Source organism: Ranitomeya variabilis, chromosome 1 (assembly GCF_051348905.1).
Source record: "Ranitomeya variabilis isolate aRanVar5 chromosome 1, aRanVar5.hap1, whole genome shotgun sequence".
Taxonomy (NCBI): Eukaryota; Metazoa; Chordata; class Amphibia; order Anura; family Dendrobatidae; genus Ranitomeya; species Ranitomeya variabilis.
The window spans coordinates 60,454,169-61,607,601 of NC_135232.1; positions in this window are offsets into that span (position 1 = coordinate 60,454,169).

A 1,153,433-nucleotide genomic window follows, 5' to 3' on the forward strand; every position below is an offset into this window, starting at 1 on the left:
ATGTGAGTCAGAAAGGAATCAAGGCATCTTCTCAATGCTCTACCCCTTTAGTTTAAGCTCTTTCCCATCAATTTCAGCTTTTTTCCATGCCCCCAGACCTGTTTGTTGGGTCCAGCCGAAAAATATTCGGCTGTCCCATTTACTTGCATTGGATTAGTTATTCTATACGAAAAGACGGATATTAGAAATTGTTTGCGCAGATTTTCCAGGATTTTAATATTTCACTATTCAATCATCATTATTAGCCGAAATAGAAGGGGCTTCCATGTTACTGCTAGCACAAAGGCTCTGAAAAAGTGAAATGGATCATTGCCATCCAAAAGAAATTCAGTGAATTCTGTGCTCCCAAATCCAAATGCCTCCCTTCATTCTGAGCCCCAGTGTGCGTAAACAACCTTTAGCGTCCACATGTTTGGCAGGGGTATAATTTCCAAAATGGGGTAACTTAAGGGGGGATTCTGATCTTCTAACACTTAGGGGCTTAGTATATGGAGTTCTCAAACTATTCTAGCAAAATTTACACTCCAGGAGGCAAATAACTCTTCGTCCTTCACGAGTCTCGCCATATGGCTAGGCAGTACTGTAAAGCACATATAAGGTATTTCTACATTCAACAGAAATTGTGTGATACATTTTTATGCTATTTTTACCCACTTCTCCTTGTCAAAATGTGAAATCTTGGGCTAAAACAACATTTTTGTGAAAAAATGTAACTATTTTTTATTCACTGCTAGTATAGAGCATTCCGATACTGCAAATATCGGGTATTGGCCGATATTCGCTGTATCGGAATTCCGATACCGAATTCGGATACTTTTGCGATATCGGATACCGGAATCAGAAGTTCCTATAGTGCAATTATGCACTATAATGGAGTGTGTGCGGTGCGTGGGCGGAGACTGTGTGTGTGTGCACGGGAGGGGTCTGTGCGTGACCGTGGGGGGTCTGTATGTGCCTGCCGGGGCTCTGTGCAGGCTGCCGGGGGGTCTGTGCAGGCACGCACAGAGCCCCGGCAGCCCCACACAGAGCCCCGGAAGCCCCGCACAGAGCCCCGGCTGCCCACACAGAGCCCCAGCAGCCCACACAGAGCTCGGCAGCCCACACAGAGCCCCAGCAGGCACGCACAGACCCCGGCAGCTCGCACAGACCCCCGAGAGGCCCATACAGATCCCCGGCAGGCCCGCACAGACCCTGCCCGCACAAACACGCACAGTGTCCTCCCACGCACCGCCCACACTCTTCCTTCCTCCAGAACAGGAAGGACAAGGACAGAAAGGGCTTATTTAAATTCCGATATTTGTGTCCCATTGACTTGCATTGGTATCGGGTATCGGTATCGGCGATATTCGATATTTTTGGGATATCGGCCGATCCAATCCGATACCAATACTTCTGGATATCGGAAGGTATAGCTCAACACTATTCTCTGCCCATTTGTATAAAATTCTATGAAACACCTATGGTGTCAATATGCTCACTGTGCACCTAGTATAATTCACTGAGAGGTGTAGTTTGTAAAATGGGGTCACATAAAGGGGATTCTGCTCTTCTGATATCTCAGGGTTTCTCCCAGTGGGTCATAGCACTTGCAAACCATAACAGTAAAATCTGCACAAAAATTTGGCGCTTCTTCCCTTCTGATCTTTGAATTGTGCCTCAAAAGTAATTTCTGATTACATGAAGAGTATTGTTACAACAAACTGAGAGGTCCATTTTTTCCATTTATTTAAAAATTAATAATGTGGAGCTAAAACAACTTTTGAGTGGAACAAATGTAAAAATGTCTTCACCCCAATGCAGCAGCGCAGAGGGTGCGGGTGCCCCGGGGCCCATGCTCTCAGGGGGCCCACCTGGAGCTACGCTACTGTAACTGTATCGGCACGCAGCGTGCCGATACAGTTACCTTCTGCGGCAGAGCAGGGAGAATCTCTCTGCTCTGCCGCTATGGGGTCCCTGAGCAGGCGGGGGGCTCGGTGCCAGCAGTGAGCCCCCCGCCTGTCATCGCAAGGTCAGCTGTACTGGCATTTAGCCGATACAGCTGACCGCAATAATGAGGGAAGGAGTGCTGCACTCCTTCCCCATCATCCCCCCAACAACGTCTGACGTCGGCGACGCTGACAGGGGGCGCGATGAGTCACTGCCCGGCGCCGAGACGAGCAGGCGCTCAGAGCAGCGCAGGAACCAGGAAGACTAAAAACTTATGTGAAGCATCTGGGGTTGAAGATGCTCATTGCACATCTATATAAATTCCTTGATGGGGCTATTTTCCAAAATTAGGTCACTTGTGGAGGGTTTCCATTGTTTAGGCACATCAGGGGTTCCCGAAATGTGAAATAGCATCCACTCTCGATTCCAGCCAATTTTGTGTTCAGAAAGTCAAACCTTGCTCCTTCCCATCCGAGCCCTGCCATGCATCCAAACAGTGGTTTCTCTCCACACATGCAATTTCAGCATACTCAGGAGAAATTGTGGAACAATTATTGGTGTCCATTTTCTCCTGTTACCCTGGTGAAAATAAAACATTTGGTGACAAAAGATCATTTTTGTAGAAAAAGTGTGATTATTTATTTTCACGGCTCTACAGTATAAACTCCTGTAAAGCATCTGAGGGTTACAGGTGCTCACCATACATCTAGATAACTTACTTGAGGAGTCTAGTTTCCAAAATGGTGTCACTTGTTGTGGGTTTCCACTGTTTAGGCATACTATGGGCTCTCCAAATGCGACATGCATCTGCTCTCAATTCCAGCCAATTTTGCATTCAAAAAGTCAAACGGTGCTTTTCCCTTCTGAGCCCTGCCGTGCACCACAACAGTGGTTTTCCCCTACATGTACGGTATCTGCATACTCAGGAGAAATTTCACAACAAATACCATGGTCCATTCTCCCTTGAAATCCTTGTGAAAATACATAAAATTGGGTCTTAAGTAAAAATTTTGTGAACAAAATTTAAATTGCAATTTTTTTTCTTCCACATTGCTTCAGTTCCTGTGAAGCACCTGAAGAGTTAACAAACTTTTTGAATGTGGTTTTGAGCACCTTGAGGGGTGCAGTTTTTAGAATGGTGTCACTTTTGGATATTTTCTGTCATATAGGCCCCTCAAATTCACTTTAAATATTATGTGGGCTCTAAAAAATGGTTCTGTAAGTTTAGCTGGAAAAATGAGAAGTCACTGGTCTACTTTTTACACTTATAACATCCTAAGAAAAAAAAAGTGTTTTAAAAATTGTGCTAATGTAAAGTAGACATGTGGGAAATGGGATTTTTAACTTTTTCTGCGACATAACTCTCTGATTTAAGGTCATAAAAATTAAAAGTTTGAAAATTGTGACATTTTTAAAATTTTTGCCAAATTTCGCATTTTTTCACAAATAAATGTTAGTTATATCAAATAAATTTTACCAGTATCATGAAGCACAGTATGTCCCCAAAAAAATATTCTCAGAATCAGCTGGATCAGCATTCCAGAGTTATTACCTCATAACGTGACAATGGTCAGTCTTAAAAATGAGGCCCGGTCATTAATCTTCAAAGGTGGCTTGGTTCTTAAGGGGTTAAACTTGCATAGAATAACTTCCTTTAAGGGGTATAATGCAGCATACACAGTGAAATGGCAGTGACCCAAGCAAGTTCAAAGCAAAACTTTCCTTTAATGTGTTACTTCACACAATCCATGAGAATATATAGTACACGGCTTTAGTTTGCAGTCTCTAAACAGGCCGGACTTCCCTTTGTCCAGTTTCCCTGGGCAACTGCACACTGGGACCAAGGCTCTTTTACTCACACAGTGCATAGCATGCTGTATCCTCCAGATCGCAGCCGAGTAAACAAAAGACAGCAGGATATGCAGGTTGTCAGTCTCTTTGGTTCCTCTTGCCCCTGTGTTGCTTCATACAGGGAGTGCTCTGCAGATAACTGCTTTGTCTGCTTCCAAACCAACACTGACACACCTCCCCCTATACTACAGGGCTTTTAATCAGTCACTGCTTCACCATTCTAATCATTGCTACACCAATGACTGCAACATGCCCTCATGGCCTCACCGCCTCTGTGCGCATTCTGGAGAGCACAAACAGCGCTCCCTATCTGTAGCAGGGGTCACTTCCTCACAGGGGTTAAATTTAAATAGAATAAGTTCTTCACAAATCAAATTTCCCAGGAAAAACTTGCAAATCTGCGAATTTGAAATTTGCTTGATCCGTTCATCCTTAATCAGTTGCACATATTAACTTCAATCTAGGCTGTGGTTTCCAGCTCTCCACTAGGCCTTGGATTTCACTGCACATGAACGCCACATTATCAAGTTGTGATGTCATGACTCCATGTTGTACAGGCACTACTGAAGCCAAGTGACAATTCATCGATCTTGTGCAGTGATGTCCCTGGCATAGTTTAAGATTGTCAATGATTATTGATGCAATAGAGGTAGGTGAAAAGAAGAGGCGCCGAGGACCAGGCAGCAGGCTGCAAGGACGGCAGAACAGATGAGTATAATTTTTTCTTTAATTGATGCCTTACACTTTTAAGAATTAAGCAAAATGAAGAATTGCAAAAATATGTATTCTACAGAAAGCAAAGTTTTAAGAATATTTCAGAAAATTTGATTTCACTTGTATAAATTCACTCATCTTTATATACAACAGGATAGGGTCGTCATACAAGATCATATGCCAAAAAAATAATTTATTGTGCAACTGTAGTGTTGTACTGTTATGCGTCTGATAAGAAGTTACATTTAGTACAGTCACTCTATATTTTGGAGCAGTTAGCAGGATCAGCCTGCAATACAAGGATTGAAGCACCAAAGCAATTTTGTAATGCTTACCACCCACACTGTGATTCTTATTAAGGTTTTAGTGCAAGAAAATCTCCAAAAGTTTAATTGGCAAAATATTAAAGTGACATACTGGACCGAAAATATACAAACAACAATCCATAAATCCCATGTTCCTGTTGGGTTGACCTGTCTTTGTTCTCTTTAGGGTATGTGTCCACATTCAGGATTGCATCAGGATTTGGTCAGGATTTTTCATCAGTATTTGTAAGCCAAAACCAGGAGTGGAACAATTAGAGGAAAAGTATAATAGAAACATATGCTCCACTTCTGCATTTATCACCCACTCCTGGTTTTGGCTTACAAATACTGATGTAAAATCCTGACCAAATCCTGATGCAATCCTGAACGTGGACACATACCCTTAGAAGGGGAAACTTGCAAGGTAACGTTAGCATTATCGCTGGAACAGTGGTCAACCTTCGAAGTCATCGTACAATGACTAGAGATTTTAAAAAGTGACACTGATAAATTCTCTGACCTGTGCAAGATGTTTTACTCACAGATATGGAATGATGGAGAGATAATACAGCAATTTATGGTGCAACCTCAGTGCCTATTGAATCACTTGTTCAAATAGGACAGGACTGTAAAGGCTGTGCTGCAATAACCAACTCCTGATAATATTATTATTATTATTATTATTATTTATTTACATAGCACCATTGATTCCATGGTGCTGTACATGAGAAGGGGTTGCATATAAATTACAGATATCACTTACAGTAAGCAAACTAAGAATGATAGACTGATACAGAGGGGAGAAGACCCTGCCCTTGCGGGATTACATTCTACAGGATGGTGGGGAAGGAGACAATAGGTTGAGGGCTACAGCAGCTCTGGTGTTGTTGAGGCAGTAGCTATGGTAGTGATGAGGAGGCAGCGGGGTCAATGCAGGCTGTAAGCTTTCCTGAATAGATGGGTTTTCAGGTTCTGTCTGAAGGATCCGAATGTGGTTGACAGACATGTTGGGGCAAAGAATTCCAGAGGATGGGGAATATTCGGGAGAAGTTTTGGAGGTGGTTGGGTGAGGAGCGAATAAGTGTGCAGTAGAGGAGGTCTTGGGAGGATCAGAGATTGCGTGAGGGAAGATATAGGGAGATTAGTTCAGAGATATATGGAGGAGACAGGTTATGGATGGCTTTGTAGGTCAGTATTAGTAATTTGAACTGGATACGCTGAGGGAATGGGAGCCAGTGAAGAGATTTGCAGAGGGGGGGAGCAGAGGAGTAGCAAGGATAGAGATGAACTAGTCAGGCAGCAGAGTTAAAAATGGACTGGAGAGGTGCAATAGTATTAGCAGGGAGGCCACAGAAAAGGATGTTGCAGTAGTCAAGGCGGGAGATGATGAGGGCATGCACAAGCATTTTAGTAGATTGACGGTTGAGGAAAGGATGGATTCTGGAGATATTTTTGAGCTGGAGGCGACAGGAGGTGGAAAGAGCATGGATGTGCGATTTGAAGGACAGGGCAGATTCAAGGGTTACTCCAAGGCAGCAGACTTCCGGTACAGGGGAGAGCGTGATGTCGTTAATTTCGATAGATAGGTCAGGTAAGGAAGATCTATGAGATGGAGGAAATATGAGTTAAGATTTGTCCACATTGAGCTTAAGGAATCGAGAGGAGAAGGAGGAGGATATGGCTGATAGATACTCTGGGATTCTGCACATCAGAGAGGTGAAGTCTTTGCCAGAGAGATAGATCTGAGTGTCATCAGCATGAAGGTGGTACTGGAATCCATGAGACTTTATGAGTTGTCCCAGGCCAAGTGTATAGATTGAGAAGAGTAAGGGTCCTAGAACAGAGCCTTGGGGGACTCCAACAGAGAGAGGATGGGATGAGGAGGTAGTGTGGGAGTGGGAGATGCTGAATGTGCGGTTGGAAAGGTATGAGGAGATCCAGGATAGGGTGAGATCTTTGATGCCAAAGGAGGAGAGGATATGTAGTAGGAGGCAGTGGTCAACTGTGTCGAAGGCAGAGGACAGGTCTAGACTGAGGAGTACAGAGTACTGTCCATTTGCTTTGGCTGTAAGTAGGTCATTAGTAATTTTGGTCAGGGCTGTCTCAGTTGAGTGATGGAGGTGGAAACCAGATTGTAGATTGTCAAAGAGCAGGTAGAGTAGGTAGGTAGGTAGAGAAGCCCTGCAGCTATAAAAGGAGGAAGGGGATGCTAACTGCTCAAATGTGGAAAGGATCTGCCAGCAATATATTGCACTTAATGCCAGAATCAATTGTCAGATGGTTTCATGACTTGATCAGTCAGTTGACAAAAATGGTTAAGGCAATAAAACAGTATCTGATGGATATGACCAGAAATCATATTAATCCTGCACCATACTTTTAAGGCCAAACACCCATCCATGAGTCAAAAACACTGCTGGAAATGTACAAAGCCAGGACATTTATCATGTCTGTGCCACAAAATCAAATCAGAAAGAACTGACCAGTCTTCTTCTAGGACTGACATATTTAATATGCATCGTAGAAGGAGAGCATACACAAGCACAAACCATAGACAGTTATTGATGGAAGCAAGAATGAAATTGAAAGACTCTAGAATAAATGGAATAGTCAAGTGGTCTAATAGTAAACATGGATATGGTTTGATCAGCTTGTAATGGTGAGGATCTTTGAGCACCACACTGCTATCAGAAACAACTAATCAAAGCTTGTACGCAGTGTTGGAGATGGAGAGACTGTTGAGTTTAATGTTGGTAAGAAGCCAATGGTGCAGAGGCTGCTAACGTTCCAAGCCCTTGAAGTGTAACTGTGAAAGTAAGCTATTTTTCACCCAATATGTGCAGAGTCTAAGGATAGTTGATATCCAAAAAAGAAAAAAGATGAAGCGCACTCACCGGCAGTGAATCCAAGTCTTTATTCCAAGTCTTTATTCAGACATAACTAAATGTGCTGCAGGGAGGGTGATGAACACTCGGACGACAGCTGTTTCATGCTTAATGCACTTCAACAGGTCCTATACCTAAGGATAGTTGCATTGGAAAAAGATAGTTAGTAATAAGGGATGATACTCGAGTATCACAGTGCTCGGATGTACTCGTTACTCAACGAGTATTGGGCAGTACTCTATGCAAAACTCGAATCCTTGCCCTGCATGTTTGGTGCCTGTTACACAGCTAATTAGCATGCAAGTGTTGCCTGCAAGTCACAGTAAGGGTACCGTCTCACAGTGGCACTTTTGTCGCTACGACGGTACGATCCGTGACGTTCCAGCGATATCCATACGATATCGCTGTGTCTGACACGCAGCAGCGATCAGGGACCCCGCTGAGAATCGTACGTCGAAGCAGATCGTTTGGAACTTTATTTTGTCGCTGGATCTCCCGCTGTCATCGCTGGATCGGTGTGTGTGACACCGATCCAGCGATGCGTTCACTTGTAACCAGGGTAAACTGTCATGAATCCCCAATGGCTAGGGATAGCTCAGGACAAGCAAAGTACAAATAAATAACGGACGAGCTCTAGGGTGATGGAACCTGGGCTGACCGCTGCCCTACGCCTGACAAACGCAGCTAGAGATAGCCAGGGAGCGTGCCTACGTTGGTTTTAGACGCCACGCACCAGCCTAAGAGCTAACTAGTACTGCAGAGAAAATAAAGACCTCACTTGCCTCCAGAGGAATGAACCCCAAAAGATATAGTTGCCCCCTCACATGTATTGACGGTGAAATGAGAGGAAGGCACACACATAGAGATGATATATATAGATTTAGCAAATTGAGGCCCGCTGTAAACTAGAAAGCAGAACGATACAAAAGGGGACTGAGCGGTCAGCAAAAAACCCTAATCAAAAAACCATCCTGAGATTACAAGAACCCATGTGCCAACTCATGGCACATGGGGAGAACCTCAGTCCACTAGAGCTACCAGCTAGCATAGAGACATAATAACCAAGCTGGACAAAAAACCAAACAACTGAAAATCAGCACTTAGCTTATCCTGAAAGATCTGGGAGCAGGTAGGCAGGAACCAAACAGAGCACATCTGAATACATTGATAGCCGGCAAGGGAATGACAGAAAGGCCAGGTAAAATAGGAAACACCCAGCCTCTGATGGACAGGTGGAAACCAAAGGCCGCAACCCACCAAAGTCACCCAGTACCAGCAGTAACCACCAGAGGGAGCCCACAAACAGAATCCACAACAGTACCCCCCCCTTGAGGAGGGGTCACCGAACCCTCACGAGAACCCCCAGGGCGATCAGGGTGAGCTCTATGGAAGGCGCGGACCAAATCAGTCGCATGAACATCGGAGGCGACCACCCAGGAATTATCCTCCTGACCATAACCCTTCCACTTAACCAAATACTGGAGTTTGCGTCTGGAAACCCGAGAATCCAAAATCTTCTCAACAACATACTCCAATTCTCCCTCCACCAGCACCGGAGCAGGAGGCTCAACCGAAGGAACAACGGGCACCTCATACCTCCGCAACAACGACCGATGGAACACATTATGAATAGCAAACGATGCTGGGAGATCCAAACGAAAAGACACAGGGTTAAGAATCTCCGAGATCCTATAAGGACCGATGAACCGAGGCTTGAACTTAGGAGAAGAGACCTTCATAGGGACAAAACGAGAAGACAACCACACCAAATCCCCAACAAGAAGTCGGGGACCCACGCGGCGACGGCGATTAGCAAACTGCTGAGTCTTCTCCTGAGATAACTTCAAATTGTCCACCACCTGATTCCAAATCCGATGTAGCCTGTCCACCACCATGTCCACTCCAGGACAATCCGAAGACTCCACCTGACCAGAGGAAAAACGAGGATGAAACCCCGAATTACAAAAAAAAGGAGAGGCCAACGTGGCAGAACTAGCCCGATTATTAAGAGCAAATTCGGCCAGTGGCAAAAAAGCAACCCAGTCATCTTGGTCAACAGAAACAAAACACCTCAAATAAGTTTCCAAGGTCTGATTAGTTCGCTCCGTCTGGCCATTCGTCTGAGGATGGAATGCAGACGAGAAAGACAAATCAATGCCCATCTTGGCACAAAACGTCCGCCAAAATCTAGACACAAACTGGGATCCCCTGTCAGAAACGATATTCTCCGGAATCCCATGCAAACGAACCACGTTCTGAAAAAATAAAGGAACCAACTCAGAGGAGGAAGGCAACTTAGGCAAGGGCACCAAATGAACCATCTTAGAAAAGCGATCACACACAACCCAGATAACGGACATTTTCTGTGAAACCGGGAGATCAGAAATAAAATCCATGGAAATGTGCGTCCAAGGCCTCTTCGGGATGGGCAAGGATAACAACAACCCACTGGCCCGAGAACAGCAAGGCTTAGCTCGAGCACACACTTCACAAGACTGCACAAAGGTACGCACATCCCTAGACAAGGAAGGCCACCAAAAAGACCTGGCCACCAAGTCTCTAGTACCAAATATTCCAGGATGACCAGCCAACACAGAAGAATGGACCTCGGAGATGACTCTACTGGTCCAATCATCCGGAACAAACAGTCTTTCTGGTGGACAACGATCCGGTTTATCCACCTGAAACTCCTGCAATGCACGTCGCAAGTCTGGGGATACGGCGGACAATATTACCCCATCCCTAAGGATACCAGTAGGCCCAGAGTCTCCAGGAGAGTCAGGCACAAAACTCCTGGAAAGAGCATCTGCCTTCACATTCTTTGAACCTGGCAGGTATGAAACCACGAAATTGAAACGAGAAAAAAACAACGACCAACGAGCCTGTCTAGGATTCAAACGCCTGGCAGACTCAAGGTAAATTAGATTCTTGTGATCAGTCAAGACCACCACACGATGTTTAGCACCCTCAAGCCAATGACGCCACTCCTCAAATGCCCACTTCATGGCCAAAAGCTCCCGATTACCCACTTCATAATTGCGCTCGGCGGGCGAGAATTTTCTAGAGAAGAATGCACATGGCTTCATCACCGAGCCATCAGAACTTCTCTGTGACAAAACCGCCCCCGCTCCAATCTCGGAAGCATCAACCTCAACCTGAAAAGGAAGTGAAACATCTGGTTGACACAACACAGGAGCAGAAGAAAACCGGCGCTTAAGTTCCTGAAAGGCCCCCACAGCCGCAGGAGACCAATTAGCAACATCAGCACCCTTTTTAGTTAAATCAGTCAAAGGTTTAACAATACTGGAAAAATTTGCAATGAACCGACGATAAAAATTAGCAAACCCCAAGAACTTCTGTAGGCTCTTAACAGATGTAGGTTGTGTCCAGTCACAAATTGCCTGAACCTTAACGGGATCCATCTCAATAGTAGAAGGAGAAAAAATGTACCCCAAAAAAGAAATCTTCTGGACTCCGAAGAGACACTTTGAGCCCTTCACAAACAGAGAATTGGCCCGCAGAACCTGAAACACCTTCCTGACCTGTAGAACATGAGACTCCCAGTCATCAGAAAACACCAAAATATCATCCAAATACACAATCATAAACTTATCCAGATATTCACGGAAAATATTGTGCATAAAGGACTGAAAGACTGACGGAGCATTGGAGAGTCCAAAAGGCATTACCAAATACTCAAAATGGCCCTCAGGCGTATTAAATGCGGTTTTCCACTCATCACCTTGTTTTATCCGCACCAGATTATACGCACCTCAAAGATCTATCTTAGTGAACCACCTAGCCCCCTTAATGCGAGCAAACAAGTCAGTCAATAATGGCAATGGATACTGATATTTGACTGTAATCTTATTCAGAAGGCGATAATCTATACAAGGCCTCAGGGAACCATCTTTTTTTGCCACGAAAAAAAAACCTGCTCCCAGAGGGGACGAAGATGGACGAATATGTCCCTTTTCCAAGGACTCCTTAATATAATTCCGCATAGCAGTATGCTCTGGCAGTGACAGATTAAATAAACGACCCTTAGGGAACTTACTGCCAGGAATCAATTCTATAGCACAGTCACAATCTCTATGAGGAGGGAGCGAATTGAGCTTAGGCTCCTCAAAAACATCCCTATAGTCAGACAAAAACTCAGGGATCTCAGAAGGAGTAGATGAAGCGATAGAAATCGGAGGTGCATCATCATGAACCCCCTGACATCCCCAGCTTAACACAGACATTGTTTTCCAGTCCAGGACAGGATTATGAGTTTGTAACCATGGCAGACCCAGCACTAGTACATCATGTAAATTATACAGTACAAGGAAGCGAATCACCTCCTGATGAACGGGAGTCATGCGCATGGTCACTTGTGTCCAATACTGCGGTTTATTCATAGCCAATGGTGTAGAGTCAATTCCCTTCAGAGGAATAGGGACTTCCAGAGGCTCCAGACTAAAACCGCAGCGTTTAGCAAATGACCAATCCATAAGACTCAGGGCAGCGCCCGAATCCACATAGGCATCAACGGAAATGGAAGACAGTGAAAAAATCAGAGTCACAGACAAAATGAACTTAGGCTGCAGAGTACCAATGGCAAAAGATTTATCAAGCTTTTTTGTGCGTTTAGAGCATGCTGATATAACATGAGCTGAATCACCACAATAAAAACACAATCCATTTTTCCGCCTATAATTTTGCCGTTCACTTCTGGACTGAATTCTATCACATTGCATAGTCTCAGGTGCCTGTTCAGAAGACACCGCCAACTGGTGCACGGGTTTGCGCTCCCGCAAACGCCGATCAATCTGAATGGCCATAGCCATAGACTCCTTCAGACCTGTAGGCGTAGGGAACCCCACCATAATATCCTTAATGGCCTCAGAAAGACCATTTCTGAAGTTTGCAGCCAGGGCGCACTCATTCCACTGAGTAAGCACCGACCATTTCCGAAATTTTTGACAATATATTTCCGCTTCATCATGCCCCTGAGAGAGGGCTAATAAAGCCTTTTCAGCCTGAATCTCCAGGTTGGGTTCCTCATAGAGCAATCCCAATGCCAGAAAAAACGCATCCACACTGAGCAATGCAGGATCCCCTGGTGCCAATGCAAATGCCCAATTCTGAGGGTCGCCCCGCAGGAAAGATATTACAATCCTGACCTGTTGAGCAGGGTCTCCAGAGGAGCAAGATTTTAAAGAAAGAAACAATTTACAATTGTTCCTGAAATTCAGGAAGGTAGATCTATCTCCAGAGAAGAACTCTGGAATAGGAATTCTAGGTTCAGACATGGGAGTGTGAACCACAAAATCCTGTATGTTTTGAACTTTTGCCGCGAGATTACTCAGGCTGGAAGCCAAACTCTGGACATCCATGTTAAACAGCTAAGATCAGAGCCATTCAAGGGTTAAGAGGAGGTAAGAAGCAGCTAGACAGCAATTAAGGGCTAGGCAGCAAAACTCTGAAGGGGAAAAAAAAAAAAAAAAAAATTTCCCTTAAACACTTCTTTTTCTCCTGCTTCAGCCCAAACAATTAACACTTTGTGGGCTGGCTATACTGTCATGAATCCCCAATGGCTAGGGATAGCACAGGACAAGCAAAGTACAAATAAATAACGGACGAGCTCTAGGGTGATGGAACCTGGGCTGACCGCTGCCCTACACCTGACAAACGCAACTAGAGATAGCCAGGGAGCGTGCCTACGTTGGTTCTAGACGCCACGCACCAGCCTAAGAGCTAACTAGTACTGCAGAGAAAATAAAGACCTCACTTGCCTCCAGAGGAATGAACCCCAAAAGATATAGTTGCCCCCTCACATGTATTGATGGTGAAATGAGAGGAAGGCACACACATAGAGATGATATATATAGATTTAGCAAATTGAGGCCCGCTGTAAACTAGAAAGCAGAACGATACAAAAGGGGACTGAGCGGTCAGCAAAAAACCCTAATCAAAAAACCATCCTGAGATTACAAGAACCCATGTGCCAACTCATGGCACATGGGGAGAACCTCAGTCCACTAGAGCTACCAGCTAGCATAGAGACATACTAAGCAAGCTGGACAAAAAACCAAACAACTGAAAATCAGCACTTAGCTTATCCTGAAAGATCTGGGAGCAGGTAGGCAGGAACCAAACAGAGCACATCTGAATACATTGATAGCCGGCAAGGGAATGACAGAAAGGCCAGGTAAAATAGGAAACACCCAGCCTCTGATGGACAGGTGGAAACCAAAGGCCGCAACCCACCAAAGTCACCCAGTACCAGCAGTAACCACCAGAGGGAGCCCACAAACAGAATCCACAACAGTAAACATCGGGTTACTAAGCGCAGGGCCATGCTTAGTAACCCGATGTTTACCCTGGTTATCATCGTAAATGTAAAAAAAAAAAAAACGTACATACTCACATTCCGGTGTCCGTCAGGTCCCTAGCCGTCCGCTTCCCGCACTGACTGACTGCCGGCTGGAAAGTAAAAGCAGAGCACAGCGGTGACGTCACCGCTGTGCTCTGCTTTCACTTTACGGCCGGCACTCAGTCAGTGCGGGAAGCAGACGGCTAGGGACCTGACGGACACTGGAATGTGAGTATGTACGTTTTTTTTTTTTTACATTTACGATGGTAACCAGGGTAAACATCGGGTTACTAAGCGTGGCCCTGCGCTTAGTAACCCGATGTTTACCCTGGTTACCCGGGGATTTTGGCATCGTTGGTCGCTGGAGAGCTGTCTGTGTGACAGCTCCCCAGCGACCACACAACGACTTACCAACGATCACGGCCAGGTCGTATCGCTGGTCATGATCGTTGGTAAATCGTTTTGTGTAACGGTACCCTAAGGCTGTAGCGATCTTGGGTTGTGGTGTTACTGTGAATGGCTAGCCGTGTGACATCATGAGGGTTGTAAAATAACAGGCGCTGACTGGTTCGGGACACAGACGCCATTGCACAGCTCAGTGACACTTAGTAATGGAGGGAAAGAGCAATTGTCTAGGCTTGTGTGTGCACATTATTGCGAATCATAGGCCTCTAGTGTTGATTCTAGTGATGCTGCCGAACCATCATAATAATAGCCCTTTCTAAGGGCTATTCATTTGCTTTGCTGTTTGTATCACATACATTCTTTATTCAGTGTAGGGAGGGAGAGAGTGTTGCAGGAGCAGGGAGAGTGGCTGAATACAGTCTGTAGATAAGGAATAGGGCTGTGTGGTCCATTGCCAAATAAAAATCTGCATTTTTGGGTGGATAATTAACAAATTTGATATATTTTGATCCATCGAGTATCATGTGCTTTATGTTACTTTTGTGTGTTATATAACACTCCAAAAAAATCTTGAAAACATTTCCTGGGTTAAATTTCTTACCCATACAGTATTTTATGTGCTGCGGTAAATTCTTTCCATATATAGCACTCCAAAAATGCATTTGGAAGGGTTACATTTCTCACCCATGCACTGTTCTGTGGTGTGGAGTACATTTATGTGATCTAAAAAACTGAAAAAAAGTTTCAAAATTTTGCAATGTTACATTTCTCAGCCATACAGTATTCTGCGAACTATGTTACATTTAAGTGATATCTAATACTCCAAAAAAGCATTAAAAGCATTAAAAAATTAGCTGGATTAAATTTCTCACAATACACTATTTCATAGTCTGTGGTACATTTCTTTGATCTCTAACACTACAAAAAAGCGTTAAAAAATTGGTTGGATTACAGTTTTCACCCAAACACTATTCTGTGATCTGGCGTACATTTTTATGATATATAAAATGTTTAAAATTCTTAATTTCTTAGCCATACAGCATTCCGTGGTTTGAGGTACATATCTATGATATCTAACAATCTAAAAAAGTGTTAAAAAATGTTGTGAATTACATTTGTCACCCATACACTCTTCCATGATCTAGGGTACATTTCTGTGATATATATCACTCCAAAAGAGCATTAAAAGAATGCATTACATTTATTCACCCATACACTATTCTGTGGTCTGAGGTAAATTTTTGTTATATATAACACTGCAAAAAAGTGTTAACATATTTTACTGTACACAATTAGTCATCCACACAGTGTAGCATGCTTAGCGGGGAACAAACATGGCAGCACCACACAAGACTCTCAAGGGAGTGACCAGAAAACATACTGGAGCCAGAGCAAGCTGGCACAACAGCAGAGGTGGCAGGAACTTGTGGTCCAGATCCGACCGATTTCCCAGAACCACCAAGGCTGCATCCTTTACTTGTGGACTAGAAAAACAGAATTCAGGAACTGGTGAGCAGACTGCGGGGCCTAAGCTGGTTGGAAGAGACAAGGAGGAAAGCTAGGATCAAGTCTGGAGAAATGTTATTGGGCTCACTAGCCACAAGGTACAGAGAGTTGGCATCCTGGGGTGTGGTCTCTACCTACAACTGTCAGCGGAGAAGGGGATTCATTGAAGAGTTTGGGACCCATCATCACATCTCGTTCAGCCATCACACAGTAGAGACAGAACAGTTGCCTCAAAGGCTAAAAAAGCTGGAACCAGGGTCACGTTCCTAAAAATAGATTGACATCATCTCTATTGTGCAATGGGTGTGTTCTCAGAAGGAAGTGAGCAGGTTGAACCCTTCGTGAGGGATGATCTGGCCTTGGAGAGGCTTCTTGAGGTGACTCAAGACAGGGCTACTACCATTCCTCAAGAGAATGTACTGTCCTTGGGGTTGCGCAGCTCTTGTACTAGAGCAGCTGATGGTGAAGGTGACACAGGGGACTGTTGCACAATTCTGTGTGTCAGGGGCTCCGGCACTACTGGAAGCTGGGTCACTTACAGGCCAGGCACCTGGGAATCAGGCTCCAAGAAGCAGGTGGAGGCAGTCCCCCCTGCTTCCCAAAGAAGATGAAGATGATACGGACACCTGAAGAGGATTATTGTCTTACACTCTTTATAATTTTTTCTGACTTTGTTCTTTGTACAAAGCCTTTATGAGTGTAGCAGTGCAGTAACTACACTTTTAAAATATTTGAATGAGTCCTACCAGTTGTTGCCTTTCAGGGTTCTATGAATGACCGTCCTTATAAATTTTTTTTTGCACTTTATGAATAACGTTTGTGAATATAGAAGTACCTAAACTGCACTTTCAAAATATTTATGTTCCAAATTTATTTCTGGATTCAATTAGTCATCCATACAGTTTAATGGGGTTATTGGTACATTACGGTAATGCAGTTGCTTCTCACAAAGTTTTAATATCATCAAAAAGTTAATTTATTTCAGTTTTTCAATACAAAAAGTGAAACACATATATTATATAGAGTCATTACAAACAGAGTGATTGATTTCAAGTGTTTATCTCTGTTAATGTTGAGGATTATGGCTTACAGCCAATGAAAACCCAAAAGTCATGAATGGCTCACGAATATGATATATATTCGACCCATTTTTAATGTCCTGGCAGAGGGAAGGAGGTTGTCACTCAGGATTTAGGATACATGGCTCCATCCATTCTCCCATTGCGGTGAAGTAGTCCTGTGCCCTTAGCAGAGAAACACCTCCAAATGTTTCCACCTCCATGCTTGATAGTGGGGATGGTGTTCTTTGGGTCACAGGCAGAATTTCTCTTCCTCCAAATATGGCGAGTTGAGTTAATGCTAAAGACCTCATTTTTTTTTCTCATCTGACCACAGCACCTTCTCCCAATCGCTCACAGAATCATCCAGGTGATCATTGGCAAACCTCAGACGGGCCTGCATGTGTGCCTTCTTGAGCAGGGGGACCTTGCGGGCACTGCAGGTTTTTAAACCATTACAATGTAATGTGCTACCAATGGTTTTCTTGGTGACTGTGATCCCAGCTGCATTGAGATCATTAACAAGTTCCCCACGTGTAGTTTTAGGATGATCTCTTACCTTCCTCATGATCAAGGCTACCCCACGAGTTGAGATTTTGCATGGTGCCCCAGATCGATGTCGATTGACAGTCATTTTATATTTCTTGCATTTTCTTACTATTGCACCAACAGTTGTCTCCTTCTCACACAGTGTCTTACTTATGGTTTTGGAGCCCATTCTTATTCATATTGTAGCTTTATGCAGGTCTACGATCGTGTCCCTGACATCCTTATAAAGCTCTTTGGTCTTGCCCATGTTGTAGAGGTTAGAGTCTGACTGATTAATTGAGTCTGTGGACAAGAGTCTTTTATAAAGTTGACTATGTAAGACTTTAATTCAGGTAACGAGTTGATTAGGAGTGTCTAACTGGTCTGTAGGAGCCAGAACTCTTAATTTTAGGTAGGGGATCAAATACTTATTTCTCACTGCAAAATGCAAATTAATTTATATAATTTATACAATTTGATTTTCTGGATTTTATTTTTTATATTCTCTCTTAATGTTAAAATTAACCTACCCTTAAAACTATAGACTGTTCATGTCTTTGTCAGTGGGCAAACTTACAAAATCAGCAAGGGATCAAATACTTATTTCCCCCATTGTACAAAGAATATGGGCGGTATAAGCAACGGTGACACCACCACCACCTCTGGCATCCGTAGTCCATGTAGTTATCCTAACAAATGCAGGTCCAAATGATCTTTTTGCCTTCAGCATGCATTTCAGTGGAAGGCTAGCAGAGGGCATTATGGAATATGTGGCATAATAGCTTGCTCACACTAACGTAGATTCTCTTATGTGAGTGAATTGGGCCAATTATCCTAACCACACTCGGCTCAAACTCAGACACAGTGTCACCTTACGGTGCTCCAATTCTCTGGCATGCAAGAATCGCAGCAAAGGTGCCGAGAAGATGGAGAACTAAATTTCTTCATCTTCTGCATTGTCTCCATGCAGTACATCAGACTGCACTTCGATGACATCCTAGTACAGTTCAATGTTTCACATGCACCCATAGACTTATAAGGGTGTGTGTGGTCTGATTTGTGGAGCCACTAATAGCATGCACTGCACAATAGAATTACACTGGCCACATTTTTTAAATCTGACCAGTGTCACTTTATGTTGTAATAACTCTGGAATGCGTCAACATATCCCAGTGATCTTGAGAATGTTTTTTCGTCACGCATTAAACGTTATAACAATTGTAAATTTAAGTTTATATGTTTTGCGTTTATTTATGAAAATATTTGAAACTTTACAAAAATTTCAAAAAAAATTGCAGTTTTGAAACTTTTAATGATTATCCATCTAATCCACATAGTCATACCACCCAAAAACATTAATGAATAACATTTACCTCATGTCTACTTTGCATCAGCACCATTTGTAAAATCTTCCTTTATTTTCTTTTGCATTTTAGAAGGTTTAAAAATATAGGAGTCATTTTTATTTTTTTCAAGGAAATTAACAAAACTTATTTTTTTAGGGACCAATTCAGTTTTGAAATGACTTTTGGGGTCCTATATATTGAAACCCCCAAAAGTGATACCATTTTAAAAAGAGCGCCCCTCAGCATATTCAAAATTGCTTTGGGGTAGTTTATTAACCCTTCAGATGCCTTTCAGGAATTTATGCAAAGTGACATAACAGGAATGAAGAAATTTATTTTTACCACCTAAACGTTTCTAACTTCTGAACAGGCCACTGTAGCTGAAAGACTTTAAGGGTGTTATTTTGCCATAAATTGCCATGGTAAACATCAGGGCCACACAATCAAGATCTCAGGGTGCCGAGCATGTTAAAGAGGGAGCCCCATACTCCGTTAACCGTCTGGATGCTGTAGTCATTATTGACAGCAGCATTTAAGAGGTTAAACGGCAATAGTCGGTACAAACACTGATCATGGCGGATGGAGCAAGTTGTCAGCTATGGTGTACAGCTGATAGCTGATAGATCAGTAAAAAGAACTGTTTGTTCTGCCCCCAATGCCGTTATACCAAAGCACTCTTTTTTAACATTGTGAGCTTATTAAAGGGAGTCTGTCACCTCTTTTTTGGCATCTCATGTAAAAATATCAATTCAGTGCCAACTCTGCATTTTAACAGTGCTTTTGATACCCCCTGACTCCCCACTTTTGATCAATAAATATTGTTTTTATTCCTCCTGTGGTGTATATAAATATTCTCGGTCCGGTCCGATGGGTGGGGCTTATTGTCCGTCTCCCCCCCACCTCGGCTTGCTCTACGTATTCTTTTCGGTGAATAACACAGATCGCGTATAGTTTTGGCGTGTGCGCATTCAACTGGCCACTCGTGCGTGCGCAGCATGCTTTGCCCAACTGTGGGCAAAGCATGAAATCATTGTTGCGCATGTGCCGGCATACGCCACGGCTTTCTATGGCCCGGAAGTATACAAGTATACTTCCAGGCCACAGAACACAACATGTATGCCGGCACATGCGCAATACTGTTTTTCGGCTTTGCCCACAGTTGTGCAAAGCATACTGTGCACACGTGAGAGGCCGTTTGAATGCGCCAAAACAATACACGAACGCACAAATTCCCAGAAAAGAATGAGTAGAGCAAGCCAGGAGAGGGGGAGAGATGGACAATTAGCCCCGTCCATCGGACCGGACCGAGAATATTTACATACACCATGGGAGGAATAAAAACGATATTAATTGATCAAGTGGGGAGTCGGGGGGTATCAAAAGTACTGTTATAATGCAGAGTTGGCACTGAATTGAATGATATTTTTACATGAGATGCCAAAAAAGTGGTGCTGTGGTTTAACGGCATTGGGGGCAGAACAAACAAAGGTGATGAGATGAGATGCCAAAAAAGTGGTGACAGATTCCCTTTAAAATGTACAGTGGGGAGTATGGACTTAGACATGGCTGAATAATTATTTGGACACGGCCAGAAAAGTGGTACAGAGATTACCAGAAAAATCAGGACCATTTTAATATTTCAATTTTAAAAAAGGAGCTACTGCTTCATCTCTTTAATTGTAATAAACTATGCATGTAACAAAAATGATAACAAAAATGTCCCACTAAATTTGTTAATGCACTAAATCATTTAAGGGATTGTTTAGAATTATTCATTTTTCCTAAAAGTTCCTATGTGCATAATAAACTCTTTGTTGACATCTGCATATAGAATATGACTGCTGAGACCAGATATTGGCTTTAAAAGTCATACATGTACCGCTGTAAGACAGGTGGAAGATTTAATAGGTGAGTTTTTCTTTTTTTCTTTTAATATATACAATTGTCCAATATTTATATAGTTTCCACCTGTCTTGAAAAACATCTTTAAATGAAAACATTTTTAGTATAAGAGGCACGGGATGATTTGTACCACAGAGCTTGCAATCCACTCGACTGTAGGAATGCACAGAGAGAAGAGAAAACGTAAAATGCAGCAGAGGGCAGTGCTTGACCAGGATGGTTACGAGAATTTAAAACAAACTGCAAGCAAATACAAGAAGCAGCTTCTGCTTTTTCCACATACGCTTACTGTATAAATAATATTAATCGCTTTTTCTGAATATTAGGATACAAGAAGATGTTATTGTGCAGTTCCTTGTAAACAAAATATAGAAACTTGTCAATCAAGTTGCTTTATGTTAGATTATTTTTTGCACAACATTTCCTTATGATTATATTTAGTTTTTTATTCTACTTCACCCAAGAGAAATATTTGTTTTACTTCTTAAGTCCTTTATTTAAATACCCTTCTTCCATCACACAGGACACATGCTTTGCCAGCCCCCTTTACCTTCACTTTACAACTCTCAATAGTAATGGCTCTAAATGACATCATATTATATTTTGACATTTTTCTTGAGATTCCGCAATGTGGCCTATAAGACACAAACATCTTACAAACCTCCTTGTTAACCTAATCCAAGGCTAACAACTGTCTAGGATTTAGGTGTGTAAGGGATTTGCTGCATATAGCACTTGAATGAATTACCAGTAGTCATTTACTCGGCCTGTAAGACAATAATTCCAGGGATAGCTATGCCCTTCATCACCAGATCTACTTAGTTTAATTTTCAGTAGTATTTTTCTAATTTTCAGTAATTTTCAACCATTTGAACTCAGTTGTAGCACTTATACTGGTTTGGAATGGAACCCATGTAGAGTTCAGTGAATTTGTTTGGATTTGGTCTCCGAATCTGAATTTGCCATATTCTAGCCATATTCGAACCCTATTCGTGCAGAATGTATGTTTGACGATCGGTTCTGAACACATTCAGTAATTTCTACTCCCATTGACTCTAATGACGTTCGGCTGTGTTCGGCGAATATTGCAAAGCAATATTCGATGCCCATCGTATTCAGAACCAAATCCGAGCAAATTCGCTCAACTCTACCCATGTACCTCTCCCTGGAGTACAATTCTAGGATGATGGCACCTCACCACTCCATATAGTTCCATCGGGCACTTTGCTATCTCTGTCATTAGCCCAGTTCTACACTATTTCTACATACCCTCCATATAAGAACTCTGTCACGAAAAGTGATGAAAAAGGTTTTTGAATACGGCAAAGCAAATTAAAAGCAAACATTTCTTTATTGTGACTTTAATAACATAATAATATGGGCATAGAAAAATGTCTGACATATTTCGAGTCTGGCTGACTTTTAACCATAGATGAAGATTTTATCTACGATTAAGAGTTAACCAGACTCAAAAGGCATCAGTTATTTTTCTATGCACATATTAATATATTATTGAAGTCTCAACAAATTTTTTTTTTTTTTTTATTTAATTTCCCTTGATTTATAAGCCTTTTTCATCACTTTGATCAAAGCAGCTTGATAACTCAGAAGCCTTTTCTGCGGACAGTGGAGTGGATTGTCCAGGAACCAGACTGAATGACAGACGTTTATTGCATGGGGTGAGCTGTAGCCAAAAACTTTTTCTATACCTGTCACTCAAAGTCTGTGTCACTGAAGACCTCCAACTAAACAACTGACAGTCCATTGACTGCCCCATTTTCCCCTATCCATTAAACAAATACAACCCTTCAACATTACAAGTAGAAACATGGCAAAAAGTACGATTTCTCAATATCAAGGCATCTGATGTGAGGCAAAAGGTTGGGACTCTTTCAGCATTCTATTTCCTGTATGCCCATTATAGTATAAATAGGTCAAATGTGGTGACAGATTCCCTTTAATGTGTCCAAAAATATCTCCTAAAATAGCTGAGCTCAGACTGGCTGCTAAGGGCAGCAAAATGGTTTTACTGAAAGATGTAAATGAGGCCCAATAAATGTAATATTATGCAAACCATACCAGGGAAATGGAGCTGTTTTTGTGGCCCACCTTGTACTATGGGACATACTTTGAAATCTCTGCTGTCCTGTCAGGCACTCTTGTGTATGTTAATGTCATTGCTATGTGACTGGTAAAACAATTGGTAAAGTAAATTCCAATTTAATGTAGGTGCCAGTGAAAAGCAAAAAAATATATAAAAAAGATAAAATAAAAAATGAGATTATTAATTATTAGAAACAGAAATTAAGAATATGATTTACTTTGTTATAAAGATGCTTTAGAATGAATAAAATTATGTACATTATACATCACAGTCAGCTCATTATATTTATCCGTATACATCAAATGGTTCCCTGTATGCACATACATTCACAATGTAGTGGTAAATTACATTTCCGAGCTTACATTTGCCAGATTCTAATTAGAAATGAGACAAACAAAAGTGCCACATAAAATAATGGTAGTCCTGAGATCAACCGACTTTCAATGATTAAGTCCATAAATCACTCTAAATTATTGAGTATATTAGAAGTTTTGAAATGTTCATTTGACTGAAATGTTTGGTTCTTAGGTGCTGGAACATAGTTCTTGACCTCCTATGCAGTGTTTAGCCAAATGGGTTTTGTAGAAACTACTCAGAAAATGTAAACTATAAAATACGCATATATGCAGGGCTTGTTTAAAAAAATGGCACTATGAGAAAAAGCAAAGTAGGACTTTTCTACTGCTGTTACCTACGAATTAAAGCTGCACTGTGAAGCGCTATAGCATGCAGCATGAATATATGGAATTGTAACTGCATTAATGCTGGAGAAAATAAGTTAAAAATGAAGATACTTAATGCATAAATTAGCCAATTCATGTGTGCCCAACAACCACCTGTCACCCCTTTTTTTTATATGAGGTAAAAATATTCTTCAATCCAGCCTCAGCTCTGCATTATAGCAGTACCTTTCATACCCCATGATTCCCCACCTTTGATGACTAAATACCTTTTGTAATCTCTCCGGCATTGTATGTAAATTTCTTCGGTCCGGTCCGATGGGCGGGGTCTTCTTCGCCATCTCTCCCCACCTCCTGTCTTGCTCTATGCATTTATTTTTCTTCATTCCTGCATTCACGTGCATTTTCCAAGCGTGCTCATTGAAATGGCCTCTTGCGCGTGCGCAGTATGTTTCTCCAAACAGTGGACAAAGCATAAAAATCATTATTGTGCATGCGCCGGCATTTTACATTATGTTCTGTGCCCCGGAAATCTGGCCATGCAAGGTGGCATAGAACGGAATGAAAAATGTGGGCGCATGCGCAATAGTGATTTTATGCTTTGACTACAGTTGGGCAAAGCATACTGCGCACTGTAAACAACCCTGCCGGCATCACCGCATGGCCTTCTATCCTCCACCTGGCTACTCACTCACCCCGGGCCATGCTGTGATTTCTGTCTGCTGCCGGCTCCATGCCATGTGCCTCATGGCTGCTTGCTCTGTGTACACTTCCTGGCTGTGAGCATAGGGGGTTGGCGCTGGCAAATCCAGATTCTTATTGGGACTGTGTGCACCTCCCTAAGGTGTCCCCGGCCAATTGCCTAGAGGCCTCTGATACTTAAGCCATCCTCACCCATTGGAGGATGCCTGAGCAAACTATTTCCCTCAGTTAGTATTTGCTACTGAGAAGCCAGGTCGTGTTCTTTTTCCTGTCTCTGAAGCTGCAATATGCAGGCCTCTCTGTGTCCAGTTCTAGTCTTTGTGTCTGTTCCTGTCTGAACTCTGGTCTATGTCCGTTCCTGTTCCTTCTTTGTTTGTTTGCCATTCCCATTCTGCTGTGTGAACCTCTGCGTTCCATCTCTGCTCTGCTTGCCACAATCTGTGGCTCTGCACCTCTCTGCTCTGCTTGCCACTACCAGTGGCTCTGCACCTCTCTGCTGTGCTCGCCACAACCTGTGGCTCTATGCTTCTCTGCTCTGCTTGCCACAACCTGTGGCACTGCGCTTTCTGGCTCTTGGCTTTGCCTACTGTGGTTCTGCTCTTGGTTCCGCTCTTGACTCCGCCTCCAGCAGTTCAGCTCTTGGCCCTGCCTCCTTCTTCTCAACCCTTGGCTCTGCCTCCTCCTTCTCTGCTCTTGGCTCTGCCTCCTTCTTCTTTGCTCTTAATTCTGCCTTCTACTTCTCTGCTCTTAGCTCTGCCTTCTCCTTCTCTGCTCTTAGATCCACCTCCTCCTTCTCTGGCTCCTCCGCCTGTGGTTCTGTTTGCATCTGCTCTTGCGGTCTTGCCCTATCTCCATTCAGCAACTTGCCAAACAGGTCCTTACTAGTGATGAGCGAGTATATTTGTTGCTCGGGTTTTCCCGAGCACGCTCGGGTGACCTCCAAGTATTTATGACTGCTCGGAGATTTAGTTTTCATCGCGGCAGCCGAATGATTTACAGCTACTAGCCTGCATGATTACATGTGGGGATTCCCTAGCAACCAGGCAACCCCCACATGTACTCAGCCTGGTAGTAGCTGGAAATCATTCAGCTGCCACGATGAAAACTAAATCTCTGAGCAGTCATAAATACTCTGAGGTCACCCGAGTGTGCTTGGAAAAACCCAAGCAACAAGTACACTCTCTCATTACTAGTCCTTTCTTGTTCCCATATACCCTCCAGTCTGAACAGGTTCTTACCTGTTTCCATACACCCGACTGTATACCAATTCCTACCTGTCCTACCAGAGTATCAGCCTGTACTTCCAGAGTGCCAGCCATGCCCACCTGCCTGCCAGTGTCTCTGCCGTGCCCGTATGTCTGCCAGAGTGCCAGCCATGCCTGGCAGTGTCTTAGTCGTGCCCGTCTGTCCTCCAGTATCTCTGCTGTACCTATCTGCATGCCAGTGTCACAGCTGTGCCTGTCTGCTTGCCTGTGTCCTGTCCCCCGATGGGATCAGCAGCCACAGCCAGACACCACCCTGGAGTGGTACCTGGTAGCTACCTGCTGCACAAGTCTGAACTCACCATCAGAGGCTCCAATGAACACCTAGGAAGCTACTTAGTTATGCCCCTTCCAGGGTAGTCTGGTAAGTGCTCCAGTGGGGCCACACCACCGGACACCCGCACTAACCAGTCTGGGCGCGAGCATTACATGCAGGTGCGAGAGGCCAATTCAATGCGCACACGCGGAAACTGTGTGGGATCTGTGCTATTCACAGATCTCATTACATACAGAAAGCCAAGCGGGGTGAGAGAAGGCAAATAAGCCGCGCCCATTGGACCGGACTGAGGAAATTTACATATAACGCCGGAGAGATTACAAAGGTATTTAGTCATCAAAGGTGGGGAATCGGGGGGTATGAAAGGTACTGCTATAATGCAGAGCTGATGCTGGATTGAACAATATTTTTACCTCATATAAAAAAAGGGGTGACAGATTCCCTTTAATAAAGATTACGATAAGGGAACAATAATTGGCAAGAAAACACTTAAAGGGAACCTGTCAGGTCCCCCATGCCCCCAGAAACCACCAGCAGTTGTGTCTGCATATATAAATTCCCTGCCTTACAGTCCTTGTATTATATTACATACATAAGCAGATCTTTAAAAAAAAGTATATCTAAAGTCATTTATGATTTGTAAATGATTTAGATATCCTTTTTGTTCATTCACTTTGCATTTTATTAATTACTAAATTATTAACAGCTCTATTTTTGGCATCATTCTTATTTTGCAACATTTTTTAACACCTGTCTAAAACTTTAATGATTCTTACTAGTGACTTTTGGATCATTGTCCTGCTGCATAACCCAACTGAGCTTCAGCTTGAGGTCAAGAACATTCTCCTTCAGGATTTTTGGGTAGACATCAGAATTCATGGCTCCATATACCACAGCAAGTCTTCCAGGTCCTGAAGCACCAAAACAGCCCCAGACTATCACACTACCACCACCATGTTTTACTGTTGGTATCATGTTCCTTTTCTGAAATGCTGTGTTACTTCTACACCAGATAAAAAGTGACATACACCTTCTAAAAAGATCAACTTTTGCCTTCTCAGTCCACAAAGTATTCTTCCATGGGTCTTGAGAACCATGAAGATGTTTTCTGGCAAGAAAGAGATGAGCCTTTGTGTTCTTATTGTTAAGAAACATTTTTTTCCTGTATAATAACTGGTATATTTGTTAATTAAAAAAATAGGAAATTTCAGTTTAATTCAGTTTAAATTATGAAGGAAGCAAGAACGTCCAATTATTAGGGACTCAGATACACCATGTATAAAACATAAAGGAGTGCCTCATACACATTCTGTACAAATTGTCATGTGTTGGTACTTCTAGACTCATAAATGCAATGCACATTTGAGGATTATATAACAACAAAATTTACTCCAGATGATGGAATAGTCAATGGTTGAGAACTATAATACCGCTAAGTGTATATGTCTATGTTGATTAAAATTTATCCTTCGCTTGGCAGAAAAATGCAGCTGCAAAAACCCGCCTTTTTGATGCGCGCTTGCCACATTGTTGGGGCGTTTTCATTCTGCGGTTCTGATAGTTTTCATTGAAGTCAATAATGAAAGACACAGGGCAGATTATTTTCTGCAACTAACCTGTAATTCAAAAATACTTAACATGTGCATGACACTTTAGAATTCCCATGCACTTTGCTGGCATTAGGTTTTGCTTCAGGTTTTTTCACAAATCCTTGCCAAAAAATGGGACAAAAAAGCACCAAATCTGCATTGTGTGCATACAGCCTAAAATTGTCAACAAGTTTTTTGAGGTTTATTGAGCAATAAAATCTACCCAAGAATATGTAAAAGTCTATGGGTAAGCAATATAATACTGATATATATTTTTTAACAAGTTTTTTTAGGCTTATATACCCTGAACAAAACTCACCGACACAAAAAGAGGACTTAAAAATCCTCCAAAAATTTTTGAAAAAAGTCACAGAGAAAAAAACAGAGATGATTGCCTGCTCAGGCCTCCAAAACAAATGCACTGGCAGGGTGCAGCGGACCCGATTAATGATGGCAGAAACACAGGTGCAACAATACCGATGAAACAACCACTTTCAATCCAGTGTTGGCTGCTTGGTATTTTAGTGCACAAAAAGATAAAAGATAATAGTCTGTATGTGGTGTTATTCATACAGGAAATGCAGAGCTTCTGGCTAACAGCCTATTAGTAATGCACATGCAGGCGGGTCGCCCAGTGCTGCAAAATGCATGCTGTGTGAACAGAGGCCACAGTTTACAGAGCCATCTTGGTCCAACTACACCCTGCAAGATAAAGTGCAAAAAAAAAACATATCAATGTATGTAAGGTATTGGTTAATATTGGGGCCACAATACATAAGCTGGCAACCCACGTCAAGGGTCCTTACGTTTGCCAGTCCTAACACTAACATTGTAGCCACTAGTAGTCACTAGTCTCCTGGAATTCAACATGGCAGAAGGTAGGAGCATCAGGATGAGGATGCTCTTCCCTCCTTTCAGACTTTAGGCTGGTCAGACTGGACTGTGTGAAATACTGTGTTGTGCAGCCAAGCCTTCTGGAAGCATTATCTGCTATCCAACTGACCATCTGTTCGCACTGGTCTGGCTTCACAAATGGTGTACCGTGCTTCCCTGCAAAGGGGGACAGGAACCTTTGTATTGTGCATGGGCATGTTTCTTGTGCTCCAGCACCAGGTTTAATTGCACCTGCCCCATGTCTTCGGCATCTGCATGCACCATCATCAGCACTTCAACTTACCTGTCCCTTAAATGATGCCTTACTCATTTTGTAATTGATAGGTCTCTTGAAACCAACAGAATGAATGCATAAGTGTATGTGTGACAATCAAATTCAATACAGGAAAAAAACTTTTTTTCAGTTTTTGAGATCACAGAAATGTTCCCACACCTTGTAACACTGTATGCTGAGAAATGGAAGCCTACCAAATTTTTCTAAGCTTTTATTTCAGTTTTAGAGATCACATGAATGTTACCAGAACATAAGCCACTGTATGGCTGAGAAATGAAAGCCTACAAAACTTTTAAAAGCTTTTTCTCAGTTTTAGAGATCACAGACATGTTCACAGACCACATAACACTGTATGACTAAGAAATGGAACCAAACAAAATTTTTTAAAGCTTTTTATAGTTTTAGAGATCACAAAAATGTTCACAGACCTAATAATACTGTGTGGTTAATTAATGGAAGCTTGCACATTTTTTAAAAGCTTTTTCTCATTTTTAGAGATCACAGAAATGTTCACAAACCTTTTTCTCAGTTTTAGAGATCATAGAAATCTGCTTCACACTATGGAATAGTGTATGACTGAATAATGTAGCCCATGAAAGTGTTTCAATGATTCTTGGGAGTGTTATATAGCACAAAAAGGACCTCAAAGCTCATAATACTTTCTGGAGCAAAATATATTCAATTTATTCAGCCCCCACATAAAAGCTGCAGCTATATAATTGCCAATGGACTGTACAGACCTAATTCCAGTCTACTGATTGTATTCAGTCACTCTTCCTGCTTCTGTGACTCCCTCCCTAGGCTTGTAGATCAAATATTATACAAACAGCAAAGCCAACGATTAGCCCTTAGAAGAACTGCTAGTATGATAGCTCAGCTACAGCACCAATATCAACACTACAGGCTTTGATTTTTTATACTGAGCACACAGACCTAGACGAGCACATCTTCCCACCAATACAAAGTGTTACAGAGCTGTGCAATGGCCAACCAATGTGACAACCAAGGTGGCTACTGCATTACAGTAACTCAGAGGCAATCACTGCATGCTTATTGGCACAGATGCAGGGTGTGGATTTGAGGTTGAACTCAATCATGGACCATTGTTTACCAACTGACGAGCATATCCGAGCATCGTGATACTCAAGTGATAAACAATTTTTACCAAGCACATTTGCTCATCCCTACTCAGCAGTGGTTTTCGCTTTGAAACTCTGTCAAGCAAGCCATTTATCTACAGTCTCTTTCTTATGATTGGAGTCATGAACACTGACTTTAAGTGAGGAAAATGAGGCCTGCAGTTCTTTGTATGCTGTAGTGGCATCTTTTGTGACCTCTTGGAAGAGTCGTTATTCTCTCTTGGGGTAATTTTGATCATCCAGGCACTCTAGGAAGGTTTACCACTGTTCCATGTTTTAACCATTTGTGCATAATGGATCTCACTATGGTTTACTGGAGTCCCAAAGCTTTAGAAATGGATTTGCACCCTTCTGCATATTGATATAGCTCAATTAATTTGTTTCTCATTTGTTCCATATTTATTTGGGATTGTGGCTTAATGTCTAGCATTTGATGAGATTTTGGTCTACTTCACTATGTCAGGCAGGTCCTATTTAAGTGATTTCTTGACTGAGAAAAGGTGTGGCAGTAAATAGACCTGGATATGGCTAGGAAAGCTGAATTCATCTTCCCAAAAATGTGGTAAGCTACATTTAATTTACAATTTAATGGGAGAGGCATTATTTCACACAGGACCCTGTAAGTTTGGATTTATTTTAACTTTTAGTAATGAAGACCTTCATTTTAAAACTGCATTTTGTGCTTACTTGTGTTATATTTGTCTAATATTAAAATTTGTTTGGTAATCTGAAACATTTAAGTGTGCTAAACATGCAAAAGAATTGGAAATATAGAAGGGGCAAACACTTTTTCACACCTTTGCAATTGTTTCATCATTTTGTATTGTTTCTACATTAAAGTATACTTAATAAAATTGATATTTTAAGTTGTTTATGGAATTTGATTTTACATCAGTTTTTGTAAAGAACTTGCCTACTGTTAGGCATCGAGATCCTGCCGCTGCACAGGGGGGATCTTGAGCCATGTCCTCTGCAGTCTCCCATTTTCTTCAGCCACAGAGGATCCTGCTCAGCAGAGACATTGGTCCCAGCATCTTGCTGTGCGTTTGGTTGCTGCTGCCATTCCAGGTTCCGCTATAGCAAACCAGCATTGGTCAACGGTGAGCAGATGCTCCTGGGACTAAGTCCTGCTTTTCTCCATCTGGGCATGCCCATGAGATGACCACTCATTGGTGGTCGGAGGTCACATGCTCATTCCCTCAAGCAGTTTGGATTGGGCCATAAGCAAGGTCCCAGAAGGCTACAGCTATAAAAGGATTGCACAGCCGCATGGCCGTGCACTAGTTTATCCTATATTCGTGGTGTGTGTGTGCAAGGGTGTATGCTCCTAATAATCCCCTATCCTCTGACTGTGTATGTGTATTGGGTGATTTGAGTCCGAGACAGCACCTAGAAGTGGCATTGCAGTACAAAAAGGAGAGCTCTCCTTTTTGTACTGTTTGCATTTTGGCATGTTGTGGGTTGAACACATGAATTATCATGTTTGATGGTGCCCTCTGTTTCTAGTCTTTGCCATATAGTAGTGGCATTGCATGTATGCCACTGTGCACTCAGTCAGCATTCCACTGTAGTTAGCGTCAGTTTGGCATTTGCCAGTGTGAAGACGCATGCACTCTATGCGCTATATCCGCTAGTTAGCATGAGTTAGTGGCGATTGCCTGTGTGACGCCAAGCACACACTGCGCTAAATATAATTAGCGGTTCTGTGAAGTAACAGGGCTCGCTGCAGTACACACCGGGTGGTGGTTAACCCATATGTGTGTCAGGACTCTGAACATTTTTTACCTTTTGTGCATTACTGCCTTTTTTCAAGATGGCGTCTTTGGTCTCATGTGCACTGTGTCTCCTGCTATAAAACTGCACCCCAGCCTTCAGTCTGTGCTTGAGTATTCTGCCTTGCATCCAGCTCCTGACCTCTGATTACTCCCTGGCTATACACCTGCTCCTGTGAACCTGTGTGGTGATCCTGCTACTCTGCTCTGAGTTCCTGCTGCATACACAAGTTTCCAGTAATCCTCCTTCATCTGCTGTTCGTGTTTACTTCCATCTGCATTTGCTGGTCATATAAACTGTTGCTGCTTTGCAATAACCTGAGACTATTAACCAGGCCTCCCTGGTTGAGCTAAGATATGATTTGAACTGCCTAATAAGCATATCTATCTGTGTCTGTACTAAGACAAGGATTTATTTGTGTCAAGTATCCTCAAGAATAACTGTGCTTCATAGACTTTCTGCTTGATTGCATTTTCCTCTGAAGTTTCCTATAGACTGCTAAGCTGCGTTTATTATTTGCACCAAGTGTTGTGGACTTGAGTTTCTCTCTGCACCTGTTTGAATCACCGTGTGATAATATAGACTTTACCACTTATAAAACTGTGTCCTGTAGTTGTTTTGTTCCACGCAAAGAGTCTCCTGAGTTAACCCCTATAATTATTACAGGATACTCTAGCCTAAAAAAAAAGGAGACTGCTGGAACAATGACTGCAGAAAGCAAATTAGAGCAGGTGATTTCCATAATTAGATCACTGCAGAAAGATGTGGAAGGTCTGCAAAAGAAGTTTGGAAGCATTGAACACAATCAACAAGTGTTTGGACAAACTTTACAGGACTTGAGCAACTGCATGGCAGCCCAGGAAAACAAACTTGCTGGCATAGAGTCCCAGTATGGATGGGCTTTTCAGGACATAAGCACGCAGATAGCTGCACAAGTGACTTTACCCTCTGGGCAACCGCCACCAGCTGGCCCACCTAAGTTGCCCCCATTCAGATTTAATGGTGATCGCGACAAATTTCGTGGCTTTGTGAATCAATGTATGCTATATTTTGATGTGCATGCTGACCGTTTTCCCACTGATAGATCCAAAGTATTGTGTGTACTAATGCTACTGACCTCACGAGCGCTCGCCTGGGCGAATCCGATGATTAAGTCTTGTGACCCATGGTTAAATGACTTGGATGATTTCTTGGCCCCTATGGCATTAATGTTTGATGACCCTAATCACCGTGCAACCGCTGAATCTGCTTTTGTTGTCTTTACACCAGGCTAAACGCTCTGTTATTGAGTATGCCACTGAATTCAGGAGATTGGCGGTAGATACCAATTGGAACAGTTATGCACAATTGCCTATTTTTAAAATGGGTCTGTCTAGTATTGTAAAAGATTAACTAGCCCGCTCTGAGTCACCACAAGAGCTAAAGACATTTATACAGCATTGTGTGCGCATAGACATTCGCCTTACTGAGCGTAGGCAGGAGAAATTTGCTGCATATAACCGTGTTTCTAACATTTCTCTTCCTTCCAAAGAGCCTGCAGGTAAAACCTCTCGGGAGGTGGAGGAGGTGCCCATGCAAATTGATTCCGTTCAGAGGCGCGAGATCAATGAGCGCCGCGAGCATCGCCTGAGTGAATGTCTATGTTTCTACTTCGGCCAGTCAGACCACTTCTTGATCAATTGTCCTAAGTGTCCTAGATGGCCTAACAAGGTGCTAGCAGCAATAGGGGAGTATGACAACTGTGATGATGAATCTGACATCTCTGACTGTAGCCTGCCTTTAAACGCTGTATTCCATTCACTTTCTATGACTTCACCCCCCCAATGAGCTGAAGGAAAAGAACTCTCACTGTTCTCTCCCTATTAAGATCCTGTGTTCAGGACAGTGGATTTCCAGTTCAGCTATGATTGACTCTGGTGCAGGTGGCAATTTCATGGATATTGCATTTGCCAAGGAGCATGGTATTAAAATTCAGCAAAGAGCCTCTCCAATTACCATGGAAACAGTGGATGGGTCACCTTTAATCTCTGGGCCTGTGGATCAGGAGACTGTACCCCTTGAAATTTGTTGGAGCCTAAGCATCAGGAGCAACTTTCTTTCTTGCTAATTTCTTCTCCTCATTTTCCTGTGATTTTAGGCATTCCTTGGTTGCGTTCTCAGAACCCAATTATCAACTGGGAGATCAAGGAGATTATCTTCACAACAAGGAGCAACTCAGCGTTAACAGAAGCTGTCCCTGAGTCCACGGCTACGGAATCACATGTACAGGTATTTTCTTTACCTCCAGCTTATAAAGAGTTCTCTGACATCTGTGACAAGAAGAATGCAGATCAGCTTCCTCCACACAGGCATTATGACTGTCCCATTGAGCTGCTTCCCGGGGCAGCCATTCCTTTTGGTAACGTATACCCTTTGGCGGCACCTGAGCTTCAAGCCTTAAAAGAGTATATTGATGAAAATCTGGCCAAAGGCTTCATACGTCCTTCTTCCTCACCAGCAGGGGCACCTATCTTTTTTGTAAAGAAGAAGGATGGGACCCTGAGACCCTGTGTTGACTATCGAGAACTCAATAAGGTAACCGTACAAAACCATTACCCTTTGCCTCTGATTCCCAAATTACTGGAAACAGTCCACCATGCTAAGGTGTTCTCTAAACTGGATCTTCATGGGGCTTATAATTTGGTGCGTATTCGTCCAGGGGATGAGTGGAAGACAGCATTCAGATGCCGGTATGGACACTTTGAATCTCTTGTGATGCCCTTCGGGCTTTGTAACGCCCCTGCAACATTTTAACACCTTGCTAAAGACATTTTCAGAGATTTGTTGGACCAGTTTGTAGTGATCTATTTGGACGATATTCTAATCTTTTCTGACTCTCTACAGGAACATGAAGAACATGTCAAAACTGTTCTAAAACGTTTGAAAGAGAACCATCTGTATACTAAGCCGGAGAAATGCAAGTTCCATCATTCTGAGATACAGTTCTTAGGTTATATCATCTCTCCCCAGGGGATGAACATGGAATCTGGTAAGATTCAGGCTATCCTTGACTGGCTGGTACCCAAGAACGTTAAGGAGGTCCAACGTTTTATTGGTTTTGCAAATTTCTACAGACGCTTCATTCAAAATTTTTCTGATATTGTCCGTCCCATTACTTCCTTGACAAAGAAGGGAAAGCCCTTTAAGTGGTCATCACAGGCTCAAGAAGCTTTTGATTGGCTTAAAGTCTGTTTCACATCAGCACCGCTGTTGATACACCCAGATCCAACACTTCCTTTCATTGTGGAGGTGGACGCTTCTGATAATGCTTTGGGGGCTATTCTCTCCCAAAGAACTGGATAGAAGTGTCTGCTACATCCTTGTGCTTACTTTTCCCATAGACTAACCTCAGCAGAGAAGAATTACTACGTGGGAGACAAGGAATTGCTGGCTATTATTGCAGCTTTCAAAGTATGGAGGCATCATCTGCAAGGAGCTGCACAACAGATCATAGTGCTAACTTACCATCGCAATCTAGAGTTCCTTAGATCCGCTAGATGTCTTTCTCCTCGTCAGGCTCGTTGGAACTTATTTTTAAATCAATTTAACTTTGTTATCTCGTATCGTCCAGGTTCTCGTAATGGGAAGGCTGATGCTTTATCCCAAATCCATGCTGCGGATTCCGTACCTGGAGCCCCGTCCAAGACCATTCTATCTGATGCCAATTTAATCGGAGTTATCCATGATCAGGACTTGTGGAAGGAGTGCAGGGAGGCCTATGAAGGTGATGTATTTCTGGCCAACCCACCTGTGGATATTAATCTTGTCTTTAAGGGTGGCATGTGGTTCAGAGATCGACATATCTATGTCCCAGAGGTCATCTGTCTGCAGATCCTCAAGTTGGTACATGACTCCAAGTTGGCTGGTCACAGAGGGGTACAGAAGACACAAAAGTTCCTGAGCCGATTCTTCTGGTGGCCAACTTGCCTGAAGGATATGAAGGACTATGTTCTCTCTTGCGAGGTATGTGCCCATTACAAGACTCCTCATGTGGCACCTACTGGTCTTCTACAACCATTACCTGTTCCGTCCCGCCCTTGGGGGTCTATATCAATGGACTTTATTGTGGATCTGCCTACATTGGAGGGCATGAATACAATCATGGTGGTAGTTGATCGCCTGACTAAAGCTGCTCATTTTGTTCCATGCACCGGCCTCCCCTCAGCTAAAGGTACAGTGAACTTGGTTATACAGAATGTCTTTCGGTTGCACGGGGTTCCGGATGAGATCATCTCTGACCGTGGAGTGCAGTTCGCTTCAAGATTCTGGAAGGGGTTTTGCTCTGCACTCAATATTAATGTCTGTCTCTCTTCTGCTTATCATCCCCAGACAAATGGTCAGACTGAGCGTACCAACCAGATGCTGGAACAATATCTAAGATGTTATGTCAGCCATCTCCAGGATGATTGGTTGGAGTTGTTGCCGTTAGCCGAATTTTCATATAATAATTCTCAGAGCGCCTCCACTAAATTTACACCTTTCTTTGCCAATCTGGGTTATCATCCGTGTATTTTACCTAGGTCTCCAATTAATTCTCCGATTCCTGCAGTGGAGGAAAGGCTGACTGTGATGAGACAGAATCTGGAGGTTCTGAAGGAATCCCTGACCACAGCTCAAGAACATTATAAGAGATCGGCTGATAGATTCCGTAAACCTGCACCCATGTTCAAGGTAGGAGATTCCGTGTGGTTAGCAACTAAGAATCTGAAGTTAAACGTCACACAGAAAAGGACAGAAATTAATTGGCCCTTTCAAGATCAACAGTATTGTGAGCTCTGTGGCCTGTCGGCTGAAGCTGCCTAGGACAATGAAGGTACACCTAGTTTTTCATGTATCTTTACTAAAGCCTGTATCTCCTAATACCTTCCAGGGATGTGTTGTGCCACCTCCGCAGCCTGTGGTGATTGATGGGCAAGAACAATTCATGGTGGAGGAAATTATTGATTCCAGGATTCACAGGAATCGGCTCTAATATCTGATAAGATGGCAGGGATATCCCCTGAGGAAGACTCTTGGGAACCTGTGGAAAACATCAATGCCCAAGAGAAGATTTCTCATTTTCATCAAAGATTTCCTGAGAAACCAGGTCCAGGATCGTCCTGAGGCCGCTTCTAAGGAGGGAGTAATGTCAGGACTCTGAACATTTTTTACCTTTTGCACATTACTGCCCTTTTTCAAGATGGCGTCTTTGGTCTCATGTGCACTGTGTCTCCAGCTATAAACCTCCACCCCAGCCTCCAGTCTGTGCTCGAGTATTCTGCCTTGCATCCAGCTCCTGACCTCTGATTACTCCCTGGCTATACACCTGCTCCTGTGAACCTGTGTGGTGATCCTGCTACTCTGCTCTGAGTTCCTGCTGCATACACAAGTTTCCAGTAATCCTCCTTCATCTGCTGTTCGTGTTTACTTCCATCTGCATTTGCTGGTCATGTAAACTGTTGCTGCTTTGCAATAACCAGAGACTATTAACCAGGCCTCCCTGGTTGAGCTAAGATATGATTTGAACTGCCTATTAAGCATATCTATCTGTGCCTGGACTAAGACAAGGATTTATTCGTGTCAAGTATCCTCAAGAATAACTGCTTCATAGACTTTCTGCTTGATTGCATTTTCCTCTGAAGTTTCCTATAGGCTGCTAAGCTGCGTTTATTATTTGCACCAAGTGTTGTGGACTTGAGTTTCTCTCTGCACCTGTTTGAATCACCGTGTGATTATATAGACTTTACCACTTATAAAACTGTGTCCTGTAGTTGTTTCTTTCCACGCAAAGAGTCTCCTGAGTTATCCCCTATAATTATTACAGTGTGATTGATATTGTACTGCCGTACAGTGTCCGCCATTACCAAGCAGCAGTTAAAAAGCTCTGCATGGTGGACCCCGGGCTGCGAAAGCACATTATTACTACCTTTATATTTATTTGGTGTGTTCCGCCAGCCCTAACACCTAAAACTATGAACATTTAATTTTATTTTTGTTGTAAAGCAAACAAAAGATAGGGAAAATAACTGAAAACTTCAGTGTGCATAAGTATTCACTCTTCCTAAAGTCATTACTTTGTAGAGCCTCCTTTTGCATCAATTACAGCTACATGTCACTCTGGATAAATCTCTATGAGCATTCTACATCTTTCCATTGGGATTTTTGCCCATTCCTCAGGGCAAAACTGCTCCAGCTCCTTCAAGTTAGATTGTTTCTTCTGGTCAACAGCAATCTTCAGGTCTGACTTCTGTGCCGTCCTATTAGACATTTATAAATAAATTGACTATTGGATTTCCCTAGTTTTGGTTGTGATTCTGCACAGTCTGACACAGACCAATCATCACTGAGATAATTAATTGTGTGGGGTGACACCCCATTGAAATTGTGGTAATTTCTAGGAGGAAAAATAGAGGAATATAACAATGCAGCGGTATAACAAAAGAAGCAAGAAATGAAAATATTTACTAAAGCAAACAAGTCAGGACATATAAATAAATTACAAACTTAAGAAACTAATAAGAATCCAACAAGAGTTATATTTTCTGAAACCCTTTTCATTTTGTCACAATGACTGTAAAATTTCTCAGAAACACTTAGAGGATCTTTTACCAAATTTTTCATGCAACGCTGGACATAAGATATAAGATATAACAGTGGCTGCTGAGTGGAATAGCAACATTTTTTTCATTTCACTTTTCTATTGGAAAAGTATTTACAATCAAAGTATTTGGCACCGAATGAGCAATTCTTTTTAAGTCCAAGTTGGTATTTAGCGTTTTAACTGAGAGCGTGTATATCTATAAAATGCTGACCAATCTTAAACAGGCAGCACCACAACAAAGTAAAATAACACACCCCAACCATAACCTATTATAGCTCTACTGTATTGCCCCTCATTTCAGACTACTTATACAGAGATGTGTCAGTAATCACACTCAGGCCTTTTGTGCTAAAGCAACTTGTGATTGATCTGCAGTAAAGGTACCTTCACACGAAACGACTTTACAACGAGAACGACAACGATCCGTGACGTTGCAGCATCCTGGATAGCGATATCGTTGTGTTTGACACGCAGCAGCGATCTGGATCCTGCTGTGGTATCACTGGTCGTTGAATAAAGTTCAGAACTTTATTTGGTCGTCAGACCGGCGTGTATCGTCAGGTTTGACACCAAAAGCAACGATACCAGCGATGTTTTACACTGGTAACCAGGGTAAATATCGGGTTACTAAGTGCAGGGCCGCGCTTAGTAACCCGATGTTTACCCTGGTTACCAGCATAAAAGTAAAAAAACCAAACAGTACATACTCACCTGCGCGTCCCCTGCCGTCCGCTTCCTGCTCTGATAGAGCGCCAGCCCTAAAGTGAAAGTAAAAGCACAGCGGTGACGTCACCGCTCTGCTGTTAGGGCCGGCGCTCACACAGTACAGGAAGCGGACGCCGGGGGACGCGCAGGTGAGCATGTACTGTTTGTTATTTTTACTTTTACGCTGGTAACCAGGGTAAACATCGGGTTACTAAGCGCGGCCCTGCGCTTAGCAACCCGATGTTTACCCTGGTTACCCGGGGACCTCGGCATCGTTGGTCGCTGGAGAGCGGTCTGTGTGACAGCTCTCCAGTGACCAAACAGCGATGCTGCAGCGATCGGCATCGTTGTCGCTATAGCTGCAGCGTCGCTTCGAGTGAAGGTACCTTAAGATTAGAGCAGGATGTCATTTAATCTCACAGAGGAGTAGCCTGCCTATTCTGAACTACACCTGTGTGAGATTAAAAAGAATCCTATACTTATCTCACTGCAAAACAATTACAAGTTGAGACATTTTGTCTGTTCTGGATGAGCTGGCAGCGCGGATCATAATCCACAAATCCTCCTACTCAGCGGTTTAGCTATGGTCGCATGTCGACCGGTGGATCTGCGGCAGCCGGCATATGCCTATGAATCTTCTACATAAGGTGAGCAGTTACATTACTGGCGAATCGTCTTTTAAATTGTGAGATAAGACACTATCTGAGCTTTTTCTTTCTTACAAGGTATATTTCCAATGGACATAATTGAAATACTAACACTTTGTCCTCTCCTTTCTGAACAGACAGTGTAGGGAGGGGCAGCACAGCAGAGCTCATAATGCTAGAAGAATAGGAGGGCTGATAGAAGGGTTTGTAACGTGACACATCTAAAATGAGCTGTGCTGATCTGCCAACAAAAAGACCTTGCCTGAAAGGTGTTAGTCATCTCAGCTTTCTAATCATGCAATACATTCATATGTAAGATGTAATGATACATCTTTGATCTCTCTGTCTAAGAAATCAGCTCTAATCCCTGATGGGGGCGAGGTCTTCTTTTCATTGAGGGTTGCTGCTGGCTTATCAACACCTTACAGGGAGAAGAAGTACATGACCCACAGAGAATACTCTCAAAGCACCCACTTAGAATTAAAAAAGTTAACTGTTTACGGGCTAAATACTTTGACTACTATTTTTTCTGCAATGGAAAAGTGAACTAATGAAAAAAACTACTTGTATTCCATTCTGCATCCACTATTACACTGTGTGTCCAACATGAAAAATTTGTTGAAACATTTGCTTTAATTTTTGAAAATCACTATAATTGAATATATTCGTAGGTTGTACATAAACAATTGATGAATGATTATTTCTATATTCATTCAAAACCAGTAACTGATTCTAAAATACTTCTCCATAGTTACATGTTGAAGTCTATAGAGCCAATAACTTTTTATTTGCTCAAAAACATTTGTTTCATTAAATCATAAGTCCCCGTTGTAATTTCTTTCACCATGATTTTATGGACGCTTGTTGTTCAGAAAGTCGTTTTATTTTAGAGGAAAAACATCTTGTGAATGCGGAGCGCAGACAATAAACCATAATCCACTGTGAGAATGAAACAACAACCTAGAATTTAGGCTAAATCTGCCTGATGCAGATTCCAATGTTTTTGGCAACAAACCTTTTCTCGGAGTGCGTAAATAGCCATCAAATTCTGCAGTTAATAAGAGAGCACAGACGATGGAGCAAAGCTGAGTACGAATGTCAACTGTCAATTTCTGACTTAATCACCCTGGCAGAGATTTTGTATCCAGTTTACAGCTTGTTTCTTATGGGATATGAGAAGTAGCAGTGGGTCCTAAGTGATAATTATGTGCAAGCTTGTTTGAGACATTGTTGCATGCATTCATTCTGCTGAATCTTCTCCCTCAGCTGTTTCGTTATTATTATTGTTACATCCATGCCTGCTTTATATTCTATTCCCACATACTACACAACCAAGGCAACGCATTTTAAGTATTTTATTGTTATATTTAGTCCACATACAAACAATATTTTATTATAAATTGCAAAAGTCAGAAGGTTGCTTCAATATATGAAACTTTATATCATATTAGAAACCTAATTTTCCCAAATGACATCACACTAAATGCAATAACGAATAGGGAATAGGTAGGATATTGTGGTGTCTGTGAGACTAGATCTTGCTGGAGAATATGGAAAGACAAAAGTGGCATCGTGTGACTGGATCTTGGGCCTACGTGATCAGACCAAGAAGAAGAGCACAGGAGCGGTACCAGAGCAGCAGAGCAGGAGTTCACGGAGACGTCCGCTACCAGACTTGAGCAGTGGTGAGAGGCTAATCCCCCATCTTTCATTAAAACATCCCAATTAAACCACCTGGTGCTATTCATGCTACGCTCTTCCATGTTTATTGTCTAAAATAGCAGTAAAGAGACATTTGATTGAGTCACTATCCATCACATCAGTAACTGTGTCCACTCATTAAGCAAATAGAGAGAAATGACTGTATACACCCATTATTCATAAAAATGTCTGACATTTTCATGTTCCTCTATATGCCTCCAAACTAGCTTTGACCCAATAAGGCATGGGCTGCAATCAATCCTTTTATTGTGTTTTGTGGTATTGTTAGCAGCAGATCCTTTAATTTGTGTAAGTTGAGAGTATTCTCAAACAAGGTGTCATAAGGAGGCTGGTGCTGCACTCACTTACAAGATGTAATCAGGTGGCTGGGGCTGCACTCACTTTCCCTGAACATCGGTCACCCTGCATTGAACAGGAGATTACCAGTGGCCAGCACTGCTGTCACTTACCATGCCCTGTCCCTGGTGCTGCAGCTTCTTACTGTGAAACAAGACGTCATCAGGTGGCAGTGATAGAAGCAGGGTAAGTGCAACCAGCACTTCCCCACAGCTTCTATTGCTGTCCTCAAATGAATCGTCAGCAGAGGGCAGTGATAGAAGCATGGTGTGTGACAGCAGCACCAGGATGATAGAAGCAGTGTGAATGAAACCATAACATTCTAATCAGTGAGGGTCTCACTGCTTGAGCCATCATTAATAAAGATGGTGGATATGCAATATTTCTGGTTTAGCATTTCAATATTTTTGCTTATACTCCCATTCATCTATTGTTCAGGGAACTATATCACAAGCCCACTTTTAATACCTAGGAGTGCAGATTACTGTAAATCTGCCCCTTGTCCTAGGTTTATTTTAACACAAAGAAAAATGCTATGTTAAAGCCTCAAATAAATATGATTTTACATCCAATAAACATGGTGAAGCTGCAGTGTCTTTATAATTAAGAATTCCTTTTTTTTTCTAGCAGCCATGTACAGGAGACAAAGACAAGAAGACGCTACAATCTATTCAGTTGATTGGTTGACAGAAGATGATTTTTCAGGAGTGGCACTTAGATTTACCCCAGAGGTGCTCAGCAATCCAATAGCTGTGCCATCTGTTCAGATATTAACACATTACTCTTGAAACTCCATAATGAAGACTCTAGAGTAATCCTTTATCACAATGACTTTACAATATTAAAAATGCATTTGAATATATTGCTTGTTAAAATATTTAACCCTTTTAAAATTTGAACAATTGGTTTCAATGTGTTTTTGATGTGCCGGAACCATTGATTTTCATTTGTATGTGTATAATAATTCTGCAAGAATCCTTGGGCTTCGGGCTGATAAATTGACTTTTTATTGATATCTAAGGATACAGAGAGAAAAGATTTAAGCAAAAAGGAATGCAAATAAAATTCACCTCATTTGTAGCAGCAGATTACATGTGACATATTACATAGGTTAAATATTAAATTTATTGCATTTTTAAATTCTTTTTTTCTGTAGCTTATACTTTAGGCCGTCACCTGTGTATGGCTTCCTTTTTTGCTGTATTTATAGCAGATTATATTAAAAGTGTACAGATAAAAACAGTGGTCTCTAACCAGTAGCTATTAGATATAAATGCAGCCTTATTGTAGGTTTTGGATTTTGGTCAATCAGGCTGAAAATTGTACAGCTGTTTCCACTTTTTACTTTCTGAAAAAAATTATTATGATCTCCTCTTTCTCTAATTACAAATTCAAATGCTACCAAAACCATTGAAAAGATGAAACAGACATCACAAACCCTAGTTGGTCATATATACTATTATTTGTTCTTAATGGTGATGGCATTCAAACCCCTGTAATCAATACAAGGACAAAGTTCCCCATTCTTCTCATTCTTCTTCTGGACAAAAGAAGAACCCAGCCCCAGCAGGAGACACTGACTTCCTAATAAACCCTCTCACCAGATTTTCCTTGACATACTCCAAACTAGCCTCAGTCTCTGGAAACAACATACGGTAGACACGCCTGCGAGGAGGCCCCCGTAATGAGTTCTACAGGGCGATGTGGAGGAAGAGTCTCAGCGGCTTTTTTAGGAAACACATCCGCATATTACCAATAGTGCTTAGGAAGAGAAGTTAGATCAGAAGTGACCTCAGACAACCTGAACTTGGGCTGTAAGACACTGTCCCTTACAAGACCTACTGCATCCCAGTATGCTCACAGTAGCCCAATCAATGTGAGGTGAGTGGCAACGCAACCACGGTATGCCTAACAGTAACTCATCAGTACCCTCGGGGATGACCAACAAAAAGATTATCTCCTGAAGTTCTGGAGAAAATATGAGAGTAAGCAGAATGGTCTGATGAGTGATTTGAGAGGGTAACGTGAAACCATTAACCACCCGAATGGTAACTGTCTTAGAGATCATCACTAGGGGTATTGCGTGCCATTGAGCGAAGGTGGAAGACATAAAATTACCCTCAGCCCCGGAATCTTTGCAAGCCTCTGTAGTGTGAGAGGTCAACCCATAGGACAGAGTCACTTTACAGGTTAGTTTGGAGGACACATCTATTGTGTCTAGTGAGCCTCCTCCGATAGCCTCTAGACACGATCATTTCCCTGCCGCTTGGGACACTTATTAGCGTAATGACCCACCTGCCTACAAACATAGCAGGTCGGGTGTGGGTGAATAGAACGGGACTTAGGTTCTGCTCAAGATACCCCCATGGATTCCACAGGCTCATTAGTCTGAGGTGGGGATTCCAAAGGATTGTAAAAATTTAGGACCAACTGAATCCTTTGTATACACTGAGCTATCTCCAATCTTCGTTCGGCATTCCGAAGATCGATGCGAGTGGATACCAATATTAATTCCTCCAGTGTAGTAGGAATCTCCCTAGTTGCCAAAGCATCCTTTATATTATCAGCAAACCCTCCGAAACTGGATGGCGAACTGGCTGATTATGGAAGAGCCCAGGGTTAGCACCAAGAGTTGAAGCGCAGCATCATGGATAACTTGAGGTACTAAAAAGACCTGTTTCAAAGCACTCAGAAAGCTAGAGGCACTTTGAATCACCTGGTCATTTTGCTCCCACAGTGGCGTGGCCCACTCTAACTCCCTGCCCATCAAAAAAGAGACCATAAATCCCACTTTGACTAGCTCAGATGAAAAATGTGACGCTAGTAGCTCCAACTGAATAGCGCACTGGTTCACGAATCCCCTGCAAGCCTTGCTGTCCCCCAAGAACTTATTAGGTAGCGGGAAATGCAGTAGCAGCACAAGTGGCCAGCGAGGCCACCACCAGGATTTCTGCTGCAATCCTTGTTCTGTCTTTCTCGCTGTTCTGCAAAGCACCCATCTTTCCTACATATACGGGCTGAGGAGGGGAATGAGGAGGAAGAGATGGAAGTGAAGGCAGGTACTAGTTACATCCATTTATTGCACTTATGTTAGTAATTTTTGACAGTCTTTGCACTGTCTGTCGAGCTTTTATGATTGTGGGAATACTACAGCTACATTTTGTTTACAAATTTTAAATGTGTTACTACAGTTGGTGCTTTCAAGGGTGTATATGGATGATGCTTCTAATTTATGGCAGATTTTGCACTTAGTGCATAACCTTTTTGAGTCTAGGAGTACCCCCTACATGACAATTTGAACAGAATGTGTATGAGGCCCTCCAGTATGTCTAATACAGGGTGTATCTGAGTCCCTGCTCCATGAAATTTTAGGCAGTTTTTGCTTCCTTCATAAATTAGACTGAAATGTTCAGTTTTTGTTATAAAAAATATATTTTGTTTTACTTAAATTATTATTTTTTTAAATCCTTTTTAAATTTTGTCTTATATGCAAGTTATTATACAAGAAATAATGTTTAACTTTTTTTCCTGTAATCTCAAATTTCTTGTCGATTTTGAATGTTTTATTGTCAGCCCTTAAAGTGGAGTAAAAGAGTGACACAATCACCCATGCTGTTCTTTTTCCATTCAGCACCTTTTCAGTCTATTTCAATATTTTCTCTGCCCCCAAAACTCCTTGTAAAGTTTTCTGGAAAAAATGCTTGGCTTTCCCAATGACTCCCATTATACCCGTTACTCTAAATGAGCATCCAAGTATTAGGAATTGCTTGGTTTGAGTAACGAGCATCCGAGCATTTTAGTGCTCACTCATTCCTATTGTATACCTAAAGTTGACGTAGACTGACACAAAATAAGTGGACCTGAAGTCTGAAGGAATTTAATAGATTTTATGATATTATGATCAGCTTTAGCAAATGGCAAACTAAATTTACATCTGTGGCTGAAAATATGAAGACTTGTGTTGTCCAAGAACTTAAATGCTTTAAACGGGTTGTTTGACCTTGGGGTACAAGTTTGCAGTTACTCCATGTGATTGCAGATTTGAGAATTCTCAAAGTGCGTTTTGACACTGAAAGCAGGCAGTTGCAAGACTACAAGTATGTGATTTGCATACTTGCATCATTTGCCAACTAGAAATACGCTGCCCTGCTTAACACAAGTGAATTGAGCAAGGCTAGACACGTTGAGTTGGAATATTACCTGCTTCGCTCATTGTGAAAATTGCATACTTACTGTCACATGACAGCCCACTTCCGGTGACTGCGTTTACTGGGAAGAGTCACAAGTCTGAGATCAAATAGAGTGACTACAGACTTGAACCGCAAGGCAGGTCAACACTCAAAGTTATTGTCTCATTATTTTTAGGTGACATTTTGCTAGGAAGTCTAATAAAAAGCCAAAACATCACTATTAAAGGGCATTTACACTGCAAGATAATCGTGATCGAGCGTTGTTAAAAACTTGTTGCCAATCATTCGAAAAATAAGCAAAGTCCTTGTTCATTGGGTAAAAAAAAGTAATTTGTGTAAAAAACTATTGCAACTTATGATACACCTACACAGAAAAGGCTTAAATAATGGCGTTTCCCACAACAATGCACAATCCAAACAGAACAAGGAAGCACATGCCAGTAGTAAAATTCAGTTACTTTATTATCAACAAGTTAAAACAATGTAAATAAAGACATTTTTAAAAAATGAAGATACAATTGCAAAATTCAACCGCCCGGCTGGGTGGTACACCCCTAAACATTAAATCAGTGTCTCTATGAATTACCAATCCTATGGCTCCAAATGGCAAATTGAAAAATATATCACTAATGCATATAATAACCCTATTACATGGAAATAAATAATGAAAATCTTTAGCTCAAAGTAGCCATATCCTAGCCTACAACTATAAGCTATATTCTGGTATAAATGTACATATATCCATAGGGTTACTGAAATATGTTGTGCTGTTTTCACAGAAGTCAGTAAAGGCTACAGCATTGTGAGGTCGTATTAGTGCACAGTATATATATATATATCCTTAATAATGTGAATTTCTCTATACCATTGGTTTTTGTTATAAAACAAGTTCTGTTTTTAGAATATGCAAATCAATGTGGTCAAAAATGTATTAATCAAGTAAAGTGCATAGTGCTGGTTTAAAAACTGCCACAAAAAAAGTATTTCAGGCATATTCCACACAATAGGGCTAGTGTCTCTTATGCAGCAATGAACTCAATAACCATGGGTACAAACAAGAGATTAGGATAGCATAAGTAAATGAAGGGTATACAACGTAGTTAGGCAGCGTGGATCCCCGATGCACTTTTCTCAGACAGCTTCTTCCTGGGGGGGGGGGGTTCTATGTGTATAGATGTGTTGTGCGTGCCTTTATATTCCTATGAATCAGTGGTGGCAGCGGCTGAATTTGGCGCTTCCGCCAACGAGCCGGGCCTAGTTGTAGGCTAGAATATGGCTGCTTTGAGCTAAAGATTTACATTATTATTATTTCCATGTGATAGGGTTACTATATGCATTAGTGATATATTTTTCAATTTTTCAATAAAATGTCTTTATTTACATTGTTTTAACTTGTCGTTAATAAAGTGACTCAATTTTACTACTGGCATGTGCTTCCTTGTTCTGTTTGGATTGTGTATTGCAACTTATGAGCAGTCAGCAATCCAGTATAGATTCCTTTGCTTTACTTGTGTAAACACAGACCCACTGACAGCACAGTATGACCATCGATTGGTAAACCTTTACTAATTGGTGGTTCTTTGAATGCCAGTTTACACAGAAAATAAACTATGCATACTGAGCTATCTATACTTGATCACTCAGTGCACAAAGGCTGCCATAGTTCTCGTCAGCGAGAGCCCTGTTTACACGGGACTATGCATTGCCAAGAATGGTGATCGCTTACGCTGCACAACAGATCATTTCACGTAATGAACTAGCATTTTCTCGTTTATAGGGTAATTTGAAGCCTGTTTAGACTTCCAGAAAATTAAGTATTTTTTAAAACGCTCATTCATGATTATCTTGCATTGTAAATCCCCTTTAACTCAATTTCTTTACAAAAATAACAGTGTAGATTCCTTCCAAAATCAACATCATGTCATTGCAGGTTTGGAAAATATGTTCACATTCGATCATTACTCCTAGTGATAGTATGGCAGTATTGGTGTATACATAGAATAGCATTAACCTTCTGAAGGATTGGGAAATTAATATCTGTGAACTATTTACTTCTCCTAACAGTGTACTTTAGAAGTCAACACGTTTAACAATAAAACCTACAAAATGTACTAGTTACATCCATTTATTGCACTTTTATCATATATTAAAAATGAGAGTATTTATTTGTAAAGTAGAATTGTTGTTCAACTGTCACTATATTGGCAGTTTAATGAAATAATGCTTTATTCCAAGTCAGAGATCTGGAGGGAGACCTTCTTACAAGTCCATAATTCAAGCATTCTTGACACGATTTCTCTACAAAATGTGTTCAATGATACATTTCAAATTTAAATCCAGTTTTTATTCCTTATTTCTTTTCACATTCCATAAGCTCTAATAACAATAATTCAGTTTAATAACAGCAGGTAACCCAAGCCCATCAGGTACCCAAGGACAATCTACTACTCATGTCCTCAACTTGTCTTCTCTGATTTGAAGCACATCATAAAATACATTTCTTCAAGACTACACCCGAAAGGGCAAAACCAGAAGCCAATAAATAAACTCTAGGAAATCTAACCTTGATCTTTTTTATTCAAGAATCTTCTGCGTATCAAAGTTTCTATAATTATTCTCATAGAAAATATGCTGCTAGAAAATGTTTAGCTATTATTGCAAACTCAAAGGAAAAATGAGGTACACGATGATGCTTAAGTCATAGATAATAGATGGGTACAAAAGATTTAAATGGTAGAGATGGGCTAACCCGAACATTTAAAGTTTGGGGTCCGTACTGCCAGTCAGAGCGCTGTGGGTCCCAAGCTGTCAGACAGAGTGAGCCAGTGACTGTAACCAGCGGTAAAAAGTTTACCCCCAGTCGCACATATGCTGATGAGAGCGCATTATTCCCATCAGCCTATGTCTGATGTCACTGAAAACAGCGAGAGCAGGCACTACTGATGGGAGTATGCATCAGCCGACATCTGTGCTATAAATAAATAAATTAATAAATAAATAAATAAATATGTGGGGTCTCTTCTATTTTTGATAACCAGCACTGCAAAACTGACAGTTGCGGGCTGCAACCCTCAGCTGTCAGCTTTATCATCAAGCTTTATCATTTGAGATCAAGCCCACAGGATAGTAATGGAGACCACATGCCATTTTTTTTAAATTATTTATATATTTAAATAATTAAAAAAACAAAGTGGGGATCCCTCTATTCTTGATGACAACCAGCCATTACAAAGCTGGAAGCTGATTGTTGTATCCCGCAGATGTCTGTTATGCCAGCGCTGGTTATTAAAAATCTTGTAATTTTTATTTATTTATTTATTTATAGCACAGGTGCTGGCTGATGAATACACCCATCAGCAACTGCTGTGGCTGTTATCAGCAACAGCAGGTGTAGGCTGATGGGAGTAGTACTCTCTCATAAGCCAATGCTTGTGGCCTTAGGTCCCCCCGTGTCACAGCTGCTGGCTCACAGATGACAGAGTGGGAACCGCATCAAAGCTCATACAGATGACAACAGATATTAGGGCCCTACCAATCATCTGATTGGGATCTGAACTTTTTTTAGATGTTCTGGTCCGGTGGGTTTGCCCATCACTAATAGATGATAGATAGGTAGAGATATATAGTTATACACCTTAACATTATAGTCTCACTACTAAAACTGTGTTTTATCCAACAATCTATATATATATAATTGTCTAAGGTCCATTTCCGTCTGTTTGTCTGTTTGTCTGTAACGAAAATCTTGCGTCGCTGATTGGTCATGGCTTGCTGGACACGACCAATCAGCAATGCAGGATTTCCGGAAAGGGGTGTGGTCTCCACCATCACTGCCGGTGTACAGGAGAGAGAAGCAGGAGAGTGTACCGACCAGGAGGGAACGTGGAGGCACCTGGACAGTGCGTGTACTTGCCCGGGTGAGTGAGGGAGGCTGGGAGAAAGCTGGGGACTGGAAGAGGGCAAAGAGTGGAGGGCAGAGGGGGTTGCAAGGATGCCAGCCTGTGACAACCTATTGTGTGCAGGCACCAGGAGTCCTGCGTGTGCGGAGAGCCGGGGCGTGGGAGCCGGGGATCTGGGGAGAGGGAGCCGGGAACCCGACTCCCCCACCGCATTGAACTATCCCAGCGTCTGCAGGTACAGTTCAAATCAATGATGGAGGAGAGAGCATCACCTGACGCTCCCTCTCCCATCATTCCCACTCTGCCTCTGACGCTGTGGGTGCGCGATGATATCATCACGCACTCACTGTGTCCCAGGCAGTGCAGCGACAGCCACCAAGGCAGGAGCAGGGAGCATCGTGGGCAGGAGGAGAGGTGAGGAATGTGTTGGTATTTTTACTGGACTGTGGGGCCATTCTTGGAGGGGGAGGGAGGGGGGAGAGAGATGTGGGTTGTGCTGTATACTACTATGTTGTTATGACCCCAATGGCGAGGGTCTCAGAGGAACGTGGAAGTCTACAGAATACAAAAATCCAGCTCATAGGGCAGTGGTAACTGGGTTGACCATATATCTACTCCTAACGCCAACACTAGAAGTAGCCGGGGATCATTCCTACGTTGATTCTAGATGACACGCGCCAGCCGGAGAATCTAGCTACCCCTAGTAGAGGAAAACAAAGACCTTTCTTGCCTCCAGAGAAGGGGACCCCAAAGCTGGATAGAAGCCCCCCACAAATAATGACGGTGAGGTAAGAGGAAATGACAAACACAGAAATGAATCAGGTTTAGCACAGAGAGGCCCGCTTACTGATAGCAGAATAAAGAAAGGTAACTTATATGGTCAACAAAAACCCTATCAAAATCCACACTGGAAATTCAAGAACCCCCGAACCGTCTAACGGTCCGGGGGGAGAACACCAGCCCCCTAGAGCTTCCAGCAAAGGTCAGGATATAGATTTGGAACAAGCTGGACAAAAATACAAAACCAAAACAAATAGCAAAAAGCAAAAGGCAGACTTAGCTGATATAACTGGAACCAGGATCAGTAGACAAGAGCACAGCAGACTAGCTCTGATAACTACGTTGCCAGGCATTGAACTGAAGGTCCAGGGAGCTTATATAGCAACACCCCTAACTAACGACCCAGGTGCGGATAAAAGGAATGACAGAAAAACCAGAGTCAAAAAACTAGTAACCACTAGAGGGAGCAAAAAGCAAATTCACAACAGTACCCCCCCCTTAGTGAGGGGTCACCAAACCCTCACCACGACCACCAGGGCGATCAGGATGAGCGGCATGAAAGGCACGAACTAAATCGGCCGCATGAACATCAGAGGCGACCACCCAGGAATTATCCTCCTGACCATAGCCCTTCCACTTGACCAGGTACTGAAGCCTCCGCCTGGAGAGGCGAGAATCCAAGATCTTCTCCACCACGTACTCCAACTCGCCCTCAACCAACACCGGAGCAGGAGGCTCAGCAGAAGGAACTACAGGCACAATGTACCGCCGCAACAAGGACCTATGAAATACATTGTGAATAGCAAACGACACAGGAAGATCCAGACGAAAAGATACAGGATTAAGGATTTCCAATATCTTGTAAGGCCCAATAAAACGAGGTTTAAATTTGGGAGATGAGACCTTCATAGGAACAAAGCGGGAAGAAAGCCATACCAAATCCCCAACGCGTAGTCGGGGACCCACACCGCGGCGGCGGTTGGCAAAGCGCTGAGCCTTCTCCTGTGACAACTTCAAGTTGTCCACCACATGATTCCAGATCTGCTGCAACCTATCCACCACAGAATCCACCCCAGGACAGTCAGAAGGCTCTATATGACCCGAAGAAAAGCGAGGATGGAAACCAGAGTTGCAGAAAAAAGGCGAAACCAAGGTGGCGGAACTAGCCCGATTATTAAGGGCAAACTCAGCCAACGGCAAGAATGTCACCCAATCGTCCTGATCAGCAGAGACAAAACACCTCAAATAAGCCTCCAAAGTCTGATTGGTTCGCTCCGTCTGTCCATTAGTCTGAGGATGGAAAGCAGACGAAAACGACAAATCAATGCCCATCCTACTACAAAAGGATCGCCAGAACCTGGAAACGAACTGGGATCCTCTGTCTGACACAATATTCTCAGGGATGCCGTGCAAACGAACCACGTTCTGGAAAAACACAGGAACCAGATCGGAAGAGGAAGGCAGCTTAGGCAAAGGAACCAAATGGACCATCTTGGAGAAGCGATCACATATCACCCAGATAACGGACATGCCCTGAGATAGCGGAAGATCAGAAATGAAATCCATGGAGATATGTGTCCAAGGTCTCTTCGGGACAGGCAAGGGCAAGAGCAAACCGCTTGCACGAGAACAGCAAGGCTTAGCTCGAGCACAAGTCCCACAGGACTGCACAAATGACCGCACATCCCTTGACAAGGAAGGCCACCAAAAGGACCTGGCCACCAGATCTCTGGTGCCAAAAATTCCCGGGTGACCTGCCAACACCGAGGAATGAACCTCGGAAATGACTCTGCTGGTCCACTTATCCGGAACAAACAGTCTGTCAGGTGGACAAGACTCAGGCCTATCAGCCTGAAATCTCTGCAACATACGTCGCAGATCCGGAGAAATAGCTGACAAGATAACTCCATCTTTAAGAATACCAACAGGCTCAGCGACTCCAGGAGCATCAGGCACAAAGCTCCTAGAAAGAGCATCGGCCTTCACATTCTTTGAACCTGGTAAATACGAGACAACAAAATCAAAGCGGGAGAAAAACAATGACCAGCGGGCCTGTCTCGGATTAAGGCGTTTAGCAGACTCGAGATACATCAGATTTTTGTGATCAGTCAAGACCACCACACGATGCTTAGCACCCTCGAGCCAATGACGCCACTCCTCAAATGCCCATTTCATGGCCAACAACTCCCGATTGCCCACATCATAATTTCGCTCGGCAGGCGAAAACTTCCTAGAGAAAAAGGCACAAGGTTTCATAACAGAGCAACCAGGGCCTCTCTGCGACAAAACGGCCCCTGCCCCAATCTCCGAAGCATCCACCTCAACCTGAAAGGGAAGTGAGACGTCAGGCTGGCACAAAACAGGCGCCGAAGTAAACCGGCGTTTCAACTCCTGGAAAGCCTCCACGGCAGCAGGAGCCCAGTTAGCTACATCGGAGCCCTTCTTGGTCATATCTGTCAAAGGTTTCACAATGCTAGAAAAATTAGCAATAAAACGACGGTAGAAGTTAGCGAAGCCCAAGAACTTCTGAAGACTCTTAACTGACGAGGGCTGAGTCCAATCAAGAATAGCTCGGACCTTGACTGGGTCCATCTCCACAGCAGAAGGGGAAAAAATGAACCCCAAAAAGGGAACCTTCTGTACACCAAAGAGACACTTTGAGCCCTTGACAAACAAAGAATTTTCACGCAAAATTTTAAAGACCAACCTGACCTGCTCCACATGCGAATCCCAATTATCAGAAAAAAACAAAATATCATCCAGATAAACAATCAAAAATTTATCCAGATACTTCCGGAAAATGTCATGCATAAAGGACTGAAAAACTGAAGGCGCATTGGAGAGCCCAAAAGGCATCACCAAGTACTCAAAATGACCTTCGGGCGTATTGAATGCGGTTTTCCATTCATCACCTTGCTTAATGCGCACAAGGTTGTACGCACCACGAAGGTCTATCTTGGTGAACCACTTGGCACCCTTAATCCGGGCAAACAAGTCAGACAACAGCGGTAAAGGATACTGAAATTTGACAGTGATCTTATTTAAAAGCCGATAATCAATACAAGGTCTCAAAGATCCGTCCTTTTTTGCCACAAAAAAGAATCCCGCACCAAGAGGGGAAGAAGACGGACGAATATGTCCTTTCTCCAGAGACTCCTTGATATATGAACGCATAGCGGTATGTTCAGGTACCGACAGATTAAACAGTCTTCCCTTAGGAAACTTACTGCCTGGGATCAAATCTATAGCACAGTCACAGTCCCTATGAGGAGGCAGTGCACTGGACTCAGACTCACTGAAGACATCCTGATAATCAGACAAATACTCCGGAACTTCCGAAGGCGTAGAAGAAGCAATAGACACAGGCAGGGAATCCCCATGAATACCACGACAGCCCCAACTTGAGACTGACATAGCCTTCCAGTCCAGGACTGGATTATGGGTCTGTAACCATGGCAGCCCTAAAACAACCAAATCATGCATTTTATGTAAAACCAGGAAACGTATCACCTCGCGGTGTTCAGGAGTCATGCACATGGTAACCTGTGTCCAATACTGCGGTTTATTTGCTGCCAATGGTGTAGCATCAATACCCCTAAGAGGAATAGGATTTTCTAATGGTTCAAGAGTAAAACCACAGCGCTTAGCAAATGAGAGATCCATGAGACTCAGGGCAGCACCTGAATCTACAAACGCCATGACAGGATAAGATGACAGTGAGCAAATCAAAGTTACAGACAGAATAAATTTAGGTTGCAAATTACCAACGGTGACAGGACTAACAACCTTAGCTATACGTTTAGAGCATGCTGAGATAACATGTGTAGAATCATCACAGTAGTAGCACAAGCCATTCCGGCGTCTATGAATTTTCCGCTCATTTCTAGTCAGGATTCTATCACATTGCATTAAATCAGGTGTCTGTTCAGACAACACCATGAGGGAATTAGCGGTTTTTCTATCACATTGCACCGAATTAGGTGTCTGTTCAGACAACACCATGAGGGAATTTGCGGTTTTGCGCTCCCGCAACCGCCGGTCAATTTGAATAGCCAGTGCCATAGTATCATTCAGACCTGTGGGAATGGGAAAACCCACCATAACATTCTTAATGGCTTCAGAAAGGCCATTTCTAAAATTAGCGGCCAGTGCACACTCGTTCCAATGTGTCAGCACGGACCATTTCCGAAATTTTTGGCAATACACTTCAGCCTCGTCCTGCCCCTGAGACATAGCCAGCAAGGCCTTTTCTGCCTGAATCTCAAGATTGGGTTCCTCATAAAGTAAACCGAGCGCCAGAAAAAACGCATCAAGATCAGCCAATGCCGGATCTCCTGGCGCCAGCAAAAAAGCCCAATCCTGAGGGTCGCCCCGTAAGAACGAAATAACAATTTTTACTTGCTGAGCAGAATCTCCAGATGAACAGGGTCTCAGGGACAAAAACAATTTACAATTATTCACGAAATTCCTAAACTTAAACCTGTCTCCGGAAAACAGTTCAGGAATCGGTATTTTAGGTTCTGACCTAGGATTTCTGATAACATAGTCTTGTATGCCCTGCACACGAGTAGCCAGCTGGTCCACACTTGTAATCAAGGTCTGGACATTCATGTCTGCAGCAAGCATAGCCACTCTGAGGTAAAGGGGAAGAAGAAAAAAAAAAAACTCAGAATCTTCTTTCTTATAATCCCTCTTCTGCAATGCATTAAACATTTAATACTGGCCTGGCAAACTGTTATGACCCCAATGGCGAGGGTCTCAGAGGAACGTGGAAGTCTACAGAATACAAAAATCCAGCTCATAGGGCAGTGGTAACTGGGTTGACCATATATCTACTCCTAACGCCAACACTAGAAGTAGCCGGGGATCATTCCTACGTTGATTCTAGATGACACGCGCCAGCCGGAGAATCTAGCTACCCCTAGTAGAGGAAAACAAAGACCTTTCTTGCCTCCAGAGAAGGGGACCCCAAAGCTGGATAGAAGCCCCCCACAAATAATGACGGTGAGGTAAGAGGAAATGACAAACACAGAAATGAATCAGGTTTAGCACAGAGAGGCCCGCTTACTGATAGCAGAATAAAGAAAGGTAACTTATATGGTCAACAAAAACCCTATCAAAATCCACACTGGAAATTCAAGAACCCCCGAACCGTCTAACGGTCCGGGGGGAGAACACCAGCCCCCTAGAGCTTCCAGCAAAGGTCAGGATATAGATTTGGAACAAGCTGGACAAAAATACAAAACCAAAACAAATAGCAAAAAGCAAAAGGCAGACTTAGCTGATATAACTGGAACCAGGATCAGTAGACAAGAGCACAGCAGACTAGCTCTGATAACTACGTTGCCAGGCATTGAACTGAAGGTCCAGGGAGCTTATATAGCAACACCCCTAACTAACGACCCAGGTGCGGATAAAAGGAATGACAGAAAAACCAGAGTCAAAAAACTAGTAACCACTAGAGGGAGCAAAAAGCAAATTCACAACATATGTGGGCTGTGCTGTATACTACTGTATGGGCTGTGCTGTATACTACTGTGTGGGCTGTGCTGTATACTACTTTGTGTGCTGTGCTGTATACTACTGTGTGGGCTGTGCTGTATACTATTGTGTGGGCTGTGCTTTGTACTACTGTGTGGTCTGTGCTGTATAGTACTATTTGGGTGTGCTGTATACTACTATGTGGGCTGTGCTGTATACTACTGTGTGGGCTGTTTTGTATACTACTGTGTGGGCTGTATTATCTACTATGCGGCCAGATAGAGCTATATTCCATATATGTCTGTTTAGCTGCACAGCCTATATGTGAATGTATATATCTATTTATATAATCATCTTAGAGTCAAAGTGTCTGTTTGTCTGTAACGGAAATCCCACGTCGCTGATTGGTCACGCCAGGCCGGAAGTGACCAATTAGCGACAGGCACAGTCCGCCATTAATTGGCCCCTCCCTACTCTCCTCCAGTCAGTGCCTCCTCCATACTCCCCTCCAGTCAGCACCCCCTGGTAAGGCAATGTGTCACCCCATCCCGGACCCCTGTGCCCCCGGTTACCCCCAGTTCAGGTTTACATCAGCGTACACATGGGCTCTGCTCCCGGCCTGCAGGCCCGGTATGGTGGCTGGGGGTCTGGAGCTCAGGCCCCGGGATAGGGAGGCAGCGGGAGGCCGCTCTCAGGAGGAGAGGGGCGGCCGCACCCAGCACAGCCAGGCCAGGCCGGGATAACAGGCTTCCGGGACTGATGGTGAGGAAAGTACGGGCGGCACCTCCAGAGCACAGTGATCCCTGCAGGCATGAGGAAGGCGGCACCGCAAACTGCACTACAGGCTGCCCGAACCCCCGACATCCTGCACCCCAAACCCCCAAGATCCTGCACCCCGAACCCCCGACATCCTGCCACCTAAACTGCCGACATCCTGCAACCAATCAGCGACAGGCGCAGTCTGCCCGCGAATTAGCGCGGGATTTGAACCATGCTTTGCCGATTGGTTGCAGCTGGCCGGTGGCAAAAAATCTGCGATATTGGAGCGGAATTTAACCTCCACTCACAGCGCGACGTACATACATACATACATATTCTAGAATCTCCGATGCATTAGAATCGGGCTACCATCTAGTAAAACTAATAAATATATAATCAACTATAGATAAGCAATTTAAAATCATGTTATTTTATTATACACAAACAGAATCCATAGTAACCATTTGCTAATAAACACAACCACCAACAATCCCTGCTTTGTTAGCACTTTTTGTGGAGAGTGTGGTGCAGCAAGTACAGTATATTCACAATGGTTGTCCTGTGCAAGTGCTAGCTTATTCATTTTCATCAATACTTTTATTGACTATGATCAGAACCAGTCAAGCTCAGTATTCAAGAACAGAAGAGAATAAGATAATATGGACATGTGGAGTTGGGTTATAATAAGCCTTACTATGAACTGAAAAATACTATGATGACTCATGGTGAAATGGTTAGAACAAAATGTTGACTCAAAGGGCCTGATGTATCAAAGCTTTCACACCAAAATTCTGGCATAAGAGCTTTGAAAAATTTATGGGAATGTCGGAATTGCCCCTAATTGTTGCATTTGTTGTTGTTTTCAACCAATTTCTCAAAGCTCGATTGAAATGGGCAGAAAGGGCCGGATGATGTGTAGCGATTCTCTGTTCAGCAAATTCATGTCAGTGGAGTTTGTCACATCACAAATCTTACTCCAGCAGGGGCTGAAGTAGGTTTTGTGATTAGGTGCACAAAGAGCTCTATAACACTCATCTGATCCTACTGATTCATGAAGAGGCGAAAATGTCTTCATGTATCTGGAGCATATCTGTTTCCAGAAAACCCCATCATCAAGTCTGATGTGAACAACACTGGACTTGAATTGGGCTAAAAGTGTCACAAAAAGTAAGTTGGAGTTAAATTTTTAAGTCCACCTGTCCAATACACAAAACTTGTAGAAAAGTGTGACCTTATTATCCTCATCCCCACCAACAAACTAAAGCCACATAGTTATACAGTTATAACAGTTAAAAAATGCACATCTGAATCAATCTCAACCTAGATATTGGAAAGGACAAAAGGATGGGGCACATGCACACACATAATGCAGAATACAGTCCGCTCCAAAAGAGCTAATATTTCCTTCTGATTCCAATTGTCAATCCACTGCAACAAACATTCAGAAAATAATTTTACACATTTGCATAAGCATTTATGTAAAAAGCTTCCAAGTATTTGTGAAAACATCAATAATTCCTTCTGTCACCAGTTTTTAAGGTAGAATATTCTATAGTTTACTTAATAAATAGTTCTTAAGGTAAAGAAAGGTTGTCTCCTCTGGAGATTGAATATTTTTTTTCTTTCCAGAAGGAGGTAGTGCCCTCTTGTCTTTTGAGGGGGTTTACATGAAACAACTTTTCACCATACTTTTTATATGGGCTACTTATGCACATGTACAAGTTAATAATTTTTACCTTTAACGTTACTGATCAATTTTCAAACTCCAAGGCATACTTTAAATGAACTGGTACCCAGAACTGATTGGCATATTCCAGATCAGGACACACTAACACTTTATAAAGTGACAGTATTATGTCGCTGTCCTATGAGTCCATGCCTCTTTTGGTACATGATAATATCCTGCTGGTCTTAATAGCTGATGATTAACAATGCTAGTTGTTATTTTATTTATGATCAACAAGTACACCCAGATCCTTCTCTACAAATTACTCTTCTTGTAATATTGCTTTTGGTACATACCCAACTAATATGTCCAGAAACTGACTTTTTTATCCTGTGTAACTTTCCATTAGCTCTTTTTCAGAGGCTGGTTCCTCTTCATCAGCATTCTGACAGCAGAAAGAATAGGTAAACCAGCCATTCAGAAGATCAGTGTGAACAGTAGCTTTAATTTAAAAAATGTATGCATGTAAAACCACTGTTCACACTGATGATCTCTTTGCCTCTTTCTCTTCCTGCATCTGTAAATGACAATGGGGGCTGATTACAACCTACTTTGAGCTTGCTACCACCTGCAATTTAACTGACAGGACATCTTTTGTACCTGTATTAAGCATTCTGTTATAGCTGTTGGAACTTCCTTTTCATCACTTGTATTTTTCTTGCCATTTTCCAGACCAAAGCATACTGCATATGCTTGCTGATTATCAGTTATGTAAGAAGAAGCAGAGATACAAAAACTTACTGGAGGCAAAGACTTGCCCTCACTTACTGTGCAGAGACAAAGACTTGCCCCACTTTCTCTATGGAGACAAAGGCTTGCCCCCACATGCTGTACAGAGACTTAGGCTACTTTCACATTTCCGTCTTTTGCAGACAGTCACAATGCGTTGTTCTGTGGAAAAAACGCATCCTGCAAAGTTGCCAGCAGAATGTGTTTTTTTCACATAGACTTGTATTACTGACGCATCGTGACGTATAGACACACGTTCCATACGTCGTGCACTGGATGCATCGGTATTTTGCCGGCCGTCGTATCGAAAAAATGTTCAATGGAACGTTTTTTCGTACGTTGTGTCCTTCATTTTTTACTGCGCATGCCCGGCTGGAACTCCACCCACTCCTCCCTGGGACTTTACAATGGGCAGCGGACGCGTGGAAACACTGCATCCGCTGCTCACGTCACTCACAAATTCACAAACTTCCGTCGGTACGTCACACCGACGCTTGGCGACGGCCGAGTACCGACGGAAATGTGAAAGAAGCCTAAGACTTGCCCCATTTACTGTAATCCATCTGGCATCTCTGGTGCTATGTCACACCAGCCAAAAATAATGACAAGTACCGTATATACTAGTGTGTAAGCCGAGTTTTTCTGCACTTTTTTGTGCTGAAACGACCTCCTCAGCTTATACACGAGTCAATTGTCCCAGAAAGCCAGCGGGGGAGGTGGAGCGGCAGAGCAGCAGGTCACAGAGGCAGGAGACAGCGGCTGTGGCTAAAGCCTGTGCCACTGCTAAAAAGAAATGAATATTAATTTCTCTCATAGCGTGCACAGTGACACTTTCAGCCGCCGGTATCCAAAAGACATCTTACTCACCCTAAAGCGTACCCTCGGATCATCTCATTGGTCCCGGCCCCCTAGCAGCATCTCACTGGTTCCGGCTTCCAGCTGCTCTTCCTCTGCTGAGAGATCATGTGGCACCGCTCATTAAGGTAATGAATATGCACACCTCTCCACTCCCATAGGTGTGGAGGGAATATTCATCACCTTAATGAGCAGTATCATGTGATCGCTCAGCACAGGAAGAACTGCCAGTGCTGGAATCAACGAGATGCTGCGAGGGTGCAGGGACCAATGAGATGCTCCGAGGGCATGCTGGATGGTGAGTAGCATGTTTTTTTCTTGTAAAAGGAAGCATGCATACCAGGACAGCTACGGGGGAGCCATGCATACCAGGACAGGATGGGGGGAGCCACGCATACTAAAACAGCGACGGGATAGCCATGCATGCCAGGAGAGACCAGGGGGAGCCACGCATACCAGGACAGCTATGGGGGAGCCACACATACCAGGATAGGATGGGAGGGGAGCCACGCATACCAGGACAGGGATGAGGGGACAATGCATACCCGACTTATATTAGAGTCAATAAGCTTACCCAGTTTTCTGTGCCAAATTACATGCCTCGATTTATACTCGGGTTAGTTTATACTTGAGTATATATGGTAAGTTATACATGTGTTAAACATCTAGTGGCTGGCTCCTTGGAATGATTTTTTGTAGGCAGGACAACATAATTTATAAATAATTTGCAGGATTGCCTACTTATCACATTGTTTTTATTAACTATGGTGAAGATGCTGAAATCAAAATCACAATTTAGGCAAAAAAGAGCAAGTCAAAGTATTTAAAAAAACAAATGTAAAAAAAAAAGTATAGTGCTTCGTAAAGTGATTTATTTTTATTAATTTTCCTCATTTATATTGTGCCATTAATTCTGCAGTGCTTTGCAGATATCATCATCACTGTCTCCATTGGGTTTCACAATCAAAATTCCCTATCAGTATGTCTTGGAAATGTTGAGGAAACCAGGAAATCGGGAGAAAACGCATGCAAACACGGGGAGGACATACAAAATACGTGCAGATGTTGTCCCTGATAGGATATAAAACCAGGACACCTATGCTGCAAAACAACAGTGCTAGTCACTGAGCCACCATGCTGCCCATGCTAGATTTTACTACCTAAAAAGGTCCCCCACACCTTTATAGGTAATAAAATCAAGCACTTACTTTTCACATCAGTAAAATCAGTGCTAGAGAACTGTCAGATTGGTTTAAAGATTAGGAATTTTTCATTGTGGCACTTTGAATCTACCTGCACTCTATTTCAGGAAGGGACACTGATAGAGAAAGGTCCCTGTGAAGGACTTGTGTCTGGGAGCCTTCCTGCATATATACATGCACAGTTATTTTACATGTAAGGCTAAGTGCACACGTCGCAGAATTGCCGCGGAAATTTCCACGGCAATTCTGCAACTCCTACCATGGGTATATCGCATGCAGAATTGGCATGCATATTCCTAGCGTTTTGCAAGCATAATTAGCTTGCAGAATGCAAGTGTTTTCCAAGCGATCTGTAGCATCGCTTGGAAAACTGATTGACAGGTTGGTCACGCTTGTCAAACATAGTGTTTGACAAGTGTGACCAACTTTTTACTATTGATGCTGCCTATGCAGCATCAATAGTAAAAATATATAATGTTAAAAATAATTAAAAAAGAAAAAATGGTTACTCTCACCTTCTGATGGCCCCCGATCTCCTCAGGGGTGCACGCGGCAGCTTCCGTTCCTATAGATGCTTTGTGTGTAGGACCTGCGATGATGTCACGGTCACGTGACTGCGACTTTATCGCAGGTCCTTCACACAAAGCATCCATGGGAACGGAAGTGGCCACGTGCACCGCTGAGAGGCGTGAAGACTCCGGGGGCCATCAGAAGGTGAGTATATCACTATTTTTTACTTAAGTTCTTTTTTTTTACCAATTATATGGTGCCCAGTCCGTGGAGGAAAGTCTCCTCTCCTCCACCCTGGGTACCAACCGCACATGATCTGCTTACTTCCCGCATGGTGGGCATAGCCCCATGCGGGAAGTAAGTGGATCAATGCATTCCTAGGTGTGCGGAATCCCCGCGATTCCACAAATTTAAAATGAACATGCTGCGTTTTTTCTTGAAAGCGTTTCTGCTAAGGAAAACAACGCAGCATGTACACAAAAAATGCGAATTGCATTCTATTAAATAGGATGCGTAATGTGAGCATTTTTTTGTGGTTTTATAGTGTTTTTATAGCGAAAAACCGTGAAAAAAACGCGGAAAAAAAGCGACGTGTGCCTTACAAATACATATTCATAGTACAAACCTGCACACAAGCACATAGAAAATACGCATGTACACATAACACAATTACATTTTTGTGATGCATTCATTTAGATGGCCAGATGATTTTGTTTTTGCACATTCATTAATAGTTGTGTCATTACTTTTTTACTTCTATTCAAACTTCAGTAAATGAGGTTTTGTTTTTTGCCATTTTGCCAAACGTTGTAAGCATTATGGTCTTTGTGAAGAAAGAAGCAAAAATGATGTCATTTTTTACACCTTCACACTGTAAATAATATATTTACTGTATTGAGTGAGTTATAGCAATAACAGGGATTCCAAATACATCCATGTTTTTTTACTGATTTGTGATATTTATTTTTAAAAGGTATATAACACAATGTGATTATTGTAATAGTTTTTCATAAATTTTTAGATATTTTAAAGGGAAACAAAATCTCTGACATTTATTTCACCCCCTAAGGTACAGCAGTATGCTATTGTGTATAGCTCTGTTTCTTGATGGACCAATAAAAAGAATAATAACATTTAGATCTTTAGGCAGAGAAAATTATTTACTTAGCAATGCAGCATGCTCTTTGCTACTAACATTTTTGCATGGAGTGTAGAAAGTTTTTTATTTGCATCCTAAAAAAAAGTCTATGAACTGTTGGAAGAGGAAAAATATACACTGGGGATAAAAAATCATCATGTCTACAATAGTCTGAATGTGCAGGTGAATGTGCTGCTCCTGTGGAATGTATGGCACTGATTAATATACCCTATCTGGAGGCATGATTAATCAGAGATGTTGGTGCGTTCTATTTTGTAGATTCACTTGGTTTACCTAATATATTACTACATTGCCCCCCATGTATTCACTATTTATAGCTCCTCAATGATGCGATGGTCTCAACACCGATAAATAATGATATTGGATGTTCAATTGGGAATAAATCTTAAAGTCATCCATTCCAGAGACTTATTAATGTGCGAACTGCAATCTCTTGTATTTCAGTATTTTGATATTGTGAAGTTTCCTGTTTATGTAACGATTAGTTGATGCTCGAAATAATGATGGCCTATTCATCAGAAAGGTTTGTTGTCTCTCTGCACATTGATATATTTCCCCAGGGTTTATTTTAATCTCGCTAAGCTCTATCTCCATCTCATATAACCCCAGCATATGTTACATTATACCTCAACTATTTACATTTCCCTGACACCAGGAAAACAAATGAAGCTGTGTAAACTTGAAGAAATAAATTATAGGCTACATTCGTGTGTTTTGTGATGCAATAGCCTACAATATTCAATCTTATCTTCCTTGTGCTATCAACAATAGCCACTACATGAAAGGTGTAATCTCATCTACTTGCGGAAGACAATATTAAACACCTGGGCATTTTTCTTGGATTATATGGAGGTTACAATGAGCTCTCATTTAAGCAGAATTTTTTACACTGTTTACTCAATGGGTTTTGTGAAACTATTTGGCCCTCTCCAGTTGTAATAAGTCCTACAGTAATTCTAATTTAGTGTGTGGGTGACAACTATTCATATTCTGTGTATCTTATGATTTGTAACTTACCAAATTGTTGTTCAGGTTCATTACTTGGGAAGGAAATTAATAGAATTTTCCAGGAATATAGGAATTGCTTCTCCTTTGCCCATCAATCTATGTGCTTGAATGTTCTGCTACACCAGGATCATCCACATGTGCTAATGCATTTTTTGCATCTTTAGGAGCCTTCGTTCTTTAGTGGTGAAAAATTAAATGATTTATAGGACTGTGGTCCAGTGGTAATTTCAGTGGTCCATTGAGGTTGGATGGAAGCCTTCAGAACCATCTCTTACCTAACGAAATCCCTTGCATTTGTTCTGATTAGTAGGAGCATATTTGCATTGCTGGGTAATGCACACATGAATACATACCAGACCATCTAATCAAAAGAGGTACTGAGATTTTGGCAGGTAGAAGTAGGTTTGAAGGGCTGTCAGTCGGTGGCCATGGACTACTGACATGGCTGCTGGGCCAGGGTTCTGCAAATGGATTTGATTACTACAAATTTTCTGCCAATTCTCAAATGCCTTTTTTTGTTTGAGATATGACCCCCAACCACACAATGACAGACCATACAATTTTGTTTCCTTTATTTTTGACTGCTTACAAGGCCAATTTAATAAGAATTTAAATGCTATATGCACCATATTGTGCCACTGCATTGTCAAGTTTTTTACAACAATCACTAGTTTTAAGTCTTACTTGTCTTTTGTTAGGCTCTTCCGGAGATGTGGACCTTCTAAGCCTCAGGTGGGCATACGGGTGTTGGTGCAACAGGCAGGAAGAAGGAAGAGCGCGAGTACTTGAAATACTGGAGACCACAGAAGGACAGGTGCAGAGAGGATGCAAGAAAGTCCAAAGCAATGATGGCAACAGATATGCAGGGTCAGAAATCAGATGCAGACCAGGAGCTGATAGAAGAGCACAGTAAACAAACAGAATACAGGACTAGGCGTCTTAACACCAATGTACAGGTGTTTAAACAGTGGGCCTAAAATAGGCCAAGTGAGATGAAGCCATGGGTGTACACCTACAGAGATTGGCCTGCCTGCTTGGCTGGCGGACGGTCATCTGGACAGTGCTGTATGAGGAGTGGGGGGAATGGGAGGATTGGAGAGATTAGCAAGGTGAACGTAGTCTATTCATTTTGCATGTTAAATAGTTTTGAAAAAAAAACTGTGTGAGCTTCAATATTAATCTGTTTTATTTATACATTTTTGAAAAATTAAGTTTTAGTATTTTTTAGCTTTTTGTGATTTGGAAAATTGTATAGGAAGTAATAAAATAGTGGCGTACAAAGAAGAAATTCAAGCAAACACAAAGAGAACATTCCAAGACCATAGAGATGTTTTCTTAGGCTTAGTTCAAATCTAGATCCTTAGTGCTGCAAGAAAATGGGGCTAACCACTTTACTACTGATAAAGAAAGGTTTGTGTTCTTATATCTGCCACAGTATTATCAATACAAAAAGAAAATACTACGAAAAGGGTTTTCCAGGACATTGTTAACTTCTATAAACCACTTCAAACTGTTGATTCCTACCAGAAAAGTATTTAAGGTGTTTTCCTACTTAGGCTATGTTCCCCCAATGAGCTTCCATTCATAAGCTGATCAAATCATTTTCTGCTTCTTTCAATAGTCACAATATAGCAAGAGACATCAGAACAACTGGGTGGGTAAATGTTTGAGAATAATTACAGAGGGCTTTGAGCATGCACTAAAGTTGCAATTTTGTTTTTCAGCTGCTTTATGATCACTCTTGGAAGAAGGTCTCACAGTATATTAAAAGGGTGGAGTAAAGTTGGCTTTGAAGATAGTTCTAAGCACATTGGGTATGATTGGGAAAAAGCACAGGAAGGTGCCTAAACAGGAAGAGAAACATGTAAAAATCAGGGTTGGTGGCCCTGACGGATATAGGGCTGACAAAAAAAAAAGAAATACATTATGGAGTAAAATACAGAACAAATAAGTGTATAAAAAATCAAGTTGGAGTTGGAAAAAAGGATTTTCTCTAATTTGAAAGTTATCTAATTTCCATAGACTAGTGGATAACTTCCTGATCACGGGAGGTTTGACCGCCGTTGTCCTCGGTGATCCTCAGTAATCCTCCGTGATCCTGAAAATCGGCTGAAAGGAGCTGGGGTTGATCATGCACAATTTCACTCCGTTCAGTCTAATGAGAGTGCTAAAGATCAGCCGAGTACAGCGTTCGGCAATCTCTGGTGCTCCCGTTAAGAGTGAATGGAGCGATAGTGCACACAATGATCAACCTCTGCTCTATTCAGACAGATCTCTTCAGAGTTTTGCTTCTTAGGGTTGCTGGAGGTCTTGGCAGTCATATGGATAACAATTACATTTTAAACTTGATAATACCCTTTTAACAAAATGATTTCATATGTAAACTCTATTAATATTTTTGGATTATAGCAATAACAGGAAACAGCTGAAAACCTTTGGAATGACGGCTCAGGAAATTCTTCAAATTAACTGAGATGACGTCCTTCATTAAAAACTAGGATTTTTTTTATTAAAAGAGAAGGCATATTAATTATTTTTTAAAAATATTTGTATCCATTTAAACTTTTTTGCGGATTTAGAAGTGTAAATTGTGTTTGTCCTGATATTTCTGTAATTTTCCTTGAAATTTATGTTCAAAACATATATTATATAAGGCAGTTTAAAGCTAATCCGCATTACATTTCCCTTAGAGAACATTTTCTGTTTTCGACTTTACAGATCTGATTATTTCAAATGATGTTCTAACTAATATCATGGATATTACATATGTCTCTAATCCTGGCCCTAGGCGGTCTATGAATTAAAAAAAAAATCTAATTCTGCACGCAATGCTGATTAATTCACAAACTAATAAAATAATTATCATTTCAATTGTTACTTTTAAACCAAAGTAAACATTTCCTAAGAAACAAAAAGAACAATTTGCTCTGAAAAAAAAAAGTTCCGAGCAATCAGTGACAGTTGTCAACACTTTCTCATAAGGAAAGAAATTCAATTGCATTTTCGGTGCAGAAGGAAAATTCTGTTGGCCTTTCTAATTATCTGCCACTCAATGTCCATCTGAATATTCATAGGATATACACAATTAGCACTTGGCAAATGTTAATGCTGATTTGCTATTCAAAGTAAATTATGTTGAGTTGAGTAAAAATGAAAATAAAGCTAATTATATGTTTATGGAGAAGATATTGCAGGGAGTGACAATCATTTCTGTCATAATAAATCATTAGTGAACAAAGAGTTGTCAGAATTAAAAATTAAACAGATCAAGAAATCATTTGTGCAGTTTACTTTTAATGAGCATGATTGCTGCGATCACTTCTAATCTTAATGTGACCTGTGACTGAACATAGGCTAAGTCCTTCATGTCCCTAATTCCTTGTGTTTGTCCAAATTTATTAAGCATGCCAGTTTATGGCACTAAAAAGTCAAAATTTGCATGAAACCATAAAGTTGCAAACTTTTGATTTCGTCGCAATGCTAAAAACATTCAGTCTCAGTCATGAAAGACTAATATGGGACTATGCCTTTAAGATGCAAGCAAGAGATTGGTTCAAATCATCTTTTATAAAAGGTACAAATTTAATTTCCTGATTTTAGGAAGGAATACAATTCTTCAAATGTAATAATTGGAGTTTACCTGTTAATGCATTTGGTACAATTCAATTTAATAATCCTTTTTTTAAGACAGAAGTTTTATATATAATGCGAGGATTAACGTTTTTTATTATTATTATTATTATTATTATTATTATTATTATTATTATTAATTTATATAGCACCATTAATTCCATGGTGCTGTACATGTGAAAAGGGGTTACATACAGGGTTATAGATATCGTTAAAAGTAAACAAATTTACAATGACAGACTAGTACAAAGGGGAGAGGACCCTGTCCTTGCGGACTTACATTCTTCGGGATAATGGGGAAGAGTGTCAGGACTCTGAACATTTTTTACCTTTTGTGCATTACTGCCCTTTTCCAAGATGGCGTCTTTGGTCTCATGTGCACTGTGTCTTCCTGCTATAAAACTCCACCCCAACCTTTCAGTCTGTGCTAGAGTATTCTGCCTTGCATCCAGCTCCTGATCTCTGATTACTCTCTGGCTATACACCTGCTCCTGTGAACCTGTGTGGTGATCCTGCTATTCTGCTCTGAGTTCCTGCTGCTTACACAAGTTTCCAGTAATCCTCATTCATCTGCTGCTCGTGTTTACTTCCACCTGCATTTGCTGGGCATGTAAGCTGCTGCTGCTTTGCATTATCTGAGACTATTAACCAGGCCTCTCTGGTTGAGCTAAGATATGATTTGAACTGCCTATAAGCATATCTATCTGTGTCTGGACTAAGACAAGGATTTATTCATGTCAAGTATCCTCAAGAATAACTGTGCTTCATAGACTTTCTGCTTGATTGCATTTTGCTCTGAAGTTTCCTATAGACTGCTCAGCTGCGTTTATTATTTGCACCAAGTGTTGTGGACTTGAATTTCTCTCTGCACCTGTTTGAATCACCGTGTGATAATATAGACTTTACCACTTATAAAACTGTGTCCTGTAGTTGTCTTGTTCCATGCAAAGAGTCTCCTGATTTATCCCCTATAATTATTACAAAGAGACAGTAGATCGGTGTGCTGCAGCACTGGTGGTGGTGAGGCGGCAGCTTGGGTAGTTGAAGAGGTGGCAGCTCTTGCGGTGGCGACACGGCAGCTTGGGTGGTTGGTGGGGCGGCATCGGCTCTGGTGGTGGTAAGGCGGCAGCTCGGGTGGTTGGTGAGGTGGTAGAATGGTTATTGCAGGCTGTAGGCTTTCCTGAAGAGATGGGTTTTCAGGTTCCGTCTGAAGGATCCAAGGGTGGTGGATAATCGGACGTGTTGAGGCGTGGAATTCCAGATGATGGGGGACATTCGGGAGAAATCTTGGAGGCGGTTGTGTGAGGAACGAATAAGTGTGGAGGAGCGTAGGAGGTCTTGAGAGGATCGAAGATTACGTGAGGGAAGATAGTGGGAAATTAGATCAGAGATATAGGGAGGGGAAAGGTTGTGGATGGCTTTGTAGATTGAACTTTTATTGGAAGAAAATTACAAAAACTGTTAAGCGAATACAATTAGCATCAAACTGGTTAGATCATCTCTTCCATCAGGCTTGAACTGGCACACAGGAGAACAGAATTTCCTGGTGGGCCCTTGCATAGAAGAAGACCTCAAATCCCCTTGTATGAACAGTAGTTGGCACCATACAGTTAATTTACTATTTACAGCACAAACAAGGGCAACATCAAATCATTCATTTGACAAATTACTCAGTTTAATATTATACAGGCGCAGAGGTAATTTTGTGAATAAGAGCATTGTCACAATTGCATGTAGCTAAACAGTGGGCCCCCAGAGTAAATTTTAGGGATGGGCCCTTGGCAATCTGGTCTGACACTGTTTACTATTATGGTTTAATTAGTAATAAATCTTGGCTATTTTCTGTACTTTCATGCACTTTAATAGAAGAATTTTCAATACAAAAGTGCAGATCTAAAAAAGTTCTTATAGTTCTTGATAGTTTTACCTCCATATCTGCAGTAATACCAGTGCTTAAGAAAAGAAAATTGTAAATGCAGAACATTTGCTTCTTGCATGGTCATGACAATAAATCAACATATTTAAGATGCTCTGTAGCTTTTTAAAAGGTAATTCTCCCAAAGGGCGCTGCACTCAATCTAAGTTAGGAAAGGTATTGTGTGCATTAGTCACTGTAGAAGTCGCCCCTATATAACAACGCCATCAATCCTTTTACTCTAACAACCTGTCATTTGAGCTCAAACTGGAGATTTTTTTTATTGGAGTTCTTGAAGTGTCAAACTCAGAAGGGTTATACAAATTTAGCTTTAAAGTAGTTTTCTAGGGATATACTGTATGATTATGTCCTATCCTCCAGCCATCCATGTGTGATCAATACGGATCCGACTATCCTAACGCCCACTGAGAGCAGAATAAAGGAGACGCTGTATCCAAGAAAGCATTGTTGCCCCTTCAGTGATTATACAGGTCCAATGTTGATTGTGTCACTATGCTGGGCATTCTAGCTCAAGTAAATGGTGTTAACTTGCAGTAACAAACACAACCATATATACATACTGTGTGCTGAATTATTAGGCAAGTGAGCATTTTGACCATATTTTAATTTTCATGCAGGTTTTCCTTTTCCAAACGGATAAGCTTTAATGCTTATTGGATAAAGCAGATCAGGTGATGTGTATTGGTGTAATGAGGAGGGAGCGGCCTAAGAATACAAAACCCCCAAAACACCTCAAAAAAGTACCTCTCTGGTACTGGTTTTCCAGTGCGGCCGAATCATATGGTTGTCTTGAGAAAGTGAATAGTAGTAACAACATGGGGAAGAGTAATAAAACGGCATCGGATGCCTCCTCTTCCTCTGAAGAAGAAGAATATGGGGTGGAGAAAGTTCTTGACTGACAAGTAGAATTTCTCCTCAAATGGAAAGGATTCTCGGAAGAACATAACACATGGGAGCCCGATAGAAACCTAGACTGCCCAGAGCTGATCTCTGAATTCATGAAAAAGTACAAGAAGAGTAAAGAGGCTTTACCCAAATCAAAGACAGAAACCACCAAAAGAAAAGCAGGAAGTGATGAGATTCGAGCAAAAAGGAGGAGAGAGAGTACCAACATCGCAAGAGGATTTGAAAGGGGCCTGGAACCCGAAAAGATAATCGGGGCAACGGATTCCTGTGGTGAGCTCATGTTCCTAATGAAATGGAAAGATTCTTATGAAGTCTCCCCAGAAATAGACTGACATCGATAGAGATCGACTATGGGACTACCACAGACTGAAGCTCCGGAGGTGGATAGTGACCTTGAAAGTTGCGATGAAGAAGAGCACATTGTTGTACATCTCAGACTGTCAAGGAGAGGGATGTACTATCCTCAGGAGAGTGAACTAAGTCCAGAGGCTTCAGAGTTTGTACCAAGGAGTACAGATGAAGTCCAATACAGTTCTGATGATCAAACACTGATCACTGTAGAGACTAATCGACACTCAGGAGGAGTGGTATTACCAGATGATTCAGAAGAAGTACAGGAACTTACAGAGGCAGCTCCAAGAACATCTGAGGAAGTATGAGAAATGAGAGCGGCGGAAGAAACTCCTGCAACTGAAGAACCTGGGGTATCTGAGGAACAACCCATCAGGAGGATGTCAACTCAAGAAGTGAGGAGGCCTGTGATGCTGACGTAAGAGACACTTGGTGAACTGAGCTGAGTGCCAAGGACTGTCCATTGGAAACAGGTATCCCTGCCTACAGACCAGGTAAGCCACTTGAGTGGTATTCACCACTGAGAGGCAGTATGGAAGATGTTGCCTGGTGGAAAAACTTGTTTTCATGCTCTGATTTTCCTTAAAATACTTTCTAGAAACAAATAACTGTTAAGGCCTAGTGAGAGAGAGAGAGCTGGTTGAAGACGTACGAAATGCTCCAGCTGAAGAGATGCTGTTTGTTTTAATTGTTTATATCTTACAGAAGTCCTACAAGTAAAAGGTCATAATAATATTTTTTTAATAATATTTATGAATGTTATGCCAATATGCATATGAAGTGACATGACTCCCACAACTGTCTTAGAATTGGTCAGATCGATCAATTGAGGCAAATTTCGAGGACGACATTCAAAAAGGAGGGAAGAGTGTGACATGCATTAATAGTGCTAACTGCTGTTGTTTCAAAAGCATCCAGCAACTAGACGGGTTAACACAGTCACAGGAAACAGGGAGTGGTTAGCTGTTATGATCCTTAGTGGTTGAGGATCACAAATTACTCCAGCTAAGTAACAAACATAGGACAAGCTCTAGGGAGGTGGCAAGCTGGACTGACCGCAAATCTGAACCTAACCAAACACACTAGAAGTAGCCGGTGAACGTGCCTGAATTCCTAGACGTCTCGAGCCAGCCTAAGGAACTAACTACCCCTAGAGAGAAAGAAAGACCTCTCTTGCCTCCAGAGAAATAATCCCCAAAGATATAGAAGCCCCCAACAAATAATAACGGTGAGGTAAGAGGAAGGCACATACACAGGGGTGAAAGCAGATTCAGCAAATGAGGCCCACTAATACTAGATAGCAGAAAATAGAAAAGGGAATCTATGTGGTCAGTAAAAAACCCTTACAAAATATCCACTCTGAGATTTCAAGAACCCCCACACCAACTAACGGTGTGGGGGGAGAAACTCAGTCCCCTAGAGCAACCAGCAAGCGAAGAAATCACATTTTAGCGAGCTGGACTAAAAACATAATGAACACTGATAATCAAAAAATGATCAAACAAAAACTTAGCTTGTCTTGGAGAGACTGGGAGCAAGGTAGACACACGGAATCTGAAGAGCACTGAATACATTGATAGCAGGCAAGGAACTGAGTATCCAGGTGAGCTAAATAGAAAACCAACCAAGGATAACGAACCAGCTGATGAAGCCAACCTGCAGAAAGACAACACTACACAGTACCGCTTGTGACCACTAGAGGGAGCCCAGAAATAGAGTTCACAACAGTACCCCTCCCTTGAGGAGGGGTCACCGAACCCTCATCAAGACCCCCAGGGTGATCAGGACGAGCTGCGAGGAAGGCGCGAACCAAATCGGCCGCATGAACATCAGAGGCGACAACCCAGGAATTATCCTCCTGACCATAGCCCTTCCACTTAACCAGATACTGAAGTCTCCGTCTAGAGATACGAGAATCCAAAATCTTCTCCACCACGTACTCCAATTCGCCCTCAACCAGCACCGGAGCAGGAGGCTCAACAGAAGGAACCACAGGTACCACATACCTCCGCAACAAAGACCTATGGAACACATTATGGATGGCAAACGATGCCGGGAGATCCAAACGAAAAGACACCGGGTTAAGGATTTCCAAGATCTTATAAGGACCGATGAAGCGAGGCTAAAACTTAGGAGACGAGACCTTCATAGGAACATACCGAGAAGACAGCCACACCAAATCCCCAACACGAAGTCGGGGACCCACACCACGGCGGCGGTTGGCAAAGCGCTGAGCCCTCTCCTGTGACAATTTCAGATTGTCCACCACATGGCTCCAAATCTGCTGCAACCTATCCACCACAGAATCCACCCCAGGACAGTCAGAAGACTCAACCTGACACGTGGAAAAACGAGGATGGAAACCAGAATTGCAGAAAAAAGGCGAAACCAAGGTAGCAGAACTAGCCCGATTATTAAGGGCAAACTCGGCCAATGGCAAAAAAGTCACCCAATCATCCTGATCAGCAGAAACAAAACATCTCAAATAAGTCTCCAACGTCTGATTAGTTCGCTCGGTTTGGCCATTAGTCTGAGGATGGAAGGCCGACGAAAAAGACAAATCAATGCCCATCTTAGCACAAAAAGTTCACCAAAACCTGGACACAAACTGGGATCCTCTATCAAACACAATATTTTCAGGAATGCCGTGCAAGCGCACCACATTCTGAAAAAATAGAGGAACCAAATCGGAGGAGGAAGGCAGCTTAGGCAAGGGCACCAAATGGACCATCTTGGAAAAACGATCACACACCACCCAGATGACAGACATTCTCTGAGATACTGGCAGATCCGAAATAAAATCCATGGAGATGTTCGTCCAAGGCCTTTTCGGGACAGGCAAAGGCAAAAGCAACCGGCTGGCACGAGAACAGCAAGGCTTAGCCTGAGCACAAATCCCACAAGACTGCACAAAGGAACGCATATCCCGCGACAAGGAAGGCCATCAGAAGGACCTAGCCACCAAATCTCTGGTACCAAAAATCCCAGGATGACCCGCCAACACCGAAGAATGAACCTCGGAAATAACTCTGCTGGTCCATCTATCCGGGACAAACAGTCTCTCTGGTGGACAACGGTCAGGTCTATCCGCCTGAAATTTCTGCAGCACTCATCGCAAATCTGGAGAAATGGCAGACAAAATCACTCCCTCTCTAAGAATACCAGCCGGCTCAGAAACTCCCGGAGAGTCAGGCACAAAGCTCCTAGAAAGTGCATCAGCTTTCACGTTCTTCGAACCAGGCAGGTATGAGACCACGAAGTTGAAATGGGAGAAAAACAACGACCAACGAGCCTGTCTAGGATTAAGGCGCTTGGCCGACTCGAGGTAAATCAGATTTTTGTGATCAGTCAGGACCACCACACGATGTCTAGCTCCCTCGAGCCAATGACGCCACTCCTCAAATGCCCACTTCATAGCCAACAACTCCCGATTACCAACATCATAATTTCGCTCGGCAGGCGAAAACTTTCTTGAAAAGAAAGCACACGGCTTCATCACAGAGCCCTCAGAACTTCTCTGTGACAAAACAGCCCCTGCTCCAATCTCGGAAGCATCAACCTCGACCTGAAAGGGGAGAGAGACATCTGGCTGACATAAGACTGGAGCTGAAGAAAACTGGTGCTTAAGCTCCCGAAAGGCCTCCACGGCCGCAGGAGACCAATTAGTAACATCAGAGCCCTTCCTGGTCAAATCCGTCAAAGGTTTAACCACGTTAGAAAAATTAGCGATGAAACGACGGTAAAAATTAGCAAAACCCAAGAACTTCTGAAGACTCTTAACAGACGTGGGCTGAGTCCAGTCATGAATAGCCTGGACCTTGACTGGGTCCATCTCCACAGCAGAAGGAGAAAAAATAAAACCCAAAAAGGAGACCTTCTGTACTCCGAAGAGGCATTTTGAGCCCTTCACAAATAAAGCATTGGCACGCAAGACCTGAAACACCATCCTGACCTGCTTCACATGGGACTCCCAATCATCAGAAAAGACCAAAATGTCATCCAGATAAACAATCATAAATTTATCCAGATATTCTCAGAAAATGTCATGCATGAAGAACTGAAACACAGAAGGAGCATTAGAGAGTCCAAAAGGCATCACCAAGTACTCAAAATGGCCTTCGGGCGTATTAAATGCTGTTTTCCATTCATCTCCCTGCTTAATGCGCACAAGATTATACGCACCACGGAGATCTATCTTGGTGAACCAACTGGCACCCTTAATCCGAGCAAACAAATCAGATAATAGTGGCAAAGGATACTGAAATGTGACTGTAATTTTATTCAGAAGGTGATAATCTATACACGGTCTCAAAGAACCGTCCTTCTTGGCCACAAAAAAGAATCCTGCACCAAGAGGGGAAGAGGATGGGCGAATATGTCCCTTCTCCAAAGACTCCTTTATATAACTCCGCATCACGGCATGCTCTGGTATAGACAAATTAAAAAGTCGTCCCTTAGGGAATTTACTACCAGGAATTAAATTTATAGCACAGTCACAATCCCTATGAGGGGGCAGGGCACCGAACCTGGGCTCATCAAATACAACCTGGTAGTCAGACAAAAACTCAGGGACCTCAGAAGGAGTGGAAGAAGCAATAGACACCAATGGAGTATCGCCATGAATTCCCTGACAACCCCAACTAGACACAGACATAGCTTTACAATCTAAAACTGGATTATGAGCCTGCAACCATGGCAGACCCAAAACGACAACATCATGTAAATTATGCAGAACAAGAAAGCGAATCACCTCCTGATGAACGGGAGTCATGCACATGGTCATTTGCGTCCAGTACTGAGGTTTATTCTCAGCCAATGGCGTAGCATCAATTCCCCTCAGAGGAATAGGAAATTCCAAAGGCGACAGGACAAAACCACAGCGCCTGGCAAATGACAAATCCATCAGATTCAGGGCAGCACCCGAATCCACAAAGGCCATAACCGAGTAGGACGACAAATAACAAATCAAAGTAACAGACAAAATAAACTTAGGCTGTATAGTACCAATGGTGACAGGTTTAGCAACCTTTTTTAAGCGTTTAGAGCATGCTGAGATAACATGAGCAGAATCACCACAGTAAAAGCACAACCTATTTTGACGTCTATGACTTTGTCGCTGAATTCTGGTCAGAGTTCGATCACATTGCATAGACTCAGGTCTCTGTTCAGAAAATACCGCCAAAGGATGAGCAGATCTGCGCTCCCGCAAACGCCGATCAACCTGAATGGCTAAAGCCATAGAATCACTCAGACTTGTAGGGGTGGGGAACCCCACCATAACATCCTTAATGGCTTCAGAAAGACCTTCTCTGAAATTTGCAGCCAGGGCACACTCATTCCATTGAGTAAGCACTTACCATATCCGAAATTTTTGACAATACACCTCTGCTTCATCCTGCCCTTGAGAAAGGGCCAGCAATGCTTTTTCTGCCCGATTCTCAAGATTAGGCTCCTCATAAAGCAGTCCAAGAGCCAGAAAAATGCATCCACATTAAGCAATGCAGGATCTCCTGGCGCCAGAGAGAAGGCCCAATCCTGAGGGTCGCCACGTAACAAGGAGATAACAATCTTTACTTGCCGAGCGGAATCACCAGAGGAACGAGGTCTCAGAGATAGAAATAACTTACAATTATTCTTAAAATTCTGAAACCTAGATCTATCTCCAGAAAACAACTCAGGAATGGGTATCTTTGGTTCTGACATAGGGCTATGAATAACAAAATCCTGAATACTTTGCACCCGTGCAGCAAGATGATCCACACTAGAAGTCAGAGTCTGAACATCCATGTCTGCAGCTGAGCTCAAAACCACCCAGAGTTCAAGGGGATGAAAGAAGCTAAACAGACTGCAGCAAAGGAAAAGCGGGAGGAGAAAAAAAATAAAATGTATTCAGGTCTTCTTTTTATCCCACTTCTGCGATGCATTAAACACTTTTTGGCCTGCTATTCTGTTATGATCCTTAGTGGTTGAGGATCACAAATTACTCCAGCTAAGTAACAAACATAGGACAAGCTCTAGGGAGGTGGCAAGCTGGACTGACCGCAAATCTGAACCTAACCAAACACACTAGAAGTAGCCGGTGAACGTGCCTGAATTCCTAGACAATTCCTCTCAAGCCAGCCTAAGGAACTAACTACCCCTAGAGAGAAAGAAAGACCTCTCTTGCCTCCAGAGAAATAATCCCCAAAGATATAGAAGCCCCCAACAAATAATAACGGTGAGGTAAGAGGAAGGCACATACACAGGGGTGAAAGCAGATTCAGCAAATGAGGCCCACTAATACTAGATAGCAGAAAATAGAAAAGGGAATCTATGTGGTCAGTAAAAAACCCTTACAAAATATCCACTCTGAGATTTCAAGAACCCCCACACCAACTAACGGTGTGGGGGGAGAAACTCAGTCCCCTAGAGCAACCAGCAAGCGAAGAAATCACATTTTAGCGAGCTGGACTAAAAACATAATGAACACTGATAATCAAAAAATGATCGAACAAAAAATTAGCTTGTCTTGGAGAGACTGGGAGCAAGGTAGACACACAGAATCTGAAGAGCACTGAATACATTGATAGCAGGCAAGGAACTGAGTATCCAGGTGAGCTAAATAGAAAACCAACCAAGGATAACGAACCAGCTGATGAAGCCAACCTGCAGAAAGACAACACTACACAGTACCGCTTGTGACCACTAGAGGGAGTCCAGAAATAGAGTTCACAACAGTTAGCAGAGCCCCAGGAGTATTGTGAGAAAGTTGTTTACTGTTCTGGCAGCAGCCAAGGGATGAGTGGTGTGATTCTGTGATCTCTCACAGAAGTTCAGGCAAGTAAACCATAGGGACACAAGATTCATTTACAGAGTGGAGTTGGGCTAACCCCTATACTGCTAGTTGAGGAATTCTAATAGGAGCAGGAAGATAAGAACTGGAAGAAGTTGTCTTACAGGGATAATCTACCTCAGCAAACCCTCCCCCCTCCCTCCTCCAGTACACTGTGCTAGAAGGAATGCTGTGGACTACTGTGCTTTTGTAAACAGTCTTGATCTTTGCTGAATTGTGCTATCAAAAGAGACTGTTAGTCAATGTGCCTCTATGAAGCAGCTGCACTCTTTAAAAAGCTTGTGCTTAAGAGACTTGAATTGTACTGGAAGTGCTGTGACATTGAACTACACTGTTCATGGTTTAGAGGACTCTCTCAATTGTATCTTTGTGAGCAATTGGATCCATCTTGTGCCTGAGGAAGCTGCAGTATATGGTCGCCCTGAGTAACGGTTCCCCCAGAACTGGCTTAGTGTGCGTGGCCCGGGTTCTTCAGCGAGAGCAGCGTGGATCAGAAGATGCATCAAGGACCAGACAGCTGATGGTTAGGAGAAGAGTGGCCAGAGAAGTGAGCTGTTTGGTGAATTTTTTTTAAAGATTTTGATGTTGCAAACACCTGACATTATGCTGAATCCACGTGGAGGCGATTGACAAAAAAGGCCACATTTTGGCAAATGTGGACTTTTGTTAAATTCGAGTAGTATTCAATTCCACTCATATTTATTCGCAAATCTGTAGTCTCAGGTTTCAAACCCTCTATCGACTACAAATTATCTCAAAATTGCTGGATGGCCTCATAAAGATATATCACATATAAATAGCATAAACATCTCCGATAGTGTTTTTCAAAATAATACATATTTTTAAAGCTAGTCATCTTGGTGTCTTGTTTGAGTACCCATCACTTTGATAAAAACAGAGTGAAACTATCCCTTTCTTTTATATCCTACATCATAACTATATTATTATTGCTTAATGTTTGACTATATTATAGGGATTTGTCAAAGATGTGTAACAAATCCACAGACTAGGTAATAACGCCTAGATCAGTGGAGATTTGATTTCTAGGACCCACAGCAATCACCAGAATGGGGCACTGTTAGACCTGTTAGAATAGAGCAGCAGTACGCATACTCAACCGTTGGTTCAACTATTCTTTCTGACACTGCCCAAGTGCTGCACTTGTCTTCCTCCGGCAGTCATATTGGAGTCTAGTGGTGTGACGCTTAAGCATTCACTCCATTCTAACTAAATGGGGATAATAGTGCCCCATTTTAGCAATTGCTGTGGGTATCAAATGTCTAACCCAGACTGATTGTAGTATCTACTATAACTTCTTTCTATCTGAATACTCTTTTAAATTAAATCATAAAAAATGGTAATATTAACAATAGTGTTGAGCATTCCGATACCGCAAGTATCGGGTATCGGCCGATACTTGCGGGTATCGGAATTCCGATACCGAGATCCGATACTTTTGTGGTATCGGGTATCGGTATCGAAACAACATTTTAAAATGCGCGCGTGTCCAGCCTCCCGTGACGTCACGGCTTGTGATTGGTCGCGTCGCCCATGTGACCGCGACGCGACCAATCACAACGCCGGAACGTAATTTTAAAATACTGAAGGACCTAAAATTACGTCACGGCTTGCTGTGATTGGTTGCGTCGCGGCCACATGGGCGGCACGCGACCAATCAGAAGCCGTGACGTCACGGAAGGAAGGAAAAGCGCGCATTTTAAGCAAAGAACGCTGCCGGTTCCCTCGGTAAGGTGCAGGCTGCGTCGGAGAGGTGAGTATAGCAATATTTTTTATTTTAATTCTTTATTTTACACATTAATATGGTTCCCAGGGCCTGAAGGAGAGTTTCCTCTCCTTCAGACCCTGGGAACCATCAGGGATACCGTCCGATACTTGAGTCCCATTGACTTGTATTGGTATCGGGTATCGGTATCGGATTAGATCCGATACTTTGCCGGTATCGGCCGATACTTTCCGATACCGATACTTTCAAGTATCGGACGGTATCGCTCAACACTAATTAACAATAAAAACCTAATTATGAAAATATAGTGAATTTTTATTGTACTAGCTATTAAAATATATACATTAAAAATAACTTTTTTTTACATATTTTTAACCCAGTAATTCCATTAAATTAGCAGGTGTTCGACATTGAGATATCAACCAACAGCAAGAGTTTCGCCGCTCGTTGGTAATTGTACACTTAGCTATTAAATGTAAAGGTCTGCACAAGTCTGTGATGATTTCACTTTTCTCTATAGACTTCAAAAATTAGGATCTTAAATTTAATTAAGAAGAAAACTAGAAAAGTAGATGCTCATTATAAGCAAAATTAGTTACTCAAGGAAATATATTTGTGGTGGCTGTTTAGAATTAGTTTATCTTCAGACACAATAAATTACGCAGACTTGTAACAGCAGTAGCAGTTTGTTAACAAGACAGATAGGAATATTTAAAAGAAGCACTACAGTAGTTTTAATACAGAATGAGAATTTCATTCAAAGTCTGACCTTAAGTTAATGACCACTATCCAGAAGGCCAAAATGAAATAAAAAATGATCCTTTCAATGGCTAGGCAAATAGATTATCATTAATAATGAAAATATTTCCAGCAAGTCTTGTAACTTAAATTTCCCATTTTAAAGAGTGGTACGGTATAAGTGATAACAGTAAAACAGTAGATCCTTCTATAATTTGAGTACCGATGATAGTGCTTTTTTTTCGTTTGCCACCAGATTTACTTCATAATAATTATTTATAAGCTGTAGTAGATGCAGTGCCCATATCAGTCCCTATGATATAATTTTAATGCGAACCTTTCAGCAGGTTTATATTGAAATAATATCACCTAAGCAAAGTCACTGTAATTTAGATTCAATGCATAGCTTTCTTTTATAAAATCAATTTTCCATTTTATTGAAATCCATTGCAGAATTTTTATGCTGTGAGCCCCAAGTGCAGAGGGGCTGGCACTGCCACGCTTCTTCTTTTCCGCCACCGGCCTCTTGTCTCTGACTGGCAAGTCACTCTCAGATCTTGGGCACACACTCATTCCCTGAAGTGGCGCATGCCAGAATTATAAGTCCGGATGTAGCAACTTCATCAGCCGCATGTTCCGGCCAAGCAAATTATGGTGGCGGGTTAGTAAAGAGAGAGAGATGCAGGAGAGATGTAAGTGTAGTGCAATTTAATGTAGAAAAGCTTGCTGACAGATTACATTTAACCCCTTTCTGACATCTGACGTACTATCCCGTCGAGGTGGGCCCGTATGACCACCGACGGGATAGTATGTCATATGCGATCGGCCGCGCTCATGGGGGGAGCGCGGCCGATCGTGGCCGGGAGTCAGCTGACTATCGCAGCTGACATCCAGTACTATGTGCCAGGAGCTGTCACGGACCGCCCCCGGCACATTAACCCCCGGCACACTGCGATCAAACATGATCGCAGTGTACCAGCAGTACAGGGAAGCATCGCGCAGGGAGGGGGCTCCCTGCGTGCTTCCCTGAGATGATCAGTACAAGGCAATGTACTCACCTTGTACCGAGCGTCTCCTCCCTGCAGTCTCCGGATCCAGAATGGCCGCGGGGCTGCATCCGGGTCCTGCAGGGAGTACTTCCGGGTCCACAGCAGGCGCTGGTAAGCCTGCAGCACTGTAAGTCAGATCGCTGATCTGACAGAGTGCTGTGCAAACTGTCAGATCAGCGATCTGTGATGTCCCCCCTGGGACAAAGTAAAAAAGTTTAAAAAAAAAAATTCCACTTGTAAAAAAAAAAAATTTAATTCCTAAATAAAGAAAAAATATATATTATTCCCATAAATACATTTCTTTATCTAAAAAAAAAAAAAACAATAAAAGTACACATATTTAGTATCGCCGCGTCTGTAATGACCCAACCTATAAAACTGTCCCACTAGTTAACCTCTTCAGTGATCACCGTAAGAAAAAAAAAAAAAACGAGCCAAAAAACAACGCTTTATTATCATACCGCCGAACAAAAAGTGGAATAGCACACGATCAAAAAGATTGATATAAATAATACCGCTGAAAATGTCATCTTGTCCCGCAAAAAACGAGCCACAATACAGCATCATAAGCAAAAAAAAAAAAGTTATAGTCCTCAGAATAAAGCGATGCCAAAATATTTATTTTTTCTATAAAATAGCTTTTATCGTATAAAAGCGCCAAAACATAAAAAAAATAAATGAGAAATCGCTGTAATCATACTGACCCGAAGAATAAAACTGCTTTATCAATTTTACCAATCGTGGAACGGTATAAACGCCTCCCCCAAAAGAAATTCATGAATAGCTGGTTTTTGGTCATTCTTCCTCACAAAAATCGGAATAAAAAGCGATCAAAAACTGTCACGTTTCCGAAAATGTTACCAATAAAAACGTCAACTCGTCCCGCAAAAAACAAGACCTCACATGACTCTGTGGACCAAAATATAGAAAAATTATAGGTCTCAAAATGTGGAGACGCAAAAACTTTTTTGCTATAAAAAGCGTCTTTTAGTGTGTGACAGCTGCCAATCATAAAAATCCGATATAAAAAATGCTATAAAAGTAAATCAAACCCCCCTTCATCACCCCCTTAGTTAGGAAAAAATAATAAAATTAAAAAAAAATGTATTTATTTCCATTTTCCCATTAGGGCTAGGGTTAGGGTTAGGGCTAGGGTTAGGGTTAGGTCTAGGGTTAGGGCTAGGGTTAGGGTTTGGGATAAAGTTAGGGCTAGGGTTAGGGTTAGGGCTAGGGTTAGGGCTAGGGTTAGGGATAGGGTTAGGGCTAGGGTTGGGGCTAGGGTTGGAGCTAAAGTTAGGGTTAGGGTTGGGGCAAAAGTTTTGGTTAAGGTTGGGGCTAAAGTTATGGTTAGGGTTGGGGCTAAAGTTAGGGTTAGGGTTTGGATTACATTTACGGTTGGGATTAGGGTTGGGATTAGAGTTAGGGGTGTGTCAGGGTTAGGGGTGTGGTTAGGGTTACCATTGGGATTAGGGTTAGGGGTGTGTTTGGATTAGGGTTTCTGGTAGAATTGGTGAGTTTCCACTGTTCAGGCACATCAGGGGCTCTCCAAACACGACATGGCGTCCGATCTCAATTCCAGCCAATTCTGCGTTGAAAAAGTAAAACAGTGCTCCTTCCCTTCCGAGCTCTCCCGTGCGCCCAAACAGGGGTTTACCCCAACATATGGGGTATCAGCATACTCGGGACAAATTGGACAACAACTTTTAGGGTCAATGTTCTCTTGTTATCCTTGGGAAAATAAAAAATTGGGGGGCTAAAAATCAGTTTTTGGGGAAAAAAAATATTTTTTATTTTCACGGCTCTGCGTTGTAAACTGTAGTGAAACATTTGGGTGTTCAAAGTTCTCACAACACATCTAGATAAGTTCCTTGGGAGGTCTAGTTTCCAATATGGGGTCACTTGGGGGTTTCTTCTGTTTGGGTACATCAGGGGCTCTGCAAACGCAAAGTGACGCCTGCAGACCAATCCATCTAAGTCTGCATTCCAAATGGCGCTCCTTCCCTTCCAAGCTCTGCCATGCACCCAAACAGTGGTTCCCCCCACATATGGGGTATCAGCATACTCAGAACAAATTGGACAACAACTTTTAGGGTCCAATTTATCCTGTTACACTTGTGAAAATACAAAACTGGGGGCTAAAAAATCATTTTTGTGAAAAAAAAAGAATTTTTATTTTCACGGCTCTGCGTTATAAACTGTAGTGAAACAATTGGGGGTTCAAAGCTCTCAAAACACATCTAGATAAGTTCCGTAGGGGGTCTATTTCCAAAATGGTGTCACTTGTCGGGGGTTTTAATATTTAGGCACTTCAGGAGCTCTCCAAATGCGATATGGTGTCCCATCTCAATTCCAGTCAATTTTGCTTTGAAAAGTCAAACGGCGCTCCTACCCTTCCGAGCTCTGCCATGCGCCCAATCAGTCGTTTACCCACACATATGGGGTATCAGCTTATTCAGGAAAAATTGTACAACAATTTTTGGGGTCCAATTTCTTCTCTTACCCTTGGTAAAATAAAAAATTGGGGGCGAAAAGATCATTTTTGTGAAAGAATATGATTTTTTTTTTTTACAGCTCTGCATTATAAACTTCTGTGAAGCACTTGGTGGGTCAAAGTGCTCACCACACATCTAGATAAGTTCCTTAGGGGGTCTACTTTCCAAAATTGTGTCACTTGTGGGGGGTTTCAATGTTTAGGCACATCAGGGGCTCTCCAAACGCAACATGGCGTCCCATCTCAATTCCAGTCAATTTTGCATTGAAAAAATTGAAAAATTTTCAAAATTTTTGCAAAATTTCCATTTTTTTCACAAATAAACGCAAGTTATATCAAATAAATTTTACCACTAACATGAAGTACAATATCTCACGAGAAAATAATGTCAGAATCGCCAAGATCCGTTGAAGCTTTCCAGAGTTATAACCTCATAAATGGACAGTGGTCAGAATTGTAAAAATTGGCCTGGTCATTAACGTGCAAACCACCCTTGGGGGTAAAGGGGTTAAGAATGTTCAGTGATATACAGTCAAGGTTACACTAGATCTGGGCTCAAGCTCTGATACCATAATGGACCTAGATAAATAAGATAACATCTGAAAAAATATCTTCTTGCTAAATTCTACAGTATTTCTGCTGGGATGATTCAATAAATATCATATTTGCTTATTTAACCATGTTAGTTATATGTCCTATGTGAACATTGATAATGTAGAAAACAATAATTTGATTAATAGTATACAACATTATGCATGAGGATGGGGTAGAAATCTAATTAGTTTGGTTTGGTGGGTCTAAGGAACCCAACTCTGACCCTAAAACTTTCCATTATATGAAAAATATTAGTCATTTTGTTTTGGGCTTAGAAAACAAAAATTGGCTGCATTCAGTTTCTGTTACCAAACATTACTATTAATATATTATCAATATATACTGGAAAATGGGGAAGAGACAGTAGGTTGTGGATTGCTGTAGCCCCAGTGTTTGTGAGATGGCTGTAGGATTACAGCAGGCTGTAGGCTTTCCTGAAAAGAAGACTTTTCAGGTTGTACTTCAAGCTTCCAAATATGGGAGACTTGCTGAAGCACTGAATTTCAGATGATTTGAGCTACATAGTAGTCTTGGAGGTGATTGCGTTAGGAGCATACAATAGTGGAGGAGAAAAGGAGGTCTTATGAGGACTGGAGGTTGTGTATCGTCAAGTATTAGAAGATTAGTTTGGAGATGTATGAATGAGATAGATTATGGATGGCCTTGTAAGTAATTATTACTAGATTTGTTGGGGAATTGTAAGCCAGGGAATGGATTTGCAGAGAGCAGAGGTGGATAAGTAGTAAGGGGAGAGGTGGATTAATCAGGTGTCAGAGTTAAGGTTGACTGGAGAGGTGTGAGAGTGTTAGCCAGGAGACCATAAGGATGATATTGTAGTTGTTGAGGGGGAAGATGATGAGAGTATGCACTGACATTTCACTAGATTTAGAGTTGAGGAAGGGACAAATTCTGGAAATATTTTTGAGTTGGAGGCAGAATGAGATGGTAAGATATGTGGTTTTAATGACAGAGAGGAGTCAAGGGTTATTCCAAAACAGCAGTTTTGTGATATAGTGGAATGTGGAATGTAATTTATTGTGATAGATACAGTACTTCTGGTTGAGGGGGTGTAAGTGAGATGGAGGTAAGATTATAACCTCAATTATTCCAAATTGAGTTTTAGAAGTTAGAAGATTATTGATTAGAAGAAAATGGATATGGCTGCTAAACGTTCTGGGAGTGTACACATCAGAGGTGACATCAGAAAGGTAGATTTGAGTGTCATCAGCATACATGTGGCTCTGGAAACCATGAAACTTTATAATTTGTCCTCAGCCAAAGGTATAGATGGAGAAGAGTAGGGTTCCCAGGACAAAGCCTTGAGGCACACCAACAGGGAAAGGATGGGATGACATGGTAATATGGGAATTAGAGATGTTAAATGTGTGGTTAATGAAGTATGACATGATTTACGAGAGGGCAAGGTCATTGATGTCAAGGGAAGAGAGGATCTGTAGTAGGAAAGCTTTGTCTACTGTGTCAAAGGCAGTGGACAGATCGAGAAGTAAGAAGATAGAATATTGTCTGTTATTTTTGGCAGTTAATAAGTCGTACATAATATTGGATAGGACAATTTCAGTGACGTGGTGGGGACAAAAGTCATATTATAGGTTGTGGAAGAACGAGTTGGATGACAGGTGGGATGGTGTTCCAGGAATTTGGAGGGAAACAGGAGTAGCAATTGGTGACAAGTAGTGTTGAGCATTCCGATACTGCAAGTATCGGGTATCGGCCGATATTTGTGGTATCAGAATTCCGATACCGAGTTCCGATATTTTCAGTATATCGGATACCAGAATCGGAAGTTCCCACAATTCAAAGTGCCCGAATTCAGCCAATGAGGAATGATTAGAAGTGTGGGCACATCCTGTTATGCATAGTGGGCATGTAAGTACTGGCATGGCTGTGATTGGCTGCTGAAATGATGTCATGGTGCACTATAAAAGTCACTGCCGCCATTTTGGGCTCACTCTGCTGTGAATTCAGTTAGGGACAAGATGCTGTGTACTGACTGAGGGCCAGTTTAGAGATAGCGATTTGCTTCATTGTGTTTTACCCAGGCTAATTTAGCAACCGCTGTGTGAGATCCTTGCTTTTGCCTTGCAGCGCTGTTCACAGCTGTCTGCAAGGTCTCTGTGTGTGTGAGTGCAGCTCACTCTGTAGTCTGTCCGCAGCCACAGCCGGTTGTAGTCAGCTCAGAGTGCGTCACTGCCTCATACTGTTCTATCCATTGTCCTTTTTTGCAATTAGTGCAGCCTGCTGCACATTTTTTCAAATATTTCCTATTAGTGGCTTTCCATCCGTATCCAGCAAAATTGTGGAAAAACACTACAAAGGATTACATAGAGGAGGTTTTTTTGGCCTTGCAGCGCCGTTTATGGCTGTCTGCATGGTCTCTGTGTGAGTGCACATTGCTCTGTAGTCTGTCCGCAGCCACAGCCGGTTGTAGTCAGCTCAGGGTGCGTCAGTGCCTCATACCGTTCCATTGTCTGTTTCTCAATTAGTGCAGCCTGCTGCACATTTTTTCAAATGTATCCTATTAGTGCTCTGTTATTCTGTTATGCTGTAATATCTATTGCCTGTACAAGTCCCCTCTATAATTTGTAAAGCGCTGCGGAATATGTTGGCGCTATATAAATAAAAATTATTATTATTATTATTATTATTATTAGTGGCTTTCCCTCCGTAACCTGCTAGATTGTGGAAAAACACTATATAGGATTACATAGAGGAGCTTGTTTTGGCTATGCAGCGCCGTTCACGGCTGTCTGCACGGTCTGTGTTTGAGTGCAGCTCACTCTGTAGTCAGTTCTGCAAAAAAAAAAAAAAAAATTTATAAAGTTCACCAAACACGCCACTTTACAGTTGTGTAGGCCACATTAGCTCATATTAAAGTCTGGTCCACACTTTAGAAAATTAGTGTTTCTTATACCTGTTAGGAGCTGTTCAGGAATAAGCACACTAAGCCCTTAGTACTTTTCTGCTTATCTTTATCAGTCAATCAAGATGAAGAAGGCAGGGAGCAAGGCACGTGGGCGTGGGTGCGGATCAGGGAGAGGACGTGGGGATTCTGTGCCTGTTGCGGGCACCGGTGACTCTTCATCACACAGTTTCAGCAGGGAACAGTCCTTCATGTGCAGCTTTGTAGGAGTTCGCCGTACACCGCTGCTGCATGAAGAACAAATTGAAGCCGTTGTCGGATGGATGGCAGCTAACGCATCAACTTCAATTAGTGCCAAATCCTCTCAGGCACAGAGCACTGGAGAGCACCCATCTGTCTCTTCACCTCCTGCCAAATTTCCCAGGCAGTCAAAGAGCCCAGGACAGGAGCCAACTCTACTTCTGTTCTCTGAATCTCTTGGCTTGGAAACAGGGGGCCAGCCAAGCAGCATTGGAGAAATGGAAGAAGAGGCAGCATGCAGTGATGCCCAACAGCTTTTTCTCTCTGACCCTGAAGAGATGGGTGGGCCAGTGCCTCCGGTCACCACACCGCAGTACGCATCTGATGATGAGACTCAGGTGCCACTTTCTGGTGCGTACTGTGCTGCCAAGACTACCCAGGAGAAGCAGTTGGTGGCAGAGGGTAGTGTAGATGATGAGGTCCTTGACCCATCGTGGCGTGAGGTACAGCAAGGTGGTAAAAGCAGCTCTGAGGAAGAGATTCCCCAAATGGGCCAAAGAGGGAGAGGGAGGGGGAAGACTGTGGTTCCTGTAGCCTGCAGTTCGGCACCCATTAGGTGCATGCCTCTTCCAAAAGCCAAAACATGGGCTCCCAAGACTTGCAGTGCCTGGTCCTTTTTTGACACAGTTGCAGATGACATTTGCTTTGTCAAATGCAAGGTGTGTCATCAGAAAGTCAAAAGAGGGAAAAATGTCAGCAACCTCAATACCACAAATATGTGGAAACATGTGCGGACCAGGCACACGGTGGAGTTACAAAAACACACTGAAGACCTAGGCCAACCAACAGTGGCAGCTACCAAACTCTTCAGCTCGTGTTGCCTCTTCCTCCAGCTCACACACAGCTGGTTCGGCTTCCTCCCAGGATCGCCATGGAAGAACCTCTGGCACTGTTGTCCAGAGACCCACAGTAATTCCACCCGCAGCACCACGTTCCCAGTCATCCTCACACTCCCAGCCCAGTCTACAGCCATCAGTAGCACAGGCATGGGAGAAAAGGCAGCTATTATCGGCAAACCACCCCCGAGCACAGGCTCTGAATGCTGGCATTGCAAAACTACTGTCCCTTGAAATGCTGTCATTCAGGCTGGTGGAGACTGACAGCTTCCGTAACTTGATGGCATTGGCAGTCCCACAGTACAATGTGCCCAGCCGCATTTATTTCAGCAGGCAAGCCATCCCTGCCCTGCACAAGCATGTGGAGGGACACATAAAACACACGCTACTGAACGCCGTCAGTAGCAAGGTCCACCTCACCACCGATGCGTGGACCAGTCACCATGGACAGGGGCGATACCTTTCCCTCACTGCCCATTGGGTTAATGTTGTTGAGCCGGGTACAGATCGTGCGAGTGGCGCAGGACGTGTCCTGCCCACTCCAAGGATTGCAGGAATCCAGTCTGTACGCATTGACTCCTCCTCATACACAAGTTCCTCAGAATCATCGCTGCAGGAGCCGTCACAGTCCACCTCCACAATGACCCGTGAATATTTACCTGTTACGACCGACATGAGCACAGCCATGGCGAAACGTCAACAGGCTGTCTTGAAATTAATTTCTTTGGGGAATCGAAGCCACACAGCGCAGGAGCTCTGGAATGCCATCAAGCAGGAGAGCGACGTGTGGTTTGTGCCAGCGAATCTCCAGCCAGGCATGGTAGTGTGTGACAATGGCCAAAATCTGGTGGCAGCTCTGGGCCTAGGCAAACTCACTCACATCCCATGTCTGGCACATGTGCTCAACTTGGTCGTGCAGAGTTTTTTGAGGGACTATCCGGATTTTGATGCACTGCTGCACAAGGTCCGCCTAGAGTGTGCTCACTTGCGGTGTTCCAGCATGGCAAGATCGCGCATTGCAGCTCTGCAGCGCCGATTCTGCCTTCCGGAACATCGCATCATATGTGACCTACCCACCAGGTGGAATTCCACATTGCATATGTTGGAGTGGTTGTGTGAGCAGCAGCCAGCAGTAATGGAGTACCAGCTGCATCAGGCGCAAAGAAATCACACTCCGCGCCATTGAGACTTCACAACCACTGAGTGGGTCACTATGAAGGACGTCTGCCAGGTTTTGCATTCCTTCGATGATTCCACATGGATGGCGAGTGCAGATGATGCACTAGTCAGCATGACTGTCCCCCTTATCTGCCTGCTTCAACAAATACTGCAAGCGCTAAGGGATGATGTTGTGGAAGAGGTGGAGGATGAGGAGTCACCAATTCCATCAGCTTCAGGACAGTCAGCGCTAAGAGGTTCCTCACAAAGGCCTAGGCAAGGGACACTTTGTGAGGAGGATGAGGAGGAGTCAATGGAGAAGGAAGACATTGGTCCAGAGGAGGGAGTTACACAATTCTCCAGTAGTCAGTGTGTAGAGCGAGGGTGGGGTGATGCAGAGCAGGCAGAGATCACGCCTCAAGCAGGGGACAGATTTTCTTGGCCAGTTGGAAGTCTGCAGCACATGGTTGATTACGTGCTGCAGTGCCTGACTAACGACCGCCACATTGCCCACATTCTCAACACGGCTGATTATTGGGTGTACACCCTCCTAGATCCTCGCTACCGGGACAGCATACAAAGCCTCATAACACTGTTGAACCAGGAGCGTAAAATGCGGGAGTACCAAGACACACTGGTGAATTCCATCATCTTCTCCAGTCCAACTGAGAGCAGTGCTGCTAGTGCTTTACAAAGCAGCTCAGTGCATCGAGGCAGTGGAGGAAGCTTTGCACAAAGAGGGAGCAGAAGCAGTGCCTCAGCACAAGGCAAGACCAGTATGGCCCAACTGTGGCACAGTTTTGTGTGCCCGCCACACATGTCTACACCATCACAGATGGCTCCAGTCAGCAGGAGGCAACGTTTCCATCAGATGGTGACAGACTACATGTCTTGCCCTCTTACTGTACTCCCAGACCGCTCTTCCCCCTTCACATTTTGGGTCTCTAAGCTGAATACATGGCCAGAGCTAAGCTAGTATGCATTGGCGGTGCTGGCTTGCCCTGCTGCTAGTGTATTATCGGAACGCGTCTTTAGTGCCGCAGGTGGTGTACTAGCAGACCGTTGCATGCGACTATCCTCCAATAACGTTGACCGGCTTATTTTTCTGAAAATGAACAAGGCCTGGATCTCACAGGAATTTGCCACTCCTCTTCCAGATTAAATAATTGGTTGGCTACAGTATCCAGGTCTCCTGTTGTGTTCATGTTTCTACCACCTGAACTGTAATCCCTGGGCTCCAACACCGCCAGTTGATGCTCAGAAGTGCTGTCTGCACAGTCAAAACACATGACCCAGTGTTATTGGGTTTCAGTAACTTCAGCTGATCCCACAGCTGGGTAGCCAGCAATGTGTCCTGCGACCGCCATGCTGACACAACTACAGAAATTTAAGGGAACCTGTCCCCCCCAGGCGTTTCTTACTGAAAGAGCCACCTTGTGCAGCAGTAATGCTGCTCAAGGAAAAGATAGCTCTTTTAGTTTAGCTCCTTGCACACGCAGAACTTAACACTTATAAAGTGTGTCTCCTCATACCGTGAAACCGTCCCGCAGGTGGGACTTTCCTTCGTAATGGGATGCAGCACAGCCGTCATTCCTACCCCCTTGGTGCTGTGTGCCGCCTCCTCAGTGTTGTTTGAATCTGTCCGGTAGCCTGCTCTGTTATGTTATTCCTTGGCCATGCGCACTTAGCGCTGCCCATCTTCTAACATCATTTGTTGACAGGCTGCATGCGCCTGTGTGGTCGCGCTGCCCGGGATCCTGCCTCGCAGTCTCTTCTGATTTAATCACACTGCGGGCCTGGGATCCATGGGCATGCACAGTGCATATCTTCACCTCAAGCTCACACTCAACTCCCTCCGCCTTCTGCAGACTGTGCGCCATCAGCTGATCTCTAATAGCATGCCACGGCTGTGACGCCGCTCAGTCTGAAGAAGTCGGAAGGAGGGGAGGGAGAGGCGCATATATGCACTGCGCATGCCCATGGATCCCAGGCCCACAGTGTGATTACATTAGACGACACTGCGAGGCGGGATATCGGCAGCGCTAACTGTGCATGGCCAAGGGATAACATAACAGCGCATGCTCCAGGACAGAATCAAACAACGCTGAGGAGGCAGCGCACAGCACCAAGGGGGTAGGAATGATGGCTGTGCTGGATCCCATTTTGAAGGAAAGTCCCACTTCTGGGACGGTTTTACGGTATCAGGCGACACATTTTATAAGTGTTTAGTTCTGCGTTTGCAAGGAGCATAATTAAAAGAGCCACCTTTTCCTTTTGCATCATTAGTGTTATGATCCGGTGACCTTGGAGCCGCATGAGACGTTCTCTGGAGTAGGTGGTACCTGTACTGACCGCAAACCCTAAACTGACACCGCAACTAGAAGTAGCCGTGGGGTGTACCTAACACGTACTAGACACCTCGACACAGCCGGAGGACTAAATACCCCTATAGATGGAAATGGGAATTCTATCTTGCCTCAGAGCAGAACCCCAAAGGATAGGCAGCCCCCCATAAATATTGACTGTGAGTATAAGAGGAAATAATAAATTATCAAATTCACCGCACTCTCTTCAGACAATTGCCAAGAATATGCCAGTTTATTAACCTGAATAAAGCTGGGAGCATAACAGAATATTACAGCATATGCGATAAACAACGTTTCGGCTCAACCTGAGCCTTTATCACGTTTTCGCTGTGGAAAAAGTACACAAACAAAAAAATAAAAAAATAATAAACATAAAGTAAATCAACATACATGAAATGGTACAAGGTCATCGTAGGTTATCCTAAAAACAGTGTAGGGAAACCAGAATAAGTCCACTACTAAGGACATAGGGAGGTGTCCGTGGAGGTGCTGACCAGGGAATGAATATCTGGGTGGGGTAGAGAGGGTCCTGTGCGTCCTGCAAGTAGGGATGATAGAGTGAGTACTAATGGTAAAGATATTTAGATCGTCAGAACGGGGGTGATCAGAAGGTACCCCACCCAGATATTCATGACTGAAAAATCCAAACAAAGTCTAAGCTGGAAAAAAACACAATGAATTGCACTGAATTGTAAAGCACACTGCATGTGTGCTGCAGAGACAAAAAATCAGAAACTTATCTTAGCTGAATCGACAGCAGGGCATAAGGAGCCAGACAGAGATGCAATCCCTCCAAGAAACAATGGACAACTGGCAAGGATTAATGGATCCTGCACACCTAAATACCTAGTAGAGCTGCAATCAGCAGAAACACCTGCCCTGGATTACAACCCAGAGACAACTGCACTACCACCAACAACCACCGGAGGGAGCCCAAGAACAGAATTCACAACAGTACCCCCCTCTTGAAGAGGGGTCACCGAACCCTCACCAGAGCCCCCAGGCCGATCAGGACGAGCCAGATGAAAGGCACGGACCAAATCTGCAGCATGGACATCAGAGGCAAAAACCCAAGAATTATCCTCCTGGCCATAACCCTTCCATTTGACAAGGTACTGAAGCTTCCGCCTCGAAAAACGAGAATCCAAAATCTTCTCAACCACATACTCCAACTCTCCATCAACCAACACAGGGGCAGGAGGATCAACAGAGGGAACAACGGGCACCACATATTTCCGCAATAAAGATCTATGGAAAACATTATGGATGGCAAAAGAGGCTGGAAGGGCCAAACGAAAAGACACCGGATTGATAATCTCAGAAATCCTATAAGGACCAATAAACCGAGGCTTAAACTTAGGGGAAGAAACCTTCATAGGAACATGACGGGAAGACAACCAGACCAAATCCCCAACCCGAAGCCGGGAACCAACACACCGGTGACGGTTAGCAAAACGCTGAGCCTCCTCCTGAGACAACACCAAATTGTCCACCACATGAGCCCAAATCTGCTGCAACCTGTCAACCACAGAATCCACACCAGGACAATCAGAAGGCTCAACCTGCCCCGAAGAAAAACGAGGATGAAAACCAAAATTACAAAAGAAGGGCGAAACCAAGGTAGCTGAACTAGCCCGATTATTAAGGGCAAACTCGGCCAATGGCAAGAAAGCCACCCAATCATCCTGATCAGCAGACACAAAGCATCTCAAATAAGTTTCCAAAGTCTGATTAGTTCGCTCGGTCTAGCCATTTGTCTGAGGATGAAATGCGGACGAAAAAGACAAATCAATGCCCAGCCTAGCACAAAAGGCCCGCCAAAACCTAGAAACAAACTGGGAACCTCTGTCGGACACAATATTCTCCGGAATACCATGCAAATGAACCACATGCTGAAAAAACAACGGAACCAAATCAGAAGAGGAAGGCAATTTAGGCAAAGGCACCAAATGAACCATCTTAGAGAACCGGTCACAAACCACCCAGATAACCGACATCCTCTGGGAAACCGGAAGATCTGAAATAAAATCCATAGAAATATGCGTCCAGGGCCTCTCAGGGACCGGCAGAGGCAAAAGCAACCCACTAGCACGGGAACAACAAGGCTTGGCCCGCGCACAAGTCCCACAGGACTGCACAAAAGAATGCACATCACGCGACAAAGAAGGCCACCAAAAGGGCCTACCAACCAAATCTCGGGTACCAAAAATACCAGGATGGCCAGCCAACACAGAACAATGAACCTCAGAAATCACTCTACTAGTCCATCTATCAGGAACAAACAGTTTCCCCACTGGACAGCGGTCAGGTTTGTCAGCCTGAAATTCCTGAAGAACCCGTCGTAAATCAGGGGAAATGGCAGAAAGGACCACCCCTTCCTTCAGAATGCCGACCGGTTCAAGGACTTCAGGAGAATCAGGCAAAAAACTCCTAGCGAGGGCATCAGCCTTAATATTCTTAGAACCCGGAAGATACGAGACCACAAAATCAAAACGGGAGAAAAACAGGGACCATCGAGTCTGTCTAGGATTCAGCCGTTTGGCAGACTAGAGGTAAATCAGATTTTTATGATCAGTCAAGAGTCTTGACTCAAGACCACAATACGGTGCTTGGCTCCCTCAAGCCAATGTCGCCATTCCTCAAATGCCCACTTCATAGCCAACAACTCCCGATTGCCGACATCATAATTGCGTTCAGCAGGCAAAAACTTACGGGAAAAGAAGACACCTGGTTTCATCAAGGAACCATCAGAATTCCTCAGAGACAAAACGGCCCCTGCCCCAATCTCAGAAGCGTCAACCTCAACCTGAAACGGAAGAGAAACATCTGGCAGATGCAACACCGGGGCAGAAGTAAATCGGCGTTTAAGCTCCTGAAAGGCAGAGACAGCCGCAGAGGACCAATTCGTCACATCAGTGCCTTTCTTTGTCAAATCGGTCAGGGGTTTAACCACACTGGAGAAGTTAGCAATGAAACAGCGATAAAAATTAGCAAAGTCCAAAAATTTCTGAAGGCTCTTCACGGATGTGGGTTGAATCCAATCATGAATGGCCTGAACCTTAACCGAATCCATCTCTATAGATGAGGGAGAAAAAATGAAGCCCAAAAAAGAAACCTTCTGCACTCCAAAGAGACACTTAGACCCCTTCACAAACAAAGCATTATCACGAAGGATCTGAAATACCATCCTGACCTGTTTCACATGAGACTCCCAATCATCGGAAAAAATTAAAATGTCATCCAAATATACAGTCATGAATTTATCAAGATAATTCCGGAAGATATCATGCATGAAGGACTGAAAAACAGAAGGAGCATTAGAGAGCCCGAATGGCATCACAAGGTATTCAAAATGGCCTTCGGGCGTATTAAACGCAGTTTTCTATTCATCACCCTGCTTAATACGAACAAGATTATATGCCCCCCGAAGGTCAATCTTAGTAAACCAACTAGCCCCCTTAATCCTAGCAAACAAATCGGAAAGCAAAGGCAAAGGGTATTGGAATTTGACCGTGATCTTATTCAAGAGGCGATAATCAATACAGGGTCTCAAGGAGCCATCCTTCTTAGCAACAAAAAAAATCCCGCTCCCAACGGTGAAGAAGATGGCCGAATATGCCCTTTCTCCAAAGACTCCTTAACATAACTCCGCATGGTGGTATGTTCAGGCACAGACAGGTTGAAAAGTCGGCCCTTAGGAAACTTACAGCCTGGAATCAAGTCAATAGCACAATCACAGTCCCTATGCGGTGTTAGGGAACTGGACTTGGGCTCATCGAATACATCCTGAAAATCAGACAAAAACTCTGGAATTTCAGAAGAGGAGGAAGAGGAGATTGACATCAAAGGAACGTCATTATGAACCCCTTGACAACCCCAACTAGTCACAGACATAGACTTTCAATCCAACACCGGATTATGTACCTGCAACCATGGAAAACCCAGCACAATAGCATCATGCAAATTATGCAACACCAGAAAACGACAATCTTCCTGATGGGCTGGCGCCATGCACATGGTCACCTGTGTCCAAAACTGGGGTTTATTTTTAGCCAAAGGTGTAGCATCTATGCCCCTTAAAGGAATAGGGTTCTGCAAAAACTGCAAGGGGAAACCACAACGCCTGGCAAATTCAAAGTCCATTAAGTTCAAAGCAGTGCCTGAATCCACAAACGCCATGACAGAAAATGATGACAATGAGCAGATCAAGGTCACAGGTAACAGAAATTTAGGTTGTACAGTACTGATGGTAACTGAACTAGCGATTCTCTTGGTACGCTTAGGGCAGACTGAAATGACATGAGAAGCATCGCCACAATAAAAACACAACCTATTCTGACGTCTGAATCCTTGTTGTTCCGTTCTAGACAGAATCCTATCACACTGCATAGGCTCAGGCATCTGCCCTGAGGACAACGCCACAGCACGCACAGCTCTGCGCTCCCGCAAGCACCGATCAATCTGAATGGCCAGAGACATAGAATCACTCAGACCAACAGGCATGGGAAACCCCACCATAACATCTTTAACAGATTCAGAAAGACCCTTTCTGAAAATTGCCGCCAAAGCATCCTCATTCCATTTAGTCAGCACAGACCATTTTCTAAATTTCTGACAATACAATTCTGCCGCTTCTTGACCCTGAGACAGGGCCAACAAGGTCTTCTCCGCTTGATCCACAGAATTTGGTTCTTCATATAATAATCCTAGAGCCTGAAAAAAGGTGTCTACATTAAGCAAGGCCGGATTCCCAGATTCCAGGGAAAATGCCCAATCCTGAGGATTGCCACGCAGCAGGGAGATGACAATTTTAACCTGCTGAATGGGATCACCAGAGGAACGAGGTTTCAGAGCAAAAAACAGTTTACAGTTGTTTTTAAAACTCAAAAATTTGGACCTGTCCCCCCCAAAAAAGTCAGGAGTAGGAATCCTAGGCTCTAAAACCGGAGTCTGAACAATATAATCAGAAATACCCTGTACCCTAGCAGCAAGCTGGTCTAAACGAGAAGCTAATCCCTGAACATCCATGCTAGCACAAGACTCCTCAGTCACCAAGAGGAAAAGAGGGAAGGAAAGACAAAACAGACTACAGAAAAAAAATGGCTCAACACCTTTCTTCCCTTCTTCTTAGATGCATTTAACTCATTGTTGGCCAGTTGTACTGTTATGATCTGGTGACCTTGGAGCCGCATGAGACGTTCTCTGGAGTAGGTGGTACCTGTGCTGACCGCAAACCCTAAACTGACACCGCAACTAGAAGTAGCCGTGGGGTGTACCTAACTCGTCGTAGACACCTTGACACAGCCGGAGGACTAAATACCCCTATAGATGGAAATGGGAATTCTATCTTGCCTCAGAGCAGAACCCCAAAGGATAGGCAGCCCCCCACAAATATTGACTGTGAGTATAAGAGGAAAGACACACGCAGGCAGAAAACAGGATTTAGCAAGAGAGGCACTTCTAGCTAAATAGAAAAGTATAGGACAGAATTCTAAGCGGTCAGTATTAAAACCCTAAAAATATCCACAGCAGATAATACAAATATTCTACATCTAACTAAAGACATAGAATGTATATCTGCATCTCCAGAGAATCCAGCATGACTGAAAAATCCAAACAAAGTCTAAGCTGGACAAAAACACAATGAATTGCACTGAATTGTAAAGCACACTGCATGTGTGCTGCAGAGACAAAAAAACTGAAACTTATCTTAGCTGAATTGACAGCAGGGCATAAGGAGCCAGACAGAGATGCAATCCCTCCAAGAAACAATGGACAACTGGCAAGGATTAATGGATCCTGCACATCTAAATACCTAGTAGAGCTGCAATCAGCAGAAACACCTGCCCTGGATTACAACCCAGAGACAACTGCACTACCACCAACAACCACCGGAGGGAGCCCAAGAACAGAATTCACAACACATTAGTGCTGCACAAGGTGGCTCTTTCAGCTACAAATGCCTGGGGGGGGGGGTTACAGGTTCCCTTTCAACTTGCTCAAATTAGTCCTCGGCCTACACTCTGCTTCTCCTGCATTCTCTGGGCTCCAACTCCGCCAGTTGCTGTCCGGAAGTGCTGTCTGCACAGTCAACAGTTGCTCCTCTGTTATTGGGGTTCTGTAACGCCAGCTGCTCCCCTGCTGTGTTGCTGCAATAACTTTATCCTGCTCCTCCTGCATTCCCTGGGCTCCAACACCGCCAGTTGCTGTCCGGAAGTGCTGTCTGCACAGTCAACAGCAGCTCCTCTGTTATTGGGGTTCAGTAACGCCAGCTGCTCCCCTGCTGTGTTGCGGCAATGAGTCGCAGTAATGCTGCACAAAGAAAAGGTGCCTCTTTTCATTGTGCTCCTTTTCCCCTCACACCGAGAAACCATCCCGGAGGTGGGACTTTCCATCGCAATGGGATACAGCACAGCCGTCATTCCTACCCCCTTGGCGCCGTGCGCCGCCTACTCAGCGTTGTTGGATTCTGTCCCATAGCCTGCGCTGTTATGTTCAACCTTGGCCATGCGCATTTAGAGCTGCCCGTCTTCTGACATCATTTGTTGTCAGGCTGCCTGCGCCTGTGCGGCCGCACTGCCCGAGATCCCGCCGCGCAGGCTCTTCTGATTTAATCACACTGCGGGCCTGGGATCCATGGGCATGCATAGTGCATATCTTCACCTCAGGCTCTCACTCATCTCCCTCCACCTTCTTCAGACTGTGCGCCATCAGCTGATCCCTAATAGCATGCCACGGCCGTGACGCCGCACAGTCTGAAGAAGCCGGAAGGAGGGGAGTGAGAGGCGAAGATATGCACTGCGCATGCCCATGGATCCCAGGCCCGCAGTGTGCTTACATTAGACGACACTGCCAGACTGGATCTCGGGCAGCGTGGCCGCACAGGCGCAGCCAGCCTGACACCAAATGATGTCAGAAGACGGGCAGCGCTAACTGCGCATGGCCAAGGTTGAACATAACAGTGCAGGCTATGGGACAGATTCAAACAACGCAGAGGAGGCAGCACACGGTGCCAAGCGGGTAGGAATGATGGCTGTGCTGCATCCCATTACAAAGGAAAGTCCCACCTCCGGGATGGTTTCACAGTATCAGGGGACCCATTTTATAAGTGTCTAGTTCTGCGTTTGCAAGGAGCATAATTAAAAGAGCCACCTTTTCCTTTTGCAGCATTAGTGCTGTACAAGATGGCTCTTTCAGCTACAAACGCGTGGGGGGTGGGTTAAAGGTTCCCTTTCAACTTCCTCCAATTAGGCCTCGGCCTACACTCAGCTCCTCCTGCTGTCCCTGGGCTCTAACACCGCCAGTTGTTGCTCGGAAGCGCTGGCTGTACAGAGAAAAACACTCGCCACTGTGTCAGTGGGGTTCAGTAACGCAAGCTGTTCCCCTGCTTTGTAGCCAGCAATGTGTCCTGCAAACGCCACGCAGACACAACAGACAATAAGATGCCTCCAGTGCAGGCTTCGGCCTACACTCTGCTCCTCCTGCTGTCCCTGGGCTCTAACACCGCCAGTCGGTGCTCAGAAGTGCTGGCTGCACAGAGAAAAGCACTCGCCACTGTGTCAGTGGGGTTCAGTAACGGCAGCTGTTCCCCTGCTGTGTAGCTGGCAACATGTCCTGCAAATGCCACGCAGACACATCAGACATTAAGCTGCCTCCAGTGCAGGCTTTGGCCTACACTCTGCTCCTCTGCTCCTCCTTGATTCCCTGGGCTCTAACACCACCAGTTGGTGCTCGGAAGTGCTGGCTGCACAGAGAAAACCACTCGCCACTGTGTCAGTGGGGTTCAGTAACGTCAGCTGTTCCCCTGCTGTGTAGCCGGCAATGTGTCCTGCAAACGCCACGCAGACACAACAGACAATAAGCTGCCTCCAGTGCCGGCTTCGGCCTACACTCTGCTCCTCTGTTCCTCCTTGATTCCCTGGGCTCTAACACCACCAGTTGGTGCCCGGAAGTGCTGGCTGCACAGAGAAAAAAACTCGCCACTGTGTCAGTGGGGTTCAGTATCGTCAGCTGTTCCCCTGCTGTGTAGCCGTCAACGTGTTCTGCAAACACCACGCAGACACAACAAACAATAAGCTGCCTCCAGTGCAGGCTTCGGCCTACACTCTGCTCCTCCTGCTGATCCTGGGCTCCAACACTGCTAGTTGCTGCTCGGAAGTGCTGGCTGCACAGAGAAAAACACTCGCCTCGCCACTGTGTCAGTAAGGTTCAGTAATGTCAGCTGCTCCCCTGCTGTGTAGCTGGCAATGTGTCCTGCGAACGCCACGCAGACACTACAACAAAAAATAAAGGGAACTTGTCCCCCCAGACATTTGTAACTAAAAGAGCCACTTGTGCAGCACTAATGCTGCATTTGGACAAGGTGGCTCTTTTTGTTATACTCATTGCACACACAGAACTAAACACTTATAAAATGTGTCCCCTGATACCGTTTAATCGTCCTGGAGGTGTGACTTTCCTTCAATGACATGCAGCAACCCCCTTGGTGTGGTGCGCCACCTCCTCAGCGTTGTTTGAATCTGTCCCGGAGCCTATGCTGTTATGTTATCCCTTGGCCATCCGCTGTTAGCGCTGCCCATCTTCTGACATCATTTGTTGTCAGGCTGGCTGCGCCTGTGTGACCGCCCTGCCCAATATCACGCCCCACAGTGTCTTATTTATTCTCACTGCGGGTCTGGGATTCATGGGCATGCGCAGTGCATATCTTAGCCTCTCACTCATCTCCTTCCACTTTCTTCATACTGTGCGGCTTCACGGTCGTGGCATGCGATAAGGGATCAGCTGACGCCACACAGTCTGAAGCAGGCATAAGGACATGAATGAGAGGCAACGATATTTACTGCACAAGGCCATGAATCCCAGCCCCGTAGTGTGAATAAATCAGAAGACACAGCGGGGCTGGGATTCATCGGCATGCGCAGTGCATATCTTCGCCTCTCACTCATCTCCTTCCGCCTTCTTCAGACAGTGTGGCTTCACAGCCGTGGCATGTGATAAGGGATCAGCTGATGCTGCACAGTCTGAAGCAGGCATAAGGACATGAGTGAGAGGCGAAGATATTTACTGCGCAAGGCCATGAATCTCAGCCCCGCAGTGTGAATAAATCAGAAGACACTGCGGGGCTGGGATTCATGGGCATGTGCAGTGCATATCTTCGCCTCTCACTCATCTCCTTCCGCCTTCTTCAGACTGTGCGGCTTCACGGCTGTGGCATGCGATAAGGGATCAGCTGACGCCGCACAGTCTGGAGCAGGCGTAAGGACATGAGTGAGAGATGAAGATATTTACCGCGCAAGGCCATGAATCTCAGCCCCGCAGTGTGAATAAATCAGAAGACACTGCGGGGCTGGGATTCATGGGCATGTGCAGTGCATATCTTCGCCTCTCACTCATCTCCTTCCACCTTCTTCATACTGTGCGGCTTCACGGCTGTGGCATGCGATAAGGGATCAGCTGACGCCGTACAGTCTGAAGCAGGCGTAAGGACATGAGTGAGAGGCGACAATATTTAATGTGCAAGGCCATAAATCCCAGCCCCGCAGTGTGAATAAATCAGAAGACACTGCGGGGCTGGGATTCATTGCCTTGCGCAGTAACAGCGCATGGCCAAGGGATAACACAACAGCGCAGACTCCAGAACACAAAAAAGCAACACTCAGGAGGCTGCGCTCAGCACCAATGGGGTATTTTTGACAGCTGTGCTTCGTCTCATTAGGAAGGAAAGTCTTGCCTCCTAGACGGTTTCACGGTATGAGGGGCAAAATTTTATAAGTGTTTCATTCAGCGTGTGCAAGGAACATGATTAAAAGAGCCACCTTTTCCTTGTGCAGCATTACTGCTGCACAAGGTGGCTTTTCTAGTTACTAACGCCTGGGGGGTTTAAAGGTTCCCTTTCAATTTGCTCCAATTAGGCTTCGGCCTACACTCTGCTCCCCCTGCTGACCCTGGGCTCCAACACCGCCAGTTGGTGTCTGGAAGTGCTGGCTGCACAGAGAAAAAGACTCGCCACTGTGTCAGTGGGGTTCAGTAACACGAGCTGTTCCCCTGCTGTGTAGCCAGCAACGTGTCCTGCAAACGCCACGCAGACACAACAGATATTAAACTGCCTCGAGTGCAGGCTTCGGCCTACACTCTGCTCCTCCTGCTGACCCTGGGCTCCAACATCGCTAGTTGCTGCTCGGAAGTGCTGTTTGCACAGTCAACACTTGCTGTCATGTTATTGGGTTTCAGTAACGTCAGCTGATCCCCTGTTGTGTATCCGGCATGTGTCCTGCGACCGCCATGCTGACACTCCTACAGATGCTAAACTGCCTCGAGTGCAGGCTTCGGCCTACACTCTGCTCCACCTGCTGACCCTGGGCTCCAACACCACCAGTTGGTGCCCGGAAGTGCTGGCTGCACAGAGAAAAACATTCGCCACTGTGTCAGTGGGGTTCAGTAATGTCAGCTGTTCCCCTGCTGTGTAGCCGGCAACGTGTCCTGCAAACGCCACGCAGACACAACAAGAAAATTAAACTGCCTTGAGTGCAGGCTTCGGCCTACACTCTGCTCCCCCTGCTGACTTGGGCTCCAACACAGCTAGTTGGGGCTCTAGGAAGACAATCTTGAATAGGTCCCCCTGGTTCCAGTACCGTCAGCTGGTTCCGGGCAGAGCCTTTGGCTTAGGTGCCTCCTTCTGGGTATCCGAGTTCTACCAACGTCGGGTGGTCCTTGGTAGTGTTTTCTGGCACAGGTACCTCCTGCTTAGTAACCAGGTTCCAGTAACGTCAGCTGAGACGACGACCCTGGAGACGACGACCCTGAAGACCACCCCGATGACGACGACGACCCCCCCCGGAGACGACGACCCTGGAGATGATGACCCGGAAGACCGAGAAGCAGAAGAACAAGAATCTGCAGAACAAAGAGCAGAAGAACATTAAGCATAAGACTAAACATCAGAGCAAAAGATATTATCTAAATTATAAGCAGGAGAAGACTAAGCAGTGTATGGGGGTGAGTCCGTTCCTCCTCGTGGTGCCCCTGGATACAGCCTGCTGCTGCAGGCCAAACTGAACGCGGACAAATCCTGTTGTAACTCTTTTGTGACAGGCAGAACGGAAGGTGTAATCTTCAAACTTTTATAGATAACAACTACAGGAATGCCTGTCACAAATAAGAATATCATGAAGAAGTAGAATATGAAGAAGAATAATAGTTTAATAAAAAGAATGTGAAGAATGTAACAAAAAAAGAATAGGAAGAAGGTGAAGAAGAAGATGAATAAGGTGAAGAAGAAGTTGATGTAAAAGATGCTGCTGCTGAGGATGATGAAGAAGAAAGCATCGGAGAAGTAAAAAAGAAGGTGAAGAGCATGGAATTAGTGAAACATCAATATCTGACAAAATATAAAAAATCTTAACATAGTCAATATCTTTGTAACTCCGAACGTCTTAAAAAAAAAATTAATTCCTGCTATTCCATTTGATTTGGCTAAACCTCTATGCCTTTAATGTCTCCTCCACCTCCCCCAATACATCCCACATTATTCTTAGTTGTTTTCCTTCATGTAGAAAGATCCTACAAGGAAAGAAAGGGTTTATTTTATTTCCGATATTTTGGTCCCATTGACTTGCATTGGGATCGGTATCGGCATTATCCGATATTTTTCGAATATCGGCCGATCCAATCCGATACCAATGCTTTTGGATATCGGAAGGTATCGCTCAACACTAGTGACAAGTAATGGCCAAATGATATGTGTATGGAAATTTTGAAATGCAAACCTTTGTTTCCATATCTAAAATCCTATTATTGAGAACAGGAAGTTTCTTACTGGATGCAGTCCCTTTGAAAACACTTTCTTTCAGCTATCAAATTAATAATTACTATTCTTGAATTTCAGGTCTCAGTCAGACATCAACTTTATTGCCATTTTTGTCTGATTGTTTTTAGAGGAAGACAGGGTGTGCTGTATTTTTATTTATAAAATATAAAAAAGTTTATACTACACTCGGATTGTTTCTAGTCTGTTTCCATGAAAACAGATAGATCTATACTAGGACATTTAAGTTTCATAAAAGTCTATTTGCAAGCGTTCCTGTTTTCTTTTTGTTTTGCATGAAGAAATAAAGAACGATCACAATCATTTATGAGTTCTGAATAATAGAACTGAGATTGTCGATACATCAGAGCTCAGTTTTTCATCACAAAACTTATTGTGATATCAGAATGTGTTATTTATGGTTTTCCATAGAAAAGAAAATACATAAAGTTTGCAGTAGCCCACTCGGCTAGTTCAGAAGCTTCAAACATCTATTCCCATTGTTTGAAAGTTTCCTCTTCCTGGAAACCTGCTCTATCTGTTGTTGTTCATGTCACAAATTTGGAGCACACCTTCTGTTGTTTTCTGACATGAAATAAATCTCGTAGAAGGCATAACAGGGAGCTTTTTACTCCATTACCATGGCAACACTCCTTTCCTCTGGTGCCCATGGTGTCTCTCATGCGTCAAACTTGCTGGGTTCCTTGGCACCTGCTTTGGTGCCAGGTCTTGTCAAAGCTTATCATACTGAGAATCCTTTTCATGTGCACTAAAGGGGAAAAGAAAGCATACAAAAGATTCTCACCTGAGAGTTCATTCAAATCACTAGAAGTCCTATTTTTCCTCTCTGTTTCTCTCACAAGACCAAAAATAACAGCGTTCTCAAAGACTTGTATTATATTATTATATTGCTATATAAACATAAGAAACCACTGTAAGCTAAAAAATACAAAAATTATAATATTTATCTTAATGCCTTAAAGCAGAAGTATGTGCATGTCTGTCACCCATATAAGTTTATTATTATTATTTATTATTATTATAATTATTTATTTATATAGCACCAATGACTCCATGGTGCTGTACATGAGAAGGGGTTACATACAAATTACAGAAATCAATTACAGACTGATAAAAGAGGGGCAAAAACCCTGCCCTCGCAGGCTTACATTCTACATTAAATATATATATATATATATATATATATATATATATATATATATATATATATATATATATACACTGTGTTCCAAATTATTATGCACAAAGAGTTTAAGAGTGATAAGGTTAGTATTTTTTTGTTTGTCATTTAAACTCATTGATGGTGATGTGTGTCAGGGCTCTTTATATCACTGAAAGCAATTGCAGATACCTGTGCACATTAGTTTGGCAGGTGTGTCCAAATAAAGGCAAGACTACTTAAGAAGGCTGTTCCACATTATTAAGCAGCCTACATTTTTTGCCAAAATGGGAAAGAAAAAGGATGTGTCGGCTGCTGAGAAGCAACAAATTGTGGAGTATTTAGGTCAAGGCATGACTACAATCAACATTGCCAAGACACTTCATCGTGATCATCGCACAATCAAGAAGTATGTAGCTGATTCCCGACACACACGTGTGCGTGCTGATAAGGAAAAATTGAGAACTCTTTCCAACAGGCAATTGCATAAGGTTAAAAGAGCAGCTGCAAAAATCCCTTGTCATAGCAGCAGACAAGTTTTTGAAGCTGCTGGTGCCTCCAACGTCCCCAGAACAACAAGATGCAGGGTCCTTCAGAGGTGCATAAGCCATCCTATCAACCACCTCTATCCACTGCACACAAGCAGAAACGGCTCCAGTGGGCCAAACGATACATGAAGACTGACTTCCAAACTGTTTTGTTCCAAGATGAGTGCCGTGCAACGCTCGATGGACCAGATGGATGGAGTGGAGAATGGCTGGTTGATGGACACCCCATGAAAACACGGCTAAGGCACCAACAAGGAGGAGGTGGAGTAATGTTTTGGGCTGGAATCATGGGGAGAGAGATTGTCGGCCCCTTTATGATCCCTGAAGGGGTAAAGATGAACTCCATAGTCTATGTGGAGTTTCTAAAACAACACTTCCTGCCATGGTTCAAGAGGTAGAACCGTGCTTTCCACAGCAAGATCATTTTCATGCATGATAATGCACCGTCTCATGCTGCAAAAAACACATCTGCATCTCTGGCTGCTATGGGCATAAAAGAGGACAAACTTATGGTGTGGCCACCATCTTCCCCTGACCTCAACCCCATTGAGAACCTCTGGAGCATCATCAAAAGGAGTGTCTATGATGGCGGGAGGCAGTTCACATCTAAGTAACAGCTCTGGGAGGGTATTCTGTCCACATGCAAAACAATTGAAGCAGAAACCATCCAAAAACGGACAAATTCAATGCATGAGAGTGTTCAGAAGCTTCTTTCTAACAAGGGGTCCTATGTGCAAATGTAACATCACCTAGAATAAAGTTTTCAATTGAAAACTGTTTGATTTCATTCTGTAATAAGCTGATAATGCTTATAACTAGTGTTGAGCGATACCGTCCGATACTTGAAAGTATCAGTATCGGAAAGTATCGGCCGATACCGGCAAAGTATCGGATCCAATCCGATACCGATACCCGATACCAATACAAGTCAATGGGACTCAAGTATCGGACGGTATCCCTGATGGTTCCCAGGGCCTGAAGGAGAGGAAACTCTCCTTCAGGCCCTGGGATCCATATTAATGTGTAAAAGAAAGAATTAAAATAAAAATTATTGCTATACTCACCTCACCGAGGGAACCGGCAGCGTTCTTTGCTTAAAATTCGCGCGTTTACTTCCTTACGTGAAGTCCCGGCTTGTGATTGGTCGCGTGCCGCCCATGTAGCCGCGACGCGACCAATCACAGCAAGCCGTGACGTAATTTCAGGTCCTTCAGGATTTTAAAATTACGTTCTGGCTTGTGATTGGTCGCGTCGCGGTCACATGGGAGACGCGACCAATCACAAGCCGTGACGTCACGGGAGGCTGGACACGCGCGCATTTTAAAATGCGCGCGTGTCCAGCCTCCCGTGACGTCACGGCTTGTGATTGGTCGCGTCGCCCATGTGACCGCGACGCGACCAATCACAAGCCAGAACGTAATTTTAAAATCCTGAAGGACCTGAAATTACGTCACGGCTTGCTGTGATTGGTTGCGTCGCGGCCACATGGGCGACGCGACCAATCACAAGCCGTGACGTAATTTTAAAAATGCGCGCGTTTCCTGCCTCATGTGACGTCACGGCTTGTGATTGGTCGCGTCGCCCATGTGACCGCGACGCGACCAATCACAAAGCCGGAACGTAATTTTAAAATACTGAATGCCTAGAAGGACCTGAAAATTACGTCACGGCTTGCTGTGATTGGTCGCGTCACGGCCACATGGGCGGCACGCGACCAATCACAAGCCGTGATGTGACGGAAGGAAGGAAACGCGCGCATTTTAAGCAAAGAACGCTGCCGGTTCCCTCGTTGAGGTCCAGGCTGCGTCGGAGAGGTGAGTATAGCAATATTTTTTATTTTAATTCTTTCTTTTACACATTAATGTTGTTTCGATACCGATACCCGATACCACAAAAGTATCGGATCTCGGTATCGGAATTCCGATACAGCAAATATCGGCCGATACCCGATACTTGCGGTATCGGAATGCTCAACACTACTTATAACTTTACAATTGACTATTTTTTTGTTCAAAATAAAAAAAAAAGGTTGAAAACTTTGTTTTGCATAATAATTTGGAACATGCATTTTGAGTGTTTATTTTTTTTTTGAAAGGATACTGTTTTCATAGGCAGTTTGTTCCAAAACATTGCAATTATACTAGAATAGTAGATGACTGGAAAATAACAATGACTGCAATTCAGATAGGTAATTTAGGGAAAATATGAGGAAATATTATTTGCATAATAATTTGGAACACAGTGTATATATATATATATATATATATATATATATATATATATATATATGTATATATATACATATATATACACACACTGCTCGAAAAAATCAAGGGAAAATTTAAACAACAGAATATAACCCCAAGTAACTCAAACTTCTGTTAAATCAAACTGTCCACTTAGGAAGCAGCACTGTTTGACAATCAATTTCACATGCTGTTGTGCAAATGGAATAGACAAAAGATGGAAATGATTGGCAATTATCAAGACACACTCAATAAAGGAGTAGTTCTGCAGGTGGGGACCACAGACCACATCTCAGTACCAATGCTTTCTGGCTGATGTTTTGGTCACTTTTAAATGTTGGTTGTGCTTTCACTCTCGAGGTAGCATGAGATGGACTCTACAACCCACACAAGTGGCTCAGGTAGTGCAGCTCATCCAGGATGGCACATCAATGTGAGCTGTGGCAAGAAGGTTTGCTGTGCCTGTCAGCCTAGTGTCCTGAGGCTGGAAGCACTACCAGGAGACAAACCAGTACATCAGGAGATGTGGAGGGGGCCATAGGAGGGCAACAACCCAGCAGCAGGACCGCTAACTCAGCCTTTGTGCAGGGAGGAGCAGGAGGAGCACTGCCAGAGCCCTGCAAAATGACCTCAAGCAGGCCACAAATGTGCATGTGTCTGCACACACAGTTAGAAATCAACTCCATGAGGATGGTCTGAGTGCCTGACGTCCACAGATAGGGGTTGTGCTCACAGCCCAACACTGTTCAGGACGCTTGGCATTTGCCACAGAACACCAGGATTGGCAAATTTGCCACTGGAGCCCTGAGCTCTTCACAGATGAAAGCAGGTTCACACTGAGCAAATGTGACAGCCATGACAGAGTCTGGAGACGTCAAGAAGAGATATCTGCTGCATGCAACATCCTTCAGCATGACCGGTTTGGCAGTGGGTCAGTAATGGTGTGGGGTGGCATTTCTTTGGAGGGCCGCACAGCCCTCCATGTGCTTGCCAGAGGTAGCCTGACTGCCATTAGTTCCGAGATGAGATCCTCAGACCCCCTTGTGAGACCATATGCTGGTATGGTTGGCCCTGGATCCTCCAAATGCAGGACAATGCCAGACCTCATGTGACTGGAGTGTGTCAGCAGTTGCTGCTAGATGAAGGCATTGAAGCTATGGACTGGCCCGCCCGTTCCCCCGACCTGAATCCGTTGAACACATCTGGGACATCATGTGTTGCACCATCCACCACAGACTGTCCAGGAGTTGGCAGATGCTTTAGTCCAGGTCTGGGAGGAGATCCCTTAGAAGACTATCCGATGCCTCATCAGGAGCATGCCCAGGCATTGTAGGGAGAGATCATACAGGCACGTGGAGGCCACACACACTACTGAGCATCATTTCCTTGTCTTGAGGCATTTCTACTGAAGTTGGATCAGCCTGTAACTTCATTTTCCACTTTGATTTTGAGCATCATTCCAACTCCAGACCTCCGTGGGATATTAGTTGTGATTTACGTTGAGAATTGTTAGTTGTTTATGTAATTAATAAAGATTTACAAGAGGAATGTTTCATTCAGTGATATCTAGGGTGTGGGATTTTAGTGTTCCCTTTATTTTTTTGAGCAGTATATATATATATATATATATATATATATATATATATATATATATATAGTGCCTTGCAAAAGTATTCGGCTCCCCGGAGCTTTTCAATCTTTTCCCACATATCATGCTTGAAATATAAAGCTACCAAATGTAATTTTTTGGTGAAGAATCAACAACAAGTGGAACACAATTGTGGTGAAGTTGAGCGAAATGTATTGGTTATTTTAAATTTTTGTGGAAATTCAGAAACTGAAAAGTGGGGCGTGCAATATTATTTGGCCCCTTTAACTAAATACTTTGTTGCACCACCTTTTGTTGGGATTACAGCTGCAAGTCGCTTGGGGTATGTCTCTATCAGTTTTGTACATCGAGAGACTGAAATTCTTGCCCATTCTTCAATGGCAAACAGCTCAAGCTCAGTGAGGTTTGATGGAGATCATATGTGAACAGCAGTTTTCAGCTCTTTTCACAGATTCTCGATTGGATTGAGGTCTGGACTTTGACTTGGCTATTCTAACACCTGGATACGTTTATTTGTGAACCATTCCATTGAAGATTTTGCTTTATGTTTGGGATCATTATCTTGTTGGAAGACAAATCTCCATCCCAGTATCAGGTCTTTTGCAGACTCTAACAGGTTTTCTATATGAATGGTCCTGTATTTAGCTCCATTCATCCTCCCATCAATTTTAACCATCTTCTCTGTCCCTGCTGAAGAAAAGAATGCCCAAACCATGATGCTGCCATCACAATGTTTGACAGTGGGGATGGTGTGTTCAGGGTGATGAGCTGTTGTTGCCTTTACTGTCATGATCTCAATGGCAAGAGATCATAGCATAAGCATATATAGGAACTAGCTCTTGGAAGATGGGAACTGAGCTGACCATGAACTAAACCTAACACACAACTAGCAGTGGCCGGGTAGCATGCCTACGTTGATTCTAGATGCCCAGCACCAGCCGGAGGACTAAATAATGCTAGCAGAGGAAAATATTAGTCCTAGCTCACCTCTAGAGAAATACCCCAAAAGGAGACAGAGGCCCCCCACATGTATTGGCGGTGAATTAAGATGAAATAACAAACGTAGGATGAAAATAGGTTTAGCAAATTTGAGGTCCACTTACTACATAGCAGAAGACAGAAAGGACACTTTCATGGTCAGCTGAAAACCCTAATCAAAAACACCATCCAAAAATTACTTTAAAACTCTGTCATTAACTCATAACACCAGAGTGGCAATTCCTGTTCACAAGAGCTTTCCAGACACAGTAACGAAACTACAGCTGTGAACTGGAACCAAAATGCAAAAACAAACATGGACAAAAGTCCAACTTATCTAGTAGTTGTCTAGGAGCAGGAACAAGCACAGAGAGGCTTCTGATAACATTGTTGACCGGCAAGCAACTAACAGAGCAGCAAGGTTATATAGCGACTCCCACATCTTGATGGGAACAGGTGAACAGAGAAGATGAAGACACCAGTTCAATTCCACCAGTAGCCACCGGGGGAGCCCAGAATCCAAATTCACAACAGTACCCCCCCCTCAAGGAGGGGGCACCGAACCCTCACCAGAACCACCAGGGCGATCAGGATGGGCCCTATGAAAGGCACGAACCAGATCAGAGGCATGAACATCAGATGCATTCACCCAAGAATTATCCTCCTGGCCGTATCCCTTCCACTTGACCAGATACTGGAGTCTCCGTCTGGAAACACGAGAGTCTAAGATTTTCTCCACAACGTACTCCAACTCACCCTCAACCAACACCGGAGCAGGAGGCTCAACGGAAGGCACAACCGGTACCTCATACCTGCGCAACAATGACCGATGAAAAACGTTATGAATAGAAAAGGATGCAGGGAGGTCCAAACGGAAGGAAACAGGGTTAAGAATCTCCAATATCTTATACGGGCCAATGAACCGAGGCTTAAACTTAGGAGAAGAGACCCTCATAGGGACAAAACGAGAAGACAACCACACCAAATCCCCAACACAAAGCCGAGGACCAACACGACGGTGGCGGTTGGCAAAAAGCTGAGTCTTCTCCTGGGACAACCTCAAATTGTCCACCACCTGCCCCCAGATCTGATGCAATCTCTCCACCACAGCATCCACTCCAGGACAATCCGAAGATTCCACCTGACCAGAGGAAAATCGAGGATGAAACCCCGAATTACAGAAAAACGGGGACACCAAAGTGGCAGAGCTGGCCCGATTATTAAGAGCGAACTCCGCCAATGGCAAAAAAGCAACCCAATCATCCTGGTCAGCAGACACAAAACACCTCAGATATGTCCCCAGGGTCTGATTAATCCGCTCGGTCTGGCCATTCGTCTGAGGATGGAAAGCGGATGAAAAAGATAAATCTATGCCCATCCTAGCACAGAATGCCCGCCAAAATCTAGACACGAACTGGGTCCCTCTGTCAGAAACGATATTCTCAGGAATACCATGCAAACGAACAACATTTTGAAAAAACAGAGGAACCAACTCGGAAGAAGAAGGCAACTTGGGCAGAGGAACCAAATGGACCATCTTAGAGAAACGGTCACACACCACCCAGATGACAGACATCTTCTGAGAAACAGGCAGATCTGAAATAAAATCCATCGAGATGTGCGTCCAATCACAAATAGCTTGAACCTTGACAGGATCCATTTCAATGGAAGAGGGGGAAAAAATATATCCCAAAAAGGAAATCCTCTGTACCCCAAAAACACACTTAGAACCCTTCACACACAAAGAATTAGACCGCAAAACCTGAAAAACCCTCCTGACTTGCTGGACATGAGAGTCCCAGTCATCCGAAAAAATCAGAATATCATCCAGATACACAATCATAAATTTATCCAAATAATCGCGAAAAATATCATGCATAAAGGACTGGAAAACTGACGGAGCATTAGAAAGACCAAAAGGCATCACTAAATACTCAAAGTGGCCCTCGGGCGTATTAAATGCGGTTTTCCACTCATCCCCCTGCCTGATTCGCACCAAATTATACGCCCCACGAAGGTCAATCTTAGAGAACCACTTGGCCCCCTTTATGCGAGCAAACAAATCAGTCAGCAACGGCAATGGGTATTGATATTTAACAGTGATTTTATTCAAAAGCCGATAATCAATACATGGTCTCAAAGAGCCGTCTTTTTTTGACACAAAGAAAAAACCGGCTCCTAAGGGAGATGACGATGGACGAATATGTCCCTTTTCCAAGGACTCCTTTATATATTCTCGCATAGCAGCATGTTCAGGCACAGACAGATTAAATAAACGACCCTTTGGGTATTTACTACCCAGGATTAAATCTATGGCACAATCGCACTCTCGGTGCGGAGGTAACGAACCAAGCTTGGATTCTTCAAAGACGTCACGATAGTCAGACAGGAACTTAGGAATTTCAGAGGGAATAGATGATGAAATGGAAACCACAGGTACATCCCCATGAGCCCCCTTACATCCCCAGCTCAACACAGACATAGCTCTCCAGTCGAGGACTGGGTTGTGAGATTGCAGCCAAGGCAATCCTAGCACCAAATCATCATGTAGATTATACAGCACCAGAAAGCGAATAATCTCCTGGTGACCCGGATTAATACGCATAGTTACTTGTGTCCAGTATTGTGGTTTATTATTAGCCAATGGGGTGGAGTCAATCCCCTTCAGAGGAATAAGAGTCTCCAAAGGCTCTAAATCATACCCACAGCGATTGGCAAAGGACCAATCCATAAGACTCAAAGCGGCGCCAGAGTCGACATAGGCGTCCGTGGTAATAGATGACAAAGAGCAAATCAGGGTCACAGATAGAATAAACTTAGACGGTAAGGTGCAAATGGAAACTGATTTACCAAGTTTTTTAGTGCGCTTAGAGCATGCTGATATAACATGAGTAGAATCACCACAATAGAAACACAACCCATTTTTCCGTCTAAAATTCTGCCGCTCGCTTCGGGACAGAATTCTATCACACTGCATACTCTCTGGCGATTTCTCAGTGGACACCGCCAGATGGTGCACTGGTTTGCGCTCCCGCAAACGCCTATCGATCTGAATAGCCATTGTCATGGACTCATTCAGACCCGCAGGCACAGGGAACCCCACCATAACATCCTTAATGGCATCAGAGAGACCCTCTCTGAAAGTCGCCGCCAGGGCGCACTCATTCCACTGAGTAAGCACAGACCATTTACGGAATCTTTGGCAGTAAATTTCCGCTTCATCTTGCCCCTGAGATAGGGACATCAAAGTTTTTTCTGCCTGAAGCTCCAAATGAGGTTCGTCATAAAGCAACCCCAAGGCCAGAAAAAACGCATCCACATTGAGCAACGCAGGATCCCCTGGTGTCAATGAAAAAGCCCAGTCTTGAGGGTCGCCCCGGAGCAAGGAAATCACAATCCTGACCTGCTGTGCAGGGTCTCCGGCAGAGCGAGATTTCAGGGACAAAAATAATTTGCAATTATTTCGAAAACTCTGAAACCCAGATCTATTCCCCGAGAAAAATTCCGGCAAAGGAATTCTCGGCTCAGATACAGGTGCATGACAAACAAAATCTTGCAAATTTTGTACCTTCGTGGCGAGATTATTCAAACCTGCAGTTACACTCTGAAGATCCATTACAAACAGGTGGACACAGAGCCATTCAAAGGAGAGGAAAAAAAAAAAAAAAAAAAAAATATCAGCAGACTACTTATTACTCTCCTTTCTCAGCCAAGGATTTTAACCCTTTAGTGGGCCGGTCAAACTGTCATGATCTCAATGGCAAGAGATCATAGCATAAGCATATATAGGAACTAGCTCTTGGAAGATGGGAACTGAGCTGACCATGAACTAAACCTAACACACAACTAGCAGTGGCCGGGTAGCATGCCTACGTTGATTCTAGATGCCCAGCACCAGCCGGAGGACTAAATAATGCTAGCAGAGGAAAATATTAGTCCTAGCTCACCTCTAGAGAAATACCCCAAAAGGAGACAGAGGCCCCCCACATGTATTGGCGGTGAATTAAGATGAAATAACAAACGTAGGATGAAAATAGGTTTAGCAAATTTGAGGTCCACTTACTACATAGCAGAAGACAGAAAGGACACTTTCATGGTCAGCTGAAAACCCTAATCAAAAACACCATCCAGAAATTACTTTAAAACTCTGTCATTAACTCATAACACCAGAGTGGCAATTCCTGTTCACAAGAGCTTTCCAGACACAGTAACGAAACTACAGCTGTGAACTGGAACCAAAATGCAAAAACAAACATGGACAAAAGTCCAACTTATCTAGTAGTTGTCTAGGAGCAGGAACAAGCACAGAGAGGCTTCTGATAACATTGTTGACCGGCAAGCAACTAACAGAGCAGCAAGGTTATATAGCGACTCCCACATCTTGATGGGAACAGGTGAACAGAGAAGATGAAGACACCAGTTCAATTCCACCAGTAGCCACCGGGGGAGCCCAGAATCCAAATTCACAACACTTTACGCCAAACAAATCATTTGGCATTGTTACCAAAAAGTTAGATTTTCGTTTCATCTGACCAGAACACCTTCTTCCACATGTTTGATGTGTCTCCCAGGTGGTTTGTTGCAAATTTTAAACAACACTTTTTATGGATATCTTTTCCATATAGGCCAGATTTGTGCAGTGTACGACTGATTGTTGTCCTATGGACAGACTGTCCCACCTCAGCTGTAGATCTCTGCAGTTCATCCAGAGTGATCATGGGCCTCTTGGCTGCATCTCTGATCAGTCTTCTCCTTGTTTGAGATGAAAGTTTAGAGGGACGGCTGGGTCTTGGTAGATTTGCACTGGTATGATACTCCTTCCATTTCAATATGATCGCTTACACAGTGCTCCTTGGGATGTTTAAAGTTTTGGAAATCATTTTCTATCAAAATCCAACTTTAAAATTCTCCACAACAGTATCACAGACCTGCCTGCTGTGTTCCTTGGTCTTCATGATGCTCTCTGGGCTTCAAACAGAACAGGGCATTTATACGGAGACTTGATTACACACAGGTGGATTATTTTTATCATCATTAGACGTTTAGGACAACATTGGATCATTCAGAGATCCACAATGAATTCTGGAGGGAGTTTGCTGCACTGAAAGTAAAGGGACCGAATAATATTGCACGCCCCACTTTTCAGTTTTTGAATTTCCACAAAAATATAAAATAACCAATAAATTTTGTTCAACTTCACAATTGTGTTCCACTTGTTGTTGATTCTTCACCAAAAATTTACACTTGGTATCTTTATGTTTGAAGCATGATATGTGGGAAAAGGTTAAAAACATAGTAACATAGTTATAAGGGTTGAAAGAAGATTTTAAGTCCATCTAGTTCAACACATAGCCTAACCTAACATGCCATAACATGTTGATCCAGAGGAAGGCAAAAAAACCCATGTGGCAAAGGGTAAGCTCCACATTGGGGAAAACATTTCCTTCCCGACTTCTCATACGGCAATCAGACTAGTTCCCTGGCTCAACGCACTATCAAGGAATCTACTATATATAACCTGTAACATAATAATTTTCAAGAAAGGCATCCAGTCACCTCTTAAATTTTAGTAATGAATCACTCATTACAACATCATACGGCAGAGAGTTCCATAGTCTCACTGCTCTTGCAGTAAAGAATCCGCGGCTGTGATTATGTTTAAACCTTCTTTCCTCTGGATGTTGAGGATGCCCCCTTGTCCCTGTCTCAGGTCTATGATTAAAAAGATCATCAGAAAGGACTTTGTACTGTCCCCTCATATGTTTATACATTAAAATAAGATCGGTTCCAGGGAGCTGAATACTTTCGCAAGGCACTGTATATACTGTATATATATAATATATATATATATATATATATATATATATATATATATATATATATATATACAGAACAGACCAAAAGTTTGGACACACCTTCTCATTTAAAGATTTTTCTGTATTTTCATGACTATGAAAATTGTACATTCACACTGAAGGCATCAAAACTGTGAATTAACACATGTGGAATTATATACTTAACAAAAGAGTGTGAAACAACTGAAAGTATGTCTTATATTCTAGATTCTTCAAAGTAGCCACCTTTTGCTTTGATTACTGCTTTGCACACTCTTGGAATTCTCTTGATGAGCTTCAAGAGGTAGTCACCGGGAATGGTCTTACAACAATCTTGAAGGAGTTCCCAGAGATGCTTAGCACTTGTTGGCCCTTTTGCCTTCATTCTGCCATCCAGCTCACCCCAATCCATGTTGATTGGGTTCAGGTCTGGTGACTGTGGAGGCCAGGTCATCTGGCAAAGTATCCCATCTCTCTCCTTCTTGGTCAAATAGCCCTTACACAGCCTGGAGGTGTGTTTGGGGTCATTGTCCTGTTGAAAAATAAATGATGGTCCAACTAAACGCAAACCAGATGGAATAGCATGCCGCTGCAAGATGCTGTGGTAGCCATGCTGGTTCAGTATGCCTTCAATTTTGAATAAATTCCCAACAGTGTCACCAGCAAAGCACCCCCACACCATCACACCTCCTCCTCCATGCTTTATGGTGGGAACCAGGCATGTAGAGTCCATCTGTTCACCTTTTCTGCGTCGCACAAAGACACGGTGGTTGGAACCAAAGATCTCAATTTTGGACTCATCAGACCAAATCACAGATTTCCACTGGTCTAATGTCCATTCCTTGTGTTCTTTAGCCCAAACAAGTCTCTTCTGCTTGTTGCCTGTCCTTAGCAGTGGTTTCCTAGCAGCTATTTTACCATGAAGGCCTGCTGCACAAAGTCTCCTCTTAACAGTTGTTGTAGAGATGTGTCTGCTGCTAGAACTCTGTGTGGCATTGACCTGGTCTCTAATCTGAGCTGCTGATAAGCTGCAATTTCTGAGGCTGGTGACTCGGATAAACTTATTCTCAGAAGCAGAGGTGACACTTGGTCTTCCTTTCCTGGGGCGGTCCTCGTGTGAGACAGTTTCTTTGTAGCACTTGATTGTTTTTGCCACTGCACTTGGGGACACTTTCAAAGTTTGCCCAATTTTTCAGACTTTTCTTAAAGCAATGATGGCCACTCGTTTTTCTTAACTTAGCTGCTTTTTTCCTGCCATAATACAAATTCTAACAGTCTATTCAGTATGACTATCAGCTGTGTATCCACCAGACTTCTGCACAATACAACTGATGGTCACAACCCCATTTATAAGGCAAGAAATCCCACTTATTAAACCTGACAGGGCACACCTGTTAAGTGAAAAATTTTCCCTGTGACTACCTCTTGAAAGCTCATCAAGAGAATTCCAGGAGTGGGCAAAGCAGTTATCAAATCAAAAGGTGGCTACTTTGAAGAACCTAGAATATAAGACGAAATGTCAGTTGTTTCACACTTTTTTGTTAAGTACATAATTCCACATGTGTTAATTCATAGTTTTGATGCCTTCAGTGTGAATGTACAATTTTCGTAGTCATGAAAATACAGAAAGATCTTTAAATGAGAAGGTGTGTCCAAACTTTTGGTCTGTACTGTATATATATATATATATATATATATATATATATATATATATAATTTTCAGGGGATGTCTTATTTTTGCATAAGCAATAGAGATGAAAAGAGTCATTGGGAAAAAGCACTTTTCCATCAGACTCTACAAAGAAGTCTGGGGGGCAGAGATGTTGAAATGGACAGAAAAGTGCTGAAAGAAGCCGAGGGTGAGTATATTCCTATTAGGTATATACTCACCCTCGGACACACCCTGCTTCTTTCCGGCAGCCTTCCTTCTTATGAATGAGCGCGTGAAGGACCTTTCAATGACGTCACGGCTTGTGATTGGTCGCGGCGGCCCACGTGACCGCTCAGCGACCAATCAAAAGCTGTGACGTAATTCTCATGTCCTAAATTCCTAGAATGAGGAATTTAGGACCTGAAAATTACGTCACGGCTTTGTGATTGGTCGCTGAGCGGTCACGTGGGCCGCCGCGACCAATCACAAGCCGTGACGTCATCGAAAGGTCTTTCAAGCGCCATTCTTAGGAACGGAAGATGCCGGTTACCAGCGGCGATGTCCAGGCTGCGTCGGAGAGGTGAGTATATCAATATTTTTTATTTTAATTCTTTATTTTACACTTATATGTGGATTCCGATACCGATTTCCGATATCGCAAACATATCGAAACTCGGTATCGGAATTCCGATACCAGATTCAGAAGATCGCCGACCTCATGGCCGACCCCACACAGGGGTCGGGTCGGGTTTCATGAAACCCGACTTTGCCAAAAGTCGGCAACTTCTGAAAATGGCCGACCCGTTTCGCTCAACCCTAGTGAAGACCCCTGGAAGCATCTCTGACTCCCAGAACACTGCAGAGAACAATGGTGTCACACTTTTAGATGCAGGTGGGAGAAAAAAATTGCAATCCAGTGAAGCAGAGGCTTGTCACTAGAAACGTATAAACATAACTTTTATTCAGTTTATTAAAATATGAAACTCCATGTTAAGCTTATTCATGGTTAGATAGACCATAAATAAGACTAACATCAAAATGTGTAGGTCCTGTCATTATATATTGACCTGCACTGTTGCCCTTTCACATGGCATTTTCTATTTTAATAAGCTGAATAAAGCTATGTTTTATACTTTTTTGGTGACAAGCCTCTTTTTCTCTGGATCACAATTTTTTCTCCTACCTGCCTCCATTAGTTGGTCTGAGTTGATCGGTGTGCAGCTCCAGAAGCTCCTGAAAACATTCCATCCTAAAGGTGAGCTGACTCTCTTCTTTTTTAATTTTGGCACAGTTTTACTCCACTTTAACCCCTTAACCCCCAAGGATGGTTTGCATGTTAATGACTGGGCCAATTTGTACAATTCTGATCTCTGTCCCTTTATGAGGTAATGGAATGCTTCCATTGATCCCGGTGATTCTGTTTTCTCGTGACATATTTTACTTCACGTTAGTGATTAAATTTCTTTGATACGACTTGCGTTTATTTGTGAAAAAAATGGAAATTTGGTGAAAATTTTCCAGCTTTGAATTTTCATGTCCTTAAATCACAGAGATATGTCACACAAAACACTTAATAAGTAAAATGTCCCACATGTGACACCATTCTAAACACTGCACCCCTCAAGGTGCTCAAAACCACAATCAAGAAGTTTATTAGCCCTTCTGGTGCTTCACAGGAATTTTTGGAATGTTTAAAAAAATGAACATTTAACTTTTTTTTACAAAAATTTACTTCAGATCCATTTTTTTTAATTTTCCCAAGGGTGTAGTGAGAACTTTGAACCCCCAAGTGTTTCACTAAAGTTTATAACGCAGAGCCATGAAAATAAAAAATCATTTTTTTCCCACAAAAATGATTTTTAGCCCCCAAATTTTTATTTTCCCAAGGGAAACAGGAGAAATTGGATCTCAAAAGTTCTTGTCCAATTTGTACTGAGTACGCTGATGCCCCATATGTGGGGGTAATCCACTGTTTGGGTGCACGGCAGAGTTCGGAAGGGAAGGAGCACCATTTTACTTTTTCAACGCAGAATTGGCTGGAATTGAGATCGGATGCAATGTCGCATTTGGAGAGACCCTGATGTGCCTAAATAGTGGAAACCGCCCAATTCTAACTCCAACCCTAACCCAAACACACCTCTAACCCTAATCCCAACCATAACCCTAACCACACCCCTAACCTAAACACGCCCCTAACACTAAACACAATCCTAACCACACCCATAACCCCAATACATCCTAAACCCAAACACACCCCTAACCCTAATCCCAACCCTAACCACACCCCTAACCCTGACACACACCTAACCCTAATGCAAACCCTAATCCCAACTCTAACTCCAACCATAAACGTAATACAAAACCTAAACCCCAACTCTAGCCCCAACCTTAACCCTAATTTTAGCCCCAACCCTAACAATAACTTTAGCCCCAACCCTAACTTTAACTTTAGCCCCAGCCCTAACCCTAATTTTAGCCCAAACCCTAACTTTAGCCTTTACCCTAACTCTAACCCTAACCCTAATGGGAAAATGGAAATAAATACATTTTTTTTTATTTTATAATTTTTCCCTAACTAAGGGGGTGATGAAGGGTAGTTTGATTTACTTTTTATAGCGGGTTTTTATAGCGGTATTTATGATTGGCAGCTGTCACACACTAAAAGACGCTTTTTATTGCAAAAAATAGTTTTTGCATCACCACATTTTGAGAGCTATAATTTTTCCATATTTTGGCCTACAGAGTGAAGTGAGGTCTGTTTATTTGCGGGACAAGTTGCCATTTTTATTGGTACCATTTTTGGGCACATGACATTTTTTGATTGCTTTTTATTATGATTTTTGAGAGGCAGAATGTGCAAAAAACAGCAATCCATCAATTTCTTTTTGGTGGGGCGTTTATACCATTCCTCATGTGGTAAAATTGATAATGCAGTTTCATTCTTCAGATTAGTACGATTACAGCAATACCTCATTTATATTTTTTTTATGTTTTGGCGCTTTTATACAACAAAAACTATTTTATCTAAAAAATTATTTTTGCATCACTTTATTCTGAGGGCTATAACTTTTTTATTTTTTCACTGATGAAGCTGTATTGTAGCTCATTTTCTGCGGGACAAGAAGACATTTTCAGAGGTTTCATGGTTATTTATATCCATCTTTTTGATAGCATGTTATTCCACTTTTTGTTCAGCGGTATGATTATAAAATATTGTTTTTTGCCTTGTTTTTTATATATTTTTATTACAGTGTTCACTGAAGGGGTTAACTAGTGGGACAGTTTTATAGGTCAGGTCGTTACTTACGTGGCAATGCTAAATATGTGTACTTTTATTGTTTTGTTTTTTATTTACATAAAGAAATGTATTTATTGGAAGAATATTTTTTTTTCTTTATTTAGGAATTTTTTTTTTAATTATTTTTACACAGCATATTTTTTTTAACTTTTTTACACTGTCCCAGGGAGAGACATCACTGTATAAAGTCAGATCGCTGATCTGATAGGCAGTGAAGAAGGCTTCTCAGGTCCTGCTCTCAGCAGGCACTGACAAGCCACTTCCCTGCAGGACCCAGAAGGACCCCATGGCCTTCTTGTATCCAGGGGTCTACAGGCAGGGAGAACGTCAGAACAACTCGATCACATTGCATTGTTCTGAGGGTCTCAGGGAAGAATGCTGCAATCTTGTTTGATCGCAGTGTTCCGGGGGTTTAAGTGCCGGGAGCGGTCCGTGATAGGTTATTACACTTGGGGCTGTTTAGTTTGGAAAAACGAAGACTAAGGCTGGTTTCACACTTGCGTTTTTGTCTGCAGCGTTTTTTGCACAAAAAACGCATTCGTTTTTTTTCCCCTATATTTAACATTGAAAACGCATGCGTTTTTTTGCACATGCGTTTGGTCGCGTTTTCAAACGCATGCGTTTTTTGTCTGCATGCGTTCATTTTCAAAAATGCTACCTGCAGTATTTTCTTGCGCGTTTTTTTGCCGCGAAAAAACGCATGCGTTTTTTCGCGGCAAAAAAATGCATTGCTGTCTATGTAAACGCATGCGTTTTTAAGCACATGCGTTTGTTTGCGCTAAAAACGCATGCGTTTTTATAGAAAAAAACCAGAAAACACACTGAAAAGCCACCCACCACCATCAAGGTGATAAAGGGATCCAAACCCTAACCCTAACTCTACCCCTAACCTCACCCCTAACCGTTTAATGAACATTTTCTGACAGTCATTTTGCCACGTATTTAAGTGCCACGTATCACGTATTTCAGTGCCACGTATGCCACGTGCCACGTATTTAAGTGCCACGTGCCACATATTTAAGTGCCACGTGCCACGTATTAAAGTGCCACGTGCCACGTGCCACGTATTTAAGTGCCACGTGGCACATATTTAAGTGCCACGTATTTAAGTGCCACGTGCCACGTATTTCAGTGCCACGTATGCCACGTGCCACATATTTAAGTGCCACGTGCCACATATTTAAGTGCCACGTATCACGTATTTCAGTGCCACGTATGCCACGTGCCACGTATTTAAGTGCCACGTGCCACATATTTAAGTGCCACGTGCCACGTATTAAAGTGCCACGTGCCACGTATTTAAGTGCCACGTGCCACGTATTTAAGTGCCACGTATTTAAGTGCCACGTGCCACGTATTTAAGTACCACGTATTTCAGTTGCACGTATTTCAGTGCCACGCATTTCAGTCACGTTTAGGGTTAGGGTTAGGGGTAGGGGTAGGGTTAGGGTTTTCTTGTTTTTTCTTGTGTTTTCTTGTGTTTTCTTGTGTTTTTCTATAAAAACGCATGCGTCTAAAAAACGCATGCGTTTTACCGCGTTTACATGCGTTTTTCACACATGCGTTTTTTTTAAAAACGCATGCAGACAAAAACGCAAGTGTGAAACCAGCCTTAGTGGTGATCTTATTTTAATGTATAAATATATGAGGGGACAGTACAAAGACCTTTCTGATGATCTTTTTAATCATAGACCTGAGACAGGGACAAGGGGGCATCCTCAACGTCTGGAGGAAAGAAGGTTTAAGCATAATAACAGACGCGGATTCTTTACTGTAAGAGCAGTGAGACTATGGAACTCTCTGCCGTATGATGTTATAATGAGTGATTCACTGCTAAAATTTAAGAGGGGACTGGATGCCTTTCTTGAAAAGTATAATGTTGCAGGGTATATACACTAGATTCCTTGATAGGGCGTTGATCCAGGGAACTAGTCTGATTGCCGTATGTGGGGTCGGGAAGGAATTTTTTTCCCCAATGTGGAGCTTACTCTTTGCCACATGGTTTTTTTTGCCTTCCTCTGGATCAACATGTTAGGGCATGTTAGGTTAGGCTATGGGTTGAACTAGATGGACTTAAAGTCTTCCTTCAACCTTAATAACTATGTAACTATGTAACTATGTGACCACTCCTGGCACTTAGTCAAGGGTGTCAGCTGTGATAATCAACTGACATCCGGCCACGCTCATGTCTCAGAGGTACTCAGGTACACCCTGAATTAGACTTAGATGAAGGCCTTAGTAGACCATGTAGTGGTACTCCTAGACTCATAAAGGCTATGGACTAAGTGGTAATTCTGCCAAAAATTACAAGCAATATCATCCATACACCCTTGAAGGCACCAACTGTAATGCCTCATTCAAATATTGAGAAAAGTGTAGTTGGGTTACTCCTATAATCATAAAAGCTCTACACACAGTGCAATGCCTATCAATAATTACAAACAGAGTCATCCATTCACCCTTGTAGGCATCAACTTGAGTGCCTTAAAAAAATTAAGAAGGACCATAGACCTGGAAGGCAGCAACTGGAGGACCTCCTTCATATATTGAACATTAAATACACTTTATGTGCTGCTGTCAAATGCTGGTGTGGAAAAGTCAGGTCTAATCCAGTCTTTGTTCATTGTTATCAAAGTGAGCCTGTCAGCACTTTCGGTTGAGAGGCATATCTGTTATGACCCCCTGGTGGCACTAAAACCCCCTCAGACAAGACACTACTGACAGGACAGCAAACCACCTCCAAGGCATAGAGGCACAGCTCATGCCAGGTGTCCAGCTTTGAGACCCAATAGCTGAAAGTCGCAGAAGAATTAGGGCGTACACTGGGTTTGTCGACCAGGTAGTGCTTTACCATCTTTAAAAACTCTTCTTTCCTTTTTAAAAATATCCGGTCATCAGGACATAAATGCTGAGAGGGTGTCATAAAATTGGCCCAGACCTTTGACAGTGTACCTCTGCCTCTGCTTTACCTGGTGTGTGTCTCCCTCATGTCTCCTCCTTGGTTAAGCAAGAAAGTTTGAACCCTGCCACTGGAGCTGTCTGATGGGAATTTTTTCAACACATTTTCCATAATGGCCTTTTAAAAGATCTCTCCACCTCTGGAAGGAGAGATGAAAGGTTCTCCTTGTATCGTGGGTCTAACAGGGTGAAGATCAGTACTCTTTTTTTGGCCAAGATGAATGTAATGGAAGGGTTACATGAAAGGCAACAGTACATAAAGTCTGAAATATGTATCAAGATCCCTACAGCAACACTTGTCTGCCTCCACTCTTAAGACTACTCTCTATCTCCTCCTCCATCTCTTCCACCTCGTTCCCCTCCTCAGCCCGTCCACGTAAGAGAGATGAGATGAAGCTTGTGTGGGTACTAGCCTCTTTTACACTCTCAGCCAACTCCTGTTCCTCCTCCTTAGCCTCCACCTCCTCATTGTTAACCAATCTGAGCTGAGCAGATGAGATGAGACTGGGCTGGTTAGTATCTCTCTGTCTCATATTTTTCTCCATCTCCACCTGGTCCACATGCAAAGCTTCATGCTTATTTGTCAGCAGCAACTGCTTAAGTAGGTGTAAGGGGACCAGAGTGGTAGCCATGGCAGCAGGGGTAAGCATTCCCTCACCCTGGTGCCTCACAGGTGAAATATAAAGTTCCTTCAGCTGCACATGCAGCATAACACTTACGGTTTCTGCAATTCTGGCTTCAGGGTTCCAAGTTCCAAGAATTACTGCAGAGTCACAGTTCTTTACAAAAATTTCAACTTTACTGGAATCACAGGCACATGACACTTTGGCAGCACATTTCAGACAAGGTTTATCCTCCTGTTCTTTCCTTGACTTCCAGGCGAACTTCAACACTCCTGTGACCTCTCCTTCCATTCTCTCAGTAATCCCAGCTGCATCTGTGGACAAATCTTGTCCCATCTGTCCTTTCTGCGTTACCAGCTCCTTATAATCCCCTTGTTCGGCTTCTATAGAAAAAGGTGCCAGCAACACTATTATAGCTTGTGCAGCACGGTGGTTCAGTGGTTAGCACTGCAGTCTTGAAGCGCTGGAGTCCTGGGTTCAAATCCCACCAAGGAAAACATTTACAAGGAGTTTGTTCTTCCACGTGTTTGCGTGGGTTTCCTCCGGTTTTCTCCCACATTCCAAAGACATACTAATAGGGAATTTAGATTGTGAGCCCCATTGGGGACAGCGATGATAATATGTGTAAAGCGCTGCTGAATATGTTAGCGCTATATAAAATAAAGATTATTATTATAGCTGCTCCTGTCCTGGTCATAGACCCCAGATTTTTCCAGGAGATAGTTCCACTGAGCTGGTGCCCTTTCACATTGTCCTAAGGCCTGAGGCCCCTCTCCTCCATAGCAGCTCTGTTTTCCCAGCCTGAGACTGTCCCATAAACAGTATGCTACATGCCCTTGGGCAAATACCCGGGCTTTCTGCCTCTAATCAAGAAGTGCTTCTCCTATATCTCTGCTCTGTGCTGCGCTGCTCTGTAGCCCCTCCCAACTGCTTAACCCCTGTAATAGAACCCCACTATTATCCTATACTCACCTCTATCCTATCTTAGCACTAATCCTAGACATATTGAATACACCACATTACAATGCATGACACATTAATGAACAATGGGGAAAGCACATTACATTAGCATCACAGTATATACTTTACATGAGCATAGCAACCAAAACAGAGGAGGCAACTTACATTGGCACAGAATCAGGATTGTTCCTCTGATTATGGCATCAGCACCACTCACCATCTTTGTGGAGTCCTCAATGTATTGGAGACCTGCAAAAATGTCAGACATCCATGCCCACTCTTCAGTTGTTATGTGTGGAGGCTGACCAGAATACAAACATGCGTGTTGGAGCTGATGTGATAGAAATATATATATCATGTAGATCTCACTTGCATGTATACTCCTCTATAATCAAATATATACTTATATGCTCACAGCTAATATATACATTATAATCAATGGTTTAAAATGGCTGACAAACTGACATAAGCCAGACAGATTGTATGGGGTTTTTCCATCTTAAAAACAGGAACTCGGGTCAGATGTCTGAAATAATGCCTAGAATATAGCTGAATCTTGCTGAAACGGCAGACCAACAGTGTCAGATGTCTTAACTCTGTCCTACATACAGAACTCAAGTTTACTTGCTTGGTCAGCAGTCATATGAGCATTAATCACAATATTCCATATATGTTTAGATAACCAATGACAGAAGAGCTAGACAATATGGTAATTAACTAACCACCCCTGACAACCCCTAACCACTCCTTTCTATGTGAAAATATAAAACTATGTATGTACAATAAAGTATCAGTATTGATGGAATGTTGTTCTGTCACAGTTGTGTACAGTCCATTCTTGATGAGCGCTCAAAATACTCAGTCTAATTGGGAGCGGCCGCAGCACATGCAGAGGGATAAATTTATCCAACCCAAATATTTCCATAACATTAATGGCGCCCAACAGCGAGGCATGGATGAAACGCACACGTGGACCCACTACTGACCGGAAAGAAGGAGGTTGTAGCCGTGGCCTTGGCACAGGGGCAGGAGACTGCGCAGCTCCATAAGTAAGGTAAGAAAATGTTATCATCTTACCTGAAAGTCCCCTGTGCCCAGTCCTTGTCTATGCCTCTTGCCGGTCAGGTGTGTGGTCACCAATTCCCAGGTAGTGCAAAAAATCCGTAGCCACGAATCCAAGCCCTGGGAGGTGTCTGCTGTGTGCCGTGTATATGTTCTGTGTTTGTGTAAGATCCGGGAGAAGGAAGGAAAAGTGACTTTTGCTTTTGGTTGCTGGGTAACAGACCGCAGGAGGTCAAATCGCTTGATAAGTTATTGCAGGATTCCCGTGCATAGGAGGAACAGGTAGAGTTCCGGGGCAGGTAGTCCCATGTTTCAGGCACGGGTAGTGATAACTTAGAGGGCTACTGCAGATTCCCGTAGTGCCGGCGATCCAGTTAGGACGTCCGGACCGGGGTGGTAGATTTCCCGCTTGTTGTGCTTCTCAGGCACTCAGGCGGCCCGGGCGCAGGTGCGTCCAGTGCGATTGGCAGTAGTCTGTTCCCAGCGCAACCTGCACGTGTCACAGAATTTAAAAGGGCATCTCTCGGATTGTCTATCTGTTTCTGTCTGTCAAGTGTTGCTTCTTTAAGAAGCATGAAATAGTAAGAGAAAGTTTTTGGTTTTTTTTTTTTTTTCTTTTCCTCTCTTTTGAACTTCCTCTTTTTTCAGCTACGAGCAGAGATGCATTGTAAATCACACTGACACATCTGTTTTTTTTTTTCCTGACTGTTTTCAGCTGCAATGCTGGCTATGTGTAGCTTTTTGTGAAGAAGTTAAGTTAAATTGTATCTATCATTTTTGATGTGACATACATGTTTTCAGATATGTGATTTTAGTGACATTTGATATTATTGCAATAGCATACGGAATAAAAAGAGGAAGTGTGTCTCTGACTGTATTTGAGCGCAGAGATTCTAAAAAAAAAAAAAAAAAAAAAAGGAGAGGAGAAAAGCCGTTTTAATTTTTAATTTTTTTTTACTCTCTTAAAGGGTCTTTTTCTTTTTGCGGCATTTTAAAGTTTTTTAATTAAGTTTTCCTCAATCTTCAATCTCTTTACCTTTTTACTTTTTTGGGGGAAAAAGTTTTTTTTCTTTCCTTTTGTATCATAATTTTGAGTTTTTGGTTGTGAACTGAGTTTTTGACGGTTTTTCTTATCGTTTTGGGTTTTTCTTAGAGTTTTATATACTCATTTTTAGAAGTTTTTTTTTAGTACCGTTTTTTTCATTTTTGTGTGTTTTTCATTTTTTGCTTTTGCCATGGGGAATAAAGTGGCCAAGCAACAGGAGAGTCTTTTGTTTCCTGATGAGCAAACAGCCCCTAGATAGTGGCAGAACACAAAGGTGTTAAGTATGTGAAGATTTTTGGAAGGTATAAAGTACGTGAAATTCATTAGAATGGCAGATTTCAAGCTGCGGAATGGCATGATGTAGAAAGGAAAATAAGGGAAGTTAGCTGATGTTAGATTGCTGAATACTAATACATGGTATGAAGTGGCAGCAGAGCTTACATCGTTTAGGTGGTACAGAACGTTATGTGAGCAAACCAGGAAGTGATTTTTGTGGGTATGAGACAGGAGAATCTGCGCAGTCTGCTTTTAGCAGAATCCATGGTATAGGTAGTTTTTTGTTTGTTTGTTTTTTGCACAGTATGTGGCACGCCCCGTCTCTCCCTACAGGGAGAAGGCATAATTGCTCCTCTCTATTATTCTTGTTGTTCTCCTCTATCCTCTTTTTTTCTCTGTCAGTCTTTTCTCTCCGCATTCTTCTCTCTCTCTCTCCTTTCCTCTCCTCTTCCTCCACATTTTTTCTCTTCTCTCTCTTCCCCTCTCTATCTCTCCCCTCCATACCCTCCATCTTCTCCTCCCTCCTTCTCCACTCCCCCACCACACCTTTCTCCTCCTTCTTTTCCTTCTCCACACCCATCTCTCCTCACCCTCTCTCTCCCCTCCTTCTCCACTCCTCTCTTCTCCTCCCTCTCTCTCTGTTCCACACCTCCCATCTTCTCCTCCCTCTTGTCCACATTCTCTCTCCCCTCCTACTATTCCTTTGTCTCACTCATCAACCCCTCCTCCTTCTTCTTCCTCTTTTTTCCTCTTTGTTGCCGGCTGGGCCAACGCCCAATTCAAACAATATGGTGCTTACAGCACAAGGTTTCCCTCTATGCCCCTGGCACAAACCAGCCATTGCCAGTTGTGATATCGGGGAAAGAAGGTGAAAGCCCCCCCCTACAGTGGGCAGCCCCAGACACGTCAGGCAGCAGACAGCTCAGCCCTGGGTGCAGAGGGGGGAGGAATGATATCAGAATGAGCTCACTGACAGATCCTCCGTTACCTCATTTCACAGTCAACAATATTGTAACCCTTAAGGTTTTACATGAACTTTGATATCACCATGTATTGATAATGTACAACTTCAGCACCGGTCAGAGCTGCCTACATTCACACCAACATAGAACTATAAGCCTAATCCATCACAGCTTCAGCAAGGGGGGAGACATCCTCACATAAAAAAGCAACTTCTAAGTCCAATATCAGTCAGTGTACGACCCCAGTACAAGCTATCACAACTATTCCTCTGATGAAGATGAAGAGGGAACATCATACATGCTGTCCAGTACTAGAAAAGAAACCCACAGGCACCAAGAATGCAGGGGCAGATAGAGGCACCACCATTACACTATGTGCACTCCACCCCAAGTCAGGTGACAATCTTCCAGACCCAGGGATGCATCCCATGCCATTTTACCGAAGAAAGTAGCAGAAGCAGCAAACATATGCAGCCAGCTGGAATGATCTCTGGGCCATGAATGAAAATAGAAGCAGGTGATGCACTCTGGCCAATCATAAAGGAACAATTCAAATTTCCAGCAGAATTAGATGTACACGCTTGGGAGTCAGGGCCACAGCTAATTGAACAGCTCAGAGAGTGGGCCAAAGGCAGATTGGCAGGACAAGCCATGACATGAGCCAAGACAAGACAGAGTCTGTAAAGAAGTTTCATGGCAGAGTAATGCAAGTATTCCAAGACTTGGGCTTCACCATTCAAGACCAGATACACAGGCAAATGTTGGCACAGGTCTTTGTGCATGGACTGAGACAGCCAATCAGGAAACCACTGATAGTGGCTAGGCCTAGGAACAGGTCAATAGCAGTGGACTGACCCAGAAAAAATGTTTTATGTGCGCCTAGGAGACTGTTTATTGCCGATTGTCACCAAAACTGCCGCCATTATAGCACCACAAAGAGTGCAAAGAAGGAAAAGGGTGCCGTGCTGCTGAGAACGCCAGAAGGGAAGCCAGAGGTGAAGATGCTGCGAAGTGCCGATCAACACACCGGAAGAACCGCTGCAGACTCCAGAGAGGAGACACCGACCTCAATAAGGTTAGCAAAGAGGAGAAGCTATGTTGGAGCAGGGGGAAGAAGTGATGGCAGATGCAGCCACAGCCCCTGTAATGCCCCAAGACCTTGGGTTGGATGCAGCCGCCGGTCTCATGGCACCCCCGGGCCTCGCCACGAATGCACCTGCAGGCCCCGTCTTACCACCGCAGCTTCAATCAGCAGGCCGGACCCCGCTGCCGCTGCAGTACCCATCATGCTGTTGTCCACAGTAGCCAAAGGGATTGAGTCCCAACCAGGGGTGCAGAAGACAGCCCCTCTCATGGTGACCACTGACCTGGAAGCGCAACCACCCTACAAAGACAGAAAAAGTGTCAAGTGTTACATCTGTGGCAAGTTTGGCCATTACCAGAACCAGTACAAAGCACCCACGCCCCCGAAGAGACTGGACCCATGCAACCCAAGAGTTGGTCCAGAGAAACAGGTCAAGGAAGAAGTGCAGAAAGCAGTGAAGTACCCCGTCCATAGGACAGAGGCAAGCAAGCCAGGTCCTCAAGACACTACACTCCTGACATGTAAAACTTCATCTGCAAGACCAATACCTCAAATTACCCTTAAAATGGATGGTGTTGTCAGATCCAACGTGGTGCAGCCAGAAATGTGATGACACCTGTGGAACTCGCTGATCCCACCTGCCTATCAGAATCCTCTGTGTCTCGCATGAGCATTGATGGTCAAGTCAGACATTCTCAGCTTACAAAGCCACTGAGCGTGTGCACTCAGCCAGGACACTCTATCCTGTCCCAGTTTGTGGTGTAAAGGACCTGCCACTCAACCTGCTGGGAGCGAACCTACTGCAGAAGCTGAAGGCAACCACAGTGTTCCAGGAAGATGGGACAGTGACACTTTCTCCATCCCTGACCCGAGAAGAGTCATGCTGGCAGCCCTACAAGAACATTAAACAATCGATGAGGCCTACCCAAGGAGGTACTGGATGTAGTACCAGAAAGTCTATGGTCTAAGGGATGCCAGCACATGAGAAAACCTCAAGTTGCCCCAGTACGGGTGTCACTCAAGCCAGATACCCCATGCCCTCGTAAGGCCCAGGCCAGGCCTAGAGTCAAGCTGCCTCTGACCAACTGAAGGTCTACCTGGAAATAGGAATCATTGTTCCTTGGACATCGCCTTGCAATACCCCGCTTTTCCCTGTCAAGAAAAAGACTGTAAAAGGAGAGCCAGCCAAGTTCAGAATGGTATATGACCTGAGAGCTGTGAATGACGCCACGTTGTTTGAAACTGCAATTATGCCGAATCCGCACACTCTGCTCTCAAATGTGCCTGCCACAGCAAAAGTGTTCACAGTGACTGACCTGGCTAATGTTTTCTCCAGTGTTCCCCTTCATCTGGAAGACCAGTCCCTGTTTGCCTTAATGCACCAGGGGGGACACCACACATGGACAGTGATGCCACAGTGGGCCCAGAACAGCCCTTCACAGTTCACCAAAGCAATGTCCACAGTTCTCACCAACTGAGTCACAGAACAAGCAGAAGTAACCCTGCTACAATACATGGACAATCTACTCCTTTGTGCAGTTGACTTTGACACGTGTAAAGCCCTTTCCTTGTATCTCCTACTCTACCTGGCGGAGCAGCACTGCAAGATCTCAAAGAACAAAGTCCAGTGGTGTCTGAAGCAAGTTATGTTCCAGAGACACTGTATTGCTCACCAGGCGAAATGCCTGACAGATGACCGGAAGACCTCAGTGGAGAAGATGGTCCCTCCAACAACTCCAAAGGTGCTACAGGCCTTCCTTGGTCTAGTTTCGTATTGCAGAGCCTGGATCCCTGATGCCTCAGTCCTAATGCAGCCTCTGTGTGAATACGTCAGCGTGACCCCGTTCCTCCTGACTGATGCAGCCTTCAGCTCGTTCAAGAAGTTAAAAGGCGCAGTTGTCTCAGCGCCAGCACTAGGCCTATCTGACTACAAGAAGCCATTCCGTCTCTACTTGATGAGAAGAGAAGGCCTTGCTACTGGAGTCCTGACACAGCTTCAGGGGGGAAAGCAGAGACTTTTGGACTACTTTTCAGCTTGCCTGGATCCAGTTGCAAGGGGAGCCTCTTCCTCCCGCAAGAGAGCAGCAGTTGCAGCACACGCCCTCCTGGACAGGACTACTGACATCAGTGGAAAAACCATTGGAAATCCTGGCTCTGCATGACATCTCAGCAATCCTCAACCAAACCCAGCCAAAACATCTCTCCACCGCCAGGCATCTTCGCCTCCAGTGCTCTCTACTCCTGCCCGACAATGTCACCATCTCCAGATGCACAGTCCTCAACCCGTCCACTCTACTCCCACTCCCAAGGGGGGATACAGATATGGACCTTCAGATAAAAAGTCTGATCAGAATCTGCATGATACCTTCTGCAGGGATCTGAATTTGCTCCGGACGAATGACCATGCTTGCTTCAGCATTATGCAACAGGAAACAGCAGGACTACCCAAGGTGGCAGAAGAGCCACTGACCAACCCAGAGTTGATCCTCTATGTGGATGGCTCCAGATTCGCAGATGATGAAGGAATATTTCACACGGGATGTGCAGTGATCAGCAATCAAGAGATCCTGTGGTCCAGAAGTCTGCCGCCCAGTCTGTCAGCCCAGGAAGCAGAACTGATAGCGCTGATGAAGGCCTACCAGATGGCAGAAGACAAGACTGAGAAAATGTATACCGATTCAAGGTACTTGCATGGCATAGCACATGACTTCGGACCCATCTGGGCTGCAAGGGACTTCATCACAGCAAGCGGAACAACCGTGAAGCATCAATGATCAATGGAGCCATTAAGGACCTGCTGAACACACATCAACTTACAAAAGTGGTGACAATACTAAAAGTCAAAGCGCATGGAAAACTGAACACAGTAGGGGCACAAGGCAACAACATGGCGGATATGGCAGCCAAAGAAACAGTCAAGGGAAGACAATATGGACAAGTGGAAGAGGTCGTAGAGCCGGACGGCTACTACAGGACGGCTGAAGACAGGAAACCTGACAAGATGACATCCTGGGATCTGCTCAAAAAAGCTGCAAGAGCAAGCCCCAAAGGACAAAAAGGAATGCTGGATGCAAAAAGTGAGCAACACATGAAGAAGGAAGGGTATACTCAATGGACTACAAACCCTGTTTACCCCGAAGCATGTACCCTATGGTGGTCCAGTTGGCACATGGGCCCGCACACAGATTAAAGACACAGATGAATGATCCGATTGGTGCTTACTGGTTCGCTCCAGAAATCTCCACCCTAACAGCCAAGTTCATAAACAGCTGTCTGACCTGTGGCAAATGCAACCCTGGAAGAATGAAGAAAGTTCCCACACATCGTCTTGCCAGACCACTGTACCCCTTCCAGAGGATCCAGATAGACCACATCCAGATGCCGCCAAGTGGAGGATTCAAATATGCCCTTGTGGTCATGGATATGTTCTCAGGATGACAGCCAGAAGCTTTCCCAGTGAGGAATCAGTCAGCAAAGACTACTGCAAAGAAGCTACTCTCAGAGACGAGATATGCAGCTATGGGGTCCCAGAAGTGATAGAGAGTGACCAGGGACTTGCATTCACAGCAAATCTCACACGAGAGATCTAGTCAGCAGTAGGGTCAGACTTAGGCCTACACACTCCCAATCACACTACTTAATGTAAGGCATACTTCCAGAGGCCCAGCAAAGCTGTCACCATATGAAATTTTGTTTGTGTCTAGTCCCAGGTTAGGGGTATCCTTTCCCTCAGCAGCTGATTATGCAATATGATACTTTGTCTGCTTATGTAATTGAACTCACCAAGAAACTTGCTAATATCCATTCTCGAGTTTTTTTCTTCATTGCCAGATCCAGATTCAGTGTCCGGTATGCACTCCTAGAAGCCAGGAGACTGGGTGTTGGTGAAAAAGTTTGTAAGGAGAACACCACTCGATCCCAGATTTGATGGTCCTGCTCAAGTGCTGCTGATGACACCAAACTCTGTGAAACTGGAGGGAAGACCCACTTGGATCCGCTCATCGCATGGCAGGAAAGCTCCCCTACCAGAAGATGACACCCAAGCCAGAATGATGTTGCGGCCTGACCGGAAAGATGACCTACCTGATAAAGACTACACATCGCTCACTACACATGCTATTGACTAAGAGACTGATTGCAACCAACCCCTGTTAGGGACAGATCTCCTGACCGCCCATTTGCGAAAAGTCTGTACGGGGTGGGGCACAGGCGTTAGGCTTGTGTCAGTTCACCGACAGCACAAAAGAGTTGCAGCGCTTTGGGACAGGAGGCTAGGATTAGGGCAAGTGATATCTAAGGGGGGCTTGTGATAGAAATATATATATCATGTAGATCTCACTTGCATGTATACTCCTCTATAATCAAATATATACTTATATGCTCACAGCTAATATATACATTATAATCAATGGTTTAAAATGGCTGACAAACTGATATAAGCCAGACAGATTGTATGGGGTTTTTCCATCTTAAAAACAGGAACTCGGGTCAGATGTCTGAAATAATGCCTAGAATATAGCTGAATCTTGCTGAAACGGCAGACCAACAGTGTCAGATGTCTCAACTCTGTCCTACATACAGAACTCAAGTTTACTTGCTTGGTCAGCAGTCATATGAGCATTAATCACAATATTCCATATATGTTTAGATAACCAATGACAGAAGAGCTAGACAATATGGTAATTAACTAACCACCCCTGACAACCCCTAACCACTCCTTTCTATGTGAAAATATAAAACTATGTATGTACAATAAAGTATCAGTATTGATGGAATGTTGTTCTGTCACAGTTGTGTACAGTCCATTCTTGATGAGCGCTCAAAATACTCAGTCTAATTGGGAGCGGCCGCAGCACACGCAGAGGGATAAATTTATCCAACCCAAATATTTCCATAACACTGATATTCCACAACTGGCCTCTTCTGCTCACAAATCTTTGCCAGCATGTTGAATGTGAAGTTCAAGAGCATAGTCATGTCACACACCAGTCAGTGAGCTGGCACTTGCATGCACTGCTGTAGCACTGCCAGAGTGGCAGCAGATGCAGTGGAAATGGGCAATGAGGCAGCATAGCTTGACCAGAAACTCTGCCAAATCTGGGTAGGTTTTCAGAAGTCACCGAACAACCAAGTTGAGCATGTGGGTCAAGCATTTTACATGTGTGAGCTTGCTAAGCTGCACAGCCACCACCAGGTTACACAAGGATGAGTAGAATGAGGACAGGGTGCAGAAACTGGTGTAGGAGATGGAGCAATCCTCGACATTGGTAGCAAATATACCGTGCCAGGATCAGACTCTGCCATGGCCTCCACAATGTTCACCCAGTGTGCTGTCAGGGAAATGTAGCATCTCTGGCCACAAGCACTTGTCCACATTTTGGTCATTAAGAGGACAATCCCAGTAACCATGTTTGTAAGGGCACAGGTTCTGCTCCTGGACTTGTGCTGGTACAGGGCTGGGAAGCCAAACCGTGAAAAATAGTGGCGAGTACCGAGGGACCAAAGTGTGTAAACCTGTAGCAGGACAATTTTTGTTTTCAATTCATTGACATTTCACACAAATAAAATTCAACAGTATATATGATAATAGTCAATTTTTGAACAACCAAATATGTACACCTGTAACTGGCCAATTTTGGTTTTTATTTCAAACCAACAAAATTACACACAAACCAAGTTCGACACTATATATGACAACTAACTCATCTATTTTTTTCTCCATTGTTTTAAATTTTATTTAACTCTACAGTTTAAAAGAAATGAAACATATTTTACTGAAAAGATTGTTAGGTAAAATAATCTGTGTGACAAAATATATTTGTTGTAAAAAAATTCTTGATGGTAATAATCAATTTTTGAACATCCAAACTTCTTCACCTGTAGCAGTCCAATTTGCTTTTTATTTTAATCCCAAAAAATTTCACACAAACAGGTTCTACAGTATATATGACAATAGTCAATATTTGGAACAAAAATATTTTGTAAACTGTACCCAGCCAAGCAGTTTTAAAATTTTGTAACTGCAGTAATTTAACACAAAACAAGGTAAACTGTGTGGATGACTAATTGAATACAGAAACATAATTTGAAACTGTATTTGATATACTCCTACACTCATAAATGCTTTGCTGAAAGTATAAAGCAATTGAAAATTTTTGAGGAGGGTAATACAGTAATCCTCTTTAGGTGTCTGCTTCTTCTTCTCCTTCCTCAGGAGGGTGGAGGGACTGCCATCACCTACATCCTGGAGCTTGATTTCTGGGCTATAAGTGACCCAAGTTTGGGTAGTGCCAGAGCCCCCGACAGGCAGAAATGGGTGACAGCCCCCTGTGTCACCTGCACCATTGTCTGCTGCCGAATAGGAGGTGAGAAACCCCAATGACAGTACTATCTCTCAAGGGCTATAGCCCTGTCTCAAGCCACCTAGAAGAGCCTCTTCCAGACCCATTACTTTCTCCAGAAGGGTTCATCCTGCTCCTTTTCTTCTCTGATCACACCCATCACATACTAGCAATGTTGACCCTTCATTTTGAGAAACATGAACTTGGTTCCAGCCATCAGCTCCTGCAGCCTTCAAGACAAGTGTTCCATCTCTACTGCCTGCCGGTTGAATGAGATGTGATGATGGCATGTCCCAAACTCTTCTAAAGACTCCCATCTCCGCTGCCAGTCGCATTTATCAACCTCCCCCCGGAATGCCAACTGCTGATACCTTGCGGCTAGTGTTATCAGTAGCATTTCTCCAGCCCTCCTCCTGGCTCGCCTCCTTCTTTCTTCTGACCAGCCTAGGACTCGCAAGCTGCTCACTAGTTGCTGGATCTCGGCTTTCCCCCCTGCAAACCCTCAGAGATGAAGCCTGCAGCTTCAGTTGGTGTTTCTGGGAAAGTGGACAGTTACGGACTACAGGCTACTGTCACCTCTGCTCTTGCACCATCTTGGTCTGGCTCCGACATTTCTCCAGTCGCTCCCTAATGAGTCTCGCGTGATTCTGCCATCTTTGTTGCCTTTTCGCCCACTAAGCATAAATAAATATGGGACCAAGGTTCATGCACAAAAACATGGATAGATCATTTAGAAAAGTGGTGCAAGTTAGACCATACCACAAGAAACTGTTTTAAAACATAAAGTTTTTATTTAACAAATGCCAATAAAATATAATGCATGCAAAACTGCTTAACAAAAAAAACGGAACACGTCACAGCATTGGGTATTTATGTAGGAGTGGTAACAATACTTCCATAGTTATTTTGCACACAAAAAATATATATATACAATGTTAGCCAGTAGTAACCAGCTTGAATGAATGTACAATTAATATAGTGAGTGTCAGTTATTTGCTGAAGAATATAGGGTGAATAATGTGCATGTGCAATATAACAGGTAATACGTAATATTAGCCAGTGGCTGCTAAGTGCATTCATAACAAGAAATAACTGGTATTGGCTAAACAAACATGAAGTAAGTAAAATACAAATGCAAGGGAGGTAGATTTAGATAGACGGTATACAGTTACCCAGTATGAGAGCATGTGCCAAGTCCCCTACGCGTGCTTTGGTGCTTTGCCTTCTTTCGGTGGGGTGTGTTTTTTTTAATCCATTATTTTTTAAAATATTTGTTAAATGAAAACTTTGTTTTAAAGCAATTTCCTGTGGTATGGTCTAACTTACATCACTTTTCTATATGATCTAGTGACTTACTATAGTACACTATTCAAATTGTAATGTTGCAACATTAGCAATATACTGCGGTCAGCATTTGCCTTCGCAAAGTTTTAAAATATTCATGTCTGGCATTTATTAGAAAACAAGAAGAAAACGTATGACAAATTAAGCATTCAACTCTTCATCTGTAATTATTAGATGACTCGTCTGGATCAGAATAACTTGAAAATGTGCACATTGCAGAAAAGAAGATTTTTCAGGTCGTTATAGACATAATTAACTTTACTTTTAGATTGTAGAGAGTCTCAAATTATCATATCAAAAACACAGAAGCTGCAGTGACAGGGCTCCTGTGAACAGAGGCTACCTAATGTAATGTTTCTTATAGCTAAAAATAAGACTTTCACATTTAATCATCTCATGCCCATGTTGTCTTCACTAGAAGTCTTACGGTGCTAACAGTACAATCAGGCAACACCAGGAAAGCAAAAAATGTTCCGTGCTTAGTCGAGATCCGTGAATATATTCGAGTGGAATTTAATTCTACTTGATTTCTATAAAAATACGCATTCACCAAAAAGCTCATTTATTTTTAATTCCCTTCTCCCTGGATTTGGCTAAAAGGATGCCGCTGGCTGCCATTTTTCTGCACATTGAAAGGGCCATTAAAAGATTTAAACATTTTTAAAAGTTGTCATTCTCACGTTACCACTCCTACCACCTATTCGGCCCCTTCGCTCAGTAACTTCACCTGTATAGACCTCACAGCATCATCTTATCATGCCGCTAACGTTGAAATCCCCTGCCTTCTAATGCTAAGTTGGGTGATAAAAAGATGAGGTGAGGACCAGAGGAGTGACAGTGAGGAGCGACAGTGAGGAGCAGAAGAGCAAGAGAGGTGAGCAGTTAGTTTAGTATAAGGATTTTTTTTTCTTTACATCTTATGCTTTTTATGCTCTAATATCTGGAGAAAATTTGTATTTTTCCTGATCTTTCATCTCTAGTGCGTAACTCTAGTCTGACAGTTGTCTGTGAAACATTGTCTAACTGAGAGATACATTGTTTTTCAACTCAAGGGGCACTTACACTGCAAGGGAATCATGAACAAGCATTGCTACAAATGTTTGGTTCATGATTATCTTCCCATGTACACAGTTTGTCAATCATCTGATTAATGAGCAAACGCTTGTTCATTGGGTGAAATAATTTTTTGTGGAGCACAAAACATCATCCTGTGTAAATAGGTGTCGCACTGCCGAGAACCATAATAATCTTTATATAGCGCTACCATATTCCGCAGCACTTTACATGTTGCACACATTATCATTGCTGTCACCGTTGGGGCTCTCTAAATTCCCTATCAGTATGTCTTTGGAATGTGGGGAGAAACCAGAGTACTCGGAGGAAACCCACTCAAACACGGAGAGAACATGCAAACAGATGTTGTCCTTGGTGGGGTTTGAACCCAGGGCTCCAGCGCTGCAAGGCTGCGGTACTAACCACTGCGCCACCGTGCTGAACCATGACAGTTTGCGCGCACTGAGCAATCTAGTTTAGATCATCCGGTGTGCACTATTTACTTTGGTCTCCTGTGTAAACAGGCGGTCAAATGTCTGCCTCTCGGTAAAAGTTTACTAATTGGCAGTTGTATCGTGCAGCCTGTCAGTCCACGTAAATGATTTGTTCTTTTGAATTGCAGCCAATCATAAATGTAAAGTTTAAGGGATGTCCACAAAATGAAAAACAGCTGCAATTTCAGTGCCACTCCTGCCTTTATGGCCCGCCAAAGGATTATTTGTGGCTCACTTAGATCTTCCTATATTCAAATGTATTTGCGTCTTGAATGCCTTGAGACAGGTGGAGAGGAGCACTTCTCAGTTCACAACCCCAATGTGCAGTGACTTGATGAGGACATCAAGTTGCTGACTTCATCACACTACTGCTGTCATGCAGTGTCAAAGAGGCAGCGAAGAGGGCAGAGTAGTTAAACGTTAAATGCTCTATGGAGGAGCTGAATGTATTGTAGGTTGGCGCTGTTACTGTGAGGTGTCAGTTATGAGATGGGGAGGTAGTGAGAGCTAGGAACGTTGGGAAACATTAATGAGTGGTGGAAGTGCAAGGGGGCAATTTGAAGAGGTGGGGACTAGTGATGAGCGAATATACTCGTTACTCAAGATTTCACGAGCACGCTCGGGTGTCCTCTGAGTATTTTTTAGTGCTCGGAGATTTAGGTTTTTTTGCTGCAGCTGAATGATTTACATCTGTTAGCCAGCATAAGTACATGTGGGGGTTGCCTGGTTGCTAGGGAATTGCCACATGTACTTATGCTGGCTAACAGATGTAAATCAATCAGCTGTGGCAAGAAAAACTAAATCTCCGAGCACTAAAAAATACTCGGAGGACCCCCGAGCGTGCTTGAGAAATCTCGAGTAACGAGTATATGCGCTCATCACTACTGGGGACACAGTTTGAAGTTGTAGGAGCGTGAGTGACAGAATGGAGTTATAGGAGCGTGGGAGGACAATATGAAGTTGTGGGTATATAGGCAGGCAGTATTGGGTAGTAGGAGAGTGGTGAGACAGTTTGTAGTTGTGTGTATATGGCATGACAGTATGGAATAACGGTAGTGTGGGGGGACAGTATGGAGTTGTGGGTACGTTAGATGCAGTATTGAGTGGTGGGAGCATAAATGAACAGTCTGGAGAGATGGGAGCTTGGGGGGACAGCGTGGAGTGGTGACAGTTTGGCAGCAGTATAGATAGGGAGCAAGATGGGGGACACTGAAGATAAGGACAGCATGAGAGAGGACAGTGTTAAGGCAATAGTTTGTAAGGGGCATTATAATGATACTTTTATTTTTAAGGTCACTGTGTCATGAAGTGCAATAGAACATTGGAGGAGTTGAAAGTTTGCATAGAGTTCTGAGCATGAAACCTCATTATGGCATCGTTACTACATGGAGAGGAATGGGATGGCAAGGACTTCAATCTGAGTAGATGTTATGTACCTGAATGTAAATGTTTATTTGTTATACTGACTACTTCTCATCAGTACTCTGGTTCCTGAATAGTTCACAGCCTTATGATGGCTTGTATCATCAACTCCCAGTATTTCATTAGCATTGTTAAGGACATACTGGGAGATGTAAGTTCATGTGGTAAAAATGTATATGGGGTGACCTGATATTGCAATTGATCGCTATACTAAGCTTGGTAATCAATTCATGTATTGATGGTTGTTCTGGAGATATATTCCTGTACTGATGATGGCTCTGTTGCTGTAATCATTTACTAACAGTGGTTCTTGTGCTTCAGTAAAGTACCAACAGTGGTTCTATATTCATGTACTGACAGGGGTTATAATGATCCATTCTTTCACTGATGGTGGTTCTGATGCTGTAGTCATGAACTGATAGTTGATCTGGTGCTGATTTCATGTACTGATGGTGCTTCTGGTGTTGCATTCATGTACTGTAGGTGATTTTGGTGCTACATTCATATACTGATGGTGGTTCTGGTGCTGTACTCATGTAAGGTAAATCAGATGATAACAATAGGTGACAAAAATGATAAATGTTTTGACTGGGTCTTTGTCAAAAGTTGCAGAATAAATAAAATATAAAATAAAAATGGCAAATATTACAGTATATACAATAACATAGATGTTCATGAAAAAATGAAAACAAGGCAATAAAAGAGACAATAACTCCATACATGTATAATGGGTAATCAATGAAATATTCATATTTTTTTTGAATAAATTAGTGAATTTAATGTAGAAACCAGCAGAATATATATAAATATACATGACTGTACATATGTGTGTAACCTTGTTCATAAGGAAAATTTACACAAAATGTAAGAAAATTGATATAGTATTTTTAAAGATAGGTAGCTAAAAAAATTGCATAGACATATAGTCCATATTGATATAATGGGAAAATACATGTAATTAAATAGGTATCACTCTATACCATTACACTTTGCAATGGCACTGGACGTGCATGCGTTACCACACACTGCTTCCCAGCTGAAAGGATTACATCCAGGTATGATCTGATCTGATGGTTGGTGATCTTTAATTAATGTAATGTATATGTGTTATAATATTTTTATATTATCTCACTAGCATTCAATCATACAAGTGTATGCCTCTAAACTCAACATTTATGTGATTCATGCATTATCGCCTTGATATAGTCCTTCTAATATGTTTTATAGACTTTGGATATTTCACTGTTCTTTTTTGTCTCTGGGCACCTGCAGCCGCACCTCAGCTGATGTACTACTATATGTGATGCTACAGTGGCATGTAAAAGTTTGGGTACCTCTGGCCAAATTTACTGTTATTGTGAACAGTTACATATAGTTGTTTTAAAAATTACAACTAGGAAAATGGGCCTATGCAAAAGTTTGAGCACTCATCATGGTTAGCACCTAGTATCACCCCCTTTTGAAATTATCACAGCTTGTACATGCCAAGAGTGTTTCAATTCTTGTTTGAGAGATTTTCATCCATTCTCACTTCACTGATGTGACTGCTCTCCAAATCATCTGGATCATTGTGTGACATGGCCATTAATGAATTATCAGCGGACAGATGAGGAATATGGTGTTTTATTATTTTCTGTCTTTTGCAATGTGACATGGGCATCAATGGATTATTGGCAGAAAGGTGAGTATAACTTTGTTTTTTTATTTTTCTGTGGATAAATTGGTAAAAGAGGGTGGGGAATTTTTTTTAAATAAGGACTTTATTCTGGCTGTGTATTTTATACAATCTGACAACGTGGAGTAACAATGGGGTTACTAGTAGAGTCTTATAGATGCCTCTCCATTACTAACCCCTTAACTTGATGTCAGTGGCCATAAAAGAGCTGACATCAACTACAAATCTTTTACCCTTCTTGCCAATGCACCAGGGCAATTGGGAAGAGCCAGGCAAACTGCCAGAATTGGCGCATATATTAGATGTGCCTTTTCTGGGACGGCTGTTGGCTGCTCTCTATAGCCTGCTTATCTATGGCCACTTCCCAGTCTGAGACTGGTTGTCAAAAAATGAGGGGGCACCCCACGCAGTGTTTTTAAAATTATTTATTGAAATAATTATACATTACGGAATGGTATCCCCCTATTTTTCATAACCGGCCAAGATAAAGCTGACACCCAGGGATTGCAGCCCACAGCTGGGAGCTTTAACTGCACTGGTCATCAAAAATATAGGGGAACCCACACCTTTATTTATTATTTATTATTTTTTTATTGCATAGGTGCCAGTTGATTAAGAGTCTCATTTGCCTCGCTTGCAATCGCTATCAGTGAGAGCAAATGTAGGATGATGAGAGTTGTACTCTCATAGGCCAATGCCTGTGACTGCCGGTAACTTTTTTACCATTGGTCACAGCTGCTGGCTCACACTCTGTGATCTATAGGATAGCGTAGTAACCACAGAAAACTAAACAGTGGTAATGTCCTTAGAGCCCATATTTCCCGCATTGTCACACAGATGACAGAGTGGGAAACAACGGATGTTCAGACCCACTAATCATGTAAATGGGGTCAAGGTTCATCAATCTGATCTCGGGTCACAAAGTATGGACTGGCTACATGTATCCTGACCGTAAGCATGACAGCCTCATAGAAATATATGAAGCTTTCATGCTTGGGGTCAAGAGCAGCGCGTCCAGTCCATGTATTATGATCCAAGATCGGACCAATGATTATGGACATCTGAAAGAACCCTAATGGTTGGAAACAAGTTCTGAGAGCTTATCTTCTTATTAACAACATCAGTATATCCATATTCTTAACAGTTTTTAATGTTTTTAGTCTTATTTTCATGTTTTTGTACCAAAAAGTTGTAAGAACTTTGCTTTTTGTATATTTCTTGTTTGAAAAAAAAAAATAATTCTCATGAATATCAATGACTCAGTAGAATTGTACTCATAATCTCTGGAATTGATGCCCACCTGCTTAGAATTAATTGTCAAATTCGATTTTAATTATATTCTTTTAAATTAGAGAGGAAAAAAAAAATAATGCATTAGTAAGTAAGTACTCCAACGGGTCTACTGGGTACAGGAGAGCTTCATGAAATCCTATGCTTAATGATTAATAACCAACAAATATATGTGATCCAAAGTATTTAATCCCTGACTCAACCATTACAGATGTGAATACACCTGCCTAATTAACTTTCCAACTTAATAATTTAAAATCTGTGTGTGCTTTTTGTGGAAGAATAATTTTCCTCAGTCATGTTCTAGAATTATAAGCGTGTATTTATGAAGAGGATGTGGATCCAGTATAAGCCGAAGACATACTGTACTGAAATGGAAATATTGTAACACATCCTCTATTTCATGACACTACATAAATTGTGTCTTTTTTTTCTTAGGATGGAAATAAATAAAGGTACATAAATAAAAAAAGAAAATCACTGGATGTCTAGATGTCACTGCTTTACCAGAAACTTACAAAGTATGTATAGGTAAAAAATTATCTAATGGAATTTTAGATGTCTTTAGACAATCTAAAGTGTACTTTTTTTTTCATACGAAATTGTTAGAAAATCATTTTTTTGCTGCACTCATCTCTTAATAGAATTTCAAATTCTTTTGGGGGAAAAAACAAGTCCCAGTTTTTATATATTTGCTACCATTCTTTTTCAGTGGGCATTTTTTAAGCATTCTGCCAGCACTACATGTAATGGAACTTCCTTTTTTTACTTCCCAGATTGCATTACTCTTAGCATTGTCCATTAGCTTGCCTGCCTTGAACTGAAGGTCCACCTCTCTATTTTACAGCTTGATAGACAGGAAAATAGGAGCCGACTGACAAAAGTGCCCTCATTTCCTGTAATCAGTCTTGGTTTCAATATTTCAAGAGATTAATAATGAACAAATCAATTCTGAACTAATCAAAATTGTTTAGAATTTTCCAAACCTTGCGAATATTACTAAATCTTATTTTTTGGAAATTCATTCCTGAGAATTCGCCAGAATGGGGTGAAAAAAATAATAAAACATCTTAATAATATCACCCCTCTCTTGTTCCTGTCGTCACTGCTCTTGTATGCTGTCTGATTGCTCCACAATATGCTCAATTCTCTGCAACAATGCTTAAGGAGTGACTGTTCCTTGATGTACATTATAATGCCATAGAATGGATGTTTGGGTACGGCCAAACATTTTTAAATAGTTCAGTTCGGTATCAGAATGGTACCCGAACTCGAACCCGAACCCGAACCCGGATCCTATTCAAATGAGTGGAGGGCACGAACATCAGATGTTTACCACTCTGTCATCTGTGTGACAACGAGATAAATACATTTTCTGATCGGTGGTAAATTCACATCTGCCCTTCAGAGCACTGAGGTTGCCATGCTCTCAAACAGATGGTTGTGAGCGAGCAGCTGTTGCCAGTTGTATAATGGTTACTGCTGGTCACATGCATCAGCTGATGAGAGTACTAAATTTTCATAACCAGCAGAGGGAAAGTCTATGTTTGGGGGCTGACATTAATAATCTGGGAACGGGACAATTGCTAAAATGTTAAAATTAACTGTTCAATTGTAAAAATGTTAAAATTAACCTGGGAACTGGCCAATAATCTGGGAATAGGCCAATTTTAAAATGTTAAAATTAACAGGGTAATTGTAAAAATGTTAAAATGAACCTACCCTTAAAATTATAGAATGTTCATGTCTTTGTCAGTGGGAAAACTTACAAAATCAGAAAAGGATCAAGTACTTATTTCCCCCACTGCAGTGTCCTTCCACAGACCTCGAACATGGACTTCTCCAGGAACTCCATGTTACTACTAAGGTTTTGCAACCCGCTGAGAGCAGAGAGACCAGCCAAGGCTGATGGGTGTGTTCATCAGCCAGTGCCTGTGCAATAAAAAAAATTGAAAAAATGTCATAGAGTCTCTTCTATTCTTGGTAACCAGCGCAGGCAAAGTTGACAGCTGTGGGCTGCAACTGCCAGCTGTGTGCTTTCTATTGGCAGGTTCTAAAAAATAGAGGTGTCCCTATGTTGTATTTTTTAACTATTTAAAATAATTATTTAAAAAAACATCTTGGGTCTCCCCCATTTTTGACAACCAATCAAATTAAACAGCTGGGGCTGGTATTCTCAGACTGGGAAGGGGCCATGGATATTGGCCCTCCCATGCCTAAAAATAGCAGCCCACAGCCACCGCAGAAAAGGCACATTTATTAAATGTATCAATTATGACACTTTGCCTGACTCTTCCCAATTGTCCTGGTGCATTGACAAGTTTTTTAGGTTTTGGGTTGATGCCAGCTGTTTTATGGCCTCTGACATGAAACCCAGGAGATAGTAATAAAGAGGCATCTATAAGACACCCCTATTACTAACCCCATAGTCATATTATAAAAAATACTCAACCAAAATAAAGTCCTTTAATTGAAGGAAAGACACAAACTCCTTAATTTTAAATAAATACTCCCCATCTTCTTTTACCCATTTATTCACAAAAAAAACAAAAATACAAAAGCAATAAATTAATGCCCTTGAAGCACTGTAAAAGACAAAAAATAATAAGACACCATATTCCTCACCTGTCCGACGATAATCCGTTAATGTTGATGTTCCACGATGATCTGGAGGATTTGGAAAGCGGTCACACCAGTGATGCGACCGCTCTCTAAGGCTAGTTTCCATGAGCTGCAGAGGGCTGCGGACTTCCTCTGTGAAGCTCCGCCCTCGGCCGCACCTCCGCCTCTAGCTCCACCTACTTCTGCTTGCGGCCGGCATGCGGCCTGCGTACCTATAACATTAGGTACGCAGGTTGTGCGGCTGTATGCGGAGGCTTCTGCATGCGTCGTTTTGACGATGCGGAGAAAAAAAATTGCTACAAGCTGCGTCCTACGCTGGTCGCCGCATCCTCAAAACGACGCATGCGGAAGCATCCGCATACAGCGGCATGACCTGCGTACCTAATGTTAAAGATAGGTACGCAGGCCGCATGCTGGCTGCATGCAGAAGTAAGCGGAGCTAGAGGCGGAGGTGCAGCCGAAGGCGGGGCTTCACGGAGGAAGTCCGCAGCCCTCCACAGCTCATGCAAACGCTAGTGTGAAACCGGCCTAAGCCAGCCTTAACACACAGATAGGGGAGGGATTGTGCTCCTGCAGTGTGTCGATCTGATGTGAGAAAGGTCACTGGAGTTCATGCCAGATTAACCCCAGTCACCTCACTGATGTCACCACCTGCTGAGTGAGAACTTATCGTATCATGCCACCGCTCAAAAACCAACCAGATGTATCAGGGCTGGAGTTCTTTGTGGGACACATATGGATAATCTTCCTGTTGGAGAGCTGAGGAATATGGTGTTTAATTACTTTTAATTTTTTAAAATAAATGGATAAAAGAGGGAATGGAGTTTTATTTCAAATTAAGAACTTTATTCTTGCTGTGTCTTTATTACAATGTTACTATGGGTTTAGTAATGGGGGCACTTTATAGACGCCTTACCATTACTAACCTGTGGACTTGATGTCAGCTGACATTATGAAGCTAACCACACAACTATTACCCCACTTGCCACTGCTCCATGGCAAGTTAGAAATGCAAAGTTAAGCACCAGAATTGGCACAGCTAATTGATGAGTCATTTCTGGGGAGGCTGAGAGCTGATGTTTTTAGTCTGCGAGGGGGCCAATATCCAAGGCCTCTTCCTAGATAATTAATATCAGCCAGCAGCTGTCTGTTTAGCATTTGCTGGTAATTGATTGTAGGGAGGACTGCAAGTCACTTTTGGTGGGGTCTCCCCTATAATAACCAGTAAAAGGTACGCAAACAGCTTAACATCCCTATAAAGCTCTTTGGTCTTGTCCATGTTGTAGAGGTTAGAGTCTGACTGATTAACTGAGACTGTGGGCAGGAGTCTCTTATAAAGGTGACTATGTAATACAGCTGTCTTTAATGCAGATAACAAATTGATTAGGAGCGTCTAACTGGTCTGAAGGAGACAGAACTCTTAATGGTTGGTAGGGGATCAAATACTTATTTCTCACTGCAAAATGCAAATAAATGTATATAGTAGGTCAGTGTGAGATGCTCAATCTGTTTTTTAAATTAACATGGCAACTTCCTTGCCAATGAGTTTCTTATGTTTTGCGTCAGAAGGCCTCAAAGCTTTCTTATTTCAATGAGGGGACATTTGATTCCTATGAAATAAATTTAATTCTTATTGAATTTCCTGGGTGAATTCAAAATCCAGCAGATTTGCTCATCTTTACTGGAGAATATTCTTGATAACAGGTAGTGGCCAGCAAGTTACACTGAAAAGAAACACCTTGTAGCCCCTACTCTGGAGTGTTTTTTCTGGGTTAGACAACATATTTATTAAATAACTTGATTTTCATATTTTTTGTTTCTCATGAAATTCACTACCTCTCGTGGCACACAATGCCACAATGAAGCAGCCAAGAGTCCAGGCTGTTTAACTCCCAGATAATTGTCTACACTAGAGTGGATGATTTTATATACTTTTGTAGTTTCCAGTTGAATGAATACAAGAAATGGGAAATGTGATCACTTATCATTACGTGTAAAAACAATGTATTTGATGAATCTGGAGTGGCTCTTTAAAGCAACAGAAGAGTATCCTGTAAGAATCTACATATCTAGCAACTATTGTATGCCCAATTGAGATGAGCAGAGCTGTCAAAATTTGAATTTGCCAAATCATTCATTTTACTAGAAAAATTGTTTAGGAGTGGTTTCGCTGTGTTAGGGCTAGCGGAACGCACCTAAGAATAATATGAAAGGTATTAGGTGTGTTTGCTGCTTGGGGTCCACTGTGCAGAGAAACTCCTGCTGCTTGGTAATGGCGGATACTATATGGCAGTATGACGTGATCACATGGGTTAGCTTCACCTTGTATGAAAAAGGAGACAAACCCTGTTGCTTCACAGGGTCGCCGAACCGCAAAGTGAGCACTAGGATGAGGACACAGAACTCTGCCCCAAGGACAGGGGGAAGAGTCCCTCTAGACCACTAATGCTCAGTGCCACTACTGCGGTGCCAGGGGAAAACTAAATAAACATTTACCGCATGAGAGTGCGTACAGCGCAGCTCTGACAGATGCCACTAACCACCCTGAGTAGGGCCAGGAAAGTTCACTAATTGCGCACGGCGCCGCACTGGTGGTTGCTGCTGGTCTGATGCAGTAAGAATCGTGCTCTTGTGCTTGGATAGCATTGTCAGGTGCTAGGTAGCTCCAACATTCACGAGCATTCAACAACACTAGGAATGGGAATGATTAAGGAGCAATCACCAGATCAGGCATACATCCACACACACGATAACAGGTTTATACTAGCGCATGGCCATGCGGCCATGTGAACCTTTTATAAATGTAGCTCTTCAGGACCTTCCTAGTGGTCCAATAGGAGCTGCTACAGGACCTGAGCATGTGACCCCCAACCTCCATTGAAAGGTCTTCCCTTGCGCATGCTAAGAATAAGAAAAGCAGGACTTAGTCCCAGGAGCGTCTGCTCACCGCAGATCAGTGCTGGTTACAATGGCTGAGCCTGAAAGGGCAGCAGTAACCAAACGCACAGTATCTGCCTGATCCAGGCAGTGGGACTGACGTCAATGCTGAGCAGGCTCCACTGCGGCTGGAAAGGAATAGGAGACTTCAGCGGAGATGGTTTAAGATTCCCCCTGTGCAGCAAGACACAATACAGTATGTGACACATCACTGGAATGGGGCTCTCAGAACTTACATTATGCTGCTCTCAGGTTATATAGCAAAACCGGCTTAAAAAATTATTTTAAGGCTGAGCAAACAGGACCGGGAGACAATCTCTAAAACATTTGCCAAATACTTTAGATAGTAATGTAAAATTAACTGCAATACAATGAGAGCAGTATTAGTATAGTAGTAGTAGTATATGATGCAGAATTTCATTCAATAGGAAGAGAAAGAGAGATAGTAGAGGCAGCAATGCCTGTGTAATTGATTACTGAAATACTCCATTTATTCTGATTTATATGTAATCAAATGACATCGACCCTTCTCATAGCATTACTATGTGAAGGCAAAATATCTCTCCCCTCATTAAAGAAGCACTCCCATTTATATATATTTTTTTATTAATGTGTGTGTATGTGAATGTAATGCAGTGAGCGTATTACTGTATGTACTCACCCACCGCCGCTGTCTCTGGTGTCCAGTGCCATTTTGCTTCTCTTCTCAGTGACGTCACTCCACTTGCGATGGGCCATGCATTACACTTAAAGCCTATACAGCTTCGATCCGACGCCCTACAGGCTTTGTAAAATCAACTTCCAGGTCATGCTATGCTCTGAGAAGAGGAGAAGGCATGTGCTGGAGTGACAGTAGGCAAATATATATCACAATCTCTGGTAACCTATATTACAAAGTGGCTTATTTTCATGTGTTCTATTTGATATATGAAGTAAAAATAAAATAAAACGGTTAAGGGTCTATGCGAATTAATGGATCATTTGAAATTAGAATTTGCGAGGTTCCGCAAATTTGCCCCTAGAATTCGATTATTAAGATTATTATATATTAATTATATAATCTTAATAATAATCTTTATCTTTATTTTTATATAGCGCTAACATACTCCACAGCACTTTACAGTTTGCACACATTATCATCGCTGTCCCCATTTGGGATCACAATCTACATTCTCTCTCAGTATGTCTTTGGAATGTGGGAGGAAACCGGAGGATACTCATACAAACACAGACTCCTTGCAGATGTTGTCCTTGGTGGGATTTGAATCCAGGACTCCAGCTTTGCAAGGCTGCAGCGCTAATCACTGAGCCACCGTGCTGCCCAGTATTAATATGCCCACATTACATGCACATATACACACATTGTATTAAAAAATATAGATGAGAATACTTCTTTAAACATTTTCCAGTCCACTACAGTTCCTAAGATTTGTTGCGAACAAATTCTCAGCAAATCGAAATCTAGGGGCAAATTTGTTGAACCTCACAAATTCTAATTTCAAATGATTCATTAATTTGCAAAAGATCCGTAACCGTTTTTTAAATTTTTACTTCATATTTCAAGTAGAAGACATGAAAATAAGCCACTTTGTAATACACGTTACCAGAGAAATCTGCTTCTTTCTCCTCTTATTCTGGTTTTCCTTTCTAATTTCATGAGGAAAATCCGTAAAATCTGTATTGAGTGAAGACAGATTTTCACATTACTAAGGTAGAATTCTAAAACTGTAATTTGCTATGAAGGGGGAGGAGGATTGAGGAAGGAGTAACGAGAAGCAGACACAGACATTCTGCTGAAAATTCTCCTGAAATTAGAGGTATAGCTCTTCATAGCATCTTTTTAGGACAACTGTTATCTCCTATCACAGTAATGGAGAAATCTGTATTTGCTAAAGACAGGTCATAGCTGTAAATGAAGAATATTGAGACTAAATGATTAGTTCTAGTACAGAAAAAAATATAACAACGTTTCAACAAAATCAATTGCAATCAATACACTCAATATTACATTATTAGCCCTTTTAACCTCTTGATGTGGAAGTGAACAACGCTGGTAAAACCCATTAAAGTTTTATGCTGGTTAGCCACACTTAATTTTTAATGTTCACCCCTTTGCGATTTTCTGTTATTGCATTTTTGCTTTTGTTTCTTCCCAGTGCCATCACTTTTTTTTATTTTTCCATCAATATGGCAGTGTGAGGGCTTGCATTTTGCAGGATGAGTTGTTCTTTTGAACAATATCTTTTTATTTTAAAGTACTGGAAAACGGGAACAAAAAATACCAAGTTTTGTGAAATTGCCAAAAAAAAGTGAAATGACACAATTGTACTTTGTTTTTCCATGTTCACTAAATGCTAAAAATGACCCGACATTGTGATTCTACAGGTTAGTACAAGTTTGCATATACAAAACATGTACAGGTTATTTTTTAGTAAAGGATAAAGAAAATAAATCAAAATTTTGTAGGAAAAAAAAATTGGTACCATTTTCTGAGACCCATAGCATCTCCATTTTTTGGGACCTGGGGCTGGGTGAGGGCTGATTTTTTGAACACCGAGCTGACATTTGTATCAATACCAGTTTGGAGTAGAAACTATATATTTTTATCACCCGTTATTGCATTTTATAGCAATGTTACGTTGACCAAAAGATTGTAATTCTGGAGTTTTAATTTTTTCTCTTGTTACGCCATTTACTAATCTGACTGATTTACTTCACATTTTCATAGATCAGACATTTCTGATTGCAGTGTTACCAAATATGTATATTTTTCATTGTTTTACTTTAAATGGGGCAAAAATAGGGTGATTTGAACCTTTAGATTTTTAAAATATTTTTTTAATTTTTTTTGCTCTTTACCTTCCTCAATAGTCCCCTAAGGAGACTTTAAGCTGCCATCATTCGATCACTTGTGCTACACATAGCAAGGCTTCAACCCTGTTTATATAGCAAAAATTGTCATCTCCTATGAATGCTAGCCATATGCTGGAGTTAATAGTAGATCTTAAATGACAAGCACGGGGGTCTTCTGCAGACTCTGATCTATGATGCCAACTGATAGGCACACCATGATCACGTGACAGGGGTGCCAATAGGTGGGTCTTATGACGCGCTTCTGGCGCATTTGTGTTAGATGCCTTGATTCCATCCATAGCTGTTAGAGGCACATGATAGCTGATTAAATCAGCTGTCATGTGCCAGGAAAATGTGGGCTCAGCGCCAGAACTAACATCAAAGGGGAGTAGGTGACTTTGGACATACCCATACATTCAAGGAAGCAAAGAGGCTAATGCTCTCCAGTTTATTGAACTTCACCCCCAAATCAATATCTGGTGGCATTAAAAATACAGTCCAGTAGCTGTACACTATTTGCTACTTACTTAGACCATATTGGAAAGCAGGCCAGTTGAGTATGCAATTTGTGAACAAGTCAGACCATGTCCAACTCAGGGTGTTCATTCGCTTTTTGGATAGGTTCAAAAGTTGCCTTTACATAGCATGTGTTATTCTGCATAATCCCAACTAAAATACTGAATAGTGTGATTTTTTTCATGCAAATAATCTTTCCGTATGAAGAAATTGCCTTTGTGCACTGGTACGTTGTCTGTAATATGTCCATCTGCTTTACGCCCCCACACATGGACAATATCGGTAATACGCTGAATGAGCCTTAACTGTACACAAACCTTGAAAACCGCAAAGACTTTTATAATTATGGCCCATTGTGATAACCCTATGAGATGCCCCAAATGACAAATTGCATATTGCTCCATAAAATCTGCCAGGTCATATGTCAAATGGTTAATGGTCGCTTTCCCCACTTACACTGTACCTTTGCTATAATACTAAGCACTCACACTGTAATAAGCAATCTCTACGTATCCCCAGCAATAGCTAATAAACTCAAGATTTTCAGCAGCAAACTGTTTCCAATGCAGGAAGAAGCAGGTGGATATCAGGAAAGTTTATTAGCTGATCAGCATGTCCCAGAAAGTCGATGAGAAGAACCCTTGGGTGGCTGAGAATAACAGATATGTAATGTTATCTGCACTAGACTGACTGTGGAGAGCTACAAACCACTCAACATGCCAGTTAGCAATGTGCGAAAAAAAAAGACTATACCACATTACATTAACCTTTAATGGCCTAATCTGTAGACACTTCAGCCACAAAAAAAGACCAGATTATTTGAATGGTATGAGAATAAGTTGAGATAATAATTTCTTATTATAACTATACAAATGTTCCATTTCCTTGAAAAAGTATTCATACACCATGGACATTTTCACATTTTTTTACATTACAACCACAAACTTAAATGTACTTTATTGGGATTTTATGTGCTATACCAACACAAAGTAGCCAGTATTTGTGAAATGTATAGGAGAGGATAAATGGTTTTAAAAAAATAAAATTGAAAATTGTGATATGCATTTGTATTCAGCTCCCTGAGTCAATGTTTTGTAGGATCACCTTTCTGTGAAATAACTGCTGTGAGTCTTTTGGGGAATGTGTCTACCAGCTTTGCACATGTAGAGGCTGAATTTTTTGACAATTCTGCTTTGCAAATGAGCTCCAATGCTGTGAGATTAGCTATAGCGAGCGTCTGTGAACATCAGTTTTCAAATCTTGACACAGATTCCAAATAGGTCTGAACTTTGACTGGGCCATTCAAACACAGGAATAAGCTTTAAAGGGAACTTGTCACTCCCTCAGGGCCTATTAAAGTAAAAGAGCCACCTTCAGCAGCACTAGGGCTGCATTCTGTGAAGGTGGCTCTTATGTTTATTATCTATAGGAACGCTGAAATAATGAGTTTTATGAATTTCCTACCATACCTCTATTGAGTCAAGGAGGTATGTTTTCTCCCCCTGACTCAACTGCCTTGCAGCCATCCATCATACCCCTCTGGCCTCCGGGCGTCGCCTCCTCTCTGTCTTGTGACGTCACCGGTGCCTGCGCTCTGCAATCAGTTCTCGGGCATGCGCCGTGCACGCTGCCCAGGAACTTACATTAGGTGATATAAGAATATCGCGCCTGCGTGTAGCGGAGGTCCCAGATCCCGCCCTGCAGTGCGTTATGATGTATTCATACTGCGGGGCTGGTAATCTGGCGCCTGCACAGTGAGGATCTCTGCACCTGTCCCTCTGCCTCTTTCCTCCAGAGATTCTCACTGCGCAGGCACCAGATTCCCACTTCCGTAGTGTGAATACATCATAACACACTGTGGGGCAGGGTCTGCGGCCAGAGGGGGATGATGGAGGCGGTTGAGTTAGGGGGAGAAAACACACCTTCCTGACTCAATAGAGGTATGGCAGAAAATTTATAAAACTCATTATTTCAGCTTTCCTAGGGATAATAAACATACGCGCCACCTACCCAGAATGCAGCCTTAGTGCTGCTGAAGGTGGCTCTTTTACTTTAATAGGCCCTGGGGGTGACAGGTTCCCTTTAATCTAAAACATTCCATTGTAGCACTGCCAGTATGTTTACTGTTTATGTCCTGCTGGAAAGTGAAACTATGCCCCAGTCTCAGGTCTTTTAGAGTCTTAGGCCTTCTTCACACGTTGATTTTTTATGTCCGTATGTGGTCCGTTTTTTAACGACCTCAAATACAGACATATGCGCACCCATTTTATTCAATGGTGGTGCGCACATATCAGGTTTTTCACCACCTGGCCATGTGAAAAACCTGCAGACATATCCTTTTTTCATGCAGCAGAGGCAAAATGCAACCTCGTGCCATGAGTGTGACATGTACCATTGCCTGTAAAAGCAATACACTTAGCACTGTTCCCAGGTGTCGTATAATGAATGCAGGTCTCATCATTGTTGCCTGGTCTCCCTGGGAGTGGGAGTCAGCACCTGCTGTCTGTGTAGCATGTATTCAATAAATAATATAATTAGAAAATAGCATGGGGTCCACCTTAATTTTCATACCCAACTGAGGGAAAGCCAACAGCTGGGGGCTGATGTTAATGTTCTGGGAAGGGACCAATAGCAACAAAGTTTCCAAGGAAATTAATATCTGCTCACAGCTATTTGCTTAGCCTTTACTGCTAATTATCAAAAAAATTACACGGGTTCCCTCCTATATTTACTAAAAAGCAAAAGAGAAACAGACAATTGTGGACTGATAATAATAGCCTACAAAGGGTCCATGGCCACTCCCAGACTAAGAATATCAGCCCTCAACCACCCCAGAAATGCTGTATCCATTAGATGCGCCAATTCTGGGACTTTGCCTCTGCTCTTCCCACTTGCCCTGGTGAGGTGGCAAGTGGGGTAATAGTTATTGGGTTGATGTCAGCTGTTTTATGGCCTTTGACATAAAGCCCAGGGGTTAGAAATGAATAATAAGACACCCCCATTACCATCAGCATAGTCAAATTAAATAAATACAGAGTAAATACCTTTATTTGAATTAAAATAAAATTTGCCCACATTTTTTACCCATTTATTCAACAAATATAAATATAAAAAAACAAAGTTATACTCATGTTTCCACTTATAAACCATTAATGCCATTCCTCGATGATCTGGATAGTTTGGTGAGCAGTCACATCAGTGATGTGATCTCTAACCAAGCCATTTGCAACACATGCTGAGTGTGAGAAGCTCTGCCTGTGACCTTCAGTAACCTTAATGATGTCACCACCGATCACAAGCAGCAGTGTCCTCATGCTCATCTCAGTGTGTTCAGGCTGACGTGGTGAGAGGTCGCATCACAAATGTGAACATATCAGCAGTAAATTGTCTAAGTTAGTGAAGTAAGAAAAATGTAGGCATAAATTAAATTTATGGGATCAAATAACTAAAACTTGGCAAGTGCATATGTATTCATCCCTTTTTCTTTGAAGCCCCTAAAATTTTTGTGTGCAAGCAATTACTTTTATAAGTCATAGCCTTAGTGAGAGGAAGTCCTTCTGTCTGGAATCTAAGTGTCACGTGATCTTTCAGTATAAACACTCTTTTTTTGAAAGACCACAGAGGCTGAAACACCATTAAGCAAGAGGTACCACTAACCAAAAAACATCATGAAAAATAAGGAGATCTCCAAACAAGTCAGGGACAAAGTTTTTGAGAAGTACCAGTCAAGGTTGGGTTAAAAAAATATCCCAATCTCTAATGATCCCCTGATGCACCATTAAATCTATTATCATCAAATGGAAAGAACATGTTTTGACAGCAAACATGACAAGAGAGGGCCACTCACCAAAACTCTCAAAGAGGGAATTAATCTACGAGACAGCACAGGGACCTAAGGTAACCCTGAAGCAGCTGCAGAGTTTCCAAGCAGAGACTGGAGTGTCTGTCCATATAACCACAAGAAGCCATACACTTCTTAGAATTCGCCTTTACTGAAGAGTGGGCATAAAAAAGCAAAATGCACAAGGCTTATAAGGCTCATTTTGAGTTTAGCAAAAGACATGTGGGATACTCCTCAAATATATGGAGGAAAGTGCTATGGTCAGTTGAGACCAAAATTGAACTTTTGGCCATCAAGGTAAACGCTATGTCTGGCAACAAACAAGCACAGTAATCACCTAAAGAACACCATCCTCACATTAAAGCATGGTGGTGGCAGCATCAAGCTATGGGGATGTTTTTCAGCAGCAGGTACAAGGAAAACAAAAAATTGTCCAACAAGTGAATACTTTCACAAACCACTGTACACTCTACTTTATGCATACAGATATGAAGGAGAACTGGGTCTACATTTGCTGCATTCACAGAAAAAGAGTGAGCTCTGATGAATGCATTCCCACACATGCAGATGGCAAGTCACATGCACTTAAACAGTAAGCTCCACCCACCAGTCAGTTTTCAGAGCCCATAAGTGATGGAGAATCTGACCTGAATTCGCAGGAAACTGGAGATTCTCAGCCAGAGATCTTGTTACAAGAACAGAAGGATTTGGCAAAGCAAGGATTTTAATGAAGTGCTATCTATAGACATTAGTAAACAAAAAGGGACATGCAAAGTAGTGGCTAACCCCTTTAACTGAAATATATATTCAGTTTAAATACACCCTTGTTTGCTGGCCACCCCTTTAAGTCTTTTTTATTGTTCCTCGACAACTTTGTTAATCTAGGTGTTTTGGAAATATAAAAAAATACTACTTTTACCAAATGCCATTTTTTGGCACATATTACTTCAATTCCTTCATGGATTTAGGTTTCAGGCACTGAAAAGTCTCCAAAAATGGTTGAAGGCAAAGGTAAAAAGTACTTTTGATTTTGTGTCAATTTAATTAGAGAACCTGTGAGCAAGATTTAACACTATAAATGAAAGGCATTGCCATAATGGCCTTCTTACACTGATTAAATTGATATATTGTTGAAAGAATCCGATCAGTCATTCTTTTTTAATCATGGTTTTACATTTTCTTTTGATGATGACTGTCTGCTTTACTTTGGCTGGTCATCAAAAATGGGGGGCCCCACGTCATTTTTTAAAATAATTTTTAATATGTTTAAAAAAAGCTAAAACACCCTTTAGTGCAACATGAAAGACACTAAAGGGTGCAACTTTATAATATTTCCAAGATGGTACATCAATATAAGCGTTCTCTACAATAACAACCTTCCCTGGACGGCTTCTAGAGGAGAGTGTGCCGAGCATCGTATCACCGGGTCTTCCATAAACCCCATGATGCAATGAGGCTGGCTAATTACAGTAATGCCAGTAAACAACATGGCAGCGGCATTATCGTGTATTGTGGGCAATCCCACACATGTTTATTGGCTGTCTAACTCGAGCATTGTATTCTAATGCACTCAGTGCTCGATCCAGTAACAAGTGTGCCTGACCTCTCCAAAGCTTGATTGAGCATTGGCAAGCACAATCACTCATCACTAGTCCTCATAAATTGTTCTAATTTGCAAAAACTCAGTCCATACTGTATCTTCTACTATGTTACTGCTCTTAACATACAGTTTATTGTATCTTAATATTAATATCACAAGAAAGCCACCATATGAAAAATAATATGAGGATAATGTTCTTGTTCCAACTTTACATCAATGTTAGACTTGTCAGGAATCCTTGTGTATACTGGGTTAAATCCTTAGATCTCTGGTGATGCTGTAGTGTTCATGAAGGATATGCAGAGATTCACAAATTGCCTTACACTGCCTCAGGGCTTGAACAGCAGCCTTTTCTCTCAATCAATGTTTAGGAACTCAAGTGACATTCATTCAAGAAACGTTTGGAGGTTTTTGGCTTTTCAGACTGCAGCCAAGCACACAGTCCCCATCACAAAGTGGTGGCACCACAGTGGGGAAGTTGACATTTTGCTGATCTGACATTCATTTGTTAAGTGATAGTTAAGCATCGGTTGAAAGCTATGGCCATGAATAATCATCCCCTCCATAACCTTGACAGGTTCTTAGTAAGGAAATTTCATTCTTCATTCTCTATCATGAAAACATGTTATAGCGACACTTAAAGTTGCATTGTGTCACTAATTCATTTTCTGGACATAGCCGGTATTCTGCAAATAGAAGAAATGTAGAAATATATCATACAAATAACGAGTCAAATAAATTTTTTTAAATATGTATATGTGTTTGACATAGCATTTTCTTTCATTAGTTACAGTCTCCAATTCTTTACTTAAACAGGTTGCCCATTACTTGGACAACCCCTTCTTAATCACCATTGCTCCCTTATTTAAATAATAGCAGCTATACTTAACGTCCTGTGCAAGTGCATTTCCAGCAATGGCAGCACCTGACCTTTCGGGCTCACGGGGCATGGTATGTTGAGTGAGCTTTGCAGCCAATAAGAAGTGGCTACCTCTCACTTCCTTCAGACATAGCTGACATCCAGAGGAGGTCAGAGAGCAGCAGGATGCTTGTACTTGAAGGTGACAGTTACCTCTGAAATAAATGAGAAGGATGCATCCATTGATTGGCTGAAAAAGCTTGAGTGGCATAACAATGTAGAGAGCCCCAGAGCACATATTACAGTTACATTTCACTATATCTCAATATTTGATATTTTTATATGAATATAAAGACATGGAAGTTGAAGTAGTATAGAAAAATCTTAGTTGTGACTAGTGTTGAGCATTCCAATACTGCAAATATCGGGTATCGGCCGATATTCGCTGTATCGGAATTCCGATACCGAGTTCCGATATTTTTGTGATATCAGAAATCAGAATTGGAAGTTCCTATAACTTCCCAGGCGTGTGCGGTGCGTATGGTTCCCAGGGTCTGGAGGAGAGGAGACTCTCCTTCAAGCCCTGGGATCCATATTCATGTAAAAAATAAAGAATAAAAATAAAAAATATGGATATACTCACCCCTCCGACGGACCCTGGACCTCAGCGGTGCCACCGTCTGCCTCCGTCCCTAAGAATGCTGTGAGTGTAGGACCTGCGATGACATTGCGGTCTTGTGATTGGTCGCGTGACTGCTCATGTGACCGCTCATGTGACCGCGACGTCATCGAAGGTCCTTCACTCTCTGCATTCTTAGGAACGGAGGCAGACGCTTGCAGCGGTGACAGCCAGGGCTCGTCCGAGAGTGAGTATATCCATATTTTTTATTTTTATTCTTTATTTTTTACATGAATATGGATCCCAGGGCCTGAAGGAGAGTTTCCTCTCCTTCAGACCCTGGGAACCATCCAGGATCACTTCCGATATTTGTGTCCAATTGACTTGTATTGGTATCAGGTATCGGTATCGGCTATATCCAATTTTTTTGGATATCGACCAATCCAATCCGATACCGATACTTTCAAATATCGGAAGGTATTGCTCAACACTAGTTGTGACTCAAGAAATGTACAATTATCATATGAATGTCATCAACTTGTGTTCACCTAATAGTATATGATAAAGATGAGACTTCACCAGGTACAGTAATGTAATTAACTCCAATAACAATCTCCTCATCTTTACAGAAGTTTACTGCTTCATCCTTCTGAAAAGCAATTTCAATCATCGTTTTATTTACTGGATATTTTAGTTTGCCCATATTGCATAGTCTTATGCTTTAAATACATGGACCTAACATCTGTTCTATGGTTTCTATGAAGTGAGAATGTATGAGGGACAGAAATTCAGAAAGGGAGAAGAAAATAGAGGGAATGAAGGAAAAAAAAAGTAAATATGCAAGAATTGAAAGAGAGAGTGTGAAGGAGAGGAAAGGAAATGTAGGTATGTCAAAAGTTTACAAAATTGGAGATCAATAGCCAAAGTCACCAAATACTTAAAGATACATCTGCAACACTAACTCTGAAACCTCTTATGCCAATAATTCTCAAATTGAGCTTTTGAGTTAATTGGCATCTAGACAGGGTTTTCCCCAGCAAGACCTGCTCCTCGCACAGCAAACAAGGAAAGATGATCCAACTTTTTTAAATATCATTAGTAAAATAGTCAGAATGCTAGAATAAAATGCAATGCATGGATCATGGAGTGCCTTTTTACAAAGCTGTGCTAGAAAAGGACAAATGTATTATGAGCTCCTCATTTGAAATTGGTAATCAGTTTTCTAAGTAACAGTTGAAAAGCAAAAATATTTGGCTATCAACCGTGACGAACTAACACAAACTCATGAGCAAATCGATGCAATGCAAATCAAATTTGTAATGAATTTTATGGAATTTGCTTGTCCTGGCAATACAAACAATTTGCGATATTATTCAATGGAATCATTAAAATTTTTTAGAATATTGCAAAAGTAAAAGAAAGCTCACATGGCCTCTGGGATGGCCACTTCAACTTCCTTATAATAATAATAATTATTATTATTATAATCTTTATTTATATAGTGCCAAGATATTCTGCAGCGCTTTACAGTTTAAAAGTTTCAAACACAAAAGTCATAAGTAACAACCTTAACAATAATACAATAATTAAAGCAAAATAAGATGACCCTGCTCATGAGAGCTTACAATCTACAATGAGGTGGGGGAGATACAAAGTACAGGAGCTTATTTACAATGATGTATTTACAATGATGGTCCAGCCATCTTCAGGGGGTGGGGGATAGATGGAAGTAGTGAGTGGGCTACACACACAAGCCTAAAATGACTTTGATTAGTGAACATGATAGGCCGCTCCGAACAAATGTGTTTTGAGGGAGCGCCTAAAACTATGCAAATTGTGGATGGTCCTAATATCTTGGGGTAGAGCATTCCAGAGGATTGGCACAGCATGGGAGAAGTCTTGGAGATGGGAGTGGGAGGCACGGATTAGTGCAGAGGTTAGTAGAAAGTCGTTTGCAGAGCGCAGCGGTCGGTTAGACCAAAATGAGGGAGGAGATGTAAGGGGGTGCCTCACTGTGGAGAGCTTTGTGGGTGAGAACAAGTACTTTGAATTGGATTCTATAATGAATGGGCATCCTTGAAGGTATCATAGAATTTGCAGCTGTGTCTTTCCGTGGAAATACAGACCAATGGAAAGCCCAAAATATCCTGATATTCACAATAAATGATTATTGTAAATACAAGTTGTCATGAGAGCTTAAAGCTTTTTGGTTGGAAAAAGTCACTTTTTCTTAAAACCAGGCTGATGATAAATAAGTAATCTGGGAAACAATGTGGCTTTTTTTAGACTTCACAAAAAAATTATTTTTTGCTAGCACAGCAATAAAATACCTAAAATCCTTACATTTTCTTGCTAACCACCAATCAAAGAAAGATCAATTTAGATATTCACAATCTTTACAAAACAATGGGAAACAGCTAAGGTCGACCTCTACATATGTAAATGCAATGGGAAACATGGTGGGAACCTAACAGATCCGAAGCACGAAAAGTTTGGAAGCTGTTCTTCTGTCTCCAACCCTTATTAAATCTTTGTCAGCATACTTTTGATAGATATGAAGAATTATGAATTTTTTATAAACAATTTGCCTTTATTTACAGATGCCTCAGAATCAGATTGTAAGGATTTTAGAGAGAGAGGTAAAACAGTTTTATTATTTGGTGAAAGGTTGACTGCTGACACAGATACGCGTAATAAAAGGTGTTTGAAGTTCAAAGTTAAAGATCTTTTGAAAAAAAGCAAAAGTTGTGGTGGAACAAAGCAGCTCTAGAGAACTGTCTCCAAAAAGATATCATTCTTAGAGGATTAAGAGTAGACTTCAAGTTTTACTAACACTGGAAGAGTACAATACATTTGATAAAGATTGCGATGCTTACCTGTCTAAATGAATAAAATAATTCCAAGATATAAAAATCCAAACAAGTCAACAGCATTTACAGTATTTTCAAAGTAACAAAGTGTATGGATAGGAATACAATTATTCAAAAACAGTTCCCCATTCATGCTCTTCATCAGTTACTTCATTATTGCAGGAAAGATATATATCTTGGTACCGTGTTAGCCAGTAGATAGAAAAATGTTTAGAATTGAGAGGCCTCAGTGTTTGATACCTTTTAATGGCTAACTGAAAAGATGGTAACAAATTGCAAGCTTTCGAGACTACAGACCTGTGTAGTCTCGAAAGCTTGCAATTTGTTACCATCTTTTCAGTTAGCCATTAAAAGGTATCAACCACGGAGGACTCTCAATTCTAAACATTTTTCATTATTGCAGTCAGAATTATGTAGAGAATGTTTTTAAGGTAAACATAATGGTTTGGATAAGGGAAGTGGACAAGAAACTCTATTCCACAAATTCATGACTACATTCCATGCAAAATGTTCTCAAATTACATTGAAAGAGAAAATAGGCTACAGAGAGTTTAAAGGTAATCAACGTTTTAAGGGTGTGGAAGAGAAACATTGAAGCAGTGGTCTCATAGATCAGATATATTCATGACATTTGTTCATATGGCAGGGCTCCATGTTATCGTTATATATTTTCCTGAAAAAAAGCTGAAAAATAATACAATAAATGTAAAATGAATGTGAAACTATAGCAGAAAAAAATATTTTTTGCGGGCTTCTTAACAACAGATGTTTTTCGTAAAACCACTGCTACCAATACACTAGTTCATACAACCTCTTAAACTCATCCTCAGACAAACATGGCCATTCCAGTGAGACAATTTCTATATTTGAAAATATTCTGTCTAGATAATGAATGGTATGTCAAAAGCAAAAGAAAAGTCAAAGACGCTATAGGATTTTTACAGAATGAAAAGGATGAAGTGGTGAAAAATGTTGAGAAGGCCGATGTTAGGGCTAGCGTAACGTACAGAATGAATATAGAGATTTTATTATAATAGATGCGTTCGCAGCCCGGGGTCCACCGTGCAGGTGAACCTGCTGCTAGCAAACGGCGGAACTATATGGCGGTATGAGCTAACTCTGTTACTTCACAGAGTAGCCGTGAACTCAAAGCACTGCACCCTGTTAGACTTCACAGTGGCACAGGCTAACTACCCAAACGAGAGCAGTCAGTGGTCATGCACGCACACAAAACTCCTAGCTGGAGGTGCCAGCATTCTAGGGGCTCATTTCAGCCAGGTCCCTGAATACACAAACAAACAAACTCCTCGCCGGAGGTGCCAGCATTCTAGGGGCATATTTCAGCCGGGTCCCTGAACACAATCATACATGACCACACTGGTGCAAAGTAGATAACTTAGAACAATACTAGCGCATGGCCATGCGGCCATGCGAGCCTTAAATAGTTGCAGCACGTACAGGACCTTCCTAGAAGGACCAATGAGAGCCTGCCACAGAGCGTGAGCACCTACAGGACCTTCCTGAAGGACTAATGGCCTAAGCTGCAGTATCTGATCATGTGACCCTCAAACTCCACTGAGAGATCTTACTCTGGGCATGCTCAGAACGAGAAAAGCACGACTTAGTCCCAGAAGCATCTGCTCGCCGCTGCCCAGCACTGACTTCAATGGCAGAAGCAGGGAAAGCAGCAGTAACTCTTTGTACAGAGTCAGACTGAGCGAGATGCTGGGACCGACGTCTCCGCTGAGCAGGCTCCACTGCGGCAGGAGAAGAATGGAAGACTGCAGCGGAGATGGACCGAGATTCCCCCTGTGCAAAGGCGGGAACTCGACCCCTAACAGCCGAAGTTCTAAATTTTTATTTTGCTTCTGTGTTCTCTAAAAAAGCAATTTTAACCTCAACTGATCTTCACTGTGCCATCAAATGACTAAAAGAATCCGCACTATAAAGAGAGATGGTGAGTGAAAACTTAGCTAACCTAAATGAATTTAAATCTCCTGGTCCGAATGAATTACGTCCTAGAGTACTATGAAAATTGCCTCTTCACAGAGGAAGAGGATTAGAACTCGTGCCACCTATAGGAAGCTTCAATCCTAAAAGCAATCATAAAAGTCAATGTTCACCCTTTATCGAGCCTTGTCTCATGACTTAGGATAAAAGCCAAAACCAGAATCTGATTTTGCAGACACTGAGTTTCAGGGTACTGCCTCTCATCAGTGCAAAGTGTGAGATCTGGTTAGGCTGTCTGAGAGACGTCTGACCGGTATCCAAGAAATAACGTTTATCCTTGTGGAAAGTGACATGTTAAGCATGCCGAGATGAGGAGACTTAAAGCCGCAATACTCCTCTGGGAAATAAGAAAATTGCCTCTTCAGAGAGGAAGAGGACTAGAACTCTAGTGCCACCTATAGGAAGTAGCAATCCTAACAGTCAATGTTTACCCTTTAACAAGCCTTGACACATGACTTTTGATAAAAGCCTAAACTGATCAAATTTGCAGATGATGCAAAGCTAGGAGGGATAGCTAACACTAGAGGAGACAGAGAAAGGATTCAGAAGGATCTAGATAAGCTTGAACAATGGGCATACAAGATTTGGACATACTAATAGATCACAGATTTCACATGAGTCAACAGTGTGATGCCGCAGCAAAAAAGGCAAATACATTTCTATGATTAATTAAGAGAAGCATAGAGTCTAGATCTCATGAAATAGTTATCCCCCTCTACTCCTCCTTGCTCATGCCTCATCTGGAATACTGTGTCAGGTTTTTGACATCAAATTTTATAAAAGATGTTGAAAAACTGTTCAGAGAAGAGTAACCAGGGTGGTGAGAGCACTGAATAGTATGTCCTGGGAGGAACAGTAAAGGTACCGTCACATTAAGCGACGCTGCAGCGATATCGACAACGATGCCGATCGCTGCAGCATCGCTGTGTGGTCTCTGGAGAGCTGTCAGACAGCTCTCCAGTGACCAACGATGCCGAAGTCCCCGGGTAACCAGGGTAAACATCGGGTTACTAAGCGCAGGGCCGCGCTTAGTAACCCGATGTTTACCCTGGTTACCAGTGTAAATGTAAAAAAAACAAACACTACATACTTACATTCTGGTGCCTGTCGCGTCCGCTTCCCTGCACTGTGTGAGCGCCGGCCCTAAAGCACAGCGGTGACGTCACCGCTGTGCTTTGCCTTACGGCCGGCACTGACTCATTCAGTGCAGGAAGCTCTGAGCAGCAGCGCAGACGCCGGGGGACGTGACAGACATCAGAGGGTGAGTATTGTTGTGGATTCTGTTTTTGGGCTCCCTCTGGTGGTTACAACTGGTACTGGGTGACTTTGGTGGGTGGCGGTCTCTGGTTTCCACCTGTCCATCAGAGGCTGGGTGTTTCCTATTTAACCTGGCTTTCCTGTCATTCCCTTGCCGGCTATCAATGTATCAGTGTGTCTCTGTTACCTGCTCCTAAAGCCTTCTAGACAAGCTAAGTTCTGATTTCCCTGTTTCATGTTTGCTTTCATGTTTTTAGTCCAGTTTGCAGATATGTAATTCTCTGCTACTGGTTGCTCTGGTGGGCTGAAATTACCACTCATGTACCATGAGTTGGCACATGAGTTCAAGTAATTTCAGGATGGTATTTTGAAGGGTTTTTAAGCTGACCGCGCAGTGCACCTTTTGTATCCTCTGCTATCTAGCTTAAAGCGGGCCTCATTTTGCTGAATCTATTTTCATAACTACGTTTGTGCCTTCCTCTCATTTCACCGTCATTATATGTTGGGGACTTGGTGTGGTTGTCTTCTCGTTTTGTCCCTATGAAGGTCTCTTCTCCTAAGTTCAAGCCTCGGTTCATCGGTCCTTATAAGATCTTGGAGATTCTTAACCCTGTATCTTTTCATTTGGATCTCCCAGCATCGTTTGCTATTCATAATGTGTTCCATCGGTCATTATTGCGGAGGTATGAGGTGCCCGTTGTTCCTTCGGTTGAGCCTCCTGCTCCGGTGCTGGTGGAGGGAGAATTGGAGTATGTTGTTGAGAAGATCTTGGATTCTCGTGTTTCCAGACGTAAACTCCAGTATTTGGTTAAGTGGAAGGGTTATGGTCAGGAGGATAATTCCTGGGTGGTCGCCTCTGATGTTCATGCGACTGATTTGGTCCGCGCCTTCCATAGAGCTCATCCTGATCGCCCTGGGGGTTCTCGTGAGGGTTCGGTGACCCCTCCTCAAGGGGGGGGTACTGTTGTGGATTCTGTTTTTGGGCTCCCTCTGGTGGTTACAACTGGTACTGGGTGACTTTGGTGGGTGGCGGTCTCTGGTTTCCACCTGTCCATCAGAGGCTGGGTGTTTCCTATTTAACCTGGCATTCCTGTCATTCCCTTGCCGGCTATCAATGTATCAGTGTGTCTCTGTTACCTGCTCCTAAAGCCTTCTAGACAAGCTAAGTTCTGATTTCCCTGTTTCATGTTTGCTTTCATGTTTTTAGTCCAGTTTGCAGATATGTAATTCTCTGCTACTGGTTGCTCTGGTGGGCTGAAATTACCACTCATGTACCATGAGTTGGCACATGAGTTCAAGTAATTTCAGGATGGTATTTTGAAGGGTTTTTAAGCTGACCGCGCAGTGCACCTTTTGTATCCTCTGCTATCTAGCTTAAAGCGGGCCTCATTTTGCTGAATCTATTTTCATAACTACGTTTGTGCCTTCCTCTCATTTCACCGTCATTATATGTGGGGGGCTGCTATTTCTGTGGGAATATTTCTCTGGAGGCAAGATAGGTCTGTGATTCTTCTGATAGGGGAAGCTAGATCTCCGGCTGGCGCGAGGCGTCTAGAGTCCCCCCAGGAACGCTCCCCGGCTCCTGTTAGTTGAGTGTTGAGGTTCAGGATCGCGGTCAGCTCAGATTCCATCACCCTAGAGCTCGTCCTGTTTTTGCCCATGTTATTTGTTAAATTCCCTGCCATTGGGAACATGACAGAGTATGTAGTGTTTTTTTTTTTACTTTTACAATGGTAACCAGGGTAAATATCGGGTTACTAAGCGCGGCCCTGGGCTTAGTAACCCAATATTTACCCTGGTTACCATTGTAAAACATTGCTGGCATCGTTGCTTTTGCTGTCAAACACAACGATACACGCCGATCTGACGACCAAATAAAGTTCTGGACTTTCAGCAATGACCAGCGATATCACAGCAGTATCCAGATCGCTGCTGCGTGTCAAACACAACGATATCGCTATCCAGGACGCTGCAACGTCACGGATCGCTATCGTTATCGTTGTAAAGTCGCTAAGTGTGAAGGTACCTTTAAAGAATCTAGGAATGTTTAGATTGCAAAAACAAAGGCTAAGAGGAGACTTAATAGCTGTCTACAAATATCTGAATAAATTCCACAGTGTACAGGTATCATCCTTATTCTCATAAGCACATGGATATATGAGAAGCAATGGAATGAAACTGAAAGGGAGAAGCTACAGATTAAATATTAGAAAAAAACTTTTTGACATTGAAAGTGACCAATGAGTGGAACGGGCTGCCAGAAGACGTGGTGAGTTCTCCTTCAATGGAAGTCTTCAAACAGAGGCTGGACAGACATCTGTCTGAGATGGTTTAGTGAATCCTGCATTGAGCAGGGGGTTGGACAAGATTACCCTTGATGTCCCTTCCAACCCTAGCATTCTATGATTATGCTCAAGGTCATGTAAGCCTTTTTCTGGCTTATGCAATCTTATTCATTGTGCAATATTCAGGGAATTCGCAAAAATTCATATTAAATTGATTTGTTCATCTCTAGATGGGACATTATCCCAACTGGTAATGATTGCATCATCCAATTCGATACAATAACTTTGCATCCATTGGTCACCTACCCTTATAACCTGTCAATGGCCTCAACATCCAGGCCATTGCATAAATGGGATAACATCTTTTTTGAGTGACATGAATTCAGCTGCAGGAACTTGAAATCATACATTACACTTCATTCTTTATTACACTACAATTCCTTCTGTACACTGCTGGAAAAGAGTAGAACACTCTTTATACCTATTTAGATGCTGGACCAGATATTTCTCTCAATATAGACTCACCTATCAAAAACCATAGATATATACCTTTTGATATGATTACATTCATATTGTGACAAATTGTAAATGGATTTTCTGCACCAGTCAGCTCTACTAAACCTGAAAGTGCACAGAGCTGCTCCAACCCGTCAATGGGTAATGCATTTTACTAAAATATATACAGTACTTCCCTATATAATGACCAATTAACATTCAGTAAATATATTTTCTTCTCTTGTTACATTTCTCTTCGCTAATACAAATCTGTTATTGAACTATATATAACATCATATCGCATTCCAATAAGCTATTAGCATGAAGAAATAAATTCAATTTATATGTCATATGAATTACATTTCAATCTCATATCCTTCTCTAATAGAAATTCAATGTGACACGGTCCCTATTGTTATTCCAGCGCGTTCCAAGCTATAATATCATTGATGTTCTTCTTATAGGATCATATGTTTGCTCATGAAATATAACATTTTGTATTTTTTCAGACATTAGTCAGGGTTATCGGGTATTAAGCTCAGAATTTATATTACATTTCATCTTCACAAGTTGTGATCGCTGATGTTATTAATTTCACTCTGATTAATGCGTATTCCCATAGTTCAACTTCATTAAAGTATTGATATTGTAATTAATATGGATTTATCATGAAGTAACCTTATTTAATCCATGAGAGTTATAATATACATCATATACTGTCTCATTATTTAGGAAAGAGGGAAAATCATCTAATCCTTGTGTAATTTAAAATTATTAATATGGTATATCTAGAGATTTCAATGTAAAGGGGTCATCTCCTGTTTTTCTTAATGACCTAGAGTGGCCAAAATACCAATATAATATGTACTAAAATGATGAAGTGAAGGAAGCCAGCACACACCAATCTTCCGAAACAGGTAACTTTATTCACATGCAGTAAAACATCTTCACGGCCGGGGGTGTTTAGTAGCGAGAGCAGCAAGCCTGACGACGGCCGGTTCGCGCCTGATGTGCGCTTCTACGGGTCAGTGGGTGAGTGTTAGGAAACACCGGGGGAAGTAGAAAAACGGGGCTAAAGGCTCCTCCCCTACCTCCTCCCATTGTAAACTAGACACCCCCCGCTACGTGACAAAAATACTAAAAACACTTTTAAAATCATGAAACAACATTGGTTACACCAAAACACCTTAAAGGCAGCACTAGTAAACATGCAAAGATCACAATACGTTACTAACAATAATCATAACGATGAAAGTCACTGGCAGAAAAAAAGCCTATCTTATACATTGGAACGCAAAAAACATTGGGCACCGCCCCCCTATGGTGAAAACATATCAAAACACATGACCAAACCTTCTTATACTTGGGTTCGTAATATACCTCACTTGTTCAAATACGAAAGTCATTTATCATATTTCAGCCATGGCATTATATATTTTACAAGAAAATGGACATGACGACCCTGTCATTAAGACCTAAAGGGCCCATAGCGTTCGTTTGCATGATCCATCGTGCCTCTCTCCTTAGCAATATATTATGCAAATCTCCTCCTCTCTTAGGTAGAACCACTCTATCAATACCCGCAAATGTCATTACATTGGAATTCCCTTCATGTATTTTGCGAACGTGTTCGATCAATCTAGGTACCCCTTTGCCTGTAATGATTGATCTACAGTGTTCGCGGAATCATATACAGAGGCAACATATTGTCTTACCAATGTAGAAGCGCCCACACGGGCAATACACCACGTATACTACGTTTTTGGTTTTGCAGGATATAAAGGCATTAACCGTATGCTGGACTGGTCCTATAATGAGAGTTTGGCCTGTTAGATGGCTCTTGCAATGTGCACAATGACCGCAGCGGTGGTTACCTTTAGGCGCACCAGCCACCAACCAATTGGCCTTGTCACTTGATATACGATTATGCACTAAAATATCCCTTAGATTTGTGCTGCGTTTATTTGATATTAATGGTCCACTAATTGCTGTTTCTATCAGGTCTCTATCTTTCTGTGGCGGGGTTCTGCAAGCATTTTGTGAAAGCCCGGAGGACCCCACAGATCCATTGCTGTGATGCCGTGGCCTCCGGGAAAATGGCCGCTGGGGCGGCGCATGTTCAGATTCAGACCTCAGCAATGAGATCTTGTCCCAATATCTCATCTCCCGAGATCTCAGGACGAGATCTTGGTGCCGAGAGCTCAATCTGAGTATGCGCCTCCCCCAGTGGCCATTTTCCCGGAGTCCACTGAATCGCAGCAATGGATTTGCGGGGGCCTCCAGGCTTTCAGAAAATGCCGGCGGAGCCCCCCTGCACCATCGCTGAACAACAAATCATGACCACCACGCCACGGAGCAGGACTGCTGCACCACAAAGCACGACCGCCGCACTATTCTGGGAAGGGACTGTTGCCACAGTATTTTGTAAGTATATTTCAACTATAAGATGCACCCCTATTTTCCCTCAACATTTTTGGAAAAAAAGTGCGTCTTATAGTCCTAAAAATACTGTAACCCATGCATAAGCTGTATTCACCACTGCAATCAGTGATTGGCTTCATATGTCCTTCCTACTAGAAAATGAAGCATGGAGACCATTGAGGGACTTGAAATTACTGGAAAAAGACTCACAGGGAAACATTGAGGCTAGGATATATCATTTTGTTATTTTAGCATTCTGTAATTTTTTTTTCCTTTTATTTTATTTTGGTGGGACAACCATTTTAAAATATTATACTGTATTAAATTATGATTGCGTACTCTTTCCACTTCATTAAAAATAAATAATTTTAGAAGTAATTAATTAAATACAAATTAATTTTCACAAATTTCTTGTTTTTATTAAAATTTTATATTTGAAAGGCTGAACATTTTAAAGCCTTTTAGATCTCCAACCATTCTCTATCCAAACCAGTTACTATTTATTTAGCACTGACATGTATCATGTCTTTTTCCTTATAAAAACATAAACTCATAGGAAGTGAATTAACCAATTATTATGTTTTCTAGAGTGTTACTGCACAAAGCAGGAACAGTGTGTAATAATGGTGTTAGGTATTTTTTTTTATTGAGGCTGAGTGCATGCCATCATCTTGTAAAAGGCAGTGATTGTGGTAAACTTGGATATGTGGGAGTTGAGTCCCGGCACAAACGTCACACATATGGCCAACTGAAGACTCAATTGTAGAAAAGGAAACAGAAGAGCAGTAGATAAAAATGATGGTGATGATGACAAAAACCAGGCAATACTTGAGGATGCAAAATGGCTATTAAAAATATAAGGGCAACGAGAAGGGGTTAGGAGGACAGTCTGAGCATTGCCCATATTGCTGGCCAGCGGGCTTTTCTCAAATGGTGATATTCATGTACTGATGGATAGCCATAGTTCCCAGTCTTTATTTGAATCAGATACATTTTCAATAGAAAAAAACACCCGCCTTCCTGTGTATCTGAGCCCAAACACTGCTTCAAAGACGTTAATGTCTAATAAGGAAAAATATATGTGACACACCATCTTCCAGATGGTTCATGTTTACTCTTAGGCGAGTACAATCTTATTAATAGAATTAACATGGTATTTTAATAATGTAAAGCAATCATAGGAAAACAAATCCAGACCTCACAAATAGTGTTGAGCATTCCGATACCGCAAGTATCGGGTATCGGCCGATATTTGCTGTATCGGAATTCCGATACCGAGATCCGATACTTTTGTGGTATCGGGTATCGGTATCGAAACAACATTAATGTAAAAATGTGTAAAAGAGAGAATTAAAATAAAAAATATTGCTATACTCACCTCTCCGACGCAGCCTGCACCTTACCGAGGGAAGCGGCAGCGTTCTTTGTTTAAAATTTGCGCTTTTCTTTCCTTACGTGAGGTCCCGGCTTGTGATTGGTCGCGTGCTGCCCATGTGACCGCAACGCAACCAATCACAGCAAGTCGTGACGTAATTTCAGGTCATTCAGTATTTTAAAATTACGCTCCGGCTTTGTGATTGGTTGCGTCGCAGTCACATGGGCGACGCAACCAATCACAGCAAGCCGTGACGTAATTTCAGGTCCTTAAGGATTTTAAAATTACGTCCCGGCTTTGTGATTGGTTGCGTCGCAGTCACATGGGCGACGCAACCAATCACAAGCCGTGACGTCACGGGAGGCTGGACACGCGCGCATTTTAAAATGCACGCGTGTCCAGCCTCCCGTCACGTCCCGGCTTGTGATTGGTTGCGTCGCGGTCAACCAATCACAAGTCGGGAGGCTGGACACGCGCGCATTTTAAAATGCGCGCGAGTCCAGCCTCCCGTGACGCCCCGGCTTGTGATTGGTTGCGTCGCGGTCAACCAATCACAAGCCGGGAGGCTGGACACGCGCGCATTTTAAAATGGCTTCCTGGCTTGTGATTGGTTGACAGCGACGCAACCAATCACAAGCCGGGACGTCACGGGAGGCTGGACTCATGCGCATTTTAAAATGCGCGCGTGTCCAGCCTCCCGGCTTGTGATTGGTTGACAGCGACGCAACCAATCACAAGCCGGGACGTCACGGGAGGCTGGACTCACGCGCATTTTAAAATGCGCGCGTGTCCAGCCTCCCGGCTTGTGATTGGTTGACAGCGACGCAACCAATCACAAGCCGGGACGTCACGGGAGGCTGGACACGCGCGCATTTTAAAATGCGCTCGTGTCCAGCCTCCCGTGACGTCACGGCTTGTGATTGGTTGCGTCGCCCATGTGACTGCGACGCAACCAATCACAAAGCCGGGACGTAATTTTAAAATCCTTAAGGACCTGAAATTACGTCACGGCTTGCTGTGATTGGTTGCGTCGCCCATGTGACTGCGACGCAACCAATCACAAAGCCGGAGCGTAATTTTAAAATACTGAATGACCTGAAATTACGTCACGGCTTGCTGTGATTGGTTGCGTTGCGGTCACATGGGCGGCACGCGACCAATCACAAGCCGGGACTTCACGTAAGGAAAGAAAAGTGCAAATTTTAAGCAAACAACGCTGCCGGTTCCCTCGCTGAGGTTCAGGCTGCGTCGGAGAGGTGAGTATAGCAATATTTTTTATTTTAATTCTTTATTTTACACATTAATATGGTTCCCAGGGCCTGAGGGAGAGTTTCTTCTCCTTCAGACCCTGAGAACCATCAGGAATACCGTCCGATACTTGAGTCCCATTGACTTGTATTGGTATCGGGTATCGGTATCGGATTGGATCCGATACTTTGCCGGTATCGGCCGATACTTTCCGATACCGATACTTTCAAGTATCGGACGGTATCGCTCAACACTACTCACAAATATAATCTCAACAACTTTTCAGCCAAGATTACCTCAACATCATATAAATCATAAAGGAAAAGAGAGTCACCAGCCACATACCCACATTTACCGATAACAAATTTTATAATGAAAATAACCTGGACCAATGTCAATGTCAAAGAGCTAAATTTGGCCTAATTAACCAGGGAGACCAAATATTCTCAATTTTTTGAAAAGCATCTCTTTTTATATACTGTCCATATCTAAAGACATAGGATATTGTTAATTATAGTTAATAGAGGGGAGCTCATATTTCTTCCAATATGAAGCTATTATTTTTTGAGCTCGTTGCAATAAAATGTATGTGAAATAGCTAATCAGTCATTCAGATTATTTATTAAATCCACCACTTCACTTCAGAATCAACAAAGATTAAGGCAATTCCACATTAAGTGTATTAAATTTTCATCACACATATCACGTTTCTAACACTGTGAATTTCGCATAAACGCCATCTTAAATAAAAGTAAAGGTGTTCTATAATTTTGGTCCAAATTCATCAAAGCTTTCACTCTAGAATTCTGGTATAAAAGATTTGAAAAGTTGCAAAAATTAGGTGCAACTCAAAGTTGCAACAATTTTCTTTAATTTTTGGCACTTTTGAATGAATTGAGCGGAGAGCTGGGGGGATTGTGGCAAGGCAGGGGCATGACACATAGTGGCTTTCAGTATGGTAGAAATTTCACTCGAGCACCTCAGTGTAGTGAGATTTCTGTTGTAGTACATGGAGGTGCACACCACTCATTAGACTCTCCACATTAATGTAGAGGCATGCACCTTTTCATCAGTCAGCAGCGCCACACTCCAGCATATCCAGTTATCAAGACCAGGGATGAATTGTGTTGTTTATAGACTAATATTAAAAATAAATTTGAAAGTCTCTGGCCCTGATTCATCAAAACAATTTCACCAGAATTCTGGAGTCAATTGCTTTGAGATGTCACAATTTTTTGCGCAACATGGAGTTAAGCAGAATGTTTGCTATTTTGGTTGTTTTAACGCCAGTTTATCTCAGCTCCAAAAAATAGGCAGACATCACGGGGGTGGGACATCGCAGCAAATTTAATTCATCATGAGCTGTTTTCTTTATTTAAGCCAAAACTCTTGCTCCAGTTAGGGATTCATTTAGTGGTCTTCTGTGATTTATCTCTCAAGGGACGTATTCTTTTCCTCAGACTAGCATGAAGAGAACTTTTATCATGCAGTGCTGTAACCACTTTCATGCAACCTCTCGTCACCACACCAGAGGTATTTGTCATTGGGGTCAATGAAAGTGATTTTGATTGTGTCATTGTAAAGGGAAATACCCCTGGTTATAATGGTATATATGATATTTGCATGCTAGACATGCATGCAGTACATACATATGTGTATATAATAAACCCACTTTTCTCTCATATTCCAAATATGTACCCCAAAATATATCATATTGTCCCATAAGATTTCTAACTATCGTCCCCTGGTGCCCCAACCCCTTATAATAATGTCTCCCACATGTAGCCACTGTTTAGATATACCCAGGACAAGAAATGTCCAGGCATATCAAAAGAAGATGGACAGATGTGCATCTATTCCAAGTAGTGGAAAAGACAGCACCTCAAACATTGGTGAAAAAAATCACATTTCATTCCGCCTCCTGTGGCACTGTTTCGATCCAAAAGATCTTTCTCAAGCACCTATTGTCTGTGGCTAATTGCTGACATGGTTAATTACCATGTCAGGAGATAGCCACACTGCTAGATCAAAAGGATCAAAGAGATCCTTTGTTCTGGCCCAACTACTGCTTGCAGGGGTCTGAATGCCAGCACTAATCTAAATATATCAATGTGGGTGCCCTGCCGCTAGGGTTCACATGGGTGCATGTTAGGTCACAGCCACGTCATTTTATTACGCTGACAGTCACTCCCTGCGTGCACATGTAATAAGCAGGTACTGGTCTGCAGTAACACAAATGCTGCAGAACAGAATTTAACTATATTTATATATTAACAGTAAGGATCTCCTTGCAGGGAGATGACAGGCAAAACACAGGAAATGCAACAGTTAAACATTATAACAAGTGGTTAAGTAGACAGTCTTTTGTTAACAGTTTCACTTATCATGGCTTCACAGCTCGTCACTTGCTGAAGGTCCAGAGGATGGTGGAATCCCGGCTGCGATCGACGTGGCTTCTTCAGGCGTTTCCACCCTATACACAATCCTTCTTCTGGTTACAGCGGGCGGTCTCCGGTTTTGCCCGCTGAGCCCCTAGTCCATATAACCACAGAGCAAAAGGATAAAGCTCCCCACAAAGTTCAACTCGGCCTGTGTCTCTCTGGATAGCCACCTGCACCTGAATGGCTGCTCTGCACGACTTAGGTCGGCGTGCGCTCCTCTGCATGTCAGCTGTCACCAGGACATCCACGCTGCCTGGCGTGCGTTACCCGACGTGCCCACCGATATCAGTAAGTCTCTTATGCAGCCACCCCGCCACTGCACACCACGGCCCAACATATCCCTCACCACACTGGTTCAGCGTTCTGGTGGGAAGACCCCTTCTGTTCTCGCGCTGTAGCTTTCTGCTTACTCTCCCTGGCCATGTCCCCTTCACCTAGGTTACCGGCTTGCTCAGGCTGCAATTGCATTCCATTCAGAAACAGGAGGTGCAGCCCCAGCAGTTCCGGTTCCGGTACTTCAGCAGCCGGTTCTCCCTTCTACACCCACATGCAGGAGGCCAGTGGGGGAATGGCCACATGGGAGGGTGCTCTTCCAGATTTAAATATCCAGTGGTGGCAGTGAATGGTCTCTTCTCTCTGCCCTGCCTGCCCCACCTAACTGATCTCCACCTCCAGCCTCATGTGTCCCTGCCTGACCTGCAGCCATGTTTCCACTCTTAGCCTTTTGTGTCTGCCACTTCATTTCCTTTGCCTCAGCCCTACTCTTCTCCACAGCAGCCCCTTCATCTCTGCCCTCCGTATCCACGGTCCCTTCCTTCTCCCTGGTTCCTCTGCTGACTGCTCTGTGTTTTGCAGCCAGCCTCGGCCCTACTCAGTCTTCTATGTGTGCAGCTGCGTAGACAGCATCTGAACTCCACACAGCCCCCTCCTACTCCTCACCTCCTGCTCTCCAGCATCCCCTCTGACTGGAGCACCCCATAAACCATCAAGGAGCTACTCTTCTTCCCTCCAGCAGGATCTTCAGCTTCACCATAAAAGGCTAAGTATCACTGCTATTACCACCTTGTTCCCTTTAGGGATAATGTAGTGATGGGCAGATGGGCTATAACAATTATAGAGTGTTTGTTTGTAGGTAAGTGGGTGGGAAGCATAATTAGGTTATTGTTGAGTTAATTGTATATCCATATTGTGTGCTATTTTTGTATACTGTGTTAGGCTGCTTTCGCACTTGTGTTGGGCAGAGCTGCGGAGGGCTGCGTAATTCCTCCATTAAACCCGCCTACTGCCGCACCTCTTCCATTCAGCTCTGCCTACATCGGCATGTGTCTTGCGTACCTATCTTTAACATTGTGTATGCAGGCCATGCGAATGTATGCAGATGCCTCTGCATGCGTCATTTTGACGCTGCGCCGAACTGCGCCGAATGCAACATGTTGCATTTTGTTGCAGTCGGTGCAGCTTCAAAACGACTCATGCAGAGGCATCCACATACATTCACATGGCCTGCGTACCCAATGTTAAAGACAGGTAAGCAGGACACATGCCAACGTAGGCAGAGCTGAATGGAAGAGGTGCCACAGTGGGCGGGGCTTAACGGAGGAACTACGCAGCCCTCCGCACTCCGCAGCTCTGCCTAACGCAAGTGTGAAACCAGCCTTAGTGTGATTATTTAGTAGTATTATAACTGTAGACTTGTGTGTAATACCTTTTTATTGGTACACTGGTTTGTTTCGTTTAGTCGCCATTCGTATAGTATATTGTATAGGAATCTTAGTACGTAACAGGTTAGGTATTAGCCTAATATTGATTATTGATAGTCATGGCTAACATTAATAATTAATGTATGGTATACCGCCCTGTAACAGTCATGCACATGTGTCTGAATTGCAAGCATTGAAATAAACAGCTATTTGGCATTTCAAATTCCTTTGTAAGCCCTTTGAAGATTTAGATTTTTTCTTTCACATAAATCTCTCTTATTCTTTTAATGACCTTGTTTTGCTATGCTTCAAAATCAGTAAGCTTTTCAAACTCTAGATATGTTACTTTGCCCCAGATTATAGAGTAATCAATGAAAGATATCATACTTGTTATTTTAGTTTTGTTGAAGATTTTATCTATACAGACTATTGCCAAAGGAGTAGGTTTTGGAGATGAAAAAAGTGTCCGCTAGTATAGCACTTCAATTCAGTTATAAGATTAAAAAAAATACCTCATAGTTAATATTAAGAAGGAAGAAGCCCCTTCATTCACACCCCAGCTGTCACAAACCTGTTGTCAGATGTCCCGAGACCAGGGGCTCCTTCCCTGTCCTTAATGCTAGGGGCACGCTAGCTTGCCCTGTTCCCCAATTACTTCTGATGGTGAAGACATTGGGGCCACGTACCTTGCCTTAGCTTCTGAATATAACCTCAGTCTGTACCCACCCCCCCACCTAGAGAAGAGGGGAGAAGTAGTGTACTGTAATACACCACCCAGACTAACAAGATACTACAAACAAAAAATATGAATCATACAAACATATTCACACACACAACAGAGGAATACACAGGGGAGTAGGGGATAGGGCTAAACTAAAGAAGGGGAAGAAAGTGAATTATCACACACTCAAAACCTAGTAACAGTCACAGATAAATCCACCAACCGCTTTTTCCAATAACCAACAACAATCTCCAGCCATGCAACATAAGCTATCTCTGACAATGAGTGCTAGCCAGAGCCAGATTATATAGGAGATGGGAGAGGCTAACAGTTCACAGCCTAAATGCAGGAAAGCTTCCAGGAGCTTTCAACTGAGCCAAATAATGCCTGCATTGCTAAAATAAATTTACACCATTTAATATGATGAATAAAGTGCTTCAAATCAGTGCAGGAGTAGGAGAATTCTCTGTCACTCCTCTCTGGCATGGCCTTTGAAGTGTTGTAAGTGTGAGGAAATATAATACAAGTTTGGATCAAGTACAGTCAGCCCTTCACTCCCCTGAGGACTGTAGGCCTGTGCAATGTTTCTAATTGAATTCAGGGGAGTCTTTTTTAAAGATTAAATACCAAAACATGCTATTGATCTTATAAAAAATATGTGAAGCAAACTGTACTGGTGCATTTTAGAGCATATGTAAGGCTTGAGGCATAAGAAAAAATGTAATCAAGTTGGCCCTTACTATTATTGAAAGTTGCTGTTGGGAGAAGGCACCCTTCAAATATGAGAGACCTGGAGCAGTTTGCAAAAGAAAAGTAGTCTAAAATTCCAGTTGAGACGTGTAAGAAGCTTGTTGATGTTTATAGGAAGCGATTGATTGCAGCTATTTATTTCAAAGGGTGTGCAACCAAATATTAAGTTGAGGGTGCCAACAATTTTGTCTGGCACATTTGGGGAGTTTAGTGTGAAATTATATCCATTTTGCCATTTATTTTGTGTTTATTTTTTTGCATAGTTCCATTGCACACAAAGGAAAAAACGTGTATGACAAAACATATGTAATTGCAATCATTTTCAGGGAAAATTTTAACGGTGCCGTGATATATTTTTTTCACTATACAGTCATGGCTGAAAGTGATTTTCAGCCATGACTGTATAGTGAAAAAAATATATCAATTTAAGAGACATATGTGTAACATTTTATGATGCAGTAAAAGTCTATATAGTACAGGTTTTGCCACAAGTTAATAATAATAATGTGGAACAAAGTCCTAAAAGAATGGCATTAAGTGGATACACAGAATATGTTTGTATACAAATGGCTAAGAGCAGTTGGTAAACAGCCACATTATTTGTAGAGGCATATACAGGTGCTTCTCACAAAATTAGAATATCATCAAAAAGTTAATTTATTTCAGTTCTTCAATACAAAAAGTGAAACTCATATATTATATAGAGTCATTACAAACAGTGATACATTTCAAGTGTTTATTTGTGTTAATGTTGATGATTATGGCTTACAGCCAATGAAAGCCCAAAACTCATTATCTCAGTAAATTAGAATACTTAATAACACTAGCTTGAAAAATGATTTTAAAATCTGAAATGTTGGCCTACTGAAATGTATGTTCAGTAAATGCGCTGAATACTTGGTCGGGGCTCCTTTTGCTTTAATTACTGCATCAATACAGCATGGCATGGAGGTGATCAGTCTGTGGCACTGCTGAGGTGTTATGGAAGCCCAGGTTGCTTTGATAGCAGCCTTCACCTCATCTGCATTGTTGGGTCTGGTGTCTCTCATGATCCTTTTGATAATTCTCCATAGATTCTCCATGGGGTTAAGGTCAGGCAAGTTTGCTGGCCAATCAAGCACAAGGATACTATTGTTTCTAAGCCTGGAATTGGTACCTTTGGCAGTGTTGACAGGTGCCATGTCCTGCTGGAGAATAAAATTTCATCTCCAAAAAGCTTCTCGGCAGAGGGAAGCATGAAGTGCTCTAAAATTTCCTGATATACGGCTGTGCTGACTTTGGTCTTGATAAAACACAATGGACCTACACCAGCAGATGACATGGCTCCCCAAACCCTCACTGATTGTGGATACTTCACACTAGACCTCAAGCAGCTTGGATTGTGTCCTCTCCACTATTCCTCCAGACTCTGGAACCTCAATTTCCAAATGAAATTCAAAATTTACTTTCATCTGAAATCAACACCTTGGACCACTGAGCATCAGTCCAGTTATTTTTCTCCTAGGCCAGGTAAGACGCTTCTGGTGTTGTCTACTGGTCATGAGTGACTTGACACAAGGAATGTGACACTTGTAGCCCATGTCTGTTATGACCCCAATGGCAGAGGGTCTCAGAGGTTATTACCAAGTCTGCACACACAAAAAAACAGCTCATAGGGCAGTGGTAACTAGGCTGACCGTATAACTGATCCTAGCACAACAAATAGCAGTAGCCGGGGAACGTACCTACGTTGGTTCTAGACGTCTCGCGCCAGCCGGAGAACTAACTAACCCTAGAAGGGAAACAATAGACCTTTCTTGCCTCCAGAGAAAAGACCCCAAAAGTTGGATACAAGCCCCCAACAAATAATAACGGTGAGGTAAGAAGAAAAGACAAACGTAAGAATGAACTAGGTTTTAGCAAAGAGAGGCCCACTGACTAATAGCAGAATATAGGAAGATGACTTATACGGTCAGCAAAAACCCTATCAAAATTTCCACGCTGAATATTCAAGAACCCCCGAACCGTCTAACGGCACGGGGGGAGAATATCAGCCCCCTAGAGCTTCCAGCAATATCAGGAATCACATTTAGTACAAGCTGGACAAAAATAAGAGCAATGCAAATAACCAAAAAATAAGGAAGCAGGACTTAGCTTATTTTGCAAAGAACCAGGACCAGCAGACAGGAGCAAACAGAAAGGAACTGATTACAACGATGCCAGGCACCAGACTGAGAATCCAGGGAGTTTAAATAGCAACACCCCTGGACTAACGAACCAGGTGGGTACCAAGCTGGGGAAAGAAAATCAAAGTGTCATGTCGCTAGTGACCACAAGAGGGAGCCAAAAAGTTCAATTCACAACACATGTCCTGGATACGTCTGTGTGTGGTGGCTCTTGCAGAAATAAAAGCAGCAGCAGTCCACTCCTTGTGAATCTCCCCCAAATTTTGAATGCCCTTTTCTTAATCCTTTCAAGGCTGTGGTTGTCCCAGTTGCTTGTGCACTTTTGTCTACCACACTTTTTCCTTCCACTCAACTTTCCATAAATATACTTGATTACAGCACACAGAGAACAGCCAGCTTCTATTGCAATGACCTTTTGTGGTTTACCCTTCTTGTGGAGTGTGTCATTGACTGTCTTCTGGACATCTGTCAACACAGCAGCCTTCCCCATGATTGTGGAGCCAACTGAAACACACCAAGGAACCTTTTTAAAAGATTAGGAAGCCTTCACAGATGTTTTTGTTTTAGTTATTCTAATTTAATTGGGATATTGACTTTTGGGTTTTCATTGGCTATAAGCCATAATCATCAACATTGACAGAAATAATCACTTGAAACAGATCACTCTGTTTGTAATTACTCTACATATTTAATATATGAGTTTCACTTTTTCTATTGAAGAACTGAAATAAATTAACTTTTTGATGATATTCTAATTTTGCGGGAAGCACCTGTATGTAACATTACATGATTAAAGGTACACACATTTTGCCACAAGATAATAACACTGAAACATCAAAACACAGTCAAATAATTGACATGTTGCTGTAATTAGGGTCTCTGCCCTTACATTATGCCTCTCTCAGATTACTTAGAAAAAAAAATCTGCTGTCATATTCCTTTACGAGGTATTGTCGAGACTTACATAGTGATTATTTTTCTGCAGGGTAATTCATCAATATTATATCAATGTGGGTCCGAAACTAAGCAGTTCCTCAGATCAACAGTTATCTGTTATGGCTGGACCTGGTGGTTAGGAGCACCGGGAATGACCTGATAGTCAAAACTGCAAAATAGAGCGAGCTCTGGGAAGTGGGAGCTCTGCTGACCGCAGCCCTAATCTATTATCACACACACTAGAATTAGCCGTGGATCGTACCTGACTCTGCCTAGACGACTCGACACAGCCTGAGAGGTAACTACACCTAAAGAGAAATATAGCCTCACCTTGCCTCAGAGAAATTCCCCAAAGAAAAAGAGCAGCCCCCCACATATATTGACTGTGAGTTAAGAGGACAGGAATGAGACAGGTTTCAGCAAAGGAGGCCCGACTTACTAAATAGACAGAAGATAGATAAAGGGATCTTTGCGGTCAGCACAAAAACTACAAAAAGCCACGCAGAGTGAGCAAGAAACCCCCCGCGCCAACTCACGGCGTGGTAGGTGCCACTCTGCAACCCAGAGCTTCCAGCTAGCGAGACAATATCATGATAGCCAGCTGGACAAAACTTAGCAGGTACTCAGAAATATATTCAGCACACAAATGAACAACAAATGAGCTTAACAGGGACTTAGCTTCTGCTGAAGTAGACAGGTCATCAGGAGATCCAAGTGAGATCTGAACCAGTACAGATACATTGACAACTGGCATCAGGTAACGATCTGAGCAGAGTTAAATAGAGGAACCAGCCCAGTCTTAAACGATGCAGCTGAGGAAGCCACCTCCAGACCAGCAGCTCCACTTTCAGCCAACAGAGGGAACCCACGGACAGAACTCACAGAAATACCATTCCTGACCACAGGAGGGAGCTCGAGAACAGAGTTCACAACAGTACCCCCCCTTGAGGAGGGGTCACCAAACCCTCAACAGAACCCCCCGGCCGATTAGGATGAGCCAAATGAAAGGCACGAACCAAATCGGCAGCATGGATATCGGAGACAAGAACCCAGGAATTATCTTCCTGACCATAGCCCTTCCATTTGACCAGATACTGAAGTTTCCATCTCGAGATAGGAGAATCTAATATCTTCTCCACCACATACTCCAATTCTCCCTCGACCAACACCGGAGCAGGAGGGTCAACGGAAGGAACCATAGGCGCCACATATCTCTGCAACAACGACCTATGGAACACATTATGGATGGCAAAAGAAGCTGGAAGGTCCAAACGAAATGACACAGGATTGAGGATTTCAGAAATCTTATAAGGCCCAATAAAACAAGGCTTAAACTTAGGAGAAGAAACCTTCATAGGAACATAACGAGATGACAGCCAAACCAGATCCCCAACACGAAGTCAAGGACCAACACGGCGACGGCGGTTAGCGAAACATTGAGCCTTCTCCTGTGACAATGTCAAATTGTCCACTACATGAGTCCAAATTTGCTGCAACCTGTCCAACACAGAATCCACACCAGGACAGTCCGAAGGCTCAACCTGCCCTGAAGAGAAACGAGGATGGAAACCAGAATTACAATAAAAAGGTGAAACCAAAGTAGCCGAACTGGCCCAATTATTAAGGGCGAACTCAGCCAATGGCAAGAAGGTCACCCAATCATCCTGATCAGCAGAAACAAAGCATCTCATATAGGTCTCCAAAGTCTGATTGGTTCGCTCAGTTTGGCCATTTGTCTGAGGATGGAAAGCAGAAGAAAAAGACAAATCAATGCCCATCTTAGCACAAAAGGACCGCCAAAACCTCAAAACAAACTGGGAACCTCTGTCCGACACAATGTTCTCCGGAATGCCATGCAAATGAACCACATGCTGGAAAAACAACGGAACCAAATCAGAGGAGGAAGGCAAGTTAGGCAATGGTACCAAATGGACCATCTTAGAGAAGCGATCACAAACCACCCAGATGACCGACATCCTTTGAGAGACAGAGAGATCTGAAATAAAATTCATGGAAACATGCGTCCAGGGCCTCTTCGGGACCGGCAAGGGTAAAAGTAACCCACTGGCACGAGAACAGCAGGGCTTCGCCCGAGCACAAGTCCCACAGGACTGCACAAAAGCACGCACATCCCGGGACAAGGAAGGCCACCAAAAGGACCTAGCCACCAAATCTCTGGTACCAAAAATTCCAGGATGACCAGCCAACACCGAACAATGAACCTCCGAGATAACCCTACTAGTCCATCTATCAGGGACAAACAGTCTCTCTTCAGGACAGCGGTCAGGTCTATCCGCCTGAAACTCCTGCAGAACCCGCCGCAAATCAGGGGAGATGGCAGACAAAATCACCCCCTCTTTGAGAATACCAGCCGGCTCAGAATCTCCCGGAGAATCAGGCACAAAACTCCTTGAAAGGGCATCAGCCTTCACATTGTTAGAACCCGGAAGGTATGAAACCACGAAATCGAAACGGGAGAAAAACAGTGACCATCGAGCCTGTCTAGGGTTCAACCGCTTGGCAGACTCGAGATAAGTCAAATTCTTGTGATCCGTCAAGACCACCACGCGATGCTTGGCGCCCTCAAGCCAATGTCGCCACTCCTCGAATGCCCACTTCATGGCCAACAACTCCCGATTGCCAACATCATAATTACGCTCAGCAGGCGAAAACTTTCTAGAAAAGAAAGCACATGGCTTCATCACAGAGCCATCAGAACTTCTCTGAGACAAAACAGCCCCTGCTCCAATCTCAGAAGCATCAACCTCGACCTGAAAAGGGAGCGAAACATCTGGCTGACACATCACAGGAGCTGAAGAAAAACGACGTTTCAGCTCCTGAAACGCCTCAACGGCCGCAGAGGACCAATTCACCACATCCGCACCTTTCTTGGTCAAATCAGTCAGTGGTTTGACAACACTAGAAAAATTAGCGATAAAGCGACGGTAAAAGTTCGCAAAGCCCAGGAATTTCTGAAGGCTCTTTACAGATGTAGGCTGAGTCCAATCATAAATGGCCTGGACTTTAACTGGATCCATCTCGATAGTAGAAGGGGAAAAAATGAAGCCCAAAAAGGAAACCTTCTGAACTCCGAAGAGACACTTAGACCCCTTCACAAACAAGGAATTAGCACGAAGGACTTGGAACACCATTCTGACCTGCTTCACATGAGACTCCCAATCATCCGAAAAGACCAAAATATCATCCAAATATACTATCATGAATCTATCCAGATACTTTCGGAAGATGTCATGCATAAAGGACTGCAATACAGATGGCGCATTAGAAAGCCCAAATGGCATCACCAGATACTCAAAATGGCCCTCGGGCGTATTAAATGCGGTCTTCCATTCATCGCCCCGCTTAATACGCACAAGATTATACGCTCCTCGAAGATCTATCTTGGTAAACCAACTAGCCCCCTTAATCCGAGCAAACAAATCAGACAATAGAGGCAAAGGGTACTGAAATTTGACCGAGATTTTATTAAGAAGGCGGTAATCTATACAAGGTCTCAGAGAACCATCCTTCTTGGCCACAAAAAAGAACCCTGCTCCCAATGGTGACGACGACGGGTGAATATGCCCTTTCTCCAAGGACTCCTTTATATAGCTCCACATTGCGGCGTGTTCTGGCACAGATAAATTGAAAAGTCGGCCTTTAGGAACCTTACTACCAGGAATCAAATTAATAGCACAATCACAATCCCTATGAGGAGGCAGGGCACTGGGCTTGGGCTCATCAAATACATCCTGGTAATCCGACAAAAACTCAGGTACTTCAGAAGGAGTGGAAGAAGAAATTGACAATCATCATGGGCCCCTTGACAACCCCAACTGGACACAGACATATATTTCCAGTCCAATACTGGATTATGGACCTGTAGCCATGGCAAACCCAACACGACCACATCATGCAAATTATGCAACACCAAAAAGCGAATATCTTCCCGATGTGCAGGAACCATGCACATGGTCAACTGGGTCCAGTACTGAGGCTTATTCTTGGCCAAAGGCGTAGCATCAATTCCCCTTAATGGAATAGGATGCTGCAAGGGCTCCAAGAAAAAAACCACAGCGCCTGGCATACTCTAAGTCCATCAAATTCAGGGCAGCGCCTGAATCCACAAACGCCATAACAGAGTAGGATGACAAAGAGCAAATCAAAGTAACGGACAAAAGAAATTTAGGCTGTATAGTACCAATGGTGACAGACCTAGCGGACCGCTTAGTGTGCTTAGGACAACCAGAGATAGCATGAGTGGAGTCACCACAGTAAAAACACAGCCCATTCAGACGTCTGTGCTCTTGCCGTTCAGTTCTGGTCAAAGTCCTATCACATTGCATAGGCTCAGGCCTTTGCTCAGAGGACACCGCCATATGGTGCACAACTTTCCGCTCCCGCAAACGCCGATCAATCTGAATAGCCAAGGACATTGATTCATTCAGACCAGCAGGCGTGGGGAACCCCACCATAACATCCTTAAGGCCCTCAGAAAGACCCTTTCTGAAAATCGCTGCCAGAGCACACTCATTCCATTGAGTAAGCACAGACCACTTTCTAAACTTCTGACAATACATTTCAGCATCATCCTGACCCTGACATAGCGCCAGCAAGATTTTCTCTGCCTGATCCACATAATTTGGTTTGTCATAGAGCAATCCAAGCGCCAGAAAAAACGCATCTACTTTAAGCAATGCAGGATCTCCTGGCGCAAGGGAGAATGCCCAGTCTTGAGGGTCACCACGCAACAAGGAAATAATGATTTTTACTTGCTGACTAGGGTCACCAGAGGAGCGAGGTTTCATGGCAAGAAATAGTTTACAATTAATCTTGAAATTCAGAAACTTTGATCTATCCCCAGAAAACAAATCAGGAATTGGGATTCTAGGCTCTTACATAGGATTCTGAACTATATAATCCTGAATGCCTTGTACCCTTGCAGTGAGATTATCCACACAAGAGGACAGACCTTGAATGTCCATATCTACACCTGAGTCCTGAACCACCCAGAGGTTTAGGGAAAAAAAAAGACTAAACACACTGCAGAGAAAAAAAAATGGTCTTAGAACTTCTCTTATCCCTCTATTGAGATGCATTAACACTTTTTGGCCAGTTGTACTGTTATGGCTGGACCTGGTGGTTAGGAGCACTGGGAATGACCTGATAGTCAAAACTGCAAAATAGAGCGAGCTCTGGGAAGTGGGAGCTCTGCTGACCGCAGCCCTAATCTATTATCACACACACTAGAATTAGCCGTGGATCGTACCTGACTCTGCCTAGACGACTCGACACAGCCTGAGAGGTAACTACACCTAAAGAGAAATATAGCCTCACCTTGCCTCAGAGAAATTCCCCAAAGGAAAAGAGCAGCCCCCCACATATATTGACTGTGAGTTAAGAGGAAGGCACAAACACAGGAATGAGACAGGTTTCAGCAAAGGAGGCCCGACTTACTAGATAAAGGTAGATCAAGATAGATAAAGGGATCTTTGCGGTCAGCACAAAAACTACAAAAAGCCACGCAGAGTGAGCAAGAAACCCCCCGCGCCAACTCACGGCGCGGTAGGTGCCACTCTGTAACCCAGAGCTTCCAGCTAGCGAGACAATATCATGATAGCCAGCTGGACAAAACCTAGCAGGTACTCAGAAATATATTCAGCACACAAATGAACAACAAATGAGCTTAACAGGGACTTAGCTTCTGCTGAAGTAGACAGGTCATCAGGAGATCCAAGTGAGATCTGAACCAGTACAGATACATTGACAACTGGCATCAGGTAACGATCTGAGCAGAGTTAAATAGAGGAACCAGCCCAGTCTTAAACGATGCAGCTGAGGAAGCCACCTCCAGACCAGCAGCTCCACTTTCAGCCACCAGAGGGAACCCACGGACAGAACTCACAGAAATACCATTCCTGACCACAGGAGGGAGCTCGAGAACAGAGTTCACAACAGTTATCTGCTTCAGCAGTTGCCAGATGAAATCAATAAACATGGCGGAGCACATCACCCGTTTACATTGTTTAGTCGCTTATTCCAGGTACTGTACCTTATTTCTAAATCAAATGAATTATATTGCTTTTATACCACAACCACCAGAGGAAAACAATTGATAAGTCTATCGGATGTCAGATCCCTACCTATCTGATATTGATGACCTAGCCAACTGATAGGCTCCCATGAAATTGTATTTCTTACTAAGACTGTGTATATGTGTATGTATTGTATCGTGTGTCCTAATATGCTCACCTATTGCAGCCTTCTCTGGCATTCTGCTTCTCTTCTCAGTGATGCCACAACTCAACAGACTTTTTGGGTCAATGTACCTCTGCATGACCCAGAAGTGGCCTTAACATTGTAAATCTGCATAAGAACAGTGCTCCATAGGGTTACATTGTAAAAGAGACTTCCGACCCATGCATAGAGCTTAGAGTGAGCCGGTAGTCTGAAGAGCTGAGAAGAGAAGAGGAACGGAGCAGCGCTGGATACTGAAGAAGAAGGCAGTAGGTGAATATATTAACACACACTACCTACACATATACACAGATGTGGAAAGAAAAAAACTTATTGGGTGGGTCTCTTTATCACTAAGACCCCAATCCCTTATCATTAATTAATATTTTGATGTGAAGTTTATTTCAATACTTACATGGGTGAGGGTCCAGATATTTCAAGAAAATTGACTTTTAAACATAGCGAAATACACCCCTCTGAATGAGGTCTTTGTATGATTAGAACAAACATTAACTTTTAGTAATTCAGTGTGACTCTCAACAAATTGAAAGCAAGAAAAACAATTACTTTTTATTTTAAAGGAAATGAAGTAGAAATAAAGGCCACTAAATGTTTTCCTCTGCCGTTTAATCATTGAATTACAAATACCTGAATCCCTCTTCCATCTTTAATATAAATAATTGTTCTGTGGAGCAGCTACAAACAACTTTTTTTGAATAATGATGGTGTGGGGAGATGCATGGGCTAGGAAATTGGATTCTTGGAGAAAATTAAATGTTAGCCAACTAATTAACAAATCAGCTTGTTGTAGATGTCTATTAAAACTAATTATTCTAGTACAGTACATGGAGAAAAAAAATGGTACATTTACTTTGGATTTGTGGTGGTTAGATAAGTTGTATCATCTCATTTTATGTTTATTTTTAATATCTTTCAGTCAATTCATCACTTTGGAATGATTGGATATTTTGAGGTTAGTACACAACAACCAAATAAATATGACTAACGAAGAGGCAACTGGATCATTGTCATGTCTTTAGATTACGAGCTTTATACTTCTCTCCTTATCTCTAGATAACAGATATGTAATTTTATCTTGTCCATAGACTGTTGAGTTGACCAAACGGATTGAGTGAATTTTTCATTTATCTCTGGAGTATGTTAATAATTTTCCAGGTTATTACAACATTACATCATTAACAATTGTGTTTTCTTTATTTCCTATAGACATTTACTCAGAGAAACCGATATTTTGGTTATAATGTAACATACAGTGTCATACAAATATCTGAACGGTTATCTTTACCCACAATTAATATGCTAAGAAGATTAAGATAACTTAAAACTGTTCAAGCAGTTGACTCATGACAAGTTAGAGGTTGAATTACACTTTTTTTGCCATAAAATAAAGCGCTGTATTCTTTGAGCGAACATAATTTTAGATAGATCTGTATACTCACCGAACCCCACTCCAGCGCTGATCATCTCTATCAGGTACTTCTACATTGTACCTGACAGCAGACACTGACAGCATTTATCATCTGGGACATGACAATTAAAAAATGTATAATCAGTCGGGAGGTTGACTATTAGAACCCTTACAGATCCAGTTGAACCAGAGTAAGTCCAATGTGATCTGTGTGAATGAAGTGGTAATTTATATGTGATATTACCCCTCCATTAGTTAATGGAGCCATGGTCACGCATACACACTACCACACCATTTAGACAAGAACCCTTGATCTTAGGTTTACATACAGTTGGACCTTCAAGAATCAGACATTTATTACCTATCCTTTTGATGGAAGGAGTGGAACCACATGCTCCCCAACCAATAATGAAAATAAGGGTCCCATGTAAATGTGACCATTACTCTATTCAGTTCCGATGTGCGCATGGTTGACCACGTCTCTGCTAACGTCTATGGGTGTATGGTAGCAGTACCATGCATGCACCACCACCGAAATATTCACTTCTACAGGGATCTGAGCTAATCAGGCTCTCCAGCTAAGCAGCAACCACAAATGCTGGTTCATCGGCCTGTTCCAAGGAATATTAACATTCCCCATCATCTCTGCCCGCTGTTGTATACCCTTTTTGAATAATACCTTGGAGTTCTCTGTTGATGGAAGCTCAGAATTCTGATCCAGCTGTGCTCATGACCATTTTCCTGATTAAGACAGGGATCCAAGAAGGATTGTTTCTCCTTGCGGAGATTGACATGTTAAGCATGTCGAGATGAGGAGACTTAAAGCCGCAATACTTCTCTGGGAAATATGCAAATTGTCTCTTCAGAGAGGAAGAGGACTAGAACTCTAGTGCCACCTATTGGAAGTAGCAATCCTAAAAGTCAATGTTGACCCTTTAACGAGCCTTGTCACATGACTTAGGATAAAAGCCAAACCAGAATCTCAATTTGCAGACACTGTGTTTTGGGGTACTGCCCCTCGTCAATGCAAAGTGGAGAAACCAGACCTCCACTTTGCACTGACGAGGGACAGTACCCTGAAAGACAGTGTCTGAAAATTGAAATTATGGTTTGGCTTTTATCCTAAATCATGTGTCAATGCTCGTTAAAGGGTTGACATTGACTTTTAGGATTGCTACGTGCAATAGGTGGCACTAGAGTTTTAGTCATCTTCCTCTCTGATGAGACAATTTCCTGAATAATAACTACATAACCTTGTTTGATTATCTGATGGTTAGACTCCGCTAATATCTGTTGCTTCTGACTATCGACTAGACTAAGTTTGTGACATGGCTTTCCTTGACTCCATATTTGGATCTGATTTTGTTCTTATCCCTGCTTATTTGATTTCAGAATGGCTTGGTAGGTGTAGATGCAAGCAAAAAGCCAAAGCAACAAAACAATTAGTCTGCTGTATAAACTGTATATAGAGGCTAAGACAAGTGGCTAGGTGGCTAGCACCATATCAGGAGCATGCTTTGAGTTTGTGAATTTGTTATGTGCATGGCCAAATTAAGGTCAAAGTGGGACCTTCTTATTATTTTCATGTGCAGCATGAAAAGGCATGACTATAGGTGTATATATCACCACTGCCAACACTATGTTAAGGAAGACAGTTAGAGCAGTCGGTGATTATGATTGTTTAGCCAACAATGGATTAAAAAAAAAGAGTTCTCATGCTTTTCTCTACAGGTGTTTTCTGTTTATGATCTATTCCTGGCTTTACTTTAAAAAATTGAATTAAAAACCTGAAAGTAGAAATGCAGTCCAAGGTCAGTTATGCATTTTCCAATGCTTTAATCTGGCCCTAATAGACTCACGCAGCATGAAATCCAATTGAGTGCATAAATGTTTTCTAATTATTTATTAAAGGTGAAAATACAGTCGCTTGGGATTGTGCATTGAAGTCTGATTACCCTAGATAAATTCAAGTACTACTGTACATCCATTCCAAGGGAAAGAAAATGACTCTAAAATTGAGAATCCTCTATGTGTACCATATTTAATAATTTTAATTGGTAGTTGAAATAAGATGTGTCACTTATTTTAAAATATCAAAGTTTAAAACCACATAATGGTTATGTCCTGAAGAAGTTGGATAACCTCGAAACGCGTTGACATTGTAACTGCTTAATAAACATTGCATCTTGAACTCTTTCATCTCCTGAGTCCATTAGTGGGATCCTTCCAGCAGCACAATGAAAACCGCTCTGTATTGACGCAACATTTCACATGTCTAATGTCTCATTCAGATGTGCGTTATTTTCTTTACATGGATAGAGCAGGTTATCATTAAGCAGGGCTACACGGTAACATGTAACACAATTACAGGTTGCAACATTGAATGGAATGATATCCAATGGTGTTGAGTTGCGACATGCGACCTACCATAACTGGAAATTGATTTTTTTTCGCTTTATAGCAAGTCACGCACTACACACTTTTCATAGACTTCAATGGAAGTCGCAAGCGACATGAGACTTGCCTGCATTGTCTCCAACTTGGCTGTTTTATTTACAGCAAAATCAGATATCTAAAATAGTCACTGAACAAAGTTGAAATAAAAGTTTCACAAATGTTCTTGGTCGAAATGTTCAAAGGATTGCTGTCATGTGATATGCCACTACTATGTAGCCCTAGCCTTATGGCCTATAGGCGGATGTTGCAGATTGTGTTTCCACAATAAAATCACCAAGGTATGCTGATTTTTGATCCATCAATGTGTTTTTTTAAATAGCAATGGGTTAATAAAAGCTTACCAATTTTTGTTTTCTTTTTTTTGGTACACGAGAAGTCAATGATGTTAAAACTGACATACTGACCAACATTGATGATTTCATCCGACACCCTGATGAAACTCTGATGGTCTGTCCTTTTTTACATTTATGAAAAAAAATGGATATCTTGATTGCCAAAGCTCAGGTCAAATGATTTTTTTTTTTGCTTTTTTCTGACTTGATCTTTGTGTTCTTTTTCAATTAAACATATGGTACTTTTTTTTGTAAAGAGGTTAATGATAGAATGCATAAAAAATTGCCTAGAGCATACTTTATTTGAAATATAAATAAAGGCCCGAAAACTTACCAAAAGTGTGAAAAATGCTACAAAAATTAAATTTTCAATGCTTTCATTTTTTCCCACTGATTTACAGCGAAAATTTGGCCACAGCATTTCTGCCATAAAAAGTAGCAAAGTAAAACAAGAAAAAGATAATGTGACATTTTTTTAAAAAATTATATCATGCTAAGCCATCCTTAACATGTTGAGTAGAAAAGTCCATAAATCCTCTTTTGTGATGTAAGTAATTTATAGAACATCCTGTTCTCAGAGCAAGATCCATATTTAATAAACCTATAAAAGAAAATAGAATCCTATCTCTTTGCCGAGTCATGGGTATCCAATAGATTCAGTTGTGACCTGTAGTACTGTAAGAAAAGGATGAAAAAACTCTGACAACTAACATTTTCCAGACGATCATTACTACATTTTAATATATAAATTATTAATATATAATATTAATATATTATATTATATATATATATTATATCTTAAATTCCCTGACATTGTTTTTTTTAACTAAAAGGTGGATGCCAAAATTTATTTTTACAGAAAAAAACATTGAACAAAAATGCATAGTTCTCCTAATTAAATACAACCTCTTCTGGATTTGACAAAAAACTTAAAGGTGTTTTTAAAAAATAAGTTGCATGTGAAACATTGAAAAAAATGTATTCATAAAGTTAACATTTAATTCAACCTTATTATTTATTTTTTATGCATTCCTCAAATAGCACCATCAATATTCCACAGAACGTTACATACGTCATCATCACTCTACCCACTCGAGCTCACCATCTAAATTCTCTATTAGTATGTCTTGTGACGTGTGGGAGAAAACCTGAGAACCCGATGGAGACCTATGTAAACATGGGGATAACCTGCAAAATCTTGTCAGATGTTGTCCATGATTTGAACCCAAGACTCCAGCGCTGCAAAGCAACAGTGCTTACCACTGAGCCACCATGTTCTGCTAATAGTATTTAACAGGACCAGGAATACCATACTTAAAAACATGTGTTTTTCAAATGTAGAGCTGGTTTTGCATATCCAACATTCACAGTCCAAGTTTGGACTGCCATGTCCACGTAGGCCATTGAGTTCAGGTATGGAGACCAGATATTGTATGAGCGGATCTTTTAGAAATCAAATTTGCTGACTTTAGCATTTTTTTTCCCCAAATTTTGATTTATGGTGAATAAATTTGGGCAAATATTAATGTTGGAAAGCAACAATCCTGCTGACCATAAGAATTTACATTTTAGAAGAAGAGACCATAAGATATTACACTTAAAAGGAGAGAGAGACTTATCCAGGGACTCTGTAGATGGAACACGACTCTGTCGTACAATCTGTGCTCCACTGGGAACCGCTAATCTGTGATGACCCAGGTACTGACCACTACTGTACAAGGTATGATAATCTGCAAGTTATGTAAGCTACATCGCATTATGGGAAGGCATAAACAGCAACTAAAATGACATTATACTGTATATGATGCTTTAGCAGTGATGGAAATGATGCTGGGCAAGTTCTTTTGGTAACCAAGAATCAATTCTCAAAATGATCAAATTCATGTAAAACTGTAATTATCAAGACATTTTACGCTAAGTCGATACTCCCCACATCAGTCCTTGCATCTCTAAGGCCGGGTTCACATTTGCGTTCAGGAGGGCTGTGAATGGCTGTGTACTTCCTCCGTGAAGCTCCGACTATGCTCCGTCTACTTCTGTATGCGTCTCGCATTTCCCTTTGTACCTATCTTTAACATTGAGTATGCATGGACATGCGTTGTATGCGGATGCTTCCTCATGCAGCAATTTGACGTGTGTGGCGACTGCACAGAAACGCAAAATTGCCGCATGCGGATGCATCCGCATACAATGCACGCCCCTGCATATCCAATGTTAAAGATAGGTATGCAGGATGCATGCAGAGCAGGCAGAGTGTAGGCGGGGCTTCAAGTAGGATGAAGGGAGAATGTACGCTGCCATCTGCAGCCCTCCCTACCGAAAATGTGACCGTAGCCTAATGCAAACATTTGCTGTTTCCACCAGTTTGGACGATGATAGCACAATATCAGGCTGCACTGCTGTAATAAAGAATCGTTGGGATCAAGGTGAGTTGAACAGTTTTTATTTCCACAACTTTGGACTAGCATCTTTTTCAAGTGAAACAAACATTTGTAAACTGTTCAACTCATCTTGGTAACAAGGACTCTTTATTACAACAGCGCAGTCTGATATTGTGCTTTTGTCCAAACTGGTCAACAATCCTGGAGGAGATCATCTCCCAGCCATGAGGCAGCAGGTGTTCATAGTATTTGTGCGCACACACAACCTGCTCAAGTGAGCACCCACTTTCATTTTACTTTCCTTTGCAGCTAAAAGGATATCACCCAATGGTCTTGTGTGTTTTTTGTTCTACTACAGCTTTCATACTATTTCCGGTTCCATTCATAGTGATCCATACTTGGATCGTGAATGTCAGATATGTCAAATCCATCATAATAGGTTTTTCATCTATGATATCACAAGCAGTCAGTGTATTGATGTATTTCCTTGTTCTCATTCTATGTGTAAATTATAATACCTGGGTTATGACCTCATTTCTTTAAAGGGTTGTTTGGTCAAAATGGATAATCTACAGTAAATCTGTGTAACTACAGACTTATGAATCTCCCAGCGCACACATTGAGCACTGTGGGGATTTGCCGGTTTTAGACCAGGGAATGGGGCGTATCTATGTGTTATACATACTTCCTGCCCATGGACGCGGCCTAGCTCTCAATACAATTGTATTGAGCCAAGGCCATTGATGCGGGTGGACAGTGGGCATGGCCGACTAGAGGGTGCGGCCTCACTCCATACCAGTTTATAGAGATTAGGGCCATGCCCATTGTCCAGGGGTATGTATAATTCATTTTAAAGCAAGCATGGAGACACCGGCACTAAACATAATGTGCATACCTTGATGGATCCACGACAGGTTGGCAGCACTTTTGCTTCACAGACACAGGCGCAGCTCCACAGACATGCAGTGTTATCAGGAGTCCAAGAAAAGAAGTGAAGGGGTTGCACTCTTATTTCCAGCAAAAAAGTCTTTAAGTATCATTAATAGTGTTGAGCGATACCGTCCGATACTTGAAAGTATCGGTATCGGAAAGTATCGGCCGATACCGGCAAAGTATCGGATCCAATCCGATACCGATACCCGATACCAATACAAGTCAATGGGACTCAGGTATCGGACGGTATTCCTGATGGTTCCCAGGGTCTGAAGGAGAGGAAACTCTCCTTCAGGCCCTGGGAACCATATAAATGTGTAAAAGAAAGAATTAAAATAAAAAATATCGCTATACTCACCTGTCCGACGCAGCCGGGACCTCAGCGAGGGAACCGGCAGCGTTGTTTGTTTAAAATTCGCGCTTTTACTTGGTTACGTGAATTCCCGGCTTGTGATTGATCAGGGCGGCCATGTTGCCGGGACGCGGACCAATCACAGCAAGCCGTGACGAAATTACGTCACGGCTTGCTGTGATTGGTCCGCGTCCCGGCAACATGGCCGCCATTAACCAATCACAAGCCGTGACGTCACGGGAGGCTGGACTTGCGCACTTTTTAAAAAACGCGCGTGTCCAGCCTCCCGTGACGTCACGGCTTGTGATTGGTTAATGGCGTCCATGTTGCCGGGACGCGGACCAATCACAGCAAGCCGTGACGTAATTTCGTCACGGCTTACTGTGATTGGTCCGCGTCCCGGCAACATGGCGCCGTGACCAATCATAAGCCGGGACGTCACTGGAGGCTGGACACGCGCGTTTTTTAAAAAGTGCGCAAGTCCAGCCTCCCGTGACGTCACGGCTTGTGATTGGTTAATGGCGGCCATGTTGCCGGGACGCGGACCAATCACAGCAAGCCGTGACGTAATTTCGTCACGGCTTGCTGTGATTGGTCCGCGTCCCGGCAACATGGCCGCCCTGACCAATCACAAGCCGGGAATTCACGTAACCAAGTAAAAGCGCGAATTTTAAACAAACAACGCTGCCGGTTCCTTCGCTGAGGTCCAGGCTGCGTCGGACAGGTGAGTATAGCGATATTTTTTATTTTAATTCTTTCTTTTACACATTTTTACATTAATGTTGTTTCGATACCGATACCCGATATCACAAAAATATCGGATCTCGGTATCGGAAATTCCGATACAGCAAGTATCGGCCGATACCCGATACTTGCAGCATCGGAATGCTCAACACTAATCATTAAGAGTGCCCCTTCACCTCTTCTCTTGGATTCCGTATGTATAACTCATACATAACCTTCGTTCCCCAGTTGGAAACCAGCGAATCATATATATATACAATTAATCAACAATAACAAATATAGCACTGTGCGCTGCAGGGATTCTTAAGTCTGCAGTCACACAGAATGACTGCAGACTTGTCGGTTTTGATCGGCAACCCTTGTAATATTTGTTATTGTTGATTAAGTGTATATAGTTTTTTTGTCTAAAAAAAATCACAAAAAAACCATTAAGACAAATATTACCATTTTCTGGCTCTGCATACACTTTCTAATCATTAAAACTAACTAAGAACTATTATTTTATTTATATTTAAACACGTTTTATTCATATTGAGGATAAAAAATATGTTCCTTTATTAATATTTTTAACACCATTTTTTTCAGACAGAATCAGATCATTAAAACTCATATACATGTCTATGCTCAATTTCTTCCGAAAGGTCAGGCTATCTTATGTTTGCCGGTTGGTTTGAATAAAATGTAGGTATAGTTTTTTGTCCTGTCACACATTTCGGAGAATCATCAATATTTAATCATAGCCGGAGGCCCTGACCATATCTAGTATTGATGTGCTTGAGCCCATTCTATATTCCGACACAAACTGCTCTTGAGATTTCACTTACCAATTGCTGGGCTGCCAGAGGCTTAGCTTTGTATTTGAATTGAATTTTCAAAATAAAATTTATATTCTTGCGACTTTTTTTTTTTCATGCATGACGAATATGAGGATTTGACAATAACTAAAATTGAAGCACAAAAGTCTACAGCAAGATTTACTAATCACTTAAATCACTCCAAAAGAAAAGAGTTTTGATCTTTTATGCATTCACCCACCAAATGTTTATATTTCTATGTTCATACTTCCCAAAATGCAGGGGACACAGACAGATGAGGATGAGGGCATGAATAGTATATTGGCTCTTTGAAGTTCAATAACTCATCATAACTCATCATAATGCAGAATTTCACCTGCTTTGGAGGTAGTAGTGGCCTCCTTAATAATAATTTAATAATAATAATAATTTTATTTATATAGCGCCAACATATTCCGCAGCGCTTTACAACTTATAGAGGGGACTTATACAGACAATAGACATTACAGCATAACAGAAATCACAGTTCAAAACAGATACCAGTAGGAATGAGGGCCCTGCTCGCAAGCTTACAATCTATGACCTTAGGCCATGTTCACAAGTTCAGTATTTGGTCAGTAATTTAACCTAAGTATTTGAAAGCCAAAACCATGAGTTGGTGAAAATTGCATAAGTGGTGCATGTGTTTTCATTATACTTTTCCTCTAATTATAACAATCCTGATTTTGGCTTACAAACATTGAAGTAAAAAATGACCAAATACTAAATGTATATACACAGCCTTACCTCTTCTTCCCTTGTGAGTCTGCACAGGTTACACCACTAGTATGTTCGTTCCCTGCCAAAATAGAAAACTGACAAATCCTTAAATGTCAAAATGGGGGTCAAAGCACATCTAGTTGGAACATGAAAAAGCATAAAATATCCATCATATCTTTTACAGATTTTGTAAATATACATACCTAACTTCTCATTTAACCAGTTGGTAACCATATCTTACTTGTAAGGTTGGCAGAGATGTGATATGGTAATAATGGGTCTTGGCTTGTGTAACGTCGATGATCCGCACAGTTAGGGAACGCTGTTTGTGGATACTGTCCTACTCACTTTATTGGCCTCTCTTGCTCTAGAGAGGCACGGCCAGACTCTGCAGAAATTTAACCCTGCTGTGTGTTGCAAAATGTTGCTTCTCTGGCCTGTACCCTGCCAAGAGTGGATATATTAGGTAGCTCCTCCCTACAAACTTTGATTGATCTTAGGTTTCTAGTTCCTGTTGATTTCTAGTTTCCTGTCTTGATGTATTCTTCTTTTGTCTCTTCTGCTACTGACCCTGCTAGTGTATTTGTTTTATCTAACCTCTCTGTCACTGATTCTGGCTTCGCATTCTGAGCCTGTGCTGCATGCCCTCACATTGGATTTCCTTACCACATCTCTGTTCACGCTCTCTGTGTTTTGCAGTTTTTCATCTATGCCTCTGACTTTCTGTTCAGCTGCTGCAGGTCCAGAACCTGCCATCGAGTGGCACCTGGTGGCTACTGTAATGGCCCAAGTCTATCCTCACCATTAGAGCCTTTAGTGAATAACAGGTAGCCACTTAGTCACACCCCTCTATGGTAAGCCCAACCAGTGGCCCAGTGGGTCCACTCCTATCGCTGTCAGCTTTCTCCCTGTACATAACTCAAAGGTATGAACTGAAATAAAAACTGGTATGCATGCAGCAGTATAAGCGCATGTGCACACTGGCCACTTAACAGAAGAAAAAAACTAAGACAGAAACATAATGACTGAATACCCTGCAGCAAATAAATAAACAGCATAGTGCATGAAAATAATTTAGGGTACTTAGTTAACATGTTCTTTGATCAAAAAAATGCAAAAGCCATCCCAGCACTTCACGGTTACCCTTATTGGTACAGTCCAAACACTAATATTAAAAACCTTACCATTTGTCAAGTGACATGCATGTGGATAAGAGCTGAGAATGACTGGGCCCAGCTAGTGGACAAATATCCAAAATTTGCTAAAAAAAAGGCACCATTTTCTGAGTCCTGTAGTGTCTCCATTTTACGTGATCTGGGGCTGGATGAGGGCTAATTTGTTGGGCACCGAGCTGACATCTTTTGATCGGCAATGATTGCATTTTATTGCAATGTGGCAGCGACCAAAAAAAATAATTCTGGCATTTTTATTTTTTTTTCTCATTACGCCGTTTAGCGATCATGTTAAATCTTTTTTTATATTGATAGATTGGGCGATTCTGAACACGGCGATAAAAAAATATGTGTATGTTTGATTTTTTTATTGATTTATTTTGAATAGAGGGGAAAAGGGGTGATTTGAACTTTTATATTTATTTTTTTACTATTTTTTAACACATTTTTTAAAACTGTTTGAATGCTTCAATTGTCTCCATGGGAGACTAGAAGCAGCAGTACTTTGAAAGCGAATATCAGATCACCTGTGCAGCAGTCTGGCAATGAAAACCATAGAGGGCTGCTGCAGACCTCTGGTTGTCATGCTGACCCATAGGTGACCCACGATCATGTGACAGGGTCACCAATGGGTGGGATTAGTGACATGCTTCCTGTAAACGCGAGTTAAGTGCCTTTGTCAGAGATTGACAGTGGCAGTTAACTAGTTAACAATCACGGATGGATCGCGAGTCCACCCGCGGCTGTTGCATGCACATATCAGCTGTAGAGATCAGCTGTCGTGTGCGCAGAAAAGTGCAGGCTCAGCGCCGGAGCCCGCACCAAGCAGGAGATGTCTGACATGTACATAGCAATACACCACATATCGGAAAGGGGATAAAAACCTTACCGTTTGTCAAGTAACATGCATGTGAGTAAGGGCTGAGAAGGAGTGGACACACAGCCATGGGAAACCACATCAATTTAATGCCCAGCTCAGAGAAAATGCAGGCCACACCTTTATATGCACATGGTGCAAACAGACAGGAATGCACAGTGGACACTGAACAGAAAAAAAAACAAAGACAGAAACATAATGATTGAATACACTGCAGTAAATAAATAAACAGCATAATGCATGAAAATAATATAAGGTACTTAGTTAACATGTTTTTGATAAAATTAATACAAAAACTATCCCACCACTTCATGGTTACCCTAATTAGGGCAGACCTAACTCTAATATTAAATACCTTACTGTTTATCAACATGTTCCTCATCATAGAGACAGACTGCTTGTACTTCAGGGCAGCCTGTGGGAAGTTCTTTCCTTTGTTTCTATGGCATAGAGCAGGAAGATAAGCCTAGAGTCCCGCCCCAGAGCACGGGCATCTCACTAACTGAAAACTTCTAACACTGATCAAACAAGAACTACATAATTGATTTCTTCACTCCAAGTGTCATTTTAATCAGTATAACTGATTTATTGGATTATTTTGAAAAAAACAGCATGGGGACCCCTCTATTCCTGATAACCAACATTGTTGAAGCTGACAGCTGAGGGTTGCAGCCCCCATCTTTGAGTTTTGCCTGGCTTGTTATCAAAAATATTGGAGAACCCACGTTGATTTTTTCATTCATTTATTTAGTTATAGCGGAGGTGGCAGGTGAGGAAAACCCCCATCATCCACTGCTGCTGTCACTGTTATTAGCAGCAGCAGTTGTAGGTTGATGGGAGTAATAGTACCAAAAGCCCCCACCTGCTGTCATTGTTCTGACTTGAATATAACTCTCATCATTCTCCTCTACTCGCGTCGATCGCCAGCAGAGCAGCTTACTGTAGCGTTTCTTTCCTGCCGTCCGTCCGTGTGGTGCTGATGCGGCACACGGTTGTCACATATGTGCCACAATTATTACACACGGACATCTCCGGTACAGATTTTTCCAGTACCGGAAATAAACAGACGTGAAACCGGCCTTAATTGGGGGGGTTAAAAAATAAATATTTACCCAAAGTTAAGTCAAGCACACACAGGGGAAAATACTCACCAAAGAAAAAATAGTCAGTAATGCAATGAAATACACATGATTCCCCATTCAGAGTTTAAAAACAGAGGTCTAACTTTGTTTTGTAAAGAAAATATGTAACTTTAAAGTGAATAATGAATAGATAGATAGATAGATAGATAGATAGATAGATAGATAGATAGATAGGCAGATTTTAATTTTAATGTTAATAATTCATAAGTACATATATATGAGATAAATGTAAAAAACAAAACTAAAACTTTAAAACAGAATAAAATATAAATAGTAGAATAATAAGAAGAAAGGCTTAATATTTAAAGCAAGACTCATACTCTGTTTCACTATTGACAGCACAGCTGCCCAATCTGGCCGGGCCTGAGGGGTTTGTTCCAGGTGTCATCCATTCAGGGTGATTACCTAGCTACTTAGATGTCTGACAATGGTCAGAACATTGCCTGTTGTAGCCTTGCTCAGTGGTGTGTTTGCTCTGTGTCCTGATATTCTGATCTTTGTTGCCATATCTCTTATCTTCCTTTTGCCTTCTCATTTGTATTGTCCCTTTTGCTTTTGACATACGCTGATCTTTGTTGCCTGATCCTGGACTTTGCCTTTGACTGTTTGTGTTACCCCTTTTGTCTTTGACTTCCTCTCCTGCATTTAACATTGGACTTCTTGAATTCTCCACCTCACGGCTTGCCTGTGAGAAGTGACTCAGCATCACATTAACAACTCAGCATCACAATAAGGAACTTAAAGGGTTCTGTCACTAACATTCACTATGATACATCCCAAGCAAGTAAATGGTACTCTCATGTTGTGGTTTAGTATGAGAGTGGAACCACTGAATTAATTTCCATGGTGAGACAGTCATCATAAAGCATGCATGCATGCAGTAATAGGCAAACTAATAAATCAGGCACATTGATATATGAGTGCTCTGCCCCATTATTAAGTAGTCAAAATGGTTTGGAGCTGCTGCCCACATTCTTCTCTGAGTTTTAAACTCCTAAACAGTTTGTCTCTGCCTGATGCTGACACACCAAATTTTGGTCATGCACTGCCGAAGAGATACACTTGTTTATTCACAGAATTGTTGTGCTGGTTAATATTTCATTTTCTGCAATATGTTTTTGATGGCCACATAATCCTTGTTCCCATTTTTTGTCTTTGGTTTTCATTTTTTACACAAGGTTACACTGTGTTACAAAGATTTTGTCCCTCGGACAATTTTGAGTGTTCCTGATATATTTTTTCATGCTGATTTCAGAAACGACTTCAGATTTTTCCTATCACGTAAGGTTTTTGAGAAATAATGCGAAACATTATAATATTCTGTTATTCTATTTTTCAGTTCTAAAAACTCATATATGAACTTGAAATAACTCACTGAAGTAACATAAATAGCTGATCTACACATATGCAAGAACTTATTATGCGAATTCCGCTCAGGCGCAGTGAATCATTTGGTTGACCATGTACTGAGCATACCACATCTCCTGGCTAGGGGAGGAATCAAAAGAAAATACTGACATTACAGCAGGGGATCACCGAGGATTCATTTTGTGAGGTAAAATATTTCACTGACTGTTTTTAAACAATATTTTACCTCACAAAATGTATCCTCTAAGATCTTAAGAGTGCACAGACGGGAGAAGTCAGCACATGGGGAAACAGAGAGTGGATAGGTGGGTGAGCACATGGGGGAGAGATTCTCAATGCTTCAAAGCCTGCCCTCATCGTGACATTAACACCCTCCCGATGCGATAGCATCTGGGCTCTATCTAGAGACTATCATATATGAGATTTGCTTGAATACTTTTCATTTTAAAAACTGAAGATTTATTTCGAAATGTTGCGTTGGTGTCTCAACAGCAGTGATCATTTCTGCTACATACAGTATGCGGAGCATATACAATGAAAGCACAAAAGAAGGAAATGACTCTACTTGTTAAGAAAACATATGAACTATACTTTGAGTGTTCAATTGGAGATCAGGACAAACATTGTGCACCTCATATATGCTGTGCATCTTGTTCTAGAAGCCTTAGGGTACTGTCTCACAGTGGCACTTTGGTCGCTACGACGGCACGATCCGTGACGTTCCAGCGATATACTTACGATCTCGCTGTGTCTGACACGCTACTGCGATCAGGGACCCCGCTGAGAATCGTACGTCATAGCAGATCGTTTGAAACGTTCTTTCGTCGCTGGATCACCCGCTGTCATCGCTGGATCAGCGTGTGTGATGCCGATCCAGCGATGTGTTCTCTTGTAACCAGGGTAAACATCGGGTTACTAAGCGCAGGGCCGCGCTTAGTAACCCGATGTTTACCCTGGTTACCATTGTAAATGTAAAAAAAAAAAAACACTACATACTCACATTCCGGTGTCTGTCACGTCCCTCGCCGTCAGCTTCCCGCACTGACTGTGAGCGCCGGCCGTAAAGTAAAAGCAGGTGGACCCGTGGAAGCGCTGATTGCGTGAAACGGCCGTCATCCAGTTCACCCTCCCCGCACCTTCATCGCCTACAACCTGCTGTTGTATTTTAACAAATATGACACATTAAAGAACATCACTGCGCTGACATTGGTGAGTGCCACTTTTTTCTGTTCTCGGCTCTGTGCTTGTGTTGCATGCTTTTGTATTTTTGAAAGCTGAGCACCACTTTGCAGTTACAATTTACACTGCATGCTGTGGGTCTGAAAAGGGTTACATACATCCGCTCCATTATAGTATTGTCCATCCTGGTGCCATTCACTCAAGTTTATTCTGAAGATTTGTTGGACTGTGTACAACCAGAGGTCTCCTCGAGACCTCTATGGTTGTTGATGATGGATTGCTATGAGCGCCACCCTGTGGTCGGTGCTCATAGCAAGTCTGTAATTCTGCTGCATAGAGGTGATCTGAGCATCACCTCTATGTAGCAGGGGCAATCGCACTATGGCAGCTTCTAGACTCCAATGGAGGCTATTGAAGCATGCCAAAAGTTATAAAAAGTGTTTAAAAATATAAAAAACATAAAAGTTCAAATCACCCCCCTTTTGCCCCAATCAAAATAAAACAATAAAAAAATCAAACCTACACATATTTGGTATCTCCGCATTCAGAATCGCCAGATCTATCAATAAAAAAATAATTAACTTGATCGCTAAACGGCGTAGTGTTAAAAAATCAAAACGCCAGAATTACGTTTTTTTGGTCTCCGCAACATTGCATTACAATGCAATAACGGGCAATCAAAAGAACGCATGTGAGCAAAAGTGGTATCATTAAAAACATCAGCTCGTCCCACAAAAAATAAGCCCTCACACAGCCATATTGACAGAAAAATAAAAAATGTTTTGGCTCTGGAAAGAAGGGGAGCGAAAAACGAAAACAAAAAAAAAAAATAAAAAAATGCTCCGGTCATGAAGGGGATAAAAACCTTACATGATACAGACATTTTGAGCACATATTCGTGTTCAGCATATCAAAATTTATAACATACAATAACATTTTCTCAAGGGACAAGAACCTCCCTGAAATTTGTAGAGCAGTGTTTTATTAAACCGTAGATTCAGATATTCCCCCCCAGAGTTGATGACTTTTTTACGGTTAACAACCAAGCAAGATTAAATAAAGCAGCTAACATTTTTTTCCAAACTTGATAGCATTGACCCTACTAATCAGCATAACTTAAAGGAACATATGAGGATCCTTGAAGAATCAGATGACTACACTTTACGAATCTGATGGGATTCTATAATTTTACAAACATACCCGAAGAAGCGGTGCTAAACGCCCGTCCGGCCAGAGGGACCCTCGGGATATCCACGTGCACATCACTATACAGGTATTTTATACCCTTATATCTTTGCACCTTACTCATTTTTACCTGCTAGGCTGGCAGCACTTGCACACATAACAGGAATTTAACAGTGCATTTTTTATACTATCTACATATGGTATGTCATCATTACAGCCATTTACTACATAGGACTAAACCACTTTCACTGTTGATTTTCTGTGTAGCTATAAGAAATATGCATTTCTATTTGACTTGTTTTAACTTTGTTGTGCATTTTTATTACTAGTCAGTAGCTTGCATAGGGCTGCTATATTCTTTGAATAAGCTGGTGTTTTGTAGTACCCCATGTTATTGTGTCCTCTCTTTAATGACTTAGCACCTTTTACATATACTTTTTAATATTGTGATATTAATAAAAATCTTTGTTTTTATGAACTACCTTGTGTTACTAGTAGTGTTGAGCATTCCGATACTGCAAATATCGGGTATCGGCCGATATTCGCTGTATCGGAATTCCAATACCGAGTTCCGATATTTTTGTGATATCGGAAATCGGAATTGGAAGTTCCCAGTGTGTGGTTCCCAGGGTCTGGAGGAGAGGAGACTCTCCTTCAGGCCCTGGGATCCATATTCATGTAAAAAATAAAGAATAAAAATAAAAAATATGGATATACTCACCCCTCCGGCGGACCCTGGACCTTAGCGGTGTAACCGGCAGCCTCCGTTCCTAAGGCTAGGTTCACATTGAGTTAGGGCAATCCGTTTAGCGCTAGCGCTAGCGGATTGCGCTAACGCAATGTATTTTTCGGGGCCGCGTTTAGGGGTCGCGTTAACGTCCCCGCTCTCGCAGATCCCCGATCTGCGAGAGCGGGGAACGGACCTCGGGCGCGCCGCGGACGCTGCTTGCAGCGTCCGCGGCGCGTCACAAAAGAACGGCACATCGCTAGCGCGAGCCGAAAAAGGCACGCGCTAGCGATGCGCTACAGGCGAAATTTACATTGCTGTCAATGGGTGCGCTAACGGACCCGTTGCACGGCGTTAATTGCGACATTTTCGCCGTGCAACGCTGTCCGTTAGCGTGCACACATTAACGCAATGTGAACCTAGCCTTAGAATGCAGTGAGTGTAGGACCTGCGATGACGTCGCGGCTTGTGATTGGTCGCGTGAGCGGTCACATGAGCGGTCATGCGACCAATCACAAGCCGCGACGTCATCGAAGGTCCTTCACTCTGCATTCTTAGGAACGGAGGCAGCGGTGACAGCCAGGGGCCGTCCGAGGGTGAGTATATCCATTTTTTTTATTTTTATTCTTTATTTTTTACATGAATATGGATCCCAGGGCCTGAAGGAGAGTTTCCTCTCCTTCAGACCCTGGGAACCATCCAGGATACCTTCCGATATTTGTGTCCCATTGACTTGTATTGGTATCGGGTATCAGTATCGGCGAGATCCGATATTTTGCCGGTATCGGCCGATCCAATCCGATACTGATACTTTCGAATATCGGAAGGTATCACTCAACACTAGTTACTAGTAATCAATTCATTGTCGGTAACATAGTTGTGATGGAAATTTAGTATTAAAAGGGGTACTTTACCCAATACAGTATTACCCAATATTATATGGATGTAAATAGTATTGGACATTAGCATGTGATTATACCTTAATAAATGTATTGTACCATGTGGTTTACAGAAGAAGAAAAGCACAATAACTATTTTGAGGATGAGTTTTTGATGCAGTGGGAAAATATTCTTTCAGACTGCTCAACTAACTTGATGCAGCTCGTTGTCAAATATGGAAAAAATTTAACTTGATGCGCTGGAAACCACCATTAAGGAAATCAAGAGCCTCCAGGTACTAAGCATTCACTCTATAGGATAACTGAAAATCTTAATAAACTGGAGGATGCTATTACATCCATTAACCCTTTCCTGATATGTGTTGTATATGTATGGCGCTGCGGGAGCTGCATTGCCACAAACCGCTGTAGGCATACTTCTTCACGCTGAGTATGGCCATGATCAAATATGGACAACAGCTCTATTACTGTCATGTCAGACGCTGTTCATACTAGGGCGTTCGACAGACAGCGGTAATTCCGCTTTTGTCCACTATGCGCTCAGTGGCGTTGGCTAGATTTTATCTAGCTGGTCTGGGGTTAATTTAGCTGGTGCTCTGATTGGAAGCTGGGTCACACCCACTGCCTTTAAATTGTTCTTCTGAACATTGGGCGTCACCGATTATAGCTTCTGTCTTGTGCTTGGTTATCTCGGTCTGGAGTGGTGGTCTAGGAAAAGGAGTATCGTATCTGGTGGTGTATATTTCCCTTTGTCATATTTTCCTCCTTCCTATATTTGTATTTGTTTTGCCCTTTGCACTTATTGTGTATTCCTGAGTGACTGCGGCGTGGTGTATATTTTCCGTTATCCTTGTCTGTGCTAACTGTGGGTATTGGTTAGTGGTCTCTTCACTGGGAGGTGGGTGGTGATTTCAGCTAGAGGTTGTAACAGGAGATAGGGTGAGGATGGAGGCCCAGACATGCACACCATCAGTGTAAACTCTGGGAGAAGGGTCAGTCAGGGTTTCCCAGAGTTGAGGGAAATCGCAGGGGCCCGGGTTATTAGCTCTTGCCTACCTAAGTTTCCCGTGACACCTAGGTTTCCCGTGACATTATAATCGGCCTACATTATTTGAATTCCATGGATCCCATGACTTCCATAACCCGCCAGTTGGAGGCGCTGTCCCTACAGGTCACTGAGTTGAGGGGGGCAGTGCAGCAACAGGGACTAGCTGTATCTAATGTGCAAGCTGGAGCAGCAGGTAGAGTTGCTGAGCCTAAGTTTCCTTTGCCTGAAAGGTTTGCTGGGGAACGCAGTAAATTTGTTACTTTTCGTGAAGCTTGCAAACTTTATTTTCGTATGCGCCCGATCTCCTCAGGTAATGAGGCTCAGCGTGTGGGTCTAGTGTTGTCTTTACTAAACGGGGATCCTCAAGCATCGGCGTTTTCTTTGCCTTCTGATTCTGCTGCATTTAACTCAGTGGAGAGTTTTTTTTCTGCTCTTGGACACATTTACGATGATCCTGACAGAATGGCTCTAGCAGAATCTAAGATATGCGCTATTCGACAGGGGGAGCGTGTTGCAGAGGATTACTGTTCTGAATTTCGCCGCTGGGCAGTCGACACACAGTGGAATGATCCCGCGCTGCGGAGTCAGTTTATTCATGGGGTTTCTGGAAGGGTTAAAAAAGCCCTCCTGATGTACGAGACTCCTGCTTCTCTAGATTCCGCTATGAGTCATGTTGTCCGCATTGATCGCCGTTTGCATCAGGGGGAGCATGAGACGCCGCCTATGGGAGAAGGTGTAGGTTCACGTGAGGTTGCTGCAGGTGAGCCCACGGAGCCTATGCAAATCGCAGGGGTGTCACATGTTAAGTGTCAAGCCCCTGTGCTCATGAAGCAGGGAGCCTGTTTTTACTGTGGTAAAACGGGTCATATTGTTAACATTTGTCCTCTGCTGTCTAAGAAAAACGCAATGGTGGAAAGCTTCTAAGCTCAGAGGGTGTGGAGGAGGCCAATCTGAGCTTATGCATATCCTCCATTGTGGTTTCTCAATGCATGCTCCCTGCCAAAGTTATCATCGCTGGCAGAGAGCTGCCAATCACTGTTTTTGTGGATAGCGGTTCTGCCACAAATCTCATTGATGAGGAGTTTGAGCGCACAGCAGGTTTTAGGATCGAAAAACTGCCTCATCCTATCCGCGTGGTCACCATCAATGCAGCTCCTCTCTCACAGGGGGAGATTACTGAGTTTGTGGCTGAGGTGAAACTCCACATTGGGGTTCTACATTACGAGCAGGTTACATGTAAGGTGCTCAGGAATCTTCCTGCACAGGTGGTTTTGGGTTTCCCATGGTTGTCTATGCACAACCCGGTTATTGATTGGAAAACTCAGGACATAATTCAGTGGAGCGAATTCTGCCATGAGAATTGCCTGGCCACATGTGTGTCTGCTGTGACTTCAAGCGTTCCTGAGTCACTTCTGGATTTTGTGGATGTGTTCTCTGAGAAGGGTTGTTCAGAGTTGCCACCACATCGCTCCTATGACTGTACTATCAGGTTTAAACCAGGGGCCAAATTGCCTAAAGCAAGGATGTTTAACATCTCCGGTCCGGAGAGACAAGCGTTAAAGGATTACATTGTGTTATGATCCGGTGGTAGGATCACCAAACTGACCTGATAGGTAAACCTGAATAGTAGGACAAGCTCCGGGAATGTGGAACTATACCGACCGCAATCCTGATTCTATCCACACACACTAAAGGCAGCCGTGGAGCGTTACCTAAAAACCTAGATGCCTCTTCACAGCCTGAGAAACTAGCTACCCCTAGAGAGAAAGAAAAGCCTTACTTGCCTCAGAGAAATAACCCCAAAGTTTTAGACAGCCCCTCACAAATAATAACGGTGAATTAAGAGGAAAATACAAACGTAGGAATGAAAAACAGGTTTAAGCAAATGAGGCCCGCTAACACTAAATAGACAGAAGATAGCAGGGATCTGTGCGGTCTGTACAAAAACTATCAAAAACTATCCACGCAGAAAGTACAAGAACCCCCACACCGACTCACGATGTGAGGGGCGCACTCCTGCTCCCCAGAGCTACCAGCAAGCGAAAAATAACATATAAGCAAGCTGGACTGAACACATCATATACTGAGAAACATATTCAAGGAAACAATGAGCAAAAAGAACTAGCAAGACTTAACTTCTCAGAAATAGACAGGTCACCAGGAAAATCCAGGAGAGGTTAGAACCAGTACTGAATACAACGACAGCAGGCAACAAATAAAGGTCCAGGTGGAGTTAAATAGGAACCAGCATAGCAGGAAATGAGGCAGCTGAGCCCAGCTCCAGACCCACAGTATCGCTAAAGGCCACCAGAGGGAACCCAGACGGAATTCACAACAGTACCCCCCCCCTTGAGGAGGGGTCACCAAACCCTCACCAGAGCCCCCAGGCCGATCAGGACGAGCCGAATGAAAGGCACGAACCAAATCGGCCGCATGGACATCAGAGGCGACAACCCAGGTATTATCCTCCTGACCATAGCCCTTCCATTTAACTAAGTACTGAAGCTTCCGTCTCGAAACACGAGAATCCAAGATCTTCTCCACCACATACTCTAATTCTCCCTCGACCAAGACTGGAGCAGGAGGGTCAACAGAAGGAACCACAGGCACCACATATCTCCGCAACAATGACCTATGGAACACATTGTGAATGGCAAATGATGCTGGGAGGTCCAAATGAAATGACACAGGGTTGAGGATTTCCAAAATCTTATAAGGACCGATGAAATGAGGCTTGAAGTTAGGAGAGGAAACCTTCATCGGAACATAACGAGAAGACAACCATACCAAATCCCCCACACGAAGTCGGGGACCCACACAGGGACGGCGGTTAGCAAAGCGCTGAGCCTTCTCTTGTGACAACGTCAAATTGTCCACCACATGGTTCAAATCTGCTGCAACCTATCCACCACAGAATCCACCCCAGGACAGTCAGAAGGCTCAACCTGACCTGAGGAAAAACGAGGATGAAAACCCAAATTGCAATAAAAAGGCGAAACCAAAGTAGCAGAACTAGCCCGATTATTGAGGGCGAACTCAGCCAATGGCAAAAAAGTCACCCAATCATCCTGATCCGCAGAAACAAAACATCTCAGATAAGTCTCCAAGGTCTGATTAGTTCGTTCGGTTTGGCCATTCGTCTGAGGATGGAAGGCCGATGAAAAAGATAATTCAATGCCCATCTTAGCACAAAAGGACCGCCAAAATCTGGACACAAACTGGGATCCTCTGTCAGACACAATATTCTCAGGAATACCATGCAAACGAACCACATTCTGAAAAAACAGTGGAACCAAATCGGAGGAGGAAGGCAGCTTAGGCAAGAGCACCAAATGGACCATTTTAGAAAAACGATTACAAACCACCCAGATAACAGACATCTTCTGAGAGACTGGAAGATCCGAAATAAAATCCATGGAAATATGCGTCCAGGGCCTCTTCGGGACAGGCAAAGGCAAAAGCAGTCCACTGGCACGAGAACAGCAAGGCTTGGCCCGAGCACAAATCCCACAGGACTGCACAAAGGAACGCACATCCCGCGACAAGTAAGGCCACCAAAAGGACCTAGCCAACAAATCCCTGGTACCAAAAATCCCAGGATGACCCGCCAACACCGAAGAATGAACCTCGGAAATGACTCTACTGGTCCATCTATCCGGGACAAACAGTCTCTCCGGTGGACAACGGTCAGGTCTATTGGCCTGAAATTCCTGCAGTACCCGTCGTAAATCAGGGGAGATGGCAGACAAAATCACCCCCTCTCTGAGGACACCAGCCGGTTCAGAAACTCCTGGAGAGTCAGGCACAAAGCTCCTAGAAAGGGCATCAGCCTTCACGTTCTTCGAACCCGGAAGGTATGAAACCACGAAATTGAAACGGGAGAAAAACAGCGACCATCGAGCCTGTCTAGGATTTAGCTGTTTAGCAGACTCGAGATAAGTCAAATTCTTGTGATCCGTCAAGACCACCACATGATGTTTGGCTCCCTCTAGCCAATGTCGCCACTCCTCAAATGCCCATTTCATTGCCAACAACTCCCGATTACCAACATCATAATTCCGCTTGGCAGGCGAAAACTTTCTTGAAAAGAAAGCACATGGCCTCATCACAGAGCCATCAGAGCTTCTCTGTGACAAGACAGCCCCAGCTCCAATCTCAGAAGCATCAACCTCGACCTGGAAAGGCAGAGAGACATCCGGCTGACGCAAGACAATAGCCGAAGAGAACCGACGTTTGAGCTCCTGAAAAGCCTCCACGGTCGCAGGAGACCAATTCGTCACATCAGAACCCTTCTTGGTCAAATCCGTCAAAGGCTTAACCACACTGGAAAAATTAGTGATGAAGCGACGGTAAAAATTAGCAAAACCCAAGAACTTCTGAAGACTCTTTACCGATGTAGGTTGAGTCCAGTCATAAATAGCCTGGACCTTGACTGGATCCATCTCAATGGTAGAAGGAGAAAAAATAAAGCCCAAAAAGGAAACCTTCTGGACTCCGAAGAGACATTTAGAGCCCTTCACAAACAAGGCATTGGCTCGCAGGACCTGAAATACCATCCTGACCTGCTTCACATGAGACTCCCAATCATCAGAAAAGACCAAAATATCATCCAGGTACACAATCATAAACCTATCCAGGTATTCTCGGAAGATGTCGTGCATGAAGGACTGGAACACAGAAGGGGCATTAGAAAGCCCAAAAGGCATCACCAAGTACTCAAAATGGCCTTCGGGCATATTGAATGCTGTTTTCCATTCATCGCCCTGCTTTATACGCACAAGATTATACGCTCCATGAAGATCTATCTTGGTGAACCAACTGGCCCCCCTAATCCGAGCAAACAGATCGGACAACAGTGGCAAATTATACTGAAATTTGACCGTGATGTTATTTAGAAGGCGATAATCTATACAGGGTCTCAGAGAACCATCCTTCTTGGCCACAAAAAAGAAGCCCGCACCCAAAGGGGACGAGGACGGGCGAATATGCCCCTTCTCCAAAGACTCCTTGATATAACTCCGCATAGCGGCATGTTCTGGTACAGACAAATTAAAAAGTCATCCCTTAGGGAACTTACTAACAGGAATCAAATTTATGGCGCAATCACAATCCCTATGAGGAGGTAGGGCACTGGACTTGGGCTCATCAAATACATCCTGGTAGTCCGACAAAAATTCAGGGACTTCAGAAGGAGTAGAAGAAGCAATAGACACCAAAGGAGCATCGCCATGAATCCCCTGGCAACCCCAACTTGACACAGACATTGCTTTCCAATCCAGGACTGGATTATGAGCCTGCAGCCATGGCAGACCTAACACGACAACATCATGCAAATTATGTAACACAAGAAAGCGAATCACCTCCTGATGTGCAGGAGTCATGCACATGGTCACTTGAGCCCAGTACTGAGGTTTATTCTTGGCCAATGGCGTGGCATCAATTCCCTTTAGTGGAATAGGGAATTGCAAAGGCTCCAAGATAAAACCACAGTGCCTGGCAAAAGACAAATCCATCAAATTCAGGGCAGCACCTGAATCCACAAAAGCCATAACTGAGTAGGATGACAGAGAGCAAATCAAAGTAACAGACAAAATGAATTTAGGCTGTACAGTCCTGATGGTGACAGACTTAGCGAAGTTTTTTATGCACTTAGAACAATCTGAGATAACATGAGCAGAATCACCACAGTAAAAGCACAACCCATTCTGACATCTGTGATTTTGCCGTTCAATTCTGGTCAGAATCCTGTCACATTGCATAGACTCAGGCTTCTGCTCAGAAAATACCGCCAGATGGTGCACTGGTTTGCGCTCCCGTAAGCGCCGATCAATCTGAATGGCCAAAGACATTGACTCATTCATACCCGTAGGCGTGGGGAACCCCACCATAACATCCTTAATGGCTTCAGAAAGACCCTTTCTGAAAATCGCTGCCAGGGCACACTCATTCCATTGAGTGAGCACAGACCATTTCCTAAACTTCTGACAGAAAACCTCTGCTTCATCCTGACCCTGGGAGAGAGCCAGCAAAACCTTTTCTGCTTGGTCTACCAGATTAGGTTCCTCATAAAGCACTCCAAGCGCCAGAAAACACGCATCCACATTTTGCAATGCAGGATCTCCCGGCGCCAGAGAGAAAGCCCAATCTTGAGGGTCACCACGCAACAAAGAAATAATAATTTTAACTTGCTGAACCGGATCACCAGAGGAACGAGGTCTCAGAGAAATGAATAATTTGCAATTATTTTTAAAGTTCAAAAACCTAGATCTGTCTCCGGAGAACAGCTCAGGAATAGGTATCTTAGGCTCTGACATAGGACTGCGGACTACATAATCCTGAATGCCTTGTACCCTAGCAGTAAGATGATCCACACTAGAAGACAGACTCTGAAGGTCCATAGCTGCAGCTGAATTCTGAACCACCCAGAGATTAAGGGGAGGAGAGAGGCTAGACACACTGCAGAGGAAAAAAAAAATGAACTCAGGATTTCTCTTATCCCTCTTTTGCGATGCATTAACTCTTTATGGGCCTGCTGTACTGTTATGATCCGGTGGTAGGATCACCAAACTGACCTGATAGGTAAACCTGAATAGTAGGACAAGCTCCGGGAATGTGGAACTATACCAACCGCAATCCTGATTCTATCCACACACACTAAAGGCAGCCGTGGAGCGTTACCTAAAAACCTAGACGCCTCTTCACAGCCTGAGAAACTAGCTACCCCTAGAGAGAAAGCAAAGCCTCACTTGCCTCAGAGAAATAACCCCAAAGTTTTAGACAGCCCCTCACAAATAATAACGGTGAGTTAAGGGGAAAATACAAACGTAGGAATGAAAAACAGGTTTAAGCAAATGAGGCCCGCTAACACTAAATAGACAGAAGATAGCAGGGATCTGTGCGGTCTGTACAAAAACTATCAAAAACTATCCACGCAGAAAGTACAATAACCCCCACACCGACTCACGATGTGAGGGGCGCACTTCTGCTCCCCAGAGCTACAAGCAAGCGAAAAATCACATATAAGCAAGCTGGACTGAACACATCATATACTGAGAAACATATTCAAGGAAACAATGAGCAAAAAGAACTAGCAAGACTTAGCTTCTCAGGTCACGTAATTTTAAAATGCGCGCGTTTCCTGCCTCCCGTGACGTCACGGCTTGTGATTGGTTGCGTGCCGCCCATGTGACCGCGACGCGACCAATCACAGCAAGCCATGACGTAATTTCAGGTCCTGAATGCAGAATTAGGTCACATGGGATTTTTCTATCATTGCTAAACCGCTAACAGACATGACTAAAAAGGGTACCAATTTCTCCGTTTGGCCTGAGGCCGCTGTGTGCACATTTGAGTTTCTTAAGAACAGTTTTGTTTCGGCCCCCATTCTTGTGCAGCCAGACGTATCGAAACCTTTTGTTGTGGAAGTCGATGCGTCTGAGGTTGGTGTGGGGGCGGTGTTGTCACAAGGCTCATCCTTGAGCGATTTGCGTCCTTGCGCCTATTTCTCCAAGAAACTGTCGTCTGCCGAACGTAACTACGATATCGGCAACAGGGAGTTGTTGGCAATCAAGTTGGCCTTTGAGGAATGGCGACACTTCTTGGAGGGGTCAGTTCATCAGGTTACTGTAATTACCGACCATAAGAATTTGCTTTATTTGGAGTCTGCCAAGCGTCTATCTCCCAGGCAGGCTCGCTGGGCATTGTTTTTCACGCGGTTCAACTTTGTTGTTACTTACAGACCTGGGTCTAAAACACTAAGGCGGATGCTCTGTCCAGGTGTTTTCCAGGGGAAAAACCTCAGGAAGATCCGGTACCCATCCTCCAAAAGGGGGTTGTGGTTTCGGCTCTCACAACCGAGGTTGAGGCTGAGATTGCCGAGGCTCAGGAGGAGGGACCACCAGAGCTTCCCATCAACAAATCGTTTGTACCGCTTCATCTCCGCTTAAAGGTTTTGGCGGAGCATCATGATGCTGTCATGGCTGGCCACCCAGGGGTCAGGGGTACTTTGGAGTTGGTGTCACGTCGGTTTTGGTGGCCCAAAATCAGACAGGACGTGGATTCATACGTGTCAGCTTTCACCACGTGCGCTAGGGCTAAGATGCCCCGCTCCCATCCTGCTGGCACACTACTTCCTCTCGAGGTACCTAGTAAGCCATGGACGGAGATCTCCATGGATTTTATCACTGACTTGCCTGTTATGACCCCAATGGCGAGGGTCTCAGAGGAACGTGGAAGTCTGCAGAATACAAAAATCCAGCTCATAGGGCAGTGGTAACTGGGTTGACCATATATCTACTCCTAACGCCAACACTAGAAGTAGCCGGGGATCATTCCTACGTTGATTCTAGATGACACGCGCCAGCCGGAGAATCTAGCTACCCCTAGTAGAGGAAAACAAAGACCTTTCTTGCCTCCAGAGAAGGGGACCCCAAAGCTGGATAGAAGCCCCCCACAAATAATGACGGTTAGGTAAGAGGAAATGACAAACACAGAAATGAACCAGGTTTAGCACAGAGAGGCCCGCTTACTGATAGCAGAATAAAGAAAGGTAACTTATATGGTCAACAAAAACCCTATCAAAATCCACACTGGAAATTCAAGAACCCCCGAACCGTCTAACGGTCCGGGGGGAGAACACCAGCCCCCTAGAGCTTCCAGCAAAGGTCAGGATATAGATTTGGAACAAGCTGGACAAAAATACAAAAACAAAACAAATAGCAAAAAGCAAAAGGCAGACTTAGCTGATATAACTGGAACCAGGATCAGTAGACAAGAGCACAGCAGACTAGCTCTGATAACTACGTTGCCAGGCATTGAACTGAAGGTCCAGGGAGCTTATATAGCAACACCCCTAACTAACGACCCAGGTGCGGATAAAAGGAATGACAGAAAAACCAGAGTCAAAAAACTAGTAACCACTAGAGGGAGCAAAAAGCAAATTCACAACAGTACCCCCCCCCTTAGTGAGGGGTCACCGAACCCTCACCACGACCACCAGGGCGATCAGGATGAGCGGCATGAAAGGCACGAACTAAATCGGCCGCATGAACATCAGAGGCGACCACCCAGGAATTATCCTCCTGACCATAGCCCTTCCACTTGACCAGGTACTGAAGCCTCCGCCTGGAGAGGCGAGAATCCAAGATCTTCTCCACCACGTACTCCAACTCGCCCTCAACCAACACCGGAGCAGGAGGCTCAGCAGAAGGAACTACAGGCACAATGTACCGCCGCAACAAGGACCTATGAAATACATTGTGAATAGCAAACGACACAGGAAGATCCAGACGAAAAGATACAGGATTAAGGATTTCCAATATCTTGTAAGGCCCAATAAAACGAGGTTTAAATTTGGGAGAGGAGACCTTCATAGGAACAAAGCGGGAAGAAAGCCATACCAAATCCCACTAGAGGGAGCAAAAAGCAAATTCACAACACTTGCCCTCCTCAGCTGGGAACACGGTCATTTTGTTGATTGTTGATTGGTTCTCAAAAATGTCGCACTTTGTCTTTGCCTTCATTGCCTAACGCTAAGACTCTTGCTCAGGTATTTGTGCAGGAGGTGGTCAGACTTCATGGGGTTCCGTCTGACATCGTTTCCGATAGAGGTACTCAGTTTGTGGCAAAATTTTGGAAAGCGTTTTGCTCACGGCTGGGGATCAAGTTGTCTCATTCTTCAGCGTTTCATCCTCAGTCGAATGGTCAGACCGAGCGTATGAACCAAAATTTGGAGCAGTACTTACGCTGCTTTGTTTCTGATAACCAGGAGGAGTGGTCAACTTTCCTTCCTTTGGCTGAGTTTGCCATCAATAATCACCGCCAGGAGTCTTCTGGGGAATCTCCGTTTTTTTGTGTTTACGGGCTACATCCTCAATTTTGTACTTTGAGTCAGAGGGACTCTTCCGGCGTTCCGGAGGAAGACCAGTTAGGAACACAATTGTCATCAATCTGGAGGAGAGTTAAACAGTGCTTGTTGAGCGTGGGTGCTAGGTACAAATGTGTGGCTGACAGAAGGCGTGTGCCAGGTCCGGGCCTGAGTGTGGATGACTGGGTGTGGTTATCCACAAAAAACATAAGACTCAAAATACCATCCCTTAAATTGGGTCCACGGTTTATTGGTCCATTTAAGGTCACCGCTGTCATTAACCCAGTAGCTTACCGATTGGAGCTTCCTATAGTGTATAAGATACACAACGTGTTCCACAGATCGTTGCTAAAAAAGGTGGTGGGTCTTGTGGATGCGACACCGATGCCTTCTACAGTCTTGGTGGATGGTAATTTGGAATTTGAAGTCTCCAAGGTGGTTGACTCTTGTGTAGTGCGCCGCACCTTACAGTACTTGGTACACTGGCATGGTTATGGGCCGGAGGAGAGGTCTTGGGTACCAGCCTTGGACATTCATGCAGATCGGCTGGTCAGTATGTTTCACTGCCGTCATCCGTACAAGCCGGGTCCTATAAGTCGTGAGGGCCCTGGGGTCCCTTGTAGAAGGCGGGGTACTGTCATGTCGGACGCTGTTCATACTAGGGCGTTCGACAGACAGCGGTAATTCTGCTTTTGTCCACTATGCGCTCAGTGGCATCGGCTAGATTTTATCTAGCTGGTCAGGGGTTAATTTAGCTGGTGCTCGGATTGGAAGCTGGGTCACGCCCACTGCCTTTAAATTGTTCTTCTGAACATTGGGCGTCGCCGATTATAGCTTCTGTCTTGTGCTTGGTTATCTCGGTCTGGAGTGGTGGTCTAGGAAAAGGAGTGTGGTATCTGGTGGTGTATATTTCCCTTTGTCATATTTTCCTCCTTCCTATATTTGTATTTGTTTTGCCCTGTGCACTTATTGTGTATTCCTGAGTGACTGCGGCGTGGTGTATATTTTCCGTTATCCTTGTCTGTGCTAACTGTGGGTATTGGTTAGTGGTCTCTTCACTGGGAGGTGGCTGGTGGTTTCAGCCAGAGGTTGTAACAGGAGATAGGGTGAGGATGGAGGCCCAGACATGCACACCATCAGTGTAAACTCTGGGAGAAGGGTCAGTCAGGGTTTCCCAGAGTTGAGGGAAATCGCAGGGGCCCGGGTTATTAGCTCTTGCCTACCTAAGTTTCCAGTGACACCTAAGTTTCCCGTGACAATTACTCTTGTGAAATTAAAAAAAATTGGGTCTTAAGTGAAATTTTTGCGAAAAAAGTTGCCATGAATAGCAAACTAGAGCCAGAATGAGTCAGTGGAAGACATACCGAGGAGCTGCAGAGGCAGGACAGATGAGCAATGTGTTGGGTATTTAACCCCTTAGTGACAGAGCCAATTTGGTACTTAATGACCGAGCCAATTTTTACAATTCTGACCAGTGTCACTTTATGAGGTTATAACTCTGGAACGCTTTATCGGATCCCGCTGATTCTGAGATTGTTTTTTCGTGACATGTTGTACTTCAAGTTAGTGGTAACATTTTTTCGATATTACTTGCGATTATTTATGAAAAAAATGGAAATATGGCGAAAATTTTTAAAATTTTGCAATTTTCAAACTTTGTATTTTTATGCCCTTAAATCAGAGAGATATGTCACAAAAAATAGTTAATAAATAACATTTCTCACATGTCTACTTTACATCAGCACAATTTTGGAAACAATTTTTTTTTTTGTTAGGGAGTTATAAGGGTTAAAAGTTGACCAGCAATTTCTCATTTTTACAACACCATGTTTTTTTTAGGGACCACATCACCTTTGAAGTGATTTTGAGGGGTCTATATGATAGAAAATAACCAAGTGTGACACCATTCTAAAAACTGCACCCCTCAAGCTGCTCAAAACCACATTCAAGAAGTTTATTAACCCTTTACGTACTTCACAGGAACTAAAACAATGTGGAAGAAAAAAATTAACATTTTACTTTTTTTTGCAAACATTTTACTTCAGAACCATTTTTTTTAATTTTCACAAGTGTAAAAACAGAAATTTAACCACAAATTTTGTTGTGCAATTTTTCCTGAGTACGCCGATACCCCATATGTGGAGGTAAACCACTGTTTGGGCGCACCGCAGAGCTTGGAAGTGAAGGAGCACCGTTTGACTGTTTCAATGCAGAATTGGCTGGAATTGAGATCGGACGCCATGTCGCGTTTGGAGAGCCCCTAATGTGCCTAAACAGTGGAAACCCCCCACAAGTGACACCATTTTGGAAACTAGACCCCCCAAGGAACTTATCTAGATGTGTGGTGAGCACTTTGAACCCCCAAGTGCTTCACAGAAGTTTATAACGTAGAGCCGTGAAAATAAAAAATCGCATTTGTTTTCACAAAAATGATTTTTTCGCCCACAAATTCTTATTTTCACAAGGGTAACAGGAGAAATTAGACCACAAAAGTTGTTGTGCAATTTCTCCTGAGTACGTCGATACCCCATATGTGGAGGTAAACCACTGTTTGGGCGCACCGCAGAGCTTGGAAGTGAAGGAGCACCGTTTGACTTTTTCAATGCAGAATTGGCTGGAATTGAGATCGGATGCCATGTCGCGTTTGGAGAGTCCCTGATGTGCCTAAACAGTGGAAACCCCCCACAAGTGACACCATTTTGGAAACTAGACCCCCCAAGGAACTTATCTAGATGTGTGGTGAGCACTTTGAACCCCCAAGTGCTTCACAGAAGTTTATAACGTAGAGCCGTGAAAATAAAAAATCTCATTTTTTCTACAAAAATGATCTTTTTGCCCCAAAATTTTTATTTTCACAAGGGTAACAGGAGAAATTAGACCACAAAAGTTGTTGTGCAATTTCTCCTGAGTACGTCGATACCCCATATGTGGAGGTAAACCACTGTTTGGGCGCACCGCAGAGCTTGGAAGTGAAGGAGCACCGTTTGACTTTTTCAATGCAGAATTGGCTGGAATTGAGATCGGATGCCATGTCGCGTTTGGAGAGTCCCTGATGTGCCTAAACAGTGGAAACCCCCCACAAGTGATACCATTTTGGAAACTAGACCCCCCAAGGAACTTATCTAGATGTGTGGTGAGCACTTTGAACCCCCAAGTGCTTCACAGAAGTTTATAACGTAGAGCCGTGAAAATAAAAAATCTCATTTTTTCTACAAAAATGATCTTTTTGCCCCCAAATTTTTATTTTCACAAGGGTAACAGGAGAAATTAGACCACAAAAGTTGTTGTGCAATTTCTCCTGAGTACGTCGATACCCCATATATGGGGGTAAACCACTGTTTGGGCGCACCGCAGAGCTTGGAAGAGAAGGAGTGTCGTTTTACTTTTTCAATGTAGAATTGGCTGGAATTGAGATCGGACGCCATGTCACGTTTGGAGAGCCGCTGATGTGCCTAAACAGTAGAGACCCCCCACATATGACACCATTTTGGAAACTAGACCCCTTAAGGAACTTATCTAGATGTGTGGTGAGCACTTTAAACCCCCAGGTGCTTCACAGAAGTTTATAACGTAGAGCCGTGAAAATAAAAAAATCACATTTTTTCTACAAAAATGATCTTTTTGCCTCCAAATTTTTATTTTACCAAGGGTAACAGGAGAAAATGGACCCCAGAAGCTGTTGTACAATTTGTCTTGAGTACGCCGACACCCCATATGTGGGGGTAAACCACTGTTTGGGCGCATGGCTGAGCTCGGAAGCAAAGGAGCGCCATTTGACTTTTCAATGCAAAATTGACTGGAATTGAGATCGGACGCCATGTCGCGTTTGGAGAGCCCCTGATGTGCCTAAACAGCAGAAACCCCCCAAAAGTGACCCCATTTTGGAAACTAGACCCCCCATGGAACTTATCTAGATGTGTAGTGAGAACTTTGAATGCCCAAGTGCATCACAGAAGTTTATAATGCAGAGTCGTGAAAATAAAAAAGATATATTTTTTAACAATAAAGATTTTTTAGCCCCCAAGTTTTTATTTTCACAAGGGTAACAAGAGAAATTGGACCCCAAAAGTTGTTGTCCAATTTGTCCTGAGTATGCTGGTACCCCATATGTGGGGGTAAACCACTGTTTGGGCGCATGGCAGAGCTCGGAAGGGAAGGAGTGCCATTTTGGAATGCAGACTTTGATAGAATTGTCTGCGGGCGTTATGTTGCCTTTGCAGACCCCTAATGTACCTAAACAGTAGAAACCCCCAACAAGTGACCCCATTTTGGAAAATAGACCCCCCAAGGAACTTATCTAGATATGTGGTGAGAACTTTGAATGCCCAAGTGCTTCACAGAAGTTTATAATGCAGAGTAGTGAAAATAAAAAATATTTTTTTTCCCACAAAAAATATTTTTTTAGCCCCCAAATTTTTATTTTCACAAGGGTAACAAGAGAAATTGGACCCCAAAAGTTGTTGTCCAATTTGTCCTGAGTATGCTGGTACCCCATATGTGGGGGTAAACCACTGTTTGGGCGCACGGCAGAGCTCGGAAGGGAAGGAGCGCCATTTTGCAATGCAGACTTTGATAGAATTGTCTGCGGGCGTTATGTTGCGTTTGCAGACCCCTAATGTACCTAAACAGTAGAAACCCCCACAAGTGACCAAATTTTGGAAACTAGACCCCCTAAGGAACTTATCTAGATATGTGGTGAGAACTTTGAAAGCTCAAGTGCTTCACAGAAATTTATAATGCAGAGTAGTGAAAATAAAAAAATATATTTTTTTCCAACAAAAAAGATTTTTAGCCCCCAAGTTTTTATTTTCACAAGGGTAACAGGAGAAATTGGACCCCAAAAGTTGTTGTCCAATTTATCCCGAGTACGCTGATGCCCCATATGTGGGGGTAAACCACTGTTTGGGCGCACGGCAGAGCTCAGAAAAGAGGGAGTACCATTTGACTTTTTTAGCGCAAAATTGGCTGTCGTGTTTGGAGACCCCCTGATGTACCTAAACAGTGGAAACCCCCCAATTCTAACTCCAACCCTAACCCCAACACAGCCCTAACCCTAATCTCAACCCGATCCATAATCCTAATCACAACCCTAACGATAATCACAACCCTAACCCCAAAACAGCCCTAATCTCAACCCTAACCATAACCCTAATCAAAACCCTAAATCCAACACACCCCTAACCCTAATCCTAACCCTAATCCCAACCCTAATCCCAAACGTAACACTAATCCCAACCCTAATCCAAACCCTAACCCTAATCCCAACTCTAACCCTAACTTTAGCCCCAACCCTAACTTTAGCCCCAACCCTAACCATAACTTTAGCCCCCGTCGTCACAAAAAAAGTTCAATGTAACCTTTTTTTTGTACGTCGCGTCCGCCATTTCCGCGGATGCGTGGCCGTAACTCTGCCCCCTCCTCCCCAGGACATAGACTGGGCAGCGGATGCGTTGAAAAACTGCATCCGCTGCCCACGTTGTGCACAATTTTCACAACGTGCGTCGGTACATCGGGCTGATGCATTGCGACCGCCCCGTACCGACGCAAGTGTGAAAGAAGCCTTAGGCTACTTTCAGACATAGCGCATTTTTGAGCGCTATTTTGCGGGCGCTTTTCAAAAATGCGCAATGTCATTTTCGTCTGCCGGCAAAGTGAATGAGAAATTCACTTTGCCGTTCAGACACACCGCAAAAAAACGCGGCGCTTTTGTCTGCAAACACGCCGGCGTAAAAAGAATTGACATGTCAATTCTTTACACAGCGGCGTGTCTGCGTATCCCCCTAGGGCCCCATATTACCTTCCACACACAGCGCCTTTGTCCTGGGTGTCGGCGTCTTTGTACGGAGGGGTTGACACCCAGGACCGGACGTGACGTCGGACAGGAAGAGGGAAGCCCCCGCCCCCCAGTGAAGCAGCATGGAGTCCTTCTGTGTGTGTGTGTGTGTGCGTGTGTGTGCGTGTGTGTGCGTGTGTGTGTCCCCATGCGACGCTAGTGCCACCATTGTGCTAAGTCGCCGTATGGGACTACTACTCCCATCCGGTATTAGGATGGGAGAGTTGTCCCTGTGTCCGGCGACTTAGCACAATTGTAAAGTTACACAAAACACCTACACACAATACACATACATGACACACAGTACATACAACATATAACACAGAGTATATACTCACCAACAGCACACTTGTAGGCGAAGCCCTCGATCCTCCAGGAAAAAATCCAAAAATAATAAACCAAATTCATACTCCCTGTCCGCAGAATCCATAAAACGAGTGTCCCACGCCGATCGGCTGCTCTCCGGCGATACACTGCCAGGAGCGAAGCTCCTAGCAGTGTATCGCGTACTGTTCCGGAGTTCAATGACTCCGGCGTCTCGGTTAACAGCAGTACAGCTGCGTTGAACTTTCCCACGCAGCACTGCCGTTAAGCGAGAGTGCCGGGGTCAATGACCGCCGGTAAACTCGCTCGCGCATGCGCAGTGACACACCGACAGGAACTATGGCTCCTGTCAGTGTGTTGCTGCAGCCGTGGAGAGCAGACATATCTCTGGATGTGTCTGTTCTCCATGGAAAATCTTGATACGTGGCACTTAAATATGTGGCAATTAAATACGTGACACGTGGCACTTATACGTGATACGTGTCACTGAAATACGTGGCACGTGGCACTTTGATACGTGGCACGTGGCACTTTGATACGTGGCACGTGGCACGTGGCACTTTGATACGTGGCACTGAAATATGTGGCACGTGGCACTTTGATACGTGGCACGTGTCACTTAAATACGTGGCACGTGGCACTGAAAGATGTGGCACGTGGCACTTTGATACGTGGCACGTGGCACTTTGATACGTGGCACGTGGCACTGAAATATGTGGCACGTGGCACTTTGATACGTGGCACGTGGCACTTTGATACGTGGCACGTGGCACTTTGATACGTGGCACGTGGCACTTTGATACGTGGCACTGAAATATGTGGCACGTGGCACTTTGATACGTGGCACGTGTCACTTAAATACGTGGCACGTGGCACTTTGATACGTGGCACGTGGCACTTTGATACGTGGCACGTGGCACTTTGATACGTGGCACGTGGCACTTTGATACGTGGCACTGAAATATGTGGCACGTGGCACTTTGATACGTGGCACGTGTCACTTAAATACGTGGCACGTGGCACTGAAATATGTGGGACACGTCGCACAAAAAAGTTACATGTAGTTTTTTTTTGTGTCGACGGTCCGCCGAAGCACGACGCATCCGCCGCACGACGGATGCGACATGTGGCAATCCGTCGCAATGCGTCGCTAATGCAAGCCAATGGAGAAAAAACGCATCCTGCAAGCACTTTTGCAGGATGCGTTTTTTCTCCAACGACGCATTGCGACGGAAGCCAAAAAACGCTAGTGTGAAAGTAGCCTAACCCTAACCCTAGCCCTAACCCTAAATTTAGCCCCAACCCTAACCCTAACCCTAACCCTAACTCTAACCCTAACCCTAACCCTAATTTTAGCCCCAACTTGTCTTCTCCTGCCGGCCGGCAGATGGCAGCAGATGGCGGGCGCACTGCGCATGCGCCCGCCATGATGAAAAAGCCGGCTGGCAGGAGAAGACAGAAGAGGACCCAGGGACCCCGGGTGAGTATGTTAGGGTCCCCGAATCCCCCTATTTCTCTGTCCTCTGATGTGCGATCACATCAGAGGACAGAGAAATAACTGATCGCTTTTTTTTTTTTTTTTTTTTTTTGCGGTCGCCGGTAAACTGTTAATTACCGGCGATCGCAAAGCAGGGGTCGGTGCAAATCGACCCCGATCATGTTCTTTGGGGTCTCGGCTACCCCCGGCAGCCGAGACCCCAAAGAACATCCGGGTGCCGGGCGGCGGGCGTACTGCGCGTGCGCCCGCCATTTTTTCCCGGAAAAAAGATGGCGGCGCCCATGGGGAGACACGAGGAGCACCGGGGGAGGTAGGTAAGTATTGGGGGGCTATTGGGGGCCATCGGGGACCACATTTCTCTGTCCTCCGATGTGCGATCACATCGGAGGACAGAGAAATTAAATGGCAAATCGCGTTTTTTTTTTTTTTGTTGCGACCGCCGGTAAACGGTTAATTACCGGCGATCGCAACTCGGGGGTCGGTAAAAACCCCCCGAATCATGTTCTCTGGGGTCTCGGCTACCCTCGGCAACCGAGACCCCAGAGAAAATCCGACTCTGGGGGGCGCTATTCACTTTTTCCACAGCGCCGTTAATTAACGGCGCTGTGGTTTAAGTACCCTTAGCGGCCGCCGTTAAAAGGCGTATCGGCGGTCGTTAAGGGGTTAATATTTGTATTACTTTCAACCATTTTCCTGGCACTCTTTAATCTTCTAAAGTTATGCAGTATTTAAACCAGGGGAAAAAAAACTTTAAAAATAAGACAAAGCAAACTTTTTTTAAGAAAATCAGCATGAACTTGATTTGTCTTGAAAATATCTCTGATTCTTCTATGTTTTCATCTTCACACACTGCTCAAAAAAAAGGGGACACTAAAAATCCCCCTTTCCTAGATATCACTGATTGAAATATTCCAGGTGTAAATCTTTATTCATTACATAGTGGAATGTGCTTGAGAAAAATAAAACCTAAAAATTATCAACGTAAATCACAACTAATATCCCACGGAGGTCTGGAGTTGGAACGATGCTCAAAATCAAAGTGGACAATGAAGTTACAGGCTGATCCAACTTCAGTGGAAATGCCTCAAGACAAGGAAATGGTGCTCAGTAGTGGGTGTGGCCTCCACATGCCTGTATGACCTCCCTACAATGCCTCGGCATGCTCCTGATGAGGCGGCGGATGGTCTCCTGAGGGATCTCCTCCCAGACATGGACTAAAGCATCTGCCAACTCCTGGACAGTCTGTGGTGCAACGTGATGTTGGTGGATGGTGCGAGGCATGATGTTCCAGATGTGTTCAATCGGATTCAGGTCTGGGGAACGGGCGGGCCAGTCCATAGCTTCAATGCCTTCATCTTGCAGGAACTGCTGACACACTCCAGCCACATGAGGTCTGGCATTATCCTGCATTAGGAGGAACCCAGGGCCAACCGCACCAGCATATGGTCTCACAAGGGGTCTGAGGATCTCATCTCGGTACCTAATAGCAGTCAGGCTACCACTGGTGAGCACATGGACGGCTGTGCAGCCCTCCAAATAAATGCCACCCCACACCATTACTGACCCACTGCCAAACTGGTCATGCTAATGGATGTTGCAAGCAGCAGATCGCTCTCCACGGCATCTCCAGACTCTGTCACATGTGCTCAGTGTGAACCTGCTTTAATCTCTGAAGAGCACAGGGCGCCCAAGGCAAATTTGCCAATACTGGTTCTGTGGCAAATGCCAAGCATCCTGCATGGTGTTGGACTGTGAGCACAACCCCCATCTGTGGCAAGAAGGTTTGCTCTGTCTGTCAGCAAAATGTTCAGTTTGTCTGATTTTTCTCTTTATAGGTATATTTTTGAGTAAAATGTAAATTTTTCACTTATTCTATAAACTATTGACAACATGTCTCCGAATTTCCAAGCAATAAATGTTTTATTTTTTTTTCTGACAAAGAAAAATGGTCGAAATTAAAAAACAGTGGTTTCAGACCTCAAATAATGCAAAGAAAACAAGTTCATGATCATTCATAAACATCAATACTAATGTTTTAACTCAGGAAGAGTTCAGAAATCAATATTTTGTGGAATAACCATGATTTGTTATCACAGCTTTCATGTGTCTTGGCATGCTTTCCACCAGTCTTTCACACTGCTGCTGGCGCAAAGATTTCAGCACTTTTTTTTGGTTTGATGGCTTGTGACTATCCATCATCCAATTGATTACATTCCAGAGGTTTTCAATGGGGTTCAGGTCTGGGGATTGGGCTGCCCTTGACAGGGTTTTGATGCGGTGGTCTCTTCATTTTTGACAGAGCTGTATATATATATATATATATATATATATATATATATATATATATATATATATATATACTGTATATATATGTTCACATTAGGAGTGCTGGTTTTTTTTTTTTCTCTATTTAGTTACTGGATGCTGGCTGCCTCCTGACTGATCTTGCACTCCTCCCATTGAGGAGTGGCGGTAATCAGCTCTACCTGCCCATAAATTGTAGGTTTAGCACTAGAGTGACATGTTTGTCCATAGTTGTAGGAGGGAGATCACCTTGCCGTGGTTGATGGCCACATATGAATTGGCCAATTTATGCACTAAGAGTCTTCATTTCATCTATTACTGTAAGTTTTATGAGAAAAAAATTTAGAAAAAATATTTTTGAGAAGTATAATTCATATTGAATATTTGTCTGTGTTTTCACATGGCCTAGATTCATGCACATGTGCTACTGTGTTCTTTTTTATCTATATGATGCAGTTTGCAGCATGCACGTGTTCACATTAGGAGTGCTGGTTGTTGTTTTCTCTCTCTCTCTCTCTCTCTCTCTCTCTCTCTCTCTCTCTCTATATATATATATATATATGTACATATAATTTCTTATCTGTTTGTTTGGCTGTCTATCACAATTAGGGCTCGTGCACATCACTTTATTTCTGAGTGATCTGACACAACATTGGCTCTCAATCGGACCAATGATATTTTATGGGTCTGAGACAGTCTAATGTAAACAATCACAAGATATTTGAGTTGGATCCCATTAGTGAATTACTCTCGGCCATGCAATCAATGAATTTGTAGGAACTTTCAAATTGCTTTTAGATTACATCTGTTTGCAGTCTGATTTTCGCGGACTGACAGACATTAGAAGAAGGAGATTTTTTTCCCCATCTTCTCCTCATCCAAGAAAAGTGGATCACATTATAATCACACTCTGCTCCAACTCTTATTAGCATAATCTGCCAAATTGCCTCAGATGAGAGAATACATGCATATGTGACCAGAGCATAGCTTCCTAACAGATATGAGCTGATAAGACAAAATTTGAATTCACCTGTTTGTGCAGATATTTACCAGGAAATTACTCCTACAATAATTTAATGTCCATTATTATGCTCTAGGGTCTCTCCAGATCTTCAAAACATAATAAACAGAAGATGTTTAAAAAAAATACTTTTACTCACAATACTGCTCAAGTCTTCGACTGAACCACTGCTCTCTACCCGATTTCCGGTCCTGAGGAACTCTGTTTGCATTAAATTTCTGGCCCAGTGTTCACTCTAGGCTAGGAGTTCCTGCCGTGAGCAGGCTCCGGAGTTAACTATGCATGTGAAATGACCTCTGGGGTCTGCAGCCAAAATTCATGGCCTTTGTGTTCACTCTAGGCTGGGACTACTGGCCATAAGTAGGCCCTGTGGCATGTGCAGTGAGCTCCATGATCTGTTTGCTGACTAGTCTTCATTCTATGTTGGCTGTTATGGTTCTGGTGGTTAGGAACACATGAATTGACCAAATAAGTAAACCAAAAATAAGGACAAGCTCTGGGAATGTGGGAACTTTACTGACCGCAATCCTAATCCTATCAACACACACTATAGGCAGCCATGGAGCGTACCTAAATCGGCCTAGACGCCGCTTCACAGCCTGAGAAACTAGCTACCCCTAGAGAGAAACAAAGCCTCACTTGCCTCAGAGAAATTTTCCCCAAAGTGAGAGCAGCCCCCCACAAATAATAACGGTGAGATAAGGGGAAAACACAAACATAGAAATGAAAACAGGTTTTAGCAAATGAGGGCCGCTAATAACTAAATAGTCAGAGGATAGCAAGGAATCTGTGCGGTCAGTATAAAATACTACCAAAATTATCCACGCAGAGAATACAAAAAGACCCCCACACCGACTCACGATGTGAGGGGTGCAACTCCGCACCCCAGAGCTTCCAGCTAGCAATCAAATAGCATATAAGCAAGCTGGACTGAACTCATCATATACTGAGAAACATTTTCAGAAAGCAATGAGCAAAAATGGACTAGCATGAACTTAGCTTCTCCACGAGGAGACAGGTCACAAGGGAAGTCCCAAAGAGATCTGAACCAGTACTGAATACAACGACAGCAGGCAACAAGTAAAGGTCCAGATGGAGTTAAATAGGCAGCAAGCCTAGCAGGAAACGAGGCAGCTGGGGTCCAGCTACAGACCAGCCGTAACACTCAAAGCCACCAGAGGGAGCCATGAACAGAACTCACAAAGTACCACTCATGACCACAGGAGGGAGCCCGAGAACGGAATTCACAACAGTTGGCGCTTTCTAAACACAGATTATAGTAAAAGAGTTGAAAAGGATTTTCAAGTTTGCAAGTTATCCATTATCACTAGTTTAGGGGATAATTTACTGGTCATTGTGGGTTTGACCTCACTGATTCCGAGAATGGGACTGTGCAGATCCCCATCTGAATAGAGCAAAAGACATGCACATCTCCATTCAATGTTTATGGCACTGCTGAAAATAACAAACTCTGTATCGGGCTATCTTGGACAGTCCCAAAGTCAAAGAGTGTATGTTTGACTCCTGTTTCATTAAGATTCGACCCAATATTGAAATTGATAGGGTTCTTCATGGTCAGACTCTCAGTGATCAGTAACTTGTCATCGATGCTGGCTTTTAAGGTGCCCATACACAAGCAAACCTGTCAATTTCTGTCAAGTATCTTATGTGTAGGGGTGTGTTTCCTGACAGATGGAGCATACTGAATGTCCATATTTCAGAATTTTTGCTCTCGGGACAAGGGAGCTGCTGATTTTGTCAGTGTAAAGTCAAAATCCACCTATCAACAAATGTATTATTTTTAAAATTTTTAAAATAAATGAAAATATTTGACTGTCAGATTTTTTTGTTAAAATAGAATTTGTATAGTGAAGGTAATATTGACTTCTAGCCGCTGCTCAGTCACAGCCTTACAAGTTTAAGCAGTTCATTTTATTGGGATGGGAAAAAAAAATTGGGAAGTCTTCTATAATATAAGATTCTGGTTGCAAGAAAATTTGTAGTGCACAATTCTGTCTACCATCTAATTAGGACTCCTTACAGATATCAGTTTTACTCATGTGTGCTAGTCTTGTTTTTCAAGCATATAACTCATACCTATTGTAGTCTATGAGGTTGTTCAAATGTACATTTATTTTTGCTGACCGGGACTTGAATGAATCTTGACATTGCAAGTCTATGAGTCCGTGAAGAAAAACAGGTACCACTCGGATTAAATCTATGACCTATCAGTTGTTTCAGACTGTTTGATATGAGAATGTTAAGAAACCTCCATCTTTTTTCATTATATATTTGAGGAAAACTGATGAAACTGTAATGGTAAAAGCTGACACACTGACAAACTCTGATAAAACTCTGATAAAAAGTAACACTGATGAAACTGGGACTAATTTTCTCATAACAAAAAAAACACTGACATCTTAAGGAGGTCTTAGACACGCTCTTACTATGTATTAATCTGAGAAATAGCAATAGATTCATTAGGTGCATTATTAGGTATCAATAGAATCCAGATTACATCCAAACAAGTAGAAATAGGCAGAAATGCCTCGCCAAAGAGGTTTATGTTTAACCTCTTTACTTTAGTATGCCATTTTTAGTATTTTTTTACTATTTTTCTTAGTTTTTGTCTTTATTATTTTTTTTCAATTAATCTTTTTCATTTGGTTATCTTTTTTCTCTTTCATAGTCTGTGCATTGAATTATCCTCATAGATGTGTTTTATGGTTTTGATATACCCATATACATGGAACAAGCTTGGAAATATATGGATGTAGACACATTGGATGCATCCAACATCTTTTATACAGCTACACCTGATTAAATAATTATTGTATAATTGCTACTTTCTTATTTCCATCAGCTTTATATGGCATTGTCCTGTGATTTTGCAATGTTTTTTTCTATATATTGAATATGTATATCACTGTATTTGGTGGGTTACCCAGTCTTGTCTGCAAGAGTACTTTATATTTACGTTCAAATAAGAACATCATGGGTCTCAAAAAAATGGCAAAAAAACAAAAAACAAATCCTTTGTTTTCAGCAGTAAAATAATTATGGAAAAGTTTGGTATTGCCATAATTGTAATATCATGGAGAATCAGATTGCTTGATCATTTTTACTACAGAAACAAAACCTAAAAAACAACGGCAGATTTGCCTTTTTTTTTTTCACAATTTCACCACACTGGGTTTTCCAGTCCACTGTGTATTAAAATGGTCATTAAAAACTACAACTCAGGCATCAGAAAAATAAAAAAAAAGTTATGGCTCTTGGAACAAGGATAGGAAAAGACAAAAACACAAAAATAAAATATTCATTCGTCATAAAATGGTTGTGCCCTCATTGTCCTGGAATTTACATGTATTTACCTAGAAACAAGTCCCACAAAAGTGAGATAAAGTCATATTTTTTGAAAAGTTAGACATAGCAATTCAAAGGTACTATAGGTTAGAATGGCAATAACAATAATGTCACAATTTGTAAGAGTTAGTTTGTATAATTTCTACTATTTTATTTATCACCTTAATGCTTCATGATGGAAATGTACATCATGGAGTAAGGTTATTTAGAACGGGCTCAGGTGGTGAGCCCGCTCCACACAGGGAAGATGCTGGCTGTACATCAGTCTCTAACAGCAGTGATTGGCGCAAACAACATAGTCTGCTGTTACTCCATTAAATGATGCTGTCAATTACATCACAATCTGGCCTGGCATTCATTATGGCACCTATTAGCTCCCCCACAATGTAATTGCGGGGTTACAATAGGTTGCCATAGCAGCTGGGGCCCTGCTGAAGGCTCCCTTCAATGCCATGATAGTCCTACTGAGAAGTTCAGTCAAATACTGTGATTTTTCCTGTGTAATCGTCAATCCTTGCACTTTACTACTGTTCATGCTTTAAATATGTTTTATGCTCTGTGTAGCAGATAGTAGTTTGTTTTAAGAAAAGGAAAAGTTAAGGCCGATATCTTGTATAATTATCTCCCTTGAAGGCCTTTGAGCTTGCTCTTCGGTTTATAATTAAAGTTTTTTTTTATTCATTTCCCTGTAGTCAATAAAAAAAGTCTGAGAATTTTTTTTTTCTTTTTGGTTTTAATAAGGTCCTTCTTTAGGATAAAGGCTTTTATATAACAACTTCCATCAATAAACAGAGGTCAATAAAGAATTAAAAACTTAGTAGACTGGCCAACACCTACTCTTTATTAGTTTAAATATAGAAATAATTTAACGTGCGCAATATTGAGATAAGGAAAAAGGCTTAAGGCTTAACTTGTATCTTCACGGCATCAACATTGCACCGCTAGTTTATTGGGATGACAACAAATCTTATCACACTTCACAATTTTTTTCTCCTCCGAATTAGAGATACAAAAATTATGTTTAGGGGATAAAGTGGTTTTATCACAGCCTTCATCATCTCATTGATCATGATGGGTCAGATAACATGTGTCCCATCAAGAGGAATGCTGTTAACATTCACCCTCCAGTTACTTAACAAAAAAACTCTCTGGTAGCAAGAAATACAATTTAATTTTAAGATAAGAAAAAGTTATGTTTCTTGTAAATTTGGTTTCTTATATGCTCTCAAGAAAATTGTAATAACACAAATGTTGGTTCAACATGCATTCCATGTACAGAAATTAAGATAATTATGTAGAAACTAATCAAATTGAAAGAGTAATTAATAGTGATGAGCGAGTATACTCATTGCTCGGGTTTACCCGAGCACACTCGGGTGACCTCCGAGTATTTATGACTGCTCGGAGATCTAGTTTTCATCATGGCAGCTGAATGATTTACAGCTACTAGCCAGACTGAGTACATGTGGGGGTTGCCTGGTTGCTAGGGTATCCCCACATGTACTCAGCCTGGCTAGTAGCTGTAAATCATTCATCTGCCATGATGAAAACTAAATCTCCGAGCAGTCATAAATACTCGGAGGTCACCTGAGCATGCTCGGGAAAACTCGAACAATGAGTACACTCACTCATCACTTGTAATTAACTGATAAAAACAATAAAGGAATGTAAGAAAAAGTATACACTTTGCTCCAATATCTTTGTAAGTCAACATTATGTCAACTCAATGTTGCAAGAAAAGTATGAATGGGAAAATATATCAAAATTTGTGCAACGACGAATGTGGAGAAATTTACCCATAAGAAATAGATTCAATCTCACAATTTTAAGGGTCCTTTTGAAAAAGTAATCTGAGCATTAATTGTTCTCAATTCACCTCTACCTTTTCACATTACCTAGTATGATGGAATCATTGACTGGGTGGATCACGGAAATGCGATAGATATAGTATATCTCGACTAAAGTTAAGCATTTGATAAAGTATATCATAATATTCTTATTGTAAAAATGACCAAGTATGGGTTTGACAAGACTACGGTTAGGTGGATTCATAACTGGCTCAGTGTTCGTACTCAAAAAGTGGTAATAAATGGTTGAACATCCAATTGAAAAATCGCTTCAAGTGGGGTACCACAAGGCTCTGTCCTGGCCCCAGTGTTGTTCAACATTTTTATAAATGATTTAGATAAGGGAACTGAAGGTAAACTAATAAAATTTGCAGACGATGCAAAGGTAGGAGGGATAGCTAACACAAGAGAAGACTGAAAAATAATTCAGATGGAGCTAGATAAGCTTGAACAATGGGCAGCAACTAATATGATGCTATTTAACAGGGAGAAAAGCAAGATTCTATATTTGGGCAAGAAAAACAAAAATAGATCACAGACTACACGAGGCAACAGTGTAATGCAGCACCAAATAAGGCAAACACATTTCTAGGATGTATTAAGCGAAGCATAGAGTCTTGATCATGTGAAGTAATTATCCCCCTCTAATCGTCGTTGGTGGGGCCTCATTTGGAATACTGTGTCCAGTTCTCGGCACCACATTTAAAAGAAGTCATTGATAAAATGGAGCAAGTTCATTGAAGCGCTACCAGCATGGTGAGCGGACTGCAAAGTATGTTCAACGAGGAACGATTAAAGGATTTTGGAATGTTTAGCATTCAAAAAAGAAGGCTAAGAGGAGAATTAATAGATCTCTACAAATATTTGAAGGGATGTCACAGTGTAGGGAGGTCATCCTTATTCTCATTTGCACATGGAAACACGGAAGCAATAGAAATGAAACTGAAAGGAAGAGGATAAAAATTAGATATTAGAAAAACTTTTTGACAGTGAAGATGATCAATGAGTGGAACAGGCTGCCACAAGAGGTGGTGAGTTCTCCTTCAATGAAAGTCTTTGAACACAGGCTGGACAAACATCTGTCTGAGATGGTTCATTGAATCCAGTCCTGCATTGAGCCGGGGGTTGGACACCATAACCCTTGAGATCACTTCCAACTCTAGCATTCTATGATTCTATGATTTTATGATTCCCCATTTCTCTCAATGTTTTTCTGTGATACACATTGACCATTAGGATTTTTAAACCATGTAGTTTCAACTAGATAGGCAGCTGAGATTTACTAAAAGTTCTGCTCTATATTGTAAAGGTAAGGCATGATCTTACAATTGGCAAGAGAAAAGGTGGTAAAAAAAATCATGCACCTAATTTCATGTGGTTCTTGATTCCAAAAAGGTTGAGAGTGCAATATTTGATTGCTTGTTTTTTTTTTAGCAGGGTCATTACCACAGATGTATAATAAACTGCCAATGTATTTAAAAACTATGTGCAGTGTAAAGAAGTACAAGAAGTCCTGAATGGAATGATGTGACCCTGGCAGAGCCCTGCATTCTACATCTTTGAGTTTGTCTGAGATTTCATGAAGAATCAAAGAGGTTTGTGCAATCGACATGCACAGAATATCTGTGGTCAGTTCTCCGAGATGCTTAGAACAATCTTCATGCCAAAGTCCATCAAAAACTGCATGCAAGTGTACCTGAAGGAATTAATGCTTTGATGCTTCTTTGAAGGCAATGGGTGGTCAGGTCACACCAAATATTTCTCTTACTTAGATTTCTCTCCTGTTTATTAACTTTGAATTTGGTAGCAGATGCCCTTGTTCTTATTGAAGTGTGGACAATGTAAATTCATACTGAAAGCAGTAGAACCATGGAGAAAAATATATGGAAATAAGGAGTAAAGAAATGGTTCACCCTTATTAACAGGAATTGTAGTGATACCAATAAATTAGAAAGTGAATTACAGATTTGTAACACTAAATCAATAAAGGAGGATATCCAATCTGAACCCTTGATAGAGCCAAAACTATTGTGCATGCCAATAAGTGTTCTGATTTCATTTCTGGCAGACACAAAAGAAACAAGCCAGTTAGCGCTAAACCAGTTTTATCTCTTTGTTACAGTTCTCAATTTAATGAAATCAAAACATTGTGTTAAGGTATCTTCCTTTATTGGAAGAAGATGCTACTTTGTCAAAAATTCTAGCTCTACGTTGTGCAGTAGTTGACAAGAGGTCCAAAATGTTGAGAAACATAATTTCCTCTAACAGTTCCAGGTCCACCAATCTATGGCATATAAAGCTTAGTTGTAAAGGCTTCTGTAAATGTGGATTAAATCGCTGCAGAATGTGTCAATATGCCATGATCACTAGACATTTTTTTTTAATTGTGACAAGTGTCAGAGCCATACCATTAAGCATAATATTAATTGTAGCAGTGACAATGTTGTATATGTTATCAAATGCACATCATGCAACAAAATATATGTAGGCTGCACAACTAGAAGTCTTAAAAGGTGCATTTCTGAACACCCAACTGACATTTGTAGCACTTCTGACACTAACTGTTCCATGTCCCATTCTTCCAGGCATTTTATTCAGCTGCACCATCGGGAAACATCTACGTTGCAAGTTAATGCAATTGAAAAGGGTTTTTTCACTTTGAAAGGTAGGGACACAGGTACGCTGCTCCGTGACTATGAAGCTCGTTGAATGTCCCATCTTGATACCTTCAGCCCAAGGGGTCTGAACACTAGCAAGAAATTAATGTTCCATTATTGAGGAAAAAAATACTCATCTGTCTTGCAACTGTTTTGTTTTCCACAGTGTCTTTCTCTTGCATGTGTTTTTTCAATTAATTGCTTTTTGGTATTTTGCTACACCTGATGATTACAATGTTTTTATATTGATCATGTGATGTGATATATGTGTTAAAATATTGGTGAATTGATGAAACTTCACACTAGACCTCAAACAGCTTGGATTGTGTGCCTCTCCACTCTTCCTCCAGACTCTGGGACCTTGATTTCCAAAGTCTAGTGTGAAGTATCCACAATCAATGCTGGTTTTGGGAGCCATGTCATCTGCTCATGTAGGTCCACTGTGTTTTATGAAGACCAAAGTCAGCGAGGCCGTTTACCAGGAAATTGTAGAGCACTTCATGCTTCCCTCTGCTGACAAGCTTTTTGGAGATGGAAATTTCTTTCTCAAGCAGGACTTGGCACTTGTCCACACTGCCAAAAGTACTAATTCCTGTTTAAAAACAACAGTATCACTTTGCTTGTTTGGACAACAACATAGAGACATAGAGAATTTTGGGGGTATTCTCAAGAGGAAGATGAAAGACACCAGACCCAACAATGCAGATGAGCTGAAGGCTGCTATCAAAGCAACCTGGTCTTCTACAACACCTCAGCAGTGCCACAGACTGATTGCCTCCATGCCACGCTGCATTGATGCAGTAATTGCTGTAAAAGGAGCCCCAACCAAGTATTGAGTACATTTACTGAACATACATTTCAGTAGGCCAACATTTCTGATTTTAAAATATTTTTTCAAGCTGGTGTAAGAAAGTATTCTAATTTACTGAGATAATGACTAGTGATGAGCGAGTATACTAGTTACTTGAGATTTCTGAGCATGCCCGGGTGGTCTCCGAGTATTTTGGAGTGCTCGGAGATTTAGTTTTCGTTGCCGCATTGCATGATTTGCAGCTGCTAGACAGGCTGAATACATGTGGAATTCCTTAACAAACAGGCAATCCCTGCATGTATTCAGGCTGTCTAGCAGTCACAAATCATGCAGCTGCGGTGACGAAAACTAAATCTCCGAGCACGCCAAAATACTCGGAGACCACCCGAGCATGCTCGGGAAAACCCGAGAAACGAGTATACTCGCTCATCACTAATAATGACTATTGGGTTTTCATTGGCTGTTAGCCATAATCATCAACATTAACAAAAATAAACACTTGAAATAGATCACTCTGTTTGTAGAGACTCTATAAAATGTATGAGTTTCACTTTTTGTATTGAAGGACTGAAATAAATTAACTTTTTGATGATATTCTAATTTTATGATATGCACTTGTATATATATATACTGCTCAAAAAAATAAAGGGAACACTAAAATCCCACATCTTAGATATCACTGAATGAAATATTACAGTTGTAAATCTTTATTCATTACATAGTGGAATGTGTTGAGAACAATAAAACCTAAAAATTATCAATGTAGATCACAACTAATATCCTACGGAGGTCTGGAGTTGGAATGATGCTCAAAATCAAAGTGGAAAATGAAGTTACAGGCTGATCCAACTTCAGTGGAAATGCCTCAAGACAAGGAAATTATGCTCAGTAGTGTGTGTGGCCTCCACGTGCCTGTATGACCTCCCTACAATGCCTGGGCATGCTCCTGATGAGTCGGTGAATGGTCTCCTGAGGGATCTCCTCCCAGACCTGGACTAAGGCATCCGCCAACTCTGGGACTGTCTGTGGTGCAACATGATGTTGGTGGATGGTGCGATACATGATGTCCCAGATGTGTTCAATCAGATTCAGGGGTGGGAAATGGGCGGGCCAGTCCATAGCTTCAATGCCTTCATCTTGCAGGAACTGCTGACACACTCCAGCCACATGAGGTGTGGCATTGTCCTGCATTAGGAGGAACCCAGGGCCAACCGCACCAGCATATTGTCTCAAAAGGTGTCTGAGTATCTAATCTCGGTACCTAATGGCAGTCAGGCTACCTCTGGCGAGCACATGGAGAGATGTGTGGCCCTCCAAAGAAATGCCACCCCACACCATTACTGATCCACTGCCAAACCGGTCATGCTGAAGGATGTTGCAAGCAGCAAATCACTCTCCACGGTGTCTCCAGACTCTGTCATGTTTGTCACATGTGCTCAGTGTGAACCTGCTTTCATCTGTGAAGAGCACAGGGTGCCAGTGGTGAATTTGCCAATTCTGGTGTTCTGTGGCAAATGCCAAGCATCCTGCATGGTTTTTGGGCTGTGAGCACAACCCCCATCTATGGATGTCAGGCACGCAGACCATCCTCATGGAGTCGGTTTCTAACAGTTTGTGCAGACATATGCACATTTGTGGTCTGCTGGTGGTCATTTTGCAGGGCTCTGGCAGTGCTCCTCCTGTTCCTCCTTGCACAAAGGCTGAGGTAGCGGTCCTACTGCTGGGTTGTTGCCCTCCTACGGCCCCCTCCACGTCTCCTGGTGTATTGGCCTGTCTCCTGGTAGTGCCTACAGCCTCTGGACACTATGCTGACAGACACTGCAAACCTTCTTGCCACAGCTCGCATTGATGTGCCATCCTGGATGAGCTGCACTACCTGAGCCACTTGTGTGGGTTGTAGAGTCCATCTCATTCTACCACAAGTGTAAAAGCACAACCAACATTCAAAAGTGACCAAAACATCAGCCAGAAAGCATTGGTACTGAGATGTGGTCTGTGGTCCCCACCTGCACAACCACTCATTTATTGAGTGTGTCTTGATAATTGCCAATAATTTCCATCTGTTGTCTATTCTATTTGCACAACAGCATGTGAAATTGATTGTCAAACAGTGTTGCTTCCTAAGTGAACAATTTGATTTCACAGATGTTTGATTTACTTGGAGTTATATTTTGTTGTTTAAGTGTTTCCCTTTATTTTTTGAGCAGTGTATATACATATATATATATATATATATATATATATATATATATATATATATATATATACTAGCTGAAGAGCGTGGCATTGCCCGGGCATAGTAACTAACTGTGGTTTTTATAGCAAAATATGATTATCCTCCATCCCACAGTTCAGTGCCCATATGTCCATCAAACATCCTCCATCCAATTGTCCCGTGCTCATATACCTATCATACATATCTTCCATCTCATAGTTCCATGCTCATATACCCATCAAACATATCCTCCATCCCATAGTCCCCTGCCCATATACCCATCATACCTGTCCTCCATCCTATAGTCCCATACCCATTTACCCATCATACATATTCTCCATCCCATAGTCTCATGCCCATATACCCATCATACATATCCTCAATTCCATAGTCCGATGCCCATATACCCATCATACACATCCTCCATCCTATAGTCCAGAGCCCATATACTCATCACACATTCTCCATGCCATAGTCCTGTGCCCATATACCCATCAAACATCCTCCAGTCCCATAGTCCTGAGCTAGGTGGCACTGAGCAGGGAGTTCCTAGAGATGTGCTGTTATGTAAACTTGCAGTGTGGCTCTGTGTGCGGCCACTGATGATGCGATTTTCTATGCCAGTAACAATAGAGTCTGGCAGTAATAGAGAAGGGGGTGATTCATTTCTGTCATGTGCTCTCTGCTCTTTTCTGGGGGGCAGACAGATGTTGGGAGCTTATGTTTCCAGGGGTGCTAAATTTCCCTCCGGTCAGTGTCTGCTGAGGTGTTGTGGAGTGGGAAAACTGTTGCTCATAGCAACCAATCACAGCTCAGCTTCTTTTAAACAGCACTGGTCAAATGAAAGATGCTTAGTGATTGGGTGGGGCTATGTGGAGTGGGCGTGGCGGATACACACATACACACACATACATTCATTTTCATTCATTTTTTATATACTGTATATATATAAATATATACAGTATATATACAGGGTGGGCCATTCATATGGATACACCTGGTGGGCCATTTATAAAGTTGCATTCAAAAATGGCCAACTTCAAAATGGCCCCCATGTTCACCACCCATCTTGAAAAGTTTTCTCCCTCCCATATACTAATGTGCCACAAACAGGAATTTGATATCACAATCTATTCCCATTTTATTTAGGTGTATACATGGCCCAAACAGGTATATCCATAAAAATTGCCCACCCAGTATCCCAGTATATAATATATATATATATATATATATACAGTGGGGCAAAAAAGTATTTAGTCAGTCAGCAATAGTGCAAGTTCCACCACTTAAAAAGATGAGAGGCGTCTGTAATTTACATCATAGGTAGACCTCAACTATGGGAAACAAACTGAGAAAAAAAAATCCAGAAAATCACTTTGTCTGTTTTTTTATCATTTTATTTGCATATTATGGTGGAAAATAAGTATTTGGTCAGAAACAAACAATCAAGATTTCTGGCTCTCACAGACCTGTAACTTCTTCTTTAAGAGTCTCCTCTTTCCTCCACTCATTACCTGTAGTAATGGCACCTGTTTAAACTTGTTATCAGTATAAAAAGACACCTGTGCACACCCTCAAACAGTCTGACTCCAAACTCCACTATGGTGAAGACCAAAGAGCTGTCAAAGGACACCAGAAACAAAATTGTAGCCCTGCACCAGGCTGGGAAGACTGAATCTGCAATAGCCAACCAGCTTGGAGTGAAGAAATCAACAGTGGGAGCAATAATTAGAAAATGGAAGACATTCAAGACCACTGATAATCTCCCTCGATCTGGGGCTCCACGCAAGATCCCACCCCGTGGGGTCAGAATGATCACAAGAACGGTGAGCAAAAATCCCAGAACCACGCGGGGGGACCTAGTGAATAAACTGCAGAGAGCTGGGACCAATGTAACAAGGCCTACCATAAGTAACACACTACGCCACCATGGACTCAGATCCTGCAGTGCCAGACGTGTCCCACTGCTTAAGCCAGTACATGTCCGGGCCCGTCTGAAGTTTGCTAGAGAGCATTTGGATGATCCAGAGGAGTTTTGGGAGAATGTCTTATAGTCTGATGAAACCAAACTGGAACTGTTTGGTAGAAACACAACTTGTCGTGTTTGGAGGAAAAAGAATACTGAGTTGCATCCATCAAACACCATACCTACTGTAAAGCATGGTGGTGGAAACATCATGCTTTGGGGCTGTTTCTCTGCAAAGGGGCCAGGACGACTGATCCGGGTACATGAAAGAATGAATGGGGCCATGTATCGTGAGATTTTGCATGCAAACCTCCTTCCATCAGCAAGGGCATTGAAGATGAAACGTGGCTGGGTCTTTCAACATGACAATGATCCAAAGCACACCGCCAGGGCAACGAAGGAGTGGCTTCGTAAGAAGCATTTCAAGGTCCTGGAGTGGCCTAGCCAGTCTCCAGATCTCAACCCTATAGAAAACCTTTGGAGGGAGTTGAAAGTCCATGTTGCCAAGCGAAAAGCCAAAAACATCACTGCTCTAGAGGAGATCTGCATGGAGGAATGGGCCAACATACCAACAACAGTGTGTGGCAACCTTGTGAAGACTTACAGAAAACGTTTGACCTCTGTCATTGCCAACAAAGGATGTATTACAAAGTATTGAGATGAAATTTTGTTTCTGACCAAATACTTATTTTCCACCATAATATGCAAATAAAATGATAAAAAAACAGACAAAGTGATTTTCTGGATTTTTTTTTTCTCAGTTTGTCTCCCATAGTTGAGGTCTACCTATGATGTAAATTACAGACGCCTCTCAGCTTTTTAAGTGGTCGAACTTGCACTATTGCTGACTGACTAAATACTTTTTTGCCCCACTGTATATATATATATATATATATATATATATATATATATATATATATATATATATATATACTGTATATATATATATATATATAAAGAAAAAACTTTTTGTTTCTCCAGCGATCAGTCCAATGGTAGAGCAAAATATACCTTTTATTTATCCATTAAAAAGTTCCAGATTTCTTAAGTAACAATATTGCATACATTCAATCCCTTACGGACGACATGTTTCGACACCACATGTGTCTTCCTCCAGGTCCAAATGAGTACTGAACCAAGTTTTTTTTTTTACATGTGTGGATTTGTCCTAATCCGTTTTCCATGCGAACTGTAACCACAGGTTGGATGTATTCCTGTTTCTTCAAAGCGGTAAGCTGGCTTTGCCAAAAACTATATATATATATATATATATATATATATATATATATATATATATATATATATATATATATATATATATATATATATATATATATATATTGTCCTATTTGCTAAATGTTAAATAAAAAAACAAATGTAAAATATGAAAATTAATTTATAAAGCACATAGCATCTACTGGTTTACCAGGCAGGAAGCAGAAAATCAGACAGAATGAATGGATGGAAAATATAACTATAGTACAAAATTGTATAGAATGGATTGGTTTCTTTTATATTGTCAGTCAAAGCGATATTACATGAGGATTTCTGCAGTAAAAGAAGACCAAGAATTACCTCTGCCGCAGAGAATAGGATCATCACAGTTACCATCCTCAGACACCACAAAATGACAAAACCCCAGGAAATCATCTTGATTACTTATGTAAATGGATAGGGTGGTGTGATGATGCATGGATGTGGTAATGTTGCCAATTTATTCCAAATTCAAGGTATGTTTACCCAGCAGCATTATACAATAAGATGCCATCCCATCTGGTTTGCACTCAGTGGGACCATCATTTGTGTTGCAACAGGACAATCACCCAAAACACACCTCTATACTATTTAAGAGCTTCGTAATCAAGAAGGAAAAGGAGGGAGTGATGCGTAATATGTCATCCGAAATCCTTAGCCATGCACGATTTGCCAATATATGATAACACAGGATGGTTACTCAGTGTCTACTCTATCTTTTCAGATTCGACTCAGGGAATTCTTTAACTGTAGATCCAAGAACATCATCTATGCGATCTTCTGTGATTGCCCAAAAATATATGTTGGGCAAACGACACAAGAACTCAGAAGACGGATACAGCAACACCTATCTAACATCTCTACGGCTCATAGAGATCGAGAGAAGAGGAAAGCCCTGACATCAGTGGCAACACATTTCCTTGAGGTCCATCAGGGCAAGACGTCTGGCTTCAAAATTATGGGACTTGAAAGTGTTACGGCTAATATCAGAGGCGGGGATATTATCAACAGCTTACTCCGCTGTGAAACAAAGTGAATATTCAATTTAAAGAGTCTGGCACCTCAGGGCCTCAATGAGGAACTTCTTTTTACAGGCTTTTATAAAAAACTTTGACAACTAGGGTTGTCTGGGAACTAAGATATACATTTTGCCCTATAGCATCATAAGACATCTGCTGTTGTGCAGTGGTATTGTTTCATCTAACATCATTCCTGTTGATTTTTGATTCCTATTACCACTTTCTAGCATTGGTAGATTGTTTTGTAAGCCAAAATGTTTTCTATCCTTGGCAGGTAACTTGGCACCATTATTTCTCTGTATGCCTATCGGCATCTTATACATCAAACTTATCCTGTGTGTCAGTAAGACAAATACTATTGCCCAAGGGACCGGTTTACACGCACTCCATGCTCCCAGGCTCTATAGAGTTTTCCTTTGTTGTTATGCGGCGTTCTATCTATTCATTCACATTTGCGTCCGTTTATTATCCTATATGTTCTTACCATGACATATTCTGGATATTTTGTTATCTACAGCGTCTCTATATATATGTCTTATGTACTAGCGCAGGCGTAATGCACGTACCCTCTTTCTTCTTATTGGTACACATCCGTTGTCAAAATGGGGTACAATATTTGGTGCTACATTTTGAATCTTTTGCAAGCCCACTACTCCAAATGTTACGTTTCCATCTGCTAATTGGAATCTAATAAATATTATGGCACCTCAGAGGGCCTTTTGTACTAACGTATGTGGTGTATCTATCATTTTCTTTCGTCGTTAGTGTGTACATCTGTGCTATGCGGCATTTTATACATAATATATATATTTTTTCAATCGTGATATGACAGTTTTGGCTTGCGCCTGCTCCTGTATGAGAACATTTATGCTCCGTTTAATGTGTAAGGCGTATTAGGCACGAAGCACCTGTTGGCACATTTTAACATGTTGTGGTGCGGCGTTTTTGCGCATGCCCACTTTTACCTCTGCTCCTGCTCGCCGCCTTCTCATCTCCTTCCATCTGGGTAATTGTGCTGTCAACTTGGGACCCTGCACTGATTATTGGTTTTTACATCATCTCCTCTATCATGGTATCTGATGTGTCCACTATGGTTCTTCATGCCTGCGTCTGTACGAATATTTATACTCCAATTATGAGGCGGTTTTTAATCAATAGAGGCTCCCGTGCTTGCGCATTGGGCTGTTTTGCATCAATAGCGGCATATCCTACCCGCTCTAAGTTCAGCAATTTTGGTACTTTGTTACAGGCTGGCAAAGTTTATTGGCGCATGCGTAGTTGCGCTCCTACTCGCCATCTTGGTATACCCACTGCCGCCGCTTCAGTTCTTCATGACGTTATGGCACTTCCGGTCCCTAACATAGCGCTCCAGCATTTTGTACAGCATCTTCATGTGTCTCCCAGGAAGGTGGCGATGTTTATCGGCGCATGCGCACCTTTGCTCTTGCTCGCCATTTTGGTACACCCGCTGCCACTGCGTTAGTTCTTTATGTCGGTACGGTGCTTCTGGTGTTTAATTTGGCTCTTCAGCACTCCATATAGGGTCGTCATGCGTCTCCCAGGAAGGCTCCACGCAGCTGGTATGAATCTATGCACTTAACTTATTAGTATATGTATATGGTCAATGCAAGGACACTATTACCTTGCCCCTGACGAATTTATCTTTTTACTGTGCCAGGCCTTTCTGGCATTTAGATCATTATCAGTTGTGCCAGTCTTTTTTTGATATCTTGTACTTTATCTGGGCTCATTATAGGTGCTGGGCTACACACGCTCTATTTTTGTACTACGCTTTAGTGTACTTGGCCCATTTAGCACCATAAAAGAGATAGTGACTTTACGCCTATATACTCATTTAACATTAGAAAGGTCATAGCGACTATATGCCCAGAGAGCATTTACAAACATTTTGGAGCAGCTATATATCTTCCACGTTTATATAGGTTACATATTGTTATTTGATTATATCTCTGCACTTTATATGTATACACGTTGTGGAATAAGCCTTTATGTGGTCTTGGGGGGCATCCCCTTGTTGGGGTATGCACCATTTTTCTGTTTTTTAAGTGTTTTTAATTGTTTGATGTGTCTTGTGTGACTACAATAAAATTTGTAATTTATTATATTGATTTATCTTTTTGGTGATCCCTGGTTTTGTGTATGTCTCCTTTTCTCTTTTTTGATATGTCATCCGAAATCCTTAGCCATCACGCAAATTCAGTTGGTCTGTCATGAGTTGGACAGCAGAATGAAAGTAAAGCAGCCAATAAGTATCCACCACTAAAGATGGACAAATTTATTTGAGTGGAAATTAATTTTAAAAAATACATATTCTCCATAATATGTTATTTTTGCAATTTATTTCTCGCAAATTCAGAAAAACACTGGCCAGCCATACATCCATGGCCACAATTATCACTCTTTTTATTGTTACAGAAAGTTAAGTTTGGCCCATTTTTGAGGTTTTGCATTTTTTTCAATTTTTTTTGTGTTGTTCCAAAACACACAAAGGAAATAAGCAAATGTATAACAAAACATGTGTAAATGCAGTAACTTTATGGTAGAATTACCGCCAACACTTTCAGCCATGACTGTATATAAACTCCTCAAAATTGAAATTGCAACACCAAGTATTGAAAAATCATGGAATAATATAAATCACAGGTCAGAGGAACTTAACTATTTGCATGTCAACATTCCTCAGACAGCCATTAATAACCTCATTGACAGCAGTCACGATTGTAAGTGTAGGGGTTTCTGAATGTGGCACTCATACTTGATACTGTTTTTTTGGTTAACTTGACACTGAATAAATCGAGATTTTTTGACAGTTTTTTATCCAATTTTTATCATTTGTGTATCATTAACATATCTATCCATCCTATTATTTTTTATAATTCCATGACTGTACATTCTTGGTGTTGCTATTTCAATTTTGAAAAGTGTTTATGTACATAAATAATTTATTTTTATATACTACATGAAAAATAAATGTAATCTTTAACACTAAAAGTAATTTATAACCACATAACATCCACTAGTTTAACAGATAGTGACCTATGAAAAGAGAAAATCAGATGGAATAAATGGTTTGAAAAAATAGTAAAAGTAATAATAATAACTGACAGTGCAAAATTGTATAGTAGAATGTATTCTTTTCTTTTCTGTTGTCAGTAATAGCGATATTACTAGATATAGAGCTAGACTAAGGGCTTTGGTCAAACTGTACAAATGTAATTTCCAAAGTCCATGTGGATCTTGAGCAGAAAAATGTGTCAAGTAAGTGATAAAATTCACTCTAAGATATCATATGTATACTTTTATAATAATAGTAATTATTAACATTAAGGATATTTCAAATAAAATAACATCAGCTTTGCATCAGAGCATATTATACTATGACACTAGAGATGAGCGGATCATTTAAAATTTGAACTCGCATGCTTCGCTAAATTTTCCACATAACTTTGGTAAGAATTTTAGGGATGAGTGAGCTCTAAAATGTTCAGATGCTCGTTACTCGAACTGAGTGATTCCTAAAGATTTGGAGCTTGTTTAAAGTTAAAAGTACAATGGTAGTCAATGGGAAGTCAGAGCATTTTTCCGGCAGATGCTACATAGAGGTTTGGGGGGCAATGAAAATGTTGAAACAGATGGAAAAAGGGCTGAATTTAAAATGTAAATAATTTGAAAAATGTGTGTGGTCCCCCTCATTTTTGACAACCAGCAAAGCAAAAGCTGACAGCTAGGTACTAGTATTCTCATGCTGGTAAGGGGCCATGGATATTGCCCCCCTAGCCTAAAAAAGCAGACTACAGCCACCCCAGAAAAGGAGCATCTATTAAATGCATCAATTCTTGTGCTTTGCCCAGCACTTTTCACTTGCCCTTGTGACATCAAGCCCACTGCTTAGTAATGGACAGGCATCTATAAGATGCCTTTCCATTACTAATCCTTTAGTTATATAGTTATATTGTATTAAAAACATACACAAACTTAATAAAGTCCTTTATTTTACATAATCACACTGATTCCTTTATTGACTCTAAATTATACCATACTCATGTCATTGCCCAGTCCACAGAAGCAAATGTCCCCTGCAAATTAATTAAAATAATAAACATCATATTCCTCACCTGTCCAAAGGGAAGAGATAATCCCTAATGTGCAATACGATCCTGATGACTTTGACAGCCATCGACTCGACACACTTATAGTTGCATGTAATCACTCCTGCAGTGGGTAGCACTGAGCTGCAGTGAGAAAGTTTACCAGAGTTCATCAGCCGATGAGCCCCGGTGATCTCACGTACAGCACATCTGCTGCATGAGAACTTTCTTATGAGTGATTACACGCTCTTGTCAGTGTGTCACCAGCAACTGATGTGACTGCTCTTCAAGTGATCCAAATAGTTTTGGGACAATATGGATTATAGCGGATAGGTGACTGATAAGGTGGTTTATCATATTTTCTCTTTTCCAGGTGACATGGGCATCGGGAATTAGGCGTTAAGGTGAATATACAGTGTTTTTTTATTTTTATTTTTTTACAGAAGACAAAGGCTTCAACGATTAGTTATAAGAAGAGTATATACTGCGTATTTTATTTTTATTTAAATATTTATTTATTTTAGCTTTTTTTCTTTACTTTGAGCACAGATACCGGCTGATGAATACGCCCATAATCTGCCACCTTCTCCAGCTGTTATCAAGGACAGCATGCATAGGCTGATGGGAGTAGTATTCTCTCATCAGCCGACGCCTGTGATCTGAGGTAAGCTTTACCAGAGGTCCCTGTCTCAGCTGTGGGGTCTCACTGACATGTGACAGCATGACCCTGCAGTGCTCTGATCAATGGAAATGATCTTACCGGAGGTAATGTCACCGCTAGGGTTGAGCGAAACGGGTCGGCCATTTTCAGAAGTTGACGACTTTTGGCAAAGTCGGGTTTCATGAAACCCGACCCGACCCCTGTATGGGGTCGGCCATGAGGTCGGCGATCTTTTGAATCTGGTATCGGAATTCCAATACCGAGTTCTGATATGTTTGCGATATCGGGAATCGGTATCGGAATCCATATTTAAGTGTTAAATAAAGAATCAAAATAAAAAATATTGATATACTCACCCACGCGCCCTGGTACTAACCGGCAGGCTTCCTTCCTAAGAATGAGCGCGTGAATGACCTGCGGTGACGTCGCGGCTTGTGATTGGTCGCGAGCGGTCACATGGACAAGCAGGGCGTGTCCGAGGGTGAGTATATACCTAATAGGAATATACTCACCCTCGGACGCGCCCTGCTTCTTTCCGGCAGCCTTCCTTCCTAAGAATGAGCACGTGAAGGACCTTAGATGACGTCGCGGCTTGTGATTGGTCGCGTGACCACCCATGTGACCGCTCACGACCAATCACAAGCCGCGACGTCACCGCAGGTCATTCACGTGCTCATTCTTAGGAAGGAAGCCTGCCGGTTAGTACCAGGGCGCGTCCGAGGGTGAGTGTATCAATATTTTTTATTTTGATTCAATTTTGATTATTTTGATTATTTTGAATCAAAATAAAAAATATTGATACACTCACCCTCGGACGCGCCCTGGTACTAACCGGCAGGCTTCCTTCCTAAGAATGAGCGCGTGAATGACCTGCGGTGACGGTGCGGCTTGTGATTGGTCGTGAGCGGTCACGCGACCAATCACAAGCCGCGACGTCATCTAAGGTCCTTCATGCACTCATTCTTAGGAAGGAAGGCTGCCGGATTGAGTTTCCTCTCCTTCAGACCCTGGGAACCATAGTATCCCATTGCACTGCATTGGGTTTCGTGTTTCGGCCGACCCCGACCCCGACTTTTTTATAGGATCGGCCGATTTCACTCGACCCGACTTTTGAGAAAGTCGGGTTTCGTGAAACCCGACCCGATCCTATAAAAATAAAAGTCGCTCATCCCTAGTCACCGCCGCTCAAAGCTGCCATGTGCCCACAGCCTTAGTGGAAACTTGATCATTTACTAAACTTTGGCTGAACTTCTAGACATGTTCTCTGCCTTTGACACAGTTGAGAACTGCCTCCTACTACAGATCCACTCTTCCTTTGGCATCAAAGACCCTGCCCAATCCCATATCTCCTTATACCTTTCCATCCATACATCTAATACTCTATGGATGACAAATTCAACCCAGAACAAAAATTTGAACACTTTTTTGTTAGTGTTATAGGCCACTGAAATGTAGCACAAAGCACATAATACTTTTTGGATGACTTATTGAATCCACAAGAATTTTTGAGATTATTTTGTGGATTCTAGATTCACCTATATGCTGATGACACTCAGATCTACTGCTCTGGCCCAGACATCACCTCTCTGCTGTCCAGAAGCTGGAGTGTCTATAAGCCATATCCTCATTCTTCTCCTCTCCTTTCCTGAACCTCAATGTGGACAATTCTGAAGTAATTATCTTTCTTATTTTTTATAATAAGGAGGATAATTCTGCTATCCTCTTCAGGTGTCCACTTCTCCTCCTTCTTCTGGAGGCCGGCAGGACTTCTTCCACCTGCTTTTTAGAACCCAATCCGCAGGTACCTGGGCTGTATGTGACTCAGTTTTTGGTAGTGCCGGAGTCCCAAACATATAGAAATGGATAACTGCCCCCTGAGTCACCCGTAACATTGCCTGCTCCCTTATAGGAGGTGGGGAACCCCAAGGACAGTACGATCTTTCAAGGGTGGTAGCCCCATCTTGAGCAACCTTGAGGAGCTTCTTCCATGCCTGTTCATTGTGCAAAACAGTGAAAACTCTCCATGCATGTGTGGTGACTTTGACACAGCCGCGACACATGCAGCTGCGGAGCCGAACAGCTGATCAGCTGGCTCACTTTATGTGTCCTGTTTTCCTCTGCAGCTTATTCGGTAAGCATTATAGCTTGCCGAATAACCCCTGACCCGATCAAATTCATTCATCTCTACTGTTAAGGCGCATGCGGTTTTTACATTGGACTAGTAACACAGGTACAAAACCTTAAACTATCAATTAGGAGAGAGGGAAATAAAACTGCTCTCCTTGTTTTCAGTGTGTTAAGAATGCCAAAAAGCCCCCTAAATCATTTGGTTATTAAGGTGTTCTTACTCCAGTATATCACAAATGAATCAATCCACATGTGTTAATTCATAGTTTTGATGCCTTCAGTGTGAATTTACAATTTTCATAGTCATGAAAATACAGAAAAATCTTTAAATGAGAAGGTGTGTCCAAACTTTTGGTCTGTACTCTCTCTCTCTATATATATATATATAGAGTACAGACCAAAAGTTTGGACACACCTTCTCTAATGTGGTAAATGACTATTCTAGCTGCAAACGTCTGGTTTATAGTCCAATATCTTCATACTTGTATAAAGGCCCATTTCCAACAACCATCACTCCAGTGTTTTTATGGTACTTTGTGTTTGCTAACTGTGTAAGAAGGCTAATGGATGGTTAGAATACCCTTGAAAACCCTTGTGCAAGTATGTTAGCACAGCTGAAAACAGCTGATTAGAGAACCTATAAACCTGACCTTCCTTTGAACCAATTGAGAATCTGGAGCATTACATTTGTTGGTTCCATTAGCTCTCAAAATGACAAGAAAAAAGAGAGCTTTCATGTGAAATTTGACAGTCTGTTCTTGTTCTTAGAAATTATTATTATTATTATTATTATTATTATTATTATTTATTTATATAGCACCATTAATTCCATGGTGCTGTACATGGGAAAGGGCTTACATAAAGGGTTATAGATATCGTTTACAGTAAACAGGTTTACAGTGACAGACTGGTACAGAGGGGAGAGGACCCTGTCCTTGCGGACTTACTTTCTATGGGAATGATAGCTATTCCATGCGAGAAATTGCCAAGAAACTGAAGATTTCCTAAAACGGTGCGTACTACTCCCTCCAGAGGGGAGCACAAACAGGCTCTAACCAGAGCAGAAAGAGAAGTGGGAGGCCCCTCTGCACAACTGAGCAACAAGACAAGTACATTAGAGACTGTAGTTTGAGAAATCAACGCCTCACAGGTCCTCAACTGGCAGCTTCATTAAATAGTACACACAAAACACCAGTGTAAACGTCTACAGTGAAGAGGCGAATCCGGGATCCTGGTCTTCAGGGCAGAGTGGCAAGGAAAAAGCCATATCTGAGACTGGCTAATAAAAGGAAAAGATTATTATGGGCAAAAGAACACAGACATTGGACAGACGAAGATTGGAAAAAAGTGTTATGGACAGATGAATCCAAGTTTGAGGTGTTTGGATTACAGAGAAGAACATTTGTGAGACACAGAATAACTGAAAAGATGCTGGAAGAGTGCCTGGCCCCATCTGCCAAGCATGGTGGAGGTAATGTGATGTTCTGAGGTTGCTTTGGTGCTGGTAAAGTAATAGATTTGTACAAGGTAAAAGGGATTTTGAGTAAGGCAGGCTATCACTCCATTTTGCAACGACATGCCAGCATTTGATTGGAGACAATTTCATCCTACAACAAGACAATGACCCAAAGCACACCTCCAAATTATGCAAGAACTATTTAGGGAAGAAGCAGGCAGCTGGCATTCTATCTGTAATGGAGAGGCCAGCATAATCATCAGATCTCAACTCCACTGAGCTGTTGTGGGAGCAGCTTGGCCGTATGCAGGGCCGTATTTAGAGTTTCTGCTGCCCTAGGCACTTTTAGTGCTGCCTCCCCCTTTGGTGAGTATGACACTATCGGCAGTGACTTTGGCAAGAATCGCTGATGTGAAAGTCGCCTTTTACAGCAGATCGGGCAGTTTTTCTTCATCTGCCGCGTAACGGATCACTTACAGCAACACTGCGTTCGGCCTCATTCATTCCCTATGGGATTTGCGGCACTTGCCATGATATGGCAAATGCGGTACCATACCTCCCAACTTTTGAATAAGGGAAGGAGGTATAAAGTTTGCGCCGCAGCAAATTTTAGGCCACGCCTCTGACCACACCCATTTCACAACTAGTCACACCCATATCCACGTCCCAACCACAGCCATTTAGCACTGCCGATCACACTGTTTTATATACAATAATTATATAAACAAAAATATGGCCACACAGTGCTCCATACTGTATAATGGCCACACATGATGCTCAATACTGTATAATGGCCACACATGATGCTCAATACTGTATAATGGCCACACATGATGCTCAATACTGTATAATGGCCGCACATATGCTCCATACTGTATAATGGCCACACATAGTGCTCCATACTGTATAATGGCCACACACAGTTCTCCATACTGTATAATGATCCCACATGATGCTCAATACTGTATAAAGGCCACACATGATGCTCCATACTGTATAACGGCCACACATGATGCTCCATACTGTATAATGGCCATTGGCCACACATGATGCTCCATACTGTATAACAACCACACATGATGCTCAATACTGTATAATGGCCACACAGTTCTCCATACTGTATAATGATCCCACATGATGCTTAATACTGTATAATGACCCCCCCTCCTGTATGTATGGCTCATATTCCCCCCCTGTATGCATGGCTCATATTCCCCCTCCTGTATGCATGGCTCATATTCCCCCTCCTGTATGCATGGCTCATATTCCCCCCCTGTATGCATGGCTCATATTCCCCCTCCTGTATGCATGGCTCATATTCCCCCTGTATGCATGGCTCAAAAATTCCCCCCTGTATGCATGGCTCATATTCCCCCCTCCTGTATGCATGGCTCATATTACCCCCCGTATGCATGGCTCATATTCCCCCCCTGTATGCATGGCTCATATTTCCCCTCCTGTATGCATGGCTCATATTCCCCCCTGTATGCATGGCTCAAAAATTCCCCCCTGTATGCATGGCTCATATTCCCCCCTCTTGTATGCATGGCTCATATTCCCCCCTGTATGCATGGCTCAAAAATTCCCCCCTGTATGCATGGCTCATATTCCCCCCTCCTGTATGCATGGCTCATATTACCCCCCGTATGCATGGCTCATATTCCCCCCCTGTATGCATGGCTCATATTTCACCCCCCCTGTATGCATGGCTCATATCCCCCTGTATGCATGGCTCATATCCCCCCCCTGTAAGCATGGCTCATATTCCCCCCTGTATGCATGGCTCATCTCTCCACCCCACCCCCGCTCCCATCTTGAATGGCGTGGCTTACCATCCTCCTTCATCCCCTCTCCCCTGTACCCCTGTCCCCCGTCCCTCCATCCCTCATACATACCTGTTCCTCACTGCGCAGCCGCGTCGACATCCCTCTGGCTCTGTCCAGACTCCCGGCGCAGCACCTTCTTCCTGCGTGAGCAGTCATGTGATACCGCTCATTAAGGTCATGAATATGCGCATATTCATGACCTTAATGAGCGGTACCATGTGACCGCTCATTCAGGAGCGCTGCAGAAGCAGAGACCAAGCATCACTGGAGTAGGGTGAGTATCGTCTTCAAGGAGGGTGGGAGGGAGGCGGGCGACCGGTAGGGGGGCGGGGGCGGTCGGGAGGTGACCCAGCTTTTATTAAAAAAAAAACAACAACAAACCTTGCTCAGGTGCCGCCCCCTGCATTGTCCCCGCCCTAGGCACGTGCCCTCACGTGCCTAGTGGCAAATACGGCCCTGGCCGTATGGTACACAAAAAGTGCCCATCGAGCCAAACCAACTTGTGGGAGGGGCTTCTGGAAGCATGGGGTTAAATTTCTCCAGATTAGCTCAGCAAATTAAATGCTAGAAGGCCAAAGGTCAGCAATGCTGTAATTGCTGCAAAGGGAGCATTCTTTAATGAAAGCAAAGGTTGAAGGAGAAAATTATGATTTCAAATTAAAATCTTCTTTTCAAACCTTGTCAGTGTCTGGACTAGATTATCAATTCATTTGGCAACTCATTTGATTAATAAAAGAATGAGTTTTCATGGAAAACACAACATTTTCTGGGTGACCATAAACTTTTGAACGATAGTGTATATATTTGTCACTGACATATATATATATATATATATATATATACATCTATTCTATGTGTATATATCTATTCTATCTATTCTATTCTAACTTGTCACTCTGTGATTATATTATACGTGGCAGATTATTTGCCAGCTTTTCTTCTATCTATGTAATATACACTGCTCAAAAAAAATAAAAGGAACACTCAAACAGCAGAATATAACTCCAAGTAAATCAATCTTCTATGAAATCAAACTGTCCAGTTAGGAAGCAACACTGTTGGACAATCAATTTCACATGCTGTTCTGCAAATGGAATATACAGCAGATGGAAATTATTGGCAATTATCAAGACACACTCAATAAAGGAGTGGTTCTGCAGGTGGGGACCACGGACCACGTCTCAGTACCAATGCTTCCTGGCTGATGTTTTTGTCACTTTTGAATGTTGGTTGCACTTTCACACTCGTGGTAGCATGAGACGGACTCTACAACCCACACAAGTGGCTCAGGTAGTGAAGCTCATTCAGGATGGCACATCAATGCGAGCTGTGGCAAGAAGGTTTGCTGTGTCTGTCAGCATAGTTTTCAGAGGCTGGATGCATTACCAGGAGACAGGCCAGTACACCAGGAGATGTGGAGGGGGCCGTAGGAGGGTAACAACTCAGCAGCAGGACCACTACCTCAGCCTTTGTGCAAGTAGAAACAGGAGGAGCACTGCCAGAGCCCTGCAAAGTAACCTCCAGCAGGCCACAAATATGCATGTGTCTGCACAAACGGTTAGTAACCGACTCCATGAGGATGGTCTAAGTGCCTGATGTCAGTAATGGTGTGGGTGGCAATTTTTTTGAGGGCCGTACAGCCCTCCATCTGCTCGCCAGAGGTAGCCTGACTGCCATTACATACTGACATGAGATCCTCAGACCCCTTGTGAGACCATATGCTGGTGCGATTGGCCCTGGGTTCCTCCTAATGCAGGGCAATGCCAGGCCTCATGTGTCTGGAGTGTGTCAGCAGTTCCTGCAAGATGAAGGCATTGAAGCTATGGACTGGCCCACCGGTTCCCCACATCTCAATCCAATTGAACACATCTGGGACATCATGTCTCGCACCATCCACAAACGTCACATTGCACCACAGACTCTCCAGGAGTTGGCAGATGCTTTAGTCCAGGACTGGGAGGAGATCCCTCAGGTGCTCTTCCGCCGCCTCATCAAGAGCATGCCCAGCCTTTGTAGGAAGTCATACAGGCACAAGGAGGCCACACACACACAACAGAACATAATTTCCTTGTCTTGAGGTATTTCCACTGAAGTTGGACCAGCCTGGAATTTGATTTTCCACTTTTATTTTGAGCATCATTCCAACTCCAGATCTCCATGGGATATTCATTTTGATTTACATTGATAATTTTTATGTTTTATTGTTCTCAACACATTCCACTACGTAACGAATAAAGATTTGCAACTGAAATATTTCATTCAGTGATATCAGTGATATCTATTATGTGGTATTTTAGTGTTCACTAACTATATATATATATATATATATATATATATATATATATATATATATATATATATATATATATATATATATATATGTATATATATATATATATATATGTGTGTGTGTGAGTGTGTGTGCGTGTGTCACTGACATCTGTGTATGTATATGTATATACATATATACTGTATGTATATATATATATATATATATATATATATAATATATACAGTATATACTCTATGTGTGTATATCTATTCTATCTATTCTATTCTAACCTGTCAGTGGGACTTTACTGAACACAACACATGAATTGCTGGCTTTTCAAAGGACATCGGTGCGTAAACATCGGACAGCAGTCGCATGGTTCGTGTGGTGTCCAATGTTTTCTCGCACCCTTAGGTTTGCATTGACGAGACTCGGCCGATAAGAAAATACCCATATTTGGCCTCAGTTTGTCCATAAAAGTCTGATTTATCAAGATATAAAACTGAATTAACCCTATCAGTAAACATCATAAAACATATTAAAAATGACAAAGTTGCAGGTTTTTTTTTGCCGCAATACAGCAAAAAATGTAATAGAAAGATAACGAAACATCACATCTGTAACACAAATGGAATAAAAAAAAGTCTGCTTGCTTCTTAGAAAACCAGCCTTCCAAGAGTCCTATTAACTTAAAAATGAAAACAGTACTGGGCAAAAAAAAGAAACTTTATACTTTTTTTTACAAATTGCCAAATTTTTATCTTCACTACAAAGGTAATAAAAATACTGGCCAAATTTAGTATTGCTGCAGTTTTACTGACATGTTGAATCATGATTAGTGTTGAGCATTCCGATACCGCAAGTATCGGGTATCGGCCGATACTTGCAGTATCGGAATTCCGATACCGAGTTCCGATATTTACCGCATATCGGATACCGGAATCCGAAGTTCCCAGAATTCAAACTACATGAATTCAGCCAATGAGGAATGATTACAAGTGTGGGCAAATCCTGTTCAGCATGGTGGCCATGTGACTACTGGCAAGGCTGTGATTGGCTGCTGAAATGATGTCATGATGCACTATAAAAAACGCTGCCGCCCTTTCTGGCTCACTGTGCTGTGAATTCAGTTAGGCATAGGACGCTGTGTTCTGACTGAGGGCCAGTTGAGATAGCGATTTGCTTCATTGTGCTTTTCCCAGGCTAATTTAGCAACCGCTGTGTGTTCACCTTGCTTTTGCCTTGCAGCGCTGTTTTCACAGCGATCTGCAAGGTCTCTGTGTGTGTGTGAGTGCAGCCAACTCTGTAGTCTGTGTGCAGCCACAGCCGGTTGTATCCAGCTCAGGGTGCGTCACTGCCTCATACCGTAAAATACATTGTCCTTTTTTGCAAATAGTGCAGGCTGCTGCACATTTTTTAAAATAATTCCTATTAGTGGCTTTCCACCCGTATCCAGCTAAATTGTGGAAAAACACTACATAGGATAACGTAGAGGAAGTTTTTTGGGCCTTGCAGCGCCGTTTACGGCTGTCTGCACGGTCTCCGTGTGAGTGCAGCTCGCCCTGTAGTCTGTGTGCAGCCACAGCCAGTTGTATCCAGCTCAGGGTGTGTCACTGCCTCATACCGTAAAATACATTGTCCTTTTTTGCAAATAGTGCAGGCTGCTGCACATTTTTTCAAATAATACCTATTAGTGGCTTTCCACCCGTATCCAGCTAAATTGTGGAAAAACACTACATAGGATAACCTAGAGGAGGTTTTTTGGGCCTTGCAGTGCCGTTTACGGCTGTCTCCGTGTGAGTGCAGCTCACCCTATAGTCAGTTCTGCAAAAAAAAAAAAAATAAATAATAAAGTTCACCAAACACACCACTATACAGTTGTGCAGGCCACATTAGCTCATATTAAAGTCTAGTCCACACTTTAGAAAATTAGTGTTTCTTATACCTGTTAGGAGCTGTTCAGGAATAAGCACACTAAGCCCTTAGTACTTTTCTTCTTATCTTTATCAGTCAACCAAGATGAAGAATGCAGGGAGTAAGGCACGTGGGCATGGGAGCCGAGCAGGGAGAGGACATGGGGATTATGTGCCTGCTGCGGGCACCGGTGACTCATCATCACCCAGTTTCAGCAGGGAACAGTCCTTCATGCTCAGCTTTGTCGGAGAGCGCCGTACACTGCTGCTGCGTGAAGACCAAAATGAAGCCGTTGTCGGATGGATGGCAGCTAACGCATCGACTTCAATTAGTGCCACATCCTCTCAGGCACAGAGCACTGGAGAGCACCCATCTGTCTCTTCACCACCTGCCAAATTGCCCAGGCAGTCAGAGAGCCCAGGACAGGAGCACCGTCTCTACTTCTGTTCTCTGAATCCCTTGGCTTGGAAACAGGGGGCCAGCCAAGCAGCATTGGAGAAATGGAAGAAGAGGCAGTGTGCAGTGATGCGCAACAGCTTTGTCTCTCTGACTCTGAAGAGGCGGGTGGGCCAGTGTCTCCGGTCACCACACCGCAGTATGCATCTGATGATGACACTCAGGTGCCACTTTCTGGTGCGTGCCGTGCTGCCGAGACTACCCAGGAGGAGCAGTTGGTGGCAGAGGGTACTGTAGATGATGAGGTCCTTGACCCATCGTGGCGTGAGGAACAGGAAGGTGGTGGGAGCAGCTCTGAGGAAGAGATTCCCCGAACGGGCCAAAGAGGGAGAGGGAGGGGGAAGACTGCGGAGCCTGTAGCCTCCACTTCGGCACCCGTTAGGAGCATGTCTCTTCCAAAAGCCAAGAAGGGCGCTCCCAAGACTTGCAGTGCCTGGTCCTTTTTTGACACAGTTGCAGATGACATTTGCTTTGTCAAATGCAAGGTGTGTCATCATAAAATCAAAAGAGGGAGAAATGTCGGCAACCTCAATACCTCAAATATGTGGAAACATGTGCGGACCAGGCACGCGGTGGAGTTACAAAAACACACTGAAGACCTAGGCCAACCAACAGTGGCAGCTACCACCTCTTCAGCTCATGTTGCCTCTTCCTCCAGCTCACACACAGCTGGTTCGGCTTCCTCCCAGGATCGCCATGGAAGAACCTATGGCACTGTTGTCCAGAGACCCACTGTAATTCCACCCACAGCACCACGTTCCAAGTCATCCTCACACTACCAGCCCAGTCTACAGCCATCGGTAGTACAGGCATGGGAGAAAAGGCGGCCATTCTCGGCAAACCACCCACGAGCACAGGCTCTGAATGCAGGCATTGCCAAACTTCTGTCACTGGAAATGCTGTCATTCAGGCTGGTGGAGACAGACAGCTTCTGTGACTTGATGGCATTGGCAGTCCCACAGTACAATGTGCCCAGCCGCTTTTATTTCAGCAGGCAAGCCATCCCTGCCCTGCACAAGCATGTGGAGAAACACATAAAACACGCGCTACTGAACGCTGTCAGTAGCAAGGTACACCTCACCACCAATGCGTGGACCAGTCACCATGGACAGGGGCGATACCTTTCCCTCACTGCCCATTGGGTTAATGTTGTTGAGCCGGGTACAGATCGTGCAAGTGGCGCAGGACGTGTCCTGCCCACTCCAAGGATTGCAGGAATCCAGTCTGTACGCATTGACTCCTCCTCATACACAAGTTACTCAGAATCATCGCTGCAGGAGCCGTCACTGTCCACCTCCACAATGACCCGTGAATAGTGTTGAGCGATACTTTCCGATATCGGAAAGTATCGGTATCGGAAAGTATCGGCCGATACCGTCAAAATATCGGATCCAATCCGATACCGATACCCGATCCCAATGCAAGTCAATGGGACGAAAATATCGGAATTAAAATAAACCCTTTATAAACTTGTAGGTTCATTCTACATGAAGGAAAACAACTAAGAATAATGTAGGATGTATTGGGGGACGTGGCGGAGATATTAAAGGGACAGAGGTTTAGCCCAATGTAATAGAATAGCAGGATTTTTAATTTTTTTTTATGAAGTTCGGCGTTAGAAAGAATTTGACTATGTTATTTTTTTTTTTTTTTATGTCAGATATTGATGTTTCACTACTTCCACGCCCTTCACCTTCTTTTTTACTTCTCCCACGCTTTCTTCTTAATTATCCTCATCATCAGCTTCTTTGACATCAACTTCTTCACCTTATTCATCTTCTTCTTCATCTTCTACCTATTATTTTTTGGGTTACATTGTTCATATTCTTTTTATTTTACTATTATCTTCATCATATTCAACTTCTTCATCATATTCTTATTTGTGACAGGCATTCCCGTAGTTGTTATCTATAAAAGTTTGAAGATTACACCTTCCGTTCTGCCTGTCACAAACCAGTTACATTTGTCCGCGTTCAGTTTGGCCTGCAGCATCAGGCTTTATCCAGGGGCACCACGAGGAGGAACGGACTCACCCCCATACACTGCTTAGTCTTCTTCTGCTTATAATTTACATAATATTTTTTTGCTCTGATATTTTGTGTTATGCTTAATGTCCTTCTGCTCTTTGTTCTGCAGCCTCTTGTTCTTCTGCTTCTCGGTCTTCCAGGTCGTCGTCGTCTCCAGGGTCGTCGTCTCCGGGGTCGTCGTCATCGGGGTGGTCTCCGGGGTCGTCGTCATCGGGGTGGTCTTCAGGGTCATCGTCTCCAGGGTCGTCGTCATCACGGTGGTTGTCGTCTCTGGTGTCGTCGTCATCTTAGGGGTGTTCTTCCGGGTCATCGTGTTTAGTCTCTTGAACTTGGAAATGTAGCAGAAGGTACAAGAAGGCTGAGAAAATGCCGAGAACCAGCTGATGGAACTGGAACTCGGATGGCTACCCGAAGGTCCAAGAGCCAATGGAACTACCGAGGACCAGCTGACGTTACTGGAACCCGGTTACTAAGCAGGAGGTACCCGTGCCTGAAAGCACTACCAAGGACCACCTGACGTTGGTGGAACTCGGATACCCAGAGGGAGGCACCTAAGCCAAAGGCTCTGCCCGGAACCAGCTGACGGTACTGGAACCAGGATGGGGAGCAGAAGGTACAAGAGCAAAAGACACTGCCGAGAACCAGCTGACGGTGCTGGAACCCGGATGGGTAGCCGAAGGTCCAAGAGCCAATGGAACTACCGAGGACCAGCTGACGTTACTGGAACCCGGTTACTAAGCAGGAGGTACCCGTGCCTGAAAGCACTACCAAGGACCACCTGACGTTGGTGGAACTCGGATACCCAGAGGGAGGCACCTAAGCCAAAGGCTCTGCCCGGAACCAGCTGACGGTACTGGAACCAGGATGTGGAGCAGAAGGTACAAGAGCAAGTGTCTGCGTGGCTTTTGCAGGACACGTTGCCGGCTGCACAGCAGGGGAACAGCTGGCGGTGCTGGACCCCACTGACACATTGGCGAGGTGTTTGGCTCTGTGCAGCCAGCACTTCCGGACAGCAACGAGCGGTGTTGTAGCCCGGGCTCTGCAGGGGGAGCAGAGTGTAGGCCGAAGCCTACTTGAACCAATTTCAAAGGTAACCTTTAACCCCCCCTCAGGGGTTAGAAAGTAGAAGAGCCACAGCTTATGCAGCAGTAGTGCTGCACAAGTCAAAGGTTGCTCTTTTAATTTCGCTCCTTGCACACGCTGAATGAAACACGTATAACATTTAGCCCTTTATACAGTCAAACTGTGTTGGAGGCGCGAGTTCCCTTTGTAATGAGACGCAGCACAGATGTCAAGAATCCCACCTTGGTGCTGGGTGCAGCCTCCTGAGCGTTGTTATTTGCTGTACAGGAGTCTGCGCTGTCGTGTTATCCCCTGGCCTAGCGCTGTTAGCGCTGCCCATCTTCTGACCTCATTTAATGTTGGCCGGTGCGGTTCGCGATGCCCATGAATCACAGCCCCGCAGTGTATTGACATAGTTTAAACACTGCGGGGCTGGGATTCATGGCCTGGCGCAGTACATATGTTCGCCTCTCGCTTGGGTTCTTACACCTGCTTCAGACTATGTGGCGTCAGCTGATCCCTTATCGCATGCCACGGCCATGAAGCCGCACAGTCCGAAGAAGGCGGAAGGAGAGGAGGGACAGGCGAACTGATGCACTGATCCTGCCCATCAATCACACCCTCGCAGTCCCAATAAATAAGACACCGAGGGGCGTTGTGTGGGTCAGGGCGGCCGCAGAGGCGCAGGCAGCCAAACAATGATGCCAGAAGACGGGCAGCGCTACCAAGGGGGTTGCAGCGTGTCATTACAAAGGAAAGTCACACCACCGGGACGGTTAAATGGTCACACAGAGGACACATTGCAGACGTGTTTTCAGTTCCACATGTGCGAGGAGAATACGTTTCTGAGCCACCTTGCACACATGCAGCATTACCGCTGTACAAGGTGGCTGGATAACGTAAAAACGCCTGGGGGAGGGGGGACAGGTTCCCTTCAATTTCAGTTCTTGTGTCTGCGTGGCTTTTGCAGGACACGTTGCCGGCTGCACAGCAGGGGAACAGCTGGCGGTGCTGGACCCCACTGACACATTGGCTGGTGTTTTTCTCTGTGCAGCTAGCACATCTGGGCAAAAACTGGCGGTGTGTTAGAGCCCAGGGACAGCAGGAGGAGGAGCAGGAGGAGGAGGAGCAGGGGGAGGGGAGTGTAGGCCGAAGCCTGCACAGGCGGCAGCTTTGGGTGTGTTGTGTCTGCGTGGCTTTTGCAGGACACGTTGCCGGCTACACAGCAGGGGAACAGCTGGCGGTGCTGGACCCCACTGACACATTGGCGAGGTGTTTGGCTCTGTGCAGCCAGCACTTCCGGACAGCAACTAGCGTTGTTGGAGCCCGGGCTCTGCAGGTGGAGCAGAGTGTAGGCCGAAGCCTAATTGAACCGATTTCAAAAGTCACCTTTAACCCCCCCTCAGGGGTTACAAAGTAGAAGAGCCACAGCTTATGCAGCAGCAGTGCTGCGCAAGTCAAAGGTTGCTCTTGTAATTTTTCTCCTTGCACACGCTGAATGGAACACGTATAACATTTAGCCCTTTATACAGTCAAACTGTGTAATGGAGGCGAGAGTTCCCTTTGTAATGAGACGCAGCACAGGTGTCAAGAATCCCACCTTGGTGCTGGGTGCAGCCTCCCGAGCGTTGTTATTTGCTGTACAGGAGTCTGCGCTGTCGTGTTATCCCCTGGCCTAGCGCCGTTAGCGCTGCCCATCTTCTGGCATCATGTAATGTCGGCCGGTGCGGTTCGCGATGACCATGAATCCCAGCCCCGCAGTGTCTTAACATTGTTAAAACACTGCGGGGCTGGGATTCAGGGCCTGGCGCAGCACATATGTTCGCCTCTCACACTCGGGTCCTTACACCCGCTTCAGACTGTGCGGCGTCATCTGATCCCTTATCGCATGCCACGGCCATGAAGCCGCACAGTCCGAAGAAGGCGGAAGGAGAGGAGGGACAGGCGAACTGATGCACTGATCCTGCCCATCAATCACACCCTCGCAGTCCCAATAAATAAGACACCGAGGGGCGTTGTGTGGGTCAGGGCGGCCGCAGAGGCGCAGGCAGCCAAACAATGATGCCAGAAGACGGGCAGCGCTACCAAGGGGGTTGCAGCGTGTCATTACAAAGGAAAGTCACACCACCGGGACGGTTAAATGGTCACACAGAGGACACATTGCAGACGTGTTTTCAGTTCCACATGTGCGAGGAGAATACGTTTCTGAGCCACCTTGCACACATGCAGCATTACCGCTGTACAAGGTGGCTGGATAACGTAAAAACGCCTGGGGGAGGGGGGACAGGTTCCCTTCAATTTCAGTTCTTGTGTCTGCGTGGCTTTTGCAGGACACGTTGCCGGCTGCACAGCAGGGGAACAGCTGGCGGTGCTGGACCCCACTGACACATTGGCTGGTGTTTTTCTCTGTGCAGCTAGCACATCTGGGCAAAAACTGGCGGTGTGTTAGAGCCCAGGGACAGCAGGAGGAGGAGCAGGAGGAGGAGGAGCAGGGGGAGGGGAGTGTAGGCCGAAGCCTGCACAGGCGGCAGCTTTGGGTGTGTTGTGTCTGCGTGGCTTTTGCAGGACACGTTGCCGGCTACACAGCAGGGGAACAGCTGGCGGTGCTGGACCCCACTGACACATTGGCGAGGTGTTTGGCTCTGTGCAGCCAGCACTTCCGGACAGCAACTAGCGTTGTTGGAGCCCGGGCTCTGCAGGTGGAGCAGAGTGTAGGCCGAAGCCTAATTGAACCGATTTCAAAAGTCACCTTTAACCCCCCCTCAGGGGTTACAAAGTAGAAGAGCCACAGCTTATGCAGCAGCAGTGCTGCGCAAGTCAAAGGTTGCTCTTGTAATTTTTCTCCTTGCACACGCTGAATGGAACACGTATAACATTTAGCCCTTTATACAGTCAAACTGTGTAATGGAGGCGAGAGTTCCCTTTGTAATGAGACGCAGCACAGGTGTCAAGAATCCCACCTTGGTGCTGGGTGCAGCCTCCCGAGCGTTGTTATTTGCTGTACAGGAGTCTGCGCTGTCGTGTTATCCCCTGGCCTAGCGCCGTTAGCGCTGCCCATCTTCTGGCATCATGTAATGTCGGCCGGTGCGGTTCGCGATGACCATGAATCCCAGCCCCGCAGTGTCTTAACATTGTTAAAACACTGCGGGGCTGGGATTCAGGGCCTGGCGCAGCACATATGTTCGCCTCTCACACTCGGGTCCTTACACCCGCTTCAGACTGTGCGGCGTCATCTGATCCCTTATCGCATGCCACGGCCATGAAGCCGCACAGTCCGAAGAAGGCGGAAGGAGAGGAGGGACAGGCGAACTGATGCACTGATCCTGCCCATCAATCACACCCTCGCAGTCCCAATAAATAAGACACCGAGGGGCGTTGTGTGGGTCAGGGCGGCCGCAGAGGCGCAGGCAGCCAAACAATGATGCCAGAAGACGGGCAGCGCTACCAAGGGGGTTGCAGCGTGTCATTACAAAGGAAAGTCACACCACCGGGACGGTTAAATGGTCACACAGAGGACACATTGCAGACCTGTTTTCAGTTCCACATGTGCGAGGAGAATACGTTTCTGAGCCACCTTGCACACATGCAGCATTACTGCTGTACAAGGTGGCTGGATAACGTAAAAACGCCTGGGGGAGGGGGGACAGGTTCCCTTCAATTTCAGTTCTTGTGTCTGCGTGGCTTTTGCAGGACACGTTGCCGGCTGCACAGCAGGGGAACAGCTGGCGGTGCTGGACCCCACTGACACATTGGCTGGTGTTTTTCTCTGTGCAGCTAGCACATCTGGGCAAAAACTGGCGGTGTGTTAGAGCCCAGGGACAGCAGGAGGAGGAGCAGGAGGAGGAGGAGCAGGGGGAGGGGAGTGTAGGCCGAAGCCTGCACAGGCGGCAGCTTTGGGTGTGTTGTGTCTGCGTGGCTTTTGCAGGACACGTTGCCGGCTACACAGCAGGGGAACAGCTGGCGGTGCTGGACCCCACTGACACATTGGCGAGGTGTTTGGCTCTGTGCAGCCAGCACTTCCGGACAGCAACTAGCGTTGTTGGAGCCCGGGCTCTGCAGGTGGAGCAGAGTGTAGGCCGAAGCCTAATTGAACCGATTTCAAAAGTCACCTTTAACCCCCCCTCAGGGGTTACAAAGTAGAAGAGCCACAGCTTATGCAGCAGCAGTGCTGCGCAAGTCAAAGGTTGCTCTTGTAATTTTTCTCCTTGCACACGCTGAATGGAACACGTATAACATTTAGCCCTTTATACAGTCAAACTGTGTAATGGAGGCGAGAGTTCCCTTTGTAATGAGACGCAGCACAGGTGTCAAGAATCCCACCTTGGTGCTGGGTGCAGCCTCCCGAGCGTTGTTATTTGCTGTACAGGAGTCTGCGCTGTCGTGTTATCCCCTGGCCTAGCGCCGTTAGCGCTGCCCATCTTCTGGCATCATGTAATGTCGGCCGGTGCGGTTCGCGATGACCATGAATCCCAGCCCCGCAGTGTCTTAACATTGTTAAAACACTGCGGGGCTGGGATTCAGGGCCTGGCGCAGCACATATGTTCGCCTCTCACACTCGGGTCCTTACACCCGCTTCAGACTGTGCGGCGTCATCTGATCCCTTATCGCATGCCACGGCCATGAAGCCGCACAGTCCGAAGAAGGCGGAAGGAGAGGAGGGACAGGCGAACTGATGCACTGATCCTGCCCATCAATCACACCCTCGCAGTCCCAATAAATAAGACACCGAGGGGCGTTGTGTGGGTCAGGGCGGCCGCAGAGGCGCAGGCAGCCAAACAATGATGCCAGAAGACGGGCAGCGCTACCAAGGGGGTTGCAGCGTGTCATTACAAAGGAAAGTCACACCACCGGGACGGTTAAATGGTCACACAGAGGACACATTGCAGACGTGTTTTCAGTTCCACATGTGCGAGGAGAATACGTTTCTGAGCCACCTTGCACACATGCAGCATTACCGCTGTACAAGGTGGCTGGATAACGTAAAAACGCCTGGGGGAGGGGGGACAGGTTCCCTTCAATTTCAGTTCTTGTGTCTGCGTGGCTTTTGCAGGACACGTTGCCGGCTGCACAGCAGGGGAACAGCTGGCGGTGCTGGACCCCACTGACACATTGGCTGGTGTTTTTCTCTGTGCAGCTAGCACATCTGGGCAAAAACTGGCGGTGTGTTAGAGCCCAGGGACAGCAGGAGGAGGAGCAGGAGGAGGAGGAGCAGGGGGAGGGGAGTGTAGGCCGAAGCCTGCACAGGCGACAGCTTTGGGTGTGTTGTGTCTGCGTGGCTTTTGCAGGACACGTTGCCGGCTACACAGCAGGGGAACAGCTGGCGGTGCTGGACCCCACTGACACATTGGCGAGGTGTTTGGCTCTGTGCAGCCAGCACTTCCGGACAGCAACTAGCGTTGTTGGAGCCCGGGCTCTGCAGGTGGAGCAGAGTGTAGGCCGAAGCCTAATTGAACCGATTTCAAAAGTCACCTTTAACCCCCCCTCAGGGGTTACAAAGTAGAAGAGCCACAGCTTATGCAGCAGCAGTGCTGCGCAAGTCAAAGGTTGCTCTTGTAATTTTTCTCCTTGCACACGCTGAATGGAACACGTATAACATTTAGCCCTTTATACAGTCAAACTGTGTAATGGAGGCGAGAGTTCCCTTTGTAATGAGACGCAGCACAGGTGTCAAGAATCCCACCTTGGTGCTGGGTGCAGCCTCCCGAGCGTTGTTATTTGCTGTACAGGAGTCTGCGCTGTCGTGTTATCCCCTGGCCTAGCGCCGTTAGCGCTGCCCATCTTCTGGCATCATGTAATGTCGGCCGGTGCGGTTCGCGATGACCATGAATCCCAGCCCCGCAGTGTCTTAACATTGTTAAAACACTGCGGGGCTGGGATTCAGGGCCTGGCGCAGCACATATGTTCGCCTCTCACACTCGGGTCCTTACACCCGCTTCAGACTGTGCGGCGTCATCTGATCCCTTATCGCATGCCACGGCCATGAAGCCGCACAGTCCGAAGAAGGCGGAAGGAGAGGAGGGACAGGCGAACTGATGCACTGATCCTGCCCATCAATCACACCCTCGCAGTCCCAATAAATAAGACAACGAGGGGCGTTGTGTGGGTCAGGGCGGCCGCAGAGGCGCAGCCAGCCAAACAATGATGCCAGAAGACGGGCAGCGTTACCAAGGAGCTTGTTGCGTGTGTCAATACAAAGTCAAATCACACCTGAGGAACGTTTTAATGGTCACAGAGGACACATTTTAGACGTGTTCACTTCAACATGGGCAAGGAGAATAAGTTTCTGAGCCACCTTGAACACATGCAGCATTACTGCTGTTCAAGGTAGCTGTAAAACATAGAAACACCTGGGGGAGGGGGGACAGGTTCCCTTCAATTTCAGTTCTTGTGTCTGCGTGGCGGTCGCAGGACACGTTGCCGGCTACACAGCAGGGGAACAGCTGGCGGTGCTGAACCCCACTGACACATTGGCTGGTGTTTTTCTCTGTGCAGCTAGCACATCTGGGCAAAAACTGGCGGTGTTAGAGCCCAGGGTCAGCAGGAGGAGCAGGGGGAGCGGAGTGTAGGCCGAAGCCTGCACTCGAGCAAGTTGAAAGGAAACCTTTAACCCCCCCCAGGCGTTTGTAGCTGAAAGAGCCATTGTGTACAGCACTAATGCTGGAAAAGGTAAACTTAGCTCTTTTAATTATGGTCCTTGTACATGCGGAACCAAACATTTATGAAATGTGTCTCCTCACAGCGTTAAACCGTCCGGTAGGTGGAACTTTCCTTTGTCGTGTGACGCAGCACAGCCATCATTTTTACCCCCTTGGCGCCGTGCGCCCCCTCCTCAGCGTTGTTTGAATCTGTCCCGGAGCCTGCGCTGTTAGGTTAGCCCTTGGCCATGCACACATGTTGCGCTGCCCGTCTTCTGACCTCATTTGGTGTCAGGCTGGCTGCGCCTGTGCGGGTGCGCTGGCCGAGATCCCGCCTCGCAGTGTCGTCTAATGTAATCCCACCGCGGGCCTGTGATCCGTGCCCGTGCGCAGTGCATATCCTCTCCTCTCACTCCCCTCCCTACGGCTTTTTCAGACTGTGCGGTGTCACGGCCGTGGCATGCTATTAGGGACCAGCTGACATCGCACAGTCTGAAGAAGCCGTAGGGAGAGGAGTGAGAGGAGAGGATATGCACTGCGCACGGGCACGGATCACAGGCCCGCGGTGGGATTACATTAGACGACACTGCGAGGCGGGATCTCGGCCAGCGCACCCGCACAGGCGCAGCCAGCCTGACACCAAATGAGGTCAGAAGACGGGCAGCGCAACATGTGTGCATGGCCAAGGGCTAACCTAACAGCGCTGGCTCCGGGACAGATTCAAACAACGCTGAGGAGGGGGCGCACGGCGCCAAGGGGGTAAAAATGATGGCTGTGCTGCGTCACACGACAAAGGAAAGTTCCACCTACCGGACGGTTTAACGCTGTGTGGGGACACATTTCATAAGTGTTAGGTTCAGCATGTGCAAGGAGCATCACGAAAAGAGGCACTTTTTCCCTTTGCATTATTACTGCTGCACAAGGTGGCTCCTTCAGTAACAAACGCCTGGGGGGGGGGGGGTCAGGTTCCCTTACATTTAACTTGTTGTGTCTGCGTGGCGGTCGCAGTACACGTTGCCGTATACACAGCAGGGGAACAGCTGGCGGTGCTGAACCCCACTAACACATTGGCGAGGTGTTTGGCTCTGTGCGTACAGCACTTCTGGACGGCAACTAGCGGTGTTGGAGCCCAGGGACAGGTGGAGGAGGAGGAGGTTGGAGGAGGTTGGAGGAGGTAGGAGGGATTGCCACACACACAGCAGGGGAACAGCTGACGTTACTGAACCCCAATAACAGAGGAGGGACTGTTGACTGTGCGTACAGCACTTCTGGACGGCAACTGGCGGTGTTGGAGCCCAGGGACAGGTGGAGGAGGAGGAGGTTGGAGGAGGTAGGAGGGATTGCCACACACACAGCAGGGGAACAGCTGACGTTACTGAACCCCAATAACAGAGGAGGGACTGTTGACTGTGCGTACAGCACTTCTGGACGGCAACTGGCGGTGTTGGAGCCCAGGGACAGGTGGAGGAGGAGGAGGTTGGAGGAGGTAGGAGGGATTGCCACACACACAGCAGGGGAACAGCTGACGTTACTGAACCCCAATAACAGAGGAGGGACTGTTGACTGTGCGTACAGCACTTCTGGACGGCAACTGGCGGTGTTGGAGCCCAGGGACAGGTGGAGGAGGAGGAGGTTGGAGGAGGTAGGAGGGATTGCCACACACACAGCAGGGGAACAGCTGACGTTACTGAACCCCAATAACAGAGGAGCGACTGTTGACTGTGCGTACAGCACTTCTGGACGGCAACTGGCGGTGTTGGAGCCCAGGGACAGGTGGAGGAGGAGGAGGTTGGAGGAGGTAGGAGGGATTGCCACACACACAGCAGGGGAACAGCTGACGTTACTGAACCCCAATAACAGAGGAGGGACTGTTGACTGTGCGTACAGCACTTCTGGACGGCAACTGGCGGTGTTGGAGCCCAGGGACAGGTGGAGGAGGAGGAGGTTGGAGGAGGTAGGAGGGATTGCCACACACACAGCAGGGGAACAGCTGACGTTACTGAACCCCAATAACAGAGGAGGGACTGTTGACTGTGCGTACAGCACTTCTGGATGGCAACTGGCGGTGTTGGAGCCCAGGGACAGGTGGAGGAGGAGGAGGTTGGAGGAGGTAGGAGGAGGTAGGAGGGATTGCCACACACACAGCAGGGGAACAGCTGACGTTACTGAACCCCAATAACAGAGGAGGGACTGTTGACTGTGCGTACAGCACTTCTGGACGGCAACTGGCGGTGTTGGAGCCCAGGGACAGGTGGAGGAGGAGGAGGTTGGAGGAGGTAGGAGGGATTGCCACACACACAGCAGGGGAACAGCTGACGTTACTGAACCCCAATAACAGAGGAGCGACTGTTGACTGTGCGTACAGCACTTCTGGACGGCAACTGGCGGTGTTGGAGCCCAGGGACAGGTGGAGGAGGAGGAGGTTGGAGGAGGTAGGAGGGATTGCCACACACACAGCAGGGGAACAGCTGACGTTACTGAACCCCAATAACAGAGGAGGGACTGTTGACTGTGCGTACAGCACTTCTGGACGGCAACTGGTGGTGTTGGAGCCCAGGGACAGGTGGAGTTGGAGGAGGTAGGAGGAGGTAGGAGGGATTGCCACACACACAGCAGGGGAACAGCTGACGTTACTGAACCCCAATAACAGAGGAGGGACTGTTGACTGTGCGTACAGCACTTCTGGACGGCAACTGGCGGTGTTGGAGCCCAGGGACCGGTGGAGGAGGAGGAGGTTGGAGGAGGTAGGAGGGATTGCCACACACACAGCAGGGGAACAGCTGACGTTACTGAACCCCAATAACAGAGGAGGGACTGTTGACTGTGCGTACAGCACTTCTGGACGGCAACTGGCGGTGTTGGAGCCCAGGGACAGGTGGAGGAGGAGGAGGTTGGAGGAGGTAGGAGGAGGTAGGAGGGATTGCCACACACACAGCAGGGGAACAGCTGACGTTACTGAACCCCAATAACAGAGGAGGGACTGTTGACTGTGCGTACAGCACTTCTGGACGGCAACTGGCGGTGTTGGAGCCCAGGGACAGGTGGAGTTGGAGGAGGTAGGAGGAGGTAGGAGGGATTGCCACACACACAGCAGGGGAACAGCTGACGTTACTGAACCCCAATAACAGAGGAGGGACTGTTGACTGTGCGTCCAGCACTTCTGGACGGCAACTGGCGGTGTTGGAGCCCAGGGACAGGTGGAGTTGGAGGAGGTAGGAGGAGGTAGGAGGGATTGCCACACACACAGCAGGGGAACAGCTGACGTTACTGAACCCCAATAACAGAGGAGGGACTGTTGACTGTGCGTACAGCACTTCTGGACGGCAACTGGCGGTGTTGGAGCCCAGGGACCGGTGGAGGAGGAGGAGGTTGGAGGAGGTAGGAGGGATTGCCACACACACAGCAGGGGAACAGCTGACGTTACTGAACCCCAATAACAGAGGAGGGACTGTTGACTGTGCGTACAGCACTTCTGGACGGCAACTGGCGGTGTTGGAGCCCAGGGACAGGTGGAGGAGGAGGAGGTTGGAGGAGGTAGGAGGAGGTAGGAGGGATTGCCACACACACAGCAGGGGAACAGCTGACGTTACTGAACCCCAATAACAGAGGAGGGACTGTTGACTGTGCGTACAGCACTTCTGGACGGCAACTGGCGGTGTTGGAGCCCATGGACATGCGCAGTGCATATCTGAACCTCCACCTCTCACTCATCTCCCTATGGCTTCTTCAGACTGTGCGGTGTCACGGCCGTGGCATGCTGTTAGGGACCAGCTGACACCGAACAGTCTGAAGAAGCCATAGGGAAATGAGTGAGAGGTGGAGGTTCAGATATGCACTGCGCATGTCCATGGATCCCAGGCCCCCAGTGGGATTAAATCAGAAGACACTGCGAGGCGGGCTCTCTGCCAGCGCGGCCGCACAGGCGCAGCCATCCAGACACCAAATGATGCCAGAAGACGGGCAGCGCTAAGTGTGCCTGGCCACGGGATAACATAACAGCGCAGGCTCCTGGACGGAATAAAACAACGCTGAGGAGCCGGTGCGCGGCGCCGGGGGGGTAGGAATGACGGCTGGGCTGCGTCACATTACGAAGGAAAGTCCCACCTCCGGGACGGTTTTACGGTATCAGTGGACACATTTTATAAGTGTTAAGTTCTGCGTGTGCAAGGAGCTAAACAAAAATAGCTACCTTTTCCTTGGGCAGCATTACTGCTGCACAAGGTGGCTCTTTCAGTAACAAACGCCTTGGGGGGGGGGGGACAGATTCCCTTACATTTCAGTTGTTGTGTCAGCGTGGCGGTCGCATGACACATTGCCGGCTACACAGCTGGGGATCAGCTGACGTTACTGAAACCCAATAACACTGGGTCGTATGTTTTGACTGTGCAGACGGCACGTCTGAGCCTCAACTGGCGGTGTTGGAGCCCAGGAATTTAAGTTCAGGTGGTAGAAAGATGAACACAACAGGAGACCTGGATAACGTATACAGTGACCTAATTATTCAATCAGGAGGAGGAGTGGCAAATTCCGGCGAGATCCAGGCCTTGTTCATTTTCAGGAAAGTAAGCCGGTCAACGTTATCGGAGGATAGTCGCATGCGACGGTCAGTTAGTACACCACCTGCAGCACTAAAGACACGTTCCGATAATACACTGGCCGCAGGGCAAGACAGCACCTCCAATGCATACTGGCTTAGCTCTGGCCATGTATCCAGCTTTGAGACCCAAAACTTGAAAGGGGAAGAGCCGTCTGGGAGTACAGCAAGAGGGCAAGACATGTAGTCTGTCACCATCTGACGGAACCGTTGCCTCCTGCTGACTGGAGCCGTCTGTGATGGTGTAGACTTTTGTGGCGGGCACAGAAAACTGTGCCACAGTTCGGCCATACTGGTCTTGCCTTGGGCAGAGGCACTGCTTCTGCTCCCTCTTTGTGCAGAGCCTCCACCACGGCCTGGACGCACTGAGCTGCTTTGGAATGCACTAGCAGCACTTCTCTCAGTTGGAATGGAGAAGATGATGGAATTGACCAGTGTGTCTTGGTACTCCCGCATTTTTCGCTCCCGGTTCAACGGTGTGATGAGGCTTTCTACGTTGTCCCGGTAGCGAGGATCGAGGAGGGTGAACACCCAATAATCAGACATGTTGAGAATGTGGGCGATGCGGCGGTCGTTTCTCAGGCACTGCAGCATGTAATCCACCATGTGCTGCAGACTGCCAACTGCCCAAGAAACGCTGTCCCCTGCTGGAGGCGTGATCTCTGCCCGCTCGTCATCACCCCACCCTCGCTGTACACACTGAGTACTGGACAATTGTGTAACTCCCTCCTCTGGACGGATGTCTTCCTCCTCCATTGACTCCTCCTCATCCTCCTCACAAACGGTCCCCTGCCTACGCGTTTGTGAGGAACCACGTGGCGCTGACTGTCCAGAAGATGATGGAAATGGTGAATCCTCATCCTCCACCTCTTCCACAACATCATCCCTTAGCGCTTGCAGTGATTTTTCAAGCAGGCAGATAAGGGGGACAGTCATGCTGACTAGTGCATCATCTGCACTCGCCATCCGCGTGGAATAATCAAAGGGACGCAAAACCTGGCAGACGTCATTCATAGTGGCCCACTCTGTGGTTGTGAAGTCTGTACGGCGCTGACTGCGACTTTTTTGCGCCTGAAGCAGCTGGTACTCCATTACAGCTTGCTGCTGCTCACACAACCGCTCCAACATATGTAACGTGGAATTCCACCTGGTAGGTAGGTCACATATGATGCGATGTTCCGGCAGGCGGTGTCGGCGCTGCAGAGCCGCAATGCGCGCTTTTGCCGTGCTGGAACGCCGCAAGTGAGCACACTCTAGGCGGACCTTGTGCAGCAGTGCATCAAGATCCGGATAGTCCCTCAAAAAGCTCTGCACGACCAAATTGAGCACATGTGCCAGACATGGGATGTGAGTGAGGTTGCCGAGGCCCAGAGCTGCCACCAGATTTCGGCCATTATCACACACTACCATGCCTGGCTGGAGATTCGCTGTCACAAACCACACATCGCTCTCCTGCTTGATGGCATTCCAGAGCTCCTGCGCTGTGTGGCTACGATTCCCCAAGAAAATTAATTTCAAGACGGCCTGTTGACGTTTGGCCACGGCTGTGCTCATGTCGGTCGTAACAGGTACACGTTCATCACGGGTCCATGTGGAGGTGGACTGTGACGGCTCCTGCAGCGATGATTCTGAGGAACTGGTGTAAGAGGAGGAGTCAATGCGTACAGAATGGATTCCTGCAATCCTTGGAGTGGGCAGGACACGTCCTGCGCCACTCGCACGGTCTGTACCCGGCTCAACGACATTAACCCAATGGGCAGTGAGGGAAAGGTATCGCCCCTGTCCATGTTGACTGGTCCACGCATCGGTGGTGAGGTGGACCTTGCTACTGACGGCGTTCAGTAGCGCGTGTTTTATGTGTCCCTCCACATGCTTCTGCAGGGCAGGGACGGCTTGCCTGCTGAAGTAAAAGCGGCTGGGCACATTGTACTGTGGGACTGCCAATGACATCAAGTCACGGAAGCTGTCAGTCTCCACCAGCCTGAATGACAGCATTTCCAGTGACAGAAGTTTGGCAATGCCTGCAGTCAGAGCCTGTGCTCGTGGGTGGTTTGACGAGAAAGGCCGCCTTTTCTCCCATGCCTGTACTACCGATGGCTGTAGACTGGGCTGGGAGTGTGTGGATGACTGGGAAAGTGGCGCTGCGGGTGGAATTACAGCGGGTCTCTGGACAACAGGGGCAGAGGTTCTTCCACGGCGATCCTGGGAGGACGCCGAACCAGCTGCGTGTGAGGTAGAGGAAGAGGCAACACGAGCTGAAGAGGTGGTAGCTGCCGCTGTTGGTTGGCCTACCTCTTCAGTGTGTTTTTCTAACTCCGCCGGGTGCCTGTTGCGCACATGTTTCCACATGTTGGAGGTATTGAGGTTGCTGACATTTTTCCCTCTTTTGACTTTTTGATGACACACGTTGCATCTGACATAGCAAATGTCATCTGCAACTGTGTCAAAAAAGGACCAGGCACTGCAAGTCTTGGGAGCGCCCTTTTTGGCTTTTGGAAGAGACATGCTCCTAACGGGTGCCAAAGCGGAGGCTGCAGGATCCGCAGTCTTCCCCCTCCCTCTCCCTCTTTGGGCCGTACGGGGAATCTCTTCCTCAGAGCTGCTCCCACCACCTTCCTGTCCCTCACGCCAAGATGGGTCGAGGACCTCATCATCTACACTACCCTCTGCCCCCAACTGCTCCTCCTGGGTAGTCTCAGCAGCAGAGCACGCACCAGTAAGTGGCACCTGAGTGTCATCATCAGCTGATGCGGCCTGCGATGTGGTGACCGGAGCCACTGGCCCACCCGCCTCTTCAGAGGAAGACAGAAAAAGCTGTTGGGCATCACTGCACCCTGCCTCTTCTTCCATTTCTCCAATGCTGCTTGGCTGGCCCCCTGTTTCCAAGCCAAGAGATTCAGAGAACAGAAGTAGAGACGGCTCCTGTCCTGGGCTCTCTGTCTGCCTGGGCAATTTGGCAGGTGGTGAAGAGACAGATGGCTGCTCTCCAGTGCTCTGTGTCTGAGAGGATGTGGCACTAATGGAAGTTGATGCATTAGCTGCCATCCATCCGACAACAGCTTCAATTTGTTCTTCACGCAGCAGCGGTGTACGGCGCTCGGACACAAAGCTTCGCATGAACGACTGTTGCCTGGTGAAAGTGGGTGCTGATGAGTCACCGGTGCCCGCAGCAGGCACAGAATCCCCACGTCCCCTCCCTGCTCCGCGACGGCTCCCACGCCCCCGTGCCTTACTCACTGCCTTCTTCATCTTGGTTGACTGATAAAGATAAGCAGAAAAGTACTAACGGATTTGTGTGCTTATTCCTGAGCAACTCCTCCTAACAGGTATAAGAAGCACTAATTATCTAAAGTGTGGACTAGACTTTAATATGAGCTAATGTGGCCTACAGAAATGTAAAGTGGTGTAACTGGTGTGTTTGGTGAACTTCATTATTTATTTATTTTTTGGGGGCTGAACTGACAACAGATAGAGCTGCAGTCACACGGAGACCGTGCAGACAGACGTAAACGGCGCTACAAGGCCCAAAAACCCTCCTCTACTTTATCCTATGTAGTGTTTTTCCACAAATTAGCTGGAGACGGGTGGAAAGACACTAATAGGATTTTTTTGAATAAATTAGCAGCAGACTACACTATTTGGAAAAAAAAGAAAATTGATTTGGCGGTATGACGCAGTGAAAAACCCTGAGCTGGAGACAACCAGGCTATAGCTGCTCACAGATTACAGGGCGAGCTGCAGTCACACGGAGACCGTGCAGCCAGCCGTAAACGGCGCTGCAAGGCCCAAAAACCCTCCTCTACTTTATCCTATGTAGTGTTTTTCCACAAATTAGCTGGAGACGGGTGGAAAGACACTAATAGGATTTTTTAAAATTAATTAGCAGCAGACTACACTACTTTGAAAAAAAAGAAAATTGATTTGGCGGTATGACGCAGTGAAAAACCCTGAGCTGGAGACAACCAGGCTACAGCTGCTCACAGATTACAGGGCGAGCTGCAGTCACACGGAGACCGTGCAGACAGCCGTAAACGGCGCTGCAAGGCCCAAAAACCCTCCTCTACTTTATCCTATGTAGTGTTTTTCCACAAATTAGCTGGAGACGGGTGGAAAGACACTAATAGGATTTTTTTAAATTAATTAGCAGCAGACTACACTACTTTGAAAAAAAAGAAAATTGATTTGGCGGTATGACGCAGTGAAAAACCCTGAGCTGGAGACAACCAGGCTACAGCTGCTCACAGATTACAGGGCGAGCTGCAGTCACACGGAGACCGTGCAGACAGCCGTAAACGGCGCTGCAAGGCCCAAAAACCCTCCTCTACTTTATCCTATGTAGTGTTTTTCCACAAATTAGCTGGAGACGGGTGGAAAGACACTAATAGGATTTTTTTGAATAAATTAGCAGCAGACTACACTACTTGGGAAAAAAAAAAAAAAAAGGAACAGTATGAGGCAATGAACCACCCTCCCTGAACTGAATACAACCAACTATGGATGGCCTATGTGGCTGCACTCAGACTGGAGACTGGGCTGCACTCACACACACACACACACAGACCCTGCAGATCGCTGTGAAAACAGCGCTACAAGGCAAAAGCAAGGTGAATAGTAGGTGAACACAGCGGTTGCTAAATTAGCCTTTGGAAAGCACAAAGAAGCAAATCGCTATCTCTAAACTGTCCCTCAGTCAGCAAACAGCGTCCTGTCACTAACTGAATTCACAGCAGAGTGATCGCAAAATGGCGCCAGCGACTTTTAAACTGCATCATGACATCATTACACCAGCCAATCACAGCCTTGCCAGTAGTTTCATGCCCTCCATGCTAAACAGGATGTGCCCACACTTGGAATCAATCTCATTGGCTGAATTTCTGCTTTTTGAATCTTAGAACTTCCGATTCCGGTATCCGATACGCGGCAAGTATCGGAATCCCGGTATCGGAATTCCGATACCGCAAGTATCGGCCGATACCCGATACTTGCGGTATCGGAATGCTCAACACTACCCGTGAATGTTTACCTGTTACGACCGACATGAGCACAGCTGTGGCCAAACATCAACAGGCCGTCTTGAAATTAATTTCTTTGGGGAATCGAAGCCACACAGCGCAGGAGCTCTGGAATGCCATCAAGCAGGAGAGCGATGTGTGGTTTGTGACAGCGAATCTCCAGCCAGGCATGGTAGTGTGTGAAAATGGCCGAAATCTGGTGGCAGCTCTGGGCCTCGGCAACCTCACTAACATCCCATGTCTGGCACATGTGCTCAACTTGGTCGTGCAGAGTTTTTTGAGGGACTATCCTGATACTGCTGCACAAGGTCCGCCTAGAGTGTGCTCACTTGCGGCGTTCCAGCACTGCAAGATCGCGCATTGCAGCTCTGCAGCGCCGATTCCGCCTTCTGGAACATCGCATCATATGTGACCTACCTACCAGGTGGAATTCCACGTTACATATGTTGGAGCAGTTGTGTGAGCAGCAGCCAGCAGTAATGGAGTACCAGCTGCATCAGGCACAAAGAAGTCGCACTCCACGCCGTTCAGACTTCACAACCACAGAGTGGGCCACTATGAAGGACGTCTGCCAGGTTTTGTGTCCCTTCGATTATTCCACGCGGATGGCGAGTGCAGATGATGCACTAGTCAGCATGACTGTCCCCCTTATCTGCCTGCTTCTACAAACACTGCAAGCGCTAAGGGATGATGTTGTGGAAGAGGTGGAGGATGAGGATTCACCATTTCCATCAGCTTCTGGACAGCCAGTGCCACGTGGCTCCTCACAAACGCATAGGCAGGGGACACTTTGTGAGGAGGATGAGGAGGAGTCAATGGAGGAGGAAGACATCCATCCAGAGGAGGGAGTTACACAATTGTCCAGTAGTCAGTGTGTACAGCGAGGGTGGGGTGATGAAGAGCGGGCAGAGATCACGCAACAAGCAGGGGACAGCGTTTCTTGGGCAGTTGGCAGTCTGCAGCACATGGTTGATTACATGCTGCAGTGCCTGATAAACGACCGCCGCATCACCCACATTCTCAACATGGCTGATTATTGGGTGTACACCCTCCTCGATCCTCGCTACCGGGACAATGTACAAAGCCTCATCACACCGCTGAACCGGGAGCGTAAAATGCGGGAGTACCAAGACACACTGGTGAATTCCATCATCTTCTCCAGTCCAACTGAGAGAAGTGCTGCTAGTGCTTTACAAAGCAGCTCAGTGCGACCAGGCAGTGGAGGAGTCTCTGCACAAAGAGGGAGCAGAAGCAGTGCCTCTGCCCAAGGCAAGACCAGTATGGCCCAACTGTGGCACAGTTTTGTGTGCCCGCCACAAATGTCTACACCATCACAGGCGGCTCTAGTCAGCAGGAGGAAACGGTTCTGTCAGATGGTGACAGACTACATGTCTTGCCCTCTTACTGTACTCCCAGGCGGCTCTTCCCCTTTCAAGTTTTGGGTCTCTAAGCTGGATACATGGCCAGAGCTAAGCCAGTATGCATTGGAGGTGCTGGCTTGCCCTGCGGCTAGTGTATTACTGGAACGCGTCTTTAGTGCTGCAGGTGGTGTACTAACAGACCGTCGCATGCGACTATCCTCCGATAACTTTGACCGGCTTACTTTTCTGAAAATGAACCATGCCTGGATCTCGCAGGAATTTGCCACTCCTCTTCCTGATTAAATAATTGGGTGGCTGTCTACAGTATCCAGGTCTCCTGTTGTGTTCATCTTTCTACCACCTGAACTGTAATTCCTGGGCTCCAATACTGCCAGTTGAGGATCAGAAGTGCAGGCTGCACAGTCAAAACATACGACCTAGTGTTATTGGGTTTCAGTAACGTCAGCTGATCCCCAGCTGTGTAGCCGGCAATGTGTCCTGTGACCGCCACGCTGACACAACAACTGAAATTGAAGGGAACCTGTCCCCCCCAGACGTTTGTTTCTGAAAGAGCCACCTTGTGCAGCAGTAATGCTGCACAAGGAAAAGGTAGCTATTTTAGTTTAGCTCCTTGCACACGCAGAACTTAGCACTTATAAAATGTGTCCACTGATACCGTAAAACCGTCGCGGAGGTGGGACTTTCCTTCGTAATGTGACCCAGCACAGCTGACATTCCTACCCCCTTGGTGCCGTGCGCCGCCTCCTCAGCGTTGTTTGATTCTGTCCCGGAGCCTGCGCTGTTATGTTATCCCTTGGCCAGGCACACTTAGCGCTGCCCATCTTCTGACATCATTTGGTGTCAGGCTGACTGCGACTGTGCGGCCGCGATGGCCGAGATCCCGCCTCGCAGTGTCTTCTGATTTAATCACACTGCGGGCCTGGGATCCATGGGCATGCGCAGTGCATATCTTCACCTCAGGCTCTCACTCTTCTCCCTCCGCCTTCTTCAGACTGTGCGCCGTCATCTGATCCCTAATAGCATGCCACGGCCGTGACGCCACACAGTCTGAAGAAGCCGGAGGGAGGGGAGTGAGAGGCAAGGATATGCACTGTGCATGCCCATGGATCCCAAGCCCGCAGTGGGATTACATTAGATGACACTGCGAGGCAGGATCTCGTCCAGCGCGGCTGCACAGGCGCAGCCAGCCTGACACCAAATGATGCCAGAAGACGGGCAGCGCTAAGTGAACCTGGCCAAGGGATAACATAACAGCGCAGGCTCCGGGACAGAATCAAACAACGCTGAGGAGGCGGCGCACGGCACCAAGGGGGTAGGAATGATGGCTGTGCTGCGTCCCATTACGAAGGAAAGTCCCACCTCCGGGACAGTCTCACGGTATCAGGGGACACATTTTATAAGTGTTTAGTTCTGTGTTTGCAAGGAGCATAATTAAAAGAGCCACCTTTTCCTTTTGCATCCTTAGTGCTGCACAAGATGGCTCTTTCAGCTACAAATGCCTTGGGGGGTTAAAGGTTCCCTTTCAACTTGCTCCAATCAGGATTCAGTCTACACTGTGTTCCTCTGCTCCTCCTGCTGTCCCTGGGCTCCAACACCGCCAGTTGGTGCCTGGAAGTGCTGTCTGCACGGTCAACAGTCGCTCCTCTGTTATTGGGATTCAGTAACTTCAGCTGTTCCCCAGCTGTGTGTGCGGCAATACCTCCAAGCTGCTCCTCCTGCTGTCCCAGGGCTCTAACACCGCCAGTTGGTGCCTGGAAGTGCTGTCCGCACAGTCAACAGTCACTCCTCTGTTATTGGGGTTCAGTAACTTCAGCTGTTCCCCAGCTGTGTGTGTGGCAATACCTCCAATCTGCTCCTCCTGCTGTCCCTGGGCTCTAACACCACCAGTTGGTGCCTGGAAGTGCTGCCTGCACAGTTAACACTTGCTGCCGTGTTATTGGGGTTCAGTAATGTCAGCTGTTCCCCAGCTGTGTGTGCGGCAATACCTCCAATCTGCTCCTCCTGCTGTCCCAGGGCTCTAACACCGCCAGTTGGTGCCTGGAAGTGCTGTCCGCACAGTCAACAGTCGCTTCTCTGTTATTGGGGTTCAGTAACGTCAGCTGTTCCCCAACTGTGTGTGTGGCAATACCTCCAATCTGCTCCTCCTGCTGTCCCTGGGCTCTAACACCGCCAGTTGGTGCCTGGAAGTGCTGCCTGCACAGTTAACACTTGCTGCCGTGTTATTGGGGTTCAGTAATGTCAGCTGTTCCCCAGCTGTGTGTGCGGCAAAAGCTCCAATCTGCTCCTCCAGCTGTCCCTGGGCTCTAACACCGCCAGTTGGTGCCTGGAAGTGCTGTCCGCACAGTCAACAGTCGCTCCTCTGTTATTGGGGTTCAGTAACGTCAGCTGTTCCCCAGCTGTGTGTGTGGCAATACCTCCAATCTGCTCCTCCTGCTGTCCCTGGGCTCTAACACCACCAGTTGGTGCCTGGAAGTGCTGCCTGCACAGTTAACACTTGCTGCCGTGTTATTGGGGTTCAGTAATGTCAGCTGTTCCCCAGCTGTGTGTGCGGCAATACCTCCAATCTGCTCCTCCTGCTGTCCCAGGGCTCTAACACCGCCAGTTGGTGCCTGGAAGTGCTGTCCGCACAGTCAACAGTCGCTTCTCTGTTATTGGGGTTCAGTAACGTCAGCTGTTCCCCAACTGTGTGTGTGGCAATACCTCCAATCTGCTCCTCCTGCTGTCCCTGGGCTCTAACACCGCCAGTTGGTGCCTGGAAGTGCTGCCTGCACAGTTAACACTTGCTGCCGTGTTATTGGGGTTCAGTAATGTCAGCTGTTCCCCAGCTGTGTGTGCGGCAAAAGCTCCAATCTGCTCCTCCTGCTGACCCTGGGCTCTAACACCGCCAGTTGGTGCCTGGAAGTGCTGTCCGCACAGTCAACAGTCGCTCCTCTGTTATTGGGGTTCAGTAACGTCAGCTGTTCCCCAGCTGTGTGTGCGGCAATACCTCCAATCTGCTCCTGCTGTCCCTGGGCTCTAACACCGCCAGTTGGTGCCTGGAAGTGCTGTCCGCACAGTCAACAGTCGCTCCTCTGTTATTGGGGTTCAGTAACGTCAGCTGTTCCCCAGCTGTGTGTGTGGCAATACCTCCAATCTGCTCCTCCTGCTCTCCCTGGGCTCTAACACTGCCAGTTGGGGCCTGGAAGTGCTGCCTGCACTGTTAACACTTGCTGCCGTGTTATTGGGGTTCAGTAACGTCAGCTGCTCCCCTGCTGTGTATCCGGCAATGTGTCATTCGACCGCCACGCTGGCACACTAACAGACATTTACATGCCTCCAGTGCAGGCTTCAGCCTACACTCTGCTCCTCCTATCCCTGGGCTCCAACACTGCTGGTTGCTGCCCGGAAGTGCTGTTGCACAGAGCCAAACACCTCGCCAATGTGTTAGTGGGGTTCAGTGACGCCTGCTGCTCCCCTGCTGTGTATCCGGCAATGTGTCATGTGACCGCCACGCTGGCACAACTAAAATGTAAGGGAACCTGCCCCCCCAGGCGTTTGTTACTGAAAGAGCCACCTTGTGCAGCAGTAATGCTGCACAAGGAAAAGGTGCCCATTTTCGTTGTGCTCCTTGCACACGCTGAACCTAACACTTATGAAATGTGTCTCCTCACACCGTTAAACCGTCCCGGACGTGGGACTTTCCTTTGTAATGTGACGCAGCACAGCCGTTATTCCTACCCCCTTGGCGCCGTGCGCCGCCTCCTCAGCGTTGTTTGATTCTGTCCCGGAGCCTGCACTGTTATGTTATCCCTTGGCCATGCACACTTAGCGCTGCCCGTATTCTGACATCATTCGGTGTCACGCTGGCTGCGCCTGTGCGGCCGCACTGGCTGAGATCCCGCCTCGCAGTGTCTTCTGATTTAATCACACTGCGGGCCTGGGATCCATGGGCATGCGCAGTTCATATCTTCACCTCAGGCTCTCACTCATCTCCCTTCGCCTTCTTCAGACTGTGCGCCGTCAGCTGATCCCTAATAGCATGCCACGGCCGTGACGCCGCACAGTCTGAAGAAGCCGGAGGGAGGGGAGTGAGAGGCGAGGATATGTACTGCGCATGCCCATGGATCCCAGGCCCGCAGTGGGATTACATTAGACGACACTGCGAGGCGGGATCTCGGCCAGCGCGGCTGGACAGGCGCAGCCAGCCTGACTCCGAATGATGTCAGAAGATGGGCAGCACTAAGTGTGCATGGCCAAGGGATAACATAACAGCGCAGGCTCCTGGACAGAACCAATCAACGCTGAGGAGGCGGCGCACGGCGCCAAGGGGGTAGGAATTACGGCTGTGCTGCGTCACATTACAAAGGAAAGTCTGTTGTGAATTTGGATTCTGGGCTCCCCCGGTGGCTACTGGTGGAATTGAACTGGTGTCTTCATCTTCTCTGTTCACCTGTTCCCATCAAGATGTGGGAGTCGCTATATAACCTTGCTGCTTTGTTAGTTGCTTGCCGGTCAACAATGTTATCAGAAGCCTCTCTGTGCTTGTTCCTGCTCCTAGACAACTACTAGATAAGTTGGACTCTTGTCCATGTTTGTTTTTGCATTTTTGTTCCAGTTCACAGCTGTAGTTTCGTTACTGTGTCTGGAAAGCTCTTGTGAACAGGAATTGCCACTCTGGTGTTATGAGTTAATGCCAGAGTTTTAAAGTAATTTCTGGATGGTGTTTTGATAGGGTTTTTAGCTGACCATGAAAGTGTTCTTTCTGTCTTCTGCTATGTAGTAAGTGGACCTCAAATTTGCTAAACCTATTTTCATACTACGTTTTGTTATTTCATCTTAATTCACCGCCAATACATGTGGGGGGCCTCTGTCTCCTTTCGGGGTATTTCTCTAGAGGTGAGCTAGGACTTATTTTCCTCTGCTAGCATTATTTAGTCCTCCGGCTGGTGCTGGGCATCTAGAATCAACGTAGGCATGCTACCCGGCCACTGCTAGTTGTGTGTTAGGTTTAGTTCATGGTCGGCTCAGTTCCCATCTTCCAAGAGCTAGTTCCTATATATGCTGATGCTATGTTCTCTTGCCATTGAGATCATGACAGTTTGACCGGCCCACAAAGTGTTAATTGTTTGGGCTGAAGCAGGAGATAGAGAAGTGTTTAAGGGAAATTTTTTTTTTTTTTTCCCTTCAGAGTTTTGCTGTCTAGCCCTTAATTGCTGTCTAGCTGCTTCTTACCTCCTCTTAACCCTTGAATGGCTCTGTGTCCACCTGTTTGTAATGGATCTTCAGAGTGTAACTGCAGGTTTGAATAATCTCGCCACGAAGGTACAAAATTTGCAAGATTTTGTTTGTCATGCACCTGTATCTGAGCCGAGAATTCCTTTGCCGGAATTTTTCTCGGGGAATAGATCTGGGTTTCAGAATTTTCGAAATAATTGCAAATTATTTTTGTCCCTGAAATCTCGCTCTGCCGGAGACCCTGCACAGCAGGTCAGGATTGTGATTTCCTTGCTCCGGGGCGACCCTCAAGACTGGGCTTGTTCATTGACACCAGGGGATCCTGCGTTGCTCAATGTGGATGCGTTTTTTCTGGCCTTGGGGTTGCTTTATGACGAACCTCATTTGGAGCTTCAGGCAGAAAAAACTTTGATGTCCCTATCTCAGGGGCAAGATGAAGCGGAAATTTACTGCCAAAGATTCCGTAAATGGTCTGTGCTTACTCAGTGGAATGAGTGCGCCCTGGCGGCGACTTTCAGAGAGGGTCTCTCTGATGCCATTAAGGATGTTATGGTGGGGTTCCCTGTGCCTGCGGGTCTGAATGAGTCCATGACAATGGCTATTCAGATCGATAGGCGTTTGCGGGAGCGCAAACCAGTGCACCATCTGGCGGTGTCCACTGAGAAGTCGCCAGAGAGTATGCAGTGTGATAGAATTCTGTCCCGAAGCGAGCGGCAGAATTTTAGACGGAAAAATGGGTTGTGTTTCTATTGTGGTGATTCTACTCATGTTATATCAGCATGCTCTAAACGCACTAAAAAGCTTGGTAAATCTGTTTCCATTTGCACCTCACCGTCTAAGTTTATTCTATCTGTGACCCTGATTTGCTCTTTGTCATCTATTACCACGGACGCCTATGTCGACTCTGGCGCCGCTTTGAGTCTTATGGATTGCTCCTTTGCCAAACGCTGTGGGTATGATTTAGAGCCTTTGGAGACTCCTATTCCTCTGAAGGGGATTGACTCCACCCCATTGGCTAATAATAAACCACAATACTGGACACAAGTAACTATGCGTATTAATCCGGATCACCAGGAGATTATTCGCTTTCTGGTGCTGTATAATCTACATGATGATTTGGTGCTAGGATTGCCTTGGCTGCAATCTCACAACCCAGTCCTCGACTGGAGAGCTATGTCTGTGTTGAGCTGGGGATGTAAGGGGGCTCATGGGGATGTACCTGTGGTTTCCATTTCATCATCTATTCCCTCTGAAATTCCTGAGTTCCTGTCTGACTATCGTGACGTCTTTGAAGAATCTAAGCTTGGTTCATTACCTCCGCACCGAGAGTGCGATTGTGCCATAGATTTAATCCCGGGTAGTAAATACCCAAAGGGTCGTTTATTTAATCTGTCTGTGCCTGAACATGCTGCTATGCGAGAATATATAAAGGAGTCCTTGGAAAAGGGACATATTCGTCCATCGTCATCTCCCTTAGGAGCCGGTTTTTTCTTTGTGTCAAAAAAAGACGGCTCTTTGAGACCATGTATTGATTATCGGCTTTTGAATAAAATCACTGTTAAATATCAATACCCATTGCCGTTGCTGACTGATTTGTTTGCTCGCATAAAGGGGGCCAAGTGGTTCTCTAAGATTAACCTTCGTGGGGCGTATAATTTGGTGCGAATCAGGCAGGGGGATGAGTGGAAAACCGCATTTAATACGCCCGAGGGCCACTTTGAGTATTTAGTGATGCCTTTTGGTCTTTCAAATGCTCCGTCAGTTTTCCAGTCCTTTATGCATGATATTTTTCGCGATTATTTGGATAAATTTATGATTGTGTATCTGGATGATATTCTGATTTTTTCGGATGACTGGGACTCTCATGTCCAGCAAGTCAGGAGGGTTTTTCAGGTTTTGCGGTCTAATTCTTTGTGTGTGAAGGGTTCTAAGTGTGTTTTTGGGGTACAGAGGATTTCCTTTTTGGGATATATTTTTTCCCCCTCTTCCATTGAAATGGATCCTGTCAAGGTTCAAGCTATTTGTGATTGGACGCAGCCCTCTTCTCTTAAGAGTCTTCAGAAATTTTTGGGCTTTGCTAACTTTTATCGTCGATTTATTGCTGGTTTTTCGGATATTGCTAAGCCATTGACCGATTTGACTAAGAGGGGTGCTGATGTTGCTGATTGGTCCCCTGATGCTGTGGAGGCCTTTCGGGAGCTTAAGCGCCGTTTTTCCTCTGCCCCTGTGTTGCGTCAGCCTGATGTTGCTCTACCTTTTCAGGTTGAGGTCGACGCTTCTGAGATCGGAGCTGGGGCAGTGTTGTCGCAGAAAAGTTCTGACTGCTCCGTGATGAGGCCTTGTGCCTTCTTTTCCCGTAAATTTTCGCCCGCTGAGCGGAATTATGATGTTGGGAATCGGGAGCTTTTGGCCATGAAGTGGGCTTTTGAGGAGTGGCGCCATTGGCTTGAGGGGGCCAGACATCAGGTGGTGGTATTGACGGACCACAAAAATTTGATTTATCTTGAGACCGCCAGGCGCCTGAATCCTAGACAGGCGCGCTGGTCATTATTTTTCTCTCGGTTTAATTTTGTGGTGTCATACCTACCGGGTTCTAAGAATGTTAAGGCGGATGCCCTTTCTAGGAGTTTTGAGCCTGACTCGCCTGGTAACTCTGAGCCCACAGGTATCCTTAAGGATGGAGTGGTATTGTCAGCCGTTTCTCCAGACCTGCGGCGGGCCTTGCAGGAGTTTCAGGCGGATAGACCTGATCGTTGCCCACCTGATAAACTGTTTGTTCCTGATGATTGGACCAGTAGAGTAATCTCTGAGGTTCATTCTTCTGCGTTGGCAGGTCATCCTGGCATTTTTGGTACCAGGGATTTGGTGGCAAGGTCCTTCTGGTGGCCTTCCCTGTCACGAGATGTGCGAGGCTTTGTGCAGTCTTGTGACGTTTGTGCTCGGGCCAAGCCTTGTTGTTCTCGGGCTAGTGGATTATTGTTGCCCTTGCCTATTCCTAAGAGGCCTTGGACGCACATCTCGATGGATTTTATTTCAGATCTGCCTGTTTCTCAGAAGATGTCTGTCATCTGGGTGGTGTGTGACCGTTTCTCTAAGATGGTCCATTTGGTTCCTCTGCCCAAGTTGCCTTCTTCTTCCGAGTTGGTTCCTCTGTTTTTTCAAAATGTTGTTCGTTTGCATGGTATTCCTGAGAATATCGTTTCTGACAGAGAGACTCAATTCGTGTCTAGATTTTGGCGGGCATTCTGTGCTAGGATGGGCATAGATTTATCTTTTTCGTCCGCTTTCCATCCTCAGACGAATGGCCAGACCGAGCGGATTAATCAGACCCTGGAGACATATCTGAGGTGTTTTGTGTCTGCTGACCAGGATGATTGGGTTGCTTTTTTGCCATTGGCGGAGTTCGCTCTCAATAATCGGGCCAGCTCTGCCACTTTGGTGTCCCCGTTTTTCTGTAATTCGGGGTTTCATCCTCGATTTTCCTCTGGTCAGGTGGAATCTTCGGATTGTCCTGGAGTGGATGCTGTGGTGGAGAGATTGCATCAGATCTGGGGGCAGGTGGTGGACAATTTGAGGTTGTCCCAGGAGAAGACTCAGCTTTTTGCCAACCGCCACCGTCGTGTTGGTCCTCGGCTTTGTGTTGGGGATTTGGTGTGGTTGTCTTCTCGTTTTGTCCCTATGAGGGTCTCTTCTCCTAAGTTTAAGCCTCGGTTCATCGGCCCGTATAGGATATTGGAGATTCTTAACCCTGTTTCCTTCCGTTTGGACCTCCCTGCATCCTTTTCTATTCATAACGTTTTTCATCGGTCATTATTGCGCAGGTATGAGGTACCGGTTGTGCCTTCCGTTGAGCCTCCTGCTCCGGTGTTGGTTGAGGGTGAGTTGGAGTACGTTGTGGAGAAAATCTTGGACTCTCGTGTTTCCAGACGGAGACTCCAGTATCTGGTCAAGTGGAAGGGATACGGCCAGGAGGATAATTCTTGGGTGAATGCATCTGATGTTCATGCCTCTGATCTGGTTCATGCCTTTCATAGGGCCCATCCTGATCGCCCTGGTGGTTCTGGTGAGGGTTCGGTGCCCCCTCCTTGAGGGGGGGGTACTGTTGTGAATTTGGATTCTGGGCTCCCCCGGTGGCTACTGGTGGAATTGAACTGGTGTCTTCATCTTCTCTGTTCACCTGTTCCCATCAAGATGTGGGAGTCGCTATATAACCTTGCTGCTTTGTTAGTTGCTTGCCAGTCAACAATGTTATCAGAAGCCTCTCTGTGCTTGTTCCTGCTCCTAGACAACTACTAGATAAGTTGGACTCTTGTCCATGTTTGTTTTTGCATTTTTGTTCCAGTTCACAGCTGTAGTTTCGTTACTGTGTCTGGAAAGCTCTTGTGAACAGGAATTGCCACTCTGGTGTTATGAGTTAATGCCAGAGTTTTAAAGTAATTTCTGGATGGTGTTTTGATAGGGTTTTTAGCTGACCATGAAAGTGTTCTTTCTGTCTTCTGCTATGTAGTAAGTGGACCTCAAATTTGCTAAACCTATTTTCATACTACGTTTTGTTATTTCATCTTAATTCACCGCCAATACATGTGGGGGGCCTCTGTCTCCTTTCGGGGTATTTCTCTAGAGGTGAGCTAGGACTTATTTTCCTCTGCTAGCATTATTTAGTCCTCCGGCTGGTGCTGGGCATCTAGAATCAACGTAGGCATGCTACCCGGCCACTGCTAGTTGTGTGTTAGGTTTAGTTCATGGTCGGCTCAGTTCCCATCTTCCAAGAGCTAGTTCCTATATATGCTGATGCTATGTTCTCTTGCCATTGAGATCATGACAAAAGTCCCACCTCCGGGACAGTTTTACGGTGTAAATGTCACGGGGATACAAGGAGGGCGAGAGCTAGTAACCCGGGCCCCTGCAATTTCCCTCAGACTAGGGAAACCCTGTCTGACCCTCTACCTGAAGTTTATACTGAAGGTGTGCATGTTCAGGCCTCCACCCTCACCCTGACTCCTGATTCAGCCCTAGACTGAATACCACCGCCCACCACCCACTGAATGCAGTAGACCAATACCCACAGTTATAACAAACAAGGATAAAGGAAAATATACACCACGCCGCAGTCAATCAGGAATACACTATAATGGTGCAGGGCAAAATAAATACAAATATAGGAAGGAGTAAATAAGACAAGGAAAATACACCACCAGCAACGATTCTCCAACAACCAGCTCTCCACTCCGGACTGAGATAACTACGGATAAGACAGAAGCTATAATCGGCGATGCCCAAAGATCAGGAGAACCATTTAAAGGAAATGGGCATGGCCCAGCTTCCAATCCGAGGATCAGATAAATTAACCCCGGAGCAGCCAGACGAAAACTAGCCGACGCCAATGAGCAAACAGTGGTCAAATGCAGAATTACCGCTGTCTGTCAGATGACCCGGTCTGAACAGTGTCCGACATGAAAGTACCCCGCCTTCTACGAGGGAACCCAGGGCCCTCACGGCTTATAGGACCCGGCTTGTCCGGATGGCGACGATGAAAACACCTGACCAGCCGATCCGCATGAATGTCCGAGGATGGTATCCAGGACCTCTCCTCAGGCCCATAACCACGCCAGTGTACCAAATATTGTAAAGTGTGGTGCACCACACGAGTCAACCACCCTGGAGACTTCAAATTCTAGGTTACCATCCACCAAGATTGGAGGTGGCATAGGTGCCGCGTCCACAGAACCCACCACCTTCTGTCATGATCTCTGCAGGCAGAGATCATAGCAAGCCTATAGAGGGACAAGCTCTCGGAAGATGGAACTATACTGACCATGAACTAAGCCTGCCGCGCAACTAGAAATAGCCAGGTAGCATTTCCTATTTATCGCTAGATGCCCAGCTCTGGCCTAAGACCTAAATAGCTAGCAGAGGGAAATATAAGCCCTGGCTCACCTCTAGAGAAATTTTCCAAAGAAGACAGTAGCCCCCCACATATAATGACGGTGAGTTCAGATGAAACAACAAACGCAGCAGGAAAATAGTCTTAGCAAATTTGAGGTCCGCTTACTAGATAGCAGAAGACAGATAGTATACTTTCATGGTCAGCAGAAAAACACTAACAAAACACCATCCAGAGATTACCTTAAACTCTGGCATTAACTCATAACGCCAGAGTAGCAATCCCTGATCAACGAGAGCTTTCCAGACACAGTAACAAAACTTCAGCTGTGAACTGGAACAAATAGGCAAAACAAAACATGGACAAAAGTCCAACTTATCTAGTAGTTGTCTAGAAGCAGGAACAAGCACTGAGAGGCATCAGATAACATTGTTGACCGGCAAGAAACCACCAGAGAAATGAGCTTAAATAGCGACACCCACTACTGATGGAACCAGGTGAAACAGGAAAGAGGATGACAAGTCCAATTCCACAAGCGGCCACCGGGGGAGCCCAGAATCCAAATTCACAACAGTACCCCCCCCTCAAGGAGGGGGCACCGAACCCTCACCAGATCCACCAGGGCGACCAGGATGAGCCCTATGGAAGGCACGAACAAGATCAGAAGCATGAACATCAGATGCATTGACCCAAGAATTATCCTCCTGGCCGTAACCCTTCCAGTTGACCAGATACTGGAGTCTCCGTCTGGAAACACGAGAGTCCAAAATTTTCTCCACAACGTACTCCAACTCACCCTCAACCAACACCGGAGCAGGAGGCTCAACTGAAGGTACAACAGGTACCTCATACCTGCGCAATAACGACCGATGAAAAACGTTATGAATGGAAAAGGACGCAGGGAGGTCCAAACGGAAAGAAACAGGATTAAGAATCTCCAATATTCTATAAGGGCCGATGAACCGAGGTTTAAACTTAGGAGAAGAGACCCTCATAGGGACAAAACGAGAAGACAACCACACCAAATCTCCAACACAAAGCCGAGAACCAACACGACGATGACGGTTGGCAAAACGCTGAGTCTTCTCCTGGGACAACTTCAAATTGTCCATAACCTGCCCCCAGATGTGATGCAATCTCTCCACCACCGCATCCACTCCAGGACAATCCGAGGATTCCACCTGACCGGAGGAAAATCGAGGGTGAAACCCCGAATTACAGAAAAACGGGGACACCAAGGTGGAAGAGCTGGCCCGATTATTGAGGGCGAACTCTGCCAATGGCAAAAAAGCAACCCAATCATCCTGGTCAGCAGAAACAAAACACCTCAGATATGTCTCCAGGGTCTGATTAGTCCGCTCGGTCTGGCCATTAGTCTGAGGGTGAAAAGCAGATGAAAAAGACAAATCTATGCCCATCCTAGCACAGAATGCCCGCCAAAATCTAGACACAAATTGGGTACCTCTGTCAGAAACAATATTCTCAGGAATACCCTTACATCCCCAGCTCAACACAGACATTGCTCTCCAGTCCAAGACTGGGTTGTGAGACTGCAACCATGGCAATCCCAGTACCAAATCGTCATGTAAATTATACAGCACCAGGAAACGAATAATCTCCTGGTGATCCGGATTGATACGCATGGTTACTTGTGTCCAGTATTGTGGTTTATTATTAGCCAATGGGGTGGAGTCAATCCCCTTCAGAGGAATAAGAGTCTCCAAAGGCTCTAAATCAAAACCACAACGATTGGCAAAGGACCAATCCATAAGACTCAGAGCGGCGCCAGAGTCAACATAGGCGTCCGTGGCAATGGATGACAAAGAGCAAATCAGGGTTACAGACAAAATAAACTTAGACTGAATGGTGCCAATGGAAACAGACTTATCAAGCTTCTTTGTACGCCTAGAGCATGCTGATATAACATGAGTAGAATCCCCACAATAGAAACACAATCCATTCTTCCGTCTAAAATTCTGTCGCTCGCTCCTGGACAGAATTCTATCACACTGCATACTTTCTGGCGTCTTTTCCATAGACACCGCCAGATGGTGCACCGGTTTGCGCTCCCGCAGACGCCTATCAATCTGAATAGCCATTGTCATGGACTCATTCAGACCTGCAGGCACAGGGAACCCCACCATAACATCCTTAACGGCATCAGAGAGACCTTCTCTGAAAGTTGCCGCCAAGGCGCACTCATTCCACTGAGTAAGCACAGACCATTTACGGAATTTTTGGCAGAAAACTTCAGCTTCGTCTTGCCCCTGAGATAGTGCCATCAAAGTTTTTTCTGCCTGAAGTTCCAAATGAGGTTCCTCATAAAGCAAGCCCAAGGCCAGAAAAAACGCATCCACATCGCGTAACGCAGGATCCCCTGCTGGCAATGAGAAGGCCCAATCTTGAGGGTCACCCCTGAGCAAGGAAATCACAATCCTAACCTGCTGAGCAGGGTCTCCAGCTGAACGAGACTTCAGGGACAAATAAAGCTTACAATTATTTCGGAAATTCTGGAAGCTAGCTCTATTCCCTGTGAAGAACTCCGGCAAAGGAATTCTCGGCTCAGATACCGGAGCATGTACCACAAAATCTTGTAAATTTTGTACTTTCGTGATGAGATTATTCAAACCCGCAGTTACACTCTGGAGATCCATTATTGTCAGGTGCACACAGAGCCATACAGAGATTAGGAGGAGAGAGAGAAAAAAGACTGCAGCAAGGCAGACTGGAGGAAAAAAAAAAAAAAAAAAAAAAATTCCAGCAGACTTCTTATAACTCTCCTTTCTCAACCTGGGTCTTTAACACTTTATTGGCCGGTCAAACTGTCATGATCTCTGCAGGCAGAGATCATAGCAAGCCTATAGAGGGACAAGCTCTCGGAAGATGGAACTATACTGACCATGAACTAAGCCTGCCGCGCAACTAGAAATAGCCAGGTAGCATTTCCTATTTATCGCTAGATGCCCAGCTCTGGCCTAAGACCTAAATAGCTAGCAGAGGGAAATATAAGCCCTGGCTCACCTCTAGAGAAATTTTCCAAAGAAGACAGTAGCCCCCCACATATAATGACGGTGAGTTCAGATGAAACAACAAACGCAGCAGGAAAATAGTCTTAGCAAATTTGAGGTCCGCTTACTAGATAGCAGAAGACAGATAGTATACTTTCATGGTCAGCAGAAAAACACTAACAAAACACCATCCAGAGATTACCTTAAACTCTGGCATTAACTCATAACGCCAGAGTAGCAATCCCTGATCAACGAGAGCTTTCCAGACACAGTAACAAAACTTCAGCTGTGAACTGGAACAAATAGGCAAAACAAAACATGGACAAAAGTCCAACTTATCTAGTAGTTGTCTAGAAGCAGGAACAAGCACTGAGAGGCATCAGATAACATTGTTGACCGGCAAGAAACCACCAGAGAAATGAGCTTAAATAGCGACACCCACTACTGATGGAACCAGGTGAAACAGGAAAGAGGATGACAAGTCCAATTCCACAAGCGGCCACCGGGGGAGCCCAGAATCCAAATTCACAACAACCTTCTTAAGAAGAGACCTGTGGAACACGTTGTGTATTTTATACACCGTAGGGAGCTCCAGTCGATACGCTACTGGGTTAATGACGGCGGTGACCCTAAATGGACCAATAAACCGTGGACCCAATTTAAGGGATGGTATCTTGAGTCTTATGTTTTTTGTGGATAACCACACCCAGTCATCCACACTCAGGTCCAGACCTGGCACACGCCTACTGTCAGCCACACGTTTGTACCTAGCACCCACACTCAACAGGCGCTGTTTCATTCTCCTCCAGACTGATGACAACTGTGTTCCTAACTGGTCTTCCTCCGGAACGCCGGAAGAGCCTCTCTGACTCAATGTACAAAACTGAGGATGTAGCCCGTAAACACAAAAAAACGGAGACTCCCCAGACGACTCCTGGCGGTGATTATTGATGGCAAACTCAGCCAAAGGAAGAAAGGTAGACCACTCCTCCTGGTTATCAGAGACAAAGCAGCGCAAGTACTGCTCCAAATTTTGGTTCATACGATCGGTCTGACCATTTGACTGGGGATGAAACGCAGACGAATGAGACAACTTGATCCCCAGCTGTGAGCAAAATGCTTTCCAAAATTTTGCTACAAACTGAGTACCCCAATCTGACATGATGTCAGACGGAACTCCATGAAGCCTGACCATCTCCTGCACAAACACCTGAGCAAGAGTCTTAGCGTTAGGCAAAGAAGGCAACGACACAAAGTGCGACATTTTTGAAAACCGATCCACAATCACCAAAATGACCGTGTTCCCAGCTGAGTGAGGCAAATCCGTGATGAAATCCATGGAGATTTCCATCCATGGCTTACTAGGTACCTCCAGAGGAAGTAGTGTGCCAACAGGACGGGAGCGGGGCGTCTTCGCCCTAGCGCACATGGTGCAAGCTGACACATATGAGACCACGTCCTGTTGGATTTTGGGCCACCAAAACCGACGTGACACCAACTCCAAAGTACCTCTAACCCCTGGGTGGCCAGCCAGGACAGTATCATGTTGCTCCGCCAACACCTTTAGGCGGAGATGAAGCGGTACAAAAGATTTGTTGATGGGAAGCTCAGATGGTACCTCCTCCTGAGCCTCGGCAATCTCAGCCTCAACCTCGGTAGTGAGGGCTGAAACCACAACACCCTTTTGGAGAATGGGTACTGGGTCTTCCCGAGGTTCTCCCCCCGGAAAACACCTGGACAGAGCATCCGCCTTAGTGTTTTTAGACCCTGGTCTGTAAGTGACAACAAAGTTGAACCGCGTGAAAAACAATGCCCAGCAAGCCTGCCTGGGAGACAGACGCTTGGCAGACTCCAAATACAGCAGATTCTTATGGTCGGTAATAGCAATGACCTGATGTACCGACTAGTGTTGAGCGATACCGTCCGATACTTGAAAGTATCGGTATCGGATAGTATCGGCCGATACCCAAAAAGTATCGGATATCGCCGATTCCGATACCCGATACCAATACAAGTCAATGGGACACCAAGTATCGGAAGGTATCCTGATGGTTCCCAGGGTCTGAAGGAGAGGAAACTCTCCTTCAGGCCCTGGGATCCATATTAATGTGTAAAATAAAGAATTAAAATAAAAAATATTGATATACTCACCTCTCCGGAGGCCCCTGCACCTCACCGCTGTTAACCAGCAGCCTTCTTTGCTTAAAATGAGCGCGTTCAGGGCCTTCCATGACGTCACAGCTTCTAAATTGGTCGCATGCCGCTCATGTGACCGCCAGGCGACCAATCACAAGCCGTGACGTCATTCTCAGGTCCTAAATTCCTAGAATTAGGAATTTAGGACCTGAGAATGACGTCACGGCTTGTGATTGGTCGCGTGGCGGTCACATGAGTGGCACGAGACCAATCAGAAGCCGTGACGTCATGGAAGGTGCTGAACGCGCTCATTTTAAGCAAAGCAAGCTGCCGGTTACTACCAGGGCGTGTCAGAGGGTGAGTATATCCCTATTTTTATTTTAATTCTTTATTTTTTACATGGATATGGATCCCAGGGCCTGAAGGAGAGTTTCCTCTCCTTCAGACCATGGGAACCATACACTGGGAACTTCCGATTCAGATTCCCGATACCACAAAAGTATCGGATCTCGGTATCGGAATTCCGATACCGCAAGTATCGGCCGATACCCAATACTTGCGGTATCGGAATGCTCAACACTAGTACCGACCCCTCCAAGAAGTGTCGCCATTCCTCAAAGGCCAACTTAATAGCCAACAACTCCCTGTTGCCGATATCGTAGTTAGGTTAAGCGGACGACAGTTTTTTTGAGAAATAGGCGCACGGACGCAAACCACTCAAGGATGAGCCTTGAGATAGTACCGCCCCCACACCAACCTCAGACGCATCGACTTCCACGACAAAAGGTTTAGATACGTCTGGCTGCACAAGAATGGGGGCTGAAACCAAAATCTAAATAGACAGAGATAGAAAAGGCTACTGGGCGGTCAGTATAAAAACTAAAAGTCCACGCAGAGTTTACAAAAAATAACCTCCACACCGACTCACGGTGTGGAGGAGCAAATCTGCGACCCCACAGCTTTCCAACTAGCCGGAATAATTCATAATGAAAGCTGGACAAAAGAGACATAACTTAAACTGAACAGAAGGTCATAAGCAGGGAAACACCCAAAAACTAGCAGAACTTATCTTAAGCTGAAATGGACTGGCCAACAGAGAACTTCCAGGAAAGGACATAATTCACAGGAAGAAACATTGACAGCTGGCATAAACTACAGCCTAAAGCCCAGTTAAATAACAAGGCCAGGGGACCGATTAGTGAAAGCAGCTGCTAAGTTCCACTTGAAACCACCAGAGGGAGCCTGTTGTGAATTCCGTTCTTGAACTCCCTCCTGTGGTCATGAATGATACTTCGGCAAGTTCTGTCCATGGACTCCCTCTGGTGGCTGTGAGTGGAACTGCTGGTTCTGAGGTTGCTTCCTCAGCTGCCCTCATTTGCGGCTGGGTTGGCTTCTCTATTTAACTCCACTCCGATCGTTACTCCATGACAGCTGTCAATGTATTAGCACTGGTTCAGATCTCTCTCGGATCTTTCTGATGACCTGTCTACTCCAGCAGAAGCTAAGTCCCTGCTAGTTCATTTGTTGTTCATTGTGTACTGAATATATTTCTTAGTACTTGCTAAGTTCTAGTCCAGCTTGCTAACATGATATTGCCTTGCTAGCTGGAAAGCTCTGGGTTGCAGAGTGGCACCTCCTCACCGTGAGTCGGTGCGGGGGTCTTTTTGCACACTCTGCGTGGCTTTTTGTAGTTTTTTGTGCTGACCGCATAGATCACTTTCCTATCCTCAGTCTATCTAGTAAGTCTGGCCTCCTTTGCTGAAACCTGTTTCATCCCTGTGTTTGTGACTTTCCTCTTAACTCACAGTTAATATATGTGGGGGGCTGCCTTTACCTTTGGGGAATTTTCTCTGAGGCAAGGTAAGGCTTATTTTTCTATCTTTAGGGGTAGTTAGCTCTTAGGCTGTGAAGAGGCATCTAGGGAGAGTTAGGTACGCTCCACAGCTATTTCTAGTGTGTGTGTTATAGGATTAGGATTTGGGGTCAGCAGAGTTCCCACTTCCCAGAGCTCGTCCTGTCTTCTAGTTTAACCATCAGGTCATTCCAGGTGCACCTAACCACCAGGTCCATAACAGTACAGCTGGCCCACAAAGTGTTGATGCATCTCAATAGAGGGATAAGAGAAGTTCTGAGACCATTTTTTATTCTCTGCAGTGTGTTTTGTCTTTCTTTTCCCCTTAACCTCTGGGTGGTTCAGGACTCAGGTGTAGATATGGACATTCAAGGTCTGTCCTCTTGTGTTGATCACCTCACTGCGAGGGTGCAAAGCATTCAGGATTATGTAGTTCAGAATCCTATGTTAGAGCCTAGAATTCCAATTCCTGATTTGTTTTTTGGAGATAGATCTACATTTCTGAATTTCAAAAATAATTGTAAACTGTTTCTTGCTTTGAAGCCCCGCTCCTCTGGTGACCCCATTCAGCAAGTAAAAATCATTATTTCTTTGTTACGTGGTGACCCACAAGACTGGGCATTCTCCCTTGCGCCAGGAGATCCTGCATTGCTTAATGTAGATGCGTTTTTTCTGGTGCTTGGATTGCTTTATGACGAACCTAACTCTGTGGATCAGGCAGAGAAAATCTTGCTAGCTTTGTGTCAAGGTCAGGATGAAGCGGAGGTATATTGCCAGAAGTTTAGAAAGTGGTCTGTGCTTACTCAATGGAATGAGTGTGCCCTTGCAGCAATTTTCAGAAAAGGTCTTCCTGAAGCCCTTAAAGATGTTATGGTGGGTTTCCCACGCCTGCTGGTCTGAATGAATCAATGTCCTTGGCCATTCAGATCGATCGGCGCTTGCGTGAACGCAAGGTTGTGCGCCATTTGGCGGTGTCCTCTGAGCAGAAGCCTGAGCCTATGCAATGTTATAGGACTTTGACCAGAGCTGAACGGCAAGAACACAGACGTCAGAATGGGCTGTGTTTTTACTGTGGTGACCCCACTCATGCTATCTCTGATTGTCCTAAGCGCAATAAGCGGTTCGCTAGGTCTGTCACCATTGGTACTGTACAGCCTAAATTTCTTTTGTCCGTTACTCTGATTTGCTCTTTGTCGTCCTACTCTGTTATGGCATTTGTGGACTCAGGCGCTGCCCTGAATTTGATGGACTTGGAGTTTGCCAGGCGCTGTGGGTTTTTCTTGGAGCCCTTGCAGTATCCTATTCCATTAAGGGGAATTGATGCTACGCCTTTGGCCAAGAATAAGCCTCAGCACTGGACTCAGTTGACCATGTGCATGGCTCCTGCACATCAGGAAGATGTTCGCTTTTTGGTGTTGCATAATTTGCATGATGTGGTCGTGTTGGGTTTGCCATGGGTACAGGTCCATAATCCAGTATTGGATTGGAAATTAATGTCTGTGTCCAGTTGGGGTTGTCAAGGGGTACATGGTGACGTTCCGTTGTTGTCAATTTCTCCTTCTACTCCTTCTGAAGTCCCTGAGTTTTTGTCGGATTACCGAGATGTATTCGATGAGCCCAAATCCAGTGCCCTACCTCCTCATAGGGATTGTGATTGTGCTATTAATTTGATTCCTGGTAGTAAATTTCCTAAGGGACGACTTTTCAATTTATCTGTGCCGGAACACGCCGCTATGCAGAGTTATATAAAGGAGTCCTTGGAGAAGGGGCATATTCGCCCGTCGTCATCGCCGTTGGGAGCAGGGTTCTTTTTTGTGGCCAAGAAGGATGGTTCTCTGAGACATTGTATAGATTACTGCCTTCTCAATAAAATCACGGTCAAATTTCAGTACCCTTTGCCTCTACTGTCTGATTTGTTTGCTCGGATTAGGGGGGCTAGTTGGTTCACCAAGATAGATCTTCGAGGGGCGTATAATCTGGTGCGTATTAAACAGGGCGATGAATGGAAAACAGCATTTAATACGCCCGAGGGCCATTTTGAGTACCTGGTGATGCCATTCGGGCTTTCTAATGCTCCATCTGTGTTTCAGTCCTTTATGCATGACATCTTCCGAAAGTATTTGGATAGATTCATTATTGTATATTTGGATGATATTTTGGTCTTTTCGGATGATTGGGAGTCTCATGTGAAGCAGGTCAGAATGGTGTTCCAGGTTCTTCGTGCTAATTCTTTGTTTGTGAAGGGGTCTAAATGTCTCTTCGGAGTTCAGAAGGTTTCCTTTTTGGGTTTCATTTTTTCCCCTTCTACTATCGAGATGGATCCTGTTAAAGTTCAGGCCATTTATGATTGGACTCAGCCTACATCTGTGAAGAGCCTTCAGAAATTCTTGGGCTTTGCTAATTTTTACCGTCGCTTCATCGCTAATTTTTCTAGTGTTGTTAAACCGTTGACTGATTTGACCAAGAAAGGTGCTGATGTGGTGAATTGGTCCTCTGCGGCCGTTGAGGCTTTTCGGGAGTTGAAACGTCGTTTCTCTTCGGCCCCTGTGTTCTGTCAGCCAGATGTTTCGCTCCCTTTTCAGGTCGAGGTTGATGCTTCTGAGATTGGAGCAGGGGCTTTTTTGTCTCAAAGATCTTCTGATGGCTCTGTGATGAAGCCATGTGCTTTCTTTTCTAGAAAGTTTTCGCCTGCTGAGCATAATTATGATGTTGGCTATGAAGTGGGCGTTCGAGGAGTGGCGACATTGGCTTGAGGGAGCCAAGCATCGCGTAGTGGTCTTAACGGATCACAAAAATCTGACTTATCTCGAGTCTGCTAAGCGGTTGAATCCTAGACAGGCTCGATGGTCGCTGTTTTTCTCCCGTTTCAATTTTGTGGTTTCATACCTTCCGGGTTCTAAGAATGTGAAGGCCGATGCCCTTTCAAGGAGTTTTGTGCCTGATTCCCTGGGAGTTCCTGAGCCGGCTGGTATTCTCCAAGAGGGGGTAATTCTGTCTGCCATCTCACCTGATTTGCGGCGGGCGCTGCAGGAGTTTCAGGCTGATGGACCTGACCGTTGTCCAGCAGAAAAACTGTTTGTCCCTGATAGATGGACTAGTAGAGTTATCTCTGAGGTTCATTGTTCGGTGTTGGCTGGTCATCCTGGGATTTTTGGTACCAGAGATTTGATGGCTAGGTCCTTTTGGTGGCCTTCCTTGTCACGGGATGTGCGTTCTTTTGTGCAGTCTTGTGGGACTTGTGCTCGGGCCAAGCCCTGCTGTTCTCGTGCCAGTGGGTTACTTTTGCCCTTACCAGTCCCGAAAAGGCCTTGGACGCATGTTTCCATGGATTTTATTTCAGATCTCCCTGTCTCTCAAAGGATGTCGGTCATCTGGGTGGTTTGTGATCGCTTCTCTAAGATGGTCCATTTGGTACCCTTGCCTAAATTACCTTCCTCCTCTGATTTGGTTCCACTATTTTTCCAGCATGTGGTTCGTTTGCATGGCATTCCGGAGAACATCGTGTCGGACAGAGGTTCCCAGTTTGTTTCAAGGTTTTGGCGGTCCTTTTGTGCTAAGATGGGCATTGATTTGTCTTTCTCTTCGGCTTTCCATCCTCAGACAAATGGCCAAACCGAACGAACTAATCAGACTTTGGAGACCTATCTGAGATGCTTTGTTTCTGCTGATCAGGATGATTGGGTGACCTTCTTGCCATTGTCTGAGTTCGCCCTTAATAATCGGGCCAGTTCGGCTACCTTGGTTTCGCCTTTTTTTTGTAATTCTGGTTTTCATCCTCGTTTTTCTTCAGGGCAGGTTGAGCCTTCAGACTGTCCTGGTGTGGATTCTGTGGTGGACAGGTTGCAGCAAATTTGGACTCATGTAGTGGACAATTTGACATTGTCCCAGGAGAAGGCTCAACGTTTCGCCAACCGCCGTCGCTGTGTTAGTCCCCGACTTCGTGTTGGGGATTTGGTTTGGTTGTCGTCTCGTCATGTCCCTATGAAGGTTTCTTCTCCTAAGTTTAAGCCTCGTTTCATTGGTCCTTATAAGATTTCTGAAATTCTCAATCCTGTGTCATTTCGTTTGGCCCTTCCAGCTTCTTTTGCCATCCATAATGTGTTCCATAGGTCGTTGTTGCAGAGATATGTGGTGCCTATGGTTCCCTCCGTTGACCCTCCTGCTCCGGTGTTGGTCGAGGGGGAGTTGGAGTATGTGGTGGAGAAGATTTTGGATTCTCGTATTTCGAGATGGAAACTTCAGTACCTGGTCAAATGGAAGGGCTATGGTCAGGAGGACAATTCCTGGGTTTTTGCCTCCGATCTCCATGCGACCGAGTTGGTTCGTGCCTTTCATTTGGCTCGTCCTGATCGGCCTGGGGGCTCTGGTGAGGGTTCGGTGACCCCTCCTCAAGGGGGGGGGTACTGTTGTGAATTCCGTTCTTGAACTCCCTCCTGTGGTCATGAATGATACTTCGGCGAGTTCTGTCCATGGACTCCCTCTGGTGGCTGTGAGTGGAACTGCTGGTTCTGAGGTTGCTTCCTCAGCTGCCCTCGTTTGCGGCTGGGTTGGCTTCTCTATTTAACTCCACTCAGATCGTTACTCCATGCCAGCTGTCAATGTATTAGCACTGGTTCAGATCTCTCTCGGATCTTTCTGATGACCTGTCTACTCCAGCGAAGCTAAGTCCCTGCTAGTTCATTTTGTTGTTCATTTTGTACTGAATATATTTCTTAGTTCTTGCTAAGTTCTAGTCCAGCTTGCTAACATGATATTGCCTTGCTAGCTGGAAGCTCTGGGTTGCAGATTGGCACCTCCGCACCGTGAGTCAGTGCGGGGGTCTTTTTGCACACTCTGCGTGGCTTTTTGTAGTTTTTTGTGCTGACTGCATAGATCCCTTTCCTATCCTCAGTCTATCTAGTAAGTCTGGCCTCCTTTGCTGAAACCTGTTTCATCCCTGTGTTTGTGACTTTCCTCTTAACTCACAGTTAATATATGTGGGGGGCTGCCTTTACCATTGGGGAATTTTCTCTGAGGCAAGGTACGGCTTATTTTTCTATCTTATGGGGTAGTTAGCTCTTAGGCTGTGAAGAGGCGTCTAGGGAGAGTTAGGTACGCTCCACAGCTATTTCTAGTGTGTGTGTTATAGGATTAGGATTTGCGGTCAGCAGAGTTCCCACTTCCCAGAGCTCGTCCTGTCTTCTAGTTTAACCATCAGGTCATTCCAGGTGCACCTAACCACCAGGTCCGTAACAGGAGCCCAAGAGCAGAACTCCCAAAAATACCATTCATGACCACAGGATGGAGCCCAAGAACGGAATTCACAACAGTACCCACCCCTTGAGGAGGGGTCACCGAACCCTCACCAGAGCCCCCAGGCCGATCGGGACGAGCCAAATTAAAAGCACGTACCAAATCGGCAGCATGGACATCGGAGGCAAAAACCCAAGAGTTATCCTCCTGGCCTTAACCCATCCACTTGACCAGATACTGAAGTTTCCGCCTTGAAAGGCGAGAATCCAAAATCTTCTCCACCACATATTCCAGCTCCCCCTCAACCAACACCGGAGCAGGAGGGTCAACAGAGGGAACCATGGGCACCACATATCTCCGCAACAAAGATCTATGGAACACATTATGACTGGAAAAAGAAGCTGGAAGGGCCAAACGAAAAGACACCGGATTGATAATTTCCGAAATCCTATAAGGACCGATAAAACGAGGCTTGAACTTAGGGGAAGAGACCTTCATAGGAACATGACGAGAAGACAACCAGACCAAATCCCCAACCCAAAGCCGGGGACCAACGCACTGACGGCGGTTAGCAAAACGTTGAGCCTTTTCCTGAGACAATGTTAAATTGTCCACCACATGAGTCCAAATCCGCTGCAACCTGTCCACCACAGAATCTACCCCAGGACAGTCCGAAGGCTCAACCTGCCCTGAAGAAAAACGAGGATGAAAACCGAAGTTACAGAAAAAGGCGAAACCAAAGTAGCCGAACTGGCCCGATTATTAAGGGCAAACTCGGCCAACGGCAAGAAGGTAACCCAATCATCCTGATCAGCAGACACAAAGCATCTCAAATAGGTTTCCAAGGTCTGATTGGTTCGCTCCGTCTGTCCATTTGTCTGAGGGTGAAATGCCGAAGAAAAAGACAAATTAATGCCCATTCTAGCACAAAAGGACCGCCAAAATCTAGAAACAAACTGGGTACCTCTGTCAGACACAATATTCTCTGGAATACCATGCAAACGAACCACATGCTGGAAAAATAGTGGAACCAAATCAGAGGAGGAAGGCAACTTAGGCAAAGGTACCAAGTGGACCATTTTAGAAAACCGGTCACAAACCACCCAGATGACAGACATCTTCTGAGAAACAGGAAGATCAGAAATAAAATCCATGGAAATATGCGTCCAGGGCCTCTCAGGGATAGGCAAAGGCAAAAGCAACCCACTAGCATGAGAACAGCAGGGCTTAGCCCGGGCACAGGTCCCACAGGACTGCACGAAGGAACGCACATCCCATGACAAAGAAGGCCACCAAAAGGACCTGGCAACCAAATCTCTGGTACCAAAGAACCCAGGATGACTGGCCAACACCGAACAATGAATCTCAGAAATCACCTTACTAGTCCATCTATCAGGAACAAACAATTTCCCCACAGGACAGCGGTCGGGTCTATCAGCCTGAAACTCCTGAAGCACCCGCCGCAAATCAGGGGAGATAGCAGAAAGAATCACCCCTCCTTGAGAATACCAGCCACCTCACGGACTCCCGGAGAATCAGGCAAAAAACAAAGAAAAACAAAGACCACCGAGCCTGTCTAGGATTCAACCGCTTGGCAGACTCAAGGTAAATCAGATTTTTATGATCGGTCAAGACCACAACACGATGCTTAGCTCCCTCAAGCCAATGTCGCCACTCCTCAAATGCCCACTTCATAGCCAACAACTCCCGATTGCCGACATCATAATTACGCTCAGCAGGCGAAAACTTTCTGGAGAAGAAAGCACACGAATTCAACACAGAGCTATCAGAACTTCTCTGAGACAGAACAGCTCCTGCCCCAATCTCAGAAGCGTCAACCTCAACCTGAAAAGGGAGAGAAACATATGGCTGACGCAACACAGGGGCAGAAGTAAAACGATGCTTAAGCTCCTGAAAGGCCTCCACAGCCACAGAGGACCAATTCACCACATCAGCACCTTTCTTGGTCAAATCGGTCAGAGGTATAACCACAGTAGAAAAATTAGCAATGAAGTGGCGATAAAATTAGCAAAGCCCAAAAATTTCTGAAGGCTCTTCACAGATGTGGGCTGAGTCCAATCATAAATAGCCTGGACCTTAACATGGTCCATTTCAATAGCCGAGGGAGAAAAAATGAACCCCAGAAAAGAAACCTTCTGAACTCCAAAAAGGCACTTAGACCCCTTCACAAACAGTGTATTAGCACGGAGAATCTGAAATACCATCCTGACCTGCTTCACATGAGACTCCCAATCATCGGAAAAAGCCAAAATATCATCCAAATATACAATCATGAATTTATCCAGATACTCCCGGAAAATATCATGCATAAAGGACTGAAACACAGATGGAGCATTAGAGAGCCCGAAAGGCATCACAAGATATTCAAAATGGCCTTCGGGCGTATTAAATGCTGTTTTACATTCATCACCCTGTTTGATGCGAACAAGATTATACGCCCCTCGAAGGTCAATCTTGGTAAACCAGCTAGCCCCTTTAATCCGAGCAAACAAATCAGAGAGCAAAGGCAAAGGGTACTGGAATTTGACCGTGATCTTATTGAGAAGGCGATAATCTATACAGGGCCTCAAGGAGCCATCCTTCTTGGCAACAAAAAAGAACCCCGCTCCCAACGGTGACGAAGACGGGCGAATATGCCCCTTCTCCAAGGACTCCATTACATAACTCCGCATAGCGGCATGCTCTGGCACAGACAGATTGAAAAGTCGACCCTTAGGGAACTTACAGCCAGGAATCAAATTAATAGCGCAATCACAGTCCCTATGAGGAGGCAGAGGACTGGATTTAGGCTCCTCAAATATATCCTGGAAATCCGACAAAAACTCAGGAACTTCAGAAGAAGGGGACGAGGAAATTGACATCAGGGGGATGTCACTATGTATCCCCTGACAACCCCAACTAGTCACAGACATAGATTTCCAATCCAGCACTGGATTATGTACCTGTAACCATGGAAACCCCAGCACAACCACATCATGCAAATTATGCAACACCAAAAAGCGAATATTTTCCTGATGTGCTGGAGCCATGTTCATGGCTAAGGCTACGTACACATTTGCGGTCGGCGCCGCAGCGTCGCCGCATGCGTCATGCGCCCCTATATTTAACATGGGGCGCATGGACATGCGTCGCACTTGCGTTTTGCGCCGCATGCGTCCCTGTGGCGCCCGCGTCCGGGCGCAGAGGACGCAGCAAGTTGCATTTTTGCTGCGTCCAAAATCAATGAAAAAAAGGACGCTTGCGGCGCAAAACGCAGCGTTGTGCATGCGTTTTGCTGCGTTTTTGTTTGCGTTGTGCGTTGCGGCGCCGACGCTGCGGCGCACAACGCAAATGTGAATGTAGCCTAACTGTGTCTAGTACTGAGGTTTATGCTTGGCCAATGGCATAGCATCAATCCCCCTCAAGGGAATAGGACTCTGCAAAGGCTCCAAGGAAAAACTACAGCGCTTAGCAAATTCTAGGTCCATTAAGTTCAGGGCAGCGCCAGAATCCACAAATGCCATTACAGAAAAGGACGACAATGAGCAAATCAGGGTAATAGACAAGAGAAATTTAGGCTGTACAGTACTGATGGCAACCGACCTAGCAACCCTCTTAGTTCGCTTCGGGCAGTCAGAGATAGCATGAGTAGCGTCACCACAGTAAAAACACAGCCCATTCTGACGTCTGAACTCCTGCCGTTCTGCTCTCGTCAAAATCCTATCACATTGCATAGGCTCAGAACTCTGCCCAGAGGACACCGCCATATGGTGCACCATCTTACGTTCACGTAGGCGCCGATCAATCTGAATGGCCAGAGACATTGATTCATTCAAACCAGCAGGCATGGGAAACCCCACCATAACATCTTTAAGGGCTTCAGAAAGACCCTTTCTGAAAATAGCTGCCAGGGCATCCTCATTCCATTTTGTAAGCACAGACCACTTTCTAAATTTCTGACAATATATCTCTGCTGCTTCCTGATCCTGACACAGAGCCAGTAAAATTTTTTCTGCCTGATCCACAGAATTAGGTTCGTCATAAAGCAGTCCAAGTGCTTGAGAAAATGAATCTACATTGAGCAATGCAGGACTCCCTTGCTCAAGGGAGAATGCCCAGTCTTGCGGGTCGCCATGCAGCAGAGAAATAACAATCTTCACCTGCTGAATGGGGTCACCAGAGGAACGGGGTCTCAGAGCAAAAAACAATCTGCAATTATTTTTAAAGTTCAAAAACCTAGATCTATCCCCAGAAAACAAATCAGGGATAGGAATTCTAGGCTCAGAAACAGGAGTTTGAACAACATAGTCTTGGATACTCTGTACCCTTGCAGCGACATAATCAACACGCGCAGACAGACCCTGAACCTCCATATCAGCACCAAGCTCCTGCACCATCCAAAAATCAAGGGGGAAAAAAAAGACAAAACAGGCAACAAGAGAAAAAAAAACAAAAAACAATGACTCAGAACTTTCTTTACCCTCTTTTGAGATGCATTTAACACATTGTGGGCCAGCTGTACTGTTATGGCCTGGTGGTTACGGAGCAGTACTGAGATGACCTGGTGGGTAAGACCAATCATGGACAAGCTCAGCGGAGGTGGCAGCTCCACCGACAGTAATCACTGTTATGACCGAGTGATTACGGGGCAGAACTGAAATGACCTGGTGGGTAAAACAAATAAAGTACTAGCTCTGGGGAGGTGGTAGCTTTACTGACCGCAATCCCTACTCCTAACACCAACACTAGAAATAGCCGTGGTGGTGCCTATCTCTGCCTAGACATCTCTTCACAGCCTAAGAACTAGCTACCCCTGAAGATGGAAACGGAAAACTATCTCGCCTCAGAGAAAACCCCAAAGGAAAGATAGCCCCCCACAAATATTGACGGTGAGTGGAGAGGGAAATGACAAACTCAGAAGTTAAACTAGATTTAGCAAAGGAGGCCAAAACTATCTAAATAGACAGAGATAGAAAAGGCTACTGTGCGGTCAGTATAAAAACTAAAAGTCCACGTAGAGTTTACAAAAAATAACCTCCACACCGACTCACGGTGTGGAGGAGCAAATCTGCGACCCCAGAGCTTTCCAACTAGCCGGAATAATTCATAATGACAAGCTGGACAAAAGAGACATAACTTAAACTGAACAGAAGGTCATAAGCAGGGAAACACCCAAAAACTAGCAGAACTTATCTTAAGCTGAAATGGACTGGCCAACAGAGAACTTCCAGGAAAGGACAGAATCCACAGGAAGAAACATTGACAGCTGGCATCAACTACAGCCTAAAGCCCAGTTAAATAACAAGGCCACGGCACTAGGGTTGAGCGACTTTTATTTTTATAGGATCGGGTCGGGTTTCACGAAACCCGACTTTCTCAAAAGTCGGGTCGAGTGAAGTCGGCCGATCCTATAAAAAAGTCGGGGTCGGGGTCGGCCGAAACACGAAACCCAAAGCAGTGCAATGGTATACTATGGTTCCCAGGGTCTGAAGGAGAGGAAACTCTCCTTCAGGCCCTGGGATCCATATTTAAGTGTAAAATAAAGAATTAAAATAAAAAATATTGATATACTCACCCTCTGACGCGCCCTGGTAGTAATTGGCATCTTCCGTTCCTAAGAATGGCGCTTGAAAGACCTTTTGATGACGTCACGGCTTGTGATTGGTCGCGGCGGCCCATGTGACCGCTCAGCGACCAATCACAAGCCGTGACATAATTCTCAGGTCCTTAAATTCCTCATTCTAGGAATTTAGGACATGAGAATTACGTCACGGCTTGTGATTGGTCGCTGAGCGGTCACGTGGGCCGCCGCGACCAATCACAAGCCGTGACGTCACCGAAAGGTCCTTCACGCGCTCATTCTTAAAGGGAACCTATCACCTGAATTTGGCGGGACCAGTTTTGGGTCATATGGGCGGGGTTTTCGGGTGTTTGATTCACCCTTTCCTTACCCGCTGGCTGCATGCTGGCTGCAATATTGGATTGAAGTTCATTCTCTGTCCTCCATAGTACACGCCAGCGCAAGGCAATATTACCTTGCGCTGGCGTGTACTCCGGAGGACAGAGAATGAACTTCAATCCAATATTGCAGCCAGCATGCACCCAGCGGGTAAGGAAAGGGTGAATCAAACACCCGAAAACCCCGCCCATATGACCCAAAACTGGTCCCGCCAAATTCAGGTGATAGGTTCCCTTTAAGAAGGAAGGCTGCCGGAAAGAAGCCGAGGGTGAGTATATTCCTATTAGGTATATACTCACCCTCGGATGCGCCCTGCTTCTTTCCGGCAGCCTTCCTTCTTAAGAATGAGCGCGTGAAGGACCTTTCGGTGACGTCACGGCTTGTGATTGGTCGCGGCGGCCCACGTGACCGCTCAGCGACCAATCACAAACCATGACGTAATTCTCATGTCCTAAATTCCTAGAATGAGGAATTTAAGGACCTGAGAATTACGTCACGGCTTGTGATTGGTCGCTGAGTGGTCACGTGGGCCGCCACGACCAATCACAAGCCGTGACGTCATCGAAAGGTCTTTCAAGCGCCATTCTTAGGAACGGAAGATGCCAGTTACCAGCGGCGATGTCCAGGCTGCGTCGGAGAAGTGAGTATATCAATATTTTTTATTTTAATTCTTTATTTTACACTTAAATGTGGATTCCGATACCGATTTCCGATATCGCAAACATATCGGAACTCGGTATCAGAATTCCGATACCAGATTCAGAAGATCTCCGACCTCATGGCCGACCCCACACAGGGGTCGGGTCGGGTTTCATGAAACCCAACTTTGCCAAAAGTCGGCGACTTCTGAAAATGGCCGACCCGTTTCGCTCAACCCTACACGGCATTGATTAGTGGAAGCAGCTGCTAAGTTCCACTTGAAACCACCAGAGGGAGCCCAAGAGCAGAACTCCCTAAAATACCATTCATGACAACAGGATGAAGCCCAAGAACGGAATTCACAACAGACACGCAGCAACCCCCTTGGTAGCGCTGCCCGTCTTCTGACATCATTGGTTGGCTGGCTGCGCCTCTGCGGCCGCCCTGCCCGACACAACGCCCCTCGGTGTCTTATTTATTTTGACTGTGAGGGTGTGATTGATGGGCATGAGCAGTGCATATCTTGGCCTGTCACTCATCTCCTTCCGCCTTCTTCAGACTGTGCGGCTTCATGGCTGAGGCATGTGATAAGGGATCAGCTGACGCCGCACAGTCTGAAGCAGGTGTAAGGACACGAGTGAGAGGCAAACATATTTACAGCGCAAGGCCATGAATCCCAGCCCCGCAGTGTGAATAAATGAAAAGACACTGCGGGGCTGGGATTCATGGGCATCGCGAACCGCACCGGCCGACATCAAATGATGTCAGAAGACAGGCAGCGCTAACAGCGCATGGCCAAGGGATAACACAACAGCGCAGACTCCTCCTGTACAGCAAAATGCGACGCTCAGGAGGCCGCGCCCAGCACCAAGGTCGTATTTTTGACAGCTGTGCTGCGTCTCATTAAGAAGGGAACTCCCACCTCCAAGACAGTTTGACTGTATAAGGGGCTAAATTTTATGCGTGTTTCATTCAGCGTGTGCAAGGAACAAAATTAAAAGAGCAACCTTTGACTTGTGCAGCATTACTGCTGCACAAGGTGGCTCTTCTAGTTTGTAACACCTGAGGGGGGGGTTAAAGGTTACCTTTAAAATTGGTTCAATTAGGCTTCGGCCTACACTCTGCTCCTCCTGCAGACCCTGGGCTCTAACACCGCCAGTTGGTGCCCGGAAGTGCTGGCTGCACAGAGAAAAACACCCGCCAATGTGTTAGTGGGGTTCAGCAACGCCAGCTGTTCCCCTGCTGTGTAGCCGGCAACGTGTCTTGCAAACGCCACGCAGACACAAAGCTGCCGCCAGTGCAGGCTTCGGCCTACACTCTGCTCCTCTGCTCCTCCTGCTGACCCTGGGCTCTAACACCACCATTTGGTGCCCGGAAGTGCTGGCTGCACAGAGAAAAACACCCGCCAATGAGTCAGTGGGGTTCAGCAACGCCAGCTGTTCCCCTGCTGTGTAGCCAGCAACGTGTCCTGCAAACGCCACGCAGACACAACAGACCTAAAACCGCCTCCAGTGCAGGCTTCGGCCTACACTCTGCTCCCTCTGCTCCTCCTACTGACCCTGGGCTCTAACACCACCAGTTGGTGCCCGGAAGTGCTAGCTGCACAGAGAAAAACACCAGCCATTGTGTCAGTGGGGTTTAGCAATGCCAGCTGTTCCTCTGCTGTGTAGCCGTCATCGTGTCCTGCGACCGCCACGCAGAAACAACAACTGAAATTAAAGGGAACCTGTCCCCCCCAGGCGTTTGTATATATAACAGCCACCTTGTACAGCAGTAATGCTGCATTTGTACAAGGTGGCTCATTAAGTTATTCTCTTTGAACACGTCAAACTCAACACGTATAAAATGTGTCCCCTGAGAACATTAAACCGTTCCTGAGGTGTGACTTTCCTTTGTAATGACACGCAGCAACCCCCTTGGTAGCGCTGCCCGTCTTCTGACATCATTGGTTGGCTGGCTGCGCCTCTGTGTCCGCCCTGCCTGACACAACGCCCCTCAGTGTCTTATTTATTTTGACTGCGAGGGTGTGATTGATGGGCATGAGCAGTGCATATCTTCGCCTGTCACTCATCTCCTTCCGCCTTCTTCAGACTGTGCGGCTTCATGGCCATGGCATGCGATAAGGGATCAGCTGACACCGCACAGTCTGCAGCAGGTGTAAGGACACGAGTGAGAGGCGAACATATTTACTGCGCAAGGCCATGAATCCCAGCCCCGCAGTATGAATAAATGAAAAGACACTGCGGGACTGGGATTCATGGGCATCGCTAACCGCACCGGCCGACATCAAATGATGTCAGAAGACGGGCAGCACTAACAGCGCATGGCCAAGGGATAACACAACAGCGCAGACTCCTGTACAACAAAATGCGATGCTCAGGAGGCCGCGCCCAGCACCAAGGTGGTATTTTTGACAGCTGTGCTGCGTCTCATTAAGAAGTGAACTCCCGCCTCCAAGACAGTTTGACTGTATAAGGGGCTAAATTTTATACGTGTTTCATTCAGCGTGTGCAAGGAACAAAATTAAAAGAGCAACCTTTGACTTGTGCAGCATTACGGCTGCACAAGGTGGCTCTTCTAGTTTGTAACACCTGAGGGGGGTTAAAGGTTACCTTTAAAATTGGTTCAATTAGGCTTTGGCCTACACTCTGCTCCTCCTGCAGACCCTGGGCTCTAACACTGCCAGTTGGTGCCCAAAAGTGCTGGCTGCACAGAGAAAAACACCCGCCAATGTGTCAGTGGGGTTCAGCAACGCCAACTGTTCCCCTGCTGTGTAGCCGGCAACGTGTCCTGCTAACGCCACGCAGACACAAAGCTGCCGCCAGTGTAGGCTTCGGCCTACACTCTGCTCCTCTGCTCCTCCTGCTGACCCTGGGCTCTAACACCGCCAGTTGGTGCCCGGAAGTGCTGGCTGCACAGAGAAAAACACCCGCCAATGTGTCAGTGGGGTTCAGCAATGCCAGCTGTTCCCCTGCTGTGTAGCCAGCATCGTGTCCTGCAAACAGCACGCAGACACAAAGCTTCCTCCAGTGCAGGCTTCGACCTACACTCTGCTCCCCCTGCTGACCCTTTGCTCCAACACCGCCAGTTGGGGCTCTAGGAAGACAATTTTGAATAGGTCCCCATCCTGGTTCCAGTACCGTCAGCTGGTTCCGGGCAGAGCCTTTGGCTTAGGTGCCTCCTTCTGGGTATCTGAGTTCCACCAACGTCAGGTGGTCCTTGGTAGTGCTTTCAGGCATGGGTACCTCCTGCTTAGTAACCGGGTTCCAGTAACGTCAGCTGGTCCTCGGTAGTTCCATTGGCTCTTGGACCTTCGGCTAACCCATCCGGGTTCCAGTAACTTCAGCTGGTTCTCGGCAGTGTCTTTTGCTCTTGTACCTTCTGCTCCCCATCCTGGTTCCAGTACCGTCAGCTGGTTCCGGGCAGAGCCTTTGGCTTAGGTGCCTCCTTCTGGGTATCCGAGTTCCACCAATGTCAGGTGGTCCTTGGTAGTGCTTTCTGGCACGGGTACCTCCTGCTTAGTAACCGGGTTCCAGTAACGTCAGCTGGTCCTCGGTAGTTCCATTGGCTCTTGGACTTTCGGGTAGCCATCCAAGTTCCAGTTCCATCAGCTGGTTCTCGGCATTTTCTCAGCCTTTTTGTATCTTCTGCTACATTTCCGAGTTCAAGACCCTAAAGACGACGACCCGGAAGACCACCCTTAAGATGACAATGACACCAGAGATGACAACCGCTGAGATGACGACGACCCTGGAGACGATGACCCTGAAGACCACCCCGATGACGACGACGATGACCCCGGAGACGACGACCCTGGAGACGACGACATGGAAGACCGAGAAGCAGACGAACAAGAGGCTGCAGAACAAAGAGCAGAAGAACATTAAGCATAACACTAAATATCAGAGCAAAAGATATTATCTAAATTATAAGCAGAAGAAGACTAAGCAGTGTATGGGGGTGAGTCCATTCCTCCTCGTGGTGCCCCTGGATAAAGCCTGATGCTGCAGGCCAAACTGAACGTGGACAAATGTATCTCTTTTGTGACAGGCAAAACGGAAAGTGTAATCTTCAAACTTTTATAGATAACAACTACAGGAATGCCTGTCAGAAATAAGAATATGATGAAGAGGTAGAATATGAAGAAGAAGAATAGTTGAATAAAAAGAATATGAAGAATGTAACAACAAAAAAATAATAGGTAGAAGATGAAGAAGAAGATGAATAAGGTGAAGAAGAAGTTGATGTCAAAGATGCTGATGATGATGAAGAAGAAAGTGTGGGAGAAGTAAAAAAAAAGGTGAAGGGCGTGGAAGTAGTGACACATCAATATCTGACAAAATAAAAAAATTCTTAACATAGTCAATATCTTGGTAACTCCGAACATCTTAAAAAAAAAAAAATTCCTGCAATTCTATTTGATTGGGCTAAACCTCTATGCCTTTAATGTCTCCGCCACCTCCTCAATACATCCTACATTATTCTTAGTTGTTTTCCTTCATGTAGAATGAACCTACAAGGAAAGAAAGGGTTTATTTTAATTCCGATATTTTCGTCCCATTGACTTGCATTGGTATCGGGTATCGGTATCGTCGAGATCCGATATTTTGCCGGTATTGGCCGATCCAATCCGATACCGATACTTTCCGATATCGGAAGGTATCGCTCAACACTAATCATGATTCCAAATCAATGTTACCGTATAAGGGACACTTATGTCGGAATTGCATTTTTTTTCCTAACTTCACCGTATTTGGGCGTTTTTCCCATTTTTCCAGTGCATTATGTGGTAAAATGGATCATGTCAATCAAAAGCGCAAAGTATCCAACAGAAAAAAAGTTAAGTAGATAAAAAAGTTATATGGCACTTGGAACATGGTGAGGTAAAAAGCAAAAATGAAAATTGATACTGGTGAGAAGAGGTTAGAAACTGCATGCAAGACCCGAAAAAATAGAATTGATGATTTGATGCCGTTTTGCTTGCAAAGGTTGGACACTCCAAATATTGATTTGATTTCGATTTTTCTTTTTTTCATTAATTTTGCATTATGTTAAATGATAAAAGTAAACTAATAACTATTATTTAAAGCATTCATACGTTGCAACATTTGTTCTACACCTGCTTAAAACTTTTGCACAGGATTTAAAATTACAAGAGACATGATTTGTTAGAAGGTATAACTCTATATTAATAACTTTTTATTTTTTTATTTCAGATTTTTTAAAATATATTTGGACAATGTTCTTACAAGTTTACCATAAAGAAGATGTGGTCAGTTTCTGACCTATACAGAGGTAGAGTAGTAAAAGAAGCCAATGATGTGAATGAAAGAGCCATAAACAGACAAAAGACAGAATCCAAAAGTCCTAAAAGTTCTACCTGAAGACTCCGAATTAGCTATTGCATTTTGCATGTAAATGTTTGTTTCAGTGTGATTCATTAGGCCCACAGAAACTTTCACACTCTAATATTATCAATGCAAATTTTTCTTTCCATCTGGCACACAGGAATCGTTCAATAGCATCCACGGCAGCAGCTGATTCATCAAAGTCGTATTTGTTGAAAATGAGCGTAATTACAGTACGTGTATTACCATGCAAATGTGCTCACATACTTGTATGTGGCGAAGTGACAGAGCACGATCCCAGAGGAAAGCCCTGGAATCTGCTACAATCATCATTTTAACATTCAAATTAGACTCCTAATAATGGACATTGATTGAATATATGATACCATCAACTGAGACATAGACAAAGGATAAGAGGTGCCAGGAAATTTGAAGGTAGTGACTGTTTACATATGTGGCGTGCACCTACATGGATATTTTCAAGTAACTAAGAAAACATAATTTGCAAAATGTTTTTCCTTGTAAACCCTGGTGCAAGAATTAATGTATTCAAATGTCATAATGAGCCATTGTTTGCAATGTGCCTCAGTGAAAACTGTGGATACTGTGTGTAGTGTAGGAAGCATGGTAGCGAAAGGAATAATAGTCAGAACCCAAGAAATATTTTAAATATATTTCAACCCTTTGCTGAACTTTGACGTACTCAGTACGTCCTGGTTGTCAAATGCTGAGTGAGAGCAATCGCTGCCTGGTGATCAGCTGATATCACAGCTGACACTCCGTACTCACTGCACCACTCCCAGTAGGGAGGAGGCTCCCTCTGCCCCCGCAACATCATCATGAGGACCCGATGTCATCATGACAACATTTCGGGTTATCAGGCTACGGCAAGCATCTCAGACCATGAGCAGAGCAAGGTCTAAGGGGATTGTGTCAGGGCAGCACTGACAGTTATAAGCCATTACAATGCTCCTGCATTGCAATGAATTATAACAATGATTAGGCTTCTGAAAGTCAAAGTCCAATTACGAGACAAGTAAAAAAGTTAAAAAAAGTAAAACAATTGTAAAAATATATATTTTTTAAAAAATCTGAAAATATTTTTTAAAAAATATACTGTGTTAGGTGTCGAGTTCCCACCGCTGTACAGGGGGAATCTCGAATCATGTCCTCTGGGGTCTCCCATTCTTCCTTAGATGCAGAGGATTCTGCTCAGCAGAAACGTCGGTCCCAGCGTCTTGCCCAAGCTGATGCTGTGCATCTGGTTACTGCTACCGTCCTGGGTCCAGCTATTGTAACCAGCATTAGGCAGCCATGAACAGACGGTCCTGGGACTAAGTCCTGCTTTTTGCCTACTGAGCATGCCCATGGGATGACCTCTCATTGGAGGTCATAGGTATCATGCCCAGGTCCTCAAGTGGCTCTGATTGGACCCAAAGGCTGCGACTATAAAAGGTTTGCATGGCCGCTCGGTCATGCGCTAGTATAAACAGAAAATGTGTGTTTGGATGCGTATATGTTATCTGGTGAAAGCTCCTAATCATTCCCCTCCCTAGTGTAGTTGTATGTGGTTGTCTGGAGCAAGTACAGTGTCAATTTAGCAGCATCTGCCAGAGTGGTGCCATGCGCAACTAGTGCACTTTCCAGTCTCTAGTTAGGGCGGTTGGTGGCGTCCACCAGAGCCGCGCTGCGCGTAGTTAGTATGCTAGATCTCTTATCTAGTTTGTTTTGGCATCACAGTTGCGGCACCGTGCGTTAGTGGGTCAAGAGGGACTCTAACCCCATGTCCTTGGGCAGAATCCTGGTATGGTCACTGGTATGGTCACTTAAGTAGTCCTTCACCATCTTGGTCAACTTCACCCTCCACGTCATAGTTGCACTCATAGATAGCCCTTGATCAAATGTTCAGTGTCCTTACCAGGAAGAACACTAACTGTCCTCTTCTCCTCATGATTCATATCCTCCTCCTACTCCTCCTCCTCTTTAGTCTATCTACTGTATGCTGGATAGGCATGAAGCTGGGATTGTAGAGCAGAGCAAAAAATCATGTTCCTCCTCAGGCCTCACCCAATGTGGCCTGAGAATACTGTGTGGGGCTGGGCTGTGTGGCATCAGCCATTGTACAATCTTGCTCCATAGCCACCTGCTCGGCATTCAAAGCTTCCTGTTTCAGATTCTGCAGCAAATGTTTAATAGACAGAGCAGTGGAATCAGTGCTCACCATCTTGGTGCAGTACTCAAAGTTTTGAAGAACCTCACATAGGTCAGAGTTCCACACCCACTGGGTAGTTGTTATATGTGGGGGCTGAGTGTTACTCTGACTGGCCTTGAGAAGGTGGAACTCAGAGACTGTCCTCTGCTGCTCACTAAACCTTGCCTACATATGGAAGATCGAATTCCAACTTGTTGGCAGGTCTCAAATCAGTTGGTGATAAGGCAAATCAAAGCGCTGCTGCAGCAAAGCTAGATAGGTGAAAGCCTGAGATGACTTTTGGAAATGTGCACTGATATGGCATGCCTTGGCAAGCAAGTCAAGCAAGTCAGGGTATGTTTTTAAAAAACACTGTATAGCCAAGTTCAGCACATGGGCAATGCATGGAACATGTACCAGCTTGCTGAGCTTTAAAGCTGACATCAAGTTACTCCCATTATCGTACACAACCAGACCTGGTTGGATGTTCAGTGGGGAGAGCCACTGATCGGTCTGTTCCTTTATCCCTTTCAACAGCTCGGTTGCATTGTGAGCTTTATCACCTAAACAAATGAGCTTCAGCAGAGCGTGCTGCCACTTTGCCAATGCAGTGCTGCTGATTTCCCAGCTAGTTCTGCTGAGGATGAGGAGGAGGATAAGGATGATGATGTGTGATTTCCCTGATTTTCCTGCCTCTGACTTTGTGTCAGACTTCACCAGGTTAACCCAGTGTGCTGTCAGGAAAATGTATCACTCCTGTCCACAATAACTTGCCCACATGTCAGTGGTTAGGTCAACTTTCCTGTGCCTGCGTTGGCAAGAGCACAGCTGATATTGTGCAACACATGTTTATATAATGCAGGGAAAGCACACCGGGAAAAATATTAATGGGAATCGAGTACCATGGGGCTGCCACCGCCAAAAGGTTGTGGAAAGACTCAGTTTCCACAAGTCAAAACAGCAACATTTCCAGGGCTAGCAATGTGGGTGTTTAACGTTTTGGCCTGTTGGTGAGTGGTTGGATACTTCTGCTTTCTAGAAAATGTCTGGGGCAGGGAAAATTGAACACTGCACAGGGACAACAAGGTGGACATGGTTACTTACTCTTGCGTGTGTGCAACCGCTGGTTGTGGGTAGGAGGCATCAGCGTCTGTTTCATGGTCATCAGATTGGGGATGCCATAACAAAGGGGAAGGGGCAGTTCTTTGACTCTCAGACACAGATTTGGTACCCAGGTGTTCCGCCCACCTACTAGGGTGCTTGGTTGCCATGTGATTTTGCATGCTGGAAGTACTCAGGTTGGCAGTATTTTTGCCTCTTCTTAGCTTAGTTTGGCAGATGCTGCAAATTGCATGTCACGCTCACGCCCAGACTGGTTGGCGCGGGCGTGCGGGGTTGTGGCCCCACTGGACCACAGACCAGACTTCCCTGGAATAGGCATAACTAAGTAGCTTCCTTGGTCTTCACTGGAGCCTCTGATGGCGAGGTCAGGCTTGTGCAGCAGGAAGCTACCAGGTGCTACTCCAGGGTGGTGTCAGGCTATGACTTCTGATCCCACCGGAGAACAGAACATAGACAGGCAGGCGGGCACGGCTGGCACTATGGCAGACAGGCAGGCACGGCTGGGACACAGGCAGGCAGACGGGCACAACAGAGCCACTGGCAGGCTCTCTGGTAGGCAGGCAGGTACAGCTAGCTCTCTGACAGGACAGGCGGACAAGGCTGGTACACTGGAAGAACCGGTAGGGACCGCTCTGCAGGCAGGTATGTAAAACAGGTAAGAACCTGTTCAGATAGGAGGACTTAAGAATAGGTAGAGAAAGACTGCAAGAGCGGATGCAGAGCGATAGCACAGGAGCTTGAGCCAAGAACAGAGATGCAGGAGGCGGAACCAGGAGGGGGAGCCAAGTGCAGAAACGCTGGAGGTGGAGCCAAGAGCAGGAGGCGGAGCCAAGTGCAGAAATGCAGGAGGCATAGCCAAGAGCAAGAGACCTAGAACTGCAAGGAGCGGACCAGGAAGAACCACAAGGAGCAGAGCCACAGAGCGACAGCTGTTATGATCTGGTGATCTTGGAGCCGCATGAAACTTTCTCTGGAGTCGGTGGAACCTGTACTGACCGCAAATCCTGAACAAACACCACAACTAGAAGTAGCCGTGGGGTGTGCCTAACATACCCTAGACACCTCGACACAGCCGGAGGACTAAATACCCCTATAGATGGAAATAGGAATGCTACCTTGCCTCAGAGCAGACCCCCAAAGGATAGGCAGCCCCCCACGAATAATGACTGTGAGTAGGAGAAGAATAGACACACACAGGTAGAAAACAGGATTTAGCAAAAGAGGCCACTCTAGCTAAATAGGAAAGGATAGGACAGATTACTAGGCGGTCAGTATTAAAACCCTTCCAAAAATATCCACATCAGATAATACAAACAGTTCCACAATCTAACTAAAGACATGGAATGTATATCTGCCACTCCAGAGAATCCAACAAGACTGAGAAAATACTGACACAATCTAAGCTGGACAAGAAAACACAAAGAATAGCACTGAATTGTGAAGCACACAACATGTGTGCTACAGGAAAAAAACAGACACTTATCTTTGCTGATTTGGCAGAAAGGCAGGAGGAACCAGGCAGAGGTCCTACACCTCCCAACAACAATTGACAACTGGCAAGGACTAATGAATCCTGCACGCCTAAATACCCCAGTCAGAACTGCAATCAGCAGATACACCTGACCAGGACTGCAACTCAGGGGCAACTGCATTACCACCTACAACCACCGGAGGGAGCCCAAAAGCAGAATTTACAACAGAGAGCTGAGCGGAGCCACAGAGCAAAGCCACAGAGTGCAGAGCAAGGTCAGAGTGCAAAGCAAAGCTACAGAGAGCACAGCTGAGAGCAAAGCCACAGAGTGCAGAGCCTAGAGCAGAGCAAAGTCAGAGCGCAGAGCTGAGTGCAGAGCAAGAAACATAGTGCAGAGCTGAAAGCAAAGCCACAGAGTGAAGAGCTAAGAGCAGAGAAAAGTCAGAGTGCAGAGCAAGACAGAGTGCAGAGCCCAGAGCAAAACCACAGAGAGCAGAGCAAGGTCACAGAATGCAGAGCAAGGAGCAAAGCAAGGTCGCAGACAGCAGAGCCAAAAGCAGAGCAAAGCAAGACACATAGTACGCACAGCAGGGAAAGAAAACCAAGGAAGGGATATAAACCAACAAAGGAACAGGACTAGGCTAAGACAAAGTCAGGAACAGGACAAGGAACAGAGACATGGACACAAGCCAGGGTACGACGACCCTCTGGGTGGCGGACATAGGCCAGGGTACGAGGCCCCACTGGATGGCAAACACAGGACACAGACTAGGGTACAATGCCCCTCTGGGTGGCGGAAATAAAAGTAACAGAGACAGGGCCTGGCACCTCAGCAGCCAAGAACTGACTGAGGGAGTAAGTTGCACAGGCTCCAACCAATGGGTGGGGAAGTCTTAAATACAGGAAGCCTCACGGCAATTGGCCACGGACACCTTAGCAAGGTGCACACAGTTTCAATAAGACACAGGAGTTGCCAGTGCCGCCCCCTATGTACACAGACAGAGCATGGACAGAGCAAGCAGCAGACATGAGGCACACAGCATGGAGCTGGCAGCAGAGAGAAGTCACAAGATGGCCCAGGGAAGTGAGTGAGTTGAGTGTAATGCAGGTGGGGGATGGGAGGCCATGCAGTGATGCCAGCATGATTGTTACATTACAGTTGTTTTATCTGAAGGACATTCAGAAAAACAACAGCCATACAAGGGAACAACATACCTTTGGTCTGCTATCTAGCCAAGTGGGGGGTCTGTGGAACAGTTGACCAAGTTCTACATCTAGGAAAACCACTACCTCTTCTTGCCTGTTTTCTTGCTATGGATCCATCACTCTGCAGTGCTGTTCTCACTAGGCATGCTACCATGCCAGATTTGATCAGTGGCCTCATCATTGACGACGTCGGCTTCTAATTCCTCAATCTGATCCTCCTTCTGAGCTGCAATTTGAGGCTGACCTGATGGCAATTGTGCCTCATGATTATCCTCTACCTCTTCAGATTTCACTTGACCTTCACTAACGTACCTTTCTCCTGGCCGTGGGTGCTCAAATGTTTGGGCATCACTGCACTCCACCTCCTCATGAACCTCTTTAATGGTGCATGTTGAGAAGCCTGACAAATTTCAAGGGAATGTAAACAGTTCCTCAGAGTGGCCAGCATTGGTGTCATATGTCTCCTGGGACTCTTGACAGTGGGAGGAAAAAGGACCAGGTTGAGGATTCAGAGGCCCAGCCTCTTGGCTATTGAGACTTAACCATGTGGAAGACTTTGTGGTGCTGCTTGTCAACACACTGGAGCCTTTGTCTGCCATCCAACCCACAACATCCTTGCATTTGCCTGGGTTTGTTAGTGGTATAGTACAGTGTCCAAATTTTGACAGGAACCTAGAACGAGATACAGCCACCTTCAGACCTTTCACATGACCTTGGCGGGCACCACCACATACATGTCACACCTTGAATGCGTTATACTTATGAAACCAAAAAATACTGGCTTTATTTTTTACAAGTACCCTTGCAAAGGTGTTATGTTCAAATTCACTGTATCTAGCAATATGTGGCTTTTTTTGGAGATCGTCTTGCCGACACACTCCAAATGCGGTGTAATGAAAATTATTGCCCCTGATAAATTGTCACTTTCAATTATCTCTACTCGGATTGCGCCAGTGGCACAACTGCTAGATAAAGATACATTATTTTTCAGAAGAGTAGAAAATTAAGATTAAGATCTGCTTGCTATAAAACTGCAAATGCAGTGTAATGAAAATTATTGCCCCCTGATAAATTGTGATAAATTTTTGTTGTCTACCTGGACTGCGCCAGTCGCACAACTGCTAGATAACGATACGCTATTTTTTAGAACAATAGCAATTAATACATATTTTTTTAAAATCGGCTTCCTATGACACTGCAAGTGCAGAGTAATGAAGATTATTGCCCCTGATAAATTGTCACACACGATTAACTCTACCCGAATTGCACCAGTCGCACAACTGCTAGACAGAGATATGCTATTTTTAGAACAACAGAAAATTAAGATTATTTTTAAATCGGCTTGCTGTAACATTGCAAATGCAGAGTAATGCAGATTATTGCCCCTCATAAATTATCACATATGATTATCTCTACCCAGATTGTGCCAGTCTCACAACTGCTAGACAAATATTAGGCATTTTGAGTGGAAAATAGCAGAGAGCTGCAGAATGTACTTGCAATGATCAGAACTATCAGGTGCCTGCCTTTCACCTACCCTCCCTCCCTACCTCCTATTAAATTTCTCACTACAAAATCCCCACCTAATAAACAAAAACAAGTAATCAATATAGTCTTCAGCTCTTAAAAGAGCTTTTTGGAATAAATAATGTTCATTATAACTTCCCTATGCTCCTTTCACTATCCCTATGCTCACACTACACTCACACTCCACAGTTCCAATGTGCGCAACATGGCGATGGCAGGTTTTAAATAGTTTCTATGACTCTGGAAGGCCAGCAAATCACAATAATGTCACACCAAAGATTTTGCCAGCAGTACTGTAGTTGGCAAGCCTGCCCAGCATGTTTATTGGCTGCAAATAAAGCGCCAAACATGCTGGGTGGGTCACTCGAATATACTGAGGCAAAAACCTAATTACTCACAGAGTAACAAATATCCTGGATACTGTAATATTCATGTGAGTAATGAATTGTGCCAAATGTATTCGCTCATCACTAGATATGAGCAATACAACGCATGTGTATGAGGTTGTCTCAGTGTAGGGACACCACCAGGTTTGAACACGGCCTTCTCTGGCTCCAAGTTCAGTGGATACAGCAGAAGCAGTAATTGTTAGATACATAGGTTTGTCCCAAAAGCCTTGGGGATTCCAAGACTTGTGGAGCAGCTTGTTCTTTACCTGCCCGCAAACCACCAGAGTCACCCAGTGCCCAGTCAGTGAGATTTAACTCCCTTGGCCATGTTTGCTCCTCATCCAGGTTTCAGTGGTGAAATGCATTCTGGCATATATTTTTTTCGAAAGAACGGGTTATGTTGTCTGTGACATGCTAGTGTAGCGCAGTCACAGCTTTTTTAGAGAAGTAATTGCAACTGGGCAACTGGTACTGGGGGACTGCAATGGCTTTCGGAAATCATCTGTATCCACCATGCGAAAATGTAACATTGCTGTGGACAACAGATTGGAGATGATAGAGTTCAAGCTCTTAGCTTTGGTATGTGTAGGAGGAAAAATTATTTTACTTGACAACTGCGAAACCAAGGGTTGTCTGCTGCGCTGAGATAGGGTGGAATAAGGTGAACACAACAAACTGATGGACTGTGAGTGCAGGCAGAGATGTTATGATGGATTGAGAAAGATGTGGTGTGCTTTATGAAACAAAACAGCAGGTAGCTCTGGTTCCATGACAGCTGATGGGCTCCTACTCATCCTGACTGTAGGGGGTAAACTAGTGGAGGTTCTGCAGCTGGAGACCTGTGTGAGAGCACTTGCCATGATGATGGAGAAGGAAGAAGCATCAGATGCAGTTGATGAGTTGACCAGTGATTGGCGAGGACCGATTGTCCGCATTTTAGCACAGTGAGACTCCCACAATAATGCATGTTGATCGTGCATGTGCCTGTTTATGCATGTGGCAGGCAAATTATTGCAATTTTTGTTGTTTTTGCAAAGTTGGCAGATAACGTGAGTTGGGTCATCCTTTGTGGTCTCAAAAAAGGCCCATGCTAGGCAACTCTTGCCACACCTGCGAACTGCAGACCCGTGACTGCTGCTGATCACAGCCACACTTTTGGCTGAGGATGTAGTGCTTATGATGGTTGCATCACTCCACATCTGTGCAGCAAGCCACAATGTAACCTCCTCATCTTCCTCCTCCACACCAAGTGGGATATACCACCATATTGTCCCCGACTATTTTTTCCCACTACTCACCCTGAAAGTCTCCCTCTTCTTCTTGACCTGACAGCACCATACAGTCCATATGCATCTCAGGTATCTGAGTCTCATCAGGATCACGTCCAGCCATGGGGGTTACCGTGTGGTAACTAGGGAATGAATTCTGCTGGGTCCCTACTTTGTCTGCCTAGAATGTGTGAACAGCTCAGCAGACTTGCCCATCATTAGTTCTCCACAGTCAGGTGGGTGGCTGGAGAATGGGGGAAGCAAGAGTAATTAGGGTGCCACCTCTGAGGATAGTGTTGTGTGTGATGTTAAGGTGGAAGAAGAGGAGGAGAATCTACTTGATGCAGTGCTTGCCATCCACTGGAGCACATGCTCTTTCTGGCCCTCATCTACAAGGACCACTGTATGGCTGCCAAAGAAAGGGAGTCAAGTAGCCTGTCCAGTAACAGATGTTGTTTGTTGTCTTTGGATAAGATGAGATGGTGTTTGTTCAGTAGAGCTTTCAGTAACATTACCACCTAACCCACATACACATCAAACACCAAGCCAATTCCCCTTTCCACAGCGACCTTGCTTTTTCCCACTCATGTTAAATTTACCCTTCCCCTCTGTTAACCAGCAGTTTCACAACCCTTAGCCCAGACCTGACAGTCACCAGTCACTAAATTAACAATCAGTATTTATTTGCTGAGATTGTGTGTTTGGACCACTATATTAGCAGAAAGGATTCAGTTTCAGAAATGTGGCCTCCTGCCTGCACCACAGTATTAGCACAAACAATTTAGATTAATGTGACCTGGTATCTGCACCACAGTATTAGCCCAATGATTTAGATTAGGAAATGTTGCCTGGTGCCTGCAACACAGTATTAACCCAAAAGGTTTTGATTAGGAAATCTGGAAACTTGCCTGCACCACAATATTAACACAAGTGATTTAGATGAGCAAATGTTTCCTCCTGTCTGCATCACAATGTTAGCATTAACAATTTAGATTAGCAAATGTGGTCTCATGCCTTCACCACAATATTAGCATAAATGAGTTAGATGCTGGAGGTTTGATTTCATACAGGATCCTATCTGTTGTGAATTCCGTTCTTGGGCTCCATCCTGTGGTTGCGAATTGTATTTTTGGGAGTTCTGCTCTTGGGCTCCCTCTGGTGGTTTCAAGTGGAACTTAGCAGCTGCGTTCACTAATCAGTTTCCTGGCCTTGTTATTTAACTGGGCTTTTGGCTTTAGTGGATGCCAGCTGTCAATGTATTTCCTGTGGATTCAGTCCTTTCCTGGAAGTTCTCTGTTGGCCAGTCCATTTTCAGCTTAAGATAAGTCTGCTACTTTTTGGGTGTTCCCCTGCTTATGACCTTCTGTTCAGTTCAATTTATGTCTTTTTGTCCAGCTTGTCATTATGAAATATTCCGGCTAGTTGGAAGCTCTGGGGTCGCAGATTTGCCCCTCCACACCGTGAGTCGGTGTGGTGGTTATTTTTGTAAACTCTGCGTGGACTTTTAGTTTTTATACTGACCGCACAGCAACCTATCCTATCTCTGTCTATTTAGATAGTAGTGGCCTCCTTTGCTAAAAAATCTAGTTTCATTTCTGAGTTTGTCATTTCCCTCTCCACTCACCGTCAATATTTGTGGGGGGCTATCTTCCTTCGGGGGTTTCTCTGAGGCAAGATAGCTTTCCGTTTCCATCTTTAGGGGTAGCTAGTTCTTAGGCTGTGCAGAGGCGTCTAGGCAGAGTTAGGTACGCTCCACGGCTATTTCTAGTGTTGGTGTTAGGAGTAGGGATTGCGGTCAGTAAAGTTACCAACTCCTCAGAGCTAGTCCTATTTTTGTTTTACCCACCAGGTCATTTCAGTGCTGCTCCGTAGTGAGTCCATGATTGGTTTTGCCCACCAGGTCATCTCAGCACCGCTCCGTACCCACCAGGTCATAACACCTCTCTAGCTGAAGTACCTGACAATAATCCGCCTGTGTAACCATTCCAACAACTTGCAGCAGGAGCAGCTTCTCTGCACTGTTACACTGACAAACAGGCACCACCAAAACTACATGTCCTCTTTTATATGGAGGGGGTATGTGACTTCAGCAGCCAATAACAGAAGCCCTTGTGTCTGGACGTTGTGGATGGTTTCTGTGCCTTAATTGGCTACCGGAATCTCCACACATTAAGTTAGTTAAAAAAAATAAAGAATAATATTCCACCTCTCTTCTGACCTCTCCCCAACCCCTCCCCTCATAAAAGATGTCCTCCTCGCTCATCATATAGCACCACTATCCTAACCAAAGTTCCAACAAAAGCATTAGTGGAAATGCAATCATTTACAGAACTGTGTCCGAATTTCGCTGACTTTGAGGAAAAATGAGAGTAGTATGGTAGATCTGAATACTAACACATCCTGAGTAAGTGGATGATAACTTATTCCTATCCAGGAGGGGGTTAACAAATGTGTGTTCGGTGCTGTTGCATGGGTCTCCTGAAGACATACTGTTACAGGCTGATATTTTTTTGTACTTTTAAAAAATGCTTTCCTTTTACTAGCTTCATTCAGTCTTCTTAAATTCAATGGTATTATCTTAATTTTCCTAGACACCCCACTTTGACCATATCAATAGATGGGGTATTGTGGTAAAGACAAACTCCATCTGTACCGATGAATAGGCAGGTTTGACCAATTTGTTCCTTTTTTCTCCCTAAATTAGCTCCAAGCATTAATAATTTGAGAGTTGGTACTACCCTATCAAACCCTGAACACAACCCCAATTGTAACTCAAACAATTTAACCACTGCAACCATACCCCAATAACTGATCCCAAAGGGACTATGGTCCAGTACTGAGCCTTAGATATAATAGATGGCAGCATGGGGGAGGGGAAAACAGACTATATTCACGCCTCCCAATTTTTCCTCTATTTTTAAGCATTGTCTTTACCCAAAAATTATCTGTATATTTAACACAAATAAGTTTATCAATTTGCCCATTGAGAATCTGGACTCTACCAGAGAGAACGGACTCTGGCCAGAAAAATGAAATTGCTCTGTCAACATAGCTACCAGACAGGTCTCGGTGTTGTCAGTCACCTTCTGTTCACAGTTTTTTTTCATTTTGGCCCAACCACAGGAGAGCATCCTTGTGTGAATCAAAGAAAAATATTAAATTTAAAGAAGCAATCCATAGGCGAGCCAGGTATGACATGGAGTAGGAGACTCCCACAAGTTGCAGCCATTTTTTATGTCCAAGAACTGGGCTCTTCTTTTTTGCACTTCTGCGGAGTAGTCTGGATATATTTTGGCCATTTATGTAGAGGTCAGGATTATCTCTAGAATTTTGCAGTATGTTGTCTCGATCTTTTTAGTGGAGTATTTTAGCAAGGACTGTACAAGGCGGGCTTCAAGGAGGTAATGGACTGGTCAGGACAACATGCGCCCACTCAACAACAAAAAGGGAACTTAAGGTTTTCTTCCCAAATATCTTTAACAACCAAGCCTTAAAAAATTCAATACGTACTGTATATTGTTCCTACGGAGACAATTCTCCATGTCGTCCTTTTTAAGGCACAGTGCTTTGAGATGCTTTCCATGTTGATACACATCATGTCTCATAGGAACTAGAGTGTGCTCTGTTTCATTAACCCTTTCTTTAAGGGCCATGATTTTTTCTGAAATATTACGCATGCCCCTTTTAATTTCAGATATGTTCTCTTCAATACCACCCACCTGCAACATCAGCTATGAAAGGGAGCTGCTGCATCCCCATAACATGCATAAAGTCCTTGAGTGTGAAATTTTTATCTTGATGGCTGTGTATAGAGAGATCATCACAGATTTCCTGCTTTTTTTATGTGGCATTTCCTTTGGTTCGAGTTCAGGATGGTCGAGATCCAGCAGAGGGAAAAATTGGTTTGGGTCTGGGTATATCACTCTTGCTGCCTCTTTACTCACACCATCCCCCTGCTCTGGCAAACCTTTCAAGCCTAGCTGCAGCTTTTCTCTGTTTGTCCACAGCATGGCTTGTTCTTCCTGCTGAACATTTGTCAGCACCATCTTGTGCTTCATGCTCTGGGCTTTTAGATGTCTTTTCCCTCTTCATATCAGATGCCAGGCTGCCAAGAAGCTTTCTGACTATAACAGAGATGATTGCGTGAGTGTACCTCCCATTTGGTCCATCCCTCAGGCTGGTAAGTGGGCTGTTTTAGGATTTTAAGAGGATCCCTTCACGAAGCTTCTCACATCGCGTGCTGGCTCTACCCCCAGACATAACACTTTAGAAGCAAAAATGTATCAAATCTGTTCATGGCTACAGCAAAGCTATCCAGTCATGTCTTTTTTAAGGGAATCTCACTCAACTTTAACCCCTTCATGCTGCATCACCCAATGCTAAAACTGACCTGCTTTTATAATTTTCCAGGTCATGACGAGTTTGTAGATACCAAACATACAGTATATAAGTTTTTTTGCTTAAATGGTGAAAAAAATCCAAAGTTTGTTAAAAAAAATTGTGTAGTTTTCTGTGACCCGTTGGGTTTCCACTTTTTGTGATCTGGGGCTGGGTGAGGGCTTATTTTTTGCATGCCGAGCTGACATTTTTAATTATACTATGTTGGTGTGGATGCAATCTTGTGATCGCCCATTATTTCATTTTAATGCAATGTTGCAGTGACCAAAAAAATTTCATTTTGGCGTTTTGACTTTTTTTTGCCACTACATTTACCGATAGGATTAATTCATTTTATCGCTTGATAGATCGGGCGACTATGAATACGGCAATATCAAATATGTGAATTTTTATTGCTTTATTTTGAATGGGGCAAAAGGGGGGTAAGTTGAACTTTTATTTATGTTTTATTTTTTTATATTTTTTTAAACATTTTTTTACTTTTTGAATGCTTCTATAGTCTCCATGGGAGACTAGAAATTGCAGTACTCTGATCGCCTCTGCTACACACAGATGATGATCAGATTGCCTGTGTGTAGCAGAAATGCTCACTTGCTATGAGTGCCGACCACTGAGTGGCGCTCATAGCAATCCAGCAATGACAACCACAGGGGTCTCCTGTAGACCCCGGGTTGTCATGCCAACCCATCGGTCATTTGACACGGGCACAGATTGGTGAGATTAGTGACGCGCTTCCGGCAGGATCACATTAAATACCACTGTCAGAGATTGACAGCGGCATTTAGCATGTTAACAGCCGTGGGTGGATCACGATCCCACCCGCGGCTGTTAGAGTCATATGTCAGCTATTCAAAACGCTGACATGTGCCTCAGCGCTGGAGCACACATCAAAGAGAGGGACATGACATGCGCAGTACATGTACGGCACATGTCGTGAAGGGGTTAAAAACAACCTTGAATACCCAGAATCTATAACAACATCACCTTTGAGGTCTTTGCAACCAAGAAGGAGCAAGATATTGGAGATATTTATTTCTACTTTATCTTTCAATAAATTATATTTATTTCTGAATTTATGTTCAATTTTACAACATTAAGCTTTTTATATTCAGGTGACTTTTACAATTTATCAGAGTGAACGTCAATTATTCATCCAAGAATGATAATTAATAGCATTATTTTTAATTTTAGGAACATTTGAATCTCCAGTGTACTCTTAAAACACATAGTGCATGACCAGCATAAAACTAATAAAATGCAAAAATAATTGCTAATTAGCCATTAGGCAAAGATCATTAGGATAATGACAGACGTTAGTTGAGGCAATCATACCTGATATTATGTAATATCTTGAGATGACACTTAAAAGTTTGTGTTGGCGAGTAATTAATGATATTCATTTAAATAGTTTTCAAAATATTTAAGCTCCTCTAAATCTGTTAATCTTCAAGTATGTCTTGCAAAATTTATTGGCAGAAATTGGAATTATTATTATTTTTTTTTATAAAAAATGAACAATTCAGACTTTGAAACTTTGTGGCTTAATCAATATTACCAAAATGTTTTCCATTTTGCATTGTATTTTCTTATTCTATTTAATATTTCCCATTTTAACAACTTATTTAAGAGCTGTACGTGTGTCTCTTTCAAAGATAAGACAAGCAATACCTTCACATGGCCAGGCTGTTCCCTCATTAATGAGAAATCAATATTTTAATTGATATGCAAATGAGACTGTAGTTCTGAAGCCTCTATCAATCCATCTCTATTCTCTGCCCAGTGTTGCCATCTTTTAAGCTTTGTGTTGCCTTCTTTTAAGCTTTATCAACTCAAGAAGGGCATATATTTAACCCAGTGAATTTGCAGAGTGACGAACCACATAGAAATTAGGTAGTAAATATTAAATGGTTTTCTTCAAGTATCCTTCTGTATGCAATGGTCAAGAAGTCCTGTTTCAAAAAGCAGTCTTCAAATATTCACCAGCGAATGCGCTCGGATAAGATGTTATCCGAGTATGCTCGTGTCCTAACCCAGTGTCTTCGGCGTGCTCTGAAAATATTTTCAAGTCGCTGCACCTGCATGTCTCATGGCTGTTCAACAACCTCAACACTTGTAGGAAATGCTTAACAAACAGGCAATTTCTACATGTGTTGAGGCTGTCGAACAGCCTCGAGACATGCAACGCCAACCACAGAAAGTTGAACATATTTTTCGAGCGCGCCAAAGACACTTGGTTAACACATGAGATTGCTCTGATAAAACCTTATCTGAGCACATATGCTCATCACTAGTTGTAATGGGTAGCACAATTGTGCTTCATTTTTATAGCGTACAAATAAAATTGACACAAAGAACAAACATTGATGAAAACTTGATCGAGCACACTACTGAAAATCGGTCAGTTCTTTTCATACACGAGGTTTAAAAAAACTTCTCATAAGGCCTATATATTGCAAAAATGTTAAAGCCACCATAAGTGTTATTTGTGTTTATTTGAACTAGATCATTTCAATGAATGATAATGGAAGCCAAATTTGTTGTTTTCAAGTTTTTCTAAACCAGAAACTGATGCAAATATTTTGGTACTTACAGTCATTTTGGAAAAAACATAAACATTTCCCACCACAACCAAAAATATGACTCTAGGATTATAAATGTGAGTGCACAGCCTGTAACTTTTGTCATTAGAAAGAACATGTCAGGAAACTCATGCTGCTCAAACTGCAGGCAGCATGAATCAGAACCTGGCTGTAGGATTACTACCACATATGTTATTCTGCTATATGATTGGACGTTTTAGTGAATGTATACTTTACAAATCCGGCTTTGCTCTGTCTGGCTTTGACCACAAACCTGCTCTTCCCACCTTTGCTAGTGGTAATTGACAGGACTTTCCTCTGTCAAACCTCTGCAGTAGCGCTAGGAAGAGCCGGTGGGGGCAGTGCTGGACAAGTCACATCTTTCGCTTTTGTCTCCGGCCCAGCTGTGTTATCTCTGAATCATTGAAGTGTTTCAGATAGTAATTTAACAGGCTGCAATCATGCAGCCAGGCTTCGATTCATGATGCCTGCAGTTTGGGCAGCATGAATTGTTTAATAGACTTCCTTTAATGTCTATGACTGCTTACTTGGAGATCTACAAGCACTTTGAAGGGGTGGCATTTTATCACGGCCAGTAAGAAACAAGGAGCTCTTGACAGCTACCTCTCCCTCCATAACTCCCAGAGACAGAGCGGGAGCTATGGATGTTTGGTGCCCCTCAAACTCCAGCAAGAAGCTACAGGCACCAATGTTTTCCCACACATTGTAAGCTAAGCTTTAGGCTCTGCTAAGAATCAGCACCAAGCCTCCCACAAACGATTTCAAAATTCATAGGGCAGGTCATAGCAATGTAACTTACATATGCTCTCTAGTCAGGGTATAATAATGTGTTTCATCCACACACAGCACCGAGCTCTGGACTCACAGTCAGGACATCACTTCCAGTTTACTGCTTCCTGTTGTTACAACATTATACTCCACACTCCTGTGACATCCCCTTATTTTATAATCTGTTACATTGGGAAAACACAATTAAATGACTTCTGTGTAAACTAATATCAATATGTGGAATTTATCTAGGCTGCCCTGACCTGTGATCTTTATTTCCTTCCACATCTGAAGCACTTAATTAATGGACTACCTGCCTGTAGATTGTGAGCCTTCGCGGGCAGGGTCCTCTCTCCTACTGTACCAGTTATGACTTGTATTGTTCAAGATTATTGTACTTGTTTTTATTATGTATACCCCTCCTCACTTGTAAAGCGCCATGGAATAAATGGCGCTATAACAATAAATAATAATAATAATAATAATAATAATTATGACAGATTATGTTTACTTCCTGCTTATACATATCTGGCCTTAAACCACTTCCCCCCATAGACAAAAGAAAGTGTTGATTGATAGTTTGGCTGACAGCTATCTCTCACATCTTCTCCATTCTCAGGAGCACTTGTGATTGACTTGCACTTTTCTCGTGATGGATTATCTCAATGAAAAGTAAAGCATGAGCAGCTAAAAGTCGAACATTCTGGATCCTTATCTCACTCACCATCTTTCAGGGCAGAGTTGGAATACGCCCATACACATTCAATTCCTGGCCAAGTGTGACAATATTGATGGGTTCAGTTAACATTATTGTAATGTGAATGGGTACCGGTACTGAAGCAAAAATATACCCTTAGATGTTTGTACCCTAAAACACCAGCACACTGTTATACTGCTGAGATTTATGGCTCATCTATCACAGCTCTACATTTCATCATTATGCGTAAACAATTGGGGCAGGCAGGGAGAAGCTTGCCAGGGACCGGCCTTTTTTGACTAGTGATCCATGCATCATAGTCCCCAGACATAATCAGAAGACAGCAAGAGGTAGGGGTTAAAACACTGAATTCAGCGATGTGTCATTTATCAGGCTGTGTGCTGTTGCTTAGTTACAACAAAAGCTTTATCACCAGGGCATTACCAATATCCAGACTAGCTGCCTTTTGCCAAGACGTCTGGCCATGCCCCCTCCTCTGATAAGCAGCTCACTGTCTATAGACAATATACATAGAATGCTATGGTGTGGGCGGGTTAGCTTTCTCAGCTCTGCTGCATTGTATATCTAAATACTCTGTGACACAACTGTTGCACTCAGTAAACTAAGTGATACTTCATTGAAATCAGGGTCTCATTTCCTACATTATGCTGCTCTGAGATGAGAAGGCAAAAACCTGGTGACAAATTCCCTTTAATAAATCCAGTTTGCACAGGTTTCAGTGGAAGACATAAACATGGTATACTCTTTTTTTACATTGAGCGTTGACATTTTTGCTATAGTTTAATACTTTGTAACTATACATTAAAAAAATTACATTTAGTGGTTTTCTTGTTGTTCTGTGTAAGCCAAAATTAACAGTTCTTACACATATTTTCAAATAAAAGTTTTCTTATATGGATGTTAAAATGGCACATATCAGTATCTGCATAGCTATGTTACCTTTGTTATCAAGTACCAGAATGCAGAACAACTGACGTCCAGGAAATGACTGCAGCCATCTTCCATCTTGTTACACTACAGTGTGTTTGTTTTAATGTATCAGCAAAAAATCGAGCTTTTACTTAATTAACATCCTTACAGAGGGAATGTGTAGTAAAGCGATCCACATTGCCCGGGTGTTTGTATTTTGATCTAAATGGACTATATGGGAGGCAAGAAATAAGTAATTATTCATCACTTCCATATTCAGTCTAATAATTCTATATTAAGGTAAATGGTGGAAGGTTATAAAATATTCAGGTCTCTCCTTATCTCTCCTCCTCCTTCTTATTAGAAGCTGCAGAGGAATTTGCATAGAATAAACTCAACTCATAAATCAAAGCTGGGATGTTGGAACATTTTGTGTAAGTCTGAATTTAGGGTTAAGTGTGGCACATGTTGGGCTTAGTGTATTATTAATGGCTTTGGACAATATCGGAAAAGGCTACATAATACTAGTGTTAATAATAATATTAATAATTGCCTGGAGAGAAAACTGAGCTCCTAATCAATGTTAGAATGTGAGAGCTGGAATAAACTTGATAAACATAAAGAAGAAATATTGTGGACGCGCTACAAAAGTTTCTTACTCAGGGCTAGACATCTTTTAAGGAAAGTTTTGCAGGAAAATATTTCCCACTGAGTTTGTAATAAGCACTGTGAAGTGCAGGACAAAATGAATTATATGGATTCTTTGAAATGCAGTAAAACTATATTTTTTTCCAATTCCCTTCAGAAAAAAAAAAAAGTTTTTCTTAAAGTCAGAAACTTGGGTTAAATAAAAAAGTTGAAAGAGCTGCTTCCATATGTTTCATCTCCTTCTCCTTCTTCTCCATGAAGGCATTTAACTTTGTGCTTCAACCCCCTACCTTTGGAAAATTACTGAGCCTGTTTAACCCCTTAACGTCCAATGACGGGCATAGTCCGTCATTAAATGCCTCCCCCTGTATGGTGCGGGCTCCGGTGATAAGCACGCACCTTTTCCAACACATGACAGCTGATCTGATCAGCTGACATGTGCCCAGAACAGCCGCGGGTGTGAACATGTTAAATGCCGCTGTCAAACTCTGACAGCAGCATTTAACATGCATGCGCAGGAAACACGTCATTACCTCCTTCCATAGGCGCCAGTCTTACATGACCGCGGGTCGCCCATGGATTGGCATGACAACTTTGGGTCAGCAGGAGAGCCCTGTGGTTGTCATTGCTGGATCACCATGACAAGTGCAGTTCTTAGTTTCCCATGGAGACTATTGAAGCAAGTGAAAAGTAAAAAAAAATGTTTTTCGAAATATTTAAAAAATATAAAAGTTCAAATCACCCCCCTTTCACCCCATTCAAACTAAAACAATTAAAAAAAAAAATATATACACATATTTGGTATCACCACATTCAGAAGAGCCCAATATATCAATATACAGTATGTGTGTGTTTGTTACAGACATGTATATATATATATATATATATATATATATATATATATATATATATATATATATATATATATATATATATATATCTATGTATTCTATGTCTATATTTCTATTCTCTCTATTCTATTCTAACCTGTAGAATTCTATTCCTGTAGAATGTAAGCCCGCAAGGGCAGGGTCCTCTTCCCTCTGTACCTGTCTGTCATTGTTAGTTTACTGTAAGTGATATCTGTAATTTGTATGTAACCCCTTCTCATGTACAGCACCATGGAATTAATGGTGCTATATAAAGAAATAATAATAATAATAACCTGTCAGTGTGATTTTACTGTACACTGCACATGAATTACCAGCTTTTCAAAGGACACTGGTGCTTAAAAAATGGACAGCACTAGCATGGTGCGAGTGCAGTGCTTATTTTTCTCGCATCCATTGACTTGCATTGGAGAGCCTTGTCCGAGATATGCTGTAAATTGCAGCATGTTGTGATTTTTTTCCGATGTGAGATGTAACTCATTGAATAACATTGGTCAGAGTGCAATCCGATTTTTTATCAGCTTGCACTCATCTGTTTTCTAACATATAGGTACCTACCCTAAGAAGAAGACAGTATTGGTTTATTACAAAAATTAGTGTGAGTACTGCATGACTACTTGGAGGCGTAGAGGCACAGGCGGTTGCCAATTTGAGTTTTTTTGTTCATCCCTTTCCTGGCCAAATATATTTCAGATGATTATTAGTTATGCTAATGCCAGAGGGACCTTTTGGTTCATGTGCCCTCTGACAACACAGCATCCCTTAGGGTATATTCCCACGGTCAGTAACCTCTGCGTCCAACCTGCAGTGGCCAGATGTTACAGCATAGTGGATGGGATTTCAAGAAATCTCATCTCCACTATGTGTGCACGGATGCCTTCAGCTTCCCTGCAGAGACGGACATGCGGCACATCTTTCCTCACTGCAGCATGTCTATTTATCTTGTGGAGATGCTCAGTCTCCGCAAGATAAATATCACCATCCAATGTATTTGCCGCTGTGATTCCGCAAGGTTCAATGAAAACATGCGGAATCACCTGCGTTCAAAAGCCGGCAGCACTTTGGACAGAGCGGATATGTGCTGCGTCCAAAGCACTGACTAATACTAATACTGAACAAGGGAACACACCCTTATATATGCATTGGGACTAAACAATAGCATGAATAACAACAAGCATAGATTATTAATACCAGAAAGAATTTTAAAAAGTACATACATTTGCATAATACACTCCCGCACAAATTAAAAACATTTGAGACTTTGAAATAATTGAAAAAATAAAAAAATGTAAGTGCTCTTTTTCAAAGCAAATTAATGACTCTTGGACATGCCAAATGTTCAGAATAATCCTTTAATTTTCTGAGAATATATCTGTAAGCTGGTTGCGGGATGCAGTGACGAACAGGAGGCAGATCAAGGGTTAACAGGTTTTAATAACAAGGTCATACTCCACGCAGGGAGATAGAGAAAACATGAGGTAAAACGTAGGCAGAATACGGAAAATGTGAGGTAAAATAACCTGTCTTCTGGTGACAGTGGTCAGTCTCCGGTACCTTCCACTGCCCCTAGTTCATATACTGTAGTGGCTACTTAATGGCGAAGGCCACAGTCCTGTACGAGCCCAGAGTGGCTCTGCTAACATACACTGGTGAAGTCAGGTCACAAGTCTCTGGGCTGTCATTCATACTACAGTCGGGATGTAAATAATGGTTATGCTCTCGGTCTCTTTCAGGTGGCACGCGCTCGGTACTCGCGATCCTGTAACGTCTGGCACCTGGCTTTATAATGGTCACTGGGCACACACTGCCCATCTCTCTCTCTTTGGTCTCTGCTGTTGATGGGGGGGCGACAGTGTGGCTCTGATGCTTTCCGGATGGAGCACTCCTCTGACTGCTGCAGCACCTGGCTTGGCTATGCTCTGCGGGCACGGCTCTGCCCCACACGGCTCGGCTCTGCAGGCGATGGGGGCTCCTTCTTTATGGCCCGTTGTCACACCGATACTCTCTGATGGGGAAGCAGAGAGTGCCGCTCACCGTTCTGCACTCTACTCACTACACTGCCCTCCTCACTGCTCTGAGCCGACACCTGACTGACTTGCTTCGCGCGCTTATTCTATTCATGTCTCTGTCACTGCGCGCCCTTTTCTGGCTCCGTGTTCCTTCCTAGGTTCAAGGGTTGGTTCGGCTCCCTCAGGCTTCCCACTGGCAACCAGGGAAGGTCCAGCTTTGTCAAGCCTTCCCCCGGAAACAGAGGATGCAGCACCTTTAGTTCCGGACCTGGCATGCAGGTACCAGCTGCCTCATCAACCCCTTTACATATCCACCATGGTTTTTCATTATGTTGCATCATAAACTAAATGCAGTTACTAAATAAACATAATACCATAGTTTTACATTCATCACGGGATTTGATTTTTCATTTTAACCTTTTCACACTATAAATGAGTAAAAGAAGATCTCAACCATAAGACGCAGCAGAGAGGGCAAGCAAAGTGCGAATGGACACATATAAAAAATGCATAAAGTTAAAGCAATGTTTAATGGTAATTACAATGATAAAAATGCTAGATAGACTGAATTTCAATGGTATAAAAAGTGACTGAAGCCAAGTAAATTAAAATGCATGTTTTATGTATCTCTCAAATGCTGTGTGTATATTTATTTAATGCATATGGAGGAAATTCGACACAAGGCAATGCTGTCTTACTAATCTTTATCCTTATAAAATCCCTTGCTCAGCTTTTCCATTTCGCTCTATGCTTTGAAATGCAAAGCAAAAATGGACACTCTGGAATTTGGACAATGCTGAATGTGCAGACTCGTAACCAGACCTTATATCTTTGGGGTAAAATAATAACTACTTCCTTTTGTAATTTAAATTACCTTGTATTCAGTGTTCCAATGATGTAGTAAAGTATTGTTACTATGGAAGAAAAGATCACTAACACAGCAATAATGTGAATCAGTACCTTGGTCTGGTCATGAAGCACTGCTGAGTCTGATGTTATCTTAAGAAGGTGAGATTTTGAAGTTCCACATTCATCCTCAATGAAGGGGTTTTCTGGTTTCAGCAAATAAGGTTATTCATTGTATCATGAGAAGTGTTTCATTGTTATGTTTATACATGGTAGATTAACTGTGGATTAGTTGCAACAAAAGTACAACCCCATACACGTGCATCAAAATAAAAATTATGGCAAAAAAAACCACTCAGATCTGTGATATGATAAAGTTTGAAATATGCTTCAGGTCACTCCACATTGCATTAAATTGGAGAATATATAGTAGCTTAATTTTAGTTTGAAATGCAGTATTGTAAGCATTTTTGGTTCTGTTTCTCTGTAAGGGAGAATTAGGGGGATCTGCATGGGAAAGAATGAATAACTATGTCAACCTGTTTGTTTGTTTATGGTATCAACCAAGATAAGTGGATTGATCTGTGGAAGATTAACTCTGAATTTAATTTCCAAAAACTGGGATTCAACTCATTAGGATCAGACAAAGAAAAATGCCTGGTGCCATTTCACGAACTGCTGAAGACTCAGAGTGCCAGCTAATGGCATCACCATGGGCTAAGCCAAGCAGTATAAAAGATGGGAGTTGGACAAAAAGCTCTAATTTATACTTGAACTGGGTAGGGATAGAGAACACAGCTCGTTCCACCTAGGACTAGAAAAAGGCATGTCTCTCCTTTTTTTTCAGCAATTACCGACTTTTCGAATTTCTACTCATTTCCAGTGATTTGGGGCCACACTCCAGGCATGTGCAATCTTAAGCGACTGCTGCCAAATCTATGTATGTGCACATACGCAGAGAAAATGATGACACTTGACTGCCAGTTGTCAGTCAAAGCATAAAATTCTCTTTTTATTAAGCAAGTTAAACAGGTTTATTTAGACAATTGCTTATCTTCATGATGATTGCTAGTGATGATCGAATAATGAAATATTAAGATTTGGGAAAATTGGTACAAATAATTTCTAATATCAGTGTATTCATACCGAATAGTTAAACCTATGCAAGTCAGTAGGAAAGCCGAATATTTTTCTGCTGGACCCAACAAGCAGGTCTGGGGGCATGAGAAAAAAAGCTGAAAAGAATGGGAAAGAGCTTAAACTAAATGGTAATAGCATGGAGAAGATGCAAGCATGCCTTTCTGACTCACATATGGTATCTGGGAATAATGTTGTCAAACTATTGCACCGGTTTTACATAGTTACATAGTTACATAGTTATTAAGGTTGAAGGAAGACTTTAAGTCCATCTAGTTCAACCCATAGCCTAACCTAACATGCCCTAACATGTTGATCCAGAGGAAGGCAAAAAAACCCATGTGGCAAAGAGTAAGCTCCACATTGGGGAAAAAAATTCCTTCCCGACTCCACATACAGCAATCAGACTAGTTCCCTGGATCAACGCCCTATCAAGGAATCTAGTGTATATACCCTGTAACATTATACTTTTCAAGAAAGGCATCCAGTCCCCTCTTAAATTTTAGCAGTGAATCACTCATTACAACATCATGCGGCAGAGAGTTCCATAGTCTCACTGCTCTTACAGTAAAGAATCCACACCTGTTATTATGCTTAAACCTTCTTTCCTCCAGACGTAGAGGATGCTCCCTTGTCCCTGTCTCAGGTCTATGATTAAAAAGACCATCAGAAAGGTCTTTGTACTGTCCCCTCATATATTTATACATTAAAATAAGATCACCCCTTAGTCTTCGTTTTTCCAAACTAAACAGCCCCAAGTGTAATAACCTATTTTGGTATTGCAGACCCCCCAGTCCTCTAATAACTTTGGTCGCTCTTCTCTGCACCCGCTCTAGTTCAGCTATATCTTTCTTATACACCGGAGACCAGAACTGTACACAGTATTCTAAGTGTGGTCGAACTAGTGACTTGTATAGAGGTAAAATTATGTTCTCCTCATGAGCATCTATGCCTCTTTTAATACATCCCATTATTTTATTTGCCTTTGTAGCAGCTGCCTGATACTGGCCACTGAATATGAGTTGGTCATCCACCCATACACCCAGGTCTTTTTCATTGACGGTTTTGCCCAGAGTTTTAGAATTAAGCACATAGTTATACATCTTATTACTTCTACCCAAGTGCATGACCTTACATTTATCCCCATTAAAGCTCATTTGCCATTTATCAGCCCAAGCTTCTAGTTTACATAAATCATCCTGTAATATAAAATTGTCCTCCCCTGTATTGATTACCCTGCAGAGTTTAGTGTCATCTGCAAATATTGAAATTCTACTCTGTATGCCCCATACAAGGTCATTAATAAATATGTTAAAAAGAAGAGGGCCCAATACTGACCCCTGTGGTACCCCACTGCTAACCGCGACCCAGTCCGAGTGTGCTCCATTAATAACCACCCTTTGTTTCCTATCCCTGAGCCAGCTCTCAACCCACTTACACATATTTTCCCCTATCCCCATTATTCTCATTTTATGTATCAACAGCCCATGCCCGTGCTATGACAGCCCATGCCCGTGTCATCCACCGATTCTAGGGTGGCAGACTGGGCGGTGGAGGCACGTGACATCTGGTACCGCACACAGGATGCCATCCAGGCCTCCAAGGAGAAAATTAGGGTTTTGGCTGATACACACTGGCGCCCCGCTCCGACCTTTGCTCCTGGCGACTTAGTGTGGCTCTCCGCCCATAACATCAGGCTGCGAGTTGAGTCCACTAAGTTTGCGCCTCGCTACATTGGCCCGTTCAAGATTCTGGAACAGGTCAACCCTGTGGTCTACTGTTTGGCTATTCCTCCACACCTTGGTATCACCGATACTTTTCACGTTTCCCTCTTAAAGCCTGTTCATTTGTCCCAGTTTTCTGAGTCATCTGCCGGGACATCGGGTTCATCCTCGGATGAGTTTGAGGTGAATGCTATCCTGGGTGCAAGGTGGTACGTGGCAAGAAATTTTATCTGGTGTACTGGAAGGGTCACGGTCCAGAGGATAGAGCCTGGGAGCCTGTGGAGCACATTCAGGCTCCGCTGCTCATTGCAGCTTTTGAGCGTAGCAAGGCTCAAGGAGGGGGGCCCTAGGAGGTGGGGTAATGTTAGGAGTCAAGTTTCCTCTGCTGCACGGGGGAATCTCGATCCGTGTCTGCTGCGGTCTCCCATTCTGCATCGGCCGCAGTGGAGCCTGCTCAGTGGAGACGTCGGTCCCAGCGTCTCACTGAGACTCATACTGTGCAAAGGGTTACTGCTGCCTCTCCAGGCTCTGCTATTGTACCCTGCACTGACCTGCGGTGAGCAGGCTTTTCTGGGACTAAGTCCTGCTTTGCACACACTGAGCATGCCCAGGGTAAGATCTCTCAGTTGAGATCAAGGGTCACATGCTCAGGTACTGCAGCCAAATCTATTGGTCCTTCTAGGAAGGTCCTGTAGGTGCGCAGGCTCTGTAGCAGCTTCTCATTGGTCCTACTTGGAAGGTCCTGTACGTGCTGCAGCTATTTAACTGCCATGCACTAGTATCTTCCTAAGTTATGTGCTTTGTGCCAGTATGGTCATGTTTTTGTATGTGTTCAGGGACCTGGCTGAAATAAGCCCCTAGAATGCTGGCACCTCCGGCGAGGAGATTGTGTTTGTGTGTATTCAGGGACCTGGCTGAAATAAGCCCTAGAATGCTGGCACCTCCGGCGAGAAGTTTTGTGTGCATGCATGACCACTGACTGCTCTCATTTGGGTAGTTAGCCTGTGCCTCTGTGAAAGTCTAACAGGGCACAGAGCTTTGCTTTCTCGGCCACTCTGTGAAGCTAACAGAGCTGGTTCATACCGCCATATAGTGCCGCCAATTACTTAGCAGCAGGTTCTTTCCTGCACGGTGGATCCCAGGTTGCGAACGCACCAATTCCATCTAATAAATGTATTCGGTGCATTCCGCCAACCCTAATATCTATATATCTAGCTACATATCTATAGCTTTGCACATCTAACACAGTGTATGCAAGCGAAGGCCTGTATTGTGGTCAGTCTGTCAGGCCTGAGAACCATGTCAGGAACATGTACAACCCTCATTTTACTTGGAAGCAGCCTCCTCAAAGGAAAAAAACAGGAGTGCCATTAACCAATCTGTACAAGCCTATTGGTTTAATAAATAGCATATCTTTTTCTAGAAGTTGTGTGACTGGCGCAAAGCCTGAAGAGATACACAAAAGTGACTTTGTATCTCTATTTTTCATGAATCTGCTCTTGGCATGTGTATTAAAGCTGATATCTTAAAATAAAAATTGCTAGATTTATTGAATTTGTACATAACATCTCTGTGAGAGTACACATCAACAATTAAGCAAGGATTTATTTTTTCATAAGCATAAAGCATTCAATATGAGAAAGGGTGATGTTAAGGGACGTGGATGTGGTGGTGACCGACAAGGCCGTATTACAGATCAGAAGGTGACTGGATTTCATTCTAACTTCCTCTCAAAATGTGGTCAGTGCTCTATACCACTAACAAACCCAGACAATTGCCAAGATGTTTGTTGGGTTGGATGGCAGACAAAGGCTCCATTGTGTTTACAAGCAGCACCACAAAGTCTTCCACATGATTCAGACTCAGCAGCTAAGAGGCTGGGCCTCCGAATCCTCAACCTGATCCTCCTTCCTCTTACCATCAAGAGACCCAGGAGACATATGACACCAATTCTGGTCACTCTGAAAAACTGTTTATGAATCCTTGTAATTTGTTAGGCCTCTCAATGTGCATCATTAAAGAGGGTCATGAGGAGGTGGAGTGCAGCGATGCCCAAACATGTGAGCAACCAGGCCCAGGAGACACGTTGGGGAAGATTAATTCATGTCTGAAGAAATGGAGGATAATCATGACACACAGTTGCCATCAGTTCAGCCTAAAATTGCAACTCAGAAGGAGGATCCGATTGAGGAATTGGAAGATGATGTGATCAATGATGAGCCCACTGATCCAACCTGGCATGGTGGCACACCTAGTAAGCACAGCAGTGCAGACAGGGATTGGTCCGCACTCCACAGCACAAAACATGCAAGAAGAGGTAGTGGTATGACCAGAGGGAGAACTCGGTCAACTGTTCCACAGAGCTCCCCCACACTTCGCTAGAAAACAGGCCAAGGGTGCATTGTTCACCTGTATGGCAGTTTTTTTCTATTACTTCAGACAAAACAACTGTAATTTGCATCATCTGCCAAGCCAAGCTAAGGGGAGGTAAGAACACTGACAACCTGAGCACCGCAAGCATGCAAAAGCACATGACAGCCATGCACCCCTGTAGGTGGGCTGAACGTCTGGGTACAAAATCTTTGTCTGATTGTGAAACCACTGTCTCTTTCCCTGTGTTATGGCCTTCCCAATCTGCTGTCCATGAAGCAGGCACTGATGCCTCCTGCCCACAATCAGCAGTTGCACAAACATAACAGTCAGCAACTACATCCGGTTCGTTGTCCCAGCACAGCGTTCACTTGTCCCTGCCCCAAATGTTTAACAGAAAGCAGAAACATCGACTCACCCACAGGCCAAAATGCTAAACACCCACATAGCCTTACTGGTAGCCCTGGAAATGTTGCCATTTTGACTTGTGGGAACTGAGTCTTTCTGTGGCCTCTTGGCGATGACAGCCCCATGATACTCGATTACCATTCAACACTATTTTTCCCAGTGTGCCGTCAACTCGTAATATAAGCAGTCATCTGTTGTGAATTCTGCTCTTGGGCTCCCTCCGGTGGTTGTTGGTGGTAGTGCAGTTGTCTTGGGGTTGTAATCCAGGGCAGGTGTTTCTGCTGATTGCAGCTCTATTAGGTATTTAGGTGTGCAGGATCCATGAGTCCGTGCCAGTTGTCCATTGTACTTGGAGAGATTGCATCTCTCTCTGGTTCCTCATGCCCTGCTGCCAAATTCAGCTAAGATAAGTGTCTGGTTTTTGTCTCTGTGCACACATGCAGTGTGCTTTGCAATTCAGTGCAATTCATTGTGTTTTTGTCCAGCTTAGACTTTGTTTGGATTTTTCAGTCATGCTGGATTCTCAGGAGATGCAGATATACTTTCTATGTCTTTAGTTAGATGTAGAATATTTGTATTATCTGCTGTGGATATTTTTAGGATTTTTATACTGACCGCTTAGAATTCTGTCCTATCCTTTTCTATTTAGCTAGAAGTGCCTCTTTTGCTAAATCCTGTTTTTCTGCCTGCGTGTGTCTTTCCTCTTATACTCACAGTCAATATTTGTGGGGGGCTGCCTATCCTTTGGGGTTCTGCTCTGAGGCAAGATAGAATTCCCATTTCCATCTATAGGGGTATTTAGTCCTCCGGCTGTGTCGAGGTGTCTAGGACGTGTTAGGTACATCCCACGGCTACTTCTAGTTGCAGTGTTAGTTTAGGGTTTGCAGTCAGTACAGGTACCACCTACTCCTGAGAAAGTCTCTCATGCGGCTCCAAGGTCACCGGATCATAACAGTCATCTTACACAATATCAGTCACAATATGGCCAATGCAGTCATAGGGAAGGTCTGTTTTACCACAGACATGTGGACAAGTTCTTGTGGACTGGGATGCTACATTTCCCGTATGACACACTAGCTGAACCTGGTGGAGTTTGGCACAAAGTCAGAGCCAGGGACAGCACACATCTTACCCACACCAAGAATAGTGGTCTCAACTTCCATCAAGGATTCAGTCTCCTCGTATTATAGCTTCTATCTCTCCTAAAACTCCTCATCAAAAGTAGCCTCCCAATCACTCCCCAGCTGGGAGGTCTGCAGCACTGCCTTGGCAAAGGCAAAGATGCTCATCTGTTTATGTTTAGGTGATAAAGCTCACAACACAGCTGAGCTGTTGAAGGTGATAAAAGAACAGACCGTTCAGTGGCTCTCCCAGCTGAACTTGATCTGGTTGTGTGCGATAATGTATGTAACTTGATGGCAGCTTTAAAGCTTGGCAAGCTGGTAAACATGTTCCGTGCATAGCACACGCGCTGTACTTGATTGTGCAGCACATTTTATAAACATACCCAGACTTGCCGGACCTACCTGCCAAGGTAAGGCGTGTCAGTGCACATTAACCAAAAGAACTAGCTTTGCTGCATCAGCACTTTGATTTGCCTTGTCACTAACTGATTTGTGACCTGGTCACACACTATAATTCAACCTTTAATAATAATAATAATAATAAATAATATTAATTTTATTTCTATAGCACCAACAAATTCTGCAGTACTTTTTTAGCAGGGCTTAAATGTGCATGCTAGTAATACAGGGTGGGCAGTTTATATGGATACACCTGGGTGGGCTATGTATATAGATACTCCTAAATAAAATGGGAAAAGTTGGTGATATCAACTTCCTGTTTGGGGCACATTAGTGTATTTGAGGGGGAAAACTTTTCAAGATGGGTGGTGACCATGGTGGCCATTTTGAAGTCTGACATTTTTGATTGTGACTTTATAAATGGCCACCCAGGTGTTTACATATAAATGGCCCACTCTGTACAGTATAATTAGAGCCTTTGGTTGGCTATTTATGTGACTCGGCTAAAATTACATATATACAGCTGTGGACTCGCATTAATTGTGCAACTGCTTGCATGCTGGAGTTGTTTACAAGAAAGCATCATGGTTACAGTCTCTCATGAGAAGCATAAAGCATAGCATTGCAAAACAATGTTGGCACCACTTAGTGATTAGTAGTGTTGAGCATTCCGATGCTGCAAGTATCGGGTATCGGCCGATACTTGCTGTATCGGAATTCCGATACCGGGATTCCGATACTCTTGTGGTATCGGGTATCGGGTATCGCAACAACATTAATGTTAAAATGTGTAAAAGAGAGAATTAAAATAAAAAATATCGCTATACTCACCTCTCCGACGCAGCCGGGACTTCAGCGAGGGAACCGGCAGCGTTGTTTGTTTAAAATTCGCGCTATTACTTGGTTACGTGAATTCCCGGCTTGTGATTGGTCAGGTCGGCCACGTTGCCGGGACGCGGACCAATCACAGCAAGCCGTGACGAAATTACGTCACGGCTTGCTGTGATTGGTCCGCGTCCCGGCAATATGGCCGCCCTGACCAATCACAAGCCGTGACGTCACGGGAGGCTGGACACGCGCCCATTTTAAAATGAGCGCGTCCAGCCTCCCGGCTTCTGATTGGTTGACCGCGGCGCAACCAATCACAAGCCGTGACGTCACGGGAGGCTGGACACGCGCCCATTTTAAAATGAACGCGTCCAGCCTCCCGGCTTGTGATTGGTTGACCGCGGCGCAACCAATCACAAGCCGTGACGTCACGGGAGGCTGGACACGCGCCCATTTTAAAATGAGCGCGTCCAGCCTCCCGGCTTGTGATTGGTTGCGCCGCGGTCAACCAATCACAAGCCGTGACGTCACGGGAGGCTGGACACGCGCCCATTTTAAAATGAGCGCGTCCAGCCTCCCGGCTTGTGATTGGTTGACCGCGGCGCAACCAATCACAAGCCGTGACGTCACGGGAGGCTGGACACGCGCCCATTTTAAAATGAGCGCGTGTCCAGCCTCCCGTGACGTCACGGCTTGTGATTGGTCAGGGCGGCCATATTGCCGGGACGCGGACCAATCACAGCAAGCCGTGACGTAATTTCGTCACGGCTTGCTGTGATTGGTCCGCGTCCCGGCAACATGGCCGACCTGACCAATCACAAGCCGGGAATTCACGTAACCAAGTAATAGCGCGAATTTTAAACAAACAACGCTGCCGGTTCCCTCGCTGAAGTCCCGGCTGCGTCGGACAGGTGAGTATAGCGATATTTTTTATTTTAATTCTTTCTTTTACACATTTATATGGTTCCCAGGGCCTGAAGGAGAGTTTCCTCTCCTTCAGACCCTGGGAACCATCAGGAATACCGTCCGATACATGAGTCCCATTGACTTGTATTGGTATCGGGTATCGGTATCGGATTGGATCCGATACTTTGCCGGTATCGGCCGATACTTTCCGATACCGATACTTTCAAGTATCGGACGGTATCGCTCAACACTAGTGATTAGCCTATGAATTGGGGCACTGAGATTAGAGCTTATACAATAACAGGACTAGTCTCTTAGCTTGATGGGCACACTACTAGACAATAATACACTGATGACTGTACTGCAATACTGTACAATATGTCTTGGTGATTACAATACTAGACAGAGGCACACAACTTATAAAAGAGCTTTACATTTGCGCTAAAAGTCCAGAGAACGCCGAGTCCCAAAAGGGAATAAATGTGAACAAGATGTAAAAATTGACAACATTTGTATACAACTACAAGAATTAATGTTAAATTACCTGTGCCTGAGAGAATGTTCATGTAGGGATAATGGTTCTGGGTAGAAAAGGTCCTTGTGATATGCAGGTGCTGTTGCTTGTACACGATTCAATCTTCAAAGATGAGGCACACAACTTGTTGCTTTTACTACAATATAGCAAAAAACTTGGTGGTTACACCACTAGACAGTGGCACACAACTTGAGGTTTACACTACGACAGTGAATGATGCATGGTGGTGGTTATACTACTAGATGGTGTCACACAACTTCGTGCTTAAAATGCAATAGAGGAGGGACAATTCTACTGACAGATTCCCTTTAAAGGAGGTTCCAATAAGAAGAGTTCATAGTTTCTCTCTAACAGGAAATGACTACAGCACATGCAGAAGCAAAGCAGACATTTGGAGGTGTAATACCCCTTTGCAGGCCAAGCTCTTTGCTGTCTTAGGAAATGGAGGGTGAAAGGTTTTGTCACAGTTTCATCTTTATCTCAGGCCACTACAGAAATTTTAATCACAGACAATAGTCTTATATGCTCTGTGAAGAAAGAACATTGTTCATTTTTTAGGCTTCATTCATACATTCATTTTTCTCATGTACAAGAAACATAGACTAATTATTTTGATCACAGTTTGATCAGAGTGTCCTCAGTTTTTCTTGTATGAGAGATAAAAAAGTTTCTCCACCTTTTCCTTCCTGACAGTCAGTGAAAATTGTACCGCACTTGGAGAATGTCATCTGAACATGGACCTGTGGACTTGCATTGCTGATTTGGATTTGACCCTCGGAACAAAATCAGACAGGTCTGCAGCATCAATAGTAAAAAGATGTAATGTTAATAATAATGAAAAAACAAAAAACTGCTATTCTCACCTTCCGTCGAGGCGCGCGCAGCTTCCGTTCCCAGAGATGCATTGCGAAATTACCCAGAAGACTTAGCGGTCTCGAGAGACCGTTAAGTCATCTGGGTAATTTCACAATACATCCTGGAAACGGAAGATGGCGGCAGTCGCGCGCGCATCACCAGAACTTCGCTGGATCCTGGCGGGTGATCATATAACTATTTTTTATTTTAAATATTTTTTTAACCGGGATATGGTGCCCACACTGCTGTATACTATGTGGGCTGTGTTATATACCGCGTGGCTGCTATATACTACATGGGCAGTGTTAGATACTATGTGGGCTGTGTTTCGTACTGCATGGGCTGTGCTATATATTACGTGGGCTGTGTTATATACTGGGTGGCCTGTGTTATATTCTACATGGCCAGTGTTATATACTGTGTGGCTGCTATATACTGCGTGGGCTGTGTTATATAGTATGTGGGCTGTGTTATATACTGTTTGGGCTGTGTTATATACTGTGTGGCCACTTTTATATATTGCGTGGCCTGTATTAACGCATCAGGTATTCTACAATATGTATGTATGTATGTATATAGCAGCTACATAGTATATAGCACAGGCCACGTACTGTTTGTCTACTATATACTACATGGCTCCTATATACTACGTGGCCTGTGCTATATACTATGTGGCTGCTATATACATATATACATATTCTAGAATACCCAATGCGTTAGAATCGGACCACCATCTAGCGTATTATAAATCTCCTAACTTACAGTGTTCGAAGTAGTTCTGGCACACTGGAACAAATCTAATGCCACATGAAACTGTTTCCAACAGCAGCAGTAGACAGGGTACAGGGATACCACATGCTGATAGCACTTGTAAGATCATTTTGGACGTCTTAATGAGCCATTATAATCCACAATCTCAAGCCACAGCATTACTTAAAATTACTGGATAAAGTTCCTATTTCTGAGTCAGACTACACTATTACCACAACCAGCTCTTCAACTCCTACTCAGGTTTCTACGTTTTAGCAGCATTGGTGACAACTAGTGTTGAGCGATACCGTCCGATACTTGAAAGTATCGGTATCGGAAAGTATCGGCCGATACCGGCAAAGTATCGGATCCAATCCGATACCGATACCCGATACCAATACAAGTCAATGGGACTCAAGTATCGGATGGTATTCCTGATGGTTCCCAGGGTCTGAAGGAGAGGAAACTCTCCTTCAGGCCCTGGGAACCATATTAATGTGTAAAATAAAGAATTAAAATAAAAAATATTGCTATACTCACCTCTCCGAGGGAACCGGCAGCGTTGTTTGCTTAAAATTCGCGCTTTTCTTTCCTTACGTGAAGTCCCGGCTTGTGATTGGTTGCGTGCCGCCCATGTGACCGCAACGCAACCAATCACAGCAAGCCGTGACGTAATTTCAGGTCATTCAGTATTTTAAAATTACGCTCCGGCTTTGTGATTGGTTGCGTCGCAGTCACATGGGCGACGCAACCAATCACAGCAAGCCGTGACATAATTTCAGGTCCTTAAGGATTTTAAAATTACGTCCCGGCTTTGTGATTGGATGCGTCGCAGTCACATGGGCGACGCAACCAATCACAAGCCGTGACGTCACAGGAGGCTGGACACGTGCGCATTTTAAAATGCGCGCGAGTCCAGCCTCCCGTGACGTCCCGGCTTGTGATTGGTTGCGTCGCTGTCAACCAATCACAAGCCGGGAGGCTGGACACGCGCGCATTTTAAAATTTGCGCGAGTCCAGCCTCCCGTGACGTCCCGGCTTGTGATTGGTTGCGTCGCTGTCAACCAATCACAAGCCGGGAAGCCATTTTAAAATGCGCGCGTGTCCAGCTTCCCGGCTTGTGATTGGTTGACAGCGACGCAACCAATCACAAGCCGGGACGTCACGGGAGGCTGGACACGCGCGCATTTTAAAATGCGCGCGTGTCCAGCCTCCCGTGACATCACGGCTTGTGATTGGTTGCGTCGTCCATGTGACTGCGACGCAACCAATCACAAAGCCGGGACGTAATTTTAAAATACTGAATGACCTGAAATTACGTCACGGCTTGCTGTGATTGGTTGCGTCGCCCATGTGACTGCGACGCAACCAATCACATAGCCGGAGCGTAATTTTAAAATACTGAATGACCTGAAATTACGTCACGGCTTGCTGTGATTGGTTGCGTTGCGGTCACATGGGCGGCACGCAACCAATCACAAGCCGGGACTTCACGTAAGGAAAGAAAAGCGCGAATTTTAAACAAAGAACGCTGCCGCTTCCCTCGGTAAGGTGCAGGCTGCGTCGGAGAGGTGAGTATAGCAATATTTTTTATTTTAATTCTCTCTTTTACACATTTTTACATTAATGTTGTTTCGATACTGATACCCGATACCACAAAAGTATCGGATCTCGGTATCGGAATTCCGATACCCGCAAGTATCGGCCGATACCCGATACTTGCGGTATCGGAATGCTCAACACTAGTGACAACTACATTGCACCTTACTGCTGTAGCCAATCACTGAGCTCAGCGGCTCTGCTGACATAGATGTCATGAGCCACTGAGATTAGTGATTGGCTGCAGCAGTGATGGGAGCTATAGTCATGATGTCACAACTGTACCCAAAACACAAAGAGTGAAGCAGTGGTGGAGGGCCATCACTGGACCCAGGGAGGGTCATTGCTATCTGAGTTTGCTGTTTTTGAGCTATGCAATCATTTAAGGACAACTTTTGTGAATGCGAAAAACCCCTTTTAATTGCTTTGGATGACTATAATTTGATAAATTGTTGACTCTATCCATTTATAGCTTGGGAAATAAATGATTATGTATGTAGATTATATTATATTTAATATATCATAATTTAATGAGAAAAAAAACATTCAATGCCAATTGTAAAGTCAAAGCCGTATGAATTAGTTTTCTCCCAGGGACAATCAGGAGGGGATTTGACTTTTCTGCTACTACAACTTTGAGACAGAAGGTAACACACAGACAACCTGCATTGTCTACAGTTTAGTAATTTCCTCTCACAACAAGTAGAAATATATACAGATGGCAGCGTACCCAATTTCCAGAACATTGAATTGAGAACTATTTCCATGCATTCACTGAACTGTATAACATCAGACATTGTACCAGATGTAAATGCTACTTAAACAGTGCTGTGCACAACTCCTGCTGAGATGAAACTTCTACGTGCTCGCACTTAGAAAGCCATATGAATTAAGTATAAGCAGATGCTTACAGAGAGAGCGAACAGCTCTTAGGAAACAAGTAGCTCTTGAATGCAACATTGTTCAATTAATTTGCATGTGTAAATTCTTGTTTGTCAATGCAACTATATGACATCTTTACTTCAGATCTATAGGTAAAAAGTTACTATATATGTGCTGACATGCTTGGCAAATGCAAAATATTCAGGATAGAATTGGTAGTACACATACTTTGTACAGATATAACCTTTACAGTACAAGAACTGGACCTTGGAATTGAATGCTCATGGAGCTTTATGCTATCCCCATGTTCTCCAGATGGGCAAGCTTTCTGAACCAGATTCAATATAAATTGGTCCTACTGTGTTTATGTCTTTGATAGGTAAATTAGATTTAAGGTCATTTCTAATCAAATAAACTAAAGTGCTGAAGTAAGGCGAATCTGGACTTAAACAGGAACCCCTAAGCTGGGGCCACAGAATAAGCTGCTCTGCAGGCTGGCAGGAATAGTCAAGTAGCTGGGTCAGAACCAAGGAGGAAGGAAAAGTACAAAACCAGTATATATAAGAATAGTCAGAAACACAAGCAGAGAACCAAACAAAGAAAAATAACCATACAAGGAGCTAAACAGGCAGGACTAAGCCAGATGAGCAGAAAGTTATATCCGGCAGCTTCCAGCAGTAAGCTGGAAAGTTACATAGGGTTTTGTGCTCTCCAATTGGTTGAAGCGGAAAGCTGATAACCCCATCAGTACAGACCACACACTCATAGTGACAAACTGGACAGCACTGCAGGCACCAGTAACCCTAAACTAAATGGCTGGGCAGAGCCTGCGCTATCTAGGGCTTCTGGTTACATCTCTTCTATCATCAATGCCATCTGCAGAATGCATAGTGTGATGCCTGCAGATAGACAGACATCGTAGAAGAAGGTGCTGGTGGAATTATTACAATTTGCTATTAAAAGCAACAAACCAAAATTCTGTGTACAATGCCTGTAGTTTCATGGGAGATGGGGATCTTTCAAAGAGTTTTGGATCCGTCATCTTATATTGTTCAACCAATGAGCAGTAGAGATGTAACACTTGCCTCAAAGGCTGCAAGAGCTAATGGCTGGAACCAGGCTCACATTCCTCAAAATAGTGGTGCAAAAACGCTGGTATGCAGTGGGTGTGATTAGAGAAGGAAGAGAGCAAGATGAACCCTTCTTAAGGAATAAACAGACCGGGTAGAGGCTCCTTGAGGTGGCTTAAGACGGTGCTACTGTCAACCCCTAGAGATCATACTGTCCTTGGGTTTCCCCACCTCCTATGCGGGAGCAGGTAATGGTGCATGTGATATTGGAGGCTGTCGCCCACTTCTACTTGTCAGAGATTCTGGCACAATCTGAAGCTGGGTTACTTACAGCCCAGGCAACTGGGAATCAGGCTCCAGTTGGAGTCAGTTCTCCCAGCCTCCCAAGGAAAGAGAAGAAGTGGACACCTGGAGAGGATTACTATATTTTCCTCTTTTTTCCTGGCTTTGCACTTATTGCAAAACTTTTTTTGAGTGTAGGGGTACAGAAACTACATTTTAAAAATTTTTGAATGAGGCCTGACAGTTGTTAACATTCAGGGGTCTAAGGATGACTGGTGACCCTCCTTATATTTTTTCCTGGCTTCGCACTTTCTGCAAAGACTTTATGAGTGTAGGAGTACAGCAACTACACTTTAAAAATATTAGAATGAGGCTTGCTAGCTGATCGGGTCTATATAGATGGCCCTTCTTATAATTTTTATACTGCCTTTGCACTTTCTGCAAAGCCTTTATGAGTGTACGAGTACATCAATGAAAATTTCTAAATATTTAAGTTCAAACATTTTTCATGGATACAATTAGTCATCCATACAGTTTAACATGGTTCATTTTATATTACGGTGGTATATAACACTCAGGAAAAGCATTAAAAAAAAATTCTGGATTCAACTAGTCATCCATATAGTATTAGGTGCTGAAAAATAAAAAAAAGCCAGGTCACCTATTGTGGTTATATGTGCAGGAGCACTGAAAGTTTGTACAAACCAGACATGAAATGTAGAAGATAGGTAAATATGAGCTTCAATTTCAGTTAAAAGTTGCCTTTATTTGAAAGCTTTAGTTTAAAATAATGATAGCTCCATGGTAGGGAAGATCATGTCAGTGACAGACAATGAAGTAAAATGATTCAAACACACTCCTTTGTCACAACTCTAGTATTAGATGCTTTCTGTAACATTTTGGGGGTATATAAGACTCAAAACAAGCATTGAAAATTTGTCTGTATTCAATTAGCCATCAATAGAGTTTTAGGTGTTTCTGTGACATTTCGGTGTTGTATAACATTTCAAAAAAGTGTTTAAAAATGTATCTGGATTTAATTAGTCATACATACAGTATTAGGTGCTGTCTGTTAATTTTCAGTGGTACAGGACTTCATCTTCAGTAGAAGAATGATAATGATAGTCCTGTGTGACTTAGAAACGCACTGAGAAAATAAACCATCAATTCAAGCTTAAAATCATTTTGTACAGCAGCGTGGGTGATACCCACAAATTTCTCCAGTTTTAACATTACTATTTGGTTATCGGCTTGACCACTGGACCTGCAGCAGCTGTCATCTCTGATGAGTTTCCATGCTCTGATGTCAAGACATATCAGGTGAGTGTAATTTGATTGTATACCTGATCATTTCCATCGGATAAGACCCTATTTGCGCTTTTCTCTCCTACAGTATTTCTTATTCTTTCAATTAAGGGACTTTATTCTGGCTGTGTGTTTATTTACAATATAACTATAGGAATAGTAATAAATAGGTGTTTTATAGACATCTCTCCATTACTTACCCATGGGTTTGTTGTCACCAGTAAATACAAAGGCGACATCAACCCCACAAATATAAATTCCACTTGCCACAGCCACAGAGCAAGTGGTAAGAGCTAGGCAAAGTGCCAGCACTAATCTAATAGATGCACCTTTTCTGGGTTGGCTGTGGACTGCTAATTTTAGGGTTGGGGGAGCAATATCCATGGCTTCTTATCAACCTGGGAATACTAGCCCCTAGTCATCTGCTTTAGCTTGGATGGTTGTCAAAAATGGGGGAAACCCATGCCATTTTTTAATTATTTACTTAAGTAATTAAAAAATATGGCTTGAGGACCACTCTATTCTAGATAACCAGCCTTGCTGAAGCTGACAGCTGAGGGTTGCTGCCTGCAGCTGTCAGCTTTGCCTGGTTGGTTATCAAAAATACAGGGGAACCCCACTTCATTTTTTTTTCTGATTGTTTATTCATAGACCACCCAGTGGCTGATGATTACTCCCATCAGCTGCAGCCTGTTCTCACTGTTAACAGTTATATACATCTCGCAACACTGTCCTCTGCAAATGCTGATCGCAGCTTGAGCAGGGGACTCTGATATAAGCTGCCTTCACTTCTGTACCCGATAATGGGGAACAGCATGAAAAGTACAGCTGATTCCCAGGTGCTGTACATGTCATCCATGTGTTATCAGTGTGAATGTATGCGGGATGTTTTGTGGTCCATGCTATTATAGGAAACACTGACTTCTGAAAGAGCGCTTAGTGAACTTTGGCCGACTTTTGCCTATTGTTATGAAAAATTCTCATTAATCCGAACACAAATTCGAATGGGCTACGTTGGTGCAGAATTTGAAATTGGCAAACATTTTCCAAACAGTTTTGCACATCTCTAATAGTGAGTTCAAGAAGCAAATAAGCAGTAGAAAAAGAGACTTATAATTGGAGAAAGAAGCATATTTCTCTGATCAGATATATTACAAAGTTTCTTAAATCTACTTTCATTATTGATTTATACAAGGTTTATGAAAACAACAGAGACCATATATCCTGATGGAATAGATTTGTTTTACTTTTTATGGCACCCCAAGTAAATCTAATAAGTTAAATTAACTCATTAAGTAATTACCGTATAAAATTGAGATAAATAACAGATTTGTTTTTTTTTTACTGGTATATACAGCTCTGGCAAAAATTTAAGAGACCACTGCAAAATTGTTCAGCTTGTCTTATTTTTCTCTGTATAGATATATTTTTGAGTAAAATGTAAATTGCCTTTTTATTCTTTAAACTTCTGACAACATGTCTCCGAATTTCCAAGCAATAAATTTTGTATTTTTTTCTGAAAAGGAGAAATGGTTAAAATAAAAATGACAGTGCTTTCAGACCTCAAATAATACAAAGAAAACAAGTTCATAATCATTTAGAAACAATAATACTAATGTTTTAACTCAGGAAGAGTTTAGAAATCAATATTTTGTGGAATAACCATGATTTTTAATCACAGCTTTCATGCGTCTTGGCATGCTTTCCACCAGTCTTTCACACTGCTTCTGGCGCAAACATTTCAGCAGTTCTTCTTTGTTTGATGGCTTGTGACTATCCATCATCCTCTTGGTTACATTAAAGAGGTTTTCAATGGGGTTGAGGTCTGGTGATTGGGTTGACAGGGTTTTGATGTTGTGGTCTCTTAATTTTTGCCAGAGCTGTACATAGTATCATCAGCATGAGCTGTGTCAAGTAACAAAAAACAGCATTCCTCAGTCTGTTTTACACTTTTACACATCCTGTTAAAAGCATCGTGCAAAATTTTATTGGTTAAAAAAAAGTGTTGCCTTGTCTCCTTACACTTGATATCGCTCGAAGAACCTTTGAAATAAATAACAGTATTAAGGAAAGGAAAAGAAAGAATCATAATAATAAACACTGGAGATTTGATTTTAAAATAAATATTTATTTTCTAATTATGTGTTTTTCTATCACCAGAATTTTTGAGAGTTTGTGCACCTAATTATAATATTCTTTCAAAAAGGAGCATAGTCTTTCGAAAAGGGCAATGCTTTTAGCTTAACTGTTATAATTTTCAGTATGTTCTTATAGTTGAAAGGGTTTTTTTTTATTTTGTGTAATGGGCACGAGAAGGTCAGAACATTCAATTACATTGAAGACTGGTAAGACCTTCATAGACATGCCATCATTACCACCGCTTTACTGCAATTCAGCTGTCAGACCTCAAAGTGTAATTTCCTTCTTTGCTGCAGAGACATTTCTCCCTTCATTTTAGAGAGGAAGCAAAATTAGTTAGATAGCATCTAATGGCTCCAAAATAGGGACAAGATATAAAGACAACACACCAAAAAGAATATTAAATAACAAAAATCAATTGAAAGATAATAAAAATAAATAAATAATAATGTTAATTTTGCCTTGAAATTAGATGTTTAGAAAGCATATTATCAAAAGTTATTGTACAAAAAAAGTTTATTTGAAATGCTCTGTTCACATCTGCATTGGAGGTCTCACTGCAGATTTCATTATTTTGCAAAGAAAATGGAACTTGATGGGTAGTTCTTTAACCAGGCCAAATTACTGACACCCTAGGAGACCCCAACAGATCAAATTATAAATCATTAAGGTTAATTGGGAGCATCTATTGTCAATCATGTGACTGAACAGGCACTGACAGTTGGTTGAGAGTTAACTGACCACTAGTGATAGGCAAACTCCCCCATGTTCGGGATTAGCGGGTTCGCCAGAGTTTTTTGTAAAGTTCGAGTTTGGGGCTGGAGATGACACAAACTTGCGTTTGAACCCCGAACTCAGGCTTTATATATATGGAATGGGGATGGGGGAGCTGTAAAAAAACAAAACATTACCGCACAAACACTGCTGGAAAAAGCAAAAGACTGCCGAGTACAGTGAATATTGCTGGCAGTTAAGGAGCAACCCAGGAAGCTTCCCATGGAAACCCGTGTTTGGGACCATGTGACCGAACATTGTGTGTTCTGTACGGTCCCAAACTTTGCAGTTCAGGTTCGCCCATCCCTACTGACCACATGATTTTGATCAACTACTGCAGTTATAATTATGAAAATTGGTTGTAATTAGTGTTGAGCGATACCGTCCGATACTTGAAAGTATCAGTATCGGAAAGTATCGGCCGATACCGGCAAAGTATCGGATCTAATCCGATACCGATACCCGATACCAATACAAGTCAATGGGACTCAAGTATCGGACGGTATCCCTGATGGTTCCCAGGGTCTGAAGGAGAGGAAACTCTCCTTCAGGCCCTGGGAACCATATTAATGTGTAAAATAAAGAATTAAAATAAAAAATATTGCTATACTCACCTCTCCGACGCAGCCTGGACCTCACCGAGGGAACCGGCAGCGTTGTTTGCTTAAAATGCGCGCTTTTCCTTCCTTCCGTGACGTCACGGCTTCTGATTGGTCGCGTGCCGCCCATGTGGCCGCGACGCAACCAATCACAGCAAGCCGTGACGTAATTTTCAGGTCCTTCTAGGCATTCAGTATTTTAAAATTACGTTCCGGCTTTGTGATTGGTCGCGTCGCGGTCACATGGGCGACGCGACCAATCACAAGCCGTGACGTCACGGGAGGCAGGAGACGCGCGCATTAAATGCGCGCGTCTCCTGCCTCCCGTGACGTCACGGCTTGTGATTGGTCGCGTCGCCCATGTGACCGCGACGCGACCAATCACAAAGCCGGAACGTAATTTTAAAATACTGAATGCCTAGAAGGACCTGAAAATTACGTCACGGCTTCCTGTGATTGGTCGCGTCGCGGCCACATGGGCGGCACGCAACCAATCAGAAGCCGTGACGTCACGGAAGGAAGGAAAAGCGCGCATTTTAAGCAAACAACGCTGCCGGTTCACTCGGTGAGGTCCAGGCTGCGCCGGAGAGGTGAGTATAGCAATATTTTTTATTTTAATTCTTTCTTTTACACATTAATGTTGTTTCGATACCGATACCCGATACCACAAAAGTATCGGATCTCGGTATCGGAATTCCAATACAGCAAATATCGGCCGATACCCGATACTTGCGGTATCGGAATGCTCAACACTAGTTGTAATAAAAGAAGATAAAGTTAAAGGCAACAACTAGGCTTGCATTTTTATTTATGCCCGCTTGTCATATTGATGTGTTTGTAATGTTTTGCATGCTTTGTGATGCTCTCTCCTTTGGAATTGGCACAACTTTGACAATCGCTTTACAGTCTTGGCCATATCCTGTTGTGAGACTAGTGAAAACTAGTGGATGGCTAGAACTACCAGTTCTTTAAAGAAAAATCCCCAAAATGTAATTTTTTTTATTCTTGCTCAATGCTCATAGGGTAATTATGCAGAGCAACCTAAAAACATACCCCCAGAGAATAATTTGAGCAACATGCCCTCATAGGTAAGAGCACACTAATGTGATGACTAAGAAATCCTGGAACCACCAAAGAAGAACTGAAGAAAAATGTTTATTTAACTATAATATCCAGAGTCTGGAATTTGAATTAAATGAGATGTCATCAAAATCTATGGTTTAAATTAATTTAAGGGTCTGAATCTCATGTCTGAAATTATTTTGGGGGATTGAGTCTAGCGTTTGCATCCACACATTGAATTTTCCCACTTAGTAGAAAAAAGGACCAATTATTCTAATCAGACTTTGATCAGAGTTTTATCAGTTTGGTCTGGGTATCATACACTTTTTCTGGTACATGGAGAGATTTAAAAAAAAGTTTATCCTCCTTTTCCATACTGACTGTCTGTGAAAAGACATACAGTCATATGAAAAAGTTTGGGCACCCCTTTTAATCTTAAGCTTAATGTTGTATAAAAATTGTTTTTTTTGCAACAGCTATTTCAGTTTCATATATCTAATAACTGTTGGACACAGTAATGTTTCTGCCTTGAAATTAGGTTTATTGTACTAACAGAAAATGTGCAATCTGCATTCGAACTAAATTTGACAGGTGCATAAGTATGGGCACCCTTATCATTTTCTTGTTTTAAATACTCCTACCTACTTTTTACTGACTTACTAAAGCACTTTTTTTGGTTTTGTAACCTCATTGAGCTTTGAACTTCATAGCCAGGTGTATGCAATCATGAGAAAAGCTACTTAAAGTGGCCACTTGCAAGTTGTTCTCCTGTTTGAATCTCCTCTGAAGAGTGGCATCATGGGCTCCTCAAAACAACTGTCAAATGATCTGAAAACAAAGATTATTCAACATAGTTGTTCAGGGGAAGGATACAAAAAGCTGTCTCAGAGATTTAACCTGTCAATTTCCACTGTGAGGAACATAGTAAGGAAATGGAAGAACACAGGTACAGTTCTTGTTAAGGCCAGAAGTGGCAGGACAAGAAAAACATCAGAAAGACAGAGAAGAAGAATGGTGAAATCAGTCAAGGACAATCCTCAGACCATCTCCAGAGAGCTGCAGCATCAACTTGCTGCAGATGGTGTCACTGTGCATCGGTCAACTATACAACGCACCTTGTTTTTTTGCCGCCATGCATAATGCCTTTTTGGATTACCAAACAACTCAATCTTGGTTTCATGAGTCCACAGGACCTTCTTCCAAAAAGAAATTGGCTTCTCCAAATGTGCTTTTGCATACCTCAGCCGACTCTGTTTGTGGCGTGCTTGCAGAAACGGCTTCTTTTGCATCACTCTCCCATACAGCTTCTCTTTGTGCAAAGTGCGTTGTATAGTTGACCGATGCACAGTGACACCATCTGCAGCAAGTTGATGCTGCAGATCTCTGGAGGTGGCCTGAGGATTGTCCTTGACTGATCTCACCATTCTTCTTCTCTGCCTTTCTGATGTTTTTCTTGTCCTGCCACTTCTGGCCTTAACAAGAACTGTACCTGTGTTCTTCCATTTCCTTACTATGCTCCTCACAGTGGAAATTGACAGGTTAAACCTCTGAGACAGCTTTTTGTATCCTTCCCCTGAACAACTATGTTGAATAATCTTTGTTTTCAGATCATTTGACAGTTGTTTTGAGGAGCCCATGATGCCACTCTTCAGAGGAGATTCAAACAGGAGAACAACTTGCAAGTGGCCACTTTAAGTAGCTTTTCTCATGATTGCATACACCTGGCTATGAAGTTCAAAGCTCAATGAGGTTACAAAACCAAAAAAAGTGCTTTAGTAAGTCAGTAAAAAGTAGGTAGGAGTATTTAAAACAAGAAAATGATAAGGGTGCCCATACTTATGCACCTTTCAAATTTTGTTTGAATGCAGATTGCACATTTTCTGTTAGTACAATAAACCTCATTTCAAGGCAGAAACATTACTGTGTCCAACAGTTATTAGATATATGAAACTGAAATAGCTGTTGCAAAAAAAAACATTTTTATAAAACATTAAGCTTAAGATTAATAGGGGTGCCCAAACTTTTTCATATGACTGTATTCAAATTTGATTTGAGGGTTGGATGGGTTGGATCAAAATTGGCAATGCAAGTCAATGGGTCCATTAAAAAAAACCAGACCTCACTCAGATAACATGCGAGTGCAGTCTGAATTTTTTCATGGACCCATTAACTTGGATCCAACTCTAAGATCAAAATCGAATATACAGCTCTGGCAAAAATTAAGAGACCACAACATCAAAACCCTGTCATGGGCAGCCCAATCTCCAGACCAGAACCCCATTGAAAACCTCTGGAATGTAATCAAGAGGATGACGGATAGTCACAAGCCATCAAACAAAGAAGAACTGCTTAAATTTTTGCGCCAGAAGCAGTGTGAAAGACTGTTGGAAAGCATGCAAAGATACATGAAAGCTGTGATCAACCCCTTTCTACCATTGGACGTAGTATTCAGAACATGTGGGGTGGGCCCTACTTCCCATGGATGGAATAGTACATCCAGTGCGATCAGCAACGCTCATGGGGTGAGTGCGGCCGATCGCGGCCGGGTGTCAGCTGACTATCGCAACTGACATCCGGCAACATGATTGCAGCATTCCAGCGGCATAGGGAAGCATCGTGCAGGGAGGGGGCTCCCTGCTTGCTTCCCTGAGACCCTCGGAACAATGACATGCAATTGCGTTGCTCCAAGGGTCTCCTACCTCCTCCTCCAAAATGGCCGCGGGGGCCTTCCGGGTCCTGCAGGGAGGTGGCTTTCAAGCACCTGCTCTGAGCAGGCGCCAGGAAGCCTCCCTGCAGCACCAGTGTCATTGCTGATCTGACACAGTGCACTGCAAAGTGTCAGATCAGTGATCTGTCACTATAATGTGATGTCCCCACTGGGGTAATGTAAAAAAGTAAAAAAAAAATAATATTTACATGTGTAAAAAAAAAAAAATCCTAAATAAATAAATAAAAAAATATTGTTCCAATAAATACATTTCTTTATCTAAATAAAAAAACAAAACGATAAAAGTACACATATTTAGTATTACCACGTCCGTAACGACCCGACCTATAAAACGGTCCCACTAGTTAAGCCCTTCAGTGAAGACCATAAAAAAAACAAGGCAAAAAACAATGCTTTATTATCATACCGCCAAACAAAAAGTGGAATAACACGCGATCAAAATGTCGGATATAAATATCCATGGTACCACTGAAAACATCATCTTGTCCCGCAAAAAATGAGCCATCATACAGTATCATCAACGAAAAAATAAAAAAGTTGTAGTCCTCAGAATAAAGCGATGCAAAAGTAATTATTTTTATTATAAAATAGTTTTTATCGTATAAAAGCGCCAAAACAAGAAAAAAGGTATAAATGAGGTATTGCTGTAATCATTCTGACCCGAAGAATAAAACTGCTTTATCAATTTTACCAAACGTGGAATGGTATAAGCGCTCCCCTAAAGAAATTCATGAATAGCTGTTTTTTGTTCATTCTACCTCACAAAAATCAGAATAAAAAGCGATCAAAATAGTCACATGCCCAAAAATGGTAGCAATAAAAATGTCAACTCGTCCCGCAAAAAAACACGACCTCACATGACTCTGTGGACCAAAATATGGAAAAATTATAGCTGTCAAAATGTGGAGACGCAAAAACTATTTTTTGCAATAAAAAGCCTTTTAGTGTGTGACTGCTACCAATCAAAAAAATTCCCTAAAAAACCCGCTATAAAAGTAAATCAAACCCCCCATCATCACCCCCTTAGTTAGGGAAAAATAATACAATTTAAAAAAATGTATTTATTTCCATTTTCCCAATAATGATAGGGTTAGAGATAGGGTGGGGCAAAAGTTAGGGTTAGGGTTGGGGCTAAAGTTAGGGTTAGGGTTGGGGCTAAAGTTAGGGTTAAGGTTGGGGCTAAAGTTAGAGTTAGGGTTAGGGCTAAAGTTAGTGTTAGAGTTGGGGCTAAAGTTAGGGTTTGGGTTACATTTACGGTTGGGATTAGGGTTAGGGGTGTGGTTAGGGTTAGGGTTGGGATTAGGGTTAAGGGTGTGTTTGGGTTAGGGTTTCAGTTAAAATAGGGGGGTTTCCACTTTTTAGGCACATCAGGGGCTCTCCAAACGCGACATGGCATCCCATCTCAATTCCAGCCAATTCTGCGTTGAAAAAGTAAAACAGTGCTCCTTCCCTTCTGAGCTCTGCCATGCGCCCAAAGGGTGGTTCCCCCCACATATGGGGTATCAGCATACTCGGGACAAATTGGACAATTTTTTGGGGTCTGTAGTGTAAACTGTAGTGAAACACTTGAGGTTTCAAAGTTTTCACAACACATCTAGAAGTTCCTTAGGGGATCTTCTTCCCAAAATGGTGTCACTCTTGTGGGGTTTCAATGTTTAGGCACATCAGGGGCTCTCCAAACGCAACATAGTGTCCCATCTCAATTCCAGTCAATTTTGCATTGAAAAGTCAAATGGCGCTCCTTTGCTTCCGAGCTCTGCCATGCACCCAAACAGTGGTTTACCCCCACATATGGGGTATTGGCGTACTCAGGACAAATTGTACAACAAATTTTTGGATTCCTTTTCTCCTGTTACCATTGGTAAAATAAAAAATTGGGGGTGAAAAGATCATTTTTTATGAAAAAATATGATTTTTTTATTTTTACAGCTCTACATTATAAACTTCTGTGAAGCACTTGGAGGTTCAAAGTGCTCACCACACATCTAGGTAAGTTCCTTAGGGGGTCTACTTTTCAAAATGGTGTCACTTTTGGGGGGTTTCAATATTTAGTCACATCAGGGGCTCTCCAAACGCGACATGGCATCCTATCTGAATTCCAGCCAATTTTGTATTGAAAAGTTAAATGGCGCTCCTTCCCTTCTGGGCTCTGCCTTGTGCCCAAACAGTGGTTTACCCCAACATATGGGGTATCAGCATACTCAGGACAAATTTTACAACCACTTTGGGCTCCTGTTACCCTTGGTAAAATAAAACAAATTGGAGCTGAAGTAAATTTTTTGTGAAAAAAAGTTAAACATTCCAAAAATTACTGTGAAACATCTGAAGGGTTAATAAACTTCTTGAATGTGGTTTTGAGCACCTTGAGATGTGCAGTTTTTAGAATGGTGTCATACTTGGGTATTTTCTATCATATAGACCCCTCAAAGTGACTTCAAATGTGATGTGGTCCCTAAAAAATTGGTGTTGTAAAAATGAGAAATTGCTGGTCAATTTTTTACCCTTATAACTCCCTAACAAAAAAAAATTGGTTTAAAAATTGTGCTGATGTAATGTAGATATGTGGGAAATGTTGCTTATTAAGTATTTTGTTTTACATATCTGTGTGATTTACGGGCATACAAATTCAAAGTTCGAAAATTGCGAAATTTTCTAAATTTTCTCCAATTTTCCATTTTTTCACAAATAAATGCAGGTAATATCAAAGAAATTTTACCACTATCATGAAGTACTATATGTCACGAGAAAACAGTGCCAGAAACATCAGGATCCATTGAAGAGTTCCAGAGTTATAACCTCATAAAGGGACAGTGGTCAGAATTGTAAAAATTGGCCAGGTCATTAACGTGCAAACCACCCTTGGGGGTAAAGGGGTTAAAAATCATAGTTATTCCACAAAATATTGATTTCTGAACTCTTCCTGAGTTAAGTTAGTATTGTTGTTTCTAAATTATTATGAACTTGTTTTATTATAGTGCTTTGGAACAAAGCACTATACTGTTATTCCATCGTGGATAACTTCTTCTTATTCTTATTATTATAGTGCTTTGGAACAAAGCACTATACTGTTATTCCACCGTGGTAAACTTCTTCTTATTCTTATTATTCAGTCCGCACGTAATGCGGCCCGAACCGCTAAACTCACAGACTCCAGTGAGGTGTCATTTCGAAGCCAGCGTTCCTGAGAGGTGTGCTAAGTATTTTTCGTGCCGATCGGATTTGTAGTTTTTGCGCAATTTGTGTTTGAAAAAAGTCTTTCAATGCGTTTCAATAGGGAAATTGTCCCATACGTTTATAATGGGCTGGTTTCTGAGGCAATTTCTAAAAATAACTGCCACCTGGCTGATTAGCTCATTGATATGCGCAGTCAGACACAGTTACTATGCCAACGCCTATGAAGTCTACATCAGCTCACCAGGTCACAAGTTTTGTCAGATAATATCAGCTCTTAAAGTGACAGTACAGCACAATTCCAAACCACTATCTGTAGTCTTATGATTATTAGACTGTGGCCCGATTCTAACTCATCGGGTATTCTAGAATATGTATGTCCACGAAGTATATTGCACAGCCACGCAGTATACAGTGCAGAGCCGCGCAGTACACAGCGCAGAGCCGCGCAGTACACAGCGCAGAGCCGCGCAGTACACAGCGCAGAGCCGCGCAGTACACAGCGCAGAGCCGCGCAGTATACAGCGCAGAGCCGCGCAGTACACAGCGCAGAGCTGCGCAGTACAGAGCGCAGAGCCGCGCAGTATACCGCGCAGAGCCGTGCAGTGCACAGCGCAGAGCCGCGCAGTACACAGCGCAGAGCCGCGCAGTATAAAGCGCAGAGCCGCGCAGTGTAAAGCGCAGAGCCGCGCAGTACACAGCGCAGAGCCGCGCAGTACACAGCGCAGAGCCGCGCAGTACACAGCGCAGAGCCGCGCAGTACACAGCGCAGAGCCGCGCAGTACACAGCGCAGAGCCGTGCAGTATACAGCGCAGAGCCACGCAGTATACAGCACAGAGCCGCGCAGTACACAGCGCAGAGCCGCCCAGTATACAGCGCAGAGCCGCGCAGTATACAGCGCAGAGCCGCGCAGTACACAGCGTAGAGCCACGCAGTATACAGCGCAGAGCCGCGCAGTATACAGCGCAGAGCCGCGTAGTATACAGCGCAGAGCCCCGCAGTATACAGTGCAGAGCCCCGCAGTATACAGCGCAGAGCCGTGCAGTACACAGTGCAGAGCCGCGCAGTACACAGCGCAGAGCCGCGTAGTATACAGCGAAGAGCCACGCAGTATATAGCGCAGAGCCGCGCAGTACAAAGCGCAGAGCCGCGCAGTATACAGCGCAGAGCCGCGTAGTATACAGCGCAGAGCCGCGTAGTATACAGCGCAGAGCCACACAGTATACAGCGCAGAGCCACGCAGTATACAGCGCAGAGCCACGTAGTTATACTGCCCAGTCACGTAGTATATTGTCCAGTCACATAGTATACTGCATATCCCTGTTAAAAAAAAAAAAAAGAATTAAAATAAAAAAGTTACATACTCACCTCCTGGAGCGGCCGGTATCTGATGGTTGTTGCACCTCCTAGAGCGGCCGGTACACGATGCTTGTTGCACCTGGAGTTGCCGGTACCCGATGCTTGTTGCGTGCTCCGGTCCCAAGAGTGCATTGCGGTCTCATGAGATGATGACGTAGCGGTGTTGTGAAACAGAAAGACGGAAGTGCCCTTAGACAATTATATAGTAGATTACCCCGCTCACCAAATCGGACCCCGAGGGGCCCGGCTCACCAAATCGGACCCAGAGTGACCCCGCCCACCAAATCGGACCCAGAGTGACCCCGCCCACCAAATCGGACCCAGAGTGGCTCCGCCCACCAAATCGAACCCAGAGTGACCCCTTCCACCAAATCAGACCCAGAGTGACCCCTTCCACCAAATCGGACCCAGAGTGACCCCACCCACCAAATCGGACCCTGAGGTGCCCAGCCCACCAAATGAGACCCTGAGGTGCCCAGCCCACCAAATCGGACCGAGTGACCCCACCCACCAAATTGGTCCCTAAGGTGCCCCGCCCACCAAATCGGACCCAGAGTGGCTCCGCCCACCGAATCGGACCCAGAGTGGCCGCGCCCACAGAATCGGACCAAAAGTGACCCCGCCCACCGAATCGGACCTAGATTTACCCCGCCCACAAAATCAGACCCAGATTGACCCAACCCACCAAATCGGACCGCCTGAGGGGCACCCAAGTGTGAAAGTCTTGCAGGGGCAGCCCGGGCACCATTCCAAAGCACTATCTGTAGTTCCTTCAGGAAATACCCATCTAGTTCTTATTATTATTCAGTCCGCACGTAATGCGGCCCGAACCGCTTCACTCACAGACTACAGTGAGGTGTCATTTCGAAGCCAGCGTCCCCAAGAGGTGTGCTAAGTATTTTTCGTGTCGATGAGATTTGTAGTTTTGGCGCAATTTGCGTTTGAAAATGTTTTTTCCCCTCATTGTAATGCATTTCAATAGGGAAATTTTCCCATAGGTTATAATGGCCGGGTTTCTTAGGCAATTTGAAATGTACCTGCCACTTGCCACCTGGCTGATTAGCTCATTGATATGCGCAGTCAGGCCCAGTTACTATGCCAACGCCTGCGAACTGTACACCAGCACAGTTTTGCCAGATAATATCAGCTCTTAAAGTGATAGCACAGCACAATTTCAAAGCACTATCTGTAGTGTTATTATAATTATTGCCCCGCTCACCAAATCGGACCCAGAGTGGCGCCGCCCGCCAAATCGGACCCAGAGTGGCGCCACCCGCCAAATCGGACCCAGAGTGGCGCCACCCGCCAAATCGGACCCAGAGTGGCGCCGCCCGCCAAATCGGACCCAGAGTGGCGCCGCCCGCCAAATCGGACCCAGAGTGGTGCTGCCCGCCAAATCGGACCCAGAGTGGCGCCGCCCGCCAAATCGGACCCAGAGTGGCGCCGCCCGCCAAATCGGACCCAGAGTAGCGCCGCCCGCCAAATCGGACCCAGAGTGGCGCTGCCCGCCAAATCGGACCCAGAGTGGCGCCGCCCGCCAAATCGGACCCAGAGTGGCGCCGCCCGCCAAATCGGACCCAGAGTGGCGCCGCCCGCCAAATCGGACCCAGAGTGGCACCGCCCGCCAAATCGGACCCAGAGTGGCGCCGCCCCCCAAATCGGACCCAGAGTGACCCCGCCCCCCAAATCGGACCCAGCGTGGCCTCAACCCTGAGGGGCTACAACTACCAAACCAGCGCCTGAGGGGCACCCAAGTGTGAAAGTCTTGCAGGGGCAGCCCGGGCACCATTCCAAAGCACTATCTGTAGTTCCTTCAGGAAATACCCATCTAGTTTGCATTATTTGAGGTATGAAAGCACTGTTTATTTGTTTTTGATTTTGACAATTTTTCTTTGTCAGAAAAAAAATGCAAAATGTATTGCTTGGAAATTCGGAAACATGTTGTCAGAAGGTTATATAATAAAAGAACAATTTACATTTACAATTTACTCAAAAATATACCTATAAAGAGAAAAATCCGACAAACTGAACATTTTGCAGTGGTCTCTTAATTTTTGCTTGATCTGCATCTCCGTGATTTTCCATACATGTGAAAGGACCAATAGACTATTACAGGTATGATTGCTATATTTGACATACAATATTTTGCACTCTTGTGAGAAAATTGGACATATGAATGAGCCAATTAGGACAACAGAACTTCACTATCTGTCCTGCATGTGTTTTCCAAAAAGAGCAATATCTGTATAAAGATTCTTGTATATGTTATTTTGGTTGGGTATCTTCTAAGTTGATTAGTTTCTTCCTACACAAAAAAACTGTATTGATGGGTTAGGCCTCTTTCACATTTCCGTTGGTACGAGGCCATCGCAAACCGTTGGCCCGACATACAGACAGATGTTGTGCAGATAGTGCACAACGTGGGCAGCGGATGCAGTTTTACAATGCATCCACTTTCCATTATGAATTCCATGGAGGAGGGGGCAGAGTTCCGGCCGCACATGCACGGTCGGAAATGGCGGTTCCGACGGACGAAAAAACGTTACATTGAATGTTTTTTCGTCACAACAGGCCGCAAAATCATGACACATCCATTGCACGACGGATGCGACGTGTGGCCATACGTCGCAATGTGTCGCTAATGCAAGTCTATGGAGAACAAACGCATCCTGCGGGCAACTTTCTCTGCTTTCTATGAAATCGGCAATAGTATGCTTCTTCTTTTATTAAATATTTATAACAAATGTGAACAAACTACCATTCAGAAATTTTTTTCAAAGTATCACAAAAAGTTAGCTATAACACATAATTATCATTACTCCACTGTTTTTTTTTGTAATATATCTATTTCCTGAAATAATGCTTTTATCTGCTCATCAGGACAGATTGTAGGTTTAGAATCTGTTTAATAATATTTATTTAAAAATACAATGACAAATAATTAATCAGTAACTTCCTACAGTCCTACTGTAAGTTTCTATTGTCAGATTACCAAGGGCTAGGGTCTTCTTCTCTTCTTCTCTATCCTTAAAGGGAACCTGTCACCACGTTTTTGGAAGATGGGATAAAAATAGCGTTAAATAGGGGCAGAGGTGGGCGTTACATTAGTGTGTGTGTTATGCGTTTATTACCCACCTAAGTTGCCGAAATAACTTTGCAAAGTCTCCGTTTTCGCCTGTCAATCAGGCTGGTCAGGTCGCATGGGCGTTGTCTTCCCCCAGATTTGGCGTAGTTTTCCGTTGGTGGCGTAGTGGTGTGCGCATGCCCAAAGTCCGGAATCCTCTTCCAGGGGATTTAAAATAGCGCGGTGTCCGTTATTGCATTGGTGATCGGTGGGCGCGGCCATCTTCCTTTGGCCGCGCGTGCGCAGAAGCGGCGCTCTGCTGGCCGCGGCTTCAGGAAAATGGCCGCCGCGATATCCATCTGCGCACGCGCGGCATCCCGCGGCCATTTTCCTGAAGCCGCGGCCAGCAGAGCGCCGCTTCTGCGCACGCGCGGCCAAAGGAAGATGGCCGCGCCCACCGATCACCAATGCAATAACGAACACCGCGCTATTTTAAATCCCCTGGAAGAGGATTCCGGACTTTGGGCATGCGCACACCACTACGCCACCAACGGAAAACTACGCCAAATCTGGGTGAAGACACCACGCCCATGTGACCTGACCAGCCTGATTGACAGGCGAAAACGGAGACTTTGCAAAGTTATTTCGGCAACTTAGGTGGGTAATAAACGCATAACACACACACTAATGTAACGCCCACCTCTGCCCCTATTTAACGCTATTTTTATCCCATCTTCCAAAAACGTGGTGACAGGTTCCCTTTAAGGCTAGAGGCGCCCTAGCTACCTCTGCTCTCCAGATTACTTCTGATGGTGAAGATGCAGGGACCATATACAGTGCTGAACTCCTGAATCATCCCTATATCTGTTCCCATGCCCACTCATGGAAGAGGGGTGGAATTGTGTATGTATGTACACAAACCAGACAAACAAGAAAGGACATACAGGGATAAGTGAATATACCAATCATACACATATGCATTCACAGACAACAGTGGGCAACACCAAATAGGAAAGGTAGGGAAACTATATAGGAAAGGACGTGGGATCACACACAGTCGAAACAACTAGCAACATTCAAACATAAACCCTCCGAACCACCTCTACCAAAAAATGACTCTTCCACACCACACCAGGCATTACAAGACTTAACACTGGCTATCCAGATTGCCAGAGGCAGGTTTATATGAGAGGGGAGTGGTTAACACTGAGCAGCTGAGATAATCCAAGCTGGAAAGCTGCAAACAGACACTTGCACCATTTAATTTGAAGGAGAACGGTTTCTGATCAGTGCAGGAGTATGTGAAGTCAGACACTGGGGTCTTCTGGCCCCTCTCTGTCGCAGTAAATCCATTACACTTAATTTGAATATTGTATTTTACAAATCTAGCAAAATTTCAGATTTTTGATTACAGAATTGTATGAGTTAATAATTGAGTAATTTAATGATTATTTTAGTTCCATACAAAGTAGCACAACATCAGCCATTCTCCTATAAGTTTATTAAAAACAGTAAAGACTTGCTTAACAGCAGTAAGTTGGCAAAAAGGAAATTTAATGACTTTAGGGCTTAATCATCAAGATTGGCATTTCTTAAACCAGTCTTGAATAAAATGATGCTGAAATAACATGCACTACATGTTTTAGGATGTTTTGGGAAATCTATCATATGATATCTATGAGCTATAGAGTATTTCTGTAAAAACTTACACCTCTTTTTGCATGACCGTGCCATAAGTTTCCCCCCCACAGTTGTTGTTGCAAAAAGTAACATTGCTTAAAAGAAAACATCAAAAGTTGCACATTTGTTACACAACTATATTGTTACTTTTGTGTATGAGGAATCTGCATAAAGTTTATGATGGGTGCTGTGATTGCCGCAAATAAAATATATCACCTATTGTGTGAAAAGGAGAATCTGACAGCCATATATAAAACCCCAAACTATATATATTCACATCTACTTCTTTCAAAGATAAGTCCAGCAATACCTTTTTGGGTCATATACATACAGTTGTGCTCAAAGGTTTACATATCCAGCAGAATGGTGCTTTCTTGGCCTTTTTTCAAAGGATATGAATGATAACACCAAAACTTTTTCTCCACTCATGGTTAGTGGTTGAGTGAAACCTTTTATTGTCAAACTACTGTGTTTTCTCTTTTTAAATCATAATGACAACCCAAAACATCCAAATGACCCTGATCCAAGTTCATATACCCCATTTATTATTACCGTGTATTGCCCCCTCTAACATCAATGACAGCTTGAAGTCTTTTGTGGTAAGTTGTGGATGAGGTTCTTTATTTTCTCAGATGGTAAAGCTGTCCACTCTTCTTGGCAAAAAGCCTCCAGTTCCTGTAAATTCCTGGGCTGTCTAGCATGAACTGCACGCTTCATATCTCCCCAGAGTGTCTCAATGATATTGAGGTCAGGAGACTGAGATGGCCACTCCAGAACCTTCTTTTTGTCCTGCCGTAGCCAATGTCAGGTCGATTTGGCCTTGTGTTTTAGATCATTGGCATGTTAGAATGTCCAAGTACATCCCATGCACAGCTTCCGGGCTGATGATGACAAATTTGCCTCCATTATTTGCTGATAACGTGCTGCATTCATCTTTTCATCAACTCTGACCAAGTTTCCTGTGCCTTTGTAGCTCACACATCTCCAAAACATCAGCGATCTCAGCGATCTACCTCCTTTATTTACAGTAGGAATGGTGTTTGTCACGATAAGATAAAATACCATCGTCTGAGGGATTTTTGCACATTTGACCATAGTCCTAGACACACACTGCCACGTCGACCCACCTTCTCTCTCCCCCCTCTGCACTCGCACATACCAAACCCTATGGCTAGTGATGAGCGAATATACTCGATATAGTCCAGCGGCGAGCTCAACAGCGCTCAGACCCCTAAACCTCGGCCAGATCACTTTCCTGTGATGGAAAAGAATGGGGACGTGGACACTTTTCTGTGGACCTTTGAGAAAGCTTGTAGACATTTCCGGCTCCCTGGGGACCAATGGGCCCAGATCCTAACCCCAGGGCTAAAAGGCAAAGATCTGGAGGCATTTGCTGCTCTCACTCAAGAAAAAGATGGTGAATATGATGCCATCAAGCAGGCCCTGATAACAAAGTACCAGCTTACACCTGAGGTTTACTGTAGAAAGTTCTGGAACCTCCAATGTGGCCCACACGACAGCTACAGCAATGTTGCACATGGACTCGGGACCCACAGTGGACTCAAGGACTGTCAGTGACCACCTTTGCACAGCTGCAGGACCTGATGATCAAAGACCAGTACTTACATCTTTGCCCAGATGAGGTGTGACAGTTCGTGATGGGCCAAGAGCCCAAAGATGTAACTAAAGCAGCGCAGATTGCTGATGCCTATGAGGCCAAATGTAAATCGAAAGTGCGGAAGCCAGTCATCGCCAGCTGGAGAGGGGGTAAGCCTGAAACAACACTAGTGCGCTTGCCAGCCAACACAACAGAGGCCCTGTCATCGTTGCCAACAGCACCAGACTTACCACTGACCACCAGTGTTTTGTTTGCAAACGGACTGGTCATATCAGTGCCTACTGTCCAGAGAAGCAGAAGAACCCCCCAGCCAAGGCCCCAGGACCTAATGCAGCAGTTCTTTTGGTGGGTGGGGCTGTTGGGAGGGTGTGTGACAACGTGCAGCATGTCACCGTGGGGTTCATGTTGCCGCAGGCCTCAAGGACACCGGGACTGAACGGGCCCTCATCCAACCCAAACTGGTGACCTCTAACAAGATCATTCTGGGGAAAACCTTGACTGTACCCAGGATTGAGGGCATCCACTGTCCCCTTCCAATGGCCCGAGTGTATATAGATTGGGGTTCCGGGAGCGGGGTGAAGGAAGTGGGGCTGTCCCATAACTTGCCCACTGATGTTTTATTGGGGACTGATTTGGGGAGAATGGTTGCATACTATGTCCCTGACTCTCCTCCCCGATCGAATGCTGATGATAGCCATGGGAAATTGCATGTGTTACCTGACAATGCATTACCGGTTAATGATGTACTTGATAATGATGATTTTTCAGAAAATACCAAGGGTAATATTGAGGATGCTAATGAAACTTTGCATGTTTTACCTGTAACCATGTGTTCACAGGTGCAGGAGTGCTCAGCCTTGTCACTCTGTGGGGTGGGATAGCTGAGGAACCCCTAACAGGACCAAGCAATTGTGCTCAGGGAAATGGGGAGATGCATGGGAACCGTGAGGAAGGTTATGCCATGCAACTGATCAGTGCCATAGAGGAAGGTAACTGCCCCATAAGTAGCACTGCTCCTGAAATGTTGGAGGTGGATGGGGAGGTTGATGGGGAGGTAGCACCCATAGCAATGCCGGCTGATGGGTCTGTGGAAATCCCAGAGGAGATAGCCTACGTAGCTGCAGTCACCCGCAGTCAGAGTGCCCGGAACGCAGATAATGTTCTGCCTTCTGGACCCTCCTCAGTCACAGGTGTGACTGAACCAGCGATGGACCCAGAGCAGGTCCCTGAGGGTTCCCATCGGGAAGGGAACCTGACGTCGCTTCTGGCTTACCCTAGCCAGGAGTTCCAGGCTGCTCTGTGCTCAGATGCGAGCCTAGAGAATATGAGACAACTTGCCGACATGCCCACCTCCGTGACTGATAAGGAGAGGGTGTTCTGGGAACGAAAGAGGTTATACCGGGAGACAGTGCCCAGAAAATCGCAAAAGGAGTGGTTGAGGGAAAGACAGCTGGTCGTCCCATACCAATTAGGGGTGAGTTGTTGTGGATGAGATCCCGCTCGCTGGACACTTGGGGATCAATAAAACTAAGGCCCAGCTGTCTCAACACTTCTATTGGCCCAAGATGGGGACAGATGTGTCAAACTACTGCAGCTCCTGTATCACCTGCCAAAGAGTGGGGAAGGCAGGGCCTGTTCTTAAGGCTCCCCTGATCCCTTTGCCAGAGATAGAGGAGCCTTTCCAGAGGATTGCGGTGGACATTGTGGGCCCGCTGGCCATCCCCAGCAGCTCTGGAAAGCAATACATCCTTACCCAGAGGCAGTGGCTCTGTCCTCAACTAGGGCAGATAAGGTGGCGGATGCACTGTTGGCTATCTTTTCACATGTAGGATTTCCCAGGGAGATGCTTACAGATCAAGGGACCCAATTCATATATCGCCTAATGGAGGCTGTCTGTAAGAGAATGTAGGTGCAGCATCTGGTATCACCCACAGACCAATGGCTTGTGTGAACGCTTCAATGGTACCCTCAAACAGATACTATGCATGCTGGTTGAGACCCAATGATGTGACTGGGAGCGGTACCTCTTACACTTGCTATTCGCTTACTGAGAGGTTCCGCACGCCTCGACAGGGTTCTCCGCCTTTGAGCTCCTGTACAGCAGGTGAGTCCAGGGACCCCTTGGGTTGGTAAGAGAATCCAGGGAAGAGGAGCTGAACCCTTCTGAAGTGTCCATATTGGAGTATGTCATGCACTTCCGTGACAAGATGCAGACCTTGACGCAGTTGGTGCATGACAACATGACGCAGGCTCAGGCTGATCAGAAGCAGAAGCACTGGTGCGACCAGAACGCCTGGGAGCGGACCTGCCACGTGGGTCAAAAGGTGTGGGTGCTGGTCTCCTTACCAAAGGATAAGCTTCAGGCAGCCTGGGAAGGCCCGTACGTTAACCACCAACAGCTCAACTCGGTCACCTATGTGGTCATGCTTGACCACACTTGGGGTAGCCGAGAGGCCTTTCACATGAACATGATGAAGGCTCATCACAAATGTGAACATTATGTTCTACATGTCTGCAGACTGCCCGAAGATGGGGAGGAAGAATCCCTCCTGGACATGCTGGCCCAAGCCAAGGCCTGTGGGTCCATTGAGGATGTGGAGGTAAGCGCCTCACTAACCGAACCCTAGCGGTTGCAGTTGCGGACCAAGCTGGAACCATTCCGGGCCATGTTCTCCAACCGACCTGGAAGGACTGGATTAGCAGTCCATGACGTGGACACCGGGAATTATTCCCCACTATGGCAAACACCCTATCGGATCTCTGACGAGGTGGAGCAGGTTCTGCCCCAGGAGTTCGATGAGATGTTACAGCTGTTGGTGATTCAATGGTCAAAGAGCGTGTGGGCCTCACCTGTAGTTCTCATACCAAAGAAGAAATGGACCACCTGGTTCTGCGTGGACTACAGGGGGCTCAACATCATCACAGCCTCTGATGCACATCCAATGCCACGCATCAAGGAGGTGCTTGAGGAGTTCGCTGGCGCAGAAGATCTGACCATTTTGGATTAAAGTCGAAAATACTGGCAGATTCCCCTGAGCCCCGAGGCACAGGAGAAGTCTGCCTTTATCACACCCTTTGGACTGTGCGATTGCACGGTCATGCCTTTCGGCATGAAGAATGCCCCTGCCACTTTCCAGTGGATGGTCAACCACATGCTTCATAGACTGGAGAAGTACACAGTGGCGTACGTGGATGACATTGCCATCTTCAGTTCCTCCTAGGTTGAATGCCTGCAGCATTTGAGGAGGTGCTCAGGCGAATTCACAGAGCCCGTCTGACTATCAAGCCGGGAAAGTGCCAGATGGGCATGAGTGAGGTCCACTACCTGAGGCACCGGGTAGGTGGGGGCACTATAAAGCCAGAGCCAGGGAAAGTGGATGCGATCGTGTCCTGGCCCACCCCAGGGCCAAGAAACAGGTGATGTCATTTCTGGGCACTGCAGGGTACTAAAGGCGCTTTGCGCAGATCTATAGTAGCCTGGCAAAACCCTTGATGGACCTCACCAGGAAGAAGCTACCCCACATAGTCGACTGGACCGACGGATTTTTGCACATGTGACCATGGTCCTAGATGCTCACTGCAGCATCAACCCCCTTCTCCCTCCCCCCTCTGCACTTGTACATACCAAGCCCTATGGCCGATACACTGGGCAACTTAATACTACTGTGTGAGCAAGATGTGGCTTTTAAACTGCAGGCGACCAATCCTGTAAAGCCACTAACCCCCGCTCTCCCCTGCTGTATAGTGTAATGGGAGACCAAGGTGCAGCAGCCCCTAACACTAAAAGGAATGCCTTTGTCTCAAAACTCTAAAAATGTGATGCTAAAGTCACAATTTTCTTTTGGCAAGGTTGTAACTATTATGCCCGTAACTAATTGGAAACCCTAACCAATGTTACTCATACAGGGGGAAATGTCATAAAAAAGAGATGTAAGTCTATTATTCTCATTAATTCTTATATTTTCCATTTTCCCAATCTCTGAACAGTCCTCTAATGAGGTAGAAACCAGTGCATATCATTACTCAGCCCACTTAGTGATGTCACGATAAGATGGCTTATCTTTACCCCTGCTGAATTGGGAGTTACTTTTGGTCAAGATAGCCAGCTAACGTCAGCTCTTCAAGCTGTTTCCAATGCACCTGGATGTATCTCCTGAGCACACCGTCGCCATGCTGATATGACATGATCTAACAACCTGAAAGTGTGTTTTTCTTCCGTTAATCCTATTTTATTTTGTAATTTGCAATGTACGTATGATCGTCTCCTTTATAATATCGTTTTATACTTTGTAAACACTGCCTAACTTTTTATGGAGTAAAATATATAATTTTGCTAGCTTGTCTCTGCCTGCTCTATTACGAACTGTGCATCCTCTGAAGTGAATTGCGCTACTGATCCATGTTGGCTCCGGACCCGTTAATCGCAGCTGGTGGCAGCAACTTTGTTCTGTGCGATTGGAAATCTTTGTAGCGACGGCGGCTTTAATAATTGTTGTTCCCACCTGTGTGGGAGTAGTTATCACCCCCCTTGCAGAGCCCAATAGCTAGTACATAGCAGGTAGCCTTTCTGGTGACTAATTACCCTAGGTACATCACCTAGTCTGACTTGAGGGCAAAGGGGGCGCCAGAGAGCTGCAAGTTCCAAACCGGAACTGGAAAGTTGGATATAGATAAATCCCCTTCAGAAGGAACCAAGGTCAATCAAACAACCCCGGTTCGTGACAAATTGGTGTGATGACGATAAAGATATCCTCCGCAGGATCCCCGACATACTGCTGGGATCCGTGACATAGTGTTGGCAGCATGGTGTGAACCGTGACAGTGTTCCTTTCATCATAGACCTTGTCTCTCTAAATGTATCGCTTATGGTTGTGGCCAAAAAGTTCAATTTTTGTCTCATCAATCCAAATTACCTTGTTCCAGAAGTTTTCAAGCTTGTCTCTGTGCTATTTTGTGTATTGCAGGCGAGATACTGTGGCATTTGCGCATTAATGGCTTTCTTCTGGCGACTCGACCATGCAGCCCATGTTTTTTCAAGTGCCTCCTTATTGTGCATCTCCAAACAGCCACACCTCTAGTTTTCAGAGAGTCCAGTATTTCAGCTGATGTTATTTGTGGGTTTTTCTTTGCATCCCGAACAATTTTCCTGGCAGTTGTTGACAAAATGTTTGTTGATCTACCTGACTGTGGATTTGCTTTTACAGCACCCCTGATTTTCCATTTGTTAATCACAGTTTGTATGCTGCTGACTGGCATTATCAATTCCTTGAATATCTTTTTGTATCCCTTTCCTGTTTTATACAGTTCAACTACCTTTTCCAGTAGATCGATTGACAATTATTTTGCTTTCCCCATGACTCACAATCCAGAAATGTCAGTAACTGGATAAAAGATGCAAGAGTCTGTCTGGATCCCAGAAACTCACTCAATTTTTATGCACACACACTGATTAGAAGCAAACAGGTCACAGGTGAGGATGTTACCTTTAGTAGCCATTCAAACCAATTTGTGTCAACGTCTGTTCATGTTATCAGGCCAAAATCATCAGGGTATGTGAACTTTTGATCAGGGTCATTTGCATATTCTGGGTTGTCATTATGATTAGAAAGAGAAACACAGTAGTTGGACAATAAATGGCTTCACCCAACCACTATCCATGAGTGGAGAAAAACTTTTGGTGTTATCATTCATATTCTCTGAAAAAAGGCCAAGAAAGCAAAAATTCTGCTGGGGCATGTAAACTTTTGAGCACAACTGTATAAGTTAGGAAGTAAGTACACCCAAATGATAAAATATAGAAATATTTATTGTCCAATTGATAAACACAGCAGTAAAAGACTCTTATTTTATTGTTGTCTTTATCAATTGGATAATAAAGATTTCTATATTTTATTATTTGGGTGTATCTACTCCCCTTCTTTTAGTGGATATATACTTTTGGAAGCACCCTCTCAATTTAGTGGTCATGTATAGGTATTGAACTTTATGGGTAAGTTCATTTCTCTGTTACTGAGAAATCATCATTTGAATTGATTTGCAAATGAGACTGAAGAACAATTTGTAAATCTGAAGCCTCTGTCACTCCAGCTCTTTTCCCTGTCCAGCACTGTCTCCTTCTTCTTTATTGATGGCTCCTTGTCCTGAAGTTGTACAGCATAGAGGCTTTAAATCAAGCAGTAGGAAGTGGCACTGAGCGGGCAATGGAGCTGGAGTGACAAAGCCTTCAGATCTACCTGGTATTTTGTATAACATATAAAATTCGGATTTATCAGTATCAGAGGAATGGACTGGACATAATAAAACAATAAAAAGGTTATCTGTCTTGGAAAATGGAAACACAAAACAAAACTTTTTTTTTGCAAACATTATAATTTTATTTCATCACTAGAATAAGAAAAATGTAAGCAAGTCTAGTATTTGTAAACTTGTAGTAATGTGTATAATCAATATTCAGAATAATTTTTACTACATAGTGAACATTGTTGAATCTAAAAGAAAAGCACAAAATACTGGCAGAACTGCATTTTTTTCACAATATCACTTTCCACCACATTTCAATATTAAAATGTTAAAATAAATTGTGTCATTTAACCCCTTAATGACAGCCAATACATCTTTTAACTGACCTGAGATATAAGAGAATAGCCTCCCCATACAGGTGACAATCCAGCAGCTGTCAGATGTACACTATAGCTGGCAACTTGCTGCATCAGCCACACTCAGTGTTTGCACCATCCAAATCTGTTTAACCCCTTAGATGCTGCTGTCAATAGTGGCTACATCATTATAGATGGTTAACAGAGTGTGGGGGCTTCCGCTTTATCCCAATTGGTGCCCTCAGTTCATGATTTTGTGGTGCTGATGTTTGCCATGGCAATTCACGACCAAATAGTGGCCTTACAGTCTGACAGCTATAATAATCTGTTGAGAAGATAACGTCATTTAGGTGGTAAAAATACACATTTTCATTTCTGTCATGCCACTTTGCAATAATTCCTGAAAAGCACCTGAAGGGTTAATAAACTACCTGACAGCAGTTTTCAATATGTCAGGGGTGCTGTTTTTAAAATGGTTTAACTTTTGGGGGCTTCCCAATATATAGGACCCCTAAAGGCACTTCAAACCTGGATAAGTCCCTAAAAAAATAAATTTTTTAAATTTCCTTGAAAAAATGAAAAATTGCTGCTACATTTTTAAACCTCCTAAAAATCTAACAAAGTAAAATAACATTTTACAAATGGTCCTGATGTAAAGCCAATATGTGGGAAATGTTATTTATTAATGTTTTGCTGTGGTATGACTATCTGGATTAAAGGGATAATTATTCAAAGTTTGAAAATTGCTAATTTTTTTACATTTTTCTCAAATTTCTGATATTATTTATAAATAAACACAAAACATATCGACATAAATTTACCATTATTGCAAAGTACAATGTGTCACGAAAAAACAATCTCTAAATCACTGAGATTTGTTGAAGTATTGCAGAGTTATTACCACATAAATTGACACTGGTCAGATTTAAACAATTTGGCTCCGTCACTAAGGGGTTAAACCCTTCATAACCCGGGGTATTTTTGTTTTTTCGTTTTCGTTTTTCGCTCCCCTCCTTCCCAGGGCCATAACGTTTTTATTTTTCCGTTAATTTGGCCATGTCATGGCTTATTTTTTGCGGTACAAGCTGTACTTTTGAACAACACCATTGGTTTTACCATGTTGTGTACTAGAAAATGGGAAAAAAATTCCAAGTGCGGTGAAATTGCAAAAAAAGTGCAATCCCACACTTGTTTTTTGTTTGGCTTTTTTGCTAGGTTCACTAAATGCTAAAACTGACCTTCCATTATGATTCTCCAGGTCATTTTGAGTTCATAAATACCAAATATGTCTAGGCTATTTTTTATCTAAGTGATGAAAAAAAATTCCAAACTTTGCTAAAAAAAAAACAAAAAAAAGCCATTTTCCGATACCCGTAGTATCTCCACTTTTCATGATCTGGGGTCGGATATGGGCTTTTTTTTTGTTCGCCGAGCTGACGTTTTTAATTATACCATTTAGGTGCAGATAAGTTTTTTTGATCGCCAATTATTGCATTTTAATGCAATGTCACAGCGACCAAAGAAATGTAATTCTGGCGTTTCAATTTTTTTTTCTCGCTATGCCGTTTAGCGATCAGGTTAATCCTTTTTTTATTGATAGATCAGGAGATTCTGAATGCGGCGATACCAAATATGTGTAGGTTTGACTTTTGTATTGTTTTATTTTGAATGGAGCGAAAGGGGGGTGATTTAAACTTTTATTTTTTTTTATTTTGTTCATATTTTTCAAAACATTTTTTTTTTACTTTTGCCATGCTTCAAATAGCCTCCATGGGAGGCTAGAAGCTGGCACAACTCGATCTGCTCTGCTACATAGGAGAGATCGTCAGATCTCTCGTATGTAGCTGAATTCCTGCATTGCTATGAGTGCCGACCACAGGTTGACGCTCATAGCAATCCGGCGTCAACAGCCATAGATGTGTCAAGGAGACCTCTGTTTGTTATGCTGATGCATCGCTGACCCCCGATCATGTGACGGGGTCAGCGATGCGCTCATTTCCGGCCTGATGGCCGGAAGCAGTAGTTAAATGCCGCTGTCAGAGATTGACAGCAGCATTTAACTAGTTAATAGCGGCGGGTGAATCATGATTCCACCAGCCGTTATTGTGGGCACATGTCAGCTGTGCAAAACAGCTGACATGTCCCGGCTTTGATGCGGGCTCACCGGCGGAGCCCTCATCAAATCAGGGGATCTGACCTCGGATGTACTATCCTGTCTGAGGTCAGAAGGGGGTTAAAACTATAACTTGCCTCACAAAAATCAAGAGATGATACAGCTATGTTGTTTTAAAAAAACTAAAGTGCGAACATTCAAAATTCCCCAGTCCTTAAGCTGTTAGAGAAGACCTATCACTGTCAAAAGTTACCTTTTTATATAGTATGCGTAATATACACTTTTTTAAATCTTTCCTAAGGGGCATTACTAACAGGGTCATTATGCAGAGCAGCTGAAAAACATGCCCTGGAGAATTCTGTAACCAATGTCTCCTTGAAAAAGACTATAACATTTATCATAGTGGACACACTAAATCAAAATGCCTATATATCAAAATAAGGATGAGGTATTTAAACAAATAGAATCAATGGAAAACTCAAGGAAGTGACAACAAATAAACTAAAAAAAAAAATACTGGACACTTTTGACCTGGTGAAAGGTCCTCTTTAACACCTAAGTAACTATGAGGGGGCACCACGGACTGTGGGATCACACTCAGACCTGAAAAATGGACACATAGTACACAAAAGAGAAAAAACAGACCAGGCCTATATGTACAGGGATCACCACACCAAAACCAATAATGCAAATGTAAGACACAACTTTATTTAGGAAACAACAATACAAAAAGCAAACCACATATAAATCTAAAAACATTTAACCCCTTCATGACCCAGCCTATTTTGGCCTTAATGACCTTGCCGTTTTTTGCAATTCTGACCAGTGTCCCTTTATGAGGTAATAACTCAGGAACGCTTCAACGGATCCTAGCGATTCTGAGATTGTTTTTTCGTGACATATTGGACTTCATGATAGTGGTAAATTTAGGTCGATAATTTCTGAGTTTATTTGTGAAAAAAAACTGAAATTTGGCAAAAATTTTGAAAATGTCGCAATTTTCACATTTTGAATTTTTATTCTGTTAAACCAGAGAGTTATGTGACACAAAATAGTTAATAAATAACATTTCCCACATGTCTACTTTACATCAGCACAATTGTGGAAACAAATTTTTTTTTTGCTAGGAAGTTATAAGGGTTAAAATTTGACCAGTGATTTCTCATTTTTACAACAAAATTTACAAAACCATTTTTTTTAGAGACCACCTCACATTTGAAGTCAGTTTGAGGGTTCTATATGGCTGAAAATACCCAAAAGTGACACCATTCTAAAAACTGCACCCCTCAAGGTGCTCAAAACCACATTCAAGAAGTTTATTAACCCTTCAGGTGTTTCACAGCAGCAGAAGCAACATGGAAGTAAAAAAATGAACATTTAACTTTTTAGTCACAAAAATGATATTTTAGCGAAAATTTTTTTATTTTCCCAAGGGTAAAAGGAGAAACTGGACCACGAACGTTGTTGTCCAATTTGTCCTGAGTACGCTGATACCTCATATGTGGGGGTAAACCACTGTTTGGGCGCCCGGCAGGGCACGGAAGGGAAGGAGCGCCATTTGACTTTTTCAATGAAAAATTGGCTCCAATCTTTAGCGGACACCATGTCGCGTTTGGAGAGCCCCCGTGTGCCTAAACATTGGAGCTCCCCCACAAGTGACCCCATTTTGGAAACTAGACCCCCAAGGAACTTATCTAGAAGCATAGTGAGCACTTTAAACTCTCAGGTGCTTCACAAATTGATCCGTAAAAATGAAAAAGTACTTTTTTTTTACCGAAAATTTCTTTTAGCCTCAATTTTTTTCATTTTCACATGGGCAACAGGATAAAATGGATCCTAAAATTTGTTGGTCAATTTCTCCTGAGTACGCCAATACCTCATATGTGGGGGTAAACCACTGTTTGGGTGCACGGCAAGGCTCGGAAGGGGAGGCGTGCCATTTGACTTTTTGAATGGAAAATTAGCTCCAATCGTTAGCGGACACCATGTCACGTTTGGAGAGCCCCTGTGTGCCTAAACATTGGAGCTCCCCTACAAGTGACCCCATTTTGGAAACTAGACCCCCCAAGGAACTTATCTAGATGCATAGTGAGCACTTATAACCCCCAGGTGCTTCACAGAAGTTTATAACGCAGAGCCATCAAAATAAAAAATAATTTTTCTTTCCTCAAAAATGATTTTTAGCCCAGAATTTTTTATTTTCCCAAGGGTAATAGGAGAAATTGGACCCCAAATGTTGTTGTCCAGTTTGTCCTGAGTACGATGATACCCCATATGTGGGGGTAAACCACTGTTTGGGCGCACCGCAGGGCTCGGAAGGGAAGGCACGCCATTTGGCTTTTTGAATGGAAAATTAGCTCCAATCATTAGCGGAAACCATGTCGCGTTTGGAGAGCCCCTGTGTGCCTAAACATTGGAGCTCCCGCACAAGTGACCCCATTTTGGAAACTAGACCTCCCAAGGAACTAATCTAGATGTGTGGTGAGCACTATGAACCCCCAAGTGCTTCACAGAAGTTTATAACGCAGAGCCATGAAAATAAAAAATAATTTTTCTTTTCTCAAAAATGATTTTTTAGCCCACAATTTTTTATTTTCCCTAGGGTAACAGGAGAAATTGGACCCAAAAAGTTGTTGTCCAGTTTCTCCTGAGTACGCTGATACCCCATATGTGGGGGTAAACCACTGTTTTGGCACACGTCGGGGTTTGGAAGGGAAGTAGTGACGTTTTGTAATGCAGACTTTGATGGAATGCTCTGCGGGCATCAGGTTGCATTTGCAGAGCCCCTGATGTGCCTAAACAGTAGGAACTCCCCACAAGTGACTCCATTTTGGAAACTAGACCCCCAAGGGAACTTATCTAGATGTGTGGTGAGCACTTTGAACCCCCAAGTGCTTCACAGAAGTTTATAACGCAGAGCCATGAAAATAATAAATGTGTTTCCTTTCCTCAAAAATATTTTTTTAGCCCAGAATTTTTTATTTTTGCAAGGGTAACAGGAGAAATTTGACCCCAAAAGTTGTTGTCCAGTTTCTCCTGAGTACGCTGATACCCCATATGTGGGGGTAAGCCACTGTTTGGGCACATGCCGGGGCTCGGAATGGAAGTAGTGACGTTTTGGAATGCAGACTTTGATGGAATGGTCTGCGGGCATCATGTTATGTTTGCAGAGCCCCTGATATGCTTAAACAGTAGAAACCCCCCACAAGTGACCCCATTTTGGAAACTAGACCCCCCAAGGAACTTATCTAGATGTGTGGTGAGCACGTTCAACCCCGAAGAGCTTCACAGAAGTTTACAACGCAGAGCCGTGAAAATAAAAAAATCATTTTTCTATCCTCAAAAAAGATGTTTTAGCAAGCAATTTTTTATTTTCACAAGGGTAACAGGAGAAATTGGACCCCAATATTTGTTGCCCAGTTTGTTGTGAGTACGCTGGTACCCCATATGTGGGGGTAAACCACTGTTTGGGCGCACGTCAGGGCTCGGAAGGGAAGTAGTGATATTTGAAATGCAGACTTTGATGGAATGGTCTGCGGGCATCACGTTGCATTTGCAGAGCCCCTGATGTGCCTAAATAGTAGAAACACCCCACAAGTGACCCCATTTTGGAAACTAGACCCCCGAAGGAACTTATCTAAATGTGTGGTGAGCACTTTCATCCCCCAAGTGCTTCACAGAAGTTAATAACGCAGAGCCGTGAAAATAAAAAATAATTGTTCTTTCCTCAAAAATTATGTTTTAGCAAGTAATTTTTTATTTTTGCAAGGGTAACAGGAGAAATTGGACCCCAACAGTTGTTGCGCAGTTTGTCCTGAGTACGCTGGTACCCCAAATGTGGGGGTACACCACTGTTTGGGCGCACGTCGGGGCTTGGAAGGGAGGGAGCACCATTTGACTTTTTGAACGCAAGATTGGCTGGAATCAATGGTGATGCCATGTTGCGTTTGGAGACCCCGGATGTGCCTAAACAGTGGAAACCCCTCAATTCTAACTTCAACACTAACCCCAACACACCCCTAATCCTAATCCCAACTGTAGCCATAACCCTAATCACAACCCTAACCCCAACACACCCCTAACCATAACCCTAACCCCAACACACCCGTAACCATAATTCCAACCCTAACCCTAATCCTAACCCTAATCCCAACCCTAACGCTAATCCCAACCCTAACCACAACTGTAACCCCAACACACCCCTAACCCTATCCATAACCCTAACCACAAGCCTAATCTTAACCCTATTTCCAACCCTAGCCCTAATTCCAACCCTAACTCTAATTCCAACCCTAGCCTAGTGGGCTATGTGCCCACGTTGCGGATTCGTGTGAGATTTTTCCGCACGATTTTTGAAAAATCTGCAGGTAAAAGGCACTGCGTTTTACCTGCGGATTTACAGCAGATTTCCAGTGTTTTTTTTGTGCGGATTTCACCTGCGGATTCCTATTGAGGAACAGGTGTAAAACGCTGCGGAATCCTCACAAAGAATTGACATGCTGCGGAAAATACAACCCAGCGTTTCTGCATGGAATTTTCCGCACCATGGGCACAGCGGATTTGGTTTTCCATAGGTGTACATGGTACTGTAAACCTGATGGAAAACTGCTACGAATTCGCAGCGGCCAATCCGCTGCGGATCCGCGGCCAATCCGCTGCGGATCCGCGGCCAAATCCGCACTGTGTGCACATGCCATAACCCTAACCCTTCCCCTAACCCTACCCCTAACCCTAACCCTAACCCTACCCCTAACCCTAACCCTACCCCTAGTTCTAACCCTAACCCTAACCCTACCCCAGTTCTAACCCCAGTTCTAAATCTAACCCTAGTGGAAAAAGAAAAAAAAATTGTTTCTTTATTTTATAATTGTCCCTACCTATGGGGGTGATAAAGGGGGGGTTTATTTATTATTTTTTTATTTTGATCGCTGTGATAGAACCTACCACAGCGATCAAAATGTACTTTGTAATGAATCTGCCGGCCGGCAGATTCGGCGGGCGCACCGCGCATGAGCCCGCCATTTTGGAAGATGGCGGCGCCCAGGGAGAAGACGGACCGACTTCGGGAGGCTCGGTAAGTATGAGGGGGTGGTGGGGGGGTGGATCGGAGCACAGGGGGGGATCGGAGGACGGGGGGAGCGGACAGGAGCACGGGGGAGCGGACAGGGGGACGGAGGGGGGTACCGGACAGAACGGAGGACTGGGGAGGAGATCGGGGGAGGTGGGGGGGGGCAGAACATGATTTCCAGCCATGGCAGATGCTATTGCAGCATCGGCCATGGCTGGATTGCAATATTTCACCATTTTCATAGGTGAAATATTGCAAATTGCTCTGATTGGCTGTTTGGTCGGATTGGCACCGACTTTCATGACGCCTACGTGGCGTCAAAGGTCGGGAAGGGGTTAAAAAGGCATGTTTTTGCCATGTGTACAAACCCACAATAGGGTATGTAGCCTGCACAGAACTCACAATATAAGCACATATACAGCGGCTATCCCAATGTGACCATTCCTGTATAGACAGCACAGAACTCACAATATAAGCACATATACAGTGGCTATCTCAATGTGACCAATCCTGTATAGACAGCATATCCCTGTATTGTGAGCAACCAAGTTACAGAAAAAAAATATATATATGTACACAGAAATATGTGCATATACATGTATAAGGCTATCTGGTGCAGGGACGCTGAGGAAAAAAAAAAAAATGTGGCCCAGCAATAAGCAAGGAATATAGAATATAGCCACCTGTTCACTAGTAACCATATAGTTACCAGTGATGTTAAAGTCTGAGATATTCAAGTGAAGTATGCCACTAGGCAGAGTCCAGATGCGGGCTACACAACAACCCAACGCGTGTCGCCACCAGCTGGTGGCTTCGTCAGGGGTATTGTGTAGGTACAGAGTCTGCTACTTAAATATAAACAATTAAAAGAGTTACCTAAATCAGCTGTGTCGCTGATAAATCACATAATACTGACTGTTATCAGATTCTCCCTTCCGACCCTACAGGTGTTTTTCAAGCGAAATTAAACCAGTTGTTGGATACAGCTTTTTCATACAACATTATCACTAAACGTGAGAGAGAATTCTTGAAAAACCGCCACCCGAGGACCCCGACATTCTACATGCACAAAGGTGCACAAGTCATTACGGGCTCCTCCAGGTAGGCCTATTGTGTCAGGGATAGGGGGGCTACTGGAGCGGTCGTGTATATATGTTGATTTCTTTCTCCAGCCGCTTGTGTTAACCCTGCAATCTTATGTGAGAGATTCTACCTTTCTCATTTCCCAGTTTCAAGATTTTGAGGTTCCGCCTGGGACCTGGCTTTTGACTCTTGATGTAGAGTCTCTCTACACCTGTATAAGCCACGAATTGGGCATACGAGCTGTATCATTCTTTTTGGACAAAAATACAACTGGTGATAGAGGACACGACTCATTCCTGTTAGACCTACTACTGTTCATATTGGACATGAATTTTTTCACCTTTGATCGTGTCTTCTACAGGCAAGTGAGGGGCACCGCTATGGGGGCTAGATGTGCCCCCGCATACGCCAACCTTTTTTAGGGTGGTGGGAGGTCACCAGGGTGTACTGTCTAGAGGGTTACTTAAAAAATGTTATCAAATGGCAACGTTACATCGATAATGTTGTATTTCTCTGGACAGGCACCCTGGAAGACTGCCAAGGCTTTGTCAGGATTCTTAATGATAATCCATGGAACATCCGACTGACTTCACAATACTCACAGACGGAGATTGAGTTTCTGGATTTGAAACTGCGTATAAGTGGAAATAGGATTGTGACATCGCTCTACAGGAAACCTACGGCTTCAAATAGCCTCTTACATTTCACTAGTTTCCACCCCTACCATCTGAAGAGAGGAATCCCAAAAGGCCAATTTTATAGGGTGAGAAGAAATTGTAGCCAACAGGAGGACTTTTTGGAGCACTCTCGGGAACTTACCTCACGACTTCGAGAGAGAGGCTACCCACATAAGGTAATATCACGTGCTTTTGGGGCAGCTAGAGACAGCAGCAGGGAGGGCCTTTTACAACCTAGGACTAGAGTCCCCGAAAAGCCACTTGGCATCATCACAGCTTACAACAACCAGTGGCGAGATGTGAGACAGATTTTGTCCAAATATTGGGGTATTTTGCGAAGTGAATCGAGGCTTCATCCCCATATTTCCACTCAGCCAAGTTTGATAGCTAGAAGGGCAAGGGAACTGTAACATTTGTCCGTTCACCCTTGGTGATATATCTGTTCTGTCTTCTTTATCCCTACAGATTTCTACTAAGGCCTACTTTAATTGCAAATCTCGTAACTTGATATATGCTTTGATTTGCCCCTGCCTCAAAATCTATGTTGGTCAAACAACGCAAGAACTAAGAAAACGTATCCAACAGCATTTTTCGAATATCATCACGGCCGAAAAGGACAAAGCAAAGGGCAAGACTATTTCATCTGTAGCTTCACACTATCTGGCGGTACACAACTCCCAGTGGAATGGCACCAGGATAATGGGACTGGAGGGAGTTCAATCCAGTATTAGGGGTGGGGACATCACCTCGGAGCTTCTGAGACGGGAGTCCAGATGGATTTTTGAACTGAACTGTTTAACCCCCCTTGGCCTGAATGAGGACCTTTTATTCACTGGGTTTTACAGATAGTGTTCATCATTATTGCCTATTTGGCTTTCTGTGTATGCCTCAGAATCATCTATCTGTGTGAAATGTATTTGGGGCTCTGTTATAAGGGACTCGCAGCTTGGGTTATATTTATATATTAATCCTTTTTTTTTCCATTGCATAGACAGCATATCTCTTCTCACACAGAAAGATAAATTTTACACACTCTAAGCATAAGCATGCACATGAGCATTGACTTGGTGAATTTTTGCCATACTATTAGGCAGATTCTTTATTGTTTGGCTCATCTAGCCAACTGTCTCTTTTGGGTAACTAGGATGCCAATTTTTGTTGGTGTACCAATGTCCATTTCTATGAAATTCTGTCATAGCCTTTTAGGTATTAGTGGATGTCTGACCATAGAGCCTTTGATAGTTTTACTTCAACATTTTCAGGAAAATGAGCATATTTTTTTTTATGTGCCACAATATGCAATTCTGTCGTAGATAGTTTTTGTTATATTTGGTTTCTTTGCAAATCGTCGCCTTCCTAGGCCTTTGTCAGGGTCACCTTTAGATCTGCCCGTCAGTGTCTGATTGGGCTAGTCTAACCTCAGTATATGCACTCATTGTATATTAAAAGCTTAAGTGTATTATTCGTCTCTTTAGGTTTCATATTTTAAATTGTCTAGCTCCTGATGGTCATTCAGAGGCTTGCGTTCCATTGGCATCACTGAACATTGGAAGGTTCAGGTATTCACTTCCTTTAGTCCTTTGGAATCTACCTATTACTGTGATTTTTTTGTTCCTGGGTGCTCCTTACCTCATGCCGATAAGGCAGTAATTTCTTCCACTTAACTTAACCACCTTGCGTCATTTGGTTAAATCGATCATATGGCTTGTACCACTACTGTGCTTATTGCGCCTGAGTTGATATGATACCATTTATACTTTGCGTTTTTTCACCTTACTGTGTATATTTAGTTCTGGCATTCGCTTCTTTTATTTTATTTCTTTGGAATCCACTTATTATTGTGGTTTTTTTCCTGGGTGTTTTTCATCTTATGCCGATAAGGCAGCAATCTCTCTTATTTAATTTAATCATTTTGCGCCATTTGGTTAAATCGAACATGTGGCCTATTGCCTATTGCGCTTGCGTTGATATGGTACCATCTATACTCTGTGCTCTGTCACCTGATTGTGTATATTCAGTTTATGCCTATTGGCTATTCAAGCGTCATACCATCTGTACGTCCGTAGCACTCTGTGCTCTGTGTCTCTATCATTATATGCCTCCGTTTGGACATACAATTCCACTATCAGGCTCCTGGATATGCACTGCGCACGCGTCTACTTAATAGTATTTTGTAACCTTGGTAACTCTGTGCAAAGTTTTCGCAGCTCTGTAGACGACCGAATCATGCGCTTTGGAGCATTAGCAGGGAATGTTACTGCTTATACTGCGCACGCGCCTATCTCATAGCATTTCGTAGCCTTGGTAACGCTTGGTACGTTAGCGTGCCGACGCCCATGAGACGCCGGAGTACGCGCTCTGGTCTTTGGGGATAGTTGGAATGGCTGCAGCCCGGAGCTCCATGCGGCTGATTTATCAGCGACACAGCTGATTTAGGTAACTCTTTTAATTGTTTATATTTAAGTAGCAGACTCTGTACCTACACAATACCCCTGACGAAGCCACCGGCTGGTGGCCACACGCGTTGGGTTGTTGTGTAGCCCGCATCTGGACTCTGCCTAGCGGCATACTTCACCTGAATATCTCAGACTTTAACATCACTGGTAACTATATGGTTACTAGTGAACAGGTGGCTATATTCTATATTCCTTGCTTATTGCTGGGCCACATTTTATTTTTTCCTCAGCTTCCCTGCACCAGATAGCCTTATGCATGTATATGCACATATTTCTGTGTACGTATATATATATTTTTTGTGTAACTTGGTTGCTCACAATACAGGGATATGCTGTCTATACAGGATTGGTCACATTGAGATAGCCACTGTACATGTGCTTATATTGTGAGTTCTGTGCTGTCTATACAGGAATGGTCACATTGGGATAGCCGCTGTATATGTGCTTATATTGTGAGTTCTGTGCGGGCTACATACCCTATTGTGGGTTTGTACACATGGCAAAAACATGCCTTTTTAAATGTTTTTAGATTTATATGTGGTTTGCTATTTGTATTGTTGTTTCCTAAATAAAGTTGTGTCTTACATTTGCATTATTGGTTTTGGTGTGGTGATCCCTGTACATATAGGCCTGGTCTGTTTTTTCTCTTTTTTTTTTTTCTCTTTTGTGTCCTCTTTAACACCTCTTTTCACACTCTCTGCTCAAGTCTCAATCTAAGGCTAGGTTAAGGCGACCGTGTTTCCTCTCATCTGAGAGAATCGGGCAAATTCTGCTAATCACATTCTGATCAGAGTTAATCAGAGTGTGATCCAATTCTCTCGGATGAGGAGTTCATGGAAATTCTCCGGTCTGTCAGTCCGTGGAAATTAGACTGCAATCAGATATCAAATGAGTGTAGTCCTATAGTTTCCATGGACTCATTGACTTGCATGGCAGAGTATGATCCCAATATCAGATCCAACACAGGTATGGAGTTCAGTCCGAGGAAAAAATCTTACATGTGTACGGCCCCATAGAATAACACATTTTTCTGAATCACACTAGGACCAAAATTACAGCAATGTGCATGAGCCCTAACTCCAATTCATTTGTAGCATATTCATGCTTCATCTGTGTTAATTATCTTCATTCAGTTTAGTATAATCCTTTTTAAAATAGCAGATATTTTACTCTACAATCCCTCAACATGGCCAGAAAAACAAAAATATATCAATATAAATTGTCAGGTAAAACTATAAAGGAAAAATTTAGAAGAGGTCCCAGCACTAGAGATGAGCGAATATATTTTTGCATTGCATTGAATTCTACTCAAATGTTACAAAAATTCACATTTGCCAAATTCTGATTTTTTATAATTCGGTTCTGCTTGAATTCTGGAAAATGGTTACTACTGATTGCCATTTTTCTGAACCGTAAAAGGTCAACAACAGGTTAAAAAATAAAATATATTATTATACTCACCTTACCACTCAATTCTCCAACACTTCAGCTGCTCACCATCACCCGTCCAGTCCTTGTCCCATCTTCTAGTTGCCACCAAGCAATGTCACGGTGCACATTATGACATCATGAAGTTGTGTTTTGCATTCTTGTCTAGAACTTTCCTGGGGCTTATCAAAGTCATAAATCCCAGCCTAATGTGAGATATTCATGGATTTCAGAAGTCATAGGGGTGATAAGAAATGTGGCAAGGACTGAAGAGTGATAGTGATTAGTAGAGGGGCCGGAGAGGTGAGGAGTAACATGAAGATTTTGACCTCAGAGCAGAAAAAAGGACATTACATTTGCAGAGATTAGCTTCTCTTTGAATCGAATTTAAGGTCAGACAGATGAGGGTTAAGATAAGTATAGATACCCCTAAATATAATAAGGGACATTGAATTTGCAGAGATTAACTTCTCTGTGAATTACATTTCCTTGGGAAATCAATAGAAACAGGCATATTTAATTCTGGCCTGATCTGTGTCTTTACACAGTACTATAACAGTGCTGCTTCTATTAATAGTAGAACTGGTGACATTTCAGAGATCGGACCCCAAAAATATCCTTTTATTCTTCTTTCTGTCTTAAATATAGATGTCTATAGTTACATTCATCAGAATTTAGATATCCACAAAGCTCCATAGCCAAAATACTCTATTTTTCTTAACTATTTTGCATTTTTTTCTTTGTTTGGGAGCATTCAATTAATAAGATGCATCCCGATCTAGTTTTTGCATTTTAAATAGAAATCAATTTGAAGGTCAAAGATTAAAAGTTAAACAAAATAGAGAATCTCTAAGCTTAAAAATCAGCCTTCCAATTCCAAACAATAGTTCTAGCATGTTAGCGTTGTGAGGTATAATTAGATGCTGAATGCAAAAACACCAAGAAGAAAGCTGCACATCTCTAAGCCCTTCTGTTTCTTGAAGTGAAAACTCATTTTAAGAAGATTATGGTGAATATATTATAAGACAGGCTCAAACAATGCACCCATTGTTATCCTAAGCATCACAGTTTGGCTCCTTGGAAACAATTGTCTCGTTTCAAAACATTATTCATTATTTCAAGCATTTATTCAATTGAAAATTTGTATTGTATTTACAAATTGTTGGTTTTTCAAGATAACTATTTATGTCTATGAATTTGAGTTTGAGGATACATGCATATTTTCTATAGTTGAGTCTTAAAGTGAGTCTACTTTTTTTTTTTTACCAATATAGGATCCCCAACTCCTGACCAAGCACATTTTTGGGTTTTGTCATACATATACTTTTAATGGTTCTAAAAATGGTCTTGTTCAAGTGTTCTAATAATTCTTGTTTCTTTTATTTGCAGTACATGGTGTTTAATTTTTATGACATTCATATATTATTTATTAATAATATTGGGGTAAAATGTAAAAGAAAAATAGAAAATACATGCTAATTTTATTTTTTTTTAATTATATTTATGACCATACAGGACTGCTCAAAAACATCTTAAATTATGTTTCCTTTTCCATAAAAAATATTTTATATATATTATTTCTTTTTTTTTATTATGAGGAATAAGCTACAAACAGCAAGTTGAGTTGACAGTGTGTTAGGTGCCAGTATTCTACCACTGTACAGGGTAGATCCTAAACTTTATCTGCATCTGCGGTCTCCCATTTAGCTTCGGCCACTGCGGATACTGCTGAGCATAGACGTCGGTCCCAGCATCTTGCTCAGGCTTATGCTGTTCGTCTGGTAACTGCTGACTTTTCAGGCAAGCCTATGGTAAGCAGCAGTAGGCAGTGATCAGCTAATGATCTGGAGACTAATTCCTGAAATCACCCTACTGAGTGTGCTTGTGATGTGGTAACTAGGGTTGAGCGACTTTTACTTTTTTGGGGTGGAGTCAGGTTTTGCGAAACCCGACTATCTCAAAAGTTGAGTTGAGTGCAATCGGCCGATTATCGCGAAAAGTCGGGGATCGACCGAAACGCGAAACCCAATGCAAGTCAATGGGGAAGCATAGTCGGCAGTGAGTGGGGGCCAGGAAAACACCTACAGTGCCCATTTTAATGGCAAAAACGTCCATTCTTGTTATTGAAGCTTGTCAATCTTAATTAACTTTATAATAATAGTTAGGCATTGGAAATTGGGGGTCATTTGGCTAAAGTTGTGGGGGGTAGGGCTGGTTCAAATTTTTAGTGGGCCCAGGAAACGTAGACTATGTCACGGCGGTGGAGCAGTGAGAGGTAAGTATTTCAAGTTTGCAAGTGCTGTGATCCTGAGCAAGCAGGGGGGGCCCACTCGTTCGCATTGGCACTGGCACAGGGCCCCTCAAAGTACGGCGGTGTGTTTGCACGGCAGGGGCGCCTCCCACCGGCAGCGACACTTTTGCGTACCCCCCCACCTGATGAAGGAACCTGCACTTTCATCTGCACCTTTGTCTTTGTCCCTGTGTAAGGTGGTATAGTATACGGGAAGGGGAACCTGACTTTTAGCAGGGTCAGATTGTGGCTGTGTAGCATGCAAGGGGAATGTAGCGGTCTGGGTCAATGTACCACAAGATTCATCTAGCACTGGCTTGGCAATGGGCAGGATGAGGATGAAACACAGATATAGGCCCAAATAATAAATTGGGCTAAATGCAGTTCAAAATTGGTAACAGGACTAACCAGGCGGCATTGGTTTGTTCACTGGAGTAGAAAACCCAGGAGCGGCAGACACCGTTTTAAGGGCCCAACCACACTAGTAGACCCAATGTAGTTTAATATTACAAATAAAGGCCGAAAGCCTGAAGATTGAAGCTCAGGAAAATAAAACAGGAGAAAACCCAGGAGCGGCAGACACCATTTTAAGGGCCCAACCACACTAGTAGGCCCAATGCAGTTTAATATTACAATATAGCCCGAAAGCCTGAAGATTGAAGCTCTGGAAAATAACACAGGACAACACCCAGGTGCGGCAGACACCATTACTAGGCCCAACCAAAATAGTAGGCCAACTGCAGTGTTATATAAACAACAACTTAATGAGAGCCTGAAGATTGAAGCTCAGCTCTGTTCAGTGGAGAACAGAAAGCAGCGGCAGACACCGTTAGTAGGCCGCAACCACACTAGTAGGCCAACTGCAGTGTTATATTAACAAGAACTACTTATTGAGAGCCTGAAGATTGAAGCTCAAGAAAACTAAACAGGAGAAAACCCAGGAGCGGCAGACACCGTTAGTACGGCCCAACCAGACAAGTAGGCCAAATGCAGTTAAATATCTGATACTATAGGCCGAAAGCCTGAAGACTGAAGCTCAGCTTTGTACAGTGGAGGACAACACCAGGGAGCGGCAGACACCGTTAGTAGGCCCCAACCAAACTCGTAGGCCAAATGCAGTTTAATATCTGATACTATAGGCCAAAAGCCTGAAGACTGAAGCTCAGCTTTGTACAGTGAAGGACAAAACAAGAAAGCAGCAGACACCGTTAGTAGGCCCCAAACAAACTAGTAGGCCAACTGCACTGTTATATTAACAACAACTACTTAATGAGAGCCTGATGATTGAAGCTCAGGCAAGTAATCATGGAGAACACCTTGTAGCGGCAGACACCGTTAGTAGGCCCCAACCACACATATTAACAACAACTACTTAATGAGAGCCTGAAGATTGAAGCTCAAGAAAACCAAACAGGAGAAAACCCAGGAGAGGCAGACACTGTTAGTAGGGCCCAACCAGACAAGTAGGCCAAATGCAATTTAATATCTGATAATATAGGCCGAAAGCCTGAAGACTGAAGCTCAGCTTTGTACAGTGGAGGACAACTGTAATGGAAGACAGACACAATAAGTAGACCTAAATAAGTAATTAGGCAAAATGCAGTTCAAAATTGGTAAGTGGAGTACACTTGCAGCATAGCGTGGTTCAGCGGAGAAGGGCATGTGTAGTTAGTGGCTCTGACACACGAAGTAGGCCTAAAATAAAAAGGAAGGCTATATTCAGTTCAAAATTGGTAAAAGGAGTACACAAGTGGCATAGCTGGGTTCTGTGGTGGAGGACAACTGTTATGAGAGGCTTACACAGTTACTAGGCACAAATAAGTAAGTAGGATAAATGCAGTTCAAAATTAGTAACAGGAGTACACAGGCGGCATAGCTTTGTTCAGTGGAGGACAACTGTAAGGAGTAGACTGGCCGAGACAGACACATGTAGTAGGCCTACAATAGAAAGTAGACTCTATGCAGTTTAAAGTAGGCTACAGGGGTACACAGGCAGCATTGTTGTGGTCAGCGGAGGACGATTTCAAGGAGGGACCGCAGACAGACTTCCTAGGCCTAAAATAATAAAATAGGCTCTATGCAGCTTCCATTATGTGGCAGGGGTACACAGGCAGCATTGGTGTGGTCAGCGGAGGACAATTGGAAGGAGGGACTGCAGACAGACTTAGTAGGCCTAAAATAACAAAATAGGCTCTATGCAGCTTCCATTATGTGGCAGGGGTACATAGTCAGCATTGGTGTGGTCAGCGGAGGACAATTGGAAGGAGGGACTGCAGACAGACTTAGTAGGCCTAAAATAACAAAATAGGCTCTATGCAGCTTCCATTATGTGGCAGAGGTACACAGGCAGCATTGGTTTGGTCAGCGGAGGACAATTGGAAGGAGGGACTGCAGACAGACTTAGTAGGCCTAAAATAACAAAATAGGCTCTATGCAGCTTCCATTATGTGGCAGGGGTACACAGGCAGCATTGGTGTGGTCAGCGGAGGACAATTGGAAGGAGGGACCGCAGACAGTAAGTACTCCCAAAAACTAAATAGATGTTAATGTCTCACAAAAAAAACAAAACAAAACAAAAAAAGGGTGGCATACTTAGGTACAGGGGTGGGCTCCTATGCTGACTTTCAGACATTGTAATTTGGCGCAAAGTATTTACTGGTGTAAATATAGGACAGGGCCCCTGCCTATTTTAACTAGCATCATACATGTCAACAAATTGTTTTTGTCAGTGCCAGGCATTGAAGGATTTCAGCGCATAGACTAAACAGTGGTGGAGCAGTGAGAGATAATTTTGCAAGTGGTAGAGCACTGTTTGAGCTGGGGGGGACACTCTCTCGTGGCCGGTGGTACATGCCCAGGGCCCCTCATGTTACAACGGTGTGTCTGACGTTGGATGCGCGCCACCACCGCCAGAGACACTTCATTGTACTATGAGGGACCCAGTGGCAGTGCCGTCGACCAAAAGTGGGCACACCCACCTCTTCAGACAAACGACACTCTGACAGGTGCTTGCGCCAAGTGGCGAGACCACGGCCCCGTGGGGGGAGTTAGACCATTTAGGGAGGTGTAAACATGTTGTATGCTGTACAAACAGCAGCTGCAAATTAAGAAATTGGAACAGTCAGTAACACCAGTCCCAACGCAAGACCTTTTTTCAGGAAAGCTAGGTGTCAGCTTGGAAAGGTAGGGCAAAATAATTAGAAATCCATGAGTGGTTCATTTTAATGAAGGTTAGATCATCAACATTTTGGGTAGCCAGATGAGTCCTTTTTTCGGTCAGTATTGAACCAGCAGCACTGAATACTCTTTCTGATAGCACACTAGCTGCTGGGCAAGCAAGCTCCTGCAATGCATATTCGGCCAATTCAGGCCAGGTGTCTATTTTGGATGCCCAGTAATCAAAGGGGAATGACGGTTGAGGGAGAACATCGATAATGGAGGAAAAATAGTTAGTAACCATACTGGACAAATGTTGTCTCCTGTCACTTTGAATTGATGCTGCAGTACCTGTCGTGTCTGCGGTCATTGCAAAATCACTCCACAACCTGGTCAGAAAACCCCTCTGTCCAATGCCACTTCTGATTTGTGCACCTCTAACACCTCTGCCCTGTTGCCCCCTGTAGCTTGTGTGAGAACCATCACCGGCGCTGTGTGCTGGGAATGCCTGAATCAAACGGTCTACAAGAGTTGCTTGTTTGGTTGCCAATATTTGTTCAAGGTTCTCATGTGGCATGATATTTTGCAATTTGCCTTTATAGCGAGGATCAAGGAGGCAGGCCAACCAGTAATCATCATCAGTAGTGTTGAGCGATACCGTCCGATACTTGAAAGTATCGGTATCGGAAAGTATCGGCCGATACCGGCAAAGTATCGGATCCAATCCGATACCGATACCCGATACCAATACAAGTCAATGGGACTCATGTATCGGACAGTATTCCTGATGGTTCCCAGGGTCTGAAGGAGAGGAAACTCTCCTTCAGGCCCTGGGATCCATATAAATGTGTAAAAGAAAGAATTAAAATAAAAAATATCGCTATACTCACCCTCCGACGCAGCCTGGACCTCAGCGAGGGAACCGGCAGCGTTGTTTGTTTAAAATTCGCGCTTTTACTTGGTTACGTGAAGTCCCGGCTTGTGATTGGTCAGGGCGGCCATGTTGCCGGGACGCGGACCAATCACAGCAAGCCGTGACGAAATTACGTCACGGCTTGCTGTGATTGGTCCGCGTCCCGGCAACATGGCCGCCATTAACCAATCACAAGCCGGGACGTCACGGGAGGCTGGACACGCGCCCATTTTAAAAAGCGCACGTGTCCAGCCTCCAGTGACGTTCCGGCTTATGATTGGTCACGGCGCCATGTTGCCGGGACGCGGACCAATCACAGCAAGCCGTGACGAAATTACGTCACGGCTTGCTGTGATTGGTCCGCGTCCCGGCAACATGGCCGCCATTAACCAATCACAAGCCGTGACGTCACGGGAGGCTGGACACGCGCGCTTTTTAAAATGGGCGCGTGTCCAGCCTCCCGTGACGTCCCGGCTTGTGATTGGTTGCGCCGCGGTCAACCAATCACAAGCCGGGAGGCTGGACACGCGCGCATTTTAAAATTTTAAAATGGGCGCGTGTCCAGCCTCCCGGCTTGTGATTGGTTGACCGCGGCGCAACCAATCACAAGCCGGGACGTCACGGGAGGCTGGACACGCGCCCATTTTAAAATGCGTGCGTGTCCAGCCTCCAGTGACGTTCCGGCTTATGATTGGTCACGGCGCCATGTTGCCGGGACGCGGACCAATCACAGCAAGCCGTGACGAAATTACGTCACGGCTTGCTGTGATTGGTCCGCGTCCCGGCAACATGGCCGCCATTAACCAATCACAAGCCGGGACGTCACGGGAGGCTGGACACGCGCCCATTTTAAAAAGCGCACGTGTCCAGCCTCCAGTGACGTTCCGGCTTATGATTGGTCACGGCGCCATGTTGCCGGGACGCGGACCAATCACAGCAAGCCGTGACGAAATTAATAATTAATTAATTAATAAGTAATTTCAGGTCCTTAAGGATTTTAAAATTACGTCCCGGCTTTGTGATTGGTTGCGTCGCAGTCACATGGGAGACGCAACCAATCACAAGCCGTGACGTCACGGGAGGCTGGACACGCGCGCTTTTTAAAATGGGCGCGTGTCCAGCCTCCCGTGACGTCCCGGCTTGTGATTGGTTGCGCCGCGGTCAACCAATCACAAGCCGGGAGGCTGGACACGCGCGCATTTTAAAATTTTAAAATGGGCGCGTGTCCAGCCTCCCGGCTTGTGATTGGTTGACCGCGGCGCAACCAATCACAAGCCGGGACGTCACGGGAGGCTGGACACGCGCCCATTTTAAAATGCGTGCGTGTCCAGCCTCCCGTGACGTCACGGCTTGTGATTGGTTGCGTCTCCCATGTGACTGCGACGCAACCAATCACAAAGCCGGGACGTAATTTTAAAATCCTTAAGGACCTGAAATTACGTCACGGCTTGCTGTGATTGGTTGCGTCTCCCATGTGACTGCGACGCAACCAATCACAACGCCGGAACGTAATTTTAAAATCCTGAAGGACCTGAAATTATGTCACGGCTTGCTGTGATTGGTTGCGTGCCGGTCACATGGGCGGCACGCAACCTATCACAAGCCGGGACTCACGTAAAGGAAAGAAAAGCGCGAATTTTAAACAAAGAACACTGCCGCTTCCCTCGGTAAGGTGCAGGCTGCGTCGGAGAGGTGAGTATAGCAATATTTTTTATTTTAATTCTCTCTTTTACACATTTTTACATTAATGTTGTTTCGATACCGATACCCGATATCACAAAAATATCGGATCTCGGTATCGGAATTCCGATACAGCAAGTATCGGCCGATACCCGATACTTGCAGTATCGGAATGCTCAACACTAATCATCAGTCATCATTTTTATAATGCGTGGGTCCCTTTTGAGGATACGCAAGGCATTATCCACCATGTGGGCCAATGTCCCAGTTGTCAAATCAGTGCATGTGCTGGGTTGAAGAGCACTTTCGGGCAAATCAACGTCACTTGTCTCCCTCAAAAACCCTGAAGCCGGCCTTGCAACGCCAGCAGTTTCTATTGCCCCCTGAGAAGCTTCCTCATCCAAAAAATACTCATCCCCATCATCCTCCTCGTTCTCCTCCTCTTCGCCCGCCACCTCGTCCTGTAGACTTCTCTGAGCAGACAATAGCTGACTGTCATCAAGGCTTCCCTTGTCCTCGGCTGCAGACGTCTGCTCCTTTATGTGCGTCAAACTTTGCATCAGCAGACGCATTAGGGGTTTGCTCATGCTTATTATGGCATTGTCTGCACTAACCAGCCGTGTGCATTCCTCAAAACACTCAAGGACTTGACAGAGGTCTTGTAGCTTCGACCACTGCACACCTGACAACTCCATGTCTGCCATCCAACTGCCTACCCGTGTATGTGTATCCTCCCACAAATACATAACAGCACGCCTCTGTTTGCACAGTCTCTGAAGCATTTGCAGTGTGGAGTTCCACCTTGTTGCAACGTTGATGATTAGGCGATGCTGGGGAAGTTTCAAAGACCGCTGATGGTTCTGCATACGGCTGGAGTGTACGGGCGAACGGCGGATGTGCGAGCAAACTCTGCGCACTTTCAGGTGCAGGTTGGGTAACCCTGGATAACTTTTCAGGAAGCACTGCACCACCAGGTTTAAGGTGTGAGCAAGGCAAGAAATGTGTTTCAGTTGTGAAAGGGCTATGGCAGCCATAAAATTCCTTCCGTTATCACTCACTACCTTGCCTGCCTCAAGATGTACAGTGCCCAGCCATGACTGAGTTTCTTGCTGTAAGAACTCGGACAGAACTTCCGTGGAGTGTCTGTTGTCGCCCAAACACTTCATTGCCAATACAGCCTGCTGACGCTTGCCACTAGCTGTTCCATAATGGGACACCTCGTGTGCAACACTGGCAGCTGCGGATGGAGTGGTTGTGCGACTGCGGTCTGTGGACAAGCTCTCGCTTCTGCTGGAGGACGAGGAGGGGGGACGAACGCCTACAGCCAACTGTTTCCTAGACCGTGGGCTAGGCAGAACTGTCCCAATATTGCTGTCCCTGTGGACCCTGCATCCACCACATTAAACCAGTGTGCCATGATGGAGATGTAAAGCCCCTGGCCATGCCTACTGGTCCATGCATCTGTTGTCAGGTGCACCTTTCTACTCACAGATTGCCTGAGTGCATGGACAATGCGGTCTTTTACATGCTGGTGGAGGGCTGGGATGGCTTTTCTCGAAAAGAAGTGTCAACTAGGTAGCTCGTAGCGTGGTACAGCATAGTCCATCAGGGCTTTAAAAGCTTCACTTTCAACTAACCGGTAGGGCATCATCTCTAACGAGATTAGTCTAGCAATGTGGGTGTTCAAACCCTGTGTAGGCGGATGCGAGGATGAGTACTTCCTTTTCCTAACAAGAGTCTCATGTAGGGTGCGCTGGACTGGAGAGCTGCATAGGGTGGAACTAGCGGGGGTGCTGGTGGACATGGCAGACTGAGAGAGGGTTGGTGATGGTATTCTTGCTGTTGCCCTACATACAGTGTTTCCTACCACTAACCTGGTGATTCCCTGACTGCTTTGGCCTTGCGACAAAACCGCCACATTTACTGCAGGTGGTGTGGTAAACGGTGGGCTTACAGTGAGGGAAGGGATGTAGCGTTGCTGACTAGCTTCATTGTGAGAGGGTGCTACAACATTAAGGAACGTTTGGTAGTTAGTCCAGGCTTGCAAGTGCATGGTGGTTAAATGTCTACGCATGCAACTTGTATTTAGATTTTTAACATTCTGACCTCTGCTGAAGGTCTTTGAGCATTTCTTACAGATGACTTTGCACTGATCATTTGGATCTTGGTTAAAAAAATGCCAGACTGCACTCTTCCTACTATTGGATACCTTTTCAGGCATTGCACACTGAGCTACTTTAACCAGATGTCCACGCTGTCCTACAACTAGTTTTGCCACACGTTTTTGGCCAGACACGGGCCTGCCAGATGGAACCTGTTGCGATGTTGATGCCTGCTGCGGCTCCTCCTCCTCCGCTTCAGAGCTACTGCCGCCTGCACCCTGTTCCCCCAATGGCTGCCAATCGGGGTCAACAACTGGGTCATCTATGACCTCCTCTTCTATGTCCTGTGCACCTTCCTCTGGGTCACCGTGTAAGCCGGTGCTATAGCATTTGTGACAGGGCTCCATAGTCTCATCAGGGTCAGATTCTGGATCAGTACACTGTGAGGGCAATGTTCTGATCTGAGTCAAAGGAACAGCATAATAATCTGGCTGTCGCTGTGCATCTGTGCACTCCATGTCCAATTCATCTTGTAATGGGCATGGCCTGTTAACAATTTCCCTTTCTAACCCAGGAACGGTATGTGTAAAGAGCTCCATGGAGTAACCTGTTGTGTCGCCTGACGCATCCTTCTCTGTTGTTCTGGGTGAAGAACACAAGGAAGCGACTTGTCCCTGACAGGGAACATCCACTGATGATGAGCTGTTTTTATATTTTGCACTTTCCGAGGAGGAGGCGAAAGAGCTAGAGGCAGAGTCAGCAAGGAAAACCAAAACTTGTTCCTGCTGCTCCGGCTTTAAAAGCGGTTTTCCTACTCCCAGAAAAGGGAGCGTTCGAGGCCTTGTGTAGCCAGACGATGACACTGGCTCAACAACTCGAGACTTAGGGTCTATATTTCTTTTCCCACGACCACCTGATGCTCCACGACCACCACCACTACCATAATTACCAGCTGGCAATGACCGCCCACGGCCACGACCTCTTGCACCAGACTTCCTTATTCTTGGAAAAATGTAACCAAACTAACAACCGTTATGTGGTCCTGTACAACCAGGTAGAAGGTGTACGTAAACTTGTTGAAAATATAAATCTCCCTTTTTATGTGTGGGAGAATGCAGGAAAAAATCAGGCCCACTGTATTACACTACACAGTTTGATTGGCAGAAAGAGGCTGGCAGATATGCCACTAACAGGACTGACGCACGCAGATGCACACACTGGCAATAGAAATCTCCCTCTTTATGTGTGGGAGAATGCAGGGAAAAATCAGGCCCACTGTATTACACTAGACAGTTTGATTGGCAGAAAGAGGCTGGCAGATATGCCACTAACAGGAGTGATGCAGATGCACACACTGGCAATATAAATCTCCCTCTTTATGTGTGGGAGAATGCAGGGAAAAATCAGGCCCACTGTATTACACTACACAGTTTGATTGGCAGAAAGAGGCTGGCAGATATGCCACTAACAGGAGTGAAGCAGATGAACACACTGGCAATATAAATCTCCCTCTTTATGTGTGGGAGAATGCAGGAAAAAATCAGGCCCACTATATCACAGTATAGTTTCTGTGCCACAAAATGACTGACAGATACCACAGACAGCACTGGCACAGATGCACAGATTTGGCAGGATTATTCTCCCTCTATTTTTTTTTTTTTTGGATATGGGAGACAAGTGAATAAATCAGGCCCACTATATCACAGTATAGTTTCTGTGGCACAAAAAGACTGACAGATACCACAGACAGCACTGGCACAGATGCACAGATTTGGCAATATTATTCTCCCTTTATTTTATTTTAATTTTTTTATATGGGAGACAAGTGATTTAATCAGGCCCACTATATCACAGTATAGTTTATGTGGCACAAAATGACTGACAGATACCACAGACAGCACTGGCACAGATGCACAGATTTGGCAAGATTATTCTCCCTTTATTTTATTTTTTTTTATATGGGAGACAAGTGATTTAATCAGGCCCACTATATCACAGTATAGTTTCTTTGGCACAAAAAGGCTGACAGATACCACAGACAGCACTGTCACAGATGCACTGATTGGCAATATAAATCTCCATTTTTAGGTGTGGGACAGTGCAGAAAAATACAGGCCCACTGTTTTACACTGCAGAGTTTCAGGGGCTGAAAGTGGCTGGAAGATATTGAAAAAAAAAAAGGGACTGTACTACAATTACTATCTCTCTACAATAATCTCTGAAAAGTATGGCAGGCAGCAATAAAAAGGACTGCTGCACACAAAAAATGAGGACAAACAAACAAGATAGCTGTGCAGAAAGGAAGGAGCAACAGGATTTTGCTTTTAAAAAAGCAGTTGGTTTGCACAGCGGCATACACACAGCAATGCAGCTATCAGGGAGCCTTATATGCTACAGAGCTGTTGCACAGAAATCTAGCCTCCACTGTCCCTGCAGAGTAAAGGTGGTGTTGGACAGTGGAAATCGCTAAAGCACAAGTGGTTTGGGGGTTAATTTACCCTGCCTAACGCTATCCCTGCTTCTGACGAAGCGGCAGCAACCTCTCCCTATGCTCAGATCAGCAGCAGTAAGATGGCGGTCAGTGGGAACGCCCCTTTATAGCCCCTGTGACGCTGCAGAAAGCAAGCCAATCACTGCCATGCCCTTCTCTAAGATGGTGGGGACCAGGACCTATGTCATCAAGCAGCCCACACTCTGCGTCCACCTTCATTGGCTGAGAAAAGGCGCTGAAAGCGTCATATGAAACGCAACTTTGGCGCAAAGATCGTGTACCGCATGGCCGATCCCATGCTGGGATCGGGTCGGGTTTCATGAAACCCGACTTTGCCAAAAGTCGGCGAATTATGAAAATGACAGATCCATTTCGCTCAACCCTAGTGGTAACATCTCATTGGTGGTCAGTCGTCAGCTGCTCTGGTGATGTGGCAGTTCCGGATTGGTCCATGAGCCAGGTCCTGTCCAACTGGACATCAGCTGATCATTAGTGTTGAGCGATACCGTCCGATACTTGAAAGTATCGGTATCGGATAGTATCGGCCGATACCCGAAAAGTATCGGATATCGCCGATACCGATACCCGATACCAATACAAGTCAATGGGACACCAAGTATCGGAAGGTATCCTGATGGTTCCCAGGGTCTGAAGGAGAGTAAACTCTCCTTCAGGCCCTGGGATCCATATTACTGTGTAAAATAAAGAATTAAAATAAAAAATATTGATATACTCACCTCTCCGGAGGCCCCTGGACATCACCGCTGGTAACCGGCAGCCTTCTTTGCTTAAAATGAGCGCGTTTAGGGCCTTCCATGACGTCACGGCTTCTGATTGGTTGCGTGCCGCTCATGTGACCACCACGCGACCAATCACAAGCCGTGACGTCATTCTCAGGTCCTAAATTCCGAATTCTAGGAATTTAGGACCTGAGAATTATCGGAATGCTCAACACTACTGATCATACAAAAGGGCAGCAGAGGAGCGGAGTTTATCTGTATGAATTCAGGGCTGGTGTTTAGCCATTAGAATTCCTGCACCTCCGGAGAGGTGTTGGTTGAGTGCAATTGCTGACTGTGTGACAACTGGCTGCCTTCTACCCTGCTAGCAGGTTACGTTCCCTTGTGAGGTTAACAGGGGTCGTGTTTAGCATCGCATCATACCTGCTCAATTACTGTGTGCGAGTGACACAGCTCTACTGCAGAGCATCTATTCCGTTACTGTGTGCAAGTGACACAGCTCTATCTTAGAGCATCTATTCCATTACTGTGTGCGAGTGACACAGCTCTATTGCAGAACATCTATTTGATTAATGTGTGCGAGTGACACAGCTCTATAGCAGAGCATCTGTTTTCTTTCTGCTTGCGTGTTCTTTTCATGTGCTGTTCATGGAGTGGCATTTAACTCTGTGTGCGCAAGCAATCACTCACTGTGTGTTCCATCATGCTTCACACTAGCTGCAGTTTAACACCTCTGCACGGTGGACCCCGGGTTCCGATTGCACTTCTCTGTTAAAATTTATTTAGGGCAATCCACCAACCCTAACACGTGTCTCTTTTTTTTCTTAATTATGTTTTATTCATTTAGCTTATTTCTTTCATTTATTGTTTCCTTTATTTCACACATTTTGTCAACCATAAGATCCTAAAACACCTTTAGAGGGCATTTTAATGTATTAATAATTTATTTTCATATCTGATATCTCCTGTAACTAGGTAAGGTATATTAGCTCAAGGTGCAAAGGAAATATAACTTCCTGGCTGCATAGCGGAGCTGACTGGGTCTCTTAGGTCCCAGCAGCTCCTGTTCCCTCTTTTATACCCAGCGACCACATGATCAAAGGGTCCAGGGAAGGAAGAGTTGCTAGTGCTTGCTAATATTTATACACATGCACTGGTTCAGTTCTGTGCATACAAAGATTGAGAAGGTAAATATGGTATCAAACCATATTTGGCTTCTCTTTGGGGAGTCTTGGGGTATCTAACATAAATACATGGAAAAAAAAGCCTGACCTGCACCTCCTAAGTGTGAACAGGTGCAAGCTGCGATAGCTGCATTATATAAAGAAAACACAGCAGCACTCTATATGAGCCAAGATATACGCAAACACTAAAAGCATTGAATCTAAACTGTGTTATTACTCAGCAAGATATACTTAAAAAAATTAAGGTTCATATATTAGCCAACTCGGGTATGCCCATAAACCACTGCAAGGTGACCTCCCTCTCATGGGTCACTGTTCTACTGACCTTACCTCTCTTGAGCTATCAGCCTACAGTTAAATGGACAAACATGTCTCTCCTGGGCTATGATCCTACAATTCAAATTGGTAAGTAGAACTCATGAAAATCACTTGCTGGTCAATGGGATGAGTGCAGAGTCAGGCTGGAGGCAGCCACTCCTCCAATAGTAATACCAACACCTCCTAAGTGTGAACAGCTGCAAGCTGCAATAGCCACATTATATAAAAAAAGAAAACACAGCAGCACTCTAGATAAGTCAAGATTTATGCAAACACTGAAAACATTGAATTTAAACTGTGTTATTACTCAGTAAGATGTACTTAAAAAAATGGAGGTTCTTGACACATAAATTGGCCAATTCATGTATGTCCCCCAACCACGGCAAGGTGACCTCCCTCTGATGAGCCCCTGCTCTACTGTGCATACCTCTCTTGAGCTATCAGTTTACATAAATATAGATATATACAGATATGTACTGTACATGTAGATGTGAAAAAGGTCCGGAATAGAAGGAATTCTTTGAAATTTAGAAAAGTTAATTAAAGATGATCAAATCTTTTGAAATTTGAATTCATCGGATTTAACAATTTTTCCCAAAGATTTTGATACTCAAAACTACAAAGCTTCTAATTGTCATGTAGATAGATATGTAACACTCAAATGTGTCCTAGACCTATATTGAACCTCTTTTCAAATGTCTACAGCAAATGACACCTAATTAGTGTCCCAGTGACCTCAACCTAACCAGCTAAGTGAAAATGGATGTTAAATAGTGGTAAACAAAAGGTTATGTAACAACACACAGCAGCATCAGAGTTGGTAGGATGTTTAAACTGTAGAAATGATCCAAAAATAATCCCTTTTGAAGGGGCAGATGCTTTCCTTACTTGTGTTAATACACAGGTAGTGAAACTGGAAGAATCAAAGGCTTTTTAATACAGGAAAATAAATAACACTGTTTAGGGAGATTCAAGAGCATTTTGCTTAGTAAACTGAAGAAGTGAAAGCTTTTATATAAGGCATCCAAAACATATCCATTTATTTAAGGAGCAAAAACGGGCATGTCAGCAGCATTTTTCAAAGCAATGAATTAATGAATTTTCAAACATTAGTTAAAAAAATTATCCCTTCTTTGGCATCAATAATTTTGTAAACAATTGCAAACACTTCAAACCTTCCCAAAATCCCATTTTTAAGGGACCTAGAACATCCTAGCTGTTTTCAAAGTGAAGATAGAAGGCTTGATGTAAACGTGTCGTTTAAAAATTAGCTCTATTTTATTACCTATTTGATGTTTGTGTACTGTCAAAACAGAATGTTTCCCATCATTGGTAGTCTATACATAGTAGTAGTCTATGGTAGAGCATTGTGACCATCTGTCAAGGAGTTATCTATGTGTGAAGGGCTAGCAACAGCAGCCCATCAACAGCAGTACAGTCTATCACTATAAAACACAGTGAGCAAGCGACTAGGGGATTTGTGGCTGCCATGGATTTGCAGTAGTAGTGACAGAGGCAGAATCTGCAATGTAGAGCATTAGAACAGGCAGTCAAGCAGGTGTCTGGAAGTATAGGGCCAGCTATGTGAATCTCAGCAACAGCATAAATGATATGATGTACAGGGAGTAGATGCTTGACCGGAAATGGGTCATTGGCAGTGGCAGCAGGAGAACTGTGTAGAAGACAGACAATTGATAATAAAGAAAGCTAATTGCATGAATGACTTAACTATTTCTGGACTGGTCATAGAATACAAATGCCTGGACAGTCCACACATTACTTTAAAATGAAACACTAAAACATCGATGGAGTCTTAGCAACTTGAATAAGATCTTGTAGCTATGGGGAAATGGCTGTCAAGCACAACCAAACTCCCTACAGAGAAGATATACATGGTTTATTGCCTCATTTACTTTCTGGATCAATTTATACACAGCATTAAGTCACAGCTTAAGTAAATAGATTAGGAAGCAGTAAAACTGACTGTGTATACTGTGCTGGACCCAGTGAACTGGGTTTAGGAAGAGAGAAGAAGCTGCTGAGTCTTTTTAGACCCAGTCAGATCTGCTATGAGTTCAGGAGGCTGAAATTCCCTTGTAACTGTGACCAATATACCAGTTACAATTACAGGGAAAAGCAGCAATAAGTAAACTGCATTAGTATTTAAGATGATAGCATTGCTTCGCATGCTCCCTGTCCATAGTCCAGGCCAATGATATTTAGCAGTGGACAGGGGCTGCACACATTTTTCTTACCTTTCAGGATCCCAGAGAGCACTGACCTGGATCATGGACTGGGGTTGTGTGAAGCGATACGCTTATCTCTAACTAAGGCTACTTTCACACTAGCGTCGTACGACGCACAACGAATTGCGTCGTTGCGACGTACCAACACAAGCAGTGAAAGCGCCGCACAAAGGGGCAGCGGATGCTGTTTTTCAACGCATCCGCTGCCCCATTGTGAGGTGCGGGGAGGAGGGGGCAAAGTTCCGGCCGCGCATGCGTGGTCGGAAATAGCGGACACGACGCACCAAAAAACGTTACATGCAACGTTTTTAGGTGATGACGGTCCGACGCAACACGACGCAACCGTCGCACGACGGTTGCGACGTGTGTCAATGCGTCACACTGCGTCGCTAATGCAAGTTTATGGAGAAAAAATGCATCCTGCAAGCACTTTTGCAGGATGTGTTTTTTTCTACAAAATGACGCATAGCGATGTGCAGTGCACGACGCTAGTGTGAAAGTAGCCTAATATGTAAAAATGGCCAAAAACAATATTTTAAAACAAGTGCACAATGTGTAAATAATGAATAATAATGTGTAAAATAAATGAAAAACTTAATAGAAAGGCATACATAAATCAGAAACAAAAACATAAAAAAGTTAGAAAAAACTATAAAAAAGAGACACAGTCATTCTGAAATGTTGTTTCAATAGAAAGTGACCACATGTTACAATGTGGTCATGAACATAAATTAAAATCTGAAAATTTGACACACAAGTCTAATTTCTTGCTCCCCGATATCTTTAAAAGCAGAATAAGAAAAAGATTTAGAGCTGTTTAAAGAGAGTGTTAAAATACAACCAGAAAAGGTGATACATTGCCCCAAGATAAACTTGCTAAGTATTGACATCAGTCTTAGGGCTCGTTCCAAGTTGTGTCTGTGATAAGAACGGACAGCACTCGGACAAATGCTATTCAATGTGGTAGTGCAGATAAGCAATTTTTTTCACTAATCAAATTTTGTGCAAAAGATTGCAGTATGCACTAGTTTCTTCCATAAATTGGATGAGAGTCATCTATTCAAGTCAATGGGTGCTCAAAATAATATCATATGCCATCTCATTTTACGGATACTTTGCAGTTCTGTAACATAGAAACTATAAAAGATTTTGCAATAGAATATCTTCAAAAAGTTAATTTATTTCAGTTCTTCAATACCTGCAACATCTGGTGCAGAAGAGGTTGCAGTTGAAATCCTCCACCCCAGTCCAAATGGTTGAGCGGGTTGTTATAGACAGATTTAAAATCTCTCTTCCTCGGAGGGTGCAGACCTGGGTTACCAAGGCAGATGCCCAGAATGCGGATGATCTGGTTGGCCTAGTGGAAAGGTACCAGGTGGTTGAGAAGTAAGAAATCTAGGAGTTGTTGGATCCCCATACTGGAGTACCCAAAAGCAGTCTGAATCTCAAAAGAATGGTAATAGAGCTGCAACTGGGAGGAGTCCAAGGTCCCAAGAGGTGGCTGAGGGGTTGTGAAATGCCGCTGGTAAGGACTTAATTTGTTGGACATGTCATGGTCTTGGGAGCATAGCCGTCCATTATTCTATGTCCTCCAAACAGAATAACTGCAGCATAGGGTGATACTGTTTGTATTATGCCTATCCAGCATGCAGTGAGGACTATCAGCACAGAGAGGGACCACAGGCATATCCTGTGACAATAAATGGGGAACTGGTGTCTATTATCTTGAACTCAGTGAGTTTGGCGACTCATGGTAAAAGTCACACTCCCCCACTAGTTCATCCCAGGAAAACTCGTGGGCATCCACTGTATTCATGTGGATGCCAAGGACAACCCCATGACACTGAGTCCAATGAGCTCTGAGTAGTTAAAGACCAGCTAAACCCAGTGATAATAGGGCAGGACTTTTACTTGTTCAGGGACTTATGGTGAAAGAAGGGGTGCCAATTTACTCAGACAGATCAACCATGAAGAATTTCCATCACAGTTGGAGGTGGATGAGTTCTCCCTGTGTGTCCTTGCTGGCGATGAAGGCAAGACCGTGATCCATAAAGCTGAGATTCCTAAGCTGCGGGTTTCTAAGGGGAATTTTCGGACAGCTGAAAAGAAGTACTTTATGTTAAAATGGTATTTAACAATCTTAACATGCTAAATGGGGCTGCTAAAGAGCTGGGGGCCGACACTTGGTTTCTGTATTTTGCGGTAAATAAGGATTTGCTGTATTGGGTCGAACTGAGGAAGTAATAGAGCAACTGTTAGTACCATGTCCCATAGATAAAACACCACAGAGAAACAGGCAAAGGTGCTTACCTGTCTAGGCCTCAAATCAAATGCACTCTCATGGTGCAGTGGGCCCCAAGTAAAGATGGTGACTACACAGGTGTGGTAATACCAAATGAGACAGCCAGCCTACAATCAGGGATTGGCCGCTGGGCACACCAGTGCAAATAAATAATCTGCAGCAATGTTCACACAGAGTATGCACAGCAACTGGATCCTAGCCTATTAGTAACGCCATGTGGCGGGCTGACCAGTGCTAACTGTAATGCGTCCTGTGTGAACAGAGGCCACAACTTACAAAGCCATCAGGGCCCAACTGCACCTCAAAAAGTAAAAGTAAAAAAAGTGCACAAGAACATATTGAAAAATGTAAGGTATTAGTTAATATTATGGCCACAATACATAAGCTGGCAACCCACGTCACGTGTCCTCACGCTTGCCAGTCCTAGTCTAACAGCAAAAATCACAACAGGAGGGAAAAAAAAGGAGGAAAAAGCCTCCACTATTCTAGAAAAAACACCACAGAAAAACAGGCAAAGGTGCTTACCTGTCTAGGCCTCAAATCAAATGCACTCTCATGGTGCAGTGGGCCCCAAGTAAAGATGGCGACTACACAGGTGTGGTAATACCAAATGAGACAGCCAGCCTACAATCAGGGATTGGCCGCTGGGCACACCAGTGCAAATAAATAATCTGCAGCAATGTTCACACAGAGTATGCACAGAAACTGGATCCTAGCCTATTAGTAACGCCATGTGGTGGGCTGACCAGTGCTAACTGTAATGCGTCCTGTGTGAACAGAGGCCACAACTTACAAAGCCATCAGGGCCCATAGATGTAGAGTACCAAACCTGGCCCATGTCTTGGGTGAGCATCTGGACATAGACAAAACCCAAGAATGGGTCCTCAGAGGTTCTACTGACCTTGATGTTACCGCAAGATTGTTAATTATTGTCGGCCCTGTCCTACCTGTCAACTAAGTTCTCCGTCTCCAACTGCAGCAGTCCTCTAGTTCCGTTACTCATTATAGTGGTCCAGTTTGACCATATTGCCATGGATCTTGTCAGTCGCCTAGTTAAAATCAGCCAGAGGGCACCAATATATCCTGGTGGTCATGGACTGTGCAACACGGTACCAGGAGTTGGTACCACTAAGAATCTGTTCCACCAGGAGTATAACCAGAGAGCTAGTCCATATTTTTCCTGGATGGGTCTCCCACAGGAGATCTTGTTGAACCAAGAAATTCCTTTTGTGTCCATAGGGATGAGGGAGTTGTGTAAGGCTCTCCAGATTACACAACCCATGTAGGTGTACCATCTGCAGACAGATGGCCTGATAGAGATGTTCTACAAGACTGAGAAGTTGATACTCAAGAAGACCATTGAGAAGAATGGCTGAGACTGAGATTTCCTACTTCTCTACCTTCTGTTTTCTTTTAGGAAAGTTTAAATAGGCCTCCAGGGGGTTTACACAGTTCGAGCTGTAATACGGATGGCACCCTTGGGAATTTCTGGATATTGCAAAGGGGACCTAGAAAGCCAAGTTTCCACCCCACAGGAGCATCATCAAGCATGTGGCCCAGATGCAGTAAAGGATTGCAAAGGTGATGCCGATTGTGAGCGAGAGCCTCCTTCAAGCACAAGAGGCCAAGGCAAGGGTCTACAATTGGTTCACGATGCTCATTTAGTTTAGCCAAGGAGATCAGGTGTTAATGTTTAATTCCTAGGGTCGAAAGTAAATTTCTGGCAAAGTGGCTGGAGCCATACAAAGTGGTGAAAAAGCTGAGAGAAGTCAACTACAAAGTCCACCAGCCAGGGAGAAGAAAAGCATACTAGGTGTATCATGTCAACCTGCTTAAACCATGGCAAGATAGTGAACTAGAGGAAGCTACGTGCCCGGGGGGCCAATCCTGAGTTTGAGAATGTCACAGTGACAGAGACACTGTCACTGGCCCAGAGACAACAGAGCACAGGAAATGCTTCAGCGGAACCGAGACTTGTTTTTGGGGTTGACAAAATATACTCAGGTTATCGAGCATGAAATCCTGATGGAACCACATGTGTGGGAGAACCTAAAGCCTTATTGAATCCCCAAAACCTGCCTGAGGTGATTTTGAAGGTATTGAGGAGAATGTTGAGCCTGGGCATCATTTTAGTCAAAGAGCTGCTGGTCCAGCCCCATTGTCTTTGTGTCGAAGCCTGATGGAGAATGACATTTTTCTAATGATTTCAGGAAGTTCAATGAGGTGTCCAAATTCAATAAAACCCCTCTTTTCTGGCAGACATGTTCTTTCACCAGTTAGTTTGTTTTGCTGTCAAAATCTCTCTCCTCTCAACTAGCTTGTGGTGACAGAGTGTGGGAAGGGCACGGTCACTACTCCAGCAGGTTGCAGAATCAGAACTTCAGTGCTGGATGGTGTGAAAAAGGGAAACAAGCAAGGCTTTTCCACAAGAAAGGGAGGTGGAAGGGGTGAAATGTAAGGGCAGCACTCCAGCTCACTGCCTGGTGAGTTATGGAGTACAGACACAGAGCTGACAGCTTGACTGAGCTTATCCAGTTCACTCACAGTGTTTATGAACAGAACAGCAGACTGCTGCTCACTTTCCCTTAATGTGGTGCATCATGGGAGAGTGCCATAAGCAGAGAAGATGAGTTTGGAAATTCCCCTAGAGGTGATTTCAGCTGAAGGGAATTTTTCTCCCACATGGGACATACCTTGTTAATATATATTTTTTTAATTTAAATAATACACATTTTAGCAATAGGTTCTTTTTTAAGTGAATGAAACTCACTGATCTTTGCCTTATTCATATTGAAATTATCAGATTTTCCATACCTGTGTAAGTTAGCCTGGTCTACTTGTACAACAGATTCCTTTGCCATCTCTAGTATCATTGGGTAAATCTCTCTTTTCTGTAGAGTGTAAGCTATTATGCTAAATGTGGTACTCTTTCTCTTTATCTTTTTCTTGTAGAGTTAATGCTCATATGAACTGTGTGATACTTTTTGTCGCTATCTTCTGTAGAGTGTCAGCCCTTATGCTCTATGGGGTTCTCTCTTCTTCCTCTCTCTCTCACATGTATATTTGATAAATGAGAAACTTTTTTGTATTCAAGTTCACATAAATTTATGTTCTGCAGATGAAAGATTTGTGGAACATTCGACTTTATAAAAATCTGATCATCTCCACCAGAAATCCATGTAATCATGGCTCAGGTTACCTGCTAGGGAAAGGACACAGTGCATGTACAACTGAACCTCGCTGTTTAGATGGTGCATCTCACGAATTGGTTTTAGGACTTGATCCAGTGACATTTGCTATTGTCAGGACTCTGAACATTTTTTATTACCTTTTGTGCATTCCTGCCCTTTTCCAAGATGGCGTCTTTGGTCTCATGTGCACTGTGTCTTTCTGCTATAAAACTCCACCCAAGCCTTCAGTCTGTGCTAGAGTATTCTGCCTTGCATCCAGCTCCTGACTCTGGTGACTCCCTAGCTATATACCTGCTCCTGTGAACCTGTGTGGTGATCCTGCTACTCTGCTCTGAGTTCCTGCTGCATACACCAGTTTCCAGTAATCCTCCTTCATCTGCTACTTGTGTTTACTTCCGTCTGCATTTTCTGGACATGTAAGCTGTTGCTGCTCTGCAAAAACCTGAGACTATTACCCAGGCCTCCCTGGTTGTGCTAAGATATTATTTGAACTGCCTTATAAGCATATCTATCTGTGTTTGGACTAAAACAAGGACTTATTTCTGTCAAGTATCCTCAAGAATAACTGTGCTTCATAAACTTTCTGCATGATTGCATTTTCCTCTGAAGTTTCCTATAGACTGCTAAGTTGCGTTTAATATTTACACGAAGTGTTGTGGACTTGAGTTTCTCTCTGCACCTGTTTGAATCAACGTGTGAAAATATAGACTATACCACTTATAAAACTGTGTCCTGTAGTTGTCTTGTTCCACGCAAAGAGTCTCCTGAGTTATCCCCTATAATTATTACAGCTGTATGGTCAGTCTCCTCTGCTGAGCCACAGCCTGTTCAGTCTCTGTCCAACTGCTGATAACTCTCGTGTATTTGCTTTTCTTTTCTTGATTTGCATTTATTCAAGTGTCTCTCACCTCCTTATTTGCAGCTAAGAAAATTTAGTTTAAACTCTATTCCAATGCAGAATTTTTTGAGCTTTCTATAATTTTATACTTTATCTGTGTAAGTGTTAAAGGTTTACTCTCATGAATACCCATAAATGGGTAAAATAGCATGATGCCTGTTAGAATGAGCAACTTTGCATTTTACTTATTAAAAATCCACTCTGTTCTAAAAAAAATGAGTTTTTTTCTTAGCTGCTCACTGCCTAGGTTATTAGTTAAGGCTGCAGTCTAGCAGCAGTGGTAAAACATTTTAAGTACTACTCTGAAAATTTTCGAGATCACTGAACACTTTTAACTTTCAATCATTCAGTGATACTGCACACCTCTGATATTTCTCTGGTTGCTGCATTGAAGAGCCCACAGTTTACAAAATAAGCACTACAATGCTACTGGTCTGAACTGGTCTGAACTGTGAATCAAGCAGGGGCTCACTGACCTCAACTAACCAGAAGACAGGAGGTAGAGGTGTGGTGCACTAATAAAAGGAAGAGCAGACAACTTTTTTACAGCTGATTGGTTACAGGCCATAGATATGATTTATAGTCATAGCATTCTAATATATGTTTTGCTTCCAGATTTGGGAAACGTTTTAAGGATGTTCAGACATATTGTGCACCTTGACATCTTCACCATCCTACATATCCTAATGTCTGATGTGACATCCAGTAGCGGAGTATGCTTGAACAACCCCTTTAGGAGTTAAAAGGTTTGTTCCATCTTGTGTACAGTATATAAGGAGTAATTACTGGTTATTGAAGCTTGTTTGGCAATTTTTGGAACTTCTATACAAATCGATGGAGCAAAATATCCACAATGTGTGGCTTTGGCCTGTTCTCAAAATAGTTACCATTGCAGTTTTTTTAATGTATTTCATTTGCTTTCAATTGTCAACATCAACAATCACAATTTTTTTTTTACAAAATTACATTTTCTGAGGATTGATGCTATAAAATACAATTAACAAGGCTTAAGAATCAAAGAGCCAAATGTCTTAGATCATGTGTGTAAACCTCTTTCTTGGAGTTTTCCAATTAATAGAAGAAAACAATGGAAAATGAGAGCATTGACATAAAATAAAATCTTCAAAAAACTAGACATAAAATAGAAGTGTAGAAAGCACACAAAGAATTACATTTTGCTGGCAGATAAAAGGCAAGTGACTTACGTGTCACTTGATAATTACACAAACATATTAACATATTTTTGACCTTGATATATTTTAATGAGTTACGAAAATAGCTCAGAAAATACATCCAACTGGTGAGTATAATGAAGTTTGTACACCTATAAAGCTAGCAGAATCTACTAAAAAAAAGAATGGCATGTTTAAGATGACCATGTCCTGGACATAATAGAATGGAATGTACATAAATAAAAAGTTTTGTGTAAATTAGGATGGAAAAACTAAGCTTTTCTCCAAGTTTTGTGCAATATTACAGGTATAAAAATATACATTCCGCAGGAAGTTATTTTATATTTAATGTTTTCCTTCATATGATTTCTTTACTGTTGTGAATTGTGATGGTATTTTTTATTTTTTGCTGAATACTAGCAATGATTGAATAGATCAAGTTCTTTCATTTTCTTGCTTGTATTTGCAAGCATGTTTTTTCTTTTCTTTTATTATTTATTGTTGGGTTGCTACTCGCCAATTATAATGTAGTTTTCTGTTGAGCGCAGCCTGTACAGCCTTTCATTGCTTAACACCCACTGATATGATAATTTTTTTCAGTAGGATTACTGTTGTTAAAAGCTTTTTTTCTAAGTGAAATCTTTAAGAAATAAGCCTAAACATTCTCATTATGCATGGTGCACAATGTTGTATAACAGGTAACAAAACATCAAACAATAGTCAACAGTGTTGGGCATATTTTAATTTTCCACTCTAGCTATTCGCACGCCACTGCCAAGTTATATGGATAATTTGTACAGTTCCAAAGCAAAGCAGAAAAGATGAATGAAGCCAGTTATTAATTTGTGCCCAAACTTTCCATCGTAAATGGAATATTTTGTTAAGTGAATGTGCAATCATGCTTACCATTCTCTATTTACCTCATAAATTCAGAGACATTGCCTCTGTGCTCATGAATATCACATACATGAAACAGGGTAAAGCCTTTTCATTAAGAATATTGTTATTACCAGCTGCATGAATTCTTAGCTTGAATTTCAACCTCAAATTTGGGACATTGATGTCTATGAATCTATCAACTTATTGTTCTCGACTTGCCGTAAAATAAATTACAAAATGAAAAATATTTTTTTTGGGGGGAGATAGAACTTTTAAAAGAAAGACCATGATTGCATTTTGATTAGCTCAAAAATATTTCTAAAAAAATGCAAGTAGTAAGTAAAATGGAAAGGTCCCCTGGTTGCTCTTCGATTTATTCAAATTTATAAACAATGAAAATACATTTTGTTTCTATATAGTCTACATATTCCAAAGCTTTTAACAATTCTGAGGGACATGTACAGACAATAAACATACCACGAAGAGTGATGGCCCTGCTCACAAGCTTCCAATATCTGAGGAAATAGGGGAAAAATATAAGGTAAATGGTGAAATGTTCCTGTATTGTAGGATCCAACCATCAAAATGACAAATAGGGATGTCAAATAACGCTGCAAGAAATGGTCACCAGGCAGTATGTGCACAAGTTTTAAATGCATGGAAGGTGTATAAACAGATGATATGAGGGACCAGATTCTGATGAAATTTTTGGAACGACAAAAAGGGAATAGATAAGTTAGCTGAGTCAATAGGCCAGTGTAAAGAAATGTGGTTGTAGAGCACACTCAAAACTGAGGGTATTGGGAATTAATCAAACTGCCTTGGGTAATCCAGAGAATTGGCTCAGCACATGAACATTTTTGAAGATAATAATGGGATGTTTTTATTGAGGATTTTAGTGTTAGATCATTAGTGGAAAGCAGAAGAATGTTATAAGAAGATAGCAAAGCGTTTTCAAGATGCCCCTTCCTCAGTTCGAAATGTAATTAAGAAATGCAGTTAGCAGGAACAGTGGAGGTCAAGATGAGGTCTGGAAGAGCAAGCAAAATTTCAGTGACCTCTGCTCTTAAGGTACCTTCACACTGAGCAACTTTACAACAAGAACGACAGCGATCCGTGATGTTGCAGCATCCTGGATAGTGATCTCGTTGTGCTTGACACACAGCAGCGATCTGGATCCCGCTGTGATATCGCTGGTCGGAGCTAGGAGTCCAGAACTTTATTTGGTCATCAGATCGGTGTGTATTGTTGTGTTTGACAGCAAAAGCAACGATGCCTGCAATGTTTTACAATGGTAAACGTGTAAATATCGGGTTACTAAGTGCAGGGCCGCGCTTAGTAACCCGATATTTACCCTGGTTACCATTGTAAAAGTTAAAAAAAAACAGTACATACTCACCTTCTGATGTCTGTCACGTCCCCCGGCGTCCACAGGGTTAAACTGCTTTCGGCAGGAGCGCTGCTAAATGCACGCGCTGCTGCTGAGAGATTCCCTGCACTGACTGTCAGTGCCGGCCATAAAGCAGAGCACAGTGGTGACATCACCGCTGTTACTGACGGGTGCCAGCGCTGACACATTCAGTGCAGGAAGAGCTCTCGGCAGCAGCACAGCATTAGCAAGCGCTCCTGCCGAAAGCAGTTTAACCCTGTGGACGCCGGGGGACGTGACAGGCATCAGAAGGTGAGTATGTAGTGTTTTTTTTTTTACTTTTACAATGGTAACCAGGGTAAATATCGGGTTACTAAGCGCGGCCCTGCGCTTAGTAACCCGATGTTTACCCTGGTTACCCGGGTGCTGCAGGGGGACTTCGGCATCGTTGAAGACAGTTTCAATGATGCTGATGTTGTTCCCCTGATGGTTGGTCACTGGAGAGAGCTGTCTGTGTGACAGCTCCCCAGCGACCTAAACAGCGACGCTGCAGCGATCGGCTCGTTGTCTATATCGCTGCAGGGTTGCTGAGTGTGACGGTACCTTTAGGATTGCTAGAGAGGAAATCAGAACCTCTACTTGACTGCAAAAGACCTTCAGAAAGATTTAGCAGACACTGAAAATGTGGTACATTGTTTGACTGTTCAGAGATACCTGTACAAATATAGACTTCATGGAAGAGTCATCAGAAGAGAACCTTTTCTGCATCTTCATCATTAAATTCATCATCCCAGGTAAGCAAAAGAACATCTAAACAATACTGATTCAATTTGGAAGCAAATACTGTGGACTGATGAGGTTAAAATATAACTCTTTGGCTACAATCATCAATGGTATGTGTAGGAAAAAAGGGGCACATATTTCCAGGAAAAGAACATCTGGCCAACCACTAAGCATGAGGGTGAGTCAATTATGCTTTGGAGTTGTGTTGTAGCAAATGGCACGGGGAACATTACTCGTATAGAGTGGATTCATTAAAATTTCAACAAATTCTACATGAAAACATAAAACCATCTGTAAAAAAAGCTAAAGTTGAAAAGAGGATGGCTTCTACAAATAGATAACGAACCTAAACACATGTCAAAATCCACAACAGACAACCTCAAAAGGTGCAAGTTGAGTGTTTTACAATGACCCTTACAGTTCACTAATCTGAACATCATTGAAAATCTGTGGCTAGACCTCAAAATAGCAATGCATGCAAGACGACCCAGGAATCTCACAGAATTGGAAGAATATTCAAAGTATGAAATGGAGGAAAATCCCTCAAACAGGAATTGAAAGACACTTGGCTGGCTATAAAAAGCATTTACAAGCTGTAATAATTGCATGAGGGGTGCTACTAGGTACCAAACATGCAGGGTGCAAAAACTTTTGCATTTGTCCATTTTCCTTTCTGTAATTTTTAAAATGTAAAAAATGACTATATACATATACAGTGGGTACGGAAATAATTCAGACCCAATTAAATGTTTCACTCTTTGTTTCATTGCAGCCATTTGGTAAATTCAAAAAGGTTCATTTTTTTCTCAATGTACACTCTGCACCCCATATTGACTGAAAAAAACCCAGAAATGTATAAATTTTAGCAAATTTATTAAAAAAAACTTAAGTATCACATGGTCATAAGTATTCAGACCCTTTGCTCAGATACTCATATATAAGTCACATGCTGTCCATTTCCTTGTGATCCTCCTTGACATGGTTCTACTTCTTCATTAGAGTCCAGCTGTGTTTAATTATACTGATAGGACTTGATTTGGAAAGGCGCACACCTGTCTATATATGACCTCACAGCTAACAGTGCATGTCATACCAAATGAGAATCATGAGGTCAAGGGAACTGGCCAAGTAGCTCAGAGACAGAGTTGTGGCAAGGCATAGATTTGGCCAAACGAGAATTAATAGCCCCAAAGTACACACGGAAGACCACATGTGAATCAGCAAAACGCAAGAACCAACAAAGTCCTCCAACACCAATAGTCTCAAATATAATTAATTTTATTCATATACAAAACTTTAAGAACAATTAAAAATTAGGAAATGCAAGTAGACCATAGATGTGATGGCAAAAACACAAACACTGGACATGAAATTAACAAAAAAGTGCCTTATATAGGGCGTAGAGTATGCCACATCCAAAGATAATCATACAACCAGTCTGAAAAGGGATGTACACAAGATTTGTCATGAGCGAGTATACTCGTTACTCGAGATTTCCAGAGCATGCTCGGGTGTCCTCCGAGTATTTTTTAGTGCTTGGAGATTTAGCTTTCATCGCCGCAGCTGAATTATTTACCTCTGTTAGCAAGCTTGATTACATGTGGGTATTCCCTAGCAACCAGGCAACCCCCACATGTACTTATGCTGGCTAGCAGCTGTAAATCAAGCAGCTGCGTCAACGAAAACTAAATCTCCAAGCACTTACAAATGCTGGGAGACCCAGCGAGCATGCTCGGGAAATCTCGCTCATCACTACACATGATCAAATACAAAGAATAAAGTGCACAATGCAAAGATGGTTAAATTACTTGTGCAAAATATAGAGTATCTGAAAACATATGGTAATGCACAGTAAGAAATAAATAAATCACACTATCAATATGGTACTAAACTGAGTTAGTAACTGAAGGTAAAAGATAGTAAAAGCACATAACACAGTAGGATCATTATAATTAGTGATGAGCGGACGTGCTCGCCACTACTCGATACTCACCAGAGTATCGCTATGCTTGGCGTACTCGGCGAGCAGCGAGCATTTCCGGTATTATTCAGCTATAACTGTAGTCTCCACCCAGCAGTTCTGGCAGACTTTAGAGACCCAATCACGGTGCAGGGATTGTCTGCCAGGCCATCAAACGCCGCAGCCATCTTTGCTGTGGTCGTGCAGTGATTGGCTGGGCCGTTGTTATGAACTGGTGGTTTAGGAGCAACATGGGACGTGCTCTGGAGGAGGTGGTACCTGTACTGACTGCAGTTCCTGAGCTTAACACAACACTAGAAGTAGCCGTGGGATGTTCCTGTCACTCCCTAGACACCTCGTCACAGCCGGAGGACTAACTAACCCTAAAGATAGAAACTGGAAAGCTATCTTGCCTCAGAGAAAATTCCCAAAGGACAGACAGCCCCCCACAAATATTGACTGTGAGTGGAGAGGGAAATGACATACACAGAATGAAACCAGGATGTAGCAAAAGGAGGCCACTCTAGCTAGATAGATAGAACAGGACAGAATACTGTGCGGTCAGTATTAAAAAACTAGAAAAATCCACCACAGAGTTTACAAAAATCTCCACACCTGACTAAAGGTGTGGAGGGTAAATCTGCTTCCCAGAGCTTCCAGCTTAACTGAGTAAATCCATACTGACAATCTGGACTAGAAAAAACATAGAAAGTGCTGAACGATTAAGTCCACAAAAAGTGGACTGCAAAAGAACAAAGCAAGGACTTATCTTTGCTGAACTGGACAGAATATCAGGGAAATCCAAGAGAGATGTGAATCCAACCAGGAACAATTGACAACTGGCACTGGCTGAAGGATAGAGCCAGGATAAATAGCCAAGCCAGAAAGACGATCAGTGGAAGCAGCTGCTGACTACTAAAGCCAAGGCGCAGCAGTTCCACTTAAAACCACCGGAGGGAGCCCAAGAGCAGAACTCACAAAAGTGCCACTTACAACCACCGGAGGGAGCCCAAGAGCGGAATTCACAACAGTACCCCCCCCTTGAGGAGGGGTCACTGAACCCTCACCAGAGCCCCCAGGCCGATCAGGGCGAGCCAAGTGAAAGGCACGAACCAAATCGGCGGCATGGACATCGGAAGCAACAACCCAAGAATTATCCTCCTGGCCATAACCCTTCCACTTGACAAGATACTGAAGCCTCCGCCTCGAAAAACGAGAATCCAAAATTTTCTCCACCACATATTCCAACTCCCCCTCAACCAACACCGGGGCAGGAGGATCAACCGAGGGAACAACGTGCACCACATATCTCCGCAACAAAGATCTATGGAAAACATTATGGATGGCAAAAGAGGCTGGAAGGGCCAAACGAAAAGACACCGGATTGATAATCTCAGAAATGTTATAAGGACCAATAAACCGAGGCTTGAACTTAGGGGAAGAAACCTTCATAGGAACATGACGAGAAGATAACCAGACCAAATCCCCCACCCGAAGCCGGGGACCAACACACCGACGGCGGTTAGCAAAACATTGAGCCTTTTCCTGAGACAACGTCAAATTGTCTACCACATGAGTCCAAATCTGCTGTAACCTGTCCACCACAGAATCCACACCAGGACAATCAGAAGGCTCAACCTGCCCTGAAGAAAAACGAGGATGAAAACCAAAATTACAAAAGAAAGGCGAAACCAAAGTAGCAGAACTAGCCCGATTATTAAGGGCAAACTCGGCCAATGGCAAGAAAGCCACCCAATCATCCTGATCAGCAGACACAAAGCATCTCAAATAGGTTTCCAAGGTCTGATTAGTTCGATCAGTTTGGCCATTAGTGTGAGGATGGAATGCCAAAGAAAAAGACAAATCAATGCCCATCCTAGCACAAAAGGCCCGCCAAAACCTAGAAACAAACTGGGAACCTCTGTCAGACACAATATTCTCCGGAATGCCATGCAAACGAACCACATGCTGAAAAAACAATGGAACCAAATCAGAGGAGGAAGGCAATTTAGGCAAAGGTACCAAATGGACCATTTTAGAGAACCGGTCACAAACCACCCAGATAACAGACATCTTCTGGGAAACAGGAAGATCCAAAATAAAATCCATGGAAATATGCGTCCAGGGCCTCTCAGGGACCGGCAAAGGCAAAAGCAACCCACTAGCGCGGGAACAGCAAGGCTTGGCCCGGGCACAAGTCCCACAGGACTGCACAAAAGAACGCACATCCTGCGACAAGGAAGGCCACCAAAAGGACCTAGCAACCAAATCTCTGGTACCAAAAATCCCAGGATGACCAGCCAACACTGAACAATGAACCTCAGAAATTACCTTACTAGTCCATCTATCAGGAACAAACAGCTTCACCACTGGACAGCGGTCAGGTTTATCAGCCTGAAATTCCTGAAGCACCCGCCGCAAATCAGGGGAGATGGCAGAAAGAATCACCCCTTCCTTGAGAATGCCAACCGGCTCAAGGACTCCAGGAGAATCAGGCAAAAAACTCCTAGAGAGGGCATCAGCCTTAACATTCTTAGATCCCGGAAGATACGAGACCACAAAATCAAAACGGGAGAAAAACAGGGACCAACGAGCCTGTCTAGGGTTCAGCCGCTTGGCCGACTCGAGGTAAATTAGATTCTTATGATCGGTCAAGACCACAATGCGGTGCTTGGCTCCCTCAAGCCAATGTCGCCACTCCTCAAATGCCCACTTCATAGCCAACAACTCCCGATTGCCAACGTCATAATTGCGCTCCGCAGGCGAAAACTTTCTGGAAAAAAAGGCACACGGTTTCATCAAAGAACCATCAGAATTCCTCTGAGACAAAACGGCCCCTGCACCAATCTCAGAAGCGTCAACCTCAACCTGAAAAGGAAGAGAAACATCCGGCTGACGCAACACAGGGGCAGAAGTAAATCGGCGTTTAAGCTCCTGAAAGGCCTCAACCGCCGCAGAGGACCAATTTGTCACATCAGCGCCTTTCTTCGTCAAATCGGTCAGGGGCTTAACCACACTGGAAAAGTTGGCAGTGAAACGGCGATAAAAATTAGCAAAGCCCAAAAATTTCTGAAGGCTCTTCACCGATGTGGGTTGAATCCAGTCATGAATGGCTTGGACCTTAACAGGATCCATTTCTATAGACGAGGGAGAAAAAATAAAACCCAAAAAAGAGACCTTCTGAACTCCAAATAGGCACTTAGGTCCCTTCACAAATAAAGCATTATCACGAAGGATCTGGAATACCATCCTGACCTGCTTCACATGAGACTCCCAATCATCAGAAAAAATCAAAATATCATCCAAATACACAATCATTAATTTATCAAGATAATTGCGGAAAATATCATGCATGAAGGACTGAAATACAGAAGGAGCATTAGAAAGCCCGAAAGGCATCACAAGGTATTCAAAATGGCCTTCGGGCGTATTAAATGCAGTTTTCCATTCGTCACCCTGTTTAATACGAACAAGATTATATGCCCCTCGAAGGTCAATCTTAGAAAACCAACTAGCCCCCTTAATCTGAGCAAACAAATCAGAAAGCAAAGGTAAAGGGTATTGGAATTTGACCGTGATCTTAGGCGATAATCAATACAGGGTCTCAAGGAGCCATCCTTCTTGGCAACAAAAAAGAATCCCGCTCCCAATGGTGACGAAGATGGACGAATATGCCCCTTCTCCAAAGACTCCTTGACATAACTCCGCATGGTGGCATGCTCTAGCACAGACAGATTGAAAAGTCGGCCCTTAGGGAACTTACAGCCAGGAATCAAGTTAATAGCACAATCACAGTCCCAATGTGGAGGAAGGGAACTGGACTTGGGCTCATTAAATACATCCTGGAAATCCAACAAAAACTCAGGGACTTCAGAAGAGGGGGAAGAGGAGATTGACATCAAAGGAACGTCACAATGTACCCCTTGACAACCCCAACTAGTCACAGACATAGATTTCCAATCCAGCACCAGATTATGTTCCTGTAACCATGGAAAACCCAGTACAACAACATCATGCAAGTTATGCAACACCAGAAAATGGCAATCTTCCTGATGTGCTGGAGCCATGCACATGGTCAGCTGAGTCCAATACTGAGGTTTATTCTTGGCCAACAATGTAGCATTAATGCCCCTCAAAGGAATAGGGCTCTGCAAAGGCTGCAAGGAAAAACCACAGCGCCTGGCGAATTCCAAGTCCATTAAGTTCAGGGCAGCGCCTGAATCCACAAATGCCATGACAGAAAAGGACAATAATGAGCAAATCAGGGTCACAGATAAGAGAAATTTAGGCTGTACAGTACTGATGGTAACAGACCTAGCGACCCTCTTAGTATGCTTAGGGCAATCAGAAATAACATGAGCAGAATCACCACAGTAAAAACACAGCTTATTCTGATGTCTGAATCCCTGCCGTTCTGCTCTAGTCAAAATCCTATCACATTGCATAGGCTCAGGACAATGCCATATGGTGCACAACTTTGCGCTCGCGCAGGCGCCGATCAATCTGAATGGCTAGAGACATAGATTTGCTCAAACCAGCAGGCGTGGGGAACCCCACCATAACATCTTTAAGGGCTTCAGAAAGACCCTTTCTGAAAATTGCTGCCAGAGCATCTCCATTCCATTTAGTGAGCACAGGCCATTTTCTAAATTTCGGGCAGTATAATTCTGCCGCTTCCTGACCCTGACATAGGGCCAACAAGGTTTTTTCTGCATGATCCACAGAATTAGGTTCGTCATACAATAATCCGAGCACTTGAAAAAATGCGTCTACATTAAGCAATGCCGGATTCCCTGATTCAAGGGAGAATGCCCAGTCCTGAGGGTCACCACGCAGCAGAGAGATGACAATCTTAACCTGCTGAATGGGATCACCAGAGGAACGGGGTTTCAAAGCAAAAAACAATTTGCAGTTATTTTTAAAGTTCAAAAACTTAGATCTGTCCCCAAAAAACAAATCAGGAGTAGGAATTTTAGGCTCTAAAGCCGGAGTCTGGACAACATAATTTTGGATACTCTGTACTCTTGCAGCAAGTTGATCCACACGAGAAAACAAACCCTGAACATCCATGCCAGCGCCAAAATCCTGAACCACCCAGAGATTAAGAGGAAAAAAAGACAAAACAGACTACAGAAAAAAAAATGGCTCAGAACTTTTTTTTCCTTCTTTTGAGATGCATTTAAGTCATTTTTGGCCAGTTGTACTGTTATGAACTGGTGGTTTAGGAGCAACATGGGACGTGCTCTGGAGGAGGTGGTACCTGTACTGACCGCAGTTCCTGAGCTTAACACAACACTAGAAGTAGCCGTGGGATGTTCCTATCACTCCCTAGACACCTCGTCACAGCCGGAGGACTAACTACCCCTAAAGATAGAAACTGGAAAGCTATCTTGCCTCAGAGAAAATTCCCAAAGGACAGACAGCCCCCCACAAATATTGACTGTGAGTGGAGAGGGAAATGACATACACAGAATGAAACCAGGATGTAGCAAAAGGAGGCCACTCTAGCTAGATAGATAGAACAGGACAGAATACTGTGCGGTCAGTATTAAAAAACTAGAAAAATCCACCACAGAGTTTACAAAAATCTCCACACCTGACTAAAGGTGTGGAGGGTAAATCTGCTTCCCAGAGCTTCCAGCTTAACTGAATAAATCCATACTGACAAGCTGGACTAGAAAAAACATAGAAGGTGCTGAACGATTAAGTCCACAAAAAGTGGACTGCAAAAGAACAAAGCAAGGACTTATCTTTGCTGAACTGGACAGAATATCAGGGAAATCCAAGAGAGATGTGAATCCAACCAGGAACCATTGACAACTGGCACTGGCTGAAGAATAGAGCCAGGATAAATAGCCGAGCCAGAAAGACGATCAGTGGAAGCAGCTGCTGACTACTAAATCCTAAGAGCAGCAGTTCCACTTAAAACCACCGGAGGGAGCCCAAGAGCAGAACTCACAAAAGTGCCACTTACAACCACTGGAGGGAGCCCAAGAGCGGAATTCACAACAGGCCGTACAGCATCATCCTGAGTATAAGACACCTGGCATCGCCCTGCTCGCCACATTCTGTTCCTGTTTCAGCGAGAGTAGGGAAAGCTCCTGCCGAGATAGGGTCAGAATCATGGTTTTAGAGATAGAGTAGGTCTGTTACTCTTACATCCATAACTCCTCAGAAACCAAAAGTCCTTTTTAGGGCTAATTCGTGGGTCCTTATATTGCAGCACTAGGTAGGCAGGGCACAGCATATCCACATCAGTGCAAGGCCTGCAGGCACTATATGTGCGTCCATTGGTCCCACTGCATCCTTCCCAAAGCTCCATAACTGCCTGCTGCAGCTTATTTACTGTCTATTTATCTATATTTTAATTTTTTTTTTCAAAAAATTCCCCCCCCCCAAAAAAAAAATGTACAGCCTGTTCTGTCAGACTGAGGCCTGTTGAAAAGTTATAGTTTGTCAGGCATAGTTGTGTGTGCTACCCCTGTGCCCCCCCTTTTTTTGTGTTTTCATGGAAAAAGGCCTCATATATCTGTTTGCTGCAAGTTTGGTCAGTGGAGGACGGTGTTTGGCTGTGTGATACTCAAATTCTATACAGCACTATTTCGCATAAAAAAATAATCAAAGGCCACAGATTTGCCAGTGTGGTATTTCCGTTACAGCCCTCATATATCTCTGCTCCAAGTTTGGACATTGTAAGCCGGTGTACTCATTTTTTGGCTATGTGATACTCAAAATCTGTACAGCGCTATTTCACATTAAAAAAAAATTGAACGGCCACAGATATGCCAGTGTGATATTTCCGTTACAGCCATCATATATCTCTGTGCTCCAAGATGGGCATTGGAGGCCAGTGTACTTATTTTTTGGCTGTGTAATACTCAAATTCTTTACAGCACTATTTTGCAAAAAAAAAAAAATTGAAAGGCCACAGATTTGCCAGTGTGGTATTTCTGTGAGAGCCCTCATATATCTCTGCTCCAAGTTTGGACATTGTAGGCCGGTGTACTTATTTTTTTGCTCTGTGATACTCAAATTCTATACAGCGCTATTTACCCTAAAAAAAATTGAAAGGCCACAGATTTGCCAGTGTGGTATTTCCGTTACAGCCGTCATACAGTATTGACCAAAAGTTTGGACACGCCTTCTCATTTAAAGATTTTTCTGTATTTTCATGACTATGAAAATTGTACATTCACACTGAAGACATCAAAACTATGAATTAACACATGTGGAATTATAAACTTAACAAAAAAGTGTGAAACAATTGAAATTATGTCTTATATTCTAGGTTCTTCAAAGTAGTCACCTTTTGCTTTGATGACTGCTTTGCTCACTCTTGGCATTCTCTTGATGAGCTTCAAGAGGTAGTCACCGGGAATGGTTTTCAATTCACAGGTGTGCCCTGTCAGGTTTAATAAGTGGAATTTCTTGCCTTATAAATGGGGTTGGGACCATCAGTTGTGTTGTGCAGAAGTCTGGTGGTCTACTGAATAGACTGTTAGAATTTGTATTATTTCAAGAAAAAAGAAGCTAAGTAAAGAAAAACGAGTGGCCATCACTACTTTAAGAAATGAAGGGCAGTCAGTCCGAAAAATAAGGAAAACTTTGAAAGTGTCCCCAAGCGCAGTGGCAAAAACCATCAAGCGCTACAAAGAAACTGACTCTTTTGAGTCCAAATTTCAGATCTTTAGTTCCAACCACTGTGTCTTTGTGCTACACAGAAAAGGTGAACGGATGAACTCTACATGTCTGGTTCCCACCATGAAGCACGGAGGAGGAGGTGTGATGGTGTGGGGGTGCTTTGCTGGTGACACTGTTGGGGATTTATTCAAAATTGAAGGCATACTAAACCAGCATGGCTACCACAGCATCTTGCAGCGGCATTCTATTCCATCAGGTTTGTGTTTAGTTGGACCATCATTTATTTTTCAACAGGACAATAACTCCAAACACACCTCCAGGCTGTGTAAGAGCTATTTGACCAAGACCTGGCCTCCACAGTTACCAGACCTGACCCCAATCAAAATGGTTTGGGGTGAGCTGGACCGCAGAGTGAAGGCAAAAGGGCTAACAAGTGCTAAGCATCTCTGAGAACTCCTTCAAGATTGTTGGAAGACCATTTCCGGTGACTACCTCTTGAAGCTCATCAAGAGAATGCCAAGAGTGTGCAAAGCAGTCATCAAAGCAAAAGGTGGCTACTTTGAAGAACCTAGAATGTAAGACATAATTTCAGTTGTTTCACACTTTTTTGTTAAGTATATAATTTCACAAGTATTAATTCATAGTTTTGATGCCTTCAGTGTCAATGTACAATTTTCATAGTCATGAAAATACAGAAAAATCCTTAAATGAGAAGGTGTGTCCAAACTTTTGGCCTGTACTGTATATCTCTGTGCTCCAAGTTTGGGCATTGGAGGCCGGTGTTCTTATATTTTGGCTGTGTGGTACTCAAATTCTATACCGTGTTATTCAGCATAAAAAAATTCAAAGGCCACAGATTTGCCAGTGTGGTATTTCTGTGAGAGCCCTCATATATCTCTGCTCCAATTTTGGACATTGTAGGCCGGTGTACTTATTTTTTGGTTGTGTGATACTCAAATTCTATACAGCGGTATTTTGCATCCAAAAAAATTTTAAGGCCACAGATTTGCCAGTGTGGTATTTCCGTTACAGCCGTCATATATCTCTGTGCTACAAGTTTTGTCATTGGAGGCCGGTGTACTTATTTTTTGGCTGTGTGATACTAATATTCTATACAGCACTATTTTGCACCCAAAAAAAATTGTATAGCCACAGATTTCCAAGTGTGGTATTTCCGTTACAGCCGTCATATATCTCTGTGCTCCAAGTTTGGTCATTGTAGGCTGGTGTACTTATTTTTTGGCTATGTGATACTCAAATTCTATACAGCACTCTTTCGCATAAATTATCTTTAACAAAAAAAAAAAAAAATTGAATACAGTCTGTTAGGTCAGGCTGAGGCCTGCCTGGTGTTTGGGTTTGAAAAATCATAGATTTGCAGGCATACTGATCACATATTATTTCGCTAATAATAAAGACATTTGTGTTGAGCATTTAAAATAGTGCAGTAGTCTATTTAAAATAGTTAAGGCAAGGGACGGGGAAGTGGACGTGATGCTGATGGTGCATCCAGAGGCCATGGGCAAGCTGAAAGTGGGCAACAACAAAGACCCACATCTTCTCTCTCGACCTTCCTGTCCCATTTTCTAGGGGATCACAACACACCAATATTCAAGCCAGAGCAGTGTGAAACGATTGTTGGTTGGATAGCGGATAATGCTTCCAGTCACTTATCCACCACCACCACCTTATCTTCTACACGGTCAAGTCTGAGTAGCCGTGAGTGTGGCCAGGATATTCCTCACCCTGATCCTCCTTCCTCCCACCATGCTGAGTGCCCTAAGACAACTGATCCCACACTTGGACACTCTGAAGAGCTGTTCAGTTCTCCATTTCAAGATTCCAAAATCTCTGCCTGTCAACTTGAAGTGGGGAAAGATGAGATCACTTGTAGAGCTGTCCAAAGCTTTGTCCTGGCCTGGTCTCATGAAGTCAATGGTGGGAAAGTGTCACAAGAGGTGGACGATGAGACACAATTGCCAGAAAGTCAGGAGGAGGAGCAGGGTGCGAAAGTGGAAGACGAGGTGGTGGATGACTATGTGACTGACCCAACCTGGCAGGAGGACATGCAGAGCGAGGACAGCAGCACAAATGGGGAAGGGGGCATATACCCCAACAGGCAGGAAGAATCAGTGTGGTGGCCACAGACTCAAGGCATGCATCCGTTCCCAGTAACACCAACATGAGGGAAGTTGCCATTCCAACTGTTAGATCTTCCCAAGTCTGATTATTTTTTAAAGACTCTGCTGATAACCCCAAACAGGCCATTTGCAGCACCTGCCATGCCCGCATCAGCAGGGTAGCAAAACAACCAGCCAGACCACCACCAGCATGATCAGGCACATGCAAGCAAAGCACCCGACTTTGTGGGCTGAACCTCAGGCACCAGTACCAATGCCTGCTGGTCACACCACTGCTTCTTCCACTGTTTTGCATAGAAGCCAATCCCCAGTACACCGTGCATGTGAAGATGCCTCTATCCCTGCACCTGTTGTGGCCCACAGTCAAGCAGCACCATCAGCAAGCCCATCCACGTCCTTGTCCCAGCACAGAGTACAGTTGCCTATAACCCAGTCTTTGGAATGCAAGCGGAAATACCCAGCCAACGCCCCACAGGCCAAAGTCCTCAATTCTAATATATCTCTTCTTCTTGCTCTAGAAATGCTGCCTTTTAGGCTTGCTGAGATGGAAGCTTTCCACAACCTGATGGCAGCGGCCGTCCCAAGGTACTCTGTCCCCAGTCGCCACTATTTCTCCTGGTGTGCCATACCGGCATTACACCAGCATGTGTCCCATGATATTAAATGTGCCCTCAACAATGATGTTACTGGCAAAGTCCACCTAACCTGTTGTGAACTCTGTTCTCGAGCTCCCTCCTGTGGTCAGGAATGGTATTTCTGTGAGTTCTGTCTGTGGGTTCCCTCTGGTGGATGAAAGTGGAGCTGCTGGTCTGGAGGTGGCTTCCTCAGCTGCATCGTTTAAGACTGGGCTGGTTCCTCTATTTAACTCTGCTCAGATCGTTACCTGATGCCAGTTGTCAATGTATCTGTACTGGTTTAGATCTCACTTGGATCTCCTGATGACCTGTCTACTTCAGCAGAAGCTAAGTCCCTGTTAAGCTAATTTGTTGTTCATTTGTGTGCTGAATATATTTCTGAGTACCTGCTAAGTTTTGTCCAGCTGGCTATCATGATATTGTCTCGCTAGCTGGAGGCTCTGGGTTGCAGAGTGGCACCTACCGCGCCGTGAGTCGGCGTGGGGGGTTTCTTGCTCACTCTGCGTGGCTTTTTGTAGTTTTTTGTGCTGACCGCAAAGATCCCATTATCTATCTTCTGTCTATTTAGTAAGTCGGGCCTCCTTTGCTGAAACCTGTCTCATTCCTGTGTTTGTGCCTTCCTCTTAACTCACAGTCAATATATGTGGGGGGCTGCTCTTTTCCTTTGGGGAATTTCTCTGAGGCAAGGTGAGGCTATATTTCTCTTTAGGAGTAGTTACCTCTCAGGCTGTGAAGAGTCGTCTAGGCAGAGTCAGGTACGATCCACGGCTAATTCTAGTGTGTGTGATAATAGATTAGGGCTGCGGTCAGCAGAGCTCCCACTTCCCAGACCTCGCTCTATTTTGCAGTTTTGACTATCCGGTAATTCCCGGTGCTCCTAACCACCAGGTCCAGCCATAACACTAACCACAGACACGTGGACAAGTGCTTGTGGGCAGGGACAGTACATCTCAATGACGGCACACTGCTTTAACATAGTGGAAGCTGGGACCCAGTCGGACCTTGGGATGGAACACATCCTCCCCATGCCGAGGATTGCTGGCTCTACGTCAATCAGGGTTGCCCCCACAGTCTACAGCTCCTGCACCTCCTCCTCTTCCTGTTCATCCTCCATCTCTAAAATCAACACATCAGTCAGAAGCTGGAAGCACTGCAGCACTACCTCAGCCAAGCAGCAACAGGTGACAAACCGCACAATGCATAAGAGTTATGGACAGTGCTGAAAGAGCAGTCAGATGTTTGGATGACACCACTGAACCTACAGCCAGGAATGGTCATGTGTGACAATAGCAGTAACCTGGTGGCAGCTCTGAGGCAAGGTGAGCTCAAACACGTGCCTGTTGTGAATTCCGTTCTTGAACTCCCTCCTGTGGTCATGAATGATACTTCGGCGAGTTCTGTCCGTGGACTCCCTCTGGTGGCTGTGAGTGGAACTGCTGGTTCTGAGGTTGCTCCCTCAGCTGCCCTCGTTTGCGGCTAGGCTGGCTTCTCTATTTAACTCCACTCAGATCGTTACTCCATGCCAGCTGTCAATGTATTAGCACTGGTTCAGATCTCTCTCGGATCTTTCTGATGACCTGTCTACTCCAGCGAAGCTAAGTCCCTGCTAGTTCATTTTGTTGTTCATTTTGTACTGAATATATTTCTTAGTTCTTGCTAAGTTCTAGTCCAGCTTGCTAACATGATATTGCCTTGCTAGCTGGAAGCTCTGGGTTGCAGAGTGGCACCTCCACACCGTGAGTCGGTGCGGGGGTCTTTTTGCACACTCTGCGTGGCTTTTTGTAGTTTTTTGTGCTGACCGCATAGATCCCTTTCCTATCCTCAGGCTATCTAGTAAGTCTGGCCTCCTTTGCTGAAACCTGTTTCATCCCTGTGTTTGTGACTTTCCTCTTAACTCACAGTTAATATATGTGGGGGGCTGCCTTTACCTTTGGGGAATTTCTCTGAGGCAAGGTAAGGCTTATTTTCCTATCTTTAGGGGTAGTTAGCTCTTAGGCTGTGAAGAGGCGTCTAGGGAGAGTTAGGTACGCTCCACAGCTATTTCTAGTGTGTGTGTTATAGGATTAGGATTTGCGGTCAGCAGAGTTCCCACTTCCCAGAGCTTGTCCTGTCTTCTAGTTTAACCATCAGGTCATTCCAGGTGCACCTAACCACCAGGTCCATAACAGTACAGCTGGCCCACAAAGTGTTAATGCATCTCAATAGAGGGATAAATGTTATGACCCCAGTGGACAGGGTCTCAGAGGAACGTGTAAGTCTGCGAGATTCAAAAATCCAGCTCATAGGGCTGTGGTAACTGGGTTGACCAAATAGCTACTCCTAACGCCAACACTAGAAGTAGCCGGGGATCATGCCTACGGTGATCGCTAGATGACTCGCGCCAGCCGGAGAATCTAACTACCCCTAGGAGAAGAAAACAAAGACCTCTCTTGCCTCCAGAGAAAGGGACCCCAAAGCAAGATACAAGCCCCCCACAAATAATAACGGTGAGGTAAGAGGAAATGACAAACACAGAAATGAACCAGGTTCAGCAAAGAGAGGCCAGCTTACTAATAGCAGAATATAGCAAGATAACTTATCTGGTCAACAAAAACCCTATAAAAATCCACGCTGGAGATTCAAGAACCCCCGAACCGTCTAACGGTCCGGGGGGAGAACACCAGCCCCCTAGAGCTTCCAGCAAAGGTCAGGATACAGATTGGAACAAGCTGGACAAAAATACCAAACAAAACAAAAGCAAAAAGCAAGGAAGCAGACTTAGCTAGAAATACAGGAACCCGGATCATAGGACAAGAGCACAACAGATTAGCTCTGATTTCAACGATGCCAGGCATTGAACTGAAGGTCCAGGGAGCTTATATAGCAACGCCCCTGAACTAACGGCCCAGGTGAGGATATAGGAAAAGTCAGAAGCTCCAGAGTCAAATCACTAATGACCACTAGAGGGAGCAAAAAGCAAAATCACAACAGTACCCCCCCCTTAGTGAGGGGTCACCGAACCCTCACCACGACCACCAGGGCGATCAGGACGAGCGGCGTGAAAGGCACGAACTAAATCGGCCGCATGAACATCAGAGGCGACCACCCAGGAATTATCTTCCTGACCATAGCCCTTCCACTTGACCAGGTACTGAAGCCTCCACCTGGAGAGACGAGAATCCAAGATCTTCTCCACCACGTACTCCAACTCGCCCTCAACCAACACCGGAGCAGGAGGCTCAGCAGAAGGAACCACAGGCACAACGTACCGCCGCAACAAGGACCTATGAAACACGTTGTGGATAGCAAACGACTCAGGAAGATCCAGGCGAAAGGATACAGGATTAAGGATTTCCAATATCTTGTAAGGACCAATAAAACGAGGTTTAAATTTGGGAGAGGAAACCTTCATAGGAACAAAGCGGGAAGAAAGCCACACCAAATCCCCAACACGTAGTCGGGGACCCACACCGCGGCGGCGGTTGGCAAAGCGCTGAGCCCTCTCCTGTGACAACTTCAAGTTGTCCACCACAAGATTCCAGATCCGCTGCAACCTATCCACCACAGAATCCACCCCAGGGCAGTCAGAAGGTTCCACATGACCCGAAGAAAAACGAGGGTGGAAACCAGAGTTGCAGAAAAACGGCGAAACCAAGGTGGCGGAACTAGCCCGATTATTAAGGGCAAACTCAGCCAACGGCAAGAAGGTCACCCAATCGTCCTGATCAGCAGAGACAAAACACCTCAAATAAGCCTCCAAAGTCTGATTAGTTCGCTCCGTCTGTCCATTAGTCTGAGGATGGAAAGCAGACGAAAACGACAAGTCAATGCCCATCCTACTACAAAAGGATCGCCAGAATCTGGAAACGAACTGGGATCCTCTGTCTGACACAATATTCTCAGGGATGCCGTGCAAACGAACCACGTTCTGGAAAAACACAGGAACCAGATCGGAAGAGGAAGGCAGCTTAGGCAAAGGAACCAATTGGACCATCTTGGAGAAGCGATCACATATCACCCAGATAACAGACATGCCTTGAGACACCGGAAGATCAGAAATGAAATCCATGGAGATATGTGTCCAAGGTCTCTTAGGGACAGGCAAGGGCAAGAGCAACCCGCTGGCACGAGAACAGCAAGGCTTAGCTCGAGCACAAGTCCCACAGGACTGTACAAATGACCGCACATCCCTAGATAAGGAAGGCCACCAAAAGGATCTGGCCACCAGATCTCTGGTGCCAAAAATTCCTGGGTGACCTGCCAACACCGAGGAATGAACCTCGGAAATGACTCTGCTGGTCCACTTATCAGGCACAAACAGTCTGTCAGGTGGACAAGAATCAGGCCTATCAGCCTGAAATCTCTGCAACACACGTCGCAGATCTGGAGAAATAGCTGACAAGATAATACCATCCTTAAGAATACCAACAGGTTCAGCGACTCCAGGAGCATCAGGCACAAAGCTCCTGGAAAGAGCATCGGCCTTCACATTTTTTGAACCTGGTAAATACGAGACAACAAAGTCAAAACGGGAGAAAAACAATGACCAGCGGGCCTGTCTAGGATTCAGGCGTTTAGCAGACTCGAGATACATCAGATTTTTGTGATCAGTCAAGACCACCACACGATGCTTAGCACCCTCGAGCCAATGACGCCACTCCTTAAATGCCCATTTCATGGCCAACAACTCCCGATTGCCCACATCATAATTTCGCTCCGCAGGCGAAAACTTCCTAGAGAAAAAGGCGCAAGGTCTCATAACAGAGCAACCAGGGCCTCTCTGCGACAAAACGGCCCCTGCTCCAATCTCTGAAGCATCCACCTCAACCTGAAAGGGAAGCGAGACATCAGGCTGGCACAAAACAGGCGCCGAAGTAAACCGACGTTTCAACTCCTGGAAAGCCTCCACGGCAGCAGGAGCCCAATTAACCACATCGGAGCCCTTCTTGGTCATATCCGTCAAAGGTTTCACAATGCTAGAAAAGTTAGCGATAAAACGACGGTAGAAGTTAGCGAAACCCAAGAACTTCTGAAGACTCTTAACTGACGAGGGCTGAGTCCAATCAAGAATAGCTCGGACCTTGACTGGGTCCATCTCCACAGCAGAAGGGGAAAAAATGAACCCCAAAAAGGGAACCTTCTGTACACCAAAAAGACACTTTGAGCCCTTGACAAACAAAGAATTTTCACGCAAAATTTTAAAGACCATCCTGACCTGCTCCACATGCGAGTCCCAATTATCAGAAAAAAACAGAATATCATCCAGATAAACGATCAAAAATTTATCCAGATAGTTCCGGAAAATGTCATGCATAAAGGACTAGTGTTGAGCATTCCGATGCTGCAAGTATCGGGTATCGGCCGATACTTGCTGTATCGGAATTCCGATACCGGGATTCCGATACTCTTGTGGTATCGGATATCGGGTATCGCAACAACATTAATGTTAAAATGTGTAAAAGAGAGAATTAAAATAAAAAATATCGCTATACTCACCTGTCCGACGCAGCCGGGACTTCAGCGAGGGAACCGGCAGCGTTGTTTGTTTAAAATTCGCGCTATTACTTGGTTACGTGAATTCCCGGCTTGTGATTGGTCAGGTCGGCCATGTTGCCGGGACGCGGACCAATCACAGCAAGCCGTGACGAAATTACGTCACGGCTTGCTGTGATTGGTCCGCGTCCCGGCAATATGGCCGCCCTGACCAATCACAAGCCATGACGTCACGGGAGGCTGGACACGCGCCCATTTTAAAATGAGCGCGTCCAGCCTCCCTGCTTGTGATTGGTTGACCGCGGCGCAACCAATCACAAGCCGTGACGTCACGGGAGGCTGGACACGCGCCCATTTTAAAATGAGCGCGTCCAGCCTCCCGGCTTGTGATTGGTTGACCGCGGCGCAACCAATCACAAGCCGTGACGTCACGGGAGGCTGGACACGCGCCCATTTTAAAATGAGCGCGTGTCCAGCCTCCCATGACGTCACGGCTTGTGATTGGTCAGGGCGGCCATATTGCCGGGACGCGGACCAATCACAGCAAGCCGTGACGTAATTTCGTCACGGCTTGCTGTGATTGGTCCGCGTCCCGGCAACATGGCCGACCTGACCAATCACAAGCCGGGAATTCACGTAACCAAGTAATAGCGCGAATTTTAAACAAACAACGCTGCCGGTTCCCTCGCTGAAGTCCCGGCTGCGTCGGACAGGTGAGTATAGCGATATTTTTTATTTTAATTCTTTCTTTTACACATTTATATGGTTCCCAGGGTCTGAAGGAGAGTTTCCTCTCCTTCAGACCCTGGGAACCATCAGGAATACCGTCCGATACCTGAGTCCCATTGACTTGTATTGGTATCGGGTATCGGTATCGGATTGGATCCGATACTTTGCCGGTATCGGCCGATACTTTCCGATACCGATACTTTCAAGTATCGGACGGTATCGCTCAACACTATAAAGGACTGAAAAACTGAAGAGGCATTAGAGAGCCCAAAAGGCATCACCAAGTACTCAAAATGACCTTCGGGCATATTGAATGCGGTTTTCCATTCATCCCCTTGCTTAATGCGCACAAGGTTGTACGCACCACGAAGGTCTATCTTGGTAAACCACTTGGCACCTTTAATCCGGGCAAACAAGTCAGACAACAGCGGCAAAGGATACTGAAATTTGACAGTGATCTTATTTAAAAGCCGATAGTCAATACAAGGCCTCAAAGATCCGTCCTTTTTAGCCACAAAAATGAATCCCGCACCAAGAGGGGAAGAAGACGGACGGATGTGTCCTTTCTCCAGAGACTCCTTGATATATGAACGCATAGCGGTATGTTCAGGTATCGACAGATTAAACAGTCTTCCCTTAGGAAATTTACTGCCTGGAATCAAATCTATTGCACAGTCACATTCCCTATGAGGAGGCAATGCACTGGACCTGGACTCGCTAAAGACATCCTGATAATCAGACAAATACTCCGGAACTTCCGAAGGCGTAGAAGAAGCAATAGACACAGGCAGGGAATCCTCATGAATACCACGACAGCCCCAACTAGACACTGACATAGCCTTCCAGTCAAGGACTGGATTATGGGTCTGTAACCATGGCAGCCCCAAAACAACCAAATCATGCATTTTATGTAGAACGAGAAAACGTATCACCTCGCGGTGTTCAGGAGTCATGCACATGGTAACCTGTGTCCAATACTGCGGTTTATTTTCTGCTAATGGCGTAGCATCAATACCCCTAAGAGGGATAGGATTTTCTAATGGTTCAAGAATAAAACCACAGCGCTTAGCAAATGAGAGATCCATAAGACTCAGGGCAGCACCTGAATCTACAAACGCCATGACAGGATAAGATGACAGTGAGCAAATCAAAGTTACAGACAGAATAAACTTAGGATGCAAATTACCAACGGTGACAGGACTAACAACCTTAGATATACGTTTAGAGCATGCTGAGATAACATGTGTAGAATCACCACAGTAGTAGCACAAGCCATTCCGGCGTCTATGAATTTTCCTCTCATTTCTAGTCAGGATTCTATCACATTGCATCAAATCAGGTGTCCGTTCAGACAACACCATGAGGGAATTTGCGGTTTTTCTATCACATTGCATCACATCAGGTGTCTGTTCAGACAACAACATGAGGGAATTTGCGGTTTTGCGCTCCCGCAACCGCCGGTCAATTTGAATAGCCAGGGACATGGTATCATTCAGACCTGTGGGAATGGGAAAACCCACCATAACATTCTTAATGGCCTCAGAAAGGCCATTTCTAAAATTAGCGGCCAGTGCACACTCGTTCCAATGTGTCAGCACGGACCATTTCCGAAATTTTTGGCAATACACCTCAGCCTCGTCCTGGCCCTGAGACATAGCCAGCAAGGCTTTCTCTGCCTGAATCTCAAGATTGGGTTCCTCATAAAGTAAACCGAGCGCCAGAAAAAACGCATCAATATCAGCCAATGCCGGATCTCCTGGCGCCAACGAAAAAGCCCAATCTTGAGGGTCACCCCGTAAGAATGAAATAACAATTTTTACTTGTTGAGCAGAGTCTCCAGACGAACAAGGTTTCAGGGACAAAAACAATTTACAATTATTCCTGAAATTCCTAAACTTAAATCGGTCTCCTGAAAACAGTTCAGGAATCGGAATCTTGGGTTCAGACCTAGGATTTCTGGTAACATAATCTTGTATACCCTGCACACGAGCGGCAAGCTGGTCCACACTTGTAATCAAGGTCTGGACATTCATGTCTGCAGCAAGCTTAAAAAAAAAAAAAACAAATGAGAGAGGGAAAAAAAAACCTCAAAATTTTCTTTCTTATAATCCCACTTCTGCAATGCATTAACATTTAATACTGGCCTGGCATACTGTTATGACCCCAGTGGACAGGGTCTCAGAGGAACGTGTAAGTCTGCGAGATTCAAAAATCCAGCTCATAGGGCTGTGGTAACTGGGTTGACCAAATAGCTACTCCTAACGCCAACACTAGAAGTAGCCGGGGATCATGCCTACGGTGATCGCTAGATGACTCGCGCCAGCCGGAGAATCTAACTACCCCTAGGAGAAGAAAACAAAGACCTCTCTTGCCTCCAGAGAAAGGGACCCCAAAGCAAGATACAAGCCCCCCACAAATAATAACGGTGAGGTAAGAGGAAATGACAAACACAGAAATGAACCAGGTTCAGCAAAGAGAGGCCAGCTTACTAATAGCAGAATATAGCAAGATAACTTATCTGGTCAACAAAAACCCTATAAAAATCCACGCTGGAGATTCAAGAACCCCCGAACCGTCTAACGGTCCGGGGGGAGAATACCAGCCCCCTAGAGCTTCCAGCAAAGGTCAGGATACAGATTGGAACAAGCTGGACAAAAATACCAAACAAAACAAAAGCAAAAAGCAAGGAAGCAGACTTAGCTAGAAATACAGGAACCCGGATCATAGGACAAGAGCACAACAGATTAGCTCTGATTTCAACGATGCCAGGCATTGAACTGAAGGTCCAGGGAGCTTATATAGCAACGCCCCTGAACTAACGGCCCAGGTGAGGATATAGGAAAAGACAGAAGCTCCAGAGTCAAATCACTAATGACCACTAGAGGGAGCAAAAAGCAAAATCACAACAGATAAGAGAAGTTCTGAGACCATTTTTTTTCTCTGCAGTGTGTTTTGTCTTTCTTTTCCCCTTAACCTCTGGGTGGTTCAGAACTCAGGTGTAGATATGGACATTCAAGGTCTGTCCTCTTGTGTTGATCACCTCACTGCGAGGGTACAAAGCATTCAAGATTATGTAGTTCAGAATCCTATGTTAGAGCCTAGAATTCCAATTCCTGATTTGTTTTTTGGAGATAGATCTAAATTTCTGAATTTCAAAAATAATTGTAAACTGTTTCTTGCTTTGAAACCCCGCTCCTCTGGTGACCCCATTCAGCAAGTAAAAATCATTATTTCTTTGTTACGTGGCGACCCACAAGACTGGGCATTCTCCCTTGCGCCAGGAGATCCTGCATTGCTTAATGTAGATGTGTTTTTTCTGGCGCTTGGATTGCTTTATGATGAACCTAACTGTGGATCAGGCAGAGAAAATCTTGCTAGCTTTGTGTCAAGGTCAGGATGAAGCGGAGGTATATTGCCAGAAGTTTAGAAAGTGGTCTGTGCTTACTCAATGGAATGAGTGTGCCCTTGCAGCAATTTTCAGAAAAGGTCTTTCTGAAGCCCTTAAGGATATTATGGTGGGGTTTCCCACACCTGCTGGTCTGAATTAATCAATGTCCTTGGCCTTTCAGATCGATCGGCGCTTGCGTGAACGCAAGGTTGTGCGCCATTTGGCGGTGTCCTCTGAGCAGAGGCCTGAGCCTATGCAATGTGATAGGACTTTGACCAGAGCTGAACGGCAAGAACACAGACGTCAGAATGGGCTGTGTTTTTACTGTGGTGACCCCACTCATGCTATCTCTGATTGTCCTAAGCGCACTAAGCGGTTCGCTAGGTCCGTCACCATTGGTACTGTACAGCCTAAATTTCTTTTGTCCGATACTCTGATTTGCTCTTTGTCATCCTACTCTGTTATGGCATTTGTGGACTCAGGCGCTGCCCTGAATTTGATGGACTTGGAGTTTGCCAGGCGCTGTGGTTTTTTCTTGGAGCCCTTGCAGTATCCTATTCCATTAAGGGGAATTGATGCTACGCCTTTGGCCAAGAATAAGCCTCAGTACTGGACTCAGTTGACCATGTGCATGGCTCCTGCACATCAGGAAGATGTTCGCTTTTTGGTGTTGCATAATTTGCATGATGTGTTCGTGTTGGGTTTGCCATGGCTACAGGTCCATAATCCAGTATTGGATTGGGAATCAATGTCTGTGTCCAGTTGGGATTGTCAGGGGGTACATGGTGACGTTCCGTTGTTGTCAATTTCTCCTTCTACTCCTTCTGAAGTCCCTGAGTTTTTGTCGGATTACCGAGATGTATTCGATGAGCCCAAATCCAGTGCCCTACCTCCTCATAGGGATGGTGATTGTGCTATAAATTTGATTCCTGGTAGTAAATTTCCTAAGGGACGACTTTTCAATTTATCTGTGCCGGAACACGCCGCTATGCGGAGTTATATAAAGGAGTCCTTGGAGAAAGGGCATATTCACCCGTCGTAGTCACCGTTGGGAGCAGGGTTCTTTTTTGTGGCCAAGAAGGATGGTTCTCTGAGACCTTGTATAGATTACCGCCTTCTCAATAAAATCACAGTCAAATTTCAGTACCCTTTGCCTCTACTGTCTGATTTGTTTGCTCGGATTAAGGGGGCTAGTTGGTTCACCAAGATAGATCTTCGAGGGGCGTATAATCTTGTGCGTATTAAACAGGTCGATGAATGGAAAACAGCATTTAATACGCCCGAGGGCCATTTTGAGTACCTGGTGATGCCATTCGGGCTTTCTAATGCTCCATCTGTGTTTCAGTCCTTTATGCATGACATCTTCCGAAAGTATTTGGATAGATTCATTATTGTATATTTGGATGATATTTTGGTCTTTTCGGATGATTGGGAGTCTCATGTGAAGCAGGTCAGAATGGTGTTCCAGGTTCTTCTTGCTAATTCTTTGTTTGTGAAGGGGTCTAAATGTCTCTTCGGAGTTCAGAAGATTTCCTTTTTGGGTTTCATTTTTTCCCCTTCTACTATCGAGATGGATCCTGTTAAAGTTCAGGCCATTTATGATTGGACTCAGCCTACATCTGTGAAGAGCCTTCAGAAATTCTTGGGCTTTGCTAATTTTTACCGTCGCTTCATCGCTAATTTTTCTAGTGTTGTTAAACCGTTGACTGATTTGATCAAGAAAGGTGCTGATGTGGTGAATTGGCCCTCTGCGGCCGTTGAGGCTTTTCGGGAGTTGAAATGTCATTTCTCTTCGGACCCTGTTGTGTCAGCCAGATGTTTCGCTCCCTTTTCAGGTCGAGGTTGATGCTTCTGAGATTGGAGCAGGGGCTGTTTTGTCTCAAAGATCTTCTGATGGCTCTGTGATGAAGCCATGTGCTTTCTTTTCTAGAAAGTTTTCGCCTGCTGAGTGTAATTATGATGTTGGCAATCGGGAGTTGTTGGCTATGAAGTGGGCATTCGAGGAGTCGCGACATTGGCTTGAGGGAGCCAAGCATCGCGTAGTGGTCTTAACGGATCACAAAAATCTGACTTATCTCGAGTCTGCTAAGCGGTTGAATCCTAGACAGGCGCGATGGTCGCTGTTTTTCTCCCGTTTCAATTTTGTGGTTTCATACCTTCCGGGTTCTAAGAATGTGAAGGCCGATGCCCTTTCAAGGAGTTTTGTGCCTGATTCCCCGGGAGTTCCTGAGCCGGCTGGTATTCTCCAAGAGGGGGTAATTCTGTCTGCCATCTCACCTGATTTGCGGCGGGCGCTGCAGGAGTTTCAGGCTGATAGACCTGACCGTTGTCCAGCAGAAAAACTGTTTGTCCCTGATAGATGGACTAGTAGAGTTATCTCTGAGGTTCATTGTTCGGTGTTGGCTGGTCATCCTGGGATTTTTGGTACCAGAGATTTGGTGACTAGGTCCTTTTGGTGGCCTTCCTTGTCACGGGATGTGCGTTCTTTTGTGCAGTCTTGTGGGACTTGTGCTCGGGCTAAGCCCTGCTGTTCTCGTGCCAGTGGGTTACTTTTGCCCTTGCCAGTCCCGAAAAGGCCTTGGATGCATGTTTCCATGGATTTTATTTCAGATCTCCCTGTCTCTCAAAGGATGTCGGTCATCTGGGTGGTTTGTGATCGCTTCTCTAAGATGGTCCATTTGGTACCCTTGCCTAAGTTACCTTCCTCCTCTGATTTGGTTCCACTATTTTTCCAGCATGTGGTTCGTTTGCATGGCATTCCGGAGAACATCGTGTCGGACAGAGGTTCCCAGTTTGTTTCAAGGTTTTGGCGGTCCTTTTGTGCTAAGATGGGCATTGATTTGTCTTTCTCTTCGGCTTTCCATCCTCAGACAAATGGCCAAACCGAACGAACTAATCAGACTTTGGAGACCTATCTGAGATGCTTTGTTTCTGCTGATCAGGATGATTGGGTGACCTTCTTGCCATTGGCTGAGTTCGCCCTTAATAATCGGGCCAGTTCGGCTACTTTGGTTTCACCTTTTTTTTGTAATTCTGGTTTTCATCCTCGTTTTTCTTCAGGGCAGGTTGAGCCTTCGGACTGTCATGGTGTGGATTCTGTGGTGGACAGGTTGCAGCAAATTTGGACTCATGTAGTGGACAATTTGACATTGTCCCAGGAGAAGGCTCAACGTTTCGCCAACCGCCGTCGCTGTGTTGGTCCCCGACTTCGTGTTGGGGATTTGGTTTGGTTGTCGTCTCGTCATGTCCCTTTGAAGGTTTCTTCTCCTAAGTTTAAGACTCGTTTCATTGGTCCTTATAAGATTTCTGAAATTCTCAATCCTGTGTCGTTTAGTTTGGCCCTTCCAGCTTCTTTTGCCATCCATAATGTGTTCCATAGGTCGTTGTTGTGGAGATATGTGGCGCCTATGGTTCCCTCCGTTGACCCTCCTGCTCCGGTGTTGGTCGAGGGGGAGTTGGAGTATGTGGTGGAGAAGATTTTAGATTCTCGTGTTTCGAGACGGAAACTTCAGTACCTGGTCAAATGGAAGGGCTATGGTCAGGAGGATAATTCCTGGGTTTTTGCCGAGTTGGTTCGTGCCTTTCATTTGGCTCGTCCTGATCGGCCTGGGGGCTCTGGTGAGGGTTCGGTGACCCCTCCTCAAGGGGGGGTACTGTTGTGAATTCCGTTCTTGTACTCCCTCCTGTGGTCATGAATGATACTTCGGCGAGTTCTGTCCGTGGACTCCCTCTGGTGGCTGTGAGTGGAACTGCTGGTTCTGAGGTTGCTCCCTCAGCTGCCCTCATTTGCGGCTATGCTGGCTTCTCTATTTAACTCCACTCAGATCGTTACTCCATACCAGCTGTCAATGTATTAGCACTGGTTCAGATCTCTCTCGGATCTTTCTGATGACCTGTCTACTCCAGCGAAGCTAAGTCCCTGCTAGTTCATTTTGTTGTTCATTTTGTACTGAATATATTTCTTAGTTCTTGCTAAGTTCTAGTCCAGCTTGCTAACATGATATTGCCTTGCTAGCTGGAAGCTCTGGGTTGCAGAGTGGCACCTCCGCACCGTGAGTCGGTGTGGGGGTCTTTTTGCACACTCTGCGTGGCTTTTTGTAGTTTTTTGTGCTGACCGCATAGATCCCTTTCCTATCCTCAGTCTATCTAGTAAGTCTGGCTTCCTTTGCTGAAACCTGTTTCATCCCTGTGTTTGTGACTTTCCTCTTAACTCACAGTTAATATATATGGGGGCTGCCTTTACCTTTGGGGAATTTCTCTGAGGCAAGGTAAGGCTTATTTTCCTATCTTTAGGGGTAGTTAGCTCTTAGGCTGTGAAGAGGCGTCTAGGGAGAGTTAGGTACGCTCCACAGCTATTTCTAGTGTGTGTGTTATAGGATTAGGATTTGCGGTCAGCAGAGTTCCCACTTCCCAGAGCTCATCCTGTCTTTTAGTTTAACCATCAGGTCATTCCAGGTGCACCTAACCACCAGGTCCATAACACGTGCCTTTGCTTGGCCGATGTGCTTAACCTCGTGGTTCAACGTTTTCGAAAAAGCTACCGGGGGCTGCCGGATCTGCTATTGAAAGTACACCATCTGTCTGCCCATTTTAGAAAGTCAGCTATAGCTGCAGCCACCCTTGCCGTGCTTCAGCAGCATTTTCAGCTTCCAGCTCACTGCCTGTTGTGTGATGTCCCCACTCGCTGGAACTCTATGCTGCATATGTTGGAAAGGATTTGTGAGCAGAAGAGGGCCGTTTTTGACTACAAACATCAACAAGGCCGTTGAATTTCAGGTCAGACTCCACACATAAGACCTCAGGAGTGGACATGGATGTCAGACATATGTAACATCCTCCAAAACTTTGAGGACTGCACCAAGATGGTGAGCGGCTTTGACGCCATAATTAGCATCACCATCCCGCTTCTCTACATTCTGAAAAACTCTGCTCACAATCAAAGAGAATGCATTGGAGGCCAAGCACGAGGACATGGTGCAAGGAAACATACAGGGGGATTACACTCAGCCCAGCCTCATGTCTTCTCAACGTGGATTGGTAGGCAATGAAGATGAGGAGGAGGAGGAGGAAGAACAGGAGCTACTTTCATGTGCTATAGACGGTACTACAAACACATCTGTATTAGCTTCTGTTCAGCGGGGATGGCCTGAGGACAGGGAGGAGGAGGATGAGGAGGAGGAGGACAGCATCGTCAGTTGTCCTGTTGGTGAGGGCACGGAAGTCTTGCCTGTTAGCAGTCTGGCATGCATGGCTGACTTTATGTTGCGCTGCATTTCACGTGACCCTCAGATTATCAAAATTTTGTGTGACACTCATTACTGGTTGGTGACACTTCTAGACCCATGCAGCAAGGAGAACTTTCAATCTCTTCTGCCTGAGGCAGAGAGATGTACTAAAATCCTGTAGAACCACAGGGCCCTTGTAGCAGAATTACTTAGAAAATTCCCATGTGAGAAAGCTGGCAGCTGACGTCAGAGTTTGTTGTACAACCAAGGACTCCAAGCGAGAGAGACAAAAGTACAATCCAGCTCAGGCAAGGGAACAATGGCCAAGTTCTGGGACAGTTTTCTCAGACCCTCCCATTGTGGTGGCACAGAGGCAAGGGGTACTGTCACAAGAAGTGCAATGTTTGGGAAGATGGTGAGAAAGTACCTCGCAGATCGTACAAACGTCCTCCGTGATTCCTCTGTGCCTTTTAATTATTGGGTATCCAAGCAGGACACGTGGCATGAACTGGCTCTCTACACCTTGGAGGTTCTGGCCTGCCCTGCTGTTAGAGTTCTGTCAGAGGGGGTTTTAGTGCCACTGGTGGAATTATAACAGATAAGCGCATCCGCATGTCAACTGAAAATGCTGACAGGCTGACTCTTATAAAAATGAACAAGGCCTGGATTGGGAAAGACTTCTGTACACCACCAAGTGAAAACAGCGAAACATAACCTCAAATACATTCTCTCTTTTGGGGAGGTGTATTCTCACGCACCTCTTCACAACCACACATGGGTATACGCTTCCAGATTTGGCCTGTTTGTTCGTATCCTCCTCCTTATCCTCATGCTCCTCATCCAGAACCACTATATCACCAGGGTGAACATGCTCTGTATGGTGCATGTTGGCCAAGGGGGCTGTGATGGCACTCTTATTTTTTTAAAAAAGGACAACACATTGGGGAATTGGGCATGACATTACATTGGGCCTACTTCTTAACTCGGTCTCATGCAATCTGTCCTGTACCTGCCAGTAGATCACCAGGGTGAACATGCTCTGTACGGTGTATGTTGGCCAAGGGGGCTGTGATAGCACTCTTTTATTTTTTTAAAAAAGGATCCCACATCGGGGAATTGGGCATGACATTCCATTGGGCCATCACCCACCAGGCGGACACGCTTCTACATATCTCCACCAGAGCTGCCCTATGGGAATTGGCACTCTCTTCTCTCCTTTACCTCTTTGACAAAAGTGAGGTTTTGACAAAGACCTATGTTGGTCGAAACGTTTACCTGACTTGAATGGCCCGCCACCTATATTTTTCCAATTAAGCACCTGGTGATGTTTTTGTATATATGAATAAAGAAACTACACAGTTTGCAAAACGTTCAACCATTTGAGTGCGGCTGATTTTCCTTTTACTTGGACTGTGAGTTCATGCCTGCACCAACTTAGTAACAGAGTGCACATCTTTTTTTCTGGATTCCATTGGGCCGACTTCTTAACTCGGTCTCCTGCAATCTAAAATGTACCTGCCAGTAGATCACCAGGGTGAACATGCTCAGTACTGTTATAGGCCGTTGAAGTTTGGGCTAGGGACATGCGATGGCACTAGTGTATTTTTACAAAAGGTACCCCCATTGGGGAATTGTTTGGCAGATGATGCACTGCATTACAAGCCTCAGAGACCCACACCACTACATTGGCCCTAATTCTTAACTCTGTCTCCTGCAATGTCCCTTCCTTATCTCCGACGACATGACCTGGGTAAATATGCTTTGTACTGTTATAGGCCCATGAAGTTTGGGCAAGGGGGGCTGTGATGGCAATAGTATATTTTTTAAAAAAGGTACCCTACATTGGTGAAACCACATCCTTCATGGCAAACACTTCACATTTGTGTAACTTAAAGAGCTCACTTGAAAAGCTCCTTTTTGTGTTGCCTGGTTGCTCAAATTGGACACAATACACTTCATATAAATTTGATAAAGCAATGCTGTTAGTTTGGCTCAGTAGTTCATTAAAAATACAGCTTTGTTCACTATATTAGTTTCTCTCCTTGAGAGCCATAACTTTGGCAGCCTCAAATGTACAAATGGCGAAAATACAAATGGTGAATTGTAAACAAGATTGAAATACTGTACACCAAATGCATTCAGACAATCATATAGCAGCATGTCTTGTAAAACATTTACAGATGTGACAGACAATGCTCATTGTGACACAATCTTGATAAATGTTTGTTTACTCACTTCACAAACAGTTGGAAGCCTCTATATGTTTGTCATCGGATGAAAAGGTTAACTCCAATTTCACTTGATCTGCAGGGACAGGGGGAGTGGTACTTCAGCCCAGGGGGGGTGGCTTCACCCCCCGTGGCTACGATCGCTCTGATTGGCTGTTGAAAGTGAAACTGGTGAAATATTACAATCCAGCCATGGCTGATGCTGTAATATCATCGGCCATGGCTGGAAACCCTGATCTGTCCCCCCCACCGCCACTGATCGCCTCCCCAGTCCTCCGATCTGTCCCGTAGTCCCCTCTGTCCTCCTGTCCGCTCCCCCGTCCTCCTGTCCGCTCCCCCGTGCTCCGATCCCACCCCCTTGTGCTCTGATCACCCCCCCGTGCTCCGATCCCCCCCCCTCATACTTACCGAGCCTCCCGGTGTCCGTCTGTCTTCTCCACAGGCGCCACGGGCGCCGGCCGGCAGATTCGTTCCAGCTACATTTTGATCACTGTGATAAAACCTATCACAGTGATCAAAATAAAAAAAAATAGTAAATGAACCCCCCTTTATCACCCCCCTAGGTAGGGACAATAATAAAATAAAGAAAATATATATTTTTTCCACTAGGGTTAGAACTAGGGTTAGAACTAGGGTTAGGGGTAGGGTTAGGGTTCGGGTTAGGGGTAGGGTTAGGGTTCGGGTTAGGGGTAGGGTTAGGGGTAGGGTTAGGGATAGGGTTAGGGGTAGGGGTAGGGTTAGGGGTAGGGTTAGAACTAGGGTTAGCATTAGAATTAGTCTATGTGCACACAGTGCGGATTTGGCTACGGATCCGCAGAGGATTGGCTGCTGCAGATTCGTAGCAGTGTTCCATCAGGTTTACAGTACCATGTAAACCTATGGAAAACCAAATCCGCTGTGCCCATGGTGCGGAAAATACCACGCAGAAATGCTGCGTTGTATTTTCCGCAGCATGTCAATTCTTTGTGCGGATTTTGCAGCGTTTTATACCTATTCCTCAATAGGAATCCGTAGGTAAAATTCGCATAAAAAACACTGGAAATCTGCGGTAAATCCGCAGGTAAAACGCAGTGCCTTTTACCTGCGGATTTTTCAAAAATGGTGCGGAAAAATCTCACACGAATCCGCAATGTGGGCACATAGCCTTAGGGTTGGAATTAGAGTTAGGGTTGGAATTAGGGCTAGGGTTGGAAATAGGGTTAAGAATAGGCTTGTGGTTAGGGTTATGGTTAGGGTTAGGGGTGTGTTGGGGTTAAAGTTGGGGTTAGGGTTAGGGTTGGGATTAGGGTTAGGGTTGGGATTAGGGTTAGGGTTGTGGTTAGGGGTGTGTTGGGGTTAGGGTTGTGATTAGAGTTATGGCTAGAGTAGGGATTAGGGTTAGGAGTGTATTGGGGTTAGTGTTGGAGTTAGAATTGAGGGGTTTCCACTGTATAGGCACATCAGGGGTCTCCCAACGCAACATGGCGCCACCATTGATTCCAGCCAATCTTGCGTTCAAAAAGTCAAATGGTGCTCCCTCCCTTCCGAGCCCTGACGTGTTCCCCAAACAGTGGTTTACCCCCACATATGGGGTACCAGCATACTCAGGACAAACTGTGCAAAAATTATTGGGGTCCAATTTCTCCTGTTACCCTTGCAAAAATAAAAAAATGCTTGCTAAAACATAATTTTAGAGGAAAGAAAAATTATTTTTTATTTTCACGGCTCTGCGTTATAAACTTCTGTGAAGCACTTGGGGGTTCAAAATGCTCACCACACATCTAGATAAGTTCCTTGGGGGTTCTAGTTTAAAAAATGGGGTCACTTGTGATGGGTTTTCCACTGTTTAGGCACATCAGGGGCTCTGCAAATGGAATGTGACGCCCGCAGACCACTCCATCAAAGTCTGCATTTCAAAACGTCACTACTTCCCTTCCGAGCCCTGACTTGTGCCCAAACAGTGGTTTACTACCACATGTGGGGTATCAGTGTACTCAGGACAATCTGGGCAACAACCATTAGGGTCCAATTTCTCCTGTTACCCTTGGGAAAATAAAAAATTGCTTGCTAAAACATCATTTTTGAGGAAAGAAAAATGATTTTTTTATTTTCACACAGCTCTGCGTTATAAACTTCTGTGAAGCACTTGGGGGTTCAAAGTGCTCACCACACATCTAGATAAGTTCCCTTGGGGTTCTATTTTCCAAAATGGGGTCACTTGTGGGGAGTTTCTACTGTTTAGGCACATCAGGGGCTCTGCAAACGCAACGTGATGCCCGCAGAGCATTCCATCAAAGTCTGCATTTCAAAACGTCACTACTTCCCTTCCGAACCCCGACGTGTGCCCAAACAGTGGTTTACCCCCACATATGGGGTATCAGCGTACTCAGGAGAAACTGGGCAACAACTTTTGGTGTCCAATTTCTCCTGTTACCCTTTGGAAAATAAAAAATTGTGGGCTAAATATAATTTTTGAGAAAAGAAAAATTATTTTTTATTTTCACGGCTCTGCTTTATAAACTTCTGTGAAGCACTTGGGGGTTCAAAGTGCTCACCACACATCTAGATTAGATCCTTGGGAGGTCTAGTTTCCAAAATGGGGTCACTTGTGGGGGAGCTCCAATGTTTAGGCACACAGGGGCTCTCCAAACGCGACATGGTGTCCGCTAATGATTGGAGCTAATTTTCCATTCAAAAAGCCAAATGGCATGCCTTCCCTTCCAAGCCCTGTCGTGCACCCAAACAGTGGTTTACCCCCACATATTGGGTATCATCGTACTCAGAACAAACGGGACAACAATATTTGGGGTCCAATTTCTCCTGTTACCCTTGGGAAAATAAAAAATTCCGGGCTAAAAATCATTTTTGAGGAAAGAAAAATTATTTTTTATTTTCACAGCTCTGCGTTATAAACTTCTGTGCAGCACCTGGTGGTTTAAAGTGCTAACTATGCATCTAGATAAGTTCCTTGGGGGGTCTAGTTGCCAAAATGGGGTCACTTGTAGGGTAGCTCCAATGTTTAGGCACACAGGGGCTCTCCAAACGCGACATGGTGTCCGCTAACGATTGGAGCTAATTTTCCATTCAAAAAGTCAAATGGCGCGCCTTCCCTTCCGAGCCTTGCCGTGCACCCAAACAGTGGTTTACCCCCACATATGAGGTATTGGCGTACTCACGATAAACTGCCCAACAAATTTTAGGATCCATTTTATCCTGTTGCCCATGTGAAAATGAAAAAATTGAGGCTAAAAGAAATTTTGTGTGCAAAAGTACTTTTTCATTTTTACGGATCAATTTGTGAAGCACCTGAGGGTTTAAAGTGCTCACTATGCTTCTAGATAAGTTCCTTGGGGGGTCTAGTTTCCAAAATGGGGTCACTTGTGGGGGAGCTCCAATGTTTAGGCACACGGGGGCTCTCCAAACGCAACATGGTGTCCACTGAAGATTGGAGCCAATTTTTCATTCAAAAAGTCAAATGGCGCTCCTTCCCTTCCAAGCCCTGCCATGTGCCCAAACAGTGGTTTACCCCCACATGTGAGGTATCAGTGTAGTCAGGACAAATTGGACAACAAAGTTCGAGGTCCAGTTTCTCCTTTTATCCTTGGGAAAATAAAAAAATTGTTGCTAAAAGATCATTTTTGTGACTAAAAAGTTAAATGTTCATTTTTTCCTTCCATGTTGCTTCTGCTGCCGTGAAACAACTGAAGGGTTAATAAACTACTTGAATGTGGTTTTAAGCATGTTGAGGGGTTCAGTTTTTAGAATGGTGTCACTTTTGGGTATTTTCTCTCATATAGACCCCTCAAAGTGACTTCAAATGTGAGGTGGTCCCTAAAAAAAATGGTTTTGTAAATTTTGTTGTAAAAATGAGAAATTGTTGGTTAAATTTTAACCCTTATAACTTCCTAGCAAAAAAAAAAAATTTGTTTCCAAAATTGTGCTGATGTAAATTAAACATGTGGGAAATGTTATTTATTAACTATTTTGTGTCACATCACTCTCTGTTTTAACGGAATAAAAATTCAAAATTTGAAAATTGCAAAATTTTCAAAATTTTCACCTAATTTCCGATTTTTAAAGAAATAAATGCAAAAATTATTGGCCTAAATTTACCACTAACATGAAGACCAATATGTCACGAAGAAACGTTCTCAGAATCGCTAGGATCCATTGAAGCGTTCCTGAGTTATTACCTCATAAAGGGACACTGGTCAGAATTGCAAAAAATGGCCAGGTCATTAAGGTCAAAATAGGCTGGGTCATGAAGGGGTTAAATTACACTTTTAATGAATATCTTTGAGAAATGGCTTTCTTATTGCCACTCTTCCATAAAGGCCAGATTTGTACAGTGTACCACTGATTGTTCATCTAGAGTGATCATGGGCCTCTTGGCTGCATCTCTGATCAGTCTTCTCCTTGTTTGAGATGAAAGTTTAGAGGGACGGCCGGGTCTTGGTAGATTTGCAGTGGTATGATACTCCTTCAATTTCAATATGATCACTTACATAGTGCTCCTTGGGATGTTTAAAGTTTTGGAAATCATTTTGTATCCAAATCCGGCTTTAAACTTCTCCAGAACAGTATCACGTACCTGCCTGTTGTGTTCCTTGGTCGTTATGATGCTCTCTGTGCTTCAAACAGAACCCTGAGAATATCACAGAGCAGATGCATTTATACGGAGACTTCAATACACACAGGTGGATTATATTTATCATCATTAGGCATTTAGGACAACATTGGATCATTCAGAGATCCATAATGAACTTCTGGAATGAGTTTGCTGCACTGAAAGTAAAGGGGCTGAATAATATTGCACGCCCCACTTTTCAGTTTTTGAATTTCCACAAAAATTTAAAATAACCAATAAATTACGTTCAACTTCACAATTATATTCCACTTGTTGTTGATTCTTCACCAAAAATTGACATTTAGTATCTTTATGTTTGTAGCATGATGTGTTGGAAAAGGTTGAAAAGTTCAAGGGGGCTGAATACTTTCGCAAGGCACTGTACACGTCATCCCCTGACCTTACCCTTGCTGCACTACAGAACGCCAGTGACCGTCTGTCCACAGTCTCCAACATCATGTGGGTGACACTATAATAACACCCCAGCAGCTCCCATATACAATCACTTGCCTGCTTCTGTCACTTACAACTAAAGAACATCTCTAGAATCTGCCCTTTTCTCACCATGGAAACAACAAAAACCCTCACTGTCACCCTGATCCACTCCCGCCCGTACTACTGTAATGCTACATTAATTGTCCTCCCCCTTACTCAACTTTCCCCTCTCCAGTCCATCCTTAATGCAGCAGCCAGGGTTATCAACCTGGCCAATCATTACTCGGACGCGTCCGCTCTTGACCATTCATTACACTGGCTGACTACTAATTATTGAATCCAATTCAAAGTACTTGTTTTCACCCACAAAGCTCTCCTCAGTGTGACATCTCCTCCCTCATTTCTGTCTATTGGCCTAGCCAATCGTTGCGCTCTGCAAATGACTTTCGACTAACCTCTGCACTAATCCGTACCTCCTACTTCCGACTCCAAGACTTCTCCCGCAGTGTGCCAATCCTCAGGAATGCTCTACCCCAAGAAATTAGGACAAGCCACAACTTGCGCAGTTTTAGGTGCTCCCTCAAAACACATTTGTTCAGAGCGGCCTATCACATTCCTTAATCAAATTCATTTTTTGTGTAAGTGTGCGTGTGTAGCCCATTCACTATCTCCACCTATCATCCACCCCTTGAAGATGTCTGGACCTTCACTGTAAATACGTAATTGTATATACACACCTGCACTTTGTATCTCCCCCACCTCATTGTAGATTGTAAGCTCTAACAAGCATGGTTGTTTTATTTTGCGTTAATCATTATATTATTGTTAACGCTGTTACTTATGACTGTTTCGTTTGAAACTGTTTAACTTTAAAGCGCTGTGGAATATGTTAGCGCTATACAAATGAAGATTATTAAATATATATACACACAGTATATATATATATATATATATATATATATATATATATATATATATATATATATACTAGCTGAAGAGCCCGGCGTTGCCTGGGCATAGTAAATATCTGTGGTTAGATATAGCACCTCACTTCTCTTATTTTCCCATCACGCCTCTCATTTTCCCCATCACATCTTTCATTTTCCCCCTCACATCTCTCATTTTCTCCCTCACACCTCTCATTTTCCCCCTCACTCCTCTTATTTTCCCCCTCATTCCTCTCATTCCCCTCTAACACTTGTCATTTCGACCTCACATCTGTCATTTTCCGATCACTCCACTATTTTCCCTCACTCCTCTCATTTTGCACTCACACCTTTTCATTTTCACCTCACACCTCTCATTTTCACCTCAGTATATACATGTTTGTCATCTCCCTTATATATAGTATACACCTGTATGTCATCTCCTGTATATAGTATATACCTGTATGTCATCTCCCCTGTATATAGTATATACCTGCTGTGTGTCATCTCCCCTGTATGTAGTATATACCTGTATGTCATCTCCTCCTATATATAGTATATACCTGTATGTAATCTCCTCCTGTATATAGTATATACCTGTGTGTCATCTCACCTATATATAGTATATATCTGTGTGTCATCTCCTCCTGTATATAGTATATACCTGTATGTCATCTACTCCTATACATAGCATATACCTGTATGTCATCTCCTCCTGTATATACTATATACCTGTAGGTAATCTGCTCCTGTATATAGTATATACCTGTGTGTCATCTCCTCCTGTATATAGTATATACCTGTATGTCATCTCCTCCTGTATGTAGTATGTACCTGTATGTCATCTCCTCCTCTATATAGTATATACTTGTGTGTCATCTCTCCTGTATATAGTATATATCTGTGTGTCATCTCCTCCCGTATATAGTATATACCTGTGTGTCATCTCCCCTGTAAATAGTATATACCTGTGTGTCATCTCCTCCTGTATATAGTATATATCTGTATGTCATCTCCTCCTGTATTAGACCTCGTTCACACGTTATTTGGTCAGTATTTTTACCTCAGTATTTCTAAGCTAAATAGGCATCCTGATAAATCCCCAGCCAACAGTAAGCCCACCCCCTGGCAGTATATATTAGCTCACACATACACATAATAGACTGGTCATGTGACTGACAGCTGCCGGATTCCTATATGGTACATTTGTTGCTCTTGTAGTTTGTCTGCTTATTAATCAGATTTTTATTTTTGAAGGATAATACCAGACTTGTGTGTGTTTTAGGGCGAGTTTCGTGTGTCAAGTTGTGTGTGTTGAGTTGCGTGTGGAGACATTCATGTAGCGACTTTTGTGAGATGAGTTTTGTGTGGCGACATGCGTGTAGCAACTTTTTGTGTGTCGAGTTGCATGTGACAGGTTAGTGTAGCAAGTTGTGTGCAGCAAGTTTTGCGCATGGTGAGTTTTGCGCGTGGCGAGTTTTATGTGTGGTGCCTTTTGAGTATGTGCAAGTTTTGTGAGAGGCAACTTTTGCATGTGTTGCAACTTTTGTGCATGTGGCAATTTTTCCGCGTGTGCAAGTTTTGCGTGTGGCAAGTTTTCCATGAGGTGAGTTTTGCACGTGTGGCGAGTTTTGCATGTGGAGAGTTTTGCGCGTGGCGAGTTTTGAGCGGCGACTTTTGTGTTTCGACTTTTATGTGGCGAGGTTGGTGTATGTGTGGTGAAATGTGCGCTGAGGGTGGTATATGTGTTCGAGCACGTGGTAGTGTGTGGCGCATTTTGTGTGTGTGTTCATATCCCCGTGGTGGTGTGGTGATTATCCCATGTCGGGGCCCCACCTTAGCAACTGTACAGTATATACTCTTTGGCGCCATCGCTCTCATTCTTTAAGTCCTCCTTGTTCACATCTGGCAGCTGTTAATTTGCCTCCAACACTTTTCCTTTCATTTTTTCCCCATTATGTAGATAGGGGCAAAATTGTTTGGTGAATTGGAAAGCGCGGGGTTAAAATTTCACCTCACAACATAGCTTTGACGCTCTCGGGGTCTAGACGTGTGACTGTGCAAAATTTTGTGCCTGTAGCTGCGACGCCTCCAACACTTTTCCTTTCATTTTTTCCCCATTATGTAGATAGGGGCAAAATTGTTTGGTGAATTGGAAAGCGCGAGGTTAAAATTTCACCTCACAACATAGCCTATGACGCTCTCGGGGTCCAGACGTGTGACTGTGCAAAATTTTGTGGCTGTAGCTGCGACGGTTCAGATGCCAATCCCGGACATACACACATACACACATTCAGCTTTATATATTATATATATATATATATATATATATATATATATATATATATATATATATATATATATTTATATTGTGATTTAAGGCAATCACAAGCATATGTAAAGAAATTATTTTATTTGTCTTCATTTGAACTCCACTGATATGTTTTGCCAGGATAGACAGTTTTTGCTCAAAAGACAACCAAAGTGACTAATTTTGAAGTTTTTTTTTTTTAACTTACAGTATGTGTTGTTGACCTGTCCATGTGATATGTTATCAATGACAGACTGCTGGAAGCCCAACAACTGGCAATCCAAATGATCAGATGTCATCTCTCCTTATTCATTGGAATAGGAGTTAATGTGCATTGCATAAATAAGCAACTACTGGTCCGCTGTGCTCTGCACATTAGTTATATTTGGCAACCACTGGAGTTGATGACAGCTGACCATATTCTCACCAATCTGACATCAATGAACCATTCTATGGGTGAGTCATGAATATGTCCCTGAAAACCCCTTTTTCCAATACTGAAAATTGTGGGCTTTATCTCTTCTGCAGCTATATAAACAAAACTCCTAAAAAGTACCGGAAGATTTTGCCTGATATATCTGATAAAAATGCATACTATTCTTAAAATATCTACAATTTGGTGGTTCTCAATGCAAGCATGACAAATAGACAAAAATTTCAAAAACGAAAAATTGATTTTTGTGTGCACTTCTGAAGTTTTGCAAATCTCTGTGACTTATAAAACTATTTGGTCGATGGCCCCACTTTTGTTTATTATAACAAGAATGTAGACAATCATTTCTGTTAGATCAGATGAGACTGCTCTCCGCTGACCTTGTCAGAATGTAATGAACGAATAAACCTGTCAGAATCTGCACAATCAGTACAAATTCTTCATGAAACAATGATGATGAAGTCCCTTGTGATCACATTATACTTCATGAATATTTGTACTATATTGTTTTATTCCCTTTGATTCCTTTATATAACTTTTTCCCTTTTTTTGCCACTTGAATGTCAATAAAAGTTAAGAAAAGTATTTAAGATTTATTATTTTCTATACAGTAGCATAAAAATATAATAAAAGCATTCTGATATGAATAATCCATATGGATCTAAGACTGCTCATTCACAAATAACAACCAAGAACTATGATGAGATGAGCGATCTTTTGAAATTCAAATTCGACAGCTTTGCTGAATTTTCTCCCCCAAATTTGATTTGCGACAATAATTTTTGCCTCAAGTCTCAATATTACTAAACCTCTAATTGTCCAGAAAAAATTTAGATACCACTCTGAGGTCTCCTGGTACTTTATTGAAACCATTTGAACTGTTTAACCCATTACTTGACAAATTAACATTTTTACAAGTACGGATTTTTCAGGAAAGGGCGTCCCAATATTCAATTAAAAATGACAATGACATGATTTCCTATTTTGAAAACATTCATTTTACAAACACAACAGAAAAAATTGGATCTAATTGTAAAAATTATAAAATCTTAGTTGCTAGAAGCTAAAGATTAGGCGTTCCAAATAAGGACATTGGTAGATAATGGGTTAACTCAAGCAAAGCCTTAATAATGCCTTGATGTCCAAGTGACCTCAACTAATCTGGCTAGTGAAAAACCAGGCGTTGACTGGTGATAGCCAATCACTTTTTTTAACAGCGCACTACACTAACAATGTTTAATTGTCATTCCTTAAAGTGTAATAAAAGTGCAATATCATTGTTCTCAGTAGCGATCTGGGAGTCAGAGATACTACCAGTGGTCTTACCATTCTGTTCTCTTCCATTCAGCACTTTTTCCATCCATTTCAACATTTTCATTGCCCCCCAGAACTCATTGTATGGTCTGCCAAAAAAATGTTCGAATTTCCCATTGACTCCCAAAACACTCATTAGTCAAAGTGAGCACGCTAGCATTATAAATTGTTCAGATGGAGTAACGAGCATCCATGCATTTTGGTGTTCACTTATCTCTAGCTATGGTTTGTCAAGAAGCCGATAAATTATTAGTTCTATTTTGGGAAATTTTTCATGTTTATGTTCATTGAAGAAGGTACTTTCCCAGCAGCAAGTATAACTATAAAACACAGTGGAAAAGTGAAAGAGATAAGTGTTGTTTCTAGCTATAGTGGCAGTGTCAGAAGCTGCAAGGTAGGAAAATAAGGTGGGTAAGGCAAGGAGATTGTCAATGTATGGTTAGCAAAGGTAGCTCAGATGTTAGCAGTACATTATAGAAGATATAATGGCTAGGGAGTAGATACCCAACTGAACAAGGCCAGTAGCACTGGCAGCAGCACAATGAAGAACACATACAATGGACAATCAGGCAGATGTTTTGGCTGATGTAATCATTGGCATCATTCGTAGGTGAATGATAGACGGTTTTCATGCATTCTTCATTTTGAATATGAATGGTTTGAACTCTTGCTGAGCATAACCTGATCTGATTTAGTATGCCAAGCTACTGGCCATGCTGATTTCCCTCTCTGGTGGTACACTGGGGGATGATCATGACAGTATGTGACAGCAAAATGAGTAATTTCTTGTCATTAGTCCAATGAGCTGAGTCAGAAGTCCATGGGATTGGGGCGCAAGGTATATGCTGAATAAAAAACACAGTTGAGACACAACCGAATATTGCTATTCAAGCTGTGTGACTCTGCTGACTTACATCGGGCTGGTGCATGGTTAGATAAAACATCATGTCATATATACTATAATAATTGCTGCTGCCTTGGTTATTTGCTATAGTAGCAATGCTTGCACATGCAGGCGATTATTGACTCTGCAGGAAAATTTCACCAAGCAAGAAACACAGCTTTACTTGGTAATATGGCAATTAGGACTCCTTTTTGGAACCCATAAATAATTCTTAAATTTTCTTTTATAACAAGGGTCTAAAAGAGTGGCTATCCTATACGCATCCCTTTGCTTCATAATAACGATATGCCTGTCATCCCACAAGCACTCCAGCATACAGTTGGCTATGCTCACCAGTTTGACCGAGAGCATCGCTAATTCTCTGTCTCAGCCTCATCCCCTACTAATTATACGTATAAGCCACGTCTAACAGCTGCATCTTCTTCTCCACTACTGCAAAATGCAACACTGACCTTTAGTGTCTGGTCAGGGGCCCAATCCGGAGCAATGTTCTAAAGGGGAACTTTACCCCCCAAAATCATTAATTTAGCCAAAGTTGATAATTTGATCAAAAAAATTGCATTAATGGAATACCAAGAACTTTATTTGCTAAATTACAACAATGTTTCACTTTGAATCCAGCTTTATGTGGGTACCCAGTCTTGTGTAAAGTCTTACTAGGGGAAGTCAAGCCAATAGATGTCCCTCAAAAACTTCTCATATTTATGCCAAAATGATGATTGAAGCATAGACCTGAAGAAATTTTAGAGAAGTCCATGCAAAATATTTCTGTATAGTGGGTCAATCTGGAGATTACAGAGGTCTTACCTATGCAATTCATCACAGATGTAGGCACACAAAAATGTTATTCTGCAAAAAATAATCATGATGCTAAGACATGGAGAAAATTTGACGCAAACAACACAATTAATTTTGTTTTTGAAAGATCTTTGAATTTTGTGTACTTTTTGATTTTGGTAGATTTTTGTAGTTTAACTAATTTTATAGGCATATGTTAACCCTTTCTAACCACAGCAAGTTTTTAGAGTAGAAATTGGAGCACATTATCTGTAATGCAATTTGCTCCAAATGCGGCAATATATATATATATATATATATATATATATATATATATATATATATATATATACACAGTGTGGGCCATGTGTATTGATACACTTAAATAAAATAGGAATGGTTGGTGATATCAACTTCCTGTTTGTGGCACATTAGTAAATGGAAAGAAAACTTTTCAAGGTGGGTGGTGACCATGGCGGCCATTTTTGAGTCGGCTATATTGGATCCAACTTAATTTTTTCCAATGGGAAGAGGGTCATGTGACACATCAAACTTATTGAGAATTTAACAAGGAAAACAATGGTGTGCCTGGTTTTAACGTAACTTTATTTTTTCATGAGCTATTTACAAGATTTGGTTTGTTTACAGCCATTGACATGTCGCAGAGGTTAACACGTGAGGAGCAGATAGAAGTTGTGTTGATGTCTGGTGAACGCAGTACCTGGGTCATTGCAGCAGATTTCAATGCAAGACACCCTACACAAGAAAACTGTCACCATTCCCATGTTGTTTAGGTGTATCCATATAAATGGACCACCAAAAAAGTTTGCCTCATCAATGAACATAATGTTCTGTGTAAACTGAGGGTCTTGTTCCAATTTTTATTTGGCCCATTCTGCAAATTCAGTGTGCTGATCTTGGATCATTCGAACATCCATTCGGCGGATATTAGCTACTCACAAATGGCACGCTTACAAAATCCAGCTGCTGCAGCATCTCAACGAGGATGACCCAAGCACACCATTGTTTTTCTTGTGAAATTCTCAATAAGTTTGATGTGTCACATGACCCTCTTCCTATTGGAAAAAATAAAGTTGGATCCAAAATGGATCTTCAAAATGGCCACCATGGTCACCACCCATCTTGAAAAGTTTTCCCCCTCCCATATACTAATGTGCCACAAACCGGAAGTTGATATCACCAACCATTCCTATTTTATTTAGGTGTATCCATATACATAGCCCACCCTGTAGTATTTGGGCATATAACATGCCTTGGAAAGGAAGAAACCCTATTTCATTTTTGAGGGCAAATTTGTAAGGAATAGATTGTGAATTTTTATAGATCCTAATGTGCAAAAACAATAGACAACTTCCTCAAGTGATCCATTTTTATAACTACACCCTATAGCTAGGTGCTTACTACCATGTATTCTCTCATCTGAGTTAATTGAGTCAATTTTGCAAAAACAGCTCACAGAAAAGGGCAAAAATTCAAAGAATATCGCAGAAAAAGAAACAGCCTTACCAAAATCAGGTCAGATTACCAATTCACTGGCAGGACACAGCATTATGATGTCCCCCACAGTTTCCCATGCAGTATGATATCCTGTGAGCACAGGCAGGTAAGAGGAATCTTTTTTTTTCTTCTTCTGTCCATGCGGCCAGGGCAAAGGACCAGGGTAGATATATGGGGGGGAGAGCAACACAAGAGACCAATATGGATATATGGGGAGAGAGAGAGCAACACAAGGACCAGAATGGATGTATGGGAGGAGAGAAACACAAGGGACCAGTATGGATACATGGGGGAAGAGAAGGAGGAAGAGGATGCCGCACGGCGCTGGGAGCACAGGCAGGCAAGAGGAATCTTTTTTTTTCTTCTTCTTTCCATGCTGCCAGGGCAACGGACCAGGGTGGATATATGGGGGAGAGAACAACACAAGATTCCAGTATGGATATATGGGGGGGAGAGAGCAACACAAGGGATCAGTATGGATATATGGGGGGAGAGCAAAACAAGGGACTAGTATGGATATATGGAGGGGAGAGCAAGACAAGGGACCAGGATGGTCATATGGGGGGTGGAGAGAGCAACACAAGGGACCAGTATGGATATATGGGGGGAAGGAGGAGAGAGCAACACAAGGGACCAGCATGGATATACGAGGGGGAGAGAGCAACACAAGGGACCAGTATGGATATATTGAGGGTGGAGAGAGCAACACAAGGGACCAGTATGGATATATGAGGGGGTGGAGAGAGCAACACAAAGGACCAGTATGGATATATGGGGGGAGAGCAACACAAGGGACCAGTATGGATATATGAGGGGGTGGAGAGAGCAACACAAAGGACCAGTATGGATATATGGGGGCAGAGCAACACAAAGGACCAGTATGAATATATGGAAGGGGGAGAGAGCAACACAAGAGACCAGTATGGATATATGGGAGGAGAGAGAGCAACACAAGGACCAGTATGGATGCATGAGGGGGAGAGCAATAAAAGGGACCGTTATGGATATATGGGGGAATAGAAAGAGGAAGAGAACGTCCGTGCTGGGAGCACAGGCAGTTAAGAGAAATCTTTTTTTTCTTCTTCTGTCCATGCCGCCAGGGCAGCGGACCAGGGTGGATATATGGGGGGGAGAGCAACACAAGAGACCAGTATGGATATATGGGGGGACAGAGCAACACAAGGGACCAGTATGGATATATGGGGGGTGAAAAGAGCAACACAAGAGGCCAGTATGGATATATAGGGGTGTAAAGTGTGACGCAAGGGACCAGCATGGATATATGGAGGGAAGAGCAACACAAGAGACCAGTATGGATATATGGGGGGGAAAGCATATATTGCATGCATTACCTTCCCACATCAATCATTCATATTACAGTTGCTGGAAGTATCTCAAAATCTTGTATCTTAATTAGGGCTGACATTCTCAACATTGGATCACGCAAGGATGGAGCAATATAAGTATATATCATTAAATCTGCGAATATAAAACAATACAACGCATAAAATCTAAGAAGTCCCCCCCGTCCTCTATTCCAAACAGAGATTTATTTGTACAAATTGTGACTAAGACTAAGACTTTAAGATATAATATGAGTAACAGCGGGACCAAATGGCGGTATAAACTGTGGGTGGCATAGTAGTGGATAAAAACATGATATAAGTTTACCCTGCATGATATGGTGTACACATACAGGTGTACGATATGCCTAGACTAGGGCTTTATTCCACTGCCGCATGTCCAGGTTTTTGTATGTCCTATTCCATAGTACATCTTTGTGTGTGAGCATTTTTTGCATATCTCTGTCCCCCCTTCACCAGTGTTGATTTTAAATAAAGTTTGGTAAATTTTGCTATATCTATGGACCTCAGTATCATATTTTTGAATAGTGTTGTTTATTATTGGTCTTGTATATTGGATTGTGTTGTGTATGGCAGTCATTTGTTTTCTCTGATATTAATTAGGAGAAGATTCTTTATTTCCATTAGAGATTTGATACTTGGAACACAGCGGCAGAGATGCACTTACAAGGGTTCTCCTGTGAAAAAAAAGTAGTCACTTCTCTACAGGATAAGTGATAACACCAGAAAAAGAAAACCCGTACACAGGAACCAATCCTAATAAAAAACAACAAAAAAAGAACCAAAAAGACAGACAAGGTTATTAAAAAGTGGGAAACCAAAAAATTGATGCCAGGAACCCACCACATGTTATAAAGAGGTTGTACGTGGAGATTCATAAACTAGCACACTTCACAGGATAATGCATCTGTGGCGCCCCTAGGGGTATTTGCCACAAAAATAGTTATTGACACCAAATACAAATACTAGAATAGCAAGACTGCACTACCATCTCCGGCCAGAAGGGGGAGCTCCAGAGACTCCCCTTGATCTATTCTGGTCTGAGAAAAAGACTGGCAGTTGGGCTGAGGAGCTGAAAGTGAGAGGTCGTATAACTGAACTCCTAACAGCCCTATGACGGATTATAGGCCCGTAATACCCATAGTAGGAAAAGAGGAGTAGAGAAAAAGGACATTGTGAGAACCGGGTAGCAATAATCACTACCCATAATAGGCGCAGAGACGGATACCGGATCCGTGGCTATATTAATTATATATAATACAGCAACCAGAAGGACGTGAGGTGATATCAGCTTCACCAGGGTAAGACGCAGCAACAGACACAGAGTTCAGCGGTACTCCCAGAGGGGGTAAGCCGACAAAAAAGGACTCGGGTTGTCCGTCGAACCAGAGCATAGAAGAGACAGATTGGGCCGGCAGCCAGTTCACATACAGCAGCAGGGCCATACAGAAACTGCGCATAATAAGAGGTGGAAATCCTGACAGGTTCAAAGTAATTTCAGAGTTCTTATACAGACTCCGGTGACAGTGTTGGTCACAAATCCCTTTTTGTTGAAGTAAACTGGTTAAACGTTTCAGCGCCTCAGTCTTTCATTTGGACAATAGCCATCGATCCAGGATTGGAGTCATCTGTTGTGAACTCTATTTTTGGGCTCCCTCTAGTGGTCACAAGCGGTACTGTGTAGTGTTGTCTTTTTGCAGGTTGGCTTCATCACCTGGTTCGTTATCCTTGGTTGGTTTCCTATTTAGTTCACCTGGATACTCAGTTCCTTGCCTGCTATCAATGTATTCAGTGCTCTTCAGATTCCTGGTGACTACCTTGCTCCCAGTCTCTCCAAGACAAGCTAAGTTTTTGTTTGTTCAGTTTCTGATTATCAGCGTTCATTATGTTTTTTTGTCCAGCTTGTTAAAATGTGATTTCTTACTTGCTGGTTGCTCTAGGGGACTGAGTTTCTCCCCCCACACCGTTAGTTGGTGCGGGGGTTCTTGAAATCTCAGTGTGGATATTTTGTAAGGGTTTTTTACTGACCGCATAGACCCCTTTTCTATTTTCTGCTATCTAGAATTAGTGGGCCTCTTTTGCTGAATCTGCTTTCACCCCTGTGTATGTGCCTTCCTCTTACCTCACCGTTATTATCTGTTGGGGGCTTCTATATCTTTGGGGATTATTTCTCTGGAGGCAAGAGAGGTCTTTCTTTCTCTCTAGGGGTAGTTAGTTCCTCAGGCTGGCTCGAGACGTCTAGGATTTTAGACACGTTCACCGGCTGCCTCTAGTGTGGTTGGATAGGTTCAGTTTTGCGGTCAGTCCAGTTTTCCACCTCCCTAGAGCTTGTCCTATGTTTAGTCACCTTGCTGGAGTATTTGTGATCCTCAACCACTAAGGATCATAACAGTATAGCAGGCCAAAAAGTGTTTTATGCATCGCAGAAGTGGGATTTTTGGTACCAGAGATTTGGTGGCTAGGTCCTTCTGGTGGCCTTCCTTGTCGCGGGATGTGCGTTCCTTTGTGCAGTCTTGTGGGATTTGTGCTCGGGCTAAGCCTTGCTGTTCTCGTGCCAGCGGTTTGCTTTTGCCTTTGCCTGTCCCGAAAAGGCCTTGGATGCACATTTCCATGGATTTTATTTCGGATCTGCCAGTATCTCAGAAAATGTCTGTCATCTCGGTGGTGTGTGATCGTTTTTCCAAGATGGTCCATTTGGTGCCCTTGCCTAAGCTGCCTTCCTCCTCCGATTTGGTTCCTCTATTTTTTCAGAATGTGGTTCGCTTGCACGGCATTCCTGAAAATATTGTGTCTGATAGAGGATCCCAGTTTGTGTCCAGGTTTTGGCGAACTTTTTGTGCTAAGATGGGCATTGATTTGTCTTTTTCGTCGGCCTTCCATCCTCAGACTAATGGCCAAACCGAGCGAACTAATCAGACGTTGGAGACTTATTTGAGATGTTTTGTTTCTGCTGATCAGGATGATTGGGTGACTTTTTTGCCATTGGCCGAGTTTGCCCTTAATAATCGGGCTAGTTCTGCTACCTTGGTTTCGTCTTTTTTCTGCAATTCTGGTTTCCATCCTCGTTTTTCCTCGGGTCAGGTTGAGTCTTCTGACTGTCCTGGGGTGGATTCTGTGGTGGATAGGTTGCAGCAGATTTGGAGCCATGTGGTGGACAATCTGAAATTGTCACAGGAGAGGGCTCAGCGCTTTGCCAACCGCCGCCGCGGTGTGGGTCCCCGACTTCATGTTGGGGATTTGGTGTGGCTGTCTTCTCGGTATGTTCCTATGAAGGTTTCATCTCCTAAGTTTAAGCCTCGCTTCATCGGTCCTTATAAGATCTTGGAAATCCTTAACCCGGTGTCTTTTCGTTTGGATCTCCCGGCATCGTTTGCCATCCATAATGTGTTCCATAGGTCTTTGTTGCGGAGGTATGTGGTACCTGTGGTTCCTTCTGTTGAGCCTCCTGCTCCGGTGCTGGTCGAGGGCGAATTGGAGTACGTGGTGGAGAAGATTTTGGATTCTCGTATCTCTAGACGGAGACTTCAGTATCTGGTTAAGTGGAAGGGCTATGGTCAGGAGGATAATTCCTGGGTTGTCGCCTCTGATGTTCATGCGGCCGATTTGGTTCGAGCCTTCCACGCAGCTCGTCCTGATCGCCCTGGGGGTCTTGATGAGGGTTCGGTGACCCCTTCTCAAGGGGGGGTACTGTTGTGAACTCTATTTTTGGGCTCCCTCTAGTGGTCACAAGCGGTACTGTGTAGTGTTGTCTTTTTGCAGGTTGGCTTCATCACCTGGTTCGTTATCCTTGGTTGGTTTCCTATTTAGTTCACCTGGATACTCAGTTCCTTGCCTGCTATCAATGTATTCAGTGCTCTTCAGATTCCTGGTGACTACCTTGCTCCCAGTCTCTCCAAGACAAGCTAAGTTTTTGTTTGTTCAGTTTCTGATTATCAGCGTTCATTATGTTTTTTTGTCCAGCTTGTTAAAATGTGATTTCTTACTTGCTGGTTGCTCTAGGGGACTGAGTTTCTCCCCCCACACCGTTAGTTGGTGCGGGGGTTCTTGAAATCTCAGTGTGGATATTTTGTAAGGGTTTTTTACTGACCGCATAGACCCCTTTTCTATTTTCTGCTATCTAGAATTAGTGGGCCTCTTTTGCTGAATCTGCTTTCACCCCTGTGTATGTGCCTTCCTCTTACCTCACCGTTATTATCTGTTGGGGGCTTCTATATCTTTGGGGATTATTTCTCTGGAGGCAAGAGAGGTCTTTCTTTCTCTCTAGGGGTAGTTAGTTCCTCAGGCTGGCTCGAGACGTCTAGGATTTTAGACACGTTCACCGGCTGCCTCTAGTGTGGTTGGATAGGTTCAGTTTTGCGGTCAGTCCAGTTTTCCACCTCCCTAGAGCTTGTCCTATGTTTAGTCACCTTGCTGGAGTATTTGTGATCCTCAACCACTAAGGATCATAACAGTCATCACAGCTGAGAGGACTTGCTGCTGATCAAGTAAGTGTCTGTTCCTTCATGATATCCCTTACATTGTGCATCGCCTGAGACCACAGCACCGGGTCAAGCCACTAGTGACATCCCCCTCAAGAGACGGATCTCATTGATCTGGTGCTGGGTACCTCGGTCTATTGGGCGTCACACATCCAAGAAAGAGCCAAAAATTCCTAGTGAAAAAACTTTGACGAAGGAGTTTGCCCAGAAGAAGGCGATAGCTGAAACGTGCATAGGGGCAGCATCGGCACCCACCAGAGATAACCTTTGTACCATGTTGATTTTTTTTCCTTGCAGTCCTTCACACTCCTTCGGGATAGTTTTTTTCACTAGGAAGTTTTGGATCTTTCTTGGATGCATTATCCAGTGAAGTGTGCTAGTTTCTTCATAACATATGGTGGGTTCCTGGTGTCAATTTTTTGGTTTCCCACTTTAATAACTGCTTGGACCCATTCAGCGAAATGTGGAACTTTTTATCCCCATTAGACTGGAGTGGCATGTCTGACTTGACCACTGATCCATTCATTCCCTCAGTGGCTGCACTTGGGTTTTTCTGGAAGCCCCCCCAAAAATAAACGGAGCCGTGGTCAGACCTCTCACAAGCCACTGCATTTTAAAATGGGATAAGTGTCCTGTCAGGGATAAAACTTCCTTATTCTTCCAATCGGTGCAGTTTCTAATGGTCAGACCTAAGCGATTACCTATCCTGTGCAGCCCATGGATCGGTGATAACTTATTTTAACCAAAGAACCCCATTAATTTAAACTACCATAATTATGCATCCCAGTTTTGGGGGCGCACAGTAGATGTGCAGGAGCCGCCTGTGTTTTACAGTCAATGCTCCACTATAATGGGGATAACGACTGACAGATATTTGCATATAGCTGTAGGGTGGGCCCCTAGAGTCCATTACCCTGGTGGGCCCCAGACACCCCTGCATGTTATACACTGCTTATGGCAGAGAATAACAGACCACTGTACTTCGTAGACTCGCAGCTGTAGTGCAGCAAGGTTGGTGAAGTGTGATAGACAGGCAGGGACCACAGTAAAGTTCCAAAAAAAAACAAAAGTCTCTTCAATATTCAGAGTACTCACAATTAGTGTTGAGCATTCCGATACTGCAAGTATCGGGTATCGGCTGATACTTGCTGTATCGGAATTTCCGATACCGAGATCCGATACTTTTGTGGTATCGGGTATCGGGTATCGCAACAACATTAATGTAATAATGTGTAAAAAAGAGAATTAAAATAAAAAATATCGCTATACTCACCTGTCCGACGCAGCCGGGACCTCAGCGAGGGAACCGGCAGCGTTGTTTGTTTAAATTTCGCGCTTTTACTTGGTTACGTGAAGTCCCGGCTTGTGATTGGTCAGGGCGGCCATGTTGCCGGGACGCGGACCAATCACAGCAAGCCGTGACGAAATTACGTCACGGCTTGCTGTGATTGGTCCGCGTCCCGGCAACATGGCCGCCATTAACCAATCACAAGCCGTGACGTCACGGGAGGCTGGACATGCGCGTATTTTGAAAAGCGCGCGTGTCCAGCCTCCAGTGACGTCCCGGCAACATGACCGCCATTAACCAATCACAAGCCGGGACGTCACGGGAGGCTGGACATGCGCGTATTTTGAAAAGCGCGCGTGTCCAGCCTCCAGTGACGTCCCGGCAACATGACCGCCATTAACCAATCACAAGCCGGGACGTCACGGGAGGCTGGACATGCGCGTATTTTGAAAAGCGCGCGTGTCCAGCCTCCAGTGACGTCCCGGCAACATGGCCGCCATTAACCAATCACAAGCCGTGACGTCACGGGAGGCTGGACATGCGCGTATTTTGAAAAGCGCGCGTGTCCAGCCTCCAGTGACGTCCCGGCAACATGACCGCCATTAACCAATCACAAGCCGGGACGTCACGGGAGGCTGGACATGCGCGTATTTTGAAAAGCGCGCGTGTCCAGCCTCCAGTGACGTCCCGGCAACATGACCGCCATTAACCAATCACAAGCCGGGACGTCACGGGAGGCTGGACATGCGCATATTTTGAAAAGCACGCGTGTCCAGCCTCCAGTGACGTCCCGGCAACATGGCCGCCATTAACCAATCACAAGCCAGGACGTCACGGGAGGCTGGACATGCGCGTATTTTGAAAAGCGCGCGTGTCCAGCCTCCAGTGACGTCCCGGCAACATGGCCGCCATTAACCAATCACAAGCCGGGACGTCACGGGAGGCTGGACATGCGCGTATTTTGAAAAGCGCGCGTGTCCAGCCTCCAGTGACGTCCCGGCAACATGGCCGCCATTAACCAATCACAAGCCGGGACGTCACTGGAGGCTGGACACGCGCGCTTTTCAAAATACGCGCATGTCCAGCCTCCCGTGACGTCACGGCTTGTGATTGGTTAATGGCGGCCATGTTGCCGGGACGCGGACCAATCACAGCAAGCCGTGACGTAATTTCGTCACGGCTTGCTGTGATTGGTCCGCGTCCCGGCAACATGGCCGCCCTGACCAATCACAAGCCGGGACTTCACGTAACCAAGTAAAAGCGCGAATTTTAAACAAACAACGCTGCCGGTTCCCTCGCTGAGGTCCCGGCTGCGTCGGACAGGTGAGTATAGCGATATTTTTTATTTTAATTCTTTATTTTACACATTAATATGGTTCCCAGGGCCTGAAGGAGAGTTTCCTCTCCTTCAGACCCTGGGAACCATCAGGAATACCGTCCGATACTTGAGTCCCATTGACTTGTATTGGTATCGGGTATCGGTATCAGATTGGATCCGATACTTTGCCGGTATCGGCCGATACTTTCCGATACCGATACTTTCAAGTATCGGACGGTATCGCTCAACACTACTCACAATGAAGAAATCCTCTGGATTGCAGCCAGGAAACAAGACAGTTCCTATATGTCCCATTTCTGAGGGCAACTGCACCACTGTATCCATCTGCGGGGTGCCAGTAGTTTGCTCTGCTTGGCCTTGAGTTTCCTTACACAGACGGAGCCTTTTGCAGAGCCCACTACTCCACAGATTGCAAATTCCAAACTCAGACCCACACTCTTTCTGCAGGTTTTTTTCTAAACTCCAATCTGCGGCCATGGGCCACTTATAAGAACTGGCCTTGAGGAAATGGACTGGCCTCACTACCTTCCTGCAGTCCGTTTCAAAAATAAAAGCCTATACCGGGTTTTCCTAAACAATTCCCGATCAGGTTCACGCTTACTTTTATTCTACCTTGTGCCTCACAGGCGTCATGCTGTGACCACAGGGCACTCCAGCGGATCTAATACTCTTCTGAGCACATCAAGGGGGGCCCATAGCAACCCTTGCAAATAACACCTGTCGCTGCCTCACACAGTTCATTGTTTGACCTCCATTTGCCATGAAAATTGTCAGCACCCCACGATCTTTTCTCCCACTTACTCTTTGATCAATCCTGCAATATTGAGGAAAAATAAACCAATTCTCCCGATTATCAAAATTGTATAAATGAACCAATTTTCCCTATTTTTTACAGGTTCAGTGCCTTGCAATTAAAAATTGTACATGAATAATTCTCCTTATGATTTTATAAAATATTAAGCAATGTTTAGCTATAGTTGTAACATTAGAGAATATTCCTATAAATCTATAGAAGCTTTCCCAGAAGTGTTCTAACCACCTTGAAGTGCAGTTATCTTAGGATATGATATTGATTGCAGCTTTTATCACAAAAAGAAGGGAAAAGTGTATAGTATAGATTAGATATCCATCAACAACAAGAGAAACAATGATGACTACAAATGGCTGCGATTATAGGAAGTTTTGTGTGTCAGCCTTATACTCACCTATACTCTAGTCACACTCAACTAAATTCCCTATATTATGTAACTATAAATAATGCATTGTAATAGAACCATTTGCTCAGGGAGGCCACTGTGGACAATTTTATGAGCATTCATGGAGTTGCCTGATGGCAAGTGGTAAGGGAAACTGTCAAGATTTGTGTAATTTGACCGGGATGTTCACGCCACGTCAAAGTTAAAGGGGTATTCGTTTTTGCCACAACGTGATCAAAAATGGGATAAAAACGCACCAAATCTGAAACGTGTGCACACACCCTAAAATTTTGACCAAGTTTTTGAGGCTCATATAGCAACGAAATCTACCCAAGAATATGTAAAAGTCTATGGATAAGCATTATAACACTGATAAAATTTTTATCAAGTTTTGAAAGGGTTATATATCAACAAAATGTACTCCAGACCCCTGAATAGTCTATGGGTGAGCAACATAATATCAATACATTTTTTGACAAGTTTTTTGAGGCTTATATAGAAACAAACTGTAGCCAAGGACATGTAATACCCTATGAGTGAGCAATATAATACCGATAAATTTTGAATGAGCTTTTTGAGGGTTATATACCTTACCAATGAAATGTGCTCCAGACCATGGAATAGTCTATCGATGTGTACCTGGGGAAGCACAGCATCTCCAAGACATAGAGGAGCAACTCATGCTAGGAGTCTAGATTTGAGACCCAATAGCTGAAAGTCACAGAAGAATTAGTGAGTACACTGGTTTGGTAAGCCAGGTATTGCATGACCATCTTCAAAAACTTTTCACTCCTAGTCAAAAATGCCCAATCAGGTCCTGGGCACTAGGCTGATGTCATGAAATTGGCCAATGCCTGTGACGGTGTACCATTGCCTCTGCTGTCTGTCTCCCTGGTGTCTCCTCATTGGTTGGGCAAGGAAACTTGCCCCCTGCCGCTAGTGTTTTCTGATGGAAATTTTTTCAACATATTTTCCACAGTGGTCTTTTGGTATAGTACCACTTTAGAAGACCTCTCCACCTCAGAAGTAAGAGGTGCAAAGTTCTGCTTGTGGTGTGGGTCTAGCAGGCTGAACAACCAGTAATCTTTTTAGGCCAAGATGAACGTAACATGAGGGTAAGGGGAAATGCAGCAGTACATAAAGTCGGCCATATGTGCCAAGCTCCATACAGCCAACACTTCCCTAATTCCACCATGATGATGACTATCCATCTCCTCTTCTTTATCTTCATTCCCAACCTCAGCCCATCCACATATGAGAGACAGGACAAAGGGTGGGTGTCTACTAGCCTCTCTTACACTAGCCACCAGCTCCTGTTCCTCTTCTTCAGCAACTACATCCTCACTGATACCCAATCCGCGCTCAACAGATAAGATGTGGCTGGACTGGCTACAATCTCTCTGTGTTATGTCTTCCTCAATCCTCACCAACTTCATGTTTAATTGTGAGCAGCGACTGTTTAACACAAAATCATGAGTTGTACTGACTATGGTGTCATTGTCGCTCATTATCTTTGTGCAGTCCTCAAATGTCAGACATCCTTGCCCACTCTTCAGTTGTTATATACTTCCAGTTTTTGGTGGATATGAATGACATGCTCTGATATAGCACATTGGAGATGGAGGATGAGTAGGAGCAAGAAGGGATGCAGGAATGGCTATAGGAGGTGGAGGAAACCCTAATAGAAGTAGGGCCAGCAATCCTCGGCATTAGGAGCAAATGCGCCATGCTAGAGTATGATTCGGCCCCATTCTCCATGATGTTTACCCATTTTGCTGTCAAAGAAATATAGCATCCTTGGTAATAAGCTCCTGTGCATATGTTGGTCTTTAAGTGGACAATGCCAGTAAATGCATGGGAAAGGCAAATGTGACATTACTGGATATGTGCTTGTACAAGGCAGGGACCCCACACAAGGACAACAAGTGGTGGCTGGAGACAGAGTACTGGGGGACTTCAGCCTCCATGAGTCAGCAGAAATCCTCCATGTCTATCAACCTAAATAGGAACATTTCCATTGCAAGAAGCCACCAGGAAAAGTGCCTGTTTAGCATTTGGTCCTACGGGTGGGTGGCTGGGAACTTTTTTTTTTTTATTCAAATGCCAGAACACTGTGCTAGGAGAAAGATTTTGAAATTTCTGATGATGTTAAGTCAGAATGTGCAAGGATAGGTGCAGACCAGGAGGCATCTGCTTCAGTGTTTTTGACAGGTGATTGGGAAGCACCTACCACATGGAAAAGGCAGTGGTGTCACCCGATGGCAATCAATGTGGACCCAGGCATTTGGCCCACCGAATCAGGGGCTTAGTTGACATGTGCCTGATCATGCTGGTCAGCTGGTTAGGTTCTTAATGGTCATACCCTTGCTGATCTTGGCATGGCACAAGTAGAAAATAGCCATATTGTTAGTCTCAGAACTCTCTTTAAAAAAGTCCCAAACTAGAGAACAGCTTACTCTTTGAAGGAGAAATGCATAAGTGTCGGAGCTCTATGGAGCAGTTTCCTGTCTTGTCCCTTTGGTCATCCCACTGCCCCTTCCTGTCTGTTTCAGTGCTGTAGATCTCTCCCTGTCAGTGTTTATAACATCGCTCTGCATGTTAGCTTCCAAGGTTAGGTTGATGACGTCATCATCCACCACTTAGCACACTCCTGACTTAGTAACAACAAAACTTACCAGCAACTGTCTCTCATCATCATCTTCATCCTTATCCCAAATTTGCCGTTCCCCACCATCATGTTCTTGTGGTCGAGGTGGCTGTAATTTTTGTGCATGACTAAACAGCATGTCCTCTTGGAGCATTCAGGTTGAGATGCCACAATCAAGAAGTGTTGTCATAAGCAGCTCTTGGGAGTGTCCTAGTGTGGGATCACTAGTCTCCTGGGACTCAACATGGTGGGAGGAGGGAGGATCAGAGAGAGGATTAAGTGATCCAGACTCTAGGCTGGTGAGACAGGACCACCGTGTGGAAGACTGGGTGATGCTGCCAAGCATACTGAAAGTATTATTTGCTATCTAACTGACCACCTGTTGACACTGCTCTAGCTTCAGGAGTGGTGTTCTGTGCCTTCCTGCAAAGTGGGAGAGGAACTTATGTATCATGGATAGGCGTGTTTCTTGTGCTTCAGCAATAGGCGTAGTTGCACCTGCCTCATGTACTCGGCATCTACGTGCACCATCATCAGCATTTCCACTTTCTCATCCCATAACATGTGCCTTACTCATTTTGTAATTCCTACATCTCTTGAAGCTAAGTTTAATAAAAAATTGGTCAACTTACAATCAAAGCAGTGTTTGTGAGTTTACTCCACCACAATGTAACAGAAATTACATAAAAGTGCATGGATGACAATCAAATTCAATTCAGAAAACTGTTTCAATGTTTTTTCTTTCAGTTTTATAGATCACACAGAGATGTATGCATACGTCGTAATGTGAAATGGAAGCCTGGAAAATTTTTAAAAGCTTTTTTTCAAATTTAGAGATCACAGGCCACATAACACTGTATGGCCGAGAAATAGAACCCTGCAACATTTTTAAAAGTATATCAGTTTTCTATGTCCATAGAAAAAATGAGGTAGCACTCACTGTCCCAATAAAATATCCTTTATTTGGATTCACATTAAGAAACAGAGGCAGTAGAGCTCTGGGTGGAGATGCATCGGATAATGGCCGTTTCACACTGGTATGAACTTCTACGGGTCTCAGTTTTAGAGATCACAGAAATGTTCACAGACAACGTAACACTGTATGGCTGAGAAACAAAAGCCTACAACTTTTTTAAAAGCTTTTTCTCAGTTTTAGAGGTCACAGAAATGTTGACAGACCCCATAACACTGTAAAGCTGAGAAATGGAAGCCTACAACATTTTAAAAGATTTTTTTAAAATTTTAGAGATCACAAAAATTTTGACAGATGACGTAACACTCTATGGATAAGAAATGGAAGCCTACAACATTTTTAAAACCTTTTTATCAGCATTACAAATCACAGAAATGTACTCCATACTACGCAAAAGTGTATAGCTGAGAAATGCAGCCCATGAAAATGTTTCAATGATTTTTGGGTGTGTTATATAACACAAAAAATACCTCAAAGCATGCAATGCTTGATGGATAAAAGGAGCTGGAGCTATATATTTGCCAAAGGACTGCACAATTCTAAATCCTGTCTACTGACTGGATGGTCACTCTCCCTGCTCCTGCGACAATATGCCCCTCCCCAGGCTAAATGCAGATGTGATACAAACAGTAAATCTAAGGCTGGAGTCACACTAGAGAGGTTTACGGACGTATGTCATTGAGACACATATATATATATATATATATATATATGTATATATATATATATATATATATATATATATATATATATATATATATATATATATATATATATATATTTAATACAGGGCTAGATAGCTTAAAAGCCGGTAATTCAATTGCCAGCTTTTGCTATCTACTTATCAAACCCGACAGGATATGAGACATGGTTTACATGCAGTAAACCATTTCATATCCCTTATTTTTTACATATTCCTCACTACTAATGTTAGAAGTGTCTGTGTGCAAAATTTGGGGGCTCTAGATGTTAAAATAAAGGGTTAAATCATGGAAAAAACTGGTGTGGGCTCCCGCACAATTTTCTCCGCCAGAGTGGGAAAACCAGTGACTAAGGGCAGATATTAATAGCCTAGAGAGGGACCATGGTTATTGGCCCCCCTGGCTAAAAACATCTGCCCCCAGCCACCCCAGAAAAGGCGCATCTGTAACATGCGCCTATTCTGGCACTTAGCTTCTCTCTTCCCACTGTTGTGAATTTGCTTTTTGCTCCCTCTAGTGGTTACTAGTTTTTTTATTCTGGTTTTTCTGTCTTTCCTTTTATCCGCACCTGGGTCGTTAGTTAGGGGTGTTGCTATATAAGCTCCCTGGACCTTCAGTTCAATGCCTGGCAACGTAGTTATCAGAGCTAGTCTGCTGTGCTCTTGTCTACTGATCCTGGTTCCAGTTATATCAGCTAAGTCTGCCTTTTGCTTTTTGCTATTTGTTTTGGTTTTGTATTTTTGTCCAGCTTGTTCCAAATCTATATCCTGACCTTTGCTGGAAGCTCTAGGGGGCTGGTGTTCTCCCCCCGGACCGTTAGACGGTTCGGGGGTTCTTGAATTTCCAGTGTGGATTTTGATAGGGTTTTTGTTGACCATATAAGTTACCTTTCTTTATTCTGCTATCAGTAAGCGGGCCTCTCTGTGCTAAACCTGGTTCATTTCTGTGTTTGTCATTTCCTCTTACCTCACCGTCATTATTTGTGGGGGGCTTCTATCCAGCTTTGGGGTCCCCTTCTCTGGAGGCAAGAAAGGTCTTTGTTTTCCTCTACTAGGGGTAGCTAGATTCTCCGGCTGGCGCGTGTCATCTAGAATCAACGTAGGAATGATCCCCGGCTACTTCTAGTGTTGGCGTTAGGAGTAGATATATGGTCAACCCAGTTACCACTGCCCTATGAGCTGGATTTTTGTATTCTGCAGACTTCCACGTTCCTCTGAGACCCTCGCCATTGGGGTCATAACATCCCACTCCCCTGTAGCGGTGGGATATGGGGTAATAAAGGGTTAATGTCACCTTCTAATGTAAGGTGACATTAAGCCTGGTTAATAATGGACAGATGTCAATAAGATACCTATCCATTTTTAATCCAATAGTAGTAAAGGTTTAATAATGCACACATATTATGAATAAAGTATTTTAATGAAATAAATACACTTATGTTTTTTAAAATCTTTATTGTATGCTTAATTCACATGAAGACCCTCGTTCTGTAAAAAAAATAAAACAAAAAAGAGCAACAATATCCCATACCTATCCTTCGTACAGTCATGTCCCATGCTGTAAATCCATCTGAAAGGGTTAAATAATTTTACAACCAGTCTGCTGGAGTCTGCTAAAGCAGCTGTTTCTCCTAGCTGTAAAAACTGGGGAATGAATGGAATGCAGGGGAGCGTAGCTTCGTAGACTTGCGGTGATGTGCCCCCTGGTGGCATAAACTCATATGAACTCTAGCGTGGGAATTTTTCTGAATGTTCGGGACCAAGGACTTGAGCACTGAGTGACTGGGGGAGCCATGCATACAACAGGGGGAGCCACATACCAGGACAGGACGAGGGGAGCAACATACCAGGAAAGGACGATGGGAGCCACATACCAGGACAGGAGGGGAGCCACACACCAGGACAGGGCAGGGAAGAAGGGACAATGCATATCCGGCTTATATTCAAGTCAATAAGCTTACCCAGTTTTTCGTTGCAAAAGTAGGTGCCTCGGCTTATACTCGGGTCGGCTTATACTTGAGTATATACTGTATTTAATTACCATACCAATGTATATGTCTATCCACCACTATAGGCTACATAACTGGCCATTATGGCAAAATGGTAACATAGATGGTGACTATTACCTATGCAGACAGTCCAAATTATAGACAAAATCCAGAGTGGTGCATGCCCGCATATTTATATGACGATTGCTACCATGTGCTTTTGTTGTTTGAGTGTTTGTTATTTAATCCTTGATGATGCCAAACGGCAAGCCAGTCACAGTAATGCCACAACCAAGATAGCTATGGTGTTACAATGATTCACAGACAATCCTAGCATGCTTATTGGCTGCATAACAGGTGCCAAAGATGATTCAGAGATTTAGAGATTCAAGTTTTACATGGAGCACCACCCCATGCTCACCAAGTAACGAACACATTCAAGCACTGTGATACTTGAATGATAACCAATAGTGATTAGTAAGTGTAGTCATCACTACTCATTACCTCATTACTCACTGAGTAACAAGCATCCCGAGCATACTGATGCTAGAGAAAATATTTTTTTTAATGCTCGAACAGGAGCTTGAGTCCCCATCCTACATGTTTCATGCTTTATAGACAACTAAAGAACATGTGGGGATTGCCGTCCAGTCACTTTAATGTCGTAGTCATCTTGGTTGTGGGATTACGGTGATTGGCTGGCCGCATAGGACAGGTCTTTATAAGATAACAAGGCTATGCTCATCACACTGTACCCCGGAAACAGGCAGAGTAAGGAAAGGTGCTGGTGGAAGATGGACATAATTGTAGCCAGGGGTGGATTAAGGGTAGCCAATGTCACTGGCTGTTCAGACACTGTGGGCCCCCCGGTCATGTGACGGGGTCATGTGATGGGGTCATGTTACAAAGATTTTTTAAGCCGCCACCATAACACGGTAGACACTTTTGCCATCAGGCAATTCTGGCAAATGCTAGAAGGGCCGGTGCCAGTAGTGGGCCGCTGCACGCCGATTCACCCTTCCCCCCAGCGCCGCCGCTGCTGCATTCAACTATACCGGTGTCTATGATGCCGGTACAGTTGAATGCAATGATGGAGGAGAGAGCGTCACTTGATGCTCCCTCTCCCATCATTCCCCGCTCTGCGTCTGACACTGCGGGTGCACGCGCACTCACTGTGTCCCATGCAGTGCAGCGGCAACTGCCAAGATAGGAGCAGGGAGCACTGCAGGCACAAGGGGAGGTGAGGACTGTCTTTTTTTTACTGGACTGTGGGGCCATTCTAGGGGGGAGTAGTGATGTGGGCTCTGCTGTATACCAATTTGTGGGCAGTGCTGTATACTACTGTGTGGGCTCTGCTGTATACTACTGTGTGGGCTGTGCTGTACTATGTGGGCTGAGCTATACACTACTATGTGGGCTCTGCTGTATACTACTATGTGGGCAGTGCTGTATACTACTGTTTGGGCTGTTAGGAGTCAAGTTTCCTCTGCTGCAAAGGGGGAATCTCGATCCGTGTCTGCTGCAGTCTCCCATTCTGCATCGGCCGCAGTGGAGCCTGCTCAGCGGAGACGTCGGTCCCAGCATCTCACTGAGTCTGATACTGTGCAAAGGGTTACTGCTGCCTCCCCAGGCTCTGCTTTTGTACCCTGCACTGATCTGCGGCGAGCAGGCTTTTCTGGGACTAAGTCCTGCTTTGCACACACTGAGCATGCCCAGGGTAAGATCTCTCAGTGGAGATCAAGGGTCACAAGCTCAGGTACTGCAGCCACTTCCATTGGTCCTCCGGGAAGGCCCTGTACCTGATCAAGTTCTGTGGCAGCCTTCTATTCGTTTTTTCTTGGAAGGTCCTGAAGGTGCTGCAGCTATGTAAGGTTCTCATGACCGCACGGCCATGCTCTAGTATCTTCCTAAGTTATGTGCTTTGCGCCAGTGTGGTCATGTGTTTGTATGTGTTCAGGGACCCGGCTGAAATAAGCCCCTAGAATGCTGGCACCTCCGGCGAGGAGATTGTGTTTGGATGTATTCAGGGACCCGGCTGAAATAAGCCCCTAGAATGCTGGCACCTCCGGCGAGGAGTTTTGGGTGCATGCATGATCACTGACTGCTCTCATTTGGGTAGTTAGCCTGTGCCTCTATGAAAGTCTAACAGGGCACAGAGTTTTGCTTTCTCGGCCACTCTGTGAAGCTAACAGAGCTGGTTCATACCGCCATATTGTGCCGCCATTTACTTAGCAGCAGGTTCTTTCCTGCACGGTGAATCCCCGGTTGCAAACGCACCAGTCCCAGCTAAAAATATATTCGGTGCGTTCCGCCAACCCTAACATGGGCTCTGCTGTATACTACTGAGTGGACTGTGCTGTATACTGTTATGTGGGCTGTGCTATACACTACTATGTGGGCTCTGCTGTATACTACTGTGTGGGCTGTGCTGTATACTACTATGTGGGCTCTGCTGTATACTACTATGTGGGTTGTGCTATATACTTCTATGTGGGATCTGCTGTATACTACTATGTGGGCTGTGCTATACACTGCTATGTGGGCCCTGCTGTATACTACTATGTGGGCTGTGCTATATACTACTGTGTGGGCAGTGCTGTATACTACTGTGTGGGCTCTGCTATATACTACTATGTGGGCTGTGCTATACACTACTATGTGGGCTGTGCTATACACTACTATGTAGGCTCTGCTGTATACTACTATGTGGGGTGTGCTATACACTATTATGTGGGCTCTGCTCTATGCTACTCTGTGGGCAGTGCTGTATAATACTATGTGGTCAGTGCTGTATACTACTATGTGGGCTGAGCTGTATACTACTATGTGCACTGTGCTATATACTACTGTGTGGGCTCTGCTGTATACTACTATGTGGGTTGTGCTATATACTGCTATGTGGGCAGTGCTGTATACTACTGTGTGGGCTCTGTTGTATACTACTATGTGGGCTGTGCTGTATACTACTATGTGGGCTGTGCTGTATACTACTATGTGGGCTCTGCTGTATACTACTATGTGGGCAGTGCTGTATACTACTATGTGGGCAGTGTTGTATATTACTATGTGGGCTGTGCTGTATACTGTTACGTGGGCTGTGTTATTGGCTATGTGGGTTGTGCTATATACTATGGGGGGTAAATTATATTCTATGGGGAGGCCATGTTATATACTATGTGGCTGTTATATGCTATTGTGGGGGTATATTATATTCTATGGGGAGGCTGTGTTATACTATGGGGGCTGCATTATCTTATATGGGGGCTACATTATATATTATGGGAGGTGGGCTGTATTATATTCTATGGGGTGGCTGCATTATATTCTGTAGGGTGGTGGCTGCATTATACTATATGTGAGCTGCATTACACTGTATGGAGGATTATGGGGAATAAGTTAGACTGTATGAAGAACTGTGGGGTGCATTATACTATGGGAAGTGAATTGTACTACATGGATGACTATGGCAGTGCATTATACTATATGGAGCACTATGAGGAGTGTATTATGCTATATGGAGGACTATGAGTAGTGTATTATGCTATATGGAGGACTGTGGTGCACATTATAATATATGGAGGACTATGGAGTGTATTTTACTAAACAAGTAAAATGCTGCATATTAAGATTGTTTTTGCTGGAACAAAAATCAATGTTCTCAGCAGCGCATCGCCATCGTTAACTGTAGATGTGCTGCTAATAACATGATACTGTATGGGGATCTGTTAGTGATCTATTAGTGATCGTTCTGTCCCATAATTATTCCTCAGCTGGTGGAAAGAGTCCGGGAAACAAGCTTTGAACAACTTCAGTATTGTTGATCAAACTCATTTAGCGGCCTGAACTCAGCGCTTGTAAATACAACCAAAATGCTTTTGTGTGATGTGCAATATGTTAGCATTTGGGGCCCCATTTTAAACTTTGCCTAGGGCCCCACTTTGTATAATATCTTTGTATACTTGTAGGCAGGGCTGGTTTTAGGTAGTCACCATGTGACAAGTGGGCCTGTGTAACTTCAAATGCCAGGGCTGAATTTTAGTCCCAGTCCAGCCCTGGCCACCATTGTGCTCCTTAGATAGTAATAATTCTACCTTTGTGCTCTCTAGATAGTAAAATCTCCCCTTAAAAATTATTAATGCGCTGTGTTGGTGCCCTCCACATTTTGTCCCTAAAAAGTAATAATACCCCATATGCAACTTTGATGGGCACAAAACTCTGAGTGTCCCTATAACACTAATGCTTAAGTGCCCACTTAACATTTAATAATGTCCCTTGAGGTCCCCCATGTACCGTTTTTTGGCACCGCTCCAGTCCAGGGGCTCAAACTTGCGAATGCAGCATCTGATTGGCCAGAAGTTAAAAGCTATGTCACAAGCGCTAAATGTAAGTCTATGAAAGACAGAAAGAGGTGAGAACAAGGCGAGAACAAGGCCAGAAAGAGGCTCTTATAGACTTACGTTGATTATGACCTCCATAAAACACTGGAGCAGTGGACAGGTCACAAACTGCAGAAGATGGAGCCGAGCGTGCAGAGAAAACAGATGAAAACGCCTGAAGGTGAGTATCAGACAGTCAGTAGAGATCTTTGATTTTAAGGTGCCACTCCCGTGGTGAAATAAAAAGAATGCTGGAGTGGTGCTTTAAAGGGAATCTGTCACCCTCTGGGATGTGTATGACCTATTAATATGGGCATACAGGTAATAGAAATGTTACACTGGTGCTATCTGTATGCATCATATTAATGGTCTTATTGCTGAGAAAAGTTATATTCTTTACTTATGCTAATGATTTTTTCCAGGTTTCAGGGTGTGCGGTGCCTGGGAGAAATCCCTGCCTCCTCTCCTCATTATAATACTACCCCCTTAACCCATTATCTACCAATGTCCTTTTTTAGGGACACCTAATCTTTAGCTTCTAGCAACTAAGATTTTATAATTTTTATAATTAGGTCCAATTTTTTGTGTTGTGTTTGCAAAATGAATGTTTTCAAAATAGGAAATCATGTCATTGTCATTTTTAAATGAATATTGGGACTCCCTTTTCTGAAAAATCCGTACTTGTAAAAATTTTAATTTGGCAAGTAATGGGTTAAATGTGATGCAGATCATGGTTACTATATGGGGCTTGTTATACTAATACTTGTAAAGGACCCAGCTGGTAAGTATCAAAAGCCCCCTACCTCCCCATCTTCAGACCTCCTAGACAGCAACTATTACATGTAATAGAGGGCATATAATCTCCTAATAAAACAGTATAATGATCATCATCCAGTGCCCTGTCACCCCTCACTGACCTCACCCCTCACAATACCCTCAAACTCTCACATTCACCCCCCAGTGCCCTGTCCCCCCTACTCCACAATATCCCCATAATCTCACATTCACCCTCAGTGCCCTGTTCCTATCCACCACAATACTCCCATCCTCTCACATTCACATTCACCCCCTCCATCACTATACCTTCATCCTCTCCCATTCACCCTCAGTGACCATGACTTGCCTTTATTTAATCAATCTAATAAATACACTACCCACTTACAGATGAAATTTGCAGGCAGTGAGGCAGGACCAGGAAGTGTCTGAGTGAAATGCAAGGGGGGCACTAGGACCCAGTGTGCCTGAGCCAATCCGAGCATGCACAAACCTGCAACCTGGCAGAAGCTCCTCAGGTCAGTAAAACCTGCACTTTACACAGCAGGAGGGAGACTCTGCAACTAGCCACTGTGATAGCCAGCATGCAGAGTCTCCATCAGGCAGGGGAGCAGGGATTTTGCTGCTCTCCTGTGCTGTGCTCTGCTTCATCAAAGTGGCAGTGACTCCCGGTGGGCCCCTTCATGTGACTGGGCCCGGGGCAGCGGCCCCCTCCGCCCTCACAGTAGTGTGGGAAATGGTGTTAAGCAAGTTTTTTTTTAATGCAAACCACAAATCTCAAACCAAATCTCAAAATATTAAAATTTGCATTAAACCGTGATTTTCAGGAAATTTGAGTCAAACTTGTTCCTCTGCAGATCTATTCGTTAATTTTTACTATTGATTTATGGGTATTTTTTAAATATCTTTATCAAACTTACTGCTGTTATTTACATTATTTTAAACCTTTCACTTCTTTATTTGTAGATATTTTATAATAAATAGATGCTTCGCTTTCCCTTTAATAAACAATCATATCCATTTTAAGACTTGCTGTGGGCAAAGTTCTAAGTTGCATTTATTGCCTCATTCACAGAAGTCTTGTAAAACTTTTCTTCGACTCCACTCTCCTGTTTACAAGATTTCTCCAGACATATTTTTATGATGTGGAACAGTATGAATTTGAGAGCATATCGAGAGCACCAGGAACAGACTGACAAATTATTGTCTCTCTCTGATGAGCAGCTAAGGCCTTTGGCTACAGGCCATAGCCATATGCGGTAAGTCAGAGACCCGCCACATCATTATCTGTGCAATATTGGTTTGGTCTTTGAATGTTTACTAGAGGTTGCTGTGAAAAAAATAGTAAATGACTCAGCTATCCCCAGGGGCTTTCAAATAAAATGAATTAGTCTTTTAAAATGCAGTAAAGAAAACAACAGGCATTGTACGGATCTTTTACTATAGTGTGGAAGCGCCAATTGTATTTATAAGAATAAACTTCTAGAGACTTATGTACAATAATGTGAGAGCTGTAGATTTAAAATAGTTTACATTCTTTGACTTCATTGGAAGGCCCTAATAAATAGCAAGTCAGATTAAATGGATGGGACCATGTCACATTGCTGCTTTAAATGGTAAAAGAGAATAAATGCCCAGTTGCAAAAATGTAAGCAAAAACTACTATAATAAAGAAAATAGCAATTTTATATAAACTAATACATTACAAATGACTATTACCTTTTTACAGAGTAAGTATAAAGTGTCCTCAATGAGCGAATGTCAGCTGTATACTCTAGTCGACACCTTGTATCATTGACCTCAGTAAGTGTTAGAAACGATAATGTCATTTAACTACCTAGGTACGATACGATACACTTTATTGATCCTGAGGGAAATTGTAGTATCACGGCAGCAGAACATAAACAAGAACATGAATTAATTAACCCCTTAGTGACAGAGCCAATTTGGTACTTAATGACCGAGCCAATTTTTACAATTCTGACCAGTGTCACTTTATGAGGTTATAACTCTGGAACGCTTTATCGGATCCCGCTGATTCTGAGATTGTTTTTTCGTGACATGTTGTACTTCAAGTTAGTGGTAACATTTCTTCGATATTACTTGCGATTATTTATGAAAAAAATGGAAATATGGCGAAAATTTTTAAAATTTTGCAATTTTCAAACTTTGTATTTTTATGCCCTTAAATCAGAGAGATATGTCACAAAAAATAGTTAATAAATAACATTTCTCACATGTCTACTTTACATCAGCACAATTTTGGAAACAATTTTTTTTTTTGTTAGGGAGTTATAAGGGTTAAAAGTTGACCAGCAATTTCTCATTTTTACAACACCATGTTTTTTTTAGGGACCACATCACCTTTGAAGTGATTTTGAGGGGTCTATATGATAGAAAATAACCAAGTGTGACACCATTCTAAAAACTGCACCCCTCAAGCTGCTCAAAACCACATTCAAGAAGTTTATTAACCCTTTACGTACTTCACAGGAACTAAAACAATGAGGAAGAAAAAAATTAACATTTTACTTTTTTTTGCAAACATTTTACTTCAGAACCATTTTTTTTAATTTTCACAAGTGTAAAAACAGAAATTTAACCACAAATTTTGTTGTGCAATTTTTCCTGAGTACGCCGATACCCCATATGTGGAGGTAAACCACTGTTTGGGTGCACCGCAGAGCTTGGAAGTGAAGGAGCACCGTTTGACTGTTTCAATGCAGAATTGGCTGGAATTGAGATCGGACGCCATGTCGCGTTTGGAGAGCCCCTAATGTGCCTAAACAGTGGAAACCCCCCACAAGTGACACCATTTTGGAAACTAGACCCCCCAAGGAACTTATCTAGATGTGTGGTGAGCACTTTGAACCCCCAAGTGCTTCACAGAAGTTTATAACGTAGAGCCGTGAAAATAAAAAATCGCATTTGTTTTCACAAAAATGATTTTTTCGCCCACAAATTCTTATTTTCACAAGGGTAACAGGAGAAATTAGACCACAAAAGTTGTTGTGCAATTTCTCCTGAGTACGTCGATACCCCATATGTGGAGGTAAACCACTGTTTGGGCGCACCGCAGAGCTTGGAAGTGAAGGAGCACCGTTTGACTTTTTCAATGCAGAATTGGCTGGAATTGAGATCGGATGCCATGTCGCGTTTGGAGAGTCCCTGATGTGCCTAACCAGTGGAAACCCCCCACAAGTGATACCATTTTGGAAACTAGACCCCCCAAGGAACTTATCTAGATGTGTGGTGAGCACTTTGAACCCCCAAGTGCTTCACAGAAGTTTATAACGTAGAGCCGTGAAAATAAAAAATCTCATTTTTTCTACAAAAATGATCTTTTTGCCCCCAAATTTTTATTTTCACAAGGGTAACAGGAGAAATTAGACCACAAAAGTTGTTGTGCAATTTCTCCTGAGTACGTCGATACCCCATATGTGGAGGTAAACCACTGTTTGGGCGCACCGCAGAGCTTGGAAGTGAAGGAGCACCGTTTGACTTTTTCAATGCAGAATTGGCTGGAATTGAGATCGGATGCCATGTCGCGTTTGGAGAGTCCCTGATGTGCCTAAACAGTGGAAACCCCCCACAAGTGATACCATTTTGGAAACTAGACCCCCCAAGGAACTTATCTAGATGTGTGGTGAGCATTTTGAACCCCCAAGTGCTTCACAGAAGTTTATAACGTAGAGCCGTGAAAATAAAAAATTTCATTTTTTCTACAAAAATGATCTTTTTGCCCCCAAATTTTTATTTTCACAAGGGTAACAGGAGAAATTAGACCACAAAAGTTGTTGTTCAATTTCTCCTGAGTACGTCGATACCCCATATATGGGGGTAAACCACTGTTTGGGCGCACCGCAGAGCTTGGAAGAGAAGGAGTGTCGTTTTACTTTTTCAATGTAGAATTGGCTGGAATTGAGATCGGACGCCATGTCACGTTTGGAGAGCCGCTGATGTGCCTAAACAGTAGAGACCCCCCACATATGACACCATTTTGGAAACTAGACCCCTTAAGGAACTTATCTAGATGTGTTGTGAGCACTTTAAACCCCCAGGTGCTTCACAGAAGTTTATAACGTAGAGCCGTGAAAATAAAAAAATCGCATTTTTTCTACAAAAATGATCTTTTTGCCTCCAAATTTTTATTTTACCAAGGGTAACAGGAGAAAATGGACCCCAGAAGCTGTTGTACAATTTGTCTTGAGTACGCCGACACCCCATATGTGGGGGTAAACCACTGTTTGGGCGCATGGCTGAGCTCGGAAGCAAAGGAGCGCCATTTGACTTTTCAATGCAAAATTGACTGGAATTGAGATCGGACGCCATGTCGCGTTTGGAGAGCCCCTGATGTGCCTAAACAGCAGAAACCCCCCAAAAGTGACCCCATTTTGGAAACTAGACCCCCCATGGAACTTATCTAGATGTGTAGTGAGAACTTTGAATGCCCAAGTGCATCACAGAAGTTTATAATGCAGAGTCGTGAAAATAAAAAATATATATTTTTTAACAATAAAGATTTTTTAGCCCCCAAGTTTTTATTTTCACAAGGGTAACAAGAGAAATTGGACCCCAAAAGTTGTTGTCCAATTTGTCCTGAGTATGCTGGTACCCCATATGTGGGGGTAAACCACTGTTTGGGCGCATGGCAGAGCTCGGAAGGGAAGGAGTGCCATTTTGGAATGCAGACTTTGATAGAATTGTCTGCGGGCGTTATGTTGCCTTTGCAGACCCCTAATGTAACAAAACAGTAGAAACCCCCAACAAGTGACCCCATTTTGGAAAATAGACCCCCCAAGGAACTTATCTAGATATGTGGTGAGAACTTTGAATGCCCAAGTGCTTCACAGAAGTTTATAATGCAGAGTAGTGAAAATAAAAAATATTTTTTTTCCCACAAAAAAGATTTTTTTAGCCCCCAAATTTTTATTTTCACAAGGGTAACAAGAGAAATTGGACCCCAAAAGTTGTTGTCCAATTTGTCCTGAGTATGCTGGTACCCCATATGTGGGGGTAAACCACTGTTTGGGCGCACGGCAGAGCTCGGAAGGGAAGGAGCGCCATTTTGCAATGCAGACTTTGATAGAATTGTCTGCGGGCGTTATGTTGCGTTTGCAGACCCCTAATGTACCTAAACAGTAGAAACCCCCACAAGTGACCAAATTTTGGAAACTAGACCCCCTAAGGAACTTATCTAGATATGTGGTGAGAACTTTGAAAGCTCAAGTGCTTCACAGAAATTTATAATGCAGAGTAGTGAAAATAAAAAAATATATTTTTTTCCAACAAAAAAGATTTTTAGCCCCCAAGTTTTTATTTTCACAAGGGTAACAGGAGAAATTGGACCCCAAAAGTTGTTGTCCAATTTATCCCGAGTACGCTGATGCCCCATATGTGGGGGTAAACCACTGTTTGGGCGCACGGCAGAGCTCAGAAGGGAGGGAGTACCATTTGACTTTTTTAGCGCAAAATTGGCTGTCGTGTTTGGAGACCCCCTGATGTACCTAAACAGTGGAAACCCCCCAATTCTAACTCCAACCCTAACCCCAACACAGCCCTAACCCTAATCTCAACCCGATCCATAATCCTAATCACAACCCTAACGATAATCACAACCCTAACCCCAAAACAGCCCTAATCTCAACCCTAACCATAACCGTAATCAAAACCCTAAATCCAACACACCCCTAACCCTAATCCCAACCCTAACCCTAATCCCAACCCTAATCCCAAACGTAACACTAATCCCAACCCTAATCCAAACCCTAACCCTAATCCCAACTCTAACCCTAACTTTAGCCCCAACCCTAACTTTAGCCCCAACCCTAACCATAACTTTAGCCCCCGTCGTCACAAAAAAAGTTCAATGTAACCTTTTTTTTGTACGTCGCGTCCGCCATTTCCGCGGATGCGTGGCCGTAACTCTGCCCCCTCCTCCCCAGGACATAGACTGGGCAGCGGATGCGTTGAAAAACTGCATCCGCTGCCCACGTTGTGCACAATTTTCACAACGTGCGTCGGTACATCGGGCCGACGCATTGCGACCGCCCCGTACCGACGCAAGTGTGAAAGAAGCCTTAGGCTACTTTCAGACATAGCGCATTTTTGAGCGCTATTTTGCGGGCGCTTTTCAAAAATGCGCAATGTCATTTTCGTCTGCCGGCAAAGTGAATGAGAAATTCACTTTGCCGTTCAGACACACCGCAAAAAAACGCGGCGCTTTTGTCTGCAAACACGCCGGCGTAAAAAGAATTGACATGTCAATTCTTTACGCAGCGGCGTGTCTGCGTATCCCCCTAGGGCCCCATATTACCTTCCACACACAGCGCCTTTGTCCTGGGTGTCGGCGTCTTTGTACGGAGGGGTTGACACCCAGGACCGGACGTGACGTCGGACAGGAAGAGGGAAGCCCCCGCCCCCCAGTGAAGCAGCATGGAGTCCTTCTGTGTGTGTGTGTGCGTGTGTGTGCGTGTGTGTGCGTGTGTGTGTCCCCATGCGACGCTAGTGCCACCATTGTGCTAAGTCGCCGTATGGGACTACTACTCCCATCCGGTATTAGGATGGGAGAGTTGTCCCTGTGTCCGGCGACTTAGCACAATTGTAAAGTTACACAAAACACCTACACACAATACACATACATGACACACAGTACATACAACATATAACACAGAGTATATACTCACCAACAGCACACTTGTAGGCGAAGCCCTCGATCCTCCAGGAAAAAATCCAAAAATAATAAACCAAATTCATACTCCCTGTCCGCAGAATCCATAAAACGAGTGTCCCACGCCGATCGGCTGCTCTCCGGCGATACACTGCCAGGAGCGAAGCTCCTAGCAGTGTATCGCGTACTGTTCCGGAGTTCAATGACTCCGGCGTCTCGGTTAACAGCAGTACAGCTGCGTTGAACTTTCCCACGCAGCACTGCCGTTAAGCGAGAGTGCCGGGGTCAATGACCGCCGGTAAACTCGCTCGCGCATGCGCAGTGACACACCGACAGGAACTATGGCTCCTGTCAGTGTGTTGCTGCAGCCGTGGAGAGCAGACATATCTCTGGATGTGTCTGTTCTCCATGGAAAATCTTGATACGTGGCACTTAAATATGTGGCAATTAAATACGTGACACGTGGCACTTATACGTGATACGTGTCACTTAAATACGTGGCACTGAAATACGTGATACGTGGCACTTTGATACGTGGCACGTGTCACTTAAATATGTGGCACGTGGCACTGAAAGATGTGGCACGTGGCACTTTGATACGTGGCACGTGGCACTTTGATACGTGGCACGTGGCACTGAAATATGTGGCACGTGGCACTTTGATACGTGGCACGTGGCACTTTGATACGTGGCATGTGGCACTTTGATACGTGGCACGTGGCACTTTTATACGTGGCACGTGGCACTTTGATACGTGGCACGTGGCACTGAAATATGTGGCACGTGGCACTTTGATACGTGGCACGTGGCACTTTGATACGTGGCACGTGGCACTTTGATACGTGGCACGTGGCACTTTGATACGTGGCACGTGGCACTTTGATACGTGGCACGTGGCACTTTGATACGTGGCACTGAAATATGTGGCACGTGGCACTTTGATACGTGGCACGTGTCACTTAAATACGTGGCACGTGGCACTGAAATATGTAGGACACGTCGCACAAAAAAGTTACATGTAGTTTTTTTTGTGTCGACGGTCTGCCGAAGCACGACGCATCCGTCGCACGACGGATGCGACATGTGGCAATCCGTCGCAATGCGTCGCTAATGCAAGCCAATGGAGAAAAAACGCATCCTGCAAGCACTTTTGCAGGATGCGTTTTTTCTCCAACGACGCATTGCGACGGAAGCCAAAAAACGCTAGTGTGAAAGTAGCCTAACCCTAACCCTAGCCCTAACCCTAACCCTAAATTTAGCCCCAACCCTAACCCTAACTCTAACCCTAACCCTAACCCTAACCCTAACCCTAATTTTAGCCCCAACTTGTCTTCTCCTGCCGGCCGGCAGATGGCAGCAGATGGCGGGCGCACTGCGCATGCGCCCGCCATGATGAAAAAGCCGGCTGGCAGGAGAAGACAGAAGAGGACCCAGGGACCCCGGGTGAGTATGATAGGGTCCCCGAATCCCCCTATTTCTCTGTCCTCTGATGTGCGATCACATCAGAGGACAGAGAAATAACTGATCGCTTTTTTTTTTTTTTTTTTTTTGCGGTCGCCGGTAAACTGTTAATTACCGGCGATCGCAAAGCAGGGGTCGGTGCAAATCGACCCCGATCATGTTCTTTGGGGTCTCGGCTACCCCCGGCAGCCGAGACCCCAAAGAACATCCGGGTGCCGGGCGGCGGGCGTACTGCGCGTGCGCCCGCCATTTTTTCCCGGAAAAAAGATGGCGGCGCCCATGGGGAGACACGAGGAGCACCGGGGGAGGTAGGTAAGTATTGGGGGGCTATTGGGGGCCATCGGGGACCACATTTCTCTGTCCCCCAATGTGCGATCACATCGGAGGACAGAGAAATTAAACGGCACATCGCGTTTTGTTTTTTTTTGTTGCGACCGCCGGTAAACGGTTAATTACCGGCGATCGCAACTCGGGGGTCGGTAAAAACCCCCCGAATCATGTTCTCTGGGGTCTCGGCTACCCTCGGCAACCGAGACCCCAGAGAAAATCCGACTCTGGGGGGCGCTATTCACTTTTTCCACAGCGCCGTTAATTAACGGCGCTGTGGTTTAAGTACCCTTAGCGGCCGCCGTTAAAAGGCGTATCGGCGGTCGTTAAGGGGTTAATAATGAAAAAAAACAACATAATTGACAGAAGAATGTCATATATTTCTATTATTCATGAGTCATGACAGGTTATACACAAGTCATACACAATTAATCACAGGTTATACACATTTAATACCTGATAAAAGAACAAGTCCCTTTGCGGATTTTCCATTTTGATAATTGTTGTACATTCCCATAGCAGTCAGTGCAAATAACTCCCTCTAATTTTCCTTCTTGCACTTCCCATAGCAGTCAGTGCAAATAGCTTCCTCTAATTTTCCTTCTTGCACCTTAGTAGGATTAGATGGTTAAAGAAGGTTCTCCTATGTCTCATGAACAGCTCATATAATGGGGGTGCATTATTGTTTATTATTGCTAAAAATATCTTTAACCCCTTTCTGACATCAGGCTTTGATGTGCCTTTGACACAGTGCACCACTCCCTATTACTACAGACCCTCTCATCTCTTGGCGTCACTGACTTGGCCCTATCTTGGATGGCGTCATACCTGACAGACTGGGCATTCAGTGTCTCCCACTCACACACAACCTCCGTACCACTTTTTCTATCTGTCGGAGTCAATCAAGATTCATTCCTAGGGCCCCTGTTCTTCACCTGGGCCTGGGACAGCTAATAGAGGTGATACTAATAGCAGTGAGATTCTATGATGATGATACACAGATCTACCTCTATGGACCAGATATCACCTCCCTACTAATCAAAATCCCAGAATGTCTCTCTGCTAGTGTCGAGCGATACCGTCCGATACTTGAAAGTATCGGTATCGGAAAGTATCGGCCGATACCGGCAAAGTATCGGATCTCGCCGATACCGATACCCGATACCAATACAAGTCAATGGGACTCAAGTATCGGAAGGTATCCCTGATGGTTCCCAGGGTCTGAAGGAGTGGAAACTCTCCTTCAGGCCCTGGGATCCATATGAATGTGTAAAATAAAGAATTAAAATAAAAAATATTGATATACTCACCTCTCCGACGCAGCCTGGACCTTACCGCTGTGAACCGGCAGCCTTCTTTGCTTAAAATGAGCGCGTTCAGTACCTTCCATGATGTCACGGCTTCTGATTGGTCGCGTGCCGCTCATGTGACCGCCACGCGACCAATCAGAAGCCGTGACGTCATCCCTCAGGTCCTAAATTCCTAGAAGGGAATTTAGGACCTGAGGGATGACGTCGCGGCTTGTGATTGGTTGCGTGGCGGTCACATGAGCGGCACGCGACCAATCAGAAGCCATGATGTCATGGAAGGTGCTGAACGCGCTCATTTTAAGCAAAGCAGGCTGCCGGTTACTACCAGGGCGCGTCAGAGCATGAGTATATCCCTATTTTTTATTTTAATTCTTTATTTTTTACATGGATATGGATACCAGGGCCTGAAGGAGAGTTTCCTCTCCTTCAGACCCTGGGAACCATACACTGGGAACTTCCGATTCCGATTCCCGATACCACAAAAGTATCGGATCTCGGTATCGGAATTCCGATACCGCAAGTATCGGCCGATACCCGATACTTGCGGTATCGGAATGCTCAACACTACTCTCTGCTATTTCATCCTTCTTCTTGCTAGATTTCTAAAACTTAACATGGACAAAACAGAATTCATCATCTTTCCCCCATCTCACTCGACTCCCCCAACAGACCTATCCAGTAAATGACTGCTCACTCTCCCCAGTCCCAGACTCGCTGCCTCGGGGTAATCCTTGACACTGATCTATCCTTCAAACCACATATCCAAGCCCTTTCCACTTCCTGCTGACTTCAACTCAAAAATATTTCCCACATCTATGCATTCCTCAACCTATAATCTGCAAAAACCTCTAGTGCATGCCCTCATCATCTCCCGCCTTAACTACTGCCATCTCCTACTTTGTGGCTTCCCCTCTAACACTCACGCCTCTCCAATCTATCCTAAGCTCTGCTGCCCGACTAATCCACCTGTCCCCCTTCTATTCCCCAGCCTCTCCTTTCTGTCAATCCCTTCACTGGCTCCCTATTACCCAGTGACTCCAGTTCAAAACCCTAACCATGACATACAAAGCCATCCACAATCTGTCTCTTCTATACATCTGGGACCTTGTCTAATGATACTTACCTGCACGCAACCTCTGATCCTCACAAGATCTCCTTCTTTACTCCCCTCTTATGTCCTCTTCCCACAATCACATACAAGCTTTCTCCAACACATCCCTCCTACTCTAGGACTCTTTACCCCAACATAACAGATTGTCACCTACCATGAAAGCCTTCAAAAGGAACCTGAAGATTCACATCTTCTCACAAGTCTACAATCTGCAGTTACCACTGATCCACCAAACCACTGCACGACAAGCTCTGCCCTTGTCTATTGTATCTTCAACCATGCCTTGTAGACTGTGAGCCCTCGTGGGCAGGGTCCTCTCTCCTCCTTTACCAGTCATGACTTGTATTGTTTAAGATTATTGCACTTGTTTTTATTATATATACCCGTTTTCACATGAAAGGCACCATGGAATAAATGGTGCTATAATAATAAATTATAATAAATAATAGTACACCAATGTTGGACACCCTCCCTTTGATGTGGGCTCCATCAGTGAGTCCACATCTTTTCTGACACGTCAGCTGTTTTGATGGGTTGGCATGACAACCAGAGGTCTCCTGCAGACCTCTATGATTGTCACTGCCAGATTGCTATGAGCCAGATGTTTGTCGCTCATAGGAAGTGAGTATTTCTGCTACATACAGGGGATCTGATCATCCCCTATATGTAGCAGAGCTGATCAGGTAATGGCAGCTTCTAGTCTCCCATGGAGACTATTGAAGCATGCCAAAAGTAAAAAAAAAGTTTTCAAAAATATTAAAAAAAATAAAAAAAATATAAAAGTACGAAACACCCCCTTTTTTCCCATTAAAAATAAAAAAATAAAAAAATCAGACATACATATATTTAGTATCGCCGTATTCACAATCACTCAATCTATCAATAAAAAAAATTAACAGCATAGCGAGGAAACTAAGTCAAAACGCCAGAACTAAAATGCAATAACAGGCGATCAAAAGATCATATCTGCACCAAAATGGTATCAATATAACCATCAGCTTGCACAAAAAATAAGCCCTCACTCAACCCGTTTTCATGAAAAATGAAGACGCTACTGGTATCAGAAAATGGCACATTTTTTTTAACAAAGTTTGGAATTTGGAAGTTTGGAATTTCTTTACACCACTTAGATAAAAAAGTACCTAGACATTTTTGGTGTCAATCAACTCATAATGACCTGGAGAATTATAATGGCAGGTCAGTTTTAGCATTCACTGAACACAGTAAAAAAGCAAAACAAAAAACAACTGTGGGACTGCAATATTTTTTGCAATTTCACTGCACTTAGAATTGTTTTTGGCGTCGTTCAAATGGTATCGTTCAAAAGTACAAGTCATCACGCAAAAAAACAAGCTCTCACATGGCCATATTGACCAAAATAGTAAAACAAAGTTATGGCTGTGGGAAGAAGGGCAGCAAAAACAAAAAAGGAACAAAAAAAAATTCCTCCGGTTATGAAGGGGTTAAAGTTCTTTTCTCCATTACCTCCTTAACAGTGTCAAAATGGCAGCCAACAGCTTGCCTTTTGATGAGCTTATTTAGCTTATTAGCATTATACACCTGAACACTACTTCCTCAGCATATGATTGCGAAAAAATGGCACTTGCCAATTCGGACTGGTAGAACATTTCTAACATTTTGCTGCATGTACTAAACGACCTTAGCTTCCATATGAAGAACATTTTGCTCATCCCACTTTGTATGGCACCTACAATCAAGTTTACTGTCCAAGTAGACTCCCAAATATTTGTAACTCTCAATTTCTTCCACTTCTTGACTAGCAATAGTGGCAGGTAAACATTCCATCAATCTCCATCTATAGTTCACCACCATCTCCTTAGTTTTCTTTATGTTTAGTTGTAAATAGTTAGCATGACACCAATGCACAAAATCCAACACCACCCTTCTAAATTTCTTATCACTCCAGTCCGCCCTAATACATCTGACTACCATGGAATCGTCCAAGAATTTTTGAAGGTGGTAAAAATCACTGAAAATCTGGTGTATACATTGTGAATAGAAAAGGCTAAAGCACCATTTCTTGAGGGGCACTTATGCTGCTCAATACTCTGCCAGGCACAACCGCTCACATCTGCACAAACTGTGGCCTGTGTGATAGGTAGCCAGATATCCAATTGCTCATCCCCTCCTCCACATTCATATCTTCATTCATATTTTTTTTGCATAGTAAAAGTGACTCTAAGTTATTGAACGCACTTGAGAAGACAAAATACATTGCGCGTAGAGTGGTTCCAACATTATCCAAAAATGAATGTAATGTATGTAACAGAGACATAAAAGCATTGTTCACCCCAAATCTATTCCAGTAAGAAAACTGTATTGGGTCAGCAAAAGCTCTCACCCTCAGTTTCAAGTATTCAAGTAAGCAAGCCCGAATCTTTTCCAGGATTTTATAGAATTTGATGTTAAGGCCACAGTATGATAGTCATTTAGTGATGCTGAGAAAGTAGTCTTGGGAACCAGAACAAGGCAAGAAGTGTTCCATAACACTGGTACCCTCTATGATTGTAGACTCCAGCTAAATAGGTGATGAATAGTTTTGAGCATTCCGATACTGCAAGTATCGGGTATCGGCCGATATTTGCTGTATCGGAATTCCGATACCGAGTTCCGATATTTTTGCGATATCGGAAATCGGAATCGGAAGTGTGCGGTGCGTATGGTTCCCAGGGTCTGGAGGAGAGGAGACTCTCCTTCAGGCCCTGGGATCCATATTCATGTAAAAAATAAATAATAAAAATAAAAAATATTGATATACTCACCCCTCCGGCGGACCCTGGACCTTAGCAATGTAACCGGCAGCCTCCGTTCCTAAGAATGAGTGAGTGTAGGGCCTGCGATGACATCGCGGCTTGTGATTGGTCGCGTGAGCGGTCACATGAGTGGTCACACGACCAATCACAAGCCGCGACGTCATGGAAGGTCCTTCACTCTGCATTCTTAGGGAACAGAGGCAGACGCTTGGACCGGTGAGAGCGGGGGCCGTCATCAGGGGTGAGTATATCAATATTTTTTATTTTTATTCTTTATTTTATACATGAATATGGATCCCAGGGCCTGAAGGAGAGTTTCCTCTCCTTCAGACCCTGGGAACCATTCCGATATTTTGTGTCCCATTGATATGCATTGGTATCGGGTATCGGTATCGGCGATATCCGATACTTTTTGGGTATCGGCCGATCCAATCCGATACCGATACCTTTGCATATCGGAAGGTATCGCTCAACACTAGTGCTGAAAGGCAGTACACAGCTGGTTTGCACACACTTTTAACCTAGTGACAGAGCCAATTTGTACTTAATGACCAAGTCAATTTTAACAATTCTCACCACTGTCACTTTATGAGGTTATAGCTCTGGAACACTTCAGCAGATCCTAATGATTCTGAGCATGTTTTTTCGTGACATATTGAACTTCATGTTTGTGGTAAAATTTATTTGATATAACTTGCCGATTATTTATGAAAAAAAGGATATTTAGCAAAAATGTAGACAATTTTGCAATTTTCAAAGTTTTAATTTTTGTGCCCTTAAATCAGAGAGTCATATCGCACAGAAGAGTTAATAAATAAAATATTCCACATGTCTACTTTACATCAGCACAATTTTGGAAACTTTTTTTTTTCTTATTAGAACGTTATAAGAGTTTAAATTTGGCCAGCGATTTCTCATTTTTCCAACAAAATTTATAAAACCATTTTTTAGGGACCATCTCATATTTGAAGTGAGTTTGAGGGGTCAATATAACAGAAAATACCCAAATGTGACACCATTCTAAAAACTGCACCCCTCAAGGTGCTCAAAATCACATTCAAGAAGTTGTTAACCCTTCAGGTGCTTCACAAGAACAAAAGCAATGTGGAAGGAAAAAATTTCCATTAGCTTTTTTCACATGAAATTTACTTTAAGCCCAAGCTTTTTATTTTTTACAAGAGGAACAAGAGAAAAAAGACCACAAAAATTTGTTGAGCAATTTCTCGTGAGTATATCGATACTCTGCATGTGGAGGAAATCCACTGTTTGGGTGCATGGCAGGGCTCAGAAGAGAGGGAGTACCATTTGACTTTTTGAATGCAAACTTACCAGGAATCAATGGCGGGCACCATTTTTCATTTGGAGACCCACTGATGTACCTAAACAGTGGAACCCCCCAATTCTAACTCCAACCCTAACACAGCCCTAGCCCCAACACACCACTAACCCTAATCCCAACCATAACCACAACCATAACTATAACCACCACCCTAACCCCAACACCACCTTAACCCCAACACCACCCTAACCCTAAGGCTACTTTCACACTAGCGTCGGGCCCGGCCCGTCACAGTGCGTCGGGCCGAGGTTACCGATGCTAGCGTTCTTTGCGCCGCACAACGGGGCAGTGGATGCATGTTTCCAGCGCATCCGCTGCCCCATTGTGAAGTGCGGGGAAGTGCGGGGAGGTGGGGGTGGAGTTCCGGCCGCGCATGCGCGGTTGGAAAAAGCGGACCGTCGGGAGCAAAAAATGTTACATGTAACTTTTTTGGCTCCCGACGGTCCACCACAATACGGCGCAACTGTCGCACGACGGTTGCGACGTGTGTCAATGCATCGCAAATGCGTTGCTAATGTTAGTCAATGCAGAAAAAACGCATCCTGCAAGCACTTTTACAGGATGCGTTTTTTCGGCAAAACAACGCATTGACGTAATTTCAGGTCCTGAATGCAGAAATAGGCATTCAGGACCTGAAATTACGTCATGGCTTGCTGTGATTGGTCGCGTCACGGTCACATGGGCGGCACGCAACCAATCACAAGCCGTGACGTAATTTTAAAATGCGCGCGTTTCCTGCCTCCCGTGACGTCACGGCTTGTGATTGGTCGCGTCGCCCATGTGACCGCGACGCGACCAATCACAAGCCGGAACGCAATTTTAAAATCCTGAATGCCTAGAATTAGGCATCCAGGACCTGAAAATTACGTCACGGCTTGCTGTGATTGGTTGCGTCGTGGCCACATGGGCGGCACGCGACCAATTACAAGCCGTGACGTCACGGAAGGAAGTAAAAGCGCGCATTTTAAGCACAGAACGCTGCCGGCTCCCTCGGTGAGGTCCAGGCTGCGTCGGAGAGGTGAGTATAGCAATATTTTTTTATTTTAATTCTTTATTTTACACATTAATGTTGTTTCGATAACGATACCCGATATCACAAAAGTATCGGATCTCGGTATCGGAATTCCGATACCCGCAAGTATCGGCCGATACCCGATACTTGCGGTATCGGAATGCTCAACACTAATTATTACCTAACTAAGGGGGTGATGAAGGGGGGTTTGATTCACTATTTTTTTTATTTTGATCTCTGTGATAGAGTGTATCACATTGATCAAAATGAACCAATAGGAAAAATTTCCTATTGTTGACGGGTGATGGTGGATGTGCCCACCATTTTCTTCCAGGAAGACACCGTGGTACAGAGTCAGAGGGTCCAGAGACATTGGAGGTACCGGGGGTCACTCAGGGACCCCATTTCTCTCTCCTCTGGTATACTAGATCATATCAGAGAAATAGAAATGAATGGGAAATCTGACTTTTGTTTTTCCTAACGAGACTGGGGACAGTAAAAAACAACCCAAATCATGTTCTCCAGGGTCTCAAGCTACAATTGGAAGCTGAGACCCTGGAGATTTCCTGGCATTGGGGGTGCTATAACCTTATTTCTCAGTGCCATTAAAAAGCAGCTCTGAGGAATAAGTACTCTGCCATCGTTAAAAGGCATATCGGGGGTTGTTAAGTGGTAAAGATACGTGGACTGAGTCAATCTGGCCCTGCTGCCTTACTTACAGTTGTGCTCAAAGTTTACATTCCCTGGGGGAATTGTTGCTTTTTTAAGCCTTTTTTCAGAGAATATGAATGGTAACACCAAAATTGTTTCTCCATTCATGGCTAGTGCTTGGGTGAAGCCGTTTATTGTTAAACTACTGTGTTTTCTCTTTTTAACTTATAATGACAACCCAAAACATCCAAATGACCCTGATCAAAAGTTCACATATACCATTTCTTCATACCGTGTATTGACCCCTCTAACATCAATGACAGCTTGGAGTCTTTTGTGGTAGTAGTGGATGAGGTTCTTTGTTTTCTCAAATTATAAAGCTGTACACTCTTGTTGGCAAAAATCCTCCAGTTCCTGTAAATTCCTGGGCTCTCAAGCATGAACTGCACAATTTAGATCTCCTCAGAGTGGCTCAATGATATTGAGGTCAGGAGACTGACATGGCCACTCCAGAGCCTTCACTTTGTTCTGCTGTAGCCAATGACAGGTTGACTTGGCTTTGTGTTTTAGATCATTGTAATGTTGGAATGTACAAGTATGACATATGCACAGCTTCCGGGCTGATGAGTGCAAATTTGCCTCCAATATTTGCTGATAACTTGCTGCATTCATCATTCCTTCAACTTGTACCAAGTTTCCTGTACCTTTGTAGCTCACACATCCCCAAAACATCAGCGATCCACCACCGTGTTTTATAGTAGGAATGGTGTTCCTTTCATATCATAGGCCTTGTTGACCTCTCTAAATGTAACGTTTATGTTTGTGGCCAAAAAGTTCAATTTTGGTCTCATCACTCCAAATTACTTTGCTCCAGAAGTTTTGAGGCTTGTCTCTGAGCTGTTTTGCGTATTGCAGCAAGATACTTTGTGGCATTTGCGCAGTAATGGCTTTCTTCTGGCGACTCGACCATGCAGCCCATTTTTCTTCAAGTGCCTTCTTTTTGTGCATCTTGAAACAGCCAGTTTTCAGAGAATTCTGTATTTCAGCTGATGTTATATGTGGATTTCTCTTTACATCCTGAACAATTTTCCTGGCAGTTGTGGATGACGTTTTTGTTGGTCTTCCTGACCGTGGTTTTGTTTTTACAGAGCCCCTGATTTTCCATTTGTTAATCACAGTTTGAATGCTGCTTACTGGCATTATCAATTCCTTGGATATCTTTTTGTATCCCTTTCCTGTTTTATACAGTTCAACTACCTTTTCCAGTAGATGTGAAAGATGCAAGAGTCTGTCTGGATCCCACAAACTCACTCAGCTTTTTTGCACATATACTGATTACAAGCAAACAGGTCACTGGTTACCTTTAGTAACCATTCAAACCCATTTGTGTCAACTTCTGTGCATGTTATCAGGCCAAAATTACCACGTATGTAAAGTTTTGATCAGGGTTATTTGGATGTTTTGGGTTGTCATTATGATTTAAAAGAGAAACCAGAGTAGTTTGACAATAAATGGCCTCACACAATCAATAACCATGAGTGGAGAAAAAGTTTTCGTGTTATCATTCATATTTTTTGAAAAAAGGCCAAGAAAGCAAAAATTCTGCCTGGGGTATGTAAAATTTTGAGCACAACTGTATGCCTAGTTTCCTAAACTCAAAAGAGGCTGCGTGGCACTCCTCTGTTGGTGGGAGCACGATCAGGAATCCACTGCACAAATAATGTAAAAGTAGATTTGTCACTCCAAAATAGATGCAAAGAATATAAGAATATTTTATTAGTACACTTTCATCCAGTGTATAAACAATATTGACGTTTCAGCCGGTTACATGGCCTTCATCAGAACTAAAAAGATATAAATGACAACAAAATAATTTATAAAGATACAATCTATACCCAATATCTATACCCAATATAAGGACAAGTTCTATGTAAAGATTCATTTATATAGAGGCACATAGAAAAACATATATTCAACAGATAAATTCTTCTGAGCAAAACAGCATAATGGAGGAACATAGATCAGTGAGTCCAGCTGCACAAAATACTATAGTAGTGGCAAATTATGTTAATACAGATACAAACACAGTAACTGAATATAATATTATCTTTATGTGAATATAACCTTCATATATCCACTCAATCTTTGGAAGAATTGCTACTTTTGCCTCATTGGCAACTTTCTTTTCCTTTTTAATTTCATGGCAAGCCATGTTTGAATTTGTATTATCATAATTTACCACTGCTATTGTGTTTTGTGCATCTGGGTTCACTGATCTATGTTCCTGCATTATGCTGTTTTGCTCAGAAAAATGTATTTGTTGAATATATATGTTTTTCTATGTACCTTTATGTAAATGAATCTTTACACAGAACTTATCCATGTATTGGGTATAGATTGTATATTTACAAATTATTTTATTTTTACTTATACCTTTTAGTTCTGATGTAACTGGCCAAAACGTCAATATTGTTTATACAGCGGATTAACCTATACTAATAAAATACTCATAAGTTCTTTGCATCTATTTTGGAGTGCCAAATCCATTTTTACATAGTTTCCTAAACTGTCTCCTTACATCATTTTGGGACACTCCAGTCATTCCTTCATCCCTCAATATCAATGTTGAAGATCGTTCACCATCTCCATCACCTCTCCCTGTTGACACAGCCATGTATTGCTGAATCAGTTGAAACCATATTCATTTCATTAGCCCTGTCCAGTCCTCCTTCCCATTGCCCTGACCTCACATTATACCCAGTTAGTAATTTCATTCCCGATCACACCTCTCTTGAGTTATTGTGTGACAGTTTTTTTTTTCTAGCTAAACTCTGAAAGCCTCCCGCGCAACTTTTATTCTGTTCTTCAAGCCTTGTATAATTCTAATTTTCTCTTTGTCCCTCAATTTTAATGCCAACTTTTTTCTGTTAAGTAAATGCTTTAATAATTTTGTTAACCAAGGCTTGTTATTTGCAAAACACCTAATCTCTTTTATAGGCACCAGCATATCAGTACAAAAATGAATGTAATCATCAATATTGCAATTGTTTACATTTTAAAAATTACAAAAAGGAAAATGGGCCAATGCAAAAGTTCAGGCACCCATGGAGATTTAGGCCTTCAGTTAACTTTGACCAATTTTTCAAACCTTAACCCCTTTTCCCCCCAAGGGTGGTTAGCATGATAATGTTGTTTACAAGGCCAATTTTTACAATTCTGACCACTGTCACTTTCTGATGTAATAACTCTTGAACGCTTCAACAGATCCCGTTTATTTTGAGATTGTTTTTGTGACATCTTGTACTTCATGATAGTGGTTAAATTTCTTTGGTGTGGCTTGCGTTTATTTGTGAAAAAAAATGAAATTTGGCAAAAATTGGGAAAATGTTTCAATTTTCTAACTTTGAATTTTCATGCCCTTAAATCACAAAGATATGTCACACAAAATAGTTAATGAATAACATTTCTCACATTCCTACTTTACATCAGCACAATTTTGGAATCATTTTTTTTTTATTAGGAAGTTATAAGGGTTAAAAGTTGACTAGCGATTTTTAATTTTTCCAGCAAAATTTACAAAACTATTTTTTTAGGGACCACATCTCATTTGAAGTCACTTTGAGGGGTTTATATGATAGAAGATACCCAAAAGTGAGACCATTCTATAAACTGCATCCCTCAAGGTGCTCAAAACCACAATCAAGAAGTTTATTAAACCTTTAGGTGCTTCACAAGAATTTTTGAAAAAAAAATAAGATTTAACTTTTTTCACAAAAAATTGATTTCAGATCCAATTTTTTTTATTTTGACAAGGGTAACAAGAAAAAATGGACCCCAAAATTTGGTTTTCAATTTCTCCTGAGCATGCCGATACCCCTATGAGGAAGAAAACCACTGTTTGGGTGCACGGCAGAGCTCAGAAGGGAAGGAGCGCCATTTGAGTTTTTGAATGCAAAATTTGCTGGAACAATTGGCGGATGTCATGTCGCGTTTGGAGAGCCCCTGATGTGCCTAAACAATAAAAAAAAACACAAGTGACACTATTTTGGAAACTAGGCCCCTCAGGGAACTGATCTTGATTTGTGATGAGCACATTGATCCCTCAGGTGCTTTACAGAAGTTTATAATGTTGAGCCGTGAAAATAATAAAATCACACTTTCCCCACAAAAATGATATTTTAGCCCAAAATTTTGCATTTTCATAAGGGTAACAGGAAAAATTGCACCATACAATTTGTTGCTCAATTTCTCCCGAGTACGCCAATACACCATATGAGGAAGAACACTACTGTTTGTGTGCCTGGCAGGGCTCACAAAGGAAGGAGCGTCATTTGACTTTTTGAATGTAAAAATTTCTGGAATCATTAGTGGATGTCATGTCCTCTTTGGAGAGCCCCTGATGTGCCTAAACAGTGGAAACTCCGAACAAGTGACCCCATTTTGGAAACTAGACCCTTTAAGGAATGTATTTTGATGTGTGGTGAGCATCTTGATCCCCCAGGTGCTTCACAGAAGCTTAAAACGTTGAGACATGAAAATAGTAGGGTCACATTTTCCTCACAAAAAATATTTTACCCCCAAATGTTGCATTTTCATAAGCATAACAGGAGAAATTGCACCAAACAATTTGTAGTGCAATTTCTCCTGAGTATGCCGATATCCCATACGAGGGAGAAAACGCCTGTTTGGGCACATGGCAGGGCTCACAAGGGAAGGAGCGTCATTTGACTTTTGGAATGTAACATTTTCTTGAATCATTAACAGATGTCATATCCCACTTGGAGAGCCCCTGATGTCCCTAAACTGTGGAAACCCCCAATAAAGTGCCCCCATTTTAGAAACTAAGCCCCTCAAGGAATGGACTTAGATGTGTGGTGAGCACCTTGAACCCCCAGATGCTTCACAGAAGTTTATAACATTGAGCTGTGAAAATAAAAAAATTGCATTTTCTTTGCAAAAATGTTATTGTGGCTCAAAATTTTGCATTTTGAAAAGGGTATCAGCAAAAATTGCACCATGCAGTTTCTTTTGCAATTTCTCCTTAGTACGCTGATACCCAATATGTGGGGGAATACTACTTTTGAGGCACACTGCAAAGATCAGAAGGGAAAAGGCTCTATATTGGAGTTCAGATTTTGCTGGAACAATTTGAGGGTGCCATGTCACATTGGCAGAACCCCTGAGGTGCCAGAACAGCATAAATCCCCTATATGTGAACTCATTTTACAAACTACACTCCCAAATGAATTCATATAGTGGTGCAGTGATCATATTGACACCACATGTGCCTCACAGAATTTTATACCACTAAGTGGTGAAGAAAGAATAAATTACATTTTTACCACTAAAATGCTGTTTTAGCCCCAAGTTCTTAATTTTTCTAAGTAGAACAACTTGGCACACACGTGATAAGATGCAAGTGTAATTTTTAATAAGAGAGTACATACACAGTGGCGTTTCGGTCATAGACCTTCTTCAATGTACTAAACAAGATGATAAATAATAACAAAATAAATAAAGTATAAACAATAAATTCATACAGTAAATGGTCTAATGTATGCTTAAGTAAATAGACATATAACTGCTGCAGAATTGACCTATATGCAAAATATGCCGGTCCATTGTGAGATGCAGTATAGAAGAACGTTCTAATGATCATGCACTAGTGGTGTGAAGGAGGCTATTTAACCCCTTCCCGACCTGTGACACAGCGTATGCGTCATGAAAGTCGGTGCCAATCCGACCTGTGACGCATATGCTGTGTCACAGAATGATCGCTGATGGGTTAACTCCCATTTCACCCGATCTGCAGGGACAGGGGGAGTGGTGCTTTAGCCCAGGGGGGGTGGCTTCACCCCCCTTGTGGCTACAATCGCTCTGATTGGTTGTTGAAAGTGCAACAGCCAATCAGAGCGATTTGTAATATTTCACCTATGAAAATGGTGAAATATTACAATCCAGCCATGGCCGATGCTGCAATAGCATCAGCCATGGCTGGAGACCCCGATCTGCCCCCACCCCACCCCACTGATCGCCTCCCCAGTCGTCCTTTTTGCCCCGATCTCTGTTCCGCTCCCCTCCTCCCTCCTGTCGGCTCCCCCGGTCCTCCTGTCCGCTCCCCCGGTCCTCCGATCCCCCCCCCCGTGTTCCGATCCCACCCCCCATACTTACCTAGCTCCGATGTCCCTCCCGGTGTCCGGCCGTCTTCTTCATGGGCGCCGCCATCTTGGAAAATGGCGGGCGCATGCGTAGTGCGCCCGCCGAATCTGCCAGCCGGCAGATTCGTTCCTGCACATTTTGGTCGCTGTGATAAGTTCTATCACAGCGATCAAAATAAAAAAAATAGTAAATAAATCCCCTCCTTTATCACCCCCATAGGTAGGGAAAATAATAAAATACAGAAAATATAATTATTTTTGTTTTTCCATTAGGGGTAGGGGTAGGGTTAGGGGTACGGTTAGGGGTACGGTTAGGGGTAGGGTTAGGGGTAGGGTTAGGGGTAGGGTTGCACTTAGGGTTGCACTTATGGTTGCACTTAGGGCTAGGGTTGCACTTAGGGTTGCACTTAGGGTTGCACTTAGGGCTAGGGTTGCACTTAGGGTTGCACTTAGGGTTGCACTTAGGGTTAGGGTTGCACTTAGGGTTAGGGTTGCACTTAGGGTTGCACTTAGGGCTAGGGTTGCACTTAGGGCTAGGGTTGCACTTAGGGCTAGGGTTGCACTTAGGGTTGCACTTAGGGCTAGGGTTGCACTTAGGGTTGCACTTAGGGCTAGGGTTGCACTTAGGGTTGCACTTAGGGTTAGGGTTGCACTTAGGGTTAGGGTTGCACTTAGGGTTGCACTTAGGGTTAGGGTTGCACTTAGGGTTAGGGTTGCACTTAGGGTTGCACTTAGGGCAAGGGTTGCACTTAGGGCTAGGGTTTCACTTAGGGCTAGGGTTGCACTTAGGGTTGCACTTAGGGTTGCACTTAGGGCTAGGGTTGCACTTAGGGCTAGGGTTGCACTTAGGGCTAGGGTTGCATTTAGGGCTAGGGTTAGAATTAGGGTTAGAATTAGGGTTGCAATTAGGGTTAGGGTTGGAATTAGGGTTAGAATTAGGCTATGTGCACACGGTGCGGATTTGGCTGCGGATCCGCAGCGGATTGGTCGCTGCGTAGTGCGCCCGCCGAATCTGCCAGCCGGCAGATTCGTTCCTGCACATTTTGGTCGCTGTGATAAGTTCTATCACAGCGATCAAAATAAAAAAATAGTAAATAAATCCCCTCCTTTATCACCCCCATAGGTAGGGAAAATAATAAAATACAGAAAATATAATTATTTTTGTTTTTCCATTAGGGGTAGGGGTAGGGTTAGGGGTACGGTTAGGGGTACGGTTAGGGGTAGGGTTAGGGGTAGGGTTAGGGGTAGGGTTGCACTTAGGGTTGCACTTATGGTTGCACTTAGGGCTAGGGTTGCACTTAGGGTTGCACTTAGGGTTGCACTTAGGGCTAGGGTTGCACTTAGGGTTGCACTTAGGGTTAGGGTTGCACTTAGGGTTAGGGTTGCACTTAGGGTTGCACTTAGGGCTAGGGTTGCACTTAGGGCTAGGGTTGCACTTAGGGCTAGGGTTGCACTTAGGGTTGCACTTAGGGTTGCACTTAGGGCTAGGGTTGCACTTAGGGTTGCACTTAGGGTTGCACTTAGGGCTAGGGTTGCACTTAGGGTTGCACTTAGGGTTAGGGTTGCACTTAGGGTTAGGGTTGCACTTAGGGTTGCACTTAGGGTTAGGGTTGCACTTAGGGTTAGGGTTGCACTTATGGTTGCACTTAGGGTTGCACTTAGGGCAAGGGTTGCACTTAGGGCTAGGGTTGCACTTAGGGCTAGGGTTGCACTTAGGGTTGCACTTAGGGCTAGGGTTGCACTTAGGGCTAGGGTTGCACTTAGGGCTAGGGTTGCACTTAGGGCTAGGGTTGCATTTAGGGCTAGGGTTAGAATTAGGGTTAGAATTAGGGTTGCAATTAGGGTTAGGGTTGGAATTAGGGTTAGAATTAGGCTATGTGCACATGGTGCGGATTTGGCTGCGGATCCGCAGCGGATTGGTCGCTGCGGATTCGTATCAGTTTTCCATCACGTTTACAGTACCACGTAAACCTATGGAAAACCAAATCCGATGTGCCCATGGTGCGGAAAATACAGCGCGGAAACGCTGCGTTGTATTTTCCGCAGCATGTCAATTCTTTGTGCAATTCCGCAGTGTTTTACACCTGCTCCATAATAGGAATCCGCAAGTGAAATCCACACAAAAAACACTGGAAATCCGCGGTAAATCCGCAGGTAAAGCGCAGTGCGTTTTACCTGCAGATTTTTCAAAAACTGCGGAAAAATCCACACAAATCCGCAACGTGAGCACATAGCCTTAGGGTTAGGGTTGGAATTAGGGGTAAGACTAGGGTTAGGGGTGTGTTGGGGTTAGGGTTGTGATTAGGGTTGTGGTTAGGGTTGGGATTAGAGTTCGGGGTGTGTTGGGGTTAGTGTTGGAGTTAGAATTGAGGGGTTTCCACTTTTTAGGCACATCAGGGGGTCTCCAAACGCGACACGGCGCCACCATTGATTCCAGCCAATCTTGCGTTGAAAAAGTCAAATGGTGCTCTCTCCCTTCCGAGCCCCGACGTGTGCCCAAACAGTGGTTTACCCCCACATATGGGGTACCAGCGTACTCAGGAGAAACTGATCAACAACTTTTGGGGTCCAATTTCTCCTGTAGCCCTTGGGAAAATAAAAAATTGCGGCTAAAAAATTATTTTTGAGGAAAGAAAAATGATTTTTTATTTTCACGGCTCTGGTTATAAACTTCTGTGAAGCACTTGGGGGTTCAAAGTGCTCACCACACATCTAGATAAGTTCCCTTGGGGGTTTAGTTTCCAAAATGGGGTCACTTGTGCGGGGTTTCTACTGTTTAGGCACATCAGGGGCTCTGCAAACGCAACGTGATGCCCGCAGAGCATTCCATCAAAGTCTGCATTTCAAAACGTCACTACTTCACTTCTGAGCTCTGGCATGTGCCCAAACAGTGGTTTACCCCCACATATGGGGTATCACCGTACTCAGGAGAAACTGGAAAACAACTTTTGGGGTCCAATTTCTCCTGTTACCCTTGGGAAAATAAAAAAATCAGGGCTAAAAAAAATTTTTGGAGGAAAGAAAACGTATTTATTATTTTCACGGCTCTGCGTTATAAACTTCTGTGAAGCACTTAGGGGTTCAAAGTGCTCACCACACATCTAGATAAGTTCCTTTGGGGGTCTAGTTTCCAAAATGGGGTCACTTGTGGGGGGTTTCTACTGTTTAGGCACATCAGGGGCTCTGCAAACGCAACGTGACGCCCGCAGAGCATTCCATCAAAGTCTGCATTTCAAAACGTCACTACTTCCCTTCCGAACCCCGACGTGTGCCCAAACAGTGGTTTACCCCCACATATAGGGTATCAGCGTACTCAGGAGAAACTGGACAACTATTGGGGTCAAATTTCCCCTGTTACCCTTGGGAAAATAAAAAATTCAGGGCTAAAAAAAAAATTTTGAGAAAAGAAAAATTATTTTTTATTTTCATGGCTCTGCGTTATAAACTTCTGTGAAGCACTTGGGGGTTCAAAGTGCTCACCACACATCTAGATTAGTTCTTTGGGAGGTCTAGTTTCCAAAATGGGGTCACTTATGGGGAAGCTCCAATGTTTAGGCACACAGGGGCTCTCCAAACGCGACATGGTGTCCGCTAATGATTGGAGCTAATTTTCCATTCAAAAAGCCAAATGGCGTGCCTTCCCTTCCAAGCCCTGCCGTGCACCCAAACAGTGGTTTGCCCCCACATATGGGGTATCATCGTGCTCAGGACAAACTGTACAACAACATTTGGGGTCCAATTTCTCCTGTTACCCTTGGGAAAATAAAAAATTCTGGGCTAAAAATCATTTTTGAGGAAAGAAAAATTATTTTTTATTTTCAAGGCTCTGCGTTATAAACTTCTGTGAAGCACTTGTTGATTTAAAGTGCTCACTATGCATCTAGATAAGTTCCTTGGGGGTCTAGTTTCCAAAATGGGGTCACTTGTGGGGAATCTCTAATGTTTAGGCACACAGGGGCTCTCCAAACGCGACATGGTGTCCGCTAACGATGGAGATAATTTTTCAATCAAAAAGTCAAATGGCGCTCCTTCCCTTCCGAGCCTTACCATGTGCCCAAACAGTGGTTTACCCCCACATGTGAGGTATCAGTGTACTCAGGAGAAATTGCCCAACAAATTTTAGGATCCATTTTATCCTGTTGCCCATGTGAAAATTAAAAAATTGAGGCTAAAATAATTTTTTTGTTAAAAAAAAGTACTTTTTCATTTTTACGGATCAATTTATGAAGCACCTGGGGGTTTAAAGTGCTCACTATGCATCTAGGTAAGTTCCTTGGGGCGTCTAGTTTCCAAAATGGGGTCACTTGTGGGGGAGCTCCAATGTTTAGGCACACGGGGGCTCCCCAAACGCGACATGGTGTCCGCTAAAGATTGGAGCCAATTTTTCATTCAAAAAGTCAAATGGCGCTCCTTCCCTTCCGAGCCCTGCCCAAAGTGGTTTACCCCCACATGTGAGGTATCAGCGTACTCAGAACGAATTGGACAACAACTTTTGTGGTCCAGTTTCTCCTTTTACCCTTGGGAAAATAAAAAAAATTGTTGCTAAAAGATCATTTTTGTGACTAAAAAGTTAAATGTTCATTTTTTCCTTCCATGTTTCTTCTGCTGCTGTGAAACACCTGAAGGGTTAATAAACTTCTTGAATGTGGTTTTGAGCACCTTGAGGGGCGCAGTTTTTAGGATGGTGTCACTTTTGGGTATTTTCAGCCATATAGAACCCTCAAATTGACTTCAAATGTGAGGTGGTCCCTAAAAAAAATGGTTTTGTAAATTTTGTTGTAAAAATGAGAAATCACTGGTCAAATTTTAACCCTTATAACTTCCTAGCAAAAAAAAATGTTGTTTCCAAAATTGTGCTGATGTAAAGTAGACATGTGGGAAATGTTATTTATTAACTATTTTGTTTCACATATCTCTCTGGTTTAACAGAATAAAAATTCAAAATGTGAAAATTGCAAAATTTTCAAAATTTTCGCCAAATTTCCATTTTTTTCACAAATAAACGCAGAAATTATCGACCTAAATTTACCACTATCATGAAGCCCAATATGTCACGAAAAAACAATCTCAGAATCGCTAGGATCCGTTGAAGTGTTCCCGAGTTATTACCTCATAAAGGGACACTGGTCAGAATTGCAAAAAATGGCCAGGTCATTAAGGCCAAAATAGGCTGGGTCATGAAGGGGTTAATGGTGACCGTTGAAGTGAAAGGTAATTAATGCTTTGTGCATTAAGTGAGGGAAGGAAGAGGAAAACCTACCCTCTCTCAAAGAGATAACTGGTAAACCGATTTTTGGGCGAATTACCTATGAATATGCATAAAAAATCTCAGGCTATAGGATTATGCGGTAACACCTTAGGAGGAAAATAAGAGTGAACATACCCCTTTGGTTATCCGGTATTGATAGGTTCAGTCTGTGTGTCACTGGCACTGATCTGTTAGCTCCTCCACACTCAGGACAAGCGGTGGATGCCGCGTCCGGTACAGGAAATCACTAGGTAAACAAGGCACTTCACTGCTCACCGAGCACCTGCCATGCCGCAATCCTGGGACCCTCATAGCTATTCACTTTACCCCTACAGTGCCTCACAAGCACACAGACTGAACCTATCAATACCGGATAACCAAAGGGGTATGTTCACTCTTATTTTCCTCCTAAGGTGTTACCGCATAATCCTATAGCCTGAGATTTTTTATGCATATTCATAGGTAATTCGCCCAAAAATCGGTTTACCAGTTATCTCTTTGAGAGAGGGTAGGTTTTCCTCTTCCTTCCCTCACTTAATGCACAAAGCATTAATTACCTTTCACTTCAACGGTCACCATTAAATAGCCTCCTTCACACCACTAGTGCATGATCATTAGAACGTTCTTCTATACTGCATCTCACAATGGACCGGCATATTTTGCATATAGGTCAATTCTGCAGCAGTTATATGTCTATTTACTTAAGCATACATTAGACCATTTACTGTATGAATTTATTGTATATACTTTATTTATTTTGTTATTATTTATCATCTTGTTTAGTACATTGAAGAAGGTCTATGACCGAAACGTCACTGTGTATGTACTCTCTTATTAAAAATTACACTTGCATCTTATCACGTGTGTGCCAAGTTGTTCTACAAGGATATACGGTTTGGGCACCTACTTGCGCAACACCCCCAATAGTAGTGCCTACGGCTATCTATCATAGACTTAATTTTTCTAAGGGCTAATATGAAGTTTTTTAAAAACAAACTGAGATCCATGTTTTCCTGAGTGCGCCAATATCCTACATGTAATCGGGAAATATTTTACAGGCCCAGTGCAAAGCTCAGAGGGCAAGGAGCACCAGATTTTACTATTATGGTTTAAGGTGCAATGACCCACTGGGAGAGCCCATGAGGTGCCAGAACAGCAGAGCTCCCCATAAGCAACCCCATTTTACAAACTACACCTCTCACTGAATTTATCTAGGGATGCAGTGATCAAATTAACACCACGGATGTGTCACTGAATTTTATACCATAGGGCAGTGAAGATAAAAAAAACACATTTTTACCACCAAAATTTAGTTTTAGCCCCAGATTTTACATTTTCACACAAGAAGAGGGTAAAACTGACACCAAAATTTGTCCCACAATTTCTACTGAACGTGGCAATTCCCCATATGTGGCTTAAAAGTACCATATGGAGAGACTCTGGAGGAATGGAGTGTTATTTGCCTCCTGGAGCGCAGATCTTCCTAGAACAGTTTTCGGACTCCATATGCAGAGCCCCTAATTGCTAGAAGAGCAGAATCACCTCTCAAGTGACCCCATTTTGGAAATTATACTCCTTGGGGATTTTATCTACAGGTGTAGTGACGATTTTGACTCCATGGGTATTTTCCAGAAACAAGCAGCAATAAATGTTGCCGAGTGAAAATTGCAAACTGCAACTGCAGTCAGCAGTACGTTATGCCCAGCCCATGCTTCTAGAGGCATGCACCCGTAAGTTAGGTGGGCTCTCATCACTTTTTAAATGCCAAACTTGGATGCATTATGTGGTTTAGGTACACTGTGGGGCTCAGAAGGGAGGAAGCATTTGGATTTGGGAGTGTAGAATTTGCTGAATTTCTTTTGGTGGGTGAGGAGCCATTTAGCTTTTCCAGAGCCTTTGTACTACCAGTAATGTGGAAGATCCCTATATTTCTGATAACAGATGACAGACCTGAGTGGGGACTTGTTTATTTTGTGCATGGAGTTGAAGCTTTTATTGGGAACATTTCACATAACGTTTGGGACCACATTTATCCGGCGTTATACGCTGACCACTTACTTTGGGGTTTCCATCTAAATTTCTGAGAGACGTGATTCAGATGAAACCCCTGAAGGATCCATTCACTATAATGAGGCAGCACAATTACTCTGAACTCCATATGGCCTCTGTTCAGTGGTGTCCTTCTTTTCCGACGTGTGCAAAACTGTGGCCGATGGCACCTTTATGAATCCTAAAAAGACTGACACCGCCGGATCACAGATGAGACAGCGTCCACAGTGCCTCCAACTGTCTCATTACAGGGAATCTTCAGCCAGAGGTTCAGTCTGAAACACGTATTGCAAAGATTTACACGGAAATCCTGGTGTTAGCGCCCAGAGCAGAGCGCAGGGTAAATGTGCACTGAGCCTTACTGTGATCTTTGGGAGGCAGAATAAAAAAAAACAATAGCAGATGAAGAATTGGTTTTATTTATTTTTTTACGCCGTTCCTCATGCGGTATGAGTGATTAGGCGACATTATTATTAGTGGGTGCAATTACAGCAATAACAGGTTTTTATGTTTGGCTGCTATCACACAGTAAAAGATGCTTTTTATTGCAAAAAATAGTTTTTGCATCACTATATTTTGAGAGCTATCATTTTACCATATTTTGGCCCACAAAGTCAGGTGCTGGCTTGTTTTTTGCAGGACAAGTTGACGTTTTTATTGGTACCATTTTTGGGCATATGATATTTTTTGATCGCATTCAATTCCGATTTTTGGGAGGCAGAGTGAACAAAAATCAGCAATTCACATGCCGTTCCATGTGTGGTAAAATTGATAAAGCAGTTTTACTCTTTGGGTCAGTATGCTTACAGTGATACCTCATTTATATATTTTTTTATGTTTTGGCGCTTTTACACAATAAAAGCTATTTTATGGACAAAATAATTATTTTTTCATCGCTTTATTCTTGGAGCTGTAACTTTTTTATTTTTTTGCTGATGCAGCTGTATTGTGGCTTTTTTGGGTGGACAAATGATGTTTTCAGCTGTACCATGTTTATTTATTTTTGTCTTTTTGATCACGTTTTATTCCACTTTTTGTTCAGTGATATGATGATAAAGCATTGTTTTTTTGCCATGTTTTCAATTATTTTTTATGGTATTCCCTAAAAGGGTTAACTAGTGGGATAGTTTTATAGGCCGTGTCGTTGCACACGCGGTGATACCAAATATATGTACTTTTAATGTTTATATTTTTTTTTTCACCCAAATATTTAGTTATATATACAATGTTTTGATTTTTATATTATTATTTTTAATATTTTAAAAAATATATACAATTATTTTAAAAAAATTGTTTACTTTTTTAACTTTTTTTTTTACTTTGTCCCAATATGGCACTATCACAGTAGCATCCCCATGCTGTATAAACTCTCATTTCTGCACTGACAGACAAACTTACTCATCATGCACTGGGCATGATCAGCAAGTTTTTTCGCTCTGGTGATCCGGATGTCATCATGATGACACCAGGTCACCATGGCAATGATTGGGACCCCGCGATCCAAAGGTAGAAGGGCAGTCCGGCCTCTGCAGGCTCCCAGAATACTGCAATCGCTCTTGATCGCAGCATTTAGGGGGTTAAAGTGCTGGGAGTGATGTGTGACAACTCCTGGCACTTAGTGCTGGGTTTCAGCTGTCAGAATCAGCTGACAACCTGCAGCGATCTCCCACACATAGCCTGTGTGCATGGGCAATCACGATATCATAATAATACGTCCCTGGTCAGATAGTCCCAAGTCTCAGGGATGTAATATTGTGAAAATGTCAAAAAGGGGTAAGTTATCCTGTTAGGATTATGGTTTGTTCACTATCATCGTTAGGAAAGGCCAGGTGATGCAGGTTTCCAAAGCTTTATAAAAACCCACCCTCCTCTAACCTTGTGCTTAAAAACAGCAGCCATGGGTAAGCAGCTGCCTAGCACTCTGAAAATGAAAATGATGGAGGCCCACAAAGCAGGAGAAGGCTATAAGAAAATAGCAAAGCATTTTCAAGCTGCTCTTTCCTCAGTTCGAAATGTCATTAATAAAGGGCAGTTATGTTGTGAATTTACCTTTTGGCTCCCTCTAGTGGCTACTAGTGATTTTACTCTGGGTATGTCTATCATCCCTTGTATGCTCACCTGGGTCGTTAGGTCAGGGGTGTTGCTATATAAGCTCCCTGGACCTTCAGTTCAATGCCTGGCAACGTTGATATCAGAGCTAATCTGTAGTGCTCTTGTCTACTGATCCTGGTTCCTGCGTGATTAAGCTAAGTCCGCTTTCTTGCTTTTTGCTATTTGTTTTTGTTTGCATTTTTGTCCAGCTTGTTCATTATCTGAATCCTTTCCTTGCTGGAAGCTCTAGGGAGGCTGGAGTTCTCCCCCCGGGCCGTTAGACGGTTCGGGGGTTCTTGAATCTCCAGTGTGGAATTTTGTTAGGGTTTTTGTTGACCATATAAGTTATCTTACTACATTCTGCTATTAGTAAGCGGGCCTCTCTTTGCTAAACCTAGTTCATCTCTGTGTTTGTCATTTCCTCTTACCTCACCGTTATTATTTGTGGGGGGCTTGTATCCTACTTTTGGGGTCTATTCTCTGGAGGCAAGAGAGGTCTTTGTTTTCCTCTTCTAGGGGTAGTTAGTCCTCCGGCTGGCGCGAGACATCTAGCGACCAACGTAGGCATGTTCCCCGGCTACTTCTAGTGATGGCGTTAGGAGTAGATATATGGTCAACCCAGTTACCACTGCCCTATGAGCTGGATTTTTGTACTTCGCAGACTTGCTGATATCTCTGAGACCCTCGCCATTGGGGTCATAACAGTTTGCCAGGCCTGTATTAAATGTTAAATGCATTGCAGAAGCGGGATTATAAGAAACAAGGTTCTGAGTTGTTTTTTTTTTCTCTCTCTCATTTTTTTTTCTTTTCCCCTTTAACTCTGAGTGGCTTGTGTTTGCTGCAGACATGAATGTCCAGACCTTGATTACAAGTGTGGACCAGCTTGCTGCTCGTGTGCAGGGCATACAAGATTATGTTATCAGAAATCCTATGTCAGAACCTAAGATACCGATTCCTGAACCATTTTCCGGAGACCGATTTAAATTTAGAAATTTCAGGAATAATTGTAAATTGTTTTTGTCCCTGAGACCCTGTTCATCTGGAGACTCCGCTCAGCAAGTAAAAATTGTTATTTCTTTTTTACGGGGCGACCCTCAGGATTGGGCCTTCTCGCTGGCGCCAGGAGATCCGGCATTGGCTGACATTGATGCGTTTTTTCTGGCGCTCGGTTTGCTTTATGAGGAACCCAATCTTGAGATTCAGGCAGAAAAAGCCTTGCTGGCTATTTCTCAGGGCCAGGATGAAGCTGAAGTGTATTGCCAAAAATTTCGGAAATGGTCCGTGCTGACCCAGTGGAATGAGTGTGCATTGGCTGCAAATTTTAGAAATGGCCTTTCTGAAGCCATTAAGAATGTGATGGTGGGTTTTCCCATTCCCACAGGTCTGAATGATTCTATGGCCCTGGCTATTCAAATCGACCGGCGGTTGCGGGAGCGCAAAACCGCAAATCCTCTCATGGTGTTGTCTGAACAGGCACCTGATTTAATGCAATGTGATAGAATCCTGACTAGAAATGAGCGGAAAATTCATAGACACCAGAATGGCTTGTGTTACTACTGTGGTGATTCTACACATGTTATCTCAGCATGCTCTAAACGTCTTACTAAGGTTGTTAGTCCGGTCGCCATTGGTAATTTGCAACCTAAATTTATTCTATCTGTAACTTTGATTTGCTCACTGTCATCGTATCCTGTCATGGCGTTTGTGGACTCAGGTGCTGCCCTGAGCCTTATGGATCTGTCATTTGCCAAGCGCTGCGGATTTGTGCTTGAGCCATTGGAAAATCCTATCCCTCTTAGGGGCATTGACTCTACGCCATTGGCAAAAAATAAACCGCAGTTTTGGACACAGGTTACTATGTGCATGACTCCCGAACATCGGGAGGTAATACGTTTTCTTGTTCTACATAAAATGCATGATTTGGTTGTTTTGGGTTTGCCATGGTTACAGACCCATAATCCAGTCTTGGACTGGAAGGCTATGTCAGTGTCAAGCTGGGGCTGCCATGGAATTCACGGAGATTCCCTGCCCTTGTCTATTGCATCTTCTACGCCTTCGGAAGTTCCGGCGTATTTGTCTGATTATCAGGATGTCTTCAGCAAGTCTAAGTTCAGTGCACTGCCTCCTCATAGGGAATGTGACTGTGCAATAGATTTGATTCCTGGCAGTAAGTTTCCTAAGGGGAGACTGTTTAATCTGTCGGTACCTGAACATACCGCGATGCGTTCATATATCAAGGAGTCTCTTGAGAAGGGGCATATCCGTCCTTCTTCTTCCCCTCTTGGTGCGGGATTCTTTTTTGTAGCCAAAAAGGACGGATCTTTGAGGCCTTGTATTGACTATCGGCTTTTAAATAAGATCACTGTCAAATTTCAGTATCCTTTGCCGCTGTTGTCAGATTTGTTTGCCCGGATTAAAGGTGCCAAGTGGTTCACCAAGATAGACCTTCGTGGTGCGTACAACCTTGTGCGCATTAGGCAGGGCGATGAATGGAAAACCGCATTCAATACGCCCGAAGGTCATTTTGAGTACTTGGTGATGCCATTTGGGCTCTCTAATGCACCTTCAGTTTTTCAGTCCTTCATGCATGACATTTTCCGGAAGTATCTGGATAAATTTTTGATTGTTTATCTGGATGATATTCTGGTTTTTTCTGATGATTGGGACTCGCATGTGGAGCAGGTCAGGATGGTTTTTGAGATTCTGCGTGAAAATTCTTTGTTTGTAAAAGGCTCAAAGTGTCTCTTTGGTGTACAGAAGGTTCCCTTTTTGGGGTTCATTTTTTCCCCTTCTGCTATGGAGATGGATCCAGTCAAGGTCCGAGCTATTCATGATTGGACTCAACCCTCGTCAGTTAAGAGTCTTCAGAAGTTCTTGGGTTTTGCTAACTTCTACCGTCGTTTTATCGCAAATTTCTCTAGCGTTGTTAAACCGCTGACGGATATGACCAAGAAAGGCTCTGATGTAGCTAACTGGGCTCCTGCTGCCGTGGAGGCTTTCCAGGAGTTGAAACGCCGGTTTACTTCGGCGCCTGTTTTGTGCCAGCCTGACGTCTCACTTCCCTTTCAGGTTGAGGTGGATGCTTCGGAGATTGGGGCAGGGGCCGTTTTGTCGCAGAGAGGCCCTGGTTGCTCTACTATGAGACCTTGTGCCTTTTTCTCTAGGAAATTTTCGCCGGCAGAGCGAAATTATGATGTGGGCAATCGGGAGTTGTTGGCCATGAAGTGGGCATTTGAGGAGTGGCGTCATTGGCTCGAGGGTGCTAAGCATCGTGTGGTGGTCTTGACTGATCACAAAAATTTGATGTATCTCGAGTCTGCTAAACGCCTGAATCCTAGACAGGCCCGCTGGTCATTGTTTTTCTCCCGTTTTGACTTTGTGGTCTCGTATTTACCAGGTTCTAAGAATGTGAAGGCCGATGCTCTGTCTAGGAGCTTTGTGCCTGATGCTCCTGGAGTCGCTGAACCTGAGGGTATTCTTAAGGAAGGAGTTATCTTGTCAGCTATTTCTCCAGATCTGCGACGTGTGTTGCAGAGATTTCAGGCTGGTAGGCCTGACTCTTGTCCACCTGACAGATTGTTTGTGCCTGCTAAATGGACCAGCAGAGTCATTTCCGAGGTTCATTCCTCAGTGTTGGCAGGGCACCCGGGAATTTTTGGCACCAGAGATCTGGTGGCCAGGTCCTTTTGGTGGCCTTCCTTGTCAAGGGATGTGCGGTCATTTGTTCAGTCCTGTGGTACTTGTGCTCGAGCTAAGCCTTGCTGTTCTCGTGCCAGCGGGTTGCTCTTGCCCTTGCCTGTCCCGAAGAGACCTTGGACACACATCTCTATGGATTTCATTTCGGATCTTCCGGTGTCTAAGGGCATGTCTGTCATCTGGGTGATATGTGATCGTTTCTCCAAGATGGTCCATCTGGTTCCTTTGCCTAAGCTGCCTTCCTCTTCTGATCTGGTTCCTGTGTTCTTCCAGAACGTGGTTCGTTTGCACGGCATTCCTGAGAATATTGTGTCGGACAGAGGATCCCAGTTTGTTTCCAGGTTCTGGCGATCCTTTTGTGGTAGGATGGGCATTGATTTGTCGTTTTCCTCCGCTTTTCATCCACAGACTAACGGACAAACGGAACGAACTAATCAGACTCTGGAGGCGTATTTGAGGTGTTTTGTCTCTTCTGATCAGGATGATTGGGTGACCTTCTTGCCGTTGGCTGAATTTGCCCTTAATAATCGGGCTAGTTCTGCCACCTTGGTTTCGCCATTTTTCTGCAACTCCGGTTTCCATCCTCGTTTTTCCTCGGGACATGTGGAGCCTTCTGACTGTCCTGGAGTGGATTCTGTGGTGGATAGGTTGCAGCGGATCTGGAATCATGTGGTGGACAACTTGAAGTTGTCACAGGAGAAGGCTCAGCGTTTTGCCAACCGCCGCCGCGGTGTGGGTCCCCGACTTCGTGTTGGGGATTTGGTATGGCTGTCTTCTCGATTTGTTCCTATGAAGGTCTCCTCTCCCAAATTTAAGCCTCGATTCATTGGTCCTTACAGGATATTGGAGATCCTTAATCCTGTGTCCTTTCGCCTGGATCTTCCGGTGTCGTTTGCCATTCACAACGTATTTCATAGGTCCTTGTTGCGGCGGTACGTTGTGCCTGTGGTTCCTTCTGCTGAGCCTCCTGCTCCGGTGTTGGTTGAGGGCGAGTTGGAGTACGTGGTGGAGAAGATCTTAGATTCTCGTCTCTCCAGGCGGAGGCTTCAGTACCTGGTCAAGTGGAAGGGCTATGGTCAGGAGGATAATTCCTGGGTGGTTGCCTCTGATGTGCATGCGGCCGATTTAGTTTGTGCCTTTCACGCCGCTCATCCTGATCGCCCTGGTGGTCTTGGTGAGGGTTCGGTGACCCCTCACTAAGGGGGGGGTACTGTTGTGAATTTACCTTTTGGCTCCCTCTAGTGGCTACTAGTGATTTTACTCTGGGTATGTCTATCATCCCTTGTATGCTCACCTGGGTCGTTAGGTCAGGGGTGTTGCTATATAAGCTCCCTGGACCTTCAGTTCAATGCCTGGCAACGTTGATATCAGAGCTAATCTGTAGTGCTCTTGTCTACTGATCCTGGTTCCTGCGTGATTAAGCTAAGTCCACTTTCTTGCTTTTTGCTATTTGTTTTTGTTTGCATTTTTGTCCAGCTTGTTCATTATCTGAATCCTTTCCTTGCTGGAAGCTCTAGGGAGGCTGGAGTTCTCCCCCCGGGCCGTTAGACGGTTCGGGGGTTCTTGAATCTCCAGTGTGGAATTTTGTTAGGGTTTTTGTTGACCATATAAGTTATCTTACTACATTCTGCTATTAGTAAGCGGGCCTCTCTTTGCTAAACCTAGTTCATCTCTGTGTTTGTCATTTCCTCTTACCTCACCGTTATTATTTGTGGGGGGCTTGTATCCTACTTTTGGGGTCTATTCTCTGGAGGCAAGAGAGGGCTTTGTTTTCCTCTTCTAGGGGTAGTTAGTCCTCCGGCTGGCGCGAGACATCTAGCGACCAACGTAGGCATGTTCCCCGGCTACTTCTAGTGATGGCGTTAGGAGTAGATATATGGTCAACCCAGTTACCACTGCCCTATGAGCTGGATTTTTGTACTTCGCAGACTTGCTGATATCTCTGAGACCCTCGCCATTGGGGTCATAACAAGTTAACAGGAACCTCGGAGGTCAAGATGAAGTCTGGAAGATGAAGCAAATTTTCAGTACGAGCTGCTCATAGGATTGCTAAAGTGGCAAATCAGAACCCCCGCTTGACGGCAAAAGACCTTCAGAAAGATTTAGCATCACACTCTAGAGTTGTGGGTACATTGTTCTACTGTTCAGAGACACCTGCACAAATATGGCCTTTTTGAAAGAGTCATCAGAAGAAAACCTCTCCTGCATCCTCACCATAAAATTCAGTGTCAGAGTTATGCAAAAGAATATCTAAACAAGCCTGATGAATTTTGGAAACAAGCCCTGTGGATCGTTGAGGCTAAAATACATTGGCCACAATGATAAAAGATATATGTGGAAATAAAAGAGCACAGAATTTCTGGAAAAGAAAAGCTCATCAACCAATAAACATGGGGATAGATCGATCATGCTTTGGGGTTGTGCTGCAGTCAATGGCACTGGAAACATTTCACGGGTAGTGAGAATAATAAATTCAAATTAATAGATTCAATAATTTCAAATTCTTGATGCGAACATAGCACCATCTGTTTAAAATTTTATGTTGAATCCACAATAGACAACCTTAAAAGGTGCAAGCTGAAGGTTTTACAATGACTCTCACAGTCCCTTCATCTGAACATCATTAAAAATCTGTGGCTTGATCTCAAAATAACAGTGCATGCCAGATGATCCAGTAATCTCACAGAACTGGAAGAATTTTTCAAGGAAGAATGGGTGAAAATCTCTCAAACACTCAAACAAGAATTGAAAGACTTTTGGGTGGCTACAAAAAGTATTTACAAGCTGTGATTCTTGCAAAACTGGGTAGTACTATGTACTAACCATGGAGGGTGCCCAAACATTTTGCATTGGCCCATTTTCCTTGCTAAGTGATATTTATTTTATTTTGTTGCGGGATAACTATCTGAATTTCTCACATCTCACATGTAAAGCGCCATGGAAAAAATGGCGCTATAATAATATATAATAATAATAAATAAATTAAGAGTATAAACATTCAAAGTTGAAAAATAGCAAACTTAATTATCATGTTAATGGAACGTTCAGTGGAAGGAAAAATTGTGGTAGTAAAAGGTACACAAGCAACAGGGATAACCGCAGCCATGAAAGGATTGTTAAGAAAAGGCCAAAAATTCAAATAAAAAAATTAGGGGGAGATTCACAAGGAGTGGACTGCTGCTGGAGTCATTGCTTCAAGAGCCACCACACACAGGAACATATTCCTTGTGTCAAGCCACTCATGACCAAAAGACAACATCAGAAGTGTCTTACCTGGGCACAGGAGAAAAAGAACTGAACTGTTGCTCAGTAGTCCCAGGTGTTGTTTTCACATGAAAGTAAATTTGGCATTTCATTTGGAAATCAAGGTCCCAGAGTCTGGAGGAAGAGTGGAGAGGCCACAACCCAAGCTGATTGAGATCTAGTGTGAAGTTTTCACAATCAGTGATGGTTTGGGGAGCCATGTCATCTACTGGTGTAGGTCCACTGTGTTTTATCAAGACCAAAGTCAGCGCAGCCATCTACAAAGAAATTTTACAGCACTTCATACTTCCCTCTGCCGGCAAAATTTTTTGAGAGGGAAACTGTGCCTGTCCACACTGCCAAAAGTACCAATACTTGGTTTAAAAACAACAGTATCACGTTCACCCTGGTGATCTACTGGCAGGTACAGGACAGATTGCAGGCGAACGAGTTAAAAAGTAGGCCCAATGTAATATTATGCCCAATTCCCCAATGTGCTGTCCTTTTTGGACTTAAAAAAATAAGAGTGCCATCACAGCCCGCCTTGCCCAAAATTCACTGGACTGTAGCAGTACAGAACACGTTCACCCTGGTGATCTACTGGTAGGTACAGGACAGACTGCAGGAGACAGAGTGAAGAAGTAGGCCCAATGTAATGTCATGCCCAATTCCCCAATGTAAAATCCTTTTCTTTATAATATACAAGAGTGCCATCACAGCCCCCTTGGCCAACATGCACCGTACAGAGCACGTTGACCCTGGTGATCTACTGGCAGGCACACGACAGATTGTGGGAGACAGAGCTAGAAGTAGGCCCAATGTAATGTCATGCCCAATTCCCCAATGTGTTGTCCTTTTTTACAAAAATGAAAGAGTGCCATCATAGCACCCTTGGCCAAAATGCATGGTACAGACCATGTTCACCCTGGTGATATAGTGATTCTGGATGAGGAGGATGAGGATAAGGAGGAGGATAAGAACAAACAGACCAAATCTGGAAGCGTATACCCATGGGTGGTTTTGTAGAGGTGTTTGAGAATACACCTCCCCAAAAGATAGAATGTATTTGAGGTTATGTTTCGCTGTTTTCACTTGGTGGTGTACAGAAGTCTTTCCCAATCCAGGTTTTGTTCATTTTTATAAGAGTCAGCCTGTCAGCATTTTCAGTTGACAGGCGGATGCGCTTATCTGTTATAATTCCACCAGTGGCACTAAAAACTCCCTCTGACAGAACGCTAGCAAGCAGGGCAGGCCAGGACCTCCAAGGTGTAGAGAGACAGTTCATGCCATGTGTCCAGCTTGGATACCCAATAAATAAAAGGCACAGAGGACTCACAGAGGATGCTTATACGATCTGCAAGGTACTCCCTCACCACCTTCCCAAACATTGCAATTCTTGTGACAGAGCCCCTTGCCTCTGTGCTGCCACGATGGGAGGGTCTGAGAAAACTGTCCCAGAACTTGGCCATTGTTCCCTTGCCTGAGCTGGATTGTACTTCTGTCTCTCTCGCTTGGAGTCCTTGGTTGTACAACAAACTCTGACGTCTGCTGCCAGTCACATGGGAATTTTCTTAGTAATTCTGCTACAAGGGCCCTGTGGTACTGCAACATTTTAGTACACCTATCTGCCTCAGTCAGAAGAGATTGAAAGTTCTCCTTGTAGCATGGGTCTAGAAGTGTCACCAACCAGTAATGAGTGTCACCCAAAATTTTGATAATGTGGGGGTCACGTGAAATGCAGCGCAACATAAAGTCAGCCATGCGTGCCAGACTGCTAACAGGCAAGACATCCGTGTCCTTACCAACAGGACGATTGACCGTGCTGTCCTCCTCCTCCTGATCCTCCTCCTCCCTGTCCTCAGGCCATCCCCGCTGAACAGAAGCTAATACAGATGTGTTTGTAGCACCGTCTATAATGCATGAAAGTAGCTCCTGTTCTAAAATGGGCAGACAGATGGCGTACTTTCACTAGCAGATCCAGCAGCTCCGGGTAGCTTTTCAGAAAATGTTGAACCATGAGGTTAAGCACATGGGCCAAGCAAGGTACGTGTGTGAGCTCACCTTGCCTCAGAGCCGCCACCAGGTTACGGCCATTGTCACACATGACCATGCCTGGCTATAGGTTCAGCGGTGTCATCCAAACATCTGACTGCTCTTTCAGCACTGTCCACAACTCTTCTGCATTGTGCAGTTTGTCACCTATGCAAATTAGCTTCAGCACAGCCTGTTGCCACTTGGCTGAGACAGTGCTGCAGTGCTTCCAGCTTCTGACTGATGTGTTGATTTCAGACATGGAGGATGAAGAGGAGGAGGAGGTTCATGAGTAGACTATGGGGGCAACCCTGATTGACGTAGGGCCAGCAATCCTCGGCTTGGGGAGGATGTGTTCCATCCCAAGGTCCAACTAGGTTCCGGCTTCCACTATGTTAACCCAGTGAGTACACTGGGAGAAATAGTGGCGACTGGGGACCATTAGGTTGCTAAAAGCTTCCATCTCAACAAGCCTAAAAGGCAGCATTTCTAGCACAAGCAGTAGATAAATATTAGAATTGAGGACTGTGGCCTGTGGGGCATTGGCTGGGTATTTCCCCTTGCATTCCAAAGACTGGGTTATAGACAACTGAACGCTGTGCTGGGACAAAGACGTGGACGCGCTTGCTGATGGTGCTGCTTGACTGTGCCACAGCAGGTTCAGGGTTAGAGGCATCTTCACATGCACGGTGTAATGGGGATTGGCTTCTATGCAAAACAGTGGAAGAAGCAGTGTTGTGACCAGCAGGCAGTGGTCCTGGAGCCTGGGGTTTGGCCCACAAAGTCAGATGCTTTGCTTGCATGTGCCTGATCATGCTGGTGGTGGTCAGGCTTGTTGTTTTGCTACCCCTGCTGATGCGGGCATGGCAGGTGCTGCAAATGGCCTGTTTGGGGTTATCGGCAGAGTCTTTAAAAAATTTGCCAGACTTGGGAAGATCTCACAGGTGGAATGGCAACTTCACTCATGTTGGTGTTGCGGGGAACGGATGCATGACTTCTGTCTGTGGCCACCACAGTGCTTCTTCCTGCTTGTTGGGGGATATGCCTCCTTCCCCATTTGTGCTGCTGTCCTCGCTATGCATGTCCTCCTGCCAGGTTACATAGTTACATAGTTATTGAGGTTGAAGGAAGACTTTAAGTCCATCTAGTTCAACCCATAGCCTAACCTAACATGCCCTAACATGTTGATCCAGAGGAAGGCAAAAAAAACCCATGTGGCAAAGAGTAACTCCACCATGGGGAAAAAAATTCCTTCCCGACTCCACATACGGCAATCAGACTAGTTCCCTGGATCAACGCCTTATCAAGGAATCTAGTGTATATACCCTGTAACATTATACTTTTCCAGAAAGGTATCCAGTCCCCTCTTAAATTTAATTAATGAATTACTCATTACAACATCATACGGCAGAGAGTTCCATAGTCTCACTGCTCTTACAGTAAAGAATCCGCGTCTGTTATTATGCTTAAACCTTCTTTCCTCCAGACGTAGAGGATGCCCCCTTGTCCCTGTCTCAGGTCTATGATCAAAAAGATCATCAGAAAGGTCTTTGTACTGTCCCCTCATATATTTATACATTAAAATAAGATCACCCCTTAGTCTTCGTTTTTCCAAACTAAATAGCCCCAAGTGTAATAACCTATCTTGGTATTGCAGACCCCCCAGTCCTCTAATAACCTTGGTCGCTCTTCTCTGTACCCGCTCTAGTTCAGCTATGTCTTTCTTATACACCGGAGACCAGAACTGTGCACAGTATTCTAAGTGTGGTCGAACTAGTGACTTGTATAGAGGTAAAATTATGTTCTCCTCATGAGCATCTATGCCTCTTTTAATACATCCCATTATTTTATTTGCCTTTGTAGCAGCTGCCTGACACTGGCCACTGAATATGAGTCTGTCATCCACCCATACACCCAGGTCTTTTTCATTGATGGTTTTGCCCAGAGTTTTAGAATTAAGCACATAGTTATACATCTTATTACTTCTACCCAAGTGCATGACCTTACATTTATCCCCATTAAAGCTCATTTGCCATTTATCAGCCCAAGCTTCTAGTTTACATAAATCATCCTGTAATATAAAATTGTCCTCCCCTGTATTGATTACCCTACAGAGTTTAGTGTCATCTGCAAATATTGAAATTCTACTCTGAATGCCCCCTACAAGGTCATTAATAAATATGTTAAAAAGAAGAGGGCCCAATACTGACCCCTGTGGTACCCCACTGCTAACCACGACCCAGTCCGAGTGTGCTCCATTAATAACCACCCTTTGTTTCCTATCCCTGAGCCAGCTCTCAACCCACTTACACATATTTTCCCCTATCCCCATTACTCTCATTTTATGTATCAACCTTTTGTGTGGCACCATATCAAAAGCTTTGGAAAAGTCCATATACACTACGTCCACTGGGTTCCCTTGGTCCAGTCCGGAACTTACCTCTTCATAGAAGCTGATCAAATTAGTCTGACATGAGCGGTCCCTAGTAAACCCGTGCTGATACTGGGTCATGAGGTTATTCCTCTTCAGATACTCCAGTATAGCATCCCTTAGAATGCCCTCCAGGATTTTACCCACAGTAGAGGTTAAACTTACTGGCCTATAATTACCGAGTTCAGTTTTTGCCCCTTTTTTGAATATTGGCACCACATTTGCTATACGCCAGTCCTGTGGTACAGACCCTGTTATTATGGACTCTTTAAAGATTAAAAATAATGGTCTATCAATGACTGTACTTAGTTCCTGCAGTACTCGGGGGTGTATCCCATCCGGGCCCGGAGATTTGTCAATTTTAGTGATTTTTAGACGCCGCTGTACTTCCTGCTGGGTTAAGCAGGTGACATTTAATGGGGAATTTTTATCACTAGTCATATTGGCTGCCATGGGATTTTCTTTTGTAAATACTGATGAAAAAAAGTCATTTAGCAGATTGGCTTTTTCCTCATCCTCATCCACCATTTCACCCAGACTATTTTTAAGGGGGCCAACACTGTCATTTTTTAGTTTCTTACTATTTATATAGTTAAAGAATATTTTGGGATTATTTTTACTCTCTCTGGCAATGAGTCTCTCTGTCTCAATCTTTGCTGCCTTGATTTGCTTTTTACAGAATTTATTTAATTTTCTGTATTTATTTAATGCCTCATCACTACCTACTTCCTTTAATTCTCTAAATGCTTTCTTTTTGTTCCTTATTGCACCCCTAACAGCTCTATTTAGCCATATTGGTTTCCTCCTATTTCTAGTATGTTTATTCCCATACGGTATATACTGTGCACAGGTCCTATCCAGGATGCTAATGAACGTCTCCCATTTTCTTTGTGTATTTTTGTGTCTCAGGATATCGTCCCAGTTAATTGCACCAAGATCCTCTCTCATCCGTTGGAAATTTGCCCTCCTGAAGTTTAGTGTCCTTGTCACCCCTCTACTACACATCTTATTAAAGGAGACATGAAAACTTATTATTTTGTGATCACTATTCCCCAAGTGACCCCCAACCCTTATATTTGATATGCGGTCTGGCCTGTTGGTTAATATTAGGTCTAGCAGTGCCCCCCTCCTTGTTGGGTCCTGAACCAGCTGTGAAAGGTAATTGTCTCTCATAGTTGTCAAAAACCGATTACCTTTGCTGGAACTGCAGGTTTCTGTTCCCCAATCTATTTCAGGGTAGTTGAAGTCCCCCATAATAATGACTTCTCCTTGAGTCGCAGCTTCATCTATTTGCTTTACGAGGATATTCTCCATTGCTTCCATTATTTTTGGAGATTTATAACAAACCCCTATCAGTAATTTATTATTTTTTCCCCCTCCCCTTATCTCCACCCACAGGGACTCCACATTTTCATTAAATTCACCTATATTATCACGCAGGATGGGTTTTAAGGAAGATTTTACATATAGACACACCCCTCCCCCTCGCTTATCTGTACGGTCATTTCTGAACAGGCTATAGCCCTGCAAGTTAACAGCCCAGTCATGGCTCTCATCCAGCCACGTCTCAGATATCCCCACCATGTCATAATTATGCTCCAACAACATTAGTTCTAATTCGTCCATTTTGTTGGCGAGGCTTCTGGCATTAGTATACATGCACTTGATGTTCCTCTCTGGACCTCTATTCTTTCTTAAATTATTAACTGTTCTAACCCCACCCCCCATGCCACCGCCACCCCCAACTTCCTTATTTGTGCCCAGCTCTCTATCTGCACTATCTTCCCCTCCTATAAAATGAATACCCTCCCCCCCAATCCCTAGTTTAAACACTCCTCCAACCTTCTAACCATTTTCTCCCCCAGCACAGCTGCCCCTTCCCCATTGAGGTGCAGCCCGTCCCTAGCGTAGAGCCTGTAGCCCACTGAGAAGTCGGCCCAGTTCTGCAGGAACCCAAACCCCTCCTTCCTACACCAATTCTTGAGCCACTTATTAACCTCCCTAATCTCCCGTTGCCTCTCTGGCGTGGCACGTGGTACAGGCAGTATTTCGGAAAATACCACGTTGGGTCAGTCACTATGTCATCCACCACCTCGTCTTCCACATCCACACCCTGCTCCTCCTCTTGACTTTCTGGCAATTGTGTCTCATCATCATCCATCTCTTGTGACACTTTCCCATCATCGCCTTCATGTGACCGAGGCTAGTCAAAGCTTTGGGCAGCTCTACATGCGATCTCATCTTTCCCCACTTTAAGTTGACCGACAGAGATTTCTGAATCTTGAAATAGATAACTGAACAGCTCTTCAAAGTGTCCAAGTGTGGGATCAGTTGTCTCAGGGCGCTCGGCAAGGTGGGAGGAAGGAGGATCAGGGTGAGAAATATCCTGGCCACACTCACAGCTACTCAGACTTGACAGTGTTGAAAACAAGGTGGTGGTGGTGGCAAAGTGACTGGAAGCATTATCCGCTATCCAACCAACAATCGTTTCACACTTCTCTGGCTTCAATAGTGGTGTGCTGCGGTCCCCTAGAAACTGGGACAGGAAGGTCGAGCGAGAAGATGTGGGTCTTTGTTGTTGCCCCCTTTCACCTTGGCTACGGCCTCTTCCTCTGGATGCACCATCTGCATCATGTCTACTTTCCGTCCCTTGCCCCATGCTTTAACCATTTTAAATGGACTACTGCACTATTTCAAATGCTCAACACAAATGTCTTTATTAGTAGCGAAATAATATGTGATCTGTATTCCTGCAAATCTACGATTTTTCAAACCCAAACACCAGGCAGGCCTTATCCTGACCTAACAGACTGTATTCAATTTTTTTTGTTAAAGTTAATTTATGCAAAATAGTGCTGAATAGAATTTGAGTATCACACTGCCAAAAAATAAGTACACCAGCCTCCAATGCCCAAAGTTGGAGCAGAGAGATATATGACGGCTGTAACAGAAATACCACACTGGCAAATCTGTGCTCTTGAAATTTTTTGATGCGAAATAGCTCTCTATAGAATGTGAGTATCACACAGCCAAAAAATAAGTACACCGGCCTCCAATGACCAAACTTGGAGCACGCAGATAAATGAGGCCTTTTTCGATGAATTTAAAACATTAAAAAAGGAGCACAAGGGTAGCACACACAACTATGCTACGTATGCCTGGCAAACCATAACTTTTCAACAGGACTCAGTCTGACAGAACAGACTGTATATTTTTTTTTTGGGGGGGGGAGTTTTTGAAAAAAAAAAATAGGTACATAGACATTAAAAAAGCTGCAGCAGCAGGCAGTTATGGAGCTTTGGGAAGGATGCAGTGGGACCAATGGATGCACATACAGTGCCTGCAGGCCTTATGCAGATGTGGATATGCTGTGCCCTGCCTACCTAGCGCTGCAATATCGGGACCCATGAATTAGCCCTAAAAAGGACTTTTTTTTTCTGAGGAGTTGTGGATGTAAGAATTGTAGACCTACACTATCTCTAAAACCATGATTCTGACCCTATCTCGGCAGCAGCTCTCCCTACTTTCGCTGAAACAGGAACAGAATGCGGCGATCAGGGCTGCGCTGGGTCTTTTATACTTGGGATGATGCAGTACGGTCCAGCCAATCACTGGACAACCACAACAAAGATGGCTGTGGCATATCATGGCCTGGAAGACAATCCCTGCACTGTGATTGGGTCTCTAAAGTCTGCCAAAACTCCTGGGTGGAGACTGCAGTTACCGTCGAATAATACCGGAAATGCTCGCTGCTCGCCCAGTACGCTAAGCATAGCGATACTCGGGCGAGTAACGAGTAGTGGCAAGCACGTTCATTCATCACTAGTCATTTTAAATCTGGCATTTCCCTCTCCGTGGGTGGCACCATAATAACACCCCAGCAGCAGGCACGCTGTCTGGGTGTTATGTTTGACTCCGATCTTTCCTTCACCTCCCACATACAATCTCTTGCCCGCTCGTGCCGCTTACACCTAATGAACATCTCTAGAATCCGCCCTTTTCTCACCATGGAGACAACAAAAACTCTCACTGTCGCCCTAATCCACTCCCGTCTGGACTACTGCAACTCCCTATTAATTGGCCTCCCCCTCACGCGACTTTCCCCTCTCCAGTCTATCCTTAATGCAGCAGCCAGGGTCATCCATCTGGCTAATCGCTACTCGGACGTGTCAGCTCTTCGCCAGTCGTTACACTGGCTGCCCATTCATTACAGGATACAATTCAAAGTACTTGTTCTCACCCACAAAGCTCTCCACAGTGCAGCACCGCCTTACATCTCCTCCCTCATTTCTCTCTATCGGCCTAGCCGACCGCTGCGCTCTGCAAAGGACTTTCGACTAACCTCTGCACTAATCCGCACCTCCCACTCCCGACTCCAAGACTTCTCCTGTGCTGCACCAATCCTCTGGAATGCTCTACCCCAAAATATTAGAACCATCCACAATTTGCATAGTTTTAGGCGCTCCCACAAAACACATTTGTTCAGAGCGGCCTATCACGTTCCCTAATCAAACTCATTTTATGTTAGTGTGTGTGTAGCCCATTCGCTATCTCCATCTACCCCCCACTCCCTGAAGATGGCTGGACCATCATTGTAAATACATCATTGTAAATACACACCTGTACTTTGTATCTCCCCACCTTTACTGTAGATTGTAAGCTCTCACGAGCAGGGTCGTCATATTTTGTTTTATTCTGCTTTATTACTGTATTGTTAACATTGTTACCTATGACTGTTGTGTTTGAAACTGTTAAACTGTAAAGCGCTGCGGAATATGTTGGCGCTATATAAATAAAGATTATTATTATTATCATTAGTCGTTAATAATTGATGGCTTCTTAATTTAGAAACAAAAAAATCTATTCATACTCATCAAAAAAAGATAACTTTTAGAACTCTGCTTTCCAAAAAGCAATTGTTTCTTTTGTGTAAACATGTATATAAATATTGACACAAGAGACATCTACCCTCCAACAATTTTTACATTCTAAAAGGCATACAAAGTCTGTTAGTGCAGTTTGTTATTAACCCATTATCTACCAATGTACTTTTTTTGGGATGCCTAATCTTTAGCTTCTAGCAACTAAGATTTTATAATTTTTATAATTAGGTCCAGTTTTTTGTGTTGTGTTTGTAAAATGAATGATTTCAAAATAGAAAATCATGTCATTGTCATTTTTAATTGAATATTAGGACACCCTTTTCTGAAAAATCCGTATTTGTAAAAATTTTGCAAATTATGTTTCTGATTCATTAGGACCCAAATCATTAAAAATCTGTCATTAAAAAAAAAAAGTAAATTGCTAATTTGGCAAGTAATGGGTTAAACAAGTTGTTGTTACCACCGGTTACTATCCATTCACCCAAAGCCACATATCTTGAGGTCACTTGGATGAAGTTATGCTTGTACTAAAGAGCTTGAACCTAATTCAATGCAGTCCTAGGAAACCACAGATTGTTATGCACAACTTTTCTAGGAAATTGAAAGCTTTGCAGTCATGTAATTTGCGCTAAAATTATTAGCTGCAAATATTTTTTTTCAAAAAAAATTCAAACAAAGCACACTGAGGCACTCAGATTTTTTTTTCATCATTATTGTATAGTATTTATTCAGCTTTATTTGCAGTCTGACTGAACACACTGGGCAGTAGCACACTACTACTTTACCCATTAGCCACTTGAACAACTACATCCAACAATCATTAAAGCACCGCTAAAGAAGCACTCCCATCAAATTTTTTTATCCTCTTAATATATTGCAATCATCATATTATATGGCACTATGTACTTACAATTGCTCATTTTGCCTTTTTACCCAGCTAATTTTTCACTTTTCTCTGCTCTTCTTAGAAACAGGAAGTCTCTTTTACCTGCATGAATCATCCCCCTCTTCAACTCCTGAGCCCGCTGCTCTGCCCTCCCCTCCTGCCAGGGACTATTGCAGTGAGTTATGACTCATTCAGGGAAAAGTTAGATTATATTTTTACATAGCTATTTTTACATAGGATTCAGCTAGTCAGTTTTTAATCTCATGATGTCATAGACCTAATGGAAAAGCGAAGAATTAGCTGGATTAAAAGGCAAAATGAGCAATTGTAACTACACAGTGATACATAATATGATGACTGCAATATATTGAGAGGATAAAAATCTGACCTCCAGGGTGACACTATAAATTTGGCTTGTATACATTCAAAATTGGTCACATGTGAGGGCAGCCTGGGAAGCTGATGTGATCCAGTCCATATTCACCCCCCTCAGGGAGCAGAAGCAGACTACAAGTTAGCTATTTCTGTAAGTTTTCTCCTGTTTATTTTATACTGTTTTGCATAGCTGTATTTTTTTATTACCATATTTTTATACCTTTTTCTTTACTGTAAGCACTGAATCTTTTTGTATTAAAGCATAAAACTTTAACAGTTGAACCTTGTATGTTCTAAAGAATCCATAGCCTAAGGTGTGTGAGCCTTATGAGTGGTAGACAGTATTAGTAATATTCCCGGGACTCATCACCTGTGTATTCGGTGAGTAGTGGCAGCGTGTATGAGTGGGGTGTGTGGCCTGGGTCATGTGTGATTTATGCTCCCTTTACAGCATAGGACAGAGGTTGAATGCTGGACTGAGAGTGGAGAGATAGATTAACCCTTGCAGGCACAACCCCAAGTCACTTGCTGAGAGCTGATACGTGACGAATTAGTGACAGCACGGAGAGGGATCAGTGACAATTGGAACACTTCAAATTTATGTTAAGGACCTATAACTTTGCCCTTCACCTCGCCAAACAGACCTACTACACCACCCTGATCTCCTCACTATACAACAACCCCAAGAAACCTTTTGACACCTTTCTGTTATGATTTTCCCAATGGCAGGGAAATCAAAAATAACAAACGGACTAGCTCTCGGGTGATGGAAACTAAAGTGACCGTGACCTGAACCTGACACAACACTGGAAGTAGCCGGGGAGTGTTTCCTACGATGCCCTAGACACCACGCGCCAGCCGGAGATCTAACTACCCCTATCAGAGGAATATACAGGCCTGCCTTACCTCCAGAGATGAACCCCAAAAGGAGATAGCAGGCCCCCACAAATATTGACGGTGAGTCAAGAGGAAAAGACATACGTAGGATGAACAGCAGATTTAGCACAGTGAGGTCCGCTTACTAGATAGCAGAAGTACAGGAAAGAGTTACTTCACGGTCAACTTCAAAACACTACTCAAAAACACCATCCTGAAATTACTTTAAAACTCCAGTGACAACTCATGCCACTGGAGTGGCAATTTCAGTCCACGAGAGCTTCCAGCTGCAGAGAGTCACATTGCAGATAGCTGGACAAAAAATAACATTAACTAGGAACAAAATTCAACTTAGCTGAACTGGAACTTGAGGCAGGAGAATGCAACAGAATGCTACTGATACATTGTTGGCCGGCATCGGACCAGCAGCCAAGCAGCCTTAAAGGGAACCTGTCACCACGTTTTTGGAAGATGGGATAAAAATAGCGTTAAATAGGGGCAGAGGTGGGCGTTACATTAATGTGTGTGTTATGCGTTTATTACCCACCTAAGTTGCCGAAATAACTTTGCAAAGTCTCCGTTTTCGCCTGTCAATCAGGCTGGTCAGGTCGCATGGGCGTTGTCTTCCCCCAGATTTGGCGTAGTTTTCCGTTGGTGGCGTAGTGGTGTGCGCATGCCCAAAGTCCGGAATCCTCTTCCAGGGGATTTAAAATAGCGCGGTGTTCGTTATTGCATTGGTGATCGGTGGGCGCGGCCATCTTCCTTTGGCCGCGCGTGCGCAGAAGCGGCGCTCTGCTGGCCGCGGCTTCAGGAAAATGGCCGCCCCGATATCCATCTGCGCACGCGCGGCATCCCGCGGCCATTTTCCTGAAGCCGCGGCCAGCAGAGCGCCGCTTCTGCGCACGCGCGGCCAAAGGAAGATGGCCGCGCCCACCGATCACCAATGCAATAACGAACACCGCGCTATTTTAAATCCCCTGGAAGAGGATTCCGGACTTTGGGCATGCGCACACCACTACGCCACCAACGGAAAACTACGCCAAATCTGGGTGAAGACACCACGCCCATGTGACCTGACCAGCCTGATTGACAGGCGAAAACGGAGACTTTGCAAAGTTATTTCGGCAACTTAGGTGGGTAATAAACGCATAACACACACACTAATGTAACGCCCACCTCTGCCCCTATTTAACGCTATTTTTATCCCATCTTCCAAAAACGTGGTGACAGGTTCCCTTTAAATAGGAAACTCCCCTAATGGGTGTCAACAGGTGATCAAGGATAGAAGAAGGCAAATAAGTGGCAATACCATAAAACACCACCGGGGGAGCCCACAAACAGAATTCACAACAGTACCCCCCCCTTAAGGAGGGGGCACCGAACCCTCACCAGAACCACCAGGGCGATCTGGATGAGCACTATGGAATGCACGAACCAATTTTTGCGCCTGTAATTCTGTCGTTCGCCTCTAGACAATACACTATCGCATTGCATATGCTCTGGTGCCTTTTCAGAGGTCACCGCCAAATGATGCACAGGTTTTTGCTCAGAAGATACCGCCATATGGTGCACAGGTTTTTGCTCAGAAGATACCGCCATATGGTGCACAGGTTTTTGCTCAAAAGATACCGCCATATGGTGCACAGATTTTTGCTCAGAAGATACCGCCATATGGTGCACAGATTTGCGCTCCCGTAAACGCCGATCAATCTGGATAGCCAATTTCATGGCATCATTCAGACCTGTAGGCACAGGGAACCCCACCATGACATCCTTCACGGCATCAGAGAGACCTTCTCTGAAATTAGCTGCTAGAGCGCACTCATTCCATTTAGTAAGTACCGACCATTTACGAAACTTCTGGCAGTATATCTCAGCTTCATCTTGCCCTTGGGAAAGAGCTATCAAGGCTTTCTCAGCCAAAATCTCTAAATTAGGTTCTTCATAAAGCAACCCCAAAGCCAGAAAAAACGCATCTACATTTAATAACGCAGGATCCCCTGGCGACAATGCAAATGCCCAACTTTGTGGGTCACCCCGCAATAGAGAAATAACAATTTTAACCTGTTGCGCAGGGTCACCAGCAGAGTGAGATTTCAGAGACAAAAACAATTTACAATTCTCTCTGAAATTCAAAAAACGGGATCTGTCTCCGGTAAAAAATTCAGGCATAGGGATCTTAGGTTCAGACATTGGAGCACGTATAACAAAATCTTGTAAGTTCTGGACCTTTGAAGCCAGGTTATTCAGACCTGCAACCAAACTCTGTGGATCCATGATTCAAACAGGTGTAACCAAAGCCATTCAAAGATTAAGAGGAGAGGAAAAAAAAAAAAAAGGCTGAAGACTGCAGTTTAAGCAAGGAGTACAAATAAGCACTAAGGTGCACTTTCCAAACACAGAAGGAAAAAAAAACCTTTTCATATCCTTTCCTGCTTTAGTGCATAGTTTTAACACATGTGGGCCGGCCAAACTGTTATGATTTTCCCAATGGCAGGGAAATCAAAAATAACAAACGGACTAGCTCTCGGGTGATGGAAACTAAAGTGACCGTGACCTGAACCTGACACAACACTGGAAGTAGCCGGGGAGTGTTTCCTACGATGCCCTAGACACCACGCGCCAGCCGGAGATCTAACTACCCCTATCAGAGGAATATACAGGCCTGCCTTACCTCCAGAGATGAACCCCAAAAGGAGATAGCAGGCCCCCACAAATATTGACGGTGAGTCAAGAGGAAAAGACATACGTAGGATGAACAGCAGATTTAGCACAGTGAGGTCCGCTTACTAGATAGCAGAAGTACAGGAAAGAGTTACTTCACGGTCAACTTCAAAACACTACTCAAAAACACCATCCTGAAATTACTTTAAAACTCCAGTGACAACTCATGCCACTGGAGTGGCAATTTCAGTCCACGAGAGCTTCCAGCTGCAGAGAGTCACATTGCAGATAGCTGGACAAAAAATAACATTAACTAGGAACAAAATTCAACTTAGCTGAACTGGAACTTGAGGCAGGAGAATGCAACAGAATGCTACTGATACATTGTTGGCCGGCATCGGACCAGCAGCCAAGCAGCCTTAAATAGGAAACTCCCCTAATGGGTGTCAACAGGTGATCAAGGATAGAAGAAGGCAAATAAGTGGCAATACCATAAAACACCACCGGGGGAGCCCACAAACAGAATTCACAACACCTTTCACTCCCTCCTCAGGCCAAAAGCACAAGCCCCTATCACAGACATTTGTGCTGGTGACCTGGCCTCAGACTTTATAGATAGATAACATCCGTCTGGAAATCCGCTCCTAGCCACTAAGTGCAGTGACTCCCATTCCTCCCTGCATTTCCCTTGGCTCACTCTCCACATTCGATCCCATCACAGAAGAAAAAGTCTCCAAGATCCCCTTTTCTTCTTGTCCGACTACATGCACTACTAACCCCATTCCCTCTCATCTCCTCCAGTCTCTCTCTCCAGTTGTCACAACTCACCTAACTACAATCTTTAATCTCTCCCTCTCCTCAGGCATTTTCCCCTCCTCCATCAAACACTCTATCATTACATTACTAAAGAAACCTGCCCTTGACCCATCCTGCTCAAATAACTACAGACCAGTCTCCAATCTCTCCTTCATCTCTAAACTCTTGGAGCGCCTGAGCTACTCCCGCCTTACCCGTTACCTTTCTACTCATTCCCTCCTTAATCTTTCACAGTCCAGTTTCCTCCCCCTACATTCGACAGAATCTGCACTCATCAAAGTGACCAATGACCTTCTGACAGCAAAATGCAATGGTGACCACTCTCTGCTCATTCTTCTCAACCTTTCTGCAGCTTTTCGACACTGTTGACAACTAAATTTTAAAACTCTTTGGCTTTGTTTCATTCAGTAATGGTAAAGATGTCACTGAACTTGGAGGTGCATAACTTAATGTTGGCCTGACTGCCAAATTTTGATGTAATACCACTCTCAAATGCCAAATAATATTTGTAGGGTATTCTTATCTGAGGTATATATTGAGAGCCTAATAATGCCAAAATCTAATAAGTGTGTGTTCCATCTCTGGACTGCTGTAGACAAATAGGTCCCTGTGTTCCCCTGTTTAGCACTCCTGAAAAAAAGAAATCAGAATGGCCAATGAGTAATCAATAGTGTTGAGCATTCCGATACCGCAAGTATCGGGTATCGGCTGATACTTGCGGTATCGGAATTCCAATACCGAGATCCGATACTTTTGTGGTATCGGGAATCGGAATCGGAAGTTCCCAGTGTATGGTTCCCAGGGTCTGAAGGAGAGGAAACTCTCCTTCAGGCCCTGGGATCCATATCCATATAAAAAATAAAGAATTCAAATAAAAAATAGGGATATACTCACCCTCTGACGCGCCCTGGTAGTAACCGGCAGCCTGCTTTGCTTAAAATGAGCGCGTTCAGCACCTTCCATGACGTCACGGCTACTGATTGGTCGCGTGCCGCTCATGTGACCGCCACGCGACCAATCACAAGCCGTGACGTCATTCTCAGGTCCTAAATTCCTAGAATTAGGAATTTAGGACCTGAGAATGACGTCACGGCTTGTGATTGGTCGCGTGGCGGTCACATGAGCGGCACGCGACCAATCAGAAGCTGTGACGTCATGGAAGGCCCTAAACGTGCTCATTTTAAGCAAAGAAGGCTGCCGGTTAACAGCGGTGAGGTGCAGGGGCCTCCGGAGAGGTGAGTATATCAATATTTTTTATTTTAATTCTTTATTTTACACATTAATATGGATCCCAGGGCCTGAAGGAGAGTTTCCTCTCCTTCGGACCCTGGGAACCATCAGGATACCTTCCGATACTTGGTGTCCCATTGACTTGTATTGGTATCGGGTATCGGTATCGGCGATATCCGATACTTTTCAGGTATCGGCAGATACTATCTGATACCGATACTTTCAAGTATCGGACGGTATCGCTCAACACTAGCAATCAATCAGCAATCAGCACAGTTTCCTGACACAGAGGAGTCAGAGATGGCTGGGGGCTGCACAAATTAGCATTGTGGGTCATATGTGTACGCCCCCTGGCCAATAGGTGTCCTCTTCTTTCTTGTGAAATAACTAATTAAAGAACCTCATTCCTGTGTTGCTCTGCTCCATATACACACCAATAATAAATCGATGACCTATCTAATTAATAAGAGTAGTGACTGGGCAGTGTTTTATCAAAGGCTTTTCTTTCACACCTGACCTCCTGTTGTAACTAGATATGGGATAGATAACTAGTAGACATGCATAATTATGATCATACTCTACTAAAGTGTATTGCACTTCTGATGATAGGTTAGCAACTCACTTTGACTCCAAATGCCTGAGTCCCACAAATATTTCACGATCCCTCTGCTTCCCAGCTGAGCACAATGAACTGGCAGCCAGAAAAGTCTACTATTTTCCAAAAAGATTAGGTTCCCAAAGTTGAGCAGTGTATATAAAGCAATACCTTATGTGAATAATTATAATAATTACTTAGAGACTACGTAGAAAATGTTGAGCATGGTAATTTGGAAGAAGTGGACAGGGTGGAGATGAAGGAGTCCATTTTTCATCAAGTGAAGGAGGCCAAGGAGCACAAGCATCTTTGCACCCTGCATCCTACCCTACATTGTTCCTGTCTAATATATTGCAGACATATTACCCCTTCTAACCTCACGCTAGTAACAACTGACCTGAAATTTCCATCCTCTGTCCAGACACACATATACATATTGGGAAAATAACATACAATATAATTTGTCTGTTTAAAGGGTCTCTGTCATTTTCGAAAGTCCCATAAATGTTTATTTTTGTACTCACTTGGTGACTCTTAGATCTGTCCATCAGTGTTTAACACATTGTCAAATTCATTATCAGCATCTTTAGGGTAACAATCATGTATCACTACTTGGATATAAAATGTGGGAGACTAGAAAACCTGGGTGGTTAGTTTACCATATGGTTGTTATACAGTGGTGACACTGAATATTTTTCACGTCATCATTTTTTTTTACCACATCACAGAAGTCTTGAGGGCTTTTTCGAAATTAGTCTATGAAGACCTCATTAGTTTTTAAATATTCATAGCATTTAAATATATATGATCTACAATTTTATATTTGGTTTCTGATGAGTTAATTAAAAGAACGTAAACTTTCCTAACCATCCAAAATCTGCAAGATGAACTTGAGATTATTAAAACGCAACTTGTTGTGATCAGCAGCTTTATAAAAATTACCTCAGAGTATACAAGCATTTGGCCAGTAATGTCCATTACAGCCCCAGCAGTATTTTTTAATGAATTCTACCTACTGTGCTTGAAATTGAAATGCAATTTTTTTTTTCTTTTCATCTAAATTGGCTTAGGATTCATGCTGAAAATGTTGTCATATTGGTGGAGTATGCCAAACTTCTGTAACTGAAACAAAAGATTTAGCTGTATATCTAGCTCAGAATATAACACAGTTGACTCAAATTCATATAAAAAAAAGAAGAAGAAATTATGGCAAACCAAAAAGTTGAGAAAAAAAATTCCATTGGTTTAATACACTGTACTCCCAAACAATACAGAGACTATTTCAGAATATATTAGTAAACCACAGCCATGTACTCTGCTTAGAAGGCCATCAATTGTGACTAGATCTGGCATTTTAGGTAGCAATAAATATGGACAAGCTCCCCATTGAAATGAGGCAAGGTTAAATGTATCTATTTAACTTTAACCCATTTTGCTCTTGCGTAGGTGGATGCTTATTTACTTTGAATTAAATCAGATACTAGAGAGGAGTAAATCTTTTGAATTTCAAATTTGCCCACTTCAACAAGTTTTTCCTCAAAAATTGATTTGCAATAAATACATTTTTGAATATGAATATTGCAAAGCTTGTAATAGCCCAGAAAAAAAACACTCTGAGGTCTCCTTAGAGTGTAATGTTCCCCTTTTGAGCTGATTAATTCAAAAACAGTCCTAATAAGCCTTAATATATCTCTCTAGAAAAACACAGATGGTTGCCAATGGTAATCAACAACCCATTTTACAACACTACAGTGACAAACTGATTTGACTACTTAAAGGGAACCTGTCACCCCCCCCCCCCCCCCCCTCAGCCAGAGGCGTTTGTAACTAAAAGAGCCACCTTGTGCAGCACAAATGCTACATTCTGACATGGTGGCTCTTTTAGTTATGCTCCCGGCACACGCTGAAATAAAAGTTTATAAAATGTGCCCCCTCATACCATGAAACCGTCCCGCAGGCGGGACTTTCCTTCCTTATCAGACGCAGCACAGCCGTCACTCCGGGCTTGTGCGTGCCGGGCGCCGCCTCCTCTTGCAGTATTATTGTCCCCGGCGCCTGCGCTGTAAGTACGAAGGACAGTGCAACTGCGCATGCCCCCCAAAAAACTTAATGCTCTGGTGCCGGGGACCCACTTGTGGAAAACCCAGCCATGAGCAAGTGCTTATTATTATTATTTATTATTATAGCGCCATTTATTCCATGGCGCTTTACATGTGAGGAGGGGTATACATAATAATAACAGGTACAATAATCTTGAACAATACAAGTCACAACTGGTACAGGAGGAGAGAGGACCCTTCCCGCGAGGGCTCACAATCTACAAGAGATCTTCCATTTCGTGAATAGGTGATGTCCCAGTTTAGCACATCAAGTAGGAAAATCTTTTTAATCTTCTAAGAACCAGGAAAAATCTGGATTTAGTAAACAAGCTGTTTTTTCCTTTGTAATTATAAGTGTTAAAAGATGTTTTAACAAAACTTATTTAGTTTGGACACCAAAATAGAGGACCAGGGAACGGTACTGTCTTTGCCACCAAGAGTAATCAAGGTGCAGGAGCTTCAGGTTGCTTGTAGGTTAACATTTTTATTCACACTTATAGAGAACAAATAAAAACTATATACAGAATGCACTCTTCAGGTGTATGGAGAAAATTAGTTTGACTCTTCTTATATAGCCCTTTCCCAGAGTAAGGGCGTTAGGGGATACAAAAGAGGAAGAGGTTGAGAGATTCATCGCACATTGTTCTTTGATATATAAAAACATAATATATATATATATAAAAAAGTTGTATATAAAAAAGTTGTATATAAAAAAGTTGTATAGAAAAGATAAAAACTCTATATAAACTTGTAAGAAACATGTCAATCTAATTAAATTCCCATTTTATAACTAAAATATGTAGGTCATAAAAATACATTTCTATTCTTTAAAAAAGAACGAAAGAAAAAAAAAAAGGTAAAAATAAAATTTTGCAGCTTTCCGACTGCCTAACTGCAGGTAAGCTTCTGCGCTAGCTTTGGCAGCACCAACGTTTCTCTATGGCCCCCAAGGTCCTGCAAGCGCTGCGATTCCGGTGCAGAGTGGTAGCTCTGACAGGTGACATCATCAACACCTGATTGTACAGGGTCCCAAATGATGTTAACTTTTTGCTATTTTCTAGATGCTGCAATCACTGCATTTAGAATACCGTGAGAAGGAGAGTGCTCCTTCCCTCACCTCTCCGATGCACCCCGTGATGAGATGTGATCACATCACCGTGGAGCCGAGGGTTGTCATGGCAGCCAGAGGTCACATGATTACCTCAGGGTCTGTGTTGTGAATTCTGCTCTTGGGCTCCCTCCGGTGGTTGTTGGTGGTAGTGCAGTTGTCTTGGGGTTGTAATCGGGCAGGTGTTTCTGCTGATTGCAGCTCTACTAGGTATTTAGGTGTGCAGGATCCATGAGTCCTTGCCAGTTGTCCATTGTTCTTGGAGGGATTGCATCTCTCTCTGGTTCCTCATGCCCTGCTGCCAATTCAGCTAAGATAAGTGTCTTTTTTTTGTCTCTGTGCACACATTCAGTGTGCTTTGCAATTCAGTGCAATTCATTGTGTTTTTGTCCAGCTTAGACTTTGTTTGGATTTTTCAGTCATGCTGGATTCTCAGGAGATGCAGATATACTTTCTATGTCTTTAGTTAGATGTAGAATATTTGTATTATCTGCTGTGGATATTTTTAGGATTTTAATACTGACCGCTTAGAACTCTGGCCTATCCTTTTCTATTTAGCTAGAAGTGCCTCTTTTGCTAAATCCTGTTTTTCTGCCTGCGTGTGTCTTTCCTCTTATACTCACAGTCAATATTTGTGGGGGGCTGCCTATCCTTTGGGGTTCTGCTCTGAGGCAAGATAGAATTCCCATTTCCATCTATAGGGGTATTTAGTCCTCCGGCTGTGTCGAGGTGTCTAGGACGTGTTAGGTACACCCCACGGCTACTTCTAGTTGCGGTGTCTGTTTAGGGTTTGCGGTCAGTACAGGTACCACCTACTCCTGAGAAAGTCTCTCATGCGGCTCCAAGGTCACCGGATCATAACAGGTCTTCTAGCTTATGTGGCCTGTTACACTCATCACCTGAGTCTAACAGGTAATCTACAGTGTAAAACTGATATGTCTCATGCAATGCAACACAAGTCTATTGCAATGCATGAGACCAGTGATCAGAAAAACAAAAATTGATGTGCCATACAAAAATTGCAAAAATTAAGAGACCACCGCATCAAAACCCTGTCATGGGCAGTCCAATCTCCAGACCTGAACCCTATTGAAAACCTCTGGAATGTAGTCAAGAGCATGATGGAAAGTCACAAGCCATCAAACAAAGAAGAATTTAGAAGTGCCGGATGATAGTAAGTCACAATGTGCAAGGATAGGTGCAGGGCAGGAGGCATCTGCACCAGTGTTTTAGACAGGGGATTGGGTGTTCCACCACCACATACTGGTTGTTAGGGTTCGAGTTCCCGTCTCTGCACAGGGGGAATCTCGGGCCATCTCCACTGCGGTTTCCCATTCTTCTCCTGCCGCAGTGGAGTCTACTCAGAGGAGACATCGGTCCCAGCATCTCGCTCAGTCTGACTCTGTACAAAGAGTTACTGCTGCTTTTCCTGCTTCTGCCATTGAAGTCAGTGCTGGGCAGCGGCGAGCAGACGCTTCTGGGACTAAGTCCTGCTTTTCTCGTTCTGAGCATGCCCAGAGTAAGATCTCTCAGTGGAGATCGAAGGTCACATGATCAGACACTGCAGCTAAGTTCCTGTAGGTGCTCACGCTCAGGATCGGCCGATCCTATAAAAAAGTCGGGATCGGGGTCGGCCGAAACACGAAACCCAATGCAGTGCAATGGGATACTATGGTTCCCAGGGTCTGAAGGAGAGGAAACTCTCCTTCAGGCCCTGGGATCCATATTAATGTGTAAAATAAAGAATCAAAATAAAAAATATTGATATACTCACCCTCGGACGCGCCCTGGTACTAACTTGCAGCCTTCCTTCCTAAGAATGAGCGCGTGAATGACCTGCGGTGACGTCGCGGCTTGTGATTGGTCGCGAGCGGTCACATGGGCGGTCACGCGACCAATCACAAGCCGTGATGTCATCTAAGGTCCTTCACGCGCTCATTCTTAGGAAGGAAGGCTGCCGTAAAGAATCAGGGCGCGACTGAGGGTGAGTTGTCATGATTCTCAATGGCGAGAGAACATAGCCCAGCATATATAAGAACTAGCTCTTGGAAGATGGAATCTAAACTGACCATGAACTAAACCTGCCGCACAATTAACAGTGGCCGGGTAGCGTGCCTACGTTTTATCCCTAGACGCCCAGCGCCAGCCGGAGGACTAACTAATCCTAGCAGAGGAAAATACAGTCCTGGCTCACCTCTAGAGAAATTTCCCCAAAAGGCAGACAGAGGCCCCCACATATATTGGCGGTGATTTTAGATGAAATGACAAACGTAGTATGAAAATAGGTTTAGCAAAATCGAGGTCCGCTTACTAGATAGCAGGAAGACAGAAAGGGCACTTTCATGGTCAGCTGAAAACCCTATCAAAACACCATCCAGAAATTACTTTAAGACTCTAGTATTAACTCATAACACCAGAGTGGCAATTTCAGATCACAAGAGCTTTCCAGACACAGTAACGAAACAGCAGCTGTGAACTGGAACAAAATGCAAAAACAAACAAGGACGAAAGTCCAACTTAGCTGGGAGTTGTCTAGTAGCAGGAACATGCAAAGAAAGGCTTCTGATTACATTGTTGACCGGCATGAAACTGACAGAGGAGCAAGGTTATATAGAGGCTCCCACATCCTGATGGGAACAGGTGAACAGAGAGGATGATGCACACAAGTTCAATTCCACCAGTGGCCACCGGGGGAGCCCAGAATCCAATTTCACAACAGTACCCCCCCCTCAAGGAGGGGGCACCGAACCCTCACCAGAACCACCAGGGCGATCAGGATGAGCCCTATGAAAGGCACGGACAAGATCGGAGGCATGAACATCAGAGGCAGTCACCCAAGAATTATCCTCCTGACCGTATCCCTTCCATTTAACCAGATACTGGAGTTTCCGTCTGGAAACACGGGAGTCTAAGATCTTTTCCACAACGTACTCCAACTCACCCTCAACCAACACCGGAGCAGGAGGCTCAACGGAAGGCACAACCGGTACCTCATACCTGCGCAATAATGACCGATGAAAAACATTATGAATAGAAAAAGATGCAGGGAGGTCCAAACGGAAGGACACAGGGTTAAGAATCTCCAATATCTTGTACGGGCCGATGAACCGAGGCTTAAACTTAGGAGAAGAAACCCTCATAGGGACAAAACGAGAAGACAACCACACCAAGTCCCCAACACAAAGCCGAGGACCAACACGACGACGGCGGTTGGCAAAAAGCTGAGTCTTCTCCTGGGACAACTTCAAATTGTCCACTACCTGCCCCCAAATCTGATGCAACCTCTCCACCACAGCATCCACTCCAGGACAATCCGAAGATTCCACCTGACCGGAGGAAAATCGAGGATGAAACCCCGAATTACAGAAAAACGGGGACACCAAGGTGGCAGAGCTGGCCCGATTATTGAGGGCGAACTCCGCCAATGGCAAAAAAGCAACCCAATCATCCTGATCCGCAGACACAAAACACCTCAAATATGTCTCCAAGGTCTGATTCGTCCGCTCGGTCTGGCCATTAGTCTGAGGATGGAAAGCAGACGAAAAAGACAAATCTATGCCCATCCTAGCACAGAATGCCCGCCAAAATCTAGACACGAATTGGGTCCCTCTGTCAGAAACGATATTCTCCGGAATACCATGCAAACGAACAACATTTTGAAAAAACAGAGGAACCAACTCGGAAGAAGAAGGCAACTTAGGCAAGGGAACCAAATGGACCATCTTAGAGAAACGGTCACACACCACCCAGATGACAGACATCTTCTGAGAAACAGGCAGATCCGAAATAAAATCCATCGAGATGTGCGTCCAAGGCCTCTTCGGAATAGGCAAGGGCAACAACAATCCACTAGCCCGAGAACAACAAGGCTTGGCCCGAGCACAAACGTCACAAGACTGCACAAAGCCTCGCACATCTCGTGACAGGGAAGGCCACCAGAAGGACCTTGCCACCAAATCCCTGGTACCAAAGATTCCAGGATGACCTGCCAACGCAGAAGAATGAACCTCAGAGATGACTCTACTGGTCCAATCATCAGGAACAAACAGTCTACCAGGTGGGCAACGATCCGGTCTATCCGCCTGAAACTCCTGCAAGGCCCGCCGCAGGTCTGGAGAAACGGCAGACAATATCACTCCATCCTTAAGGATACCTGTGGGCTCAGAATTACCAGGGGAGTCAGGCTCAAAACTCCTAGAAAGGGCATCCGCCTTAACATTCTTAGAACCCGGTAGGTATGACACCACAAAATTAAACCGAGAGAAAAACAACGACCAGCGCGCCTGTCTAGGATTCAGGCGCCTGGCAGACTCAAGGTAAATTAAATTTTTGTGGTCAGTCAATACCACCACCTGATGTCTGGTCCCCTCAAGCCAGTGACGCCACTCCTCAAAAGCCCACTTCATGGCCAAAAGCTCCCGATTCCCAATATCATAATTCCGCTCGGCGGGCGAAAATTTACGGGAAAAAAAAGCACAAGGTCTCATCACGGGGCAGTCGGAACTTCTCTGCGACAACACCGCCCCAGCTCCGATTTCAGAAGCGTCGACCTCAACCTGAAAAGGAAGAGCAACATCAGGCTGACGCAACACAGGGGCGGAAGAAAAGCGGCGCTTAAGCTCCCGAAAGGCCTCCACAGCATCAGGGGACCAATCAGCAACATCAGCACCCTTCTTAGTCAAATCACTCAATGGTTTAACAACATCAGAAAAACCAGCAATAAATCAACGATAAAAGTTAGCAAAGCCCAAAAATTTCTGAAGACTCTTAAGAGAAGAGGGTTGCGTCCAATCACAAATAGCCTGAACCTTGACAGGATCCATCTTGATGGAAGAGGGGGAAAAAATGTATCCCAAGAAGGAAATCTTTTGAACCCCAAAAACGCACTTAGAACCCTTCACACACAAGGAATTAGACCGCAAAACCTGAAAAACCCTCCTGACCTGCTGGACATGAGAGTCCCAGTCATCCGAAAAAATCAGAATATCATCCAGATACACAATCATAAATTTATCCAAATAATCGCGGAAAATGTCATGCATAAAGGACTGGAAGACTGAAGGGGCATTTGAAAGACCAAAAGGCATCACCAAATACTCAAAGTGGCCCTCGGGCGTATTAAATGCGGTTTTCCACTCATCCCCCTGCTTGATTCGCACCAAATTATACGCCCCACGGAGATCAATCTTAGAGAACCACTTGGCCCCCTTTATACGAGCAAACAAATCAGTCAGCAGTGGTAACGGATATTGATATTTAACCGTGATTTTATTCAAAAGCCGATAATCAATACACGGCCTCAAAGAGCCATCTTTCTTAGACACAAAGAAAAAACCGGCTCCTAAGGGAGATGACGAAGGACGAATATGTCCCTTTTCCAAGGACTCCTTTATATATTCTCGCATAGCAGCGTGTTTAGGCACAGACAGATTAAATAAACGACCCTTAGGGTATTTACTACCTGGGATCAAATCTATGGCACAATCGCACTCCCGGTGCGGAGGTAGTGAACCAAGCTTGGGTTCTTCAAAAACGTCACGATAGTCAGACAAGAATTCAGGAATCTCAGAGGGAATAGATGATGAAATGGAAACCAAAGGTACGTCCCCATGAGTCCCTTTACATCCCCAGCTTAACACAGACATAGCTTTCCAGTCGAGGACTGGGTTATGAGATTGCAGCCATGGCAATCCTAGCACCAAAACATCATGTAGATTACACAGCACCAGAAAGCGAATAATCTCCTGGTGATCCGGATTAATACGCATAGTTACTTGTGTCCAGTATTGTGGTTTATTACTAGCCAATGGGGTGGAGTCAATCCCCTTCAGAGGTATAGGAGCTTCCAAAGGCTCCAAATCATACCCACAGCGTTTGGCAAAGGACCAATCCATAAGACTCAAAGCGGCGCCAGAGTCGACATAGGCGTCCGCGGTAATAGATGATAAAGAACAAATCAGGGTCACAGATAGAATAAACTTAGACTGTAAAGTGCTAATTGAAACAGACTTGTCAAGCTTCTTAGTACGCTTAGAGCATGCTGATATAACATGAGTTGAATCACCACAATAGAAGCACAACCCATTTTTTCGTCTAAAATTCTGCCGCTCGCTTCTGGACAGAATTCTATCACATTGCATATTTTCTGGCATCTTCTCAGTAGACACCGCCAAATGGTGCACAGGTTTGCGCTCCCGCAGACGCCTATCGATCTGAATAGCCATTGTCATGGACTCATTCAGACCCGCAGGCACAGGGAACCCCACCATAACATCCTTAATGGCATCAGAGAGACCTTCTCTGAAAATCGCCGCCAGGGCGCACTCATTCCACTGAGTAAGCACAGACCATTTACGGAATTTTTGGCAGTATATTTCAGCTTCATCTTGCCCCTGAGATAGGGACATCAAAGCTTTTTCCACCTGAAGCTCTAAATGAGGTTCCTCATAAAGCAACCCCAAGGCCAGAAAAAACGCATCCACATTGAGCAACGCAGGATCCCCTGGTGTCAATGCAAAAGCCCAATCTTGAGGGTCGCCCCGGAGCAAGGAAATTACAATCCTGACCTGCTGTGCAGGATCTCCGGCAGAGCGAGACTTCAGGGACAAAAACAATTTGCAATTATTTTTAAAATTTTGAAAGCAAGATCTATTCCCTGAAAAAAATTCAGGCAAAGGAATTCTAGGTTCAGACATAGGTGCATGAACAACAAAATCTTGCAAATTTTGTACCTTCGTGGCGAGATTATTCAAACCTGTAGCTACACTCTGAAGATCCATTTCAAACAGGTGAACACAGAGCCATTCAAGGATTAGAAGGAGAGAAAGAGAGGAAGGCTGCAGTATAGGCAGACTAGCAAGTGATTCAATTATGAGCACACTCAGAACTAGAGAAAAAAAAAAAAAAAATTTTCAGCAGACTTCTTTTTTCTCTCCTTTCTCAGCCAATAATTTAACCCTTTTTGGCCGGTCAAACTGTCATGATTCTCAATGGCGAGAGAACATAGCCCAGCATATATAAGAACTAGCTCTTGGAAGATGGAATCTAAACTGACCATGAACTAAACCTGCCGCACAATTAACAGTGGCCGGGTAGCGTGCCTACGTTTTATCCCTAGACGCCCAGCGCCAGCCGGAGGACTAACTAATCCTAGCAGAGGAAAATACAGTCCTGGCTCACCTCTAGAGAAATTTCCCCAAAAGGCAGAAAGAGGCCCCCACATATATTGGCGGTGATTTTAGATGAAATGACAAACGTAGTATGAAAATAGGTTTAGCAAAATCGAGGTCCGCTTACTAGATAGCAGGAAGACAGAAAGGGCACTTTCATGGTCAGCTGAAAACCCTATCAAAACACCATCCAGAAATTACTTTAAGACTCTAGTATTAACTCATAACACCAGAGTGGCAATTTCAGATCACAAGAGCTTTCCAGACACAGTAACGAAACAGCAGCTGTGAACTGGAACAAAATGCAAAAACAAACAAGGACGAAAGTCCAACTTAGCTGGGAGTTGTCTAGTAGCAGGAACATGCAAAGAAAGGCTTCTGATTACATTGTTGACCGGCATGAAACTGACAGAGGAGCAAGGTTATATAGAGACTCCCACATCCTGATGGGAACAGGTGAACAGAGAGGATGATGCACACAAGTTCAATTCCACCAGTGGCCACCGGGGGAGCCCAGAATCCAATTTCACAACAGTGAGTATATTCCTTTTAGGTATATACTCACCCTCGGACGCACCCTGCTTCTTTCCAGCAGCCTTCCTTCCTAAGAATAAGCGCGTGAAGGACCTTAGATGACGTCGCGGCTTGTGATTGGTCGCGTGACCGCCCATGTGACCGCTCGCGACCAATCACAAGCCGCGACGTCACCGCAGGTCATTCACGCGCTCATTCTTAGGAAGGAAGGCTGCCGGTTAGTACCAGGGCGCGTCCGAGGGTGAGTATATCAATATTTTTTATTTTGATTCTTTATTTAACACTTAAATATGGATTCCGAAACCAATTCCCGATATCGCAAACATATCGGAACTCGGTATTGGAATTCCGATACCAGATTCAGAAGATCGCCGACCTCATGGCCGTCCCCACACAGGGGTCGGGTCGGGTTTCATGAAGTCGGCGACTTCTGAAAATGGCCGACCCGTTTCGCTCAACCCTAGTCTGGACATCTTGCCACCAGATGTTCCCAGCGGTCGAGGAGACGTCAGCCTCTAGTGGTAGTCGGTGGAGGTACACTAGATACGGAGACGTTTGCCTCAAAATTGTCCTTTAAGGGGACAATTATTATTGGCTCATCTTCCCACTCAGTAGAGCTCTGCGTGGATTCTGGGGCGGAGGGCAATTTTATGTCTTCCGCCTTTGCCTAACATCACGCAATACCCCTGGTTATGCTAGCGCAACCAGTTACGGTACGAGTGGTGAATGGGTCGACACTACCCTCACAGATAACTCACCAGACCATACCTTTTACTCTGTCCATGTCGCCATCCCATCAGGAGACAATATTTCTGCTCATCATACCTGAGGGAATTGATGAGGTCCTGTTGGGAATACCTTGGTTACGGTACCACTCTCCACATATCGAGTGGTCCTCAGGCAGAATTTTGGGATGGAGTGAGTCTTGTGAGGGTAGGTTTCTAAGGGAGTGCATTCAGGTTGCTAGTACAGAGTGTTATGATCTGGTGGCCTAGGAGCAGCATGGACGAGCTCTGGAGTAGGTGGCCTCTATACTGACCGCAGACCCTGAACTTAACACCGCAACTATAAGTAGCCGTGGGATGTTCCTGTCACTCCCTCGACACCTCGTCACAGCCGGAGGACTAATTACCCCTAAAGAAAGAAACAGGAAAACTATCTTGCCTCAGAGAAAATCCCCAAAGGAAAGATAGCCCCCCACAAATATTGACTGTGAGAGGAGAGGGAAATTACAAACGCAGACTGAAAACAAAATTTAGCAAAGGAAGCCACGCTACCTAGAAAGAAAAGACAGGACAGAGTACTGTGCGGTCAGTATTAAAATACTACAAAAATCCACCACAGAGAATACAAAAATCTCCACACCTAACTAAAGGCATGGAGGGTAACTCTGCGACTCCAGAGGTTCCAGCTTGGCTGAATAAATCCTTACACAGACAAAGCTGGACAAGAAAAAACATAGCAATTCACTGAACTATAAAGTCCACCGCATGTGGACTGCAAAAACAAAGCCAGGACTTATCTTTGATGATTTGGACAATCCAGCAGGAGAAACCAAGCAGAGATGTGAATCCTCCAGAAAAACAATGGACAACTGGCACTCACTAAAGGGTGAAGCCAGACTAAATAGCCCCGTCCAAAGTGGAAGCACCTGATGAATGCTGTGAAGGACAAACAGCAGCACTACCTCTTATAACCACCGGAGGGAGCCCAAGAGCAGAACCCACAACAGAATTCACAACAGTGGTACCCGCAGATCTATCCTCTCTCCCCAAACAATACTGGTCTCATGCGGACGTGTTCTCCAAAAAGGCGGCGGAGACCCTTCTGCCTCACCGCCCCTATGACTGTCCTATTGACCTCTTGCCTGGTGCTGAGCCTCCCCGGGGTCGAGTTTATCCGTTATCTCTCCCAGAGACGGAGGCTATGTCTCAGTACATCCAGGAGAATCTGGCAAGAGGGTTCATCAGGAAGTCCGAAATAAGCCCCTAGAATGCTGGCACCTCCGGCGAGGAGTTTCGTGTGCATGCATGACCACTGACTGCTCTTGTTTAGGCAGTTAGCCTGTGCCACTGTGGAATCTAAGAGGGCGCAGTGCTTTGAGTTCACAGCTGCTCTGTGAAGTAACAGAGTTAGCTAACACCGCCATTTAGTTCCGCCATTTGCTAGCAGCAGATTCTCCTGCACTGTGGACCCCGGGCTGCGAACGCATCTATCATAATAAAATCTATATATTCATTTGATGCGTTCCGCTAGCCCTAACACTGGTCCTCCTTACTTTGTGACTTAACAACAACAAGACTTAATGGCAACTGTGTCTCATCATCATCTTCCTCCTCTTTATCCCAAATTTGCCGTTCTACACCGTCATGTTCTTGCTACCATGGGTGCTCTAGATTTTGTGCATCACTAATAGTGTTGAGCGATACCGTCCGATACTTGAAAGTATCGGTATCGGAAAGTATCGGCCGATACCGGCAAAATATCGGATCCAATCCGATACCGATACCCGATACCAATACAAGTCAATGGGACTCATGTATCGGACGGTATTCCTGATGGTTCCCAGGGTCTGAAGGAGAGGAAACTCTCCTTCAGGCCCTGGGATCCATATTAATGTGTAAAAGAAAGAATTAAAATAAAAAATATCGCTATACTCACCCTCCGACGCAGCCGGGACTTCAGCGAGGGAACCGGCAGCGTTGTTTGTTTAAAATTCGCGCTATTACTTGGTTACGTGAATTCCCGGCTTGTGATTGGTCAGGTCGGCCATGTTGCCGGGACGCGGACCAATCACAGCAAGCCGTGACGAAATTACGTCACGGCTTGCTGTGATTGGTCCGCGTCCCGGCAATATGGCCGCCCTGACCAATCACAAGCCGTGACGTCACGGGAGGCTGGACACGCGCTCATTTTAAAATGGGCGCGTGTCCAGCCTCCCGTGACGTCACGGCTTGTGATTGGTTGCGCCGCGGTCAACCAATCACAAGCCGGGAGGCTGGACGCGCTCATTTTAAAATGGGCGCGTGTCCAGCCTCCCGTGACGTCACGGCTTGTGATTGCTTGCGCCGCGGTCAACCAATCACAAGCCGGGAGGCTGGACGCGCTCATTTTAAAATGGGCGCGTGTCCAGCCTCCCGTGACGTCACGGCTTGTGATTGGTTGCGCCGCGGTCAACCAATCACAAGCCGGGAGGCTGGACGCGCTCATTTTAAAATGGGCGCGTGTCCAGCCTCCCGTGACGTCACGGCTTGTGATTGGTCAGGGCGGCCATATTGCCGGGACGCGGACCAATCACAGCAAGCCGTGACGTAATTTCGTCACGGCTTGCTGTGATTGGTCCGCGTCCCGGCAACGTGGCCGACCTGACCAATCACAAGCCGGGAATTCACGTAACCAAGTAATAGCGCGAATTTTAAACAAACAACGCTGCCGGTTCCCTCGCTGAAGTCCCGGCTGCGTCGGAGAGGTGAGTATAGCGATATTTTTTATTTTAATTCTCTCTTTTACACATTTTAACATTAATGTTGTTGCGATACCCGATACCCGATACCACAAGAGTATCGGAATCCCGGTATCGGAATTCCGATACAGCAAGTATCGGCCGATACCCGATACTTGCAGCATCGGAATGCTCAACACTAATCACTAAACAACATGCTGTCCTGTCCCTCTTGGAGCATGCAGGTTGAGAGACCACAATTATGAAATGTAGTGGTAAAAATCTCCTCTGAGTGTCTTAGTATGGGACCATTAGTCTCCTGGGACTCAACATGGTGGGATGAAGTAAAGTCGGGATGATGATTAAATGATGCAGACTTTAGGATGGTGATCTGGACCGTGTTGAACACTGTGTGGTGCTGCCAAGCATGCTGGAAGCACTATCTGTTTGCACTGCTATGGCTTCAGATGTAGTGCACCGTGCCTCCCTGCAAAGGTATCATACCTACAAGATTATCTTATTTTTCACACTGAGAGCATTATATTATCCCTGTAAAGCACGACAGGAACCTGTGTCTTGTGTATCGGAGTGTTTCTTTTGCTTCAGCATTTGACGAAGTCGCAACTGCCCCACTTTCTTGGCATCTGGTTACACCATTATCAGCATTTCCACTTGCCCATCCCTTAAGGCACGCCTTACATACTTTGTAAATGCTAGGTATCTTGAAACCAAATATATTTGTAATAAAAGATAAAAATTGGTCACCTGCAGCAATCAAAGTGATACTTGGGAGTTTGCTCCACTCTAATGCAACAGAAAGAAAGCAAAAGTGTATGGATAACAGTCTAATTCAATTCAGAAAAATGTTTCAATGCCTTTTCTTAGTTTTAGAGATCACAGAAATGTTCACAGACCGTATAACACGGTATGGTTGAGAAATGGAAGCCAAATATTTTTTTAAAAGCTTTTTATCAGTTTTAGAGATTACAGAATTGTTCACAGACTACATAATACTGTATGGCAGAGAAATAGAAGCTTACAACCTTTATAAAAGATTTTGTTATACCTCCCCTTTGGCAAATGTTCACACATTGCTCTTTGGCTTTAGTTTTTCCTTTTACATTTGTGAGTGCTCTCACTCCTACATTTGGGAGGTCCCCCCCTCATTCAAAATTGGTCGCTAGATAGTGGAACACATATTCACCAGTACTTTATGATGCCAGCTAAAACATTCCCATTTGAATTTTAGGTTTTGCCCACCACTACCACATCGTCCACCACCATGTCATTATGCTGCCCTCATTTCACATTTTCAGAGGGTCAGCAGGTGCCTTGAAACCTGATCTTGGGAAGGGCCCTCATGTGGCCCTGAATCATTCATTTGGGAGAGCTCTCACTCCTACATTTGGGAGGTCCCTCCCTCATTCAAAATTGTTAGCTAGATAGTGAAATACATATTTCCCAGCACTTTACAATACCAGCTAAAACATGCTCATTTGAATTACGGGCTTTGCCCGCCGCCACAATCACATCTACTACCATCTCTTCACATTTTCAGAGGGCCAGCAGGTGCCATGAAACCTGTGTTTTGTGAGCTTCACAGTTCTTTTTGGCCACCAGATCCCAATGGAGTCACTGTCATAGCGGGTGAAGCCGCAGTAAGGTGTTGAAGTCACTGTATGATCAATGACAGTAAATTAGACACCAAAAGCATTCAAATTAAACTCTGAATACAGTGTATGCAAGCCAGAGGCGTAGCTAGGGTTTTGGTCCAGGGGGGGCGAAGCTTCTGAGTGGGCCCCTAACCAGGTAACCTTGATTACAACTCGATGATGCACCCTAATAGTGGAGGAGACCTCAGCAGATGACCGCGCTATTACTGAAGATAAATCTCTATATAACGACCAACATGGATATTACCGCCATATGGTCAGTGGTAAATACCAGCCCTACAGATCGTATAAGAGATCACAGCACAGTTACAGATGGTGACTTACCGTTGACGTTCTTTATGATGGATTCGTCACTTTTCCCGTCTTTTCCATCTGGCCCAGACCAACATGACAACTTCTTCCGGCAAGGACTCAGCTGCAGGGAATACAACAAAGACACATTTCTCTTCTCACATTCCAGCCATCACCATCTATTCCCAACCTGCACAAACTCCTCATCCTGCTGATACCCCAACACTGAGCCGCTGCTGCCGTATGTGTCCCTATTACTGCACCTGATACCCCAATACTGAGCTGCTGCTGCTGCCGTATGTGTCCCTATTACTGCACCTGATACCCCAATACTGAGCTGCTGCTGCCATATGTGTCCCTATTACTGCACCTGATACCCCAATACTGAGCCGCTGCTGCCGTATGTGTCCCTATTACTGCACCTGATACCCCAATACTGAGCCGCTGCTGCTGTATGTGTCCCTATTACTGCACCTGATACCCCAATACTGAGCCGCTGCTGCCGTATGTGTCCCTATTACTGCACCTGATACCCCAATACTGAGCCGCTGCTGCCGTATGTGTCTTTATTACTGCTCCTGATACCACAATACTGAGCCGCTGCTGCCGTATGTGTCCCTATTACTGCTCCTGATACCCCAATACTGAGCCACTGCTGCCGTATGTGTCCCTATTACTGCCCCTGATACCCCAATACTGAGCCGCTGCTACCGTATGTGTCCTTATTACTGCACCTGATACCCCAATACTGAGCCGCTGCTGCCCTATGTGACCCTATTATTGCACCTACTCTGTGGTTCTCTGTACCCTCTAAAATCTAAAGTACCCCTCTATAATATAGTAATGCTGGGTGCAAGTGCCGTAGAAAACAGAGCCCACATTTTGCCCCCTAGAAAAAAATAATGCCCTCTGTGTGCCCCTTTGATAGTCACAGTAACCTGAGTTCCCCTATTACAATAAGTGCCCACTTTACATTTAATAATGTCCTGAGTCTCCCCCCTGTACAGCTCACCTATACACAGTATAATGCCCCCTAACTGTATAGTACCACCCACACAGTATACTGACCCGTTAGTAGCCTTCAAACTGTTTGATGGCTCCAACACTGTAATCCCCACACTGTATGATGGCCCCATAGATAACCTCCATATAGTATAATGTGCCAGATAGTCCTCAATATAGCACAACGCAGCACCCCTATAGGCAGACCCTGTAGTATAAGGCAGCACCCCCCATAGGCAGATCCGGTAGAATAAGGCAGCACCCCCCCAAAGGCAGATCCTGTAGAATAAGGCAGCACTCCCCCATAGGCAGATCCTGTAGAATAAGGCAGCACTCCCCCCATAGGCAGATCCTGTAGAATAAGGCAGCCCTCCCCCCCCATAGGCAGATCCTGTAGAATAAGGCAGCACTCCCCCCTATAGGCAGATCGTGTGTATAAGGCAGCACTCCCTCCCCATAGGCAGATACAGCAGAATAAGGCAGCACTCCCCCCTATAGGCAGATACTGTAGAATAAGGCAGCACTCCCCCCCCATAGGCATATCCTGTATATAAGGCAGCACTCCCCCCCTATAGACAGATACTGTAGAATAAGGCTGCACTCCCCCCATAGGCAAATCATGTATATAAGGCAGAACTCCCCCCTATAGACAGATACTGTAGAATAAGGCTGCACTCCCCCCTATAGGCAAATCCTGTATATAAGGCAGCACTCCCCCCTATAGGCAGATCCAGTGTATAAGGCAGCACTCCCCCCTATAGGCAGATCCTGTGTATAAGGCAGCACTCCCCCCTATAGGCAGATCCTGTAGAATAAGGCAGCACCCCCTCATAGGCAGATCCTGTGTATAAGGCAGCACTCCCGTGCTTAGGCAGATCCTGTAGAGTAAGGCAGCACTCCCCCCTTATAGGCAGATCCTACATATAAGGCAGCATTCCCCCTAATGGCAGATCATGTGTATAAGGCAGCACTCCCCCCTTATAGGCAGATCCTGTGTATAAGGCAGCACTCCCGTGCATAGGCAGATCCTGTAGAATAAGGCAGCACTCCCCCCTTATAGGCAGATCCTACATATAAGGCAGCACTCCCCCCTATAGGCAGATCCTGTGTATAAGGCAGCACTCCCCCCTATAGGCAGATCCTGTGTATAAGGCAGCACTCCCCCCCTATAGGCAGATCCTGTATATAAAGCAGCACTCCCCCCCTAAAGGCAGATCCTGTATATAAGGCAGCACTCCCCCCTATAGGCAGATCCTGTATATAAGGCAGCACTCCCCCCTTATAGGCAGATCCTGTAGAATAAGGCAGCCCCCCAGGCAGATCAAGCAGCCCCCATATAAAACACAGTAAAGAAATACTCACCTCTCTTCCTCCTTGTTCCAGCGGCGCTCCCTACTCCCGCTCATCTGACAGTGGGCGCTGGGCGGTGACGTCATCGCGCCCGCTTTCAGACAGTGTGGGGGATGATGGGAGGAGCGCAGCGCTCCTTCCCTCATCACTGCGGTGAGCTGTAATGTCGATACAGCTCACCGTGCAATGACAGGCGGGGGGCCCACTGCTGGCACCGGGCCCCCGTCGCCTGCTCAGGGGCCCCATAGCGGCAGAGCAGGGGATCGATTCTCCCTGCTCTGCCGCAGAATGTAACTGCATCGGCGCGCTGCGAGCGCCGATGCAGTTACAGTAGCGTAGCTCCGGGTGGGCTCCCTCAGAGCGCGGGGCCCGGGGCGATGGCCCCCTCTGCCCCCCCGGTAGCTACGCTACTGATGCAAGCGATGGACCTGTATTGTGGTCAGTCTGTCAGGCCTGAAACCCATGTCAGAAACATGTAAACACCTCATTTTTCTTTGAAGCAGCCTCCTTAAGGAAAGAGACAGGAGTGCCATTGATCATTCTGTTCAAGCCTACACACTTCTTCTGGAAACTACCCAACCAGTCAGGATGTATAATTTGTATAAGGCATAGATATTCCTTAGCATTTTACATTGTTCGGTGCTGGCCAAAGACCATTCCTGGCTTTTCCAGGCTCCTAAATGAGACTTGTGTCTCGTTATTAAATTGTCACTTCCCTTAAATTTTCTAAATTGTGTTAATGAAAAATGGTGATGGGGTATTGGCAGTTTCTGTATGTTTTAAACACGTCTAAGAGACTGGGTTAATTTGCTCCACAGACCTATTCAGGCCACCACCTTACACATATTGGAACAAAGTAATTGCCACGCTAAGGCCTCTACCTAAGCTCTGTAGCACTGCCTGTCACCTGAATAATACTCTCCACAGACTTTACAGTTTACCAGCATACACAAGGGGGATCTTTCTCAATTTTCTTTTTTTGGTATCAAAAGGGTTGATCGTCCAGTCAGGCAGGGGGATAATTGGCAAAAGCAGTTAGCACTATGTGAGGCATTCTGGATATTACAATTGGACACCAAATACCCCCAAAGAATTAATTTAAAAAAAAATATTGTTTTCATTTATTAGGGGCATTTACTGTGATCATTTGTTCCTGTATGATTATTTATAATTTAGTGTCATTTTTCTTTATATTTGATTTGCCATTCAATCCTTTATACTTTTGTGATTTAATCATTTTTTAGCATATTAATTCCTGTGGATGGGTGCAGCTGACTTTTTCTTTCTATTTGACTAATGGCTCTCATCATTGAATGAGAATGGGTATAAATAGTAGCTTTCATACTTACCTCACATATCTTATGCATAAGGGTGTCATTGTACACCAGAAAGAAGTCAGGTTCTGAGGTTTCTGTCTATAAACTTTTTTATTTTTTCACTAACAAAGGAATTTTATTTGTAATCTCTGTTTGGATGTGCCAATGTATTCACTTTTCCTATTCGTTTCCACATGGCTGTAATCAACAGCGTGTATGGCACCCACTGGACAGACTCCAGCCTTAACTGAATTTTGCAAGCCGTCACAGTAGTGTGCTCCTAAAACCCCCCTCTCACCTTTACCTACATATTGTTCACAGATCACATAACATTGTATATGTTAGGTGTCGAGATCCCGTATCTGCACAGGGGGAGTCTCGAACCATCTCCACTGCGGTCTCCCATTCTTCTCCAGCCACAGTGGAGCCTGCTCAGCCGAGACGTCGGTCCCAGAGTCTAGCTCAGGCTGATACTGGACGACTGGTTACTGCTGCCTTTCCAGCTTCTGCCATTGTAGCCAGTACTGGGCAGCGGCAAGCAGACGTGTTTGGGACTAAGTCCTGCTCTTCCCTTTCTGAGCATGCCCAGGGCAAGATCTCTAGTTGGAGATCAAGGGTCACATGCTTAGATACTGCAGCAAATCCCATTGGTCCTTTACGAAGGTCCTGAAGGTGTTCTTCTTCTGTGGCTGCCTCCCATTGGTCCTTCTGTGAAGGTCCTGTTCTTGCTGCAGCTATTAAAGGTTCGCATGGCCGCACGGCCATGCGCTAGTGTACATTTGGAATCGTGTGTGTGTTGATGAGTGCAAGTCGTTCTTTAAAATCCCCTCCCTTGTGTATGACTGCTCGCGAAAGGTGGATGCTTGCTGTCTAGCGCCCGCATAAGCTGTCAACATAAAGACACACAATACAGTGTCTATTGCTGTAACCGCCAGTGCGACGCCGTGCGCTTATTGAGTGCTTTCCTATCCCAAGTCTGGGTGGTTAGTGGCGTCCGCACAGCACGCACTCTTGTGCTTTAAGTTATATTATCTGTTACTTTGACACCCCAGTTGCAGTATCGAGCGCAAGTGGTCTGTACGTACTCTAATCCTGTGTCTTGGGATAGAGTCCTGAGACTCCTTGCTTGCGCTCTTGGTGCGGTACCGTGGCCCTGTGACGCAACAGGGTTTGCTTCCTTCACACAGGGTTAAGTTAACCCATGTGTGTATTCACATTGTACCGCCATATAGTCCGTCATTACTCAGCAGCAGGTTCCATCTCTGCATAGTGGACCCCGGGCTGCGAACGCACCTTATACCATCTCTCTTATAATTTGGTGCGTTCCGCTAGCCCTAACAGTATGTCTGAGAAATGGAAGCCTATTAAATTTTTAAATGCTTTTGCTCACTTTTAGAGCTCACATAAATATTCACAAAGTAATACTATACAGTATGTCTGAGAAACGGAGGCCTACTATTTTTTTAAAAGCTTTTCAGCAGTTTTACAGATCAGAGAAATGTTGACAGACCACATAACACTGTATGTCTGAGAAATGGAAGCATAGAAAATGCTTAACCCCTTAATGACAGCCAATACGTCTTTTAACTGACCTGAGATATAAGAGAATAGCCTCCCCATACAGGTGACAATCCAGCAGCTGTCCGCTGTCCACTATAGCTGACAACTTGCTGTATCAGCCACAATCACTGTTTGCCCCATCCAAATCTGTTTAACCCCTTATATGCTGCTGTCAATAGTGACTACATTATTATAAATGGTTAACAGAGTGTGGGGGCTTCCTCTTTATCCCAATTGGTGCCCTCAGATCATGATTGTGTGGTCCTCATGTTTGCCATGGCAATTCATGACCAAATAGTGGCCTTAGAGTCTGACTGCTATAGTAATCTGTTCACAAGTTAGAGACATTTAGGTGGTAAAAATACACATTTTCATTTCGGTCATACCACTTTGCATTAATTCCTGTAAAGCACCTGAAGGGTTAATAAACTACCTGACTGCAGTTTTCAATATGTCAGGGGTGCTGTTTTTAAAATAGTATCATGTTTGGGGGTTTCACTATATATGAGACCCCTAAAGTCACTTCAAACATGGATAAGTCCGTAAAAAAAATAAATTTTGTAAATTTCCTTGAAAAAAATGAAAAATTGCTGCTACATTTTTAAACCTCCTAAAATGCTAACAAAATAAAATAACATTTTACAAATGGTCCTGATGTAAAGCCGACATGTGGGAAATGTAATTTATTAATGGTTTGCTGTGGTATGACCATCTGGATTAAAGGGATAATCATTCAAATTTAGAAAATTGCAAATTTTTTAACATTTTTCTCAAATGTTTTATATTTTTTTATAAATAAACACAAAACGTATTGACCTAAATTTACCATTATCATAAAGTATAATGTGTCATGAAAAAACAAACTCAAAATCACTGGGATTTATTAAAAGGTTGCAGAGTTATTAACACATAAAGTGACACTGGTCAGATTTAAAAAATTTGGCTCCGTCACTAAGAAAGCTTTTGTTCACGTTTAGATATCACTGAAATATTCACAGACCAAGTAACACTGTATGTCTTAGAAATAAAAGCCTACAAATTTGTAAGTTTTTTAGCAGTTTTAGAGATCACAGTAATGTTCACAGACCACGTTAAATTGTATATCTGAGAAATGGAGGCCTTCAACATTTTTAAAAGCTTTTGATCACTTTTAGGAATCACAGAAATTTACTCCACACTATGGAATAGTGTATGACTGAGAAATGTTGCCCAGGAAAATGTTTCATGGATCTTTGTGTGTGTTATATATATCACAAAAAAGACCTCATAGCACACAATACTTGATCAATTAAAATGTTTTAAATTTTTTGAGCCCCCACATCTATATATTTGCCCACAGACTGCACAGGCCTAATCCCTGTCTACACATCGGATTCTGTCACTGTCTCTGCTCTTGCGACTCTGTCCCTCTCTAGGCCAAATGCAGATTGTTTGTGCTTCAAACAATTAGCACTTAGAAGGGTTTCTGCACCAGAATCAACAATACAGGCCTCTGATTCTGATACTGTGCACACAGGCCTTTGTCTTCAATACGAAGTGTCACAGAGCTGTGCAATGGAGTCAGTGTAGCGAATCAGGTAGCACCAGCCCTTTTATAATCCCTGCTGATATCAGACAGCCAGTCAGTCACAGTAATGCCACAATCAAGACAGCTACGACATTACAGTGACTCACAGGTAGTCTTCGCATGCTTATTGGCTGCATAACAGGCACTGTTGTGAATTAGACTTTTTTGGCTCCCTCTAGTGGTTACTAGTGATATAACTCTGGGATTTCCTTCCCTCTGTCTGCACCCAGCTGGGTCGTTACTTCAGGGGTGTTGCTATATAAACCTCCTGGAACCTTAGTCCAGTGCCTGGCATCGGTGTTATCAGACACATTCTGTTTGCTCCTGTTTGCTGGTCCTGGTTCGTGTTTAATTAAGCTAAGTCTTGCTTCTTTGTTTTTTGGGTTATTTGTTTGCTATCATTTTTGTCCAGCTTGTACTAAATGTGATTCCTGACCTTGCTGGAAGCTCTAGGGGGCTGGTGTTCTCCCCCTGGGCCGTTAGACGGTTTGGGGGTTCTTGAATTTCCAGTGTGGATATTTTTGATAGGATTTTTTGCTGACCATATAAGTTATCTTTCTATATTCTGCTATTAGCTAGTGGGCCTCTCTTTGCTAAATTCCTAGCTCATTCTTATGTTTGTCTTTTCCTCTTACCTCACCGTTATTATTTGTGGGGGGCTTCTATCCAACTTTTTGGGGTATTTCCTCTGGAGGCAAGAAAGGTCTTTCTTTTCCCTTCTAGGGGTAGTTAGCTCTCCGGCTGGCGCGAGACGTCTAGGATCAACGTAGGAACGTTCCCCGGCTGCTGGTATTTGTGGTGTTAGGATTAGTTATATGGTCAGCCCAGTTACCACTGCCCTATGAGCTGGTTTTCTGTATTTACTGACTTAGCATTATTCCTGAGACCCTCTGCCATTGGGGTCATAACAGTATGCCAGGCCAATATTGAATGTTTAAAGCATTGCAGAAGTGGGATAATAAGAAAGGAAATTCTGAGTTTTTTTTTTCCTTCCTTCTCTTCCTCCCCTTTACCTTTGAGTGGCGTGTGCTTGCTGCAGACATGAATGTGCAGACCTTGATTACAAGTGTTGACCAGCTGGCAGCTCGTGTGCAGGGTATACAAGATTTTGTTACCAGTAGTCCTATGTCTGAACCTAAAATACCTATTCCGGAATTGTTTTCTGGAGATCGATTTAGGTTTAGGAATTTCAAGAATAATTGTAAATTGTTTCTTTCTCTGAGACCCCGTTCATCTGGAGATTCTGCTCAGCAAGTTAAAATTGTTATTTCTTTTTTACGGGGCGACCCTCAGGATTGGGCTTTCTCGCTAGCGCCAGGAGATCCGGTATTGGCGAATATTGATGCGTTTTTTCTGGCTCTCGGATTGCTTTACGAGGAACCCAATCTTGAAATTCAGGCAGAAAAAGCCTTGCTGGCTATTTCTCAGGGTCAGGATGAAGCTGAAGTGTATTGCCAAAAATTTCGGAAATGGTCCGTGCTTACTCAGTGGAATGAGTGTGCTCTGGCCGCAAATTTCAGAAATGGCCTTTCTGAAGCCATTAAGAATGTGATGGTGGGTTTCCCCATTCCTACAAGTCTAAATGATTCTATGGCGCTTGCTATTCAAATTGACCGGCGTTTGCGGGAGCGCAAAACCGCTAATCCTCTGGTGGTGTTGTCTGAACAAACACCTGATTTAATGCAATGTGATAGAATTCAGACTAGAAATGAACGGAAAAATCATAGACGTCAGAATGGGTTGTGTTTTTACTGTGGTGATTCTACACATGTTATATCAGCATGCTCTAAACGCCTAACAAGGGTTGTTAGTCCTGTCGCCATTGGTAATTTGCAACCTAAATTTATTTTGTCTGTGACTTTAATTTGCTCATTGTCTTCTTACCCTGTTATGGCGTTTGTGGATTCAGGTGCCGCCCTGAGTCTTATGGATCTGTCATTTGCCAAGCGCTGTGGTTTTGTTCTTGAACCGTTAGTAAATCCTATTCCTCTTAGAGGTATTGATGCTACGCCATTGGCGGAAAATAAACCACAGTTTTGGACGCAGGTGACCATGTGCATGACTCCTGAACATCGGGAGGTGATTCGTTTTCTTGTTCTGCATAAAATGCATGATTTGGTCGTTTTGGGTCTGCCATGGTTACAGACCCACAATCCAGTCCTGGATTGGAAGGCAATGTCTGTGTCAAGTTGGGGCTGTCAGGGAATTCATGCTGATTCCCCACCAGTGTCTATTGCTTCCTCTACTCCTTCGGAAGTTCCTGAGTATTTGTCTGATTATCAGGATGTATTCAGTGAGTCCAGATCCAGTGCTCTGCCTCCTCATAGGGACTGTGACTGCGCCATAGATTTGATTCCAGGTAGTAAATTTCCTAAGGGAAGATTATTTAATCTGTCAGTACCTGAGCATGACGCAATGCGTTCATATATCAAGGAGTCTCTGGAGAAGGGGCATATCCGTCCATCCTCTTCCCCTCTTGGTGCGGGATTCTTTTTTGTGGCTAAGAAGGACGGATCTTTGAGACCTTGTATTGACTATCGGCTACTGAATAAAATCACTGTAAAATTTCAGTATCCTTTGCCTCTCTTGTCGGACTTGTTTGCCCGGATTAAGGGTGCCAAGTGGTTCACCAAGATAGATCTTCGTGGTGCATACAACCTTGTGCGCATTAAGCAAGGTGATGAATGGAAGACTGCATTTAATACGCCCGAAGGTCATTTTGAGTACTTGGTGATGCCTTTTGGGCTTTCTAATGCTCCCTCAGTATTTCAGTCCTTTATGCATGATATTTTCCGGAAGTATCTGGATAAATTTATGATTGTTTATCTGGACGATATTCTGGTTTTCTCTGAAGATTGGGACTCACATGTGGAGCAGGTCAGGATGGTGTTTCAGGTTTTGCGTGAGAATGCCTTGTTTGTTAAAGGCTCAAAGTGTCTCTTTGGAGTACAGAAAGTTCCCTTTTTGGGGTTTATTTTTTCCCCTTCTGCTGTGGAGATGGACCCAGTCAAGGTCCGAGCTATTAATGAGTGGACTCAACCCACGTCAGTTAAGAGTAGTGTTGAGCATTCCGATACTGCAAGTATCGGGTATCGGCCGATACTTGCTGTATCGGAATTTCCGATACCGAGATCCGATATTTTTGTGATATCGGGTATCGGGTATCGCAACAACATTAATGTAATAATGTGTAAAAAAGAGAATAAAAATAAAAAATATCGCTATACTCACCTGTCCGACGCAGCCGGGATCTCAGCGAGGGAACCGGCAGCGTTGTTTGTTTAAATTTTGCGCTTTTACTTGGTTACGTGAAGTCCCGGCTTGTGATTGGTCAGGGCGGCCATGTTGCCGGGACGCGGACCAATCACAGCAAGCCGTGACGAAATTACGTCACGGCTTGCTGTGATTGGTCCGCGTCCCGGCAACATGGCCGCCATTAACCAATCACAAGCCGTGACGTCACGGGAGGCTGGACATGCGCGTATTTTGAAAAGCGCGCGTGTCCAGCCTCCAGTGACGTCCCGGCAACATGGCCGCCATTAACCAATCACAAGCCGGGACGTCACGGGAGGCTGGACATGCGCGTATTTTGAAAAGCGTGCGTGTCCAGCCTCCAGTGACGTCCCGGCAACATGGCCGCCATTAACCAATCACAAGCCGGGACGTCACGGGAGGCTGGACATGCGCGTATTTTGAAAAGCGCGCGTGTCCAGCCTCCAGTGACGTCCCGGCAACATGGCCGCCATTAACCAATCACAAGCCGGGACGTCACGGGAGGCTGGACATGCGCGTATTTTGAAAAGCGCGCGTGTCCAGCCTCCCGTGACGTCACGGCTTGTGATTGGTTAATGGCGGCCATGTTGCCGGGACGCGGACCAATCACAGCAAGCCGTGACGTAATTTCGTCACGGCTTGCTGTGATTGGTCCGCGTCCCGGCAACATGGCGCCGTGACCAATCATAAGCCGGGACGTCACTGGAGGCTGGACACGCGCGCTTTTCAAAATACGCGCATGTCCAGCCTCCCGTGACGTCACGGCTTGTGATTGGTTAATGGCGGCCATGTTGCCGGGACGCGGACCAATCACAGCAAGCCGTGACGTAATTTCGTCACGGCTTGCTGTGATTGGTCCGCGTCCCGGCAACATGGCCGCCCTGACCAATCACAAGCCGGGACCTCACGTAACCAAGTAAAAGCGCGAATTTTAAACAAACAACGCTGCCGGTTCCCTCGCTGAGGTCCCGGCTGCGTCGGACAGGTGAGTATAGCAATATTTTTTATTTTAATTCTTTCTTTTACACATTAATATGGTTCCCAGGGCCTGAAGGAGAGTTTCCTCTCCTTCAGACCCTGGGAACCATCAGGAATACCGTCCGATACCTGAGTCCCATTGACTTGTATTGGTATCGGGTATCGGTATCGGATTGGATCCGATACTTTGCCGGTATCGGCCGATACTTTCCGATACCGATACTTTCAAGTATCGGACGGTATCGCTCAACACTAGTTAAGAGTCTTCAGAAGTTCTTGGGTTTTGCTAACTTCTACCGTCGTTTTATCGCTAATTTTTCTAGCGTTGTTAAACCTTTGACGGATATGACCAAGAAAGGTTCTGATGTTGCTAACTGGGCTCCTGCAGCCGTGGAGGCGTTCCAGGAGTTGAAGCGCCGGTTTACTTCGGCACCTGTTTTGTGCCAGCCTGATGTCTCACTTCCCTTTCATGTCGAGGTGGATGCTTCTGAGATTGGGGCAGGGGCCGTTTTGTCACAGAGAGGCCCTGTTTGCTCGGTAATGAGACCATGTGCTTTCTTCTCTAGGAAGTTTTCGCCTGCTGAGCGGAATTATGATGTGGGCAATCGGGAATTACTGGCCATGAAGTGGGCATTTGAGGAGTGGCGTCATTGGCTCGAGGGTGCTAAGCATCGTGTGGTGGTCTTGACTGATCACAAAAATTTGATGTATCTCGAGTCTGCTAAACGCTTGAATCCTAGACAGGCCCGCTGGTCATTGTTTTTCTCCCGTTTTGACTTTGTGGTCTCGTATTTACCAGGTTCAAACAATGTGAAAGCTGATGCTCTTTCAAGGAGCTTTGTGCCTGACTCTCCTGGAGTCACAGAACCTGTTGGTATTCTTAAAGAAGGAGTTATTTTGTCAGCCATTTCTCCTGATTTGCAACGTGTGTTGCAGAGATTTCAAGCTGGTAGACCTGACTCTTGTCCACCTGACAGACTGTTTGTTCCTGATAAGTGGACCAGCAGAGTCATTTCCGAGGTTCATTCCTCAGTGTTGGCAGGTCATCCGGGAATTTTTGGCACCAGAGATCTGGTGGCTAGGTAATTTTGGTGGCCTTCCTTGTCACGGGATGTACGGTCATTTGTGCAGTCCTGTGGGACTTGTGCTCGAGCTAAGCCTTGCTGTTCCCGTGCCAGCGGGTTGCTCTTGCCCTTGCCTGTCCCGAAGAGGCCTTGGACACATATTTCCATGGATTTCATTTCTGATCTCCCGGTGTCTCGGGGTATGTCTGTCATCTGGGTGGTATGTGATCGCTTTTCAAAAATGGTCCATTTGGTGCCTTTGCCTAAGCTGCCTTCCTCTTCCGATCTGGTTCCTGTGTTCCTTCAGAATGTGGTTCGTTTACACGGCATTCCTGAGAATATTGTGTCTGACAGAGGATCCCAGTTTGTTTCCAGGTTCTGGCGATCCTTTTGTGCTAGGATGGGCATTGATTTATCGTTCTCGTCTGCCTTTCATCCTCAGACTAATGGACAAACTGAGCAAACTAATCAGACTCTGGAAGCTTACTTGAGGTGTTTTGTTTCGGCAGATCAGGATGATTGGGTGACCTTCTTGCCGTTGGCTGAGTTTGCCCTAAATAATCGGGCTAGTTCCGCTACTTTGGTTTCGCCATTTTTCTGCAACTCTGGTTTCCATCCTCGTTTTTCCTTGGGACATGTGGAGCCTTCTGACTGTCCTGGAGTAGATTCTGTGGTGGATAGGTTGCAGCAGATCTGGAATCATGTGGTGGACAACTTGAAGTTGTCACAGGAGAAGGCTCAGCGTTTTGCCAACCGCCGCCGCGGTGTGGGTCCCCGACTTCGTGTTGGGGATTTGGTGTGGCTGTCTTCTCGATTTGTTCCTATGAAGGTCTCCTCTCCTAAATTTAAGCCTCGCTTCATCGGTCCTTACAAGATATTGGAAATCCTTAATCCTGTGTCCTTTCGCTTGGATCTTCCGGTTTCGTTTGCCATTCACAACGTGTTCCATAGGTCTTTGTTACGACGCTACGTTGTGCCTGTGGTTCCTTCTGCTGAGCCTCCTGCTCCGGTGTTGGTTGAGGGCGAGTTGGAGTACGTGGTGGAGAAGATCTTGGATTCTCATCTCTCCAGGCGGAGGCTTCAGTATTTGGTCAAGTGGAAGGGTTATGGTCAGGAGGATAATTCCTGGGTGGTTGCCTCTGATGTGCATGCGGCCGATTTGGTTCGTGCCTTTCACGCTGCTCATCCTGATCGCCCTGGTGGTCTTGGTGAGGGTTCGGTGACCCCTCCTTAAGGGGGGGGGTACTGTTGTGAATTAGACTTTTTTGGCTCCCTCTAGTGGTTACTAGTGATATGACTCTGGGATTTCCTTCCCTCTGTCTGCACCCAGCTGGGTCGTTACTTCAGGGGTGTTGCTATATAAACCTCCTGGAACCTTAGTCCAGTGCCTGGCATCGGTGTTATCAGACACATTCTGTTTGCTCCTGTTTGCTGGTCCTGGTTCGTGTTTAATTAAGCTAAGTCTTGCTTCTTTGTTTTTTGGGTTATTTGTTTGCTATCATTTTTGTCCAGCTTGTACTAAATGTGATTCCTGACCTTGCTGGAAGCTCTAGGGGGCTGGTGTTCTCCCCCCGGGCCGTTAGACGGTTCGGGGGTTCTTGAATTTCCAGTGTGGATATTTTTGATAGGATTTTTTGCTGACCATATAAGTTATCTTTCTATATTCTGCTATTAGCTAGTGGGCCTCTCTTTGCTAAATTCCTAGCTCATTCTTATGTTTGTCTTTTCCTCTTACCTCACCGTTATTATTTGTGGGGGGCTTCTATCCAACTTTTTGGGGTATTTCCTCTGGAGGCAAGAAAGGTCTTTCTTTTCCCTTCTAGGGGTAGTTAGCTCTCCGGCTGGCGCGAGACGTCTAGGATCAACGTAGGAACGTTCCCCGGCTGCTGGTATTTGTGGTGCTAGGATTAGTTATATTGTCAGCCCAGTTACCACTGCCCTATGAGCTGGTTTTCTGTATTTACTGACTTAGCATTATTCCTGAGACCCTCTGCCTTTGGGGTCATAACAAGGCACCAAAGATGCAGGGCGGAGATTGGAGTTTTACATCGAACAACACCCATTACTCTTTGAGTAAAGAGCACATCCGAGCACCATGATAATCGAGTGATAACCGAGTATCACCGAGCATGTTTGCTCATCCCTAGCAAAGACCCATAATAAAACATATTTATAACATTGATGATCAAACTTGTTCCAGTTTGACATTCAGACCATCCAGAAATAAACTTTATGAACTTTGCAATTTAATTCAAAATGATTCTTTAGCATTCAGGATCTTTTTTTTTTATTTATTGACTCCATATTGATTTGTTCCAGTGGTTTGATTTTGAACAAATCAGTTTTATTATGCTTGATCACTATATGTCTTGATGACTTTGTTCAAAAATACACTTTTTACATTATGTCTGTGGCCATTCATGTGTGATCTCAGGGTCTGGGTCAAACAACCCACATACTGTAGACCACAGACACAAGTTATCACATAAATAACGTGATTGGAATTGCAAGTTAAGTTTTGTGAGATGCTGTTTTTCTCCCATACTACTAGAATTAATTTATTTAGCTCCATGGTTCATAATACTGCAGCAGCAGCATTTAAAAAAAAAAAATCATTTAGAGAGTCCCCTTCCTTTTTAATAAACCTATGGATCAACAGCAAATACATCCATTCTTGTTGCTGGAGTTTTCTTTCAGTTTGACCAACTGCATCAGCTGATCATTTTTCCTGTAGATGCTCACTTTTTCACTTACTATGCTTAAATAGGGCCCCTTTTTCTCAATTAGGAACTTTTTCACTATTTAGCTTGGACAATACTGTTTCAGAGACCAAGTCCACTAGTCAAACCATGTAAAATTGAGCACCTCTATAAGATATGGACTAGAGCTATATTTAATCATAACTCTCAACATTTTGGACTTGAAGAACAAGTCAACTCTTCCACAATTATTATTATTTGTTAGGGCTAGCGGAACGCACCAAATAATTAGAATAGATAGAGTAAGGTGCGTTCGCAGCCTGGGATCCACCGTGCAGAGAAGGAACCTGCTGCTAAGTGATGACGGACTATATGGCGGTACAATGTGGATACACACACGGGTTAACCTCAAGCTGTGTGAAGGAAGCGAACCCTGTTGCGTCACAGGGCTGCGGTACGGCACCAAGAGCGCAAGCAAGGAGTCTCAGAACTCAATCTCAATACACAGGATTTGAGTTCATAAAGACCTCTTGCGCTCGACACCGCAACTGAGGTGTCAGAGTGAAGGAAATAATATTAATAAAGATGCACGAGAGTGCATGCGGTGCCGCACTGGCGGACGCCACTAACCACCCAGGCTTGGGTCAGGAAAGTGCTGTGAAAGCGCACGGCGCCGCACTGGCAGTCACAGCAATAGACACTGTTTTGTGTGTTACGTGCTGATGGCTAAGTCGGGCGCAAGAACGCAAACATCCTCTTTATGCGAGCAGTCATACTATAGGGAAGGGATATTTAACCCTCCGTCAGGGGCAATATGTTTCATAACGAGTTTAGGGGCATTGCGCCTGTCCGGCACAGGCTAGAAAATTGGCTATATTTTCCTTTTTTAAAACTTTCAATGCTCTAAAAGTGATCAGTTACCTTAATAGGAATGTAATAAATGAGAATACATATAATCAAGTGTAAAAAAAAAGTTTAATAACCAGAAAAGTAATATGTTTCTATGTCTTGAGCATCCTCCTCACTCTCTCCATCTTGACCTGTATCAGACACATCTGGACATTCTTCCACATCATCTTCTGAAGCAATGTCACTTTCTTCCCCTAAATCTTCTAGCTGTAAGGGGTCTGTCTCATCTTCAATCAGTATATTTTGCACTTGCTCAACATGAAGGGCATTGGACAAGTCAAATATTCTCCTCGCCATTTCAGAAGAAAAGCTGAAGCAAGAGAGAGAATATGTGTTAGGGCGCAATGTGCCTGAGAAGCACAATCTTATTTCTAACAAAACCTTTTATGACAAATCCACAAATGTAGCACTAGCTATTCATAAAACAAGCTAAAAAAACAATTGGGATGAATAAAAACAGCAAATTCTAATCGTCAAATGTGTGACGCGTTCAGGGGCAATGAGCCTGAGAAGCCAAAACACTGATATCTGCTCTCCTGCAGCTCTGCAGCACAAGAGGCTTCTCAGGTTTCACACAGCCTTTAAAGTTAGGAAGGTACTGGGAGGATGGTGTTTCCCAGACAAACCACTGAAAATAGAGAAATGAAACTAAGTGAGCTGCGCCTGTCAGATCAGTTGCCCCTGACGGAGGGTTAAGGACGACTTGCACTCATCAACACACACACATATACAAATGTACACTAGCGCGTGGCCATGCGGTCATGCGAACCTTCTATAGCTGCAGCATGTACAGGACCTTCCCAGAAGGACCAATGGGAAGCTGCCACAGAAGTTGAGCACCTTCAGGACCTTCCTGGAGGACCAATGGAATCTGCTGCAGTATCTGAGCATGTGACCCTCGATCTCCAATGGGAGATCTTGCTCTGGGCATGCTCAGAAGGGGAAAAGCAGGACTTAGTCCCAAAAGCATTTGCTCGCCGCTGCCCAGCAGTGGCTTCAATGGCAGAAGCTGGAAAAGCAGCAGTAACCCTATGCACAGAGTGAGACTGAGCAAGACGCTGGGACCGAAGTCTCCACTGAGCAGACTCCACTGCGGCTGTAGAAGAATGGGAGACCGCAGCGGAGATGGTTCGAGATTCCCCCTGTGCAGAGGTGGGAACTCGACACCTAACAATTATTATTATTTATTATTATTATTCCACAATGCATAAGTTCCTTTTCTTTCATGCATTATGTATTCTTCAGCTACAGCACATAGATGTAATCTTGCATACAGTAAGTTGTAAATTACAGTGGTATACATAGAACAAAGGGGACCCCAAAATCAAAAATAAAAATTCTCCTTTCCCATTTTCTATTATGGTGTTTGTTTTGCCACCAAAATGTCCATTCATGGTTCTTGTACCTATCCCATCAACTTTCTCCTTGAAGTTCTTGAGCTGGGAATGTAATGGGAATAAGACATTCATGAAATCCCATAACAGTAAATCTCTAGGGCCATGCCATAATCTTCTAGAATCATTCAATATTGGAAAGTTTCTTGTGTCTTGGCATCGTGATCTTGACAAGATGCATCAAGATCCTGACAAGATAAATAACAAAAATTACATGGGATGGAAAATAGGAAAGTAATAGGTACCAGAGAGTTGTGAACTTAACAGAGGTTATGGCTAGACCCCAAATTTGGTAAATGTCTTCTGAAATCCAATCTTGCATTGCAAAATTGCAAAATTGGCAATTATGGAAAACATTTAATTTAATCTGGTTATATCTTCCTGGGGCCCAACAGCAATGAGATATTATGACATGACATTGATCTGTTGACTAATAATGGTTCATTTTAAATCCACATCCCTGGCATGCAAGATCACAGCCTAACAATGCAATTTATGTCCCATTATTGAGTACTTAATTGAATAAGGCAAAAATAAATTGTTTCCAGTTACATTTTAATATAAATCTGGATTGTTTCACTTTCATGAAAACACACAAAAAAAATATTTTATTACCTCTTGAAAGACATTTTGAGCAGGATTCAGCAGCATTAATATCAGCCACATTATTACATTACAAATGATTGTACATAAACATATATCTATATTTTATGCCTTTTTCAAATTCACAGATTGTTCCAAAAACAAGCTACAGTGAGGCTTCAGATAAAAATAAAAGATAAGCAAAAATGTTTATTTCATATTTAAATGAAAAAAAAAGCTGATTAAATAACTTTATAGTCTGAAATACAAGAAAAAAACAAATGTAAAACCAAAAGAAACTTTTATAAATAGAGAAGGGCGAACTTGAGCAGTAAAGTTCGGGGTTCGTACCGAGCAACTACTGTTCGGGCATAGACCTTGAACATGGACTTCCTCAGGAAGTTTGTGTTACTGTTTGGGATTGGCACACTGAACATTGGGTGTTTCTCATGCTGTCATCTACATGACAGCACAAGAAGCACCGGCGTCTCTGATCGGCGGTAAGATTATTACCACCGGTCAGAGCGAGGCGACTCCCATGCTGTCAGATGACCATGTGAGCCAGCAGCTGTGACCGGCAGTAAAAAGTTTATCTCCTGTCACAGGCATCTGCTGATGTGAGTACTACTCCATCAGCCTATGCCTACTGTCGCTAATAACAGTGAGATGGGGGTATTCATCAGCCGGCACCTCACTATAAATAAATAAACAAGTAAATTAAACAGCTTTGGGTCTCTTCTATTTTTGATAACCAGCATAGCAAAACTGACAGCTGTGGGCTGCAACCTTTAGCTGTCAGCTTTATTATGGCTGGTTATCAAGAATAGAGGGGTACCTGCTGTTTTTTTTTTTTAATTATTAATAATTTGAAAAAAAATGACATGGAGTTCCCCCCATTTTTGAAAATGAGCCAAGCTAAAAGCAGACAACTGGCGGCTGGTATTCTGAGGCTGTTAAGGGGCTATGTTTATTTGCCCCCAGATAAAACATAGGAGCGTGCAGCCATCCCAGAAAAGGCGCATCTTTTAGATGTGCAAATACTGGCTTTTTGCCCTTTGGTGGTGACAAGTGGGGTTAATATTTGTAGAGCTGATGTCAGCTGTTTTATGGCTGCTGACATCAATCCCACAAGTTAGTAATGGAGGGATGTCTATAAGATGCCTATCCATTACTAACCCCATAGTCAAATTATAAATAAACACATAGCAAGAATAAAGTATTTTATTTTAAATAAAAAATACAACGTTTTTGCTTTTTTTAAGAATAAACTTTTAGTTACCTTATGCCTTTTCCACACCCCCTTCCCGTGTAAAAAACAGAAAATAGTAAACAACAATAATAATCACCTAACACCCATTCTAATTAAGTTCTTGTCTCCTGTAAAAAATAAAAAATGAAAAACAACCATATCAGTCATCTCTCTGATGTTGTGTCCCACACCTTAATCCATGTCTGCGATAAGTGGTTTTCAACCTGGAAGGTGCAAAAATGCAGCTGTCCAGGCTGAAGACAATGGGAGAATGAGCTTCTTCAAGCGCAGCATCTTTGACTAGCGGAGACGTCATTGAGGTGACCACAGGTCACTGAGGCTGCATTCCAGCTCACTTCAGTGTGAGCCAGGCCAATAAACTGCTGTGAACTCTGTGAGATCATTGCTAGCACCGTGAGGAAAAAGTCTCATGGTGCAGCGCTGAGATCAGTGAGTTCACCGCAATTCACTGTGAGAAATTTCTCACAGCATGTCAGAGAAGTGAGAAAGTAAACTTTTTACTTCTGGTCACAGCTGCTGGATCTCGACAGCGTGGGAACCACAGCGCTCTGATTGGCAGCATACTGCGTGTGCACCACTGAAGATTGCATTGCGCACACACCAACTATGGCGCACATGTACTCAAATTCACTAACATATTGCAGACAACAGGGACAGACGGAGTGGAGTAATGAAGAGGAAACGCTGCCTATCGGAAAAACTCATTTAAATATCCCGCCAATTTGAGGTGACAGGTTCCATTTACGGATGTAGACAATTTTTCATTTTTGCATTTCCATTTCCAAAGAGCTGAACTTAACTTTAACTTTATTTTTTTTGCCGTATAGTAAACTGGAAAATGGGGAAAAAATCCAAGTGTGTTTTTTTTGTTTGTTTTTTCATAGTTTAAATTGTGCAGTAACAATGACCTGGAAATATGATTATTCAGTTCAGTATGACTGTATTGGTATAACTTCAATGTAAGTGCACTTTCATGCTGTGGCCAATTTAAGAGACAAAGTCTATGATAAAAAAAAAATGAGCATGTAACCCACAGTAAGTAAATAAATAGTAATAGTAACAGGTGTCATGCTTTGCCCCAATCTATTTTGAGGTCTCCGCACACGTGAGATGAACTACAAGTTAGTGTCCTTCACGATTGGGTACACCTTGTTGCAGTGGGATAGTTTTTATGCTTTTTTAAATAAAATATTGTCAACTAAGTACTATTATTAGTATTTTATTATAGTATTATTATTACTAGTGTATTATTACTATTTAGTTAATTGCTTCTGCGTATTTGCCCATTTTGTCTCTAATAGTGAGCTCTAGATGTGGCTTGTGACCATCTCTGAATGTGATGCTGAATATGACTCCTAAGTAGAGATGAGCAGTGTTCGAGTCGAACTGTTGGCCAATTTCAAATTCGAGCTGTTTTGGGCGGTGTTCGAGTTGTTCGACGAACCCGAACAATTTGCCTAAAATTCAGCTGTTCGAGATTCTGTTCGATAACTGTTCATTCACCAAAAGCCTAGCTTGATTTGCACATTAAAACTGTTTATCATTGTTAATGGACTGTTTCAGTGTATAGGGGGCGGGGGATAGATCTGTGCTGAAATAACGCCGATCTCCATTTTTTTTTTCTTTCTCGCATTTACAGAGGGGCGGTGCAGTCTCTCAGCCTATCAGCAGTGCGCACACACACAGCAATGTGCATGTGATGCACACAAGCAAGGGCATGTGTCATTGGCTGTGTATGTCACATGTCCTTGCCCTATAAGAACCAGCCATTTGCCCCATCGCCACCATTCTCTCACTGCTGCAGCTTAGTGTTAGACAGCACCGCTGCTGCTGTGGGCGCTATACAGACTAAGAGTGGTTTTTTGGAGCGAATTCTCAGAGAGATAGGTTTAGGGAGTCGGGAGGAGTCAGGACTAGTTGTAATATCAGCCCTTTTCAGGGTAGGTTACAGCAGTTCATAGCACTGTTTGCCAGGCAGGTCTCAGCCAGTGCTGTGCAAATGTTAGTCACAGCATTTGGTGTAATTTAGCTCAGCCAATCCTTTTGGGCTAGTAGCATTGTCTGATAGTCATCTGAGTAGCCCGCCTGTGAAGCTAGCTACACCGCCTGTGTATCTCAATTTTTACTGCATCTAACCCAGTAAATCTTTTTGGGGTTTTGGGCTTAGTAGCAGTGTCTGTACATCAGCAGAGTAGCCCGCCTGTGAAGCTAGCTACACCGCCTGTGTATCTCAATTTTTACTGCATCTAACCCAGTTAATAGTTTTGGGGTTTTGGGCTTAGTAGCAGTGTCTGCACGTCAGCAGAGGAGCCTGCCTGTGAAGCAAACTATACCGCCTGTGTATCTCAATTTTTACTGCATGTAACCCAGTTAATAGTTTTGGGGTTTGGGGCCTAGGAGCAGTGTCTGCACGTCAGCAGAGTAGCCCACCTGTGAAGCTAGCAACACCGCCTGTGTATCTCAATTTTTACTGCATCTAATTCAGTTAATTGTTTTGGGGTTTTGGGCCTAGGAGCAGTAGTCACGGGAAGCCTAGGTGGGCAAGAGCTAAAAACCCGAGCCCCTGAAATTTCCCTCAGACTAGGGAAATCCTGACTGACCCTCTACCTAAAGTTTACACTGATGGTGTGCATGTCTAGGCCTCCACCCTCTCCCTGTCTCCTGTTTCAACCCTAGGCTGAAACCACCACCCAGTGAAGAGATCATACACCAATACCCACAGTTAGCACAGACAAGGATAACGGAAAATATACACCATGCCGCAGTCACTCAGGAATACACTATAAATGCACAGGGCAAAATAAATACAAATATAGGAAGGAGTAAATATGACACAGGGAAATACACCACCAGCAACGATACTCCAACTACTAGCTCACCACTCCAGACTGAGATAACATGCACAAGACAGAAGCTATAATCGGCGATGCCCAATGTTCATGAGAACTATTTAAAGGCAGTGGGCATGGCCCAGCTTCCAATCCGAGCACCAGGTAATTTAACCCTGGACCAGCTAGATAAAATCTAGCCGACGCCAATGAGAGCATAGTGATCAAAAGCGGAATTACCGCTGTCTGTCGAACGACCTGGTCTGAACAGCGTCCGACATGACAGTACCCCGCCTTCTACGAGGGACCCCAGGGCCCTCACGGCTTATAGGACCAGGCTTGACCGGATGGCGGCGGTGAAAAAACCTGACCAGCCGATCCGCATGAACGTCCGAGGCTGGTACCCAGGACCTCTCCTCAGGCCCATAACCACGCCAGTGTACCAAGTACTGTAAAATGCGGCACACTACACGAGAGTCAACCACCTTGGAGACTTCAAATTCCAAATTACCATCCACCAAGACTGGAGAAGGCATTGGTGTCGCGTCCACGGAACCCACCACCTTCTTTAAAAGAGACCTGTGGAACACGTTGTGTATCTTATACACCGTCGGAAGCTCCAACCGGTACGCTACTGGGTTAATGATGGCGGTGACCCTAAATGGACCAATAAACCGTGGACCCAATTTAAGGGATGGTATCTTGAGTCTTATGTTTTTTGTGGATAACCACACCCAGTCATCCACACTCAGGTCCGGACCTGGCACACGCCTACTGTCAACCACACGTTTGTACCTAGCACCCACACTCAACAGGCGCTGTTTAACTCTCCTCCAGACTGATGACAATTGTGTTCCTAACTGGTCTTCCTCCGGAACGCCAGAAGAGTCCCTCTGACTCAAAGTACAAAATTGAGGATGTAGCCCGTAAACACAAAAAAACAGAGACTCCCCAGAAGACTCCTGACGGTGATTATTGATGGCAAACTCAGCCAAAGGAAGGAATGTCGACCACTCCTCCTGGTTATCTGAAACAAAGCAGCGTAAGTACTGTTCCAAATTTTGATTCATACGCTCAGTCTGCCCATTTGACTGAGGATGAAACGCCGAAGAATGAGACAACTTGATCCCCAGCCGTGAACAAAATGCTTTCCAAAATTTTGCCACAAACTGAGACCTCCTATCAGAAACGATGTCAGACGGAACCCCATGAAGTCTGACCACTTCCTGCACAAATACCTGAGCCAGAGTCTTAGCGTTAGGCAACGAAGGCAAAGACACAAAGTGCGACATTTTTGAGAACCGATCAACAATCACCAAGATGACCGTGTTCCCAGCTGAGGAGGGCAAGTCAGTGATAAAATCCATGGAGATTTCTGTCCTTGGCTTACTAGGTACCTCGAGAGGAAGTAGTGTGCCAACAGGACGGGAGTGGGGCGTCTTAGTCATAGCGCACGTGGTGCAAGCTAACACATATGAGACCATGTCCTGTCGGATCTTGGGCCACCAAAACCGACATGACACCAACTCCAAGGTAGCCCTAACCCCTGGATGGCCAGCCAGGACAGCATCATGATGCTGCGCCAAAACCTTAAAGTGGAGATGAAGCGGTACGAACGTTTTGTTGACGGGAAGCTCAGATGGTACCTTCTCCTGGGCCTCGGCAATCTCAGCCTCAACCTCGGTAGTGAGAGCCGAAACCACAACACCACATGGTGGATGAGGATGATGAAAAAGCCAGTATGCTAAATGACTTTTTTTCATCAGTATTTACAAAAGAAAATCCCATGGCAGCCAATATGACTAGTGATAAAAATTCCCCATCAAATGTCACCTGCTTAACCCAGCAGGAAGTACGGCGGCGTCTAAAAATAACTAAAATTGACAAATCTCCGGGCCCGGATGGGATACACCCCCGAGTACTGCAGGAACTAAGTACAGTCTTTGATAGACCATTATTTTTAATCTTTAAAGACTACATAATAACAGGGTCTGTACCACAGGACTGGCGTACAGCAAATGTGGTGCCAATATTCAAAAAAGGGGCAAAAACTGAACTCGGTAATTATAGGCCAGTAAGCTTAACCTCTACTGTGGGTAAAATCCTGGAGGGCATTCTAAGGGATGCTATACTGGAGTATCTGAAGAGGAATAACCTCATGACCCAGTATCAGCACGGGTTTACTAGGGACCGTTCATGTCAGACTAATTTGATCAGCTTCTATGAAGAGGTAAGTTCTGGACTGGACCAAGGGAACCCAGTGGACGTAGTGTATATGGACTTTTCCAAAGCTTTTGATACGGTGCCACACAAAAGGTTGTTACATAAAATGAGAGTAATGGGGATAGGGGAAAATATGTGCAAGTGGGTTGAGAGCTGGCTCAGGGATAGGAAACAAAGGGTGGTTATTAATGGAGCACACTCGGACTGGGTCGCGGTTAGCAGTGGGGTACCACAGGGGTCAGTATTGGGCCCTCTTCTTTTTAACATATTTATTAATGACCTTGTAGGGGGCATTCAGAGTAGAATTTCAATATTTGCAGATGACACTAAACTCTGCAGGGTAATCAATACAGGAGAGGACAATTTTATATTACAGGATGATTTATGTAAACTAGAAGCTTGGGCTGATAAATGGCAAATGAGCTTTAATGGGGATAAATGTAAGGTCATGCACTTGGGTAGAAGTAATAAGATGTATAACTATGTGCTTAATTCTAAAACTCTGGGCAAAACCGTCAATGAAAAAGACCTGGGTGTATGGGTGGATGACAAACTCATATTCAGTGGCCAGTGTCAGGCAGCTGCTACAAAGGCAAATAAAATAATGGGATGTATTAAAAGAGGCATAGATGCTCATGAGGAGAACATAATGTTACCTCTATACAAGTCACTAGTTCGACCACACTTAGAATACTGTGCACAGTTCTGGTCTCCGGTGTATAAGAAAGACATAGCTGAACTGGAGCGGGTGCAGAGAAGAGCGACCAAGGTTATTAGAGGACTGGGGGGTCTGCAATACCAAGATAGGTTATTACACTTGGGGCTATTTAGTTTGGAAAAACGAAGACTAAGGGGTGATCTTATTTTAATGTATAAATATATGAGGGGACAGTACAAAGACCTTTCTGATGATCTTTTTAATCATAGACCTGAGACTGGGACAAGGGGGCATCCTCTACGTCTGGAGGAAAAAAGGTTTAAGCATAATAACAGACGCGGATTCTTTACTGTAAGAGCAGTGAGACTATGGAACTCTCTGCCGTATGATGTTGTAATGAGTGATTCATTACTTAAATTTAAGAGGGGACTGGATACCTTTCTGGAAAAGTATAATGTTACAGGGTATATACACTAGATTCCTTGATAAGGATCCAGGGAACTAGTCTGATTGCCGTATGTGGAGTCGGGAAGGAATTTTTTTTCCCATGGTGGAGTTACTCTTTGCCACATGGGTTTTTTTTGCCTTCCTCTGGATCAACATGTTAGGGCATGTTAGGTTAGGCTATGGGTTGAACTAGATGGACTTACAGTCTTCCTTCAACCTTAATAACTATGTAACTATGTAACTATGTAACTAAACACGCTTTTGGAGGATGGGTACTGGATCTTCCCAAGGCTCTCCCCCCGGGAAACACCTGGACAAAGCATCCGCCTTAGTGTTTTTAGAACCAGGTCTGTAAGTGACCACAAAGTTGAACCGCATGAAAAACAATGCCCAGCGAGCCTGCCTGGGAGACAGACGCTTGGCAGACTCCAAATAAAGCAAATTCTTATGGTCGGTAATAACAGTAACCTGATGAACCGACCCCTCCAAGAAGTGTCGCCATTCCTCAAAGGCCAATTTGATTGCCAACAACTCTCTGTTGCCGATATCGTAGTTACGTTCGGCGGGCGACAGTTTCTTGGAAAAATAGGCGCACGGACGCAAACCGCTCAAGGAGGAGCCTTGTGACAACACCGCCCTCACACCAACCTCAGACGCATCAACTTCTACAACAAAAGGTTTCGATACATCTGGTTGCACCAGAATGGGAGCCAAAACAAACCTGTTTTTAAGAGATTCAAATGCGCACACAGCAGCCTCAGGCCAAACGGAGATATTGGTACGCTTTTTAGTCATGTCAGTTAGCGGTTTAGCAATGACAGAAAAATCCTTGATAAACTTCCTATAGTAGTTAGAAAACCCAAGGAACCGCTGAAGTGCTTTCAGGTTATCAGGCCGTTCCCAATGCAACACCGCTTGCACCTTGGCGGCGTTCATTTTAAAACCAGAAGCAGACACAATATAGCCCAAGAAAGGCAACTCCTGTACCGAAAATACACATTTCTCCAATTTTGCATACAGCTTATTCTCTCTGAGGAGCTGTAACACCTGCCGGACATGATCTAAATGAGTATCACGGTCTGTTGTGAATTCTGCTCTTGGGCTCCCTCCGGTGGTTGTTGGTGGTAGTGCAGTTGTCTTGGGGTTGTAATCCAGGGCAGGTGTTTCTGCTGATTGCAGCTCTATTAGGTATTTAGGTGTGCCGGATCCATGAGTCCTGGCCAGTTGTCCATTGTACTTGGAGGGATTGCATCTCTCTCTGGTTCCTCATGCCCTGCTGCCAATTCAGCTAAAGATAAGTGTCTGGTTTTTTGTCTCTGTGCTTTGCAATTCAGTGCAATTCATCCCCTCAAACACTCTCGCACCCCTCCAATCTATTCTAAACTCTGCTGCCCGACTAATCCAGCTGTCCCCCCGCTATTCTCCGGCCTCTCCCCTCTGTCAATCCCTTCACTGGCTCCCCATTGCCCAGAGACTCCAGTACAAAACCCTAACCATGACGTACAAAGCCATCCACAACCTGTCTCCTCCTTACATCTGTGACCTCATCTCCCGGTACTTTCCTACACGCAACCTCCGATCCTCACAAGATCTCCTTCTCTACTCCCCTCTTATCTCCTCTTCCCACAATCGTATACAAGATTTCTCTCGCGTATCACCCCTACTCTGGAACCCTCTACCACAACACATCAGACTCTCGCCCACCATCGAAACCTTCAAAAAGAATCTGAAGACCCACCTCTTCCGACAAGCCTACAACCTGCAGTAACCACCGATTGACCAAACCGCTGCATGACCAGCTCTACCCTCACCTACTGTATTCTCACCCATCCCTTGTAGATTGTGAGCCTTCGCGGGCTGGGTACTCTCTCCTGCTGTACCAGTTATGACTTGTATTGTTCAAGACTATTGTACTTGTTTTTATTATGTATACCCCTCCTCACTTGTAAAGCGCCATGGAATAAATGGCGCTATAACAATAAAAAATAATAATAATAATAATAATAATAATAATAATAATAATAATTCATTGTGTTTTTGTCCAGCTTAGACTTTGTTTGGATTTTTCAGTCATGCTGGATTCTCAGGAGATGCAGATATACCTTCTATGTCTTTAGTTAGATATAGAATATTTGTATTATCTGCTGTGGATATTTTTAGAATTTTAATACTGACCGCTTAGTATTCTGTCCTATCCTTTTCTATTTAGCTAGAAGTGCCTCTTTTGCTAAATCCTGTTTTTCTGCCTGCGTGTGTCTTTCCTCTTATACTCACAGTCAATATTTGTGGGGGGCTGCCTATCCTTTGGGGTTCTGCTCTGAGGCAAGATAGAATTCCCATTTCCATCTATAGGGGTATTTAGTCCCCCGGCTGTGTCGAGGTGTCTAGGATGTGTTAGGTACATCCCACGGCTACTTCTAGTTGCGGTGTTAGTTTAGGGTTTGCGGTCAGTACAGGTACCACCTACTCCTGAGAAAGTCTCTCATGCGGCTCCAAGGTCACCGGATCATAACAGTACAACTGGCCAACAATGAGTTAAATGCATCTCAGAAGAAGGAAAGAAAGAGCCATTTTTTTTCTGTAGCCTGCTTTGTCTTTTCTTCCCTCTTTTCCTCTGGGTGACTGAGGAGTCTTGTGCTAGCATGGATGTTCAGGGATTAGTTTCTCGTGTAGACCAGCTTGCTGCTAGGGTACAGGGTATTTCTGATTATATTGTTCAGACTCCGCTTTTAAAGCCTAGGATTCCTACTCCTGATTTGTTTTTTGGGGACAGGTCCAAATTTTTGAGTTTTAAAAACAACTGTAAATTGTTTTTTGCTCTGAAGCCTCGTTCCTCTGGTGATCCCATTCAGCAGGTTAAAATTGTCATCTCCCTGCTGCGTGGCGACCCTCAGGATTGGGCATTTTCCCTGGAATATGGGAATCCAGCCTTGCTTAATGTAGATGCCTTTTTTCAGGCTCTAGGATTATTATATGATGAACCAAATTCTGTGGATCAAGCGGAGAAGACCTTGTTGGCCCTGTCTCAGGGTCAAGAAGCGGCAGAATTGTATTGTCAGAAATTTAGAAAATGGTCTGTGCTGACTAAATGGAATGAGGATGCTTTGGCGGCAATTTTCAGAAAGGGTCTTTCTGAATCTGTTAAAGATGTTATGGTGGGGTTTCCCATGCCAATTGGTCTGAGTGATTCTATGTCTCTGGCCATTCAGATTGATCGGCGCTTGCGGGAGTGCAGAACTGTGCGCGCTGTGGCGTTGTCCTCAGAGCAGATGCCTGAGCCTATGCAGTGTGATAGGATTCTGTCTAGAACGGAACAACAAGGATTCAGACGTCAGAATAGGTTGTGTTTTTACTGTGGCGATGCTTCTCATGTCATTTCAGTCTGCCCAAAGCGTACAAAGAGAATCGCTAGTTCAGTTACCATCGGAACTGTACAACCTAAATTTCTATTATCTGTGACCTTGATCTGCTCATTGTCGTCATTTTCTGTCATGGCGTTTGTGGATTCAGGCACCGCTTTGAACTTAATGGACTTTGAATTTGCCAGGCGTTGTGGTTTCCCCTTGCAGTCTTTGCAGAACCCTATTCCTTTAAGGGGCATTGATGCTACACCTTTGGCTAAAAATAAACCCCAGTTTTGGACACAGGTGACCATGTGCATGGCACCAGCCCATCAGGAAGATTGTCGTTTTCAGGTGTTGCATAATTTGCATGATGCTATTGTGCTGGGTTTTCCATGGTTGCAGATACATAATCCTGTGTTGGATTGGAAGTCTATGTCTGTGACTAGTTGGGGTTGTCAGGGGGTTTATAATGACGTTCCTGTGATGTCAATCTCCTCTTCCTCCTCTTCTGAAGTTCCAGAGTTTTTGTCTGATTTTCAGGATGTATTCGATGAGCCCAAGTCCAGTTCCCTTCCACCGCATAGGCACTGTGATTGTGCTATTGACTTGATTCCAGGCTCTACGTTTCCTAAGGGCCGACTTTTCAACCTGTCTGTGCCGGAACATACCGCCATGCGGAGTTATGTTAAGGAGTCTTTGGAGAAAGGGCATATTCAGCCATCTTCTTCACCATTGGGAGCGGGATTTTTTTTTGTTGCTAAGAAGGATGGCTCCTTGAGACCCTGTATTGTTTATCGCCTCTTGAATAAGATCACGGTCAAGTTTCAATTCCCTTTACCTTTGCTTTCCGATTTGTTTGCCAGGGTTAAGGGGGCTAGTTGGTTTACTAAAATTGACCTTCGGGGGGCATATAATCTTGTTCGTATTAAGCAGGGTGACGAATGGAAAACTGCATTTAATACGCCCGAAGTCCATTTTGAATACCTTGTGATGCCATTCGGGCTCTCTAATGCTCCATCTGTTTTTCAGTCCTTCATGCATGATATCTTCCCGAATTATCTTGATAAATTCATGATTGTATATTTGGATGACATCTTAATTTTTTCCGATGATTTGGAGTCTCATGTGAAACAGGTCAAGATGGTATTTCAGATCCTTCGTGATAATGCTTTGTTTGTGAAGGGGTCTAAGTGTCTCTTTGGAGTGCAGAAGGTTTCTTTTTTGGGCTTCATTTTTTCTCCCTCATCTATAGAGATGGATCCGGTTAAGGTTCAGGCCATTCATGATTGGATTCAGCCCACATCCATGAAGAGCCTTCAGAAATTTTTGGGCTTTGCTAGTTTTTATCGCCGTTTTATTGCCAACTTCTCCAGTGTGGTTATACCCCTGACTGATTTGACAAAGAAAGGCGCTGATGTAACAAATTGGTCCTCTGTGGCTGTCTCTGCCTTTCAGGAGCTTAAACGCCGATTTACTTCTGCCCCGGTGTTGCGTCAGCCAGATGTTTCTCTTCCGTTTCAGGTTGAGGTTGACGCTTCTGAGATTGGGGCAGGGGCCATTTTGTCTCAGAGGAATTCTGATGTTCCTTGATGAAACCGTGTGCCTTCTTTTCCCATAAGTTTTCGCCTGCTGAACGCAATTATGATGTCGGCAATCGGGAGTTGCTGGCTATGAAGTGGGCGTTTGAGGAATGGCGACATTGGCTTGAGGGAGCCAAGCACCATATTGTGGTCTTGACCGATCATAAAAATCTGATTTACCTCGAATCTGCCAAACGGCTGAATTCTAGACAGGCTCGATGGTCCCTGTTTTTCTCCCTTTTTGATTTTGTGGTCTCGTATCTTCCGGATTCTAAGAATATTAAGGCTGATGCCCTCTCTAGGAGTTTTTTGCCTGATTCTCCTGAGGTACTTGAGCCGGTCGGCATTCTGAAGGAAGGGGTGGTCCTTTCTGCCATTTCCCCTGATTTGCGATGGGTTCTGCAGGAATTTCAGGCTGACAAGCCTGACTGCTGTCCAGTGGGGAATCTGTTTGTTCCTGATAGATGGACTAGTAGAGTGAATTCTGAGGTTCATTGTTCTGTGTTGGCTGGCCATCCTGGTATTTTTGGTACCAGAGATTTGGTTGGTAGGTCCTTTTGGTGGCCTTCTTTGTTGCGTGATGTGCGTTCTTTTGTGCAGTCCTGTGGGACTTGTGCACGGGCCAAGCCTTGTTGTTCCCGTGCTAGTGGGTTGCTTTTGCCTTTGCCGGTCCCTGAGAGGCCCTGGACGCATATTTCTATGGATTTTATTTCAGATCTTCCGGTTTCCCAGAGGATGTCGGTTATCTGGGTGGTTTGTGACCGGTTTTCTAAGATGGTTCATTTGGTGCCTTTGCCTAAATTGCCTTCCTCTTCTGATTTGGTTCCGTTGTTTTTTCAGCATGTGGTTCGTTTGCATGGTATTCCAGAGAATATTGTGTCTGACAGAGGTTCCCAGTTTGTTTCTAGGTTTTTGCGGGCCTTTTGTGCTAGGCTGGGCATTGATTTGTCTTTTTCTTCCGCATTTCATCCTCAGACAAATTGCCAGACCGAGCGAACTAATCAGACTTTGGAAACTTATTTGAGATGCTTTGTGTCTGCTGATCAGGATGATTGGGTGGCTTTCTTGCCATTGGCCGAGTTTGCCCTTAATAATCGGGCTAGTTCGGCTACCTTGGTTTCGCCCTTCTTTTGTAATTTTGGTTTTCATCCTCGTTTTTCTTCGGGGCAAGTTGAACCTTCTGATTGTCCTGGTGAGGATTCTGTGCTTGACAGGTTGCAGCAGATTTGGGCTCATGTGGTGGACAATTTGGTGTTGTCTCAGGAGGAGGCTGAGTTTTGCTAACCGTCATCGGTGTGCTGGTTCCCGGCTTCGGGTTGGGGATTTGGTCTGGTTGTCTTCCCGTCATGTTCCTATGAAGGTTTCTTCCCCTAAGTTTAAGCCTCGGTTTATTGGTCCTTATAGGATTTCTGAGATTATCAATCCGGTGTCTTTTCGTTTGGCCCTTCCGGCCTTTTTTGCCATCCATAATGTTTTCCATAGATCTTTATTGCGGAAATATGTTGTGCCCGTTGTTCCCTCTGTTGATCCTCCTGCTCCTGTGTTGGTTGATGGGGAGTTGGAGTATGTGATTGAGAAGATTTTGGATTCTCTTCTCGCTTTTCGAGGCGGAGGCTTCAGTACCTTGTCAAATGGAAGGGTAATGGCCAGGAGGATAATTCTTGGGTTTTTGCCTCTGATGTCCATGCTGCAGATTTGGTCTGTGCCTTTCATCTGGCTCGTCCTGATCAGCCTGGGGGCTCTGGTGAGGGTTCGGTGACCCCTCTTCAAGGGGGGGTACTGTTGTGAATTCTGCTCTTGGGCTCCCTCCGGTGGTTGTTGGTGGTAGTGCAGTTGTCTTTGGGGTTGTAATCCAGAGCAGGTGTTTCTGCTGATTGCAGCTCTATTAGATAATTAGGTGTGCCGGAGCTATGAGTCCTGGCCAGTTGTCCATTGTACTTGGAGGGATTGCATCTCTCTCTGGTTCCTCATGCCCTGCTGCCAATTCAGCTAAAGATAAGTGTGTTTTTTTGTCTCTGTGCACACTTGCAGTGTGCTTTGCAATTCAGTGCAATTCATTGTGTTTTTGTCCAGCTTAGACTTTGTTTGGATTTTTCAGTCATGCTGGATTCTCAGGAGATGCAGATATACCTTCTATGTCTTTAGTTAGATGTAGAATATTTGTATTATCTGCTGTGGATATTTTTAGGATTTTATTACTGACCGCTTAGTTTTCTGTCCTATCCTTTTCTATTTAGCTAGAAGTGCCTCTTTTGCTAAATCCTGTTTTTCTGCCTGCGTTTGTCTTTCCTCTTATACTCACAGTCAGTATTTGTGGGGGGCTGCCTATCCTTTGGGGTTCTGCTCTGAGGCAAGATAGAATTCCCATTTCCATCTATAGGGGTATTTAGTCCCCCGGCTGTGTCGAGGTGTCTAGGACGTGTTAGGTACATCTCACGGCTACTTCTAGTTGCGGTGTTTGTTTAGGGTTTGCGGTCAGTACAGGTACCACCTACTCCTGAGAAAGTCTCTCATGTGGCTCCAAGGTCACCGGATCATAACACTGTCGCAAGAATATATTAGGATGTCATCTAGGTACACAATAACGAATTTCCCCAAAACATGGGAGAACACATCATTTATGAAATGTTGAAACACTGCAGGTGCATTTGTCAACCCAAATGGCATCACCAAATTTTCAAAATGACCCTCAGGGGTATTAAAAGCCGTCTTCCACTCATCACCTTGACCGACTCTTATGAGGTTGTACGCCCCCCTGAGGTCAAGCTTGGTAAACCACTTAGCACCTGCCACCTGGTTGAACAAATCCGGTATCAATGGCATGGGGTATGGATCACAAACCGTAATCTGGTTCAACTCCCTGAAATCCAGACACGGCCGTAGACCACCATCTTTCTTCTTAACGAAGAAGAAGAACCCTGCTGCCACTGGTGAGGACGAAGGCCTGATGTGCCCTTTGTTCAAAAAATCCAAAAGTGTCTCAGGAACGCTTGGAGTCACAGCAGAAACACATGTGGCCAAGCAATTCTCCTGACAGAAATCACTCCACTGAATTATGTCCTGAGTTTTCCAGTCAATAACCGGGTTGTGTGTAGACAACCATGGGAAACGCAGAACCAATTGTGCCGGAAGACTCTTGAGCATTTTACATGTAACCTGCTCGAAATGAAGAACCCCAATGTGGAGTTTAATCTCAGCCACAAACTCAGTAATCTCCCCCTGTGGGAGAGGAGCAGAATTGATGGTGACCACGTGGATAGGATGAGGCAGTTTTTCGATCCTAAAACCAGCAGTGCGCGCGAACTTCTCATCAATGAGATTTGTGGCAGAACCACTATCCACAAAAACAGTGATTGGCAGCTCTCTGCCAGCGACAACAACTTTGGCAGGGAGCATGCACTGAGAAACCATCATGGAGGATATACATAAGCTCAGATTGGACTCCTCCACACCCATTGAGCTTAAAAGTTTTTCCGCCGTTGCGTCTTTCTTTGACAGCAGAGGACAGATATTAATAAAATGACCAGTTTTACCGCAGAAAAACAGGCTCCCTGCTTCCTGAGTACAGGGGCTCGATTCTTAACATGTGATACCCCTGCGATTTGTATAGGTTCTGTGGGCTCACCTGCAGCAACCTCACTTGAACCTAAACCTTCACCCACAGGCAGCGTCTCATGCTCCCCCTGACATAAATGGCGATCAATGCGGACAACAAGACTCATAGCGGAATCTAGTGAAGAAGGAGTCTCGTACATTAGGAGGGCTTTTTTAACCCTATTAGAAACTCCATGAATAAAGTGACTCCGCAGCACAAACTCATTCCACTGTGTGTCGACCGCCCAGCGGTGAAATTCAGAACAGTAATCCTCTGCAACACGCTCCCCCTGGCGAATAGTGCGTATCTTAGATTCTGTTAGAGCCATTCGGTCAGGCTCATCGTAAATGTTTCCAAGAGAGGAAAAAAAACTCTCCACAGAGTCAAATGCAGCAGAATCAGATGGCAAAGAAAACGCCCATGCTTGGGGATCCCCGCTTAATAATGACAACACCAGGCCCACATGCTGAGCCTCATTACCGGAGGAGATTGGGCGCATACGGAAATACAGTTTGCAAGCTTCACGAAAAGAAACAAATTTACTGCGTTCCCCAACAAATTTTTCAGGCAAAGGAAACTTAGGCTCAGCAACTTTGCCTGTAACTCCGGCTTGCACATTTGACACTGCTAGTCTCTGTTGCTGCACTGCCCCCCTCAACTCAGTGACCTGTAGGAACAGCGCCCTCAACTGGCGGGTTATGTAAATCATGGGATCCATGGAAATAATGTTGGCCGATTATAAAGTCATGGGAAGCCTAGTTGGGCAAGAGCTAATAACCCGGGCCCCTGCAATTTCCCTCAGACTAGGGAAATCCTGACTGACCCTCTACCTAAAGTTTACACTGATGGTGTGCATGTGTAGGCCTCCACCCTCTCCCTGTCTCCTGTTTCAACCCTAGGCTGAAACCACCACCCAGTGAAGAGATCATACACCAATACCCACAGTTAGCACAGACAAGGATAATGGAAAATATACACCATGCCGCAGTCACTCAGGAATACATTATAAATGCACAGGGCAAAATAAATACAAATATAGGAAGGAGTAAATAAGACACAGGGAAATACACCACCAGCAACGATACTCCAACTACTAGCTCACCACTCCAGACCGAGATAACATACACAAGACAGAAGCTATAATCGGCGACGCCCAATGTTCAGGAGAACTATTTAAAGGCAATGGGCATGGCCCAGCTTCCAATCCGAGCACCAGGTAATTTAACCCTGGACCAGCTAGATAAAATCTAGCCGATGCCAATGAGCGCATAGTGGTCAAAAGCGGAATTACCGCTGTCTGTCGAACGACCTGGTCTGAACAGCGTCCGACATGACAGCAGTGTCTGCACGTCAGCAGAGTAGCCCGCCTGTGAAGCTAGCTACACCGCCTGTGCATCCTAATTTTCACTGCATCTAACCCAGTTAATAGTTTTGGGGTTTTGGGTTTAGTAGCAGTGTCTGCACGTGAGCAGAGTAGCCCGCCTGTGAAGCTAGCAACACCACCTGTGTATCTCAATTTTTACTACATCTAACCCAGTTAATAGTTTTGGGGTTTTGGGCTTAGTACCAGTGTCTGCACGTCAGCAGAGTAGCCTGCCTGTGAAGCTAGCTACACCGCCTGTGTATCTCAATTTTTACTTCATCTAACCCAGTTGATAGTTTGGGGGTTTTGGGCTCAGTAGCAGTGTCTGCACGTAAGCAGAGTAGCCCGCCTGTGAAACAAACTATACTGCCTGTGTATCTCAATTTTTACTGCATCTAATCCAGTTAATAGTTTTGGGGTTTTGGCCTAGGAGCAGTGTCTGCACGTCAGCAGAGTAGCCCGCCTGTGAAGCTAGCTACACCAATTGTGTATCTCAATTTATACTGCATCTAATCCAGTTAATAGTTTTGGGGTTTTGGGCCTAGGAGCAGTGTCTACATGTCAGCAGAGCAGCCTGCCTGTGAAGCTAGGAACACCGCATATGTATCCCAATTTTTACTGCATCTAATCCAGTTAATAGTTTTGGGGTTTTGGGCTTAGTAGCAGTGTCTGCACATCAGCAGAGTAGCCCACCTGTGAAGCTAGCTACACCGCCTGTGTATCTCATTTTTTACTGCATCTAATACAGTTAATAGTGTTGGGGTTTTGGGCTTAGTAGCAGTGTCTGCACATCAGCAGAGTAGCCCGCCTGTGAAGCTAGCTACACTGCCTGTGTATCTCAATTTTTACTGCATCTAATCCAGTTAATAGTGTTGGGGTTTTGGGCTTAGTAGCAGTGTCTGCACATCAGCAGAGCAGCCTGCCTTTGAAACAAACTATACCGCCTGTGTATCTCAATTTTTACTGCATCTAATCCAGTTAATAGTTTTGGGGTTTTGGGCCTAGGAGCAGTGTCTGCACGTCAACAGAGTAGCCTGCCTGTGAAGCTAGCTACACCGCCTGTGTATCTCAATTTTTACTGCATCTAATCCAGTTAATAGTGTTGGGGTTTTGGGCTTAGTAGCAGTGTCTGCACATCAGCAGAGTAGCCCGCCTGTGAAGCTAGCTACACTGCCTGTGTATCTCAATTTTTACTGCATCTAATCCAGTTAATAGTTTTGGGGTTTTGGGCCTAGGAGCAGTGTCTGCACGTCAACAGAGTAGCCCGCCTGTGAAGCTAGCTACACCGCCTGTGTATCTCAATTTTTACTGCATCTAATCCAGTTAATAGTGTTGGGGTTTTGGGCTTAGTAGCAGTGTCTGCACATCAGCAGAGCAGCCTGCCTTTGAAACAAACTATACCGCCTGTGTATCTCAATTTTTACTGCATCTAATCCAGTTAATAGTTTTGGGCCTAGGAGCAGTGTCTGCACTGTCAAACGAGCCCTGGTGCAATACGTTATGATGCATAGCCTGGGCCAATGAGCTCAAGAGGTGGGGCAAATCACGCTGCAGGTGTGGTCTCAGATCAGGGACCTATGCACCCTTCTGCACAGTTTTGAAATAGCAACAAAGATGTTTAGTGCTGACGATGCCATTATCAGCATGACCATTCAAGAAGGTTGGCAGCACCAAGGCGGCAGGCATTCAAGGCTGGGGGAGAGGGATTACCGAGGGCGCATGGTAGCAGCCAAACTGTTGAGGAAGGTGCAGGAGGCGAGGAAGAAGTGGAGGATGAACTGGCGCTGGGCATGGAAGACTCATCAGATGAGGGAGACCTTGATCAAATTTCTGCTGTGCGAGGTTGGGGGGAGAGGGCAGATGAAGGAAGCATGATTCTCACCTCTCCACCACCAAGACAACAAGGACTTGGTCCTCCTGGATGCGCAAGACACATGAGTGCCTTCTTGCTGCACATGACCCTCGGATTGTCAGAATCCAAAGTAATGCTGACTACAGAGTTGCCACACTCTTAGATCCCTGGTACAAAAGCAAATTTGGCAAAATAATTCCTGCCATAGAAAGGGATTCACGCATGCAGGAGTATCAGCAGAGACTGTTACAGAATCTAACATCTGCTTTTCCACAAAACACCAGTAGTCAATCTTTGAGTTCTTACCTGCCAACCATGGGACTATCGAGTCATCACTGTAACCGTAACAGTAACATTGTATCTGGTGGTAACAGCAATTTTTTCCAATCGTTTCAAGATTTTTTTAGACCATCCTTTGCAAGGCAACAGGAGACAAGAAGTCTGATGCACAGCCAACGACTAGAGAGGATGGTACAAGTGTATCTCCAAGTTAACATCGATGCCATGACTGTGGAACTGGACCCTTGCTCATTTTGGGCTTCCAATCTTGAAAAATGGCCTGAGCTTGCCACTCACACCTTGAAGGTCTTGTCGTGCCCTGCAGCCAGCGTTCTCTCTGAACGTGTGTTCAGCGCTGCTGGTGGTGTGCTGACAGATAAGCGCACACGGCTTTCCAGTGACATTGTAGACAGACTAATGTTCATCCAGATGAACAAATCCTGGATCCGCAAGGACTTTCCTACCCCTGTGTCATCTTGGGGAGACTAAAAGCTTGATGATTTTTAAAAATCACCTCACCAACCGTTTTAAAAAACTCTGGCAAAATTGATGCCACTTAAGTGGTGTCTGTGGCAAAAATTTTTAAAAAATGGAGACTCTTTTATTTAGTCCCCTTCCTGAGTTTTACATGACGTTGCCATCGTCAATTCTAGGTGGGTGGGGTCGTCTGCAGAGTTGTTTACTCATACTATGGCCTGGGATTCTGAGGTCTGCTCCAAAGCTTCAGTGTCTGCTAGTCAGCAGAGTAGCCCATCCACCCACCGCCTGTTTGCCTAAGTACTATTTTGTAAAGGTATCTGGCCCAGGAAATCCTTTTGGGCCTAGTAGAATTTGGTGCTGCTCAGCAGCGTACTTCACCCATGAAGCAAGCTACACCACCTGTTTACCTTACTACTATTTTGTAACGGCATCTGGCCCAGGAAATCCTTTTGGGCCTAGTAGAATTTGGTGCTACTCAGCAGCGTAATTCACCCATGAAGCAAGCTACACCACCTGTTTAAATAACTACTATTTTGTTACGGCATCTGGCCCTGGTAATCCTTTTGGGCCTAGTAGAATTTAGTGCTACTCAGCAGCGTACTCCACCCATGAAGCAAGCTACACCGCCTGATTACCTAAGTACTATTTTTAATGGCATCTGGCCCAGGAAATCCTTTTGGGCCTAGTAGAATTTGGTGCTACTCAGCAGCGTACTTCACCCATGAAGCAAGCTACACCGCCTGTTTACCTAACTACTATTTTGTAACGGCATCTAACCCGGGAAATCCTTTTGGGCCTAGTTGAATTTGGTGCTACTCAGCAGTGTACCCTACCCATGAAGCAAGCTACACCGCCTGTTTACCTAAGTACTATTTTTAACGGCATCTGGCCCAGGAAATCCTTTTTGGCCTAGTAGAATTTGGTGCAACTCAGCAGCGTACCCCACCCATGAAGCAAGCTACACCACCCGTTTACCTAAGTACTATTTTTAATGGCATCTGGCCCAGGAAATCCTTTTGGGCCTAGTACAAGTTGGTGCTACTCAGCAGCATACCCCAACCATGAAGCAAGCTACACCACCTGTTTACCTAAGTACTATTTTTAATGGCATCTGGCCCAGGAAATCCTTTTGGGCCTAGTAGAATTTGGTGCTACTCAGCAGCGTAATTCACCCATGAAGCAAGCTACACCGCATGTTTACCTAACTACTATTTTGTAACGACATCTGGCCCTGGTAATCCTTTTGGGCCTAGTAGAATTTAGTGCTACTCAGCAGCATACCCCACCCATGAAGCAAGCTACACCGCCTGTTGATCTAATTACTAATTTTTAACTGCATCTAGCCCCGGAAATCGTTTTGTACCTAATAGCATTTTGTGCTACTCAGCACAGTACCCAACCCATGAAGCAAGCTACACTGCCTGTTTACCTAACTACTATTTTTTAATGGCATCTGGCCCAGGAAATTCTTTTGGGCCTAGTAGAATTTAGTGCTACTCAGCAGCATACCCCACCCATAAAGCAAGCTACACCGCCTGTTTACCTAAGTACTATTTTGTAACGGTATCTGGCCCAGGAAATCCTTTTGGCCCTAGTAGCAATTTCTGCTACTCAGCAGAGTACCCAACCCATAAAGCAAGCTACACCGCCTTCTTTCTTTCTCAATCTAACCTTTCGGCTCTGGGGTGTCCACTCTCCCTCCAGCTCTCTCCTTCTCACAGGTGGACTACCATGTGTTTTCACACTGTGGCGAATCTTTTGGGCCCAGGCATAAGAAGTCGTTGAGATAATGGATAATATGTGCCGCCTTACAAACGTCCATGACGACACATTCGAGGAAGCAACTAAACACCTCAAATAGTGAGCAGGATATGGAGCACCCCATGGGCAAACAGCGATCTATGTAGTATGCTCCTTCACAGAAGCAGCCCAATGGGAGGACACTATTCGGAGGCACAGGTAGTAACCGGAACGCCCCCTCAATGTCTGTTTTGGCCATTAGGGTGCCCCTTACCAACTTCTTGACCCACCTGATTGCCTCGTCAAATCGTCAATCGTGTCGCTGATATCGTTTACTGACCTGCCCCTTGGATATGACAAATGGTGGATTAGTCTGAATGTACTGGGTTCATTTTTTGGCACAACTCCCAACGAGGGTACCACAAGATCTTCTAAGGAAAGTGTTCTGAATGGACCCACCGCCATTCTACCTAAAGATATTTATTTTTTTATTTTTTTTTGTCAGGACGTCTTGGTGTTGGTAGAGTGAGTTTAGATTTTTACTCCAGCCTTTCTTGATTTTAGAAGGGCATGACATACCTATATCTGTGTCTCCTCCTCCTTTTACTCCTCCACCTCTTTTATTTTCGCATGACTATATGTAGTTGTGACTTTTCCATGTGTTTGTTGTGTCTTCTGAGCAGTTTGTCAGCTTTTAGACACCTTTTAAGGTGTTTTCTATGTGTTTTCCATGTTTGTATGTGTTTGTGTTTGCCTGCCATTGGTTTCAATGGGGTTCGACGGTGTTTGTCGAACGTTCGACGAACAGTTCATCGAACATCTCCCTGTTTGACGTACCAAACCGAACCTGAACACTAGGGAGGTGGCTCATCACTACTCCTAAGGTAGGAAAGATTGAGGACCATTGCTGTGCACAATTATATACATATTGTACACTATATGCTACATGTACGCTATTACATACATAATATTATGCACTATTACCTTCAATATACAGGATGATTCACTCACTACTCTACCTGTAAAAATTGCTGTAACTTCTCCAAGAGATGGATGACTGTACAGAAACTTGGACTGTTTGGTTCATGAGAAGTAAGAGTGCAAGGAACGTCGGCAAGAACGATGAGAACATCCTTGCTCTGAGTGGACTTGCCTATATGGCTTCTGCCTGGGAGTATGCATATCGCATACATTACAACCGTTTCCGACTCAGAAACTGTTAAATCCTTGCATCGTACAGTGCGTGAGCTGGGGGTGAGTCAAAAGTTTTCAGTTTCAGATAGTGACTGCAACAATTTCATTTTAGACCAGACAACCGCTTTAAAGAGGTGTTTCTAACAAAGTTTTAAAGGTCAGAATGCATATGTTCTATATGTCAGTTGCCATGCCGCAGTCTTGCAACAACTTCACCCACGTTATCAAAGCTGGGCAACAATGAAATGAGAACACCAAACGTCACAAAAGTTAAGTGGAGCCTTGAGTTGTGTCAACATTTTGCGACTTTTCAAAGCTTTTTATGACAGTATACTGGTGCAAAATCTTTAATGTATCGGCCCCTAAATGTTTCCAAATGTATTGGATTTTTTGTCTCTCATTACTCACTTGTCATAGACTTTAATACAACTGCGGCTTGTGTACAGCTTATAATAGTTGCGATTTAGCCATCGCTACAAAAGTGTTGTAATGCTTATTGAAGTTGAACAGTTTTTTGGGTGCTATGACTTGTCCAAGAATCACCGTAGACACCTGATATCATGTAGCCTTAGCTTTATTATAGAAAATGCTAACACTTTGTCAGAAACTATATACTGTAATAAGATGTAATCCCAAAATAGTAGTAACGAACATTCACAATATAAGATGCAGAACATTTTATAGTACAAAAGATTAACCCATTTAAAATGATACGTTTAGCTCTGCTACATTTTCCTTTGTTTTTTTTTTGTGAATCTTTTTTTCATACTACGTATTGAGCAATTATTTTATATTGCTGCTATCTCACAATAATACTAAGTATCTCAAACCTACAGTATCTCTTCTATAAGCCGGGAACGGATAATCCTCAATTAGAAACTCCTTTGTGACTTGAAGGATGGAAACAGTGATGCAATGCGGTTTGCTATTGATTATAAGAAGCCTCATCTTGTCTACTCGGCTTCTTTGAGTTGATCTTGACAGACAATGAAAAGCGTTTCTTTATATTTTAATATGCAATGTGATCTGAACTCCCAAGAAACCGAGCTATACCTGAAAAATGTCTTCACAAAGCAATGAACCTTTTCAAATTTACTCACTCTCTCTAATCTCTTTAATTGTTTATTGCTGAACTTGAAAATCAAGTGCCGTGGAGTGATAAGAATACATTAGGCTTTCATCGCGGCATAATATTGAATTTACTTTCAGCAATTGTTTGTATTCTCAAAGAGATATGGAAATCAACCAATAGTGTATGAATAGATATGCACCAACACAGTGTCCAAACTATCAGGGGACTGTCTAAGTGAGAGGCGAGGAAAGTGCTGCTCATCTAGTGCCATAAATATCATCAAATCCAATTTTCATTAGTATGCCCAAGTGTTGAAAACATTCAATGTACAGTGTTTATACAGTTGTGTGAAAAAGTTTTTGCCCCCTTCCTGATTTCCTTTTCTTTTGCATACTTGTCAAACTTAAATGTTCCAGATCACCAAAAACATTTAAATATTAGATAAAGATAACACAAGTAAACACAAAATGCAGTTTTTAAATGAAGGTCTTTATTATTAAGGGAAAAAAAATTCCAAACCTACAGGGCAACGTGTGAAAAAGTGATTGCCTCCTAAACCTAACAACTGGTTGGACCACCATTAGCAGTAACAACTGCAATCAAGCATTTACAATAACTGGCAATGAGTCTATCACAATGCTCTGGAGGAATTTTGACCAACTCATCTTTTCAGAATTGTTGTAATTCAGCCACATTGGAGGGTTTCTGAGCATAAGCCACATTTTTAAGTTCATGCTACAGCGTCTCAGTTTCTTAAGCCATTCAGAGGTGGACTGGTTGTGGTGTTTTGGATCATGGTCCTGCTGAATAACCCAAATGCACTACAAGTATAAAGATGAGTGAACCTTTCAAGGTTTGGTTCGGATTTTACAAACATCCCTTTGTTCGCCGAACAGTGTGTCGAACATATCTGAAACCCATTCAATTCAATGGAAGGCAAAACCAAACAACACCTTCAAAGGGGCCAAAAAGCTGTCAAAACAACTCAAATTAAGGGCAGACACTAGGAAAAGTGGCATCAATTTACCCATTGTAGAAATTTGATAATCGTACAGCAGTTGTCATGGGCCATTCATGAGGTATCAGGGTCTGTGCCAGCATTTACATCATTGAAATTAAGTTTAAATTAAGATGAGGTGTCTGAGGCACTGATAGTAGGACGAAATAGGGTCCGAGCAGTAGTCCCAAGTCCCTCGTCACCAGATGTTAACTCCCAGGGGTGGAGGTGATCCTGATGAGACTCAGAAATCTTAGACGCACATGTAGTGTGCTGTGTTGTCAGGGCAGGAAGAGGAGGAGGATGGTTCTCAGGGCAAGGAGTGAGAGAACAGAGAGAATGACGATGAACCCAAAGGCATGCAGCTGAGGAGTTCATCAGAGGAGGTAGAGGAGGAGGAAGAAGGTTACGTTGCAGCTTCCCACAGAGACACTGAGTGATGCAACCACAACAAGCACTGCATCCTCAGCTACAACTGTGGCTGTGGCAAGCAGCGATCGTGGGTCTGCAGTTCACAGGGGCGGCAAGAGGTGGCTGGCCTGGCCCTTGTTTGAGACCGCAAAGGATGATCCAACTCATGTTATCTGCAAACTTTGTTAAAAACCACTGAGTAGAGGCAAAAAAATCCAATAATTTGACTATTACATATGCTTGAACCGGCACATGCATGAGCAACATAGTCTGGGAATCTCATTGCCCTGAAATGCGGACTAGCGGGCCTCGCCAACCACTGGCCACCCCATCAGCCACATCTGTAGCTTCTTTCTCCTCCATCAATGTGGCAATAGTGCTGCGTGACTCCCCGCCTGTGATGTCTGAGATAATGGGATGAAATCCTTGACAAATCGGTTGGCCAATCCAATCTGTTGGCAAGGGAATTGCAGCCTTTCCACCTGCTGGATACAAATAGTTTCTGAAGCTGATGGCCATCACAAACCCCCGACCATTTGCCCAGTTGCCATTACTTTGCTCAGAAAGATGTGTCTGCGCTACACCAGCATGTCACAGACAACAACATCACCCATTCTTTGAAAAAATCTATGTCTGGCAAAGTGCATTTAAAAACTGACACCTGTACAAACAAGCATGGCCAGGGGCATTAAGTCTCGCTGACTGGGCACTGAATCACTGTGTTGGCAGTGGGGGCAGGTGGGAAAGGGGCTGTTCTACAATTCTTCGAATCCTCAAGACTTGCATTGCACTTGGGGATGAAAAACAAAACCACTACACACCATGGAGATGGAGAACTAAACTACTGGACAACAGTGGTTGGAGAACTGAATATTAAACATATAGGGCTTGAAAACTAAACCTCCATATCTAACACTTTCTCCACTGATTCTGCCTACTCCACCTCCTGTAGGGTCTCCACCTGTGCCCTCAAATTCTATTTTAATGAGACATGCTTTACAACAATGCAGAGAGAATCCCCCCACATCCATACTGTGTAGCCAGGGAAAACTGCAGTCAGGCAGTGTTTAAATTAATATGCTTTTGAGATCTTAGTCACACAGCTCAAGCATTGTGGACAGCTATCCATGCTGAGTTTAAGCAATGGCTTTCTCCACTGAACCTTGAGTTAGCGAAGGCCGGGTGCAATAACAGTACGAACCCGGTGGCAGACCTACACTGGGGCAACCTCACATATGTAATTTTCATGGATCACGTCCTTGACCTTGCGGTACAGCAATTTCTATGCCATTATTCCCACCTGGATGCACTGCTGCAGAAAGCACAGTCACTGTGTGCTCACTTCTGGCATCCACACCCCGCATGTCATCAACTTGCATTGCTACAGAGGTCTTTCAGACTGATGTTTACCTGGTGGGTATGTGCTGTGCTGACATAAGGGAATTCCACTCTGCACAAGTTGCAGCCACTGTGGCAGCACCGTTGACCACTGGTAAAGTATGACATTTTGCGTAGTCTGGCCCAATGCAGTACAAATGTGTAGTCAATCACGCTTGCAGAGTTGGCACAGATGAAGGACCTCTGCACCCTTCAGCACAGTTTCAAAATGGCTACTAAGATGATTAGAGCTAATGATACCTAATAGGAATATACTCACCCTCGGACGCGCCCTACTTCTTTCCGGCAGCCTTCCTTCCTAAGAATGAGCGCGTGAAGGACCTTAGATGACGTCGCAGCTTGTGATTGGTCGCGTGACCGCCTATGTGACCGCTCGCGACCAATCGCAAGCCGCGACGTCACCGCAGGTCATTCACGCGCTCATTCTTAGGAAGGAAGGCTGCCGGTTAGTACCAGGGCGCAACCGAGGGTGAGTATATCAATATTTTTTATTTTGATTCTTTATTTTACACATTAATATGGATCCCAGGGCCTGAAGGAGAGTTTCCTCTCCTTCAGACCCTGGGAACCATAGTATCCCATTGCACTGCATTGGGTTTCGTGTTTCGGCAGACCCCGACCCTAACTTTTTTATAGGATCGGCCGATTTCACTCGACCCGACTTTTGAGAAAGTCGGGTTTCGTGAAACCCGACCCGATCCTATAAAAATAAAAGTCGCTCAACCCTAGTAGAAACCCACCAAAAGTGACCCCATTTTGGAAACTAGATCCCCCAAGGAACTTATCTAGATGTGTGGTGAGCACTTCGAAGTCCCAATCGCTTCACAGAATTTTATAATGCAGAGCCGTGAAAATAAAAAATCATTTCTTTCCCCACAAAAATAATTTTTTAGCCCCAAATTTTATATTTTTCCAAAGGTAACAGGTTAAATTAGACCCCCAAAATTGTTGTACAATTTTTCCTGAGTACTCTTATGCCCCATATGTTTGAGTAAAACACTGTTTGGACGCATGTCGGGGCTCGGAAGGAAGGAGCATTATTTCACTTTTTGAATGCAAGATTGGCTGGAATCAATGGTGGCACCATGTCATGATTGGAGACCCCCTGATGTGCCTAATCAGTGGAAACCCCTCAATTCTAACTCTAACACTAACCCCAACACACCCCTAATCCCAACTCTAACCAAAACCGTAATCATAACCCTAGCCCAAACACACCCCTAACCACAACCCTAACCCCAAAACACTCCTAAACCTGATCCTAACCCTAACCCCAACATACAACCAACCCTAATCCCAACCCTAACCATAACCCTAACCAAAAGCCTAACCCTAACCTCAACACACCTCTAACCCTAATCTTAACCCTAATTCCAACCCTAAGCCTAATTTCAACCCTAACTCTAGTTCCAGCCCTAACCCTAAGGCTATGTGCCCACGTTGCGGATTCGTGTGCGTTTTTTTCCGCACCGTTTTTGAAAAATCCGCAAGTAAAACACACTGCATTTTACTTGCGGATTTACCACGGATTTCCAGTGTTTTTTGTGCGGATTCCTATTGAGGAACACATGTAAAACGCTGCGGATTCCACACAAAGAATTGACATGCTGCAGAAATACAACGCAGCATTTCCGAGCGGTATTTTGGTTTTCCACAGGTTTACATGGTACTGTAAACGTGATGGAAAACTGCCACGAATCCGCAGCAGCCAATCCGCTGCGGATCTGCAGCCAAATCCGCACCGTGTGCACATAGCCTAGTTCTAACCCTAATTGCAACCCTAACCCTAATTGCAACCCTATCCCAATTCTAGCCCTAACCCTGGCCCTAACCCAAGCCCTAAACCTAACCCTAGCCCTAACCCTAGTGGAAAAATAAAAATAAATATATTTTATCTGTCATTACTTTCCCTACCTATGGGTGATAAGGGGGGGGCTTTATGTTAGGTGTCAAGTTCCCACCTCTGCACAGGGGGAATCTTGAACCATCTCCGCTGCAGTCTCCCATTCTGTTCCAGCCACAGTGGAGTCTGCTCAGCAGAGACATCAGTCCCAGCGTCTAGCTCAGGCTGATACTGGATGACTGGTTATTACTGCACTTCCAGGCTCTGTCCTTGTAGCCAGCAATGTTCAGCAGCGAGCAGGTCTTTCTGGGACTAAGTCCTGCTTTTCCCATACTGAGCATGCCCACGAGATGACATCCCATCCTGTTGTGGTTCCTATTGGTCCATCTGGAAGGTCTCGTACCACATTCGCTATAAAAGGTTTGCATGGCCGCTCGGCCATGCGCTAGTGTACATTTGAAAACGTGTGTGTGTTGATGAGTGCAAGTCATTCTTTAAACATCCCCTCCCTTGTGTATGACTGCTCGCATAAGGTGGATGTCTGCTATCTAGCGTCCGGCTGAGCTATGAGCATTAAACACACGCAACAGTGTCTAATTGCTGTGACCGCCAGTGTGGCGCCGTGTGCTGTTAGAGCGCTTTCCTATCCCAAGTCTGGGTGGTTAGTGGCATCCGCCAGAGCGGCACAGCACGCACTCTTGTGCATTTACGTTATATTTTCAGTTACTCTGACACCCCAGTTGGGGTGTCGAGCGCAATTGGTCTGAACGTACTCTAATCCTGTGTCTTGGGATAGAGTCCTGAGACTCCTTGCTTGCGCTCTTGGTGCAGTACCATGGCCCTGCGACGCAACAGGATTGCTTCCTTCACACTGGGTGAAGTTAACCCGTGTGGGTATCCACATTGTACCACCATATAGTCCGTCATTACTCAGCAGCAGGTTCCATCTCTGCACGGTGGACCCCGGGCTGCAAACGCAACTATATAATTTCTCTCATAATTTGGTGCATTCCACCAGCCCTAACATTAAACTAGCACCAGGGTCTGGCTAGTAATGATGGACAAACAGCAATCCTTGTGGTACATCTAGCAGCTGGAGGGTCAGTTGGTGGCTCTTGAGCCCACAACCTCAGCTGTGGATGTAATCGTAGTTGCTGTTCTGGCTGCTAGCGTGGCTGCAGCAACCTTGTCCACTGCCACCCCTGTTCCTACTCTATCTCGCCTCCCGCTGCCAGAAAAATTTTCTGGTGATAGTAAGTTTTGTACGGGTTTTGTGAGTCAGTGCTCTATACATTTCGAGCTTCTGGCCTCTCGTTTCCCCACAGAGCGGCTAAGGTGAGGTTTATTGTGTCTCTCCTGTCGGACAGGGCGTTGGAGTGGGCTATGCGCTATGGGAGCGTGGCGATCATGTGGTGCAGAGTGCTTCGTTGTTCCTGAGCACTCTGAAACAGGTCTTTTTAGGACCTCGTGTCACCCATGATACGGCGCTCCAACTGTTGGCATTGACTCAGGGCTCGTCCTTGGTCAGCCATTTTGCTGTACACTTTCGCACCCTAGCATCTGAGCTGGAGTGGTCAGATAAAGCCCTTATTCCGATATTTTGGAGGGGGCTGGCTGACCACGTGAAGGACGCCCTCGTCACTAGGGAGATTCCCACCACACTGGATGAGTTAATAGCAGTGTCCACTCGTACTGACCTCTGTTTTCACGAGCAGAGGTTAGAGCAAACCCAGTGTAGGCAGAGGTTTCGGCTGGCTCCCACCTTCGCCAAACCTTTAGAATCTCCAGCCCAGGCCCCTGAGTCACATGAGGCCATGGAAGTGTCACGAGCGGGATCTAAGTCCCAGATCGCTCGTGCACTCAAGGTTTGTCATGTTTGCCAGCAGTCAGGACATCTTGCCACCATATGTTCCCAGTGGTTGAGGAAATGTCAATGTCTAGTGGTAGTAGGTGGAGGTACACTAGACACGGCGACGTTTGCCTCCAAATTGTCCTTTAAGGGGACAATTACAGTACTCTCATTCACTCACTTCATAGAGCTCTGCATGGATTCTGGGGTGGAGGGCAATTTTATGTCTTCTGCCTTCACCCAACGTCACGTAATACCCCTTGTAATGCTAGCTCAACCAGTAACTGTATGAGTGGTGAATGGGTTGACACTGCCCTCACTGTTTTTGTGAACTCTGTTCTTGAGCTCCCTCCTGTGGTCAGGAATGGTATTTCTGTGAGTTCTGTCCATGGGTTCCCTCTGGTGGCTGAAAGTGGAGCTGCTGGTCTGGAGGTGGCTTCCTCAGCTGCATCGTTTAAGACTGGGCTGGTTCCTCTATTTAACTCTGCTCAGATCGTTACCTGATGCCAGTTGTCAATGTATCTGTACTGGTTCAGATCTCACTTGGATCTCCTGATGACCTGTCTACTTCAGCAGAAGCTAAGTCCCTTTTAAGCTCATTTGTTGTTCATTTGTGTGCTGAATATATTTCTGAGTACCTGCTAAGTTTTGTCCAGCTGCCTATCATGATATTGTCTCGCTAGCTGGAAGCTCTGGGTTGCAGAGTGGCACCTACCACGCCGTGAGTCGGCGCGGGGGGTTTCTTGCTCACTCTGCGTGGCTTTTTGTAGTTTTTTGTACTGACCGCAAAGATCCCTTTATCTATCTTCTGTCTATTTAGTAAGTCGGGCCTCCTTTGCTGAAACCTGTCTCATTTCTGTGTTTGTGCCTTCCTCTTAACTCACAGTCAATATATGTGGGGGGCTGCTCTTTTCCTTTGGGGAATTTCTCTGAGGCAAGGTGAGGCTATATTTCTCTTTAGGAGTAGTTACCTCTCAGGCTGTGGAGAGACGTCTAGGCAGAGTCAGGTACGATCCACGGCTAATTCTAGTGTGTGTGATAATAGATTAGGGCTGCGGCCAGCAGAGCTCCCACTTCCCAGAGCTCGCTCTATTTTGCAGTTTTGACTATCAGGTCATTCCCGGTGCTCCTAACCACCAGGTCCAGCCATAACACCTCACAGATAACACACCAGACCATCCCTTTCACTCTGTCCTTGTCGCCATCTCATCAGAAGATAATATCTCTGCTCGTCATTCCTGAGGGAATTGATGAGATCCTGTTAGGGATGCCTTGGCTACGGTATCACTCTCCTCTTATTGAGTGGTCCACAGGCAGAATTTGAGGATGGGGTGAATCTTGTGGGGGTAGATGTCAGAGGGAAAGCGTTCAGGTTGCTACTACTGAGGTACCCGCAGATTTATCCTCTCTCCCCAAGCAATATTGGCCCTATACGGACGTGTTCTCCAAATGGCTGTGGAGACCCTTCCGCCTCACCTATTCCACCTATTGACCTCTTGCCTGGTGCTGAACCTCCCCGGGGTCGAGTCTATCCGTTGTCTCTCCCGGAGACAGAGGCAATGTCACAGTATATCCAAGAGAATCTGGCAAGAGGATTCATTAGGAAGTCAGCGTCACCTGCAGGGGCTGGGTTCTTCTTCGTACAGAAGAGTGGAGAACTGCGTCCATGCATAGACTACAGGGGTCTTAACGCCATCACCATTAAGAATAAGTACCCACTACCCCTGATATCTGAGCTTTTTGATAGTCTACGGGGAGCAAGGGTATTTACTAAATTAGATCTGAGGGGTGCTTACAACCTGATTCGCATCCATGAGGGGGACAAATGGAAGACGGCTTTTAACATCAGGGATGGGCACTATGAATATCTAGTGATGCCCTTTTGGGCTCTGTAATGCCCCAGCCATTTTCCATGACTATGTAAACGACATCTTCCGGGATATGCTTTCCACCTCGTTCATAGTTTATCTGGATGATATTCTCATCTACTCTCCAGATATAGACTCCCATCGAAGAGATGTTTGCAAGATCTTCGACCTCCTACAGGCTAACTCCCTCTATGTAAAGTTGGAGAAGTGTGTATTTGAGCAGGAGTCCTTGCCTTTCCTTGGCTATATCATCTCTGCCCAGGGATTGGCTATGGATCCTGCCAAGCTACAGGCTGTGATGGACTGGCAGGAACCCCATTTTCTCAAAGCGGTGCAGCGCTTTATGGGGTTCATTAATTACTATCGCCAGTTCATTCCCACTTCTCAACTTTGGTAGCTCCCTTGGTTGCCCTCACCAAGAAGGGGGCAAATCCCAAGTTGTGATTGGAGGAGGTCTCCAAGGCATTTCTGTCGATTAGGTCGCACTTCACTAGTGCTCCCATCCTACATCGCCCCGATGTAGATAAGCCATTTATTATGGAGGTGGATGCCTCATCCGTTAGTGCTGGAGCAGTCCTCTTCCAAAAAGATGCTCAAGGTCGGAAGCATCCTTGCTTCTTCTTTTCTAAGACCTTTTCACCAGCAGAGAGGAATTATTCCATCAGGGACAGGGAGTTGCTAGCTATGAAGTTGGCTCTCTCAGAGTGGAGACATCTTCTGGAGGGCGCTCGCTTTCCCTTCCAGGTGTTCACAGACCACAAGAACTTGGTGTATTTACAGACAACCTAGTGGCTAAATTCTCATCAGTCTAGATGGTCCCTGTTCTTCTCCCAGTTCCATTTCACCCTCCATTTCTTTCCGGGAGAAGAACTTTCGTGCTGACGCTCTCTCTCTCTCTGTAGTGTCATCAGAGAAGGAGGAGCCTCAGCTTATTGTCCCTTCAGAGAGCCAGAGAACTGTGGCTCCGGTTTCGCTAGAGTCTGTGCCGCCAGGCAAGACTTTCATTCCATCTAATTTGCAACCAGAGGTTCTTTCTTAGGATCACTTGTCCAGGGTGGGTGGGCATTTTGGGACCAAGGGGACATCTGAGCTCTTGGCGAGGACGTACTGGTGGCCGCATATGGCTCGTGACATCACAGACTATGTTCGGGCATGTGTCTCCTGCGCCAAGAACAAGTCTCCTTGGCAACGGCCAGCTGAGTTGCTTTACCCCCTGCTGGTGGCGGACAGGCCCTGGAAGATGGTTGGGATGGACTTTGTGGTGGGCTTACCCAAGTCTCGTAGCTGCACCATTATCTGGGTCATCACCAACCATTTTTCCAAAATGGTGCACTTGGTGCCTCTTCCACGGCTACCTTCTGCACAGGCTCTGGCTGCATTGTTCATCAAACATATCTTTCGCCTACACGGTATGCCGGACAAAATTGTCAGTGGCCGGGGTCCCCAGTTTGCATCTCGATTCTGGAGAGAGCTTTGTCGTCTACTGAGTATTGAGTTGAATCTCTCTTCGGCATATCATCCCGAGACGAATGGGTTGGTAAAGAGGGCTAACCAGACTCTGGTCACATATCTACGTCATTTTGTTTCTGCTAGGCCGGATGACTGGGCATCCTTGCTACTGTGGGTGGAGTTTGCACATAAAAACGCCATAGCGGATTCCGCCGGTCAGATTCAATTCCTCCTTAACCCCTTCATGACCCAGCCTATTTTGACCTTAATGACCTGGCCATTTTTTGCAATTCTGACCAGTGTCCCTTTATGAGGTAATAACTCAGGAACACTTCAACAGATCCTAGCGATTCTGAGAATGTTTTTTCATGACGTGTTGGGCTTCATGATAGTGGTAAATTTAGGTCAATAATTTCTGCGTTTATTTGTGAAAAAAATGGAAATTTGGCGAAAATTTTGAAAATTTTGCAATTTTCACATTTTTAATTTTTATTCTGTTAAATCAAAGAGTTATGTGACACAATATAGTTAATAAATAACATTTCCCACATGTCTACTTTACATCAGCACAATTTTGGAAACAAAAATTTTTTTGCTAGGAAGTTATAAGGGTTAAAATTTGACCAGTGATGTCTCATTTTTACAACAAAATTTACAAAACCATTTTTTTTAGGGACCACCTCACATTTGAAGTCAGTTTCAGGGTTCTATATGGCTGAAAATACCCAAAAGTGACACCATTCTAAAAACTACACCCCTCAAGGTGCTCAAAACCACATTCAAGAAGTTTGTTAACCCTTCAGGTGTTTCACAGCAGCAGAAGAAACATGGAAGGAAAAAATGAACATTTAACTTTTTAGTCACAAAAATGATATTTTAGCAACAATTGTTTTATTTTCTTAAGGGTAAAAAGAGAAAATGGACCATGAAGTTGTTGTCCAATTTGTCTTGAGTACGCAGATACCTCATATGTGGGGGTAAACCACTGTTTTGGTGCACGGCAGAGCTCGGAAGGGAAGGAGCGCCATTTGACTTTTTGAATGAAAAATTGGCTCCAATCTTTAGCGGACACCATGTCGCGTTTGGAGAGCCCCCGTGTGCCTAAACATTAGAGCTCCCCCACAAGTGACCCCATTTTGGAAACTAGACACAACAAGGAACTTATCTAGATGCATAGTGAGCACTTTTAACCCCCAGGTGCTTCACAAATTGATCCGTAAAAATGAAAAAGTACTTTTCTTTCACAAAAAAATTCTTTTAGCCTCAATTTTTTCATTTTCACATGGGCAACAGGATAAAATGGATCGTAAAATTTGTTGGGAAATTTCTCCTGAGTACAACGATACCTCATATGTGGGAGTAAACCACTGTTTGGGCACATGGTAATGCTCAGAAGGGAAGGAGCGCCATTTGACTTTCTGAATGAAAAATTATCTCCATCGTTAGCGGACACTATGTCGCGTTTGGAGAGCCCCTGTGTGCCTAAACATTAGAGCTCCCACACAAGTGACCCCATTTTGGAAACTAGACCCCCCAAGGAACTTATCTAGATGCATAGTGAGCACTTTGAACCCCCAGGTGCTTCACAGAAGTTTATAACGCAGAGCCGTGAAAATAAAAAATAATTTTTCTTTCCTCAAAAATGATTTTTAGCCCAGAATTTTTTATTTTCCCAAGGGTAACAGGAGAAATTTGACCCCAAATGTTAATTTCCAGTTTGTCCTGAGTATGCTGATACCCCATATGTGGGGGTAAACCACTGTTTGGGCGCACGACAGGGCTCGGAAGGGAAGGCACGCCATTTGGCTTTTTGAATGGAAAATTAGCTCCAATCATTAGCGGACACAATGTCGCGTTTGGAGAGCCCCTGTGTGCCTAAACATCAGAGATCCCCCACAAGTGACACCATTTTGGAAACTAGACCTCCCAAGGAACTAATCTAGATGTGTGGTGAGCACTTTGAACCCCAAAGTGCTTCACAGAAGTTTATAACGCAGAGCCATGAAAATAAAAAATAATTTTTCTTTTCTCAAAAATGATTTTTTTAGCCTGCCATTTTTTATTTTCCCAAGGGTATCAGGAGAAATTTGACCCCAAAAATTGTTGGCAAGTTTCTTCTGAGTATGCTGATACCCCATATGTGAGGGTAAACCACTGTTTAGGCACACGTCGGGGTTCGGAAGGGAAGTAGTGATGTTTTGAAATGCAGACTTTGATGGAATGCTCTGTGGGCGTCACGTTGCATTTGCAGAGCCCCTGATGTGCCTAAACAGTAGAAACTCCCCACAAGTGACCCCATTTTGGAAACTAAACCCCCAAAGGAACTTATCTAGATGTGTGTGAGCACTTTGAACCCCCAAGTGCTTCACAGAAGTTTATAACGCAGAGCCATGAAAATAAAAAATAATTTTTCTTTCCTCAAAAATAATTTTTAGCCTGCAATTTTTTATTTTCCCAAGGGTTACAGGAGAAATTTGACCCCAAAAGTTGTTGTCCAGTTTCTCCTGAGTACGTTGGTACCCTATATGTGGGGGTAAACCATTGTTTGGGCACACGTCGGGGCTCGGAAGGGAGGGAGCACCATTTGACTTTTTGAACGCAAGATTGGCTGGAATCAATGGTGGCGCCATGTTGCGTTTGGAGACCCCCTGATGTGCCTAAACAGTGGAAACCCCTCAATTCTAACTCCAACACTAACCCCAACACACCCCTAACCCTAATCCCAACCCTAACCACAACACACCCCTAACCCTAGTCTTAACCCTAATTCCAACCCTAACTCTAATTCCAACCCTAACCCTAAGGCTATGTGCCCATGTTGCGGATTTGTGTGCGGATTTTTCTGCACTGCTTTTGAAAAATCTGCAGGTAAAACACACTGCACTTTACCTGCGGATTTACCACGGATTTCCAGTGTTTATTGTGTGGATTTCACCTGCGGATTCCTATTATGGAGCAGGTGTAAAATGCTGTGGAATCCGCACAAAGTCTCACCAAAAAAACTAATACCATAAAAATATTTTTTATTAAACTGCTTTTTTTTTAAAATATAACCAATGACCTAAAAACAAACCACACCAAGCAATAATTAATCAACTATACTAGACAACACTCGCAGGTGGGCATGGGGGTATCCCTGTTACACCCTAATAATCCCTGTCTGTACCCTACCTGTCTGCGGAGGTTGGCACCCTCTTGGATGCAATGTGTCGCCCCCGCTCCTCGGCGGCTTGCCCTTATCTCCCTAGCAAATCCCTTGTATATACACCAATAGGGGATTCACGAAAAATGCCACTATACAGAGATTAGGGATTGGTATTAGTTTTTTTGGGTGAGACGTTGTTTACACTAATCCAGCAATATAGGTAATATACTTTTTTTCGGAATCCGCACAAGGAATTGACATGCTGCGGAAAATACAATGCAGTGTTTCCGTGCTGTATTTTCCGCACCATGGGCACAGCAGATTTGGTTTTCCATATGTTTATGTGGTACTGTAAACATGATGGAAAACTGCTACGAATCCGCAGCAATCAATCCGCTGCGGATCCGCAGCCAAATCCGCACCGTGTGTGCAGCGCCCCAGAGTCCTGGTCGTTGCAGTATTGTCGCTCTGCCATTAAGGGGAGTGATGGTATGTCTGATGGCACTAAAGGAGTTCACCTGACCAGGTATCAGTCACACATTACACTTCACACTCTGGCCACCAGGGGGAGCAAAAGGTTCTATGTATTAGGCCACTCCTTACACTCTGGTAAAACTGGGGGTTGGATAGGAAGTTAGAGAGAAGCTGACTGGGTTTTGCCCAGGTAACATCTAGTGAGAGAAGAGGTTGCTTCGGAAGATTCAGGGGGGTCCCTGTCAGGGGTGGGATCCTGACAGTGGCCAAGCACAGGACAGATCGTTACGGAGCCGTGCCTGCACCTCATTGCGGTGGCATCCTAAGAAAGGACGCAAAGTCTATTGTGGAGAAGTGAGAAACGAGATCACAGCACAAAGGCGATAGAACCAGAAGGAGTCGTGCCGCGAGATCGGCAACATCCTTCTGAGGCACGTAGCCGGCAGCCGGAACGCCGAGGAAGTAATAGACTCTACGCATTACTTTGAACTACGGCCGGGCAGTTAACTCTAGGTTGGCTGTCTCACCTTTACACCTAATGAAGACAACGGAGGCAATTGTGGGAGAGGGGCGTCTCTAGGGTCCCTATAAAATAACTCCAGGCCTACCCCGTCATACGGGTGCGTCCTATCCATATCATCTGGGGGACGGAGAGAAAGAACAGAAACATACACGACAGTTGTGAGGACTATCCCGTGGTGCTCAGCAGGGAAGTACTACAACACCCAGGCGCTAGTTAGGTAGGCTACTGATTTCCACCTGCAAAAGGAACTCTGGATGTGCCTTCGGACTGGCCGGTCTCAGCCAGCCCTGTTAGCAGTGCTCTGGATTGTGGATGCCGAAGCCTTCAGTAAAAAGGTAAAGAGACTGCAACCCTGTGTCCTCGTTATTTACTGCGTCCTACACTGTCACCTACATCTTTAATTGGGCACCCCTTAGCATGGCCACGGACTGGGTCAGGCCACCGTCACATCCCCAGAACCAAGAGACCCGGTACCGAGTACCCCGCTGCCCTGCGTCAGGGGGCCGCTCTATGTGCACATTGCCTAATTCTAACCCTAATTCCAACCCTAGCCCTAATTCTAACCCTAACCCTAATTGTAACCCTAACCCTAATTGTAACCCTAACCCTAATTGCAACCCTAACCCTAATTCTAACCTTAATTCTAACCCTAATTCTAACCCTAACCCTAATTCTAGCCCTAACCCTAAGTGCAACCCTAACCCTAAGTGCAACCCTAACCCTAAGTGCAACCCTAAGTGCAACCCTAGCCCTAAGTGCAACCCTAGCCCTAAGTGCAACCCTAGCCCTAAATGCAACCCTAACCCTAAGTGCAACCCTAAGTGCAACCCTATCCCTAAGTGCAACTCTATCCCTAAGTGCAACCCTAACCCTAAGTGCAACCCTAACCCTGCCCCTAACCCTATCCCTAACCCTACCCCTAACCCTACCCCTAACCCTACCCCTAACCCTAATGGAAAAACAAAAATAAATGTATTTTCTGTATTTTAATATTGTCCCTACCTATGGGGTGATAAAGGGGGGGGTTTATTTACTATTTTTAAAAAATTTTGATCGCTGTGATAGAACCTATCACAGCGATCAAAATGTACAGGGAACTAATCTGCCCGTCGGCTGATTTGACGGGCGCACTGAGCATGCGCCCGCCATTTTCCAAGATGGCGGCGCCCAAGCGAGAAGACCGAGGACACCGGGAGGGACACCGGGACTAGGTAAGTATGGGGGGGTGCGATCGGACAGCGGGGGGGGTGGAGGGGAGGACGGGGATGGTCGGAGGGGAGAGGAAGGTGCATAGGACAGGACGGAGGGGTAGGGAACAATGATGGCGGCTGCAGATCGCCGCAGTCAGTCGGTGGGGGGTCCAGATCGGGGTCTCCAGCCATGGTCGATGCTATTGCAGCATCAGCCATGGCTGGATTGTAATATTTCACCAATTTTCATAGGTGAAATATTACAGATTGCTCTGATTGGCTCTTTCACATTCAACAGCCAATCAGAGCGATCGTAGCCATGGGGGGGTGAAGCCACCACCCCTGGGCTGTAGTACCACTCCCCCTGTCCCTGCAGGTCGGGTGAAATTGGAGTTAACCCTTTCACCTGGCCTGCAGGAACGCAATCATTCTGTGACACAGCATATGCGTCACAGGTCGGATTGGCACCGACTTTCATGATGCATACGCTGTGTCACAGGTCGGGAAGGGGTTAATTATGGTCAGCATCCGCATTGTCCCTGTGCCCATTCCCATGTCTTCTGCCAACTCCAGGGTGGCAGACTGGGCTGGGGAGGCACGGGACATTTGAGACCACACTCAGGATGCCATTCGGGCCTCCATGGAGAGAATGAGGTCCTCCGCTGATGCTCATCGGCGCCCTGCTCCGACCTTTGCTCCTGGCGACTTAGTGTGGCTCTCTGGCTGTAACATCAGGCTGTGTGTTGAATCCACTAAGTTTGCATCTTGCTACTTAGGTCCCTTCAAAGTCCTCGAACAGGTTAACCCTGTGGTCTACCGTCTGGCCCTTCCTCCACGCCTAGGTATTACCGACACCTTTCATGTGTCCCTCTTGAAGCCCGTATACATGTCCTGGTTTTCTGAGTCATCTGCCGGGACATCAGGTTCATCTACGGATGATTATGAGGTGAACGCTATCTTGGTGTGCAAGGTGGTATGTGGCAAAAAAAACTTTTGGGTGGACTGGAAGGGTTATGGCCCAGAGGACAGGTCTTGGGAGCCTGATGAGCACATTCGAGCTCTGCAGCTCATTGCAGCCTTCGAGCATAGCGAGGTCCAAGGAGGGAGGGGCCCTAGGGGGGTTAATGTTAGGTGTCGAGTTCCTACCTCTGCACAGGGGGAATCTCAAACCATCTCCACAGCGGTCTCCGATTCTTCTCCAGCCATAGTGGAGTCTGCTCAGCAGAGACGTCAGTCACAGCATCTAGCTCAGGCTGATACTGGATGATTGGTTACTACTGCCCTTCCAGGCTCTGTCCTTGTAGCCAGCAATGTTCAGCAGCGAGCAGGTCTTTCTGGGACTAAGTCCTGCTTTTCCCATACTGAGCATGCCCACGGGACGACCTTCCATTGAAGCTCGGGGGTCACATGCTCAGGTCCTGTTGTGGTTCCTCTTGGTCCATCTGGAAGTTCTTGTACCACTTCCGATATAAAAGGTTTGCATGGCCGCTCGGCCATGCGCTAGTGTACATTTGAAAATGTGTGTGTGTTGATAAGTGCAAGTCATTCTTTAAACATCCCCTCCCTTGTGTATGACTGCTCGCATAAGGTGGATGTCTGCTATCTAGCGCCCGGCTGAGATATCAGCATTAAACACACGCAACAGTGTCTAATTGCTGTGACCGCCAGTGCGGCGCTGTGTGCTATTAGAGCGCTTTCCTGTTCCAAGTCTGCGTGGTTAGTGGCGTCCGCCAGAGCGGCACAGCACGCACTCTTGTGCATTTACATTATATTTTCAGTTACTCTGACACCCCAGTTGCAGTGTCGAGTGCAAGTAGTCTGAACGTACTCTAATCCTGTGTCTTGGGATAGAGTCCTGAGACTCCTTGCTTGCACTCTTGGCGCGGTACCGCGGCCCTGTGACGCAACAGGGTTTGCTTTCTTCACAATGGGTGAAGTTAACCCGTGTGGATATCCACATTGTACCGCCATATAGTCCGTCATTACTCAGCAGCAGGTTCCATCTCTGCACGGTGGACCCCAGGCTGCGAACGCACCTATACCATTTCTCTTATAATTTGGTGCGTTCCGCCAGCCCTAACATTTTTTTTACTTTTTTTTTTTAATTTTGATCACTGTGATATAACCTATCACAGTGAACAAAATGTACCTGCAACGAATCTGCCTGCAGGCAGATTCGGCGGGCACACTGTGCATGTGCCCGCCATTTTGGAAGATGGCGGCGCCCATCGCTGAAGACGGACGGACACTGGGACTTGGTAAGTATGTGGGGGTGGGATCAGGGGGGAAGAGGTGAGGCCAGGGGCAGGTGGAGGGGAGAGGAGAGCAGCGGAGCACAGTACAGAGGGGAGGAAAGACTGACAGCGGCAGCAGATCGCTGCTGTCAGTCGGTGGAGGGGGCAGATTGGGATCTCCAGCCATGGCCGATGGTATTACAGCATCGGCCATGGCTGGATTGTAATATTTCACCAAGTTTCATAGGTGAAATATTACAAATTGCTCTGATTGGCTGTTGCACTTTCAACAGCCATTCAGAGCGATCGTAGCCACGAGGGGGTGAAGCCACCCCCCCCTGGGCTGAAGTACCACTCCCCCTGTTCCTGCAGATAGGGTGAAATGGAGTTAACCCTTTCATCCGATCTGCAGGGACGCGATCCCTCCATGAAGCCACATAGGCGTCACAGGTCGGATTGGCACCGACTTTCATGACGCCTACGTGGCGTCACAGGTCGGGAAGGGGTTAATACTTGGTAGCTATGTTTTATAACTCAATAACGCAGAGTTCTATAGGTGGCTACATGGTATGGGTTTGTGGGGGAAGGAATGTAGATTCCAATTATGTGATCGGCTAGGTTCAGGCTAGGTTCATTCTTTTATTATAGGTCATTTTTTGATTCAATATCTCAGAGCCTTGTGCTGGCAAGCCTGGAACCTGTGGTACCACAATGTCTGCATGGCAGGCTGATTCAAACAAAGGAAGCCAGTTGGCTGGTAAAGGCACAAGAGTTCACACCCCTGCTATAATTGCTGGGGTCACAGGGTGTATGCCTTTTGCCCCCTCCCCCTATAGGCCTATTTGCTCCAGCTAATTAGAAAAAAAATTGGTCTGGGGGAATGCCAAAGGTGGGGGCTGAGCATGGGAGCAAACACCCTTGTCCAAACTGTATCTTACAAGGAATTCCATCAGATATCAAAATTATATCAATTAGATATCATTTTTGCATATCTCACAGTTATTACAAGAGGTAGAGTACAAGTGTCTCCATTGAATAATGTGCAAAGTTTTCCAAAAATTACCCAAGGGGTCTGTATCATACATGTTGAAAGACATCGTCATGGTGACAACACAATACACTTTGCAGTTATTACAAGAGTTAGAGAGTACAAGTTTCACCATTGCATAATGTGTAAAAGTTTCTAAAAATTAGCCAAGTGGTCTCTCTCAGACCAGCTGAAAGATGCCGTGATGGGGACATCACAATACAATTAGCAGTTATTACAAGAGGTAGAGAGTACAAGTTTCACCATTGCTAGTGTTGAGCGATACCGTCCGATATTTGAAAGTATCGGTATCGGATTGGATCGGCCGATATCCAAAAAATATCGGACATCGCCGATACCGATACCCGATACCAATACAAGTCAATGGGACACAAATATCGGAAGCTATCCTTGATGGTTCCCAGGGTCTGAAGGAGAGGAGACTCTCCTTCAGGCCCTGGGATCCATATTCATGTAAAAAATAAAGAATAAAAAAAAAAATATGGATATACTCACCCCTCCGACGAACCCTGGCTGTCACCGCTGCAAGCGTCTGCCTCCATTCCTGAGAATGCAGAGAGTGAAGGACCTTTGTTGACATCGTGGTCACGTGAGCGGTCACATGACCCATCACAAGACCGTGACGTCATCACAGGTCCTACACTCACTGCATTCTTAGGAACGGAGGCAGACGCTTGCACCGGTGAGGTCCAGGGTCCGTCGGAGGGGTGAGTATATCCATATTTTTTATTTTTATTCTTTATTTTTTACATGAATATGGATCCCAGAGCCTGAAGGAAAGTCTCCTTTCCGCCAGACCCTGGGAACCATACGCACCGCACATGCCTGGGAACTTATAGGAACTTCCGATTCCGATTTCCGATATCACAAAAATATCGGAACTCGGTATTGGAATTCCGATACAGCGAATATCGGCCGATACCCGATATTTGCAGTATCGGAATGAACAACACTAACCATTGCACAATGTGCAAAGGTTTCATAAAGTACAAAACAATGCCCACACAGGGTATATGTAAGGGGGTTACCTTCTCTGACCGTGCCTGGAACCATTTAGCTGTGCAGCAGGTTTCCCTGGGGGCAGACTTAGAGGCCGGGACAGAAAGGAAGCCAGGCCGAGAGAGAAAAGAGGCGCGCTTTCCAGGGCTAGAGCAGTGTGCACAGCAGAGAGAGCAGAGTGTGCAGCAGAGAGAGCAGCATGTGCAGCAGAGAGAGCAGTGGATACAGCGGACAGAACAGCATGCAGCTGCGCTCCGGGGAAGAGAAAGAGAGCTCCCGGTCAGAGGACTGAGACAGGAAGATTGTCCAGAAAGACCGCATCTTGTGAGTACGTGAAAGCGGACTCTGCTGTGACTGGAGAGGTGCGCCCTGACGCTCGTGCAAAGACATTGACCTGTGCAAAGACAGTGACCCGTGCAGAGATAGTGGCCCCTAGCACCCACGGCATTAGTGCAGAGCCCCTGATTCCTGTTGGGAGACCTAATAATAGACTGAGCATCATTCTCCCAAGATAGGCTGCACTGTTGAGGCAGAAGACTGAGAGCACAGGGGACCCCATTTGCCTAGCATCCCCTCTACTCACCACGGTAACCCCTCAAACCCCAGGTTGCGGGTTCTCAGAGACTACACAGCTCACGGATAACAGAGGGACGACAAGTGCTGCTGTTTCCCGGCGCCTGTGTTGGAGAAGACGACCCTACAAGCAAGTCCTCTTCAGACTGATAAGTGTTTTTCCCAAGAACTTCCATTTACTTCTGTTATACTGCTTCCCATATATTTTGCACCGTTATTTCTGCAGTTTATATTCTACTGTTTTCTCCCTGTGAGGAGAATATCGCCCCTGTTAATAAACCCCCATCAACAGTTGGTCTGTCTGTTCCATGGTGACATATTCTACCCTGCACTCTATTACATATACATAGGTGACCACTAAGTACTTGTTGCAGGAGGAGGAAGAATTAATTTCCTGAACAAAATGGTTTTGGATGGTAAGGGATGGACTTTAAGAAAACTTCTGAAAAAAAACATTTGGCCTGCATTTAAATAACTTTGCTGTCATTCGTTGGGCTTACAAAGTCGGAGGAAATCCATCCCTTGTTCAAATTTAGAAGTCAACCTGTCTGCATTTTCCGTTGATAGCCATGTGCACCTATCCATTATGATTGCACCTGCCGAACTAAAAACCTGCTCAAAACATGTACTCGCAGGAGGGCATGGCAGCACCTCCAAGGCATACAAGGAAAGGTCGGGCCAAGTGTGCAGCTTAGACAACCAATAGTTAAAGGGCACTGAAGAATCAGGAAGGCCGCTGGAATGTTCATTTAAGTAGTCCTTCACCATATAGTTCAACTTCTCCCTCCTCATCATAGTTACACCCACAGATAGCCCTTGCTGTTGGGATGGTGTCATGAAAATAGCATAGGTGGTGGACAGTGCCCCTCCCCCCGAGTTGCACCTGGTGTTTGTGGCCCTCCCCTGTTATCCTTGAGGGCAAAAAGGGCCAGTACCTCTGCCACCAGCATTGTCTGAGGGTTATCTTTCGAGCAAGTCTTCCACTATGGCCCTCTGGCATGCATGCACTGAAAAAAACATTTTTGCCTCCAACATTTGAGAAGAAAATTTCTTTGTGTACCGATGGTCAAGAAAGGTGCACAGCCAGTATTTCATGGCGGACAAAAAAATTTTCACGCAAGGGCCTTGGGAAAGGCATCGGGACATGGACTCTAGCATGTGTGGCAGACTACAAGGAGTCAAACATTCACTGTCCTCACCAGGAAGAACACTAACTATCCTCTCCTCCACACGACACGTAGCCTCCTCCTCCTCCTCCTCTTCCTGCCATCCATGCTGGACATGCATGAAGCTGGAATTGGGAGTCCCCTCTGTAGCTCAGAGCAAAAAATCCTGTTCCTCCTCCTCCACATCCTGCGCCTCCTGTTCTTCATCATCACTCATTGTAGCCTGAGAATACTGGGCGAAGCTGGGCTGTGTGGCACCAGCCACTGCACAATCTTGCTCCAAAGCTACCTTCTTGGCATTCAAAGCTTCATCTTTGAGATTCTGCAGTGAACATTTTAATAGACAGAGCAGCTAGGTGGTTACGATGATAGTAGCATCAGCAGGGCTCACCATCTTGGCGCAGTTCTCAAAGTTTTGAAGAACTTCACATATGTCAGCGATCCACACCCACTCGGCAGTTTTTATGTGTAGGGGCTGAGTGTTACTCTGATGGGAATTGAGAAGCTGGAATTCAGACACTGCTCTCTGCTGCTCACTAAGCCTTCCCAACATATGAAAGGTCAAATTCCAGCATGTTGGAAGGTCACAAATCAGTCGGTGACGAGGTATATTAAAGCGCTGCTGCAGCGAAGCTATATCAACAAAAACCTGAGATGACTTTCAGAAATGTGAACTGTCATGGCGTACCTTGGCAAGCAGGTCATGCAAGTCAGGGTATATTTTTAAAAACCGCTGTACAACCAAGTTCACACATGGGCCATGCATGGAACGTGTACCAGCTTGCTGAGCTTTAAAGCCGCCACCAACTTACACACAACCAGACCTGGATGGAGGTTCAGCAGGGTGAGCCATTGATCGGTCTGTTCTTTTATCCCTTTCAACTGCTTGGCTGCGTTGTGAACTTTATCACCTAAACAGATGAGCTTTAGAAGATCATGCTGCTGTTTCACCAAGACAGTGCTGCAGATTTCCCAGCTGGGGAGTGATGGAAAGGCTAGGTCCGCTGAGGATGAGGAGGAGGAGGAGAAACAGGAAGTGGAATATGAGGAAACAAACCCTGATGGAAGTTGAGTCTGCTATTCTTGGTGTGGGTAAGATGTGTGATGTCCCAGCCTCTGACTCTGTTGCAGACTCTACCAGGTTAACCCAGTGTGCCATCAGGGAAATGTATAATCCCTGTCCACAAGAACTTTTCCACGTATCTGTGATTAGGTGGACCTTCCCTGTGACTGCATTGGCCAGAGCACACCTGATATTGTGTAACATATGCTTATGAAACACGATGACGGCACACCGGGAAAAATAGTGTCAGCTGAGATCCGAGTACCATGGGGCTGTCACCGCTAAGAGGTCATGGAAAGACTCAGTTCCCACAAGTCAAAACGGCAACATTTCAAGGGCTAGCAATTTGGCAATGTTGGTGTTTAGTGTTTGGGCCTGTGGGTGGGTGGCTGGATATTTCTGCTTTTTAGTAAATGTGGATGTGAATGCTGACTGTTGTGGTTGTGGGTAGGAGGCATCAGCACTTACTTCATGGTCAGCAGATTAGGAAGGCCATAACACAGGGGAAGGGGCAGTGGTTTCACCCTCAGACACAGATTTGGCACCCAGGTGTTCTGCCCACTTACTGAGGTGTTTGGCTGCCATGTGCTTTTGCCTGCTGGTGGTGCCCACGTTGGCAGTGTTCTTGCCTCTTCTTATCTTGGTTTGGCAGATGCTGCAAATTACAGTTGTTTTTTCTGAAGGACTTTTAGAAAAAAAACTGCCATACAGGGGAACAATGCACACTTGGCCTGTTATATAGCCGAGCAGGGGGCTCTGTGGAACAGTTGACCGAGTTCTACCTCTCTGCAAACCACTACCTCTCCCTGTCTGTTTTCTTGCTATGGATCCATCCCTCTCTGTACTTCTGTGCTAGCAAGGTGTGCCGCCATGCCAGGTTGGATCAGTGGCCTCATCATCGACCACGTTGGCATCCAATTCTTCAATCTGATCCTCGTTTTGAGCTGTGATCTGAGGCTGACCTGATGGCAACTGTGCCTCTTGATTATCCTCCACCTCTTCAGACATCAATTGACCTTCACCAACGTGGCTTTCTCCTGGCCGTAGGTGCTCAAATGTTGGGGCATCACTTCACTCCACTTCCTCATGACCCTCTTTAATGGTGCACTTTGAGAGGCCTGACAAATTACAAAGGAATGTAAAGTTCAACAAAGTGACCAGCATTGGAGTCATATGTCTCATGGGGCTCTTGATGGTGGGAGGAAGAATAACCAGGTTGAGGATTCAGAAGCCCAGCCTCTTGGCTACTGAGACTGGATCATATGGAATATTTCATGGTGCTGCTTGTCAACACACTGGAGCCTTTGCCTGCCATCGAACCCACAACATCCTCACACTTATCTGGGTTCATTAGTGTTGTAGCGCGTTGAACAAATTTTGACAGGAAAATAGAACGAGATACAGTTACCTTTGGATCTGTGACATGGCCTTGGCATGAACCACAACATCCACGACCCTTAACGTCACCCTTTCGCATCTTTAATGCGATATGCTTAACCCCTTCCTGACATCCGACGTACTATCCCGTCGAGGTGGGGTGGGCCCGTATGACCGCCGACGGGATAGTACGTCATAGCCGATCGGCCACGCTCACGGGGGGAGCGCGGCCGATCGCGGCCGGGTGTCGGCTGCATATCGCAGCTGACATCCGGCACTATGTGCCAGGAGCGGTCACGGACCGCCCCCGGCACATTAACCCCCGGAACACCGCGATCAAACATGATCGCGATGTGCCGGCGATGCAGGGAAGCATCGCGCAGGGAGAGGGCTCCCTGCGGGCTTCCCTGAGCCCCCCGCAGCAACGCGATGTGATCGCGTTGCTGCGAGGGTCTTACCTCCCTCCCTGCCTGCTCCAGACCCGGATCCAAGATGGCCGCGGATCCGGGTCCTGCAGGGAGGGAGGTGGCTTCACAGAAGCCTGCTCAGAGCAGGCACTGTGAAGCAGCCTGTACTTCTCCCAGATCGGTGATCTGTCAGAGTGCTATGCAAACTGACAGATCACCGATCTGTATTGTCCCCCTCTGGGGCAAAGTAAAAAAGTAAAAAAAAAAATTTCCAAATGTGTAAAAAAAAATAAAAAAAAATATTCCAAAATAATGAAAAAAAAAAAAAAAAATTATTCCCATAAATACATTTCTTTATCTAAATTAAAAAAACAAAACAATAAAAGTACACATATTTAGTATCGCCACGTCCGTAACGACCCAACCTATAAAACTGCCACACTAGTTAACCCCTTCAGTAAACACCGTAAGAAAAAAAAAAAAAAAACGAGGCAAAAAACAACGCTTTATTACCATACCGCCGAACAAAAAGTGGAATAACACGCGATCAAAAAGACTGATATAAATATCCATGGTACCGCTGAAAACGTCATCTTGTCCCGCAAAAAACAAGCTGCCATACAGCATAATCAGCAAAAAAATAAAAAAGTTATAGTCCTGAGAATAAAGCGATACCAAAATAATTATTTTTTCTATAAAATAGTTTTTATCGTATAAAAGCGCCAAAACATAAAAAAAATGATATAAATGAGATATCGCTGTAATCGTACTGACCCGAAGAATAAAACTGCTTTATCAATTTTACCAAACCCGGAACGGTATAAACGCCTCTCCCAAAAGAAATTCATGAATAGCAGGTTTTTGGTCATTCTGCCTCACAAAAATCGGAATAAAAAGCGATCAAAAACGGTCACGTGTCCGAAAATGTTACCAATAAAAACGTCAACTCGTCCCGCAAAAAACAAGACCTCACATGACTCTGTGGAGCAAATGTGGAAAAATTATAGGTCTCAAAATGTGGAGACGCAAAAACTTTTTTGCTATAAAAAGCGTCGCTGGTTTCACACTTCCGTTTTTGTCTGCAGCGTTTTTTGCACAAAAAAACGCATGCGTTTTTTCCCTATATTTAACATTGAAAACGCATGCGGTTTTTTTGTACGCGTTTGGTCGCGTTTTCAAACGCATGCGGTTTTTTTCTGCATGCGTTCATTTTCAGAAATACAACTTGCAGTATTTTCTTGCGTTTTTAAGCACATGCGTTTGTTTGCGTTAAAAACGCATGCATTTTTATCGAAAAAAAACAGAAAACACACTGAAAAGCCACCCACCACCATCAAGGTGATAAAGGGATCCAAACCCTAACCCTAACTCTACCCCTAACCTCACCCCTAACCGTTTAATGAACATTTTCTGACAGTCATAGTGCCACGTATTTCAGTGCCACGTATTTCAGTGCCACGTATTTCAGTGCCATGTATTTCAGTGCCACGTATCACGTATTTCAGTGCCACATATTTTAGTACCACGTATTTCAGTTGCACGTATTTCAGTGCCACGTATTTCAGTGCCACGTATTTCAGTGCCACGTATTTCAGTGCCACGTATCACGTATTTCAGTGCCACGTGTTTCAGTGCCACGTATTTAAGTGCCACGTATCACATATTTCAGTGCCACGTATTTAAGTGCCACGTATTTAAGTGCCACGTATTTCAGTGCCACGTATTTCAGTGCCACGTATTTCAGTGCCACGTATTTAAGTGCCACGTATCACATATTTCAGTGCCACGTATTTAAGTGCCACGTATTTCAGTGCCACGTATTTCAGTGCCACGTATTTAAGTGCCACGTATTTAAGTGCCACATATCACATATTTCAGTGCCACTTATTTAAGTGCCACGTATTTCAGTGCCACGTATTTCAGTGCCACGTATTTCAGTGCCACGTATTTCAGTGCCACGTATTTCAGTGCCACGTGTTTCAGTGCCACGTATTTAAGTGCCACGTATCACGTATTTCAGTGCCACGTATTTCAGTGCCACGTATTTCAGTGCCACGTATTTCAGTGCCACGTATTTCAGTGCCACGTATTTCAGTCACGTTTAGGGTTAGGGTTAGGGGTAGGGTTAGGGTTAGGGCTAGGGTTGGAGGTAAAGTTAGGGTTGGGGCTAAAGTTAGGGTTGGGGCTAAAGTTAGGGTTAGGGTTTGGATTACATTTACGTTTGGATTAGGGTTGGGATTAGAATTATGGGTGTGTCAGGGCTAGGGGTGTGGTTAGGGTTACCGTTGGGATTAGGGTTAGGGGTGTGTTTGGGTTAGGGTTTCAGGTAGAATTGGGGGGTTTCCACTGTCCAGGCACATCAGGGGCTCTCCAAGCGCGACATGGCGTCCAATCTCAATTCCAGCCAATTCTGCGTTGAAAAAGTAAAACAGTGCTCCTTCCCTTCCGAGCTCTCCCGTGCACCCAAAAAGGGGTTTACCCCAACATATGTGTTATCAGCGTACTCGGGACAAATTGAACAACAACTTCTGGGGTCCAAGTTCTCTTGTTATCCTTAGGAAAATAAAAATTTGGGGGGCTAAAAATCATTTTTGTGGGAAAAAAAAGATGTTTTATTTTCACGGCTCTGCATTATAAACTGTAGTGAAACACTTGGGGGTTCAAAGTTCTCACAACACATCTAGATAAGTTCCTTGGGAGGTCTAGTTTCCAATATGGGGTCACTTGTGGGGGGTTTGTACTGTTTGGGTACATCAGGGGCTCTGCAAATGCAACGTGACGCCTGCAGACCAATCCATTTAAGGCTGCATTCCAAATGGCGCTCCTTCCCTTCCGAGCTCTGTCATGCGCCCAAACAGTGGTTCCCCCCGACATATGGGGTATCAGCGTACTCAGGACAAATTGGACAACAACTTTTGGGGTCTAATTTATCCTGTTACCCTTGTGAAAATACAAAACTGGGGGCTAAAAAATCATTTTTGTGAAAAAAAAAAAGAATTTTTATTTTCACGGCTTTGCGCTATAAACTTTAGTGAAACACTTGGGGGTTCAAAGTTCTCAAAACACATCTAGATAAGTTCCTTGGGAGGTCTAGTTTCCAATATGGGGTCACTTGTGGGGGGTTTGTACTGTTTGTGTACATCAGGGGCTCTGCAAATGCAACGTGACGGCTGCTGACCAATCCATTTAAGTCTGCATTCCAAATGGCGCTCCTTCCCTTCCGAGCTCTGTCATGCGCCCAAACAGTGGTTCCCCCCCACATATGGGGTATCAGCGTACTCAGGACAAATTGGAAAACAAATTTTGCGGTCCAATTTATTCTGTTACCCTTGTAAAAATACAAAGCTGGGGGCTAAAAAATCATTTTTGAGAAAAAAAAAAATTATTTTCACGGCTCTGCGTTATAATCTGTAGTGAAACACTTGGGGGTTCAAAGCTCTCAAAACACATCTAGATAAGTTCCTTAGGGGGTCTACTTTCCAAAATGGTGTCACTTGTAGGGAGTTTCAATGTTTAGGCACATCAGGGGCTCTCCAAACGCAACATGGCGTCCCATCTCAATTCCAGTCAATTTTGCATTGAAAAGTCAAATGGCGCTCCTTCCCTTCCAAGCTCTGCCATGCGCCCAAACAATGGTTTACACCCACATATGGGGTATCAGCGTACTCAGGACAAATTGCACAACATTTTTTGGGGTCCAATTTCTTCTCTTACCCTTGGGAAAATAAAAAATTGGGGGCGAAAAGATCATTTTTGTGAAAAAATATGATTTTTTATTTTTACGGCTCTGCATTATAAACTTCTGTGAAGCACTTGGTGGGTCAAAGTGCTCACCACACATCTAGATAAGTTCCTTAGGGGGTCTACTTTCCAAAATGGTGTCACTTGTAGGGAGTTTCAATGTTTAGGCACATCAGGGGCTCTCCAAACGCAACATGGCGTCCCATCTCAATTCCAGTCAATTTTGCATTGAAAAGTCAAATGGCGCTCCTTCCCTTCCAAGCTCTGCCATGCGCCCAAACAATGGTTTACACCCACATATGGGGTATCAGCGTACTCAGGACAAATTGCACAACATTTTTTGGGGTCCAATTTCTTCTCTTACCCTTGGTAAAATAAAACAAATTGGAGCTGAAATAAATTTTGTGTGAAAAAAAGTTAAATGTTCATTTTTATTTAAACATTCCAAAAATTCCTGTGAAACACCTGAAGGGTTAATAAACTTCTTGAATGTGGTTTTGAGCACCTTGAGGGGTGCAGTTTTTAGAATGGTGTCACACTTGAGTATTTTCTATCATATAGACCCCTCAAAATGACTTCAAATGAGATGTGGTCCCTAAAAAAAAATGGTGTTGTAAAAATGAGAAATTGCTGGTCAACTTTTAACCCTTATAACTCCGTCACAAAAAAAAATTTTGGTTCCAAAATTGTACTGATGTAAAGTAGACATGTGGGAAATGTTACTTATTAAGTATTTTGCGTGACATATGTCTGTGATTTAAAGGCACAAAAATTCAAAGTTGGAAAATTGCAAAATTTTCAAAATTTTCGCCAAATTTCCATTTTTTTCACAAATAAACACAAGTTATATCGAATAAATTTTACCTTTAACATGAAGTACAATATGTCACGAGAAAACAATGTCAGAATCGCCAAGATCCGTCAAAGCGTTCCAGAGTTATAGCCTCATAAAGGGACAGTGGTCAGAATTGTAAAAATTGGCCCGGTCATTAACGTGCAAACCACCCTTGGGGGTGAAGGGGTTAACAAACCAAAAGATACAGGCTTTATTTTTCACAAGTACTCTTACAAAGGTCTTATGTACAAATTCACTGTATGTAGCAATGTGTGGCTATTTTTTTGGAGATCGTCTTGCTGACACACTCCAAATGCGGAGTAATGAAGATTATTGCCCCTGCTAAATTGTAAAGTACTATTATCTGTACCCGTATTGCTCCAGTCGTACAACTGGTAGAAAGAGATACTAGTGATGAGCGAACGCACTCGCCACTACTCGTTACTCGCCTGAGTATCACGGTACTTGTCATACTCGGCGAGGACCGAGCATTTCCGGGATTACTCAGCAGGAACTGGTGTCTCCACCCAACATTTTTGGTGGACTTTAGAGGCCCAATTACGCTGCCATGATTGTCCACCAAGCCATAAAACGCCGCAGCCATCTTTGTTGTGGTCGTGCAGTGATTGGCTTGACCGCACAGCATCATCATGAGTATAAGAGACCTGGGGCCGCCCTGCTCGCCGCATTCAGCGAGTGTAGGGAGAGCTGCTGCTGAGATAGGGTCAGAATCGTGATTTTAATAGTTAGTGTAGGTCTGCAACTGTTCAGTCCACAACTCCTGAGAAACCAACAGTCCTTTTTAGGGCTAATTCGTGGGTCCCGAGATTGCAGCGCTAGGTAGGCAGGGCACAGCATATCCACATCAGTGCAAGGCCTGCAGGCACTGTATGTGCATACATAGCTTCCACTGCATCCTTCCCAAAGCCCAATAACTGTCTGCTGCTGCTTATTTACTGTTTACCTAGCTGCAGTTTTCTTTTTTTTCTCAAAAATTCACCAAATTCCCCCAAAAAAATGTATACAGTCTGTTATGTCACACCGAGGCCTGGTGTATCTTTTTAAAAATCATAGTTTGTCAGGCATACATAGCCTAGTTGTGTGTGCTAGCCTTGTTCTTTTTTTTTTTTTTATAAATTCACCCAAAAGCCAAAAAAAAAATTAATACAGTCTGTTTTGTCAGGCTGAGAGCTGGTGTTTCTGTTTTTGAAAAATCGTATTTCCGCAGGCATACGTAGCATAGTTCTGTCTGCTAGCCTTGCTCCGCTCTTTTTATTTTATTTTCAATATTCTACAAAACCCTAAAAAATTAATACAACAGGCCTCAGCCTTACATAACAGACTGTATCTGGTGAAACAATTGTAGCTTCGCAGGCATAAGCTTCATAGTTCTGTCTGCTAGCCTTGTTCTTTTTTTGGTTTTTATTTTAAAAATTCTACAAAACACAAAAAAATATAATACAGTCTGTTATATCAGGCTGAGGCCTGTTATATCTGTGCTGAAAAAATCATAGCTTGACAGGCATAAGTGTCATAGTTCTGTCTGCTAGCCTTGTTCCACTCTTTCTTTTTAGTTTAAAAATTCTACAAAACCCTAAAAAAAATTTTATACAGTCTGTTATGTCAGGCTGATGCCTGGTTCTTGTGTTGGAAAAATCGTAGAATGCAGGCATACTGATCAGATATAATTTAGCTCCAAATAAATACATTTGTGTTGAGCTTTTGAAATAGTGCAGTAGTCCATTTAAAATGGGCAAGGCAAGGGGCAAGGGATGGGGAAGTGGACATGATGCTGATGGGGCATGCAGAGGACGAGGCCATGGCCAAGGTGAAAGTGGTCCACAACAAAGACCCACATCTTTTCGCTTGAACTTCCTGTCCGCAGCACACCACTATTGAAGCCAGAGCAGTGTGAAATGGTTGTTTGTTGGATAGCAGATAATGTCTTCCACATGGTCAAGTCTGAGTAGCCGTGAGTGTGGCCCGGATATTCCTCACCCTGATCCTCCTTCCTCCCACCATGCCGAGTGCCCTAAGACGACTGATCCCACACTTGGACACTCTGAAGAGCTGTTCAGTTTTCCATTTCAAGATTCCGGACTCTCGGCCGGTCAACTTGAAGTGGGGACAGATGAGATCGCATGTAGCGATGCCCAAAGCTTTGACCAGCCCCGGTCACACGAAGGCAATGGTGGGAAAGTGTCACAAGAGGTGGACGATGATGAGATACAATTGCCAGAAAGTCAGGATGAGAAGCAGAGTGCGGATGTGGAAGATGAGGTGGTGGATTACATAGTGACTGACCCAACCTGGCAGGAGGACATGCAGAGTGAGGACAGCAGCACACATGGGGAAGGAGGCATATCACCCCAACAGGCAGGAAGAAGCAGTGTGGTGGCCACAGACAGAAGTGTGCATACATTCCCTGGAACACCAACATGAGGGAAGTTGCCATTCCAACTGTTAGATCTTCCCGAGTCTGGTTATTTTTTAAAGACTCTGCCGATAACCCCAAACAGGCCATTTGCAGCACCTGCCATGCTCGCATCAGCAGGGGTAGCAAAACTACCAGCCTGACCACCACCAACTTGATCAGTCACATGGCAGCAAAGCACCCGACCTAGTGGGCCGAACCCCAGGCTTCAGGAACACTGTCTGCAGGTGACACCACTGCTTCTTCCACTGTTTTGTGTAGAAGCCAATCCTCAGTCCACCATGCATGTGAAGATGCCTCTAGCCCTGCACCTGTTGTTGCCCACAGTCAAGCAGCACCATCATCAAGCCCATTCACATCCTTGTGCCAGCACAGCCTTCAGGTGTTTATACCCCAGTCATTGGAACACAAGCGTAAATACACAGCTAACGCCCAACAGGCCACGGTAGTAAATTCTAACATTTCTCTTCTGATTGCTCTCAACTTGTTGCCTTTTAGGCTCATTGAGATGGAATCTTTCTGCAACCTGATAGCGGCGGCTGTCCCAAGGTCTCCAGTCACCACAATTTCTCCAGGTGTGCCGAATCGGCATTACACCAGCATGTGTGCCGAATCGGCATTACACCAGCATGTGTCCCACAACATTACCCGTGCCCTCAACAATGCAATTACAGGGAAAGTCCACCTAACCACGGACACGTAGACAAGAGCTTTTGGCCAGGGACTGTACATCTCACTCATGGCACAATGGGTTAACATAGTGGAAGCCGGGACCCAGTTGGACCTTGGGATGCAACACATCCTCCCCATGCCGAGGATTGCGGGCTCTACATCAATCCGGGTTGCCTCCACAGTCTACAGCTCCTGCACGTCCTTCTCCTCCGCTTCAGCCTCTATCTCTGAAATCATCACATCATACAGAAGCTGGAAGCACTGCAGAACTGCCTTAGCCAAGCAGCAACAGGCTGTGCCGAAGCTGATCTGCATAGGTGACAAACCGCACAATGCTGAAGAGTTGTGGACAGTGCTGAAAGAGCAGTCAGATATTTGGATGATGCCGCTGAACCTACAGCCAGGCATGGTCGTGTGTGACAATGGCCGGAACCTGGTGGCAGCTCTGAGGCAAGGTGTGCTCACACACATACCTTCCTTGGCCCATGTGCATAACCTCGTGGTTCAACGTTTTTTGAAAAGCTACCTGGAGCTGCCGGATCTGCAAGTGAAAGTACTCCGTCTGTCTACCCATTTTAGAAAGTCAGCTACAGCTTCAGCCGCCCTTGCCATGCTTCAGCAGTGTTTGCAGCTTTCGGCTCACTGACTGGTGTGTGATGTCCCCACGCACTGGAACTCTACGCTGCATGAGTTGGAAAGGATTTGTGAGCAGAAGACGGCAGTTGTTGATTACCAATATCAACAAGGCCGTCGATATTCAGTTCAGACTCCACACATAAGACCTCTGGAGTGGACATGGATGTCAGACATTGGACCATCCTTCAAAACTTTGAGGACTGCACCAAGATGGTGAGCGGCGACGACGCCATAATTAGCGTCACCATCCTGCTTCTCAGCATTCTGAAAACCTCTCTGCTCACAATTAAAGAGGATGCATTGCAGGCAGAGCACGAGGACATGGAGCAAGGAACCATACAGAGGAAGTACACTCAGCCCAGCCTCATGTCTTCCCAACGTGGATTGGTATGCAATATGGAGAAGGAAGAGGAGGAAGAACAGGAGCTACTTTCATGCGCTATAGATGGTACTACAAGCACAGCTGTCATACCGTCTGTTCAGCGGGGATGGCCTGAGGACAGGGAGGATGAGGAGGAGGACAGCATGGTCAATTGTCCTGTTGTGAGGACGTGGAAGTCTTGCCTGTTAGCAGTCTGGCATGCACGGATGACTTTATGTTGCCCTGCGTTTCTCGTGACCCTCGCATTATAACATTTTTTGGTGACACTACTTGTTGGTGACACTTCTAGACCCACGCTACAAGGAGAACTTTCAATCTCTTCTACCAGAGGCAGAGAGGTGTACTAAAATATTGCAGTACCAGAGGGCACTTGTCCAAGTGAGAGAGACAGAACTGCAATCCAGCTCAGGCAAGGGAACAATAGAAAAGGTCTGGGACAGTTTTCTCAGACCCTCCAATCATGCCTGGACAGATGTAAGGGGTGCTGTCACAAGAAGTGCAATGTTTGTGAAGATGGTGAGGGAGCACCATGCAGAGCATACAAACATCCTACGGGATTCCTCTGTGCCTTTTAATTATTGGGTATCCAAGCTGGACATGTGGCATGATCTGGCTCTCTATGCCTTGGAAGTCCTGGCCTGCCCTGCTGCTAGCGTTCTGTCCGAACGGGTTTTTAGTGCTGCTGGTGGAATTATAACAGACAAGCGCATCCACCTGTCAACTGAAAATGCTGACAGGCTGACTCTTATAAAAATGAGCAGGGGCTGGATTGGGAAAGACTTATGTACACCACCAAGGTAAAACAGCGAAACATAACCTCTAATACATTCTCTTTTTTGGGTAGATGTATTCTTATGCACCTCTTCACAACCACACATGGGTATGCGGTTCCAGATTTGGTCTGTTTGTTGTTATCCTCCTCCTTATTCTCATCCTCATCATCCACAACCAGTAGAACACCAAGGTGAATGGATTTTGTGATGCCAAAGTCACAATGTTTTTGGGAAAGGGCATTTTTATGATGCCCATTACTAATTGGAAGCCAAAACAATTGTTACTCTTACAGGGGGAAATGTCATAAAAAAGAGATGCATGTCTACTATTCCCATTTATTCTTATATTTTCCATTTTCCCTATCTCTGGACAGTCCTCTAATAAGGTAGTGTATACCTCTGCAATAGAAAATAATTCAAAGACTTTTATATTATATTTTTATTTATAGCCCTGCCTCTGAGCTGTTGCTGGGGACAAACATATCTCGTTGGACACATTCTGGCTTCAAATCTATGAAGCTGTGTTCGTCCCTCCCTTTTGTTATCTGTCATCGGTGGATTCACATTTTTTATGTATTTGTTTTATTTCATTATGATTTATCTTTATGTCTCCTCATTCTTCACCACTAGATCACCAGGCTTAATGTCTTCTGTGCTGCTACAGGCAGTCCATTGGTAAATGCTTGTCAGGCCACGTACTCCATTACACGTCTCAGAGACCCACACCCCTAAATTGGGCCTACTTCTTAACTCGGTTTCCTGCAATGTCTCTTCCTTACCTGCCACTAGATCACCAGGGTTAACGTGTTCTGTACTGTTATAGGCCGGTGAATGTTGGGCAAAGGGGATGTGATGGCACTAGTTTACTTATTAAAAAAGATACCCCCATTGGGGAATTGTTTCAGCTCCTGCACTCCATTACAAGTCTCAGAGAGCTACACCCCTGCATTAGGCCTACTTCTTAACTCGTATTCCTGCAATGTCTCTTCCTTATCTCCGACTACATGACCTGGGTGTACGTGTTCTTTACTGTTGTAGGCCGGTGAATGTTGGGCAAGGGGTTTGTGATGGCACTAGTTTATTTATTAAAAAAGATACCTCCAATTGGGGAACTGTTTGTCAGCTCATGCACTCCATTACAAGTCTCAGAGACCCACACCCCTACATTGGGCCTACTTCTTAACTCAGTTTCCTGAAATGTCTCTTCCTTACCTGCCACTAAATCACCAGGGTTAACGTGCTCTGTTCTGTTATAGGCCACTGAATATTGAGCAAGGGGGTTGTGATGGCACTAGTTTATTTATTAAAAAAGATACCCCCTTTGGGGAATTGATTATCAGCTCCTGCACTCCATTACAAGTCTCAGAGACGCACACCCCTACATTGGGCCTAATTCTTAACTCGGTTTCCTGCAGTGTCTCTTCCTTACCTGCCACTAGATGACCCGGGTTAACATGCTCTGTACTGTTATAGGCCACTGATTTTGGGGTAAGGGTGTTGTGATGGAACTAGTTTATTTATTAAAAAAGATACCCCTAATTGGGGAATTGTTTGTCAGCTCATGCACTCCATTACAAGTCTCAGAGACCCACACCCCTACATTGGGCATACTTCCATACTTCTTAACTCGGTTTCCTGAAATGTTGCTTCCTTATTTCCGACAACATGACCTGGGTGAATGTGTTCTGTACTGTTATAGGCCAGTGCAAGTTGGGCAAGGGGGTTGTGATGGCACTAGTTTATTTATTAAAAAAGGTACCCCCATTGGGGAATTGTTTGTCAGCTCATGCACTCCATTACAAGTCTCAGAGACCCACAACTCTGCATTGGGCCTACTTCTTAACTCGGTTTCCTGCAGTGTCTCTTCCTTACCTGCCACTAGATCACCAGGGTTAAGATGCTCTGTATTGTATAGGCCACTGATTTTTAGGTAAGGGTGTTGTGATGGCACTAGTTTATTTATTAAAAAAGATACCCCCCATTGGGGAATTGTTTGTCAGCTCATGCACTCCATTACAAGTCTCAGAGACCCACAACCCTGCATTGGGCCTCCTTCTTAACTCGGTTTCCAGATATGTCTCTTCCTTATCTCTGACTACATGACCTAGGTGAATGTGTTCTGTACTGTTGAAGGCCAGTGAATTTTGGGCAAGGGGGGCTGTGGGGGCAATAGTATATTTTTTAAAAAAGGTACCCACCATTGGTGAAACCACATCCTTGTTGGCAAAGACTTAATATAATTTGTGTACCTTAAAGAGCTCACTTGAAAAGCTCCTTTTTGTGTTGCCTGGTTGCTCACATTGGACACAATATACTTCATATAAATTTAATAAAGCAATGCTGTTAGTTTGGCTCAGTAGTTCATTTTTTTGAACTACTTTTTCTTTGTCCACTCTATTAGTTTCTCTCCTTGAGAGCCATAACTTTGGCTGCATCAAATGGTAAGAGTTCAATACAAAAAAGTGATGGGTGAATGCTTGTAGATGCAGATGATTTAATCAATTTTGGCTGAGATAACTTGTAAGAGGGAGACTGCATGTTCCTTCTTTCTTTCTAGGATAATAAACAGAAATAATAATAAATGCTCTTTTTATCTGTAAAGTAATTATTTGAAAGGAGGTCAGGTCATCTATTGTGTCTCCAATATTTACTACACCACCGAACGGAACAGTTATGGAAAATTGAGCATGGTCACAGTTATTTTTTAGAACATCTTCACATTCTTGCAGTTCTCACTTTTATTTCCGGAATACAAAGTAGCAGCTATTTTTAAGATTACTTACCAACAGATACTGGTCAAGAAGATTGTCATAATTATCCAGTGTACTCAATGGGTTAAGCTTAAGTTTTTCTAGAAAGGCAGAATATAGATATGATTGCTTTTAATAGTGTAGTGCCAATATACAAATGGGATTTTTGAATCCAGATTGAAATATACCGAATGCATTCAGACAATTACATAGCTGTATTTCTTGTAAAACATTTACAGATGTGACAGACAATGCTCATAGTGACACAATCTTGAGAAATGTTTGTTTATTCACTTCACAAATAGTTCTAAGCTTCTATGTGTCTCTTGTTTGGCATTGTAAAACATTAAGGTTTACTGAACCTCTGCCTGTGGTGGTTTTATCTTAATCCTTGTGGCTTTTATATTCTGAGGGTTTATGGCCCCTCGTCTGATGACTCCATAATATTTCATCCAAACTTGAAAGCTGGCCACTTGAAGGTCTGGGTGAAACTAGAGTTACTACATATTTTAAATCACTATATAAGACCAGAGAAACATGACTAAGACAGATGCAAAAACTTGGATACCTGTACACGTACAGTGTGCTTATACCTGCATAATGGGGAATGCCCATGCAGTGTAGGGAATCTCCCAGGGGTTCTCTGTCTTGGTGTTGCTTCTCTGATATTCCAGAAGGATGATGTTTAAAAGCCACTTGTTACATAAATACATAAAATGCTTAAGTATATAAAGATTAACTACTTATAGTATACTTACATCATATGTAAGTATACTATAAGTAGTTAATCTTTATATACTTAAGCATTTTATGTATTTAATCCAAATATATACTTATCCTTTGTATGTTAACATATAAAAAATCATACGCACTCATACTATTCAATCATACTACTCCTTGAATTTTGTACTTTCAAATAAAATTGCATTGTATTGCAAGTATTAGTTTTCTTTAAAGCCGTATCTGAACTTCGTGTTAAAAACTTGGCAAATAAAATTGCCAAATTCTCCTGTAAATCATTCTGCAAAGAATCATCATACCATTAAAAAAGGCAAAAAGTTGATCATCCCTCAATGTAGTGCAACCTGCTCTCAACATATTGTCGGGATTCCATTACCATTGGTAAACCAAGAAAGGGTTTGGCATCTTGAGGTTTCATGATACACAATTTTTTTTTTTCAAAGTAACAGTCTCCTGTCTCCAATCTCGTCATTCATGCATTGTTGGTAGTGTTGAGCGATACTTTCCGATATCGGAAAGTATCGGTATCGGAAAGTATCGGCCGATACCGTCACAGTATCGGAATCCAATCCGATACCGATACCCGATCCCAATGCAAGTCAATGGGACGAAAATATCGGAATCAAAATAAACCCTTTATACACTTGTAGGTTCATTCTACATGAAGGAAAACAACTAAGAATATTGTAGGATGTATTGGGGGACGTGGCGGAGATATTAAAGGGACAGAGGTTTAGCCCAATGTAATAGAATAGCAGGATTTTTTATTTTTTTTTATGAAGTTCGGCGTTAGAAAGAATTTGACTATGTTTTTTTTTTTTTTTTTATGTCAGATATTGATGTTTCACTACTTCCACGCCCTTCACCTTCTTTTTTACTTCTCCCACGCTTTCTTCTTAATTATCCTCATCATCAGCTTCTTTGACATCAACTTCTTCACCTTATTCATCTTCTTCTTCATCTTCTACCTATTATTTTTTGGGTTACATTGTTCATATTCTATTTATTTTACTATTATCTTCATCATATTCAACTTCTTCATCATATTCTTATTTGTGACAGGCATTCCCGTAGTTGTTATCTATAAAAGTTTGAAGATTACACCTTCCGTTCTGCCTGTCACAAAACAGTTACATTTGTCCGCGTTCAGTTTGGCCTGCAGCATCAGGCTTTATCCAGGGGCACCACGAGGAGGAACGGACTCACCCCCATACACTGCTTAGTCTTCTTCTGCTTATAATTTACATAATATTTTTTGCTCTGATATTTTGTGTTATGCTTAATGTCCTTCTGCTCTTTGTTCTGCAGCCTCTTGTTCTTCTGCTTCTCGGTCTTCCAGGTCGTCGTCGTCTCCAGGGTCGTCGTCTCCGGGGTCGTCGTCATCGGGGTGGTCTTCAGGGTCGTCGTCTCCGGGGTCGTCGTCATCGGGGTGGTCTTCGGGGTCATCGTCTCCAGGGTCGTCGTCATCACGGTGGTTGTCGTCTCTGGTGTCGTCGTCATCTTAGGGGTGGTCTTCTGGGTCATTGTGTTTAGTCTCTTGAACTTGGAAATGTAGCAGAAGGTACAAGAAGGCTGAGAAAATGCCGAGAACCAGCTGATGGAACTGGAACTCGGATGGCTACCCGAAGGTCCAAGAGCCAATGGAACTACCGAGGACCAGCTGACGTTACTGGAACCCGGTTACTAAGCAGGAGGTACCTGTGCTGAAAGCACTACCAAGGACCACCTGACGTTGGTGGAACTCGGATACCCAGAGGGAGGCACCTAAGCCAAAGGCTCTGCCCGGAACCAGCTGACGGTACTGGAACCAGGATGGGGAGCAGAAGGTACAAGAGCAAAAGACACTGCCGAGAACCAGCTGACGGTGCTGGAACCCGGATGGGTAGCCGAAGGTCCAAGAGCCAATGGAACTACCGAGGACCAGCTGACGTTACTGGAACCCGGTTACTAAGCAGGAGGTACCCGTGCCTGAAAGCACTACCAAGGACCACCTGACGTTGGTGGAACTCGGATACCAAAGGGAGGCACCTAAGCCAAAGGCTCTGCCCGGAACCAGCTGACGGTACTGGAACCAGGATGGGGAGCAGAAGGTACAAGAGCAAGTGTCTGCGTGGCTTTTGCAGGACACGATGCCGGCTGCACAGCAGGGGAACAGCTGGCGGTGCTGGACCCCACTGACACATTGGCGAGGTGTTTTTCTCTGTGCAGCTAGCACATCTGGGCAAAAACTGGCGGTGTGTTAGAGCCCAGGGACAGCAGGAGGAGGAGCAGGAGGAGGAGGAGCAGGGGGAGGGGAGTGTAGGCCGAAGCCTGCACTGGCGGCAGCTTTGGGTCTGTTGTGTCTGCGTGGCTTTTGCAGGACACGTTGCCGGCTACACAGCAGGGGAACAGCTGGCGGTGCTGGACCCCACTGACACATTGGCGAGGTGTTTGGCTCTGTGCAGCCAGCACTTCCGGACAGCAACTAGCGTTGTTGGAGCCCGGGCTCTGCAGGTGGAGCAGAGTGTAGGAAGAAGCCTAATTGAACCGATTTCAAAAGTCACCTTTAACCCCCCCTCAGGGGTTACAAAGTAGAAGAGCCACAGCTTATGCAGCAGCAGTGCTGCGCAAGTCAAAGGTTGCTCTTGTAATTTTTCTCCTTGCACACGCTGAATGGAACACGTATAACATTCAGCCCTTTATACAGTCAAACTGTGTAATGGAGGCGAGAGTTCCCTTTGTAATGAGACGCAGCACAGGTGTCAAGAATCCCACCTTGGTGCTGGGTGCAGCCTCCCGAGCGTTGTTATTTGCTGTACAGGAGTCTGCGCTGTCGTGTTATCCCCTGGCCTAGCGCCGTTAGCGCTGCCCATCTTCTGGCATCATGTAATGTCGGCCGGTGCGGTTCGCGATGCCCATGAATCCCAGCCCCGCAGTGTCTTAACATTGTTAAAACACTGCGGGGCTGGGATTCAGGGCCTGGCGCAGCACATATGTTGGCCTCTCACACTCGGGTCCTTACACCCGCTTCAGACTGTGCGGCGTCATCTGATCCCTTATCGCATGCCACGGCCATGAAGCCGCACAGTCCGAAGAAGGCGGAAGGAGAGGAGGGACAGGCGAACTGATGCACTGATCCTGCCCATGAATCACACCCTCGCAGTCCCAATAAATAAGACACCGAGGGGCGTTGTGTGGGTCAGGGCGGCCGCAGAGGCGCAGGCAGCCAAACAATGATGCCAGAAGACGGGCAGCGCTACCAAGGGGGTTGCAGCGTGTCATTACAAAGGAAAGTCACACCACCGGGACGGTTAAATGGTCACACAGAGGACACATTTCAGACGTGTTTTCAGTTCCACATGTGCGAGGAGAATACGTTTCTGAGCCACCTTGCACACATGCAGCATTACCGCTGTACAAGGTGGCTGGATAACGTAAAAACGCCTGGGGGAGGGGGGACAGGTTCCCTTCAATTTCAGTTCTTGTGTCTGCGTGGCTTTTGCAGGACACGTTGCCGGCTGCACAGCAGGGGAACAGCTGGCGGTGCTGGACCCCACTGACACATTGGCGAGGTGTTTTTCTCTGTGCAGCTAGCACATCTGGGCCCCAACTGGCGGTGTGTTAGAGCCCAGGGACAGCAGGAGGAGGAGCAGGAGGAGGAGGAGCAGGGGGAGGGGAGTGTAGGCCGAAGCCTGCACTGGCGGCAGCTTTGGGTCTGTTGTGTCTGCGTGGCTTTTGCAGGACACGTTGCCGGCTACACAGCAGGGGAACAGCTGGCGGTGCTGGACCCCACTGACACATTGGCGAGGTGTTTGGCTCTGTGCAGCCAGCACTTCCGGACAGCAACTAGCGTTGTTGGAGCCCGGGCTCTGCAGGTGGAGCAGAGTGTAGGCCGAAGCCTAATTGAACCGATTTCAAAAGTCACCTTTAACCCCCCCTCAGGGGTTACAAAGTAGAAGAGCCACAGCTTATGCAGCAGCAGTGCTGCGCAAGTCAAAGGTTGCTCTTGTAATTTTTCTCCTTGCACACGCTGAATGGAACACGTATAACATTCAGCCCTTTATACAGTCAAACTGTGTAATGGAGGCGAGAGTTCCCTTTGTAATGAGACGCAGCACAGGTGTCAAGAATCCCACCTTGGTGCTGGGTGCAGCCTCCCGAGCGTTGTTATTTGCTGTACAGGAGTCTGCGCTGTCGTGTTATCCCCTGGCCTAGCGCCGTTAGCGCTGCCCATCTTCTGGCATCATGTAATGTCGGCCGGTGCGGTTCGCGATGCCCATGAATCCCAGCCCCGCAGTGTCTTAACATTGTTAAAACACTGCGGGGCTGGGATTCAGGGCCTGGCGCAGCACATATGTTGGCCTCTCACACTCGGGTCCTTACACCCGCTTCAGACTGTGCGGCGTCATCTGATCCCTTATCGCATGCCACGGCCATGAAGCCGCACAGTCCGAAGAAGGCGGAAGGAGAGGAGGGACAGGCGAACTGATGCACTGATCCTGCCCATGAATCACACCCTCGCAGTCCCAATAAATAAGACACCGAGGGGCGTTGTGTGGGTCAGGGCGGCCGCAGAGGCGCAGGCAGCCAAACAATGATGCCAGAAGACGGGCAGCGCTACCAAGGGGGTTGCAGCGTGTCATTACAAAGGAAAGTCACACCACCGGGACGGTTAAATGGTCACACAGAGGACACATTTTAGACGTGTTTTCAGTTCCACATGTGCGAGGAGAATACGTTTCTGAGCCACCTTGCACACATGCAGCATTACCGCTGTACAAGGTGGCTGGATAACGTAAAAACGCCTGGGGGAGGGGGGACAGGTTCCCTTCAATTTCAGTTCTTGTGTCTGCGTGGCTTTTGCAGGACACGTTGCCGGCTGCACAGCAGGGGAACAGCTGGCGGTGCTGGACCCCACTGACACATTGGCGAGGTGTTTTTCTCTGTGCAGCTAGCACATCTGGGCCCCAACTGGCGGTGTGTTAGAGCCCAGGGACAGCAGGAGGAGGAGCAGGAGGAGGAGGAGCAGGGGGAGGGGAGTGTAGGCCGAAGCCTGCACTGGCGGCAGCTTTGGGTCTGTTGTGTCTGCGTGGCTTTTGCAGGACACGTTGCCGGCTACACAGCAGGGGAACAGCTGGCGGTGCTGGACCCCACTGACACATTGGCGAGGTGTTTGGCTCTGTGCAGCCAGCACTTCCGGACAGCAACTAGCGTTGTTGGAGCCCGGGCTCTGCAGGTGGAGCAGAGTGTAGGCCGAAGCCTAATTGAACCGATTTCAAAAGTCACCTTTAACCCCCCCTCAGGGGTTACAAAGTAGAAGAGCCACAGCTTATGCAGCAGCAGTGCTGCGCAAGTCAAAGGTTGCTCTTGTAATTTTTCTCCTTGCACACGCTGAATGGAACACGTATAACATTCAGCCCTTTATACAGTCAAACTGTGTAATGGAGGCGAGAGTTCCCTTTGTAATGAGACGCAGCACAGGTGTCAAGAATCCCACCTTGGTGCTGGGTGCAGCCTCCCGAGCGTTGTTATTTGCTGTACAGGAGTCTGCGCTGTCGTGTTATCCCCTGGCCTAGCGCCGTTAGCGCTGCCCATCTTCTGGCATCATGTAATGTCGGCCGGTGCGGTTCGCGATGCCCATGAATCCCAGCCCCGCAGTGTCTTAACATTGTTAAAACACTGCGGGGCTGGGATTCAGGGCCTGGCGCAGCACATATGTTGGCCTCTCACACTCGGGTCCTTACACCCGCTTCAGACTGTGCGGCGTCATCTGATCCCTTATCGCATGCCACGGCCATGAAGCCGCACAGTCCGAAGAAGGCGGAAGGAGAGGAGGGACAGGCGAACTGATGCACTGATCCTGCCCATGAATCACACCCTCGCAGTCCCAATAAATAAGACACCGAGGGGCGTTGTGTGGGTCAGGGCGGCCGCAGAGGCGCAGGCAGCCAAACAATGATGCCAGAAGACGGGCAGCGCTACCAAGGGGGTTGCAGCGTGTCATTACAAAGGAAAGTCACACCACCGGGACGGTTAAATGGTCACACAGAGGACACATTTCAGACGTGTTTTCAGTTCCACATGTGCGAGGAGAATACGTTTCTGAGCCACCTTGCACACATGCAGCATTACCGCTGTACAAGGTGGCTGGATAACGTAAAAACGCCTGGGGGAGGGGGGACAGGTTCCCTTCAATTTCAGTTCTTGTGTCTGCGTGGCTTTTGCAGGACACGTTGCCGGCTGCACAGCAGGGGAACAGCTGGCGGTGCTGGACCCCACTGACACATTGGCGAGGTGTTTTTCTCTGTGCAGCTAGCACATCTGGGCCCCAACTGGCGGTGTGTTAGAGCCCAGGGACAGCAGGAGGAGGAGCAGGAGGAGGAGGAGCAGGGGGAGGGGAGTGTAGGCCGAAGCCTGCACTGGCGGCAGCTTTGGGTCTGTTGTGTCTGCGTGGCTTTTGCAGGACACGTTGCCGGCTACACAGCAGGGGAACAGCTGGCGGTGCTGGACCCCACTGACACATTGGCGAGGTGTTTGGCTCTGTGCAGCCAGCACTTCCGGACAGCAACTAGCGTTGTTGGAGCCCGGGCTCTGCAGGTGGAGCAGAGTGTAGGCCGAAGCCTAATTGAACCGATTTCAAAAGTCACCTTTAACCCCCCCTCAGGGGTTACAAAGTAGAAGAGCCACAGCTTATGCAGCAGCAGTGCTGCGCAAGTCAAAGGTTGCTCTTGTAATTTTTCTCCTTGCACATGCTGAATGGAACACGTATAACATTCAGCCCTTTATACAGTCAAACTGTGTAATGGAGGCGAGAGTTCCCTTTGTAATGAGAGGCAGCACAGGTGTCAAGAATCCCACCTTGGTGCTGGGTGCAGCCTCCCGAGCGTTGTTATTTGCTGTACAGGAGTCTGCGCTGTCGTGTTATCCCCTGGCCTAGCGCCGTTAGCGCTGCCCATCTTCTGGCATCATGTAATGTCGGCCGGTGCGGTTCGCGATGCCCATGAATCCCAGCCCCGCAGTGTCTTAACATTGTTAAAACACTGCGGGGCTGGGATTCAGGGCCTGGCGCAGCACATATGTTGGCCTCTCACACTCGGGTCCTTACACCCGCTTCAGACTGTGCGGCGTCATCTGATCCCTTATCGCATGCCACGGCCATGAAGCCGCACAGTCCGAAGAAGGCGGAAGGAGAGGAGGGACAGGCGAACTGATGCACTGATCCTGCCCATCAATCACACCCTCGCAGTCCCAATAAATAAGACACCGAGGGGCGTTGTGTGGGTCAGGGCGGCCGCAGAGGCGCAGGCAGCCAAACAATGATGCCAGAAGACGGGCAGCGCTACCAAGGGGGTTGCAGCGTGTCATTACAAAGGAAAGTCACACCACCGGGACGGTTAAATGGTCACACAGAGGACACATTTCAGACGTGTTTTCAGTTCCACATGTGCGAGGAGAATACGTTTCTGAGCCACCTTGCACACATGCAGCATTACCGCTGTACAAGGTGGCTGGATAACGTAAAAACGCCTGGGGGAGGGGGGACAGGTTCCCTTCAATTTCAGTTCTTGTGTCTGCGTGGCTTTTGCAGGACACGTTGCCGGCTGCACAGCAGGGGAACAGCTGGCGGTGCTGGACCCCACTGACACATTGGCGAGGTGTTTTTCTCTGTGCAGCTAGCACATCTGGGCCCCAACTGGCGGTGTGTTAGAGCCCAGGGACAGCAGGAGGAGGAGCAGGAGGAGGAGGAGCAGGGGGAGGGGAGTGTAGGCCGAAGCCTGCACTGGCGGCAGCTTTGGGTCTGTTGTGTCTGCGTGGCTTTTGCAGGACACGTTGCCGGCTACACAGCAGGGGAACAGCTGGCGGTGCTGGACCCCACTGACACATTGGCGAGGTGTTTGGCTCTGTGCAGCCAGCACTTCCGGACAGCAACTAGCGTTGTTGGAGCCCGGGCTCTGCAGGTGGAGCAGAGTGTAGGCCGAAGCCTAATTGAACCGATTTCAAAAGTCACCTTTAACCCCCCCTCAGGGGTTACAAAGTAGAAGAGCCACAGCTTATGCAGCAGCAGTGCTGCGCAAGTCAAAGGTTGCTCTTGTAATTTTTCTCCTTGCACACGCTGAATGGAACACGTATAACATTCAGCCCTTTATACAGTCAAACTGTGTAATGGAGGCGAGAGTTCCCTTTGTAATGAGACGCAGCACAGGTGTCAAGAATCCCACCTTGGTGCTGGGTGCAGCCTCCCGAGCGTTGTTATTTGCTGTACAGGAGTCTGCGCTGTCGTGTTATCCCCTGGCCTAGCGCCGTTAGCGCTGCCCATCTTCTGGCATCATGTAATGTCGGCCGGTGCGGTTCGCGATGCCCATGAATCCCAGCCCCGCAGTGTCTTAACATTGTTAAAACACTGCGGGGCTGGGATTCAGGGCCTGGCGCAGCACATATGTTGGCCTCTCACACTCGGGTCCTTACACCCGCTTCAGACTGTGCGGCGTCATCTGATCCCTTATCGCATGCCACGGCCATGAAGCCGCACAGTCCGAAGAAGGCGGAAGGAGAGGAGGGACAGGCGAACTGATGCACTGATCCTGCCCATGAATCACACCCTCGCAGTCCCAATAAATAAGACACCGAGGGGCGTTGTGTGGGTCAGGGCGGCCGCAGAGGCGCAGGCAGCCAAACAATGATGCCAGAAGACGGGCAGCGCTACCAAGGGGGTTGCAGCGTGTCATTACAAAGGAAAGTCACACCACCGGGACGGTTAAATGGTCACACAGAGGACACATTTCAGACGTGTTTTCAGTTCCACATGTGCGAGGAGAATATGTTTCTGAGCCACCTTGCACACATGCAGCATTACCGCTGTACAAGGTGGCTGGATAACGTAAAAACGCCTGGGGGAGGGGGGACAGGTTCCCTTCAATTTCAGTTCTTGTGTCTGCGTGGCTTTTGCAGGACACGTTGCCGGCTGCACAGCAGGGGAACAGCTGGCGGTGCTGGACCCCACTGACACATTGGCGAGGTGTTTTTCTCTGTGCAGCTAGCACATCTGGGCCCCAACTGGCGGTGTGTTAGAGCCCAGGGACAGCAGGAGGAGGAGCAGGAGGAGGAGGAGCAGGGGGAGGGGAGTGTAGGCCGAAGCCTGCACTGGCGGCAGCTTTGGGTCTGTTGTGTCTGCGTGGCTTTTGCAGGACACGTTGCCGGCTACACAGCAGGGGAACAGCTGGCGGTGCTGGACCCCACTGACACATTGGCGAGGTGTTTGGCTCTGTGCAGCCAGCACTTCCGGACAGCAACTAGCGTTGTTGGAGCCCGGGCTCTGCAGGTGGAGCAGAGTGTAGGCCGAAGCCTAATTGAACCGATTTCAAAAGTCACCTTTAACCCCCCCTCAGGGGTTACAAAGTAGAAGAGCCACAGCTTATGCAGCAGCAGTGCTGCGCAAGTCAAAGGTTGCTCTTGTAATTTTTCTCCTTGCACACGCTGAATGGAACACGTATAACATTCAGCCCTTTATACAGTCAAACTGTGTAATGGAGGCGAGAGTTCCCTTTGTAATGAGAGGCAGCACAGGTGTCAAGAATCCCACCTTGGTGCTGGGTGCAGCCTCCCGAGCGTTGTTATTTGCTGTACAGGAGTCTGCGCTGTCGTGTTATCCCCTGGCCTAGCGCCGTTAGCGCTGCCCATCTTCTGGCATCATGTAATGTCGGCCGGTGCGGTTCGCGATGCCCATGAATCCCAGCCCCGCAGTGTCTTAACATTGTTAAAACACTGCGGGGCTGGGATTCAGGGCCTGGCGCAGCACATATGTTGGCCTCTCACACTCGGGTCCTTACACCCGCTTCAGACTGTGCGGCGTCATCTGATCCCTTATCGCATGCCACGGCCATGAAGCCGCACAGTCCGAAGAAGGCGGAAGGAGAGGAGGGACAGGCGAACTGATGCACTGATCCTGCCCATCAATCACACCCTCGCAGTCCCAATAAATAAGACACCGAGGGGCGTTGTGTGGGTCAGGGCGGCCGCAGAGGCGCAGGCAGCCAAACAATGATGCCAGAAGACGGGCAGCGCTACCAAGGGGGTTGCAGCGTGTCATTACAAAGGAAAGTCACACCACCGGGACGGTTAAATGGTCACACAGAGGACACATTTCAGACGTGTTTTCAGTTCCACATGTGCGAGGAGAATACGTTTCTGAGCCACCTTGCACACATGCAGCATTACCGCTGTACAAGGTGGCTGGATAACGTAAAAACGCCTGGGGGAGGGGGGACAGGTTCCCTTCAATTTCAGATCTTGTGTCTGCGTGGCTTTTGCAGGACACGTTGCCGGCTGCACAGCAGGGGAACAGCTGGCGGTGCTGGACCCCACTGACACATTGGCTGGTGTTTTTCTCTGTGCAGCTAGCACATCTGGGCCCCAACTGGCGGTGTGTTAGAGCCCAGGGACAGCAGGAGGAGGAGCAGGAGGAGGAGGAGCAGGGGGAGGGGAGTGTAGGCCGAAGCCTGCACTGGCGGCAGCTTTGGGTCTGTTGTGCCTGCGTGGCTGTTGCAGGACACGTTGCCGGCTGCACAGCAGGGGAACAGCTGGCGGTGCTGAACCCCACTGACACATTGGCTGGTGTTTTTCTCTGTGCAGCTAGCAGTACCGGGCCCCAACTGGCGGTGTTGGAGCCCAGGGCTCTGCAGGGGGAGCAGAGTGTAGGCCGAAGCCTAATCGAACCAGTTTCAAAGGTAACCTTTAACCCCCCCTCAGGGGTTACAAAGTAGAAGAGCCACAGCTTATGCAGCAGTAGTGGTGCACAAGTCAAAGGTTGCTCTTTTAATTTGGCTCCTTGCACACGCTGAATGGAACACGTATAACATTTAGCCCTTTATACAGTCAAACTGTTGGAGGCGCGAGTTCCCTTTGTAATGAGACGCAGCACAGATGTCAAGAATCCCACCTTGGTGCTGGTTGCAGCCTCCTGAGTGTTGTTATTTGCTGTACAGGAGTCTGCGCTGTCGTGTTATCCCCTGGCCTAGCGCTGTTAGCGCTGCCCATCTTCTGACCTCATTTAATGTTGGCTGGTGCGGTTCGCGATGCCCATGAATCACAGCCCCGCAGTGTATTGACATAGTTAAAACACTGCGGGGCTGGGATTCATGGCCTGGCGCAGTACATATGTTCGCCTCTCGCTTGGGTTCTTACACCTGCTTCAGACTATGTGGCGTCAGCTGATCCCTTATCGCATGCCACGGCCATGAAGCCGCACAGTCTGAAGAAGGCGGAAGGAGAGGAGGGACAGGCGAACTGATGCACTGCTCATGCCCATCAAACACACCCTCGCAGTCCCAAGAAATAAGACACCGAGGGGCGTTGTGTGGGTCAGGGCGGCCGCAGAGGCGCAGGCAGCCAAACAATGATGCCAGAAGACGGGCAGCGCTACCAAGGGGGTTGCAGCGTGTCATTACAAAGGAAAGTCACACCACCGGGACGGTTAAATGGTCACACAGAGGACACATTTTAGACGTGTTTTCCGTTCCACATGTGCGAGGAGAATACGTTTATGAGCCACCTTGCACACATGCAGCATTACCGCTGTACAAGGTGGCCTTAAAAACGTACAAACGCCTGGGGGAGGGGGGACAGGTTCCCTTCAATTTCAGTTCTTGTGTCTGCGTGGCTTTTGCAGGACACGATGCCGGCTGCACAGCAGGGGAACAGCTGGCGGTGCTGAACCCCACTGACACATTGGCTGGTGTTTTTCTCTGTGCAGCTAGCAGTACCGGGCCCCAACTGGCGGTGTTGGAGCCCGGGGTCAGCAGGAGGAGGAGATGGAGCAGAGTGTAGGCCGAAGCCTGCACTGGCGGCAGCTTTGGGTCTGTTGTGCCTGCGTGGCTGTTGCAGGACACGTTGCCGGCTGCACAGCAGGGGAACAGCTGGCGGTGCTGAACCCCACTGACACATTGGCTGGTGTTTTTCTCTGTGCAGCTAGCAGTACCGGGCCCCAACTGGCGGTGTTGGAGCCCGGGCTCTGCAGGGGGAGCAGAGTGTAGGCCGAAGCCTGCACTGGAGCAAGTTGAAAGGAAACCTTTAACCCCCCCCCCAGGCGTTTGTAGCTGGAAGAGCCATCGTGTACAGCACTAATGCTGGAAAAGGTGAACTTAGCTCTTTTAATTATGGTCCTTGCAGATGCTGAACCTAACACTTATGAAATGTGTCCCCTCACAGCGTTCAACCGTCCGGTAGGTGGAACTTTCCTTTGTCATGTGACGCAGCACAGCCGTCATTTTTACCCCCTTGTCGCCGTGCGCCGCCTCCTCAGCGTTGTTTGAATCTGTCCCGGAGCCTGCGCTGTTAGGTTACCCCTTGGCCATGCACACATTTTGCGCTGCCCGTCTTCTGACATCATTTGCTGTCAGGCTGGCTGCGCCTGTGCGGGTGCGCTGTCCGAGATTCAGCCTCGCGGTGTCGTCTAATGTAATCCCACCGCGGGCCTGGGATCCGTGTCCATGCGCAGTGCATATCCTCGCCTCTCACACCCCTCCCAACGGCTTCTTAAGACTGTGCGGTGTCACGGCCGTGGCATGCTATTAGGGATCAGCTGACACCGAACAGTCTGAAGAAGCCGTAGGGAGGGGAGTGAGAGGCGAGGATATGCACTGCGCATGGACACGGATCCCAGGCCCGCGGTGGGATTACATTAGACGACACCGCGAGGCTGAATCTCGGACAGCGCACCCGCACAGGCGCAGCCAGCCTGACAGCAAATGATGTCAGAAGACGGGCAGCGCAAAATGTGTGCATGGCCAAGGGGTAACCTAACAGCGCAGGCTCCTTGACAGATTCAAACAACGCTGAGGAGGCGGCGCACGGCGACAAGGGGGTAAAAATGACGGCTGTGCTGCGTCACATGACAAAGGAAAGTTCCACCTACCGGACGGTTGAACGCTGTGAGGGGACACATTTCATAAGTGTTAGGTTCAGCATCTGCAAGGAGCACCACGAAAAGAGGCACTTTTTCCCTTTGCATCATTACTGCTGCACAAGGTGGCTCCTTCAGTAACAAACGCCTGGGGGGGGGGGGGACAGGTTCCCTTAAATTTAACTTGTTGTGCCTGCGTGGCGGTCGCAGTACACGTTGCCGTATACACAGCAGGGGAACAGCTGGCGGTGCTGAACCCCACTAACACATTGGCGAGGTGTTTGGCTCTGTGCGTACAGCACTTCTGGGCGGCAACTGGCGGTGTTGGAGCCCAGGGACAGGTGGAGGAGGAGGAGGTTGGAGGAGGTTGGAGGAGGTAGGAGGGATTGCCACACACACAGCAGGGGAACAGCTGACGTTACTGAACCCCAATAACAGAGGAGGGACTGTTGACTGTGCGTACAGCACTTCTGGACGGCAACTGGCGGTGTTGGAGCCCAGGGACAGGTGGAGGAGGAGGAGTTTGGAGGAGGTTGGAGGAGGTAGGAGGGATTGCCACACACACAGCAGGGGAACAGCTGACGTTACTGAACCCCAATAACAGAGGAGGGACTGTTGACTGTGCGTACAGCACTTCTGGACGGCAACTGGCGGTGTTGGAGCCCAGGGACAGGTGGAGGAGGAGGAGGTTGGAGGAGGTTGGAGGAGGTAGGAGGGATTGCCACACACACAGCAGGGGAACAGCTGACGTTACTGAACCCCAATAACAGAGGAGGGACTGTTGACTGTGCGTACAGCACTTCTGGACGGCAACTGGCGGTGTTGGAGCCCAGGGACAGGTGGAGGAGGAGGAGGTTGGAGGAGGTTGGAGGAGGTAGGAGGGATTGCCACACACACAGCAGGGGAACAGCTGACGTTACTGAACCCCAATAACAGAGGAGGGACTGTTGACTGTGCGTACAGCACTTCTGGGCGGCAACTGGCGGTGTTGGAGCCCAGGGACAGGTGGAGGAGGAGGAGGTTGGAGGAGGTTGGAGGAGGTAGGAGGGATTGCCACACACACAGCAGGGGAACAGCTGACGTTACTGAACCCCAATAACAGAGGAGGGACTGTTGACTGTGCGTACAGCACTTCTGGACGGCAACTGGCGGTGTTGGAGCCCAGGGACAGGTGGAGGAGGAGGAGGTTGGAGGAGGTTGGAGGAGGTAGGAGGGATTGCCACACACACAGCAGGGGAACAGCTGACGTTACTGAACCCCAATAACAGAGGAGGGACTGTTGACTGTGCGTACAGAACTTCTGGACGGCAACTGGCGGTGTTGGAGCCCAGGGACAGGTGGAGGAGGAGGAGTTTGGAGGAGGTTGGAGGAGGTAGGAGGGATTGCCACACACACAGCAGGGGAACAGCTGACGTTACTGAACCCCAATAACAGAGGAGGGACTGTTGACTGTGCGTACAGCACTTCTGGACGGCAACTGGCGGTGTTGGAGCCCAGGGACAGGTGGAGGAGGAGGAGGTTGGAGGAGGTTGGAGGAGGTAGGAGGGATTGCCACACACACAGCAGGGGAACAGCTGACGTTACTGAACCCCAATAACAGAGGAGGGACTGTTGACTGTGCGTACAGCACTTCTGGACGGCAACTGGCGGTGTTGGAGCCCAGGGACAGGTGGAGGAGGAGGAGTTTGGAGGAGGTTGGAGGAGGTAGGAGGGATTGCCACACACACAGCAGGGGAACAGCTGACGTTACTGAACCCCAATAACAGAGGAGGGACTGTTGACTGTGCGTACAGCACTTCTGGACGGCAACTGGCGGTGTTGGAGCCCAGGGACAGGTGGAGGAGGAGGAGGTTGGAGGAGGTAGGAGGGATTGCCACACACACAGCAGGGGAACAGCTGACGTTACTGAACCCCAATAACAGAGGAGGGACTGTTGACTGTGCGTACAGCACTTCTGGACGGCAACTGGCGGTGTTGGAGCCCAGGGACAGGTGGAGGAGGAGGAGGTTGGAGGAGGTAGGAGGGATTGCCACACACACAGCAGGGGAACAGCTGACGTTACTGAACCCCAATAACAGAGGAGGGACTGTTGACTGTGCGTACAGCACTTCTGGACGGCAACTGGCGGTGTTGGAGCCCAGGGACAGGTGGAGGAGGAGGAGGTTGGAGGAGGTAGGAGGGATTGCCACACACACAGCAGGGGAACAGCTGACGTTACTGAACCCCAATAACAGAGGAGGGACTGTTGACTGTGCGTACAGCACTTCTGGACGGCAACTGGCGGTGTTGGAGCCCAGGGACAGGTGGAGGAGGAGGAGGTTGGAGGAGGTTGGAGGAGGTAGGAGGGATTGCCACACACACAGCAGGGGAACAGCTGACGTTACTGAACCCCAATAACAGAGGAGCGACTGTTGACTGTGCGTACAGCACTTCTGGACGGCAACTAGCGGTGTTGGAGCCCAGGGGCAGGTGGAAAAGCAGAGGAACACAATGTAGGCCGAAGCCTGAGAAAGTCGAAAGGGAACCTTTAACCCCCCCCCCAAGGCGTTTGTAGCTGAAAGAGCCAGATTGTGCAGCACAAAAGATGCAAAAGGAAAAGGTGGCTCTTTTCATCATGCTCCTTGCAAACACAGAACTAAACACTTATAAAATGTGTCCCCTGAAGCCGTGAATCCGTCCCGGAGGTGGGACTTTCCTTCGTAATATGACGCAGCACAGCCGTCATTCCTACCCCCCCGCCGCCGTGCCCCGGCTCCTCAGCGTTGTTTGATTCCGTCCCGGAGCCTGCGCTGTTATGTTATCCCGTGGCCAGGCACACTTAGCGCTGCCCATCTTCTGACATCATTTGGTGTCAGGCTGGCTGCGCCTGTGCGGCCGCGCTGGCCGAGAGCCCGCCTCGCAGTGTCTTCTGATGTAATCCCACTGGGGGCCTGGGATCCATGGCCATGCGCAGTGCATATCCTCGCCTCTCACTCCCCTCCCTACGGCTTCTTTTCCAGACTGTGCGGTGTCACGGCCGTGGCATGCTATTAGGGACCAGCTGACACCGAACAGTCTGAAGAAGCCATAGGGAGATGAGTGAGAGGTGGAGGTTCAGATATGCACTGCGCATGTCCATAGATCCCAGGCCCCCAGTGGGATTAAATCAGAAGACACTGCGAGGCGGGCTCTCGGCCAGCGTGGCCGCACAGGCGCAGCCAGCCTGACACCAAATGATGCCAGAAGACGGGCAGCGCTAAGTGTGCCTGGCCACGGGATAACATAACAGCGCAGGCTCCGGGACGGAATCAAACAACGCTGAGGAGCCGGGGCGCGGCGCCGGGGGGGTAGGAATGACGGCTGTGCTGCGTCATATTACGAAGGAAAGTCCCACCTCCGGGACGGTTTTACGGTATCAGTGGACACATTTTATAAGTGTTAAGTTTTGCGTGTGCAAGGAGCAAAACCAAAATAGCTACCTTTTTCCTTGTGCAGCATTACTGCTGCACAAGGTGGCTCTTTCAGTAACAAACGCCTTGGGGGGGGGGGGGACAGATTCCCTTACATTTCAGTTGTTGTGTCAGCGTGGCGGTCGCATGACACATTGCCGGCTACACAGCTGGGGATCAGCTGACGTTACTGAAACCCAATAACACTGGGTCGTATGTTTTCACTGTGCAGACGGCACGTCTGAGCCTCAACTGGCGGTGTTGGAGCCCAGGAATTTAAGTTCAGGTGGTAGAAAGATGAACACAACAGGAGACCTGGATAACGTATACAGTGACCTAATTTTTTAATCAGGAGGAGGAGTGGCAAATTCCTGCGAGATCCAGGCCTTGTTCATTTTCAGGAAAGTAAGCCGGTCAACGTTATCGGAGGATAGTCGCATGCGACGGTCAGTTAGTACACCACCTGCAGCACTAAAGACACGTTCCGATAATACACTGGCCGCAGGGCAAGACAGCACCTCCAATGCATACTGGCTTAGCTCTGGCCATGTATCCAGCTTTGAGACCCAAAACTTGAAAGGGGAAGAGCCGTCTGGGAGTACAGCAAGAGGGCAAGACATGTAGTCTGTCACCATCTGACGGAACCGTTGCCTCCTGCTGACTGGAGCCGTCTGTGATGGTGTAGACTTTTGTGGGGGGCACACAAAACTGTGCCACAGTTGGGCCATACTGGTCTTGCCTTGGGCAGAGGCACTGCTTCTGCTCCCTCTTTGTGCAGAGCCTCCACCACTGCCTGGACGCACTGAGCTGCTTTGGAATGCAGTAGCAGCACTTCTCTCAGTTGGAATGGAGAAGATGATGGAACTGACCAGTGTGTCTTGGTACTCCCGCATTTTTCGCTCCCGGTTCAACGGTGTGATGAGGCTTTCTACGTTGTCCCGGTAGCGAGGATCGAGGAGGGTGAACACCCAATAATCAGACATGTTGAGAATGTGGTCGATGCGGCGGTCGTTTCTCAGGCACTGCAGCATGTAATCCACCATGTGCTGCAGACTGCCAACTGCCCAAGAAACGCTGTCCCCAGCTGGAGGCGTGATCTCTGCCCGCTCGTCATCACCCCACCCTCGCTGTACACACTGAGTACTGGACAATTGTGTAACTCCCTCCTCTGGACGGATGTCTTCCTCCTCCATTGACTCCTCCTCATCCTCCTCACAAACTGTCCCCTGCCTACGCGTTTGTGAGGAACCACGTGGCGCTGACTGTCCAGAAGATGATGGAAGTGGTGAATCCTCATCCTCCACCTCTTCCACAACATCATCCCTTAACGCTTGCAGTGATTTTTCAAGCAGGCAGATAAGGGGGACAGTCATGCTGACTAGTGCATCATCTGCACTCGCCATCCGCGTGGAATAATCAAAGGGACGCAAAACCTGGCAGACATCCTTCATAGTGGCCCACTCTGTGGTTGTGAAGTCTGTACGGCGCTGACTGCGACTTTTTTGCGCCTGATACAGCTGGTACTCCATTACAGCTTGCTGCTGCTCACACAACCGCTCCAACATATGTAACGTGGAATTCCACCTGGTAGGTAGGTCACATATGATGCGATGTTCCGGCAGGCGGTGTCGGCGCTGCAGAGCCGCAATGCGCGCTTTTGCCGTGCTGGAACGCCGCAAGTGAGCACACTCTAGGCGGACCTTGTGCAGCAGTGCATCAAGATCCGGATAGTCCCTCAAAAAACTCTGCACGACCAAATTGAGCACATGTGCCAGACATGGGATGTGAGTGAGGTTGCCGAGGCCCAGGGCTGCCACCAGATTTCGGCCATTATCACACACTACCATGCCTGGCTGGAGATTCGCTGGCTCAAACCACACATCGCTCTCCTGCTTGATGGCATTCCAGAGCTCCTGCGCTGTGTGGCTACGATTCCCCAAAAAAATTAATTTCAAGACGGCCTGTTGACGTTTGGCCACGGCTGTGCTCATGTCGGTCGTAACAGGTACACGTTCATCACGGGTCCATGTGGAGGTGGACTGTGACGGCTCCTGCAGCGATGATTCTGAGGAACTGGTGTAAGAGGAGGAGTCAATGCGTACAGAATGGATTCCTGCAATCCTTGGAGTGGGCAGGACACGTCCTGCGCCACTCGCACGGTCTGTACCCGGCTCAACTACATTAACCCAATGGGCAGTGAGGGAAAGGTATCGCCCCTGTCCATGTTGACTGGTCCACGCATCGGTGGTGAGGTGGACCTTGCTACTGACGGCGTTCAGTAGCGCGTGTTTTATGTGTCCCTCAACATGCTTGTGCAGGGCAGGGATGGCTTGCCTGCTGAAGTAAAAGCGGCTGGGCACACTGTACTGTGGGACTGCCAATGACATCAAGTCACGGAAGCTGTCAGTCTCCACCAGCCTGAATGACAGCATTTCCAGTGACAGAAGTTTGGCAATGCCTGCAGTCAGAGCCTGTGCTCGTGGGTGGTTTGACGAGAAAGGCCGCCTTTTCTCCCATGCCTGTACTACCGATGGCTGTAGACTGGGCTGGGAGTGTGTGGTTGACTGGGAAAGTGGTGCTGCGGGTGGAATGACAGCGGGTCTCTGGACAACAGGGCCAGAGGTTCTTCCACGGCGATCCTGGGAGGAAGCCGAACCAGCTGCGTGTGAGCTAGAGGAAGAGGCAACACGAGCTGAAGAGGTGGTAGCTGCCGCTGTTGGTTGGCCTAGCTCTTCAGTGTGTTTGTCTAACTCCGCCGGGTGCCTGTTGCGCACATGTTTCCACATGTTGGAGGTATTGAGGTTGGCGACTTTTTGACCTCTTTTGATTTTTTGATGACACACCTTGCATCTGACATAGCAAATGTCATCTGCAACTGTGTCAAAAAAGGACCAGGCACTGCAAGTCTTGGGAGCCCCCCTTTTGACTTTTGGAAGAGACATGCTCCTTACGGGTGCCAAAGCGGAGGCTGCAGGATCCGCAGTCTTCCCCCTCCCTCTCCCTCTTTGGGCCGTACGGGGAATCTCTTCCTCAGAGCTGCTCCCACCACCTTCCTGTCCCTGACGCCAAGATGGGTCAAGGACCTCATCATCTACACTACCCTCTGCCCCCAACTGCTCCTCCTGGGTAGTCTCAGCAGCAGAGCACGCACCAGTAAGTGGCACCTGAGTGTCATCATCAGCTGATGCGGCCTGCGAGGTGGTGACCGGAGCCACTGGCCCACCCGCCTCTTCAGAGGAAGACAGAAAAAGCGGTTGGGCATCACTGCACCCTGCCTCTTCTTCCATTTCTCCAATGCTGCTTGGCTGGCCCCCTGTTTCCAAGACAAGAGATGATTCAGATAACAGAAGTAGAGACTGCTCCTGTCCTGGGATCTCTGTCTGCCTGGGCAATTTTGCAGGTGGTGAAGAGACAGATGGCTGCTCTCCAGTGCTCTGTGTCTGAGAGGATGTGGCACTAATGGAAGTTGATGCATTAGCTGCCATCCATCCCACAACGGCTTCAATTTGGTCTTGACGCAGCAGCGGTGTACGGCGCTCGGCGACAAAGCTGCGCATGAACGACTGTTCCCTTGTGAAAGTGGGTGCTGATGACTCACCGGTGCCCGCAGCAGGCACAGAATCCCCACGTCCCCTCCCTGCTCCGCGCCCACGCCCACGCCCACGTGCCTTACTCACTGCCTTCTTCATCTTGGTTGACTGATAAAGATAAGCAGAAAAGTACTAACGGCTTTGTGTGCTTATTCCTGAGCAACTCCTCCTAACAGGTATAAGACACACTAATTTTCTAAAGTGTGGACTAGACTTGAATATGAGCTAATGTGGCCTACACAAATGTAAAGTGGTGTAACTGGTGTGTTTGGTGAACTTTATTATTTATTTATTTTTTTGGGGCTGAACTGACAACGGATAGAGCTGCAGTCACACGGAGACCGTGCAGACAGCCGTAAACGGCGCTGCAAGGCCCAAAAACCCTCCTCTACTTTATCCTATGTAGTGTTTTTCCACAAATTAGCTGGAGACGGGTGGAAAGACACTAATAGGATTTTTTTAAATTAATTAGCAGCAGACTACACTACTTGAAAACAAAATGAAAATTGATTTGGCGGTATGACGCAGTGAACAACCCTGAGCTGGAGACAACCAAGCTACGGCTGCTCACAGACTACAGGGCGAGCTGCAGTCACACGGAGACCGTGCAGACAGCCGTAAACGGCGCTGCAAGGCCCAAAAACCCTCCTCTACTTTATCCTATGTAGTGTTTTTCCACAAATTAGCTGGAGACGGGTGGAAAGACACTAATAGGATTTTTTTAAATTAATTAGCAGCAGACTACACTACTTGAAAACAAAATGAAAATTGATTTGGCGGTATGACGCAGTGAACAACCCTGAGCTGGAGACAACCAAGCTACGGCTGCTCACAGACTACAGGGCGAGCTGCAGTCACACGGAGACCGTGCAGACAGCCGTAAACGGCGCTGCAAGGCCCAAAAACCCTCCTCTACTTTATCCTATGTAGTGTTTTTCCACAAATTAGCTGGAGACGGGTGGAAAGACACTAATAGGAATTTTTGGAAAAAATGTGCAGCAGCCTGCACTACTTCAAAAAAAAAAAAAAAAAGGACAGTATGAGGCAATGAACCACCCTCCCTGAACTGAATACAACCAGCTATGGATGGCCTATGTGGCTGCACTCAGACTAGAGAGTGGGCTGCACTCACACACACACACAGAGAGACCTTGCAGATCGCTGTGAAAACAGCGCTACAAGGCAAAAGGAAGGTGATTAGTAGGTGAACACAGCGGTTGCTAAATTAGCCTTTGGAAAGCACAAAGAAGCAAATCGCTATCTCTAAACTGTCCCTCAGTCAGCAAACAGCGTCCTGTCACTAACTGAATTCACAGCAGAGTGATCGCAAAATGGCGCCAGCGACTTTTAAACTGCATCATGACATCATTTAAGCAGCCAATCACAGCCTTGCCAGTAGTTTCATGCCCTCCATGCTAAACAGGATGTGCCCACACTTGGAATCTTTCTCATTGGCTGAATTTCTGAATTTTGAATCATGGAACTTCCGATTCCGGTATCCGATACGCGCCAAGTATCGGAATCCCGGTATCGGAATTCCGATACCGCAAGTATCGGCCGATACCCGATACTTGCGGTATCGGAATGCTCAACACTAATTGTTGGGCATTCTCAAAAGCTTAGCTGAAAACAGACATCATTTTGTGTTACATTAGTAAACTTTAAAGATTTGCAAGGATTTAAAGCAATCTTTTTCACTCGCTTTTGGACTGATTGGTGATATTTTTATCAGCCACAACTCTGAAGTGTTAGCAAGTTTTGGTGGAAGAGAAAAAAAAATCCTTTCCTTTTTTTTCTTGCAGTCAGTTCTCCTTAACTGTGTGATTTTATATGTGATTTTTTATTTGAACATTGAGAAATAGATTTAGTAGGGGAAGAATGCACTTTTCTGACATTTGAAAAAAAACTTTTGGAAACATGCTTTGTTTAATGTCCACCATCTTGCAATGTATGATCTGTGCCTACAGTTTAACAGTTCACTTAATGCTTTCCATCAGAAGACGATTTAATTCAGGGAAGCAACATTATTTTCTTTATCTGATACAATAACGGTTGAAAAAAAATATTGTGATCTTCAAGTGTTTCGGTGGAGAAAACGCACACTTTGCATGGAGGTGTAATAATTTTTTTGGGGGTGGAAATGCCATTTACTTTTATATGTTGGAAATCTTGCACTGAAGCCCCATTACTAACCCCTTCCCGACCTGTGACGCCACGTAGGCATCATGAAAGTCGGTGCCAATCCGACCTGTGATGCCTATGTGGCGTCATGAAATGATCGTGTCCCTGCAGATCGGGTGAAAGGGTTAACTCCAATTTCACCCGATCTGCAGGGACAGGGGGAGTAGTACTTCAGCCCAGGGGGGGTGGCTTCACCCCCTTGTAGCTACGATTGCTCTGATTGGCTGTTGAAAGTGAAACAGCCAATCAGAGCGATTTGTAATATTTCACCTATGAAAACTGGTGAAATATTACAATCCAGCCATGGCCGATGCTGCAATATCATCGGCCATGGCTGGAAACTCTGATCTGCCCCCCCAACGCCACCGATGTCCTCCCCAGTCCTCTGTCCGGTGCTCCGCTCCCCTCCGTTGTCCTGTCCGCTCCCCCTGTGCTCCGATCCCACCCCCGTGCTCCAATCCTCCCCGTGCTCCGATCTCCCCCCTCATACTTACTGAGCCTCCCGGTGTCCATCCATCTTCTCCATGGGCGCCGCCATCTTTCAAAATGGCGGGCGCATGCGCAGTGAACCCGCCGCATCTGCCGGCCGGCATATTTGTCCCAGGTACATTTTGATCACTGTGATAAAACCTATCACAGTGATCAAAATAAAAAAATAGTAAATGACCCCCCCCCTTTATCACCCCCATAGGTAGGGACAATAATAAAATAAAGAAAATATATTTTCTTTAATTTTTCCACTAGGGTTAGGGTTATAACTAATGTTAGGGTTAGAACTAGAGTTAGGGTTAGGGCTAGGGTTAGGGCTAGGGTTAGGGTTAGAGCTAGGGTTAGAATTAGGCTATGTGCACACGGTGCGGATTTGGCTGCGGATCCGCAGCGGATTGGCCGCTGCAGATTCGTAGCAGTGTTCCATCAGGTTTACAGTACCATGTAAACCTATGGAAAACCAAATCCACTGTGCCCATGGTGCGGAAAATACAGGGCAGAAACGCTGCATTATATTTTCCGCAGCATGTCAATTCTTTGTGCGGATTCCACAGCATTTTATACCTCTTCCAAAATAAGAATCCGCAGGTGAAATCCGCACAAAAAAACACTGGAAATCCGCAGTAAACCCGCAGGTAAAACGCAGTGGATTTTACCTGCAGATTTTTCAAAAATGGTGCGGAAAAATCTCACACAAATCCGCAACGTGGGCACATAGCCTTAGGGTTGGAATTAGGGTTGGAATTAGGGCTAGGGTTGGAAATAGGGTTAAGATTAGGCTTGTTGTTAGGGTTATGGTTAGGGTTAGGGGTGTGTTGGGGTTAAAGTTGTGGTTAGGGTTGGGATTAGGGTTAGGATTAGGGATAGGGTTGGGATTAGGGTTAGGGGTGTGTTGGGGTTAGTGTTGTGGTTAGGGGTGTGTTGGGGTTAGGGTTGTGATTAGGGTTAGGGGTGTGTTGGGGTTAGAATTGAGGGATTTCCACTGTTTAGACACATCAGGGGTCTCCAAACGCAACATGGCGCCACCATTGATCCCAGCCAAACTTGCGTTCAAAAAGTCAAATTGTGCTCCCTCCCTTCCGAGCTCCGACGTGTGCCCAAACAGTGGTTTACCCCCACATATGGGGTATCAGTGTACTGAGGACCAACTGGGCAACAACTATTGAGGTCCAATTTCTCCTTTTACCCTTGTGAACATAAAAAATTGCTTGCTAAAACATCATTTTTGAGGAAAGAAAAATTATTTTTTATTTTCACGGCTCTGCGTTGTAAACTTCTGTGAAGCACTTGGGGGTTCAAAGTGCTCATCACATATCTAGATAAGTTCCTTGGGGGGGTCTAGTTTCCAAAATGGGGTCACTTATGGGGGGTTTCTACTGTTTAGGCACATCAGGGGCTCCGCAAACACAACGTGACGCCCGCAGCTATTCCATCAAAGTCTGCATTCCAAAACGTTACTACTTCCTTTCCGATCCCTGACGTGTGCCCAAACAGTGGTTCCTTCCCACATATGGGGTATTAGCGTACTCAGGACGAACTGGACAACAACTTTTGCGGTCCAATTTCTCCTGTTACTCTTGTGAAAATAAAAAATTGCGGGCTAAAAAATAATTTTTGAGGAAAGAAAAATGATTTTTTATTTTCACGGTTCTGCGTTATAAACTGCTGTGAAGCACTTGGGGGTTTAAAGTGGTCACCGCACATCTAGATTAGTTCCATGGGAGGTCTAGTTTCCAAAATGGGGTCACATGTGGGGGAGCTCCAATGTTTAGGCATACAGGGGCTCTCCAAACGCGACATGGTGTCTGCTAACGATTGGAGCTAATTTTTCATTCAAAAAGTCAGATGGCGCTCCTTCCCTTCCAAGCCCTGCCGTGTACCCAAACAGTGGTTTACCTCCACATTTGAGGTATCAGTATACTCAGGAGAAATTGCCCAATACATTTTCGGATCCATTTTATCCTGATGCCCATGTGGAAATGAACAAATTGAGGCTAAAAGAATTTTTTTGTGAAAAAAAAGTACTTTTTCATTTTTATGGATCAATTTGTGAAGCACCTGGGGGTTCAAAGTGCTCACTATGCATCTAGATAAGTTCCTTGGGGGATCTTGTTTCCAAAATTGGGTCACATGTGGAGGAGCTCCAATGTTTAGGCACACAGGAGCTCTCCAAATGCGACATGGTGTCCACTAATGATTGGAGCTAATTTTTCATTCAAAAGTCAAATGGCGCTCCTTACCTTCCGAGCCTTCTCGTGTGCACAAACAGTGGTTTGTGACCACATATGAGGTATCGGTGTACTCTGGAGAAATTTCCCAACACATTTTAGGATCCATTTTATCCTGTTGCCTATGTGAAAATGAAAAAATTGAGGCTAAAAGAATTTTTTTGTGAAAAAAAAAAGTACTTTTTCATTTTTACAGATCAATTTGTGAAGCACCTGGGGGTTCAAAGTGCTCACTATGCATCTAGATAACTTCCTTGGGGGGTCTAGTTTCCAAAATAGGGTCACTTGTGGGGGAGATCTAATATTTAGGCACACAGGGGCTTTCCAAACACGACATGGTGTCCGCTAAAGATTGGAACCAATTTTTCATTGGAAAAGTCAAATGGTTCTCCTTCCCTTCCGAGCCCTGTCGTGCACCCAAACAGTGGTCCCCCCCCCCATGTATGGGGTATCGACGTACTCAGGACAAATTGTACCATTACTTTTGGGGTCCAGTTTCTCTTTTTATCTTTGGAAAATAAAAACAATGTTGCTAAAAGATCATTTTTGTGACTAAAAAGTTAAATGTTCATTTTTTCCTTCCATGTTGCTTCTGCTGCTGTGAAGCACCTGAAGGGTTAATAAACTTCTTGAATGTGGTTTTGAGTACCTTGAGGGGTGCAGTTTTTAGAATGGTGTCACTTATGGGTATTTTCAGCCAAATAGACCCCTCCAATTGACTTCAAATGTGAGGTGGTCCCTAAAAAAATGGGTTTGTAAATTTCGTTGTAAAAATGAGAAATCGCTGGTCAAATTTTAACCCTTATAACTTCCTAGCAAAAAAAAAAATTGTTTCCAAAATTGTGCTGATGTAAAGTAGACATGTGGATAATGTTATGTATTAACTATTTTGTGTCACATAACTCTCTCGTTTATCAGAATAAAAATTCAAAATTTGAAAATTGCAAAATTTTCAAACTTTTCGACAAATTTCCATTTTTTTCACAAATAAACGCAAAAATTATCGACCTAAATTTACCACTATCATGAAGCCCAATATGCGACAAAAAAACAGACTCAGAACCGCTAGGATCCGTTGAAGTGTTCCTGAGTTATTACCTCATAAAGGGACACTGGTCAGAATTGCAAAAAACGGCAAGGTCATTAAGGCCAAAATAGGCTGGGTCATGATAATCACTTGGGTAGATTAAGACATTTTTAGATTAAGAATTAGACATTTTATGTCTATTATTGGTGACTTATTGATGTACAAAATGCATATTGTGAAGTGGATTTTCATGGGCCCATCCAGTATGTGGGTTCCAAGGCGTAATGGCATGCATATGACTGACTATGCAGCAGGGCTGGCCTTGCCGCCAATGTTTAAAACCAAGGAGTACAGGAGTGCAAAATGCATATTGTGAAGTGGATTTGTATGGCCAATCCAGTATGTGGATTCAAAGGCGTAATGGGGTGCATATGAATTGGTAGCAGGGCAGGCCTTGCATTCAATGCAACATTTTTTTCAGGAGTCCCCCCCTGGACATCTTATGAAAGGGGTATTGTAGTGCTTTGTAATTCTTGGCAGCCCATCCATTCACAGCATAGGCTACAACAGTTTAGGAGACCCACAGTTTAATAATGGCCCTTTAAGATGATTATTGCCGCCTGATGCACCAGTACAAATAGGCTCTGTGACTTTAAGAGTTCCTCCTTCATGAATGAAACAAGATAGGTCTGCTTATGTGTCACACACCAGCTGACATCCGGCACTATGTGCCAGGAGCAGTCACAGACCGCTCCCGGCACATTAACCCCCAGAACACTGCCATCAAACATGACCACAGCATTCCGGTGGCATAGGAAAGCATCACGCAGGGAGGGGGCTCCCTGCATGCTTCCCTGAGACCCTCGGAAAAACAACGCAATGTGATCACGTTGTTCAGAGCTTCTCCTGCCTGCAGGCCAAGGATCCAAGTTGGCCACGGGGCTCCTTCCGGGTCCTGTAGGGATGTGGATTGCAAGCGCCTGCTAAGAGCAGGCGCCGGCAAACCTGCAGCACTGCATGTCAAATCGCTGATCTGATACATTGCTTTTAAAAGTGTCAGATCAGCGATCTGACACTATACAACCATGTCCCACTATGGGACAAAGTAAAAAAGTAAAAAAAATATATATTTACTTGTGTAAAAAAATAAATAAATTCCTAAATAAAGAAAAAAAAAAATATTGTTAAAATAAATACATTTCTTTATCTAAATAAAAAAACAAAAGTACACATATTTAGTATTGCCATGTCCGTAACGACCCGACCTATAAAACTGTCCCACTAGTTAACCCCTTCAGTGAGCACCGTAAAACAAACAAAAAAAACAATGCTTTATTATCATACAGCTGAACAAAAAGTGGAATAACACGCGATCAAAAAGACGGATATAAATAAACATGGTACCGCTGAAAATGTCATCTTGTCCTGCAAAAAACGAGCTGCCATACAGCATCATCAGTGAAAAAATAAAAAAGTTATAGTCCCCAAAATAAAGCGATGCAAAAATAATTATTTTTTTATGTAAAATAGTTTTTATCTTATAAGAGCTCCAAAACATTAAAAAAATATAAATGAGGTATCGCTGCAATCATACTGACCCAAAGAATAAAACTGCTTTATCAATTTTACCAAACGTGGAGCAGTATAAACGCCCCCCCAAAAGAAATTCATGAATAGCTGGTTTTTGGCCATTCTGCATCACAAAAATCGGAATAAATGCGATCAAAAAAAGTTACGTGCCCGAAAATTGTACCAATAAAAACGTCAACTCAATCGCAAAAAACAAGACCTCACATGACTCTGTGGACCAAAATATGGAAAAATTATAGCTCTCAAAATGAGGAGGCGCAAAAACTATTTTTTTGCAATAAAAAGCGTCTTTTAGTGTGTGACAGCTGCCAATCATAAAAATCCGCTAAAAAACTACTGTAAAAGTAAATGAAACCCCCCTTCATCACCCCCTTAGGGAAAAATAATAAAATAAAAAAAATGTATTTATTTCCATTTTCCCCATTAGGGTTAGGGTTGGGGCTAAAGTTAGGGTTAGGGTTTGGATTATATTTACGGTTGGGATTAGGATTGGGATTAGGGTTAGGGTTGTGTCAGGGTTAGGGGTGTGGTTAGGGTTATGGTTGGGATTAGGGTTAGAGATGTGTTGGAGTTAGGGGTGGGATTAGGGTTAGGGGTGTGTTGGGATTAGGGGTGTGTTAGGGTTAGGGGTGTGGTTAGGATTAGGGATGTGTTAGGGTTAGGGGTGTGGTTAGGATTAGGGTTTGGTGCATGTTTGGGTTAGGGGTGTGGTTAGGGTTATAGTTAGGGTTGGGATCAGGGTTAGGGGTGTGTTTGGGTTAGGGTTTCAGATAGAATTGGGTGTTTCCACTGTTTAGGCACATCAGGGGCACTCCAAATGCGACATGCCATTTGATCTCAATTCCAGCCAATTCTGCGTTGAAAAAGTAAAACAGTGCTCCTTCCCTTCCGAGCTCTCCTATGCCTCCAAACAGGGGTTTACCCCAACATATGGGGGTATCATTGTACTCAGGACAAATTGGGCAACAACTTTTGGGGTCCAATTTCTCCTGTTACCCTTGGTAAAATAAAACAAATTGGAGCTGAAGTAAATTTTGTGAAAAAAAGTTAAATGTTCATTTTTTTAAAGCATTCCAAAAATTCCTGTGAAACACCTGAAGGGTCCAATTTCTCTTGTTACTCTTGGAAAAATAAAAATTTGGGGGCTAAAAAATCATTTTTGTGGGGAAAAATGATTTTTTATTTTTATGGCTCTGCGTTATAAACTGTAGTGAAACAGTTTGAACAGCAAGGTGGCTTGTTGTTGAAGGGAACTAGAAAAAAAAACAAAACTATAAATCTTCAGCATAGCGAGTGTGATCGAGCTGAGTGTGACCTGAGTGTAAGTGTGGACGGCGGTAAGTGTGACTTGTGATTCAGTGACTTTGGAATCAGGGAGTTTCCAAGGGAGGAATTGCTGTCTGTTTTTAATTAATACTTGTATTTATTTTTTATATAACGTATCTGTGGTGCAATCCCCAGTAGGAAATGTGCTCCACTATTGTTAATGCCATCCAGTGCACATCTTGCCTCATGTATGCAGTCCTTGATCAGCCGGTCGAGGGTGCATACTGCTGTGTGAGATGTGAGCACGTTGTGCATTTGGAATCCCAGATTTTGGATCTAAATGTGCAGCTGGCAACACTGAGATCCATAGACAATATGGAGAGGAGTCTTCTGCTCACAGAGCAGACGCTCAATGGGATAGATGAGGAGGGGGATGGTAGGATGGAGCTGCAGGACAGTGAAGTAGGTAGCTGGGTGACATTCAGAAAGCGGGGTAGAGGGAAGAGTGCCAGGGAGGCTAGTCCTGATCTGGCACACCCCAATAAGTTCGCTAAGTTGGCAGATGAGGGGGGTGCCAGTACAGGGGTAGCACTGCTGCAGCCAGGCATGTCCTCTGAAAGCCGGAGGAGTGACTGCTCCAGTAAGGAGGGAAATAGGAGAGCAGGGCAGGCCAGACAGGTGCTGGTAGTGGGGGACTCAATTATTAGGAGAACAGATAGGGCAATCTGTCACAAAGACAGGGATTGTCGAACGGTGTGCTGCCTACCTGGCGCTCGAGTCCGACACATCGCTGATCGGGTGGACAGATTACTGGGAGGGGCTGGTGAGGACCCAGTGGTCATGGTGCACATTGGCACAAATGACAAAGTTAGAGGTAAGTGGAAGGTCCTTAAAGATGACTTCAGGGAATTAGGCTGCAAGCTGAAAGCAAGGACCTCCAACGTGGTATTTTCCGAAATACTGCCTGTACCACGTGCCACGCCAGAGAGGCAACGGGAGATTAGGGAGGTTAATAAGTGGCTCAAGAATTGGTGTAGGAAGGAGGGGTTTGGGTTCCTACAGAACTGGGCCGACTTCTCAGTTGGCTACAGGCTCTACGCTAGGGACGGGCTGCACCTCAATGGGGAAGGTGCAGCTGTGCTGGGGGAGAAAATGGCTAGAAGGTTGGAGGAGTGTTTAAACTAGGGATTGGGGGGAGGGTATTCATTTTATAGGAGGGGAAGATAGTGCAGATAGAGACCTGGGCACAAATAAGGAAGTTGGGGGTGGCGGTGGCATGGGGGGTGGGGTTAGAACAGCTAATAATTTAAGAAAGAATAGAGGTACAGAGAGGAACATCAAGTGCATGTATACTAATGCCAGAAGCCTCGCCAACAAAATGGACGAATTAGAACTAATGTTGTTGGAACATAATTATGACATGGTGGGGATATCTGAAACATGGCTGGATGAGAGCCATGACTGGACTGTTAACTTGCAGGGCTATAGCCTTTTCAGAAATGACCGTACAGATAAGCAAGGGGGAGGGGTGTGTCTGTATGTAAAATCCACATTAAAACCCATCCTGCGTGATAATATAGGTGAATCTAATGAAAATGTAGAGTCCCTGTGGGTGGAGATAAGGGGAGGGGGAAAAAATAATAAATTACTGATAGGGGTTTGTTATAAATTTCCAAAAATAATGGAAGCAATGGAGAATATCCTCGTAAGGCAAATAGATGAAGCTGCGACTCAAGGAGAAGTCATTATTATGGGGGACTTCAACTACCCTGAAATAGATTGGGGAACAGAAACCTGTAGTTCCAGTAAAGGTAATCGGTTTTTGACAACTATGAGAGACAATTACCTTTCACAACTGGTTCAGGACCCAACAAGGAGGGGGTGCACTGCTAGACCTAATATTAACCAACAGGCCAGACCGCATATCAAATATAAGGGTTGGGGGTCACTTGGGGAATAGTGATCACAAAATAATAAGTTTTCAGGTCTCCTGTAATAAGATGTGTAGTAGAGGGGTGACAAGGACACTAAACTTCAGGAGGGAAAATTTCCAACGGATGAGAGAGGATCTTGGTGCAATTAACTGGGACTATATCCTGAGACATAAAAGTACACAAAGAAAATGGGAGACGTTTATTAGCATCCTGGATAGGACCTGTGCACAGTATATACCGTATGGGAATAAACATACTAGAAATAGGAGGAAACCAATATGGCTAAATAGAGCTGTAAGGGGCGCAAAAAGTGACAAAAAGAAAGCATTTAGAGAATTAAAGGAAGCAGGTAGTGATGAGGCATTAAATAAATATAGAAAATTAAATAAATTCTGTAAAAAGCAAATCAAGGTAGCAAAGATTGAGACAGAGAGACTTATTGCCAGAGAGAGCAAAAATAACCCCAAAATATTCTTTAACTACATAAATAGTAAGAAACTAAAAAATGATAGTGTTGGCCCCCTTAAAAATAGTCTGGGTGAAATGGTGGATGAGGATGAGGAAAAAGCCAATATGCTAAATGACTTTTTTTCATCAGTATTTCCAAAAGAAAATCCCATGGCAGCCAATATGACTAGTGATAAAAATTCCCAATTAAATGTTACCTGCTTAACCCAGCAGGAAGTACGGCGGCATCTAAAAATCACAAAAATTGACAAATCTCCAGGCCCGGATGGGATACACCCCCGAGTACTGCAGGAACTAAGTACAGTCATTGATAGACCGTTATTTTTAATCTTTAAAGAGTCCATAATAACAGGGTCTGTACCACAGGACTGGCGTATAGCAAATGTGGTGCCAATATTTAAAAAGGGGACAAAAACTGAACTCGGAAATTATAGGCCAGTAAGCTTAACCTCTACTGTGGGTAAAATCCTGGAGGGCTTTCTAAGGGATGCTATACTGGAGTATCTGAAGAGGAATAACCTCATGACCCAGTATCAGCACGGGTTTACTAGGGACCGTTCATGTCAGACTAATTTGATCAGCTTCTATGAAGAGGTAAGTTCCGGACTGGACCAAGGGAGCCCAGTGGATGTAGTGTATATGGACTTTTCAAAAGCTTTTGATACGGTGCCACACAAAAGGTTGATACATAAAATGAGAATAATGGGGATAGGGGAAAATATGTGCAAGTGGGTTGAGAGCTGGCTCAGGGATAGGAAACAAAGGGTGGTTATTAATGGAGCACTCTCGGACTGGGTCGCGGTTAGTAGTGGGGTACCACAGGGGTCAGTATTGGGCCCTCTTCTTTTTAACATATATATTAATGACCTTGTAGGGGGCATTCAGAGTAGAATTTCAATATTTGCAGATGACACTAAACTCTGCAGGGTAATCAATACAGAGGAGGACAATTTTGTATTACAGGATGATTTATGTAAACTAGAAGCTTGGGCTGATAAATGGCAAATGAGCTTTAATGGGGATAAATAAATGGCAAATGAGCTTTAATGGGGATAAATGTAAGGTCATGCACTTGGGTAGAAGTAATAAGATGTATAACTATGTGCTTAATTCTAAAACTCTGGGTAAAACTGTCAATGAAAAGGACCTGGGTGTATGGGTGGATGACAAACTCATATTCAGTGGCCAGTGTCAGGTAGCTGCTACAAAGGCAAATAAAATAATGGGATGTATTAAAAGAGGCATAGATGCTCATGAGGAGAACTGTTGTGAATTAGACTTTTTGGCTCCCTCTTGTGGTTACTAGTGATATGACTCTGGGATTTCTTTCCCTCAGTTTGCACCCAGCTGGGTCGTTACTTCAGGGGCGTTGCTATATAAACCTCCTGGAACCTTAGTCCAGTGCCTGGCATCGGTGTTATCAGACACATTCTGTTTGCTCCTATCTGCTGGTCCTGGTTCGTGCAAAATTAAGCTAAGTCCTGCTTCTTGGTTTTTTGGGTTATTTGCTTGCTCTCATTTTTGTCCAGCTTGTACTAAATGTGATTCCTGACCTTGCTGGAAGCTTTAGGGGACTGGTGTTCTCCCCCCGGGCCGTTAGACGGTTCGGGGGTTCTTGAATTTCCAGTGTGGATATTTTTGATAGGATTTTTTGCTGACCATAAGTTATCTTTCTATATTCTGCTATTAGCTAGTGGGCCTCTCTTTGCTAAATACCTAGCTCATTCTTATGTTTGTCTTTTCCTCTTACCTCACCGTTATTATTTGTTGGGGCTTCTATCCAACTTTTGGGGTATTTTCTCTGGAGGCAAGAAAGGTCTTTCTTTTCCCTTCTAGGGTTAGGTAGTTCTCCGGCTGGCGCGAGACGTCTAGGATCAACGTAGGAACGTTTCCCGGCTGCTGGTGTTTGTGGTGCTAGGATTAGATATATGGTCAGCCTAGTTACCACTGCCCTATGAGCTGGTTTTCTGTGTTTGCAGACTTAGCAGTTATTCCTGAGACCCTCTGCCATTGGGGTCATAACAGAGAACATAATTTTACCTCTATACAAGTCACTAGTGCGACCACACTTAGAATACTGTGCACTGTTCTGGTCTCCGGTGTATAAGAAAGACATAGCTGAACTAGAGCAGGTGCAGAGAAGAGCGACCAAGGTTATTAGAGGACTGGGAGGTCTGCAATACCAAGATAGGTTATTACACTTGGGGCTATTTAGTTTGGAAAAACGAAGGCTAAGGGGTGATCTTTAGTGTTGAGCATTCCGATGCTGCAAGTATCGGGTATCGGCCGATACTTGCTGTATCGGAATTCCGATACCGGGATTCCGATACTCTTGTGGTATCGGGTATCGGGTATCGGAACAACATTAATGTTAAAATGTGTAAAATAGAGAATTAAAATAAAAAATATCGCTATACTCACCTGTCCGACGCAGCCGGGACCTCAGCGCAGGAACCGGCAGCGTTGTTTGTTTAAAATTCCCGCTTTTACATGGTTACGCGAAGTCCCGGCTTGTGATTGGTCAGGGCGGCCATGTTGCCGGGCCGCGGACCAATCACAGCAAGCCGTGACGAAAATACGTCACGGCTTGCTGTGATTGGTCCGCGTCCCGGCAACATGGCCGCCATTAACCAATCACAAGCCGTGACGTCACGGGAGGCTGGAAACGCGCTCATTTTAAAAAGGGCGCGTGTCCAGCCTCCCGTGACGTCACGGCTTGTGATTGGTTGCGTCGCGGTCAACCAATCACAAGCCGGGAGGCTGGACACGCGCCCATTTCAAAATGAGCGCGTCCAGCCTCCCGGCTTGTGATTGGTTGATCGCGGCGCAACCAATCACAAGCCGTGACGTCACGGGAGGCTGGACACGCGCCCATTTCAAAATGAGCGCGTCCAGCCTCCCGGCTTGTGATTGGTTGATCGCGGCGCAACCAATCACAAGCCGTGACGTCACGGGAGGCTGGACACGCGCCCATTTTAAAATGAGCGCGTGTCCAGCCTCCCGTGACGTCCCGGCTTGTGATTGGTCAGGGCGGCCATATTGCCGGGACGCGGACCAATCACAGCAAGCCGTGACGTAATTTCGTCACGGCTTGCTGTGATTGGTCCGCGTCCCGGCAACATGGCCGACCTGACCAATCACAAGCCGGGAATTCACGTAACCAAGTAATAGCGCGATTTTTAAACAAACAACGCTGCCGGTTCCCTCGCTGAAGTCCCGGCTGCGTCGGACAGGTGAGTATAGCGATATTTTTTATTTTAATTCTTTCTTTTACACATTTATATGGTTCCCAGGGCCTGAAGGAGAGTTTCCTCTCCTTCAGACCCTGGGAACCATCAGGAATACCGTCCGATACTTGAGTCCCATTGACTTGTATTGGTATCGGGTATCGGTATCGGATTGGATCCGATACTTTGCCGGTATCGGCCGATACTTTCCGATACCGATACTTTCAAGTATCGGACGGTATCGCTCAACACTAGTGATCTTATGTTAATGTATAAATATATGAGGGGACAGTACAAAGACCTTTCTGATGATCTTTTTAATCATAGACCGGTGACAGGGACAAGGGGGCATCCTCTACGTCTGGAGGAAAAAAGGTTTAAGCATAATAACAGACGCGGGTTCTTTACTGTAAGAGCAGTGAGACTACGGAACTCTCTGCCGTATGATGTTGTAATGAGTGATTCATTACTTAAATTTAAGAGGGAACTGGATGCCTTTCTGGAAAAGTATAATGTTACAGGGTATATACACTAGATTCCTTGATAGGGCGTTGATCCAGGGAACTAGTCTGATTGCCGTATGTGGGGTCGGGAAGGAATTTTTTTCCCCATGGTGGAGCTTACTCTTACCACATGGGTTTTTTTTGCCTTCCCCTGGATCAACATGTTAGGGCTTGTTAGGTTAGGCTATGGGTTGAACTAGATGGACTTAAAGTCTTCCTTCAACCTTAATAACTATGTAACTATGTAACTTGGGGGTTCAAAGATCTCACAACACATCTAGATAAGGTCCTTGGGGGGTCTACTTTCCAATATGGGGTCACTTGTGAGGGCTTTCTACTTTTTAGGTACATCAGGGTGCCTGCAGACCAATCTATCTAAGTCTGCATTCCAAACGGTGCTCCTTCCCTTCCGAGCTCTGCCATGCGCTCAAACAGTAGTTCCCCCCACATATGGGGTATCAGCATATTCAGGACAAACTGTACAACAACGTTTCGGGTCCAAGTTCTCCTGCTACCCTTGGGAAAATAGAAAACTGGGGGCTAAAAAATATTTTTTGTGGAAAAAAAGGATTTTTTTTATTTTCACGGCTCTGCGTTATAAACTTCTGTGAAGCACTTGGTGGATCAAAGTGCTCACCACACATCTACATAAGTTCCTTAGGGGGTCTAGTTTCCAATATGGGGTCACTTGTAGGGGGTTTCTACCATTTAGGTACATTAGGGGCTCTGCAAATGCAATGTGACAACTGCAGACCATTCCATCTAAGTCAGCATTCCAAATGGCGCTCCTTCCCTTCCGAGCTCTGCCATGCGCCCAAACGGTGGTTCCCCCTTACATATGGGGTATCAGCGTACTCACGACAAATTGCGCAACAACTTTTGGGGTCCAATTTCTTCTGTTACCCTTGGGAAAATAAAAAATTGGGGCAAAAAGTCATTTTTGTGAAAAAAATATGATTTTTTATTTTTACCTCTCTACATTATAAACTTCTGTGAAGCACTTGGTGGATCAAAGTGCTCACTACACATCTAGATAAGTTCCTTAGTTGGTCTACTTTCCAAAATATTGTCACTTGTGGGGGTTTCAATGTTTAGGTACATCAGGGGCTCTCCAAACGCAACATGGCATCCTATCTCAATTCCAGTAAATTTTGCATTGAAAAGTCAAACGGCGCTCCTTACCTTCCGAGCTCTGCCGTGCACCCAAACAGTGGTTTACCTCCACATATGGGGTATCAGTGTACTCAGGACAAATTGTACAACTTTTGGGGTCCAATTTCTCCTGTTACCCTTGGTAAAATAAAACAAATTAGAGCTGAAGTACATTTTTTGTGAAAAAAAGTTAAATGTTCATTTTTTAAAAACATTCCCAAAATTTCTGTGAAACACCTGAAGAGTTCAAAACTTCTTGAATGTGGTTTTGAGCACCTTGAGGGATGCAGTTTTTTAAATGATGTCATACTTGAGTATTTTCTATCATATAGACCCCCTCAAAGTTACTTCAAATGTGATGTGGTCCCTAAAAAAACAACAGGTGTTGTAAAAATGAGAAGTTGCTGTTCACCTTTTAACCCTTATAACTCCCTAACAAAAAAATTGGTTCCAAAATTGTGCTGATGTAAAGTAGACATGTGGGAAATGTTACTTAAGTATTTTGTGTGACATATCTCTGTGATTTAAGGGCATAACAATTCAAAGTTGGAAAATTATGACATTTTCACCAAATTTCCATTTTTTTTCACAAATAAACATAATAATATCAAAGAAATTTAACCACTATCATGAAGTACAATATGTCACGAGAAAATAATGTCAGAATCATTAGGATCCATTGAAGCATATTAGTTATAACCTCATAAAGGGACAGTGGTCAGAATTGTAAAAATTGGCCCGGTCATTATCGTGCAAACCACCCTTGGGGGTTAATGGGTTAAATGTTACAATGACATTTCCCAGTGAATGCATTTGTAGTGGTTGAAAACAATGTAAAAGTTGAAAATCGCTTCAAAAATGATGCGTCTGAACTAAGCCTAAGTGGGGGAGCAAATTTTCAGTCTGGGGTTAATTATTTGGCCTTACAGGCAAATCATTAACCTGCAAAGGATGTACCTTAACATTTTTCCCAGCAAAATCCATTTTGGTTTCGTTTTAGTGTATTTTTTTGGCACCGGGAAAAATGGCTTGAATCTCAGAAAAATTTTTTACAGCTGTGAACTAGGAGTCAGGAATGCTTCCAGGGGCGATCCCCATGATGTCCCAGTGTCATTTGAGCAGTGTTTCCATCATTTTCAGATGTTATTAGACCTTAAAAGGACCCCGGCGGGGGGGGGGGGGGGAATAGCAGTAAAAGTACTCGGGTCTCCCATATACTTACATTGGGCTTGTTGTTCTGGTCGAGTACCCGAGTATTCCAATCTGCTCGGCTCGAGCAACGAGCACCCGAGCATTTTAGTGCTCGCTCATCACTAAGAGATACGCCATCTTTAGAACAATAAAAAAACTAAGATTTGTTTTTCAATCGGCTTGGTATAACACTGGAAATGCAGAGTAATGAAAATTATTGTCCCTGCTAAATTGTCAGGTATGATTATCTCTACCCGTATTGCGCCACTCGAACAACTGGTACATAAAGATACGCTATTTTTTAGAACAAGAGAAAACGTTGTTTTTTTTTCAATTGGCTTGCTATAACACTCCAAATGTTTAATTAAGATTATTGACCCTGCTAAATTGTCATGTACGATTATCTCTACCCAGAATGCGCCAGTTGAACAACTGCTAGTTACAGAAACGTAATTTTTTAAAACAATAGAAATTACAATTTTTTTTTGTCGTCTTGCTGACACACTTGAAATGCGGATTATTGAAGATTATTGTCCCTGCTAAATTGTCACATAAAGTTATCTGCACTCGGATTGCACCAGTCGCCCAACTGCTAGACAAATATTATGTATTATAAGTGTAAAATACAGAGAGCTGCAGCATGTAATTGCAATGATCAGAACACCCTGGTTCCTGCCTTTCACCCATCCTCCCTCCCCACTCCCTGTATTAAATCTCTCACTACTAAATCCTCACCTAACAAACAAAAATAAGTAATCTTGACATTTTTCAGCTCTTAAAAGATCTTTTTGGAAATAATAAATGCTCAGAATAAACTCCTATGACTCTGCCTACACGACTTTCACTTTCCCTACGCTCAAACTATGCAAGATGGCTCTGGCTGCCTTTAAATATACTCTATGACGCTGGAAGGCAAGCCAATCACAGTAATGCCGCACCAAAGTAATGCGCCGGCATTACTCTGATTGGCAAGCAAGCCCAGCATGTTCATTTTCTGAAAATAAAGCACCAAACATGCTGGGCAAGTAACTCGAATATACCGAGGTGAATTTGAAATTATTCGATGAGTAACGAATAGCCTGAATACCGTACTATTCGTGCAAGTAACGAATAATGCCGAATGTATTCGCTCATCACTATTAGGGACCCTTGAAGTCCATGTTATATGCAGCATGATGTGAAAGAGGAGGAGAAGCAACAGGAGAAGGACAGGAATGGAAAGAGGCATAAGAATAAGAAGAGGCTGACAGTTGATGTGAAAATGTTGAAGACACTGAACATGATGACTAAACACCATAGCAGAAAGTTAACCAATGGGCCTTCATTGTGCTGTCAAACATGCTTGGTTGGTTGTAGGATGACAGTCATATCATTAGTATCAGGCAAAGGGATTAACATTTTATAACCATACTTTTAGCCATTCATTACAAAAGCAAAATGAGAGACTATTTCCACCTTCTGAAACTGAGTCCAAATTGGCTCATTACCAGGATAAGCTGTGTTTTCTGCTTAATTAAGTAGTTGTGACCAGGAAACTTCATTGCCTGCAAAGCCATTGCTTTCCTGCCTGTGTCAGTGATTGCTAAGTCAGAGGCAGACACAAGCTGATGAAGAATGATGGGGTAGAATGATCACTAATAGATTGTTCTATGTCTCTTTACATTATTTATCCTGGGTGATGTGCTACCTAGAACAATGATTTTTGTTCCAGTAGAAACAATCCAATCACCCGATAAATGAACATCATTCTGCTACTTAGTTTGGTGATTGCAGGCAAAATTCTCATCTGCAATGCTGGGTTTTTAAGTATAGATGCTGCCTACACAATATATGTTACACACACAATTCAAATTGAACACAAAAGCAATGAAGCAATGTATGTTGCATACACCCACACGAGTATATATTTCTTGAACAAATTAGTCTATAATACACATTCACACTTCAGTATATAGTAAACAGGTGACAATCCAGCAGCTGGTGGCTGTACACTACAGCTGACAACTTGCTGTATCACCAATGATCAGTGTAAGCACCTTCCATATCTGTTTAATCCCTTAGTTGCTGCTGTCAAAAGTGACTACATCAAATAAACAGTTAATAGATTGTGGGGGCTTCTGCTTTAATCTAATTGACACCCTGAAATCATGGTTGTTGGTCCTGATGTTTGCTATGGCAATTCATGGCCAAATTGATGCTTTAGAGTCTCCCGGCTATAGTGGCCGGTTCTGAACTTAGCGACATTTAGGTGGTAAAAATAAAATTTTTCATCTGTCATGCAACTTTGCATTAATTCATAAACAAAAGAGAAGGGAAGACACGCTAATATGGAGATCACCGAAATTGTAAACAAATAAATGCTTTATTTAGGTGTGCAAACAGACCAAAAATTACCTTAAAAACATTTAAAAACACGCAAACAATTCCCCAATAGATGGAAGCCACCCCATGAGACCACAAGTAACTGGTAATCACAACAATATAAGCAACTTAAGTGAATCTGGAATATTTAGCCTGCAAAATAGTAGGAAGTACTATGTAGCAAATGCTAGTCTTGGCACCTGGTAGGGAGTGTTGTAACTTAGTCCTCAATCACAGTATCCTCACGCATAGTAAAACCTAAAGATTGTGTAGTAAAAATAAATACACATACCCTTATTACCAATATGTCTCTTAGATGTTTAGCCTATACCTTCCAATGCCTAGGCCCTAATAATATCAAACCTGTGGATGATAGAAAAAATACTCCTAAACTTATCAGGGCATCAATATTAATATAAAGTGCATATCAGTACGGAGAATGCCTACTGAATAGTGTTGAGCATTCCGATACTGCAAGTATCGGGTATCGGCCGATACTTGCTGTATCGGAATTTCCGATACCGAGATCCGATATTTTTGTGATATCGGGTATCGGGTATCGCAACAACATTAATGTAATAATGTGTAAAAAAGAGAATTAAAATAAAAAATATCGCTATACTCACCTGTCCGACGCAGCCGGGACCTCAGCGAGGGAACCGGCAGCGTTGTTTGTTTAAATTTCGCGCTTTTACTTGGTTACGTGAAGTCCCGGCTTGTGATTGGTCAGGGCGGCCATGTTGCCGGGACGCGGACCAATCACAGCAAGCCGTGACGAAATTACGTCACGGCTTGCTGTGATTGGTCCGCGTCCCGGCAACATGGCCGCCATTAACCAATCACAAGCCGTGATGTCACGGGAGGCTGGACATGCGCGTATTTTGAAAACGCATGATATAAAATTATGCCTAAGTGGGCAAAAACAAAAAACACTCACTGGTATTATTGTTTTAATTTATTGTGTGCAGAGTAGCCACAAAAATAATAAAGTATATATCCACTATGTGACATCTGCAACAAAAAAAAAAAAGGGAGAGGAAGGCCGTCACGTAACCAAAGCCATGAAGCTACTAAGGAGCCGCAATCCAATGTTTCAGAGAGCTAGAATTGATAGGACAGGAGTTCTCTAATAATGGCAACTCCCTCCGATGATTCAATGGATAGAATGAGCCGAGTAACCCCAAATTTTCTCGTTTTATCACCCGAATAGTACGATCCTGACTCCATCAAAGGCAGGTTATGCCACATCTAACTATATATTGATATAAACGTCCCTTATTGTCGAGGCTTAAGGGAATATATTATCCCATACCAGATGCCAGGAAAAAAAAAACAACTCAACACAGTTAGTTAAGACATCACCGTCAGTAGAGTCATCAGGTTATTTGTATAACAGCCCCCAAAAAGTCATAGTTTGTAGAAGCCGGTAAATAATAAATCCTCATTCAGTCCTCTAGGGGACTGACTCTGAAGTTTATGTATCCATTTGGATTCACACCGGAGAAGGGCCTGGGTAACATTCCATCCCCTGATGTTTGTGTGAACACTCTCTAAGCCCATGACTTTGAAACCAGTCGCCCTTCCACCATGTACATCCAGGAAATGAGAGGCCACCGATGATAATGTTTTATTCTTTTCCCGGTCTTTAGATGCCGTTGAGATGTTAGATAGATGCTGCTGCATCCTCCTCCTTATTTCCTGAGTCGTTTGTCCTACGTAGATTTTAGGGAAGCTGCAAAAAAATTGCATAAACAACATTTCGTGACTTGCATGTAAAAAATTCCCTTGGAAAGATCTGAAAAGATAGAGATGAAATTGAGTAGCCATCTTGTGCAATCATAAATTGGCAGATGTTGCAACTCCCATAGGGATATGAGCCATATGTTTTTGTCCCCCGATTCAACTTGATAGTTGGTCACTGATATTGACTGCAACATAAATTGTCCCTTAGATTTTTAGCTCTTCTTGCTACCAAATTGAGGGACGCAGAGATAAAGGGGGTGATCCTCTTGTCATTCAAAAGAATGTCCCAATTTTTGATAAGATGTCCCAAATGTCAAGCCACTGGTTATTATATGTGGTTATCAGAGGTAAGGAAGAGAGAGGTTCATGTACCTTCTTGTTCAATAATCTCTGTCTGTCCGTGCCATGCGCATGTTGGTATGCTTGGGAGATAACCTTCCGGGGATAGTTCCTGTTTTTAAGTTGTTAGATCTCTTGCCTGTGTTAGGGCTAGTGTAATGCACAAAATAATTAGAGAGATGATATAAGGTGCGTTCGCAGCCCGGGGTCCACCATGCAGAGATGGAACATGCTGCTGAGTAATGACGGACTATATGGTGATATAAAGAGGATACACACACGGGTTAGCTTCACCCTGTATGAAAGAAGTGAACCCATGCAAACCTTTTATAGCAGCAGTGCTACAAGACCTTCCAGATGGTCCAATAGGAGCCGCAACAGGACCTGAGCATGTGACCCCCGACCACCAATGGGAGGTTGTCCCATGGGCATTCTCAGTATGGGAAACGCAGGACATAGTCCCAGAAAGACCTGCTCGCTGCTGATCAGTACTGGCTACAAAGGCAGAGCCTGGAAGGGCAGCAGTAATCAGTCGCACAGTATCAGCCTGAGCCAGACGCTGGGACTGACGTTTCTGCTAAGCAGGCTCTACTGCGGCTGGAGAAGAATGGGAGACTGCAGCAGAGATGGTTTGAGATTCCCCCTGTGCAGAGGTGGGAACTCGACACCTAACAGCCTGTTTCTCAAAATCCAGATTGGAACTGCAATTTCTTCTCAATCGGAGAAATTGGCCCCTCGGGATCCCATTCTTTAGGTGATGTGGGTGGAAGCTGGTGTAGTGCAGTAGGCTATTTGGAGCCTTTGCTTTCCGTAACAGGCTACTCACGACACTAGAGTTGTTAATTAACAGTTTAAGGTACAAGAAGTCTATTGCAGATTCTGAAATGACAGATGTAAGTTTAATGTTAAATGAATTACAGTTCAAGTCATTAACAAAGTCCTTGCATTTCTCGAATGACCCTGACCAGAAAAAAAGAAAATCTCCGATATAACGTTGCCATATTAGGATCTTAGTTGAAAATGCCATATGCTTATACACCGTTTGCTCCTCCCATCATCCAAGAAAGAGGTTGGCATACGATTGTACAATGCACAATGAGCCCCCATCGCCGTACCAGATGTTTGTCTATAATATTTCCTGTCAAAGACAAAATATTTCTTATCTAAGATGAAGTATAGCAGCTCCAGCAAGAAACCAACATGTTCAACATCTCGATTAATGTCTTTATTAAGGAAGTATTTTACGGCTTGCATGCCCAGATTAGGTGTAATGCTCGTATTGAGCAATTCTACGTCCAGACTGACAATGAAGGTGTTAGGTGGCAAGTGGATACCGTCGAGGAGCTGCATAAGATGTGACAAATCCCTGGTGTACGAGTCCAGAGAAAGGACCAATGGTTGTAAAAAATGGTCAAAATATATACACCGGCGTTCAAATAGGCTGCCTACCCTGTAAACCATGGGCCTACCTGGTGGTTCGATGAGAGATTTGTACACTTTCGGTAGTGCATAGAAAGTCGGAATAATAGGCGATGGAGTAGTCAGAAAGTCAGCTTTTTTCATCACTATGCTCTCCTGTAGTGACCTGTTAATGAGACTATCAATTTTGTCTTTTAAAAAAAGCTGTGAGATCAGAGGGAAGCAAGGCATAGCAATCACCCCTCTGCAGTTGACATATTTCACCTGCATACAATTCATTGGGCCAAAGAACAACATTTCCCCCTTTGTCTGCCTCATAGATCATAAAGTCTTTGTTGTTCTGTAAGGCCCTTCTTTCGGCCATACTAAAGTTGTTATATTTATTTGGATCAAATTTCAGATTGTTAATGTCTTTACATACCTTGTCAAAAAAGGTCTGCACAGCAGGAAACAGGAGATATCATCCCTCAATAAAGATTCAGTCCCTTGTTGGGAATTCCTGATAATCACCTGCAGGGATAATAAATTTACTGACAGTACTGACAGCAGTTTTCAGTATGTCAGGTGGTATTTTTAAAATGGTATCACTTTGGGGGTTTTCCAATATATAGGACACCCAAAGTCACTTCAAACCTGGATAAGTCCCTAAAAAAAATTAATTTTGTAAATTTCATTGAAAAAAAAAAGAAAAATTACTGTTTCATTTTTAAACCTCCTAAAAAGGCTAATAAAATAAAATAAGATTTTAAAAATGGTGCTGATGTAAAGCAGACATGAGGGAAATGTTATTTATTAATATTTTTCTGAGGTATGATTATCTGTATTAAAGGGTTAATCATTCAAAGTTTGAAAATTGGAATTTAAAAAATAAAAAGTTGTCAAATTTCTGATATTTTTTATAAAAAGACAAAATATATTGATCTAAGTTTACCATTATCATAAATTATAATGTGCCACAAAAAAAAAAATCTCAAAATCACTGGGGTTTGTTGAAGCATTCCAGAGTTATCACCACATAAAGTGACATTGGTCAGAATTTAAAAAATTGGCCCGGCCACTAAGGTGCTAATAAACACAAACACACCAGTATACAACTGACAATCATCAGTATGTAACACACATATAAAGATATAAGTTCGTAGCACAATAAACATCAATATATGGCACACATTCATATCACCCCATTTACCACTTCAATGGGGCTCGGAATCTAGTTCAGTTACCATTCAGGAACCAGAACCAAATTTTTAAAAAACCTGATGGACCCGAACATCCACAGGTCCACCTACCCTTAATCATCATATAAAACAACACAGACCAGTATATAACTATAACACATATTTGTATCAGTATGTAACTAGTGTTGAGCGATACCTTCTGATACTTGAAAGTATCGGTATCGGATATTATCAGCCGATACCCGAAAAATATCGGATATCGCCGATACCGATACCCGATACCAATACAAGTCAATGGGACACAAGTATCGGAAGCTATCCTGGATGGTTCCCAGGGTCTGAAGGAGAGGAAACTCTCCTTCAGGCCCTGGGATCCATATTCATGTAAAAAATAAAGAATTAAAATAAAAAATATGGATATACTTACCCGTCCGGCGGCCCCTGGACCTTACCGATTGTAACCGGCAGCCTCCGTTCCTAAGAATGAGGAGTTTAGGACCATCGATGACATCGCGGCTTGTGATTGGTCACGTGCCGCTCATGTGACCGCTCACGCGACCAATCACAAGCCACGATGTAATCGCAGGTCCTTCACTCGCTCATTCTTAGGAACGGAGGCTGCCGGTTGCAGCGGTTAAAACCAGGGCACGTCAGAGGGTGAGTATATCCCTATTTTTTATTTTTATTCTTTATTTTACACATGAATATGGATCCCAGGGCCTGAAGGAGAGTTTAGGACCTGCGATGACGTCGCGGCTTGTGATTGGTCGCGTGAGCGGTCACATGAGCGGCACGCGACCAATCACAAGCCGCGACATCATCGAGGGTCCTAAACTCCTCATTCTTAGGAACGGAGGCTGCCGGTTACAATCGGTAAGGTCCAGGGGCCGCCGGACGGTTGAGTATATCCATATTTTTTATTTTAATTCTTTATTTTTTACATGAATATGGTTCCCATGGCCTGAAGGAGAGTCTCCTCTCCTCCAGACCCTGGGAACCATACACTGGGAACTTCCGATTCCGATACCACAAAAATATCAGAACTCGGTATCGGAATTCCGATACCACAAGTGTCGTCCGATACCCGATACTTGCGGTATCGGAATGCTCAACACTATATGTAACACAAAAAACAGTTTATAACATGCACATAACAGTACATAAGACACACAAATATCTACACTAAACTTCCAAGCATCTCCTTGCTAGCCCCATCAATCTTCTTTACTTAGCTGCTCCTGCAACAGCCACTGCACAATCACAACTGCCACACACCTCATGTCTGCCCACTGTATTTGATAGTGCTTGATTGTACTGCTGCAGCCATGATTGCCATTGTTAGCCCTAAACTGACAAGCATCCTCTTGCCTGCCCCATCTTAACCCTCTACCGTGCCGTACCTGTGACAGACACTGCACTGGGACACTAGCCACACAACTCAATGCCACCCATTGTGTTTTGTAGTGCTAGACGATACTAGTGATGCTTGAAAACATAGTCTCGTGTGTTTGCACCTTCAGGAAACTGCGCTCAAAATAGGGCTAATTTTTGTGAAGGCTTGGTGACAACAAGACATAACTTATACATGTTGAAATAAGGACTGGAATAGGACTTTAAAAACCCTCCGTGACATGTGCCGTACTAGTACGGCACATGTCACATCTCCCCCTTTGATGTGGGCTCCAGCGGTGAGCCCACCTCAAAACTGGGACATGTCAGCTGTTTTGAACAGCTGGCATGTGCCCGCAATAGCGTTGGGTGGAATCACGATTCACCAGCAGTTATTAACTAGTTAAATGCTGCTGTCAAATTCTGACAGCGGCATTTAAAGTGCGCTTCTGGCCATCGGGCCCATCATGTGATTGGGGGTCAGCATAACAACCAGACGTCTCTTGAAGACCTCTATGGTGGTTGATGCTGGATTGCTGTGAGCGCCACCCTGTGGTCGGCGATCATAGCAATGCTATAATTCTACTACATAGGATCAATCTGAGCATCACTCCTATGTAGCAGAGCCGATCAGGCTATGCCAGCTTCCAGCCTTTCATGGAGGCTATGGAAGCATGGCAAAAGGAAAAAAAAAAGGTTTTAAAAAATATGAAAAAAATATACCGTAAAAGTTTAAATCACCCCCCTTTCAAAATAAAACAATAAAAAATACATATATTTGGTATCACCGCATAAAGAATCTCCCAATCTATCAACAAAAAAAGGATTAACCTGATCGCTTAATGGCGTAGCGAAAAAAATTCTAAATCGCCAAAATTACGTTTTTTGTCGCCGTGACATTGCATTAAAATGCAATAGCGGGTGAACAAAAGAACATATCTGCACAAAAATGGTATCATTAAAAATGTCAGCTCGGCACGCAAAAAATAAGCCCTCACACAACCCCAGATCCTAAAAAATGGAGACGCTATGGGTCTTGGAAAATTGCACAATTTAGTTTTCTTTTAGCAAAGTTTGGAATTTTTCTCACCACTGTAAGATTGCACTTACTGAGTGTATTGGGGGACACTCGCTTGGCACGGGACTCAAGCACTTAGGCACAGTTTTTCTACTTAAACAGTCCACACTGTTTATTATGGCATCATAAACCTGATTATGCACAGTTCATCATATACATACACTTCATAGAACAGAATAGGCACCAACCGGTGACATTAAGTTGCAGCTTTATCTTTAGTCACTTCATATTCGGCTTTATCTCACGGACACTAAACATGCTGGACCTCTCACTTCGACCAGTTACCATGGGTGTCCGTACACCGAACAGTTCATCAATGTCCCTAGTCATATAGCGCACATGGCATTGGGTCACGGTCTCTAAACACACTGATCCTTATCTGACCAGTTGCCGTGGGTGACCGCCCAGCACCCCAAATGCTGGGTTACCTTCCAGGAGCTCCTGCTCCACACGCTGACTCCTGTCAGTACTCTCTCTCTCAGGGAAGCTGCCAAACTGGGATCACCATCCCGGGCAATGCCTTGCTCACCAGGCCAACAGACAGTCCAGATCCTCAGATGGGCTGTAGCTTCCCCAAATGCAGTGCCATCATGGACTCTGCAAATGCGTTCTCTCTGTGCGCTATTCAGGATGTCCATCCCCATCTGGGACCGTCCAACTCACAGGCCCCCAGGTCCAAGGCCTACCCCTTGTGCTTTTCAGGGATCTAGTCCTACTCCCAGGACCACCCAACAACACAGAGGCCCTCCAGGACCTGGCACACAGACCACTCAGGTCCATCCATCTTTTTCCCATGTGACCCACATGGTCACATTATATACTTGTAACCACTCCCATAAGTGGGAGATGGCTAGTTCAACCATTATAACCACAGATATGCCTCCATGCATATCCTGAGGAGCACATGCATGTTTGGTGTCTATGTACTCATAATGACCTGGAAAATAATAATGGCAGGTCAGTATTAGCATTTAGTGAACCTAGAAAAAAAAAGCCAAACAAAAAACAAGTGTGGGATTTCACTTTTTTGCAATTTCACCATACTTCAATTTTTTTCCCATTTTCTAGTACACAACATGGTAAAACCAATGGTGTCGTTCAAAAGTACAATTCGTCCCACAAAAAACAAGCCCTCATATGGCCATATTGACTGAAAAATAAAAATGTTATTGCTCTAGGAAGGAGGGGAGCGAAAAATGAAAACTTAAAAACGAAAAAGGGTTGCGACTTGAAGGGGTTAAAAAAGACATCACAAAAGCCATGAAAAACTCTAAAATAAAGCTGGCAGTCAAAAGAATAGAAAAATTGCTCAGGTAATCATAAAAAATGTCACTTAATATACTTTAGAAAAAATGCCTGTTTTTTCTTCTTGAAAAACTCGGCGGGTTTGCCTAAAAGATGTTGTGTGCAGATACGTCTGCAGTGTGTATCCTATAAGTGTGTATCATAAAGTGTGAAGATCAGAATTAATTCCAGAATGATGTATACAGACAGTGCCCTACCATCTGCCACCATCGCACTCTAATCAGCATGTCTATTTGTCTATTCTCCCTACAGGTACGTCACTCAGCTTTCCACACAGACTTCGTACCTCTGCTCCTAGTATTCACTTGGTACGTCACTCAGCTTTCCACACAGACTTCGTACCTCTGCTCCTAGTATTCACTTGGTACGTCACTCAGCTTTCCACACAGACTTCTTACCTCTGCTCCTAGTTTTCACTTGGTACGTCTATCAACTAACCCCAGCTATACCTCAGTGTTATTTATGACCTTGTTTACTATGGCTTGATCATGTGCATCTGGTCCACTCTTAAGACTTTAGTCTGCAGTGTGCATCCTATACGTGTGAAGATCATAATTAATTCCAGAATTGCACCAGAAGGTAACTGGACACAGTCACTGTAAACAATGTTTCTGTTTGTTTTCACTTTCACTCATATACTTCTTCACTTTCTGCTAACCCCCTAATCCCTACACCAAGTAAAGAACTGTTCATCTCTTCTTCAATCCTCCCCATCCATCTCACCTCCTCCTCAGAACTGTTCCTCAACATGCAATCCTCTGTTTACAAGCACAGACAGTCTCCTCATGCCCTCTCCTGCTCCCACCTACTAACATTTTCTCTGCTCCTCCTCACTGCCGGTGATATTGCTCCAAATACTGGTCCTCCTCACCACATTCCCACAGTCATTTCTACCTCCCATCCACGCTCTATCACAACTTTCTGTAACCTCTCTAACCTTATACTCATTTGCCCAGCCCCCGTTTCCCCAGTCCCATTAGCAGGAGCTCTATGGAACGCTAGCTCTGTCTGTAACAAACTTTCCTACATCCATGATCTTTTCATTACTCATAAACTTTCCTTCCTCGCCATCACTGAAACCTGGCTCAAACCCTCTGACACAGCCTTTCCTGTTGCACTCTAGTATGGTGGAATCCATTTTTCCCACCCCCCGCCCCAGCAGCAAGCATGGTGGAGGAGTTGGTTTTCTCCTGTCAGATAACTGCTCCTTCACCCCAATCCCACTGTCACCTACTGTTACCCTCCCTTCCTTTGAGGTGCACTCTGTGCGCATCTACTCCCCCTCCAACCTCCAATTGGCTGCCATTTACTGCCCCCCAGGGCCAGCCGCCACCTTCTTTGACCACTTAACCACCTGGCTACTTAATTTCCTCTCTGCTGAAATCTCCACTATCATCTTGGGTGACTTCAGCATCCCCATTGACACTTTCCTCTCAGCTGCCAGTAAGCTTCTTTCTCTCACTTCCTCCTTCGGCCTCACTCAATGGTCTTTTGCAGCCACTCACAAAGATGGCCACACACTGGACCTCATCTTCACCCACCCCTGCTCCCTATCCAACCTCTTTAACTCACCTCTTCCTCTTTCTGACCACAACCTACTTACATTCTCTTCCCTCTCCTCTCCAGGTCCACAATCCCCACTCCACAAACATGCACACCCTAGCAGAAATCTTAAAAACCTCTATCTACACATCAGGCTTGTTTAGATATTCTTTTGCATACTTCTGACGTGGAATTTTATGGTGAGGATAGAGGAGAGGATTTTTTCAGATGACACTTACATGAAGACCATATTTGTGTAGATGTCTCTGAACAGTAGAATAATGTACCACAATTTCACATCTTTTGCAGTCAAGCGGTGGTTCTGATTTGCCTCTCTAGCAAATATACGAGCAGCTCTCACTGAAATTTTGCTTCATCTACCAGACCTTATCTAGATTTCCACTGTTAACTGCCATTTCTTAATTACACTTTGAACCGAGGAAAGCTCGACTTGAAATTGCTTTGCTACCTTCTTGGGAAATTTGTATTACCTTGCCTTTCTTAATGATGATAGTGAACAAGTCACAACTAGTGTTGAGCAATACCGTCCGATACTTGAAAGTATCGGTATCGGAAAGTATCGGCCGATACCGGCAAAGTATCGGATCTAATCCGATACCGATACCCGATACCAATACAAGTCAATGGGACTCAAGTATCGGACGGTATCCTGATGGTTCCCAGGGTCTGAAGGAGAGGAAACTCTCCTTCAGGCCCTGGGATCCATATTAATGTGTAAAATAAAGAATTAAAATAAAAAAATATTGCTATACTCACCCTCTGACGCAGCCTGGACCTCACCGAGGGAACCGGCAGCGTTGTTTGCTTAAAATGCGCGCTTTTACTTCCTTCCGTGACGTCACGGCTTGTGATTGGTCACGTGCCGCCCATGTGGCCACGACGCGACCAATCACAGCAAGCCGTGACGTAATTTTCAGGTCCTCAATGCCTAATTCTAGGCATTCATGATTTTAAAATTACGTTCCGGCTTGTGATTGGTTGCGTCGCGGTCACATGGGCGACGCGACCAATCACAAGCCGTGACGTCACGGGAGGCAGGAGACGTGCGCATTTTTAAAATTACGTCACGGCTTGTGATTGGTTGCGTGCCGCCCATGTGACCGCGACGCGACCAATCACAGCAAGCCGTGACATAATTTCAGGTCCTGAATGCAGAAATAGGCATCAGGACCTGAAATTACGTTACGGCTTGCTGTGATTGGTCACGTCGCGGTCACATGGGCGGCACGCAACCAATCACAAGCCGTGACGTAATTTTAAAAATGCGCGCGTCTCCTGCCTCCCGTGACGTCACGGCTTGTGATTGGTCGCGTCGCCCATGTGACCGCGACGCGACCAATCACAAGCCGGAACGTAATTTTAAAATCATGAATACCTAGAATTAGGCATTGAGGACCTGAAAATTACGTCACGGCTTGCTGTGATTGGTCGCGTCGCGGCCACATGGGCGGCACGCGACCAATCACAAGCCGTGACGTCACGGAAGGAAGTAAAAGCGTGCATTTTAAGCAAACAACGCTGCCGGTTCCCTCGGTGAGGTCCAGGCTGCGTCGGAGAGGTGAGTATAGCAATATTTTTTATTTTAATTCTTTATTTTACACATTAATGTTGTTTCGATACCGATACCCGATACCACAAAAGTATCAGATCTCGGTATCGGAATTCCGATACCCGCAAGTATCGGCCGATACCCGATACTTGCGGTATCGGAATGCTCAACACTAGTCACAACCCTAACAGGCTAATTAAGTTCTGAAACCTTGGTCAAAGTTGTCTAAGCACACAAATCTCCAAATCTGTCAAAATTTTTACATCGGACCATTTTCATTTTTGTATTTTTTTAAATGAAAACAAATTACATTTTTTTTGCCTAAAATACAATGGAAATATCTTGCCTTTAACTTTAGGTCTTTTGGAGATCATTTCTGTAATGGGAATGGTGAGGAAACCACTGTCCCATTGATCAAGTAGACCATGAAGGGGCATAATTAGGTGAACACCCAACTCTTAGGTAGAGCCCCTGAAGGTGTGGTTAGACTTTGCTCCAGATGGCCGTCAGGTGCTACTCCAAGATGAACCTTGGACACACAGCAGCTGACACCTAAAAGGGCAGAAGCCTGGAATGGCCAGGAATGGAATGCTTGACTCATATAGGCAGGCATGTCAGGTATACTGGAAGACAAGGCAGGTGCACGTGGGCATGGCTGATATATAATCTGGCTTGTCAGGTGCTGTCAGGTATGGCTGGCTTACAGACAGGCATGGCAGGTGCAGGGAGGTATGACTGTTATACAGCCATGCATGGCAGGTGCTGGCAGGTACGGCAGGTATACAGGCTGGCTCAGGTAGGTACTGGAAGATATACTAGAAAAGTGGAATTGAGAACTAGCAAGCATGCAAAAAGCAGAATGAACACATTGGTCAGGCGACTCCCAACAGGTATAGGTGCCTTAAATAATATGAATCTCAATTGGCTGGGGACACTTTAGAATGGCACAAAATTTCTCTTTAAGAGACCAGAAGCTCGTGTCACTGCTCCCTAAGTCATCTGCCATTTGTGTCCAGGGCAAGGAAAGCAGGCCAGGATGGTGAGTTGGCGTCCCTGTCAGGAGAGAGCAGGATGGGAATCATGCAGGGACACTGATGCTACAGTTTCATCTTCATCTTGTTTAACTGTTAACAATAACAGTAATTTTGATCAAGGGTGGCCAAACTATAATATGCCACTCTTCCTATTTTGGCATTCTTGGCTTTAAATATTATCTGGAAAGTCAAGCTTACAAAATTGGAATTTTTTTATTGGAAACCTTGTTGTTCTGGTAAGGTGGGGCATTGAGATTCTGGCATTTAAAGCTTATTTTACAGCAACTTGTATGTATCATATAGATGTAGGAAGCAGGGCTTGTCCACACACTGTGCAATTAATTCATGGAACAAAAAGTACTTATTTTGCTTTTTCATGCATCATAAGATTGAGCTACACAAATGAAAAGCAGCATTTTGTAAAATTGCCTTAACCTGGAAAGCAATAGAAAGGTTAATCAAAACACTGAATTCATAACACAACTCCAGAAATGTTTAATCCGTTTCCTTCTCTGGGGATGTGTAAACACTAATGTGACCGCTTCTGTCACACTATTTTGAAGACCACCCGCTGAAGTCAAAAGCCCTTCTGCATGTGAATTGTCACACTGGGCTCTTTGTAATTGAGGAAGGAGAAATACTAATAGCATTAAAGTAAACCAGCCCCAGGTGTTGGAATTTGTATATATATATAATTATCCAAAATTGGGAAAACAGCTACGAGCCATGGGACTGGATTATTTATTTATTATATTTTCCAATCCCTTTCTTTTTTGCTATATCGTCCCTTCACCTCTCATCATGTGAAAGTTATTATGTCTTTTGTTTATAAATAAAATTAGTTACATTTTACATGATTAGGTACTTGGCTTGGATTTAGAATTCTGATGACTAAAACCTAACTCTATAACCCCAAAACTTGTTGGTTTACCAAAAATGTTAATTTTTTTAACGCCCTAGTGATGAAGAAACATTTTTTCAAATCTGACATGTGTCACTTTATGTGGCAATGACTCTGGAGTGTTTCAGCATACCTCAGTGACTTTCAGAACGTTTTTTCGTGAAACATTATATTTTATGATAATCATAAATTTAGGTAGGTTAGTTTTGCTTTTATTGATGAAAATATCAGAAATTTGATAAAAATGTCTAAACTTTAGCAATTTTCGAATGATTATACCTTTAATAAAAATCGTCACACTACACAAAATAGTTAATACATAATATTTACACCATTTCTGGCTTACATCAGCACCTTCTGTAATTTGTTTTTATTGGGATGCTGGAAAGTTTAAAAGTGTAGCAACGTTTTTTATATTTTCAAGAAATTTGACTTTGGGGACCTAAATGTTGGTAACCCCCCAAAAGCAATACCATTTTAAAAACTAAGAGGAGGAAAAAAGACAGATATTTTTCAGGCGCTGTAATGGAGGAGACCACCCAGAATAGTTAAGGAATTTAATTAATGGCACTATGATTTTTAAGGGCGGTTCTAAATATATAAATTGATACATTGTTTTTATGATGTATAATATATAATATTCTTTGTTAATTGTAATTTTAGGTCCCGGCTTATCTATATAAAAACTGTTGGAGATTTCTAACTTGTATGCACTTGATGAAGGGGATGGACTGTCCTTGAAACGCGTAGTGCCATCAAACAAATTTACTAGTCTTGTTGCTCTCCTCCATCACAGAGCCATCAGCGTTTTTTTTCTCCAATTAGTTGATGATCCAGCTCATGACCAGGAGGGTTATGGAGCCGGAGGTTGGTGCGGCAGCGGTCTGGGGAGTTATCCATCCTACATTCATTCCAGTGTTGTGCTTGTCCAGTACAACCATCTGAGGTGAGCGGCACTTACCTATTCGTTTTGTTCTGACATTGCCGATTCACACCCGGAGACTTTTCTGTGTTTTTCTTTTATATACCATTTTAAAAACAGCACCACTCAACATATTCAAAACTGCTTTCAGGTAGTTTATTAACTCTTACTGTGCTTTTCAGGAAAGAATGGGATTCCAAACAATGAATAGATATATTACATATTATTTCTAATGATTAAAGTTAAATCTCCAGTAATACTTAACATCTAATTTATATTTCTCAGATATGCATTCAGTAATACTCTTAACGTTTGGAAGAAAACCCAAGTACTTTAAGTAAATCCAGCAATGCTAAGAAGAACATACAAACATCATGCAGATGTTTTGAGCCAGGATCTATAGTGCAGGACAGCTATAAGGGTTCAGTCAGATGGCCGCGTAACATGGACGATGATCAATTTGCATTGGTCATACTGGACGGCCGCTCTCCTGACCAGAGCGTCACAGCTGCATAGAAATACATGGTATCATGCTCAGGTCAGGAGAGTGGTCTGGCAGTCCAAGCATTGCTATGTGATCATCGTCCATGTTATACCGCCGTCTGACTGCACCCTAAGAGTCAACACCTTTCGCCTATCAATTCCTAATACATAGTTCATACTGGATACATTATTTAGGCATCAGAAAGAAGAAAGATGCAGGAACAATTCTACTCAGTTGTGTTTTTATTAGGGTCAACTGGTTTAACATTTAAAACACCTGAAGTAATTAAAAATATCTCTGATATTTTAATCACATTGGCAAAAACTATGATTACTGGGAATTAGATGGAATTCTCTCATAAATATTCATTCATGTTCAAGTATGGTATTTCGAGGATGGAATATAAATAAATGACAGCAATGAGAATTAACACTGTAGTTACCAAATGATAACACAACACCATCAGAAATATGAATCCTGTATATTTTCATGATTTCTAAAGTTATTGTGCTTAGTTGTTAAACATTCATCAAAAGGTGATGACTATGCTTGATCTTCCATCTGTTCGTACCATACCACTATTGAGTCACTAAAACCTGCTGGTGCATTAAGATTGTTGTTGTCTTGGTGGGGTAAATTGTTATCTTTAAAGAAGCACGCCTATCAAAGTTTTGATTCTCTTAATATATTGTAATCATCATATTATATAGCTCTGTGTACTTACAAATGCTCATTTTGTCTTTCAATCCAGTCAATTCCTCTCTTTTCTGTAAGGTCTATGACATCACATGATTACAAACAGTAATGTCTCTCCATTCTGCCCCATGCCTCTTCATTTTGCTCCCATGTCTCTTCCTTCTGCACCCATGACTCTCCATATTGCCCCATGTCTCTCCATATTGCCCCATGTCTCTCCATATTGTCCCATGTCTCTCCATATTTCCCCATGTCTCTCCATACTGCCCCAATGTCTCCATACTGCCCCATGTCTCTCGATATTGCGCCCATGTCTCTGATAGTGCTCCCATGTCTCCATACTGCCCACATGTCTCTCCATACTGAACCATGTCTCTCCATATTGCCCCATGTCTCTCCATACTGCCCCAATGTCTCCATACTGCCCCATGTCTCTCCATAGTGTGCCCATGTATCTCATAGTGCTCCCATGTCTCTATACTTCCCCATGTCTCTCCATACTGCCCCCATGTCTCTTCATTCTGCCCCATGTCTCTCCATTCTGCCTCCATGTGTCTCCATACTGCCCTTATGTCTCTTCATTCTGCCCCATGTCTCTCCATACTGCCCCCGTGTCTCTCCATTCTGACAATGTCTCTCCATACTGCCCCCATGTCTCTTCATTCTGCCCCATGTCCCTCTATTCTGCCTCCATGTGTCTCCATACTGCCCCGTGTCTCTCGATATTGCGCCCATGTCTCTGATATTGCTCCCATGTCTCCATACTGCCCACATGTCTCTCCATACTGCCCCATGTCTCTCCATATTGCTCCATGTCTCTCCATACTGCCCCAATGTCTCCATACTGCCCCATGTCTCTCCATAGTGTGCCCATGTATGTCATAGTGCTCCCATGTCTCTATACTTCCCCATGTCTCTCCATACTGCCCCATGTCTCTCCATATTGCTCCATGTCTCTCCATACTGCCCCAATGTCTCCATACTGCCCCATGTCTCTCCATAGTGTGCCCATGTATGTCATAGTGCTCCCATGTCTCTATACTTCCCCATGTCTCTCCATACTGCCCCCATGTCTCTTCATTCTGCCCCATGTCTCTCCATTCTGCCTCCATGTGTCTCCATACTGCCCTTATGTCTCTTCATTCTGCCCCATGTCTCTCCATACTGCCCCCATGTCTCTCCATTCTGCCCATGTCTCTCCATACTGCCCCATATCTCTCCATACTGCCCCATGTCTTTCCATACTGACCCTATGTCTCTCTATTCTGCCTCCATAGTGTGCCTTTACAAAAAAAGTTAAAATAAGTTTCTCCTTACCTGGCCGAGGGGCAGTGGTGTGCTCTTCCAGATTAATCTGAGGTGCGGATGCGCCTGGGTATGGTAGTGATGTCATACACTGGCAACGTGCGAGCTAACATCAGCTGCCGGCCAGTGAATAGATGGCAGCTGTTAACTGTTGCAGGGTCCAGGCCCCTCTGCTCACCAGACCCATACACCAGTAAGGGCAGTAATGCCAAGATGGTGTTCCTGAGTGTACCTCTACAAACAATCCTCTAATAAATGTGACTGCTGTGTGAGTTTTGCTGTTTCAAAATGCTGCCACACTTCAAACTCTGCCTGACTGCTGATTCAGCTCTTCTGATCTGATCTGTAGTGCTGTCCTCACATTTGGCTACTTTGAGGAACCAGTCTGCCACCTTAGAATTTCTGTTTTTGGGTGTTGTCTGCACTCTCAGCATCGTTCATCTACACAACTCTGCTACTCCAGGGTGTACTTTCTGCTTATTCAGATCTGCTGAATCAAATTACTTGTCTGTCTATAATATTCTACCGCTTCAATGTACCTTTTTCCATATTTAGCTCTACTGGTAACTGCTATCCCACATATCATCCAGCAAATTACACTCCTCTTGTCCCATGCCTCTCCAGGTATTGTCTGGCTGATCTAGTGCTTCCATTCCGTGTTTTACTCAGTCTATTTAACTCTGCTGCATCAACGTGTCCTGCTGCCCATTCTAACCTATGGCTTTTTTAATTCACCTCACCAAGTAGACCATAATATAGTAACTAACTACTTTTTAAAATCTTTTTTGCTTACTTTGGCTAGCTTACTAACTATACTCTCTAGTATCCACCTGATGTTAGCTGGGTACATATAATATTTCTTACCCCGTTCTCTAGACATTTTTTTACTTTCCATTATTTGTTCTTATCATGTTATTGACTACATTTCCAGTATTACTAACATTGCAATGCCCTAAAATTGGAATTACATGAATGCTTTAATATGTTATGCACTATTGGATTGCCCTGTTAATCTATATTGTTTTATGCATTGATATTTCCTATATAGTTTAATATTAACCATGTGCTTTAAATATAGGTGGCCTATCTTTAGAATACGAAGAAAACAAAGATCTTGACTACAGCCAGATACAACCAGGACTCATTTGAGATGGATGACAATGAACTGGAAGTTTTAAAGGAGTTCAATCTACTCGGATCAATGATCACTCAAGATACAGCAATGAGACCAGAAATTAATACATATGGGCAAGTCAATAATGAAGTCATGGGACAAGGTCTTCAAATCAAGGAACATTTCATTGGGGATGAAGGCACATATCATACATAGTCTAGACTCTTATGTAGTAAAATATGGATGGTATATATAAAATAAACCCGGCACTCAACTTATGGTGAATCTCTTTTGGATTTGTTTGTCAAGAGAGAAAATAAACGGTTCGGCCCTTGTAGGCCTTCTTCAGTAAACTATATACATAAATTGAAAAAAATGAGTTAACATCACTCAATGTATAACACAAAACTAAATAAAGTATATACATGAACAAAGTAAAACGGTCATGTGGAGAGTAGCATGGTATACTATAAAGAGGAGTTCCAAGACATAACAGATAAAGCCCATAGAGCCTACACAACCTGATAAACGCGGGTATATACCCACTTACCCTGAATACACCCATATACGGTTCCAAAATAAGACTACATTCTCTTATCTAATGTTGTGTCAAGTGAACCTAGAAAAGACCAGTATTGGATTAAAGAACATACCGTGCTGCCAATAGGAGCGATGGATGGTAAGACAGTGTCAAACTGCCTGTGTTTTTTATCTATGGAAGAAGTGGAGACAGCATCGGTAAATGAAAGGCAGCGGGGTGGGGTGACGCACCCTATGCCAGTGTTATAGGAAATATAAGTGCATAGTCCTACCAAGGAGTAGATTTGTGCAAGCACACGGGATCCGTTGGTGCAAGGTCTGGATCTACACAGGTGGCCTGTATGTAGGGAGCGCACTGTTAATAATGATACAAATGGGGTTGGAATAGTGATACAGAAGGGAATAAGGTAACCAACCTTAGAGGAGCTATGGTGCCTTAAGCGTGCATGTCCTGGTGACGCGGTGTCCACCACTTGTCTGCCCGGACATGTGGCGCGCGGTGAACATAACAGGAAGTGGGCGTGGCTAAAGTCCGGCATAAGTCTATGTGGCCGGGCATAGAAAGAAGGAGGGAAGCTGGGCGTGCGCATAATGTGCGTTCCAGTGACTTCATCGTGCGTTCCACTGCGTACGGTGTCTCAGAGTAATCGTGTCAGGAACGTAACTGGTCCCAGTGATGTTAGGAGGGACCGTGAGTGGATAGGTGGATCCCAGGTGGTGAGAGTCAATAACGGCGGCTCTGTAAAGGGAGATACATGATTAGAAGATTGTAAACAGAACAAATATATACATGTAATAAGAATACAAGCAGAAGGATAAAGCTGATAAGTAATAATATGACATGGTGATGATGTAAATACACATATAGGTCATAATAAACTAGTAAATAATACAATTAAATGGGTGTTAATATGACCTAATGATGACTCCCACTACATAAAGGACAACAAATCATATTCTCTGTTGAGACCCCTTGGGTAAAGGGTCCCCAATGTGTGGATCCAATACGCCTCACGTTGTTTCAATCTTTGAATTCGGTTACCTCCCCTTCGTGATTCTGGCACTTGTTCAATGATCTGAAATCTCAGTTGAGAAATATTATGGTTATGTGCAACATAATGTTCAGGTATGGGAAGAAGGAGGTTTTTGCAACGAACTGTGGACTTATGTTTACTTATGCGGTCCTTAGCTGGCTGTGTCGTCTCTCCGACATATAACAAGCCGCAAGGGCATTTGATAAGGTAGATGACATAGGCCGTATTGCAAGTGTAGTAGCCCCTTATTTTAAAGCGTTTGCCTGAGTGGGGATGATGGAATGAGTCACCTCTGATGACATTGCTACATGGATTGCAATGGAGGCAAGGGAATGTGCCGAATTTAGGATTTTGTAAGAATAATTGTCGTGGGGTGGTCTTTGATGATACCATATCAGCTTTAACCAATTTGTCCCTAATATTCGGTGCCCTCTTGAAGCAAGGGAGGAACGGTGTGCGGAACTCAGGAACCCTGGGATGTGCTTCTTGTAACATATGCCAGTGTCTGCGGATGGTTCTATGGAGTAAGTAGGCATAAGGATGGTAGGTATGTACAAAACGAATCCTATTGGACCCACTTCCCCTGTTTAAAGAACGTGTTTGATTCGTGTCATGTAGAACTGATTTGGGGTAACCACGTTGACGGAACTTAGTATGAAGTTCTTCAACTCTAGCTGGGCGTATAGTGTCATTAGACACAATTCGGTTAATCCTTTGTACTTGGGACTAAGGTATTGAGGTTTTCATAGATTTGGGATGGAAGCTGTCAAAGTGGAGGAGACTGTTTCTGTCCGTCTCTTTTGTGTACAAATCTGTGGAGAGCGATCCATTCTCCTCTTTGATAACTAATGTGTCAAGAAAACTAATTTACTTGAAGTCATAAGCCATGGTGAAAGATAGACCTGGCCATGAGGTATCTAGGAAGTGATGAAAGGTCTGCAAAGACTCAAGTGGGCCGTCCCAAATACAAAAAATGTTATCAATAAAGCGTTTTCATGTCCGAATGTGGTTATGGAAAAGGGGGTGAGTATAAATGAGTGTAGCTTCGTAGTCTGCCATGTAGCTATTTGCGTACGGGGGCGCGACATTAGATCCCATCGCGGTCCCCCGTGTTTGTAGAAAAAACTTGTCTTGGAACATGAAAAAATTCCGTGAGAGTACAAGTTTAAGTAAGTCTGTACAGAGGTTTATCTGTTCCTCAACCATGTCAGTAGAGCTGAGGAGTCGTCGTATTGCATCTATACCCTCGATGTGTGGAATGGAGGTATACAAGTCTTTTACATCGAAAGACACTAAAAGGGCCCCATTAGGTATATTCCCAAGTTGTTTAATATGGGATAGGAAGTCGCCTGTGTCAAGGATGAAGGAGGGTGCGTGTTTAGTCAGAGGTGTAATAATTTTCTCAAGGAAAACTGATAAAGGGGATAGAACGGACTCAGTCGACGCCACTATAGGCCTGCCCGGGGGGGATTGAAGATTTTTATGTATTTTGGGGAGGGTGTAGAAGAAAGGGGTGATGGGGTGTTTCTGAATAAGGAATTCACATGTTTTGGAATCTAAAACCCCCAAATCAGAATATTTCTGTAGAGTTTCTGATATGAGTGCCCTGGTCTCACTGGTGGGATCTCTTGGTAGCTCCTTGCATATGGTGGTATCCCCTAGTTGTCTCATTATCTCTTTAACGTAATCGGTTTTATTCATCACCACAATGGCTCCCCCTTTATCAGCGGGCTTTATGACCAGATTGGGATCCTCTTGTAAAGATCTTAGAGCCTGTTGATCAAGGGCTGTGAGGTTAGGGGCAAAATGTAATTGTCCGTTGTTGATATTTGAGCAAAACCCCTGGAAGGATTTATGTACGAGGTCAATAAATGATTCAAGGGTGTGTGAGCCACGTGGGGATCTAAAGGAACTCTTGGGTCTTAGACCCATGCTTTCTGCTGTTAATAATTTGGAATCAGGCCTAACGGCTGATGTAGGTGTAATGTGGGGAGGGGTCTCTGAAAAATAAGCTTTAAGTCTGAGTCGACGATAAAATTTCAATAAGTCCATTTCAAGTTCAAATGTCTTACATCTGTATGAAGGGCAATAAGATAAGCCCTTCTGTAGAACATTATGTTCGGCTATCCCCAGAGTTCTGGAAGAGATATTGACAACTGATGGCCAATTACCTGGGAACGGGTCACTCGTTGTTGCATGTTGTCTCTGTCTGTGTCCCTGGCCTCGTCTCGTCCTTTTCGCCTGGGTTGTCTCCGGCCTCCCCGTAAAAAATGACTCGTGGATGCTGGTTCTCTCCTCTCTGGTTCTGACCCCGAAGTGGAGAAGTCTACTGAAGATCTGGAAGCATTTCTGTTTGAGGCCCACCTTGTGGAGGGTTTGCTGCGCCATTTATAGACCCGGTCAAAATCGTAATCCTTGGTATCCCGAGCGAACTTGTGCCTTTTCTTATTCTCTATGTCCTTACGATGTAAGTCCAAGACAGTTTGGATTTGGGTTATCAGTGATCTTAACTCTTCTGCAGTGCTGGCCGAGGCCAGTTGTGTCTCGATACTCTGGATCCGGGCTGAGCTGGATTCGATCTCCTTTTGGAGGTGTTCTATAGTTAAAGTAATTAGATCAAAAGAGCACTTATTGAGTATTTTCTCGAATTTACAGCAATATTCCATGGAGTCACTAAAGAGGGTGGGGCGTAAGGGGACTCTCAGACCACGTGGTATACGCTGGACCCGTAAATACTCGGTTAATGTTGCACAGTGTAACTCTATGTTAATCAGGTGACGTTTTTCCCTTTCTAAATCCCTACCCCTGGTTTCCCTGGGGGGGATCTTCAGAAAGTCACTAGAGATGGTAGATTGTGCGATGATATTGGAGGTCTCCTCTGCGTTATAGGAAAAGACTAAAGAAGACATGACCAGAGGGTGTGCTATACGTGTAAGAAAAAGAACCGTATGCACTACCCCGTGAAGGTGCCCGGGTAGGATCCCACACCATATGACAATATAAAATAAACCCGGCACTCAACTTATGGTGAATCTCTTTTGGATTTATTTGTCAAGAGAGAAAATAAACGCTTCGGCCCCTGTAGGCCTTCTTCAGTAAACTATATACATAAATTGAAAAAAATGAGTTAACATCACTCAATGTATAACACAAAACTAAATAAAGTATATACATGAACAAAGTAAAACGGTCATGTGGAGAGAAGCATGGTATACCATAAAGAGGAGTTCCAAGACATAACACATAAAGCCCATAGAGCCTACACAACCTGATAAACGCGGGTATATACCCCACTTACTCTGAATACACCCATACACGGTTCCAAAATAAGACTACATTCTCTTATCTAATGTTGTGTCAAGTGAACCTAGAAAAGACCAGTATTGGATTAAAGAACATACCTTGCTGCCAATAGGAGCGATGGATGGTAAGACAGTGTCAAACTGCCTGTGTTTTTTATCTATGGAAGAAGTGGAGACAGCATCAGTAAATGAAAGGCAGAGGGGTGGGGTGACGCACCCTATGCCAGTGTTATAGGAAATATAAGTGCATAGTCCTACCAAGGAGTAGATTTGTGCAAGCACACGGGATCCATTGGTGCAAGGTCTGGATCTACACAGGTGGCCTGTATGTAGGGAGCGCACTGTTAATAATGATACAAATGGGGTTGGAATAGTGATATAGAAGGGAATAAGGTAACCAACCTTAGAGGAGCTATGGTGCCTTAAGCGTGCATGTCCTGGTGACGCGGTGTCCACCGCTTGTCTGCCCAGACGTGTGGCGCGCGGTGAACATAACAGGAAGTGGGCGTGGCTAAAGTCTGGCATAAGTCTATGTGGCCGGGCATAGAAAGAAGGAGGGAAGCTGGGCGTCAGCATAATGTGCGTACCAGTGACTTCATCGTGCGTTCCACTGCGTACGGTGTCTCAGAGTAATCGTGTCAGGAACATTACTGGTCCCAGTGATGTTAGGAGGGACCGTGAGTGGATAGGTGGATCCCAGGTGGTGAGAGTCAATAACGGCGGCTCTGTAAAGGGAGATACATGATTAGAAGATTGTAAACAGAACAAATATATACATGTAATAAGAATACAAGCAGAAGGATAAAGCTGATAAGTAATAATATGACATGGTGATGATGTAAATACACATATAGGTCGTAATAAACTAGTAAATAATAAAATTAAATGGGTGTTAATATGACCTAATGATGACTCCCACTACATAAAGGACAACAAATCATATTCTCTGTTGAGACCCCTTGGGTAAAGGGTCCCCAATGTGTGGATCCAATACGCCTCACGTTTGTTTCAATCTTTGAATTCGGTTACCTCCCCTTCGTGATTCTGGCACTTGTTCAATGATCTGAAATCTCAGTTGAGAAATATTATGGTTATGTGCAACATAATGTTCAGGTATGGGAAGAAGGAGGTTTTTGCAACGAACTGTGGACTTATGTTTACTTATGCGGTCCTTAGCTGGCTGTGTCGTCTCTCCGACATATAACAAGCCGCAAGGGCATTTGATAAGGTAGATGACATAGGCCGTATTGCAAGTGTAGTAGCCCCTTATTTTAAAGCGTTTGCCTGAGTGGGGATGATGGAATGAGTCACCTCTGATGACATTGCTACATGGATTGCAATGGAGGCAAGGGAATGTGCCGAATTTAGGATTTTGTAAGAATAATTGTCGTGGGGTGGTCTTTGATGATACCATATCAGCTTTAACCAATTTGTCCCTAATATTCGGTGCCCTCTTGAAGCAAGGGAGGAACGGTGTGCGGAACTCAGGAACCCTGGGATGTGCTTCTTGTAACATATGCCAGTGTCTGCGGATGGTTCTATGGAGTAAGTAGGCATAAGGATGGTAGGTATGTACAAAACGAATCCTATTGGACCCACTTCCCCTGTTTAAAGAACGTGTTTGATTCGTGTCATGTAGAACTGATTTGGGGTAACCACGTTGACGGAACTTAGTATGAAGTTCTTCAACTCTAGCTGGGCGTATAGTGTCATTAGACACAATTCGGTTAATCCTTTGTACTTGGGACTAAGGTATTGAGGTTTTCATAGATTTGGGATGGAAGCTGTCAAAGTGGAGGAGACTGTTTCTGTCCGTCTCTTTTGTGTACAAATCTGTGGAGAGCGATCCATTCTCCTCTTTGATAACTAATGTGTCAAGAAAACTAATTTACTTGAAGTCATAAGCCATGGTGAAAGATAGACCTGGCCATGAGGTATCTAGGAAGTGATGAAAGGTCTGCAAAGACTCAAGTGGGCCGTCCCAAATACAAAAAATGTTATCAATAAAGCGTTTTCATGTCCGAATGTGGTTATGGAAAAGGGGGTGAGTATAAATGAGTGTAGCTTCGTAGTCTGCCATGTAGCTATTTGCGTACGGGGGCGCGACATTAGATCCCATCGCGGTCCCCCGTGTTTGTAGAAAAAACTTGTCTTGGAACATGAAAAAATTCCGTGAGAGTACAAGTTTAAGTAAGTCTGTACAGAGGTTTATCTGTTCCTCAACCATGTCAGTAGAGCTGAGGAGTCGTCGTATTGCATCTATACCCTCGATGTGTGGAATGGAGGTATACAAGTCTTTTACATCGAAAGACACTAAAAGGGCCCCATTAGGTATATTCCCAAGTTGTTTAATATGGGATAGGAAGTCGCCTGTGTCAAGGATGAAGGAGGGTGCGTGTTTAGTCAGAGGTGTAATAATTTTCTCAAGGAAAACTGATAAAGGGGATAGAACGGACTCAGTCGACGCCACTATAGGCCTGCCCGGGGGGGATTGAAGATTTTTATGTATTTTGGGGAGGGTGTAGAAGAAAGGGGTGATGGGGTGTTTCTGAATAAGGAATTCACATGTTTTGGAATCTAAAACCCCCAAATCAGAATATTTCTGTAGAGTTTCTGATATGAGTGCCCTGGTCTCACTGGTGGGATCTCTTGGTAGCTCCTTGCATATGGTGGTATCCCCTAGTTGTCTCATTATCTCTTTAACGTAATCGGTTTTATTCATCACCACAATGGCTCCCCCTTTATCAGCGGGCTTTATGACCAGATTGGGATCCTCTTGTAAAGATCTTAGAGCCTGTTGATCAAGGGCTGTGAGGTTAGGGGCAAAATGTAATTGTCCGTTGTTGATATTTGAGCAAAACCCCTGGAAGGATTTATGTACGAGGTCAATAAATGATTCAAGGGTGTGTGAGCCACGTGGGGATCTAAAGGAACTCTTGGGTCTTAGACCCATGCTTTCTGCTGTTAATAATTTGGAATCAGGCCTAACGGCTGATGTAGGTGTAATGTGGGGAGGGGTCTCTGAAAAATAAGCTTTAAGTCTGAGTCGACGATAAAATTTCAATAAGTCCATTTCAAGTTCAAATGTCTTACATCTGTATGAAGGGCAATAAGATAAGCCCTTCTGTAGAACATTATGTTCGGCTATCCCCAGAGTTCTGGAAGAGATATTGACAACTGATGGCCAATTACCTGGGAACGGGTCACTCGTTGTTGCATGTTGTCTCTGTCTGTGTCCCTGGCCTCGTCTCGTCCTTTTCGCCTGGGTTGTCTCCGGCCTCCCCGTAAAAAATGACTCGTGGATGCTGGTTCTCTCCTCTCTGGTTCTGACCCCGAAGTGGAGAAGTCTACTGAAGATCTGGAAGCATTTCTGTTTGAGGCCCACCTTGTGGAGGGTTTGCTGCGCCATTTATAGACCCGGTCAAAATCGTAATCCTTGGTATCCCGAGCGAACTTGTGCCTTTTCTTATTCTCTATGTCCTTACGATGTAAGTCCAAGACAGTTTGGATTTGGGTTATCAGTGATCTTAACTCTTCTGCAGTGCTGGCCGAGGCCAGTTGTGTCTCGATACTCTGGATCCGGGCTGAGCTGGATTCGATCTCCTTTTGGAGGTGTTCTATAGTTAAAGTAATTAGATCAAAAGAGCACTTATTGAGTATTTTCTCGAATTTACAGCAATATTCCATGGAGTCACTAAAGAGGGTGGGGCGTAAGGGGACTCTCAGACCACGTGGTATACGCTGGACCCGTAAATACTCGGTTAATGTTGCACAGTGTAACTCTATGTTAATCAGGTGACGTTTTTCCCTTTCTAAATCCCTACCCCTGGTTTCCCTGGGGGGGATCTTCAGAAAGTCACTAGAGATGGTAGATTGTGCGATGATATTGGAGGTCTCCTCTGCGTTATAGGAAAAGACTAAAGAAGACATGACCAGAGGGTGTGCTATACGTGTAAGAAAAAGAACCGTATGCACTACCCCGTGAAGGTGCCCGGGTAGGATCCCACACCATATGACAATATAAAATAAACCCGGCACTCAACTTATGGTGAATCTCTTTTGGATTTATTTGTCAAGAGAGAAAATAAACGCTTCGGCCCCTGTAGGCCTTCTTCAGTAAACTATATACATAAATTGAAAAAAATGAGTTAACATCACTCAATGTATAACACAAAACTAAATAAAGTATATACATGAACAAAGTAAAACGGTCATGTGGAGAGAAGCATGGTATACCATAAAGAGGAGTTCCAAGACATAACACATAAAGCCCATAGAGCCTACACAACCTGATAAACGCGGGTATATACCCCACTTACTCTGAATACACCCATACACGGTTCCAAAATAAGACTACATTCTCTTATCTAATGTTGTGTCAAGTGAACCTAGAAAAGACCAGTATTGGATTAAAGAACATACCTTGCTGCCAATAGGAGCGATGGATGGTAAGACAGTGTCAAACTGCCTGTGTTTTTTATCTATGGAAGAAGTGGAGACAGCATCAGTAAATGAAAGGCAGAGGGGTGGGGTGACGCACCCTATGCCAGTGTTATAGGAAATATAAGTGCATAGTCCTACCAAGGAGTAGATTTGTGCAAGCACACGGGATCCATTGGTGCAAGGTCTGGATCTACACAGGTGGCCTGTATGTAGGGAGCGCACTGTTAATAATGATACAAATGGGGTTGGAATAGTGATATAGAAGGGAATAAGGTAACCAACCTTAGAGGAGCTATGGTGCCTTAAGCGTGCATGTCCTGGTGACGCGGTGTCCACCGCTTGTCTGCCCAGACGTGTGGCGCGCGGTGAACATAACAGGAAGTGGGCGTGGCTAAAGTCTGGCATAAGTCTATGTGGCCGGGCATAGAAAGAAGGAGGGAAGCTGGGCGTCAGCATAATGTGCGTACCAGTGACTTCATCGTGCGTTCCACTGCGTACGGTGTCTCAGAGTAATCGTGTCAGGAACATTACTGGTCCCAGTGATGTTAGGAGGGACCGTGAGTGGATAGGTGGATCCCAGGTGGTGAGAGTCAATAACGGCGGCTCTGTAAAGGGAGATACATGATTAGAAGATTGTAAACAGAACAAATATATACATGTAATAAGAATACAAGCAGAAGGATAAAGCTGATAAGTAATAATATGACATGGTGATGATGTAAATACACATATAGGTCGTAATAAACTAGTAAATAATAAAATTAAATGGGTGTTAATATGACCTAATGATGACTCCCACTACATAAAGGACAACAAATCATATTCTCTGTTGAGACCCCTTGGGTAAAGGGTCCCCAATGTGTGGATCCAATACGCCTCACGTTTGTTTCAATCTTTGAATTCGGTTACCTCCCCTTCGTGATTCTGGCACTTGTTCAATGATCTGAAATCTCAGTTGAGAAATATTATGGTTATGTGCAGCATAATGTTCAGGTATGGGAAGAAGGAGGTTTTTGCAACGAACTGTGGACTTATGTTTACTTATGCGGTCCTTAGCTGGCTGTGTCGTCTCTCCGACATATAACAAGCCGCAAGGGCATTTGATAAGGGAGAAGGACATCATGGTGGGAAATAATAGAAGGAACAAGGAAAAAAGGAAGACCAACAACCCAATGGCTTGATATCATCAAGATAACAGAGGACATGACCCTGGTGGAATTTTCTAGGCTTGCACAAGATCGATCTTCCTACAGATCATTCATTCATCAAGTCGTCATGGCTTGAGATCTTACCTGTATGCCTCATAGCTGTGGTGCAGATCTTGAGAGATGCAATTATAATGTTTTATGTTAATGCTTTCCTGCAGGCTCGGGGGCGTGCGGTGTCTGATGGAAATCTCTGCCTCATCTCTTCATTATAATGGCATCCCCGTCCCATGCACTTCACACTGCAATAGCAGAAACTCAGCAGGCCTGCACAGAAGATCGATGAAGATTCTGCCTATAGATGGGCGGATAAGTTTCACATAACCATGTGAGTGGATGGCGCATGTGCAGGATCACAGCGCCGCAACTGCACATCACAGGTCAGTGTGACGTGAATGGGAGGGGGGTGCCATTATAATGAAGAGAGGAGGCAGGTATTTCTTTCAGGCACCGCACACCTTGGACCTGGAAGAAATCATTAACAAAAAAATAAAACTGCATTTCTGAAGATCTACACCACAGCTATGAGGCATACAGGTAAGGCTGTTTTAACCATTCTATCATCTATTTGCCCAAAGTAATAGCTCAAAATCATCCAGGGGGTTAAAAGATTCTCTTTTTGAGAAGTATATTTAAGCACTTCACATACTTTAGAATTCACAGTAGTGGGAAGCCAAATATTTAAGAGAAAGTAGGGTGGGAGGATTAAAATTACAAAAGCTTAAAGCTGTGGCCGTTGAACAGCATGAGAGGGAGCAGCATTTAGGGCAGCAAGGAACCGAATCCAAAGGTGACTAAAAAAGCAGAGATATCTGAGAAACGGTAGTATAGAATTGTCTGCTTACTCCTCAAGAAGGAGGAACTCTAGTCCTCACCCTCAGCTGCACCAAATCCACTGGAAAGTGATGAAGCAGATGATGGGAGTGAGTTGCACAACATGTGATGAAGATTAGCAAGGTAAACTTGAAATCTGGAGGATCACTGAGGTGTTTCATCCTTGTACGGAGTCAAAGACTTGGGGGAAATAATGTAGTTAAGCCTTCCAGTGTTATATACAGATCTTAAATACCATCCTGGAACATACTGTTACGTTCTTACTGCTTATTTCCAGTATTGACTGACCATGTTGCTTTTATTTATTACCTGTCTTAAGAAATGTACCTCTATAAATCACAGAAATTTAACTGCCAAGCTGCCTGTACTGCCATCATTTGTTGTTTTACCATAAAGATTTGACAGTTGTACACCACTGCTGCCTACATTACCATCATGGTGTGCACCACTGATCATCCAGCCATGAGGGAGCAGTAATGCCAGCGTCTCTAACGCACATTCATCACTACATGCCCACCACTGCATCAATGAGCCAGGCTTCGGGCATGGCTGCCACCATCAATGACACTAGTGATACGACCCATGTCTGATGTTCTGGGATTCTTCATACTGTACATTGATGCAGCCATTTCAAGACTACATCAAGAGCTGCAACCTGGGGATTCCCTAAAGGGAAAATCTGATGTTTGTATATGAGTTAAAGGATGAAAACCAAGGAACCCCTTAGCCTCTGCACCCTGATTCATCCATCATCCAGTAAGAATCAGACTGAGATTTGGAGCAGCGACACTTTATTGCTTTAAGTGCAATAAAGGTTTATACCTTGAGCTATTTTGATTAAACAGCAATCTTTGCTACATATTATTTCATTCTTTGCATTAAGTATTTAACATTAAATATTTAAAGTTTTGCTTTAGTTTAACAAAAAAATAGTAAAACAGTAAAGGAATCTGCTGTCAGACTGTCTGCCTATTTCTTTGTTTAATTTGGCGACATACAGTGTTTTGGGCTCTTTTGATAACTTAGAAATATGACTGTATACTTTTTGCTGCTTAACTAAACATTCTGCCGAGCAAAGCCATTTGCAATGATTTATATGATGTTCTGCATAGTAGATCTTAACAGGGTATTTTTCTTATTGAATAATTAGGCTTTAGCCATTTCTTTTCCTTAGCTCAGAAAACGGAAAGCATGTACTACAGATGCTGGGCTAATTAGCTCCGAATCTGTCTAATGGGCACTACTAAAATGCAAATTAGAAATGATCAAACAGTGAAAATGTTGGATCTGTCACAATATATGTATATTGCTCTTTCCGCCATGTGTTGCCATCAAACATACAATTTTCTTTTGAGCTGTCAAGTGACAACGCAGTTTGTTAACAATTTTTTTTTTCTTCGTCTCTTCAAAAATCTTCCTAAACTTTAAGGAAAATTTTGTTGATAACATGAGATCATAGGATGTCTGACAAGGGATGATCAAATATAGGACATGATCTTGTTAGTAGAATTCATTTGAGTCAAGTTTGTGTTGAAATTGTTACCTTACCTCCCAATCTCAAATAAATGGCAATATTAGTAGACATGATTGAATCTGTTCACAGCGAATGTTACAAAAAAAAATGAATTCTCTACAATGTTGCTCATTTATAGGTGCCCAAGAAAGGAATTTAAAAAAATTATACAGATCTTGCTGTTCACTGCCACCTCAATTTACTGTTCTCTCCATCTTTTCTTTTCTCTGACGCTCATCTTCTTCAAACATCTTTACTCTCTACTGAGACTTATGGCACTGAGTTGGCTATTAACATTAGAAACATCAAAAGAGAAAAAATTATGCACCGCTCACTTTTAGTATTAAATTAATGTACGGGCACACAAATACACTCTATAGTCGACATACATATACAGGGTGGGCCATTTATATGGATACACCTGAAAAAAATGGAAATAGTTGGTGATATCAACTTCCTGTTTGTGGCACATTAATATATGTGAGGGGGAAAACTTTTCAAGATGGGTGGTGACCAACGCGCGTTTCGTATGTTGATCCTTCGTCAGGGGGATGGCTATTGGGGCGTCAGGACGCCGTTTAAATAGCCGCTAACACCCGGACCGTATTGCTAGTAAAGGGGAAACTATTTAAACGGCGTCCTGACGCCCCAATAGCCATCCCCCTGACGAAGGATCAACATCCGAAACGCGCGTTGGGGCGCTTTCGCATGAGGACGTAGCTGACCCTGCTGACCTGGGCTATTTAGGTATTGTGTGCTCCCCATTTGATAGATAATAGATAATCACATCTTGCTGCTATGGATCTCCTAATTATTTGCGGATTTTTCTCCACTTGGATCTAATAGAGAAGCCGCAGCATTTATTTATGTTCAGTGTAGATACCATATTGTGTACCATCTCTACTGTGCAGCCTACTGCAACGTGTCATCACTCTTGAGTTTTTTAACACTGTACTGGTAATGACCAGATTAATCACTTTTTTGTTTTGGTTACCATATATATTGCACATGTAAAACAATTGCACAATTGCACTTTAATATTTCACATTGTGTGATCAATTGGTGTTTGTACCCTTATACATTTATTTATATATATTTTTTTATGTATTTTTACATTTTTTAAAAGGGCACGTTGCACTTTACTTGTGCAGTTTTTTGATATATATATATAGATACGCAGATTATTTTGTGATTATAGTATATACTAGTGGTGAGCCACACCCTTGGTGTATGTGTGTATCACTGGGGTCAGCTGTGATTTTCATTTATATGTCTCTTTAGATATTTTATTAGTAATTTGTGTTTTCTCATTGTTCTTGTGCGCACTTTTTATGTAAATTTTAATATACAATTATTTTGCCACCATATTTAATAAAGGCGTATTTTTACATATCTTGTCTGTTGTTGTATCTTACTTTTATCCATATATTGGCTTTGGTTGTACCTATCCTAGGCTAAGTGGTTCTTCCACTAAATCTTCCACAGTGCACTGGTCACCTTCACAGTAATTACTTAATTATTTATATAAAGCACAGCCTTTTGGCTTACTCACATATAGATGGATATGTATGTATAGTACCATTGTACACTGTGGATTTATCTAAATCTAATAATAAAAACAAGTACAATAATCTTAAACAATACAAGTCATAACTGGTACAGGAGGAGAGAGGACCCTGCCCGCGAAGGCTCACAATCTACAAGGGATGGGAGAGAATACAGTAGGCGAGGATAGAGCTGGTCATGCAGCGGTTTGGTTGATCGGTGGTTACTGCAGGTTGTAGGCTTGTCGGAAGAAGTGGGTCTTCAGGCTCTTTTTGAAGGTTTCGATGGTAGGCGAGAGTCTGATGTGTTGTGGTACAGGGTTCCAGAGTAGGGGTGATACGCGAGAGAAATCTTGTATACGATTGTGGGAAGAGGAGATAAGAGGGGAGTAGAGAAGGAGATCTTGTGAGGATCGAAGGTTGCGTGTAGGTAAGTACCGGGAGACGAGGTCACAGATGTATGGAGGTGACAGCTTGTGGATGGCTTTGTATGTCATGGTTAGGGTTTTGTACTGAAGTCTCTGGGCAATGGGGAGCCAGTGAAGGGATTGACAGAGAGGAGAGGCCGGGGAGTAGTGGGGGGAGATGATGAGGTCATGGACTAGGGTTTTTGCAGATTCTAGGTTGGGGAATGTACGGATTCATGAAATATTTTTGAGTTGAAGTCGGCAAGAAGTGGAAAGGGCTTGTATATGTGGTTTGAAGGAGAGATCAGCGTCAAGGATTACCCAGAGGCAGCGAGCTTGTTGGACTGGGGAGAGTGGGCAGCCATTTACTGTAATGGATAGGTTCTTTGGGGGGTTGCATGAGATGGGGGAAAGATGATGAATTCTGTTTTGTTCATGTTAAGTTTCAGAAATCTAGCAGAGAAGAAGGATGAAATAGTGGATAGACATTGAGGGATTCTGGTTAGTAGGGAGGTGATATCTGGTCCAGAGAGGTAGCTCTGTGTGTCATCAGCATAGAGGTGATACTGAAAGCCATGAGATTCTATGAGCTGTCCCAGGCCAAAAGTTTAAATGGAGAAGAGCAGGGGCCCTAGAACTGAACCTTGCGGGACTCCGACAGATAGGGGGCGAGGTGAGGAGGTGGTGTGAGAGTGGGAGATGCTGAATGTCTGTTAGGTATGATGAGATCCAGGATAGGGCCAAGTCTGTGATGCCAAGGGATGAGAGGGTCTGTAATAATAGGGAATGGTCCACTGTGTCAAAGGCAGCTGACAGGTCGAGGAGGAGAACAAAGTAGTGTCGCTTGCTCTTGGCGGTTAAGAGGTCATTGGTGACCTTAGTTAGGGCAGTTTCAGTGGAAAGGTGTGACCGGAAGCCAGATTGTAAGTGGTCAAAGAGGGAGCAGGAAGAGAGATGGGAGGACAGTTCAAGGTAGACGTGTTGTTCCAGTAGTTTGGAGGCATAGGGGAGAAGTGATATAGGGCGATAGCTAGATACAGAGGATGGGTCAAGAGAAGGCTTTTTGAGGATAGGTGTGATGCAGGCATGTTTAAAGCTTGAGGGGAAAACACTAGTTGTTAGTGATAGGTTGAAGAGATGGGTTAGGGTTGGAATGAAGACTGTGGTGAGGTTTGGGATGAAGTGGGATGGAAGCAGGTCAAGTGCACAGGTGGTGAGATGCAATCTTGAGAGTAGAGTGGAGAGGTGAACTTCTGTAATGGTGGAGAAGTTGGTTTTGGAAGTGGAGGACTGGGAAGTTGGGAGGAAGGGCTCAGGGGGTTGTTGACCAAAACTGTCTCTGATGTTATCAATCTTCTGCTTGAAAAATGAGGCAAAGTCTTCAGCTGAGATAAGTGAGGAGGGAGGAGGTGCTGGGGGACGGAGGAGAGAATTGAAGGTGTTGAATAACTGTTTAGGTTTGTGAGACAGGGAGGATATGAGAGATGAGAAGTAGGTTTGTTTAGCTGTGGCGAGTGTGGTCTTGAAAGTAGTGAGGGACTGTATGAATGCGATGAAGTGCTCGTTGGAGTGGGATCTTTTCCATCTGCGCTCAGCAGCCCTGGAAGCTCGCCTCAGTTCTTTGGTCAGGCTGGTGTGCCAGGGCTGTCTGTTGATTTTGCAAGCTTTGGTATGTGTAAGTGGGGCAGCAGATTCCAAAGGTACAGCTATTGTGGTGTTATATAGAACAGCATGCGTCATCCACATTGTGTGAAGAACTTATATCTGTGAGAGGGATTCAGAGAATGAATGTAGGTCAAGATGTTTAAGATTTCTGCGAGCGTGTGAAAGTTTGTGGGCTGGGGATTGTATACATGGAGTGGAGAGGGAAGAGAATGTGAGAAAGTTGTGCTCAGAGAGAGGAAAAGGTGAGATAGAGAGGTTAGATAGGGAGCAAAGGCGGGTGAAGATGAGGTCCAGTGTGTGACCATCTTTGTGGGTGGCTGTAGAAGACCATTGAGTGAGGCCGAAGGAGGAAGTGAGAGATAGAAGTTTAGTGGCAGCTGAGAGGGAAGTGTCAATGGGGATGTTGAAGTCGCCCATGATGATAGTGGGGATGTCCGCGGAAAGGAAATGAAGTAGCCAGGTGGTGAAGTGGTCAAAGAAGGTGGTGGCTGGCCCTGGGGGCACTAAATGACAGCCAGTTGGAGGTTGGAGGGGGAGTAGATGCGCACAGAGTGCACCTCAAAGGAAGGGAGGGTAACAGAGGGTGGCAGTGGGATTGGGGTGAAGGAGCAGTTATCTGACAGGAGAAAACCAACTCCTCCGCCATGTTTACTGCTGGGGCGGGGTGTGTGAGAAAGGTGGAAGCCACCATAAGAGAGTGCAGCAGGGGAGGCTGTGTCAAAAGGGGTGAGTCAGGTTTCGGTGATGGCGAGGAAGGAAAGTTTGGTAGTATCATAAAGATAATGGATGTAGGAAAGCTGTGTTGTATTGGATTGTCAATGCAACCCTCTTCTCCCACAATTGACACACTGACAGCAACGCCGCAGAAGAAATGCTAGCACAGGCTTCCAGTATCCGTTGTTTCAGATGCTGCACATCTCATATCTTCACAGAATAGACAATTGCCTTCAGATTACCCCAAGGATAAAAGTCTAAGGGGGTCAGATCGGGAGACCTTGGTGGTCATTCAACTGGCCCATGAGGAACAATCCACTTTCCAGGAAACTGTTCATGTACGAATGCTCGGACCTGACACCCATAATGTGAAATTTCTGGAAATTTCTGAACACATATGTGTATTTTTAATTTGTTTAATTGGTTTATTTTGACTAGGGCAAAAGGGGGTTGATTTGAACTTTTGTGTTTTTTAATTTTTTATATATTTTTTAAAACTGTCTTTTACTTTTTAATGGCTTGAAAAGTCCCCATTGGAGACTTGAACATGTAATAATTAGATCACCTGTGCTAGCCATAGTGTTAGCCTTGCTATGTGTAGCCAAAATCATGATCTCCTATGAACGTTGACTACAGGTCTTCATTTATAGGAGATTTAAAATAACAGGCATGGGGGTCTTCTACACACGTACTGAGCTAATTATATATCTCACTGACATATTTCTAATTATACACAGGCACCGGCTGGTGAATACTCTCATGTGTTTATGTGGTAATCATCAGCTGACCCCTGACCGGTGGTAACCGTGTCATTGCCAATCACAGCTGCTAGCTCACACACTGTCCTCTGTATTACAGAGTGGGAACCTGCAGCAGTCCACGATACCCAAAAGCTGTGACCGGTGGTGACTTCAGTAAGGTTTTGTTTAGTGAAAGCCAGTGTTTCCCACGTGGTCACACAGATGATATTGTGGGAACCGCCAGAAGCTTGAGCCCTCTATTCTCTTGATTGGGGTTCAGGATCAAGTTTGGGCATCGTTCTGGTACCAGAACCAAGCTTTGATATAAAGTTCGGATAAAATTGATGAACCCAAAAATTCTCGGGTTCTCCCATTCTTAATCTCAACCACAGTCTAGAGAAATTAGGTGTCGGTCTATACACATTTCCAAAACTTTTAACCAATTGCTACTTCCAATAGGTGGCACTAGAGTTCTAGTCCTCTTCCTCTCTGAAGAGACAATTTGCATATTTCCCAGAGGAGCATTGCAGCTTTAAGTCTCCTCATCTCAACATGCTTATCATGTCACTCTCCGCAAGCAGAAACGATACTTCTTGAAACCAACAAAAGTAAATTATTGAATATCGGGGGAATTAGCAGACTCATTTTATATTTAGGAATAAAGGAGGGTGGCAAATGCACTGTTAAACTTTTCCAATAGTTGTCATCCAGTTTTACTAAAAAGAAAACTAAAAATATCTAAATAAAATTGAAAGCAGAAGGAAAGCAATATTCTTTATTTGTTTTGATAGGTGTATTCGAAATAATGGCAAATAACCAGAATTTATTTAATTTTCATTCTGGCTCTGCAGATTTCCATTGTATAATAATACACTTCTCACAATGAGTCTGGTGTGGTATGTGGAAGGCTCATTGAGGAATTTCAAATTGCTATAAAAATAAATTGATGCTTTTTATGTTTTAAACTTTAAAGTAAAAAGAAGACCTAAAATTTAACACTCAAGACATTTCCCTACAAGAGAAAAAAGTAATAAATGAATATTCTGCATAAATCTAAATACATTTTCTTTAAAAATAAGTGAATTGTCCTAAAAATGGAAAAATGAAGTTGAAATATGATGGTAAATAATTATTAGTGGTGTGCTTGAAATGTGGACTTGCTGGCTTCACATAATATTGGCCAAAAATGTGGTTCCCATCAAATAAATCCTTGTGGCACCCCAACATGTCATGTTTTCAGGATTTCCTAAGTATTGCACAGAGGAGAGAACCTGTGGCAGTTTCTGATGCCTTCATAATAATTCCATCACATATGCAATAGTATGGAAATCCTGAAAACATGATGCGTTGGGGGCTGTGAGGGCTGGAATTTGGGAAACACTGGTTTGGACCATAAAAAATTAATTATAATCAAGAATGCCCGTATGTCTGAAACTGGTGGATTTTTTTTTTTTGTAAGTGAAATTGGAATACTCAGTGGAGCAGCGGAAGTGAAACAATAACAAAAATTGGTAGATTAGGACCTGGTGGCAGCTATTTTTTAGGGTACCCCATACACAATAAACAGTTTGTTGGTTGTTTTGGCTGACTTTTATATAATAAATATTGGGGCTTTTACTAAGTCAAATAATAAAATTAATCCTCTCTAGTGTTTCATGTGTATTATTTTACAAATAAAATAAAAATCTATTTTTCGAACAATGCTTCCATACTTTTAAAACTTAACAAAGACAGTTTTTTTAGTTAGTCAGACTTAAAATGTCTTACTACCGTTAATGTTTAATAAGTGTTACCACGAGCGATAACTATTTATTAGGTTCTTAATTAAATAAACAAATTAAACTGCATGGCATGTGAATATTATGTAATAATAGCATCTATAATTATGTTATTCTAAACTGACATTCATTTTAGAGATGATAAAATTTAATTTGTGCTGAATTTTAACAAATTTGATAGACCTGGTAAATTTCATCAAATTGTGATTTAATTCTCATAATAAACCATCAAAAAATGACAGCCTCTACTTTACACAATGGTGAATATTACATATATCAGAGAAGGCTCAGATGACCTTGGAGATGGCTGGGCTGGTTTTCCAATAATGCTTTAGAGCTATAATATCACATAGCATAGAAAATTACATAGCATAGCACAGCACTCATATTGTACTGCACATCACATAGTATAATACACTCTATCATAGCCTGTATAAAAGCCGAAGCAGGGAATTCAGCACTCTAACCATTTTGGGATAAATCTGATTAGTGAGAGGATGTCACAGCTCATAGCATAGAAATAAAAATAGGAAAAAAATAATAAAAAAAACATATAAATTTGATGTACAGATAGTCTATATGACAAAACAGCAGTGAAGATTGGTTACCTTCCATTAATGCATAGACAGAAATACACGTGGATGTCAATTTGCCATTGCTAAAACTGTGTTTGCATTACAGAATTTGAAATGGGTTAGATACTCTCCTGGGAGCCCCTTGAATATTATACATGTCTTTTCAGGGTCATTAGAATACTTGCACGTTGCCTCCAAATCTATGCACTGCCCCACACATTTTTGTGAAAAATTCATCAAAGCTTGTGTATTGAATTTCAAAAGATTTGATTATCTCTAATTAATATTAATTAAGTAATAAAATAGACGCCATTGTCCACATTCAATTTATTTTTCCTATTTTTGTTGAGTTAAATATGCATATTCTTGCTTGTATTGAATTCAACATTCAAGTGCCACCTAGTGGAGCAATGTGAAATCCTAAAGGGTAAAAAAGACTTATATATTAATGAAACAAATACAAACCAGAATTTTGACAGACATCGTATTATTCTTTATATCGGGGGAGATTGGCTATGTTAAATGAGGCAGAATTTTAGCTTACCTAGCGCAAAAAAAACTCTAATACATGCTGAGCACCTTATTTTGTATTTTAGATATTTTTTTCCATCATGATTAACAAAGAAGTCAACTGGGAAGTAGGTTTGACATGATGAAAAAAGGGGTGTGTCTAATCATGAAACAAGGCACGGCAAGCTTTCACAACAATGTTAGATTGTTTTAGAACGCCTGCTCCATTATCACTCTAGAATAGTTTTTTTTTTATTTGTTACATTGTGTTTTCAAAAAAAAATTCCCATTATCCAGAAACACTGACTCTACTTAGGGAATATCTGTAAAACTAGGGGAATTTACAGAATGTCTTTATGAATAAATAATGCTGGTAATGTCTATGGATTAATAAATAAAACAAAATACAAAATAATAAAAAAAAATGAAAAACTGTTTCAAAAGCATCAAGTAATTTTTCAAAAATTCAATGCACCAGTCTATAGAGCATTTTAAACATGATTTCTGTACTTGCCTCCCACCCCCGAAGTTCCAATTTGGTTACAAGGGGTGTAGACCATTATTGACCAAACAAGTAATCTTAAGGGACATTTACACTGTATGATCATTTTGAACAAGTGTTGTTAAAAACACTCATTTTATGGCTATCTTGGCAATGTAAAACAGCAAAAACACTTGTTCATCAGGTGAAATAATCTTTTATGCAGAAGTCACACTGTCAAGAACAATGGCAGCTGATTTGCAGTTAGCGTGCACATCGTTTACTTTGGTCTGCTTGTGTAATCAGGCATTAAAATGACTGATTACTGATCACCAGTTGTATGGTTATGCTGGATGAGCTATGTAAATGGACTCTTAATCTACAAGTAAATCTCATACAAAGAACAACCAATACAATGTAAAACCAAAAAGATAATCTCTTGCTGATTTTAAAACAAAGTCTAAACTGTTTCCTCAAGAATTCATGTGTCATAATATCTATCACTACAATTTTCTGGTAAACTGCTCATTGTTGGATCATACTTGTGAGTAGGGTTGAGCGACTTTCATTTTTTTAAGACCGAGTCTGGTTTTGGGAAACCCGATTTTGTCCAGAGTCGAGTCGAGTGCAGTCGGCCGATTATCGCTAAAAGTCGGGGATCGACCGAAACACGAAACCCAATGCAAGTCAATGGGGAAGCATAGTCGGCAGTGAGTGGAGGCCAGGAAAACACCTACAGTGCCCATTTTAATGCCAAAAACATCCATTCTTGTTTTCTGAAGCTTGTCAATCTTAATTAACTTTATAATACTAGTTGGGCACTGGAAATTGGGGGTCATTTGGCAAAAGTTGTGGGGGGTAGGGCTGGTTCAAGGTTTTAGTGGGCCCAGGAAACGTGGACTATGTCACGGCGGCGGAGCAGGGAGAGGTAAGTATTTCAACGTTGCAAGTGCTGTGATCCTGAGCAAGCAGGGGGGCCACTCGTTCGCATTGGCACTGGCACAGGGCCCCTCAAAGTACAGCGATGTGTGTTTGCATGGCGGGGGCGCCTCCCACCAGCAGCGACACTTTTGCGTACTCTGAGGGGCCCTGTGCCAGTGATGTTGCCAACGAGTATGCCCCCCCACCTGATGAAGGAACCTGCACCTTCATCTGCACCTTCCTCTTTGTCCCTGTGTAAGGTGGTATAACATGCGGGAAGGGGAACCTGACTTTCAGCAGGGTCAGATTCTGGCTGTGTAGAGTGCAAAGGGAATGTAGTGGTCTAGGTCAATGTACCAGCAGACTCATGTAGCAGTGGCTGGGCAGTGGGCAGGATGAGGAGGAAACAGATATAGGGCCAAAGAATAAAGTAGGCTAAATGCAGTTCAAAATTGGTAACAGGACTAAACAGGCGGCATTGCTTTGTTGAGTGGAGTAGCAAACCCAGGAGCAGCAGACACTGTTTTAAGGGCCCAAACACACTAATAGGCCAAATGCAGTTTAATATCTGCTACTGTAGGCCAAAAGCCAGAAGGTTGAAGCTCAGCTTTATTCAGTTGAGGACAAACACCACGCAGGGGCAGACACCGTTAGTAGGCCGGAACCAAAGTTGAAGGCCAAATGCAGTTTAATATCTGATACTATAGGCCAGAAGGTTGAAGCTCAGCTTTTTTTAGTTGAGGACAAACACCAGGGAGGAGCAAACAGAGCTATTAGGCCCCATCCAGCAATTTAAAAAAAAAAAAAAAAAAAGAGCCAGAAGGTGGAAACTCAGCTTTGTTCAGTGGAGGACAACACCAGGCAGGGGCAGACACCGTTAGTAGGCCCTAAACATTTTTTTTTTTTTTTAAATCTTAATAAGAGCCAGAAGGTAGAAGCTCAGCTTTGTTCAGTGGAGGACAACACCAGGCAGGGGCAGACACCGTTAGAAGGCCCTAAACACCCAATTTCTTTTTTAAAAATCTTAATTTGGAACAGAAGGTTGAAGCACAGCTTTATTCAGTTGAGGACAACACCAGGGAGGGGCAGACACCGTTAGTAGTCCGGAACCACCAATCTTTTAAAAAACAGCAGTTAATAAGAGCCAGAAGGTTGAAGCACAGCTTTATTCAGTTGAGGACAACACCAGGGAGGGGCAGACACCGTTAGTAGGCCCTAAACACCCAATTTCTTTTTTAAAAATCTTAATTTGGAACAGAAGGTTGAAGCACAGTTTTATTCAGTTGAGGACAACACCAGGGAGGGGCAGACACCGTTAGTAGGCCGGAACCACCAATCTTTTAAAAAACAGCAGTTAATAAGAGCCAGAAGGTTGAAGCACAGCTTTGTTCAGTGGAGGACAACACCAGGCAGGGGCAGACACCGTTAGTAGGCCCTAAACACCCAATTTTTTTAAAAAAAATCTTAATTTGGAACAGAAGGTTGAAGCACAGCTTTATTCAGTTGAGGACAACACCAGGGAGGGGCAGACACCGTTAGTAGGCCGTAACCAAAGTTGAAGGCCAAATGCAGTTTAATATCTGATACTATAGGCCGAAAGCCATAAGATTGAAGCACAGCTTTATTCAGTTGCAGCTTCTTGGCAATAATATAAAGAAGACGCGACAGGACAACACTCGGTGGATGCCATATCTGTGTTTTCAACTGAAAAAAACCTTTCAGTTAACTACTTGCAGGAGAAAGTTTTTGTAGCTGGTGGCCAATTTTTGTACTGTACCAGTTTTTTGTTGTATGTGTTTTTGTTTTTAATGTTAAAATGTCTGCATTTGATATCTCTCCAGTATTTTCTTTTTTATAAGCAAAATACTTATTTTTATATTTTCTGATGTTTTATACCGGAGTGTTCCTCGGGACACGCTTATAAAGTGTCTTATATATGTGTTTCTAATGAGTCACATTATATATTTTTTGTAATTGTGGCTCTAAGAGATCTCAAAGATTTCATGGTTTGGAAATGATTGTTATGCCTTTACTGTTATATATAATAAAAACTGAATGGACACTTGTCAGCTCTTCTCAGGTGAAATGTTATCAAGTTCCATCTGTTGGGCCATTATTCTAGGTCATACCCCCAGATCTGTGAACTGAGCAGTAAGGAAAATTAGCTGGTCTAAGAAGCATATCCATCTTTCCTACTTAAACACTTTCTTCATTGCTACTTAATGTGTTATATTTTAAAGCCATTGCAAGATTTTATAGAAGGAACTGATTGTAATTATCACCATAGGTATCATCACCTTTTAAGGACAGTGGGCAATCATTCAGCACTTTTTTGTAGGCATACATCCTCTCCCCAGCAACCTGTATGCATTTGACATGACATTATTTGTTCCTTTTATTGCATAACTTTCTTCATTGATTCCTTTTGCATAATTTATATGTAGTTTTAGTGCTGGTTTTGTACTCTGAGCTTGTTGCCCTGTGCACAATATTTTAAGACAGACTGAAATGTCAAGTTTGTTCTGTCAAAAGCAGTAGTGTTTCAAAATAGATAAAAAACAACATAAAGACAACATTCTAGAGCTGCTGTTATACTTATAAAGACAGTAAAATGTGATAACAACTATTAGCAGGTCATCTTTAGTATGTAGGTTTGATGAATCGGTGAGTGGTTGTATTGTATTGTGTGTGGTATTGTTATTAGTATTGTGAATTTTATTAAAATGTTTGCCTTCTGATTCAGTGTTTACTTTTCTTAATTTCCAAAATGCATGATTTCTTTGAAGGTTGTGTCTTCTGTCTTTACACACTTCTTTCTTAACCCCTTCCCAACATGCGCCATATATGTACAGTGCTGTGGGATCATATGAGCTCACACAAAGCACCGTCACGATCAAATGTGGGTGTCAACTCAATATGAGAGGTGACGCCCTGCTAGCATTGATCGTGGGCGTTTAGCCCCTCTGATGCTGCTGTTAATATGGGGAGAACTACGTCCATGCATAGACTACTGGGGTCTTAACGCCATCACTTAAGAATAAGTATCCTTTGCCCTTGATATCTGAGCTCTTTGATAGACTCTGTAATGCCCCAGCCATTTTCCAAGACTTTGTGAACGACATCTTCCGGGTGATGCTCACCACCTCGGTCGTAGTCTATCTGGATGATATTCTCATCTACTCTACAGATATTGACTCCAATCAGAGAGATGTTTGCAAAGTTTTTGACCTCTTACGGGCAAACTGAAGTGTGTGTTTGAGCAGGAGTCTATGCCTTTCCTTGGCTATATCATCTCTGACCAGGGATTGGCTATGGATCCTGCCAAGCTACAGGCTGTAATGGACTGGCAAGAACCCCATTCTCTTAAAGCAGTGCAGCGCTTTATGGGGTTCATTAATTACTATCGCCAGTTCATCCCACACTTCTCATCTTTGGTAGCTCCCTTGGTTGCCCTCACCAAGAAGGGAGCAAATCCCAAGTTGTGGTCGGAGGAGGTCTCCAAGGCCCTACTCACTATTAAGTCACACTTCGCTAGCGCTCCCATCCTACATCGCCCCGATGTAGATAAGCCATTTATAATAGAGGTGGATGCCTCATCCGTTGGTGCTGGAGCAGTCCTCTTCCAAAAGGATGCTCAAGGTCGGAAGCATCCTTGCTTCTTCTCCAAGACCTTCTCACCAGCGGAGAGGAATTATTCCATCGTGGACAGGGAGTTGCTAGCCATGAAGTTGGCTTTCTCAGAGTGGAGACACCTCCTAAAGTTTTTACAGACCAAAAAAATTTTGTGTACTAACAGACAGCCCAGCGGCAAAATTCTCGCCAGGCCAGATGGTCCCTGTTCTTCTCCCGGTTCCATTTCACCCTAACTTTTTTCTCCAGGTTGAAGAACATTCGTGCCGACGCTCTCTCCCGCTCCGTAGTGTCATCAGAGGAGGAGGAGCCTTGGCTTATTGTCCCTTCTGAGAGCCTGAGAACCGTGGCTCCGGATTCACTAGAGTCTGTTCCCCCGGGCAAGACTTTTGTACCATCAAATTTGCGACCGGAGTTTCTCTGTTGGGCTCCTTTGTCCAAGGAGGGTACACATTTCAGGATCAAGAGGACATTTGAGCTTCTGGCGAGAACATACTGGTGGCCGCATATGGCTCGTGACGTCGGGGATAATATTCGGGCATGTGTCTCCTGCGCCAAGAATCGGTCTACTCGGCAACGGCCTGCTGGGCTACTTTACCCCCTGCCAGTGGCAGACAGGCCCTGGGAGATGGTCGGGATGGACTTCGTGGTGGGCTTACTTAAGTGTCGTAGCTGCACCGTTATCTGGGTAGTCACCGATCAAAGTACAGCGGTGTGTTTGCACGGCGGGGGCGCCTCCCACCGGTAGCAACACTTTTGCGTACTATGAGGGGCCCTGTGGCAGTGACGTCGCCAATGAGTATTCCTCCCCCCACCTGATGAAGGAACCTGCACCTTCATCTGCACGTTCCTCTTTGTCCCCGTGGAAGGTGGTATTTTATGCGGGAAGGGGGACCTGACTTTCAGCAGGGTCACAATCTTGCAGTGTAGCGTGCACGGGGAATGTTGCATTATGGGTCAATGTACCAGCAGACTCATCTATCACTGGCTGGGCAATGGGCAGGATGAGGGGGAAACAGATATGGGCCCAAAGAATAAAGTGGGCTAAATGCAGTTCAAAATTGGTAACAGGACTAAACAGGCGGCATTGCTTTGTTCAGTGGAGTAGCAAACCCAGGAGCAGCAGACACTGTTTTAAGGGCCCAAACACACTAATAGGCCAAATGCAGTTTAATATCTGCTACTGTAGGCCAAAAGCCAGAAGGTTGAAGCTCAGCTTTATACAGTTGAGGACAACACCAGGGAGCGGCAGAAACCGTTAGTAGGCCCTAACCACCATTTTGTTTTTTAAAAAACACTTAATGAGAGCCAGAAGGTTGAAGCTCAGCTGTATTCAGTTGAGGACAACACCAGGGAGGGGCAGAAACCGTTAGTAGGCCCTAAACACCATTTTGTTTTTTAAAAAAACACCAGTTAATGAGAGGCAGAAGGTTGAAGCTCAGCTGTATTCAGTTGAGGGCAACACCAGGGAGGGGCAGAAACCGTTAGTAGGCCCTAAACACCATTTTGTTTTTTAAAAAACACTTAATGAGAGCCAGAAGGTTGAAACTCAGCTGTATTCAGTTGAGGACAACACCAGGGAGGGGCAGAAACCGTTAGTAGGCCCTAAACACCATTTTGTTTTTTAAAAAAACAGCAGTTAATGAGAGGCAGAAGGTTGAAGCTCAGCTGTATTCAGTTGAGGGCAACACCAGGGAGGGGCAGAAACCGTTAGTAGGCCCTAAACACCATTTTGTTTTTTAAAAAACACTTAATGAGAGCCAGAAGGTTGAAACTCAGCTGTATTCAGTTGAGGACAACACCAGGGAGGGGCAGAAACCGTTAGTAGGCCCTAAACACCATTTTGTTTTTTAAAAAAACAGCAGTTAATGAGAGGCAGAAGGTTGAAGCTCAGCTGTATTCAGTTGAGGGCAACACCAGGGAGGGGCAGAAACCGTTAGTAGGCCCTAAACACCATTTTTTTAAAAAAAAACAGCAGTTAATCAAAGCCAGAAGGTAGAAGCTCAGCTTTATTCAGTTGAGGACAACAGAAGGCAGGGGCAGACACCATTAGTAGGCCGGAACCACCAATGTGTTTAAAAACAGCAGTTAATCAGAGCCAGAAGGTAGCAGCTCAGCTTTATTCAGTTGAGGACAACAGAAGGCAGGGGCAGACACCGTTAGTAGGCCGGAACCACCATTTTTTTTAAAAAAACAGCAGTTAATCAAAGGCAGAAGGTAGAAGCTCAGCTTTATTCAGTTGAGGACAACAGAAGGCAGGGGCAGACACCGTTAGTAGGCCGGAACCACCAATGTGTTTAAAAACAGCAGTTAATCAGAGCCGGAAGGTAGAAGCTCAGCTTTATTTAGTTGAGGACAACAGAAGGCAGGGGCAGACACCGTTAGTAGGCCGGAACCACCAATTTTTTTTAAAAACAGCAGTTAATCAGAGCCAGAAGGTAGAAGCTCAGCTTTATTCAGTTGAGGACAACAGAAGGCAGGGGCAGACACCGTTAGTAGGCCAGAACCACCATTTTTTTTAAAAAACAGCAGTTAATCAAAGGCAGAAGGTAGAAGCTCAGCTTTATTCAGTTGAGGACAAACACCAGGGAGCAGCAAACAGAGGTATTAGGCCCCATCCAGCAATTAAAAAAAAAAAAAAAAAAAAGAAGCTTAATCAGAGCCAGAAGGTAGAAGCTCAGCTTTATTCAGTTGAGGACACCAGGCAGGGGCAGACACCGTTAGTAGGCCGGAACCACCAATGTGTTTAAAAACAGCAGTTAATCAGAGCCGGAAGGTAGAAGCTCAGCTTTATTCAGTTGAGGGCAACTTGAATTAGGGACTGCAGACAGAATTAGCAGGCTGTCCCCTGTGTGGACCATGCATCCAATACATTAACCCATTGAGCCACAAAGGACACGTAACCTTCCGTGGCCATGCCTACAGGTCCATGTGTCTGTTGTCAGGTGTACCTTTGTCAGTGTAGGCCTAGTGGAAGGAGGGACCGCAGACAGGCTTCGAAGGCCTAACACAATAAAATGGGCTGGCTGTAGGCACTTTATAATTGGTTCCAGGGTTACACGGGCAGCAGTGGTCTGGTCAGTGGAGGCCTAGTGGAAGGAGGGACCGCAGACAGGCTTCGAAGGCCTAACACAATAAAATGGGCTGGCTGTAGGCACTTTATAATTCGTTCCAGGGTTACACGGGCAGCAGTGGTCTGGTCAGTGGAGGCCTAGTGGAAGGAGGGACCGCAGACAGGCTTCGAAGGCCTAACACAATAAAATGGGCTGGCTGTAGGCACTTTATAATTGGTTCCAGGGGTACACAGGCAGCAGTGGTCTGGTCAGTGGAGGCTTAGTGGAAGGAGGGACCGCAGACAGGCTTCGAAGGCCTAACACAATAAAATGGGCTGGCTGTAGGCACTTTATAATTGGTTCCAGGGGTACACGGGCAGCAGTGGTCTGGTCAACGGAGGCCGATTGTAATGAGTGTCTGCCAGTTAGTAGTCAAAAACAACAATTAAATGTGAATGTCTCGCATTAAAACAAAACAAAAACACTAAAGGGTGCAATCATTAGGTTCAGGGGTGGGATCCTCTGCGTTGTTTCAGACCTACTAATTTAGCGCAAAGTATTTACTGTGGTAAATAGAGGACACTGCCCCTGACTATGTTAAGTACCATCATACATGTCAACACAATGGTATTGTCAGTGGCAGGTGTGGAAGGATGTCTGTTGTGGATTCTGTTTGTGGGCTCCCTCTGGTGGTTGCTGCTGGTACTGGGTGACTTTGGTGGGTTGCGGCCTTTGGTTTCCACCTGTCCATCAGAGGCTGGGTGTTTCCTATTTTACCTGGCCTTTCTGTCATTCCCTTGCCGGCTATCAATGTATTCAGATGTGCTCTGTTTGGTTCCTGCCTACCTGCTCCCAGATCTTTCAGGATAAGCTAAGTGCTGATTTTCAGTTGTTTGTTTTTTTGTCCAGCTTGCTTATTATGTCTCTATGCTAGCTGGTAGCTCTAGTGGACTGAGGTTCTCCCCATGTGCCATGAGTTGGCACATGGGTTCTTGTAATCTCAGGATGGTTTTTTGATTAGGGTTTTTTGCTGACCGCTCAGTCCCCTTTTGTATCTTTCTGCTTTCTAGTTTACAGCGGGCCTCAATTTGCTAAAGCTATATATATCATCTCTATGTGTGTGCCTTCCTCTCATTTCACCGTCAATACATGTGAGGGGGCAACTATATCTTTTGGGGTTCATTCCTCTGGAGGCAAGTGAGGTCTTATTTTCTCTGCAGTACTAGTTAGCTCTTAGGCTGGTGCGTGGCGTCTAGAACCAACGTAGGCACGCTCCCTGGCTATCTCTAGTTGCGTTTGTCAGGCGTAGGGCAGCGGTCAGCCCAGGTTCCATCACCCTAGAGCTCGTCCGTTATTTATTTGTACTTTGTTTGTCCTGCGCTATCCCTAGCCATTGGGGATTCATGACAGTATAGCCGGCCCACAAAGTGTTAATATTTTGGGCTGAAGCAGGAGAAATAGAAGTGTTTAAGGGAATTTTTTTTTTTTTTTTTTCCCTTCAGAGTTTTGCTGCCTAGCCCTTAATTGCTGTCTAGCTGCTTCTTACCTCCTCTTAACCCTTGAATGGCTCTGATCTTAGCTGTTTAACATGGATGTCCAGAGTTTGGCTTCCAGCCTGAGTAATCTCGCGGCAAAAGTTCAAAACATACAGGATTTTGTTGTTCACACTCCCATGTCTGAACCTAGAATTCCTATTCCAGAGTTCTTTTCTGGAGATAGATCTACCTTCCTGAATTTCAGGAACAATTGTAAATTGTTTCTTTCTTTAAAATCTCGCTCCTCTGGAGACCCTGCTCAACAGGTCAAGATTGTAATATCTTTCCTGCGGGGCGACCCTCAGAATTGGGCATTTGCATTGGCACCAGGGGATCCTGCATTGCTCAGTGTGGATGCGTTTTTTCTGGCATTGGGATTGCTCTATGAGGAACCTAACCTGGAGATTCAGGCTGAAAAGGCTTTATTAGCCCTCTCTCAGGGGCATGATGAAGCGGAAATATATTGTCAAAAATTTCGGAAATGGTCGGTGCTTACTCAGTGGAATGAGTGCGCCCTGGCTGCAAACTTCAGAAATGGTCTTTCTGAGGCCATTAAGGATATTATGGTGGGGTTCCCTACGCCTACAGGTCTGAATGAGTCTATGGCTATGGCCATTCAGATTGATCGGCGTTTACGGGAGCGCAAACCCGTGCACCAGTTGGCGGTGTCTTCTGAACAGGCACCTGAGACTATGCAATGTGATAGAATTCAGTCCAGAAGTGAACGGCAAAATTATAGGCGGAAAAATGGATTGTGTTTTTATTGTGGTGATTCAGCTCATGTTATATCAGCATGCTCTAAACGCACAAAAAGGGTTGATAAATCTTTTGCCATTGGTACTCTGCAGCCTAAGTTCATTTTGTCTGTGACTCTGATTTTTTCACTGTCTTCCATTTCCGTCGATGCCTATGTGGATTCGGGTGCTGCCCTGAGTCTTATGGATTGGTCATTTGCTAAACGCTGCGGTTTTAGTCTGGAGCCTCTGGAAGTTCCTATTCCTCTGAAGGGAATTGACTCTACACCATTGGCTATGAATAAACCGCAGTACTGGACACAAGTGACCATGCGCATGACTCCCGTTCATCAGGAGGTGATTCGCTTCCTTGTACTGTATAATTTACATGATGTACTAGTGCTTGGCCTGCCATGGTTACAAACTCATAATCCTGTCCTGGACTGGAAAACAATGTCTGTGTTAAGCTGGGGATGTCAGGGGGTTCATGGTGATGCATCTCCGATTTCAATTGCTTCATCTACTCCTTCTGAGATCCCTGCGTTTTTGTCTGACTATAGGGATGTTTTTGAGGAGCCTAAGCTCAATTCGCTTCCTCCTCATAGAGAGTGTGACTGTGCTATAGAATTGATTCCTGGCAGTAAGATCCCTAAGGGTCGTTTATTTAATCTGTCACTGCCAGAGCATACTGCTATGCGGAATTATATTAAGGAGTCCTTGGAAAAGGGACATATTCGTCCATCTTCGTCCCCTCTGGGAGCAGGTTTTTTTTTCGTGGCAAAAAAAGATGGTTCCCTGAGGCCTTGTATAGATTATCGCCTTTTGAATAAGATTACAGTCAAATATCAGTATCCATTGCCATTATTAACTGATTTGTTTGCTCGCATTAAGGGGGCTAGGTGGTTCACTAAGATAGATCTTCGCGGTGCGTATAATCTGGTGCGGATAAAACAGGGTGATGAGTGGAAAACCGCATTTAATACGCCTGAGGGCCATTTTGAGTATTTGGTAATGCCTTTTGGACTCTCCAATGCTCCATCAGTCTTTCAGTCCTTCATGCACAATATTTTCCGTGAATATCTGGATAAGTTTATGATTGTGTATTTGGATGATATTTTGGTGTTTTCTGATGACTGGGAGTCTCATGTTCTACAGGTCAGGAAGGTGTTTCAGGTTCTGCGGGCCAATTCTCTGTTTGTGAAGGGCTCAAAGTGTCTCTTCGGAGTCCAGAAGATTTCTTTTTTGGGGTACATTTTTTCTCCTTCTACTATTGAGATGGATCCCGTCAAGGTTCAGGCTATTTGTGACTGGACACAACCTACATCTGTTAAGAGCCTTCAGAAGTTCTTGGGGTTTGCTAATTTTTATCGTCGGTTCATTGCTAATTTTTCCAGTATTGTTAAACCTTTGACTGATTTGACTAAAAAGGGTGCTGATGTTGCTGATTGGTCTCCTGCGGCTGTGGAGGCCTTTCAGGAACTTAAGCGCCGGTTTTCTTCTGCTCCTGTGTTGTGTCAACCAGATGTTTCACTTCCTTTTCAGGTTGAGGTTGATGCTTCCGAGATTGGAGCGGGGGCGGTTTTGTCGCAGAGAAGTTCTAATGGCTCGGTGATGAAGCCATGTGCATTCTTCTCTAGAAAATTCTCGCCCGCCGAGCGCAATTATGATGTGGGTAATCGGGAGCTTTTGGCCATGAAGTGGGCATTTGAGGAGTGGCGTCATTGGCTTGAGGGTGCTAAACATCGTGTGGTGGTCTTGACTGATCACAAGAATCTCATTTACCTTGAGTCTGCCAGGCGTTTGAATCCTAGACAGGCTCGTTGGTCGTTGTTTTTTTCTCGTTTCAATTTCGTGGTTTCATACCTGCCAGGTTCAAAGAATGTAAAGGCAGATGCTCTTTCCAGGAGTTTTGTGCCTGACTCTCCTGGAGACTCTGGGCCTACTGGTATCCTTAGGGATGGGGTAATATTGTCCGCCGTATCCCCAGACTTGCGACGTGCATTGCAGGAGTTTCAGGTGGATAAACCGGATCGTTGTCCACCAGAAAGACTGTTTGTCCCGGATGATTGGACCAGTAGAGTCATCTCCGAGGTCCATTCTTCTGTGTTGGCTGGTCATCCTGGAATATTTGGTACTAGAGACTTGGTGGCCAGGTCTTTTTGGTGGCCTTCCTTGTCTAGGGATGTGCGTACCTTTGTGCAGTCTTGTGAAGTGTGTGCTCGAGCTAAGCCTTGCTGTTCTCGGGCCAGTGGGTTGTTGTTATCCTTGCCCATCCCGAAGAGGCCTTGGACGCACATTTCCATGGATTTTATTTCTGATCTCCCGGTTTCACGGAAAATGTCCGTTATCTGGGTTGTGTGTGACCGCTTTTCTAAGATGGTTCATTTGGTGCCCTTGCCAAAGTTGCCCTCCTCCTCTGAGTTGGTCCTGTTATTTTTTCAGAACGTGGTTCGTTTGCATGGGATTCCGGAGAATATCGTTTCTGACAGGGGATCCCAGTTTGTGTCTAGATTTTGGCGGACGTTTTGTGCCAAGATGGGCATTGATTTGTCTTTTTCGTCTGCATTCCATCCTCAGACGAATGGCCAGACGGAGCGAACTAATCAGACCTTGGAAACTTATTTGAGGTGTTTTGTTTCTGCTGATCAAGATGACTGGGTTGCTTTTTTGCCACTGGCCGAATTTGCTCTTAATAATCGGGCTAGTTCTGCCACGTTGGTCTCTCCTTTTTTTTGTAATTCGGGGTTTCATCCTCGTTTTTCCTCTGGTCAGGTGGAGTCTTCGGATTGTCCTGGAGTGGACGTGGTGGTGGACAGGCTACATCAGATTTGGAATCAGGTGGTGGACAATTTGAAGTTATCTCAGGAGAAGACTCAGCAGTTTGCTAATCGCCGTCGCCGCGTGGGTCCCCGACTTCTTGTTGGGGATTTGGTGTGGTTGTCTTCTCGTTTTGTCCCTATGAAGGTCTCTTCTCCTAAGTTCAAGCCTCGGTTCATCGGTCCTTATAGGATCTCGGAGATTCTTAACCCTGTATCTTTTCGTTTGGATCTCCCAGCATCGTTTGCTATTCATAATGTGTTCCATCGGTCGTTGTTGCGGAGGTATGAGGTGCCCGTTGTTCCTTCGGTTGAGCCTCCTGCTCCGGTGCTGGTGGATGGAGAATTGGAGTATGTTGTTGAGAAGATCTTGGATTCTCGTGTTTCCAGACGAAAACTCCAGTATTTGGTTAAGTGGAAGGGTTATGGTCAGGAGGATAATTCCTGGGTGGTCGCCTCCGATGTTCATGCGACTGATTTGGTCCGCGCCTTCCATAGAGCTCACCCTGATCGCCCTGGGGGTTCTCGTGAGGGTTCGGTGACCCCTCCTCAAGGGGGGGTACTGTTGTGGATTCTGTTTGTGGGCTCCCTCTGGTGGTTGCTGCTGGTACTGGGTGACTTTGGTGGGTTGCGGCCTTTGGTTTCCACCTGTCCATCAGAGGCTGGGTGTTTCCTATTTTACCTGGCCTTTCTGTCATTCCCTTGCCGGCTATCAATGTATTCAGATGTGCTCTGTTTGGTTCCTGCCTACCTGCTCCCAGATCTTTCAGGATAAGCTAAGTGCTGATTTTCAGTTGTTTGGTTTTTTGTCCAGCTTGCTTATTATGTCTCTATGCTAGCTGGTAGCTCTAGTGGACTGAGGTTCTCCCCATGTGCCATGAGTTGGCACATGGGTTCTTGTAATCTCAGGATGGTTTTTTGATTAGGGTTTTTTGCTGACCGCTCAGTCCCCTTTTGTATCTTTCTGCTTTCTAGTTTACAGCGGGCCTCAATTTGCTAAAGCTATATATATCATCTCTATGTGTGTGCCTTCCTCTCATTTCACCGTCAATACATGTGAGGGGGCAACTATATCTTTTGGGGTTCATTCCTCTGGAGGCAAGTGAGGTCTTATTTTCTCTGCAGTACTAGTTAGCTCTTAGGCTGGTGCGTGGCGTCTAGAACCAACGTAGGCACGCTCCCTGGCTATCTCTAGTTGCGTTTGTCAGGCGTAGGGCAGCGGTCAGCCCAGGTTCCATCACCCTAGAGCTCGTCCGTTATTTATTTGTACTTTGTTTGTCCTGCGCTATCCCTAGCCATTGGGGATTCATGACAGATGTCATCGCATAGACTAAACATTGGTGGAAGTGTGAGAGATAACTGGGGAAGTGGTAGAGCAATGTTTGACCTGGGGGTGGGTGAACTCTCTTGTGGCCGGCGGTACAGGCCCAGGGCCCCTCATGTTACAACAGTGTGTCTGACGTTGGGTGCGCACCACCACCGCCAGAGACACTTTATTGTACTATGAGGGACCCAGTAGCAATGCCGTCGACCAAAAGCGAGCACACCCACCTCTTCAGACAAACAGCAGTCTCACGGGTGCTTGCGCCAAGTCGCGATACCACGGCCCCGTGTGGAGAGTTTGGCCATTTAGGGAGGTGTAAACATGTCGTATGCTGGACAATCAGCTGCAGAAAATTAGACATTAGAAAAGTAATTCACAGTAGTCCACAGGCAAGAGCTTTTCATAGGAAAGCTAGGTGTCGGCCGGGCAAGGTGGGGCAAAAGATTTCGAAATCCAGTTGTGGTTCATTTTAATGAATGTTAGATCGTCAACATTTTGGGTAGCCAGACGAGTCCTTTTTTCGGTTAATATTGAACCTGCAGCACTGAATACTCTTTCTGATAGGACACTTGCTGCCGGGCAAGCAAGCTCCTGCAATGCATATTCTGCCAATTCTGGCCAGGTGTCTAATTTTGATGCCCAGTAATCAAATGGGAATGACGGTTGAGGGATAACATCGATAAGGGATGAAAAATAGTTAGTAACCATACTGGACAAATGTTGTCGCCTGTCACTTTCAATTGATGCAGCAGTACCTGTCCTGTCTGCGGTCATAGCAAAATCACTCCACAACCTGGTCAGAAAACCCCTCTGTCCAACGCCACTTCTGCTGTGTGCACCCCTAACACTCCTAGTCTGCTACCCCCTGGAGCTCATGTGAGAACTATCACGTGCGCTGTGTGCTGGGAATGCCTGAAGCAAACGGTCAACAAGAGTTGATTGTTTGGTTGCTAATATTAGTTCCAAGTTCTCATGTGGCATAATATTTTGCAATTTGCCTTTATAGCGTGGATCAAGGAGGCAGGCCAACCAGTAATCGTCATCGTTCATCATTTTCGTAATGCGTGTGTCCCTTTTTAGGATACGTAAGGCATAATCCGCCATGTGGGCCAAAGTTCCAGTTGTCAAATCTCCGGTTGTGATTGGTTGAGGGGCAGTTTCAGGCAAATCTACGTCACTTGTGTCCCTCAAGAAACCAGAACCCGGCCTTGCCACGCAACCAATTTCCAGTGCCCCCGGGAAAGCTTCCGCATTAAAAATATACTCATCCCCATCATCCTCCTCGTCCTCCACCTCCTCTTCGCCCGCTACCTCGTCCTGTACACTGCCCTGACCAGACAATGGCTGACTGTCATCAAGGCTTTCCTCTTCCTCTGGTGCAGACGCCTGCTCCTTTATGTGCGTCAAACTTTGCATCAGCAGACGCATTAGGGGGATGCTCATGCTTATTATGGCGTTGTCTGCACTAACCAGCCGTGTGCATTCCTCAAAACACTGAAGGACTTGACACATGTCTTGTATCTTCGACCACTGCACACCTGACAACTCCATGTCTGCCATCCTACTGCCTGCCCGTGTATGTGTATCCTCCCACAAAAACATAACAGCCCGCCTCTGTTGGCACAGTCTCTGAAGCATGTGCAGTGCTGAGTTCCACCTTGTTGCAACGTCTATGATTAGGCGATGCTGGGGAAGGTTCAAAGACTGCTGATAGGTCTGCATACGGCTGGAGTGTACAGGCGAACGTCGGATATGTGAGCAAAGTCCACGCACTTTGAGGAGCAGGTCGGAGAAACCAGGATAAGTTTTCAATAAGCACTGCACCACCAGGTTTAAGGTGTGAGCCAGGCAAGGAATGTGTTTCAGTTGGGAAAGGGAGATGGCAGCCATGAAATTCCTTCCGTTATCACTCACTACCTTGCCTGCCTCAAGATCTACTGTGCCCAGCCACGACTGCGTTTCTTGTTGCAAGAACTCGGACAGAACTTCCGCGGTGTGTCTGTTGTCGCCCAAACACTTCATAGCCAATACAGCCTGCTGACGCTTGCCAGTAGCTGGCCCATAATGGGACAACTGGTGTGCAACAGTGTCATCTGCCGATGAAGTGGTTGGCCGACTGCGGTCTGTGGAAGAGCTGTAGCTTCTGCAGGAGGACGAGGAGGAGGAGGAGGAGGGGGTGCGAACGCCTACAGCCAACTGTTTCCTAGACCGTTGGCTAGGCACAACTGTCCCGAAATTGATGTCCCCTGTGGACCCTGCATCCACCACATTCACCCAGTGTGCCGTGATGGACACATAACGTCCCTGGTCATGCCTACTGGTCCATGCATCTGTAGTCAGGTGCACCTTTGTACTCACAGATTGCCTGAGTGCATGGACGATGCGCTGTTTAACATGCTGGTGCAGGGCTGGGATGGCTTTTCTGGAAAAAAAGTGTCGACTGGGTAGCTCGTATCGTGGTTCAGCGTACTCCATCAGGGCTTTGAAAGCTTCGCTTTCAACTAACCAGTAGGGCATCATCTCTAACGAGATTAGTGTAGCTATGTGGGCGTTAAAACCCTGTGTACGCGGATGCGAAGATAAGTACTTCCTTTTTCTAACCAGAGTCTCATGTAGGGTGAGCTGGACTGGAGAGCTGGAGATCGTGGAACTTTCAGGTGTGCCGGTGTACATGGCAGACTGAGAGACGGTTGGAGACGGTATTGTTTCCGCCGGTGCCCTAGATGCAATATTTCCTCCTACAAAACTGGTGATTCCCTGACCCTGACTGCATTTGGCTGGCAAAGAAACCTGCACAGATACTGCCGGTGGTGCGGAAAATGGTGGCCTTACAGTGACGGAAGGGATGTTGCGTTGCTGACTAGCTTCATTGGCCGAGGGTGCTACAACCTTAAGGGACGTTTGGTAGGTAGTCCAGGCTTGAAAATGCATGGTGGTTAAGTGTCTATGCATGCAACTAGTATTTAGACTTTTCAGATTCTGACCTCTGCTTAAGCTAGTTGAACATTTTTGACAGATGACTTTGCGCTGATCAATTGGATGTTGTTTAAAAAAATGCCAGACTGCACTCTTCCTAGCATCGGATCCCTTTTCAGGGATTGCAGACTGAGCTTTAACCGGATGGCAACGCTGTGCTCCAACAGGTTTTGGCTTTGACACACGTTTTGGGCCAGATAGGGGCCCGGCAGATGGAACCTGTTGCGATGTTGATGCCTGCTGCGGCCCCTCCTCCACCTCCGCTTCTGAACTACTGCTGCCTGCACCCTGTTCCCCCAATGGCTGCCAATCGGGGTCAACAACTGGGTCATCTATTACCTCCTCTTCGAGCTCGTGTGCAACTTCGTCTGTGTCACTGTGTCGGTCTGTGGTATAGCGTTCGTGGCGGGGCAACATAGTCTCATCAGGGTCTGATTGTGGATCTGTACCCTGAGAGGGCAATGTGGTGGTCTGAGTCAAAAGAGCAGCATAGTACTCTGGCTGTGGCTGTGCATCAGTGCACTCCATGTCAGAATCTACTTGTAATGGGCATGGCCTGTTAAGTGTTTCACTTTCTAAGCCAGGGACGGTATGTGTAAAGAGCTCCATGGAGTGACCCGTTGTGTCGCCTGCTGCATCCTTCTCTCTTGTTGTAGTTTTTGCTGAGGAGGACAAGGAAGCGACTTGTCCCTGACCGTGAACATCCACAAGCGACGCGCTGCTTTTACATTTACCAGTTTCAGAAGAGGAGGCAAAAGAGCTAGAGGCTGAGTCTGCAATGTAAGCCAAAACTTGCTGTTGCTGCTCCGGCTTTAAAAGCGTTTTTCCTACTCCCAGAAAAGAGAGCGTTCGAGGCCTTGTGTAGCCAGACGACGAAACTGGCTCCACAGCTCCAGACTTAGGTGGAATATTTTTATCCCCACGACCACCTGATGCTCCACTACCACTACCATCATTACCAGCTGACAATGAACGCCCACGACGACCTCTTGCACCAGACTTCCTCATTGTTTTAAAATCTTAACCAAAGTAACTTTATTTGTTGCTGTCAAACAACTTACACGGTGAGCTATAACTTCAGTATGATTTCAATATCCCTTAACAGGTTGGTGAGACCACAAGGAAAATCAGGCACAATGTTACACACTCTGTTTTCTGTGGCACCAAATCACAGAGATGCCACACACGCAGGACTGTCACTCAAGCACAAATGTCAATATTAATCTCCCACTGTTTTCTTTTTTTTTTCTTTTTCAGGGAGACTTTAGAAACAAAATAATAAAAAACAAAGGCTTTCTATGGCCCACTGAGTGAGAGATGGCACACACAGGAGTCAGGAGTGGCACACAAGCAGAAAGGGCAATATTAATCTCCCACTGTTTTCTTTTTTTTTCTTTTTCAGGGAGACTTTAGAAACCAAATAATAAAAAATTAATAGGCTTTCTATGGCCCACTGAGTGAGAGATGGCACACACAGGAGTCAGGAGTGGCACACAAGCCCTGACTGAGGCCAATATTTTTCTCCCACCGATTGATGTAGTGTTTTTTTTTCAGGTAGATTTTAGAACCCAAATCAAGCAAAAAAAATTAATAGGATTTCTATGGCCCACTGAGTGAGAGATGGCACACACAGGAGTCAGGAGTGGCACACATGCAGAAAGGGCAATATTAATCTCCCACTGATTGATGTAGTGTTTTTTTTTCAGGTAGATTTTAGAACCCAAATCAAGCAAAAAAAAAAAAAGGCTTTCTATGGCCCAATGAGTGAGAGATGGCACACACAGGAGTCAGGAGTGGCACACAAGCCCCGAGGCCAATATTTTTCTCCCACTGATTGATGTAGTGATTTTTTTTCAGGTAGATTTTAGAACCCAAATCAAGCAAAAAAATTAATAGGCTTTCTATGGCCCACTGAGTGAGAGATGGCACACACAGGAGTCAGGAGTGGCACATAAGCCCTGACTGAGGCCAATATTTTTCTCCCACCGATTGATGTAGTGATTTTTTTTCAGGTAGATTTTAGAACACAAATCAAGCAAAAAAATTAATAGGCTTTCTATGGCCCACTGAGTGAGAGATGGCACACACAGGAGTCAGGAGTGGCACACAAGCAGAAAGGGCAATATTAATCTCCCACTGTTTTATCTTTTTTTTCTTTTTCAGGGAGACTTTAGAAACCAAATAATAAAAAATTAATAGGCTTTCTATGGCCCACTGAGTGAGAGATGGCACACACAGGAGTCAGGAGTGGCACACAAGCCCTGACTGAGGCCAATATTTTTCTCCCACTGATTGATGTAGTGTTTTTTTTTCAGGTAGATTTTAGAACCCAAATCAAGCAAAAAAATTAATAGGCTTTCTATGGCCCACTGAGTGAGAGATGGCACACACAGGAGTCAGGAGTGGCACATAAGCCCTGACTGAGGCCAATATTTTTCTCCCACCGATTGATGTAGTGATTTTTTTTCAGGTAGATTTTAGAACCCAAATCAAGCAAAAAAATTAATAGGCTTTCTATGGCCCACTGAGTGAGAGATGGCACACACAGGAGTCAGGAGTGGCACACAAGCAGAAAGGGCAATATTAATCTCCCACTGATTGATGTAGTGTTTTTTTTCAGGTAGATTTTAGAACCCAAATCAAGCAAAAAAAAATAGGCTTTCTATGGCCCACTGAGTGAGAGATGGCACACACAGGAGTCAGGAGTGGCACACAAGCCCTGAGGCAAATATTTTTCTCCCACTGATTGATGTAGTGATTTTTTTTCAGGTAGATTTTAGAACCCAAATCAAGCAAAAAAATTAATAGGCTTTCTATGGCCCACTGAGTGAGAGATGGCACACTGTCATGGTTCCCAATGGCAGGGGAACGTTAGAAGCATAAGAAAAACGGACAAGCTCTCGGGTGATGGAAACTGGAGCTGACCGCGATACTAAACCTATTCACGCAACTAAAAGTAGCCGGGGAGCGTGCCTGCGTTTTCTCTAGACGCCTCGCGCCAGCCGGAGATCTAACTACCCCTGGAAGAAGAAACACAGACCTGGCTTGCCTCCAGAGAATACCCCAAAAGTTGATAGCAGCCCCCCACATATAATGACGGTGAAATCAGATGAAAAGACACACGTAGTATGAAAGCAGATTTAGCACAGCGAGGCCCACTTAACTAGATAGCAGAAAAATACAAAAGGGGACTTCGCGGTCAGCTACAAAACCCTAGAATATACCATCCTGAAATTACCTTAAACTCATGTGTCAACTCATGACACCGGAGTGGTAATTTCAGTCCACAAGAGCTTCCAGCTGCAGAGAGTCACATAACTGCACGCTGGACAAAACATACAAAAATAGACCAAGGACTAAATAGTCCAACTTAGCTGATCAGAAGACTGGAGCAGGTACATGCAACAGAAAGGCTCTGGTTACATTGATGGCCGGCACCAGAATGACTGAGCAGCAAGGCTAAATAGGATACACCCATGTCCAGATGGAAACAGGTGAACAGAGAAAGAAAAGCACACAAGTCCAGTACCACCAGTGACCACCGGGGGAGCCCAAAAACCAAATTCACAACAGTACCCCCCCCTCAAGGAGGGGGCACCGAACCCTCACAAGAACCACCAGGGCGATCAGGATGAGCCCTATGAAAGGCACGGACCAAATCAGAGGCATGAACATCAGAGGCTGTCACCCAAGAGTTATCCTCCTGACCGTAGCCCTTCCACTTGACCAGATACTGAAGTTTCTGTCTGGAAACACGGGAGTCCAAGATCTTCTCCACAACGTACTCCAATTCACCCTCAACCAACACCGGAGCAGGAGGCTCAACGGAAGGCACAACCGGTACCTCATACCTGCGCAATAATGACCGATGAAAGACATTATGGATAGAAAAAGATGCTGGGAGGTCCAAACGAAAGGACAAAGGGTTAAGAATCTCCAAAATCTTATACGGGCCGATGAACCGAGGCTTAAACTTAGGAGAAGAAACCCTCATAGGGACAAAACGAGAAGACAACCACACCAAGTTCCCAACACGAAGACGAGGACCAACACGACGACGGCGGTTAGCAAAACGCTGAGTCTTCTCCTGGGACAACTCCAAATTGTCCACCACCTGTCCCCAAATCTGATGCAACCTATCCACCACAGTATCCACTCCAGGACAATCCGAAGACTCCACCTGACCAGAAGAAAAACGAGGATGAAACCCCGAATTGCAAAAGAAAGGAGAAACCAAAGTGGCAGAACTAGCCCGATTATTGAGGGCAAACTCCGCCAACGGCAAAAAGGCAACCCAGTCATCCTGATCCGCAGACACAAAACACCTCAAATAAGTCTCCAAGGTCTGATTAGTTCGCTCAGTCTGGCCATTAGTCTGAGGATGGAACGCAGACGAAAAAGACAAATCAATGCCCATCCTAGCACAGAACGCTCACCAAAATCTAGACACGAACTGGGTCACCCTATCAGAAACGATATTCTCAGGAATACCATGCAAGCGAACCACATTTTGAAAAAACAGAGGAACCAATTTGGATGAGGAAGGCAACTTAGGCAAGGGCACCAAATGAACCATCTTTGAAAACCGGTCACACACCACCCAGATGACAGACATTCTCTGAGAAACAGGAAGATCAGAAATAAAATCCATAGAGATGTGAGTCCAAGGCCTCTTCGGAATAGGCAAGGATAACAACAATCCACTAGCCCGAGAACAACAAGGCTTGGCCCGAGCACAAACATCACAAGACTGCACAAAAACTCGTACATCTCGAGACAGGGAAGGCCACCAGAATGACCTAGCCACTAAATCCCTGGTACCAAAGATTCCAGGATGACCTGCCAACGCAGAAGAATGAACCTCCGAGATGACTCTACTGGTCCAATCATCGGGAACAAACAGTCTGCCAGGCGGGCAACGATCAGGTCTATCCGCCTGAAACTCCTGCAAAGCCCGTCGCAGGTCTGTGGAAACAGCAGACAATATCACCCCATCCTTAAGGATACCTGTAGGTTCAGAATCACCAGGGGAATCAGGCTCAAAACTCCTAGAAAGGGCATCTGCCTTCACATTTTTAGAACCCGGTAGATATGAGACCACAAAATTAAACCGAGAGAAAAACAACGACCAGCGCGCCTGTCTAGGATTCAGGCGCCTGGCAGACTCAAGATAAATCAAATTCTTGTGATCGGTCAATACCACCACCTGATGTCTGGCCCCCTCAAGCAAATGACGCCACTCCTCAAAAGCCCACTTCATAGCCAAAAGCTCTCGATTACCAATATCATAATTTCGCTCGGCGGGCGAAAATTTTCGAGAAAAGAACGCACAAGGTCTCATCACGGAGCAGTCGGAACTTTTCTGCAACAAAACCGCCCCAGCTCCGATCTCGGAAGCGTCGACCTCAACCTGAAAAGAAAGAGCAACATCAGGCTGACGCAACACAGGGGCAGAGGAAAAGCGGCGCTTAAGCTCCCGAAAGGCCTCCACAGCAGCAGCGGACCAATCAGCAACATCAGCACCCTTTTTAGTCAAATCAGTCAAAGGTTTAGCAACATCAGAAAAACCAGATATAAATCGACGATAAAAATTAGCAAAGCCCAAAAATCTCTGAAGGCTCTTAAGGGAAGAAGGTTGCGTCCAATCACAAATAGCCCGAACCTTGACAGGATCCATCTCGATGGAAGAGGGGGAAAAAATGTACCCCAAAAAAGAAATCTTTTGAACCCCAAAAATACACTTAGAACCCTTCACACACAAGGAATTAGCCCGCAAAACCTGAAAAACCCTCCTGACCTGTTGGACATGAGAGTCCCAGTCATCCGAAAAAATCAAAATATCATCCAGATACACAATCATAAATTTATCCAAATATTCACGGAAAATGTTATGCATAAAGGACTGAAAGACTGAAGGGGCATTTGAAAGACCAAAAGGCATCACCAAATACTCAAAATGGCCCTCGGGCGTATTAAATGCGGTTTTCCACTCATCCCCCTGCTTAATTCGCACCAAATTATACGCCCCACAGAGATCAATCTTAGAGAACAACTTAGCCCCCTTTATTCGAGCAAACAAATCAGTCAGCAGTGGCAGAGGATACTGATATTTGACTGTAATTTTATTCAAGAGTCGATAATCGATACACGGCCTCAAAGAGCCATCCTTTTTAGACACAAAGAAAAAACCGGCTCCTAAGGGAGATGAAGAAGGACGAATATGTCCCTTTTCCAGGGACTCCTTAATATATTCTCGCATAGCAGCATGTTCAGGTACAGATAGATTAAACAAACGACCCTTTGGAAATTTACTGCCCGGAATCAGATCTATGGTACAATCGCAATCTCTGTGAGGAGGTAGTGAACCAAGCTTAGGCTCCTCAAAAACATCACGATAATCAGATAAAAATTCCGGAATCTCAGAGGGAATAGATGACGAAATGGAAACCAAAGGTACGTCCCCATGAGCCCCCTGACATCCCCAGCTTAACACAGACATTGCTTTCCAGTCAAGGACTGGGTTATGAGACTGCAACCATGGCAATCCGAGCACCAAAACATCATGTAAATTGTACAATACAAGGAAGCGAATCGTCTCCTGATGGTCTGGATTCATACGCATAGTCACTTGTGTCCAGTATTGTGGTTTATTACTAGCCAATGGCGTAGAGTCAATACCCTTCAGAGGTATAGGAACTTCCAGCGGCTCTAGATTAAACCCACAGCGCCTGGCAAAGGACCAATCCATAAGACTCAAAGCGGCGCCAGAGTCGACGTAGGCGTCCGCGGTAATTGACGATAATGAACAAATCAAGGTCACAGACAGAATAAACTTAGACTGTAAAGTGCAAATTGAAATAGATTTATCAACCTTTTTTGTACGTTTAGAGCATGCTGATATAACATGAGTTGAATCACCACAATAGAAGCACAACCCATTTCTTCGCCTAAAATCCTGCCGTTCACTTCTGGACAGAATTCTATCACATTGCATATTCTCTGGCGCCTTCTCAGAAGGTACTACCAAATGGTGCACAGGTTTGCGCTCTCGCAAACGCCGATCAATCTGAATAGCCATTGTCATGGACTCATTCAGATCTGTAGGCGGAGGAAACCCCACCATAACATCCTTAATGGCATCAGAGAGACCCTCTCTGAAATTCGCCACCAGGGCGCACTCATTCCACTGAGTAAGCACAGACCATTTACGAAATTTTTGGCAGTATATTTCAGCTTCATCTTGCCCTTGAGATAGGGCCATCAAGGCTTTTTCAGCCTGAATCTCTAAATTAGGTTCCTTATAAAGCAACCCCAAAGCCAGAAAAAACGCATCCACATTGAGCAACGCAGGATCCCCTGGTGCCAATGCAAAAGCCCAATCTTGAGGGTCACCCCGCAGTAAGGAAATCACAATCCTAACCTGTTGTGCGGGATCTCCAGCGGAGCGAGATCTCAGAGAAAGAAACAATTTACAATTATATTTGAAATTCAGAAAACGAGATCTATCCCCGGATAAAAACTCTGGTATAGGAATTCTAGGTTCAGACATAGGAGCATGAACAACAAAATCCTGTAAATTCTGAACCTTCGTAGCAAGATTATTCAAACCTGCAGTCAAACTCTGAGAATCCATTTTAATCAGGTGCGATCAGAGCCATTCAAGGATTGAAGGAGAGAGAGAGACAAAAGCTGCAAATTAGAGCAGAAATGCAACTGAGTCAACTATAGAGCAAGCTCAGAGGTGGAGAAAAAAAAAAAAATCTGCAGACTTCTTTTCCTCTCCTTTCTTCTGCCAACAGTTTTAACCCTTGGCCGGCCATACTGTCATGGTTCCCAATGGCAGGGGAACGTTAGAAGCATAAGAAAAACGGACAAGCTCTCGGGTGATGGAAACTGGAGCTGACCGCGATACTAAACCTATTCACGCAACTAAAAGTAGCCGGGGAGCGTGCCTGCGTTTTCTCTAGACGCCTCGCGCCAGCCGGAGATCTAACTACCCCTGGAAGAAGAAACACAGACCTGGCTTGCCTCCAGAGAATACCCCAAAAGTTGATAGCAGCCCCCCACATATAATGACGGTGAAATCAGATGAAAAGACACACGTAGTATGAAAGCAGATTTAGCACAGCGAGGCCCACTTAACTAGATAGCAGAAAAATACAAAAGGGGACTTCGCGGTCAGCTACAAAACCCTAGAATATACCATCCTGAAATTACCTTAAACTCATGTGTCAACTCATGACACCGGAGTGGTAATTTCAGTCCACAAGAGCTTCCAGCTGCAGAGAGTCACATAACTGCACGCTGGACAAAACATACAAAAATAGACCAAGGACTAAATAGTCCAACTTAGCTGATCAGAAGACTGGAGCAGGTACATGCAACAGAAAGGCTCTGGTTACATTGATGGCCGGCGCCAGAATGACTGAGCAGCAAGGCTAAATAGGATACACCCATGTCCAGATGGAAACAGGTGAACAGAGAAAGAAAAGCACACAAGTCCAGTACCACCAGTGACCACCGGGGGAGCCCAAAAACCAAATTCACAACAGCACACACAGGAGTCAGGAGTGGCACATAAGCCCTGACTGAGGCCAATATTTTTCTCCCACTGACTGATGTAGTGATTTTTTTTCAGGTAAATTTTAGAACCCAAATCAAGCAAAAAAATTTATAGGCTTTCTATGGCCCACTGAGTGAGAGATGGCACACACAGGAGTCAGGAGTGGCACACAAGCCCTGACTGAGGCCAATATTTTTCTCCCACCGATTGATGTAGTGTTTTTTTTTCAGGTAGATTTTAGAACCCAAATCAAGCAAAAAAATTAATAGGCTTTCTATGGCCCACTGAGTGAGAGATGGCACACACAGGAGTCAGGAGTGGCACACAAGCAGAAAGGGCAATATTAATCTCCCACTGTTTTATCTTTTTTTTCTTTTTCATGGAGACTTTAGAAACCAAATAATAAAAAATTAATAGGCTTTCTATGGCCCACTGAGTGAGAGATGGCACACACAGGAGTCAGGAGTGGCACACAAGCCCTGACTGAGGCCAATATTTTTCTCCCACTGATTGATGTAGTGTTTTTTTTTTCAGGTAGATTTTAGAACCCAAATCAAGCAAAAAAATTAATAGGCTTTCTATGGCCCACAGAGTGAGAGATGGCACACACAGGAGTCAGGAGTGGCACACAAGCCCTGACTGAGGCCAATATTTTTCTCCCACCGATTGATGTAGTGTTTTTTTTTCAGGTAGATTTTAGAACCCAAATCAAGCAAAAAAATTAATAGGCTTTCTATGGCCCACTGAGTGAGAGATGGCACACACAGGAGTCAGGAGTGGCACACAAGCAGAAAGGGCAATATTAATCTCCCACTGTTTTATCTTTTTTTTCTTTTTCAGGGAGACTTTAGAAACCAAATAATAAAAAATTAATAGGCTTTCTATGGCCCACTGAGTGAGAGATGGCACACACAGGAGTCAGGAGTGGCACACAAGCCCTGACTGAGGCCAATATTTTTCTCCCACTGATTGATGTAGTGTTTTTTTTTTCAGGTAGATTTTAGAACCCAAATCAAGCAAAAAAATTAATAGGCTTTCTATGGCCCACTGAGTGAGAGATGGCACACACAGGAGTCAGGAGTGGCACACAAGCCCTGACTGAGGCCAATATTTTTCTCCCACAGATTGATGTAGTGTTTTTTTTTCAGGTAGATTTTAGAACCCAAATCAAGCAAAAAAATTAATAGGCTTTCTATGGCCCACTGAGTGAGAGATGGCACACACAGGAGTCAGGAGTGGCACACAAGCAGAAAGGGCAATATTAATCTCCTACTGTTTGATTTTTTTTTTTTCAGGGAGACTTTAGAAACCAAATAATAAAAAAAACAAAGGCTTTCTATGGCCCACTGAGTGAGAGATGGCACACACAGGAGTCAGGAGTGGCACACAAGCAGAAAAGGCAATATTAATCTCCAACTGTTTGATTTTTTTTTTTTTTCAGGGAGACTTTAGAAACCAAATAATAAAAAAAAGGCTTTCTATGGCCCACTGAGTGAGAGATGGCACACACAGGAGTCAGGAGTGGCAGACAAGCAGAAAGGGCAATATTAATCTCCCACTGTTTGATTTTTTTTTTTTCAGGGAGACTTTAGAAACCAAATAATAATAAAAAAAGGCTTTCTATGGCCCACTGAGTGAGAGATGGCACACACAGGGATGGCACTCTAGCAGAAATGCCAATCTTAATCTCCCACAAAAAAAAAACAAAAAAAAAAAACAGGGACCTTCCTACAATTACTATCTCCCTGCAGTAATCTCAGCCAGGTATGGCAGGCAGCAATAAGGAGTGGACTGATGCACAAATTAAATAAAAAGTGTGGACAAACAAAAAAGATAGCTGTGCAGAAAGGAAGGAACAAGAGGATTCGTGCTTTGAAAAAAGCAGTTGGTTTGCACAGCGTCGTACACACACAGGCACATCAACGCAGCTATCAGGGTCAGGGAGCCTTCTAGGGCAGCCCAATGAGCGACAGCGCTGAGGAAAAAAAAATGTAGCTTCCACTGTCCCTGCAAACAAAAGGTGGTGTTGGACAGTGGAAATCGCTACAGCACAAGCGGTTTGCAGCTTTATGTACCCTGCCTATCACTATCCCTGCTTCTGAAGAAGCGGCAGCAACCTCTCCCTACGCTCAGATCAGCAGCAGTAAGATGGCGGTCGGCGGGAACGCCCCTTTATAGCCCCTGTGACGCCGCAGAAAGCAAGCCAATCACTGCAATGCCCTTCTCTAAGATGGTGGGGACTGAGATCTATGTCATCACGCTGCCCACACTCTGCGTTCACCTTCATTGGCTGAGAAATGGCGCTTTTCGCGTCATTGAAACGCGACTTTGGCGCGAAAGTCGCGTACCGCATGGCCGATGCAACGCTGGGATCGGCTCGGTTTCATGAGACGCCGACTTTGCCAAAAGTCGGCGACTTTTGAAAATGAATGACCCGTTTCGCTCAACCCTACTTGTGAGTATTGATGAGTGCTATTTTTTGGAATGTGTTCTTCATTCTCTGATGGATTGCGTAAATTCTAGCACACCTATCAGGACAGAGTGGAAGATGAACATCAACATACAAATATTTATTTTCTTGGTTTTTCTCATGGATCAACAGATCTACAGATGATTAAATGAGAAAATGAAGAGTAAAATGAAACCGGGAGAAGAACAGGGACCATCTAGCCTGGCGAGAATTCAGCCGCTGGGCCGTCTGTAGATACACCAAGTTCTTGTGGTTAGTGAACACTTGGAAGGGAAAGCGAGCTCCCTCCAAGAGGTGTCTCCACTCTGCGAAAGCCAACTTCAAGGCTAGCAACTCCCTGTCCTGTATGAAGGTCTTGGAGAAGAAGAAGCAAGGATGCTTTCGACCTTGAGCATCCTTTTGGAAAAGGACTGCTCCAGCACCAACGGATGAGGCATTCACCTCCATGATAAATGGCTTATCTACATCGGGACGATGTAGGATGGGAGCGCTAGCAAAGTGTGACTTAATCGAGAGAAAGGCCTTGGAGACCTCCTCTGACCACAACTTGGGATTTGCACCCTTCTTGGTGAGGGCAACCAAGGGAGCTACCAAAGTTGAGAGGTGTGGAATGAACTGGCGATAGTAATTAATGAACCTCATAAAATGCTGCACCGCTTTAAGAGAATGGGGTTCCTGCCAGTACATCACAGCCTGTAGCTTGGCAGGATCGATAGCCAAACCCTGGGCAGAGATGATATAACCAAGGAAAGGCAAGGATTCCTGCTCAAAGACACACTTCTCCAACTTGGCATAGAGGGAGTTTGCCCGTAAGAGGTCGAAGACTTTGCGAACATCTCTCCGATGGGAGTCAATATCTGGAGAGTAGATGAGAATATCATACAGATAGACTATGACCGAGGTGGTGAGCATATCCCGGAAGATGTCATTCACAAAGTCTTGGAAAATGGCTGGGGCATTACAGAGCCCGAAGGGCATCACCAGATATTCATAGTGCCCATCCCTGGTGTTAAAAGTCGACTTCCATTCGTCCCCCTCATGGATGCGAATCAGGTTTTAAGCACCCCGCATATCTAATTTAGTAACTACCCTTGCTCCCCGTAGCCTATCAAAGAGCTCAGATATCAGGGGTAGTGGGTACTTGTTCTTAACGGTGATGGCGTTAAGACCCCTGTAGTCTATGCATGGATGTAGTTCACCACTCTTCTTCTACATGAAGAAGAGCCCAGCCCCTGCAGGTGACAATGACTTCCTAATGAATCCTCTTGCCAGATTCTCTTGGATGTACTGAGACATTGTCTCCGTCTCCGGGAGAGATGACGGATAGACTCGACTCCGGGGAGGCTCTACACCAGGCAAGAGGTCAATAGGACAGTCATAGGGGCGGTGGGGCGGAAGGGTCTCCACAGCCCTTTTGGAGAACACGTCCGTATAGGGCCAATAGTGCTTGGGGAGAGAGGAAAGATCTGTGGGTACCTCGGTTGTAGCAACCTGAACGCACTCCCTCTGACATCTAACCTCACAGGATTTACTCCACCTCAAAATTCTCCCTGAGGACCACTCTATATGAGGAGAATGGTAGCGTAGCTATGGTATCCCCAACAGGACCTCATCAATTCCCTCAGGAATGACCAAAAGAGAGATTCTCTCCTGATGTGATGGAGACATAGAAAGAGTGAAAGGAATGGTTTGGTGTGTAATCTGTGAGGGTAGTGTCGACCCATTTACCACTCAAACGGTTTCTGGTTTGGCGAGCATCACCATGGGTATTGTGTGTCGCTGGGCGAAAGCGGATGACATAAAATTACCCTACGCCCCAGATTCCACGCAAAGCTCTGCCATAAGATTGGATGGGCCTATGGTAATTGTCCCCTTGAAGGACAACTTTGAGGTAAACGTCGCCGTGTCTAGTGCACTTCCTCCTACTGCCACTAGATGCTGACGTTTCCCCGACCGCTGAGGACACCTGGAGGCAAGGTGTCCTGACTGCCGGAAAACATGACAAACCTTAAGTGCACGAGTGGACCGGAACTTGGATCCCGCTCGTGACACCTCTATGGCCTCATGTGACTCGGACGCCTGGACCGGAGATTCCAAAGGTTTGGCGAAGGTGGGAGCCAGCTGAAACCTCTGCCTACACTGGGCTCGCTCCAACCCTCGCTCGTGAAAACGAAGGTTGATGCGAGTTGATATAGCTATGAGCTCCTCCAGTGTGGCGGGAATCTCCCTTGTGGCAAAAGCGTCCTTCACATGGTTAGGCAGCCCCCTCCAAAATACCAGTATGAGGGTTTTATCCCACCACTCCAGCTCAGACGCTAATGTCCGGAAGTGGATGGCAAAATGGCTGACCATGGTCGAATCCTGAGTCAATGCCAGTAGTTGGAGTGCCATATCATGCGTGACTTGAGGTCCCAAAAAGACCTGTTTCACAGTGACCAGAAACCGAGGAACACTCTGCACCACCTGATCATTGCGCTCCCACAGCGGCGTAGCCCACTCCAAAGCTCTGTCCGACAGGAGAGAAATTATGAATCCCACCTTTGCCCACTCTGTGGAAAAACATGAAGCCAGGAGCTCAAGATGTATACCACACTGGCTCACGAAACCCCTACAGGATTTACTGTCACCAGAGTATTTTTCAGGCAGTGGGAGGTGAGTTAAGGTTGGAACAGAGGTGGCAGTGGGTAAAGCTGCTGCAGCCACGCTAGCAGCCTGAAAAGCTATTGTGGTAACATCCATTGCTGAGGTTGCACGCTCGAAAGATGCCAACCTGCCCTCCAGCAGCTGGATGTACCCCTGCAATCGCTGTTCATCTGCCATAGCTTAGCCAGATCCTGGCGCTAGTGTACTGTTAGGGTTGGCGGAACGCACCGAATATATATTTATTAGAAGTAGTAGGTGCGTTCGCAACCCGGGATCCACCGTGCAGGAAAAAACCTGCTGCTAGATATGGCAGTGCAAAATAGTAGTATAAACAAACTCTGTTACTTCACAGAGTCTGTTAGCAAAGAGAATGCTGTGCCCTGTTTGGCTCACAGAGGAACACAGCTACTTAGTAGAGCAGATAGTGGTCATGCACTCAAATGCAAACACGCAGTTCCTCTCTGGTGGAGCCGGAATTCTAATGGCTATACGCCAGCTCTGAATCCACTCACATGAAACTCCTCACCGGAGTTGCCAGCATTCTAGGGGCTTATTTCAGCCGGGTCCCTGAATACACACACACGAAACTCCTCGCTGGAGGTGCCAGCATTCTAGGGGTTTATTTCAGCCGGGTCCCTGACTGCATACAAACACGACCACACTGGCGCTGACCTCATACATAAATTGACACTAGCGCATGGCCGTGCGGACCTGCGGATGTTTTATAGTTGCAGCTCTACAGGACCTTCCTGCAGGACCAACGGGAGCTGCTACAGGGCCTGAGCGTGTGACCCCCGACCTCCAATGAGAGGTCCTCCCATGGGCATGCTCAGTGTGTGCAAAGCAGGACTTAGTCCAAGAAAAGCCGGCTTGCCGCAAACCAGTAAAGGGTTCAATAGCAGAGCCTGGAAGAGCAGCAGTAACCCTTTGTACAATATCAGACTGAGCAAGATGCTGGGACCAACATCTCTGCTGAGCAGGCTCCATTGTGGCTGATGCAGAATGGGAGACCGCAGCATGCATGGCTTGAGATTCCCCCTGTGCAGCGGCAGGAACTCAACTCCTAACACACCCTCATTGCTAACGCGGTAATATACAATAAACATGCACTCACAAAAATCCCCTTCATTTGAAAAAAGACTTCCCCACACTATCCCTCATTCACCAATTTATTGTAAAAAAAATCCCATGATGGTCAGAAGTAATCCACGGAATCCGAAGTAGTCCAGAAAAGGATATTTTAATCAGAAATAATAACAAGAAACAGTCCCTCATTCACCAATTTATTACCCGGAATGCTGACATGAAGCAGGGTCTTGCTGAGCACAGCCGGAGCCAGTGATGATGTTGAGCCTTGGCATCACTCATCAAAGCCTATGAATAGCAGAGACTTTACTCTTATTCACAGTTGCCTGAGACAAATTCGGTGAAAGTGGACTACAGCAGAGCTTCATGTCAGCATTTTTGTTAAATTTGTGAGCGAGAGGTAATGTTAAGGAGTTTTTATTCAAATAAAGTGTTTTTTTCTCTGTGTGTTTTTTAAATTTTGATTACCGGGATAGTAATGGAGGTGTCTGATACACACCTCTCCATGACTTACATCAGTGCTTAATGCCAGCTGTGATTTTTGACAAATTATAGCTGTCATAAACCCCAATTACTATTACCCTGCCACTGCACCAGGGCAATTTGGGTCAGGAAAAGCACCAGAATTAGCGCATCTATTGCAATACGCCAATTCTGGGGTGGCTACAGGCTTTTATTTTTAGGATGGGAAGGGCCCAATAACCATGCACCTTGCGAGCCTGATAATATATACCCGCAGTGGTGTGCCTTACCTTAGCTGGTTATCAAAAATAGGGGAGGAACCTACTTTGTTTTTTTTTAATTATTTATTTATTAGCTAACTGCAAGTATAGTAAACTACACACACACAGCACTAAATAAAGATCTCATGGATATTTCTATCTATATTTTTGCACATGTAAGCAAACATACCAAAGAGAGACGCAAAAGCATGCATAAAAAATGCATGCAAAAGCCCAAGGAAAAACATAAGTGAATTGTATTGTGGGATTCGTGCGAAAATTCAGCTGCGTGAAAGTCTGAACAAACACTGACCGTGGCATTGCACCCTTATTGTCAATCCGTAAAAGTGGAGAAAATGTCTGACAAAATTGTCCCCAGCAGCAACCGGGGAGTCAGAGATGTGTACAGACGTCTTCCCCATGCTGTTCCCATTCTCCATTTGAGCTCTGTTTACATCCGCTTCAGTGATTTTGCTTGCTCCCCATCCCTGCTGTTAAGGTCTATCAGAAAAATGCTAGAGTTTTCCATTGACTACCATTATGCTCGGTTCTCGAGTCGAGTGTCCAACCTGCTCGATTCGAGTACTGAGCACTGCAGCATTTTAGTGCTAAATCATCACTATGGACAACCCCTTTAACAAAATTTGCAGAAAAGTAAGGATAAACATATCTGCGTACCGAAAAGGTAATTAGCACGAGTAATTAGGTAATCAGAGTTGGACTGGTGTGTCAAGGACCCATCAACATAAATTCTGGGTGCTCACTATTCAGCTAGATTCAATATTGCCTGACTCTAGTTTACAAATTTGCCTTTACCTCTCTATAATAATAAACTGGATTGTTTTTTAAGTTAACAATGAGCTGCCCATATCTGTACCTACAGCACTAAGGGTCCTGGGCCAATCATTGATCTTCTAGTGTTTGGAGGGTTCACTCATGCACAGGGGCCAGCAAGGGGTTCAACTGTTCCCCTGTGTGCCCAATCAAACACTTACAGTGTTTCCTCAATAGGCAGTGGCAGATTACTTAACCAAAAATCCACCAAAGAACTCATGTTTAGAATGTCATCCACAAAACCCAGTTCTCTCACAGTTTAAATGAACTGTTGATTATTCTATGGTGCTCTAATGTTATGTACAATTCAGTTGAACTTTGGCAAAGGCATTAAGGTATTTAGCTGTGATGCAGAATATATGTCCTTGCATGATGGTCCACAAAAACGTAGCCTAGTATGAAAAGTGTGCAGCAAAGGTGCGAGTGTGTTGTGTTGATGTAAGAAAGCTATGTGTATTAATAAGGCAAAGATGTGTATCGATGTAGCAGAGCTGTGTGTGCATGTGCTATATATTACCCCCTTCACTTTACACAATCAGGGAAGTTTCAATCAGTAGAAAATATGTTTTCATATTTTCTGCTGTGTAAACACGGGGTGCGTCTTATAAAAATGTTTGTCTTAGAGTCCAAAACATATGGTCATTTTCATTGCTTGACATCCTCATTCAGTAATGAAGAGAACATATGGAGGTTGAAATATCCTTAAATTACTCTGAAAAACAAAACCTTGCTTTGTTCATATCTTGACAGTGTCAGGATTCAGCTGCTCTCCCACTGTATCTGATCATTTTGAGATATTTTAAGAACAGAAGCAAAGTTAAGAAAATGTTAAATGTTTTTACATCACAGTCATATATATTTATACATATGTATATATATATATATATATATATATATATATATATATACACTGCTCAAAAAAATAAAGGGAAAACATCCTAGATATCACTGAATGAAATATTCCAGTTGTAAATCTTTATTCATTACATAGTGGAATGTGTTGGGATCAATAAAAACTAAAAATGATCAAGGTAAATCACGACTAATATCCCTTGGAGGTTTGGAGTCGGAATGATGTTCAAAATCAAAGTGGAAAATGAAGTTACAGGCTGATCCAAGTTCAGTGGAAATATCTCAGGACAAGGAAATGATGCTCAGTAGTGTGTGTGGCCTTCATGTGCCTGTATGACCTCCCTACAATGCCTGGGCATGCACCTGATGATTTGGACAGTCTGTGGTGCAACGTGATGTTGGTGGATGGTGCCAGACATTATGTCCCAAATGTGTTCAATCAGATTAAGATCTGGGGAATGGGCGGGCCAATCCATAGCTTCAATGCCATCATCTTGCAGGAACTGCTGACACACTCCAGCCAAATGAGGTCTGGCATTGTCCTGCATTGGGAGGAACACACAGAGCAAACCGCACCAGCATATGGTCTCACAAGGGGTTTGAGGACCTCATCTCTGTACCTAATGGAAGTCAGGCTACCTCTGGCAAGCACATGGAGGGCTGTGCGGCCCTCCAAAGAAATGCCACCCCACACCATTAATGACCCACTGCCAAACCGGTCATGCTAAAGGATGTTGCAGGCATCAGATCATTCTCCACGGCGTCTCCAGACTCTGTCATGTCTGTCACATGTGCTCAGTGTGAACCTGCTTTCATCTGTGAAGAGCACAGGGCACCAGTGGCGAATTTGCCAATCCTGGTGTTCTGTGGCAAATGCCAAGCGTCCTTAACAGTGTTGGACTGTGAGCACAACCCCCATCTGTGGACGTCGGGCACTCAGACCATCCTCATTGAGTCAGTTTCTAACCGTTTGAGCAAAAACATGCACATTTGTGGCCTGCTGGAGGTCATTTTACAGGGCCCTGGCAGTGCTCCTCCTGTTCCTCCTTGCACAAAGGCTGAGGTAGCGGTCCTGCTTCTTGTTTGTTGCCCTCCTACGGCCCCCTCCACATCTCCTGGTGTAGTGGCCTGTCTCCTGGTAGCGCATCCAGCCTCTGGACACTGTGCTGACAGACACAGCAAACCTTCTTGCCACAGCTCGCATTGATGTGCGATCCTGGATGAGCTGCACTACCCGAGCCACTTGTGTGGGTTGTAGAGTCCGTCTCATGCTACCACGAGTGTGAAAGCATAACCAACATTCAAAAGTGACGAAAACATGAGCCAGAAAGCATTGGTACTGAGATGTTGTCTGTGGTCCCCACCTGCAGAACCACTCCTTTATTGAGTGTGTATTGATAATTGCCTATAATTTCCATCTGCTATCTATTCCATTTGCACAACAGCATGTGAAATTGATTGTCAAGCAGTGTTGCTTCCTAATTGGACAAGTTTGATTTCACAGAAGTTTGATTTACTTGGAGTTCTGTTGTTTAGTTGTTCCCTTTATTTTTTTGAGCAGTGTATATATATATATATATATATATATATATATATATATATATATATATATATATAAATGAAGGAAAAAATGGAACAGCAAATATCCAATAAGTGAATAAGTGAGTGCACAAGCCTCCACAGCACAGCATCCAATACTCGCCCCGTTCCAGATAAAGTGAAAAAAAGGGAAGACAGCACTCCATAGACTTTAAGTGAAAATATGTGGAATTTATTCAGACCCGCATGGCACAGCGATGGTTTCAGCTCACACTGAGCCTTTTTGTGTCTCATCATTTTGAGATATTTTAAGAAAAGAAACAAGGCTAAGAAACCATTAAATTTTTACATCACAATTATATATATATATATATATATATATATATATATATATAGTGAGGCAGTTAGGGGATCATATGCAAGGGTCAATATTTGTCCCCCCAGGATGTGTATACTGAAGCATACTCAAGAGCATTGTAATTACAGACACAGCTGTGGTTACAATGCAAAATAAAAGAAAGTGTGGATTTGGTTTAACTATTTGACCAAGTTAGACTTAATAAAACCTGTCATGGGCTTTTAGTTTTAGAAAAATCTGGTTGGTAGTGGGATGGATTTCTCCCTCCATCTCTTAAGATTGGCTCATGTCCACAATTCTCATTTAAACTTTCAGTTAAGGTTTGGGTGTGTCAATGTTTCTTTTTCAAGCATCAGAGCAGAAGGCTCTGTGCAGGTCTGTGTGAGACTTAACAGAGGCCAGAGAAGGCAAAGCCATTGATACACCCACAAATGATACAGCTATGCAGTCATCCATGGCAATGGATTTGACACTGACTGCTATGGATAATGGGCAGCAAACCGGAGGATAGAGTTTGAGTTATTTTTGTAAGTTACGAAAACAAAGACATTTAAGTTCGACTAACCTGGGTCACTTCCTCTTTAACGCATTGTGGGGAAAGCTATTGCTTTACAATATATATTATATGTTAGTACTATTATTTAATGTTCCTCTGCATAATCTCGAGCGATGGTGACTTGATAGATGAAAACAAATTCTTGTAGGTAGACCGATATTTTTATTATCCTTTTGTGTGTTCTTTATTGTCCAGCAAGATGGCTTCAGCAGTTGGCCGCGACCTTGCTGAAATTGCAGGAAGTGAATTAAAAAAAAATCTGAATTACCCATGAAGAGGATACTTGTAATATATGAATGGAATTAAATTCCACTCCAATACATTTGCCCATCTCTAGTAACAGATCCCAGAAATGATAACATACACAAAAACAATATAAAGGGTCTACATACATACGTATACAGAGGGTGACATAAGTATAAAAAAGTCACCAATTTTCTAAGTAAATATATTTATAAAAGTGCTATTGAAATGAATTTGTCACCGGATGTCGGTAACAAACCATAGAATTCCCACAGGCAAATAAATCAAACCATAGATGTCCATAAATTAAGATATGTGTAGTAATGAGAAATGACGCAGTGAAAAAGTATTAAACACGTTAAGAAAAAGAGGTGCAAAAAGCCATGAAAAGTCATGACACCTGCTATCAGTAATTAGAAATCAATCCGGTCACTCAGCTGGTTCAACTGATGGCCTATAAGAAGATGTGCCATTACTAAGGGGCTACACAAGAAATATCTCATCAACGGGTAAGCCAGTGTTGCAAAACATACTGATTGCATTGGATACAGTAGAATTTCTAATCAACTGAAGATTCCAGTGAGATCTGTTGGGGCCACAATTCGAAAGTGGAAAGAACGTCATTTCCCCATAAACCGGCCAGGACCAGGTGCTCGTTGACAGATTTCAGACAAAGGAGTGAAAACAATTATCAGAATAGCTGTCCAGGAGCCAAGGATCACCTGTGGAGAGCTACAAAAAGATCTGGAATCACCAGGTATATTTGTTTCAAAGAAAACAGTAAGTAATGCACTCAAACTCCATGGCCTGTATGCACTACCACCATGTAATACTCCATTGCTGAGCAAAAATAATGTTCAAGAGCAATTACAGTTTGCTCCATAACATCTAGACAAGCCTTTGAAATACTGGAAGAAAATAGTCTGGTCCGATGAGATCAAAATCGATCTCTTTGGATGCCATAATACACACCATGTTTGGAGGCAATAGGCACTGCATTTCACCCCCATAACACCATACTAACAATGAAGGTTGGAGGTGGGAACATTATGGTGTGGGTCTACTTTTCAGCATATGGCACTGGCAAACTTTAAATAATTGAAGGAAGGGTGAATGAACAAATGTACTGATACATTCTTGATAAAAAATCTACCAGGATGATGAAGATAAAATGAGGGTGAACATTTCTGCATGACAGTGAACCCAAATACACAGACAACAAAACTCTGACCTGAATCCAACAGAACATTCATGGAAAGAACTAAAGCTCGGTCGTGCGACAGATGCGTCATGTTTTGGCGGACCGTCGGCACAAAAAAAGTTCCATGTAACGTTTTTTTGTGCGTCGAGTCCGCCATTTTCGACCGCGCATGTGCGTCCGAAACTCCGCCCCCTCCTCCCCCCCGGAACTCCCAATGGGCAGCGGATGCTAAATAATAATAATAGCGAATAATAAATAAAATAAAATAATTGATTGCAGCATAATTTACAGTGAACAAAATAATTATTTGATCCCTTGCTGATTTTGTAAGTTTGCCTACTGACAAAGACATGAACAGTCTATAATTTTAAGAGTAGGTTAATTTTAACATTGAGAGAGAGAATATCAAACATAAAATCCAGAAAATCACTTTGCATAAATTATATATATATTTTTTGCATTTTGCAGTGAGAAATAAGTATTTGATCCCCTACCAACTGTTAAGAGTTCTTGCTCCTACAGACCAGCTAGACACTAATAATCAACTTGTTACCTGCATTAAAAGCAGCTGTCTTACATAGTCACCTTTGTAAAAGACCACAGTCCACAGTCTCAAATAATCAGTCAGACTCTAATGTCTACAACATGGGCAAGACCAAAGGTTTAAAATCCTGCAGTGCCCGCAAGGTCCCCCTGCTCAAGAAGGCACATCTGCAGGCCAATCTGAAGTTTGCCAATGAACACCTGGATGATTCTGTGAGTGATTTTGAGAAGTTGCTGTGGTCAGATATGACAAAAAATTGAGCTTTTGGGCAGTAACTCAACTCACAGTGTTTGGAGGAACAGAAAGGCTGCCTATAACCCAAAGAACACCATCCCCACTGTCAAGCATGGAGGTGAAAGCATTATGTTTTGGGAGTGTTTCTCTGCTAAGGGCACAAGATTACTTCACCACATCAATGGGAGAATGGTTGGAGCCCTGTACCTTAAAATCCTGAGTGACAACCTCCTTCGCTCTGCCAGGATATTAAAAATGGGTTGTCTTCCAGCAAGTCAATGTTAGGAGTTGAGTTCCCACCACTGCACAGGAGGAATCTTGAACCATGTCCGCTGAGGTCTCCCATTCTCCTCCAGTCGCAGTGGAGCCTGCTCAGCGGAGACTTCGGTCCTAGCATCTGGCTTAAGCTGATACTGTGTGCTTGGTTACTGCTGCCTTTCCAGGCTATAGTGCCACCATTACTTAGCAGCAGGCTCCATCTCTGCACAGTGGACCCCGGGCTGCAAACACCATCTTTAATCTATTCGGTGCGTTCCGCCATCCGTAACAGACAATGACCCAAAACATACAGCCAAAGCAACAAAGGAGTGGCTCAATAAGAAACACATTAAGGTCATGGAGTGGCCTAGCCAGTCTCCAAACCATAATCCCATATAAACTTATGGAGGGAGTTGAAGCTCCGAGTTGCCAAGCGGAAGCCTCATAATCTTAATGATTGAGAGATGATCTGCAAAGAGGAGTGGACCAAAATTCCTCCTGACGTGTGCAAACCTCATCATCAACTGCAAAAAAATATGACTGTTGTGCTTGACAACAAAGGTTTTGCCACCAAGTATTAAGTCTTGTTTGCCAGAGGAATCAAATACTTATTTCTCACTGCAAAATACAAATAAATTTATATAATTTATACAATGTGATTTTCAGGATTGCATTTTTGATATTCGATTTCTCAATATTAAAATTAATCTACTCTTAAAATGATAGACTGTTCATGTCTTTGTCAGTGGGCAAACTTACAAAATCAACAAGGGATCAAACATTTATTTCCTTCAATGTAGCTCCAGAAAACACTGGTGGAAAGTTTGTTGAATCTTTCTGAGATAATAACTAAACTAAATAGCTAGTGGAAGTCCAAAAAGTCTAATATATCAGTGCTGTTTTGGCAAGGAGTGTTGTGTTACTGGAGTAACATGGCAGGCAGCGTCGGACTGGAGTACCTTGGGCCCACCAGAGAAAAATCTTTCTTGGGGCCCACCATGCCGTTTAAAAATACCACACAGGATCCTCTATATACTACACCACACAGGAGAGCTGACAGATCCTCTATATACTACACCACAAGGGAGAGCTGACAGATCCTCTATATACTACACCACAAGGGAGAGCTGACAGATCCTCTATATACTACACCACACGGGAGAGCCGACAGATCCTCTATATACTACACCACAAGGGAGAGCTGACAGATCCTCTATATACTACACCACACGGGAGAGCCGACAGATCCTCTATATACTACACCACACAGGAGAGCTGACAGATCCTCCATATACTACACCACAAGGGAGAGCTGACAGATCCTCTATATACTACACCACACGGGAGAGCCGACAGATCCTCTATATACTACACCACACAGGAGAGCTGACAGATCCTCTATATACTACACCACACGGGAGAGCCGACAGATCCTCTATATACTACACCACACGGGAGAGCTGACAGATCCTCTATATACTACACCACACAGGAGAGCTGACAGATCCTCTATATACTACACCACACAGGAGAGCCGACAGATCCTCTATATACTACACCACACAGGAGAGCCGACAGATCCTCTATATACTACACCACACAGGAGAGCTGACAGATCCTCTATATACTACACCACACAGGAGAGCTGTCAGATCCTCTATATACTACACCACACAGGAGAGCTGACAGATCCTCTATATACTACACCACACAGGAGAGCTGTCAGATCCTCTATATACTACACCACACGGGAGAGCTGACAGATCCTCTATATACTACACCACACAGGAGAGCTGACAGATCCTCTATATACTACACCACACAGGAGAGCCGACAGATCCTCTATATACTACACCACACGGGAGAGCCGACAGATCCTCTATATACTACACCACACAGGAGAGCTGACAGATCCTCTATATACTACACCACACGGGAGAGCTGACAGATCCTCTATATACTACACCACACAGGATCCTCTATATACTACACCACACGGGAGAGCCGACAGATCCTCTATATACTACACCACACGGGAGAGCCGACAGATCCTCTATATACTACACCACACAGGAGAGCTCACGGATCCTCTATATACTACACCACACGTGAGAGCTGACAGATCCTCTATATACTACACCACACAGAAGAGCTGACAGATCCTCTATATACTACACCACACAGGAGAGCCGACAGATCCTCTATATACTACACCACACGGGACAGCTGACAGATCCTCTATATACTACACCACACGGGAGAGCTGACAGATCCTCTATATACTACACCACACAGGAGAGCTCACGGATCCTCTATATACTACACCACACAGGAGAGCTGACAGATCCTCTATATACTACACCACACAGGAGAGCTCACGGATCCTCTATATACTACACCACACGGGACAGCTGACAGATCCTCTATATACTACCCCACACGGGAGAGCCGACAGATCCTCTATATACTACACCACACAGGAGAGCCGACAGATCCTCTATATACTACACCACACGGGACAGCTGACAGATCCTCTATATACTACACCACACGGGAGAGCTGACAGATCCTCAATATACTACACCACACAGAAGAGCTGACAGATCCTCTATATACTACACCACACGGGACAGCTGACAGATCCTCTATATACTACACCACACGGGAGAGCCGACAGATCCTCTATATACTACACCACACGGGAGAGCCGACAGATCCTCTATATACTACACCACACAGGAGAGCTCACGGATCCTCTATATACTACACCACACAGGAGAGCTGACAGATCCTCTATATACTACACCACACAGGAGAGCTGACAGATCTTCTATATACTACACCACACGGGAGAGCTGACAGAACCTCTATATACTACACCACACGGGAGAGCTGACAGATCCTCTATATACTACACCACACGGGAGAGCTGACAGATCCTCTATATACTACACCACACAGGAGAGCTGACAGATCCTCTATATACTACACCACACAGGAGAGCTGACAGATCCTTTTTATACATATATACAGACATCTCTATATACTACACCACACAGGAGAGCAGTAATGTAGGTCCACTGTGTGTAGTAAAATACTTACCGGTGGCCATATTCCACTGCAATGAAGAAGACACAGCAACGACACAGCGGCAGAAGACGGCGACTGCTGCGTATTTTATTACACACAGGGAAGCTTTCTGTTGGGGGCGAGACATTGTTTTTATTAGTATGATTTTGGGATAGATGTGATTTTTTTTCATCATTTGTTATAGCTTTTTTGTGTAATTGTGGCGAACAGAAAAAAGGACATTTGGCGTTCTGGAGTTGTTTCAGTTTACGGTGTTTACTGATCAAGTTAATTGTTTTTATAGTTTGATAGATCAGACTTTTCTGAACCCAGCAATACCAAATATGTGTTTTTTATTTTTTAAATATATTTATTTTCATTTGGATAAAAAGGGGTGATTTGAACTTTTAGGAATTTTTTTTATTTTTTTGTTACCTTTCACTGGTACAGTTAGCCCCCTTAGAGGACATGAAGATGCGATCATCCGATCACATGTGCTATTATATACAGTGATGCCACAGCATCACTGTATATAGCAGAAATCATGGTCTCCTTTAAAGCCTGGCCACAGGAAGAAGACCCCTGGCTGTCATAACAACCCATTGGCGACCCACGATCACATCATGGGCGCCAATGGGTGAGAGAATGACGTGCACGCATGTTGGCATGTGTTATATGCTGCTGTCAGAGATTGACACTTGCATTTAACATGCGCCATACATGTAAGGCAGATGTCGTAAAGGTGTTAATTGCCTGAGGACCCCCTCCCCCACTGTGTCACCTCTATTTTCCCATGGGCCCCCTCCCCCACTGTCACCTCCATTTTCCTGTGGGCCCCCTCCCCCACCTCTATTTTCTTGTGGGCCCCCTCCCCCACTATGTCACCTCTATTTTCTTGTGGGCCCCCTCCCCCACTATGTCACCTCTATTTTCTTGTGGGCCCCCTCCCCCACTGTGTCACCTCTATTTTCCTGTGGGCCCCCTCCCCCACTGTGTCACCTCTATTTTCCTGTGGGCCCCCTCCCCCACTGTGTCACCTCTATTTTCCTGTGGGCCCCCTCCCCCACTGTGTCACCTCTATTTTCCTGTGGGCCCCCTCCCCCACTGTGTCACCTCTATTTTCCTGTGGGCCCCCTCCCCCACTGTGTCACCTCTATTTTCTTGTGGGCCCCCTCCCCCACTGTGTCACCTCTATTTTCTTGTAGGCCCCCTCCCCCACTGTGTCACCTCTATTTTCTTGTGGGCCCCCTCCCCCACTGCGTCACCTCTATTTTCTTGTAGGCCCCCTCCCCCACTGTGTCACCTCTATTTTCTTGTGGGCCCCCTCCCCCACTGCGTCACCTCTATTTTCTTGTAGGCCCCCTCCCCCACTGTGTCACCTCTACTTTCTTGTAGGCCCCCTCCCCCACTGTGTCACCTCTATTTTCCTGTGGGCTTACTGAGAGAGGGAAAGGGAAGCCACAGTAAAATAGAGGTGGTTGACACAATGGGGGAGAGGGCTCACAAGAAAATTAGAATATCACTGTGGGCCCCCTCCCGTTACCTTATGGGGCCCCCTCCCCTAACTGCCTCTATGGCCAGAGATCTAGTCAGGGTGCAGGCATCATACAGTTATTTACTTACACTCACACTGACTGCAGCCATCCCTCTGCACAATACATGGCCATGCTGTGTGCTGCTTGGGTAAGGACTGCTGACCAATCACAGCACAGCTCCTTGCCTGAGCTGTGCTGTGAGCTCACACAAAGAAAACTAACGCTGATTGGCTGCATTGCAGCCAATCAGCGTTTACACTGCTGCACAGGGCTTTGTGGAAGAGGAGCAGAGGGACAGAGCAGTGAGCGCACAGGAGACAGGTGACTGCGGGTACAGGGGACAGACTGTAGTGTGCGAGTGCGTGTCCTCTCAGACTCAGCCGCACAGTCAGCTGTTCTGCTGACTGTGCTGGCTGAAGTGAGGGTCGGCACACACTCGCACACACAGCTCCTGGCAGAGTAATAGAAGCCGGCAGCGGCAGCAGGTGATGTGAAGGAGCTGCGCCTGCACTTCCCATCACCTGTGCGCAGTCTGCCAGCCGCTGCCGGCTATACAGTAAAGTGCGCCCTGCTCCCCGCAGCTATGAGCAATGCATGCAGGGCAGGCACAAATGAAGGAGGCAGGGGCTGGGGGGCGGGGCCCACCGGAGGATTCTCCGGTGTCCCGGTGCCCCAGTCCGACGGTGATGGCAGGCATCCACTTCTTAGCTCCTCATGGTTGGAAATCTGAATATTTAATGCACTATGCATTTGATGGGCTCTAATTAGCATTTGGCACTTCTCTTTTGCAATATGTTGAGAACTAAATCTTAACATTTATAAGAAAAGGAAAAAAAAAGGACATCGTTATGATAACACTTTCTTGTTTCGTACTTTTCTCCATTTATTCATGTCACCATAGTGATTCCTTACCAGTTCCAGAAAATAATATACAACAATTGGCAAAGAAACGGATTCCAAGAATAAAATTGATAACATGAGATCATCCTTGCAATGACATTGATTTTTATTATCTGTTTCAATAGCATAATTCCCGGCATAATAAATACTGCTAGATAGTGATAGAAGAAACATCAAAGGGTACTGTATGTCCACTTTTTAATGACTATATTCAATTAGTAATAGCCTGCTTTGTCTAAATTTACCATAGTATTTCTATCATCAGACTAACTTCCCAGTGGATGTGAAAAGCATTCATAGTGTGTAGTAAAATTCAGAGCGAAAATACAAAAATGTTTTTTAATGCAGCTTCTCCAACATGCAACTTAAAATGCAAAACCTTGAAAGACATTAATAAAAGAAAGACACAAAATAAATAAAAACATGCTGATTTGACAAGATCTTTTGAGAAAATCATCTAGGTGTTACATCATGAACACATGCATGTGTAAACTATCCTGACGTCATCAGAGACATAAGTCCCAACCTAGCTTGAAGAAGACAGCAAATTCAGCATATGTGGTGATAGGTAAAAGATGTGTTTAAAACTGGGCAGAGGAAGATGAGGACCTTAGGAGCTTAGGAAATGAGTGGAAAGGTGAGTATAAGAATTTTTTAATTTTTTCTCTTCTGATTGCGGCTATTTTGCTGAGTATGTGCAGAATCTAACTACAAAATCTCCACATTTCAATGAATAGGGATCTTTTAAAAAAAAGGTTTCCAGAAATTCAATTACAAATTAAAAACCAAAATGCCATCTAAAAAAGAAAGAGCAAATACTTAATCTTAGGTACAGGTAACCTTTTATAGAATATTGAGATCTGCCTTACATAATAAAGTCAAATTCAGTAAATAGTGATTTGATCTACCCTGCAATATTGAGATCAGAATCATAGATCCTAGGAGTTGTGCGTGGAGCAAGCTGGACGCTGAAGTGCAGTTGGATAGCTCCTGTCCAATGGTCCAACTTCCTCCAGGAAACAAAATATCCTATATCTTGTACATTTAAAGGGCAATTAATTATGTACCTCTATCTGTTATCACTTATTTTATAGGTCATGTGCTGACAATGATCAGATTAGGACCAATAGAACAAGATAGGATACATACATCAAGCCATGTCAAAATATCAAGTATAGGAATTCAAACTAGAACATGGTACATGATATAACTTAGAACACACAATGGTTAGAAATAATGTGGAATGTTCTCACCCATTCCGCATTCTTCAATTCAGGTGAGAGTGCACTCCATTCTGGTATGCTTATCCAGGAGAAAGAACGGGTGAAGTCTGGCCCTATAGGTCCATAAATTGGCTATGTCTAGCTCTAACCCCAAGTACTCCCACCCTGACAAGGGCAGTCCACATCTAGCTCTGTAATGGAGCCTCTGCACATTCCCTTATTTCATGTCCCGATGCGTTTCTTCCAAGTAATTCCTCACTGGACTAAACACTTGTATCTAGGAATAAGGTTTCTAAAGAGCTAGGTACAAAGTAAACATGGGTCCCTCTACTCTCTGTCCATCTCTGCAGAGAATGAATTATTGAAAAAAGCCATGCATATAAGTGATGGACAAATAAAATTAGATTAATGTTTCCAGGGACTTACCCCTTATTGTCCAGCCCATAATGGAGCTACAATGCTTATAGTCGGCAAGTGACTATGGGTTCAGAAAACCAACGGTTCCGATAGTTGTAATGCACAAGTCACTTCTGGTCTCAAGGAACGCAACGTGACCCATCGGTGACTTTCCGGTTACATGAAACACGTAACCACGTCACTTACTGGGATTTGGAGTGCAGTTTCCAGAATCTTAACAGAATCAGCGATCTCCAATATCTCAAACCACTCACCCACCTCCCAACAGAGGGTACACACTGCAGCCATAGGAATTCATCTTATTCAGAGATGTATGCCTTAAATGGGGCTCTGTGTGCCTTGGGCTAGGAGGATTAGATGTTCCATGGTGATAGTCTGTGGCAGGCTCTAGGCTTTCAGAAAATGTTGGAAGTCCCCACTCTTTCCACTCTTTTCACTGTGGTAAACTGTGGGGAAATGGCTCCAGAGGCAGCGCATGCTCAAATTGAGATCTCAGCTCCCGAGATCTCAATCTGTGCATGTGCCGCCTTTGGCATCCAATTTCCCTAAATCCATTGCAGTGAAAAGAATGGGAAGTGAGAGGACTCCAGACCTTTTCTGAAAGCCCAAAGCCCCCAATAGCCTCACCCTGCCAAACACCCACAACTCCCAGTCCGGGGATTGTAGCATTGCCCCACTTCTGCCTCTGCTGACGACAGCTTCCTGAAAAATTGATCTTTCCTCCTGAGAACCCCGAACCACCACAGTCACCCCCTCACCTGGTAGGCTACCTTAAAAGCTATTATAAGATGCACCAAAATCTTATTTAAAAAAAACATTTTCCTATTTTCCTCCCCAAAATTTGGGGGGTGTCTTATGGTCTATTGTGATTTGCAAAATACAGTATTTTATCTGTAGTTCACAGTAAAGATGAGAAAATTGATTTACATCTGTCAATTTCTAAAAAAAAATCAAGTTCTCCAGATTTTTTTTTTTTGCAGGTTAATTTACTTGAATTTAGCATTTAGCAGCTGATCAGCCTCTATTTTGCCAAGTTCTATTTAGGGCCAAGAAGGCATAACAAAAAATAAATTATACTCTCCTCACTCTTTACCTTTACTGCTGCTCTCTGACAGTGATGTTTTTCTATTGAGAAATCAGCTTTTGGTGCCTTTGGCGCAAACTGATCCTGACTAGTGATGAGCGAATATACTCGTTACTCGAAATTTCCTGAGCATGCTCGGGTGTCCTTCGAGTATTTGTAAATACTCGGAGATTTAGTTTTCCGAGCTGCAGCTGAATGATTTACACCTGTTAGCCAGCATAAGTACATGTGGGGGTTGCCTGGTTGCTAGGAAATCTCCACATGTACTTATGCTGGCTAACAGATGTAAATCATTCAGCTGAGGCTCTGAAAACTAAATCTCCGAGTACTAAAAAATACTCGGAGGACACACGAGCGTGCTCGGGAAATCTCGAGTACCGAGTATATTCGCTCATCACTAATCCTGACATAACATCATTATGTGGTGGTGTGATGCACAACAAGTAATTTACGTAAGTTATAGACATGCACCTTATGGCATCACATGAAGCCAGTCAGCACCAGAGGTGTCAAAAAGTGCAAAATGAACAGAATAAAGGCCCCGTCACACTTAGCGACGCTAAAGCGATCCCGACAACGATACGACCTGTCAGGGATCGTTGCTGCGTCGCTATGTGGTCGCTGGTGAGATGTCAAACAGTGAGATCTTCCCAACGACGCAGCAGCGATACGGCGACCTGTAGCGACCTGTACAACGATGTCGTTGGTCGTTGTGACCCTGTCACATGGCAGCTATTATGACGATTCAGACCTCGATGAGGGACGTCCTGTGTGACGTTGTAGTCACACAGGCGTGCATTTGCGTTGCCTTTTCCGCGCCCATTCAGTTCCGATTGGTGGTCACTACTGCGTTCTGATTGGTGGCGGCCTTGCCTGTCGCCTTCTGTTGAAAGCATGACCGCCAATCAGAACGCAGTAGCGACCACCAATCGGAGCGGAGGGGTGCGGAAAAGGCAACGCAAATGCACGCCTATGTGTCGGTGTCTGAGTCGTCAACGAGGTCGTTGGTAAGGTGTCAAACACAGCGATGTGTGCTACCCAGCGGGACCTCAACGATCAAAAAAAGGTCCAGGCCATTCCGACACGACCAGCGATCTCACAGCAGGGGCCTGGTCGCTGCTACGTGTCAAACATAGCGAGATCGCTACTGAGGTCGCTGTTGCGTCACAAAACTTGTGACTCAGCAGCGATCTCGCTAGCGACCTCGCTTAGTGTGATGGGGGCTTAAGTCTTGAGTCGGGTGTAGAGAACCAGCAGAGATCCAGGTGTGAAACTGCGATAACACAACAAGAGAGAGGTGAACCTTGAACTTGTCAGGAGTGAGGTCACTGTAATCATTTTTATTTTTAACCCTCTTTTACCATCAGAGACCATTTTATTTGTATTGAATTTCCAATCATATTCCATTGTCTATAGCTTCAGAATAGAAATTCTCATGAGTGCATTACAGTTTTTTTTTTGTCTCAATGAAGGCATATAATCTTTAATCCTTTATTCGGCTGAGAAAACCTACATGACTATAATGTGCTATTTATAAGGGGCCAAAATGCACCAATAATGTAAAAAAATACCTATACAGAAATGTGCAATGATCAAAATCAATAAAAATATGTTCTTTATTGGAAATACAATAACTAAAAATATAAAAGTAGACATACAAAAGTGAGACACATAAAATACTAAAAGTAGGTAAATGATAGTAATAAAACTCTCATGTGTGCCATCATAGTATTGAAGATGGATACTGTGTAGGTTAAGGCCTTTTAAGGTACATAAAGGTACACAATGAGATTTGTGATATCACATAAAAGTTCACATTATAATATTGCTGTATGTACAGTGGTATGGAGTAAAGTTTAATTATCAAGGAAAACATACCCTTTATCTGGTCGATTACCCTGCAAAATGTTAAAAAATCCATCAGCATTCTTGCTTAGTCTACTTTCACACTAGCGTTGTTTGCAATACATTGCAATGCGTCTTTTAGGAGAAAAAAACGCATCCTCCAAAGTTGTCTGCAGGATGCGTTTTTTCCCCATAGACTTACTTTACCGACCCATTGCGAAGTATCGCCACACGTCGCAACCGTCGTGCGACGGTTGCATCGTGTTTTGGCGGACCGTCGGCACAAAAAACGTTACATGTAACATTTTTTTGCGCGTCATGTCCGCCTTTTTCGACCGCGCATGCGTGGCCGAAACTCCACCCCGGACCTTACAATGGGGCAGCGGAAGCGTCTTAAGACTGCTTCCGCTGCCCACGTTGGGCATTATTTTCACAACGCGCGTCGGCACGTCGGGCCGACGCATATCGAGGGCCCCGTGCCGACGCTAGTGTGAAAGCAGCCTTAGTTCAGATAGCTATTTCTGCCCCTTCCTCCCTCTTCACAGTGATAGAAACAGGGAGGAAAGAGGGTTTTACACAGATGACAACAGTGTGGAGAAAGGGGAAATTTTGTACAGTCTCAGAAAAGCAGAGGAACAAGCTATAGTAAAGGGGAAGTACATGAAGATGAAATAAGTATACTGAGGACTGCAGCACTCTAGCCCCTTCATGACCTTGCCGTTTTTTGCAATTCTGACCAGTGTCCCTTTATGAGGTAATAACTCAGGAACGCTTCAACGGATCCTAGCGATTCTGAGATTGTTTTTTCGTGACATATTGGGCTTCATGTTAGTGGTAAATTTAGGTCGATAATTTCTGAGTTTATTTGTGAAAAAAACGGAAATTTGGCAAAAATTTTGAAAATTTCGCAATTTTCACATTTTGAATTTTTATTCTGTTAAACCAGAGAGTTATGTGACACAAAATAGTTAATAAATAACATTTCCCACATGTCTACTTTACATCAGCACAATTTTGGAAACAAATTTTTTTTTTGCTAGGAAGTTATAAGGGTTAAAATTTGACCAGTGATTTCTCATTTTTACAACAAAATTTACAAAACCATTTTTTTAGGGATCACCTCACATTTGAAGTCAGTTTGAGGGTTCTATATGGCTGAAAATACCCAAAAGTGACACCATTCTAAAAACTGCACCCCTCAAGGTGCTCAAAACCACATTCAAGAAGTTTATTAACCCTTCAGGTGTTTCACAGCAGCAGAAGCAACATGGAAGTAAAAAATGAACATTTAACTTTTTAGTCACAAAAATGATATTTTAGCAAAAAAATTTTTATTTTCCCAAGGGTAAAAGGAGAAACTGGACCACGGACGTTGTTGTCCAATTTGTCCTGAGTACGCTGATACCTCATATGTGGGGGTAAACCACTGTTTGGGCGCACGGCAAGGCTCGGAAGGGAAGGAGCGCCATTTGACTTTTTCAATGAAAAATTGGCTCCAATCTTTAGCGGACACCATGTCGCGTTTGGAGAGCCCCCGTGTGCCTAAACATTGGAGCTCCCCCACAAGTGACCCCATTTTGGAAACTAGACCCCCCAAGGAACTTATCTAGAAGCATAGTGAGCACTTTAAACCCCCAGGTGCTTCACAAATTGATCCGTAAAAATGAAAAAGTACTTTTTTTTCACGAAAAAATTATTTTAGCCTCAATTTTTTCATTTTCACATGGGCAACAGGATAAAATGGATCCTAAATTTTGTTGGGCAATTTCTCCTGAGTACACCAATACCTCACATGTGGGGGTAAACCACTGTTTGGGCACATGGTAAGGCTCGGAAGGGAAGGAGCGCCATTTGACTTTTTGAATGAAAAATTATCTCCATCGTTAGCGGACACCATGTCGCGTTTGGAAAGCCCCTGTGTGCCTAAACATTGGAGCTCCTCCACAGGTGACCCCATTTTGGAAAGTAGACCCCCCAAGGAACTCATCTAGAGGCATAGTGAGCACTTTAAACCCCCAGGTGCTTCACAAATTGATCCGCAAAAATGAAAAAGTACTTTTTTTTCACACAAAATTTCTTTTAGCCTCAATTCTTTCATTTTCACATGGGCAACAGGATAAAATGGATCCTAAAATTTGTTGGGCAATTTCTCCTGAGTATGCCGATACCTCATATGTGGGGGTAAACCACTGTTTGGGTGCACGGCAAGGCTCGGAAGGGGAGGCGTGCCATTTGACTTTTTGAATGGAAAATTAGCTCCAATCGTTAGCGGACACCATGTCGCGTTTGGAGAGCCCCTGTGTGCCTAAACATTGGAGCTCCCCTACAAGTGACCCCATTTTGGAAACTAGACCCCCCAAGGAACTTATCTAGATGCATAGTAAACACTTATAACCCCCAGGTGCTTCACAGAAGTTTATAACGCAGAGCCGTGAAAATAAAAAAATAATTTTTCTTTCCTCAAAAATGATTTTTAGCCCAGAATTTTTTATTTTCCCAAGGGTAATAGGAGAAATTGGACCCCAAATGTTGTTGTCCAGTTTGTCCTGAGTACGATGATACCCCATATGTGGGGGTAAACCACTGTTTGGGCGCACGGCAGGGCTCGGAAGGGAAGGCACGCCATTTGGCTTTTTGAATGGAAAATTAGCTCCAATCATTAGCGGACACCATGTCGCGTTTGGAGAGCCCCTGTGTGCCTAAACATTGGAGCTCCCGCACAAGTGGCCCCATTTTGGAAACTAGACCTCCCAAGGAACTAATCTAGATGTGTGGTGAGCACTTTGAACCCCCAAGTGCTTCACAGAAGTTTATAACGCAGAGCCATGAAAATAAAAAATAATTTTTCTTTTCTCAAAAATGATTTTTTAGCCCACAATTTTTTATTTTCCCAAGGGTAATAGGAGAAATTGGACCCCAAAAGTTGTTTTCCAGTTTCTCCTGAGTACGATGATACCCCATATGTGGGGGTAAACCACTGTTTTGGCACACGTCGGGGTTCGGAAGGGAAGTAGTGACGTTTTGAAATGCAGACTTTGATGGAATGCTCTGCGGGCGTCAGGTTGCGTTTGCAGAGCCCCTGATGTGCCTAAACAGTAGGAACTCCCCACAATTGACTCCATTTTGGAAACTAGACCCCCAAGGGAACTTATCTAGATGTGTGGTGAGCACTTTGAACCCCCAAGTGCTTCACAGAAGTTTATAACGCAGAGCCGTGAAAATAATAAATGTGTTTCCTTTCCTCAAAAATATTTTTTTAGCCCAGAATTTTTTATTTTTGCAAGAGTAACAGGAGAAATTGGACCCCAAAAGTTGTTGTCCAGTTTCTCCTGAGTACGCTGATACCCCATATGTGGGGGTAAACCACTGTTTGGGCACACGCCGGGGCTCGGAAGGGAAGTAGTGACGTTTTGGAATGCAGACTTTGATGGAATGGTCTGCGGGCATCATGTTACGTTTGCAGAGCCCCTGATATGCCTAAACAGTAGAAACCCCCCACAAGTGACCCCATTTTGGAAACTAGACCCCCCAAGGAACTTATCTAGATGTGTGGTGAGCACGTTCAACCCCCAAGTGCTTCACAGAAGTTTACAACGCAGAGCCGTGAAAATAAAAAATCATTTTTCTTTCCTCAAAAAAGATGTTTTAGCAAGCAATTTTTTATGTTCACAAGGGTAACAGGAGAATTTGGACCCCAATATTTGTTGCCCAGTTTGTTGTGAGTACGCTGATACCCCATATGTGGGGGTAAACCACTGTTTGGGCACACGTCAGGGCTCGGAAGGGAAGTAGTGACATTTGAAATGCAGACTTTGATGGAATGGTCTGCGGGCATCACATTGCATTTGCAGAGCCCCTGATGTGCCTAAACAGTAGAAACACCCCACAAGTGACCCCATTTTGGAAACTAGACCCCCGAAGGAACTTATCTAGATGTGTGGTGAGCACTTTCAACCCCCAAGTGCTTCACAGAAGTTTATAACGCAGAGCCGTGAAAATAAAAAATAATTGTTCTTTCCTCAAAAATTATGTTTTAGCAAGTAATTTTTTATTTTTGCAAGGGTAACAGGAGAAATTGGACCCCAACAGTTGTTACCAAGTTTGTCCTGAGTACGCTGGTACCCCAAATGTGGGGGTAAACCACTGTTTGGGCGCACGTCGGGGCTTGGAAGGGCGGGAGCACCATTTGACTTTTTGAACGCAAGATTGGCTGGAATCAATGGTGGCGCCATGTTGCGTTTGGAGACCCCTGATGTGCCTAAAACAGTGGAAACCCCTCAATTCTAACTTCAACACTTACCCCAACACACCCCTAATCCCAACTGTAGCCATAACCCTAATCACAACCCTAACCCCAACACACCCCTAACCACAACCCTAACCGCAACACAACCGTAACCCTAATTCCAACCCTAATCCTAACCCTAATCCCAACCGTAACCCTAATCCCAACCCTAACCACAACTGTAACCCCAACACACCCCTAACCCTATCCGTAACCCTAACCACAAGCCTATTCTTAACCCTATTTCCAACCCTAGCCCTAATTCCAACCCTAACCCTAAGGGTATGTGCCCACGTTGCGGATTCGTGTGAGATTTTTCCGCACGATTTTTGAAAAATCTGCAGGTAAAAGGCACTGCGTTTTGCCTGCGGATTTACAGCAGATTTCCAGTGTTTTTTTGTGCGGATTTCACCTGCGGATTCCTATTGAGGAACAGGTGTAAACCGCTGCGGAATCCGCACAAAGAATTGACATGCTGCGGAAAATACAATGCAGCGTTTCTGCACGGAATTTTCCGCACCATGGGCACAGCGGATTTGGTTTTCCTTAGGTGTACATGGTACTGTAAACCTGATGGAAAACTGCTTCGAATTCGCAGCGGCCAATCCGCTGCGGATCCGCGGCCAATCCGCTGCGGATCCGCGGCCAATCCGCTGCCAATCCGCTGCAGATCCGCGGCCAATCCGCTGCGGATCCGCTGCAGATCCGCGGCCAATCCGCTGCGGATCCGCTGCGGATCCGCGGCCAATCCGCTGCGGATCCGCTGCCGATCCGCTGCGGATCCGCGGCCAATCCGCTGCAGATCCGCGGCCAATCTGCTGCGGATCCGCTGCGGATCCGCGGCCGATCCGCTGCGGATCCGCGGCCAATCCGCTGCAGATCCGCGGCCAATCCGCTGCGGATCCACTGCGGATCCGCGGCCGATCCGCTGCGGATCCGCGGCCGATCCGCTGCGGATCCGCGGCCGATCCGCTGCGGATCCGCTGCGATCCGCGGCCGATGCGCTGCGGATCCGCTGCGATCCGCGGCCGATCCGCGGCCGATCCGCTGCGGATCCGCGGCCGATCCGCTCTGTGTGCACATGCCATAACCCTACCCCTAACCCTAACCCTACCCGTAACCCTAACCCTACCCCTAACCCTACCCCTAGTTCTAACCCTAACCCTAGTGGTAAAAGAAAAAAAAATATTTTCTTTATTTTATTATTGTCCCTACCTATGGGGGTGATAAAGGGGGGGGTTTATTTATTATTTTTTTATTTTGATCGCTGTGGTAGAACCTACCACAGCGATCAAAATGTACCTGTAACGAATCTGCCAGCCTGCAGATTCGGCGGGCGTACTGAGCATGCGCCCGCCTATTTCCAAGATGGCGGCGCCCAGCGAGGAGACGGCCGGACACCGGGAGGATCGGTAAGTATGAGGGGGTGGTGGGGGGGTGGATCGGAGCACAGGGGGGGGGATCGGAGGACGGGGGGAGCGTACAGGAGCACGGGGGAGCGGGCAGGAGCACGGGGGAGCGAACAGGGGGACGGAGAGGACCGGGCCACATAACGGACGACTGGGGAGGAGATCGGGGGCGGTGGGGGGGGCCAGTACATGATTTCCAGCCATGGCAGATGCTATTGCAGCATCGGCCATGGCTGGATTGCAATATTTCACCATTTTCATAGGTGAAATATTGCAAATTGCTCTGATTGGCTGTTGCACTTTCAACAGCCAATCAGAGCGATCGTAGCCACGTGGGGGCAAAGCCACCCCCCCTAGGCTGAAGTACAACTCCCCCTCTCCCTGCAGATCGGGTAAAATAGGAATTAACCCTTTCACCCGATCTGCAGGGATGCGATCATTCCATGACGCCGCATAGGCGTCATGGGTCGGGAAGGGGCTAGATAAGCACACATCTCACATCCAGCCTACATTACAGGGAAACGCATTATAGGAGAAAAATCTGAAATTTTGATCAGGGTGAAATCAGCAGATATTGGCTGGGACAAAAACAAAACTGTCTAATATGTTAGTGTCCTGTCACTCCCTGAATTGCAAAACTTGGGATTTAAAAAAGGACGAGTGTTATGGTGTCAGATGCCCAAGCGAGGTAGTCATAGGCGAGCTGTCATCCATACTCGCTCTAGGATCCTGCACACAAGGGATGTTTCAGTTCTGGTGTGGTGCCCTTGAGGGTCCAGTCATCACAGAATTAACTGCACCCCAGCCAGAGGTGTGGTACTCCGCTCTCAAGTAAGGAGGGGACACTACCCAGAACCCACACACTAGCACCCAACACTAGACCTCTCCAGGCCAGGGAGGGACTAGGTAGAAGGTGTGGGTGGAGAGAATGGCAGTTGTGAGGAAACAAGAAGTTAGTCAGTTAGTGAGAGGCAGAGAGAGTTGTAGCTGGGGACTTGAGCAGTGAGGAGCTCATCCCAGCACCAGAGTATAGAGAGAGAGAACAAGGAGGATAGAGAGAAGCTCCTGACAGAAAGAAGAGAGAAAGAAGAATCCACCCATGAGGCCCTGTGAGGGATCTCACAGGGGAAGGGGGGCATCGACTTTGCTCACCTCAGGGGGAGGGGAGAGAAAGACCCAGCAGAGATCGGCTCTCTGGCGCCACCACTTGCCTCAGGTCAGTCAGGGAACTGCACAGAGGGAAAATAGTCGCAGGAAAGACTTCCTTTATAGGTACAAGTTAGTGAGGCGCTCCCAGTGAGGGGGGGATATATATCACCAGTCCAGCCTGGGGATATATATCTAAACCTTCCAGCTGTCACTGCCAGAACTCCTCACTAAAACAGTACAGTATTCTGCCACCAGTTCCTCATTTAAAATAAGCCCCGTCCAATAGCAGGCTTATTTCGGGTCAGGAACCAACCTTGAGGTAGCATATAATAACCAACGGAGTGTGCGGATGTGGGGATTCATGGATCGAGATAAAAGAGCAGCCCAAGATTAATTTTATATTTAATTGCTGAAGAGGCGCACTAGAAAATACAGCTATACATACAAGAGCAAATATATACAGTCAGGAGAATAGTACAAGGATAGGGTATAGACAGGTTGCAATTACCGTGTTATGTAGCATGTGACCAAAGGGAGGTGCTAATGGATCACAGGTTCAAATCTTAATTACAGGCTTTCCGGGCTGCGTCAGCAAACGTATCCTCCGGCCATCAGAAAAACACAGTTCAAAATGAGGGGCTGCCTTATATCTCCTTGGCTGCCTCCTCACACATATGCTCCCCACCCCTGGGTGGTGCAGCCTCTCTCCTCCCATGTCTGAGAATTTGATTTTCTGCCTAGAACTGTGGCTGTCCCATACCTTTGCGCCCGATGCGCTGAATGGGTTGGTTGTACCGCCACTGGATTCCGCTGGATTTTATCTGTGCATAGAGACTAAATATGACAACCGTATGTAATTACTGTTAGCTATGCATTATAACTCCATAATCCAGAGTGCTACAGGTGGCTAAATAATACAGGTGCATGGGGAAAGGAACGCCGATTCGGAATATGTGCCCGGCTAGTTTTAGAGATATTGCATTTTACTATTATAATTAATTTTCCAGATTCAATACCTCATAGCCTTGCTGTGCCTTGTTGTACCCTGTGCTTGGTCACACAAAGGGCCCAGCTGGCTGCAGCTCCAGAAGATTTCACACCATTGTGTTGAGAGCTTCAAAGAGGTTGAGTTAACAAAAGGTAAACAATGATCCTGAGAAATGAGTGTCAAGGGTGGGGGCACATTTCAGGAGTGGAGAGACATTTATTTTGTCCCTCACAGGCCCATATCCACGCTGACTGTAGTTGGGTGGAGGGACCAAGTTGCAGTGGGGAACCGGCCCCCAGACTAATGGAGAAATACAAGGCTCAGCTAGCCAGCCCTAGGCTGTGGGATCTGTACGTGCCACAACCACACACCCTGGCTGAGAAGGTAGCCACATAGGATCAAGGGGACCAGGAGGACGTTGTCCGACTAGATCCGAGGCTGTGGAAACTGCACCCTGCTGTGTCCTCTGAATTATTACTGCATCACTTGCCCTGTATCACAACATCCACCATCATTAACTTTAACTCTTTAACTGCCCTGGGACCCAGCTCTACCCGTGGAGAGTCACAACAAGTTTACTGCATCACCATCAGCCCCAGCGGTCCCCTTAAGCAGAGTCAGCCACTTATTGCCGAACACCATGGGTGGAGTCACGAACAAATCCCTGATAAACTTTATTTCCTCTTTGTTTCACTAATTTTATTGGATGCCCAGGGCCATGGACTGGGTCACTGCTGCTGTGACAACCCCCTTAAGAACCGTTGGATCCGGCTTGAGTACCCCACGGTCCTAGCGGGTGCTCCATTTGTGTGCCACAGTGTATGTGGTGCTTCCCACTTACTTCTGGACTGCAGGCCTCTTCTGGGTCCAGGAATCCCTTTTCTGAAACCAGGGCTGCAAACAATCTAGGAGACACATTTTTAGGAAAAAACAAACTTTCCCTTAGAGCAGGGGTCCCCAACCTTTCTTACCTTGAGAGCCACATTCCGCTATGAAAGTTGGTCGAGAGCCACAGATAGTCATAGAAAAACCTAGAGAAGGCACAAATAACAACATGTAGATTTTCGCTTTCACTCTATCCTTAAGTATTTTACATTATTGTTATGCAAACTGAACTCTAGTGCCACCTATTGGAAGTAGCAATCTTAAAAGTCAATACCGTTTAACAGTCTCATAAGATGCTTCATATATTATTGGCCCCATACACTGCTCCATATGGAATTGGCCCCATATACTGCTCCATATGGAATTGGCCCCATAAGATGCTCCATATTAAATTGGCCCCATAAGATGCTCCCTATAGAATTGGCCCCATAAGATGCTTCCTATTAAATTGGCCCCATAAGATGCTCCCTATACAATTGGCCCCATGAGATGCTCCCTATTAAATTGGCCCCATAAGCCATAAGGTGCTCCCTATACAATTGGCCCCATAAGATGCTCCCTATTAAATTGGCCCCATAAGATGCTCCCTATTAAATTGGCCCCATAAGATGCTCCCTATTAAATTGGCCCCATAAGATGCTCCCTATTAAATTTGCCCCATAAGATGCTCCCTATAGAATTGGCCCCATAGGATGCTCCCTATTAAATTGGCCCCATAAGATGTTCCATATTAAATTGGCCCCATAAGATGCTCCATATTAAATTGGCCCCATAAGATGCTCCCTATATTACTGGCCCCATAAGATGCTCCCTATATTACTGGCCCTATAAGATGCCCCCTATATTACCGGCCCCATAGGATGCTCCCTATATTACTGGCCCTATAAGATGCTCCCTATATCACTGGCCCCATAAGATGCTCCCTATATCACTGGCCCCATAAGATGCTCCCTATATTACTGGCCCCATAGGATGCTCCCTATATTACTGGCCCCATAAGATGCTCCCTATATCACTGGCCCCATAAGATGCTCCCTATATTACTGGCCCCATAGGATGCTCCCTATATCACTGGCCCCATAGGATGCTCCCTATATCACTGGCCCCATAAGATGCTCCCTTTATCACTGGCAACATAGGATGCTCCCTATATCACTGGCCCCATAGGATGCTCCCTATATCACTGGCCCCATAAGATTCTCCCTATATTACTGACCCCATAGGATGCTCCCTATATTACTGGCCTCATAAGATGCTCCCTATATTACTGGCCCCATAAGATGCTCCCTATATTACTGGCCCCATAGGATGCTCCCTATATCACTGGCCCCATAAGATGCTCCCTTTATCACTGGCAACATAGGATGCTCCCTATATCACTGGCCCCATAGGATGCTCCCTATATCACTGGCCCCATAAGATTCTCCCTATATTACTGACCCCATAGGATGCTCCCTATATTACTGGCCTCATAAGATGCTCCCTATATCACTGGCCACATAAGATGCTCCCTAGATTACTGGCCCCATAGGATGCTCCCTATATTACTGGCCTCATAAGATGCTCCCTATATTACTGGCCCCATAAGATGCTCCCTATATTACTGGCCCCATAAGATGCTCCCTATATCACTGGCCCCATAGGATGTTCCCTATATCTCTGGCCCCATGGGATGCTCCCTATATCACTGGCCCCATGGGATGTTCCCTATATCTCTGGCCCCATGGGATGCTCTCTATATCACTGGCCCCATAGGATGCTCCCTATATCACTGGCCCCATAAGATGCTCCCTATATCACTGGCCCCATAGGATGCTCCCTATATCACTGGCCCCATAGGATGCTCCCTATATCACTGGTACCATAAGATGCACCCTATATTACTGGCCCCATAGGATGCTCCCTATATCACTGGCCCCATAAGATGCTCCCTATATTACTGGCCCCATAGGATGCTTCCTATATTACTGGCCCCATATATTGCTCCAAATATAAAAAAAGATGAAATACTCACCTCTCGTTGCTTGACGCTGCTCTGCTCTGGACTCCTCAGCATCTTTCTGCTCTCTGTGCTGCGACTGCTCTGGCAGAGGGCACACACTGGTGACATCATCGCGCCCTCTGACCTGAATGTCACAGTTAGAGGATGGAAGACGCTGCAGTGCTGGAACCGGGAGAGGTAAGTATCGCAAGTGCCGGAGCCCGGAGCAGGCGGGGGGTCCACTCATGGGGGCTGGCACCATAGCACGCCAGTGTCCCCGATGGTGAGGGGGCCCCCTGCCTGCTCAGGGCCCCGGCACTTGCCCGGGTGCTGACACCCACCCTGGGTGGGTATTACAGGCAGTAGGGCGGCTCCCTAGGGGCTTTTTTCTGTGATCGTCGGTGAGCCACATGTCAGGGGCAGGAGAGCCACATGTGGCTTGCAAGCTATGGGTTGGGGACCCCTGACTTAGAGAATGGCAGTCTGTACAATATTTACAACTTTAGCCCTCATTCTCGGCATAGGTGGCATATTCCCCTTTCTGGTTTTCATAGCCCTTGGGGATCTTCCTTATCTCTAGCAGCATTTCTGGATTGTGATACTTTCTGCCCCATATAGTCTGAGATGATCCTTTCATCTAGCTTCACAAACTGAGAGTGCCCATGACCTACAATGTCCATCTCGAGGTTGCCCTTGGCCAGGGCCGGACTGGGACTAAAATTCAGCCCTGGCATTTGAAGTTCCACAGGCCCACTTGTCACATGGTGACTGTTTAATATCTTTGTACACTTGTAGGTTACAAGAAGTGAGGGGAGTGTAACACGACTATATAACATATATTTACAGCTGTATCCAGCATTACAGCTCAGTCCTATTTATTGCGTTTAGTTGCAATACCAAGAAAAGCCGATACTTTACCTACATAACTGGATCTCGTAGATAATGAAGGGATTGAGACAACCAAAGGCTGTGGAACCTCATTCTGATGCTCCATAAACTTTGCCTACAGCCACTTTTGGTTCCGCTGTGCAACACGAGACCCGGTGACTCTGAAGAGCGGTGACATCAGTAGCGTCACCGCTCTTCAGATATTCCAGGTCTTGCGCTGAGCTCGGCGACTGTGAAGAGCGATATTGTTACTACCATCACCGCTCTTCAGAGTCGCTGGATCTCCCCAGGTCTGGGCTAGTAGTGGGGATGTCTGATAGACACCTCTCTATTACTTACACCAGGGATTGATAGCAGCTGACATTACGCAGCTGACATCAACCCTAAAAATCATTACACATACCAGAATTAAATGCTCTGGCGGCTGGAAAAAGCAGTAGAGTTAGCGCTATTCCCAGGCGCCGGAGGCTAATTACAACTGTCATCATCCTTGCCTGGTCTCCCTGCGAAGCATTTCTGCTGTATTTACATGCATCTATCTCAGGCCACTAAACGAGTGTGATCGACAATACTGAAGTTGTTCGCTTGTTTCCCGGCCTCTTTACACCAACTTAGAAAGAATGGAGGGAACAGAACAATCACAATTAGATCAATCTGTCCCCATACAGTATCATGTTATCAGCAGCACAACTACAGTTTACACCAGCGAAGTGCTGCTGAGAACAAGGATTATTGTTCCCACCGAAACAATCCAATCACTCGATGAATAGGCAGCATTTTCCTTGTTTAGTATAATACACCCCATAGTCCTCCATATATTATAATGTGCACCTCAGTCCTCCATATACTATAATACACTCCTCAGTCCTCTATACAGTATAATACACTCCTCAGTCCTCCATATAGTATTATACACTCCACATAGTCCTCCATATAGTATAATACACTGCAATTCCTCCATATAGTATAATACACTCCTCAGTCCTCCAAATAGTATAATACATTCCTCAGTCCTCCAAATAGTATAATACATTCCTCATAGTGCTCCATATAGTATAATGCCCCACCATTGTCATCCATGTAGTACAATTCACTTCCATAGTATAATGCACCCCATAGTTATTCATATAGTATAATGTGTTCCCCATAGTCCTTGATACAGTATAATGCAGCCCACATATAGTATAATGATGCCACCCCAGAGTATAATGCAGCCACCCCACAAAATATATTGTAGCCCCCTGAGTATAACATAACCCCCGAGAATATAATGCAGCCCCCTGATATAGTATAATGCAGCCCCTGCATATATAATATATGGTAGCCCCCTCATAGAGCATAATGCAGCCCCCCATAGAATATAATGTAGCCCCTCCATAGAATATAATGCAGCACCCCATAGAATGTAATACAGCCCTCCCCCATAGAATGCAATGCAGCCAGCCCCCATAGAATGTAATGCAGCCAGAATGTAATACAGCACAGCTCCCATAGAATGTAATACAGCACAGCCCCCATAGAATGTAATACAGCATAGCCTGCATAGAATGCAATACAGCACAGCACAGCCAGCCTCCATGGAATGTATTGCAGCCAGCCTCCATAGAATGTAATGCAGCCAGCCCCCATAGAATATAATACAGCACAGCCCCCATAGAATATAATACAGCTCAGCCCCCATAGAATGTAATGCAGCACAGCCCCCATAGAATGTAATGCAGCCAGCCCCCATAGAATGTAATGCAGCAAAGCCCCCACAGAATGTAATGCAGCCAGCCCCCATAGAATGTAATACAGCACAGCCTCCATAGAATGTAATGCAGCACAGCCCCCAAAGAATGTAATGCAGCACAGCCCCCAAAGAATGTAATGCAGCACAGCCCCCATAGAATGCAATACAGCACAGCCCCCATAGAATGTAATAAAGCCCCCCATAGAATGTAATGCAGCACAGCCCCCATAGAATGTAAGCAGCCCCCCCCAATAGCCCCACAATCCAGTTATCACTCAGTGATATATTTAAAAAAAAACAACTCACCTCTCCTTGTGCCCAGCGCTGCTCCTGGCTCCGGTCTCAGCAGCTGCAGTCTGCCTGGTCACACAGCAGGTGCGCCATGATCACGCACCTGCAGTGTCAGCACCAGGCAGAGCGGGGAATGATGGGAGAGGGAGCATCAGCTGACGCTCTCTCCTCCATCATTGCATTCAACTGTACCGGCGTCATAGACGCCGATATAGTTGAATGCGGCAGCGCTGGCGAGGGGGGTGAGTCGGCAGTGGGGGGGGTGAGTCGGGGGCTGAGTCGGAGGGGGAGAGTCGGCGCTGGCGAGCAGCCCACAACTGCCACCAACACTTCTGGCATTTGCCAGAACTGCCCTATGGCCAGTCCGTCTCTGCCCTTGGCCGGCCATTAGACTGAATCACCCAAAGGTATTTATGGCAATCTGCTGTTCCGAATATTGAGCTCACGTCTTCCTTAGCAGCCCATCATTCCTGAAGCATATGCACTCGTGTCCTCGCATTATCTGAATTATCACTTCCTGCCTTTGTATCTAACACTCAGTTCCCCTCTCCCATTTGGGTTGGCCACTACAGTTAACCCTGTCCCAGTTAACTGCAGCCCCATGAGGTATTCTAACTGCACCACATACAAGTACATAAACACATTTAACCCTTGGGGTCTGGATGAACCGATTGGACAGGAAGCACTTATTCAGCAAAATAAAAAAGAGTTGGATTTGTCAGAGAGTATGTGGCAATAGATTAGCTAGTTGGCACCTTGAGTGGCATAGAACAGCACAGCTGGATATGTTGGATGGTAAACGTAAAAGTGTTAAACAGTAAAGCATGAAATGCAGTAAAATAGCTTAATATAACACAGCTAAATGTGAAAACAGCACCTTGAACACCCGAGCCAGAGATGTAAAGTGGTACCTTGAAACAGCAGGGCCTAGTGCGAAAGTTCTTTGGACAGGCAGGTCACTTATGCTGACAGGCATATTGATACAGCAGAGCCCAGCTTGCAGACAGCAGCTTGAAACAGCAGAACAGAGCAAGCAAACAAGCAGCTTGAAACAGCAGAGTTGTAAGTATGTGAGTTGGCAAATATGAATTTGGAGGCTTACTTTGTGGAGACTATAGCTGAGGCCTGTGATCTTATGGTTATCTTTTTCTAGAGGCTCAACAGAGATGGCAGCATGGGTATTAGCTTTAATCATTAGCTAGATATATAGGGGATGCGGTGTCTCCAAAGCCTGCCTAAAAAAGAGTAGGAGTGTGACATCAGAGATGTTACCTGTAGGATATTAGAAAAGCAAGAGCAGGTTTCCAAGGAATGAAGAATGGAGAAGCAAAGCCTGGTGCCAGAATGGGTGACTTATAGACTTTTAATTTTAATATCCTTTATACCCATTCCCAAAGGACATCAAATCTCACCACTGGTGTCTTTCAGACACATTATTCTCCCCACATCAAAACACATGCATGCTCAACCAAGCCAATAGTATATAGTATGCATGATGGAGTCATGTTGAATATCTATAGGCCAATGTGTGGCTAGTAGACAGTAGTGATGAGGCAGCATTAAAATGCTCGGGTGTTCGAACCGAGCAATTCCTGATACTCGCATGTTCATTTTGAGCAACAAGTATAATGGTAGTCAATAGGGAAGCCAAGCTTTTTTCGGCAGACTGTACAAGGAGGTCTGGGGGCATTGAAAATGAAGGAAGCATGAAATGCCAAAATAAGGGACTCAGAGGGACTCGGAAACACAGTGTATTAGATATAAAGGAGGGCCTCATACACAGTCTGCTGAAATTATCATTTATTGGAACTCCTTCTCAGGGTTGGCGGATCACACTTAATATAAATTATTATGAAGTACGATCGCAACCCGGGTCCACCGTGCAGAGATGAAAAACTGCAGCTAATATCAACAATGGCGGAGCAAACCGCGAGCGATACCTAGCTCGTGCTGAGTTAAACTTCACTCAGTGTATAGCACACGAGGCTGTGTCACTCACACACAGTAGAGATGTGTCACTCACACACAGTAACAGAGCAGGTATGGCGTTGTGTTAACCTTACAGGGGAACGCAACCAACACAGAGGCAAGGGAACAGGTAGTGGACACAATCGCAGCGTGTGCATGCACACGAACTCCTCTCTGGAGGTGCCGGAATGCTAAAGGCTATACGCCTGCCCTGAGCACACGCAGTCAACACTACCATTATGTTCAACACACTCATAAGATTTAAATGATTTTAGCATGCCAGCTTGCGCTCCAGGAAACATTTTATACATACCTGTTCAAGTCCAGTCAGACAGGATCTTGCTCGTGGACCAATCCAGAACTTCAACGTCGCCCGAGCAGCTGACAACCGACCACCAATGAGAGGTCGCCACCTTCCGAGCATGCTCAGTAGAGTGATTTCTGGACTTAGCCTCTGGAACACCTGCTCACCGCTGCTATTTCTAGTTACTATAGCTTTGGCTGGAGAGCCAGCAGTAACCAAGCAAACAGCACGTGTCTGGCAAGACACTGAGACCGATGTCTTTGCTGATCAACTCCCACTGTGGTCGAAGCAGAATGGGAGACCACAGAGGCAGACAAGGCTTGGGATCTATCCCATGCAATGGGAGAATCCTGACGCCGAACATTGCCATCTGCTAAGCCCCCCTCCCGGCGACATTCTTCACGCTCGAAAGCAGCAATGAGCTGAGGGGAACGAATGAGCTCAATCGGCTCCCAAATCCTATCTTCTGGCCCATGACCCTTCCAGTCCATGAAAAAGATTTTTTTGCCACGCACCACTTTGGACCCAACAATGACATTGACCTCGAAATTGTCCGAGGATGTATCCGAGCTCCTGACAGGAGTCCTAGATGATTGTGTCATGTATACTGGTGATGGGAGGCTGGATATGCTACATACTGGTGACAAGGGAAGCTGGAGCTGCTATATACTGGTGATGGGAGGCTTGAGCTGCTGTATACTGGTGATGGGAGGCTGGAGCTGCTGTATACCGGTGGTGGGAGGCTGGAGCTGCTATATACTAGTGACAGGGGAGGCTGGAGCTGCTATATACTGGTGAACAGGGGAAGATGGAGCTGCTATATACTGGTGACAGGGCAGGCTGGAGCATGCTGTATACTGGTGATGGGAGGCTGGAGCTGCTGCATACTGGTGATGGGAGGCTAAAGCTGCTGTATACTGGTGATGGGAGGCTGGAGCTGCTGTATACTGGTGATGGGAGGCTGGAGCCGCTATATACTTGTGAACAGGGGAGGCTGTAGCTGCTATATACTGGTGAACAGGGGAGGCTGGATCTGCTATATACTGGTGAACAGGGGAGGTTGGAGCTGCTATATACTGGTGAACGGGGAGGCTGGAGCATGCTGTATACTGGTGATGGGAGGCTGGAGCTGCTGCATACTGGTGATGGGAGGCTAAAGCTGCTGTATACTGGTGATGGGTGGCTGGAGTTGTTGCACACTGGCGATGGGAGGCTGGAGCTGCTATATATTGGTGACAGGGAGGGCTGGAGCTGCTATATACTGGTGAACAGGGGAGGCTGGAGCTGCTATGTACTGGTGAACAGGGGAGGCTAGAGCTGCTATATACTGGTGAATAGGGGAGGCTTGACCTGCTATATACTGGTGACAGGGGAGGCTGGAGCTGCTATATACTGGTGAAAAGGGGAGGTTGGAGCTGCTATATACTGGTGAACAGGGGAGGCTGCAGCTTCTATATACTGGTGAAAAGGAGAGGCTGGAGCTGCTATACACTAGTGACAGGGGAGGCTGGAGCTGCTATACACTGGTGAACAGAGGAGGCTGGAGCTGCTGTATACTAGTGACAGGGGAGGCTGGAGCTTCTATATACTGGTGAACAGGGGAGGCTGGAGCTTCTATATACTGGTGAACAGGGGAGGCTGGAGCTGCAATATACTAGTGACAAGGGAGGCTGGAGCTTCTACATACTGGTGACGGGAGGCTGGAGTGTTGTGAATTTGGATTCTGGGCTCCCCCGGTGGCTACTGGTGGAATTGAACTTGTGACATCATCTTCCCTGTTCACCTGTTCTGATTAGATCTGGGTGTCGCTATATAACCTGGCTTCTCTGTTAGATGCTTGCCGGTCAACAATGTTATCAGAAGCCTCTCTGTGCTTGTTCCTGCTCCCAGACATCTACTAGATAAGTTGGACATTCGTCCATGTTTTGTTTTTGTATTTTGGTTCCAGTTCACAGCTGCAGTTTCGTTACTGTGTCTGGAAAGCTCTTGTTGATCAGGAATTGCCACTCTGGTATTATGAGTTAATGCCAGAGTCCTAAAGTAATTTCTGGATGTGTTTTGTTAGGGTTTTCTACTGACCATGAAAGTATGCTTTCTGTCTTCTGCTATCTAGAAAGCGGACCTCAAATTTGCTAAAACTATTTTCCTGCTGCGTTTGTTGTTTCATCTCATATCACCGCCAATATATGTGGGGGGCTTCTGTCTCCTTTTTGGGCATTTCTCTAGAGGTGAGTCAGGTCTTATATTTCCCTCTGCTAGCATTATTTAGTTCTCCGGCCGGCGCTGGGCATATAGGGATAAAAAGTAGGACATGCTACCTGGCTACTTCTAGATGATGCGGTAGGTTTAGTTCATGGTCAGTACAGTTACATCTTCCAAGAGCTTGTTCCTATTGAGGCTTATGCTAGTTCTCTGGCCATGGAGATCATGACAGTTTGACCGGCCCACTAAAGGGTTAAAATCCTTGGCTGAGAAAGGAGAGAAATAAGAAGTCTGCTGAAAATTTTTTTTTTTTTTTTTTTTTTTCTCTAGTAGTTAGTGTGCTCTTAATTGGATCACTTGCCAGTCTGTCTATGCTGCAGTCTTTCTTTTTTTTCTCTCTCCTTCTAATCTTTGAATGGCTCTATGTTCACCTGTCTATAATGGATCTACAGAGTGTAACTGCAGGTTTGAATAATCTCGCCACGAAAGTACAAAGTTTGCAAGATTTTGTGGTTCATGCTCCGGTATCAGAGCCGAGAATTCCTTTGCCGGAATTCTTCTCAGGGAATAGATCTAGCTTTCAGAATTTTAGAAATAATTGTAAGTTTTTTTTGTCCCTGAAATCTCGTTCTGCTGGAGACCCTGCACAGCAGGTTGGGATTGTGATTTCCTTGCTCCGCGGCGACCCTCAAGATTGGGCTTTTGCATTGGCACCAGGGGATCCTGCGTTGCGCAATGTGGATGCGTTTTTTCTGGCCTTGGGCTTGCTTTATGAGGAACCTCATTTGGAACTTCAGGCAGAAAAAACTTTGATGTCCCTATCGCAGGGGCAAGATGAAGCTGAAATTTACTGCCAAAGATTCCGTAAATGGTCTGTGCTTACTCAGTGGAATGAGTGTGCCTTGGCGGCTACTTTCAGAGAGGGTCTTTCTGATGCCATTAAGGATGTTATGGTGGGGTTCCCTGTGCCTGCAAGTCTGAATGAGTCCATGACAATGGCCATTCAGATCGATAGGCGTCTGCGGGAGCGCAAACCAGTGCACCATCTGGCGGTGTCCACTGAGAAGACGCCAGAAAACATGCAGTGTGATAGAATTCTGTCCAGAAGCGAGCGGCAGAATTTTAGACGGAAAAATGGGTTGTGTTTCTATTGTGGGGATTCTACTCATGTTATATCAGCATGCTCTAAGCGTACTAAAAAGCTTGATAAATCCGTTCCCATTGGCACTTTACAGTCTAAATTTATTTTGTCTGTGACCCTGATTTGCTCTTTGTCATCTATTACTACGGACGCCTATATCGACTCTGGCGCCGCTTTGAGTCTTATGGATTGGTCCTTTGCCAATCGTTGTGGGTATGATTTAGAGCCTTTGGAGACTCTTATTCCTCTGAAGGGGATTGACTCCACCCCATTGGCTAATAATAAACCACAATTCTGGACACAAGTGACTATGTGTATTAATCCGGATCACCAGGAGACTATTCGTTTTCTGGTGCTGTATAATCTACATGATGATTTGGTGCTAGGATTGCCATGGCTGCAGTCTCACAACCCAGTCCTTGACTGGAGAGCTATGTCTGTGTTGAGCTGGGGATGTAAGGGGACTCATGGGGACGTACCTTTGGTGTCCATTTCATCATCTATTCCCTCTGAAATCCCTGAGTTCCTGTCTGATTATCGTGACGTCTTTGAAGAACCCAAGCTGGGTTCGCTACCTCCGCACCGTGAGTGCGATTGTGCTATAGATTTAATTCCGGGTAGTAAATACCCAAAGGGTCGTTTATTTAATCTGTCTGTGCCTGAACATACTGCTATGCGAGAATATATAAAGGAGTCCTTGGAAAAGGGACATATTCGTCCATCGTCATCTCCCTTAGGAGCCGGTTTTTTCTTTGTGTCAAAAAAAGACGGCTCTTTGAGACCATGTATTGATTATCGGCTTTTGAATAAAATCACGGTTAAATATCAATACCCATTGCCGTTGCTGACTGATTTGTTTGCTCGCATAAAGGGGGCCAAGTGGTTCTCTAAGATTGATCTCCGTGGGGCGTATAATTTGGTGCGGATCAGGCAGGGGGATGAGTGGAAAACCGCATTTAATACGCCCGAGGGCCACTTTGAGTATTTGGTGATGCCTTTTGGTCTTTCTAATGCCCCTTCAGTCTTCCAGTCCTTTATGCATGATATTTTCCGCGATTTTTTGGATAAATTTATGATAGTGTATCTGGATGATATTCTGATTTTTTCGGATGATTGGGACTCTCATGTCCGGCAAGTTAAGAGGGTTTTTCAGGTTTTGCGGTCTAATTCTCTGTGTGTCAAGGGTTCTAAGTGCGTTTTTGGGGTTCAGAGAATTTCCTTTTTGGGATATATTTTTTCTCCCTCTTCCATTGAGATGGATCCTGTCAAGGTTCAAGCTATTTGTGATTGGACGCAGCCCTCTTCTCTTAAAAGTCTTCAGAAATTTTTGGGCTTTGCCAACTTTTATCGTCGATTTATTTCTGGTTTTTCGGATGTCGTTAAGCCATTGACCGATTTGACTAGACAGGGTGCTGATGTTGCTAATTGGTCCCCTGATGCTGTGGAGGCCTTTCAGGAGCTTAAGCGCCGTTTTTCTTCTGCCCCTGTGTTGCGTCAGCCTGATGTGACTCTTCCTTTTCAGGTTGAGGTCGACGCTTCTGAGATCGGGGCTGGGGCAGTGTTGTCGCAGAAAAGTTCTGACTGCGCCGTGATGAGGCCTTGTGCCTTCTTTTCCCGTAAATTTTCGCCCGCTGAGCGGAATTATGATGTTGGGAATCGGGAGCTTTTGGCCATGAAGTGGGCGTTTGAGGAGTGGCGCCATTGGCTCGAGGGGGCCAGACATCAGGTGGTGGTATTGACTGACCACAAAAATTTGATCTATCTTGAGACCGCCAGGCGCCTGAATCCTAGACAGGCGCGCTGGTCATTATTTTTCTCTCGGTTTAATTTTGTGGTATCGTACCTACCGGGTTCTAAGAATGTTAAGGCGGATGCCCTTTCTAGGAGTTTTGAGCCTGATTCACCCGGCAACTCTGACCCCACAGGTATTCTTAAGGAGGGAGTTATCTTGTCAGCCGTTTCTCCAGACCTGCGGCGGGCCTTGCAGGAGTTTCAGGCGGATAGACCGGATCGTTGTCCGCCTGATAGGTTGTTTGTTCCTGATGATTGGACCAGTAGAGTCATCTCTGAGGTACATTCTTCTGCATTGGCAGGTCATCCTGGAATTTTTGGTACCAGGGATTTGGTGGCAAGATCCTTCTGGTGGCCTTCCCTGTCACGAGATGTGCGAGGCTTTGTGCAGTCTTGTGACGTTTGTGCTCGGGCCAAGCCTTGTTGTTCTCGGGCTAGTGGATTATTGTTGCCCTTGCCTATTCCTAAGAGGCCTTGGACACACATCTCGATGGATTTTATTTCAGATCTGCCTGTTTCTCAGAAGATGTCTGTCATCTGGGTGGTGTGTGACCGTTTTTCTAAGATGGTCCATTTGGTTCCCCTGCCCAAATTGCCTTCTTCTTCCGAGTTGGTGCCCCTGTTTTTTCAAAATGTTGTTCGTTTGCATGGTATTCCTGAGAATATCGTTTCTGACAGAGGAACCCAATTTGTGTCTAGATTTTGGCGGGCATTCTGTGCTAGGATGGGCATAGATTTGTCTTTTTCGTCTGCTTTTCACCCTCAGACTAATGGCCAGACCGAGCGGACTAATCAGACCCTGGAGACATATCTGAGGTGTTTTGTGTCTGCTGACCAGGATGATTGGGTTGCTTTTTTGCCATTGGCGGAGTTCGCCCTCAATAATCGGGCCAGCTCTGCCACTTTGGTGTCCCCGTTTTTCTGTAATTCGGGGTTCCACCCTCGATTTTCCTCCGGTCAGATGGAATCCTCGGATTGTCCTGGAGTGGATGCGGTGGTGGAGAGATTGCATCATATCTGGGGGCAGGTGATGGACAATTTAAAGTTGTCCCAGGAGAAGACTCAGCTTTTTGCCAACCGTCACCGTCGTGTTGGTCCTCGGCTTTGTGTTGGAGATTTGGTGTGGTTGTCTTCTCGTTTTGTCCCTATGAGGGTCTCATCTCCTAAGTTTAAGCCTCGGTTCATCGGTCCGTATAAAATATTGGAGATTCTTAACCCTGTTTCCTTCCGTTTGGACCTCCCTGCATCCTTTTCTATTCATAACGTTTTTCATCGGTCGTTATTGCGCAGGTATGAGGCACCGGTTGTGCCTTCCGTTGAGCCTCCTGCTCCGGTGTTGGTTGAGGGTGAGTTGGAGTACGTTGTGGAAAAAATCCTAGACTCCCGTGTTTCCAGACGGAGACTCCAGTATCTGGTCAAGTGGAAGGGATACGGCCAGGAGGATAATTCTTGGGTCACTGCATCTGATGTTCATGCCTCTGATCTGGTTCGTGCCTTTCATAGGGCCCATCCTGATCGCCCTGGTGGTTCTGGTGAGGGTTCGGTGCCCCCTCCTTGAGGGGGGGGTACTGTTGTGAATTTGGATTCTGGGCTCCCCCGGTGGCTACTGGTGGAATTGAACTTGTGACATCATCTTCCCTGTTCACCTGTTCTGATTAGATCTGGGTGTCGCTATATAACCTGGCTTCTCTGTTAGATGCTTGCCGGTCAACAATGTTATCAGAAGCCTCTCTGTGCTTGTTCCTGCTCCCAGACATCTACTAGATAAGTTGGACATTCGTCCATGTTTTGTTTTTGTATTTTGGTTCCAGTTCACAGCTGCAGTTTCGTTACTGTGTCTGGAAAGCTCTTGTTGATCAGGAATTGCCACTCTGGTATTATGAGTTAATGCCAGAGTCCTAAAGTAATTTCTGGATGTGTTTTGTTAGGGTTTTCTACTGACCATGAAAGTATGCTTTCTGTCTTCTGCTATCTAGAAAGCGGACCTCAAATTTGCTAAAACTATTTTCCTGCTGCGTTTGTTGTTTCATCTCATATCACCGCCAATATATGTGGGGGGCTTCTGTCTCCTTTTTGGGCATTTCTCTAGAGGTGAGTCAGGTCTTATATTTCCCTCTGCTAGCATTATTTAGTTCTCCGGCCGGCGCTGGGCATATAGGGATAAAAAGTAGGACATGCTACCTGGCTACTTCTAGATGATGCGGTAGGTTTAGTTCATGGTCAGTACAGTTACATCTTCCAAGAGCTTGTTCCTATTGAGGCTTATGCTAGTTCTCTGGCCATGGAGATCATGACACTGGAGCTGCTATATACTGGTGAACAGAGGAGGCTGGAGCTTCTATATACTGGTGACAGGGGAGGCTTGAGCTGCTATATACTGGTGACAGGGGAGGCTGGAGCTGCTACATACTGGTGACAGGGGAGGATGGTGCTGCTATATACTGGTGAACAGGGGAGGCTGGAGCTTCTATATATGGGTGACAGGGGAGGCTGGAACTGTTATATACTGGTGAACAGGGGAGGCTGGAGCTGTTATATACTGGTGAACAGGGGAGGCTGGAGCTTCTATATATTGGTGACAGGGGAGGCTGGAGCTGCTACATACTGGTGACAGGGGAGGCTGGTGCTGCTTTATACTAGTCACAGGGGAGGCTGGAGCTGCTATATACTAGTGACAGTGGAGGCTGGAGCTCCTATATACTGTTGAACAGGGGAGGCTGGAGCTGCTATATACTTGTGAACAGGGGAGGCTGGAGCTGCTATATACTGGTGACCAGGGGATGCTGGAGCTTCTCTATACTGGTGAACAGGGGAGGCTGGAGCTGCTATATACTGGTGAACAGGAGAGGCTGGAGCTGCTATATACTGGTGACAGGGGAGGCTGGAGCTGCTATATACTGGTGAACAGGGGAGGTTGGAGCTGCTATATACTGGTGAATGGGGAGGCTGGAGCTGGTATATACTGGTGAACAGGGGAGGCTGGAGCTGCTGTATACTGGTGATGGGAGCCTGGAGCTGCTATACACTGGTGAAGGGAGGCTGGAGCTGCTGTATACTGGTGATGGGAGGCTGGAGCTGCTATATACTGGTGACAGGGAAGGCTGGAGCTGCTATATACTGGTGAACTGGGGAGGATGGAGCTGCTATATACTGGTTATAGGGGAGGCTGGTGCTGCTATATGCTGGGGATGCTAGACCTGTTGTATACTGGGGAACAGGGGAGGCTTGCAGTGGCGGGCTGGGCCGGGTGACAGGGATGCATTTTCCCCCTGGGCCAGTCCCCAGGCAGCTGTTCAGGGCCACCGGAGGACCGGCACTGCACTTTTGATTGCGGCTGCCAAAACTTAATTTGCAGCCTGGCTGGCAGACTCCTTCCTGATCTTGCATGATGCATCCACATGTATTCACCTCTTTGAGATGCGAATACCTTTGAATGCATGATATCCGGCACAAAGCAGAGCATTGTGTTTTTTCCGGCACCGCGGCCTAGCGTACAGCAGATGATGAGGTCATCATGTTGAGACCTCATCACTCTGCTGCTGCTGGCAATGCAGAGCGGGGCAGAAGAGGCGGGGACGCAGCGGTCAGCGTGAAGAATGGTGAGCAGCGCTCCGATGAGCAGAAGCTGAGCTGCTGAAGATTAGAGATCTGTCATTTGCTGTGTATAGGGAATGGGCCATGGTGTTAGTAGTCCACAAGGGCAGCCGCATGGCATTGTGTGTGTATGAGCGTGTGTGTGTATGAGTGTGTGTGTGTGTATACTCACATGCGAGAAACTCGGTCAAGTCTCACACGTCAATACCCGGCACTGCCGCCACCACTCGGATTGGAGCGTTCATCTGCATAGAATGCGACACATGCACACATGCGACGCGTCTTTGCAGACCGCAGCAAGTCTATTTATTTTGTGGAGACACTCGGTCTCCGCAAGATAAATGTCACCCGTACAATATTTTGGACGCGGTGATTCCGCACGGTTCAGTGAAAACAACGAGAAATCACCTACGTTCAAAAGCCGGCAGCACTTTGGACAGAGCAGACATGTGCTGCGTCCAAAGCGCTGCCTGATACTGACCATGAAAAAAGGAGAGAATAGACCGTCATGCATTCAGGCAGGGAGCACCATAAAAAAAATCTAATTTTATTAGATTATATGTAAACCACACAAAAATATTAAAAACATTTAAAAAAACCTCGTATTTGTATACTAAAGCTTGTCTTTATTGTCAGGGCTCCATTAGTAAAAGTGAGTGCTGTCTAAAATCAGCTTGCAAGTCTGCGCTTACTCACTGAGGCTGGTTTCACACTTGTGTTTTTTCAAGTCAGGCAAAATCAGGTTTTTCAGCCAAATCCTGATCCTTTCAGGATCTAGTTTTTTGTCCATTCACTTTAATTGTGTCAGGAAGCAACCTGAAATAACTGAATTGTACCTGACACCATTAAAGTGAATCAGCAAAAACTGGATCCTGAAAGGATCAGGATTTGGCTGAAAAACCTGATTTTCTCTAGTTTGAAAAAAAAACGCAAGTTTGAAACCAGTGACACTGGATGAGTGCAGCAGTGCGCTCCAAGTGTCAGTGTGGGTGCACACAATGTGGCTGCAGGCTCGCTCTGACTCCTGTCTGCTCTTGGCTTCACTTTTAACACCTTCAGTAAAGAGGAGGGGTGAATGAGCAGACAGCATGTCTCTATGTCACTAGGCCTCTCCTCACTGAAGCAATGGTTAGGTCACCTATTTTAATCTCTTGATGACTTTGAAAAGCTGAAGGTGTTAAAAAAACGCTCACAAGACTGAACCTGTGCGCAGCAAGTGCAGACGTTCATTCTTTTAGTGTTTAATTAGCTCTTTTTAAAGTGTTTTACAGAGTAGATCTGCCTTATATAGATGTTGTGTGCACAGACTCAGTGTGTGACATCAATAAGGGGTGCGACCACGAAAAGTGCCTAGGGCAGCATGAAGGCCAAATACGGCCCCGAGTCAGAATGTGCCAGGATATGGGCAGAGCAGGAGGCATCTGTGCCAGTGTTTTGTACAGGGGATTGGGAAGCACCTAGCACAGGGAAAGAGACAGTGATGTCACTCAATGGCACCAATCATGCAACCAGGTGTTCTGTCCACCGAGTTGGATGCTTAGATGACATAGGCCTGATCATGCTGGTGGTGGTAAGGTTCTTAGTGGTCACTCCCCTGCTGTTCTTTGCATGGCACAGGTTACAAATGGCCATTTTCTTTGTCTCAGAACTCTTTTTAAAAAAGTCTGAGACTTGCGAACACCTATTTGATGGAAAAATTCAGTAGTGTCAGTGCTCTAAGGAATAGTTTCCCGCCTTCTCACTCTGGTCACCCCATTGCTTCTTCCTGTCTTTTTCTGTGATGCCGATCACTCCCTCTCAGTACTGCTGCTCTCGCTCTGCGTGCCAGCTTCTCAGATTAAGTCGATGACTTTTTATAAGCTTTTGTTCACTTTGAGAAATCATGCAAATATTCGCAGACAAAGTAACACTGTTTGTCTGAGAAATGGGGGCCTACAACATTTTTAAAAGCTGTTTTTGCAGTTTTACACATCACAAAAATGTTCACAGACCACGTAATACTGTATGTCTGAGAAAAGGAGGCCTGTAAAATTTTTAAAAGCTTTTGTTCACTCAGATCGCAGAAATATTCACAGACAAAGTAACACTGTATATTTGAGAAATGGAGCCGCCTGTCACATTTTTAAAAGCTTTGGTCCACTGAGATCACATACATTTACTCCACACTGCTGAATAGTATAGAGATCACAGAAATGTTCTCCACTCTACAGAATAGTGTATAATTGAGGAATGCAGCCCTGGAAAATGTTTTAACTATTTTTGGGAGTGTTATATAACACAAAAAAGGACCTCAAAGCTCATAATACTTGATAGATTGAAATGTGTTCCATTTTTTCAGCACCCATAAAAAAAACCCGCAGCTATATATTTGCCAATGGACTTCAAAGGCCTAATCCCTTTCTGCAGACGGGATTCTGTCACTCTTCCTCCTCCTGCGACTCTCTCTCCCTCTCTTGGTTAAATGCAGATTGTATGTTCTGCAAATGATTAGCCCTTAGAATGGACTATTAGTATGATGGTTCAGCTTCAGCACCAGTATCGACACTATAGGCCTCTGATTCCTTATACTGTGCACACAGGCCTTGACAATCACTCTCTCCCTCCAATATAAAGTGTCACAGAGTTGTGCAATGGCATCAGTGTACCGAGCTGGGCGGCGCCTGTCCTTTTATAAACTTTGATGGCCACCCAATCACAGTAATGCCGCAACCAAGATGGCTACGGCATTATAGCGACTCATAGACAATCACCGCATGCTTGTTGGCTGCGTAACAGGCGCCAAAGATGCAGGGCGGGTATTTGAGCTTTACATACAGCCCAGTAACGAGCACATATGAGCATCATGATACTTAAGTGATAACCATGTATCACAAAGCACGTTCGCTCATACTTAGTAGACAGCTATCCTTTATGTATGGCCAAAGTTACAGACATGTTTGAAGTATTTAAAGATAAATTTGACCATTCACTTCCAAATCTTTGGAGTAAAAAGTGAAAATTCTCAAATTCAATTTGCTGTTACAAATTTTGGCATCCTTTTATTTTTGCCCAGCCATGCTTCAGATGCCAAGAAGCCACAAACATCTTTTTAAATGGGATTACAATCTGGCATACACACAAGCATATTTACATGCTTAAATCGAGTTCTGCTGCTTGCTTTTCTTCCATTTTCCAACACATTGTTTCTCTTATGATCAGTGTCTGCGAAATCAATTTAAATGGAAACATTATGAGAAAAGACACTGTGTTTGCTTGATTGATTCAGACGTTGAAATGCTGTTCTCCTCTTATGTTGCAGAAGTGACAAGTGGCAGGCTTCCACTTTTTGGTTCCTAGTGGAAAAAATATATTTTGAAGATGATGTTTCTTTGATGGTCTCTAATTAGCAGCTGGCGTGGAGAAAGACAAAAGTATATCAATAAAATGACAAACACAGACCAAAATACTGTTTGCTTGTGACATAAGGCCCAATTCATAAAGTTAACAGATGGCGTCAATTCATCACACATTGTTTAAATAATCACAAATGTAGTTTCAAACTCAACAGAAAACTCAAATCTGAAAAATGTGCACCGATTTTGTAACAAGTCTTCTTCTACTAAACATGGCCTAGGAGTGGCCCAGTCTGTGGACAGCCAGACTTAAACTTTTACAAGTTTTTATGTCTACTTAGAAATGTTACCCTTGGCATCTTCACTGCGGTCACTGGAAAGTATGCAAAATCCAATTAAATGATTAAAACATTATACTGCATTATACTGTATATAGGTTTTTAACACCTTAATTTTAAAGTGTACCTTTAATTTTAGATGTCATATGTGTGTATAGGAGGATATGCAAATAGGGACATTCTAAAAGTCAATATTGACCTTTTAAAGGGTATGATTAAGATAGGAGGCCAAACCAATAGGTCGATTTGCAGACATTATTGACTCTCATCAGTAGAAAGCAGGAGGCATTAAACAGTGAGTAACATTTTTCCATTATGTAAATTTAGATTTTGATAATTCCAAGATAAATCATAGCTCAAAACCAACTCCAATCAGAGCCTTGTAAAAATCAGACCAAAACTAGGAAAAGACATTTCTAGTATTAGCTTCTTAGCTATTATTTTGTCTTCATTTTTTAATTTTGCATGAATTGCTTATCTTTCTTTACTTTTTTTTAGACAAGTTTAATTACCTAGGTATATTTCCTTTTTTTTTGCATAAACACATACTAAATTGGCGAAATGTTGCCATAAGCATTAACATTTTTTCCATTTTTTTTCCATTTGTATCATTTTGTAAAAATAATTATGGAAAAATATAATCTCGTTACTACAGGAATTTATTATAATAGTGGATCTTTTATAATTCTTTCAATTAACAGTAGACACATCTTGATTACTTTCTAATTAAATCATTTCACTCAAAGACTTTGTAATTACAACAAGAAGTTATTAAAATTAGGAGACATTTGCAAGCTCAGTACTTTTGATTACTGAGCCTTTGCCATATATATATTGTAATACATCTAAACATGCTATATAGACATCTACATAAGAGTATGCTTAGTTGGGCAATAATTAAAAGTATATACATCACATCAACTAAAATGTCATGAGCTTAAAGATGGTTTATAACTTGTTATACAGTTTACTTATCATGAACTACTTAGTAGAGACCAGAAAAAATAAAATTTTGAAAGGCCGGTTTCTGAAAAATAAATAAAATAGTAAGGGAAACAACATTTCAGAGGCAAAGCAGTAGACACAGCGACTGTGTTACTCTTGATACACTGGGGCAACATCTGGTCCAGAAGGTCTCTCTGCCCGTCAGTGAAGAGCATTGAAATAATTTGTGATAGTCAAGAAGCCCTGTTGATCAAGAACTGAAGGCTAAAGGCCCCGTCTCACATAGCGAGATCGCTAGCGAGATCGCTGCTGAGTCACAAGTTTTGTGACGCAACAGCGACCTCCATAGCGATCTCGCTATGTGTGACACGTACCAGCGATCAGGCCCCTGCTGCGAGATCGCTGGTCGTGTCAGAATGGCCTGGACCTTTTTTTGGTCGTTGAGGCCCCGCTGACATCGCTGAATCGGTGTGTGTGACACCGATCCAGCGATGTCTTCACTGGTAACCAGGGTAAACATCGGGTTACTAAGCGCAGGGCCGCGCTTAGTAACCCGATGTTTACCCTGGTTACCAAAAAAAACAAACAGTACATACTCGCCTTTCGGTGTCCAGGTCCCTTGCCGTCTGCTTCCTGCTCTCACTGACTCCCGGCCGTACAGTGAGAAGTGAGAGCGCAGCAGTGACGTCACCGCTGCGCTCTGCTCTCAGTGTACGGCGAGACTCAGTCAGAGCAGGAAGCAGACGGCAAGGGACCTGGACACCGAAAGGCGAGTATGTACTGTTTGTTTTTTTTGGTAACCAGGGTAAACATCGGGTTACTAAGCGCGGCCCTGCGCTTAGTAACCCGATGTTTACCCTGGTTACCCGGGTGCTGCAGGGGGACTTCGGCATCGTTGAAGACAGTTTCAACGATGCCGAAGTCGTTCCCCTGATCGTTGGTCGCTGGGGAGAGCTGTCTGTGTGACAGCTCCCCAGCGACCACACAGCGACTTACCAACGATCACGGCCAGGTCGTATCGCTGGTCGTGATCGTTGGTAAATCGCTTAGTGAGACGGGGCCTTAAGCATACTCTCATACTTGGGATACTTCAGCTCTTGGGAGTCATTGAGATCTGGGATAGAGATGTCAGATGTGAGCTTATGTAATTTGGATTATGAATGGTGGCAATCCTTTGAAGGCTACCACTAGGTCTTTTAAGAACTGTGAGAGTTGTTTGCCTTGGAGAGTCCACGACGATGCAGGAGATTGACATCACTAAGTTAACTTGATGGTAGATACCTTATGTGTAGTGTAATGAAAGACTAAATTAGAGGAATGCAGGGGTACCAAAGCTGGACAAATTCAGTGATTTAGCCAACTTCAGAGCAGCGCTTGCAAATTGCATAGCAATCAGCTTTTAAGCTTTTAAGAGCATGCTCCTTGCCTTCAAAACAAGATACCTCTGAGGTGGCTATTAAATTTGGGAATGAGCTGTACAATGAAAAATTAAAAAATCCCTACATTTTTGAGAACTAAGTTGATTTCCAATATGAAATAAGTTGCAACATTGTTTGGTTTTAAATGCACTTTGCCATTTTACCCATTTAGTAAAATGTAATAACTCCTTTAAGAAACCGTTTAAAGCCTATTGTCCTTTAATCCTTCCCTTGGTAACTAGCGAAAACTTCAAATGATTAATTTACATTGTGGGTAGAGATGAGTGGACATTTTGAAATATGTATTTGCTGACTATTGTGGATATTCCCACAAAATTTGATTTGCATAAGGGAGAGGAGACAGTTAACCCCAGTGACCACAAGAACTTTAAACATTCCATGCAAGAGAGATAGAGGTTCCAATGACCACAAGAACATACACTAGGCATGAGAGAGAGAGAAGACCTTGCTGATCATAAGAGCTCACACTTTACAAGAGAGAGATATATAGCCTGTGACTCTGTAGATGGAAAATGACTCTGCCATACAAACTGGGCTCCACTTAGAACCACTGATATGTGATGGCCCAGGTACTGACCACCACTGTACAAGGTATGATAAACTGCTAGATGTCATAGCTGCAGTGCATAATGAGGGGCCCATATGGCAACAATAAATAATCATAGCTCATGATCTGTTGCTTCAGCGGTTCGAAAAAAGGTGTCTTGCGAAACCATGAATTTCAGGAATCGGATAAGGATTGTGAAACATCATTACTGCTGAGTCAACTTCTGAAGAATAATATGAAGTCCACACTGATCTGAGGCCTATGTGAGGACAATATTGTTCTGCTCTGATTTAAAACTTAGCATAATATAGAAAATTCTACATACTTTGCCACATTCCGAAGAATAGGTATATTTTGTATTTTGCTGCACACAAATTCAACAAATTCCCAAATCAGCTGTGGCCACCATTTTTCTGAAAGTAGAGGGCCAGCGACGGGTTAAACAAAAAGCAAAATATATTCACCTCACTTCTCCAATTGCCACCTTCTTAGTCCTCCGCCTCATCATATAGCTGGCCTAAAGTTCACACTAGGTTAGGGGTACTGGCCGCAAACAAGCCCCTGAGTTTACTGAGCATGCTTGGGGGCCTACTCACAGCTGGAAGTCATGGCTCACAGTGAACACCAGGCCTCGACTTCCGGCCGCAAGCTCAGAAGGTCACTGCTTATGTGCTGTGACCTCCAAAGCCTGCTCAAAGCCGGATGCCCCAGCCTAAAGTGAGCAAGAGGCCGGAGATACAACACGTCAGAGACATGGAAAACCAGACAGTGGACAGGGAGCAGTGGGAGCAACCTGCAAGTTAGGCGGTGAATTGAGTAAAAGTATTTTTACTTTACTTTTTTTTACATCTCACGTTTAATATGCCCTGGGATCTGGAAAGGCATTCAATTTGTGGAGAATATCTTCTCTGTGAATCAAATTTCCAGGTAAAATCAGTGTGAACAGGCAAATGTGAATTGTGCGCGATCCGCTGATTTCTAGTATATAGGAATATTTATATTATACTCCAAAATATTAAAGTAGTGAGTATTGATGAGTGAACAAATTAGTGTTAAATTTAATTATATTCTAATTTTCCAAAAATCTTTATTTGCCAAAATGCAAATTTTTTGTAATTAGCTTAATGGACTCAACAACATGGCGGCCGCTGGCCGTTATTTTTCTGAACCATAAAAGGATATCACCTGCACCCTCAGCTCTTCCCCACTATCCACCAGATACTTAAACTGGTTCCAAAAAGAGCATTAGTGCCTTCTACTATATCCTGTAACCATGAAGAGTCTGAAGCCAAAACTGTGAAGTGAAATCATGAATCACGTTGTGTCACTACTGCTTGCAAAAAGCAATATTTTCTGTTAAACACAATAAGATCTGTGACAGTATCTTCATTGAGGAACTCTCAGCATTACATTTTTCTTTACTGCCTACCTATCACGGGTTTACCACAGCAGAGAGGAGCCAGAAAACCGCAGCATCTGATTTATCCTTCTCCTGCAATGTTAAGAAGCATTTCACCTTCAAATTAAATGGTGTAAGTTTCTTTTAGCAGTGCAGGGGTTAATCTGCTTAGTTGAGATCTCTTGGAAGCTTTCCTGCATTAAGGCTCTCAGCAGCTCACGGTTGGCCACTCCCATCTACTATATAATCTGGAACCTGGCTAGTATTCATTGCCAGAACTATACTGCATGGTTAGGAGATGTTGGTTTGTGGCTGTTGTCTGACAAGGCGTTTGGTGGATTTATCTGAGACTGTTGCTAGGTTTTGGGTAGGTGTCAATCCCACTCCTTCTCCTACGTTGCTTTTACCCCATCCCCCACTCCTCGGGGTTTAACTCTGTTGTTTCTCCTAGTATATTTGTATGATTGTTGTTTTCCTTTATCCCTGTTTATCTTACCTTATTAGTCTGGTTGATGTATTATGGTACAGAAATACTCCCCTCTTCAGTAGGTGGGGGAAGGGTACAGAGTGAGGGTGGATTAAGCGGCTAAGGCAAGATACGTGGCCAGGGTCCTTACATTTGCCAGTCCTAATGCTAAACATAAAACAAAGCTCACAGACACAAAAAGACGACTTAAAAATCCGCCAAAAATTTGAAAAAATCACAGAGAAAAGAAGCAGAGATGATTACCTGCTCAGGCCTCCAAACAAATGCACTGCCAGGGTGCAGCGGACCCGATTAATGATGGCAGAAACACAGGTGCAGCAATACTGATGAAACAACCACTTTCAATCCAGTATTGGCTGTTTGGTATATTAGTGCACAAAAGATAAAGATAATAATCTGTATGCGGCGTTATTCACACAAGCAATGCAGAGCATCTGGCTAACAGCCTATAATGAAGATAGACGTAGCCTTCTACCATACATTATGTCATTCCAAACTATAATCTCAGAGTAGGACCGGTGTGAAATTCATGACCTCCTGCTACTACTCTTAAGGACTATCATGGTGCAAAGCAAAATGGCAATGGACGTGAGAATGGAGGTCTGTACTCTTCAGTGATGAGTTCTACTTTTTTCTTGGATGCAATGTCAGATGGAGATTATTTTGGAGACTGCATGGGCAATTTCAGAAATATTACTTTACGTCATACAAGTTAACTCCTAGGATTATGTTGTGGTGTTACACAAAGTATGGCAGCCAGACCCTTGTAGTCTTCATTGCAGGAATGCTAACAGTGCAGTGTTACATTGATTTGGTCATGGAACCAGTGGTAATGACATTTCTCCAATGGGTCTCAGGAGCTGTTTTTCAACATGGAAATGCCAGGTTGCTTCTGCTCCCGTTAACAGCCTGCATGACCTAAATGTGCTACTATGGCCTTCAGTGTCTCCAAACATAACTGAATAAATCAAGATGCTTTGAAAATGTTGTTTCTCTTTTTCATCATTTGCATATAAATTTATAAATCCATCATTAAAGTCTATCGATCCTGTGATTTTTATAATTCCAACACTATTCCTTCTTGATGTTGCAATATCAATTGTGAGGAGAGTAGGTCACATTGCATTTGTATATTGAAAACTCTTCCTTGGGAAATCTTAACTCTTTCAAGCTTGGGAATGATATCAGTACAATATTAAATACATAGAATGCACTGATCATAAGCTTCGATATGCTCTATTTTTCTTACGTAACATAGCAATATGAGAATATATGCTAACTTTTGTGCCCTACAATAATCTCAGTTGCCATGAATTCACCCCAAATTCCACAAACCCAACAACAAATAATGTATTTGCTATTGTAGAGCCAACAGATAAGCGAGATGTAATATAAAAGGTCATTAGTGTATAAGAGGCAAAAGACTCAATAACACCCACATCTTTCATCTTTTTTCAAACTAACGTTTGGGTATCATACATCCTTAAAAAGCAAGTGGAGTAACATACATTTATTAAAAGCTTTTAACGGTGACCATCGCCAATCCCGGAGATAATGGGGCCAAGAACGCAGTTGAATGCTGTTTTCCTGGGATACTCGTGATTGGTCAACAAAAGTACTTGTACAGAGAGGGAAATAGTCAGTTCACTGTATGTCTGTCACTTTGTAAGGAAAGAGAACCACGCTCGGAGCAGCCCCGGTCCTTGGAATTTCTTGAGACAGAAATGGAAAGAAATGTTCTCCAGCGTAGAAAAGTAAAACTTCACATTTGTTCTGTACTTGTTTAAAAAATACATGTTAGTAACATAAAAGAAATCCCAGGAGATGCAAGACCGACGCATTTCAAGTAGGTAGTCTTAATCATGGCCTGTCGCATTATAGAAGACTTGAATAAATGTGACGTTTTACTATTCTACGCTGGAGAACATTTCTTTCCATTTCTGTCTCAATAAAATACTTGAGCTTATCTTTGACTAAGGGTACCGTCACACAGTACCATTTTGATCGCTACGACGGTACGATTCGTGACGTTCTAGCGATATCGTTACGATATCGCAGTGTCTGACACGCAGCAGCGATCAGGGACCCTGCTGAGAATCGTACGTCGTAGCAGATCGTATGGAACTTTCTTTCGTCGCTTGATCACCCGCTGACATCGCTGGATCGTTGTGTGTGACAGCGATCCAGCGATGTGTTCGCTTGTAACCAGGGTAAACATCGGGTAACTAAGCGCAGGGCCGCGTGGTTACCAGCGTAAACGTAAAAAAAACAAACAGTGCATACTTACATTCCGGTGTCTGTCCCCGGCATCTCAGCTTCTCTCCACTGTGTGAGCGTCTGCCAGCCGGAAAGCGAGCACAGCGGTGACGTCTGACGTCACCGCTGTGCTTTCCGGCTATGGCGCTTACACAGTGGAGAGAAGCAGAACACCGGGGACAGACACCGGAATGTAAGTATGTACTGTTTGTTTTTTTTACGTTTACGCTGGTAACCAGGGTAAACATCGGGTTACTAAGCGCGGCCCTGCGCTTAGTTACCCGATGTTTACCCTGGTTACCGGGGACTTCGGCATCGCTCCAGCGCCGTGATTGCAACGTGTGACCGCTGGAGCGATAATCATACGATCGCTGCGACGTCACGGATCGTGCCGTCGTAGCGATTAAAATGGTACTGTGTGACGGTACCCTAACACTACCTACCCAAGGAGAAAGGGACATCCCTTAGTTTATATAATCTGTTAGGTTGTCAGCATTCTGACTAGCTTATTTAAGGTAATTTCATAAGAGAACATTGGTCTAAAGTGATCATATGGTCTTAATTGTCTGTTTTAAAATATCCATAGCAAATACAATCAGAAAAGTTTTTGATTGGTGCAAACTTTATCCAGCAGCCGGACAATGACACCAATTATGCAAGCAAAGTCAAAAAGGACTGTCAACTGCCAAAAAAAATCTGTTACAGATGGTGTGGTCTCTGTAGACACCTGATGTAAATATGCCACCTGGGATTATCTGCACAGCCAGAAACAAGCAAAAAAACATGCAACAGAGCCAGAGTCTTCAAACGAACTCTGGCAAGTTCTCCAAGGTGCTTGGAACAGCCAACCAGCTACTTTGGGTTAAAAACTTTAGTTTAGAAAGATAATGTAATTTCAATAATAAAGAATGATAACATCAAGTAATTTATTCAAGTTATTTTACTAGTTGCTAATATTTGTATAAAATTGTTGATGTTAAGCAACTTTTTTGAGCTATTGTCATATCTTGAAGTTGAAAACTTAAAGTATCACACTTGTCTTTTCAAGGTAATTGGAGGATTTGCATGAATTTTGATTTTGAAAAATCAATTATTTTTTTTAAATGTAGCAAAGCTGGCAAATTCAAATTTCCAATGATTCACTCATTTCTAGTATACACTACACGTTCTCTTTCTGGTGAATGGTTTTAATATTTCATGTAGGACACATAAAGATCAAACAATCTTTCTTTATTAAGTGCAATGCGAAAACCCTAATAATGACTCAGCAACTGTCGGACAAAGTAAACATATATAAAGGAACATTGCTCTGCCTCCACAGCAATGGGAAGAGTGCAATAAACATTAGAGATAAACAAATCTTTAGACGTTCAAATTTCCCATAAATATGATCTGCAGCTAATTGATTTGCTGAAAATTGTCAAACCGCTAAGCCTCCAATTACACTGAAAAGATGAATGTAACACCCTAAGGTAACCTAAAACTGTATACAACCCCTTTCCAGCTCTTTAACACAAATAAAGTCTTTGTAATATCAAATTGAGCTCTGGTACTAACCAAAAGCCTGTTTAAGGGAAACCCCTCACCAGGTATTCCCAAAATAAAGTTAAGCCCTCTTTTACAGCATTCTAGTATGCCTTATGCATACTCGCAGACAGGTGCATTCAGATGCGATGGTCTTGAGCCTGCTCCTCCTCTCTTCTTACAGTCGCCATCTTCCTTCCCTGCTTCAGGTGGATGACATGTCCTATGTCATCTACGTGGTGTCCCCCATCGCGCTCCTGTGCAGGCGCAGTTCTTTCTGCCTTGATGAAAGCAGAGCTAAGTACTGTAGTGTGCATGTGTCAGTTTTACCTGCGGGTTATTGGTGCTCTTTAGCATTTCCTGGTGCACGTGCACTAAACAAATAAATAGATAGATGATAGTAAGAGATTAACCCCTTAACCCCCAAGGGTGGTTTGCAGGTTAATGACCGGGCCAATTTTTACAATTCTGACCACTGTCCCTTTATGAGGTTATAACTCTGGAACGCTTCAACGGATCCTGATGATTCTGACACTATTTTCTGGTTTTCAAACAAAAAAAGAGAAAGAAGCCAGCTCACCGATAGATGTAAGAGGCACGGAACTTCGTCCTGACATGACGTAGTGGAATCCCAAAAACAGAGAAAAGTTGTTCCAGCTTCTTGAGAAAATTTAGTTTTTAATCCAACATATTAAAATCAAAAAGGACACACTCCTGGGACAATACCATAGCACATGTGAAGAGAGCTTCACATGTGCTATGGTATTGTCCCAGGAGTGTGTCCTTTTTGATTTTAATATGTTGGATTAAAAATTAAATTTTATCAAGAAGCTGGAACAACTTTTCTCTGTTTTTACTATTTTCTGGTGACATATTGTACTTCATGATAGCGGTAAAATTTCTTTGATATTACCTGTGTTTATTTGTAAAAAAAAATGGAAATTTGGCGAAAATTTTGACAATTTTGCAATTTTCCAAATTTGAATTTTTATGCCCTTAAATCACAGAGATATGTCACACAAAATACTTAATAAGTAACATTTCCCACATGTCTACTTTACATAAGCACAATTTTGGAACCAAAATTTTTTTTTGTTAGGTAGTTATAAGGGTTAAAAGATGACCAGCAATTTCTCATTTTTACAACACCATTTTTTTTAGGGACCAAATCACATTTGAAGTCATTTAGAGGGGTATATATGATAGCAAATAACCAAGTGTGGCATCATTTTAAAAACTGCACCCCTCAACGTGCTCAAAACCACATTCAAGAAGTTTATTAATCCTTCAGGTGTTTCACAGGAATTTTTGGAATGTTTAAAAAAAATGAACATTTAACTTTTTTCACAAAAAATTTATTCAGCTCCAGTTTGTTTTATTTTACCAAGAGTAACAGGAGAAAATGGACCACAAATGTTGTTGTACAATTTGTCCTGAGTACACAGATACTCCATATGTGGGGGTAAACCACTGTTTGGGCTCATGGCAGAGCTTGGAAACGAAGGAGCGCCGTTTGACTTTTCAATGCAAAATTGACTGGAATTGAGATGGGACGCCATGTTGCGTTTGGAGAGTCCCTGATGTGCCTAAACATTGAAACCCCCCACAAGTGACACCATTTTGGAAAGTAGACCCCCTAAGGAACTTATCTAGATGTGTGGTGTGCACTTTGACCCACCAAGTGCTTCACAGAAGTTTATAATGTAGAGCCATAAAAATAAAAAATCATATTTTTTCACAAAAATGATTTTTTCGCCCCCAATTTTTTATTTTCCCAAGGGTAAGAGAAGAAATTGGACCCCAAAAGTTGTTGTGCAATTTGTCCTGAGTATGCTGATACCCCATATGTGGTGGGGGACCACCGTTTGGGCGCATGGCAGAGCTTTTTTTTCCACAAAAATTATTTTTTAGCCCTCTATTTTGTATTTTACCAAGGGTAACAGGAGAAATTGAACCCCAAAAGTTGTTATCCAATTTGTTCTGAGTACGCTGATAACCCATATGTTGGGGGAGCCACCATATGTGGGGGAACCACCGTTTACCATTTGGGCACAAGGCAGAGCTCAGAAGGGAAAGAGCACCGTAAGGAATGCAGACTTAGATGGATTGGTCTGCAGGGGTCACATTGCGTTTGCAGAGCCCCTAATGTACCTAAACAGTAGAGACCCCCCACAAGTGACCCCATATTGGAAACTAGACCCCCAAGGAACTTATCTAGATATTTTGTGAGAACTTTGTGTTAGGGCTAGTGGAACGCACCGAGTAAATATAGATGTTTATTATTATTGATGTGTTCGCAGCCCGGGGTCCACCGTGCAGAGGAACCTGCTGCTAGTAAATGGTGTCACTATTTGATGGTATAGACTAGCTCTGTTACCTCACAAAGTAGCAAAGAAAGGAAAGCTCTGAGCCCTGTTAGACTTCACAGGAGCACAGGTTAACTGCCCATCAGAGAGCAGTCAGTGGTCATGCAAACATACAATCTCCTCACCGGAGGAGCCGGTATTCTAGGGGCTTATTTCAGCTGGGGCCCTAAATCCATGCACACAATCTCCTCGCCGGAGGTGCCAGCATTCTAGGGGCTTATTTCAGCCGAGTCCCTGAACACACATAAATGAACACACTGGCGCATGCACGTAACAGATTCAATACTAGCACATGGCCGTGCGGTCATGAGAGCCTTAAATAGCTGCAGCAAGTACAGGACCTTCCTAGAAGGACCAATGAGAGGCTGCTACAGAGCCTGAGCACCTTCAGGACCTTCCTGGAGGACCAATGGATTTAGCTGCAGTATCTGAACATGTGACCCTCGATCTCCACTGAGATATCTTACTCTGGGCATGCTCAGAATGAGAAAAGCAGGACTTAGTCCCAGAAGCCTCTGCTTGCCGCTGCCCAGCACTGACTTCAATGGCAGAAGCTGGAAAAGCAGCAGTAACCCTTTGTACAGAGTCAGACTGAGCGAGGCACTGGGACCGACGTCTCCACTGAGCAGGCTCCACTGCGTCAGGAGAAGAATGGGAGACCGCAGCAGAGATGGCCCGAGATTCCCCCTGTGCAGAGGTGGGAACTCGACCCCTAACACCTTGAACCCCCAAGTGTTTCACTACAGTTTATAACGCAGAGCCGTGAAAATAAAAAATATTTTTTTCCCACAAAAATGCTTTTTTTAGCCCCCCCAAATATTTATTTTCCCAAGGGTAAAAAAAGAAATTGGACCCCAAAAGTTGTTGTCCAATTTGTCCTGAGTACGCTGATACCCCATATGTTAGGGTAAACCCCTGTTTGGGCGCACAGGAGAGCTCGGAAGGGAAGGAGCACTGTTTTACTTTTTCAACGCAGAATTGGCTGGAATTGAGATCGGACGCCATGTCGCGTTTGGAGAGCCCTTGATGTGCCTAAACAGTGGAAGCCCCCAATTGTAACTGAAACCTTAACCCAAACATGCCCTAACCATAATACCAACCCTAACCATACCCCTAATTCCAACACACTCCTAACCCTAATCCCAACCATAACCCTAACCACACCCCTAACTTTGACACACCCCTAACCCTAATCCCAACCGTAAATGTAATCCAAACCTTAAGCCTATCTTTAGCCCCAACCCTAACCTTAACTTTAGCTCCAACCCTAACCTTAACTTTAGCCCCAACCCTAACCTTAACTTTAGCCCCAACCCTAACTGTAGCCCTAACCCCAACCCTAGCCCCAACCCTAACCCTAGCCCTAAGCCTAGCCCCAACCCTTACCCTAGCCCTAACCTTAGCCCCAACCCTAACCCTAGCCCCAACCCTAACCCTAGCCCCAACCCTAGCCCTAACCTTAGCCCCAAAAATAACCCTAGCCCCAACCCTAACCTCAACCCTAACCGTAGCTTAACCCTAGCCTCAACCCTAACCCTAGCCCCAACCCTATCCCCAACCCTAGCCCTAACCCTAGCCCAAACCCTAACCCTAACCCTAGCCCCAACCCTATCCCAAACCCTAACCCTAACCCTAGCCCCATCCCTAACCCTAACCCTAATGGGAAAATGGAAACAAATAATTTTTTCATTTTATTATTTTTCCCTAACTAAGGGGTGATTAAGGGGGGTTTGATTTACTTTTATAGCGGGTATTTTAGCAGATTTTTGTGATTGGCAGCCGTCACACACTAAAAGACGCTTTTTATTGCAAAGAATAGTTTTTGCGTCTCATTTTGAGAGCTATAATTTTTCAATATTTTGGTCCACAGAGTCATGTGAGGTCTTGTTTTTTGGGGGACGAGTTGACATTTTTATTGGTACCATTTTTGGGCATGTGACATTTTTTGATTGCTTTTTATTCTGAATTTTGTGAGGCAGAAAGGCCAAAAACCAGCTATTCATGAATTTCTTTTTGGGGGGTGCGTTATACCATTCCATGTTTGGTAAAATTGATAAAGGAGTTTTATTCTTCAGGTCAGTACGATTACAGCGACACCTCATTTATATCATTTTTTAAAATGTTTTGACGCTTTTATACAATAAAAACTATTTTATAGAAAAAATAATTATTTTTGCATAATTTTATTCTAAGGGCTATAACTTTTTAATATTTTCGCTGATGATGCTGTATGGCTGGTCATTTTTTGCGGGACAAGATGACGTTTTCAGCGGTACCAAGGCTATTTATATCAGTGTTTTTGATCGCGTGTTATTCCACTTTTTGATCAGCGGTATGATAATAAAGCGTTGTTTTTTGTCTCTTTCTTTTACAGTGATCTCTGAAGGGGTTAACTAGTGGGACAGTTTTATAGGTTGGGTCATTACGGACGCGGCGATACTAAATATGTGTACTTTTATTGTTTTTTTTAGATAAACAAATGTATTTATGGGAACAATATATATTTTTTCTTTATTTAGGTATTTTTTTTTTTTTTTACATGTGTGAATATTTTTTTTTACGTTATAACATTGCCCCAGGGGGGGCATCATGTTATAGGGTCAGATCGCTGATCTTACACTTTGCAGAGCACTGTGTCAGATCAGAGATCTGACAGGCAATGCAGGGAGGCTTGCCGGCGTTTGCTCTGAGCAGGCGCTTGCAAGCCACCTCTCTTCAGGACCCTTAAGGCCCCCCGTGGCCATTTTGGATCCGGGCCTGCAGGGAGGAGAAGGTAGGAGACCCTCGGTGCAATGCGATCACATCGCGCTGCTCCGAGGGTCTCAGGGAAACACGCAGGGAGCCCCTCCCTGCGTGATGCTTCCCTATACCGCCGGAACACTGCGATCATCTTTGATCACAGTGTGCCGGGGGTTAATGTGCCAGGAGCGGTCCATGACCACGCCTGGCACATAGTGCCGGATGTCAGCTGCGATAGTCAGCTGACATCCGGCTGCGATCGGCCGCGCTCCCCCGTGAGAACGCCCGAACGCATATGACGTACTATCCCATCACTGGGAATTAAGTCCCAGGTCACCTCGATGGGATAGTATGTCATATGGGATAAAGGGGTAAAAGGACTTTTCTCTGTGTGTATTTATTGCTTTTCACTACAAGGTTAGTAATGGGGCTGTCTGATAGATGCCTCTCCATTACTATTACATTTTACAGCTGACATAAAACTAAAACCATTACCCTGCTTGCTAATGCACAAGGTCAAGCAGGAAGATCCAAAGTTAAGAGCCAGAATTGACGCATCAAAGGATGGAACCATTTATGGGGTGGCTGAAGGCTTGTGTTATTAATCTGGGAGTGGGCCAATATCCCTGGCCCTTTCCAGTCAATTAATATCAGCCCACAGCTGTCTGCTTAGCCTTTGCTGGTTTATAAACATATGGAGGACCCAATGTCGTTTTGGGGGTTCCCCTTTTTAATAACTAGCAAAAGCTAAGCAGACAGCTGTGGGCTGATATTAAAAGGCTGGGAAGGGGCCATGGATATGAATTAATAGATATTAGTATTAGTTCCCATGCAGAGAGCGGTGCCATAAGTGAGGTCACTTGGGCTCATCAATTATGAACTCCAATGACCTTTTTCACGGGAGTTCAGCGCTACACACTGCAGGAGTTTGATTATGCTCCTGTTTCAGTGTGATTAGATAGATAGCCATACCCACAACTAATAAGGGTGCCAGAGTAGGTTCCCACACCATTAGTATATAATAAGAAACTTGGCACTCAACTTAAGTGATCAAACGGTGATTTAATGTTGTCCACTGTAGTAATAAAATGTTTCAGTCTTACATCAGACCTTCTTCAGTTACCGATTACAGTGTATCTATTGGATCAGGTGGACCAATAGGTGCGGTAGAAGATCACTAGATCAAATGATTTTCCGTCATAGGAGATAAGGATGGAGATGCTAGGGCCTGTACAAATATACAGCCTCAGTGGCGTGTATGGACACGGTGTCCACCGCTGGTCCTGTTACAGCATCTCTAGCATCTCCACCCTTATCTCCTATGACGGAAAGTCATGTGATCTAGTGATCTTCTACCGCACCTATTGGTCCACCTGATCCAATAGACACCTGTTTCAGTGTGAGTCAGCCCGCAATTGTTAACTTGATAAAAGCCGCTGTCAATTTCTTACAGTGGCATTTAACACTCACCATCGTGCGCACTTGTCATTAACTCAGCTAATCAGCGCTCCCATGACATGACCATGAGTCGCCGATGGATTGCCATGACAGCTGGGGTTCAACTGATGACCCCCATGCTTGTCATTTCATAGCCACTTTAAAGCTCTGCCTGTGGCTAGGCTTCAAAATAAAGTTCAGAAAAGTCCGATCTATCAACATATAAAAACAATTAATCAGATCATTTACCACCGTAAGCAGTTACAAAAAATCAAGAATGGCAACATTTTTTTTGATCTCCTCAATTTTACAAAAAATACTGTAACAAGGGATCAAAGAACTACATATATTCCAAAATAGTACTAATAGATACATCGTCTCTAGTGTTGAGCGATACTTTCCGATATCGGAAAGTATCGGTATCGGAAAGTATCGGCCGATACCGTCACAGTATCGGAATCCAATCCGATACCGATACCCGATCCCAATGCAAGTCAATGGGACGAAAATATCGGAATTAAAATAAACCCTTTCTTTCCTTGTAGGTTAATTCTACATGAAGGAAAACAACTAAGAATAATGTAGGATGTATTGGGGGAGGTGGCGGAGACATTAAAGGCACAGGGGTTTATCCCAATCAAATAGAATAGCAGTATTTTTAATTTTTTTATGACGTTCGGCGTTAGAAAGAATTTGACTATGTTAATTTTTTATTTATTTTGTCAGATATTGATGTTTCACTACTTCCACGCCCTTCACCCTATTTTTTACTTCTCCCACACTTTCTTCTTCATTATCCTCATCATCAGCTTCTGTGACATCAACTTCTTCACCTTATTCATCTTCTTCTTTTCTACGTATATATATTTTTTTTTTTTACATTGTTCATATTCTTTTTATTTAACTATTATCTTTTTTATATTCAACTTCTTCATCATATTCTTATTTGTGACAGGCATTCCCGTAGTTGTTATCTATAAAAGTTTGAAGATTACACCTTCCGTTCTGCCTGTCACAAAACAGTTACATTTGTCCGCGTTCAGTTTGGCCTGCAGCATCAGGCTTTATCCAGGGGCACCACGAGGAGGAACGGACTCACCCCCATACACTGCTTAGTCTTCTTCTGCTTATAATTTAGATAACATCTTTTGCTCTGATATTTAGTCTTATGCTTAATGTTCTTCTGCTCTTTGTTCTGCAGCCTCTTGTTCTTCTGCTTCTCGGTCTTCCAGGTTGTCGTCGTCATCTCCAGGGTCGTCATCTCCAGGGTCGTCGTCATCGGGGTCGTCGTCATCGGGGTCGTCGTCATCGGGGTCGTCTTCAGGGTCATCGTCTCCAGGGTCGTCGTCATCTCGGTGGTTGTCGTCTCTGGTGTCGTCATCATCTTAGGGGTGGTCTTCCGGGTCATCGTCTTTCGGGTCTTGAACTTGGAAATGTAGCAGAAGGTACAAGAAGGCTGAGAAAATGCCGAGAAACAGCTGATGGAACTGGAACTCGGATGGCTACCCGAAGGTCCAAGAGCCAATGGAACTACCGAGGACCAGCTGACGTTACTGGAACCCGGTTACTAAGCAGGAGGTACCCGTGCCTGAAAGCACTACCAAGGACCACCTGACGTTGGTGGAACTCGGATACCCAGAGGGAGGCACCTAAGCCAAAGGCTCTGCCCGGAACCAGCTGACGGTACTGGAACCAGGATGGGGAGCAGAAGGTACAAGAGCAAAAGACACTGCCGAGAACCAGCTGACGGTACTGGAACCCGGATGGGTAGCCGAAGGTCCAAGAGCCAATGGAACTACCGAGGACCAGCTGACGTTACTGGAACCCGGTTACTAAGCAGGAGGTACCCGTGCCTGAAAGCACTACCAAGGACCACCTGACGTTGGTGGAACTCGGATACCCAGAGGGAGGCACCTAAGCCAAAGGCTCTGCCCGGAACCAGCTGACGGTACTGGAACCAGGATGGGGAGCAGAAGGTACAAGAGCAAAAGACACTGCCGAGAACCAGCTGACGGTACTGGAACCCGGATGGGGACCTATTCAAGCTTGTCTTCCTAGGGCCCCAACTGGCGGTGTGTTAGAGCCCAGGGACAGCAGGAGGAGGAGCAGGGGGAGGGGAGTGTAGGCCGAAGCCTGCACTGGCGGCAGCTTTGGGTGTGTTGTGTCTGCGTGGCTTTTGCAGGACACGTTGCCGGCTACACAGCAGGGGAACAGCTGGCGGTGCTGGACCCCACTGACACATTGGCGAGGTGTTTGGCTCTGTGCAGCCAGCACTTCCGGACAGCAACTAGCGTTGTTGGAGCCCGGGCTCTGCAGGTGGAGCAGAGTGTAGGCCGAAGCCTAATTGAACCGATTTCAAAAGTCACCTTTAACCCCCCCTCAGGGGTTACAAAGTAGAAGAGCCACAGCTTATGCAGCAGCAGTGCTGCGCAAGTCAAAGGTTGCTCTTGTAATTTTTCTCCTTGCACACGCTGAATGGAACACGTATAACATTTAGCCCTTTATACAGTCAAACTGTGTAATGGAGGCGAGAGTTCCCTTTGTAATGAGACGCAGCACAGGTGTCAAGAATCCCACCTTGGTGCTGGGTGCAGCCTCCCGAGCGTTGTTATTTGCTGTACAGGAGTCTGCGCTGTCGTGTTATCCCCTGGCCTAGCGCCGTTAGCGCTGCCCATCTTCTGGCATCATGTAATGTCGGCCGGTGCGGTTCGCGATGCCCATGAATCCCAGCCCCGCAGTGTCTTAACATTGTTAAAACACTGCGGGGCTGGGATTCAGGGCCTGGCGCAGCACATATGTTCGCCTCTCACACTCGGGTCCTTACACCCGCTTCAGACTGTGCGGCGTCATCTGATCCCTTATCGCATGCCACGGCCATGAAGCCGCACAGTCCGAAGAAGGCGGAAGGAGAGGAGGGACAGGCGAACTGATGCACTGATCCTGCCCATGAATCACACCCTCGCAGTCCCAATAAATAAGACACCGAGGGGCGTTGTGTGGGTCAGGGCGGCCGCAGAGGCGCAGCCAGCCAAACAATGATGCCAGAAGACGGGCAGCGCTACCAAGGGGGTTGCAGCGTGTCATTACAAAGGAAAGTCACACCACCGGGACGGTTAAATGGTCACACAGAGGACACATTTCAGACGTGTTTTCAGTTCCACATGTGCGAGGAGAATACGTTTCTGAGCCACCTTGCACACATGCAGCATTACCGCTGTACAAGGTGGCTGGATAACGTAAAAACGCCTGGGGGAGGGGGGACAGGTTCCCTTCAATTTCAGTTCTTGTGTCTGCGTGGCTTTTGCAGGACACGTTGCCGGCTGCACAGCAGGGGAACAGCTGGCGGTGCTGGACCCCACTGACACATTGGCTGGTGTTTTTCTCTGTGCAGCTAGCACATCTGGGCCCCAACTGGCGGTGTGTTAGAGCCCAGGGACAGCAGGAGGAGGAGCAGGAGGAGGAGGAGCAGGGGGAGGGGAGTGTAGGCCGAAGCCTGCACAGGCGGCAGCTTTGGGTGTGTTGTGTCTGCGTGGCTTTTGCAGGACACGTTGCCGGCTACACAGCAGGGGAACAGCTGGCGGTGCTGGACCCCACTGACACATTGGCGAGGTGTTTGGCTCTGTGCAGCCAGCACTTCCGGACAGCAACTAGCGTTGTTGGAGCCCGGGCTCTGCAGGTGGAGCAGAGTGTAGGCCGAAGCCTAATTGAACCGATTTCAAAAGTCACCTTTAACCCCCCCTCAGGGGTTACAAAGTAGAAGAGCCACAGCTTATGCAGCAGCAGTGCTGCGCAAGTCAAAGGTTGCTCTTGTAATTTTTCTCCTTGCACACGCTGAATGGAACACGTATAACATTTAGCCCTTTATACAGTCAAACTGTGTAATGGAGGCGAGAGTTCCCTTTGTAATGAGACGCAGCACAGGTGTCAAGAATCCCACCTTGGTGCTGGGTGCAGCCTCCCGAGCGTTGTTATTTGCTGTACAGGAGTCTGCGCTGTCGTGTTATCCCCTGGCCTAGCGCCGTTAGCGCTGCCCATCTTCTGGCATCATGTAATGTCGGCCGGTGCGGTTCGCGATGCCCATGAATCCCAGCCCCGCAGTGTCTTAACATTGTTAAAACACTGCGGGGCTGGGATTCAGGGCCTGGCGCAGCACATATGTTCGCCTCTCACACTCGGGTCCTTACACCCGCTTCAGACTGTGCGGCGTCATCTGATCCCTTATCGCATGCCACGGCCATGAAGCCGCACAGTCCGAAGAAGGCGGAAGGAGAGGAGGGACAGGCGAACTGATGCACTGATCCTGCCCATGAATCACACCCTCGCAGTCCCAATAAATAAGACACCGAGGGGCGTTGTGTGGGTCAGGGCGGCCGCAGAGGCGCAGCCAGCCAAACAATGATGCCAGAAGACGGGCAGCGCTACCAAGGGGGTTGCAGCGTGTCATTACAAAGGAAAGTCACACCACCGGGACGGTTAAATGGTCACACAGAGGACACATTTCAGACGTGTTTTCAGTTCCACATGTGCGAGGAGAATACGTTTCTGAGCCACCTTGCACACATGCAGCATTACCGCTGTACAAGGTGGCTGGATAACGTAAAAACGCCTGGGGGAGGGGGGACAGGTTCCCTTCAATTTCAGTTCTTGTGTCTGCGTGGCTTTTGCAGGACACGTTGCCGGCTGCACAGCAGGGGAACAGCTGGCGGTGCTGGACCCCACTGACACATTGGCTGGTGTTTTTCTCTGTGCAGCTAGCACATCTGGGCCCCAACTGGCGGTGTGTTAGAGCCCAGGGACAGCAGGAGGAGGAGCAGGAGGAGGAGGAGCAGGGGGAGGGGAGTGTAGGCCGAAGCCTGCACAGGCGGCAGCTTTGGGTGTGTTGTGTCTGCATGGCTTTTGCAGGACACGTTGCCGGCTACACAGCAGGGGAACAGCTGGCGGTGCTGGACCCCACTGACACATTGGCGAGGTGTTTGGCTCTGTGCAGCCAGCACTTCCGGACAGCAACTAGCGTTGTTGGAGCCCGGGCTCTGCAGGTGGAGCAGAGTGTAGGCCGAAGCCTAATTGAACCGATTTCAAAAGTCACCTTTAACCCCCCCTCAGGGGTTACAAAGTAGAAGAGCCACAGCTTATGCAGCAGCAGTGCTGCGCAAGTCAAAGGTTGCTCTTGTAATTTTTCTCCTTGCACACGCTGAATGGAACACGTATAACATTTAGCCCTTTATACAGTCAAACTGTGTAATGGAGGCGAGAGTTCCCTTTGTAATGAGACGCAGCACAGGTGTCAAGAATCCCACCTTGGTGCTGGGTGCAGCCTCCCGAGCGTTGTTATTTGCTGTACAGGAGTCTGCGCTGTCGTGTTATCCCCTGGCCTAGCGCCGTTAGCGCTGCCCATCTTCTGGCATCATGTAATGTCGGCCGGTGCGGTTCGCGATGCCCATGAATCCCAGCCCCGCAGTGTCTTAACATTGTTAAAACACTGCGGGGCTGGGATTCAGGGCCTGGCGCAGCACATATGTTCGCCTCTCACACTCGGGTCCTTACACCCGCTTCAGACTGTGCGGCGTCATCTGATCCCTTATCGCATGCCACGGCCATGAAGCCGCACAGTCCGAAGAAGGCGGAAGGAGAGGAGGGACAGGCGAACTGATGCACTGATCCTGCCCATCAATCACACCCTCGCAGTCCCATTAAATAAGACAACGAGGGCTGTTGTGTGGGTCAGGGCGGCCGCAGAGGCGCAGCCAGCCAAACAATGATGCCAGAAGACGGGCAGCGTTACCAAGGAGCTTGTTGCGTGTGTCAATACAAAGTCAAATCACACCTGAGGGACGTTTTAATGGTCACAGAGGACACATTTTAGACGTGTTCACTTCAACATGGGCAAGGAGAATAAGTTTCTGAGCCACCTTGAACACATGCAGCATTACTGCTGTTCAAGGTAGCTGTAAAACATAGAAACACCTGGGGGAGGGGGGACAGGTTCCCTTCAATTTCAGTTCTTGTGTCTGCGTGGCGGTCGCAGGACACGTTGCCGGCTACACAGCAGGGGAACAGCTGGCGGTGCTGAACCCCACTGACACATTGGCTGGTGTTTTTCTCTGTGCAGCTAGCACATCTGGGCAAAAACTGGCGGTGTTAGAGCCCAGGGTCAGCAGGAGGAGCAGGGGGAGCGGAGTGTAGGCCGAAGCCTGCACTCGAGCAAGTTGAAAGGAAACCTTTAACCCCCCCCCCCCCCAGGCGTTTGTAGCTGAAAGAGCCATTGTGTACAGCACTAATGCTGGAAAAGGTAAACTTAGCTCTTTTAATTATGGTCCTTGTACATGCGGAACCTAACATTTATGAAATGTGTCTCCTCACAGCGTTAAACCGTCCGGTAGGTGGAACTTTCCTTTGTCATGTGACGCAGCACAGCCATCATTTTTACCCCCTTGGCGCCGTGCGCCGCCTCCTCAGCGTTGTTTGAATCTGTCCCGGAGCCTGCGCTGTTAGGTTAGCCCTTGGCCATGCACACATGTTGCGCTGCCCGTCTTCTGACCTCATTTGGTGTCAGGCTGGCTGCGCCTGTGCGGGTGCGCTGGCCGAGATCCCGCCTCGCAGTGTCGTCTAATGTAATCCCACCGCGGGCCTGTGATCCGTGCCCGTGCGCAGTGCATATCCTCTCCTCTCACTCCCCTCCCTACGGCTTTTTCAGACTGTGCGGTGTCACGGCCGTGGCATGCTATTAGGGACCAGCTGACATCGCACAGTCTGAAGAAGCCGTAGGGAGGGGAGTGAGAGGAGAGGATATGCACTGCGCACGGGCACGGATCACAGGCCCGCGGTGGGATTACATTAGACGACACTGCGAGGCGGGATCTCGGCCAGCGCACCCGCACAGGCGCAGCCAGCCTGACACCAAATGAGGTCAGAAGACGGGCAGCGCAACATGTGTGCATGGCCAAGGGCTAACCTAACAGCGCAGGCTCCGGGACAGATTCAAACAACGCTGAGGAGGGGGCGCACGGCGCCAAGGGGGTAAAAATGATGGCTGTGCTGCGTCACACGACAAAGGAAAGTTCCACCTACCGGACGGTTTAACGCTGTGTGGGGACACATTTCATAAGTGTTTGGTTCAGCATGTGCAAGGAGCATCACGAAAAGAGGCACTTTTTCCCTTTGCATCATTACTGCTGCACAAGGTGGCTCCTTCAGTAACAAACGCCTGGGGGGGGGGGGGGTCAGGTTCCCTTACATTTAACTTGTTGTGCCTGCGTGGCGGTCGCAGTACACGTTGCCGTATACACAGCAGGGGAACAGCTGGCGGTGCTGAACCCCACTAACACATTGGCGAGGTGTTTGGCTCTGTGCGTACAGCACTTCTGGACGGCAACTGGCGGTGTTGGAGCCCAGGGACAGGTGGAGGAGGAGGAGGTTGGAGGAGGTTGGAGGAGGTAGGAGGGATTGCCACACACACAGCAGGGGAACAGCTGACGTTACTGAACCCCAATAACAGAGGAGGGACTGTTGACTGTGCGTACAGCACTTCTGGACGGCAACTGGCGGTGTTGGAGCCCAGGGACAGGTGGAGGAGGAGGAGGTTGGAGGAGGTTGGAGGAGGTAGGAGGGATTGCCACACACACAGCAGGGGAACAGCTGACGTTACTGAACCCCAATAACAGAGGAGGGACTGTTGACTGTGCGTACAGCACTTCTGGACGGCAACTGGCGGTGTTGGAGCCCAGGGACAGGTGGAGGAGGAGGAGGTTGGAGGAGGTAGGAGGGATTGCCACACAAACAGCAGGGGAACAGCTGACGTTACTGAACCCCAATAACAGAGGAGGGACTGTTGACTGTGCGTACAGCACTTCTGGACGGCAACTGGCGGTGTTGGAGCCCAGGGACAGGTGGAGGAGGAGGAGGTTGGAGGAGGTTGGAGGAGGTAGGAGGGATTGCCACACACACAGCAGGGGAACAGCTGACGTTACTGAACCCCAATAACAGAGGAGGGACTGTTGACTGTGCGTACAGCACTTCTGGACGGCAACTGGCGGTGTTGGAGCCCAGGGACAGGTGGAGGAGGAGGAGGTTGGAGGAGGTAGGAGGGATTGCCACACACACAGCAGGGGAACAGCTGACGTTACTGAACCCCAATAACAGAGGAGGGACTGTTGACTGTGCGTACAGCACTTCTGGACGGCAACTGGCGGTGTTGGAGCCCAGGGACAGGTGGAGGAGGAGGAGGTTGGAGGAGGTTGGAGGAGGTAGGAGGGATTGCCACACACACATCAGGGGAACAGCTGACGTTACTGAACCCCAATAACAGAGGAGGGACTGTTGACTGTGCGTACAGCACTTCTGGACGGCAACTGGCGGTGTTGGAGCCCAGGGACAGGTGGAGGAGGAGGAGGTTGGAGGAGGTAGGAGGGATTGCCACACACACAGCAGGGGAACAGCTGACGTTACTGAACCCCAATAACAGAGGAGGGACTGTTGACTGTGCGTACAGCACTTCTGGACGGCAACTGGCGGTGTTGGAGCCCAGGGACAGGTGGAGGAGGAGGAGGTTGGAGGAGGTAGGAGGGATTGCCACACACACAGCAGGGGAACAGCTGACGTTACTGAACCCCAATAACAGAGGAGGGACTGTTGACTGTGCGTACAGCACTTCTGGACGGCAACTGGCGGTGTTGGAGCCCAGGGACAGGTGGAGGAGGAGGAGGTTGGAGGAGGTTGGAGGAGGTAGGAGGGATTGCCACACACACAGCAGGGGAACAGCTGACGTTACTGAACCCCAATAACAGAGGAGGGACTGTTGACTGTGCGTACAGCACTTCTGGACGGCAACTGGCGGTGTTGGAGCCCAGGGACAGGTGGAGGAGGAGGAGGTTGGAGGAGGTTGGAGGAGGTAGGAGGGATTGCCACACACACAGCAGGGGAACAGCTGACGTTACTGAACCCCAATAACAGAGGAGGGACTGTTGACTGTGCGTACAGCACTTCTGGACGGCAACTGGCGGTGTTGGAGCCCAGGGACAGGTGGAGGAGGAGGAGGTTGGAGGAGGTTGGAGGAGGTAGGAGGGATTGCCACACACACAGCAGGGGAACAGCTGACGTTACTGAACCCCAATAACAGAGGAGGGACTGTTGACTGTGCGTACAGCACTTCTGGACGGCAACTGGCGGTGTTGGAGCCCAGGGACAGGTGGAGGAGGAGGAGGTTGGAGGAGGTAGGAGGGATTGCCACACACACAGCAGGGGAACAGCTGACGTTACTGAACCCCAATAACAGAGGAGGGACTGTTGACTGTGCGTACAGCACTTCTGGACGGCAACTGGCGGTGTTGGAGCCCAGGGACAGGTGGAGGAGGAGGAGGTTGGAGGAGGTTGGAGGAGGTAGGAGGGATTGCCACACACACAGCAGGGGAACAGCTGACGTTACTGAACCCCAATAACAGAGGAGCGACTGTTGACTGTGCGTACAGCACTTCTGGACGGCAACTAGCGGTGTTGGAGCCCAGGGGCAGGTGGAAAAGCAGAGGAACACAATGTAGGCCGAAGCCTGAGAAAGTCGAAAGGGAACCTTTAACCCCCCCCCAAGGCGTTTGTAGCTGAAAGAGCCAGCTTGTGCAGCACAAAAGATGCAAAAGGAAAAGGTGGCTCTTTTCATCATGCTCCTTGCAAACACAGAACTAAACACTTTTAAAATGTGTCCCCTGAAGCCGTGAAACCGTCCCGGAGGTGGGACTTTCCTTCGTAATATGACGCAGCACAGCCATCATTACTACCCCCCCGCCGCCGTGCCCCGGCTCCTCAGCGTTGTTTGATTCCGTCCCGGAGCCTGCGCTGTTATGTTATCCCGTGGCCAGGCACACTTAGCGCTGCCCATCTTCTGACATCATTTGGTGTCAGGCTGGCTGCGCCTGTGCGGCCGCGCTGGCCGAGAGCCCGCCTCGCAGTGTCTTCTGATGTAATCCCACTGGGGGCCTGGGATCCATGGCCATGCGCAGTGCATATCCTCGCCTCTCACTCCCCTCCCTACGGCTTCTTTTTCAGACTGTGCGGTGTCACGGCCGTGGCATGCTATTAGGGACCAGCTGACACCGAACAGTCTGAAGAAGCCATAGGGAGATGAGTGAGAGGTGGAGGTTCAGATATGCACTGCGCATGTCCATAGATCCCAGGCCCCCAGTGGGATTAAATCAGAAGACACTGCGAGGCGGGCTCTCGGCCAGCGTGGCCGCACAGGCGCAGCCAGCCTGACACCAAATGATGCCAGAAGACGGGCAGCGCTAAGTGTGCCTGGCCACGGGATAACATAACAGCGCAGGCTCCGGGACGGAATCAAACAACGCTGAGGAGCCGGGGCGCGGCGCCGGGGGGGTAGGAATGACGGCTGTGCTGCGTCATATTACGAAGGAAAGTCCCACCTCCGGGACGGTTTTACGGTATCAGTGGACACATTTTATAAGTGTTAAGTTTTGCGTGTGCAAGGAGCAAAACCAAAATAGCTACCTTTTTCCTTGTGCAGCATTACTGCTGCACAAGGTGGCTCTTTCAGTAACAAACGCCTTGGGGGGGGGGGACAGATTCCCTTACATTTCAGTTGTTGTGTCAGCGTGGCGGTCGCATGACACATTGCCGGCTACACAGCTGGGGATCAGCTGACGTTACTGAAACCCAATAACACTGGGTCGTATGTTTTGACTGTGCAGACGGCACATCTGAGCCTCAACTGGCGGTGTTGGAGCCCAGGAATTTAAGTTCAGGTGGTAGAAAGATGAACACAACAGGAGACCTGGATAACGTATACAGTGACCTAATTATTTAATCAGGAGGAGGAGTGGCAAATTCCTGCGAGATCCAGGCCTTGTTCATTTTCAGGAAAGTAAGCCGGTCAACGTTATCGGAGGATAGTCGCATGCGACGGTCAGTTAGTACACCACCTGCAGCACTAAAGACACGTTCCGATAATACACTGGCCGCAGGGCAAGACAGCACCTCCAATGCATACTGGCTTAGCTCTGGCCATGTATCCAGCTTTGAGACCCAAAACTTGAAAGGGGAAGAGCCGTCTGGGAGTACAGCAAGAGGGCAAGACATGTAGTCTGTCACCATCTGACGGAACCGTTGCCTCCTGCTGACTGGAGCCGTCTGTGATGGTGTAGACTTTTGTGGCGGGCACAGAAAACTGTGCCACAGTTCGGCCATACTGGTCTTGCCTTGGGCAGAGGCACTGCTTCTGCTCCCTCTTTGTGCAGAGCCTCCACCACTGCCTGGACGCACTGAGCTGCTTTGGAATGCACTAGCAGCACTTCTCTCAGTTGGAATGGAGAAGATGATGGAACTGACCAGTGTGTCTTGGTACTCCCGCATTTTTCGCTCCCGGTTCAACGGTGTGATGAGGCTTTCTACGTTGTCCCGGTAGCGAGGATCGAGGAGGGTGAACACCCAATAATCAGACATGTTGAGAATGTGGTCGATGCGGCGGTCGTTTCTCAGGCACTGCAGCATGTAATCCACCATGTGCTGCAGACTGCCAACTGCCCAAGAAACGCTGTCCCCAGCTGGAGGCGTGATCTCTGCCCGCTCGTCATCACCCCACCCTCGCTGTACACACTGAGTACTGGACAATTCGGGAACTCCCTCCTCTGGACGGATGTCTTCCTCCTCCATTGACTCCTCCTCATCCTCCTCACAAACTGTCCCCTGCCTACGCGTTTGTGAGGAACCACGTGGCGCTGACTGTCCAGAAGATGATGGAAGTGGTGAATCCTCATCCTCCACCTCTTCCACAACATCATCCCTTAGCGCTTGCAGTGATTTTTCAAGCAGGCAGATAAGGGGGACAGTCATGCTGACTAGTGCATCATCTGCACTCGCCATCCGCGTGGAATAATCAAAGGGACGCAAAACCTGGCAGACATCCTTCATAGTGGCCCACTCTGTGGTTGTGAAGTCTGTACGGCGCTGACTGCGACTTTTTTGCGCCTGATACAGCTGGTACTCCATTACAGCTTGCTGCTGCTCACACAACCGCTCCAACATATGTAACGTGGAATTCCACCTGGTAGGTAGGTCACATATGATGCGATGTTCCGGCAGGCGGTGTCGGCGCTGCAGAGCCGCAATGCGCGCTTTTGCCGTGCTGGAACGCCGCAAGTGAGCACACTCTAGGCGGACCTTGTGCAGCAGTGCATCAAGATCCGGATAGTCCCTCAAAAAACTCTGCACGACCAAATTGAGCACATGTGCCAGACATGGGATGTGAGTGAGGTTGCCGAGGCCCAGGGCTGCCACCAGATTTCGGCCATTATCACACACTACCATGCCTGGCTGGAGATTCGCTGGCTCAAACCACACATCGCTCTCCTGCTTGATGGCATTCCAGAGCTCCTGCGCTGTGTGGCTACGATTCCCCAAAAAAATTAATTTCAAGACGGCCTGTTGACGTTTGGCCACGGCTGTGCTCATGTCGGTCGTAACAGGTACACGTTCATCACGGGTCCATGTGGAGGTGGACTGTGACGGCTCCTGCAGCGATGATTCTGAGGAACTGGTGTAAGAGGAGGAGTCAATGCGTACAGAATGGATTCCTGCAATCCTTGGAGTGGGCAGGACACGTCCTGCGCCACTCGCACGGTCTGTACCCGGCTCAACGACATTAACCCAATGGGCAGTGAGGGAAAGGTATCGCCCCTGTCCATGTTGACTGGTCCACGCATCGGTGGTGAGGTGGACCTTGCTACTGACGGCGTTCAGTAGCGCGTGTTTTATGTGTCCCTCCACATGCTTGTGCAGGGCAGGGACGGCTTGCCTGCTGAAGTAAAAGCGGCTGGGCACACTGTACTGTGGGACTGCCAATGACATCAAGTCACGGAAGCTGTCAGTCTCCACCAGCCTGAATGACAGCATTTCCAGTGACAGAAGTTTGGCAATGCCTGCAGTCAGAGCCTGTGCTTGTGGGTGGTTTGACGAGAAAGGCCGCCTTTTCTCCCATGCCTGTACTACCGATGGCTGTAGACTGGGCTGGGAGTGTGTGGTTGACTGGGAAAGTGGTGCTGCGGGTGGAATGACAGCGGGTCTCTGGACAACAGGGCCAGAGGTTCTTCCACGGCGATCCTGGGAGGAAGCCGAACCAGCTGCGTGTGAGCTAGAGGAAGAGGCAACACGAGCTGAAGAGGTGGTAGCTGCCGCTGTTGGTTGGCCTAGCTCTTCAGTGTGTTTGTCTAACTCCGCCGGGTGCCTGTTGCGCACATGTTTCCACATGTTGGAGGTATTGAGGTTGGCGACTTTTTGACCTCTTTTGATTTTTTGATGACACACCTTGCATCTGACATAGCAAATGTCATCTGCAACTGTGTCAAAAAAGGACCAGGCACTGCAAGTCTTGGGAGCCCCCCTTTTGACTTTTGGAAGAGACATGCTCCTTACGGGTGCCAAAGCGGAGGCTGCAGGATCCGCAGTGTTCCCCCTCCCTCTCCCTCTTTGGGCCGTACGGGGAATCTCTTCCTCAGAGCTGCTCCCACCACCTTCCTGTCCCTGATGCCAAGATGGGTCAAGGACCTCATCATCTACACTACCCTCTGCCCCCAACTGCTCCTCCTGGGTAGTCTCAGCAGCAGAGCACGCACCAGTAAGTGGCACCTGAGTGTCATCATCAGCTGATGCGGCCTGCGAGGTGGTGACCGGAGCCACTGGCCCACCCGCCTCTTCAGAGGAAGACAGAAAAAGCTGTTGGGCATCACTGCACCCTGCCTCTTCTTCCATTTCTCCAATGCTGCTTGGCTGGCCCCCTGTTTCCAAGCCAAGAGATGATTCAGAGAACAGAAGTAGAGACTGCTCCTGTCCTGGGATCTCTGTCTGCCTGGGCAATTTTGCAGGTGGTGAAGAGACAGATGGCTGCTCTCCAGTGCTCTGTGTCTGAGAGGATGTGGCACTAATGGAAGTTGATGCATTAGCTGCCATCCATCCCACAACGGCTTCAATTTGGTCTTCACGCAGCAGCGGTGTACGGCGCTCGGCGACAAAGCTGCGCATGAACGACTGTTCCCTTGTGAAAGTGGGTGCTGATGACTCACCGGTGCCCGCAGCAGGCACAGAATCCCCACGTCCCCTCCCTGCTCCGCGCCCACGCCCACGCCCACGTGCCTTACTCACTGCCTTCTTCATCTTGGTTGACTGATAAAGATAAGCAGAAAAGTACTAACGGCTTTGTGTGCTTATTCCTGAGCAACTCCTCCTAACAGGTATAAGACACACTAATTTTCTAAAGTGTGGACTAGACTTGAATATGAGCTAATGTGGCCTACACAAATGTAAAGTGGTGTAACTGGTGTGTTTGGTGAACTTTATTATTTATTTATTTTTTTGGGGCTGAACTGACAACGGATAGAGCTGCAATCACACGGAGACCGTGCAGACAGCCGTAAACGGCGCTGCAAGGCCCAAAAACCCTCCTCTACTTTATCCTATGTAGTGTTTTTCCACAAATTAGCTGGAGACGGGTGGAAAGACACTAATAGGATTTTTTAAAATAAATTAGCAGCAGACTACACTACTTTGAAAAAAAAGAAAATTGATTTGGCGGTATGACGCAGTGAAAAACCCTGAGCTGGAGACAACCAGGCTATAGCTGCTCACAGATTACAGGGCGAGCTGCAGTCACACGGAGACCGTGCAGACAGCCGTAAACGGCGCTGCAAGGCCCAAAAACCCTCCTCTACTTTATCCTATGTAGTGTTTTTCCACAAATTAGCTGGAGACGGGTGGAAAGACACTAATAGGAATTTTTGGAAAAAATGTGCAGCAGCCTGCACTACTTCAAAAAAAAAAAAAAAAAGGACAGTATGAGGCAATGAACCACCCTCCCTGAACTGAATACAACCAGCTATGGATGGCCTATGTGGCTGCACTCAGACTAGAGAGTGGGCTGCACTCACACACACACACAGAGAGACCTTGCAGATCGCTGTGAAAACAGCGCTACAAGGCAAAAGGAAGGTGAATAGTAGGTGAACACAGCGGTTGCTAAATTAGCCTTTGGAAAGCACAAAGAAGCAAATCGCTATCTCTAAACTGTCCCTCAGTCAGCAAACAGCGTCCTGTCACTAACTGAATTCACAGCAGAGTGATCGCAAAATGGCGCCAGCGACTTTTAAACTGCATCATGACATCATTTCAGCAGCCAATCACAGCCTTGCCAGTAGTTTCATGCCCTCCATGCTAAACAGGATGTGCCCACACTTGGAATCTTTCTCATTGGCTGAATTTCTGAATTTTGAATCATTGAACTTCCGATTCCGGTATCCGATACGCGCCAAGTATCGGAATCCCGGTATCGGAATTCCGATACCGCTAGTATCGGCCGATACCCGATACTTGCGGTATCGGAATGCTCAACACTAATCGTCTCAGCACACAAAAAATAAGCTATCACATAGCTGTATTTGCAGAAATATAAAAATGTTACTGGTCTCAGATTATAGTAACACAACCGAAAAAAATTATTTTTGGAAACCTTCCTTTCTTCACAGCTAAATTAATAAAAAACCTGGACATGTTTGGTATCGCTGTAATCGTATTGATGAGGAGAAACATATTGCATGGTCATTTTTACCTCAAAAATGTACACCATGAAAACAATTCCTTAAAAACAATATCCAAATTATGTGTTTTTTCACAATTTCACCGCACTTGGAATTTTTTCCCCGTTTGTGAACACACTATGTGGTAAAATGAATGGTGTCATTCAAAAGTACAACTCGTCCCACAAATACAACCCTTGCTATGTCTATGTGGACAGAAAAGTAAAAGAGTTATGGCTCTAGGAAGAAAAGGACCAAAAAATGGAATTGGCTGAGGCTTGTAAGGGTTAATTTTGATTTGATAAAGGGATTTTGAGTATGGAAACACAAGAATTTTAGTATCCTGGAGGCCACTGCCTATAATGAATGGGGTAAGATTCCTCTGAAATGCTGAAATATTCGGGTGCCTTGCTAGTCATCATGTTTGTAGCATAGCAGGTTATAACAGCCAGGGGGCCTCTACAAAGTTCTAAAAATGCTTGTTATGGAGGGGATGATTTTTTTCTGAAACTGCACGAGTCATTAAATGTAGCTAAAAGAAACAAGGGAACACCAAACGCAATAGGGTCTTATCCGATGGAGAAATTTATAGAAGTAAGGAGTAAACTGCTCATCTTTTGGGGTTGTTTAACCCATAATCGTGGAACAAGGGATTGCTAGCTGCTGCAGGTCAGGAGATCCTGCTGTATAGAGTAAGTAGTGGGAGGATAGGAGTAGTAGCCTGCACTGCTGATGTTAATCAAGAAATCCAGAAGACGTTGCAAAGGATTGTCCATGTTGTTTATTTGCAAAACATTTTAAAGATGGACCAACTTCTTCATCAGTAGAACCACAGAATATGAAGAAGTGGGTCCTCCTGGTCCATCTTGCACAATGTCTCTGGATTTCTTGATTTACATCAGCAGTGTAGACTACTCCTATCCTCCCACTACTAATTTATTAAATGTGATATTTTATGCTCAGTTTGTAGAAAACACTTGATATATTAGTTTTGTTTAACTATTTATATTATTCTTGTTTAGTTGCTTTATGCTAAACACGTTTATAAAGTAAATTTGAGTAAATTTCACTGCAACTGTAAAGTAGATATATTTCATATATTATTTCACTATATTAATTTATTATATCTTTGGTTTATATATGATTATTATTTTGCAATGATAATTAAAGTAATGAACTTTTTAAACAATCCACAGTGGCTGCACCGACAAGGAACAAGCCCAGTGTTTACCTGGCAGTCGCTGACACATGACAACAAAATGCTGTTTATTTTACAAGATGGAAAAAATATTGAACGCCCTCTGGACACTAAAGGCATTTTCTTCTGGGATTACAAGAGCAAAGATGAATTAGGTACACTTAGGATCAATATCTGTTTCTCTTCTCAGCTCAAGATAGGATTTGTCAAAATTTGAGAGCGGTTTCTATTGAGTGTCAGCCACAAATCCTTGTATTTCTCAGTCATATTCTCAGAGAAGCTGGAGATATAAATGGAGAGCGTTGCGCTCTCATGCAATGTCTTAGGTCAAGACACTACATCACCTTCCTTATTCTTCTCTTTAATGAGCTTTGCCATGATGAAGTGACCTTGCAGAAACGTGCCTGGAGAGAGATAAACCTTTACTGTGTCTGTGCATTTTATAATTGCTTCTGATGGCAATTCCAGGGTGCAAATAAATAGATTTTGAACCAATATTCAACTTTGTAAATGCTGTTGGAAGAAAGCAGGAAAATATACCGTTAATGTTCAAAAACTTAGTGAAAGTTACTTTTTTTTTCAAAGTTTCCAAAATATAAAGGGTGATGCATATTTTTGTTATAACAGATCTATAAAGGGGTTGTGTGGACAAAAAAAATGACAAGATGTAAAAAAAACAAAAAAAAACAAATCAACTAATATTCACTTACAAGCGTCATCCCACTTCCATGATCTGCTATGGCAAAGGAAGTAGATACTTGACCGTTTAAAAGGAAACTATACAAAGAATTAGTCCTCCAATCAAATTTTATATAAAAAGTGAATAATTTTATTGAAACACATAATCTAAAACATAATTTTCGAAAGAGGAGGTGCAAACAAACAACAACAAAAATGGAAAACAAGTCAACACTGATCAGATAGGTAAATAAATTACTGTATATCCAAAATTATGTATGAATAGTACAACGGCTTGCAATGATGAACCCTTGGATAATATATAAAAGTGAGTATGCTTAAATAAGGAGGGATAAAGTGCAAGGTGCAAATAGCTGGTTGTAAGCAAGGACACAAATAAATAGACTGGACTTCGCTGGGTTTTTGTTTTAGGAAACTCCTTAAAGAATATACTCAAAAGGTACAGAAAGATTAAGTGTAAAAACTTTTTATTTCATAGGAGAATCCAAAAACCAAAAAGGATTTCTTTGCACACCATATCTCAGGATAATGGAGATAATAGCAAGTAACAGATATACAAGCTAGAGAGTGCGAATAATTACCCAGGGTCCAGGCATCTCCAGTATATCCCTTGAGGCACGTTTTCAGAATCTCTTCCTCAGAAGGGGTGCATCATTAACCGTTTAACCAATCACCAGTCTGCTGTAGCTTGTGATTCATTTCAGCGGTAGGTGAATTTCAGAAAACATTTTATGTCATGTTGCTCAAATCCATCTGACAGCTGCAGCCAATCCCAAGTCTCAGATGTCCGGTAGGCCGGTGGCTCATTAAATAGGGAGGCCTATGCTTCCTATTGACACAACATAGTTGCCTTTCCTGGATCCAGGTCAGTGCTGTCAGGTGAGTATTACTGATTTTATTCCCATGGGGGAAGGTTTTACTTTGTCTACTGGAACATACTTACCCTTCAACATTTTAATTTGTTGAACACTGCACTCCACCCAAATCTGCTCACAAATGCCACTGTGCAATCTATAATTTCTGAAGATGTGTAGCCCCATTCCTTGCAGAACAGAACCACAAAAATGGAACTGTTATTCGATTTGGTACATAAGCTATAAAATTATTCTTAGTACAATATGAAATCATGCAACTGAGGGTCTAGTTGGGTGCCAAAAATGAGCTGTAGTGGACCTAAGCTGAGTAGAGATGATCTGGTCTATTGAAATTTGAAATTGCCTACTTCCCAGGTTTTTTTCCCCAAATATTTGCTTTGCTACAAATAAATTTGTGCAAATTTCAATACTAGAAAGCTTGTAATTTCATGGAAAATACACGAGGAGAAGAGAGAGATATAAAACCCAGCTGACCATAGGAGATTACATTCTACAGGAGAGAAAGAGGAGCCCACTGACCAAAAGAGGTTACACTCTACAGGAAAGAGTGATGTACCCAGTGACTCTGGAAATGGAAAGTGACTGGGAACCGCTGATATATGTCCCAAGTACTGACCACCACTGTGCAAAGTATGATAATCCATAAGAAGTCATACCTACAGGTAATTGTGGACAGGCCTGCTCTGCAATGCAAAATCACGTTAACTTGCTCTCTGATGCTTCAGCAGTTTGGGAAATAGTAAAAGGCAAGCCAATTTTTTTGGTTTCTGCAAACCGCAAACCAAATCTTAAAATGTTTGGATTGTTACAAGTGTACACTACCATCATTAGCTCAGTTATACATCTCTAGAATCCTCATCAGTACAGAAACACATCACCAGAACCATCATTAGCACAGGAATACATCTCTAGATCAACAGTAATGTCGAGTCAGCCTCATACAAAATTTTATCATATTAATTAATTTACAATTCCCAGTATGTCCCTAACAATAGTAAAAAATGCTATATTATCAGACTGCGGACCATACAGGAACCACAGTACAACTGAGATGTAGTCATTGTCACAAATAAACATTTATGCTCTAGGTGACATCTTCTCTGATTAGACTTATTCTCTTTCTTTTCTTTTCCATATGGTCCAGACACTACAAAGACTTTTCTCTGGTTTTCTGCAGAACATCCTAACTTGGTGCCCTTAAAAAAATCACCATGATTTTAATGCTCTTGAACAAAAATATATACTCTCTGCTTTGCCTCTGAATAAATAATTGCTCACTGCATAAAATATAACTCTCATACTGTCTCTGTTATGGTACATCCCCTCCACATTGTCCTATCTTTTCTATCCTGGTTCCTCTACTCACACTGTCCTCTCACACTGTATTCCCCATATACTATCCAATCTCTACATCCTGCTCCTCAGTATTCTGTATCTTACTGTGCTCTTACACAACCACCACGTGTTGCCCCTTGTATATACTGAACGCCACACCACTCATCTCTATACTGTGCCTGTTTATGCATTTATCCCTCCATACGGTCTCCTCATGTTATTCCCCGCAATGCCGTCTCCACACACTTTTCTCCCGCCATATAGCCTCACACTTATCTCCTACTATACATTTATCACTCCCACTCCCCATACTGTCTCACACATTTTTCTTCCCTTGCTCCCCATATTGTCTTCTCACACATTCCCTCCACTTCACATACTGTTTCCTCACACAATTCCCTTCCCCTCTCCCCATACGGTCTACTCACTCATCCTACCACTCCATCCCAATTCTGCCTGCTCACATATGCCTCCACTCCCCATACTGTATCCTCACACATCCCACCTATTCCTCTTGCTATTTCCTCAAATATTTTCCCTCCCCATATTGTCTCCTCAAACTTTCTTTATACTGTTCCCACACTATAAATAACATTATAATAATTCTTCAGTTTCTTCAACTCCATTTCCCTGCTTATCGTACCTATGTTCACTCCAATTTTTGTGGTGCAGTAAAGTGATATCATCAGCATTATCAGATGACCTAAATATGCTTCTGATGTCGACCTGACCCAGAATTGCTGCTAGTCAGGGCTTCAATTGTACTCATGCCTGAAAAACTTGTACAATTACAATTGAGAGATGGGAACCAACGTGAAGCACCATCTCTGAGCCATCTGTCAACTTGATAGAATGACAAAATTCCACTCCAGAGGGTACCAAAATAAAGCTGCCTAGAATATGCTCAAACTAATGTAGCCCCCGTGCTGGCTGTGCCCAAATGCTCACACTTAATACACCCCTGGCTTATGGCTATGTGACTATGCCATACAGACTTATTGATAAATACATTGAGTAAAGATTAGTGTTGAGCGATACTTTCCGATATCGGAAAGTATCGGTATCGGAAAGTATCGGCCGATACCGTCAAAATATCGGATCCAATCCGATACCGATACCCGATCCCAATGCAAGTCAATGGGACGAAAATATCGGAATTAAAATAAACCCTTTATAAACTTGTAGGTTCATTCTACATGAAGGAAAACAACTAAGAATAATGTAGGATGTATTGGGGGACGTGGCGGAGACATTAAAGGCACAGAGGTTTAGCCCAATGTAATAGAATAGCAGGATTTTGGGTTTTTTTTATGACGTTCGGCGGTAGAAAGATTTTGACTATGTTAATTTTTTTTTTTATTTTGTCAGATATTGATGTTTCACTACTTCCACGCCCTTCACCTTCTTTTTTACTTCTCCCACACTTTCTTCTTCATTATCCTCATCATCAGCTTCTTTGACATCAACTTCTTCACCTTATTCATCTTCTTCTTCATCTTCTACCTATTATTTTTTTGGTTACATTGTTCATATTCTTTTTATTTTACTATTATCTTCATCATATTCTACTTCTTCATCATATTCTTATTTGTGACAGGCATTCCCGTAGTTGTTATCTATAAAAGTTTGAAGATTACACCTTCCGTTCTGCCTGTCACAAAAGAGTTACATTTGTCCGCGTTCAGTTTGGCCTGCAGCATCAGGCTTTATCCAGGGGCACCACGAGGAGGAACGGACTCACCCCCATACACTGCTTAGTCTTCTTCTGCTTATAATTTAGATAATATTTTTTGCTCTGATATTTAGTGTTATGCTTAATGTTCTTCTGCTCTTTGTTCTGCAGCCTCTTGTTCTTCTGCTTCTCGGTCTTCCAGGTCGTCGTCGTCTCCAGGGTCGTCGTCTCCGGGGTCGTCGTCATCGGGGTGGTCTTCAGGGTCGTCGTCTCCGGGGTCGTCGTCATCGGGGTGGTCTTCGGGGTCATCGTCTCCAGGGTCGTCGTCATCATGGTGGTTGTCGTCTCTGGTGTCGTCGTCATCTTAGGGGTGGTCTTCCGGGTCATCGTGTTTAGTCTCTTGAACTTGGAAATGTAGCAGAAGGTACAAGAAGGCTGAGAAAATGCCGAGAACCAGCTGATGGAACTGGAACTCGGATGGCTACCCGAAGGTCCAAGAGCCAATGGAACTACCGAGGACCAGCTGACGTTACTGGAACCCGGTTACTAAGCAGGAGGTACCCGTGCCTGAAAGCACTACCAAGGACCACCTGACGTTGGTGGAACTCGGATACCCAGAGGGAGGCACCTAAGCCAAAGGCTCTGCCCGGAACCAGCTGACGGTACTGGAACCAGGATGGGGAGCAGAAGGTACAAGAGCAAGTGTCTGCGTGGCTTTTGCAGGACACGATGCCGGCTGCACAGCAGGGGAACAGCTGGCGGTGCTGAACCCCACTGACACATTGGCTGGTGTTTTTCTCTGTGCAGCTAGCAGTACCGGGCCCCAACTGGCGGTGTTGGAGCCCGGGGTCAGCAGGAGGAGGAGATGGAGCAGAGTGTAGGCCGAAGCCTGCACTGGCGGCAGCTTTTGGGTCTGTTGTGCCTGCGTGGCAGTTGCAGGACACGTTGCCGGCTGCACAGCAGGGGAACAGCTGGCGGTGCTGAACCCCACTGACACATTGGCTGGTGTTTTTCTCTGTGCAGCTAGCAGTACCGGGCCCCAACTGGCGGTGTTGGAGCCCAGGGCTCTGCAGGGGGAGCAGAGTGTAGGCCGAAGCCTAATTGAACCAATTTCAAAGGTAACCTTTAACCCCCCCTCAGGGGTTACAAAGTAGAAGAGCCACAGCTTATGCAGCAGTAGTGCTGCACAAGTCAAAGGTTGCTCTTTTAATTTCGCTCCTTGCACACGCTGAATGAAACACGTATAACATTTAGCCCTTTAAACAGTCAAACTGTGTTGGAGGCGCGAGTTCCCTTTGTAATGAGACGCAGCACAGATGTCAAGAATCCCACCTTGGTGCTGGGTGCAGCCTCCTGAGCGTTGTTATTTGCTGTACAGGAGTCTGCGCTGTCGTGTGATCCCCTGGCCTAGCGCTGTTAGCGCTGCCCATGTTCTGGCATCATTTAATGTCGGCCGGTGCGGTTCGCGATGACCATGAATCCCAGCCCCGCAGTGTCTTAACATTGTTAAAACACTGCGGGGCTGGGATTCAGGGCCTGGCGCAGCACATATGTTCGCCTCTCACACTCGGGTCCTTACACCCGCTTCAGACTGTGCGGCGTCATCTGATCCCTTATCGCATGCCACGGCCATGAAGCCGCACAGTCCGCAGAAGGCGGAAGGAGATGAGGGACAGGCGAACTGATGCACTGATCATGCCCGTCAATCACACCCTCGCAGTCCCAATAAATAAGACAACGAGGGGCGTTGTGTGGGTCAGGGCGGCCGCAGAGGCGCAGGCAGCCAAACAATGATGCCAGAAGACGGGCAGCGCTACCAAGGGGGTTGCAGCGTGTCATTACAAAGGAAAGTCACACCACCGGGACGGTTAAATGGTCACACAGAGGACACATTTTAGACGTGTTTTCAGTTCCACATGTGCGAGGAGAATACGTTTATGAGCCACCTTGCACACATGCAGCATTACCGCTGTACAAGGTGGCCTTTAAAACGTACAAACGCCTGGGGGAGGGGGGACAGGTTCCCTTCAATTTCAGTTCTTGTGTCTGCGTGGCTTTTGCAGGACACGATGCCGGCTGCACAGCAGGGGAACAGCTGGCGGTGCTGAACCCCACTGACACATTGGCTGGTGTTTTTCTCTGTGCAGCTAGCAGTACCGGGCCCCAACTGGCGGTGTTGGAGCCCGGGGTCAGCAGGAGGAGGAGATGGAGCAGAGTGTAGGCCGAAGCCTGCACTGGCGGCAGCTTTTGGGTCTGTTGTGCCTGCATGGCAGTTGCAGGACACGTTGCCGGCTGCACAGCAGGGGAACAGCTGGCGGTGCTGAACCCCACTGACACATTGGCTGGTGTTTTTCTCTGTGCAGCTAGCAGTACCGGGCCCCAACTGGCGGTGTTGGAGCCCAGGGCTCTGCAGGGGGAGCAGAGTGTAGGCCGAAGCCTAATTGAACCAATTTCAAAGGTAACCTTTAACCCCCCCTCAGGGGTTACAAAGTAGAAGAGCCACAGCTTATGCAGCAGTAGTGCTGCACAAGTCAAAGGTTGCTCTTTTAATTTCGCTCCTTGCACACGCTGAATGAAACACGTATAACATTTAGCCCTTTAAACAGTCAAACTGTGTTGGAGGCGCGAGTTCCCTTTGTAATGAGACGCAGCACAGATGTCAAGAATCCCACCTTGGTGCTGGGTGCAGCCTCCTGAGCGTTGTTATTTGCTGTACAGGAGTCTGCGCTGTCGTGTGATCCCCTGGCCTAGCGCTGTTAGCGCTGCCCATGTTCTGGCATCATTTAATGTCGGCCGGTGCGGTTCGCGATGACCATGAATCCCAGCCCCGCAGTGTCTTAACATTGTTAAAACACTGCGGGGCTGGGATTCAGGGCCTGGCGCAGCACATATGTTCGCCTCTCACACTAGGGTCCTTACACCCGCTTCAGACTGTGCGGCGTCATCTGATCCCTTATCGCATGCCACGGCCATGAAGCCGCACAGTCCGCAGAAGGCGGAAGGAGATGAGGGACAGGCGAACTGATGCACTGATCATGCCCGTCAATCACACCCTCGCAGTCCCAATAAATAAGACAACGAGGGGCGTTGTGTGGGTCAGGGCGGCCGCAGAGGCGCAGGCAGCCAAACAATGATGCCAGAAGACGGGCAGCGCTACCAAGGGGGTTGCAGCGTGTCATTACAAAGGAAAGTCACACCACCGGGACGGTTAAATGGTCACACAGAGGACACATTTTAGACGTGTTTTCAGTTCCACATGTGCGAGGAGAATACGTTTATGAGCCACCTTGCACACATGCAGCATTACCGCTGTACAAGGTGGCCTTTAAAACGTACAAACGCCTGGGGGAGGGGGGACAGGTTCCCTTCAATTTCAGTTCTTGTGTCTGCGTGGCTTTTGCAGGACACGATGCTGGCTGCACAGCAGGGGAACAGCTGGCGGTGCTGAACCCCACTGACACATTGGCTGGTGTTTTTCTCTGTGCAGCTAGCAGTACCGGGCCCCAACTGGCGGTGTTGGAGCCCGGGGTCAGCAGGAGGAGGAGATGGAGCAGAGTGTAGGCCGAAGCCTGCACTGGCGGCAGCTTTTGGGTCTGTTGTGCCTGCGTAGCAGTTGCAGGACACGTTGCCGGCTGCACAGCAGGGGAACAGCTGGCGGTGCTGAACCCCACTGACACATTGGCTGGTGTTTTTCTCTGTGCAGCTAGCAGTACCGGGCCCCAACTGGCGGTGTTGGAGCCCAGGGCTCTGCAGGGGGAGCAGAGTGTAGGCCGAAGCCTAATTGAACCAATTTCAAAGGTAACCTTTAACCCCCCCTCAGGGGTTACAAAGTAGAAGAGCCACAGCTTATGCAGCAGTAGTGCTGCACAAGTCAAAGGTTGCTCTTTTAATTTCGCTCCTTGCACACGCTGAATGAAACACGTATAACATTTAGCCCTTTAAACAGTCAAACTGTGTTGGAGGCGCGAGTTCCCTTTGTAATGAGACGCAGCACAGATGTCAAGAATCCCACCTTGGTGCTGGGTGCAGCCTCCTGAGCGTTGTTATTTGCTGTACAGGAGTCTGCGCTGTCGTGTGATCCCCTGGCCTAGCGCTGTTAGCGCTGCCCATGTTCTGGCATCATTTAATGTCGGCCGGTGCGGTTCGCGATGACCATGAATCCCAGCCCCGCAGTGTCTTAACATTGTTAAAACACTGCGGGGCTGGGATTCAGGGCCTGGCGCAGCACATATGTTCGCCTCTCACACTCGGGTCCTTACACCCGCTTCAGACTGTGCGGCGTCATCTGATCCCTTATCGCATGCCACGGCCATGAAGCCGCACAGTCCGCAGAAGGCGGAAGGAGATGAGGGACAGGCGAACTGATGCACTGATCATGCCCGTCAATCACACCCTCGCAGTCCCAATAAATAAGACAACGAGGGGCGTTGTGTGGGTCAGGGCGGCCGCAGAGGCGCAGGCAGCCAAACAATGATGCCAGAAGACGGGCAGCGCTACCAAGGGGGTTGCAGCGTGTCATTACAAAGGAAAGTCACACCACCGGGACGGTTAAATGGTCACACAGAGGACACATTTTAGACGTGTTTTCAGTTCCACATGTGCGAGGAGAATACGTTTATGAGCCACCTTGCACACATGCAGCATTACCGCTGTACAAGGTGGCCTTTAAAACGTACAAACGCCTGGGGGAGGGGGGACAGGTTCCCTTCAATTTCAGTTCTTGTGTCTGCGTGGCTTTTGCAGGACACGATGCCGGCTGCACAGCAGGGGAACAGCTGGCGGTGCTGAACCCCACTGACACATTGGCTGGTGTTTTTCTCTGTGCAGCTAGCAGTACCGGGCCCCAACTGGCGGTGTTGGAGCCCGGGGTCAGCAGGAGGAGGAGATGGAGCAGAGTGTAGGCCGAAGCCTGCACTGGCGGCAGCTTTTGGGTCTGTTGTGCCTGCATGGCAGTTGCAGGACACGTTGCCGGCTGCACAGCAGGGGAACAGCTGGCGGTGCTGAACCCCACTGACACATTGGCTGGTGTTTTTCTCTGTGCAGCTAGCAGTACCGGGCCCCAACTGGCGGTGTTGGAGCCCAGGGCTCTGCAGGGGGAGCAGAGTGTAGGCCGAAGCCTAATTGAACCAATTTCAAAGGTAACCTTTAACCCCCCCTCAGGGGTTACAAAGTAGAAGAGCCACAGCTTATGCAGCAGTAGTGCTGCACAAGTCAAAGGTTGCTCTTTTAATTTCGCTCCTTGCACACGCTGAATGAAACACGTATAACATTTAGCCCTTTAAACAGTCAAACTGTGTTGGAGGCGCGAGTTCCCTTTGTAATGAGACGCAGCACAGATGTCAAGAATCCCACCTTGGTGCTGGGTGCAGCCTCCTGAGCGTTGTTATTTGCTGTACAGGAGTCTGCGCTGTCGTGTGATCCCCTGGCCTAGCGCTGTTAGCGCTGCCCATGTTCTGGCATCATTTAATGTCGGCCGGTGCGGTTCGCGATGACCATGAATCCCAGCCCCGCAGTGTCTTAACATTGTTAAAACACTGCGGGGCTGGGATTCAGGGCCTGGCGCAGCACATATGTTCGCCTCTCACACTCGGGTCCTTACACCCGCTTCAGACTGTGCGGCGTCATCTGATCCCTTATCGCATGCCACGGCCATGAAGCCGCACAGTCCGCAGAAGGCGGAAGGAGATGAGGGACAGGCGAACTGATGCACTGATCATGCCCGTCAATCACACCCTCGCAGTCCCAATAAATAAGACAACGAGGGGCGTTGTGTGGGTCAGGGCGGCCGCAGAGGCGCAGGCAGCCAAACAATGATGCCAGAAGACGGGCAGCGCTACCAAGGGGGTTGCAGCGTGTCATTACAAAGGAAAGTCACACCACCGGGACGGTTAAATGGTCACACAGAGGACACATTTTAGACGTGTTTTCAGTTCCACATGTGCGAGGAGAATACGTTTATGAGCCACCTTGCACACATGCAGCATTACCGCTGTACAAGGTGGCCTTTAAAACGTACAAACGCCTGGGGGAGGGGGGACAGGTTCCCTTCAATTTCAGTTCTTGTGTCTGCGTGGCTTTTGCAGGACACGATGCCGGCTGCACAGCAGGGGAACAGCTGGCGGTGCTGAACCCCACTGACACATTGGCTGGTGTTTTTCTCTGTGCAGCTAGCAGTACCGGGCCCCAACTGGCGGTGTTGGAGCCCGGGGTCAGCAGGAGGAGAAGATGGAGCAGAGTGTAGGCCGAAGCCTGCACTGGCGGCAGCTTTTGGGTCTGTTGTGCCTGCGTGGCAGTTGCAGGACACGTTGCCGGCTGCACAGCAGGGGAACAGCTGGCGGTGCTGAACCCCACTGACACATTGGCTGGTGTTTTTCTCTGTGCAGCTAGCAGTACCGGGCCCCAACTGGCGGTGTTGGAGCCCAGGGCTCTGCAGGGGGAGCAGAGTGTAGGCCGAAGCCTAATTGAACCAATTTCAAAGGTAACCTTTAACCCCCCCTCAGGGGTTACAAAGTAGAAGAGCCACAGCTTATGCAGCAGTAGTGCTGCACAAGTCAAAGGTTGCTCTTTTAATTTCGCTCCTTGCACACGCTGAATGAAACACGTATAACATTTAGCCCTTTAAACAGTCAAACTGTGTTGGAGGCGCGAGTTCCCTTTGTAATGAGACGCAGCACAGATGTCAAGAATCCCACCTTGGTGCTGGGTGCAGCCTCCTGAGCGTTGTTATTTGCTGTACAGGAGTCTGCGCTGTCGTGTGATCCCCTGGCCTAGCGCTGTTAGCGCTGCCCATGTTCTGGCATCATTTAATGTCGGCCGGTGCGGTTCGCGATGACCATGAATCCCAGCCCCGCAGTGTCTTAACATTGTTAAAACACTGCGGGGCTGGGATTCAGGGCCTGGCGCAGCACATATGTTCGCCTCTCACACTCGGGTCCTTACACCCGCTTCAGACTGTGCGGCGTCATCTGATCCCTTATCGCATGCCACGGCCATGAAGCCGCACAGTCCGCAGAAGGCAGAAGGAGATGAGGGACAGGCGAACTGATGCACTGATCATGCCCGTCAATCACACCCTCGCAGTCCCAATAAATAAGACAACGAGGGGCGTTGTGTGGGTCAGGGCGGCCGCAGAGGCGCAGGCAGCCAAACAATGATGCCAGAAGACGGGCAGCGCTACCAAGGGGGTTGCAGCGTGTCATTACAAAGGAAAGTCACACCACCGGGACGGTTAAATGGTCACACAGAGGACACATTTTAGACGTGTTTTCAGTTCCACATGTGCGAGGAGAATACGTTTATGAGCCACCTTGCACACATGCAGCATTACCGCTGTACAAGGTGGCCTTTAAAACGTACAAACGCCTGGGGGAGGGGGGACAGGTTCCCTTCAATTTCAGTTCTTGTGTCTGCGTGGCTTTTGCAGGACACGATGCCGGCTGCACAGCAGGGGAACAGCTGGCGGTGCTGAACCCCACTGACACATTGGCTGGTGTTTTTCTCTGTGCAGCTAGCAGTACCGGGCCCCAACTGGCGGTGTTGGAGCCCGGGGTCAGCAGGAGGAGGAGATGGAGCAGAGTGTAGGCCGAAGCCTGCACTGGCGGCAGCTTTTGGGTCTGTTGTGCCTGCGTGGCAGTTGCAGGACACGTTGCCGGCTGCACAGCAGGGGAACAGCTGGCGGTGCTGAACCCCACTGACACATTGGCTGGTGTTTTTCTCTGTGCAGCTAGCAGTACCGGGCCCCAACTGGCGGTGTTGGAGCCCAGGGCTCTGCAGGGGGAGCAGAGTGTAGGCCGAAGCCTAATTGAACCAATTTCAAAGGTAACCTTTAACCCCCCCTCAGGGGTTACAAAGTAGAAGAGCCACAGCTTATGCAGCAGTAGTGCTGCACAAGTCAAAGGTTGCTCTTTTAATTTCGCTCCTTGCACACGCTGAATGAAACACGTATAACATTTAGCCCTTTAAACAGTCAAACTGTGTTGGAGGCGCGAGTTCCCTTTGTAATGAGACGCAGCACAGATGTCAAGAATCCCACCTTGGTGCTGGGTGCAGCCTCCTGAGCGTTGTTATTTGCTGTACAGGAGTCTGCGCTGTCGTGTGATCCCCTGGCCTAGCGCTGTTAGCGCTGCCCATGTTCTGGCATCATTTAATGTCGGCCGGTGCGGTTCGCGATGACCATGAATCCCAGCCCCGCAGTGTCTTAACATTGTTAAAACACTGCGGGGCTGGGATTCAGGGCCTGGCGCAGCACATATGTTCGCCTCTCACACTCGGGTCCTTACACCCGCTTCAGACTGTGCGGCGTCATCTGATCCCTTATCGCATGCCACGGCCATGAAGCCGCACAGTCCGCAGAAGGCAGAAGGAGATGAGGGACAGGCGAACTGATGCACTGATCATGCCCGTCAATCACACCCTCGCAGTCCCAATAAATAAGACAACGAGGGGCGTTGTGTGGGTCAGGGCGGCCGCAGAGGCGCAGGCAGCCAAACAATGATGCCAGAAGACGGGCAGCGCTACCAAGGGGGTTGCAGCGTGTCATTACAAAGGAAAGTCACACCACCGGGACGGTTAAATGGTCACACAGAGGACACATTTTAGACGTGTTTTCAGTTCCACATGTGCGAGGAGAATACGTTTATGAGCCACCTTGCACACATGCAGCATTACCGCTGTACAAGGTGGCCTTTAAAACGTACAAACGCCTGGGGGAGGGGGGACAGGTTCCCTTCAATTTCAGTTCTTGTGTCTGCGTGGCTTTTGCAGGACACGATGCCGGCTGCACAGCAGGGGAACAGCTGGCGGTGCTGAACCCCACTGACACATTGGCTGGTGTTTTTCTCTGTGCAGCTAGCAGTACCGGGCCCCAACTGGCGGTGTTGGAGCCCGGGGTCAGCAGGAGGAGGAGATGGAGCAGAGTGTAGGCCGAAGCCTGCACTGGCGGCAGCTTTTGGGTCTGTTGTGCCTGCGTGGCAGTTGCAGGACACGTTGCCGGCTGCACAGCAGGGGAACAGCTGGCGGTGCTGAACCCCACTGACACATTGGCTGGTGTTTTTCTCTGTGCAGCTAGCAGTACCGGGCCCCAACTGGCGGTGTTGGAGCCCAGGGCTCTGCAGGGGGAGCAGAGTGTAGGCCGAAGCCTAATTGAACCAATTTCAAAGGTAACCTTTAACCCCCCCTTCAGGGGTTACAAAGTAGAAGAGCCACAGCTTATGCAGCAGTAGTGCTGCACAAGTCAAAGGTTGCTCTTTTAATTTCGCTCCTTGCACACGCTGAATGAAACACGTATAACATTTAGCCCTTTAAACAGTCAAACTGTGTTGGAGGCGCGAGTTCCCTTTGTAATGAGACGCAGCACAGATGTCAAGAATCCCACCTTGGTGCTGGGTGCAGCCTCCTGAGCGTTGTTATTTGCTGTACAGGAGTCTGCGCTGTCGTGTGATCCCCTGGCCTAGCGCTGTTAGCGCTGCCCATGTTCTGGCATCATTTAATGTCGGCCGGTGCGGTTCGCGATGACCATGAATCCCAGCCCCGCAGTGTCTTAACATTGTTAAAACACTGCGGGGCTGGGATTCAGGGCCTGGCGCAGCACATATGTTCGCCTCTCACACTCGGGTCCTTACTCCCGCTTCAGACTGTGCGGCGTCATCTGATCCCTTATCGCATGCCACGGCCATGAAGCCGCACAGTCCGCAGAAGGCGGAAGGAGATGAGGGACAGGCGAACTGATGCACTGATCATGCCCGTCAATCACACCCTCGCAGTCCCAATAAATAAGACAACGAGGGGCGTTGTGTGGGTCAGGGCGGCCGCAGAGGCGCAGGCAGCCAAACAATGATGCCAGAAGACGGGCAGCGCTACCAAGGGGGTTGCAGCGTGTCATTACAAAGGAAAGTCACACCACCGGGACGGTTAAATGGTCACACAGAGGACACATTTTAGACGTGTTTTCAGTTCCACATGTGCGAGGAGAATACGTTTATGAGCCACCTTGCACACATGCAGCATTACCGCTGTACAAGGTGGCCTTTAAAACGTACAAACGCCTGGGGGAGGGGGGACAGGTTCCCTTCAATTTCAGTTCTTGTGTCTGCGTGGCTTTTGCAGGACACGATGCCGGCTGCACAGCAGGGGAACAGCTGGCGGTGCTGAACCCCACTGACACATTGGCTGGTGTTTTTCTCTGTGCAGCTAGCAGTACCGGGCCCCAACTGGCGGTGTTGGAGCCCGGGGTCAGCAGGAGGAGGAGATGGAGCAGAGTGTAGGCCGAAGCCTGCACTGGCGGCAGCTTTTGGGTCTGTTGTGCCTGCGTGGCAGTTGCAGGACACGTTGCCGGCTGCACAGCAGGGGAACAGCTGGCGGTGCTGAACCCCACTGACACATTGGCTGGTGTTTTTCTCTGTGCAGCTAGCAGTACCGGGCCCCAACTGGCGGTGTTGGAGCCCAGGGCTCTGCAGGGGGAGCAGAGTGTAGGCCGAAGCCTAATTGAACCAATTTCAAAGGTAACCTTTAACCCCCCCTCAGGGGTTACAAAGTAGAAGAGCCACAGCTTATGCAGCAGTAGTGCTGCACAAGTCAAAGGTTGCTCTTTTAATTTCGCTCCTTGCACACGCTGAATGAAACACGTATAACATTTAGCCCTTTAAACAGTCAAACTGTGTTGGAGGCGCGAGTTCCCTTTGTAATGAGACGCAGCACAGATGTCAAGAATCCCACCTTGGTGCTGGGTGCAGCCTCCTGAGCGTTGTTATTTGCTGTACAGGAGTCTGCGCTGTCGTGTGATCCCCTGGCCTAGCGCTGATAGCGCTGCCCATGTTCTGGCATCATTTAATGTCGGCCGGTGCGGTTCGCGATGACCATGAATCCCAGCCCCGCAGTGTCTTAACATTGTTAAAACACTGCGGGGCTGGGATTCAGGGCCTGGCGCAGCACATATGTTCGCCTCTCACATTCGGGTCCTTACACCCGTTTCAGACTGTGCGGCGTCATCTGATCCCTTATCGCATGCCACGGCCATGAAGCCGCACAGTCCGCAGAAGGCGGAAGGAGATGAGGGACAGGCGAACTGATGCACTGATCATGCCCGTCAATCACACCCTCGCAGTCCCAATAAATAAGACAACGAGGGGCGTTGTGTGGGTCAGGGCGGCCGCAGAGGCGCAGGCAGCCAAACAATGATGCCAGAAGATGGGCAGCGCTACCAAGGGGGTTGCAGCGTGTCATTACAAAGGAAAGTCACACCACCGGGACGGTTAAATGGTCACACAGAGGACACATTTTAGACGTGTTTTCAGTTCCACATGTGCGAGGAGAATACGTTTATGAGCCACCTTGCACACATGCAGCATTACTGCTGTACAAGGTGGCTGTAAAACATAGAAACACCTAGGGGAGGGGGGACAGGTTCCCTTCAATTTCAGTTCTTGTGTCTGCGTGGCGGTCGCAGGACACGTTGCCGGCTGCACAGCAGGGGAACAGCTGGCGGTGCTGAACCCCACTGACACATTGGCGAGTTGTTTTTCTCTGTGCAGCTAGCACATCTGGGCCCCAACTGGCGGTGTTAGAGCCCAGGGTCAGCAGGAGGAGCAGGGGGAGCGGAGTGTAGGTCCGAAGCCTGCACTGGAGCAAGTTGAAAGGAAACCTTTAACCCCCCCCCCCCAGGCGTTTGTAGCTGGAAGAGCCATCGTGTACACCACTAATGCTGGAAAAGGTAAACTTAGCTCTTTTAATTATGGTCCTTGCAGATGCTGAACCTAACACTTATGAAATGTGTCCCCTCACAGCGTTCAACCGTCCGGTAGGTGGAACTTTCCTTTGTCATGTGACGCAGCACAGCCGTCATTTTTACCCCCTTGGCGCCGTGCGCCGCCTCCTCAGCGTTGTTTGAGTCTGTCCCGGAGCCTGCGCTGTTAGGTTACCCCTTGGCCATGCACACATTTCGCGCTGCCCGTCTTCTGACATCATTTGCTGTCAGGCTGGCTGCGCCTGTGTGGGTGCGCTGTCCGAGATTCAGCCTCGCGGTGTCGTGTAATGTAATCCCACCGCGGGCCTGGGATCCGTGGCCATGCGCAGTGCATATCCTCACCTCTCACTCCCCTCCCTACGGCTTCTTCAGACTGTGCGGTGTCACGGCCGTGGCATGCTATTAGGGATCAGCTGACACCGAACAGTCTTTAGAAGCCGTAGGGAGGGGAGTGAGAGGCGAGGATATGCACTGCGCATGGCCACGGATCCCAGGCCCGCGGTGGGATTACATTACACGACACTGCGAGGCTGAATCTCGGACAGCGCACACACACAGGCGCAGCCAGCCTGACAGCAAATGATGTCAGAAGACAGGCAGCGCGAAATGTGTGCATGGCCAAGGGGTAACCTAACAGCGCAGGCTCCGGGACAGATTCAAACAACGCTGAGGAGGCGGCGCACGGCGCCAAGGGGGTAAAAATGACGGCTGTGCTGCGTCACATGACAAAGGAAAGTTCCACCTACCGGACGGTTGAACGCTGTGAGGGGACACATTTCATAAGTGTTAGGTTCAGCATCTGCAAGGAGCACCACGAAAAGAGGCACTTTTTCCCTTTGCATCATTACTGCTGCACAAGGTGGCTCCTTCAGTAACAAACGCCTGGGGGGGGGGGACAGGTTCCCTTAAATTTAACTTGTTGTGCCTGCGTGGCGGTCGCAGTACACGTTGCCGTATACACAGCAGGGGAACAGCTGGCGGTGCTGAACCCCACTAACACATTTGCGAGGTGTTTGGCTCTGTGCGTACAGCACTTCTGGACGGCAACTGGCGGTGTTGGAGCCCAGGGACAGGTGGAGGAGGAGGAGGAGGTTGGAGGAGGTAGGAGGGATTGCCACACACACAGCAGGGGAACAGCTGACGTTACTGAACCCCAATAACAGAGGAGGGACTGTTGACTGTGCGTACAGCACTTCTGGACGGCAACTGGCGGTGTTGGAGCCCAGGGACAGGTGGAGGAGGAGGAGGAGGTTGGAGGAGGTAGGAGGGATTGCCACACACACAGCAGGGGAACAGCTGACGTTACTGAACCCCAATAACAGAGGAGCGACTGTTGACTGTGCGTACAGCACTTCTGGATGGCAACTGGCGGTGTTGGAGCCCAGGGACAGGTGGAGGAGGAGGAGGTTGGAGGAGGTTGGAGGAGGTAGGAGGGATTGCCACACACACAGCAGGGGAACAGCTGACGTTACTGAACCCCAATAACAGAGGAGGGACTGTTGACTGTGCGTACAGCACTTCTGGACGGCAACTGGCGGTGTTGGAGCCCAGGGACAGGTGGAGGAGGAGGAGGAGGTTGGAGGAGGTTGGAGGAGGTAGGAGGGATTGCCACACACACAGCAGGGGAACAGCTGACGTTACTGAACCCCAATAACAGAGGAGGGACTGTTGACTGTGCGTACAGCACTTCTGGACGGCAACTGGCGGTGTTGGAGCCCAGGGACAGGTGGAGGAGGAGGAGGAGGTTGGAGGAGGTAGGAGGGATTACCACACACACAGCAGGGGAACAGCTGACGTTACTGAACCCCAATAACAGAGGAGCGACTGTTGACTGTGCGTACAGCACTTCTGGACGGCAACTGGCGGTGTTGGAGCCCAGGGACAGGTGGAGGAGGAGGAGGTTGGAGGAGGTTGGAGGAGGTAGGAGGGATTGCCACACACACAGCAGGGGAACAGCTGACGTTACTGAACCCCAATAACAGAGGAGCGACTGTTGACTGTGCGTACAGCACTTCTGGACAGCAACTGGCGGTGTTGGAGCCCAGGGACAGGTGGAGGAGGAGGAGGTTGGAGGAGGTAGGAGGGATTGCCACACACACAGCAGGGGAACAGCTGACGTTACTGAACCCCAATAACAGAGGAGCGACTGTTGACTGTGCGTACAGCACTTCTGGACGGCAACTGGCGGTGTTGGAGCCCAGGGACAGGTGGAGGAGGAGGAGGTTGGAGGAGGTAGGAGGGATTGCCACACACACAGCAGGGGAACAGCTGACGTTACTGAACCCCAATAACAGAGGAGCGACTGTTGACTGTGCGTACAGCACTTCTGGACGGCAACTGGCGGTGTTGGAGCCCAGGGACAGGTGGAAAAGCAGAGGAACACAATGTAGGCCGAAGCCTGAGAAAGTCGAAAGGGAACCTTTAACCCCCCCCCAAGGCGTTTGTAGCTGAAAGAGCCAGCTTGTGCAGCACAAAAGATGCAAAAGGAAAAGGTGGCTCTTTTCATCATGCTCCTTGCAAACACAGAACTAAACACTTATAAAATGTGTCCCCTGCAACCGTAAAACCGTCCTGGAGGTGGGACTTTCCTTCGTAATGTGACGCAGCACAGCCATCATTCCTACCCCCCCGGCGACGCGCACTGGCTCCTCAGCGTTGTTTGATTCCGTCCCGGAGCCTGCGCTGTTATGTTATCCCGTGGCCAGGCACACTTAGCGCTGCCCGTCTTCTGGCATCATTTGGTGTCAGGATGGCTGCGCCTGTGCAGCCGCGCTGGCCGAGAGCCCGCCTCGCAGTGTCTTCTGATTTAATCCCACTGGGGGCCTGGGATCCATGGACATGCGCAGTGCATATCCTCGCCTCTCACTCCCCTCCCTACGGCTTCTTAAGACTGTGCGGTGTCACGGCCGTGGCATGCTATTAGGGACCAGCTGACACCGAACAGTCTGAAGAAGCCATAGGGAGATGAGTGAGAGGTGGAGGTTCAGATATGCACTGCGCATGTCCATGGATCCCAGGCCCCCAGTGGGATTAAATCAGAAGACACTGCGAGGCGGGCTCTCTGCCAGCGCGGCCGCACAGGCGCAGCCATCCTGACACCAAATGATGCCAGAAGACGGGCAGCGCTAAGTGTGCCTGGCCACGGGATAACATAACAGCGCAGGCTCCGGGACGGAATCAAACAACGCTGAGGAGCGGGTGCGCGGCGCCGGGGGGGTAGGAATGACGGCTGTGCTGCGTCACATTACGAAGGAAAGTCCCACCTCCGGGACGGTGTTACGGTATCAGTGGACACATTTTATAAGTGTTAAGTTCTGCGTGTGCAAGGTGCTAAACAAAAATAGCTACCTTTTCCTTGTGCAGCATTACTGCTGCACAAGGTGGCTCTTTCAGTAACAAACGCCTTGGGGGGGGGGACAGATTCCCTTACATTTCAGTTGTTGTGTCAGCGTGGCGGTCGCATGACACATTGCCGGCTACACAGCTGGGGATCAGCTGACGTTACTGAAACCCAATAACACTGGGTCGTATGTTTTGACTGTGCAGACGGCACTTCTGAGCCTCAACTGGCGGTGTTGGAGCCCAGGAATTTAAGTTCAGGTGGTAGAAAGATGAACACAACAGGAGACCTGGATAACGTATACAGTGACCTAATTATTTAATCAGGAGGAGGAGTGGCAAATTCCTGCGAGATCCAGGCCTTGTTCATTTTCAGGAAAGTAAGCCGGTCAACGTTATCGGAGGATAGTCGCATGCGACGGTCAGTTAGTACACCACCTGCAGCACTAAAGACACGTTCCGATAATACACTGGCCGCAGGGCAAGACAGCACCTCCAATGCATACTGGCTTAGCTCTGGCCATGTATCCAGCTTTGAGACCCAAAACTTGAAAGGGGAAGAGCCGTCTGGGAGTACAGCAAGAGGGCAAGACATGTAGTCTGTCACCATCTGACGGAACCGTTGCCTCCTGCTGACTGGAGCCGTCTGTGATGGTGTAGACTTTTGTGGGGGGCACAGAAAACTGTGCCACAGTTGGGCCATACTGGTCTTGCCTTGGGCAGAGGCACTGCTTCTGCTCCCTCTTTGTGCAGAGCCTCCACCACTGCCTGGACGCACTGAGCTGCTTTGGAATGCACTAGCAGAACTTCTCTCAGTTGGAATGGAGAAGATGATGGAATTGACCAGTGTGTCTTGGTACTCCCGCATTTTTCGCTCCCGGTTCAACGGTGTGATGAGGCTTTCTACGTTGTCCCGGTAGCGAGGATCGAGGAGGGTGAACACCCAATAATCAGACATGTTGAGAATGTGGGCGATGCGGCGGTCGTTTCTCAGGCACTGCAGCATGTAATCCACCATGTGCTGCAGACTGCCAACTGCCCAAGAAACGCTGTCCCCTGCTGGAGGCGTGATCTCTGCCTGCTCGTCATCACCCCACCCTCGCTGTACACACTGAGTACTGGACAATTCGGTAACTCCCTCCTCTGGACGGACGTCTTCCTCCTCCATTGACTCCTCCTCATCCTCCTCACAAACTGTCCCCTGCCTACGCGTTTGTGAGGAACCACGTGGCGCTGACTGTCCAGAAGATGATGGAAATGGTGAATCCTCATCCTCCACCTCTTCCACAACATCATCCCTTAGCGCTTGCAGTGATTTTTCAAGCAGGCAGATAAGGGGGACAGTCATGCTGACTAGTGCATCATCTGCACTCGCCATCCGCGTGGAATAATCAAAGGGACGCAAAACCTGGCAGACGTCATTCATAGTGGCCCACTCTGTGGTTGTGAAGTCTGTACGGTGCTGACTGCGACTTTTTTGCGCCTGAAGCAGCTGGTACTCCATTACAGCTTGCTGCTGCTCACACAACCGCTCCAACATATGTAACGTGGAATTCCACCTGGTAGGTAGGTCACATATGATGCGATGTTCCGGCAGGCGGTGTCGGCGCTGCAGAGCCGCAATGCGCGCTTTTGCCGTGCTGGAACGCCGCAAGTGAGCACACTCTAGGCGGACCTTGTGCAGCAGTGCATCAAGATCCGGATAGTCCCTCAAAAAGCTCTGCACGACCAAATTGAGCACATGTGCCAGACATGGGATGTGAGTGAGGTTGCCGAGGCCCAGAGCTGCCACCAGATTTCGGCCATTATCACACACTACCATGCCTGGCTGGAGATTCGCTGGCACAAACCACACATCGCTCTCCTGCTTGATGGCATTCCAGAGCTCCTGCGCTGTGTGGCTACGATTCCCCAAAAAAATTAATTTCAACACGGCCTGTTGACGTTTGGCCAGGGCTGTGCTCATGTCGGTCGTAACAGGTACACGTTCATCACGGGTCCATGTGGAGGTGGACTGTGACGGCTCCTGCAGCGATGATTCTGAGGAACTGGTGTAAGAGGAGGAGTCAATGCGTACAGAATGGATTCCTGCAATCCTTGGAGTGGGCAGGACACGTCCTGCGCCACTCGCACGGTCTGTACCCGGCTCAACGACATTAACCCAATGGGCAGTGAGGGAAAGGTATCGCCCCTGTCCATGTTGACTGGTCCACGCATCGGTGGTGAGGTGGACCTTGCTACTGACGGCGTTCAGTAGCGCGTGTTTTATGTGTCCCTCCACATGCTTGTGCAGGGCAGGGACGGCTTGCCTGCTGAAGTAAAAGCGGCTGGGCACATTGTACTGTGGGACTGCCAATGACATCAAGTCACGGAAGCTGTCAGTCTCCACCAGCCTGAATGACAGCATTTCCAGTGACAGAAGTTTGGCAATGCCTGCAGTCAGAGCCTGTGCTCGTGGGTGGTTTGACGAGAAAGGCCGCCTTTTCTCCCATGCCTGTACTACCGATGGCTGTAGACTGGGCTGGGAGTGTGTGGATGACTGGGAAAGTGGTGCTGCGGGTGGAATTACAGCGGGTCTCTGGACAACAGGGCCAGAGGTTCTTCCACGGCGATCCTGGGAGGAAGCCGAACCAGCTGCGTGTGAGCTAGAGGAAGAGGCAACACGAGCTGAAGAGGTGGTAGCTGCCGCTGTTGGTTGGCCTACCTCTTCAGTGTGTTTTTCTAACTCCGCCGGGTGCCTGTTGCGCACATGTTTCCACATGTTGGAGGTATTGAGGTTGCTGACATTTTTCCCTCTTTTGACTTTTTGATGACACACCTTGCATCTGACATAGCAAATGTCATCTGCAACTGTGTCAAAAAAGGACCAGGCACTGCAAGTCTTGGGAGCGCCCTTTTTGGCTTTTGGAAGAGACATGCTCCTAACGGGTGCCAAAGCGGAGGCTGCAGGATCCGCAGTCTTCCCCCTCCCTCTCCCTCTTTGGGCCGTACAGGGAATCTCTTCCTCAGAGCTGCTCCCACCACCTTCCTGTCCCTCACGCCAAGATGGGTCGAGGACCTCATCATCTACACTACCCTCTGCCCCCAACTGCTCCTCCTGGGTAGTCTCAGCAGCAGAGCACGCACCAGTAAGTGGCACCTGAGTGTCATCATCAGCTGATGCGGCCTGCGATGTGGTGACCGGAGCCACTGGCCCACCCGCCTCTTCAGAGGAAGACAGAAAAAGCTGTTGGGCATCACTGCACCCTGCCTCTTCTTCCATTTCTCCAATGCTGCTTGGCTGGCCCCCTGTTTCCAAGCCAAGAGATTCAGAGAACAGAAGTAGAGACGGCTCCTGTCCTGGGCTCTCTGTCTGCCTGGGCAATTTGGCAGGTGGTGAAGAGACAGATGGCTGCTCTCCAGTGCTCTGTGTCTGAGAGGATGTGGCACTAATGGAAGTTGATGCATTAGCTGCCATCCATCCGACAACAGCTTCAATTTGTTCTTGACGCAGCAGCGGTGTACGGCGCTCTGACACAAAGCTGCGCATGAACGACTGTTGCCTGGTGAAAGTGGGTGCTGATGAGTCACCGGTGCCCGCAGCAGGCACAGAATCCCCACGTCCCCTCCCTGCTCCGCGCCCACGCCCACGCCCACGTGCCTTACTCACTGCCTTCTTCATCTTGGTTGACTGATAAAGATAAGCAGAAAAGTACTAACGGATTTGTGTGCTTATTCCTGAGCAACTCCTCCTAACAGGTATAAGAAACACTAATTTTCTAAAGTGTGGACTAGACTTTAATATGAGCTAATGTGGCCTACACAAATGTAAAGTGGTGTAACTGGTGTGTTTGGTGAACTTTATTATTTATTTATTTTTTGGGGGCTGAACTGACAACAGATAGAGCTGCAGTCACATGGAGACCGTGCAGACAGACGTAAACGGCGCTGCAAGGCCCAAAAACCCTCCTCTACGTTATCCTATGTAGTGTTTTTCCACAAGTTAGCTGGAGACGGGTGGAAAGACACTAATAGGATTTTTTAAAATAAATTAGCAGCAACCTACACTACTTGAAAAAAAAAGAAAATTGATTTGGCGGTATGACGCAGTGAACAACCCTGAGCTGGAGACAACCAGGCTATGGCTGCTCACAGACTACAGGGCGAGCTGCAGTCACACGGAGACCGTGCAGACAGCCGTAAACGGCGCTGCAAGGCCCAAAAACCCTCCTCTACTTTATCCTATGTAGTGTTTTTCCACAAATTAGCTGGAGACGGGTGGAAAGACACTAATAGGATTTTTTTGAATAAATTAGCAGCAGACTACACTACTTGAAAAAAAAAAAAAAAAAAAAGAACAGTATGAGGCAATGAACCACCCTCCCTGAACTGAATACAACCAGCTATGGATGGCCTATGTGGCTGCACTCAGACTAGAGAGTGGGCTGCACTCACACACACACACACACAGACCTTGCAGATCGCTGTGAAAACAGCGCTACAAGGCAATAGCAAGGTGAATAGTAGGTGAACACAGCGGTTGCTAAATTAGCCTTTGGAAAGCACAAAGAAGCAAATCGCTATCTCTAAACTGTCCCTCAGTCAGCAAACAGCGTCCTGTCACTAACTGAATTCACAGCAGAGTGATCGCAAAATGGCGCCAGCGACTTTTAAACTGCATCATGACATCATTTCAGCAGCCAATCACAGCCTTGCCAGTAGTTTCATGCCCTCCATGCTAAACAGGATGTGCCCACACTTGGAATCATTCTCATTGGCTGAATTTCTGCATTTTGAATCTTGGAACTTCCGATTCCGGTATCCGATACGCGGCAAGTATCGGAATCCCGGTATCGGAATTCCGATACCGCAAGTATCGGCCGATACCCGATACTTGCGGTATCGGAATGCTCAACACTAGTAAAGATTGATTTAGTAGGAAACATAAGAACATCGACTATTATATTCTGCTCATAAATAACTGATCATTGCATTATTGTGAAACAAAATATCCACAATTAGATAAACATGAAACTGGGAGAAATAAAATACAAGATCAAGGTAAAAGAATACAAGTGATAATCTCATTAAATTTAGAACGTTTGCAGAGTTTAATGAGCGCCTTGCTATTACTGTACTGTTAGTATACTGTTGTAAAAAATACACAATTTGAATGTTTTCATTACAGTAGGTCTGCCTTTGTGGTCCTACAGAGAATTTGCAATGAATTATGCAAAGTGCAGCATTAATTTTTCATTCATAGAAATGTAACATTAGATATTGTCATTTAGTGTGGTATTTTAATATTATATGTGATTATACAAACACACTGTAAAAGATAACTCCTAAAATCAATCTCCATCTATCTATCTATCTATCTATCTATCTATCTATCTATCTATCTATCTATCTATCTATCTATCTATCTGTCTGTCTGTCTGTCTGTCTGTCTGTCTGTCTGTCTGTCTGCCTCTCTGTCTGTCTCTCTGTCTGTCTGTCTATCTATCTATCTAGCCTAAAAAGAAGGCAGCACTCAAATTTAAATGCAAAAACGAAAAGTGTTTTTTTGTTAAGCCCAAATGGCAACGTTTTGTTTTACAGAAAGTTCTGTGAAACTAAACATTTCCATTTGATCTTAATGAAAACAAATTGTGTTAAAAATGGAGTGTTGCCTTCTTTTTATGCTTCACGCTATGGAACAGATTTTCCATTTTTATGTTTGAGGGCCTCGCACCCACTGTGATTATCTATCTATCTATCTATTATCTATCTATCTATCTATCTATCTATCTATCTATCTATCTAGCTATTATGTATTATATATGGCAATATTATAGCTTAAACGTCACATATTCTGTCTTTGCATACATTTTACATCATACAGTGTGCTACTGTATTCCTTGTCTTAATAAGATATGTTTGAAAGATATTAGATCAGGGTTCCATCAGAGAAAGGTGAATGTTGTCCAGTATTGTGATATTAGCAACTCAACTTTAGTGCAATAACAAAAGACCAAAAAAGAGACATAAAGCTAATTAAAAAGTTAATTAACTTGTATAGTAAATAATTAAGATACAAATTTAAAATGTATTTACCCCCTTGAGGAGGCAAACGGGAAAAAAATATGAAAAGTGCTTTGGGCTGCACGTGATGGCCATATGGTACATCCTACTAATGGTAAGAATGACTTTACTATTGGTGTGCATTTTTGGTTTCAGCATTACTGAATTGATTACTTATTATTTAATTTTAGTATCTACATCATATATGAAACCTATGTCTACAGCCTTTGTACCATAAACTGAAATGTCATCTTAAACATTTCTTAGCCTTATGTACAATAAAAATTGATTAAATACTTATTAGCTTTATGCCTCCTTTTTGTTTTGTTTTTGTCTCTATTTCTGTATTTAATATACACTTGCATCATATGAACTCATATATTTTATCACTAGTATGTATTTATCTAATTGCCCCATCTGTCATATATATATATATATATATATATATATATATATATATATATATATATATATAAGAAACAACTGACCGGCTTCACCAAACAGGATCACGCAAATGTGAAAAAGTACAAGCTGTTGTGATTGCCTCCATAGATGGTTAAGCATTCCTATAGGTCTATGGCTGGTTATAATTAGTACTGGATGTTGTATGATCTTTTAACCCCTATACCCATGAAGGTTGTTTGCACGTTAATGACCAGGTATATTTTTGTAATTCTGACCACTGTCACTTTATATTTATCAATGGTCCCAAAATAATTAACACACCTCAAAATCATGCTACAAAAAACCCACAATCCCCAGATTATAATCCGGGAAGCAAAAGGTGTGGACTACTCGTAAATTTTAAAAATCATCTTTAATAAATATATAATAAAATACACAAACTACAACTTGTAGTTTGTGTATTTTATTATATATTTATTAAAGATGATTTTTAAAATTTACGAGTAGTCCACACCTTTTGCTTCCCGGATTATAATCTGGGGATTGTGGGTTTTTTGTAGCACTGTCACTTTATGTGAATATAACTCTGGAATGCTTCAACAGATCCCTGTGATTCTGAGATTATTTTTTGTGACATACGATAGTGGTAAAATTCCTTTGATATGACTTGCGTTTATTTGTTAAAAATATGGAAATTTGATGAAAGTTTTGAAAATGTCAAACTTTTTTAATTTTCATGTCCTTAAATCACAGAGATATGTCACAAAATAGTTAATAAACAACATTCCCCACATGTCAACTTTACATCAGGAAGGAACCAATTTTTTTTTTGTTTTGTTTTTCATTTTTCCAACAAAATTTACAAAACCATTTTTTTTAGGGACCACATCACATTTGAAGTCACTTTGAGGGGTCTATATGAAAGAAAATACCCAAAAGTGACACCATTCTAAAAACAGCACTTGTAAAAATGCTCAACACCATATTCAAGAAGTTTATTAACCCTTCAGGTGCTTCACAGGAATTACCACTTGAATGTAGAAAAAACTGAACATTTACATTTTTTTCATCAAAAAAATTACTTCGGATCCAATTTTTTTTATTTTGACAAGGGTAACTGGAAAAAATGGACTCCAAAATTTCTTGTGTAATTTCTCGTGAGCATGCTGACAAAACATATGAGGAAAAAAAACTACTGTGGGCGCACAGCAGGGCTTGGAAGGGAAGGTTCGTCATTTGACTTTTTGAAAGTTAAATTTCCAGTAATTATTAGCGAACGTCATGTCCCGTTTGGAGAGCCCCTAATGTGTCTAATCAGAGGAAACCCCCCACAAGTGACCCCATTTTGGAAACTAGACTCCTCAAGGAATGTATTTAGATGTGTGGTGAGCAGCTTGAACCCTCAGGTGCTGCAAAGAAATATATTACGTTGAGCCTTGAAAATAATAAAATCACATTTTCCCCACAAAAATGTTATTTTAGCCCAAAATTTTGCATTTCCATAAGAGTAACAGATGAAATTGTACCATACAGTTTGTTGTACAATTTCTTCTTAGTTCGCTGATATGCTATATGTGTGGGGATACTACTTTTGAGGCACAGTGCAAAGCTCAGAAGGGAAGCAGCACTATATTGCAGTTCAGATTTTGTGGGACTGGATTGAGGGTGCCATGTCGCATTGGCAGAGATCCTGAGGTGCCAGAACAACAGAAAACCTCTATATGTGAACTCATTTTACAAACTACACTCCTCAATGTATTCATCTAGGGGTGCAGTGATCATTTTGATACCTTATGTTCCTCACAGAATTTTATACCATTGAGTGGTGACGAAAGAATAATCTACATTTCTACCACTAAAATGTTGTTTTAGCCCCAAGTTCTAATTTTTCAAAGGACTACTAGGAAATTTTTTTTTACAGCAAACTGAGGTCTATTTTTTCCTGGGTGCGCCAATACCCAACATATAATCAGTAAATATTTTTCGGCACAGTGCAAAGCTCAGAAGGCAAGGAGCCCCAGATTTTACAGTTAGGCCGGGATCACACATACGCGAGATAGGGTCGAGTCTTGCAGGTGAAAACCCAGCTCTGGCGCCGGTACTCCGGAGCGGAGTGTGCAGCCGCACAGCAATAAATGGAGCTGCACGCTGCACTTCGGAGTGCCGGTGCCAGAGCTGGGTTTTCACCTGCGAGACTCGGCCTTATCTCGCGTTTGTGTGATCCCGGCCTTATGGTTAGCAGGTGCCATGACACACTGGGACAGCCCATAAAGTGCCAGAACAACAGAACACCTCATAATTGACCCCACATGTCAATGAATTCATCTAGGGGTGCAGTAATCATATCAACACCACGGGTGTGTCACAGAATTTTATACCATTGAACAATAAAGAAAAAATAACTACATTTTTACCACCAAAATTTAGTTTTAGCTAGAGATTTCACATTTTCACACAAGAAGTGGGTAAAATTGACACCAACATTTGTCCCACAATTTCTACTTAATGTGACAATACTCAATATGTAGCTGTACAGTACTACTTAGCCATATGGAGAGACTCGGGAAGAATGGAGCGGACGGAGTGCAGATTTTCCTAGAACAGTTTGTCAACTCCATATACAGAGCCACTATTTGCTAGAAAAGCAGAATCCCTCTCAAGTGACCCCATTTTGAAAATTACACCACTTTGAGAATTTAACTATAGGTGTAGTGCCGATTTTGATTCCATGGGTAATTTACAGAAACAAGCAGCAATGAATGCTGATGAGTAGTGTTGAGCATTCCGATACTGCAAATATCGGGTATCAGCCGATATTCGCTGTATCGGAATTCAGATACCGAGTTCCGATATTTTTGTGATATCGGAAATCGGAATCGGAAGTTCCTATAAGTTCCGAGGCGTGTGCGGTGCGTATGGTTCCCAGGGTCTGGAGGAGAGGAGACTCTCCTTCAGGCCCTGGGATCCATATTTATGTAAAAAATAAAGAATAAAAATAAAAAATATGGATATACTCACCCCTCCGACGGACCCTGGACCTCAGCGGTGCAACCGGCAGCCTCCGTTCCTAAGAATGCAGTGAGTGTAGGACCTGCGATGACGTCACGGTCTTGTGATTGTGATGGGATTATGTGTGGTGATGTGGTGGGGGTGGGATTATGTGTGGTAATGGGGTGGGGGGCGGGATTGTGTGTGGTGATGTGGTGCGGATTGTGTGTGGTAATGTGGTGGGGGCGGGATTGTGTGTGGTAATGGGTTGGGGGGCAGTATTATGTGTGGTGATGTGTTGGGGGGCGGGATAGGGTGGTGATGTGTTGGGGGGCGGGATTATGTGTGGTGATGTGTTGAAGGGGTGTGATTATGTGTGGTGATGTGGTGGGGGGCGGGATTTGTGGGGGGCGGGATTGTGTGTGGTGATGTGGTGCGGATTGTGTGTGGTAATGTGGTGGGGGCGGGATTGTGTGTGGTAATGGGGTGGGGGGCAGGATTATGTGTGGTGATGTGGTGGGGCGGAGCTACTGTGCAGGGTGTGGGATTAGCGAGTAATCACGATGCCTCATATATATAGATTAGGTGACTTTATGCCTTGGGTCGGTGCGATTACAGCAGTACCAGATTTATATTGGGTTTTTATGTTTGGCTGCTGTCATAAACTAGTTTTTTTCATCGCCATATTTTGAGCACTATAAGTTTATATTTTGGCCCACAGAATCATGTGAGGGCTTGTTTTTTGCTTGACAAGTTGACGTTTATTGGTGCCCGACACATGACATTTTTTTATTGCTTTCTATTCTGATTTTTGGAAGGCAGAATGAGCAAAAACTAGCAATTCAGGATTTTTTTGGGGAAGGGGTTTATGTCATTCCGTGTGTGGTAAAATTGATAGGCAGTTTTATTCTTCAGGTCAGTACTGTTACAGCGAGACCTCATTTCTAACACTTTTTTATGTTTTGGTGCTTTTACACAATAAAAATTATTTTATAGAAAAAATAATTATTTTTGTATTGCTTTATTCTGAGAGCTATAGCTTTTATTTTCAGCCAACTATACAATGTTTATGTATATCAACTTTTTGATCGCATTTTACTCCACTTTTTGTTCAGCGGTTATGATGATAAAGCATTGTTTTTTGCCTTGTTTTTATTTTTTATGGTGTTCACTAAAGTGGTTAACTAGTTGGACAGTTTTATAGGTCAGGTCATTCTGGAAACGGCAAAACCAAATAAATATACTTTTTTTGTCTTTTTTTTCATCCGAATATTTATATAAGGGTACAATATCTTTTGATTTCTTTATTATTATTTTTGTATTTCTTTTTTTATATTTTTTTACTTTTTTTAAAACCTTTTTACTTTGTCTTACTATTGGGAATATCATTTTCAGCAGGCTTGTACAGCATGGGGATGCAGCAGCATCCCTAACCTATGCAAACTGTCAGCTCTGCACTGACAGATAAAGTAGTTGATTATGCTCTGAACATTATCTATCAACTTTACTAGCTCTGGTGAAACAGATATCACGCCGCAGGGTTTCCGAAGTAAGGGCAGAGGGGCTGTCATCCCTCTGCCGGCTCTGGGAATGCTGCGATCATGTTCGATCGCAGAATATAGGGGGTTAAAGTACCAGGAGCGGTGCAGGAGTGCTCCTGACACTGAGTGACAAGTTTCAGCTGTCAGAATCAGCTGACATCCGGCGGCGCTCATGCACACAGAGCCTGCGTTCGTGCATGATTGTGATGCAGTAATAATAATACATCTGCGTCAATGAGACCCAGGGCATGTGGATGTATTACTACTGACAATGTCGGAAAGAGTTTATTATGTAGGCTTCTGGCCCAGGAGAAGTAAATCTGATAAAAGGGGAAAGGTTACTGTTCTGAGGAAGAGAGATTGCCTTGTCGTGGCTTATGGGCACACATTGATTAGCCAATATGCATGGGCTAATTGCCTTCACTTTATAAGTATATTCTATGTGTCAGTAATAGCTTTTAAGATTCATATATTCAATGTTTTCATACTTGTTGACAAACAGTGTGCTGCCATCTATCGATCTATGCTGTCAGGGAAGGCTAAAAGAGAAAGGAATCTTGTCACCTGATTCAAACTGCGAAGATCAGAGGCAGCCTAAATTAGAAGCTGGCAGCAAGATTGCAGCCAAGTATGTTTTTCTATTGAACACGCAGGTGTTTCAGAGAAAATATACATTAAATTAAAAATCTAACCATGGACTGTATGGAGGGAATTGTCAATCACTTGCAGCGGCAGTGGGAGGCGCCTACAAGGAATAGTACTGGACTAGCCTCATCTTTGGCTGTCGTCAAACTATATTTTTTCTAAAATGCTGGAGTGTATTCGAGAAAAATATACCATGCTTCCAAACATGTAGCCAAGCTCCGATTCATGCTGCATTGTTTGGGCAGCATAAATCAGCTGCCGGGTTACCCTTATGTTTTTTACAGCAGTTAGAATCCCACAAATTTGAGATTACTACCACAGAAAGTAATTTTGAAAAGTTTAAGTATATGTTCCGTTGTTAAAAGAAAACATTTCACTTTTAGGTTTTATTTTACTCGTAATATTCTGTTAATTTATCCCTGAAAATATGTTGTGTGAAACTCAATATGCACAAGTTTGATATGGAAGATGCCTGGAAAACATACCTTATATTTTACAAATTACCTTATTTAGTAGCTAATGTATGCACATGGAAAATTTACACTCTCCTCAGCGCATGGTTAAAATTGGGTAACAAATCAAATACAGTAGTGTGGTAGTACATTATATAGCTGACTGCTTTCATATTTGATGAGAAAAATTTCTCTCTTTCCCACCGGGATAGTACAACATATCATTATATACAGGGGATATTTTATCATGTTCACTTTGTTTCTTAAATATTTTCTTAATGTTGCCATAGTTGTATTTCAGTGAATACCTAGAAATTCATTACTTACCCGCTATACATAATAATATTTTGGACTAATGAGCTATCAATCTAGAGGGAAGTAAAAACATATAGTAAGTGGTGAAAACTCCTGGAACATAAGAATGTACAATAGGGCAACAATAAAACATTCACACATATAATGCATCATCCCTTCTAGAAAAAAACATATATATACTGTATATATATATATATATTATTATTTATTGTTATAGCGCCATTTATGCCATGGCGCTTTACATGTGAGGAGGGGTATACATAATAAAAACAAGTACAATAATCTTAAACAATACAAGTCATATCTGGTACAGGAGGAGAGAGAACCCTGCCCGCGAAGGCTCACAATCTACAAGGGATGGGTGGGAATACAGTAGGTGAGGATAGAGCTGGTCATGCAGCGATTTGGTTGATCGGTGGTTACTGCAGGTTGTAGGCTTGTCGGAAGAGGTGGGTCTTCAGGCTCTTTTTGAAGGTTTCGATGGTAGGCGAGAGTCTGATGTGTTGTGGTAGAGGGTTCCAGAGTAGGGGTGATATGCGAGAGAAATCTTGTATACGATTGTGGGAAGAGGAGATAAGAGGGGAGTAGAGAAGGAGATCTTGTGAGGATCGGAGGTTGCGTGTAGGTAAGTACCGGGAGACGAGGTCACAGATGTAAGGAGGAGACAGGTTGTGGATGGCTTTGAACGTCATGGTTAGGGTTTTGTACTGGAGTCTCTGGGCAATGGGGAGCCAGTGAAGGGATTGACAGAGGGGAGAGGCCGGGGAATAGCGGGGGGACAGGTGGATTAGTCGGGCAGCAGAGTTTAGAATAGATTGGATGGGTGCGAGAGTGTTAGAGGGGAGGCCACAGAGCAGGAGGTTGCAGTAGTCAAGGCGAGAGATGAGGAGGGCATGGCATAGGGTTTTTGCAGATTCTTGGTTGAGGAATGTACACAAATATACATTTGTTGGTATTTTATAATCTGTCCAGAAAATACAAAGTCATGTTGGCAACCCTGACCTACATTATTACATTATTGACCCTTTAACAAGCCTTGAAATGTGGCTTAAGGTAAATGCCAAATAAAAATCTCAATTTGCAGACACAATGTTTTGGGGTATTGCCCTTCATCAGTTGAAAGAATGAGAACTGATTTGGCTAGGTGAGAGGCTCTGAACTGAGGTCTAAGGGGCAACATTTTGCCTTAATTTTTTTTACGGCCACATGGCATGCGGTAATGGTGGTGTATAGGGTTGAGCGACTTTTATTTTTATAGGATCGGGTCGGGTTTCACGAAACCCGACTTTCTCAAAAGTCGGGTCGAGTGAAATCGGACGATCCTATAAAAAAGTCGGGGTCGGGGTCGGCCAAAACACGAAACCCAATGCAGTGCAATGGGATACTATGGTTCCCAGGGCCTGAAGGAGAGGAAACTCTCCTTCAGGCCCTGGGATCCATATTAATGTGTAAAATAAAGAATTAAAATAAAAAATATTGATATACTCACCTCTCCGACGCAGCCTGCACCTTACCGAGGGAACCAGCAGCCTTCTTTGCTTAAAATGCGCGCGTGAATGGCCTTAGATGACGTCACGGCTTCTGATTGGTCGTGGCCGCCCATGTGACCGCCACGCGACCAATCACAAGCCGTGACGTAATTCTCAGGTCCTAAATTCCTAATTCTAGGAATTTAGGACCTGAGAAATACGTCACGGCTTGTGATTGGTCGCGTGGCGGTCACATGGGCGGCCACGACCAATCACAAGCCGTGACGTCATCTAAGGCCATTCACATGCGCATTCTTAGGAAGGAAGGCTGCCGGAAAGAAGCCGAGGGTGAGTATATTCCTATTAGGTATATACTCACTCTCAGACGCGCCCTGCTTCTTTCCGGCAGCCTTCCTTCTTAAGAATGAGCGCGTGAAGGGCCTTAGATGACGTCACAGCTTCTGATTGGTCGCGGCCGCCCATGTGACCGCCACGCGACCAATCACAAGCCGTGACGTAATTCTCAGGTCCTAAATTCCTAGAATTAGGAATTTAGGACCTGAGAATTACGTCACGGCTTGTGATTGGTCGCGTGGCGGTCACATGGGAGGCCGCGACCAATCAGAAGCCGTGATGTCATCTAAGGCCATTCACGCGCGCATTTTAAGCAAAGAAGGCTGCCGGTTCCCTCGGTAAGGTGCAGGCTGCGTCGGAGATGTGAGTATATCAATATTTTTTATTTTAATTCTTTATTTTACACTTAAATGAGGATTCCGATACCGATTTCCGATATCGCAAACATATCGGAACTCGGTATCGGAATTCCGATACCAGATTCAGAAGATCGCCGACCTCATGGCCGACCCCACACAGGGGTCGGGTCAGGTTTCATGAAACCCGACTTTGCCAAAAGTCAGCGACTTCTGAAAATGGCCGACCCGTTTCGCTCAACCCTAGTGGTGTATAATGAAAGTGGGGCACATGTTTGATGAAGGGATGGGGTTTGCTGAGCTCAGATGAGCAGCGTGATTGTAAACAGTAATTTATTTTCTTCTAACATTATGTGTGTACATTGCGGCTAGCCAATCAGGGCACAGGAAACATCCACAATGACTGTGTCATTAGATGCTGAAATTACATGTCCCTCTCCATATAAAGAGCATCCATCTTGTTTTAGCTCCATTTTGACAGTGTAAAAGCACAGAGAGGCTGCTCCTGATGCTGACACTGTTTGCAGGTAGATTGGTAGATTCTAGGTCGTTAGCTAGGCGGTTGTTTATTAGTCTGATAGTTTAGTTAGCTAGTGTCCTGTGTGGCTGTGAAATCAAACTTCTAGAAGATTTTTTTCTGACATTACTGAGGTCCACAAAGACAGCAGGGCACATTTCATGCAAGTGTGTTGTGCACTGCTTCTATTGTGCTCCATGCAAGAGTAGACAGTTCTAAATCTTATTTTTTCATTTGCTAAATGTGAAAGAGCATGCCATATCCCACCTTGTCATTTAGTGGTGTGGTGACATTATTCTGTGATTTGAGCTGTTGTGCATTAAAAATAAAAAATTCTGTTGCTAATCAACACTACTCATCACTACCAAAGCTACCGCCTCACCAACACCGGAGCTCCTGCAACCCCCAACCTACTGTCTCCTTCCCCATAATCCTGCAGAATGTAAGCCCGCAAGGGCAGGGTCCTCGCCCGTCTGTATCAGTCTGTCATTGTTAGTTTGCATACTGTAAGTGATATCTGTAACTTGTATGTAACCCCTTCTCATGTACAGCACCATGGAATCAATGGTGCTACATAAATAAATAATAATAATAATAATAATAATAATAATAATAATAATAATCATGATACAGCCCGCCATATCCCACATTGTAAATTTGTGGCGGCAAAATCAAGTTGTCTGCAGAGCTCATGCACAGTAAAATAAATATTTTTTTTCTGCTGCTAAACATGATACAGCCCGCCATATCCCACGTTGTAATCTTGTGGCAGAGAAATTGTTCTGTGTTCACAGCTGTTGCACGTAAAAAAAAAATGTTTTCTTGGTTTTACAAATGTGATACAGCAGGCTAAATCCGATTTTTAAATTGTTTGGAGCATATCTTCTAGGTTATACAGGCGTTACCCAGACTATAAAAAAATTTGTTCAGTTACTAACGTTGTACAGTAGGGGACATCTTGCTTTGAAATTGCTTGTAGCATCTAGACCAGTGATTCCCAAACTCCAGTACTCACGGACCCCACGGGTCATGTTTTCAGGATTTCCTTAGTATTGCGCAAGTAGTGGAAGTATAATCAAGGCATCAGGAATTGTCTCACCTGTGCAACACTATGGAAATCTTGAAAACATGACCCATGGGGTCTGTGAGGACTGGAGTTTGGGAGATACTGATCTAGACTATGTTATTCAGGCCTCATCCACAGACCAAAAAAAATTATTCTATTGCTAACATCATGCAGTAAAGAACATTTCACTTTCAAATTGTTTGTAGCATCTAGTTAATGTTATACAGGCAACATCCACAGGCCCAAAAAAATTTCTTCAGTTACTAATGTCATACAATAGGGGACTTCTCGCTTTGAAATTGTTTATAGCATCTAGTTAATGCTATACAGGCCTTATCCTCAGGCCAAAAAATATTTCTTCTGTTACTAACATCATACAATATGATAGATCTCACTTTGAAATTGTTTGTAGAATCTAGTCTATTTTATACGGTCCTCATCCAGCCAAAAAAATAAAGTCTTCTGTTACAAACGTCATACAGTAGGGGACATCTCACTTTTAAAATGTTTGCAGTATGTAGTCTATGTTATGCAGGCCTCATCCACAGGCCAAAAAAATATTCTTTTGTTACTAACATCATACAATAGAGGACATCTCACTTTCCAATTGATTGGAGCATCTAGTCTATGCTACATATGCCTCATCCGCAGGCCAAAAAAAAGTCTTGCATTACTAAAGTCATACAGTATAAAAATATCACTTTGAAACTGTATGTAGCATCTAGTCAATGTTATACAGGCCTCAACCACAGGCCCAAAAATATTTCTTCTGTTACTAACGTCATACAGCAGGAGAGATCTCTATTTGAAATTGTTTGGGGCATATAGTCTATTTTATACAGTTCTCATCCAGCCAAAAATAAAAATTCTTCTTCTACTAACGTCATACAGTTGGGGGCTTCTCACTTTGAAATTGTCTGTAGCATCTAGTCTATGTTATACAGGCCTCATCCACAGGCCAAAAAATATTTCTTCTGTTACTAACGTTATACAGTACGGTAGCTCTCATTTTGAAATTGTTTGAAGCATCTAGTCTATTTTACACAGTCCTCATCCAGTCAAAAACAAAATTCTTCTGCTACTTACGTCATACAGTAGGGAGCATCTCACTTTGAAATTGTTTGTAGCATCTAGTCAATGATATACAGGCATCATCTACAGGCCCAAAAATATATCTTCTGTTACTAACATCATACAGTAGGAGATATCTCACTTTGAAATTGTTTGTAGCATCTAGTCAACATTTTACAGACCTCATCCACAGGCCAAAAAATGTATTCTGTTACTAACATCCTACAGTAGGGACATCATACTTTGAAATTGTTTGGAGTATCTAGACAATGTTATGCAAGCCTCATCCACAGGCCAAAACAAATTTCTTCTGTTACTAATGTCATACAGTAAGGGAAATCTCACTTTTAAATTTAGTTTCTAGTTTATGTTATACAGGCCTCATCCACAGGCCACAAATTTTTTTGTCGGTTACTAATGTCATACAGTAGGGGAGATCTAATTGTAAAATTGTTTGGAGCATATCTTCTTTGTCATACAGGCCTCATTCACAGTCAAACAGTTCTTTCTTCTGTGACCAACACGATTAAGCATGCTATGTTTCACCTTGTCATTTACTGCCTCTGAAATGCCGCTGTTAGCAGAGCTGGTGCAGAGTTTAAAATCTAATATTTTATTGCTAATACTGTGCTTCTACCTCACTATTTGAGCAACATTACTGTGAAAAAGCGAGGTTGTGGTAGAAGAGGGATTAGGCATGGCATTCAAGGTGTACGTGGGGTAGGTGGTAATGTTTGTAAAAGCACTAGTGGACCAACAACGTCACTTACTATACAACGAATTCTGTTACTGAACGGGCTACTCCACTACATTTCTTTGGCAGACCCAGAGTGGTACGCCTTGTTGATGAAGCCCAGAAAGAGCATGTGCTCAAATGGATGGCAAGCGCAGCTTCAAGTGGCCTCTCCTCCACCTCAACATCACACCCAGTAAAATCCACAGAAGTGGCACCCAAATTACCCTTACTTCCCCCGAATAACAACTCTCCAACCATGCAACTGACTGCAGGGAACCACAGACGGGTGAGTCTGAAAAGCTGTTCACACACTCTGTGCCATGGGCATCAGAAGTGTACTCAAAAGCTTCACAGAGTCAAGAGGAAGAAATCTGCACTGATGCAAAAAATTTTGTTTATCTTGGATCTGGGGCGGGACCAAGTAGGGTCCAAGCAGCATCCCGACCCTCATTATCAGACGTTAACCCCCAGGAAGAAAGGTGTTCCTGATGAGACTCAGATATCTGAGGCTCACACTGACTGTACTGTGCTATCAGGGCAGGAAGAGATGGAGGGTGACTCTAAGGGTGAGGAATATGATAACGTAGAGGATGATGATGATGAGGTGTTAGATACCAGTCGGCATGAACACAGAGGCACACAGCTGCGTAGGTCATCTGAAGAGGAGGAGGAAGATAAGGAGGTTATGTAGTGATGCAGCACGACAGGCAGTGCATCCTCAGACACCACTCTGGCTGTGACCTGCAGCATTCGCGGGTCTGCAGCTTGCAAGGGTTGCAAGGGTTGCCTAGTCTGGGTCTTTTTTGAGACCACAAAGGATAAGCTAACTCATGTAATCTGCCAACTCTGCAAAAAAAAGCTGAGTAGAGGGAAAAAGTGCAATAAATTGATTACTACATGTATGTACCTTCAAATGCGTAATCAACATGTGTATCTATTGTAATCCCACTGTGCTAAAATGCAGACCAGTGGACCTCAACAAACTTCAGCTGCCCCATCAATCGCATCTGCTGCTTCTGTCTCTTCCTCTCTTACTTTGCCAAATATTGTGATGCAGGTCTCCCACTGCAGAACCTTGGGTTCTTTACCCACTCTAGCCAAGCTGACTGAGAGCCTTCTGTCAGCTGTAATGGAAGTGGACATGCCTGCTGTTTTTGACTAATCTTAGAGATTGAGCACATCACAACTTTCTCAGTCCACTGTAAGATCTCTTCCAGCACCTCCCTCAGAACCATCCAGCAGTTTGTCTGGTTCACAGTACTCCGCCCTCTCTCATCACTGCAGCAAGCCCATGGTCCCACAGTTGCGGTCCCATAAATTATTGTTTCCTCCTACACATGACAAAGCTAAGAGATTTAACTCCACCATCTTCAATTTGTTGGCCACAGAAATGCTGCCTTTCCGCCTGGTAGATACAGACGGTTTCTGAAAGCTCATGGCCTTCGCAGTCTCGCATTACCAGTCGCCCAGTCATTACTTTTCTAAGAAAGTTGTGCCTGCACTACATCAGCATGTCACAGACAACATCACCTGCTCCTTGATGAAATCTATGTCTCCCAGGGTGCATTTTACCACAGACACTTGGATGAGTAAGCATTGCCAAAGGCATTGCTTCTCGCTGACTGGGCAGTGGGTGAGTCTGATGGCTGTGGTGGCTGTTGTGAATTTGGATTCTGGGCTCCCCCGGTGGCTACTGGTGGAATTGAACTGGTGTCTTCATCTTCTCTGTTCACCTGTTCCCATCAAGATGTGGGAGTCGCTATATAACCTTGCTGCTCTGTTAGTTGCTTGCCGGTCATCAATGTTATCAGAAGCCTCTCTGTGCTTGTTCCTGCTCCTAGACAACTACTAGATAAGTTGGACTCTTGTCCATGTTTGTTTTTGCATTTTGTTCCAGTTCACAGCTGTAGTTTCGTTACTGTGTCTGGAAAGCTCTTGTGAACGGGAATTGCCACTCTGGTGTTATGAGTTAATGCCAGAGTTTTAAAGTAATTTCTGGATGGTGTTTTTGATAGGGATTTCAGCTGACCATGAAAGTGTCCTTTCTGTCTTCTGCTATGTAGTAAGTGGACCTCAAATTTGCTAAACCTATTTTCATACTACGTTTGTTATTTCATCTCAACTCACCGCCAATACATGTGGGGGGCCTCTGTCTCCTTTCGGGGTATTTCTCTAGAGGTGAGCTAGGACTAATATTTTCCTCTGCTAGCTTTATTTAGTCCTCCGGCTGGGCTGGGCATCTAGAATCAACGTAGGCATGCTACCCGGCCACTGCTAGTTGTGCGTTAGGTTTAGTTCATGGTCAGCTCAGTTCCCATCTTCCAAGAGCTAGTTCCTATATATGCTTATGCTATGTTCTCTTGCCATTGAGATCATGACAGTTTGACCGGCCCGCAAAGTGTTAATTGTTTGGGCTGAAGCAGGAGAAAAAGAATTGTTGAAGGGAAATTTTTTTTTTTTTTTTTTTTTCCCCTCAGAGTTTTGCTGTCTAGCTGCTTCTTACCTCCTCTTAACCCTTGAATGGCTCTGTGTCCACCTGTTTGTAATGGATCTTCAGAGTGTAACTGCAGGTTTGAATAATCTCGCCACGAAGGTACAAAATTTGCAAGATTTTGTTTGTCATGCACCTGTATCTGAGCCGAGAATTCCTTTGCCGGAATTTTTCTCGGGGAATAGATCCGGGTTTCAGAATTTTCGAAATAATTGCAAATTATTTTTGTCTCTGAAATCTCGCTCTGCCGGAGACCCTGCACAGCAGGTCAGGATTGTGATTTCCTTGCTCCGGGGCGACCCTCAAGACTGGGCTTTTTCATTGACACCAGGGGATCCTGCGTTGCTCAATGTGGATGCGTTTTTTCTGGCCTTGGGGTTGCTTTATGACGAACCTCATTTGGAGCTTCAGGCAGAAAAAACTTTGATGTCCCTATCTCAGGGGCAAGATGAAGCGGAAATTTACTGCCAAAGATTCCGTAAATGGTCTGTGCTTACTCAGTGGAATGAGTGCGCCCTGGCGGCGACTTTCAGAGAGGGTCTCTCTGATGCCATTAAGGATGTTATGGTGGGGTTCCCTGTGCCTGCGGGTCTGAATGAGTCCATGACAATGGCTATTCAGATCGATAGGCGTTTGCGGGAGCGCAAACCAGTGCACCATCTGGCGGTGTCCACTGAGAAGTCGCCAGAGAGTATGCAGTGTGATAGAATTCTGTCCCGAAGCGAGCGGCAGAATTTTAGACGGAAAAATGGGTTGTGTTTCTATTGTGGTGATTCTACTCATGTTATATCAGCATGCTCTAAGCGCACTAAAAAGCTTGGTAAATCTGTTTCCATTTGCACCTTACCGTCTAAATTTATTCTATCTGTGACCCTGATTTGCTCTTTGTCATCTATTACCACGGACGCCTATGTCGACTCTGGCGCCGCTTTGAGTCTTATGGATTGGTCCTTTGCCAAACGCTGTGGGTATGATTTAGAGCCTTTGGAGACTTCTATTCCTCTGAAGGGGATTGACTCCACCCCATTGGCTAATAATAAACCACAATACTGGACACAAGTAACTATGCGTATTAATCCGGATCACCAGGAGATTATTCGCTTTCTGGTGCTGTATAATCTACATGATGATTTGGTGCTAGGATTGCCTTGGCTGCAATCTCACAACCCAGTCCTCGACTGGAGAGCTATGTCTGTGTTGAGCTGGGGATGTAAGGGGGCTCATGGGGATGTACCTGTGGTTTCCATTTCATCATCCATCCCCTCTGAAATTCCTGAGTTCCTGTCTGACTATCGTGACGTCTTTGAAGAATCCAAGCTTGGTTCGTTACCTCCGCACCGAGAGTGCGATTGTGCCATAGATTTAATCCCGGGTAGTAAATACCCAAAGGGTCGTTTATTTAATCTGTCTGTGCCTGAACATGCTGCTATGCGAGAATATATAAAGGAGTCCTTGGAAAAGGGACATATTCGTCCATCGTCATCTCCCTTAGGAGCCGGTTTTTTCTTTGTGTCAAAAAAAGACGGCTCTTTGAGACCATGTATTGATTATCGGCTTTTGAATAAAATCACTGTTAAATATCAATACCCATTGCCGTTGCTGACTGATTTGTTTGCTCGCATAAAGGGGGCCAAGTGGTTCTCTAAGATTGACCTTCGTGGGGCGTATAATTTGGTGCGAATCAGGCAGGGGGATGAGTGGAAAACCGCATTTAATACGCCCGAGGGCCACTTTGAGTATTTAGTGATGCCTTTTGGTCTTTCTAATGCTCCGTCAGTTTTCCAGTCCTTTATGCATGATATTTTTCGCGATTATTTGGATAAATTTATGATTGTGTATCTGGATGATATTCTGATTTTTTCGGATGACTGGGACTCTCATGTCCAGCAAGTCAGGAGGGTTTTTCAGGTTTTGCGGTCTAATTCTTTGTGTGTGAAGGGTTCTAAGTGTGTTTTTGGGGTACAGAGGATTTCCTTTTTGGGATATATTTTTTCCCCCTCTTCCATTGAAATGGATCCTGTCAAGGTTCAAGCTATTTGTGATTGGACGCAGCCCTCTTCTCTTAAGAGTCTTCAGAAATTTTTGGGCTTTGCTAACTTTTATCGTCGATTTATTGCTGGTTTTTCGGATATTGCTAAGCCATTGACCGATTTGACTAAGAAGGGTGCTGATGTTGCTGATTGGTCCCCTGATGCTGTGGAGGCCTTTCGGGAGCTTAAGCGCCGTTTTTCCTCTGCCCCTGTGTTGCGTCAGCCTGATGTTGCTCTACCTTTTCAGGTTGAGGTCGACGCTTCTGAGATCGGAGCTGGGGCAGTGTTGTCGCAGAAAAGTTCTGACTGCTCCGTGATGAGGCCTTGTGCCTTCTTTTCCCGTAAATTTTCGCCCGCTGAGCGGAATTATGATGTTGGGAATCGGGAGCTTTTGGCCATGAAGTGGGCTTTTGAGGAGTGGCGCCATTGGCTTGAGGGGGCCAGACATCAGGTGGTGGTATTGACTGACCACAAAAATTTGATTTATCTTGAGACCGCCAGGCGCCTGAATCCTAGACAGGCGCGCTGGTCATTATTTTTCTCTCGGTTTAATTTTGTGGTGTCATACCTACCGGGTTCTAAGAATGTTAAGGCGGATGCCCTTTCTAGGAGTTTTGAGCCTGACTCGCCTGGTAACTCTGAGCCCACAGGTATCCTTAAGGATGGAGTGGTATTGTCAGCCGTTTCTCCAGACCTGCGGCGGGCCTTGCAGGAGTTTCAGGCGGAGAGACCTGATCGTTGCCCACCTGATAAACTGTTTGTTCCTGATGATTGGACCAGTAGAGTCATCTCTGAGGTTCATTCTTCTGCGTTGGCAGGTCATCCTGGCATTTTTGGTACCAGGGATTTGGTGGCAAGGTCCTTCTGGTGGCCTTCCCTGTCACGAGATGTGCGAGGCTTTGTGCAGTCTTGTGACGTTTGTGCTCGGGCCAAGCCTTGTTGTTCTCGGGCTAGTGGATTATTGTTGCCCTTGCCTATTCCTAAGAGGCCTTGGACGCACATCTCGATGGATTTTATTTCAGATCTGCCTGTTTCTCAGAAGATGTCTGTCATCTGGGTGGTGTGTGACCGTTTTTCTAAGATGGTCCATTTGGTTCCTCTGCCCAAGTTACCTTCTTCTTCCGAGTTGGTTCCTCTGTTTTTTCAAAATGTTGTTCGTTTGCATGGTATTCCTGAGAATATCGTTTCTGACAGAGGGACCCAATTCGTGTCTAGATTTTGGCGGGCATTCTGTGCTAGGATGGGCATAGATTTATCTTTTTCGTCCGCTTTCCATCCTCAGACGAATGGCCAGACCGAGCGGATTAATCAGACCCTGGAGACATATCTGAGGTGTTTTGTGTCTGCTGACCAGGATGATTGGGTTGCTTTTTTGCCATTGGCGGAGTTCGCTCTCAATAATCGGGCCAGCTCTGCCACTTTGGTGTCCCCGTTTTTCTGTAATTCGGGGTTTCATCCTCGATTTTCCTCTGGTCAGGTGGAATCTTCGGATTGTCCTGGAGTGGATGCTGTGGTGGAGAGATTGCATCAGATCTGGGGGCAGGTGGTGGACAATTTGAGGTTGTCCCAGGAGAAGACTCAGCTTTTTGCCAACCGCCACCGTCGTGTTGGTCCTCGGCTTTCTGTTGGGGATTTGGTGTGGTTGTCTTCTCGTTTTGTCCCTATGAGGGTCTCTTCTCCTAAGTTTAAGCCTCGGTTTATCGGCCCGTATAAGATATTGGAGATTCTTAACCCTGTTTCCTTCCGTTTGGACCTCCCTGCATCCTTTTCTATTCATAACGTTTTTCATCGGTCATTATTGCGCAGGTATGAGGTACCGGTTGTGCCTTCCGTTGAGCCTCCTGCTCCGGTGTTGGTTGAGGGTGAGTTGGAGTACGTTGTGGAGAAAATCTTGGACTCTCGTGTTTCCAGACGGAGACTCCAGTATCTGGTCAAGTGGAAGGGATACGGCCAGGAGGATAATTCTTGGGTGAATGCATCTGATGTTCATGCCTCCGATCTGGTTCGTGCCTTTCATAGGGCCCATCCTGATCGCCCTGGTGGTTCTGGTGAGGGTTCGGTGCCCCCTCCTTGAGGGGGGGGTACTGTTGTGAATTTGGATTCTGGGCTCCCCCGGTGGCTACTGGTGGAATTGAACTGGTGTCTTCATCTTCTCTGTTCACCTGTTCCCATCAAGATGTGGGAGTCGCTATATAACCTTGCTGCTCTGTTAGTTGCTTGCCGGTCATCAATGTTATCAGAAGCCTCTCTGTGCTTGTTCCTGCTCCTAGACAACTACTAGATAAGTTGGACTCTTGTCCATGTTTGTTTTTGCATTTTGTTCCAGTTCACAGCTGTAGTTTCGTTACTGTGTCTGGAAAGCTCTTGTGAACGGGAATTGCCACTCTGGTGTTATGAGTTAATGCCAGAGTTTTAAAGTAATTTCTGGATGGTGTTTTTGATAGGGATTTCAGCTGACCATGAAAGTGTCCTTTCTGTCTTCTGCTATGTAGTAAGTGGACCTCAAATTTGCTAAACCTATTTTCATACTACGTTTGTTATTTCATCTCAACTCACCGCCAATACATGTGGGGGGCCTCTGTCTCCTTTCGGGGTATTTCTCTAGAGGTGAGCTAGGACTAATATTTTCCTCTGCTAGCTTTATTTAGTCCTCCGGCTGGGCTGGGCATCTAGAATCAACGTAGGCATGCTACCCGGCCACTGCTAGTTGTGCGTTAGGTTTAGTTCATGGTCAGCTCAGTTCCCATCTTCCAAGAGCTAGTTCCTATATATGCTTATGCTATGTTCTCTTGCCATTGAGATCATGACAGGTGGCATACGGGGAAGGTGCTGCAGGACAAACGTCTATATTTCACACTTCCTCCACTGCTTCTGCCAACTCCATCTCCTCTAGGGCCTCCACCTGTGCCCTCAACCTCTGCCTGAGTCACGCATTCCAACAGCACAGAGTAAATCCCCACCACCTTCATACTGCGCAGCCAGGGCTTACCACAATCAGGCAGTGTTAAAATTGATATGCCTTAGAGATCACAGTCATTCAGCTGAAGAGTTGTGGACAGCTCTCCAGGCCGAGTTTGAGCACTGTCTGACTAAGCTGAACCTGCAACCAAGGAAGGCAGTGTCTGATAATGGTGCAAACCTGGTGGCAGCCTTATGGTGATGCAAGATCACACATGTGTCTTGCATGGCTCATGTCCTTAACATAGTGGTACAGCATTTTCTCCACCACTATCCTGGCCTGGGTCGCTGCTGCAGAAAGCACGGAAGCTGTCTGCTCACTTCTGCCATTTGCGCCTCTCAGGTCATAGACATGCATCGATACAGAGGTCTCTGTCCATGCCAGTTAACAGGTTGATATGCGATGTGCTGACATGGTGGAATTCCACTCTGCACATGTTGCAGTGACTGTGGCATCAGCATTGAGCCCTGATGCAGTAAGTCATGTCATATAGCCTGGGCCAATGAAGTTCAGATGTGATGCATATCACGTTTATGGAATGTGCACAGATTAATGACCTCTGCACCCTTCTGCACAGTTTTCAAATGGCTACTTAGATGGTTAGCGCTGATAATACCATCGTGGGCATCACTGTTCTGGTCATCTATGTGCTAGAGCAGACTTGGAATAGCCTGCAGGAGGAGATGATGGTTCCAGAGGAAGAGGAGGAAGCAGAGGAGGATGAGAAATGGATAATACTGTCTCAAAGTTCCAGACTGCCGTCACACTGGCAAGTGCCAAGGGAAGGTGGATTACTGCGATTGTGGGAGGTTGGTGATAATAGACAAACTGTTAGTGAAGGTGCAAGATCTGAGGAACAAATGGAGGAGAAAGAGGTGGTGGCGAGCAATTGTCAGGAGATGAAAAGGATAATCATCCCCTCTCTGTTGTTTGTGGTTGGTGGGAGGGGATGGAGGAAACAAGCATCAGTGTTACCCAGCCACCAACACAGTATGGGCTTGGATCTCATGGTAGAGCCCGACATATGATCTGCTGCACTATCTGCAACATAAGCTCCATATAATTATGATCTGAAATAGTGCTGACTACTGGGTTGAAACTCTTTTAAATCCACATTTTAAGACCAGATTTTGCAAAATGTTGGCGTATCGAAACATGCTTTTACACAACCTTTTCCACAAGACAGCAGTGAAGAACACAGTGTGCATTGCAGCACCAGACTACCAACCTCCGGCACATCAATTCGTCAACACCAAAACATTAGCAGCAGCAGTTGTTAAGTGGAAGAAGCAATTTCTGTGATTCCTTTTACACTTTTTCTTAGATCAGCTTATGCACCTGCACAACAGAGTCCAAGCCTGACACGTGGTGAGCAAATGGAGAGGATGGTGCAGGAGTATCTAGATCTAAATATCAATACCATCAGAGAGGGTTTCACATTTTGGTCTGCAAAAATAGATGAGTTGCCTGAGCTCACCTCTCAATCCTTGGAGGTTTTATTATGCCCGATAGCCAGTGTTCTCTCAGAATGTGTGTTCAGGGGTGCTGGTGGTGTCCTGACGGATAAACGCAGCTGGATATCCCCTGAAAGTGTAGACCGCTTAACTTTCATCAAGATGAACAAGTCATGGACCGCCAAGGACTTTTGCACCCAAATCGCAGACTGTACAGACTAGGCGAGTTTGCATTTTTAGTGTGCTGCATTAATCATGCGCAATTGTACTCTGTGATATCTTTAGTGTGGCTTCTGTGCCTGGTGGTGCTGCTGCTGCAGATGTTAATACAAATTTGTGGAAATGTGAACAGTCATGGTTTGCTTAGTCTCCATCTGCTGGGTTGTCTGTAGTGGAAGATGTGTCGGTCCCCATGATACTATTTCTACTCTTGTGAAATTGATGCCAATTTGGTGGTGTCAGGCCCTAATTTTTAGAAATGTAAATACTCCTGGTTGGGTGTCCATGTGATGGGTTGGTAGTAGTGGAAGAGATGTCGATCTCTATTATACGATTTCTACTCTTGATGCCACTTTGGTGCCACTTTTTTGTAAATGTGTAGACTCCTGGTTGGGTCTCCTTCATGTGTGTTGCCTGTATCAATAGGCCTCTGAGACCATCAGGCCTCCACTTCTTTTGAGTCAACTACCCATGTTACTATCCTTAGATTTTTTTGACAATAGTAGTCTATGAAACTGATATTTGTGCCACCTGAGTGTGGCTCAGCATGAAAGCAGGTTGAGCTGTTTCATGTGGAATCAGTGCCCCCAGCACGGTAGGCCTACACCGATCCCTCAGCCACCTCGTCTTACTGTAATGTTCAATTCAAAGCTATATATGCTGGCCCAGACCCCGATACCTCATGCATGGCTGATTGCTACCGTGCCATGCTACAATTTGTACTGTGATTGAATTGAGGCCACTTTCCTGGTGCCTGACCCTCATTTGATGTGTTTTGCAGCTTTTGGGCCCGTTTGAAGGTGTTGTTTGATTTTGCCTCCCATTGACTTGAATGGCGTTCAGTTATGTTCGGCGAATATTCAACAAATAAATTGGCGAATATTGCAAATTCAGCTATCGTAATCTGAACCGAACACTGAAATGTTCACTCATCTCTACTCCTATTCCTTTGCTGCAAAGGCCTCAAATTATAATTCTTAGCCCTATGTTTTATACTGATTAGATGGGCTAGACAATGTGATGTGATAGCTGCAGGTCTCTATGGGGAAAAGTATTGTGCCGCACCTGATTTCATTAACCAGGTCTCCAAGTCTTCAGTAGTATGTGAAATGGTGCTGCAAATTTAATTTTATCAGGTCAATCCTCACAAATCAAATTATATAGTGTTTGAATTTGTGGGTGTTAGGTGTCTAATTCCCGCCGCTGCACAGGGGGAATCTTGAACCATGTCCTCTGCAGTCTCACATTCTTACACGGCCACAGTGGAGTCTGCTCTGCAGAGATGTTGGTCCCAGTGTCTGGCTCAAGCTGTGGCTGGTTACAGCTGTTTTCCCAGGTTCAACCTTTGTAACCAACATTGATCAATGGCGAGCAGACGTTCCAGGGACTAAGTCTTACTTTTTGTCTACTGAGTATGCTCGTGGAACTACCTCTCATTTAAGGTCGGAGGTCACCACTAGGAAGGTCCCGGAAGGCTACAGCTATAAAAGGTTTGCTCGGCCATGCGCTAGTATAAACCTAAATGGTGTATGTGAGCTTGTGTGATTGTATCTGGTGAATGCTCCTTAATGTTCCCCTTCCCTTCAGTTGTTGCTTGGGCATCAGGGTAAGTGGAGCTAAGATACAGCGCCAGTCAGTGGCCAAGCCTCCGCCACACACTAAGTTAGCATCAGTAGTGGCATACGCAAGCGCGAGGCTGCGTGTACTCTGTGCGCTATTGCTTTCCTTTAGTGGTTCGCAGTTGCCTCCTCATTTATTATTTGAGCACAACTCCTTTGTTAGAGTAGGGTGGGAATTCCTGCTTGAACTCAGCATCTGTCTCCGGGTATCCTCAGGCGCGGGCTCAAAAGCCACTGAGTGACATAGCGGGTTCACCCACCAGTGCAGTGGGGGTGAGCGTTAGGGATCCCACTAGCTCCTACTGTGCTGCGTCCTGTGTCAGCTAACAGGGTACAGCATTCTATTGTGCTCTGCGACTCTGTGAAGCAACAGGGTTTGCGTCTGTTCACACCGGATGACGTTAACCCGTGTGCACTTTGGTGTAATACCGCCATAGAGTGCCACCATTGCTCAGCAGCAGGTACCATCTCTGCATGGTGGACCCCGGGCTGCAAACGCACCTTATTTCCGTATTTATATTTATTTGGTGCATTCCGCCAGTCATGTGTGAACTTCAGGAAATTTGGCTCAAAGTCCATTCTACTTATATCGATCTGCTCATCTCTTGATACTAATTTTTTAAAAATGGAATAACGAAAATAATTTTTTTTTCCATTTTATTTGTTTGAAACCATCAGAAAGTTGTATTTCTGCAGAACTATTTTGAAAGCTGGAAACGAGTTTAAAAAAATAACAAAATATTACATCACCATTCTCTTTAACTGTCCTGTTGCTGCATCTCCACATTTGGTTCTCCTCTCGCTTCTGGCACTTTTTCCAAGGTCACCGAAATGTCCCACACTGACTAGACTGCTCAAAACTCAATGAGTGTAAAGAATTTATATCTAAGTATTAGAAAAATATTTACAATTGAGAGTCCCCAGTGGTTGATACCTTTTGATGGCTAACTGAAAAGATGTTAACAAATTGCAAGCTTTCGAGACTACTTAGGTCTCTTCATCAGGCAAAGACTAAAAGAAATTCTGGAGAATCACATATTTATGCACAACACATCACAGAAAAAAAAAAAACATGTATAAGACAGGTGACATGAAGCATAATTACCATGAGTGATAAATAGTTATGTCCATAAATATTGGACCAGTGCTTAGATAAGGAATGTTTTATTGTCCTCTAATTGGGGTCTGGTTCTGTTGTGAGGACTCCACATGGTCTGAGGCGTAAATTCCTTAGTTCCTTAGTTGATGTAAAAAGACATAAATCCATGCGACACATTCATGTATTTTATTATTATTATTATTATTATTACTATTATTATTAGTAATAGTAGTAGAAGTAGTAGTAGCAGTAGTAGTAGAAGTAGTATTTTGCTTTTTACCCCGGTTACATTTTTTTGCATGTTCGCCTGTTATTTAAGTATTCCAATAGTAGGATATGATAGGGTTGAGCATAAAATATTAAAATGAGTATTTCTTTTTATTGAAATGATTATAGACTTATCTGCTGCTCACAGATCCCTAGAGAACACATGCATGTTAGGTATTCTCTGTATGGAAGCCTCTGTTCTTTTGCCCGAGATCCTTTCAAGGCCAGTTGGTAAAGATGTCAAACTAATAACCGCAACTCTTCCCCATGTCTGCTCCACAAATTATTCTGATATTATTTTTAAGATTTTTACAGTGAAGGCTACCTTTCATGGAGAAATAAAAGTCTAGCAGTATTAGATTTCCTATACACCATATCGAGATGATATACGCATTAAGTGATTACATATTATATCCCCTGAGTATTGCGGGGCATTCAATCTCTGGAGCCCTCCTGTGTTATGATCCTTAGTGGTTGAGGATCACAAATTACTCCAGCTAAGTAACAAACATAGGACAAGCTCTAGGGAGGTGGCAAACTGGACTGACCGCAAATCTGAACCTATACAAACACACTAGAAGTAGCCGGTGAACGTGCCTAAAAATCCTAGACGTCTCGAGCCAGCCTGAGGAACCAACTTTCCCTAGAGAGAAAGAAAAGACCTCTCTTGCCTCCAGAGAAATAATCCCCAAAGATATAGAAGCCCCCAACAGATAATAACGGTGAGGTAAGAGGAAGGCACATACACAGGGGTGAAAGCAGATTCAGCAAATGAGGCCCACTAATACTAGATAGCAGAAAATAGAAAAGGGAATCTATGCGGTCAGTAAAAAACCCTTACAAAATATACACTCTGAGATTTCAAGAACCCCCACACCAACTAATGGTGTGGGGGGAGAAACTCAGTCCCCTAGAGCAACCAGCAAGCGAGGAAATCACATTTTAGCGAGCTGGACTAAAAACATAATGAACACTGATAATCAAAAAATTATCAAACAAAAACTTAGCTTGTCTTGGAGAGACTGGGAGCAAGGTAGCCACAAGGAATCTGAGGAGCACTGAATACATTGATAGCAGGCAAGGAACTGAGTCTCCAGGTGAGATAAATAGGAAACCAACCAAGGATAACGAACCAGCTGATGCAGCCAACCTGCAGAAAGACAACACTATACAGTACCGCTTGTGACCACTAGAGGGAGCCCAAAAATAGAATTCACAACACTCCTGATTCTGAGAATTAGGGGTCTGCAGCGCTGATTCATCACTGCATCACAGTTTTTCTCTGCACCGAGGCAATCCCCGACAACCGCCTGCAGCGGGGCTAAATTGAAGTAAATGGTGTCGTATGCAGTAACTTGTACAGTTGTTACTGCTGCTGTGCAGAGAGCACTTTGGCACCTTAATATTCACAATCTGTTGGAAGCCCACAAGTTGGAACATCATTTAGTGAGATTTATCATTTAGCCATTTATAGGGATCCCACTATGATCATTCTAATTTTCATTATTCAGAAAAGTCTACTGAATTGAGATTAATCGAGTTAGCTTTGATTCAAGTGACTGAGGCAAAATAATGGTTGTCCGCCATTGTGCATGATTCTTTTTAAGGCTGTGAAAGGGTTAAGAAATAAAAAAAATAACTATTATGATCACCTAGCCCCTCACTTATCCTGACTCCACAGCTCCCCACCTACTACTTCTCTGGTTCAATCTCTCTTATTCAGAGAAGACTCTTCAGACCTCAGAGCATAATAAATGTTGTCCCCTTCAATCCAGGCCAAAACTCCAGCATCTTTTTTCGCTGTTTCACTCCATGAAAGGACTTCCAGCTTGACTAGGACTCTGAAGTCCCTGCTTGCCATGCAGTAACTCAGGTGACGCGCATCATGTTGGTGTGACTTCACGATGTGCAATGGCGTGGCAGACAGGGATGCTAGAAGCCTAGCCTTGCTGGAAGTCTTGTCATGGAGTGAAGTGGTAAGAGATAAGAGGTGTATTATTATTTTTTTTATTATTTTTTCCTGTCACTCAAAGGTTAAGCTAAATGGTTGCCATAGCTTGTTGCTGAATTTACGAGGTCGAATTTCAAAAAAAAAATATTCTGGAGAATACAAAGTTTTGTAAAATTCTGGAAGAAATCAATTCCAGTGAAATAAATTCACAGATCTCTTCCAGGGATGTTCATCACAGATATCACAACGATTCATAGTAAGCCTAAACTTTTTATGCTCGGTTTGAAAACCCAGGATCTATTATTAAGGCAATATATGGCACTAAGGTGGTCATGTACTTGCATATAAAGTGGGGGAAAAAGTATTTTTGTGCAAGTTCTCCCACTTAAAAAGATGAGAGAGGCCTGTAATTGACATCACAGGTAGACCACAACTGTGAGAGTCAAAATGAGAAAACAAATCCAGAAAATCACCTTGCCTGATTTGGCAAGATTTATTTTGCAAATTATGGTAAAAAATAAGTATTTAGTAGTGTTGAGCATTCCGATACCGCAAGTATCGGGTATCGGCCGATATTTGCTGTATCGGAATTCCGATACCGAGTTCCGATATTTTTGTGATATCGGAAATCGGAATCGGAAGTTCCCAGTGTATGGTTCCCAGGGTCTGGAGGAGAGGAGATTCTCCTTCAGGCCCTGGGATCCATATTCATGTAAAAAATAAAGAATAAAAATAAAAAATATGGATATACTCACCCCTCCGGCGGACCCTGGACCTCAGCGATGTAACTGGCAGCCTCCGTTCCTAAGAATGCAGTGAGTGTTGGACCTGCGATGACGTCGCGGCTTGTGATTGGTCGCGTGAGCGGTCACATGAGCGGTCACGCGACCAATCACAAGCCGCGACGTCATCGAAGGTCCTTCACTCTGCATTCTTAGGAACGGAGGCTGCCGGTTACATCGCTAAGGTCCAGGGTCCGCCGGAGGGGTGAGTATATCCATATTTTTTTTTTTTATTCTTTATTTTTTACATGAATATGGATCCCAGGGCCTGAAGGAGAGTTTCCTCTCCTTCAGACCCTGGGAACAATCCAGGATACCTTCTGATATTTGTGTCCCATTGACTTGTATTGGTATCGGGTATCGGTATCGGCGAGATCCGATATTTTGCCGGTATCGGCCGATCCAATCCGATACCGATACTTTTGAATATCGGAAGGTATCGCTCAACACTAGTATTTAGCCATTAACAAAAGTTCATCTCAATGTTTATCTCAATATTTTGTTATATATCCTTTGTTGGCAATGACAGAGGTCAATCGTTTTCTGCAAGTCTTCATAAGGTTAGCACACACTGTTGGTGGTATGTTGACCCATACCTCCAGGGTTGGACTGGCCCATCGGGACACCGGTGAAATGCCCGGTGGGCCCCACCCCAGAGAGGAGGAAGGGAAAAAAAGGACGCGGGCCCTTTAAATCTTCAGGCAGCGCCGACCGCCGCCACGACCAGGGCCGGCGAACCCAGGTAAGCGCTGGCATCGGGCCCCCCTTTTAATACTCTCCTCATTCCGGCGGCAGCTGCAGACGTCTTCAGCTCCCTCTGACTCTGCGACGTCTCAGGGCAGAGGGTGCGATGACGTCATCACTACGCGCTCAGCCTCTCTGTCCTGAGCATTGCAGAGCCGGAAAGACGCTGAAGACACTGCAACTGGCACTGGAATGAGGAAAGGTGAGGATTTCACTTTTTTTATGGGTTTTTTTCTATGGGGCCCATAGTAATGTATGGAGGAGACGGGGGGGAGGGTGTTGTGAATCCACTTTTTGGGCTCCCCTGGTGGTTGCTGGTGATACTGGTGACTTGTGTGTGCTTTGCTGTCTCAGTTCACCTGCTCCCATCAGTGTTTGGGAGTTTCCTATTTAGCCTTGCTCTCCAGTCATTTCCTTGCCGGTCATCATTGTAACCAGAGCCTTCGGTTGCATGTTCCTGCTACTAGTCTGCTGATCAGCTAAGTGGACTTTGTCCTTTTGTTTTGTATCTTTTGTCCAGTTTGCAGTTTTTGTTATTCTCTGTAGCTGGAAGCTCTTGCGGGCTGAAATTGCCACTCCTGTGTCATGAGTTGACACAGGAGTCTTAAAGTAATTTCAGGATGGTTTTTTGAAAGGGTTTTCAGTTGACCGTGAAGTCCTCTTTTGTATCCTTCTGCTACCTAGTAAGTGGACCTCTCTTTGCTAAATCTACTTTCATTCTGTGTATGTCTTTTCCTCTTAACTCACCGTTATTACATGTGGGGGGCTGCTATCATCTTTTGGGGTATTTCCCTAGAGGTAAGCCAGGTCTGTTCCTTCCTCTACCAGGCGTAGTTAGTCCTCCGGCTGGCGCGTGGCATTTAGGAAGTCGTAGGTATGCTCCCTGGCTACTATTAGTTGTGTGGTAGATTTAGCTCACGGTCAGCTCGAGATTCCATCACCCAGAGCTCGTCCATTATTTTTGTGTTCTGATGTTTCCCTGCCATTGGGAATCATGACAGTATGACCGGCCAATGTTAAAGTTATTGGCAGAAGAAAGGAGAGAAAAAAGAAGTCTGTAGATTTTTTTTTTTTTTTTTTTTTTCCCCTATGCTTGCTCCATAGTTGGATCAGTTGTATTTCAGCTCTAATTACAGCCTTTGCCTTTCTCTCCTTCTAATCCTTGAATGGCTCTGATCTCACCTGTTTAAAGATGGACCCTCAGAGTTTGGCTGTAGGTTTAAATAATCTTGCTACCAAGGTTCAAAATTTACAAGATTTTGTTATACATACTCCGATGTCTGAACCTAAAATTCCTACACCAGAGGTGTTTTCCGGAGATAGATCTCGGTTCCTGAATTTCAAATATAATTGTAAATTGTTCCTTTCTCTCAGACCTCACTCCTCTGGAGATCCTGTCCAGCAGGTTAAGATTGTAATCTCTTTGCTGCGAGGTGACCCTCAAAATTGGGCATTTTCATTGACACCAGGGGATCCTGCGTTGCTCAATGTGGATGCATTTTTTCTGGCTTTAGGGTTGCTTTATGAGGAACCTAATTTGGAGATTCAAGCTGAAAAAGCTTTGATAGCCCTATCTCAAGGGCAAGATGAAGCTGAGATATACTGCCAAAAATTTCGTAGATGGTCTGTGCTTACTCAGTGGAATGAGTGCGCCCTAGCGGCAAATTTCAGAGAGGGCCTTTCTGATGCCGTTAAAGATGTTATGGTCGGGTTCCCTGCGCCCACAGGTCTGAATGAGTCCATGACAATGGCTATTCAGATTGATCGGCGTTTGCGGGAGCGCAAACCCGTGCACCATTTGGCGGTATCTTCTGAAGAGACGCCAGAGAAAATGCAATGTGACAGAATTCTGTCCAGAAGCGAGCGGCAGAATTATAGGCGTAAAAATGGGTTATGCTTCTATTGTGGTGATTCTGCTCATGTTATATCAGCATGCTCTAAACGTACAAGGAAGGTTGACAAGTCTATTTCAATTGGCACTTTACAGTCTAAATTTATTCTGTCTGTAACCTTGATTTGTTCATTATCAGTTATTACCGTGGATGCCTATGTGGACTCTGGCGCCGCTCTGAGTCTTATGGATTGGTCCTTTGCCAGGCGCTGTGGGTTTGATTTAGAGCCTCTGGAAGTCCCTATACCTCTGAAGGGTATTGATTCTACACCTTTGGCTTGTAATAAACCACAATTCTGGACGCAAGTGACTATGCGTATGACTCCAGACCATCAGGAGGTGATTCGCTTCCTTGTGTTGTACAATTTGCATGATGTTTTGGTGCTTGGATTACCATGGTTACAATCTCATAACCCAGTCCTTGACTGGAAAACAATGTCTGTGTTAAGCTGGGGATGTCGGGGGGCTCATGGGGACATACCTTTGGTTTCCATTTCGTCATCTATTCCCTCTGAGATTCCGGCATTTTTGTCTGATTATCGTGATATTTTTGAGGAGCCAAAAATTGGTTCACTCCCTCCCCACAGAGATTGTGATTGCGCCATAGATCTGATTCCTGGCAGTAAATTTCCAAAGGGTCGTTTGTTTAACTTATCTGTACCTGAACATGCTGCTATGCGAGAGTATATTATGGAGTCCCTGGAAAAGGGACATATTCGTCCTTCTTCATCTCCTTTAGGAGCTGGTTTTTTCTTTGTGTCTAAAAAGGATGGCTCTCTGAGGCCTTGTATTGATTATCGACTCCTGAATAAAATTACCGTCAAATATCAGTATCCGTTGCCTTTGCTGACTGATTTGTTTGCTCGCATAAGGGGGGCTAAGTGGTTCTCTAAGATTGATCTTCGTGGGGCGTATAATTTGGTGCGAATTAAGCAGGGGGATGAGTGGAAAACCGCATTTAATACGCCTGAGGGCCATTTTGAGTATTTAGTAATGCCTTTCGGCCTTTCTAATGCACCTTCAGTCTTTCAGTCCTTAATGCTTGATATTTTCCGTGAATATTTGGATAAATTTATGATTGTGTATTTGGATGATATTTTGATTTTTTCTGATGACTGGGAGTCTCATGTTCAACAGGTCAGGAGGGTTTTTCAGGTTTTGCGGGAGAATTCTTTGTGTGTAAAGGGTTCAAAGTGTGTTTTTGGGGTTCAAAAGATTTCCTTTTTGGGGTACATTTTTTCCCCTTCTTCTGTTGAGATCGACCCTGTCAAGGTTCGGGCTATTTGTGACTGGACGCAGCCTACTTCTCTTAAGAGTCTTCAGAAATTCTTGGGCTTTGCTAATTTTTATCGTCGATTTATAACTGGTTTTTCTGGCGTTGCTAAACCTCTGATGGATTTGACCAAAAAGGGTGCTGATGTTGCCAATTGGTCCCCTGCTGCTGTGGAGGCCTTTCGGGAGCTTAAGCGCCGCTTTTTGTCTGCCCCTGTGTTGCGCCAGCCTGATGTTTCTCTTCCCTTTCAGGTTGAGGTCGATGCTTCCGAGATCGGAGTGGGGGCGGTTTTGTCGCAGAAAAGTTCCGACTGCTCAGTGATGAGACCTTGTGCGTTCTTTTCTCGAAAATTTTCGGCCGCCGAGCGAAATTATGATGTTGGTAATCGGGAGCTTTTGGCCATGAAGTGGGCATTTGAGGAGTGGCGTCATTGGCTTGAGGGTGCCAGACATTAGGTGGTAATTTTGACTGATCACAAGAATCTGATTTATCTAGAGTCTGCCAGGCGCCTGAATCCTAGACAGGCACGATGGTCGTTGTTTTTTTCTCGGTTTAATTTTGTGGTTTCATACTTACCGGGTTCTAAAAATGTTAAGGCAGATGCTCTTTCTAGGAGTTTTGAGCCTGACTCTCCTGGGGATTCTGAACCTGCTGGTGTCCTTAAGGATGGGGTGGTTTTGTCTGCTGTCTCCCCAGATCTGCGACGTGCTTTGCAAGAATTTCAGGCAGATAGACCTGATCGTTGTCCGCCTGGTAGACTGTTTGTTCCTGATGATTGGACTAGTAGAGTCATCTCGGAAGTTCATTCTTCTTCGCTGGCAGGTCATCCTGGAATTTTTGGTACCAGAGATTTGGTGGCTAGATCCTTCTGGTGGCCTTCCCTGTCTCGGGATGTGCGTGTTTTTGTGCAGTCTTGTGATGTGTGTGCTCGGGCCAAGCCTTGTTGTTCTAGGGCTAGTGGGTTATTGTTGCCCTTGCCTGTTCCGAAGAGGCCTTGGACGCACATCTCTATGGACTTTATTTCTGATCTCCCTGTTTCTCAGAAGATGTCTGTCATCTGGGTGGTGTGTGACCGTTTTTCTAAAATGGTTCATTTGGTACCATTGCCTAAGTTGCCTTCCTCATCTGAGTTGGTCCCTCTATTTTTTCAAAATGTGGTTCGCTTGCATGGTATTCCGGAAAACATCGTTTCTGACAGGGGAACCCAGTTCGTGTCTAGATTTTGGCGGGCATTCTGTGCCAGGTTGGGCATTGATTTGTCTTTTTCGTCTGCATTCCATCCTCAGACTAATGGCCAGACGGAACGAACTAATCAAACTTTGGAGACTTATTTGAGGTGTTTTGTGTCTGCGGATCAGGATGACTGGGTTGCCTTTTTGCCGTTGGCAGAATTTGCTCTTAATAATCGGGCTAGTTCTGCCACTTTGGTTTCTCCTTTCTTTTGCAATTCAGGGTTTCATCCTCGTTTTTCATCTGGTCAGGTGGAATCTTCGGATTGTCCTGGAGTGGATGCGGTGGTAGATCGGTTGCATCAGATTTGGGGACAAGTGGTGGACAATTTGAAGTTGTCCCAGGAGAGGACTCAGCAGTTTTCTAACCGCCGTCATCGTGTTGGTCCTCGCCTTCGTGTTGGGGACTTGGTGTGGTTGTCTTCCCGTTTTGTCCCTATGAGGTTTTCTTCTCCTAAGTTTAAGCCTCGGTTCATCGGTCCTTATAGGATTTTGGAGATACTTAACCCTGTGTCCTTTCGTTTGGACCTCCCGGCATCTTTCGCTATCCATAATGTATTCCATCGGTCGTTGTTGCGGAGATATGAGGTACCGGTGGTTCCTTCTACTGAACCTCCTGCTCCTGTGCTGGTGGAGGGTGAATTGGAGTACGTTGTAGAGAAGATCTTGGATTCCCGTATTTCCAGATGGAGACTTCAATATCTGGTTAAATGGAAGGGCTATGGTCAGGAAGATAATTCTTGGGTAACTGCCTCTGATGTTCATGCCTCGGATTTGGTTCGTGCCTTTCATAGGGCTCATCCAGATCGCCCTGGCGGTTCTCGTGAGGGTTCGGTGCCCCCTCCTTAAGGGGGGGGGGTACTGTTGTGAATCCGCTTTTTGGGCTCCCCTGGTGGTTGCTGGTGATACTGGTGACTTGTGTGTGCTTTGCTGTCTCAGTTCACCTGCTCCCATCAGTGTTTGGGAGTTTCCTATTTAGCCTTGCTCTCCAGTCATTTCCTTGCCGGTCATCATTGTAACCAGAGCCTTCGGTTGCATGTTCCTGCTACTAGTCTGCTGATCAGCTAAGTGGACTTTGTCCTTTTGTTTTGTATCTTTTGTCCAGTTTGCAGTTTTTGTTATTCTCTGTAGCTGGAAGCTCTTGCGGGCTGAAATTGCCACTCCTGTGTCATGAGTTGACACAGGAGTCTTAAAGTAATTTCAGGATGGTTTTTTGAAAGGGTTTTCAGTTGACCGTGAAGTCCTCTTTTGTATCCTTCTGCTATCTAGTAAGTGGACCTCTCTTTGCTAAATCTACTTTCATACTGTGTATGTCTTTTCCTCTTAACTCACCGTTATTACATGTGGGGGGCTGCTATCATCTTTTGGGGTATTTCCCTAGAGGTAAGCCAGGTCTGTTCCTTCCTCTACCAGGCGTAGTTAGTCCTCCGGCTGGCGCGTGGCATTTAGGAAGTCGTAGGTATGCTCCCTGGCTACTATTAGTTGTGTGGTAGATTTAGCTCACGGTCAGCTTGAGATTCCATCACCCAGAGCTCGTCCGTTATTTTTGTGTTCTGATGTTTCCCTGCCATTGGGAATCATGACAGGAGGGGGCATAATGCTGTGTGGACGAGTGGGGCCCCATAATACTGAATGGAGGATCTGGGGGCGTAATACTGTGTGGAGGAGCTGGGGGCATAATACTGTGTAGAGGAGCTGGGGAACGTAATAATGTGTGGAGGAGCGGGGGGCCCATAATACTGTGTGGAGGAGCGGGAGGGCATAGTACTGTGTGGAGGAGCGGGGGGGCACAATACTGTATGGGGGAATGGGGGTCCCATGATACTGTGTGGAGGAATGGGCTCCCATGATACTGTATGGAGGAGTGGGGGGCATAATACTGTTTGAAGGAGGGAGCCCATAATGCTTTATGGAGCAGCGGGGGTCATAATACTGTATGAAGGAGTGGGGGGCATAATACTGTGTGGAGGAACGAGGTCCCATAATACTGTATGGAGGAGTGGGTTCCCATAATACTGTATGGAGGAACGGGGTCCCATAACACTGTATGGAGGAGCGGGGTCCCATAATACTGTATGGAGGAGCGGGGATGCATAATACTATATGGAGGAGTTGGGTCCCATAATACTGTATGGAGGAGCAGGGGGCATAATACTGTATGGAGGAGCCAGGGGGCATAATACTGTGTGGAGGAACGAGGTCCCATAATACTGTATGGAGGAGTGGGGTCCCATAATACTGTATGGAGGAATGGGGTCCCATAACACTGTATGGAGGAGCGGGGGGACATAATACTGTATATAGGAGTGGGGGTCCCATAATACTGCGTGGAGGAGTGGGCTCCCATGATACTGTATGGAGGAGTGGGGGGACATAATATCTGCATAGAGAAGCGGGGGCATAATACTGTATGGAGGAGCGGGGGGCTTAATACTGTATGAAGGAGTGGGGGGGCATAATACTGTTTGAAGGAGCGGAGGGGCCCATAATGCTTTATGGAGCAGCGGGGGGGCATAATACTGTATGGAGGAGCCGGGGGCATAATACTGTGTGGAGGATCGGAGGGGCATAATACTGTATGGAGCAGTGGGGTCCCATAATACTGCATGGAGGAGCGGGGGGCATAATACTGTATGGAGGAGCCGGGGGGTCATAATACTGTGTGGAGGAACGAGGTCTCATAATACATTATGGAGGAGCGGGGATGCATAATAGTGTATGGAGGAGTAGGGTCCCATAATACTGTGTGGAGGAACGGGGTCCCATAATACTGCGTGAAGGAGCGGGGGCATAATACTGTATGGAGGAGCCGGGGGCATAATACTGTATGGAGGAGCCAGGGGGCATAATACTGTGTGGAGGAACGAGGTCCCATAATACTGTATGGAGGAGTGGGGTCCCATAATACTGTATGGAGGAATGGGGTCCCATAATACATTATGGAGGAGCGGGGATGCATAATAGTGTATGGAGGAGTAGGGTCCCATAATACTGTGTGGAGGAACGGGGTCCCATAATACTGCGTGGAGGAGCGGGGGCATAATACTGTATGGAGGAGCCGGGGGCATAATACTGTATGGAGGAGCGGGGGGCTTAATACTGTGTGGAGGAACGAGGTCCCATAATACTGTATGGAGGAGTGGGGTCCCATAATACTGTATGGAGGAATGGGGTCCCATAACACTGTATGGAGGAGCGGGGGGACATAATACTGTATATAGGAGCGGGGGTCCCATAATACTGCGTGGAGGAGTGGGCTCCCATGATACTGTATGGAGGAGTGGGGGGACATAATATCTGCATAGAGAAGCGGGGGCATAATACTGTATGGAGGAGCGGGGGGCTTAATACTCTGTGGAGGAGCGGAGGGGCATAATACTGTATGGAGGAGTGGGGGGGGGGCATAATACTGTTTGAAGGAGCGGAGGGGCCCATAATGCTTTATGGAGCAGCGGGGGGGCATAATACTGTATGGAGGAGCCGGGGGCATAATACTGTGTGGAGGATCGGAGGGGCATAATACTGTATGGAGCAGCGGGGTCCCATAATACTGCATGGAGGAGCGGGGGGCATAATAATGTATGGAGGAGCCGGGGGGGTCATAATACTGTGTGGAGGAACGAGGTCCCATAATACATTATGGAGGAGCGGGGATGCATAATAGTGTATGGAGGAGTAGGGTCCCATAATACTGTGTGGAGGAACGGGGTCCCATAATACTGCGTGGAGGAGCGGGGGCATAATACTGTATGGAGGAGCCGGGGGGGTCATAATACTGTGTGGAGGAACGAGGTCCTATAATACATTATGGAGGGGCGGGGATGCATAATACTGTATAGAGGAGTAGGGTCCCATAATACTGTGTGGAGGAATGAGGTCCCATAATACTGTATGGAGGAGTGGGGTCCCATAATACTGTATGGAGGAACGGGGTCCCATAACACTGTATGGAGGAGCAGGGGGGACATAATACTGTATTGAGGAGCGGGGGTCCCATAATACTGTGTGGAGGAGTGGGCTCCCATGATACTGTATGGAGGAGTGGGGGGGCATAATATTGTTTGAAGGAGTGGGGGGCCCATAATGCTGCATAGAGGAGCGGGGGGCATAATACTGTATAGAGGAGCGGAGGGGCATAATACTCTATGGAGGAGCCGGGGGGGCATAATACTGTGTGGAGGAACGAGGAGCCTCTCTGTCCTGAGCGTTGCAGAGCTGGAGAGATGCTGAAGACACTGCAGCTGGCACTGGAACAAAAGGTGAGGATTTAACTTTTTTATGTTTTTTTTTCTATGGGGCCCATAGTAATGTATGGAGGAGCCGGGGGGAGGGGGCATAATGCTGTGTGGACGAGTGGGGTCACATAATACTGAATGGAGGACCTGGGGGGCGTAATACTGTGTAAAGGAGCAGGGATGCATAATACTGTATGGAGGAGCAGGGTCCCATAATACTGTATGGAGGAGTGGGGTCCCATAATATTGTATGGAGGAGCGGGGATGCATAATACTGTATGGAGGAGCAGGGTCCCATAATACTGTGTGGATGAGCTGGGGGACATAATACTGTGTGGAGGAGCATGAGGCACACAATACTGTATGTAGGAGCAGGGGGCCCATGATGTGCAGTATGGAGGAGCATTATATGGGGCCCATAATACTTTTTGGAGGACTATGTGGTTGGCCATAATACTGTATGGAGGACTATGAGGTGCTCATAATACTGTATGAAGATCATTATATGGGGCCAATAATACTTTATGGAGGAGCATTATATGGAGCAATAATACTGTATGGCAGACTATGTGGTTGGCCATAATACTGTATGGAGGACTATGAGGTGCCCGTAATACTGTATGGAGCACTATGTGTTGACCATAATACTGTATGGCGCACTATGAGGTGCCCATAATACTGTATGGGGAACTATGTGTTGACCATAATACTGTATGGAGGACTATGAGGTGCCCGTAATACTGTATGGAGCACTATGTGGTTGCCCATAATACTGTATGGAGGACTATGAGGTGCCCGTAATACAGTACGGAGCACTATGTGATTGCCCATAATACTGTATGGTGCACTATGAGGTGCCCGTAATACTGTATGGAGCACTATGTGTTGATAATAATATTGTATGGTGCACTATGAGGTGCCCATAATACTGTATGGCAGACCATGTGTTGACCATAATCCTACATGGAGGACTATGAGGTGTCCGTAATACTGTATGGAACACTATGTGTTGACCATAATACTGTATGGCACACTGTGTGGTGCCTATATATTGTACTTTATCTGTTTTTTTATCTGTGCATCAGGAATCGTGGCATGTGCCAAAGGGGCCCACTGATACTCTTTCACCCGAGGCCCACGAAAACCTGGATGAATGCAGGCTGCAGCTGTGAAAGGGCGCTCTGCTCTGTGACAGGCCATGTGTTGAAGTCACATAGCAGTTTTGTTAAATGACTCCTGCAGCCTTTGATAAGCCGGCGGCCTTTCAATGTTACTGTTTTGTGACGTCAGCGTGTGGCATGTCACAGAGCAGAGCGCCCTGTCACAGCTGCAGTCGGCAGCCATTGTAACAACCACGCCGAATATGAAGCCACAAGAGGATGCTAGGGAGCGCAAGAAGGTGAGAAGAATCCCCCCTCTGTAGTTGGGCAAGGTAGTGGGCAAGGTAGTGGCCATAGGGACGGACATAGGGGCCCAGGGAGGGTACATTAAATAAAGGGGCCCAGGATGAGGACATTCATTACTGGAAGGGGCCCAGGATAGGGCCTTATTAAGGTGGACATTGGGGTCCAAGATGGAGACATTAAATAAAGGGGCCAAGGATCTGGCACCTTATTAAATAAAGGGGTGACATAATTACTGTTTTGAGGTCAGGATGAGGAACATACATTATTGGTTTGTGGTGGCAAGTGGGGACATAACTACTGTAGGGGCCAATCAGGGGACATTATTACTGCTGTAATTTACTTTTGAGCTTACTGTCTTCCATGGGGAGAACAAAAGGGGCTCCTGCTACTGTGCAGGGTGGCAATATGTTTTTTTTTCTTCATCTGACATAGTATAGAAGTCAAGGAAAGTAGTGGGGAATGTGCTCTGGAAGCGATCAGCTGTAGCTAACTGTGTTATTTTCTGCAGAGACGAGTCTTTGCTGGAAAAAGTAATGGCAGTCTGCACTGGATGAAGAAAAAGACTTCAACCACAGATGTCACCGGTGAGTCAGTGTGTTGCTTGTACACTTACACTATATACTGTATACTGTGTACAGAGCTCCTTTGTATATTGTCACTGGTGATCACTGTATTACCTGTACACTGACACTATATACAGAGCTCCTGTGTATAATGTCACTGTAATCACTAGTGTTGAGCATTCCAATACCGCAAGTATCGGGTATCGGCCGATATTTGCGGTATCGGAATTCTGATACCGAGATCCGATACTTTTGTGATATCGGGAATCGGTATCGGGATCGATATTAATGTGTAAAATAAAGAATACAAATAAAAAATATTGATATACTCACCTCTCCGACGCAGCCTGGACCTTACCGATGTAACTGGCACCTTCCGTTCCTAAGAATGAGCGCTTGAAAGACCTTAGATGATGTCGCGGCTTGTGATTGGTCGCGTGAGCGGAGCGGAGAGGTGAGTATATCAATATTTTTTATTTTTATTCTTTATTTTACACATTAATATGGATCCCAGGGCCTGAAGGAGAGTTTCCTCTCCTTCAGACCCTGGGAACCATACAGGATACCTTCCGATACTTGGTGTCCCATTGGCTTGTATTGGTATCGGTTATCGGTATCGGCAATATCCGATACTTTTCGGGTATCGGCCGATATTATCCGATACTGATACTTTCAAGTATCGGACGGTATCGCTCAACACTAGTAATCACTGCATTAACTGTACACTATACACTATATGCAGAGCTCCTGTGTATAATGTCACCGGTGATCCCTGTATTACCTGTACACTATACACCATATACAGAGCTCCTGTGTATAATGTCACTGGTGATCACTGTATTACCTGTACACTGACACTATATACAGAGCTCCTGTGTATAATGTCACTGGTGATCACTGTATTACCTGTACACTGACACTATATACAGAGGTACTGTGTATATTGTCACTGGTAGGGTTGAGCGAAACGGATCGTTCATTTTCATAAGTCGCCGACTTTTGGCAAAGTCGGCGTCTCATGAAACCGAGCCGATCCCTGTGTGGGGTCTGCCATGCGGTACGCGACTTTCGCGCCAAAGTCGCGTTTCAATGACGCTAAAAGCGCCATTTCTCAGCCAATGAAGGTGGACGCAGAGTGTGGGCAGCGTGATGACATAGATCTCAGTCCCCACCATCTTAGAGAAGGGCATTGCAGTGATTGGCTTGCTTTCTGCGGCGTCACAGGGGCTATAAAGGGGCGTTCCCGCCGACCGCCATCTTACTGCTGCTGATCTGAGCGTAGGGAGAAGTTGCTGCCGCTTCTTCAGAAGCAGGGACAGTGATAGGCAGGGTACATAAAGCCACAAACCGCTTGTGCTGTAGCGATTTCCACTGTCCAACACCACCTTTTGTTTGCAGGGACAGTGGAAGCTACATTTTTTTTCCTCAGCGCTGTAGCTCATTGGGCTGCCCTAGAAGGCTCCCTGATAGCTGCGTTGCTTTGTGTGTACGCCGCTGTGCAAACCAACTGCTTTTTTCAAAGCACAAATCCTGTTTTTCCTTCCTTTCTGCACAGCTATCTTGTGTGTTTGTCCACACTCTTGTGTGCAGCAGTCCTTTTTATAGCTGCCTGCCATACTTTTCTGACATTACTGCAGGGAGATAAATATTGGCAAGTCTGCCTCTGTGCCAGTCCTGTGTGTGGCATCTGTCTCTCATTGTGTGCCACCGAAAACCACTGTGTAATACTTGGCCATTTTTTTTTTTTTTTTACAAATTCTCCCTTTTCCAAAAAAAATAATTAGTGGGAGATAAATATTGGCAAGTCTGCCTCTGTGCCATTGCTGTGTGTGGCATCTGTCTCTCATTGTGTGCCACCGAAAACCACTGTGTAATACTTGGCCATTTTTGTTTTGGGGGGGGGGGTAAATTCTCCCTTTTCAAAAAAAAAAAAATTAGTGGGAGATAAATATTGGCAAGTCTGCCTCTGTGCCATTGCTGTGTGTGGTATCTGTCTCTCATTGTGTGCCACCGAAAACCACTGTGTAATACTTGGCCATTTTTTTTTTGGGGGGGGGTAAATTCTCCCTTTTCAAAAAAAAATAATTAGTGGGAGATAAATATTGGCAAGTCTGCCTCTGTACCATTGCTGTGTGTGACATCTGTCTCTCATTGTGTGCCACCGAAAACCACTGTGTAATACTTGGCCTTTTTTTTTTTTTTTTTTTTTTTACAAATTCTCCCTTTTCAAAAAAAAATAATTTCTGGGAGATAAATATTGGCAAGTCTGCCTCTGTGCCATTGCTGTGTGTGACATCTGTCTCTCATTGTGTGCCACCGAAAACCACTGTGTAATACATGGCCATTTTTTTTTTTTTACAAATTCTCCCTTTTCAAAAAAAAATAATTAGTGGGAGATAAATATTGGCAAGTCTGCCTCTGTGCCATTGCTCTGTGTGGCATCTGTCTCTCATGGTGTGCCACTGAAAACCACTGTGTAATACTTGGCCATTTTTTTTTTTTTTTACAAATTCTCCCTTTTCAAAAAAAAATAATTAGTGGGAGATAAATATTGGCAAGTCTGCCTCTGTGCCATTGCTGTGTGTGGCATCTGTCTCTCATTGTGTGCCACCGAAAACCACTGTGTAATACTTGGCCATGTTTTTTTTTTTTTTTAAATTCTCCCTGAAAAAAAAAAAATAGTGGGAGATTAAGATTGGCATTTCTGCTTGAGTGCCGGTCCTGTGTGTGCCATCTGTCTCAAATTATTGTGGCTCAGAAAACCAAGTGTGTAACATTGGGCCTGATTTTCCTTTCAGTGTCAGGCACCTGTAAAGGTATATATAAATCCTACAGAAGTTTGAGTTCACCTTATAAGTTGTTTTACAGTAACAAATACCATTACTTTGGTTACGTTTTGCAAACAATGAGGAAGTCTAGTGGAAGAGGTCGTGGCCATGGGTGGTCATTGTCAGCTGGTAATGATGGTAGTGGTGGTGGAGCATCAGGTGGTCGTGGTAAAAGCAGTACATTACCTAAGTCTCGAGTTGTTGAGCCAGGTTCGTTGTCTGGCTACACAAGGCCTCGGACGCTCTCTTTTCTGGGAGTAGGAAAACCACTTTTGAAGCCGGAACAGGAGGAACAAGTATTGGCTTTCATAGCTGACTCTGCCTCTAGCTCTTTCGCCTCCTCCTCGGAAAGTGCCAAATGTCAGAGCAGTGCATCGTCAGTGGATGCTCCCGGTCGGGAACAAGTCGCTTCCTTGTGTCCTTCACTCAGAACAACAGTGAAGGATGCGTCAGTCGACACAACAGGTTACTCCATGGAGCTCTTTACACATACCGTTCCTGGGTTAGACAGTGAAACAGTTAACAGGCCATGCCCATTAGAAGTTGAATCGGACATGGAGTGCACAGATGCACAGCCACAGCCAGATTACTATGCTGTTCCTTTGACTCAGACCAGAACATTGCCCTCGCAGTGTAGTGAGGCAGAATCAAACCCAGCGGAGACTATGGTGCCCCGTCACGAACGCTATACCTCCGGCTTACACCGTGACACAGACGAAGTTGCACACGACATAGAAGAGGAGGTCATAGATGACCCAGTTGTTGACTCCGATTGACAGCCATTGGGGGAACAGGGTGCAGGTGGCGGTAGTTCTGAAGCAGAGGAGGAGGAGCCGCAGCAGGCATCAACATCACAACAGGTTCCATCTACCGGGCCCGTATCTGGCCAAAAACGCGTGGCAAAACCAAAACCTGTTGGAGGACAGCGTGGCCATCCGGTTAAAGAAGCTCAGTCTGCAATGCCTGAAAAGGTATCTGATAGTAGAAAGAGTGCAGTCTGGCATTTTTTTAAACAACATCCAAATGATCAGCGCAAAGTCATCTGTCAAAAATGTTCAACTACCTTAAGCAGAGGTCAGAATCTTAAAAGTCTAAAAACAAGTTGCATGCATAGACATTTATCCACCATGCATTTGCAAGCCTGGACTAACTACCAAACATCCCTAAAGGTTGCAGCACCCTTGGCCAATGAAGCTAGTCAGCAACGCTACATCCCTTCCCTCACTGTAAACCCACCATTTCCCGCACCACCTGCAGTATGTGTGCAGCTTTCGTCGCCAGGCCAAAGCAGTCAGGGAATCACCAGGTTTGCAGTAGGAAACACTGCATGTAGGGCACCGGCAAGAATAACATCTCCAACCCTCTGTCACTCACCCATGTCCACCGGCACCACCGCTAGTTCCACGATCTCCAGCTCTCCAGTCCAGCTCACCCTACATGAGACTCTTGTTAGGAAAAGGAAGTACTCATCCGCGCATCCGCATACACAGGGTTTGAATGCCCACATTGCTAGACTAATCTCATTAGAGATGATGCCCTACCGGTTAGTTGAAAGTGAAGCTTTCAAAGCGCTGATGGACTACGCTGTACCACGCTACGAGCTACCCAGTCGGCACTTCTTTTCTAGAAAAGCCATCCCAGCCCTCCAACAGCATGTTAAAGACCGCATCGTCCATGCACTCAGGCAGTCTGTGACTGCAAAGGTGCACCTGACAACAGATGCATGGACCAGTAGGCATGGCCAGGGACGTTTCGTGTCCATCACGGCACACTGGGTGAATGTGGTGGATGCAGGGTCCACAGGGGACAGCAATATTGGGACAGTTCTGCCTAGCCCACGGTCAAGGAAAGAGTTGGCTGTAGGCATTCTCCCCCCCTCCTCCTCTTCTCCTCCTGCAGAAGCGAGAGCTCGTCCACAGACCACAGTCCCACAGTCGCACATCCACTCCATCCGCAGCTGCCACTGTTGCACACCAGGTGTGCCATTATGGGACAGCTAGTGGCAAGCGTCAGCAGGCTGTATTGGCAATGAAGTGTTTGGGCGACAACAGACACACCGCGGAAGTTCTGTCCGAGTTCTTGCACCAAGAAACTCAGTCATGGCTGGGCACTGTACATCTTGAGGCAGGCAAGGTAGTGAGTTATAACGGAAGGAATTTCATGGCTGCCATAGCCCTTTCCTAACTGAAACACATTCCTTGCCTGGCTCACACCTTAAACCTGGTGGTGCAGTGCTTCCTAAAAAGTTATCCGGGGTTACCCGACCTGCTCCTCAAAGTGCGCAGACTTTGCTCGCATATCCGCCGTTCGCCCGTACACTCCAGCCATATGCAGAACTATCAGCGTTCTTTGAACCTTCCTCAGCATCGCCTAATCATCGACGTTGCAACAAGGTGGAACTCCACACTGCACATGCTTCAGAGAGTGTGCGAACAGAGGCGTGCTGTTATGTATTTGTGGGAGGATACACGGGCAGGCAGTTGGATGGCAGACATGGAGTTGTCAGGTGTGCAGTGGTCGAAGCTACAAGACCTGTGTCAAGTCCTTCAGTGTTTTGAGGAATGCACATGGCTGGTTAGTGCAGACAACGCCATAATAAGCATGAGCATCCCCCTAATGCGTCTGCTGATGCAAAGTTTGACGCACATAAAGGAGCAGGCGTCTGCAGCCGAGGAAGAGGAAAGCCTTGATGACAGTCAGCCATTGTCTGGTCAGGGCCGTGTAGAGGACGCGGTATCGGGCAAAGAGGAGGAGGAGGACGAGGAGGATGATGGGGATGAGTACTTTTTTAATGACGAAGCTTCTCCTGGGCCAACAGAAATTAGTGGCGTTGCAAGGCCGGGTTCTGTTTTTTTAAGGGAGACAAGTGACGTATATTTGCCTGTAACTGCCCCTCAAACCAGCACAACCGCAGATTTGACAACTGGAACTTTGGCCCACATGACGGATTATGCCTTACGTATCCTCAAAAAGGACACACGCATTATTAAAATGATGAGCGATGACGATTACTGGTTGGCCTGCATCCTTGACCCTCGCTATAAAGGCAAATTGCAAAATATTATGCCACATGAGAACCTCGAACAAATATTAGCAACCAAACAAGCTACTCTTGTAGACCGTTTGATTCAGGCATTCCCAGCACACAGCGCCGGTGATGGTTCTCACACAAGCTGCAGGGGGCTACAGGGCAGAGGTGTTAGAGGTGCACAGATCAGAAGTGGCGTTGGACCGAGGGGTTTTCTGACCAGGTTGTGGAGTGATTTCGCAATGACCGCAGACAGGACAGGTACTGCAGCATCTATTCAAAGTGACAGGAGACAACATTTGTCCAGTATGGTTACTAATTATTTTTCATCCCTTATCGATGTTCTCCCTCAAGCGTCATTCCCATTTGATTACTGGGCATCCAAATTAGACACCTGGCCTGAATTGGCAGAATATGCATTGCAGGAGCTTGCTTGCCCAGCAGCTAGTGTGCTATCAGAAAGAGTATTCAGTGCTGCTGGTTCAATATTAACCTAAAAAAGGACTCGTCTGGCTACCCAAAATGTGGATGATCTCACCTTCATTAAAATGAACCACTCCTGGATTTCAAATTATTTTGCCCCACCTTTCCCGGCTGACACCTAGCATTCCTATAAAAAGGTCTTGCTTGTGGACTGGTCTTACTGAGTGTTCCAATCTCTTAATTTGCAGCAGCTGTTTGTCCAGCATACGACATGTTTACACCTCCCCCAATGGGAAAACTCCCCCCACGGGGCCGTGGTCTCGCCACTTGTCGCAAGCACCCGTTACAGTGCTGTTTGTCTGAAGAGGTGGGTGTGCCCACTTTTGGTCGACGGCACTGCCACTGGGTCCCTCATAGTACAATGTAGTGTCTCTGGCGGTGGTGGTGCGCACCCAACGTCAGACACACCGTTGTAACATGAGGGGCCCTGGGACGGTACCGCCGGCCACAAGAGAGTTCCCCCACCCCACCAGCTCAAACTGTGCTCTACCACGTGCAAAATTATCTCGCTCAGCTCCACCAATATTTAGTCTATGCGCTGACATCATTCAATGCCTGGCACTGACAATACCAATTTGTTGACATCTATGATGCTAGTTATAGTAGTCTGGGTCAGTGTCCTATATTGACACCAGTAAATACTAAGTTACTGCCAAATTACTTTGTCAGAAACTCAGCAGATGAGCCCACCCCTGTACCTAAGTATGCCACCTTTTTTTTTTTTGTTTTGTTTTGCGAGACATTAACATCTATTTATTTTTTGTGAGTACTAACTGTGTCAGACACTCCTTGCAATCCTCCTCCGCTGACCACAATGCTGCCTGTGTATCCATGTAACCGATTTAAAACTGCCATGAGCCTATTTTTTGTTATGTTAGGCCTTCGTTAGCCTGTCTGCGGTCACTCCTTGCAATACTCCTCCGCTGACCACAATGCTGCCTGTGTATCCATGTAACCGATTTAAAACTGCCATGAGCCTATTTTTTGTTATGTTAGGCCTTCGATAGCCTGTCTGCGGTCACTCCTTGCAATCCTCCTCCGCTGACCACAATGCTGCCTGTGTATCCATGTAACCGATTTAAAACTGCCATGAGCCTATTTTTTGTTATGTTAGGCCTTCGTTAGCCTGTCTGCGGTCACTCCTTGCAATACTCCTCCACTGACCACAATGCTGCCTGTGTATCCATGTAACCGATTTAAAACTGCCATGAGCCTATTTATTGTTATGTTAGGCCTTTGTTAGCCTGTCTGCGGTCACTCCTTGCAATACTCCTCCACTGACCACACCAATGCTGCCCGTGTACCCCTGGAATCTATTTAAAAGTTCATAGAGCCTATTTATATATTTTATTTAATATTAATAAAGCCATGACGCTGTACCATGCTACGAGCTACCCAGTTGGCACTTCTTTTCTAGAAAAGCCATCCCAACCCTCCACCAGCATGTAAAAGACCGCATTGTCCATGCACTCTGCAATCTGTGAGTACAAAGGTGCACCTGACAACAGACGCATGGACCTGTAGGCATGGCCACGGAAGGTTACGTGTCCATTACGGCGCAATGGGTTAATGTGGTGGATGCATGGTCCACAGGGGACAGCCTACTAAGTCTGTCTGCAGTCCCTAATTCAAATTGTCCTCCACTGTCTAAATCTGAGCTTCAACCTTCAGGCTCTCATTAAGTGCTTTTTTAACCAAAAATTGGTGGTTGGGGCCTACTAACGGTGTCTGCCCCTCCCTGGTGTTTTTCCTCAACTGAATAAAGCTGAGCTTCAACCTTCTGGCTTTCGGCCTATAGTATCAGATATTAAACTGCATTTGGCCTTCAACTTTGGTTACGGCCTACTAACGGTGTCTGCCCCTCCCTGGTGTTTTTCCTCAACTGAATAAAGCTGAGCTTCAACCTTCTGGCTTTCGGCCTATAGTATCAGATATTAAACTGCATTTGGCCTTCAACTTTGGTTACGGCCTACTAACGGTGTCTGCCCCTCCCTGGTGTTTTCCCTCAACTGAATAAAGCTGAGCTTCAACCTTCTGGCTCTCATTAAGTGCTGTTTTTTAAAAAATTGGTGGTTAGGGCCTACTAACGGTGTCTGCCCCTCCCTGGTGTTTTTCCTCAACTGAATAAAGCTGAGCTTCAACCTTCTGGCTTTCGGCCTATAGTATCAGATATTAAACTGCATTTGGCCTTCAACTTTGGTTTCGGCCTACTAACGGTGTCTGCCCCTCCCTGGTGTTTTTCCTCAACTGAATAAAGCTGAGCTTCAACCTTCTGGCTTTCGGCCTATAGTATCAGATATTAAACTGCATTTGGCCTTCAACTTTGGTTACGGCCTACTAACGGTGTCTGCCCCTCCCTGGTGTTTTCCCTCAACTGAATAAAGCTGAGCTTCAACCTTCTGGCTCTCATTAAGTGCTGTTTTTTAAAAAATTGGTGGTTAGGGCCTACTAACGGTGTCTGCCCCTCCCTGGTGTTTTTCCTCAACTGAATAATGCTGAGCTTCAACCTTCTGGCTTTCGGCCTATAGTATCAGATTTTAAACTGCATTTGGCCTTCAACTTTGGCTACGGCCTACTAACGGTGTATGCCCCTCCCTGGTGTTTTTCCTCAACTGAATAAAGCTGAGCTTCAACCTTCTGGCTCTCATTAAGTGCTGTTTTTTAAAAAATTGGTGGTTAGGGCCTACTAACGGTGTCTGCCTCTCCCTGGTGTTTTCCTTCAACTGAATAAAGCTGAGCTTCAACCTTCTGGCTCTCATTAAGTGCTGTTTTTTAAAAAATTGGTGGTTAGGGCCTACTAACGGTGTCTGCCCCTCCCTGGTGTTTTCCCTCAACTGAATAAAGCTTTGCTTCAACCTTCTGGCTCTCATTAAGTGCTGTTTTTTAAAAAATTGGTGGTTAGGGCCTACTAACGGTGTCTGCCCCTCCCTGGTGTTTTTCCTCAACTGAATTAATCTGAGCTTCAACCTTGTGGCTTTCGGCCTATAGTATCAGATATTAAACTGCATTTGGCATTCAACTTTGGTTACGGCCTACTAACGGTGTCTGCCCCTCCCTGGTGTTTTCCCTCAACTGAATAAAGCTGAGCTTTAACCTTCTGGCTCTCATTAAGTGCTGTTTTTTAAAAAATTGGTGGTTAGGGCCTACTAACGGTGTCTGCCCCTCCCTGGTGTTTTTCCTCAACTGAATAAAGCTGAGCTTCAACCTTCTGGCTCTCATTAAGTGCTGTTTTTTTAAAAATTGGTGTTTAGGGCCTACTAACGGTGTCTGCCCCTCCCTGGTGTTTTTCCTCAACTGAATAAAGCTGAGCTTCAACCTTCTGGCTTTCGGCCTATAGTATCAGATATTAAACTGCATTTGGCCTTCAACTTTGGTTACGGCCTACTAACGGTGTCTGCCCCTCCCTGGTGTTTTCCCTCAACTGAATAAAGCTGAGCTTCAAACTTCTGGCTCTCATTAAGTGCTGTTTTTTAAAAAATTGGTGGTTAGGGCCTACTAACGGTGTCTGCCCCTCCCTGGTGTTTTTCCTCAACTGAATAAAGCTGAGCTTCAACCTTCTGGCTCTCATTAAGTGCTGTTTTTAAAAAAATTGGTGGTTAGGGCCTACTAACGGTGTCTGCCCCTCCCTGGTGTTTTCCCTCAACTGAATAAAGCTGAGCTTCAACCTTCTGGCTCTCATTAAGTGCTGTTTTTTAAAAAATTGGTGTTTAGGGCCTACTAACGGTGTCTGCCCCTCCCTGGTGTTTTCCCTCAACTGAATAAAGCTGAGCTTCAACCTTCTGGCTCTCATTAAGTGCTGTTTTTAAAAAAATTGGTGGTTAGGGCCTACTAATGGTGTCTGCCCCTCCCTGGTATTTTTCCTCAACTGAATAAAGCTGAGCTTCAACCTTCTGGCTTTCGGCCTATAGTATCAGATATTAAACTGCATTTGGCCTTCAACTTTGGTTACGGCCTACTAACGGTGTCTGCCCCTCCCTGGTGTTTTTCCTCAACTGAATAAAGCTGAGCTTCAACCTTCTGGCTTTCGGCCTATAGTATCAGATATTAAACTGCATTTGGCCTTCAACTTTGGTTACGGCCTACTAACGGTGTCTGCCCCTCCCTGGTGTTTTTCCTCAACTGAATAAAGCTGAGCTTAAACCTTCTGGCTTTCGGCCTATAGTATCAGATATTAAACTGCATTTGGCCTTCAACTTTGGTTACGGCCTATTAACGGTGTCTGCCCCTCCCTGGTGTTTTTCCTCAACTGAATAAAGCTGAGCTTCAACCTTCTAGCTTTTGGCCTACAGTAGCAGATATTAAACTGCATTTGGCCTACTAGTGTGGTTGGGCCCTTAAAACAGTGTCTGCTGCTCCTGGGTTTACTACTCCACTGAACAAAGCAATGCCGCCTGTTTAGTCCTGTTACCAATTTTGAACTGCATTTAGCCTACTTTATTCTTTGGCCCTATATCTCTTTCCTCCTCATCCTGCCCATTGCCCAGCCACTGCTAGATGAGTCTGCTGGTACATTGACCTAGACCACTACATTCCCCTTGCACTCCACACAGCCAGAATCTGACCCTGCTGAAAGTAAGTTTCCCCTTCCCTCATGTTATACCACCTTACACAGGGACAAAGAGGAAGGTGCAGATGAAAGTGCAGGTTCCTTCATCAGGTGGGGGGGCATACTCGTTGGTGACGTCACTGGCACAGGGCTCCTCAGAGTACGCAAAAGTGTCGCTGCTGGTGGGAGGCGCCCCCGCCGTGCAAACACACCGCTGTACTTTGAGGGGGCCCTGTGCCAGTGCCAATGCGAACGAGTGGGCCCCCCTGCTTGCTCAGGATCACAGCACTTGCAACGTTGAAATACTTACCTCTCCCTGCTCCACCGCCGTGACGTAGTCCACGTTTCCTGGGCCCACTAAAACCTTGAACCAGCCCTACCCCCACAACTTTTGCCAAATGACCCCCAAGTTCCAATGCCCAACTATTATTATAAAGTTAATTAAGATTGACAAGCTTCAGAAACAAGAATGGATGTTTTTGGCATTAAAATGGGCACTGTAGGTGTTTTCCTGGCCTCCACTCACTGCCGACTATGCTTCCCCATTGACTTGCATTGGGTTTCGTGTTTCGGTCGATCCCCGACTTTTAGTGATAATCGACCGACTGCACTCGACTCGACTCTGGACAAAGTCGGGTTTCACAAAACCCGACTCGATCTTAAAAAAATGAAAGTCGCTCAACCCTAGTCACTGGTGGTAATAACAGTGTTGATAGTATTGTGGTTTGTATTCATAATCAGTATTGTAGTATTCGCGTACTATGTGTTGGTAATTTGTGGTCTGGTCATGGCGTGGCAGTATTTCTCCTTGTATGTGGTATCATTTGGTCCCTATATGCTGATAATATTTATTTTTATTTATTTTTACTCATTTATATAGCGCTATTAATTTCACAGCATTTTACAGACATTATTGCCACTGTCCCCGATGGCGCTCACAATCTAGATTCCCTATCAGTATGTCTTTGTAAATGTGGGAGGAAACCAGAGTACCTGGAGGAAACCCACGCAAACACGGGGAGAACATACAAACTCATTGCAGATGTTGTCCTTGGTGGGATTTGAACCCAGAACCCCAGCGCTGCAAGGCGGAAGGCTAACCTCTGAACTGTGCTGCCCAAATATGTCATATTATTCGGTCACTATGTGGTGGTAATATGTGATCTGGTCATGGTGTGGTGGTATTTGTCCCTTGTATGTAGTATTATTCAGTCACTATGTTGTCTGGCCATAGTGTGGTGGTATTTCTTCCTTTATGTGGTAATATTGGTCTTGGTATAGTGGATTGTGTTGTGTATGGCGGTCATTTTTTCTCTCTGATATTAATTAGGAGAAGATTCTTTATTTCCATTAGAGTTTTAATGCTTTGCACAGCGGCGGAGATGCACTTACAGGGGGTTTCCTGTGGGAAAAAAGTAATCACCTCTCCACAAGATAAGTTATAACGTATTGATTAGTGTGGGGTCTGACTGCTTGGACCCATTCAGCAAAATGTGGAACTTTTTATCCCCATTAGACTGGAGTGGCATGTCAACTAGATCACTGATCCATTCATTCCCTCAGTGGCTGCACTTGTTTTTTTCTGGAAGCCCCAAAGAGAATGAATGGAGCTGCGGTCAGACATCCCACCTACCGCTGCATTTTAAAATAAGGATAAAAGTGTCCTGTCAGGGATAAAACTTCCCGATTCTTCTGATCGGTGCAGTTTCTTATGGTCGGACCTAAGCGAATACCTATCCTGTGGAGCCCATGGATGGGTGTTAACTTGTTTTAACCAAGAACCCCATTAATGTAAACTATCATGATTATACATCCCAGTTATGGGGGCGCACAGTAACAGCATCCGCCTGTGTTTTACAGCTGATGCTCCGCTATAATGACATATTTGCATATAGCTGTAGGGTGGACCCCTAGAGTACATTCCCCTGGTGGGCCCCAGACACCCCAGTCCGACCCTGCATACCTTCATGCAGATCTCCTCTAGAGCAGTGATGTTTTGGGCCTGTCGCTGGGCAACAGAGACTTTCAACTCCCTCCAAAGGTTTTCTATGGGGCTGAGATCAGGAGACTGGCTAGGCCACTCCAGGACCTTCGTATGCTTCTTACAAAGCCACTCCTTCGTTGCACTGGCGTTTTTCTAGGGATCATTATCATGCTGAAAGACCCATCCACGTTTCATCTTCAATGCCCTTGATGATGGAAAGAGGATTGAACTCAAAATTTCACGATATATGGCCTGATTCATTCTTTCATGTAGACAGATCAGTCGTCCTGATACCTTTGCAGAGAAAAAGCCCCAAAGCATGCCACCCCCATGCTTCACAGTAGGTATGGTGTTCTTTGGACGCAACTCAGTATTCTGTCTCCTCCAAACACGGCGAGTTTTGTTTCTACTAAACAGTTCTACTTTGGTTACATCAGACCATATGATATTCTCCCAACACTCTTCTGGATAATCCAAATGCTCTCTAGCAAACTTCAGATGGGCCCAGACATGTACTCGCTTAAGCAGGGGGACACATCTGGCACTGCAGGATCGGAGTCCCTGGCGGCGTAGTGTGTTACTGATGGTAGCCTTTGTTACGGTAGTCCCAGCTCTATGCAGGTCCCCCTGTGTGATTCTGGGATTTTTGCTCACCATTCTTGTGATCATTTTGACCCCACAGGGAGAGTTCTTGCGTGAAACCCCAGATCGAGGGAGATTATCAGTGGTCTTGTATGTCTTGCTTTTTCTTATTATCACACTCACAGTTGACTCTCATAGTTGTGGTCTACCTATGATGTCAATTACAGGCTATATATATATATATATATATATATTATCATAAAGAAACCATATGGCAGTATGTAGTTTTTTGCCCTGCTATAGATTGCAGCTTTCAGCAGAATTATCAACACAGACATTGTGGGAGAATGAACTATTTTGCTTCAAACGTAAAGCAATTATTATTGTTAGTATGATAACATGGATGATTCTAAGAAGAAAACAGAGAGGTCATGCAATAAAATGTCAAGAGGAGTTACACACATATTAACACCCTGCAACAAATAATACAGCACCATCTGCTGTCTGTTCAGTACAGTATCAAAGCATGAGCCTGCAGCTGTTGCTTACTCCAATTAACCCAAAAGCTTTGAAATAACTATCTATCATCCCAAAAAAATATTTTTAAATGATGTCTTATACAGCACATAACATATAATGCATTTAAATAATGCATTTAAGTGAAATTTCTCTTTAAGAATTTGCTAATATCTTCAGTGTGCAGTTCAGTGAACATTGTGATTTTTTTGGCCATTTTCAAAGCACGCCACTATGTTGAAAACTCCTGATTTCTTGTTTAAGTCACCAACTGAGACATCTATAAGACTCTACGGGGACTGCTGTTCAGAGTAACAGATGTTTGGCCACACGACTGCAGAGGATACCTCTTACCAATCTCCATAGGCAGTAGATAAATGCAGTTTTTATCAGCAAGCAGAATCTTATGTAATTCCATGGAACTGTTACTTGTACTTAAATCAATATATTAAAAGGTATCAACCACTGTGGACTCTCAATTCTAAATATTTTTCTATATTATTATGCATGTTTGTGCAGTAGCTTCGGAACAGAGCTATTACCACTGTCATTGTAGCAAACCACTCACCATATCTTCTGTAATTCTACAGCAGGGGTAAGGAAAATGAATGAGGAAAATATGTAATTTCATAGATTCAGGTGCATTTGCATCATCTGATGGTTCCGTGAAAGAATCTAAAAAAAAAATGAAAGAGTCATTCTTTTGCATGTAAAGTATTTTTTTTGTTATGAATTGGTATGCATTTATTATTACATTTTATAAATGCTGTCAGTGAAAGGAAACAATTACAATTAATTGTGAAAAAGGATTTATTTTTAACAGATTTCAGCTCAATCTTGAGCCATGGCGTCTTGATTGATGAACGATCTGTAGGAAGATCGGTCTTTTGCATTCCAGGGTCTTCTCCCCATTTATTTTGATAGTATTAAGCCGTCAGGTTGATGGTCTTCCTCTTCACCTTGCTCCTTCTATTCTCCTAGTCATGATGACCTTCTCTTCAAATTATTTTTAGTAATTTTATAGGATTATGATGACCTTCTCGAGTGATTGCAGTCTTCATATGATGTGTGCAAAGAGTTTAAACCTTGACCAAATCCTACTCACAAAAGTGTTCAGTTTGCAGTTGGTTCAGATCATATAACTAAGCTGCTATAATAACTTTCCACCCAGACTACTGTTATAGAGAATATACAGGCAACATAACCAGGGGAATATCATACATTAAGTCTTCAACCTAAGCTTCAAATACCCAGAGACACAATATCTATCTAGGGCAGTACCACCAATGGTAATACGCCTCTACAAGGGGCAAACAGTCCCACCCCCTACCTGTCACTCACCCATTTCCCCCAACATCTGCCGTACACATTCAGCAGAAGTTGGGTGCTAGCTGTTTTGCACAGCAGACATCTCAATTGATGGCTGCAGTTGAAATTATCTCTGATCAGAACAGTAAAACCCCTAAGATTCCTTGGCATACAGCAACCATGGCATCTAAGGCCTCTTTCACACTTCAGTCTTTGAGCGCCCGTCGAAATCCGTCGAGTTTTGAAAAACAGGATCCAGCAAATTTTTCTGCTGGATCCTATTTTTTCCCATAGACTCATATTAGCAACGGATTGTGACGGATGGCCATCCGTTTCATCTGTTGTGCACTGGATCCGTCGGAAAATCAATCCGTCGGGTGGAGACAATGCACAGAGGAATGTTTTTTCTGCATGTCGGAAAATCGCTAAGCGACGGATCCTGCGCTGCCCGTTGTTGGCTACAATGGAAGCCTATGGACGCAGGATCCGTCGTTGACTGTCAAAAACAGGAATCAAGCAATGAGTTCCAACTGAGCATGCGTGGAAGAATTTCCAGTCAGGGAAATTCTCTCTCGCTCTCTCTCTCTTTTTACTATTGATGTTGCCTATGCAGCATCAATAGTAACAAGATATAATGTTAAAAATAATTTTTAAAAAAATTGCAATATTCTTTACCTTCTGGCGTCCCGCGCAGCGTTACCGATACTCGCGATGCTCCCGGTAGCTAGCATTCCCAGTAATGCATTGCAAAATGACCCGATTACATCGCGGTCTCTCGAGACCACTATATCATCAGAGGTCATTGCACACAAGGCATTACTGGGATCACCAGCTGCCGGGAACATCGCAAGCATCAGTAGCGCTGCTCGGGACGCCAGAAGATAAGAATATTGCAATTATTTATTTTTTTTATTATTTTTAACCTGGGTTGTGTTGTATATGCGTACTCGCAGTGGAAAACCGCTGCAAACACGAATACACAACAGGTGCACATAGCCTCGACAGGGCCGTCAGAAAAACGGGCCCAGTGCACCCGTTTTTTACAATCTGCACAGGATCTATCATTTCAACATTTTGATGGATCCTGTGCAGATTGTAAAAATGGAAGTGTGAAAGAAGCCTTAATGATTAGACAGGCAGTGACCGAGGTTCTATGTCACCTAGTAATCTCAGGCTTTCAAATTTCAGCATCACTTAAAATATGCAGAACAATGTAGTCTTTAAGATCCAAACTATCTCTAATTTACTCCAAACTATCTCATTTATTCATACATATAAAACTTATAGAATTAATTCCAAAAGATAAAACACACCTTAAAAAGGAAAAATTTAGATTGGTAATAAAATGGTCTTGAAGTGTAAAATAATATTTGTCAGACAAAGGAGTTTCTATATTCTCCCTGTATTTGTGTGGGTTTCCTGGGGGGTACTATGTTTTTCTCCCATTTTCCTTAGAAACACTAGTAGGGTAAGGAATTTAGATTGTGTGCCAAAATGGGGACAATGATAACAATCTAGCAGGAAAAAGTAGCAGGAAAAACATGCTCGCCGTCCTTTACAATGTTTCATCTTTATCGGAAAATTAAATCATAGGGTTTGCAGGGGTTAGTGGAATGCTTGCAGAAAGACAGCTGTATGTACATAAGAGTACATGCATGTACTTACACAAGGACCTGTTGAAGCACCAGTTGGTGAGAAACAGCTGTTGTCCTGCAAGTACTCCATTCATCCCGATATTACTATTAACCTCCCTACTTGTTGCCGAAGTTTAGCAGCCAACGTGACTTTTGCTTTTCTTGGATGGTTAATTCAGCTGGTTGTTATAGGTAATATACAAAATATACCACAGCACATTAATACAATATATGCTTTTTAATTTGCAGCCTTGCACAGCACATGTCAGTTATAACTATTTTTCAGGTCCCTCTCCATCACAGAGCATATAGTCATCCAGCACTCAATTGTCATATATCAAAGTATCTCCCATTATTTAGAACCTTTCTTCCATTAAGCAAATAATAAGCAGTTTTACAAGTATAGGACTTGAATCATGCACAATGTTGTGAGTGTGCATGACGAGACCAAGACAAGAACTCTCATGTAGTTACATAGTCATATAGGGCGGAAAAAAGACCTAGGTCCATCAAGTTCAAACTTTCTCCACCAATTGCATATTTGGTCGCTAATTTAGCTGCTGTTTTGTTGGCTTGATGTGTCATGCAGGGTCAGTAAAAAGCTGACACTTGTCAAACTCTATTGCCAGTTGGCTGGCAGGCCCTGTATTCCTTCCACACAGTCACCTCTCCTGGCGGTAATGTATTGCAGTAGCTCCTGGATGGCCCTTTTGCAAACTTCTCCTGCTCAGTCAGTTACCACATCCGAGTTCTCGCCATCTCTAATATTACAATCCTCTTCACATTTAAACTCCTCTCTTACTCCCCTGGAATTATTATGATCAGGAATAAGACAATATGCTCCTCAATTTGTATAGCAGTTAATCTTTAACTTGTCAGTAGATGAATTATTGATTCACATGGCATGAATAAGCCTATATGTGGTGGCAATGTCCAATTTCTCTCAGTAATGGTGGTACGCTTACATAGGTGGGCTGAACTCTTACACCGATTGCAGTGCTGCTGGAAGCTCCTTGCATTTTTTTTACTCTAATTTGTTTCCTCTGGTTCACCAATTTGCAAGTGTTGCTCCCCACTTCTTGTTAGCCATCTTTGTAAGGCTGGGGTCACACTTGTGTGTGCAATGCGAGAAACTCACGCGAGTCTCTTGCATCAGTACCCGGCACTGTCGCCTCACTCGGGACAGGAGCAAGCGGCTGCATGTATTTCTATGCAGCTGAACGCTCCGCTCCCGAGTGCCGGCGGCAGTGCCAGGTATTGATGCAAGAGACTAGCGCTAGTTTCTTTCATTGCACAAGCAAGTGTGACCCCGGCCTAACAGACATTCTCCTAGAGCTCTTTTTAAGCATCTCTTCCTTGTTATGCCTGGCTTCTGATCTATAAGAGTGAGCCCTCTCTAAGAGCTTCTAAGCTGTTTGTTCAAACTCAGGGAGCATGGGCATTAATGTTTTTACTAATTGCACAATCCAAGTGACACTCCCCATTGTTCATCCCAGTCTTGGTGAGGGGGCATAGTGAAGTTAGGGGCACTTAACTCATTAAGAGATGCGTCTTAAAAGTGGCATGCGGCTTGCGACAATTCTTACTCCAGTGAGAGTTGCTACAAAATAATTTTATGTAACAACAAAGCTCAGTGAGATGTTTTATGTTTGTATAATTTTGCAACTCACCATCTTTGTTGATTGCTTCAGGTTCTGGTTGATTTATTTTCATACATACAGAATATTGATGGATTTCTATTATTGCCTGTCTTATTTAGTTTTGTTCTCAGAATTTCAACTTATCAACTACCCACAAAAGAGGTAAGCATGGGTTCACTAAGGGTTCCTCTAATTCTGAAAATGAGGGACAGGCCTGTGTTTCTCATTGGAATGGACTGGTGGTCACATATGCTGCTCTTTTAAAGGTCTGTTGGATTGATAGAGATTTCTGTGTACAGTGATTGGCTAAATTTGTCAGCCCTTTGGACTTTATATCAGTATTGTGTATACACATCTGTCACTTAATTCAAGTAGAAGACACAATACCCTTGTTCTCATCATTGCTAAATCTCCCAGCAATCACATACAGATTACCTACAGCGGGGAAAATAAGTATTTGATACACCGTCAATTTTGCAACTTTTCCTATCTACAAAGAATGGAAAGGTCTGCAATTTTTATCGTAGGTACACTTCAACTGTGAGAGACAGAATCTAAAAAAAACCAACAGAAAATCTAATTGTATGATTTTTGAATAGTTGAATCGCATTTTATTGCATGAAATAAGTATTTGATCATCTACCAACCAGTAAGAATTCTGGCTCTCACAGACTTGTTATTTACTCCTTAAGAAGTCCTCCTACTCGGCACTCATTACCTGTATTAATTGCATCTGTTTGAACTCGTTCAAACTTTATAAAGACATCTGTCCAAACACTCAATGAATCACACTGCAACCTCTCCATCATGGATGGGCTAAAGGGCAATAGGCAAGCAGGTTGGTGAGAAGGCAACAACTATTGGCACAATTATTAGGAAATGAAAGAAACACAAGAAGACTGTCAATCTTCCTTGATCTGGGGCTCTATGCAAGATCTCGCATTGTGGGGTAATGATGATTCTGAGAAAGGTCAGGAATCAGCCCAGAACCAAATGGGAGGACCTGGTCAGTGACCTGAAGAGAGCTGGGACCACAGTCTTAAACATTTCTATTAGTATCACAATATGCCTCCATGGATTAAAATCCAGCAGGACACACAAGGTCCATCTGCTCACACCAGCACATATCAAGGTCCATTTGAAGTTCAACAGTGACCATCTGGATGATAAGAGGAGGCATGGAAGAAGGTCATGTGGTCAGATGAGACTAAAATAGAACTTTTTGGTATGAACTCCACTCTATGTTTAGATGAAGAAAAAGGATTAGTGCAGTCCCAAGAACACCATATCCACTATGAAGCATGGTAGGAGAAACATACTTTGGGGGTACATTTCTGCAAAGGGGACAGGATGACTGTACCATATTGAAGGGAGTATGGATGGTGACATATATTGCGAGATTTTGGCCAACAACCTCCTTCCTTCGGTAAGAGCATTGAAGATGGGTCGTGGCTGAGTCTTCTTACAATGACCCAAAACTCACAGCCAGGGCAACTAAGGAGTGACTTCATAAGAAGCATTTCAAGCTCCTGAAGTGCCCTAGCCAGTCTCCAGTCCTGAACCCAATAGAAAATCTTTGGAGAGAGCTGAAGCTCAATCTTGCCAAGCAACAGCCTCGAAACCTGAAAGATCTGGAGAAAATCTGTATGAAGGAGTGGCCAAAATCCCTGCTGGTGCAGTGTGTGCAAGTTTGGTCAAGAACTTTGTAGATGAGAAAACTTGCAAAATCGTCAGTGTATCAATAGCTCTTCCCCACTGTATCTTGTAGAAAAGTGATAAATTATGACTTTGTAAACTAATCCCCTATTTAAGATGACCTGTCAACAGGTCAAAAGAGGCCAGGTTGTGCTGTTATTTTGCTTTCATTGCCCTCATGAGTATTCTGCTTTTCTCTTTTTTAAAATTGGTCACACGGTTTTAGAGATTTGGGCCTTTTTATTTATCACTAATTATTGTGGTCTTTACCAAGGAGGCGTGATTCACAAAGGAATAATGCAGAGCTGTCCAAATACTTGCTACCATGGAATCTTGTGCCCAACACCCCTTTGGTAAAAGCCAATAAAAATAGTAACAAATAAAAAGGTCCACATCTCTGGAACTATGGGTCAGATTTGAATAAAGAAAAAAGTAGAATACTGAAGGGAAGCAATAGCAATAAAATAAGAGTTAAATACTGGCTTTTCACCTAGTGAGAGGCTCTCTTTAAATGTGTATTACAATCCTTGATTACTAAAGGGTATTCAAACATTGTTTAGGATACATGACTCTCTTGATCTTAATGTATTTGTAGCTATTATTTTGCATTAATGTGGACAATTTCACCATTTTGTGCTACTCCATACAGGACAAATCTAGCTGCAGGCAAATTATTAGCTGCTTTGTGTTCATCTTTGTAGGGACAGGTAAATCCTTTTATATTTATAGTCGAATATTATAACAAACAATACTGCTTTCCACTCAAGTGACAAAGAGGTCCCTTGGCTCTATTTAAAAGGCCATGCCTCAGGCACGCACCATATTCTACTGGCACAAGTTCTAACAAGCTTTTTCAAACTATTGAAAATATAGGTGTTGGATCTAATTTAGGATTGCAGAAAAATATATTACACCATTAAAGACAGCAAAATACATGCAGAGCTAAGATCTTTATGCTATAGTAATTAAAAAAAAATAATAATTTAAATCAGTAGTCTTGAAAGTGGATTTTACACAAAATATCTCCAATGTTTAATGTTACAGAGCAGAATATTGCGCATAAACATTTAAAAAATTTAATTAGACATCATTCCTTTAGTCAAAGGCTGATAGCACTGGCAGTTTTGCAGTTGATCTGTAATAATGTGCTATTATTGGTTTATATAGAATCAGAGAAGTTGGAAGAAGAAGAGAGCAGAGGCGCAGGGACTTCATACACTTATTGCTTTCAGTCAGCTGGATGAGATCCTGGCAGCTGACTTGTTCAGGGATCAAAGCTGCTTTTAACCCCTTCATGACCCAGCCTATTTTGACGTTAATGACCTGGCCATTTTTTGCAATTCTGACCAGTGTCCCTTTAGGAGGAAATAACTCAGGAGCTCAAAAAAACGGATCCTAGCGATTCTGAGATTGGTTTTTTTTTTAAATATTGGGCTTCGTGTTAATGGTAAATTTAGGTCGATATTTTTTGCGTTTATTTGTGAAAAAAACAAAAATTTGGCGAAAATTTGGCAATTTTCAAATTTTTATTCTGTTAAACCATAGAGTTATGTGACACAAAATAGTTAATAAATAACAGTTCGCACATGTCTACTAAATACCCAAAGGTGACACCATTCTAAAAACTGCATCCCTCAGGGTGCTCAAAACCACATTCAAGAAGTTTATTAACCCTTCAGGTGTTTCACAGCAGAAGCAACATGGAAGGAAAAAATGAAAATTTAACTTTTTTGTCACAAAAATGATCTTTTAGCAACAATTTCTTTATTTTCCCAAGGGTAAAAGGAGAAACTGGACCCGAAAGTTGTTGTCCAATTTGTGCCGAGTACACCGATACCCCATATGTGGGGGGAACCACTGTTTGGGCACACGGCAGGGCTCGGAATGGAATGAGCGTCATTTGACTTTTTGAATGAAAAATTGGCTCTAATCTTTAGTGGACACCATGTCACGTTTGCAAAGCCCCTGTGTGCCTAAAGATTGGAGCTCCCCCACTACTGACCCCATTTTGGAAACTAGACCCCACAAGGAACTTATCTCAATGCATAGAGAGCACATTGAACCCCCAGGTGCTTCATAAATTGATCCGTAAAAATGAAAAAGTACTTTTTTTTCACCCAAAAAATATTTAGCCTCAATTTTATCATTTTCACATGGGCAACAGGATAAAATGGAACATAGAATGTGTTGGGCAATTTCTCCTGAGTACACCGATATCTCATATGTGAGGATAAACCACTGTTTGTGTGCACGGCAGGGCTCGGAAGGAAAGGAGCGCCATTTAAGCTCCAATCATTAGCGGACACCATGTTGCATTTGGAGAGCCCCAGTGTGCCTAAACATTGGAGCACCCCCACAAGTGACCCCATTTTGGAAACTAGACCTCCCATGGAACTAATCTAGAAGTGCAGTGAGCACTTTGAACTCACAAGTGCTTCACAGAAGTTTATAGCACAGAGCCGTGAAAATAAAAAAAAATTTTCTTTGCTCAAAAATTATTTTTTAACCCACAATTTTTTATTTTCACAAGGGTAACAGGAGAAACTGGACCACAAAAGTTGTTGTCCAGTTTGTCCTGAGTATGCTGATACCCCATATGTGGGGGGAACCACTGTTTGGGTACACGTCTGGGCTCGGAAGGGAAGTAGTGACTAGGGTTGAGCGACTTTCATTTTTTTAAGATCGAGTAGGGTTTTGGGAAACCCGATTTTGTCCAGAGTCGAGTCGAGTGCAGTCGGCCGATTATCGCTAAAAGTCGGGGATCGACCGAAACACGAAACCCAATGCAAGTCAATGGGGAAGCATAGTCGGCAGTGAGTGGAGGCCAGGAAAACACCTACAGTGCCCATTTTAATGCCAAAAACATCCATTCTTGTTTCTGAAGCTTGCCAATCTTAATTAACTGTATAATAATAGTTGGGCATAGGGAATTGGGGGAAAGTTGTGGGGGGGGTAGGGCTGGCTCAAGTTTTTCGTGGGCCCAGGAAATGCGGACTACGTCACGGCGGTGTTGCAGGGAAAGGTAAGTATTTAAAAGTTGCAAGTGCTGTGATCCTGAGCAAGCAGGGGGGGGCCCACTCGTTCGCATTGCCACTGGCACAGGGCCCCTCAAAGTACGGCGGTGTGTTTGCATGGCGGGGGCGCCTCCCACCAGCAGCGACACTTTTGCGTACTCTGAGGGGCCCTGTGCCAGTGACGTCGCCAACGAGTATGCCCCCCCACCTGATGAAGGAACCTGCACTTTCATCTGCACCTTCCTCTTTGTCCCTGTGTAAGGTGGTATAACATGCGGGAAGGGGAACCTTACTTTCAGCAGGGACAGATTCTGGCTGTGTAGAGTACAAGGGGAATGTAGTGGTCTAGGTCAATGTACCAGCAGACTCATTTAGCAGTGGCTTGGCAATGGGCAGGATGAGGAGGAAACAGATATAGGGCCAAAGAATAAAGTAGGCTACATGCAGTTCAAAATTGGTAACAGGACTAAACAGGCGGCATTGCTTTGTTCAGTGGAGTAGCAAACCCAAGAGCAGCAGACACTGTTTCAAGGGCCTAACCACACTAGTAGGCCAAATGCAGTTTAATATCTGATAGTATAGGGCGAAAGCCAGAATGTGGAAGCTCAGCTTTGTTCAGTTGAGGACAACACCAGGGAGGGGCAGACACCTTTAGTAGGCCGGAAAAGCCTATTGCATTTTTTAAAATGGTAATTTGGAGCAGAAGGTTGAAGCTCAGCTTTATTTAGTTGAGGGCAACACCAGGGAGGGGCAGAAGCCGTTAGTAGGCCCTAACCACCATTTTTTTTTTTAAAACCACTTAATGAGAGCCGGAAGGTTGAAGCTCAGCTTTATTTAGTTGAGGACAACACCAGGCAGGGGCACACAGACAGACACCTTTAGTAGGCCGGAAAAGCCTATTGCATTTTTTAAAATGGTAATTTGGAGCAGAAGGTTGAAGCTCAGCTTTATTTAGTTGAGGACAACACCAGGCAGGGGCAGAAGCCGTTAGTAGGCCCTAACCACCATTTTTTTTTTTTAAAACCACTTAATGAGAGCCGGAAGGTTGAAGCTCAGCTTTATTTAGTTGAGGACAACACCAGGGAGGGGCAGAAGCCGTTAGTAGGCCCTAACCACCATTTTTTTTTAAAAAACCACTTAATGAGAGCCGGAAGGTTGAAGCTCAGCTTTATTTAGTTGAGGACAACACCAGGGAGGGGCAGAAGCCGTTAGTAGGCCCTAACCACCATTTTTTTTTTAAAAACCACTTAATGAGAGCCGGAAGGTTGAAGCTCAGCTTTATTTAGTTGAGGACAACACCAGGGAGGGGCAGAAGCCGTTAGTAGGCCCTAACCACCATTTTTTTTTTTAAAACCACTTAATGAGAGCCGGAAGGTTGAAGCTCAGCTTTATTTAGTTGAGGACAACACCAGGGAGGGGCAGAAGCCGTTAGTAGGCCCTAACCACCATTTTTTTTTTTAAAACCACTTAATGAGAGCCGGAAGGTTGAAGCTCAGCTTTATTTAGTTGAGGACAACACCAGGGAGGGGCAGAAGCCGTTAGTAGGCCCTAACCACCATTTTTTTTTTTAAAACCACTTAATGAGAGCCGGAAGGTTGAAGCTCAGCTTTATTTAGTTGAGGACAACACCAGGGAGGGGCAGAAGCCGTTAGTAGGCCCTAACCACCATTTTTTTTTTTAAAACCACTTAATGAGAGCCGGAAGGTTGAAGCTCAGCTTTATTTAGTTGAGGACAACACCAGGCAGGGGCACACAGACAGACACCTTTAGTAGGCCGGAAAAGCCTATTGCATTTTTCAAAATGGTAATTTGGAGCAGAAGGTTGAAGCTCAGCTTTATTTAGTTGAGGGCAACACCAGGCAGGGGCACACAGACAGACACCTTTAGTAGGCCGGAAAAGCCTATTGCATTTTTCAAAATGGTAATTTGGAGCAGAAGGTTGAAGCTCAGCTTTATTTAGTTGAGGGCAACACCAGGGAGGGGCAGAAGCCGTTAGTAGGCCCTAACCACCATTTTTTTTTTTTTAAAACCACTTAATGAGAGCCGGAAGGTTGAAGCTCAGCTTTATTTAGTTGAGGACAACACCAGGGAGGGGCAGAAGCCGTTAGTAGGCCCTAACCACCATTTTTTTTTTTAAAACCACTTAATGAGAGCCGGAAGGTTGAAGCTCAGCTTTATTTAGTTGAGGACAACACCAGGCAGGGGCACACAGACAGACACCTTTAGTAGGCCGGAAAAGCCTATTGCATTTTTCAAAATGGTAATTTGGAGCAGAAGGTTGAAGCTCAGCTTTATTTAGTTGAGGGCAACACCAGGCAGGGGCACACAGACAGACACCTTTAGTAGGCCGGAAAAGCCTATTGCATTTTTTAAAATGGTAATTTGGAGCAGAAGGTTGAAGCTCAGCTTTATTTAGTTGAGGACAACACCAGGCAGGGGCAGAAGCCGTTAGTAGGCCCTAACCACCATTTTTTTTTTTTAAAACCACTTAATGAGAGCCGGAAGGTTGAAGCTCAGCTTTATTTAGTTGAGGACAACACCAGGGAGGGGCAGAAGCCGTTAGTAGGCCCTAACCACCATTTTTTTTTTTAAAACCACTTAATGAGAGCCGGAAGGTTGAAGCACAGCTTTATTTAGTTGAGGACAACACCAGGGAGGGGCAGAAGCCGTTAGTAGGCCCTAACCACCATTTTTTTTTAAAAAACCACTTAATGAGAGCCGGAAGGTTGAAGCTCAGCTTTATTTAGTTGAGGACAACACCAGGCAGGGGCACACAGACAGACACCTTTAGTAGGCTGGAAAAGCCTATTGCATTTTTTAAAATGGTAATTTGGAGCAGAAGGTTGAAGCTCAGCTTTATTTAGTTGAGGACAACACCAGGGAGGGGCAGAAGCCGTTAGTAGGCCCTAACCACCATTTTTTTTTTTAAAACCACTTAATGAGAGCCGGAAGGTTGAAGCTCAGCTTTATTTAGTTGAGGACAACACCAGGCAGGGGCACACAGACAGACACCTTTAGTAGGCCGGAAAAGCCTATTGCATTTTTCAAAATGGTAATTTGGAGCAGAAGGTTGAAGCTCAGCTTTATTTAGTTGAGGGCAACACCAGGCAGGGGCACACAGACAGACACCTTTAGTAGGCCGGAAAAGCCTATTGCATTTTTCAAAATGGTAATTTGGAGCAGAAGGTTGAAGCTCAGCTTTATTTAGTTGAGGGCAACACCAGGGAGGGGCAGAAGCCGTTAGTAGGCCCTAACCACCATTTTTTTTTTTTAAAACCACTTAATGAGAGCCGGAAGGTTGAAGCTCAGCTTTATTTAGTTGAGGACAACACCAGGGAGGGGCAGAAGCCGTTAGTAGGCCCTAACCACCATTTTTTTTTTTTTAAACCACTTAATGAGAGCCGGAAGGTTGAAGCTCAGCTTTATTTAGTTGAGGGCAACACCAGGCAGGGGCACACAGACAGACACCTTTAGTAGGCCGGAAAAGCCTATTGCATTTTTCAAAATGGTAATTTGGAGCAGAAGGTTGAAGCTCAGCTTTATTTAGTTGAGGGCAACACCAGGGAGGGGCAGAAGCCGTTAGTAGGCCCTAACCAAAGTTGAAGGCCAAATGCAGTTTAATTTCTGATACTATAGGCCGAAAGCCAGAAGGTGGAAGCTCCGATTTAGACAGTGGAGGACAATTTGAATTAGGGACTGCAGACAGACTTAGTAGGCTGTCCCCTGTGGACCATGCATCCACCACATTAACCCATTGCGCCGTAATGGACACGTAATCTTCCGTGGCCATGCCTACAGGTCCATGCGTCTGTTGTCAGGTGCACCTTTGTACTCACAGATTGCCAGAGTGCATGGACAATGCGGTCTTCTACATGCTGGTGGAGGGTTGGGATGGCTTTTCTCGCAAAAGAAGTGTCGACTGGTTAGCTTGTAGCGTGGTACAGCGTAGTCCATCATGGCCTTATTAATAGTAAATAAAATATATAACTAGGCTCTATGAACTTTTAAATAGGTTCCAGGGGTACACGGGCAGCATTGGTGTGGTCAGTGGAGGAGTATTGCAAGTAGGGGCTGCAGACAGGCTATCAAAGGCCTAAAATAACAAACAGTAGGCAGTCATGGCAGTTTTACATCGGTTACATGGATACACAGGCAGGCACTCCAGGCAGCATTGTGGTCAGTGGAGGAGTATTGCAAGTAGGGGCCGCAGACAGGCTATCAAAGGCCTAAAATAACAAACAATAGGCTCATTGCAGTTTTACAGCGGTTACATGGATAGACGGGCAGGCAGCTTGGTGGTGAGTGGAGGAGTATTTAAAGTAGGGACCGCAGACAGGCTTCAAAGGCCTAACATAAGAAAATGGGCTGGCTGTAGGCACTTTATAATTGGTTCCAGGGGTACACGGGCAGCAGTGGTCTGGTCAGTGGAGGAGTATTTAAAGTAGGGACCGCAGACAGGCTATCAAAGGCCTAACATAACAAACAATAGGCTCATGGCAGTTTTACAGCGGTTACATGGATACACGGGCAGGCAGCTTGGTGGTCAGTGGAGTAGTATTTAAAGTAGGGACCGCAGACAGGCTTCAAAGGCCTAACATAAGAAAATGGGCTGGCTGTAGGCACTTTATAATTGGTTCCAGGGGTACACGGGCAGCAGTGGTCTGGTCAGTGGAGGACTAGTGGAAGGAGGGACCGCAGACAGGCTTCAAAGGCCTAAAATAACAAACAATAGGCTCATGGCAGCTTTACAGCGGTTACATGGATACACAGGCAGCTTGGTGGTGAGTGGAGGAGTAGTGCAAGGAGTGTCTGTCCCAGTACTCCCAAAATATAAATAGATGTTAATGTCTCGCAAAACAACCACAACAAAAAAAAAGGTGGCATACTTAGGTACAGGGGTGGGCTCATCTACTGAGTTTCTGACATAGTAATTTGGCAGTAACTATTTAATGGTGCCAATATAGGACACAGACACAGACTACTTTAAGTTGCATCATAGATGTCTACAAATTTGTATTGTCAGTGCCAGACATTGAATGATGTCAGCGAATAGACTAAAGATTGGTGGAGCTGTGCGACATAATTTTGGACGTGGTAGAGCACATTTTGAGCTGGGGTAGGGGGGAACTCTCTTGAGGCCGGCGGGACCGCCCCAGGGCCCCTCATGTTACAACGGTGTGTCTGACGTTGGGTGCGCACCACCACCGCCAGAGACACTACATTGTACTATGAGGGACCCAGTAGCAATGCCGTCAACCAAAAGCGAGCACACCCACCTCTTCAGACAAACAGCAGTCTCACGGGTGCTTGCGCCAAGTCGCGATACCACGGCCCCGTGTGGGGAGTTTTGCCATTTAGGGAGGTGTAAACATGTCGTATGCTGTACAATCAGCTGCAGCAAATTAGACATTAGAAAAGTAATTCACAGGCAAGAGCTTTTCATAGGAAAGCTAGGTGTCGGCCGGGCAAGGTGGGGCAAAAGATTTCGAAATCCAGTTGTGGTTCATTTTAATGAATGTTAGATCGTCAACATTTTGGGTAGCCAGACGAGTCCTTTTTTTCGGTTAATATTGAACCTGCAGCACTGAATACTCTTTCTGATAGGACACTTGCTGCCGGGCAAGCAAGCTCCTGCAATGCATATTCTGCCAATTCTGGCCAGGTGTCTAATTTGGAGGCCCAGTAATCAAATGGGAATGACGGTTGAGGGAGAACATCGATAAGGGATGAAAAATAGTTAGTAACCATACTGGACAAATGTTGTCTCCTGTCACTTTCAATTGATGCAGCAGTACCTGTCCTGTCTGCGGTCATAGCAAAATCACTCCACAACCTGGTCAGAAAACCCCTCTGTCCAACGCCACTTCTGATGTGTGCACCCCTAACACTCCTAGTCTGCTGCCCCCTGGAGCTCGTGTGAGAACGATCACGTGCGCTGTGTGCTGGGAATGCCTGAAGCAAACGGTCAACAAGAGTTGATTGTTTGGTTGCTAATATTAGTTCCAAGTTCTCATGTGGCATAATATTTTGCAATTTGCCTTTATAGCGTGGATCAAGGAGGCAGGCCAACCAGTAATCGTCATCGTTCATCATTTTCGTAATGCGTGTGTCCCTTTTTAGGATACGTAAGGCATAATCCGCCATGTGGGCCAAAGTTCCAGTTGTCAAATCTCCGGTTGTGATTGGTTGAGGGGCAGTTGCAGGCAAATCTACGTCACTTGTGTCCCTCAAAAAACCAGAACCCGGCCGTGACACGCAACCAATTTCCTGTGCCCCCGGGAAAGGTTCGGCATTAAAAATATACTCATCCCCATCATCCTCCTCGTCTTCCACCTCCTCTTCGCCCGCTACCTCGTCCTGTACACTGCCCTGACCAGACAATGGCTGACTGTCATCAAGGCTTTCCTCTTCCTCTGGTGCAGACGCCTGCTCCTTTATGTGCGTCAAACTTTGCATCAGCAGACGCATTAGGGGGATGCTCATGCTTATTACGGCGTTGTCTGCACTAACCAGCCGTGTGCATTCCTCAAAACACTGAAGGACTTGACACATGTCTTGTATCTTAGACCACTGCACACCTGACAACTCCATGTCTGCCATCCTACTGCCTGCCCGTGTATCCTCCCACAAATAAATAACAGCACGCCTCTGTTCGCACAGTCTCTGAAGCATGTGCAGTGTTGAGTTCCACCTTGTTGCAACGTCTATGATTAGGCGATGCTGGGGAAGGTTCAAAGACCGCTGATAGGTCTGCATACGGCTGGCGTGTACAGGCGAACGTCGGATATGTGAGCAAAGTGCACGCACTTTGAGGAGCAGGTCGGAGAACCCAGGATAAGTTTTCAATAAGCACTGCACCACCAGGTTTAAGGTGTGAGCCAGGCAAGGAATGTGTTTCAGTTGGGAAAGGGAGATGGCAGCCATGAAATTCCTTCCGTTATCACTCACTACCTTGCCTGCCTCAAGATCTACTGTGCCCAGCCACGACTGCGTTTCTTGTTGCAAGAACTCGGACAGAACTTCCGCGGTGTGTCTGTTGTCGCCCAAGCACTTCATAGCCAATACAGCCTGCTGACGCTTGGCAGTAGCTGGCCCATAATGGGACAACTGGTGTGCAACAGTGTCATCTGCCGATGGAGTGGTTGGCAGACTGCGTTCTGTGGAAGAGCTGTAGCTTCTGCAGGAGGACGAGGAGGAGGAGGAGGAGGGGGTGCGAACGCCTACAGCCAACTGTTTCCTAGACCGTGGGCTAGGCACAACTGTCCCTAAATTGATGTCGCCTGTGGACCCTGCATCCACCACATTCACCCAGTGTGCCGTGATGGACACATAACGTCCCTGGCCATGCCTACTGGTCCATGCATCTGTAGTCAGGTGCACCTTTGTACTCACAGATTGCCTGAGTGCATGGACGATGCGCTGTTTAACATGCTGGTGCAGGGCTGGGATGGCTTTTCTGGAAAAAAAGTGTCGACTGGGTAGCTCGTATCGTGGTTCAGCGTACTCCATCAGGGCTTTGAAAGCTTCGCTTTCAACTAACCGGTAGGGCATCATCTCTAACGAGATTAGTCTAGCTATGTGGGCGTTAAAACCCTGTGTACGCGGATGCGAGGATAAGTACTTCCTTTTTCTAACCAGAGTCTCATGTAGGGTGAGCTGGACTGGAGAGCTGGAGATCGTGGAACTTTCGGGTGTGCCGGTGTACATGGCAGACTGAGAGACGGTTGGAGACGGTATTGTTTCCGCCGGTGCCCTAGATGCAATATTTCCTCCTACAAAACTGGTGATTCCCTGACCCTGACTGCTTTTGGCTGGCAAAGAAACCTGCACAGATACTGCCGGTGGTGCGGAAAATGGTGGCCTTACAGTGACGGAAGGGATGTTGCGTTGCTGACTAGCTTCATTGGCCGAGGGTGCTACAACCTTGAGGGACGTTTGGTAGTTAGTCCAGGCTTGAAAATGCATGGTGGTTAAGTGTCTATGCATGCAACTAGTATTTAGACTTTTCAGATTCTGACCTCTGCTTAAGCTAGTTGAACATTTTTGACAGATGACTTTGCGCTGATCAGTTGGATGTTGTTTAAAAAAATGCCAGACTGCACTCTTCCTAGACTCGGATCCCTTTTCAGGGATTGCAGACTGAGCTTTAACCGGATGGCAACGCTGTGCTCCAACAGGTTTTGGCTTTGACACGCGTTTTGGGCCAGATACGGGCCCGGCAGATGGAACCTGTTGCGATGTTGATGCCTGCTGCGGCCCCTCCTCCACCTCCGCTTCTGAACTACTGCCGCCTGCACCCTGTTCCCCCAATGGCTGCCAATCGGGGTCAATAACTGGGTCATCTATTACCTCCTCTTCGAGCTCGTGTGCAACTTCGTCTGTGTCACTGTGTCGGTCGGTGGTATAGCGTTCGTGGCGGGGCAACATAGTCTCATCAGGGTCTGATTGTGGATCTGTACCCTGAGAGGGCAATGTGGTGGTCTGAGTCAAAGGAGCAGCATAGTACTCTGGCTGTGGCTGTGCATCAGTGCACTCCATGTCAGAATATACTTGTAATGGGCATGGCCTGTTAAATGTTTCACTTTCTAAGCCAGGGACGGTATGTGTAAAGAGCTCCATGGAGTGACCCGTTGTGTCGCCTGCTGCATCCTTCTCTCTTGTTGTAGTTTTTGCTGAGGAGGACAAGGAAGCGACTTGTCCCTGACCGTGAACATCCACAAGCGACGCGCTGCTTTTACATTTACCAGTTTCGGAAGAGGAGGCAAAAGAGCTAGAGGCTGAGTCTGCAATGTAAGCCAAAACTTGCTGTTGCTGCTCCGCCTTTAAAAGCGGTTTTCCTACTCCCAGAAAAGAGAGCGTTCGAGGCCTTGTGTAGCCTGACGACGAAACTGGCTCCACAGCTCCAGACTTAGGTGGAATATTTTTATCCCCACGACCACCTGATGCTCCACTACCACTACCATCATTACCAGCTGACAATGAACGCCCACGACGACCTCTTGCACCAGACTTCCTCATTGTTTTAAAATCTTAACCAAAGTAACTTTATTTGTTGCTGTCAAACAACTTACACGGTGAGCTATAACTTCAGTATGATTTCAATATCCCTTAACAGGTTGGTGAGACCACAAGGAAAATCAGGCACAATGTTACACACTCTGTTTTCTGTGGCACAAAATCACAGAGATGGCACACACGCAGGACTGTCACTCAAGCACTAATGTCAATATTAATCTCCCACCTAATTTATTTTTTTTTTTTTCTCAGGGAGACTTTAGAAACCAAATAATATTAAAAAAAAAAAAAAAAAAAAAGGCTTTCTATGGCCCACAATTAGAGAGAGAGAGGTGGCACACCCAGGAGTCAAGACTGGCGCACAAGCTGAAAGGGCAATATTACTCTCCCACTGTTTTTTTAAGTTTTTTTTTTTATTTCAGGGAGACTTTAGAAACCAAATAATATAAAAAAAAAAAAAAATAGGCTTTCTATAGCCCACTGAATGAGAGAGAGAGGTGGCACACCCAGGAGTCAAGCCTGGCACACAAGCTGAAAGGGCAATATTACTCTCCCACTGTTTTTTTATGTTTTTTTTTTTTTTTAAGGGAGACTTTAGAAACCCAATAATATTAAAAAAAAAAAATAAATAGGCTTTCTATGGCCCACTGAATGAGAGGGAGAGAGGTGGCACACCCAGGAGTCAAGACTGGCACACAAGCTGAAAGGGCAATATTACTCTCCCACTGTTTTTTGTATGTTTTTTTTTTTTTTTCAGGGAGACTTTAGAAACCAAATAATATTAAAAAAACAAAAAAAAAAATAGCCTTTCTATGGCCCACTGAATGAGAGAGAGAGGTGGCACACCCAGGAGTCAAGACTGGCACACAAGCTGAAAGGGCAATATTACTCTCCCACTGTTTTTGTATGTATTTTTTGTTTTTTAAGGGAGACTTTAGAAACCCAATAATATTTAAAAAAAAAAATAAATAGGCTTTCTATGGCCCACTGAATGAAAGGGAGAGAGGTGGCACACCCAGGAGTCAAGACTGGCACACAAGCTGAAAGGGCAATATTACTCTCCCACTGTTTTTTGTATGGTTTTTTTTTTTTTTCAGGGAGACTTTAGAAACCAAATAATATTAAAAAAACCCCAAAAAAAATAGCCTTTCTATGGCCCACTGAATGAGAGAGAGAGGTGGCACACCCAGGAGTCAAGACTGGCACACAAGCTGAAAGGGCAATATTACTCTCCCACTGTTTTTTTATGTATTTTTTGTTTTTTAAGGGAGACTTTAGAAACCCAATAATATTTTAAAAAAAAAATAAATAGGCTTTCTATGGCCCACTGAATGAGAGGGAGAGAGGTGGCACACCCAGGAGTCAAGCCTGGCACACAAGCTGAAAGGGCAATATTACTCTCCCACTGTTTTTTTATGTATTTTTTGTTTTTTAAGGGAGACTTTAGAAACCCAATAATATTTAAAAAAAAAAATAAATAGGCTTTCTATGGCCCACTGAATGAGAGGGAGAGAGGTGGCACACCCAGGAGTCAAGACTGGCACACAAGCTGAAAGGGCAATATTACTCTCCCACTGTTTTTTTAGTTTTTTTTTTTTTTTTCAGGGAGACTTTAGAAACCAAATAATATTAAAAAAAAAAAAAAAAAAAAATAGGCTTGCTATAGCCCACTGAATGAGAGATAGCACACACAGCAGTGGCACACAAGCCCTGACTGAGGCCAATATTTTTCTCCCACTGATTGATGTAGTGTTTTTGTGTTGAGGTAGAATTTAGAACACAAATCACGGAAAAAATAAATAGGCTTTCTATGGCCCACTCAGTGAGAGATGGCACACACAGGGATGGCACTGTAGCAGAAATGCCAATCTTAATCTCCCACAAAAAAAACAAAAAAAAAACAGGGACTGTCCTACAATTACTATCTCCCTGCAGTAATGTAAGCCAGGTATGGCAGGCAGCAATAGGAGTGGACTGATGCACAAATTAAATAAAAAGTGTGGACAAACAAAAAAGATAGCTGTGCAGAAAGGAAGGAACAAGAGGATATGTGCTTTGAAAAAAGCAGTTGGTTTCCACAGTGGCGTACACACAGCAATACAGCTATCACGGAGCCTTCTAGGGCAGCCCAATGAGCTACAGCGCTGAGGGGAAAAAAAAAAAAAAATAGCTTCCACAGTCCCTGCACACCGAAGGTGGTGTTGGACAGTGGAAATCGCTGCAGCACAAGCGGTTTGGTGGTTAGTGGACCCTGCCTAACGCTCTCCCTGCTTCTGACGAAGCGGCAGCAACCTGTCCCTAAGCTCAGATCAGCAGCAGTAAGATGGCGGTCGGCGGGAACGCCCCTTTATAGCCCCTGTGACGCCGCAGACAGCAAGCCAATCACTGCAATGCCCTTCTCTAAGATGGTGGGGACCAGGATCTATGTCATCACGCTGCCCACACTCTGCGTTCACCTTCATTGGCTGAGAAATGGCGCTTTTCGCGTCATTGAAACGCGACTTTGGCGCGAAAGTCGCGTACCGCATGGCCGACAAGCACAGGGGTCGGATCGGGTTTCATGAGACGCCGACTTAGCCAAAAGTCGGCGACTTTTGAAAATGATCGACCCGTTTCGCTCAACCCTAGTAGTGACGTTTTGAAATGCAGACTTTGATGGAATGTTCTGCGGGCATTATCTTAAGTTTGCAGAGCCCTTGATGTGCCTAAACAGTAGAAACCCCCCACAAGTGACCCCATTTTGGAAACTAGACTCCCCAAGAAACTTATCTAGATGTGTTAAGAGCACTTTGAACCCCTAAGTGCTTCACAGAATTTTAAAACACTGATCCGCGAAAATAAAAAAATCATTTTTTTCCCCATAAAAATTTTTTTTTAGCCCCCAATTTTTTATTTTCCCAAGGGTTACAGGAGAAGTTAGACCCACAAAGTTGTTGTGGAATTTCTCCTGAGTATTCTTATGCCCCATATGTTTGGCTAAACCACTGTTTGGGTGCACATCGGGGCTTGGAAGGGAGGGAGCACCATTTGACTTTTTGGAATTGGCTGGAATCAATGGTGGCGCCATGTGGCATTTAGAGACTCCCTGATGTGCCTAAACAGTGGAAACCCCTCAATTCTAACTCCAACACTAACCCCAACACACCCCTAACCCTAATCCAACTCTAACCATAACCCTAATCACAACCCTAATCTCAACACACCCCTAACCACAACCCTAACCCAACTCACCTCTAACCCTAATCCCAACCCTAACCCTAACCACAACACATCCCCAACCATAACCATAACCACAAGCCTAACCCTAACCCCAACACACCCCTAACCCTAATCTTAACCCTAATTCCAACCCTAACCCTAATTCCAACCCTAACTCTAATTCCAACCCTAACCCGAAGGCTATGTGCCCACCTTGCAGATTCATGTGCGGATTTTTCCGCACCGTTTTTGTAAAATCCGCGGGTAAAGCCCACTGTGTTTTACCTGCAGATTTCCAGCGGATTTCCAGTATTTTTTTGTGCTGATTTCACCTGCGGATTCCTATTGAGGAACAGGTGTAAGCCACTGCAGAACCTGCACAAAGAATTGACATGCTGTGGAAAACACAACACAGCGTTTCCACCTGATATTTTCTGCACCATGGGCACAGCGGATTTGGTTTTCCATAGGTTTACATGGTACTGTAAACATGATGGGAAACTGCTATGATTCCGCAGTGGCCAAACCACTGCAGATCTGCCACCAAATCTGCACTGTGTGCACATAGCCTAATTCTAACCCTTACCTTAATTCCAACCCTAACACTAATTCTAACCCTAACCCTAATTCTAACCCTAACCCTAATTGCAACCCTAACCCGAATTTTAACCGTAACTATAGTGGAAAAATGAAAATAAATATATTTTCTTTATTTCATTATTTTCTCTACCTATGGGGGTGATAAAGGGTGGGTTATTTACTATTTTTTCTTTATTTTGATTACCGTGAAAGGTTATATCACAGTGATCAAAATGCACCTGGAATGAATCTGCCGGCCGGCAGATTCGGCGGGCTAACTGCGCATGCTCCTACCATTTTGGAAGATGGCGGCACCAATGGGAGAAGACAGACAGACACCGGGAGGGACACCGGGACTCAGTAGGTGCGGGGAGGTGAGATCGGACAGCGGGGGGAGTGGAGGGGAGGACGGAGGAGAGAGGAGGGCAGCGGAGGACAGGACGGAGGGGAGGAAAGCCTGACGGCGGCAGCAGATCGCCGCTGTCAGTCGGTGGAGGGGGCAGATCGTGGTCTCCAGCTGTGGCCGATGATATCGCAGCATTGGTCATGACTAAATTGTAATATTTCACCAAGTTTCATTGCTCTGACTGAAAGTGAAAGTGAAACAGTCACTTTCAACAGCCAATCAGAGCGATCATAGCCCTGGGCTCAAGTACAACTCCTCCTGTACCTTCAGGGTGGGTGAAATTTCAGTTAACCCTTTCACCCGACCTGCAGGAGCGCGATCCGACCATGATGCATATGCTGGGTCACAGGTTGGATTGGCACAGGTTTCCATGACGCATACGCTGCATCACAGGTCGGGAAGAGGTCAAAAGGCAGAGGGAACTCAGCATACTTGGCTTCTAGAGAGGGCTAGATGAACGGACATAGACACAGTAACACTATCACTAGGAGGCACTATACTGACTATCAAAGGTACATATGTTTTGAATGGGTCATCATTTGCAATAGGTTTAACTTAGAAAACCATTTCCGTGTTACATGATGTGTACATAATTATCTATATGTTCTATGTTGGCACAACCCCTTTAATGCAGTGTACAATAGGTTTTTATCACAATTCATGAAGTTGTTAATCATTTGCTCTCTTTTTTTAGGGATTTCTATAGTTTCTTTTCTTTACTGTGTTCTGACAAATTCTGCATTTACTTTTTCCACACTTATAGAAACCTTTTTGCAATAGCTATGTTGCTCTGTTACAGCTGTGATGTTTCTATAAACTAGGAAATAAATAATTTGCTGTTGAGAAAATCTCAATTAGCCACAATTCTAAATCATTGATTAAGGATATTAAAAATTTTTTTTAAATAGGTAGACATATTTTTTTTTATAATGGATGTAATTTGATTAAACTGGAGACTAAATGGTGTACTGAAAGTCATTAAGTTATTTGCTGTTTTGTTATTAGTTTTTTTTATAATTTTTTGTATTTAAAGGTTCAGCTTAATTAATTTTTTAACTTTTTTTAACTATTTATTGATATTATTACTATCATATCCATGTGCCTTTAGAATGTAATGTTTGTAACAGAAAACTTTGTTTGCAATTACAGAGGTCAGACATCTCCTGCAGTTCTTGACCAAGTTTTCACACACTGCAGTGGGGATTTAGGCCCACTCACCTCTCCAGATTTTTCAGATTTCAGGGCTGTCACTGGGCAACATTGAGATTCAAATCCCTGCAAAGATTTTCTGTAGGGTTCAAGTTTGGACACTGGCTAGGCTACTCCAGGACCTTAAAATGCTTCTTATGAAGCTACTTCTTAGTTGCCCTGACTGTGTGTTTTGGGTCAATGTCATCTTCAATGCTTTTACTAAGGTTAGATGGTTGTTGGCCAAAATCTTGTGATACATGACCCAATCCATCCATCCTGTCCCCTTTGCAGAAAAGCACCCCAAAGTATAATGTTTCCCCACCATGCTTCATGGTTGGGATTGTGTGCTTGGGGTTGTACTATTCCTTCTTCCTCCTCCAAACACGGCGAGTGGAGTTGATACCAAAAAGTTTTATTTTTGTCTCATTTGACCACATGACCATGCCTCCTCTGGATCATCCAGATCAGGGGTGCGGAACCTTTTTCCGGCCAGGGGCCATTTGGAAATTTCTACCATCATCCAGGGGCCACATAAATATGATCACCTTGAAAATTACCCCGGTATATTTAGTCAAACAATTACGGTAACTCACCCTTAATGTGACGGCTGGAGCTGCATCTCTTTTGTGCAGCTGTGATGTTAAATAATGCTGTTAATGTTGCTTTTCCAGGGGTGAATCATGAAGATCACAGAGGGCACAGAAATCATAGGGGGGGGGCACAAAGATCAAAGGAGGGCACATAGCTGGGAGGCACAAAGATCATAGTTACATAGTTACATAGTTATTAAGGTTGAAGGAAGACTTTAAGTCCATCTAGTTCAACCCATAGCCTAACCTAACATGCCCTAACATGTTGATCCAGGGGAAGGCAAAAAAAACCCATGTGGTAAGAGTAAGTTCCACCATGGGGAAAAAAATTCCTTCCCGACCCCACATACGGCAATCAGACTAGTTCCCTGGATCAACGCCTTTTCAATTAATCTAATATATATACCCTGTAACATTATAGTTTTCCAGAAAGGTATCCAGTCCCCTCTTAAATTTAAGTAATGAATCACTCATTACAACATCATACGGCAGAGAGTTCCTTAGTCTCACTGCTCTTACTGTAAAGCATCTGTTATTATGCTTAAACCTTTTTTCCTCCAGACGTAGAGGATGCCCCCTTGTCCCTGTCACCGGTCTATGATTAAAAAGATCATCAGAAAGGTCTTTGTACTGTCCCCTCATATATTTATACATTAACATAAGATCACCCCTTAGCCTTCGTTTTTCCAAACTAAATAGCCCCAAGTGTAATAACCTATCTTGGTATTGCAGACCCCACAGTCCTCTAATAACCTTGGTCGCTCTTCTCTGCACCCGCTCCAGTTCAGCTATGTCTTTCTTATACACCGGAGACCAGAACTGTGCACAGTATTCTAAGTGTGGTTGCACTAGTGACTTGTATAGAGGTAAAATTATGTTCTCCTCATGAGCATCTATGCCTCTTTTAATGCATCCCATTATTTTATTTGCCTTTGTAGCAGCTGCCTGACACTGGCCACTGAATATGAGTTTGTCATCCACCCATACACCCAGGTCTTTTTCATTGATGGTTTTGCCCAGAGTTTTAGAATTAAGCACATAGTTATACATCTTATTACTGCTACCCAAGCGCATGACCTTACATTTATCCCCATTAAAGCTCATTTGCCATTTATCAGCCCAAGCTTCTAGTTTACATAAATCATCCTGTAATATAAAATAAAATTGTCCTCCTCTGTATTGATTACCCTGCAGAGTTTAGTGTCTTCTGCAAATATTGAAATTCTTCTCTGAATGCCCCCTACAAGGTCATTAATAAATATGTTAAAAAGAAGAGGGCCCAATACTGACCCCTGTGGTACCCCACTACTAACCGCGACCCAGTCCGAGTGTGCTCCATTAATAACCACCCTTTGTTTCCTATCCCTGAGCCAGCTCTCAACCCACTTGCACATATTTTCCCCTATCCCCATTATTCTCATTTTATGTATCAACCTTTTGTGTGGCACCGTATCAAAAGCTTTTGAAAAGTCCATATACACTACATCTACTGGGTTCCCTTGGTCCAGTCCGGAACTTACCTCTTCATAGAAGCTGATCAAATTAGTCTGACATGAACGGTCCCTAGTAAACCCGTGCTGATACTGGGTCATGAGGTTATTCCTCCTCAGATACTCCAGTATAACATCCCTTAGAATGCCCTCCAGGATTTTACCCACAGTAGAGGTTAAGCTTACTGGCCTATAATTTCCGAGTTCAGTTTTTGTCCCCTTTTTGAATATTGGCACCACATTTGCTATACGCCAGTCCTGTGGTACAGACCCTGTTATTATGGACTCTTTAAAGATTAAAAATAATGGTCTATCAATGACTGTACTTAATTCCTGCAGTACTCGGGGGTGTATCCCATCCGGGCCCGGAGATTTGTCAATTTTTGTGATTTTTAGACGCCGCCGTACTTCCTGCTGGGTTATGCAGGTGACACTTAATGGGGAATTTTTATCACTAGTCATATTGGATGCCATGGGATTTTCTTGTGTAAATACTGATGAAAAAAAGTCATTTAGCATATTGGCTTTTTCCTCATCCTCATCCACCATTTCCCCCAGACTATTTTTAAGGGGGCCAACACTATCATTTTTTAGTTTCTTACTATTTATGTAGTTAAAGAATATTTTGGGGTTATTTTTGCTCTCTCTGGCAATGAGTCTCTCTGTCTCAATCTTTGCTGCCTTGATTTGCTTTTTACAGAATTTATTTATTTTTTTGTATTTATTTAATGCCTCCTCACTACCTACTTTCTTTAATTCTCTAAATGCTTTCTTTTTGTCACTTATTGCGCCCCTTACAGCTCTATTTAGCCATATTGGTTTCATCCTATTTCTAGTATGTTTATTCCCATACGGTATATACTGTGCACAGGTCCTATCCAGGAGGCTAATAAACATCTCCCATTTTCTTTATGTACTTTTATGTCTCAGGATATCATCCCAGTTAATTGCAGCAAGATCCTCTCTCATCCGTTGGAAATTTGCCCTCCTGAAGTTTAGTGTCCTTGTCACTAGTGTTGAGCATTCCGATACCGCAAGTATCGGGTATCGGCCGATACTTGCGGGTATCGGAATTCCGATACCGAGATCCGATACTTTTGTATCACTGCTTTGTGATTGGCCGCGTAGCGGTCACGCGACCGCTACGCGACCAATCAGAAGCTGCGGACGTCTTCTAAGGTATTTCAAGCGCTTGAAAGACCTTAGGTGACGTCACTGCTTTGTGATTGGTCGTGTAGCGGTCACGCGACCGCTACGGACCAATCAGAGCGCAGTGACCTCATCTAAGGCCCTTCAAGCGCGCATTCTTAGGTACAACGGCTCCCGGTTACGGCGGTAAAGTCCAGGCTGCGTCGGAGGGTGAGTATATCCCTATTTTTAATTTTAATTCTTTCTTTTACACATTGATATGGATCCCAGGGCCTGAAGGAGGGTTTCCTCTCCTTCAGACCCTGGGAACCATACAGGATACTGTCCGATACTTGTTGTCCCATTGACTTGTATTGGTATCGGGTATCGGTACCGGATTAGATCCGATACTTTGCCGGTATCGGCCGATACTTTCCGATACCGATACTTTCAAGTATCAGACGGTATCGCTCAACACTACTTGTCACTAGTGTTGAGCGATACCGTCCGATACTTGAAAGTATCGGTATCGGAAAGTATCGGCCGATACCGGCAAAGTATCGGATCCAATCCGATACCGATACCCGATACCAATACAAGTCAATGGGACTCAGGTATCGGACGGTATTCCTGATGGTTCCCAGGGTCTGAAGGAGAGGAAACTCTCCTTCAGGCCCTGGGAACCATATTAATGTGTAAAAGAAAGAATTAAAATAAAAAATATCGCTATACTCACCTGTCCGACGCAGCCGGGACCTCAGCGAGGGAACCGGCAGCGTTGTTTGTTTAAAATTTGCGCTTTTACTTGGTTACGTGAGGTCCCGGCTTGTGATTGGTCAGGGCGGCCATGTTGCCGGGACGCGGACCAATCACAGCAAGCCGTGACGAAATTACGTCACGGCTTGCTGTGATTGGTCCGAGTCCCGGCAACATGGCCGCCATTAACCAATCACAAGCCGTGACGTCACGGGAGGCTGGACATGCGCGTATTTTGAAAAGCGCGCGTGTCCAGCCTCCAGTGACGTCCCGGCTTATGATTGGTCACGGCGCCATGTTGCCGGGACGTGGACCAATCACAGCAAGCCGTGACGAAATTACGTCACGGCTTGCTGTGATTGGTCCGCGTCCCGGCAACATGGTCGTCATTAACCAATCACAAGCCGTGACGTCACGGGAGGCTGGACACGCGCGCTTTTCAAAATACGCGCATGTCCAGCCTCCCGTGACGTCCCGGCTTGTGATTGGTTAATGGCGGCCATGTTGCCGGGACGTCACTGGAGGCTGGACACGCGCGCTTTTCAAAATACGCGCATGTCCAGCCTCCCGTGACGTCCCGGCTTGTGATTGGTTAATGGCGGCCATGTTGCCGGGACGTCACTGGAGGCTGGACACGCGCGCTTTTCAAAATACGCGCATGTCCAGCCTCCCGTGACGTCACGGCTTGTGATTGGTTAATGGCGGCCATGTTGCCGGGACGCGGACCAATCACAGCAAGCCGTGACGTAATTTCGTCACGGCTTGCTGTGATTGGTCCGCGTCCCGGCAACATGGCCGCCCTGACCAATCACAAGCCGGGACTTCACGTAACCAAGTAAAAGCGCGAAATTTAAACAAACAACGCTGCCGGTTCCCTCGCTGAGGTCCCGGCTGCGTCGGACAGGTGAGTATAGCGATATTTTTTATTTTAATTCTCTTTTTTACACATTATTACATTAATGTTGTTGCGATACCCGATACCCGATATCACAAAAATATCGGATCTCGGTATCGGAAATTCCGATACAGCAAGTATCGGCCGATACCCGATACTTGCAGTATCGGAATGCTCAACACTACTTGTCACCCCTCTACTACACATCTTATTAAAGGATACATGAAAACTTATTATTTTGTGATCACTATTCCCCAAGTGACCCCCAACCCTGATATTTGATATGCGGTCTGGCCTGTTGGTTAATATTAGGTCTAGCAGTGCCCCCCTCTTGTTGGGTCCTGAACCAGTTGTGAAAGGTAATTGTCTCTCATAGTTGTCAAAAACCGATTACCTTTACTGGAACTGCAGGTTTCTGTTCCCCAATCTATTTCAGGGTAGTTGAAGTCCCCCATAATAATGACTTCTCCTTGAGTCGCAGCTTCATCTATTTGCTTTATGAGGATGTTCTCCATTGCTTCCATTATTTTTGGAGATTTATAACAAACCCCTATCAGTAATTTATTATTTTTTTCCCCCTCCCCTTATCTCCACCCACAGGGACTCTACATTTTTATTAGATTCACCTATATTATCACGCAGGATGGGTTTTAAGGTCGATTTTACATACAGACACACCCCACCCCCTCGCTTATCTGTACGGTCATTTCTGAAAAGGCTATAGCCCTGCAAGTTAACAGCCCAGACATGGCTCTCATCCAGCCATGTTTCAGATATCCCCACCATGTCATAATTATGTTCCAACAACATTAGTTCTAATTCGTCCATTTTGTTGGCGAGGCTTCTGGAATTAGTATACATGCACTTGATGTTCTTCTCTGTACCTCTATTCTTTCTTAAATTACTAACTGTTCTAACCCCACCCCCCCCCATGCCACCACCACCCCCAACTTCCTTATTTGTGCCCAGGTCTCTATCTGCACTATCTTCCCCTAAATGGAGGGGCACATAGCTGGGGGGCACATACCTGGAGGGGACAGATCACAGGGGGCACAGATCACATGGGAGCACAAATATTGCAGGGGGTACATAGCGGGGGGGCACATAAATCACAGGAGGCACAAAGCTGGGAGCCACAGAGATCATAGATATGCACATAGCTGGGGCACAGAAATCACATAGGGGCATATAGCTGGAGGGCACAAATCACAGGGGAATCAGAGATCACAGGGGTGTACATAGCTGGGGGGTCACAGAGATCACAGGGGGCATATTGCTGGAGGGGCAGATAGATCACAGGGGGGCACATAGCTTGGGGCACAGAGATCACAAGGGGCATATAGCTGGAGGGCATAGAAATCACAGGGGGCATACAGCTGTGGAGGGCAGAGAGATCACAGGGGGAACAGAGATCACTGGATGGCACAGAAATCACAGGGGTAACAGAGATTACATGGGTGCACATACCTGGGAGGCACAGAGATCATAGGTGGCTTATAGTTTGGGGAGCAAAGAGATCATTTTGGGGCACATAGCGGGGGCAGAGAGATCACAGGGGGCACATAGCTGAGGGGCACAGGGATCACAGGAGGGGCACAGAGATTACATGGCAGCACATAGCTTGGAGGCACAAAGATCACAGGGGGCATATAGCTGGGGGGCACAAAGATCACAAGGGGAACAGAGATCACAGGGGGGTACATAGCTGGGGGGCACAGATTACAGGGGGCAAATAGCTGGAGGGGCAGAGAGATCACAGGGGGCATATTGCTGAAACGCACAGAAATCACAGGGGACATATAGTTTCGGGGGGCAGAGAGATCACAGGGAGAACAGAGATCACTGGGGGGCACAGAAATCACAGGGCAAATAGCTGGGGTGACAGGGATCACAGGAGTGGCACAGAGATGACATTGGGGCACATAGCTGGGAGGCACAGAGATCACAAGGGGCTTATAGTTGGGGGAGCAAAGAGATCATATTGGGGCACATAGCGGGGGGCACAAAGATCACAGTGGGGACATAGCTAAGGGACACAGATCACCTGCAGAAATAGAGCTGCCAGCACAAAGATCGCTCTGGACTCTGGCAGCAGCTCCTCTTCCGGGACAGGAGGACAGGAGAGCATTCGGTGCTAACCCAACCCAGCCCGGCGCTAACCCCACCCACCCCATCACTAACCCCTCCCACCCCGATTACATCATTCATGTGCAGGGCAGGCAGTGTTCTGTGATGAACGCTGCGTGCTGTGCACTTGGAGTTAAAGGGCCAGCAGCCGACAGGATGCGGGTGCCGCCCTGACATTGCAGACTCTGGAGACTTTCCTGTGGGTCACATGTAAAGTCACCCCTGATCTAGATGGTCAATGGTGGACTTCAAATGGGCTTGGACATGTGCTGGCGTGAGCAGGGGGACCTTTCTTGCCCTGCAGGATTTTAATCCATGAAGGCGTAGTGTGTTACTAAAGATAATGTTAGAGACTGTGGTCCCAATTCTCTTCAGGTCATTGACCAGGCCCTCCCTTGTAGTCTTTTGATTCCTGACTTTTTTCAGAATTATGCTTACCCCACGAGGTGAGATTGTACTTGGAACCCCATACCAAGGAAGATGAACTGTCTTTTAGTGTTTCTTACATTTTCTAATAATTGTACCAACAGTTGCTGCTTTCTCACCCAGCTGCTTGTCTATTGTCCTGCAGCCCATCCCAGCCTTGTGCAGGTCTGTTTAGATAAAAGAAAGTCTAGCACTCAACTTCAGTAAACGTAGAAGTGTTTAATTTGTAGCACACAAAACGTTTCAGTCCTTTTTGGACTTTCATCAGTCACGTGCCAGTGTGGGCCAGTGGGGGCCAGGCAAAAATAGGGAGGAGATGAGATCAGACTAGCGGTGGATGCCGTGTCTGGAGGATCGCCCTTCTCTCTCCCCCATCGGCACTTTTCTGCTTACAGGTACTTCTGGTCATTAGGTGGATAACTATCCACCATGAATATATCCTACTAAAGTGAGCATAACTCTTCTCATTAGTGCCATACAGAGTCACTGCATTTGTATACTTATTTAGGGATCTCATCTCCTCCCTATTTTTGCCTGGCCCCCACTGGCCCACACTGGCACGTGACTGATGAAAGTCCAAAAAGGACTGAAACGTTTCGTGTGCTACAAATTAAACACTTCTACGTTTACTGAAGTTGAGTGCTAGACTTTTTTATCTATACTGACGGGTTGGGAACCTAGTCTAGGCACCAGAGTGTAGCTGTGCACACGGTGTTTCTTCTTGTGCAGGTCTGTTGTCCTTAGACAGCTCTTTGGTCTTGGCCATGGTGGAGAGGTTGGAGTGTGATTGATTGCATGTGTGCACAGGTGTCTTTTATATCGGTAATGAGCTAAAACAGGTGCAATTAATACAGCTAATGAGAGCCAGAATTCTTATTGGTTGATAGGCAATCAAATACTTATGTCCTGCAATAAAATGCAATTTAATTATTTAAAAATCATAACATGTGATTCTCTGTTTTTTATTTTTAGATTCTGTCTTTCACAGTTGAAGTGTACCCGAGATAAAAATTACAGCCCTCTCCTTTCTTTATAGGTGAAAAAACTTGCAAAATCAGCAGTGTATAAAATACTTATTTTCCTCATTGCATGTTGCAGACATGTCGGATGATAGGTCATGTGGTTATTGTGTGTTTGAGATAATTGGTGCCAGTTTGAGAATTGCAGACATTCCATGTGAGGTGGTAAACGGTCTGTGCAATGGTTGAACCATGACAATAGCGGGGAATAAAATTGTATTTTCACAGATATTGGGGGGAGGGGTGAGTCATTAAGGTGGTACATATGGGGATGAGGAGAGGTGCCACATAGCAGAAAGTGAGTGAGTTTTGGAGAGGAAAGTACTAAATCGAGTGTAGCGGAGCAAACAGTGAGCTGAACAAGAACCCTTTATAAGCCGTTACCAGCACTCATTTAACATCTCAAATAGACCTGATAGTGTTTGGAGAATTGCTGGTTCAAATCAGATAACCCATTAAAGGGTTATGTCCAGCTGACGAAGTTATCATCTATCCATAGAATAATTTATATTTTTCTAATTGTTGATGGTCCCACAACTGGGATCCTCACTAATATCTAAAATTGGGCTTTATAATGCCCTATTTGAATGGAGGAGTTAGAGTCTGAGCAGGTGAGCTCTCAGCTATCAGCAAGTTATTCTGAATAGAAATGATAGCTTCCTCGATGAGGAATAATCCTTTGGGGTTACTCAGAGGACTTTTATGCCTTCAAGAGATCAACTATAGACACCATGATGAGTTGTGTCATAAGCAGGGTCGTAACTACAACAGGTGCTGGGTTGCAATCGCACCCAGGCCCTGTAGCCTAGGGGGCACTAAAATTCTCATTTGGCCTATATAAAAAGACTATTGCTATTAAAGATTTAAAATATTTGGGGGCCCTGTTGGAGCTTTCGCATTGGGGCCCATGAGTTTCAAGTTACACCACTGGCCATAAGACCAGATCAGTTGTACTAGACTATTAAACTCTGCTTGGCTTACCTATATGTATTTCATTTCTACTATTAAAAATCTAAATAAAATGGATTGGAGCAAAATGCAGAGTACATTGGTGGCTGCTTTGGAAGTAAATGAGAACATTTAATTTTAGGAAAAAAAAGGATGATTAAAAAACTCGTCTAACACGTGTACGTTCTCTTTTCCCTTAATGGCCTTCTCCAGCTCTGATTAAATCACAGTCACTTAATAATATTAATGGCCTAATTTAGCCTTTATTTAATCAGAAGAAAGGCAACCTTAGGGACAAAATCTGAGTAGAAGATTGGGAAATGGATAGCCCTGCCGTTTTCCCCTCTAATACATCTCTATGATTAGTGTAATTTGGAGTGACTTGATAGAATCCTATTTGGCGATATCATACTTTTTTTTTTCTGGATTAATGACCATGGCTTTACAGTGTACGGCTTTCGGACTTCATATAAACACACACAAATTTTATTTACAGTGAGGAAGATTTGTAAAGATTTCTAGGAAAAAATTGTTCAAGCAAATCCCACAGGATGACATTAGCAGGGCTCATTTTATTTCCCTCCATGTTCTCTTACACTTGGATAATTTAGAAACATTTGTGGAGCTGTCTCTGCAAATATTTGTCCATTTTATTTTATTAGCTGGTATTTGTATTAGTATTCATTTATATATCTCCTTGTGGATTGACCCGTGGGATATGTTTTGCAGGCACATTACTGTGATTATATAGATAATGAAAACTTTAAAAAGCTTATCCAATAATCCAGGGAAATCCTTCAAAGCAAATACGAAGTCATCATCAGTCATTCATTTATAGGGACATTATTTGTCCATGGGATGCATTACGGTTTAATTTCTACTTTTGCATTTTTACATTGTAGGTTCTATAGTGTTGCATGTAGGGGTTAAATTTGAACATGGCCCCTATTCCCAGAGACCACATTAAGGATTCCAAAAGAGTATATAATGCTTGCTATAAGAAAATAGTATAACATTTGCATGCTGAAGCTATCTAACAGTATTTAAGTTGCACATAAGTCTTTGAATGTGGCAGAGCAACCATGTGTTGGATCGTTCGTTTTAATGACACCTCTACCAACTTAAAGTGCCAGATTAAAACATTGTAATTTCCTTGGGCAAAATGAAAAAAATAATTAGCCAACCATGCTATGTGCAACTAGTTTAGGCTGGCCACTTCCCAAAAGTTTTCAAACTTAAATGAGTTTTCCCATGAACAAAGGTAATTTTATTTAACATTTTATTGAATAGATCTTCTAATATATAATTGCCTAGAATACTACTTCCTGCAATTTGTGCCAACTTCCGTGGCTTTGTCCGGAGCTAATGTCCGGAGCTAATGTCCGGAGATAAGTGACGTCACCAGTGTCCTACACCCAGGCAGAGCACAGGGGCCCCAGGCAGCATATGGGGCCCCAGGCAAAGCACAGTGGCCCCAGGCAGAGCACAGGGGCCCCAGGCAGCATATGGGGCCCCAGGAAGAGCACAGTGGTCCCAGGCAGAGCACAGGGGCCCCAGGCAGCCTATGGGGCCCCAGGCAGAGCACAGTGGCCCCAGGCAGAGCACAGGGGCCCCAGGCAGCATATGGGGCCCCAGGCAGAGCACAGGGGCCCCAGGCAGCATATGGGGCCCCAGGCAGAGCACAGTGGCCCAAGGCAGAGCACAGGGGCCCCAGGCAGAACATGGGGCCCCAGGCAGAGCACAGGGGCCCCAGGCAGCATATGGGGCCCCAGGCAGAGCACAGGGGCCCCAGGCAGAGCACAGGGGCCCCAGGCAGCATATGGGGCCCCAGGCAGAGCACAGGGGCCCCAGGCAGCATATGGGGCCCCAGGCAGAGCACAGTGGCCCCAGGCAGAGCACAGGGGCCCCAGGCAGAACATGGGGCCCCAGGCAGAGCACAGGGGCCCCAGGCAGAGCACAGGGGCCCCAGGCAGCATATGGGGCCCCAGGCAGAGCACAGGGGCCCCAGGCAGCATATGGGGCCCCAGGCAGAGCACAGTGGCCCCAGGCAGCATATGGGGCCCCAGGCAGAGCACAGTGGCCCCAGGCAGAGCACAGGGGCCCCAGGCAGCATATGGGGCCCCAGGCAGAGCACAGTGGTCCCAGGCAGAGCACAGGGGCCCCAGGCAGCTTATGGGGCCCCAGGCAGAGCACAGTGGCCCCAGGCAGAGCACAGTGGCCCCAAGCAGAGCACAGGGGCCCCAGGCAGAACATTGGGCCCCAGGCAGAGCACAGGGGCCCCAGGCAGCATATGGGGCCCCAGGCAGAGCACAGGGGCCCCAGGCAGCATATGGGGCCCCAGTCAGAGCACAGTGGCCCCAGGCAGAGCACACACCAAATCGGAGGCCGAGGGGCCCCGCCAACCAAATCGGAGGCCGAGGGGCCCCGCCAACCAAATCGGAGGCCGAGGAGCCCCGCCCTCCAAATCGAAGGCCGAGCGGCCCCGCCCACCAAAGCGGAGGCCGAGGGGCCCGGCCCCGACCACCAAAGTGGAGGCCGAGCGGCCCCGACCACCACATCAGAGGCCGAGGGGCCCCGACCAACAAATCGGAGGCCGAGGGTCCCCGCCCACAAAATCAGAGGCCGAGGGTCCCCGCCCACCAAATCAAAGGCCGGGGGTCCCCGCCCACCAAATCGGAGGCCGAGGGGCCCCGCCCACCACATCGGAGGCCGATGGGCCCCGCCCACCAAATCGGAGGCCGAGGGTCCACACCAACCAAATCGGAGGCCGAGGGGCCCCGCCCACCAAATCGAAGGCCGAGGGGCCCCGCCCACCAAAGCGGAGGCCGAGGGTCCCCGCACACCAAATCGGAGGCAGAGGGACCCCGCCAACCAAATCGGAGGCCGAGGAGCCCCGCCCAACAAATCGAAGGCCGAGCGGCCCCGCCCACCAAAGCGGAGGCCGAGGGGCCCGGCCCCGCCCACCAAAGCGGAGGCCGAGGGGCCCCGACCACCACATCAGAGGCCGAGGGGCTCTGCCCACCAAATCGGAGGCCGAGGGGCCCCGCCCACCAAATCGGAGGCCGAGGGGCCCAGCCCACCAAATCGGAGGCCGAGGGTCCCCGCCCACCAAATCGGAGGCCGAGGGTCCCCGCCCACCAAATCGGAGGCCGAGGGTCCCCACCAACCAAATCGGAGGCCGAGGAGCCCCACCCACCAAATCGAAGGCCGAGCGGCCCCGCCCACCAAAGCGGAGGCAGAGGGACCCCGCCCACCAAATCGGAGGCCGTGGGGCCCCGCCAACCAAAGCAGAGGCCGAGGGTCCCCGCCCACCAAATCGGAGGTAGAGGGACCCCGCCCACCAAATCGGAGGCCGAGGGGCCCCGCTCACCAAAGCGGAGGCCGAGGGTCCCCGCCCACCAAATCGGAGGTCGAGGGTCCCCGCCCACCAAATCGGAGGCCGATGGTCCCCGCCCACCAAATCGGAGGCCGGTCCCCGCCCACCAAATCGGAGGCCGAGGGTCCCCACCCACCAAATCGGAAGATGAGGGGCCCCACCAACCAAATCGGAGGCCGAGGAGCCCCGCCCACCAAAAGTAAGTGTGGCCCCAAAAGTAAGTGCGCCCCCGGGTGCAAAAGTAAGTGCGTCCCGGGTGCAAAAGTAAGTGCGCCCCGGGTGCAAAAGTAAGTGCGCCCCCGGGTGCAAAAGTAAGTGCGCCCCCGGGTGCAAAAGTAAGTGCGCCCCCGGGTGCAAAAGTAAGTGCGCCTCCGGGTGCAAAAGTAAGTGCGCCCCCGGGTGCAAAAGTAAGCGCGCCCCCGGCCCCGGGTGCAAAAGTAAGCACGCCCCCCAATCCCGTGTGTGAAAAGTGCTGCTGTAAAGCTGGTAGCGCTGTTCAAGCACCATGTATTTCCTTCAGGAAATGCCCATCTAATATATAATTGCCTAGAATACTACTTCCTGCAATTTGTGCCAACTTCCGTGGCTTTGTCCGGAGCTAATGTCCGGAGCTAATGTCCAGAGCTAATGTCCGGAGATAAGTGACGTCACCAGTGTCCTACACCCAGGCAGAGCACAGGGGCAACAGGCAGCATATGGGGCCCCAGGCAGAGCACAGTGGCCCCAGGCAGAGCACAGGGACCCCAGGCAGCATATGGGGCCCCAGGCAGAGCACAGTGGTCCCAGGCAGAGCACAGGGGCCCCAGGCAGCCTATGGGGCCCCAGGCAGAGCACAGTGGCCCCAGGCAGAGCACAGGGGCCCCAGGCAGCATATGGGGCCCCAGGCAGAGCACAGGGGCCCCAGGCAGCATATGGGGCCCCAGGCAGAGCACAGTGGCCGCAGGCAGAGCACAGGGGCCCCAGGCAGAGCACAGGGGCCCCAGGCAGAGCACATGGGCCCCAGGCAGCATATGGGGCCCCAGGCAGAGCACAGAGGCCCCAGGCAGCATATGGGGCCCCAGGCAGAGCACAGGGGCCCCAGGCAGCATATGGGGCCCCAGGCAGAGCACAGTGGCCCCAGGCAGAGCACAGGGGCCCCAGGCAGAACATGGGGCCCCAGGCAGAGCACAGGGGCCCCAGGAAGCATATGGGGCCCCAGGCAGAGCACAGGGGCCCCAGGCAGCATATGGGGCCCCAAGCAGAGCACAGTGGCCCCAGGCAGCATATGGGGCCCCAGGCAGAGCACAGGGGCCCCAGGCAGCATATGGGGCCCCAGGCAGAGCACAGTGGCCCCAGGCAGAGCACAGGGGCCCCAGGCAGCATATGGGGCCCCAGGCAGAGCACAGTGGTCCCAGGCAGAGCACAGGGGCCCCAGGCAGCTTATGGGGCCCCAGGCAGAGCACAGTGGCCCCAGGCAGAACATGAGGCCCCAGGCAGAGCACAGTGGCCCCAGGCAGAGCACAGGGGCCCCAGGCAGAACATGGGGCCCCAGGCAGAGCACAGGGGTCCCAGGCAGAGCACAGGGGCCCCAGGCAGCATATGGGGCCCCAGGCAGCATATGGGCCCCAGGCAGAGCACAGTGGCCCCAGGCAGAGCACAGGGGCCCCAGGCAGCATATGGGGCCCCAGGCAGAGCACAGTAATCCCAGGCAGAGCACAGGGGCCCCAGGCAGCCTATGCCGCCACAGGCAGAGCACAGTGGCCCCAGGCAGAACATGGGGCCCCAGGCAGAGCACAGGGGCCCCAGGCAGAGCACAGGGGCACCAGGCAGCATATGGGGCCGCAGGCAGAGCACAGTGGTCCCAGGTAGAGCACAGGGGCCCCAGGCAGCCTATGGGGCCCCAAGCAGAGCACAGGGGCCCCAGGCAGCATATGGGGCCCCAGGCAGAGCACAGGGGCCCCAGGCAGCATATGGGGCCCCAGGCAGAGCACAGTGGCCCCAGGCAGAGCACAGGGGCCCCAGGCAGAACATGGGGCCCCAGGCAGAGCACAGGGGCCCCAGTCAGAGCACAGGGGCCCCAGGCAGCATATGGGGCCCCAGGCAGAGCACAGGGGCCCCAGGCAGCATATGGGGCCCCAGGCAGAGCACAGCGATATTTTGGACCACTGTGCGGTGTTTCAGACCCCCTGTGTGATGTCTGGGGCCCTGTTCTTAAGTATATTAAAGATTAAAGTAACGTATATTAAAGTATATTATAGATCAAATTTGACACGTTTATGAGCACCATTGAGTGATATACTCAAGAATGACATAATTTTTCAACATTTTATGGTTTCAAACTGTAAACACTCAGAGTTTTTTTTACTTCAACCAGAAAACCTTAACGGTTCATAAAAAACTTGACTGTTCAGGATTTGATAAAAGTCATAGTATTCTGAATCTTTAACTTATAAAGATACCTTTACATGGGGTGATTATTGGTTCCAGAGAGGCTTTCGGCCGATAATCGTACACATGGCTGGTGACAGGACAATACAATATAAACGTTCAAAGGTAAACACTGATAACATTAAAATCTAATATATAATTGCCTAGAATACTACTTCCGGCAATTTGTGCCAACTTCCGTGGCTTTGTCTGGAGATAATGTCCGGAGATAAGTGACGTCACCAGTGTCCTACACCCGCTCAGGGTGGACAAAGATATATGCCTTCGTGGTGCGCGGCACTTTTCTGATTGGTTGCCGCCTGCCGCGAGCGACCAATCAGAAATATGCCGTACTGTCAAGAATTGTCAAGAGCTGGTGAGTGCAGCCATTTTTTGTTCTTTCTTACTATTATTTATTAATTGTATTATTCTTACATTTGAATAAATAAAGTATATATGGATTCTAGACTCCCGATTCTTTAGAATCGGGCTGCCATCTAGTTCAATAATAATAAGTTCCACAATCAGATGTGTTTAAAAAAAGGTTCCTGTGCTGAGATAATCTTATAAATGAGCCCCTGCTATGTACTGTGTAATGGCTGTGTCTGACCTTACATGAACATAGACTGATCATACCACAGCTCCTAGGCAGGGGGGGGACACAAAGAATGCAATACAATATTTGTATATTTTCTGAATGCTGGGGCTCCACAGGTTACTGGTGGATCCTTAGCACTCCAGTCCAACACTGTTCAGGATTAATAGTCGCAAAATACTCACATCAAGTGAAAAAAAACAAAAACAAAACAAAGACCATTTCAAAGAGTATTTTTGGGGAATGGGATTCACACATTTATGAATAAATAGTCAACTAAAGGATATAATCTACCAAAATGTATCTCCTTGGCATTCTGTTATTAAGAGGCCATATTTGGAAAATATAATGCAATGAAGTGTTTGTTATTTAAGCTATGCTACAAATATTTTCTTCATAATGGAGAAATCCAGTTCAGGTGAAGTCTAATTTATTCTCTGCTCTTCGATTTAGGAGATTAAGTCCTTCCAATTTTACATTGAGGAACCTTGTTCTGAAATAGTTTCATACGTTTTAAATACAGATGTAGTATAGATGTAGCCTTCCGGGACCTCCCTAGTGGCCCAATCAGAGCCATTACAGGACATGAGCATGTGACCTCCGACCTCCAATGAGAGGTTGTCCCACGGGCATGCTCAGCAGATGAAAAGCAGGACTTAGTCTCTGGAATGTCTGCTCGCCGCTGATCAATGCTGGTTACAAAGGCTGAACCTGGGGCAGCAGCTGAAACCAACCACACAGGGGCAGCAGCTGAAACCAACCACACAGGGGCAGCAGCTGAAACCAACCACACAGTATCAGCTTGAGCCAGACGCTGGGACCGACGTCTCTGCTGAGCAGACACCACTGTGGCTGGGGAAGAATGGGAGACCGCAGAGGACATGGTTCAAGATTCCCCCTGTGCAGCTGTGGGAACTCGACACCTAACAAGCCTTGTGCCAACTTTTTGAGAAATGCTGATGCCATGAATTTCTAAAAATGTTATTTTTTTTAATGAAATTGGAGTTATGTCCAACATCCAACTTCTAAACTGTTATCCTATGCTCTACTGTGTATAAAATAAAATATGTGATATATACAGTATATGTATATATATATATATGTATATATATATACACATACATATATATATATATATATATATATATATATATATATACTAGACTGTGGCCCGATTCTAACGCATCGGGTATTCTAGAATATGCATGTCCCCGTAGTATATGGACAATGATGATTCCAGAATTCGCGGCAGACTGTGCCCATCGCTGATTGGTCGAGGCAACCTTTATGACATCATCGTCGCCATGGCAACCATTATGACATCATCGTCGCCATGCTGTACCCGTCTCTGATTGGTCGAGGCCTGGCGGCCTCGACCAATCAGAGACACGGGATTTCCAGGACAGACAGACAGACAGACAGAAAGACAGACAGACAGACAGACAGACAGAAAGACAGACAGACAGACAGACAGACGGAAAAACCCTTAGACAATTATATATATAGATACAGCGAAGAGCAAAAGGGTAGCAATGTTTTAACACTAGAAGTCCCAGAAATTTCAAGCTCCCCCTGAAGTCCTGAAACAGGGTCAAATGACCCTTAGGGTACCGTTACACTAAACGATTCACCAACGATCACGACCAGCGATACGACCTGGCCGTGATCGTTGGTAAGTCATTGTGTGGTCGCTGGAGAGCTGTCACACAGACAGCTCTCCAGCGACCAACGATGCTGAAGTCCCCGGGTAACCAGGGTAAACATCGGGTTACTAAGCGCAGGGCCGCGCTTAGTAACCCGATGTTTACCCTGGTTACCATTGTAAATGTAAAAAAACAAAAACACTACATACTTACATTCCGGTGCCTGTCACATCCCTCGCCGGCGGCTTCCCGCACTGACTGTCAGTGCCGGCCGTAAAGCACAGCACAGCGGTGACGTCACCGCTGTGCTCTGCTTTTACTTTATGGCCGGCGCTCACAGTCAGTGCGGGAAGCTGACGGCGGGGGATGTGATAGACATCAGAAGGTGAGTATGTAGTGGGGTTTTTTTACATTTACAATGGTAACCAGGGTAAACATCGGGTTACTAAGCGCGGCCCTGCGCTTAGTAACCCGATGTTTACCCTGGTTACCATTGTAAATGTAAAAAAACAAAAACGCTACATACTTACATTCCGGTGCCTGTCACGTCCCTCGCCGGCGGCTTCCCGCACTGACTGTCAGTGCCGGCCGTAAAGCACAGCACAGCGGTGACGTCACCGCTGTGCTCTGCTTTTACTTTATGGCCGGCGCTCACAGTCAGTGTGGGAAGCTGACGGCGGGGGACGTGATAGACATCAGAAGGTGAGTATGTAGTGTTTTTTTTTACATTTACAATGGTAACCAGGGTAAACATCGGGTTACTAAGCACGGCCCTGCGCTTAGTAACCCAATGTTTACCCTGGTTACAAGCGAACACATCCCTGGATCGGTGTCACACACACTGATCCAGCGATGACAGCGGGTGATCCAGCGACGAAATAAAGTTTCAAATGATCTGCTACGACGTACGATTCTCAGCAGGGTCCCTGATCGCAGTAGCGTGTCAGACACAGCGAGATCGTATGTATATCGCTGGAACGTCACGGATCGTGCCGTCGTAGCGACCAAAGTGCCACTGTGTGACGGTACCCTAAGGCCATGTGCACACGTTCAGTATTTTTCGCGTTTTTTTCGCGTTTTTTCGCTATAAAAACGTGATAAAAATGCGAAAAAAAGCTAACATATGTCTCCTATTATTTACAGTGTATTCCGCATTTTTTGTGCAAATGTTGCATTTTTTTCCGCGAAAAAATCGCATCGCGGAAAAAAAAGCAACATGTTCATAAAAAATGCGGAATTGCGGGGATTCCGCACACCTAGGAGTGCATTGATCTGCTTACTTCCCACACGGGGCTGTGCACACCATGCGGGAAGTAAGCAGATTATGTGCGGTTGGTACCCAGGGTGGAGGAGAGGAGACTCTCCTCCACGGACTGGGCACCATATAATTGGTAAAAAAAAAAGAATTAAAATAAAAAATAGTCATATACTCACCTTCGATGGCCTCCGGAGTCTTCCCGCCTCTCCGGTGCATGCTGCCGCTTCGGTTCCTATAGCTGGTGTGCGGTGAAGGACCTGCGATGACGTCGCGGTCTTGTGATTGGTCGCGAGACCGGTCATGTGACCGCTCACGTGACCGCGATGTCATGGAAGGTCCTGCACACACACAGCATCTATAGGAACGGACGCCGCTGAGGAGATCCGCTGTCTGCAGGTGAGTATAACCATTTTTTTTATTTTTTTTATTATTTTTAAACATTCTATCTTTTACTATAGATGCTGCATAGGCAGCATCTATAGTAAAAAGTTGGTCACACTTGTCAAACACTATGTTTGACAAGTGTGACCAACCTACAGATCGCTTGGAAAACTTTAGCATTCTGCAATCTAATTTCGCTTGCAAAATGCTAAAAAAAGCGAAAAAAACAGGAAAAAAATGCAAAAAAACATGCGGATTTCTTGCAGAAAATTTCCGGTTTTCTTCAGTAAATTTCTGCAAGAAATCCTGACGTGTGCACATACCCTTAGGGTACTGTCACACAGTGCCATTTTCATCGCTACGACGGCATGATCCGTGACGTCGCAGCGTCGTATGATTATCGCTCCAGCGTCGTAGACTGTGGTCACACTTTGCAATCACGGCGCTGGAGCGATGCCAAAGTCCCCGGGTAACCAGGGTAAACATCAGGTTACTAAGCGCAGGGCCACGCTTAGTAACCCGATGTTTACCATGGTTACCAGTGTAAACGTAAAAAAAACAAACAGTACATACTTACATTCCGGTGTCTGTCCCCCGGCGTTCTGCTTCTCTGCACTGTGTAAGCACCATAGCCGGAATGCAGAGCGGTGACGTCACCGCTGTGCTCGCTTTCCGGCCGGCAGGCGCTCACAGTGCAGAGAAGCTGAGACGCCGGGGGACAGACACCGGAATGTAAGTATGTACTGTTTGTTTTTTTTACGTTTACGCTGGTAACCAGGGTAAACATCGGGTTACTAAGCGCGGCCCTGCGCTTAGTTACCCGATATTTACCCTGGTTACAAGCGAACACATCGCTGGATCGGTGTCACACACAATGATCCAGCGATGTCAGCGGGTGATCAAGCGACGAAAGAAAGTTTCAAACGATCTGCTACGACGTACGATTCTCAGCGTGATGTCTGATCGCAGTAGCGTGTCAGACACAGCGATATCGTAACGATATCGCTAGAACGTCACGAATCGTGCCGTCGTAGCGATGAAAATTTCACTGTGCGACGGTACCCTTAGTGCAAACTGACTAGAAACTAAATGGCTAAACTCAATGGAAAACAACAGCCTCCTGTGGTGCGACAGTAATGGCCTTAATTACAGAACAAACAAACAAAAGACGGTGATTAGAGGATGTTAGCTAAAATCCTTCAGGTCATTCGACCCGTCTCTTGGTTCCAAAGGTAGAAATGTTAAATGACCCCTCTCTGGGACTTCTAGTGCTTTAAACATTTTACTTTCATGCTCCCTATCTCATTATCCACTTCTGCTTTGATCTTGAGACTGCCATCATTTTATAGACAATCAACTTGAATATCTCATACTTAAATTTGACTTGCAAATATTTAGAATATGATTAGTTTTGCAAATTCTTGTCATGTCACTGCATTGTTACTGTTTTGCTCCTAATGATCTAAATTTTAATTTTTATTATTTGATTAGTATGTTTTAAATCCACTTTTATATTTACATTTTTGATCTCAGTTATCTTCTACATGTTCCCAAAGTTGGTGCATCCTGGTCAACTCACTTGGGTATGTATACAGTTTTTTCTTCAATTCTACCGACAAGTGTTTGGGTTGAGGTCTGGGGACTGTGGGGGCCATTCCAGCACTTCATTGTCATAGAACCATTTCTTTGCCAATCTCTATGTTTGCTTCGCGTTGTTGTCCTGTTGGAACACGATGTCATCCTTTTCATACTGATACTACTTGAGTGCACGAAGAAACTCATCTTGTAGGGTACATGCAGCTCAGGATTGAGACCACCATCGATCTTAGTAAAGTATCCAATGCTTTTTGCTGTAAAACAACCCCATATCATCAGGCATCCAAATCCAAACTCGATATTTCTTTCAATTTCCCAATCCATTAGCCCCTTTTTCCCTGATTTCTTTCAGACCTATTTGCACCTATCAGAGCGTAGTCTACTGACTTTTTGTGTGATCACTCCAAATGACCCATTTCAAATCTTTAAATGACCACTTTTCATAATTGTTTGCAAACTTGAACTGACGCTTCTTATGACAATATTGAAATTGAGGCTTCTTCATTTTTTTAGGACACCATTACAGACTTGTGTAATATGCACCAGAGGGTACTTGCATCGACATCTGTGATCTTACTATTATGAAGCATACGAGCCACCTCCACTGCACTGTTTATCACGTCAGAACTGATAGGCCTTGGAATGAGAATACTTGTTGACTTTGATATTTTGCCTGGATATCCAGCTTTTGGCTTCTTAATGGATGGATGGACTTCATTTCGTATTCTTCCAACTGTCATAGCACTCACATGATGCAGTTTGGCAATTTTCTTGGCCAAGAGACCGCTATCGATGAGCTGGATGATGCTGTTTCTTCTTTCTTGAGAAATTGCATTCATGGCTGCTCCTCAATTCGAGCCAATGACCTTTTACTTGGGAATCAACCTATTAATACGCTGAGCTATAAGGGAATGTGAGAACAGATTGTATTTTGTAGTACTCAGGAAGAAAAATATTTTTCTACCACCAGGATCAAAACAGTAACAATGCAGTGACATGACAAGAACCTGCATAACTAATCATATACTAAATAGTTGCACGTCAAATGCATGCATGAGATAGCCAAGATGATTGTCTATAAAATGAGGCAATCTCATGATCACAGCAATAGCGGATGGTGAGATATGAAGCCTGAAAGTTAAAAGTTCAAAACATTGCTACCCTTTTGCTCTTCATTGTATATATACAATAAACCTAGCATGCAACTTAAATATGTATTGCAGGAAGGTTTATTGTAGTATAAACAAAACGTTTCGGTCCGTAGCGACCTTCTTCAGTTACTACATAAATAAATCAAATTATAAGTTACAAACACAAGTATAATTTATACAAAATAAAAATTAACATAGATGTAAGAACAAAACATAAATAAAAAAAGAAGACATTTCAACAACCAAAGTATATACAAAAAGGTAGCACAAGGTCATGATATATGATTGATGGGAAAACGCAGAGTCAGATATCCTGCACAACCCTAGGTCTATATCAGTGAAGTGGAGTTGTGAAGAAAGGCAGCAAGCCGTAGTATATGAGAGGACATACCATTTTACTGATTTGCAGGAGAAACCTGTGGATCAGTTGTACCATATGTGTAAGGCCTATGCAGAAACAATGGGGTTAAATCATGCGGGTCTAGTGGTGCCCAATAGTGCTAGCCGCAAAAAAAGAAATACTACTTACTTATACAAAACTTGTTATGCAGCATAAATTCGCTGCGGGTAAAAAGCAGTAGTGGTAGTACCTAGATAAAAATGAGGTAGTGAGCCAAAGTCCATAATATGTTGTGGGGATAGAGAAACCAGCTGATCGCTACCTTACCTGGAGCAGATGTGTTCCCAGACGTGGAATCCACCGCTTGTCTATAGGTGGTATGTCAGCGTGTGTGTCTAAAAAGGAGAGGAGGCGGTTCTAAGAAGTGCAGCGGCCAATAGCAGTGTGAGGGGCATGTCACAGGCCAGAACAAGATGGACATGCGTTCCACCTGCTGCACAGAATGCGCTCCAGTGGTGTCAACTTACTTTGATCAAAAAGGTGGATAGTAGTTACACACAGCGCAGTGGTGTAGTGGAGTGGGGCACTAAGAGTGGGATGTAGAGAGAGACTGAGGAAATAATACATAGGTGAAACGGATCCTAACAGAGTGTGTCAATAAGGGGCTGTGGGGGAGCTAAGGATAAGAATCGGAGAAACAGAGAGTAGTGTAAATCATGAAAGAGCTCTCAAGAGTACTCCGTGGCTCAGTTGGTGCAGAAGCCAGTGCGAGGCGGGTGAAATAGGAGTCCTCACGTGGTATCATGATATCCGTGGAGAAGGTGGTAGTGATAGACATTCCATATATATTCGTATCAATGCGGTCTGGCCACATGTATTAGTAAAGATGACTCTAAAATCAGAGAAAAATATGTATTAACATATTATATATTACAGAAACATACAGTTTAGACCACGGATGTAACCTAATAAAACTGCACACAGTCATAGAATGGATAGTATAGCGTGATTTACGCCCAGGACCAAAAGTGTTGGAACCTTTGAAATTGCTACACAAAATGAAGTATTTCTCCCAGAAGATTATTGCAACTACACTTATTTTTATACACACGCTTATTTCATTTGTGTTTCATTTTTGTTTCTGAAAACAGAGGAAAAGGGCAAATTGGACTTAATTTCAAAGAAAACCCCAAAAGTGAGCCAGACAAAATTGTTTGCACCTTTCCAAAATTTTGGGTAAACAACTTTGTGTCAAGCATATGTTGCTCATTCAAATGCACCTGTGGCAAGTAACAGGTGTGGGCAATAAGACAATCACTGGAAAGGTTGACTTAATCTTTTTATTGTGTGTCTGTGTGTGCTACTGGTGAACAGAAAAAGAAGAGAACTGTCTGAGGGATTGAGAACAAACAGAGAACTTGATATTTCTTTGTCCAAAATGCACAAAATAATCAGCAAGTTTACAACCCACGGCACTGTAATGAATTTAACTGGACTTGGAAGGCAGAGTAAAATTGTTTAAAGGCTGCAATGCAACATTGTCCGGATGATGTATAAGCAGCCCCAATCAAGTTCCATAGAAATTCAAGCTGTCCTGCAGGCTCAGGGTGTATCAGTGTCAGCGGGATCTATCTGTTGTGAATGAAATGAAATGCTATGGCAGTAGACTGTTGTGAATTCCGTTCTGGAGCTCCCTCCTGTGGTTGCTAATGGTATTTTTGGGAGTTCTGCCCTTGGGCTCCCTCTGGTGGTTTCGAGTGGAACTGCTGCTCCTTTAGGTAGCTGTAGCAGCTGCCATCACTGATCGCCTTGCCTGGGTTTGTTATTTAAACCTGCTCTGGGCTTTAGTTCATGCCAGCTGTCAATGTCTTAGGTTGGATTTTGTTCTCTCCTTGGATTTCTCATATGGCCTGTCCTTGTCAGCAAAAGATAAGTTTCTGCTAGTTCTTGTTTGTCCATTTGCTTTGGACTTATTGTTTTGCAAATATGTCTCTTTTTGTCCAGCTTGTCACTATGTCATATTCAGGCTAGCTGGTAGCTCTGGGAAGCAGATTTGCCCCTCCACACCGTGAGTCGGTGTGGAGTTCATTTTTGTAAACTCTGCGTGGATTTTTGTAGTTTTTAATACTGACCGCACAGTATCCTTTTCTCTCTGTCTATCAAGTTTAGTATTGGCCTCCTTTGCTGAAAACTGATTTCATTTCTGTGTATGTCATTTCCCTCTTCACTCACCGTCAATATTTGTGGGGGGCTATCTTTCCTTTGGGGGTTTTCTCTGAGGCAAGATAGCTTTCTATTTCCTTCTTTAGGGGTAGTTAATTCTTAGGCTGTGAAGAGGTGTCTAGGGAGAGTCAGGAACATCCCACGGCTATTACTAGTGTTGTTGTTAGGATTAGGGATTGCGGTCAGTAGAGATACCACCTCCTCAGAGCTCATCCCATGTTGCGTTTTAGCCACCAGGTCATATCAGTGTGGCCTTTTAACCACCAGGTCATAACAGTAGACCCAGGGGGACCATAAGAAAGCTAGACTTAAGTTTGACAAAGTATATATGACTAAGTCCAAATCCTTCTGGGAAAGTGTCTTGTAGACAGATGAGACCAAGATAGAGCAAAACATACTTCGAGAAGCACACAGAAATGGATGGAAGAAAATAATAATAATAATAATAATAATAATAATAATTTTTATTTATATAGCGCCAACATATTCCGCAGCGCTTTACAACTTATAGAGGGGACTTGTACAGACAATAGACATTACAGCATAACAGAAATCACAGTTCAAAATAGATACCAGGAGGAATGAGGGCCCTGCTCGCAAGCTTACAAACTATGAGGAAAAGGGGAGACACGAGAGGTGGATGGTAACAATTGCTTTAGTTATTTGGACCAGCCATAGTGTAAGGCTCGGGTGTTCATGTAAAGCTGCATGAACCAGTTAACTGCCTAAGTATGTAGCAGTACAGACACAGAGTGCTATTTACTGCATAAAGTGTATGAGAACACGATGCAAGGAACCTGATTATGTGTTTTGTTTTTTTTCTATTTTTAATAGGCCACACAGGGATAGTTAGGTTAATGCGTTGAGGCGGTAGGCCAGTCTGAACAAATGCATTTTTAGGGGACGCTTAAAACTGTGGGGATTGGGGATTAATCGTATTAACCTAGGTAGTGCATTCCAAAGAATCGGCGCAGCGCGTGTAAAGTCTTGGAGACGGGAGTGGGAGGTTCTGATTATTGAGGATGCTAACCTGAGGTCATTAGCGGAGCGGAGGGCATGGGTAGGGTGGTAGACTGAGACCAGAGAGGAGATGTAGGGTGGTGCTGAGCCATGGAGTGCTTTGTGGATGAGGGTAGTAGTTTTGTACTGGATTCTGGAGTGGATGGGTAGCCAGTGTAATGACTGGCACAAGGTAGAGGCATCGGTGTAACGGTTGGTGAGGAATATGATCCTGGCAGCAGCATTCAGGACAGATTGGAGCGGGGAGAGTTTGGTAAGAGGGAGGCCGATTAGTAGAGAGTTACAATAGTCCAGACGGGAATGAATAAGAGAAACAGTAAGAGTTTTTGCAGAGTCGAAAGTAAGAAAAGGGCGAATTCTAGAAATGTTTTTGAGATGCAAATAAGAAGAGCGAGCCAGTGATCGGATGTGGGGGGTGAATGAAAGCTCGGAATCAAGGATAACCCCAAGGCAGCGGGCATGTTGCCTTGGAGTAATGGTGGAACCACACACGGAGATGGCAATGTCAGGCAAAGGTATGTTAGTAGAGGGAGAGAACACGAGGAGTTCAGTTTTTGACAGGTTCAGTTTCAGATAGAGGGAGGACATGATGTTAGAGACAGCGGTAAGACAATCACTGGTGTTTTCTAAGAAGGTCGGAGTGAAAGCAGGAGAAGAGGTGTATAATTGGGTGTCGTCAGCATAGAGATGGTACTGGAAACCAAATCTACTGATTGTTTGTCCAATAGGGGCAGTATACAAAGAGAAGAGGAGGGGGCCTAGGACTGATCCTTGAGGAACCCCAACAGTAAGGGGAAGGTGAGAGGAGGAGGAACCAGCAAAACATACAGTGAAGGATCGGTCAGAGAGATAGGAGGAGAACCAAGAGAGAACGGTGTCCTTGATGCCGATGGAGCGGAGCATAGTGAGGAGGAGCTGATGATCCACAGTGTCGAATGCTGCGGAAAGATCCAATAGAATTAGCATGGAGTAGTGACCATTAGATTTAGCTGTTAGTAGGTCATTAGAGACTTTAGTGAGGGCAGTTTCAGTAGAGTGTAAAGAGCGGAAGCCAGATTGAAGAGGGTCAAGAAGAGAGTTATCTGAAAGATAGCGGGTAAGACGGGAGTGGACCAGGCGTTCCAGGAGTTTAGAGATGAAGGGAAGATTAGAGACAGGTCTATAATTAGCAGCACAGTTTTGGTCGAGGGAGGGTTTTTTAAGTAATGGATATATGATGGCATGCTTAAATGAGGAGGGAAAAATACCGGAAGTGAGGGAAAGGTTGAATATTTTTGTTAGGTGAGAGGTGACAGCCGGGGAAAGGGACTGGAGGAGATGTGACGGAATGGGGTCACTGGTGCAAGTGGTCGGGCGAGAAGATGCAAGGAGCCTGCTTACTTCTTCTTCAGTAACTGGTTCAAAGTCAGAGAGTGAACTAGATGCAGTGGGGGAGGGAGGACAGTGCCTGGTATGAAGAGATTGGGAGATGATTTCCTGGCGAATGTGGTCAATTTTTTCTTTGAAGTAATTGGCCAGATCTTCAGCGCGGAGATCTGTGGTTGGGGCCTGCTCTCTTGGGTTGAGTAGGGACTGGAAAGTGTCGAAGAGACGTTTAGGGTTATTGGACAGTGAGGTGGTGAGGGTGTTGAAATAGGTTTGTTTAGAGAGGTGAAGGGCAGAGTTGTATGTTTTTAGCATGAACTTATAATGGATGAAATCTTCGGGTAGATAAGATTTTCTCCACAGACGTTCGGCGCACCTGGAGCATCGCTGCAGGAAGCGTGTTTGCAGCGTGTGCCACGGTTGTCGCCGTCTGTGTCGAGTTGCTCTATGTATAGGAGGAGCAGCTTCATCCAGGGCACTTTGCAGGGTTTCATTGTAATGGTTCAGAGCAGAATCAGGACATGAGATGGAGGAGATTGGGGCCAATGAGGACTGCAAGTTCTTCATAAGTTTCTGGGTGTTAATGGCCTGTATGTTTCTATAAGTGTGGAAAGTGGGGGTGACCTGAGCGGGATGGCAGTTCTTGATAGAGAATGAAAGAAGGTTGTGGTCAGAGATTGGGAGAGGGGAGTTTGTGAAATCATCCACTGAGCAAAGCCGGGAGAAGACCAAGTCAAGGGAGTTTCCATCTTCATGCGTTGGAGAGTTAGTATGCTGCGAGAGGCCGAAAGAGGAGGTTAGAGATAAAAGGTGAGAAGCAGACGGGGAAAGGGGAGAAGCAATGGGGATGTTGAAATCACCCATTATAAGGGTGGGAGTGTCACAGGAGAGAAAGTGTGGAAGCCAGGTGGCAAAGTGATCCAGGAACTGATGAGAGGGGCCGGGAGGACGATACACCACTGCCACTCGCATGGAGAAGGGGATGTAGAGTCTGACAGCATGGACCTCAAAGGAAGGGAATACAAGTGAGGGTACTTGGGGGATAACTTGGAAGGTACATTTGGGTGAAAGGAGCAGCCCAACGCCTCCACCTGCTCTGTTGTCTGATCTTGGGGTATGAGAAAAGTGTAGTCCACCATAGGAGAGAGCAGCAGCAGCGGTTGTGTCTGACTGCTGGATCCAGGTTTCAGTAAGAAAGAACAGAGAAATTTTAAAATTGCTGCTGGGAGAAGGCTCCCATCAAATATGAGATACCTGGAGCAGCAAAAGAAGAGTGGTCCAAAATTCCAGTTGAGAGATGTAAGAACCTTATTGATGATTATAAAAAGTGATTGATTGCAGTTATTTATTCCAAAGGGTGTGCAACTAAACATTAATTTAAGGATTCCAACAATTTTGCCCAGCTCATTTTTGAGGTTTTGGGTGAAATTGTGACCAATTTGCCTTTTTTTCTGTATTTTTTTGTTGTTCCAATACACACAAAGGAAATAAACCTGTGTATAGCAAAACTTGTGTAATTGGGAGAAATACTTTATTTTCTGGAAATTTTCAAGGGAGCCAACACTTTCGGCCATCACTGTACTGTATATAAAGAGAGCAACAGAGCCATGTAAGACATTATGAGAGCCAGAATTCTTGCTGGTTGGTCGGTGATCAAATACTTCTTTCATGCAATACAATGCAAATTAATTATGTGAAAATCATACAATGAGATTTTCTTGTTTTTATTTTTAGATTCTCTCTCTCACGGTTAGGGTATGTGCACACGTTGCAGATTTCTTGCAGAAATTTCCTGAAGAAAACCGGAAATTTTCTGCAAGAAATCCGCATTTTTTTTTTTGCGTTTTTTTCCGGTTTTTTTGCGTTTTTTTAGCATTCTGCAAATGTAATTAGCTTGCAGAATGCTAAAGTTTTCCAAGCGATCTGTAGCATCGCTTGGAAAACTGACTGACAAGTTGGTCACACTTGTCAAACATAGCGTTTGACAAGTGTGACCAACTTGTTACTATAGATGCTGCTTTTGCAGCATCTATAGTAAAAGATAGAACGTTTAAAAATAATAAAAAAAATAAAAAAAATGCTTATACTCACCCGCAGACATCAGATCTCCTCACCGGCGTCCGTTCCTATAGCTGATGTGTGCGCGCAGGGCCTTCCATGACGTCACGGTCACGTGAGCGGTCTCGGCCAATCACAGGACAGTGACGTCATTCGGCAAGGTCCTTCACCGCACGCCAGCTACAGGAAGTCAGGAACCGAAGCCAGCGTGCAGCACAGAGGCGGGAACACTTCGGGGGCCATCAGAGGGTGAGTATAGGACTATTTTTTATTTTAATTCTTATTTTTTTACCAATTATATGGTGCCCAGTGCGTGGAGGAGAGTCTCCTCTCCTCCACCCTGGGTACCAACCGCACATAATCTGCTTACTTCCCGCATCGTGGGCACAGCCCCGTGCGGGAAGTAAGCAGATCAATGGACCCCTAGGTGTGCGGAATCCCCTGCAATTCCGCATTTTAATGAACATGTTGCTTTTTTTTTCCGCGATGCGATTTTTTCGCGGAAAAAAAGGCTACATTTGCACAAAAAATGCGGAATACACTGTAAATAATAGGAGGCATATGTTAGCGTTTTTTTCGCGTTTTTATCACGTTTTTATAGCGAAAAACGCGAAAAAACCGCGAAAAATACTGAACGTGTGCACATGGCCTTAAAGTGTACCTGCGATAAAAACTGCAGACATCTTTATCTTCCCATTCTTTATCAGTGGGAAAACACAGTATTTGTGTAGTGGAATTATTTGCTATCTGTATGACTGATGTCTACATGTTGTAGTTTGATTTATTTTTTCTTGAGGGAGAAAAAGATAGATATTTATAGGCCCTAGCAAAGCTGCAGGAGCCAACACATACAAACTGGTAGTTTTGTGAGGGCAAAGGACAATGGAGCGCCCCCACACCGCCGCAGGGCCGAGGGGTACCCGGAGCCGGGCCTCTGAGTCTCAGTCCTGGGGTTGTCACGGTGGCTAGACCCGGTCCGTGGCCCTGTCTGTCAGTGGGGGACGTCCGATGCAATAAGTGGGGTTAATGGTGGTGTAGCGGTGCAGGTCGCGGCGAATAACGAGGACACCAGGTTGCAGTCTCTTTACCTCTTTACTGAAGATCTGGGAGACCTCAGTCCAGAGCGCTGTTAACTGGGTTTTCAGAGACCGGCCGGTCCAACGACACATCAGGAGCTCTCTTTTACAGGTGGGAATCAGTATCTACCTTCTAGCGCTGTGTGTTGTAGTTCTTCCCTGCTGAGCTCCCGGGATAGTCCTCACAACTGTTTCTTTCTGTCTCTACTGTTCTTTCTCCGTCCTCCAGGTGATATGGTAGGACGCACCCGTATGACGGGGTAGGCCTGGAGTTCTTCCGGGACCCTAGAGTCGCCCCTCTCCCACAGCTGCCTCCGTTGTCTGCTTAGGTGTTAAGTGAGACAGCCAACCTGTAATTAGCTGTCCTGCCGTGGTTTGCAATGTACTTAAAGTCTCTTACTTGCTCGGCGTTCCGGCCACCGACTGTTTGCGCCTCAGAAGGATGTTGCCTCGGTCTAACAGCAGGACCCCTTCTGGTATTTCTCCTTTTCTGTATTCCCGTTGTTTACTGGTTAGTTCTGCTCTGAGGAGTCTGCCAGGATCCCATCCCTGACAGGTCCTCTCACTAGCTCTTCTCAGCTACTTCTCCCTGTCTTCCTGTCCAACCCCCAGTTTTACCAGAGTTGTGAGGAGTGGCCTACTAGATAGGACCACCCCCCCTGGTGGCCGGAGTGTGAAGTGTGGTGTCAGTGTACCTGGTCAGAGAAACTCCTTAGTGCAATCAGACGTACCATAGCTCCCCATAGTGGCGGAGCCACAGTACTGCAACAACCAGGACTCTGGGGTGCTGCAACAACATTTCTAATAAGTCCATAGGACTCCAGTTACACTGGTGGCTAAGCTACTACATCCATTTTCCCCCCTTAAGGATATCTTGACACATGCCACCTGAGCCACATTACTTAATGCGCCACTCCAGCATTTATTTTAATTATACCACTGGAGTGGTGCTTTGAATCTAAAGTCACTGCACTTAGTCCGATACTTTCCTGTCATCACACCATTGGTCTCCAGCAGTTTGTGACCTCTTTGATGGTTCCAGTGTTTCATGAATGAGCTGGAGGTCACAACTCAACACAAGTCTATGAGAGCGCTTCTTATGTAGCCTTTAACTTCCGTCCAGTCGGAAGTTGCAGTCACAAGATAATGCTGCAGGGCTGGAGTGGCGCTGAAAAAGGAATAGATGTCAGAGGGTGAGCATGAGACCGAAGGTATAAGAAGCACCACTCCAGCACTGAAAAAAAATTGCTGGAGCAGTGCTTTAAACAGCGTTGAAGTCATAATCCAAAACCAGCCAAGAAAAGCATCCAGACAAATCAGACCCAGCCACGAAGGATTCTATAAGGGTATTTGATACCTGTGATTTTTCCGTTTGATAATACATTGTGACAAAATTGTCAATTCCTCTCTCTAATCTAATTTTAAAGGTATTGAAATTTTGAGAGCTATTACCAAACTCCCATTTCATAATACTGTCCTGTCTTTTAAGCACATAAACTTGGAATGAAAGCGGAAAGATTTCTTCCCTCCAAACACCAGATGTTCTCAGATAAATTAGAGCGTGGCTTAATCTATATTTATTTTCCGCAGAGAAATATGCTTATCGATAGCTGTAATCTAAATATATTAAAGGAATGACACCTTTAAAAAGATTTTATTTTTCTAATGGGGAAACTTGAAATAGATTTATTTGAAATACATGCGAGTCTTGTGCAACTGGATCAGTTCTATATTATTCAGACACCTGCAATTCAAACTGCTAATATACTATTCGTCATAAAGAAAGAGGATGATACCAAAGGAAATACCTCTGTAGTGGATACTTTCAGCTTGCCAATACTATAATCACACCTGTACATACAGATAAAGCAGACTCAAGCTCACCCTTTGTTTCACCAGATGCATTGCTCAGCAAATCCTTGTTGGGCAGGTGCTTGATTCTAGGGCTGATGTCAACAAGTCCCTCAGCATTCTTCTGGGCATACAGGTACAAGAAACACAACCATCATCTGAAGCCTTAACCAGAATTTCTATTGTTTTCTGAAAATAAAATGAGATTTTATGTAATCGCACTATGCAAAGTGCAAAGGATTCAACTCTGACTTGAACTTCTTGTCATGTTCCTCAAAAACATTTCTTGGCTGCTTTCATTATCCTGATAAAAGAGGACATTGTCATCAGGGAATATCTCTGCTATAACAGTGTGCACTTGATTTGTACAATGTTTTGGAAGTTGATAAGTTATCACCTGTATAAATGCCAGGACCCAGAGCCTCCGGGTAGAACATGGATGCATGTTTGTTCACTAATAGACTTTCTATTCAATATAAAGTAAACATTTTTTGTGGGTAGACACAGAGGTCAGAGATCCCATTATGTCAATTAACATCTAATCACCTGCTCCCAAAAACTCAGTATGACATTTGGGACATTGTATAATCAGGTCTACACCTAAATAGTTTTGAAATAGTGTAATATGCCATATGTAGGATGTATGATTGCAAAAAATGCTCAAAGACACATATGGATGAGGTAATTGTTCCATCTGACTCCTCATCTGTTAATTGTCCACATCAGCCTTCCATTTCTCCATTGAAGAAGCAAGGGAAGATTCCATAGACTTATTAAGGAGTAGTTAATAAAATGTTGCTATCAACTGGGAGGTGAGAAGGGAGGATTGAGCACCAGGTCCAACATAGTAAAGTTAGGCAAGTTCCATGGTCTTGCGCCCATCTGTGCATTCTTTGTATGTATGAAACATACGTAAATAAAAATCATGTTCATGTTGCAGATCATAGCTGGTCTGCAAAATGAGAAAGTCCATTATGCCTGCAAATTTACATACCTGGGATATAACTCATACCTGGGATATAACTCAATTAAATAAATATCATGTTCATGTGGCAGATCATAGCTGGTCTGCAAAATGAGAAAGTCCATTACACCCGATAATGTACATACCTGGGATATAACAAATAACGTTTGTTTCTCACACCTCAGTTCCCTATGTGTGTGTGTATATATATATATATATATATATATATATATATATATATATATATATATATATATATATATATATATATATATATATATATATATATATTATATACAGTTAAGTACATATATATTTGGACAGAGACAAGATTTTTTTTATTTTGGTTATAGACATTACCACAATGAATTTTAAACAAAACAATTCAGATGCAGTTGAAGTTCAGACTTTCAGCTTTCATTTGAGGATATCCACATTAAAATTGATTGAAGGGTTTAGGAGTTTAAGCTCATTAACATGTGCCACCCTGTTTTTAAAGGGACCAAAAGTAATTGGACAATTAACTCCAAGGCTATTTCATGGACAGGTGTGGGCAATCCCTTCATTATGTCATTCTCAATTAAGCAGATAAAAGGCCTGGAGTTGATTTGAGGTGTGGTGCTTGCATTTGGAAGGTTTTGCTATGAAGTAAACATGCGGTCAAAGGAGCTCTCCATGGAGGTGAAACAAACCATCCTTAAGCTGCGAAAACAGAAAAAACCCATCCGAGAAATTGCTACAATATTAGGAGTGGCAAAATCTACAGTTTGGTACATCCTGAGAAAGAAAGAAAGCTCTGGTGAACTCATCAATGCAAAAAGACCTGGGCGCCCACGGAAGACAACAGTGGTGGATGATCGCAGAATAATCTCCATGGTGAAGAGAAACCCCTTCACAACAGTCAGCCAAGTGAACAACACTCTCCAGGAGGTCGGCGTATCAATATCCAAATCTACCATAAAGAGAAGACTGCATGAAAGTAAATACAGAGGGTTCACTGCACGGTGTAAGCCACTAATAAGCATCAAGAATAAAAAGGCTAGACTGGACTTTGCTAAAAAAATCTAAAAAGCCAGCACAGTTCTGGAAGAACATTCTTTGGACAGATGAAACCAAGATCAACCTCTACCAGGATGATGGAAAGAGGAAAGTATGGCGAAGGAGTGGTACAGCTCATGATCCAAAGCATACCACATCATCTGTAAAACACGGCGGAGGCAGTGTGATGGCTTGGGCATGCATGGCTGCCAGTGGCACTGGGTCACTAGTGTTTATTGATGATGTGACACAGGACAGAAGCAGCCAAATTAATTCTGAGGTATTCAGAGCCGCCATACTGTGTTCTCAGATCCAGCCAAACTGATTGGTCGTCGTTTCATACTACAGATGGACAATGACCCAAAACATAACGCCAAAGCAACCCAGGAGTTTATTAAAGCAAAGAAGTGGAATATTCTTGAATGGCCAAGTCAGTCACCTGATATCAACCCAATTGAGCATGCATTTCACTTGTTAAAGACTAAACTTCAGACAGAAAGGCCCACAAACAAACAGCAACTGAAAACCACCGCAGTGAAGGCCTGGCAGAGCATCAAAAAGGAGGATACACAGAGTCTGGTGATGTCCATGAGTTCAAGACTTCAGGCAGTCATTGCCAACAAAGGGTTTTCAACCAAGTACTAGAAATGAACATTTTATTTAAAATTATTTAATCTGTCCAATTACTTTTGGTCCCTTTAAAAACAGGGTGGCACATGTTAAGGAGCTAATAATATGTGAAGAGAAACAGATAGGTCTTATAGATGGGAGTCACCACCAATACTAATACAAAACATAGCTTTATTAAACATGGAAAAAAGAGACAGAACACTTTAAAAGCATTTAAAACCAAAGAGGGATACAAGATACCCCCATAATTGCAGACAAGCCCAGAATAAGGCAAAAAAGCCGCACCTCCCCAATTAGAGTATAATACACATGCCCAAAAATTGTGACTACAATAAAAAATGAATATATGAATGCCCTGAATGCCGCAATAATACACAAGTGGCAATAAATACACACAGTACAAAACCAGTCAAACAGTTGGTGAGGATAATGCACATCCGGCTGATAAGAAAATGCACAATCGGCTGATAAAGAGGTAAGTATACTAACCAATATTAATATCCACCATGTATACAACCGACCACCTGGACGCATATGAGCCCCAAATGAGGTCTCAAGACTGGCAAATCCTATGGGTGCCACTGTGAGGCAGAATCAGGCAGAGTCAGCTAGCATGAATAGGGCATGAGTACCCCAAAGGGAATGGAGGTGCGGACAGCAGGCACCCAACGCGTGTCGCCACACACTGGTGGCTTCGTCAGCCCCTGACACTGGTGGCTTCGTCAGCCTCATTTGGGGCTCATATGCGTCCAGGTGGTCGGTTGTATACATGGTGGATATTAATATTGGTTAGTATACTTACCTCTTTATCAGCCGATTGTGCATTTTCTTATCAGCCGGATGTGCATTATCCTCACCAACTGTTTGACTGGTTTTGTACTGTGTGTATTTATTGCCACTTGTGTATTATTGCGGCATTCAGGGCATTCATATATTCATTTTTTATTGTAGTCACAATTTTTGGGCATGTGTATTATACTCTAATTGGGGAGGTGCGGCTTTTTTGCCTTATTCTGGGCTTGTCTGCAATTATGGGGGTATCTTGTATCCCTCTTTGGTTTTAAATGCTTTTAAAGTGTTCTGTCTCTTTTTTCCATGTTTAATAAAGCTATGTTTTGTATTAGTATTGGTGGTGACTCCCATCTATAAGACCTATCTGTTTCTCTTCACATATTATTGGCGTTTTTTCAGGTCTTGGTTTGAGTCCCATTGACTGTGGTGCCCCCATTTTTTCTTTGCTTGTTACATGTTAAGGAGCTGAAACTCCTAAACCCTTCATCCAATTTTAATGTGGATACCCTCAAATGAAAGCTGAAAGTCTGAACTTCAACTGCATCTGAATTGTTTTGTTTAAAATTCATTGTGGTAATGTCTATAACCAAAATTAGAAAAATGTTGTCTCTGTCCAAATATATATGGACTTAACTGTATATATATCTTATTATTCTGTGATTTAAAAAAATATATTTTTATAACTTTTTTTTCCACTTTTTTGCTTCTTCTCACTATGGGACTTTCACTTTTTGCAGTCTGATCACAGTTATATGGTATAGCAATGCAGGAGCATTGCTATACCTTATAGCCTATCAGCCTTGCTGACACAAGTTAGCTAGATCATACACTGCACATGATCTAACTAACTTTCAAGTGCCTGGTGACTCGGATGTCGTCATGACCATGGCAACGATTGGGATCCAATGCTGACATTGCGAGGTCTCTGAGCCAAGGATAGAGGGGCTTTCTTCCTTCTGCCTGCTCTCTATATGCTGTTATCTCACCGATTGCAGCATTTAGGGGGTTAAAGTGTGGGCACCACTCCTGGCACTCAAAGCCAGCTGTCAGTATTAGCTGACACCTGGCAGCGATTGCCATGAAGTACATGTACTGCATCGGTTGGGAAGTCCTTCCTGATCATGACATACTTGTACTACAAATGTCAAGAAGTGGTTAAGTCATTTCCATTTCCACATTTGTTTGCAGAGCAATTGTCTTGCTCTTAACCCCAGTTAGCTTCCTTTTTCAGCCCCTAGCCCTTACGCTGACCTTTTTGTAGCCAACACTGAAGTTTGGGTCCCCATTTACTTGAATGGGGTTCAGAGTTCGGTGTCAAGTTCAGGTCAAGTTTGAGTCCCGAACCTGACTTTTTAAAAATCCTCATGAACCCAGCAAACTTGAACATCCATGGGTTCACACATCACTATCCATAATGTGTTTGAGCAACAAATCAAGCTTCAGGAATGTATCATCCATAAAATGATGTTCTTTCTAGATGGGATATATCAAAACCGTGTCCTGCTGGGTTCTGCTATAGACATGTTACCAGAGGTTCTATTGCTAATGCGAATAAAAGTGGTGATAAAGGTCATGTTGTAGCTGAAAGGGTTCTGAGGTCCACCTAGTCACCGTTATTAAAGCGTTTGGTACAGTGTAGAGAAGGCATACCCATGAAATAAAGGTGTCTCCGAACCAAAATCTGTACAGAACAAGAAATGCCACTGTTAGGGCTGGCGGAACACACCAAATAATATAAAGGAAGATACATGGTGCATTTGCAGCCCGGGGTCCACCATGCAGAGATGACACCTGCTGCTCAGTAATGGCAGACTATATGGCAGTATAATGTGAACACACATGGGTTAACTTCACCCAGTAAGTAAGGAGGTGAACCCTGTTGCTTCACAGTGTTAGGGCTAGCGAAACGCACCAAATTATAAGAGAGATGGTATAAGGTACGTTCGCAGCCTGGGGTCCACCGTGCAGAGATAGAACCAGCTGCTGAGTAATGACGGACTATATGGCGGTACAATGTGGATACACACACGGGTTAACTTCACCCTGTGTGAAGGAAGCAAACCCTGTTTCGTCACAGGGCCACAGTACCGCACCAAGAGCGCAAGCAAGGAGTCTCAGGACTCTACCCCAAGACACAGGGTTAGAGTACGTTCAGACCACTTGCGCTCAACACTGCAACTGGGGTGTCAAAGTAACAGAATATATAACTTAAAGCACAAGAGTGCGTGCTGTGCCACTTTGGCGGACGCCACTAACCACCCAGACTTGGGATAGGAAAGCGCTCTATAAGCACACGGCGCCGCACTGGCAGTTACAGCAATAGACGCTGTATCGTGTGTCTTTATGTTGACAGCTTAGTCTGGCGCTAGACAGCAAGCATCCACCTTTTGCGAAGTCATACACAAGGGAGGGGATTTTAAAGAACGACTTGCACTCATCAACACACACATGATTCCAAATGTACACTAGCACATGGCCGCGCGGCCATGCGAACCTTTTATAGCTGCAGCAAGAAAAGGACCTTCCCAGAAGGACCAATGGGAGTCAGCCACAGAAGAAGAAAACCTTCAGGACCTTCCTAAAGGACCAATGGGATTTGCTGCAGTATCTAAGCATGTGACCATTGATCTCCAATGAGAGATCTTGCCCTGGGCATGCTCAGAAAGGGAAGAGCAGGACTTAGTCCTAAACACGTCTGCTCGCCGCTGCCCAGTACTGGCTACAATGGCAGAAGCTGGAAAGGCAGCAGTAACCAGTTGTCCAGTATCAGACTGAGCTAGATGCTGGGACTGATGTCTCTGCTGAGCAGACTCCACTGCGGCTGGAGAAAAACGGGAGACCGGAGAGGTTCGAGATTCCCCCTGTGCAGAGGTGGGATCTCGACACCTAACACACAGGGACGCAATACTGCTGAGTGAAGGCTAGTGTTAGGTCACAGGACTCTCACTCTTAACCCACTAGCATTCTGCGGTGCCAGGGAAAAAACGAAATAATAAAGATTTAGTGCACTGAGTGCATTCTCTGGCAAATGCCACTAACTGCCCTAGCTAGGGACCAGAAAGTGCACTAGATAGGCACAGCGCTGCACTGGCGGATGCTTCTGAGATGACGCGGTATGATCGTGCCTTGTGCAGGATGGCACAAACTGGCACTAGTCAGCTCCAACACCCAAACCACATACAACAACGCTAGGTAGTGGATTGATTAGGAGCTTTCACCAGATATCAGACACTCATTCACACACACGATATAAGCTTTATAATAGCGCATGGCCAAGCAGCCATGCAAACTTTTTATAGTGGCATTCTTCCGGGGCTTTCTCAGTGGTCCAATCAGGGCCGCTTCAGGATCTGAGCATGTGAGCCCCGACCTCCAATGGGAGGTCATCCCACTGGCATGCTCAGTTGAGAAAAAGCAGGACTTAGTCCTAGGAATGCCACTGACCACTGTTGATTATAATAGCAGAACCAGGAATGACAGTGGTAACCAGATGCGCAGCATTAGGTTGAGCAAGATGCTGGGACCGGCATCTCTGCTGAGCAGGCTCCTCTGCAGCTGTGGAAAAAATGGGAGACCACAGAGGACAGGGTTCGAGATTCCTCCTGTGCAGCGGCAGGAACTCGACACCTTAAAGCCACTCAAATTAATTGATTTCTTTGGCGATATCAATGGACAAAATCACTCTGGACATGATATGGCACTGTCTCACCTGAAGGATTACAAAAACTGGACAAGTGAATGAGGTTAAAATGAAATCCCACACATAACCTTGTAAAATTGTGGTGCTGTTTTTGTTAGAAAGTAGGCATGTCTTTCTTAACAAACTACCTTTTCTCTTTTGGTTGTAAAATAATTTTATGATGTTCTACTGTGCATATAAGATAAGAGCCTTTGAAAATATCTTTCTACATTAAAGAGGGTTTTCTGGTCTTTTTTCTAAAAATCTGCAATCACCATGCACACCGTGCATTGTGAGGACTCTTCAGTGTTGGCTGTGAGACCAAGCGGTCATATGACCGCAAGTATGAGATTTCCATACTTGCAGCCACATTCCATCTAGACGTGCATGGCCTCAATCAATATAAGGATTCAATACAACTGCAAAGATTCAGAAGCCTGCAGTCATATACAATAATTGCAGACTTTTAGCAACAGATTGGGCCACCCTTTTAAAGACTTCGTACCCATTTATCATGGAAAACTGCATGACCATGGGCTCTGATTTGTAATTTCAAATGGTTGGTAAAACACAGGTGTTTAGTATTTTAATTCATACCATTCTATTTTAATCCTCAAAAATGTACCCGCTACTGGTTTTGTGTGTGTCATTACATTTTGTGAGGAAAAGAACTGCATGTTTTCCCTTTCTATAACATTAAGACTGATTTTGTTTGACACATTGTCTGGCAACTTTCAGTACTGTTTGATTTTGCTGATATGCCCATAGGCTTTTAGTATGAAATCTCTGCTTATAATCCAGGAGCTAATGATGGCACTACAACTTCAATTGCAGTAGTGCCAATCATCATTTAGCAAGACAATGGCAGTGCCAAGTTTAAAAAAAAAAAAAGAATTCAATATGCGAGTATAAAAAGAGGACTCAAAATACAAAACTCTTTCAATGTTGGAGAAAACCTGCCCTTGAAAGTAAATAAATGACAATTTTAGTCCAAAAACTACAAAATGGAAGCAGAACAAGATTATTCCTAGACCCTGAGCATTGCAAAATGTTTCCAAAAGAGAATTTTCTTATTCCCGCTGTTTAGTAATTAATGTTTGCATCTTTACAAGTCAAGAGTTAGGTTACTTGTAGCAAAGATAGTGAATACATTTCTAGGTAGTTTGACTTAAGGCAGAGAAACACTAATGATACACTGCTGTACTGCATCTGCAAATGGCACTAATTGCCATTGAGGGGTGTTTTTTACTGAGTTTTTTTATTAAGTGTTCTCAATAATTTAATCTATTTTCATATAAAATTCTACACTAATAAAACAGTATTTGAGCTAGCCTCCCTAATTAATGCTAAGATTAACGTCGGCTAAGTTGTTTTCCATCAATGACGTTCAGCCATTATGTCATCTTTCATTATAAGTTATCACTGCTATGCAGGAGTGTGCATACAAATTATGGGGAACCATGGCAAAAGTCCTAATTGGGCACTACTTATCCCCCCCCCAAAAAAAAATATATATATATTTAGGGGAGTAGATGGGGTAATTGAGTACACTCAGCTCAGCCCAATATCTGCTGTTAGAGGAAAGTGTGGCTGAAATTGGCATGTTTTGCAGACAATAATCTAGTGCAACAAACAAAACAAATATTGTGAGCTCACCATTGTTGATTATAGAAATAAGCCCCGAGTCTGTAAAACAGATAATGTATCATCCAGGGAGCTCTTCATAAAATATTCAGCTTTATTCAAACCACAAATACCTATACAAAAAATTAATAAGTTTATGTTTTTTTATTAACAATAATCATGATCTGAAGAAGCTTAAAGCGAAACGCTTGTTAGAGGTGTCTTCTTGATAGGCGAGGTCTGTTTGACACCATCGTGCACTACTACAACTATGTGATATTCTCCTTATTATTTTTCCTAAGGACTTATACTGTCATAACAGTATTGATCATGTTGGGTAGTGATGAGTGAGCAGTAAACTGCTCAGGTGCTCGGTACTTGAATCGAGAATGTCGAACTGCTCACGAGCTTGATTCAAGTATCGAACATAACATACGTCAATGAAGCAGTCAAGGATTTTTCCGAGATACTTGTTCTGGATGGTTTGGAGAGAGGCAGGGCCGGACTGGCCATCTGGCAATTCTGGCAAATGCCAGAAGGGCCTGTCTGGTCATGGGCTGCCTTGTCTGCTATGTTGTTAACTGAATTGGTGTTCTCAAGATCTCCATACTGTTAAGACTTGTGAATGAGCACAAAGTTGCTGACTCCGTCACTTACCCCAGTAGCCCAGTAGACATATTAGTATCATAGAAAATCTTCCCTTCCTCCATGAAGGGTAATATTAGTAATATATCCCATCTGGTGCTTGAGGATGGGGACAACATGGGCCTGTGTGATTTCAAATACCAGGGCTGAATTTCAGCCCCAGTCCGTACCTGGAGAGAGGTGAAGGAGTAGTGCAATTGTGACTGAGAGAGGAGAGAAAGAGAGCGAGAGGAGACAGGGGAGAGAGACTTCAGTTCTGAGAAGCTCACATGAAATTGAGGGACCCCAGCATTATGCGTACTGGGCATTGCTCGGTACTCTATTGAGCACCAAAATGCTCAATCGAATATCGAGCAGTGGTGAACACTAGGGTTGAGCGAAACGGGTCGTTCATTTTCAAAAGTCGCTGACTTTTGGCAAAGTCGGGTTTCATGAAACCCGATCCGACCCCTGTGCGGGGTCGGCCATGCGGTACGCAACTTTCGCGCCAAAGTCGCGTTTAAATGACGCGAAAAGCGCCATTTCTCAGCCAATGAAGGTGAACGCAGAGTGTGGGCAGCGTGATGACATAGGTCCTGGTCCCCACCATCTTAGAGAAGGGCATTGCAGTGATTGGCTTGCTGTCTGCGGCGTCACAGGGGCTATAAAGGGGCGTTCCCGCCGACCGCCATCTCACTGCTGCTGCTCTGAGCTTAGGGAGAGGTTGCTGCCGCTTCGTCAGAAGCAGGGATAGCGTTAGGCAGGGTCCATTAACCACCAAACCGCTTGTGCTGTAGCGATTTCCACTGTCCAACACCACCTTCGGTGTGCAGGGACAGTGGAAGCTACATTTTTTTTTTTTTCCCTCAGCGCTGTAGCTCATTGGGCTGCCCTAGAAGGCTCCCTGATAGCTGCATTGCTGTGTGTACGCCACTGTGCAAACCAAATGCTTTTTTCAAAGCACAAATCCTCTTGTTCCTTCCTTTCTGCACAGCTATCTTTTTTGTTTGTCCACACTTTTTATTTAATTTGTGCATCAGTCCACTCCTTATTGCTGCCTGCCATACCTGGCTGAGATTACTGCAGGGAGATAGTAATTGTAGGACAGTCCCTGTTTTTTTTTTTTTGTGGGAGATTAAGATTGGCATTTCTGCTGGAGTGCCATTCCTGTGTGTGCCATCTCTCACTCAGTGGGCCATAGAAAGCCTATTTATTTTTTTGCTTGATTTGGGTTCTAAAATCTACCTGAAAAAAAAACACTACATCAATCATTGGGAGAAAAATATTGGCCTCAGGGCTTGTGTGCCACTCCTGACTCCTGTGTGTGCCATCTCTCACTCAGTGGGCCATAGAAAGCCTATTTATTTTTTTGCTTGATTTGGGTTCTAAAATCTACCTGAAAAAAAATCACTACATCAATCAGTGGGAGAAAAATATTGGCCTCAGGGCTTGTGTGCCACTCCTGACTCCTGTGTGTGCCATCTCTCACTCAGTGGGCCATAGAAAGCCTTTTTTTTATTATTATTTGGTTTCTAAATTGTCCCTGAAAAAATCATTTTATCTTATTTGGTTTCTAAAGTCTCCCTGAAAAAAAAAAAAATAAAACAGTGGGAGATTAATATTGCCCTTTCTGCTTGTGCGCCAGTCTTGACTCCTGGGTGTGCCATCTCTCTCTCTCAAATTGTGGGCCATAGAAAGCCTATTTATTTTTTTGCTTGATTTGGGTTCTAAAATCTACCTGAAAAAAAAATCACTACATCAATCAGTGGGAGAAAAATATTGGCCTCAGGGCTTGTGTGCCACTCCTGACTCCTGTGTGTGCCATCTCTCACTCAGTGGGCCATATAAAGCCTTTTTTTATTATTATTATTATTTGGTTTCTAAATTGTCCCTGAAAAAAATAATTTTATCTTATTTGGTTTCTAAAGTCTCCCTGAAAAAAATCATTTTATCTTATTTGGTTTCTAAAGTCTCCCTGAAAAAAAAAAAAATAAATAAAACAGTGGGAGATTAATATTGCCCTTTCTGCTTGTGTGCCAGTCTTGACTCCTGGGTGTGCCATCTCTCTCTCAAATTGTGGGCCATAGAAAGCCTATTTATTTTTTTGCTTGATTTGGGTTCTAAAATTTACCTGAAAAAAAATCACTACATCAATCAGTGGGAGAAAAATATTGGCCTCAGGGCTTGTGTGCCACTCCTGACTCCTGTGTGTGCCATCTCTCACTCAGTGGGCCATAGAAAGCCTTTTTTTTTATTATTATTTGGTTTCTAAATTGTCCCTGAAAAAAATCATTTTATCTTATTTGGTTTCTAAAGTCTCCCTGAAAAAAATCATTTTATCTTATTTGGTTTCTAAAGTCTCCCTGAAAAAAAAAAAAAAAAAATAGGTGGGAGATTAATATTGACATTTGTGCTTGAGTGACAGTCCTGCGTGTGTGGCATCTCTGTGATTTGGTGCCACAGAAAACAGAGTGTGTAACATTGGGCCTGATTTTCCTTGTGGTCTCACCATCCTGTAAAGGGATATTGAAATCATACTGAAGTTATAGCTCACCGTGTAAGTTGTTTGACAGCAACAAATAAAGTTACTTTGGTTAAGTTTTTAAAACAATGAGGAAGTCTGGTGCAAGAGGTCGTGGCCGTGGGCGTTCATTGTCAGCTGGTAATGATGGTAGTGGTAGTGGAGCATCAGGTGGTCGTGGGGATAAAAATATTCCACCTAAGTCTGGAGCTGTGGAGCCAGGTTCGTCGTCTGGCTACACAAGGCCTCGAACGCTCTCTTTTCTGGGAGTAGGAAAACCGCTTTTAAAGCCGGAGCAGCAACAGCAAGTTTTGGATTACCTTGCAGACTCAGCCTCTAGCTCTTTTGCCTCCTCTTCTGAAACTGGTAAATGTAAAAACAGCGCGTCGCTTGTGGATGTTCACGGTCAGGGACAAGTCGCTTCCTTGTCCTCTTCAGCAAAAACTACAAGAGAGAAGGATGCAGCAGGCGACACAACCGGTTACTCCATGGAGCTCTTTACACATACCGTCCCTGGCTTAGAAAGTGAAACACTTAACAGGCCATGCCCATTACAAGTAGATTCTGACATGGAGTGCACTGATGCACAGCCACAGCCAGAGTACTATGCTGCTCCTTTGACTCAGACCACAACATTGCCCTCTCAGGGTACTGATCCACAATCAGACCCTGATGAGACTATGTTGCTCCGCCACGAACGCTATACCACCGACCGACACGGTGACACAGACGAAGTTGCACACGAGCTCAAAGAGGAGGTAATAGATGACCCAGTTGTTGACCCCGATTGGCAGCCATTGGGGGAACAGGGTGCAGGCGGCAGTAGTTCAGAAGCGGAGGTGGAGGAGGGGCCGCAGCAGGCATCAACATCGCAGCAGGTTCCATCTGCCGGTCCCATATCTGGGCCAAAACGTGTGTCAAAGCCAAAACCTGTTGGAGGACAGCGTGGCCATCCGGTTAAAGCTCAGTCTGCAATCCCTGAAAAGGGATCAGATGCTAGGAAGAGTGCAGTCTGGCATTTTTTTAAACAACATCCAATTGATCAGCGCAAAGTAATCTGTCAAAAATGTTCAACTAGCTTAAGCAGAGGTCAGAATCTGAAAAGTCTCAATACTAGCTGCATGCATAGACACTTAACCACCATGCATTTTCAAGCCTGGACTAACTACCAAACGTCCCTTAAGGTTGTAGCACCCTCGGCTAATGAAGCTAGTCAGCAACGCAACATCCCTTTCCGTCACTGTAAGGCCACCATTTTCCGCACCACCGGCAGAATCTGTGCAGGTTTCTTTGCCAGCCAAAAGCAGTCAGGGTCAGGGAATCACCAGTTTTGTAGGAGGATATATTGCATCTAGGGCACCGGCGGAAACAATACCGTCTCCAACCGTCTCTCAGTCTGCCATGTCCACCGGCACACCTGAAAGTTCCACGATCTCCAGCTCTCCAGTCCAGCTCACCCTACATGAGACTCTGGTTAGAAAAAGGAAGTACTTATCCTCGCATCCGCGTACACAGGGTTTTAACGCCCACATAGCTAGACTAATCTCGTTAGAGATGATGCCCTACCGGTTAGTTGAAAGCGAAGCTTTCAAAGCCCTGATGGAGTACGCTGAACCCCGATACGAGCTACCCAGTCGACACTTTTTTGCCAGAAAAGCCATCCCAGCCCTGCACCAGCATGTTAAACAGCGCATCGTCCATGCACTCAGGCAATCTGTGAGTACAAAGGTGCACCTGACTACAGATGCATGGACCAGTAGGCATGGCCAGGGACGTTATGTGTCCATCACGGCACACTGGGTGAATGTGGTGGATGCAGGGTCCACAGGGGACATCAATTTCTGGACAGTTGTGCCTAGCCCACGGTCTAGGAAACAGTTGGCTGTAGGCGTTTGCACCCCCTCCTCCTCGTCCTCCTGCAGAAGCGACAGCTCTTCCACAGACCGCAGTCGACCAACCACTCCATCGGCAGATGACACTGTTGCACACCAGTGGTCCCATTATGGGCCAGCTACTGGCAAGCGTCAGCAGGCTGTATTGGCTATGAAGTGTTTGGGCGACAACAGACACACCGCGGAAGTTCTGTCCAAGTTCTTGCAACAAGAAATGCAGTCGTGGCTGGGCACAGTAGATCTTGAGGCAGGCAAGGTAGTGAGTGATAACGGAAGGAATTTCATGGCTGCCATCTCCCTTTCCCAACTGAAACACATTCCTTGCCTGGCTCACACATTAAACCTGGTGGTGCAGTGCTTATTGAAAACTTATCCTGGGTTCTCCGACCTGCTCCTCAAAGTGCGTGGACTTTGCTCACATATCCGACGTTCGCCTGTACACTCCAGCCGTATGCAGACCTATCAGCGGTCTTTGAACCTTCCCCAGCATCGCCTAATCATAGAAGTTGCAACAAGGTGGAACTCAACACTGGACATGCTTCAGAGACTGTGCCAACAGAGGCGGGCTGTTATGTTTTTGTGGGAGGATACACATACAAGGGCAGGCAGTGGGATGGCAGACATGGAGTTGTCTGGTGTGCAGTGGTCGAAGATACAAGACATGTGTCAAGTCCTTCAGTGTTTTGAGGAATGCACATGGCTGGTTAGTGCAGACAACGCCATAATAAGCATGAGCATCCCCCTAATGTGTCTGCTGATGCAAAGTTTAACACACATAAAGGATCAGGCGTCTGCACCAGAGGAAGAGGAAAGCCTTGATGACAGTCAGCCATTGTCTGGTCAGGGCAGTGTACAGGACGAGGTAGCGGGCGAAGAGGAGGTGGAGGACGAGGAGGATGATGGGGATGAGTATATTTTTAATGAGGAAGCTTTCCCGGGGGCACTAGAAATTGGTTGCGTGGCAAGGCCGGGTTCTGGTTTTTTGAGGGACACAAGGGACGTAGATTTGCCTGAAACTGCCCCTCAACCAATCACAACCAGAGATTTGACAACTGGAACTTTGGCCCACATGGCAGATTATGCCTTACGTATCCTAAAAAGGGACACACGCATTACGAAAATGATGAACGATGACGATTACTGGTTGGCCTGCCTCCTTGATCAGCGCTATAAAGGCAAATTGCAAAATATTATGCCACATGAGAACTTGGAACTAATATTAGCAACCAAACAATCAACTCTTCTTGACCGTTTGCTTCAGGCATTCCCAGCACACAGCGCACGTGATCGTCCTCACACGAGCTCCAGGGGCCAGCAGACTAGGAGTGTTAGGGGTGCACACATCAGAAGTGGCGTTGGACAGAGGGGTTTTCTTACCAGGTTGTGGAGTGATTTTGCTATGACCGCAGACAGGACAGGTACTGCTGAATCAATTGAAAGTGACAGGAGACAACATTTGTCCAGTATGGTTACTAACTATTTTTCATCCCTTATCGATGTTCTCCCTCAACCGTCATTCCCATTTGATTACTGGGCATCAAAATTAGACACCTGGCCAGAATTGGCAGAATATGCATTGCAGGAGCTTGCTTGCCCGGCAGCTAGTGTCCTATCAGAAAGAGTATTCAGTGCTGCAGGTTCAATATTAACCGAAAAAAGGACTCGTCTGGCTACCCAAAATGTTGATGATCTAACATTCATTAAAATGAACCACAACTGGATTTCAAAATCTTTTGCCCCACCTTGCCCGGCCGACACCTAGCTTTCCTATGAAAAGCTCTTGCCTGTGGACTACTGTGAATTACTTTTCTAATGTCTAATTTGCTGCAGCTGATTGTCCAGCATACGACATGTTTACACCTCCCTAAATGGCCAAACTCCCCACACGGGGCCGTGGTATCGCGACTTGGCGCAAGCACCCGTGAGACTGCTGTTTGTCTGAAGAGGTGGGTGTGCTCGCTTTTGGTCGACGGCATTGCTACTGGGTCCCTCATAGTACAATAAAGTGTCTCTGGCGGTGGTGGTGCGCACCCAACGTCAGACACACTGTTGTAACATGAGGGGCCCTGGGCCTGTACTGCCGACCACAAGAGAGTTCACCCACACCCAGGTCAAACATTGCTCTACCACTTCCACAGTTATCTCTCACACTACCACCAATGTTTAGTCTATGCGCTGACATCCTTCCATACCTGCCACTGACAATACCATTGTGTTGACATGTATGATGGTACTTAACATAGTCAGGGGCAGTGTCCTCTATTTACCATAGTAAATACTTTGCACTAAATTAGTAGGTCTGAAACAACGCAGAGGATCCCACCCCTGAACCTAATGATTGCACCCTTTAGTGTTTTTGTTTTGTTTTAATGCGAGACATTCACATTTATTTGTTGTTTTGGACTACTAACTGGCAGACACTCATTACAATCGGCCTTTGTTGCTCAGACCACTGCTGCCCGTGTACCCCTGGAACCAATTATAAAGTGCCTACAGCCAGCCCATTTTATTATGTTAGGCCTTCGAAGCCTGTCTGCGGTCCCTCCTTCCACTAGGCCTCCACTGACCAGACCACTGCTGCCCGTGTACCCCTGGAACCAATTATAAAGTGCCTACAGCCAGCCCATTTTATTATGTTAGGCCTTCGAAGCCTGTCTGCGGTCCCTCCTTCCACTAGGCCTCCACTGACCAGACCACTGCTGCCCGTGTACCCCTGGAACCAATTATAAAGTGCCTACAGCCAGCCCATTTTATTATGTTAGGCCTTCGAAGCCTGTCTGCGGTCCCTCCTTCCACTAGGCCTCCACTGACCAGACCACTGCTGCCCGTGTACCCCTGGAACCAATTATAAAGTGCCTACAGCCAGCCCATTTTATTATGTTAGGCCTTCGAAGCCTGTCTGCGGTCCCTCCTTCCACTAGGCCTCCACTGACCAGACCACTGCTGCCCGTGTACCCCTGGAACCTATTTTACAGTGCATAGAGCCTGCCCATTTTATTATGTTAGGCCTTCGAAGCCTGTCTGCGGTCCCTCCTTCCACTAGGCCTCCACTGACCAGACCACTGCTGCCCGTGTACCCCTGGAACCTATTTTACAGTGCATAGAGCCTGCCCATTTTATTATGTTAGGCCTTCGAAGCCTGTCTGCGGTCCCTCCTTCCACTAGGCCTCCACTGACCAGACCACTGCTGCCCGTGTACCCCTGGAACCAATTATAAAGTGCCTACAGCCAGCCTATTTTATTATGTTAGGCCTTCGAAGCCTGTCTGCGGTCCCTCCTTCCACTAGGCCTCCACTAACCAGACCACTGCTGCCCGTGTACCCCTGGAACCTATTTTACAGTGCATAGAGCCTGCCCATTTTATTATGTTAGGCCTTCGAAGCCTGTCTGCGGTCCCTCCTTCCACTAGGCCTCCACTGTCCAGACCACTGCTGCCGGTGTACCCCTGGAACCAATTATAAAGTGCCTACAGCCAGCCCATTTTATTATGTTAGGCCTTCGAAGCCTGTCTGCGGTCCCTCCTTCCACTAGGCCTCCACTGACCAGACCACTGCTGCCCGTGTACCCCTGGAACCAATTATAAAGTGCCTACAGCCAGCCCATTTTATTATGTTAGGCCTTCGAAGCCTGTCTGCGGTCCCTCCTTCCACTAGGCCTCCACTGACCAGACCACTGCTGCCCGTGTACCCCTGGAACCTATTTTACAGTGCATAGAGCCTGCCCATTTTATTATGTTAGGCCTTCGAAGCCTGTCTGCGGTCCCTCCTTCCACTAGGCCTCCACTGTCCAGACCACTGCTGCCCGTGTACCCCTGGAACCAATTATAAAGTGCCTACAGCCAGCCCATTTTATTATGTTAGGCCTTCGAAGCCTGTCTGCGGTCCCTCCTTCCACTAGGCCTCCACTGACCAGACCACTGCTGCCCGTGTACCCCTAGAACCAATTATAAAGTGCCTACAGCCAGCCCATTTTATTATGTTAGGCCTTCGAAGCCTGTCTGCGGTCCCTCCTTCCACTAGGCCTCCACTAACCAGACCACTGCTGCCCGTGTACCCCTGGAACCTATTTTACAGTGCATAGAGCCTGCCCATTTTATTATGTTAGGCCTTCGAAGCCTGTCTGCGGTCCCTCCTTCCACTAGGCCTCCACAGACCAGACCACTGCTGCCCGTGTACCCCTGGAACCAATTATAAAGTGCCTACAGCCAGCCCATTTTATTATGTTAGGCCTTCGAAGCCTGTCTGCGGTCCCTCCTTCCACTAGGCCTCCACTGACCAGACCACTGCTGCCCGTGTACCCCTGGAACCTATTTTACAGTGCATAGAGCCTATTTTTTTATTTTATTTAATATTAATAAAGCCATGATGAACTACGCTGTACCACGCTATGAGCTACCCAGTTGACAATTCTTTTGCGAGAAAAGCCATCCCACCCCTCCACCAGCTAAACCAGTTAAAGACCACATTGTACTTGCATTCTGTCAATCTGTGAGTCCAAAGGTACACCTGACAACAGACACATGGACCTGTAGGCATGGCCACGGAAGGTTACGTGTCCTTTGTGGCGCAATGGGTTAATGTATTGGATGCATGGTCCACACAGGGGACAGCCTGGTAAGTCTGTCTGCAGTCCCTAATTCAAGTTGTCCTCAAATGAATAAATCTGAGCTTCCACCTTCTGGCTCTCATTAAGTGCTGTTTTTTAAAAGATTGTTGGTTCCGGCCTACTAACGATGTCTGCCCCTGCCTGGTGTTGTCCTCAACTGAATAAAGCTGAGCTTCTACCTTCTGGCTCTGATTAAGCTATTTTTTTAAAAAAATTGGTGTTTAGGGCCTACTAACGGTGTCTGCCCCTGCCTGGTGTTGTCCTCAACTGAATAAAGCTGAGCTTCTACCTTCTGGCTCTTATTAAGCTTTTTTTTTTTTTTTTTTTTTTTTAATTGCTGGATGGGGCCTAATACCTGTTTGCTGCTCCCTGGTGTTTGTCCTCAACTGAATAAAGCTGAGCTTCTACCTTCTGGCTCTCATTAAGTGCTATTTTTTAAAAAATTGGTGGTTCCGGCCTACTGACGGTGTCTGCCCCTGCCTGGTGTTGTCCTCAACTGAATAAAGCTGAGCTTCAACCTTCTGGCTTTTGGCCTACAGTAGCAAATATTAAACTGCATTTGGCCTATTAGGGTGTTTGGGCCCTTAAAACAGTGTCTGCTGCTCCTGGGTTTGCTACTCCACTCAACAAAGCAATGCCGCCTGTTTAGTCCTGTTACCAATTTTGAACTGCATTTAGCCTACTTTATTCTTTGGCCCTATATCTGTTTCCTCCTCATCCTGCCCATTCTCCAGCCACTGCTAGATGAGTCTGCTGGTACATTGACCTAGACAACTACATTCCCCTTGCACTCTACACAGCCAGAATCTGACCCTGCTGAAAGTAAGGTTCCCCTTCCCGCATGTTATACCACCTTACACAGGGACAAAGAGGAAGGTGCAGATGAAAGTGCAGGTTCCTTCATCAGGTGGGGGGGGCATACTCGTTGGCGACGTCACTGGCACAGGGCCCCTCAGAGTACGCAAAAGTGTCGCTGCTGGTGGGAGGCACCCCCGCCGTGAAAACACACCGCTGTACTTTGAGGGGCCCTGTGCCAGTGCCAATGCCAACGAGGGGGCCTCCCTGCTTGCTTAGGATCACAGCACTTGCAAACTTGACATATTTACCTCTCACTGCTCCACCGCCATGACATAGTCCACGTTTCCTGGGCCCACTAAAAGCTTGAACCAGTCCTACCCTCCACAACTTTTGCAAAATGACCCCCAAGTTCCAATGCCCAACTATTATTATAAAGTTAATTAAGATTGACAAGCTTCAGAAACAAGAGTGGATGTTTTTGGCATTAAAATGGGCACTGTATGTGTTTTCCTGGCCTCCACTCACTGCCGACTATGCTTCCCCATTGACTTGCATTGGGTTTCGTGTTTTGGTCGATCCCCGACTTTTCGCGATAATCGGCCGACTGCACTCGACTCGACTCTGGACAAAATCGGGTTTCACAAAACCCGACTCGATCTTAAAAAAATGAAAGTCGCTCAACCCTAGTGAACACGCTCGCCCATCACTAATCTTGGGCTCCCCTATAACCTGTATTTGAGTATTCACTTTCCGTGCTTTGACTTTATTGGTTGGTTACATTTCTCTATTACTATTGTTTGGGTTTTTTTACACTTTTGGGAGTGTGTTGTCATTGCCAATCTATTTATTTTATATGTCTAACTTTGTATGTTTATTCATAGTTTTTAACCATACGCTTGATCATGTGCTGAGCTTTTATATAAATGTATTTTTTATTCTATTGTGCATATTAGTTTCTTACCTTCAGCTCATGATACTAATGTAGGTGTAGTATATCTATTTCAACCACAGCCGACTTGTTTTGAACTGCATCAGTCCTTATTCATGACTAGCTTTTTTACTCCCCATCAGTCTACAATTACTCACCCTCCCAGCGCTACCTTCATGCTTCTACTTCAGTATTATTTTACCAGCTATAGCAGTGACAACACAATCACAGCGCAGAAAATTATTGAGCTCGATGTGTTGATTTGGAGAAAAAAAATATTACAGTATTCCCTTTAACGAGGTTTAATGAGATATAACATTGATAATCAATACTTAAAGTTGTTGTCTGCATTTTTGGGGGGTTTAAAACACAAACCCATAATGATCTGAGAATAAAACAAAAAAGTTACCTTCTGGTGCTGCTGTCCTTAGCTGGTCCTCTTATCTTAGCTGCAAAAGTCACATTGCCACTAAATCGTTGCAGAAGTCATTGGCACCCAAGCCGAAAAAGACAGTCTCCTCCCCCTTTCTTCTGTCATTAATAACACGTGACCGCTACAGGCAATCTGTGGCCACTGATTAGTAGTAGAAATCACTTGACTTTTTTTCTGGAAAAGGAAGCAAGGAGGCGAGTGGGGAACTGGAAGGAGAGAAACAATAAGAATTGTTTCAGTAGCTGAGTATGTTTTCTTTTTATTTTCAGGCCAACTCAGGCTCGTTTCTAAATTAAAAAAGAGTCGAGGACAACCAGTTTACTAACTATCTAATGTTACTCAAATAACAATATATAAATAGCCTGCTAACCTTTGGATTTTTTGTACTTAGGATCAAAACCTTAACCCCTTCCCGGCCCGTGATGCCACGTAGGCGTCATGAAAGTCGGTGCCAATCCGACCTGTGACGCCTATGTGGCGTCATGGAATGATCGCGTCCCTGCAGATCGGGTGAAAGGGTTAACTCCAATTTCACCCGATCTGCAGGGACAGTGGGAGTGATACTTCAGCCCAGGGGGAGTGGCTTCACCCCCCCGTGGCTACGATCGCTCTGATTGGCTGTTGAAAGTGAAACAGCCAATCAGAGCGATTTGTAATATTTCACTATGAAAACTGGTGAAATATTACAATCCAGCCATGGCCGATGCTGCAATATCATCGGCCATGGCTGGAAACCCTGATCTGCCCCCCCCAACACCGATCGCCTCCCCAGTCCTCCGTCCTGTGCTCCGCTCCCCTCCGGCATCCTGTCCGCTCCCCCGTCCTCCTGTCCGCTCCCCTTGTGCTCCGATCACCCCCCGTGCTCCGATCTACCCCCGTGCTCCGATCCCCCCCTCATACTTACCGAGCCTCCTGGGGGCCGTCCGTCTTCTCCATGGGTGCCGCCATCTTCCAAAATGGCGGGCGCATGCGCAGTGCACCTGCCGAATCTGCCGGCCGGCAGATTCATTCCAGCTACATTTTGATCACTGTGATAAAACCTATCACAGTGATAAAAATAAAAAAAATAGTAAATGAAACCCCCCCTTTATCACCCCCATAGGTAGGGACAATAATAAAATAAAGAAAATATATTTTTTTTCCACTAGGGTTAGAACTAGGGTTAGGGGTAGGGTTAGGGGTAGGGGTAGGGTTAGGGTTAGAACTAGGGTTAGCGTTAGAATTAGGCTATGTGCACACGGTGCGGATTCGTAGCAGTGTTCCATCAGGTTTACAGTACCATGTAAAGCTATGGAAAACCAAATCCGCTGTTCCCATGGTGCGGAAAATACCGCACGGAAATGCTGCATTGTATTTTCCGCAGCATGTCAATTCTTTGTGCGGATTTCGCAGAGTTTTACACCTGTTCCTCAATAGGAATCCGCAGGTGAAATCCGCATAAAAAATACTGGAAATCCACGGTAAATCCGCAGGTAAAATGCAGTGCCTTTTACCTGCGGATTTTTAAAAAATGGTGGGGAAAAATCTCACACGAATCCGCAACATGGGCACATAGCCTTAGGGTTGGAATTAGAGTTAGGGTTGGAATTAGGGCTAGGGTTGGAAATAGGGTTAAGAATAGGCTTGTGGTTAGGGTTATGGTTAGGGTTAGGGATGTGTTGGGGTTAAAGTTGTGGTTAGGGTTGGGGTTAGGGTTAGGGTTAGGATTGTGGTTAGGGGTGTGTTGGAGATAGAATTGAGGGGTTTCCACTGTTTAGGCACAACAGGGGGTCTCCAAACGCAACATGGCGCCACCATTGATTCCAACCAATCTTGCGTTCAAAAAGTCAAATGGTGCCCCCTCCCTTCCCAGCCCTGACGTGTGCCCCAAACAGTGGTTTACCCCCACATATGGGGTACCACCAAACTCAGGACAAACTGGGCAACAATTATAGGGGTCCAATTTCTCCTATTACCCTTTTGAAAATAAAAAAATTGCTTGCTAAAACATAATTTTAGAGGAATGAAAAATTATTTTTTTATTTTCACGGCTCTGCGTTATAAACTTCTGTGAAGCACTTGGGGGTTCAAAGTGCTCACCACACATCTAGATAAGTTCCTTGGGGGGTCTAGTTTCCAAAATAGGGTCAGATGTGGGGGGTTTCTACTGTTTAGGCACATCAGGGGCTCTGCAAATGGAATGTGACGCCCGCAGACCACTCCATCAAAGTCTGCATTTCAAAACGTCACTACTTCCCTTCCGAGCCCCAACTTGTGCCCAAACAGTGGTTTACCCCCACATATGGGGTATCAGTGTACTCATGACAAACTGGACAACAACTTTTGGGGTCCAATTTCTCCTTTGGAAAATAAAAAATTGTGGGCTAAAAATCATTTTTGAGAAAAGAAAAATTATTTTTTATTTTCATGGCTCTGCGTTATAAACTTCTGTGAAGCACTTGGGGGTTCAAAGTGCTCACCACACATCTAGATTAGTTCCTTGGGAGGTCTAGTTTCCAAAATGGGGTCACTTGTGGGGGAGCTCTAATGTTTAGGCACACAGGGGCTCTCCAAACGCGTGTCCGCTAATGATTGGAGCTAATTTTCCATTCAAAAAGCCAAATGGCGTGCCTTCCCTTCCGAGCCCTGCCGTGCGCCCAAACAGTGGTTTACCCCCACATATGGGGTATCATCGTACTCAGGACAAACTGGAAAACATTATTTGGGGTCCAATTTCTCCTGTTACCCTTGGGAAAATAAAAATTTCCGGGCTAAAAATCATTTTTGAGGAAAGAAAAATTATTTTTTATTTTCACGGCTCTACGTTAGTTAGTGTTGGAGTTAGAATTGAGGGGTTTCCACTGTTTAGGCACATCAGGGGGTCTCCAAACGCAACATGGCGCCACCATTGATTCCAACCAATCTTGCGTTCAAAAAGTCAAATGGTGCCCCCTCCCTTCCCAGCCCTGACGTGTGCCCCAAACAGTGGTTTACCCCCACATATGGGGTACCACCAAACTCAGGACAAACTGGGCAACAATTATAGGGGTCCAATTTCTCCTATTACCCTTTTGAAAATAAAAAAATTGCTTGCTAAAACATAATTTTAGAGGAATGAAAAATTATTTTTTTATTTTCACGGCTCTGCGTTATAAACTTCTGTGAAGCACTTGGGGGTTCAAAGTGCTCACCACACATCTAGATAAGTTCCTTGGGGGGTCTAGTTTCCAAAATAGGGTCAGATGTGGGGGGTTTCTACTGTTTAGGCACATCAGGGGCTCTGCAAATGGAATGTGACGCCCGCAGACCACTCCATCAAAGTCTGCATTTCAAAACGTCACTACTTCCCTTCCGAGCCCCAACTTGTGCCCAAACAGTGGTTTACCCCCACATATGGGGTATCAGTGTACTCATGACAAACTGGACAACAACTTTTGGGGTCCAATTTCTCCTTTGGAAAATAAAAAATTGTGGGCTAAAAATCATTTTTGAGAAAAGAAAAATTATTTTTTATTTTCATGGCTCTGCGTTATAAACTTCTGTGAAGCACTTGGGGGTTCAAAGTGCTCACCACACATCTAGATTAGTTCCTTGGGAGGTCTAGTTTCCAAAATGGGGTCACTTGTGGGGGAGCTCTAATGTTTAGGCACACAGGGGCTCTCCAAACGCGTGTCCGCTAATGATTGGAGCTAATTTTCCATTCAAAAAGCCAAATGGCGTGCCTTCCCTTCCGAGCCCTGCCGTGCGCCCAAACAGTGGTTTACCCCCACATATGGGGTATCATCGTACTCAGGACAAACTGGAAAACATTATTTGGGGTCCAATTTCTCCTGTTACCCTTGGGAAAATAAAAATTTCCGGGCTAAAAATCATTTTTGAGGAAAGAAAAATTATTTTTTATTTTCACGGCTCTACGTTAGTTAGTGTTGGAGTTAGAATTGAGGGGTTTCCACTGTTTAGGCACATCAGGGGGTCTCCAAACGCAACATGGCGCCACCATTGATTCCAACCAATCTTGCGTTCAAAAAGTCAAATGGTGCCCCCTCCCTTCCCAGCCCTGACGTGTGCCCCAAACAGTGGTTTACCCCCACATATGGGGTACCACCAAACTCAGGACAAACTGGGCAACAATTATAGGGGTCCAATTTCTCCTATTACCCTTTTGAAAATAAAAAAATTGCTTGCTAAAACATAATTTTAGAGGAATGAAAAATTATTTTTTTATTTTCACGGCTCTGCGTTATAAACTTCTGTGAAGCACTTGGGGGTTCAAAGTGCTCACCACACATCTAGATAAGTTCCTTGGGGGGTCTAGTTTCCAAAATAGGGTCAGATGTGGGGGGTTTCTACTGTTTAGGCACATCAGGGGCTCTGCAAATGGAATGTGACGCCCGCAGACCACTCCATCAAAGTCTGCATTTCAAAACGTCACTACTTCCCTTCCGAGCCCCAACTTGTGCCCAAACAGTGGTTTACCCCCACATATGGGGTATCAGTGTACTCATGACAAACTGGACAACAACTTTTGGGGTCCAATTTCTCCTTTGGAAAATAAAAAATTGTGGGCTAAAAATCATTTTTGAGAAAAGAAAAATTATTTTTTATTTTCATGGCTCTGCGTTATAAACTTCTGTGAAGCACTTGGGGGTTCAAAGTGCTCACCACACATCTAGATTAGTTCCTTGGGAGGTCTAGTTTCCAAAATGGGGTCACTTGTGGGGGAGCTCTAATGTTTAGGCACACAGGGGCTCTCCAAACGCGTGTCCGCTAATGATTGGAGCTAATTTTCCATTCAAAAAGCCAAATGGCGTGCCTTCCCTTCCGAGCCCTGCCGTGCGCCCAAACAGTGGTTTACCCCCACATATGGGGTATCATCGTACTCAGGACAAACTGGAAAACATTATTTGGGGTCCAATTTCTCCTGTTACCCTTGGGAAAATAAAAATTTCCGGGCTAAAAATCATTTTTGAGGAAAGAAAAATTATTTTTTATTTTCACGGCTCTACGTTAGTTAGTGTTGGAGTTAGAATTGAGGGGTTTCCACTGTTTAGGCACATCAGGGGGTCTCCAAACGCAACATGGCGCCACCATTGATTCCAACCAATCTTGCGTTCAAAAAGTCAAATGGTGCCCCCTCCCTTCCCAGCCCTGACGTGTGCCCCAAACAGTGGTTTACCCCCACATATGGGGTACCACCAAACTCAGGACAAACTGGGCAACAATTATAGGGGTCCAATTTCTCCTATTACCCTTTTGAAAATAAAAAAATTGCTTGCTAAAACATAATTTTAGAGGAATGAAAAATTATTTTTTTATTTTCACGGCTCTGCGTTATAAACTTCTGTGAAGCACTTGGGGGTTCAAAGTGCTCACCACACATCTAGATAAGTTCCTTGGGGGGTCTAGTTTCCAAAATAGGGTCAGATGTGGGGGGTTTCTACTGTTTAGGCACATCAGGGGCTCTGCAAATGGAATGTGACGCCCGCAGACCACTCCATCAAAGTCTGCATTTCAAAACGTCACTACTTCCCTTCCGAGCCCCAACTTGTGCCCAAACAGTGGTTTACCCCCACATATGGGGTATCAGTGTACTCATGACAAACTGGACAACAACTTTTGGGGTCCAATTTCTCCTTTGGAAAATAAAAAATTGTGGGCTAAAAATCATTTTTGAGAAAAGAAAAATTATTTTTTATTTTCATGGCTCTGCGTTATAAACTTCTGTGAAGCACTTGGGGGTTCAAAGTGCTCACCACACATCTAGATTAGTTCCTTGGGAGGTCTAGTTTCCAAAATGGGGTCACTTGTGGGGGAGCTCTAATGTTTAGGCACACAGGGGCTCTCCAAACGCGTGTCCGCTAATGATTGGAGCTAATTTTCCATTCAAAAAGCCAAATGGCGTGCCTTCCCTTCCGAGCCCTGCCGTGCGCCCAAACAGTGGTTTACCCCCACATATGGGGTATCATCGTACTCAGGACAAACTGGAAAACATTATTTGGGGTCCAATTTCTCCTGTTACCCTTGGGAAAATAAAAATTTCCGGGCTAAAAATCATTTTTGAGGAAAGAAAAATTATTTTTTATTTTCACGGCTCTACGTTAGTTAGTGTTGGAGTTAGAATTGAGGGGTTTCCACTGTTTAGGCACATCAGGGGGTCTCCAAACGCAACATGGCGCCACCATTGATTCCAGCCAATCTTGCGTTCAAAAAGTCAAATGGTGCTCCCTCCCTTCCGAGCCCTGCAGTGCACCCAAACAGTGGTTTAACCCCACATATGAGGTATCAGCGTACTCAGGACAAATTGTACAACAATGTTCATGGTCCAGTTTCTCCTTTTACCCTTGGAAAAATAAAAAAAATTGTTGCTAAAATATCATTTTTGTGACTAAAAAGTTAAATGTTCATTTTTTCCTTCCATGTTGCTTCTGCTGCTGTGGAACACCTGAAGCGTTAATAAACTTTTTGAATGTGGTTTTGAGTACCTTGAGGGGTGCTGTTTTTAGAATGGTGTCACTTTTGGGTATTTTCAGCCATATAGAACCCTCAAACTGACTTCAAATGTGAAGTGGTCCCTAAAAAAAAGGTTTTGTAAATTTTGTTGTAAAAATGAGAAATCACTGGTCAAATTTTAACCCTTATAACTTCCTAGCAAAAAAAAAATTGTTTCAAAAATTGTGCTGATGTAAAGTAGACATGTTGGAAATGTTATTTATTAACTATTCTGTGTCACATAACTCTCTGGTTTAACAGAATAAAAATTCAAAATGTGAAAATTGGGGTGTGCCTGACCCGTCCTAGACACCTCGACACAGCCGGAGGACTAAATACCCCTATAGGTGGAAATGGGAAATCTATCTTGCCTCAGAGCATAGCCCCAAAGAATAGACAGCCCCCCACAAATATTGACTGTGAGTATAAGAGGAGAGACACACGCGGAGAGACACACGCAGGCAGAAAAACAGACTTTAGCAAAAGAGGCACTTCTAGCTAAATAGAAAAGGATAGGACAGAATTCTAAGCGGTCAGTATTAAAATCCTAAAAATATCCACAGCAGAAAATACAAATATACTACATCTAACTAAAGACATAGCAAGTATATCTGCAACTCCTGAGAATCCAGCATGACTGAAAAATCCAAACAAAGTCTAAGCTGGACAAAAACACAAATGGATTGCACTGAATTATAAGCACACTGCATGTGTGCACAGAGACAAAAAAACAGACACTTATCTTAGCTGAATTGGCAGCAAAGCCAAATTTCTGTTTTTTTTCACAAATAAACTCAGAAATTATCGACCTAAATTTACCGATAACATGAAGCCCAATATGTCACGAAAAAACAATCTCAGAACCGCTAGGATCCGTTGAAGCGTTCCTGAGTTATTACCTCATAAAGGGACACTGGTCAGAATTGCAAAAAACGGCCAGGTCATTAAGGTCAAAATAGGCTGGGTCATGAAGGGGTTAAGCACTGCATATAGACTTGACAACTATTAATATGTAACATAAAAGTCAGCGGTTGGTTCCATTTCTGCTGGCTTATAATTCAACTATGGTGGCGTGTGATTAAATAAAACTTTCAATTTGACAGGATTAATTCCAGAATATTGAATCAGATGTATTTGCTTGGAAGCAAAGAAATGGATTAGAGAAAATATATTTGTGTTTGCTTCAGGTGCATAAACCAGATGTATTAGTCATGCATGTGCCAAGGTTTTTAAAGAAAGAATATATTATTAAAATTAAAGGAATTAAAATCTTGTTCGAAGTAATTTTTTTTCTTTGTTTCCTAAAGCCATTCATGTTCATCTGAGCATAGAAATTGGAGGCTGGTTGATTTTAGAACGTGTTTATAATATTACAGTTACTTATTTTTAATGGGAATTATGGAATGCACGAGAAGCAAGGCTTTTATTTCTCTCGGCTTCTCTCAACTCCATTCGGTACGAGATTTCAATTTATTAGATGCAATAAAACATGTTTAGATCTGTGAACCAATTATCAAAATGGTCCCATTTATTTGGATCATCCAGAGAGCAATAAAAATATTAATAAGTAAAAAAAAAAAATCTTAATGAAGTATACAAAATCTGTTATTTCCTGTGGGATTTTCCCTTTCGTATCCAGTAAGAAGTTTCTCCTACATTGAATGAAAGAAAATTAAAATGGATTATAATTTGCTCTAGAGGTCAATGTGGAATCCCGATACAGATAACCAAATACATTTGTAAATTAAATGCTGTGTAATTCCTTCACTCAGGGGCACAATAGTCTCGAGGTCTGGCTTGTACCGTATCTATGAAAAATAGCCCTAGATAATGAATCAGTTCAAAGCTTTGGTGGTTAACTTGAGATATTTTTGAGGCCTGATAAATGGCTGCCGATATCTTCAAAGGGACCTTTAGGTGGGCACTATGGCAATTAAAATGTATTTTCTAAATATCTGTCTTTACACTTTTGTAATATGTTTTATTACACAATACCATAAACTTCTGTCTACTGTTGCTAATCACTAAGGGTACGTTCACACAGGACTTTTTTGCTGCTTTTTTTTGCTGCTTTTTTTTATGCTAATTTTCAGCTGCTTTTTACAGTACCAGTAAAGCCTATGAGATTTCAGAAATCTCATGCACACACGTTGGTTTTTTGTTTGATCCGTTTTTTCTGCTTTGCTGCTTTTTTTGGACATAGGGCATGTCACTTCTTTCAGCGTTTTTGCTGCGTTTTTGCAGCGTTTTTTCACCCATTGACTTGAATGGGTGATGAAAAAAACGCTGCAAAAACGCTGAAAAAACGCATGTAGCATTATTTGCTGCTTTTTTTGTGCAGAAAATCATGGCCAGCAGGAAGGGATCTCACAACCAAGAGCTTAGGGGTGTGGTTAGTGAGGTGTGAAGAGCCATTGTGAGCCATTGTGAGGTGTGAAGAGCCATTGTGAGGTGTCCTGATTGTGATCTATTGTGAGGGAGTTCCTGGTAGTGAGGTGTGAAGAGCCATTGTGAGCCATTGTGAGGTGTGAAGAGCCATGTGAGGTGTCCTGATTGTGATCTATTGTGAGGGAGTTCCTGGTAGTAAGGTGTGAAGAGCCATTGTGAGGTGTCCTAGCAGCTGAAAATTGGCATAAAAAAAGCAGCAAAAATCTGCAGCAAAAATCTGCAGCAAAAAAGTCCTGTGTGAACGTACCCAAAAAACGCACCAAAAACGCACCAAAAAAACGCACCTAAATTAGCATAAAAAAAAGCAGCAAAAAAGTCCTGTGTGAACGTACCCTAAATGTGTCTTTTGTACTGTACTTCCTGTGATGTTTTGTTTGAGAGGAGTCTCAAACATGATGTCACAGGAGGCTGGGGCTGCACTCATTCTCACGGCGTCCATCACCACTAAGCAGGATGTCACAGGGAATGGCACTGTAGCATATGTGAAAGAAGATGTCGTCAGGGGGTTGAGATTGAAGCAGTTAATTGCACCAGCACCCTTCCTCAGCTTCTAGCACACCCTCTGATGATGTCTTCTTTCAGTTAGAAGATATGACGGTGGCAGAGATAGAAGCAGCTAAGGCTACTTCCACACTTGCCATCAAGAACATAACGAAGAACATTAAAAATATTAGGCACAAATTAAAGTAATTTTGGCAGCACAAAATGGGCTGTTCAAACCAAGTGCTCAGTGTGACCCAAGTGTTCAATATGCCTTCCTGACTACTTGTTTTTCATCTGTCTCCTACATTTTTTACTCACTTCTAAGCATTGAACATCTTGTACTTCTGGGCCTCCAGGGAGGCTGCAGTTCTGGAATATGACAGCACTGGAAAATATTGGCTTCCTATTAGCTTCACATTTGATTCTTCTCTAAAATTTGGCAGTTAATGGGGGTATTTTTTTCTCAACACTTTTTTGTGACCCTGATGACAATTTGTACAAAATACAGTACAGACCAAAAGTTTGGACACACTTTCTCATTTAAAGATTTTTCTGTATTTTCATGACTATGAAAATTGTACATTCACACTGAAGGCATCAAAACTATGAATTAACGCATGTGGAATTATATACTTAACAAAAAAGTGTGAAACAACTGAAATTATGTCTTATATTCTAGGTTCTTCAAAAAAGCCACCTTTTGCTTTGATGACTGCTTTGCACACTCTTGGTGTTCTCTTGATGAGCTTCAAGAGGTAGTCACAGGGAATGGTTTTCACTTCACAGGTGTGCCCTGTAAGGTTTAATAAGTGGGATTTCTTGCCTTATAAATGGGGTTGGGACCATCAATTGTGTTGTGCCAAAGTCTGGTGGATACACAGCTGATAGTTCTACTGAATAGACTGTTAGAATTTGTATTATGGCAAGAAAAAAGCAGCTAAGTAAAGAAAAACGAGTGGCCATCATTACTTTAAGAAATGAAGGTCAGCCAGTCCGAAAAATTGGGAAAACTTTGAAAGTGTCCCCAAGTGCAGTGGCAAAAACCATCAAGCACTACAAAGAAACAGGCTCACATGAGGACCATCCCAGGAAAGGAAGACCAAGAGTCACCTCTGCTTCTGTTTAAGGGCTATTTGACCAAGAAGGAGAGTGATGGGGTGCTACGCCAGATGACCTGGCCTCCACAGTCACCAGACCTGAACCCAATCGAGATGGTTTGGGGTGAGCTGGACCGCAGAGTGAAGGCAAAAGGGCCAACAAGTGCTAAGGATCTCTGGGAACTCCTTCAAGATTGCTGAAAGACCATTCCCGTGACTACCTCTTGAAGCTCATCAAGAGAATGGCAAGAGTGTACAAAGCAGTCATCAAAGCAAAAGGTGGCTACTTTGAAGAACCTAGAATATAAGACATCATTTCAGTTGTTTCACACTTTTTTGTTAAATATATAATTCCACATGCGTTAATTCATAGTTTTGATGCCTTCAGTGTGAATGTACAATTTTCATAGTCATGAAATTACAGAAAAATATTTAAGTGAGAAGGTCTGTTCAAACTTTTGGTCTGTACTGTATATGATGGTTCAATGTCCACACACCCCGATAATGAACCAATTTCTAGAGTGTTGCATTCCTCTCTAAAACTGGCAAAAATGTGTGACTTTTTCAGAGTCAGTTAAACCTTTCTTTGGCCCATTTTGCCTGAGAAAAACAAGCTGCCCAATCATTTTAAAACACCAGCAAGGAAGTTGGTCCTACTAAGGGTTGGTTTTATTAAAGATGAGCTAGTTTGACCTTTTTGGGTTGACCGACTCAAAATCACGTCCCAAACCTACTGCCAGTTTTTAGAAGACACTTTCTTCTGCTTCATTGTAGCATCAAATTCTCTCCTGCTCGGCTGCTAGTAAATGCCTTATAGATCAAGATTAAAGAATAATGACCTTATTGACTCAATCCCTATTTGTGGACCCTTTTTGAAAAAGGAGATTCACAATAAAGGAAAACAGTCATCTCTCTGCTCTCTGCTCCCAACCACAGCTCCAAAGTTGATTGTCAACAGAATAAGAAACTGACAGACTCCATGGATGAAAGAATTATGGCTGTTATTGAACATAAGGACGGCTATGTTACAATATTGGTCACTGATATATTTTTTAAAATTTCATAAATGTATTTTTTGTACATTTTGAGCTGTTCATTTATTATTCTCACTTTAACAGATTAAAATAAACAAATGAATTGGAAAATTTATGTTTTACATTTAGTTGCATAATAATTCTGTACAAAAAGATATTTTCCTAAGAAAGAATATTTAGGTTTCCGCTTTATTATGCCCCCAATATTGGTACAAATAGAAACTTTAACTGATTCTGAAAAAAAAAACCTTAAAGGGGTTGTCCGTTAAAAATCGATAAGACTTATGAATCCCCCCATAACTGTGTGCTGTGGGGATTTGTCGTTTTCTAAATCAGGACCCAAGGGTATGAATGAGTAATGCATACGCACTGGAGGAGGGTTTGTATACGTTATAAATATTACTGACCTGTGAGCGCGACCTCACTTTCATACACTTCTATGGAGTAAGCCCATGCACTTTAGTGAGCATCTCCCACTGCACGGCCACGTCTCTAGTCAGGGCGCAGCCTCGCTCAATACAAGTATATGGAGCGAGTCCACGGTCACTAGATGGCTTCTGCCTGGGAGTATGCATAACTCATTCATATTCTTTGGTCCTGACTCAAAAAACGGCAAATCCCCACAGCGCACAGTTAAGGAGGGATTCACTAGTCTGCAGTCACACAGAGTGACCGCAGACTTATCGATTTGGACTGGACAACCTCTTTAATAAAACCTTGTTCAGAAAAATAAAAAAGTAATAGCTTTTACAACATGGCGACGCAGAAGCCCAAGCTGGGCAAAAGGTAATGGCCATTAAATAGCTTATTGGCATTTTATAGTTTGCAATATTCACTGTGCGCAAATTTCTGTAAAACATATGAGTGCAATATAGCTGACATACGAATAAATAAATTCTCCCAAGGGTGTAATTTCCACCTTTGGTGGATTCTACTATTTTGACACCTTGGATGTTCTGCAAATGGTAACTGAAAGCTTTTTTAGGAAAATCTGAGCTCCGCAAGTCAAATGATGTTCCTTCCAAGCCCTGCCGTGTGTCCAAACAGTAATGTGTGATGTCAAATCGGCTGCAATATTTCAGCCTAAGGCTACTTTCACACTAGCGTCGGGCTCGGCCCGTCGCGGTGTGTCGGGCTGAGGTCCCCGACGCTAGCGTTGTCTCTGCCGCACAACAGGGGCAGCGGATGCATTTTTCCAGCGCATCCGCTGCCCCATTGTGAGGTGCGGGGAAGTGCGGGGAGGTGGGGGTGGAGTTCCAGCCGCGCATGTGCGGTCGGAAAAAACGGACCGGACATGTAACGTTTTTTGCTCCCAACGGTCCGCCACAGCACGGCGCAAACGTCGCACGACAGTTGCGACGTGTGGCAATGCATCGCAAATGCGTCGCTAATGTTAGTCAATGCAGAAAAAACGCATCCTGCAAGCACTTTTGCAGGATGCGTTTTTTCGGCAAAACGACACATTTGCGACGTATTGCAGTTAACACTAGTGTGAAAGTAGCCTTAATTAGAAATTTGCCACAAAAGCCAAAATTGGCTCGTCATTAAGGAGTCGTGTAGAAAGGTAGAGGATGCCAACATAAATTTGACAAAGTTAGTAGAATGTTTTACCCCTTCACATGTACTGTACACTAGGGATGAGCGAAACGGATCGTTCATTTTCAAAAGTTGCCGACTTTTGGCAAAGTCGGGTTTCGTGAAACCTGACCCGACTCCAGCGTGGGATTGGCCACGTGGTCGGCGATCTTGGCGCCAAAGTCGCGTTTTGTATGACGCCTTCCTCGCCATTTTTTCAGCCAATTAAGGAGTGTGGGCAGCATGATGACATAGGTTCCGGCCTGGTTTCTGCGGCGTCATAGAGCCATATTACCATTTGGGCTGCAGTGATTTCCGCAGTCAAACACAACATATGCTTTGCATGGAGGGGGAGAGAGAGAGAGAGAGAGAGAGAGAGAGAGAGAGATTAAGTAAATGTAAAAAAAATCCACTTTGACTTGCATTGGGTTTCGTGTTCCGGTCCGGAACCCGACTTTACAGTAGAATCGGCCGATTTCACGCGATCCGACTTTCGAGAAGGTCGGGTTTCACAAAACCCAACTCGATCCTAAAAAAGCAAAAGTCGCTCAACCCTACTGTACACTACTCAGTCCTTTGTTAATTAATGAGTTATCATCTCTCAGTTGGTAAATAGACAATTCGTAGATAGCAGACATGAGATTGGTGTTTGGTTTGTAAGTTATCTTTCATATTTACCTTCATGCATTTGTCAATGCAAGTGAAACAATTGATTGGAAAAGGTGATTTCTCTTTCTATTCTTTATTTCTTTTTTTTACCTTTACAACTGTAATAACTGTGTACTTTGTATACTGTTTAATAAAACAAGTTTTTTTTTCTTGCAAAAAAAGATAAAAATTAAATACAAAATATGGTAGAACTCAATTCTCTTTTTTATTTAGTCATCTAGGCATTTTCTATAAAATCTTACAACATGGATTCACAGTAAATATGCGTACTCTTCTATATAAGGGGAGAATTTAGAAGATGTTGGAAACTTACTGGAAGCATTTACATTCTAGATCAGTTTGGAAATACTGTGTAATTTTATGCAGAGGGAGAAAAAAAAATCCAATTGCATCAGCATAGCATGTAACAGCTCTGATCCCCTATGTGCAACTTAATCAGCTGAGAATACTACATGATTATAGATACAACACAAGCCTCGAAAGTTCACAGCTTGATTAGTAAAGTACATACCCCAATCATCAAAGCATGCAACGTGAATGGCTAACAGGCAGCTTGACTGAATACAAATGCATGGTGCTGGAACTAAACAATTTCTTGCATGCAGCATAGTATAATTTGTCTTCAGTAAATCTGGCCAGTACAGGGAGAAATCCGTAATAAAGCAATGAAATGATAAAAGCGAATATTATTTCTAAAATTTGAAAAAAAACAAAAACAATTCTAACCTTTCTGATCACATAGATACGATGACTATTGGACTATTCTGAAGTGGCCTTCTAGGAGCCCTGACCTAAATCCTATTGAGCATCTTTGGAAAGAGCTGAAACATGCCATATTGAAAAGGCAACCTTTAAACATGAGACAAATGGAGCAGTTTGCTCTTGAGGAGTGGGTCAAAATTTTAGTTGAGGGGTGGAGAAGTCTAATTGACAGTTACAGGAATCGTTTGATTGCAATGATTGTCTCAAAAGGTTGTGCAACAAAATATTAAGTTAAGGGAACCATCATTTCTGTCCAGGCCTATTTCATGAGTTATTTTTTTTTTAATTCTGTGGAAGCATGGTTGAAAAAGAATGTCTGACTTTCGTTTGTTCATTTTCATAGATTTTTTATTTATTACTTTTGTCAGATTCAAATTATTTATGTGACATTGTGGGTTTTTTAGTCATTAAACGAGGGGTACAAACAATTTTGACCATGGGTTTAAGTGTCCCTGTTTTTCAAACTAAACCTCTCAATGAATTTATCTAGGGGTGCATTGATCATATTGACACCACGGGTGTGTCACAGAATTTTATACCATACGGAAATTAAGAAAAAAAACTACATTTTTACCACCAAAACTTTGTTTTAGCCTCAGATTTTACATTTTTGCACAAGAAGTGGGTAAAAATGGCAACAAAATTTGTCCCACAATTTTTACTGAACGTTGCAATTCCCCATATGTGGCTTTACAGTACTACTTACAGTAGGTACTTAGCCATAGAGACTGGAGAGGATTGGAGTGCTCTCTTTGCCTCCTGCAGTGCAGATTTTCGGACTCCATATACAGAGCCCCTAAGCCCCTAGTAGAGCACAATCCCCTCTCAAGTGACCCCATTTTGAAAACTATACCCCTTGGGGAATTTATCTACAGGTGTAGTGACGATTTTGACTCCATGGATATTTTCCAGAAACAAGCAGCAATGAATGTTGCCAAGTAAAAATTGCAAACTGCCATGCAGTAACCAGTATGCTATAGTTAACAGTACGCTGTTGTGACCAGCACGTTGAAGTCACCAGTACGTTTCAGTCACCAGTAGGTTATGCCCAACCTTTGCTTCTGGAGGCATACATACACAAGGCGTGCTCTCATCTCTTCAGAAATGCCAAACATGGATGCAATATGTGGTTTAGACTGTAGGGATCAGAAGGGAGGGGGCATTTGAATTTGGGAACGCAGAATTTGCTGAATTTCTTTTGGTGGGTGAGGATCCATTTCACTTTTCCAGAGCCTTTGTACTACCAGTAACGTGGAATTCCCCTATATTTCTTTTTTAACAGATGACAGACATGAGTGAGGGCTTGCTTTTTTTGTGGATTGAGTTGAAGCTTTTATTGGGAACATTTTACATAATGTTTGGGATCACATTTATTTGGCGTTCCAAGCTGACCACTTACTTTGGGGTTTCCATCTAAATCGCTGAGTAATGTGATTCAGATGAAACCCACAAGGGATTCATTCACTATAATGAGGCAGCAGAGTTACTCTGGACTCTGTCTGGCCTTTGTTCAGCAGTGTCCTTCTTTCCATAAGTGTACAAACTGTGGTCAACGGCACTTTTATGCAATCCTAAAAGGACGGACACTGCTCGATCACAGGTCAGACGGTGTCCACAGTGCCTCCCTCTGCCTTTGTTATAGGGAATATTTTGCCAGGGGTTCCGTCTGATTCACGTATGTCAGAGATTTACACGGAAATGTGCATCGCACCTTACTGCGATCTTTAGGAAGCAGAATGAGAAAATCAACAGCATGTGAAGAATTGGTTTTATTTATTTCTTCTGCCATTCCTCATGTGGCATAAGTGATTAGGCGACTTTATTCTTCAGATCTGTGCGATTACAGCGATACCAGATTTATATCAGGTTTTTGTGTTTGGCATCTGTCACACACTAAAAAACGCTTTTTATTGCAAAAAATAGTTTTTGCATCATCACATTTTGAGAGCTATAATTTTTCCATATTTTGCCCACAGAGAATTTGAGTTTTTCATTTTTGCAGGAATAGTTGACATTTTTATTGGTACCATTTTCAGGCACAATGACATTTTTTCATCGCATTCTATTCCGATTTTTAGGAGGCAGAATGAACAAAAAACAGGAATTCAAGAATTTATTTTGGTTAGAGGGGTTTATGCTGTTCCATGTGTGTGATAAAATTGATAAGGTAGTGTTATTCTTTGGGTCAATACGATTACAGCGATACCTCATTTATATAGTTTTTTTATGTTTTGACGCTTTTATACAATAAAAACTATTTTATCGAAAACAATTATTTTGTATCGCTTTATACTGAGAGCTATTCATTTTAGATTTTTCTGCTGATGGAGCTGAATGGCAGCTTGTTTTTTGCGAGAGAAGATGATGTTTTCAGCCTTACCATGTTTATTTATATTCGTCTTTTTGGTCGCGTTTTATTCCACTTTTTGTTCATCAGTATGATAAAGCACTGTGTTTTGCCTTCTTTTTTTTATTTTTCATGGCGCTCACTAAAGGGGTTAACTAGTGAGACAGTTATATAGGTCGGGTCGTTGCGGACGCAGCGATGCCAAATATGTGTACTTTTATTTTTTATATGTTTTTTTCATTCAAATATTTATTTAACCCCTTAATCCCATATGACGTACTAACCCATCAAGGTGACCTGGGACTTAATTCCCAGTGACGGTATAGTACGTCATATGTGATCAGCCGCGCTCGCGGGGGGAGCGCGGCCGATCATGGCCGGGTGTCAGCTGACAATCGCACGGACCGCTTCCGGAACATTAACCCCGGCACACTGTGATCAAACATGATCGCAGTGTTCCGGCGGTACAGGAAAGCATCGCGCAGGAATGGGGCTCCCTGCGTGCTTCCCTGAGACAATCGGTACAAGGCAATGTGCTCACCTTGTACCGAGCATCTCCTCCCTGCAGGCATCGGATCCAAAATGGTCGCGGGGCTACTTCTGGGTCCTGCAGGGAGGTGGCTTACCAAGTGCCTGCTCAGAGCAGGCGCTGGTGAGCCAGGAGCCCTGCATGTCAGATCGCTGATCTGACACAGTGCTCTGCAAAGTGTCAGATCAGCGATCTGTCACTATACAGTGATGTCCTACCTGGGACAAAGTTAAAAAACAATTTTTAAATGTGAAAAAAAAAAAAAAAAAAAAATAAAGAAAAAAAATAAATCTTGTTCCCATAAATACATTTCTTTATCTAAATAATAAAAAAAACAATAAAAGTATACATATTTAGTATTGTCGCATCCGTAACGACCCGACCTATAAAACTGTCCCACTAGTTAACCCCTTCAGTGAACACCGTAAAAAAAAACCGAGGCAAAAATCAAATCTTTATTATCATGCCACCGAACAAAAAGTGGAATAACACACAATCAAAAAGATGGATATAAATAACCATGGTACCGCTGAAAACGTCATCTTGTCCCGCAAAAAAACGAGCTGCCAAACAGCATCATCAGTAAAAAAAATTAAAAAATTATAGACCTCAGAATAAAGCGATGCAAAAATAATTGTTTTTTCTATAAAATAGTTTTTATGAAAGCGCCAAAACATAAAAAAATTACATAAATGAGGTATCGCTGTAATCATACTGACCCGAAGAATAAAACTGCTTTATCCATTTTACCAAAGGCGGAACGGTATAAACGCCTCCCCCAAAAGAAATTCATGAATAGCTGGTTTTTGGTCATTCTGCCTCACAAAAATCCGAATAAAAAGCGATCAAAAAATGTCATATGCCCAAAAATGGTACCAATAAAAATGTCAACTCGTCCCGCAAAAAACAAGACCTCACATGACTCTATGGACCAAAATATGGAAAAATTATAGGTCTCAAAATGTGGTAATGCAAAAAACATTTTTTGCAATAAAAAGCATCTTTTAGTGTGTGACAGCTTCCAATCATAAAAATCCGCCAAATAACCCGCTATAAAAGTAAACCAAACCCCCCTTCATCACCCCCTTAATTAGGGAAACATAAAAAATTAAAAAAATGTATTTATTTCCATTTTCCCATTAGGGTTAGGGTTAGGGTTAGGGCTAGTGTTAGGGCTAGGGTTAGGGCTAGGGTTAGGGTTAGGGCTAGGGTTAGGGCTAGGGTTAGGGCTAGGGTTAGGGTTAGGGCTAGGGTTAGGGTTAGGGCTAGGGTTAGGGCTAGGGTTGGGACTAGGGTTAAGTTTAGGGTTGGGTTGGGGTTAGGGGTGGGGCTAGGGTTGGTGCTAGGGTTAGGGCTACAGTTAGGGTAAGGGCTACAGTTAGGGTTAGGGCTAAAGTTAGGGTTAGGGCTGGAACTATAGTTAGGGTTAGGGTTGAGGTTAAAGTTAAGGTTATGGCTAGGGTTAGGGCTAAAGTTAGAGTTAGTGTTGGGGCTAAAGTTAGGGTTAGGGTTGGGGCTAAAGTTAGGGTTGGAGCTAAAGTTAGGGTTAGGGTTTGGATTACATTTACGGTTGGGATTAGGGTTAGGGGTGTGTCAGGGTTATGGTTGGGATTAGGTATAGGGGTGTGTGTGGGATAGTGTTACAGTTAGAATTGGGGGTTTCCACTGTTTAGGCACATCAGGGCTCCAAATGTGACATGGCGTCTGATCTCAATTCCAGCCAATTCTGCTTTGAAAAAGTAAAACAGTGCTCCTTCCCTTCCGAGCTCTCCCGTGGGCCAAAACAGGGGTTTACCCCAACATACAGGGTATCAACATACTCAGGAGAAATTGGACAACAACTATTGGGGTACAATTTCTCTTGTTACCCTTGGGAAAATAAAAATTTGGGGGGTTAAAAAAACATTTTTGTGGGAAAAAAATTTATTTTTATTTTCTCGACTCTGCGTTATTAACTGTAGTGAAACACTTGGGAGTTCAAAGATCTCACAACACATCTAGATAGGTTTCTTGGGGGTCTAGTTTCCAAAATGGTGTCACTTGTGGGGGGTTTCAATGTTTAGGCACATCAGGGGCTCTCCAAACGCAACATGGCGTCCCATCTCAATTTCAGTTAAATATAGATTCACCGCACTCTCACAGGGAATATAATGCAGGTTCTTTTAAATTTATTCAATATGTTTCTGGGAGCATTACAGAATATTTAAACAAAGCGACAAGAGACGTTTCGGCTCCGCCGGAGCCTTTATCATATTCGCTTGTTCAGGTAGATAGAAGGTATAGGAAAAAAATCGGGATAAGGGTCCCAGTGATGCTATATTTATGTAGTGCCCAGGCGTACTGGCGCAAATGTGGAACGTAGGGGATCTGCTTCAGTAGCGTGGATTGCGGCGCTCCCGTGCCTAGCTGCGGTGGTGTGTCAATTTTGCATTGAAAAATTAAATGGCATTCCTTCCCTTCCGAGCTCTGCCATGCACCCAAACAGTGGTTTACCCCCACATGTGGGGTATCAGTGTACTCAGAACAAATGGCACAACAACCTTTGGGGTCCAATTTCTTCTCTTACCCTTGGAAAAATAAAAAAATTGGGGGCGAAAAGATCATATTTGTGAAAAAATATGTTTTTTTTAGTTTTACAGCTCTGCATTATAAAGTTCTGTGAAGCACTTGGTGGGTCAAAGTGCTCACCACACATCTAGATAAGTTCCTTAGTGGGGTCTACTTTAAAAAATGGTGTCACTTGTGGGGGTTTCAATGTTTAGGCACATCAGGGGCTCTCCAAACGCAACATGGCGTCCCATCTCAACTCCAGTCAATTTTGGATTGAAAAGTCAAACGGCGCTCCTTCCCTTCCAAGCTCTGCCATGCACCCAAACAGTGGTTTACCCCCACATATGGGGTATCAGCATACTTAGAACAAATTTTACAACAACTTTTGAGGTCCATTTTCTCCTATTACCGTTGGTAAAATAAAACAAATTGGAGCTGAAGTAAATTTTTTGGGATAAAAAGTTAAATGTTCATTTTTTTAAAACATTCCAAAAATTCCTGTAAAACACCTGAAGGGTTAATAAACTTCTTGAATGTGGTTTTGAGCACCTTGAGGGGTGCAGTTTTTAGAATGGTGTCACACTTGGTTATTTTCTATCATATAGACCCCTCAAAATGACTTCAAATGTGATGTGGTCCCTAAAAAATATTGGTGTTGTAATAATTAGAAATTGCTGGTCAACTTTTAACCCTTATAACTCCCTAAAAAAAATGTTGGTTCCAAAATTGTGCTGATGTAAAGTAGACACGTGGGAAATGTTACTTATTAATTATTTTGTGTGACATATCTCTGTGATTTAAAGGCATAAAAATTCAAAGTTGGAAAATCGCTAAACTTTCAAAATTTTCGCCAAATTTCTGTTTTTTTCACAAATAAACGCATGTTATATCGAAGAAATTTTACCACTATCATGAAGTACAATATGTCTCGAGAAAACAGTGTCAGAATCGCCATGATCCATTGAAGCGTATACAGAGTTATAACCTCATAAAGGGACAGTGGTCAGAATTGTAAAAATTGGCCCGGTCATTAACGTGCAAACCACCCTTGGGGCTTAAGGGGTTAAAGAAAAAATATCTTTTTATTTTTTATTATTACTTTTGATTTTTATGAAAAAAAAATTCAATTATTTTAATTTTTTTTACTTTTTTCTAACTTTTTACTTTGTTCCACTATGGGGCTATCATTTTTTGCAGGCTGATCACTTCTATAGCATGGAGATGGAGCAGCATCCCCATGGTGTAGAAACTGTCATCTCTGCACTGACAGACAAACTTGCTCATCATTTACTTGGCATGAACAGCATGCTTTCTCGACTTCTTTTGGGGTGTGAAAAGCCATAATGCTTTCCAGATTCTTTGTACTGCCATTAGCGTGGTATCATCCTATATTTCCATTGACAGATTATGGACTTGAGTGGGGATTTTCTATTTTTTGTGAAGTGAGTTGAATCTTTTATTGGGAACATTTTACATAACGTTTGGCATCACATTCATTCGTCACTTTATGCTGAGCACTTACTTTGGGGTTCCATCTAAATCTCTGAGTGACGTAATTCAGATGAAACCCCTGAGGGATTAATTTACTACAATTAGGCAGCAGAGTTACTCTGGACTCTGTCTGGCCTCTGTTTAGCCATTTTCTCCTTTTCAGAAGTGCACAAAACTGTGGCAGACCACGCTTTTATGAACTCATAAAAAGACGGATATACAGTGACTCCATCAGCCTCATTATAGGGAATCTTCCGCCAGAGGTTCTGTCTGAATGACATATTTCAGAGATTTACACAGAAACCCTGGTGTAAGGGCTCAGCATAGAGCGCAGATTAAATGTGTATCAAGCCTTACTGTGATCTTTGGGAGGCAGAATGAACAAATCAGCAGCAGGTGAAGAATTGCTTTCATTTATTTTTTACACCGTTCCTTGTGCGGTATAAAACTTTGTTATTCTCATCAGTGAGATTTCAGCGATACTGGATTTATATAGAGTTTTTTATGCTGTCACACACTAAAAGACTAGTCACACACTAGTCTTTGCATTGCTATAATTTTCTCATATTCTGGCAGACAGAATCATGTGAGAGCTTGTTTTTGTGGGACAAGTTAACATTTTTATAGATACTGTTTTCGGTCACATAGCATATTTTGATCACTTTTGATTTTGATTTTTGGGAGCCAGAATTAACCAAAACCAGCAATTCAGGATTTTGTTTTTTATGCCATTCTTCATGTGGTAAAATTGAGAAGTCAGCTTTACTCATCTGGTTAGTACTATTACAGCAACAGCCCATTTATATTTTTTTTATGTTTTGGTGATTTTACATGATAAAAACTTTTTTCATAGAAAGAACGTCAGAATCATCTGTCACTCGTCGGCAATTGCACGCACACAGCCTTTGTGGACACAAAATAGGCTATAAGTACTAAATATGTTCCAGGTCGGTAAGTTCGAACAGGCCAAGACATACTGAGTACATCTAAGGTCAGAAATGGTTTAAATTATGTTACTTGTTTTCTTTTGCTTTTTTGTGTGCACTTTTTAAATGCGCTTTTAAAGCTGCGGTTTTCTCTCTTGTTGGTGTGTCATGTTTTAATAGACATTCAATTTGTTTTTTATCCTTCCTTGTGTTTGACATTGGCGGAACTTTATTGACGGTATTGACTTACCTGCATTTTTGATGTGTTTCCGCTTCAGAAACGCAATTAAAGCACAAGTGTTTGTTATCTGTTGAATTTCAGCACCTAATGCAAGTCTATGGGGAATTCAGTACAGCAAATGCAGCATACTCGCAAGAGAAATTGACATGTTGCAGATTTGAAACGCGCACCGCAGATCAGTTTACAAGAAGCACCATGGAAATCAGATTTAAATAAATCCCATCTACATTTCTGGAACCATAAGATGCTGTATTTTTGGCTCAGTGAAAATATTCAGCTTCAAAAATGCAATAAAAGATCATCATGGTAATGTAGCCTTAGAGTTCATGCCTTAAGGTCATGACATCATGATATCAACACAACCTTATGTTCATGTGTAGAGACATCCCAGGCTTAGTCGCGCTATCTGTGCTGGGAATTCTAGCAAGGACCTTTTATCAGCTACCCAAGACCAAGACTTCTGTCCAAAAACTAGTCCCTGGAAGACCCTACACATCTGCAGGATCAGCCAGAGCCTAGTTGTGGCAGGAAGTCCTGTCCTAACGTGAAGATGCCGAGTGAGGGTAAGAAGAGGTGGCAAGGAACATACCGGGGACAGTGAATAGCCGAGGTTTGCATGAGCTGATCATTTGTTTTTTTGGGGGGTTATGTCTTATGTTCTTCATGCCTGGGGGTCTCTGTAGACCCCAGAGAATAATAAAGGATATTTAATTCAAGGACAGTCATTCATTTCCTGGTAAAATTCATGAAATTTGCTGATTGGGATCATTAATTTAGGTTACAGAAAACAAAATAGGAATGAAAGAAGCTAAGCTGCAATACCAGTTATAGCCTTTGGACAAAAGTCCTACTGTTTTTGAAAGCAACACACCCTTATATTGTTATAAAACAGCTTGAAAAATGGGAAATTGAGAATTCTTGCAAATGTTCAGATACAATTTGCAATAAATTTAGCAGTAGTAAAGAACCAGACATATAAAAAATACTGTGAACTGACTTGTGTAAGATAAGATCGAAGTTCTTATAGATACAATGAATCAAATACAGCTGTAGTATTATTTATCATGAATTCATGTCGCATTAAAGATTAATCCGCATGGCTTAGTCAAACATTAATGCTTTTATGTTCCACCGATACAATCAAAGATTTCTCTCTTTCAAGCATTATGTGATAATTACATCAAAACTGGCATTATATTTCTCCTTAACATCTCCACTAAAATCACAACTGTAATCTACCTTATTGCCGGCTATGGCGTTTCCCTTCTTCCCTATCTTTCAATTCCTTATCCACATCTCCCTTGAATTTTTAATTCTTTTCTAATATTTTTTTCCCTGAAGGAATAGTTGGAAAAATGTGGCATTGATAAAACATATTTGATATTCATGGACGTTGAGTAACTTAAATAGAAAACAAGACATGTGCTACCATAAGATAACATATGCCTTCAAGGCAGTATAAAGCTTTTAACAAAGAGTGTCCTCCATATCGCAAAATTGTCATTTATCTCACACTGACATGCACCTTCGCATACTTTTCTCCATTCAGACTAACCTAAAAGTTAAAAATTAGTTAAAGAAGACTGCCCAGTTTTGTTATGAAATATTAAAAGCAAGTCTCTACATCTAATGCAAATTGTATGTAAACACTCATATGCCCAAATGGCCATGCCTTAAAATTAGTGATGAGCGACTGTACTCGTTGCTCGGGTTTTCCTGAGCACGCTCAAGTGGCCTCTGAGTATTTGTTAGTGCTCGGAGATTTAGTTTTCATCGCGGCAGCTAAATGATTTACAGCTACTAGCCAGGCTGAGTACATGTGGGGGTTGCCTGATTGCTAAGGAATACCCACATGTAATCAAGCAGGCTAGTAGCTGTAAAATATTCAGCTGCAGTGATGAAAACTAAATCTCCGAGCAGTCATAAATACTCGGAGGTCACCCGAGCGTGCTCGGGAAAACCCGAGCAGCAAGTACACTCGCTCATCACAACTTAAAATGACTTATTATTTTCAAAGTATAACTTTAACTATAATAGCCAACCCTTAAGTAATACGAATAATATGTGTGATTTGTAGGTGTATGACCTCCACCACCTAAATAATCATAATATGGATGTTCATGTCCAGACATGCAATAAATGCCTAAGTAAAGCAAATTCGAGAATCCATGTAAGAAACCCAATGCATATACATGAAATGTTTGTGTGGATATGTGCTGATGGATGCAGACAAAAATGACCCATCTTTTGTGACAAAGGATGCAGGCGGACATATCATTGGTGCAATAAGTGTAGCTGCACAAGTGCCCAAGAGTTAGTAGGGCTACTTCAACCTCAAAAGCCTCAAGCAGCTTCTGTTACAGATAGAACTACTGAACTGTAATTGGCCCATATAGAGTTTTTGCACAAGGATTAGTTTCTGTGCCGACATTGCATGGTAGCCTATACACACATAATGACATATTACAGATCTTTTAATGCACACCTGAAGAATGGTGTTCCTATCGAAATAGGTTATTAAATGACCATGACATTTTGGGAGATTATTTTATTCCCCTTTTTGTGGCTTTGCTTTTAATTTTAGTGTCAGGACTTACAAGTTTGAGGATCCTTGATGTGGGTGCAGCATACTATTATTATTATTATTATTATTATTTATTGTTATAGCGCCATTTATTCCATGGCGCTTTACAAGTGAGGAGGGGTATACATAATAAAAACAAGTACAATAATCTTGAACAATACAAGTCATAACTAGTACAGTAGGAGAGAGGACCCTGCCCGCGAAGGCTCACAATCTACAAGGGATGGGTGAGAATACAGTAGGTGAGGGTAGAGCTGGTCATGCAGCGGTTTGGTCGATCGGTGGTTACTGCAGGTTGTAGGCTTGTCGGAAGAGGTGAGTCTTCAGATTCTTTTTGAAGGTTTCGATGGTGGGCGAGAGTCTGATGTGTTGTGGTAGAGGGTTCCAGAGTAGGGGTGATACGCGAGAGAAATCTTGTATACGATTGTGGGAAGAGGAGATAATAGGGGAGTAGAGAAGGAGATCTTGTGAGGATCGGAGGTTGCGTGTAGGAAAGTACCGGGAGATGAGGTCACAGATGTAAGGAGGAGACAGGTTGTGGATGGCTTTGTACGTCATGGTTAGGGTTTTGTACTGGAGTCTCTGGGCAATGGGGAGCCAGTGAAGGGATTGACAGAGGGGAGAGGCCGGAGAATAGCGGGGGGACAGGTGGATTAGTCGGGCAGCAGAGTTTAGAATAGATTGGAGGGGTGCGAGAGTGTTTGAGGGGAGGCCACAGAGCAGGAGGTTGCAGTAGTCAAGGCGAGAGATGATGAGGGCATGGACTAGGGTTTTTGCAGATTCTTGGTTGAGGAATGAACGGATTCGTGCAATATTTTTGAGTTGAAGTCGGCAGGAAGTGGAAAGGGCTTGGATATGTGGTTTGAAGCATACATACTATGTCCAAAATATCGACCAATACTTCATATATTATGTATATAATTTTGCATGTTGTTTGTCAGGGTGCAGCTAGGCCCATCATTATTGGCCTTGTAAACTAAGTTGTCCGTTCTCATGGGATGCACTTAAATAGTGCTGGGCACCCCACCAAGTCTAATAGTATGGGCATTACTAACAGGCTGTAAGCTTCACCTGTGTGAGACCAAAACTCTATACAAGCCGCTTTTGTGGAATTTTAATACTAAGCAATCACCCCTCCATAAATTGGCAGGTTGCGAGTGGTTGTCTCATCAGTAGTGTTGAGCAATACCTTCCGATATGCAAAGGTATCCGTATCGGATTGGATCGGCCGATATCCAAAAAATATCGGATATCGCCGATAACGATACCCGATACCAATGCATATCAATGGGACACAAAATATTGGAATGGTGCCCAGGGTCTGAAGGAGAGGAAACTCTCCTTCAGGCCCTGGGATCCATATTCATGTATAAAATAAAGAATACAAATAAAAAATATTGATATACTCACCCCTCCGACGGCCCCGGCTCTCACCGGTCCAAGCGTCTGCCTCCGTTCCTAAGAATGCAGGGAGTGAAGGACCTGCGGTGACGTCGCGGCTTGTGATTGGTCGCATGACCGCTCATGTGACCGCTCACGCGACCAATCACAAGCCACGACGTCATTGAAGGTCCTTCACTCCCTGCATTCTTAGGAACGGAGGCACCGCTAAGGTCCAGGGTCCGCCGGAGGGGTGAGTATATCAATATTTTTTATTTTTATTATTTATTTTTTACATGAATATGGATCCCAGGGATTGAAGGAGAGTCTCCTCTCCTCCAGACCCTGGGCACCATACGCACCGCACACTTCCGATTCCGATTTCCGATATTGCAAAAATATCAGAACTCGGTATCGGAATTCCGATACAGCAAATATCGGCCGATACCCGATATTTGCAGTATCAGAATACTCAACACTACTCATCAGTATTTTGAACCTGTGTTGCCACCAACTTTACTATATGAGTTTGCTGCATTGGTTCTTCTGACACCTGTGAAGGTAAATACTTCTGCCCATTTTTTGCTGTGCCAATTCTTGAAGTTTTGAAGGATTTTTTATTTCTCTTTTTGTGGCTTTGCTTTTAATTTTTAGCAATAAATGACTATTAGTAAGCAAACAAATAAGACTGACATTTAATGCCACCAATCGGTTAGTGCAAATGTACCTTAACATATTGTCACGGGAAGCCTAGGAAGGCAAGAGCTAATAACCCAGGCCCCTGCGATCTCCCTCAACTCTGGTAAACCCTGACTGACCCTCTCCCAGAGTTTACACTGATGGTGTGCATGTCTGGGCCTCCACCCTGACCCTATCTCCTGTTTCAACCCTAGGCTGAAACCTCCACCCACTACCCAGTGACGAGAACACACACCAATACCTACAGTTAGCACAGACAAGGATAACGGAAAATATACACCATGCCGCAGTCACTCAGGAATATACTATAAGTGCACAGGGGAAAACAAATACAAATAAAGGAAGGAGAAAATACGACAAAGGGTAATACACCACCAGATACGAAACTCCTTCTCCTGTTATGGTTACCCCAATGACCATGGGAAAAAAATGCAAAACGGACTAGCTCTCGGGTGATGGAAACTAAGGTCGACCGTGACCTGAACCTGACCCAACACTTACAGTAGCCGGGGGATGTACCTACGATGCCCTAGACACCACGCGCCAGCCGGAGATCTAACTACCCCTATAAGAGGAATATACAGGCCTGCCTTACCTCCAGTGAGGAACCCCAAAAGATGATAGTAGGCCCCCACAGATATTGACGGTGAGTTCAGAGGAAATGACATACGTAGGATGAACAGCAGATTTAGCACAGTGAGGTCCGCTTACTAGATAGCAGAAGGACAGGAAAGAGTTACTTCACGGTCGACCTAAAAATCACTATTCAAAAACACCATCCAGAAATTACTTTAAACTCCAGTGACAACTCATGCCACTGGAGTAGTAATTTTCTGTCCACAAGAGCTTCCAGCACTGAAGAGTCACATTGCAGATAGCTGGACAAAAATAGCAAACAAGAAACAAAATTCAACTTAGCTGAACTGGAACTTGAGGCAGGTGAATGCAACAGAATGCTACTAGCACATTGTTGGCCGGCATGTGACTAACAGCCAAGCAGCCTTAAATAGGAAACTCCCCAAGAGGGTGGCGACAGGTAATCAGAGATGGAGGAAGGCAAATAAGAGACACTACCATAACAGACCACCGGGGGAGCCCACAAACCGAATTCACAACAGTACCCCCCCCTTAAGGAGGGGGCACCGAACCCTCACCAGAACCACCAGGGCGACCTGGATGAGCACTATGAAATGCACGAACCAAATCGGGAGCATGAACATCGGATGCTGTCACCCAAGAATTATCCTCCTGGCCATAACCTTTCCACTTAACCAGATACTGAAGTTTCCGTCTGGAAACACGGGAGTCCAAGATCTTTTCCACCACATACTCCAATTCACCCTCAACCAACACAGGAGCAGGTGGATCAGCAGAAGGAACAACCGGTACCTCATACCTCCGCAATAATGACCGATGGAAAACATTATGGATATTAAAAGATGCTGGGAGGTCCAAACGAAAGGACACAGGATTAAGAACCTCCAGAATCCTATAAGGGCCGATAAACCGAGGCTTAAACTTAGGAGACGAGACCTTCATAGGAACAAATCGAGAAGACAGCCACACCAGGTCCCCAACACAAAGACGAGGACCAATACGCCGATGACGATTAGTGAACTGTTGAGTCTTCTCCTGGGACAACTTCAGATTGTCCACAACCTGTCCCCAAATCTGATGCATTCTATCAACCACAGCATCCACTCCAGGACAATCCGAAGACTCCAATTGACCGGACGAAAACCGAGGGTGAAACCCTGAATTACAAAAAAATGGAGAAACCAAAGTGGCAGAACTAGCCCGATTGTTAAGGGCAAACTCTGCCAATGGCAAAAAGTCAAGCCAATCATCCTGATCAGCGGACACAAAACACCTCAAGTAAGTCTCCAAGGTCTGATTAGTACGCTCAGTCTGGCCATTAGTCTGAGGATGGAATGCAGACGAAAAAGACAAATCGATACCCATCCTGGCACAGAACGTCCGCCAAAATCTAGACACAAACTGAGTACCCCTGTCAGACACTATATTCTCAGGAATACCATGCAAACGCACCACATTCTGAAAAAATAGAGGAACCAACTCAGAGGAGGAGGGCAATTTGGGTAAAGGTACCAAATGAACCATCTTGGAAAAACGGTCACAAATCACCCAGATGACAGACATCCTACGAGAAACCGGAAGGTCAGAAATAAAGTCCATAGAGATGTGCGTCCAAGGCCTCTTAGGAATAGGCAAGGGCAACAACAACCCACTGGCCCTAGAACAGCAGGGCTTGGCCCGAGCACAAACATCACAAGACTGCACAAACATGCGCACATCTCGAGACAAAGAAGGCCACCAGAAGGACCTAGACACCAAATCCCTGGTGCCAAAAATTCCAGGATGACCTGTCAACGCGGAAGAATGAACCTCCGAGATAACTCTACTGGTCCAATCATCAGGGACAAACAGTCTACCAGGCGGACAGCGATCAGGCCTATCCACCTGAAACTCCTGCAAAGAACGCCGCAGGTCTGGGGAGACAGCTGACAATATCACCCCATCCTTCAGGATGCCGGTAGGTTCGGAATCACCAGGCGAGTCAGGCTCAAAACTCCTAGAGAGGGCATCCGCCCTCACATTCTTGGACCCAGGCAGATATGACACCACAAAGTCAAATCGGGAGAAAAACAACGACCAGCGCGCCTGTCTAGGATTCAGACGCCTGGCCGACTCAAGATAAATCAGATTCTTGTGGTCAGTGAGGACCACCACCTGGTGTCTAGCACCCTCAAGCCAATGACGCCACTCCTCAAACGCCCACTTCATGGCCAGAAGTTCCCGATTTCCCACATCATAATTTCGCTCAGCGGGCGAAAACTTTCGGGAGAAAAACGCACATGGTCTCATTACTGAGCAGTCAGGATCTTTCTGCGACAAAACTGCACCTGCTCCGATCTCCGAAGCATCCACCTCAACCTGGAACGGAAGTAACACATCAGGTTGGCGCAACACAGGAGCGGAAGAAAAGCGGCGCTTAAGCTCTTGAAAGGCCTCCACAGCCGCAGAGGACCAATTAGCAACATCAGCACCCTTTTTGGTCAAATCAGTCAAAGGTTTAGCAATGGCAGAAAAACCCGCTATAAATCGGCGATAGAAATTAGCAAAACCCAAGAACTTTTGCAGACTCTTCAAAGAAGTAGGTTGCATCCAATCACAAATAGCCTGGACCTTGACAGGGTCCATCTCCATAGATGAAGGGGAAAAAATATATCCCAAAAAGGAAATTCTCTGAACTCCAAAACTACACTTTGAGCCCTTTACAAAAAGAGAATTAGCTCGCAAAACCTGAAAAACTCTCCTGACCTGTTGAACGTGAGATTCCCAGTCCTCCGAAAAAACAAGAATATCATCCAAATACACAATCATAAACTTATCCAGATATTCACGGAAAATATCGTGCATAAAGGACTGAAAAACGGAAGGGGCATTTGCGAGACCGAAAGGCATTACCAAATACTCAAAATGGCCTTCAGGCGTATTAAATGCGGTCTTCCACTCATCCCCCTGCTTAATCCGCACCAAATTATACGCACCACGTAGATCGATCTTAGTGAACCACTTAGCCCCCTTTATACGAGCAAACAGATCAGTCAGTAAAGGTAACGGGTACTGGTATTTAACTGTAATCTTATTCAAAAGTCGATAGTCGATACAAGGTCTCAATGAACCATCCTTTTTACCTACAAAGAAAAATCCTGCCCCTAGTGGAGACAACGAGGGGCGAATATGACCCTTTTCCAAGGATTCTCTGATATACTCCCGCATAGCAGTATGTTCAGGTACAGACAAATTAAACAAGCGACCCTTAGGAAACTTACTACCGGGGATCAATTCAATAGCGCAGTCACACTCTCTGTGGGGAGGGAGAGAATCAACTTTAGGCTCTTGAAAGACATCATAAAAATCTGACAGAAATGCTGGGATCTCAGAGGGAGTAGATGAAGAAATAGGAACCAAAGGTGCATCCCCATGAATACCCCGACATCCCCAGCTCAACACAGACATAGATTTCCAGTCCAAGACGGGATTATGAATCTGTAACCATGGTAATCCAAGCACTAAGACATCATGTAGGTTATATAATACAAGGAAACGAATAATCTCCTGATGGTCTGGGGTAAGACGCATAGTCACTTGTGTCCAATATTGTGGTTTATTGCTAGCCAACGGCGTAGAATCAATACCCTTCAGGGGAATAGAAACTTCCAACGGCTCCAAATCAAACCCACAACGCTTGGCAAAGGACCAATCCATGAGACTCAGAGCGGCGCCAGAATCCACATAAGCATTCACAGTCACAGATGATAAGGTACAAATCAATGTCACGGACAAAAGAAATTTTGACTGCAAGGTACCTGTAGAAAAAGATTTATCAACCTTTTTATCAACCTTATTTATACGTTTAGAGCATGCTGATATAACATGAGCTGGATCTCCACAGTAGAAGCACAATCCATTTTTGCGCCTGTAATTTTGACGTTCGCCTCTAGACAAAACACGATCACATTGCATATGCTCCAATGCCTTTTCAGAGGTCACCGCCAAATGGTGCACAGGTCTTTGCTCAGAAGACACCGCCATATGGTGCACAGGTTTTTGCTCAGAAGATACCGCCATATGGTGCACAGATTCTTCCTCAGAAGACCCCGCCATATGGTGCACAGATTTGCGCTCCCGCAAACGCCGATCAATCTGGATAGCCAATTTCATGGCATCATTCAGACCTGTAGGCACAGGGAACCCCACCATGACATCCTTCACGGCATCAGAGAGACCTTCTCTGAAATTAGCTGCTAAAGCGCACTCATTCCATTTAGTAAGCACCGACCATTTACGGAATTTCTGGCAATATATCTCAGCTTCATCTTGCCCTTGGGAAAGAGCTATCAAGGCTTTCTCAGCCAAAATCTCCAAATTAGGTTCTTCATAAAGCAACCCCAAAGCCTGAAAAAACACATCTACATTTAACAACGCAGGATCCCCTGGCGATAATGCAAATGCCCAACTTTGTGGGTCGCCGCGCAATAGAGAGATAACAATTTTAACTTGTTGAGTCTGATCACCAGCAGAGTGAGATCTCAGAGACAAAAACAATTTGCAATTTTCTCTGAAACTCAAAAACCGGGATCTGTCTCCGGTAAAGTATTCAGGCAGAGGAATCTTAGGTTCAGACATTGGAGCACGTATAACAAAATCTTGTAGGTTCTGTACTTTTGTCGCAAGGTTATTCAAACCCGCAACTAAACTCTGTGGATCCATGTTTCAGATGGGTGTAACCCAAGCATTCAGAGGTTAAGAGGAGAGGAGAAAAAAAAAAGGCTGAAGACTGCAGTTTAAGCAAGGAATACAAATGATCAAACTAAGGTGCACTTTCAAACACAGCAAAAAAAAAAAAAAAAACCTTTTCTTCTCCTTCCTACTTTAGTGCATATTTTAACACATAGATTTTTTATAGGCCGGCCAAACTGTTATGGTTACCCCAATGACCATGGGAAAAAAATGCAAAACGGACTAGCTCTCGGGTGATGGAAACTAAGGTCGACCGTGACCTGAACCTGACCCAACACTTACAGTAGCCGGGGGATGTACCTACGATGCCCTAGACACCACGCGCCAGCCGGAGATCTAACTACCCCTATAAGAGGAATATACAGGCCTGCCTTACCTCCAGTGAGGAACCCCAAAAGATGATAGTAGGCCCCCACAGATATTGACGGTGAGTTCAGAGGAAATGACATACGTAGGATGAACAGCAGATTTAGCACAGTGAGGTCCGCTTACTAGATAGCAGAAGGACAGGAAAGAGTTACTTCACGGTCGACCTAAAAATCACTATTCAAAAACACCATCCAGAAATTACTTTAAACTCCAGTGACAACTCATGCCACTGGAGTAGTAATTTTCTGTCCACAAGAGCTTCCAGCACTGAAGAGTCACATTGCAGATAGCTGGACAAAAATAGCAAACAAGAAACAAAATTCAACTTAGCTGAACTGGAACTTGAGGCAGGTGAATGCAACAGAATGCTACTAGCACATTGTTGGCCGGCATGTGACTAACAGCCAAGCAGCCTTAAATAGGAAACTCCCCAAGAGGGTGGCGACAGGTAATCAGAGATGGAGGAAGGCAAATAAGAGACACTACCATAACAGACCACCGGGGGAGCCCACAAACCGAATTCACAACATTCTCCTAGACCAAAACTCCAGACCGAGATAACTGAGCACAAGACAGAAGATATAATCGGCGACGCCCAATGTTCAGAAGAACTATTTAAAGGCAGTGGGCGTGACCCAGCTTCCATTCCGAGCACCAGCTAAATTAACCCCGGACCAGCTAGATAAAAACTAGCCGACGCCACTGAGCGCATAGTGGACAAAAGCGGAATTACCGCTGTCTGTCGAATGCCCTAGTATGAACAGCATCTGACACGACAGTATCCCGCCTTCTACGAGGGAGCCCAGGGCCCTCAAGACTTATAGGACCCGGCTTGTCCGGATGGCGGCGGTGAAAGATACTAACCAGCCGATCCTCATGAATGTCCGAGGCTGGTACCCAAGACCTCTCCTCAGGCCCATAACCACGCCAGTGTACCAAGTACTGTAAAGTGCGGCGCACTACACGAGAGTCAACCACCTTGGAGACTTCAAATTCCAAATTACCATCCACCAAGACTGGAGGTGGCATCGGCGCTGCGTCCACGGAACCCACCACCTTCTTTAAAAGAGATCTGTGGAACACGTTGTGTATCTTATATACCGTAGGAAGCTCCAATCGGTACGCTACTGGGTTAATGACGGCGGTGACCCTAAATGGACCAGTAAACCTAGGACCCAATTTAAGGGATGGTATTTTGAGTCTTATGTTTTTTGTGGATAACCACACCCAGTCATCCACACTCAGGTCCGGACCTGGCACACGCCTACTGTCAGCAACACGTTTGTACCTAGCACCCACACTCAGCAAGCGCTGTTTAACTCTCCTCCAGACTGATGACAGTTGTGCTCCTAACTGGTCTTCCTCCGGGTCGCCGGAAGAGCCCCCTGACTCAAAGTACAAAATTGAGGATGTAGCCTGTAAACACAAAAAAAACGAGACTCCCCAGAAGACTCCTGGCGGTGGTTATTGATGGCAAACTCAGCCAAAGGAAGGAACGTCGACCACTCCTCCTGATTATCAGAAACAAAGCAGCGTAAGTACTGCTCCAAATTTTGGTTCATACGCTCGGTCTGACCATTCGACTGAGGATGAAATGCTGAAGAATGAGACAACTTGATCCCCAGCCGTGAGCAAAACGCTTTCCCAAATTTTGCCACAAACTGAGTACCTCTATCAGAAACGATGTCAGACGGAACCCCATGAAGTCTGACCACTTCCTGTACAAATACCTGAGCCAGAGTCTTAGCGTTAAGGTACCTTCACACTGAACGATATCGCTAGCGATCCGTGACGTTGCAGCGTCCTGGCTAGCGATATCGTTGAGTTTGACAAGCAGCAGCGATCAGGATCCTGCTGTGTCATCATTGGTCGGAGCAGAAAGGCCATAACTTTATTTCGTCGCTGGATCTCCCGTAGACATCGCTGAATCGGCGTGTGTGACGCCGATTCAGCGATGTCTTCACTGGTAACCAGGGTAAACATCGGGTTACTAAGCACAGGGCCGCGCTTAGTAACCCGATGTTTACCCTGGTTACCAGCTTAAACATAAAAAAAACCAAACACTACATACTTACATTCCGGTGTCTGTCCCCCGGCGTCCGCTTCTCTGCACTGTGTCAGCGCTGGCCGGCCGGAAAGCAGAGCACAGCAGTGACATCACCGCTGTGCTTTCCGGCTGGCGCTTACACAGTGCAGAGAAGCACAGCTCTCCAGCGACCACACAGCGACGCTGCAGCGATCGGGATCGTTGTCTAGATCACTGCAGCGTCGCTAAATGTGACGGTACCTTTAGGCAACCAAGGAAAAGACACAAAGTGCGACATTTTTGAGAACCGATCAACAATCACCAAAATGACCGTGTTCCCAGCTGAGGAGGGCAAGTCAGTGATAAAATCCATGGAGACCTCCGTCCATGGCTTACTAGGTACCTCGAGAGGAAGTAGTGTGCCAACAGAATGGGAACGGGGCGTCTTAGCCCTAGCGCACGTGATGCAAGCTGACACGCATGAGACCACGTCCTGTCGGATTTTGGGCCAACAAAACCGATGTGACACCAACTCCAAAGTACCCCTGACCCCTGGGTGGCCAGCCAGGACAGCATGATGATGCTCCGCCAAAACCTTTAAGCGGAGATGAAGCTGTACAAACGATTTGTTGATGGGAAGCTCAGATGGTACCTCCTCCTGGGCCTCGGCAATCTCAGCCTCACCTTGGTTGTGAGAGCCGAAACCACAACACCCTTTTGGAGGATGGGTACCGGATCTTCCCGAGGTTCTCCCCCCGGAAAACACCTGGATAGAGCATCCGCCTTAGTGTTTTTAGACCCAGGTCTGTAAGTAACAACAAAGTTGAACCGTGTGAAAAACAATGCCCAGCGAGCCTGCCTGTGAGATAGACGCTTGGCAGACTCCAAATAAAGCAAATTCTTATGGTCGGTAATAACAGTAACCTGATGAACCGACCCCTCCAGGAAGTGTCGCCATTCCTCAAAGGCCAGCTTGATTGCCCACAACTCCCTGTTGCCGATATCGTAGTTACGTTCGGCAGACGACAGTTTTTTGGAGAAATAGGCGCAAGGACGCAAATCGCTCAAGGATGAGCCTTGTGACAACACTGCCCCCACACCAACCTCAGACACATCGACTTCCATGACAAAAGGTTTCGATACGTCTGGCTGCACTAGAATGGGGGCCGAAACAAAACTGTGCTTAAGAAATTCAAATGTGCGCACAGCAGCCTCAGGCCAAACGGAGAAATCGGTACCCTTTTTAGTCATGTTGGTTAGCGGTTTAGCAATGACAGAAAAATCCTTGATAAACTTCCTATAGTAGTTAGAAAACCCAAGGAACCGCTGAAGTGCTTTTAGGTTATCAGGCCGTTCCCAACGTAACACCGCTTGCACCTTAGCGGCGTCCATTTTAAACCCAGAAGCAGACACAATATAACCCAAGAAAGGAAACTCCTGAACCGAAAATACACATTTCTCAAGTTTTGCATAGAGCTTATTCTCTCTGAGAAGCTGTAACACCTGCCTGACATGATCTAAATGAGTCTCACGGTCACAAGAATATATGAGAATGTCAGCTAGGTACACAAAAACGAATTTCCCCAAAACATGCGAGAACACATCATTTATGAAATGTTGGAACACTGCAGGTGCGTTTGTCAACCCAAATGGCATCACCAAATTTTCAAAATGACCCTCAGGGGTATTAAAAGCCGTCTTCCACTTATCACCTTGACGGACTCTTATGAGGTTGTACGCCCCCCCTGAGGTCAAGCTTGGTAAACCACTTAGCACCTGCCACCTGGTTGAACAAATCTGGTATCAGTGGCATAGGGTATGGATCATGAACCGTAATCTGGTTTAACTCCCTGAAATCCAGACACGGGTGTAGTCTGCCATCTTTCTTCTTTACGAAGAAGAACCCCGCTGCTACTGGCGAGGATGAAGGCCTGATATGCCCTTTGCTCAGACTTTCAGCAATGTAATCCTTTAACGCTTATCTCTCCGGACCGGAGATGTTAAACATCCTTGCTTTAGGCAATTTGGCCCCTGGTTTAAACCCAATAGTACAGTCATAGGGGCGATGTGGTGGCAACTCTGAACAACCCTTCTCAGAGAACACATCCGCAAAATCCAGAAGTGACTCAGGAACGCTTGAAGTCACAGCAGACACACATGTGGCCAGGCAATTCTCCTGGCAGAATTCGCTCCACTGAATTATGTCCTGAGTTTTCCAGTCAATAACCGGGTTGTGCATAGACAACCATGGAAAACCCAAAACCACCTGTGCAGGAAGATTCCTGAGCACCTTACATGTAACCTGCTCGAAATGTAGAACCCCAATGTGGAGTTTTACCTCAGCCACAAACTCAGTAATCTCCCCCTGTGAAAGAGGAGCAGCATTGATGGTGACCACGCGGATAGGATGAGGCAGTTTTTTGATCCTAAAACTTGCTGTGCACGCAAACTCCTCATCAATGAGATTTGTGGCAGAACCACTATCCACAAAAACCGTGATTGACAGCTCTCTGTCAGCGACAATAACTTTGGCAGGGAGCATGCATTGAGAAACCACCATGGAGGATATGCATAAGCTCAGATTGGTCTCCTCCACACCCTCTGAGCTTAGAAGTTTTCCGCCGTTGCATTTTTCTTAGACAGCAGAGGACAAATGTTGACAAAATGACCAGTTTTACCACAGACAAAACAGGCTCTCTGCTTCTTGAGCACAGGGGCTCGATGCTTAACATGTGACACCCCTGCGATTTGCATAGGCTCCGTGGGCTCACCTGCAGCAACCTCACGTGACCCTAAACCCTCTCCCATAGGCGGCGTCTCATGCTCCCCCTGACGCAAAGGCGATCAATGCGGACAACAAGACTCAGAGCGGAATCTAGAGAAGCAGGAGTCTCGTACATCAGGAGGGCTTTTTTAACCCTTCCAGAAACCCCATGAATAAACTGACTCTGCAGTGCGGGATCATTCCACTGTGTGTTGACCGCTCAGCGGCAAAATTCAGAACAGTAATCCTCTGCTACACGCTCCCCCTGACGAATAGCGCGTATCTTAGATTCTGCTAGAGCCATTCTGTCTGGGTCATCGTATATGTTTCCAAGAACAGAAAAAAAACTCTCCACTGAGTTAAATGCAGCAGAATCAGAAGGCAAAGAAAACGCCCATGCTTGAGGATCCCCATTCAGTAATGACAACACCAGGCCCACACACTGAGCCTCATTACCTGAGGAGATCGGGCGCATACGAAAATATAGTTTGCAAGCTTCACGAAAAGCAACAAATTTTCTGCGTTCCCCAGCAAACCTTACAGGCAAAGGAAACTTAGGCTCAGCCACTTTACCTGCCGCTCCAGCTTGCACATTAGATACAGCCAGTCCCTGTTGCTGCACTGCCCCCTCAACTCAGTGACCTGTAGGGACAGCGCCTCCAACTGGTGGGTTATGGAAGTCATGGGATCCATGGAATTCAAATAATGTTAGGCCGATTATAATGTCACGGGAAGCCTAGGAAGGCAAGAGCTAATAACCCAGGCCCCTGCGATCTCCCTCAACTCTGGGAAACCCTGACTGACCCTCTCCCAGAGTTTACACTGATGGTGTGCATGTCTGGGCCTCCACCCTGACCCTATCTCCTGTTTCAACCCTAGGCTGAAATCTCCACCCACCACCCAGTGACAAGACCAATACCTACAGTTAGCACAGACAAGGATAACGGAAAATATACACCACGCCGCAGTCACTCAGGAATATACTATAAGTGCACAGGGCAAAACAAATACAAATAAAGGAAGGAGAAAATACGACAAAGGGTAATACACCACCAGATACGAAACTCCTTCTCCTAGACCACCACTCCAGACCGAGATAACTGAGCACAAGACAGAAGCTATAATCAGCGATGCCCAATGTTCAGAAGAACTATTTAAAGGCAGTGGGCGTGACCCAGCTTCCAATCCCGAGCACCAGCTAAATTAACCCCGGACCAGCTAGATAAAAACTAGCTGACGCCACTGAGCGCATAGTGGACAAAAGCGGAATTACCGCTGTCTGTCGAACGCCCTAGTATGAACAGCGTCCGACATGACACATATGCCTAATATTTTAGCTTTCTTCCATTAAAACAAAATCCGTTAATAGGCATAGTCCTGATGGTCATACTCCAAGGGATAACATAATAATGGAGTATCCTAAAGATAGGACATCATTTTAATAATATGGAGGAATATAATAATAATAAAAATAATATTAATGCTAATAATAATAATAATAATAATAATAATTATCGTATTCATCATTATCACTTTCTTATTATATATATTTTATTAGTTATTTTAAACAGCTTTTACTTTATAGTAATTACAAAACCAGCACAAGTTTTCTTGGTCATTTTCTACATCTGTGACCTGCTGATTTCCTAATAAATTAACTGGTCAATTAGAATCTAATTTGGACACATTTAATGGTAAATTCTATGCTTACAAGGAAAGAAAATGTGTTTTTAATTAAGAAAGCTTAATGATTCATTTTGTTGTTGAGATATATGCCATTAGTATTTGTTGTGTCTATTCTAATAATTTATTTTAATTGCAAAATGGAAATGTTACATATAAACATGTGGACGCAAGGTGAAATCGTTTGTCATTGTAAGACAAGTGAAATATTTTCACTTCATATTCAACCAATATGATTTCCTACTTTGGAAATGGCTAAATCAGCTACAGAAATCTTAGAAATATGCTGATGATATAATATACACTGTATTATAGTATGTCTAGATCATATTTAGTGCCATGTATACAGGATAAATAAAAACAGGAATTATTAAAGCCATGGAGAGAATTCTCCAAGACTAACTTTTAGCAGGTCAATCGTGGTAAACAGAGTACTGGAAAAAAATATCCCAAATTCATTAGGAGGAGCTTTCCTCTTAATATATTTGGTACATTTTTTAGGTGATCATGCACCAGAACCAGAACCAATCTGAGTCACCAGACAGAATACATTTCTGCAATATTTTATGTAAATTTGCCTCATAAATTAAAATGTATTTGGCCATGGTGGACTATGCCATGTGTTCCAAGAAAGGGAAGATTCTAGCTTCTGAATAAAATTTCCAAACTTTATTACGGGATTGATCCTTAGTAAACTTTGGAAACTTTATTCAGAAGCTGGAACCTTCCTTTTTTTCCCATACTTCCTGCACTTGGTCAAATCATGTTTCTGGGCACACTGGATTATAATATAGCGGTGAGATGACAGCATTTCCATTTCTGCACTTTATTCTAAACTCTGCACTAGTGATGAGCAAATCCATAATTCGAATTCATCAGTTCAAAACAAGAGCCGCGAATGCCGGAACATAGGAGGCAGTTCTCAGGGCTTCTGCTTGGCGGCCAACAATTAGGCTACTTTCACACTAGCGTCGTACTCGGCCCATCGCAGTGCGTCGGGCTGACATATCGATGCTAGCGGTGAATGCGCCGCACAACGGGGCAGCGGATGCTGTTTTTCCACGCATCCGCTGCCCCATTGTGAGGTGCGGGGAGGTGGGGGCGGAGTTCCGGCCACGCATGCGCGGTCGGAAATGGCGGTCCTTAGGCAGCAAAAAACGCTACATGTAATGTTTTTTGCAGCCGACGGTCCGCCACAACATGGCGCAACCGTCGCACGACGGTTGCGACGTGTGGCAAAGCATCGCAATGCGACGCTAATGCAAATCAATGGTGAAAAAACGCATCCTGCAAGCACTTTTGCAGGATGCATTTTTTCAACCAAACGACGCATAGCGACATGCAGTGCACGACGCTAGTGTGAAAGTAGCCTTACTAACCTGCCTGCTGGACTGAATCCAGCAAATAGATTTTTATCAACTAAATCTCCTACCCATATCTTGTGCTATTACCACTTTAACCCCTTCTTAACTGTTTTTATCCATTTTTCATTTTTGTTTTTTTCTCTCCTTCTTCGAAAAGCCATAACTTTTTATTTTTCTATCTATGTAGCCAGACGAGGACTTATTTTTTTGAGGGACAAGTTTATTTTTTGAACGCCATCATTTATTTTATCATGTGATGCACTGGAAAGCAGGAAAAAAAATCCAAGTACATTGAAATTGTAAAAAAAAGTGCAATTCCACAAATGTTTTTGGGGCTTTTAATTTATCATGATCACTATATGGTTTGCTCTCAACCAATATCCCCACGTCAGCTTTATTTAGTGGTTCCTGCTTATTTAATACATACTTGAAAAAAGGGTACTTTCTCCTCCTAAGTACATATTTATAGGTTATGCTATAAATGTCTGATAGGTACTTGTTCTACCTCCATAGCCTTCATCTATCTTGAGACACTGTCAGTACCTGTCTATTGACTTCTATGTAATTTCTGAAAATAGCCAATCCAAGCGTGAACTCCTTTATAAGTGAAGCAAGAAATCTTCATTTGCACACTTGCATCTGTGCTTGCGAAGCTGTTTCTTTATCGGCAAAGGTATGGGTCGAATAGGAATCTGTATCTGCTACATATTTATTGGCATATTCTCATGATATACCATATTGTCTAAAATTGAAATACCTTTTTAGATATAATTTGTCATTTTTTCATCACTCTAGATGCTCTATTGTTGGAAAAAGTATAGAACTTCTTCATATCACACTCGATACTGGAAACAGAGAGACACATAATGTCTACTAAATGGTAACACAGTACCATAGAACGTCCATATTGGCTCCATGTAGATGACTCTGCTGGCTATATGTGTAGTTTGTTCCATTATTTTATTTTTTTTACAATGTACATTTTTGGATAAGTAGCACATTAATAATATTATAAGTAGCTTGAATTGATGTATTTTTAGTTGGTTTGACACGATCACATAGTAAAGCTTTCAGTGCACTTTATTAAGCTAAAACAATATAAAATATTAAAGAAAATAAATAGACTACGAAGCAAAAGCTACAGCTTGCTAATTATTGATTTTTTTTTTTAACAGATACTGCCATTCTACAACTCAGTTCTGGTAGCTTCTTATGCAAAAGTGAAACGATGAAGTGCTACCATATTGGTTGTAACTAGAGATGAGTAAACCAGAACTTAAAAGTTTGGGGTTCGTACCATACAGATAGTGACCGGTGCTAAACTCAGAGCACGGATTTCTCCCGGAAGTCAGTTGCAATGTTCAAAGTTTCAAGGGAAGTCCATTTCAGAAAGAGAGAGACTTTTTTCCAGCTCAAAAGTTGGTGTCCCCATTGTTTTCACTGGGGTTCTAGTTCTGGTTCAAGTTCGGATACAGTTCTGGTACCTGAACCAAACTTTGGAATAAAGTTTGGGTCTGGAACCAAAACCCGATATTCCACAGGTTCCCTCATCCCTTGTTGTAAACAGTGCAATATCTTGTTCAAAACTCCCTAAGGCCTGTCCCACACATCCAGATAATTCCGGTACCGGAAAAAAATGGTACTGGAATTATCCGTGTCCGTGTGCCCCTGCGTTTCTGTGGCACATCAGTGTGGCACACGTGTGCGTCCCGTGTGCCCACTGGGTACCACACGCACCGTGCAGGAAACAGCGCTAAAGTTTAGCGTTGTCCCCTGCATCGTGCTGAAGCCGCGATTCATATCTTCTGTGCAGCAGCGTTTGCTGTAAAGAAGATATGAATAATCCATTTTTTTAGTGGTAGTTCATGTTTAAAATAAAGCTCCATGTCCCCACCCCCTGTGCGCCCCCCGCTGTTCTGAAAATACTCACCCGGCTGTTATGATCCCTAGTGGCGGAGGATCACAAATAGATCAGCAAGTGATTAAACTAAGGACGAGCTCTATGGAGATGGTAACTGGACTGATCGCAAATATGAACCTATCCAAACCAACTAGAGGTAGCCGGTGAACGTGCCTAAAAAATTCTTAGACATCTCGAGCCAGCCTGAGGAACTAGCTACCCCTAAAGAGAAAGAAAGACCTCGCTTGCCTCCAGAGAAATAATCCCCAAAGATATAGAAGCCCCCAACAAATATTAACGGTGAAGTAAGAAGAAGGCACATACGTAGGGATGAAATCAGATTCAGCAAAAGAGGCCCACTAGTACTAGAAAGCAGAAAATAGAGCAGGGGTCTATGCGATCAATAAAAAACCCTTACAAAATATCCATCCTGAGATTTCAAGAACCCACACACAAACTAATGGTGTGTGGGGGGAAACTCAGCCCACTAGAGCAACCAGCAAGCGAGGGAATTACATTTTAGCAAGCTGGAACAGAAAACATGATAAACACTGCTGATCAAAAAATGGGCAAACAAAACTTAGCTTATCCTGGATGGACTGGGAGCAAGGTAGTCAGAAGGAATCTGAGTAGCACTGATTACATCGACAGCCGGCCACAAGTGGAAGTAAAACAGAGCTATATAGGAACCTCCCAGAGGATAACGAACCAGCTGATAGCCAGAGACCAGCAGGATAACAAACAAAGCCACCAGGGGGAGCCCAAAGCAAAAGTCACACCATACCACCAGTGACCACAAGAGGGAGCCTGAAAACAGAGTTCACAACAGTACCCCCCCCTTAAGGAGGGGTCACCGAACCCTCATGAAAACCCCCAGGGCGATCAGGATGAGCCACATGGAAGGCACGAACCAAATCGGTCGCATGAACATCAGAGGCGACAACCCAAGAATTATCCTCCTGACCATAGCCCTTCCACTTGACCAAATACTGGAGCCTCCATCTAGAAACACGAGAATCCAAGATCTTCTCCACCACGTATTCCAATTCTCCCTCAACCAGCACCGGGGCAGGAGGCTCAACCGGAGGAACCACAGGTACCACATACCTCCGCAACAACGAGCGATGGAACACATTATGAATATCAAATGATGCCGGGAGGTCCAGACGGAATGACACAGGGCCAAGGACTTCCAGAATCTTATAAGGACCGATAAACCGAGGCTTGAACTGAAAGAGAGGAGACCTTCATAGGAACGAAGCGAGAAGACAACCACACCAAGTCCCCAACGCGAAGTCGGGGACCCACACAGCGACGGCGGTTGGCAAAGAGCTGAGCCTTCTCCTGTGACAACTTCAAATTGTCCACCACATGATTCCAAATCTGATGCAACCTATCCACCTCAACATCCACTCCAGGACAGTCAGAAGGCTCCACCTGACCCGAGGAAAAACGAGGATGAAACCCCGAATTACAAAAAAAAGGAGAAACCAAAGTAGCAGAACTAGCCCGATTATTAAGGGCAAACTCGGCCAACGGTAAAAAAGTAACCCAGTCGTCCTGGTCAGCAGAAACAAAACATCTTAAATAAGTCTCCAAGGTCTGATTAGTTCGCTCGGTTTGGCCATTCGTCTGAGGATGGAAGGCCGACGAAAAAGACAATTCAATGCCCAACTTAGCACAAAAGGTCCGCCAAAACCTAGACACAAACTGGGATCCTCTGTCAGAAACAATGTTCTCAGGAATCCCGTGCAAACGAACCACATTTTGAAAAAACAGTGGAACCAACTCGGAGGAGGAAGGCAACTTAGGCAAGGGCACCAAATGGACCATCTTAGAAAAACGATCACACACCACCCAGATGACAGACATTCTCTGAGAGACAGGGAGATCTGAAATAAAATCCATGGAAATGTGCGTCCAAGGCCTCTTCGGGACAGGCAAAGGTAACAGCAAACTACTGGCTCGAGAACAGCAAGGCTTCGCCCGAGCTCAAATTCCACAAGACTGCACAAAGGAACGCACATCCCGTGACAAGGAAGGCCACCAAAAAGACCTGGCCACCAAGTCTCTGGTACCAAATATTCCAGGATGGCCCGCCAACACCGAAGACTGAACCTTGGAGATGACTCTGTTGGTCCATCTATCCGGGACAAACAGTCTCTCCGGTGGACAGCGGTCAGGTCTATCCGCCTGAAACTCTTGCAGCACACGTCGCAAATCTGGGGAGATGGCAGACAAAATCACCCCTTCTCTAAGGATACCAGCCGGCTCTGAATCTCCAGGAGAGTCAGGCACAAAACTCCTAGAAAGAGCATCAGATTTCACATTCTTCGAACCCGGCAGGTACGAGACCATGAAATCAAAACGAGAGAAAAACAACGACCAACGAGCCTGTCTGGGATTCAGCCGCTTGGCCGACTCGAGATAAATCAAATTCTTGTGGTCAGTCAAGACCACCACACGATGTTTAGCTCCCTCGAGCCAATGTCGCCACTCCTCAAATGCCCACTTCATAGCCAACAGCTCCCGATTACCGACATCATAATTCCGCTCGGCAGGCGAAAACTTTCTTGAAAAGAAAGCACATGGCTTCATCACAGAGCCATCGGGGCTTCTCTGCGACAAAACAGCCCCCACTCCAATCTCGGAAGCATCAACCTCCACCTGGAAGGGAAGTGAGACATCTGGCTGACATAAGACCGGAGCCGAAGAAAACCGACGCTTCAGCTCCTGAAAGGCCTCCACAGCCGCAGAAGACCAATTAGTCACATCAGAACCCTTCTTGGTCAAATCCGTCAAAGGCTTAACAACGCCAGAAAAATTAGCTATGAAGCGATGGTAAAAATTAGCAAAATCCAAGAACTTCTGAAGACTCTTAACAGATGTAGGCTGCGTCCAGTCATGAATAGCCTGAACCTTGACTGGGTCCATCTCAATAGTAGAAGGAGAAAAAATGAAACCCAAAAAAGAAATCTTCTGGACTCCAAAAAGACATTTTGAGCCCTTCACAAATAAAGCATTGTCACGTAGGACCTGAAAGACCATCCTGACCTGCTTAACATGAGACTCCCAATCATCCGAAAAAAACAGAATATCATCAAGATACACAATCATAAACTTATCCAGATATTCACGGAAGATGTCATGCATAAAGGACTGAAAGACTGAAGGAGCATTAGAAAGTCCAAAAGGCATCACCAAGTACTCAAAATGGCCTTCAGGCGTATTAAATGCAGTTTTCCATTCATCACCCTGTTTTATACGCACAAGGTTATACGCACCACGAAGATCTATCTTGGTGAACCAACTAGACCCCCTAATGCGAGCAAACAAATCAGTTAACAATGGCAAAGGATACTGAAATTTGACCGTGATTTTATTCAAAAGGTGATAATCAATACAGGGTCTCAAGGAACCATCCTTTTTAGCCACAAAAAAGAATCCTGCACCAAGAGGGGATGAGGACGGGCGAATATGTCCCTTCTCTAAAGACTCCTTTATATAACTCCGCATGGCAGCATGCTCCGGCACAGATAAATTGAAAAGTCGTCCCTTAGGAAACTTACTACCAGGAATCAAATTTATAGCACAATCACAGTCCCTATGAGGAGGTAGAGAATTGAGTTTGGGCTCCTCAAATACATCCTGGTAGTCTGACAAAAACGTAGGGACTTCAGAAGGAGTGGACGAAGCAATTGACACCACAGGAGCGTCACCATGAATTCCCTGACAACCCCAACTTGACACCGACATAGCTTTCCAATCCAGGACTGGATTATGAGTCTGCAACCATGGTAGACCCAACACGACGACATCATGCAAATTATGCAGTACAAGAAAGCGAATCACCTCCCGATGAACAGGAGTCATGCACATGGTCACTTGTGTCCAGTACTGAGGTCTATTCGTAGCCAATGGTGTAGAATCCATTCCCCTTAGTGGAATAGGGAATTTTAAAGGCTCCAAATCAAAACCACAGCTCCTGGCAAATGACCAATCCATCAGACTCAGGGCGGCACCTGAATCTACAAAAGCATTAACCGGGTAAGATGACAGGGAACAAATCAGGGTAACAGACAAAATGAACTTAGGCTGTAAAGTACCAATGGTGACAGATGTATCAACCTTTTTTTTGCGCTTAGAGCATGCTGAGATAACATGAGCTGAGTCACCACAGTAAAAGCACAACCCATTTTGCCGTCTATAATTTTGCCGTTCACTTCTGGTCAGAACTCTGTCACATTGCATAGATTCAGGTGTCTGTTCAGAAGACACCGCCAAATGGTGCACATGTTTGCGCTCCCACAAACGCCGATCAATCTGAATGGCCAGAGTCATTGACTCATTCAGACCTGCAGGCGTAGGGAACCCCACCATGACATTCTTAATGGCTTCAGAAAGACCTTCTCTGAAATTTGCAGCCAGGGCACACTCATTCCACTGAGTAAGCACCGACCATTTCTGAAATTTCTGGCAGTACACCTCTGCTTCATCTTGCCCCTGCGAGAGGGCCAATAACGTTTTTTCAGCCTGGTTCTCAAGATTAGGTTCCTCATAGAGCAATCCAAGGGCTAGAAAAAACGCATCTACACTAAGCAATGCAGGATCCCCTGGCGCCAATGCGAAGGCCCAATCTTGGGGGTCACCACGCAAAAAGGAAATGATAATCTTAACTTGCTGAATGGCATCACCAGAGGAACGAGGTTTCAAAGAAAGAAACAACTTACAATTGTTCCTAAAATTCAGGAACCTAGATCTATCTCCAGAAAACAACTCCGGAATAGGTATTCTAGGCTCTGACATAGGACTGTGAACAACAAAATCCTGAAAACTTTGAACCCTAGCAGCAAGATGATCCAGACTGGAAGCCAAGCTCTGGACATCCATGTCAGCAGCTGAACTCAGAGCCACACCAAGATTAAGAGGAGGAGAGAAGCTAGCCACTGCAGCTAGACACACGGCAACAACAACAACAACAAAAAAATTCTCAAGGCTTCTTTTCTCCTGCTTCTGCCATGCAATTAACACTTTACTGTCCAGCTGTACTGTTATGATCCCTAGTGGCGGAGGATCACAAATAGATCAGCAAGTGATTAAACTAAGGACGAGCTCTAGGGAGATGGTAACTGGACTGATCGCAAATCTGAACCTATCCAAAACAACTAGAGGTAGCCGGTGAACGTGCCTAAAAAATTCTTAGACGTCTCGAGCCAGCCTGAGGAACTAGCTACCCCTAAAGAGAAAGAAAGACCTCGCTTGCCTCCAGAGAAATAATCCCCAAAGATATAGAAGCCCCCAACAAATATTAACGGTGAAGTAAGAAGAAGGCACATACATAGGGATGAAATCAGATTCAGCAAAAGAGGCCCACTAGTACTAGAAAGCAGAAAATAGAGCAGGGGTCTATGCGATCAATAAAAAACCCTTACAAAATATCCATCCTGAGATTTCAAGAACCCACACACCAACTAACGGTGTGTGGGGAGAAACTCAGCCCACTAGAGCAACCAGCAAGCGAGGGAATTACATTTTAGCAAGCTGGAACAGAAAACATGATAAACACTGCTGATCAAAAAATGAGCAAACAAAACTTAGCTTATCCTGGATGGACTGGGAGCAAAGTAGTCAGAAGGAATCTGAGTAGCACTGATTACATCGACAGCCGGCCACAAGTGGAAGTAAAACAGAGCTATATAGGAACCTCCCAGAGGATAACGAACCAGCTGATAGCCAGAGACCAGCAGGATAACAAACAAAGCCACCAGAGGGAGCCCAAAGCAAAAGTCACACCATACCACCAGTGACCACAAGAGGGAGCCCGAAAACAGAGTTCACAACACCCGGCTCCCTCGTTGGCTGTTGCTGCTTCCTGTCCTGCCCGCACCTTCTACTGTATGCGGTCACGTGGGGCCGCTCATTTACAGTAATGAATATGCGGCTCCACCCCTATGGGAGGTGGAGCCGCATATTCATGACTGTAATCGGCGGCCCCACGTGACCGCTGCTGCACAGAAGATATGAATCGCGGCTTCAGCACCATGTGGGGGGGACAGCGCTTACTGGAGCGCTGTCTCCTGCACGGCACACGGAGAACGTCCGTGTGCGGTACGTGTTTTACACAGACCCATTGACTTTAATGGGTCCGTGTAATATGTGCGCTCCCACGAACACTGACATGTCTCCGTGTTTGGCACACAGAGACACGGTCCGCAAAAAATCAATGACATCTGCACAGATGCATTGATTTTAATGTGTCTACGTGTGTCAGTGGCTCCGGTACATGAGGAAACTGTCACCTCACGTACCGGAGCCACTGACGTGTGAAACCGGTCTAATACAAATCTATAAAACGGCAATTCCTTATCAGTTTATGAAAAGGTATATTGCCGGTGGCAAACAATATTGTTGCACTTCCTGTTGCCATTTTTTTAAATGAGTGTCACAACAAAAGAGGAACATGTAAAAATTTCTAAAATTGAAATAATAATAATAATAATTTCTTGCATTAGGTTCTTTTTGTATCTTGGGTAGAAATCCTTTTTACTATGTGTCAAATGTTGAACGTAAGATACAGCATTCTGTTCTTTTTCACACATTTTAATGTAATTGTATCTAGATCTCCTACTCAGTGCACTGTTATAATGACTGTCCTAATTAATGTGTGTCTGTAAAGAACACCTTGGCATGCTAAAGGTTAATCACACCAGACATCACAATGTAAATCGCATCAAAGTATATTGCTTTGGAAATTCATTATTGTTTCGCTTACTGAAGATTGCTAGATTCCCAGAAAATGACAGGAAAGTCAACATACACATAGATGTAGTGTCACGTATGGGATCACATATTCTCATAGAACGTGCCAACAACATCTCACCCATGAAAGTGGCCAGTGACTTGTAATGAGCAATATAAAACAGGCAGTGATTAATGCGTATGTGATACTATTGTAGGAACTCAAGGATTCTGATAGTGTGGGGCAATGAACAGACAGAGACGGGTTTCTTTAGTGCAAATAGTGTATTTGTACAACAGCAATAACACCCAAAACAATATACTGATAACCCACAGTGTCCTGGAATGAATCATGTCCTAGAAACATATACTGAAAATCGGCAGAGTTCTTAAAGGAAAGGTGCCATAAAAAAAAAAATTCCAGCAATTGAAAAATGTAAAGAATTAATGTTTACATTTTCTTAAAAAAATATTATCATTTGTTTATAATTTAGTAAAATATGAAAAATCATTTTAAAAAGTTTGGCATTTCCACTTTTAAACACTAGGGGGAGCAGCTACTGAAATTTGACAAAAACCCAGTGTACAACTAGCTCACATTACTGCACTGCAGTAAATATGGGCAGAGTCTGCTGACGTGTGAGATGTCTCCTCTCCTCTCCTTCTGGGTGTTTGCTAAGGGATAAGAGAGGATTCAGGAACACAGCGAGAAGTCAGAGGATGGTAGGCAGCAAGGATTCTGGGAGACATATGGTGGAGGGAGCAGGGTGACAGCAGCACAGAGTATTTCAGGAGAGCAGTGTGCAGTTCTTTGGCACCATGTTCGGTGCGCAGAGCAGCCACGGATTTACATAGAGTGCTGTCTTTTATACACATGGATGGACAGTCTGCTTGTCTGCGCCACAAAAATCCAGGAAACATTTCTGCTGATTGATGGCCTGTTCTGATCCAGACATTGCATGCAAAGACCCCATTCCCCTCCTCAGATCCTGTCCTGGCGATGTGTGAAAGCGAGGCGACAGGCGCAGTACAGGGTTACACTGGGAAGCAGGGGGGAAATGTAGCCATATAGTAACGATAAAAATGAGACCCCTCTCTTCAGCTGCCTTACCAGCCCTCCCCTGACTGCACCTAACGTAGGTCATGCTGCCCCCTCTATGACCCCAGACCCGTGTGCAGGTGATCAGCCAGAACCACCCTAGAACGGGTCCCCTTTCTGAAGATAATACCGCCATATAGATCACACATAATACTGTTATATAGTTCTCACATAATACCTCCATATAGATCACACATACCACCATATAGATCACCCATAATGCCGCCACATAGATCTCACATAATACCACCATATACTTTTCACACATACCGCCATATAGATCACACATAATACCGCCATATACTAATCACATAATACCGTCATATAGATCACACATAAAACACCATATAGTTCTCATATACCACCGTCATATAGTTTTTACATCATTCCACAACACTGATCAAACATAATACCATCACATAGATCACACAATACTTGGCGGCATGTGTGATATTATGTATATATATATATATATATATATATATATATATATATATATATATATATATATATATATATATATATATATATATATATATATATAGTAAAAAGAAAAAGGAACAGCACTACACTTGTACTTATCTTCGGGTGCAAGGCCCCAGGCAAACAGTCCAACGATTGCACCAGATTCACAGAGACTCAAAAAAGAGGCAGCACTCCATTGTTCAAGTGAAACATGTGGTAGGTTTAATCGACCCACATAGCCGGGCGACGTTTCAGCTCAATCTGAGCCTTTATCAAGCAGTGAGTAACTATACCTGCTAACTATTTATAGGTGCTACAAGTGTTACTATGTTTCCAATCATCTTAGATAATTACCAATTATTAATAAAATATTTACAATATACATCTTATATTTGTGTCCTGTGCTTATATATAAAGTGCTTTGTGCTTATGTGCATAGACAGTCCAACTTTCAACTTACAAATGCTCCCATAGTACCACTAATCTGTAATCAGTGATCTTGCAAATAAATGATCTCTTAATAATAGTTATTACATTAGCATATAGATATTTCAATTATCCATTCACCTACTGCTCATACCAGGCCTATGGAGGACGTTCTGTCACAAAAGTCGGCGTCTTCCGCCGCCTACTGCGCATGTCTGAATCACGTCATTGTATTCAGAGGTCCCAGAAACCAATGGAAACCTCCGTATGGTAATTTCTGTATAGCGCATGCGCAGTAGCGCTTATCCCCACCATATTGGTAGTGGCTCTGCTTCTTCTCAGCGTCTTTCTATATAGCGCATGCGCAATAGAGCTTAACGCCGCCATATTGGTAGTGGCTCTCTCATAGTACTACTACTCAGCGTCTGCGCAATGACATACGATTACTTCTTATGTCTAATATCGTAAGCGCTAGCACTGCTGAGCAATTTAAAGGCTATAAGTAAGAGGGACACTAAATTTTTATTTCAGTACACTCCGCTGTGAACCAACTAATAAACTACTCTTAATTATTATAACTTATGTCTCATACTTAGAAATCAGAACGGATCTGCCACCGAACCACAATAAGCAGATAAATATTGCACGAATCCGTTCATTCCTCAACCAAGAATCTGCAAAAACCCTAGTCCATGCCCTCATCATCTCTCGCCTTGACTACTGCAACCTCCTGCTCTGTGGCCTCCCCTCAAACACTCTCGCACCCCTCCAATCTATTCTAAACTCTGCTGCCTGACTAATCCACCTGTCCCCCCGCTATTCTCCGGCCTCTCCCCTCTGTCAATCCCTTCACTGGCTCCCCATTGCCCAGAGACTCCAGTACAAAACCCTAACCATGACGTACAAAGCCATCCACAACCTGTCTCCTCCTTACATCTGTGACCTCATCTCCCGGTACTTTCCTACACGCAACCTCCGATCCTCACAAGATCTCCTTCTCTACTCCCCTCTTATCTCCTCTTCCCACAATCGTATACAAGATTTCTCTCGCGTATCACCCCTACTCTGGAACCCTCTACCACAACACATCAGACTCTCGCCCACCATCGAAACCTTCAAAAAGAATCTGAAGACCCACCTCTTCCGGCAAGCCTACAACCTGCAGTAACCACCGATCGACCAAACCGCTGCATGACCAGCTCTACCCTCACCTACTGTATCCTCACCCATCCCTTGTAGATTGTGAGCCTTCGCGGGCAGGGTCCTCTCTCCTACTGTACCTATTATGACTTGTATTGTTCAAGATTATTGTACTTGTTTTTATTATGTATACCCCTCCTCACTTGTAAAGCGCCATGGAATAAATGGCGCTATAACAATAAATAATAATAATAATAATAAATACTAGTTTTTATTACTCTATTGACTCATGGGAGCCATATGGGTAGTGTGGTTACCCGTGGGGTCAGGATACATTTGGGCACTTATAGCATAATACCATTTAGGTATTATATGTACGTTATGACCATAAGTTCAGGTCCGGAAGGACATTTAAAGGGCAGTACCATTGTTAGCTCACATGGGCTTTATATATAAAAAAAATTTTTGGCCGTCAGTGGGCTTAGTATACCTTTAAATTCTAGGTATTTAGAGCCAGAGACTTAATTTTAATAATAAAGAGTAATAAAAACTAGTATTTATCTGCTTATTGTGGTTCGGTGGCAGATCCGTTCTGATTCCTAAGTATGAGACATAAGTTATAATAATTAAGAGTAGTTTATTAGTTGGTTCACAGCGGAGTGTACTAGGATGGAATTTAGTGTCCCTCTTACTTATAGCCTTTAAATTGCTCAGCAGTGCTAGCGCTTACGATATTAGACATAAGAAGTAATCGTATGTCATTGCGCAGACGCTGAGTAGTAGTACTATGAGAGAGCCACTACCAATATGGCGGCGTTAAGCGCTATTGCGCATGCGCTATATAGAAAGACGCTGAGAAGAAGCAGAGCCACTACCAATATGGTGGGGATAAGCGCTACTGCGCATGCGCTATACAGAAATTACCATACGGAGGTTTCCATTGGTTTGTGGGACCTCTGAATACAATGACGTGATTCAGACATGCGCAGTAGGCGGCGGAAGACGCCGACTTTTGTGACAGAACGTCCTCCATAGGCCTGGTATGAGCAGTAGGTGAATGGATAATTGAAATATCTATATGCTAATGTAATAACTATTATTAAGAGATCATTTATTTGCAAGATCACTGATTACAGATTAGTGGTACTATGGGAGCATTTGTAAGTTGAAAGTTGGACTGTCTATGCACATAAGCACAAAGCACTTTATATATAAGCACAGGACACAAATATAAGATGTATATTGTAAATATTTTATTAATAATTGGTAATTATCTAAGATGATTGGAAACATAGTAACACTTGTTGAAGCACCTATAAATAGTTAGCATAGTTACTCACTGCTTGATAAAGGCTCAGATTGAGCTGAAGCGTCGCCCGGCTATGTGGGTCGATTAAACCTACCACATGTTTCACTTGAACAATGGAGTGCTGCCTCTTTTTTGAGTCTCTCTCTCTCTCTATATATATATATATATATACATATACATATATATATTATAATATCTCGGCATAATGTGTGGTCTTTATGGAGTACTATGTGATAAATATATATAGCGGCATTATACGTGATCCATATGGTATTGTGCTGCTCTGGGGAGGTCACAGATGTATGGTGGAAGGAGCAGGGAGACAGGAGCACAGTATTTCAGGAGAGCAGTGTACTGGTCTATTGGGGGGGGGGTGCTCACACTCACACACTCCCAACTGTATACTTAGCCTTTACTGGCAATTAAAATGGGGGACACCCCCCAAAAAAGATGTGGGGCCCCCTAAAATTAACAACCAGCAAATACTATGCAGACAGCTGTGGGCTGACATTAATAGCCTAGGAAGGGGCCATGTATATTGTCCCCCCAGGCTAAAAACATCAGCTTTTAGCCGCCTTTTACATGCGCCTTTTCTGGTGCTTTGCCTGGCAATTTCCACTTGCCCTGTAGCGGTAGCAAGTGGGGTTCATATTTGTGGGGTTAATGTAACCTTCATATTGTCCAGTGACATCAAGGCCACGGCTTAGTAATGGAGAGGCATCTATAAGGCACCCATCCACCCATCCAAGACTCGGCCAGAATAAAGTCCTTTATTAATCTTTTTTAAACCATACCGAATGCATAATCCTCGACTCCCTCATCTCCTACAACAAAAATAATAAACCACAATGGGGAAAGACATGCAGGGGGGAGAGGAGTGCATAAGAGAGGATTAGATACTGACTGCTGAGCCATGTATCTAATCCTGTCCTGTGTGATACCGACTGCTGAGCCTTGTATCTAATCCTGTCCTGTGTGATACTGTGCTGAGCTGTGTTTCTAATCCTATCTTGTGTGATACTGTACACAGGACAGGATTAGCTACACAGGACTAGATTAGCTACACAGGACAGAGGTAGCAGTGGTAGATGGTATATAGAGGCAGGCAGCAGTGGTAGATGGTATATAGAGGCAGGCAGCAGTGGTAGGTGGTATACAGAGGCAGGTAGCGGTGGTATACAGAGGCAGGTAGCGGTGGTATACAGAGGCAGGTAGCGGTGGTATACAGAGGCAGGTAGCGGTGGTATACAGAGGCAGGTAGCAGTGGTAGGTGGTATATAGAGGCAGGTAGCAGTGGTATATAGAGGCAGGTAGCTGTGGTAGGTGGTATATAGAGGCAGGTAGCAGTGGTAGGTGGTATATAGGGGCTGGTAGCAGTGGTAGGTGGTATACAGAGGAAGGTAGCAGTGGTAGGTGGTATATAGAGGCAGGTAGCAGTGGTATATAGAGGCAGGTAGCTGTGGTAGGTGGTATATAGGGGCAGGTAGCAGTGGTAGGTGGTATACAGAGGAAGGTAGCAGTGGTAGGTGGTATATAGAGGCAGGTAGCAGTGGTATATAGAGGCAGGTAGCTGTGGTAGGTGGTATATAGGGGCAGATAGCAGTGGTAGGTGGTATATAGGGGATGGTAGCAGTCGTAGGTGGTATATGGGGCAGGTAGCAGTGGTAGGTGGTATATAGGGGCTGGTAGCAGTGGTAGGTGGTATATAGAGGCAGGTAGCAGTGGTAGGTGGTATATGGGGCAGGTAGCAGTGGTAGGTGGTATATAAAGGGCAGGTAGCAGTGGTAGGTGGTATATAGAGGCAGGTAGCAGTGGTAGGTGGTATATAGTGTCAGGTAGCAGTGGTAAGTGGTCTATAGGGTCAGTGTTGTGAATTCTGCTCTTGGGCTCCCTCCAGGGGTTATAAGTGGTAGCGCTGCTGTCTTTGGATCGCTGCATTCATCAGGTGTGTCCACTTATTGAAATTCTGACTGGGCTATTTAGTTTTGCTTGACCCTTTAGTCAGTGCCAGTTGTCCATTGTTCCTGGAGGATTCACATCCCGTGCGGCACCTGTCCTCTGCTCCTTGTTCCTCTGTTTTGGTGACGTCACCCAAACCACGCCCCCCTTTTTCTCACCGCTCCTTGCAGCGGTATCTTTCCGGCCCACGTGTGCCGGCCAGCGGCGCTCCAGGCGCGCGGCGGCCATACACTCACCAGGGAGGATGCTCCCCACACCACCAGATGGTTTTTTGACGCCCTTCGCCGCCGCTTTGGACTCTGCACTACGAGACACCCGGACCGCTGGTGATGCCGTTCCTGCATCCTCTGGGACAGCGCCAGCTTTTGTTGGGCAAACGCCAGCACCTTCATAGCAGTCACATGCAGTAAGTGTGCGTTCTTTTTTAATATATATATCTGCCACACACTTCCTAAAGTTCTTTTATATTGCAGGTATTTTTTGTTGACTGTCACCCACCTTTCATCCTGCTTTAACACTCGGTCAGCTGTCTACTACTATCAGTTATACTCTCATTGTGCTATATATCCATTGTGTGCTTTTTCATCTAGTTAGCGCAGTGTCCTAATTTACTTACTATTCCTTTTGCCATATGACAGAGTCAGCACAGTAGCTGTCTAGGCACCTGCGGCGTTCTAGTATACCCCCTGGGAGCGCCGGTGTGTTTCCATTTCTTTGTGATTCACATCCCTGCCTGGTTTCTCCTGCTTTGCTGTTTATTTCAACAAAGATAAGTTCTGGCTTTGTTTTTTGCAGTCCACATGCTGTGGGCCTTATTGTTCAGTTCTTTTCCATGTTTTGCCTTGTCCAGCTTGGTCTGTATAAGGATTTGTTCAGCCAAGCTGGTATCTCTGGAGATGCAGATATACCCTCCATATCTTTAGTTAGATGTGGAGATTTTGTATTTTCTGTGGTGGATATTTTCTAGTGTTTTAATACTGACCGCATAGTACTCTGTCCTATCCTTTCTATTTAGCTAGAGAGGCCTCTTTTGCTAAATCCTGATTTCAGTCTGTGTATGTTATTTCCCTCTCCTCTCACAGTCAATATTTGTGGGGGGCTGACTATCCTTTGGGGATTTTTTCTGAGGCAAGATAGTTATCCCTTTTCTATCTTTAGGGGTATTTAGTCCTCCGGCTGTGTCGAGATGTCTAGGGAGTGTTAGGTACATTCCATGGCTACTTCTAGTTGCGGTGTTAAGTTCAGGGTCTGCGGTCAGTACAGGTACCACCTTCTCCAGAGTACGTCTCATGCTGCTCCTAGGCCACCAGATCATAACAGTACAACTGGCCAACAATGAGTTAATCGCATCTCAGAAGAAGGGAAGGAAAGTGCTGAGCCATTTTTTTTTCTGTAGTCTGTTGTGTCTTCTCTTCCCTCTTTACCTCTGGGTGGCTCAGGAGTTTTTCGCTGGCATGGATGTTCTGGGATTGGCTTTTCGTGTGGATCAACTTGCTGCTAGAGTACAGGGTATTTCCGATTATATCGTTCAGACTCCGGTTTTAGAGCCTAGAATTCCAACTCCTGATTTGTTTTTTGGGGAGAGGTCCAAATTTTTGAGCTTTAAAAATAACTGTAAACTGTTTTTTGCTCTGAAACCCCGTTCCTCTGGTGATCCCATCCAGCAGGTTAAAATTGTCATCTCTCTGCTGCGTGGTGATCCTCAGGATTGGGCATTTTCCCTGGAATCTGGGAATCCGGCTTTGCTTAATGTAGACACCTTTTTTCAGGCGCTAGGGTTATTGTATGATGAACCTAATTCAGTGGATCATGCTGAGAAGACCTTGTTGGCCCTGTGTCAGGGTCAAGAAGCAGCAGAATCGTATTGCCAGAAATGTAGAAAATGGTCTGCGCTGACTAAATGGAATGAGGATGCCTTGGCGGCAATTTTCAGAAAGGGTCTTTCTGAATCCGTTAAAGATGTTATGGTGGGGTTCCCCACGCCTGCTGGTCTGAGTGATTCTATGTCTCTGGCCATTCAGATTGATCGGCGCTTGCGCGAGCGCAGAGTTGTGCACACTATGGCGTTGTCTTCCGAGCGGAGTCCTGAGCCTATGCAGTGTGATAGGATTGTGTCTAGAGCTGAACGACAAGGATTCAGACGTCAGAATAGGCTGTGTTTTTACTGCGGCGATTCTGCTCATGTTATTTCTGATTGCCCTAAGCGTACCAAGAGAATCGCTAGTTCCGTTACCATCAGTACTGTACAACCTAAATTTCTGTTATCTGTGACCCTGATCTGCTCATTATCGTCATTTTCTGTCATGGCATTTGTGGATTCAGGCGCCGCTTTAAACTTAATGGACTTAGAATTTTCCAGACTTTGTGGTTTCCCCTTGCAGCTTTTGCAGAGTCCTATTCCTTTGAGGGGCATTGATGCTACACCGTTGGCTAAAAATAAACCTCAGTTTTGGACACAGCTGACCATGTGCATGGTGCCAGCCCATCAGGAAGATTGTCGTTTTCTGGTGTTGCATAATTTGCATGATGCTATTGTGCTGGGTTTCCCATGGTTACAGGTGCATAATCCGGTATTAGATTGGAAATCTATGTCTGTGACTAGTAGGGTTGTCAGGGGGTTCATGGTGACGTTCCTTTGATGTCCATTTCCTCCTCCCCCTCTTCTGAAATTCCTGAGTTTTTGTCAGATTTCCAGGATGTATTCGATGAGCCCAAATCCAGTTCCCTTCCACCGCATAGGGATTGTGATTGTGCTATTGACTTGATTCCAGGCTGTAAGTTCCCTAAGGGCCGACTTTTCAACCTGTCTGTGCCGGAACATGCTGCCATGCGGAGTTATGTTAAGGAGTCTTTGGAGAAGGGGCATATTCAGCCATCTTCTTCACCATTGGGAGCAGGTTTTTTTTTTGTTGCCAAGAAGAATGGCTCCTTGAGACCCTGTATTGATTATCGCCTCTTGAATAAAATCACGGTCAAATTCCAATACCCTTTGCCTTTGCTTTCTGATTTGTTTGCTAGGATTAAGGGGGCTAGTTGGTTTACTAAGATTGACCTTCGAGGGGCATATAATCTTGTTCGTATTAAGCAGGGTGAGGAATGGAAATGCCCGAAGGCCATTTTGAATACCTTGTGATGCCATTCGGGCTCTCTAATGCTCTGTCTGTGTTTCAGTCCTTCATGCATGATATATTTCGGAATTATCTTGATAAATTCATGATTGTATATTTGGATGATATTTTGATTTTTTCAGATGATTGGGAGTCTCATGTGAAACAAGTCAGGATGGTATTTCAGATCCTTCATGATAATGATTTGTTTGTGAAGGGGTCTAAGTGCCTCTTTGGAGTACAGAAGGTTTCTTTTTTGGGCTTCATTTTTTCTCCCTCATCTATAGAAATGGATCTGGTTAAGGTTCAGGCCATTCATGATTGGATCCAGCCCACATCCGTGAAGAGCCTTCAGAAATTTTTTAGCTTTGCTAATTTTTATCGCCGTTTCATTGCCAACTTCTCCAGTGTGGTTAAACCCCTGACCGATTTGACGAAGAAAGGCGCTGATGTGACGAATTGGTCCTCTGCGGCTGTTTCTGCCTTTCAGGAGCTTAAACGCCGATTTACTTCTGCCCCTGTGCTGCGTCAGCCGGATGTTTCTCTTCCATTTCAGGTTGAGGTTGACGCTTCTGAGATTGCGGCAGGGGCCGTTTTGTCTCAGAGGAATTCTGATGGTTCCTTGATGAAACCGTGTGCCTTCTTTTCTCGAAAGTTTTCGCCTGCAGAACACAATTATGATGTCAGCAATCGTGAGTTGTTGGCTATGAAATGGGCATTTGAGGAGTGGTGACATTGGCTTGAGGGGGCCAAGCACCGTATTGTGGTCTTGACCGATCATAAGAATCTGATTTACCTTGAGTCTGCCAAACGGCTGAATCCTAGACAAGCCCGATGGTTCCTGTTTTTCTCCCGTTTTGATTTTGTGGTCTCGTATCTTCCGGGTTCTAAGAATGTTAAGGCTGATGCCCTCTCTAGGAGCTTTTTGCCTGATTCTCCTGGGGTCCTTGAGCCGGTCGGCATTCTGAAGGAAGGGGTGATTCTTTCTGACATCTCCCATGATTTACGACGGGTTCTTCAGGAATTTCAGGCTGATAAACCTGACCACTGTCCAGTGGGGAAACTGTTTGTTCCTGACAGATAGACTAGTAAAGTGATTTCTGAGGTTCATTGTTCTGTGTTGGCTGGCCATCCTGGGATTTTTGGTACCAGAGATTTGGTTGGTAGGTCCTTTTGGTGGCCTTCTTTGTCACGGGATGTGCGTTCTTTTGTGCAGTCCTGTGGGACTTGTGCGCGGGCCAAGCCTTGCTGTTCCCGCGCTAGTGGGTTGATTTTGCCTTTGCCGGTCCCTGAGAGGCCTTGGACGCATATTTCTATGGATTTTATTTCAGATCTTCCGGTTTCCCAGAGGATGTCGGTTATCTGGGTGGTTTGTGACCGGTTTTCTAAGATGGTTCATTTGGTACCTTTGCCTAAATTGCCTTCCTCTTCTGATTTGGTTCCGTTGTTTTTTCAGCATGTGGTTCATTTGCATGGCATTCCAGAGAATATTGTGTCCGATAGAGGTTCCCAGTTTGTTTCTAGGTTTTGGCGGGCCTTTTGTGCTAGGCTGGGCATTGATTTGTCTTTTTCTTCCGCATTTCATTCTCAGACAAATGGCCAAACCGAGCGAATTAATCAGACTTTGGAAACTTATTTGAGATGCTTTGTGTCTGCTGATCAGGATGATTGGGTGGCTTTCTTGCCATTGGCCGAGTTTGCCCTTAATAATCGGGCTAGTTCTGCTACCTTGGTTTCACCCTTCTTTTGTAATTCTGGTTTTCATCCTCGTTTTTCTTCAGGGCAGGTTGAGCCTTCTGATTGTCCTGGGGTGGATTCTGTGGTTGACAGGTTGCAGCAAATTTGGGCTCATGTTGTGGACAATTTGGTGTTGTCTCAGGAGGAGGCTCAGCGTTTTGCTAACCGTCGTCGGTGTGTTGGTTCCCGGCTTCGGGTTGGGGATTTGGTCTGGTTGTCTTCCCGTCATGTTCCTATGAAGGTTTCTTCCCCTAAGTTCAAGCCTCGGTTTATTTGTCCTTACAGGATTTCTGAGATTATCAATCCAGTATCTTTTCGTTTGGCCCTTCCAGCCTCTTTTTCCATCCATAATGTTTTTCATAGATCTTTGTTGCGGAAATATGTGGTGCCCGTTGTTCCCTCTGTTGATCCTCCTGCCCCGGTGTTGATTGATGGGGAGTTGGAGTATGTGGTTGAGAAGATTTTCGAGGCGGAAGCTTCTGTATCTTGTCAAATGGAAGGGTTATGGCCAGGAGGATAATTCTTGGGTTGTTGCCTCCGATGTTCATGCTGACGATTTGGTTCGTGCCTTTCATTTGGCTCGTCCTGATCGGCCTGGGGGCTCTGGTGAGGGTTCGGTGACCCCTCCTCAAGGGGGGGGTACTGTTGTGATTTCTGCTCTTGGGCTCCCTCCGGTGGTTATAAGTGGTAGCGCTGCTGTCTTTGGATCGCTGCATTCATCAGGTGTGTCCACTTATTGAAATTCTGACTGGGCTATTTAGTCTTGCTTGACCCTTTAGTCAGTGCCAGTTGTCCATTGTTCCTGGAGGATTCACATCCCGTGCGGCACCCGTCCTCTGCTCTTTGTTCCTCTGTTTTGATGACGTCACCCAAACCACGCCCCCCTTTTTCTCACCGCTCCTTGCAGCGGTATCTTTCCGGCCCACGTGTGCTGGCCAGCGGCGCTCCAGGCGCGCGGCGGCCATACACTCACCAGGGAGGACGCTCCCCACACCACCAGGTGTTTTTTTGCCGCCCCTCGCCGCCGCTTTGGACTCTGCACTACGAGACACCCGGACCGCTGGTGATCCCGTTCCTGCATCCTCTGGGACAGCGCCAGCTTTTGTTGGGCAAACGCCAGCACCTTCATAGCAGTCACATGCAGTAAGTGTGCGTTCTTTTTTAATATATATATATATATCTGCCACACACTTCCTAAAGTTCTTTTATATTGCAGGTATTTTTTGTTGACTGTCACCCACCTTTCATCCTGCTTTAACACTCGGTCAGCTGTCTACTACTATCAGTTATACTCTCATTGTGCTATATATCCATTGTGTGCTTTTTCATCTAGTTAGCGCAGTGTCCTAATTTACTTACTATTCCTTTTGCCATATGACAGAGTCAGCACAGTAGCTGTCTAGGCACCTGCGGCGTTCTAGTATACCCCCCTGGGAGCGCCGGTGTGTTTCCATTTCTTTGTGATTCACATCCCTGCCTGGTTTCTCCTGCTTTGCTGTTTATTTCAACAAAGATAAGTTCTGGCTTTGTTTTTTGCAGTCCACATGCTGTGGGCCTTATTGTTCAGTTCTTTTCCATGTTTTGCCTTGTCCAGCTTGGTCTGTATAAGGATTTGTTCAGCCAAGCTGGTATCTCTGGAGATGCAGATATACCCTCCATATCTTTAGTTAGATGTGGAGATTTTGTATTTTCTGTGGTGGATATTTTCTAGTGTTTTAATACTGACCGCATAGTACTCTGTCCTATCCTTTCTATTTAGCTAGAGAGGCCTCTTTTGCTAAATCCTGATTTCAGTCTGTGTATGTTATTTCCCTCTCCTCTCACAGTCAATATTTGTGGGGGGCTGACTATCCTTTGGGGATTTTTTCTGAGGCAAGATAGTTATCCCTTTTCTATCTTTAGGGGTATTTAGTCCTCCGGCTGTGTCGAGATGTCTAGGGAGTGTTAGGTACATTCCATGGCTACTTCTAGTTGCGGTGTTAAGTTCAGGGTCTGCGGTCAGTACAGGTACCACCTTCTCCAGAGTACGTCTCATGCTGCTCCTAGGCCACCAGATCATAACAGTACAACTGGCCAACAATGAGTTAATCGCATCTCAGAAGAAGGGAAGGAAAGTGCTGAGCCATTTTTTTTTCTGTAGTCTGTTGTGTCTTCTCTTCCCTCTTTACCTCTGGGTGGCTCAGGAGTTTTTCGCTGGCATGGATGTTCTGGGATTGGCTTTTCGTGTGGATCAACTTGCTGCTAGAGTACAGGGTATTTCCGATTATATCGTTCAGACTCCGGTTTTAGAGCCTAGAATTCCAACTCCTGATTTGTTTTTTGGGGAGAGGTCCAAATTTTTGAGCTTTAAAAATAACTGTAAACTGTTTTTTGCTCTGAAACCCCGTTCCTCTGGTGATCCCATCCAGCAGGTTAAAATTGTCATCTCTCTGCTGCGTGGTGATCCTCAGGATTGGGCATTTTCCCTGGAATCTGGGAATCCGGCTTTGCTTAATGTAGACACCTTTTTTCAGGCGCTAGGGTTATTGTATGATGAACCTAATTCAGTGGATCATGCTGAGAAGACCTTGTTGGCCCTGTGTCAGGGTCAAGAAGCAGCAGAATCGTATTGCCAGAAATGTAGAAAATGGTCTGCGCTGACTAAATGGAATGAGGATGCCTTGGCGGCAATTTTCAGAAAGGGTCTTTCTGAATCCGTTAAAGATGTTATGGTGGGGTTCCCCACGCCTGCTGGTCTGAGTGATTCTATGTCTCTGGCCATTCAGATTGATCGGCGCTTGCGCGAGCGCAGAGTTGTGCACACTATGGCGTTGTCTTCCGAGCGGAGTCCTGAGCCTATGCAGTGTGATAGGATTGTGTCTAGAGCTGAACGACAAGGATTCAGACGTCAGAATAGGCTGTGTTTTTACTGCGGCGATTCTGCTCATGTTATTTCTGATTGCCCTAAGCGTACCAAGAGAATCGCTAGTTCCGTTACCATCAGTACTGTACAACCTAAATTTCTGTTATCTGTGACCCTGATCTGCTCATTATCGTCATTTTCTGTCATGGCATTTGTGGATTCAGGCGCCGCTTTAAACTTAATGGACTTAGAATTTTCCAGACTTTGTGGTTTCCCCTTGCAGCTTTTGCAGAGTCCTATTCCTTTGAGGGGCATTGATGCTACACCGTTGGCTAAAAATAAACCTCAGTTTTGGACACAGCTGACCATGTGCATGGTGCCAGCCCATCAGGAAGATTGTCGTTTTCTGGTGTTGCATAATTTGCATGATGCTATTGTGCTGGGTTTCCCATGGTTACAGGTGCATAATCCGGTATTAGATTGGAAATCTATGTCTGTGACTAGTAGGGTTGTCAGGGGGTTCATGGTGACGTTCCTTTGATGTCCATTTCCTCCTCCCCCTCTTCTGAAATTCCTGAGTTTTTGTCAGATTTCCAGGATGTATTCGATGAGCCCAAATCCAGTTCCCTTCCACCGCATAGGGATTGTGATTGTGCTATTGACTTGATTCCAGGCTGTAAGTTCCCTAAGGGCCGACTTTTCAACCTGTCTGTGCCGGAACATGCTGCCATGCGGAGTTATGTTAAGGAGTCTTTGGAGAAGGGGCATATTCAGCCATCTTCTTCACCATTGGGAGCAGGTTTTTTTTTTGTTGCCAAGAAGAATGGCTCCTTGAGACCCTGTATTGATTATCGCCTCTTGAATAAAATCACGGTCAAATTCCAATACCCTTTGCCTTTGCTTTCTGATTTGTTTGCTAGGATTAAGGGGGCTAGTTGGTTTACTAAGATTGACCTTCGAGGGGCATATAATCTTGTTCGTATTAAGCAGGGTGAGGAATGGAAACGCCCGAAGGCCATTTTGAATACCTTGTGATGCCATTCGGGCTCTCTAATGCTCTGTCTGTGTTTCAGTCCTTCATGCATGATATATTTCGGAATTATCTTGATAAATTCATGATTGTATATTTGGATGATATTTTGATTTTTTCAGATGATTGGGAGTCTCATGTGAAACAAGTCAGGATGGTATTTCAGATCCTTCATGATAATGATTTGTTTGTGAAGGGGTCTAAGTGCCTCTTTGGAGTACAGAAGGTTTCTTTTTTGGGCTTCATTTTTTCTCCCTCATCTATAGAAATGGATCTGGTTAAGGTTCAGGCCATTCATGATTGGATCCAGCCCACATCCGTGAAGAGCCTTCAGAAATTTTTTAGCTTTGCTAATTTTTATCGCCGTTTCATTGCCAACTTCTCCAGTGTGGTTAAACCCCTGACCGATTTGACGAAGAAAGGCGCTGATGTGACGAATTGGTCCTCTGCGGCTGTTTCTGCCTTTCAGGAGCTTAAACGCCGATTTACTTCTGCCCCTGTGCTGCGTCAGCCGGATGTTTCTCTTCCATTTCAGGTTGAGGTTGACGCTTCTGAGATTGCGGCAGGGGCCGTTTTGTCTCAGAGGAATTCTGATGGTTCCTTGATGAAACCGTGTGCCTTCTTTTCTCGAAAGTTTTCGCCTGCAGAACACAATTATGATGTCAGCAATCGTGAGTTGTTGGCTATGAAATGGGCATTTGAGGAGTGGTGACATTGGCTTGAGGGGGCCAAGCACCGTATTGTGGTCTTGACCGATCATAAGAATCTGATTTACCTTGAGTCTGCCAAACGGCTGAATCCTAGACAAGCCCGATGGTTCCTGTTTTTCTCCCGTTTTGATTTTGTGGTCTCGTATCTTCCGGGTTCTAAGAATGTTAAGGCTGATGCCCTCTCTAGGAGCTTTTTGCCTGATTCTCCTGGGGTCCTTGAGCCGGTCGGCATTCTGAAGGAAGGGGTGATTCTTTCTGACATCTCCCATGATTTACGACGGGTTCTTCAGGAATTTCAGGCTGATAAACCTGACCACTGTCCAGTGGGGAAACTGTTTGTTCCTGACAGATAGACTAGTAAAGTGATTTCTGAGGTTCATTGTTCTGTGTTGGCTGGCCATCCTGGGATTTTTGGTACCAGAGATTTGGTTGGTAGGTCCTTTTGGTGGCCTTCTTTGTCACGGGATGTGCGTTCTTTTGTGCAGTCCTGTGGGACTTGTGCGCGGGCCAAGCCTTGCTGTTCCCGCGCTAGTGGGTTGATTTTGCCTTTGCCGGTCCCTGAGAGGCCTTGGACGCATATTTCTATGGATTTTATTTCAGATCTTCCGGTTTCCCAGAGGATGTCGGTTATCTGGGTGGTTTGTGACCGGTTTTCTAAGATGGTTCATTTGGTACCTTTGCCTAAATTGCCTTCCTCTTCTGATTTGGTTCCGTTGTTTTTTCAGCATGTGGTTCATTTGCATGGCATTCCAGAGAATATTGTGTCCGATAGAGGTTCCCAGTTTGTTTCTAGGTTTTGGCGGGCCTTTTGTGCTAGGCTGGGCATTGATTTGTCTTTTTCTTCCGCATTTCATTCTCAGACAAATGGCCAAACCGAGCGAATTAATCAGACTTTGGAAACTTATTTGAGATGCTTTGTGTCTGCTGATCAGGATGATTGGGTGGCTTTCTTGCCATTGGCCGAGTTTGCCCTTAATAATCGGGCTAGTTCTGCTACCTTGGTTTCACCCTTCTTTTGTAATTCTGGTTTTCATCCTCGTTTTTCTTCAGGGCAGGTTGAGCCTTCTGATTGTCCTGGGGTGGATTCTGTGGTTGACAGGTTGCAGCAAATTTGGGCTCATGTTGTGGACAATTTGGTGTTGTCTCAGGAGGAGGCTCAGCGTTTTGCTAACCGTCGTCGGTGTGTTGGTTCCCGGCTTCGGGTTGGGGATTTGGTCTGGTTGTCTTCCCGTCATGTTCCTATGAAGGTTTCTTCCCCTAAGTTCAAGCCTCGGTTTATTTGTCCTTACAGGATTTCTGAGATTATCAATCCAGTATCTTTTCGTTTGGCCCTTCCAGCCTCTTTTTCCATCCATAATGTTTTTCATAGATCTTTGTTGCGGAAATATGTGGTGCCCGTTGTTCCCTCTGTTGATCCTCCTGCCCCGGTGTTGATTGATGGGGAGTTGGAGTATGTGGTTGAGAAGATTTTCGAGGCGGAAGCTTCTGTATCTTGTCAAATGGAAGGGTTATGGCCAGGAGGATAATTCTTGGGTTGTTGCCTCCGATGTTCATGCTGACGATTTGGTTCGTGCCTTTCATTTGGCTCGTCCTGATCGGCCTGGGGGCTCTGGTGAGGGTTCGGTGACCCCTCCTCAAGGGGGGGGTACTGTTGTGATTTCTGCTCTTGGGCTCCCTCCGGTGGTTATAAGTGGTAGCGCTGCTGTCTTTGGATCGCTGCATTCATCAGGTGTGTCCACTTATTGAAATTCTGACTGGGCTATTTAGTCTTGCTTGACCCTTTAGTCAGTGCCAGTTGTCCATTGTTCCTGGAGGATTCACATCCCGTGCGGCACCCGTCCTCTGCTCTTTGTTCCTCTGTTTTGATGACGTCACCCAAACCACGCCCCCCTTTTTCTCACCGCTCCTTGCAGCGGTATCTTTCCGGCCCACGTGTGCTGGCCAGCGGCGCTCCAGGCGCGCGGCGGCCATACACTCACCAGGGAGGACGCTCCCCACACCACCAGGTGTTTTTTTGCCGCCCCTCGCCGCCGCTTTGGACTCTGCACTACGAGACACCCGGACCGCTGGTGATCCCGTTCCTGCATCCTCTGGGACAGCGCCAGCTTTTGTTGGGCAAACGCCAGCACCTTCATAGCAGTCACATGCAGTAAGTGTGCGTTCTTTTTTAATATATATATATATCTGCCACACACTTCCTAAAGTTCTTTTATATTGCAGGTATTTTTTGTTGACTGTCACCCGCCTTTCATCCTGCTTTAACACTCGGTCAGCTGTCTACTACTATCAGTTATACTTTAATTGTGCTATATATCCATTGTGTGCTTTTTCATCTAGTTAGCGCGGTGTCCTAATTTACTTACTATTCCTTTTGCCATGTGACAGAGTCAGCACAGTAGCTGTCTAGGCACCTGCGGCTTTCTAGTATACCCCCCTGGGAGCGCCGGTGTGTTTCCATTTCTTTGTGATTCACATCCCTGCCTGGTTTCTCCTGCTTTGCTGTTTATTTCAACAAAGATAAGTTCTGGCTTTGTTTTTTGCAGTCCACATGCTGTGGGCCTTATTGTTCAGTTCTTTTCCATGTTTTGCCTTGTCCAGCTTGGTCTGTATAAGGATTTGTTCAGCCAAGCTGGTATCTCTGGAGATGCAGATATACCCTCCATATCTTAAGTTAGATGTGGAGATTTTGTATTTTCTGTGGTGGATATTTTCTAGTGTTTTAATACTGACCGCATAGTACTCTGTCCTATCCTTTCTATTTAGCTAGAGCGGCCTCCTTTGCTAAATCCTGATTTCAGTCTGCGTATGTTATTTCCCTCTCCTCTCACAGTCAATATTTGTGGGGGGCTGTCTATCCTTTGGGGATTTTCTCTGAGGCAAGATAGTTATCCCTTTTCTATCTTTAGGGGTATTTAGTCCTCCGGCTGTGTCGAGATGTCTAGGGAGTGTTAGGTACATTCCACGGCTACTTCTAGTTGCGGTGTTAAGTTCAGGGTCTGCGGTCAGTACAGGTACCACCTTCTCCAGAGTACGTCTCATGCTGCTCCTAGGCCACCAGATCATAACAGGTCAGGTAGCAGTGGTAAGTGGTATATAGGGGAAGGTAGCAGTGGTAGGTGGTTAATAGAGGCAGGTAGCAGTGGTATATAAGGGCAGGTGGCAGTGGTATATAGGGGTAGGTAGCAGTGGTAGGTGGTATATAGGGGCAGGTAGCAGTGGTAGGTGGTATATAGGGGCTGGCAGCAGTGGTAAGTGGTATATAGGGGCTGGTAGCAGTGGTAGGTGGTATATAGGGGCAGGTAGCAGTGGTTAGTGGTTTATAGGGGAAGGTAGCAGTGGTAGGTGGTATATAGAGGCAGGTAGCAGTGGTATATAGGGGCATGTAGCAGTGGTAGGTGGTATATAGGGGCAGGCAGCAGTGGTAAGTGGTATATAGGGTCAGGTAGCAGTGGTAAGTGGTATATAGAGGCAGGTAGCAGTGGTAGTTGGTATATGGGGCAGGTAGTGGTAGGTGATATATAGAGGAAGGTAGCAGTGGTAGGTGGTATATAGAGGCAGGTAGCAGTGGTATATAGGGGCAGGTAGCAGTGGTAAGTGGTATATAGGGGCAGGTAGCAGTGTTATATAGGGGCAGGTAGCAGTGGTAAGTGGTCTATAGGGAAAGGTAGCAGTGGTAGGTGGTATATAGAGGCAGGTAGCAGTGGTATATAGGGGCAGGTAGCACTGGTAAGTGGTATATAGGGGCAGGTAGCAGTGTTATATAGAGGCAGGTAGCAGTGGTAGGTGGTATATAGGGGCATGTAGCAGGGGTAGGTAGTATACAGGGGCTGGTAGCAGTGTAAGGTGGTATATAGGGACAGGTAGCAGTGGTAAGTGGTATATAGGGGATGGTAGCAGTGGTATATAGGGGCAGGTAGCAGTGGTAGGTGGTATATAGGGGCAGGTAGCAGTGGTAGGTGGTATATAGGGGCTGGTAGCAGTGGTAGGTGGCATATAGGGGCTGGTAGCAGTGGTAGGTGGTATATAGGGGCAGGTAGCAGTGGTAAGTGGTATATAGGGTCAGGTAGCAGTGGTAATTGGTATATAGGGGAAGGTAGCAGTGGTAGGTGGTATATAGAGGCAGGTAGAAGTGGTATACAGGGGCAGGTAGCAGTGGTAGGTGGTATATAGGGGCAGGTAGCAGTGGTATATAGGGGCAGGTAGCAGTGGTAGATGGTATATAGGGGCAGGCAGCAGTGGTAAGTGGTATATAGGGTCAGGTAGCAGTGGTAAGTGGTATATAGTGGCAGGTAGCAGTGTTAAGTGGTATATAGGGGCAGGTAGCAGTGGTATATAGGGGCAGGTAGCATTGGTAGGTGGTATATAGGGGCAGGTAGCAGTGGTAGGTGGTATATAGGGGCTGGTAGCAGTGGTAGGTGGTATATAGGGGCTGGTAGCAGTGGTAGGTGGTATATGGGGGCTGTTGTTATGATCCAGTGGCTTTGGAGCCGCATGAACTTTCTCTGGAGTAGGTGGAAACTGTATTGACCGCAAAACCTGAACTAACACCGCAACTAGAAGTAGCCGTGGGGTGTGCCTAACAAACCCTAGACACCTCGAAACAGCCGGAGGACTAAATACCCCTATAGATAGAAATAGGAATACTACCTTGCCTCAGAGCAGAACCCCAAAGGATAGGCAGCCCCCCACGAATATTGACTGTGAGTAGGAGAGGAAAGACACACGCAGGCAGAAAACAGGATTCAGCAAAAGAGGCCACTCTAGCTAAATAGGGAAAGATAGGACAGAATACTAAGCGGTCAGTATTAAAACCCTTCCAAAAATATCCACAGCAGATTATACAAAAAGTTCCACAATCTAACTAAAGACATGGAATGTACAGTGGGGCAAAAAAGTATTTAGTCATTCAGCAATAGTGCAAGTTCCACCACTTAAAAAGATGAGAGGTGTCTGTAATTTACATCATAGGTAGACCTCAACTATAGGAGACAAACTGAGAAAAAAAAATCCAGAAAATCACATTGTCTGTTTTTTTATCATTTTATTTGCATATTATGGTGGAAAATAAGTATTTGGTCAGAAACAAACAATCAAGATTTCTGGCTCTCACAGACCTGTAACTTCTTCTTTAAGAGTCTCCTCTTTCCTCCACTCATTACCTGTAGTAATGGCACCTGTTTAAACTTGTTATCAGTATAAAAAGACACCTGTGCACACCCTCAAACAGTCTGACTCCAAACTCCACTATGGTGAAGACCAAAGAGCTGTCAAAGGACACCAGAAACAAAATTGTGGCCCTGCACCAGGCTGGGAAGACTGAATCTGCAATAGCCAACCAGCTTGGAGTGAAAAAATCAACAGTGGGAGCAATAATTAGAAAATGGAAGACATTCAAGACCACTGATAATCTCCCTCGATCTGGGGCTCCACGCAAAATCCCACCCCGTGGGGTCAGAATGATCACAAGAACGGTGAGCAAAAATCCCAGAACCACGCGGGGGGGGACCTAGTGAATGAACTGCAGAGAGCTGGGACCAATGTAACAAGGCCTACCATAAGTAACACACTACGCCACCATGGACTCAGATCCTGCAGTGCCAGACGTGTCCCACTGCTTAAGCCAGTACATGTCCGGGCCCGTCTGAAGTTTGCTAGAGAGCATTTGGATGATCCAGAGGAGTTTTGGGAGAATGTCCTATGGTCTGATGAAACCAAACTGGAACTGTTTGGTAGAAACACAACTTGTCGTGTTTGGAGGAAAAAGAATACTGAGTTGCATCCATCAAACACCATACCTACTGTAAAGCATGGTGGTGGAAACATCATGCTTTGGGGCTGTTACTCTGCAAAGGGGCCAGGACAACTGATCCGGGTACATGAAAGAATGAATGGGGCCATGTATCGTGAGATTTTGAGTGCAAACCTCCTTCCATCAGCAAGGGCATTGAAGATGAAACGTGGCTGGGTCTTTCAACATGACAATGATCCAAAGCACACCGCCAGGGCAACGAAGGAGTGGCTTCGTAAGAAGCATTTCAAGGTCCTGGAGTGGCCTAGCCAGTCTCCAGATCTCAACCCTATAGAAAACCTTTGGAGGGAGTTGAAAGTCCGTGTTGCCAAGCGAAAAGCCAAAAACATCACTGCTCTAGAGGAGATCTGCATGGAGGAATGGGCCAACATACCAACAACAGTGTGTGGCAACCTTGTGAAGACTTACAGAAAACGTTTGACCTCTGTCATTGCCAACAAAGGATATAGAACAAAGTATTGAGATGAAATTTTGTTTCTGACCAAATACTTATTTTCCACCATAATATGCAAATAAAATGATAAAAAAACAGACAATGTGATTTTCTGGATTTTTTTTCTCAGTTTGTCTCCCATAGTTGAGGTCTACCTATGATGTAAATTACAGACGCCTCTCATCTTTTTAAGTGGTGGAACTTGCACTATTGCTGAATGACTAAATACTTTTTTGCCCCACTGTATATCTGCCACTCCAGAGAATGCAACAAGACTGAGAAAATACTGACACAATCTAAGCTGGACAAAAAACACTGAATAGCACAGAATTATTAAGCACACAGCATGTGTGCCACAGAAACAAAACCAGACACTTATCTTTGCTGATTTGGCAGAAGGCAGAAGGAACCAAACCAGGACCAAAACCTCCCAACAACCATGGACAACTGGCAAGGACTAATGAATCCTGCACCCCAGTCAGAACTGCAATCAGCAGATACACCTGACCAGGACTGCAACTCAGGGGCAACTGCCTTACCACCTACAACCACCGGAGGGAGCCCAAAAGCAGAATTCACAACAGGCTGGTAGCAGTGGTATATAGGGGCAGGTAGCAGTGGTATATAGGGGCTGGTAGCAGTGGTAGGTGGTATATAGAGGCAGGTAGCAGTGGTATATAGGGGTAGGTAATAGTGGTAGGTGGTATATAGGGGCAGGTAGCAGTGGTAGGTGGTATATAGGGGCTGGTAGCAGTGGTAGGTGGTGGTATATAGGGGCAGGTAGCAGTGGTATATAGGGGCAGGTAGCAGTGGTAGTTGGTATATAGGGGCAGGTAGCAGTGGTAGGTGGTATATAGAGACAGGTAGCAGTGGTAGGTGGTATATAGGGGCAGGTAGCAGTGGTAGGTGGTATATAGGGGCTGGTAGCAGTGGTAGATGCATAAGAAAATAAAAACTCTGTACTTACCATCAGTCCTCTCCCATTAAGTGCTGAATCATGTTCAGGGCAGGGCAGTGTGCCACTCTCCCTGCTGTGCTCTAAACAGGTCGGCAGTGAGCAGTGATTGCAGCCTGTACTGTAATACAAAGTACAGGCTGCAATCACCACTCCTCGCTGCAGATACTTACCCCGGACCCTCGCTTCCCAGCAGCAGCTTCTCCCTGGCAACTCCTGCCATCGCACGCACTGAGCTGTGTGTGCGATGACAGAGGAAAATAAACAACAAAATGGCAACAATCTCCTCTCACAGCTGTGATGTAGCAGCTCAGTGGGCATGCCCAAGTCACAGCTGAGATGCAGGAGGAGCGGCCTCAATGAAAGAGATGCGGTCGGAGTCCGACCGTTGGCTCCTATGCCCATGGCTGCTGTAAGTGAGGTGTGCAAGTGTCGTGCCCAGACACTTACACCCACACTAATGAAAATGGCGGCCTCCAGTGGTAAAAGTAAAAGTGAATAAATAAAAAAGTATGAAAGTAGTACATTTACTTTTGTATTAAAAATAAGTGATTATATAATCAATAATTATTAATACAAAAACTAAAATCACGGCACCCTCCCTTTAAGGCAGAGTCCTCAGCAAGGTGATCAAAAGGTGAGTGTGACAGGTGACGTGGTGCAGATCCAAACACTGTCGGTGCAGAAAGAGTCAAATCCAGGTATGAAGTGAACACAGGGAAGTCCAGAACAAGTCCACAAGTTCATCCCACGTGTGGCATGAACACGGGTAAGTCCAGAAACTAGTTCAAAAGTTGATCCCAGATGTGGCATAAACATGGGTAAGTTCAAACACTAGTTCACAAGTTGATCCCAGATGTGGCATAAACACGGGTAAGTTCAGACACTAGTTCACAAGTTGATCCTAGGTGTGGCATAAACATGGGTAAGTTCAGACACTAGTTCACAAGTTGATCCCAGATGTGGCATAAACACGGGTAAGTTCAGAAACAGGTTCACATAAGTATTTTACTGGTGTTGTTTCCAATGGCTCCCACTGGGGGAGTAAATGAAGGATTAAGTAGCAACACACAGTCTAGAAACAAAGTCCAGAAACATAGTTCAACAACACAGTTCTTACCAGGAGGAATGAACCAAGGGTTAAGTTCCAAGTCAGCAGACTAATGATAACACAGAGAGTGTAGCTTACATATGCAGGGAATGTCCAGAGCCAGAGGTAGAGACACAGTCAGAACCAGCAGCTGAGCTGAAGGAGAACAGAATCAGAATACTCCAGCAAAGAGGCTGACACCTGACCCGGGTTTTAAACAAACAAACAGGAAGTAGGGCAGACAAAAACAGCAAACTCCATCTTAACAAAGGGCAAAATCATTCACAAGGTGACTTGGAAAACCCAGAATACTGACAGTGTAATATGAAAAACAGACACATATTAAAAATGTTACATTCTAGTATTTTGTTTCCTTCACTGAATTATCTTCCAAAAATCTTAATCGAAATTCTTGGAAAAAAATAGATTACTAGTATAGATGGTTAAGAGACCCAACTAATGACTAATTCTCAAAAGTGATTATTGGTCTTCATTTTCGTTCCTTCAGTGTTATTTGAAAAATAGGGCTGTTGATTATTATTATTTTTTAAAAAGACCAGTTAAGAAAATGACAAAGATTAAGGAATGTTTTATCAAGCAAAACTCCCAAGAATTATGGTGTAATTTGCACTGAAAAAAAAAAAAGTTTCACGACATCTGCCATGTTTATGTGTTTCTTATCAATCTCTATGCCAAGTTGTCAGACAATGCACATGGCTTAGAGGAACAAGGAGTGGGCTACCAAGCAACAATGTGTGCAGCTATAATGGGAGAAATATTCCCATCTTCTTAAGAGATTAATATATTTTTTGAAATTCAAATAGAAAAAAAGCTTGGCCTGGAATCCTCAGAGTTCCTGTCCAGGCACTCCCAGGTCTCTTCTATTGATTTATTGCTATCCTTTATGCTATTGTGATTTGATCATTAGCCTCATGCATTTTTGTATGGGGTCAGTTCAAAGGCCATTCATCTCTAGCACATACAGTGACATGTCAAATTTGGGCACCCCTGGTCAAAATTACTGCCATTGTGAACAGTTAAAGTAAGTTGAAGATGAAATGACCTCTAAAAGTCCTAAAGTTAAAGATGACACATTTCCTTTGTATTGTAGGCAAAAAAAACCTCTATATTTATTTTTACATTTTAAAAATTACAAAAAGGAAAATGGGCGAATGAAAAGTTTTGGCACCCTTAGAGATTTGTGTGTTCAGATAACTTTGAACAAGGTTTCAAACCTTAGTTAGCCTGTTCGGGTTATGTCTTGTTCACTATCATTGTTAGGAAAGGCCAGGTGGTGCAAATTTCCGAGCTTTATAAAAATCCAGCCTCCTCTATCCATGTGCCAAAAAACAGCAGCCATGGTTTATTCCAAGCAGCTACCTTGCACTCTGAAAATGAAAATGGTGGAGGCCCACAAAACATGGGAAGGTAATAAGAAGATAGAAAAGCATTTTCAAGTTGCCTTTTACTCAGTTCGAAATGCAATTAAGAAATTACAGTTAACAGGAACAGTGAAGGGTCATGATAAGGTCTGGAAGACTAAACAAAATTTCAGTGAGAGCTGCTCATAGGATTGCTAGAAAGGCAAATCAGGACCTCGCTGTCATGGGGTTACTGCAGCAGAGTGGAGCCAGAAGACTGCAGCATCTGCTTGCTCCTGTTCCGCTGCTGATAAGTTAAATTAAATTAAAAGTGTTTATTTCTTCAAGCAGAACAGGGGTTAATAGGCCAAATTGGAAATCGCTGTATTCAGCTCTACTTGGTTAGCCACTCCCTTTCTCTATAAAATCTGGGCTCTATTACCAAGTCCTTGTCAGAGATAGCTCTTACTGCATGACAAAAGGAGAGAGAGAAGATGGTATGGGAAGGAGTGCTGGAGGAGCTATAAGTGAATGCTGTTCGGTTTGCACGCTTGATAATCCCTTACCCTTCCCTGTTTTTCTTTCTTTCCTTTCCTGCACACTCTGGTGGATTCCTCTGTTATACAGTACATACCAAAAGTTTGGACACACCTTCTCATTTAAAGATTTTTCTGTATTTTCATGACTATGAAAATTGTACATTCACACTGAAGGCATCAAAACTATGAATTAACACATGTGGAATTATATACTTAACAAAAAAGTGTGAAACAACTGAAAATATGTCTTATATTCTAGGTTCTTCAAAGTAGCCACCTTTTGCTTTGATGACTGCTTTGCACACTCTTGGCATTCTCTTGATTCACTTCAAGAGGTAGTCACTGTATGTGATTGAGTATTTTGTGTGTATGGAGTTTTCAGTTTCGCCTTGTCTTTGTTGCCCAGTGGTGCACAGTAGCGCACCCACTTCCTTGGGTGGGGAAGGGGACAGACAAAGGGCTAACTTAGGAGATAGGGCAAGGGCGGAGGCCCCGGTGTCTTCGCCATCTGAAGAAACCCGAGGAACATGGTGTCAGGACTCTGAACATTTTTTATTACCTTTTTGTGCATTACTGCCCTTTTCCAAGATGGCGTCTTTGGTCTCATGTGCACTGTGTCTTCCTGCTATAAAACTCCACCCCAGCCTTCAGTCTGTGCTAGAGATTTCTACCTTGCATCCAGCTCCTAATCTCTGGTGACTCCCTGGCTATACACCTGCTCCTGTGAACCTGTGGGGTTATCCTGCTACTCTGCTCTGAGTTCCTGCTGCATACACCAGTTCCAGTAATCCTCCTTCATCTGCTGCTCATGTTTGCTTCCATCTGCATTTGCTGGACATGTAAGCTGTTTCTGCTCTGCAAGAACCTGAGACTATTACCCAGACCTCCCTGGTTGAGCTAAGATATTATTTGAACTGCCTTATAAGCATATCTATCTGTGTTGTGGACTAAGCAAGGACTTATTCGTGTCAAGTATCCTCAAGAATAATTGTGCTTCATAGACTTTCTGCATGATTGCATTTTCCTCTGAAGTTTCCTATAGACTGCTGAGCTGCATTTGATATTTGCACCAAGTGTTGTGGATTTGAGTTTCTCTCTGCACCTGTTTGAATCACCGTGTGATAATATAGACTTTACCACTTATACAGTCATATGAAAAAGTTTGGGCACCCCTATTAATCTTAAGCTTAATGTTTTATAAAAATTGTTTTTTTTGCAGCAGCTATTTCAGATTCATATATCTAATAACTGTTGGACACAGTAATGTTTCTGCCTTGAAATGAGGTTTATTGTACTAACAGAAAATGTGCAATCTGCATTCAAACTAAATTTGACAGGTGCATAAGTATGGGCACCCTTATCATTTTCTTGTTTTAAATACTCCTATCTACTTTTTACTGACTTACTAAAGCACTTTTTTTGGTTTTGTAACCTCATTGAGCTTTGAACTTCATAGCTAGGTGTATGCAATCTTGAGAAAAGCTACTTAAAGTGGCCACTTGCAAGTTGTTCTCCTGTTTGAATCTCCTCTGAAGAGTGGCATCATGGGCTCCTCAAAACAACTGTCAAATGATCTGAAAACAAAGATTATTCAACATAGCTGTTCAGGGGAAGGATACAAAAATCTGTCTCAGAGATTTAACCTGTCAATTTCTACTGTGAGGAACATAGTAAGGAAATGGAAGAACACAGGTACAGTTCTTGTTAAGGCCAGAAGTGGCAGGCCAAGAAAAACATCAGAAAGGCAGAGAAGAAGAATGGTGAGATCAGTCAAGGACAATCCTCAGACCACCTCCAGAGAGCTGCAGCATCAACTTGCTGCAGATGGTGTCACTGTGCATCGGTCAACTATACAACGCACTGTGTTTTTTTGCCGCCATGCATAACGCCTTTTTGTATGACCAAACAACTCAATCTTGGTTTCATCAGTCCACAGGACCTTCTTCCAAAGAGAAATTGGCTTCTCCAAATGTGCTTTTGCATACCTCAGCCAACTCTGTTTGTGGCGTGCTTGCAGAAACGGCTTCTTTTGCATCACTCTCCCATACAGCTTCTCCTTGTGCAAAGTGCGTTGTATAGTTGACCGATGCACAGTGACACCATCTGCAGCAAGTTGATGTGACCCACGGTTAAATAACTTGGATGATTTCTTGGCCGCTATGGCATTAATGTTTGATGATCCTAATCGCCGTGCAACCGCTGAATCTGCTTTATTGTCTTTATGCCAGGCAACACGTTCTGTTATTGAGTATGCTACTGAATTTAGGAGATTAGCGGTAGATACCAATTGGGACAGTTATGCACAATTGCCTATTTTTTAAAGGGGTCTGTCTAGTATTGTAAACGATGAACTAGCTCGCTCTGAGTCACAACAAGAGCTAGAGACATTTATACAGCATTGTGTGCGCATTGACATTCGCCTTACTGAACGTAGGCAGGAGAAGTTTGCTGCATATAACCGTATTTCTAACTTTTCCCTTCCTTCCAAAGAGCCTGCAGGTAAAACATCTCGGGAGGTGGAGGAGGTGCCCATGCCGTTCAGAGGCGTGAGATCAATGAGCTCTGGGAGCATCGCCTTCGTGAAAGTCTATGTTTCTACTGCGGCCAGTCTGACCACTTCTTGATCAATTGTCCTAAGTGTCCTAGATGGCCTAACAAGGTGCTAGCAGCAGTAGGGGAGTATGACAACTGTGATGATGAATCTGACATCTCTGAATGTAGCATGCCTTTAAACGCTGTATTCCATTCACTTTCTATGACTTCACCCCCCAAGGAGCTTAAGGAAAGGAACTCTTACTGTTCTCTCCCTATTAAGATCCTGTGTTCAGGACAGTGGATTTCCAGTGCAGCTATGATTGACTCTGGTGCAGATGGCAATTTCATGGATATTGCATTTGCCAAGGAACATGGTATTGAAATTCAGCAAACAAGCGTTTGGACAGACTTTGCAGGACTTAAGCACCCGCATGGCAGCCCAGGAAAACAAACTTGCTGGCATAGAGTCCCAGTATGGACGGGCTTTTCAGAAAATAAGCATGCAAATAGCTGCACAAGCGACTTTTCCCTCTGGGCAACCGCCACCAGCTAGCCCACCTAAGTTGCCCCCATTCAGATTTAATGGTGATCGCGACAAATTTTGTGGCTTTGTGAATCAATGTATGCTATATTTTTATGTGCATGCTGACCGTTTTCCTAATGATAGATCCAAAGTATTGTGTGTAATAATGCTGTTGACCGCACGAGCGCTCGCCTGGGCGAATCCGATGATTGAGTCTCGTGACCCACGGTTAAATAACTTGGATGATTTCTTGGCCGCTATGGCATTAATGTTTGATGATCCTAATCGCCGTGCAACTGCTGAATCTGCTTTATTGTCTTTATGCCAGGCAACACGTTCTGTTATTGAGTATGCTACTGAATTTAGGAGATTAGCGGTAGATACCAATTGGGACAGTTATGCACAATTGCCTATTTTTTAAAGGGGTCTGTCTAGTATTGTAAAAGATGAACTAGCTCGCTCTGAGTCACAACAAGAGCTAGAGACATTTATACAGCATTGTGTGCGCATTGACATTCGCCTTACTGAGCATAGGCAGGAGAAGTTTGCTGCATATAACCGTATTTCTAACTTTTCCCTTCCTTCCAAAGAGCCTGCAGGTAAAACATCTCGGGAGGTGGAGGAGGTGCCCATGCCGTTCAGAGGCGTGAGATCAATGAGCTCTGGGAGCATCGCCTTCGTGAAAGTCTATGTTTCTACTGCGGCCAGTCTGACCACTTCTTGATCAATTGTCCTAAGTGTCCTAGATGGCCTAACAAGGTGCTAGCAGCAGTAGGGGAGTATGACAACTGTGATGATGAATCTGACATCTCTGAATGTAGCATGCCTTTAAACGCTGTATTCCATTCACTTTCTATGACTTCACCCCCCAAGGAGCTTAAGGAAAGGAACTCTTACTGTTCTCTCCCTATTAAGATCCTGTGTTCAGGACAGTGGATTTCCAGTGCAGCTATGATTGACTCTGGTGCAGATGGCAATTTCATGGATATTGCATTTGCCAAGGAACATGGTATTGAAATTCAGCAAAGAGCCTCTCCAATTACCATGGAAACAGTGGATGGGTCACCTTTAATCTCTGGGCCTGTGGATCAGGAGACCGTACCCCTTGAAATTTTGTTGGAGCCTAATCATCAGGAGCAACTTTCTTTCTTGCTAATTTCTTCTCCTCATTTTCCTGTGATTTTAGGCATTCCTTGATTGCGTTCTCAGAACCCAATTATCAACTGGGAGACCAAGAAGATTATCTTTCCAACAAGGAGCAACTCAGAGTTAACAGAAGCTGTCCCTGAGTCCACGGCTACGGAACCACATGTACAGGTATTTTCTTTACCTCCAGCATATAAAGAGTTCTCTGACATCTGTGACAAGAAGAATGCAGATCAGCTTCCTCCACACAGGCATTATGACTGTCCCACTGAGTTGCTTCCTGGGGCAGCTATTCCTTTTGGTAACGTATACCCTTTGGCGGCACCTGAGCTTCAAGCCTTAAATGAGTATATTGATCAAAATCTGGCCAAAGGCTTCATACAACCTTCTTCCTCACCAGCAGGGGCACCTATCTTTTTTGTAAAGAAGAAGGATGGGACCCTGAGACCCTGTGTTGACTATAGGGAACTCAATAAGGAACCATAAGAAACAGTTACCCTTTGCCTCTGATTCCCGAATTACTGGAAAGAGTCCGCCATGCTAAGGTGTTCTCTAAACTGGATCTTCTTGGGGCTTATAATTTGGTGCGTATTCGTCCAGGGGATGAGTGGAAGACAGCATTCAGATGCCGCTATGGACACTTTGAATCTCTTTTGATGCCCTTCAGGCTTTGTAACGCCCCTGAAACATTTAAACACCTTGCTAATGACATTTTCAGAGATTTGTTGGACCAGTTTGTAGTGATCTATTTGGATGATATACTAATCTTTTCTGACTCTTTACATTAACATGAAGAACATGTCAAAACTGTTTTAAGACGTCTGAAAGAGAACCATCTGTATATTAAGCCGGAGAAATGCGAGTTCCATCATTCTGAGATACAGTTCTTAGGTTATATCATCTCTCCCCAGGGGCTGAACATGGAATCTGGTAAGATTCAGGCTATCCAGGACTGGCCGGTACCCAAGAACGTTAAGGAGGTCCAACATTTTATTGGTTTTGCAAATTTCTACAGACGCTTCATTCGAAATTTTTCTGATATTGTCCCCCCGTACTTCCTTGACAAAGAAGGAAAAGCCCTTTAAGTAGTCATCACAGGCTCAAGAAGCTTTTGTTCGGATTAAGATCTGTTTCACATCAGCACCGCTGTTGATACACCCAGATCCAACACTTTCTTTCATTGTGGAGGTGGACGCTTCTGATAATGCTTTGGGGCTATTCTCTCCCAAAGAACTGGAGAGAAGGGTCTGCTACATCCTTGTGCTTTCTTTTCCCATAGACTAACCTCAGCAGAGAAGAATTACGACGTGGGAGACAAGGAATTGCTGGCTATTATTGCGGCTTTCAAAGAATGGAGGCATCATCTGCAAGAAGCTGCACAACAGATCATAGCGCTAACTGACCATCGCAATTTAGAGTTCCTTATATCCGCTAGATGTCTTTCTCCTCGTCAGGCTCGTTGGAACTTATTAAACAATTTAACTTTGTTATCTCATACCGTCCAGGTTCTCGCAATGGGGAGGTTGATGCTTTATCCCGAATCCATGCTGCGGATTCCGTACCTGGAGCCCCATCCAAGACCATTCTATCTGATGCCAATTTCATCGGAGTTATCCATGATCAGGACTTGTGGAAGGAGTGCAGGGAGGCCTATGATGGGGATGTATTTCTGGCCAACCCACCTGTGGATATTAATCCTGTCTTTAAGGGTTGCATGTGGTTCAGAGATCGATGTATCTACGTCCCTGAGGTCATCCGTCTGCAGATCCTCAAGTTGGTACATGACTCCAAGTTGGCTGGTCACAGGGGGGTACAGAACACACAAGAGTTCCTGAGCCGATTCTTCTGGTGGCCAACTTGCCTGAAGGATACCAAGGACTATGTTCTCTCTTGCGAGGTATGTGCTCATTACAAGACTCCTCATGTGGCACCTACGGGTCTTCTACAACCATTACCTGTTCCATCCCGCCCTTGGGGGTTTATATCAATGGACTTTATTGTGGAGCTGCCTACATCGGGGGGCATGAATACAATCATGGTGATAGTTGATCGCCTGACTAAAGCTGCTCATTTTGTTCCGTGCACTGGCCTCCCCTCAGCTAAAGATACAGTGAACTTGGTCATACAAAATGTCTTTTGGTTGCATGGGGTCCCGGATGAGATCATCTTTGACCGTGGAGTGCAGTTCACTTCAAGATTCTGGAAGGGGTTTTGCTCTGCACTCAATATTAAAGTCTGTCTCTCTTCCACTTACCATCCCCAGACAAATGGTCAGACTGAGCGTACCAACCAGACGCTGGAACAATATCTAAGATGCTATGTGAGCCATCTCCAGGATGATTGGTTGGAGTTGCTGCCGTTAGCCGAATTTTCATATAACAATTCTCAGAGCGCCTCCACTAAATTTACACCTTTCTTTGCCAATCTGGGTTATTATCATCCGTGTATCTTACCTAGGTCTCCAATTTATTCTCTGGTTCCGGCAGTGGAGGAAAGGCTGACTGCGATGATGCAAAATCTGGAGGTTGTGAAGGAATCCCTGACCACAGCTCAAGAACGTTATAAGAGATCGGCTGATAGATTCCGTAAACCTGTACCCATGTTCAAGGTAGGAGATTCTGTGTGGTTAGCAACTAAGAATCTGAAGTTAAATGTTCCTTCACAAAAACTTGGACAGAAATTCATTGGCCCTTTCAAGATCAACGGTATTGTGAGCTCTGTGGCCTGCCGGCTGAAGCTGCCTAGGACTATGAAGGTACACCCAGTTTTTCATGTATCTTTACTAAAGCCTGTATCTCCTAATACCTTCCAGGGACATGTTGTGCCACCTCCGCAGCCTGTGGTGATTGATGGGCAAGAACAATTTGTGGTGGAGGAAATTGTTGATTCCAGGATTTGCAGGAATCGGCTCCATTATCTGATAAGATGGCAGGGATATCCCCCTGAGGAAGACTCTTGGGAACCTGTGGAAAACATCAATGCCCAACAGAAGATTTCTCGTTTTCATCAGAGATTCCCTGAGAAACCAGGTCCAGGATCGTCCTGAGGCCGCTTCTAAGGAGGGAGTAATGTCAGGACTCTGAACATTTTTATTACCTTTTTGTGCATTACTGCCCTTTTCCAAGATGGTGTATTTGGTCTCATGTGCACTGTGTTTTCCTGCTATAAAACTCCACCCCAGCCTTCAGTCTGTGCTAGAGTATTATGCCTTGCATCCAGCTCCTGACCTCTGGTGACTCCCTGGCTATACACCTGCTCCTGTGAACCTGTGTGGTGATCCTGCTACTCTGCTCTGAGTTCCTGCTGCATACACCAGTTCCAGTAATCCTCCTTCATCTGCTGCTCGTGTTTGCTTCCATCTGCATTTGCTGGACATGTAAGCTGTTTCTGCTCTGCAAGAACCTGAGACTATTACCCAGACCTCCCTGGTTGAGCTAAGATATTATTTGAACTGCCTTATAAGCATATCTATCTGTGTTGTGGACTAAGCAAGGACTTATTCGTGTCAAGTATCCTCAAGAATAATTGTGCTTCATAGACTTTCTGCATGATTGCATTTTCCTCTGAAGTTTCCTATAGACTGCTGAGCTGCATTTGATATTTGCACCAAGTGTTGTGGACTTGAGTTTCTCTCTGCACCTGTTTGAATCACCATGTGATAATATAGACTTTACTGCTTATAAAACTGTGTCCTGTAGTTGTCTTGTTCCACGCAAAGAGTCTCCTGAGTTATCCCCTATAATTATTACACAGGGTGAGCTAGGGGGACCCCTAGTGTTAGGGCCAGGAAAGGAGCCACTGGCCCCAGGTCACTCGACAGCTGTGTCGTGACATCCGCTTGACTGCAAATGACCTTCAGAAAGATTTAGCAGACTCTGTGGCTGTGGTACATTGTTCTACTGTTCAGATATACCTCCACAACTATGGCCTTCATGGAAGACTCATCAGAAGAAAACCTCTCCTGCACCTTCCCCATAAAATTCAGCATCAGAAGTATGTAAAAGAACATATAAACAAGCCTGATGCATTTTGGAAACCAGTCCGGTGGACCGATGAGGTTAAAACAGGACTTTTTGACCTCAATGATCAAAGGTATGTGTGGAGGAAAAAAGGGCGCAGAATTTCAGGAAAAGAACATATCTCCAAGCATTAAACATAGGGGGGGATCAATCATACTTTGGGGTTGTTGCAGCTTATGGCACTGGGAAGAATGAATTCAATAAAATTTCAACAAATTCTTGATGCAAACATAAAATCGTATGTAAAAAAACTGAACTTGAATAAAGGATGGCTTCTACAAATGGATAATGATCCTAAACAAACTTCAAAATCCGCAATAGACGGTATGTCAAAAGGCGCAAGCTGAAGGTTTTACAGTCATCCTCACAGTCTCCTAACCTGAACATCATTGAAAATCTGTAGCTAGACCTCAAGTTAGCAGTAAACTGAAGGTAACCCAGGAATCTCACAGAACTGGAAGAATTTTCCAAAGATGAATTTAGCAATTTTTAAAATGTAACATACGAAAATTTATCTATTTACATAAAATACAAAGGAAATTTGTCATGGTTTATTTTAGCCCTTTTAGATCTCATTTCATCTTCAATTTACCTAACTGTTCACAATAACATTAATTTTGATCAGTAGTGCCCAAACTTTTGCATGCCACTGTACATACAGACTTCTTTATGAGTGCATATTTATAGGAGCCTTGCTACCTTACTTTCAATTGGGTTCCTGGGTGGTATGGATATCTGTGTCTCATGCATTTTTTATTACATGTTTTATCATGTCTATATTTTGCCTTTGATTATTTATAAATAAAGGTCATCAATGTCTGATCTGAGTGGATGAGACATTCGTCACCCCTACCATCTAGCTGTTCCCATTTTCGGTGGCAGCGTGAACTGCACATTTGTGGATCTACATAGCTCTGTCAACTCTATAGTGGCCACAGCCAGGTACTGCACATTAGTCCCTTATTCAAATCATTAGGGGACGAATATGCACTACCCAGTCTTGGTCACCATTCCGTTATACATTCATGATTTGTGCTATTGTTTTCCTTGATAGGGTTCTATTGTTTTTTGTATTTTTTACTCTTTTAGTCCTGAAGAAAAATATCTGTAAAGTCTATAGGGTTTGCATTTTCCAACACAATAATGTCTAAATTTCAATATTATGCCATTAACAGCAGTTAATACTGATAAACTCTAAATTTACAATGGACTCTACCAGTAAATGTTAACTTCAACTTGTTGACTATTTAATTTATTTAATTTATTTCTTTTTATTGATTTTTTTAATGAAATCTCCATTAAGCCCAGTTGTCAATCAACCTGACTATTTGTTTGCAAAATGACTTTCTTTCCATCAGAAAAAAATAAATGTTGTAATTTTTCAGGGAAATCACGTATATTTATGCAATTATCCTTAGAACAAAATTATCACGTTATCGAAGTTCAAAGAGGTTAATTGGCAAATAAGGCACTTAACTATGCTGATATGGAATGAAAGATGTCATCTGTTGGAAAGCTTTTCTAAAAGCGTTTCATGCAATTTTATATTTCTACCCAGGTGTTAATCATTTTTCTTCCATCTACTGTATTTTCAGGTTCCATAATAATTCTAGTTTAAAATATCAGTACTAAAAAAATGTAGTATATGTTGTTTTCTTTTTTTAAAATGTGTCAAAATCAATACAATTTAATATACTGTGTATATACATGTGTTTAATTCATACTTTTATTTTCTTACCAGAGGATATTCTGGCTTATTTCAGCATTTTTTTATGATCTAGAATTCTAAAAAGATCTACTGAAAATGAATAATGAGAGTTTCACATATTCGCAGGGGGTCTCCATTTTACATTGTATAAGGCATTATTATCCCATTCTAGAATGATACAACATGACAAAATAATAATCTCAATTTATATGATTAGATCGAACTCTCTTGGGCACTCATTTCAAGCAAGGGTTACAGGAATCCAAAAGTCGAATCCATGAAGGCCTGCTGCACAAAGTCTCCTCTTAACAGTTGTTGTAGAGATGTGTTTGCTGCTAGAACTCTGTGTGGCATTGACCTGGTCTCTAATCTGAGCTGCTGTTAGCCTGTGAATTCTGAGGCTGGTGACTCAGATAAACTTATCCTTAGAAGCAGAGGTGACCCTTGGTCTTCCATTCCTGGGGCGGTCCTCATGTGAGCCAGTTTCTTTGTAGCGCTTGATGGTTTTTGCCACTGCACTTGGGGACACTTTCAAAGTTTTCCCAATTTTTCGGACTGACTGACTTTAATTTCTTAAAGTAATAATGGCCACTCGTTTTTCTTTACTTAGAATTTGTATTATGGCAAGAAAAAAGCAGCTAACAGTCTATTCAGTAGGACTATCAGCTGTGTATCCACCAGACTTCTGCACAACACAACTGATGGTCCCAACCCCATTTATAAGGCAAGAAATCCCACTTATTAAACCTGACAGGGCACACCTGTGAAGTGAAAACCATTCCCGGTGACTACCTCTTGAATCTCATCAAGAGAATGCCAAGTGTGCAAAGCAGTCATCAAAGCAAAAGGTGGCTACTTTGAAGAACCTAGAATATAAGACATATTTTTAGTTGTTTCACACTTTTTTGTTAAGTATATAATTCCACATGTGTTAATTCATAGTTTTGATGCCTTCAGTGTGATTGTACAATTTTCATAGTCATGAAAATACAGAAACATCTTTAAATAAGAAGGTGTGTCCAAACTTTTGGTCTGTACTGTATTTGTACAATGAACATAATCTTCAATGGTGGAGAAATGCTTGTAATTGTATTAAGGTCTAAAATAATTGTAATAACCTCCCTCATGATTAAATTTGCCTAAAATATGCACTAGTAAAAGCATTTTACTTCACTTGATAATTTAGGAATGCATTTCAAAACAATCCTGTTCAGCACGACTTCTTAAAAATAGCTTCTACATTTTACATGGCTTCGACCTTTCGATTTTGTGTTTCAATTAAAGCCTTGAATGCAAATGTATTGTCCCAGCTACTGCTTTATACTTTAACTAAATGTTACTGCGTGTTTGCTTCTTTCTGCATACACAATCTAATCTTGAGGGGTCTTATTTACCATTTTTGTTCTTAGGAGAAATTAAATTTGAAATGTACCTAAAGGATAAAGTTTGATGGATCAGTAGCTGAGAACAAAGCAGAACATTCATCAAATTGTCCTCTTTAATTCAACATTCTTGGTGCTGAAATTCAATTTTGGTGGAATTTATATTAGCATTGTGCTGTGATGGTTCTTTAAGTCAAGCTCCATTTTTGGAACAACTTTCGCAAATGTTATTGGAAGGTCATACTGCGAAGTGTCTAAAGTGGTCCTTGAATTAATAAATACTGTAGATGGAAATGATAATCCTTAATACTTAGGCTTTTAGCATTGGAAATCCATGTAAAATCTTATACTGAGAAAATAATTAGTTACAGCCTGAGACGGTTGAACTGTTTACTAGGTTCTACAAAGCACAAGAGTGCCAGAGAACAGTAAATTAGAATCAATTCTCTAATATTTACAATAAGAATTCTTTTACACTACTCAATAAAATGTCTACATTAATCTTTGATTACCTATATAGGAAGTCGATCAAGACCAATTTACTGTATGTTGAATTAAATGGAATAGTGATCGGGAGGATATTTGTACTGTATGAACAATTACTTGTGCATGCCCACCCTCCTTACTTTTACATTTTACTTCATTGTCGACAACTCTTTATCCATGTTTATTGCATCATTTTTTGGATCACATAAAATATGAGATCAAATGACATATGGGCAGGTTTTTAATGGGCAATTATCATCGCTTCATGTGCAATCTTACTTAATTGATAACATTTCTGAAAAAGTTACATTTTGTCAATTAGAACTTCATGGCTATTAGAGACTCTTGGGTCATCAGGAACCCAGTTAATGGAATATTTAGTACCCCCAAGTGCTTAGCTTCAGCAGAGCCTGTTATCACTTCACTGAGTCAGTGCTGCAGAGCTTCCACCTGATGCATGCTCTGAGACAGCAAATCGGAGATGGAGGATCAGCTGATGCAGGAGGGGGTGCAGGGACTGATGTTGGGGGTGGAGGAAACCCTGAAAGAAGTAGGAAAATCATCGGCATCGGTAGTACATGTTCCGTGCCAGGGTGGGACTCCACAATGTTTGCCCAGTGTGCTGTCAGTGAAATGTAGCCTTCCTGGTCACAAGTGCTTATCCCTGTGCCGATCATTAAGTGAGCAATCCCAGGTGATGTTCCTGGACACATGTTGGTACAAGCCAGGGATGCCACACAGGGTGAAATAGTGGCGACTGGGGTCAGGGATACTCACTGCACTGCTTAGTTCAAAGGGCACGCTGTAGTAACGTCATCATGCCCTCTGCCCTGAGACATTAGAGAGTCAGAAGATGCCAAGGAGAAAAGACCAAAAGAAGTGGGAGAGGTAAACATGGAAGGGGGCGCTGCTACTCATGGGGAAATTGATATAGAAGGGTTAATGTTTTGCCTTTAAGTGCCTTTTGCCTTTAATTGCTAGAATTTCTAGAATCTGTTGATGCAGTAGTCTGATGGTCTCCTCTTCAAGGAGACTATACTTCTTATCATGTATGTTTTCAATAGTCAGCCACAACATGCATGGTAAATAAAGTATGACCCTGGGTAAAGGTGGGGGCTACATGAGTTACATTGAGTTACATTTGTTGTAAATGGTATAAAATACTGCCTCTTGCTGCATTACATCAGATAAAAATGACTTTGCTCATAATACGTGTGCGATTTCCTTTTTTCTCCAAGCGCTTGTAAGTGAAGGGCGTAACCTCCTGATTTGGCCTCACTGGTGATCTGGCATGTCTGACGTTGGGTCAGAAAGCAAATAGCTACAACAGGCCCATAGCATGCCGGTGTGCTTTAGCACATGCAGAGTATTGATGCCGGCCCTGCCTGCAAGGGACCCTGTTGTGAATTCCGTTCTCGGGCTCCCTCCTGTGGTCATGAATGGTACTTTGGTGAGTTCTGTCCTTGGACACCCTCTGGTGGCTTTGAGTGGAACTGCCGATCTTTGAGGTTGGCTTTCTCAGCTGCCCTCGTTTATTGCTTCTGCTCGCTTCCCTATTTAACTCTGCCCAGGTCGTTAGTTCATGCTAGCTGTCAATGTCTCAGTACTGGTTCAGATCTCTCTTGGAATTCTCAGATGACCTGACTACTCCAGCAGAAGCTAAGTCCTTGCTAGTCATTTGCTGTTTATTGGTTTTTGAATATATTTTTCAGTACAGGCTATGTTTCAGTCCAGCCTGCTATTATGATATTTCCTTGATAGCTGGAAGCTCTGGGGGTGCAGAGCTGCACCTCCACACCGTGAGTCGGTGTGGAGGTCTTTTTGAACACTCTGCGTGGTTTTTGTAGTTTTTTTTACTGACCGCATAGTTCCCTTTCCTATCCTCTGTCTTTCTAGAGAAGATTCGGCCTCCTTTGCTAAAATCTGTTTCATTCCTGTGTTTGTCACTTCCCTCTTAACTCACAGTTAATATTTGTGGGGGGCTACCTTTACTTTGGGGAATTTCTCTGAGGCAAGGTAGGCTATTATTTCTATCTTTAGGGGTAGTTAGCTCTTAGGCTGTGAAGAGGCGACACCACAGTAAAAACACAGCCCATTCTGACGTCTGTGTTCTTGCCATTCAGCTCTGGTCAAAGTCCTATCACATTGCATAGGCTCAGGCCTCCGCTCAGAGGACACCGCCAAATGGTGCACAACTTTGCACTCGCGCAAGCGCCGATCAATCTGAATGGCCAAAGACATTGACTCATTCAGACCAGCAGGCGTGGGGAACCCCACCATAACATCCTTAAGGGCTTCAGAAAGACCCTTTCTGAAAATTGCTGCCAGGGCACACTCATTCTATTGAGTAAGCACAGACCACTTTCTAAACTTCTGGCAATATACTTCTGCCTCATCCTGACTCTGACATAGAGTCAGCAAGATTTTTTCTGCCTGATCCACAGAATTAGGTTCGTCATAAAGCAATCCAAGCGCTAGAAAAAATGCATCCACATTAAGCAATGCAGGATTTCCTGGCTCAAGGGAGAATGCCCAGTCTTGCGGGTCACCACGCAACAAAGAAATAATAATCTTTACTTGCTGAATGGGATCACCAGAGGAGCGGGGTTTCAGAGCAAGAAACAGTCTGCAATTATTTTTGAAATTCAAAAATTTAGATCTATCCCCAGAAAACAAATCAGGAATTGGAATTCTAGGCTCTAACATCGGATTCTGAACTACATAATCTTGAATACTCTGTACCCTAGCAGTGAGTTGATCCACACAAGAGGACAAACCTTGAATATCCATATCTACACCTGAGTCCTGAACCACCCAGAGGTTAAGGGGAAAAGAAAGACAAAACAAGCTGCAAAGAAAAAAAAATTGACTCAGAACTTCTCTTATCCCTCTTTTGAGATGCATTAACACTTTGTTGGCTAGCTGTACTGTTATGACCTGGTGGTTAGGAGCACCCGAAGTGACCTGATGGTTAAAACAGAAAACCTGGGACAAGCTCTGAGGAAGTGGTGACTCCTCTCATGCTATCTCTGATTGTCCTAAGCGCACTAAGAGGTTCGCTAGGTCTGTCACCATTAGTACTGTGCAGCCTAAATTTCTCTTATCTGTTACTCTGATTTGCTTACTGTCGTCCTACTCTGTTATGGCATTAGTGGATTCAGGCACTGCCCTGAACTTGACGGACTTGGAGTTTGCCAGGCGCTGTGGTTTTTCCTTGGCGCCTTTGCAGAGTCCTATTCCCTTTAGGGGGATTGATGCTACGCCATTGGCCAAGAATAAACTTCAGTACTGGACTCAGCTGACCATGTACATGGCTCCCACACATCAGGAAAATATCCACTTTTTGGTGTTGCATAATTTGCATGATGTTGTCGTGTTGGGTTTGCCATGGTTACAGGTTCATAATCCAGTACTGGATTGGAAATCAATGTCTGTGTCTAGTTGGGGTTGTCAAGGGATACATGGTGATGTCCCTTTGATGTCAATTTCTTCTTCCACTCCTTCTGAAGTCCCTGAGTTTTTGTCGGATTACCAGGATGTATTTGATGAGCCCAAGTCCAGTGCCCTACCTCCTCATAGGGACTGTGATTGCGCTATTAATTTGATTCCTGGTAGTAAGTTCCCTAAGGGCCGACTGTTCAATTTATCTGTGCCAGAACATGCCGCTATGCGGAGTTATGTAAAGGAGTCCTTGGAGAAAGGGCATATTCGCCCGTCTTCGTCGCCGTTGGGAGCAGGGTTCTTTTTTGTGGCCAAGAAGGATGGCTCTCTGAGACCCTGTATAGATTACCACCTATTCAATAAAATCACGGTCAAATTTCAGTACCCTTTGCCTCTGTTGTCTGATTTGTTTGCTCGGATTAAGGGGGCTAGTTGGTTTACCAAGATTAACCTTCGAGGGGCGTATAATCTTGTGCGTATTAAACAGGGCGATGAATGGAAAACAGCATTTAACCCTTATCCGGCTGAATAGGTACAATTGTAACTATTCCGTTTTAAAATTGCAATAACTTTTTTTTGAAAAGACGTAGAGGGCTGAAATTTCGTGACATCTCTACATTTTTGGTCCAGAATATATTGGCCAAATTTCAATAAAATATCTCCACCCGCTTCCGAGATAAGGGGTCGAGATCTTTTTGCATCCATAACAAGCTGCATAGGTACAAATGTACCTCATATATTTTGAATGAAGATAATGCAAGGGAAAAAGCATAAATTTTTTTTTAATGATAATGCTATTTAACTATTATAAACAAGTAAAAAACTGTTCATTTACATTATAAAAGAAAATGTAAGAAACTTTTTTTTATTGATTTTCTTTGCAAGTAATGCATGTTGGCTTTGCTACAGAGTGTTCATCGCAAATGGGTTTCACACAAACCACACAAGACTTTCTAGTCTTGCGTTGTTTTCGCCTCAGGTCTCTACAGACATAGCAACTACCAACAACAGGGGAGGGTCCACGACTACCATGAGGTATGTTGGGGCCAGCTGCTGGCTGCGATGCTACCACAATGCATCGTCCAAGCACCATTTCTACTGCACCTCGAAGAAAATGGTTTCTCATTATCATTTTGTTTGTACTACGATCTTCAATTGCAATCATACACAGCTGATTTGCGAGATCTTTCAGGAACTTTCTTCGTTGATCCTTTGCCCTGAAGCTTGGATTGTGTTCTCTGTAGATGATGTAGGATGCTAACCCACTGACATCAATCATATTGTAGAAAAATGCCAAAGTCCAACGTGATGTTCATCGTTTCACAGTGTACTCTCCCAACATTTTATCCATAACATCAACGCCACCTTTTGTTATGTTGTAGTATTTTATTATCTCTGGCTTGGCTGCTAGTGTCTCTTCAACTTCTCCCGTCATGTGCATAGATGATAGAAGCACGACTGATTTGTTCTTCTTTGGTACATATGAACAGACTGTTGCATCATGATTGTAGGCAAAATTTGTCGAGTTTACAGGCCTTTCTTTGGCAGGCTGCATGTTGTTAGGTAGGAACCTTTTGTTTTTTCTCACTGTACCAACTAGTGTCATGTTCCAGGAGTTCAATACCTTAGCTAGTTCCATGGTTGTAAAGAAGTTATCGGTGGTGACATTTCTTCCAGAGCCTTTATACGAGCTCACTAGGTCCAATACTGTTCGTTCTCCAATGTTTACTTGTCGAGGACCATCAGTTGGTTTCCCAGTGTAGAGCTGACCTTGTAAAGGGTAGGCAGTTGATGAGTCACAAGCCCAGAAAATCTTTATGCCATATTTAGCTGGTTTTGAAGGTATATACTGGGTAAATTTAGTATGACCTCTAAATGGAAATAATTGCTCGTCGACGGTGATACAATGATATGGCTTGTAGGCTCTCTCCAGATTACTGTTCAGCATTGTCCAGATGTCCCGTATTGGTGCAGCTTTATCTGTTTGCACACGTTCTGCACGTGTATTTTCGTTGTCAAACCTGATAAATCTGAGTATCATCTTGAAGCGGTCACGAGACATGGCTGCACGTATAAGAGGCAGAGCAGCAACATTCCACATTTCCTCCAGATTCTCTTTGTTGGCTCTGTGCACACCAGCAGCAATCAGTATGCCCAAAAATGCATGAAGTTCAGTTTCAGTAAATTGCTTGAATGTTTTTTGTGGTGGCCATTTGGAAGAATCAGGAAAACGTTGTACCAGTTCGTTGTTGTAAGCATCACAAACTCTCTTGGCCTTTCGATTCGTTTCCCGTAATATGATGTCACACATCTCGGGAGTCATGATGGACTTGAATAGCTCTTTTGCTGTATATAGGTTGCTGATTGCTGCAGGGCCACCTCTTTGTCGTAGGACATTACGAGATTTTGTTTGTGCATTTGGCAGTGGATTACTGCACCATTGAGTTTCATCCTTAGCAGTCCAAATGTCGCCTGCACTTTGAGGCACAGAATCATCCTCAACACTTTTGTCTGATTCGTATTCATTTTCATGCTCTATGACCATTTCTTGTTCAATGTCTGAATCTTCTTCAGTAACATCCACTTGTGGTACATAGTTTTCATCATCAGATGCAACATATGGTTCATCCTCATGCTCAGAATCAGATTCTTCTAGCATTCGCATTATTTCGTCAGACGTAAATCTGTAAATATGAAAAAATGTAAAATAAATAATTTTCCGAAATACTACATTATTGGCTTTTCACAAAATTATACTAACCTGCAAACACGTTTTCTTGGATTATGGCGGAAACTAGATCCAGCATTACTATCACTCATGATGACTTGCTAGATGAATTTTGGCTTCGTATTTTGTGCTGAATATAAATAAAACATCGTAAAACAATATGTAGATACTAATTATTATCCATTTTTCGTATAAAAATTATACCTATAGTGATAAGTTTCATACAAAATATATGTAAGCCAAGTCCAGGCTGAAAGACAATTTGACTGTTCTGTCCCCACATAATGAGAATAAAGGTATAACTGGCTGTTAGATGCTGTGAGACTTTCCTACCTTCGTTTCCAAGAAATTGAAGACTTCACAAGCCTAGAAATGTGTGCTCACAGCAATGAGATGAACAGCAAAATGGCTAATGAGAGGAGGGAGGCAGGAAGACAAGTAGAAGCCACTCCCAGTTTGAATTAACTTAATTGACAGCAACATAAGTGACCAGTAACAACACTGAACAATAGATATCAGCATAACATTTGTAGCTGAATGAACTTTAGTTTCTGAAACCAAGTAAAGTCTTCCCACAGTGGAGGTATATGTGAAGGTACAATTGTACCTATGCAGCCTGTTAAGGTTGTAAAATTATGCAGCCTGACAAGGGTTAATACGCCCGAGGGCCATTTTGAGTACCTGGTGATGCCATTCGGGCTTTCTAATGCTCCATCTGTGTTTCAGTCCTTTATGCACGACATCTTCCGGAAGTATCTGGATGGGTTCATGATCATATATTTTTATGATATTTTGGTCTTTTCGGATGATTGGGACTCTCATGTAAGGCAGGTCAGGATGGTGTTCCAGGTCCTTCGTGCTAATTCCTTGTTTGTGAAGGGATCTAAGTGCCTCTTTGGAGTTCAGAAGGTTTCCTTTTTGGGCTTCATTCTTTCCCCTTCTACTATCGAGATGGATCCTGTCAAAGTTCAGGCCATTTATGATTGGACTCAACCTACATCTGTGAAGAGTCTTCAGAAGTTCCTGGGCTTTGCTAATTTTTACCGTCGCTTTATCGCTAATTTTTCTAGTGTGGTTAAATCTTTGACTGATTTGACGAAGAAAGGCGCTGATGTGGTGAATTGGTCTCCTGCGGCCGTTGAGGCCTTTCAGGAGCTTAAACGTCATTTTACTTCGGCCCCTGTGTTGCGTCAGCCAGATGTTTTGCTCCCTTTTCAGGTCGAGGTTGATGCTTCTGAGATTGGGGCAGGGGCTGTTTTGTCTCAGAGAAGTTCTGATGGCTCCCTGATGAAGCCGTGTGCTTTCTTTTCTAGAAAGTTTTCGCCTGCCGAGCGTAATTATGATGTCGGCAATCGGGAGTTGTTGGCTATGAAGTGGGCATTTGAGGAGTGGCGACATTGGCTTGAGGGAGCCAAACATCGCGTGGTGGTCCTGACTGATCACAAGAATCTGACTTACCTCGAGTCCGCCAAGCGGTTGAACCCTAGACAGGCTCGATGGTCACTGTTTTTCTCCCGTTTCGATTTTGTGGTCTCATACCTTCCGGGATCTAAGAATGTGAAGGCTGATGCCCTTTCTAGGAGTTTTTTGCCTGATTCTCCGGGAGTCCCTGAGCCGGCTGGTATTCTTAAAGAGGGGGTGATTCTGTCTGCCATCTCCCCTGATTTGCGGCAGGTGCTGCAGGAGTTTCAGGCTGATAGACCTGACCGCTGCCCAGTGGAGAAACTGTTTGTCCCTGATAGATGGACTAGTAGGCTTATTTCTGAGGTTCATTGTTCAGTGTTGGCTGGTCATCCTGGGATTTTTGGTACCAGAGATTTGGTTGCCAGGTCCTTTTGGTGGCCTTCCTTGTCACGGGATGTGCTTTCTTTTGTGCAGTCCTGTGGGACTTGTGCTCGGGCCATACCTTGCTGTTCTCATGCCAGTGGGTTGCTTTTGCCTTTGCCTGTCCCGAAGAGGCCCTGGACACATATTTCCATGAATTTTATTTCTGATCTTCCTGTCTCTCAAAGGATGTCTGTCATCTGGGTGGTTTGTGATCGGTTTTCTAAGATGGTCCATTTGGTACCCTTGCCTAAATTGCCTTCCTCCTCTGATTTGGTTCCATTATTTTTTCAGCATGTGGTTTGTTTGCATGGCATTCCGGAGAACATTGTGTCAGACAGAGGTTCCCAATTTGTTTCTAGGTTTTGGCGGTCCTTTTGTGCTAAGATGGGCATTGATTTGTCTTTTTCTTCAGCGTTCCATCCTCAGACAAATGGCCAAACCGAATGAACCAATCAGACCTTGGAAACCTATCTGAGATGCTTTGTTTCTGCTGATCAGGATGATTGGGTGACCTTCTTGCCATTGGCCGAGTTCGCCCTTAATAATCGGGCTAGTTCTGCTACTTTGGTTTCGCCTTTTTTTTGTAATTCTGGTTTTCATCCTTGTTTTTCTTCAGGGCAGGTTGAGTCTTCTGACTGTCCTGGCGTTGATTCTGTGGTGGACAGGTTGCAACAAATTTGGACTCACGTGGTGGACAATTTGACGTTGTCTCAGGAGAAGGCGCAACGTTTTGCTAACCGCCGTCGCTGTGTTGGTCCCCGACTTCGTGTTGGGGATTTGGTTTGGTTGTCTTCTCGTTATGTTCCTATGAAGGTTTCTTCTCCTAAGTTCAAGCCTCGTTTCATTGGTCCTTATAATATTTCTGAAATTATCAATCCTGTGTCGTTTCGTTTGGCCCTTCCAACTTCTTTTGCCATCCATAATGTGTTCCATAGGTCGTTGTTGCGGAGATATGTGGCGCCTATGGTTCCTTCCGTTGATCCTCCTGCTCTGGTGTTGGTTGAGGGGGAGTTGGAGTATGTGGTGAAGAAGATTTTAGATTCTCGTATTTCGAGACGGAAGCTTCAGTACCTGGTTAAATGGAAGGGCTATGGTCAGGAGGATAATTCCTGGGTTGTTGCCTCCGATGTCCATGCTGCCGATTTGGTTCGTGCCTTTCAATTGGCTCGTCCTGATCGGCCTGGGGGCTCTGGTGAGGGTTCGGTGACCCCTCCTCAAGGGGGGGGTACTGTTGTGAATTCCGTTCTCGGGCTCCCTCCTGTGGTCGTGAATGGTACTTTGGTGAGTTCTGTCCTTGGACACCCTCTGGTGGCTTTTAGTGGAACTGCTGATCTTTGAGGTTGGCTTTCTCAGCTGCCCTCGATTATTGCTTCTCCTCGCTTCCCTATTTAACTCTGCCCAGGTCGTTAGTTTATGCTAGCTGTCAATGTCTCAGTACTGGTTCAGATCTCTCTTGGATTTCTCAGATGACCTGTCTACTCCAGCAGAAGCTAAGTCCTTGCTAGTCATTTGCTGTTCATTGGTTTTTGAATATATTTTTCAGTACATGCTATGTTTCAGTCCAGCCTGCTATTATGATATTTCCTTGCTAGCTGGAAGCTCTGGGGGTGCAGAGCTGCACCTCCACACCGTGAGTCGGTGTGGAGGTCTTTTTGCACACTCTGCGTGGTTTTTGTAGTTTTTTTTACTGAGTAAAGGAACAAAGTCCAGCTCACCATACCGACATTCCCCAGGTCTCGGAGCACGGAACCGCTGTGTCAGGGCGTGAACAAACAGGAAAAAGGAAGGAGATCCAGCTCAACGATAGGATGATTAAGGGTGCTTAGTCACCGGAAACGCGTTGATCTTGGTTTTTAACTTTTTTGTATGCTGATGTTTTGTCCTTACATGATGCTATTTTCGAGGTGAAATAAAACTATGGACTTTTCACTATATCGTTGAGCTGGATCTCCTTCCTTTTTCCAGTTTTTTTTTACTGACCGCATAGTTCCCTTTCCTATCCTCTGTCTTTCTAGAGAAGATTTGGCCTCCTTTGCTAAAATCTGTTTCATTCCTGTGTTTGTCACTTCAATCTTAACTCACAGTTAATATTTGTGGGGGCTACCTTTACTTTGGGGAATTTCTCTGAGGCAAGGTAGGCTATTATTTCTATCTTTAGGGGTAGTTAGCTCTTAGGCTGTGAAGAGGCATCTAGGGAGCGTTAGGTACGCTCCATGGCTATTTCTAGTGTGTGTGATAGGATTAGGGATTGCGGTCAGTAGAGTTACCACTTCCTCAGAGCTTGTCCCAGGTTTTCTGTTTTAACCATCAGGTCACTTCGGGTGCTCCTAACCACCAGGTCATAACAGGACCCCCTCCACCACGGCTGCACAGGCAGTATGTCAGCCCCTGATCCTGCATATATTGGCCCTTATTTAGCTTGATTGATAAAGCTTTCTCATTAAATAGAGCTTATTGTTGAGATTTATCCTTTCATGCACTTTTGGCAGCTGTTCCTTCATTTCTTTTGCAGTTTCACATTTACATATATGCACAATCTGATCATCATCTACAGCTCTGGCAAAAATTAAGAGACTACTACATCAAAACCCTGTCATGGGCAGCCCAATCTCCAGACCTGAACCCCAATGAAAACCTCTGAAATGTAATCAAGAGGATGATGGATAGTCACAAGCCGTCAAACAAAGAAGAACTGCTTAAATGTTTGCGCCAGAAGCAGTGTGAAAGACTGGTGGAAAGCATGCCAAGACGCATGAAAGCTGTGATTAAAAATCATGGATATTCCACAAAATATTGATTTCTGAACTCTTCCTGAATTAAAACATTAGTAATCTTGTTTCTAAATGACTATGAACTTGTTTTCTTTGTATTATTTGAGGTCTGAAAGCACTGGTTTTTTTTCTTTATTTTGACCATTTCTCCTTGTCAGAAAAAAAATACTAAATTTATTGCTTGGAAATTTGAAGACATGTTGTCAGAAGTTTGTAGAATAAAAGTACAATTTACATTTTACTCAAAAATAAATCTTTAAAGAGAAAAATCAGACAAACTGAACATTTTGCAGTGGTCTCTTAATTTTTGCCAGAGCAGTATACTGAGGGAGAAAGTACTTTGTGTTAAGTCGTCCTTCTCTACCCAGTCTTCTGGTAGTAGGTCAGGTCTAGACTCCTGTGAGTATTTCCATGTATGTTCTCTTATCAGCAGCATCTTTACCTTGAATTTCCAGGATTGGTAGTTCTGGTTAGTCAGATTTGGCACTGTTGCTGCTGGCGTCCAATTTTGCTTCTTCTTCTTAGTACACTGTTGTTCTCTCTCCTCTGGGTTGTTCTCTGACTCTTTCGGTTTCTGGGCCCATAACTTCTGAATTATCAAGCCATTCAACAGTGAATATATATTTACAGGACATCCCTGCTGACAACACCATGGAGATCGTCCTTCTGTCAGGGACAGGAAACACACGAAAGGTTAAAAGAACCCCTCCAACCCACCTTGCTAAGTGTTTTCCTGTCCATGTAAGGACAGATAGGAGAGCAGACATTGGAAGACAGATAGCAGTAAGGAACAGAATTCCACTGGTTTCAAGAAACTGCTGATCGGTCAAGACAACAATTAAGATCCTAGGCATATCAACCTCTTTCTGACATACTGCGTACATTCCTGCAAACAGCAGTACAGGTACGACGCACTGATCGCGCTGCCCCAAGCTGAGCACCACAGTGCGGGTGTCAGGTCTGTGTGAGAGCTGACACCCTGCATCAGCGTCCACAATGGGTGCTATCCAGGGCCGGACTGGGACTAAAATTCAGCCCTGGCATTTGAAGTTACACAGGCCCACTTGTCGCACGGTGACTGTATAATATCTTTGTACACTTGTAGGTTACAAGAAGTGAGGGGAGTGTAACACAACTATATAACATATAATCCACTCCGCCGACCCGCAATGTGTGCACATACCCTAAAAGCACAATGGCTACTGGTAAAATACCTAACTGTAGTGAACAGGCCCCTCAGGAGGACAGCTGCCGACACCGAAGATAGGCACAATCAAAATGAATCAGTCGACGCACCAATATAAAGAACTAGATGGTGGCCCGATTCTAACTAGTGTTGAGCGATACCGTCCCATACTTGAAAGTATCGGTATCGGAAAGAATCGGCCGATACCGGCAAAGTATCGGATCCAATCCGATACCGATACCCGATACCAATACAAGTCAATGGGACTCAAGTATCGGACGGTATCCCTGATGGTTCCCAGGGTCTGAAGGAGAGGAAACTCTCCTTCAGGCCCTGGGATCCATATTAATGTGTAAAAGAAAGAATTAAAATAAAAAATATTGCTATACTCACCTCTCCGACGCAGCCTGCACCTCACCGAGGGAACCGGGAGCGTTCTTTGCTTAAAATTTGCGCGTTTACTTCCTTACGTGAAGTCCCAGCTTGTGATTGGACGCGACCAATCACAAGCCAGAACGTAATTTTAAAATCCTGAAGGACCTGAAATTACGTCACGGCTTGCTGTGATTGGTCGCGTCGCGGCCACATGGGCGGCACGCGACCAATCACAAGCCGGGACTTCACGTAAGGAAGTAAACGCGCGAATTTTAAGCAAAGAACGCTGCCGGTTCCCTCGGTGAGGTCCAGGCTGCGTCAGAGAGGTGAGTATAGCAATATTTTTTATTTTAATTCTCTCTTTTACACATTATATTACATTAATGTTGTTTCGATCCCGATACCACAAAAGTATCGGATCTCGGTATCGGAATTCCGATACCCGCAAGTATCGGCCGATACCCGATACTTGGGGTATCGGAATGCTCAACAACAACACTAATTCTAACGCATCGGGTATTCTAGAATATGTATGTACTGTAGTTTATTTATGAAGTTTGCAGAATAATGCAATTTATACACAGGATTAGGCCGGCCGCGACCAATTAGCGAAGCGTGGTTCAAATTCCGGGCGCCACGTTGTATACAGCACAGACACGTAGTATATTGTCCAGCCACATAGTATATTGCCCAGCCACGTAGTATATTGCCCAGCCACGTAGTATATTGCCCAGCCACGTAGTATATTGCCCAGCCACGTAGTATATTGCCCAGCCGCGCAGTACATTGCACAGCCGCGCAGTACATTGCACAGCCGCGCAGTACATTGCACAGCCACGCAGTACATTGCACAGCCGCACAGTACATTGCACAGCCACATAGTGTATAGCACAGCCAAGTAGTATATAGCACAGAGAGGTAGTATATAACACTGCCCATGCAGTATATAACCCAGGCCACATAGTATAGAGCACAGCCCACATAGTATACAGCACAGAGATGTATTATATAGCACAGCCCATGCAGTATCTAACACAGCCCACGTACTATATAGCAATGTGGGCGCCATATACCTGTTAAAAAAAATAATTAAAATAAAAAATAGTTATATACTCACCTTCCGTCGGCCCCCCGGATCCAACCCAAGCGTTTACCGATGCTCCTCGTGACGCCCCCGTTCCAAGAGTGCATTGCGGTCTCGAAAGATGATGATGTAGCGGGAAAGGCACCTGAAGGTGAGTATATAATGATTTTTTTTAAATTATTTTTAACATTACATTTTTTTACTATTCATGCTGCATAGGCAGCATCAATAGTAAAAAGTTGGTCACACAGGGTTAATAGCAGCGTTAACAGACTGCGTTACACCACGGTATAACGCGGTCCGTTAACGCTGCCATTAACCCTGTGTGAGCGCTGACTGGAGGGGATTATGGAGCGGGCACTGACTGCAGGGGAGTAAGGAGCAGCCACTTTGCCGCCGGACTGTGCCCGTTGCTGATTGGTCATGGCCGTTTTGCCACGTTTATAGTAGATAAATCAACTCAATATATCATGAAAAACAGGAGTACAGATGTTATTAAAACAAATCAAAGGTCCTTCAAGTAAAGTAACCACAGAATATACCCATAGCTGTAGGAGGCGGACTAGTGACGATGCAGAATACTGCAGGATTGCATCGCTGACAGTGTCGCATCATGTGACAAGCACCCCATACACACTTCCTCCAAGTGCAGTTATATTACTAGGCAGACCCCCTCCATGGTGGTTACTCATCTCTCACCAGTTCATTGCCCTTTTTATCATGGCAGCTGCTGCAATGCATTAGTATTAAGCCCTGGTGATGGCACAGCTGCCCTTTTTCTGCTGTGTTTTTCCTCACCCCCGCCCTGTCCCACACACCTCTGCACTGCTTGTGCTTGGCATGCAGAGGCTCCCTCCCTGTCCCTGTTACCGTGGTACGTACCTGTAGTTCACCACCACAGCTCCTCGCACTGCACACTCGATGCTGGCTCCTATTAGGTCTTGCTGCAGCCACTATTGCGACACCTTTACACTCCTGTCTGGCGCTGCAGGGGTTAATGAGTTCTCCTACCCCCATCCTGGTCAGGTGACCGCAGCACCCGCACACATTTTCACTGTCCTGCGGTGCGCCATCCCGGAAGACACTGCAGTGAGTGCAGAGTGCAGACACATCGTTCTCTTCTCTGTCAGGAATTGATCATGTGACCTCCAGCCAGGCTCCAGCCCGGCTGCTGGTATTCTAATCCCGCCTACTCATGCATGTGATTGATCACATGCTCGTGAGTAGTGACATCACCGAAGGTCCTTTACCTTTATCGCAAGTTGCAACGATTTATAGTACCGACTTCCCTGACACCAATAATGGATCAAGCGGCCCACTACTGCCACCGGCCCTTCTGGCATTTGCCAGAACTGCCCGATGGCCAGTCCGGCCCTGGTGCTATCACAGATCACGGGCGTTAAACCGATCTGATGCCGCTGTCAGAAGTGACAGCGGCATAGATGAGCATCACATAGGGTATGAGTTCCCTGCGCTTCCATCAGGACAATGCGATGTGATTACATTATGCTGATGGTCTCCACGGATTCTCCTGGTCGCAAGATGGCCTCAGATTCCTTCAGAGTCCTGCAGACTAGGTGGCTTGTGAGTGTCTGATGAGAGCAGGTGCTGACATACCTTTTTCCCTGCCTGTCAGATGCTGATGTGATACTCTGCAGTGCAGTGTCAGATCAGTGATCTGACAACATATAATGATGTCCCAAGGATTGGTCAATATAAAAAAGTTTAAAAAAATATTAAAAAGTGTTAAAATATTTTTAAAAAATCCCAAAATAAAAAAAAAATAAAAATATTTCACCAATAGTGTTGAGCGATACCGTCCGATACTTGAAAGTATCGGTATCGGAAAGTATCGGCCGATACCGGCAAAGTATCGGATCTAATCCGATACCGATACCCGATACCAATACAAGTCAATGGGACTCAAGTATCAGACGGTATTCCTGATGGTTCCCAGGGTCTGAAGGAGAGGAAACTCTCCTTCAGGCCCTGGGATCCATATTGATGTGTAAAATAAAGAATTAAAATAAAAAATATTGCTATACTCACCTCTCCGACGCAGCTTGGACCTCACCGAGGGAACCGGCAGCGTTGTTTGCTTAAAATGCGCGCTTTTACTTCCTTCCGTGACATCACGGCTTGTGATTGGTCGCGTGCCGCCCATGTGGCCGCGACGCGACCAATCACAGCAAGCCGTGATGTAATTTTCAGGTCCTGGATGCCTAATTCTAGGCATTCATGATTTTAAAATTACGTTCTGGCTTGTGATTGGTCGGGTCGCGGTCACATGGGCGACGCGACCAATCACAAGCCGTGACGTCACGGGAGGCAGGAGACGCGCGCATTTTTAAAATTACGTCACGGCTTGTGATTGGTTGCGTGCCGCCCATGTGACCGCGACGCGACCAATCACAGCAAGCCGTGACGTAATTTCAGGTCCTGAATGCAGAAATAGGCGTCGCGGTCACATGGGCGGCACGCAACCAATCACAAGCCGTGACGTAATTTTAAAAATGCGCTCGTCTCCTGCCTCCCGTGACGTCACGGCTTGTGATTGGTCGCGTCGCCCATGTGACCGCGACGCGACCAATCACAAGCCGGAACGTAATTTTAAAATCATGAATGCCTAGAATTAGGCATTGAGGACCTGAAAATTACGTCACGGCTTGCTGTGATTGGTCGCGTCGCGGCCACATGGGCGGCACGCGACCAATCTCAAGCCGTGACGTCACGGAAGGAAGTAAAAGCGCGCATTTTAAGCAAACAACGCTGCTGGTTCCCTCGGTGAGGTCCAGGCTGCGTCGGAGAGGTGAGTATAGCAATATTTTTTATTTTAATTCTTTATTTTACACATTAATGTTGTTTCGATACCGATACCCGATACCACAAAAGTATCGGATCTCGGTATCGGAATTCCGATACCCGCAAGTATCGGCCGATATCCGATACTTGCGGTATCGGAATGCTCAACACTATTTACCAATAAATGCATTTATTTTTGTAAATTAAAAAGCACACAATAAAAGCACATATATTTGGTATTACCAAGTCCGTAATGACCCGCTCTATAACACTGTCACACTAACCCCTTCAGTTAACATCATAAAAAAATAAAAAATGAGGCAGAAAAAGCTTTATCATCATACCGTCAAACAAAAAGTGCAATAAAACATGGTAAAAAAAGAATGTAAATAAAAATAGTACAGGTGAAAGTGTCATCCTGTTCTGCAAAAAACAAGCCATCATATACCTCCATCAGCAGAAAAATAAAAAAGTTATAGCTCTCAGAATAAAGCTATGCAAAAATAATATTTTTTTCTATAAAATTGTTTTTGTAGTGTAAAAGCACCAAAACATAAAAAGCTATATAAATTGGGTATTGCTGTAATTGTACTGACCCAAGAATAGAGCTGCCTTACCAATTTTACAAAAAAAAAAACCCAAAAGCAATTTCTGAATTACTGGTTTTTGTTCATACTGTCTCCCAAAAATTGGAATAGAAAGTGATCAAAAAATGTCATGTGCTTGAAAATGGCACCAATGAAAACGTCAGCTTGTACGGCAAAAAAAAAAAGCTGTAACATGACTCTGTTGGCCAAAATCTGGAAAAAATTATAGCTCTCAAAATGTGGTGATTCAAAAACTATTTTTCGCAATAAAAAGCGTTTTTTAGTCTGTGACAGAAGCCAAATATAAAAAACAGATATAAATTTAATATCACTGTAATCACACCGACCTGAAGAATAAAGTTGCTCAATCACTTATACCACACGAACAACGGCGTAAAAAAATAAATAAACCAGTCCTTCACATGTTGTTGATTTTTTTTTCATTCAGCCTCCCAAAGATTGCAGTAAGGCTCGGGGCACATTTATCCTGGGCTCTGCGCTGAGTGCTTGCAACGGGGGTTTCCGTGTAAATCTCTGAAATAGGTGATTCAGTCGGAACCTCTGGTGGAAGATTCCCTATAATGAGGCAAATGGAGGCACCATGGACGACATAAGACCTGTTATCAGACGGTGTCCATCCTTTTTAGAATTGCATAAAAGTGCTGTCGGCCACAGTTTTGTGCACTTCTGAAAAGAAGGACACCACTGAACAGAGGCCAGACAGACTCCAGAGTAACTCTGCTTCCTCATTATAATGAATGGATCCATCAGGGGTTTCATCTATCATGTCACTTAGAGATTAAGATGGAAACCCGGCTGTATGTGCTCATGGTAGACTGCCAGATAAATGTGATAACAAATGTCATGTAAAATGTTCCCAATAAAAGCATCAACTCAATCCACAAAAAAGCAAGTCCCCACTCAGGTCCATCATCTGTTAATATAAATATAGGGGGCTTCCACATTACTGGTAGTAAAAAGGCTCTGGAAAATCAAAATAGCTGAGTGCCACCAAAAGAAATTCAGCAAATTCTCCACTACCAAATCCAAATGCCCTCCCTCCCTTCTGAGCCCCAGTGTACCTAAACCACATTTAGAGCCCACATGTTTGGCATTTCTGTAGTGATGAGAGCCCTCCTAATTTACAGGTATGTGTCTCCAGAAGCATGAGCTGGGCCTAATGTACTGGTCACTAGGGTTGAGCGAAACGGGTCGATCATTTTCAAAAGTCGCCGACTTTTGGCTAAGTCGGCGTCTCATGAAACCCGATCCGACCCCTGTGCTTGTCGGCCATGCGGTACGCGACTTTCGTGCCAAAGTCGCGTTTCAATGACGCGAAAAGCGCCATTTCTCAGCCAATGAAGGTGAACGCAGAGTGTGGGCAGCGTGATGACATAGATCCTGGTCCCCACCATCTTAGAGAAGGGCATTGCAGTGATTGGCTTGCTGTCTGCGGCGTCACAGGGGCTATAAAGGGGCGTTCCCGCCGACCGCCATCTTACTGCTGCTGATCTGAGCTTAGGGAGAGGTTGCTGCCGCTTCGTCAGAAGCAGGGAGAGCGTTAGGCAGGGTCCTCTAACCACCAAACCGCTTGTGCTGTAGCGATTTCCACTGTCCAACACCACCTTCGGTGTGCAGGGACAGTGGAAGCTATTTTTTTTTTTTTTCCTCAGCGCTGTAGCTCATTGGGCTGCCCTAGAAGGCTCCGTGATAGCTGTATTGCTGTGTGTACGCCACTGTGGAAACCAACTGCTTTTTTCAAAGCACATATCCTCTTGTTCCTTTCTGCACAGCTATCTTTTTTGTTTGTCCACACTTTTTATTTAATTTGTGCATCAGTCCACTCCTATTGCTGCCTGCCATACCTGGCTTAGATTACTGCAGGGAGATAGTAATTGTAGGACAGTCCCTGTTTTTTTTTTTTTTTTTTTGTGGGAGATTAAGATTGGCATTTCTGCTACAGTGCCATCCCTGTGTGTGCCATCTCTCACTGAGTGGGCCATAGAAAGCCTATTTATTTTTTCCGTGATTTGTGTTCTAAATTCTACCTCAACACAAAAACACTACATCAATCAGTGGTAGAAAAATATTGGCCTCAGTCAGGGCTTGTGTGCCACTGCTGTGTGTGCTATCTCTCATTCAGTGGGCTATAGAAAGCCTATTTATTTTATTTTTTTTTTCTTATTATTTGGTTTCTAAAGTCTCCCTGAAAAAAAAAAAAAAAAAAACAGTGGGAGAGTAATATTGCCCTTTCAGCTTGTGTGCCAGTCTTGACTCCTGGGTGTGCCACCTCTCTCTCATTCAGTGGGCCATATAAAGGCTATTTATTTTTTTGGTTTTTTTAATATTATTTGGTTTCTAAAGTCTCCCTGAAAATAAAAGAAAAAAAACTTAAAAACACAGTGGGAGAGTAATATTGCCCTTTCAGCTTGTGCGCCAGTCTTGACTCCTGGGTGTGCCACCTCTCTCTCTCTAATTGTGGGCCATAGAAAGCCTTTTTTTGTTTGTTTGTTTTTTAATATTATTTGTTTTCTAAAGTCTCCCTGAAAAAAAAAAAAACATAAAAAAACAGTGGGAGAGTAATATTGCCCTTTCAGCTTGTGTGCCAGTCTTGACTCCTGGGTGTGCCACCTCTCTCCCTCTCATTCAGTGGGCCATAGAAAGCCTATTTATTTATTTTTTTAAATATTATTTGGTTTCTAAAGTCTCCCTGAAAAAAAAAAAAAACATAAAAAAACAGTGGGAGAGTAATATTGCCCTTTCAGCTTGTGTGCCAGTCTTGACTCCTGGGTGTGCCACCTCTCTCATTCAGTGGGCCATAGAAAGCCTATTTATTTATTTTTTTAAATATTATTGGGTTTCTAAAGTCTCCCTTAAAAAACAAAAAATACATAAAAAAACAGTGGGAGAGTAATATTGCCCTTTCAGCTTGTGTGCCAGTCTTGACTCCTGGGTGTGCCACCTCTCTCTCTCATTCAGTGGGCCATAGAAAGGCTATTTATTTTTTTGGTTTTTTTAATATTATTTGGTTTCTAAAGTCTCCCTTAAAAAACAAAAAATACATAAAAAAACAGTGGGAGAGTAATATTGCCCTTTCAGCTTGTGTGCCAGTCTTGACTCCTGGGTGTGCCACCTCTCTCTCTCATTCAGTGGGCCATAGAAAGCCTATTTATTTTTTTGTTTTTTTTAATATTATTTGGTTTCTAAAGTCTCCCTGAAAAAAAAACAAACATAAAAAAACAGTGGGAGAGTAATATTGCCCTTTCAGCTTGTGTGCCAGTCTTGACTCCTGGGTGTGCCACCTCTCTCATTCAGTGGGCCATAGAAAGCCTATTTATTTATTTTTTTTTAAATATTATTGGGTTTCTAAAGTCTCCCTTAAAAAACAAAAAATACATAAAAAAACAGTGGGAGAGTAATATTGCCCTTTCAGCTTGTGTGCCAGTCTTGACTCCTGGGTGTGCCACCTCTCTCTCTCATTCAGTGGGCCATAGAAAGGCTATTTATTTTTTTGGTTTTTTTAATATTATTCGGTTTCTAAAGTCTCCCTGAAAAAAAAACAAACATAAAAAAACAGTGGGAGAGTAATATTGCCCTTTCAGCTTGTGTGCCAGTCTTGACTCCTGGGTGTGCCACCTCTCTCTCTCATTCAGTGGGCCATAGAAAGCCTATTTATTTTTTTGGTTTTTTTAATATTATTTGGTTTCTAAAGTCTCCCTGAAAAAAAAAACAAACATAAAAAAACAGTGGGAGAGTAATATTGCCCTTTCAGCTTGTGTGCCAGTCTTGACTCCTGGGTGTGCCACCTCTCTCTCTCATTCAGTGGGCCATAGAAAGGCTATTTATTTTTTTGTTTTTTTTAATATTATTTGGTTTCTAAAGTCTCCCTTAAAAAACAAAAAATACATAAAAAAACAGTGGGAGAGTAATATTGCCCTTTCAGCTTGTGTGCCAGTCTTGACTCCTGGGTGTGCCACCTCTCTCTCTCATTCAGTGGGCCATAGAAAGCCTATTTATTTTTTTGGTTTTTTTAATATTATTTGGTTTCTAAAGTCTCCCTGAAAAAAAAAAAACATAAAAAAACAGTGGGAGAGTAATATTGCCCTTTCAGCTTGTGTGCCAGTCTTGACTCCTGGGTGTGCCACCTCTCTCATTCAGTGGGCCATAGAAAGCCTATTTATTTATTTTTTTAAAATATTATTGGGTTTCTAAAGTCTCCCTTAAAAAACAAAAAATACATAAAAAAACAGTGGGAGAGTAATATTGCCCTTTCAGCTTGTGTGCCAGTCTTGACTCCTGGGTGTGCCACCTCTCTCTCTCATTCAGTGGGCCATAGAAAGCCTATTTATTTTTTTGGTTTTTTTAATATTATTTGGTTTCTAAAGTCTCCCTGAAAAAAAAAACATAAAAAAACAGTGGGAGAGTAATATTGCCCTTTCAGCTTGTGTGCCAGTCTTGACTCCTGGGTGTGCCACCTCTCTCTCTCATTCAGTGGGCCATAGAAAGCCTATTTATTTTTTTGGTTAGTTTAATATTATTTGGTTTCTAAAGTCTCCCTGAAAAAAAAAATACATAAAAAAACAGTGGGAGAGTAATATTGCCCTTTCAGCTTGTGTGCCAGTCTTGACTCCTGGGTGTGCCACCTCTCTCTCTCATTCAGTGGGCCATAGAAAGGCTATTTATTTTTTTGTTTTTTTTAATATTATTTGGTTTCTAAAGTCTCCCTTAAAAAACAAAAAATACATAAAAAAACAGTGGGAGAGTAATATTGCCCTTTCAGCTTGTGTGCCAGTCTTGACTCCTGGGTGTGCCACCTCTCTCTCTCATTCAGTGGGCCATAGAAAGCCTATTTATTTTTTTTTGTTTTTTTTAATATTATTTGGTTTCTAAAGTCTCCCTGAAAAAAAAAAAACATAAAAAAACAGTGGGAGAGTAATATTGCCCTTTCAGCTTGTGTGCCAGTCTTGACTCCTGGGTGTGCCACCTCTCTCATTCAGTGGGCCATAGAAAGCCTATTTATTTATTTTTTTAAATATTATTGGGTTTCTAAAGTCTCCCTTAAAAAACAAAAAATACATAAAAAAACAGTGGGAGAGTAATATTGCCCTTTCAGCTTGTGTGCCAGTCTTGACTCCTGGGTGTGCCACCTCTCTCATTCAGTGGGCCATAGAAAGCCTATTTATTTTTTTAAAAAATATTATTGGGTTTCTAAAGTCTCCCTTAAAAAACAAAAAATACATAAAAAAACAGTGGGAGAGTAATATTGCCCTTTCAGCTTGTGTGCCAGTCTTGACTCCTGGGTGTGCCACCTCTCTCTCTCATTCAGTGGGCCATAGAAAGGCTATTTATTTTTTTGTTTTTTTTAATATTATTTGGTTTCTAAAGTCTCCCTGAAAATAAAAGAAAAAAAACTTAAAAAAACAGTGGGAGAGTAATATTGCCCTTTCAGCTTGTGCGCCAGTCTTGACTCCTGGGTGTGCCACCTCTCTCTCTCTAATTGTGGGCCATAGAAAGCCTTTTTTTTTTTGTTTTTTTTTTAATATTATTTGGTTTCTAAAGTCTCCCTGAGAAAAAAAATAAAATAAATTAGGTGGGAGATTAATATTGACATTAGTGCTTGAGTGACAGTCCTGCGTGTGTGTCATCTCTGTGATTTTGTGCCACAGAAAACAGAGTGTGTAACATTGTGCCTGATTTTCCTTGTGGTCTCACCAACCTGTTAAGGGATATTGAAATCATACTGAAGTTATAGCTCACCGTGTAAGTTGTTTGACAGCAACAAATAAAGTTACTTTGGTTAAGATTTTAAAACAATGAGGAAGTCTGGTGCAAGAGGTCGTCGTGGGCGTTCATTGTCAGCTGGTAATGATGGTAGTGGTAGTGGAGCATCAGGTGGTCGTGGGGATAAAAATATTCCACCTAAGTCTGGAGCTGTGGAGCCAGTTTCGTCGTCAGGCTACACAAGGCCTCGAACGCTCTCTTTTCTGGGAGTAGGAAAACCGCTTTTAAAGGCGGAGCAGCAACAGCAAGTTTTGGCTTACATTGCAGACTCAGCCTCTAGCTCTTTTGCCTCCTCTTCCGAAACTGGTAAATGTAAAAGCAGCGCGTCGCTTGTGGATGTTCACGGTCAGGGACAAGTCGCTTCCTTGTCCTCCTCAGCAAAAACTACAACAAGAGAGAAGGATGCAGCAGGCGACACAACGGGTCACTCCATGGAGCTCTTTACACATACCGTCCCTGGCTTAGAAAGTGAAACATTTAACAGGCCATGCCCATTACAAGTATATTCTGACATGGAGTGCACTGATGCACAGCCACAGCCAGAGTACTATGCTGCTCCTTTGACTCAGACCACCACATTGCCCTCTCAGGGTACAGATCCACAATCAGACCCTGATGAGACTATGTTTCCCCGCCACGAACGCTATACCACCGACCGACACAGTGACACAGACGAAGTTGCACACGAGCTCGAAGAGGAGGTAATAGATGACCCAGTTATTGACCCCGATTGGCAGCCATTGGGGGAACAGGGTGCAGGCGGCAGTAGTTCAGAAGCGGAGGTGGAGGAGGGGCCGCAGCAGGCATCAACATCGCAACAGGTTCCATCTGCCGGGCCCGTATCTGGCCCAAAACGCGTGTCAAAGCCAAAACCTGTTGGAGGACAGCGTGGCCATCCGGTTAAAGCTCAGTCTGCAATCCCTGAAAAGGGATCCGAGTCTAGGAAGAGTGCAGTCTGGCATTTTTTTAAACAACATCCAACTGATCAGCGCAAAGTCATCTGTCAAAAATGTTCAACTAGCTTAAGCAGAGGTCAGAATCTGAAAAGTCTAAATACTAGTTGCATGCATAGACACTTAACCACCATGCATTTTCAAGCCTGGACTAACTACCAAACGTCCCTTAAGGTTGTAGCACCCTCGGCCAATGAAGCTAGTCAGCAACGCAACATCCCTTCCGTCACTGTAAGGCCACCATTTTCCGCACCACCGGCAGTATCTGTGCAGGTTTCTTTGCCAGCCAAAAGCAGTCAGGGTCAGGGAACCACCAGTTTTGTAGGAGGAAATATTGCATCTAGGGCACCGGCGGAAACAATACCGTCTCCAACCGTCTCTCAGTCTGCCATGTACACCGGCACACCCGAAAGTTCCACGATCTCCAGCTCTCCAGTCCAGCTCACCCTACATGAGACTCTGGTTAGAAAAAGGAAGTACTTATCCTCGCATCCGCGTACACAGGGTTTTAACGCCCACATAGCTAGACTAATCTCGTTAGAGATGATGCCCTACCGGTTAGTTGAAAGCGAAGCTTTCAAAGCCCTGATGGAGTACGCTGAACCACGATACGAGCTACCCAGTCGACACTTTTTTTCCAGAAAAGCCATCCCAGCCCTGCACCAGCATGTTAAACAGCGCATCGTCAATGCACTCAGGCAATCTGTGAGTACAAAGGTGCACCTGACTACAGATGCATGGACCAGTAGGCATGGCCAGGGACGTTATGTGTCCATCACGGCACACTGGGTGAATGTGGTGGATGCAGGGTCCACAGGCGACATCAATTTAGGGACAGTTGTGCCTAGCCCACGGTCTAGGAAACAGTTGGCTGTAGGCGTTCGCACCCCCTCCTCCTCCTCCTCCTCGTCCTCCTGCAGAAGCTACAGCTCTTCCGCAGAACGCAGTCTGCCAACCACTCCATCGGCAGATGACACTGTTGCACACCAGTTGTCCCATTATGGGCCAGCTACTGCCAAGCGTCAGCAGGCTGTATTGGCTATGAAGTGTTTGGGCGACAACAGACACACCGCGGAAGTTCTATCCGAGTTCTTGCAACAAGAAACGCAGTCGTGGCTGGGCACAGTAGATCTTGAGGCAGGCAAGGTAGTGAGTGATAACGGAAGGAATTTCATGGCTGCCATCTCCCTTTCCCAACTGAAACACATTCCTTGCCTGGCTCACACCTTAAACCTGGTGGTGCAGTGCTTATTGAAAACTTATCCTGGGTTCTCCGACCTGCTCCTCAAAGTGCGTGCACTTTGCTCACATATCCGACGTTCGCCTGTACACGCCAGCCGTATGCAGACCTATCAGCGGTCTTTGAACCTTCCCCAGCATCGCCTAATCATAGACGTTGCAACAAGGTGGAACTCAACACTGCACATGCTTCAGAGACTGTGCGAACAGAGGCGTGCTGTTATTTATTTGTGGGAGGATACACGGGCAGGCAGTAGGATGGCAGACATGGAGTTGTCAGGTGTGCAGTGGTCTAAGATACAAGACATGTGTCAAGTCCTTCAGTGTTTTGAAGAATGCACACGGCTGGTTAGTGCAGACAACGCCGTAATAAGCATGAGCATCCCCCTAATGCGTCTGCTGATGCAAAGTTTGACGCACATAAAGGAGCAGGCGTCTGCACCAGAGGAAGAGGAAAGCCTTGATGACAGTCAGCCATTGTCTGGTCAGGGCAGTGTACAGGACGAGGTAGCGGGCGAAGAGGAGGTGGAGGACGAGGAGGATGATGGGGATGAGTATATTTTTAATGCCGAACCTTTCCCGGGGGCACAGGAAATTGGTTGCGTGTCACGGCCGGGTTCTGGTTTTTTGAGGGACACAAGTGACGTAGATTTGCCTGCAACTGCCCCTCAACCAATCACAACCGGAGATTTGACAACTGGAACTTTGGCCCACATGGCGGATTATGCCTTACGTATCCTAAAAAGGGACACACGCATTACGAAAATGATGAACGATGACGATTACTGGTTGGCCTGCCTCCTTGATCCACGCTATAAAGGCAAATTGCAAAATATTATGCCACATGAGAACTTGGAACTAATATTAGCAACCAAACAATCAACTCTTGTTGACCATTTGCTTCAGGCATTCCCAGCACACAGCGCACGTGATCGTTCTCACACGAGCTCCAGGGGGCAGCAGACTAGGAGTGTTAGGGGTGCACACATCAGAAGTGGCGTTGGACAGAGGGGTTTTCTGACCAGGTTGTGGAGTGATTTTGCTATGACCGCAGACAGGACAGGTACTGCTGCATCAATTGAAAGTGACAGGAGACAACATTTGTCCAGTATGGTTACTAACTATTTTTCATCCCTTATCGATGTTCTCCCTCAACCGTCATTCCCATTTGATTACTGGGCCTCCAAATTAGACACCTGGCCAGAATTGGCAGAATATGCATTGCAGGAGCTTGCTTGCCCGGCAGCAAGTGTCCTATCAGAAAGAGTATTCAGTGCTGCAGGTTCAATATTAACCGAAAAAAGGACTCGTCTGGCTACCCAAAATGTTGACGATCTAACATTCATTAAAATGAACCACAACTGGATTTCGAAATCTTTTGCCCCACCTTGCCCGGCCGACACCTAGCTTTCCTATGAAAAGCTCTTGCCTGTGAATTACTTTTCTAATGTCTAATTTGCTGCAGCTGATTGTACAGCATACGACATGTTTACACCTCCCTAAATGGCAAAACTCCCCACACGGGGCCGTGGTATCGCGACTTGGCGCAAGCACCCGTGAGACTGCTGTTTGTCTGAAGAGGTGGGTGTGCTCGCTTTTGGTTGACGGCATTGCTACTGGGTCCCTCATAGTACAATGTAGTGTCTCTGGCGGTGGCGGTGCGCACCCAACGTCAGACACACCGTTGTAACATGAGGGGCCCTGGGGCGGTCCCGCCGGCCTCAAGAGAGTTCCCCCCTACCCCAGCTCAAAATGTGCTCTACCACGTGCAAAATTATGTCGCACAGCTCCACCAATCTTTAGTCTATTCGCTGACATCATTCAATGTCTGGCACTGACAATACAAATTTGTAGACATCTATGATGCAACTTAAAGTAGTCTGTGTCTGTGTCCTATATTGGCACCATTAAATAGTTACTGCCAAATTACTATGTCAGAAACTCAGTAGATGAGCCCACCCCTGTACCTAAGTATGCCACCTTTTTTTTTGTTTTGGTTGTTTTGCGAGACATTAACATCTATTTATATTTTGGGAGTACTGGGACAGACACTCCTTGCACTACTCCTCCACTCACCACCAAGCTGCCTGTGTATCCATGTAACCGCTGTAAAGCTGCCATGAGCCTATTGTTTGTTATTTTAGGCCTTTGATAGCCTGTCTGCGGTCCCTACTTTAAATACTCCTCCACTCATCACCAGCTGCCTGCCCGTGTATCCATGTAACCGCTGTAAAACTGCCATAAGCCTATTGTTTGTTATTTTAGGCCTTTGATAGCCTGTCTGCGGTCCCTACTTTAAATACTCCTCCACTCATCACCAGCTGCCTGCCCGTGTATCCATGTAACCGCTGTAAAACTGCCATAAGCCTATTGTTTGTTATTTTAGGCCTTTGATAGCCTGTCTGCGGTCCCTACTTTAAATACTCCTCCACTCACCACCAAGCTGCCTGTGTATCCATGTAACCGCTGTAAAGCTGCCATGAGCCTATTGTTTGTTATTTTAGGCCTTTGATAGCCTGTCTGCGGTCCCTACTTTAAATACTCCTCCACTGACCACCAAGCTGCCTGCCCGTGTATCCATGTAACCGCTGTAAAACTGCCATGAGCCTATTGTTTGTTATTTTAGGTCTTCGAAGCCTGTCTGCGGTCCCTCCTTCCACTAGGCCTCCACTGACCAGACCACTGCTGCCCGTGTACCCCTGGAACCAATAATAAAGTGCCTACAGCCAGCCCATTTTATTATGTTAGGCCTTTGAAGCCTGTCTGCGGTCCCTCCTTCCACTAGGCCTCCACTGACCAGACGACTGCTGCCCGTGTACCCCTGGAACCAATTATAAAGTGCCTACAGCCAGCTCATTTTTTTATGTTAGGCCTTCGAAGCCTGTCTAAGGTCCCTCCTTCCACTAGGCCTCCACTCACCTGACCACTGCTGCCCGTGTACCCCTGGAACCAATAATAAAGTGCCTACAGCCAGACCATTTTATTATGTTAGGCCTTTGAAGCCTGTCTGCGGTCCCTCCTTCCACTAGGCCTCCACTGACCAGACCACTGCTGCCCGTGTACCCCTGGAACCAATAATAAAGTGCCTACAGCCAGCCCATTTTATTATGTTAGGCCTTTGAAGCCTGTCTGCGGTCCCTCCTTCCACTAGGCCTCCACTGACCAGACCACTGCTGCCCGTGTACCCCTGGTACCAATTATAAAGTGCCTACAGCCAGCTCATTTTTTTATGTTAGGCCTTCGAAGCCTGTCTAAGGTCCCTCCTTCCACTAGGCCTCCACTCACCTGACCACTGCTGCCCGTGTACCCCTGGAACCAATAATAAAGTGCCTACAGCCAGCCCATTTTATTATGTTAGGCCTTTGAAGCCTGTCTGCGGTCCCTCCTTCCACTAGGCCTCCACTGACCAGACCACTGCTGCCCGTGTACCCCTGGAACCAATAATAAAGTGCCTACAGCCAGCCCATTTTATTATGTTAGGCCTTTGAAGCCTGTCTGCGGTCCCTCCTTCCACTAGGCCTCCACTGACCAGACCACTGCTGCCCGTGTACCCCTGGAACCAATTTTAAAGTGCCTACAGCCAGCCCATTTTATTGTGTTAGGCCTTCGAAGCCTGTCTGCGGTCCCTCCTTCCACTAGGCCTCCACTGACCAGACCACTGCTGCCCGTGTACCCCTGGAACCAATAAAGTGCCTACAGCCAGCCCATTTTATTATGTTAGGCCTTTGAAGCCTGTCTGCGGTCCCTCCTTCCACTAGGCCTCCACTGACCAGACGACTGCTGCCCGTGTACCCCTGGAACCAATTATAAAGTGCCTACAGCCAGCTCATTTTTTTATGTTAGGCCTTCGAAGCCTGTCTAAGGTCCCTCCTTCCACTAGGCCTCCACTGACCAGACCACTGCTGCCCGTGTACCCCTGGAACCAATAATAAAGTGCCTACAGCCAGCCCATTTTATTATGTTAGGCCTTTGAAGCCTGTCTGCGGTCCCTCCTTCCACTAGGCCTCCACTGACCAGACGACTGCTGCCCGTGTACCCCTGGAACCAATTATAAAGTGCCTACAGCCAGCTCATTTTTTTATGTTAGGCCTTCGAAGCCTGTCTAAGGTCCCTCCTTCCACTAGGCCTCCACTCACCTGACCACTGCTGCCCGTGTACCCCTGGAACCAATAATAAAGTGCCTACAGCCAGACCATTTTATTATGTTAGGCCTTTGAAGCCTGTCTGCGGTCCCTCCTTCCACTAGGCCTCCACTGACCAGACCACTGCTGCCCGTGTACCCCTGGTACCAATTATAAAGTGCCTACAGCCAGCTCATTTTTTTATGTTAGGCCTTCGAAGCCTGTCTAAGGTCCCTCCTTCCACTAGGCCTCCACTCACCTGACCACTGCTGCCCGTGTACCCCTGGAACCAATAATAAAGTGCCTACAGCCAGCCCATTTTATTATGTTAGGCCTTTGAAGCCTGCCTGCGGTCCCTCCTTCCACTAGGCCTCCACTGACCAGACCACTGCTGTCCGTGTACCCCTGGAACCAATAATAAAGTGCCTACCGCCAGCCCATTTTATTATGTTAGGCCTTCGAAGCCTGTCTAAGGTCCCTCCTTCCACTAGGCCTCCACTCACCTGACCACTGCTGCCCGTGTACCCCTGGAACCAATAATAAAGTGCCTAGAGCCTATTTTTTTATTTAATTTAATATTAATAAAGCCAGGATGAACTACGATATACCACGCTATGAGCTACCCAGTTGACAATTCTTTTGCGAGGAAAGCCATCCCACCCCTCCACCTGCATGTTAAAGACCGCATTGTCCTTGCATTCTGTCAATTTGTCAGTCCAAAGGTATACCTGACAACAGACACATGGACCTGTAGGCCTGGCCATGGAAGGTTACGTGTCCTTTGTGGCTAAATGGGTTAATGTATTGGATGCATGGTCCACACAGGGGACAGCCTGCAAAGTCTGTCTGCAGTCCCTAATTCAAGTTGTCCTCAACTGAATAAAGCTGAGCTTCTACCTTCTGGCTCTGATTAACTGCTGTTTTTAAAAAAATTGGCTGTTCCGTCCTTCTATAGGTGTCTGCCCCTGCCTGGTGTTGTCCTCAACTGAATAAAGCTGAGCTTCAACCTTCAGTTCCAAACATACAACAGAAAACTGGTACAATACAAAAAGTGGCCTCCAGCTACAAAAACATTCTCCTACAAGTAGTTAACTGACAGTTTTTTTTCCAGTGAAAACACAGATATGGCATCCAACGAGTGTTGTCCTGTCTCGTCTTCTTTATATTATTGCCAAGAAGCTGCAACTGAATAAAGCTGAGCTTCAACCTTCAGTTCCAAATTACCATTTTTAAAAATGCAATTGGCTGTTCCGGCCTACTAAAGGTGTCTGTTTGCCCCTGCCTGGTGTTGTCCTCAACTGAATAAAGCTGAGCTTCAACCTTCTGTTCCAAATTACCATTTTTAAAAATGCAATTGGCTGTTCCGGCCTACTAAAGGTGTCTGTCTGCCCCTGCCTGGTGTTGTCCTCAACTGAATAAAGCTGAGCTTCTACCTTCTGCCTCTTACTAACTGCTGTTTTTTTAAAAAATTGGCTGTTCCGGCCTACTAAAGGTGTCTGTCTGCCCCTGCCTGGTGTTGTCCTCAACTGAATAAAGCTGAGCTTCTACCTTCTGCCTCTTACTAACTGCTGTTTTTTTAAAAAATTGGCTGTTCCGGCCTACTAAAGGTGTCTGTCTGCCCCTGCCTGGTGTTGTCCTCAACTGAATAAAGCTGAGCTTCAACCTTCAGTTCCAAATTACCATTTTTAAAAATGCAATTGGCTGTTCCGGCCTACTAAAGGTGTCTGTCTGCCCCTGCCTGGTGTTGTCCTCAACTGAATAAAGCTGAGCTTCTACCTTCTGCCTCTTACTAACTGCTGTTTTTTTAAAAAATTGGCTGTTCCGGCCTACTAAAGGTGTCTGTCTGCCCCTGCCTGGTGTTGTCCTCAACTGAATAAAGCTGAGCTTCAACCTTCAGTTCCAAATTACCATTTTTAAAAATGCAATTGGCTGTTCCGGCCTACTAAAGGTGTCTGTCTGCCCCTGCCTGGTGTTGTCCTCAACTGAATAAAGCTGAGCTTCAACCTTCAGTTCCAAATTACCTTTTTTAAAAATGCAATTGGCTGTTCCGGCCTACTAAAGGTGTCTGTCTGCCCCTGCCTGGTGTTGTCCTCAACTGAATAAAGCTGAGCTTCTACCTTCTGCCTCTTACTAACTGCTGTTTTTTTAAAAAATTGGCTGTTCCGGCCTACTAAAGGTGTCTGTCTGCCCCTGCCTGGTGTTGTCCTCAACTGAATAAAGCTGAGCTTCTACCTTCTGCCTCTTACTAACTGCTGTTTTTTTTAAAAATTGGCTGTTCCGGCCTACTAAAGGTGTCTGTCTGCCCCTGCCTGGTGTTGTCCTCAACTGAATAAAGCTGAGCTTCAACCTTCAGTTCCAAATTACCATTTTTAAAAATGCCATTGGCTGTTCCGGCCTACTAAAGGTGTCTGTCTGCCCCTGCCTGGTGTTGTCCTCAACTGAATAAAGCTGAGCTTCAACCTTCAGTTCCAAATTACCTTTTTTAAAAATGCAATTGGCTGTTCCGGCCTACTAAAGGTGTCTGTCTGCCCCTGCCTGGTGTTGTCCTCAACTGAATAAAGCTGAGCTTCAACCTTCTGTTCCAAATTACCATTTTTAAAAATGCAATTGGCTGTTCCGGCCTACTAAAGGTGTCTGTCTGCCCCTGCCTGGTGTTGTCCTCAACTGAATAAAGCTGAGCTTCTACCTTCTGCCTCTTACTAACTGCTGTTTTTTTTAAAAATTGGCTGTTCCGGCCTACTAAAGGTGTCTGTCTGCCCCTGCCTGGTGTTGTCCTCAACTGAATAAAGCTGAGCTTCAACCTTCAGTTCCAAATTACCATTTTTAAAAATGCCATTGGCTGTTCCGGCCTACTAAAGGTGTCTGTCTGCCCCTGCCTGGTGTTGTCCTCAACTGAATAAAGCTGAGCTTCAACCTTCTGTTCCAAATTACCATTTTTAAAAATGCAATTGGCTGTTCCGGCCTACTAAAGGTGTCTGTCTGCCCCTGCCTGGTGTTGTCCTCAACTGAATAAAGCTGAGCTTCTACCTTCTGTTCCAAATTACCATTTTTAAAAATGCAATTGGCTGTTCCGGCCTACTAAACGTGAATGTCTGCCCCTGCCTGGTGTTGTCCTCAACTGAATAAAGCTGAGCTTCAACCTTCAGTTCCAAATTACCATTTTTAAAAATGCAATTGGCTGTTCCGGCCTACTAAAGGTGTCTGTCTGCCCCTGCCTGGTGTTGTCCTCAACTGATTAAAGCTGAGCTTCTACCTTCTGCCTCTTACTAACTGCTGTTTTTTTTAAAAATTGGCTGTTCCGGCCTACTAAAGGTGAATGTCTGCCCCTGCCTGGTGTTGTCCTCAACTGAATAAAGCTGAGCTTCAACCTTCAGTTCCAAATTACCATTTTTAAAAATGCAATTGGCTGTTCCGGCCTACTAAAGGTGTCTGTCTGCCCCTGCCTGGTGTTGTCCTCAACTGAATAAAGCTGAGCTTCAACCTTCTGTTCCAAATTACCATTTTTAAAAATGCAATTGGCTGTTCCGGCCTACTAAAGGTGTCTGTCTGCCCCTGCCTGGTGTTGTCCTCAACTGAATAAAGCTGAGCTTCTACCTTCTGCCTCTTACTAACTGCTGTTTTTTAAAAAAAATTGGCTGTTCCGGCCTACTAAAGGTGTCTGTCTGCCCCTGCCTGGTGTTGTCCTCAACTGAATAAAGCTGAGCTTCAACCTTCAGTTCCAAATTACCATTTTTAAAAATGCAATTGGCTGTTCCGGCCTACTAAAGGTGTCTGTCTGCCTCTGCCTGGTGTTGTCCTCAACTGAATGAAGCTGAGCTTCTACCTTCTGCCTCTTACTAACTGCTGTTTTTTTAAAAAATTGGCTGTTCCGGCCTACTAAAGGTGAATGTCTGCCCCTGTCTGGTGTTGTCCTCAACTGAATAAAGCTGAGCTTCAACCTTCAGTTCCAAATTACCATTTTTAAAAATGCAATTGGCTGTTCCGGCCTACTAAAGGTGTCTGTCTGCCCCTGCCTGGTGTTGTCCTCAACTGAATAAAGCTGAGCTTCAACCTTCAGTTCCAAATTACCATTTTTAAAAATGCAATTGGCTGTTCCGGCCTACTAAAGGTGTCTGTCTGCCCCTGCCTGGTGTTGTCCTCAACTGAATAAAGCTGAGCTTCTACCTTCTGCCTCTTACTAACTGCTGTTTTTTTAAAAAATTGGCTGTTCCGGCCTACTAAAGGTGTCTGTCTGCCCCTGCCTGGTGTTGTCCTCAACTGAACAAAGCTGAGCTTCCACATTCTGGCTTTCGCCCTATACTATCAGATATTAAACTGCATTTGGCCTACTAGTGTGGTTAGGCCCTTGAAACAGTGTCTGCTGCTCCTGGGTTTGCTACTCCACTGAACAAAGCAATGCCGCCTGTTTAGTCCTGTTACCAATTTTGAACTGCATTTAGCCTACTTTATTCTTTGGCCCTATATCTGTTTCCTCCTCATCCTGCCCATTGCCCAGCCACTGCTAGATGAGTCTGCTGGTACATTGACCTAGACCACTACATTCCCCTTATACTCTACACAGCCAGAATCTGACCCTGCTGAAAGTAAGGTTCCCCTTCCCGCATGTTATACCACCTTACACAGGGACAGAGAGGAAGGTGCAGATGAAAGTGCAGGTTCCTTCATCAGGTGGGGGGGCATACTCGTTGGCGACGTCACTGGCACAGGGCCCCTCAGAGTACGCAAAAGTGTCGCTGCTGGTGGGAGGCGCCCCCGCCATGCAAACACACATCGCTGTACTTTGAGGGGCCCTGTGCCAGTGCCAATGTGAACGAGTGGGCCCCCCCTGCTTGCTCAGGATCACAGCACTTGCAACGTTGAAATACTTACCTTTCCCTGCAACACCGCCGTGACGTAGTCCGCATTTCCTGGGCCCACGAAAAACTTGAGCCGGCCCTACTCCCCCCACAACTTTTGCCAAATGACCCCCAATTCCCTATGCCCAACTATTATTATAAAGTTAATTAAGATTGACAAGCTTCAGAAACAAGAATGGATGTTTTTGGCATTAAAATGGGCACTGTAGGTGTTTTCCTGGCCTCCACTCACTGCCGACTATGCTTCCCCATTGACTTGCATTGGGTTTCGTGTTTCGGTCGATCCCCGACTTTTAGCGATAATCGGCCGACTGCACTCGACTCGACTCTGGACAAAATCGGGTTTCACAAAACCCGACTCGATCTTAAAAAAATGAAAGTCGCTCAACTCTACTGGTCACTAATATGACAGTTTGCAATTTTCACTCAGCAACATCCACTGCTACTTGTTTATGGAAAACACCCATTGAGTAAAAATCATCACTACACCTGTACATAAATTCCCTAAGGGGTATAATTTCCAAAATGGGGTCACTGGATTCTGCTCTTCTAGCACGTAGGGGCTCTGTATATGAAGTCCGCCAATTTTTCTAGGAAAACGTGCGCTCCCGGAGGCAAATAGCACTCCGTCCCTCCTGAGTCTCTCCATATGGCTAAGCAGTACTGTGCAGCCACATATGGGGTATTTCCACATTCAGCAGAAATTATAGGACATATTTTAGTGCCATTTTTATGATTTTCCCAGTATGAAAATGTAAAATTTGTGGCTAACACTATTTTGGTGGTAAAAATGTAAATTCTTTCTTCACTGCACAATGGTATAAAATTATGTGACAAATCTGTGGTGTCAATATAATCATTGCACTCCTTGATTAATTTTTTGAGAGGTTTAGTTTGTAAAAGGGGGTCACTTATGTGGGGTTCTGCTGTCCAGCACCTCAGGGGCTCTGCCAATGTTACATAGGACCCTCAAACTAGTTCAGCACACTCACTGTGTGTTCTGCCATTGCTCACTAGCTGTGGTTTTCCATCACTGCACGGTGGACCCAGGGTTGCGATCGCACTTTATCATAATTTATATTTAGTGCGATCCGCGAACCCTAACATTAACGTTATAAACTTTTGGGAAGCACCTAAGGGTTCAAGTTGTCCACTACACTTCAAGATAAGTTCCCAAAGGGGTCTAGTTTCCAAAATGGTGTCACTTGTGTTTTTTTTTCACTGTTTAGGCACATGAGGGGCCCTCCAAACGCGACATGGCATCTACTAATTATTCCAGTAAATTTTACATTCAAAAAGTCAAATGGAGTTCTTTACCTTCCAAGCTTTGCCATGCACCCAAACAGTTGTTTTCATCCACATATTGGGTATCTGGGCACTCAGGAGAAATTTAACAACAAATTTTATGGAGCAATTTTTCCTTTTACTCTTAAAAAAAAATGTAAAATTTAGAGTTATAAAATATTTTTTCTGGGATAAATTAGATTTTTTTGCATTTTCACTGCTCTACGTTATAAATTTTTTGTGAAGCACCTGTGGGTTCAAGGTTCTCAATACACATCTAGAAAAGTTGACTAATGGGTCTAGTTTCCAAAATGGTGTCACTTTTTGGATGTTTTCACTGTTTAAGTACATCAAGGGATCTCCAATCATGACATGGCATCCTCTAATTATGACAGCAAATTTTACATTCAAAAAGTGAAATGGCACTCCTTCCCTTCCTAGCCCTGAGGTGTGTCAAAACAGTAGATTTCCCCCACATTTGGGGTGTCAGCATGCTCAGGATAAATTGCACAACTAACTGTATGGTTCATTTTCTATTGCTACCCTTGTGAAAGTAAAAAAAAATAGGTTTAAAGGAAAAGTTTTGTGAAAGAAAAGTAAATGTTTATTTTTTCTTCCACATTCCAAAAATTCCTGTGAAGCACCTGAAGGGTTAATAAACATCTTGAATGTGGTTTTGAGTACCTTGAGGGGTGCAGTTTTTAGAATGGTGTCATTTTTGGGTATTTTCTGTCATATAGACCCCTTAAAGTCCCTTCAAATATGAGGTGGTCCCTAAAAAAAATGGTTTTGCAAATTTTGCTGTAAAAAAGAGAAATCTCTGATGAAACTTTTAACTATTATAACTACCTAACAGAAAAAAAATAGGTTTCAAAAATTGTTCTTATGTAAAGTAGACATGTTGTAAATGTTCTTTATTGATTATTTTGTGCGACATGACTCTGTTTTAAGGCATAAATATTAAAAGTTAAAAAATAGCTAAATTTTCACCAAATTTCCATTTTTTTCTCTAATAAATGCAAGTCAAATCAAAGAAATTTTACCACTATCATGAAGTACAATATGTCACAGGAAAACTTTCTCAGAATCAGTGGGATCCATGGAAGCATTCCAGAGTTATGACCTCATAAAATGTTAGTAGTCAGAATTGTAAAAATTGGCCTGGTAAGGAAGGTGAAAACAGGCTTTGGGGCAAAGGGGTACACATCTTGCTTCCCCTGTGTCCAATGGAGCCAATTCCATTCCAGAGATCTGCAGAGAGCTATTTTATCCTCCCGGGACTTATGGCAAATTACTCTCAACGGGAAATGTACTCATCCCTAGCAGTAAGGAAATCTTTGGTCTGGTGAACCATCCCCAAAAACACCCAGTTGGATATTCCATGGATTTCTTCTCCCTGCATGACAGATACCACGGATGCAAGCAGAGATGTATGGGGAGGCCATCGGTAAGGAAAAATATTTCAGGGGTTTGGCCTCCAGAGATACAGTCCCAGTCTTCAAAGTAAAGGGAGCTTTACATGGTATGGGAAGTTCTAAGACAGAACCGACCAATGCTTGAAAATCGACACATAAAGATCATGTCGGACAACATGACAGCTGTATATTTTCTCTACCACCAGGGAAGCCCAAGACATCATACTCTTCTGGAGTTGGCCTCAAGAATCTTTGCCTAGGCAGAAAGAACAGTTTTATCAATTTCAGCAATTCATCTGCTGGATCTTGGAACAGGGTGGAGGACTACCTAAACAGCAGAACATCTGGTCTACCAAGTGGGATTTAAATGGGGAGATGTTCCAGCCATTGTGTGACCACTTGGGATTTCCTCAAATAGACCTGTTTGCAACCAGGAAGAATTTGAAGGTCGGAAGTTTTTACTCCCTGAACCCCATTGACAACCCTGAAGGGATCAACGCCTTAGACCAGGTTTGGAGCAGGACATTTTCATAAGCCTTTCCTCCAGTGGCCTTAATCCTGAGGGTTTTCAGAAAGATTGAGGAAGATCAGGCAAAGGTGCTGATAGTTCCCTTTTGTCCAAACAGAAATTGGTTCACTCTACCACAAATCATGGCCCTATGTTTACTTTAACATGTATCACTAATTTAATTAATCTGTACTATTTAGACCTAACTGCCATGATAATGTGGGGACACCAAGATATTTTGTTTTAAAGTTGGGAAAATCACAAAAATAAATGGGTTGCTCTTCTTGCTGTACCTACATTTTTCTCACTAAATTACATAGTTACATAGTTACATAGTTAGTAAGGCCGAAAAAAGACATTTGTCCATCCAGTTCAGCCTATATTCCATCATAATAAATCCCCAGATCTACGTCCTTCTACAGAACCTAATAATTGTATGATACAAATTATCAGCAAATTATCAGCAAAAACTGATGGCAACGTATTTTGCTGCTTTTTTGCATTTACTCATTGGTTTGAATGGATGATAAAATGCTGCAAAAATACAGTGAACACTGAAATAATTGAGATGCTGCAGTTTAAAAAAAAAAAAAACAAGTGTTTTTCAGTTCAGTGGCCAAAAATCTAATATGTGTGCATGAGATTTCTGAAATCTCATAGCATTTTCTGGTACTGTAAAAAGCAGCTGAAAATTTGCATTAAAAATGCTTAAAAAAGAAGCAAAATTGCAACATTTGAATGTAGCCTTAAAATATGAAGAGTGCAGCAGCCAGTGAAAAAGTCAACTCAATTGCATAGATGGATTAGCAATCGGAATGATAAAGACAATTTTCTTTTCAAACAGAAGTAAGTGAACTACTGCAACCTCCTGACTACTGCAACCTCCTGCTCTGTGGCCTCCCCTCTAACACTCTCGCACCCCTCCAATCTATTCTAAACTCTGCTGCCCGACTAATCCACCTGTCTCCCCGCTGTTCCCCGGCCTCTCCCCTCTGTCAATCCCTTCACTGGCTCCCCATTGCCCAGAGACTCCAGTACAAAATCCTAACCGTGATGTACAAAGCCATCCACAACCTGTCTCCTCCATACATCTGTGACCTCGTCTCCTGGTACTTACCTACACGCAACCTCCGATCCTCACAAGATCTCCTTCTCTACTCCCCTCTTATCTCCTCCTCCCACAATCGTATACAAGATTTCTCTCGCGTATCACCCCTACTCTGGAACTCTCTACCACAACACCTCAGACTCTCGCCTACCATCGAAATCTTCAAAAAGAACCTGAAGACCCACCTCTTCCGACAAGCCTACAACCTGCAGTAACCACCAATCGACCAAACCGCTGCATGACCAGCTCTATCCTCGCCTACTGTATTCTCACCCATCCCTTGTAGATTGTGAGCTTTCGCGGGCAGGGTCATCACTCTTCCTGTACCAGTTATGACTTGTATTGTTTAAGATTATTGTACTTGTTTTTATTATGTATACCCCTCCTCACATGTAAATCGCCATGGAACAAATCGCACTATAACAATAAATAATAATAATAATAATAATAATAAAGTGAAAGATAAATATTTCAGGAGAAAGGCAAATCTTAATCAATTGCCATTTTTCAATGTTGCAGTGCTGGTTAGTTCAAGGGTTAGTCTTGTCATCATAAATGTTTAAAATTGTAAAGTGCTTGTAAAATCTAACTTAATTGCAATTTACTTTTCTATAGACTTTGTATTGTAAGTGCTGCTCTGAAGGCTGGCCTGATCACTGGTTTTGGCCAGTTTCAATGCCATTACACTCCTCTGATTCTGTTTCTTTTTATAACATTGAAGAGTGCACAGTTTAAGACAGCAGCAATACTTCTGGTCCAAACTTTTAGTCAAGCAAAAGCCCACTACACCAAGGCAAGAAGGAAGCTGGGAAGCGGGGAAATGGGGTGCTCTTGCCAAAGGTGATGTGTCAACCCCTTACAGAGATGTCTCATTCAGACGTCCATGTTTTGTCACACATGCAAAAAATAGTACACGTATCATTATTGTTTGATTAGTGTGTCCGTTTCTAAAATCACTGTTTTGTCAGTGATTTTCACATTTGGAAAAATAAATATATAATTTACAAATCTTCTCCTATTCCATGTAATGTTAAGCACTACCAGCACATGGTCCACGGTCTGTGCACAGATGCTATCTGTGACCTGTCTGTGATTATCACTGACCCATAGACATTTATGGGTACTTTTCATCCTCCATGCTAGCAAAAAATATACTTGCCTCTGATTTTTTTGTAAGCAGATTGCGGGATGCAGTGACAGCTAGGAGGTAAAGAAATTGTTAATTTTACTGGGAACAGGGAAATACTCCACACAGGGAGGTAAAGGGTTAAACAGGGAAATAAACAGTTAAATGGCAAAAGGATAAGCAGGGTTGAAAAACAGTAGATTCAGTAACAGCAGATGCTTTGTACACTTATCTTGTCAGAAGTTTCACCGACTGTAGATGCTCCTTAAAAGTTAGTATCGCCAACAACAGCTGGTGCGGTGCTTGTCCAAGAAGGTCCTGCTGGTAACGGTTGTCTGTCTTCTGGTGGCAGTGGTCAGTGTCCGGGACCTTCCACTGAGCCCATAGTCCATAAATGGCTGCGGCCAATGCAGGCAAATCCGCAATACTGCCAGGGTCCTGGTTGAACAATGTGGGCAGCAACAAACAGTCCTGCACCCTATCTCTCTCTGGCGGCATGCAGGCAGTACTCACTAGCCCGGTATAATCAACACCTTGCTCCATGGTGACCAACGGGCACCCTGCACATCTCTCCTCACAGTCTCTGTCAGCGGTGGTGGTGCTTGGGTGTGGGCCACAGTCCTGTACGAGCCCAATGTGGTTCGGCAAATATATACTGGCAAAGTCAGGGTGCAAGTGTCTATCGAGTTCCCAGTCACTCTTATGTGGCATGTGCACTGTACTCACGGACACGGATTGTACAGCGCCTTGTTCTCTGGTAGTCACCGGGCGCACACTGCACATCTCCTTCTCTCTGCTCCCCAAGGCTTGCTGCGGGAAACGACGGATCCTCACCTGCGCTTGGCTGGCACTCCCAGGACAGGGCACTTCTCTCCCTGGTTTCTGGTGAACACACTGCTTCCCTCTCTCTCTGGATTGCTGCAGCACTCCTGGCTTCTCTTTTTCTCTGGTGTGGTCCCTTTGCAGTCAATGGGGGCTGCAGTGGGCGAACGGGAAGCAGAGCACACCAGTCACCTCTCTGCACGCTGCTCTGGGTTGGCGCCAAACTGCTCTGCTGCGTGCGCTTTCCCCTTTTATCTTCCCGCCCCCCTCGGTCAGGAGGAAGGTCTGGCTTGCTATTGCTTCCCCCCAGAAACTGGGGATGCAGCCTCGACTGTTCCAGCCCCAGCAAGCAGGTACCCACAGTGCGATTGTTACCCTTACATTGTTTGCTTGCGCATAGTTCATAAAAAAACTCAGACATGTGAACAGCCCCAATAACAATGATGGGTATGGGTTTTATTCATATAAATCATGGATACAACAAGCATTGCAAAAATGAACATCTGAATGAGTCTTAATGTATTGATGTGGCAGAAAATACTGTTGCTCATTCTTGATTACATGCAGGAAAAATATGACTTTGTTAACAAATAAATAGAAAAATATTAAAAAGATGAGAGTCCTCAGTGGTTGATACCTTTAATGTCTGACTAAAAAGATGGTAATAAATAGCAAGCTCTCGAGACTACTAAAAAGTATAATGAGGAAACGTCGCAAAAACTTACTATTAATATATTTTCTGTTAGCCGTTAACCCCTTACCAACATATGATGTATTGGTACATCATAAGCTGGCTACCTGACGTTGATAGGGTCTCTCACGCCGAGCCCACATCTTTCCTGACACATAACAGCAGTCATCATGTGCATCTAGCTGCTGTTAACCTGTTAAATCCTGCTGTCAATTTCCAACAGTAGTATTTAACACACAATGGCAAGGGGAACTTTATTCCATGCTCCCATTGGCTTGGCGAGACAGGTGTCAATGGGTTGTCACAACAGCGGAGGTTCTACTGATGAACCCCATGCCTGTCATTATGAACCTCTTGTGAAGGCCAGCATTTAGCTGGTGTTCAAAGGAGATTGTGATTTTTCACTATACATAGCAGTTCTGATGCACTGCTATGTATAGTATAAGCAATTGGATAATGGCAGCTTTATGTCGCCTGAGGGTATTAATATATACAGTAAAATGAGGAAACAAGTTTTAAAAATATGAAAAATAAATAAAAAAACATAAGTTCAAATCACCCTTTTTTTGCCTCATTAAAAATTAAAAAGAAAAATACACATTTTGTATTGCTGCATTAGTAAAAGATCAATCAATCAAAATATAAAATAAATTAATCTGATTGGTAGATGATTAAAGCTATATTAAAAGGGTGCATTTATGAATGTAAAGAACCAGAGCAGAGCCCCTTTCCAAGGTGTTTTGCTGTCTACACGCTGGACCTTTAGTTCTACCTCTCGCAAGGAAGCTTTCCATATTTACGATAGGTTATTTTCAAAACTTGGGTCTCATGCAGAAAAATGGTCTTTGATCCCCTCAAGGATTATAAGCCAGAGGGTGACATCTCACTCTTTACCCATGTGACTACACTTATGACAGATTATTATTGTACTATAATAAAGGACAGGGATTGGGTCTCAATCTTGATTTTTGTTCTAGACTATCTTTTTCTTTGCGTGCATCCAGAAAATATCCACATTTACAAATTCAGCTCTGTAACATAGATGAGCAAATTACATTTTTGTTATTGATGGTTTTAGTCCTTGATGCCTTTCATTCCATTCCTGACCCAAGCATTTTTTCTAATAAAACCATTACGGATTAATATATCACTTATTGGATTTCAGCTCTCCTGCCTTCATGCCACATTTACACTCATCACGCTTCAATCAGACAGTGCTGTAAGACCATCCATTGTGCTTTATAAAATGGGAATGTCATTAATCCTTCTTCATTGGTATCTAGGCAATGTTGTCGTTAACAAGGAAAGACTGGATATGGTTAATAATTGATCTACCTGTATTTCCAGCCGGTAACAGATGTAAAACCCTAAATTCCGCTTCAGACATGGCCCCCGTAATAAAATCATTCATAATTCATGATGACATTGGAAATTTGGCTACCATGTTAGAGATAAGGTGGCCGATGTCACAGTCGCAAACAGAAAAAAACATAAATCACATTTAGGTTTTCCTTGTTATGCTTCGGGAAATCAATCTTCTTTTTATTTTCCTGGGCACCTTTAATTCTTCCTGCCATGAGCTGCTGTGTCGAGAAAGTCAACATTTTCTCAGCCTTGTTATTAAGCACGTCACTCTGTACACAGCAGCACATTTCTTGGAGCATGCAGCCTTTGTTTGCTTCTCCATCGTACCTTTAAACATTGCAATTTCTTTTTCCTTTTTTCGCATTGTTTTGAATTGAATACATTTCGATGTTCCAAAATCTATTAAAAGCCCTTGATTGTGAAATTGGTGCAAATAAAAGTCAAATATGGACTTGAATTAAAACAAGGAGAAATCTGTATTTTTAATGAGCTCTCTGCTAATTAAATGTAATCCATTCTTTCTCCTACATTAATTTTATTTGCATTCTATATTTATGGAGACATTCATGTGTACGTTGTAGGATTTAGTTAAAGGGAAACCCTAGAAATTATATTTTCTACTAAAACACGTAACTTCAATTATTTTGTCTGTAGTCTCCTTATAAACAGATTTGTCATCCCTTAAATTCGTAAGTTTATGATACTCTGTTGGGAGAAGTGTAAGTTATATATGTCTATTTATTTCCAGCAATTGATTGTGATGTAAATTACAGTATTTATGAGATTTTGTTAGCATGTCACAATATTTTATTATTGAATTTATATCAGGACTCAGAAATTGAAGTTTTTAACAAAATTTGCTTAAAGTTATGAGTGACAATATAAGGTTTGCAGAAAGTGTGCCATAAAAAAAAATCTGTATTATTTTTTAATGTGATGTCTAATTTTAAGCAAAGTGTTTGATATTGTATTATCTCACCAAAATGTATTTCTTTATTTTGCCTTATGGCTGGTGGATAGATTTTAAGGATTATAGCATTTTCATCAGACAAAACATGGAAGACAGAAATAACTGGCCCATATTGCCATTTAAAAAAATAAATAAATAAAAGTGTGTTTTGCTTTTATTTCAATTAACAGGAATTTACTCTGGCTGTCCGTTTTTTTAAAAAACAACTATATAATTAGTAATGCATAGGTGTCTTATAGACGCCTCTACATTACTAAGCCGTGCGCTTGATGTCACTGGACAATACAAAGGTGATATCAAACCCACAAATACGGAAAGAAAAAGGAAAGAAGTCAGTTCACCCAACTGAGGCCAGGGATCCGAGACATGTACAGGTAAGCCGTGCAGCAGGAATATCAATATCAGCAGTCTGCTTTAGCTTGGCTGGTTGTTAAAATCTTTCTTTAAATAATTAAATAAACAGCGTGGGGATCCCTCTATTCTTAATAATCAGCCTTGCTAAAGCTGACAGCTGAAAGTTGTAGCCCGCAGCTGTCAGTTTTGCCTGGCTGGTTATAAAAAATATAAGGGAACCCCTGCCGTTTTTTTTTAAATTTATTTAGAGTGCAATTGCCAGGTGATGAATATTCCCATCAGCCGCTGCCTGCTCTTACTATTATAAGTGGCAGCAGATGTAGGCTGATAGGAGCAGTAGTCTCATCAAACCGGCGCCAGTCACAAGAGGTAAACTTTGACATTTGACAGTGTGGGAACCGCGGCTGTCTGACTGGCGGTAATGATTCATGATGATCAGCGATAAGCTGATCAGAAGCAATGTTTGCCGTGGAGCGTGTCAAACACTGGATGTTCAGGCTCTCCATTCAAGTGAATGGTGCCCGGGTTCAGATATTGTTCTGGTACCAGAACCCAAACTTTTTTTAACTATTTGGCAGAACTTGCCGGACCCGAACATCCAGGGTTCCGTCCATCTCTAGTAATGACAGTAACAGGATGGACTACCCCCTTCCAAAAGTGACGCTACTCCTCAAAAGTCAATTTGATGACCAAGTTCTTTATTGCCTATGTCATAGTTCCTTTCGTCCAAAGACATTTTTTTGGAGAAAAAGGCACAGGGACACCACTTACTAGTTGTAACAAATAACATGTAACATTATTTTTCTTACTTCCTCAGTGCAACACATCTTCAGCCCTACTACTCATTCGTCCCAAGCCCACTGACTATGTCAGCCTCAGGGATTTCCTGTCTACTTCAGCAGTTCACCCAGGATCCACTACCTTCCATCTACATGGGTCTCTGTTCATTTTCCACTGTACGCCAAAGTACGCGATGGCCATGCCAGACCTTGGGCTCCAGACATGACACCAACATCCACTCGGAATATCAGTATAGCTTCCCACTACTTTTATCGACTGGTACATACTGGCCCTAGCAGCCCACTGTTCATGAGCTTGATCATGTCATGGTACTTCCCTATTTGAGTCATTACCAGGAAGGGGCCACTTTTTACTAACACTAATCCCTGTCCACTGGGCTAATTGTATACATTAACTATATTCTATCCTATAGACTAAACCTAGGGTCCTTCCCTTAAGTCCTTTACTGTTGCTATGCCACTAAACTATATGAAAAGTACTTATACTTTCACAAGTCTAATCCTGTGCTTTCCCTGCACTATGCACTTTTCACATTGTACATTAAAACTTTACATTACTTACACACTGTACATTACTATCACACAATATAAAAGGCACACATTACTATTCACATTGCATGCAAAACAGCATGACACAGCGCTCTTAGCGAGATTGTTGTCTTCAAGGGTAGGAATGAAGCAGAACAGTCCACCACCCTTACATTCCTGTCATCCACATCTGTAAACTCTCGACACGCAGCTTACACACCTTGTAAAGGGCCTAAAACTTACCCTGATCAACAAGTTTTAGTTGGAAATTAGTTTGCTTGACAAATGTGCTCATGTTCATCCTCTGACTGTGGATGGTAAAATTGCCACAAATATAGCAAAAGGAATCAGAGCTGTTTAGGTACTTGCAACAAGAAAGATCAGAGGCAGACATGATCTGACAGAAAGCAAATGATTGAGTAAATAAAAAAATAAATTCTGCTAGCCTCTTGTATCCAGACTTTTGGAGTATGTTTCACTATATAGGAGCAGCACACAACTTCTCACCAGACTGTCTCACGAGTAGCTGAAAAGCCAGTCAAGGGCGGTTAGCTCTCAACAAAAAGGAGAACACTACTGCTACTCTTGATCTGGCCTAGAGTAATCGCATTAGGATAAGCTGTAGAGAAAAAAAAACTGACATGATAGACGAAAACAAATACTTATAAAACAAATCTGAAAGACTTGGCTTCATAATACTCATCTGGGAGACATTAATTATATATGAGGCTATTTGGTGGCTGCGAGTATATTCTGATGTTGTGTCAAATTTGTATAATGGAAATATTTTTGACCTTTCCCTAAATAGACATTTTATCCAATTTGTGGGGTCTGACTTTACTAATAAAGTAAAGACAAGTAAAGGTACCATCACATTTAGTGACGCTGCAGTGATCTAGACAACGATGCCGATCGCTGCAGCGTCGCTTTGTGGTCGCTGGAGAGCTGTCACACAGATAGCTCTCCAGCGACCAACGATGCCGAAGTCCCCAGGTAACCAGGGTAAACATCGGGTTACTAAGCGCAGGGCCGCGCTTAGTAACCCGATGTTTACCCTGGTTACCAGTGTAAATGTAAAAAAAAAAAAACACTACATACTTACATTCCATGTCTGTCGCGTCCCCTGGCGTTCTGCTTCCCTGCACTGTAAGCGCCGGCCATAAAGCAGAGCGGTGACGTCACCGCTGTGCCCTGCTTTACGGCCAGCCAGCGCTGACACAGTGCAGGGAAGCAGAACGCCGGGGGACGCGGCAGACATCGGAATGTAAGTATGTAGTGTTTTTTTTTTTTTTACATTTACACTGGTAACCAGGGTAAATATTGGGTTACTAAGCGCGTCCCTGCGCTTAGTAACCTGATGTTTACCCTGGTTACCAGTGAAGACATCGCTGAATCGGCGTCACACACGCCAATTCAGCTATGTCAGCGGGAGATCCAGCGACGAAATAAGGTGCTGGCCTTCTAGCTCCGACCAACGATGTCACAGCAGGATCCTGATCGCTGCTGCGTGTCAAACACAACGATATCGCTATCCAGGACGCTGCAACATCACGGATCGCTAGCGATATCGTTGTTAAGTTGTTCAGTGTGAAGGTACCTTAAGGCATAACAAAGCAATAATGACTTCAGAGCACCTGTCAAATGGCTGTTCAGTGGGGAGAAAGACAGTGGCTCCCACACTGAACTAATATTGATCACTTATCCTATAGTTTGGTTATCAACATCTAAACATGGAAAAGCCAGTACCCATATGAATGTTAATGATCTTAAAATTTAAATTTTCAGGACCTCTACCAAATTTTGCAAAAACTTTTCATGTTGAAATAATCTGTTTTACGCACAGCTGGATAACTGAAAGACAGTTTGCCTTTCGATTCAGCTACAATAATGGTTATCATTAAGAGCAGTAAGGCCTCGATTTATAAAAGATTTATTACTAGAAAACTGGCATAAATATATTAAAAGTCATCAATTTTTGTGCAATGCAGATATGTTCAAACATTTAGCAACTTTTGGTGCTAGTTTGAAGTAGCTCTGCCAAATTAGGATGAGGTGGAACTGGACCAGTCATGGCTACACCCACCAGTCAAATTCAGCAAATAAGTCAGCTCTTCTTACTTCAAAAATGCTACTCCATTAAGAAAATGTGCTGAATTCATTAATGGTGTGCAACTCTTCAAGAATTTGGCCCAGTATCCTCCAGCGAGCACTTTGATAAAATTGGTATGGCAACACCAGTCTTATTAAATCGGCCCCTAAATTGTTTAGTTGCAAGTGGAGTAGCAATGTAGAAGTCATATTGTGAGAAAGCTATAGAGAAAAATCTCTATTCTGTATTTAATAGTACGCATAAGATGATAAAACTAATGACTAGGGTTGAGCGAAACGGGTCGATCATTTTCAAAAGTCGCCGACTTTTGGCTAAGTCGGCGTCTCATGAAACCCGATCCGACCCCTGTGCTTGTCGGCCATGCGGTACGCGACTTTCGCGCCAAAGTCGCGTTTCAATGACGCGAAAAGCGCCATTTCTCAGCCAATGAAGGTGAACGCAGAGTGTGGGCAGCGTGATGACATAGATCCTGGTCCCCACCATCTTAGAGAAGGGCATTTCAGTGATTGGCTTGCTGTCTGCGGCGTCACAGGGGCTATAAAGGGGCGTTCCCGCCGACCGCCATCTTACTGCTGCTGATCTGAGCTTAGGGACAGGTTGCTGCCGCTTCGTCAGAAGCAGGGAGAGCGTTAGGCAGGGTCCACTAACCACCAAACCGCTTGTGCTGCAGCGATTTCCACTGTCCAACACCACCTTCGGTGTGCAGGGACTGTGGAAGCTATTTTTTTTTTTTTTTCCCCTCAGCGCTGTAGCTCATTGGGCTGCCCTAGAAGGCTCCGTGATAGCTGTATTGCTGTGTGTACGCCACTGTGGAAACCAACTGCTTTTTTCAAAGCACATATCCTCTTGTTCCTTCCTTTCTGCACAGCTATCTTTTTTGTTTGTCCACACTTTTTATTTAATTTGTGCATCAGTCCACTCCTATTGCTGCCTGCCATACCTGGCTTACATTACTGCAGGGAGATAGTAATTGTAGGACAGTTTTTTTTTTTTTTTTGTTTTTTTTTGTGGGAGATTAAGATTGGCATTTCTGCTACAGTGCCATCCCTGTGTGTGCCATCTCTCACTGAGTGGGCCATAGAAAGCCTATTTATTTTTTCCGTGATTTGTGTTCTAAAATCTACCTCAACACAAAAACACTACATCAATCAGTGGGAGAAAAATATTGGCCTCAGTCAGGGCTTGTGTGCCACTGCTGTGTGTGCTATCTCTCATTCAGTGGGCTATAGCAAGCCTATTTTTTTATTTTTTTTTTTAATATTATTTGGTTTCTAAAGTCTCCCTGAAAAAAAAAAAAAACCTAAAAAAACAGTGGGAGAGTAATATTGCCCTTTCAGCTTGTGTGCCAGTCTTGACTCCTGGGTGTGCCACCTCTCTCCCTCTCATTCAGTGGGCCATAGAAAGCCTATTTTCTTTTTTTTTAAATATTATTGGGTTTCTAAAGTCTCCCTTAAAAAACAAAAAATACATAAAAAAACAGTGGGAGAGTAATATTGCCCTTTCAGCTTGTGTGCCAGTCTTGACTCCTGGGTGTGCCACCTCTCTCCCTTTCATTCAGTGGGCCATAGAAAGCCTATTTATTTTTTCCGTGATTTGTGTTCTAAATTCTACCTCAACACAAAAACACTACATCAATCAGTGGGAGAAAAATATTGGCCTCAGTCAGGGCTTGTGTGCCACTGCTGTGTGTGCTATCTCTCATTCAGTGGGCTATAGCAAGCCTATTTTTTTTTTTTTTTTTTAATATTATTTGGTTTCTAAAGTCTCCCTGAAAAAAAAAAAAACCTAAAAAAACAGTGGGAGAGTAATATTGCCCTTTCAGCTTGTGTGCCAGTCTAGACTCCTGGGTGTGCCACCTCTCTCCCTCTCATTCAGTGGGCCATAGAAAGCCTATTTATTTATTTTTTTAAATATTATTGGGTTTCTAAAGTCTCCCTTAAAAAACAAAAAATACATAAAAAAAACAGTGGGAGAGTAATATTGCCCTTTCAGCTTGTGTGCCAGTCTTGACTCCTGGGTGTGCCACCTCTCTCCCTTTCATTCAGTGGGCCATAGAAAGCCTATTTATTTTTTTTTTTAAATATTATTGGGTTTCTAAAGTCTCCCTTAAAAAACAAAAAATACATAAAAAAACAGTGGGAGAGTAATATTGCCCTTTCAGCTTGTGTGCCAGTCTTGACTCCTGGGTGTGCCACCTCTCTCTCTCATTCAGTGGGCCATAGAAAGGCTATTTTTTTTTTGGTTTTTTTAATATTATTTGGTTTCTAAAGTCTCCCTGAAAAAAAAAAAAAAACATACAAAAAACAGTGGGAGAGTAATATTGCCCTTTCAGCTTGTGTGCCAGTCTTGACTCCTGGGTGTGCCACCTCTCTCCCTTTCATTCAGTGGGCCATAGAAAGCCTATTTATTTTTTTTTTAAAATATTATTGGGTTTCTAAAGTCTCCCTTAAAAAACAAAAAATACATAAAAAAACAGTGGGAGAGTAATATTGCCCTTTCAGCTTGTGTGCCAGTCTTGACTCCTGGGTGTGCCACCTCTCTCTCTCATTCAGTGGGCCATAGAAAGCCTATTTATTTTTTTGGTTTTTTTAATATTATTTGGTTTCTAAAGTCTCCCTGAAAAAAAAAAAAAAACATACAAAAAACAGTGGGAGAGTAATATTGCCCTTTCAGCTTGTGTGCCAGTCTTGACTCCTGGGTGTGCCACCTCTCTCCCTTTCATTCAGTGGGCCATAGAAAGCCTATTTATTTTTTCCGTGATTTGTGTTCTAAATTCTACCTCAACACAAAAACACTACATCAATCAGTGGGAGAAAAATATTGGCCTCAGTCAGGGCTTGTGTGCCACTGCTGTGTGTGCTATCTCTCATTCAGTGGGCTATAGCAAGCCTATTTTTTTTTTTTTTTTTTAATATTATTTGGTTTCTAAAGTCTCCCTGAAAAAAAAAACAAAACCTAAAAAAACAGTGGGAGAGTAATATTGCCCTTTCAGCTTGTGTGCCAGTCTTGACTCCTGGGTGTGCCACCTCTCTCTCTCATTCAGTGGGCCATAGAAAGGCTATTTATTTTTTTGGTTTTTTTAATATTATTTGGTTTCTAAAGTCTCCCTGAAAAAAAAAAAACATAAAAAAACAGTGGGAGAGTAATATTGCCCTTTCAGCTTGTGTGCCAGTCTTGACTCCTGGGTGTGCCACCTCTCTCTCTCATTCAGTGGGCCATAGAAAGGCTATTTATTTTTTTGGTTTTTTTAATATTATTTGGTTTCTAAAGTCTCCCTGAAAAAAAAAAAACATAAAAAAACAGTGGGAGAGTAATATTGCCCTTTCAGCTTGTGTGCCAGTCTTGACTCCTGGGTGTGCCACCTCTCTCTCTCATTCAGTGGGCCATAGAAAGCCTTTTTTTTTTTTTTTTTTAAATATTATTGGGTTTCTAAAGTCTCCCTTAAAAAACAAAAAATACATAAAAAAACAGTGGGAGAGTAATATTGCCCTTTCAGCTTGTGTGCCAGTCTTGACTCCTGGGTGTGCCACCTCTCTCTCTCATTCAGTGGGCCATAGAAAGGCTATTTTTTTTTTGGTTTTTTTAATATTATTTGGTTTCTAAAGTCTCCCTGAAAAAAAAAAAAAAAAAATACAAAAAACAGTGGGAGAGTAATATTGCCCTTTCAGCTTGTGTGCCAGTCTTGACTCCTGGGTGTGCCACCTCTCTCATTCAGTGGGCCATAGAAAGCTTTTTTTTTTTTTTTCCTTGATTTGTGTTCTAAAATCTACCTCAACACAAAAACACTACATCAATCAGTGGGAGAAAAATATTGGCCTCAGTCAGGGCTTGTGTGCCACTGCTGTGTGTGCTATCTCTCATTCAGTGGGCTATAGAAAGCCTATTTATTTATTTATTTTTTTTCTTATTATTTGGTTTCTAAAGTCTCCCTGAAAAAAAAAAATACATAAATTAGGTGGGAGATTAATATTGACATTAGTGCTTGAGTGACAGTCCTGCGTGTGTGTCATCTCTGTGATTTTGTGCCACAGAAAACAGAGTGTGTAACATTGTGCCTGATTTTCCTTGTGGTCTCACCAACCTGTTAAGGGATATTGAAATCATACTGAAGTTATAGCTCACCGTGTAAGTTGTTTGACAGCAACAAATAAAGTTACTTTGGTTAAGATTTTAAAACAATGAGGAAGTCTGGTGCAAGAGGTCGTCGTGGGCGTTCATTGTCAGCTGGTAATGATGGTAGTGGTAGTGGAGCATCAGGTGGTCGTGGGGATAAAAATATTCCACCTAGGTCTGGAGCTGTGGAGCCAGTTTCATCGTCAGGCTACACAAGGCCTCGAACGCTCTCTTTTCTGGGAGTAGGAAAACCGCTTTTAAAGGCGGAGCAGCAACAGCAAGTTTTGGCTTGCATTGCAGACTCAGCCTCTAGCTCTTTTGCCTCCTCTTCCGAAACTGGTAAATGTAAAAGCAGCGCGTCGCTTGTGGATGTTCACGGTCAGGGACAAGTCGCTTCCTTGTCCTCCTCAGCAAAAACTACAACAAGAGAGAAGGATGCAGCAGGCGACACAACGGGTCACTCCATGGAGCTCTTTACACATACCGTCCCTGGCTTAGAAAGTGAAACATTTAACAGGCCATGCCCATTACAAGTATATTCTGACATGGAGTGCACTGATGCACAGCCACAGCCAGAGTACTATGCTGCTCCTTTGACTCAGACCACCACATTGCCCTCTCAGGGTACAGATCCACAATCAGACCCTGATGAGACTATGTTGCCCCGCCACGAACGCTATACCACCGACCGACACAGTGACACAGACGAAGTTGCACACGAGCTCGAAGAGGAGGTAATAGATGACCCAGTTATTGACCCCGATTGGCAGCCATTGGGGGAACAGGGTGCAGGCGGCAGTAGTTCAGAAGCGGAGGTGGAGGAGGGGCCGCAGCAGGCATCAACATCGCAACAGGTTCCATCTGCCGGGCCCGTATCTGGCCCAAAACGCGTGTCAAAGCCAAAACCTGTTGGAGCACAGCGTTGCCATCCGGTTAAAGCTCAGTCTGCAATCCCTGAAAAGGGATCCGAGTCTAGGAAGAGTGCAGTCTGGCATTTTTTTAAACAACATCCAACTGATCAGCGCAAAGTCATCTGTCAAAAATGTTCAACTAGCTTAAGCAGAGGTCAGAATCTGAAAAGTCTAAATACTAGTTGCATGCATAGACACTTAACCACCATGCATTTTCAAGCCTGGACTAACTACCAAACGTCCCTCAAGGTTGTAGCACCCTCGGCCAATGAAGCTAGTCAGCAACGCAACATCCCTTCCGTCACTGTAAGGCCACCATTTTCCGCACCACCGGCAGTATCTGTGCAGGTTTCTTTGCCAGCCAAAAGCAGTCAGGGTCAGGGAATCACCAGTTTTGTAGGAGGAAATATTGCATCTAGGGCACCGGCGGAAACAATACCGTCTCCAACCGTCTCTCAGTCTGCCATGTACACCGGCACACCCGAAAGTTCCACGATCTCCAGCTCTCCAGTCCAGCTCACCCTACATGAGACTCTGGTTAGAAAAAGGAAGTACTTATCCTCGCATCCGCGTACACAGTGTTTTAACGCCCACATAGCTAGACTAATCTCGTTAGAGATGATGCCCTACCGGTTAGTTGAAAGCGAAGCTTTCAAAGCCCTGATGGAGTACGCTGAACCACGATACGAGCTACCCAGTCGACACTTTTTTTCCAGAAAAGCCATCCCAGCCCTGCACCAGCATGTTAAACAGCGCATCGTCCATGCACTCAGGCAATCTGTGAGTACAAAGGTGCACCTGACTACAGATGCATGGACCAGTAGGCATGGCCAGGGACGTTATGTGTCCATCACGGCACACTGGGTGAATGTGGTGGATGCAGGGTCCACAGGCGACATCAATTTAGGGACAGTTGTGCCTAGCCCACGGTCTAGGAAACAGTTGGCTGTAGGCGTTCGCACCCCCTCCTCCTCCTCCTCCTCGTCCTCCTGCAGAAGCTACAGCTCTTCCACAGAACGCAGTCTGCCAACCACTCCATCGGCAGATGACACTGTTGCACACCAGTTGTCCCATTATGGGCCAGCTACTGCCAAGCGTCAGCAGGCTGTATTGGCTATGAAGTGCTTGGGCGACAACAGACACACCGCGGAAGTTCTGTCCGAGTTCTTGCAACAAGAAACACAGTCGTGGCTGGGCACAGTAGATCTTGAGGCAGGCAAGGTAGTGAGTGATAACGGAAGGAATTTCATGGCTGCCATCTCCCTTTCCCAACTGAAACACATTCCTTGCCTGGCTCACACCTTAAACCTGGTGGTGCAGTGCTTATTGAAAACTTATCCTGGGTTCTCCGACCTGCTCCTCAAAGTGCGTGCACTTTGCTCACATATCCGACGTTCGCCTGTACACGCCAGCCGTATGCAGACCTATCAGCGGTCTTTGAACCTTCCCCAGCATCGCCTAATCATAGACGTTGCAACAAGGTGGAACTCAACACTGCACATGCTTCAGAGACTGTGCGAACAGAGGCGTGCTGTTATTTATTTGTGGGAGGATACACGGGCAGGCAGTAGGATGGCAGACATGGAGTTGTCAGGTGTGCAGTGGTCTAAGATACAAGACATGTGTCAAGTCCTTCAGTGTTTTGAGGAATGCACACGGCTGGTTAGTGCAGACAACGCCGTAATAAGCATGAGCATCCCCCTAATGCGTCTGCTGATGCAAAGTTTGACGCACATAAAGGAGCAGGCGTCTGCACCAGAGGAAGAGGAAAGCCTTGATGACAGTCAGCCATTGTCTGGTCAGGGCAGTGTACAGGACGAGGTAGCGGGCGAAGAGGAGGTGGAGGACGAGGAGGATGATGGGGATGAGTATATTTTTAATGCCGAACCTTTCCCGGGGGCACAGGAAATTGGTTGCGTGTCACGGCCGGGTTCTGGTTTTTTGAGGGACACAAGTGACGTAGATTTGCCTGCAACTGCCCCTCAACCAATCACAACCGGAGATTTGACAACTGGAACTTTGGCCCACATGGCGGATTATGCCTTACGTATCCTAAAAAGGGACACACGCATTACGAAAATGATGAACGATGATGATTACTGGTTGGCCTGCCTCCTTGATCCACGCTATAAAGGCAAATTGCAAAATATTATGCCACATGAGAACTTGGAACTAATATTAGCAACCAAACAATCAACTCTTGTTGACCGTTTGCTTCAGGCATTCCCAGCACACAGCGCACGTGATCGTTCTCACACGAGCTCCAGGGGGCAGCAGACTAGGAGTGTTAGGGGTGCACACATCAGAAGTGGCGTTGGACAGAGGGGTTTTCTGACCAGGTTGTGGAGTGATTTTGCTATGACCGCAGACAGGACAGGTACTGCTGCATCAATTGAAAGTGACAGGAGACAACATTTGTCCAGTATGGTTACTAACTATTTTTCATCCCTTATCGATGTTCTCCCTCAACCGTCATTCCCATTTGATTACTGGGCCTCCAAATTAGACACCTGGCCAGAATTGGCAGAATATGCATTGCAGGAGCTTGCTTGCCCGGCAGCAAGTGTCCTATCAGAAAGAGTATTCAGTGCTGCAGGTTCAATATTAACCGAAAAAAGGACTCGTCTGGCTACCCAAAATGTTGACGATCTAACATTCATTAAAATGAACCACAACTGGATTTCGAAATCTTTTGCCCCACCTTGCCCGGCCGACACCTAGCTTTCCTATGAAAAGCTCTTGCCTGTGAATTACTTTTCTAATGTCTAATTTGCTGCAGCTGATTGTACAGCATACGACATGTTTACACCTCCCTAAATGGCAAAACTCCCCACACGGGGCCGTGGTATCGCGACTTGGCGCAAGCACCCGTGAGACTGCTGTTTGTCTGAAGAGGTGGGTGTGCTCGCTTTTGGTTGACGGCATTGCTACTGGGTCCCTCATAGTACAATGTAGTGTCTCTGGCGGTGGTGGTGCGCACCCAACGTCAGACACACCGTTGTAACATGAGGGGCCCTGGGGCGGTCCCGCCGGCCTCAAGAGAGTTCCCCCCTACCCCAGCTCAAAATGTGCTCTACCACGTCCAAAATTATGTCGCACAGCTCCACCAATCTTTAGTCTATTCGCTGACATCATTCAATGTCTGGCACTAACAATACAAATTTGTAGACATCTATGATGCAACTTAAAGTAGTCTGTGTCTGTGTCCTATATTGGCACCATTAAATAGTTACTGCCAAATTACTATGTCAGAAACTCAGTAGATGAGCCCACCCCTGTACCTAAGTATGCCACCTTTTTTTTTGTTGTGGTTGTTTTGCGAGACATTAACATCTATTTATATTTTGGGAGTACTGGGACAGACACTCCTTGCACTACTCCTCCACTCACCACCAAGCTGCCTGTGTATCCATGTAACCGCTGTAAAGCTGCCATGAGCCTATTGTTTGTTATTTTAGGCCTTTGATAGCCTGTCTGCGGTCCCTCCTTCCACTAGTCCTCCACTGACCAGACCACTGCTGCCCGTGTACCCCTGGAACCAATTATAAAGTGCCTACAGCCAGCCCATTTTCTTATGTTAGGCCTTTGAAGCCTGTCTGCGGTCCCTACTTTAAATACTCCTCCACTGACCACCAAGCTGCCTGCCCGTGTATCCATGTAACCGCTGTAAAACTGCCATGAGCCTATTGTTTGTTATGTTAGGCCTTTGATAGCCTGTCTGCGGTCCCTACTTTAAATACTCCTCCACTCACCACCACCAAGCTGCCTGCCCGTGTATCCATGTAACCGCTGTAAAACTGCCATGAGCCTATTGTTTGTTATTTTAGGCCTTTGATAGCCTGTCTGCGGTCCCTACTTTAAATACTCCTCCACTCACCACCACCAAGTTGCCTGCCCGTGTATCCATGTAACCGCTGTAAAACTGCCATGAGCCTATTGTTTGTTATGTTAGGCCTTTGATAGCCTGTCTGCGGTCCCTACTTTAAATACTCCTCCACTCACCACCAAGCTGCCTGCCCGTGTATCCATGTAACCGCTGTAAAACTGCCATAAGCCTATTGTTTGTTATTTTAGGCCTTTGATAGCCTGTCTGCGGTCCCTACTTTAAATACTCCTCCACTGACCACCAAGCTGCCTGCCCGTGTATCCATGTAACCGCTGTAAAACTGCCATGAGCCTATTGTTTGTTATTTTAGGCCTTTGATAGCCTGTCTGCGGTCCCTACTTTAAATACTCCTCCACTCACCACCACCAAGTTGCCTGCCCGTGTATCCATGTAACCGCTGTAAAACTGCCATGAGCCTATTGTTTGTTATGTTAGGCCTTTGATAGCCTGTCTGCGGTCCCTACTTTAAATACTCCTCCACTCACCACCAAGCTGCCTGCCCGTGTATCCATGTAACCGCTGTAAAACTGCCATAAGCCTATTGTTTGTTATTTTAGGCCTTTGATAGCCTGTCTGCGGTCCCTACTTTAAATACTCCTCCACTGACCAGACCACTGCTGCCCGTGTACCCCTGGAACCAATTATAAAGTGCCTACAGCCAGCCCATTTTCTTATGTTAGGCCTTTGAAGCCTGTCTGCGGTCCCTACTTTAAATACTCCTCCACTGACCACCAAGCTGCCTGCCCGTGTATCCATGTAACCGCTGTAAAACTGCCATGAGCCTATTGTTTGTTATTTTAGGCCTTTGAAGCCTGTCTGCGGTCCCTCCTTCCACTAGTCCTCCACTGACCAGACCACTGCTGCCCGTGTACCCCTGGAACCAATTATAAAGTGCCTACAGCCAGCCCATTTTCTTATGTTAGGCCTTTGAAGCCTGTCTGCGGTCCCTACTTTAAATACTCCTCCACTGACCACCAAGCTGCCTGCCCGTGTATCCATGTAACCGCTGTAAAACTGCCATGAGCCTATTGTTTGTTATGTTAGGCCTTTGATAGCCTGTCTGCGGTCCCTACTTTAAATACTCCTCCACTCACCACCAAGCTGCCTGCCCGTCTATCCATGTAACCGCTGTAAAACTGCAATGAGCCTATTGTTTGTTATTTTAGGCCTTTGATAGCCTGTCTGCGGCCCCTACTTGCAATACTCCTCCACTGACCACAATGCTGCCTGGAGTGCCTGCCTGTGTATCCATGTAACCGATGTAAAACTGCCATGACTGCCTACTGTTTGTTATTTTAGGCCTTTGATAGCCTGTCTGCAGCCCCTACTTGCAATATTCCTCCACTGACCACACCAATGCTGCCCGTGTACCCCTGGAACCTATTTAAAAGTTCATAGAGCCTAGTTATATATTTTATTTACTATTAATAAGGCCATGATGGACTACGCTGTACCACGCTACAAGCTAACCAGTCGACACTTCTTTTGCGAGAAAAGCCATCCCAACCCTCCACCAGCATGTAGAAGACCGCATTGTCCATGCACTCTGGCAATCTGTGAGTACAAAGGTGCACCTGACAACAGACGCATGGACCTGTAGGCATGGCCACGGAAGATTACGTGTCCATTACGGCGCAATGGGTTAATGTGGTGGATGCATGGTCCACAGGGGACAGCCTACTAAGTCTGTCTGCAGTCCCTAATTCAAATTGTCCTCCACTGTCTAAATCGGAGCTTCCACCTTCTGGCTTTCGGCCTATAGTATCAGAAATTAAACTGCATTTGGCCTTCAACTTTGGTTAGGGCCTACTAACGGCTTCTGCCCCTCCCTGGTGTTGCCCTCAACTAAATAAAGCTGAGCTTCAACCTTCTGCTCCAAATTACCATTTTGAAAAATGCAATAGGCTTTTCCGGCCTACTAAAGGTGTCTGTCTGTGTGCCCCTGCCTGGTGTTGTCCTCAACTAAATAAAGCTGATCTTCAACCTTCCGGCTCTCATTAAGTGGTTTTAAAAAAAAAAATGGTGGTTAGGGCCTACTAACGGCTTCTGCCCCTCCCTGGTGTTGTCCTCAACTAAATAAAGCTGAGCTTCAACCTTCCGGCTCTCATTAAGTGGTTTTAAAAAAAAAAAATGGTGGTTAGGGCCTACTAACGGCTTCTGCCCCTCCCTGGTGTTGCCCTCAACTAAATAAAGCTGAGCTTCAACCTTCTGCTCCAAATTACCATTTTGAAAAATGCAATAGGCTTTTCCGGCCTACTAAAGGTGTCTGTCTGTGTGCCCCTGCCTGGTGTTGTCCTCAACTAAATAAAGCTGAGCTTCAACCTTCTGCTCCAAATTACCATTTTGAAAAATGCAATAGGCTTTTCCGGCCTACTAAAGGTGTCTGTCTGTGTGCCCCTGCCTGGTGTTGCCCTCAACTAAATAAAGCTGAGCTTCAACCTTCTGCTCCAAATTACCATTTTGAAAAATGCAATAGGCTTTTCCGGCCTACTAAAGGTGTCTGTCTGTGTGCCCCTGCCTGGTGTTGTCCTCAACTAAATAAAGCTGAGCTTCAACCTTCTGCTCCAAATTACCATTTTGAAAAATGCAATAGGCTTTTCCGGCCTACTAAAGGTGTCTGTCTGTGTGCCCCTGCCTGGTGTTGTCCTCAACTAAATAAAGCTGAGCTTCAACCTTCCGGCTCTCATTAAGTGGTTTTAAAAAAAAAAATGGTGGTTAGGGCCTACTAACGGCTTCTGCCCCTCCCTGGTGTTGTCCTCAACTAAATAAAGCTGAGCTTCAACCTTCCGGCTCTCATTAAGTGGTTTTAAAAAAAAAAAATGGTGGTTAGGGCCTACTAACGGCTTCTGCCCCTCCCTGGTGTTGCCCTCAACTAAATAAAGCTGAGCTTCAACCTTCTGCTCCAAATTACCATTTTGAAAAATGCAATAGGCTTTTCCGGCCTACTAAAGGTGTCTGTCTGTGTGCCCCTGCCTGGTGTTGTCCTCAACTAAATAAAGCTGAGCTTCAACCTTCTGCTCCAAATTACCATTTTGAAAAATGCAATAGGCTTTTCCGGCCTACTAAAGGTGTCTGTCTGTGTGCCCCTGCCTGGTGTTGCCCTCAACTAAATAAAGCTGAGCTTCAACCTTCTGCTCCAAATTACCATTTTGAAAAATGCAATAGGCTTTTCCGGCCTACTAAAGGTGTCTGTCTGTGTGCCCCTGCCTGGTGTTGTCCTCAACTAAATAAAGCTGAGCTTCAACCTTCCGGCTCTCATTAAGTGGTTTTAAAAAAAAAAATGGTGGTTAGGGCCTACTAACGGCTTCTGCCCCTCCCTGGTGTTGTCCTCAACTAAATAAAGCTGAGCTTCAACCTTCCGGCTCTCATTAAGTGGTTTTAAAAAAAAAAAATGGTGGTTAGGGCCTACTAACGGCTTCTGCCCCTCCCTGGTGTTGCCCTCAACTAAATAAAGCTGAGCTTCAACCTTCTGCTCCAAATTACCATTTTGAAAAATGCAATAGGCTTTTCCGGCCTACTAAAGGTGTCTGTCTGTGTGCCCCTGCCTGGTGTTGTCCTCAACTAAATAAAGCTGAGCTTCAACCTTCTGCTCCAAATTACCATTTTAAAAAATGCAATAGGCTTTTCCGGCCTACTAAAGGTGTCTGTCTGTGTGCCCCTGCCTGGTGTTGCCCTCAACTAAATAAAGCTGAGCTTCAACCTTCTGCTCCAAATTACCATTTTGAAAAATGCAATAGGCTTTTCCGGCCTACTAAAGGTGTCTGTCTGTGTGCCCCTGCCTGGTGTTGTCCTCAACTAAATAAAGCTGAGCTTCAACCTTCCGGCTCTCATTAAGTGGTTTAAAAAAAAAAAAATGGTGGTTAGGGCCTACTAACGGCTTCTGCCCCTCCCTGGTGTTGCCCTCAACTAAATAAAGCTGAGCTTCAACCTTCTGCTCCAAATTACCATTTTGAAAAATGCAATAGGCTTTTCCGGCCTACTAAAGGTGTCTGTCTGTGTGCCCCTGCCTGGTGTTGCCCTCAACTAAATAAAGCTGAGCTTCAACCTTCTGCTCCAAATTACCATTTTGAAAAATGCAATAGGCTTTTCCGGCCTACTAAAGGTGTCTGTCTGTGTGCCCCTGCCTGGTGTTGTCCTTAACTAAATAAAGCTGAGCTTCAACCTTCCGGCTCTCATTAAGTGGTTTTAAAAAAAAAAAAATGGTGGTTAGGGCCTACTAACGGCTTCTGCCCCTCCCTGGTGTTGCCCTCAACTAAATAAAGCTGAGCTTCAACCTTCTGCTCCAAATTACCATTTTGAAAAATGCAATAGGCTTTTCCGGCCTACTAAAGGTGTCTGTCTGTGTGCCCCTGCCTGGTGTTGTCCTCAACTAAATAAAGCTGAGCTTCAACCTTCTGCTCCAAATTACCATTTTAAAAAATGCAATAGGCTTTTCCGGCCTACTAAAGGTGTCTGTCTGTGTGCCCCTGCCTGGTGTTGCCCTCAACTAAATAAAGCTGAGCTTCAACCTTCTGCTCCAAATTACCATTTTGAAAAATGCAATAGGCTTTTCCGGCCTACTAAAGGTGTCTGTCTGTGTGCCCCTGCCTGGTGTTGTCCTCAACTAAATAAAGCTGAGCTTCAACCTTCCGGCTCTCATTAAGTGGTTTTAAAAAAAAAAATGGTGGTTAGGGCCTACTAACGGCTTCTGCCCCTCCCTGGTGTTGCCCTCAACTAAATAAAGCTGAGCTTCAACCTTCTGCTCCAAATTACCATTTTAAAAAATGCAATAGGCTTTTCCGGCCTACTAAAGGTGTCTGCCCCTCCCTGGTGTTGTCCTCAACTGAACAAAGCTGAGCTTCCACATTCTGGCTTTCGCCCTATACTATCAGATATTAAACTGCATTTGGCCTACTAGTGTGGTTAGGCCCTTGAAACAGTGTCTGCTGCTCTTGGGTTTGCTACTCCACTGAACAAAGCAATGCCGCCTGTTTAGTCCTGTTACCAATTTTGAACTGCATGTAGCCTACTTTATTCTTTGGCCCTATATCTGTTTCCTCCTCATCCTGCCCATTGCCCAGCCACTGCTAAATGAGTCTGCTGGTACATTGACCTAGACCACTACATTCCCCTTGTACTCTACACAGCCAGAATCTGTCCCTGCTGAAAGTAAGGTTCCCCTTCCCGCATGTTATACCACCTTACACAGGGACAAAGAGGAAGGTGCAGATGAAAGTGCAGGTACCTTCATCAGGTGGGGGGGCATACTCGTTGGCGACGTCACTGGCACAGGGCCCCTCAGAGTACTCAAAAGTGTCGCTGCTGGTGGGAGGCGCCCCCGCCATGCAAACACACCGCCGTACTTTGAGGGGCCCTGTGCCAGTGGCAATGCGAACGAGTGGGCCCCCCCCTGCTTGCTCAGGATCACAGCACTTGCAACTTTTAAATACTTACCTTTCCCTGCAACACCGCCGTGACGTAGTCCGCATTTCCTGGGCCCACGAAAAACCTGAGCCAGCCCTACTCCCCCCACAACTTTCCCCCAATTCCCTATGCCCAACTATTATTATACAGTTAATTAAGATTGGCAAGCTTCAGAAACAAGAATGGATGTTTTTGGCATTAAAATGGGCACTGTAGGTGTTTTCCTGGCCTCCACTCACTGCCGACTATGCTTCCCCATTGACTTGCATTGGGTTTCGTGTTTCGGTCGATCCCCGACTTTTAGCGATAATCGGCCGACTGCACTCGACTCGACTCTGGACAAAATCGGGTTTCCCAAAACCCTACTCGATCTTAAAAAAATGAAAGTCGCTCAACCCTACTAATGACCAATGGATAGACAAATAACTCTATAAGGCATCCCTTTGTGTTGATCTATTGCCCCCTAATGTGGGACCTGAACAATGAGTCAGACATGAATCCCCTAAAGTAGACTGTCTCTCTTTTTCAACGACCTGGTCACTCAGGTATTTATCAGCCTTTAAAAAAGAAAAAAAATCTGAAGAAGCCAAAACACAGTTAAAGTTTTTTTTCCCTTATGTTGTCATATTTGCATAAAAGAAGCTACTTCATATAACAGGGGAGCAGTTGGGACGCATTATTGCGCTACAAAGCCTTATAATTAGATACATTAGTCAAACAATACCTCCATTCACTGTTGAGTCACATACAGGAGTACAAACTGCAAGCAAAATAGAGGAAAACATATTATAAAAATGTCTTTGTGCAGTAGGACAAAAGAGATTAGCTGGAACGCAGACTGTTCCACGATGGTTGCCATATCTCTAGTTTTGTTGAATATAAGTACGGCCATTGTCATTTTCTCCTTACGCTGTTAGGCTGATTTAAACTCATAGTACAAGCACTGTGAGATACTGTAGCACAACGTAACCACCTGATTCAGTTTTATAGTTTATATAGAGTTCTAAAAGCTGAACTGTTTCATAACGTCAGTTAAAATACATAAAAAAAACCCTAAGGCTACAGTTTAGGAGAAATTATAAAAAAGTATAACTTGATCAATTATATATTTTTTCCTGTAGACTAAAAAGTTGTAAAATGCACCAGTTTAATAAGAATCTGGCACATTTTTAGATTTTATTTTAAGTTTCCACTAATTATGAGTTGACTTTGTGGCAAAAAATTGCGCCAATGTTTACATACATTTTTTAGCACATTTACCTTCTTAAATCCATTCAAGTTATGTTGGTCTGTGGCGCTTTTGGTGGCAGTGACATTTCTTTAAAATCAGTATGGTTAGAAATATTTCATTTTTACTGGTGATTTTTTTTTTTTTTAAAAGGTACTTCTATAGAATTTGTTAAACACCCTCCTAAAAATTTCCATGTGCAAAATGACACTGAATTTAAAAAAGTCAGTAAAAACTCTTGATACTTGCACACAAAAAAAACTCTTCTTCCAATTGTTGTTTCAGAATCTACATGTCTAAATGTAGATGCAGACAAGGCTTGGGATATACTCTGTGCAGAGGGAGAATCCCAGCGCCTAACTGAGATGGATTTCTGACTGGACTAACCGGGAATGATATGGTTTGAGGAGGGACTTATGTAATACATGGAGGATTAATAACCTCGATTATCTTATAAGTACCAATAAATCTGGGAACCAGCTTGATCTCATGCTTGATATTTTTTTGGGACAACAATACCCAGTCCCCAACTCCAAAGCTTGGGCCTCTAGAACATTTCTTATTAGCAGCTGAGGTCTGATCTCCCTGTGCATTCTTCAAGTTCTCTCTGACTTCAGGTTTCTCAACCTCTGAAGCATCCATCACAGTGGTTGAAAAGAAATCAAAATGAGCATACAATCCAAGATTACAGAAACAATAGAATGATTTGAATGCATTCCTGATACTGATTATTATTAATAGCAAATTCAGCTAACAGCAGATGTTCCACTCAGACAGACTGATGACAAGACACATACAGTAACACTGGAAATATTGCTGGAGTGTTTGATTGGTACATTCTGTCTGACCATTGATCTCTGGATGTTATGGAAAAGAAAAAGACAACTCAATATTAATGATTTTTACAGACTGTCCTCCATAATTTGTAAATTTTCAGACTGAGTCCACAAGTCAGAAACTATATTTTCTGGAACACCATATAATCACAAAATGTAATTAATAAACAGCTTACTTAGGGTTTCAGAGTTAGGTAACTCAGACAGAGGGACAAAATGACACTGTTTACTGAACCTGTCAAACACCACCAAGGTAACAGTCTTCCCTTCTGAGGGTGGGAGGTCCGTAATGAAGTCCATGTTGATATGGGTCCAAGGACTGTCATGGGTGGTTAGGGTCCTGGAGAAAACCAGTGGTATGAGATTGTGTAGTCTTGGCTCGGGCACAAGTTTCAAAAGCGAGCACATCTTCCTTACAGTCTTTAACTATGTTTGGCCAGCAAAAATTCCTGGTTACCAGTTGGATGGTATTGTTTATATCAGGGTGACCTGCAAGCACAAAATCATGAGACTCCTGAAGAATACATTGGCGAAACTGGTGACAACAAAATAGCTTTTAGGTAGGAGCGGTGTCAAAGACTTGCTCTTGGAATCTCCGGATTTCATCTACAAGATCTAAAGACGTAGACAACACAACTATACCCTCAGCTAGAATAGTAAATGGTTCAGAGTTCTCAGTTTGGGAAGGACAGAAACTCAGGGAGAGTGCATCAGCGTTTATGTTCCTAGTACCAGGTTTAAATGTCACCACAAAATGAAATCTAGAAAAGAACAAAGCCCATTTATCTTAAAGGGAAGGTGCCATCAAAAAAAAATGTTTTCCAGCGATTGAAAAAATGTAAAGAATTAATGTTTACATTTTCTTAAAAAATATTATCATTTGTTTTTAATTTAGTCAAATATGAAAAATAATTTTAAAAGGTTTGGCATTTCCACTTTTAAACACTAGGGGGAGCAGCTAAGGAAATTTGACAAAAACCTAGTGTACAACTAGCTCACATTGCTGCACTGCAGTAAATATGGGCGGAGTCTGCTGACATGGGTGTGATGTCTCCTCTCCTCCCCTTCTGGTGTTTGCTAGGGGATGAGAGGATTCAGGAACACAGTGTGCAGCCATTTTGTTGGTGACTGCAAAGTTATACTGACAAGTAGACAGTCACCGAGGATGGCAGGCAGCAAGGATTCTGGGAGATATATGGTGGAGGGAGCAGGGTGACAGCAGCACAGAGTATTTCAGGAGAGCAGTGTGCTGGTCTATGGGAGGCACCCTGTTCGGTGTGCGGAGCAGCCAGGGATTGTACATAGAGCGCTGTCTTTTATACACATGGATGGACCATCTCCTCAGAAATCCAGGAAACATTTCTGCTGATTAATGGCCTGTTCTGATCCAGATTTTGCATGCAAAGACCCCATTCCCCTCCTCAGATCCTGTCCTGGCGATGTGTGAAAGCGAGGTGACAGGCGCAGTCCGGGGTGATGCTGGGAAGGAAATGTAGCCATATAGTAATGATAAACATGAGACCCCTCTCTTCAGCTGCCTCACCAGCCCTCCCCTGAAGGCACCTAACTGGAGGTCATGCTGCCCCCTCTATTACCCCAGACCCGTGTGCAGCTGCTCAACCGGAACCACCCTAGATTGGGTCCCCTTTCTGCAGATAATACTTCCATAGTGTTCTCACATAATACCGCCATATAGATCACACATAATATCGCCATATAGATCACTCATAATACCGCCATATAGAGCACACAATACCGTCGTATAGAGCACACATAATACTGTCCTATAGTTCTGACATAATACTATCATATAGATCGCAAATAACGATGCCAGAGTGTTCTCACATAATAACGCCATATATAGCACACATAATACAGAGCACACAATACCGCAATATACTTCACACATAATACCGCCATATACTTCACACATAATACCGTCATATAGATCTCACATAATACCACCAGTGTTCTCACATATCGCCATATAGATCACACATAATACCGCCATATACATCACAGAGTACCGCCATATACTTCTCACATAACGATGCCATATAGATCTCACATAATACCGCCATATAGAGCACACATAATACTGCCATATAGAGCACACATAATACCACCATATAGAGCACACATAATACCGCCATATAGAGCATACCGCCATATAGATCTCACATAATACCGCCATATAGAGCACATATAATACAGAGCACACAATACCGCAATATACTTCACACATAATACCGCCATATACTTCACACATAATACCGTCATATAGATCTCACATAATACCACCAGTGTTCTCACATATCGCCATATAGATCACACATAATACCGCCATATACATCACACATAATACCGCCATATACATCACATAGTACCGCCATATACTTCTCACATAACGACGCCATATAGATCTCACATAATACCGCCATATACTTCACACATAATACCACCAGTGTTCTCACATATCGCCATATAGATCACACATAATACCGCCATATACATCACAGAGTACCGCCATATACTTCTCACATAACGATGCCATATAGATCTCACATAATACCGCCACATAGAGCACACATAATACTGCCATATAGAGCACACATAATACCGCCATATAGAGCACACATAATACCGCCATATAGAGCATACCGCCATATAGATCTCACATAATACCGCCATATAGAGCACATATAATACAGAGCACACAATACCGCAATATACTTCACACATAATACCGGCATATACTTCACACATAATACCGTCATATAGATCTCACATAATACCACCAGTGTTCTCACATATCGCCATATAGATCACACATAATACAGCCATATACATCACACATAATACCGCCATATACATCACATAGTACCGCCATATACTTCTCACATAACGACGCCATATAGATCTCACATAATACCGCCATATAGATCACACATAATACCGCCATATAGATCACACATAACGGGGGAGAGGACTGCATAGGAGAGGATTAGATACACAGCTCAACAGTCAGTATCACACAGGACAGTATTAGATACACAGCTCAGTCAGTATCATACAGGATAGGATTAGATACAAGGCTCAGCACAGTATCACCTAGGATAGGATTAGATACATGGCTCAGCAGACAGTATCACACAGGATAGGATTAGATACATGGCTCAGCAGACAATATCACACAGGAGAGGATTAGATACACAGCTCAGTCAGTATCACACATGATAGGATTAGATACATGGCTCAGCACACAGTATCCCACAGTAGAGGATTAGATACACGGCTCAGCACAGTAACACACAGGGTAAATTAGATACAAGGCTCAGCACAGTATCACACAGGATAGGATTAGATGCATGGCTCAGTCAGTATCACACAGGATAGGACTAGATACACGGCTCAGCACACAGTATCACACAGGAGAGGATTAGATATACAGCTCAGCACACAGTATCACACAGAATAGGATTAGATACATGGCTCTGCAAACAGTATCACACAGGATAGGATTAGATACATGGCTCAGCAGTCAGTATCACACAGGATAGGATTAGATACATGGCTCAGCAGACTGTATCACACAGGATAGGATTAGATACACAGCGCAGTCAGTATCACACAGGAGAGGATTAGATACACGGCTCAGCACAGTATCACACAGGGTAGGATTAGATACAAGGCTCAACGCAGTATCACACAGGATAGGATTAGATACACGGCTCAGCACACAGTATCAAACAGGAGAGGATTAGATATACAGCTCAGCACACAGTATCACACAGGATAGGATTAGATACATGGCTCAGCAAACAGTATCACACAGGAGAGGATTAGATACACAGCTCAGCACAGTATCACACAGAATAGGATTAGATACATGGCTCAGCAGACTGTATCACACAGGAGAGGATTAGATACACAGCTCAGCAGTCAGTATCACACAGGAGAGGATTAGGTATACAGCTCAGCAGACAGTATCACGCAGGATATGATTAGATACACAGCTCAGCAGACAGTATCACACAGGATAGGATTAGATGCATGGCTCAGCAGACAGTATCACACAGGAGAGGATTAGATACATGGCTCAGCACAGTTTCACACAGGATAGGATTAGATACACGGCTCAGTCAGTATCACACAGGAGAGGATTAGATTACACAGCTCAGCAGACAGTAACACACATGGGAGGAGATACACTGCTCAGAGTGAGCACCACAAGGGATAGGATTAGATTACCTCTCCCCCTCCCCACTGATACTTACTTCACTGCTGAGTCCTTTCTTCTCCCTCCCTTCCTTGGTCTCCTCCTCCTCCTCCTATAACTGCAGGGCTCCTGCGATCATCCTGGGAAGCTGGAGCTCCCAGAGGCAGTGTGAGATCCAGGAAGATGGCGCTGATCTCCTGCCTCTGCTGTGCTGTGGACGGCTCAGGGGGCGTGGCCAGACCAGAGCAGAGAGCAGCTTATAATGCTAGGTATAGTGTCGGGAGCCGACCGCAGATCTCTATGCCCTGGGCTGCCGTAATTGCAGAGTGTAAGTGTCGTGCAGCTTCACTTACACTCCTGCAAAGCAAAATGGCGGCGCCCAGTGGCTGAAAAAAAAAATTTATAATAAAAAAAATGTTAAAGTTAAAAAAAGGAAATTTGTATGAAAAATAATTGTTTATATAAACAATTATTTTTAATACAAAAAATAAAATGCGGCACCTTTCCTTTAAATATGGTTGAGGCTCTTAGCTGATTGCAAAAAAGTGAGATTCGTGTGGTTTGTGATGACAGTGACTTTATGTTTGGCACCTTCAATGAAATGGCGCTATTTCTCAAAGACCCACTTTATTGAAAACAATTCACAATTACAGATGTAAAAATTCTCATTCACCGATGAAAATCTGCATGAAAAGAAAGCGCATCACTCCAACTCTAACCTCAGAAGCATTAACCTACACAATAAAAAAGGACACTCAAGATCGAGAGGAACCAATATACAGTCAGACAAAAAACATTTCTTTAACTCAGAGAAGACACAGATTGCCTCAGACTTCCAATTAACCACATCTGCCCCCCTGTTAGTCAAGCCTTGGACAGATTTGGCACAAGTGAAGTGCCCAGGGGGGAAAGAGATGTTATTAGTGCCAGTGTGGGCCAATAATAAAGAAATAAGGAATGTCACAGGCAGCGCTGTGGTGTGCTAGACCTGTGTCCCTCACACTGAGCCCTTACAGCCTCTTAGTGTGTGAGCGCAGTTTCACGGATGAATGTTGACATGGGTATTAACGTAGTCAAAACAGAGTCTTTACTGGATTCACTTAAAATACATAGTCCATAGCGCTGGTATCACAGTCTTTCGTACAAGTCTGAAATTTTAGGTAGCAAGAGATGTGGTCACCATGATGTTTAAAATGGAATCTTCCCAGTTAATGGCTTAAAATGATTGGCTGACTGCCAGTTATATACCAGGTTAATATCTTAATTCACACAGTCATTCATTTATATTACTACCAAGGATGGGCCTACACAGTTTGGTTCACTGTGGAAGTAGTGTTCACTGCTTACTCACGATTAAGTCCTGATATGGTTCCCTGTCGTAAGGCATACAGTAGAAGATGCAGTAGAACATGAGGCACTCGCTGACGGAACCACTAAAGGCGTGTAGTGTAGTAGAAGAGCCCTTGTACATCTCTATCTCTTCTGTCTCTTTGCAGATTGAAATGTAAGATTCCCTCCTGGCATAGGCTTGTGGCAGTTTTGTGGCCGATTGAAGATTAAGGGAAGCGGGACCTAAGCTGAAGGTAGAGCAGCCTAGGAAGTAGACCTATCCTCACATTGCTCCTCACAGGAAGAACAGGAACTTCTCCCCGACTCTTCCCTCAGCAGCTTCTAGAGGTTTCTCCAGGAATCCAAGCTAAGAGAGTGTCATGTGACCAAACTCTTGCCCTTTTACACTTTGGACAGTAAATGGCAGAATAGGACAATTTATCGAATAAACCACATACCAGGTTTTTGGTAATCACCCGACAACTATATTTTGCAACAGATAGGAGGAGGTACTGGGACACTACACAAGCCACTCAGTCTGGCAAACTCCAGAGAAATCCCCAAGCCCTTTAACCCCTGTAAAGGCATCTGGTTTTATAATAGGACCAAGAGGAATGCTACCATGAAAGGGCTGACATACAGAGGTAGGAATGGTAACCAAGCAGGGTCAGAGCTGATACATCATGTCAAGGGCAAAATAAAAATCTGTAGGAATAGCCAGAAACAAGGCAGGGTCAAAACAGGAATACACTAAATAAACCAGGAGGAGAAAACACACACCTAGCTAGGAAACAATAAGCTATATCTGGCAGCTTCCAGCAGCAACCTGAAAACTTTAGTAGGGTTTGCGCTCTCCAATTGGCTGAAGCAACAAGCAGATAACTTCAGCTTAAAGCACACACACACCCATACTTCCAGATTGAACAGCACTACAAGCCCCAGCCACTTTAACCTTAGTGTCTGGACAGAATCTGCCATCCAGAGCTTCTGGTTCTGAAATTTCTATCACCAGCACCATTCGCAAAGTGAATATGTCGGCACCTGGTGACAGAAACAGAAGTCGCAAGCTCTGGTGGAGATGTGACCACTGTGTTGCTATCAGCCACACACTTGGTTTGAGTCAAAGCCCCACAAATAATGGTGTGCTTGAGCAAAAATGACCAAAAGGGATTTTTTTTTCACTATTTTTCATTAAAAAACATGAAAGCCTGTGTGTGTGATATGTTATTAAATGCATTGTTAGTTATTAACATTTACTGTCCATTTCAATGGTGTTGTCACTGACATTATTAAGATTTTGTTTGTGATAAAGAGCTTACATCGTCGGCTCCCTCCTTATTCGGAAAGCTATTGTGCTTACCTAAGAAGCTGCATCGGGAAGCGGGATACCTGAAGCGCTCCCGATAATCAGCTGCTTGGCGCAACAGCTGCATGTGTCATGGCTGTGTGACAGTCACAACAGATGCATGGAGAGTCTGCGGTGCTGAACAGCTGATTATCAGGAGCGCTCCAGGTATCCGATGCAGCTTCTTCCGTAAGCACTATAGCTTGTCAAATAAGCAGGGAACCGATGTTGTTCTTATATCTCTGCTTATAAGTAGAGCCGGACAGTTACTAAAAGTTCAGGTTAGGGTACCAGAACAGTACCCAGACCCGAAACCGAGCCTGGACCTCATTCATTTGAATGGAGGCCCAAACATTCAGTGTTTGTCATGCTGTCATGTGCATGGCAGCGCGCCAAACACCACTTCTGATCGGCGGTGAAATCATCCCCGCCAGTCAGAGAGCTGCAGTTCCCACGCTGTCAAAAGACAGCGTGAGTGCTCAGTTGTGATTGGAGGTATAAAGTCTACCTCCAGTCACCAGTCACTGGTGTCAGCTGATGGGACTACAACTCCCATCATATGGCGCCTGCTGCTGCTAATAACGGCAAGGGCAAGAGCGGATGATGGGAGTATTCATCAGCTGGCTCCTGCACTGTAAATATATATATATATTTTTTTAAATGGCGTGGGTTCCCTTTTTTTATAACAGCCAGGCAAATCTCACAGCTGGGGGCTGCAACCCTCAGCTATCAGCATCATCAAGGCTGGTTATCAAGAATAGAGGGGACCCCACACCATAATTTTTAATTATTTAAATAAATAATTTTGAAAAATGGTGTGGGGTCCCCCTCATTTTGGGCAACCAGCCTTGCTAAAGCAGACTTCTGGGGACTGGTATTCTCAGGCTAGTAAGGGGCCATGGATATTACCCTCCCCAGCCTAAAAATAGCAGCCCTCAGCCACCCAGATAAAGCACTCCTATTAGATGTGTCAATTTTGGCACTTTGCCTGGCGATTCCCACTTGCCCTGTAGCAGTGGCAAGTGGGGTTAATATTTGTGAGGTTAATGTCAACAATGTATTGTCCGATGACATCAAGCCCACGACTTAATAATGGAGAGACGTCTGTAAGACACCTATCCATTACTGATCCTATAGTTGTACGGTAAATAAAGACACAGCCAAAATAAAGTTTTTTATTTGAAATAAAACAAAACACACTTTTTCTTTTTTATTTAAAAATAACAAACACAGTTATACTCACCTAATGCCTAATTCCACTGAATCCCTCATCTTCTGTAATAAAACCAAAATAAAAAACAACAATATCCCTCACATATCCATTGTTCTGTCCCATGCCGTAATCAATGTCTGGGGGATAAACAGTTTTCAACTTGGATGGTGCCAAAATGCGTTCGTCCAGACTGAGAACCACTCCCTGACGAAGCGGAGGTGAAACGCGCATTGGAGTGGTGTGCAGGGGACAGCAGAGTGCCAGATTAATTTGTATGTGACCTTAAATATATACTTCACTGGATTTATCTCAGATATCTTTTTATTTTGACCATATGGCCATTTGAATATGCTTATTTTAGCAACTCCTGATATATTGCTCTGCCTCACTTTATATTTATAATCGATTTCATATTTTATATTAATTTTACTTCATGAATTCCAATCATGGTTGTGGGTGCACGTGTTTGATTACAATAGTCACTTTACAGCTTTTTATTTTTTATATATTGTGACACTATATGTATTTTTCATCACGTGGTGAATAGTGTTGAGCATTCCGATGCTGCAAGTATCGGGTATCGGCCGATACTTGCTGTATCGGAATTCCGATACCGGGATTCCGATACTCTTGTGGTATCGGGTATCGGGTATCGGAACAACATTAATGTTAAAATGTGTAAAATAGAGAATTAAAATAAAAAATATCGCTATACTCACCTGTCCGACGCAGCCGGGACCTCAGCGCAGGAACCGGCAGCGTTGTTTGTTTAAAATTCCCGCTTTTACATGGTTACGCGAAGTCCCGGCTTGTGATTGGTCAGGGCGGCCATGTTGCCGGGCCGCGGACCAATCACAGCAAGCCGTGACGAAAATACGTCACGGCTTGCTGTGATTGGTCCGCGTCCCGGCAACATGGCCGCCATTAACCAATCACAAGCCGTGACGTCACGGGAGGCTGGAAACGCGCTCATTTTAAAAAGGGCGCGTGTCCAGCCTCCCGTGACGTCACGGCTTGTGATTGGTTGCGTCGCGGTCAACCAATCACAAGCCGGGAGGCTGGACACGCGCCCATTTCAAAATGAGCGCGTCCAGCCTCCCGGCTTGTGATTGGTTGATCGCGGCGCAACCAATCACAAGCCGTGACGTCACGGGAGGCTGGATACGCGCCCATTTTAAAATGAGCACGTGTCCAGCCTCCCGTGACGTCACGGCTTGTGATTGGTCAGGGCGGCCATATTGCCGGGACGCGGACCAATCACAGCAAGCCGTGACGTAATTTCGTCACGGCTTGCTGTGATTGGTCCGCGTCCCGGCAACATGGCCGACCTGACCAATCACAAGCCGGGAATTCACGTAACCAAGTAATAGCGCGAATTTTAAACAAACAACGCTGCCGGTTCCCTCGCTGAAGTCCCGGCTGCGTCGGACAGGTGAGTATAGCGATATTTTTTATTTTAATTCTTTCTTTTACACATTTATATGGTTCCCAGGGCCTGAAGGAGAGTTTCCTCTCCTTCAGACCCTGGGAACCATCAGGAATACCGTCCGATACTTGAGTCCCATTGACTTGTATTGGTATCGGGTATCGGTATCGGATTGGATTCCGATACTGTGACGGTATCGGCCGATACTTTCCGATACCGATACTTTCCGATATCGGAAAGTATCGCTCAACACTAGTGGTGAACACTTGTTTTGGAGTTGTTATTGAGATTATCTTTATTTTTTATCTTTTATTATTTTTCCTTATTATAATCATTTTAGTGAGACTTTCTCAGATATTTGGTCCATCTGGCATTCTGTGTCACCTATCACACGTGATCTTGTCTCTTGTGTTATTTTTTAATAAAGGTTTTTCTACATCAATTCTCCTGTAATATCATGTGTTATAAATGGTTTGTGAATAATCATGTATTATGATTTTTTAATAAAATTGAATATTTTTGATAAAGATATTCTTGCATTGAATACTTTTCTTGGGTGATATATGAGAACCACAGCGTCAATGACCGGTGGTGACATCTTCGAGGTTACCTCCAGTCATTGAGGCTGCGTTCCCAGATGGACTGAACTGCCGTGACCTCAGCAAAATCCCACCTAGCACCGTGAAAGTTTTTCTGGTGCCGGTGCCGTTCTATATTTTTTGAAATTATTTATTAATACTCCCATCAGCAGCTCCTGCTCTCGCTGTTACTAGTAGCAGCAGGTATTGGATGATGGGAGCTGTAGTCGCATCAGCTGATGCCAGTGGCTGGAGGTGAACATTATACCTCCGATCACAACTGAGCGCTCATGCTGTTATTAGATAGCGTGGGAACCGCGGCTCTCTGACCGATGGCGATGATTTCACAGCCGATCCGAAGCAGTATTTTCCGCACTGTCATGCACATGACAGTGAAAAAAACACCCGGTGTTCGGGCAGCTGTACCTGAACACTAACATGGACTTCCTGATTAAGTCCATGTTTGGTGTCCATGCCCAAACAGTAGGTGTTCGGTACAGACGCCAAACTTTACTGTTCAGGATCACCCATCTCTACTTATAAGGGATACAGACATCGGACACATCAGAGTGTTACAAAATTATTTTCACTGAATATGTAGACATTTCAGCATTGTAATTCATGGAAAATCGATTTGCTGCAATCTTTTTTTTTTTTTAAGGTTAGATAAACCTGCTGAATATGCACTACAATAGATGTAAGTAATCATCTTGAGGAAATGTAATTACACAAATTCTCTTAAATTCAGATTTATTTTACTCATTTGTTTTGGAAAAACTTGATTTTCTATAAATAACTGATACATACATCATGTTAACTTCTCCCATTTATCTGTGTACAATGAAATCAAATTCTTTTTTTTTTACTATCGGCATGAAACTGCGAATAACAATTTCATTCATATCTGAAAAATAGAAGACATCTAATATTCACGATAACAAGAGTTTAAATTTGGTTTCATTTCAGAACATTTGCTAATAAATTGATTTTTTTTTCCTGTTAGACATTTATTTAAACTGCCGCGATTTATCTCAATTGAGTGAACATTTATTTTCCTGCAGATTGGATTTAAGACCAAGTTAACTTTGTCCCAGGCTCCTCCAGCAAGCAATGGCAATAACAAAGTCACATGCCTCTTACTTTCAAAGAAACTTTGCTTCGAAACAATATATTACATTTTTATGTGTCTGTCTTACAAATTGGTATTCCAAATTGTGTCAGAACAGAAAACGCATTATACAGCGCTGCACGGTTAGACTCCAAATCAATGGCGGAGCATGAATTTTGAATAGGAAATGGCTTTTATAAACAAGGAAGGATGAATAATTTGGCTCCATTTTGGAGGAAAATGTAAATGAAAATCCTATAGTGGAAAACAATATCCTAATAGAATATGAACATTTATATAATCTTTTTTTCTTTTTTTTTCAAAGAAAGTGGTTATTAATAAAGAGTAACAAAGTATTTTAGTCATTAAGACAATGATCACAGGAGAAAAGCATTCACACTTTCAGAATAATGTGTTAGCAATATTGCTTAAAAAAGAAGGGTAGCAGGAAAGCATTTTAAATAATAAATCTGCCAAATTGTTGATTTTGGATTATTGCTGTTTTTTAGTAGTCAAAATAATTTGGTTCATAGTAGGTTAGTAAATATTGAGCTGCTTTTCTGTATAGGGAATATATTTTGTACATGTAATTTTTTAAAAAGTTTATGATATATTGTGAACATTTTGACCATATACCCTACAGCAAGTAGATACGTAAATTGTAATGGTACATGTAAATAATATAGGGTATTTAGGACAGGTTAGGACCATCCTGATGGATACACTTTGTTGTGGTGGGATGGCTTTTAAGCTTTTTTGATCAAAATAGCATTAACTAAGTACTCTGTGTTTAATATATATATATATATATATATATATATATATATATATATATATATATATATAAACACACACATATATATACAGTGGGGCAAAAAAGTATTTAGTCATTCAGCAATAGTGCAAGTTCCACCACTTAAAAAGATGAGAGGCGTCTGTAATTTACATCATAGGTAGACCTCAACTATGGGAGACAAACTGAGAAATAAAAATCCAGAAAATCACATTGTCTGTTTTTTTATCATTTTATTTGCATATTATGGTGGAAAATAAGTATTTGGTCAGAAACAAACAATCAAGATTTCTGGCTCTCACAGACCTGTAACTTCTTCTTTAAGAGTCTCCTCTTTCCTCCACTCATTACCTGTAGTAATGGCACCTGTTTAAACTTGTTATCAGTATAAAAAGACACCTGTGCACACCCTCAAACAGTCTGACTCCAAACTCCACTATGGTGAAGACCAAAGAGCTGTCAAAGGACACCAGAAACAAAATTGTAGCCCTGCACCAGGCTGGGAAGACTGAATCTGCAATAGCCAACCAGCTTGGAGTGAAGAAATCAACAGTGGGAGCAATAATTAGAAAATGGAAGACATTCAAGACCACTGATAATCTCCCCCGATCTGGGGCTCCAAGCAAAATCCCACCCCGTGGGGTCAGAATGATCACAAGAACGGTGAGCAAAAATCCCAGAACCACGCGGGAGGACCTAGTGAATGAACTGCAGAGAGCTGGGACCAATGTAACAAGGCCTACCATAAGTAACACACTACGCCACCATGGGCTCAGATCCTGCAGTGCCAGACGTGTCCCACTGCTTAAGCCAGTACATGTCCGGGCCCGTCTGAAGTTTGCCAGAGAGCATTTGGATGATCCAGAGGAGTTTTGGGAGAATGTCCTATGGTCTGATGAAACCAAACTGGAACTGTTTGGTAGAAACACAACTTGTCATGTTTGGAGGAAAAAGAATACTGAGTTGCATCCATCAAACACAATACCTACTGTAAAGCATGGTGGTGGAAACATCATGCTTTGGGGCTGTTTCTCTGCAAAAGGGCCAGGACGACTGATCCGGGTACATGAAAGAATTAATGGGGCCATGTATCGTGAGATTTTGAGTGCAAACCTCCTTCCATCAGCAAGGGCATTGAAGATAAAACGTGGCTGGGTCTTTCAACATGACAATGATCCAAAGCACACTGCCAGGGCAACGAAGGAGTGGCTTTGTAAGAAGCATTTCAAGGTCCTGGAGTGGCCTAGCCAGTCTCCAGATCTCAACCCTATAGAAAACCTTTGGAGGGAGTTGAAAGTCCGTGTTGCCAAGCGAAAAGCCAAAAACATCACTGCTCTAGAGGAGATCTGCATGGAGGAATGGGCCAACATACCAGCAACAGTGTGTGGCAACCTTGTGAAGACTTACAGAAAACGTTTGACCTCTGTCATTGCCAACAAAGGATATATTACAAAGTATTGAGATGAAATTTTGTTTCTGACCAAATACTTATTTTCCACCATAATATGCAAATAAAATGATAAAAAAACAGACAATGTGATTTTCTGGATTTTTTTTTCTTAGTTTGTCTCCCATAGTTGAGGTCTACCTATGATGTAAATTACAGACGCCTCTCATCTTTTTATGTGGTGGAAATTGCACTATTGCTGACTGACTAAATACTTTTTTGCCCCACTGTATATATATATATATATATATATATATATAGATGTATTTTTCTGGTCTCAGATATCAATATCAGATATGTTAGTTGGCAGCATGCAAGACACAATAAAAGGGCTATTTATCTCAATTAGTTATAACCGGTTTACAGAAAAAGAGATAACCTGCTACTTGATGGGGGTCTGACTGCTAAGCCAGCCCACCGATTACAAGAATATAGCCCTGAACTACCCAGTTAGCATGGAGGGGCAGCTAAGGGACTGGTGCAGCTTCAGAATTACAAGAGACAGACAAGTATAGCCTTTTCAGTAGACATATGCAATTCCATAGACAATGACTAGAGAGGTGATGCACATTCATATGTTCTAATGGTCCATTTCGTAGCATTCATTCTTGAGATATGTAAGGGTCCCAGAGGTCAGTCCCGCAGGGTTCAGAAAGTTATAACCTATTCATAGGTAATAGATGATAACTTGCTAAGATGTGAATAACCTTTTAACAATGGCAATATCATGTTGTTCCCAGTCCTTTCAAATATACAGTGCTCAACAGAGATTAGGGACAAGCTGAAACTAGTATTTAGTGCTCTTGCCACTGTGGGGAAGCCATTGTCACTGTGGCATTGTTAAAAGCTGCTACCATGATTGCGTAGCGGAATGGATACTAGGCCTCAATATCGCTCAAGTCAATAAAGTTCAACTTATAGCCTAACATGTTGTTCCAAAGAAAGGCAAACATTAAATGAAGCAAATGCTAATAGCCCCTTATTAGGGTCAAAATTAATTCTCGACTACCCATATGGGAATTAGACTAGCTACTTGGATCAACATCCCATCACATAATCTAGTATTCACATAATCTGTAATGTTATATTTTTCAAGAAAGTCTTCCAGGCCTTCCTTGAACTTTTTCAGTGAATCAAACAAGGCAATATCATGTGGCAGAGAGTTCCATAATCTCACTGTTCTTACAGTCAAAAATTCACTACCTGTGATGATGATTAAACCTTTTTTTATTCAAGACATATTTGCACATTATAATAAGGTCGCCCCTAAGCTTTTATTTTTCCAAACTGTATAACTCCAAGTTTGATAAACTGTCTTCATACTGAAATACAACCATTCCCTAAATAATCTTGCTTGCTCTTCTCTGCACCTGCTCTAGTTTAGCTATGTTCTTCTTATACGCTAGATCACAACATTGTACACAGAAACTAAGGGTGGCCACTCTAGTGGCTTAATAAATAGAGGATAAATAGAGAAGAACGAGCACTAAAATTCTCTGACGCTGCTTATTTGTACCAAGCGATTCCTAATGCCAGTGTGCTCGTTTCAAATAATGAATATAATGTGAGGTCAATGGGAAATCCGAGCATTTTTCCGGCAAACCCTACAATGAGACAATGGGGACAGTAAAAATCTTGAAATGGATGTGAAAAGTGCTGAATGGAAAGAGAACAGCATGGGGAAGACTCCTTGAAGCATCTTTCACTCCCAGAACGCTGCTGAGAACAATGTTGTGACACTTTTACTCCATTTTAAGGACTGACAATAAAAAATTCCAAATCGATGAGAAATTAGAGTTTACAGGAAAAAAATATGAAGACACATTTCTGTCTGTATAATGACTTGTGGATAAGGCAAAATTTAAAAAAGATTTAAAAAAAATATATAATTTGAGTAAACCAAAATTTACTTTTTTATTAAAAAATCGGAAATTTCAGTGTAACTTATAAAGAAAACAAGAACTGTCTAAAATTAAAGACTCAGAAGGACTCATATGAACCCTGTATTAGACATGAAGGATGGTCTCATGCAAATTCTGATCAAACTGTCATGTATTGGTACTCCCACACTCATAAAGGCTATGCACTAACTGCAAATCCTACCAAAAATTACATGCAGGATCATCCATATACCTTTGAAAGCACCAACTGTAATGCATCATGTGCAATGCCCAAAATTTTTTTTAAGTAGGGTCATCCATAGATCCTAAAAGACAACAACTGACATGTATTATTCAAATATAGAACACTAAAAACAATTTATGTGCTGCTTTCATCTGGTGTGTGTAAATGTCAGGTCTAAACAAGGCTTTGTTGATTGTTAACACAGGGAACCTGTCAGAACCTTCTGCTGACAGGCAAAAGCATCCGTCTGTTATGAACCCCCCATGGCACTAAAAATCCCCTCAGACACTGGTGGCAGGGCAGAACAACATCTCAAAAGCATAGAGGGACAGCTCATTCCAGGTGTTCAGCTTTAAGACCCAATAGCTGAAGGTCCCAGAGTAATTAAGGAGCATGCTGGTTTTATCAGCCAGGTTTTGCTTGACCATCTTTTAAAACTTTTTCATCCTTGTCAAAAATACTCAGTCATGAGGGCATGAATGCTGGGAGTGTGTCATGAAATTGGCCCAAGCCTCTGACAGTGTACCCCTGACTTTGCTGTACCTATTGTGTGTCTCCTTCTCCTCTCCTCCTTGATTGGGCAAGGAATATTGCCCCTTGTAGTTAGCATTGTCTGATGGGATTTTTTTCAACATAATTTCCACAGTGCCCTTCTGTTATCATACCATTTTAGTGAAAATTCTTCAGGAAGAAGAGATACAAAGCTATCCTTGTAATGTGAGTCTAGCAGGGTGAACAGCCAGTTCTTTTTTGTCCAAGATGAATTTAACGCTGGGGTCATGGGAAAGACAGAGGTAGATAAAGTCGTTCATATGTGCCAAGCTCTCTACAGCCATCATTTCTATGTCTCCACCATGATGACGACTCTCCATCTGCTCCTAATTCCTCTCTTCCTCCTCATTTCCCCCCTCACCCTACCACGTAGGAGAGATTGGATGCAGGTTGTATTGGTAATTGCCTTTTTTATGCTCCAGATCCTGTTCCTCTTCCTCAGCCTCCACCTACTCGTTGTTGTCCAAAATGAGCTGAGCAGATGGGTTGGGTCTGGGCTGGGTAGAATATCTCTGTCGTATGTCTTCCTCCATCTCTACCTGATTTGCATGCACAGCTTCATGTTTAATTGTGAGCAGTGACTGTTTGCGTAGGCACAGAAGTGGGATTGCTGCACTGACAATTGCATAATCGCTGCTCATCATCTTTTTGGAGTCCTCAAAGTTTTAGAGAACTGAACAAATGTCAGACATTCATGCCCACTCTTCAGTTGTTATGTTTGGAGGCTATCCAGAACACTGATGGGCGTTTTGGAGCTGGTGCTCAACAACTGGCCAGTGGAGCTGATTGCGGAAATGGATGCTGACGTGGCAAACCATGACCAGAAGCTCTAGTAAATCTGGGTAGGTTTTCAGAAACCGCTGAACTACCAAAGTGTGCACATGTGACAAGCATGGTACGTGTGTGAGCTTGCCAAGCTTCACAGCCACCACCATTATCACATACTACCATGCCTGGTTGTAGGCTCAGCAGGAAAAGCCACCGATCTGTCTAGACTGTTATTCATTTTAGTAACTCTGCCACGGTGTGAGGATTGTCTCCTAAACAAATTAGCTTCAGCAGAGCCTCTTATTGTTTTTCTGAGGCAGTGCTGGTGCCCCAAAATGTGACAATAACAGGTGCATGGCAAGAGGTATCTGTGCCACTGTCATGTACAGAGGATTGGGAAGCACCTAGCACAGGGGAAGAGGCAGTGGTGTCACCCGATGGCACCAATCGTGGACCTAGGTGTTTGTCCCATCCAATTCAGGTGCTTAGATGACACGCCTGATTATGTTGGTTATGGTTAGGCTCTTAGTGGTCAGGTCCCTGCTGACTTTGGTAAGGCACGGGTTGCAAAGGCCATTTTATTTGTCTCAGAACTCTCCTTGCCTGGGCCAGACTGGCCATCTGGCAATTCTGGCAAATGCCAGAAGGGCCTGTCTGGTTGTGGGCTGCCTTGTTTGCTACGTTGTTAGCAGAATCTGTGTTCTCAAGAGTTTTGAAGGAGCACATAGTTGCTGACTTCGGCCACAGTTATCATTAGAAATATTGGTATTGTAGTAAATCTTGCTTTCCTCCATCCAGGGTAATATTAGTAATACATGCCCATCTGGTGCTCGGGGGCAGGGACACCATGGGCCTGTGTAATTTCAACTGCCAGGGCTGAATTTCACTCCCAGTCTGTACCTGCTCATTGCTCTGCAATCCAGTTTCCCAGGTTGGATAAGTGACTTAGTTATCCAGCATCTCAGCTTTCACCACCGCACCCTGTTCCACTTGACCTTGTGACTTAACAACAACAGGACCTAGCAACAACTGTATCTCATCATCATCTTCCTCCTTAGGCAAAATTTGCCCTTCTCCACCATCATGTTCTTGTAGCAGTGGTTGCTCGAAGTTTTTTGAATCACTTAACAGCATCTCTCTTTTGTCTCCTGGAGCATGCGGGTTGAGAGGCCACAATCAGGAAATGTTTTTGGTAAGAAATTTAACTCAAGAAAATGTTTCAATGATTTTTTGAATGCTATATAAGACAAAAAAGTAGCACAAACCACATAATGCTCGATGTATTAAAATATATTCAATTGTTTCACCCCCCAAAAAAAAGCTGCAGCTATATATTTGACAACGGACTGCCCAGCCCTAATCCCTAAATGCAGAATGTATGTGATAGAAACAGCAAAGCAAAGAATTAGCCCTGACAAGAACTCTGAGTTTGATGGTTCAGCTTCATCACCAGTATCAACACTACAGGACTCTGATTTGTTATGCTGTGCACACACAGCCAGCGTCTTAGATGTTAATGGCTTTGTGTTCAGTTATTCAGAGGGAACACCAAATTTACACTTTTATACAAACTGTACACTGAATACTTTACATTGTATCAAAGTGTCAAATCATCAGTGTTGTCCCATGAAAAGACATAATAAAATATTTACAAAATTTTGAGAAGAGAACTCACTTTTGTGATATACTGTACATGTCTCTGTAATATTATTCTCCTCGGTGCTGATTACCTTTCAGTGAGCTTATTATTATCTGCAAATATTGAATTTCTGCTATGGACATCCTTTACAAAGTCATTAATAAATATCTTAATAAAAATCTTTCATATGTAAAGCGCCATGGAATAAATGGTGCTATAATAAAAAATAATAATTATGATCTTAAAAATAAGAAGGCCCAATACTGACCCCTGTGGCTCGTAACTGCTAATTGTGACCCAATCAGAGTGTGTTCCATCAATAACCACCCTCTGTTTTTTATCACTGAGCCATATATTAATCCACTTAGACAGATCTAATCTGCTGCTTTCACATTTTGTACCAGCCTATTATATGGCACTGTATCAAACAACTTTTAAAAAACCAAATACAGGACATATGCAACATTACCCTCATCCAGTCTGGAACTTACCCCATATGTCCACTCTTAGCTTTGCTTCATTTTTTTTAAAGAAGTAGAGATGAGAACATCTCCCAAAATTAGTTTTAGGAAGAATCAATGATTTGGACAGCAGTTCTGAACAAAATGGACCAAATTGAAAGTGTCACATTTGATATGCTATGAAGACTCTCCATATCCAAATCATAATAAACTGAGTAAAATACTTTAAAAAATAATAAACATTAAAAGGTCCTGGTCCCTTATATATGACTCTTTACACCTCTGCTGCAACAACTTACCAGACCTCTGAATCAGTTTTAAGTTCTTGAAACGTTGAAGGCCATTTATTCACGTGGATGAACAAAGCAAGTCAATGACACGAGGGTCAAAAGAGATGAGTATAATGGATTTTATTAAATTATTTTTTTATTTCAGTCTTTACAAAATAATACAGCAAAATGATGTCCAACTGGTTAGCATCTTGGAGTAGAGCTTTTTCCTGACTCACCTCTGCATAGTTATATAGGTTGTAACAAGACTTACGTCTATCAAGTTCAACCACTCTTCACCAGTTACACATTCTCTATTGCTAAATTATTTATAACCTACAATACCATTAGTGGTGAGAAAAACATCCAGCTAATTTTCAATTGCTGATCTCGTATCTGCCATTATTATCGCTCATGGTCGGACATTCTACAGTCTGACTGCTCTAACTTTAAAGAATCATTTTCAATATATCTGCTGGAATTGTCTTTCCTCCACATGTAATAAATGTCCCGTGATCTTTTGTAAGGCCATTGGAAGGAATAAATCTTATGCCGCTCCTTCGTATTGATCTCCCATGTATTTATTTATGTAAATGAGATCTCTTCTAAGGTCAGAATAAAGAAATGTGAAATGTGAAAGGGGAAAGTAATGCTGTTTAGACACACAATCAGACTTCTACTACTCAGACAGACCATCCGCAGAAAAACTTTTTCTGAATAGTTATGCATGGTATGTGTGAAACAACCTTCTTAGATGAACTAACACAAGTGGCTTCTTTGACTGACTGGAGTTTCTGCTCTGACAGTGTAACAAAAACTCCTTTATCTTCAGCTGACTCTTTCTTCTTTCCTCTTCCCATGCTGGCTTGATTAAATAGTCAGCAGGAGGTAGAAATTTTACTAAATTAGTCATGTGCTGTAGCTGTGAGCTGCTTGCTCATTCGGGATCTGCAGACCTCTCACACTATGCATCTGCTTTCATCAGCATCCCAGTCCTTTTCACATTTCCATCACTTCTAGCAGAATGAAGGAGATGGCTTAAAGAGAAATTCAAGTCTTCGATAAAAAAAAAATCCTCTTACATTGTGAGGTTTACTACAGTGATAGCATATACTAACAATAAGATATTTTTTGTCTTACAAACTAGAGTTTCCAAGCTTGTATACCCAAGTGTCAATACGTCCGTTACCTTTTGGCTCTGAGCTGAGTGGCTGGAGATGACTAGCTGTTAAGAAAAATAATGATTTTGGCATATATATTTGGTGGATATTTATTTTATGTGTGTTTATTAGTGTTGAGCATTCCGATACTGCAAATATCGGGTATCGGCAGATATTCGCTGTATCGGAATTCTGATACCGAGTTCCGATATTTTTGCGATATCGGGAATTGGGATCGGGATCCATATTCATGTAAAAAATAAAGAATAAAAATAAAAAATATGGATATACTCACCCTCGGACGGGCCCTGGCTGTCACCGCTGCAAGCGTCTGCCTCCGTTCCTAAGAATGCAGAGTGAAGGATCTTCGATGACGTCGCGGTCTTGTGATTGGTTGCGTGACTGCTCATGTGACCGCTCACGTGACCGCGATGTCATCGAAGGTCCTTCACTCTCTGCATTCTTAGGAATGGAGGCAGACGCTTGCAGTGGAGACAGCCAGGGCTCGTCCGAGGGTGAGTATATCCATATTTTTTATTTTTATTCTTTATTTTTTACATGAATATGGATCCCAGGGCCTGAAGGAGAGTTTCCTCTCCTTCAGACCCTGGGAACCATCCAGGATCACTTCCGATATTTGTGTCCCATTGACTTGTATTGGTATCGGATATCGGTATCGGCGATATCCGATATTTTTTGGATATCAGACGATCCAATCCGATACCGATACTTTCAAATATCGGAAGGTATCGCTCAACACTAGGGTTGAGCGAAACGGGTCGGCAATTTTCAGAAGTCGCCGACTTTTGGCAAAGTCGGGTTTCATGAAACCCGACCCGACCCCTGTGTGGGGTCGGCCATGAAGTCGGCGATCTTCTGAATCTGGAATCGGAATTCCGATACCGATTCCCGATATGTTTAAGATATCGGGAATTGGTATTGGAATTCAGATTTAAGTGTAAAATAAAGAATTAAAATAAAAAATATCGCCATACTTACCATCTGATGCGCCCTGGTACTAAGCGGGAACCTTCCTTCCTTAGAATCAGCCTTCCAGGACCTAGCGGTGACGTCGCGGGGACGTCGCGGCTTGTGATTGGTCGCACGGCCGCCCATGTGACCGCTCGCGCGACCAATCACAAGCCGCGACGTCACCGTGACGTCACTGAAGGTCCTGGAAGGGCTGATTCTTAGGAAGGAAGGCTGCCGGAAAGAAGCAGGGCGCGTCCGAGGGTGAGTATATACCTAATAGGAATATACTCACCCTCGGCTTCTTTCCGGCAGCCTTCCTTCCTAAGAATCAGCCCTTCCAGAACCTTCAGTGACGTCACGGTGACGTTGCGGCTTGTGATTGGTCGCGCGAGCAGTCACATGGGCGGCCGCGCGACCAATCACAAGCCGCGACGTCCCCGCGACATCACCGCTAGGTCCTGGAAGGCTGATTCTAAGGAAGGAAGGTTCCCGCTTAGTACCAGGGCGCATCAGATGGTAAGTATGGCGATATTTTTTCTTTTAATTCTTTATTTTACACTTAAATATGGATCCCAGGGCCTGAAGGAGAGTTTCCGCTCCTTCAGACCCTGGGAACCATTGGAAACACAATGCACTGCATTGGGTTTCGAGTTTCGGCCGACCCCGACCCCGACTTTTTTATAGGATCGGACGATTTCACTCGACCCGACTTTTGAAAAAGTCGCGTTTCGTGAAACCCGACCCGATCCTATAAATGTAAAGGTCGCTCAACCCTACTCAACACTAGTGTTTATTAGATAATCTTTTCAGGGAAATATTCAATAAAGACTTATATTTTCTATGACTGACTTTGCTGGAGTAAGATGTGCCAGTGTCCATGAAGAAGCATGGACTGCTTAATGAATGAGTCCCATCTTTCAGCTGTTGCATGCCAAAGTACATTTTTTAATAGATTTATGCCATTTTAGATCCACAATGTCATGAACATTGCTAGGTTACACCTCTTCCCCCTAAGTTCCATCCACTTTTTAAAAAGTTGGTGGAAAAAACAAGAAAGTAGCTAAAACTTAGCACAACTACGTCTAGCCCCATAATATTGTGATATATACGACAGTTTCAAGATTTCTCTGATGCAAATTATTTATTGAATTTAGTCTTAAGTGTCCACCAGACAATGCAGAAATCATACACTGCTCAGTACATGATGCAGCAAGCAATCAGGGGAGGCGAGTGGCAATTGGGTTTCACCCTTGAATACACTGAACTTATGAGGTTTCTCAGTCTTTAGTTGGCTAAAAACCCTTATTTTAATATCAGGCAGAAATATTTTTTAAAATGTCTATTGATTCTAACATGGGATTTTATAGAAAGTTCACTAGTCCCACAAACTCTGTGAGATATGCTTAATGATTTGGAAACCGGTAATAATTCTTCACCAATTCAATGGGGAGGTAGAATCCAGCACTTTAAAGGAACAAAAAAATAAATAAAAGTTGAGCACCATATTCTGAAAATAAATTTATGACTCACCCAGAAACCTGCCTGCATTTTACAATAGAGCAGCACTATATAATTACACAGTTAAATCAGTCTAGTAGATCGGGAGCTTTTCATTCCCAATGATAAGTTGTCATCTCTTAATATGTCATGACAAGTTTTAAAATGCTGTACATTTAAGCATTTCTGTTTTTATTTTCTGCTGAAAAATTGTAGATGTCAACACAACTTGAGTCACTAATATTTATTGTCTATAAAAGCTGTAGACATATATGTGTGTATGTATGTGTATATTTATACAATTGAAACCAGAAGTTTACATACACTATGTAAAAAGACACATCTGCAGGTTTTTCTCAATATCTGACATGAAGTCAGTATAAACCTTTCCCATTTAGGTTCATTAGGATTACCATAATTATTAATGTTTGACAAATGTAAGAATAATGCGAGAGAGGGAGACGAGATGAGAGAGGCCTTTTTAGCTTTGCCCATAAATTTTCACTAGGATTGAGATCAGGGCTTTTTGATGGCCACTCCAAAACATTGACTTTGTTATCCTTAAGCCACTTTGTAACCATTTTGGCAGTTTGATTCGGGTCATTGTCCATTTGGAGGACCTATTTCCGCCCAAACTTCCTAGCTGATGTCTTGAGATGTTGCTTCAGTATTGTCACATAATCTTCTTTTCTCATTATGCCATTTATTTTGTTAAGTGCAGTCCATCCTGCAGCATAACAACATCACAACATGATGCTGCCACCCCCATGTTTCACAGTTGGGATGGTGATCTTAGGCTTTCAAGCTTCTTCCTTTTTCCTCCAAACATAATGATGGTCATAATGCCCAAAAAGTTAAATTTTAGTTTCATCACACCACAGGACATGTCTCCAAAAATTAAGGTCTTTGTTCCTGTGTGCATTTGCAAACATTAATTTGGCTTTCTAATGTTTCTTTTGGAGTAATGGCTTCTTCGTGTCAGAGTGGCTTTTCAGCCCATGTTGATACAGTACTCGTTTCACTGTGGATATTGACAAAACCTTACAAGCTTCCACCATCATCTTCACAAGGTCTTTTGCTTTTGACCTTGGGTTGATATGGACATGTCGGACCAAATCATGTTCATCTCTGGGACACAGAACCTGTCTTCTTCCTCAGCAGTAGGATTGCTTGACATTCCCATCTTGTTTGTACTTGCATATATAATTGTTTGTACTGATGAACAAATCACCTTCAAGTATCTTGAAATTGTACCCAAGGATGAGCCAGACTTGTGCAAGTCCACAATTCTCTTCCTGATATATTGTCTATTTTTTTTTTAGACTTTCCCATGATGCTACACAAAGAAGAAGTGTGTTTCAGGTGTGCATTAAAATAAATCCACAGGTGTGTCTCTAACTCAGATGTTGCCAAAAAGCTTCAGAAGCTTCCAAACACATGAAATCATCATATAGGCACACCAGAATTGTTTAAAGACATAGTAATCTTAGTGTTTGTTAACTTTTGACTTTGTAGACTCTCTCTCATTATTCTGGCATTTGGCAAATATTAATAGCTATGGCAATGATAATTGACCTAAAACGGGAAAGGTTTATTCTGATTTCATGTCAGATATTGAGAACAGCATGCATATGTGTCTTTTTATACTTTTCAACTGTATATATATGAATATTCTCTAAATGTAACCCTTTCATTGTTACATTTTAATGTTGCTTTAGATAATCTTAGAGTTAGGGCTGAGATATTAGTGAAGCCAAGTATCTTAAATTGATTTTCCCACAATCAAAGTTAATTTTAAAGTTGATTTTAATCAATACATCTTGGAACAATAACTTCCACAATTCAATGTGTTTAAATGAAATGTTCCTGTGCTGAGATACTCTTTTAAATGTGCCCCTGCTGTGTACTGTGTAATGGCTGTGTACAGGGACATGGTCTGATCATACCACATCTCCTGTGCAGGAAGGGAAGAAAGAGAGTACACAGGTAGAACAGCAGGGGATCACAGCTGTTTTTTTTGTAAGGTGAAACATTTTCCTTCCTGTTATTAAGAAATGTTTTACCTAAGGCCAGGATCACACTTGCGAGAAACTCGCATGAGTCTCACATCTCGATACCCGGCATTGCCACCGGCACTCGGACCAGAGCGTTCAGCTACATAGAAATACAGTACATTCAGCCAAACGCTCCTGTCCCGAGTGCCGGCGGCATATTCTAAATGCAATATTTCTTGTGCAGCAAGATAGTCATCTTACCAACCGCAGCCTGGTACTGAAATCTCTCTTACTGCGCAACCTTCAGTGACTGCAGGCATTATATGAAGTTTTAGCTGATTTTTATTACCGTTTTAAGGGAAGAGCGGTGACCAAAAATATTAATGCTGGCAATTTATTCTTTTACTTTTCATTTAACAATTTTATATTTTAACAGGTAGGACATTTATGGACTCGACAGTTTCAAATATGCTTTTTTATTTTTTTAGTAATGGAACAGTCTGTGTGGTTTTGAAATTATGCATGCCCAAAGGATTGTGATTGATTGTGGTGACAGACCCTGACATCACGTCAACCATGTAGCAAATTCCGTGCGTGCGTAGTGCACATCCACTCCCTGGCATGCACACGGCCTCTGGGTGTAAAGCCCCAGCTTCACATCAGATGTACGCATGCTCTGGAGTGCAAAGTGGAGGGGACACAGCAGTGCGCATTGTGTGTGGACAAACGCGTCATGTAGGCACTGACTCAGAGAGCCTTCGACGCATGCGCACATCTGACATGAAGCTGGGACTGTACATCCAGAATCAGCGCGCATGCCGGGAAGTAGGTGTGCAGTGTGCACAAGTGCAATTTACTACATGTTAGCCATGATGTCAGGCCAGTAATGGCAATCAATCGCATTCCTGTGGGCGTGCTTAACTTCAAAAACACAATGACTGACCCATGACTGAAAAGAAAATCGCCAACCCTATGGCTAAAAGAAAAGATTTGTGAGGAAGTCTCCAAACAATATACAGTGTTTTTAAACATAAAACTGGGATAATTTATTTGATTAAAATATATTATCCCCAAGTACCCTCACATGTGTTCCCTTCTTTTGAGGTCCATGCGGTCAGACTCGACTCATGATCTTCTCCATGCGAGTTGCGGTGATATATCGTCCTCTGGGCCCCTCCCATCAGTCCCTGGATAACTTTGCCACCTGGCTTCCACAGTTTCACTCCTGTGACATACCCACCCTCATCATGGGTGATTTCAACATCCCCATTGCTTTTCCCCTCTCCCCATCTGCTTCTCACCTTTTATCTCTAACCTACATGTTTGGCCTCTCACGGCATACTAACTCTTCAACTCATGAACACAGAAACTCCCTCGACTTGGTCTTCTCCCGGCTTTGCTCAGTGGATGATTTCACAAACTCCACTCTCCCACTCTCTGACCACAACCTTCTTTCATTCTCTATCAAGAACTGCCATCCCGCTCAGGTTACCCCCACTTTCCACACTTATAGAAACATACAGGCCATTAACACCCAGAAACTTATGAAGAACTTGCAGTCCTCATTGGCCCCTCTCTCCTCCCTCTCATGTCCTGATTCTGCACTGAAGCATTACAATGAAACTCTGAAAAGTGCCCTGGATGAAGCTACACCTCCTATACATAGAACAGCCCAGCACAGACTGCGACAACCGTGGCACACACTGCAAACACGTTTCCTGCAGAGGTGCTCCAGGTGCGCCGAACATCTGTGGAGAAAATCTAATCTACCCAAAGATTTCATACATTATAAGTATGCTTAAAACATACAACTCTGTCCTTCAACTCTCCAAACCTATTTCAACACCCTCATCACCTCACTGTCCAATAACCCTAAACGTCTCTTTGACACTTTTCATTCCCTCCTCAACCCAAGAGTACAGGCCCGATCCGCGGATCTCCATGCTGACAATCTGGCCAATTATTTCAAAGAAAAAATTGACCATATCCAACAGGAAATGTTCTCCCAATCTCCTCATATCATGCACTCACTCCCCCACTGCATTTAGCTCATTCTCTGACTTTGAACCAGTCACAGAAGAAGTAATCAGGCTCCTTGAATCTTCTCGCCCGACACTTGCACCAGTGACCCCATTCTGTCACATCTCCTCCAGTCCCTTTCCCCTGCTGTCACCTCTCAGCTAACAAAAATATTCAACCTCTCTCTGCCAGTATCTCTCCCTCATCATTAAGCATGCCATCATACATGCATTACTTAAAGGGAACCTTTCACCTGAATTTGGTGGGTCTGGTTTTGGGTCAAATGGGCGGTGTTTTCAGGTCTTTTATTAACCCCTTTTTGTCCCGCTGGCAGCATGCTGATTGCGAAATTGACTTGCCGTTGTTTCGTTCTCCTGCATAGTTAACGCGTGCGCAAAGTAATCTTGCCTTGCGCACAC